Here is a 1,117,328-nt window from a genome sequence, read left to right as displayed (position 1 = left end):
GGTTCCTGCTATTTACCCAACTTTCCAGCTGGGCTTCTCTAGGCACAAAGAGGCAGGACCTGCCTGAGTTTGTACAGTGAGTCAACAGCTCAGCAGGGGATTAGAGCCCACAATCCTGCTGGCATCACTGCCTTGGCTCAAACCACTGGACCGTGCAGCTTCATTTTGTTCCTGGTACTCTCTGCTGGTATGTGGTTTGTCAGGAAAAAAGCCCCAGTGTGGCTAATAAAGGAGGCACTTCATAAAGCAGTAAATAGAAGCCCCCCTCATCCCAGTGCTTTGTCCTGGTTGTGGTGGTGTTGGGGTCAAGCTCCCCATGGGAGTGGGAATGGCAGGTTTCCTGAAGGCTGGCGGAGAGGAAGCTGAGGAGCAGCACCCAGCACAGAGCCCTGGCACCCACTGCTGCCAGGCAGGCGGCCGTGTGCTGACACACCATGACAGCCACCACGGGCCAGCTCTGCCTTGCAGAGGACGAGCAGAGGCAGCCAAGTCAGCCCTTCCCTGCTGGGAAGAGCCCCCAGGCCTCCTGTCACTGCTGGAGACCTGCCTGTCCTGGGGCCCAGCACAGAGCTGCACCCTTCTGACTTCAGAAGACCCAACACAGGAGCTGTTGTAAGTAGCACATCTGCCAACAGAGCAAAGCAGAGGCTCTCTTGGAGCCCTGTGTGATGCAGGAAGTGCGAGTGGGCCTTGGATACCAGATCAGGACTAGCCACAGGCTCTGAGAAGGAGGGCACCAGCCCCAGCACTAACCTGTGCATGACACATCCCCTCTGTCCTTTGCTTCTCAACATCTGTGAGGCAAAGAGGGCTGAGTGTGCTGCACACCTTGTGTTCATGAGTGTTAACCTTATTGTCTGAAAGGTTTCACCTATGGTCACAATGGCCACTGCAGCCATGCTGTGCATCCACTTCATCCGTGTACTTCATGCATTCCTGTGTCCAGTGCATCTCTGTACCCAGCGCATCCATATGCCTGCTACATCCATGCACCCAGTGCATCCCTGCTGTGCATTCAGCGCATCCCTGCACCCAGTGCATCCCTGCACCCAGCGCATCCCTGCTGTGCACCCAGTGCATCCCTGCACCCAGTGCATCCCTGCTGTGCACCCGGTGCATCCCTGCACCCAGTGCATCCCTGCTGTGCACCCGGTGCATCCCTGCACCCAGCGCATCCCTGCTGTGCATTCAGCGCATCCCTGCACCCAGCGCATCCCTGCACCCAGCGCATCCCTGCTGTGCACCCAGTGCATCCCTGCACCCAGTGCATCCCTGCTGTGCACCCGGTGCATCCCTGCACCCAGTGCATCCCTGCTGTGCACCCAGCGCATCCCTGCACCCAGCGCATCCCTGCTGTGCACCTGGTGCATCCCTGCACCCAGTGCATCCCTGCTGTGCATTCAGCGCATCCCTGCTGTGCACCCAGCGCATCCCTGCACCCAGCGCATCCCTGCACCCAGCGCATCCCTGCTGTGCACCCGGTGCATCCCTGCACCCAGCGCATCCCTGCACCCAGTGCATCCCTGCTGTGCATTCACGAGTATGCAGCGGGGTCCCCCCTCTCACCCGCCTGTCCCGGAGGGGCTCCTCGCCCGGGCTCAGCCGCGGGGCACAGCCGGGTCCCCCGTCCGCGCCGAGACCCCCGGGGCTGCCTCACGGGCGCCCCGCCCGGCCCCGCGCTCCGGGCCCTGTGCGCGCAGCCCGGGACGCGGCGGGGCCGAGCCCCCGCACCCCCTGCGCGGCCCGGGGGCGGCTCCCGCGCAGCGCGGGGCGGAGCGGGGCGGAGCGGGGCGGCCTCTCCCCCCTCCGCAGCGCCGCGCCCCGGCCCGCCCCGCCCCGCGCTGCGCCGCGCTCCCGCCGCTCGGCGGGCAGGGAACGGGCAGCGGGCGGGCAGCGGCGCGGGGCCGCGCCCGGGAGGCGGCGGCGGGAGCCGAGCGGAGCGGAACGGAACGGAACGGAACGGAACAGAGCAGAAGGAGCCGGGCGGGCCGGGCCTAGCAGAGGTGAGAGCCCGGGCGCGCCGGGGGCGGGGAGCGCGGGGACGGGCAGTCCCGGCCGCCCCAGGTGCGCTGCCCGCAGCGGAGACGCGGACGGGGCGGCGGGCAGAGATGCGGGCAGGGCTGCGGGCAGGAAAGCTGCTCCAAGCCGGGCCCCCCCTCCCCGGCGCATCCCTCACCGCGCCCTGCCTCCCTGTTTCCCTCCATCCCTCTGTGCCTGCAGCCTCGGCCGCCGCGGGATGCTGGGGTCGGGGCGCGGCTCCCGACGGCGCCCCAGCCGGACACGGGGTGTGGGGGCCGGGACACAACCGCGCTTCCAACCCGCGAAGGAGCAAAGCGGAGTGCGGGGAAGCAGCCGCGCAGGCCGGGTCCTTCCGCCGGGATGAGGCAGCCCCAGGGATCCGTAGCCCCGAGCTGCGGGTTGCTGTAATAGCATTTAACTGCCGGGCTGTGATTTCAGGGAGACGATTTACATTAGAGGGAGAATGTGGAGGGAGCCAGGAACAACTTGGAATGGGTCCTCGCATATTTCTGTGGTTATTTTTGGAGTATCGTCATATGGCAGGAGGTGGGCTCTGGAGGTATCCTTGAGCTCAGCATTTTCTCCATAGGCTGGTTACCCGGGAGATCGTACTAGAGGACCTGCGTGGCCCTTTTCTCTATCAGTGCCTTCTGTATAAAACACTATTTCTCTCGCTGTTTCCACGGTGGTATTGTTTTCCTCCGGCAAGGCCAGCCTTCAGCATGTTATGGTGGGGACCCTTCTGTGGACAAACAATGGTCTGGGTATGCGTGGTTGAGTATTCACAATGTGTTGCAGGAACAGGAGATGGAAAAAGCTGTGTTTGATTCAGCTGTAGATGGTGTGAGGTGACTCCTGATCAGCCCTTCTCCACTGCCGTGGATGAGGTGTGGCTTCTCCAGCATCCCTGGAGAGACCAGCCCCTGCATCAGTCTCCTTGCACTTAACCGCCACTTTCCCTCCAGCTCTGTCATGCTAGACTGGTCCGAAGTGTTTTTCACTTCCAAACAACTCAAGATGCGGGAAGCACATTTGCTACCCAGGCCTGCTCTGTGGGGCTGCCTTGCAGAGCTCCTCGTCCTTTGCAGCCCACAGGAGGACTTTGCATGTGTCGGATCCCTTTGACCGTGACTGTGCAGGCTGGAGAGCTGTTCTTGTTGCTGCCAAGCAAGCTCGGAGCTGCAGAAGGCCGGGTTTGGGTGACGATGCTTGCAAGAAGGGAATTACTCTTTAATTATGTTTTTTAGAGACTGGTTTGGTAGGCATGGAGCCTGTCTGTGGAGGCTTCCCCAGGGTGCTCAGTGCTGAGGTCTTGCCAAGGAGCTCAGAGCCATGGTCACAGTGAGGACCCCAGTCTCTGCTGTGTGCAGAGCTACAGGGCATGTTCTGGAAGGTGTGGCAGACCCTGGCTATTGTAGCTTATAGGTCCAGAACCATCCCCTTTCTCCCGGAGCGTTCCCTCCTTATGCTCTGCTTGGTGTCAAAGGACCATGATGTTCCTGTGGGTGTGAGTTGCTTCCCCACCTGCACACCCTGATGGGAGCAGAGCATTCCCCTCTCCTCTCTGTGCCATCCTTGTGCTATGCTGGCTGTGTTAGCTACAGCAGCCTTCAACCAGAGCTCTGGGTGCACAGCAGAGCCCTGCCTTGGGGGCAGGATGGCTCGGAGTGCATGATGCAGCACCCTGTTTGTGCTGACGGTGGGCTGGCTTTGGCTGCAGGTGAGGTGACCTGCCCCTGCTGTTTTGGTTACTTGTTGATGCTGTAGCTAGAACTGTCTAGAATTGTTATTTTTACCAGTTTTTGAGAAATCAGCATTTCCCAAAACTCTCAGGGGAGATGCTTCGTGTTGGAGGAAGCTTCTAAAAAAAGGGTTTTGAAGTCCAGTGTTGTGTTTCTGGTCAGAAAGCGTGAGTGTAGACAAGAGCCTCTGTTCCTGGGATGGGGAGGGCGAAGGTTTTGGTACCTCTCCTGTCCAGTGCAGGCACAGAGCTCACTGGGCTCCCATTCCTGAGCTGCTGCCGTGGTTGACACCACCACCACTTCCCAGGGTAAGTGTGTTCTGGCATGCGGATGGGCAGCTGGAGGAGTCACTGCAGTGAGGAATGGGGAGCATCTTAAAAATCCATTTTCTTCCCCCAGGCAGCTGAGCTCTGTGTTGGGCTCTGGTTGATGACCTTGGTCCTGGTGAGGAGCTGGATCTCTTGTTGGTTTGCACAATAACCTTTCACACTTTCTGCTAGCAGCACTGAGCCCTCATCCCATATAGAACTCCATCATCACCCCGTGTTCCCTGTGTTCCTCTTTGCTTGAGCACTGCTGATGACTTCTGCAGTACTGGAGGAGACAGACAGACAGACAGACGGACCAGTCAGGGGCCTCATTAATTCTGTCTCCAAAAGAAGCACTCTTTCCCATAGCTAATTAAGGATTTCTAAATTGGGAACTCACAGAGAATGGCCTCTTGGTTAAAGGGCAGGGGGTGGGTTTGGCTCTTCCCAGGCTTGTTCCGAGTTTCCTGCTCAGTCATCACTGGAGCGTCCTTTGCCTTAATTTTACTTGGCTATGGACTGGGGATATTTCCCTGCCGCCTTGGGCACAGCACTGCAGTGCCTGAGTTTCAGCTGGGATACTGATGGGGGAAGCAAGTGTGTGTGAGGAGATGGGCTCAAGCTTTGTGGCAGATCAGTCCGGGTGTCTGTAAGGCTGTGTTTGGCTCTGTAGTAGACCTGAATGCGATGCCTGTCACTTGGAGGTCTGAGCTGAGCCTGAAGCTCTGTTTTAAGCCTAGATGCAAAGGAAGAAACACAAAGCGCAGAGGTTCCTGTGTCTCCGGTTGCTGGAAGCTCCTGTGCGGGAAGACTTGTGCAGCTAGATACATGGCTCTCATACAGCATCTAAAAATGTGCTTGCGCTGAGGCTGTGACAGTGATGGCTGCGTGGCTTATTGTTCTCATTAGAGCAGTCGGGTGGCTCTGAGTCAGCAGGTTTGGATTTGTCACAGCCGGGGTGATGGCACTGGGGAGACCTGCGAGGGTCTGCGTGGAGGGGACGTTGGGCTCACTGTTGGCTTGTGCTGTCACTTGAGCCTGGAAGGAGTTGTATGTATTTGTGGGTGGTGGAGGACAGTCTCCTTTGGGAGCTCCTTTCCAGTACCTGTCCTGTGCCATAAGGGTCTGTAAAGTCGAGCATTACTGCTGCCATTGAGGCGGCTTGTCCAGTGGACCTGTCTTCTGTAGCCACATCACCTTGCCTGGATTCCAGGACATGGGAAGCGTGGTGGGAGGAGACTGTCTTTGATGGGGTCATGATGCACTGTTTCCTTGTGGCTGAACATCCAGTTTTCCTGTCCTCCCAGCCCTTAGGTGGAAGCTTGTGGGTTGTCCAAGACCTAAGTGTGCCTTACAGGGAAGAGGAGGAGACTTGGACAACCACATCTTCCATTGTGGAAGCAGTGGCTGCTTTCTGCAGCAGCAATCCTGTCCCCACAGTGTGCCCCTGGTGCAGAGCAGGGTGTTGGGCCCAGGTCCCATGGATGTCCCTTGTCTTCGATGATGGTTTCTCCCTATGCCCTGCCTTGCTCCAAGGAGGTGAACTGGCTGGGGGCACATGGAGGCATCTGTACCAAGAGCTGTTGGGTTGCACTTTAGTACAGCCGGGACAGGAACCAAGCTGTGCTCTCCTTGCACTAGACAGGGAGCTGTGGGACTGCATGGAAAGGGGCAGTCATCCCAGAGCCCTAGGTGTGGGATTCAGTACAGATACTTCACATCTGCTTGTCCCAGTGCACAGCTGAGGGTGACCTGAACTGAAGCTGAGAATGAGTCAGTGCCCTGCCTATAGCATGTGCCTGCCCATGGGCATGCTCATGCACACTCCCAGGTTTGCTGTCTGGGAGGGTGGGAGTAGCAGACAGCCTTAAAATCTGGATGGTAATGCTCTGGAAGAGGAATTTCTTTCCATCTTCTGCTGATGGTCTGTGATTTGCCCTCCAAAGGGCAATATTACTGCCCTGGGCTGGGTCTGCCCTGTGTAGGAGCTGCCGTGCCTGGGAGCAGCTGGGTTTGTGTAAGCAGCATGCCAGGTCTGGTGTGATAAAAGCACAGAGAGGAGTCTAGGCTGACCCTATTGTGCTCAAAACACGAGACAAATGAGGCTGAGGCTGCAGATCTGCAGTTGCCAGCAGGTCAGCAGTTTTACTGGGGCACTTGGCCCCTTTGTGGAGATGAACTGTGGTGGCAGTTTAGTATCTGCTCCATCCTCATGCTAGAAAACAGTCCTCTGCACACCAGCTATAACTGGACCCTGCAGCCATCTCACTGGGCTTTGCTGTCCTTGACCCCGTCTTGGCCCAAAGGACTGATGCTCTTTTGCAAGGTATTGGTGATGAGGTGGAAACCAGGACCAGGTCCTGCGCTAGTGTAAAACGCATCCTACCTCTGAGGCAATGCTGAATGAGGATTCACAGCCCAGCCCTGCTGCCAGGTTCCACCCACTGGCTCCTTCCTCCCTCTGCTCCTACTAACCCAGTGCCGGGGCCCTGCTCGCTGCCTGGCAGCAGAGCAGGGATGTGTGCTGGTATCCTTCCCTCAGCATCAGATGGAGAGGAAAACACAGGGTGGAGTCATCGCTGCACAAAGGAAATGTTGAGGTATCGTTTCTGCCTTCCGTGGATTGGGGAGAGATTAAACAGGATCTTAACACATTCACAGCCCCCTTCTCACCTCGTTTTCCTGTGAATCTGTTGCTGTCATGGTATCTTTCAGAAGATAATTTTAGGTTTGCCTTCTCTCCCCCCCCCCCCCCCCCCCGCTCCTCGCATCAGGCTTTTGAAGGGAAACACGTTTCTATGGGAGAACAGAATGAGCCATTTCACGAGACATTTTGTTATGGGCAGAAGGGCCGGGAAATCTGATTGTGCGTTTGAAATGACACATTCCCCTTTGTAACCAGCTGATCGGACTTGCTGGGGTGAGAGCCAGCAGAAAGCCACCTGGGCAGGCCAGGGGCAGGCAGATGCGTACCCTGACAGGCTGTGGGGTGGAAGGGGCACGGACCAGCCCTTCGCATCCTCCTCCTGCCCCTGCACATGGGACCATCACCCAGGTGGCCACACGTGCAGGGCTGCAGTGCTGGGAGGGCTCCTGCAGGTTTTTCTCTCTGGTGATGCTGTTGGGGAAGCAGTACCCCTGTGTGTGAGAGAAGCAGGCGAATGTTCTAATGAGGTGCACTATTCATCTGGAGGAGCTCGTGCTGAGCGTGGGATGGCACGGCAGCTGACACAGCGTTGGGTCTCTGCTTTGCTGGTGATGAGAGGGAGGTGGCAGAGGTCTCGAAGTGGGTGAGCAGTGCTGTGTTAAGGCCTGAGGGGTGCTCATACGGCTGGGTCTGCTGCTTGCTGTGGGAAGGTGCAATGTTCAACAAAGAAACAAACTTTGGGGTGGGAAACCTCCAGTCTGCATTCTCAGCAGTGTTGCCTTTTAGATTTACTGCAGGTTCTGATGAAGGTCCTGCAGAGTGAACTGTCCAGAACAAGAGAAACCTCCTTTGAGGTCTGGTTTGGCTCTGGGTATACACATGCCTTGTGGATGCGAGCCATTACCTCTGCAAATTCACTGGGGCCCTTCTTCAGGGACCCAAAGAATGCTTTCTGGTGGTACGGCATGAGTAGATCTTTACCGGTCACCTTGGTCTCATGTGCCGTACGTCTGTAAGAAATGCAGCTGACTTTAGAGTGACCAGTGGAAGTACCAGCCATGGACAGTTGGACACTGCTGCCCAGGCTGTATTTTGGTGGCAGCTTCCACTGTTGTTGCTTCTGTGCTGCTGCAAGAGCTTTGGGGCTCAGTCCCACCTCGGCACAGGGTTGCTGGCTGCAGGCAGGGCAGCCTGGAAGGCCCATGGTGGTGTGGTCCATGGTCATCTCCTGCTGAGCGCTGCCTGGGCTGCTCCTTCTCAGCTGCCCAGAGCTGATGTGATCCCAGGGCAGCGTGGAACCATGCACAGCTGGACCTCTCTGTGCCTCACGCTCCACTGAGCTGCCCTGGGGCTGCTGCACCGTCCTGCCCTGTTTATGTTGCTGCTTCGATGGGCGTGTGAAGGGGACAGAATGAATCCTCATCCCCTTCCTCACCTTTTATTGGACCCATCAGCATTTCTGCAACACACTGTGCTAGACCTGTGTGAGCTGGACTCGGCACATGGCTCCCTCCTACCTAACCCCAGCCAGTGTTTGAGCCCGCAGCGGTGCCGGCTGGGATCAGCCCCTTTGCATGGACCATAGCCTTTGTCTGGCTGCTGTCGGTGTCCCAGCGCCTGCTTCCACAGCCAGCGCTCACGCTCGCCCTGCCAGGGTCAGGCGGGATGACTGCGATGACGATGTTGTGACAATGTGGGTCACTGTGGGATGTTTTCAAGCCCAGGGCACTGTCTGTGGCCGAGATGCTGTATGCACTGGCCCGGCGCCGGGGACAGCTGCATGGCAGGAGATCGTGATGCAGTCTAGCATGGATTTTTGCTAGCGGCAATGTTATGGGGAGCTGCTTGTTTGTAGGCCGAAGTGAGCAGGGTTGGGGGAGGGTCTTGCTCCCAGTGTGTTCTAAAACACTTCATTAATGTGATACTAATTGATGCAATAGTTCAGATCCCAAAATGTCCATAGCTCAGAGCCTGTTGTGGTGCCGGCTGCCCTGATGAATGCCGCTTCACATGGGAAGGAGGGATGGTCGGTGTGTAATGGAGAGCACAGGGCTTTGTTTGGCAGCATTAGCACAGGCAGGCTGGGGAGCATTGAGTGTCACTGCCCTGCCTTTGGGGCAGTGAATACCACATCCTCCCTCACTGGAGGAACATGGTGCAGCCCTGGTGAGCCCCGGGTGCTGGTGTGATACCGCTTCTTCTGCACTGATGGAGAGCTGGCTGTGTCCTTCTGATGGGGCTCTTCCTCTCCTTTGGCTCATTAGCTTCTGGTCAGTGGCATCTGCACGAGTAATGGCACGGGACAGCAGCCTTCACACACCAGTGACATCCCTTGCTCCATGGGCAGTGCAGGCTCCGTGTGTAATTGGAAAATTGGGAAAATGCTATTTTGAGGTCTGGAGAGCAGCGAGTCATGCACAGGGGCACGTGTTCCACTCCTGTGCTGGGCGCTGGATGCACAGGTGCCTATGGATGGATGGACCTGGAGCTATGGGTGCAGGCAGTGCTGGTGCCACACGGATGCCCACATTGCATCCCAGCCCTGCTTCCTGTGCAGTGAGCAGTTGAGTGAGTAAAGCCAGTCTGCATAGTGGCTACAAAAGTCCCTGGTGGGCAGGGGTGTGTACACAGTGCCAGTGCACGATGACATCCTGCTTGTGCTTCCCCTTGTGTGACAGCGATACAGAGCTGGGATGGGACCACGCATGTGGTGCTGGCTGTAACTCCCTCCTCTTTCCAAATGCAAATCATTTGGGGGTGCAATTTCTCCCTGTTCAAAGTTGATTCTGTTTCCTTGGAGGCGCTGAAGCTCCCAGCCTTATTGCATCAGATTTTCTGCCTGGGGGACAGCCTTGTGTCCTGTTCCTGCCTTGAAGGGAATTCTGGAGCCCCATAGGTACCCAGCCAGGTATTGGTCACTCTGTGTCACCCTGCTGCTAGGGGACTCTGTCCAAATGGAAAGTGGAGCAGCTTTTATGCGTGGAGCAAGCTCTTTGGAAGCTGCTGTGGGTCAGCGTCACTCAGGGCAGGCTGTGTCATGCTGTGCACAGCTGATGTTTGCTCAGAGAGTGACAGGTTTTTGCTGAATCCATGGGAGATGTGGGTGCTTTGCATAGGTGGGTTATCCTGACTGCTTTGCTTCTGTGCTTAGGGGAGGATGGTCCTTGCCTATTGAAGATACGTTTGAAAATGAATCCTTAGGAAAGCAGAAGGTCTCTTGGTGTATTTGCTGTGCTGTGTGGCTGTGCTTCCTCCTTCATGTAACTGCCCTGGTGAGCAGTTTTTCCTCCTCCATTAGATGCAGTTGTCATCTAAAAAAAGGGCCCTTAAAACGCTGTTTCAGGGTTGGGGCTGTTCCTATTAAAACCGCTGGTTTACTCCTGGTGTGCCAGAGCTGCTGGTCCCTCCATGGGTGAGTGAGTGGAGCTGGCTCCCATGGGTCCTGCATCACTGACCTGCATCTCTACCCGGGCAAAAGTCCCGCTGATCAGATGTTGGCCTTGGCATGACCGCAGGGTCCGCACCGGTGAGCCAGGGGCACGGGTGACAATGGGATGGCACAGATGGGCCTGAAAGGAGAAGCTGGGTGGCGCGAGCCGGGGCGGTATCTGTTTCCCTTGAGAGGTGTGTTGGTTCTGCGGCACTGCCTGTAGTAAATATTTGCTTTTATCACTCAGATGAGCAGAGCTGGCTCGCAGCGGGCAGGCTGCCTGCCTGGGAAGGTGCTGTTTTCACATCAGTCTTCCTGAGAGTAAAGCAGTATCCAATGTAATCTGGAGTTTACATTCTCCAGCAAGCAGCTTCGTATGGAGTCAATGCAGTGCTGGAGCCGTGCAGGCACCATCTTGTGATGAAGTGCCTGGCTGGCGTCCTTCCGTGCACTCGCCATCAGCTCTGGGAAGGGGTTTTATTCCTTTTGAACCAAATCTGATCTCTCTTCTTTGCAGGTTCTGAGCTGTGCCTGAGCGGAGCGCTGAGAGCAGCCCCTGGAAGCAGCGTGAGTTTACCCTGAAAGCTTTTATTCTCCTTTCCAGATCCCACGTACGGCTGAGTGGGTTGTGCAGCGTAGAAGGGGGCTGCTCAGCACGGGGCTGGTGCTGCAGGGAGGTTTGTCTGCCAGGAACCTTTGGTGGGGCTGGAAATCTGGCCTGGAACTCACCAACACTCAGAACCACTGGGCTTGGGCTCCTTCTGGCTGTCTCTGTGTGCTGGGGTTCCCTAGTAAGGAGTAGGGCAACAGCCCCTTTGCCAGCAGAAAGGCTTCGCAAGTCTTTGCCCGCTGATGGAGCAGCTTTGGGATGTCACGCTTAGCGCTGAGTCTCCGTGCTCTCTTTTGTGTGCAGGGTTTGAGGAAGGAGATGTGTTTGCAAACCAGGCGTTGTGTTTTGTTTGTGAGGATCCGAGCCCAGGGTGTAGATCCCTGGGCTTGCAGGGACTGGCCTGAGATGCGTCCCAGCGAGGCTGGCGCTGCCAAGCAGCTGGGAGTGAAGTTGGGAGAGGACAGCGATGGGTCTGAGCTGTGGAATTAAATGGCTGGGATGCCTGGAAGAGTGGAAAGCTTGTGGTGCAGGCCTTCTCCCAGACCCCTGCGGTTCCTCTGGCTGGGTGGGCTGCTTGGCTCTGGGGCACAGTGGGTTTGCATGGTGCTGTCAGTGTGAAACCAGATGTGAGCTGCTGCTGCTGCTTTCGCTCCCTGACCTGCAAGGACCTGGGTGGAGAGCAATGCAGCAGTGCTACCCTCGCTCTGGGTTGTCATCTGAGCACTGGGGACAAGGAGCTCCATGGCTGCACTCCGCTGTCCTGGCTCTTTCCCAGTGACAGGAGCACGCAGCAGCAAGCACCGTGAGGCTCACTACATCTGCATTGCTCCGCTGCCTGCAGGGGCTTGGCTCCTGCCCACACAAGGCAGAAAGTGCAGAGGTGGGCAGCGGATCCATGTCCTTGCTGGGGGCTGTGGTGGGCTGCTGTGTTGCGTTCCTCAGGGCTAGAGGTGTCCGTATGAGTGGATTCTCACCAGTTGTGCAGCAAAATCACCCCTTCCGAAGGGCTCTTTGTGGGTCTGGAGGGATGCCAGCACTTATGTCCGGGGTGTGTGTCTACAGGGAAAGCAAGGAGAATGACAGGGTGTCTTGTCCCATTTCTGGGTCAGTGGCCCAGGCCTGGGTGTCTTTGGTTTCACGATTCTCTCTTCCAGTTGTATCTGATGGGCTTGAGGAAGCACTTACACAGCAGAGCTGCTGCGTGGCTGCGTGCTCCGGGCAGACCTGCCCAGCCATGTGCCTGTCGCCTGTGGGTCCCAGCTCCATGGCAAGTCTGAGCAAGCAAAGCCTTGCCAGAACAGCCCGGGCTGTGCTGCTTTGTGCTGAGGGAGGTGTCCCCCTGCTCCTGGCAGGGTTGGTGGCAGCACAGGGATCGTGCTGGTGATGAGCCGCTCATCCCTCTCTATTTGTACAGCTCCCTCGCAGCCGATGTAATATCCCACCTCCTGGGTGTCATGAAGGGCTTGCTGCTGGGATTTGATAGGCAGGAAAGGATTATCTGCTTGGGAGCTTGCTCGAAGGAGGTGGTCGTCCGTCAGTTGGACTGGGTGATTGTTGTAGGTTCCTTCCAGCTGAACTACTCCATTCTCCTTGGAAGTGGTGCAGAAGACCTGACGGTTGCCTTAGGGTAAATAGCACTTTTTAGCTGCTGCTAAACCAGTGAGGGCTAAACAAACATATAACACCCTAAATGAAAAGGCTCTTCTGGGGCTGCAGACCAGAGCATGATGACTGTAGGCAGAGAGCTTGGGCCTTACTTTGTAAGGAAAGAGAAGATGGGAGAAGGCAGGGCTGAGCCTGTGCCTGAGCTGGGCTCCCGGCAGAGCCCCCTCTGGATGTGGCACTGGTTTATCATAGAATCCCAGCCTGGTTTGGGTTGGAAGGGACCTTAAAGCTCACCCAGCTCCACCCCCTGCCACGGGCAGGGACCCCTTCCACTGGAGCAGCTTGCTCCAAGCCCCTGTGTCCAACCTGGCCTTGAGCACTGCCAGGGATGGGGCAGCCACAGCTTCTCTGGGCACCCTGTGCCAGCGCCTCAGCACCCTCACAGGGAAGAGCTTCTGCCTAAGAGCTCAGCTCAGTCTCCCCTCGGGCAGGTTCAAGCCATTCCCCTTGCCCTGGCCCTAAGGCCCTGGTCCAAAGCCCCTCTCCAGGTTTCTTGTCAGCCTAGAGAGGGTGTTTAGTCCCGTAACTCTGTTCAGGCAGTTTCTAATGGCTGCAAAGCGCAGATGAGCGCAGAGCAGCTCCTGAGGCCAGTCCCAGCACCCTGGGCAGGATTAGCTCCTTATTACAAGCATTAGCTCAGGATGCTGCAGGGATCATCCTTTGCCTGCCAAACACTGTCAGTCTGCTTTACAGGGTAGCTGGGAAAATGAAGCTGTTCTTTCCCCCCTGCCCTTCACCCCATGCAGGCAGTGCCGCAGCCCCTGGCAATGCTGGCAGTGCTGCTGTGGGGCAGGGGTTCACTTTCCTCTTGATTTGGGGCCCATCCTCACTGGGAGAGATGCCTTGGTCAGTGAAGCTTGCTCTGTGCCACCCCAGCTGCTTTGGCCCCGGCTGAGCAAACAGGTTTGTGGTATGTGGCAATGCGTGCCCTGAAGGCTGGTGAGAGCTGCCAAGCTCCCTCAAACTCAGCTTGGGAAAGGCTGGCTTCTGCCCAAACACCCTGCTTGCTTTGGCTGGGACTTTGAGCCTCTGGTGCATCACATCTCAGTGTTAGGAGCTGGGCTTCCCCTGTGTGTCATTAGAGCTGGGGTGAGCTGGGGGGCCCCCCATCTCTGACCCCCTCTGCCTGGCTGTTGAAGGCTTCTCTGCCCAGGAGCCAGGCTGGAGCTGTGATCTTGCCCTCCTCTGATGTGCAGCTCTCTCTGCTTGGGTGGCAGGAGATGGGGCTTTCCTTGGAAGATGCAGCTTTGCTGCTCCGGTGGCAGGGAGCTCTGTTCCCATGTGACATACCACCCTCCCCGCTGCTTTTGGGTTGTGTGAAGGGCTGGGCTGGGCTCCTGCCTTGCTAAACTGGTGATCCCACTGGGGCTGGGGGGAAAGGAAGAGCTGTCTGTCCTCACATCCCTGTGGAGGAGGACTTGCCACCCAGGACTGGCGTTTCAGCAGCTTTTGCGGCACAGCAGGACCCAAGGGACGTGGAGCTGTGGGCAGCATTGGAGCAGGCGCGCTGTGGGGTGGGATCTGCAGGACTTGCTCCCAAGGGTGCATGTGGAGGCTGGACCACGCGCAGGAGAGCTCCCGGCCCTGCCATGGGTATGCTCCAGGGCAGCATCTTCCAGCTGATGGGTGCTGGTGGTGGCACCTCTGTGGGCTTCTCCCAGCCCAGCTTCCCACAGCCCTTGCTGCTCTCCCCTTTATTCTGGGACAGAGGCTTTTGAGTTTCCTTTCTTGATTTTGCTCCCTGTTCCTGAAGGGGTTAAACAGTGTTTGGGCCACTTCCCATCCTCAAGCAGCTACAAGAGCAGGTTCTGAGAGCTGCTCAATGGAAGGCCATCAGCTTCTGTGGGGTATGATCTGCTGCCCTCATTGCAGCTTGCCAGGCTCTCTGGAAAGGGCCAGTTCTTCATGGAGCTCTGTGTTGCCCTGGTCTTGGCTTGTGTCCTTCCCTACCTGCAAAGAAGGCAGGACACTTGGTAGGGTGGTGGGAAAGCCGACAGAGCACTAGAGGGACTTTTGTGTTGTGATGAGGAGTTTTTGGAGCCTTTAAGGCCGCCAAAGGTGCTGGATGTAGAGTGAGGTTGGGTTTCCTTGTCACTGGTGTCACCTAGAGGATGCTCATCCTGCTCCCATGTACATGTAATGGTCCAGGCCATTCGAGGTGGCTGGCACTGAGATGCTGTCCATTGCCCAGTAAACCACATGGCAGTGGTGGCTGGCAGGGTGAGCAGGAGTGCTCCCTGTGACCCTGGAGTGATGCTTCTTGTTCCTTAGCACAAAGTTATGTTTTAATGATGAATTTTGGATGGAAATGGCAAGAGGGCAGGGAAAAGAGAAAGCTGCTGTAATCCTGCTATGGATTCAGCATGGCTTTTGCTGCACAAGACCACTCAGCTGCATCAGAAGTTGCTGGTACCCAGGTTGCCGGGGAGACGGAGACGTTCAGACGTGGTGGGTGCCGTGGCCATGCTGGGCAGATTGTCATCCCCCCTTTTGGTACCACCAGTGATGGCCCCAGCGGCTGTCGCTGATGCTGTTGCTGAGCAGTGTGTGTGTGCTGCTTCATCCTGAGAGGTGCTGGTGATGGAGCCCCCACCCCAGCGGCTGTGGCTACACCGGTGCTGTGGTTTGACACAGGGAGGCTGAGGAGAGCTGAATGAATGCGGATGCTTCTGGCATGGATCAGGGGCCCATGCTCCAGAGCCATCTCCACATGGGTCCCTTGTGCTGGCCCCAGTGGGGTGATGCTGGTGGGGGTGAAAGGCTGTTCTGGGGTGGGAGATGGCCTTGCTGCCACTCAGCTCGTCCACCTGGTGACTGAGATGGAGAGCCCCATCTCTTGGAAAGGCTGCACCTCTCCTCTTCTAGAAAGGTACCCACCATGGGCCACCTTCAGGTCCCTGAGGAGTGACCAGGGATGGGTGAGCAGAGGCACATGGTGCTGTGCCAACCTGGGGGTAGTTGCAGTGTGTTGGTGCTCTGCCAGGGCTGTGTTTAGCTGGGAGGGCAGGAGCTGTGCCAGCCTGTGCCCAGGTTTGCTTGGCACAAGTCGTGTGCTGGGGAGTGCTGCCACCTCTGCCAGCCACTTGTATATAGAACCTCCCATAAACACCCAGCTCCCTTGGGTTGTGTTGCAGTGGAACCAGCTCAGCTGCAGTGATGGGGTCCCTGCTGCAGTGATGGGGTCCCTGCTGCAGCACCCTCCTGTGCCGGGAGCCATTCTGTGCCCAAGGTGCCTGGGTTGGGGCCTTCCTCTCCGAGCACCAGAGCAGGAGGTGCTGGTGGTTGTCTCAAGCTCTGCCCATGGGTGCGGTGGGGAGGAAAGGCTTCATTCTGGTTTACTTTTTCCTCTTTTATTTTGTTTCATTTTTTTTAGTAGAAACTTCTCCAGCCCTTCTTTCTGCAGTCATTTAATTGTCCAAGTTCCCTCAATACCCGTCACCTGCCTGGGGGTAGAATTTGAGACACATGAAAGCTAGATGAGCTTCTGCAGGCACTGAGCGTACATCCTCTGGGAGCTGGGGAGAGATTAAACAGCCGAGAAAAACAACTGCTCAGGATTGTCCAAGAGGTAAAATGGAAGGGATGGGGGAGAACAAGGGAAAATGAGCGGTGTTTCCTTGCCAGAAGATGTCTGCTTTGTGCCTAGGGTGGTGGGTCCGCTGTGGTGAGGCTTGGAGGATGCTGGATGGGGAAGCACCAGACTGGAGCAGTTCTGCAGTGAGAGCTGGGGGTCTCCATGCGTCTCTTCCAGTTTTGATCCTGGCATGGGTTTGTAGAGCTCTTCATCAGGATTATATCTGTGCGTCATCTAAATGACCCTGATTCCTGTCATCCCTTTGGCAGGGTTTACATCTTCTTGGTTGGAAGTGAAGGAGTGGTGCCAGGGATGGAAAAGGCTTAAAATGAAGTGGAAAACGTGGTGTCATACCTGGGCTGGATTCATACATAGGGTCTGTGAGAAGATTTGAGTCTGGGCAGTAGGAGCACACATGCGGCCACCCAGCACCCTGTGTGCAGTGGGGTGTTGCTGCCTGCGACTGGCAGAGACCTGCCTGGACCTGAGGTGTAAATCACACTTCAACTTGAAAGCTGAAAAGGGAGGAAAATAAAGGCAGTTTAAGCTTTGTATTTAGGAATAATACAAAGCAAATCGGATAAATACACAGGGCCTTTGCCTCCTGCGGTGCTGGCACCCAGTGCCAAGCTGCAAGGAGGCTGTTACTGCAGGGTTGAAAGCTTGCGGAAGCCCCTCAGCATTCTTAATGAGAGGTTGGGGCAATGTGCTTGTGGTTGCATTGATTTCTTGCAGCACTGACAATTAATCAGATTTTCAGGTGCCAAGTCAAAGGAAAAGCTTGGTTTGCTCTCCAGCTCTGACCCATGGGAGGTCAGACCTTTGCTACAGACACCAGTGCTGGGGATAGTTTAAGGTCTATTTTCCAGTCTTGATTTTCCATGTTAATAGCAATTTCCTGCTCCTCTTTCCAGGCGGCTAATCTGTCTTCACTCAGAAGTGAGACGAGCAGCAGCATAAATTGTAGACACTGTCCAAAAAGAACAGTCTCTTCCTTGAGCTACAGCTCCTGCCTGTTTCACTTATTGATCTGCTGCTTTTCTTCCTGCGAACTTGTAGCATTTTCTTCCTTGCAAAGGAATTTTGGGACGTTTGGAGGGGATTTTCACAAGTACGTTGGCCTCTATCAGTTGGGAAGCAATAGCGATGCCGAGGCTTGTTATTTGCCTGTTGCAGCTTGGGGACTTGCTAGGAAGGATGCAAGCTGTGAACAATGATGCTGACCAGAGCCCAGAGGGGCTCAGACGCATCAGTGTCCCTGGAAAAGGAGGTTGTGTGGTGCTGTGGGAGATGCATGTGCCTGGTCAGCTGGGCTGGCTGCTTGAGATGAGCTCAGACAGCATGAAGTGGTTTCCATTGTCCTTTCCCTTCCCTTTATAGATGCTTTTCCTTAGCAACTATTAGCTTCTGGAGGCAGCAGCTGGATTTGGGGTGGGAGGTCTGCCTCACCTATAAGCTGTTCCCTTTCCTGTAGGCAGGGCTGGGGGCTGAGATGTGCAGGCTGATGGGATGCAGGGACAGATTGCAGCAGAGCACATCCCCAGCACAGCCAGGCCCTGGTGCTTCAGCAGGAAGGGAGAAGCTGGTGGATACCAGGAGGAGGTCTCTGGTGCCACCTCTGCTGCTAGAGCCTTGCAGCAGAGCTGGTGCTGCTTGCAGGGACATACAGACAAGGTGGCTCCTGCGGGATGCTGGTCGCTAAGCAACCGGCAGAGGTGGAGCTTTGGTACCATCCCCTGCGCCGCTGCTTGTCTGCACTGGCATTGCCCACATCCTCCCCAGGCAGTGCAGTGGGAGGTCCTGCTGCCCTGCTGGCTGCACCATGCTGTCCTGGGCACCCCAGGGTGAACCCTGGTTTGGGGTTCCTCTGCCCAAGGTCAGTGACACCCTCACCCTGGGGAAGGAGGCTGTCTTGAAGCTCTGTTGCTCCTTTTGTCTGGGGCTTCCACTTCAGTGATGCTTCCTTGCCTGGTTCTGCACTAAAAGCAGGGCAAGAAGTGGAGAGCCCCAAGGCTCCTGCTCCCTGTGGCTGGGCCAGGGGCTGTGGATGCAGAGTGAACTGGCTGTGGAACACTGGGATAGCGTATTTCCTCTCTAGGACAGTTGTGCCAATAGAGCCTAGGTGCCTTCGATCTGCTTCAGGTGGTGGTTGTGCTGAGACAGGGGTAGTCAGGGTGGTATGGGAAGGTTGGGCATGCAGAAGGGTTTGGGGAGGTGTCGATGTCTGCACTGCTCAGATGTCCTTACTCAAGACTGTCCCTTAGGGCAGCTGCAGCCCTGCCTGCATCGGTTGTGGCCATGGGTCTCTTTTCTTTTTGACCTTCCCCAGGCTGGGTGTTTGTAAGGCGCTTGTAAAGTCCTTGGATCAAATGACATCCCGCAGCATGGGATGGAGCTGTGCTGATGTCTGCTCAGGGGCTGACGGATGGGGAGGTTGCTCTGGGTGGTGGCTTAAACCCTTCAGTGCATCCACAAGGCTGGTTCACCGTGTGCCATCACACTGGAGGATGTTGTGTGCCGAGTGTTAAGCAGCCGGCTTTCTTCCCCGCCCTCTCTTGTAATATTCCAGCCTGCAGCCAGTGCTTCTTGGTGGACCTTTGCTGAAGAGCTGAATGCCCTGGCCACACCAGGGTATCATGAATATCCTGTCTCCCCACTCTTGGTGTGCTCTGAACAATGCGGACAGCACAAGCATACCTTTTAAAAGGTATGTGTTTGGCTGGAAGAGGCACATTCCTGCTTTACAGGGCTGCCTGAAGTGACAGAGGGGGCACGCTGGGCACCCTTTGGATTTGCAAGCAGCTTTAATGAACTTCCACACCCCACTGGGCTCTTTCCTGGAGCAGTGGGCAGGCTGTGGAGGTTGATGTGGTGCTGGGTTGCTGGTGGCTGTGTGGTTTCTGGATCCTGGTTTGCTGTGGGATCCAGCTCTCTGGGAGCAGCAGCAGTGGCTCTGTCTGGGAGCAGGGCATGGTTTTCAGGGGATGGTGACAGTGGGCATTTCCACTTGTGCTATCGAGTGGCTGTTGCCAGGGGCAAGGAGCTGAACTGTGAGGGAGCCAGACTCTGGAACAGCATCGGTATCCCCAGAGGCTGCTGGACTATGGGGCTGCTGCCTAGGCTGGGCATGGCCGAGGGCACTTGGCTGTTGGAGAGGGAAACGGGTGAGACTGGAGGGCCCTTTGGTTGTCAAGGAATGCAAAGAGGTCCCAGAGCACTAAGCTGGAAGGTCGTGGTCTGCCAGGATGACAACGCTTTGTGCTCATGTGGACCTTCCGGAGCAGGGAGAGCAGACCAGGAGATGAGGGGTGGCTGGGGCTGCAGTCTGCACCAGCTCTTTCATCTCACTGATGGGTGCTGTCCCAGGCACAGGGTGTTTTTGCAAGGGCTGCATCACCGTGCTCCTGACCCCGCTGGCTGAGAGGAGATCATCGTTTGCACATTAATGCTGTTGTGGGGAAGGTGTTTCTTGGCTTCCCAAGCTGTTTGCTGTGAGGGGTCACAGCAATTTACTCCTGAACTTATTTATTCAGCTGGGAGGTGTCACTCAAAAGGGTGGCAGTGAAACCTTGTTTAAAACGGCCCAAAATTGCTCAGGTCTTGCAAAACAGCCGTGTGCGTGGTGGGAGCAGGGAGGAGGATGTGCTGCTTCTGCGTCCTGGAGGACGAGGCGCTTTGGTCCCGTTCCCACTGGGTCTGCAGCAGAGGTCATGCTCCTCTTCCCTGGGTTTTCCTAGTGCCAGAATGACTGGGGCCAAAGCATGGATGGAGCAAGCAGAAGGAGGGTTTGGTCTCTGGAGACAGACGCTGACCTGGCTGCTCTTAACGCTGGCAGCTAAGCTGGAAGGGGTGGTGAGTTGCTATGGCTGCCTAACTCAAAGCTGACTGAGGGGACAGCCCTGCCCTCTCCCTGTGAACTCGGTGGCTTCTTAACTTTGCTTTGTTTTGTTTTCTCCCTAACTTTCTCATGATTCACTTTTGATGTATAACATGATGCCGCAGGGGAGCTGAGCCCGCCTTACAGTTTGCTGAAGTACTCGGGCTGCTTCATTAACCCTGGAGCAGGGGGATGCCACCACAGGCAGCAGGTCACTGCCCATCTCCCGAAGGTGATACCAGCGGAGGACAGTGAGGTTTGTGGCAGGGGAGGCCCTTTCCTGCCTGTCATTTGTGTTTGCACAAGGCCAGCATCCTGCTCCGGGGTCAGATGCCTCTGCGCTGCCTGGCTCGCACATGATGAGCGAGCAGATGTCTGGGCTCTTGGCAACTGCTGACATAATATAAATGCATAATTGCCCAAACACAGATTCAACACGTGTCAATTAGGTCTGCGCTTGCTGCAGAAGAGCAGCTTTGCCAGCTCCAGTCAGAGAGGTGCGGGAGCCCCATGCTTCTCCTGTGTAGTGGATCTCAAAGCTTGTGGAGGCGTTGCACAGGATCACTGCCCTCCTGTGAGTATGTTGCCATGGGATTATCATCCTTGCTGCCCTTACTTTAATAGTTTCTCTCACTCAATTCATTGCTTGGCAGCTCCAGCCTGGCCATTGGGCACCCTGTTGATGGTGAGATGAAATGAGATGAGATCCACTTCTCATGATGGTGTTTGGTGGCTGCTTCGGCCCTGGGTTTGACTCCTTTTTCCCAGCTCACCGTCCCTCAGAAGCTCCAGGTCAGATCAGTGGTTACAGAGCATGCCAGCTCAACAGCCCAGACTTGCCAGGCTGGCTTGGGGCTGGAAAGTAACCACCTCTCCTGGCAGAGGTGTCTGTAGTAGCCATCAAAGCCCTGCACTGGTTTAAGGCGCTTTGACAGAGCACGCTTGGGCCTGTCTTCAGGAAGGGACTGGTCCAGACAGCCTTGATGAGCCCTTCCTGCCCTCGGTCGCCAGGCAGGCTCTGAGGTAGACCTGTCCTCTCTGCTGGAGGAGCTGACGTGTCCCTGCAGTTTCACTGGGGCAGCCTCCTGTGGTTACTTGGTGGTGATCTTCTCCACCACCAGGTGAAACCTCTTTGCCCTTCCCTACCTGAAGGCAGGAGCTGTGGCATAGCTGGGCCCTCCTGATGCTGTGCTGTTGTGTGGTGGGTCAGCCTTGCTCTGGTTAACAGGACAAGGCAGCAGAGCTCAATGGGACCAGTGTGAGATCTGCTCACAGTCAGAGAGAGGCGTCTGAGGTGAAGAAGGAATGCTCATGCTATCCTTCATGTTCGGGTTTGACCTACATGAGCTCATAGCATCCTGCCTGGCAGGAGACCATTGTGCTATGTTGGTCTGACATCTCCCTTCTAAATGCTCCTGGCTATTGGGTGGGAGGGAGGCTTGGAGATGATGGGAAAAGGGTGCGTGATGGGCAGTGTGGCTGTGAGACCATAAGTGATTGCAATGATTTGGATGGGTGTATGGTGCAGGGCTTGTGGGTGGATGGAGGGATGATGCCTGCAAGTATCTCAGGGCTGCAGGGAGGGCTGGATGAAGGGGATGGTAGTGGCAGGGGATGGAGGAGCAATAAAACTTCCCCCAGCACCCCAGTGTCCTGCTGCTTCTGCAATAATTGACTCCTGCCGTGCAGGGTGCCTGCGGGATGCGGTGCCCGTGCTCTTGTGCTTTCGTCCTGCCTTTGTGTGCATACTGAAGTGCTGGCTGGGCAGAGGAGCTGGGTCATTGGGAATTAGAGGATGCCTTTGGTGTGAGGCAGAGGTGGAGCTACTTTACTGTAAATGGAGAACATCAGAAGAGATGTGGTTGTCTGGAAAAGGACTTGGATGCTAGAACATCCATCTGTGTGACTGATCTGAGGGACAGAGAAAAAATAATGGCGCATGAAGAGGGAACATAGAGACAGGGCTTGACACAAGTGAGCAGGCATGAGGAGTCCTTGAGAGCTGTGGTTACGTACCCGACTGCAAATCTCAGTGCTGTGATTGCAAAGCTTTGCTGTCCTGCCTAATGGGGATCTGCAGGAGCCAGGCAGAGGTGAGAAGCGAACCCCAAGGTCCATCCAGCTACAGACAGCAAACGCACGTGGACCCTTATGGCACAGCCAAGATGGCAGGAGGAGAAACTAAATGCTTTCAGTTTGGACACAGCACTGCTCGATGCCAACCCACCCCTGCCTCTGCTGGCTCTTTCCTAAGGGTTGAGCAGAGAGGAGTTCCAGGGGCTGGTGCTACAGGGACCTCCCTGGGCTGTCTGCCTTGGCTCAGTGGCTCTGTAGACCTGCTGCCCTCTGAGGGTCTTCAGAACCTCTGGGAAGGATCAAGGCTGGAACCTGATGGAGCTGAGAAGGCGCTTTCCCAGGTCCTACTGGTTGAATGGTGGCCACAGAAGGATGCTGTCCCGGAGTGAGCTTCTTCCATGCAGGGCTGGGATGATGTCGGCACCATCTCTCTGTGGGGCTGCTCCCACAGAGGGGTCACAGTGGCCTGGGGAAGGCGGCAAGCTGCACAGCTTGAAACAGTGGAAAGGCAGGAGCTCTGCCCTGGCTCATCGGGACAGCGACAACCACAGCCTTAGAACTACAGGGAAGGAGGTTGGATGAAATGCCAGAGAATACCTCTCTAATGTGATGAGGATAAAGCCCTGATGCAGGTGTGGTGCAGGGAGAGGAGTTTCCACCACTGGAGACTGTTAAAGGCTTTATAAGGGCCAGTCTGGATGGAGCTGCTCCCTGTGTTGAGCCGAGTGGGATTAAATGACTTCCTGAAGCATCATCTCCCTGCTGCAGTGGAGGCTGCTGCAGCCTCCCTGGGGCTTGCAGAGGCGGGTTGGGGGCCTGGAGGAGAGGGTTCTTGGGAGCGAGCGCGCAGGAGGCTGCGGGGACCGGGGCTCCCGCGTCAGCCGCATCCGGAGCCTCACCTCTGAGTCAGCGTTTCGCTGGCGATGAATCACAGCGGTGCTGCAAGACACGGCTGCTGCAGGGCTGGAATTAATTGTCTGGAAGGAGGGCAGCGCCACAGGAGGCAGAGAAGTTGTTTTCCCTCATCTTATCAGCGTTTCCCAAGCCTGGCTGGGAGGTTCACCGCTGGAGAGAGATGTGCTTCGCCTGCAAAGGGAGCTCCACCTTTTGGTCCCCTCCCTGGCAACGCCTGGGGCACAGGGTTTGGTGAGCTGGTAGCATCCAGCCATGCTTGTCCTGCCCCTCTGCCTGGCTGGAGCTGCTTTGGTCACAGGCAGCCTCTCTGCCCTGCCGTGACCCAGCAGGGAGGATGTGATGACCTCTCTCCCCCCGGGTATGCATGGGCAGGTACCTCTGGGTCCTGCAAATATCACTGCAGGGCTCTTTGAATCCATAATTCAGGTTAAAAGTGGGGGTCGCCTGCTTCCCTTTTCCTGGTGGGGAGCAGGTGACCCCCAGCACATGCAAATCCATTACAGCACAACAGTAAATTCATTGAGCCAACTTGAGGGTAATGGACAAGCTCCATTGTCATACTTCGAAAACATTATGAATGTCCTTTCTGGACTCGGGTACCCTCAGCCTCAGATGTGAATTGTCAGAACTGCCCGCAGGTGTAATCCTCTTCAGAGGCTTGGCCCTGTCCTCGATGCTTTTGCTCACAGCTGGGTTGGAGGCTGAGTACTGCATCCTCAGTGCACGCATGTCCAGGTCGGTGCTTTCCAGCCTCTGATTTTCCTTGTGAAGGGTTTTTGCAGACCAGGCCCCCTGCAGCAAGCTGGAGCCTGGTGATGGGTTTATTTCAGTTCCGTTCTCCAAGTCATTGAGGAGTTTTCTGTTTGTCCCTGCTTTGTGTGCCTGGAGGGTCCGGGCACTCAGATACCAAAGGACGGATTCTCCCCAGCTCTGCAGGGAGACAAATGCTGTTGCTGCAAATATGTCTTGAAGTGAGACAAGTGAAGTATTTTCTTAGCGAGGCAGGTAACAAAGGTTGTTCAAGGCCGTGAACCCCTTGCCATCTGTCTCCACCAAGCAACCATTGGAGGGCTGCTTTCTGCGATGAGCAGCCTGATGGGGTCCTTCCCAGCACACGTAACCCAGGCTCCTTGTTGCTATTTCCAGCTCCTGCTCAGCCCTGTGACTTGTTCAAGCTCCTTTGACACCTCCTTGGTCCTTTTGCGTATCTGTAATATGCCTCAGAGCATGGAAGTTTCCAGGTTACAGTTTTCCCCACGGCAGCTGGGATCCAGCTATGCTGCACTTATGGTTTAGGGACTCGGGTGCAGGAGCAGGCACTGCAGTGCTGGGTTCTCTGGGCACGGCTGGGGGCCAGCACCACGGTGGCTTTGGGACTTGGACCTTCTGAAGTAATGGTGCATGGTGTGTTTGCACAGTGAAGATGCTGCATTAATGTGTCTAATGTGTGCATTATATGTGAATGCTGAATGTAAAGCAGGCAGGGAAGGCAGCCTGGGCAGAGCTAACTGCTGCTGAACGACAAGCAATGCAGGGATAAAGGATATAAGGCAGGAGGGCATCGGAGTAAATCTGTTCCTGAGAACTGGTTGTCTGGTGTTCGGGGTGAAGCCGGGGCAGGGCTGGAGGAAGATGGCATCCCAGCTCCTGGGGGCTGTGATGGGGAGCGGATGGCAGAGGAGAGGGGGGCCAGGAGCATGTGGGGCTCATGAAGGTGGCTATGGAGCAGCGCAGGGGCTTGGTCAGCTCCACTTCTGCTCCTCCAGGCTTGGTAGCATGGCCTGACCCTTCCCTGGGCCGTGGGGAGGGCTGGGGGTCCCTTTCCTCCTTGCCCTTGAGGCTTGCCCTGTGCAGCGGAGTCCTGCTCTGGTGAAGTGGGGTGCTTCCCGCAGTGGGTGCCTGCCAGAGCCCTGGAGGTGCAGTGTGCCCAGTGCTCTGGGGTGGCAGGACCCTGGTGCGGGCAGCAGTAATGGGGTCCTGGGGCAGGACCGAGGTACCTTCTCCTCAGCACCATTTCTTCCTGCAGTAGCCCCAGATCTGCCCACGTGGCCTCAAGTCCCCGCTGTGTCCCAGTGTCCCGTGGTGTCCTCTGCATGGAAGGTCAGTGCTGGTAAGGGAAATGAGGGAAGCCCGTGTGCTGTGTCCTGCCCTGCTGCGGCTGGACTTGCCTTTTCTCCTTGCACCCTCTTATCCCTCTTCTGTCCCTTTCAGCCTTTAAAACATTTATCTTTGATAATTGCCTGCAAGCCTTGAACATCTCCAAGGCCTCAGAGTGCCATTGCCTTGGAAGATGCTAAAAAGCTCTTTTCTCCTGTTCCTGGGCGCTCGCAGGGGGTGTGTGTCCTTCTCTGGAGGAGCTTGGAAGCCGCTGCATTGTGGGGTCCAGGGGTGGATATTCCTGTGCATTGGAAAGGGTTCCTCCTCTTCTGCCCTCCTGCTCCTTGTTGGAGCTGTGGGTCTTCACTATCAGACAGGCTGCTCCCGGGTGTGCTCCTGCCCCTGCTGTCCCAGCAGAACTGGCTTCATCACTGGGATGTTGACCCCAAGATGGGCAGGTATGGGCTGCATGTGCTCTTCTTATTTAGCCCGATTCAGTGATGCTCTGGGGTTTCTTGGAGTCCTGATCCTGCTTCAGTCTGTTGTCACTGGTGGGGATGTGATTCATGGCTGCACAGCCACAGGGGTGCCGTTGCTCCCCATTCCCATGCATACATTCCTTGTGGATGGGGGTTCAGTGAGGTCCTTGGTGGGGTGCAATGCAAGCACTAATAGCACAGGGACCAGCAGGACCCCATTTGAAACCCGTTGCTGTTCATTGTTCTCCCCAAAGCACCACATCTCACCAGTTTCTGGAGGCAGGGAGAAGAGCGTTTCCACAGGCTCCTGCTGCCGCCCTCCTGCTTTGGGCAGTGCTCCTCAGGGTCAGGGAGCTTGGCTGGGGCACAGGGGCTGTGCACAAGGTGATGAATGAGGTTTTTCCCATCGCACGTCAGGTCCAGCCTGAGGCACGGCTCGGGTCTCGGGGTCTTTGTCTGCCACAATCTCTTTTCCGCCCTCCTTTTCCTGTCTGTGTTTTGTCTCCTCTCTCAGCTCTGGGCTGACTCTTCCCTCTGCTTGCTGACACTTCCCTCCTCCTCCTTATTCTTGCAGCTGCTCCAGACAAGGAGGTTTTGCAGTTGTGGGTGCTCACAGATAGGTGATACCAGCCCTGACTGCAGTGGGAGAGGTGCAGAGCAGCAGAGAACTGGTGGCCCCCAACCCCACACCTCATGGGATGAGGAGGGGGTTCAAGCTGGAGATGCCATTGAGAATGCTGAGGGTGCCCAGGCTGAGATCCCCTTGCCAGTGGGGTTTTCTCCCTCTGAATCCAGCACGGTCAGGCTCCGTGTGGCTGGACCATGCAGTGGGTGCCTCCTGATGGCAGGAGCCTGCCAGGACTCTGCCAGCAATCACCAGACTTGTGCTGCTTCTCCTGGGGCTCCCAATGGCTTGGTGTGCTCTGGAGCATGTGTCCAAGCTGGTGGGTGCTCCCTGGTACAAGGCACCTCTGCAGTGTTACCTAGCCCCAGCGTTGTCCCTCGAGGGACAAGGAGCATCGTGCCCTGGAGGTAGGGATGTGCTGGGTGTCACGCTCTGCACTTCACAGTGGGCAAGGGTGATGAAAGAGCTTCTGTTCAGCTCTTGCTGCTGGTACATCTCCAAGCTAAGGAGTGCAAGTGGGGTACTTGGAGATGTGTTTTGGAGGCAGTGTAGTGTTTGCTGCCCTAGAACCCCATGTAAGAGATGGAGCCAGGGGGTGATGCAAGAAAGTGCCAGATTAACTTGGGATGAAGATGTACAGTGGGTCCTGCTCCTTGCTGAGCAGCCAGTGCAGAATCTGAGCCCTCCCTTCGCTGACAGGGCATGCAAAGGGAAGGATCCTGGCAGGATCGCAGCCTGTGATGGCTCTTTGGTGCCTTGCCCTTAATGAGTCGGCTGTTTGCAGGCAAGGGGTGCAGATGGGGCAGGCAGCAGCATCCATGTGGGACCTTCCTGCCGTGCCGCGGGGCTGCGCTGCGGACACGGAGCTCTTGGCGAGGGGGGAGCCCGGCGGTGGGATGGGAAAGCAGGCTGGTTCCAGCTCTGCTGTGGCTGCGGTGCACATCAATCACTGCACGGGGGTGTTGGGGTTGGGAAGAGGCGGCTCCGCAGAAGGCGCTGCCTCGGACGCGGCGGCAGCCTGGCCGCGATGAGCTCTGCTGGAGCCATGGGGAGCTGGCACCAAGGTAGGGCTGGCCCCTCGCAGCGGCGGCAGCTCCGCGGGAGGCTCTGGATGCAGCTGGCAGCGGGGCCCAGTGCGGGGAGCACCAGCCTGGGTGGGATGCAGGTCCTGGAGCCTGGATGGGGGCCGGGGTTCTGTTCCAGCCGGGAACAGTTTGGGGCAGTGCGGATCTCTGCCTGGCCGGTCCTGCATGAGCAGGAGCGCTCTGCAGGCGCCGGGAGCTGCGGACGCGCTGCGTTTCTCTTCTCCCTCCTTCACCACAACCAGGGGGGCTCATAGGGATTTTGGCCCTGCTGCAGAGCAGCACAGGAGAGCTCTCCGGGTGGCTGATGCACTGCAGAGCAGTCTGGGGATTTGCATGTCCCCCAGTGCCAGGGACGGAGTGACAAAGGGGCTCAGGGGGCTCCGTGGTGCCGGGGCTTTGGGGACCGTTTTCCTCGTTCACTTTTTATGTGTCCTTGGAGGATGCCCAGGTTTCCCCACTGGGACTCCTCTCGTGGTTCCAGGATGGCTGCAAGCAGCTGCCTTTGCTCTCATCCTGCCTGTCCCCTGCTGGCTCAGCCTGTGCCCCACAGCACGGGTGCTGGGTGCCAGCATGGGGCTTTGCACAGAGGCTTATGCCTGCCCCTGTCTGTGATGCTTCATAAGTGAAGTGTCGTGGATGGGCAGCATCGTTGGCAGGGAGCAAGGGGGGAAAAGCAGAGTCCAGGAGCAAAGGGCTCAGCCCATCAACAGGGAGTGAATGGGGAAGGGGAGAGCAGGCGCAGGCAAACCCCTGTTTGGAGGTGGAAGGGAGGGAAAGGCTCTGTGGGGGGAGTGCTGCGGAGGCTGGAGCCAGGATATGGTGGGGAAGTGTGGGGGCAGAGCGTCTGGGAAAGCCGTGAATCCACACTCCAGCTTGAAGGGAGGAAAGAGGAAAACACCAAGGGAAGGAGGAGCAGGCAGAGAGATGATGGGAGGAGATTATAGGCATGACAAGCAGGTCTACTTCTGATCCTGCTAAGGCTTTCTTTGCAGTCAACCATTCCCACGTGCCTGTTTTGCTAACCCGGAACCCCAAATGGCTCCAGCCATTTCTTACCCTGAGGAGAACATCCCTCAGTTTGGACCCATTTTGGGTCCAGCTGTAGCAGAAGTGAGCCGGCCCTTGCCAAATGCAGGGCTGTGGGTGTGGAGGAATCCTTCAGCCAGCACCCTGCACAGGGGAAGGGTCTGGGGGATGGTTCCTGCTGCCTGGGCAGATGGAGCTGCCCCAGTGCTGGCTGCAGTTCCAAGGGAACAAGCATGAGCAAGGCTAAGGGCTGGGATGCCCGGCCAGGCTGCCAGGATTGGGTGCTGCTCCTGCTGTGGGTGATATTTAGAAGCAAAAGATTTGGGACGGTGTTTCCACTGGTCTCAATCAGGGTTGCTGCAGTTGTGATCAAAAACTCTTCTAAAGGTTTGCGATGACAGTTTGTCAGTTGAGATGTCCCTTTGGCAGCGTGGTGGGACCCATGTCCTTTCTCAGCCCATGGCCCCCCACACTGGGGTCTCCTGGGGGGGCTGCACTGCAGGATGGGCCAGGAGGTGCAGATGCAGGCAGTGTTGCAGTGCTGCAGGCAGCTCCATGCTCCCGTCCTCTCTGCTCAGCTCCACTGTGGGCAGAGGACCGCAGGCAGCCGCGCTGCCCGCATGGACATGGCACCAGCTCCTGAATGCAGCCGTTGTGGCTGTGCCCGGCAGTGCCAGTGTGACCCCCCCGCCCTGCACTGGGACCGTGCACATCTGCAGGGCTCAGCTGCAGCTGTGCTGTGCCCCTGAGGTCGCTGGTTTCCCTGCCATCCCCGTCTTCCTCGGGACATCTCCTGGACCCTTCTACCCCAGCAATGAGTTTGCAGCTGCGTGCAGGGGAGAGCGAGGGGCTTCCTGCTCCTCCTTGAGCCCATCCTGCCCTGGGAGCATGGAGGGGCTCATTCCTCCCTCCTCCCATGTTCCACACTGTTGGGGCAGGAGCAGTGCTGTAGGGATGGGCTCAATGGGACCCATTGCTGCACCCATCGGTGCTTAGATTTCTTCTGAGCCTGGTCTCCCTTCCAAGGTGCAGGAATGGTGGTGCTGGGGTCCCCACTGGGCTGAGTTGTGCTGGGACCCGGGAAAGGTGTCAGTGGTCGGGATCCCAAAGAACAGTGGCAGGAGAAGCCAGTTCATGATGGGAGCAGGAGATGGTACCCAGGGGCTTGCCAGAGGGAGCCCTTTGATGGGGCTCCTCCACCTTGGCACCCTGTGTCGTGCGCTCATTTGGCCCCTGGGTCAGGTTCCTTGCCTATTGTCAGAAGGGTTGAGCTGGAGCTTCATAGGCAAAGGGTAGGAATGGCTGGCAGAGATGGGACAAATTCCCGGTCTGCCATCCTTCAGCATCCCCCATCATTTCCCCAGGGATCAGTGCTTCCCAGTGCGGGGAAAAAACAATTTGGAAGGAAGTTTAGAAACCTCCGGTGTGAAAGCTTTTGGCCCAAAGTGCTGCTTGTCATTTTAAAGATGAAAAACTTCACGTGCCGGGATCCAAATGGAAGCGGTTGGGAATGATCCGCACAGGAACTGGAGCTGGGAGCACGCAACTGCTTCAGTTCACAGCAGCCCTGTTTCCTCTGTGGAAAATATCAACCACTGGTGACCTTTGGAATCATCTCGTGCCCCCAGCCGAGCCCTGGGCTCCACAGGAGAAGTGGAGCCGATGTTTCTCAGGGGGCAGTGGCAGGCTGGCCTGTCAGCACGGGTGGGATCCTGGCTCTTGGTGTGATCCAGGTCCCTCTGCGGTGTTCCTGCCGATGGGCTGTGGGACAAGGCTGCTTCTGGGCAGGGTGCCTTGCTCTTTCCCTTCCCTTGCCTCCTGCCTGAGCCAGTCTTAGCAGTTTTTCTGGGTAGGGTTTCACATCTCCCCGTTGTGCCGAGGACACAGAGGTGGGACACGAGCTGTGGTGGGAGGTGTAAAGGAAAGCCAGCAGCTTTGTGAAGGACACCGAGCTGAGTGGCGCAGCTGATGCACCACAGGGATGGGATGTCACCCAGTGGGACCTTGGCAGGCTGGAGACGTGGCCCTGGGTGAACATCCTGAAGTTCCACCAGGCCAAGTGCAAGGTCCTGCACATGGGTCAGGGCGATCCCCAGCACCAGCACAGGCTCAGGCTGGGTGGGAGGAAAGCAGCCCTGAGGGGAAGGACTTGGGGATGCTGGTGGGTGACCGGCTGCATGGGGGTGCTGGTGGGTGACCGGCTGCATGGGAATGCTGGTGGGTGACTGGCTGCGTGGGGATGCTGGTGGGTGACCGGCTGCATGGGGATGCTGGTGCGTGACCGGCTGGGTAGGGATGCTGGTGGGTGACCGGCTGGATGGGGATGCTGGTGGGTGACCGGCTGGATGGGGAGCTGGCCGCAGCCTTGGCAGCACGAGTGGCGGATGGGTGACAGTCACAAAGGGTGCTCGATGTCCTGTGCATGTGTGGATCATCCCAGGAGCGCTTGCCAGCCCCGTGCTGTATTTGCATAAAGGTTTAAAAACCATAAAGGTGGTGAAACCCCGTTACTGAGCCCCCCAGCCCGGGACGTGCTTCCACCTCCCCTGTTCCTGGCCCGGGCTTTGGTTTTGCATCTTGCATGGGACAGGCAAGTCTTGTCCCACCGCTGAGCGGGGTCTGGCCACGCCAGTCGTGGGAGCCTAGCATGCTGTTGCTGCTGGGAACTCCAGAGGGGGAAAACGACAGCCATCCCGGATGCAGCATATGGACATGTCCATGTTTGCCATTTCCTGTGTGAGTGCAGCCTTTAACCTGACTCAGCTTGGTTTTTCCTCCCAGAATAAACCCTTCTGCTCATAAAAAATACCAGTGAAGGTTCTGAAGGCTCCAGGGCTGTGGGGAGCAGGGGGTTATGGCCAGCCCCACTCCCATCTGTGACTGAGGTCATGAGCCCTGTGCCCTGACCATGGTGGGTGTCCATCCCCCCCCGGCTCATCTCTTCCAGCTCATTCATGAATGATCATGGGATCATTCCCAACCGCTTCCATTTGGTTCTCAGCATCCTGAAGGATGCTGGATTCACAGTGAGTCCTGTGAAATCCTCCTGCTGCCACCCTTTGCGGAGCCACCTCCTGGTAGGGATAGGGAGCTGGGTGTCTGGCAGCACATCTGTGTGTGCAGGGGCAGAGATGGGCAGGTCCCATTATATCTGAGGCATCCCAGGCTGCTGGCTGCCTGGTGGCATCCTCCATCCCCATGCACCCAGGTGACATCTCCTGTCTTCTGTTGTGGGTGGTGGCTGTGGCAGAGCAGGGTGACCATTGGCCATGACGACAGAGACGGGTCCTGGTTCGGATGTGAGGAACGCGCAGGAGGAGGCTCCACAGCAGCAGCTGGAAGCAGCCGCAGCCACCAACCCCACCGGCCGGGACACTGAGGTCAATGAGAAGCCTGGAGCCCAGTCTGATGCCCGAAGTACAGAGCTGGTGAGTGAATGAATGGGTGCTGTTCGATGCAGCAGAGAGGAAAGCACAGCAGAGGAATGGACTCTTCATCAGGGACTGTTAGTGATAGGACAAGGGGTGATGGGTTAAAACTTAAAGAGGGGAAGTTCAGGTTAGATAGATAATAAGGAAGAAGTTCTTTACTGTGAGGGTGGTGAGGTGCTGGAACAGGTTACCCAAGGAAGTTGTGAATGCTCCATCCCTGGCTGTGTTCAAGGCCAGGTTGGACAGAGCCCTGGTGACATGGTTTAGTGTGAGGTGTCCCTGCTGGGCAGGGGTTGGAATTGGATGATCTTAAGGTCCTTTTCAACCCAAACCGTTCTATGACTATGCCACCACTCTGCTACCCATCACCGTGTCCTTGCTGCAGTGCAGGGGCTGCAGGGAGCCCAGTGACGTGGGCACCTGCCCTGTGCTGCTGGCCCCAGGGGAACATTCCTGAGGGGCCCAGGGCAATGGATAGGCTCTGCCTGCACAGGTCCTTGTGGACAGAGAGAAGGAGCAGTGCGGCAGCACAGGGTGCTGACTGTGCTGGAAATGGCCAGCGCAGGAAGGGAGGAAGTGGGTGTCCCATGTCCCAGGACTGAGGTGCCCCTGGTGGCAGCCTTAGAGCTCTCGGGGAACTATGCTGTTCCTCTGCTGCCTGCTGTTAGAGGGCTTTCCCCATCTGTCTGCCTGTCCATCCTGGCAGCGGTGCCAAGTAACCCTGTGTATCTCCCCTCTCCAGGGCACAGACATGGAGGAGAAGGACTACAGCGAGACAGATGGTCTCTCTGACAAAACAACCCCCAGCAAGACCCAGAAGTCACCCCAGAAAACCAGCAAGAAAGTGAAGAGTGCCCTCTGCAGAGTGACCCTGCTTGATGCCTCCGAGTATGAGTGTGAGGTGGAGGTGAGTCCCAGCTTCAGGTGCTGCACTGGCACCAAGGGGAGGACACACCTCATCCCAGACAAGCGAGTCCCCAGTGTCAGGCCTCTTCCAAGGAGAGCTTTGTAGTGTGTGTTTCCTATAGAAAAAGATCCACAGAAACAGCCATTTAGGTTGAAATGTCGAAATAAGTGAAAAATCTGCAAAGACAGACCCTAGCAGGGAATTTCAGCCCAATGAATCCAAATTTGGCAGCTACTCACGATAGAAAACAATGTCTAAAAAGCAGAAGCTTAATAGATGGGGGATAGAGCTCCGCCTGGCAATATGTGCGTGACACATCCATGTGCCAGCCTGTCTGCTGACACCTCGAGCGCGCGGCGTGTTGGCTGTCCCGTGAGCTGAGGCAAAGGATGTGTGTGCACGTGTTCATGTGAAGAGGCTGACAGGCGTGGGCCCTCCTGGCTGTGTGCATCAGGTGGGTTTGCATCCATGCCCTCCGTGTTCATCTTCTCATCCCTCCGTATAAAACCAGCAAGGACAGGGATCGTGTGTGAAGTTGTTGTGTGTGTGTGTATGTAAGGGTGATAGACGTGCACATCCTTGTAGCTGCATCCTTGTGTGTGCAGGCAGGGTCCAGTACCCTGCTCCAGCCACCCCACTGTTTGTGCAGTGTCACAAGTGTGTGGTTTGGGCTTGCACAAGTGCACATGGGTGCACATTTCCCTGGTAGTGGTCGTCACTACAGGAGGAGAAGAGGAGCTGCCTTGGCACTGGAGGATGCTGCAGGGCTGCTTCATCTGCTGCCAGCACAGGGACCTCTCCCTTCCAGGACAGACTGCGGACACCCAGGGTTAAATCAGGAGCTGAGGCTGGGTTTCATGGAAGGGTCCTATCCTGCAGGGCTAAAGGCAGCTGGGAGGAGCAGTACTTACCAGGAGTGCCTCTCTCTGTCCCCAGCACTCGCTGCTGCCTCCTGCCATGGGTTGGGGAAGGTGGCACTGCTCTGACCTGTGGCATCATCCTGGTGGGACGGGCATCTTTAGGGACTGGTAACTTTGCTTACGAATGTGAAAACTGAGTTGTTGAGGAGCAGAGCTGCTGGTGCCTTTGCCAGGGAGAGCTTTGCATTTGCTACTGGCGAGTGGGCAGACGGGTTTTTGTTGGCAGCAGCTCAGAGCTGGCTGCACAGAGTGGACCTGCATCTGTATGCAGGTCCTGCCTCTCCCAGGTCTTGGCTGCACAGGATTGATGAATGCGAGGAGCGTGGCTGCTGGGGACAGCCAGTGGTGGGGGGGTCTGGCCCCCTGCCTGTGGCACAGGCAGCAGAGCCTTTGATCTCAGCAGCCCTGACTGTCCTTTAGCAGCAAAATTTGTCACAAAGCCGTGGAAAGATGGGTTGTCACAGAGATGAAAGCCCTCCTGAAGAAGAAAAGGAGTGGAGAGCACCCCAAGGACAGCAGGAGGCTCATGGGGCACATGAACAGCTGGTGTGAATCGTCCATCCCCTGGCTCTCTCTGTAGCACTGGCCAAGCCAAACAGGAGTGCAAGCACAAACCTGGTTACAGACTCACTGGCAGCTTCATGAGCAGAGCAATACCCCTCACTAGGCATGGGCAAGGATGAGCTCTCTGCTGCTGTAGTGCAGAGGATGGGGTCAACTTTGAGAGCTGCTGCTTTCTAAAGAAGCTACCTGGGGTATAGAGAGAGGGTTTAGTGTAGAAAGGCTGGTGCTGCTTTTCTTCTTCCTTTCTTGCAGGCCCCATGGGAATAGCTGTGCCTTGCCTGCATAATTAATGGAGGCTTAATTCAGTTTAAGTCAAAAAGGGAGTCCAAGTTCAGTGTGATACCCACTGTGATGGGGGGATGAGCTGTGTGGGCACTGGGTCTTCCTGGCCGGTGGGACCTGTTTCCTCTGTACCGCACTGAATGGGCTTGAACGTGCCCTGCGGCCACCTGAGTGTCCCCAGAGCGGTGCTGCTGGGTGAGAGGCTCCTCTCAAACGTAGCTCAGCACCTTCTGGTAGTCACCTGGAGGGGCCAGGGCTGCCCTGACCCTCCGCAGTGCTCCCTGCCTGCATGCACCGGGTCTCCAGGGGCACAGGGGAGCTGGTTCACCATCAGGCTCTCCGTGTCTCCAACAGAAGCACGCCCGAGGCCAGATCCTCTTCGACATGGTGTGTGAGCACCTCAACCTCCTGGAGAAGGACTACTTCGGCCTCACCTTCTGCGACTCGGACAGCCAGAAGGTGAGGATGGGGGAACCCCCTATGGCCGCCCTCTCTGTGGGTGGGGGACACCCCTGACCTGCTGTCTCCTCCTTGCAGAACTGGCTGGACCCTTCCAAGGAGATCAAGAAGCAGATCCGCAGTAAGTGCTCAGTGTCCATCCTCCCCAGCCCTGGAGCATCCCGGGGGGCTTCCGGATGTCCTCTGGCCAGTCCCATTCCCACCTCTGTCCTGGGTGGGACCTTTGGCAGCTGGCCTGGGGACAGGGATCCTGTTGCTGGCTGTTAATAACTCTCCCGTTACTCACGACAGGCATGGGAGTCAAAGGACCCTGTCTGTGCCACTGGAGAGCTGGCTGAGACCTGGTCCCTCTCTGGCTGCCATTCCCACCTGCCCTGAGCAGTGAGGACAGGGATGAGGGCCTTGTTTGGAACACGGTGCCTTTGCCCATGATGTTGTTGCCTTGCTGGTGCGGCAGAAGGGCTGGTGCCCAAGGTGTCACCTTCTGGGACATGTGGGGCTTTCGTTGTGACATTGCTAGTCACGCTCAGCTGATGGCTCCTGAAGTTGTGATGCCTTTCTCACCCCAGCTGTTTGGGGACAATTAACCAACTCGTGCTGGTGTCTCAAGGGCTGTTCTGGCAGCTTCTGGAGCCCCCTTGTGCCTGCCCAGTGCCAGGCTTGGGGAAAGCAGTGGGACCATTAGTGGATGCTTGGATGCTCCTGTCCTTACTGCTCTCTCCCCTCCTCTCCCCTAGGCGGGCCCTGGAACTTTGCCTTCACTGTGAAGTTTTACCCTCCAGACCCTGCCCAGCTCACGGAGGACATCACAAGGTGAGGAGCATCCCTCCGTGGGCACAGCTGCCAGGGCTAGGACCAGCTGGGAGTGCATGGAAGGGAAGGGCTCAGGCAGGATGTGGGCAACCAGGGGATGTCTGGGGGCTCGTTGCCCATGTACTGTGTCTGAATCATGCAGAACAGGACCAGGAAGGTGTCCATGTAGCATGAAGGTAGCAGTCCCCATGGAGAGTGGTGCACAGTGGGGTGCATTTGTGAACCCCAGCCTGCTCCGGAGGGCAAGTACCTCTGCCCTGCTCTCACGCTGTGCCCCTCCTGCAGATACTACCTGTGCCTGCAGCTCCGTGCGGACATCATCACGGGGCGCCTGCCCTGCTCCTTTGTCACACACGCTCTGCTGGGCTCCTACGCTGTGCAGGCCGAGCTGGGCGACTACGATGCTGAGGAGCACGTGGGCAACTATGTCAGCGAGCTCCGCTTTGCGCCCAACCAGACGCGGGAGCTGGAGGAGCGCATCATGGAGCTGCACAAGACCTACCGGTGAGCCCCGGCACAGGACGGGCTGGTGGCCTCATGCCTGGTGGGTACCCGAACACGTGTCCCCCTCTGTGTCTCCCTGCAGGGGAATGACCCCTGGGGAAGCGGAGATCCACTTCCTGGAGAACGCCAAGAAGCTCTCCATGTACGGGGTGGATCTGCACCACGCCAAGGTACAGGGCTGTGGGGCTGCCAGAGCAATGGCCAGTGCCACCCCATCCTGCCCTGCTGTTTGCACACCCGTCCCTGCCCAAGCCCTCTTCACACAATGAATGTTCAACAAGGACATGGCTCTGGGTGGTTCTGTGTTGGAGCAGAGGAGCTCCAGAGACCCAACCTCAACCATTCTGTGAGATGCAGTGACCTCTCTGTCACCCAGTCCCCTGTAGTAGAGCACCAAGCAGGAGGGAGCGTGGCACTGCTGGCTGGACTGGTTCTTACTGGGCAGCTGAGTAGTCCCCTCCTGTCCCTTTTGCTTCCTGCAGGACTCCGAAGGCATCGATATCATGCTGGGTGTCTGTGCCAATGGCCTCCTCATCTACAGGGACCGGCTGAGGATCAACCGCTTCGCCTGGCCCAAGATCCTCAAGATTTCCTACAAGAGAAGCAACTTCTACATCAAGATCCGCCCGGGTGAGGTGGGTGCCATGTGCCAGTGCAGCCCCGGGCACGGCAGGGTGCCTGCTGTGCTGGCCTGCGGCTGCCTGGTGGGAGATGCCCTTGCCTGGCTCCAGCTTCTGCCCCAAGGGTCCCAAGCTGATGTTCATGCTGGCCAGGAGAGCACATCTCCTGGGGTGGGTGGAGGTTTTCAGCGAGTGCTTTCTTGTTCGTGCTCTTGTTTTCTCACTGGCAAAGTGACTTCAGCAGGCTGAGGGCACCCCAGGCTCCTTCCCCCACCGGGCATGTGCTGTGAGGCCAGTGGTGCAGGGTCACCCAGCAAAGGAGGCTGAGGGCTATTTTTGATGAGTCTTCCACGTTTCACATGCTTTTTAGTTTGTTTTCTGACTTTATTTTCACTCTTTTCACTTTGATGTGCACTGACGGGAGAGTGCATTTCCACCCACCTTCTCCAGCAGGCAGGAGGGCAAGGAGAGTGCATCTAAAATGGAGAGTAATGCCTTCTCACCAGGTTGAGCTGTTAAAAGGGTTTTGTTTCTTGAGGGAATTTATCTTGTGCTAAAAAGCCATTTACAGTTGAGGAAAGTGCTTAGGCCAGAAGTGTTGGGATGTAATCTCACCACCGAGTGGGGCTGGGCACGGACCTTCCCAGCACTGCTTTGAAGAAGACTTCTTTTGCGTGGTCATGGCTCCTGCCAGGGGAACCTGAGTGCCTGGGCATCCCATCATGTCCTTTAGGGCAGGATCTGCCTATAACAGCGTGTCTCTGTCTCCCCCAAGTACGAACAGTTTGAGAGCACCATTGGCTTCAAGCTGCCCAACCACCGCTCCGCCAAGCGTCTCTGGAAGGTCTGCATAGAGCATCACACCTTCTTCAGGTGAGGCAGACCTTCTCCAGGCCTCCCCTCTTGGAGGCAGACACGCAGTGGGTACACATGGCGGGCACGGCTGGGGTTGCTGATGGCGTTCCACCTCTCTCACACCTAGGCTGGTGTCCCCGGAGCCGCCTCCCAAGGGATTCCTGGTGATGGGCTCCAAGTTTCGGTACAGCGGGCGCACGCAGGCGCAGACCCGGCAGGCCAGCGCCCTCATCGACCGCCCGGCTCCCTTCTTTGAGCGCTCCTCCAGCAAACGGTACACCATGTCTCGCAGCCTTGACGGAGGTATGCCCCAAATTGGGGAGGGGGAGGGAGATTGGTCGCTGGCGGGAGCGAGGGGGATGCTGCTCGACTCATCCGGCAGGGTTATAGGATCCAGCGGGCTTCCTTCTGGAGGCTGTCCCCAACCGCATCCCCATGGCACCCCAAGTGATAGCTTAGATTATCCTCACAGGGGGACGGGGTTGGGCAGCTCAGGGATGGGCCCCCCGCAAGCTCCCTGTGCCCTGGGACCCCCTGCCGTGGGGCATTGAAGGCTCCCGAGCCCCCAGGTGTGAGCTGGCAGGGCAGGGGACAGGGTCTGTGGGGCTGGGGAGGGTTTGGGGCTGGCAGGGCTGGGCTGACCTGGGCCCTCCTCCACGGGCAGAGTTCTCGCGCCCGGCCTCTGTCAGCGAGAACCACGACGCCGGGGCGGAGGGCGAGAAGCGGGATGAGGACGGTGAGTTTGGCAGCAGGAGACGGTCCGAGACGGAGGATGAGGAGGTGACCACCCCGACGAAGATCAAGGAGCTGAAGGTACAGATGGGATGGGCAGAGGAGGGTGGATGGAGGGAGCAGGCTGGCTCACATCCGGAGAGGGCTGGTGGGATTCTTGGGACATGGCACTTGGCCTCACCAGTGGAAATGGGGCTGTCACACGTGCTCGGCTCAGCTCTGATTCCCCACGTGTCCAGGCAGTCTCAAGGTTCATCCCGAGGCAGGGCTGGATCTGGGAGCAGCCCCGCTCTGAAACAGGGGTGGGGATGGGGACAGGCCAAGCACACGGGGCACCCACTCCCCGCCCCGTCCCCCAGGCTGGCCCAGGGACACCCCAGCCTGTTTTAGCTCCATGCTGCAATGGGAGGGGGGATCTGGTCCTTCTGCACCCCACCAGCCCATCGACTTAACTGTGATGTTTGTGACAAGTTCCCTCGACTGACCCTGCTGGTTACTTTTAACCCTCTCTTTGCTGCCAGCCGGAGCACGAAACAACCCCCAGGCACAAGCAGGAGGTATTCTCTCTCTGGAGTATCTTAGTCCTCATTGGTGCATCATATTGTCCATCCTTTCCAAAGCAACACTGTGTGTCACCCTATTTACTGGAATACAAGATGCACTGGGGCAGGGGGTTGGATGCTAGAGGAGCCCGATGAGCAGACAGCTGGGGGTCTGCCCCAGCGCGCACACGGCATCTTCTATCCCACTAAGTAAGGTAGTCCTAATCGTACGTGTGAGCAAGAGCCCTCCCAAGGTGCAACGGCGCCGAGTCCTTGGCCTGTTGGGAAGACCTGGCTTCTGCTCCTGTTCCTGACTGCGCCATGTCCTCGCCTCGTGTCTCCTCTCCGCCCAGCCCTACAGCCATAGCTCCTGTGCAGGCTGGTCCCATCGCTCCCACTGACATCCTGACCCGTGCTCTGCTTTTGCCTGACCCAACCCACCAGCGTCACCCACCCTGCTCTCCTGCAGCCCGGCTCTGCTCTGCAGGGAGCCGGCTGGAGCTCCTCACGGCACTGCGGCTGCCAGCCCACCCCTCCGGGGGCAAGTGAACGGCCTCAAGCTGCACCAGGGGAGGTTTAGATGGAGCTGAGGAACAATTCCTGCCCCAAAGGGTGCTCAGGCGTTGGAACAGGCTGCCCAGGGCAGGGCTGGAATCGCCATCCCTGCAAGTGCTCACACACCGTGTAGGTGAGGCCCCCAGTGCCATGGGTTAGTGGTGGCCTTGGCAGTGTTGGGGATGGTTGGATTTAAAGGTCTTTCCAACCTGGTTGATTCTGTGAGTCTCTGAGCTGCCTTCAGTGCCAGCAGCAGCACCATCCCTGTGCCAGAGGGAAGCCGGAGTGCCGGCTGTCGCAGAGAAGAGGGAGGCTGTGCCCTCCCCTGCGCAAACTCCCATGTCCATGGTGGGCCCCTGTCAGGAATGTTTCATCCAGCCTAGGATCCACAGCTGCTCCCAGGGGGTTCCCTCTCCACTCACAGTGGAACATGGATCTTCACTGGGGGTGTCCAGAGGGGCAAACACAGCCGGGTGATGGGGCTTGCACCACACAGCCCTCAGCATCCCGCTCGGCACCGCAGGCAGACCCTGCCGGGGTAGTGGGCACCGGTCCCAGTCCCTCCCCTGGCCACCTCATTGCTTCCCCCGCTGCATGTGCATGTGCTGCTCCCCCAGCGCACCCCGAGCCCAGAGGTGGGCAAACCATGAAGCGCTTCTCGGCGGCTCCATGGGCAAGTCTTTTCCATGAGTTGTGCTGAGCCTTCAGGGTCTGTGAAATTTGGAAGGGCTTTTCGTGGGGCTCTCTTGGGTCTCTGGGCTGTTGCCAAGGAGAAATACTGGGGAAGTATTTTAGGTGACTCATTTCGAACCTCAAAAGAGGTTTGAGTTTGAAGCAGAAGCCAGGGTCCTTGCTATTGCCGGTTCTTGCTCTGAGCCGGTTTGCCCACCTCTGCGGCAGGACCAAGGGAGCCACCCTGGTGCCTGTACCGTCACCAAATGATGCTCTGATGCTAAACCCCAACTAGCACTTGAGCGCTCTGAGCTGTCCTCTCTCCACAGCAGGCTCAATCCCACCTCAGGCTGCTGTTGGGCCCAGGCTGGTCCATGGCGATCCAGGCTTGAATCCATGCTGGACATCTTTGACCTCCTGCCCTTCAGCAGAAGCCCAGTTCAAATGAGCTCCATTGGAAATGCCGGTTTCCTGCCCTGTTGAGACAAAGGCTCTGGCTTCCTTTGTGCCTGGCACAACAGAGCAGCAGAGGAGGCTGCTGGTATTTCCAGTAGGGCCCGATCCTTGCTGATCCCAAGGGAGAGGCAACTCTTCCTCCAAGTGGCTTAGCTTGCCCTCAGCAGGCCGTGCTGGAGATGCCAAAGGGGCGTGCTGTGCCCATCACGGAGGGAAGCCTGCCATGCACATTCGGCCCCGTGCTGCCTTTGCTGCTCCCTGCAATGGTCTTAGTGAGAGCTGCAGACCAGGGTGCTCTGACGCGCTGCTCATTTGGCTCTCGAGACCCTAAATTCAAGCCGAATGTGAAGCAAACCCTCCCAGTGCCCTTGCTTACCTCTTTTCCCTTGGTTGGTGCTTTAATCATCGTTTATCGTCCTCTCTCCTTCCCCAAGTTTTTAGACAAGCCAGAAGATGTTTTGCTGAAGCATCAGGCCAGCATCAATGAGCTGAAACGCACCCTGAAGGAGCCCAACAGCAAGCTGGTTCACAGGGACCGGGACAGGAGGCTGCCTTCCTCACCAGCCTCTTCCTCACCCAAGCACGAGGATGAAACACCAAAGGGAACCCCAGAAAAGGCCAGCGAGGTTTGTTCCACTGCTTCTCTCATGGAGGGGATGAGGCTGTTTGCAGGGAGGTGTTCCTTAGCTGTTGGCCTCCTGTGCTACGCTGGTGGTGGAGATTACAAGACGGGGACAGGGGGTGGAGGGAGGGGGTCTTTGTCCGGGCTGTTGTCTCCAATTTTTTAAGGATTTAACCATTTTCACACTGCTGGTAGTGATCTCCCCTTGTGCCCAGGCACTTCTTGGTGTTGAACGTCTCATCCTTCCCCTATTTTGGGGTACCTGAGAGTTGGGCTGTGGCTTTGTTACCCCATGAGATGGGGTTTTCCTCACCCTTCCTACCAGCAAGGCTACCTTGGGGCTGTGCCTGGGTGATGTCCTCAGCAGAGCAGGACCCAGCGCTGCACAGAGTTGCCCATGGTGCTCCCCTCAGCCGGGACCTGGTGCAGGGGCAGGTGGTGTCACACCAACATCCTGCACACACACGTCCTCCAGCTGGCTTTGTGGTGGGACCACGAGTGTGAAAGGAAGAGAGCTGGAACTGGGGGTGCTGGGATGCGCAGAGCCCCAGTGCTGTGTGAGGTGTGTGGATGGGGCGCAGATGGATGCTCTGTGGTGCTGGGCTCCTGGTTGGCTTGGGACAGGCATTGTGTGGCAAGGCCATCCCCACCGCCAGCCTCCGTGCCCTCTCCCTCCTTGCTTTCCACTCTGTGATGTTCTCTCCCCCAGGGTGGCTCTGGAGCCAGTCCTGTGCCCACTCCACTGGGGATGGCTCCAAGCAGGGGGATCCACACATGGGAGCCCTTCTTGAGGGTGTGGGGCTGGGCTGTGAGGAGGGTGTGGGGTGGCTGGGTAGGGGCTGTCTGCAGGGGATTCATGGTGTGCATGTGTACCTGCTGCTCCCCAGCACTGACCAGAGACCCAGGCAGAGGTGAGCTCATGGCCCTTCATCAAAGCACTGAGCTGGGAAGAAAGACTTCACCCCACGTCCTTTTACAAGCAAATATATAAAGTGCAGAGATGTAAATGGAGCATCTCGAGCTGGTATAGCTGTGACCTCTGTTCATCCATCTATCTATCCATCCATGCATCCATCCACCCACCTACCCATTTGTTCCTTCATTCCTTCTCAGACTCTGTCTCTCTCTGTCTCTCTCTTTCTCTCTCTTTTTCTCTGTGGGTGCTGGGGTTTCCATGCTGGCACAGACGATAGAAGAGGACACCCTAGACGATTTTGCATCTGACCACGGAGCTTCCCTAAGCATGGAGTCTTTCACGCAGAAAAGCCTTGTCTCCTCTCCTGAGGTTGTCACCATCCTCTTTCACTCCCCCCCTGCCCTGCCCTCGCAGTTTTACCTCTCCATGGGGCCCTCCAGCCTGCCAAGGTGGCTCCTTGCCCTCTGAGCAGAGCTCGAGCCATTTGCTGCCCTCCCTGGGTGGGTCCCCTCCAGCCATGGGCAGGAGCCCTGGCCAGGTGGAATCTCTTCCCCTCACTGTCTATTCTGGGCTGTGAGACAGGGTCCTGGGAGAGGCCTTCCAGTGGAGCCCTGGTGTCACCCCCAGGCTGGCTGTGCTCTGGGTGAGGGGGCTGTGGTGGAGACCTGGGATTCCCGAGGCAGTGCTGACCCAATGGCACAGGCAGGGGTTGGCTCCATGTGTCAGCAGGCAGCTACAAGCCACCTTTAGCAGCCCCTTGTGCTTTCCTATCACTCTGGCTTCAGTTGCACTTCCCCAGGCCCCCTGAAGCAGGGTATGTCTGAAGGCATCAAAAAGGTTGCACTTAAGTCATGCTGCCTTCGATGCCTTCAGTGTCACCCGAGAGCCCAGGGCTGAGGAATGTGGGCTCTCAGCCCTGCTTGCAGGCAGCACTTATCTCACACAATGGTGGTTGCTTCCCACGATAGACAAGAGAAGAAAACTGGTCTTTGAGACTTGGTTCTAGGCAGCCTGGGCTTCCCAGCAGGCCCAGCACAGCAGCCGAGGTCGTGATAACGTTGCTCTCATGGGTAAAACTCATGTGTGAAAGACCTCGGTGCAAGCCAGTGCTCTGTTCCCATTTCTATGGATTAGGAAGCACTAAAACCTGCATTGGAGGCAGGTGTGGAGGAAGGGACCTGGAGAGCAGGCAGTGATTGGTGAAGGGGTATCGGAGAACCATGTGTGAGTGATGCTACAGGGAGCAAGGTCCAAACCAGCCTGTGATTCTATGATTCTTTGACTATTTCTGATTCCCTTCCTTGTGGAAGCCCTTCCATTAGTAATTGGTTTTCCTCCTTTCTCACTCTCCTCTAATTTCACCTTCCTTTCCCTTCCCTCTTGTTCTGCTTCCCTTTGCCCTCCCCTTTCCCCTTACTCAGTATCAGTTACTAGGTTTCCAGTTTGGGCATGACTGCTTCAAACACTCACCCTGCACCCGTGCGTGGGGCATCACTCCCTTTTTAATGGATTCCTTATCCCAGTTACAGCAGGCAGCCAGCCCCTCCTCACTGGGGCTGGAGAGCATCCCGGTGCCACAGCCTGCAGAAGTGATGATTCTGTCATGGGCAGAGCCAGCCCCATGGTGAACACTGCAGAACCATGTCCCAGCATTGCCCTTTGTGTGTGTGCTGCCTAGGGCAGGGTGGTTGCGGAGGCTGCTGGGCTTCTGCATTGATGCGGATCTGCCTTCTTGTGGATTGTTTTCTGTCTTCTGCCCCAGAAGGGGTTGAATGTTAGCAGTGCTTTGTTCTTGCTCTTGTGACGTCTTTAGCTGTCCTTCAGGACAAATGCAAAAGTACAAAGTAATCTAGGTTCCTCCCCTGCGGAGCAGCACACATGCACTGTGTGGTATATCACATACCCACTGTGTCCTTGCTGCAGGATGCTCCACAACCTTTGCTTGGTCCTTGCCTGGTCAATGGCTGTTTCAGTTACCAAGCTTGTGGTCGTCTTCTGCATTTCACAGGTAACCTTTTACAGGTTACATTTTCTGAACCATTTGGTTTCAGCATTGTCTGAAACCTCAGCTAAATAATTGCTTCTGATGAGATTTCCCTGGAGAGCAGGAAAGGAAGGATGGACTTTGGGGTGAACCTGAGCTGCAGCATCTGGTAGGAAGGGAAAAGGGCCTTTCTGATGCCTAGAAGTGGTGTTTCCTCTTGCTGGTGCTTTTGGCAGCTTGAATAGTTTTAGGGCACATGGATGAAGCTGAGAGTGAAGCTACTCAAAACACAGACCTTTGCTTACAGTGAAATCTCACTCTTTGCTCATGGAGATTGCCAGATCCAGCTGAAAACAGGAGTCAGATGGGGAGTCCCAGTTGAGAGATGCCCTGGTGGCTGTTAATGTATCTGCTGGAGCATTGCTCCCACTCCGGTGTTTCCAGCAAAGCTGCAGGTATGTCAGTGAGCCACCACCCAGAGCAAAACATGGTCCCTGGAGAGAATAGAAGGGCTCAGACCCTGTCACAGCATCAGCCCCTTTATTTTCATTCCCTGCTCTCCATCAACAAGTTGCCAAGCTCTTTGTACAGACCCTGCCTCAACTCTTGCATGAACAATAATACCGTAGTCATCCCTGCCCGAGGCAGATCAGCTTCCTGTTACTCATGACAGCAGCCACCAGGAGTTAGGTAAAGTATGTTTGATGCTAACTCTTCTTGCTCCAATTGCAATGCAGGGCTCGGAGCATTGGGTATTTATAGAGAGAGAAACTCCTAGAGTGGAAGCAGTAGCTCTAAGGAAAGCTCTGGGAGTCAAGAAAGAAGCACGTGCAGGTACCTCAGAGGTGAAAATGAGCACGAGCGTATCCAAGGTGGAGATGGCAGTAGGGAAAGCCAAGGAAGTGGCAGGCCAGGAAGAGCCAGCAGATGCAGCCCTGGATACCCGGACGAGAGCAAAGATGATCGCTAGTCCCGAGGATTTTGAGGCTGTCTGGGAGGATGAGGTCTGTGAGAAGGAAACCAGGGGGGAGCCCAGCCTGCAGGCAGAGCGCCCGCCAGCTGAGAGCAAAGAGGAGCCCCGAGAGCAGGGCAAGGAGGTAACCACCGGTGAGCCAGGTCTGCCCAAGCCACGTCAGCAGCCCGAAGAGAAGCAATGGGCCAAGACTGTGGGGCCAGAGCCTCCCCAGGGGGAAAGCGAGCTGTTCTCCAGGGAACGTGCCTCTGCAGCCTGCAGGAAGCAGGAGGCCAGAGCGCCGGCCACAGAGCTCATTAAAATCAAAGTGAAGGCTAATGACGAGAGCTCGGAGACCTCCGCAACCCAGAGGATCATCTACTTGGGAGATCCGGAGGAAGAGGAGAAGGACAGTAAAAACCTGTTCTCAGAGACTGGAGCATGGCTTGGCTTGGAGGAAGGAGCAGAAGCTGCTGTGAATGCACCCAGGGAGGGAGCTGGGCACATGGTATCTGCAGAAGATGGGTTCCAACCCCTGTCCTCAGCGAGTCAGCAACACAGGGCAGTGTCTGGAAAACCTGCCGAAGCACTGGAGCAGCGCTGGGATAGGACCGGGCAGGAGGGAGGGCTGCCCTTACAGCAAGAGAAAGCGTCTGTTGTGCTGACAGGCTGCGGAGCACCCGAGGGAGGTGAAACCCTACTGAGTTCCCAAGAGGTGGGACCAGAGGATACGGATCGAAGTCCAATGGGAGGCTTGAAGCCGTGTGGCCTGGCAGGGGATGGCCATGGGGTTGAGGAGCACAAAGGGAGCCCAGTACAGAGCCCGGATGTCTGCATGGCAGCGGAGGGGCTCTCAGGAACAATTGGTGACAAGGAAGAAAGTGCCAGAGTGGTTCTTCAGATGGAAGAGATAGAGACCCAGTCGCCTCCATCAGCTGTGCCCGAGCAGGGCCACCCTCGCACCACTGCAGGGTCGGAGGGGGATAAACCCAGCTCTCCTGCCCCTATGTCCTATCCTCATCAGTCCACCCCTGTGCCTGCAGAGCCAGCCCCAGGCACTGAGGCTGAGGCCAGAGATGTGTCCCAGGGCACCAGCCCTGTGAGAGGTATGGCCATAGCCAAGGATGTGAACCCTGTAGCAGAGGTGGCATGCAAAGAAGCAAGCCCTGTGGTAGGCAGAGGAGCACCCAAGGATGTGAGCCATGTATCAGAGGTGGCAATACCCTGGGGCACCAATCCTGAACTTGAAGAACAACCCCAAGACGCTGCATGGAAACCATGCCAAGATGCAAGTCCTGTTGCAAGAGGACTACCCCAAAACACAGATGCTGCAGCAGAGCCCATCCAGGTCAGAGACCCAGCCACAGGGGAAATGGCCCAGGACATTGATCTTGTCACAGCGAGGGCAACCCAGAGCAAAGTCCCCGCCACAGAAGAGCCACTCCAGGAGGCGAAGCCCGTGATAAAAGAGCTCTCATCAGGGAAGTTGACCAGAGATGAAGGCTGTGGGATGGAAGAATTGCCCCATGACAAAAGCCCTTGCATAGAAGAGCTGCCTGCCAAGGCAGAAGAACCAGAACAACAGACCATAATAAGAGACCTGCCTCAAAAGTGTCCCATGGCTGAAGGGCTGCTCCACACTGCAGATCCCAAAGCGCCGGAGCCACCCTGGGACTTGGAGTTTAATGTAGGACAAGATCTGCAGTGCAGGAGCCCTACAGTAGGAGAAACTGGCAGGGACAGTGACCTTACCCTGGGGCAGCCAACACAGGATAAGTCCCCTCCCAAAGAAGATGCTGATGTCCTGCACTCCAACGCCCCTGTAGCAGGGTTGTGTCAAGGAAGCAAGACGTACCGGCTCTCTACCTTGATCTTTGAAGGTGGGGAAGAGCTGCAAGTGAGCAGTGGGACACAACCAATAGAGTCTGAGTCGTTGCTTTGCATGGCTGGGAGGACAGGAGCTGTGTCCCAGGAGCATGGAGATGTGGCCTCAGGTAGCTGTCAGGACAGCGACTGCTACAGGAAAACCTCCGTGGCCTCTAAGATTAAGATGTTTGAGCAAAGCGAAGAGGAGCGAAGGGCAGCCCAGGAGGACCAAGAGTCTATGCCTGAAGCTGAGACAGCAGCAGAAGCAATGGGGAAGATGGGTCTGGCGATGCCTGTGACTCCAATGGGACCTGCATCCAGTGTGGGCTCCTGGGCCCTCGGGCAAGGGGCTGGTTCAGGAGACACCTCCCAGGCTCTGTCTCTGAAGGACGATGTTTCTGTGGACGTGGAGCACGAAGGAGAAGACAGTGCTGACCTGGCCTCCCCCGACTCTGGCTGTGAACTCACACTGGCGGAAGCCGTGGTAACTCTTCCAATGAACTGTCCGGATGGAAAGTTCATGCGCATGTTGTGTGGCTCTTTATGATCATGTCCAGTGGCTCCCCACACATCCATTGACTGACAGCAGTTGCTTTGCATCCCCTGTCCTATGTATGTGTGTGTGGTCAGGCTTCTTTGCTGAACGCAGACCCGCTGGCCAGCTGGCTCATCAGCTTTTGTTTTGTGACACCCCCCTCCCAACGTCTTGGCTCCCTGGAGAATGCCCCTCGCTAAACCCAAGAGCGGGCACCCGAGCTTCATGTCCAGGAGCAAGAAAGGGAGACGGGGGGTGGCTGGAGGAGCTGTGACTGTCCCAGACACGCACACACACACAGCAGCAGCGTGCCCATGCTTCCAGCTTCACCCTCGCATTTCTTACGTTGATATCCCTTCTTGCTTAGCTCGCCGGCCTCACCCACCCTCCCCTGTCTTGGGCAAGCTGGTGGCTGGATGATGAAATAGCTTTCTTCGTTCTTGTAAGCACTAGATCAGCTCCTGTAGAGATCATTTCCTTACAACTAACCCTTTTCTCTAATCCAGAGCAAATCTCAGGAACCAAGTGGGGAAGAAAAGGATTTATCTGACCCGTCAATAAAATCCAGCCTGAAAGAAGAGAATTTAAAGACTGCTGTTCCAGTGGTCTTCCAGGTCTCAGTGCTGTTTTACTAACTGCTTCTTACTGTAGTATGAAAGCTCACCTTAACCAGCTGAGGGCTGTGTGCTTCCAGCTCCTCTCCCCTTTGCAGAGCTGTTATGTATATATTTATACATACACACACACACACACAAACATGTATGCAGGTGTGTTCCTCTTGAGTTTGTTTGACACCCTGTTTCTCATACCTCTCAACCTCCAGCAGTACCAAGGAAAGGTTGTGCCGGCACAGTCTGGCTCATTGGGGGGTGGCTCTGGTTGCAAACACTTGGCCCAGAGGTCCAGCCGTGGGTTTCCTGTGGCATCAGTGTCCTCAGAGCTGTTGCTAACGGAGAACTGCCTAGAGCAAGATGCAAAGTCCAGCAATGGCTCTAGATTTCTCATGGCAAAGTGTGGCGAGGGCAGATGTACCCTCTGATGGTGGAGTTGAGAGGTATGTCTGTGTCTGAAGAAGAGCTGATGGAGAGAGGTCATCCCTTGGCTCAGAGCGTGCTGTCAATTACACTGACCAAACCCTCACCCAGGTCATCCCTAAGGCTCACCCCGGCTGTGCGGTGCCTCTGGAGCCATTGTGTTGGCGGGGTTGGTCCTTCTCCCTGGGGTGATGCTCCATGGGTCCGCGCGCCTGCTCAGTGGAATTGGCACACTCCTTTGCTTCTCCTCCACCGTGCGTGGCTGACGGGGCCCTTTCCTTTCAAACTCTTCTCTCTTTCTTTCCCTTTGTTTGTTTCTGAGTGCCCAACTTGACTGATGTACAATAGCACTGGCGTCTGAGCTGTTTCTGAATGTCTCTTAAGCAGACCTGTTGTTTTGCTTCCACCGGGTGCACTGACATGCCTCCAAGCCGGCCAAGCTTTTCTGTGTGACTGACCCTTTCTTGAGATGATTAATTACCAATGACTATTGGCAAAGTCAGATTGAACAGCCCTTCCGTCCCCACCCCGCCCCTGCCAAGTCGCTGCTGTCAGAAGGGTTTCAGTCTCCATGCTTGAGTTGTGTTTGACTCTACTCTGTGATGTTTGCTGCAGCCTTCTCTCTCCTCCTCCTCCTTCTCCCCTCTTCCCTGTCGGCACTGCCAGCGCTGCCATGCCGCGCGGTGCTCACTGTCTCCGTCTGTCTCCACCATTGTGTCTCATTCAGAGAGCGGGCTTGAGGGAGGGCACAGAGGAGAGAGCTAAGCCACCGCGGCACAGGGCTCCCGAGAGCGACACCGGCGATGAGGAACAGGACCAGGAGAAGGACTCGGTCTTTCTGAAGGACAACCACTTGGCCATCGAGCGCAAGTGCTCCAGCATCACGGTCAGTTCAACCTCCAGCCTGGAAGCAGAGGTGGACTTCACAGTGATCGGTGACTTCCATGGCACAGCCTTTGAGGACATCTCCCGGAGCCTGCCCGAGCTGGACAAAGACAAGAGTGAAACGGAAGATGAAGGCCTGGTTTCCTTCCGGGACATTGACAAAGTACCAGGACTGGAAGAGGATGTCAAAGGCGGGGAGGTCTCCCAGCCCAGGCCAGATGCCTCCCAGCTAGAGGTACACAGGGATGCCATTCCACCAAGACTGTCTCAATGCCATCATGCCTCCATGTTCCTTGTCCTCGTGCCTGGTATTGCCTCGCTGGCGTGCACTCCATGCTGGTTTGGAAGAGCATGCTAGCTTTCAGACATCCCCAGGTTCCCGTTTTCCACTGGCGCACGCCTTCATGTGTGTTGCATGGCTCTGTCGTGTGTTTTGTGCATCTGCTAAGCAGGAGAAGTCGTCATCGTCTCCTAATCCCCTGTTTTTGGCTGCCTACCCCTTCCCTCGCACCACTACAGCATGTCAGCAGCTGGGATGGGCACGTGTCACTAACCAACGGCTCTGTCCTTGTGTTTTGCATGAAGTTAGTGACCAGTTTGTGTAGTGAAGAGCACTGTGCTGCCAACTAACCTCTCTGGTCGTGCCTTGGCTGGGAGGGATTTGTGGAGTAGCTTGTGGGAGCTGCTCCATAGCTCCTGGAGGGTCGCTCCAATGCCAGGAGTGATTCTGAGAGGGCTCAGATGCATGCAGCATGCGTGTGGAACTTGAGTGTGTGCCTCGGGGAGAGGACAGTATCGCATTGAAAACCTGTCCTTGCCAGGGCAGTGCTCCAGCCCCGGCAGGTAAGTCCTGAAAGCTGCCTGGAGCTGCCAGGGTGAGTCCAGACCCGGAGCCAGGAAGAAGCTGCAGAATTAGAGGGAGCTTGAATTAGACCCAGCCTGGAAACTCTTGTGTGGAGCATCTGACACCGCGGGCTGCAGGGTCACGGCGGGTGCATGGGTATGGGGGATCAGCTCCGTGGTGCCCCATGGCTGGCACCGGGCAGGGAAAGCTGCTGGTTTGGGAATGCTGAGCATTCCCTGCCCTTGGCAGCTCCAGCTTCCTGTAGCAGGAGTGTGCTGGAAACCTGTCTGCATTCCCCTGAAGTCTGACACCCCAGGAGCTGCTAGGACCTGGTCCAGAACACAGCCTGCTGCAGGGCATGAGTGGAATGGATTTGGTGGGTCTCTCCCACCTTTTGAAAACCAGTTTGACCTAACCCATGGTGTCTATCCAAAAAGTCCCTTAAAACCCAAGGGACAGAGCATCAGGTCTGATTTGGGCTACATCAGTCACACAGGCCACTGTGTCTGGTGTCTGCCCAGGGCTGTCTGCTCTTTGCCCAGGTAGGGATCGGTGTTGTGCTTGTAGGACATCATACATGTGTGGCACTTAGAGAAGTGGAGCAGGGATGCTCTACTCATGGGGGCACAAGGAGTGCTTGGGGCTGTTGGCATCGTGCCCCAGTGCCTGACTTGTTTTGTTTCTTCTGCAGTCATCAGCCCCGAAAACTGATGCTGTGACCATCAGCCAGGGGCTGGGCATGAAGAAGCCTGAAGCAGACGGCTCTGCTCCCCACCAGGTTGGCACCACAGATGCAGCCCAGGTGATGTGGCTGCGTTCTCCTGTAGCCCTGCTCTCAGTGGCTCTGCCAAGCCTCAGTCCAGCAAAACCTGTCCTCAGGCAGCAGCACTGGGAGGGCAGGGGCTGAATGGGGCAGCTGGGGGCCTCCGTTCACCCTTGTCTTGCTGGAGTCATAGAATCATAGAATGGTGAGGGTTGGAAAGGACATTAAGATCATCTAGTTCCCCAAAACATCAAATCAAAGCCCACCCAGGGAGATTCTGTGTGTATCCCTGGTCCCATCTGCCATGCTGCCAGGCAGCACTGGCACAGGGGGGCATCTCCAGAGGTTGACAGCCACCATGCATGCTGCACCACACATATCCGTGGCCCCACATCCCTCTGGCAGCAAGGACAGCCACGGTGTCCCTGTGTCACCCTGTCCCTGGCCCCTCCAGCCTCACCAGGTTTCCTCTGCAGGTGGAAGGAGGCACGCCAGGCAGCAGGGACGCCACAGCCACTGCTCACGCTGGCACCGCAGAGGCAGTAAGTGGGGCTGGCCCCTTGATACTTGGCAGGGGGGGGACCCTGCAGTCCCTCTGCTCCAGTGAGGGCAACTGGGACCAGTTGTGCTGGGAGGGACCCTGCCTCACTGGGGATGTGATCTGCTGTGTTTGCCCCATGTTGCATCTCAGCCAATGTGCCCGTCTGCTCTTCTTTCAGGATCACAGCACCAAGGCTGGGAAAGGGGCCGTTCCCACGACAGACCTTCGCTCCCTCTCACCGGTGAGGGGGGGACATGGCACCACCAGCCAGGCCAAGTGGGGGGGAGGGAGGGAAGCAGCCCTATAGGGCTGTGGTTGGTCCCATAGGGCCCCTTCCTGTGTTCCCGGCACTGGCACCCTGTGTTGTTACTGGATGGAGGAAAATGATGCTCAGAAGGTTGGGGTGCAAGATGGAGGGGCCTCACTGCCCGTGGCCATTCTCCTGTGCTAGGTACATACCTTGAGCATCTGCAGGAGGAGGAGGATTTCTAACAAATAGCTCAGTCCCTGGAGAAGTCTATAGTGGGCTGAGTTTTCCTACTGTATTGCCTCATTTTGATGGCATCAAGCCCTGCTAAATGCCCCAGGCTTGTGCAGGGAGAACATACCCAGAGGACAAAGCTAAAGGTAGCCTTAGAGCTCTGCAGTTAAGGTGGCCCTGAGGATGGATGAGGAAGAGCGAAACTCAGCCATGAAATCATCTCCCTACTGCAGAAGCCCTTTCCTGCAGCTCTGGGCTTGGGGTAACTGCAGGAGCCTCTCCCTCGTCCCCCCAAACCCAGGTCCGGTTGGAAACGGAATGCGGTGGTTTTCTCCCTTACCACTCTCTCCCCATCCTTTGCTCGGCTCAGTAGTTGCATCCCATTAGGAAGGTTGCAGCTCTTTGGGAGCCAGCACTGGGGCCTCCCCCATGGCAGCCCCACTGATGCTGCTGCTCTCTGTCCTGCAGATCACCAGCAGCTCTGCTGGGAAGGACGTGCTCACCAGCATATTCAGTGCCACTGCGGAAACCCTCTCGACTTCCACCACTACCCACGTTACCAAGGTCAGAGCAGCTCCAAGGGGCTGATGCAAGTCACTGGGATTTGAGGGTGGGGGGATTTATATTGTGGTTGGTACAGCGAAAACACCCTTCTCCTTACAAGCTGAAAAAGGATATGCTGTCCCATGGGGGATGGCGAGCCAGCACAGCACCCCAATACCTGCTCTGAGTGCCCCATACCCCAGCCAGGCATTGGGCATGTGGGACTGCAGGCAAGGACAGCCATGTATTGGGTGTTCATCACCTGTGTACCACCCTGTGAACACAGGCTGTGCCCACCTCTACCTGCTGGTAGGTTGGGAGGGCAGGGAGTGGAAGGGACTCCGAGCTGGCTGCAGCAGCGTGTGTGCAGTTCCCTGCCCATGCAGCTGGGGTGGATGTCTCCAGATGTGCCTAGAGCCAGATCCCAGGTCCCCCTGGCCCAAGAAATCCACAGCACCAGTGCTGGACTATCTCACCTTGTGTCAGCTATGGGAGGTGTTAGTGAGGGGTATATTGGGTTTATTAGAGCTGAAGTGGTGCAGGCAAGGGGGAGTATGATAGAAAAGGAAGGAGATGTGGCTACATCAGAGGACCTCACCCATGACCATTTCATTCCTCAATGAGTTGCACGTGAATGAAAGCAGGAGCTCTGTGGGGACAGCTGTGGGTGAGTGCTTTCCTTCTTCTTGTGCAGACTGTGAAAGGAGGGTTTTCTGAGACCCGAATAGAGAAGCGCATCATTATCACAGGAGATGAAGACGTGGACCAGGACCAGGTAGGAGCAGGACGCCCTGGCTTTGCCCGGCTCTGGCTGCCCCCAGCTGCAGCACCACATGCTTCTGGTTCTGCTTTGTACCCATTTACTCCTTCTCTCCACAAACTGACCCCCGAGGCCCCAAACCTACCAGCTCTGTTTGGCAGTGCAGGTCCCCATGGGGTGCAGTGGCACCATGTGAAGTTCCCACCCAGCTCCCACTAGTGCCTGCTGCAGCAGTGAAGCAGCAGTAAAGGTGCCAGCACAAAGCCCAGTGATGGGACACCTTTATATTTCCTTAAAACACATTTCCAGTTGCTCTTTCTCTGCTGAAATACTCCCAAGTGACCCAGGTCCTTCCTCTTTCCAGCAGTCTCACTCCAGGTAGACTCACTCCAGGTGATGGTATTCTGCATCTGCCCCCATGATAGAGGAACAGAAAGTGGCAAACTTTCATGATAAAATAACAGAGATCAACACACATCTCTAGGGCCACAGGGTCATTTTCCTGGTGGACTCTGGCCTCTTCTGTCAGGCTACAATGGATTCAGCTTTGAATCTCTGCATCAGTGTCCTCCTGGAATCCCACTCCACTCCAGCTGCTTTCTCTCTGCTGGTTCTGCCTGGCTGAGAGCAGTGGACCGGAGTTCAGGGAAGGGATGATAAATGATTTCATCCTTCTGGTTTCTAGGCACTGGCTTTAGCAATCAAAGAGGCAAAACTACAGCATCCTGACATGCTGGTAACCAAAGCTGTGGTATACAGAGAAACAGAACCTTCTCCAGAGGAACGGGACAAGAAACCTCAGGTAGGTGGACACATTACCAGGTATGACTTAGATCTGCTGTACAGGGTGGATGTAACCGGGCAGACGCCTCTGGTCCCCACCAGCTGCAGGGGCTGGCAGAGGTTGCTGCTCCTGAGCTCTAAGGGTGGCAGCTCTCAGCCAGCGGTTCCAGTGTGGCAGTGGCTGTGGGCATGATCACCTGGTTGTGGCTAGAAAGCTGGTGCCATGCCACTGAAAGCAATGTCGTAGATGTCACTTTGCTGACACACTTAGTGCAGGGGCCACAGTCATTTGCATGTAATGAAGAAAGGAGCTGCTTGTCCCCTGGGCAGGGAGGGAAAGAGGTGATACCAGTTTTGTGGATGGGCTGAGAAACTTGGCTACGGGTTCTTGAAAAGCCAGTCCAAAGTATCCGACCAGTGTTTGCAAAAAGGAAGTTTTCCTCAGTCCCATTCAAATCCCCAGGCCGTCTGTTTACACACACACAGGTATAGGCAGCAGCACACAAGGTTTGCACCTCCCCAGAGCAATCACAGCCCCAGACATTTTTCCCCAGGGCAAAGCTTGAGGAATCCTGCCCACTCCTAACCCCCTTCTCTGACCCTGTTGCTCCTCCATCAGCTGGGTTGCCACAGCTCTTTGGTGGTGGCACAACCCAACAGTGCCCTGTGTCAGAGCAGCTGGGGAGCAGAGGAGCATGGTGGAGAGATGGGGAGCTTCTGAAGGAAGCTTCACTGCTCTGTCACCAGCGAGGCTGCAGGTGCCTTTCGAGAGGCCTCTTTGGAATTGTGGGTCTGTGTTTCTTTATCATCTGAGGATTTTGATTGGCAGCTTTTAAGCTTGGAAAAGTGACCAGCTCCATTGCAGCCTGGAAGGTCAGAAGAGGCTCTTGCATCTGCCTAATCTTACCTCCTGTCCCATACTACAAACAAGTCCAGACACTTCTGCAGCACTCAGGGAGATGCCCAATTTTAACTGAATGGCTTAAAGTAAGGGAGCAGTGACTCACCTTTATCTCCGCAACACACCAATATCTACACCAACACCAGCCCAGTGAATTAAGTGTTCCTCCTAATTTATAGAGCTCCTGGTAATGAAATGCAAAGTGTGGCCCCAAGTGTTTGCAAATCTCCTCTCTCCAGTGTCCTCATACAAAGAGGAGCCCTTTTATAGCTGCAGAAATGAGCACCCCGTGAGTGGTCATTTCCATCTGCCTTGTACAGGAATCTTGACCAACATGTTCATGGAAGTCAGCATCTGTGTTCAAACCTGGAGAACAGCGGAGAAGGAGCCTTCATGCTGGATTTGTCAGCAAGACGTAGACATCCTGGCTGCAATGTTCATGGCGAGAGACAAAAATTTTTAACAAAGGAATAGCAAATATATTATATATATATATATACATACATACATATATATATATATAAAACCAGGAAACAAAATGCATCCTTGCACTGCTGCTATATGCTGGAAATAATAGCAAACAACACCACCAACAAACAAAGCCAACCCTCTGCAGATAAATTGAAGAATTTACTGGATTGGTGATAAAATAAGATTAAAAAAAGAAATCATAATAATAACAAGAATATTGTTAACAATAAGCCACCATCTTGCATGTTACATTAAAGGATACACAATCATGAGTTCATTTGTTGCACACTGAATGGAAAGGAAAACTGCTTTGCAACAAAGCAAGAAATAAGCAAACTTGAAATGAAATAAAATAACAAAACCACAAGCAGAAGCAAAACCATTCCCCACCTCTGGAAAGAAGAGAGAAAAACATTGAATTTATTACCTTAGAGTTATTTTCTGATTCACAAGTGTCGTTTTGCCCTTCTCTTTCCATGCTGGTTCTTTTGCATCCTTTGGGGTTCTGTTAACTCTTCCCCTTCCCTTCCTTATCTTCTCCTCTGTGCACTTGTCCAACCTCTTGTTCTCTGAAGGTATTTAAGAAGGGGTTTCATTTCAAACAAAACAAATGATATGTATATGGTTTCTCATTTATAAAGAAGCAGGCTGTAGGGGTTTCATATGGATGTGCATTTAAGTTATGTATATTATTATATATAACGAGGGGGGAGGGAGGGAACAATACTGAAATAATTCAACAGTGCTGGTAAATACGATGACATTTTTAAATTATTAACTCGTTGATGGACCGTGGTTGGTGTATTTTGAGGCTCTTGGATCACACGCGGGACTCCCAGTCCTGCAAGGAGAGAACGGGGAAGGTTTCAGCCGCTGCTGCATTTGGGGAGGAAGGGAAGAGGGTGAGAGATGGGAGATGTCCCGCCGGCTGATCTGCAGTGTGTGGTGGTTGGATGTGGAGGGTCAGTGGTGACTTGGATGGACAAGGAAGGAGGCTGAGGCTGTGGCTCCAGCACCTGTAAGCATTCATCTCCTTGGCCCTCACCCAGAGCTATGGGAATCAGTTGAGAGCAAGGTGGCAGCCGCAGGACTGCATTCATCGCTCGCCTCCAGCCCGTTGAGCCGTGCCGGTGGTTGGGGTGGTTTTGCTTTGTTTCTGGATCCCAGTAATGAAGTTACTTGAGCTTTGTAGTAGGGTTGAAGGCAGAGGGGTTGTTTCTGCTTTGTCTCCCCTGCTACCCAGGATGTGATGGCAACGGCTGCCCGAGGCACTGTGGCTGGTGACAGTGGTGGCAGGTTGGTGGCAGTCCTTCCCGGACCTGCCTAGGGATGGGCAGTGGAAAGACTGAGCTGTCTCCATCCCCTCAGAGTGTCCCCAGCATCCCAGGCTGGACAAGAGAGCCCCAGCCCTCTGCGTAAGAAGGTGTGTATGGAGGAGATGTCGGAGGAGATGTCAGTGGAGATGCCTTCCCCCAACTCATCCCAGCTTCGGCCCTTGGCCACATGCTTCCTCTATGGCTGCCTTTGGAAGAGGAGCATGGGCCAAGCCCAGGGCCTTGTACACTGTGAACCAGGCAGTTAGGGTAGACTTGGAACCAAAATGAGAAAGTAAAGGAAATAAACGGGTTTCCTTCTTGGAATCGTCTCTAGCTCCTGCGGAAACAGAAGGGCCCATGACTCTGCACCATTTTGCCTTTAGTCTCCCACCCCTCACACAGACTGTGCCCAGACACAGGTGCATTTTGCCAGGTCCTGCAGTGGCTCGGAGGATGACAGAGAGCAGGGGAGCCTGCACCACGAGGATGTGGGCAGCCCCTGCTCACTGCCTCTGCTGTCCTAGGAGAGAGCCTGCTCCCTGGCAGCCGCTGTTCACCACCACGTCCCTGTAAAGTCTGTTCTTCTGGCAGAGAGGTTTCTCCTGCAGGCGTAAAAGGCATGAGCACAGGCTGCCGGGGAGGAGAACAGAGCTGCTGGCTGGTGCCAGTGCTGCCAGGCTGTGAGGGTCTCCCCTGCTTCCATCCAAGCGCCTTTAATTAGAGACCAGGCCCCCAAGCAAAAGAGTGAAAGCAGTTGTGAAGAGGCTGCTTTTCTCTTTTCCCAATACCCCCAAACCAGCTGTAATCAGCAGTGGCACTTTCAGAGAGAGGCGGGGAGGTGGAGGACTTGTGGTCTGTGCAACAGTGCTGGTGTTCAGCACACTGCGTGTTCCATGCTCTGAGGAGCCCACCGGGCTTGGACACCTTTAGGACCCAACCAGAGGCTACTGTGAAGCTAGATACTTGCTTTTGACATCGCGTAGCTGTAAAACTGAAGGTTCCTGTTCAAATGATTGGCCTTACAGAGTTAGACTTGATGTGCGCTTGGACTGAAGTGAGTTACGTTTGGAGTGAGCAGATGCAGTCCCTGGCTTCCGCGGTGTGTTCAGTGCGTGACAGTGTTTAGGAACTATAGAGATAAACACGAGGAAAAAGGATAGGAAAAAGCTCCCAGCTTGTTCAGCAGGCGAGGTGTGGGGTTCCTGCTGCTCAGCACCACCTGAGGCCTCCTTGGGCTCCGCTCCCCCGGCCTGCCCATCCCCTTGCTCTGTTTCAGATAGCTGATCACTGCTTGCTTTCTTCCCGGGACCTTTCTGTTGAAAGGGGTGGGAGACACGAGTGCCTGTTTTTACCTGATCCCACAGACTCATTCCAAACCTGGCCTGCGATTGCATGAGTAATAATGACAGTAACAGTAATAATATTTATTTTTATTTGAGAAGCACCTTACCAACCAACCGCAACGCTCTGTTGTTCCTTCACTAACTCCTTTTCCCTTGTTCTCCCTCTCCCCCCTTTGGTCATACTCCTTTTCAGTGCTTGGTGGTGTATGCGTGTGTGCTCACTGTTCTTGTATTCAATAAAAGTGAAATAAATGTGTTTGATGCTAAATCAGCTTGGGGGCCTCAGTGCACTCTTTCCTACCAGGAGGATGGAGAAGGGGGAAGCGCAATCACGGCCTCCGCACATGGAAATGCTGCACTCTGCTCCGCATGGTTCCGGCATCCTGGGAGGGAGGGAGGACGTGGTGCTGCGATGGCGTCTGTCCCGCTGCGTCGTCTCTGCCTCACTGCCGGCGTCTCTGTGTGTCCGTCCATGGCAGGACCCCTTTCTTTCTGCCCGGCCACGGGGGTCGCTGGCTCGCAGTGAAGCAGCCATGGAGGGGCTCGGGAGGGCGGAGGGGCACAGTTAGCTCTCGGCTTTAAGGGGCAGCGAAGGCCAGGGCCGCCCGCTGCGGGTGCTGGGGCGGGCCGGAACGACTGTTCCCGGAACCGCCGCACCCGGAACGGCTGTGCCGTCGGGGCGCTTTTTACGCAGGACCGGCGGGGCTCGGCAGTACCGGTTGTACCGGAGCGGCCTCCCCTGGCTGGGCCATGGCGGGCCCGCGGCTAGAGCCCGACCTGGCCCGGCAGCTCTTCTTGGAGGGCGCCGCAGTCGTAATGCTGGGTGTGCCCGAGGGCACCGAGTTCGGCATCGACTACAGCACCTGGGCCGTGGGGCCCCGGTTCCGCGGCGTCAAGATGATCCCGCCGGGCGTCCACTTCCTGCACTGCAGCGCGGGGCGGGCGGGCGGCCGGGAGACGGGGCCTCGCTCCGGCTTCTTCCTGAGCCTGCAGCGCCGGGACCTGCGGGTGCTGCGCTGGGACGCCAGCAGCGAGGCCGCGGAGCTGGCGCCGGCGGGCACGGAGGAGGCCGCGGCCTTCAGGGAGAACCTGCGGGAGCTGGACCCGTTCCTCGGGCCGTACCCCTACGGGACCCTCAAGAAGTGGGTCTCCCTCACCAGCTTCATCAGCGAGGCGGCGATGAAGAAGCTGCAGCCGGAGAGCGGGCAGATCTGCGCCTTCTCCGAGGTGCTGCCGGTCGCGGCCGGGCGGCTCTCCAGGGACCGGGCCGAGCAGCGCCTGCCGCCCGTCGATGCCGAGTGCCGGAGCTACGCCGAGGGCTTGGCGCGGCTGCCGCAGATGAAGCCGAGAGCCGGCACCGAGATCAGATTCACGGAGCTGCCGAAGCGGATGTACCCCGATGGTGCTACGCCGGAGGAGATCACCAGGCACAGCATGGACCTCAGCTACGCGCTGGAGAAGGTGATCAGCCAGCGGTACGCCAGCCAGCCTCGGGATCTGCTCGGTGAGTGCTGCGCATTGCACGGTCACCGCTCCCGTGCTTCGGGAGACTAAAGTAATTTCTCTGTAAAACCAGGGCCCCAGATGAAACCTGCTCCTGTGCTCTGGGCCCCGTGCCCTGAGGTCTCTGAGTTGCAATTTGTGGAGTTTTCAGCAGCTTTAGGGCTGGTTCCCATTCTGCTGGTGCTGGTGAGGACATGGTGCTCGGTGTCCAGAGCTGCCTCTCTTACTTCTGGGCACTGTGTAGGGAGCCCAGATTGTCTCAGATTAAGTCAAAAGCAGCAACCACGTCTTGTGCAAAGGGGGGCTGTTGCCTGGCAGTAGTTAAGTGAACCTCTTGAGGACCTTGAGCACTGAATGGGGCTGAAAGTCACCGTTTTCAGATCCTTGTTCTAGTTTCGGGATGCTGCTGCGTGGTACCTGCCTCCCAGCGGTGCTCAGTCCCTGCCTGGCTGGAGCGGTGGCAGCTCTGCTCCGTGCTGCTGGCGACTCTCTGTGGCAGCGGCAGGGCTTTGCCAGCCCTGCTGCAGGGGGACATCCCCACCGGGAGCTACAGCTCCCGGTTGCAGGGTCCCCATTGCTTGCCAGGCTTTTTTGTCAACTTGTGAGATGCATAAATATCAAATCCGTGGAGGTCCTGGAGGAGGGGGTTGTTTCGTGGCAGGAGGGCTCGGGAACACAGCCAAGCTGCAGCATTGGTTCTGCTGAGGTTTGCAATAACCCTTTGGTCCTCCCTTTCTCCAGTTTTTCTGTATTAACGTTATACAACTTAATCAAAATTATCAAAGACAACTCTAGGCTATGCAAAGGATGAATTACCTGAGGAAATAGTGATGCCATCAGTCTGGCAAAATAGCTGATGCTGAGGTATCCGGCAAGCAGAACCCTGGCTCTCAATTCAATAATGGAAAATATCTGTTAATGTTAACTCACCTCCCCCGGTGTTCCCACAGCCCTTCTGATCTAGGGCACTAGCACTTTCATTCCTGTGTGGCTCTGGAAACCTGGGTACAGGCAGACTCGGTGCTTGCAGAACAACAGCAATGTCTGACTTCCTATATGGGTGTCATTTTGAGAGCACACATGACAGTCCTTAGTTTGCTGTTTATTCTGCCTGTAAAATCAGTCTTTGAAGGTGATAATTACAATTACAGGTGGATGTACCCAATTATGCCTTGCTTTTCCTCCAGCTGAGGAGCAGAGAGTTAGGGGGTAGTCTGTGTTTGAAGCATTGATTGCTATTAGCAGAATCTGGAAGGACAGAATATGTGTGTGAAAGGGAAACCCAGAGATTTATGCTATCATTTACAGTGTTTTTGAGAGGACACATACCTTGGGTATGTTTTCATTCTAATGTGTGTTTTGTTTTTCTTTTCTGAATATGCACAGCTGAGTTGCAGTTTGCTTTCATCTGCTTCTTGATTGGAAATGTATATGATGCATTTGAGCACTGGAAAAGACTCTTAAACATCCTGTGCCGATCTGAAGATGCCATAAAGAAGTATCAAGACCTTTACATCAATCTGATTTCTGTGCTGTATCACCAGCTTAGTGAAATCCCAGCTGATTTTTTTGTGGACATTGTCTCCCACGACAACTTTTTAACCAGCACCTTACAGGTATGTTTTTTGCTGCCTCTTGAAAGATGGCAGTGGGAGGAGAGGGCATTGAAGAAGCTGTAAAAGCAATTAAGCTACTGTTGAGCTGCGTGGGAGCTAATGAGCCTATCTAAGCACACACATGTTTGCTTTTACTTTTTCCTTATGTTATTTCCAAAGAGATGCCATTTGCTTGTCATCTCAGAGTTTGATTTGCTCAAGCTGTGCCTAGAAGAGGCTAATGCAGTATAAAATTGAGTTAGTCTGCATGCAGAGAAGCCAGCAAAATAAGGCAACGAGAAGAACAGCTAATGAAGATGGCCACAGGAGAGACTGGGGACTGTGTCGTTTATGTTTTCCTTGCAAATATTGCCTGTTTGTTTGTTTTTTCTCAAATGCCATTCATTCTTTAACACGAAAAGCAAAACTTTGCCATAAAAAACTGATGATGCTGATTTCTGGTCAGCTTGGATGGCCTGCTTAGCATGCAGAGAAGTTGCAGTGAAACCTTATTGAGCTTAGGGCATTGATAGGATTTAAGAAGTCTGTTAGCCTTAGTGTATGGAGAGTTTATCTGTGTTGGCTTTTGCTAAGCTTTGAACACAGCAACTTTATTTTTGGAGTTTGATCCAAGGTAAAAAGAGTACAATATAATCTCCACTGAGTATGCAGCCCTAACAATGTTCAAAGGGAAGGAAAAAAAGAAATAACTAATTTAATAATATATTTAATAATAACTAACTGCAGTTATGGAGGAGAAGTGGGAAGTATAATATTTTAGTTAGATTTTGTAATAACAGCCTTGCTGTGTAACGCAGCTCTGTTAAAAAGAGGTAGTTTCATGGTAGAATGAACAAGGAAAAGACAAATGATCATAAACAAAGCAACAAACTTTAGTGCTCTTGTCAGTGTTTTATTCAGCTGTCAGTAGGTCTCTCCCAAGTAAGAGTCTCCTTTTTCCCCAGAGGGTTTTCCCTTCACTTCCATTGTGCAATGATTTTTATTTTTTTTTTTGGCTTTGAAATAGAGGTGTTTCCTATGGAAATAGAAGAGATTTCCTTGGAAATGAATTCTGGCTCAGAAGAGGAGCAGGGGCAGGCTGGTGAGAAATGGGCTCTAAGGCTAAATGCCCAGTTTAAACATACACGGGTGCTTTAACTCTCAAAGTGCTCACAGAAGTTGTGACTCTGAAAAGTTTGTAGATTTGTATGTGTTTGGATGATGGAGGGGAGCCACATTTAGAGGTCAGTCCAGACTTCAGTGCCCTGTGCACAAGGAAGTGGCTGTGAGGGTATAGCTGGACTCTTTCCAGCCAGCTCCCATGAAAACTGATGGTCTTCTTTTTTTCCTTTCTGTTTTCCTGCTCAGAATTTTTTCTTTGCTCGCACTTAAGCGTATTTCATAATTCTTTGGTACATATTTAATTACAAATATGCCCCTGCTTCAAAGAAAGTTATTGCCTTAATGCAACTATTCCTAATGCTGACTCAGTGGAGTGAAGGCAGGATGTCTGTCTTAGCTCTGGGAGGAGAGGTGTGGGTTTTGTTTAGGCAGCCCCAAACCTGGAGTGATTCCCAGGGTGGGAGATCCCTTACCAGTGGCCTAAACTAAAACTTTTCCTGGTGCATCTTCTTGATGATGTCTTTGTAGGAAAGAGATGTCCAGCTTGTGCCGTGGCTGAGTTCTTAATGACTTCTTCTCTTTTAGGTCTTCTTTTCCTGCACGTGCAGCGCTGCTGTTGATGGGACCCTAAGGAAAAAGGCAGAGAAATTCAAAGCTCACCTAACGAAGAAATTTAAGTGGGACTTTGAGGCAGAGCCTGATGACTGCGCTCCTGTCGTGGTAGAACTTCCTGAGGGCACACAGGTGGACTAAGAAAAACACTTGCTTACAAATAAACTGCTTCTTAAAATAACTCCTCTCCACGTTTTCTCCAGCCTCACCAGCTTCCTGAAGTCTGTTCCTGAGCCTGTCTCCTCTTTCTGCTGTAGAAGCAGATGTGGAAAACCCATCAGGATTCCAGGAGATGGAATTATTGGGAGAGTTTGGATATTGTCATATGGCTGCTTTGGACACCTTCTTTTCATCCCTAGCTCTTTGTACCATCTCATACAGTACTTAGCTGACCTCTAGATCCTGTGTCCTTCTGGCCCTGACCTGGAGGGAACACCGTGTCTAGAGGGCATCTGTGGTTTACACTTGAAGCCCTTGTTGCTCTGATTTAATGCCTTCTGAGCACGGAGTGGAAACCCACATGACTGGTCAGAGCAGCTTTTGACAGCCCCAACCCTGGCTATGAACTAAGAAGTTCTGTTCTTTGTAGGCTGGGATTACAGGGGTGTAGCCACAACAGTTTCAAAACTGTGTTGGATGTTTGTGTTTCTTACTGTGATTTATTGCAATGATCAATAAATCATTTGAGTCCTCCTTATGGAGGGGGACTCAAAACCACAATAAAATGCTTCCCATTACATACCCCAAATACTGAGGTATCTTATTCTTCCCATTCTGTTAAAGCATTTTGTAGTTACTGCTGACACTGTTTAGCCTGATGTAAAAGAAAATTAACAGCTTAGTAACAAGGAGTTACTGGGTTGTAGTCACCCAGTCTTGAAGAGCCAGCATGAGTTTAAAGGTCAGACTTCCACATGAACTGGATCCTCTGTTCTGTTAACAATTGGAAATCTTATGTATTTTCACTGGTGACAGTATCTTCTTGCTCCCCACAGGGAGGATATAAGAAAACTTGTGGTGCTTATTGAGCACTGCAGAGGGATTTAACACTACCACTCACTTGTTACTTTTTCAGCTGTTAGACTGTCTCAGGAACTTGTCTGTATGCATTTCTAACAAGATAACACTGTTAGCCTTTTATAGTTCAAAATAAATCTTAAGAGACCCTTTCCAACAGGAAATACCTATACAAATGGGTTGTTCTGTTACTTAGCCAAAGCTTATGGTACAGTGACACTGCCCTCTCTTTCTCATTGGGATGTCTGGTGTCCCCAGAAGTAATATCACAATGGTAAGCGTGACATCCAAGGACAGCTCATAGAACAGCACATGGCATGGCAGAAAGCACAGCGTGTTCTGGGAAGAAGGTATGTGATGAGGTGTTTCTGGATAACTGGGAACTTACTACAGGAATCAGCTGTCAGGAGCCTCACCCACTGCTCTGTGCTGCTTCTTCCCTCTCCTCCCTTTCCTCTGCACTCTGTTATTCTGGTGTTTTGGTTTGTCCTAATCATTTAAAATAATGATCTCCATATTGACCACAGGCCCTTAGGGGAGGTTACTCTGATTTGGCAAGGGTGGTGCTTTTAAATCTTCATGTTTCCTTGTCTGTACCACCCCTGAGAGCTTTCATATGGTAGTTTGACCATGCTTCCCTCATGTCTTCTGCTTCTTTCTTTGTATCCACAGGCAGTGCTGTCTTCCCAGTGTCGAACTGGACAAATAATTTGTAATAGATGGTCCCAGCTTTGAAGAAAGCTCTTTGCACCAAGCTGATGACTGGTTCTGTTGCTTTGAAGCAGAGCACCAGTCACTGATGTAAGTAGTAAGCAGCAAAGGAGCATGGAGCCTGGGGCCTGCCTGGCTGGAAGGGAGAGAGAAGCTGTGGCTGCAGACCAGGCAGTACAAGTGCTTTGCAGGCTGTCCTGCCACTTGTTTGAGGGATGGGTTAATTTGAGTGTGTCTCTGTTAAATCTCAGTAACTGAAAAGTAACTTCCAAAGTGTGTAATTGGTGGGTTCCCATAATGAACTACACTTCTAGCAACTGAGAGAGAGAATGTAATTGTACTTCCCTGGTGCTTTTTTTCCTGTTTGCAAGGTTTTAGTAGGGAGAGGTAGTATGTCTTACTAAACCCACAAAATATGTGGCGTTGGGGACACAATTCCTTGGTTAGATAAGAAATAAGCAGTGAACTTTCAGCTAAGTACTGATTGAGGGGATCAGAATTCAACTCAATTGTATGACTTAATTGCATGCTTTGAGGGAAAAGGGAAGCTGGCACATGTGAAACAATCTGTGTTGGATGTTTGTAAGGGAGGATTTAAATCTGGGAGGGAAAAGAGTGCCATTATTCCTGTTGAAGTACTCAAGAAGGAGGGTATAAAAGGAAAGTGGTAACATGTAATAGACGGAATGTTTTCTTGCCCTTATATAGCCCCAGGCCAGCTATGGTTATGATGACACGACCCCTTATTCCAGCTAAGATGAATACAGTGATCTGAAAGCAAAAGAGATTGTGTGTGTGTGTAAATACACATTACTGAAAGCTGATGAATTGTAATATGTGATGTGTTTGGAACACTGATTCAGCAATGAATTTGGGTCAGGACAAGCAGCTTTTGGTGAGTTGTGAAGTGGCACTGAAGCATGAGGTACCTTGGCCTCCTGCTTATGTGGAGAGTTGTCCAGCTGCCAGAGTTGTGCAAGTGAGGCAAACTCACGTCATTCCTGTCCTGTGACTTGCTTTCACTGCAAACTGTGTGGGAACATGGGCCTTGCTTAGCCCTAGCTGAGGTTAATCACGTGTGAATGAGCAGTGGCATGAACTGACCACTGGACACCCCCAGAGATGCACTGTATACTACATTTACAATGCAAAGCATAGTGTAAGTATATTCAACCCTCAGAGCTGCTACTCCATCTTTCACTTCCCACATAGGCTCAGTAACATCAGCCAAGCCAGAGGTTTGAGAGTGATCTTTATCCTTTGTGGGGTCCCTTTGTTTTCCTGAACTACACCAAAGAGAGTTGTTTCTTGCTTTGTCAACCCTGCAAGTTCATAGATGTGGAATGTGGCACCTGAGGCTTCCTTCCTGTCCCAGTATTGGGGTACAATCTTTTTTTATTGGGAAGAGAAATGGCACATCTTGCTCTGCCAATTCATGCAGCATTGTATGTGGTCACTACCTCCTCTGCAGCAGCCAAACAAGCAGACAGACCACTTCTGTCTTCTTCCAGGTGGATTGCTGCTGGTGACTTCATCTCATCACTGATGAGCATGCACAGTGTAGCTTTGCAGTTCAAATTGGTTTTGTGTGGCAGCTGTCTCAGCAATGCTTTAACTCCCATGACATCAGTGCTTGCAGACCTTGAATATCACCAAGGTTGTCTAATGTTTGATGTTACCCAGAGATGTAGAGGTGATGTTCACTTGTCCCACTGCTCTTGTCCTTTAAATGCAAACTGAAGATGAAAGGGAGCAGGTGAGGAAGCTGTGGAAAACCATCAGTGACTCTCTGTAGCTTGATAGTGCTGTGGTTTCAAATCTGAAGTGAGCTCAGGGTTAATTATTGAACCAGCAGCTCTTCCTTGCTGCTGTCACTTCTACTGCTTAATGATAAGTTGAATTTTTGCTTATTTGCAAACCCAGTCTTAAGACCCCAGTCTTTCTGTGTGCATCTTGATTCAATTCTTTTTTTACTAAGCTTTTCTACTGTTTGTTGGTATCATACCCTTATTTTTGTAATCCAGAAATAACAAATGATAGATATCCATTTGGTATTTGTGTGTCTAACAACTGCCAGGAGTGATTTTTCAGGGTTTCTTAGAGGTGCACCACTTTTGTTTGGAGCAGCATTTATTTCTGCTGCTGCTTTGACAGCTGGACATGGACTGTGCCAGCTGCTGCAGATGGAGTGGTTGGCACCGAGCTTCTGGAAGATGGAAAAAGATGAAATGGAACATCTTCATTCCTTTCCCTGGAAAAGGAAATCATTGGGCTCTGCTACTGCTGTTCATTGTCGAATGAAGCTACGACAGTGGTTTATTCTGCAGCCCTGCTACTATAAAAGGGATGTGTTGTGAATGGTCATTCCTTCCCAATGTGCTCAGCTATTCCAGAGCTGTTTATGCTCCCCCTCCGAGAATGTGCACCTCTTGTCCTGCTGCATGGCTGAGCAGCCCAGGGCTGGGATTTGGCAGTGCTGGAGCCTATCCCAAGAAGGCAAGTGTTGTACAAACCACAGTGTGGAGCTGGAGCATGGGTGGGAGGATGCTCCATAAAGCATGGACTGTGCTGGAGCCTGTAATTAATGCACAGGAGGCATTGCCTCTGCGGGGGCCTCATTAAGAGAACATAAATGAGCTGCAAGGCAGCCTTAATACAAATAAACAACTCCAAATGGGTTAATCAATAGGAGGAAAAATCCATACAGGCAGCCTGTCGGAGTGGCTGCTTTGGGTATGTGGTCCTGCCTGCCTCGGTGGGTTTCAGCTTTGTGTTTTCATGAGGAATGAGCTGCCATCGGGGTGCGGCACAAACGGGTTGTGCAGCTGCAGCCTGGCCAGGTCTGCCCCGTGCCCACTGAGCTCTGGCTCCAGCATCTCTTTTCCCCTCAGCTTAAGCAGCTCCACAGACTGGAACCAAAAAGGCTGTGCTTGTGTTTGTTGTAGCATGGTTGCAAGATGAAACAGCCCCTGCTGGGTCTCACATTTGGGCAGGCAAGAAGTGAGGAGGAGAAGGAAATGCAAGAGTTATCTGTGGGGCTCTTCCTTTACTGTGAAAGTTGCTCATAATGCCACTGACTGGTAAGAAGCTTGTGAGGGCAAAATTCCAGGAGCAGTGTGGTTATAATTGGAGTTTTCACAGCTTTCCCCTCCAAAAAATATCTTTTTTTGGGATAGGAAGGGGACATTTGATCTGCCTTTACTGTGAAGGCTCCTGCAGGGAGAAAGAGCATCACTGGCAGGAGCACTGGCTTCTTCATGTGATTTAAAGTAAATGTTACCATTAGGGTTTGGATGGAGAAATCTACTTTGCAGAGAATGGGTTTTCAGTGAAGGAGAAGGACCTCTGGGTGGCTCCACCTTCACAGGTCTGGCATTGGATGCTGTCATCCCTGGAGTCGCGCTACAGGAACAGCTTTATTTTCCTGAGACATCCTTCTGGTTTAAGTACTCGGCAGCAGTGCATATTCATGCCTGGCTAACGCAGCTAGCAGGAGACAGTCTTATTCCAGGCAGGAATTGCTTATAGAGGCAGTTATCCGGGGGAGCACTGCTCATCACTGAACACTGGTGATGTATCCTGAGTTTGTACTGGACATCCCAGCTAGAAGTGCATGCAGTCACAAGTTGGTCTGGAAACAGGCTGGCTGCTCCGGCACCCCATGTTGCCCACTCCATGGAGCAACAAAGCAGGCTTTGCACCATGTAGTTCTGCAATAACCTGTATGTAATGGACAGCTCTTCCCAGTAATGTGAATTGTTCTTTTAATAAGGTTTGCTGGAGGATTTTATGGAGCTACATTCACAAGTGCTCTCTCAGTGCTGCTTGCCCCTTCTCTGTGTAAGTTCTTGTCCCATTCAGACTGCTGGGAGCTGCTCAGACATGTTAAATGGCAGTAACCCAAACCCATGGATGCTCCAAAGGGACCCTGAGCCTGGCCGCAGGCAGATGGGGATGGTTCTCTCCAGGGATACCTGTGGTGAGAAGGTGCAGAACAGTGACATGGGCACAGCCCAGCTCATGCCATGCACACCTGAATGCATCTGTGAGAGCCACAAATGCTGCTGAAGTGAATTCTGGGCAGGAGGTGATGGAGCAGGGGTGAGCTGGGAAACTTCATAGCAACTGGGAAGAGGAGACAGTTCAGGCAGGAGAAGCGCTGGGTGGTCCCTTGGGCTCAGTTCTTCCATTTGTGCTAAGCACGGCCTCTTGTCTGCTGGTATTTTTGTGTTGTTTTTCAAGCAGCCACTTCAGGATTTAAAAAGCATCACTTGAGAGTCTGCTGATGGCTGCTGTGAGCTTTACAGGCTTCTGAGAGACCTTCCATGTGCAATCCGGCAGGGACCTGTTAAGCACATCACCCAGCTGTGGTGCGTGGTCACTCACAGCCCTCTAATGGCTTTATTTCATTAGCAAGAGCTCACTGGGGAGGGCTGTGCATGTCCATCGTTGCTGGAAGTTCACGCTACCCAAGTGTGTTCATTTAATGGACTGGTTTTCTTAACAAGACCAATAACCAGTGTGATGTCTAATGTTCCTTCTGGGGCTCTCATTCACTTTATTCCCCAGCAGAAGCAGGCAGGTCGAGAGCTCTCCTGCATTAGCAAGAAGATGTTCCACCTTCCTTATTATCTGCTGTTCTCTGCAAAGATTCTCTTAAACTCCCAAAGAAAACGTTACCTTTGATTTACCTTTCTTTATTTTTCCCCCTCCCTCTTCCTTTGCTTCTTCAGACAAAACATTTATTGCTACTTCAGAAGACCAGACAACTTACTGTGTCAGGCATCCTAATCCAGACTAATGTGATTGAACTCCATCACTCATCCCATGCTTCAGAACTGAAAGGAAATAGAAGGGGTTTGTCTTGTGGCAGCAGTAAACCACTCGGTAATAGCATCTTTTGGCTGGTTTCACCAGTGCCACAGGGCAGGGTCCCTCAGAGCTGGCTAACCAGCCTGTGTGCTCAGAGATGCACAGAGAGCTGAGCTACCACCATTTGCATCACAACAGCTAAGGTTACTGAGCAGCTGGGTGGGTTTGGGCCCTGGTTACTGCCAACACCTCTCAAAACCTTCTCTTTGCCTTTTGTACTTAAAGTACTATTTGTCTGCAGCTGGCAGAGTTATACTTGGATTTCACCTGGGGAAACTGTGTGGTGTGATCTCGGATTGCACAGCAAGAGTGTGACAGAGCCAGGAGGAAGCCCAAGGCCTTCAAGCATCCTCTCAGCTTCTGCTCCTCTGCATCTGGCTGCTGAGGCAACACTGGTACCCAGCTGTCTGCCACAGGTTGATGGTGGTTGATTGCAGCACAGGCATGGTCAGAGCACCCATGTGCACTCAGGACTGCAATGGCACTGGGGCTGTAGATGAGAGCAGCCCGTGGCTAAGGGGCAAGCCCTGACCCTTCAGTGTCACATCAGTCCCAAGAGGAGCTCCCAGCCCCGGCTGCGTGTCGTGCTGTTGTCCCTGCCTGCCTGGCGCAGCGGAAGGATGGGCGAGTGTCCCCTTCCCACAAGTAGCAGCCCTGGTGCGGAGGAGTTGAGGAGCAGCTAATTGCTGTGCTCCAGAAGAAGGAATGAATAAAAAGGACTTCTGCAAAGAATATTGTCTCCTGGGGAAGAAATTACTGCTCTGCTCCACCCACACCATGCATGAGTGGCCTTCAGGGATTGACTCATCCCTTCCTTTCCTGCAGGCAGGGCTGTCTGAGCTGGGGGTGCTCCACTCACCTTTCCACTGTGCGGCAGGACCAGGGCTCCCTGCCCTCTTACCCTTGTGCAGGGCTGCCAGGGCTCAAAACCTGCCACATCTGTGGCTTGGGAGTGAAGACTGGAAGTGGCCGATCCAGACACCCATCCGCGCACGTGCATGGTGCTGTGCTGATGCTGGCGAGCACGTGGCAGATGACAGGTATGAGTTAGCGCTGCTTTGCTCATCTCAACGCAATTTGTCTGGCTTGTACCAAATGAAGCATTGAGCTGCAGGGAGCTGCGTCCTGATGAGGACACAGTGTACCAGAAAATCAGGTGCATGGCTTGATAGCGATATGATGATACAATCTGGGCTCATACAAGCAGTAGCTCTCAAGAGACGAGCAGAATTCAAGGAGCCAAGCGCCTCATGAGAAAACTAGAGAGACATGCGGGAAGGAGATGGTGAAGACTGGATCTAGGCTGTGATGGGATTGTTGCCTCTTGCTCAGGGTTATGGATCCATCCCTCCAGGGGTGAGGACTGTGGTCAGAAGGTGGCTCTTCACCCTCCGCTTGGCAGTGTGGGGTTGGCTGTTCCATCACACGTGTGGGAAGGTGATGGTGTTGGTTTGCCCCTCTTGTTTGTGGTCTGCTCTCCCTTGGCAGGACAGGCTCTGCTCCCCGTGCCAGGCTGGTTTCATTTGTGCTTTGAGTTTCATTTTCTTTATAGAATAAAGCATTTTGAGATGCAGCCACTGATTCCATGAGCAGGCTGCTGGTGCTCAGGGGGAGGCTGGCTAACAATGCAGGAAGCATCACTGGGGGATGCCTCATGCAAGTGCCTGATATGCATAATTTACCAGACATGAATATTAATGATCAGCCCAACCTAACCCCTTGTAAAAACAACCAGCAACAAAACTGCTCCTGCAGCTGTGGGGAGGTCTCATTTCCCCATCAGCAGCAGCGGGGCTTTCTTCCTGCTTCCATCAATGCCTCGCTCCGGTTCCCAGCTCCTCCCTCGGTGCTGGGTGAGGCGATGAAAGGCAGCTTTTAACAGCTCCTTGCTGCTCTCCAGGGCCACACAGGAGCTTGGCCTGGACCTCTGAGGCTCAGTGCAGGCTCTGGACTCCCTGTCCCACCTTCCCTGCCTTGCACAGGGTAGGTTTTCGTAGAAGTGCCTTTGTGACCAAGGTATTTCTGTTTGGTTTGGGTTTTTTAATCCGTCTTGGGCCTATCTTATCCTGACGCCTCTTTTCCCACCCTGCTGCTGTATGTTACTTTATAGTCGCTGTACAGATTGTGTCAGCTGGCACAACACAGTGTATGAGTCAATGCTGTGGCACTAAGAGTAGGTTGACATCCCCTGTAACGTAATGTAATGAACCTCCATTTCCATGATCAGCTCCATTTAGACCTTCATGAGTGGCTGCCTTCAGGCCACCCCGAAGGAGCTGGTTCCAAGGAAGTGGAGCCTGGGTCTGACCCCAGAGGCAGTGGCTCTGCTGCTGTCCTGGTTTTGGCTGTAGTATAGAAAGTATAAAAACTGGGGGAGTTGACTGGGATCCACCATTCACTGCTCGGGTATGGGCTGGCATCAGTCAGCGGATGGTGAGCAATTGCATTGTGCATCACTTGTGTTCTATTCTTCTCTTTATTATTATTATTACTACTACTATTATTATTATTATTAATTAATATATTTTACTTTATTTCAGTGATTAAGCTGTGCTTATCTTGGCCTGTGAGTTTTCCCTCCTTACACTTCTCCTCCTCATCCCTCCAGGGCACAAAGAGTGAGCAAGCAAGTGGCTGAGTGGTACTCACTTGATAGCTGGGGTTAAACCATGACAGTTGCCAAATTGCTTCGTATTGCAGCCACTTCTGGAGGCAAACGCAGCTGAGAACTCCTCAGAGCATCCCCGGGGAGCCTGGTCCCCTGAACAGCCACAGCCCCGTGGGCTGACCTCCCTGGGGAGCAGCACCCTGGTGTTTTGGAAACGTTCCCACAGTTCTTGCTCATGATAAATGTTAATGGATGCATTTATCGTGCCCAGTGACGTGGGTTCCCAGCAGCCCGGGAGAAGCCATTCCAAGTTGTGGCACCATCAAAGTTTAGGAGAGGTCGGCAGTGTGGGAGGAGATGGGTGAGAGGGATTCGGTGCAGGATAATGCACCAGCTTCTTTCCAGCCTGCCCTCACACCAGCAAGGCAGGAGGCCAGCCCAGACTGATGCCTCTTCCAGTGTATTTATGTCCCTGCACATAAGCAGGTAGGAGGGCATGGAGAGGGCTCTGCAGTGCAGGAGGCTGGGAGTTAGGAGGTCCCTGTGTGCAGAGCAATGTTTTGCCTCTTCAGAGGGATTAATGGTGAAGCAGTCGTGTGCCCTCAGCTCTCCTGCTCTGACCTTCCCTGTCCTTTCCTCTCTGCAGACGCCTTGACCTTTAGTTCTAGAACATCTTGAATTGTTTAAACCTGAGTGAGACTTCCAGTGTTGGGGTTGGGATACAGGAACTGCTGCCTTCCTGAATGGCTGCACTTGAGCACTCTTTCCTCCCAGAAAATGGGAGCCTGAATGGAGAGCATCAACCCGTAATGAAGCCTTCGTTTCTTCTGCTAATGCTCAGTCACCAGTGAGGAGGGAAGCTCTCAGCTCCTGCCAACCAAGTGATGCACTATTATTAAAGCTCTGAAGCAACAAAATGCTTAATATCTTTGAAGGGCTTTCCAGAGCCTGGAGTGAAATCTCGCAGCTGCGGTGCAAGACTGAGCCCCACCAGATGCTTGTAGGAGCTCTCCATTCCCAGCTCGGTGCCAGCAGATGGGACAGTGGGATGCTTCTCCAGGCCCTGGACAGCCACAGTCCAATCCCCTTCCCTGGGCTCACACTGCTCACAGGGGCAGGATGGGTCCCTGGAGGACCCTTGGAGGTTTGTGTTTCTCTGCCAAAGCTGACCGTGCACGTGGGTTTCCTCATTCATCTCCCAAAGTTTTGGAGCAGGATGTGATGGTGATGGTCCGACTCGGTGATTGGTGGAGAATTCTTACCTTTCACTGAGGAAATCGGGACTGCCACATGCAGGATGTGCGTGGGGTGTGCTCAGGTCCTGGCTCACCTTTCTGGTGGTGTCAGAGACACAGTGCAGGGCCGGCACAAGACGGGAATGCAGGACCTCCTGTCCTGCTTTGCCCCTTTGGGCACATCCCTGCTCCCTGCACCCCACAGCTTCCATTCCCCACACATCCCTCACTGTCAGAGGGCAGGAATGGAGGGGAGCAGAGATGGGGACATGTCAGTAGGAAACCCCCTTTCTAACCACCCCCTGTGCCAAGTCTGGGAGAGCGCTGCTGAGCACAGAGGCACTGCCACTGCCTCCCGGTCGCAGTGCACCATCTCATCAGTGCTCATCTCTGCTCCTCCCTGCTGCTGCCCTCATTTGGCTGCTTTTTGTAGATGAAGAGTGGCCTTTAAAATATAGGACAAGGTCACCCTTCCCTCCCCACGCAGCACTGTGCCGTGGTGCTTGGTGACAGCAGCTTTGCAGAGGCACTGCCTGCGGGTGCTGAGGGCTGCCCTGCAGGGACACGTGTGCCCCTTGCATGGGCTGGTGGCTGGAGCTGGCGTCCACCAGTGCCTCTGCTGCTCTGGACCAGGCTTCCCGTGTCTCCTACACCCTCTCCTTTGGGCTGGCTGCCCCTTCATGTCCTGCTGATGCCTTGCTGCTCACCTCACAGGAGAGATGCTCAAGTCCTGCCCAAGTGTCTCCAGGGTAACGGGACTCGGTGGTTGGGGTTGCAGTGACTCCTGGTCCAGTGTGAGCCACTGTCGGTAGAAGTTTGTTTCCACATGAGCAGGAAACGTTCCTCTTGCTCCTCACCAGGCTTATTTGCTCCTCCAGTGTCAGGTCCATTTTATTGCACCTTTCTGCTCCTTCCATTGCTGCCAGACATTGTTGTGTGCACACCGAAGCCCTCTGTGGTCCGGGCTGTCACCATTCCAGCCCGACAGAGCCAAGGCAAAGTGTGCAGATGAACTTCCTTGGGAGCGGTCCAAGCCTGAAAGTCCTCTGCCCCCCTTCCAAGCATAAAGATATTGAATATAAACAGCCTTGTTATTTCAAGAGGAAACAAGGGTCTAAGGCAAAGCCTCCCAAAAGCAAACACTCAGCAGCAATAACACTTCTTGATGAGAAGTTTCCTTGTGCCTGACCCTGGTTGCTCTCCAGGTGGATGCCAGCACTCCCATAGTGCTTTTAGTTAATGGAGAAAGATAATCCTGATGTCCTGGCCAGCACCGTGCCTGTGCAGTGCCCAGGGCTGTCCAAGCTGCTGCTGACTGTTCTGTTTCTCTGTGCTGCTGTGTGCTGCCAGGATCTAGTGCTCTGGCTGGCGTTCCTGGTGTCTCTAAGCCTGGGGACCATCATGTTCCCAGGGGTGCTGCAGTGTGCAGGGGGGCAGAGCCAGAGGTGAAGGGACAGGAGGCCAAGGGCAGCACGGGCCTGGGCATGGAGCACACTTCTCCACCAAGGTGCTGGCTGGGTGCCTTCTACCTGCAGCCCTTCCATTGCGATCTCTTGGCAAAGGGATGCTGTTACTGGAGAGAGGAGGCAGGTGGTCAACCCAAAATAACCAGATGGTGCTGTGCCTCTGAATGTAGGACAAGGTGGACCTGTAGGTCCCAGTGGTCTTGAAGAGTGTCTGAAGGTCTCCTTTCAGTCTCTGAATACAAGTGCAAAGCTCGGACTGATGCTGTCGGCTCCTGACCCAAGCAAGGATCCAAAGGACCACAAGAGCCACTTGGGTCCACAGTCTAGGGATGTATAGCTGGTTCTTTGCCTTGTGCATTTCTCAAGGATGCCTTTTGGTCCTGTGGCCCAGAAGCACTCACTATTTATATCTTTTGGAGCCAAGAACTCTGGGTTCAAGATTTATAACTATTAGGATATTATGTTTATTCAGTTACTATATTATACTGAGGTGTAACAGGCATCCTTCCACTTTTCCTCTGAGAAGATAAGCCCACTATGAAACGTGCCCACGGTTAACTGGTACCCTGTTCTCTCTGTGCACAAAGCTGACTCCTGTTCATTTGCATCCTGATGGGTACTGACAAGTGAAGCAGTGATCCTGGGTTTGGCCCCCAGCTTGGGCTGGGATTCCAGCTGTGGAAGGGGAATTATTGCCTTGGCTCTTCCCCACTCTCCTGCTCTGTCTGGCTTGATCCGTGTGAATTAGAAAATAACAAGCTCGGTGTCATACCGGAGTTTGGCTCTCAGATCTCAAACTTGTGGTGCCCAGAAAGGCTTGGTCTCCTTCGAGCCATTCAAACCGGGAGTCTTCCATGCATCAGTCAGAAAAGCAACCCAGCCCTTCAGTCCTAAGGGTGCTGAGCACATCTCTAAAGGAGGTGCAGTTCTGTGGTCTTCCAGGCATGCTCTGACAGAGGCTGTTGCAAGATCACACTGGGCCGTGTCCTGTGCAGTTATATTGGCCTGACCCACGTCTGCTTGGACCAGCCACCTCCAGATGTCTTGTCTGAGTGATGGTAAGGGCATTTTGCTGGCTGAACTCCCTAACCCAGCCTGTCTTGGTTCAGAACAAAACCCAATGGGATTTGGTTTTCATACCAAGAAAGTGTATTTTGACCATGCTGACTCATCCACACAAACTGTTCGCAGCTGCATGTTTTCCTTGCTGCCTCATAAACACAAATGCCACTTTGCTTACAACACCTTGTTCTTCATGCGGACAAGTCAAACGAGGAAGACCCGGTGGAGATGGGCTCTTCCATGCTCGGTCAGTGAAAGAGCTCTGCTGTGAAGTTCAGGCACCATCAGCTTTCATTAACCAGGACTAAACTTGTCCCTGCAGACTGGCAACATGAAAATTTTATGGGCCTTTCAGTAAGGCTGGGTGGAGCTTTTTAAACATCTACATCTTGAGACAGATGCAGGAAGAAATCTGTGCCAGGCCAAGCAGCCAGGAAGGAGTACACTGAAACCATAGCAGTGTGACTTCGGATTGTGAGCTGACCTGTACTGGATCCGTTGGGAGTTGACTCTGTCAAAACCACACTTTTACCTGGTTTTTCCCAATGGAACGCAAAGGCATTGGGAAGTTCCCAGAAGTGCGAGCCAGCTCAAGTGTGAGTTTTGCCAAGTGACAGACCTGGAGGTTGAGCTGCAAGCCAGCAATCATTAAGGTAGCACTTATTTTAATGACTGCACTAATTGCAAAGCAGGCAGCTCAGCACCTGCGTGTCACTGCAGCCCTGCAGGTTCTACTTCTCCCTAGTCCTGCTCTTCAGATGCCACAGGAAAGTCGTTCCACCCTGTAGGGCACTTGCACTTGCAGAAGGCAGCCTGAGGGCAAGCTCTCCAAGCACATCTTGGATGCTGGAGAGGGGCTCTTCATCAGGGACTGTAGTGATAGGACAAGGGGTGATGGGTTCAGACTGAAAAAGAGGAAGTTTAGATTGGATATAAGGAAGAAGTTCTTTACTGTGAGGGTGGTGAGGCACTGGAATGGGTTGCCCAGGGAAGCTGTGAATGCTCCATCCCTGGCAGTGTTCAAGGCCAGGTTGGACAGAGCCTTGGGTGGCAGGGTTTAGTGTGAGGTGTCCCTGCCCATGGCAGGGGGTTGGAACTGGATGATCTTAAGGTTTTTCCAACCCAAACCATTCTATGATCTCATGTCTGAACCCCATGAACTTGCACTCTCTCTTACCCATCGCCAGTCTCCGGCCCTACCACTGTGTTAAATGTCCCAGCTCACTGGACTCTCATGTGGGAGGACTCTGAGAGAGATTTAGCGTTTCAAGTGCAGAGACAAGTTCTCTTTTAGGGCATGAGAACCCTGAGAGACGTGCTGAGCACAGTGTGATCGCTAAGGCCTCACTGCAGCTGGCGTGGAGGGGGCCGTCTCCTTTTGGAAGTCCCTGTCTCATAATCCCGGCTGGAATGTGCAGGCCTTTATGCTCACTGCTGCCCTTCCCTGGGGTCTCTCCTGGTGTGGCTCAGGCTGGCTCCAGCACTGATGGCTTTTGCATAGCATAGAATCATAGAATCACCTCGGTTGGAAAAAGACCTTTAAAGTCATCAAGTGCAACCGTTACCCCCGGACTGACAAGTCCACCACTAACCCATGTCACAGGGCAGCGATGTTGCAATAAACACCCTCTGGGGTGGATGTGAGGAGAGGACAGAGGGAATTGAGCCACATGTCATCAAGCTCCTCAGCTGAGCACAGTGGGAGAGGAAAGCCATTGCCACAGCCTATCTGCCACTGCCGGTCCTGGTCCAAACCCCAGTGCCATGGATGAGGCTCCTGCTCTCCTCCGCAGCTGAGATCACCCCCTCTGCTGCTGATGCTGTGGTGGTGGATGCAGGTTGCTCCTCCATACCCTGCCTGCCCGCCACCCCGTGCAGGACCCGTTGTTCTCTCAGCCCCGGGGATGGGCACCGGGTTCCTGATGCCACCAGAGACTTGCAGAAGTACGGCTGGGGATTTATTTATAATCTCCCCAGTTTCACCTGCCTGCTCAGTCACAACAGTCCCAGACACGCCGCCTTTCCTCCCCCGTTTTCCATATGCTAATGCTTCCTTCTCACCTGCCAGGGGCTGCTAATAGACTTGTTCATGTCAGCCTGACAGACAGCCCTTGCGTTTTCTCCTCCTGCAAACTGTGTGGCTGCAGGAGAAGGAGCCATGGTGGTCCCGTGGGTTTCCCATCAGCTGGGTGCCTGGATTCGAGACGTAGGAGGTTTGGGACAGGCATCCTCTGCCTTGTGCTGCTGTGCCCAGCCCGCCCGCAGGAACTGGTGGCAGGGAAGGGCAGGTACAGACCACAGCAAGCTCAGCAAAGGCTGCCGGTGCCAGCTCCCAGCCTCAGTTTCCCCACGGCACAGCCACATCCCTGTTTTGCCTCAGTGCCTTTGTTTCCACTTACCTCTAAGCAGAAGCAATTGCATTGTTCCTGGCTTTGCTTTAGGGGCCCGCAGTAACCTGGATCTCCAAACCCAGGACCAGATGTGGCATAAGACTCCGTTCCTCACCTCAGTCTCCTGCAAGCTCTCCAGTTCTGTGCCCCCATGGCAAACCCAGATGCTCTCCTCCTCCTCACCCTTCTCCCAGCTGCCAAAAGAGCCCGATGCCCTGATGCAGGACAGGCAGCAGCTGGAGAGGTGCTGGGCTTCAGCATCCCACAGTGCTGGGGCCAGTGCTGTGCGAGCCCTTGACAGCCTCCCCTGGTGAGAGGCTGCTCTTCTCACTAGATGTTACTCACCGTGAGCACCTCCCTCCATTTGTGGACCTTTTGAGGATCTTTCATTTCCAAGGCATTTCCCCCCCCATCCCTCCTTTTATTTTTAAATTAAAAAAGGGAAAAAAAGAGATGTTTCCATAGGAACTTGGTGAGAGGCTGATCCCGACCTCATTATTTGCTCGGTGAAAGGAACTTTATTTTCGTCTGTTTGTGTACGTTGTCAGATTTTGGCTAAACCTACTTTCCTGACTTTGTACAGCGCGTTCTTTTAGTCTTCATTTCAAATGCATTCATCCCGTGGCTTAATTTATCCCGTATTGTGATCAAATTTAGCTGAAAGCAATCTGCTTTTGCCAATTCTGAATATTCATCAGCTGCCTCATTCATTCACTGGAGCAAACCCTGCTCAGAGCGCTGGGTGCTGCTGGCCGTGTGTCTTGCTCGGGGTGCTGCCTTTCTGCTTGTCCATACCTGCTGCACTGGTGCTGCCTGGAGCGAGGGAGCGATGGGTGCTTGGTGGGTACAGGCTCCCCAGCACCGTCCTCTTTGGACCTGTCTGAAGACAGAGGTAAGGAGGCTGGGAGAATCATAAGGAGTTGAGAAGAGGAGGGATGGATGCCCTTGCCATCTTCATCTGGGGGCTCTGCAGCTGGTAGAGGTTATCTCCACTTCCCTGCCCTCCGTACCTGTTTAGTCAAGGACCTTCCTGATCTCTCCTTGTGAGCCAGTTGGCCCCTTCTTTATCCCAAACTGTCTTGTTTCAGTCCCCATCCTCCTGGGAGCGTATGGATGCAATGGGGGGAACAAGAGGTGAAGCACCTGCAACCCAGAGCCCAGAGAAAAAGCCATGGCCAGCATGAGGTATAGTGTGTGTTTCCCGATAGTCCCCAGCTGGCACTGGAGCGCAAGCTGGGAAGGTGCTATCACCATTCCATGCTATTCTAGGCCTGTCTTGCCCATGTTTTGTCCTTAATCTCAGCCATGTATCACCAGCAAACATGATCGCTGGTGGTGTGAGAAGTTACACATCCTCTTTCCTGAAAACCCAGTGACTTGTACTTTTTAGGGAGACATTGCACCCGTTTTGGCAAATCCCATGCAGTGAGCACGGCTGTGAGAGGCAGTGCTGGGGTGAGCAAGCCTCCTCTGTGCTGATGTGGAGGTTTTCAAAGGAGTTTATGTACAGATTGAACTGAAAAGATAGGGGATGGTCCCATTCCCTGCTTCACCTTTGTCTCTGTGAATCAGCAGCATCTTAAAGAGGTGAAAACGTTTGAAAACTGGAATGAAACAGCCCTGTTCACTAAATATCTGTAGGGAAGCCCATAGGGATTGGAGAGGTGGCTTGTTCTGATGAGTGCTTCTTTCCTCTCCTGCAGCTCAGCCTTGCAGGTCCCAAGGGCTGAGGAGCAGCCAAGGGCAGGGCCGTGGCACTTTACAGAGCCACATTCCTGTACTGCACCAAGCGGGCACTGCCCTGTCCCCTGTGCAATGACCCTGCCACTGGTTTGCAGATCAAGGCATGAAGATGTGTGGGGAAGTGATGCTCCCACAGCCCTACCTCCAAGCAGTGCTAGATTCAGGGTCTGATGGCTGTTATATGATGCTGTTCCACCAGACCATGACAGGTCCTGAATAAAATATACCTTCAGCCTCCTTTTTTCATCCGTAAGATGAAATCTAACAAGACTTGCATAATGGATCAAACTGGCCCTCTTGGTATATTCAGCTGGAAAATGTACCTCAGGTGCCCATGAGTTCTTCATAGAGAGCCGGATGGATGCTGGCCATCTCCCAGGCAGTGCTCAGCACCTTCGTCAGTCAGAGTGCAGTGCTTGTGATGTCCCGTTCTCCTCCTGGAGAGATGAAATCAGTGAATTCATAGATAAATGAAGTTTGAGAAGTGCTTCATTGGAGAGCTCGGAAGCTGTGGCAGTGCTGTGGCTGAAGAGCCAGCTGGGTGAGGGACACAGCAGTTCAGCTTGCTTTTCAGTGTGCAAAGTCTGGGCTGTTTGCTCTATAGGCTTGGGAAGGGGGAGAGGGGATGTAGGTCTCAGGGATCTACTTCAGGGCTCTCACTGGTTCCTCTTATCCCCTTGTTGTACAGAACAGGAACCGCTCTGCTGCAGAGCTGTACCCGGGCCTGTGTGTGAGCAGCCCCAAGCAAACATCATGGTCAGAAGGACTCAGCATCATCTGAGTAAAAGGGACTGAGCACTTTGTGCATCACCTTTCTCTGCAGATGGGCTAATGTGAGATGCCCAGAGTGAGACAAAGCAGAAACTCATGCATAATGCTACCTCCAAATCTCCCATTTAATCCATCCCTCTGCATTAATGTCACTTCACAGCTCTTGTGCTGCCCCTAGAGACCAGAGAGATTACTGGGAAGGGAGCATGCTGGTGTTCTGTCCTGGGCTCCTGCAGCACTGTGCCCCCTTACACCGGCTGAGCATCTGCCCCTAATCTGGTTTAGCTGCGTACAGCTCAACAAAACCACTAAGTGGATTGGCTTAGCTCTCCTCCACTAACCCAATCTGCGAATTGGATCTGGCCGGGTTTTGCAGGGTGTACAAGTCTGTTCTGGAATCATTCAGGAGCTCTGCACAGACGGGCTGCCTCGGAGGCTCAGTGCCATTCCCAAGCTGGCTGGCTCCACTGCCAAGCTGCTGGGAGCACACTGTGATGTGCCAGTGCAGGGCTGCTGGGCACGGTAAAACACATCTTTCCCCGTCTCCTTTGTGCCCTTTGCAGACTCACATCACCTCCCATGTCCCTTCAGTTGTTACAGTAAGGGAAGTGGAAGGGTGAGTCCCTGGACTGATCCATTCCCTTCTCTGCAGCCTTGTCCAGACTGACGAGGCTTCAAAAGCAGGAGCTGGGGGTGCTGCAGGGGCAGCTATTACTGTGCTCTGGTGGGGCAGGGGAAGAGGAAGGGAGGAGCAGGGTCGTGACCACTGAGGGTGGCTGGAGACACGGGTATGTGTAACACAGCTCATGCACCCTCCATTTGACTTCAGCAGGACTGCTCCTGCCTCTCAAATCATTTCTGCCACTGGGCTGGTGGTGTAACACAACCACATGTGCTCACAGCCCTGGAGCACAAACCTCCAGCCCTGCCAGGACCTCACATTGCTCTCCCAGGTGGAGAAATCTAGAATGAAGGGCAGCTGGGCAAGAGCTCAATTATAGCCATAGAACTCAGCTGAGTCCCCTCCATAAGTATCAACCGAGCACAGCTGGTGCAATGCTCCTACAAGCTACCAGGTCACATCTACAGGGTAAAGAATGCAGTGTGACCGCAGACCAACCCTACCATCACCTCTTCAGCACAGGAGCAGCACTGCCCAAAGCCAAGACTGGGCAGAAGCATGTAAAAGGTAAGTGCAACTCAAAGCATTCTCCCTCCCAAGGAACCTGGGGATAGAGGAGAGTCTAGCTCCTGAGTTTCCACCTTACCCCATCCTCATCTGGTCAAGGAGCAGGCGGGTGCCTTAGTAGAAATAAGCAGATTAATTCTGTGCCCGCTGCTTGCCAGGGACAGGCTGTGTCTGTGACCAGCAGTGCTGTAAGATGTGCAGTCACGCATCTGCTGGAGCACCTTACTCCAGAGACACTCTTGGCCTCCTGCAACCAGCGTTATGGCTCCCTGGCCTTTCTGATTACTGGGCTTGTTCCTATCAGTTCCTGTCTGCGGCTGGTGCTGGCTTTGTGATTTCCCAAGCTGCTTGCTAGGCAAGAACAAATTGCTTGCTGGAATCAAGTGAGATTGGGCATGTGTTCTACCGGGACAGCTGCTTTCTTGGGGTGTTTTAAAGGAAAAGAAAACCTCCAAAGCTCTCAGAGACAAGTTGAAGGCTGCTGAAGTCCTCAAGGCTCCAGTTCAGGTCAAGATCAGCTTTTTCTTATTATGAATGTAAATGTCACATAGGGAATAATTTCTGGGCATGTCCTGAGAGCATTTCTCCTCTCAGATGTATGTCTGACACAGCTCACATCCAGACCCAGCTGCGATTGTGGCACCTCAGCATCAGTTGTGATAACAGATGCAGGAGAGGGAAGCGTTAGCCTGGCTTTTATTTCCAGGTGTTGTGACACTAAAACACATCGAGAGAGTGGCTGCTCTGAGGGTTTGTGCTTTGAGCTGGGCATCCTCCTTGTCTGGAGACCACCACCCCCTGTGAAATGGTGATGATCCTTATGCCAGTGCTGCTTCATTTCTCTCCAGCGAAGCCTGAAAATGGGGCTGACAGAACTGGGACCCATGATTCTCTTCTTTAGCAAACAAAGTATGGCAAAGGAGCACAGCTCCAAAACCCCAGGCCACCTGGGGCCTGTGCGTCTCTTACAGGGTGCTGTGCTTTCCCTCTTCTCTTTGTGCGGCCGCACATGCAGTGCCCTGTGCAGCGAGCTCTGCTCTCCGGCACTGTCCCAGCACGCCGGCATGCAGCGTTGATAACAGCTCATCACTGCGCTGACTTGATGTTTAATGGCAGAATGAGGCAAGTGCTGTGCCTTGGCAGGACCTCACCTTCCTTCCTCAGCAGTGCTGAGAGGAGGAGGAGAAGAAGGCTGCAGGCTTTGCATCATGCCTTGCTCTTCTGGGAGCAGGGAAGTGTGGAAGGGAGCTTGTGGCATGTTGGGGGCAATGCTTGGGTGTTTGATGCATTGTGGGACAATCAGTCACAACAACTCGCAATAACTAGTGAATTTTAGTGATTTTTATGACCTTGCATGAGAAAAAAGTGGGGAATGCTCCTTGCTACAGATTGGGAGGGTTTGGGATCCTCTCTGAAGAACCGATGGGCAGAGGAGGGGTGCCAGGATCAGCCTCAGCTGCGGTAGCTTGGAGTTGGTGTCAGCTCTTGTGCTGTGATGCCCTCACTATGGGTATGACTGGGGGAGCCAGTGCTAGGCAGCTGTTATGTGGACTAGAAAGAGACCCTGAAGGCAAGCACGGAGCTGCTAAAAGCCCTGCACAAGGCACAGCTTCTTGGGAAGGTGGCAGGGTGCGAGAGATGGCTCAAATAGAGCTTTCCCATTTCTTCGCAAGTAGCCGACGGACTGGAGAGGGGAAGACTGTAAGAAGGCAGCTGAATTTCTTACAGCAGCCTGCTCTGAAGCACATGATGGTTTTAATACTTTCAATTAAGGCAGGCAGAGGAAGCAACTGTCGCAGGGTATTACAGAGAACTGAGGAGTTCCGCATGCTGCACAGAACCCGAGCAGCGCCTTTGAATGAAGAGCAGAAATCACCGGCGCGCACACAGGAGCTTGTGGCTCTTGTAAATCTAAAGAGGCAACGTTCCCAGGGCTGATGGATCCCGAGTACGAGATGAGGTCTTTGAGCAGTTCTGAGATAGGGGGAAAAGGCTCAGAAAGCGACCAGAAGGACACGGAATTAACTCCAAACCCATTAGGGTTCACTCGCTGGAGCGTGAGTTGCCCTGATACGATTGACCTGGTAGAGGACCGGGTTGTTACAACTGTTGTCAACTCTGAGCTAAGGCACTAGCTCGGAGTTTGTGAACAGCAGCACACGGGTCTTGAGACAAAGAGATTGATGGGAAATGGCTGTGAAGGGGGTGACTTCCCTCTTTAAAGAGTTTTTGCAAACAAGGATGAGATAAAGCCACTCTCCTGGTCACTGCTCAGGTCAAGGAGAGCTGAAAGAGTGCTGTAACTCTGCCCACAAGAAAACGTGTTCTGCTGCCTCTGCCAGCTCCCCTCGGTGCCAAATGAATTGCTGCCCTGGTTGTATCTGCAGCATCTGGGAGGTGCCCTAAGGGAAAATGGGCACATGGTTTTGAGGATTCAGGATCTCCAGCAAGAGGCGGTTTCTTTGGTGTCCGCTGACATTGTGTTCAGCTCTGAGGTGCTCCAGAGAAAATGGTCCATTCAGGAGAGCACGGCAGGCTCTCTGCTGATGACCTTTTGATCTAAGAGAAACCAGTAAAGACCACGACCAGCCTGTCCAGTTTGGGGAAGGTCTGATGAACTGAAGTAACAAAAAGGATGTCTGTGATAAATAGCATGTCTGGGGCAGTGATGGACACAGTGAGGTGCCAGCTTTGGCTCTGAGCAATAGCTGGGAAACACCAATTACATCAGTGTGAGGGAGATCTGGCCCAATGAGCAGCTGTGGGAAGTTGCCTCTTGCCATCCAAATCATCAGGAACATTGTGCTGAGCAGTAGGGACTGTGCTCCTGCATTGAGCTCACACCAGGCAAGCAGCATGATGGCTTTCCACATAGGGTACCAGGGTTGTGCCTGGAGGTGTCCTGCCGTTCCCTGCCCTTCTCCTCATGCTGGCCACCCCCTTCCCTCCCGGTCTGCTCCCACTTTGGCTCTTCTAAGTCTAGCCCTGCATTGATCAGAAGCTGGCTCCACAAAACCCTTCTGAACTGGCTGTATGAGGGATGAAATGGCTCTGTCCTTTCCCAGCAGCTAATGTACAGACAGTCAGAGCCATTTACAGATGTCTTCCTGCTGCAGTCTTGTTCTGCAACACAATAGTAGCCAAAAAAGTGATGAATAATGAGACTGGTTTTATCCATTAACTCTGCCTCTCAGGCATGTGCTCATATACAGAGTACAACCACCTCACGTTACTTGACAGGCAAGAGGCTGCAGAAGTAGCAAATCTCCGGGGATGCTGACAAGAAGGTGAATCATGAGCTAGACGGAATCAGGCAGACAACTGCCAGGCGAGCACATGGCTGGATAAACAGAGGTACAGGAGCTGATCAGTAGGTGGAAAAGCATTAAAGATCCTTTCATGGTTCACCTGTAGCGCAATAAATAAGACTCGCACTAAGAGCAGTGAGCACATCTCTCTGCGGACTGCAGGAGGGTGAATAATGTGCCTTTGGCATGATCTATATGGAAGTACAATACGGTCCCTGATTAATACAGCCAAAGACTTCTGTCTCCTGTGCTTCCAGAGCAGGTCAGAGTGAGTTGAGATGTGCAAAAAAAAAAAAGGGAGGATCTTAGCTCTGCAGAGCAGAATTTCTGGTTTTCCACTGTTTTACCACTTCTGAGATTCTTGGTCTTAAAATTGAGCCTTTTCTCCAAGATGCACAAAATCAATATTTCCAGGCTGAGAACAACCTGAATCACCCTTTAAAATTTGATATGTTTTTTTTCTACTTTCCCCAGTGATTAGAGAAATGGGCCATTTTTAATGAAAATATTTGCAGTGCTCTGCAAGTTTGTTGTGAAAACAGGATGATGCTTGCATTCATGATGAAGAGTGAGGAGACCGGCAAAGAGCATTCCGCTGTTTCCTTGCATGTATTAGTCACTCTTTGAGTGGAATAAAAGGGATGTATACAGATGTAAAGGCAAGCAGAGAAACAAATCTGTAGTAAAAGAGCACTTTGTGAATCATAGAATGGTTTGGGTTGGAAAGGCCTCAAGATCATCCAGTTCCAACCTCCTGCCATGGGCAGGGATGCCTCACACTAGACCATGTTGCCCAAGCCCTGTCCAACCTGGCCTTGAACACTGCGAGGGATGGGGCATTACCATTTCTTTAGGCAACCTATGCCAGCGCCTCACCACCTTCACAGTAAAGAACTTCTTCCTTATATCTAACCTGATCTTCCCCTGTCTAGGTTTGAACCCATCACCCCTTGTCCTGTTGCTACAGTCTGGATGGACAGAACACGGCACAAATAGGGTGGAATTTGAGCAAAGGCTTGCATCACTGTTGTTGGTATTTATGTAGAGTGGTCCAGTGTTCATATTATATCAAGACACATCACGGTGTGTACAACCACCGCTGCTACATCCTAATAGAATTAGTTTGTAGTGAAATGTTTTGACACTTTGAACAAGGCAGGAAGGAAAGCACAAAGCATACTAACAAGAGGACCAGCAGTTTGCAATATATGAAATAATGGTTTTAAACTAACACAAAGCTATTGTGTCAAGGTAGTTCATTAAAACACAAAGCAACACTTTGATCTAGAAAATAAGATGTTTCAATCAATGCTAAGTAAAAGCAGTTCAGAATGATGTAAAACAAATACAGTGATGGGAATAAAGTAGTGGAAGAGGTGGAATCCACTGCCCCATTGCATGCCTGGTGCATATTACACAGTACTGCTGCTGACATGTCTTGAGTGGTAGAAATGTAAAGCAATGCAATTTGTATCCCTGAGGAAATGCTGAATTTAATTATTTATTTTAAATTTGTGTGTTTTATTCAAAAACACAATTTTCACTTCTGTTTTCCAAGCTGTGTTTGTTCTGGAATTGCTTGTTTTGTAGGACATGCTTTTTATTCCTAGAGCTAGAATTAATGCAGGCTCCAAGATGTGACAGTTTCTTACTAAATGCAGTCTCCAAGTTTCCACCCCTGGTACATAGGGCTTGTTGCCTCCCATCCCACTGCCCCTTTTCTGGATGAGGCAGAGGGAGACCTTCCTGCCCATGGAGGTGTAACACCGTGCTCGGGGCTCTCCCTGGAGGCTGATGCTCTTTGCAAGGGTGGCAGGAACACGGGGCTGGAATAGGTGCTGCTGGTATCCCTCCCCGGGTGCCTGTCCCAGGGTTGGGAGTGCTGGGATTCACCATGGACCAATGGCATTACTAAAGAAAACAGAATTTAACAGGGTCACAATCACAGCCTCTGACTTTCCCTCTGGGACCTAATTCTGTTCCTCAGTCACAGATGCCAGGCCCAGCTCCACTGGGAGGCTGCAGACCCCAAGTGCTCTCCAGGAGCAGAACTGAACCATGTGGTCCATCACTCCTCACACTATTGCTGAGGACCCATTTCCTACTCCACACACTGTGGAGGAGCAGCAGGCAGCCTGGGACGAGCTGTGTGGCGTTAATTCAGTCCTGACTGCTCTGGCAGCTCATGAAGATGCAGAGAACCTCCTTCCTGGGGTGCAGCATCCCAGCATCACCGTGCACTTATTTCCTCCCAGCTTCAAGCAGCAGCTCTGTTACTCTTCCCATTCAGAGCAATGCTGTGGGCACTGGTGCCTGTCCAAACATCCGCAGCACCATCAGGATAGAAGTCTCACTGCTGCTCCCTATGGCAGGCAGTGTGTCCTGCTGCCCAGCCTCCCTGGCCAGGAGGCAAGCCTGCTGTTTTCTATCCCACTGGGTTTTTCATATATATGCTAAGCAGATAAGCCTGGCTGGTGGACATAACCCATTCATCTTAACAGGGCTGGGATCCATCTATTTTCTTCTCCTGTTTTGCAGGGTTGTGCCAGAGCTTGCTGGTGGTACCCAGTGTTAGCGAGTGCTAGGATGCTGCAGATCTGCTGGGGAACACCACCAATGCACACAGGATTATGCACACAGGTAGGCAACGCAGTTGTATCCAGCAGACCAACCCCAAAGAGATGTCAGACCAGAGCACCCAGCTCCCCCTGGCATGAGGCAGGGAGCTGCCAAAGACCTCCCTGCTTCTGGATTTCATTTATTTCCAGTTACTTATTTTCCACGGTTGTTATTGTCAAACCTTCACAATTTTCTCTTTTAAGCAGTTTCTGGTCTCCGTCTACTCTGAGACTCTCTTGGCATCAATAGCATCCCGTGACAAGGAGGGCCACAGCTCTGCCTTCAGTTCAGCACTGCATTTGTGTTGGTTTGAACCTTGCTGCTGTCAGCTTCATTTGGAGTAAAGCACTGTGATCTTTTCCCAGGTCTAATTCCCGTGTGCACTGAAGGGAACAGAGCTGCAGCCTGTGTTCAGGAGGTGGGTTTCAACTTGCGCAGTGGCTCTGCCATCTCCTTTCTTCTCCTTGTGTTGCAGGGGCCTGGCTGTGTTGCTGGAAAGGGCACAGCTCCAGGGCATGAGCACCCAAAGGTGCTTCGCTGCACAGGATGCTGAGGTCAGAAAGGCAGCAGCGAGCTCTATACCCAGGCTGTGTGGCATCTGAAGGAGCCGTCAGCTCCTGAGACACCACAACCTTCCCTGCGTGTTACAATGGCCTTCCCATCTCATCTCTAAAATGTGTCTTGTGTGCTGTGTCTGAAACATAGAACCCCACAGCTAACTGTGGTACCTCCACGCTGCAGGGAGATAATTAAGACTAATAATGATCCGTGTTGTAAGTGAGTTTAAAAACAAAGCACAGCTATTTCTATTTCTATTAAGCTTTTATAATGCTTTTATAGGCTTTTATGAAGCTTACAGTTGGTGTTTTTAGATAATTAACTGTAGGCCCTACCCTAAGGGGTGCTGAGGTTGCACCTCCAAACCAGCCACAGTCTCCCACCCCACCAGGGGACACCTCTCCATCCATGAAACAAAACGTTTCTGATTGCCCCCCACCCTGGTATTAAGCTAATTGCTCTGTGATAGCTCAGTGATCCCACATGTTGTGTTTGCTGCTCCTCAGCCCCTGGAAATCCTGCTTCTCTTGAGGGAACTCGAATCTGGCGCTTTCCCGGACTCTGCATTTCCCTTCTCCCCAGCTAAAAGCAGTTCTTTCCCCAGCTGCCTTTTCTCAGAGAAGAAACCCTGCAAAAGGGGACGCAAACCCTGGTTCCTTTTGTCTTTGCTTTGACCAGGAATGCTGCCTCGAGTTGGGATCTGGAGATTTAGAAAGGGCGAAAGATGCTGATGGATGGAAGTGAAGCAAGCCCTGGATGTGGTCCCATGAGCACGCTTAGGGGCATGAAGCGGCAGCATCTCCCATCTCGGGGTTGTGTGCTCCATCTGAGGAAAACAAGGTATCAAAGTCCTTTGCAAGAATGTCTTTTACAAGGTAACCGGAAAAGTAAAAAGAAAATGTGTTAGGTATGCCCTGCAAACCAAATGTCTTCTGAGATCAATTGGACGTAGCGTGAAGGGAGGCAGGTAACATGATGGAAAAGATTACCAGAGTCCCAAAGCCTATTTGCCATGGTGAAGCATCCCTGGAATAGCAAGATCCCTGCCCAGGGTACACAGAGGGGTTTGTGGCTGGGCTGCCAGGCAGCCAGCACCGGGCTAAGAAAGCCTTCACCAGTCCAAACCCAGCAAATCCAACCCCACAGCCCAAAACATGGCTGTAGATGATGCCCACCTCTGCTTTGCTCCTCATACGACAGCTTCATCATTCCTAAGCGTTTTGGTTTGAATTCAGTCAGGCTGTAAAAATATTCATTTTATCCCTAGCTCAGATGTTGAAATTGAATGTCACTTAGAAGCAGAAACCCGGAATTATTCTGCGAGAAAATGCTAAAAAGAGGTTCTTCAAAGTTTGGTCCCAAAATAAAACCCATTTTCCAGGGAGGCAGTTCGCTGCGTGCTCTGCACAGCCCAGCAGTGGGGTCGGCTCTGCCCACGGCAGGTCTGTGCTGCTGCCCACGGCACATAAGATCAGGACTTCACTTCATGGGTATTTCCTGGTCACCACAAGTATTTGTAACCTCCTGCAAATCTATTGCCCCGAGCCGCACTGCTGGGGGGGGTCTCACCATCTTTTCCCCTCCTTTCCTTGCTCCATGACCTTGGTATTATTCTCTTGTAGCAAGAGCTTAGAAATACAAACTCTGAAGGTTTATATACCAGAAAGCCAATACAATTGCCAACAATTCTGATCTTGAAGCTCTCCAAAGCTGTAATCCAATGACATGGATTTAAAAAATAGTAATTTATCTTACTGTATTTTTCAGTAAGGCTGGTCTTTCTCATGTGTAGCCTTGACTGTGGCGTTACCTCCTGCTTCTGTCAGGGGACTGCTGCCACAGCGGAAGGGGTTTATTGTGTCTCGTGCCAAAGCAGAACCGGGATACCCTGGATATATCAGCTCACCCTTACGCCTGGTTTCCTGGTGGTGCAAACCTATAGGGAAACCCCATTTTCAGCAAGCACTGACCAGTCACCAGAGCCGGATCCTGGGAGAAGACAGGTACCCAGGGGAGAGGGATGCTGCCTGGCACCGGCACAGGCAGTGCCCTGGCAAAGTGAGGCTGGCAGCTCCATTGTGCACCCTATCCCCATGTCCAGACCCCAGCATTTATGTCTCACATGGCAAAGGAACCTTACGCTGCTATCACCTTTGTGGGTAGTACACTGTGAAGCCTCCCTGACTTCTATTTCTGGGTCACATCCTCAATCTCCCTTCTTATCAGGTTGCATCTTTCTCTTTGATTTGAATGCATTTCTGTTTGGCTGGTGTACATACCTCACCTGCATCCTTCCTGGCAGCAACGTGGCTCGGGCATGGATGTTTGCATGCTGGGAGTTATTGCCATGCCCACTGCATCTGAGAGCAGTGTATAAAAATACTGGGTTTTGGGGAGGGTGTGTAGATTTTGGGTGCATGGTTTTAATTAGAAATTGACATTTCTAAGCCTTTGGCTGCCAAGCAACAAGCATCTAGAAAATGATCTCAGTTGTGATATGTAGGTACCCAGCGTCCATCCTCGCTGCTGTATTTAAAGCCTCAGAAAGGGCCACCTCACCATTCATCGCACAGGCACTCATTGGTGGTTAAGTTAGCAGTTAAGGTAGAAGGAAACTAAAGCAGAGCGACTGATCCAGGACCCCATCACCCCACAGCCCTGCTGTAGTTGCAGAAGCTGAACATGAAATGATGGGGGAATGGAATCTGGTATCAGAGCCAGTAGCATGCTCCGAAGCTGCAGCCTGAGCCTGGCTGAAGGGAGCCCTGGCTACTCTGTGGACCAAGCCCAGGACTTTCCCAGCCTGAGGACCTGGCCCCTTGTTCAGTGGGCAAACAGGAGCGTGCAGCATGGAGCCCATGTGAACAAAACGCATGGGAGGCAGTGAGCACGGGACACTTGTGTCTCTCTGCAGACGCTGCCATACAGCCCCCTGGCCTCATCCTTGCAGAACAAGCAGCTTCCTCCTTGTCTTTCCTTTCTGGGAGAGATTCTTGCCTCGAATTAGCTGACTGACTCACTGCACTCTTTGCAAAACACTGTTTTGTCCTTTCTTGCTTGCAGCACCTCCCCTAGAGCTCTGCAGCCAGGCTGGCAGCAGAGGAGAGCAGCAAGAGACAGTGTCCAGGAGCAAAGCCCTGCAAAGCTTTGGCATCTCTGGGCCATCCTGTAGGTCAGAGGTGCTGATGGAGGCAGCACGCTCTGCCTGCACAGCCCTTGTACCTCTGCCCTGGTCTGGCAGGAGAAGGGGTTGAAGGTTGAAGCTGCGGTCGCAGTGGCACCATGGTGAGCTCCTGAGCAGCAGGAGGAAGGTTGAAGCTGCCTTATTCATGTTCTTCTTCCTTTCTTTGGACAGACTCATTTCTCATAGAATATTAGCCAGAGCTTTGCAGGTACTAAATAAACCAACACCTCTTGAGCATCAGCTGGAAAGTGTCATGAACTGCCTCCTAGGGCCCAAGCCATGGTTTTCCTGCAGTAAAAACGTGCAGGCAGGCATGCTGGAGCAGACTGATGGCCTGTCTGGTCCAACACTATGTGTCCAACAGTGGGTTGTAGCAAGAGCTCCCAAGGGAATCGGCTGCCCAGGGAGGTTGTGAGTGCTCCATCCCTGGCGGTGTTCAAGGCCAGGTTGGATGAAGCCTTGTGTGGGATGGTTTAGTGTGAGGTGTCCCTGTCCATGGCAGGGGGGTTGGAACTAGATGATCTTGAGGTCCTTTCCAACCCTAACTTTTCTATGATTCTATATGTTCCTAATGTGCTTATCTGGTGGACGGTCCTGTCCTGTGGGTCTGTAGCAGGAGGTCTGCTTGTTTGCTTCGCTATCTGGCCTAATGTGACTGCAGATGCTCCTCTTCTCCCTAAGTGCTTAAGCTTCTTTCTGAATCTTACTAAGGTCTTTCCTTCAGTTTTATCCCATTACTCCTCAGCCTTCCCACCTGACATCCCTTCAGATAACTAGATAGGGCCTTAGACTCTCAGGCCTGCTGTGCTCAGTGCTTGGCTCATCATGCATTCAGTTGAATTTGGTGTGTTACAAACATGAGAGTAAGAGTCTGAGTTCAGTCACTTCACCCTTCTGAGTATTCACTTCCTGGTGTTCCCTGTTTTGTACGCTCTCTGAGGTAGGGCACAGGATATTTTTATTTCAAGATATCATCAAGTATAGGCAATGCGTCTTGTCTATGTGGGTTGTATCTCTCGTCATACATGCTGATGGTCTCCAGCTTGTTCAGGCAGGGTAAGAGACCCATAATCTGCCTGGAGGTGCCCATCTGTCCTCAGGTAGAGTGTGGACTTCAAGCCTCCAGCACAGCCACATAGCCTGGAATGAACAAGTACCGGGTTAGGAGGAATTTCATGGCAAAGGGTTGCAGAGGCTGCTCTGACAGACCATTGCCTCTTGTATGGGCTTTGTAAGAGTTGCCACCTTGGACCAAGGCAGACAGAGACATTTTCTGTGAGCAGCACAGGAGACCAGGCGGAGGTTTCAAGCATGAGGCTGAGTGAACAGCCCATTGCTCACCAGTGCTTGGTTTCAGCAAGGAACAGAGGGGAGCAGAGTGATTCGTTGAGAGAACACCAAAGTGCACCGGGTCTGCCCTCTGCCTACCTGGGAGGTGCTGGAGGTCTGCACCGTGCTGTGGTGCACCTCTGATCTTTCACAGCCCAATGGCCTTTCACCCCTCGGTGGTCTCCAGAGGTGTCTGCAGCCCCCTGAATGGATTGTAGGATCTCACTGGGGGAACCACATCAGTGCAGAGCTTGGGGGGTGCCAACTCATCCTGTGTTCAGTGCATCTCCTCTTTTCTGTGCCTCCATATGTCTGAGAGCACTGGGGACTGGACCCCACACACACATGGCTGTTCCCCTGCATCTCCCTCACCTGGGTTCATTGTGTCTCTTCCTTATTCCCCCAGGTCCTAGGTCAGTTGGTTGCTTGCCTCTAGGTCCTGTGACTCAACAGCCCCAATACTGCCTTGCTCATGCTCAGCACTGCATCCATCGCTCTACACTGCCACCTCACTTACTCCTTCCCCTCTGATCCCTCTCTCCATATGCTGTCCTCCAGTCCCTCCCCAGCTTTTCTTGCTTCCCATGCAGAGCCAAGCTGGGTCATTCCTCCTGTTGGCAGTGACCATTTGGTCCAGTATGACTGAAATGTTCAGTGGCATCTTTGACAAATATCGTCACCCTCGGAGACTGAAGCAATCCAGTGCCAGAGAAATCGTTTCTGCTAAACAGCAGAGAGGTGCAAGCCACATTCAAAGACTGTCCTGTGGGCTGCTAAACCTCCAGGAGGATAGAACTTGAAATAGAAGGGCCTTTGTGTGAACAGGATGGCTCTTGTTCACAACACTCCAAGTGCCCATTGCTCATAGAGTGCCACAGTGCAAGTCCCAAACCCAAGCCAACTCCTTGAGTCAAAACAGTGCATTTTGGATTTGGTTCTGCCTTCTCCTCCCTAAATGACTCTGTTCCTCCCAGCGAATTGACCTCCCACCCAGCATCCTGCCACCATCTTCATAAGGCATGTAAGAGATGCTGACTTGTCAACACCTGTCCTCTGCTGCTGCTCCATGGAGACAAATCTCCCCTACCACCTTGGTAGGTGTATCCCTGTTTCTCCTGGCAACCCATGTTCCTCCCATGGAGACAGCCCCCTCACACCTTTCACCTGCTCTGCTCTCTCCCTAACGTGTGGGGCTAGAGCCCCTCAAACATCTCTGGGCATGGAAAAATCCCCCTAAGTTGCTGCCCCAGATCCCCAAGGCCTTCTCCTCCTCCACCTCCACACTCACACTCCCTGCCTTCTGTCCCACTTGTTCAGCAGTGCCCTGTGTCCAGGTTCCTCATGATGGTTTCAAGGCCATGCTCAAGCTTCATCTTTGATCTTTCCCCTGGTCTCCACACTTCCAGCCGCACTGGCATAGAGAGCTGGTCCTTCTGAGCTTCTCTGATGTCCTCCCCTGGTTTTCTGCCTGCCTTTGTCGTCTTTTCTTCTCTGCCTCTTCTTTACGCCTGCCTCCCTCTTCTGCTGGATGCCCACAGCATCCTGTCCTTCAGCCCTTTCCGTTCTCCTTTCACACATTATCTCTGGGTAATCTCCACCACCCACTGCCTCCAACCGCTATCTCTATGGTGACTCTCGGATCCACCGTGCTGTGCCAGACTCAGCTCTTCCTTTCAGGAGAAATCAGCAGCCTGGCTGACGGTTGCTGGTGCAGGTCTAACCCATCAGCCCCATTTCAGCACCATCACAGCAGAGTTCATCCCCTCCCACCAAAGCTTCCCCCATCTCTCTCAAGCAGACAAGACCTCCATGCCGCACTGCTCTGCACCACCTTGAGCTTACCTTCCTTGTTCCAGCTATGCCTGAATCCCACACGTCCTCTCCATCCACTGCTTCCAGATAAAGCCTTTTATATTAATTCCTTCAGCTAAAATACTTGTCTGGGCTCAAGTATGTTGCCTTTTGATTACCGCTCTGCTCTTCCCCCTGGCCTGACAACAGCAGCCATGTTGATGAATACTCATCACACTGGCTCCTGGAAAGATTATGTCCCCTTCCCCTTGAACATGTCACCTCTTCCCATGTCTCTTTGATTCTCCTTCCGTTATCACCAGGAATGGGAGCCATTTGCCTCCACTTGGAAAAGCCTCTATGGCCATCTGTGGCCTTCCTGCTAGTGTCCAAGTCCCCTCTTGACTCCTGTACGCCTGAGAAGTGAGGTTTAGAGCTGGTTTGCAAACCTCCCCAGTTGCCTTTCATTCCCAATGTCTCTTTATCCCACCATCACGTCCCTCCACATGGGCTTTGCTGGCTTGCTAACTAAAAAGACAACAGGGGAGCATGCCAGGCTGCCAGGGCTCCTTTCCATTGCCCTGAGCACTGCACCTGGCTGTTGACTTCTTAGGACACCAAGTGGCTTTTCTGAGGAGCACACATACGCTCACGGGAAAATCAGCACTAAATAGCATTATTCATGCCTTCATCTTCATTTCCTTTCAGTTGGGGCTGACATAAGGCCTGGGAGGGCTGTCAAATAGGCAGGTTGATGGAAAAGCCATTGGCCCCTCAAAGCCTAAAGATTCAAGAGCGACTGGTCCTGCCACTGGGATCCAGAAGCCTCCTTGCCTTAGAGATGAAATGCACTTCTCCTCTGCAGCAATGTGCTGCCTTTCAAAGTAAGCCATTCACCCAGCTTGTGCTCTCTTTTGTCCCCACGCCTCTGGGCCTCAGTCTCCATCATTGACAAATAACCTGCCAAATTTCAGTTTAAGATGAAAAACCATTTGGAAGCTGACAGGCATTTAGAGAGAGGGTTTGGAAGCATGCGGGCAGCCGTCACCACCCTGCAAAGGGAGCCAGGCACCCTTGAAACCTGGGACAGGAAAATGCCTGGGTTGAGAAAGACTTTAGAGGGTGCAGAGAGCACTGTGGGGCTCGTTGTTCTTCTCTACTTGGTCATTTCCCCTTAGGGATGAACTGAATGGTCAATTCTGTATTCAAGGCTGCGAAGACAGCTGCACTTTTGCTGAATCTGCTACAGGAAGGGAAAAAAACAAATCTCTATATTTCCATTTTCTGTAGAGAGTGAAGCCTCTTCCCCAGAAAGCCAAGCTCTCCATTTGCAAAAGCACCAGGGCAAAGTGATGGGAAAATAACCCGGATAGCTGCCCATAGCTCCTTGTGCTCACCCCTCAGGCCTGACCCTGAAGCCTCTAACAGAGGGCACAGAGGCTGCAGCCTTATTTCTATAGCAAGGAGCAGTGCTTGGCTCTCCGAGCACCCCGGTTCGCCATGGGGCAGCCCTGCTCAGGCCCCCCAGAGCAGCGAGGTCCATGAATTAGCCATCGATCGCCTCTGGAGCCACAGAACCACCCAAGGCCAGGCTGTGAATCCATGGCAGGGGGGAGTCCAAGAGGTCAACTCAGCATCCTGCATGGGCCCATCTCCTCAGTGTACTTAATACCTTGAAGGGGCATCTGAATGGAGGGGCTGTTTCCCCACACAGGTTCCCCAGCTCTCCCCAGGAGAGGATGATGAGGCTCAGGCAGGATGGGCAGGGGGTTGTCTTCCACCCATTAGGACCAAAGCATCCTAAGAAGATCAGAGGAAGCGTGAGGAGCAAGCACAATAGCCTGCAGCCTAGTGTTGGCTGCCAGGCCTGGCAAGTTTACCCTCAGCCCATGGCAAGCTGGTGCCTAGGAATGCACACATGCAGTGGGATGACCAAAAGCCATGGGCAAAAGAGAAGTGAACAGTTGAGCCTAGTTTGTGCAAGGCTGTAAATCGCAGTGGCAGATGGGCAGTGGATTATTTTCCAGAGGGTTAAGCAAGACCCAGATTAGGAAAAGCTGGGAAATTTTGATGTGGTGTGCAGGACATTGTCCTGGGGCTCAGGACACATGGACCCCAGTGCCTTTCGGGGGGGTCCTGGCTGTGCAGAGGTTGTGGAGGAGCCCTGTCTGAGGATGGCAAAGCCGGGAGGCTGCAAGGGCAGATGTGGGGCAAAGCACACAGACTGTGCCCTGGGTTGGCTAAATGGGGAAAAGGTGCCCCCGTGCTTTACATATCCTTAAATCCAAGCTCCTGGTGGGGTGGCTGATGACCCTCAGGCTGGTGTCAGCCCTGACTTGGAGGAGGAGGACATTTCAGTTTCACGGGGAGCGTTGACACTGCTCTGGCCCTGCGTGGGACCGTGCCCACTGCCTGCCTTCCCCTGGCTTTAGCTTGCCCCTGCCGCCCTCACAGCACCCCTGGGTGCTGGGCTGGATGGAGGGTGCTGTGCCAGCCCCTCTCGGCTCCCTGCCCTGATTTCCTTGTGGAAATCCCAGAGTCTGCTCCAGATCCAGCTCTGGTTTTGGGGGCAGCCATCTCCCTCTCCTTCTCTTTCCTCTTCCCTCCTTCTGCTCTCCTTCCTCCTCCTCTCTCTCCCTCCTCTCCGCACTGTACTCTCCGGGGGCTCTGGGTACCGCTGCAGCATCACTAGCCACCTCCATCCAGGAGGCTGGGAGAGCGGGGCGGAAGGGGAGGGCTGCGGGGGACAAGCTGAATGAATGGGCATCGCCTCGGTGCTGCTGGAGCCTCCGCATAGGGGCGAGGCGGCCGGACCGCGCCGCGGGCAGGGGGGCAGCGGCGGCCGGCCAGCGGCCGGGGCCGGGCCGAGCCGAGCCGGGCCCCCCGCCGAGCCGCCGCCGGGGCTCTGCGAGGAGCGGGCGCTGCCCCGACGCGGGACCGCTCTGGCCCGGGCGCCGCCTCCTGCCGCCGCGGACCGAGGTGAGCCGGGGGCTGCGGGAGGCTGCGGGGGGCGGCGTGGAGCCGCGTCGGGATGGACGGTGCGGGGCCGGGGCGGACGGTGCGGGAAATGGGCAGGATGGTGCAGGGCCGGTCTGGATGGTGCTGGGGCTGGGCGCCAAAGAGTTAAGTGGCTGCGGAGCAGCCGGGCTCAGACCGTGTGTGTGATCCCGCACCCACCGGGGGGCGTGGCCCATGGCACCCCACGGGTGTCCGTGCGCGGTGGGCGGCCGGTGCCGGTGCCGGTACCGGTCGCAGCGGTCTGGGTCTCCCCGGCGGCGCAGGGTGGGTGCGGGCACCACAGCGAAGCCTCGTCCCGCGGGGAGCGACCCCGCGCTCCGTGTGCGCGGCGTGTGCCAGAGCCCGCGGCGGAGCGTGTGTGCGGTGTGCGGGCTCCACTGCGGAGCCGCTGTGTGCGCGGGGTGCCCGTGTGCGGGGCTGAGCGTGTCCGTTGCAGCCGCATTGAGCCCGTGTGCGGGAGCAGCCCCAGCCCGAGCGTGCGGGTGCGCGCCGCGCGTCCACGCGTGTGTACCGGTAGGTGATGTGTGCGCGCTGCGGGGGGGGGGGGGGGGGGGGGGTGTTGGTGTCTATGGGGGTGTGCGGAGGGAGCGGGCACGTGCGGGGAGGTGCGCGGAGTCTGTGAGCACAAGCGTGCCGGGGCCGCCGCTCCCTCCGCGGGATCCTGGCCCCCGGAGAGGGGCTGCGGCTCCCCCGCCCGCCCCTGCCCGTCTGCACCATCCCGCTCTGTGACCCCCTTCCCTCCCCACCCCTCCCTCGGACCCGGCCCCTGCCCCGAGGCCGGAGGGGCGGACAGAGCCTCACGCCGGCTGGGTTTCGGCTTTGCCTATGTTAAGATGCTCCCGCTTGCCCCGGATCCCGCAGAGCCAGAGGGGCTCAGCCGGCAGCGGCTGGCAGGGCAGGGCCCTCTGCTCCCCTGTGGATGACCCCAGGCGGGTCCCTGCGTGCCCCTCAAGCTCTGGTGGGGTTCCTGCATGCCCCTCGGGCCGTGGCAATGGCGTGGATCAGCCCCAACACAGTGATCAGGTCATTATACTCATATTAGACTTTTGGAGGGGCAGACAAGCGTCCCCCCCACATGCCGGTCCCCTTCTACAACAGAGATGCCACATAACAAACTCTCCTACGGGCCTTTGCCATGACGTGAGGTGAGGAATCTCCAGTCCAGGATGAGGCCCAGACAAGAACAGGATTTAGAGCCTTGATGCCATCATTGCAATTGGAGTTTGGCACCAACATGCCTTTGAGGATGTGAGCCTTGGTGACCATCCTGACACCGCGCCACCATCCCGGTATAGGGCCAGCACCTGCTGCACCGGGGGCAGACGTGCCTGTGCTGATGCACGAGGCTGGCAGCCCACAGGACCTGGGCATCTTGGAGCGCTTCCTGCAAAATGGACTCTCGGAGCCTCATGAATCCGCCTCTGACGGTTTCTCCTCTGAGGAAGCGCAAGGCAGAGCCAGCCCTGAGGCTTCCTGCAGGAAGCTAACGCCTGGTCAGAGCCACCACTCCTGCTCTTGAGACATGGGGCTGCTTCTTACGCTGGCAGGGAAATGGGGCTTTTCCAAATCCGGGCTCGGCAGCTGGTGTGTGCAAGCCCAGTTCTGATCTCTGCAGCAGCTCTGCTTCCTCGCTCCTCTCGGTGTACATGATGTACCGGTACAGTTTGAAGCACGGCTGCGAGTGGTGGAGGAATAGAGCAGCTCAAAGGGAAGCTGCCACGCTGCAGCAGGAGACTTCTGCACCTTTTTACACCCTCGCACCAGTCCAATGGTGCCAGGCTGGATTTTACCCTTGGAGCATAAACATCTGGCAAGAAAGAAAGAAATGTGAATCGAGTAAACATCAGTAGTAACTGGAGACCCGTTTTGAAATTGGTTTGATACCTGCATGCCTTCCAGGCAAGCTTTTCTGATGTTAACCATTGTGCATCTTTGCATGAAAAATGAGGCTTTATTTTCAGCCTGGGTAATAGCAGCGCAGCATGGGTAGAAATGAACACGCTGTGTCCCCTCTAATCTGTCCACAATCAGGCTTCTCCCAAGCACTGAACCGCTACTGCCGTCGTCAGAGATGAATAGTCCTGGATCCAGATGGCAGCCTGCTTCCCTGCTTCCCTCGGTGCCCACATCGTCCCTTCGCCATCCGCAGAGGAGGGGAGCAGCCAGTGAGAAAGTGTCCCAGGGAGGACCCCTGTGCCACCGCAGCCACCTGCGTCCCCAGGTTTGCTGCCCATGGCTCGGGCCGAAGTCATCAGCTTGTGCCCATCAGCCGCAGGCAAGGCAGCTCCTGATTGCCAGAAGCTGCTCTGAGCTCCCATTCGCTTCTGGACAGGGTTCAAGGTGCTGATTTGGAGCTCGGAGCTCAGCATGGATTCACTTCTTGCCGTCTTCCAGCCTGGATCCGTCACGCCTGGGGCTGGAGCCGCAGCTGGCCGAGCGCTCTGGCCAGCCCTGCCTGGGGCTGGAGGCAGTGGGCAGCCCCTTGCTGCAGCTCCACAGCCCCGAGCAGCCTGGTTTTGGTCTCCTGGGCCATGGTGAGGTGTGCTGAGTCACCCTAAGTCAGGCCAAGACATCACCCACCCTTCCCATGAGGAGGCTGTGTTTGAGGAGAGGACTCGTGCTTACTGAAAGCCAAGGGGTTGCAGGCGGATCGCAGACGTAGCTGGGATGATGGGAGGGAGTAGTTTTGAGCATGGAGCCTGCTTGTTTATTCTTCAGTTTGGAGGGGTGTTTTTAGGTTTGTGATGGAATAAATGGAAGTGAAGATTCAGCTCCTCTGCTCGGGGATGTGGGGGAAGCCCTGGGCAGGAGCTGTTGTCTGTTGTTGCAGAAAGCTGGCTATGTGACAGCAAAGCTTTGTTGAGATTTGCACCAACCTCTTTCATCTTGGACTTGGTGTGTCCTGCTGCTTATGGCATAAAAATGATGATGCTTTGCAGAAGATATTTGTATTTCACACTTTGTTTCTGCTTACATGTCTAGTTTGGAGCTAAGCTGGCTTCCCCTGTGGGTAGTGTCTTTGGCTCCAAGAACTGTGCAACTGTTAGTAAGAGTTTCCAGTGGGCTCCTTGTGTGACCTCGTGTTATGGTTTTCTGTGCACAAGAGAAAGGGATTCCTGAGCCCTTGCTTGCTTGCAGAGACGTTGCATAGGGAAAACCTATGAACCCTAATGTGCCAGCTCTGGTTTTGCTCAGGCAGGCCCTTACCTTACCAGTCAATGGCTGGCTGGTGGGTTTGGACCATGGGCTGTTGGGAAAACTGCCTTTCCTAAGAGCTTTCCCTGAATGAGGCCCCATTCTCTGCAGCTCCTTGCAAAGCTTTCCAGCTGTTTGAAGGAAGCCCTTTACAACTTCCAGAGCTGTGGTGGTTTTATGCCCTCCGGGGACGGGTTGTGACAAGCAGCCACAAACCTGCACTCTGCTGCCTGCAGGATGCTATAGGTGTCCCCTGGGTCTGGCTTCTGCATCCCCTGGGGAGCATGGACCCTTCTGCACATCTCTTGGGTGACTCTGACATTGGGGGATCCTGTTCCCTCAACTGCCTTTGGGTTTGGTGTCCCCTTTTATCTCCTGTGCTGCCCATGGACCAGTCAGTAAGGATTTGAAGGAGCTCTCTCTGCGAGACCCAGGAGCTCTGAAGAACAATGTTGACACTCGTATGTGGGCAGAGCTCTGGCTGTGAGCAGGGAAGTTAGGTGGCAGCTTGGTGTGTGCATAAAACATGTACAAAGCAGGAGTATTAAACCTATCCAGCAGTGGCTTAACTCCGTGCTTAAGGAGGAGCAGTCTGAGACCCATGACAAGTGTTGTGAACGTCCTCTTACATCAAGTATTTAACATCCAAATCCCTCAGTCATTTGTCTCAATGTGTCTTTGCAGGACAGGGGCCACCCACATGATTTCCTTTGCATGATGACAAACGTGTGACAGCGCCGTGGCTCCAGCCATTGCCCTAGCTGCGCAGCACTGCGATGGCTGGTAGTATGGCTGGGGTGCTGGAACCCTCTCCCCGCCTCTTCCTCTCCAGTTGCCATCCCCTTTGGATGTGGCAGGGTATTTTGTTCATCCACATTGTGTCAGGGCCTCGGCAGAGGAGCAGGGGCTGGAGACAGGTCATCGATTTCTTACATCTGGTGCCCAGGATGGTGGCCAGGGCTTTGGAAGGGAGCAGCTTCCCTCTGTGCTGTGTGTGCTGGGAAGGAGATGCAGTGCATGTCCCTGGGATGTTTCAGGCTTGTGCCCTGAGGAGCAGGTTGGCACCTCCTCTCGTGTGAGACACCCCCTGCACCTGGGGTGCCCCATAAGGATGGGCTGGCTGTGTGTGTCAGGCTGGTTTGAGTCAGAACCAAGTCCTTGGCTGCAGCTGCAGGGAGCCTCACAGTTTGCTTTGGAAATATCCTCTGCATGCGAAGGCTTCCCACCTTCTTCTTACCTCCATCCTCCCCCTGGTTCAGTGTCATTCCCTCTGGTGTCTCCAGGGCTTATGCAGCTCTTACCCTATTCCCACTGACCATGGTTACCCCTAACCCTTACCTCTTCTCTGGGACAGCCCTGCTGTACCGTGTCCTTCTGCCCTTCACCCCCAGGCAGCTGCTGGCTCCAGTGATGGTGATGGTCATGCCTTCCCTGGGATGCTGTTGGGGCCAGCACTGGGGTGGGCAAGGGCCACGTCCTCCTGCTCCATCAGCAGAGCAGACCCCACGAGGTATTTATAGGCTCAGTGATGTTATTCCCCTGTCAAACTATTACTGAAATAGGCTCGGTGTGTGTCATAGGAGAGAGGATTTTAATGGCACAGTTTCTTTGCTGCGGGAATGAAGTTGATGCTCCCTCACCATTTCCCTCGTCCGATTAATCATTCCCATGGTGGAGAGGCGTGAGGGGATGTATGGCTGCTCCAGCAGCTCGGATGAGGGTTCGTGGACTTGGGCAGGTCCTTGAGACGGGCACCTCAGCCAGGCCTGTGCCCATAGGGACCCGATGCCTTGCACCCACACTTGGCTGGACCTTAACTTCAGGGGAGCGCTGAACCTGGTGGGAGCAACCCAGACCCTGGGGTCCCTGCTGGGGCAGGTGTGCCAAGGCAGCCGGGACTGGGGGCTGGTGCTGGGACTGAGCAGACCCGGTTTAAGGGGCAAGGTCCCTTTCCCAGTGATTTCTCTGTTCGGAACAGTCAATTTGCTGAATGATCAGGAAAGGTCAGTTTGTCATTTTCTAAATAACCCCCCTCCTTCAGACTCAGCTGGACACTGCTGCTGGTTCGGGAGGAGGTCAAAGTCCAGTGAATCCTTTTAGCAGTGTCTTGAAGCATTTCAGCTGGCTGAAAAGCAAAGGATTTCTCAGCCTGTCAGTTCATAAACACTGGCGCGATTCCCTGTCTAGTCCCTGTTTGCTGGGGGGGGGAATGTCTCTGGGGTGGGAAAACCAGTTTTGTGCCAGGCATGGATTTGGGTTGTGCTTTCTGGGCAGCACACTGAACGCCCTGCAGGCTGGAGGTGCATCCTGGTGCTGTCTGGCTGGACAGACCCACCACAGCGCAATTGGGCTCAGCATGGGAGGGTGATGCTAGCTGTGCCCTCTGCGATGGAATGTGGGGTGGCAGGGCTGGGCAGGAAGACCTGGGGCATTTAAGCTCCCAGTGAGCTCTGCAGTCATTTCCTGGGCCTCACTGGGAATGGGAGTCATGGTCCCAGCACGTCAGATGTGTCTCTCTGTGGGATTTGAGCCTGAAGGGGCAGAGCAGAGAGCTGCTTTTCCACTGCAAAGGAGCAGCAGAGGCCAAGGACATGGGCTCTGAGCCATGGTGTGCCCCAAGTCCACATGGGAGTGGGAGGCTGCTGCAGCCTAGGGCTCCTTGGGCTTGCTGCTGGGGACCCAAGAAGCAATGTGAGGCTTCAGAGCTGGAGGACCCACTGCTGTGGAGCTGCTGACCGTGCAGCCCTTGCTGTCCTGATGTCTCCGCTCCTTTGTGTCAAGCCACAAGTTAGGGAGGGCAACCTTCTGCTCCCGTTGCTCCCTGGCAGCCTCTGCGCTGCCTGTGTGTGATGCAGAGACCCTCTTCTGGAGCCTCCGTGCCCTCTGGCAGGGGCTGGTGGCCAGGAGGAGCCCAGTGCCCACTTCTCCCAATCCCCTGCAGTGCTGCTCACAAGCGTAGCAGCCAGGCCCTTGCAGAGACAGCTTGGAAACTGGGAACCAACATGCTAAAGAAAAATGTCCTTCCCACACAGCCCAGCCTGTCCTCCTCCCTCCACCAGTGCTGCTGCTGGCGAGCTGCAGGCTCACCGCCGCAAAGGGATGGTACCCTGCAAGGATGGAGCGACCTGCGCTCCAGGGCAGGGAGTGCAGATGGAGCAGATCACCGTACAGAGCCTTCTTCTGTGATGCTATGGATCTCTCCCACGATCCAGCCCTCCTGCCCATGGCTCTGCAGGCTTCCCTTTGCCTCCTCCCGGCTCAACAAGCTACCTTTTGGTGGAGGTTGCTGTGGATGAGGCGTTGATGGAGGCTGTATGGCTCTGGGGGCAGCATCCCTGCCACAGCTCTTTGGCTTCCACTATGTGTGGCTGCATTGCCAGCTGAACCCCCATCCTTTTCACCCCCAGTTATTTTCTGGACAGTTGTTTCTCTCCCCTTTGCTGGCTGCATATGCTGAGATCAATGCTGAGTGCTCTCCTCCTCCTCCTTGCTGTGCTGTCCCTTAGGACAGACCATTCAACTTGCTTCTCCTCCTCCTTTTCCACTTCATTAATGAGTCTCTTTGCTCTAAGAAGTCATGATAGCTGCCGGGGGACCTGGGAGGAGTGGGGAGAGCTGTGGGGAGGCCGCCAGTTCCACTTCCATGGTTTGGGATGCAGGTGCCAGGTTTGGGATGTTGATGTGGTTGCCTTGGTGCTGGCTGAGCCCCTGCTCGGGGCCTGTGGGGTGGAAGGGATGTGACAGGCAGTGAGTGTTTTGCAGTGGCAGGAGGCAGGGAAGCCAGGTTTGGGCAGCTCCCAGCTGCTCTGCCGTGGGTTTGCCCCATTTCTGCCATGCACGGTGCTCCTTACCCTACCACGGGCTTCTCCTTCATGGCTCTCCTGGGCCATGGTGGGCAGCCCCTGCGGGGACACCCAGCTCCATCCCCACAGCAAAGCTCCACAGGGCCACAGAAGCTCCCGCAAAGGCCCATGCATCTCATGGGAGGTTGCCGCTGGCCCTGGTGGGCTTCGGATCCCAGTGAGTGGACTGGGGATGCGGTGCTGGGCCACTGGTGCCAGTCCCCTGGGTGGCAGCAGGAAGGTGTACGTGGTAGCTATGGGTGGTTCAGAGCCTTGTCGGTGAAAGCTGGACTTCCCAACCACAGTCTGTGGGCACTGCTTTCATTTCCCAGTGCCTTTAACACTCTCCAAAACCCGAGAAACTGAGATGGTTTCTTCTCGGTGGGAAGGGAGGCTCCTGTTGTCGCTCTCTCACATATGCACGCATGCACACATGCGCACCCCAAGGTTCTTCTTTCTCTTCCTTCCCACTTTCCTCCTCCAAAAGACTTCAAACACTTCATGGCAATGTTATTTTCTCCCAAACTGTTGCCTTTCTGTCTGGCTGGCTCTGAGCAGCCTGCTGCCTTTGCTGGGCTCTGCTCCCAGAGTGCATGGTCCCAGCCGCTCCACGTGTGCAGTGCTAGTGACAGCCCTGCTGAGCCCGCAGAAGGTGCTTGGGTGGCTGTGCTGGGGGTGCTGGGCTCTCCCAGGGGGGGCTAACAGCAAACTTCCCTTTGCTTCTAACGGGGTTCATCTGATCCATCAAAGTTGCTCTAGATGAATAAAGCAAAGCCCTCCTGTGAGGTGATGCTGTGAGGCTACATCTGCCCGGCTGCACTCTCCAGGATGCCATGGAGGTCCTGCTCACCAGGAACACGCTGGAAGATGCCCATAACCTTCATATCAGCCTGTCCTTCCCTGTGGTGCTGAGCTATGATGCTGATCAGGAGCTCTGCTCCCTCTGCATATGGACAACTGCAGCCTAAGCATCCTGCAGGCACAGACAGACCCGGGGACAGGCTGGAGGTGGGCTGGAGTTGAAAACCCCTTTGTTGTCTTGTAGGAACGGGACTGACTCACTGCTCTCCCGTGCTGTCATAAGCAGATGGATGATTTAATCACCTAGCAACCAAAATAACGTCAGGTGAGGAGCGCTTCCCCATCCGTGCCTGGCCCACAGCCCCACCGCCAGGCTGGTGGCGAGGGACAAGCAGTCCTTGGCCACCCTGCAGCCCTTGGGCTTCCCTGGTATGAGGCTGGCGTGCCTGGGATGAAAGCTGGGTGCAGGGCTCTGCATAGCCCTGATGCTGTCACTCCTGTGCTTCCTGAGATGGCAATTACCTCCTGATGGCTCCAGCTGCTCTTTACAGCGGGCTCCTACAGCCCAGGATGAGACCTCCCGGAGCAGGGTCTGAGCTGGGAAGGAAGGCAAGTGCTTGGGCAGGGAGAGCCCAGCCTGGCAGGGTATGGAGCTGTGAGGACAGTGTTGGTCTCGGGATGTTCATCTCACCCACTGGAGGCAGCTGGAGTCCCTTTGTAACTGGCCCCTTCATGGTTCCTGTGTGGGGTGGTGAGGATGCATCTGCCCAGACCACAAGCTCCAGCACTTGTGGGACCGCGATGCTGGGCTGCGCAGGAGGGGCTGTTTACCCCAGAGTGCTGCTTCCAATCAGAATCACGGAATCAGCCGGGCTGGAAAAGAGTTTAAGCTCATCCAGTCCAAGCATCCCCATCACTGCCAAGGCCACCACTAACCCCTGGCACTGAGGGCTTCGTCTGCACGGTGAATGAGCACTTCCAGGGACGGTGACCCCAGCCCTGCCCTGAGCAGCCTGTTCCAATGCCTGAGCACCCTCTGAGGAAGGAATTGTTCCTCCTCTCCATGTAAACCTCCGCTGGTGCAGCTTCAGGCCATTTCCTCTTGTCGTATCACCCATCACTTGGGAGAAGAGACCAACCCAGCCTCACCACAACCTCCTTTCAGGTACTTGTAGAAAATGATGCTCGGGCTTTCACAGACAGCCCCTATCAGCCAGTCCAGGGACTGGGGATGGGATGGAGGGAGGCCACTGATCCACCAGACACTGACCCAGACCCATGCAGCCATCTTCCCCCCTCCAGAAGCAGTTGTGCTGGGCCAGCCTGGCTCTGTGCGATGGGAGATGCTGCTCCCCCCCTCCAGCAATGAGGCTGAAGGACGCGGGGCCATCCCAGTACTTGGGCAATGCTGCAGCTGCTGGGGACCGGAGGAGGGCTGTGGAAATAGGGCACCCCATGTCCCAGCTCCAATTTGTGGGGCAGAGCTGATATAATTAGACAATACGCCCTGTTCTGTGCAGTGCACTGCGGAAGCCTCTGTGCCACCGCGGCCCGGGGGAGCCCAGCAGCCCTACTTTGGTGGCACCAGTGTCCCAGTGAAGGTGAGCCGCTTCCAGGCACTGGCTGGTTTGCTCCCTCCTTCCCTGTGCTGCTCCAAGAAGCCTGCTCTTCTTTATAGATGGGCATGGTTTGGTGGCTTTGGTGGACCCTGCTGACCTACAAGAGAGTGAAGCAGGAGGTGGACGGGTCCCTCCAAGTCAGGCTCTCAACCTCATTAGTGGACAAACTGCGTCTGCACTGCCCCTGAGGAGCCTCGTCACCCAAAACATCCATGAAACCATCCTGGGACAGCTCCAGAAGTGCAGAGACTCCTGGTAACTGCTATTGAATTCTATCCCAGTGTCCTGCACAATCCTCATGTTGACCCTTCTGGACTGGTCCTGCCAAAGATGAGCCACAGCTATTTAGGAACTCCTGCTTTATGGTTCTGACATCAAAGCCATCAAATCCAGCCATTTTTGCCCCTACCAGCAGCCAGGAATGTGGCATCCCCAGTCTTCCACCCACTTCCAGCTCCTCCACAGGGATGGGCTCAGACCAAACACCCACCAGCTCCATCAGGGTCTCTCTGCCACGCTCCCATCCAGGTCTGGGTCAGAATTTGCTCTGGGAGCATCCCTCATGGAAAGTGCCTGCAGAAACAACTGAGGTTTCTATGAACCAAGGAATTCATATTCCACAAATGCCTATTTATGCTGATCTGCCAGTTGACACTGTTAAAGCTGCTTTAACCTTCCAGTCTCAGAGGGGTGTAAGGGGATGTTTGTGTACATCAGGCTCAGCGCTAGGGTCTTCTCCCCAGGGAGTCAAGTCCTGTTCCTACCTGAGGACAGATTGATTAAATCACCGGCTCAGGAGCCATGGGACAGCAGCAGTGCCCTTGCCACCAGCCATAGCAGGCATTTGGCTCCATTTGTCCTCTCCTCCCAAGGGAGCCCTTGTGTCCTCTTGTACCTAGACCTCAGCTGGCATTGCTCAGAATGGGGAATTTCCCAGGATTCACAAGGAGGAGGGAGGAGAAAGTCCAGATGTGCACATTTGAGGGGGTCATCCCAGGTCTGAAGCAGGCTTTGACCCTCCTGTTTTCCCCAGGGATGGGAAATAAAACCCAGGCCACCTGCACCCTGCTCCAAGAGCAACCGGAGGCATCAGAAAAATGCAGCTCTTACAGAGGTGTCTGCAAAGCCCTCACTCCAGTGTTGTACAGATGTGGCTGAAAGTCCTGCTCTCTCTCAGATCATGTGTTTATGGGCATGAAGAGCTTTTATAGGTAGATTAGCTTCATTAAAGTTGAAAGCACTCATTAACATCACTGTAACTCAGCCTAATAATAACTTAAGCTGGTTGGGTTCATCTCTGTGATGAAGCTGCTCCTGTGTGGGTGCCTGTACCTATCACTGGGGCTTCCCCACTCCTCCCTCTGCCCTCGCATCGTGTTTGCATGTCTGTGTTGGATGGTGCTGGACCAGGGTAGTGCCAGAGGGCTTGCTCAGCACCGGGGCCATGCAGGGTGGGATCTATGTGGATCCACAGATGTCGAGTCTCACCTGGGGATGGAGGACAAGGATATCTCTGCCCTTGTGCCCTCAGGATGTGGCTCTTTGCTCTAACTCCTATGGAAAGTCTTTGCACACAACATGGAGCACTTCTGGAGGTAGCTGGAATGCTTTGATTTGTGCCTGTTGGTGGGTTGGGTTTTAGAAAGGGAATGAGGGTGAGCACTAGTTTTGGGAAGGCCAAAGCTGCAGAGCAGTTCCTGAGGTGTCTCTAGACCTACCTGATCTTCTGTTTGATTTGGAGTTTCTTATCCAGGAGAGAGGAGCCCCCTTCTGTAAGTAGCCACATGGGCCCCTGCTAGAGACAGCAAGGGTTCAGAAGGAGCTCAGGCCAGCTCTTCTGCCCCTCCTTGCCTGGGAGCAGTGTCTTGTCTCTGGGCACTGCCTGCAGGAGGTGCTCAGTCTCTTTGTCATGGGCATCACCCAAAGCCCACAGGCACAGGGCTGCTTCCATCGTACCCTGCCCTTGGCCATGGGCCTGGGGTGGTCCTGGCACTACGGCCATGCCTGCCTGCATGCACAAGGACCACACTGACTGTGGCTCTTGGGGAATCCCATCGCAGCACTCAGGTGCCAGCTGGGGCTTTCCTCTTGGAGTCCTTACCCAGCCAGACCCGGGGAAGGGTTGTGTTGCCACCAGCAGCACAGGGAAGGAGACAATGGGGAACCCCAATAAGTAGCTTGTGTAGTGTGGGGTGTTTGCTGTGCTGCTGCCCAGACCCCATTGTAACCTGCCAGTCACAGAAGGAGGGTCCTTGTCCCCCTGAGACAGCGCAGGTGGCCCCCGTCCCGGCGCCAGGCTGCTCTTCTCCATCAGCAACACCAAGATCCGATTTGTGTCCCTGCCTTCCATCAGCCCCACTAAGCAGGTTTTAATTTTGTTAAATAAATATGAAGTAATGGCAGCGGGGCCGGGAGCCAAATGGCCTGGGGGCATCCTTGAGAGCTCTGCACAAGGGCAGGCCTCGCTGCAGGAGCTGGGGATGGCATCGGGCAGAGCATCCCAGTGCTGGCGGTAGGGCCAGTGGGGTGGTCCTGGGCATGGTGGTGTGGAGCAGATGCGGCTCCACGCTGCGTTGTGCTCACAGCGCCTTGCTGCCTTCAGAGCAATTTCTAAATGGCTGCTAAACATCACTGTCAGAAGCACACTCATCTTCCCTTCCTAATTAGTGGATCAGACAGTAATTTGTAATCCTTTTGAATAGGAAGATCTTAGTGTCTAGCCCTGGAGCCTGGGCAGGACACAGGGAATGGCAGCACGGAGCAGAGCGTACCCTGGCCAGCAAAGCATCCAGGCAAGGGTAAGGCAGGAGGGCTTCCTGCAGGGTCCTCTGCCCTGTCTCTTTGGTCCAATGCACTTTCCATCTTCCTTCTCCTGAGTTTTGGCATTTTCATTTCTCTTCGCGATGCCAAGTGTAAAAGGATCAGCATGGCAGCCCCAGCAGCAGGCTGGCTCCCAACTCAGCTCCTGCTTGTCTCCAGGGTGGTGGAGGTGGTAGGATGGCATTGCTAGTGGGAGCCGGAGCCCTTTGCATTGCTGGCAAGCTGGCTGGGTAGGGGCATGCTGGAGCGGTGATGGACTGGGCTTGGGGAAGTTCCCCAGGGCAAACCCATCCTGGTGTGGGTCTGGTCTAAGGTGAGCCGGTGCTTGCACTGTCAAGGCTGAGGATAAAATGAGTTCTGGGAGCAGAATGGGTTAAAAAAGCCAACAAGTGGAAAAATAAGATGCAAAGAGGAGGAAATGAAGATAGGAGGTGGGAGGTGCACAGAAGGCAAGGCAGTGAGCAGGACCGGAGACAGATGGGCAGGGAGAGGAGGCCAGCATGGAGATGGGCTGGACTGATGGTCATCAACAGCCAACAACATGTGAGGCACAAGTTTGGTGTGACTGCCCCAGCCTATCCCAAGTGTCAGCATCTCCATGTTGGCTCTTGGACAGATGAAGCCATGCTTTAGGGAGCAAGGCAGAGGGCAGGGATGGAGGTGGAGGCTCATAGAGAGCTCATAGCAGCTTCCCTGCATGCACAAAGAGCCTTGGAGGGGAAGGCATTTGTGGTGTGGAGTGGGGAGAAGGGCAGCAGGCAGACCTGCAGGTCCAGGGTGATGGCGGGTGTTGAGGTCCATAGAAAGCTCATAGATTTATTAACAGCAATGACAGGCAGCATCAGTGACTTGTGCAGGCTGATGAGACCAAGGAGAGGGTCGTGCAACCCTCGCCACATTATGGCTGGCACTGAGCAGCCCCTTGCTGGTATCTTTAGCATCAATTAGTCTGTGGAAAGCATCTCTGTCCCGCTTGCATTAACCTTTATAAACGGCTTAATAGAGGTGCAGCCACAAAGCATGGGAAGGGTCGTGGTTGTGTTGTCAACCTTGGCACCAAGAGCCTGGCCCTGGGGGGCACAGCCTTGGGGGGGCAGGTTCCCAGGGGGGACAGAGCCATCCCAGGTCAGAGATCTCGGTGGAAGGAAGCAGCCACAAGCAGTGCCTTCAAGGAACACCACTTTGCTACTGCATTTCTGCAGCCTTCAGAAGCAAGTGTTTATAATAGCACCGTGACTCACTGAGTGTGCTTTACTCACCAGTTAATGACGGAGCTGAGTTCCAGAGCTCTCAGTGATTCCGGCTTAGATAAACTCCACCTCTCTCCCGGATCCCTGTTCGGATGGGACAGTGGTCTGGGGCATTCAGAGTGGGCAGGTGAGCAGCCCGGACAAGGAGGCATCAGCTTATCCCAGTCTCAGCTCCCCACAGCTCCTCTGATGCTGAGGGTCTGCACCAGAGCCAGAGGCAACAGCAGAAAGCAAGTGATTTCTCAGCAAGGATGGAGCATTACACATGTAGAGGCTTCAGAAACCCCACACGCTGGTTCTGGTGCTCATTCTTGCAAACCCCAAGGCAACTTCCCACACATCCATGAGAGGGTGGTGGGAGCCATCCAGTTCCCTGAGGAGCAGGAGGAGGTGTCAGTGGGGTGGAGGGGGCACCATGCCTGGAACAGGGAGCCGGGAAGCCTCAGGAGCCGCACTCACTGTGGTCCCTGGTCTTACACAAAGTTATGAGTCTGCTTTGGGGATGAACAAGAGGCTCCTGGAATACAAGCTTCGAGCCAGCCCTGGCTATGAGTAGATTGCAAGGGGCAAAGCATGTGAACAGGGTCACCACACAGTGCAGGACCTTTGTGCACCATCACAGCCCGGATGCAGGGAGGGACAGGCTCTGGCTTTCTGAAAGAGCTCATGTCCCACCAGCATGCCAAGCCCGCTGTCTGGTCATGCACCGAGTGAAACATCCCCTTCGGTGTGTGCTGACCACAGGAGGTCGCATCCTGGCCACAGCCAGGTCGGTGATGGGCACAGGACCCCATCATCTGCCCAGTCCTGATCCTCCTGCAGCAGATGAGCTTCCCCCAGCTCTACCCCATCTCCACTCCGTGCCACCAACAGTGAATCACGAAGCTGGGGTGAGCAAGTGCTTGCAGGTAATCACAAGAAGGCTGTCATCACTGCCGTGGGCTTCACCCTCCAACCTGCCATGCTCGTCACGCTCGCCAGGGAGGGTTTGGTGGCTCCTGGTGCTCACTGCCTGGTGTAGGCAAACCAGAGGCCAACCCATCACAAGCCCACCAGCAGCCACCACTTCACTCCCCGTGCAGTGGGAGTGCTGACACCAGCACTGCACTGGGGTAGGTGTAAATCACAGGATCGGTCGGATCAGAGCTCATTCCCTTTGTGTGCTCACAGCACGCATGGGTCTGGCTCTTGCTTCGGGGCCCTGGGGTGGCTGTGAAGGCTGGAGGGGTCAGGGCTTGACCCCTGGGGCCGTGGAGGTGGGGCAGGGGGGGGTGTTTCTGGAGGATGGGCCCAGGGCAGCAGTCGTTGGAGGGGTGATGCCTCCGCACTTGCAGTGCATGGAAGGGGCTCATCCTCCATCACAACCATGCATGCCCCAGCTCATGCGAACCAGAGAAACGCCTCTTTGGTCAGAGGGACTGTAAAGGGGGAAGAGCTTCTGAGGGCTTCATAGGCTCCTGTAAGCCTGCAAGCAGGGACTGGAGAAGGGCTGCTGCTGGCAGGCTCAGCTCCACATGGACGTGGGGTTCAGTGGGGCACCTGCAGCACCTGCATTGCTGTGGATGCGGTTCCTGCAAATCCATCCTCCAAACTGCTTCTGATAGCACCGCTGGGTTTGAGCTACTTGTTCTGTGTAACGGGGTAGTTCTTGGCTGCCCCATCACCTCACTGGGCTGAGAGGTGTCCTCTGGGCACAGAGACCTGTCAGGGTTGGCCCTAGCGCTTGGATGCGCAGGACCTTTGGTATCAGCCGGACCTTGGACATCCCTGGCCATGTAGGGGTCCCAGCCCCCAGGGAGGGCAGAGGCAGCTCTGTTTGTGTGTGATGGATGGGAGGAATTCACTTTAAGGTAGTTTTTTCCCTTAGCTTTTCCTTTTTCTCCCTAAATTACCAAATCTGGGACAGAGAGCTGGCTGTTTGCGTTTGTCACATACATGCATGATGTTACATCTATACATTATCTTGACACCAAAGGGGAAGCGTGACATTTCCCTGGCTGTGCAGGCAAGAAAGGACACTGCCTGCTTTTGGGAGAGAAGAGGTTATTATCAGAGGGTTACAGGCAGCTCCTGGAAAGGAGAATGAGAAATAAGGGCAGAGAGCACAGAACTGGGAGCGACAGTGAGGCGCTGCAAAAGCAAATCTTCTCCTGGTCTTTTAATCTTCCCCCTTTATTAAAGCAGGGCAGGAGCGAGCCTCTCACAGCATGGACTTCGTTATTATTTTAAGGAAAAAGGATCTGCAAATGTGATGGCTGGAGGGAGTTTGGGGATTTTGTTTGGGGAGGAGACAAAAGGAAATCTATCCGCACACGAAGCTTTATCGCAGCGAGGCTCAAGGTTAAGCCAACACGGCCGCCTTACCCTCAGCATGGGGACCTTAGCGTGTGCCACCAGCTCAGCTCCCGGAGGAGTTCAGCTCCTGTCCCATGGGAGCAGATGACCAGCTCATCCGCATGCACTGAGCCCTCTCCTTGTGTGGAGCTGCCCTCACGGGGCAGCCTTGGCTGAGCTGCTACAGGCAGATGGGCAGCCCGAGGAGCCTGTCCTGCCTCCAGCCTGCCAGATGCTGCCTGAGCAGCACCCACAGTTTGCCAGATGACAGCGCGCTTCCCACCCCAGTGGTGTCCCAGCCACCGGCTCCTGCACTTTGCATCGGTGCAAGGTCGGCTGCTCCCAGGGGCTGTTGTTCCTGTTGTCGGTGTCTTCTGCTGGACAGTGTCTTCTGCTGAGCCACCTCCTTTCTGCTCCTCCGCAGTGGGACAGCAGCAGTGATGCCACCCAGCCAGGTTGCTTCCTAAAGGATCCCGCGTCCAGCCCTTGCTCTTCCCTGAGGCTTTTCACAACAAAACAGTGCAGCCGAGCTCCCCTCTCCACCGCACACACACCGCAGGAATGCAAACCAGCCTGCCTCAGGGATTTACTGCGATGAAGCTGGGTATGAAAAACAGGCTGGAGAAAAGCTCCCAAGCCTGAGACTGGTGCCAAATCCTACTGGGGAGTGTCTGCAGGAAGTCGGTGCTGGAGGGTCCTTGTGGAGGTGACCTGTCCTGATGTGCTCGGTGCCTCCAGAACTGGTGCGGATGAACTTGCAACTGGAGAGCAGCAAACCACAGGGATGTGCATGTACTGAAGGGTTCTTGTCTGTCTCAGGGGAAGCCTGGAAGGCAAAAAGGCTCTCGCTGTCCTCTGAGCAGCCAAGGTCATTCCTGGGAGCCAGGGCAGATGCTGGCTGCCACGTGGCTGATGCCCACATCACCAAGGCGTAATTAGCTGGAAAGACGGTCAAGCAGCACTGGAAATGGGTAAGGAAGAGAAGGAAACAGCAGAGACATGCCCAGATCAGGGTCTGAGGAGGATGCTCTTCTCTCTGGAGGTACTTCTCCATGCTCAGGTATTCAGCCCCTGGAGCATGGACAGATGTGTGGGGAGCGGGGTGGGCTGTGCTGCCTACCAAACCTCTCTTGGTTGTGCATGAGGGTACCGCAAGCTCCCCATGGTGCCTCTGCAGTGCCCCCAGACATCCTTCCCTAGCCCTCCACGGACAGATTGTGTTTGTTCCAGCTCAGCGCGCTCATTAGATTCAAGTGGAAGGGTCGATCCGATCAAACTTGGAAACACAAAAATAAACGTGCTGGGTTCAGCAGATGGAGGGAACAGCCTGGCAATGGCAGTGCCCCACAGCAGGCGCTCGCAGCAGCTGCTCTGCAGCAGCCCTTGGACACACCTTCCCCATGCCATGCACAGCGGTGCTCCTGCCCCATGGTGCTGCACGGTGGGGATGCTGGTCATGGCCTTGGGGTGGAGCTCTGGGGATGGAGCATCACACGAGGCTGGGTTTCTCCCTGTCTTTGCCCCATTGCTTTGCATCCCCAGAACCTCCCTGGCAGTGACCCAGGATTTGCTGTGTGCTTCCATCGTAAACCTCAGCAGTGTGAGTGGTTATTCCTCATCTCGAAGGAGAGCGCTGGGAAGAGAGGTGAATGAACCTGTGCACTGCGATATAGCTGCTGGATGAACATTTTATGGGGTATTTACTTTGCTGAAGAACCTCTGGAGTTGAAGAACTGCTGAAATAAATCTTCCCCGTCCTTTCCAGCTTATTAACACCCAAATCCAGTCTGACCCATGAAGGGGGCAGCAGTGCCTCTCCTCTGGAGAACTTATTCCCTCTGCAGTAGCTGGGACTGGGGGAAGGAAGGAAGGAGCTGGTTGCTCAGACCCCCGCACCAGTGTTCCCAAGCATGGGTCCTGCTATATTTGTGTGCTGGACTCTGGCACTACTATTCCAGCTGGATTTTAAGTCCTTTGTGGGTTATTTCAGCGATCCTGGCAGCTCTCCTCAAAGGCTGCATTATGGCCTGATGTGTTCATCTTGCTGCCCACAGTGTGCTGACGATAAATCAGAGTTTCCTCAGGGAATGGTGTTGCACGGAACAAGTGCCATCTTGCCCAGAGTGCCCATCCCTCTGAGGTGGATGCTCTTGGGGCTGCTCTGGCTCCCAGTCTGCTTGTGTGCTAGATAAGGAGGCCAAGAGTTTGTGATCTTTGGCAAGTCATTACCCTTCTGTGCCTCATAATACCTGGTTGCAAGGCGGATGTAGGGCTCGTCAGAAACACCGGGGAAGGTCTTTTTACTGGTGTTGTACAATGGTAGGATCTGTGGTGTGATGGAGCATTAACAGCAGGGGCAACACAACCCCTCTCTGCGTTGCATGTGGGTAATCCTGGGCAAGGCAATCCTGGGCAAGGCTTATGCCACTGTCCTCAGCCCGCTGGGAAATGACAGGGCTGGGATGAATCTTCCCATTCGCACTTTGCAGTCTGGGAAAGCTCCTGCCACTGGCAAATGCTTCTGGGCTTGCCTCAGGGTCTTGTGAATACTGGGGTTGTCCAGGACACTGGAGCAAAGTCCTATAAGGAAAAGCAAGCAGGGCTTTGTGCTTTGCTTTGTAGCAGGTGACGTGCTCGGGATGCGGCAGTCACGTCTGCTCTCAGTGCCAGCTGAGTTTTAGAGGAATAGGCTCTGGTTAGTGTTCGGGACTGAGGGAATGAGAATTGAAACCTACTGGAGACTGCCTTGATCCTGAGGAAAAGGGAAGCCGAGTGCAGGGAGACTGGTTCCTGGGCTGGGCTGGGTGGAGTGCACCATGGATGGGACTTACCCTGAGGCTATCAGGGTACCACAGCCCCTGGTGCTCACAGCCCCTGTCTTTGCAGGGGCGGTCAGTACCTGCTTAGCACCTAGTGCAGAAACAGGAGGTTTGAGCTCTTCTATCTTATGAACTCAATATGTTCTTTTCTACCCAAATGTCTTTCCCCTCTTGCCAAGCAAGCTGTCTGACCAGCAGCAATTGACACCGCAAACTGCAGCAATGACCTTTATAGCGTGCTCTGTGAGGTCTCTCCAAATGCCCTCAAGAAGAACGCATCAGATGTTTGGGGATTTCTGCTGTGCAGAGGTGGGGCCAGGCCAGGACACAGTGCAGAGAAGATGCACAGTAGGGGCTGTGCTGGACCCACAGTAATGGTCACCCTGCAGACCTCCACATGCTGAGCCTCTGCAAGCAGTGACCTTAACGCTGGCCAGCAGAGCAGGCACAAGCTGCAGGACCAGAACCAGGGTGTCCCACCAAGGCTGAGAAGCTGGGAGCTCAGCAGCTCACTGTGCCCCTGCAACCTCAATAGGTCCTGCAAACCCCCGTGGCTGCTCAGGCTCTTTCAGTGCTTTGATCTCAGCTCTTGTCTTGCTGCTGTTCAGCAGCATACCCAGGAAAACGCTGGGCTCAGGTACTGCTCTCCCATCCATCACCAGTTATTCTCTTTTCATCTGCTTTTTGGGCTTCACCTTTTTAATCCAGCTGTCTCCTGCCTTACAAATGTTCTTTCCTCAATTACTTACACCAACCTGCGGGGCTGTCTCCATTCATCTCAGGAGCACCACGAAGCTGTGCACTGAGCCAGGGCTTCGCCAGCTGAGTGCACGAGAATCCATACCAGACTGTGTGTGCTTTGAGGTCCTGTCCCATGCACTGGGCACGGTTGGGGCTGGAAGGACAGGTCATGCCTGAAGGAATGTGCTGAGCTGCCCTCGGCTGCCAGGACACACCACAGCCATCCCTGCTGTGCTGCTTCCCAGACTAGGGGCCAGCTCAGAGCGTTCCTGCACCAAGACTGCTTTATCCTCACTTCTTAATGCTCTTATCTTGAAGGCTCCCCTCAGATTAAAGCCCAGGCAGTCAGTTCCCTCCCTGGATTTATTTGCAATGCAGTTTTCTTCCTCTAATCTGATCTGAGTGTAAGCTGCTCTTTTCAAAGTGCATGGGGAGGACAGATGTGCATGTCACTGGCACAGTGAGATGCACTGACTGAAAGCAGTGGGCAGGTGCCCTGTTCTTTAGCTTGGTGGCACATCTGAACCCCATTTCTCCTCTGAGCAGCTGTGTGATGTCCCACATACACCAACAGCCATAAGGCAAAAGGTTTGCTTTGGAGCAGGGTGAGTTCCTCACCATGCTGGAGTCTGTTGAGTTTCCTGGACACCCTCATCAAGCTGGAGCCCACTCTTTGGTCCATGGAGCCCCTGGAGTCAGGGGAACAGCGCTGTCCATTGCAACAGGACCCCAGCAGGGGTTCGGGTGACATCTGGGGATTTGACCTCAGCAGTGTGGCTGCCGCCCATTCATGGTGCGTCGGGTGCTCCTCACAAGCTCATGAATCCATGGCCGTGTTTGGAGCAGGGCTGGAGAAGCCAGGGATGGACATGAATCCCTGCTGAGTTCCGTCTTTGCCCCTGCCTCTTGCTTTGCTGAGGGACTGGGGAGCTGAGACCACTGCTCTCTGGAGGGGTGGCTTCCTGTGAGGGCTCTCCCAGTCCTTCCGATGGGCATCCTGTGGGTCAGCTCCTCTTGGTGTGTTCCTAGGGAGGGCAGGAGCACATGGGGAGCCAGGGAGGGCTGGTGCAGACGTGTGCTTGTGGGAGATGCTGGGTACGGGGGTGCTCTGAACCTGAGAGCTGGTGACACATCTGGGGTCTGGGTGCCTCCAGCACTGGAGGAGGACGACTTCTGTGTCGGGGAAGGGACGGGGCTTAACCCATGCCTCCTGCACTCACACTTGTCTTTGCCTCCGCAGCCCAAGGAGCCTGCTGAGCACGGCCACAGTGCTGCTGCCTGGCTCTGCCCAGCCCGCAGCCAGCGCATGGACCACCACCGGCCCCCAGCTCGCGAATGACAGCAGAGGAGTCACTGCGGAGAGCAGCGTCCGGACTGTGAGTGCTCCAGCAGGGCCTGAGGCAGGGATCCTGGTCCTCATCCATGGGGTTTCCTTGGGGAGAAAGGCCAGAGGAGCCTGTGGGTGCTGGGAAGCTCTGGGCTTCTCCTCTCTCAGGATGCTGAGAGAGGCAAAGAGCCTGAGCACTGAGCAGCAGCAAAGGTGAAGTACAGAGCTTTGGGTGACAGAGTCTAGTGTGAGGCATCTCTGCCCATGGCAGGGGGTTGGAACTGGAAGATCTTAAGGTCCCTTCTGACCCAAACCATTCTGTGACTCTAAATCCCTGAAGTAATGCTGGCAGGGTAGGGGCACATGGGGGGCTGTTGGGGTGCACAGGAGAGCTGATACAAGGTGCCAGCATGGCCCAAGTCTCCTGGGGCAGAGGGTGGCTGGAGAACTCTGTTGCAGATGTGTCTGAGGCTGCGGAGGGCTGTGATGGTGTCTGCTCTGAGCGATGCTGTGATGCTGGGCAGGGTCCCCGACTTGCTGTGGGTGGGTTGGGCAAGAGGAGGATGCAGATGCTTGACCCCCTCCAGCAAGCTGGAGAAGGATGCTTCTGCAGGGAATAACTGCAGCCCTCTCAAGCACATGGAAAACCTGCATTTCTCCTCCAAGGAGGGAGATGAGCTTGTGCAAAGGGCAAGGCTCTGGATTCAATCAGTGTTGTTGCAGATGCTAAGGTCCATTGGGAAGGAACTCGTTTTGAAAGCAGCAGACACTTGAGACATGGTGAATAAGCAGGGCAAACCTATGGGGGAATAAACCATATGCTTTCCCCATGTCAGGAAAGATCTCCTACCATGTACCAGGATGTGACACTGGCTCCATCAGCAGCTCAGTCAAACCCATGGGGATAGGCATAGAGGTTGAGTATACACACATGGAGAGATGGGATGTGCACCTGGGATAGCTACTGGCTTGGACTGAGGATCGAGGTCATGCACATCCACAACCTCATCCCTTTCTGCACTGCAGAAAGGACCTTCTCCAGCCTTCTCCTGAACAGCGCATGCACAAACAGCAAATGCTACCAACGCAAGCTGGGCACATGGGTTAGTGAGGACTGAGACGCAGTGATGCTCCAGGCAGCTCCCACCAGTGCCAAGGACAGGGGCAGAAGGAAATGAAATCAGATGGGCTTGAGTATTTCCTGTATGTTCCGCCCAGGAGGATGGGTGAGACAGAGCTGGCGCCTGACTTGGGAAGGGAAACATGAGAGCAAATGGTCACAGTCCCCATGGGCACAAAGGTTGATAGTTGCACAGGGGAGAGTGATGTCCTTAGGGGAGGAGAACACTGGGAACACTCCCACTCCTGGGTGTTGGGAGGCCTCCACACTGTGGGATCTCCCCTCTGCCATGGAACCTGCACACCACAGTGAGAGCATCAGCCCTGGCTGCCCTTCCTGCTTCCGCACTGCCCAGCAAGCACCCATCTGCCTCTCCCTTGACTGCAGTTGCTTGATTTCTCTCTGCGTTTTGCTTTATGGAGGTAACACATGTTTGGTTTGAAGCACTTAATTACCTCTTGGGATGCATTTCATTTATTCATTAGGATAGAAATTGGAGTTGTTGGGTTTGCTATATATTTGGCTGGTTTTATTTTCCCTTTTCTATTTTGTAAGGAAAGGGTGAGGATAAAAATCCACGTATACCTCCAGCCTGCGTGTGCCAGCCTCTCTCCTCTGTGCCTCCCAGCCTCTTCCATAGCTCCTGAGCAGAGAGGTGATGGGGAGGAATGGTCCCCCCTGGCAGTCTGTTGGCACTAGGAGCTCCTTGGAAATTGGAAGGTGAATCGCAGTGCTAATGCCAACTTCCACATCACTGCCTCGGAAGTGCTGGGAGGCAAGAGCCATGTGCCAGGTCCTCTGGCACAGCAGGGTTGCTTGAGAGGGGGGAATTGCAGCTTGACCCCCTGTGCGCAGGCAGCCACGGTCCTGCTGGCAGTGGGGCAGGGGGGGACAAGCCACTCCTCAAGCCTGGCTCACTGGGGACACTGTGCCATGGGCGCAGAGACAGGCTGGGTTCTTCCTCTCTGACCTGGGTGTGAGATGTCTGCTCATGTTCCTGTGAGGCTCAATGGTCAGGGCTAAGGATGCGTGCACAGGATGTGCTCCTGCCCTGCCTGTGTGGCTGGAAGATCCCCACTGTGCTGCTGTGGTGGTGAACTCCATGGTGGCATTTGGAGATGCTGTGTTGTCTGTGAGTGGGGGTGCCACATGTAGCAGTGATGTGCCAGGATGGCAGAGCTCAGGACAGCCTGGCTGTGGGGATGCATAGCTGCACTGCTGGGTTGGTTTCCTGCATCCTTTATAGTGTGGCCAGGCAGTGGGTTGGCATCAAGGGAGATGATTCAGTGATGCTAAGGAGGGAGGAGCTGTGGGCATCCCCCTGCAGTGAGAGCTGCCCTTCCCACTGGGAAGGACACATTGGAGGAGCAGAACACAGCGGCGGGATGCGTGGTGCTCAATGAAACGTGTCTTCAGGAAGGGGACTTGGTTCTTGTCAGTAGTAAGGGCTTCTGCTTTAATAACCCTTCTTGAAAGCACCAGGAAATGCAGGTGTGACCGCTTGTCTCTCTCATGTCTCATCAGGGCTCTGGTCTCACTCTGCATTTGTGTTTCTGCCCAGGGAATCTGGAACCAAAACAACCCCTTCCACCAGAGTCTGGCTGTATGGTGGTAATCCCCCTACTGCCTATAGACTGTGAGGAATCAGGAGCTCAAATGTATTGCCAGTAATTGGGAGCAGGACAGTCCCAGGGCTTGGGTCAAAGTCAGGATCCAGCCTGTTTGGGAAGTCAAGGGCCCTGCTCCCAAAGTCTTGTTTCTTCGAGTACAGATGGAGGTGGTGGAAGATGGGAAGGCAACTATTGACACTGTTCAGCCCAACATCTGGCCCATACCCTCTATGTTTCCTCCTGAGAGAGGAATGTATTCCCTGAGCACTTCTGTAACCAAGCGTGGCTCAGAACCTGCCTTTCCCAAAGCATTCGACGCAGCGCGGAGCAGTGCTGTTTCTGCAGGGGTGAGGGGAGGGTGCTCTGAGCTATGCTCAACCTGGAGATCACTAGCACAGGGCAACATGAATAACATGAAGCCATGAAACCTGACTTGCAGGTGATGAGCTTGTGGGATTGGTTTGGGTTTTGCTGAAGGCCACTGATGGAGACGTCTGTGCTCCTTCTGGGAGCTTGTGAGCTTAGAGCCTGGATAAAGGCAGAGGATGGATTTTAAGGCTTGGTGTCTGTTGCCCCAGGCCACACATGTTCAAAGCAGTGTCAGTGCCCAGGCATCTGCAGATCCACCTTCTGGCTGGCACAGAAGTAGAGTACACCTTCTTCCCTGTAGAGAAACCCACAGACACGTACAGGAGCTAATACACGGAGTTCCTAACAGTTGCCTGGCTACCTTCCTTGATAAACAGCAATCCAGCCAGCCGATGGATCTGGGCTGTGTGCAGATAAAACTATGGAGGGGCAGATGGCCAAGTGGATGGATAAATGGATGGATGAGTGGATGGCTGTTCTAAACAGTCGAGCTGAATAAATTCACAGAGGTGAAGAGGAGGATGCTGTGGTGGGGAGGTGGGACTGACTGACTGCACAGCCAGACCTGCAGGGCCAGCTTGGCCAAGGCCAGGTGAATCTGGCAGCTCCTGACCCTGCACATCTCCCACCTGCTGGGGATTGCTGTCCCTTATTCTTAGGGGCTTCTGGTTTGTTTCTTTCCTTTCTCCTCCTACACTTTCATCAGCATGAACAGTCCCATTAGGAACAAGTGGACTGAACCAAGAGTGCAGCATTTTCTGTTCCTTAGTAAGAGCCCTCCTAAGAGCATCACCTCCCTCTCTACATCCCCATTTGCTTGGTTTCCAAGGGAATGGAAGGAGGAAGAGCCGTGTCTTTTAGAGGCAGCATGCCTTCCTCATGAGAGGCTCCCTGGTGTAAATGGGCTCTCTATAGAAACCCCCCTACACATTTACTGAATCTCAACTTCACGGTGCTCCTGTTCCCTTCTTCACCCAGAGGCTGAACCCTCCAAAAAGGCTTGTAAAGGACCTTGTGGACACTGTCCCTGGGCTTCCACACTCCATCAGTCCCTGAGCATCTGGGCTAAGTAGCACAAAACCAAGTTCTCTCTCCCTGTACAGTGGTGGTTGAGTAAGGTGGCTTCTAAATACTTGGTGATGGTGGAGCTTGTGCACCAGGAAACATGTGGGTTGCTTTGCTGTGGATTATCCATAGCTCAGCAGTGCTGTGTGCCTGGCAAGAGAACTGGCTGTTGGGTGTGTGAGGCAGGTCCTGTGTGTTGGAGAGGTGCATGTGTGGAGATGCATCTATAGGGTGGGATCATGAATAACCCAAAGAGCTCGCAGTATGAAATCACTCCCTCGGGAAAGGGGCAGCCACATTCCCAGGGGCTCAGAGCACAGCCCAGGCAGGAGTGAGCAGCCCCCAGCACCATGTGCCAAAAAGGGAGCAGTTTTCTCCCATCCTGGGTGCTGGTCCAGCAGAGGGGCTGCACAGGAAGCACAGGGATGCTGCTGCACTGCCTGTGCATCTGCCTGGCACTGACACCCCCAGCAGTGCTCCGGCCCACGCTGCAAAGGGGCTGCAGCCACGCGCCGGGAGCACTTTGCTCCCACCATTTCTCACAGCTCTTGTTCTGCTGCCAGGCAGCCTCCGCAGACCTGGAAGCCTTCTTCCCTCTGCCTCCCGCTTCCCAGGTTTGAAGAGAGCTCAGCTGGGGCTATGTTTGCCAGAGACAAGCACAGGAGAACGGGAATGGATGGTTGCTGCTTCCAGCCAGAGCATCTCCTAGGGAAGCTTTAGCTGTATCTACAGAGCCAAGCTCTCTCAGGGCCAGTTCCAGAACCTGCCTTGGGCAGGAGAAGGTGCCAGTGCTGCTCTGGACCCCTTTTGCTTTCCAGAGTGGTTGTTTTCCTTCCAAGCAGCACTGCAGCACTCAAATAAGAAGGGATTTGCAATGCAGAGAAAAACCTCCCACCCGCCACTCAGCAGCGTGTGGGCTGAGAGCAGAGCTGGGAGCAGCTGTGCCACTTTGCTTTAACTGCTTGGGCTCAGGTCCTCTTGCTTATGCCCTCTGGGCTCAGTGCCTTGCACCATGTTCTGGGTCAGCTCCTGGCTCTGGGGCCCTGAGCCTGGCACTTGGGCTTTCCTCCCCATGGGACCCGCTCAGACAGGGAGCCCTGGAGGGTCAGGCACTGCCCAGAGACCATGGAGAAGGTGATGCTCTGCTCTCAGCTGCTTTGGGGCTTGCTGTCTTATTGCAGCATGCTTTATTTTCCCCATCTGCTGAGCAGGGACAGGACTGATGGCTTCACTTAGAATCCTGGGCATGGAAAACACTACAGAGGAGGTAGAGCAGATGTAAGGCAGTGAGAATTCTGTGTCGGTGATGCATGTGTAACTAGAGACTGCGTGGAGATGCTACAGCAATGAGAGGGCCTGGAGGATGCTGAGGTGTTGCAGGTTAGTCCTGCAGCAGGAGGGAGGACACTGCTTGGTCCTCTCAGGTCTGGGCATACCTGGCTTTCTTGCTGGGAAACCAAGGATGGGTGGTTTGGAAGGGACAGTGTGTGCTTTGCCTTGGCTGTCCCCCGTGCTGGGCTGGCAGGAATTCAGTCAGGTTCAGTGGGAGCGGACATCATCCAGGTTTAGAAACCGGTGCTGCGCACATGTCCTCTCCTGGGAAGGCCACCGTGTTCTCTGCTCCATGGGGAAGCTTTAGTGTCAGCTACAGAGAGAAGGAAACCCCCTTCCTTCTATTTATGCCCTTCTCAGTCTCTCAGTGGGGCAGGAAAGGTTTGGGTGGTCCCAAGGTCATTCTTTCGCTGGGGCTGCAGTGAGGGACATCGTGGAGCTGCTGCTTTGCCTCCAGCCTGGCAAAAGTGGGCTTACACCGAACCGATCGTGACCCTGGGGGTGATCTGCAGGGAAGTGCTGTGGTGCTTGGCTCCAGGAGCCCTCAACACTTCTGCAGTGCTCCCTAACAAGCCCCAGAGCACATCCCCATCTCTCCTCCCACCCTCATTCCCCTGAGGCCCAGCTGGATGCATGGCTTCAATCCCATCCCTGGGCAGTGGGAGCAGGAGCACTTCTCTGTCCCGCGCTGTCACACTGAGCTGGGACCTTGAATAGCCAGAGCATGGCTTGGAAGAGACCCAGTGCCTGGGAGCACTGCAGTGCCAGCTGCTGAGGGCGTTGAAGGGAGCAAGCCATACATGAAAGCGCAGGGGTTATCTCCCAGGAGCTAAGGGGCTCTCACTGCTCTCCTCTTGGTTTGCAGATGCCTGCTGGGCTGCTTTTGCTGTTCTGTATTGGGATGTGTTGGGTTCCTGGGAGAGCCGGGAAGAGGGCAGCTGAGGATGGGGGGGCTCAGTGCAGCGGGGGCTGCATGGCTGTGATAACGGGGATGCCACCCAGCCTCTAGCAGGGAAATGGCTCCTCCTTGAGAGGCTCTGCCCTCACCAGGCGGGTGCTGCATTGAGGAGAGGGGATGCTCTGAGAAGGAAACTCTGCCCCTTCCCCAGCATAGGGTGGCGGGAGGGGAGGAGCTGCTCTGGCTTGCAATGAGAGGCAGGAGACCCCCAGCCTCTTGAGAGCCAGGACCACACTGGAGGGATGTGTTTTCTTGCTTGGAGCACAACTGTCAATGGAAAAGTCTCGGCACAGACTTCGGTGCTCAGAAACACTGTGGGTTGGGACATTTTGGGGAAGATTTTTAGCTGCAGCAAAGAAATTTGGCAGCTTGGAAGCAATCTAATCATCCTCCTCCCATATGCTTGGTTCTATTTAAAAGGGAGCATGTACCCGGTTCCTTCCGACCAGCACGGTGACATTTCCAGAGTGCGTTTGGAAATAAATTTGGCATCCGCTGTCAAAATCTCAGATTGAGCCCAGTGCAGCTAATTTGGGCTCTGAATGCCTTTGCCTCTGCAGAGCACCTTTCTCTGCTGACACATCCCAAAGGCAGCAGTGGCAGGGATTGATTCCTGTGGCCGGCTTGGTGCAGGCACCGGCTGGGCTTTGAGGGCTGAAGGTCTCGAGTGATTTGGTTCCTGGCTGATGGTTCAAGCCCCGTTTCAGCAGCGCTGAAGCAGAACGGGCTGTTCCCAGAGGGCTGGTAGCTGTGTGCCTGGCTCTGCCGAGCTGCTTTCCTCGGAGCATGGAGGCAGAAAGAGCTGTGGATGCTTGGGCTCATCCCAACAGCCTCCCGGCAGAGACAGGGCAGTCCCCATCCCCTTGCTCCCTAACAGAACACTCATCCTCTTCCAAGCTCTTTGCCCTCCTCCCACCCAGTGCCCTGCCCAGACTGTGGTGGGGCATTTAGTGTCTTCCTCGCTTTCCCTCTCCCGTTGCACCTGAAGGTCTGTGGTGATGCCCCAGCAGGGAGCAATGTCGTGCATGGCATCACTGTGCTGGCTGCTGTAATGAAGTCCAGCTCCAGCTCCACAGCTGAAAACTGACAGAAAAGTGGGTGTTGCTTGTACCTCCCATGTGGGAATGTGCATCGGGAACCCCAGCAGGCTGGCGGGCTCGTCTCCATCCTGCTCTCCCCAAATAGGTGAGCCCTTTTCATCCTCTGCCTGCAGCTGCCCCTTGCTCCCTTGGCTTGAGGCCATGGGTGAGGTAGAGGGGAGCATGGGGCTGCACCCCAGGTGAATGTCACTGCTACTGACAGCAAAGGGCAGTGCCAGGCATGTGGGAGGGTGTTCAGAGGGATGCTGCACACACACAAGGTTTGGTGCCATGTCAGCCTGTGTTAGATTGGGGTAGATGGACTCTACCTAAACACGAGACCAGATGCCACGTCTCTAAGCAGGAGCTGTTCTGTCCCCTCATCCAGAATCCCAGTTCCTGCCTGGTGTCCTTCCCTGCCCATGGCTCCAACCCAAAGGTCTGCACAGAGGTGCAGGCACTCACGGCCACCCATGAAAGGGAACAGTCTTCCTCCCTTCTCCTTCCTCCCACTGGTTTTGGTGTCCCCAGTGCTGCAAAAGGGCATTGGGGTGAGGGTGGAAGAGTAAAGAGGGTTGAAAGCATATGGTCGGATTAGTGCTTTATCTCTGCCTCCTAGCTATACATGTGTTCCTTCTCTGCCTATGCCATTAGCTTCGTTAGCACCGCTGGAGTGGTGGATTAAATCCAGTGAGCTGTGCAATGAACCTCGTTGCTTGAGTCAGTTTGAAGGATTATGATGAATTATGTAGATCAGAATCAGACAGCAACCCAGGCATGGCCCGATGTCTCGAGGGGGTGACAGGGCTGTAGCTTTGCCATTCAGGAGGTTGGCTGCCATCTAATCAGATGTTCAAACAGACCCTTCCGGCCACAGCTCTGCAAATGCCTGCCCGCGTCTCTCACTCCCTTCTCTGTGCTCAGCTTTGCTCAGCCTCTGTAAACAGCGAGGGCTGGGCTGGGCTTGGGGACAGAAAGGGGAGGATGTGTTGTGATTAGTGCCCACATGGCAGGGGGTCCTGCAGCCATGGAGGGAAACAAGGGCAGGAAATGAAGGGATCCCTCTTGGCACCGGGTAGGAGGTGGGACCTGATGTGTCCCTCTGCCCAGGCTGAGCAATTCGGCATCGCAGGGACTCGCCTGGGTACAGGGTGCACCTCTGCTCCCCATAGCAGAGCCAGGCAGGCTCACGCAGGTATGAGCGTTTGCTGGGGTTGAAGAGGGTGAAGAAGGCAGGATCCCCTATTGCAGGGAAGTGATGGAGCTTGTTCCATGGTCTTGATCTAGATCCGCTCACTGGTACAGTCCTTCTGTGCCAGGCTGGTCCAGCTCAGGCATGCCATCGCTGCCTGCACCTCAGCAGTGCTCAGTTCCCACTGACCAGACATACGTGGTATTTTGTCCCTGGGTCTCTTTAAGCGCATTTGCTTCTCCATTGCTCTGCAGCGATATAAAGTGCTATGTGCACTGGAAGTAAAAGCCCAGAAGCAGCCCAGCAGTGCCCTGACTGAAGTCTATGGCCCAGGACCCTCCAGGACAGTAAGGTGGTTTTCAGGTCAGATAACAAGCTCACTTCTCTTTTAGTTTAACTGAAAGAGCTAAAATCAAAGTGAAGTAATAAAAGAAAGTGATGTGGCTCTGGAGAATGAGGCAGTGAAGCCTTTATGGGCTACCAAGAAAAGCGTTGTAGGTCCAGCCTACTGCGGATCCCTGTGGATCATGCTCCAGACCAAAAGGTGCCTCATTTTCCCATTCCAGCTTACACCCTCCAGAGCATGCTCTGAAAAACCTCCACTCCTGTCCTCTGTGAGCCTTTAAACAGCCCCCAAGAGAGATGCTGACTGGGTCTGGGCTCGTTTCGGCAGCGGGTGTGAGCTCGTGTGCTCTCTGTCCCCAGAGGATCTGTGCTGAGGCTGGAGAGCAAGGGCAGCACAGGGGAAACAGCTCTGAATCACGGAACTGAAGGTGTCTGAGGATGGCCCCGGGAAATGTACACATGTTTGCAGCCCGCTTTATCCACTGCTCTGCTAGAATAGATCCATCAGGATTAAATGAAGAGTGACGCTTGTCCTGGCATCTCTTTTTTGTCACTGTTGTTCTTTTTAGCATTGGGCTATAAATTGCTTGCCTCATCCGGGCATTGAAATGCTCTTCCCCCTTCCTTGGCTGCTGGGAATCAAGTCATCCCACGGCTGTTTGGTGGTACACAGAACACGCTGCCTCAGCAGCACCTCCTGTCCCTGCGTTCCAAAGGCCATCCAGGAATGAGTGAAGTGGCATTAACAGCCCTCCTGCAAGCTGCTTCAGCAGGGCAAAATGGAAACCGAGGCACTCGGTGAGGATCCTGCCAGATGTGTGCACGGGAGAGAAGGAGCTGGTGGTTCATAGTCACTGGGCTCTACATGGAGATGTAGGGAGAACCCATATAGAGACCATCGCATGAAGTCTTGGACAGGGAAGGGATTAGTCTAGCCCTGAATGATTTTGCTTTCAGCTGTAGTAGTGCTGGGCATGGGTCTGCTCCTGTGCAGTAATGGAAATCCAGAGCAGCCGTTGGTGTGCATCAGGATAACTTCAGCATGGGCATCTCTGCCCTTGGCCAATACCCATCACTACTTCAAGCCCACCAGGGCTGAAGGACCTTCCAAGTAAACTCCCTGTGTTCCCTCCAGCACAGGTCAGGAGGAAAGAAGGCTGGCTCAGACAGATGCTTGTGGCTGCGCAGCAGCACTTCTGGCCCTTCCAATGGGAATCACCCACCTTCCTGGCATAAAAGAGGAGAGCAAAGTCTGGGGTGGGCAGAGCCCAAGCAGGAAAGGTCTGTCTGGTTTGGGTTTGAATAACCTGTGAACAAATGGTGACAGATGTAGTCTCCATGACAACCCACAGCTGGCCGGGCAGGAATTAAAGGGCAATGTGCTTCAGTGGAGTGTCAGCATCTCAGATTCACCTACTCCTAGTAACTTGGGAGTTACGGATGCACTTGAAAGTGTGCAGGTCCAAACGTGCCCTTTGGAGATAAGCAAATACAAGGGCAATCATCCCAAAGGCTTCTTTTTAGCCAGAACTCCTGCCTCCCAGCTGTGTAACCCCATGGGTGCTGAGGGTGGTGGATGTGAATGGTGAGACCTCGTCTGGCTCTTCTCTAGGCTGGAGGAGGAGGACAGCGCCGGTGCCAGCACCGTGTCATTTGGTAAACTGGTGGTTCACCAGGAATGCTCCAGGCTTGGGGCCAAGCACGTTTGCTGTAACAGGTAGAGAGCAATTAACAGCAGGTTTAACCCAACACCACCTCACAAAGTCCCTGCCCCACGGCATGGGCTTCCCTCACGGTAAGGACCCAAGTCTGAGGGATTCCTAAGGTTGGGGAGGTTGCTTGGCTCTAAATAAAGCAGCATCTACCCCATTTAAATAGGTGAAGGGACATCATCCGCGTAAAGAAGGAACAAATGGAGACCAGCCTCTCCTTTGAGAAAAAAAACCCTTTTGCCTGCTATTACTATAATAAGTCTCCAAGTCATGTGTCTGAAAGGGCTGAAGGGAAAAATCTATTTTTCTCCCTGTTTTTTTAGGCTGCTGCCTGTGTGACAGTCGCTCTGCAGTTGCTGTGCTGGGTTCTGCGTAGAGGTAGCCAGTTTTTCCTGTTGTTTGTGTGGGTTTTTCACATGGCAACGGCAGAGAGAAAAATCTTTTTTTGAAGAAGAAGCAGCGTAATTGTAGAAAACAACTCAAATTTGCAAGGAAGAGAAGGGAAAGAGGCAGGAACACAGACATCAATGTACCTCACTGCTGTCTCCATTTTGGGGCCACTGCGGTGGCTGTGATCTCAAACAGGCAGGCCAGGGGATGTTGGCGTCATCGTGTGTCCCAAGGACACCCAAAAAGAGACCCCAGCCTGGGGCTGCCGGGGTGGGTTTCCTAATGGAAATGGCTCTGGGCATGCTGGGCTAGAAAGGATTGGGGGTTTGGATGCCCTGGTCCTCAAGCATCCTTTGGAAAGCTGGGATAGCAAAGGGCACAGGGAGATCTGGCTCTGCCTGGCCACTGGGAGCCATGCGGGAGCTCTGTGCAATGGTACCCATCCACGTGAGGGCCATGAACACCTCCCTTGCTGCTCGTACCAGGCTGCTCCTTCCCCAGACTCCTTGCTCCAGCCCTGTCCATGGCTGCAAACCACGTGCGGGCTCCAGACACGCTGTTCTGCTCTCTGCCCACCAGGCTCTAACAGCCCGCTGTGCTCCCTTGGGAACTGTTCCCTTCTGTGGTCCATCACATCACTCCCACGGCTGGTGCATGCGTCACTTTTTTTCCCCCTTCTTCATACAACTGCCCTTTAGATATTTATATAGCGTTATCATGTTCCCCCTCAGGCATCATCTTTCTAGGCTATAGAAATTAAATTCCCCTAGTCTCTGCCCATAAGTCATCCTCTCCAGTCCTTGTATCAATTCGGCTGCTATACTCAGGATGTTTTTTTCCTTTTCTGTGTGCAACGTCGCTCTCTCGGTAAGAGCCACACTGGGTATTGTAGGGCACATTTACTACCACAGCGTAAAAATAGGATTAGGACCTGTTTTGTCCAGTGAGGGATCCTTCTGGGCTCATACCTGCAAGCAAGCAGGCTGCCAGCTCTGTGCCACTTCCCCACAGGGGTGCTTCTAACTCTCCGGACCATGACTGCTCTGTAGCTAACCATGTGCTTGCTTCCCCCCACACTGCCTGTCCTCCTTCCCAGCTGGAAGGGTCTTGGCAAAACCCCTGAGTGCCCTTCTTGGTGAGCACCCATCAGCAAATCCTGTCTGAATCCCATCGGATGCCCTCTTGGCTTGGGGTAGCCACTCATCCAAGTACTCGCAGGTTGTGTACCTGGTACCCCACTGCAGGCAGTGCCCAGCGCCCCGTGAGCATCCCACCCTGGGCACAATGAAGGCTCCTCCATTCTGCCAGACACATGTGGCTTGGTCACCAGTTTGGAGGCACCAGTGGCGTGCTTGGCCTTACAGCTTCTGATCAGCAGCTCGCTCACAAGCCCTCGGGGAAGGCAGCTTGCAGGAGACGTGCCTGCGAGAGGCCAACAGAGCATTGGTTTGTCCTCAGGCTGTCAATGAACCCCATGCTGGAAGTGACCATGATTAAATACCTGTGCTCTGTGCCTTGGACACCTGCAAGCCTGCAGCCACGGTGGCAATGTTTGGTGCTGTTTTCGTCTGTGGACACTTGGCTGTGGCAGAAGAACAAATGGAAGGAAGCATGTTAACATCCCCTACCCCCTGCGGTGCGACAGAGGCCATGCCAGAGCAGTGACAAGTGTTTGACGGAGGATAAACTCATTCACACAGCAGCTATGTTCTGGTTTATTCATATTTTCCCCTGGAAAATCAGATTTAATCTCCAGCTGTTGCTGGTTTTTTGCATTCAATATAAAGCCAGCAGAGCAATGTGTGCTAATGGGGTGCCCTGAAGCAATGCTGGTGGAGTTTCTATGCCTGCCTCACAGGCAGCCTGGCTCTCACCACCTCTCCCAGTCTGTTGTGGTCACCGCATGTGGTTGGGGAATTACCTCTTGGGAGATATGGTTGTAAATCTGGGAGTCCCCATCAACAAGAAATGCTTCTGTAATTCCTGCTGCTGTCTTTAGGCATTATCCTTATTTTTCCTTAGGCTGCGTATTCATTCAGGTCTACTCCTGAGCTGCCTCGCGGCTCAGGATGCTGTTACGGAGAGGATGAGCAGTGTGCTTCCAGCTGGTGGATTTGCAGCCACCACGTTGCAGTCCTTCCTCCTGAAGGACTTTGTTCTTCTCCCTTGATCTCTCCCTTGTTCTCCTGACCTCTCCCTCCATGTGCCAGCTTGGGCTTCTCTGCTGGTTGTTGCCTGCAGGGTCTTTCTGGGGTGGTGGCATCTGGGATCTGCCATATGGATTGGGGAGAATCGCTCCATCCTCCTGTTCTGAGGATCCCTCAGCTCCCATGGGGTAGGGATGCCTCACCCAGCACTCAGTCCTCATCACATCCCCTGTGTCAGTGCCAGTGCTCTGGAAAGGCTCATACTGCCCATCTCCAAACACCCATGGTCCTGCCTGCAGCCTCGCAGGAACATCTATGGGCCACTCACCGGCCCAGTGGAAGGGGCAAGCACTGAGCACCCTGTAATGCCCTGGGCTGTCAGAGCCATCCCTCCCTGTTGTGCTGTGCCCCTTCAGCCTTCACCAACTATCAGTGATCTCAGAAGTCATTTGAAACGCCACCATGCTACAGTCTCTCTTTCATCCCTGGCATCTCCATGCGTTTCATCTTGCAAGGCTTGATATTAAAAAGCGTCTCATGAGACATGATGAGAGGACTATAGAGGTCGAGTTAATAATGCATTTCACTTTGCAGCTTTCCCTTTAAGCAAGAACTGGCTGGGGTGAGCTGCCTAAACAGGTGGGGACCCATGAGTGACAACACACAGACCAACTTGTATGGCTTGTAGGGTTTTTCAAGGCATTAAAGTTAATTAAGTACTAATTAACTGAAATACTCTGAAGTATCCCTGTCATAGCAACCTTCTGTATCAGAGCCTGCCTGATTTATATGCACGTAAGTTCACATCAAGGCAGTCTGCTTTACGGATCCGCTGCAGCTTCGTGCTGCATATCTAACCTGCCTGCAGGCTGATGGGTTGGATAGGAGTGTGGCCCCAATTCAGGAAGGGCAAGTGTGTTTATGGTTGGAGAGTTGTGCTGAGCTGCTTGGAAATGAAGTGGGAGGGAGCCACGTGCCCACCATGGCCAGTAAAACCCTCATAGGGTCCCCAGAAGCCCCGCAGGACCTGCCCCTGGCTGCCTCTGCTCTCCATCAAGACACCAGGCACATCACATCCCTCATCGGTGCCTCCTGCATGAGCTAGCACGGACCCATGGGCACAGCAGGGACCTGCTGTGTTTGATGGTGAAGCAGGTCTGAGAGCCTCAGGTGAGAAACGCTGGTCATGGTCTGGGCAGCACATGCTTGCCAGCCCAGGCTCATCCTTGCACAGCGGCATCCTGCTTATTCGGGACTGCTTGAACCCGTGCGCTTTCATCCTCTTTTCCCTTGAAGGGGAAAATCTCCGCAGGATTTGTCCTCTTTTAAATCTGCCACAGCAGCAGCCGGAGTCTTTGCTCTGCCTCGGTGCTTCTCTGACTTCCACTCGCCGTCTGGTCACGTTGCATTTGACAGGTTCTTTTGATGTCTCTGTTTAATTCAGTCAGGTGATCCCAGAGAGGATTTCTGCCTGCCGGAAAGCAAAGAGTTACCTCTTTAATGTCTGTGTAAGCCTTTGGGAAGAGTGGAGTTGGGGAGATTAATCCTGAAATGAAAAACCTACTCTTTGCATTGACAAGGTTGGCTGAAAAAGGAAACCATTAAATTATAGGAAAGGCAGCCGCTCTGGGGAAGGCAGAGAACTGGGGTAGCACATGTAGGTTTGGAAGCCTGGGAGCTGGTGCAGGAGCAGAGGACAGCAAGGAGGAGATATGGCATGTTTCAAAACTCATCAGACTGATCCTGATCTTTCTAGGAAGTAAAGCTGTTGGGTTACTCCTGCCATGCCAGACCTGAATCCAGCTCTCTGGGTTTCAAGGTTGTGGTTCAGCCTCTCTAAGATTTCTTTCCCTGGCACTTACAAGTTCCTGCTCCATGGATAAGAGCAAAGCAAAATCTTTTCCCCAAGCTTTTGCAAAGCTGTTGGCATCAATGGGAAAAGTAGAGCATAAGAGCAAGGAGCAGAAGCCTGGATAGCTCAATTCCCACCTATGCTGAGTGCTAAAACACACAGGCAGAGCAAATGAGCCCGGGGTGTCTGCAGAGCACAGCCTGGCAAGTACAACATCGACAAAACTGCTGCCTGAAGGGAAAACCCCTGAGCGGGACGCTCGGTCTCCGTCCCTTTGAGCAGCACAATTTAACCATCCTTTGCTTTCATTCAGACATAAAGCACGACTTGAAACGCGAGCGAGCAGGAGCGCAGATTGCATGAGAGAGCGCAGGTTTTCTGCAAGACTGGCAAAGGATAATCAGCAGTTTAGCCATTAGGATCTGGTCTGTGGCCCCCCCGGCTTCTCCCCTGGTGTGTGCGGTTCTGTGGGTGAGCCTTGCTTGTCCCCCTGGCACGGAGGGCCCACACTGGTGGTGTACATTGTCCTGCGCACCTTGCCCAAGAAGTGCGCTGACGAGGTAGGGCCTGGCCAGGCTCAGACAGGGGGAAGGAATGCATTGCAGTAGGTAATGGGGGCTGGGAGAGGGCAGTTTAGTGGCCATTACAAAATGAAGGTTGCAAAGGCTGTCCCCATGTAAAAAACTCAGGGGAGGTGGAGACGTCTACCAGGATCAGTGTCCTTCAAAGGCATGTGCTGAGCAGCGGTGAGAATCTGTCATCTCAATCGGGGGACAGGATCAGAGCTGGAGATGGGTTTTGCAGCCGGGCCTGAATCCCCAACCTGCTGAGTTCAGGCACAACCAGCTCCACCTTTCTCCCAAGCAAAGCATCCCTGTCTGTATCACAGCTCCAGAGTCCTCCCAGGACACGGTGAAAGGGTTGTGTCTGCAGCAGCATTGCCAGATTTAAGGTGGTTGGTGCTGTCAGATGAGGACGGGAACCTGGTGGCACAGGCGCACCAGCCCCAGTTGGTCCCTGGGCAGCACTGGGGATGCTGGAAAGGGACAGAGAGATCAGGCTAGCGCTGGTCACAAAGGCCCTTTTAAAGGGACAGAAACTGTCTGACACGAACGCCAATTAAATTTTACAGGCATCTAAAAATTTAATCTGGGTTTAATCTCCTTTGCCAAAGCCACGAGTCTGATAAATATTTTATTTTCCTCCAAGTAAAGAGGCTTTGGAATAATTAAGGCAAACGCCGAGTCCTCTGCTCCACTGGAGCCCTGGCAGAGGCAAGGCTCATCCCCTGCCTCTCGCCCTCCCATCGTGCCGAGCCACACAGCGCGCATGGGCTGGGCAGGCATTTCTGCACTGTGCGTGCCTTAGTGAGCCATTTGGGAGAGCTGCCTCTGTAGATAATGAGGGAGTTTTGCTGCTTGCAGCAACATTTGAAGACAGAAGAGAGGAAGGCAGATGAGAAGGTCACTGCTTCCTCTTTGGAGGGTTCATTTCTCCCTCCATGAAAAGAAGTTGCTGCTTTCCTGGTCATTTGGAGCCGGTGCTCACGGCGTGCTGTGTTCCACATGCTTTGTCCACACTTTCTGCTCTCCGCTGAGTGGGAAGTTTTAAAAAGCTTCCTTTCCCCCCCCCAAACCCATCACAGTTTATGGGAAATGCGGCAGCAATTAGAGAGGCCAGAGGTGGAACTTCAAATAGGGAGAGATCTTCCCACCTCGCTCTGTTTTCTGTGGATTCACGGCCACAGTTTCTCACCTCATAAATGGGTGACAATAGCTGCAGGAAGATGAATGTGAAGGAAGCAGGCTTTCCAAAGAGGGCACGTGCAGCGCATGGTGCCTGAGGTTGGCAGAGCCTGCCCACGTTATAGTGGCTTTGTCATGGAGCAAGTGGCTGCACTGAGCAGAGAAGTGATTTTGTCGTGGAATCTCCATGGAGGGAGTCCATGAAAAGTCCACTCATTGCACGGGGAAGGAACGCGTGTCAGCTTGCATTAATCTGCTCACCAGCGAGGAGAGCAGGAGGGCAGACAGCGACTGTGCTGGCAGAGAGTGAGCCAGGAGGGGTCTGCAAGAAACAAACTGGGGTGCAAGCACTTCTGCTGTGAAGTCATTCAGCTGGGATCAGCATCCCAGGGCCATGGAAGAGTGAGCCCGATCACCCTCCATGGGGAAACCATCTCCATCAACACCCTCTGTGGCCAGGCAGAGTGGAGCAGGGAAGGCACAAGGGGGACAGGGCTCCTGGCATGGCTGCGGAGTGCACTGGAAGGAAATCAAGTGTCTGCCACTCATCCATCATCTGGCTGCTTGTCAGAAGAGGTGAGCGCAGGCTGTCATGGATGGGTGGATGGCACGGATCGGTGGATGGCCCTCACTGTCGCTTCCCCATGCATCAGCCGGACTCAACAGCAAGGAAAGCAGTCAAGGCAGTTTGGTTGGGAGCCAGAAACCCTGCCAGCAGTCCCCAGTTCCACCATCATGTTCCTCTTTCCCCAGTTGCCCCCTGTCAGCCTCCATCCAGTGATGCCTCCAGAGCTGTCACAGCTCTCAGTCACCATGGCAAGGCTGGTGACAGATGAGGCTAAGTGTGGCAGAGCCATCACCCCAGTCCATGGGCTGTGCAGTCAGGTTGCTGCAACCCACATCCACCCGTTCCATCCATCACCGCGGTGCCTTGCTCCCCTCTGCCTTGCCCTGCGGGGCGTTTGCAGATGTCTTCAGCTGTGTGCACTCTTCCGGCATTGTTTTTTCTTGCAACTTTGGGGGGGTTTTGCCACTCTAGGATAGCGCTTGTAAAAACAGCCATAAAGAAGTTAAAAAGCAGTGTGCTGGCTCAGAGGAGCCATTCAATATCCTTATTAAAGATCCGCAGTACTGGAGCTGTAATAGTACTTGGCACTCAGAGGGCACCTTTCATCTCACGAGTTCAAGTCACTTTACAAGCACTAATGAATTAAGCTTTGTAACAGCCTCGCATGCAGAGCCTTGCAAACGAATTATTCATCTGTTCTCACAATATAAGCATTAAATAATAATAATAAGCTGGTTAATTCTGTCTCTCCTCCGCTCTGGGGATTGTCTCTGAGCTGATAGCAATTCCTTCCCATTTATCCAGTGCTAATGGTCAATACTTATAGCATGCAGCATTAGGTGAGCAGGGGTTTGCTGGTGTATTTGACAGTCAGCCTGTGTTTGGACCAGGGCAGTGGTATGATGGGGCTTCTCCTCCTCGCTTCTCTCCACTCCAGCCAAGCACTGAGCTCTTAAAAGCACATGCAAAGAAAACAGAGCAGCTGTTCCAGCTGCCACAGGAGTGGTCACTTAAAACAGATACCATGCTTTCCAAAGTGAACTTTCCTCCGTTTCCGGCCAAAGCTCTTCACCTGGTATTTAATGGACTCAACTAGATCCAGTCCCTCTGCACCAGATGCTCTGCCTTAGTGTTCTTGCAGAAATACGTTGGGCCACACAGCTTGGGGGCTGCTGGGGCACCTCCTCGTACCTGTGGGCATGGGCTGGCCAAGGAGAAGTGTGGATGTTGCCTGTGCAGAGGGGATCCTGAAAGAGCAGAGCAGGAATGGGCAATGAGCCGGAGCTGGGCTTCCTGGGCTTCCTGGGCTTCCTGGGCTAGGCTCAGGCTGTCTCCCTAAAGCATCCCATGCCGTTCCTGGGGTGAGCAGCCCCATGTGTGGGGACAGGGGTTACCCCAAGAGCAATAAGAGCAGCTGTGTGGCCATGTTGCCCTCTCTCAGAAGGGTTGACAGTGGGGAGGCACAGCCAGGCCTCTGCAGCAGCAGGATAGCTCCTTATAGCCAGCCAGACCCATGTGTCCCTGCCCTCTTAGGGCACTGGTGATGGTCCCTCCCATCCCTGCTTGGGCATCCCCCCTTTCTCCTGGTTTCCATGGTGCGTATTTGGATGGTAATTATAAGGGTGCTGGTGGTGAACTCATTGCTATATTCATTTGTCTGGGTGCCGAGGTCACTGTCTTCACGCTGGCAATAATTATAGCAATGAGCACACAATAAAATAAATCTCCAGTTGAAAACCAAGTCTAGAGGGAAAAAATCCCAGGAGCTGTCTCCTTTGGAGGGATGTGAATAAAGAAACACTCGCTGCCAGGGATCTGCCATTTTCTCCCTGGGATCTGGAGATCACAAGTGTCTCGTGTGCTTCTGAACAGTGTCTGACAAGAGTGACACTACAGGGTTTGGGTTAGCCGGGGTTCACACTGCCAAAACCAGCCGGGAAGCGGGTGCCAGATGGGGGATGCTGTGCCTGCCCCAGAGGTGGGGGTCAGGGAATAGCAGCAAGGAATAACCCAGGAAGCCTGGGCTGTGCCTGGGCGCTGCAGGATTGCTGAGTCAGAGAAATAATGGCACGGAGGAGCCAGAGCGAAGCGGCAGGAGGATGTGCCGGAGGGGATAGCGCTTGCTTTCCGCCTCCAGCTCCCGAAGCCTCTTGCCGGGAATCCCAGCTCCCACTAGATCCAAAACCCTTTTTGCTTACCACATGGCCTTGGACAAATCATCTTTCCTGTGGTGTCCGCTTCCCCATTGCATCGGGGGCAAGGATGCTGCCCCTGCTGTTAGTCAGGACCCAGGGGTGGAGGCACACAGGGGTCTGCTCCCCCCCAGGAGCAGGAGTACCTGCAGGCACACTGGGGCTGAGCTGGCTCCCTTGGGATGGCTGTGGGAGGAAGCGGATGTGGTCCATGGGCTGGTGTGGGGTCATGCACGTGGATACCAGCTTGGGCATGTGTAGCATCATAGCAGCAATGCTCTGCTGGCCCACAGCCACTGGGAGCTGGGGCTGGTGGCTGCGGTATCTCTGCTCTTTACCCCAGGGGCCAAAGAAAGAGGAGTGCTGTAGAGCAGAGCCACTGAATCACAGCTTGATCTTCCCTGGTCGTTTCTGTGTCACTGACCAGAAATCACAGTTATTTCTGTGCCATTCTGAGCATTAAAGAAGTGGTTGGGAACTGGGGGCACAGTGTCAGCACAGGGGTAAAGCGTGTGTGGAAAGAGCACAAGATTAATTACAGGAGTAATGACTACGAGAGTTGATAAATCAGCTCCCGTTAGGAGAGTATTCGTGGTCCTGTAACTATCTACCACTCTCAAGCTGGGATGAATGAACTAGCTAATTGTTTGCTGTGTTGAAAAGCAGTCTTCAGGGAGCAGCACATTACATTAAATGAGTCAGCTCCGTGCTGGCAGGACTATTATCAAATATTATAATATTTAGCTGGACGGTTTCTACCGGAGCTCAGTGTCGATGGAGAAGGGCGTTGTTTTCGTCAGTGTGGAAGGAAAGAAAGAGAAGCATCAGACACTGTTTGTTTCCTGATGAGTGGAGATCTGGCAAAAAGAAATGGGATCATTTCACTTGTGAGTGCACTTCTGAAATGAGTCATGTGTGTTTCAGCGCTGCTTCCAGAAACTTAATTGAAAGTTCTGGTGTCTGTTGTTGTAAGGGGAGAACCATATGCTATCGAAAGACATGACTTGTTTTTTATAGTCCAGAAAGATTATAACAGCATCAAATCCCAACTGTTGCGACAATGCCTTCAGAGAGCAGGAATAAATCAAGGAGTTTCTACTGTAAGGAGATCAAAAACCTGACGATGACAACAAAACAAGGAGAGACTTTTGGAGAAAACTCAGCTTCCTTGTGCTGTTTGCTTGTGTGGATAATCATTGCCGATTCATCTAGTGAAGGGCAAACGGCTGCAGGGGTGTCTCCTCCCCAGCAGAGGTTAGGATGTGTGATACAGCCGGTTGTTTGCGAAGCGGTTGTGCTGCTGGTAACCCAGGCTCCCGGCCCATCTTTGAGAATCCTGGTTAATCACCCCATGCCATCCCATTCATCCGTTCTTATTATTACTTGCAAAGCTCTCTTGGCTGGAAAATAAAGCCAGTGAATAAGACGCTGGGAAACAAACAAGCCTCGTGATGCCCGTCTCCAGCGCGTCAGGAGCTGCGTGGTGGGAACAGCGCTCCCGAGGTCCGTGTGTAAAGGCTGCCTGGGGAAGAGCTGGAGTCCCTCCATGACCACCTCATCAAGGACTGCATGTGACTGCACCTCGGAGGGCTTGCTAAGGCAGCCTCTCAAAGCGATTAAGTGAAAGCAAAAAGCCCGAAAGGCCAGCACGGATGATGTGAGTTGCATTGACTAGAGAGAGCGCAGTGGGTAGTTGAGGGTGCTTGTGCAGCATCATCCCAGAGAGACTCAGCCCTCTTTTGTCTACTGGAGATGTCCACAAGGACATAGTCTGCCAAGCGCAAGAGTCACAAGCCAGAAGCGGCTCCGTTTATTTGGCTGTGGAGTTGCAGAGTGTTAGCAGTTGGGTTACTGAGGTTTGCTTTCTGAGGATAGTGGGGATTTCTGTTTGGATAGACTGTTAACAGATCCATCGCTTCCATGGCGATTCTGGCACAGCCCCACATCCCTCCTATGCCTCTCCTATGCCTCCTCTACTCCCTATTTCACATTTAGTCCCTTTATTCTGCAGTGCATCTTCAGCAAAGCACTTAAACAAATGCCTAACTTCAGGTCTCTGCTTAAACCCCAATACTGCTTACAGCAAAATAGCCCCATCAAAAGTGGTAACGTGCAGGAACTCAGCCTCCCCTGATTCTGCAGTTCCCTGTTTTATACATATGCCACATGCCACAGTAGCATATGTCAGAAGATAAATTGCATGTGGCAGAACGATATGCTATGTATATCTTGAACAGGGGCTTCCTACTGTTGATAGGTTTCTTGTTTCTCTTTGCATCTTTCTCTTTCTTTCCCTTCTTTTACATGTTCATCAGTTCAGAAAACCTCATCTCCCACAGAGATGGCCAAGACACTGCAGGGCTGTTCACTGAAAGTTTATCCAAGGGTCTATGACAATGAGTACAATTCAGAAGTAAAATGGGGAAAACTTGGCCATAGAGTTACAACTTCAACACAGGGTGATAAAACTGAATATAAGTTTCTCCTTTCAGTGGGCACAGATGGTATCCTCAGGATATCAACCTAATGAAGAGAGAAACAAACGCTCAGCACTTCTTGTATGTAGGGAGGATGTTTCTGAGGGCCCACCAGGCTTGGCACCTGAAGCAAAGATACTGAGGTTATTTTAAGTACAGGGTACCTGTCACCTTAAAGACTTCCTGGGAGATCTTATGGGAGCAAGGAGGCTGCTGTTGTCTCCAGTGCTACAATGGGAGTCCCAGCTACAGGGGAAAAAGATGGGGGGGTTCCACATTTTTTCATTTCAGGCAGAGAAATGATCCTGCAAGATGCTGGGTCCTTGTGCTCCATAAGGTGAGTGGACCTCGGGGCCTCCTGGGATGCACTCAGCAGATTGAGTGGTGAGCAGAGGTTGACAAAAGCCTCGTCTGACCTAATGAGGACAGTGCTGTGATCCATAGGCTACTCTCAAGGCCTTAGAACTTCAGCTGTCTATTAAGCCCGCAAATAAAGGAGCTGCTATGGAAGCAATTCACTCTCTTGCACTGCAGATGACATGTGAATACATCCTAGACACAATTCAGAGCAAAGAGGCAGGGAGAGCATCTCCCAGAGCACTTTCCTTCTAGAGTGGCACTGAGCTGCAAAATTTGTTTTCAATCACTGCAGTGGACTCCCCACTGTCGTAAATGGTAGGTCAGGTCAGGGCTGCTGACTGCCACCTCGTCCAGAGACCCACCTGTAAGGCTGTGTCCTGCGGGGACTGAGGAGTCCCATTCTCTCCTAGAACCAGAGGTGCAGATGGTGAGAAGTGGGGTGGAAGGCATCCAGCCTGTGTTTGGGTGGGGGACCTCTGTACCCTCCCTTCTCAATCCAAGTAACCTGCAGCAGTCACCCCTGGAAGGGCTCTGGGTACCACACTGTCCCCCAGGGTATCCGGAGTTTACACAGATCTATCATTCTCCTTGGAACTAGATGATCTTAACGTCCTTTCCAACCCCAACCTATGATTCTATGAGGAAATCCCACTCTTCCTCATCCAGTGCTGGGAGAATGCTTCTGCACACATGAGAGCAGCAGGAGCATCCACAAACCCAGGGCCAGGCAGGAAGAGCAGATTTTTAATGAGTTGATAGGTCTTTGATTCCGAATTTATCTATATAAATATATATATATAGCATCATGAGTCATGACAGTGCTCTGGGAGCACAGGGGGACGGTGAAAGGAGTGTCTGACCACCAGCAGCTCATTTGAAGTCCGCTCCCTGTGCCAGATGCCCACCTGAGACACTGCTGACTTAATGGGTTGCAGGGATTTTTGGGAACTCAGCAGCTTCCGGGAGCTGACCTGCTCACTGCACTAATCAAACAGCAGCCTGAAAAGGCCCCCAGATGCCTAAACCATGCCAGGCACTGAGGACTGTCCTGTTGCCTTTCATTGTAAAGCACCACATTGGTTTTAAGCTGCAGGTACAGAGAATCACGTTTCTGAAATGACCAAGCATCTGTTCGCTGGGTCTTTTCTCTGTAGACTGAAATGTCCCCCTTGCAGAGGGCTCACACAAGGGCTGTGTCCCTCTTTCATCTCGTGTTCACCTCTCTGCTCTGTAGACTTTTGGCAGCACCGCAATGGATGTGGAAAGCTTTGCTGTGAGCGCAGCAGCTGATATTCCTCCTTCCCCAGCGGTTTGAACGCCCAAGTGACCTGCCCAGCCCAGGACTGGCTGTTCCCTTGCAGAGAACAATGACAGAGATGTTAAAGCAGGCAGGTGGGAGGAAGGCACATCAACCTGTGCTCCACTGGAGGCATGCGCAGAAGTAGAACCTCTTAAGGAGATGTCTGTAGGTGGCTGAATTTAAATTCCCAGCGACTAGGACAAGCAAACAGATCAGGGGAGGCGTGCGTTAGAGATTCATCTTGTGTACAGAAACAAAAGCAAGTGCAGAAAGTGCAAGCTACTGAATTGGCAATGCCACATAAGGCAATCTCTGCCTTCGGTCAGACGGGTGTACAACTGTAGTATGATGGAGGAGGCAGCCTTAAACCTTAAAGCTTAGGTTGTTGCCCCTTTGCCTGCCGGATTTCAGTCCACATCTGCCTGCTGTCAAGGGCTCAAATGCTGCAGCACCCCGCACGCAGGCGGGGAGCTTTGTGAGACAGGAGCCTTTCTACAGGAGCCTTTCTCCAGCCTTTCTAAAGGTGCCTTTCTACATCCCTCCCGTGCCTGTGCCTCTGCCAGCAGCAGCAAAAGCCCTGCAGAGACTGTCAGCAGAGCACTTCTTGCCATGAGGAGGGCTATTGGCGCTCCTAATGCAGACCCAGGCACAGCAGCCACGAGGCTCAGAGCCCCTGGCAGGGCTAAAGGCAGCGTGTGGGCAGCCCTGGTGCCTCCAGGAGCCCCCAGTGAGGTGCAGAAGGTGCTTCCATTCAAGGGCACATCAGTGAAGCGGCCGAGCTCAGTTATTCACAAGCTATTGCCAGGCAATGCTCAGCGTGCTTGGACAAACCTGATTGACGTGTTTGCTAGAGAACAATAATTTGCCCATGTTACCAGGTCTCTTTCTCTCACTTTGCAGTCAGTGCTTGCATTTTACAGTGGCCAGAGAGGAAAAATAAGCTGAAGACTGTCAAAAAAAAGCTGAGAAGAGGTCTTGTGAAGGTCATAGGCTATCATGTCCTTTACTGTTTGCTATCTCCCAAAGAGCTTCCAGATGATGTTCTTGTCCTCCATCATCTTTCGGGGAAGAACACTGAGAGAAAGCACAAGCTACACGGGCTCCTTGCTCCTTATTAATCATTTCCCCTGCTGCACCTGATGTATACACAGTCCAGGGCAAAGGTTTATTGGACCATTTGCCGAAGGATCTATGGCCAGAAAGATCTCTGGATCTTGGTGACGTGATTGCTAAGTGGATTGGTGCAGGAAACCTGAGGAGGCAAAGGCCCTGGGAGAAATCACCTGGAATGAAATTCCTGCCCGCAGACAGCAAGACAAAAATAGTGCCTTTTCCAAGCTGTTGAAGTGGGAGTTGATTAGCTGTGTAATACAACACTATTTAGTAATCTACAACAGCGCCATACCCCATTTATTCTAACACGGCGGAGTATTGTCCTAATGGCAAACCTAATAAATAGAGCACACACCATCTGCACCACCTTCAGCTGCTGTGCTGTGATACCCAACACAGCTCTGTGCCTGGCTTTTAGCCACACCATGGGCTGTGGACTGAGCCAGTCTGGGACCTGGTGCCCTGGGGCGAGCTGGCTCCTGGAGATAACTGCTGTTAGCATCAAGCAAGGCTTGACAAATGGCTCTCCTCCATGATGGCTTTCCATGGCTCACCCAGGGAGGCTATGGCAAAGAGCCCAAGGACAAGTGCCATTAGCTGGGGCTCTTAAAAAGGCGGTCATGCCAGAGACTGGGAAAAGCTGCAGCATCTCTTGCCACTGAGGCCAAGCAAGAAGGGTGGCTGTGGTTGAACAGAGGAGGGGAATGGCATTCACAGTCTGGTCTAGGGATACACGGGTGTCTTGCTGTCTGTTGGCATGAGCATCACCAAATGTTGAACAGCAGCAGCTTGTGGAGATTGAACCTCGTAGGGACGGCTCCATGGCGTTTCTTCACAAGCCAGACAACACAAAGCTTCTGCGAGAGCCTCCAGGCGCGGCTCCTTCATCTTCATTACAGGGTGTTTAAACCTGTTTGCCATCTCCTCTTCACAGTCACTTTAATTGTGTAAGCAATTAGCAGGTCTGGCGCCAGGAAAAGTTGTTGTGGTGTGCACTGCAGGACAGGAGCTGCGGTTATTTTTAGGTCTGTAGAGTTGCTTCTGTAGCACCCCTGTGCTGCACCGCTCCCCAGAGCATCCTCCTCCTGTCTGGCAGGATAAAGCTCTGCCAAAGAGGGCAGCGGGCTGAGCCAGCGACCCCAGCATCACTGAGCCACTGCCTGCTTCCCATCGCACATACCATGGCGCAGAGCTGGCACCCCCTGCCACAATCACTTCTCCTCACACAAAACTGGACGGGTTTGGGGAGGAGGGAGGTTAATTCTTAGTGAATCAGCCAGGGGTACATTTCTGGGGCAGCCAGGCAGGAAAAAAGGCATGTTCAGCTGGTTGATCAGCCCCGTGAATGTAGAAAGACTACAGCTAAATCACGTGAGGTTTTCCTTCCCGTTTGTAGGAATAAATAGAAGTCTCTGAGCTCCCTGCTGTATACTCCATGCAAATTTAGACCTCGAGCATCTGAATGTCAGCAGCTGTCCCTGGAGCTGCTGCCGGTGCAGGATCAGAGGCTTGCCAGCCTTCGGCGCCTCTTGCCCTGGAGCTGCACAGTGCGTGCCCTCTCTGCTCAGTCTGGTCCAAGCACATCTCAAGAAGGTGACTCCAAACACGCTCTGACCCACAGAGCTGGCAGGAACAATGTGGCGTCCTGGGGACAGCTCAGCACCCTCAAGCATGAAGCTGGACTCGGTCCCAAATGCAGCCATGCAGTGAGCTGGAGCTGACAGCCGCCTGCAGGGGCTGGGGAGCCTCAGTGAAGGAGCCCCTGGGCCATCCAGGGGAGCTGTCATCATCCCTGTGGCTTCAGGAGACTCCCAGAGCAGCTTCCTCACACTGGGAATGATTCACCAGTGGTGCCCTGGGCCTGCCTTCTGGCTGCTAAGTGGGATGTGGAATGCTGTGTTCTGCCCTCAGGAGAGCCTTGTCTTCAGCTGACTTTGCCCTGAGCACTGAGACTTTGGAATAAAAGAACAAACCAAGGGCAGCAGTCCCAGTAGGCATGGGGCAAAGCCTGCCCCACTTCCATCAGCCACTGTGGAGCTGAGGAGCCCAACCAGGAGCTGGCACTGCCCCAGCCTGCCAGTGGGGATGAAGCTGGGGGAGATACAGGTCACAGCCGACAGTCGCCAGAACACCTTTGATTAACAAAGCTGTTATCAGTAGTAGAATCAAGCTGTTAGCAACAGAGCAGTGTCACTGCTGCGTGGAGACCTCATAGCAGCCTCCCAGTATCTGAAGGGGGCCTATAGGGATGCTGGGGAGGGACTCTTCATCAGGGATTGTAGTGACAGGACAAGGGGTAACGGGTTAAAACTTAAAGAGGGGAAGTTTAAATTGGATATAAGGAGGAAATTCTTTCCTGTTAGGGTGGTGAGACACTGGAATCGGTTACCCAGGGAGGTTGTGAGTGCTCCATCCCTGGCAGTGTTCAAGGCCAGGTTGGATGAAGCCTTGTGTGGGATGGTTTAGTGTGAGGTGTCCCTGCCCATAGCAGGGGGGTTGGAACTGGATGATCTTGAGGTCCTTTCCAACCCTAACTATTCTGTGATTCTATGATCCCCACTCCTGCAGTTCCCTGGCTGGGGCCCCAGCAGACAGGATGGCCCTGGATGGTCATGGTGATGTGCCAATGACTTTTAGGCTCAGTTTGCCCTTCAGGAGCTCCTGCTTTCATCAGAGGTATGCACAACCTGTAGTCTTGGTCTGCAGCAGCACACGTGCCAGAGCTAGGGCAGGCATGTCCTGCCATCCTCCCAGTACACCACAGTACAGCAGTGACTGGGTCAGGATTGGGATTCCTGCAGTGTTGTGGTACTGTGGTACCTGTGGTAGCGCAACAGCAGCAGTGTCCTTTGCACTAACACTGACGTGGCTGATGAGAGGCGTCAGGCTGAGCACTGCTCCAGGGTGAGCAGAATCAGTGCAGTGCTCCAGTAATACTGCAAGCATAGGGGATAGCATCCCTTGCACTGATTCCATGGCAGGTCCTGCAAGCCCAGAGGGCGGGCTGGCAGCACAGGGACCACGGTACCCGCCATTGCAGGATGGAGGGATGGGAGGGAGCAGGTTACAGCTGCAGGGCTGTGACACAACGGGGTGCCAGCGAGCTGTATGTGCTCTCATCGCATCTGCACGCTCATGAGTGATGGCTGAGTGGGACTGAATGAAGACTGCGTGGTCCAGGATGCTCTGCCCCTCTTCCTTGCCAAGCAGGCAGAAGATGCTGTGCTGCATACATCACAAGGCCTCCAAGCTGCTAAGTCCCTCCTCTTCTGCACAACTGCTCCCAAGCGGTAGATTAAATGATGGCAGAGGGAAGAAACACGACTTCATCCATGCATTCATCTCAGCCAGAGATCTGTCATTTGGGCCTGATGTGCCTCCTGCCCTGCAAGCTGGCCTAGGCACCACACTCCTGTCTGCGCTGTTCTTTTCCAGCGGTTGGGCGCTTCAGCAGGGATCCAGAGACATTTGCTGACAGAAAAGTGGTTTGTACAGGAAGAGGCTTTCTCAAGCACATTAAGAGTGCGGGGTTCTTTGACACTGGCAACGCCACAGACTTTGTGCCTTTCTGTATGAAAATTGCACAGACAACACCAGGAGGCTCATGGCGCTCAGGCTGTGGCTTTCCATCATCCCCAGCCTTACCGTGCCAGCTGACCCCTTCACATCCTGCTCCTCTCCCAGCTCCCCAGCAGATCAAGGGATCCCATGTTGTAAAAGTGGAAGCAGACACTGCTGCCATCCCCTCATGCTGCCTGTACTCTTTGGGATGCTGGTCCCCTGTTTCTCAAATGAGGCCAAGGGATCACCTGCATTGCCCACCTTCTCTCTGGCCAGGTAGATTCTGTTGCGGGCAGGCTGGAGCCTGTGCCACAAGAGTGATGGGATCCCAGAGACAGAACAAGCCCCAGCCTTTCTCCCCAGGGCCTGCACCAGTGGCTCTGCTCAGACTGGGCTCCCTCAGTCTGCAGTGTGTGGCCAGGGTGGGGAGAATGGGATAGACGGGCAGTGTGAGGATAGCTGGGTACCAGGGTGAGGGCATCACTGGCGATGGGGAGAGCACTGTGGTCCTCTTCAGCCAAGCTCCCTGGGTCGCTCACAAGAGTAACCTGGAGGTGCCAGACTTTGTCTGCAGGGAAGAGAAATGCCCTGCCTGGTCCATGCTGCCCATGCTGGGGGCTGGATCTGACAGCAGGGACAGGGATGATGGCAGTGCTGGGGGTGATGGCAGAGCTAAACCGGTGATATGGACAAGGCTGACTGCATACAGAGAATCCCATTCTTGGGTCCATCTAAGGGGCAATGAGGAACCCCGGCAGTGCTGGCAAGCGCGGCTCTGCACCGGTGCTGGTCACTGGGGAGACGGCTGGGAATGCGTGGCTGCTTTGATGGAGACAAATGAGCACATTTATGTCAGCTCCAGAAAAGTAACATCTGCATGGGGCCTTAATGAAAAGCCAGGTACCTGGTGATATAATTACCATCTGGATTGTCAACAGCAAATTAAACCCTGTTTAGGTTGGGTGCTGCCTTTCCGCTGGTGTTGTTTCCCGCTGGTGTTGTTTCCCGCAGGTAGGAAAGCAGCAGAGCTCCCACAGCTCAGGGCTTTGCTATAATTTGCAGTGTTTGGGGTGTGTGTTTACTCTCATGGACCCAAATCTCTCCTGTCCCTGGAGCACGCAGCCTCTTCTGATGAAGCACAGGCACAAGAGGCAGCTTCACCTTCGATGCCCTGTCCTGATGCTGCTGCAGCAGCAGTTGTGTCTTTGTCTTTGAGGGGCTGATTTGCAGATCCAAACGCTGCTCCCAGGCTGGGCAATCGTTCAGCTGCAGGAGAGGCCTCAAGGCACATCTCGAGGGACGCTGAGCACCTTCTGCTCCCCATGAAGGCAGAGTTTCTAGACACCAGGGCTCAGAGCCTGGGTGCTTATGCAGAGGGTGACCAGTCTGCTACCTCACTGCTGTGTCCTGCAGTGAGACCGCAGAGCAAGGGAAAGTTTAATGTATGAACTGTGATTCCAGTAGCTCCTGGGTCATGGTGGCACCAAGCCTAGAGCAAGCTAAGTTTGCCTGGGTCCCAGCTTGTCAAGTTAAAGCTGGCATCAGCACCTCTCTGGAGTGGAGAGGAGCCTGAGCAAGGGCTTTACAGGCTCCCAGCCAGTGCTGAGCCCCATGGCAGGACCACATCAACCTTGCCAAGCTGAGGGATGCTCGTGGGCTTCCATTGGGCTCAACCTCCCTGTCCCTGTCACTTCATGGTCTCCATCTCCAATGTGGGCATCTTCAAAAAGCCCTTCAGGTGATGGGGATCTCAGGGGCCCTCAGGGAGGTGCGAGAAGGTGAGCAGGCAGCGAGCGACAGGGCGTCTTTGCCCCTTGCATTCCTCCACACTCCTCCTTGTGCTTCCGACTCCCTTTTTTGGCCATGCATGACACTAACAGCTGTTCTTCGACAATCACAGATGGACGGGAAGCCGAGGCAGCTGACAGCGCAAACATCCCTTCTGCCGAGCGCTTCCCCTCCTTCCCCTGCCTGGTTCTGCTCTCCATCTCTCCCGGAGGTGCAGGAGACCAGGATGCTCTGCTGAGTGCGTGACCTCCCTGCCGATAATCTACTGTATCCTCTTGGTGGCAAAAGGATGCTTCCAAACATGCCCCAAGCAATGTTTTTAGGGTGGGATGCAGCCACGGGTTGAATGAAGGGGGCATGGCATTGCCTGTCTCATGTCCTAGAGGCAGAGCACACGTGTCCCCAGGCAGTATGAGTGGGGTGGCTCTAGTGCTCGCCCATCATGCAGGATGTGTTTGTTCTGGGTGGTTTCGCTGATCAATAGCCCCAGAGAAGCTACATTAATAAGTGCCACTGCCTTGGCCTGTGTCTCCCACCAGCCCCAGTCCTCAAGGGCAGTGTGAGAGCTTTCAGCAGGAGTCAAGGGGCTGGATGAGGGGACAGGCTTGGAGAGGGAGGCATGCATTTACCCTCCCAAGTGCATCGCATGCTTCTCACAGTCTTGGATGACCCGCTTGCTGTGTAAAGCAAGGGTGGAGCATCCCTGCCCCACAGAAGAGCTGAGAAAGACATCCCACCTCAATACCCAACTGTAGTGGGATGGCCATGTCAGCTCCTAAGGGACATGCTGTGTGCAGAGGTGGGATGGGAGAGGATTGGAAGCCATTTCAGGCTGATGTTCCATGGTGTCCTGATGCTTTCTTGTCTCTGCAGGTGTTCATCCTGCCTGGCAGCACATTGCACTTACCAGCCAGCAGCACAAGATGCCCTGATGATAAATAGTTTCAAAGGCAGGACTAGGTAGGGCTCACTATATCTTACTGTTAACACATAGCTTCAGGGGCCAAAAATCGGCTTTCCTGGCATGATTTTAGGGCTGTTATGACAGACCTGCATCCCAGCTGCAACTTTGACAATGATGTTCTTGAGCTGTACTTACTCAGGTGCCACATGCAAACAAACCACAGAGCAGCCAAGCAATTAATGGGATTCTTAGCCTGTCCTGTCCCAGATGTTATTCCTAAGCATGTCCTTGGCCAGGACTGTTCAGGGTGGTTCAGTCCTGTGGAATGCTTTCTACCACTGTCTCCAGCTCCTGCCAGCAGCAAGGCTGAGCCACATCCCTGCTGGGCACATACCTGTAGTTACAGGTGAACAGGCAGGAGGTCAATGCCCATGGTGGGGTATAAGTAGCATGAGCAGCTCCATCCTACCCCTGAGGCTCATAGCACGGGGCAAATCCCTTCATGAATCTCCTTGGTATCCACCTCCCAGACCCTCAGGCTCTCCGGGATCTGACTCCAGCAGTGCCTCTTGCACTCGCAGGCTAGTCTGGCTTGGAAGCTCATTAGTAGACCTGGATCACACACATGGGATGCACCACACAGGAGAATCAAAAGGGAGGACAGATGGGGTGCTTGTTCTTCTGGTCACTCTCTGTTTTCATTGTCCTTTTGGAGCTATCCTTGAAGGACAGGCACAGGGACGCAGCAAGGGAAGTGCGAAGGAAGGATGCTCATCACAGCTTTAGGTGACCATAACTCTCATTTGAGGTGTTGCGCCTCTGCACAGTGTAAATATGTGTGAGCACACAAGCACCGCAGCAGCCCTGTCTTTGAAGGATGTTTGTGACCCATCCTGGCCCCTTAGCAAAGAGTCTGTTGTCAGGTAACAGAGAGCGGTAAATTGGTGTCTGTGGACGCCTGAGCTGGGACCACCACGCTCATTACCTTGGAGTGCGATTTGGAATGACATGGCAGCCATGGGAGCATGTGTTGTGTCATCCCTGCTGAACCCCCATCCCCGAGCACAGCAACAAGTACCCACAGCGGCGTGTTCCTCCTCTCCAGACACAGCACAAGTGATCACATTAAGTCCCTAACAAGCCCAGGGACCACTGTGTGAGCCAGACACAAATTCATATTCAGAGACTTTCCCAGTCCCAAATGGCTTATGAGCTCTCCTGGTAAGACAGACAGAGGAAATATCATAAGCCTTGCTTTATAAATGGGGAATTGAGGCGCCGAAAGGTTTAAGTGACTTAACAGCGATTCGGAGAGGAGCATCTCCAGAGCCCAAACACAGAAGCATTCCTGGAAGACAGCCTGATCTTCCAGCATCCACCTCATCAAAAATACCCTCTTTGTCCCCACTTGTCACCCTCATCTGGGTACTCATGGGGTCTTCTCAATGGATTTGTTCCCCTCTTCTTTGATTCTCCTTCTCTTGGGTACTTCTGGTGGCTCTGGCTTGTTGTGTGACAGCCTGGAGCGCTGTGTCAGCACCTGCCCTGCACATGTGTATGTGTGATTGTCAGCTCGCCTGCGTGCTTGGAAGGGGAGAGGAAATCCTGTAACCTGGATAACCGAGCATCATTATCTCACATGGGGAGATGTGGCATGGGGAGCGTGGGCATGAACATCTGCATGGGCAGGAGTGCCTGGGGTGCATGCGAGGCGGATGAGCTGAAGGAGGGATGCTGATGGCAAGCGCTGCCCATGCTGCAAGCATGTCGGTGCTCCCAGGCACCACCAGCAGGATCCATCCCTGAGGATGGTCAGGTCAGGGCTGACGCACCCAACTTGCCCATGGCTCCCTCCATCTTCAGTAGTGACTAGGGCACAACTGGAAAGAGTGAAAGGGTCCTGACAGCACCCCCCCCCCCCAACACACCTAGGAGCCCCCAGGGATCAGTCACACCGGCACCCTTGCTGGCCCTGGCTTTCTCCATCCTCACTGACACAGACGGTGCCAGGTTTCCTGAGCTCCATCAGACTCTAGGGAGGTACTGAAGTAGTTTCAGAAGCACCTTGTGTTTCCAGACATGGGAGACCAGGACAATCAATGTTGAACGCTCAGATGTCACATTTGCCTTTCTAAAAAGCCGGAGACTGAAGATTCTGAAAACACCGCACGCTGAGATTTATTTGCTCCTTTCTGATTTTTCGAGCTGTTTGGCATAACCGTGGGGCTGCTGCAATCAGGAGGCCAGGGCTTTGCTACTTAAAATACAGGAGAGCAAGCTGGGTTTGCACGTAAGCCGGTGGCTCCGGGAGCGGCAGCGCGTGAAGCCCTCAGTGTGAGCTGAGAAGTGGCCAGGTCCTGGGTGTGCTCCTGGGTGAATAAATCAGCTGCTGACCTCTGAGCTGGGGGAAAAGCTTTGCTAACGTCCCTAACGTCCTGCAGGCTCTGGTGTGATCGATTGCAGGGCTGGAAACCAGCCCCACACCTTCCTCACAGCCTCCCAAGTGGCCAGGATGCAGTGGCCTCAGTGCCCTATGGCTGGAGCATCATAAGCCAGTTACCCCATCACCGCCAGCAGCAGGACTGGCTTTGCAGACCAGTATTTGCAAGCAAGAAAAGGTATTTGGTGCTGTTTTTCTCATTATTTCTTTTTACTGAAGGGAAGATGTAAGGTGTTTCAGCAGTTGTGGTGAAAGGAGGACTTGAGGATTGCTTATGAGAGTAGGTGTGCAGCGATGTAAATGGTAGCTGTGAATCCCAGTTGTGCAGGCAGTGTTGGGGTGAGATTTGAGACACATCTGCTATAAATTTGGGGTGAAAGGGCTTTGGTGGTTTATAATTGCCTTCTCCTGTGAGGAGTTTGTGGGTCAGGTTTCTCTTGGTAAGTGTGTGATATCCCTGCCCTGTTCGTAGTAAGCCTGCTCCCTACAGTGAGTAGTGATTGCTGCTTCCTGTAATCCCTTTCAGTCTTGTTCTCTGTTTCTTTGGGACTGAGTGTTGTCTGTATGGTTCTCCATTGATATCACATAATCTTTGCTTCTGAAGCTACTGTGTGGTTTGGCTGAGGGCCTCATGTAGTACCTGGCCGATCTCCTGGCTCAGAAAGATCATCGCCAGGTTTGTAGGCATGCCCTCTGGCATCAGGCTCAGGAGCAGATGTCCTGTGTTCAAGGAATGGGATGTCAGAAGTGCTCTGCAGTATGGTAGAATCTGAGCCTCCAGGCACCAGGGCCAGATTCAACTGAGTGGAAGAGATGGTTCCACAATGAGCTCCTGATGCCCTGGGAGTTAGGGATGGCACAGGATGCTTGAAGTCAGATGTGGCAGAGCCCTGGGTAGCAGTACTGCCAGGGAGCCCTTCTGCCACAACCCCAAGAGGATGAACCTGAGCTGCAGTCCAGCATTCAGGAGTCCCTCTGCTGAGACTATGCCCAAACAGCCAAAGAGGGAGCGTCTCACTGAACTCCTGGGCGGGGGTTTATGTGTATTCCCTTTGATTTACAGTCTCCTTTCTGTGGGCTGCAGCGAGGAGTTGTTCCCAGGACTGCAGTCATCGGTGCTGCAGGGTTTGGAGAGGGGCTGCCCCATATGTTGCTGCAAGCACGGTGGCACAGCGCATCCCTCCTGCATCCCACGCCTCTGCCCTCCGAGCTTCAGCTCAGACAGGTCTCCTTTGCCTTGTTGTGAAGGAAAGTCCTTGTGAACTGCTCTAAAGCTGCTGGGTCCCACCAGTGTGCTGTCAGCCTGCCTCTGGCTCCTGCAGGCTGCTGCTCCCATCAACTTGTTGGCTCTTGCAGGGCATTAACCCCTGCGGAGCTGGCACGGGGAGATGCGATGTTCATGCAGGGAGTCAGCTGATGGTGGCTGCGCTGACCCTGTTCATGGACGCCTGCAGGGCACACGAGCCCAGCACAGCTGCCCGCCTGTCCTGTCCAGTTTTATGTCTCAGAAACAGGGAAATAAATGACCCAGAATGAGATGTTTTAAAGCTGAAAGGCAGCCATGTCAGATGTGGTCCTTTCTGAGGCACTCGTGACATCTGCAGCCTGCAGTGACGCTTTTCCCATGGGAGCTGCTCCAGCTGTATCTGGTGGGTGGCTGTACCCTGATTTCCAAACCAGAGCAGCGTGCCGGGCTCAGTGCCATCAGGCATCCCACAGCTCGAGAGCATGGATCTGCAGACATGCACGGTGCTCCAGGACCTGCTGGGGAGCCAACAAGGGGCTCTCACAAGCCCAATGTTGTCCCTTCTGGAAGGGGATGCAGGAAAATGAGAGCCGTTCCCAGCATGGCCTGTGGTTCAGAGGTCCCCATCAGGGAGCTCCCATCTCCATCTCAGTGTTCCTGGTGTGTGTTCTGCATGGGGCAGGGCTGCCGTGCTCCCCTGGCCCCTGTGAGCTGGCACCAGCCCTGTCCCCGCTCCCACCGGCTGTCAGGGCTGGGTGCGATGCCCGCCGCTGGGATCCAGCAGATCCAGCACCTCATCTCCTGGCAACGGTCCTCCCGTAGCAACTGCCGAGCCATTGAGGGGAGCAGGAGTGGGAGGGCTGCAAACAGGGAGGGGGAAGAGCAGGAGGCCTTGGTGGACCCCCCAGGTACGTGTGGCTCTGGCCAGGCTGTGTTTGTTGCCGGACACTGGACAGGTCCTGCTGGCATCCTGGATGCAGCATCCTGGATCCAGCCTCAGGAGCACCAGGGCAGAAACCGGGCTGGGTGGCATCCTGTCCCATGGGATTGGCGAGCGGCATGTATGGGGCTGCTGGCTCCTGCTATTCACCCAGGCAGTGGGGCAAGTGGGGGCTCTGGCTGGTGTCCCCAGGAATGCCCCCATCCTGGCCAGCCTGCCCAGAGGAGCAGGCACTGCTCCGGTGGAGCTTCCTCCCAGGACATCCTCCCCTCTACCCTGAGCTTTGTCAAGGCCAAACCACCCACTGTGCTGACTGGTGGCATCAGTGCCTGGGTCCAGCGGGGTCTTCTCCAGCTGCCCTCAGTCAAGGGAAGCCCATGCCCACAGTCCAGCTCTCCCATTACATGCATGCTCCTCAGGTGCTGCTCCCCAAGGCATCTCCCATCAGGGTTCATCCTCCTCGCCCCTTGGCCCATCTTGTGCTTTCAGTTGCATGTGTGTCACAGAGTGAACGCCTCCATGACTTGCCTCTGCCCCTGTTTTTTTTACTGCTGGCCTATTTCAAGTTGTTGTGCTTTGCATTCCTGCCTGTGTCCTCTTTGTCTTAGCAGGGCCTGACCTGTTGCATGCAAACTGGGGCACTCTGCTGCTGTAGTCAAAGCCCAGCCTTTTGGTGTTTCCCCCGTACCTCCCCCAAACCCTCTCTCACACATCCCCTCCACACCATGGCAGCGGGTGGGTGCGTGTCTTGAGCTAAGGCCATTCCTCCCCCTGGCACCAACCAACATCAGACTAAGGTTCAGCGCTGCAGTGTGGTGGGGACGTGGCCAGGTAAATCAGGGGAACTTCGTACCCTAAAGGCTGCCCCGTCTCACACCAAAGCCAGCTGAGTATGTGCGGAGAGCTGGAGGGAGGGCTGCAGCTTGCACGGACACAGGCTTGCAGCATCCAATCTACCCCGCAAATCCAGCATCCTCTGGCCTCTCTGAATCAGAGCGACAAGGAGCCAGCCTCTGCCACTGGCTCAGTAGGAGGGGGCATTGATGTCCCATGCCCACAGGTCTCCTCCCCATAGCTGAACATTCGCACAGCCCCCAAGGGGGCAGAGCTCTCAGCACTCAGATCTGGGGCTGATGCAGGAAAGGCAGCAGAAGCAATAGCGAGGAGGTATCTCTGGGCTAGTGGCAGCTGACCTGAAACCTTCAATTAGTGCTTGGCTGGTGCAGGGCCCCTTGGAGGAACAGGAACCCATTATAACGGAGTCTGTCTCTGCATGCAGAAAAACACATATTCTTCTAGCAAGTGCATCTGTGTTTGTATGAGATGGGTGCAGATCCACCCCAAAAGCACAGCCTCTCTGTGGCAGGTTTTCTCTTATCGTTACTGAATTGAGCCTCCCAGAACTCGACGTAGCCATCTCCAGAAACACTCTGTGTAAGATCTTAAGCAGATGGACTGTGTCTATCCAGACCTGTGGGCAGACGAGTGGGAAGAGCCTGGGATCTCTGTTTTTGGCCTTCGTATGCCACTGTGTTGAAGAATTTAGCAGCTCTAATTTCAGGCACAGCAGGCAAAGTCTCTCCATGATGTGTCTGGACTGGTCCAACTGAACTCAACTCCCAAGAAAACAGCAGGACCTTGGCTTGACGTTGGAGATCCCAGGCCCCTGGGGATCCCCTGGAATAGTTGGCTGGAGGAACCCAGGAGACAGGATACAGAGAACAGGGAGCAACCCCAGCCTATGGCCCGGTCCCCTGCCAGCCCCAGTGACAACCACGGCACAGTTCCGCAGATGGATCTGCAAACGGATCTGCATTTCTTGGAGCAGTCCCTCTAACAGGGAGTGGGATCCTGGCATGCAGTGATCTCACAATGGATTTAGGGATGAAGGCAGAGGAAGCATTTAATGCAAGATCCCAGCTAAGCCACTCCTAAGGGAGTAGAATCAACCTGCAAACCCCAAGGATGCTGGGCTTGTTTGGGCTGCTGAAAGAAAGGGGATGCATCAGCTCTGTATTGATGCATTACTGAGTAAACACTAGAGAAGAAAGACAGAGTTCAGGTAAAGGACACAGGAATGGTGCAGTGTTTGGAGATGCTCAGGCTGGAAACTCAGACAAAAGCACAAATCAGCACAAGCGGGGAGGTGCTGCAGTGAGAGCAGGGCTGTTATTCCCCAGGGGCTCCTTACATCTCTCCCCTGAAATGTGTAATAGGGACGGAGAGATGGCTCCCTGCACATTCCAGGCCTCTCAAATTCACTGCTAAAGAAGCTGCGTTCCTGTTTGGGCTCCACGTTTCAGAGGGTACACTAAAACACTACAGACAGAAGTTGCCTTCCAGAGCAAGAATTAAGATGCTTGGGGTATTTATCAATAGACAGACATGTCCGGGTGAGGGGTACTTCCCAGGGAGCAGCCTAAAGAGACCCTGTGCTCACTGCTATGTAGTGCGGCTGTGCTTCAGCAAACACCAGCATCCATCTGCTTTGCTAGTGCATTTGTCCAGGGAAGTCACTGGAGACAAGTAACTGAGGGTCAGGCAGTGCAGACTGAGGAGAGAGGGTCTTTGGTGGCAAAGCATCAACCACCATGTCCCTCCGCTCTAGGAGATGTCCCTTGTGGTCCCACAAGTCCCCTTCTTGCCTGTTTCTTCTTCTAAGGGAGCTGCTGAGCTCCCCACCCTGCAGCATTTACCTTTACAGCAGTCTGTGTCTGCGCACACATCAGGGCTCATCTTCCTCCCATTCTAGTTCTACATCTAGAGATCTGGTTTTACTCTCTCGTGTATTTCTGCAACATCCCCTGTATCCCCTCCACCTCCTCCTCTTCTGTCCATCCTCCAGCACGTGAGTACACCACCAGCTGGGACGCATCCGTGACTCACAAACCCTGCAGCACACAACAGGAAGAACGGAGTAACCGGCATGACCTGCCCATTTTGTCTGTCTGGTGTCTCCTGGCCCATCTTCCCTTTGTGTTTATCAGGCGTCTAAAATAAGTCATGTTAATATGTCTCTTCCTCCCAGGAGTGTTGGGAGGATTAATTAGCTAATGTTTCTACAGTGCTTTGAAGATAAGTGCCAAGTGGGATGATGATAGGAGTAGAAATGGATTCTCTCATCTCGCCTCCTTCCTTTTTTCACGTGGGCTAAAGCAAAGAGCCGATGTGCTCTTCCTTCACTAGGTCACCTGGTGGGGATAGCAGCACCTCTCACTGCAAAGCATGGTGAGGAGATGGTCCATGAGCAGAATCACTGACGGGGAGTAAATGGAAGAGCAGAGAGAAGGTGGCCAGCAGAAGAGAGCAGCGAGGTTCAGCGCAGTGGGGTCTGGGCACGCAGCTGCATGCCATGGCCCGGAGGTTGTCACCAGCTCCCTGGGTCTGAACCGTGCCTGGGATCTCTCTGGCTTGGGTAGGAACGGGGATTGCAGCACTGAGCCCTGGTACAGAGCCCTGATACAGCAAAGCTGCTACCAACCAGCTCAGTGCAGACATCCGTCCTTAGGATACAGGAGAGGTGAACCCTGCATAGATGGCTCAGGCCTGAAGGGCATTTGACATTTCTTAGGCAAAACCACACTTTCTTATGGAAAACCGGGAACAATTTTCTCATGGAAAGAATGAGATTTTCTTGTGTGGAGCGGTGGTGCAGGAAAGTGTTTCACCCGCAGGGCATCTTTCCTTCTTTATTCCAAACTATGCAAAAGGGAAACAAACTCCATTTGTTTCACCCAATTTCTTTCACTCATCTGTGCCAACTGCCCCAAAAAGCATCCAGCTCTGTGGAATATCACAGCAGCTATCCCCATTCCAGAGCAATACAAGGGAAACTGAGGCAAAGCTTCCCTGCCTGAGTAGGGAATGGTATTTGGGGCTATAGAATTCCCACCAGCTGTGCCCCGGCCCCAGCTCTGTCTTGTTGTACATCAATAGCGAATGAGCTCTGGCTTTGTCTGGGCTGGGGAATACATGTTGTAACTGGCGATGTTAATTAAGCGGTAACCAGACTGATGGAGATTTATCTCCAGGCTGCCTGCTAGGAACGGGTGAGACTCATCTGGGGAATGGGAAATTGACCTTCTGCTCGTTTCCTGTCTTCTCCAAAGGACCATTCATTAATGTGGTGGAAGCGATGGGGTGGGCTCTTCCATACACCACTCCCTTGGGACAGCCCAGACAGGCAGGAAGCATCTCTTCAGCTTGGCTCTGAAGCCTGGTTGCCATCTCCCTCCATCCCAGGCCCTGGTCCAGGGGCTGGCACTGGGCACAGGTCAAAAGACTGGAGGTCCCTCCCTTTCTCCATGCCTGACCTTCCCTAACCTGTGCCTCCGCTTCCCCAGATCGACAGTGATGGTTTGATTGAGACTGGTGGCGTTTGCACTTCTTTTTGCTGCAGAAGAGGCCAGCAGCCCTCACTCCAGAACCAGTGCCTCCAGTTGGTACAGGATGCCCTGTTTTTCCACACCTGAGCTATGTGAGCTACTCCTTGACATATTTTCCTCCATCTGGCGTTGCGCACTGTCGTACTTTCTATCCCTGCGTTACACAGCAGGCTGGAGCATGGAGCCACTGCGCTCCTGAGACCTGCTTGCCTGCATGGAGCTACCTGGGCTCTGCTGGGCTGTGAGGCCCTTAACCCCACACCGCTCCCTGCTTCCAAGCAGAGGATGCCAAAGGGGTCCAGGCTTGGGGAGAAGCAGCAGCTGCCTGGAAAAGCTCCGAAGGGCTTTACAGCCTGTCTGGCTTAGCACTGGGGCTATGGGCTCCATCTGCTCCCTGTCTCAGCCAGCAGCCTTGGCCAGGAGCAGAGGGGAGCCCCGCAAGGGGAGCGGGAAGAGCAAGCAGCACTTCCCCTTTAGGTGCTTTTAACCCTCGAGTTTGAGGTGCCCTGCAAACAAAGCCCCCAGCCCACACACAGTCCCCTGGTGAGTGCCCAAAACCAGCACAGCAGTTGCCCATAATGCCTTTGTAAGCTGCTTTCTTTAGGATGACTGTTCCTGCAAGAAAGGGAGGGGGAGGCATGATTAATTTTCATTAGCCTTGTAAATAATAAGCTTGTTTCCGCTAGTCTTGCCCTGTAATTAGGGCTCTGGTTCCAGGGCCCTGCAGAAGGAAGCTGAGATTTGCTGGTGACTCACGGGAAGCTGGGCCAGCCTGGACATCGCACCCTGGGCCAGGAAAAGGAAAGTGCCTCGGGCCCCTTGGGAGAGATGGAGCTTCCCGTCACTCCATAGGGGAAGAGAGGAAGGGCAGTGGTCCTCCAAGGGGAGAGGGAAAAGCCCACCCAAAGGAAGCATAGGCTGAGCTTCGCACATCTTCGTTATTCAAATGAAAATGAAAGCAAAACTTCTGGTTCGGGGCCGGCAGCAGCTGCCCCAATAGCTGGATGTTGAATATGGATGTGGGGTGATCTCGGGGTCTCAATGACATGGAGATGAGGTAGGGAAGGAGCACCTGGATATCTGCATTGAATCTGGGGCTGAATGACCTGCAGCCACCAAGGCCACAGCCCAAAGCGCTGTGGAAATACCTGCTCTTGGAGCACGTAGTGACCAAGCCCCTGCAGCTGAGGACACCACACAATGGTCAGGTGTGATCCCTTGGGCAGTCTCGTGGTGGGGATCTCAAAACCTCAGGTGAACAAGAGGGGAAGTTTTGAAGCATCCGTTTTGAATTTGGTCCCTGCTCAGCACAAACTTTCCTGCTCTTAATCTGAAAATGCTGCTTTGATGTGTTTTAAAGAAAGAGCAGTGTTTTACAGGAGAAAGATCGAACAGTTGAAAAAACCCAAAATGACCCAAACAGGCATTTTATTGTACACCCTCCAAAAATGGCCACACTGATCCCAAAACACCCCCTGGGCAGGATGATGGAGGAGCTGCAGGAAGCACTCTCGTACAGAGCCGTTTTATCTCCTTCTGGCTGCTGCCCTGTCCCTGGAATAAAGAGGGACTCGTGGGGCTGAGATCTGGGAAAGAGGGAACAGGGAATGCCTGCTTTGGTTACTCTTCTCCCTAACATGAGGGCAAAGAATCACATGCAGTGATCCAGGTGGAATCCTTTTTCCACGAGACCAAGTCACTGTGGAACTCACTGCCAAGGGGTACCAGAAGCACAAAGCTAAGGAAGTTTCAAAAGAGGAAAATTAAAAGGTTAAAAGAGATGTGGATAAGGAGAACATCTCTGCCTACAAGAGGGAATAGCCAGTCTTTGGGACCTTTGGAAAACGCAATGTCCAGGATACCACCAGCACGGGGCACCTCCAGGAGTGCCTCCATCCCGGCAGCATGCATATAATCCCTCCTTGGGCTTGTGAGGTTCTCCATTCCCCCTGCATGTTGCTCAGAGCGGGGTGAAAGTTGTACTGTCCAGCTCAGGCAGCCTGGGAGGTGAAATGCGAAGCCAGGCTGGAGCCATTGATGAAGAGCACATCTTCAGTTCCGATGTGCAAGAAGATGCACAGGCTCAGCAAGGCAGCAGCCACTTGTGGCTAAACACTGCTGGAGCCTGGGAAACAATCCTGGCTTGGGGTGCCCACCTATCCTACAGCCACCCAAAAGTCAGAGCAGCAAGGGGCTTCTGTGCTGGGTATGGGCCATGGATGAGTAGGACATATGCCATGCTCTGCAGAGGAGCCCAGTCATACAGCCTCCATAGGAGAAGGTTCCTACTGAGGATCTAAGACACAGCCCCTTCTGGGAACAGTTTTCCCAGCCCAGCAGATGCAACAAACACCCTTCTTGAAAGAGCTGTTTGCTAAGGAAAAACCAATTGGCGCACTAATTAGAAGTGACTGATTAAAGGACTAAAAGGGAATTACTCATCTTGTTAAAGGCAGGCACCTGCAGAGCTCGTCTTGCCATCAGAGCGACAGCATCCTCCATACCACAGAGAGGACACCTCTGTTCAGCAGTGCAGGCATGTGAAGCACAACCTCTCATCCAGCACCAACCCACAGCCACCCACCCGGCACATCCCAAGGAGCAGCAGCACATTGATCCACCCCAAGCAGTGAGGTCGGTCCTCTTCTAACGCCAGCATGGTCTGCTCTTACTTGGGTTTGCCACAGATTGCTTCTCCGTGTGCTTCTTCTTTCCCATCCCTTGCAAAGGTGCAGCCAGTGGCCACATCAGGTGAGAAGCACAGAGCAGGGACCTGGCCTGGGAAGGTCCAAGTGTTCCTGCTTCAGTGGCACCCAGTTAGGCAACGCAGGTTATCCCAGATGTCAGGCCAGAAGCTTTGCCGGAGCACTCAATAGCAGAGTGTGGTGCCAGAGCCAGTGAAGGGACAAGGGTAAGGGTTTCCCAGTGGGAGCTATACAAGCACAAGTCTTCCTGATAGGAGTGGTGGTGTGGCAGACCTGCTTCAGGGAACTTTTGATGGATCAGGCTGTGTCCAGTCCCAGAGAGATGCTGCTCTCCATCTCTTGTTAGCCTGAGCAGTGCCAGGGAGGGAGAGCAAGGAGCATGGGCAGATTGTTCAGGTCTTCTCTGCTGCATAAGAGTAGGCTTTCCTCCCGTGGAGCTCCGTGGTCAGGACACAGGCACTTCACAGCAGGACCCCAGGCAAGAGCAGGCTCCTCAGTATTCCCTGGGTGAGGAAAGCAGCGAGAGCAGACATTGCAGAGCTGCAGGCTGGGAGCAGGCTGGGCAGCAGAGGACATGGCTCCAAGGCTCCTCTTTGCAGCCGCATTTCAGCACACAGCTCTCAGCACAAGCCTCTCCAGTTAAGCTCCTCATAACAAGGCAACCTCTTTCCCATGCATGTCACAAAGATGCTTGGCAGGCTCACCAGGATGAGCTGGTGGGCTGTGGAAGACCCCATACATTCTCCTCTTCTACTTCTTCTGCCAGGACACAGATCTGTAAGCCTTACAGGTGGATATGACTCAAAAGCTGACCTTGTGGGCCATGACATTCAGTGTCCCTCTTTGCGCCCTCGTTCCTCCCTCAAGGTGCTGATTTTAACATTTGCTGATTTTAACACTCCAATTATGCAACATTCCTCACCAGATTTTGGGAGCACAACTAGGTCGAATTCATGTCCATATGTGAGCAGAGTGCATTATCCAGGCTCCCTGGCATCAGTGTGAAGGCAATTAAAGCATTTCTTCTCTTTGAGTCCCTTGCTGGCTGGACCAATTTTATTCTCAACATCATGATGTCACGTTAATGAAGGCTCCTCAGTCCCTTCTACTTGCCCTTCTCCTTCATTGTTTCATATCCTGTCCCACACCCTCCTTGCTCCCCATGCCCTCAGAGGAAGGTGTCCATCCTGAACAGCATCTCATGGGCTGCTGAACCCACATGCTGCCAGCCAGGCACTGCCACAGGAGCCACCTTCTCCCCACCAGAGCCCCACCAGCACCCTCGGCATGCCCAGGAGTCTCTGAGGTCCATAGTTAATGTGGATTAGTGAATCCCTCCTCAGCGATCACAGGCTTGTGCACACCCAGTGTATCTGGGTCCTGGGGAAGGAACGTGACACACAGCTCATCAGTGGGTCCCCTCGGTAAGAGCATCCCTCTTCTCTGCTGGGCATCACTGTGGGCACAGTTATCTGACTGCATGGACCAGAGCGGCTCAGTTCTGCTCCATCCAGCTGTGTCCCCCATCCCGCCAGTGGGAACCTCAGAGCTGCTGTCAGGTCTCCACTATGTCTCTGAGGTTCCTTTTGATCGACAATGATGTGGGATTGGGAAGAGTCTTTTACACCCTCTAGTAGTCAGCAGTCACCATGGGTGGATCTTTTGCCTCACCCTCTTGCTTAAACCATAAATCACAGGCAAGATTAATGTGCATTGTCTTTGTGTTCAGGGTGCCTTCCTGCTGGCAGGGCAGGAAGGGGAACAGCACATGCAATGTGCTGTAACCTTGTTTCCCTCCTCCTGTGACCCAAACAGAACTCTTCTGCTGACAAATCATCTGCGTGGGGACCTTTGCAGCGTACCAGTGTGCCTCTGCCAGCTCCTCTCAGAGAGAGGAACACGTTCCTCGCAGTTCAGCAGGACTTTGCCACTCCTCCCACCTTTGCCTGGTTGTCTCCTCTGGTGCTTTCACGCACATTTTTCCATTCATGCCTCCTTCAGAATCATGATGCTGGCTACAAATCTCTTCCTAACAGCCACATCTCATCTGCGCTCTCCACAGCATCTCTTTGGTCTTTCTTGAACGTGAGACAGTGATAACTCGAATCAGGCCCCAAGCATCCTTCATACAAAATCTCATTCTTTCTGAGAGACCCACAAGACCTAAGTGTTTTATCCAGAGAAATGGTCATGAGATTAGAGATAGAACACACACACATTTGTTTCTTCATTTCTGTTGCAGGATTTGCACAGAAGGATGCTATGGCCAAATTCATAAAGGAAAGCAGGCCGTAAGTTTGTAATGACTGTACCTGAGCTCAGAGTCTGTAAAGTGAAGTACTAGAAGGAACTCAAGTTGGGGAAGATAGCAAGAGGAGGGGAGCATTGCATTCAACAGTGCTTGCCATCACTGGCAGCCTGCACGCCTGTGCCTTCATTGCCTCAGGGACCCCCGCTTGCCCCCTGCTCCCCACCACTCCCCTTGGTCTGCAATCCACTTCCCTGGGGTCACACCACCTCTCATAGTGATGTGAGTCCTTCAAAGCACGTAGATGGAGCCCTCAGTGACATGGTGTAATGGTGGCCTTGGCAGTGCTGGGGAACGGTCGGACTTGATGATCTTAAAGGTCTTTTCCAGCCTGGTTGATTCCATGACTCTATGTTGTCTTCAATCCCACCCGCTCCACACAGCAGCTGTGATGTAAGCAAGCTGCTCCTGAGAGCAGGAGAAAGAGGGGGATGATGGAGGTGGATCGCTGGGAGTTAGCTTAATGTCATTGTGCTGGTGGCACAATCATTCATTTGCATTTCCTTGGGGCATTGATGCTGATATTAATTAAAGGTAATTATAGCACAGCTTTCTCGGTGCAACAGTAGCATGCAAAGACGAGAGCGGTATTACAGGCAAAAATATTCTTCTCAAGCTTCAGTGGCAGCTTCTATTTAGAGGAACCTGTTGGGTGGGTGGAGGCCTGGAGCCCAGGCACTGCTCCTCCCATCCGTCAGAGTCACCCTATGCCAAGGGGTACCGATATCAGCACCATTCCTAGAGGATCTCAGGAATACCCTGAGATGGTTGGTGACAGACATAGACATGATGGGTGATGGTAGCACTGAACAGGTACTTCCAGCACAAGTAGGTACTGGGTGTGATACAGGATGCTGGGCACTAGTGGTGGGTACTTGTGCACCCAGGAGGGATGCTGACAGCACTGGCTACAAATGCTCATGACTTTCATGGTGGACATTAGCGGCTCTAATACACAGTGTTACCCTTCGCAGCAACAGCGGTGGCATTAGAGCAGAAGAGCAGTGGCTTTGCTGCTGGCAGATGGATGCTGATGCTATAGATGGCTGTAGGTACCACTAGCCATGGATACTGTCCATGACAATGGCTATTGCAGGCTCTGGATTACTGGTTCAAACCTAACTCAACTGACTAGTAGGTGGAATTCACTTTGTATGTGGAGAGAGCTGTGAAAAGGTTGGGTGGTATCAATGCAATTACCACTGCGTGGCCCTTCTGCAGCACGCAGACTTGTCATACCTTGTCTTACCACATTTCTGAGCAAGGGATGTGTCATTCCCATCCCTTGCTTCTCAGCAGCGAAAAGCTGAGCTCCCCAGATTGTCCCAGCATCGTGCCTGCCTCTTCTCAATGCAGAAGAGCAAACACGCCTACCATGGGAATTAATTGATGTAAACCCCAAATAATATTTAATCTCACTGATTGTAATAATAATATAAATAAATAATACTCGAATAAATAAATAAATAATTCTATAATAAATAATTCAGGCTGTGATCTCTGTTGCGATGCACAGATTTCTGAGGACATCAAGAAACACCGGGGGTTGGTTTCCCCCCCATATTTATTTACTTTGCTTTTCATAAGGGAACATTTTTGTCAGTTGTTTGCAGTGCAGCTGATGGTGAATGACAATTAAGAAGGAAGCACAGCGCTTTAGCTGCGATACAGTAGCACCTAGTGACCAGATGGAAGAGATGTACAGTGCGAGCTGCTCAGGTTTAATGAGCAGCGCTGGTAGGTGAGAACAAGAGGCAGGTTTTGGCAGGTGAATAGCTAGGACACACCAAAGGTACCTGGCTGCCATCTGCCACCCCAGTCAGGGGGTTTGGCCCCAGGATTGTCCCTCCTGCCTTACCAGACTGCTCTGCCATGGCTCAGAGCAAAGTGATGAGCCCAGAAGATGAGGCACAGAGGGTTATGGAATCAGCCCTGCTCGGGACAGTCAGCTCCTGGCACAGCCAAGAAATGAAAGGACAGCAATGGGCAGCAAAGGGGTTTCTTGAGGGATTATTTCCTGACAAAGAAACAAGGGCAGGAAAGTCAAAGAGCACTTTGCCCGTCCTGTGCCCCCGAGAGAGGAGCCCGGGCATTTTGCATGTTCTCCTTTTCACCCAGGTGATTTCCAGTCTGTCCTTTCAGTCCATGTGCAGCATGGAGATACCTGGGGCCCTTTGATGCCTCTCCTGCCTTTCCCATGGGTATTGCCTCACCTCTGTACATAGGATGCTTTCTCGCATTTGCCTTGTGCCTTTGCTAGGACTCAATGAAGACAGCCTGGGTGTCAGTCAGAGCTGTCACGTCTTTGCAGCATCAGAGTTACGGCCTGGGCCGTTTGGCAGGAAGACACCGCTCTGCTCTTTGTGACCTGAGGACGTTTTCGTCTTTCTCTCTGCCTGGCAGGTCTTCATGAGGGACAGCTCTGGAGGGACACAAGGAGCACAGGATGCTGAACCTGGCCTAGACCCCAAGCGCAGCAAGCTGTGAGAGGTACAGTATGGCTCGGGGATGACTTTGGGAGCCAAGGAGGGTACAGGGTGGACAGACAGAGCTGTGTGCTTGTGGTCCAAGGGGCAGCAGAGCAGGAGGGAGCAAGGGGAGCTGGAGAGGGTGTTTCAATGACAACCCTGCCTCCATCCTGTAGTGAATCCTGCAAGGCGCCCATCACTAAAATAAAGTTATGAAATCTAATTCCGATTGCTATAGTAACGTCACGCCTCCGCGCTGACCTACTTCGAGACAAAGGAAGTGCTCCCGCAGCTTGGAACACACAGGAGGCTGCAGACGAGCCTCAGTCTGTTCTATGGGAAGAGAATGGCAGAGGGAGCTGCTGGTTATTCCCCTCCTGCTTCCCTTTGCCCCAGGACCCTCAGGAAAAGGGCAACCCCTTTGTCTCAGGCGCTGAGCAAATCCACTGCAGGAGAGCTTCTCCATCCTGCATCCCAATCACAGGCTCCACCTAGCTTCCTCTGGGTGTTTAGGCAATGGGAACATCTGCCCTGGAGCAAAGCAACGTCCTTGCAAAGCTGCAGAGACCTGGTGATGCTGCAGACATCCCCGTTTGGAGCACCCCGTTGCTGCTGTGCCACAAGCACCTAGGGCAAGGAGCCTGTCCCTGCCCTCCCAGTTGTCCTCACCTCCAAATCATCTGCTTAGTCCTTGGTCCTGCTGGTCCTGGGGCCGCTGTTTGCTCTGGTACACAGTGAGACAGCAGGATCCTGTCTTTTTACAGGGACTTTTTAAAAGGGCAGGTAGTGACAGGACAAGGGGAATGGCTTTAACCTGACAGAGGGGAGATTGAGATTAGATATTAGGAGGAAGTTCTTCACTGTGAGGGTCATGAGGTTGTCCAGAGAAGCTGTGGCTGCCCCATCCCTGGCAGTGCTCAAGGCCAGGTTGGACGGGACTTGGAGCAAGCTGCTCTAGTGGAAGGTGTCCCTGCCCATGGCAGAGACTGGAGCTGGAAGAGCTTTAAGGTCCCTTCCAGTACAAACCAGTCTGGGATTCTATGCTGATTCTATGACCTGGCTGGTGGTGTGGGGCAGGGTGATAGCACAGAAGGCCAAGCAGAGTGGCCTGCCGCCTTCTGAGTCAAACGTTGTCAGTGCAAGTGTGGACAATCTCCATCCCTAGGAGTCACAGCATAAGCAAGGAAGAGCGGTCATGTTAAGTGCTTTTCATCATCTACTTGCTCCATGGAGGTCCTTGCAGACACACACACACACCTCCAGGCCTATTGAACAGCACAGACCAGAACAAATCAGTTGAGGTCCCAAATGGCCTCATTAGCTGCTCTTCCAGACAAGCTGGAACATGCATCATGTTGTCACCAGCATGTGCCATAAGTGCTCTGTAAGAGGGGAGAGACTGCAGGTGAGTACCAAAACAGTGACCTTTGCTCGCTGGCCCTTCCACTCCATCACATCAACTCTCCTGGAAACTCTCCCTTATTTGTCTTGCCTTCATTTGCCTCCTTTGACCTACTTAATGCTTTGCATTTCCTTCTTCAGAGCAGATCCCATCTTCTGGAGAACTTTGAGAAACTTCTATTTAGGGACAAATAGGTTGTAAAGTTTCTGGGGTTTTGGTCCCCTGAGAGATGATTATATTACCAGTGACATTTGCATGAAAATAAGGTCTCTGCCTCTCTAAAGAGCTCGTCTGCTCCTCCAGCTTAGTCAACACCTGCAGCCAAAGTTCTTTGTCATACTGCAGCCATTTGTTCGCAGCTTTTGGTTGTGCTTCTACCAAAGAAAGGAAATAGAAAAAGAAAGAAAGAAAGAAGGAATAGTATCTAGAGCATATAAGGAAGAAAAATTATTATCCTTTGTTTTGGGATGGCCCCAGTCAGATCCTGTCCCTCCCCATCTTCACTGGCAGTCCCAGCAAAGATATCCCTTTGCCTGAAGAACAAGCAGGAGGCTATTGAGGGTCCCAGGGCTGTGGGGCACTATTCAGCTACCACAAGACCTTGAGGTTCCACATTAAAAAGGCACAAAGCACTTATTCACACATGAAGTGAGATGTGAGGAGATCATTCCACCGTTGACGTGGGACTCAGTAGCACTGAGAAATCAGTGCTGCACACTCTCTTAAGCTCCTGTGCTAATGTAGCCCATGCTGGGGTTTGCTATGAAGCATCAGCTGCCTGGAAGTTGGATTTGTAGATGAGCTGGGTGAGCCCACTGGGACACCTTCAGGCAATGGGCATACTGGCCCTTGTGAAGCAATTCACCCACCTCCTAAGGAGGTGCTGCAGGTAGATGAGACCCATGACTTGCTGAAAACACTGTCTCCCTCCATTGTTGTGCAGAGAGAAAGTGAGGGGCAAAGGGTGGGTGTGATGCTGTCATACATCCATGTATGTGAATACATCCATGTAATGTGGGCATGATGCTGATGACAGCATCACACCCACATTATGGGAAGTCCACATAAACCCCATGCGTGCTCCTCAGGAGACCGTGGCTTAGGCTCCTCTCAGCAGCCCAGAGTGGGCAGCATTGCCTGGTACCCACCACCCATGGGACAAAGCTTCCTGTCAGCAGTGGGAACCGTCGCGGGGCAAAGCGAGCAGCAGAAGGAGGCTGGAGCAAGCTCTGTTGTATAATGAATTGTTCTAAGTAGAAGCTGGCTATTTTTATCCTCTGCGATTAGATTCTGAACTCTGAATCATCATTAATGCAACACCCTGGGAGCCGGCGGCCCCCCTCGCTGAATGCCACATGAAGTGTTCCTGCTAATTCAAGGAACATTTGAATTCATGCGTGTAGGCAGGACCAACGTCACCTACACCACAGTATACAATCTTTAAAGCCTCTTGCGGCAGGGTGAGGGGAGTCATTTTTCTTCTGCAGGTTGCGAATCATTTATTCCTTATCTAGCTAGTTATTAGCGTGCTGCTAGGGTTCTATATATAAAAGCCACCCATGTGTTTGCAGCCAGCTTGGATGGCTGGGCCGAGGTTTACGTGGGAGATCATGCTATGTGGAGCTCTGGAGGAGCGGATGAGCAGAGGGCAGGACTAGTTGACACCAAAGGGTGCATGCGAGCGCCATCAGGACAGGGGTTTCTTCCTCCTGAAGGACTTGTGCCCTGAGCAGTCCCATTTTACAGGCTGCCGCTTCCCCTGATGACTCTACCTGCCTCTGCTGAGCCGTATGCATCCCTCCCCAGCCCATGCTGTTCAGGCCAAGTTATGATCTCAAGAGATGCTTTCCAACAGAAACAAGTGCTTGTTATGTAAACGCCAGCCAAGAAGCCTGGGTGAAGGACTGGCTGTATGTCTGGTGCCTGGTGTTTTGCACAGGCACAGTGATTTTGTGATGTATGCTGTTCTTTAGATGGGACGTGACAGAGGTTAGGATGAGAAAACCGAGCTCTCTCAGGAGGAGGGAGGTTCAGAGCAAGGATGCAGGCCCCTGGGTTGGCATGCAACGTGGGGGCAGCAGCTTTGGTGTTTCCACAGGGAACAAACTTAGGTGTCGGAAAGCTCTGCCGGTGGGAATAGCAGGAAAGCTATGGATAAGCTGTGAGGGGGAGGCAGAGAGGAGAGGGAAGCAAGGGAAGGGAGGAACGATGCTTTTGGCTGTGATATGGGGAAGAAAGAAGAGCTCTTCAAGTACCATAATTTCAAGGACTCACCGAGCCCTGTCTGGCTGGTCCAGCCATAAGCTGGGCAGGCACATGAGAGTGAGGATAGGACAGATAGCTTGGAAACCATGCTTTGTTCCTATCTACACTACATTGCAGCTGTCTCCTCCATCCACTTCCTTTCAGTTGCCTCCTGCTCTGCCCACAGTTCAGGCCAGCCTAATCTCTCTGCTGTTAAAAAAGAGACCGAAAAGCAAATATTTGCAGTCATTGAAGTATCTGTTACAACAACAGAGGCTTTTCAGCTCACAATGAAGATGTGATTCAGTCTCCCTGAAGTGGAAAGAACCATTTCCCACCAGCTCCAGCAGCCCCGGGGCTGGCCCCATCTCCCACTCACAGTAGATGAACACAGCATCTGTGGGTCCTCCAGGAGGGAAGCATCGGCAGCGCTCAGCCAGGGGTGGAGAGGAGCCCCTGCTGAGCAGGAAGTTCTTCAGGCAAGGCTATCATCTCCTGCACTGGAGGCTTCATACCCTGCTCAGTGTCTGGCGCTGCAGATGTGTTTTGCAGGAGGTGGTGCTGCAGGGGAATTCAGTGCAGCAGGTCTGAGTCTGCACATGGGCAGCTCCAGAACAAGACAGCTCCGGATGGGGTTCAGAGTGGTTTGGGACACACAGAACTGCCATAAATCAGGTCAGGTCACCCACAGAGACCTCAGCATCAGCAAAGGCATTGGGAAGAGGAAGGGCAACCCTGAAAAAACACAAGCTGAGGGGAAGGAAGGTAACAGTGATGCAGCAAACCCAGCCCCTTCCCCTGCATCCTCTCCAGGCCCTGTTATGACCAGCTGCTAACCAGTGTCTTCTCCTGCTGCACATTCCAGTGGGAGCCATCCACCTCCCTGCCATGGTGCCCAGTTTGGGGCTGGGAGATGCAATGGGGCCCTGGGAGACCTCCCTTCCCAGTGTGAGAGCTGCAGGATCATGGATTTGGGAGATTCCATTTCCAGCTTTTTCATCCTTCCAAATTAAAGAGATGGTGGGGAAGAGGCTTGTTGGGTTTTTCCCTTCCCTGACCCCACATCTTAGGAAAGTGCCAAGGACTGCAGAGAGTAATCAAAATGTAATGAAAACAGTTTAATCCATCTTAAAGGGCAACCAGCTCCCAGGGGATGCAGCAAACAGAGCATTGTGGGCACCAAGAGCCAGGAGAGTTCCCTTCACTTTTCCTCCCTCCCTGCTTGTCCCCACAGCCTCTCAGTCACTCCTCCCTGACCCTCTGCTTCTTGAGCTGTGCTGAGCCAGCCCAGCCCCCAGCCCCACTCTTCCCTTGCAAGCCAGGCTTTCCTTGCTTTGCATTTATTTTCATTCCTGTTATTTAATTTCATTCCATTTCCCTATTTATTTTGGGTCCTAAGGCAGTTTCACTTCATCCTGGAGCCCAGTGAACACAAAAGCAGTGATGCTAATCTGTGCTATGGCAAAGCAGTCACAGGGATGAAGTCTCTCTCAGGAATGCCTGGGAGACTTTAGCTTCAAATATTGATTGCCCTTTGTAGGAAAAGACGTATTTACTATCAATATCCAGAGACATCCCATTATAATCAAATCAGTGCTGTGTTGTCTCCTTGGGGACTGTGTGACTCCTGCAGCGTAACGTGATGGGAGAAGCACAGCATCCATCAGAGCTGGGGTGGCCTCAAGTGCACAAGCCTGAGTGAAGGACCTTGCTGGAAGCCTGGAGCTGGGGCATGGGAGGAAGGGGGAAAGAGGCCACAGTGAGCAGAGCTGAGCCTGGGCAGAGCAGGGAGGTATTCAGGAGGATTTGGGCTTCACCTCCAAGTCAAGCAGGGCTGAGGTTGCCTATTTGTGGCTAGATGGAATATAAGGACCAAATGGATGGCTCAGTCTGGAGCCTGTCCTTCTACACCCCATCCTTCTCTTGTGTCCAAAGGGTTTCCTTTCTCCTGGGGCTTTTTGTCACCTCTCTTTAACCACTGTGCTGAAGCCAGCTTACAAAGTGTAGTACAGAGCTGCCTGGCACATCCATGAGCACTTCCGCGGCCAGCACTCACTGCTGCTCCACCAGCTCACATGGGTGCTGTCCCATGGGCAAGGGACTCCAGAGAGGCTAATGCACCGAGCTGCTGAAGAGCACGAGGGGAAAAGGGTGGCACCCACAAGTACCATAAGTGGCCGGACCCTGCACTGGACCAGTGTTGCACTGGGTGTTTTGGCAAGAGAAGCAGGTTTGCTGTTATCCCTGAGCTCAGGCCAGGATAACAGCCATGTCCTCATCCCCAAAACACATAGGATCCTAAGCAGACCCGCTCCATGGGGCCATACAGCTTCCTCAGGGTTGTTTCAGGAGAGGTGGGACCCCAGGAGCAGGGTTTGAAGGATGAGGAGCAGGAGTCTCTGGCTCACTGTCTTCAAACCACTGCTTTAGAAAGACCAAAGCTTTGCTTTGCCAGCCCACTGGGAGTAAGAGTTGGATGGAGACTTCTTAAGCTATGGAATACATGGCACTTCTCTTTTTCCTTTGTGCCTCCAAACAATCATTTGAAGCCCCAGCTGCTTTTCATTATCAATGTGCTTTTCCCTGTGTGAGGAAGGAAAACAAGCCTGTCGAGTCCTATCATCCTCCACTGATTGCTGACTGCTCCCTGCACCAGTTTGGGCCTCGCTGCTTTTGCTGACCGGACTGCATGCAGGAGGACGAGCTCCTAGGGGAAAACCAGAGTCAAATCTGTGGCTGGACAGGGAGAACCCAGGAGCTCTGCTGCTCTCGGGACACACCATTGTCCTCCTTGTCCCCTAGGAAAAAGCAAATTACGGCTTGCTTTCTCTCAGACTCCCTGGAGGCTTTGAGGTGCAGGCACTATTTTCCCTTCCAGGTGCATGTGGGGAATATTGGATCATCCTGGGGTTGGAAAATGCACACGCCTCTGTCATTGCAGCCCGCAGAGCAGTCTCTTATCTTACCAAAGAGCAGCCGGATCCAGTTTGGGTCCCTGGATTTTGAACAAGCAGGATTTTGAACAAGTAGCCTAGGATCTCAGCCCCCAGACTTTTACACCTGTAGGATGCTTCAGTGTTTGCGAGTTGCCATTAAACAACACTTAAGCTAAAAAAGGAATTAAGAAACTAAACTAAAAACTAAAAGGATAAGAATCAGCTTATTTAGGTTGTAAGCATGGAAATTCAACTCACTGATTGACAGCTCATCATATGTTCATCGATTTCATTCGAGCAGCCCCAAAGAGTTTGTCTTTTCCCTCTGTATAACCCAGTGCAGATGAGGATCCCTTTGAGCCAAGCAGGACAAGGTAAGCACACTGGGGAAGCCTTCAGTGAGGAGCTCCCTTACCCTAAGGGGACCCCCTGTGTCCGGCTGCCCAGGAGCGATGCAGTGAGGCAGGAAAGATCAACTGCGCAGCAACCAGCTTCTGAGGTCAGGCTCCGAGCGTTCAGAAACACCTCTGCTCTCATTGCAGCTACTGAAACCATTTCCTCTGGGGTAAAACATGCCATAAACCGTGGCGTTTGTTGGAGAGGAGACGTTTGACATCATATCAGATTAGTGCAGCTGCATGCGACACAGAGAACAGGGCTGCCAGCCCCTTCCGAGACCCGGGAACCACAAAGCAGAATGCAGGAAGACGGGATGCTTGGCTCCAGCCTTCCCCTGGCTCAGCAAGGCCCGTGTGCAGGGTTTGACAGCAGGTTTTCCTCCAGCCTCCTGAACAAATGGGACAGGAGCAGTGATTTGCTGGCAGTGCCCCTGCTAGCCTGTGTTACACTGCCTGGGGAAGGGATTCTATTAAATAAACATGTGCAGAGACCAGAAAAATAGCAGCAGCATTGTTTAAGCAGGCTGTGGTTGAGCACTGAGACACACAAGTGCTTAAACTGCAGCTGGAAAGAATGAATCCTTCCCCTCCTCTTCCCCTGTACCTGTTCTCTCCAGCACCATGTCTCACATCCCTTCTCCTCCCTTTCTGCCATCTCATCTCCCTCCCATCCTGCTTCCATCCCATAACCTTGGTGGCAGGTGTTTTCAGAGCTGGACCAGCTCTGGCAAGGAAGCCCCACTGCAGAGAGGCTGCCAAAGGGGTTCTCAGCAGGCTCTGAGTGTCTGTCCTCTTCCTTCAGGTGCAGGGGAGTCTGCAGGAGAGCAGGGCCAGCTCCTGCAAGGGCTCTGCCACACCAACCCCAAGCAATGGTCTAGGAAACACTGGGACCATGAAGGGCTTAGGAGATAACAGAAGCCGCCACCTTTCTGATAACCTGGACTCCCCTCAAGACTCTCTTTATGCCCCCCAGGACAGGAACCCCTATCTCCTCAGCCCCACCGACTCCTTCACCATGGACCCCCGATTCCCAGCCCAAAACACCCTCCACGGCGACTGTCTCCTTCCACTCAACAACCAGATCTCCAACAGCAGCACATTCCCGCGCATCCATTACAACTCCCACTTCGAGGTCCCAGATGACAACCCTTTTCCAAGCCATGCCCAAGCCACTAAAATCAACCGCTTGCCTGCGAACCTCCTGGACCAGTTTGAGAAGCAGCTGCCCATCCACAGAGACGGCTTCAGCACCCTCCAGTTTCAGAGGAGCGATGCAAAGCACCGGAGCGAGAGCCCTGGGCGCATCCGGCACCTCGTCCACTCGGTCCAGAAGCTCTTTGCCAAGTCCCAGTCTCTGGAGGGCCCCACCAAAGGCAACGTGAATGGCAAGAAGGGGACAGATGACGCCAAGCAAAACCGGAGGAGCAAGAGCAAAGACCGGGCGAAGACCTCCGAGCCCAAGCGCAGGACCAGATCCAACATATCAGGCTGGTGGAGCTCAGATGACAACTTAGACAGTGATACCTGCAGCTACCGCAACCCAATGGGCCTCATGACGCTGGGCAGGCAGCCGGACCACAGCCAGCCCAAGTACTTCATGCACGCTTACAACACCATCAGCGAGCACATGTTGAAATCCTCCAAGAGCAATAACGACCTCAAGGTCACCCCATGCACCAACATCCCCATCAACAATGACTCCAACTACATTAAGAGGGGCTCCTGGTCCACGCTGACGCTCAGCCATGCCCGGGAAATGTGCCAGAAGGCCTCGGCCACGATCGACAAAGCCTTGCTGAAATCCAAGTCCTGCCATCAAGACTTGGCCTATCACTACCTGCAGGTGGGTGCAGTGAGGGGTTATGGCTTCTCCGTGCAGGGAGAATACAGGAAAACAGGGAACACCTCTCGATAGGGGCCCTATTGTGCCCTGTTACCAAACAGCTCCCGATGGTTCAGCTGCCATCTCAAGTCACTTTGCCAGGAGAGGCCTGGGTGGGTTAAATTCACCATGGCCCCAGGGATAGCCCTATGGGGACACTGGTGCTGGTGGGGTTCAGCTCTCCCAGTGCTGCCCCAGGAACCCCAGCCCCTGTGCTGGACCATGGCAGTGCGGGGAAGTGGTGATGTGCCCACACCACAGCCTCAGCACCCTGATCCCTGTCTGCTGTGGGGCCCCAGCACACCCCCACTGCCCACCAGACCCTGCAGCTGCTGTGGTGGGGTGGACCCTTGGGCAGCCAGGCATGGAGCTGCCCACATGTACCCATTACCACTTGATGCCCATCCATCTGGGTACACCAAGGGGCTGTGGCTCATATCCCAAGCACCGCCACCATCCCCGGGTCTGAAGATGACCAGTGATATCTAACACTTACCCCCTTATAACCACGCATCGCAAGGATGTGCCGGCGTGCCCAGTAAGCCCTGCTCTACAGAGCTTCCCCGGAGCGCTGGTAGGACCTGCAGCTCTGCAGGGCATGGCTGCCTTTGGCACGTGGGGCAGGGCTGTGGGGCCAGGAGGGCAGTGCCAGCCTCTCTGCTTGCATGGCACAAGCCTGCATGGCTCACGCTGGTTTGACACACACCAAGAGCGCCAGGTCACAGCACTGCCTGAAGAACATAAACCCAGTTGTGCCATAAGAGAGAGGAACGAAGATAAATAAGCCAGGCCTGGATGGGGGGTTAAGGGGGGACTAGTCGATGTATGTGCGTCTCCAGCATCCTTTTTAATGCAAAGGTGTCATGGGCTCCCCTGGCTGTGGCCAGCGGGCTTAGAAGCTTTAAAGAGCAATGAATTATTGCAGCACACCCTGCACCCAATAGCTTGCTGGCCATGGCTGCAAATCAAATTGCAGAGGGACTTAACTCCCTCAGGAACGTCATCAGGGAAAACGTTCTCGGCCTGGTTTCTTTTTCTTTGCCCCCCTCCTTATAAGAGGTTTAAGAGCTGCAGCCAGAGCATCTGCTGGCACTGATACCCCTCTGGGTGCAGTGGCAGAGCCCAGTGCAGGCAACCCAAATGCAACCGCGGCAGCAGGGGTTTGGCCACGGCTGGGGGTAGGAGGCTGCCCTGCTGGTTATTGCCCAGCCATGTAACGAGGTTATTGCCCATGTAATGAGCCTCCGTTTCTCGACAGCCTGACGGAGGGCTGTGGGCGCAGCTGGGTGGCGTGAGCCCGGCCAGCAGCTGGGCAGCCCAACCGCTGGGCTGGGAGGACACGGGGGCCACCCCGCCACAGCCGAGCGAGCCCCCTCGGAGCTGGGACCAGCCCCTCAGCCCTGGGCCGACCGACGCGGGCAGCGGCCAGGTAGGGATCTTGTTTTGAGGGGAAGCTTTTGCCCAGCTCCCTCCCAGCCCTGACCCTCCTGGGACCATCGGACAGGGTCGGCAGCCTGCACCACCGGACTCGGAGCAGGAGCAGCATGGGTAGGGAGAGCCCAGCACTCACTGTCATCGTGGATGGAGGGGCATCAGGAGATGCTGCCATGTGAGCAGCATCCTGAGTGACTGGGGCAGCCCCTGCAGACACCAGCACCTCGCCTGCAAAGCCAAGACCCCAGGCACCCAGTCCAGAAACATGAGGTTTGGTGCTCCCATAACCCTACAGGTCACAGATGCTCTGCATTGCCCACAGATGACCGGTGTAAGCCCCAGAGGGCAGGGCACAAGGTTCAGGGCCCTCAGGGCAGGATGGGGTGATATATCCAGGCCCCTGTCAGCGTGGGAAGGGGACTAAACTGGTGATGGAGCAGTCACCTCTAGAGCCCGCCCTGTGGGAAATGCCTCTGCAAAGCCACACGTCCCCTGCCACCTGAAGCAGGATGAGCCCACTCCCTGCTTCTGCCACGGTGAGGGACCGCGGGCATCTGCCTGCACACAGAGCCCGGTGCTTGGGGACATGGAGGCCCTGCCCTGCTGCAGATGGGGCTGCTGCCAGGCAGAAATGGCTGGTGGGTTGCAGAGGTGGGGAAGTGCCCCTCTGACATGAGGGAGGGCAGGAGCTGTGGGATGGGGACAAGCAGGACCCCCGCAGCCTCCTGGCTGGAGTAAGCCCCCAAAGCTCTTCACTTCTCCTGCCCCATCGGCAGGCTCTGAGTAATCTTGGGGCTCATTGAGGACTACCAGGGGTCCATATGATGCTTCCAGGCCCATCTCCAGACCCAGACATTGGAGCTGAGAGTGGGTGATCACCCAGCTCCACGTCCAGCTCTGTCCTATCAGGGTTGGGGGTTTCTCAGGAGCAATCCCCAAGGCAACACAGCACTGTCCTCAGAGCAGTCCACAGGGAGGGAGGCTCTGCTCCCCATCAGTCCCCTCTTCTCCCCTCCCTAGGAGGTCAGGATCCCAGCGGCCAAGCAGCTCCTTATAGTGAGAGATGCCCCAGGCAGGGGGTGAACAGGAGCAGGCAGGGCTGAGCAGCGCCTCTGCCCCAGGCACGCTCAAACTCACATCCATGGACACCAAGACCACACTGAAGGGACAAGCAGTGTCGGGGCTCCCAGAGGACAGTTGTACCAAGGGCACCATCAGCCTGATGCATCATCCAGATCAACCTCCCCAGTCAGACCACAACGAAGATTCCTTAACCCTCAGTAGCCCTCAAAATAAAGTCAGGATCCAGATGCTGCTGCCCTCACACCAGCCCCACAGAGCTCCCACGGGGCAGGAAACCCAGCCAAGCTCCTTCCCAAAGGCTGCCTTGCCTAAAGGACAGACGGGACCCACAGGCAGCCTGGGCTCCAGCTTTTTCTCTTGAGGCCATACCTGAGACCACACATAGCCCTGGGGACACCACGAGGGGTCCGGCCCCGGAGGGAGCAGCAGTGTCCCTGCATCGGGCGCTGGAGCCTGGCTGCATGGCACGTGCGTCCCTGCGCGCTGCACCCGGCCTCGGCACGTCTGTTCCTGTGTGGTGCATGTCTGTGTGTGCTGGGGCTGGGCTGCATGGCAGAGCTGGCACACGTGTGAACGGAACCCGGGTTGCTCTGCGAGTCTCTCTTCCCCCAGACCTCCCCACAGCAATGGGAGCAGGGCAGCTCCAGGATTGGAGCTCTCCTCTTCCCTCCTCTCTCCCCTCTGTTAATGCTCCAGGTGACTGGGGAATGCCCCAGGCGGAATTAAGGTAGGGAAAAACCTCAGTGTGGCCCCTTCTTCCCTTTCCCCTCCACGCTCAGAGAACCGAAGAGCCAGAAGATGCTGATTCTTTGCAGTGTGCAGTATTGTGGCAAGGTGGTGACAGTGGAGCCCAGCTCCCAGGGACATGTGCCTGAACCCCACAGGCCTTCCCCTGTATAGTGGAGGGCTGTGCAGTGCCCTGGCCCCTGCTTGGCATGCCTGGCTGCTGGCAAGCTCTCACCTTAGCCAAGGGCTGCAGACCCCAACCCTCTTGCCCAAGACCTTTGCAGGGAGGAGGCTCCAACTCACCCTGAGGAGAAGGCAGGCAGCAAAACACAGCCTCAAGTCAGACCTAACACCAATGCAATGGGTATAAAAGTGCTTCTCAGAGCTCCTGCCTCCTTTAGGAAAGATCAGAGCCAACCACCCCAGTGACTGGTGGGATCCCTCCCATGGCAAGGTCATCCGGAGCCATCAGGATCCCTCCTCACTGGCCTCAGGGCCACCCAGTGCAGGCAGCCGGGCTGGGGCAGAGAGAGCCCTCACACCAGCAGAGAAAGGGCTTCCTGCCTTTACTTGTGCAGGAACCTGCTGGATAACACCCGGTAGCTCCAGAGCCGGGCATCCTCGCCAGCAGCCAGCCCAGAAGCCATTACCAAGCAGGAAGATGGCAGGAGGCAGAGTGGAAGGAGCTGGGAAAACCGGCAGCAGGAGGTTTGTGTCTCATGTGTGAGACTCACTCCATGTTGGTCCCCACCTGCATCTCACACACAGGTAACACAGTCCCTGGGTCTCTGTTCTGTGTCACCCAACGACATGGGTCCTGGCTCATGGGTGCAGACCATGACGGGAGCCCCATCACTAAAGCAGCCCACAGGCTGTTTGAGTTCTGTTCCACATAGCGCTGGGATCATGTCCTGCCTTCTCCCACACACACACAGCAAGCAGGCTGGCAGGACATGGGCTACTGTGGGCAGAAGAGAGCCCTGAGGGAGCTGAGCTGCTGCACATGGATTGAGCCTGCATCTGGCACGCGCCAGGCCCTCCCAGGAGGACCAGAAGCCACTGTCTGCAGCTCTGAAGCTCATCTGGAGATGTTGCACCCCAGCAGCAGCAGACGGCACCCTCAGGCTGGCTCTGGCTCCCACAGAACGTGCCTGCTGTTGAACAAGGAGGAGAACAGGAACCACGCAGTGCTTGACAGCTCTGGCTCATCACAGGGAGCTGCAACACGGCTCCCTGCATCCCCAAAGCACGACGCAAACACCGGCTGATTAATCCTATGGCCCCTCGGGGAGCTGGGCAAATCCACCAGCTCCATCCAGCAGTCAGTGGGGATGTTCTCAGCAGCACAAGCTGTGCTCAGCACAAGCCCCTCTGCTGCTCCCCATGGCAGCCCCGAGCCAGCCTGCTTCCCGGTGTCTGCGTGGGTTGCACATTGCTGCATTCCCTACATCTTCCCTTGCTTCCCCTTGACCACATCTGCTCATCTCAAGGGCAGGTCAGAGGCTGGCTACAAACCGAGTTAGCCACGAAACCAAGGCTTGCTCCTGGCAACTCAGGTTGCCCCATCTCTGCTATAAAGGCACTTGCGAGGACCTGGCTTGGCTTCAGAAATGACTTTCGTGCACTCAGAGTCACACCGAACTCAGAAACCATAGAGGGTGTTGGGCCTAGGGGAGGTCTGGGCTCTGATCCGCAGGTCTACAACAGCTCTTGACTGCCCTGAACAACGAGAGCCCTTCACATTACATGAGCGTGGGCTTTGCACTGTGTGCAGCTCCTGTCCCAGCGCCCACCACAGAGCTGGTGAGACTCATCCCTCCCCGTTCTGCCTGGCATTGTGCAGCTTGTGTGCGCATGGTCCGGTGTGAAGGTGGCCTGCGGTGCTGGTGGGGTGAATGGCTGTGGGTAGGTGTGCTGCAGCAGAGGCAATCAGGGCTGCCTGGCATGAACTGGTAAGGGAGGGTCGGAAAGGAATTGCGCTGCCCATTCCCACTGCTCCAGCTGAGGCTCCAACAGCTGTCCTCGATACCAATCCCCCCAAGTCCCCATGATCCCGCTGGTCCCAGAGGTGCCGTCCCCCACATCTGCTCATGCTCCCCTTACTGTTGCAGGTGCCTCAGGGGGAGTGGAACAACACGCTGTCTCGGGACAAAGACAGCGAGATCCCGTGCCGGCGCATGCGGAGCGGGAGCTACATCAAAGCCATGGGGGATGATGATAGTGAAGACTCAGAAACCAGCCCCAAACCATCCCCGAAAACTGCAGCTCGGAGGCAGAGTTACCTCAAGGCCACCCAACAGTCCCTGAGTGAGCAGAGCACCACACAAAGGTAATGCTGGAGCTCCTCCAGGAGCCCTGCTCAGGTCCGCAGGGGCCAGCCCAGAAGCTGATACATCCTGAGGCCAGGGAAGATGATCTGAGAGGTCTGGAACTATTGAGGGAGGAAGGACCCACAGTGGCTTGAGCCAGCGAGGCAGCAGAGGAAGGGGAACACAGCAAAGCCTGGCTGGGCAGGAGGCTGGTTCTTGCAGGATGGGGTCTGTGTGGCAGACCTGACCAGAGGGGGTCCCGTGCAGTGTCCTCACCAGCAGCTCTGCATCCCAGGACAAGGCACCAGGGGCTGGAAGAGGCTGTTGGTGTTTCAGGTGCTGTGGCTCAGGAGGAGCAAAGGGCAGCAGGAGGAGGCAGGAGCCACCATGGATGAACTGGTGATGTTCAGCAGACAGAGCCAGAAGTGGGGGTACAGCAGGCACAGTGGGGACGCCCCCACGGTAGCCCCAGGTTGCTGACCAGATGCTGCTTTCTGCTGAGAGATGGTGGCAAAATTAACTGTGGGGAGCCCTGGAAATGCCTGCTCTGAATCCATCCCTGTTCCCCACCTTCACATCCACTTCAGGGGGAGCAGAGTTGGGTCCAGGAGTCTCTGATGCAAAATACTTGAGAGACAGATTCTTCTTATCTTGGGTTTGTGGTCCATTCAGGTCGTGTCCATGAGGGTATGACCTCAGTGGGGCTGCTGGAGTCTGGCCAGAAGCCATGGGCAGTGTTTAGAAAGCCGGAGTACAGTGTTAGAGCAGGAGAGGCAGAGCTGGATGAGCTGTGGATGCAGCTACATAGGAGAGGAGGGGTCCAGGCAGGGCTGGGCTGGACACGGGCATTGCTGGAGGTTCACTGCAGGGAAGGAGGGGGCCCCGCAGCCCTCGGTGCTGCGCTCCAGTGAGGAATGTCGCATCCGGGTGCGCCCATCATCCTCCGGCCAGGCCGGTGAGGTCTTGTGCCGGGCCCAGGACAGGCCCAGCGGCAGCAGAGACAGCACCAGAGCATGATCACGGCTGCCATCTGCCGACCACCACCTCGCCCCCCCACCCCCACCCCCCCCTCACGTTCAAGGAGCTTTTTGGATGCTGTGGCCCCTTTGGCTGCTTCAGAGCCTCCCTGGTGCGCCCCACCAGCCTGGGATACACCTGGGATGGCAGCGGGGACACCGTGCCCTGGCACAGCCCCGTGCCAGCCCTCGATGAGACCCTTGGTGCTGGGGCTGCAGCTGTGGTTTGGGACAGGAGGGACTGCAGGGAGGACAGCCACAGCCTTAGCCAGGACAAGGCACAGATGAATGGGACATGATCGGTCCTTGTGGAGGGTCTCTGCCCCTCCAAAGCCTGTTGCCTGCTTTGTGACTTGGCTTCCCCATGGGCAGGCTGCGAGGGGCAGTCAGGGTGAAGCCCAATGGGAGGAAGGACCTCTCTGCTCTCATCACACACCAGGATGGAGATTCGGGAGGTGCCACAGTCCTGGCAGGAGGAGTGCTTCCTTCTGCTCCAAGAGCAGTGCACTGGGTGCCCAGCATCACCTCCGTGCTGCCCCATCTGCCTGTGCCTGGCAGAGGGTACCATAGGCAAGGGTGATCCGGCTGCTCTCCTGGCAGGGCAGCAGCTCCACCACAGCCCCCGGTGTTGGGGACACCCTGACACCCTCTTTCTCTGCTGGCAGGAGCCTGGACCGCCTGGACTCTGTCGAGATCCTCCTACCTCCGAAGTTCCCAACCTGGGAGGAAGAATACAACCAGATCTCTGACAGCATCAACGAGTCCAGTTGCATCAACCAGGTGAGATGCCGGAATGCTGAGCACCACTGCACCAGTACACCCCAGTGGGAAAGGAGGCCAGCTGAGGGCAGAGAGGAACATCCTTTTCCCCCCTTCAAAATAAGGCTCCGGCTGCACTCTGGGAATCGTACATAAACCCTGGCAGCTTTACCAAATTATCAATGCCTGCTCCTTAATTACAATTCATATCAGACCCCCCTTCCCCTCGCTTTGCCTCCTCTCAGCACTGCTGGTGCAGCTGAAGTTACTCTGCCATGGCCACAGGAGCAATGCTTTACAGCAATGGGTGAAGCTCAGCGCTGCCCTGAGCACAGGGTCCCACCATGTCACCACCCAGAAGCACCTGTAATGGTGCTTGCTCCTGCCGCAAGCTCCTTGCGCCCAGTGGCTGGGTATAGAGCCCATGCATCCAGCTGGGACCCTGCAGCTGGTCACCAGGGACAACAACCCTGCATAGCTTTGAGGACCTCATCCCTCCTGCAGCAGACTGGACTCGGAAACAACATGCCCATAATTCAGGAGGCTGTCCTGCCAGCTAGCTGGGGACATCTCCCTTCAATATCCCTGTTTCCCATGGGAAGAGCAAAGCTGAGGATGCGGTGAGGCGCTGATGGTGGGTGGCAAACCCCTTGCTACTGTGTGGGCTCATGCCCTGACCTCAATCTGCGGGATGCAGTCAGTGCAAACTGGGTTTAACACCCCATCCCACACTATGCCCCCTCCTTGGGATTACTCTGGAGCAGCTATAAGCCAGCTGCCTCACAGGCCAGGAAATAGACCATGCCAGGATGAGGCCTCTGCAGAGGTCCCATGTGCTTATCTCAGCCAAGGGGCCTGTCTTTTTGGTACACAAGTGGAGGTCCCCAGGGCATCAATAGCTTCAAAAGCTTCACCCAGCCCTTTCACTGTCACCCTGGGCCTCTGCCCCATCCTGTGTCCGTTCACATGTGTCTGCATGGGAACACGTGCACGCACGTGCCCCATCGATGCTGCCCCGCTCCATGCACAATGATCCAGGGTGGCTGCATGAGGCTGGGGTTAAAGCAGCGGGATGGGCATCACAAAGCAGAGCATGCAGGAGGGTGAGTGGTGTGTGCCCATGTTCCCCTGCAGTGGTGTGGGGCTCTGAGCTGTCCTCTGTCCCAGCCCAGCCTCTCCCATCCCTTGGCTGGTTTCTCCTGCTGTCACAGAGCAGTTGGAGTCCTTGGTGCAGAGCTTTGGGGCACAGAGCATTGCTCGCGGGCGTACGTGTTCCTTGTGCTCAGTCTCGTCCCTTGTACATCAACAGCAATGTGCTGGGTGTCTCACTGCACAGAGAAGGGGTCAGGACCATCGCATTCCTGTCCTTTGCATGTAAATCCGTGGCTGAGGCTAGGTCTCTGAGCAAACAAGCAGTGGGCTCAGTTTGTGCTCTGTCCCTCTCTAAAACTGCCATTTAGCAGCTGAAGGCAGCAGCCCCATGAAGACATCAGAAGGGTCTTGGAGCTGGAGGATCTGAGCAGCCCACAGTGTGGCAGGGTTGGGATTCAGAGGCCTCCCAGGAACTGCGTATCTGTTGATCCAGGATGGAGCTGGTACAGCCACCGATGTGTGCTGGTCTCATCCTCCAGCAGGTCTGACCTGCCCTTCATCCAGTGCCAGAGGCAGTTCCTCTCCTGCCCTCACTTCGGGGTGACCTCCAACAGCTTCCTTGCGTGTCCAGCAAGACACCAGTGTCCTCTCACATAGAAGAATCCCGGGTCTGAAAGAACTCCACTACGCTTGGGTTTGTCCCTTGCAAACCTCTGGAAGCCTGAGGTTCACTGGGTGTGCACATACACATCCATTTATCACAAACCAAGGGGACCATGGCCAGAGTCAGCTGGTGACCCCCAACACTGCTTATCCACACTTTGAGCTGTGCCCTGTATAGAAGGGCTGGACCCAGCCCCCAGAGCCAAGCTGCTTCTTTTGGGTACATTTTGAACCTGGATTCTTCCCAAGATGGGTCATTTTGGGCAGCTTGTGCTGGGTGGAGCTCAGAGAGCGGATGTGCTCTGCAGACCGGGGATGGAGAGGAGGAGAAGGCATTCCTTCCCGTAGGCATGTGTCCTTGGGCATGTGTCCCGTTGGGCATCTGTCCTTATGCAGAGTGTGTGCTGTGGCTTTGCTATGGAGAGAAGGCAGAATCGCTTTCGTGTGGCTTCTTCTGATGCAGGGACAGAGGCCATAGCAGCAAAGCGGCCAACCCGACCCCACTGGGGTGAAGGAGAGTTTCCCTGACATGAAGCACTTAGACTGCCCATCCACCCCAGCTCTGTGGGCTGTGGAAGCCCATCACTGCTCCCGGCCACACTGTGATGTGCTGGCCAATGCCGGGGGCTTCACAGAGGTGCCAAATGGGAGCCACACACCAGCGCTTGTCCAGCAGCCACAGGCAACCCATGTGTGCCAAGGGGTGTCCCAGCATTGTGTGTCCCAGCTGTGCCCTGTGTATATACATGGATCTATGGTGCATACAACAGGCTGGATGCATCAGCAGCTTCTCTCCGTCTGGTAGGCGTCCCGTGGAGCTTTGCCATGCCGTGTTTGTGCCGCTGTCTGAGGAGCCCGTGCGGCACCGTGCTTGGCATCTTATGAGCTCTGAAGTTTGTATTCAAGTGTCAGAAGCTGTGGCTCTGACAGCTCCCCTCGTCCTTGGTCCCTGTGCAATGGCTGTCTGTGTGAGGGGCTCCCCTGTTCTTGGCCTTTAACCTTCTCCAACTCTTTCTTCCAGATCTTTGGACCCCCCTCACTTATCCCTCAGATATTTACCCATGGAGAGCAGGTACCGTCCCGCTGGCGTTTTCCTCTTCCTTCTTCATGGAGCTTTCTTGGGTCAGCCCTGGCACCCATGGCAGGGTGCAAGGCAGGCCGTAGGGTCAGCCCATACCGGGGCCAGCAGCAGGAGGAGGAGGAGGAGGAAAAAGAGGAAGGAGAAAGAGGCAGTGCTCCCAACTGGGCCCTGCAGGGCAGCTGGAGAGTTTGGTTCCCCTGTCCCCAGTGCAGAGTTAGGGACCAATAGGTTTAGAGGGAAAGCAGATGAGCTTTTTGACCTCGTGTAGCTCAGGTGCCAATGCTGGGCAGAAGAACTGTCCTTGAAGGCAAAGAAAGGGCCAGAAGAGATGGAAGTGAGCAACAGGGCCAACCTCAGCACCTCTCATCTGTATTTCAGAATGGTCTGACTCTGGTTTAAGCTGCGCGAGCCTCTCCAGGACCCAAGTTTGACCAGCCACTGCTACTGGAGAGGCGGCACGGCTGGGAGGGCTGTGGGGACAGCAGAGAAGCAGGGAGTAAAGCCCCTGCTCAGCTCACACCTCCCTGCAGCCACCAGGCCCTCTCCTGGTCCCCACAGTGGATGGAGCCCAATGTGCTGCAGAACCCGTCCACGCAGCCTGTCCCTGGCCAAGCGTGGAGGCTGTACCCCCAGCCCATACCTCCCCACTTTCTTTCCCTGCACCCAGCTGCAGGGCCAAGGCCATCTCCCCACACTGAGGAGCATGCCTGCCCCAGCAGAGCCCCGCAGCTGAGGCTGGTGGGGCAGGGGGCCCTGTCAGAAGCTGGATTTTAGCTCTCTTGTGTGCTCTCAGCCTCTCCATCAGAGACTGGGGGCTGTTTCACAGGCACTGTGTGGTAAGTCACCCCTAGTCCGCAAGCAGGGACCTTGCCTCCAAGGAGGGTCCCCTCTCCCCTCTCTCTCAGCAGAGAGCCCGGGCATCCTGCACCCCGCCAGCACCGGTGCACCTCCCGCTCTCATCTGCTGTAAGCAGGACCAGGCAGCAGCAGCAGGGAGGGGAAGGGAAGGGCTGCCTGAGGCAGCGGGTGACTGGCTCTGCCCCTCTCCCCGTGCAGGCACCGGAGCCGGAGCTGGGGGAGCAGTACGAGGCAGTCTGCGACTCTACCTACAGCGAGGCCGAGTCGGCCGCCGCGGAGGTGCTGGACCTGCCTCTGCCCAGTTACTTCCGCTCCCGGAGCCACAGCTACCTCCGAGCCATCCAGGCGGGCTGCTCGCAGGAAGAGGACACGGGCTCCGTCCGCTCCATCTCGCCCCCGCCAACGGGCAGCCTCAGCGGCAGCAGGACCCTGCCCACCAACAGCAGTGAGTGCAGCGGCGGCGGAGGGGAAGGGCTGTGAGGGGACAGGGGATGCTGCTGCCCATCGCGTGTTGAGCACGTCAGGCACTGGGCTGAGATACCTGTATCTCCAGCCATGCTTGTTCAAGACTTCGGTGGGCTTACGGGAGGCCAGCAGCCAGGCATAGCACTTGGATGGCTGGGTCTCTGAATGATGCTGGACCTCTGGATGAAGGCACTGAAATGGCATAGAGGTTGCTGGGATCCATCTGGCATGGCTGATGTGGCTTGCAGAGGTCTGGGAGAGCTCTGGACCTTTGCAAATGTACACCACTGAGGCTTTAATTGGTTGGTGTTGTACAAGAGGGGCCTCCTGAGCAGCACACTGGTATTTCTCAGCTTGACAGCATCAGTCTGGGCCAATGGGGGTTGGACTAGATGATCTTTTGAGGTCCCTTCCAATCCTTGGGATTCTGTGATTCTGTAATAGGGGTGGGTGCACCATTGCCTGCAGGTTTAATGGTCTCTCTACTCCACACAGGGTTCTGGGGCGAAAAAACTGAGAACCATCACCCATTTACTTCCCATGGACACCTTCCTGCTCCAGCACCCATACCCCAGCCCGAAAGAACTGCTCCCATCATGTGCCCAGTCCCTGAGAGGCAGTTTGGGTTTCTTCTCTGTCAGGCCCCATCCTAAAGAGGCACCAGTGCAGCAGTGCTGTGCTGACGCCTGCTTCTCCTTCTTTGAGAACAGCATGGGGGTTGAATCATAAATCAAAGGGGTTCAGCAGCAGCTGAAGCGCAGGGAGCTCCGTTTCACGAAGGGCTGCTCCTCGCAGGGCCTGTGTGGGGAGCAGGGCCGGGTGGGAAAGCCCTGACAAGCTGTCACACCTCTGACAAGCCAGGTCCTCCCACAAACGCCTGTGTCACTCATGCATTACAAGGCAATTAGATCCCATTTGACAGCCAGCGAGACAGATGATGAGCTGCCCTTGATCAGCTTTAAACAAAGCTCGGTGCCTTGCGAAGCTGGAGGCTCAAAAGCCCCAGTGAAACCTATTCATCTAATTGCCAGCGTTCGGCCGACAGCCACGCCGTCTCCTGAGCATTACAAAGGGCTCCCCAGCCCCAGCTCCTTCTTATTAGCAGCAGCATTGGGAATTGCTTGTTTAATAGGCTGCTTGTAATACAGAGCTGCATATTTGATGTCCAGGGGAAAAAGGAAAGCAGAGGTGAACAAAGCACAGCAAAAGGAGAGGAGAATCCCCAGTGTAGAGAGCCCAGCCCAGCCTCCACCCATCGCACCAGTGACAGCAGGGAAAGCTCACACCAAGCCAGTTCCTACTCGAGCTCTTCCCAGTCTATCCGATGCCATCTGGTAATTCCACCCATGCTCAGAGCATCCTGCTCAGGATTCAGCAGCCTGTTCTCAGAAAGCTGGGAGTCTGCTTCTTATCCTGTGCCCAAATCTCCTCCAGGGAGGCCAGGGAACCCAGCTCTGCCTCCTGCTCCAGGACTGGGCTGTCTCTGTTGACCCATCTTACGAGTGGTGAAGATGCTGCTGAGAGCATGAGCTCTGTAGGACAGCAACCCTCTGGTTCTCCCTTTCTGCTGGCCCCCTGATGGCAGCTCTGGGTGCACAGCACAACTGCCTATATGAATGGGCTCCAGACACCATGTGCCTGTTCATATGCCAAACCTTTGCCAAGCCCAAGCTGGGCAGAGAGCACTACATAGGAGAGATATTCCCCAAAGTCATGACAGAACAGCTGCCCTTCAGCATCCAACCTGCTTTCTGCCTTCCTTTTGCTTCTTTGATTTATTTATTTTCATCATTAAATTAGAGAGATGGCTCCCAGAACTACTGGGAACCCTGCCCCTGGAGAACCCAGCCCAGTCCCCTGGTACTGATGCTCTTGCAAGGGGCGCACGATTGTGCTCAGTGGAGGAAAGGCCAAATGCCTGCACACCTCCATGCACCTCTCAGCACAAAGCAGCATTGTGCTGACCAAATCCCCAAGGGCTGGTTCACTGTGGGATAGGTTTCCATGGCTTCTAGGAAAGTCACGTAGCACTGGTTTGTGAGGGCTGGGTACAGGCACCCTCCTCCTCACCCTCCTCTGTGCGCAGTGATTACCCAGTGTCTGGGTGGGTAGGCAGGTTCTGCTCCTTTCCTCTCTTAGCTGTCGTGGCCTTCTCTTCTTTATGGGGCAAAAGTAATGGTGTGAAGGCAAAGGAGAAACCAAACCAGGCCAGGAGATGCTGTTCAATCTGTGCATGAGCAGCCACAGACAAGGAGTAAGGAACCACCCCAACCCCATTGCTAATTCGATCAGCCCAGGCACCCTTTCAGGAGAGAGACTTATCATTGCCTTCAGACTTTCTCCTTCTTTTTGACCTAGATTTCACATTCCAGAAATAGCTTTCTTTGACATACCAGCGTGAAAGGGATTAGAGTGTGCGTGTGTGTATGTGTGCACGCACGCGCCAGGGAAAGATTCGTGTCATGTGCTCCATCAGTGTTTGTAAGGGGGAAAAACAGGCACATAAACATGTTCCATAATCTATTCAGATGTCTATAGGACACAGAGAGATGTATGACAACTGTTTCTGTTCACATTTAAGTGTTAATTTTCCACCTCTCATCTTTTCCTTATTATGGACATTCCGCTACCAAGCCCTGTGCCCAGACAGTGCTCCCTTTTCCCCAGGAAGCCTGTACCATGGCCACAACCCTGCTCTCCAGTTCCACTGCCAAAATATCTCCGTCCTTCTGCCTCAGCAAAGCTGTGCTTGGTGCTCTTTGTTGCCAGGTTTCAGCTCTTCTACAGGCAGCACCCGGCTCAATAAGCTCTGTTCTGCTGTGTGCACGTGTCTCTCTGGCACCAGGAGTGGCTGCAATGGGTTTGAGCCTCATGGAAATGTCACCGGTTGGGTCCCCAGAAATGGGGGAGCTGCAGCTCTCCTGTGATGCTGTGCTGACACAAGCAGATGCAGGGGAGATTGAAGCAGTTGCCCATAGGCTTAATACTGGGAAGTGAGCCTGGCTCCAAGGTCCTCGCCAAGCCTGCTCCTGCAAAGGAGATGAAAGGCAGGCAGCCGCCAGCCTTTTCCTTTGGTAATATGGTTGGAAAGCCAAACCCTTGCTGCTTGTTTTCATCAGATGACAGGAAAGGGAGTCGGCAAGGCTGTCCTCATGAGAGAGGAAGAGAAACTGAAGCACCAAGGGGGACCAGAGCCTCTGGGGGAGCAGCAGCAGGGATCCCATTCACAGTGCAGTGCTCTGCCCATGAGGCCACACTGGTTGGAGAGCAATGTGCCGGGCACAGCAGACACCCAAGGCTGAAGAGCCTGGTAGTACCCCAGGACGCTGGCCCTGCTGCCATCCATGTGAACTGGGTGAGCACAGAGCTGCCCTGGTACTGGGCAACCACAGATGCTGTGTTGTGTCCCTGCTGTCAGTGACGCTCAGCAACTCACTGCACCTCCCTATGGGGCTACAGGGCTTGTGCCATCACCCAGCAGCAACCAACAACGGTCTAACCTCAGACACACACGTGTCAGGACAGCAGGACTGAGTGAGGTTTAGTGAGCACAGGCAAATGGAAATTTCTTTGTGTGCATTTCTCTTTGTCCTGTGTTGGTTTTCCTCTCCTTTATGCTCTTCCATTACTTTTTCCATTTATTGAGCCACAATGTGGGTACTTCCGAGGATTCAGGAAGAGATCAGCTCAGAGGTCCACGGAGCCGCTCAGCCTGTGGGATTAAGTGGCTCTCATCCCAGAGCTGCTCTCCACTCCTAGGAAGCAGCAGAACTGAAAACAGGTTTTCTTGTTCCCCTTGGTGGGCAGCGATGCGGAGAGGCCCTGGGTGCAGGTCCCAGGTCTCAGGGCTGATTCTCTGCTGAAATCCTCCTTTGGTCCCGCTTTGCTGCTCTGAGAGCAGCAGCAGCAGCACATCCACAGTGATTCCATCACTGAAGTGGCTCAGCCCTGCCTGTACTGTGTATGAGCTCAGCGTGGTGCTTCCTCAAGGTGCTTTGATCTCTCCTTGCTGCAGACCAACCCTTCTCCACAGGCAGAGCAATGAACCCGCCAAGTCATAGATAAATCAGAGCATCCAAGCACTGATGCTAAGAGAGAGGAGTTGGGGCAGCACATGTGTCCCTGGCAGGAGCACCACTGCCTGCAACATCACAGGCCCTGCACTCTCATGGTGGCCACACCATGCTGGGCTTATGGGCACCCGCTGCCCCATCCCGTGTCAGACCATCGCACGGTGTGGCTCTGGTCTCACAGGGCTCTCTGTGAGAGCCTCATGCTCGGCTCTGGATGTCTGTGTGTGGAGGGAGGGATGGAGCTGGATGCTGCTCCAGCATCTAGCATGTCTGTGCCCAGGGGGCCAAGTCCGCCGTGGTTCCTGGCTCTCCCGTGCAGCCTGCACCAACCGTGCTCTCCTCCACTCTTCCATCCTCCCTCATTCTGCCGTGCGTGCCCGCTCCCCGCCACGGTGCCCAGCAGGACGGAGCTGCCGCGGGCAGCCCCCGCGCAGGGGAACACCCGCTTCCCCCGGGTTTGCTTTTCCATCCATTGTCTCCACGCTGGAAACCCTCCCCGCCCGCCATCCCCGCGCTCTGGCGGGAGCAACCCCGCTGCGGGTGCGTGGCAGCTCCCGCGGCCGCGGCCGGTCCCGGATCCGTGGGGCCGAGCTCGCCCATCACCGGGCCCCAGCGCGGAGGCTGCGCCGGTACCGCCGGCGCCGTGCCCGGTGCCGGGCGCCCAACGGGAGCCACCGCGCGTGACCGCGCCCGTCGGTGGGCGCGCCCCCGGGCGGGGACGCGCGTGCGCGGGGCGGGGCGGTGACGCGCGGGGCGGGGCGGGGCCCGCTTTAAGGCGCGGCCCCGCCCGCGGGGCGCAGCCGGAGCAGGCGGGCGGGCGCGGTGAGTGCGGCGGCGGCGGCTTCCGCGCGTCTCCTCCCTCCTCTCGCCGTTGCCCGCAAGGAGCAGCCGGACGCGGCCCCGGGCCTGTTCTTCCCCTCACCGGGTGCGGCCCGTCCTCCCCTCCGCGGGACTCGACCGAGCGCTCCCTTTTCCCCCCTCCCTGTTTCTCCGGTCCCCTCCGCCCCTTCTTTGTGTCTCCCATGGCTTTGTGTCTGGAGCTCCTCAAGCAATGTGAGTGACTGCCCGGGGCGCGGCGGGCGGGCGGGCGGGGGGCCGGGCCCTGCATGGCTCCGCGGCGGGGGTGCCGCGCCCTGCCCTGCCTTGCCTTGCCTTGCCTTGCCTTGCCTGCCCTGCCTGCTGCTGCCGCCGCCGCTTGCCGGTGCCGCCGCCGCCGCCCCGCCGCGATCGCAGGTGGCGCTTCCGCTTCCCACGCGCGGCTCGGTCCCCGCGGGGGAGCTGCGGGGCCGGGGCGGGGAGGGGGTGCCCCGTGCTCCCAGCCGAGCCGCCTTCGCTGCGTCCCCGCGGGCCCTGCGGGGCGGCTCGGGGGGCGCTTGGCTTCGGAGCGGGTTGGGCTCCCCGGGCAGTTGCGGGAGGCCTTCGGGCAGCCTCCGTGTGCTGGAGGAAGGAGGCAGCGCTGAGCTGAACGCGGCCTTCCCCCCTGAACCCCGGCCCTGGTGTCAGGGTGGTGGTGGGGTTCTCCCTCCCCTCGAGAAGAAAAGGGCGTTTATTGTCTTCAGTGTGGAGGCTGACATTTAGCAGCGCAGGAAGCTGGCATCCCCTGGCCAGAGCAGGACCGAAAAGTCTATTTCCTTTGCCTATGAGAACAGGTCGTGGCAGAAGGTACCTGGTGGTGCAGCCCAGTCTGGAGCTGCCTTACCCTGGCCCATGAGTTCCGGTGGAATGGCTCTGAATCTCATTGCAGGTGTAGCTCAGGTGATGTGTGTGGTTGGTTTTGACCAGTCAGTCAGTGTAGCTCTTAATTCCTCCTCCAGTCCTCATTAAGAGGTTCAGAAAGGCAGGATCATTTCCAGGATGCTGTTGATAGGACTCGTATTGCTCTGCAAATATAAGGAGCTTGACCTCAGGTTGTGCAGAAGATGTGTGTTTGAGACAGGAATTAGGATCTCTCAGTCCCAGGCTGTACCTTGCCACTTGGGGAGGAAGGGAAGAAAAGGGGAAGGAAAAAAACCCCACAGCATGTGGCATTGGATCCGAAAATAAATTCCGATCATGTGGGATGATAACAAGCCAGATTGCCAAGTCGTGTAAGTTGGCAGACTTGACTCCAGAGGGTCCAAATTACTTAGCTGGTAATTGCTCTTCCAACAGGAATTTGGTGCTATGAAGTTACACATTCCTGAACGTGCAGAGAAAAGCAAGCCTGCCTAGTGATCAGAACTAGCCTGCTTGTCTTTCAGAGTAAGACAATTTACATGTGTGTGCTCTGCAGAGGTACCAGGTATTCAGAAGGGGGTTATCTGCAGGATTGGATGTGTTGCAGTCATGGAAAACCTAAAAGCTCATCTTTAAGGTGCAAGTGTGAAGCTGCTATATGCTATTTTTGCAGCTATAGCTTGCTATTTCTATTCCACTTCTGTAGTGGCAGCGTAGGAGTTCTTGGTATAGCTATAGCTGAGGGCCCTGGGATCTGTAACTTAGCCCTTGAAGTGCCGAGGCATAACTATGATGCTGTGTGCCAGGTCTGGAAGGACAGGATGACCCTGTGCTGCCCCTGCCAGGTCCTTGTCCGCACAGGTGGGAATGTTGGTTTCTGTTATATATATGACTTGACTATATGGAGAATACTAAGAATATGGTGGGGTTGCATAAACCACGGAAGGCTCTGAGGCCAACAGGTACCTTGGTGGAACTTGATCGGCTGTAACTGGTGTCCCAGCCCTGTAGCTGACGGGGCAAACATAGTCAGCTGCTGGGAGAGCTTGCATTTCGCTTCGCAGCTGTGCGTGAGTCAGTAGTTGGATACTTGGTTGCTAATGTGTGCATGCAGTTTACATTTGTGGACGCTTCTGACTACTTAGCTCAAGGTTATTCATCCGCTGCTCCAGCCTGATGTGTAATGCATGGGAGACCTGCTGCTCCGTGAGCTCATTCGTAGCTGTGCATGCTGCCAGAGCAATATAATTTAAAAAGCATTTAATGGATAACTGCTAACCACCAGGCGCTTACAAATAACTGTATGTCAGTTCTTGTCTCCTGTATAGATCCTCCCTGTTTGAGTCCAGACTGAACTATTCACCAGAGCCTGTAAAAGTCACTCTGTGACGCTTAATTTCCCTACCACAGCCCCACACTACTCGCCTTCCTGCAGAAGCCAGGTGGCAAAGCTGTGCTGCACCAGGGCATGGGTTGTCTCCTCACCTGGTACTTTTGCTCTGGATAACCTGTGCAAACAGCCTCAAATATTTAGTAGATTGAGGAGGCATAATTGGATTCAGTGCGGTGCAAGTTACAGTAACATATGTGAGCTGGAAGGATTAGGGCTGTACGGGCATGTGGCCCTGCTCAAGAAAAATCCACTTCAATTTCTGCAGTGAAAAGTCATCAGTATGTTTTCCTATCAGAGCAGATTTAAGAAGGGAGGGGAGAAATACTAAGTATGATTGCTGTCGGCTTTGAAAGGTGATTAATGTTCAGGCTGTCGGATCAAGTCCTGTGAAGGCTGTAGTTGGGTTTGAGGTTGAGAATGGGGAATTTGAGTCCCTCTGGAAGAGCTCACAAAAGAATGAATTTATCCTTCCCTTCTCTCCTGGTCTCCATGCCAGGCTGCTACCTGGAGAGAGGAAGAAGTGGGGCACAAAATGACACCAAAGCGTTTGATGTGAGCTGCCTTTAAACAAGTGGAAGTTAAACTGTTTGCAGATGGGTTAGTTAATGAGGGGAGTGGGGGTTCTGTCCTCTTCAATTTGTCTTGCAAAATTAATGAGTTGCTGGTCCTTTGTGCAGATGGTCACACACTAACTCAGCCTTCTGTCCACTGGAGAAGCAGTGGCTGAAGTCCTGACCTGGGCTTTAGCCCTGTGCTTCACTTCTCTGGCCTGCTGGGGTGTGGATTGTAAATGCAAAAGGCACCATTTCAAAAGCATTTGCAATATCCACTGAAAACAGTGAGCTGGCTGCGCAGGTACATCTGCCTTTGAGAGTCTGGGCTCCGGTTTTATGGGCAGCCTATGGTAGGGCAGTACCTGTGTCTACATAGCACAGTGTGGCTGTTAGTCTGCTGTTGAGGGTAAGTGACAAGCAGTCTAGGGGAAGCAGTGGTCCCTCAGACCAGATGGATTTCTGTAGAGGACAGGGCTGTGGATTATGTGTTATCAGGCCTCTTCCCAAATTTCCTTGTACCATTTCAGTACTATGAAAGAAGACAGCTGAGTTCTGATCATCTCTTACTTCCTCCTGGGGTTCTTGGTGGTGGGCTTGGTCTGTGCTGTGAAACTGTCAGTAAAAGCATGGAGGTGCACATGTACCTACTGGGGTGCAAGGAGGATGTCCAGTACCTATGTGAGTGCTGCAGCCAGCCTGCTGCTGCTTCATCATAGGAGGAGGTGCACACAGGAACCTGGTTATCCTCACAGCTCTACAGGCTCTCGGGGTTATGTTTGTCTGCCCTGGCAACACCAAGAAAATAAAGACAGTCTCTTTACAAGGGACTTGCTTGAGGCAGGCTGTAGCTTGCTGCACCAGACAGCAGTGCTCAAAAGCGGAATAATGTAAAGATGCATATGTTTTAAACACTTGCACTAGTATTTACATCAAGGACACGCTGATCATCAGTCTTGTGTATCTGATTTGGTGCTCTTCATTAAGTCATCCAGGTTTCACTGTAATGATCTTTTCTTCTCAACCTAGTTCTAAGAGATCAAAGCTTAAGCAACTGTGTTGTCTCTCCAGTTTGAAGTTGGCCAAGAAACTTGAGTGGTGAACGTTTCAAAGGTTCTTACTTACAGATTCTTACTTGTGGTGCAAGTCTTTCAGAGCTGGAATTAAAGATTAGAAGTTGTATATGCCTTTACTGAGGTGCTGTCATAGTGCAAGGAGCTATTTGATGAAAGCTGAAAGGTATTTAAGGGTTGATAAAAGGGAATTTTTATTGCAAGCTCTTGTCGTAAGAGTAGTCAAACTTCTAAAATCTATTTTCCTTGTTTCTTATATTCTGGGAGTGGTTGAGGATCTGACTGGAAGGAGCCCCAGCAGGGAATTTGCTGTGCTCAAGACTAAAACTGTGGATACACGAGGGTGGGTGTATCTACAGCTGCATTAAATTGAAAGCTAAAATTGGAAAGCTAAAGCATGGATATTACATCCTCCGTAGGCCTCCTACATAGGACAGTTCATAAGACAGTTACCTGGGTCTGGAGCTAGAAAGTGAACCAAAGGCTTCTGTGGAGTTGTCCCCAGGGGAGTCCCTGGACCCTCTGCTAAAGGCCTGTGTTAGGAGCTGTGTTGCTGGAGAGCAGTGTGTGTTGGGGCAGCTCGTGAGCCAGCACACTGCTGCAGCACTGCTCTCTTTGCCTCTTGTAAGGTCACTTGAGCAGTGGCTTTGTCGGGAAGCCTCCTCTTCCTTGTTTGAACCCCTGAGGCTTTTCTCTGTCTCTCAGCTTGGCCCAAACATGGGGTCCTGAGTCACGACATTTCTGTCTAGGAACCCTTCCAGGTTTTGGTGCACTCTGTTGAACGATGACTAGTGTGTTCTTGTCTGACCTGCTGCTCCAGCAGCAGTCCTGGGCTGGGAATTCTGGCGCCTCAGCGCTGCTACTGAGCAAAGCAAGCTCCCTGGTGATGCAGAGCTGGTGCAGTGCCCAGCCTTGTGCGGCATGGACTGGGACCTTCCAGGGAGAAGGTGGGTTTGGGGAGGTGGGTTCTAGTAGAATGGAGCTGGAGAGCTTTTCCCAGTGCCTGAGCAGGTGCCTATTCTGATCCCTTGGAAAAGAATGCTGGACAGCGATTGCACCTCCTTAGCTCTGGTCCTGGATAATGCAGCTGCTTTGCTTTGCAAGCACTGAGTTTCAGTGAAGCTGAAGTTTGCAGTGTGAGAAAGGCGAAGCTTTGAGCTGGGGAATCCTGGATGCAGCCTGTTCCCTCAGCCCTGGGGCTGCTGCTGCTGGCCTTTGTGCTTGGCACCAGGCTTCAGCGTCCGCATCTCACTGTCACCCTCCAATCTTCTAGGGCATTCTGGAGGCTGCTGCTGCTGCTAATAGTGGTAATACGACGCACATTAGCTTTTATCGCTGCTCTGTGAACGTGCTCACTGGAGATGAGTGCTGCAGAATGCCCTGGGTTGCTAAGAGGAGGCTGCCAAAGCAGGATCTTGCAGCCCTGCTTGCTCAGGAGTCATTCATGCTGAAGTCAAACACTGAATCAGGCTGATCGGGGGAAATCGGGTCTGTGGTGGAAGGGAAAGAAAAACCTTGTCTTCAGTTGTGTTGCCTGTGTAGCTGCTGGTGCAGACATTGTTCCCTGTCAGCTGTGCAGGGTGTGAGTGCTGCTGTGCGTGTGCTTTCAGTGGATGGTTTGGCTGTGGCAGGTCTGTTTCACCTGATCTGCTTGTTCGCTGCGGGCAGCGGCTGGGGCATCCCCGGCTTTTGGCTGTGGGATGTTTTAACCCCTGTTCGTAGTGCTCCAGGGGCCAGAGTCAGTGTGGCATCAGGACTGCCTGGTCTGCAAGGCTAAGAGAAGCTGTGGCTGCCCCATCCCTGGCAGTGCTCAAGGCCAGGTTGGACACAGGGGCTTGGAGCACCCTGCTCCAGTGGAAGTGTCCCTGCCCGTGGCAGGGGTTGGAGCTGGGTGAGCTTTAAGGTCCCTCAACCCAAACCAGGCTGTGCCCCTATGCAAAGGGAGGCAGCGCACGTTGTGTGAGCGCTGCGGGGCGGGCGGCAGCGAGCAGGAGCCGGCCCGGTGCCGAGCGGCCCGGGGTGCAGAGGGGAGATGCCCGCGGCAGCCGTGAGGGGCCTCGAAGGGGGTTTCTAACGGCTGCTTGAACCGGTGACAGAGCGTCCCTCCCCTGCGGCGTCCGCGGAAGCCTGTGGCTGACCCGGCTGCGCTGCCGGCCCTGCCCGGTGCCCGGCCCTGCCCGGTGCCCGGCCCTGCCTTCCCTCCCTCCTGTGCCCCGAAGCGGGCCCGGCCCGGTCACAGGGCGGCGGCCCCCGAGGCCCGGGCCCGCGCCGCTTCGCTCACGCCGCCCGCGCTTTGCGGCCGCCGCTCTTTGCAGCAGGCCGTAGGGCGAGGTAAGCGGCCGGGCCCGGGTCCTGGGCTTGGGCCTGCTGCTGCTCCAGGGCCCCGCTGCCGGCGCGGGGCCGGGCCGGGAGCGCTGAGCCGGGGTCGCTGCGGTGAGCGAGGCGGAGCTGCGGCTCTTGCGCTGACCCCGCGGCCGGCCCGGGCCGGTGCGGGTGAGGGGCCCTTCGAGCCCCGCACGGGCTGTGCCAGCCTCGCTCACGGCGGAGCGGGGCCGCTGCTCCGGTGAGTGCCACCGGCGGCGGGGGAACCGGTGCGGCCCCTCCTGCTCGGCCCGCTGTGCCTGGGGCGGTGGCCGGGCTGGAGGGGCAGCGGGCTGCCAGCCCTGCAGGGGAGCGCTCCCCAGCCTGTACCTTGGGTGTTAAATACAGCGAGTTGTAACAGGGATGAGGTGCCTCGCTTTTCCCCTCTTCACACTGCTGTGCCCAGTCCCCGATAGCAGTGGGTGATGTTCCACCACGGGCCCAGAGCAGCTGTGCTTTCTACAAGAGCTTCCCCAGCACGCAGCTCCAGTGGAGTGAGTGAAGTTCCATGAGCTTGCTGTGATGGAGCAAAGAGATCAGACTGAAGAGGCCGCCCCAAATCAAAGGACAGAACGGGGCCAGCCATTTGGGCTGCATGTGTTGTGACAGTGGTAAACTTTGAAGCACTGTCTGCTTTCTTCTGGCACTGCTGTTTGTGAGCTTACCTTTGATTTATTTGTTTCAGGGCTCTGAATATCTTGGGTGCTGGAGGAGGCAGCTCTAAAAATAACTTTAGAGGCTGGTTATTGCCAGGGTTGTTATTTCTGCTTCCCTCAGGTTTCTTTCCCTTCTGCAGCTGATGTCTTCTTAGTGCTGCAAGGCCTGGCTCAATCAGAAAATCATGTTTACTGCTCTCTCCGAGCTCTGCTCTGTTAGGAAACACGCTTCGGGTAAGGGTGATGGTATGTTCAGGCAGCAGGTGGATGTGATTGCGGTTCTGGGTGAATGAGCTCATGTACCAGGAACACCAGGCCAGAATGAACCAAAGAAAAGTGAGCTAAAGCCTATTTGCAGAGTAGAAATGTAGCTTGTGAAAGCTGGAGCTGCTTGGGTGCTGTCCTGCAGAAGGAGGTGTGTGGGAATGTGAGCATCTGGTGGCAGTGATTTGAGGAAGTCCTGTTGTCCCGTTCCTCAGAAGCGTGCCACAGGATGGCTTGGTGGATCCTGGCAGTAGCCCTGGTCACTGCTAATGCCGTAACTCAAGTCCTGCAGTTGTGTGTGAAGTAATGTAGCAGACTGAGGTAGGAGCCTGTAGATGTGTAGTGTATGAAGGCTCTTGCTGGGCCAGATTATGACTGAGAGCTGCTGCTGCCACAGCTGAGGGTACATCTGTTACATCTGCTTTATGTGAATTCTCATGGTGTGATGCTTTTCAGCATCGCTTCTTTTCAAGTTGGCTCAGTTAGAGTTTTGCAGCTGTGCCCCTTATCACAAAACCTGATGACTGCCCAGACTCTGCATGCCCAGTATTAGGGACCTCTGTCTTTCATGCCTTTCTTCCCCATTGAACAGAAGAGGAACAGAACAGCTCTGGGACTGCAGCAAGTGCTGCCTAACAGGTGCTGTAGAGTGGAGAGCAGAGATCAGTCAGGAAGCCAGATATGGCTTAACATGTCCTTAGCAGCATGGTAACTATAACTTACACTAGCAGAGACTGCTCTTCTATTTGTGTTACTGATTTGCAGGTTGAAAACAGTATGTATGGCTTAGGTAAGTAGAGGGTCCAGATCTTGTTCATATGACCTATTTCAAATCCCGAGTGTGCTTAATAATCCTTGAAGGTGGAGTGTTAGCTGGCATGAGTCACTGTGGATCAGTGGTCTTGGGTTGGTTTCTTTTGTCTCTTCCCCCTACACATGCATGTGATGCTAATTGTAGCAAGCTGAAAGGCACTTGGGAGCTTTACTTGAGTGTGGTGGGCTGAGAAGCCTCCTAAACATGTGGGCAGGCTACAATGGAAAGGAGAACTTGTCGTGAGGGGGGAGGAAAAATGATCTAGCTAGATCCCAGCACTAAAGAACAGGCTGTGCTAGGAAAGATATCATGGGTTTTCCAGGCTAGAAGGGATTCTTTTTATACTTGGCCGTGCTTTGGGGGTTTTAGGCTCACCTGGCAAACTTAAAAGCAAGGTTTTTATTGTGGAACGATGCACTTCTACAACAGCTTCTCTTATTTCTGTCAATTACTAGCTTCCAACCACAAAAGAGCTTTCTTGTTCTAATTGGCCTCCTCCTGTTTGGATTAATCAGTGTTACTCTGTCACCATGGAGACGATCGTGATGTCACAAGCTGCAGCATCACTGAGAGGTGGCTGGGAGGCAATTCCTAATATTCGCCTCATCCCATCCAGCCTGGTAATCAATAGCTGGGAGCGCAATAGGTTTCAGGGGTATCGAGCTTTTAAATGAGCCTGAATTAGAGCTGGGATTTTAAGGCTCTTGCTTCAGAAGTGATGATGGAAGAGGTGTAATATAGCCACTTTCTTGAAACTACTTTCACTGCCCTGTCTCTTGTTGAGCTCACTTACTTGAAATAAATACATGGCAGGAAGCCCAAAGTCTCCAGTTATTGCTGTGCTGCTTCACTTGAGCCCTGTTAACAACCAGTTGTGATGCTACAAACCCGAATACCCACTCGGCTGCATTCCAGTCACACCAGGACAGGTTCCAGCTCCTGTGGCTGGGTACCAGGTGTACTGAGCCTGTCTGTGCAGCCCTGCCATCAGTCAGAGAGGCTGGTGTGTCACCAGGGTGGCAGTTTGAGGAATGTTTTGGGGTCTCTTGCCTTTCCAACACTTCTGAGGCAGTTCCCACTGTGGGAATATTTAAACAGATAATGGGGTTAACTGGACTGCTGAGAGCTATGAGATGAGATCATGAAAGCCAACAGCATTTGACTTGTATGACCTCATGTACGCGCTCGGAGATGGTAACATAGCAGAGAACTGGGCTTCTTTCTTGGCTTAATTCTGCTCTTTGCTAAAATGCTGGGAACTTGCTGCCTATTTCCTGAAACTCATCTCTGCAAAGACTGTGTTTTGCTCTGTGGGATCTCTCCCATGCATTAGTCCTCAGCTTTATCCATTTTCTTGTAAAGGGGCCTGTTTGAGAGTATGGCACAGTGTGCTTGATGCTGTGTCTTGAGCTGTAACAGCCTGCTTAAATACTAACTAATGGGAGGCAGGATGCTCTGCAGTGCCTGAGTTAGTAAGCAGGTAGCTAATGCTTTCCAATTTGCCCCTTTTGATAAAGGGGCTTTCTCTTGGCTAGCACAGAAAAGCATGTAGTCTTTTAACATTTCTGTCTGTATTAGTCTGATATTAGGGAGGAGGCATTTGGATTTGTCCCTGTTCATGAGGTGTATCTGGAGCTCTCACACTGCTGGGTGCTGCCCCCCCCGGCTCAGCAGGAACCTTGTGCACTGCACCTGCACGCTTTGGCTTGGATTGCTCTGAGTGTAATCTATAAGGGCTGGCACTTGCTTGGCAAGCACAATAGTACATCTTCTCCCTTGTGCCTTCCTTGTTTTAGGCAGCCTTGTATTCAGACAAAAGAGGTAAAATTTCATGGAATATGGAAGCTGAAACAAGCTGACTTTTTCAGGGCAAGAGAAATTCCTGGCTGTTTTCCTGCAAGGATCAAAACTGGTTTTCAGCAGTTCTGCTGACAGACTCCTCTTCTTAATTTATCTTCGGAACTGCTGGGCTTTTAAGATGAAAGGCTAGAACAGCTCATAGCATGAAGACAAAATGTGTTTCACTTTGTCTTTTCCCTTAGAACCTTTGAGAATTGTCCTGCTTAGGGAGCAAATGTGACTGAAAGACCAATTCCATTTGAATAATGTTTATTTGTAGTGCTGTTGATCTTAAATTAGCTACCTGTCTGGCCAGAGGTGCTAACCCTGCCTTCTAACCAACACTGGTTAAAAGCTGTACAGGGCAGGAAATGTTTTAGTTCTCTCCTAACACTGGTCACTGATTGCTACGGGCAACCCACACCAAGGCTACCTGACTCTTAAGACTTCTAGCACTAGAGTTACTGTAGAGGAGAAAATGAATGCAGAAAGGTCTAAGATTGAAATGATTTAGGATATTTATCGGTTGGGAGGCATATTTCATTCAAGAAGAGTTAAAAGCTCATCTACAAATGATGCATGGTTTGTAAGTTTAGGTATATTTTTAGCATGCTTTTAATTTTCGGTGTGTGTAGAAAACTACCTTATCTATGGGAAGGGTAAAATGAGGCTTCCCTTAATACAGCAAATCAGCGAATTCCAAAGTATTTGTGAGTTTCCATTAAAGCCTATGAATAGATTGCTTCCTAGAAGGAAACTAGTCCTTCTAAGACAAGCCTTCGACTTGTGGGCTAGTCTAAACATTGTTAACTCCAACAAATCCCTTTATTACATGAGCAAGTTGCTGTGAAATTGCTTGCTCTTTCACAATGAGACTCTGCATGGAATTCCTTATCCCCTAAACCTGCTTGTGCCGCAGGGGGTTAACTGGGGATAATTCTGAGGATGAGTCCATGGTCTGATATTCTCAGTTGCTCTATTCTTCTGCCAGTGATGACTTTTGGCAGGTTTGAATGCCAAGTGCACATCAGATAATCTGACCACCATATGATCTCCACTGCCAGGTTCCTTCCTGCAGTACTTGCAGGTTTCTTGAGTCCCTCAGAGTGGCTTGGTTGGCATCTGTAATGATGCACATGCAGAACAAAACACTGAGGTGCTAGCCAAGGCAGGCTGAGTACTTGAGGATGGGAAGAGAAACATCAAACCTAATGTCCTGCAAATGAATGTCCTCTTCTCCTGAGTTCTCTGGAATTCAGGCATAAGGGCATATACCTGTCATTGAAACCAGTTTTAAAAGATACCTTTGTAGAAGATGGTCACCTATAGGATGGTGGGCAGCATCCAACTTACCAGGGAAGAGCAAGTGGGCACTTAAGGGTAAGCCTGCAAAACAGATCTGAGATATTAAGGGAAGAGGCATTCCTGCCTGAAAGATAAGGTGAGAAAATTACTACAGTTTGCCTGGGCATCAATCCAGCACTGGAGTTTCAGGCATTCTTTCAGCTGCACTTGCTTGTGACACCGAGTGCTTGTTCAGATTGTAAGTCAACAGAGTGCATCCTGCAAGCCAGCACCTGGAGACGAAAATCACTTTGGTTTGTGTGATCTCTGATAAAGACTTTGAAACTAGAGCTGCCTGATCCTGCAGCAGCAGTGGCCATGTACACTTGGTCCAAGGGAAACAGCTCCTGCAGGCCAGAGATGAAGGTTAACAAAGTACAGATTTGTGTCCAAAGCAAACTTACAGAGCAGGTGCTCTTAAGTAAGTGACTAAAAGTGAAGTTAGTTAATGTGTGGGAGCCTCAGGTTCCTATCAAGGTAAGCTGCTGTGCTTCAGAATGACAAGAGTAGGACTTTCTTCTTGGTGCGTCTTTACCTCTTGATAACTGCTGGTCAGTGAGTGGCAAAAGATGAGAGTCCTGTTTGCTTTAAACTAAAATTTGCTCTTTAAGTCTTGTCCATTGTTTCGTAACACCTCAGCAGAAGGAAGATACGTAGGTGAGCCAAGGTCTGTGCTTGCCTGGGCTCTGCATGCTCATGTGGAGCACCCCTTATTGATGCGTTGTCACATGTAGGGGAAACACAAAGTGGACAAGGGTGGCGCTTGGCTTTCAGTCTTCCAGCTCTCCTTGTGCAGCCAGTAGTGACACAGTTAGAGGATGTGAATCACTGCTGTGTCAGTGGTATTTGCATATTTTGGGCAGACTTGCTGCACTGTGGTTTGGACGACAGTGGGAAACTTGAAAGATGGAAGGGAAGCATAGCTGGATAGCACTGCCAGACCCACTCCTCGTGCTGAAAGCCGACCTGTCAGTTCAACAGTGTTAAAGCTGGTGCTTAATCCTGTTTGCAGGATTACAAGCAGCTCGTGAACAGCTAGTAAGTGGGTTTGCAAACCTGCACACCTGGCCACAGAGGCAGTGTGACCTCCTGCAGCATCCCCAGGAGCCACCACTTGTGCTGAAGCTTTCAAGGACAGGTCTGTGCTGGTTTAGGAGAACCTATGCATGCCGTGCTGTGACAAGGACAGACCTGTGGTCATATATTGTCTGCTTTCTCCATGCAGCTAGCTTCTAGCTACTAACAGCCTTCCTAACTTGAAGGGACAGTGGATGCTGTTCAGCTGGCCTGTTATACTGAGGTTCTTTGAGCCTGTTCATCCATACCGCAGCTGATGCACGCCAGCCTTGGCACTGCTCTTGCCTGAGTGTGGCTGCTTCTGGATGTGTTTTCTTAGAGTTTGTCTTGTGTAATGCATCAAGGTCCAGTGAGCAGGGTCAATAGGCTGCTAGTGGAGCGCCTCTTGCTGTGAACCAAGTGCTGCAGCTCTCAGCTCTGTGGGCTGATGCTTTGGTTGCCGTTTTCCTGCATCTCTAAGTGGTAAAGATCAGAGCTGGGGTTTTTACAGAGCTACAATCGAAGAGGTAGGGAAGAAATAGTCCAGCAGTATCTGCCAAAGGGGGAACTTCGCATGTTCTGCAGTGAACTTGTATATATGGGAACTCTGGTCTCCACAGTTTCAGTATGTTCCAGTAACTAAAAACTAGAGTTCATTTGTTTCTCTTATAGAATCATTGTAAATGAGATTTAGGAATAAATTTCTTAGCTGGCTTGATGGTGAAGTCTCATTGATAAAATGAGTGAATTTCCTTAGTAAGGAGTGTCTGATTAGGGAATTTTCCTAGTATTGCTAAACACTGACAGAAAACAGGTTGCTTAATGACACATCTGAATTGGTACTTGGTAGCCTGTTAGGTGCCAGGACCACTGTTCCCAGGGATCCTGGAAATGACTAAGTTCAAGTGCTGTGGTTGCAGGTCTGCACATGCTCCTTAGAGTGCAGTTGCTAAACTGCTCGTGTCTGGAGTTTGTGGTTGTATTTCTTGCCTTGAGAGGCAGCAAGTGCTTGTTGTGCACCTTGTCAGGCTGCACAGAGGTCTCTATAGCACTCACTAGCAGGAAGGATGGAAGGGGGACAATGGGTTGTCTCAATGTAGGGAAGCTTACACTTAGTTGTGATTTGGGGGGTTTTAAAGTGTAATGTCCCTGCAGTTTCAGGTTGGGCCATCTGTTTTGCTCTTGGGTTCAGTTGTCTTTTTCCCTGGCACCTTCAGACAGACAATAGGACATCCTCCCTCTCTGTTAAGCAGCTGAACACTCAAAATGACAGCGGAACATGGTGGGATGGAGTCTGACTTACACCTACCAGAACAGCATTGATAGCTGTCAGATTTCAGAAGCAGTTACTGTTCTTTGCCATTGCTCTTTGCACTATACTGCCCTCACACAAACATAGCTAATAGAAACTAATGACTGTTCTGATACTAATGTATAGAGGATGTGCATCATTGTATATGTGAAATCTATAAGAAGTGACAAAACTTAAATGATTTGAAACTTTTTGCATCTAATATGCAAGAACTAAAGCCTAAGGGCAGGGGCTGCTGAATTAAACCATAAGGCAGTTCTCTCCTTACATTCCCGAGCGCATTCTCTGATAACATCCTGGACTTGGGAACGTCAAGATCGTTTGCTTACTGGAACCCATCGCTAGCTTTAAATGTTCTTGTGCTTTCCTCTGTGTTCAGAGTGCTTCATGCATAACAGGCAGGGCTACCGCTGCAGTCTGGCTGGGCAGGCAAAGGACAGAACATCCTAGAATGTAACTTGTTGGTGAAAAAAGTAGCAGTGCGGTTGTGAGAGGCTTCCAGTGATTGTGCAAAATCAAACTGCGTTAACATTAAATCATGCTCCTACTTCAGGATCACTGCAGAAGTGAGCAAAGAGAAGGATGGGGCTGGAGTCTTTAAGACAGTAAACCAAAGGGCTGTTTTAGTTTGGATGGTGGTCCTGAACTTCCCAACACATTCTTGACGACTCCCAGAAGCTGTGTGTCTCTGTCTGAGTGTCGGTGTGACCACCCAGTGTGTGGTCTTCAGCAGTAACTGGAGTTTTAGGCTGCTCCACAGTGTGGTGAGGAATCATGAGCCGCTGAAAGGTGGAGGTGGCAGGAAAGGGCTTTGGCTCTGGCCTGCCTCTGTAGCACTGCTTTCTCTGCTCCCGGCTCTGCACTGTCCTGCTGTCCCTTGGCTCTGTTGTTGTAACACTTGGGTCACACTGAGCAATGTGGTCACAGTGTGGCTGAGTTCATGTTCTCTCTTGTGCTGCACATCAAGTATTGTGCTTCTGTGTTCAGTGTGTCCTTTGATATCACAGGTGTCGATCATGGTCTTCTGTCTCATTCACACTGACACTTGCAATGTTAACTTGTGCAGAACACTCTACCTTTCATGTTGCTCAATTCCTTGTTTTCTTGCTTTTTGGTGCCTGAGCAAGTTGTATGCAGCCTTTTAAACCACCCAATGTCTCTCTGGTATGAAGCCTGCCAGGGCAGACAGATCATACTGAAATCAGTAGGCTGTCCTGGCATAAATTATGTTAAAGTGGTGGCCTGCTCTGTGTGAGATGACTCGCTTGTGTTGTTACACCCTTTCCCCAAGGATAAGGCATCCCTGCTATAGGGAGTAGCTTGCACCAGGCTCTGTAGCAGTTGAGTCAGATCTCTTGTCACTTAATGTAATTAAGTTAGCTGTAGCAATACCTCCTCTTAACTGTCCTCGTGGTTGTGACTGTTAGTAGCTGAAGTAGGAGGGAGCCGTCCCATGGTACCCAAGGGAGATGGCACTTAAATCCTTCCAGGTGTCTTGCAGCATAAGCTGCTGATGTTGCAGACTCATGGAAATTTACTGATGGAGATGATGCAAGCTGCTCAAAGCTTGCCGCTAAATAACCTGTGAGTGTTCTGCTCCCTCTTGGAGCCAGCTCACACTCATGTTCCCATGGGTAGCTAACTGGCTGCGCATCTGTTTACAAAACAGTATCCAAAATAACTTGTTTCTGTTTTGTTCCCTCAGCTGTATCTGCATCTTGGTTACAGCTAGAAAAATGGAAGAACTGAATCTGTTGCTGAAAGGGGGTTGAACTTGTCTTCCTGTTGTTGCTTTAATGCACAGTTGTTTTCACCATCGCAGGACTTTGGTTGGTATGAAGTGTGTCTGTCTGCTGTCATCTCGTAGGCATCCTGGGTCTTCTGGATGTCTGCGACAGTAATAGAGCAGCTTTACATCCCTGTCTGAAGATTGGATTCATTCTTGGTGTGATGACTGTGCTGAAAATGCTAGCCCTAGCACACGGGGAATGGTCACTTGTGTAGGAAGGGCTGTCCTAGGGACTCTTTGCTTTTCTCCCTCGAAGTCAGCAAGAGGATGGTCCTCATTCAGCTGGTGCTCAGATCCTCACCAGAGCAGGTAGAGCAGCAGCCACATAGTCAGTGGTGGGTGAATGGTCCCCACACAGCTCTGTAAGTGGGTTACTGCAAGGCTGGAACATACCAGCCCCTCTGACTGGAGGTTAACGCACAGTCAGAGCTGGGGCAAGCAGGAGAGCTTCCAGCTCTTCCCTAGGTTGGTGCGATTAGATGACAATAGAGATTGGACACTTGAAAATTAAACGCGTGTACTTGGTCTTGTCCCACCTTTTCCCTTGCCACAGGACTGTTAATTTGTTTTCAGACGCTCTTCTGGTTGGCTTTGGCCTTTGAAAGGCTGTTTGGGGATAAAGGAGACTTTTTCTCTTGCTGTCACGTAGTGACAGAGCTGAGAACACAGATGCCTCTTTAGATATATTGAGGAGGAAAACTAATTCTTGCAGTGTGCACTCGAGGTCTCCATTAACCTGTGCAATGGGAGAAGCTTCAACACCCCCTTTTTTCAGCGTTTTGACAGCGCTTTTCCCTGCTGGATCATTCTCTTGCTGACAGCAGGTTCACAGCATTTCTCCTGCTTGGCTGTCAGCAGCTGCACAGAGGAGGTTTCTGGTACAGCCATCCTTGTCCACTGACCTTCATCTCAACCCTGGCTGAGATTTCTGAGCAGCTTTCTTCCCCTGAGGGGTGGACCTTTGTGGTGTTGTTGCTTACTGTGATTATGGAGTATCTTCAGTCAGTACCTAGTACTTCTGTCTTAACTCTTTTGGAATGGCCAAGACCCAAGGAACTTGACCGGGTATGTCTTCCTCTGAAAGTGAGGCTCTGGTATATGTGCAGCCTAGATGTTTTCTTGAATGCTTTCCAGGAAAGCATAGGGGTTGGATTGGCTCCTTTCCCAGTCTGGGTGTCACAGACATCAGGAGTGACCCTGAGCCATCCTCTTACAGCTGATGCTGGGACCACTGAGGTGTGTATGAGCTGAGGGTATGTGCTTGGGGGCAGGTCTGTGGTTCAGACTGAAGTGCTGAGGACAGAGCAGTCTCCATCCCAGCTGTGTCCCTCCCTTGGAGTTGCTGCTTCCTGGTGTATCTTTGCCATAATCTTCCTCTGACTGATGGAGGATCCTTCTGGCAAATGAACCCCTGGAGCAGACACTTAGAGACCTGCTGCTGCATAAGCTCTCATTGACCCCAAACTTCCTGTGCCCCACAAATTAAATGTAGCTCCAGATTTGCATCTCTGTGATCACAGTTTTACTTTTGTCTGGTGGTTCTGGTTTTGTAAGGCCACATAAGGTGAAAGCACTTGCTGGACTCACCCTTGAGTAGCTGACATGGTGCCAGTCTATGCTGGGTAGCCAGCGCAGCTATGTCCTCAGCAATCCCTTTGAGCTAAACACGGCAAAGGCTGGGTTGGTGGCTGCCCTGGAAAGCACTGCACCCAAAGATCAGCATTTCATCTGAAAGGGTAAGCTGCTGTTACTATGAATTTCATCCTACCGCCAGTCTTGGTGTTGGACTACTGCAGGGACAAGGAGTGGCTGCTTGAATGCACTTTTGTTTCAAGCTTAAAATTGTTCCCTGGCCAAGTATGGAGAGACGGCCAAGAGGAGAAATAAGTCCAGGCTTGGGTGATCTTCAGAGTGTCTGGTTTGGATTTCCAGAGGAATATACAGGCGGGATTTATCACTAAGGTGATAAACTTAGTGTCTGTGTGGGAGCAAGGTCAGGCCACCTCCAAGCACTGCTGCGAGGTGACTCCTTGCTCCCAGGAGCTATTTGGAATGGTTCTGAACTGGTTCTGTCCAAACCCATTTTGTCTTTGGTTGTGTGAAGTCTCTGCAAGGAACAGTTTGAACTTGTTGGCTCCATCCAGCCCTTGCAGGTAGAACTTCTGGGCCTGTATGAGTTAGAGTTGTCTTCACCTCTGTGCTCTGTCAGCTGCCTGAGTGCTTGGACTGTAGGTAGGGGCTGTGGGAAAAGGGAAGAGATGGGTACGGACATGATCACCAACAGTCCCATCGCCTGCTTGCTGAAACCTCTGATCATATTCTCCAGAGGACTGGTACCTGTTTGGTAGGGTTGTGACTCTGGGGACCTCTAGCAAAAAGCTCTGTCGTTTGCTTTACAGAACTTTAGCTTTAGTAAGCTTCTGATATGAGAAGCAGGACTCATCTCAGTGTAGCTGTTACATTAGTTTTGGTACGTGCCTGATGTTTTCTGTCAAACTGAGTCCAGCAGATCCTGTGTTTTATCCATGGCACCAGTTTAGGTTCCTCCATAACTGGCAGAAGGATTCTGTGCTTGTTTGAAGCAGGGGCTTTGAAGTCAACTGATTTTTTCACAGCCTGTTAGAGTGCAGGTGCCTCTGACAGCCCTGAGGGACTGTTGGATGTGCCAGGAGAGGAAGCTGAAGATGAGCAGGAGAAAGAAGATTGTGGTTGGGCTTCTTTCAAGGCTAAACAAGCCAGTGTGGAAAGCCTGCTCATGCCATACATTTACAACTGTCTGGGTAAAGAATAGCTGGGGTGGTGTGTCTTTAGCAGTCTCTCCTGGAGGCCCATCCGGCTCTAGGAGATCAAGGAAACACTTTCAGGAAGCCGACATAGCTGTGCTTCAGCAAGGAGCTCACTCCTGGTAACCTGTCTCTTGCTGAAATAACTTCAAACCAGTCTGACTCAAGATCATTCTCATCACTTGCCTCAAGCCACTCTAAATCAGTGGCTGCTTCCTCCTGCCCACCCTGTCACACTAACCTCTTCCATTAGTGTCAGTGCTTCACCTGCTTGTTGATATTTAGTGTTTCCAGGTGGAGTCCTGGGAGGAAGCTTTTTGGAATATCCTGCAGAACAACCGTGGGATCTCCAGGTTAGGTTTGGGTGATGTTTCTTTTGTAGCTGGAGCTATGTACAATGGGAAGTTGAAAGGAGTGAAGGGAGAGATCACTCATTTGGAAACAGGAATAAATAAGCAAGGTGGGAAATGAAGCCAGGAAGTCTCCTGGCTCAAGCTTTCAAGGCAGGAAAATGGTTTGTTCTGCAGTTGAACAGGTTCCTGAAAGCAGCAGGGGATGCTGCAGTGGCATTTAATGCTTCTGGTGGAGACTGGGTTTTACTGTTAACCCTCCTTGGAAGGCCAGGGACTCGTGACAGATACTGAATTCCAAACAGCAGGTCATGTCTTGAGTGCACTGTGGCAGACCAGATAGCATGAGAACAGCGTAACTGAGACAGTGCCTTTCATTTTGCTGCCCATAAACTGAGTCTGTTAAATGGATGTGGTGGGGCTCTTCCCCAGCCTCTCCCTTGTGTCCCTTTTCTAGTTAATAGTCTTAGATCTTCAGAGTACCTTTATGGCAGGTTCTGCAAGCTGGCGGACCAGATGAACATGGGTGTGGGTGAACAGGTACTGCACACATGAATCCAGACCTTCTGCTACCCATATTTGTGGCTGAAAAGTGGTGGCTTGGGCTCTGAACTTTAAAGATTAGAGACTTCAGGACTGTGAACCAGGAACTTGGTGTTTTGGAGCCTCCAGTAAAAGCAAACCAAGTTGTAAAGATGATGACTTGTCGGTAGCTTGAAGCTATTTAGGTCACAGATATTAGAGCCTCAGATGTGCTCGGAGAAGACTCAGTTCCCACTTAGGATTTGTTGTGCTCTTTCATTTCAGAGCTGGAGCCTGGACAGTAGCTCCTTTGTCAGCTGGCATGCTTGATTCCTGAAATGAAGTATTCCAGAAAGTGCTGGGTTTATTCCGGAAACCCCTTCCCTTTGGAGGATGGCAGAAGGGGCTATTGTTCTGCAAGTGCTTGTGATATTTGAAATTCTTAAGAAATCAGAGCTGAGCACTCTTGGCCTGTGGGAGAACAGTGTGCTCAGCATCACTGGGGACACACACTGCTCTTTGCATACCTCTGTGCTTAGCTAGTGAGAAAGTCAGCTCGGCTTTGTGGTACCCATAGGTTTGTTCATCTGGGAGAATTCAGAAACCCAAGCAATGATAACAGCTCTGCTTTCAAAAGCTTCCGAGTACCCTACCCAAAAGGATTAGAAGGTTGGAATATTTGCTTAATTTACTGCTCCAGCTCTAAGGACTTGCCTTGCCTCTTCAGATCAGTGGGAGGTTTGCAGTGCTGCCTGTTCTGGTTGGTGCAGCACTAACCACTGTCTCAAATGTAATGCTAATGAAGGGAGGGAGCAACCTCCTGTAGCCTTTTCTGAGTTGGTTCATGTGATACTTTTTAATCTTGTAACTAATGCCGTGTTAAATTGTGAATATGGAACAGCTTTCTCTAACATGCAAAGCTTGTGCCTCAGCCAACAGCCATTTCCCAGCAATTTTGACTTTGATTCTTCAACATTAGCATAATGTTGCCACATCTTGGTTTGTACATACTTAAGGAAGGAAATAGCTTCAATTGGATCTGACTATTAAAACCTCCTCATTGTAGCTTTGAAGATGTAAATCCTGGGTGCTGGCTGCCTGACAGCAAATGTCCCAGTGGAAAGACAGTCTTGGCTAAGGGTTAGGTTCTTCTAGGCTGGATAAGCATGGGAAGATATCTGTTCAGCCTGCTGCTTTCCCCATCTTCCTTGCACCAAGGCCATGTTGCATTGTCTCCTCATCTGCTGACACATGTGCTTCTCTGGCCCTGTGGGTACAGGGTGGGGTTTGTTTTTAGCTTACAAAGAATTTCTCGTCATCTGGGTGTGGAGAGGGTTTTTCATAATGTTCTGGCAAAACCACCTCTGCTGTGCCTGGTGGCACTGCTGATGCCTCAAACAGCTGGAATATCATCCTGTGGGCGAGTGGGAATAGCAGATGCCAGCAATTCCCTGTCTGGATCAGGTAAAATTTGGGATGCAGTAACTGGAAACTATGATAAAAATCTTGATGCTGAATGAAGTGATGGAGAAATCAGTTCTTACCCTGAAGTTCTTCAGCAGCAATGGTGGTAATTTCTAGATGATCTAGGTAGGCTAAGGAATCACTGCAGGTTCTGTTCTTGGGGATGAAGCAGTCCCTTAGGAGCCCCACTTATACTGGGGGAACTAGGCCATTGCTGACACCAGTGCAGGCCTGTTCCTGTTATCACAGTCTGTGTTGACAAGCTGCTGGCTGCCATCAGTGATTTCAGCACCCTCTTGGCCAGCTCTTCTGTGAACAGTGTTTAAATGGTACACTTAAGTAATGGTAACTCATCCACGCCGCTTCCATGCGTGTCTGTTGGTGGGAGCATGCCAACATTGCCTCAGCAGCCGGGCAGTTTCTGCAGAAACTTCCTGCTGTTCCCCAAGCACCACAGACCCAAACTCATGTCAGTGGGCTCAGATGCCCAAAAGCTTTAGGTGTAATTCTGCTGTACTGGAGCTCTTCGTGTTCCTGCAACTGTAGAAGGGTCCTGGACAAAAAGTGAGATGGGTTTCTGGTGGCCTTAGAGGATGGTTCCTGAGCTGAATGGAAGGTATGTGGAGAAGTACTGCAGAGTAACTGTGCCCTTTGTATCCTGCCTAATGGGCAAATTCCCCTTTCTGAAAGGGCAGGCAGTTGGGTTGTTGCAGTTTGTGCTCAAGATGCAGCTTCCATCCTGTACGTTGAAAGCTTGCAATGTGTCTCCTTCGATACATGAGCAAGTGCTTGGGAATGACTTGATCTTGTGCTTTAGTGGTCAGAATATCCCTAAAATAGCAAGCTCAAGCTGCTGAGCTTTGACATAGACAAGAAGAGACTTGGTTTACCAAGTGGTGCTGCATGGTTTCTAGCCATATGGTTTCGACTGGGTGTGACTTTGTGGAGGTGTGTTCAGATTCCCTGGACTTCTGCAGTGACAGAAGCGAGTTTAAAGCATCTGCATATGCCATCCTCTGAGTGATGTGGTGTTGCAGAAAGCGATGGCAAATGGGAGGGATATTTCCTGCAGTGCGTAATGAGCTGGTGGAACTCACTTCTGCAGGATATTCTAGAAACTGCTAGCTTGGAGAAAAACTAATAAGAGCTGTCTAATTACACTAGCTTTCCTAAACACTTTGAAGATTAACGCTAATACCCTCAGTGCACTTAAAGGTGGCTGTAGAAGTGGGTAAGTGGAGGATTCTCAGTCATTCTTTATAAGAGTGTCTCCTCTAAACACCTAACCCTGGTCCATGCCGTTTGCCACTTTGCAGAGGGACAGCAGGTTGGTTAACATCCCTGGTGGGGCAGGGAGAAGGAAAGCCTCCTGTGAGCTGGTGGCACTGACTAATTCATGCCTGGTTCGTACTTATGTCCTAAATTCATGTGAATGCTGCCATTATCCCAAGTAAAACTTGTAGAGAAAGTGGCATTAGGAGTACAGAGACTGGGCACTATGGGGCACACAGTGCTCTGTGGGCTTGGGTCCCTTTAGCTGTGCTGCTTCACATCTCTTGGTGTATTAAGCTCATTGACTGTTAGCCCCCCTTAGCGAGGGTGTTGAGGGAATAAGCACAGCCTGATTCCAGTATAGAGCAAAGGCACGCTGAACTGATGGACCATTCCCTTCATCTCCTTCGTGGAAAACTGTGTGTGCCACCAGTAAACGGGCAATGAGCTCGTAGGTGAGAGGGTGGTGGGGGCCCTGTCACTGGGGATCAGGCACCCCCACTTTCAGAGCTGCAGTTCTGCTTCTCCTGGGACCACGCTCATGGCTTTTCTCCTTCCAGTGACTTCTTGAGGTGGGATGGTTGGTTGTGGGGGTCTTGGTTCTTGCAAGTGAATTAACATCTTGGGCAGGGAGCAGAAGGGAATGCTTCCTTAACAGCGCTGTGCTGGACTGGAGCCCTGCCCGAGTCCCACAGGACAGATGGACAGCTTGCTGGATACGCAGCTGTGGAGTGGGGTGGAGTTGCCTCCAACATGCTTTCAAACCTGTGCTGAGAATGACTTTGGACAGGGTGGGGAGAAGTTCAGTGTCTCTTTGGATACAAATAGAAGCCCCAGTAATAGTTGCTGCAGATGGGTTTGGGAGTGTCTGTGGCTGGTGTTGTCTGTTCTATCTGTTGGGTCCTTACTGTAAGGCTGAATCTGTGCTGCAAAGGGGAGATGACCAGAATGCCAGCAGTGCGAGATAAACCACAGCATTCTTAGGTGATAGCATCTGATGCCTCTTAAATTTGTGACCTTCTATAAGTGGCCTTCCCAGTGAATAGTTTTCAGTGTATAAGTACCTATAATTTCTCTGCTCAAACATTGCTTGGAATTACAAATCAGAGCATCTCCAAGAAGCTCAAACTTCAGGTACATTGAAAAATGCAAAGTCCCTCGTGTGAAGAGATCCCAATACTCAGGTTTTCCTTCACTGGTTAAAGGTTTCTGCTCACAACCAGTGTACAGATATGGGTCTCTAATGAGAAGCCCTGAGAGGCAAAGCGCTGCTGCCCTTGCCTGCCCTGTGCAGTCCACCCAGCACAGCTACTCAATGCTGTTAGTTAATGCCGCAGTTCACCCTAAAGGCATCTCAGTCATGGGTGACCAGAGAACACAAATGGTGGTGGTGCTTGGGAGGAGCGCCTGGACCATGCTCTGTGTGACTTATACACAACCAGGCTATGCTTCTCAGCTCTGTGATTATAAGCAAACAGCAGGTACAGTAAGCAGACCTGAGGGTTGTGGGGAGCTGGTTAAGTGCTAAAGTGTTCCTCCTGGTTATCTGAGAGCTTCAGAAGGGTTTTGCTGGGCTGGCTGCTCTGTAGGTCTCTATGGAGGCAGTGCCCAGATTGGGCTGTAAGGTGGGTGAACTGCTCACTCTGGGATGCTGCTGGTACAGGCTGGAGCTTAGTGGAGTAAGGGCTGTGGCAGGAGGGTACACAGCCTGTCCTCAGCTGCCCAGCTTAGTCAGTAAGATATTTCTCTGTTGGGCACGTCTTTGGGTAGTATCAAGGTGAGCTTTTTCCTTTTCAAAGATGAGTGCTAAGATTTATGAAGGGAAGGCACTGAGGGAGTGAGTATTTATAGCATTTCCATGAACAGCCTCTTGAAATGCAGTCATGTAACATGGCTTTCCAGGAGTGTGGTTTTGTTTAAGCAGTGTAAGACTACTTCTAAAATTGCTTTGGTGCTCTAAAGACATTAATCCTTTCAGAGCAGGAGGTGGCATCTTCACAGGGATTCCCCATCTTTGTCTGGTTGGAAATAGTTACTTCTTGACTAATAAAATTCAGGTAGGTTTCTCATCTGTGCTTCTAATGCAGGTATTGACCTTCAATCTGCAGAATGCTCAGACAGCTTTTAAATAGGCCAGATACAGGTTCGAGGAGGCCTGTCTGTTTGGCCATGGCCATGAAGGCTAGAAACCTGCTTTAGCAGAAATGTAAGGTTGGAAGTGATTGCTGTGAACTCATAAAACTCAGTGAGTATCTGTATTCAGTGGTAACTGTAACTGTGGATCACTTACTTGGACTCAACAAATCATGGAATGTTTTATATGTAATAATTTCAACCTTGAAGTGTTCTCTGAGTTGATGAAAATCAGAGGTCATGCTGCTTGGAATGTGGCTGTTCCAGTTCCCTTTGCTACTGAAATCTACTCTAAATGCACCTCCTTCCATGGGACCCTGGGGTGAACATGACCCCAAAATCTCTGAGAGGATAATGCCAATGATGGTGGTTCTCTCTTGCCGCAAGATTACTGGGTTGTTTCACTTGACAAATGAGGTTGTCTTGTAATAGGAGAGACTATGTCAGAGCACGTTGCTATATGCATAAGGAGACGTCATTTGTTCGGCTCTTCCTAGGGAGAAAGGAGGGATGCAGGGAAGTGACAGCAGTCTGAGCCCTGCTAACGTGTTTGAGGGCAGCCTGGCTCACCTTCACAACTGACTGTGGCTTGAAGCCTTTGAGGTAATTCAACCAGAATAAGGATGGCTTGAATAGGTCCTTGAAGTCACTGGAATGATCAGAAATATCCCCAGGCTCTACTGAGTCAGCAACGGCAACAAAATAACTGGGCACTTCACGCTAGACACACACTTGAGGGCAATTATGATATTTAAATCTAAACCCAAATACTTTGGCTCTGATCTTGCTGGTGCTGGCAGGCAGTGAGGTCAGCACAGTCTGATGGTGTTTGAACAGAGGCCTCCTAAGGTGACACTGGATTTAATATTCTTTTATGACTCCTACATTTAGGCTTTCCAGAAGCAAATGCCTGGCTCTTGGGAAGCAGAGGGAGAGGATCACAGCATGCCCGGGGGTCAGGAGGGCTCTCCAGGCTAAGGCTGAAATGCAGCTCCTCTGCTGGGGCTGCAGCAGTGGGTACTGCCTAAGCCCTGGAGAGCAGCTGTGCAAGATGCTAATGTGGAAGCAGGCTGCTTTCTAAAAGTAATTATGCAAGGAAAACTATAAACAGACATCCCTGCCCCAAAAATCAATCATCCCCAGCACAGCTGTGAATTCTGACAGCTTGCTTAAATAAGCCTTAGAAGATCCTGTGAGCAGGAAGAGTCAGTCTAGTGCTGCAAAGCTGGAAGCTTAAGTGAAACTTCCACATTTTGTTGTTGTTGTTCTGCACCTTTGTGGAGTGTGGCTGATGTTCACAAGTGAACTTAGCTGATGGTGCTGCAGAATAAGGTGTGTACCTGCTCCAGTGCCCATGTGGGTTGTGTTCCACATCGTAGCACAAGCTGGTTTTAAAATATAATGGGCTATGACCTGCAGCAGCTCCAGAGCAGATCCGTGCCCTGCTGAGCTGTAGCCCTTTGAAGGGGGTAAGTCAGCAACTGGAACACTCCAAACTGATGGCGTTGAACTCTGAGCCATGAGGGCATGCTGCCTGCTCTGATGGTCCAGGAGCATCTCTGTCCTTCAGGAATACCAGGATGCTCTTGGCTGCCTCAATACCTTGTCTTTTCCCACAGATATGAGAAACACTGAAACTTAGGTCAGAGTTGTGTGAGGGAGAAGGGCAGACTGCTCTAGGTGAGCTTACTCTGACTCTTGATTTTAAACCCATTGTAAGATGTGGCTTCTGGGTTTGCTGCGCAGTCAAAAGTCCCTGGTTTATGGCTGCAGAGAGCTTCAGTGGGATTAATTTGCAAGTACACTGATCAAAGCAGCCCCAGTTCTTTAAGGCTTACGATCTTTGTTTCAATTGCAGTGTTTCTTGTAGCCACAGACTTGTTTTTACAGCTTCCCTAGTCAACCCTTTGACCACATGTACATTAACAGGAGCAGGTTTTTTTGTTGGTACGCTGTAATTTCCTTCTAGCAAAATGTGTGATGCTCTTCAGCTGAGCTGGATGGCATAAAGGGGTCCACAGGAACAAGACAGGGATGCTGCAGTTTCCCTCTGTATATAGAGCAGCACAAACACTATTCATACTGTCTGTTGGTATGTGGAAGGATGAATTTGGATCTAGCTTATCAACCCTGAACATTACTGATTGTCCCCAGGAAACTGCTGCCTGTGCTCATGTGCTGCCCTCCCCTTGTTTTGCCTGGCTGCAGTGTTCAGTATCAGACAGCAATTGATTTCCTTTCCCCAATTACAGTGCTGTGGATGTAAACAGCAGCTGGGAAATCTGAGCTGTGCTCCTGTTAAACACGCCAGCACCACCACTGCACTCCTCCAGCACCTGGGTTCTGGGTACCATGGTGTGACAGAGGCTCGCTGTTAGGTGGGGGGGATCCCGGGCAGCTGGCATTCCAAGTGCTCTCCGTGGGGAAGAACAGCGGCTGCATGGATTGGGAGACAAGGTATTTAATTGTAGGGATATGTTTTCTCCACTGACAGTTTGGGTGGCTCTTGCTTGTCCTAGATAATAGCCCCCTGGTACAGTAAGGCAAGACAGCAGCGTGAGTGTTCTGTGTTTTGGTGGTGCAGCCATGGCTTATCAAGGGTTGCTCTGTTCAGGCTGTTCCTGCTCTGCACTGTACAAGACAGGGCTTAAGACTTGGCCTAGAAATTGCCGTAGCTGTGGCAATGAGAGAGAGTTATTGAGAGAGCCCTGGTACAGTGACTGTGGGCATTGCTCATCCATGGGATGCCCAGTGGCTGTTCACTTGGAATGCCAGCAGAGGACATATTTTCCTTTAACGCGTAGCAGCAGGGCTTTAAGGTACTTCACAAACGTTTGTTCCATCAGCATCTAACAAACTTTATGGCTTATTTCCATTTTTGTAGGAAAAACCACCACCCTGCTCCAGACACTGAAACTTGTCAACTGATGGGACAAAGAGCTGAGACACTTGGCTGTGTTAGGACACTAAAACACAGGGTTTAGCCAAAGAAAATTTCCCCACCGTGGAGGCTTACACCTGCCAAACTGTAGCATTCTTAGGAGGCTTTTCTATTCCTTTTCTCCATTTCCAGCTTTTCACACATCATGGTTTTCCTTTTAACTTCTTTTGCAAGCTAGCTCTGGCTCTGCCTTCTGCTTCCCCTTATGCTTTGGTTTGGGTTACCAGTGTGAGCTGCTGGCTGTAGGCTGTTTCTGCATTTCTGCCTCCAGCTTCTGCTTGGAGGCTCCTCTTGGATGTTGTGACTGACCTGCTTTTTCTTTCTCTCTTGCCGTATCTCTCTTTTTCTCTCCCCAATCTGTCTTTTGCATTCTCTGTTCTCCCCACCTCCATTCCTGCAGGTTCATCATGCCTAGTGGCATATAAAAAGACTCCACCTCCTGTCCCACCGCGGACCACATCAAAGCCGTTCATCTCTGTCACTGTGCAGAGCAGCACTGAATCGGCGCAGGACACCTACCTGGACAGCCAGGACCACAAGAGTGAGGTGACCAGCCAGTCAGGACTCAGCAATTCCTCAGACAGCTTGGACAGCACCAGGACACCCAGTGTGACCAGGGGGAGTGTTGTGACTCCAGCAAGGGACACTCCCGAGTTACCTCAGAAAAATGCAACTTTGAAAAGTGACAAAGGGACTCTGACCAACGAAGAGCCTAAAGTGGAGAATATCCCCAAAAGAAAGCTGTCGTCTATAGGAATACAAGTATGGAATAGTTTGTTTTCCTTTGTCCTAAGGAATGTCCTTAACCCATCCATTTAGCGTGTGCATTTTGTGTGACCAGGTGTGCAGCTGAACTCAGAGTAGCGACAGAAACTGCCTTGTCAAACTAACTTCCTGTGTTCCTGGGGTGCAATACAGCAGAAGCTTTCCGTAACAGACCAGAAAGAACTAAGTTCTTTTAGTATAAAATGTTTCATAAGGCAGTGGGACTCTGTTAACTGGGTGCGTCCCTCTAAAGAGGCCTTTTGCTGCTTCTATGGCTGTGCTCCGTACTTAACATCAATCTGCTCCTTGTCTATCACTGTTCTAGGGACAACTCTTTTCTGAGAGGTGGCCCCTTCTACTTGACATCCATGTAACATGGGCTGCTGCAGTGCAAAATGGTCCCAGGACTGGAGGCAGGAGGGAGCAATTCCTTGCTGCTCAATTCCCAGCAGGTTGCTGCTTCTCTTGTGGGAAGCATTTAACTCTGTGGAAATCAGTGGAAATGAGCTGTTGATATACAGTCAAGTGAGAACCCATCGAGTAAATCTGTGCTTTACTCAATAAACTTCAGTCATCTGCGATTGTCCACTCTTCCTGTGGACAGATTTCCCAGTTACAGATGGCTGCTGTGAGCACTTGGGCAAATCCAAATGCAGGTTCTGGGCTTTGAGCTACCACATGTGTTTATGCTGAATAAGTTCTCCATGGGCTTTACAATAAGGCTGGCTGGCCAGTTGGGTACATGTGCTAGCGAAGGCTTTTCTGCAGGACTAGTGGGACAAAATACATGCTGAAAGGGCAGCAAGGCAAAACAGCTCATGTTGGAGAGGCTGACTGCCTTCCTGTCCTCTTCCTTCTCTGAGCTGGTTCCCCAACCACCTGCCCCACAGCCTGGGTTTCCTTCCTAAACCCTTCTAATCTTCTTATCCAGAGCTGTGAAGGGTATCAGTCCCTGGGACAGAGGAAGCTGGGCTTTGCTGTCAGCCTCAATCAGATCACTGCCCTCTCTTGAGTCTCTTGGCCTTTGCACATGTCAGATATCCGTACAGTTGGCCCGTCAGGAACAAGGGACACGCAGCCCATCTGCACTGTGCCACAGCTGAGCAAATGGCAGTGGGTGGCAGAGCTGAGGGCTATAGAGCAGGTACCTGGCAGGACTGCTGCTCATGTGGAGGCCAACCTGGGCAGTAGCCTTGTGCCTCTCCTTAGAGACCCTTCCAGTTGGTGTGTGGTGTCAGCATGCTGTGTGTGTGTGTGCAGCACTCCTGGTCTACTAATGTGAATTCCAGCAGCAAGTTCTTGTGTCTGTTTTTGTCTGTATTTTTCTTGTTCAATAAGGTTGACTGCCTTCAGCCAGTGGCAAAAGAGGAGCCTCCTCCACCAGCCACCAAATTCCAGTCCATCGGGGTACAGGTAGAGGACGAGTGGCGGTAAGTGAAAGGCGCAAGCTTTTGTAGTTTCCTTTCTTTTCAATTGTGCTCCCCCCACTTTTCTTAGACCTTCTCCCCTTCTTTGTTCCAATATGAGTGGTGGTGAATGGGGGCCCATGGAGAGCTCTTCCTCCACAGCACACAGCACTTGTTCTGTAAACAGCCAAATCAATGGGAGTTTGAAATTTCAAATGAAAAGTACACGATGTAATTACAGATGTGCGTCAGTCCTCTCAGCTGAATGCCTATTGCAGTAAGCAGGCAACCTTATAATTTTGTCTGTCTGAATGTGTGGTGTGTGTTTGTGTGTGAGGAGGGGCAGGGTGGGCAGGGTGAGGCTCAGCTGCAGGCATAATAAACAAGTGCGTTTCACTGTCAGTGTGTGTGAGGCCAGCCAGGGTGAGTTCTGCTCTTTAATGTTTGGTTCTGATCTCTCTAGAAACAGCCACTCTCGCAGCATGTCCACCAAACAGGACACAGACTCTGACACACAGGAACCTAATAACTCTAGCTGTAAATCATCTGAGAGAAGCCTCGCTGAGTGCCCCCAACACAACAACTCCGTTGGTGGTGATGCCACTACCAGGCAACCAGCCAAGCCCTCACAGATTAAGAGAAACCTCTCCTATGGAGAAAACAATGACCCAGCCCTGGAGCCTTCCTCTCTCCCTCCTCCTGACCCCTGGCTTGAGACGTCCTCCACCTCGCCATCAGAACCCACACAGCCAGGAGCCTGCCGGCGGGATGGATACTGGTTTCTGAAGCTGCTGCAGGCGGAAACAGAGCGGTTAGAAGGCTGGTGCCGCCAGATGGACCAGGAGACCAAAGAGAACAATCTCTCTGAAGAAGGTAGGTGGTGTCAGCCCTTGGACACCAGATGGGAGCAGCTCCTCCTCTGGAGCTGTAACTGAGTATTGGATCAGCTTTCTGCAGTTACATTGCTGATAACCCACAGAGAGCACAGAGATGAGTTTGGGACAAGGAATGCTTTGGGAAAGATAAGGTAATTTCCTCTAGCAAATGGCATAAGAAATAGTACTGTGATGCAGTACGTAAGATGTGCAGGACATGGTGCAGCTTCTGACCATTCAAAACTGCTAAAGCTTAAATGGATTGCTTTCCAGGGAGGCTGTGGGATCCTTCTCTCTGCATAACCCATTGTACTCCAGTGGGCAGGTAAAAACTTAGTTGGCAGTGGGGCAGAATGAGTGCGAGCTTGCTTGATCTGTTGAATTGATGGACTTGTCTTTACAGCAAAGAGGAGGCTTCTTCATAGAGGAAAGCTTTGCTGAATTTGTGCCAAATACACACAAAGCACATGTACAGGGAACACAAGGCCACTTGATTGTATTGGGTTCAGTCCCAGTTGGGCTTGTTACACTATTTTCAAATGAGTTGGCAAAACCTGTGCTTCTTGCAGTGAAAACCATGCCCACGGTGCACAGAGTGACGGAAGGGGCTGACTAGGCTGCAGAGGGCAGGATCTTTGTTTAAGAGTCTGGTTGATTTATTTTCTTAACACCTTAGAAAGGTGAAATAATGGTGAGACTCAGTTATAGCTCCCTCCCACTGCTAGGGCTTGGGGAACTAATCTCTAATCCTGTTGCACTAAGATGCTGAACTGGCTGCCAACCTGGACAGGCAGTGCCAAGGCTTTCCCTGCATCGGGGATGCCCTTCTTTTGCCTGTGCAAGAGTGCTTTGGCAAGAAAAGGCACCAAGACCAGTGTGGTCTTATATCTGTGACCTTAAGAGCAATCTCAGAGTAGATTCTGTAACTGAGAAGTTGGTGGGTATGGAGGAGCCTGGCTTGCACTTGTTTCGCCAAGATCTAGAAACATTCAGAACTGATTCAGTTAGGTGCATCAACAGGCCAGGGAGGAGGAGCTGATTCATCTCTGTGGTGCAGTTGCATGCACTGTGGGTCTTCCAACCATGCCCTTGGAAGGGAAAAGCCCATGCGGTGTTCTCCATTAATGAGCAGAGGAATGTTGCCATGCCCAGAGGCTTCTTGGAAAACCCACTAAGAGCAGTGTAAAGTCCTGGATATTAAAAGCCCTAAGCCTGCCAGTATTTTCATCCCTGCTGGTAAATGGAGTTTGGAGACAGATCTCCTGTCCTTTGCTACTTTGACCTCGTGCATTGAGTGCAAGAGCAGGTTGTGCAGAGCTGCTCACTGGGTTGTGCTAATGGCTTGTCTGATGGAATGAGGGCTGTTCAGGGTACATTCTGCTCATTCCAATACAGTGTTCTCTATCTGGCCAGCTTTTGACCTGCTCTAGAAAGAGCAATAGTAGATGACAAAGACTTAAATTGTTTCAGTACATCTTCTTTCCCTGAGAGCAGTCACTTCCTTGGGGATCGCTGAAACTCCTTTTCTAATGGTTCAAAAGTGTTTCTTTACTCCAGAAACACTTGAGTTCATTGCTGCATTTAATAGTCTGTTCTTGGTTTTTCTCCCTTGCAGTCTTAGGAAAAGTCCTGAGTGCAGTGGGCAGTGCACAGTTACTAATGTCACAGAAATTCCAGCAATTCCATGGTCTCTGTGAACAAAACTTGGTGAGTCTGGATCTGTTTCTCCTAGTTTTTAAAAGGGGGATGTATCTGTTTCAACAGCATAATGCAAACATGACCAGGTATTAACAGGCTGCTGTCACTGTAAAACCAGGCCAGTGTAGCTGTCACCTACAACCTGACCACTATGGCATGCTGGATGAATGCTGATTTAAGCCAGCAGCTGAGCAGTGGGAGGCTGTCACCTCGCCCTCTTCTGCACAGACAATTGTTGGGCTGTGCTGTGCTCAGGGAGGAGTGTTTGCAATTCCTTTTGGTGCTTACGTGAGCACTGGGGAATTCTCTTGAGTTGCTGCTCAGGGCATGCTGAATACACCAAGTCTCTGGGTCCTAATTGTCAGCTGGCCACGCTGCTGTTTGTCCTGGGAACAGCTACTTGTTACTCCTAAAGGGCTTTTCTGAGGGGAATCACTGAGGTTTTGCCAGATGGGGTGGGGGAATGTTTGAAATGTCTGTCCTTCTCCAAACATGCTTGTTTTGCATGTTGCTTTCATGTATAGCAAAACCATCCCAACAGCACTGTCCCTCTGGGGTCACAAAGCACTGTTTGGGTTGGGTCTCTTTGAATGTAGTGCAAGGGTTTGCCTTGCTGAGAGCTGAACAGGCCTAATGTGGGAGTAGATACAAATCTGTGTTTCGGCGTTTTCACCCCAGCCTTTATTGCGGTACACAGATTGTGCAGACTTCCTCAGAGGTGAATTCCCCTTTACTTGCAAAAAACACAGAGGAACTTGGGGAGGAGGAAGAGAGGCGAAGTGCTGAGCATCTGTGTGCTGATCTCTGGCTGATCACAGCTGAAGGTTAGCAGCAGGACCACTGCCTGCCAGGCTCTCAGCAGAGTTTTGGGCTGAGATCACCCTTTGACCCTTGGTGCTGAGTTGCTCAGACCTGATCCATGGTTTCCTGAGATGATCCAGGCATATGATGGCAGTTCAGATGTCTCAGAACTCAGGAAGAATCTGTTCATGAAAGAAACTTAGGCTACTTAAAGTTTTCAGCCTAGCCTGAGAAATACCAATGCTTTCAGTTTGTTTCATGGGGGATGTAGCAAAGTAATTTCACTCATGAAAGCTTTGGCTTCTTTCAGTCACTGTTCCCTAACATGCCAGTTCTCAGGTGTTAGAGCTGCGCTTTGCATCGTGGTGTGCTCGCTTCCATTATTACCACCCCAAAATCAGGATCTTTCTGTAAGAAACCAGTGTTCTAGCTCTGAATCAAATGCTGCGGGCCTTCAGCTGGAGAACGTTTCTGAAAAGGTTTTTTATGCTTTCCTTTCTAGAACCCTAATGCCAATCCCAGACCCACAGCCCAGGACCTAGCTGGGTTTTGGGATCTCCTCCAGTTGTCCATTGAAGACATCAGCATGAAGTTTGATGAGCTGTACCACCTCAAAGCAAATAGCTGGCAATTGGCAGAGACACCGGAGAGAAAGGTGAGTGTGGGGTGGTTGAGACTGGCCAGAGCACCTTGCAGGCGTTCGGGTATGTGAGGTCTGTTTCTGTCTGCAAACAGAAGATCCCTAGGGCTTTTACCTCCTTGCCCTTGTGCAGTGTAATCTCACAGCCTTGCAATGTACTGAGACCATTCCTCTTGAGTAATAGTGGAAACAATTTTGTACAAGCGGAAAAAAGTGGTATGCTGGAGAGAGAGCAGAGTGATGAGTGGTGGTGTGTGCTTAAAGCAGGGATGCAGAGGCCTCTAGTGTTACAAGCACTGTATGAAGAGGTTTTAACTATTCCTGGTGTTGGAGTAGTCTAAAAAACACCTACTGGAACCTTTTGAAAGTGCAGCACAGGCTGTGTCCAGGCTGCCTGACTAGACAGGAGAGTAGGCAGGAGGACTATGGCTCTGGGCAGGGTTGCATATTAAAGTTGAGTTCAGTCTTCATGTGCTCTGACCTGTAGCTATGCGGTGCTGACTCTACAAACCCTAGTCCGCTTCACCAAGGCCTGTGTACCATGTAATGCAAAATAGCACGTTTCTAGACATTGGAGAAGCTCGTTTTGAGCGCTTTGCTCAAGAGCTGCTCCTGCTTCTTTCACCTGACACTTAATCTCATTGCTTAGTCCCTCATGCCATGAGTCCCCACTACATCAGAGCAAGCTTCGGTATGTGCATTTTGATGCTTGGGTTTTTCCTTACTGTCTCCCTAAAGGAAGAGAAGAAACCACCCCCTCCAGTGCCAAAGAAGCCAGCCAAGTCCAAATCCCAACTGAACCGGGACAAAGCCTCTGATTCAGACAAGCAGCGCCAGGAAGCTCGCAAGCGTCTCATGGCAGCCAAGCGAGCGGCCTCAGTGCGGCAGAACTCGGCCACGGAGAGCGCAGACAGCATCGAGATCTACGTCCCCGAGGCCCAGACCCGCCTTTGAGCCCAGGGGCAGAGGAAGGAACCTCGTGGTTTTTATAAGTCATTAAAAAGGCAACAAAAAAAAACACAAAAGGTTCTCTTAAACTAGTGTGGTTTCTTGAGTCTGGAGACAATGAGCCATGCTCGCAAAGGGCTCCCGAGTTGGCTTTTTTTTTTTTCTCTCAGCTTTAAGTAATGAAGATTTCAAAAAAAAAAAAAAACAAAACAACAAAAAAAAAAAGAGGAATTCCCCCTCGTTTTCTCCCTGGCTGTGGTGTTGCTGAAGGGACTGAACAGACTCCTGGAAACTCCGACCCCTCGACTTGGACCTTCGGTCTTTTTACTTGTTCTATCTAATGAGAATTATTAGCTTGTTTACAAGAAGAGGACAAGACAACATGAAGCCTTGAGCACTTGCCATGCTGTGTTCTTCCTCCTCCTCAGTTCTGTTCTTCCTTCTCATCCTTTTAGTTTGACCTGCTCCTGCCTCCTTTCTCCCACCCCTTTGCATGGCTTTGTTTAACCGTGTTAGAAACAACCTCTCTTCCACGGAGCTCCCGAAGAGAACACCCATTCAGTGTGTACTACTGTTGCACTCTGCTAGCAAGCAGCCTTTCTTGGGGTGGGGGGGTGCTTTGTTTTCCTTTTGATGGGGGATATCGGGGTGGGGGGAGGATGGGGTGGGCAGGGACAGGGCAATGGGTTTGTATTCCTCTTGTTTGGTTGAAGTTGAGAGGATGACAGGGTCTGTGGAATGTAATTGCAGAGTTGTTGAAATGCAGCCCAGAAGCAAATGTGCAATAAGGTAGCAAAGGTGGGGGGGGGGGGACACAGTGCTTGGCTGGCTGACTGGGGAGAGCACTACCCTTACTCCAGGCCCAGGAGCTGAAGGAGCACAGAGCAACTCCAGGCACGATCCACACATGCTTCACTTTGATTTATTTTTTTTTTTCCTCCTCTTTTATTTTTTATGAGATTATTTTCCTTGAATTGCTTGTTGAGAAAGAAGCTGCTACACTGGGGTGGGGGGGGACCTGTTTCACAGGGGGAGTGTGATGGTATTTCAGGGTGGGAGGAGTGGGTTTTGTACAGAGGAAGGCACAGGTAGCTGGTGGTAGGCTGCCTGCCTGTACGTATGTGTACATATGCACATATACACTTAGTAGTACCTGTACATTGAATTCATACACACGTATACATGCCCATACACACAGTGCAGACGGTGTGCTTAAAAGCACTTTGGTGAGAATGGGCATATGTATAGCATATATTTTTACATGTACTATATCTAGATGTGTGTAAAAGTGTGTGTAAAAATATATACCCTGTGTGTAATCAGATGACTATTTTTTCCTTATCTCCCTGCTCTCTGGGTAGAGGAAGGATTGCTACGTATTTTTTAGCTCATTTTTCCCCTTTGTAGGTCTCCTTTTCAGCCTGGCTTCTTGAAGCCACATCTGCCACCACCAAATTCTTTGCCACCCCCTCCAAAAAGCAGAGCATTTGGCCTCATTCGGAGTGATCCTGGTGGGATTTGGGTCTGTGGTTTTTTTTCCTTTGCTTGCTTGAACGAGTTGGGAGATTGTGTGATACTTTCATGGGGGTAGTATCCCGGAGCTGGAGTCTGAATCCCAATGAGGGTGTTGGTGATCCAGAAGGCAAAAAGTAAAGGGAAATCGTGAGTGATGGCTGAGTTACCATTATATACTGTAAACTGTTGTCCATGCACTAATGCTCTTAGAGATTTTACTCTCAAATGTGAAATTGGGTTTAATGTAACTCAAATCCTGCATTGGTTTTGATGGTTGTGGGTAGAGATACTGATGTGTTGGGTTGCACTGTTGTAAAGATGCTGGTTTTGAGATCTCTAGCATCGAAACGGGGACACGAAGGAAAAGGGTGGTTGGTTTGTTTGTTCTTATCTACTCCTCCAACCGTGTCCGAGGCTGCTGGGGTGGGGGGGGCTGGCCTGGAAGGCTGGTTTTTCTGGGGCTCATTTTGTTTCCTGCCACCTTGGAGGAGGAGAACTCGCAGCAGCAAGGGCAGCTGGCTGACTTACCATACAAACCACAATCAATAAACAGATGCAGTCTGACTTTACAGCGCCTGCTGGTCTCTCTCCCTCTTCATTCCCAGTGGGGTGTGTGGGGCTGGGCTGCAATGGGCTGGGGCGGAGGGGGGACTATATATATTTAATCTTGACAGCTTTATAAATGTACATATGTATATTAAAATATCTACACCTATAGCTGTATATGTCTGAAAGTGATGTGTTTATACATACTCATACCCCTTCATATAGATAATTCTCTCTATATAAATCTCTGTATTTTTACTCTTCTGGGTCCTGAGGCGGCAGCAGCCAATCACGGGGGAGCCTGAACGCACGTGGATGTCAAGAAAGAGCTCTCAGCCAATCAGAGCTGCGTGACGTTTAACAAAATGGCTGCTCCCTGCTATAAGATGGCGGGTGAAACAAAATGGCTGCGCCCTGTGCACATAAGGGGTGGGCCTTCTGTGTTAAATGCACTTCCGGGTAAGCCTGTAGGCGGGGTGTCTGCTGCCGGCAGCCAATCATAGCAGGCTGCGTGACTGCTGTGGCAAATGGAATGAGTGCGTGCCGAGAGGGGGCGGGGCTTGCGGTTGGAGGCGGGGCTCGGCGGCGTGAGGGCGGGGCCGCTGCTGGGCCGGCGCGGGCAGCAGCGCCGAGCTCCGGACGGGGCGCGACGGGGTCTCTGTGCCTCGCAGCGCCGGCTCCCGCGGCTCCCCGCAGGCCCCAGGGGCTGAGCCTGCCCTGGGCACCTCTGGGGAGGGCTCGGCTGGGCAGAGCCCCCCGGTGCTGTTGGTGCCCCGGCAGGCGGGGTGGCCCTGGCGAAGGGTGAGCCGCTGCGCTGTGCATCCCCGGTATGTCCCTGGCAGGGGCTGCCTGCTCTGTGCCCTGCCTGCTCCGTGCCCTGCCTGCTCCGTGCCCTGCCTGCTCCGCTCCGCACTCATTTTTCCCGTGCATACCCCGTGTGCCAGTGCCTGCCTGCAGGACGCCGCGGTACCAGCCCCGCACGTGTCACTGGAGGCCAGTGCCCCAGAGCACCCCAGCCCCGGGGGCCGTGGTGTGTGCCCTGAGAAGCAGAACCAGGAGAGCGAGGATGCGCCAGGTCTGAGGAGCACGGCAGGAAGCAGGAGGGCACGGTTTGCACTGCGCTGAGCACACGTCCCTGCGGGCTCAGCCCCCCTTGCTGTGCATCCCCGTCGCGCTGTGCCGGGGTGCAGTGTGATGCCCTGCACGGGTCCCTCACCTGAGCGAGTCACCCCTCCCGTGGGTCCTCAGGAGCCCCGAGGCGCTCACCTGAGGCTGCAGGAGGGGCAGGCAGGGTTCACATTCACTGAGCTCACAGTCCCCTGCCCCAGAGCTGGCTCCAGGCCGGGGGATGCCTGCCGCCGGTCCTGTCTCCAGAGCTGCCCAGGGGCTCCCCTGAGGCCCTGTGCCTCCATCCTTCCATAGGGCAGGGGAGCCGGGGAAGGGGTGCAGAGCCCATCGGGTCACCCTACCTACAGGTGGCCAGAGGGCTGCAAAGGGCTTGAGCTGGTGCTAGCCCCTGCTGTGGCGCAGGGCATGTCTCATGCCAAGGGAAGCAGTCACCGGCCTGGCACAGAGCCTGCAGCCCTGAGCTGAAGGCTCTCTGTGAAGAACCAGCACTCGCACTCCCAGTGCATACAAGGGGCTCACTCAGCCCTGAGCCCAGCTCTGATGCAGCGCCCGTATCCTCTGGGTCTCTGCCCACCTCCAGGCTCCAGCCCCAGCAAACCGTGAAGGAACCCCACTGACGTTGCTACTTTCTTCCCCTTCCAAGGGGCTGCTTGTCTCATTTCCCCAGTGCTGGCCAGGAGGAGAGCAGACACAAACGCATCAGCCCTCTGCTGCTGCCAGATGCTTCCTGGCTCCGTGATCAGATGCTGTGGGAAGCGAGCACGTCCCATCCCATCAGCCCAGCTGATGGAGCATGGCCCATACCAGGCACTGGCCACTCTTCTCCACACCCAGCACGTTCCTCAGGCCCCTGCAGCAGCTTTGCCCAGGTGGGAGCTGGTGGTAAGGGAGGAGCAAGTGAAGCCACCGCAGATGACAGAGTCCAGGCTCACACACGGCTCGTACTTAAAAAACAAGAAACAAACTAGAAAACTTTTATTTGACAACGGAAGAACGAACAAAAAGGTATTTACAGCAGTTTTGTTTTGCTCCGTACGTTTCATTCCAACAATCCCTGCCCTCCCCACGCGTTCTGGTCCATCTCCAGGTCCATGGCCCAGGCAGAGCTGTAGCACTCCTGCCCTCGGGGAGGAAACCGCTTTGGTTTGACTGGGGCAAAATTAATGGGAGGAGACCAAAAAGCCTCTCTGGGGGGAAGAAACTGACCTGCAGGGTGGGGGCGACCTACAAATAAGGGAGGGAGGCCTAAAATTCAGGAAGAGCAAAGGCTGGGTGTAAAATGGAGCTGGGGGAGAGGAGGAAGGGGATGTTCACAGCCACCCCATGAGCATCCTCTGCCCATGCCAGTGCTGGAGCCCCCCCTGTGCAGCTCAGGGGCACCCAGCCTGTGACACAGCACTGGCACAAACCTTCTGCAGCCCCAGCAGCACTCGGGAGCTCCTCTCCCCATCACCTTCTCTCTGAGGAAAAGGGAAGGGCAACACCAGCCACTAAAACCAGTGCTGCTCCCTTCCAGGCCCCACCACCCGGCAGGGTGCTGCTCCCCCCGCACCTCTGGCTCCAACCCCTGCAGAGCACCAGGTCCTCTGGACGTTATGAACTCTAATCATGCAACTCAAGAGTCAGGCTAATTTCCTAGGATTAGTGTTTCTCGGGATAGATAACATAGGTGCGCACCGCTCTTTAACTTACATTTCGCAGTGAAACAGCAACAGCTCAGTGCCAGGACCAGCGCAGCACCCAGGCTGTCGGTGAGCGATGCCCAGGCTGGGGCAGAGCCAGCTCCCAGCAGGGACCAGCTTGTCACTAGAGGTCCCCAGCACCGTGCAGCCACCAGCCCTGGAGAGCGAGAGCAGGAGGAAGGGACTCATCCCTCCGCTTCCCAGCGCGGCTGGTGGATGAGGCAGCTCTGTTTGCTGGGAGCCCGTAGGCTGCGGGCTGTGAGTGCTGCACTAACAGGTCACCACACAGGCCCCTGCCCACAACATGCCCCTGCCCACACTAGTTTTTAACCAAAAAAACGAGAAAATCAAGAAGTTGGATATAAAGTTTTCACAGTCTCAGCTTCACATCCACCCCCAGCAGCCGCCTGCAGTCAGCACCGCACAGGCTCTGCACCGCGCTCTCTGTTCCAGGGCACAACATTGAGCAGGAACTGGAGAGGAACACGGAGGGGCTGTGGAAATGCTGAAGAGAAGAAACAAAAACGTAATAAAAATCATGTAATAAATCACAATTAAAGGGAAAATGTTTCAACAAGAAAACTGCTAAACAGCACCATGGAGATTTCTACTGGCAGCATCTAAACAAAAAAAGGAGGGTCCCGTGTTTTCCATGTGGGAAGAGCACCACAGGCTTCGGGTTTCCAGTTCATCTGTGCTTTGCCCTTCACTGGGCAAGGCAGGGCTCTGCCAGCACAAGGTACCAGGAGGGCCCTCCACAAACAAAGGGGAAATAAAAAGGGGAGGAAGGGGGGCGGGGAAAGAGATGAGAGATTTGGGAGGAAAAGCTTTTCATCCACAGTCCTTAAAACAGACACCAACTTGAAAACGAACACCAATCCTCTCTTTCTCTCCCTGAAGAAGCGGCGTTGGACCCTTGTGTACAGGGCAGAGAGAAAGGAGTCAGCAGGTTTCCCAAGGGGAGCTCCACAGTTACCCTCCGTGGCGGCAGGGAGAGGTCAGTAAAGCTGCAAAGGCCTTTACACAATGGCCGCATCCTCCCAAGGGCAGCAGATGGGAGCCATGGGACAGTCCCTCCTCTCCCCATCCTGGCTGGCACAGACACCAGAGCCCCACAAAAGGCAGGAGTCCTCTTCCATGACGAGCTCATCGGGGGGTGCAGGCAGGGATGGCACCGGGGGGGGGGGGGGCGGGTCAGGCACCCCGAGGACCTGACCATGGGGTTATTTGGAGAGGGCGGCTGCGGGGGGCTCAGTCTGGGGCGAGGGGGGCAGCTGCCCCCCCTGCCGCTGCGACTCCAGCTCGGCCGCCTTCTGCAGCGCCACCTCCACCAGCAGCTGGAAGCTGCTGAAGTCGTCCCCGAAGAGCTCGGGGGGCGTGGGGGGCGGCGTGTTGAAGAGTCCGCTGGTGGGGCTGGCTGCCTCGGCGCGGGCCAGCAGGGTCATGGTGCTGCCGGGGGCACCCGGCGCTGCCTTGGGGACAGGGTCCGGCTCCACTCGCTGCGGCCCAGGCGGCTTCTCCCAGTCGGGGCTGTGGGCACTCACCACCGTGAGGCTGCTGCCCAGCGCCTGGGCAGGGTGGCACAGTACCTGCGGGCACACGGACATGGACAGCACCTTGGAGGCCCCCGCGGCCGTCACGGGGGGCACCACCAGCACCCCGGAGCCGGCAGCAGCCCCCCGCGGCAGGGCCACGTCGCCGGCTTTGCCCCCTCGGCGGGAGATGGTGAACTGGTTGGGGTCCTTCCCGTCCTTGCGCAGCATGTCGGGGAGCAGCCGCCGCCGCGCGTTGATGAACCAGTTGCAGATCTGGGAGGAGAGAAGGGCACAGCGCTGTCAGCACAGGGCTGGGAGCCCGAAGCCAAGGTAGCAAAAGCTTCCCCAGACCCAGCAAGCAGCTCCCACAGTGGGTCTGCCCCCCAGCCCTGCACCTCCGTCCTGTGGGGCTCCGCAGAGGCAGAGCTGCTCCAGGCAGGGCTTGCCCAGGCACGCACGGAAACCCCAACGCCGGCTGCTTCCTGCCTGGCACCACCAAGCCCCTTCCTCCCCGCAGCCCCATCCCGGCTGCCTGTTGCACAACGCTCCCCCGAGCCCTGCCAGCACACCCGGGCAGGGACCGTGCATGGTGCCAGCACCCGACAGAACCACTGGCACCTTCTCATCGTGCCAGTATCAAACAGAGTCTTGGCAGTTCTGGGGCTGAGCCACCCCATGATCCACAGCAAGACTGCACCCTGGGGCTGCGCAGCCCGCTTCCCCAGGGAAGGATGCGCTCAGCACTGACACCACGAAGTCCCAGCAGCTGACAGTGCCCAGCCTTGCGCAGATGAAGTGGGGTGCAGCCTCCAGCACCCTCCTGAGGGTCTCTCCTGTCCTGCAGCCAGAGCCTGGGGTGTTGCACAGAGCCAGCGTGGAGCCCAACAGCATCCAGCAAGTGTTTGTTCCGGGGGGGGGGAGTTTTCCCCATCTCCAGGTGCCAGCCTGGATGGGAGCACTGAGGTTGCACAGAGCAGACAGGCAGCAGCATGGATGGAAAACCCTCAACCCTCTCAGCTCACAGAGCTGCAGCCCCCATCCCCTAAGGGGGCGGCAGGGATTGCGGCAGTACGTCCACACCTTCCCGTGCCTCCTGCCAACGAGGCTACAGCCAACTTTAAACTTCTTCCAAACATCTGCACACCAAAAAGGAGGCCCTTCAGAAACGCAGCAGCCATGTATTCAGCCTCGGCCATGCATTGTTTCAGCATCTTTCTATAAAAGGCTACATTAAAATAACTGATTTCTTCCTAGAAAACAATTAGAAGAGAATAAATCAGGGGGGAAAATGACTGATCTTTGCTAAATCAACAGCTATGGAAAATATTTCCCCCAGGGAGAGAGAACTCACCACAACTTCGATCGCAGCAAGATCTCAGTTGTTCTTTGTCTTTGAGACAGTGTTTGTCATTTAACATCCTCACATACACTCGTCTCACCCCCTTTTCCCTGCCAAACCCTCCCTTGTGAGCCTTAGCTGGGTCCCCATGACATGATCTTGTGATCCCATGGCCACCAATTGCTGTAATCCCCAAGCAGAGGGCTGGACTTCCAACAAAAACCCCAACCAGCACCGAGAAGCCCCTACAATCCTGCTGTGCCCCCAGCATCTCCTTCCAGCTTTCAGCTCCCTCTGGAGAAGGCAGCACAGAGATGGGCACAGGCACCAGTGGCACTGCAGGACACCGCACGGTGTCACCTGCCTGGGAGCTGGGATCAACCTCGGCTTTGAAGCAAGAAGCTTTTCGCTCCTTTCCAAGCACGGCCATCGCTCGGCCCCACCACAAGCGCACCCCGGGCTGTCACTTTGGGCAGTGGCTGCCCCCACCACCACCACGAGAGCAGCACCCCCTCTGCAGGGAGGAAGAGTCCATCCCCACAGGAGGGCACACGCTTGGAAAGCTGCTGTTGTCTGGGAAGCCTCTCCAGGAGCAGGCACCGCTTTTGTACCTTTCTGCCCTGGAGAGCTGGGGGAGCTGCGCTGGGAGTGCGGTGCCAGCACCCGGCTCCAGCTCCCTGGATACACAACTGACCAACCAGGAGCGCGTGGCAGCAGCAAAGCCTCGTGCTCAAGAGGCTCCTGGAGGCGTTGGATCAGCACTGAAGGATCAAACCCTGCAGCCAAAGCGTGTCCCGCACCTCCACCCAACAGGCGTCTACTCGCAGACGGAGCAGCCCCCACTGCAGCCTGTTGGGTCACCTCAGACTGACACAGACCCCAGTGGCAGCCATGGGAAATGCCCCCGGAGCGGACCCCCAGCCTGGGGGGGCACTGGGGCAGCCTCTGCACCAGGCACACACTGGCTGCAGGGAGTCCCATGGGACAAAAAGCCAGTGCACGGCAAAGCCACACCTCAAAACAAGCCCATGTGCCTGCAGCATCCTCCATGGACCCGAACTGCTCAGGGCATGAACACCTGCAGTCCCACCGCCATCAGCCCTTGGGTAAACCCCTGTATGCCAGAGGCCGTATCTCTGGGTTTGTCCTGTCCGCACCAGCCCTGGTCCATGACAATCCCAGACTCCTGCAGCCCCAAACCCATCGCTGTGCTCTGACTCAAAGCCCTCCCGGGACCAACACCTCAGAGCAGCTCGGACACAAACTTGGTGCAAAGCCAGGATTTAAATAATCCATTAAAATGAAAAGAAAGTTAACCTTGGCCAGGAAGACGGAAACTAGACACAGCCACTGCCCACACACCGGTGTCTGCCTGGCCAGGGCCACGCTGAGCTGCAGGGAAAGAAGCCAGAGGTGCAGGGGAAAGCCCAAGGAGAGGAGCTCGGCTGCAAACCCACTGCCCCTTGCCTGCTGCCCTGCACACAAGAGCTGTTTCCTACCCTGCCATCAGAACCAGAGCATCTCCTTCCCTGCCAGGAAGGCTGCTGGTGTTCCCATGGATCAGCGGGACAGGCAGCTCCTCCTGACACCCTAAGAGCAGGCAGGGTGAAAGCCAAAGCTGAAAGGAAAAGCACTGCTCATCCCCACTGCTCCTGGCTGGGCATCCATCACAGCACCCCAAGGAGAACATCAGCCCACAACCAGGAGCAGGGCAGGGGGACTCCTGCCCCAGAGCCCTCAGCTGGGCTGGGGTTTCCTTAATACACCTGGTGTAACCGGGGGCAGCTGGGCCAGCCAGTCCTTGGTGCTGCAAATGCCCAGCGATGTGTGCAGAGGAGCAGTAGCCCTGGCCCCTTTACTGGGGGTGTCCAGGGGAAGAGGATAAAGCAGCCCCCCCTGAAGCCCTCCCACCCATTAGTGGCTGTTGCTAACAGAGTATTGCTGAGGTGGTCCCCATCCCATCTTCTGGCCGGCCAAAAAGCTCTACTCCAGCCCTGCCATAAAACTGGTCCCCAGGGCTCAGACCTCTTCCCAAAAGGATGCTGCCATGTGCCGGTGGCTTTGCTCCCCTGCGCTCCCTCCCTTGCCTCCTCCCTGCCCTGCAGTGGCAAGTGATTCCAACATCCCAAATCCTTTGGGCTCTTCAGCTGGGCTGTCGCAGTCCGGCCCTCCCCAAGCACCGCAGCACAGGACCCAGCAGCACCCCCAAGACGCAGGGACTGGCTCCTACCTGCAGCACGGAGAGGCTGGTCTGCCCCGAGAGGCTGAGCTTCTCCTGCTCCGAGGGGTAGGCATTGAAGCGGTGCTCGTACAGCCAGTCCCGGAGGATCTTCACAGACTCCTTGGGGAGGTTGCCCCTTCTCTTCCTCTTGTTGGGCTGCGAGGGGTCGGGGGACGTGGCGCTGTCGTCCTCCCCGAGGTCACTATCCGACATGGTGGAGCTGCCCGCAGACCTCTCCTGCTTAAAGCCTGACAAGGGCAGGAACCGACAGCGGGCATCAGGCTGGGAGTGCAGGGGGAGCACAGCCACAGACCCCCCCCCCTCCCCGCACCTCGAACATGGGGGGCGGCTCCTTGCCCAGCTCTGGGGTGATGCAGATGAGCCCCCCGAGGGGGGAAGAGTTACAGGCACCGGCTGAGCACCCCCCGCCAGGCTCTTTGCGGGGCTCGGGGCAGCCGATAACAAACGGAACACTGCGGGGGGGAACTCCAAGTAAATCCATCTCGGCCGGAGGAAGAGGCCGGAGCCACTGCGGGCGAAGGCACCACGCGGGGTCATTGTGCGGCCTCCCCGCGCCGCTGTCACCGCCGGGCCCCCCCCCCCCCTCCCGCAACAGGTACCGCGGGCCGGGCCCCGCCGACACAAAGCGGGGGAGCGGCGAGCCCGGCCCCGGCACCCCCCCCCCCCCCCCCCGCCCCGCTCCAGGGGGGAGGCGGAGGAGAAAGAAAGAGGAGCCGGAGACCCGCCCGCGGCCCCGCACCGGGCACAGCCGGCCCCGAACCGCACGAACAACCTCGGCCAAGTTGGAAGCGGCGCGGGGAGGGAACAAAACCCCCGAGCGCGCCCGGCCGCGCCGCCCGCAAACTTTTCACGCCGGGGGCGGCCCCCGGCCCGGCCCGGCCCGGCCCGCACAAAGGCGGCGGGACCGCGCCGTGCCCGCTCCCCCAGCCCGAGTCGGTTCGGGTCCGCTCGGCCCGGCCCGGAGCCGCTCGGCTGCACTCGGCTGCGCTCCGCCGCGCCGCAGCCCGGCCGGGACTCCATGTTTGCCGCCCGCCCCGCTGCGCTCTTACCCCCGGGCCGCCGCCGCCGCCGCCTCCTCGGCCCTTGCATGGGCCGCCCCGGGGTCGCGCCGCCGCCGCCGCTCCGGTGCCCGGTGCCGGGGGTGCAGCGGGGCCCTCCCGCGGCGGCGGGGCGGGCGGCCGAGGCGCAGCGAAAAGTTTTGGGTGGGCGGCGGTGACAGATGCCGAGACAGAGTTCCCTTTGTTCCCGAGGAGGCAGGAACTCGGCCGGGCCCCCCGCCCCCGGCCCCGGCCCCGGCCCGCCCGCCCCCGGCTGTCACCGCCGCCGCACCGGGCAGCGGCACCCGCGCCCCCGCCCCGCCGCCAGCCGGGCCGGGACCTGGCGGCAGCCCCGCGGAGGGACACGGTGCCCAGAGGGAGGAGGGACCCCCCCCCCAGCAACCGCTGAATGGGGCTGCACCAGGCACCCATCCGGGACACCCGGACAGGGGCACCCAAACAGGGACACCCGAACAGGGACACCTGAACAGGGACAACTGAACAGGAACACCCAAAGAGGAACACCTGAACAGGAACACCCGAAAAGGGGCACCCGGACAGGGACACCCAAAGAGGAACACCTGAACAGGGACACCTGAACAGGGACACCCAAAGAGGAACACCCAAACAGGGACACCCAAAGAGGGACACCCGGACAGGGACACCCAAAGAGGGACACCTGAACAGGGACACCCGAACAAGAACACCCAAACAGGGACACCTGAACAGGAACACCTGAACAGAGGCACCTGAACAGGAACACCCAAAGAAGGACACCCGAACAGGGACACCCGAACAGGGACACCCAAAGAGGGACACCTGAAGAGGAACACCTGAACAGGGACACCCGAAGAGGAACACCTGAACAGGGACACCCGAACAAGAACACCCGAACAGGGGCACCTGAACAGGGACACCTGAACAAGAACACCTGAACAGGAACACCCAAAGAGGGACACTCGAACAGGAACACCCGAACAGGGACACCTGAACAGGGACACCCGAACAGGGACACCTGAACAGGGGCACCCAAACAGGGACACCCGAACAGGAACACCCAAAGAGGGACACCTGAACAGGAACACCCGAACAGGAACACCCGAACAGGGACACCCAAACAGGGACACCTGAACAGGAACACCTGAACAGGGACACCCAAACAGGGACACCTGAACAGGGACACCCGAACAAGAACACCCAAACAGGGACACCTGAACAGGAACACCTGAACAGGGGCACCTGAACAGGAACACCTGAACAGGAACACCCAAAGAGGGACACCTGAACAGGAACACCCAAAGAGGAACACCCGAACAGGGACACCCAAACAGGGACACCTGAAGAGGAACACCTGAACAGGGACACCCAAACAGGGACACCCGAACAAGAACACCCGAACAGGGGCACCTGAACAGGGGCACCTGAACAGGGACACCTGAACAGGAGCACCCAAAGAGGGACACCCGAACAGGGACACCTGAACAGGGACACCCAAAGAGGAACACCTGAACAGGAACACCCGAACAGGGACACCCGAACAAGGACACCCGAACAGGGACACCTGAACAAGGACACCCAAACAGGAACACCTGAACAGGGACATCCACACCAGGACACCCATGGGACACTCGAACAGGGGCACTCAACCGGGGACACCAGAACAGGGAGACCTGCACAGAACACCTGACCGGGACACACCCCCGGACACCCGCACAGGACACCCACCCGGGACACCTACGGACACCTGCATGGAACACACGTACAGGGACACCTGCATGGGACATCCATAGAGGGACACCCAAACAGGGACACCTGAGCAGGGATACCAACCCGGGACACCCGCACAGGGACCCGCACCCATGGGCATCCCCACAAGGCACCGCACCAGCTCCTTCTTTCCCCCAGCCGTGTTAATGCTGACCCCAGCACCTGAGCACCGAGGGGTTACTGGTGTCCGTGGGCCGGCACTGGTTGCAGGGCCAGCCCCTCAGTGCCATGGGTTAGTGGTGGCCTTGGCAGTGCTGGGAATGGTTGGACTCAATGATCTCAAAGCTCTTTTCCAACCCAGTTGATTCCCTGGTTCTATGACAGCCCCAGGGACCTCAGAGCACTGAGGCACCACCGGTGCTTCCTTTGGCGGCTTTCTGATGTAGTAACTAGGAAATGAGAAGCTCAGGGGTCAGGCACCCCTGGGCTGTATGGACAAGGCAGGCTGGTCCCCTCCAGCCTCTGCAATGGAGATGACTCTGACCAGCAGCGCCGCAGCAAGGAGACCTCCCCTTTAAGGATGTCCATTCCCCCAATCCATGAGGATTTCCACACTTATCCTCCCCAAGCCAAGCACAGCATCCCCAGGGACCTTCGCACAACCCCAGTGCCTCAGGTCCTGCCCTTCTCCAGGCAGAGGAGTGTTTGCTCTCCCCTCCCAGGCTGTGTCCTCACAGGCCATGCTGCAGCTCCCTTCCCTCCCCTTCCCATGGCTATCCCTTTGGGTATCGAGAAAGGTCGCAAAACCCATCCATGATAGGGTTTTGGCCCATCCAAAGCAGATTGTGTGGAGCAGTGCGGGATTAAATAGCAAGGAAAACAAGAGAATTCCTTAAAGCATTTTAGTTGCTGCTAAACCTTCCCTGCCCTGAGTGAAACGGTTCCCCCAGATTGCCATTGCTCTGCTAACGCGAGCGCGGTGTGGGCTGGTGAAGCCCAGGGGAGGTGTGGGGCCAGGCGTGCAAACCTGTCCTTCCAGCAGCCTGCTTTTGCTCCCGCCCTTTGGAAAGGGCTGTACTAAGCCTTGTGCCCAACTGAGACACCAGGGAAATGGTCCCTGAGCTCAAATACCTGCCCTGGGCCTGCAGGTACAGGTAGCGTGGAAGCAGCTTTGGGAAAACCCCACTGGGTGCCTGAATCCTGGGGCAAAGCCAGCCTGGAGCAGGAGCCATGGAGCAAGGGGTGAGGGGCCAGGGCAGGGGCTTCTCCCTGCCTGGCCTCACTAGGGGCTTGTTCAGGGCCCATTGACATTATAATGCTGTTAAACTTCAGCAATTGGAAAGACAATCGGGCAGCAAGAGCCCGAAGAGGGGTGCTGGAAACCTCAGGCAGCCTCCCAAGGCACCGACCTCTCCCAGGCAGGACCCTCTGCTCCCTTTGCCCACCCTCTGATACTTCATCTGGGTTGGGTGGCCACCATCCCACTCCCAACACTGGGAGAATCCGGTCCCACAAACTGAGCCTTGGGGCGAGTCCCGTGCCGAGCACCACTCCCGGATGGAGACAGTTTGCCCCCAGCACAGCAGAGCCCTTGCAGAAGCTGGAGGCCCTTTCCCACACCATTGGGTTTATCTCCAGCGCCACCCCATGTGCCCCAAAGTGAGCCATTCACTTTGGTGTGTGTCCCCGGGAAGGGGGCTGTTCAAAAGCATCCTCTCCTCCGGCAGCCTTCAGGGCTGGGACATGGCTCTGGAAGTGGGAGAACTGGGGGCTATTCCCTGGTGCAGCAGGGAATTAGGGAAGGAGCCTGGAGGGGAGCTGGTTTGGGGCTGCTGCTGCAGTTCCTGAACCCACCCCCAGTCCCCCCCGGGAGCACAGCAAGAGCCACACGCAGCACATCTCCAGATCACACCCGTCAGGTTTTATGCACCGCTTCGGCCTCCTGAACCCCTCAGATCGCAGGCTCTAAAGCCATAAAACAGGCAGGAAACAAAGTGGAGCAACCATGACGAAAGGGAGTGCAGGAGGAGAGGGGAGAGGTGCTTTCTCTCTGTGCTATGGTCCTGAGACGGGGATCGCTCAGGCTCGAGCCAGCCAGAACCCCCACAGGCCAGCACTTGCCTGGGATGCTCGCCCCAGCCCCAGGGACCAGCAGCTCGGTGGCTTCGAGGGGGGGGTCACAGCCAGGCTGGGGGTCCCAGTGGAGCGAGCCTGTGGGTAGGAATGGTGCTGGGGGTCCGGCGCGGATGGGTGGGCACGCAGCGGCGCAGTGATGGGAGCGCTTCCCCTCCAAGCGTGACCCAATGCGGGGTGCTGGTCCTGGGAGCTGCTTCCCATGGGGGGAGCCTGCTGTGGGGCAGCAAAGGGGAGCCGAGGGGCAGTGGGGGTGTGCGCAGGAGGGGGCAGAGGTGAGGCTCTAATCGTCCTTGTCCTTGGCTCCGTGCTTCAGGATGCGGGTGAACTCCACGTAGTTGAAGTTGCCCTTCTTGTCGATGGGCGCCTCGCGGTACATCTCGTCCACCTCCTCGTCCGTGAACCTGTCTCCCATGGTGGTCAGCAGCTCGCGCAGATGGTCCTCGTGAATGAAGCCTGCAGGGGTGGCACAGGGTGGTGTTAGCGAGGGGACACTGTGGGACTGCTGAGCCGAGGACACCCCTGCGCATCTCCCACCCTGGAGCAACCTGGGGACCATCCCAAAGGCTTTGGCCCCGGCCTTCCTCATGGATGCATGGGGCTGTGCAGGCAGTGCCCTACCTGACGCCTCCTCATCGAAGCAGGCGAAGGCGTTGCGGATGACGTCCTCCGGGTCGGTGCCATTCAGCTTCTCCCCAAACATGGTGAGGAACATGGTGAAGTTGATGGGCCCTGGCGCCTCGCTCATCATGCCCTCCAGGTACTCGTCAGTGGGGTTCTTCCCTGCCAGACACAGGCAGAGGTGCGGGTGTAGCGTCCCCTCTCCCCCCAGCACCCATCCCAAGGCCATGCACCCAGCTGGGGTGGTTTTCATTGCAAATGAATCTGTTGGTGCGTGGTCACCCACCCCATGGGCACGGGAAGGGGTTTCTGCAGTGCCCAGTGCTCCGCACTCAGCCCCTCTCCCCATGGAATCAACCGGGCTGGATCAAGACTGCCACTCGAACCAAGCTCTGCCAGGCTCAGCCTTGACGCAGCTGCAGGAATTCATCTGGGGGCTGCCAGGTACTAACCCCATGGCTTTGTCCCATTCCCCTCGCCGCTGACACCCAGCGCCGCCAGAGGAGAGGGGCAGCAATGCCCCCACACAGGACAAGCCTCCTCTGCCGATGTCTCTAACACTGCTCCTGCCGCGGCTGCACGGGGGTTGCTTTGACCTCCTCTGCTTGCCCCCAGCGCACGGCCCCTTTGCTCCAGCCCAGCGGGAGGAGGGCGCGGGGCCAGGCAGGACCCCCAGAACAGGTTTGGCTGCCGGGTCAATCATTGACAGAGCCCCCTGAGCGCCGCAGGGAGCGGGAGCTGGGAGCTGGGAGCCTGGAGCCGTGCCTGCAGCCAAGAAGGGCTCGGATGGGGAGCGCGGCCGGAGCTGCGGGTCCCAACCGGCTCAGTTATCCCTGGTGCAGGGACCAGCCCCTTCTGCTGAGAGCAATGGGAGGGCTTTGTCCCAGAGGGGATGAGCCCGAGCGATGCTCAGGGGTGAGGCTACTCAAATACTCCATAGCTGTGCCTGGTGGTTGCTCATAGCAAAGCTTCAACCCCCAGGGTCCCTTCCCTTCTAGCGAGCACAACGAACCAAGCTGCTGCCCTTGGGTGTCTCCACAAACACCTTCTACAGGCAACTGCTGCCAGCACAGAAATCCCTTTTCCTCCTCCCGCCCCAGCCTGGCAGCCGGCATCAGGCTGGCCCAAAGCAGGAGGTTTGTGCCTCAATGCATCCCACCAAAGGCAGGCTTCGGCACTGGGTCACGCAGCAGCTCTCCCCGCGTGCCCCCGAGGGGCCGGGGGACACGTGGGGCAGGGTCTCCTCACCCAGGGAAGCCAGCATGTCGTGCAGGTCCTCCTTGTCGATGAAGCCGTCGCGGTTCTGGTCGATCATGTTGAAGGCTTCCTTGAACTCCTGGATCTGTGACTGGTCGAACATGGCAAAGACGTTGGAGGTGGCGCGCTGCGGGCGCTTCTTGGTGGTCTTGGCCTTGGCGCGTTTGCTGGACATCCTGGCGGCGGGGGGGGCACCTGCGGGCAGGGCAGGAGGGGGACGAGTGGTGGCAGGGTCGGACATGGGAGCTCGCTGCCCGCACCCTCAGCCCCCCCAGACCTGCTTCCTGCCTGCCCCCTTTGCACCCCCTGCACAGGGAGAGATGCCAAGCGCAGCAGCCAGCATCCCCCACTGCCGTCAGTGCCGGGGAGCCATGGGGATGGGCAGAGCTTAGCAATACCCCCCCTCAAGGCATCTCCTCCTGTGTCGGGGCTCTCCCAGCTCAGCTCCTGGGCTGAAGGGCTCCCCAGCATCCTTCATTTCACTGCGCAGAGCAGCCCACAGCCACCTCCCCGGGAGGTGGGCTCAGCACAGCACCCAGCACCCAGCGGGAAGGGGTTATCTGCTCCGGGCACATTCCTCACATTCCACTGCCTCCCTTCCCCCTCCATCCATCATCCCTCCGTCCATCCCACCGTCCATCCACCTCCGACACTGCCGGCTCCAGCCCGGCCAAAGGCCGCCCGCTGCCTCCCTCCTGCTGCAGTGCCTGGTGAGCCCCATGCTCTGCCCGGGGACCCATGGGAGGGCCCCAGCATAGGCGGTGAGCAATGGGGTGAGCAGTGGGGTGAGCAGTGGGGTGAGCAGTGTGGTGGGCAGTGGGGTGAGCAGTGGGGTGAGCAACGGGGTGAGCAGTGGGGTGAGCAGTGGGGTGGGCAGTGGGGTGAGCAACGGGGTGAGCAGTGGGGTGAGCAGTGGGGTGGGCAGTGGGGTGAGCAGTGGGGTGAGCAGTGGGGTGAGCAACGGGGTGAGCAGTGGGGTGAGCAGTGGGGTGGGCAGTGGGGTGGGCAGTGGGGTGAGCAGTGGGGTGAGCAGTGGGGTGAGCAACGGGGTGAGCAGTGGGGTGAGCAGTGGGGTGAGCAACGGGGTGAGCAGTGGGGTGGGCAGTGGGGTGAGCAGTGGGGTGAGCAGTGGGATGGGCAGTGGGGTGGGCAGTGGGGTGAGCAGTGGGGTGAGCAGTGGGGTGGGCAGTGGGGTGGGCAGTGGGGTGAGCAGTGGGGTGAGCAGTGGGGTGAGCAGTGGGGTGGGCAGTGGGGTGAGCAGTGGGGTGAGCAGTGGGGTGGGCAGTGGGGTGGGCAGTGGGGTGAGCAGTGGGGTGAGCAGTGGGGTGAGCAGTGGGCCTCTGGGGGGGAGCAGTGGGACCGTGGGTGCTGAGGGCTGGTGCTGTTGCTCATTACAGGTAATGAACAGCACGGGAAGGGACCAGCCCAGAGGGGCAGCAGTGGATGGCCGGACCTTTGGGACACAGCTGGGGCAATGACAGTCCCAGTGCGAATGGCAAAGGGACCATCGGGATCCCGAACACTGCCAAGGCAGGACCATGGCAGGAAACCCTGGTCTCTCAGAGGAGGGAGTCCTGCCCCCAGCCCACGCTGAGCCCATCCCCAGGCTGAGGTGGTACCCACGTTCCTTCAGAGCCTCCGAGCGGGGTTTGGCGACATCCCCCCACGCTGCCAGGCTGAGGGAAGCAGCCACTATTGCAGGCACCCTGTGCCGTGGGTGCTGGGACCCAGATGGGATCCTTACGAGGTGCTCAGCGCGCGCGGTGACCGCTGATGATGCCTGAGAGGAGGCTGCTCAGGCCTCTCCCGGTCGAACCCTGCCGGGCGCAGGGATGGCGATGACTGCTCCCACACAGCCCCAGGAGAAAGCTGGGGGCAGGGTCAGCCCAGGGGAGCGATGCTGCTCAGAGCCCTCACGTTCCTACTGCAGCCACTGCTCCCTCATAGCCCCGTGCCTCAGTTTCCCCATCTGGGTCAGCATCTGCCTGGGGAGCAGCTCTTGGGGGGCAATGTTAAATTAATGGCGTATGAATGAATTCCCTAGGGCAAGCGCAGGGTGCTCCTGCTCCGCTCTGTGCCGTGCCTGGGTTCCTGCCTTCTCCGCAGGGCACAGTTAGGAGCCAGACTGTGTTGAATGAAGAGCACAAAGCGACGCCCGCAGTGAGCTGCGTGCCAGCAGCAGGTCTGGCTGCCCTGCGTGCGCTGATCCGGGATGCACTTCCCAGCTGGGTCCTTAATGCTGATGCACCCAAGGGGACCGCAGGGCTTGGAGAGCATCCCTCCAGCGGGACCCCAGCATGGGACAGGCTGGGGCAGAGCAAACAGCCTCCTCCTGTGCTGGCACAGCCTCTGCCAGCCCTCCCCATGCATTGCCCTTTCCCTCCCCTCCTGCTATCTCTGTTTCAAGGGGCTGAAATATCTGCCCTGCCCTGGCTGGGACCAGCAGCAGAAGCGCAGCCTGGCACCGTCTCCAGAGAGATGCCTCTCAATAGGGGGATTTCGTGTGATTTTGGCAGCGCGTGGGTTTGCTCTTTGATCCAAAACATGCCCTGGAAAGATGCTTGGTCCCAGGGCCCAGCTCAGCCTGGGCATCTCCTGATCATTCTGTAGCTGGGTCTTCGAGCCCATCTGGGATTCCCACTCCACACCCAGATCGCTTCATGCCTGGCCGTGATGCCCCGCACGTGGGGTGAACTCAGCTGAGCCAAGTGGTGCAGGCACCAAGCCTTGGCTTCCTCCTTGGCAAGAAGGAAACCCGCAGAGACGGGTCCTGGCCTTGCCAGCTCCTGCTAAAGAGCTGCTCATCCCAGTGCTGCTTCCACCCAGCAGGCAGCAGATCCAAGGACATTAGCACCGGGTGAGACCGCAGCCAGCCTGGCACAAGAGCCCTGTGCCAACCTGGTCACCTCACTCGTCCCAGCACCAGCAGCTCTTATTCCCTCATCCTGCACTGCTCCTGCCAAGGTGACCTCTCTGCCTCCTGCACCACCGGCCTTGTGCCTTCTCCCTGCCCAAGAGAAGCTGCGGCCACCCGGGTTATGCTGCTCAGGGGTGTGCCTCTAAAGCTGGCCACGCAGGAGGCTGCTCTGGCAGGGGCTGCCCCACGGTCTCCAGCACAGCCTCAGAGGGACATCACCTGCTCACAGCTCCTCTCCACCACAAGCTCCTGGCAGAGACCTCGTGATGTGCGTCCGCTGGCGCTGAAGGCAGTGAGTGGGTCCCATGTGTGGACAGGAAGGAGCGGAGCAGCACCGGGAGCCAGGGCCAAGTGTGCAGCAACCCCCGGGACAGATTCACCCCATCCCTCCCTCAGCTCCTGCCGCATACCAGAGACCCGGCGGGGCTTGGTTCCGAGCGTTCTGGACTAGCTCCTTCCCACCCCATTCAGTGAACAAGGCCCTCACCGTGCCCATGAGGCACAAGCAAAACCTTCCAAAGCACAGCTTCTGGGGCCACCACGAGAAGACCCTGCACAGACGCCACCCATCACCGTGAAACGGACCCAGCACCCAGCACCCTCCTGGTGCCCGGTGGGGCTGGGAGACAGGACCCCGCAGCAGCGGGTCCTCAGCACAACATGCCCTGCGCTGTTGATTCCCAAGGGAGTTACAGGGCTCACCTCAGTGGGGATCTGGCCGCAGCGCCTCAGAGGGGGAGGTGACCACAAACTCCTCCTACAGCCGCACGGAGCCTGCCAGTGGCGAGGGGGAAAAAATGAAGTGAGAGGAGAAACGCAACCATCTTTGGTCAGCGGCGGCGGTTGTTGACACTCGGGATGTTCCGCCCCAGGAATGCCGCTCCGGACGCCGCCTTCTCCCACACATCCATGCTTTAGAGCCCCTCTGGCTTTTGTCACAGCCCTAACGTTTTGTACCCAAAGGGCACGCAGGGAAGGAAGCCAAAAGGAGTTCAAGTTTTCATGGCCAAGGCTAAACAAAACACAACGTTCCTCTAAGACGGAAGGGAACGAGCTGAGTAAAGCTTTTCTGCCTTATGACGGTTTATTGCCTGCAGTTGCTCACAGGTCACTGGGGGATCTATGGAGCATCCCGCATTCATCTGGATCTTGGCTCTGGCCATCGGCAAATAAGACTTGGGGGACACAGCAATGTTCCAGACAGGAACAGCTCTCCCAGACCGGAGGAGGGTGAAGCCCCGGGCTCAGGCTCTGCTCCTGCAGCACCAGGGACGTCCCAGCTCCAAGTCGCTGCAGACGGTAACGGAGCGCTTCGCTTAGGACCGATCCCCGCCTCCCCTGGCTGGGACATCCCTGCCGGGCTCCCGGAGGGGGAAGCCCCGGGGCTTCTCCTGCCACCGCCTCGCCCCGCTCCTGCTTCCTCCGTTCCCTCCGGGGCAGCCGCCGCCTCCCGTCCCCTCCAGGTTCACCCCGCTCCGTCCCTCCCGGTCCCTCCCTCTGCCCCCGGCTCCATCCCGCCCCGCCGGCTCTGCCTCGGCTCCGTCCCTCCCGGTCCCTCCCTCCCGCGCTGCCCGTGGCCGCTCGGCTCCGGTCCCGCTCTGGACGGGGAGCGCCGGGGCCGGGTCGCGGCGGAGCCGCCTCACCTGGGCCGAAGCGCGATGCTGCGGGGCGGCCGGAGCTGCTCTGCCGGGACCCGGCCCGCGGCGCGGCCCTAGGGCGGGCAGCGGGGCCCGGGGCGGTGCCGCCCGCCCCGTCCCGGCCCATACAAGGCAGAAGAATGCGGCGGGGCCGGGCGGCGGGACGGACCCCGGCCCGTGCTCCCGGCCTTATATAGACGAAAGGGCAGCGGGAGCGCCCCACGCGTGTCCGCGGGGAGATGGCGCTCGGGGCTGCACCGAGGGGCTGGGACCCGGCGGGTCCAGGGGTCCCTGGGAGCGAATTGCGGCCCCCAGCCCGGGGGCACGGGGGATGCCGCGCAATGCGGAGCTGGGGCACCCATGGGTGGTGCTGGCCACGGGTCCGGGGTGATGGCTCATCCTGGGCCATGTCCCTGGCAGCGGGCACGGGGAGAGGCCCTGAGGACATCCGATGGCTGCACCCGGGGTGGCCACGGGCCAGGGGTCCAGTGGGATAATGCTGCACAGGGAATGGTGGGCGATGGGTGCTGAGCCCTGCCTCTGCCCGCAGCTGTGTGCCCACAGAAGGACCCAGTGAAAGAGCCCCGTGAAGGTTCTCTAGACAGCAGTTCGGAATGAGAACAGCCAGGGGGCTGCCCCGCTCCAGATCCGGGGTCTGGAGCCCAGACGCTCAGCAATGGGGAGCTCCCACCCCACACCTGAGGCAGGAAGGGCACTGGTCCCGAGACTCCTCAGGTCTCACCCATGTTTCCTTCCCATCAGCAGCCCTGTGCCGCATCCCAGCCCCGCAGCCACCTCCTGATCCTGCGGGCTGCCCACTGGGAGAGCGATGCCTCCCAGGCGTCATCCCAAGGGGGGTTACCTTTGGTTCACGGGACCCCATGGTGCTGGGGCCAGAATTCAGCCTGCAGAGGAGCAGGGAACGGGGGACACCAGGAGTGTTTCGGGGAGGGGGTCCCAACACGCACCCTGCCCACCCCGTGCTGGAGGAACCGCTCCTGATGCGGTTTTTCACGAGGAAATCAGCTCTTCTAAGTTGAACAGCACTGCCCTTGTGAGGCAAGGGTATTAAACCCCAGTCAAATCGTTAGGACCCCGCATGTGATCATTTCATTTGCATACACTTCCAAGAGCATGATTTCCGTGGTGCTTGCCTGCTGTAATGTCTCGGACAGCAACAAGGGGCAGTGCCCTGCAGAACCGCGGTTTATTTCAAAGGCTGCCCTGCTCCAAAAGCCCCCAGTCCTGCAGCCCATCTCCAGAGGGAGCTATGCAGGGATGCAAACGCACAGCGACAGGTTCTGAGCAGAGAGCGAAGCATGATGGAAACCTGCAGTCAGCACAGCCAGCGAGGAGGGGAAACGGTGCCCAGGGAATCGCAGAACCCCAGCCTGGTGTGGGTTGAAGGGACATTAAAGCTCCTCCAGCTCCAGCCCCTGCCACAGACAGGGACCCCTTCCACTGGAGCAGCTTGCTCCAAGCCCCTGTGTCCAACCTGGCCTTGAGCACTGCCAGGGATGGGGCAGCCACAGCTTCTCTGGGCACCCTGTGCCAGCGCCTCAGCACCCTCACAGGGGAGAGCTTCGGGACTCGCCCCAGCAGCTCCACGTCCGTCTCGCGTTGCTGTCCCAGAGCTGGGCCCAGCGCTGCCCCGCAGCCCGCAGGAACGGGGGCCGCTCAGGATCGGCGGCGACAGACACGGGCCCGTTGCGCCCCGCGGCCGCCGCCGCCCATCTACCGGTGCTGAGGTCCCTGCTCGGTACCCGCGCTCCCGGCTGACCCCTCTCCCCTGCCGTAGCGGGGCGCGGCGCTCGCCGGTGTCACGTGTGACGCGACACGCCGCCGCGATTGGCGGAGCGGGGGGCGCGGGCGGGTGACGCCGGTCGGTGGGCGCTTCCGGGACCGGCGGCGGCGGCGGCGACGGGACCGGGATCGGGCCCGGCTTCGGTTCCGGTTCCCGTCGGGAGGATGAGCGGCGCGCGGCGCAGGGAGGAGCCGCCGCACGCGCAGCAGCACGCGGTGGCCAACGGCGGCGCGGCCGCGCGCGGCTCCGTGTGGGGCAAAGCGCTGCGCAGCGACTCCGCGTGGCACGACAAGGTGGGGCTGCGGCCGAGGGGGGCGGGCCGGGCACCGGCACCGGCACCGGCACCGGCACCGGGCTCTGCGCGGGGAGCGCCGCTGGCACCTCCGGCCCGCCCCGGTGCGCGGGAGGCCGGCGGCGGCGGCGGCGGCGGAGCCCTCCCGCGGGTGCCGTGCCCCGTGCGCTCGGTGAGGCCGCGCTTGGGCCGGTGCGAGGCTGCCGAGCGGCTGGGTGAGGGCCGGGGGCTGTTCCGCGGCGTGCCCGCTTGCAATCCAGCGGTGGCTTCCGCGCCGCGCAGCTGGCGCGCGGCGGTTTCCTTTGCTGAGCGGAGGACTCGTCCGTCCCGAAGGCAGATGTGGCACCTCTGCTGTAGCTCACAGCAGCCCTGGCTCTTCTCTGCCCCATGGGTGCGAGCCGAAGGAAACGCAAACGGTGTTCGTACTGAGATACTCGCGGTTAAACTTGGATCGAACTTTTGTAGGATTGGATCAAAAGATACTTTGTGTAATTAAAAGAAAACCAGAAATATCTACTGTGAGAAGTATGTGTGCAAATCCAGCTGAGCTGTCAGCTCCGAAGGGACGGGATGGCAGCAAGAACAGGCTTGCAGGAGCTCCACTGTTACGGTGTCACAGCATAGGTCTGCTTTCGCAGAGGACTAACCTCACGACAGTTGTTCAGCTGTTGTTTGGCTTCTCCTGGCCTCACCATCTCGTGTGTCTTTTGGTTTCCACACAAGTTAATGTGTGTGCTCAGCTTGCCCATGATGCTCCTGTTTGTCAGCAAAGCTTCCAGGTTTGCCACAGACTTCCCGGGGGCTTTAGCGCTCATGAGGTCTTCCCTGTGCATCTCTCCTGGGTGCTTTAATGCTCCTGGTCAGTGCCTGTTCCTGCTGCCACCCCCAGCAGCACCCACACAGGGTGCTCCGAGCTCCTGCACCGCCTCATGGATGTCCGCTCCCTGGTTTGCTGGCTGTGCCATTCACTGTGGAGAAGATGCGTTCCCTGCCCTGCGCTTCTGAAGGGGCAGCCATGGATCCATGTCGCTTTTCCTCGTCAGCTGCAGTTGCTCTCCTGTGCTCGCCCTCATCCCCTTCTGACAAACTGGGCAGCGTTTTCAGAGTGAGCAGGGCTGAGGCAGTATTTTGATGCCGTAGGATGTGAACTGAAGCCTAAAATGGCTGAGAAACGTAGTCACGGAGAGAAACGGCCACGTCTGACATGGATTCTAGGCTTCCACGTGGAGCCAAACAACTGTGTGCATCCTGCAGTAAAATCACAGAGGTGCTGGGGGTGTGCTGGGCAGTCCTTGGGGAGGAAAAAGGCTGTGAGCAAAAGTGAACTTTAACACATGAGTCAGCACTGCCCAGCTGCAGTGCTCAGAGCAGTCTGGGCCCTGCGGACAGACAGGAATGACAGCGCTGGTAACACGTGTGAGAGGTGGTTTGTGATTTGGAGCTGGCTGCTGGGAGCATTTGCCCCTGGGAAGGGGAGGGCCTGGGGCACTGAGAGTGGCTGTAACACTCTTAAAAGCGTAAAGAGGTCTTTAAACTTCTATTGCAGTGAACTGTTATAGAATTGGATCTTTACTTAACCAGGGGCCTGCATACGTGTTGCCTGTGCAGTTGGCCCGTTGGAGGACAAAGCTGTATACTTAATTTGGAAGCAGGGAATCCAGCGTGTGTGATGCCATAAGCTGCTTTCGTCTGCTCTGAGGAGAATATCTGCTGCGTGAAATGGAAAACTAAGTGTTCAGTGCATTAAATTTTCACCTGTTAATTGCATGATGCTTTAAAAAAAGGATACAAAGTAAATGCCAAAATCTTTCTTGTGCTTTATCTCCTCAGGACGAGTTTTTAGATGTGATCTACTGGTTCCGGCAGATCATTGCAGTTATTTTGGGAATCATCTGGGGAGTAGTTCCACTGAAGGGATTCGTGGGAATAGCAGTGTAAGGTTTATTTCCTTTTCTGTCTCATGTACTTTCCCACATTTGGACTTGACTTTGTGTCTGGTTTAAAGTTGTGCTATAAACAACAGGCTGCCAAATGCAGTCTGTGAGCCAGCGGTGCGTTCCAGGCTGTTATTTGCCATGAAATTCATACAAATCAGAACGTGTCTTCGTCAGCCTCTTTCTCTCCTCAGCCTGATTAATGCTTTTTAGAATTACTGTTGATTTTCTTATTTTATTATTATTAAAGGGAGCAGGGTTAGAAGAAGGGAACGAGAGGTTTAGTTGAGTTATGAAGTGGCCTGTTCAGGTATGTGTGAACCAGGGCTATGAGTATGGTGCCTGCTGTGGCCACTGAAGAAGTCAGGCCCCTGGAGGGGAAGGTGTGGTAGTCATCCTCTCTGAGTCGGGAGCCCTCCTTGGAGAGGGGGTTCTGTAAGTAAACAAGAGGGGCAGCTTCTCTTTGGGAAAGAAAAGGTTTCTCCCAAACACAAAGACCACAGGTAGCGAGTGGATGAAGCGGCACCGCTGGCAGTGCTCCTGCAGCTCCTTTCTAGGCAGTGCCTGGAGAGGCAAAAGCTCCCCACTGAGACATGGGATTCAGGTCACCTCCCCGCTGGTGTCCAAAGGCTGCAGTGAGCTATGAAATGAAAATGTTTGGCTCAAAAGCCTCTGGAGTGACACCAGTGATGGGAAACACAGCCCTGCTCTGGGGTGTCTTGGTTGTCAAGGTTTCCTGGTCAAGCTTGCACCCTCACAGCTTTTCTTAGGCAAAATGGACTCGTCTTCTTGTCCCTCCTCCTGCGTGTCCTGGCTGGGGCAAGAAAGCAGAGGGAGTAGCATCAAGTGTCTAAGAGGGGAAGAAGAAAAAGTTTGAAGTTTAGGGAAGAGGGGCTGTGAAGCAGTGATGCTCCAACAGGGACTCGATAGCTACATGCAAACAGTTAACTCTAAAGTGCTCCCAGTAACAGATGCGAATAGCTGAGAAGCATTGTTCTTACTTAGTCATCCATTAATTCACAAGGCACCTAAGCCAATTCCTGCGCTAAATGTTAATGAGAAATAAAAGTGATTCGGTGTAAGTGGAAAAGCTAAAAGCTTCCAGAGCTGTGTGGGTGCTTTCTCTATGGTGTGCAGTCACGCAGCTGCTTGCAGCTTGCTGCCACTCGCCCAGCTTGTGTGTGCGTGTCAGCCTGTGTTGCCCTTCCTACCCAGCCTGCTTTCCAGGGAATGTACCTGTCACTCCCCAGGTTACCCCAGTCCTAAGCTGGAGCGTTCTGAAGCCAAATGTATCTAAGCACAAACAGGATCTCATGGTTTTTCTCTCTGTTGCAGTGTAGCTGTTGGCACAGCCTAGAGATCACTGAGTTGTCTCACGCTGAACCAGAGACCTTTGCTCTGCGGGTGCTGTCGAGCCTTCCCTGGCTCTCTGAGTCACTGCATTTGGCCATGGGACACTAATGGTGGCACACTGAGCATGGAGGATAACAGTCTTCCCTCTTAGCAGCCTCAAAATCAAGTAGCACACATAAGGAAATAGGATCCTGTGTGGGAGCAGGGCTGCTGCTGATCTGCAGGATAGGGAAACTTGCAGGGTTTGCAGATCTGCTGATACTTCCAGCTTTTAACTGCTGTGTCTGGAGCCTTACTAAGAGTAGGTTGTGCCCTGTGAGGTGAAGTTCATCCATACCTGGTGTGCCCTGACAAGCTGCTCCCAAGGTGCTCTTTTAAGGAAGAGGACTGAGCTGCCTGGGAAGTGTTGCAGGAACAGCGTTCCTCTTTGTTTCCTCTCTGCTGAGGATGAAAGATGCTTCTGTGCTACTTTGCTATATGGCATGTTGGTTACCTGTGTCCTGTATCACCAAAATGATGGTTCCTAATCTCTTTCTTCCAGATTCTGCCTGATCAATGCTGGTGTTCTGTACCTCTACTTCAGCAGCTTCCAGCAGATAGATGAGGAGGAGTATGGTGGGACGTGGGAGCTCACAAAGGAAGGATTCATGACATCTTTTGCACTGTTTCTGGTAATGCCTCTTGGTTTCTTTGATTAGTGAATTGTATTGGTACACTTCCTGAGGGAAGAGACCTGGAAGAAGAGCAGGTGAGGTGCTGATAAAAGAGAGATGTGCTCACATCACCTTATAAGTGAAGTTGATTGGGAAAGCAAATGCCACAATCTGGTGGCTGCTGACAAAGAAATACAGTATGCTGGGATGTGTCTGTAGGAGACGATGTAGGAATGGCAGGTATACTTCCGCGTCTACCACTTAACTTGTATGTCTCCCCAGCCTGGTGGAGTCTTGTCTAGTTTTGCCCAAACTGGTGCTTTGGGTGTCTTTGTTTTTCCCTTACCCCCTCCATGAGTTTGAATACAGTCAGTGATTTGATTTGGGGGTGTTTCTAGATCACTAGAGGGATTGTGGTGGGATTTTAATGTGGAGACACCCTAGAAGGCAAGCAAGCTGAATGCCACTGATTGTGGTGCGTGGTGATCCTAACATCTCTTAGACCGTCTCAAAGCTGGAATTCAGTCCCCAGTCCCCTATTGAGAGCACAGCATGAGGCTTGCTTTCTGCATCTGAACCCTCTCCAGAGGCATCAAAATAACCTTCACTTCCTTTCTTCTCCACAGGTTGTTTGGATAATCTTCTATACTGCCATCCACTATGATTGACACAGTCTGCAGCCTGCTAAATCAGCCGTCAGTAAATCAAGAAGGTTTTAATAAATCATAGTCTTTAGTGGACTGGTGGGAAGGTGGGGGAAGACAAATCAACTCCCTTCTGTACCAGCGGTCTGATTAGCCTGGAAGAGCCCCAACTCTTCTGCTGGAGAAGTCCGTCTCCGTTTTATATACCCATTAATTGTTGGAACTCTTATAAAGCCATTGGAATTTTTGGGAGTGGTTCAAGACTGTTCAAATTTGGAACTTTCTGTGACTCCAGCCAGTAACTCTATCAAACTCCTCTGTGCTGAAGGTTGAGTCTGTTAATTTAATGTATGTATGCCCTTCTGTTTGAAGTCTCATGAAGTCCAGACATGTCTTCCATTGTTGTCCTTTAGACAAACACTTTTTACAAAGCAGTCGTAGGATGTGTGTGAGGAAGGCCCTGGCAGCATCCAGGATGGGAGTCGTGTGGCCGTCCTTAGCATGGTTTTGTAGTGATCAGATCTGATCTGATTTAACAGCCGGTGTTGTTGCTGTTTCTAATACGTTTTCGTTTACTTGCAAATTGGTTGGCGACCAGAGTTTTTAAATGGTCTTTGCTGAAGACAAGTTTTTAAGCGATTTTGCTCCAAAGAATTGTGATTCATTTGGTTAACGAAGGTGTATTCGGGAGGCTTAGAAACTCCGCTGCATTCTGCTAGCCTGACTGCTAAGCTGCCATCACATACCTCAGAGCTTAGTGGTCTTGAAGGACAGTCATTCTGGAGATGCCCTTTTAAACATTAAGCATTTAAATTCCCTTTTATTTTTTAAGCTCTTGAATTCAGCTGCTCCTTGTTATTAAATGCAGGAGGCTAAGACACAACTGAGGCAGCTATTATCTTAAATGCAGAATTACTAAATGCAAATTGGGCATGGTCCCTAGCCTGTGGTTTGGGAGGTGATCACCTCAGAGCTCAGTCCTTCCCTGGTCGTGCCCTTTTTGTGCATCAATGGGGGAGTCTCTGCTTTAAGATATTTTTAAGGCCGTGTCTTCAGAAATAGCTCTTGGGAAACACGCACAGTCCTTCTTCTTGTCATAGGACCTTGTAGTCTTGTTGCCATGTGGTCCTTGCTTTTCTAAACAACAAGCTCAGGCACCCCAAAAGCGTCCTGACCTACAGCTGCCTTATAGTGAGGAGTTGATAGTTTTAGTGTGCTCTTGCTGAAAGTCTGCATTGCTTCCTCGCTGGTGGAAGTCCAGCAGCCTGGTTCTCGTGTGAGCATGCAAAGCCAGGGATCTAAATCTCTCTAAGTGCTAAGCTAGGACTCCAGAAGCACCCATTGGTGAGGACTCCATTCTTACCAGGGAAAATGCTGTCTGTTCTCAGTGGAAAAAAAGCACACGTTAGGTCCTTGGGATGCCAAGGGAAGAGTGCAATAGCAGACAGCTTCTGCTACTTGTAAGTTGCCAATTGAAGTGATCTCAAATAAGAACTTCTATACTTTCTCCTCCCCATCCCCAAACTTACTCAGTCTTTTAATCTGATACTTTCTTTTCCTCTTCTTTCAGCTGAAAGCATTAATTTCCCACATTAATTGCCTGCTAGTTCTAGGTCACCCTTTCCTACTGGCATCCATTTGCATCTTAGCTGCTCACAGCCATCAGTAGAATCATTGTATACTTGAAATGCTCTAATAAATGTTGCCTGGTAATCCACTGTGCAGCTTCTGTATCCTCTGGTCTTCAAAGCTGTGTAGAATGGTGGGAGTGGGGGATTCTTTTAAGAGTTTGGTTTTTGGCGAATAAACCAGCAGCAATTTGGGATTCTCAGGTCTCCTGTGCTGCAGGCTTGAGTCGTGCACTTCTAGAAGGGGCCAGAAGCATTCGTAGTCGGAGTAGTTGCTAACGCTTAGACCTATGCTTTAGTGGCTGATTAAGCAGGTTAAGCCAAGTGTTGCCTCTAAGCTGTCCTGCTCCTTCGGCAGCTGTTTGTGCCCTGTGACAAGCAACCCTGGCAGAGCCACTGCTGTGCTGCAGAGGGCCCACGTCTGGTCTGGAGCAGGGCTTCAAGCACTGCTGTAAACCGTGCAGAATGAGAGTGTTGCTTACCTGCCCCTTGGCTTTATTCCTTGCTTGTCTGCAGTCCCAACAGCCGAGTTCCTTGGTCTTTACAGTTCTAGTGGCTGGAAGCTGAGGCAGAACCTGAGTTGAGAAGGATCATGACTGTGTGGAACATACTTGGTCTCTGGATCTCCTCAAGGTTCCTGGTAAGTTAGTGATAGCTGCCAGCTTTTAATCTCTTGAGGTTTCTGTTTTAGGGAGTGCCTCATGGCTAGGGAAGCATGTATCCGCAGTGCTGAGCACCAAGAGAACTAAAGCTATGGCATCTGCCTCCAAAGAAATGAGGTTAATTTCGTTGGAGGCAGCCCATAGAGTGGAGCTGAACATCTCAAGAGTGATGAGCACAACAAAACAAGGGGGGTTTGCAGAAACTTGGGGGACTGATACAGGGATGGTCCAGCGGAACATGAAGCTGTATGAGCTGGTGGTGCTGCTCACAGGAGGAGAAGCAGGGGACATTACCTGGCTCAAGTGAGGGTTAGAAAGTAGGACGTGTACCTCTCAGGTGACTTCACCAGAGCCAAAAAGCCCGGTACTGAACACGCTCCAACTCCCATCACAGCAGATGTCCAGGATACAGCAGGGCAGAGGATGAGGTTTTTGGATCTGGCAGCCAAGCGCCCGTGCCAAGCTGAGCGGGAGAGGCCAATGTCAGTGCAGGGGGGGTAACGTGCACAAACCTGAGGGGTTTTGTTCATCCCCAAAGAAAATTTCTTCCACCTCCCAGGGATTTTACTGTGGGTTTTAGGTCAGCCTCGGAAAGGAGCAGGGAGGGGTAAGAAATGAAATGCTTCCGGCAGCTTGGCTTCAGAACTGCCCCTGCAAACCAGGACTCCCTTGGTGGGTGTATTTCAATCAGAACTTGCCATAAGGGCAGACGGTGCACAAGGGATCCACGCTGGAAGGGGGGCCAAGCTGCCCAGCAGAGGGGACACGCCAGGCTGCTCCGTGGCAAGGCCGCAGTGCCTCTCGCTGACGGCGTCCCGCTGGGTGCTGGACGCACTCACTGCACATGGCAGCCGGTGAAACGGCAGCGAGTGATGCTCGCTGGCAGGGCCTGGCGTGAGCCCCCGCTCCGAGCGCGGCCAGCGCTGGCTCCCCGGCCCGGCTCTGTCCCAGCGCACGGCGCTCGGACCCGCGGGGCTCCACCCGGCTGAGCCGCCCTCGGCGCTCGCTCCGCGGGGCAGCGGCTCACGGCGACCCCGCGGTTCCTCCGGCCTGCGCCGGCCCCGCGGGGCCTCGGCCTCGCCCCTCAGCGCCAGCCGCGGGGCGGAGCTGCGGGCCCGGCCCGGCCCCTTCCGGCGGCGGCGGTGGCGGCGGCCATGGCGGTGCCGGCGGCGGCCGAGGCGGGGGCAGGCCGGCAGCGGGCCCTGGCCGCCGGCTCGCCCGTGGACTACATGAGCATCACCAGCTTCCCCCGCCTGCCCGAGGAGGAGGCGGGCGGCGCGGCCGAGGGCGGCCTCCGCGCACGGAAGGAGGAGGACGCGTTCCTGGGCGAGCAGGACACGGGTGAGGGGCGGCGGCCGAGCCCGCCCGCGGCCCCGCATGCCCCCGGCCCCCCTGGGGCTCCGCTCCGCCCGCGGCCCCTGCCTGCCCACGGGCCGCCCGCGGGGCTCCCTGTCCCGGGCTCCCAAGGCCTCGCGTGCCCCCGGCCCCTCGGTGCACAGAGCATCCCTGCTGCCGGGAGCGCGGCTCCGGCAGCGCCGGTGGTGCCGTGGTCCTGGGCCGAGCCCTCTGCCTGGTTTGAGTCCATCGCTGCCTTCTCAGTGCAGGGAAGCGGTTCTGTCCACAGGCCGTGTTTCTCCGAGCAGCGCTGCCCTTCGCGCCCTGCTCCATGACCCACGGGCAGGTCTCTGCCTCACTGACCCCAAACCCCGTGTCTGAGCCGGCCCCATGCATCCCGTGTCCTCCACCCTGTGGCACTGGGTGAAGCTCCCGGTGCCCGTTCTTACCCCGCGCCGCCGGGTGCTGCTGGGTGAAGCCGCGCATGCAGCTCTGCAGGAACAGCTCTTTGAAAAGCACAAGGGCTCTCTCATGTGCAGCACGGGCAGGGTCTGGTGTGGCTGGGCTGTGCAGGTGGCTGCTGGAGCTGCTGCTCTCCGGCCGTGTGGAAACTCGTGTTCATTGACGCTGTGTGCACATGGCAGAAGCCGGCCGTGCTTCTTCATGACATGGTAACCACCAGTGGGACCAGCAGGGAGGGAACCCAGACCTTTGGTTTCTGCCGCCCAGAAGAGGAAAGGAGGAAGCTCCCGTTGTGCAGTCCGTGATGGGGCCAGAGCCCCCCGAGGGACTGAGCAGTCCCACATCGCGGTGCCTGCCAGAGCCTGCTCCTGGCTGACTGCTTTCCATCAGTCCTGACCCCAGACGACCTCCCTGTTGTCCCCATGCAGCACCAGTGGTCACAGAGATGAGTGGCTTGCCCAGGGCCACAAGAACGAAGGGACTTTTGCATGGGTGGGAGAGTCCTCTCCTGTGGTTGCTCCCTGGATGTTCATGTCCCCTCGTGCTGCTCTGGGCTGTCACAGTGCTGAGGGAGCAGAGCAGTGGGGCAGGGTCCTGGAGGGGTTGCGTGGTGGAGCTCAGCTCACTCCTCGTTGCTTCTGCAGCCACCAAGGGTGCCAGGGGCTGTACGTGACATCCCTCCCCCGTGGCACCCCATGCCAGGCCAGTCGTGGTCCCCCACCAGTGGCACCCCAGCTCATCACCCCCAGCCAGGCCTCCCACTCTGCCCGGCTCACTTGGATCAGATGTGCCGGTGAGGGGCTCTGTGCGTACTCGGAGGCGCGGTTTGGGGAAGCTGAGCCTTTCCCAGTCATGCTCCTAAATCACTGCAGCATGAATGAGACTAAATTCACTGTGAGGGGATTCCCTGGCTGCAGGGGATTTGATACTGCTTGCAACATCACTGAAATTAAAACTATCTCCCTGCCTGGCCCAGGAGAGCTGCACCCCAAAGGTCTCTGTAATGTCCTGGCAAGAACAGGGCTGCCTCAGCATGGTAGGGTGATGGGGGTGCAGGGTTTCCTGCTCCCCTAACCCAAAGCCAGGAAACATCCCCTGTGCGGATGTTTCCTGTCTTTTCCACTCAGTGTTCCTCTTGCTCTTCTTCCCACCACAGATGTTCAGGGCACTGCAGACACCACTGGCTCTTGGCAGGACCCAGAGAATTGATCCAGGAGCTCTGGGTGATGCCCTGAGCTGCTTGGTTACATTTGGTGCCCAGCAGGGCAGGTCCCTGCTCCACGTGCCCAGCAGCTCCATGCACAGGCAGGGCACGCTCAGCCAGCACCTTCCCTGCCACGAAGGCAGCAGCTGAGATTCAAGGCATCTTTTCAAGTAAAAGAGACACTTTCCCATCCTGCCGAGCATTGTTCGCTGTCGGGTGGATGCCCAGCAAACCCTGCCCCATTGCCTTTGCCTTCTTGGAGCTGCGAGCAACTTGATTCCAGAGTGGGCCTCATCAGCTGGAGGAAGCATGAAATTAAAGCAGAGCCTTCCCTGCCGTCAGAGCGGGTGGACACCCCGAGCTCTCCGGTTTGCAGGTTTGCTCCTCCCTGCCCTCCCCTTCTTCTTCAGCAGAGGTATTTATTTCCTGCGCTCAGGCCGTGTGTTTTGCTTCACCTCTGTCCTGCTCAGGTGCTTTAGCTCAAGCATAGCTCCAAATAAGGCTGCTGGGTTTTCTTTTGAATGTCTTGATCTCCTCTTCTGCAGTATTGCTGCATTTCAGAGACCTGTTTGCAAGTCAGTGCTGTGTTAAGCGTCCCTCCAAACGGAGCAGTAACTGTGTGCCCATCACTGAAGACTGATGAATGGACTGAAATGGAGCAAAATTCAGGGGGAGTTTGTCCCTCTTAATCTCCAGGGAGGTCAGTTTGGAATAACTAGAGCTAAAGGAAGGGATCAGTAAAATGACCTAAAGCAGCATCTGAGCCAGAAAGTCTCTTGAGAGCTGGGATCAATAGGGAAGGTAATAGCCTTGCTGGAAGGGGCACGGTGTAATCTTAGTGCTGGGTAAACACTGCAATAAGAGCTCTGTGTTTCTCAACAACTAACGCTTGTTTTCTCCCTGCTGCCCACAAAGACCCGGACTCCTTCCTGAAGTCTGCGCGGCTCCAGCGCCTGCCCTCATCCTCATCCGAGATGGGAAGCCAGGACGTGTCTCCTCTCCAGGAGACCAGCAAGGACCCTTTCTCTGGAGACTGCAGCTGCCGGCAGGACGGACTGACCGTCATCATCACCGCCTGCCTGACCTTCGCCACAGGTGTCACGGTGGCCCTCATCATGCAGATCTACTTTGGGGACCCTCAGGTAAGACAGAGCAGTGGCTTTGTGGTCGGGCTTTGTCTCTGGAAACAGGGGAAGCTCCCTAACTTTTCTCCTTGCCAGCAGTTTAGGTGAGCCCCTGGGTGCTGACTCTGCAATCCGACCCCAAACTGTCTTGAAAGGTTTTTGCTGTGGCTGAGGGTTGTGCTTGGAGAGGCAAGTGGGGCTCTTAGTGCCTGCCCCAGGCTGTGCCTGGCAGGTCTGGGGGTGCTGCCAGGGGGAACCAGGCAGCCCCGCTGCTGTGGCTCCAGCTGTGGTTTGAGCCAGATGTGGATGCTCACTGAAAGCAATCCCCAGTTAAGCAGAAGGCATCTTTCATATATCTGCACTTGGAGAGAGTTTTATGGATCTGTATGTCCAGGCTCACCTCTGGAAGGATCCATCCAGGACCAAGCAGGGGAATAGCTGAAAACAGAGAGGAACCTCCTGCTGATCTGTCCCACAGACCAGTGCTAGATTGCAGAGCAAAGGCAGCATGGCCATGGGGTCATACCTGTGATTGCATTAACCCTGGTGCTGGCACCAGCAAAGAATGAGAACAAGCTGTGGTATGGGGGGGATGCTGCATTCTTTGCACCTGTATTCCTGTTTCCAGTGACCGCGCTGCTGCAATGCACTGACAGCACACTGTCACCTACTGCTCTTGAGGATTAGCCCAGCCCTGCTCTGCAGTTGTGGAGGATAGGGTGGGATATGGCCTACCAGGTTAGCACGACTGTTGAAAGCTGGCTGAGCTGATGTCCACAGCCGGTGCGGGGACGTGCCAAGGGATACATTACTCCCACTGGCATTTGGAGGCACCTTGAAATGCACATCAGCCACAGCTGTGGCGCTGGCCTCAGGCTTCAGGTCGCAGCTGAAGATCTGGGTGTCCCAGCTCCCCTGCCCAGGCACAGCTCTCCTCTCCTGGCAGATATTCCACCGTGGTGCCGTGGTGACGGACGCTGCGCGCTGCACGGCGCTGGGCATAGAGGTGCTCAACACGCAGGGCTCCTCAGTAGATGCAGCCATCGCCTCAGCCCTCTGCGCGGGAGTCGTGAACCCCCACACGTCAGGGATTGGTGGGTAAGTGCTGGTCCCTCACTCCTGTGCCTGTGGTTGTCCTCAAGCACGTGGGTTCCCCACCAGTTGAGAGTTGCCTTCATGGTGGCCCAAGTACCAACACGTGGGACCACGTCTCTGACATCAGGTGGTGGCACCGGTCCTGTGCGCCCAGTTAACAGCAAGGGACAGAGACAGCCAGGGAGGGAAAAGCTGCATCTGCCATAGTGGCAGATAAAACAAGTATCAGGCTCAGGAGGGTTGAAAAAGTGCCCACAGGCTGCCAAGTGCCAGTGTGAGTGTGCCGGGAGCTTGCAACACCCGGGCTCAGTCCCAATGCTTTCAGTGACTGAGTGCTTCCCTCCACCAGCTCTGTTCCTGCTGCAGCAGGAGGCTAGGATCCGAGCCTGGCTCTGAGCAGCAGCCATAGGAGGTGTGGTGGTGAGGGGTGGCCTCATCCCGGCTCTTATTCCCAGGGTGGCATCCGCATGAGCCTGGTGCTCTCAGCTCTGCAGGAGGTCTCAGGAGCATTGCATAAAGCACTGCCATCTGATAGCTTCTCCAGGCTGCGCCACTGATTGCTGTTGTAAACCAAAACCCTGGTTTGTTGCAAAACTGCTTGGATTAAGAAAGAAAATCCCAGATAGTTGCAGCCTGGCAGTAGAACAGAGCCAGGAGCCCTCTGGCCAGTCTGGCAGGGACTGATCCAGCCTTGCTGCATGCTCAGCATGGGGGCTGCCTGCTTCCTGCACCAGCCCTGGCTGTGTTGTCCTGAACTGCTCCCTGGGGAAGGGCAGCAGCATTCCCCAGCACCCCTGCCCAGCCCTGGGTTGCTGCTGAGGCTGGTGACCTGCTACAGTGGCCCCATCACACTGGGACTGGCCCCAGCCCTAGAGGCACCCGTGCCCCTCATTTTGGCTTTGTCCTATTGCAAGGACAGCCAGTGCTGTGCCGTGACCCCCATCTCGCTGCAGGGGTGGGGTGATGCTGGTCCATGACATCAGGAAGAACAGGAGCTGGGTGATCGACTTCCGTGAGGTGGCTCCCCTGGGCATCCCGCTGGAAGAGGACCTGCAGAAAGACACCAAGGTGAGGACTGGTGTCCCGTGGCCAGACCCTGTAGGGCTGTAGCTGGCTGATGTCTTCAGCTCTCCTCTCTCTGCTACTCTTAGGCCAATGGGGAGATGACGGGCAAAGATTCTGATAGATCCCAGGTCCTATAGACATGGAGAGTCTAGGGAAAATGCTTCTTTAGCATGTCCCTCAGCAATGGGGAGCTGGGAGAACAAGCGTCCCAGGAAGGAGCACCATCCCATGTCATTCTGCTGAATTGTTTCTCCAAACTGGGTTGAAACCAGGACTGAATTTGCCTCTTTCCTTCTAAAAACTTTCATTCCGTAATTTGCTGTGCTGCTACAGACCTCTTCCCCAATCCTAAAGACCATGCAGACACTCCCAATGTCAACATGAATTGTGTCTCCTTGACTTGCAACTGGGGACCATGTCCTCGTGGAAAGGAGATTATTCTTCCTTTTTGTCTTTCCCATTGAACAGCCAGGGCTGCTCGTCGGGGTGCCAGGCATGCTACAAGGAATGCACCAGGCACACCAGTTACACGGGAGGTAAGACATGAGGCTGGCTGGGGAGGGCTGTCCTCGTGCTGCACAGGCTGTGCCCTGGGGTCCCTGTGGGGGAGCTGGAAGCACACAAGCCCTTGTCATCAGACCCTGTTCTTTGTCCTTTCTCCTTTGGCAGACTCCCATGGTCCAAGCTACTGGGTCTTGTGGCTGCTGTCGCCCAGGATGGGTTTAATGTCACGCATGATTTGGGTGAGTATCTAAGGGGGAGCCAAGGGTGGCTGCTCAGCACAGGGGAGCACACTGGCCACTGCTCTTGGGTGCAAGGCAGCTGGGGATGTAGATGGCTATTCAGGGGAAATCACAGCTGCTTGGACCTGGAGATGGATGGTGTTGGGAGCTATGGTCTGCAAGGGAGAGTTTGGCAGAAGCAAAACTGGAGCCCTTTCCTAGGGCTGGTTGGGGTCAGGTCAGAGCAGTCTGTGTTGGGCAGCTGCCCAGGGACCGCCAGGAAGTGCACTGGGTTTCTTTGAGTATCCTTCCCAGCTCTAATGGGTGCATGATCCAGCCTCCCTCTAGTCGTGAAACAGGGCAAGAGCAGCAGCGAGTCTCCAGCGTGTCCATCAGGCAAAGTCCCCTGTGCACCTCTGCACTCTGCCTTTTCTGGATGTCCTTCCCCTTCTCACCTGCAGCCAAAGCCGTAAGTGAACTGAAGGACCTGAACTACTCTGACAAGTTCCGGGAGATCTTCCTGCCGGATGGGCAGCCCCTGCTGCCTGGGATGTTCGTCAGGCGCCTGGACCTCGCTGCCGTCTTGGAGCTGCTGGGAGCAGAAGGGGTGTCCGCTTTCTACAGTGGGAACTTGACCCAGGAGATAATCTCCGAGGTGAGCCGTGTTTGCCCCTGCCTCTGCCCCAGACCACACAGCACAGCCTGGGTCAAGGTGACAACCTAGTGATAGGCCGTAGCCAAGTGTCAGCACAATGACTGGGACTAAGGTGTGGAGCCTCCTTTTCCTTTCCTGCTCCTGCCACTGCAGTGGTCTAAGAGGCACACGGGTCACTTCCACAGCCCAGAATGAAACCTCTATTTCCTCTATAACCAAGACAGACTGATTTTTGAAAGAAAAAAGATGTCTCAGTTTCAAGCCCCCTCTGGGCTATTTTGGGGGTTTTAGCCTTTTTAGGCTGGTTTTAGCCTTTTCCCCATAATGAGGGGTGCCCCATGGTTGAGAAGCAAATGTTTGTTAATGGGATGTAAGGTACAAACTCCAAGAATATGGTTTAAAAAGAAAACTGTGAGTCTTGTGAGCAGAGCATCAGCCGGCCTTGGTCCCACTTGGGCTGGCCCCAGTTTAACTCCTCTTGTTAGAGGTGCTCTTGGAAAAATAGCAGCAACCAAGTACTTACTCTGGTAAAACAAACCCAAACAACTTTCATACCTGTAGAGTTGCAGTCAGGGTGGTGAGTGGCACCCGTTGTCCCTACCAGTGTGCTTCAAGTGATGCACGTTCAACATGTCAATAATCTTTAATGGGTTCGTTCAGTGCAGGCCTTGGATATTTGTGAGCTTCCTGTCTGGAAATTTCCTGTGGTTCACCTGGACCACAGCAGAGGTGAAGAACCAGGAATGGGAAAAGTGGAATGGAAACCAGGAATGCACCAAGCTCATGGTGCATCCCCACAGCTAAAGCCTGCTTTATCACCCTATTCCACTGACTGAAGGATGCTGCAGGGAAGCACAAACTCTCTGTGGAGGAGGAAGACCCAGGGTTGAACACTGAAGTCCCTGGCCATCTCTAGGATCAGGTGCACAATTCCAGCTTTGGTTGCAGAGCAGAGCAAAGTGCTGGCTTCCCACAGTGTTCATTGCTCCAGGAAAGGGAGGGCATTGATGTGGTGAAATCAAGTAAAGCTCCAAAACACCCTGCCCTTTGTTTCCATCCTGTGGCAGGAAGGCACTGGTTCAAGAATGTGCTCTCTGGGGAATTTGAGATGGTGTCTGCAGTGTGTGGCTGACCAGAGCTTCTCCCCTTTCTGTGTCATCAGGCTTTTCTTGCTCCATTCCCTGCCGCTTTGCTGCTTTTCCACTGTCCGAGCTCCATGGAGCCTTGGGTTCAATCTGGCCTGTTCTCTGGGACTGCTTTAGGAAGCAGGCAGGGATCCCAAGTAGGGGATACATCTTACTTTGCAGCTTTGGAGTGGTTTGATGTGTTGTCCCCCACAACATAGAATCGTAGAATGGTTTGGGTTGGGAAGGACCTTAAAGATCAGCAAGTTCCAACCCCTTGTATTGGCTTTCCTGCACCAGTGATTCACCCATTTCTGCCAGAGAAGGACTTTTCTTGCCAAGTTAGCTGCCTAGTTTAGAAACCAGAGCACGCACAGGTTCTTTGTTCTTGCCCATTTCTGGATGGAAATCCAGAGGACTCATAGCAGCAACTCACCCCAGCAGAACCTCTCACAGGTTGTGTGGCTTCTCCTGGGTGGAAGGAAAGAGTTGGCCCATTGTTCTGTTGGCAGAACAGGCTTTCACCTGGGCCAGCACAAGGAACACAGAAAGCCTGGGCCCAGCTTTCTCAGTGTGCTCTGCTTTGCTCTCCTGTGCAGGTCCACAGCTATGGAGGAGTCTTGGTGGAGGAAGACTTCAGCAATTACAGTGTCACAGTGGAGAATCCCGTCCACACAGTCTATCGAGGTACACACCTGACCCATGGCCATGCAACTCCAGATACAAGTTTGCTTCATCTGGCAAGAGGTGGTGACAGTGTTTAAACAGAGGCACTGAGGCCCCTACAGAAAAGCCCTGCAGGGAGTTTCCTGTTCTTGCCTGCTGACACTGATGGTCTTAGGCAGCTCAGGAGGTTTTCATTACTTTGAAATGAGCCTGGTTTTCCTTGATAGAGACCAATGGTATCTTGATACTGTTAGAGTGTAAAGATGCAACATGATCATATATGGATGCAGTGTCTAGATGGAAGCTGGACCAAAGGCTAGTGGCTGTGTCTGAAGGCAGTTCCCAAAGTTGTCATTCTTTTCTAGAAATCCCTACTCTCCTTAAAGCTGTAACATTGCAAACCCATTTTACCTCCATTCTTCCATACTATGGTTCAGAAACCAAGCAGCCAACCAGCAAGAACTGAATTTCAGATCTAAAAAAGCATCCCAATTTGGTCTTCCTTCATCCATCATGAAGAAACAGAAAGCTACAACAAGAGTGGTTTGGGAAATGCTTCTCAAATCATATTGCTTTCCATCATTTCCCCTCAAATCTGGAAAGATTTCCCTGTCCTCAAGCACACTAGCTTGTGGGAAAGTTATCACTGGGCAGTATCTGACTAAAGCAGCTTCATTCCTCTCCTTTTCCTGTCACAGGTCATCTTGTTTTCAGTCCGCCACCTCCACATGCAGGTCCTGCACTGATCACAGCACTGAACATCCTTGAGGGCTTTAACATAACCAGTCAAGTACCCAGGGGGAATATCTTGCACTGGATGGCAGAGGTAGGAGAAGGTTCGACGTTTGGCTGAATTCCTTGTGCTGCTAGAGAATAATTGATTTATTCCTTGGTTGTACAAAAATGTTTGTAGGTAATTCCCAGAGGAGAATGAGCAAATAGACTGCTAAGGTGTAAATCTGAGCTGTGCTGCTGCCTCAGGTAGGTGCAGACACTGGAGCCTCCTCCTCAGCTGAGCTCTTTCTTGCTTATGCAGAGCTTTTCCAGAAGAACAAACTGTGGCTTTTGCCCCTCTCTTGTGCGCAGTCATCTCTTCAGAATGGCCCTGCAGCAGCTGAGCCTGATCCCATCTGTTTCCTCCACCTCCTATCTCCAGTGGCCCTGGCCATACCAGAGCACTGCTGGGTCTCTTCAGGGTGTCAGCAGTGTGGTGATGACAAGGAAAACTGATCCAACACTCTATGTATCTTTTAAATCTTTACATTTTAGCCTACCTCATGATCTCAGTGGTCCAGATCATGATTTTTCCAGGTTTTAGGGCTGTCAGCCGTATCAAACCGTTGCAGCTTCCCAGGAAGTCAAGCAAGTGCTCCGTTTCCTGCTCTGTAAGCAGAGTTGTGTTCTTAGATGCTTAACTGATCCAGAGCTGGGTCTTGTGAGCTGGGAATTTTAAGCAAGGATGGAACCACATCCTTGTAGCAGGCAGGTGCTCGGAAGTTACTGCCTCTCAGCAACAATGCAACAACTGGAGGTGTTACATGCTGTAACTGCCTGTGCAGAGGCAGAGAAGGTTGACTCACGCAAGTTATTTTTGAGTTATATTCTAGAAGCTTTGAATGAATCTGTGTGCTCTGCATTTGCACCAGGCCAAGAATTTTGCGCCCTGGTTACCCAGCTGAGGGACAGCAACCTCCAGATAAAGGGCAGTGACTTCAGAAGATGTGTAACCGTGATTACTGGGGACCACATGTCTGAACACTGAGATTCAGACAGTCCGAGATGTCCTTAACCTGTGCCTATGGAGTGAACGTGATCTGCTTATTTCAGTGGAGCTCTTCCTTGGCCACCAAGCCTCTTGTACATCCTCTGCATGGCATGGTGGTCAGGAGGCTGTTTCATGGAAAAGGCACCTTCTCCAGAAGTTAATCATATTCTACACTGTACGTCAGAAGATAAATGTTGATGCTTCAGGAGAAGTTGTTGATGTGTGGCACATACGAAAGCAGAAGTCACGTATAGCTAGTGACCTGCAGGGTACTGTCTTGAATCTTGAATGACAATGGCATGAGCTGCAAGCTGAAAGTCGAGTACATTTCTGCTAGGCACAGGCTGGCTAGATTGAAGAGAACATTTCCTCTTGTGGCTGTCCTCTGGCTATGCACTGTAAAACCAGGGCTGGATAAACTGTGTCTTTTGAAATTGCATCTCCCCATTTTTAATGGACTGGCTTAGGCAGGATTCTGCATGTATGAGACACCAGACCCTTTCCTCTTTTCACACCATCATTCCCTTCAGTGTGCTGGGACTAACGCTTTCTCTTCACACACTTTGGATGACTTACAACTAGGAATATGGGTAGCAGCTGGTGAGCAGAATAGCTTGTTTCTGCTCAACAGTGGTGCTGTGTCAGCAGAGCTTCTGGCCAGAGGCAACAGTGATACCTCTTCCTGTTTGAAGTATCAAAAGTTATATTTCCAGGGCTACCTAAACGTTTTTCTTCCTTTTCTCTGTTTTTTCTTTCTTTCCTTCTATCTGTGTTCAATTTAGACATTAAAAATAGCCCTGAGCCTAGCTAGCAACCTGGGAGACCCATCTGATGATGTGTCCATCACCCACGCTGCAGAAACCATGATGAGGTAGGTCTGAGGCTAAGGGGCACGGTACAGTGGGAAGGTGTGTAGTTTGGATATCATTCCTGGATTTGCTCTTCGGAGTGCACAAGGAAACCTGATTTTTCTTACCTGTTTTACTGAGGACAGGTCAGTCCTTGAGGGTTCACACTTCCACAAGGATCACAGCTGATGCCACAGGGCTCTGGGGACGGATTGTGCGATGTCCTCACACAGACGTTTCCTGGAGTCAGCATGATCCTGAGGGTTCCTCCCAGTTTCTCACCCCTCTAATATTCCTTCTCAGCAGGTTGGACAAACAGCTTTCCATGTGGTCATGACCACACAAGCAGTTTCTGGCTCTCCCTTCCCACCATGGGCTTCGTGCCTTTGCAGCACATGCGGGAGAGGCCAGGCCTGGGGCTTCAGCCCAGACTCCCACTTCAGAGCCAGGTTTAGCCACAGTTGGTGGCCAAAGCTGGGCTGGATTTGCCCTCCTTCTGAGGGACTGCATTCAGCTGGGTGCTGCCACCCATTGTCCTTCAGGGGGGAGTTTACCCTGTAGACAGAGCAGGGAGCTCCATGGAGTTGCCTCTTCATGCAGACTGAGTCCTCTTGTCTCCTTCCATTGGGTGAACTGGAGGAGCTTCCTGCCCTCAGTGCCAGCCCCCCGAGTGGCTGGGTAGATGTACCCCAGGAGATGCTCAGCTTCCTAAGCTCATTCCTTGCTTTCCTCTCTCTCTCCCTCACTGCTGAAGTAAATCGGAAGCTAATTCCCTGTGGCAGCTGGTTAATGACTCCCAGTCCTTCTCATCTGATGTCCATGTGCCTCAGTTCTCCATGGAGAGTGGACCTGCTGCTAGCCAGGTCCTTGTCATGGGACCTGATGACTTCATTGTTGCAGTTGTAAGGTAAAGGATTTACTTCTTCCCTCTGTAGTGTGCTCAGAGGGTGGGAGCAGGGAGAAGAAAGCAGATTCAGCAGGGCAGGATGGGACCAGACCTGGAGCTCTTGGTCTGCTGTGTCCCTGTTAGTCCTGCAGCAGCAGAAATGGGGAACATGGGGTGGAGATGTGTGAGCTGGTGCTGCTCTGCCCTGTGTAATCCTGCAGCCCTCTCACAGTGAAATGTGTCTGGATTGGCCTGAATCTGATCCTGGAGAAGAGGTGGTGGCCAGAGTTGAGGACTGATGAGAGTATGGAGACAGATCCATCAGCTAGAGGGGAGTCATTAAACACAGAGAGGGACAGAGCTGCTATTGCCCACATGGTTCCTGCACCTGAGTACATTGAGACTTTCACTCCTTACACCTAGCCAGTCCTAAAGACCTACTGAACTTGGCTTTGTCAAGCCAAGATGAGACAGAAAATTGGAGCCCTGAAAGCCTTCAGGTGAACAAAAACCACTGGGAGGGCTGTGGTGAGATTTCTTCCTATTTCTTTTCAGTTCTTTGAATCGTCCCTTTGGCAGTGGGATAATGACACCCTCTGGAGTCCTCCTGAACAGCCAGATGTTGGACTTCTCCTGGCAAAATAAAACAATGAACCACTCCATTCCTAGGCCGGTAATGAATGACGTGTCACATTCTCTATTTGAGCTGTCTGTACTGCGTTTTGTTTCAATGTTATTCTCATCTCCACAACAGGGAGGCTCTTTAATGCCTTATTAATAACTGAGAGACAACAGTCTGTAGAAAGCTCCTAATTTTTCATTATATGAGTCCCTGAAACAAAAGTCAATGGAAGGCTTCGTGTGTATCAGTTGTCATTTATAACGCAGTTGTATCAAACAACACTGCGCATCTCATCTACCTATTTTCCTTGCAGTCCAGATGCAATTTAGAGCAGCCACCCTTTTCTGTGGACTCAAATTCAGGACTCCTTTTATAACTTGGCTCTCTGCATGTTTAAAAGTAACAGAAAGCAGAAAAAAGTCTTCAGGTCTGGGAAGGAAACAATTACAGACCAGTACTGGTGGCTTCCAGTGCTGCCTTGTTGTTTCTTCTTGCCATGTATTGTAAAACCATCCCACTTTGCTGGGGTGGTACTTCAGAATGGGTGAATGGTTCCATATACCTTCTGGAAGAGAGACATGGTGTGAAACAGGACAAATCCTGTTAACATCAGGGAGCATTGATGTCAGTGAGGATGTCAGCCTAGAGAAAACACACAAGTGCAATCCTGGCTGCAGCATAAAGAGTAAGGAGTGAACCTGCATAGCTTGAGCAAAACTTTAGTTGACTTGTTGAACATTTTTGGTGTGTCCTTTCTTCAACTGCAGCACAATCTCATTCAGCCTCGGAAACGGCCCTTGTCTTTCCTGGTGCCCACCATCGTGAGGCCATCCGAGGGGATGTGTGGGACATACCTGTGTCTGGGAGCCAACAACGGGGACAGAGCCTTGAGCAGCATCGTTCAGGTCGGTGCTGCGCTGGGCCCTCTTCTCTTGCACCCTTCCTACACCTCATAGTTGTAGAGTAAAAGCATCTTGGCAAAACCTGTAATAGTTTGTGGCATTCTAATACCTGTTCAAAGCTCGTCGTAAGGATCATTAGGGGGAAAAAAAGAGCATTTTGTATTCAGAGAATTGCAGGAGACTCTCAGCCCTTTAAGCCCTTTTCCCTGTGAAAAGCTCCTTTTAGTGCACTCCCAACTGAATTCCTCCCTGCTCAGCACTTCTATAAATTGGGCAACTCCTCCTAATTTCTGATTTGTAATGAGGTGAAGTTCTTGCCAATGGCTTGATTGCGTGTACAGCAGCAATGGGTTGCTAAAAAGAAAGGCACAACAAGAATGTCTCCCATTTTCCTTACCTCTTGGAAGGCATTATTCCCAGCAAAACTAAAGCCAACCATCGCTTCCTAATGCTTTTTGTGGAGAAGTCACGTGCTGAGCTTTTGGCTGCAACAAACACGTATTTAGAGATTACATCATGTTCCAGACACACAACTCTCCTAATTTAGCAGAAAGACTGTGACAAAAAGCCCATGCAATCCTCAAAAGCTACCACGTTTCCACCAGCAATATACAGCCCATATTTTAAGGGCCTCTTCATATGTGCAGTGCCCTGCGTTAGTTCATGCAGTTTGGTAAACAGTTCAAAATGTGCCTTGCCTGCTGCACCTGCAGATGCTGGAGCCACCAGTTAAGGGGCTGCTCAGGGGGTTGGCTTGTCCTCTTTCATTACTATTTTTATGATTGAGGATCTTTTATTCTCTTTCAGGTTTTGGTAAATGTTTTAACATTTAACAAGAATCTGAGTGAAAGTTTGTCACTTGGTCGCCTTCACCCCCAGCTTCAGTCCAACACCTTGCAGGTTGACAGTGAGTATGGACACTGGCTGGGTTGTCTTTAGAAAAGGAGCAGGATTTTCTTAGCACAGTGCTGCAGAAGTGGGATGGCCCAGGGCACCACTCACCCTCTTCCAGGGTACCCAGGGTGTGCGGAGGGTTTTGGGGAAGACAACAAGCAACAACCAAGCTTCTTCAAAGCTTGGGGCACTTGCTGAGCCATGCATCTCCCTCTTGTCTTGGGAATGCTCCCTGGCTCCTCCAACACCTCCTGTCCAAATGCTTTCTGGTGCTTCTCCCCAGCCTCTTTTCTGTCCCAGCTCACCTCCTGGTGGCACCCTTGTCCTGTCCTTAAAACCTTTTGGCAGTCTGGTGGCATTGGGGGTATCCAAATAAACAGGACTGCAAGCACAGCTTCACCCAGACAGGTACGGAAGCTAGCAGCAGATCTTCCTGCACTGCCATAAATGATATCCTTTTGCTTTCCAGTCCCTGTTAACTCCACCAGCTGGGGAGCAGGCAAAGCTTATGGCAAGGCTTGTAGTTTAACAGTGCTGGAAGTGCAGCTGACACTTTGGAGACTGTACTGCCAGCTCTTGTCCTTGTTGGTAAAAGTCTTGGTCTATTTGGTGTTTTTCAAAAAGCCCAATATCTCACCAGAGTCAACCATAAATGAAATTCCATTCTCATTTCACACAAAGTAGCCAAATTTTCTAGGCCTTCCTATTTCAGAGGAACATCTAAAAAGGTCTGTCAAGTGTAACCTCCAGACTTGGAAACTAGAGTGTAATTAAAAGAAATCCAAACCTCCTGAAGTTTCTCATCTGTGGGTTTGGACATTTGGCATCAACAAGATATATGTTAAAACACATCTGCAGTGTGTATAGTTTAAATAACTGTGGTGTGCCTGCTTTGTCCAGCTGCATCCCAGCTTCATGTCCTCAGGCACTTCCATTCATGCAGAAATTACAAAACATCAAATAAACAACATAAAACCAGGAAAGCTTTTCCAGCCACCTAAGGTAGATGGCTGGAAGATGAAGAGATATGTGAAAGGGAAGTTGGAAGGCCTATCACAAAGTCAGTCATTTGGCAGTGTTTTACTGTTGTTTGTTTTGAACCGCCTTGCATCTTATTTTGACTAGTAAGTGTTAATACTACGATTTGTAACTAAGCTGTTAAGAGCAGGGACTGCCTGTTCTGTAGAAGAATAACTACAATAGGTGCCAACAATGTATTTTTTCCATTTTCCAAAGAGGAGGATCTTCCACATCTTTAAAGGGTCTTCTGGATCCTCTCATTTCCCCCACCACACAGAGCACTGCCCAGCTCTGAGCAGCCTGTGCTGCTACTCAGCACGTCAGATAATGCTCACCCATCTGGGACACCCTCTGAGGAGGCTCCAGGCAGCTTCCTTCATCCTGCAGATCCCAACAGGATTAGAACAAGGCTTTGCTTCAAAGGCAACAGTGGTTTTAGTTACAAACTCCTCTTTCAAAATCCCTACAGGTGGGTTTCCTGAAGAAGACATTGAACTTCTTGTAGCCAGGGGCCATCAAGTGGATAAAGTCAAAGTGCTCTCCCTAGTTCATGGGACCAGGAGAACCAACAGTTTCATCATTGGCCTGAAGGATCCCAGGAGCGTGGATGCTGCCGGAGCCACGGTATTGTAGCACCTCCCAGACAACGTTCACTGAACAAGGCTGAGACAAACCAACCCACATGATGTGCATGTTCTGAAAGGAACCCTTCCGCACCTGGGCTGGGAGCCCCCCACACACTGCTGAGTACTTTCTGCACTCCCCACCCAGGATGGCACTAGAGGGGTTATAGCAGCACCAACATACAGCACTCTGACTTTTATTGTTTTCTTTTCTTTTTAAATGATTTGGATGGCAAACAGCCCAGTCCGTGTCACGGCAGTGCAGGAGCACACTTTTCTTTCAGCAGAGTCTTGCTAATAATACCAGGCTTTTCAAAAGCCCAATTCTAGTCAGCATCTTCATTTTAGTGAGCAACATCAGCGAAGGAAACAAGATCTGATGATGGTATTGTCATCTTCATCTCCCTGTCTTTCCCAAGGTCATTCTTCGCCTCTCGTGGTTTAGCCCATAATTAATACAGGCTAATGTAGTGTTTGTAGGTGCCTGTATCTGGAATATTGAGGAGTCCTTTAATGCTCTGTATGGGCCAGCTGGTTTTTACCAGCAGGCAGCCTCCTGTGTTAGTTCCTTATCTCACATCCCAGCATACCTTGAATTTTGGCAGTAACTATTTTGAATCAAGTCGCTGTGCAGACTCACTGCAGTCTGATTTTGTAACCAGAGCAGTGATTTTCAATATCTAACAACTTGTAGGCCCCCCAGTATTTTTCTTACAGAGGTTCAAGCTTCCTCCATGGTGACTTTAAGCTTAGTGGTAGTGGGCTTAATTCTCTTAGATATGTTTTGGAGACATCTTAGCAGTGAGTACTCCACAGACCTGTAAAAATCAAAAGACCATGGACTGAAAGCCACGTGGAGAGAGTTTGGAGAGGTTCAGGGCTTTCCTTACACTGCCTTGTCTCAGTCTGCCCTGAAAGCCTGAATGGTGTAATCCCTATGGAGAGGCTTGAGATTTTCTGCTTACTAAATTCATGCCTGCACTTTGGCTCCATATTTTGATACTGGTGCCTCTATTGGAAAAGCTCAAGAGAGTGAGAGAAAAGGTACGAACCAAACACTACTGAGAGAATTTTCTGTCCACATCATGTAGTGCAAAACGCAAGAATACTTCTGCATTTCTTGTCTGAAATAGAGTGAGGAAATAATACCACATCTGACAGCTGAACTGCTTTGTTCATCCCACATTTGGACATTTCCTTCTTTTTTTACTAGCAAGTCAGGGACAAGTGGCACTAAATTCTGGAATTTGATCATTTTCTGTGGTCTAAAATTTGATTATTTCCTTCATGGTGAAAACGCATATATATATATATGTACCTATGTCTGCGTATGGTTATCTTGGTCTCTCATTCGATGCTTATACCTCCTCCTGAGGGAGCCCATAGCACCCATCAGTTTGTACCACACCTCCTGACACTCGTTGCCGTTTGACATGGGCAGCTTTGGGGCAGTCAGAGCACTGTGGCAGATAACTGGACTAATTGCACCTGCCAGCTGAGGATCATAAAGCATCTTACGTGAAGCCCTACACGTTGCACCAAGGGAGGACAGAGATGCTTTTATGCTCCACTGAAGTGCAGCCACCCGTGAAAAGAGCACGGCAGCAGGTGGGATCAATGGTATTTTCTGTTATAAATGAATCAGTGGCCTCAGCTGAGAGATGGGGAAGTACAGTGTTGTCTTTGGGATGTTGCCTTCTATACCACCACACTGCCCGTGGGGCAAGACAAGACTTTTTTCACCATAGGGACATCAAATCTGTTTGACTTTCTGTCATCAGCACTAGAGTTGGTCACTGACCGAAGCTGTAATGTTCATGAAACTTCATGTGTCTTGGAGCAGACCACTTCAGGTTTCATGGGAAGGGAAGGATGCAGTTTTGTGCAGTGAATCTCACAGGTGGAAATCTGGGGGTTTCTGGTACAGTACAGCAGTGATCTGTCCCTTGGGCATGGAGGTTTGCTCTGCACAAATAGGTGGTCAAGTCATCATCACTGCACTACTTTGCACGGAACCTCACAAAACACTTTGAAAGATAAAATTCCTCCTTATTAACTGAATTCACCAACTCACTCCTAATGCGGGAATCTGTGTATTCATTTGGGAGTTAAAGACACTGGCCTTGATTCAAAAGGGCACTTACACACCCCAAGGAACAATTTCACAGCAATTATTAAGAACCTTGAAATAAAGCATGTTCCAAAGTGCTCTGCTGGGTCATGGCCTGTGTGGCAAAAGAAGATTTAAAGAAATTGGAAGATGGGACTTGGGCCCCTAGGTCATGGCTGAGAGAGGTAAAGATATTTTGAATGAATTCCCATTTTCTCAGTTTAAAACCAGCATCAGTATAGCACAGATGTATTTGATACAGAAACCTGTAATCTGCTAATTGGCCCAGTGTCTTTGATACTTTGCGTCCATCTGTTGTGATGAGATCTGATGGGTTTAATGTGAGGTACCAAGAAATACCTGATTATACTGTACAGGTGAACCTAACATTGTGAAATAAAAGGCCATATTCAGGAGACACGTGTGCACAATAACTGTGTTGATTTCAGCCTGGCTATTGCAGTGTGAGCTCAGTTTGCCAGTATTCTCACAAAGACTTGATGCCATTCATGAACACAGGTAACAAGCAAAGCTTCACGAGATACTGCTGCTCCCCTGGCTGCATCCAGCACTGAGTGCTGTGTATAAATGCCTAAAGGGGAGGATGAAGCAGAAGCACTGCCATCCTGCAGTGGTGCGTATGAGGATGCTCTGGCCCCTCGGTTGTGCCATTCAGGTTCAGGTCCCCACTCTCCAGGGATGACAGCCACTGTCCCACAGCTCTGCTGCAGCTCTGCCAGTGTCTCTCTGAGGGGTCCCTCAGCTGGGGTGGCACATTCAAATGCACCTATTCAGCATCAGCCAGGCTGCCAGGGGAGCTGGACCCTCCGGTGGCTGCTGGGTCTCTGGCTGGACCATCTTGGAGCCTCCTTCCACAACCCAGCAGGCTGCCATGGACTCATCCCAGACACTGATGTGTTGGAGAGAAACGGGAGTCAGGCCTCGGTAAACACTGTGAGAGGAAACCTGCATTTCTTTCATGAACACATCAAAACCACTGACGATTTTGTAAGGCTTTGGAAAGGATCAGGTGGAGTGGGAAGAGCTCCTGTAGCATCCAGGTATTTTCCTCACAGCAGTTTTGGAGAGCTCCTCCATACTTCAGTGGTGGACATCCACACGCTAGGCAGAGAAAGGAGAGCTCTGAGAGGCAGATCTGGGTTTTGGAGAAGCAGTGTGCAGCCGGCAGGAGAGCCCATGGAGTCGGAGCATGGGAGCACCACAATGCACTGCCCAGGAAGGGCCCTCCAGTGGCCACAACGTTATCAGCTACAGTTCAACAAAATCCCGGATCAGAAGTGATTGTGACTGCAATGCAACAGGTCTCCCTTCCTTCGCTGTAAGTGAGCGTTGTCACAGTATTAGAGGAGAACTTACTTTGTTTGAGTCATTGTATAATATTTGAGTTTGGGAAACCCTGAAGCTGGTCATGAGTCTACCAACTTTTTCTGTATGATGCCTTCCTTTTGAACATGCTGTCATATGAAAATGCACATAAATATAACCACAGTTTTGGTCGTCCAGTCTCAGATGCCTTTCTCTGTTCTGCTTGTGGACGATGAAACAGCTCAAACAGTTCTCTGTGTGTTGCACACAGCTCTCCTTCTCTTTGGGTGACATTGTATTAGGGTGTCATTTGTTTTGCAGCAAAGCTTCAGAATCCAAACCAAGTCGGGGTCTGCTCATGGAGGGGCTCCACAAACACAGAATGAAGGGATAGATTGAGCCCCCGCCCCCAGTCTCATCTTGATCACGGTGTACAAAGGCCCTCAAGACCTAGAAATGTTTAAGCTACACAGGATGGACCCAGGCTCTGCAGGGAAACCCCTAAGGATGACCTTGCAAAACACACACAGCAGCACTGATGGGAAACACGGGGATTTTCTGGAACCCACACTCGGATCTAACGGTGCCAGAGCGGGAACACAAGAGGCTTTAGGGGAAGGCAGGAGGAGGAGGAAGCTGAATGCAGATTGGTACAGAAATGTCTCCTGAAACAGAGGAAAGCATAAAGGGAAGGAGGGAGGAAAGGTAATTCTCAGATACTGAAGAGCTATTCTCTCAGCTTCCTGTGTTTCCAGCCTGTCTCTGGTGGGAGCAGCTTAAGGCCAAGTGGGGAATATCCACATTGATGCAGACAGAAACTCCCCGACAGACAGTCGGATATGGGGAACATTCCTCATTACCACCCCTGTGACTGACACCCCATCACCTCCTCTGACCCCTCTGCGGGTCTCCTGGGATCTGGGGAATGGCTTTTCTCCCATCCCTAGTGCAATAGGAACGTGTTGCCAATGGGGTCCCTGCCCCAGAAACTGGGGAAGAGCAGGAAAAGGCACCAAGGGAATGATCCTTTGGTGAAGAGAAGCTCAGTGCTCATCTGCCAGCAGGGAGCTTTAGAGCTGCAAATGCAGAGGAAACACGCAATCTGCTCACAGCTTCCCACACACCAACAGCATTTAATTATCAAGATAGGTCATATAGTAACCATGATGTTCATTGTTTTGGGTCCTTTTATGGAATGCATTGCTATGTCAGTTTACAAAAGGAGATTTTGTGTGTGTGGTGCGCTATAGCGACAAATGAGCTGTGGGACCATCGTATTGACAAGGTTTTACAGAATAAAACCCCATTTTCCTCTTTCTGCGTTGTTCATCCCACAGTGATCTGGGATGAACACCCAGTCTGGCTGGGAGGGCTGGAGCCACCAGAACTAACCCATAAGGTGTTTCTGCAGGACCAAAGCCTTTATTTTCCCCACAAAAGACTCTTGGTTCTCTTACGAGCCTGAAACAGGCATTGCCATGTGTGTATTGTCCTTAACCACTGCCAGGTAACAGGTTTGTGCCTAAAGCAGGGAGGAAAACAGGCATCCGTGCACTGGCACCACCTTCGTATGCTCATTTATTGCTTCTTGTATTAATAAAGGCTTGTGGGAAGAGGTGAACCGAGGGCTCTGTGCCCTGTTCTGGGGGGACCCCCGTGTGCCGAGGGGTCTCTAGGCAGCAAGCACTGCCCACTGGGCCCGTGTGGTAACCAGGTAAACAGGCTTGCGACTAAACCCGCTCCCTCCCCGGCTTCTTTCCCACCTCCCCAGCGCAGCACACAGTGCAGTCTAATTCATGGATCCTTACAAGCCCGAGCCCTCCTTGCAGAGTTCCTCTGGTAAAACTCCTCTGAATTACGACCCTCTCTCCCCAGCAATTTCCTATAAACGCTTTAATTACTGTTTTGTGTGGAACTCCGTCCAGGAAACGCTCTTCATTCGCTACGGAAGCGCCCGCTCGCCCCGCAGCCCCTGGGGCTCTCCTCAGGCGGGAGGACCGGACCGGACCGGCCCGGCCGCGCTTCCACCGTGCGGGAAGGAGGGTCCAGCGGGGCCGCTCCCGGGGCGGGCCCAAGGCGCGCTCCCCGCCGAGGGGCTGCGCGGCCCCGGTACCGGGAGCCGGTGCCCGGGGAAGGGCTCACACCAACCCCCCCACCGCCCCCCCCACCCCTCACGGCTCCCCGGCTCCGCGCGCTCGGACGCAGGCGCGCGCGGGCGGCGCGGGTCACGTGCCGCGGCGGCGGAGGGAGGCGGCGGCGGAGCGGCGCTGGGTGTCCCGGTGTCCCCGGGCCGAGCGCGACACCCCCCCCCCCCCCTCCCCTCCGCTCCCCTCCCGCCCCGCGCCTGCCCGCCCGCGACGCCGGCCCCGCGGGCCCCGCTCGCCGAGGCGGCCCCGCGCTCCTCGCGGCGGCCGTGGCGGAGGCGGCGGCGGCGGCGGCAGCAGCAGCGGCAGCGGCAGCGCCAGGTGAGGGCGGGGCGGGCTCTCGGCGGGGCCTTTCCGCCGGCCCAGGGGGGCGCGGGGACCCGGCGGCCGCGGCGGGCGTGACAGAAACAGAGGGGCGGAAGCGGCGCCCCGGCGGAGCCCGGGCTGGCGGCGGCCCGGGCACGGAGCAGGCCGGGCGGCGCGGCGGGAAGGGGCAGCCGGGCCTGGCCGGGGAGCGGAGCGGGCTCGGGCTGGGATGCCAGGCCGCGGGGAGCTGGGGGCTGCCGGGGCCCGCGGGGAGCATGTCAGCGGGCAGCGGGGGCCGCGGCCTGGGCCCCAGTGCCCGGTGAGCCCGCCCGGCCGCGGCCTGCAGCCTGCCCCCGCCTGCTGGACGGAGCTGCCCCGCCGAGGGCTGCGGGACCAGTCCCAGTTCCCCCGGCGTTTGGATCGCGGGCTCTGCCGCGACCTGTTAGAGCCGGAGACAGGCCCGCGGTCGAGGAGAGGGGCGCTGGGCCGCCGTGCTGAGGGCAGCGCTCGGTTCCCGGGGAGGGCAGCGCTGCTGGGCCGGCCGCGGGCAGCCACCGGGGGCCTGTCAGCAGCGGGAGCGTCTCCGGGCTTCGGACGGTGTTTCTGATTGTAGTTTCTCAGCCCTGACCTCACGCGGGCGTTTGACGTCTTTGTACGATGTCAGCGACAACGCGTTGACGTTTCCCTGAAGCCAGGCTTTTGTTTGAGTTCCTCGGTGGCTCTAAAGCAGCCGGAGAAAGGCTGCTCACATCGTTCCTTCGGCTTGATTTCTGCACCTACTTCTAGAGCCCCTCGGGGTTCCGATTCCTTCAGGGAGTGGGAAGCCAGGAGCTTTTCTGTCGCTCCGTTGGTGTGGTTCTGAAAGCTGCGAGCTGTAGTGTTGTGGTGAGCTTTGTCTGTTCATAACCCCTCAGCTTCCGCACACGCACGCCTGTGCTCGCGCCCCGAGCTGAGAACTGCACCAAATCCTGTCTCATTTGAATTTTATTAGAGGACAACCAGTGCCTCTCGTTGGTGTTTGTAGTTAATGTGTGTCGTAGGCTTTCTGGCTGGTTCGTTAGCTAATGCATCTTCCAGTGTTTCCGTATGAGAAAACAAGCTCAAGAGAACACGCTTTGCGTTTACATAAAAGGTCGCCAAGCACAATAACCACGAGTTTTTGGCTTTAGCAGCTCTTTTCCAGTTGCAGGAAGTGTTCCTGGCTTTTCTGTGTGTCTGGTGGGGAGAGAAACAAAGGTCTCAAGGCACATGTCCAGAGTGGCGGAGTTGACAAGCCTCGGGATTAAGGGAGTTACCTGCAAGAAATCTGGAGAGGGATTTTATCAAAGGCCTATAGAACAGGACAAGGGGGAATGGCTTCAAGCTGACAGAGGGGAGATTTAGATTAGGTATTAAGAAGAAATTCTTCATTGTGAGGGTGCTGAGGCACTGGCACAGGGTGTTCAGAAAAGCTGTGGCTGCCCCATACCTGGCAGCGTCTAAGATCAGGTTGGATGGGGCTTGGAGCAAGCTGTTCTAGTGGAAGGTGTCCCTGCCTGTGGCAGGGGTTGGAACTGGATGAGTTTTAAGGTCCTTTCTATTCTGTGTCTCTGTATTTTGGACCTACAGCAAGGTATTCCATTAGGTCTCAGATTTTGACTGGGATAGCTCCCAGCAGCGCTCTTCAGCCACTGTCTCCAGAAATCCTGTTCTTCTATAGGGCCTGTTCTTCCACAGGGCTTAGAGGGAGGCATGGTTTACAACAGCCTTCCAACTGATGTAGTAATCGTACATTATTCTAGTAAAAAAATAGGTGTTTCCTTGAAGTGAAAACCAGCTCGGTGTGGGGAAACTTGAGAAATGCAGCCTTCCCCTGGGCATCACTAAATTGTCATTGTTTTCACTTATCAATGGCAATGATTTCATATTTTCTGATACCATATTGATGGAAGCTGTAGTTACAGCCAAGTTACACAGACATACTAAATTGGTTTGCAGTGGCAGGGGGCTTGCTGCTAAAGATGTTGAAGAGTTTTTGTGGCTGTGTCAGTTTGCATTGCTGACAGTGAGATCTTTATAGGTTGCTTGTGTACCTCTGGTGGGGAGGAGGTGTGAGGGGTGTCTGGTTCAGAGTCATAGAATCACAGACTGGGTTGAAAGGGACCTTAAAGCTCACCCAGTTGCAACCCCTGCCATGGGCAGGGACACCTTCCACTAGAGCAGCTTGCTCCAAGCCCCATCCAACCTGGCCTTGGACACTGCCAGTGATGGGGCAGCCACAGCTTCTCTGGGCACCCTGTACCAGTGCCTCACCACCCTCATGAGGGAGAGTTTTTTTCCTAACATCTAATCTCAGTCTCCCCTCTGGCAGGTTAAAGCCATTCCCCTTGTCCTGTCCCTACAGGCCCTTGTCCAAAGCCCCTCTCCAGGTTTCCTGTAGCCCCTTTAGGCACCAGAGCTGCTCTAAGGTCTCCCTTTAAGGAGCCTTCTTTTCTCCAGGCTGAACCAGCCCAGCTCTCTCAGCCCGGCTCCAGAGCATCTCTCTGGCCTCCTCTAGATTTGCTTGAGTAGGTCCATATCTTTCTTGTACTGGGAGCCCTAGAGCCGAATGCAGCATGCCAGGTGGAGTCTCACAAGAGCAGAGTAAAGGAGAAGAAACCCTTCCCTTAACCTGCTGGGTCATGGGGTCTCTGTGAGAAATACCAGCGCTGTGCTGTAAGGAAGGTGCAGTGAGGAGAACGCCTGGTGGTGTGCAGACCATTGACCAGGCGGACTTAACCACATGTATTGCAGACACTGTGTTCAAGCATAAACTTGTTCCCTAATGCTGGGCCAGAGCAGAAGTAATGGGAGAGCATGTGTTGTGTTGGGAGAAGTTAAGCGGCACAAGTGGAAGGAGAAATAATCCTACATGACATGGACTTGAGGCAGGGAAGATGTATCCTCAGACTCCAGGTGAGATGTTTTCCATGTGTCAGCCAGGTGACCAACTTACCTTTACTTCACTGAAACTGTGGATGCTGTATTTTTTGTCTTGACACTGCCATGAGCTATAATGTCCCCTCCAGAGCAGATCACTGATGTTCTTAGGCAGGACCTGAACATTTTGGCCATGTAGTCAGTGTGTTCCTTAGTTCATGTATACTGATTGCTGAAGGATTGATCTAAACTGGTTTTTGAAACTTATCTAGTTTCTTGTCCTGTGTCTAGTGTCCTGGCTAATCAGAACAAAGAAAAAAGTCTTTCCAGTGATGCTGTTGCAGTTGAAAGCGCATCTGAGCTTTGGATTACACAGGGGGATAATGGTGAAAGTTTTCTAGAGGCCTTGGAGCCTGGGATTTCTCCCAGTCCATGGGGTATTGGGGGGTCATTTTTCACCCAATGTGTACTCTGTCACTGGGGCTGTCAACAGCATCCTGCCTGTGCTCTGAATAACTGATCAAAAATGGCTATTGTCCTAGTTAAAAACAGAAGGAAGAAGTGAATTCTGTCACATATATTTTGTAGCCTTGAGGTTGTGTTGCAGTAAAGAACCCTTCCTTATGTAGTTGGGGAAAAAGAAAGGCAACCAGCGCGTGTCACGATGGGTCTGGTCTGGGGGGATGCAGGGATGTGTGCAGCAGGGGACACCACAGCTTGTGAAAGCTGTTGTATTTTGGGAACCAAGAGGACAGTTGCTGCTTCTCCAGCTAGAATGAGTGTTCTTGATGCATAGCCCTACACAGGGATTGGGATCGGATCTGTACAAAACTTGAGAAGTTGGAATAATGAATGGTGTCTTGTATAAAATAATTTGTCGACATGTCAACTGCTTATCTGGGACAAGAAATTGCTTATACTGAGCTGCTGATGTGGGAGCCTGAGCGTTAGGTTTGACGGAGGAAAGGGGATCGATTTAGTTGTTCGCACCAAAAGATGCAGGTGATTAAATTTTCCAAGTCCTATATATATCATTTTAATGTTATAATTTTTGTTCTCTTACAACTCAAGCTGGCCCAAAGGGCTGCACAGCTGGTGTGAGATTGGGCTTCCCATCATGGTTTCTGGATAGTACTTACAAAGATTGGATTAAGCCTCCGTCTGCTCATACATGTGTGTAGGTGCATGCTCACAAGCCTCCCTCCTTGCTGGATGACACAAGGAGAATGTGAGGAGTTATTTCTGCCTTGCTTCCTGATAAATTCAAAGGTTTAGTGTCTGTAGTGACATCCTTTTTCGCAGCAGTGAGTGGAGAGCTCGTGAGAGGTGAGATCCAAGGCTTGTATTGGTAATTCTGGCAGGTCTCCTTCCCAGAGAAGTTGAGGAGCAAGTAGTTGGAGCCTTGGGACTATGGCTGTAGGGGCAGGACCTCCCAAGGCAAAACCATGGCCAGGTCTTCTAGTGAGGCTCAGTTAAGAATAGTACTGGACAAGAAATGGCACCTCATCTTCTGGCTGCAGCACTGGAAAGTGTTCCTTCCTGGGGTTTTTAGGGTGCTTTTCCCACCCCTGCAAGCACGCATTGCTATCTAATTCTGTTGCATCCTAGTTTTACCAAAAGGTGCAAAGTTGATCAGTGATGAAGAGCAGCAGGGGCAATCAGTAACACTTTTGAAATGCCATTCTTCCAAAAACCCAGAGCAGCACAAAATAAGCTGCAAGTTTTTATGGAATCGGGAAACTCTGAGAACAATCCTGATTTTTATCAAAAGCTATACCTGCTTGTGCTACATGAAGATGTTGCGGTCAGGGGAAACAGTCTCATTATCGAGTGTCGTACATCAAAGGAATTACTTTTAAGCTGTTTGTTTTAGCTTAAATCTTTTCTTCGTATTTTATAACATTTGAGGATTTTTAAAATGGTATTGAAATTTCCTAGACTTTTATTGCCAATAAGAGGAATAATAGTGCAGAAAACAAGAGGTGCAGTTTTCAGGCAAACCACAGTTCAGAACTAGTAATCACAAGAACACCTGGGCTGGTTGTAGGAGCATTTCTGAAGCTCAGAAAGAGAATTTGGTGGTGGTGATGGGGTGCCTGTGGGGCATGTCACCCCAGCAAGGTTTGACAGTGGTTAAATTCGCTTCAAATAAAAAGTGTGTTGCAGCACAAACAATTAATTGATTGCTTCTCAAAAAGGAGTTTTCTCAGCCTTTGGAAGGCGAGATAAAAGAGAATTTCCTGTCAAGATGCATCTGATTTCAAGTAGCATCTCATTTTACTTGTTTGCTGATTGCATTGAGGGGTCTTGTGAAAGGTTACATACTGTGAAGCTCTATGTAGTACTCGTCTGTTACCAGCTGTGGTGTATTTCTTCCAAATGGAAATATCCTTAACACGTGAAATTAACAATTCAGCTGATGATTGATCAGATTTTACACCCTGTAGGCTACAGCTTCCAAAAATTGCTGATTTCAAGGTAACTTGTGACATGGGGAGAAGGCGGGCGGCCTTCTTGTGTTGGTATCTGGGCTGCCGCAAGTGGGAGTTTCTCCATTGCTAGCTTGGCTGCAGTTGAAGCTCATCCTGGAGTTACCATCTTGCTTTTTAAAGTAACCCTGATGATCTTGTCAGCCAAATTCTGTTGAAATAAAAATTAATGGCTCAGTGGAGACCTGTCCATTGCAGCTTGGCAGAAGTTGCGGGGTTTCAACAAACCAGTGTTCCACTAAACCTGCTGTCAAAATACATCAAGATACCACTGCAAAAGGTCATATGCATTACAAGCTGTAATTTTCTCCTTGCCGGATACACTTGGCTTTAGGTGTTTCATGCTTGAGGGCATTTTGAAGGTCTCTATCAGATAACTTACTGTAATGAGAGTTGTAGTTAATGTACTAACTTTGATTAGTTATTTTCCTTAACCAGGTTTGGTATTGTCACATGGGTAGAGACAAGCAGTGGCTTGTTGTTCTTTCCCATAGCCTGGGCTGACCATACTGTTTCTTACTGGAGCTTGCTAGGGCTGCCTGCCTCTTTTCTGAAGCCATTGGGTGTCCACAGAGCATCTTGTACCCTCCACTTCTCTCTCGGAATGGACATTTGGAGGAACAAATCCTCCCTCAATTCCTTGCGCCAAAGAGTTCAGATGATTTTTGCCTCCAGTTAATCACCCTTCAGCCAGACTTGACTCTCAGCCCAGCCTTGCCAGGACACAGATCGTTTGAATGGGGCTGAGTTCTTTCAGCTTTGAGGCCTTCTTTTAAGCAGCTTTTACTGGGCAAGTAAGGACTGTCCTTTGGCATGAGCTCTTAACACAGCTTTGGAGGCAACCAGCCAGTTGTTACATGACTCAGTTTTAGGCTGTCTAAAATAGTCTGTGGAACATCATTTTATAAAAAGGGTGAAAAAACAGAAGTAATGCAGTATCTGCTATGGAATGTGATTTTCCACATAAAATCATTTTGTAAATGATATTAACATTTCAGATTCCGGGTTTTGGTTTTCCTTGCCCGCTGTGTGTCCGGTCATGGTGTTTAGGCAGGTTTATCCACTGCTGCAAACAGCAAAGCTACTGCTTATGATTTAGCTACTTGTGTCTTCCACTTGGTACTATGCTTTATACTGCTTTTTGAATTACAAAGCCTATTTAGAAATACAAGAAGATACCAGAGATTGAAAAGCCTTAGATGGCTATTAAAAGAGCTACAAAGCGTATATGACCTGATTTGCTGTGAGTGTTCCTTCCTTCCCTGCAAGTTGCTGGGCTGGTGGAAGTGCAGAGGCTGTGGAGCAGTGCTAAGGCTTTTAAAGTGATTTTAGTCTAGATAGAAGATAGCAAATTTTTGCTTCATCTTTGAGTCTTTTTCCCTCGTCTGCTTCCCCAGTATGATTTTGGGTAGTTCCCTTCCCCACTAAGGAGCAGGCTGGCACGTTAGCAGTAAATTTGCTTGAAAACCAGAGATGTTACTAGAACTCATGTTGATTTGAGGGGCGGTGTTTTGTTTTCACTGCAGCCATTAGCTTTACTGCTGCGTTTTCATTACCCTGAGTGGTTTGAGTGCAACTTGATGAGACCGTGAACAGGAGCAGGTTCTGGGGCTGGATTCAGCTCCCTTTGTTGGCCACCTACAATAAAAATGTCCATCTGAGATGGTTGTGCATGCTCATAACGTGTTTCTGGAGGGAGCTTAACCTGAGCCGCTTTAGGCGCCCACTTAGGATGAGCTGAAGTGCATCCTAGTTGTGCCAGTTTCTCTTTTCTGAAGATGTATTCAATCTAGAAGACTTTTATCTTGACTTAAATAAATACATTATTGTAGATAAAACTTGGCCTGTGTAGAAGATTAAAATGTCATTTCTAGCAAAAGGGAGTATTCCATCTTTTGCCTGTCATGAAAGATTGATTTTTCCAGATCCTCAGTTTTTGCTGTTAATATTTGAATATAGTAACATGTACTAAGGAGAGAGTTTGATTTGGTGCAAAACTGCATATGAAGAATCAAGGCATTTAATGATATTCAGTATTTTTGCTATTTTATGTCATTTTCTGATGAAAAGTGATGGTTTTCTTTCAGGATTACATTTTGGGGAGTTGCTGTTCAACCATGTTTGCCAGTCTGGAATTACCTGAAGACCTGTTGCATGCCACGAAGTACTGAAGTTGTGGATTTTTTTTGGTAGGTAGGATAAGCATATGATGTACCTGAATATCTCTTGTTCTGTATACAATCTCCTCCCAACTGTCCTGCTAATAGGTCCTGGCCTCTAATGTTAGTGTTTGAAGGGCTGGCTCCAGACTTCTCAGTCTGCCATAGGAGGTTCTGGCATTTGCCACAGCTAAGACTATGTTTCGTGGTGTTATCCCTCTTTAATGCCTATATTTGGAGTTCCAGATTACTAAATTTTGTCAGAGGAAATTTTACTGCATGTTTAAGTTTATTTTTAGATGTTACCATGGACTGGTTTGGGTTGGAAAGGATCTTAAAGATCATCTACTTCAACCCCTTACCATGGGCAGGGAGTATTCTTTTGTATGGTAACAGGGATTCTTAGCCTTATTTAATCTCCTTGTGTGACACGCATGGAGAATGTCTTTAAAAGTCTTTTGGGTATATTTTTTTCCAAAACAATTAGTCATTTTAGTCTTTGTGTCATAGAATGGTTGTGTGTTTATAGGTTTATTCCTTGGTCAGGTGTAACTAGGACCACCAGGCTAGGCGACAAAGCAGTTGAAACAGTTGTATTAGGATAATACACCTGGGAAATTAGGTTGCTAATTCTATCAAAGGATTTTTCTCCTCACTGTTGGTTCTGGATTCTCCAAGGGACATTGACTGCAGTCTCATCTCCAGGCTGTTTTTGCTTTCTCTTCCCTGTTGCAGCTCTAAATACTGGCCAGTGTGAGGATGAGGACCTTGCTCAGTGCTAACGCCTGCCATCTGCTAGGGAAAGACATCAGCCCATCCTTCCCTCTGCTCTCACCCTTTCCAGTGTTTTGTGTGATTTCAAAGAGTACTTTTTCAGGCATAGAACAGGATTTTAGTACTTTTTATCTAATTGGGCTCCCTGCATATTTGTTTTGAGGGGGTGCATGTTCTAGTGTGACATCAGTTGTGAAAGTGTTTGTTCTGAGTTGCTCGAAATGTATAAACAGCTTGTAAATCAATAGGCTGTGTCACAGAAAACCTCGGACGAGCTGTTACACCAAGCCTGGTTTTGCTTTACTCTCTTTGTGTAGTGCAAGGGTTAGAAGAAAGCAATACAAAAAGTACCAAGTTCTGTTTAAGAAACAGATTGACATAACCTGAAGTTTGGATCAGTTGAGTGGATCTTGGGATGGGGATACCAAGATACCTGTTTGTTTTTTCCCTTTGTCTTTTTTAACCCCAGAGACCAGCACTTCCGTATGGTGGTGCTGGCACTCCAGAGCCTGCTGGCTTTCCCATGTTCAGCTGCTCCCCAGCTAGTGACAACTGGATGTTAAAGAATTTGCCCTAATCCTGTCTCTCCCAGGGACTTCACAGGATTTTCCAAGCATTGCTGATCACGTGGCACTGGATTTGCCATGCAGGCTTCCTTTTTCCTGTCAGGGCTGTTGGTGGGGACAACACATGGCATGACACATGGCTTCTGGGTTCCCTGTGGGATGTGCTGGGACCCAGCTGTCTATCAGCACGGATCTGGACTGTGGCATTGTTGTTTCCTACATGAATTCTTCCTTGGGGGAGTATCCATAGAATCATCAAATGGTGCAAGACATGTAAGAATTCATCATGCACGTTTTAGTTGGTCTAAACCCAACTAATTTAGTTGGTTTTATCCATATGCCAAGCACACCTGGGAGCTCCAGCGTCCCAAAGCCCAGGATGGGCCCTATGTCCTTCCGTTCAGACACTCTGATCTTCATGAGCTGTCCCCTGCCACCCCCTGTCCCCATATGATAGTGCAGGTGCATTCTGGTTGCTAGTCTGTTACCTGGCTTTTTAGCACCACCTCTCTGCCTTCAGTAATGTATTTTTAATAGTAGACTATACTGATCAAGACCAACTTTATAATAAACAGGCGTAACTTTTCCTGCTGCTGTAGCCTGCCCCAGGCCAGGTTCATGGGCAGGTGGTTGCCACATGATAGCACTGGACTTGCTCTGGGTTTCCAGAAGTGGCTGTGTAATGGGAAATACTAAGTTGGAAACTCTAAAACAGCAGAGTGCAGAGGCAGGAAGGAGGCCAGACGTGTTCTTTGAATGGAGGATGATGTTCAGAGACCTTTTTGTGCTGCCACATGAGCGTGAGTGCTCAAGTTCATGAAATGTGCTGTGTTATGCAGATCAATTTGAGTATGGATCTTACTCTTCAGGGGTACTCTACATCCCACTGGGGGTGCATCTAGTTCACAGGAATTGTTAAGCAACCTGCGTTTTACCTGTGTGTGCTTCTGCTGATGGCTTTCTGTGTTTATGTGGAAGAGTATTGAGCGGAGGTACACGCTGATTATGGTTATGCGCTGGCTCCTGATTTATGGAAGTCAACCCTAGAAGCAGGAGATTACAGAATTAGTTAGGGCGAAGGATGCAGCTGGGATTCATCTGGTTTCAGATGGATGGCGTGCTGTGCTCTGCCTGAGGAGGAAGCTTTCACAAATCATTATTTTCTCCTGTCATACTTGAGATAAATTACACCTGAATATAGGAATGGACTAAACTGCATGTGTTTGACAGGGAGAGAGGGAAGATGGATGTAACAGAGATCCTTGAGTATCATATGAAGAAAAAATGCAAAGGTAGCTGTGCTTACATGTTCTTGTCCAGAAAGGAAAATTTAAAGCTCAATCTTGGAGGTTTTGTTCACTTAACTCAAGCTTTTTCTGCAGTTCTGTGATTTTCTAAGTCAAGTAAAACAAGGCCTGTGGTCCTTTGGGATTTAGTAAGCTCTGTTTTAATAGTGGTCATGAAGGGCCATAATGCCAACAAATCCTGACAGATTTTGGCATGTTGAGGTGAAGTTGGTGGAATGTGGTCTAAGCTGCAGCATTTTCATGGAGTCTTTAAAACGATGCTTTAAGCAGCCTGGGTTACTTCTGCTCTTTCACAGAGAAGATGGATCCTTCAGAAACTCCTGTTCATAAAAAGATTTGAAATGTTTGTCTTCTTACAGAAAAATCTGTATTTCTTTGGTGTCAGGGATTGTCAGAAGTCCTCGTGTTTCCTGCTGCAGGTGGAACACCCCATCTCCTCCAAGTAGTTGTGCTTTTTCAGCACCTAAGAACCTGGAGCTCTTAGGTGTTGAAACACATGGAGCTGAGATTTCTCTCCCTGAAAATCTTACTCAAGATTTTTCGGATAAGTAGTTTTCTATGGAATTTTCTTCAAAATACAGTGCTTGTGTTTCACAGGATGCAGAATAGCTGTGTCATTAAAAGGATTGTGTAGGACTTCCAGCATCTTTCTCTCTGAAGTCAGTGCATGTGTAATGAATGATGTAAGAATGCAGATGGAGAAGGAATTCTCTCCTGGCTGGTGTAAAGCCAGTTTTGGTTTGGTAAGGAAATTCCCTGTCCAAAAAATTAGTGGGAAAATCAATTAAAATAGCTTTTCACAGATGCTTATTAATTGCCATTTCTGTTTTCTGGGCACCTGACATGAACCTTAATGGAAGTGCTGAATGCTCAGACCTGTAATGTAGATACAGACCAGAGCATCAGAGAGTCCAGGGTCTAAAAGATTTGTCTCCATGTTCAGCCGGTGATGAATGTTTTCAATTTTTATTTCTATTCTCCATCATTAAAATTTCCATGGTAATGAGTAACTTATGAAAGCACCATGGAAATGATCAGTGGCTGTGAAACATTTTTACTTACTTTGTGTTGCTTGTGAGACAAAATTAGCCTAGTTAATCCGCGTCGTGTTTGGGAACGAAGGCCTGATGCTGCAGTATGAAGAGAGTAACTATATGTAAAATAGGTGATTATTCATTAATGCCATTTAGCCTGCCTAGGGTAGGGTTACAAAGGATGTATTATGTAATACCACGGTAAGTGATTTTAGACTTGCTAGAGGCATAGAGACATGACCAAAAGCTGCGGGTATTTTGTGACTTTGGAGTCATAATACTGTCCCATCAGCAACTTGATGCAAGTGCGCAAACAATGTAGAGTTGAATCTAAGCTTGTCTAACATGGTTATGTATTTTTATTAAAAAAGGCTGTTTTCTGGCCAATATCTGCAGCTCACCTTTAATCTCAGAGTTACGGTTTTGATTTGTGTTGGGAGCTTGAACCCCTGCCAAAATCCCAGGCTGTATCCTGTTCAAGGGGATGTTGTCCCACATGGAATGCTTTGGATGGGTTGAGCTGAATACTGACAGCTTTGGAGTTATGAGGTCCTGACAGTCCTGGCTGTTGAACTGATTTGTTTTTGACAGTGGTGGTAAGGAACAGGTCCCTTTTTTGGTTTTGACATTGTTTTAATCTTTTAGCAGTACTTATGAAGCTCTGAGTGTGAGGATGGAGGTCTCATCTGGAAGAGCGAGTGCCCTTGTAAGAGCTTGTGGTGGAGTGGGAAAATGTGTGTCTTAACTAAACATTGCTCACTGTAGATGTAGGGATAACTTTTATAATAGGTTGTGCTTCTGCACATGTAACATCTTAGATTACTATCATCATGCCAAGTAAAATGTATTGCAAAATCTACACATCTTAGAAAGTAAAAACCCATCAGGTGTGTATGACTTGATTTACTGAATTCATTCTTGCCCAAGCTCAATAGGGGCATGATGGGAGTTGTGGGCTAGCACAGGGGGAGCAAATTTCAGGTTGTAATGTGCATAAGCAGCTGAAAACGCTGACGTCTTTACAGTCTTTTAGAAACAAGCCATAGTATGCCTGAGATTTCCCTGCATGTGAGTAAAGTATTTGTCAAATGCTGAATTTCTCCTGGTAAAAACGTGCTACAACATTCCTACTGCTCTGCTGGACAGAGGAGTTCTATTGCATTTGCAGTCCCTAAAACTAAATCTGTTAGTTTTTCCTATCTTTCTATAACTAAAGTGGTGTTGTGAGTCTTACAATTGCCTGGCAGTCAGGCACTGCAGAACTGGTACCGGGTGCTTGCTTGTCCTCTGGGCCATATGGAGATGAACGTAATTGGCTTTTTTCCCTTTACCTTTCTTTCTACCTGACTTGTCACTTAGGTCAACTGGAATACTTCTCAAGTCATGTGCAGCAGGATTCTGTGAGGAAACCAATTCCGTTTGTTCTAGTGGGCAAACAGCTCGGATACTGCCATGGCCCCCATTTTCAAAGTGACACAGTTTGTCTTGCAGACCCTAGCACTGGGTCACCCGGTAGGTTTTTCCATCATTTATCTTATGAGCCATTGAAAGCAGTTGTTAATGTCTTTAGACACTTACTGTTATACTTATTATAATTCATTTTTTTCCTACCAAGCATCATCTGAACGTCTGACAGGCTCCCTTTGTTGGAAACAATGGTTTTGGATGGTCTACCTAACTTAAAGGATACATATGCCCCCTTGTACTCCTCAGCTATGGAAGACTTAGAGGTGGATTTTGATTCAGGACTGGAGGAAGATGAACTGAAACAGGAGGCTGCTCCTGAGGATTCCACGATCTTTGTAGCTTTTAAAGGAAATATAGGTGACAGAGACTTTGAGCAGAAACTAGATATCATACTGGAGAATGTGCCTGGCCTTTTACACATGGGTAACGTACCTTCTTCTTGTTCTTCAGCTGTTCTCAAAATGTTCATTTGCGTAGTCAGGATGCTTGCACAAAGAAATGGGTTATATTATTTTCGAGTTATTTAGTTTGTAATAAGATTTGTTGGGGTTATTGTTGGTGCGTTTGGGAGCTGTTCTTCTCGGAGACACAGGGTACAAGTTTCTACAGCTGTTTTGTTGTTTAAGATTGATTCATTAGTGAGTTCATTTATTCCTGTTCCATTCCCATGCTTAATTAATTAATTGTTGTGCATTTTTCCTGTTTTATTTCCCTTCATTACACATGTTGTGTTATATTCAAGTGAAACCAGGCTTGTCCACACCCAAGATGTTTTTTACTACCAAATCCATGCAATTTAAACCACTGCTTTTCATCTGAGAATAGGTCCACTCTCAAGTAACTGTGTCAGTTTAAGACATTACTGTCCCTTTGCTGCTACACTGACATACCTACCTGACTTCTATTTTCTGATGGGGGACATAGAGTGCTGTCATGTACCCCTGTGCGCCCACTGAGCTCTGGGTTGTTGTAGCTAGTGAGTGATAGCAGGCTTTTGGGACAATAACAGTCTTCCACCAGCATATCTAGATCTGGACAAAGACATCTGTCCACTACCTGAGCATCTTTACAGAGGGTCTTACAGTGATTACTTAGAGCTGCTCAGTTGTGTGGTCTTGCTTGCTGAAGTACCATCTTCCCTAATAGACAGCCTCCCTTAATAAGGATGCAGTGTTGTGATGGTTTGGAGGTTTTACAACTATTCCTGTCATGTTTCCAGCCAAAAATGTGTTATGGGTTGAAAGAGGATTAAATTTAATAATATCATTTCTGTAGCAGCAGAAGGGACTTGATGAGTTAGTTAAGGACAAGAGATTCCAAAACAGGACTGAGTCATTGGCATTCTTAAATGACACGTTCTTCAGAATGAAAAGGTTAGCAAACTCTTAGTAAATGTGAGGTTGCAGTGGGAGGACTGGCTGATTAAATTTTGGGCCAATGCTTACTGTTTTCTAAAGGATTTCCTTTTCAGCAAGCTAGAAACTGGAAGTTTATAAACCTGTGTTAGAATGTTTTTAGTTATCCTTAAATGCATTTTGTAGCAATAATTTAGTTAGCTGCCACTTCAGAGAAGTGCATCCAACGTGAGTGCCCAGTCTTTTTGATAATTTTACCTGGGACTTTTGAAACAACTGCTTCTACATTGAAATGCTGATTTGTAGACTAGGTGCTCAGAAAACCTGCAAGTTAGTATTTCGCACGACTTTAATATGTTTCTTTTTAAGTGGATTAAACACATTTATTCAGAAAAACTAAATAATGTGGTAGAAATTAATGAAATCCTGGTTTCACAAGCATTTTTAGAGCATGTTTTTCCAGAATGAGGATTTCATTCTTGTAGTCAGTTCTGTCACGCATCCGTCTACATCACTAACGGATTAACTAAATCAGTTTCATTAGATATTTTCATATCTTTCAAAGTAGTTTATCCACTGAACGATTCACTTTTTGAGTGATGTTATCAAGTGCTTGTGTTGGCTGTTGGGTGTCAATTGGGTAGTTTTCATATTGCTGATTTTGGAAGATACTTGATGTGATTTGGCAGCATCACTCAACGTCTGCCTGTGTTGGAGATACCTCCTGTACCTGAGACTAGCCACTTATCATTTTCAAAGCTAAATAATTGTTTCCATGTTTTCAGTTGTGCTTTTTCCCCAAGTTATTTCATCATATGCATTGAAAACTGCCTTTGCTCTGACTCTGACCGTTCTTCTTTCAAGAATCCAACAAGTTAAAACTGCAGAAGATCGAGCCTTGGAACAGTGTCCGTGTCACCTTCAATATACCCCGGGAAGCTGCCGAGCGGCTGCGAATTCTGGCTCAGAATAATAACCAACAGCTTCGCGACCTGGGAATTCTCTCAGTTCAAATTGAAGGTATTTCACAGCTCATCTGCTTGCAGAGGCAGTAAGCTAAAATGTCAGTATACTCAAGAAGTGGGTCTCAAGAAGTGGGTCTGTGTACTTGGTTAATCTTGTAAAACTTCTAATTTAGTCATTTGGAGAGTGGCTGCAGTGGAAAGGTAGCACAAGGCTTTTATTCTTTCAAGAACAGGATTAACAATAAAAATGATAGCTGAACATGTTCTGAGCATCAGGAAACCCCCTGAAAAATGGTCTTTAAGTATTAGCTAGCAAAATGTGTCCAATTCATTTTATTTTCTCCTAATTGTTTTATACAAAGCTTTCTCAAAACCAGGTTTTCAGTGGATTTCACAGTTAAGATATCCATTCTGCACAGCTGTCCAATAGCACATTCAGGCTGAAACCAAGGGCACTTAATACTTTTCATGGTCTTCCTTTTTCTTACAATTGAAATCCAGAAGATAAGTGTAATGTGATGCGTAACTGTCCTTCTAAAGTGTGCCTTACAGATAAAATCAGTCCCCTGTATTCTGCTTTTCTGTGTATCATTCAGTTCACCCAAACTGTTCATTACTTTCAGGGGAAGGTGCTATCAATTTAGCTTTAGCTCAGAACAGAAGCCAGGATGTTCGAATCAACGGGCCCCTGGGAGCAAGCAACTCGGTGCGCATGGAAACGGGGTTTCCCATGCAAGGGGGACAAGGTAAATCCCTTTGGTTCTTACTTGTTTAGCTTTATCACTTTGGAATTTGTTACCAAGCTAATGATAAAATTTCATTGGTTATAGCAACTGCTGTTTGCAGAATTAATTGCCGTTTTAATGAATATGAGTTTTTCTTTCTGCACTGTCAAACCATGTCCTGCTTTATGTAAACTAAATAGCTGGCTGCATTTTGTCCCACAAGCACTGGGGTAATTGGTTTGGGATTTGGTTTTGGGGTTTTTTTGCATACTGTTAAAGCAGAAGAGTCTAGTGAGTGAATTCATAGAATCAGAATGGTTAGGGTTGGAAGAGACCATAAGATCATCTAGTTCCAACCATCTTACCACAGGCAAGTATACTTCAAAATGCGCACAAATTGTCACCGTTTTCTGTTACGAGATTAAACATAAGCCTTTTTTCAGTGTGCAGTAATAAACTATTTTAGATTAAATCCATTATAATTTTGGGAAGGAGAGGACAGTCATTGTTAGTCTCCCTTTATTTTCTCATAAACTTTTTGTGTGGCTGTTGATGAGGAGGAGTGAAAAGAACATTTTGCCTCTGTAGAAGGCTGATTAAACAGTAGTGAAATCATTGTGCTTGACAGGCAATGTAAAACATTTAAAGAAAGGTTTACTTTGAAAGCAGCTGCTCTTCACTGTGACCATCTTGAGCTTCGGGTCCTGCCTGTGGGTCAACAGAATGGATGTAAACAGTATAATTATAACAACAATATAACCAACAGGTCAACAGTATAAACCATTCTGTAAAATAGCAGCCTGGGGAAGTGAAACATGGGAAATTTTCTCTCTTACGCCACCTCGGTTACTTTCAGATTATGCAAACCCCTTAGTATGTGTATAACTTTGATACAATCTTGTCACTTGCTGACTTTAGTGGCAAGTCAGACTCAATTCATGAGTCTGTAGTGTTTCCTTCTATAACCTTTTTAAAGGTTTTTTGCCAAAGGAAAAGCTTCATCATGACTTTGTTTGTTTTATGCCAGGGAATCTAAACTTTGAGACAGAGATTACGTGTCCTCAGGTTATTTTGGACAAACAAGAAATGTTTTATTAACAAATATAATTTTTTCTTCTAAAAATAACCTATAAGTCTTCTGTATGCAAAAGAATCCAAGACTTGATCATTTTTATCTTTATCTTTTAAGGTTTGATAAGAATGAGCAATGCAGCAGCTGTCATGATGTCCCAGGGTGGAAATGTGCCGTCCTCTATGGTGGCAAGTGGTGCTAGTGCTGAGCTGCAGCCAAGAACACCTCGGCCTTCCTCACAGCCAGGTGGTAAAATTTAGCCACAGTCCTGACCTGAAAATGTTCTTGAATTCTGATTTTCAGCACACAGGCATGAGTGTGTGCTCATAGGAGTACTCCAGGATTGTCCTAGAGTATTTCCCCTGCCCTTTCTGAGTGTTACTCTTTCTGTGGAACCCACCCTGTCTCCATTTATCTGGTAAAGTGTGTCAGTTTGGGTGACTGTTATGTCCTCAGCTTGCTTGGTGGGTTGTTCAAATGCTTTGAGTGTGGTATTTTTACAGTAGAACTGTTGTGACCGAGCTTTATGTTTAAATGAAGGTAAGAGAAGGATTGTGTGAATGAGTTGGATGTCTCCAGTAGGAAGCAAATGGTTCAGTTTCAAGTAATCCTGCAGGGAGCAGGGAGTTGGACTCAATGATCCTTAAGGGTCCCTTCCAACCATTCTGTGAGTATATGATCCTAAGCATATGAAAGGCTTACATTAGACTGTAGTAAGAAGTGCTGTGGAGCCATCATGCTTTATTGTAGAGGTTATAAGTTGGTAAGTCCTGGCTTCTCAGGATTCCCAAACATGTTGAAAGCTTTTAGAGTGTTGCTTGTTCTGTTTATTGTCAAAATTGGAATGCTGGAGCATGAGTTTTTATGCAGATTAAGCAAATGCAAGCAAACCATTTACTCTTTTGCATTTTGGGGAGGGTTTTGTCTACAGTAGGTTATTATTTTTTTTACTTTTCTTTACTATTTTAATAGATGCAATGGACCCACTCTTATCTGGGCTAAATATCCAGCAGCAAAATCATCCATCTGGATCTTTAGCTCCCCAGCTCCATTCAATGCAGTCAGTTCCTGTAAACAGGCAGATGAACTCAGCCAACTTTCAGCAGCTACAGCAGCAGACGCAGTTGCAGACGCGTCCTCCCCAGCCACATCAGCAGCCACAGCAGGGTATTCGACCTTCATTTACTTCACCAGCACAGGTTCCAGTTCCTCCTGGCTGGAACCAGCTTCCTTCTGGAGCGCTTCAGCCTCCTCCAACCCAGGGAGCACTGGGTACATTAACAGTAAACCAGGGTTGGAAAAAGGCCCCGTTGCCTGGACAAATGCAGCAGCAACTTCAAGCAAGACCATCTCTAGCAACAGTACAAACTCCTGCTCATCCTCCACCTCCATATCCTTTTGGAAGCCAGCAAGCTTCCCAGGCTCACTCAAACTTTCCCCAAATGAGCAATCCTGGCCAGTTTACTGCTCCTCAAATGAAAAGCCTTCAGGGAGGGCCCTCACGGGTTCCTACGCCACTACAACAACCCCACCTGACCAACAAGTCTCCTGCATCCTCTCCCTCCTCCTTCCAGCAGGGATCTCCTGCCTCATCTCCAACAGTTAACCAGCCACAGCAGCAGATGGGACCAAGGCCTCCCCAGAGTAGCACGCTTCCCCAGGGATTTCAGCAGCCTGTCAGTTCTCCTAGTCGTAATCCTATGGTGCAACAGGGGAATGTACCCCCCAACTTCATGGTGATGCAGCAGCAAAACCAAGCTCCGCAAGGTTTACACCCTGGTTTAGGAGGTAAGAAGTACTGAGACCTTCTTTTACGTTAAAAGGAAAAGAAACATGAAATGGCTAGAACTGGTGTTGCTGTTAGTTTTGAAAAGATCCTTTGAAGGACAGAATAAAGGCATAGGTTGAGTATACAGTGGCTGTAGGTGATGTGGCATCAGTATCACTGCATTTCTGGTACCTGTCTCTATCTGGCATTGTCACTATGATATCCTAAATGTAGACTTTGGGCTACAGCAGAAGGCAATTGCTGAATGCAGTTGCTGGTTAAGACTGCCAGTTATCACCTTGACAATTCTGCTGTTGCTTTTAAGCAGGTTCAGGCTATTCAGGGATGATGTGGGGGTTTTTGGTTTAGCTTGGGGTTGTTAATTGGGGAGGGTGAGGAGAGGAAGATTTTTGAGAACAAGAGTGTGTTAAGAACAAGTGAAGATTCTCTCTTCAGCTTCCTCTGCCACCATTTACATTTTCTGCTACAGAAGTGAGGTGTTATTTTGCATCTTCCTTTCTCAATTGTGGATGTTTCTTCTTGACCCTGTCTTTATTTGTCATCTCTTTCTTCCCATATGAAAGAGGAGAGAGCTATTATTGCCATGGTGTTGTACTCCTTGTTCTAAAATTAAGAGGTCAAGGGATGTTTTAACATCCCCTTTGGCTGTGTTGTCTTTAATTTTCTCTTTGGACCTCCACACTCACATCTTTTCTTTACCGCTCCTAGAATTCTTCTCTAACAGTGAATTTCATTTGTCAGTCCCAAGATCTCTTTTGTGTCTTTGGTGTTTTTTTCCCCTTTAGCTTTTTGTAGTTCTGTGCCAGACTTACATCACTCCTCTCTGCTCACTCTTGTTCATCTTCCTCTTAGATGGCTGCTCTCAGATACACATACACAAGCTCTTACTTAAGCCTCTGAAATATTTTCTTTCTATGAGAGCATGAGCCATATTCTTTGTCCACCTACACACACATATATGTATATATATTCTTCTGTCTTGTATTCTCACACTGTATGTCTGAAATCTGTCCAAAAAGCTGTAAGGAATACCTGTTTCTTGGTCTGCCCATCTGGACAAGCTGCTTGTTTTCACTGTTTGTACCATGAGTTTCATTTGAATTCAGATGAATTGTCTCAGTTTCAAGGTTCTCCTCTTCCAGACTGTTCTTAGGCTCTGTCAGTGTCTTACGCTTGGTATGTCTTATCTTGTCTCCATCTGGACATAGTTGTTTATTATTTATTATAGTCACAATTCCCTACACCTCATCAGCCATATGTCTCCATCAGGAATCATTTCCTCTAGGTAGCATAGCCATGACCTCTAGATAGTATAACCTCAGTATTCTTCTTCCTTTCTAAGTAAACCTACTACAAACAAAACCCTACTTTTTTTGAGTTAAAAATGATACCCCAAATAAGCTATCAAAGTACATTATTTGGTCTCACTGTGGGATCTTATCACTAAAGACAGCAATCCTGCCGTGAGCTATATCCTCATATGCTCTAAAAAGACAGGATTCTGCTGGTTTCAGCAAAGCTGTGTTGCTTCCACTTGCTGAGGCTTTTGCCTGGCTTCTGTGCATGCTCATTCCTTGCTGCAATTTATATGTTAATCAAGATGTAATTAATGGCGCTTTCAGGTTTTAAGCCATCTTGCCTTTAAAGGTTTGGTGTAAATGAATACATTCAAATTCTTTCCATTTCACCTAGTTCATTCAGCAAACCCAAGTTTATACTAGATATGGAATAGGCCAAGTTAACACTGCTTTATTCTCAGTTCGAGCATTCCTATGTACAAAACTTTCCTAAAAGTTGAGCAGAACTAAAACTAGAGCCCAGTGATGTGATGTTTCAAGAAGTTGCATAGTTGCAGTTGGTTGTTTGATCTGTAAACTTGATTATCTTGAAATATTAATGACAAACCTAAGACCAGATTAATTAACACAAGCAGTACAAGTAGGTGTGCTAGAAAGCTGTAACTGTAAAAGGAACCAAAGTCAAATACTGGCAGTGTATTATGGGTCAGAAAAATAAGGGGGGACAGGGTTGCTTCTAGGTCTGTGTCATCATCTATTCAACAGTGAGTTCAAAAGAAGTGGGTTCTGTTAAATCCATTTATGCTGCTGCTCACGTTGATAGGTAGAGAGAAGGGTTTGCTCTCTGTCCCAGGGCAGTGGTGACATTTAGATATGTCAAAGTGAGGGCATTGTGCCAAGTAGGGGCCTGACAGAATTACTTCTTTTGCCAGTCGGAATAGCAGGGCTACTTGAATGAGCAATCACTGTGGACTCTGCTGCTCTCTCATGGGGTTGCTCAGCCCATTCTGGGGTTGAGAAGTTACTGTGAGGGTGCGTACACACAGCAGCAGTGCAAAGGACTGCTAAGGAGCATGTACCTGATGTGTTATGGTGAGAGTTGTTGAGAGGAGCACATCACTGTAACAGAAACACCAGTTACTTGTGTTTGCATACACACAGTAAGTTTAGGGCTTGATTACAGCCGAGATGCAGTAGAGAAGAAAATGGTAAACTCTTCCTTTAATTTCAAGCTTCTAAAAAGTCTAACATGGAGACTTTCTACCTTCTCTGTGGGGTAAGTTTTGTACTTAAATTACAGGTTGAACTGAGTTACAGTAGCTTGTTAGGCAAAATTATTGCACAGATAAGAACTTTAAATGTCTTCAGTGGTTTTGTATATTGGCAAAACGCGCTTTCTGCCTAAACCTGTAACATGACGGTACAGACTCAAAGGTATTCTTCCGTCATACTCCAATTACAGATTTTTCTCTTCTTTTTCTTCCCATTTTCCATACTAATAACAAACCTTTTGTGTCCAGGAATGCCGAAGCGCCTCCCGCCAGGGTTCCCTGCAGGCCAGGCCAACCAGAACTTCCTGCAAGGTCAGGTGCCTTCCACAGCTCCAGCCCCAGCGGTGAACAGCGGCGCACCGCAGCTGCAGACCAGCCAAAACGTGCAGCACACAGGTCTGTCTGAACTGGGTTCCTCAGTTCTTTATGTAGAAAATTGCACCTTTACTTGTGTAACACAGGTACCAAGACATTAAACTCTTGTCACTGATAAGAAGTTAGCCCCTTGGGGCTGCAGGGGCATTCTGGATTGCTAAATGAAGAGAAGAAAAGGAGGAGGCTGCTCAAATTTATCAAACAACCCAACTGTTATTGGTTAGGACTGTGGTACTAGGATCCAGGATTGAGAAATTGAATGGAAGTAGCACTGGAATGTAGAGTGCTACTTCCATTCAATTGGAAGTGCTGCTTCCATTCAATGAGGGTAATAAAGATGTAACACAAAAAGAACTTGTCAGGAAAAAAGCATGTTATTATCTTAGAAGCAGAACAACAACATAATCTTGTTCTGCTTTTGAAAATATTATTAGTTCCTTTAGAAGTCTACTTACTTAGTCCTGTGCATTTGAAATCTTTAGTTCCCAAAGGTGTCCATTTAACAATTCAGTTCTTAGCCTTTTGTCTGGATTATGGATACCCTGATAATGTAATTTTGTTAATACTCCATGTGTGGGTTTTTTTTAACCCATTATAAAATAACCTTCAAGTTTGGAGCTTATTTTGGTTAGGAATTACTCTGTTGTGTTAGGTGATATTATGCAAGATTGTCAAACTTACGTACAGATAACAGCTGATTAAATGTCTGTTACGTCTTCTGCAGTGGGGTACATGGGAAGTACCAGTCTAAGTGTTTACTATGAGAAGTACGATGTTCTGTTTTAACTACTAACATGTACCTGTAGCATCAAACATTGCATCAGAAGGCTGCAAATATGTCAGATATTCCAGTTCTCTGGAAAAGGGAGGAAATCCGTGTTGGAGTTGTGGTTGTAGTGCTCCAAACAGTTTCTTACTGGCAATTATTTATTTTGTTTTAAGGTGCCCAAGGATCTGGACCTCCTCAAAATCAGATGCAAGCACCACATGGCCCACCAAATATGATGCAGACCAATCTAATGGGACTTCATGGAAATATGAACAACCAGCAGGCGGGTGCTAGTGGGGTGCCACAAGTTAACATGGGAAACATACAGGGGCAGCCTCAGCAAGGACCACAGTCTCAGCTTATGGGAATGCACCAGCAAATTGTATCCTCTCAAGGACAGATGGTAAACATTCAGGCTCAGGGATCGATGAACCCTCAAAACCAGATGATACTTTCTCGAACTCAGCTCATGCCGCAAGGCCAAATGATGGTGGCACCACAAAACCAAAATCTTGGTCCTTCTCCCCAAAGGATGACCCCACCCAAACAGATGATTCCCCAGCAGGGACAACAGATGATGTCTACACACAATCAAATGATGGGACCTCAGGGCCAGGTCTTGTTACAGCAAAATTCAATGATGGAACAGATGATGACCACTCAGATGCAAGGAAATAAACAGCCTTTTAGTACTCAAAGCCAGTCCAATGTTATGACGGGGCCAGCTCAACTGATGAGAGGACCAACCCCAAACATGCAAGGAAACATGGTGCAGTTCACTGGGCAGATGATGGCACAGCAAGGCCCTGTGAATGGTAATCCTTCTCAGGTTATGGGAATTCAAGGGCAAGTGTTAAGACCCACTGGACCTGGTCCTCATATATCTCAGCAACTTGGGGATACTGCTACCACAACAAATAATGATGTGAACTTGACCCAGATGTTACCTGATGTTCCTGTGCAGCAGCCAAACATGGTGCCTTCTCATATGCAAGCAATGCAAGGAAACAACAACACTTCAGGGAGTCATTTCTCCGGCCATGGGCTGCCTTTCAATACGGGGTTTAGTGGAACGCCAAATGGGAATCAGATTTCCTGTGGGCAAAATCCTGTTTTTCCTGTCAATAAAGATGTTACACTCACAAGTCCACTCTTGGTTAACCTTCTGCAAAGTGATATATCAGCAGGACACTTTGGCGTGAACAACAAACAAAATAATCAGAATGCCAACAAGCCAAAGAAGAAGAAGCCTCCAAGGAAGAAGAAAAATAATCAACAACTAGAGCAAACAACGTAGGTTTATTATTACATTGTTTTTCTAAGGGGCATAGGGAAGCTCCACAGGCAACTTGTCAATATTTTTTCAGCAAATATGGGGTAAGAAAGGACCTGTATTATTTCATATTCTAGCAATTTCTTGCAAGAGTTAAATCATAACCCACTGGCAAGTCTGCCACTGGAAAGCTCATTCAAGACTTAAAAAACCCATGCAAACATCCTCAGTTAGAAAAGCACCGTTCCTTACATTTACTGGGTAAAGGAAGTGTAGGATGTGGCGGATGGTGCCTCCTTGGAAGAGGAGACTGCCTTTTTGTAAGCAGTCTGACAGCCGTGATCAAAGGTTGGGAAGTACTTTCAGAAGAATTAGAAGCCTCCATATAATATGTGCGGTAGAGATTTTTGGGGGGTTGTTTGCTGAATTATATTTATATCCTGACATTTTTATGTCTGGAATTGAGCTGGACTTCTCTCTTAGTTGAAGCTGCAACTAGAATTCAGAGGGAGGAATCCAGTACTTTCTGGATATGAGGATAACAAAGCCCAGCAGTGCTGATCTTCCTGGTGTAGGAGAGATTAGGAGGGAAAAAACCCCACAATTCTTGAGAGGGAAGAGGCAAATGGGTAATATTGAGAGATAATGAATGAATGTGCCTGGTTAGTGGAACGAGATTGCTGAATCTCTTTGTTCCTTTTTGGCCAGCATACTCTCTATTTGCCAGCTATCATGTGGCTTTTTGCTGTTGAGAGTCTATTAATACCAGCACAGGGTGGTAGACTGCTGCTGCTCTACCTTTATTCAGCTGAAATGGTAAAGGCAGATCTGCTCTATCTCATTACTCTGCATTACTAGCTCTAATTACTCATCTGCTGCAGACGAGCCACAGGGGCATTGACCAGAATCCACATGATGGAACATCTGGGGATTGTTTCCGCTTTGCTTTAGAAAAAAAAAGGAAAAACTTTGCACAGCAAATTAGAACCCAAAAATATCCAAATTTCAAAGTTAAATTGTTAAAAACAAATGAGGTAGCAATGGCACATGAAGTTACTGGTGTGGCTGTGGTTCCACCAGTCCCATTCCTTTGAATAATCATTGTAAGTTCTTAACCTGAAGTTTATGCCACCTTTCCCAGAGACAGACGTCCAGCTCGGTGCAAGGAGTGGATGGCATTTGATTACTAAGCAACTGTTCAATATTTTAATGTTTTCCCCAACCTGCATTTTCTGCACATTGTCAAGATTCCTTCGTGAAGATGGAATTAAATTTCTCATGGACCTGTTAGTTGTGGACTGAAGCAACTCTCATCATCTGTAGCAAGAGATCTTTTGTGACAACGGGTAATTGGCTGAATTAGTACTAAAATAAAATGCAGGAGCTGTTACGTGCATTTACAGGTACAGAAATGCCATAGGTGACAACGTGCCAAGCTTTCTAACTTTGGTAGTCTGTGGCTACATGGAAGAGAGGTGTTTGAGGGCATGAAGGTGTCTTCATTTGCCATTCCAGAAATTTAAGTGCAAGTAATTTGGCAAGAGTGGGTTCTACCAGTACGTTGCACAAGGTAATGTTCTGTGGTCCAGTTGTAAAGAATGGTAGGAGCGCATCTTCCTACTTTTGATACATTAGATCTTGCAGAGAGTCTTAAATAAATAGCAAGCAGCTATTTTCCTGTTTGTTGTTCACTTAACACTCAAAGCTATCCAGATGTCTTTCAAATAAGCAGTGTCGTATTTTTCCTTGTATCAAAACCATTCATGTTGCGTAGCTACTACCCAACTGCAATTTTGATAGTACCAATAGGCACTGCTGGTCATTATAGCACAGTAAAATATGCAAACCTTGTGTCACTGTTGGTCATCTGCATCTTTCATGGAAAGTTTGGGGTTTAGGGTTTTTTTTTGGTGGGTTTTTTTGTTTGATTTGTTGTTTGGTTTTGTTTTTTCCCAAATCAAAGATGAAAACAAAAAGGCCTTTTCATTTCCGGGGAGGAAAGATCTGGTGCTATGTGTAAAAGATCAAATGCTTCAATTCTCAAAAGGTTCCAATAAAATAATAGTAGCCACTACTGTAGTGAGCTGTGTGCCATGGAAATGACAGAGAATTTGGAGGGGCAAGTCGGACTCCTGTGAAAAGAAGATCCTTTAATTGTTAAAGTCTTGGTAGGATTTTGGTTTCATTGTTGTTACTGATCATCACCCAGCTTCATTCCCTGTGGCCAGGGAATGGCAATAAGCAGGTATATAAAACTCTCCTCTGAGCTTACAAAGCCCCACAAGACTGTTTGCTTGTTAAAAAGTTTTCACAATAAAGGAAGCCTAAATTGCAACTTTTCCATTGAACTCTGACAATTCAAAAGAATTTTTAGCTCTTAAATACAGCTTTTAATCAGATTTCAGTGTACTTAAATGAAATACCACTCTGGACTTAAATTTTCAGTGAACATTCTTTTGCCATTGCTACCTGCAGAATGCTGATTTGGGACCTGATAGTGATGAGCATTTTGTTTCTTAATGGGACTGTATATTAGTCACTTCACTCTTGCAGGACCCACTGAGAAGGGAGCTATCCTTGTGAATGTTGTTGAGATTATTCTCCAGGAAAAAGAGGGCAACTGCAATGCAAGCTGGCTGTAATACCTCCCTGCCTCATTGGCTCCTGCCTGCCCTAACATCAGTAGGCAACCTCAGCATTTTCCTGTCTTGCCATTGCTGATTCTATTAAACCTGCTTTGGATCACTTTCTTTTGCATCAGAAGCAAAGGGGATGCTTTCATCTCTGCTTCTTCCCTGCCCTTCTCCCTAAGAAATGTGAGAATTCAGAGCAGCAAACCTTGTGTGGAAATGTTTGATAAACACACTAAAAATGGCCCTGTTTCTTTCTTAGAAATAATTTCTGAGATGTAATAGTACAGTAACAAGAGTACCATTAGTAATATGGTAATAAATGGTTTGTAGACTGAGCCATAGTGGAATGTAAATAGGATAAGTGAGCTATTGAAGGAGTTTATTTAGCAGAGTCTGAAATAGTTTTAAGTTTGCTTAATGGAGCAACTCAGCATTGGAATGAAAACTAAGACATTAAGTAGGATGTTCAAGAGCGATTGCCTCTGCTTTCTGAACCTGAAGATTGTAGATAATGGGATGTAAACTGAGGAAAAAGATGCTAGATGGAATGTTTTTGTAGATAAAGTGTGTTAATTCTGTTAAATACCTGCCCAAACAAGCAGTTGTTCCATGTTCCCCTGTGCAGGGACCATGGACATCATGAGTTCCAGCAGAACAGAAAGAACACACTTGGTGAAGCTCCTGCAGGCTTTGGGGTCTGCAGCACCTCGGGTAATGGGCTCTAGGCAGGGGGTGCTGGTGCTGCAGAACAACACAGGGGGTTCTCAACCAGATACAGAGAGCTTTAACCACAGACCTGGAGGTGACAGTTCCCTGTACAGTCAGAAATGGAGCTCATTTAGCATCAGACTGCAAGTGCTCTTCTATAAATGCACAAGCTGCTGCAGAGCATTTTACCAAGTCAGTTGGGCTGGTTCTGCTCGCATCTGAACTGTAACTTCATTTTTGCACACCTTATCTCAGCATCTGCTGTGCTTTTTGGTGGGTTTTTTGTTTGGGGTTTGTTGGTTTGTTTTGGGGTTTTCTTGTATTCTGGAGTTCTCTCTCCACTCTAACAAGGGCTTTTGTATCTGAAGGTTGTGCTTGAGAATGCAGCTGGTGGAACAAAGGCTTCTCTTGTGACAGTATGTTCTGTACCTGCTGTGCAGTTGTTTGGGTTTTTTATATCCAGAGCAATAGGAAAGAAGACCAAATAGAGAATATTTGTCTCTCTCACAAACTTGCTTATTGTTTGTATTCAGAATCTGGGGGGGGGTTGCTGGTTGCTCAACATGCCCAGTGAATTTCAACAACATCCAACCTTCAAGTGATGTTTAAATTGTCCAGCAATTACAATAGCAGTTTCTCCTACAATAACTGCTGCTCTTTGCTAGCAAACAACACTCGGGTCTGTTTGCACAGTTTGTACATGCCTGATCAGACCCATCTGGCAGGAGATGTTTTCTAAGAATTCATTTTGCACCACCATTGTTTTCTAGGTTAAACCTGTTTGTGCTGGGCTGCTGTGCACTGGCTTCTGTCTGATCTTTAATTGTAGCATTTTCAATCTCCCACCATTATAAAGAAAACATAAATGGCAAAATCACAAACCTAAGATTGTAGTCACAGTTTTAGGCAGTTGTTCCAGGTCACGTTGCTGGCACCTGACTCAAAGGCTGCAGCTCCTCAGGGTGATTTTTGGTGCCACAGTTTTTGTTCATTTGTGGCTGCTAATATCATGCTTGTGTATGCGTTTTCACTGTTCAAATTCAATGTTGTAGGCAAACAACGACTGCATCACAAGGATTGGGAGTGTGCTGGATTAGACAAAAGGATTAATGCGTTCCTTGGCAGTACTCACCTGCTCAGCAGCACTGTTTGAGCACTGTGTTTGACCCATATCTTACCTTTCTTCTCTCTTGGATTGTTCTCCCCAGTTTTGACCAACGGACGTTCAGAGACTTGCAAGTCACAAGCTGCTTTTTGAACATTGGTATCTAATAGGTCATTAGGGCAGGCCTGGGTCTCTCCATGTGTGCTGTACAGATGCTGGAGACACTCTCAAGTAACATTAAATAAGGTGGATCTCTCTGCATTTATTTACTACAGATCCTTATTTTCCTGAGGATTTCTCTGTCCTTGCCATTTCTGCATGCTTCTGCCTCTTTGTTGGCATTGAGCTAATTTTGATGTCTTTAATTTTAACTTGGCGCTTTTATTGTATAGTCCTAGAGAAGGACTTTGGGGCACTGGTGCATAAAAAGCTTGAATATGAGCCGGCAGTGTGTGCTTGCAGCTGAGGAAGCCAACTGTATCCTGCGTGTATTACCAGCAGCATGACCAGGTCGAGGGAAGGGATTCTCTCCCTTTGCTCTGAGACTCCTGCAGTCCTGCATCCAGCTCTGGGGTGCTCAGAATAAGAAGGACATGGACCTGTTGGAGTGAGTCCAGAGGAGAAGGATGCTGTGAGGGCTGGAGGAGCTCTGCTCTGGATCCAGGCTGAGAGAGCTGGGCTGGTTCAGCCTGGAGAAAAGAAGGCTCCTTAAGGGGAGACCTTAGGGCAGCTTCCAGTGCCTAAAGTGTCTACAGGAAATCTAGAGAGAGGCTTTTTACACAGGAATATAGTGAGAGGACAAGGGGGAATAAGATTTTAAGCGGAAGTTTTTCTCTGTGAGGGTGCTGAGGCGCTGGCACAGGGTGCCCAGAGAAGCTGTGGCCGCCGCATCCCTGGCATTGTTCAAGGCCAGGTAGGACACAGGGGCTTGAAGCAAGCTGCTCTAGTGGAAGGTGTCCCTGCCTGTGGCGGGGGGTTGGAACTGGATGAGCTTTAAGGTCCCTTCCAACCCAAACCATTCTGTGATTCCAGGATCACTTGCAGAGCCTCAGTATCCCACAAAAGTTTGTGCTCTGGTGGGTGACATAATGTCCGATTCATCGGTGCATTTTGCTGTGAGGTTTATGGAGGTCTCTGATAACCCTGAGCTTCTCACTTCTGTGTACGATACTGGAAGAAGTGTTGCTACCATTGAAATACATTTCTGTGCTTTTACCCATGATATTTACTTACCTATACAGATGTCCCAGCAGTATTAGAGGGAAATCAATTTAGTTTGAATATACATATCTATATTATTTGGAATATCCATTGGCATTCTCTTAGTTATAAAACTCGTATTCAGGGTAGAAACAAAGGGAAAGAAAAGTTTAAGATCAGTGGAGCACCAGGTAACTTGTTTCTTCTTCGAGTGTATTTAAGGCACAGAAGTGACTATCAGCAGACCTGAGCTCTGTGGTCAAGTCTGACCTTTTACACCAGAGGCAGTGGTGCATTGCAGCGAGCTACTTGCAGGTCTGTGAAAAGTGCAAGGAATTAATTCCTTGAGTTCTGGCAGCAGAGGTCGAACACTGCCACGAGGCTGGATCTTAATTACAGTTATTTTTCTTTCAGTTCTTCAGAACCGCGTCCAGCTGGCCTGGAGGAGAGCGATCAGTCATCAATGTCTGGAGATCAAGGAATGAGTTTAGATAACTCGGGCCCCAAGCTTCCGGATTTTGCAAGTAGGCCACCAGGTAGCTGGATTTTTGTGTGGATTATCTGCATGTAATAACTGCAGGAGAGCTTTCAACTCATCCTTGTGACAGGTCTAGTTCTTGTCATCACACAATCAAGCCCAAAGCTTTTTTCCCTCCTAGTAACTGATTGGTACCATTTGTTAAAATGTTTTCTTTGAATTAACTCAAAATGAATAGGTGTCCACAGTCTCATGTATCGTCCTGTAGGTATCATACTGAATACTGCAGTTATTCAGCAATAGTATAATTGATAAAAAAATGTGTATTTCTAGCTGTAGCACAAACTGATGCTTTAAAAAGTATTAACCAAATAGCTGATTTCCAAGAATTATGAAGTAGAGGTTGCAGTTGGAATTATGCTTTGCACATAGGGAGAATTAAATCCAAAGTCTGCAAAGGAATTTGTGTTATAAGCCACATGGGTGGTTCTTAGCACTGTTTTTAGCCAAGTAATACGTGGCAGATTCTACTTGGTACACTAGAAAATGTCAGACCTGTCGCATGTATGCCAGGCTATGTCCAACAGTGCCTGTCAAACTCTTTAAGATTGTTTTGAGGAATATTAGTGAAAGTCCAACTCTGCAACTGTGGGAGAAAGCAAGCCCATGGACAATTGCAGGGACTTCAGCTGGCATGAATCTGGAGTAATAGTAGCTGGTATGATACACTAAGAGATCTCCAATTGCATGTCATACAAGTCATTCATACACTAAGTAAAAATACCGAGAATTCAGCAGTCCTTGTACTTATTTGTAAAGACTGTTTCATTGATGTGGCTCTCACATAAGACAAACAGGCTCCTGGCTATACTTCCTATCTGATCTTGTTTGTTACAGAAATTATGCTTTCTCTGGTCTTTCGTTGGTTTTAATGAATGCATCATCTTGTTGTCTTAGGTTATCCATCTCAGCCAGTGGAACAAAGACCACTTCAGCAGATGCCACCTCAACTCATGCCACACGCGCAGCAGCCGCAACCACAGCCCCAGCAGCAGCCACAGCCACCACCACAGCAAGCCCAGGCACCACCACAAACACCACAGCAGCAGCAGCAGATGATGATGATGCTTATGATGCAGCAGGATCCCAAATCAGTCAGGCTTCCTGTACCACAAGGAGTTCACCCACCTAGAGGGCCTCTGAATCCAGATACTCAGCGAATGCCAATGCAGCAGGGTGGTAACATGCCAGTAATGGTTAACCTCCAGGGTCCTGGGTCAGTGCCTCCATCTCCTGATAAACAAAGAATTTCCTTGCCGGGCAATCCTCCTCTGGGAAATAATGCAAGAAAAATGGTTTATCAAGATAATGTCCAGAATCCTTCCAGCTCACCCCTTGGAGAGGTTTCATCAGTTTCCTCCCTTCCAGAAGGAGGTGGAGCTGAAGGCCCCCCAGCGTCAGCAGCTCAGAATAACCTGACATCTCATTTAGTAGTTTCACAAAACCAGTTAATGATGACAGGACCCAAAACTGGACCCTCCCCGCTTTCGACTGCCCAAGGTACAAGTCCCCAGCAGCAGTCAAATTCTCTGTCTAGTGCTCTTACACACCATTTTCCAAATGTTGCCACCCCATCACAAACTGCAAGGCCTAAAACCCCAAACAGAGCAAGCCCAAGGCCATACTATCCTCAGACTCCTAATAACCGTCCACCTAGCACAGAACCATCAGAAATCAGCTTGTCTCCAGAGAGACTCAATGCTTCTATAGCTGGTCTGTTCCCTCCCCAGATTAATATTCCTTTACCTCCCAGACCTAATCTCAATAGAGGATTTGATCAGCAGGGTCTTAATCCCACTACTTTAAAGGCCATTGGACAAGCCCCATCAAATCTCACCATTAACAATCAGTCTAGTTTTGCTTCTCCACAGTCGCACAAGTTGGAAAGTGTGGTCATTAATTCAGGAAAACAAACCAACACTGGAGGAACAAAGAGAGCAAGTCCAAGCAATAGTCGAAGATCCAGTCCTGGATCCAGTAGGAAAACTACCCCAAGTCCTGGCAGGCAGAATTCAAAAGCAGCTAAATTATCATTGACAACTCCGCAGAATCCATCTCTCTTGCAGAACATGGAATTACAAAGAAATATGATGGCTGGTCCCTCTTCTTTGCCAACACCTGTGACTTCAAGCTTCCAAAACAACAACATGCTAAGTAACCCGAATCCTGCAGTTTCTGTACCTCCTGTGACAGGCATTCCCGAAGACAACAAAGAAAGCCTTAGTGTGCCTCAAGATAACGAGTGTCAGAGTGCTCAAGGTGTCCAAGGTAACAAAGACCAGCCCAGTATTGAACTAAAAGGTATCCCTACTCCAGAAATGAAAATGTTGGTTCCAGAAGAGCAGCCAAAAAAAGATGGGCAAGCTTTGGACTCCAGTAAGGTTACAGTCATGGAGGAAAGTAAACCCATGGTGTCTCCAGCTATGAGGGAGGCACCAACTTCCTTAAGTCAACTTCTTGATAATTCTGGAGCTCCTAACGTAACCATTAAGCCTCCAGGGCTGACTGGTCTTGAAATGGCACCGATAGTTACCACTAGTGAGGAGCTAAAGAAGATAGCTGTCATTCCTCCACTGCAAGATTCATCCTCAAGTAAAGAGCCATCTAATTCACTTAGCTTGCCTCAAAATAATGAGCCCTGTTCAACACCAGGGCACCAGGAACTGGGAGAAATAAACTCAAGCGTTCCACAGAGTGTTCCTCCAGTAATGCAGAGGCCTGTCAGCTCTTCTTCTATTTCAGGTCCTTTGCCTCCCAACCAGATAACAGTTTTTGTAACTTCAAACCCTATTACATCTGCTGCTAATACATCAGCACCATTGCCATCTCACTTGCAGTCTGCATTGGTGTCAACTGTTGTCACAATGCCCAATGTAGGGAACAAAGTCATGGTGTCTGAGGGGCAGTCAGTTCAGTCGAATGCCCGGCCACAGTTTATTACACCCGTGTTTATAAACTCGTCATCAATAATTCAGGTTATGAAGGGCTCTCAGTCAAGTACAATTCCAGCAGCCCCCATGACTTCAAACTCTAGTCTGATGCCTCAGTCGGTCGCTGTTGTTGGGCCTTTGCATATACCACAGAATATAAAGTTCTCCTCCGCACCCGCTCCTCCCAGCACATCATCCAGCAGTCCTGTTTCTACCATTCCCACCAGCAGGCCACTGGTTCTTAATCCCTTGGCACCTCCTGTTCAGCTGCCTTCTCCTGCTACAACTTCTTCCAGTGCTCCCTCAAATCTCCCTTCTCAGCCAGGCAAAGACTTCAGCCCAGAGGAGACTTCTTCTCAAAGTGGTGGGTCGAGTGACCAGTGCTCTGTTACAGCAACGCAGTCAGGACCTGTTGTTTCACCTCTTTTGACAAGTAGTCCGGGATCTGGGAACAGACGCAGTCCTGTTTCATCAAGTAAGGGGAAGGGAAAAGTAGACAAGATTGGCCAGCTCTTGTTGACTAAAGCTTGCAAGAAAGTCACTGGCTCCCTTGAGAAAGGGGAAGAGCAGTATGCTTTGGATGGTGAAGCAGAAGGTCAGGGACTAGAAACATTGGTCCCAAACAGTTTGGGAACAGAGCAGTCACCAGCAGAACTAGATAATAAAACTGTGACACCGCCAGCACCCAGTCTTCTAAAACAGAGCACTTCTGGGCCTGGCAGTTCGGGTTGCAGCACCACAGCTGCTGCTCCTGCCTCCACGTCTCCGAGCACATCAACAAGCACTCCTCCTACCAGTGTACCACCGGTTGTAACCACTCCTGCAGCCCCAGACCTCGCACCCGCAGCACCAAGCACTAATGGCAGTAACCACGGTGCTGCACCGGCTGAGCAAACCGGGGCTGCTGTGGTGGAGGAAAAAGCAGGAGCGCATCAGGAACTGCTGCAGAATGCAGGTAAGTCCGGTGCTGCCCTGTGTAAATGTAGGGTTGCTTCTGTAAACTTCCTAGGTGCTTTTCTCCATGAACATAATAAAAATTAGACCCCGTAGCCAAGGCTGACAACTACTTTCTTGTTTCTGAGTGTCGTGGTTTAAGCCCAGTTTGTAACCCAGAACCACGGAAGCACTTGCTCACTCCGCCCCCTTCTTCCTTCTCTCACTCCCGGAGGAATGGGGAGGAGAATGGAAAGAATGTAAATCCCACGGGTTGAGATAAGAACAGTCCAATAACTAAGGTATCATACAAAACTACTATCAATAATAATGATAAAGGAAATAACAAGGGGAGAGAATAAGATTGCTCACCACCTGCCGACCGATTGCCAGCCCGACCCAAACAGCGATCTGGGCCTTCCAGATGACTCCCCCCAGTTTATAGACTGTGCATGACGTGCTGTGGTATGGAATACCCCTTTGGCTAGTTTGGGTCAGGTGTCCTGTCTGCTTCCTCCCATCTTCCCCTCCTCCCTTGGCAGAGCATAAGACTGAAAAGTCCTTGATCAGAGTAAGCATTACTTAGCAACAACTGAAAACATTGGTGTTTATCAGTGTTGTTCTCAGGCTAAAGTTGAAAACACAGAACTGCACCAGCTACTAAGAAGGAGAAAAATGGCTGCCACTGCTGAACCCAGGACAGTAAAATCCACAGAAGTCAGCACAGCTGAGAACTTCAGCTTGAACATGACTTGCCTGTGGCTGTTAGATGTATGTGATAGCTGTGTGCCAGTAGAAAACGGAAGTGTTTCCTTTAAGCTTCACAGAAGGAATTCTGATTTGTTAGGAGAAAGATGGAGGTGGATATTCTTCATTTAAACAGGAATGTTTAACTTTCTGTCTTCGTGTTCTAAGTTCATTATCACAAACAAGAGGAGACCAGGAAACAGTAGCCTGACAAGAACTGATTTTCCATCTTATGTTTTAACTTGGCAATTTAAGACATGTTAAGCTGCATCATCTTGTTGCCAAAGGACTTCAAGGGAGCCTCTGGAGCATATTTTGCACCCTTGCAATTGAAAGAGTTGAGGGCATTGATTCATTAACACAGCAGCTTTTTTCCCCCCAGAACTTCTGTTGAAATGAGCATTAATCTAAGAGAGACTAAACTCTTTTAATTTCTAGGACTTCCTTTAATTTCTCAGTCTGGTGAAAAACTGTTGCCATTAGAAAAGAGATCTATGATATTTAATTTCATCACTTTTCCTAGATTGAGAAAACTTGGGATAACTCTGCCGAAGTTTTCTTTTTAAGCTGAGGAGATGTGCGTGGTGGGGGGAGAATAGAGCATAGGTGAGCAATATTGCATCTGTAAATGAAAGTGTTGCAGTAAGCTGGAAGATGCAGTGTTCTGTAAAAGCAGCCCGATTGCACAATAGAAAATGCTTGTGACTCCCTTTGAAAATAATGCTTTTTCCCCTCCACTTTTGTTCTAGCATCCTCTCAACCTTTAACACAGAAAAAAAGTTCAGTTCCAACATCAGAAAGTACTGTTCAAAGAACAGGTAAATCTTACTTTGGAAAAGCGGCATATAGGTGAACTAAACTGTGTTTGTAACTGAAACTGCACTTGGTTTAATGCGTGTTTAATGGTCACTAACATGCTTCACAATTTGGGGGTTGTGTCTTTTGCTGTTGGATATTCTCCCTGTTCAAATTTTGGGTAGGAGAAAAGTAACTCTTTCCTTATGTTGCTTGGTCTGTATTTCTTTTGTTACCAAGAGACTTGTTTTTCTCAGGCAGTGCTATATAGACTTACACTGAAGAGCCTGAAGTTCCAACCGTGCGTATTGTAAGGGGTGTTTACCAGAAGAGGACAGATACTATCTGTTTTCTTACCCTTTTTTTTATACCTGTATTCCGTGTCTACACTCTAGCAGACTTTAAGTACTAAATTGATCCTGAAGGCAAAGCCACAGTTCTGTGAAGCAGTGTCCCCAGAGGTTCGAGGGTGTTTAAGGGTGAGATGGAGTTGCTGTAGGCACCCTGACAAATGAACATGAGTTAATACCTTACACTGTGATGAATCCCTAAGGCAGTTTCTCACAAGAGGTGCTGTGTTTAGGTATAGGTAATCCCTCTCAACAAAGGGTCTGGCGGGTATGAGGAGAATGAAAAGATGGGACAGTAAAAGGATGAGAAATCTACATCATCTCCTGAGAGATTTTCCAATTCAGCAGAAGTATAATTGGGCTTCAGAAGATTGCCTCCTTTTGCATTAGAAGATCTTGCTGTAAGAGGTGGTTGGGTTAAAGTAAAATTTAACGTGCATAATAGATCCGCATTAGTATTTTTTAAGGTTTAAAAAGAATAAGCCCTAGATGTCTTAGAAGTGATAAACTGTCTAAAATGGGAACTAAAAAAGGGAGAGGACTGTAGCTCTTGTCAGGAAGTTTCTCCGTAATTTTCTTCTGCAGGGTTCCTTTTAATTTTCCTCTGGCTTAGCTGGTGCAGGCCATAAGCAGAAAGAGCGCTTGGCTGACCTGGTACTTGTTTGATGTGTTAGTTTGCTTTGCGAGAAACAATAGATGAGAGAAGATTATTCTTCAGAGCTAAAGCATAATGAGAGTAATGTGAGATGGTTGTGCCTTGACAGTGGATTTTAAAATTATCTTTTTCTCTTGTAGAACTTGAAACAAATGCTCCGGTAGTTGCTGGTCAAAGGTAAGGAGATAGTTTGTGTAGATGCAGAATAGATGTAGCTTTCATGGGAGGAAGTCCCTTTCTCTTTGCTTCGGCTGCACACCTTCTGCTACTGCTTTTCATTTTCTTGTCCATACCCTTTCTGTCCTGCTAAGAAATTGGGCTCAACTGTGTTTCAAAACATTGCTGAAATGCAGAATGTAAGGTAATGTTTCCCAACTCTGTCTTCATGCTTTGGGCAGTGTTTCCTCTTATCTCTTCAGCCCCGTTTCATGTCCTGGAAGGGTCTTGATGATTCTACTGTTTGCTATTTTCTGAAAACAAATCAAAACTAAAACCCCCAAAGCCTGCAGCTTAGTTCTCATGGGAAGTTTTGTTTTCTGCACTTAAGCTTTTCTAAAGTTTGGGGGTTTTCTGCCCTTGTGACTGTTTTTTCTCCAGATTTCTTCTGTTTGCCTGTTGACCCTTTGCCAAAACCTGATAGGAAAGTCAGGTAGAAACTTCATCGTGTCCCAGTTAAGACACTCAGTAATTAAAAAACCAAATTTCAAAAGATTGTTTTCTACCAGAAGAAAATGTGGTTTCCAAGGTCTGTTTCTGTTAGATTCTAAACCCACCAGACTCTTAAACTCAGTGTAGGCAGCTGTAACAATGAACCTTTATAAGGTTTTTGGATAACAATGTAGGCATGAATGGCTAAGTTTTTGATGCTCCCCCATCAGTGGAGTGATGCCCTAAGCCAGGGCAAGAGGTGCAGTTAACTCATTTGATTCATCAGGAAGGAAGGCAGTGTCATCTTTTGTAAGGGAGGGAGCACAGTACATTTCCTCAGATCAGAAGTGACTCCACATTGAATATTTAACTGTATTTACCATCACATCGATTGGGATCTTTCTACTTGTATCAAAGATGAACTGAAATGTCAGTACAGGTTTTCTTTAGGGTGTAGTTTCTCTGAAAAGCTGATGGTGTGACACTGAGCAGATGAGCAGATTCTCCAAAGGAAGCACCCTTGCATGACCCTTCTCCACACTCCTCAGCACATCAAATGACCATGAGTGCATTTCTGACTGCATTTTTCTGGGCTGATGCTTTTCTGAGCAAGATCAGAAAAGAAGGGAGGTTTTCAGGCAAAATAAGAATCTAGTGATGGCTGATACAGTGGCCAGCTTTGAGCTCCTGGAGTTCAGCACCGTTTGGTACAAACCTTAGAGGAACTTGCAACCTAGAAAGCACTGGGAATATTTTTACTTGGGCCAACGTGATTTCCTCCTATGAAAGAAGTAATGTGTTGGTTCCTGTGAGACAATCCAAGCTATGGATTAGTCACTAGATCTGTAAAAATTATCTGTAGTAACTGAACTTCATCTATTGATGCCTGTTTGCTTATCTTCAAGTATCCTCTGAAGTAGGTGGCTGCTATTTCAGCTGCCCACATTACTGACCAGAACAGCAGTTTGTGACCTGTTTGGGAGATTCAGTTTATAGATTGCCTATGATCCTGTCTATTTGTTTTGTATCTGAGACAGTCCATGTGCTTCAATATTCTCCTCTGCTGTGTGTTTCTTTGCTTGAGAATGTTTGTCTCATTGACAAACTGTGTTTTAAGTAGTTAAAACTACAAGTGTTTGTAGTTAGGTTTTCCTCTCAGAATAGGTCTTCCTCTGAAGCAGTGGCAGTGTAGTGGAGCCTCTGGAACGCACAGGTCTGCTCTGTGTGTTTTCAGTCAGTTCTCTGATTAAGGTAGCCTTTCTTGACATCTCGCAAGTATCACCCAAAGGGCATGAAATGAGTTGTGTTTCTCCTTTTCCAGTAGCGGCAGTGATTTACTTGATTAATTACTTACCTTTGAATGCACAGGAGATAAGTTTAGTGTAATCTTCAGAAACCACTTAGTCGTCAGAAATTGTCTGGCATTAATGCATTAAGGAGAAAACACCCAAACCTCAGGAGGAATTCACAGGGTAAAGAGTTGATTACAAAGTGTAGAACTCTATCTGTTGTCTCAGGGACAGGAAACGTGGATTTCCACACTACCTAAAATTATTTGATATAGCAGAAAAAGCTTTCTGTTATGAAAACGTTTTAATGTCAAGCTTAAAAGCTTTAAGAAAGTTTAAAATAAGCCTTAAACTTTTTAATATTGAAGATCAATGGAGTGAGTCTTGTAAAAGCAAAAGCTGGCATACTCACTGAAGAGTTCATAATGCCTCCTTATGTTCATCTGCAATTTCAACTCTGTGTTCCCATATCATAGCAGTCTCTAATGTAACTTGTTTGCTTTTCCTAGACTTCAGTAATGGTGGCACCTGTGGAAAACAGAGCAGACAATTTATAATGCATCTAATTTCTTGGTCTTCTAATGTTGAAAATATTCTCTTTGAGGACTTCTCAATTCTGTATCCTCTGATAATTTTTAATAGAAACGGACTATACTCTGGCTTACTCAGGTCATTCTGCATCTGATAAAACTTCTGGTATCTCTAGCATTTCATATCTTCAGTGCTAATAGTCCGGAACTGGTACCTGTGTCGGTCCATCCTCCAGCTTGTCTGAGTTGCATAGAAAAACATAATCCTTCTTACACTTCATCAGAAATATTTTGTCCCACTTTATTAGTAATGAGACAAAAGAGAATTGTGAAAAGTCTAAAACTCCAAGTAGAAGAAATTCAAGAACAGAGGATTCTGCCGCTCCACAGGAAACTGTAGAGAACGGACAGCGCAAGAGGTCCTCCCGACCAGCATCTGCATCCAGCACTGCAAAAGGTAAAATCCACAGCCCTCATTTCTCTGGAGAGGGCAGGCAGTAATGTACTGCCCCAAGTAATAACCCCTGCCTCGTAACGGTGGTTTACAGCTTCTAAGTGTGCTTTTAACTCTAGTTTCAAAGATTTAGACACAGGTTGGTGTTCAAGTATTGACCGACATCTGTACTGGCAGTGAATCTTGTATGAATTTCCCATTGTTAAATGTGTGGAACCTGTTTTCTGCAGTACTCAATAACATAGCGTTCAGCAAGCTTGCCTAGTTGCAGTTGAATTCTCTTGGCAGAAATGTGTTGCCATTGAAAGGACTGTACTCAAGTAAAAAAGTCACTCTTTTTGTTTTCCTGAAGCCTGAAAGACACAAGACAGATGCTAAAGTCTTCCCAAGTGCACGGTCAGCTCTTGTGAAGCCAAATGCTGTGGTTCAGGCATGTTCAGAACGCTGCCTGGATGGCAGCCTGGAGCACCAAGGAGTGCTGTGTGCTAGCACAGAGCCTCAGCTGTTCTTTCCAAGAACATGTGAAATCCTAAAGTTACAGATACTAACCCATGGCATTAGCAGTTGCTGACGTGCCTTATTGCTACCCGGGCTTCAGTCTTGAGCAGAGTATGCAGTATTTGTGTGAAACACATGGTCATTGCCAGAATGCACGGTCCGTGGTGCCATTCTGTGTTTCTGAAGCTAAACTCTTATCAGCTCCTTATGTTTAAGGGTCAGAAAAATTCTGATGGACAAAATTTGTTCAGAAGGGTAGAGAGAACCCAGCAGGAGGCAACATTCAACCAATATATTAAAGAAAACATACAGAACAAAGAGGTATTGATATAACATTCTTACAAAAGGAAGTCAAGTTGAATTCAGCAACCATTTTCCATACTGAAGATACTAAAATTGGATGGTAAGAATATTTGCATTTTAAGAGTTTCAGAGAAGACTTCCAGCTATACATAATTGTGCAATGAATCTCAAAGATGTCATGGAGGGACCTGTATGTTCTGCACTTTTGTGGCTGCTGAATTTAATTAAATCTACTGCTTGTGGCAGGATTGTGCAGAAGAACCTGAGTCTGTATTGTAAAAACCAATTCTCTTTCATGATTGTGAAGAAAAGCTTGAAAACTGTGAAGCCAATGTAAAATCTTTAGATTTGGTGATACTGTCCTGAGTGTGAAGGGACCTGAAATGTATGGGCCTGCCCCCATACTGTAACGAGTAAACCTAAAGATGACAACCAGTGGCACATCAAATTCTGGGAATGTGGGAACATGAAAGTACATCAAATTGAAATAATGCCAGAACTCAGAGGTTTTGTACTGACTGGATTTATTACCTCTGCGAGTAAAATCACTGCTTTTAAAACATGCACCTGAAACTCGTGCAGTATCTAAGGGGTTTGCTTGAAAACACTGATCCTGCTTATACAGTGTGGTACCCTGGGCTGTGGTTACATTGCTTCATGTGAGCAGTGCCTGCTTCCAGGTGGTAGAGAAAGTGAGCAAAGCAAGGCTCTCTTGTGGATGGAGACAGGCTGGTTTGTGAGGGAGCTGGTGTAAGGAAGCTTGCCACTTGTGCCTACTCTGGTCTGTGTTTTTTGTTAGTGAATCAGAGCTTTAGAAAGCACACTTGGTTTGTATGCTCCTTCTAGACATCTGCAGTTGTCTGTGTCCTGAGAAACTCTCACTAGTCTGTGTTAATGTGGGGCAGGGAGAAGCTCCTGTTAGGTGGGGGTGGATTAAGGCCACTGTAGAAATGGCAGGTAGGAAAAAACCTGAAATGTAGCAGGAAGAAAGAAGTGAACTTTGACCAGTTGGTGTAGGAATCCCTTTGCTAAGCATCAGGAAGGAGGAGGCAGAAGGGTAACTGTGGGAGAAGGACCTCACAGCAGCAAGGCTGGCTATAGCAGCTGCTGACTGAGCTGCTTCCATAGTGCTGCTGCTCAGAGGGAGCTCTGGTAAGTGGGAGTCGTGCCTGCTGAGGTGTTCCACTTCTGAAACCTGGTGCTGTGTTGGTATTGTCACTTCTTGGAGTATTTCCAGCAAGGGCTGTTGTGGCATTTACTGTAGTTTCGAGTTTGTTGAATTTTATAATGTTGCTTTATTTTGGTTTTTAAATACAAGATTTTACAGCCATGGAGTTGTACTGTCGCTCCTCTAGCTTTAGATGTCTTGGGTGTCTTGGAAATCTTTTCCCTATTGACTCTTAAAATACACACAGCTCTAATAGCTTTTGGAAAATACTGTCAAGAGCCAAAGATACATTGCCAACGCTTAAAATCCCATTTTTGAAAGATCTAAAGATGCAAACACCTTTGGTCCTTACTCTGTTTTGTTTTGAAATGGAAACGTTAGTGCCTTGGTAAGTGCACTGAACATGTCATCTGCTTTCACTGCAGCTTCTGCGAGCTCTGCTCCTCGCAGTGTTTTGTACCTTTCTGCATAGCTGCTTCTCTGTGAATCATAGTATACACTCAAGAGACTCATTTTCTAATGATCCGACTTCCCAAGGACTCAAACAACTACATTTGTAATTCATGTGGCAGGCTCCAAACTTCCTAAGTGTTTTTTATAGCACCATCTCCATGATGCTGGCTCCCACTGCCGCAGTTTCTGCCCAGTGCCCATTACACAGAGGCACATCTGAGCACGCTGTGCATTCGGGGAGCTAACATTGAACACTTAAACATACAAAACCACACAGATCTTAAGGCTGACACATTGCAAGTTCAGCATTGCTGAAGCCCTAACGCTTTGAAGTCGTGCCCTACCAGATCTGGGGAAGGGCTGAGCTGTGTCACAGCGTTGGTGTTTGTGTCATGACTTGGTGAAGAGTCAGTCCCGGGTCTGTGGGAATCCCGCTCCTCCGAGGTTTGCACTCTGGTGTGATGGTGGAAGGGCAATCTGTGCACCTCTGGTGGCTTGTCGACTTCGTATCCATGCTTCTTTTCTTCTCTTAATTTCAGAAACGAGTGCCAGTGCAATGCAGTCAAAAAGAAGAAAATCCAAGTAAATTACTGCATGGAAACATGAAACTTGTAAATGAGTGTGAATTTACCAATAGCAATTTTGAGCTGTGATTTTTCTTTTTTTTAAATAAAATTCTGTACAGTAAAGTCCTTTTAATATTCTCCTGTTCCCAAAAAATGAATTTTTTTTTTCTAAAAAACAGATAAATAGATATAAAAACTGGGTTCTTCTAAAACCCCCTGGACTTATGAAGTGAAGCCGAGGGTTAGCACATGAGGTTAATGTGTTTGTATGAAATAGAAGGGGAGGGGAAGACAATTGTAAATTTATTTGTTTCCACTTTTCATAAATTAGAATACAGGGTTGTCATTTTTAGGTATTAAAAATAATGTATTGTGCTGTTGTTTAAGTACTGTATGTGAATAGCAGTAAGAGGGTTTAGAAACAAACCCAATCATGTTTGGAAATGTAAATAATTTTATTATATAGTAGATCTGATGTATTTGTTGTAGAAATGGACCAGTGAAACAAAACAGAAAACAACATAAATGTAAGGGTTTGTATAATGTGGAATCCCTCATGCTCTAAATAAATGTTATTGTCCTATAAGTTGGGTTGAATTATTATTAGCAACAACAACCGCATCATTCCAAACAGGAAGATTGAAGGGATTATTTAGAGCTCGAGGCCTGCAAGCTCCTTATATGGAGCTTTAGAGAGGAATTTGTTTAACCACAAACGAATTAACTGATGCAGCTGTTCTTGCAAAGCAAGAAAACACGGCACAGGCCACGCTCCTGCCCTTGGGCTCTGCGCAGGGAGCACATACAGGGTGAGGAGGCCCAGGAGACAGCGCTCCCCGCGAGTAAAGCTGCTCGGCAGGAGCATGCAGCAGAGGGAAGAGCTGTATGGAATGTGTTGAAGGCTTTGTGAATGCAGGAGCCTGCAGTCCGTTACGTGGATAACCAGCAGCGCATGGTTTGTACGCAGGGCTGCGGAAAGTAGGTCAGGCCCCTTGTTCCAGGGAGCTCTCGCTGGTCTTTTTGGATTACTTGTTGCTTTGTGCACACAGACACTTGGACCTGTTTTCTTCTCTTACACAGTTGTAGAAACACTGATGAAAAGGCCGATGAAATTGTAGTTAAGTGTAAATCTTCACCTTTTATAATGGAAGAAATTACCTGTTTGTGCACAAGGTACTAGACATTGAGTGAGGCTCCCATCTCTGATCATCCCTGTTAAAGTGCGGATGCTCTGTGTCTTTTGCAAGGGAAAAGTTAGATGCTGGTGGGATGCTGCCTACCCCCATGCTCTGAATCCCCAGCTCTCCCCCAGCTGTTTACACCTCTCTTGCTTTACAAGGGGTAGTATGAAGCTGGTTTCCACAAAAAGCATCTAATCCTTTAGGATTATAGATCCATGCATACACATTTATATGCATGTGTAGGATTATGGATCCATGCACACACAGTTCTATATGCATGTATATATTTTATATGCATGTATATATTCTGTATGCACTCACACACATGTAAGTACAGTCAATAGGAAGTGGTTTCTGAAATGGCCCATTTTACTCCTCCCGTCCTCCACGTTGCATTTGCTAACCCTCATCTTTAGATGGTTTTATTCCACATCTGTGCTAAGGACAAGGTGGGATCATCCCATGCCTGTCAGAAGGTTTTGGTGGGGCAAGAGGGGTCCCACCCCCTCTTGCTCTTTGATGTCGTCGCTTCCAAGTCTGCCTGGAACATGAGGAGCCGGTGTGCAGGTAACGCCACCATCACCCTGTGTTGTGCTGTTGCCAGTGGGGAAGTTGTGGAGCTGGGAAAAAGTCCACAAACCTGGAAAGTCACCTTCGCAGGCAAGGTCCACGGGCCAATAAACTGGGGAGGAGAGGGGATGTACTCTTGGTTGTGGAAAACACCACATGGGGGAAGCAGATGGGCTTGAGGGCAGGGTCACCACAGGGACATGGACCTCGGGAAAGGACAAATGCAAGATCCTGCACCTGGGAAGGAGTCTTGGAAGGAGCTGCAGCCTCTTGCCCTTGTGCCCACTGGCAGTGGCTGGCGGGGAGCAGCTCTGCAGCCCTCGAGGTGAGTGAGCTACCTCTGGCTTGGTGCAGGGATGGGGCTGCTGCACTGAGGGAGGTGATGGTTCCCCTTGGCACTGGTTAGATCACATCTGGAACATGATCCCCTGGTTCCCAGCACCACCGCCCCCTACGCACGCAATAAAGATGTCGATAACATAGAGGAGACACAGCAGAGGGTCACCAAGGTGGCCAGGGGCTGGGTGGCAAGAGAGAAGGTTGCCCATGGCTGTGTCTGCTCTCATTTTGGGTATCTATAAGGATGGAGACTCTTCCCCTGCACTGGGCAGCCTGCTCCTCTGGGCAACCACCCTTGCGGTGAAAAAGCATTTTCTTATGTTTAAGCAGAATTTCTCTTCTTTAGTTCATTTTGTGCCTCTCATCCAGCCCCTGGGCTGAGAAGAGTCTTTGTACCCACCCCCCACATCAGGTATCGGCACACGTGAATGGGATCCCCCTGAGCCTTCTGAGCCCTTTCCTCATCTGTTGGACACTCCAAGCCCTTAATCCCCTTAGAGGCATCTCTCTGCCTCTCAGTTACAATGTGGGTGGTATCAGGCTGTTGTTTATGTGTGTGGAGAAACAGCTCCAAGCTGTTGAGCTGCTGATGCTGTAGAGATTGGTACATGACGTGGCTCTCACCTTGCCCAGGGCCATCAGCACCTGCTTTAGCTCTTGCAATCATCTACTGAGCTTCAGGGTTTGGTAATGGGGAGGGGGGAAAAAATCCCTCAAACGACTCTGTTTGATCCCCTCCCCTTGCTGTCTAAAGGGGCTTTTTTTCCTACTGGCTTGTCTGATAGTTACAGCATTAAAAGCTTGCTTTAAAAACCAAAGCTTTTTGCAAACAGGTCTCTAGAGAAATACACACAAAATAGTTTAAATATATATCCTTTTTTTTTTTATTTCTTGTGGTTTTTTTCTTTATATTAGATTTTTTTTTCAGTCAAAAGACAGCATCACAACCTAACAACCAGAACCAGGTTACATACACACAGGCACACTACATAACGTATTCCAGGCAGTCGTGTCCTTCAGTCTGTTGACACACAGCAAATGTTTAAACAATGTCCTACGAGAAGTAGACACCTTTCTCTACCGACCTTGCTTACACCGATTGAACATGTAACACACACAAAAAAAAGGACAGATTTTGTTAGCTTCGAGTTTCGGACGAGGTTTCAGTCCTACAGCAGAGGTGATGTAGTAAAACGTGGGGCTTCTGGTTCCTCTTCTCAACATCCCGGTGTGGAAGTTGTCCCACTGTTGTAAGGCATTCAGCAGAGCACGGCTGATACAGAACTGCTGCGTGGGCATCTGCTTGGTGGTGTGGGTCCTCTGCAGCACCCCAACGGGGTCAACCGCATACAGGGCTGCGGCCAGGGGTGATCACATTCTCCAATGCATGTTAGGGAAGGCTTAAGGCAACCTTTTCCGACCAAATAGCACCTTCTTTTCTCACCAAATAGCACTTTCTTCTCCTTTCTCTTGGAAGGAAGCACTGGCTATTGAACACGCTCTCTCGGGTCAAGTGCTGGTGCTCGTACTGCTCACTCTCCATGCACAAACCAGTGGGGAACTGGGGTTTAGGCTGAGCTTTCCAAAGCTGCCTAAGAGATTTAGCATCTGAAATGCTTTTTAGCTAAAACAACAGAAGCTCAGTGCTTTCCAGGGCATTAATTCTGTCAGGCTTCTCCGGAGAGCCCAGCGTCTGCTTTTAAAACAATGTAGAAACACAGAAATACCGGAAACTGCCTCCCCACTCATCTCTTGCATAGGACTTTTAACTGCAGTTCACTGCTTTGTTCAAGTTCTGCAGCTGTGATAAAAAAAAGGATGCCAAACCATGACGAAGGGTGAAAGGCACATGTACAGTCAGTCCAGCATGGAGGGATGAGGTGCGTGGAGGAGCGTTACAAGCAGAACACCTCGGGTTTATACATACAGCTAAAATATTGCAGTGCTCAGTGGCTCTGTACAGGTGCGTTTGCGAGACGAGAGAAAACACGACTCTTCCACTGGTACACGGTGTGCTGTTCCCTCATCCCTGCACTGCCCGAAGCATCACTGTGTCGATACAAAGCCGAGGACACGATTTCAGTGGGACTTGGGCACAAGCTGCTCCCGGCTTCCCTGATGTGAATACAAGAGGTGAGCGCAAAAGAGTGGAGAAACCCTGGGCTCCGCTGTGCAACCCGGTTTTAAGCTACACTTGAAATTTACTGTGCTGCTTTCCCCCTCTGTTTGCAAGGGATGAAACCTTCCTCCCGTGAAAGTGCTGGAACATGAGCAGGGGCGAAAGCAGAGGGATATTCGTGGTTCTCTGTAACAGAGCCAAAGCTTCACACAGTGTTTCCATGCACCAGGGCATGTGGTAGCATCCCTCCAACAGAGCTTGCACTTGCTGTGGGCATGGGGCTGGAAAACAACCCCCAAGGCAGCCCTGGAGGTATTAGCTCCAAGTGAGTATAAGGACCCTCTGCATCGCCTCTGAATAAGAACTTTATACAGGACTACACCTAAGAGCCACCCCTGTTATCAGCTGGAGCTGCTCTATCTCGGTGGGGTGAGGACTGAGCCCTTCAGGATGCTAGGAAATTATTCATGACACCAGATGGGAGGAGATGGAAGCTCCTTGAAGACAAGCCCTGAGGCGATCAAGCCCATTCAATGCCCTTTAATGCTCCTGGCTGGTCTCCCAGTATGGAGATGCTGCAGGTGTGGTGGGTACCGACAGTCCCCAGTGGGCAGAGCCACCGTGGCATCAGCTTCTTTTAAGCCCAGACACTCAGGGAAGACGCATGGATCACCCCTTCCCAGCACAGGGGAGCAGGGCTCAGCGCTGCCTCTGGCAAGCAACAGGCAGATGCTGAGAACCGTTATTCTTGGCTTGACGCATCCCATTGCTTTTAGCAGCTCGTTCCCCAGTTATTACATGGGTTAATCTTTGAGGACTTGTTGGTTTTCAATAAATTCACCTGAAATGTAATTTCTGCTTTACGCAGGGCACTGGAAGTGATGCTGATCCTCCACAGGAAGACTTGAAGATGCACGATTCAAGTCTAGAACCTCACTGGAGTATTTTCCCATCTACTTTTTCATTCTGACTGGTGTGACGAGACAACTAATGGGGGTTTTATCCCCAGTGGGGTTTTTTCTCCCCAGTGGGACTGAATGGAAGAGGAAAAGGTACCAGCAAGATGTAAATTTAAATCATCTCTTGATTAGAAACATGCTAAAGGAAGAGCGAAGATTCCCACGGCGGTGATCTTTGGGATGCTCCACGTGTTTACATTATCCATGATGGAGAAGGAACGGTGACTCCCATGGAAAGCCTTTTGCTTCCTTCAGATGGAGCTTTTACAGCAGAGCCTTTTGGAAAGCGCATTTGTGAGTGCAAGTTTCAGGGGTGACAAGAACTTTCGCCCCACTGCCCCTGGCAGCTCTCCCCGGCCTTGCAGAGCCGGAGTTGGGTGGAAGGGCTTTGCTGTGGCTGATGCGGCTGCCCGAGGTGTCCCCATCCGCGCCATGCTGCGAGCTGGGTCTCACAGGGTGTGGATGTTCAGACGTGTGCTGATGTGTTTGGTGCTCATCTCGAGAGGACGAACTTCCCCAGGAGAGCTGCTCCTCCTCGTCCTATCTTGATGGCTGGGGCAGCCCCAACACTCACTTCAGGGGTTCATCCACTGGACTGGGATGGAGGCAGGCTGCCCTGCCCTGTACCAAATGAAGACCACTGAGATCCAAATCCCTTGTGCTCTGCTTGGAGAAGATCCCCTACACCATGGGGTCTCCAAGTGGTGGAAAGGATCTTTCCATCATAGGGGTCTGCTGCCTCACAAGCTCCAGGCAGCACTGTCGCAGCCTGCCCGCAGTGTCCTGATGTCCCCAGGCCTGCCCATCCACGCTGGGCATCCATCCCACCTGGGATTCCAGCACAGGGCTGAGAAGCTGCTGCCAGGCCCAGGACAGATTCACCCAGGTCTCTCCATCGGGGAATTCTTCCTTTTTCTCTATGTTTTCATTAGAAGAAATAGAGAAATTTCCTCCCACAGATCTGCCTGTGGCCTGCACCAGCATTCCCCCATGTGATGGCTCGGATGCTGCCCCACATCCCAGCTGCCTTCAGATCCCAGGGACACGGTGGAGCCAGACCGGCTGCAGCTGATGCAGAAAGCACGGCTTCGCTTCACTTCCCAAATCCTCAGGGGCTCGCTGCTTAAAATCCATACATGATTGTCCACAGACAAGCCCAAGGAAGGACCAGCCGCATTCCAGCAGCTTTAAGGTGAATACTCGGGACACAGGCTGCTGCTCAGGGATGGATTCACCACAAGTGGCCACAGCTCCTTTTCCACGCAGACACTGTGCCAGAGCATCAAACCCTGCGGCTCTCCCAGTGCGCAGCAGCCTGAGCAGCCCCTCACCAACAAGCGCTGCCAAAGGCTTCGGCCGCATCCCTGCAGCATCCTTCAGGACCGCACAGCCAAAGGCCTCCCAGACAGAAACAAACCCACATCCGAACAGAGAAACCCATAAAGAACCCATTGTCATAGACCCCCGCACATTTGTTTGTCCCTGAGTCCATGCTGTAGTTTCCCCCTCTGCAAGTCAAGAAGAGAAAGCAAGACTCATCCTAGCCATTCAAGCAGGACACCAGCCCAAGGGCCTCCCTGCCAGCCAGCACCGTGTTCGCTTCACCTTCCCATTGGGAGCATCACACAGCGAGTCACAAACTGAAAACACTGGGTGCAAAAAAACCCCATCAAACCCCTAAAACACCAAACCCCACACCCCAAAGCAGCCCTCTGAACACCCACACCGGGTCGTGACGTATCCACACATGCACACACTGAAGTTCTCAGTTTTTAAGCACCTTTTGCTTGTTTTAAGATTTGAGGAAGCTCACAGCCTCAGGGTAAAGGGGTTTTCTTGTCTGGTAACACTGGGCAGGAGATTTGGTATCAGGCCAGGTCTTGTGCTCACTGATGGGCAGCAGAGGAGCATCGCAGGGCTTCTGCAGAGCGCAGGATGAACGCACCTTTGCCACAGCAGAGGTCACTGGTGGGTCGACCGTCTCTTTGCAAGGGGTTGATAGGTGATCACTGGATGTTAATACACAACCAAGTGTGCCAACAACAGGGGGGTCTCAGGAGCCAATCTATGCTGTGGTAATTGCACGCCACTGACCTCCAGGGCTCTGGATTAACCTCTTCATTAAAACGTTATTAATAATTTATTAATCCTTTATAAACATACTCTTGGTATAAAGTGTGATACTAGTTCTGCTGCATGTCCTGGGCTGGCTGGGCACAGTGTGATGGAAGATGTCTCAGATCGGCATGGAAAGAAGAAAGGGGACAAAAACAGTTTGCATTTGCTTCTGGAAACCAGGACGGAATAACAGCATCAGCCATTTGAAATGGGTGCTGGGTGCTGGGGCCACGACAGCGCTGAGCCCCTGGGAGCACGGCCAAGGGGCTCCGGCTCACAAGGGATGAGCAGGATGCAGGGGAAGGTTTCCATGAGGGGGTTCTTCTATCGGGGTACCATTTGTGAGCAGACCGATGGGCATGGGAAGGCCTGGTAGGACAGACCTGGCAGGATCCAGCCTTGCTGCCCCCCAGCCCTGGAGCTGCAGAGGGGGTGACAGCACTCCAGAGGGACTGGTGGCATCTCGGATGCAATGGAGAGCGGGCTGGCAGGCAGGTCGTTGCTTGGCTTGTCCACTTCCTGATGTACCTTTGGGCTAAAGAAAAGATGCTTCCTCTAACGCTGTTGCCCGATGGCCACAGAGCGTGTCACCAGTGATGAGGGAAGGAGCAGCAGGGAAGGCAGCACCTCATCCTGAGAGCCTGGGCTCAGCCCCCGCTGGTCTTCACAAGCACCTATGCCAGCATCCACGCTCCCAGTTCATACCAGGCATCAATTCAAGGGGGAAAAAGGCCTTTAATGTGAAGCCCAGGAAGCCAAAGGGTGTAAACGTTCCCGTTGAGTCAAGGAGTCATCAGTCCGATGGGAAGACACCAGAAACAGGGCGATCTCCAGCGTGGTCTTAGGCTCAATGGCGAGGGCCGGTGCCTGTGGCCACAGCCCAGGCTCCCAGGTACAGAGCTGGGGCTGGGGCTCCTAAAAGGGTTTGTTTTAGCTTTAATCTCATTCAAAAATGAACAAATACCAGCTGTCCGAGGCTGGGCTCACCCCGATCCCTTCAGCCCCGGTCCAAAGCTGATACTGAGGGCTAGAACACGGTGAATGGCAGAAACTCGTGGGAAATCAGCATTCTGGGCGGCAGGGGTAAGGGGATGAGGGGTATTTCTTGTCTCGGAGGGTGGGAAGCCAGGCTGTGAGCCGGTTGTGAGCCAGAGCTTCCCCAGTGCATGGGTACAAACCTGTCCCCAAGGGAAGGAGTTGGGGGGGAAACAACAAATTTCAGCTGGTGCTGGAGCCAGTGGAAAGTCTGGACCGTGTGGTTTGAAGGGCAGAATGAGTCCATCATGGGGAGGGGAGGGATTTGCATTACAAACCAGTGCTGCTCACAATGGAATCTGTCCCTTCCCTTGGGAAAGGATGCTCTTTTTAGTCAGGGGGGAAGACGTTCTCATTGCAGCTCCACTGCAGCAACCCTCTCACCCGGCCCCACTGCCAGGGCCTGCCCCATCCTGTCTCTTAGCAGCTGCTCCCAGGTCCACCTTCACCCTTACTTCAGCCTCTTCCCTCGGGCCTCCTCTTCATCATCCCTTCACCATCAGCTTCGACATGCTTTTGCCACCTTGGGGAAGCTGCGCAGGTCCCTGCCTTGATCCCCTCCCAGGGATCGAGCAGCCGATGCTCCTTGCTTATACCTCTTCCAAGGATAAAGGTACACAGGGAAACACATCCATACACGTGTATGTATGTTTATAGCTGTGATTCAGGCAGGTGAGTGGCTCCAGGAGGAAGGGGCTCGCCAGGACGAGGCACCCAGCAGCTCGGCAGGACCACCAGCCATGGTGATGCTACCACTGGCCCTGGGCTGGATGCCGGCCCCGCAGCGCGGTGGCCGAGGGCTCCGGCGAGGCGCTGGGACGGTGCTTTGGTTCCTGAGATTGCTTTAAGGTTGTCTTTAAAAAACACCACGAGGCACCACGAGCTGCCCAATGACCCTGCCAAGGCTTCCACCAGCGCTTCCCCATGGCAAGGACCAGCAGTGGGGTCTTATCACTGTGAAAGTGTAGGTACGAAATGGAGGAGGGAGGGGGGGTATCTGCTGGTTTCAGGGCGGAGGAAGCATTAGTTAGTGTCATTGATGAGATTTTCCTAAAAAACCCCAAATCTTGTTGCTTCATTGCTCTTTTCACGGTGTCTCTGCTTGTGACATCCCTGTCCGGCTACACGTGGAGTCATGACGTCCGGAAGAAAGGCACTGATGTCACAGGCTCATCAGGACAAACAGGCTTCGACGCAGGGGATCTCACCAGGAATACCCAATTCCCATGTGAAGGCTGGCACAGCTGCGAGGTGGAGCGGACAACCCGGCCCTCCATGCTGGAGCTGCGGCGCTGTGGGTGAAGGGCGCGGGGATGAAGATGAGGAAGATGCTGAGTGGAGGCCTGGGTGTGCAGAGGGATGCGTGTGAGGGCATGGAGTGGAACCGCAGCCCGGCTGCAGCACGGTGCCGGTGCCGGGCGTCCCGGCGAGGTCAGTAGTTGCAGTGGCGCTGGCAGGGCTGGTGGACGAAGGTGCCGATGTGCTGCTTGGCGCGGCGCAGCGGGCGCTGGCAGGCGCGGTTCTGCCGCTGCAGCGCCTTCTGGCTCAGCCGGTGCTTCTCGGCCAGCTGCTTGGCGCGCTGCACCCGCCGCGCCTGACCCACCTTCTCCAGGATGGCAGCTTTCACCGAGAGGGACCTGCTGTGGTGCGGAACGTGCCGCTCCAGCCGCGGCTCCGGCACCTCCCTGCGGGGAAAGGGGTGGTCAATGGAACCCCAGCATTGATGCTCCAACCCCTTCCCCATCATCCCCCCAGGATGGACCCCGCCACCTCCCACCCCAGGATAAATCCAGACACCGCCAGGAATGGGGCCATCCATCCGCACCCTCCTCACACTGGCCAATTCCTCTAAGCCCAACCATTTCTAAGTCCCCGTTTCCAGCCCGTTTGGTCTCCCAGCCCTTTTCTACCCCCCCTTTCTGCACCCTCCCGCACTGAGGTTACTCAGAAGCTCTTGAGATCAAGCTGTGGCCCTCAGAGAGACTGTGCAAAGAGAGAAGTTCTGGAGGAAAGGTGTCCCCAGGCCTGAGGGAGCTTCACCCCGAATTATCCCTCCTCCTCTGCCCCAGTGAGGGGCTCCCAAAGGAGACGCTGGAGGTCTGGGGGGCTGTGGGGACCCCACGGCACAGTGGGACCCCGCAATCACTGGCAGCAGCATGGCCAAGGCAGCATCAGCACAAGCGGCCGTCCCAGGAGACCCTGCTTGGAGAGGTGGGGGGGAACGCAGCCCCTCTTCGCTGTAGCGCAGTGATGAGCTCACCACCCACAGCCATCTCACCACAGCATTGAGACCCCCTTAGCAGGGTATTTCAGGACGCAGAGGCTGCCATCCTTGCACAGGCACGCAGGGTGATCCCTGAGGTGGGACGTGGGGACACTGAGAACCCCCACAGCCCAACTCCATCTGCGGCCAGAGCACTCCCGATCATACCCAGCGATGTGGGATGCCAGGACTGACCGTCCACCCCGGTCCCCTGGTACCAGCATCCCCAGGTGAGCACCCTCAGGCTATACTCACTCAGCAGCGTCATCCTCAGGGCCCTCCCCGTCCACCTCGAGGGTGCTGGTGACATAGACAGACATGCTGGGGTGCTCGATGAGCAGGTCCTCCATGGGGCTGCTCCCCACGCCGTCGGGGCCGGGCCCCTCTGCAGTAAAACAGGGGGGAGGGGTGACAAACCAACTCTCGTCCATCAAGCAGGGACCGGCTGGAGCCGGGGGAGCGGCCGGAGGTGGTGACGGACCGGGGGGAGCCGGGCGGGATCGCGCCGAGCGCCCGGTGCCGCCAGCACCCACTCGCCGGGCTGCGCCGGGGCGGGCACGGCTGCCTGGGGGTGGCGGGGGTGCAGAGCCATGCGGGGCACAGCGGGGACACACACACATACCATGTACAGTGGGGAGGGGAGGGGGGAGAGAAAGGGGCATCGTTAGTGCGAGAGACACCCCACCGCCATCACCGCCGCTACGGACGGGCTCGGTGTCAGTGGGGCCTCATGGGGAGGGAGACACCGGCAGTGCCCCCACTGCACCCCAATTGGCACCCTCTGCACTGGGGCGGCTGCTGGTGCTGTGGGATGTGGCTTTGCTAAGAAATGGAAATCACAGCATCAGAGAATCAAACACAGCCTGGTTTGGGTTGAAGGGACCTTAAAGCCCATCCAGCTCCAACCCCTGCCACGGACCCCTTTCCACTGGAGCAGCTTGCTCCAAGCCCCTGTGTCCAACCTGGCCTTGAGCACTGCCAGGGATGGGGCAGCCACAGCTTCTCTGGGCACCCTGTGCCACGGAAGAATTTCTTCCTAATATCCAATCTAAACCTCCCCTCTTTTACCTTGAAGTCTTCGCCCCTGGTCCTCTCATTACGTGTCTTTGGGAAAAGTCCCTCTCCAGATTCCTTGGTGAAACATTCTGTTTAGGCAGTTTAACCAAAACCAGGGGGAAAGCAGCAGGGTTTCACTGCAGCGACTTTATTCTACCCCTTCTCAAAACGAAACAGCAGAAACGCTGCTTTAGCCCGTTCTTATGGCCCTGGGACCAGGCTGTGCCACCCAGGAGGAACGCAGGCCTGCCTGCCCTCACAAACACCTCCCAGCACTTTGCAGACATGGAAACCAAGCACACACACAGGAAAAAACAGCTCACACCTTTTCTTCTGGAAGGAAACAGGGGAATACGTTCTTCAGCAAAGGTTCTCACCACGCCTTCAGCTTCAGCCCGTTAGAGGCCAAAGTTGGAGTGGTTGATCCAGGAGCTGCCCCAGCTTCCCTTTACCTTCCTTTCCTCACCTCCGCCTGGCAAAAGCACTTGGGCTGCTGCCTTGCTGGGCTGCCTGTGCTTGGAGTCACTGGTTAGGTTGTAGGAAGGGAGCCTGCACCTAACGTTGGGCTCACGGGGGTATCCAGAGCTGCTCCCAGCCTCATCAGGGGAATTCAAGGAACATGGCCTCAAGGAGCAGGGGGGAACACAGTGGGGTATATCTATGGACACATATGACCCTGCAGCTAGGTGAGGGTGCAGGACAAATCAGAGGTCAATCATAGGATCATAGAATGGTTTGGTTTGGAAAGGACCTTAAGCTCATCCAGTTCCAGTCCCTGGCCACGGGCAGGGACACCTTCCACTAGAGCAGCTTGCTCCAAGCCCCGTCCAGCCTGACAGGGATGAGGCAGCCACAGCTTCTCTGGGCAATGAATGTGTTCTTGTGGTGGAGAAATAGAGTGCACGAAGCACAGTGCTGGCATTCCCCACCCGCATGTCCCTGGCTCCTCCTGCAGACGATGCCCCAGCCCAGGGCTTAGGGCAGGCCACAATTAGCTTTGCGAACACGAGAGCATCTTTCCTCAGGTCAGTGGATATCGAGCTATTAATAGTTGTTGGCATGCCAGGCTGGAGATATTTGTCAGCCTGGAGACAGCCATCGAGCCCAGCTGGAGCATTCCTGATCCTGCAACAGAGGAGCAGGGGACCCAGCACGGCTGAACCCTGCCCCACCATCCCTGGCAACCCATCCCCATCCTTTGCCAAGGCAGGTTTCAATGTCACAAGGAATATTTTGGGATCCCAAAATACTTGCAGCCATACTTCTAAGCACTGGGAAATGGTCTTTGCTCTGTCCCTGGGTGCTGAGTAGAACCAGGCTGGGTCATGGGACAAGAGCAGCATCCAAAATACTCCTGGGATCTCTGGTTAATTCAGGTACATTTTGCAACGCATGGGTCAAAGACCTGCCTGAGAGGGAATGAGGTTGGAGGCCCATCAGGCTGGGGGAGAGCCAGACTGAGATGCTTGTCAGCTGCTGTGGCTCAAAGGTGAAGGATGAGGGCTGGAGTTGGCGGGTTTGGTTTGTAAAGTGCTTTGCGTAACTCCAGCCTCAGAAATAGGGCTGAAATAAATCATTCCATCACCAGCCAGGGAATGCTGCGGGGAAAAGGCAGCGGCAGGGCTGGTGGGGATTAGCAGTGGGGTGGCCGGCCCCAGGCAGTCACACTGCTGAAAGGCAGCTCTGCACCGAGCTTGGTTGGGAAAGAGAAGGGAGCCTTTTGTCCCCGAGCCATCCCTGTGTCCCTGCTGCGCTGGCTGCAGTCTCGGGGATCAGGGCATAGCCCGGCTTCCTCTGTCTGGGGAAACTCCTGGCTCCTTCTGGCGCGCTTTGGGCACGCTGCAGCCGTTGCCAGCTGGCCCAGGCAGGAGGCAGCTGCGTGCGAGTGGTTCCAGGGACCTCCTTCCAACCCTCCTCCTCCTGTGTCACTGCTGCGACCCCCCCAGGGCAGCCCAGAGGACAGGGAATCCTGGGTGGCTGCCTGTGCCCACACCACCCATGCACCTCCACCAGCCACCCACAGTGCTCCCAGCAGGCATGGGGCTGCCCCTGTCCCCCATCCCAGGCTTGCCCATGCTGCGGTCCCCTCTCCATCTCACTGTATGGGGAAAACCCTAACAAACGACTTGTATCATGAAAAGCAGCTCTGCTCAGTGAACAGGGGACAGGAGCACTGATGGACGAACAGATGCCTGCGAGAGGGAGGACAAAACCCTTCTCCTAAACCTGCAGGATGCATTTGTGGTCCGCTTGGCTGAGGCACCACAACCAACCAGAGGCTGCAAGAGCAGACCGTGGCCATTGAGGATCTCCTGCACAGGCAGGCTTGTTTGTTTAAGTTTGCTGCTCGATTTGCAAGCAAAAGGTCATAAAATCATCACTGCACTTGGTTGAGTCATCAACCCTACAATAGAAATGCCAAGGTCTTAACAGAGCTGGAGAAGCTCTGCACACAAGGAATTTGATCTGCTTGGTTGGTGTCAAAGGGGACTCAGGGTGGTTGCTGCCATCCCTGGGAACAGAGAGCCCCTGAGACTTTGTGCCAAACATCCCTTGTCTGAGTGCTGCTGGAATGGGCGCTGGGAATGATTTGGGAAGATAAGCCCTTTGGAGTTGAGACTCAATTCCCCAATGCACTCAAATAACCCAAACGTGGCCAGATTGCTGCAGCACATCCCCAGCTGGAGCCCCATGGTCCCCACCAGCACCCCAGGAGCAGGGTTTTCCTCCGGGAAGAGGCTCCCAGTTCAGTTTTGACACGGGCATTGCGAGGAGAAGCCAAGCCCGGCTCCTCATGGCAAAGTGCTGCCCACAGCAACAGGTCAGGAGCTGCCACAGCAACCACAGGGCTGGGCGACCACAGGAAGAGGGATGAACAGAGCTGAGCACACGCGGTGGGAGCTCCTCTGCTGCCATCTCCAAAGGTTTTCCCAGCTCCAGAGAGCCACGGTGCAGCAGAGGCTGTGGGAAGCCAGTCCCCACTGCTTTCCTCACCTGCAAGGTCAATTATGAGCCAGCCATCCTCCTCCTCCTCCTCCTCCACAAAGGGTTTGGGCTCCTCAAGGCCTTCCGGAGTGCTGCTGTCACTGAAGAAGAGGCTGGTGAGACGCTGAAACATGGTGGGGAGCGGTCCCGTGGGATAGATGGGGAGTTAGGGTCCTGCCGAGCACTGCCTTTCAGATGTGGAAATGGGAGCAGTGGGCAGCGAGGGTTAAACCCAGCACTCAGGGTCTCAGTGGTGATGGAGATATTTTGCTGCTAGGGAGCTCGTAGCCGAGTTAAATGGTGTGCAGTGCAATTCTGAGGTTCTTCGCTTGGCTTCAGTGCAAAGGCCTGTAAAAGGGAAAGGAAAAGGAATAAAGCACGTGGAGCGGTTGGCAGCGTGGCTGTCCTGTACCCTGGGGGCTCAGATGGGCTGCAGGGGATGGCTGCAGGGCTGGCTGCCTGCACCCCCCACTGAGCCCCACATTCCACCCCCTTCCTCATGAGCACTGTGCCCCAGGGGACCCATCTGCTGGAGCTGGGCAGGGGCAGAGCCAAACACGTCACTGTTTTATCCCTGAGGAAACACATCCCTGCCCAGCTCAGGGGGAGGTTTGGAGTCACCAAGTCTATTAGTGGCTGCAGAGCTCTCAGTGGCACAGACAGGCAGCAGGCACGGGGTGCAGCATGTTATTTGTGCAGAGAAAACGCTTTTTGGTCCAGAGACATTAAAGGGCATTGAAATGCCATCAAAAGCCAGATGCAGGGAGAGAGCAGAGCTGTGTGCTGCCTTGCCTGGCACACTGCCTTGGGTGTATTCAGAGGGCAAAACCCCTGTCATGGCTCTGTCAGCCAAGCTGATGTAGAGCCTGCAAGAGGCCCTGGACCCTGCTGAAGCTCCAGCTGCTCTGGGCAACATGGAATAGGAAGGGTGCAGGGAGGTGCAGGGCAGACCACATGGCTACAGCCATGGCTGCAGGTCCCAGTGCGCAGAGATCCAGGGTCCCCACTCCCTGCGGGACAGCAGCCCCCCACTGCCATGGTTCATCCTTCCACCCCTCACACCCTGCACCCACATCCAAGCTGGGTCCTGCTGGGATGCTGCATTCAAAACAGACTTGGCTGAGACTCACAGAGCCCTCACCACAATGGGGGTTCCCTGCTCTGTGTCCTATGAAGGTTCCTGGCTTCCCCTGGAAGCACCAAGCAGAGGGTTTGGGGGCACTGAGATACGACAGAGTCATTTCCTCTGCCTGCAGCAGGAGCAGCAGGCTCAGCTAAGGCAGCTCTCACCTCCCGATCCCCATCACTGCCACATCTGTAGCAAAGCCATGGCCTTTCTGTTATCCTCCAGCACACCCAAGGATGAAACTATCCAGACCTCCCCTTTCCTGGAGCATTAAAGCCCACTAATACAAGGCAGTGAAACAACATGAAGAGGAGCTGACATCCACCTGGGAAACAAATGGAAACTGGCCCATTGGGCTCTCTGGTGTACCGAGCACAGCAGCGATTTCCCTCCCAAGGGATCCGTGCGTGCATCCATCCTCCCCAGGGCCAGGCTGGCAAAGCGCACCCAGGGCAGCCCTGAAGGCTGCATTACACACCAGTGCTCTCTGCCTGCAGCAGTTGCCTATTAAGTAGCTGTCTTGTAATATTATATTAATACATTTATTAAGTGCCTAATAGTGGCAGAAACCCCACTGCACCAGGTACCTGCTGGCGATGTCTCAGGGCTGCCTGCTCTTTGCTTGTCCCCAGGCAGGAGGGAGAGGGGCAGGAAGCACCCAGCAGCCCATAGCAGGCACGGGGGAGCTCCAGTCCCCCAGGGCCACTGTAGCTCTGTCCCAGTGCAAGGCCAGGAGCAGGTTCTTGTGTTTTCCAAGCTGGAGCAGCTCCGCCTGCAGCATTCCAAGGCTCAGAGTCACCGTGCAGCTCCGCAGGGTGCCACCAGGGTGAAGCGGGCTGGGGACAGCACGGCACCCTGCGCTGGCACACAGGGGACAGGAGGAGGCTGTGGCTCCAGCCTGGCTGCGAGGGGCGGGTCACCCAGGGTTGCACCCCAGCAGCTACCCCAGGCTGAGGTCTGAACTAGATGGGGATTTTCCCTGTTGCCTCAGCAAAGCCAGCCCTGAACGAGCTCGCTGCCGTTCTGCTGGCTCAGCCCTGCTGGAGCGCCCTGCCCGGATGGTACCCGAGCGCTCCCCTCCGCTCTGCTTGGCAAGCCCCCAGCAAGGAGCTCATCCTCGAGTGAGTTCAAAGCCAGAAGAGCGATTACACAGAATGGAGAGCAGAATCCCTCTCGTCTTTACTCTGTTAAAACGTGACAACAGCTTTCAGTGCACAGGAGCAAAGCTGGTGTTTGTCCTCCCCTTCTGCTCCCCTCAGGAGCAGCACCAATTCCCCCAGCACCCGCCTGCTTAGAGACTTGATCCCCCCAACAATCACAGGGTGCAGCAACAGGAATGCCTGGAGCTGAAGCGCCTGGGCTCCACAGGTGCCCACCCTAACCTGCAGACAGCTTTCCTGAGGACACCCAACACAGCAGATGCTGTTAGTTTCCACTGTCCCATCTCCTCCATATTTAACTTCATTCTCCTTATTTCTGTAATTAAAGGTTCTGGGATAACCACGCTCTCTCATGGTAATGGGCTGTCAGGGGCCATCCTGCTCCAGAGCAAACCCACAGCGTGCCAGGAGGGCTGGGGTGAAGGGAGGGGGACTCCCAGGAAGCTGTCATCGCTCCAGGGACAGCAGGAATGAGCTTAAATCTCCCCCAGGAGCCAAAGTTGAGATGGATCGTTTTAAAGGATCATTCCCCAAAGCATTTAAATAAGCCACCAGCGATTCCCCTCTCTATGCCAGGGAATGTAGGCATGGGGGTCCATCCTCCACCAGGCTAGGTGGACAGGGCAGATCTTGCAGGGTCATCCCCTTGGATGAAGCAAGCCTGCCTCACCCCATAAGCTCCCACTGCCTAAGGGACATTGTGATCCTACACAGGACCTTGGGGAGGCCGGTTTGCTGTGAGAGCAACCAGGGCTTGGTGGCAGCGTGGCCAGGGCTGGCAAACGCAGGGTGCTGAACCCTGATCCTCATGGAATAGCTGCCAGGGCTGCTCGGCCACACTGTGCCTTGGCTGTCTGTCCTGGGCAGAGCAGGAGCCGGGCAGAGGGACAGACAGCGCCAGCAGACAGCCTCGTGGGGAGAGCAAAGGCTTCCCGGGAGCTGGAGCAGCTCTGCCTGGGCTGGCTCCGGCAGTGCTTGGGCAAAGCCTTCAGGATCAAACCTGCAGGTGGAGGCAGGAGCCTGATCCTGGCAAGTGAGGACCAAAATGAGCTTTAGTCCTCACCTTCACTTTATCCTGTCTGCTCTGGAACCCTCTGCAGCACTGGGTTAAAGGGGCAGGATCAGGCTCTTTATTGCCAAGGTGCACCCTCAGCAAGCTTGTGAAGGACACCAAGCTGAGTGCTGCAGCAATCAGGGGCCATCCGGAGGGACCTTGTTCAGCTGGAGAAGTGGCCCCCTCCCAGGCCACTGCCAGCACAAGGGGACACCCCAAGAGGTAACACTTGAGGACAGAGGAGTTTCTCACTTAAGTTTCTCAGGATCCCTCCAGAAAGTCCAACAGCCTTTTAGAACCAGCCACAGGGTATTAAATATTAGAAGCAGGAGTAAGGAGACCAGAATGCATCGAGTTATTTTCTCCCCCCTTCAGAAACCTCGACACAATAATTAGTTTTCTGAGTCACCGTCACTACAAATAACCCCAGGAGCTAAGAATAGGCGAAAGGCTGGGCAGGATGTGCCAGGAGCTTGCCGGGGCAGGAGCCACAGCCTTGCAGGACTGGCAGCTCCCAAAAGTCACCGGCTGCAAGGACAACAGCAGCTCCGCTTGGAAATGGCAACAGGCTCCCTGAAACTTTCCATAAATACGTGGTGGCAGGAGGGATGCTGCTGACAAGTGGCAGGAGCGGGTCCTTCCTCGGCAGGGCTAAGAATACCGCAACACAGTCATCCCGGTAGGCGTTGGAGGTAGAAATCAGGTGCCTTCCTCCAGCCCACTTGGGAAACGTAATTTTCAACTCATTTTACCTAAATTAGGCAAATGTTTCACAGGCTGCTCTCACAGAATCCTAAACCTGGCACAGAGCAACGGAGCAGGGGGTCTGGCAGCTCCATCATCCAAACACAACCAGTGAAGCATCCCTGTGCTGTCCTCTGTCCATCTCCATCAAGGAAGGGACCAGAGGTGGCAGAGGCCTGCCCAGGACAGTTCAGCGAGGCTGGATTAATGCATTTGGTCACTCAACAACTGCACTACAGCTCCTGCTGATCCCATTGCTTCACCCCATTCACAGGCTTCCCTGGGGAAGCTGCTGCTGGCACGGACAGACTGAGTCCAGCAAATCAGAGGCTGATCCACAGCCAGAGCCTCTTGCACCACAGAGCAGGGAAGTGGAGGGGGGAGAAGGCAGAGAGTGGTTAGAACCCCCCCTCAAAAAAAAACACACCCACATCTTTATCATGAGGCTCTTCTTATCAATAGCAGATAAAGCCAGCACCTGAAGGGCTTACCTTGGCTCAGTCCAGCAGCTCAGTGTGGACTGGAGTCCCCACGTGCTCCCACCTTAAGGAGGGGGACATGGGGGGTCTTTTCCTGGTGCTGGTGTCCCCACGTGCACCAGCTCCCCTCTGTAACCACTGCAGGAAGGTCCTTGCCCCAAGGACAAGCCCAACCTCCTGCTATTTGATGTCGTCACACAGAACCCTGGAAAATCCGGCAGTGGCTGCAGGATCTGAGCAACCAGGACATCTTTATGAGCTGTCCTAAGAGATTTTAGGAGTCTCCTCTCTGGGGTGCTGCAGGTGAAACCTCCCAAAGGCCATGCTCATCGAGAGGGGAGCAGCCCCAACATCACACCCTCCACAGGTCACAGAAAGCTGAATGCTAACTGCCAAGTTGGACTTTGATCCTGCAGGAACCCCAAGCTCTCCACCAGTTCCTCCTGAGCCTGCCCAGGGCCACCTGTACACCGGGGTGAGACTTGCCTGTGCAGGGCTCGTGGTGCAGCTCATGCTAAAAAGCTCTTGGATGAGAATTCACATCTCAGGTTTTTCCAGTCCTGCTACGAGCAGGTGTTATCAGTTTATCCTCATATATTCCATTATGTTTTCCCTTTTGTGCTCAGCCAGATAAGCAGCAATTTGATACAACGGGTTCCTAATGGTGAAAGAGAGCTACAACACAAAGCCTTTGTCTTTTGGTTTGGATATTTTCTTTGGAGAAGGGACTGGGAATAAAAAAGGAAAGATTTATTTCAGAGCAATAAGAATTGTCCTTGGCACTTTGCAGACTGAGCCCAGTGGGACAGAAGGTACAGCCTGGTCCTGTACTGGGGCCCAGCACCTGTTTGGGGGATGGTTTTCTATCCCAGCAAAGCCTTGGCCAAATCAGTGACAGCCCCTTGGCACCCAGCCCTCGTGGGTGCCGCTGTCAGCAGTGGGCATTGCTGGTCCCAAGATTGGGAATTTAAGCCAGGATTTTGGGTGCCAGCACCTTTGCTCAGGCTCTCTGGGCAGGGCTGTAGCTCCCCTGAACACTCAAGACATAAAGATATAGGTATAAAAACATTACAAAACCAATAATGCCCTTTTTAGCCTGTTTCTCCAGTTACACTCCACAGAGTCCAAGTTTCTGAGCTGACCAGCCCAGAGCAGGTTTAGCGCCCAGGGCCCTTGAGGCTCAGCCAAGCCACTGAGTTCCCAAGGCAAGAGACACAAAATCCAGCAGGAAGATGAGCTTTTAGGATTCCCGACGTTTTTGAGCTGTCCCAAAGCAGGTGCACTTAGAGCAGGAGCAAACAGTAGCTGCTCCGGGTGGTACCCCAAGTACTCCGCACCCCAGGGCACAGTGCGGCACCGACACGCGTGGGGCATGGGATTTACAGGGGGAATCGGGATGGGAAGATGGAGGTAAATGGAGGACACAACTGCAGGGATTCCTACATTCGGTATCACACATCCCCTGTTCAAGAAGCCCCGTTTTTCGCCCGAGCAGCCCCGAATAGGCACGGGGAGAGCCCACGCATTTGCTGCTCGCCCGGGGAAAGCGCCAGCCGAGACTCGCGGGGCGATACCGGCCGAGCAGCGGCGGGACACGGCGGGGGGGAAATGACACCGGGATGGGATGGGGTAGAACGGACACCGGGAGGGGAACGGACACGGACCCCGAGGAAGAGGAGGGGGGAAAGGCTACGTCGTCGTTAACCCCCACGCCCGTCTCAAACCAGGGTCACTGCGGGACAAGCGCGCCCGGAACGCGGGGGAAGGGGGGGGGGGGGGCCGCCTTATGACGTCTCAATGTCATATGCAAATGAGACATACGTCACCCTAGCGGAGCCAATGGGAGCGGAGACCAACCTCGAATCTTAATCCGGTGATGAAGAAACAAACAACGGGCGCGGGGGGGGGGGGTGAGGGGGGGAACGGGACAACGACCCCAACGCCTGCCCCCCCCCCCACCGACGTCGGTCTCCCCGTCCCCGTCGTCCCCCCCCCCCCGAACGCGCTGTGTCGGAGCGGCCCCGCTCAGCCCGAGCCCCGCCCGCCGCCGCTCCCCCCCCCCCGCAGCGCCCAAGCCGCGGTCGCTGCAGACTCACCTCTACCGGCACCGCGGCGGGGAGCGGCGGGAGGCGCGGAGCTGGTGCCGGTGCCGATCGCGCGGTTCTGCCGAGCGCCCGCCGCTCCCCCGCACAAATCGGGACCTTCCGACAGCTGATCGTGACGTCACAAAGCGGCCCGCCCGCAGCCGGCCAAGCGGCCAATGGGAGGCGGCGATGGGAGGGCGGGGTCGGCGGGGAAGGAGGGCACCGCCCACCGGAGCGCGGGGTCCCGTGGAGGGGTTGTGGGGGGGGAGAGAACCGGACCGGGTCCCGCGGCGCTGCCCGGGGGAAGGGCAGGGAGCGGGTTCACCGCGGGGCCGCACCGGGACAAGCGTGCCCGCGGCTCAACCCCGCGGGAGGGGCCGGGCCGCAGCCGGGGAGCCCCGGGACGAGAGGGGTCAGCCGGGCTCCGGAGCCGGGATGGGACGGGAGCGGAGGGAGGACGCCCTGGCTGGTGCCAGTGTCAGTGCCTTGTGTCAGTGCCCGTACCAGTGCTTGTGACAGTGTCAGTGCCAGCGCTGCAGCCTCCAAGATGCTCTGCAAAATTCACCCTCATCCCCAGCACGGTCTGACCACGGGACCAAGGTTTGGTTTGACGCCGTGCCAAGCTTGTCACACAGCAGGAAACTGGCAGTTTAAAGATAGAGCATTTATTAAAACACTCATGAATAGAGCAGTTCGCGTGTCTGAGTCAGGCATGGTACAGTTAGGACTCATCTGGCATCACAGGTGAGAATTCCCCATCGCAAATTCACAAGAGGCAGAATTTAATTGAGTCTTATTCAAGCCGCAGTCACAAATTAAATAACACTTAGTCCTCTGTAATTGAAGGATCTTGCAGAAGGGTGTAAATCATCTCAGGAGGAGAGCTGCCACCCAGCAGAGCTCAAGCCCCGCTTTGCCAGGAGGGAAGCAGAAACCCGTGGAGCTTGAAATGCTTTTAAACAGAAAATCTACTCATCTGGGAGGTCTGTGAAGGGCTTTTCCAGGCAGCTACTGCAATTTCCACTAATGCCCCACAGAGCTGGAGGTGCTTGGCACTGCTTGGTGGGGGCATAGTCAGGAGACTCCCAGAAGTTGTGGTGTAGCTCAAGCTTGACCTCCAGCCAGGTCCCTGCTTGAAGACATCAGCTTACGCTGCTGCTGGGGTTTCATTTCACTGCTTTTGTTGGTACTTGTTTTGCATGGAGGGATCACAACATGTCTCATCCTGGCTGCAGCTGGAGCGCAGAAATGAACTTTTAATCCTGCTGCTGTACAGGAGTGGGTATAAATAAATGCACCACAACAAATCTTGCCAGGGTTAAACTTATCCCAGGGTAAATTGTCCTGTTTGCACTGCATGTCCCCTAAAGGGCTGATTTAACGGGACAACCCTCTCTGCCCATCAGAATGGGAAATGCCTTGGTCTCTGCTGCGCCCTGCCCTGCTCTTTCACTGCAATAAGAGCCCTCTCCCAGGGTGGTTTTTAGCCACAGAGATTTATTGCTGGGGGGAAGCTGCTGCACACACGATAAGGCAGAGGAGTGAGCTTTGCACTGCCTGTGGTGGTCAGCAGAGATTGCTGGGCCCGGCCCTGGGCTCTGCCGGTGGTGGGCTCAGGCAATGGTTGGCAGTTGTGCCTCTGTGGCAGAGGGAAATGACTTTAATCTCAGCAGTACAGGGTGCAGTGACAGGAAGCTGTGGTCACCCAGCCCTACTGTGCCTACAAGCCTGTGGTGACCAAGGTGCCACCCTGGGCTGGGGTCTACATCGCTCTGCCTTCTGGCTTTGGAGAGCCTTTGGTCCCCAGGAACAGCAGCGTCTGCCACACCGAGGAAGGGAAAGGAAACCAGAGCGACTTCTCCACAGCATCCTATGGTAGGATGCAGGCACACGCACCCCAACAAAAGGATCGGCCTGGTTTTGGCTCCTGGGTGGTTGCTGAGGAGAGTCACGCTGCAGTGAGCTGACCTGCATGGCCCGATGGCTGCACGAGCCAGCAGCTGACTGCACATCACCTGCCCCCAGGTAATGGAGTTAGCTGGAGCCTGCGTTTGTCACAGCATGAGTCTGCACCTCCAGCAGCCTCAGGCTCTGCTGCTCAGCACTCTGTGCATTTGGGTGACTGTTGAAAATGGGATGATGATCACATTGGGTTCTTCACCTAAGAGGTTTTGGGGAGCAGTGCTGATAGCTCCTGGCAAGGTGCAGGGCCAGCATGGAATGCACGTGCTTCATTTCACCCAACACATGGCATGCAAATCAGTCAGAGCTCTCATTATTTACCTGTCCTTTATTAGAAAACAAGGATGCTGGGTCCAGTTACCCCAAACTTCTGAAGAAATAGGAGATTAGGAAATAACAGTATGACTGGTTTTCTGCAAAGCCCTCCAAAAACATGTCTCCAGCATTTGGGGTGGGCTGAGCAAGGGTGTCCCAGAGCACCCCTCCAGTTTCCTGTCTACTCCAGTTTCCCTGCAGGTCCCCAGGGTCACCTTGCTGCATCCTGAGCAGGTGCTGCTCCTCCATCCTGTCACAAGTTTTTCCCCAAGCCCAGGGAGCCCTGCCTCAGTCATTGCTCCTGGTGATGCTTGGGTCACACAGGTAACTGCTGAGCTGTGATTTCACAGCTGTGGCCCTGCATGTCCTGGGGGTATGGATCTGCAGCAGCTGAGGTACTCACAGTGCTGGCAGACCACAATTCATTTGAGCCACGTGGCTTGATGCCTTAGTGTGAGTTGTGTGCTCGTGCTGGGGCTGGGAGGAGCAGTTAGTGAAGAAGTACATTTGTGATGAATGGAGACAGACCTTTAACATGCGCTCTGCACAAAATAATAGAGAACAGGAAAATGAAATGAGTAGAAGCTGCTCTTTCTCCTTCCCCAAAAGGACACCCTGTCCTGGCCACCCCCATTCTACTATGAGGCCTCAGGGCACTGACTTTAAGACCTGGGGATATGCTCAGAAACCCTGACCCCCACCCAGCCCTGGTGAAGTGGACTGGGAGGTGCCACCAATAGCCCACATGTCCAACACGCCTCAGCTCCTCAGGTTCCTATTTTCATGCTGCCCATCTCTTGGGATGGATTTGCCTGGGAGCTCCTGCCTGAAGTTGGTTTTCTGTGTCCTAGATCAAGAAAGGGCAACAGACGCAGTTTACATCATTAAAATCCTCATTACTGCCTTTGTGAGCAGCTCTGGCCCCTTGAGTGGTGGCACGAGAGACAGGAGGTGTGGATGTGTGTGCTGGGGGTGTCAGCTCTTCCTCTACTCATTCTTCTCAAAATTCACTTAAACTGGTCAAAACCACCAACCCCTGAGAAGTCTCATTGGAATCTTGCTGTAGTTTAGTGTCCAGAGGAAGGTCCACCAGCAATGGTCCCCAGCATGGCCTCTCCCATCACCCTGCTTCCCCAGAGATGCCCAAGGATAGATGCTGATTATGCCCACAGGGCAACCACAGCCCTCCAGTCCCAAGAAGCCTCCTTATGTCACCAACAGATGCCCACAACCTGCATGGCACCCAAAGGTGCAGGGGAAAGACAGGGACGTGGCTCACCAGCCTTCCCCAGCAGCTCTGCCCCAGGAGCAGGCAGGCTTCAACGCAGAGGAACCGCCCGTCACCTGGGATGGGGATGGTCCATCCATCCCAAGAGACCTGCAGCCTCAGGCCTGGGATTTGCCACAGGCTCTGAGCGTGGCTTTCCAGCAGGGAAGGAGCATGGAGGAGTTTACCTCCAGCAAACAACCCTGAGGTCACTCTGAGAATGACCACAATGAGAATGGCCAGGAGGTGACCTCACCAGAAAGAAATCCACGTGTTCTATTTACGAAAGGACCCATTTTCCAGAGATGAATGTGGTGCAGTCGTTTTGTGTTTTGCTACAAAAAAATAATGGACATGCTTCTATATTTAGAATTTGGGTCACCAGCAGCTTTGTGCCAGGAAACACCAAAACGTCTTCTGAACACAGGGTTGCAGACCGGCTTGCAGCCAGGCAGCGGTGTCCCATTGGGAAGGCTGCCCAGGGAGGCAGATACTTCGGGGGCAGACACCAGGGGAGGAGCTGGCCACCTCCCACAGCAGCACCCAGCCAGGGTGGGGTGTCCCTCCCAGCCGGGGATGCTGCAGAGAGCCCCATTGCCACCAGCAGCCCCGCGTGATGCGAGCCCAGGAGCTCTCTGACTCACAGCACCCTTTGACTGACACGTTCTTGTTTTCTACAGGCTCCTCACTTGGCTTTGGGACAGAAGGAAATAGCAGCTGGGGAGATGAGCCCAGTAATGTAACCCAGGGCGATTTTGGGGTGTGCGTCTCAGCGAGCAGTAACCTTGCCGGCTGGGGTGCAGTCAGCCAGGGTCATTGCCCGTGCAGCCAGGGGCTGGCGCAGGACCATGCACGTCATCTCCCCGGCAGCCTCAGCTCCCCTCCAGAGCCCCACAGTGGGTGCAGGCAGCTTTCATGGGTAAGGACAGCAGCAGAGGTTTGTTCTCTCCCTGCCCACACTGTAGGAAAAGGGAGTGGGGAAACTACCCACTGTCCCATTAAGAGGCATTGGCCATGGGTCATCTCATCCTTAGTGGTATCTCAGTGATGGGTCCCCTCAAATGTGGCTGTACCTGTGGTTTCCAGCAGCAGCAGCAGCAATCACTTCTAAGCTCCGCCAGCCTCACCCCCATGAGCCATACGGGTGGTTTGTTCTTCATAGTGGGCAGGGTACCCCTTTAGGGCCTTTTTAGGGCTTCTTTAATGTCAGGATTAAATTCTGCCTAAACTGACCCTGGGCCAGTGGAAGATCAAGCCTGCTCCCACCCAAACTGCACAGCCAAAGCCTCATCATGGCTTCATCCTTATCTCAGAAGGTCTGAATAAAGTGGGGAAAAGTGAACCCATCGCCTCCTCCTCCTGAGTTTTCTATCCTGCAGTTTGGTTTTGTTCTGATGCTGAGAGAAAGGGCTCCCCTGAGCATCCAGGAAGGGGCCAGAAGCCTTGTGCCAGCAGTGGCTGCTGGGAGCATCTTTGGGATGGCCACGCCAGGTCACCAGCACCAACTCTGCTCTACTTTCTCTTTCCTCATTAGTGAGCTCTCTACAGCCTAAGGAGTTTGTGCTGGAGCAGGATCTCCAGGACAGGGATGTGTTTATCCAGCACCCAGTGTGACCCTCAGCCTTAAATAACAGCCTCGGAGGATCTGTTCCAGGCAGTGCCTCAGCCGTGCTGGTGGTTGTCCTTGCAGTGAGTCACCTCAAAGCTTTTTATGGTGTCTTCAGACTACAACGTGCAGGCCAGGAGAGAGGGCAGCTCCCATCACAGTGTCTCAGCCCCCAGATCCTTGCCTGGGGTGTTAGAGGGCAGCCAGGCAGGGACCTGCTCTCTGCAGCTGCCCTGGGGTGAGAAGGGACTTTACTGCTGCTGCTGCAGCCCCAGGCCCTGGCTGTGCTCTCCCCAGGGCACTGGCTGCCTGCAGTTTCTCCCAGATGGCACCTATGATCTGGTCCATGATGCTGGAATGGTCAGTGCCCATCCGGGATCCCACTGTCCTTCCTGGGAGAGTCCCTTGCTCTCGGGACCCTGTTGAACAGCTCTTTATCTGCTTCTTGAAGCAAGGTCGTAAACCCAAGTGTGAAAAAGGGAGAAGAGGGACCCAGGGAGCTGATGGAGAAGCTGGAGCAAGTTTACCAATTTGCAGGTGACATCTCTCCAAAAGAGGGACTTTCCTCCTTATTGAGCTCCTATAGCTCTGGTAAAGACTATGACAGCACTGAGCAAAGTCTTATGGCTGTGATACCAGGCCTGCTGCTCACAGAGAAATGAGGGGGATGAGGTGGGTGCTGCAGGTGCCTGGCACTGCTACCCCCGACTTTGCACAGCACCCGGTCCAGCCCGCAGGGACAAGGGGCTGTGCAGGGCAGGAAGACTGCAACCTCCTCTAGCTGCCCACAGCAGCACCAGGGCACACTCCCAGGTGTCACCCAGGAGTGAAACCCAAGAGAGCTCCCGATAAGGGAGGGCAGCTATAAATGTCCTGCCTTGGGCAGGTTCCACTATATCAAGGAGAGGAAGGGAACACTAAAGTCTTCTCTTAATCCCCAGTCTGGTTTTGTGCTGAGACAAGGGGAACAGATCCCCCATTACCATACTGAAGGGTGCCCACCTTCAGCTTTAATGTCAGTGCGGATGCCCATGCATGCACATCGCTGCACACGCCGTGCCCCGTGCTCCCCAGCACCACTCCGGTGACCTGAAACATAGAATGCTGCCGAGGTTAAAATTAGCTTCAGGCTATTTTCAGGAAGGCCACAAACACTGCTTGGGGGCAACACCAGTGGCATGGCTGGATGAAGGCTGGAGAAGGAGCACACGTGAGCAGTGTGGAATCTGGGAGCATGGCTCAAGACAGCCAGGCTCTGGGAGAGAGGGGCTAAAAACATCCACGCTCCATGTTAATAGAATCCCAGACTGGTTTGAGTTGGAAGGGACCTTAAAGCTCACCCAGCTCCAACCCCTGCCACGGGCAGGGACCCCTTCCACTGGAGCAGCTTGCTCCAAGCCCCTGTGTCCAACCTGGCCTTGGGCACTGCCAGGGATGGGGCAGCCACAGCTTCTCTGGGCACCCTGTGCCAGCACCTCAGCACCCTCCCAGGGAAGAGCTTCTGCCTAAGAGCTCATCTCAGTCTCCCCTCGGGCAGGTTAAAGCCGCTCCCCCTTGGGTCATCCCTGCAGTCCCTGGTCCAAAGCCCCTCTCCAGGTTTCTTTTAGAAGTTATTCTTGTAGATTTTCTGTGCTCCTGAGAACATTTAGAGTCTCTGATGAATCCCTTGGGCTGAGCTACATGGGAACATGAGCCACAGCCAAGTGCATGGGACCGGGGCAGGCAGCACTGCAGCACACTGCCTCTTTAGGGACATTGTGGAGAAACCCCTCACCCCCCCACTGTGCGTCTGGTGCCTGACACAAGATGAGTTGATTGATAGGCATCGGTGCCTATAGGACCCAGATGAAGTGGGACAAAGGAAGAATGTTCAGGATGAGCAGAAGGGCTGAGTTCTGGTCTCATCCTGGGTCACGTTGCGGCTCTGCCAACACTGTTTAGGTGCTGCAGGACTGAGGTCACCCAAAGCCAGAGGGGAGATGGCAGCTGTGCCTTTCCCTGAGCCCTGGGCTGACCCTGTGCAGCCAGTCTGAGCACACGCAGGCTGGGATGGCGATAAACAGCGCAGAGCTCAGTGACAGGGCTGAAAGCCTTCAAGGACTCGGTGGCATGTAGACAATCCTCCCCCAGACAAGTGGTGCAAGGCAGCATCTCACTGTGTGTTCCTTGGCACTCTCCTGAGGGAGCATGGCACCCTCCCTGGAGCCAGGAGAGGAGGTAGGATCACGGTGACACTGGAGATAGGTCTCCAGATTGGAGAGGACAAAAGGACAAGGGAAGTTTTCCCCTTGCTCTTTGAGCACCATCCCAAGACCTTTGACAGGTACAGGAGGTTTAAAATGCATACAATCCCTGGTCTCCCCAAGCCTCTGGGTTGCACTGTTTGGATCCTGGTTGTGGATCAAGCGCAGAGTGCGGTGGGATACACAGGAATACACAGCTCTGCAGCGAGTGCCCCTCCTGGATCAGGCGCAGTGGCTGGGCTGGGCTGGTTTGACTTGCAGGAGCGCTGGCTGTGCCTGACCTGACTTCAAAGCGTGGTGGCCCCACTCCCCATGGCCTCAGGAGTGGAGCTGCTTTTGGAAGCCTTAGAGAGAGCTCTGGCATAACAGGGAAGCAAAGCTCCCCCAACACGTTGCTCCGGCCATCACTGAAGGAGAGATGTCCCCATACACCAGTACGGGGCTGCTAGGGACACGTGTCCCTGTCAGTTTGCTCCTTGGATGGTGGCCTGCCCAAGCACGGTGCTTTCCAAGGAGGTGACCTTAAAAAGAGCAATCACAGCCTGTGTTAAAGGTTCCTGCTCTCAGGAGTTTCCATTGGGTCTTGGCGGGCGCTCTGGTCCTGCTGGCCAAGCGCTCCCACCGGCAGCGTGGCTCTCGCTGAGCCCAGCCACAGCAGCCTTATACGGACCCATCACTGAAACTGCTCCCAGACCCCTCTGCTCCCTCAATGATCCACACGGAGATGAAACCTTCAAACCCACGCAGGGCACCTTCTCTCCTTCTCTCACACAGGAAGCCCAGGTTTCTGATCTCCTGAAGGTCTCATTGGAAGGCAAAGGCCTTTCATGGTTTCCAGGCTGAGCTGCTCCATCAAAATGTTTAAAAAATAATTTTCTCCCCACTTTTGGAACAATAAATAACCCAAACTCCAATTTTCGGAATAATAAAGAATCCAAAAAGCCCATTTACTTGCCTTCTTCTCAAACTCCTTCCAAACATTTGGGTGTATGAAAATCCCAAACCCAGAAAGGCTTTGAACCTGTGATAAAGCAGAGCACAAGAGCAAAAAGGGGCCCTAAGTCAGCATATAGCCCAAAAATAGAGTAAGAGGGTTATCTGAAAAATGCACTAAGTATAGACAAAAACGTTTCGGGCCCCAGCTGCAGCTCTGGCCAGCAGGCACATAGCAAAGTGTCACTTGCAGATAGACAGGCTTTTTAAAGGCCCACATCTGTCCCAGCTGCTGCGCTCAGAGCAGGTTCATGTCATACCTCGGTTGGATACAGCCCCATGTTGCTCTCAGACTCAGAAAGTGGGTGACCAAGATTATCATCACTGCAGAAGCATCCCACCCAAGGAAAGCCTCAGGGATGTCCCATGTGCAAGAGGTACCCATAGGGGATCTGCAGAGGCTTTTTGAAGGCAGAGGCACTGGGTGATCCTGCTGGGATGATGCCAACCAGGCTCCACTGCTGCCACCACAGTGTGACAGCTGTTTGCACAAGAATCCTCTCCTCTGGCCACCAGATTGCTCAGATCACTTTGAACTTCTGCCACGGCTTTGCTGTTGGTTTAACCCAAAGGGAAAGGTGCAGGCAGCAGCTCCTTTCATCCGAGGCAGGTCATGCTGCTCCGTTTACAACACACAGTGGGAAAACTTCCAGTTTTCCAGTACTTTGCAGCCCTGTAAAAGCCTAACCCTGCCCTCTGCCTTGCACAGCATGGAACAAAGACATGCTGCAAAAGCTTTTTGGGGGGGGGGGGGCAGCAGCATCCGTGAGCCCAGCAGCATCCCTTAGCACAGGAGCACCCCTCAGCCAGAGCCAGCACTGTTGCCTTCAGCCCTTTGCAGTTGAGTTGTCCCCAGTGGGTCTCTGCTTGCCCTGGTTGGGGCTTTAATACCAGACCCAGGGGGGTGGCATCCTCCTGCAGCCTGCCAGACCCCTGCCAACTTCCCAGCCTCATAAATACACTTCTTTCCCATCTCTTGACCCACTGAGGTGCACGTGAGTTGCAGAGGAGGATGAGCATGGCCAGGGGAAATAGAGGTGAACACCAGCGGGCAGAAGGAGGGGAGGAAGGGAATTTTGCCCATACAGCTCTGCATGCTTCTGAGATGCAGTGATTCCTGCTCACCGGCTCTTGTTATTAAAAAACCCCCTCCCCTGAGCATGAGGACCAAGACAAAGGCAGAAGGAAGCTCATGAGATGTGTCTGACAGGGCCAAGCCTTGCTGCCTTCTTGAAATGAGATACGAAAGTCCCATTGAAAGAGGTCCAAGATCCTTTGAAGCCCTCACAGTTCATTAACTGCAGCCTGAGCCAACGGCAGAGCCAGGCTGCCAAGAAGCAGCCTCACCTGCGGCAGTGGGGTCTCTCCTGGGAACAGAGTCATGCTGGAGCACGAGGCTTCATCACCTGACGCTCGGAGATGCGTTTTAGTCATGGATTTTCAGGCAAACACACACTTTGCCAGGCACGCCTGCCACAACCGGCTCAGCTCCTGGGGCGCGGGACGAGGCGCCGCTCCCCACGGCAGTGCCCTGGGGAGCTAAGGTGCTTTTGGGAGCTAAGGCCACTCCTGCTCCCAGCGCACATCAGCCCTTCCTGACCTCCCGGTTTCAGCCAGCGAGGAAGCTGGTTTGGCAGACTCCGAAACACAAACACATCTCCGAGCTCTGGGACCAGATCTGCATCAATGCCCCGGACCTTCGTAATGGCTTCTTTCACGAAAACTGTGTCATGGTGTGGTACAGGTAAGCTCTCACAAACAGTGCCAGGCGTTCCCGTCCTCGCCTGTCTGTCACGGGACCGCGACAACCCATCATTATAGTTGAGACCAGGAAGGGGATGGAGAGGCGAGGTCACCTCAGGGCATGCAGGGCTGGTGGCTAAAGGAGATCACCAAACACGGAGAAGGAACCCAGGCAGGCCATAGACAGGAACTTCATTTCAATAAGCTCTTTCCCTGGTCTCATCCGAATGAAAGCAATGGCACCAGAGCAGCAGCAAAAGAGCACGCTTAGGAGCACCACTGCTTTTCTGGCTGCAAACCTCTTTGAACCAACACAGACTCAAACGAAAGGCTCCTGAGGAGCTGCTTCTCCTGCAAACCCCCCTTTGCCCAGCTGGATAAGCTGTGTGTGTGTGCGTGTGTACAACCTGCCTTGTTAAAAAAGCAACAATAGCTTTTTACTTCCTGCTCTCCAGGACCTCAAGGCCACCAGTGAGGTGATGCAAGAGGTGGCTGTGATTGCAGAGCCACCAGTGCCAGCGCTGCTCTCCTGCCCTGGCTACACAGGCTGTTGTGCAAGAGGGGATTTAGTGACCTGGTGTGAAGGTAAAGCTGGAGGCAGAGCCAGCTGCCGGGCCTGGCCTCCCCTGCACAGGGGGGAGGATGGGGAAAGGCAACAGAGAGGATAGAAGCTGTGTTCTGAAGTATTAGATGTGCCTGGTTCAGCATTCCAAATGCTGCCATTGGGATGGAGCCGGAGTATCATCATTGCACCCTTGGGGCTGGCATCAGTGGGGCAGGTTCGAGAGATTGCTATTATAGAGGAGCACTTACAGGTGTGCTCCAGTTCAGGAAGATGCTTCTCTGGTCAGGGGGACTCCACCTGATCCTGTGCTGCCCTACAACCAGGAAGCAAAACATGATGTTTTCATCACCACCTCTTTCCATCAGGGATCTGAAGAAATAAAGCTGCGGTGGAATGAAGATGAGTGTGACTGACACACCGAGGACGGTGGCACATCCCCTGCCCTGCCTCCCTGAGGTCCAGTGGCAGCAGAGGTGAGTGAACAGAAACCCAAGCCTGGATCCCCTCTGTGCCCAGGGTGACACCGCACGGTGCGGCTCGGGCTGTGTCAGGGCCACCAGCAGCAAGGACCATGTCCAGCAGACGTTCCTATGAGTGCAGGGAGCTGAGCCAGGCTGGGCACTGGCCAAAACAGCAGGGATCAGCCTGGGGACAAAAAGTGGGGAGAGCAATGCGGCCGGGTGAGTAGAGCCAAGGGTGGCGAAGAGCTGGAGAGACGGGTTTGGGAGAGGGACAGCACCTCCTCAGAGCTTCCTCTGAACACCCCGTACAGCCTGGGCTGGTCCCTCCATGGCCACATCATCTGGATGTGCATCCCCACCGTGGCCATTGAACCCTCCACCCTGCAGCAAAGCAAGAGGTGCAGTGGAGAGGGGAGCAGAGAGGGGACCTCCAGGGTCTGCCTGTCCTCCCAGCCATGTCACCCGGCACCACCCTGACCTGCTGGGTGCCAGGATGATGGGAGCAGTGTCCTCACCCTCCCTTGGCCTGCCACAAACCACCATGGTCACTATCGCAGATACACCAGGGGTCTCTGGAGCACGGCGCACAGGCAACAGAGGTGTCAGGGTGGAACAAGCAGGGAGGGATGTGAGCCCTGGCCCTATGGGAGCTGATGCTCTTCTTCCCCCTGCACCCTGGGTCCCTCCCCATGAGGACAGGAACAGCCATCAAGGGTAGAGGTGGGCAGAGGGTGCTCCTCATGGACAGGGTCCATCCCAGAGGAATATGGGGGGAGCATGCCTGTAAGCGCTCCTCTATAATGGCAATCTCTTGAGCCTGCCCCACTGATGCCAGCCGCAAGGGTGGAATGATGATATTCTGGCTTCATCCCAATGGCAGTGTTTGGGATGCTGAACCGGCATCCAGAGCAGAATCAGGGGGCATGGCAGCTCCGGGTGCCGGGGTGCTCCAGCATGGCAGCAATGGGGAGAACATGGTTTTGCAGATGTTGGCCATAAACACCCCATGCTTCCAACACAGCGGCAGAGGTTTACCCACAGGCAGCATCAAAACCTTCTGCCTTGCTGAGCACCCCATGCTCTGCACCCATTGCCCAGCCATGGGGTGAGGAGACCATGGAGCTTGGTCGACAGCTCAGGCAACGCGTGACGGGCATGAGCGAAGGGTCCCTGGGGCAGCACTGGCCGAGTCACGCACCGCGGGACAGGCTGGGTGTGACTTCAAAGAGCCAGGTCCCACAGGACAAAGCAGCAGGGAGGTGACTCCACTCGGGGAGCCGGTCACGAGGGTGAGCACCCGGCAGCCACGCTGAGCATCCGGAGCAGAGACAGGCGCAACAGGCGAGTTATGCATCAGGGAGGCTTCAAGCATGACCACGAATGGCCCCAGGTTCAGGCAGGAGGACCAGAGGTCACCGGCTGAGTCACCGGCAGGTCTGAGCACCGCGGTCCTCAGCACCAGCCACCAGCTCCCATCCAGCCCAGCTCCCCAAAGCATCCTGCCAGCACCATCCCACCTTGACCAAGCTTCTGCCCTCTTCCTGCGAAAGCTTGACCCCTCCTTGTCGTCCTGACACCCCCCCATCTGTGACAGAAGGCTCCATCCCCGCCGCACTGGTGCCATGGGGACACCCCCAGGGTTGGGGTGCCCTGTGCCCCAAGGAGCCAGCCCTCAGTGCTCCCCTGGCTGGCTGCAGGAGAGGCAGCTGGGAGCCCTCTGCTCTCAGCACCCACCTCACCATGCTGCGGCCTCCCTGTCCCAGCCCACCCGGTCCCAGCAGCCCCCCACAGTGTGGCAGTGCTGCTGTGGGACACGGCGGTGCAGGTAGCTCCTGCCCTGGCTCAGGCGGTGGGATGCGTTATGCTGGGCAAAACATTCCCACGTGGTTCCCTGGGCTGGTTCGCTCATGGCCACCACCTCACACCAGGGCTAGAGGAGGGCAGAGATCCCTTTTTTAACCCTGTTTTTCCACTGGCCTCCCACAGAAGAAAAGATGGGCGGTAAAAGAGTGTGATACACAGAGCTGCTTTTCATAACCCGCTTTGCCTTTCCAGTCCCTCTTTGCTCCAGCTGTTACAGACCTGCCTGGCTTTCTTTTGCTTGAAAGGGAGGAAGGAAACGGGGCTGCCTGCTGTGAATGCTCAGCCTGTGTCCTCGGTGTCCTGGATCTGACCCAGCCTTTTGGTATAAGGGACTTGAAAGCCAATATTCTACTCGATCAGAACAAGCCCCATGTGTTTGTGGTAAAGGAGTGAATCTAGAAGGTCCACAAGTCTATTCAACTGCAAAAATATTGCCTGGAATACTGCAGACCTGGCTGTAAATTTGCTGCCACACTAAAAATACTATTAAGCCCTTTGATATATTAAAATGAAAGAGATAGGCAGAAGGCAAAGTGCTGAATGTAGTTAGCAGAGCAAACACAAACTGATTGCACTCCGCAAGGAGAGGGGAGGGAATCGATCGCAACATGTTTCATTACTGTTTCATCAGCCAGGTTAATCTGCCACCAGGATGCAATCGATGTCGCATCCAAACGCATGATCCCATTGTCTGGGAAAGCATGAACGGCTTCAGGGCTTATCTAGATACAATTGGAGCAGCAGCCTAAGAAACGCTGCAGTGACAGTTAATGATGAAATCTGTGAACCCCAGAGAGCTCCTGAAAGGTCTCGGTCTAACCAAGACTGGCGCAATCACTGCAGCACTTCTGGCTCTCAGATCAAGGGACCTCTGGTGATGGACAAGGGGCAGGGGTTGCTGAGATTTTCCAACAGCCTCATTGCTGTCTCCCAGCCACCTCCATCCACAGCACTCATACTCTTTTTATCCCCTTTGAAATACCTGGTTTTCCTTTGGTTTTTAATGACAGCAAGATGTGTCTCTTAAGGCAGCTCCTCACTCCTCTCTCAATGGGCAGTTCTAGCCAGGATTTATCTTAAATCTCGAAGGAAAAGGTTTGAGCTGTCCTTGGCTAAGTTTGCCCTGGATTTCAAGCTCCTGATGGCATGTGGCAGCTGTGTTTGGACTAATCCCTGTGTATCAAGTGCTTCAGTCGGTCCCAGCTCCAGGTTGTTATTATGGCAATGACATACTAACCTGATCTGTTGACCTTTGAGCAGGTGACCTGGACTTGCATCAGTAACTGGTGGGCAGCTGGAGGTGGGAAAGCTTCATACAAGGGGTGTTATATTCTTAGTGTTTTCATGCAAAGAAGGGGAGACAATTCCATTCCTCAGGTGGGTTTCTCACTGCTAACCATTCTCCCACAGCCTGGACAATGTGGACATCTCAAAAATGTGGTACCTTTGCCCACTGAAATTCCCAACTAAAGAAATATCCATCTTTTTCCCTGAGCCACGAGGTTCCTGGGGAATGCTCTGTATTCCCACCGCTGTGTTAGAAGGTCCTGTTACCTTCCTCGAGGCTTCAAGATTGAGGCTGAGGTGAAATGAAAGATTTGAGAGATGCTATGCAAAATGGACCCTTGCATAGCGAGACCTTTGCTAGGTAAGGGAGACTAAAGCAGTGAGGTTTGTGCACTTATACACTGGTTGTTTAAAAGCTCTTTTAATTCCTGGGATTTCTGTGCAAACGCAATTGTTTGAATGCCTCTGCTTCATGCTACTCTGGAGTTGCAGTACTACAGACTGTATGGAGATACCTCTTGCTCAAGGCCTTGGATGGCCCTGCACAAAGCAGAGGATGTGACACTGCTCCAGACAGGCAGCCCAGGAGCAGGGAGCCAGCTGCTCTGGACTCCCTCCAATGCACTGCTCTCTCTAAGAGCCCACGCGCTGTCCCCTGCCTCTGTGGCAGGGCTCTCGGGCAGCTTTCCATGACAACACCTCTCGAGGAAGGCAGAGCTCCAGTGTCGCTGGCATAAGCCCCCAGCGCGCTGGTTGACGTTGCAGACATCCCATTGCAGCAGAGAGCCAGACTTTAAACACTTGTATTCTCTTTCCCAGCACTTAACGATTTCCTTCTGGCTGGACCATTCCCAAAGCTGAAAAGAGGCAGAACAGCTACAAATAATTCATCCAAACCGTGCTGACAACAGCAAACACCCTGCCTGTGATTCACTGCTGCAGTGGGGAATTCTGTGCTCCAGCATATGGCTTCTGCTGGAAGAGGTGGACTTGGTACCAGGGGAAAAAACACTGCTCCTGCAACTACCAATGGACTCTGGAAGTGATCAGGTGAAACCAGAAGAGAAGTACAGAGAGGGGTGAAGGGGAGCGACCTGGTTTGCGAAGAGTCTTGGTAATGCTCAGATCCGTTTTCACTTCTTTCCCATCTGATTGTAGGACAGATCCCAGATGGAGACAAACAAGTTGGGCTAGATCTAGCTGGGAAAAGCTGACAAGCTTCCAGGTGCACAGCATGTTCTCCAAGTTCCCTCATCAGCCTGTTCCCACTCCTCTTGTCGAGTGAACAAGGCAAAGGAAAGAGCACATTTAGTTTTAACAATTGCCTTTCCAGCCATCACACCCTGTTGGCTTCGTGTCTGAGTTCCCCACAAATGAAGAAAATCATGTTGCTTTGGACATCAGTATTGTCAGCTTGGCAGTGAGAACATCCAAACGCTCCCTCCTTCCCTTTCTGTTTCTCCTTTTCTTTAGCCCAGCTGGCAAACACACTTCTACGACACTGGGGGTCTCCGCACATGGGTCTGTGGCCTTGGTAAGCACAGTACATGTCATAGATCAAAACACAGGTTGTTACTACCTGGATACAGCCCTTAGCTGCTCATCCAGTGGGTGCTGCAGACTGTTCTCAAACCCTGTGAATGAGCAATACTGTACCAAAGTAAAGCACTGCTGAAATCCCGGGACAGAAATACTCCGAAGTGTTAAACCAGTGACCCATGAACGCACCACACCTGAAGTGTTCCTCATTGTATTAAAAAGGCCTAAACCACCCCCTGGTCTGAAAGCTCATCTTTACCCACTGCTCTTTGCTCAGAATTGCCAGGTAAGGCAGCTACAAGGATGAGAAGTGAAACCAACAGCAAATCTATAAACCTTCACAAGTGTGATATGAACAATCACGGCTACCAAGCATGGGATTCCAGCCAGGGACCTTCCCAGCAGAAGGGGGGCAGGTCCATCACGATGTTGTTATGGGGAGCTGGTCACACACCCAGGTTGTGCAGCCCTGAGTAAGCTCAGTGGAATGATGGCAAAGCCAACGCCAGCTGATGAGACAGCCCCGTTTAAGCTGCTGCTGTCAAGGTGAGCGGTTTGTAACGCTCTGTTTAGGCGATGTCCAAAGGCCAAACAGTGCTGTTTGTCAGAGGCTTTAGATTCATCTTGCCTAACTTCAGCTGTCCAGAGTTTCGGTGTGCAGTTCATGTAATCAGCTTGGCCCTTCTCCACCCAGGAGAGATGTCTGAAGTAAGTCTGTAGCCCTCTGGACAAGCCCATCTCTCTGTCACGTAGATGATGAGCTTCCACTAGCTGCTTGTTGGCATAAGTAGCCAGCAGGAATTACAGCTTTCCTCTGTGGGCATTTTCGTTTTCTTAACATCGCCTTTTAAAAGTCAAATGTAAAATGATCAATGTGGCACCAGCAATGGTCTCAGGGGGCTGAGAAAGGCTGATTTCCTTTCTTACAAGGAGAGCTGCCTTTCATGCAGAGGAAGTTCCTGGCATATGAAGCCACACAGAGAAACCTGAAGTGTAATTTATCCACTCCTCTCTCTGAAGCCAAAGAAGAGTTGATCACTCAGGCTCCATTTTTGATACAGACGGCTGCTAACCACCATAAAAGACCACACAGCTCATGCTGTCTGTTGTCAACCAGCAGCAGAAAGACTGGAAGATACCTGCACTACTGCTGCTCCAGCCTAGCCGGAGAATCTGCTGTTTTCCAAGCTGGTAAATAAAAGGCAAGCACTTTTCTCCCAGCAAGTTATAAAATCAGCATCACCCTTCAATTTACAGCCGTTTTAATGCAAGAATGATGAAGAAAAGGAATAATGAGAACTCGTGGAGCCCAAACTAACTAATTGCATACGGATTGAGAGGTGGGTATTTTTTCACTGGCCGAACAGAAAGCTGGCGGGTGACGTAGCCAATGAACTGCAATGGGAGACAATGTGGAAAAGAAGAGGCAAAACCAAACGAAGTGTTTTATCAATAAAGGACCCTGGTACATGCGAGTACATGAAAGTGGACTTGATGGGAAAACCAAACCCACCAAAGAGCAGCAATGACTACATTGTGACTATGGCTGTGTGAGGTCTGTGGTGGGAAAGGCAGAAGAAGAGAACGCAGTGTAGCACTGAAGTGGTTGACCATAAGGAAATGAAACATGACAGCTCGTCCAAAATAAATGTTGGGTGAAAACCATTCCTCTGGGACATGGGGGTGGAGAGGAAGAGATCCCAAGGGAAGAAGAAGCATCTCTGAACTGTGAACACTGTTGCATGGAGGCCTGATGAGATCTCAGAATAACAGTTGTGCTCTTCCAAGAGCAAAAAGATGGAATTCGACTGGAAGAGCTGCCAGGGAGGATTGTAGGGTTCCTGAGGAACCAGAATGCCTTTTGTACAGCAAAGCTAGAAAAGGAGTGGCTTGTTTACCCAGAAAAATGTCACTGTTGCGTAATTCCAGCAGGGCACACAAAAAGTGCCCAAACCAGCATCTGTTTGCAAGAACAAAGATGAATCATCCGTGGATTGGCTCAGTCTTAAACAGTGTTTTATGAAAGTTCTGTGATGCAACATCACCAGGTTGTATTCATCATCTAAAGTGTCACTGTGGGTGCCTCACATAAGCCGTGCAATCAATGGAGCAAAGAAGCTTCCAACAGCAGCTCTCAGTTGCCTTTTGGGCTCCATCTAGATCTGCACTTCTGTGTTAGGCAACAAACACTGGAAGCTTTAGGGTAGGCAGGGAGAACAGACCCCTTCAGAGCTGCATTTGCTGTTGGACCAGCGATCACTGTCCCGCTGCAGGACTGCTGATGGTGCCTCAATAGGAGATGCTCAAACTTCAGGTGGTTAAACCACCCCCATGCTTCAGTACACCAACCCCTCTGTGTGTTAGTACCTGCTCACATGCATAGCGAGGAATTTCAGGAAGAAAGGATAGCACGTAAACCCCCTAAAAGCTACCATGGCTGGGGTAACCACCAGGACATGGGAGATCAGGTTTATATCTCTGCTGAAACCCCCCCAGATATGAACTGAGCAAGCCCTTTTTTCTGAGTTTTCTGGTTTTCTGTGTGCTGGCTTTGAGCTTCACAACACTGCTCAGCTGCACAGCACGCGCTGCCAGGTGATCTGATGGCTTTCCCTAAACCCACAGCAGTCTGGGCCTCTTTAACCTCTTCCTGATTTTCACAAAGCTTGTAGGAACCCTGAGGTTTTTAGAGGGCTGCTCCTGTGTCATTTGGCCAACAGTGGGTCCAAAAGTTACTGCCGAAGGCACCCGGTGTGTGTGTGTGTGTGCTTATTGCAACTCCTTACAGTCCCAGGCTATCACCCTGAGTTAGTGTCGCTGAGTTAGTGTCTCTCTGAAGACAGATTCCAAGGCTCTAGCACCTAACCCGCTCATATTTGCCTTACAGATTTGATGCATTGAGAGGGCTGAACATGTGAACTTAGCTTATGAACTTCAATCCGTTGCTGGCCTCAGGATCTCCTATTGGAGAAACGTGTGAGCAAACCTGTGCTCCAGAAACAGTCACTGCATTTGTCATGGATTATTCTTCTGACCTTTCTTTTTAGTTGCCTTTTGCACTGGGGTCGAACACAGAACAAGTGCAGTGGCACGATTTCACATCTGATTCCAGGTGCTCTCAGAGGTCATCTGAATTTCCCCAGGGCTTCTTTTTCCCTGCGCTGCATCAGGTGGTGCTGGTAAGGACATGGCACGGCTCTGACAGCAAAACCAGCATCTCAGAGCAGTGCAGCCTTAACCACACCACTGCGTTCCGTTTGTTCGGCAGAGCAGCACTCTCAGGCAACCGCTGTCAATTGGATCAGAACTGCCAGTTGGAAAGCAATCAGTGCCAGGAAAAAAGCACGTTTCAGATCAGAAAGCTCAAGGGAGTTCTGTTCACAGCTGCAAAGAATCAGCATTTCTAGCTCCTTTCTTACAGGCAAATAAATCAACTTGGACCAATCCAGTCTGATTGATTAGAGGATGTGCCAAGCCCCATCAGTCCCGGGGGCATCAAGTCCCATGGCCAGCTATAGTGCCCATGCCAAAAGGAAATCGGTTTTACCACCATAACCAGCACCTTCATAAAAGGTTGAATGTGATGATCTTAAAGGTCTTTTCCAACCTAGCTGATTCTATGCTAGTGCTGAAAGCAGAAGAGTTGGACACTGAAGCTTCCCTTGCTGCTTCAGGACCAGATTTGCTGTCCTGTGGCAGTGATCAGAACACATTAGAGGAAAGCCCTGCAAAGGCAGCAACTGAACAGATGCTTCCTCAACCCCAGCAAGGGCGTGAGCACAGCCGGAGGCACTCCTCAGCCCCTATGAGGCTGGTTTTGAAGGACGAAGGGATTAGCGAGGTCCTAAACGCCGCTCTAACCCCCTCACCCGGCGGGCGGGGGGACGCAACCTTCGCGTTCCGGCGCGGTCGGTCCCGCTGCCCTCGCCGTAGCTACGAGAGGTGCCGGGAAGCAGCGGCGCGGCGCGGGGGCTGCTGGGACATGTGGTCCTCCCGCCGGGCCGGCGCGTTGGCGCCCCGTTCTCCGGCGCCGCCCGGGAACTACAGCCGGCGGCGGCCGGTGTGCGCCCGCGAGGATGGCGGCTCCGCTGGTGCTCGTGGTGCTGGTGGCCGTGACGCTCCGCGCCGCGCTCTACCGCTCCAGCCTCGCCGCCTTCATCTCCGAGCGGGTCGAGGTGTCGTCCCCGCTGAACGCCTGGAAGCGAGGTGAGGCCCGGCGAGCCCCCGGAGCGGCCGCAAGGGCCTAGGCCCGGGCGGGTGGCGGGGCGGGGGATGCCCGCAGCCTGTCAGGTGCGGTGAGGAGGGCGCCGGCCTGCAGTGCCGGGGCCCCCCGCACCCGGGCAGGGCCAGAAGCCTTCGGGGTTGGACCGTGGAGGTTGTCCGGGGAAGAGCGAGCGCTCGGCTGCTGCCGGGGAATGGAAGGGACCCGGGCCGGAGGCGGACCCCGTGTATCGGCTGTGCTGGCTGCTCCTGTGCGTGCTGGTTGTGTCAGAGGTGGGCATCCGAGGGGAGAATGAGACTTGGAGCTGAATACGTGGTTTTGGCAGCACTGAGTCATAGGATTATAGAATCCCAGCCTGGTTTGTGTTGAAGGGACCTTAAAGCTCCTCCAGCTCCAGCCCCTGCCACGGGCAGGGACCCCTTCCACTGGAGCAGCTTGCTCCAAGCCCCTGTGTCCAACCTGGCCTTGAACACTGCCAGGGATGGGGCAGCCACAGCTTCTCTGGGCACCCTGTGCCAGCGCCTCAGCACCCCCACAGGGAAGAGCTTCTGCCTAAGAGCTCAGCTCAGTCTCCCCTCGGGCAGGTTAAAGCCATTCCCCTTGGCCTATCCCTACAGGCCCTTGTCCAAATCCCCTCTCCAGGTTTAGGCCCCTTTAGGCACTGGAAGCTGCTCTGTGGTCCTCCCGGAGCCTTCAGTTACGTCCATCACACTGTACCTGCACATGCATGGGAGTTTTTGTAGAGCTGTTCACAGTTTCATCTTAGTTGTTCAGTTTGTGCCCCACATGTTGTTACCAGCATGATTCAAGTTCTTATCTGAAGTCTGAGGTACAGTTTAATCAGGGCTTTTTGGTGGCATCCATCTCTATAGCAGTTAAGCCTGTGCAGAACCTTCATTTATTTTAACGACACCCCCCTGGGAAAATAATATCTAGTTATTATGCAGGAAAAGCTATTTGCAGTTTTAGGGTGAAAAAACAGTGGCACAGAGTAATAAAGGTCAAAAGCTTGAACGCATTTCATGACCTGATGCCTCTGCTCTGCAGTGCAGCACTTCGCCCTCCATAGTTTTATAAATGCAGCTCCCAATCATTCCCTTGCAGCAAAAGATGCTTTGTAAGTCTTGTCTTAGAGCATCATGGTGGGCATCGAGGTAGTGAGGAGCACACGATCACCTGGAAAAGCTGGGCTGCCGTCATACAGGGATTCTGTGGCAGAGACGGGGTCTTCTCCAGTGTATTGCTGAACCCAGAACCTCTTGTTGCTTCCTGCAGCCTCCTGCCTTTTGCCTCCGAACAAATGGACTCATTTCGCGTAGCTCCTTTCACTGCACAGTCCCCAGGGAGCCTCTGTGCTCAGTGAGGTGGGGAGCCTGTGGAAAAGCCTGTGCATGCATTGCAGTACAAGCTGTAATTACATGATCACAAAGGATCTGGATGAAAGCTGCAAAATGTCAGCAATTTTCAGAACCAGATAAAGCTAAAAGCTTTGCCTGGTAATCTCTATTCGTTTCTGCTCTTTTATGTCGGTTTTGGATGTTTCAAGTCTCTCTACATCTAATTCGGCAAAATAGTTCAAATTCTTTATTATGTCATGATTTGTCCTCTTAGAATTAAGTATTTTTTTCGGTGTAGATACCATGTGTCACAGCAATGGTGACTTAAAATCTGTCAGTATCATACGTGTGATTTATGAATAGGGAAGTGCAAAGCACTTCAGGTATAACATTTTTAGCTGAAAGAGATTATAGCTGCCCATTCAGTTACCAAAGAGCTTTGTACGGCAGACGTAAGGAGGCAGTCAGTCAGTTGTAGCTGGTCGTTGGCTTTGTGAGGTTTTGTGTCACCCACTGAGATGGCGATTCAATGTGAGATTCTTTCAAGTGTGGGTGTAGTTTTACCATCATGAGATCTTTCTCTTCCCACCTTTCAGGATTCTAATGCAGGCATTTTGTGTGTTTCAGTGGTTGAAGGACTAGCTCTGCTGGATTTAGGGGTCTCGCCATACTCTGGGGCTGTCTTCCATGAGGTCAGTATGCATGCTTCATTTTGAATGTGATGTTAAAGTGGCATGGTTCTCAGTCTTGTTGCCCTCAGCTTGGCAAAGGCTTGTCCCGAAGACTTCATAGAAATTGGAGTCGTGTAGTTGTCTGTGCGGTAGTTGTATATGTAGTGACTAGTACAGTGAGGAAATACAGTTCATCACAGAATAACTGTGCAGGTGGTAGACATTGTAAGATTCCTTACTCTGTGAGGAGAGCCTGAAATAGGGGAAATCTGTAATAAGTAAAATACTCTGTTCACATCCAGATGTTTCTGTGAGCAGAAGCCAGAGCAGGGAGAGGCAGTGTCATTGTGAATCTGAACACAGTTTTACTGGCTAGCAGCATCTTGAGTTTGTGTGTTTGCTGGAATACTGACATTAGCACAGGCAAGTAGTACCTTTACCCCTCATCTTGAGAGCACCTCGTTCCTCCAACACTTCAGCATCTGCGGGGTTTTGTGCCCTTAGGTCGTCTGGTTGATAGGAAGTTACATTCATACCCGTACCTCTGAAAACTTGCATCTCTTCCACAAGTTCTCCTCCTTTACACAGTGTTTTCTCTCCAGCGTTTTCCCTTGCTTATTTACACCGTCACATTGTTTTAAAAGTATTTCAAAAGAAACCTGTTTGCTCACAGTGACTTTACACCATGTCAATATAGTACTTCCAGATGAAGCTTTTCTGTCACAGGGATAATTCAGGAACATGCTCTTCCTCCTACCCTTGAAGGGAAAAGCTGTGGGAGTGAGAGGATGGTAGGACTGTAGTCCCACTGCTTTGTGTTTTTAACATGCTTTCTTCTTTTTGCTTTATAAAAGGCTCATCTGAACAAGAGGCTCAACAGTGAAACCAGCTTTCGAAAGTACCTGTGAACAACCTGAAAAAGGATAGATTCTCTAGGAAAAACCTACTTTCTAAAGCTGTTCTTTATATGCTTTCTACTGTAACTCTACCACTAGGCTAGTAGAACTGAAAAGTTGGAATATGATTTTCAAAGTTGATTGTGTCTTTTATAAAGCGTATTGAGAGCTTTGCAAGAGAAAAGATGAGTACATGTGCTTTGATTAATCACTTTACACTGAAGTACCCGTGTTGTAGAAGAGGGCAAGGAAAATTACCTTTCACAGTGTTTCATAGTGCTACTCCATTGTTCTCATCACATTTCCAGCTGTTTTATCTGGACAGTATTTGACATGGGTTTCCCTTCTGCTCTTTTTTAGACCCCGCTGATTATATATCTCTTTCACTTCCTGATTGAGTATGCTGAATTGGTGTTCATGGTAAGTGCCTCTGGAAAGCTGCTCTTGAAAGGTCCCATTCTGTGAAATGCTGAGTATGACTTTTACTCCTGCAAGTATCAGGGACCTTCAGCCTCTCTGCAGCTCAGGTTCCTGCTGAGTTCACAGTTTAATTAGAAAGGCGGCTTTGCCTGTACAAACCCAAGTTCAGGCTTTTCCTTTTTCTGTACATATTCCTTTTTTTGTGAGTTCTTGGTTAGGAAAGTATCCCCAAAGCGCGACAGGAAGCTGGCATTTGGCTTCCATTTCAGAGGTTACCTCTTCCAGGTCAGAATATTTTGTCCCCTCAGCCTAATCCCTACACTACAGTGTTTCTCACTGAAACCTGCTGCCAAACCCCAGGCCTGCAGAGAGCACAGATGGGTTTGTCCTCCACGTGTCTCTTGTAAACTGTTCTCTGACTTCTGCGTAATTCAGAAGGACAGAAGTACAACTGGCTGCATGTGACACCTCTCCCCAGATCCCTGCTGGGCAGGTCCTGTGCAGACCTCAGAGCCATCTGCCTTGTGCTTGGGCTAGTGACTGTACTGTTGCCTGGTAAGCCTGGGACAGCTCGAGGCAGTGTCACGCTGCATTAATGGACAGGTGGATATAGGCAGCCAGGCACTGCCTCGGTGTTGCCTTATGCTCTAATTAGACCCATGATTCTCTCTATTATCCTCACATCTTTCCATGAACAGTTTGTTTCCCCTTAATTCCCCATTCTCTCATTCTGTAAATATTAATATCTTCGATACAGCTCATGGCTTCCGGGTTAAGCGATGATGTGTGAATATAGTGTCCAAATCAGCAGTCCAGTGTTTTTTAAGCTTGTTTTTGTTTCTGATGAGCTGGCTCAGATCAGAGCCCTTATTCAGCATTGCAGTACTGTCCAGTATATTATTTTTCCATTTCTTGATTTTGCTCACAGTCAGTCTGTGCCTTGCTTTTTTAGATAACCGATGTGCTCACTGCTGTTGCCCTTTACTTGGCCATCCAGGAATTCAACAAAGTTGTGGTAAGCTGATTTGCCAGTGTTGGTCCTCTTCTCCAAGCAAGTATAATTATCTTGTACCAAAGAAAACACATGCCAGTGGATGCAGTGCCAGTCAGTCCTTGTGGTAGTAAATCTGATCATATCTGGATGATCAATAAACACGGGGACTGAATGTGATAAACAGCTGAGGTATTGTAAGTATTGTTGTGGCAGTATTAAAGTGTGAAACAAATTGGTGTCTACCATGCTGCACTTGCATGATGATCACAGCAGTGTAGGTTCTTTGATGTGAAAGAAGTATATAAGGAATTTGAGGAATTAGTGAGGTTGCAATAGCCAATGAAATGATAGGGTCGAGGGTCACAGCACACAAGAGGAGATGTGAGATTTTAGAACGTGTGCTGAAACCCCTCCTTCAGTTGTTGTGGCAGTTTGCGATACGCAAAGGTTGATTACTGGACTGTGGATTTGGCAAGACTTGAGCATTCCCTTTTCCCTTCCTGGAATGTTTGACCTTAAGCAGGGTTTGTGTTTGCACACAGCATGAGTTAATACATAGACTGGAAATATGTAAAGGAAGGAATAAAACCTTCCAAGGATGCTGAGGTGACATAAGTCATTCTAATGAGCAAGGTGAAGGTCTGACCCCACGTATTACTTGTTCCACTCAAACTGTAGGTACATCGACTTGGAGGTGAATGATTCCTCCCAGCTCTCTCTCATAAGTAGCTCATAGAACATTTTGTGTAAGCAACGCTGTGCTGCCTGTGATCCCAGAGGGGCGGTGGTTTAGTATCAACATGAACAGGGAGGCTGCATTTTCTACAGCATGCATGGGGTCTCCCATCCAGCTGCGTGCTTGTTCCTTGTCCTCTGACTTTGAGGTTGAAGAAATAACTTGTGATAGAACTGCAGACACATGAAAATCCTGTGTTTGAGTTACTTTGCTTCCACTTCAGTTGTGGAAGAGAGGGGTTGTGTTTTGTTCTGTGTGTGCAACACCTCATGTAACATGAGTTTTGGCTCATGCCTGGGGACCATGTATGTTCTATAGTAATGGAAATCCTGAGTAATAAGAACTAATGACTTTCCTCATCTGACAGTCTTTGGTCATTCTCCTTTGTTCAGTTCAAAAAGCAAAAGCTCCTGATAGAACTGGATAAATATGCACCGGATGTGGCTGAACTCATCCAGACGCCCATGGAAATGCACTACATCCCCCTCAAGGTAGCACTATTGTAAGTATTGCAGTAGGCTGCTTTGGTTCATCAGCTCCTCTTGGGCTTTATTTGTCTGATTTTGGGCTTCAACATTTGTTGAAGATTTTTTCCCCCCAGAAAGTCTGAATTTCCTGTTACAGGTAAAATTCCCTTCAGCCCTGAATACTTCCCAACATCTCCTTTCCTCCATTGTGCTCCCTGTGGCTGCTGCCCAAGGCCACAATCCAAAGATCTGGGTTTTGCTTCAGACTGGAAACCTGTTAATTTGATGATGATAAAATCCCATCAAATATAAATAGACAGAAAAAAACGGCAAAGTGCATCTGTTCTTCCTTTGAGCATCTCTTATTAGATGCTGTCTCCTTCGAATGTAACCCAAGCTCTTCTTTTTTTCAGCTATCTATTAAACCCCTACACTGTGATGTCTTGTGTGGCAAAGTCCACCTGCGCCATCAACAATACTGTCATTGCATTCTTCATTTTAGCCACAATAAAAGGTAACACAGTGAAGAAAAAACGGTTCTTTCTAATTTTCTATGGAGGTTACCAAAGCAGCAGAAATTAAATCAAGGTAGAACTTTACAGATCCGCTTGTTACAAAGACCTCAGTGAAACACTGCAGAAACGAGACTGGAACAAGGTCCAAATTCTGCCTGAAATCATGAGATCAAGAGAATTTAGATTCAAGTTAAAACTTACTTTCACTTCAGTGTACCTAGGAGTTTCATCTCTAAAACAGACTCCTTTTCCTGGATGACTTCAGATAGTTTTCTGTTTATGAAGAAATGCATGTCTGTGGGTAGGAGGACATAATGCTCTGATGCTCTTTCTTTTGTGTGGGAATATGCACTTGAAGTGTTGTATACAATTTCATTTCAAAGCGTATCTTTGAACTTTCATTCAAAAGCAAACAGTTGCCTGCAGCTGTTGCTTGGCTTTCACTCACAGTTGTAAACTGGGTTTGAAATGAGCTAATTGAGCTTTGAGGAAGCAGACACAGTAACCAAAGACCCACACCAGCCCAGCTGAATAGATTTTGACAATAGCTGTTTCATTCATTTTGTATGTAATGGCAGGTTTCTATTTTGTATCTCACTCCCCAGCTTAAAGTCTTTTAGCATGTGTGATTCTTATGAGTCACATAAGACTTAGGAATTCTCTGCTGGATCAGAATAAAAATCAATCTGATTTCCTGTCTCCAGCAGTGCCCAGACCCAGACATTGCAAAGAAAGCTGATATAGATCTAGTGCTTCCAAAAGAAAGTTTTCCCCCACTTATTGACTGATAGAGGCAGGAGGAGCTTTCATTTAAAAGCATTTACAAAAGCAAATGATTATGGTCTGTTCAGTTAAACTGATTTGAAACTGTTCGCTGATACAGCATAAGATGAATAGTTCAGTCATAGACAAATCTATGCTGTCCCTTGTGTTCTCCCTGGCTAGGATTGTGGCAGCCTCTAGGTTTTAAAGTGGGCAAAGAGGGTATCAGATTATGACTATGATTTTTGGGTACCAGTTTTGTAGATCGGTGCAGAACTGAGCACTCAATAAATAGAGGACAGGGACATTTCTGTATAGGAGAATGTAATCGAAGACTGGGCTTGTACTTTTGTTGTTTAGCCTGGGACCTTTTGGACTCTCTTTCTGGTGTTGGTAATCAGACAATGTGAGTACTTGGCACTTAGCTCAACCTGAGATACCTCAAATAAAGCTTCCTCAATCTAGGCATTCGTATTTTTAAGACCACTTGGAAAAGCTGTGCTAATCCTTTCTATGCCTCAGCTTTGGTATCTGTAAAGTAGGGCTTATGCTACTCCATTACTTCAGCTGCAGGCTTCTGCTTGCTGTCTTCACAGAGCTTTGCTGAGGGACCTGACACATTTTGGTGACGAGGTTCTCACCCAGTATGTGTATAACAGCTGCTTCATGTGGATGTGACTCGAGTGAATGCATTCCCATGCATAAACAGCAGCCAGCATGGCCTATATATAGACTGAATTACACAAATCTTTCTGTGTGTGAATGAGAGGAGATAGAAACCAGTCAGTGGTTCTTTCTTATGGGATAATCACCTTGGTATGAGTCATTCTCCTTTCAAAATTAGTAGTTAAGAAAATGACACTCTTCAGGACACATTCTGCTAAACCTGCCTTTAAGTGGTGGTCTGATAACTGTAAAGCCCCTGCAGAGGGTTATGCATTTCTTTCCTTGTGGAGGTCCTATCTGTAAGGCTGTTCGTGTTAAATGTTCCTTATAACTGAACATCTTTTCTTTCTTTGCAGGTAGTGCCTTCCTCAGTACTCTGTTCCTGGCCTTAGCAACGTACCAGTCACTCTACCCTCTCACACTGTTTGCTCCAGCACTCCTTTATCTTCTACAGGTAGATAATGTCTAACTGTTGGTACCCAGCTGATCTGAGTTCACGCCGTAGAAGGCGGCAGCACAGTATTGCAGGCATCTAAGATATAAGTGTAGCTGTGAGGAGATGGGTTTAATTCTTACATTGACTGCATGAGAAATGACCAGCTTAGCTACTGTATTTTCAGGCACGGTTTTGGAAATCCGTGCAGTGTGTATGGCTGAATTGGCCAGAGTGAAGAACATCAGGCAAGCTGTGCTTGAGAGCTGGTCCTTCCAGTGCCACAGTGCCAGTGTTTGGTGCTTTCTTTCGTGGATTTAAAACGATGATCTGAACACTCGGGCTTTCTTGTGGCTTTCCACCTGATGAGGGCTATCTGCCTGCTTGTATTTCATTTCCAGCGTCAGTTCATACCAATCAAACTGAAAAGCAAAAGCTTCCAGCTCTACACCATGCAGTATGGGGCCCTGTACCTGTGCAACCTGGGGGTGATCATCTGCCTCTCCTTCTTCCTCCTCAACTCCTGGGATTTTATCCCCTCTGTTTACGGGTTTATGTAAGTATACAGATTCTTACTGGCTTTTCTGTCTAGCCCCTACTGTGCTGTTTCTCATACATCATACACAGATGCCCCACTCCCTCTGCTAAGAAAGAAGTGCGTGATCCATGAGTTTACTGTCAGTGCAAGAAAAGAAAGAGTGTGTGGAGGAGAGCAGCGTTAGCCAGCTTCTGTTAGTTAGCAGCAAGAATTAGAGAAGGCAGGAGATGCTTTCCACTGAGTTGGTTGGAAATGGATTTGATTGTCGAGCTACCATGGCTGTGAAATTTTTTGTCTCTGAAGAAATGTCTGCTTGGGAATGGTTTAAATCCTGCTGGAGCATAGGGAAGGATTAGTCCCTTTTCTCTCCAGGTTTTCACCCCTTTGGCATCCCTTCGAGGGATTTAAAATATAGGTCCTCCATGCAGCAGCACATAAGGAGTAATTAATGTAACAGAAGCAGGTCAGTGAAAAACAACCATTTAAAAATGTTACCTTGACTTTTCTTTTCAAATTTCAGCCTTTCTGTTCCAGATCTGACACCCAATATTGGCCTTTTCTGGTACTTCTTTGCAGAGATGTTTGAACACTTTAGTCTTTTCTTCGTATGCGTCTTTCAAATCAATGTGTTCTTCTACACCATTCCCTTGGCGATAAAGCTAAAGTAAGTATGTTTCTCTGCTGGTTTTGTTTTGTTCCCGGTTGTCTGGCGGAGGTTTATAAATCTGGTTTCAGATGTCTGGAGCGACACACCCGGATTTTTAACAGGACCTGTCCTCCTCATTTCCCAAAGTTTCAATCTCTGTTCCTCTGAAATCCTCGTCCTGCTTCTCTGCAGAGCTGCTCAATCTATCCCACCCAGCATTCGGAGGCTTGTTTAAAGAGAACAAGGGACAAGAGCCTCTTCAAGCCTATCCACAGTGCATTTGTGCCCTTTATGATATTTGTTTCCCATTTCCAGACTTTACTGCATCCTCTTATCCTTTGTGTCTGTTTCCTTCTAGGGAGCACCCTGTGTTCTTCATGTTTGTCCAGATCGCAATCATTTCCATCTTCAAGTCCTATCCCACTGTGGGAGATGTTGCACTGTACATGGCCTTCCTTCCCGTCTGGAACCACCTTTACAGATGTAAGTTCTTTGTCTTTGATTGTTCTTTAGCTGGAATGAGAAAGGGCCTGTCCAATAATCATCACCACTAAACCAAAGCAGGCCCGTGTCTGCAAGCTCTTGCGGCCTCCTTGGGGTGTCTGAAAGGAGGTTGCTTTTTAATGGTGTTACAGTCTCTAACATGTCTTTAGGGTCAGGGTTGAAATTGGTTTAGGAGGGAATTTTCACTTGTACCTTTACCTTCCAAGTTGGTCTGAAGATCGGTTCTTTTGTAAGAACCTTTTAGAGTCCTTTTACAAAGGCTGTGGCTTATTTAAAGTACATCCATCGTTCAGAGCTTCACTGCCATTGAAGGCTGTGTACTCTGAACACTGCTCCTGCAACTGGGGATTCCCCAGCAGTGAAACCCTGCACCTTGCAGTACTTTGTTTTGCATCTGCTTGTTTGCTTAGGGTGACAGGAACTGAATTACTCTGAGCAATTGTCCGGTTTTCCTTTAATGCTTCATAAAGAACCTCTTTAGCTCTGTAAGTCACCAGAGAGCTTCCTAATGATTTTCAGACTCGCTCTAGAACCCACTACCCTGGGGAGATTTGGAAACGCTGTGTTTTTCTTAAGTGTTCTTAAGTAACTGCTTTTGTCCTGCCAAAGGACAGGCAGAAATAGTTCACAGAAGCCAAAATCTCTTCTGGCCTGGCAGTTACTGGCTGTTTTAGACAAAGTTGTGCTTGTTTTCTCTCCATCTGACACATACACAGACTGATGGATTCTCTTCACGCTCAGCTGCACCTCTCAAGGTTGTGTGTCAGTGCATTTGGCCTGGATGAGTTTCCTCCTTTTATGGTGCTTTCATTTCCTTACCACTTCCCAGGAAAGTCTCTCTTTTCCTATGGCTCACGGGTTTGGGTTTTTCCCTTGATGAGGCTAGGGAATGGCACAATCTGAACTATGATGCTGGTGAAAGGCCCTTCTCAAAACTGTTACTGTAGTATAGGCACTAAAAAGCCAAAGTCTTCTGAGGAGGAGTGTTTGAAAGCAGGACCTGGAAGGAAAATGCCACCAATAAGGACTTCACACTCAAGCAAAGGCAGAAGTACTTATTTAAAGGGAAGTATAGTGGATTTCTTATAAAAAGCTTGCCAAGGCCAGGGCATTATTAAAGCAAACTATGAGAGATGAGTGGAGAGAAGTGTGTGCTGGCAAGTGTCTGTGCCTCACTGCACGTCTCCTAACTACCACTGCTGGTTGTGTGAGCGTGGCTGCTCAGTAATGCATCCTTTTAACAGCTTGGTTTTCTTTTGCAGTCCTCCGGAACACCTTCATCCTGTCTTGTGTGCTCATTGTCTGCTCCCTCCTGTTCCCTGTTCTGTGGCATCTATGGATTTATGCAGGAAGTGCCAACTCCAATTTTTATTACGCCATCACGCTGACTTTCAACATAGGGCAGGTCAGTACAGCGAGGCAAACAAGGCTGCACTTTGGGTAGGTCACTGCATCGGGTGTCTGTCAGCAACAGGGAATTCTGCAGGATGTGCCTGGCTCTTTGCATCCTGTGTAGTTCGTGCATGGCAGCTTCTTGCCTCTCCTTGCTCCTGCTGAAATCTCACCTCACATTCTGGCACACTAATGGGAAAGAGCTTTTGTAGTATTTGAGCTATAGCTTAACAATCCAACTTACAGAGCTGCTGTCTCCTTAGTGGACATGCCTGTGACAACGTGGTGGTAGTGTAACAAATAGGTTAGTTTAAGTCTCTCTTGGCTTAATAGTGCAAGGCAATGGGCGAGGAGTGTTCACAGATTCAGTGTCTCCTCTCACAAAGTGTGCTGAACAGCCCAAGAACTTCTTAAACCCCATCAGGGTCCATCACAAATGCATTCCCTTTTTACCCCTGGTTCTGGAGCATCACTGATGTGTTTGAACGTCTTGCTTCTGCAGATCCTGCTCGTCTCGGACTATTTCTATGCCTTCCTCCGGCGGGAATACTACCTCACTCATGGACTCCATTTGACAAGGCCAGATGGGACAGAAGCCATGCTTGTTTTGAAGTAAGGATTGTGCCCACCATTCCCAGGACGTGGACCACTCTAAGGAAACGCAAAGCTTGGGGTGTGTGGGGTGGGTGGGGAAGGTTCCCTGAATGAGGTCTAACTTTGGGAATGATGCCTGCTGAGAGAAAGGGCTGAGGTTCTTCTGGGAATACCCTCCTGAGCTATGGGCTCAGTGCAGAGACTAAGAGCTACAAGTAGGAGCTGCAGTGCCTCCATTGGAGCATCTCCCTTCTTCCCTAAGCTGTGCTTTTCACTATGACCTCAACCATCACCTCGGGGCAGTCCAGCAGGAACTGGAGAAAGCATCTGAGCTAAAACCAGGGCTGCATCTCTGGTCCGGAAAGAGCTCAGACCATAAACTGTTCACTTTACTGTCACTGCTTCTGGAGATGTTTGCCTCTCCAGGGAATTTCCCCTTCACTGCTTTGACCAGTAACGCTCCTGCTTGGCACACGGCAATCTCTGGGTACCTGGTTCCTAAGCTCTGGCTGCAGGAGCCATTTGTTGGTTCTACTGCAGTGGGATCTGGAAGAATGATGTGTGCTCAGGTGCAGTGACCAAGGCTGACTGACCTGTTGGAAGGAAGATGGCTGGAGCTGCTGCCACGGATAATAATCTTGGTGCTCAGACCCTACTAAGAACTGGAACTGGGGTGGAAAGCAGGGTGGGCACCAGGTAACTGCTGTATCCTGTTGAAGCAACAGCCACCTTCATCTCAGGAGCTGCAGACAGGAGCGTTCCAGGGTCCCAGAAGAAGGCACAGCTGTGCAGACAGACTCCTGCTGCTCCTCCTTTCTGTAAGGTAGCAAAGCCTGGCGGTGCAGGGCTCACACTGCACCTTTGCGATCGCCTGGGGCAGCAGCCTGGATGCGGAGTGCAAACTGCCTGTCCCAGCTAAGGACCAGGAGGTGTCAGCATTTCCCCTTAGGGCCCCAGACCAACTCCAGAAGGAGCCTCAGCCCCTGCTCTTGTGCAGTAGTTGGGCTCCAGGTTTTCCACAGCCACTTTAACACCATGGGGGACGCACTTCCCTGTGTTACCCTCTCGCAAGCAGAGCAGTGGTGTCTGCTGGCTGCGCGTGGAGGCCTCGTTTCCCCATGGCTCCCATCTGTCTGCACTCAGACCTGCTCACTTCAGGGTTGTTGCTCCTGCTGCTCCCACATGAATGTGAACCTCAGGCATGTTCCTGCTCTGCTCATTGTGTGGTGGCACTGAGAAGCAGTAACTGTAGGGTGAAAGCCTCTTGCTGGTATCAGGGCAGCAGGCAGGCAGCTTCCTACTGACCCTAAGGGCTGGCAACGTGACATCAAACCATGGCTGGTACAGAGCACCTGAGATGGGACTGTCCCTTGTGTGACCACATCTCCTTTCTCTCTGGACAGTTAAAACTTCTGCCTTACTGCACTGCTACTGGCGCTTTGGGGGGTGTTAATCCAAGGCCAGCTCAGCCCCCGCGCTCGGCCCCTCTGGCTGCGTAAGAGGAGCATAATAAACTGCAATTTTAGACAACCTTCTGTGCTCCGGGTTTGAGGGGGGGAGATGGGGCTCTAGGAGACAGGGGGAGGCACATGGAGGGGTCATGAGGGGATGTGGAAGCAAACACAGGGGTGGGAAGGGAGAACAAGTGGCCTTGGGGCTGAAGGGTGTCAGGAGCTGCTCCTCCTCCAGCTGTTCCAGCCCAGGCTGTTCCTGCCCCGCTGCTGGAGCCCCGCAGGGACACACAACCTCAATCTGCCCGGCCCCCTGCCCGCATCCCAGCAATCTTACCCTTCCCCCCCCACACACCAGCATCACACACACCAGCAGGTCCAGCTTGAAGTCTGCCTGTGAATGATACTCACAGACACCCAGTTTGGGCATGGCACAGGCACTCATCCCCCCAGGAGCATCCCACCTGCTCCAGGAGCTGCCACCACAGGCTGGGTACCTGCATCCCAGTCTGACTCCAGTGCTGGCTCCAAACCCATGCCTGCCTCTCCAGCAGCGATCTGAGGTGATCAGGCTGATCAAGCAGGACTTCACTTTTCCTTCTTCCCCTACACAACAGCTGGAGCAGTGCCTAAAGCCAGCCTGGGCACTGGGGGATGGAGGCCAACCTGCTCTTCCCAGGCACAAGAGGCCTGTACAGCTGCACTGCCTCCGCTGCAGGTACCATTCCCCTAGATTCAGAAACCACTTCAAGACCTGCACTGCCACAGAGCAGCGCTTGGCCTTTAGAAATACATGGGGGCTGTTTGTAACTATTGAAACAGTCTTGAGCACACAAAGTCCACACACCGCAATTCCTTAAAAGAATAATAAAATCATTGTTTATAAATCTAATCTTAGTCCATAGAGGCTCAGATTAACGTTAGAGAAAAAGAAATGCAAAACAAGTATGAATTTCTGCTTAAACGTAAGCAAAAGGTATTTCCCAAGTATAAAGTGCACCTTTTACAACAGATTCAAAACAAACCCAAGCAACGGTAACAAAATTACACTGTGCTGAACAATACTTGATTTTATGCAGATAAGGGAGACAAATGCCTTTATGATGTTCATTCTTGAAGCATCTAAGTTCTTTAAAAGCCTTTACAGAGGTCCTGTCACTTTCCAGTAGCTACCTGGTACACCTGCAGGTGTGAAGTACTGTTGAGGATGAACAGCAGAGGTTGCATGGCACCCATCACCTTTAGACATGAGCTCAGGTACAGCAGAGCACAAACCAACTTCTGGTTATTGAAACAAATGAAATCCGAGTTAAGCACATGACCGCTCATCCTCCCTCTGCCGAACGGCTACCGGTTCCCGTGATAAAAAGGGCAAAGGCAATGCAATGATCTGAAGAGAGCTCTGAGGTTCTCTCACAGGGACTTCCCTTTGTGTTAGTTTTCAGAAACTAACCCGGCAGAACAGCGCGCTGAACGCTGCCTTCCCCACACCCCAAAAGCCAAAGCTTGTTCCAGTTTCTGAGCGTTGCTGAACCTTTTGATTTGCAATTTCAGTTCTGAGGGGGGGCTTTTTCGAGCTTTTAGCTTTTTCTTTACTGAAAGCAGCCTTCCTCTTAGACCTGAGTAAAAGGTGAGAGGAAAAAGGTCTTCCTCGCTCACTTTTCCAATTGGACAGACACTTGGCAATACTCACAGGAGTACTGCCAGTAAGGTCAAAACGGAAAAACCCTTATAGTTCTACAAGGGAGAGAAAAATGACACAGGAACAGCAATCAGAGATCCAGGAGACAAAGGAAGGGACACAAGAATGGAAGAATACCTGAAGAGCCTGCTGAGCATAGTGTAATGCAGAACTGGAGCAAGGACAAGCAGCACCAGAGCAGCATCCTGCTGGGATGCACTAACCGTGCCCAGGACACGCGGCTGGCTGCCCTGACAAGCATCCAGGTAGCTCTGCTCTCCTGCAGGTACTCAAACAATGGACGGTTTGAGCAGCTTCTGCAGTTCAGTGAGTAAAAATATAACATTCAATGTATCAAAAATACCCTATAAAAGAACAAAAGGTTGCATGTCACTGCAATGCATTGTTTACTTCAATAGGAACTGTGTCACGCTTAGAGCAAGAGGCCTGCATCTTCATCAGCTTTTGGAATACCAGAAAAGTAATCTTTGGTTATTAAAAAGATTCTCCTCTCCCTTCCTTTTATGTTCTTCTTTATGAAGAAATCAGTTTTACTATTCCTGAAGATGCCATTTAAGGTTATGTCAATGTTCTGCCAAGTCACGGGGTTTTCAGGCCATATTTACTCCTCTCTTCTTCAGGTATTGCAGAAAAAACCCCAAACAACCCCAAAAAACCACCCCTGAGCTGGGAGCTTTTCTGCCTGTTCATGCAATGTCACAATCATCTTAAGCAGCGATGGGGAGCAATGGGGACTGGCAGGAACAGTAACGTCGTCAGCGCTTCTTGTACTAACAATGAATTGCAATGTTGAAAGTTACTCTCACTACACAGTGCCAATACATTCAAAAATAAATGAGGATTGAGTCTGCTGTAATAGGCAGTTGGTTTTTTAAAAGTTCATTTGGAATATGCACTTTAAATACCCACGTTAAAACACACTGTACAGTAAAATGCATTTCTGCATTGTGCAAGGAATTCTTACAGTCCATCCAACCGGCTTTGAAAGGAGTTGCTGATCACGTTTACTCATCTTCTGAAGGAGCAGACCGAATAGTGCTAAAAGGACAAGGGTTACTTATCAAAAGGAAGCCTCTGTTTGCAGCTGGGTTCTGGAGTTGTCCTGTGTCCATCATCCCTTGCATTATTCCAGCTTTCTTTCATTTGGAATTAGATGAGGGGCAACCACATCACTATCCTGTTATTGGAAGTCAGAAAACATTAATGATAGCACATCCACGTTTGCTTTCTATCCTAAAGCAGGGGAAAGGAAGCTCAGTATCAGACTTACTAATAAACAAATAAATAAAGTCCCTGCTCCTAGAAGCATTGTAAATCAACCAACGCTGAAGGCTGCATCCCGGAGATGCTGTAAGTCAGTGGTGGGGAGTAACATTTGGTGGGGAGAAAACAACCAAACCCTGTGACAGAAGCCTTCACCATCAGCAGATCTCTTCTTCCTACCTCATTAGTAGCAGATCTAGGAGCATTGGCAAGCTGGTATTTTGGGCATTGGTACATGAATCAGAGACATTACTACACATTTTCTTGGAATTTGCCACAGTTCCTCATTTAAAAGTGCTGCAACCCATCAGTCCCAGGTGCATATACATATATATGTGTATATATATATGTATGTATGTGTATATATATATAAAAAGTGCTCAGGCAAACACAGACAAGAGAGCGATACGCTCTCTAAGTTTAGAAATAAGCTGGTGAGATGCACGTTGTGATGTTCTGCAACATGCCGGGGCCTTCAGGATGGATATGCCTCAAGTAGAACACGCTTACAGGATACAGCTGTACTCTACAAGCCACAGGCAGAGAATACCTGTTGCTCAATGCATTTGCAAAAAGCCCTTCTGAATTTAACTGCTCTCAGAAGACGGATGCCAAAAGCATGACATAAGACAACTCACACATGTAGTGGAGTGGCTCCAGGAGCATTTTCTGCTGAAAAAAGCTTACCTGATGTAACTACAACTGCTTCCCTACAGGGATAGATATACTGGAACTATCAGTAAAGGGTAATTGTTTTTAGATGAAGGTGCCCACCTTCTTGTAATGCAGGGGGATGTAATGGGGATGCTGTATCACACATCACCAGTTTACAGCCACTGCTGTGGTTTACAGCCTGGTACAGGCTGCTCCACCATCTTTGGCAGGAGGAATGCAAAGCAAGATGTATGGACTCAGGATGTACTGACACCCTGAGTGTGTGCTTTAGAGTCTCCATTTCACTTGCCAGGGCAGCTCTGAGGCTGTTCCCAACACAAAATGAAACAAACCTTAAGATGAGCTGTAACAGACCCTCTTCCTCCCTCACAGCTGGAAACTTGTATGTTGGGAGCTGACAGAAAAGGGCAATGCAGAGAACAGATGAGGCCTTGCAGTCAACTTGGACTACAGACTAGCTGCCCAGAGAGCAGAGGTTTGCAGTCTTGTTCCCACAGGTATTTTCCACTCAGAGCAAAGAGACTGACCATGAATCTGCTGGAGGAGCAGTGAGTTAAATCAATGCAAATCTATCCCTGTTTCAGTGAAACCAAGCACATCCCTGACATGAGCCACAATAAAACCAGAAGCTAGGTTAGTGAGGAGTGGCTCTGCCACAAAGACAAAGCCAACAAACAATCAGCTTTCAGAACAGTAAAAATAACAAGTGAATTTGTTACCGGTGGTTTGGTGAAATTCTTGTCCATGCACCACTGAATGAAATACTGTTTTGCAGCTGAAACAACAACTGGATCCTGACTTTTGCAATAAACCCGGATAACCTGCTCAGCAAAGGTCCTGGGTAACAGCTTCGAAACCTTTGGAATAAAAGAAGAAAAAAGCTTTAGGATTTCTTGGAATTTAGAGGCCACTGAACTTCAATTCTTCCATCTGAAAACAAACTGAAAGCAGTAGAAGACATCCCACTACAGTCCACGAGTTCTATCCAAATCCATTCCCAGTGTATCCAAGTTAAATACTGTTCATATGCAAAGGCTGTCAGGTTTCCAGATTATCTTAGCGCAACACGCACCAAAGACGCGACGGCAGCAAGTACAGCCCTTTGTGGTAGCTCTTGCAGAGGTTGTGGGGAGGTTGTGGAATCCTCACAGGCTGCAAAGATGCCCTTTAGAAGCCAGTTGAGACAAATGAAAAGACTACCTGCTCTTTACTGATCTTGACTGCCTTGGAAGGATCAGCCTTGCAGTAGAAGAGAACATTATCAATGGGATTCTGTTCTTTCATTCCATAATCCATATTGACAACCTTGCATGTAAAACAAAGAAAATGGCACTTGTTAATGCTTGTCGTTAGCTTTCTCTCAATACCTACAAAAGGATACACAATATACTTCTGTAAATGACACTAATGAAATAGGACAATAATAATGCATTGAAACATAACTCCAGTTTTCGCTATGGCACACAAGGCCTCTGTCACTGAGAAGTTTTGACTCTGAACCTGCCCGAAGAGATACTTACATCAACTACAAAATCTTCAGCCTTCAGTTCCACATCTGGAGGATCCTTTTCTGGCTTGGATTTAGCAATGCTTTCTGCCAGGCTATTGTTCTGAAGAATAAAGACAGTGATGCAGGTTACATTTACGCACTATCAGGTCTAGACCAAGGCAACAAAGAGCATGACAGAACGTGTCGCTAAACTAAAGCTTTCATTTCTTCCTAGCCTGACAGACTCTTCTTGCAGCAACCTGATTGCTTGAACCCTTGCATACCTTAGCCACAAATGTTCTACCAATGTGTAGAAACAAACCAAAAGCTTCAAGTGCAGCACAGAGCACCCGGGAGCCACGTCCAGAAGGGAAGGAATTTTTTACGTCCATTGCAGACATTATTTGTCCATTGCAAAGAAAGGGAGACTGCTCTGAAGAGCAGGGAATCACACACATTGCCAAGCTGAGGTATGTGTGTGATTTGTTGTGACTCAAGAAGCCAAGAAAAGGTTTAGACTGAGAGCAAACCTAGAAGAAAGAATTGCCAGGAGGCAACTGACAGGAGGCAGCTTGTTTGTAAGCTGTTCTATTTCTACTCTGCATCAGAATGTGTCAAGCTAACTTGCTCCTTTTCTTTGCTACTGTTTGGTTGTCTTTTTTTTCAAGTCACCTCTTCCAGTTTGCATTAACTGGAATCCCAGCTCTGAATTTAAGAATTCTGCACCTGGGATGTTCCCTTGGCTCTGGCCAGCTTGAGGATCACAAAACCAGACAGGGCTGTGAGCAACCTCATCTAGTGGAAGATGTTCCTGCTCACTGCAGGGGTTTGGATTAGGTGGCCTTTAGGGGTCCACTGCAACCCAAACTGTTCTGATTCTAAACATAATGGCATTATGGTCTCTTAAGGAGCAGGACAGACACTATGTCCTATTGCAGGAAATTGAGCCTTCAACAGTACTGAAACAGGCAACTATCCTGAACAGGCTTCCTATCCTGATCTCCTCCTTCACAGAAGGGCAGAAACTTGACTATCAATGTACAACCATTTAATGTTTCCCTGCCTCTTATTTCCTCCTACTTTTTTTTAATACAGAATCTCTTAACACTACTGCTTAGCTGAAAGAACACAAGCAAACCTCTTCAAACAAAAGGAGGAGCAGAGCAGTAAGATATCAGGTGGTCATTCTCTAACCTTATTCTTCTAAAAAGAGAAAGAAAACCCCAAACCAAACCCATACAGATATGAAATAAAAAGGTGGTCAGTGACTTAGAGAACATTTTTACAGGGACAGAATCCGGACTCTTTCAGCAATGGACATTACCTGTACAACTTCACTTCTTGTTTCAGGCTGAGTCTCTCCTAAGAACTTGTATAATTCGCGTCGTTCTATTTTATGCAGGATTTCTTGTGCCTCCTTCAGCTCTGGAGAACTTGAGTGCAGAATTTCCAGGTAGATATTATCTGCCAAAGTTGCATTGATTGTTAAGTATGTCAGAAGGCAGGGTCACAGCAAAACACGTGTACAGGGACAAAGGTTAAAGCAACAAGAAACTGCTGGTTCAGGAAAGACACTCGCTTTCAGAGAATGACTGAACACACGGAGCCTGACAAGTCACAGTATCATCAGAGTCATAATAGCTGGCAATAAAAACAGCTCAATGCTCACCCCTGCAATGAGTTTTATCACTGAAGCTGCTTCCAGTTCTTATTTAACCAGTCTTGTTCAGCAGACTGTTCTGAGCCCCAGCACTACCTGGCTTATGGACAGGCTGCTCTATCTTGTAAAAGAATAAAGTACTTCCATTAAACCTTCCGGATTTCTCAGACTTCAGCTGCTAGCATCAAAGTCCCCCTCCTGTCTCCACAAGACAGTGAAGTACTCAGTGTGTTTCCGACCATCAATATGAGCAGCAAGACACAGGTCTCTTTTGATGTGGCTTCAGAGCAGAGAAGTTATTTTTGGCTGTCGTAAGAGATTGCTGCTGTCAGGATGCTGCTGCCTCTCACAAACAACACAGCTGCACCCGTGTCTATTCACTTTCCCCAGCCAAAAATACTCTAAGTAGCTTTGACACGTGCTGCAACATCCTGCCTAGGACCACAGCTGGCTTAAGAAGCAACCAACACACTCCAGAAGCAAGTTATAAACCATGTACCCAACACCTTTAACTGAAGGTTGGTTCTATGGACAAGGTTGATCAAAGCCAGGTACTTCTCTATGAGGAATGACAGACTGTCAGAGGACACAACACAACTCAAGCCAGTTTCTGTGGCTAAGAATTAAGTCAGTTCTCTGTGTTTCCTCTTCACAGCACTGAGCCAGACCCTGAGAAATGGGAAAACATCACAAGTCTCAACTCGTGTTCACTTCTCTCTGTAATCACACTGGAGTTTCTCCACGTGTCTTCAAGCAGGCTGCTGCTCCATGTACTTACCCTACATTCTCACAAGCTCTTACCTGAGCAACCAGAGCAATAAACTAAGATGTTCATATATTGTTTTCTCCTGTTACATTTGCAACCAGGCTAGCCATGTCTCAAGCAAATCAAATCGGACCCCATCAGAGCCCTTTGAAACCTGGGGCTAGTTTCAACCAACCACATTGTAGTTATCACTGACTTATCCCATGTGTGACAAGTACTCAGGACACAAGCAGAATTCCTCCTGCCAGCACTGCCTGCAATACTCTGAATGTGTGCAGAACATAGGAAATTGGTGCTTTTCTTTCTTCTCAACATAAAAGTAATTTAAACTAGAAGGTCTTGGTCTCCCAGCAAGATGTGAATGCTCAGAGACTGGATGGTCCAGATCTGCCCCACCAGCAGTGTTTTAGAGTCCTAGTTGTGGGCAATGACCCACTGTGCCAACAGCTGTCAAAACAGCATTTTAATGGGTACTGATGTTGTTTTACTCAAACACAAAAGAATTCTCAGAGCTCATACCAGTTAACTTAGTGTAGGCCTCCATGTCCTCCATCGCTGTGGAAATCTGGTACTGTTTTCCTCCAGAGCCTTCTATTTTAAAAAACTTGTCTGCTTTTTGAAGGGCTTCTGTAATCCTGGTTTGAGACAAAATTAAGACTTAAGGATAGCATCAGTTTGAAACACCTTACTGCTCAAGAGTCAACAGAGAAATGCATTAGTACTTATAAATGTGACAGATGAAACTGCATTCCAAGCACACAGCAGTCCCTGATGCACTGCAATGTGTCCTATCTCCATGCTGTCATTGCACATTTCAACAGAGTATTTCCAGTTACTGAACACAAGTTCAGATCAGACTTTCACCTTCTGTCAATGAATGAGTGCTCTGTTCTGCTTCAGACTGTGCTTAACATTGCTTAGATGATTACAGAACCTTGCAAGACAGTGACATGGTCCCCCCAGCTGCAAGGAGGCTGCCTCACAGATGACCATAGCCTTTTACAGACTCCAGGAGCTAACAGAGAGAATACAAAGCATTGTAAAGGTGAAGCATCATGAACACATGGTATTTTACAGGTGGGAAACACTGCTGTTTCAAAGATCAAGTTCTTCCACAGTTCCCTGTACTCCGTTGTCATTTCCAGCTCTTACGCTCATTTGGATAGGCTCCTGGAACTATGGTAAGCCAAGAAGTACATTTCTTGGCTGTATTACTCCTGACATGTTGGTACCGTCAAACCTTGACATTTTTAGTCTTTTAGAGGATCTCTAAACCAGGAGCTGAAGTTTATGAAATGAAAGCAGTCATGAATCACTCTCGTACTGTGCAATCCTCTGTGTTCTTTCGTTCCAAACTCAGCAGAGGGTAACTAGGCAGCCAAGATCCTAATGAAAATGTGTTTGAGGATGCTAAGTTTTCCGCTTTCAAGAAGAGTAAAAAACTTCTGCAGACATCAGTAAGAGAGTTACAAATGCAGGTAGCCAGAACAATTCCTGCTCTGGCATAACACAGACACAATGTCAGGCCTCAGCTGAGCTGCATTAAGCTTGCTCCTTACTTTACAGTATTAGTAAGCAGCCAGTTTGAGCTAAGCACACTGACTTGAAGCTAAAGATCTGACCTTCAGCTGTCTGCAGTCAGAACAGCATAAGCACACTCTGGTTATACAGCCAAGTGGCTTATTTTCTGTGTCACGCTTTATTGATGATCTGACTATTCCAGACAGATACACAGTTACAAGAATCTAAAGATTAATGGAATGCAAGAAAAGGGACATATAATACTTGCATTATTTCAATGATGTTGCCAATCTTATGCTGGTACGCTCGCCGGTGCAGGCAATTCCGTGTGTGGAACATATCATACAAATTTCCAACTTCCTGAATCAAAAAAAAACCAACCACCTTTTACTTTTGACATCACCTTAACTGCAAAACTACAACAATCAAGGAACCAAATGAGCTATCTCCTTCCATCTGCAGCATGGAGCAGAACGGTTATCTTGCACAGTGCCTGACAGTGAGCCAGGCAGCTCAAAGAAGAGGGCCTCCCCCTTTTGCAGCCCCAAAGTCACATTCCCCTCTTGCTCAGAAGACCTGGAGCAGGATCATGCCCAGCTGATGCTTTTCCAAAGTCTCCCCTGGAAGGATACGCCACAAACCCTTCCAAACAGAGGCTTGCTCTGTCCCTCCCTTCCTTAAACCAGTTGTGAGAAGGCTTTTCAGAGCAGCTACTCTATCTTCCTCTCTTGGGCTAAAAAAGGATCCAGTAGACAACCCCTGCACCCCCTGCAATGCAGAGTGCAGCCGCAGCACGCTGCCCAGCCAGGCTCTGCCATGACCCATATGTTCTCAGCGTCCTGCTCTACCTCACACTCATTTTGCTGCTGAGCATGCCCTCTGTTCACACTCACCTTGTCACGGGTACAGATGTGCCTCTGGTTTTTCACTTCACAGACCCGAATGAATTTAAGTAACCGCTTATAATCAAAATTATTCTGGATTCCTAGGTGATGGCAATCCCTAGAAATATCCCACAGAGAGCGTTTAACAAGGAGATGACACTTGTACATACAGGAGCATGATTTCAGCGGGAATTCATAACAAACACTGAAGAATTTGTACCTGGCAAAATAATCCCATTTGTCAACGTCAATGCCATTTTTCTTGTTAGCTACTACCTCATACAGGAAACTTTTCTCCTTTGGTCGACCTCGGTATGGCCACTAACAGAGGAGGCCAAGAAGGAAAAAGAACAATCAGAAACAATAAGAAATTAAAGTGTGCGAACAATGTCAGAACTATTTTTAAAGACCAGGGGAACACATTTTGATTTTTGCCTGTGATAAACATCCAACACTGAGGTAGCAAAGATAATAAAAGTTCACATTTAAACAACGGGTTCAAACTGAAACAGGGGAAGTTTAGATTGGATATAAGGAAGAAATTCTTTACTGTGAGGGTGGTGAGGCACTGGAATGGGTTGCCCAGGGAAGCTGTGAATGCTCCCTCCCTGGCGGTGTTCAAGGCCAGGTTGGACAGAGCCTTGGGTGGCAGGGTTTAGTGTGAGGTGTCCCTGCCCATGGCAGGGGGTTGGAACTGGATGCTGGTAAGGTCCTTTCCAACCCTAACTCTTCTATGATTCTACGAAAAATGCCTTCAGAAGCTGTCTGGCATCAGAAATCCACAACCTGGGCATAAGCATCTGACATTCCAGGATACCAGGAAGAATAAAAACCACGTACACAAGTACTTCATTTCCCACTCCACTAAAGTAACAAAGAGGGGAAAAGGTTGGAATCATTTAATCCCTGGGGAGCCAGGTAAACCCATAAACATGTCACTGTCTTGCAGTCTTCTGCAATCAACTACACAACTTTATAGACCAGTTTTAAAACAGCTACTGAGATGTTTTAAACAAAAATTGTTTTTTAAACAGTCAGCCACTTAAACTCCCAGCCCGCCAGGGATAACTCTGCCGTGAGGCAAACAGGAAATCAATGCCAAAGTAACAAGATACAAATTGCACAGAAACATTACTTCCTTGAAAAATGTCATGATTCTCTTGTGTACAAGCAGATAAATGGCTTTCATGTTACCTGTGTCACAGAACTATTCAAATCGAGATGAGTAAGAATGGAAACGTGCAAGCAGCGGGTAGAAAGCGCATCATAGCTAAAACCATCCTGTACTGATCACAAAATGCTCTGCTACAGGGACAATGTTCAGGACACCACTTCTGCACAACATACAGGAATGGCTGCCAGTGGAAGGCCCTGCAGCACAACACCAGGAGGGTGGCAAGAAGGTTGCCATATATCTTATCTGACACTCCTTTTGCTTTTATCCTCCTGGGAAACAGGCACAGAATCCAACCACGGAAAAGCAGACATGGGGTAGGAACAAGGCACAAGATCAATGGAAGTGGCAGGCAGCAAGATGTGTGTGCAAATGAGCAGGAGTGGGTAAATATTAACTTGCAATCTTTGTGAACGAATATCCTATTCCTGTAAGATCTCAGAATGAATTCTATTATGCCAAGCTCCCCGGGTTTGTCATCCGACTGCTAGAGTACACGTGGTCGAACTACACGCTACTGCAGCAGAAAATGACGGGCAAGTGCTAACATTTGTGGGTTATTCATCTGGGACAATACACAGATTCTGATTAGGACCAGATTGTCATGACAGATCTCCCACTGATGGGTTCTTAATTCTGGCAGTGACTGAATGGGTGCCCCTGAAGAGATGACAAGAGCTGTAAAGTGAGGAGAAAGGACTTAATCCTTGCAACTCTAAGAATGAATTAATAATCACAATCTCTTCTTCCTTGCCCCCTGAGGCAACACATTTGTCAAGTCTTAACCCCGCCTCTGTGTTTGTTACTGCAATAAATTCAAGCATTTTGCTACTGATGTGGCTCTGGCACTTGGGCCATGCTTTGGATTGCTCATTGCCTCATCTCTGCCAGTTCTCAGTTTTGTTATGTATTATCAGCTTGTTCCCCTGAACTACCTCCATGTTTTGTTATGTATTATCAGCTTGTTCCCCTGAACTACCTCCATGTTTTCTTCGTATGGCCACCTGAAAACACAACCTCCCATCACCACCTTCAGGTTCCAGTAAACAGGCTGTTATCCCGACCTGGTCATTTCAGGTTTCGGTTAAAAATGCAGTTCCACCAATCTAGCTACTCAAGTAACATTCTTAAGCTGTCCTCTAATCTGAAGATTCGGAGGTAAGAGCTTCTCAAGAAGACCTAGGCCAAGTAACACAGTGAGGCCCCCACCTCCTGCCAACACGATAAGAAATAATCATTACACTTCTCCAGCATCTCTTGTGTCAGGATAATCATGGGGCTAAATACAGATGCAGAAATTATCTACTCTTCCAGTAAAATTAAAGACATCTATTGGGATAACCACAGGACCAGCACACTGACTCACCGATATCTCACATGCGGCTTCATCTGTAGGTCCTCCTATTTGTTCCTTAATGAAGGCCATATCTTCTTCCAGGACAAGACCATACGACTCCATGACTTTTTCTAGTTTATTGGAAGCAATCAGGTGCTCAAACATTTTAACAGAAGCAGTTTCATGCTGTGAAAAAAACCCAAACCAACACCTAAAAGTTGCATCACCAAGCTTAAGCATCTTTCCTGCAGTGTCACAGCTTTCTCCTAAGCCAGCAGGAGTGCCTGGCAGGGCACCTCGGCATGGTGGGGGGGTCCAAGTGCAGCACCTGGGTTAGTTTCTGTTCATTTGCTATTAAAACAAACAGGACACACACTGTTCAGCAGAGAGCTGTTACTTCTAACAATCCATTCTAACAAACAGCAGTAAGACGGTTACAATGCTGAAAGACAAAATAACCAATTCTACTGTGCAGAAGATTAACAACTTTACTCAGCTGATTCTGCTTAGGAATTGCAAGCAGAGGCAGGCGTGAAAGGCCTGTGTTATATTTCATTTGCAGCAAAGAACCCTTGAAACTCTTCAAAGTTTCTGAAAGGTTGAATTCTAAACACTGTATTAAACATCCTTGAACTAAAAACTGGAAGCAAGCTCCCTGTTGGTATTTTGCGTTTGTAAAATATATTCAGGGTAAAGCTCACAACACGCATTTAAAGGCCCAATGCTGGCTTGAAACGATCAGAGCAGCCCTAACGCACGCTGCTGCCTCGTCAGAGACACCCTACAGGCACTGACAAGATCGGGATTTCATTTCTCCTCCGTGTCACCCAGCGTGACATCTGCAGGAAGAGGACGTGTACACAGGGAGGTCTCATGAAAGCACACAGGAGTTCAAGAGCATCCGTACTTTCAGGGAAGGGATGCTGGTGACAAGCGCCTGCCCTCACTTCCTTTGCTTCACACCTCTTTCTGCATTGCTAGTAAGGCTGCATCTGCTCATGGCCATGCTGGAGGGGGCTGATGTTTCCCAAAGAAACAGGGAACAAGGGAATCACCACATGATGAGAAGACAACATTCTGGGTTTTGATTATGCCATCAAAACGATGCAGTAAGAAAAGCCTAGATGACACTTATGTTCTCACAAGCACTGGCAGTTTTCAAAGATTAATTATTCTCCCTTTAAAAAAAATCAGTTTTCTACTTTTACTTTAATAGTGAAAAGCCCACCTTCCACTTCCAATCTGGACGAGTGAGTGGAATAAATCTTCCATCAAACATGTGTGAAAATGGCCCATGACCTTAAAAGTAAAGATGACAGAGGTTTAATCTGAGGCATGGTTGTCAGTAAAAATATTTTGAGCAAGCTAAGGATCTGGGCTCTCTTATATTTGACTTGATCTGGACATACAGAATCACAGACTGGTTAAAGCTCATCCAGTTCCAACCCCACTGCCATGGGCAGGGACCCCTTCCACTGGAGCAGCTTGCTCCAAGCCCCTGTGCACAACCTGGCCTTGAGCACTGCCAGGGATGGGGCAGCCACAGCTTCTCTGGGCACCCTGTGCCAGCGCCTCAGCACCCTCACAGGGAAGTATTTCCTTGTATGTAAATCTCCCCTCTGTCACTTTAAAGCCATTCCCTCCTTGTGCTAGCACTACAGGCCCTTGTACAAAGCCCCTCTCCAGCTTTCTTGCCTGTCCCCTTTAGGTACTGGAAGCTGCTCTAAGGTCTCCACGGAGCCTTCTCTTCTCCACACCGTCTCTAGCCTGTCTCCATAGGAGATGTTCCAGGAACAGATAAATCCTCTCCTGCAATATGGCCATGCACTGAGCAGCCCAAAAGAGCTGTCTCATTCTGACCTCAAAGACAGCTTTTGATCCCGGTTAGCTTTCAAAGAGCAACAATCCATCTCAAATGTAACTTACCCAAATCATGACAAAGCCCAGCAATTTCTACACAGAGGATGTCTCGCTGGGTTATATCCAGTTCCGGTTGTCTCTCCTTCAGTGCACGAACCAGACATCCTGCTAAATAGCCCACCCTGTTGCAGAAGAAGAAAAATTAAGTCCTTTAAGTCACAGCTCTTGTCTAACAGGTAGCATACAACAAAACCTCTAACCTGCAAGAAAGTCACAAAGTATTTCCAGTAGTAGAATTTCAGTCATCAGTAATACATTTGAAAGCAAGAAAGCATGAGATACCATGCCCCAAACATGGTAACAACTGTAACTGTGTAAAGCATTATCAACAGCCTGCATCCTGAAGCACTACAGCTTACACAACATCCCTCAACTTCCAGTCAGTGCAACTACAAAGGTTCACCACAGTCACCAAAGCATTTTGCTCTTTCAAATTGCTGTTTTAACAGCAGCTTATGACAACTCTTTCTCTTCCTGTCACTCATTTTATGCCTGGCATTTAATTACACAGAATAGGACACACTGTTCTCATGATAGGAACTCCTGTAATGTGTTCACAAGCTCTACCCAGCTTCCTTTTCTACCTGCCCCAATCTTGCAGAACACCTTAAAGCAAGGCAAGCTTTCATGTGACAGGGCAGTATCATTGATCAGACCAACTTTTACTGTTTGGTGGTTTTTCACTAGACCGATAGGCACACAGAGCTTGAGAACTGTCCCAAGTTTAATTCCATGAATTGAACAGTTTAAAGGGAAAGGTTGTTGATACCACTGGAGTTTGCAGATTCCTCTTGTGAAATCTTTGTTTATATCCCTCACATTTTTGTCTTTTCAGGTTTACCAGATACAATCAATTCCAGCCTCCCTGATCCGGCCCTCTTGCAACAGACATTTGCATCTTTTTAGTGTCACGGAGCAGGAGCATACTCCAGACCTACTCCACAATATTTCAGCGTTAATAGAAGCAAATTTAGGCTGGCCAGACCTCTTGAAAAAACAAACACTGACAAGTTCAATTTCATTGCACCTTGGGTTACACCTTTAAAACAAGCTTGAATTTGTCATTAATCAGCTTCTCCGTGGACTGCGAATGACAGCAATCCAGGAATCCTTGGGTCCATCATCGGCTTCTGTTTACCTTAGAGCTAACAGCCCGACAAGCTGCCATCAATTGCACAAAGCACACACAACTGCAAAGGCAAACACTGCTGATAAAAGGGGGTTTAGCTGTGCTGAACAACATAAGGGGAATAAAACTGTCTGGCAAGTCATTTATAATAGCCCTGGTACCTTTCCAGGTCTGTGCTTTAAAACTCAAGTTCTGACCAAGGAGAACATAAACCACTCACAGTTAACATTATTCTTACAAAAAGTGGTGGAAAAGGAAACCTAACACTGATATGTCTTGTGGGTTTCTTTGTCTGTTTTGAAGTTCAAGAGAACAGCCCATAATCACACAGCACATCCAGAAACATTAGTGAGACCGTAACTGCCACCACAGCAGTATTCACCAGTGCCCAAAGACAGCATCCCCCCTTGCCTGGCACTTCACAATGGAACCAGGTTAACAGACTCCTCAGGGGAATGCAAATGCAAGACATCACCACCTTACCCTATAGAATGTTCAAAGCGGTTGTGAGAGGCTCCTGGAAAAACAAAGTAAGTGCCACCAAGCTGCTTAATGTATCTGAGGCGCTGAAACTGCGGTGTGTCAATGATACGAACAAGAAGGGGATGTATTTCAATGTGCCCATGAATTGGGTCGTTAAAAACCTAGAAAAGCCAAGCAGAAGTGTAATTAACATTTAAAATTTGACTTTGAAAAGAAATAGGCACCAAGGTAAAAGATAACTACAATGGTCAGGCTCGGTGTTTGGTTTTCTCCACTAAAGACTTAACACTTGAGAGAACAACGGTCTTTACTGATCTGCTACTCCAGTTAAAAGCAGGACGCCACAATACAAGGCTGTGACAGCCAGTAAGAAGTGTCTGGTTTGACACTGTGCTCTTTAAAATCAAGCGAAATTTTGCAGTGTGGAAATTATGGTTCTTATTTTTTGTCATAAGCCAAAATGCAAACCCCAAGATAACTGCAATACAAAAGGCATACTCCTTGCTCACCCCTAAGCACGGGTTTTAAGACACATCTGAGTAACTGCAGTGACTTACCAAAGAAGATAAACACACACGTTGCCTCAAAACGGCAGATAAAACCATTTCATCACACCGAGGCAAATCAGGTGTTCCTGTGCTCTCTCTGCTCTCGGCCACTGAGCTGACAAGGCTCTAGCAGACGCACAGGCTACCAAAGAACACATGCAGCCCTGGCCCGAGTTAAACCAACATACACCACTGTGATAGACTGCTGGAAGCCAGGAGTCTGTTAACCCAAGCCTGGGGCTAAGCTAACAGAAAAACACAATGATGCATGGGCAGACTCCACAACTCGTTAAAGCTGTGAAGTACAATGCTTTGTTCAACACTGAGGTGCACAGGGGGTGGCTCCTCCACAGGCAAGTGCGCCTCAGCATTGTTCTCCTTCATATTTATCCTCTAAACTATTACATATTCATGAGGTTACACAATGCGCCTATACATATTCATGACCTATCCCCGCTTCGTATTATAATGAGGTAAAAGGTCCTTGCTTGCGTAGGGTCTCCTGGTGGTCCTGGGCAGGGATCTCAAGATGAAGCAATCGAGTCTTCCCTGAACTGTTCATCTCTAGTCGCTGCACATGTTCCCTGGTGATGCAGTCACTGTCCAAACTGTGAAGCTGACTTCAGCTGGTTTAGGGGTCCAGAGAACAGGAGATACTGTTCCTTCCTCCTACCAATATCCTTGGTCCTCCCACTGTTCGGGCAAGTACCATAAGTGTTGAGCAGGTATTTGTTGAGAAAGCAGTAACATTGTTAAACAAACGGCTTAACCCTACCCCCCTGGACATCCGTTAACCCTTCGCATCAACAAGGAGAGGCCCTACACAAAGAGATGTGAAAGGGGAGCTCCTCAACACGCTTCAAACAGCTCCTCTGTTCACTCTGCCTCTCACAACCGCTAGGTGCCCACATGAAGCTCTTTGCTGATGATTTTAACGGTACTTCTGGTTAATGTGGTTTCTATGAGACTGCTCACTACCAAGGGAAAGGCAGAACCACAGCTCCATCCAAAACCACCAAGCCAAAAGGAGGGAGGCAGAGAAACAAGCATAGGGACAACGCTGTGAAGCCCTGGAAGAAGTGCTCCCCAACATAATGTGACAAGGCACTTGGGCTACCTTCATCGCATCCATGTGTTGCTGTTGCAGTTTGTCCAGGCAGGCCAAAACTTTCAGTCTCTCAGCTGGAAGGCTAGAAAGGGAAAAAAAAGGACCTTGAGGGCAAAGTTTCCAATGCATTTCCCTTTCCAACTTGCAGTACATATGGAATTACTTGTGCAAGTTCATCTTAACTCTGATATTCGTTGCCTTGTTCAGGGAAGTATCTCTGCAGCTTTTTCAGGAAAACATTGAACATACTTATCCTTCCAAAGTCAAGGATAGAGGGAAGAGAACAAATAGCTACAGAAATTGTCTGTAAAGCAGTGTAAGAGCTTTTCCCACTTACACAGAATCAAGAAACAGAACCACCAGGAAGGACACATCTTTTCCATCAATTGCTTTAAGGAAAAGTCACATTTGGGGATAAACCCTTTAACTTCATGGGAACGACAACGTGCAGTGCCTGAATAACTGACAAGTTGGAAAAAATCCTTAAACCAAAACGTCAAAGTCCCAGTAAACGATTCTCATAAAAATTTCTTTCAGTTTGTCAACTCTGTGTTAAAAATGTCATAAAGATACCTTGCTATCGTTGTTAGTAAATTATTAAGGGTCCCCTTCACAACACATAAATGTCCAGCACAGGTACTCTCTTGTACCCATGGCAGTCTAAGAGCACAGGTGGGACAAGTTTGGAGGGAGACACAATACACCCTATTGCACCCACTTCTATTGACCCTGCATGTCCTTGAAACCAAGGAAAATATTTTCAGCTCAATTTGACAGCAAACACCTTATCACAAGGAGGTATGATTTGTACCTTTTACACTCCTCAGCAGTTAACCATCCTGAAACCAGTTTTACACCAGCTTTTCAATTTAAACTTTAACAGAAGCAATACAATAAAAGATCAACAAATACTGCTCAATGCAGTACATTTTCACCCGAATCATTTAATAATTCACAGCCCATCAACTACTGAACACATGTGGTGTCTGAGCTGCTGCTGAGCGCTTTTTGTCTTAACTGCTCAGTATTCCTCCCCCAGCAAGGAGCGCTTGGGCTGCAGCCTCTCTGCTCACAGACTGTGTCAAGCCTTCAGCGGCTGCCACTCACGGTGACGATGAAAAGCACCAGTGGTGATGCTCGGACCAGTGTGCTACTTCACATCCTGAGCAGCTCACAGGAGCACTCACAAACCCCCACATACATTCCTGACAGAGCCCACTATTTACAGAGCTGTAGGAAGTAGCTGAGGGCACCAAAGGAAAGCAACCTGCATCTGCCCACTCTTCTTGCTCTCCTAAGGAGATGAACTTCAGCATTTGAACCTTGGAAAAGCCAAGGAACTCTTCTGTGGCCAGCAAACCAGAAGCTTGTACACACCTATGCTTACACTCCCAGGAAAAGCAACTGCAGCTGCTCTTTGAGGCCCATGCTGAAAATGGGACCAAGAATACTTAACTTGTAAGAAGAGAGCAGCCTTCCTGACCACAGGTATGGCTATCTCAGGCACGACTAATGCTTAGGCTGGTAACCAAGCAACTCCATCACAACCCTCAAAAACAGTTCAGGGACAACAAAGTCAGAAGCAATCTGCTTCCAGCCATCTACATTCACCTTCTGTGGAGTTCTCTCTCAAGACACCTAGCGAACATGCAGAACCACACCTGGACCAGAGCACCTTTGCTCCAGCAGACTTGAAAAATTAACACCCAAACTTGATGTGCAGAGATGACCCCCACATTTTTAATTACAACTGAGGTCCTCATTGGACACAACCAAAGAGAGGGAAATAAAACCCAAAAACCATAAGTGATGCTCCAAACATTTGCTCACCACTCATTGACTGATGCCCAGATCATCCCTGAGCAGTGATCAGACTCTTTCAGCCAACTCCCCACAGCTTCTATACTGACCATGATGTTCCATGGAACAGAATATCCCTTCGGGTGGTTTGGGTCAGATGTCTGTCCTGTCTCTGCTCACTCCCAGTTTCTTGTGCCCTTCCTCACTGGCAAAGCATAAGACACTGAGAAGCCCCTGACTGGGGCAAGTGCTACTAAGCAACAACTAAAACCTTGCTGTGTTATCAACATCCCTGTCACACTAAATCCAAAACACAGCACTGCACCAGCTACTAGGAAGAAATTAACCCTACCCCAGCCAAAACCAGGACAGGAGATTAAACATCATCACACATGCTTTTGAACAAGCTGCAATGCTGCAGGAGGTACAGCAGCACCATCATATAGTCACACAATAGACCTCAGGGAACAACTGCCCCAATATACTTCTGGTCACACAAAGTCCACAAGGTGTACGTTTCTGAGAAGGTGAGGTGGTGCAAAGCTCACCTAGCATTAAAGGAAGGACAGAGCTGCTGACTACAGAGCACAGCTTGCTGGCTCAAAGCGCTTGATTATACTTTTAAATCCCACAAAATTTCAGGAGAGAAGAGAACATTAACTGGAAAATAGGCAGGTACATAAGAGGAAGGCATGTGGGTGCCTACAAGCATGAGAAATTACCAATGACTGCAAGCAGAACAGCAGAGAAAGGACAGTTATGTACGACTGACAGTAGTTTACTCTGCAGCTACCTGTGCAAACACAAAGAGCACAGCCTCATCATAGAATCATAGAATAGTTAGGGTCGGAAAGGACCTTAAAACCATCCAGTTCCAACCCCCCTGCCATGGGCAGGGACACCTCACACTAAACCATGGGATGTGCTGCTTTGCTCCAGAAACTCACCTCCAGCAGGGCTGAATGAAGCGGCGCTAGTGCAGCTCTCGGCAGGGTACAACACATCTACTGAAGTCACGCCTGGGACAGGTCGGTGCTGTGCATGGGTCAGAGCAGCAAAGGGAATAAATAGGTCCAGACAGGGAAGTCCCTGCCTGACGCACCATGTCAGTGACTTATGTGTCTTATCATCCTGCCCTGTCTCCAGGAACACTAACCCTGTGGCAGCTCTGGATGACAAAGAATGTTATCAGTCCAGTCATAGTGTGACAGGAATCACCTGAACACCAAAACCTCTCTGTCCTTCTCCAGATAGGAAGCAACAGCAGGGGATTTTTTACCTGCTACGTGGCAAGACTGCTTCAACCAGGACATTATGCACAAATCATGTGTCAGCACTGTGGTTTCCAGGGCTCTGCATGCAGAATTGCTGTAACAACCAAAGCAATACTGCTGGCTGTCTTCCAAAGGGAGAGGACCAGGGTGAGGTCCAATACTTCCCCATCCACCCCCTCTTCTTTGCCCACGCCCTCCCTCACGGCACAGGAGACAAAAGCAGGAAAATCCCTTTTCTGCACCCGTTAGGAACTTAACTGTTGCAGAGATCAGCAAGACAGCCCTACTCATCAGTCGTATCTAGTGTGCAGCATGCTGTGCTTCACACAAAACATCTGCTTCCACGAACATGAGAATGGATGGGAAACCCACAGCACTGCCTCTAGGCCCCTGCCATTCCGAGCTTTCCCCACTGCAAGTTCAGGAATGTCAGTGAACCAAATATCAGCATTCATTACCAGCCTGTCACAGCGAAATGATGAAAGTTACTGTAGGACACAGCGTATGGTGGGAAAACGCATGCAAAGGGCTCATTCCTAAGTGCAGAGTTGAGATGATTTAAAAAAGCAGAAGGCTCCAGCAATTTCTCATCCAACCCACAGCGTTTTCAATATAACAGAAACAAGATGTCAGATCTCACCAAAGGAAACACCTTAGAAAAGGAAACCCACAGGCATGCCATTCCATACCCCCAGCACCACCTACCCTTCACATGAACCAAGTGCTCTTCTCAGCTGTTCAACTCCATGGCCTGTATCACAGGCACTTCCTTATTGCCCCATCCCAACTGCCTACAAAAGCCAGTGTGTCTGAGCCTTCAAATGGGCACAGGACGCTCAGACAAACAGCAAGGCACTGAAAGGACCCCCCCCAGGAAGGATGGGGAGAAGAACTGAAATAATGTTAAATCCACTGGTTGAGATAAGGACAGCCCAATAACTAAAGTCCTGTATACACTACTACTAATAATAGTAACAATAAGGGAAGTAACAAGGAGAGGGAATACAAAACCGAAAGGAGAAAGATAAAAAGCAATAAACCCAAATGATGCACAGTACAATTGCTCACCATCTGCTGACTGATACCCAGCCCAAACCAAGCAGTGATGAGTCCCTTCTGGGTAACATCCCCCAGTTTCTATACTGGGGGTGACGTGTTCTGGTATGGAATACCCCTTCAGTCTGGTCTCAGCTTCCTCCAGGCTCCTTGTGCCCCACCTCACTGACACAGCATGAGACTGAAAAGTCCTTGATCAGGGTAAGTGCTACTGAGCAACAACTAGAACACTGATGTTAGCATCACTCTCAGGCTAAATCCAAAGGCACTGTGCCAGCTACTAGGAAGAAAAGATAACGGTTGCAGCTGAAGCCAGGCCAACCCCCAGAAAAGTTACAAGGTTTTTGGGACCAACCATTTCCATCACTCCCCGGAGCGACCCTCCAGGTGCTTTAGGCCAGCAGCATTCAGTTCTCCTCTGCTCTTGGCAGGTGCCCGCTGTAAGGCTTTGCCAAGTGCTGAGGCCACTGAACTCCACCAAGGATCCGCATCCTATCAGGGCACACATCCAAATCTCTTTTCCTGTGACAGTCCATCCACCCTACTGCAGCAGGGGCAACAAAGAGCAAAGTCCCAGCAACTGCTGCAAGACGAAGATCCCAAAGCTCAGGACTTATCTCAGGGATGTGGTGAACCCCATCCTGCACGGAGCAGCCCTGCTCTTTAAAAACCATTACTGCTGTCGGTACTAGAATGGAGCAGCATTAACTTGAGCCAAGAAGACGGTTCTCATCAAACCCCCTGGGGTTTATAACGGTCCTGTGAGCACCCGAAAGGTCATCGCGTTGGTGGCAGCTCCGTTAAAGCCTTTCAGATGGATGTTTTTAGTTACTGGGCACAAGCTTCCCCGCCCTGTACGGCACTGGCCGTGCTGGGGTCAGCACAGGAAGCGGTAAACCGGGGCGGAGGACCCCCACTCCGCCGCACCGGGCCCGCTCCACCACAAACACCCGCTCACGGCCGAGCTCCTGCGCACCCCTCGGCAGCGGGTCAGGACCCGGGCAGGGCCTCGCCGCCGCGCAGCCCCTCGCGAACGCCCTGCCCGGTGTTAGCGGAGCGGCTGGTGCGGAGCGCGGCGGGCGCCTCCCGGCGTGGCCGCCCTTCAGTCCCTCCCTTCAGCCCGAGGCCTCCCGGGCGCGGCTCTCACCAGACACGCGCGGCCTCGAAGGCGCCGGCGGGCAGGTCCAGCAGCATGCTCGCGGTGACTCCGTGCTCTGCGGGGAGTAAACACAGCGTCAGCGGCGGGGCGGAGCGGGGCGGGCCGCTCGGCCGGCGCCAGGCCCCGCGCCCCGCCGTTACCCCGGAAGCGGCGCAGGAGGCCGGGCTCGCCCAGGCCGCAGCGCTCCAGGTGCCGGCACAGCCGCTCCGTGTCCCAGCGCCGCGGCTCGCCCCCGTCAGCCTCCGCCTCGGGGCCGCGACACACCCCGCGCCGCGCGCGCTTGGCGGGAGCCGCGCCCCAGCCGCCCCCCGCAGGGCTCCCCATGCCCGCTCACGGCCGCGCACGCGCAGCGCGGCGGGGGGAACCTGGCGCCGCGGTGACGTCACGGCCAGCGCTGCACACAGACACAGACACACAGAGACACAGACACACACACACACAAACACACACACAGACACAGACACAGACACACAGAGACAGAGACACAGACACACACACACACACAAACACACAGACACACACACACAGACATAGACACAGACAGACACACACACACACACAGACACACACACACACACACACACAGACACACACACATACACACAAACACACACACAGACACAGACAGACAGACACAGAGACACAGACACACAGAGACAGAGACACAGACAGACACACACACACAAACACACACACAGAGAGACATAGACACACACACAGACACACACACAGACATAGACATAGACACACACACACACACAGACAGAGACATAGACACACACACACAGACACACACGCACACACACACACAGAGACAGACGCACACACAGATGCACACACAGACACACAGACACACACACACACAGACACACACAGACATAGACACAGACAGAGACATAGACACACACACACACACACAGAGACAGACGCACACACACACCCCCACACACACCGCCCCCCCAAGGGCGGGAGCTGCCGTACGGTGCCGGGTCGGGCCGCCCGGGCCCGCACCGGCCGCCTTAACGGGGCAGGCGGGCACAGACACGGCCCGAGGCACTGTGCCCGGCCCCGCGGCACACACACGTGCTCAGCGCTGACCCGTTCCTGCGGAGGCCACCGCGCTCGCAGCCTGCGCACGAGGAGGCTTCGTGCACCCAGCCGCCTTCCTCACGGCAGCCGCAGACGATGCCCGTGGAGCTGTGGAACGGGCAGGGCTGCTGGAGCGAGATAAGCAGTGCTGCCCACAACGGCAGGTTGCTGGGAGGGATCCAGATGTGAACACCTGGAAGCCAGCACCAGCGAGGCCCGGTCACCATCCTAAATGGTAGCTCATCCCAAAACATGTGATGCCACAACGCTACTGCCCTCAGACAGTGCTGCTGAACATACCCAAAGCCAACCTTTTCAAGAGCACAGGCAATGAAAAGAGATGCACCCAGCTGCCAGACGCAGTTGCTGACAGCAATAAGCACCAGCGATGAAGCATCATGAACCAAACCCAACCACCATCCCCCTGTACCACTGCAGAAAGGATACTAAAGTCAAGTGTGAAGCTGAGCTTAGGAAGAAGAGATGGGGGAAGCTGTCATTATCCCACTCTAATTGGCAATAAAATAATCTTCCCCAATTCCAGTCTTCTGTCTATGCTGGTAAGTGGGGAGTAATCTCCCTGTCCTTATTCCAACCTGTGAGCTTCTTCATTGTATTGTGTCCCCCTGTCCTGCTGAGGAGGGGGAGTGAGAGAAGGGCTGGGTGGCAACTCGCAGCCAGCCAAGGTCAACCCACCACCACCCATGTCTGGAATTGCTGTGCCCTCGTCAGGATTTCCCCACCACAGTTCAGACATGGGGGGGGAGAAATCCTTGCCTTAGCAAACACCCTTTCGTGAGGTTTTCCACGAGGTTTTTGTGTGGAACAAAGCTCACATTCTACTGCCACGCTACAGTAATTTGCTTTTCTAAGCACATATTCAGCTTCCTCACTTCCCAGTTCTTGTTAGGCAAGCACACTTCATGGTTGCTGCCTGGTTTTCATTTGGCTCAGTCTCTGCATCCCCTCTGGGTCTTTCTGAGATTTTTGTCAGCCCTTACCATCTGAAATGAAACTGGCTGAGAGCTGGTTCGGCCCATGAAAGGAAAGGCTCCTTTTCTGGAAGGAACTGTAAAACAACAAGAACAGTCCAAATCCCTTAAGGAACACAAGCATTTAAAATCGCCTCCTACCTTCTCCATTTCCCCTTTCGCACAAAACTGACCCAAATGGCACTGGTGCATGTCCTTCTAAGGAATAATTCATCACCTGCCCATGCTGTACCTCTACCAATGTCAAAACCTGCTCTATGTAGCTCAATACCCACATCACCTACCTAAAGATACCTAAAGAGGTTTTAGGGGAAAGCAAGGAGTAGAACACTCATCTATCCACAGGCCAAATGCATCTGGAGTGCTCATAAAAATAAAATAATCAAGAGGAATCTCATTGCATTCATAGCCTTATAATGGCAGGGAAGGAATACCCTGAACCAGCAGGACATCCTCCACTGATCAGTGCAAAACCTGCTGATATTGCAACACCACGTGGACACGTGGTAGAGCAAGAGTGGAGGATTTTACCCCATTTCACCCTCACTAGTAGGAAGAAAAACAAAGTACTACACTAAGCTGGGTGTTGTTCTGCACAGACCTTAGCAACCAAGCAAAGCACGTGGAAAAGGAAAGGAGGAAAAAGTATTTGTTTAGCTTCACGCTTGTTTCTGTGCAGTGGAGGTTGCTGAAGGCCCTTTCAGCTCTCCTCACTGCTGAGCAAGCAGGGAAACCTGGTTTAGCTCTGGGCATGCAGCTCAGCACAGAAACCCAAAATGGATCCAACAGGATCCCCTGCGATGGCAATAAAAATGCAAGGGAATGGTGAAAGCCAGAATGGAGAGGGATTATTCTGTTTAGGGTCTCATTTTGGTTTTTTCACTTTACATGTTTCTGGTAGCACGTTCCTAGTGATGCTGGACTCTGCGAAGCAGCACTGCCAAGAAACTGAAGAGCTTACAGCAAAGCCATCTGTGACTTGGCACCAGTTCCTTCCACAACCTCACTGCTTGACCCCATATTTACACATTAACTAGCTGAATTTTTTGCAACTTAACTCTTGCAAAGCTTTTTTTTTGTGTTACTGTGCACTGTGATGGATAACATGTAAGAGAAGTCAGAGGGGATGCCTGCAGTACAGCTACCACAGCTTTAAGTTCACTGTGCCTCAGCTGAGAAGCAGCTCCTGATTTGAGACAGGAGTGCACATGCAGGGTCAACTGGGCTCCCTGAAACCAAAGGATCTCCGTTACTCAGGTGTATTGACCTTCAAGATGAGGCACCACATGAGCCCGGTGCCCATCAGGTCTGCCGAGCTTTCTAGCCCACATGGAGCTGGACAGCCATGAACCCTGGCCGGGAGCAGGTTGGGAACCACAGGAGTAATACGCCTCACTCACATGCCATCTAATAGGCTTCTGGTCACTTGAGGAAGTTGGTAAGTTTTGTGAGTTTGGCACCCTGTTCATCTGACACCTGTCTGTCAAGAAGTGCTACTTGGGTGATGAGTTATATGCTTACTGTAAACTAGAGGTTACAGTAAACTCAGATTCTTTAAACTTGAGGCAGATTTAGACATGTTAGCTTCCTTCATCTGAGATCCCAGCCCTTCTTACACCCTTGAAGCTCCTTCACAGCACCTCCTTTTGTGTCCCCAGTTTCAGCTCCTCAGGCATCAAGTAACAGAGAAGCCCAAATAAACAAGAACACACCCTCCATGAGTCACAAGACAGAAACAGAAGAAGAGTATTACCTAACAGGAAACTAAATAGAAAATCAGTTTCAATTCCCCACACTGCTTAATTTTACTCTAACCACAAATTTTCTTGGACGCCACATCTTAGTGCGGCGCCTGGGATGTGGCAACCTAACATTAACATACTGCTTACATGTGAAGAGCTAGTAAATTTATGCCTATTATATACGTATAGCGGGTATTCTCCCTAGTGGTGTCAACCTTTTAACTGACTCAAAGCTGACCTGTAGCAGACATGGAAGCTCTGAATCCACTTCCAGCAGGGTTAAGGAGGTGTTATTCTCAGTTGGGGAAAAGGCTGCAGTATCCAAGTCTGGCAAACAGTAGCCTCATTTCTCACTCCCTGCTGCTGCCCATGACATTGTCCCCTCAGTGCCACTCTTGCCTGCAAGAGGAAGTTTCCAAAGAGAAGTCAGCCACATTTTCACAGCTCTGCCCCTCAACATCCTCCTTTAGGTTGGTAACTACAGTTGAAGTCTTTTAAAAACTGAGATGTAAGCAGCTCTGCCTCCCTGGCAGCTTCATGCCTCTCTGTAGTGACAAACACAGCATGAAACCAGGTGGTACATCTATGAATCTGTCCAAATCTGGTTTCAAACACAGTTGGCACACGCAGGAAGAAGGCAGCCAGGACAGTGCAGTGCTGAGGGTCAGGAACCAGGAACCATAGAATCAACTAGATTAGAAAAGACCTTTCAGATCAAGTCTAACCGTTATCCCAGGACTGCCAAGACCACCACTAAACCATAGCACTGAGGGCCTCACCTACACAACATACAGGAGCTCACAAGTGTGATGCTCTCCCATGCTAGGGGCACAGCTCCTGTGGAGGGCACACTACCTATCACTGCAGGATCTTCTTTTCAGTGCTTTTTGGTTACTTCAAGTAAGGTATTACCTTCTCCTGCCCAAAACCACATCTGACTGAGGTGCAAGCAGTACAGAAACCTCAGGAGGAAGCTTTAGACAGATCACCTGAAACACTAATTTAAGCTGAATAAAAGAAATCCCAAAGAAATTTGAGGGAGCAAAAAAAACCTGACTGAGGTCTTTGACATTACAGACAATGAAGGCAGAACACACAGTTTAATGATCACAGAATCACAGAATCACAGAATCCCAAGGGTTGGAAGGGACCTAAAAAGATCATCTAGTCCAACCCCCCTGCAAGTGCAGGGTAACCTACAGTACATCACACAGGAACTTGTCCAGGCGGGCCTTGAATATCTCCAGTGTAGGAGACTCCACAACCCCCCTGGGCAACCTGTTCCAGTGCTCTGTCACTCTTACAGTAAAGAAGTTCTTCCTGATGTTAACGTGGAACTTCCTATGCTCCAGTTTACACCCATTGCCCCTTGTCCTATCACTGGATATCACTGAAAAAAGCCTAGCTCCATCATCCTGACACCTACCCTTCACATATTTGTAAACATTGATGAGGTCACCCCTCAGTCTCCTCTTTTGCAAGCTAAAGAGACCCAGCTCCCTCAGCCTCTCCTCATAAGGGAGATGTTCCACTCCCTTAATCATCTTTGTGGCTCTGCGCTGGACTCCTTCAAGCAATTCCCTGTCCTTCTTGAACAGAGGGGCCCAGAACTGGACGCAATATTCTTCGGAGCTTTCCCGATCCCTGCTGTCTTCCCAGCCTTTAAAGGTACCTGGGTCCCTGTTCCAATCCGTCCACTCCCCTCCTATTCCAGCTGTCTTCTTCGCTCAGTCAAGCAACAGCAAGAGGGTCCCTAGTTCGGGTGCCAATTTGTTGCAGCAGGGAGGAATCAACACAACCATTGTGATCACTAAGCACGATTCATTTATTGGGCTTCTACCTTCGGTTAATATAACAGTGAATATGCAAATACTAGGCACTTGATTGGTTCTGGCACAAGTAAGGCATTGCGTAAGCTCATTATTTTTACATTTAAACTGTGTACTCTTATATTCTCTATTTTTATGTGCTTATCTTGTTTATTAGTTAGTGTCCTTGTCTGTAATTGGCCAGAGCATGGCGCTTCCCTCCAGATGTCCCTCAGTTCCTCATTATCTGGTGCTAGTAAGTCTGCACCATTCTCTAAACAAATGTTCTATTTCAGCTCGTTGATGGGAACGTGACCTTTCTTTGTTAGCCACTTCTCCACACTGGGAGAGCCTTTACTTTCTAAGGAACATCACAGCCATTTCAGTTCAAGGCATACTTCAATGAAAGATCTGAAGACATTCAAGTTCTGACACAATTAAGACACATATTCTTCCTGCACAAATGATGCTTTACAAGTTTAGGGAAAAACTCACGACTAGAGACAGCCTCAAGTCCTTGCAAATGTTAGCATATTACTGTCATCAACGCAAATCTGAATCCCACAGCACTACTCCTCACAAAAATCAAGGTAAACCTGTAGCACTTATGGTTATGCGAGGCCATGACTATAAGCTCATCTTTCTTCACCTCATCACCCCAAACCAGTATAGAACAAGTACATTACACTGTGTTAAAAACCTCACAGGCAAGAAACAAGCCTTTTGCAAACATGCTCAGCAGAACGTGCTGATAAAGCCTTTCCAACTGTGAACAATGATCATCAGCACTCACTATATTACTACCATATCCTTAATGTTATTATTCAGTTATTCAGAATGCTATTTATCAATTTATCCTTTAAAAGAGACTTATAATTAAAAACCTGTCCTGTAACCACACAGCAAGGTTAACATGGCTGGATAATTAAGACATTAAAGCCAGTTACTGTTATTGTAAAACAGGTTATAAATTACAAAGGGAAAAAAGATACAAAAATATTTTTATAATCTGAAACTCAGCCTTTTTTACTCTCTTCAATAAACTGCTCTCTTTGGAACACCTTCTTATGTATTACTGAAAACTCATCTACTGCCAAGATGTCACAATGTACGAAATAAGGCTCACAGTTTCAGAATCAAGTTCTTGTTATTCCTGTTAATTTCTATGGACATCCATTTTAAGTATATATTAACACTTTCTAACAGAGAAAATTCATTGTTTCAAGAGGCACTGCTACAAAATTATTAAGACAAAGGGATTTTTTTGTTTGGGTTTTGTTTGTTGGTTTCTTTAAGCTCTTGCTTGGGTATGCAAAATCCTACAAAGGTAGGTTTGCTTCCTGAAAGCCAGACATCAGCAGGGTACTCCACTTAAGGCAGCCTCACACAGAAGGCAAAAAGTAGCGAAAAAAGTTCCAAACTATTATTTTACAACAAGTTTAAAGCTGTTTCCACTGAAGCAATCACTCAGTTGCTAATAACCCTATAAACTTGTTTACTTATCACCACAGAAAGACCACAGCAAATTCAGCAACACAGGTTAAAATGCTTTTTAATTGTTCATTATAAAATACATATTTAGATGTGAAGGCACTTTGAAACCGTTACAAGATTTCCGCCTAAGCTATTGTTTGAGCTGTTCAACAGGTCCAAAAAGAGGTTTTCTATCACCTAAAAAGGTGAAAAGAAAATCTGAACGGCATCCAGTTGTAGCACATTCTTTTTTCTAACAGAGAAACACTTGACTGCCCAAAGCTGAATCAATTCGTCATCTCCCCCACCACATAGGAGGAGTTTAGGGACCTAGCTGCATCCACTGAACAGCACTGAGGAGCAGATCAAGACAGAAAGGTTGTGTCTTTTGTACCTTTCACCTCAAGATCTGAGGACAAATACTAAAAATTGAATAAAAGGAACTGAACAGACCAATCTACATGAAACCTTGTCCACTGCGTGGCCATCCCCTCGTACTGCAGCTCTCTGCAGTCAAACCTATTAGAAATAAGCACCTTTTCTGATAGTTTAAAGAAAGATTAAGTAGTTAATAATTCAAGTTACAGAGTTTGTGAGCTTCCTGCTCACTGCTGAGTAGGATCCCTGCACACATACACCTTTAAGTACATTTTTCCTCCATCACTGCTGGCCAGATTCAGTAACTGAATCTGCTTGAAATCATGGCAGCATCCTTCCCTGGAGCTGTGGTCCAGCAGACCATGCAGCACATACTAAACCAACCAAGCAGTGAAGTGAACAAAGCTCCTTAAACAAGTCCTATGTAATAGTTCATTTTTTCTTCACAGAAAATATTGAACAGTTGATGTTCAATATATACAAACTGAAAAATACAGTGTGGAGAAGTTTCTCCATGGCTCTAATGTTAAATGCAATTATGAAATAAGATCAAGGTACTGATGCACAGTAATGGATAAACCTTGACTTTTCCCCATTTTGGTTAAACAAACCCTACCAAATTCCTCAGCACAAACAACCTTAGTTGTAAGAATTAGATGCTGGCATTTCCAATGAATCAAAGCCTTCAATAGCTATAAAACCCCCCACCCCCAAGTATATACAAACTTGCCTTATCTTATGGGCTTACATTCAGTGTAGATACTACACAAGAGGCTACGATCTTCAGGAAAAAGTAAAATGAAGAGACAACTTGTTAGATGAATTTGTGCATTTGGACAGCTTCATAGGCAGCTGCAATACACGTGAATAGCTTCTACAACAGGGCTGCTACGAGGCTTCCAACAGGAAAAGAGCAGCTCCATGGCAGCCTTCCCTGGCTCCAGAGAAAGACAATTCAGGCTCACTGAAGTGTATCGCAGTGCTTTACCAGATGTCAGTGTCCAATCTAAGTCACTGCTACTTGTACTAATTCCTACCTTTGTTATTGCAGAAGCTGTCCCATCCAAGTGACAACATACACTTCTGCTGAAGTTGTGGCAGGAGATAGAGCACAGCACAAATCACACAGTTAAAAACTGCTCACCTCTTCCTGAGGCTAAGTGACCAATTTTTCTCCACTCCAGTTACTCCGGAGTAGAATAATGCATAAAACTCCATATTATTTAAAAATAAGGCACTTTCAAAGTTTCTTCCTCAAATACCAAAAGCTTGAGGAAACTTAGCACTCACTTCCTTATCATTCTTATTTCCAAAAAAACCAAAACGGTATTCCTAGAAGCTGAGTTACACTCAGAACTCACAAAACTCCAAAATTAGGCTTGAAAACATCCCAGTATGGCTTTCTACACCTCACTCTTCTGCTAAAACAGCTCAGAGTAACCTGGAGCACAGCTGCCCTTTGGGAATGAAGATCACCATCACCTGCCTTTGTCTGGCATTCACTACTTAACCCCTGCTTTTTGCATCCTGTGGAAGACTGGTACAAGTGCAAAGTTAAAGAAACTCGGCAGTTGTCTGTATACAAAAGCAAGAAGTAAATAGCATGACAGCTGTATCTGACTCGACAGCTGTATCTGACTCCACAGCTTTTAGGTCCTGAGGAAAACCAGGTTCAGTGATTTGCTCTTTCACTGACAACATCTTGGAGACGTTTGAGTAGAACATCATCGTTCTCCTGGCAGAGTCGCTTCGTAGGAGATTCAGTGTCACTGTCAATCGTTATTGCTCGCTTCTTACTCCTGTGTTCACCTTGTTTTATCATATTGTTGATGTCCTTCAAACTCTGCAATCAGGATTAAAAAAACCCGTGAATTACTACAACTCCATTTCAAACTTATTCTGCTTTTCAGTTATCTGAGAACAAAGAGTTCTTCTGAACCTCTTTGCTGAGTGAGTGATGGATCCTACAGAAAGAATTCTACCTTTCACTGCAAACTGAGAGCCTCATTAAATGAAAATCACTGTGTTATAACATATCCTAACTAGGAGATTAATTAACCCTCCCTCAGATTGACTATTTTCAACCTTTTTTGCTCTCTACCTTGGAAGGGCTCCCACTGAATTTATACAGGAGTGCAGATCGAGGTGTCAAGCAGGCACCATTCTTGTGGGGTGAAACGTAAACTGCGTGCTGCTGAGAGATGCGGCGAGGAGACACTGTCTGCTGCCTGATGCTGGGGAATGGAGACAGAGGAGGTGCTTCCATCTGCAAGAGAGGACGAACCCAGATAAGAGCTGAATCTGAAGATATTTAAGAGCAGTAACTTCACAGAAGGAAAAATTAATAAGGTTTCAGGTCTTCTTTAGAAGATTTTAGCCTGTAATAGTTAAAGAACAGATCCAGTGTCCACCAAACAACACAGCAAATTCGGTTTCCAGATGCAGTAACAGAGATGCAACACAGGCACTTGAGCAAATGGGTGTTGCATCAATACAAAAAAGCTGACACCAGGTTGTAAACAAAGCTGCATCTGCATTTGTCCTCTTGAAATGATGCTTAAGCAGCTCCTCATATCACACTTTCATAACCACACCATGTGAATAACAGAGAAAAAAGACTGAAGTGTTTAGCTGTCAGGAATTACTGTGTCTGATCATTTGACAGAGCGAAATTCCAAAATGCTATACTTACTGCATGGTCCTGGTTTGTGATATCGTACTTCAGTGCAAATAATTTCACTCTTTCTACATAGACTGCATTGTAAAACTTGATGAGATCTCCTCTCTCCTCTGTTCCCGACTCACTGGAGCTCTCTTCTGCGGATCGTCCCGAGGAACTGCCAGTTTTCACAGACAAGTCTAACAATAAGAGAGAGCTTCAGATTTCAGATACAGCATCAGCAAACTGGGTGCTTCACATTCAAATTTACATTATCCAACTGACAAGAACTCATCCATAAATTCACTAGTTAATGTGGTGACTTAAGAGGTGTGCTTCAGACAGGAGGCAGGGTGTGCTGCATGTGGTTATGAACGTTAGGAGCTGTAGCAAAAAATGGTAGCACAAGCAGCCCCTTCTCCCACTTTTATTCTGGGGAGTGGTACAAAGCCATTTGTTGCTCTCAAAACTGACTTCTAAGCAGCCTGGTGACTCCCAGCTTTTAGCTTCTGTGAAAGTTTTTTGTGATCAGTTGGCAAAGAACAGCTTCATGCTCAACTTGGGTCAGCTGCAAGGAAGCCACAGCATCATTTGTTCAGATGTGTTACAAAACAGCTGTTTGGTGGAAAAAGCAGCAGCCACACAGCAAGTGTATTCATGTTAATGTTCTCTCTCTCCTAAGTCAGAATACAACCTTCTGTCTTCAGTCCTCTGTACTCTTTACTGCCAAGCAAAAAAAGGGCAGCACAGAATAAAGCCTCTTGCAACCAGTGCATTATGAAACAGACATCAAAAGCTTCAGCTGATATCCATACGTGTAACTCCTTAGTGTGTCTGCCTTGTGTCACAACACAAGAGTATGTTCCTGTAAACTGGTGTCAGAAGAGCTAGATGAAGATCTAGATCTAGATACTAGATGAAGGAGACACAAATCCATTAACTGAAGAAAAAGTCTGGCAGGAAAAGCAACTCAAGAACTTTCTAACCAAGTACCTTTGTTTGACAAAGCACCAGAGCCCAGTGCTACTTTGGATGCTCTATGACATCCAAGAACTGTGGATCTGCTGAACCTACAGGAGCTCAGCACTTTCCTGGACCATGGTGGAACCCTCAAAAGGCATTTAAAAAATGGTTCTAATACTTGTTCAAGCAGATGAATCCCATCCACAGTGGGTATTCACCACATGGAACAGTCTTCTACATTTCGGCACGTGTCCTGGCTGAAGATCTGCTCTGCTGACGGGCTCACGCATGGGCTTGTGACTCCCCAGTTTTCTGACACATCACTAAAAACAGGCAAGGTACAATCTTCATGCTTTTCTCAAATGCTCTTGTCGCTTTTCTCCTCTAATCGAGAGCAAAGAAACTACCAGCTGTTTAAAAGAAACCTGAATATAAGAAAATGGTGGTCTGAGAGAGTCCCCATTTTTATTTTCCGAAACAACTTCTCCCTATTTAAGCCTTCAAGATAAATGAGGTTAAGAAGAAAAAATCTGTAATATTATTCCAGGTGCTCTTAATCTCTGTTAACCACTTGCTATCCAAAAAGACTCATGGAATGGTTTGGGTTGGAAAAGACCTCAAAGATCATCTATTTCCAGTCAGATTCAAGAACAACTGCAGTGTCACTGACACGAGGGAAACATTCCAACCAAACATTTCAGCCAAACTTGAGGAAACAAAATGAAACTCTTTTTCCAAGTAGGAAGTGTATTTTATGTTCCTAACATACAAGAGGGCTACTGACAAGATGGTTTCTCTTCAAACAATACATTTGCTTTTCTTTAATACATTTAAAACTGTAAAACTTGCTTCACTTCTCCTTATTGACAGTTCAGTTCTTTAAAAGCCCATAGGTACACTTTTAGAAGCGGCAGATGACTTTGCTGTACCTACCTTCCGTCATCTCCACATCTTGGTTTGTATTTTTCTCCAATGGGCCATCAGCAGAAGCACTTCTCAACAAGACACTCCTATAAACCTGCAGGACATCAGGGAAAAACATTCTTGTCAAGGAAAACAAAGAAGCCAGAAAATTAGGTGAAATCCATCTGAATGACAATGGATATAACACTGAAGGGGATTTGACTTTTCCCTTAACAACATCATCATCTGAAAAGCCGCATCTGAGGTTTCTACAAAGGAAAGGCAATACTATTTACTTACATGGCTGTTTGCTTGGGGCTGATTTCTGTAACTTTTCATGATGTCCTGAAACGTTCGTTCCTCTTTGGTTACCTGGAAAAGAAGAGTGTTGAACACCAAGTGCAGCAGCAAGTTTGGTTCAGTCTACTCAATTCACTTCCCTCTGTACAGGTTTTCCTGAGGATTACTTTAAATACGTAATTTTAAAACTTAGTTCTGGTGGTGAGAATATGAAAAAACAACTATTTTTGTTGTTTAGGTATTCCTTGTTAGCTACTAAAGCCTTTTGCTGCTTATGATGCTTAGGAATTATTCATTTTCTGGCTTTACTAGCGATACTAAAAAATAAAGTAATAAACTGTAATGGGGTTTTCAGTTCAGACTACATAGATCATGAAGGTGACAAACAGGACAGAAAACACAAATATGGGGGAATGAGACCACACACCACTTGTGTTGCCCAGTGCTCAGGAAAAATAGAATCCTCTCTTAACCAATTGGCTGGCTGATGGGAACTTTTAAAGATTTATCCAAGACAAGGAAAAAAAAATACACCAGAATTCATCCACTTCTTGGAAGGATTTTTCTCTTCCCTCCAGTAATGTGACACAAATAAAACCATCCAAACTGTAAACTGGGAAAACAATTGACATTTTCAATTGATGTAAAATACCCTAATTTTCTTAAAACGACATGTCACCTTTGCCATGATGTAAAAGGCACAGAGGAGGAGCTGGTCCAAATGTCTGTCCTTCATGAGATCAGCACAGTGGACCAATGTGAATTCAAAGCATGTCCATATCTTCCTGCGCAGGTCATTGGAAACATCCAGTTTTAAGCACAGGTCACGCAAGCGCACACTTGCCAGATGATAAACCTGGAAGACACACAGAAAGAAGTGAAGCCAAAACAGCTTAACCTCACCTGCAAAAGTGATGTCCTCAAAGCAGAGCTGTTCTATACTTGCAGTCATTTCTGCAAAATTCTCCTCCACTGCCCAAGACAATGTCTTCAGAGACTAAGGTGTCACCTCTGTTCAGATGCTGGATCTGTAACGCTCACCAGAAACCTGCTTAAAACCATTTTGACTACAGTTTCTACACCTCACTTACTGTAATGGAACACTTCGAACAAGAACAAAAAAGGGGCACACTTTAATTAAGTATAATCTTAGATTAGCAAGATGATGGAATTTTTTCTTTCCATTTTGATTACCAAAGATCTGTCTCAAACCCCAAGATAAATGTCAAGTGCAACATAAGCCTCTCCTATGTACTTCAGAAGTTATTGCTTCATGGATAGAAATTAGGCACATTCTTTATGTTAGAAAGCAGAAAGAGTTCATTTCCTTTTCACTTGCTCTACTGAACAGGAACAAGAAAGGAAAGTAGGGAAGAACTATCATTTTGAATATGATGATCACTGTAAAAAGGTCAACATTTAAAGACAAATTTAAGCGAAGATTTTAGTTCTCCTTCTGAGAGAATTATGTTGCCTACCACTTGGCTGGTAAAATACAGGGCTACAGCGGAAGTACTCTCCAGCTGAAAGTAAAGCTAATCAATTCTTAATCCATTCTCAGAGAGAGACTGTCACTATCAGCATTAAAGAACCAATGGCTCAGACACTGGATGTGACTTACAAGTGTTTCCAGGAATCAGTTTCTGTATTAAAATTTGCATTAAAGACTGTTCAACATAGAATTCCCTAGGGTGACAACACAGACACCCTAAACAGGGGAAAACCTCTAAAAATACCTTCTCCAGTAAGAAAATAACAGCAAAAAATAGGTTTTCTAATATTTTGGAGAAATTAATGTAGGTGTATACTCTTTTCAGGCATTTAGGCAGTTACCCCTGCCTCCTCCAAAGGGCCCTCACACACTCCACATTGGAAATGAAAGAAACTAGAAACAAGTTTCTCTCAAGCACACCCAGTTCTTACCTTGCCCCTTAAATCTTTCACAATCCTTCTAGAAACTTCTGGACAGCGTGCAATTCACCACTGTTTTCTGAGGCCACATACCAGCAGGATCAGCACTACTGGGGAGGCCTCAGAAAACTGCAAATGAGAATCTCCAGATGCAGGATTTGAAACAGTGCTGTTTTGAATGAACCAGACACAGGAGAATAATCTCATTTCTGATATGTCTACCCCTTTAAAGCGTGAAAGTCAGTAAAAACAAACAAGAGAAGTAAGAACTACTGGTATTTCTTAGGTAATTATTTATAAAAGCTGTTAATTCAACAAAGAAAGAACACAAACCACAGAACATGTCATGGGCAGGGGAAGGGGGAAAACTGAATTCTCTGTAACACTTGGCAACATCTTTTCCCTTCTCCCAGGTATCTAAGAACTGCTCACGCCAAAGGAAAAGCACATGAAGACTAAAAGGTCATGAAAATTGCACAAGGAGGCAAATTTCGGCAGGGCCACAAGCAGCAGCAAAATGTGACTTCCTCATGAAGACACCTACCTTTCTGTAGAACAGTGCCAAGGATCCCGTTCTCTTTGGTTTGTTTCCTGATGACAGATGCACTTCATGTGCTTGGTTCCCCTGAGGGTGGCAGGGAGCTTGTGCCTCTGTCTTACATGGCTGACCTAAATTCATCAAAATGGGTATCAGTGTGATCCCACCCATTTCATTTGCAATACCTGGAGATGATACATCCAAAAATAAACCATTTGCTGTCCTCATGCTGCAGAGTTAAACTGCAAATCATTTATTCCTGCATGAATGCTTCATACACAAGACACCTCATCCTTCAATACTGGATGCTAGAAGACTCTTTGCCCATCAGAGCCTTCAGAAATGATTAAAATTTTCATTTCTGGTAATGATTAAAGGAAGAACATGAATGTGAAAAATCATTTCTGAAACTATCAGGAAGTACAAAGATGACAAGAATTGACAATTTCTCTAGCCACTCTTTTAGGGAACATGGGCATTCCCTTTTTTTCTTTTGGCATTATTCTGCAAACCTGACAGCACACGCTATAGTGCGAGGTGTGACAGGAAGAAGCAAGAACTCCCCAGCTTTGTTCACAAGGAAGAGCCCTCAAGATGCTTGTCAGGTGTCAGAAGTCTCCACGGGAAGAGATGTCAGTATGAGCTTGAGCTTTTTTTTGGATGAAGTGATACATGTTCTTTTAAACCGATAAAGCAATACATGTTCAAGATACATGGTCGGTCTAAGCAGATCTTAAGAGCGAGCAAAATACAGAATCACAGAATCATTACGGTTGGAAGGGACCTTAAAGACCATATAGTTCAAACCCCCTGCCATGGGCCACCTTCCGTAAGACCAGGTTACTCAAAGCCCCATCCACCCTGGCCTTGAACACTTAGTCTAGTAGAGATTAGAACACTTAATCTAGACTTAAACTAATATCTAGTAGAGAAGACAAGTGGGAAGAACTCGTACCATGCAGTGGGATGGTGATCTTCTGTCCTGTTTTTCCTGGGACTGTAGCTGTGGTCATGGTCAGCACTGTTTGGCCAGGAGAAGCTGACACATTTTCAGCAGCAATGCTTGATGCTGGAGCAATTGTCAACTTAGTTCCTTCAGTTAAAACTTTTTCCATCTGCATTTCTTTGGGGGTGTCATCTCCAAAGAGCCTTCTTTTTGCACTTCCAGCCATGGGAGAACTGTAGCGCTCATGAACAGATATTGGGGACAATGGCTGCATGTCTGGCACACAGAGGAGAAACACAAAACAAAACAGCAGCAGCTTCATATGAATGCTTCTCCACAGGAGGAGGAAAGGTTAACCTTCAAACTGCTTCTAGTGATTGATCTCCCAGTTCACTGTTCCTGGGTGATATGAATAAGACCTATAGTTTAACTGTCTCCTTTTACTTTGTGGCCATCCCAGACAGCTCAGTTTCACAATCAGGTGCCACATGGAAGACAAGAGTAACCAAGCTAACTTGCAGAAGAAACTGAGGAACACACAGGATTATAGACACTTACTCCAGTCTGCTTAGCAGATAAGTAATATTTGCAAGTGCTATTCCTCTGAACACATATAGTTAGGCTTTCACTTGATCAAAGAAGAGGCTTCGCAATTTTGACTGCTTAATTCAGATTCAAGATGGCTTTTTGCAATTATGAAGAAGTCTAAACCTCCTCCCCTCAAATTCACACATTCAAATTGTATCAGAAACCTTGAACATACCCCGTCTTAGACTCCCACCAAGATCTGTCCGAACCTCTTTTACTCGAGGATGAACTATAGGAGATACTGGCATCACAGGCAAATGCCCAAATCCGCTTCCTCCATTGCTTGCTTCAAAGTTACTGGGAAATATTACCTGAGAAATAAGAAATGTTAATGTCAGTATTAAGACAACAGATTTCTCTTCTTTGTGCTAATCTATTCATAGAAGTTTTTCCTGCAGCAACTGTCTCATTTGAACAGTTCTCAGTATAAAACAACAGTAAGAAAAAGAGCATGAATTTCCTAATAAAAGGAAAAGAGGTAACATACTTCTTCACAGGTTGGGACTTTGTTATCTGATGCCTGGAGGGCATCCCAGAGCGCTGAGTCCCGAGTCCAGGCAAGGCTCTCAAGAATTTGTTCCTCAATGCTGTTGAGGTGCTTCACCATGTCCCTGGAAAGTCCTTCCTCAGACCGAATCAGAACTTCAATTACCTAATGGTAATAAGACACATGAAAGTCATGGTGTTCATGATTAACACTCAGATCCTTATTTGTTTCTGCATTCTGTTTTAAACTTCTCTTCAATGAATGCTCCAGCCTCCTCCTCACATCTTCCCCAACCCTCTTTTGATGGTTTTAAACCCTTCCCCAAAAGCTATCCAATGGCTGAAGTGGACAGCAAACTTCTCATCAATGCAGAACAACCCACTCCCAGGGATTTACTTAAGGCACTGTCTCAAATTGCTAAGCATGTACAAAACAAACACAGTAAGCACCTGCAGTGCTTACCCAGCATGTGCAGCAGACCTAGGATACAAGCAGGTATATCCCCTTAGGCTGGAGGATATACCCCAATATTTAAGCTTTCCTTCCTTTCAAACAAGCAGCCCACAACAAAAAGGGTTGAAAACCACCATCCTTACAGTCCTAAGGCAGTATTTATTTACCTTATAGAAATAGAATGGCCTGAGGTCAAGAACTTCAATGATCCAGGGGAAGGTCCGAGGTGAGCTATATGCAAAAAGCACGATCTCCAAGCAGCATGCCATGAGAGAGCGGTGAAAGACATCTTGTTCCAAGAGAGCCTGAGGGGATTACAGAAGATGTCAGTGATTTGAGGTTTGGGAAATGGAAGTTTGAGCTCTGTGGCACTACTACTACACAGCTTATTGCTGGAAAGAGGAGCTACTTCTTTCTCCTACGTTCCACAAGCTCCTCTTTTTACAGGGAAGTTCAGAATAGTAAAGACTGTAAGTAGGCCAACAGCATCAAAATAATCACATTTTTCATATTATAAGCAAACAATATGGCCTCTTTATTGTGAGTCACAAAGCAGAGCAAAAGCATTTCTACCTAATGATAAGTATGTTAGGTAGAAAGAATAAAAGTTATCTCTCCATGAAGTTGCAATTCCAGAAGGCAACACAAACTAAGACAGTTATGCCAGAACTATACCATTTTTAACAGCAATAAAAATTACATTTAGGCACCTCCCATATATTTCTCCTTTTTTAATAGTAACAATACACACAAATTGCTTTCCTGCAGTCGGCTCTCTTCTGGAACTATCTGAAGAAAACCCTCCCAGAGAGGGTTACAAAAAGTGTTCTCTTTTGCCAGTTCTTCACTTACAGTCAAATCTTTCCCATGTAGTCTTCGTATTTCTTGCACCATTATAGTCTCCAAGATTTTATAGTACAAGATCTCTGCCAGCATTAATCTGTTTACAGCAAAATCTGAAATTTAAAACCAAAAGAGATGAAGTCCAATACTGTTTGCAAAAGTGGTCTTAAGACTAAACTGACCTCCTATTTGTCCTTCTCTAAGAAAATAGTGCATGTGTGTGTGTACAGACTGCAAATAAAAAAGGATGGTTAGAAATCCACTGGTGACAAGAATAGCATGAAATTCTCAGTGTTTTGAAGGATTATGTATTTTAATATTTCTAGTGATAGAACTTTGCAGACAGTTGCAGTAAGAATTTTCCTATTCATGTTCCATTCCCTTTAAATTCTAATTCAAGAAGAGTACAAGTTTACAATGTTCAGGAGAGGCTCTAGTTTCAGTGCTCCTTTAGTTATCCCATTCTGATCTTCTGCCTTGGGTTTACTCTGTAATAAGTTTTTATTCTTTCAAGTGTTCTGTTTGACAGCAACAGTTTTCTGTTTGGATATGTTCTGGGTTAAAAATAGCTCCACTGTATTACATACTTTAGTGATAGTATATGTATGCATGTCATTTGCCTTGATTTAATATTCAAAAACATCCCAATGCATTTCATGTCCATACCTATATGTGAGCCTGGCTGTTCATCTGTTGACTGAGTGTAGCTGCAGCAGAACTTCTCACCTATTTCTTTCACCCTGCTCATAATGCTTCCCATAGGGCTGCGTGCACAAGACCTGCAGCAGAACACAGAGAAAAGCCTTGCTTGTATAAACAAACATCAACTTTCAAACAACCCTCAAAACCCAACAACAAAAAATACCACCCAAATAAAAAGAAGCGAAGCTGCTTATACTGAGGCTTTCCCACGGAGAACAGAGGAAGACATAAAACATACAGGAATATTGTTTCCTTTTGTTCTTTCCTCATAGAGTTGAGAGGCTATGTAGATTTTGGGACAAATGCAGGAGAAAGCAAGAGCTCAGGAGAAAAAAGTGTATCTGCTAGGAACAAGGTGGTAGGAAGAATGTTACAACAGCAAGCAGATATATCCCAACTCTTTAAGGGAAAGACTTAAAGGCTTGCTAACTAACATTACCTTCCTCCCCCAAAACCTCTGTCAACAGTTACAATATCTTTTAATTGAGCTATACTTGGTTTAAATTTAAGCAAAAAAAAAGCATCTGACTTTCAAGCAAGCAGCTAAATTAACATTAACAAAAGCTGAAGGTACATTAATGCATTAGTGTTAACAAACTGGAGGGGGTGTATGTGTGTTCAGCTCTCCTCCAGAAGGCGAGATCATCTATAAAACAGAAGACTGCTCAACAAGAAATAATACAGAAACACAGACAAAAACATTCTGCACACACAAAAGTCAAATTTGAGCAAGAAAGCAGTCACAGGTGTGAAAAGATGAGTTTCCCTTTGCATGAGAGCAGCTGCAGTGGATGTACTTACTCAAAAATAGCTATGAGTTGTTCACTCGGTGCATTTTTCAATCCAGCCACAATGCTCTGCAACCGACTCACACTTTGCGTTGCTGAAGCAACAGGGGTGATGACAGCTTCCTTTTCTCGTAGGTATCTTCTTCCAGTCAGGGGAGTTGAAGGTGCAAATGACCTTTTCTGCCAGAGAAAAATAGTAACTAAAAATCAGTCAACAGAACTGCTTCAAAAACCTTTCCAATGAGCATCTCATTAGTATGCTATCTGAAGGCTGCCACCAAAACTGATCTCAAATCTGACTCAAAGTTAGCTCAAGTTTTCCCAGGACTCCATAAATAGAAAAAATCTGAAATCTTCTGGCAGACTGAATGTAACTCAGAGGGGTTTTGCTGGGGCTTTTTAAAGTAAAATATAAGAAAATGAGACCTTAAATCTTAAAGCCTGTAAATTCCACAACAGTACAGGCTGCCATAAAAGTTGTGGCTGCCCCATCCCTGGCAGTGTTCAAAGCCAGGTTGGACAGGGCTTGGAGCAGCCTGCTGTAGTGGAAGGTGTCCCTGACCGTGGCACAGGATTGGAACTGGATGAGCTTTAAGGTCCCTTCCAACACAAACCGTTCTACGATTCTCTGATCCTGTTTAAGGAGTAGTTATTTACTAAATTTCACAGGAAAACAGCATTACCATTCCACCACAAGACAGCATCCACTGAAGCCTGCAAATAGCATTCATCATCTTCCTCTCGGGAACGAGAAATTCAAAGTCCCCTCAAAGATTCAAATAGTGTATAAGGATAAAAATACTTGAAGGAGTACTTCCAGTGACATCAACAGGTTAAACAAATCACCTTTTCAAAATGCTGCTGGAGATGACTCTCCACATGAGCTCTTGCTGCTGTTTTCCCTACTGGTATATCTACAGGGAATTTTCGAGGCGTGCCAATTTCTTCTTCAGCATCAGCACCGAGGAAAACCCTCTCGTCGAAGTCACCCACTGTCAGAACATACTCCTCATACTCTTTATTCAGGGCTTTGCTGAAAAAGAAGTCCAGGGTTTACATCAAAGGTTAAACTGCTGAAAATAAAAAGGTGCCAGTGGAGACAAGGTACAAAACTGAAACCAATATGTGTTCAAAGCACTGAATGCTTTCAGCAGCAGTGAACAAAACTTCACTACCCCAAGCAAAATGCATGCAAACCAAGTTTGGACAAAGAAAGAGAAAGGCTTCCATGCTTCCTTTAGACAACAAGCTACTTAGGAAAGAACAGGGACTACTCATATGCTTCCACATTACAGCATTATTGAAGTAATACTATTAAAGTAGAAATATTGAAAGTTTCACTGCTTCGAACAGGTCACAGCAAAACCGCTTTACATCTACATTTGAGTGTTATCTACATTGTTAAAACAACTGAGTCTTCACTCAAAATTCTCAAAGCAAACCAGCACTCACCTTGAAAAAACAACTTAGTGGGTATTTTTTGGAAAAGAAGGAAAAAAACCACCTTTAAGGGATGCAGAAAAAACAGCCGTTGTTCATATTTTGCATTTAAATTAGTTTTCAGAAGTGAATTTAAAAGGTTTCTGAAACAATTACACTCACCGCAGAAACGCTCCACCTCTCTTTTGTGGTTTTGCAATTGTTGCTTCCTTTTCTTTTGAGTACTTTAGTTACAATCACAGATTTATACATGCACCTGGAGACTGACACGGGAATCTAGGCTTCCCTACTTAGGTACAATATTTGAGGTGTGTATAGAAACACACCCATGAACCTGGAGGTTCATCAGAGGCAAAGTATTGATTTGCATTAGATTACTCAAAGGTTACACATGCCAAAAAATACGGGCAAGCACCATAAAACCTGACACTAAGGAACAAACTCTGTAGCTAACATTTGACACGTCAGATCTAGAAATAATTTCAGCCAGATAACAGCTTTGACTGTCAAATAATTAAAAACTATTAGTTACGCTAAGGTAAAGGAACAGAAAATCCTGTATTACAGAAATCCCAGACTGCTTTGGGTTGGAAGGGACCTTAAAGCTCATCCAGTTCCAACCCCTGCCACAGGCAGAGACACTTTCCACTAGAGCAGGTTGCTCCAAGCCCCATTCAACCTGGCCTTGAACACTGCCAGGGATGGGGCAGCCACAGCTTCTCTGGGTAACCTGTGCCAGCGCCTCAGCACCCTCATGGTGAAGAATATCCTCCTAATATCTAATCTAAATCTACCTCAAGATTCAGAACATAAGCTGTAACTTACCTATTTTCTGTGAAATTGCAAAGATCCAACAGACATTCTCCTTTTAAAATCTAAGAATAAAAAGCAGAAATATTTTACATAATGAAATCATAACTGTTCCAACTCTCACAGTGTGAGGGCATGATGGTTTTAGCCAAAAAGAAAATAAAACTTAGGAGCACAACTGGACCTTTTTTTTTTTTTTGCCTAGCCCAAAGGACTACAATATCACTAGGAAGACAAATAGATGAGGACAAAGCCCAGTTCTAACCAAGCTATTGATAAACTCAGTCTTCACAGTGATGCTTTTAACATCTGCTCCGTTGGCAGGTTCGGCACTGCCCTGATGAGTGACTACACTGAAACTTCCACAGAGCTTGGAAAAAATTGTCAGGACCAAAACCAGAGAGAACAAACTGTCCACCTGCAACCTCAACCTCTGCCTGCCAAAGCATTTTGCTGAATGCAAGCAGTAGGACCCACAGCATCGTGGCAGTTATTCCATACAATCATTTCACAATGAGATTACATTTTTGCCTAAACAAACCATTACTGACCACAAGTCAGTCTCCCACTGCCAAGAAAGGAAATCAAAGATTCTCTGCTGACAGAAAAAGGCAAAATACAGAGAACTTTATGGCACACATCATTAAGAGTAAATTCTGCTTCTGCTAAAATACATCCAAGAAAGCCCGAGTCCACTTGCCTATTAGTACATTTTCGTGCAGGACCCGTAGGACTTAAACTGTTTTGAGCATCTGAGCACTACAGTGCACTCTTAAAACTACTGAGATGTACCTTCCTATCAAACAGTTTTGAAATGTATGGCTTAAAGTAGTGTTCCTTTATTCCTTTTGCTTCTACTAAAAGCCCATCATGCAGCTCACAGAGTGTGGCAATGATGCAAGGAGAATCTTCAGAGGCTTTGATCTCTGTCATGCGGAAGCCTGCTGGTAAACCTGAGAAAAAGGAGGAAGGTGAAGAAAGACTCCCTTTAACTTCATTTGAAAAGCACTAAGAGAACAAAGCGTATTTGATTTTAAATTATCCATCCCCACTATACCTTTGAACGATGGGTTTAGCAAATCTCTTCTATTTGGACACAAAAGGGCATTTGCAAAAATCAGGTCCAAGCAGCACAGAAGCAAATGATAGGAATTTACTAAATCATCTCCAATCATACGGAAATTACCTTTAAGAGACAGCACATCATGTCAACCAACACAAGAGCAGTTCACAACTTGGAAGGTGTACAAACCATGCAGCTAAGAACAGCAAGCCCTACCCTTGGTGTACACAAAAAGAGTCCAGCAGAAGTTGAACAGATCTTTAACACTGCAGGGCATCCGCCTGTCAAGGAGGAAGAGTGGGGAGAAGTCAGTCTTCAGCTCCAGGAAGCCAGAGCCTGTTTTACAGTAAGAATTTCATTCCATTTCCTTGCTCAAAAAACACAGCTGCTGTCTCACCTTCATTTTTCACCACGTGCAACACAATCTAAGCTACATGTCTTTCCACTGACCAACAGTCTCCTACCTTGCTCCATGGAGCGTTTTGCACCTCCAACCTTCTAGCCCTTTCCTGAGCTAACAGCTTCCCCTGGCCTGTGACCCCAAACACATCATTTTGCTGCTGCCACACTTCCAACAGAGCCCTCCCACAGCCGCTTTGGAACTTTACATCACTTTTTACAGCACAACCATAAAATGCCAAACTGGTTTGGGCTGAAGGGACCTTAAGGCTCAACCACGGGCAAGGACACCTTCCACTGGAACAGGTTGCTCCAAGCCCCATCCAACGTGGCCTTGAGCACTGCCAGGGATGGGGCAGCCATGGCTTCTACGGGCACCTTGTGCCAGCACCTCAGCACCCTCACAGGGAAGAGCTTCTGCCTAAGAGCTCATCTCAATCAACCCTCTTTCAGTTTAAAGTCATTCCCCTTGTCCTGTTCCTACAGGCCCTTGTGAAAAGTCTCTCCAGATTTTCATATTAAGTATAGCCCTTTACAAAGAAAAGTCGCATGAAACCTCAAAAATACCTCTGTTTCCTGCTTCGCTGGGGTTTTGAAGTTTCTTCGTAAGGGTTTTGAAATACATCCAAAAATATTGGTTCAAACTTTTTGAAAATCACAGTTGACACTTCAAAATTTCTCTCCAGCCTCTCCACTCGCTCTCGGAATTCCTGTGGCAGATTTGACATGTCCATCCACTTCTTCATTTTGCTAAAAAACTGAATTAGACTTAAAAGAAAGAAGGAAAGTCTGCTTTATTTTGAGCTTTACCTCGCTTCCATTATTCTAGTTTAAGAAAAAAAAAGGCCAAAATACAATATATTTGCTCCTTTACAACTAATCTGATTAACATACAGGTTTACTGTTTATTTGGATAGACTCCTAAGCTGTATGTATTGTAAGCTTTTCACCTCCTATTGTGTTTTTTCTCCCTGACTCTTCATGGCACAGGCATGGAATCACTGATTGCATCTGAAGGCTGCAAGTACAGCCGTGTCAAGTATAGAAAGGCTGGAAGGGAGAGAAGGCTTCAAGTGTGCAGAGAGGGAAGCAGTCAAACCACAGACACGGGTTTGTGCCTGTTACCTACACAAAACCCATTAGCTGTAGGTGTACACTGGCAACTCAAGTCTTATCTGGATCGCTAATGGGACAGCCAGGTCTTGTTTGTGCTTCAATTAACTACAAAAAGGAAAAGAAGTAATTGACGTGGGTGGAACAACTGCTGGGCTGACACGGGTGGTTCTTCAAAGGCCTGAAGTTGAAAGTCAAGGATTTGCATCTTGTTTCCCTTTCCAACAAGAAGATTTATTGCTTTTACACCGGTACCTCAGGACATGCGTTCTGCAGCGCCCGGGGCTGTAGGAACAGCAGCAGGTTCCTGAGCGAGTGGGAACCTTATCACAGAATCCCAGACTGCTTTGGGTTGGAAGGGACCTTAAAGCTCCTCCAGCTCCAACCCCTGCCGCGGGCAGGGACCCCTTCCACTGGAGCAGCTTGCTCCAAGCCCCTGTGTCCAACCTGGCCTTGAGCACTGCCAGGGATGGGGCAGCCACAGCTTCTCTGGGCACCCTGTGCCAGCGCCTCAGCACCCTCACGGGGAAGAATCCCTTCCCAGTATCTAATGCCGGCGGTTCGCTGCCCGGAGCGCCCTCAGCGAGCGGGCCGGGCTCACCTGAGCCTGGCGGAGCGCAGGATCCTGGTCAGAGACACGGCGTTCCCCTCCATCAGGCCGCTCCCCACGGTGGGCACCCGGCTCTTGCGGCAGGCGACGTAGAGGGCACAGGCCAGCCAGTGCAGCGGCTCGCCCTGCGGGACACGGGCAGCGCCATGAGGGGAGGTGCGGGAGGGGGCCGCGCCCCGCCCCTGTCAGGACCCGGCCCCGCCGCCCCGCCCGCCCCGCACGCTGACAGGACGCGGCCCCGCTGCGCGGCCCGCCCGCCCTCACCTCCAGGCTGTAGGTGCCCCGCAGCGCCGTGAAGTCGCGCAGGGCCTCGGCGGCGCTGCCCGCGTCCAGGTTGAGCTCCTGGCAGAGCCGCTCGATGGCGGCGCCGGGCTCGGCGGGCGGCGGCTCCGGGCGGGACATGGCGGGCGCGGCCCTGCCCGGCTCGCGCGCCAAAACTGCTTCGCCGGAAGGGAGCGGCCGCTTCCGCCGTGAGGGGAGAGGGGCGGGGCTTGGGGAGAGGGGCGGGGCTTGGGGAGAGGGGCGGGGCCTCGGCCCTGTCGCGGGGAGCCGCCGGTGGCGGGGTGCTCCCCCGCCGCGCTCGGTTGCGTTGGGTCGGCCGGGAGCGCGCCCCGAGGCGTCAGGCCCAGCCTGAGGGCGTTCACGCGGTGCTGGGGCCGGGAGCGCTTCGAGAGCGGCGAGCTTGGGCCCAGAGCGCCTGTGGGCACCGAGGCAGCGGCCGGGGCCGCTCCTGCACCCCCTCCAAGGGGCTGTGGGATCAGCGCCCGCAGCGCGGACGGGGGAAGTGGTTCCAGCCCCACCACAGAGCCCGGCTCGGGTTGGAGGGATCTTAAAGCTCACCCAGCTCCAACCCCTGCCACTGGAGCAGCTTGCTCCAAGCCCGTGTCCAACGTGTCCTAGAGGACACTTCAACCACCATCTAATGGCTCCGTTTGGGTCAGGTGCTGCTGCTGCGGGTGTGCCACCTTCTCTGAGCCGTTGGAAGGTTGTGGGGCAGAAACATGGCAGAGCAAGCCCCAGGCATAGTTATTCCTTCAGGACCAAAGATGCGCGTTCCTTGGAGGGACCCGAGCTTTGCTTTTTGTGCATCTGCTCCCCCGTTAAAGATTGGTGTCCAGGAAGAGAATGACAGACTCTGTCTAAACGTGGGACGATACTTGCCTGTGTCCTGAGATGAAAATCAGAGACAGGCATGCAGAGGTGAGCAGCTCCGGGATGTTTTAGTCGCTCACGTTAAACGAAAGGCACCTGTATCCTGCAAAACAAAACCCAGAGCGAGCTGTGCCCACTGCACCCGCCCTCCACCACCAGGTCCACTCACCTCCTGCTAGAAGGTGGGCAACACACTCCTCTGATGAGACACCGCACATCAACACCAGCACAACTGCTCCTCTGTTCCTGGGGCTGCAGATCCATCGAGCAGATACCCTGCATTCCCGATGCCGGGGTGGAAGGCTGCGGTGAACTTAAAGGGAGACTGAAGAACTGGAGAGTTCACGCCATCGTTTTGCATCCTCTGTCCCCATCCGAAATGTCTCTTCTGCCGGTACTTTCCTGCCCCTCCGTCCAAATAAATGCAGCAGCAAAATGCCAGAACAAGGTATTCAGGCAAGGGCAGGAGGAGCAAGCAAAGACCCTTGTTTTTCCCTCTGTGCCTTTTTTCCTGGACCTTAAAGCTTTTCCTGTGCATGCATTAATTCATCTCAAAACCTGAATTAACACCTACTCTTCTAGAGCACGAGATCCTTGCTTATGACAAGCATTTACTTGGCACCTCTTACAAGGCACAGAGGAACTGAGCACCTCTTCTGCTGCGAGGTGCCACCTAAGTGCCAGGACTAACTGGTATGGGGAGTCTCATGCCTGCTCCCTGGTCCTCTGCCCATCATGCAGATGAAGCAGGTCAGTAGAGCCGCTGTGCTCCGCGGTGGAGCTTGTGCTGCTCCATTGGTCATACAGCCCATGGGGGACAGTGACTGACCCCACACACATCGAGTTAACCCCCCCAGTGCTCGGTGAGTGATTGCCGCTAGCTGCAGAAGGGGATTATCCCCGTATAACCTCATTCCATGGCAGGGAAAGCCATGAGCCGGCTGCGAGCAGCCCTTCCCTGGAGCAACGCACACCTCACGTGCACGAGAAGGGAAGAATTCCACTGGGTTCAACAGCTGCTCAATGGATTCGTGCTGAGAAAAAGGCAAGTCACGTTTATCACTGAGTCGGGTGAATTAAACATTCACATATATTTGCTGGAAAAAAGATTATATACATCTGTAGCAAGGCTCTGCCAAGTCTGAAAGATAAGCATCATCTAGTCACTAAATTAAAAAAATAAAAATCTGACTTTTAAACCTTGGGTTTTTTTCTCTTTTTATCCATGTTCAAGAGCACAGACAGTTTATTTTGTTAGCACATTTGGTGAAGGATGTTATGTTTTGTGTGAGTTAGCCATGAAAACCAGTGAGGATTTGGCATTTGGTTTTGGAAATGATGGAAAAGAAGAAGAAGCCACTTACGCCTTACAGTCTAAATAATCCACAGAGTATATCAGGTTGCGAAAGGGTCACAAAGCAGCAGTCAAAGAGAAGCCTGAACACCCAGAGACGTAGCATACATGTCTGATAAGGAAGAACAAGGTATAGAGCATGCTGGCTAATTAAATAAATGTCACTTTAAACCCTGTTCCTTAACGTGTGTAACCCTGGGAAAACCATCCCGTAACAAGAAATGGACTCGCTGTATCCATTCACAGTAAGGCTTTGAAGATATATGAAGTTTTATAGCATTTGTATTTTAAGGATTTAGGGCAAGTACATGTTCTTCTACTGAATAAAAAGAAAGTTAGTACTTAAAAGGTTCAAAAATATATCAATTGTGATTATTTTTTTTTTTACATAAATAAATTATATTGATTTTGGATTTAACAGCTGAAAAAACCCTTTCTGCTTCCACTGGAGGCAAAACTGAACAAAATGTTAGTTAAATAGAGATAGCAGCATTTCTAAGAAATCTGTCGATAGTGATACAGTATCTATGCTACAAGGATGTTATTAAATAGAACACATTTAATTATCGGGGGGGTGTGGGGGGGTTGCATTATGATTGGTTACATACTTAAAAGAAAATCATCCAATCCAGAAAACTGGGAATAAATTCCGTGAAAATAGAAACCAAATGCTTTTTAGACCATGGGTAACAGACTTCTTTGAGATGCTAATTTTAACATGTACATAATTTATAATCCCAAATGTATAAAAGACAATGACAAAAAGCATCATAAATAAATAATGCAAACTGAAATAGTTATGTCAAAACATTTGGACCATCTGATAAATTAGCAAAACTGTAACAGAAAATAAGTAAAAAATACAGTAAATTGTGACAACCAAGTGTGGAACCGATTACTAGCACGCTCCCAACTCCCTCACCAGCCTGCCTTTCACCTCACGCTGCACCACTGCGGCTTTGTTTCAAGTCTCAAACCATGAGCTGCAAATAGGAACAAGCCCAAGTGAAAGAAGAATTACACGAGGAGTGAAGGGGAAAGAGAAGTTGCTTGTGGCAGAGTCTCAGTACCCAGAGCTGCGGGGGGCTGACGGCATTAAAACCTGTCCGTTTAAAATGCAGACATAATCATTTGCCAGTGGAGGGGGGGGACGACTTGGAAATACTGTTCAACAGCAAACGGAATGGAAAGAAGAAGCCAAGGTCATCTCTTCACAGTCTAATGCTAGAAAAGAAGAAACTCGAGCTATGGAAGTCTCGGCAGTCCTTAGAGGACTCTCCACAGAGGAAAGCTGGCCTACGGCCTGCTCCTCGTCTGCTGAAGGGACGTTGCTTCTAGGGTAAGGAGTGGGAAATATAAAAACTCAAAAAGCCTCCACACCAACGTATATCTAATGTTCATATACGAGCATTAAAATCAGTGTGGCCTGTTCATGGCTGGAAAAAAAAACCACCTTTACAGCACTTCTAATGCCATAGATGAGAACTAACGCCATAGAGGAGAACTGAAGACGAGCAGAACGATGAAGAAACCGGTAGCTACAGGTACAGTAATCCCAAAAAAGTCATGCAAGATGTGCAAAACCTTTCCAGCTCAAGCTGAAAAGTTCTTGGAGCTCTCGAGGAAAGGGCAACTAAACTCCACTTAATGCAAAACCAAACTTTGGTTTTAAGAAGTACAAAAGAATGTCTAGGTCATTATTTTCACTCGCTGCAGTTTGTCTCCAAACCTTTGAGGTGGGGGCATGATAAAGAAATTAGATCACTACCAGTTATGCTTTTTTTTTTTTTCCTTTCAAAGAAATGAATATATGCATTTTCAATCATTAGTTATATACTTCTGTCTATACTACTATTCTAGTAACCATGATAAAATAGGGAAATACTTTAAATCAAAAAAATACACATTAGCACTTACTATAGCTGTGCTTTTTACCCCCAAATACAGGCTTTTTCGTTCAGTGTCGCTGTAGACAGAAATACCCTTGTCTGCGTGTAGACCAAGAGGCAAAGACTTTTCTTTTGCTGCTTTTTCTTCTCAAAGGAGTGAGCAATTTCAGGGCGGGGAGGGGGGGCTGTGTGTGACCGAGTACTGGATTTGCTATCGTCGGCTGGGATGAACGACTGGAAAAACAGAATGAGAATTCGGTGCCTCCCATACTAGCTAGACAACACTGTTTATCTAATAAAGTGGCAAGACCCTGCAACTATTAACATGTAGTATGTCACCAGAGGTTTCTTTTTTTCTGACAGGGAATTAGGTAGATAATATTACTCATGGAAACACAGGTTTATGAAGGCGGGGCGGGAGGGGAAGTAACAAAGAGTTTATGGGATAAGAAACTCACAAGCCACAATCTTTTTGTGTTTTTTTTTCATTGAGAAACAAAAAGTTCTAATTGGGATCGCGAGCCGCTTCGCGCTCCAGCTCCGCTGGTCCCTCCTGCTCCTTCTCTGCCGAGGACGGTGGTGTCTGCTCCGTACAGTTTTGACTGTTTGCAGCTTCCTTCTCCGGCAGTGGGACAGTCTCTGGCTCTGGGTTTGCCGTCTCCCCTTTCGCTTTCTTTCTCTTCCGCTTCTGGCTTTCCAGGTTGGCTGCCTCCGAGTGCCTGGTCTGCTGTATGCCGGGCAGCGCCATGCCGATGCCAGGGGAAAGAAACATCGAGGGATAGATCAGTCCAGGAGACATCCCTGGGATAAGGAACGGGTTAAAAGCTACAGGACTACTGGTAGTTATTGCGGATTCTGTCTGATTAGAAAACGAACTAGGACCAGGCTTCTCTTCCGAGAGAGTTTCTTTTTTCACATCCTGGCTACCCGGTTTATCCTCAGACGCTTTCTCTGCGTTGGCTGTACCACTTTTCGTTGTGCTTGTTAACGAAGTCGGAGCAGTCGCAGTACAAGTAGTTGTCATGGGGGGGTTGAGGAGTCCTCCAACGCCAAACATCTGGGGCACGGTAGCCATGCCCGGCAGCATCATGGGCAACATACTCAGGGTGCTCTTCACGTCCTCACCGGCAGGCACTGCTGCAAATCCAGCAGGAAACCCAACCAGCCCAGTCAGGGGGATCCCTTGCATGTTTCTCATGTTCTGAAGTCCTACCAGATCCATCCCAGCAATCAGTCCGTTCATGAACAGTGGTCCCATTCCAGAGGAAGAATCTGCTACAACGCCAGGGCCTTTAATGAGGTCGCTTCGGGGCCTTCTCCCCCTGCGGCGGGGCCCCGTGTCCCGGAGCACAGGCTCGGTCAGGATGCGATTGAACTTGCTTTCCGGCAAGTAGCCCTGAGAACGAAACACACACAATAGAAAAGACCTGACGGTTATTACGGCATCAAAGGAAGCCTGGTTTCTCTGTGCTTGCATCTGCACCCCAGATGGTGTCAGCACAGAAGTATTTGCCTACATGACATGGAGTTTGAGAGGCACGCACAACTTTTCCCCAAGGGATGCTGCCAAATGCTGCAGAACACCCTCACTCTGCCCTGGTGTGATACTGCAGCGTTAAAGTGCACAGGGAGGAAAGGAGGAAGCACATTTCTACCCTGTATTTTCACCCGAGCCCCCAGCATCAGCTGCTCACAGCACGAGAAATGCCGGGGCAGCTTAGCTCCCTTCCCAGCTTTAATCAGGGCTTCAGCAACAGGTCGACAATCCCGTCTTTTAGATGTGAAGGGCCAAATTTTCAATGCTCTGCAGGACAGCAAAGCTGCATGGGATGACTCGCAGAGAGGGGGCATGCTGTCTGAGGAGGTCCCAGCCAGAGCTTGCCTGAGACACCAGGAAGGTTATTCTGAGCATTCAGACACAGCAACAAAACCCAGCGGCCACAACCAGGCGAGACTGTCCAGTAACACAGAGCAGCTTAAAACTCCATTTTCAGCATTCTTATCACACACATTTAGACATTTCCCTTTGTGGCTCCCTTGAGTTTCAACACTGCCGCTCTCTGAGCCATTTCCAATAATAGATTTAGGTGGGGAAAGTAGTTCCCATTGACACCTGCAGTGCAGAGCCTTGAATTGGATGACCCTGCAGGCTGCACATCTACTGCCCAAAGAGGGAGAATCTTCTGCTCTGCTCCCACTGGCACATGGGAGAACCAGCATGGGGCCACCACTGTGCCTGGGCTCCATGGGGCAGCCAACCCCATGCTCCTGCCTGCCCAAGCACCCAGAGCAGCCGGATGTCCCTCTGCATGCATGTGCCGGGATGGATGCACACTGCACTCGCCAGAAGCAAAGTGCTGATGGGGCTCAGGGGTGCGAATGCTCACGGGCATGCAGCAGGTGCCCGGGGTGGTGGCCAGGCACACAGCTATTCCTATCGGCAAACAGACCATTCCCTGTGAATGAAGGTGAGGAAGAGCTGCCAGCTCACACAAGTCTGGCTGCCTGGATGTGGAGCTGCTCCCTGGGGAGTGGGACAGACCATGCCAAATCTCCAGCGCTAATTAAAAGTGATTTTGAGAGCAGTACAAACCTCTTAAGCCAATTGATTCCCCTTCCATCCCCCTGCAAAGGCATCACACAAACCACGGCAGCCACAAAACCAGAGAACACAGGGAAAAGTCTGGGTAAGGCCAGCCCGCAGGGTGGGGAAGGGAGATCCACCAACAGCCATGTGCCGGAGGGGACAGCTCTCCTCTTCCTCCTCTGCCACACACTGGGGCAGGGACTGGCGTGACAAACAGCGTGAATGAACGCGGCGAGGCTCAGCTCCATCCTGCCCCTCTCCCTGCCAATGCCTGAGCCTTCAGGCCTGGTGAGCAGGCCCAGGGCTGCACAGGCAGTTTGCAGGAGCTGGTGAAAAGCCTTTGCTGAGGGTAGTTTTGAAAATTTGACCCATGAGGATGTGTTTTGTCCACTCCCTGACATCCAGCACCCGAGGCGCAATACTGCTCCTGGGGCGTTTCTATTGCCCCTGCTATTGCTAAGCATCCCGAGCCTTTCCGGACAGCCACCCTGTGGTGCTGAGCCCCGTTCCCAGGGCGTTGAACCCCTGTTCTCCTCCATCCTCTGGCCACGCTGTTGAGCTGCGGCAAGTGCCCAACCTCCCTCTCTGCCACAAGAGTGGTCCCGGTGCTGCCGGCCCTGCAGCTCTCCCCTCCCAGCTCCCAGCTCCTCACTGGAGAAAGGTTGTGGGGATGGGGAGGGGAAAGAAAAGATGACATGTTACAGATTTCTCCAAAAGCTCTAACTTACTGAAAGCTTAACAATGTCAGCCCAGTCAGCTGCAACAGCATACTCCAAGTTTGCATCAAGCCACCTTGGCAATTCCTTCAATGCTGGTGCCGTGGCTCCCCCTAACTATAAAACACAGCACAAGGATGACCTCTATTGCAGAAAGAGTTATGTAAAATAACACAAGAAATATGATTACACTTCCCCTAGCTCCTTGCTTTGGGCTGCAATTTGGCTGGGGGAGAGGCTCTTCCTTTGCTACACATCTTTGCAGGACTCAGTATGCACCTGCTGCCTCCAGACACACTGTTCAAGGGAGAAAGGGCAAGTTCAGCCTCTGTGGCCCATCCCATCGTCCTCCCCATGAACAAGTGCTGGGGGCAGAGCTTCTCTAAAAGACAGGCTCAGAGCCAGACAAACCCACCCATTCACCCAGGTCTCCAACGGCCATAGTGGGCGTAACAGAGGGGAACACAGACATGGCTGAAACAGCCTCTTTCTGCCTCACTCTTTAGTTTTGGGTTTAGGTATGATTAACGTCACATCACCTTCTGACCTACTGCAGTCCTGGGTGTGTTTAAGAACTAAATATGAGGGAAAGTATCCCTGAACATCCCTTCTCATTCAGAGAGGTGAGCACCAGTGCACTGGGGAGTAAACGGCAGACAAGTAAATCCATGCTCTTTGCTCACTAAGCAAGAAAAAGCCCTTTAAACCCTTCACTTCCTGCATGTGCAGCCCTTGGGTGGGTATTGGTGTGCTCTGCCTGCACCTCGTAAGGAGGAACAAACCAAAGATATTTGCATGGCAATACTACAATTTGTGGTGTACTGCAGTGAATCCAAGGGGAACAATCAAATCTGCAACACAAAGCACCAGCCAGGGCTGTGCTGATGGTGGCTTTAAAGCCAAAGGCTGAATCCCTTTGCCATTGAGGGGTCTGTGTGCCCTGGCAAGGGTGAACGCTCAAGACTTCCCTTTACACAGAAAGTCACTTATTTTTCCGGTTTGTGTCCCCTTGGGCACACACATCACAGGACAGTGTAGCTCAGTGACGTGCTTGCCCTTTCCATAGGCTCCTCTGGATTAATCTCCCCCAGGTGAGCTCAGGGTGTGCTAAGCATTTCAAGTTACCAAGGGCAGAGCACAGAACAGGCCTTCGCTTACCCGCCGTCCGGTACCCTTATGTACCACAGGCACCCGCTCCTCTCCCGAGAGTGAGCTAATGTCCAATTTGCTGGGGTCCTTGCAGCGTTGCCTCCTCTGCTTGGGCTTGTCTGAAAAACTCTGGAGTGCAAACAAGACAGCGTTAATGAGACTGGATGGCTTAATGAGCCTGGGCGGCCACAAGCCCTGCAGGACTGCAGCATGGATGAGCTCCCAAGGGACAGAGGGTCCCTGCAGCCTTGGGCAGGAACAACGTGAGCGGCACAGGCTGGTCTCTGCCATGGGGCCAGCTCCCAAATGAGCACTATTGATTTTTGTACCTATAAAGGGGTTTTTGTGTACCCCACTTGAACTGCTCCAGCCCTTTCTAATTCCCCTCCAGTCCTACAACTGCCAATAGATGTATGTGCATCTGTAAACACAGCACTAACCACAGCGAGGAAAGAGAGAATAGTCTGTGTGTGCCATCTCGTGTCAGTCTGATACCTGCTCATCTGTTCTTTGTTCTACTCCTATTTCAGCTGTTCCCACAGCAGAGAGGCTGCACCATGTCTCTTTGGGATCAGAGCCCTTCAGGACCACAACGTACAGAGTTACAGCTGAGCTGTTGCACACCCACTGCCTACACTGAGTCCCAGCACCAACATGCCTGCGGGAATGAGGCATTATAATGAACTACTGCAGGCTCTCATTCCTGAGAGTCAAAGAAAAGCCCCCCGAGCGAGGTCTGTCCTTTAACAAGCTGAGCTGCTGCAGTACCCCAGAGCAACTTCCAATCAATCCCACCTGGAGAGAGGACACTGAGGGCTTGCTGGGGACAAGAGGTTCACCAGTAGCACAGCCAGACTGGGCGAGCTTTACTAAGTCCCCACAGAAGTCAAGGATGATGGAAATGCACCACCACCATCTGACTCCTCCTTGCAGTGCTCCTGGGAGTCTGGCCTTGGGCACAGCGCTGCACGTGTCTCCAGTCTTTGAAAAGCAAGGGCCATCCTGCCCGAGCAAACACCGAGCTCCTCATCTCTTATCTCTAATGAGCTCCAAACCACTACAGCCTTGCATGTACTCCAAGCTTCAGGGAATCCCTGCCTCAGGCATACAATCCTCCAGGACCAAGATGAAGTCTTTTATGTATTACTACAGTTTTACAGCGTGTACTCTGCCTACCACATGGTCTAATAGGCTAAATAAGCTGAAACCTGGAGCAAACCAACCTCTGAAATCAAGAGGCAGATGCTTATGAAACAGTAAGAAGAACCAGACAGACTTTGCACCCCACTTTCTTACAGCACCCACATCCATGCGACCTTTGCAGCCAGCAACACAGCCACTCAGTCCAGTTTTTAATATGAAGAAGTTTCCTTTTGTCTGGGAACCTTATTTAATACAACAGCACTGCCTAAAATGACCCCAGGGCAGAGGGAGCAACACCGACAGACCTTGAGCATCCCAAATCCCTCTTCCCATTTCTCTTCCCATTCTTGGCACGTCTGGAAGACACTGTGTGTTGGGCAGATGGATGCACTGGAGGTGGAAAACGGACCCTTGGGCAGGAGAATGCAGCTCAGCAAGTGCCTTTCACTGCAGTGCAGTCCTGCAGACAGCCCCAATGAACACCACGAGCCACGGTATAGGGAAAAAGCCCTGAACTTAGGACAACCACAGAAGAGCTAACGCACAGGGCAGCACACAGGACAGACACACACACACGTGCCACCGAGGGCCACCCTTACTGTGCCAAAGCCAGGAACTTCGAGTGTGTAGTCGGACTGCTGACGGAGCCAGTCGAGGAGACTCTTATTCGGGACAGCCTTCTCTGCTTGGCTGCCTGCAGCTGGGACCGGCTGTGGAGTTGAGGTAGCAGCAATCGGCCCATCGGGGAGGGGACTGTTCTGAGGGGGCTGCGGCTGGTCTTCCTGAACATCCTGGTGTGGAGGGAAAGCAGAGGGAGCCCATCAGCAGCATGTGGTGATGCGCACAGACCCAGTAAGAAGAGATCTGCTCCTGTCACGTAGATTAATCCACGTATTCCCCAGCGCCTGTTCCTTAAATCGTCACCACCACATTACACTTGTGCTCTCTCCCCAGCACTGGTGGCATGAAAGGCAAAGAGAACTGGGAGATGCTTCTGAACTCACCTTGAAACACCCTAATCACCAGGAAGACCAACCAGATCACTTCTAAAATTGGTCTAGAGGGACTGGTCTTGCACCCAGAGCCCCATTCTTCTTTGAGCAGATCCCAGGGTAGAAGGCGAAAGGATACAGCAGGCTCTTGGCCATAGGTCCAATGCAGTCAAGGACCCTTCCTCATGTTCTCTAACCCTAGACACTCCCTGAAGTGGGGCAGCTGCTTTTGGTAACGCTTAGCAGGACTCAAACACTCCAGAGTGCTGCAAGGCAGAAGGAAAACTTCCCTTCCTCCCTGAACTGATATCTGCTCCTGCCTGCTCCAGCACAAGCCAAGCTGTCCTGGAGGAAGTCCTGCACTGTTGTGGGCAGCAGAGCTTGTAGGGGAGAGCTGGACTATGAGACAAATGGTGCTGAATCCACGTGAGAAGGGGGGAGCATCAACCCACCTGCAGCCTGGTTGGAAGAGGCCTCTCCTTCAAGAAGATGAGGTCCATCCCTTCTACATTTTTTCTCCTGCCCCGTCTCCTCCTCATGGCAGCATCGTCTCTCCGGAGGCTGCCATTCACTATTTGTCCCGTGACAGGGTGGATTAACCCTGCCTGGAGGATGCCAGACAAGTCCATGCCCAGGGAGCCCTGAAGAGTGTTCACAGTCCCCAGCTTGGTCATATTTGTATTCAGGGGGAAAGGAGAGGAGTTCCCCGGGGACCCATCAGAGGCTCTGGACAAGTCCACTGCTGTGTCACGCCAGCCATTCAGCACAATGGGTGGATGAACATGGGTTGCTGCCAGCTGCTCCAAGCTCCTCTGTTTGGCATCTCTCTCCATCTCAAATTCATAGGGCCTCCTGTGCTTCCGCTCGTCCTTTGCAAAGGCAGGGGTCAGGAAACCTTCCTGTGTGTATCAAAGCCACAAAGATGGTTACAGCTGCTCACACACTGCCCAGGGACCACAGCTCTTAAATCAACACTGAGCTAAGCCAGGCTCTTCTGCCTCTGCAGAAACCCTGAAGGATGCCCTTTCCCTGGGCACATCGACCTCTCTTTCCCTGTGTGGGGATGGTGCAGGAGCACCCTCACACTTTGACCCCCCAAGGTGCTGGAATCCTGGGTGCTCCACCAGCTGCTGGACAACCAGGCTGGGTTCCAGGCCAGCAGCTTCTCTTTTCACTGTTTCCAACAGCGAGAGGAGATGGGAGCTGGTGATTAATGTGGCAGTGCCTTCTTGTGCACCCAGTGTTTTGGGACACCAGGGCAGTGTCTCCTTTTTTCCCTGATCATGCTCTGGCAGGTTCTGGCACTGGCTCTGGAAGCACTTCCACAGCTGCAGAACAGCTGCCTTCCCAGGAGGGAAGCAGGGCTCACGGGAGGCTGAGAGCACAGGAAGCTCACCAGGAGCTCTCAGTGAAGAGGACCAAGTGGCTCAAGCCATGTGTTACACACCGCAAGTGGCACCAAAAGGCAGTGAGAACCCAGATCCCTCTTTGAAAACTCTTGAGCATTTCTAGGCAATTCTTCACCCCAGAGTCCCAAGCCTGTCCCTGCCCAAGGGCCCCCCCATACCTTTTGTACCTGTGAGATTAACACCCCATTATTGAAGCTGGGGTCAGAGGCTTCTGATTCAGCAAAGCTGTTCCTGCTGCCAGCATTGCTGGGTACCGCTGGAGCCGTCAGCAGGGTTGGTGTCTCAAACTGCTGGCTGGAGGAAGGCCACTTGCCCTTCAGGATGGCATGGCAGATGTTGTCTATGCGGTTGATGATCACACGGTCCTGCAAACAGAATTGGATGGTGTCCGGCTGGGATCTGAATGAGTGACTCAGGATTAAAGACAAACCCAGCCAACGTGACCTCAGCCTGGCAGGGAACTGCTTTGGGGAAGGCATGTCCCAAATGGGTTCTTGGGAAGAGCACCCCTGTTAGAGCATCCATGGGGAGACATATGTGGAGGACCAGGAGGCAGAGCTGGAGGTGTGTGAGCTACTGCTGGCCAGGATCACGCAGTAACACTTGCAATACACACAGCGCTGATTTTAAACTCACTTTAGGCCACTCGGAGAATGAGTAAAGTGTCTTCTCCTGCAGCAGCTGGGCTATGGTTGGTGCCCGGGCATCCTGAAGGTCATCGATCTCTCCGGGCAGGACAGAAGCAGAACTCTTGCTCTCTTCCTCCATGTACTTCTCTGCACCATCTGAAGGACCAACAGAAAACAGAGCCCATCACCACGCTGCCTCTCTTGCCCTACTGAGGCAAGAGCAACTCTACACCCCTTCCCACCCCAGCACCCAGCTGGCTCCACAAGGGTCCCTTTTCCCAGCCAGCCACCAAGAAACGCATCAGCCCTGGGTCATGGCAGGCAGCCCACACTGCTCAGGAAGGGCACACATTCTGCTGGGCTGAGCCCGGGGGACTCTGCTGCAGTGGCCACCATCCCTGAGCATCCCCATACCACAGGCTCCCGCAAGCAGCTTTCTTTTCTGAAAGCAAGTGCTTTCAGGCACTGTCCTGTGCCAGGAAGGGAAGGGTGTCCTGCACTCCATGGGATGCTCACGGCAGAGGGGCTGCTGGGGCTAGCAGTGGGTGGTTCTGCAAACACAGCCACAACCCTTTGTTCCCCAGTCACACCAGCTAGAGTGAGCCCCTGGGGGCTCAGCATCCCCAGGGCTGTGGCTCTGCCAGGAGGTCAGCAGGTCCCTCCCACCCCAGGGGTGACTGATAAACAGAGGGAGCTCTCAGGACCATACCTTGACTCTGGCTGCTGCTGGCTTTCTCCCTGTCATCCCTGTTCTCATGCTCTTCTTGCTTCACCCCGTGGGGCTCGGAGTGCAGGGCATCTCTGTAGCCTGCCTGCCCCTCAGCCCCTCGGCCCCAGGCTTCCCCCCCAGCACGGGGGTGCTCTGCCCCTGGGTGCCCCAGCAGTGGTGCAGGCAGGCTGAAAGCATGGCCATGAGCCTGTCCTGGTGAGTGCTGCAAGGTGCTCTCCTCATCCAAGCCATGGTCCTCCCGGCCCTCTGTCCCGGGCTCCCTCAGCCCTTCGGGTGTCCCCAGCTCCAGGGACTCTCTCTCGCCATTCACATCTTCTGGGCAAGTGTCCTCGGGTGTGCGGAGGCCAGAGCTCTGCTCCTCACCCCCCAGTTCACTGGCCTCAGGGTCACAGCCAGCCCTGGTTCTGGGAGCACTCAAGATTTCTACAGCATCTGCTGCTGCCTCAGAGTTGTCATCATCCTCCTCTTCCTCCTCATCTTCCTCACTGTGGCTCTGACTTGGCCCTGACTTTGCCTCCATTCCTTTCTCCTGCAGCAGATTGATGAACCTCTGCTCAGGAGGAACCTTGATTTCATAGTTATGAAGAGCGGGACTGTAGAGCCCCATGCTTATGACCCCTTCCATGGCAGCGTGCTCAGGCAGCACTGACGCAGGGCTGGTGAGGTCTCCCTTCTGCTGCAGGGCTTCACAGAGCTCTGCTGGGACTCTCTGTGAAGGGCCGCTTTCAGGGGTAGAAGGTGAAGGCTCGGCTTCCTCGTTCTGACTGTCCATTCGGTCACAGCCCACCTGCAAACCCTCTAGGAAGGGAGTCTCTCTCATGGCGTCAGCATCGCAGCTGGATGGATCCTCGTCCCCCTCCAGCTTGCCCTCAGAGAGTTTAGCAATGCTGCTTCCAACATCTGGGCAACTTGGGCTGTCTCGAGCAAGGGAGCTTTGCTCACTGTTACAGGCCTTCTCGTCGTACATCATGCACACCAACGAGTCCGGCAAAGAGCTCTCGTCATAGTTACTGGACATGATGTCCTGGACTTTAGACATGAAGGTTTCACAGTTTGCATCCGGTGGACTGCCCCCAGCCTGGGACATCGTGTTGTCTACAGCTTCCAGCTTGATCTGACTCTCGGCTTCATTCTCCAGGGACTCACAAGTCCGGTCCACCTGGCTGTACAGAGGGGAACTGTAGAGTTTGGAGTTAGTCTGGTAAAGGCAGCACAGGGTTTCTGGGGCTGGGAGCCCCGTTCTTTTGTTCTGGGCATAGTTCCTGTACGCATCTAAAAAAGACAGCTGGGGGTCATTCATGATGTAGTAGTCGGTGCGATTCAGGCCGTGCTTGGCAGTGCCGATGAGCAGGTCCCGGTCGTGTTTGCCACACTCCCACCACACAGGCAGGTAGAGGCTGGGCCTGCACAGCTTGAGCCGCTCGTGGAGCTGCGGACACTTGAGCACTTGCTCACGCACCTTCCGCAGCAGCTCGATGCGATACAGGGTCCTGGCAGCACGCTCCTCTGTGATGGGCTCCACGTAGATATCGGGGTCTGGGGGACCTACAGCACGATAGAAAAACCAAGGCCATGTTATACACATCGACGAGAGGTACTGAGAGCAAGGTGAAATGTTTGTAGTTGAGGCTTCTTTTCTCACTCTCAGCACCTTTCATTCATTTGCCACCAAATGGACATGTGGGTGTAAACTGCCCTGACTTTAGCAGCTGGACCACGAGCAGCACTCGACTGCCTCCAGCTGTCCCTGAAACTCCTCCCTTGCTCTCCTGCTCCCCAAGAGCAGTGGGACCATTTCTGACCCTATGGCCATGCGGACCTGTTACCCCTCCGCAGGCCATGCAGTTTCCACTCACCATCCTCTTTCCACAGTGGGAGACCACAGACATTCTTGCACATGGCCACGAAGCTGTAGAAGTACTTCTCCAGGCTTTCATCTGTCTTCTTCTCCAGACGAGAGATGGCTCGGAACTGAGTCCAGTCAAAGATCTTTTTCTCCTGGTCATAGATAACCCCAAAGGAGGAGACGGTGCGGTAGAAATCTGCCTGCTCCCTCCTGGTCCACCTGTGGGGCATGAAGGAGACATGAACACGACTGAAATACGCTCTGGTCCCAGTATGGGCAAGGCACCAGGCAGAGGCTCAGAGAGAAATATCTAGTTACTGCCCATCAGTTTTAGAGCATCTGCCAGGAGAAGCTCACTAGAAATTCGAAAGGAAGGTCCTGCAGACACAGCTCTCATCCAGAGGGAAACTGGGACTGGGGTTCATTGCTGTAAGGGTCGCGGTATCCACACTCTGCTGACCCCTGTGGACTCCTGGATGCCTGGGGTGGGTGCCAGCCCCTCCCCACTGAAGGAAAGCAACCATGCTGCTTTCAGGGGGGCTCAGTTACAGCGCTGTTAGAGCACAACTTTCACTCTGGTTTGGACCCTGTGAGCTTTCACCTCGTGCAAATCTCTCCAAGGAATGATGCAGGACAGAGATGGTTGAAGAGTATCCTGGGCAAATGCAGCCCTGGGGCAAACAGGCCACAGAGAACAGAGCAGGGTACAAACTGCAGGGCAAGAGCAGGAACAGGTCACGGCAGGGATAGGTGAGTGCCAGGAGGGTCCCACCATCTTTTCATTTACTGGGATGCAAACAGAATGAGAGCACAGCACCACCAGGATATGCCATGGGGCTCCCAAGGCCATGAGCAAGAGCCTAATTCAGCGGTGTGAGAGACATGAGGGTCAAAAAGGCTGCACACACAGGCTGTGACAGTGCTTGTGTGTCACCCCTCAGCCACGGTGTGTCCCAAGTGCACGACCCTGCTCAGCAGCACTGCTCTGCTGGGGCTGGAGGTGATCCCTGGCCCAGCAGATGCTGGATTTGATCCTGGTGAGCTGTCTCCTTGCTTCCTTTCACCATGTCACCAGTACCATGAAAGGTGATCCCCAGCTGGCCTGGCTCCTGGAGCCACCAGGCTCCCTTGTGCATGGGAACAGTGTTCCCTGCCCAGCAAGGACCCACATGCCAGCCATGGTGCCATCTACCTGGGCGCAAGGATTTCAGCTGGCCTCAATCAGCTTTGAAAAGGACATTCTGCTGCGTTACCTTTTCTGCATTTCTTTGTTCACAGAGTCCATCTCGGAGGCTCTCCGGAACATCTCGTCCTGCAGCCAGTATCCATGGTTACCAGGCATGAGCATCTCGGCACGCGGAGGCAGCTCTTTGCGGTTGCAGCGCTGGTAGACGGTGACAAGCCTCCGCAGTCTGGCTGTGAGAGCAGATGAGACAGGCCAGCAGGATCTGTCTGAGTCGGAGCCATCCTGGGCTTCAAACACCAGCAAGGACATTAGTATTTAATGCACACTCAAAGCCATGGGTTCCTGCATCCCTCCAGCCCGGCTCTGAGAGCACCCTCCTGCCTCTGCCCTCCCACAGGGGATGCCAAGAATCAGTCATAACTGGGGGAATGTAGTGACAGTCCCTGGGCCTCTGCACCCCAAAAGCTGCTGTCTCACAGCCTCACCATATCTCAGCTTCCTTCAGAGAGGCAGAGATCAGGGTAGGAATGACAGCTCCAGCCCAGGCTGTGCATGGGAGAGGACTGCAGATGCCTGCTCAGCAGCAGAGCCAGCCAGCCCATGACATCTTCCAGCACTGTCCACTGCAGAGACCAGCACGCTCATCTCACAAAGGCAACTCCATGGACAAGAGCAGGTGAATAGCTTCGGGTCACCCCTAACTGGCTTTGGCTGGGAACACCTATTCAGGAGCCAGGCTGCCCTGCCATAGACATGGGTCAGACATGACTCCACCTGCCCAGGTTAAGCTACCTCACCCATTATCACTAACACAGAGCAGTGTCCCCCCAGCCCAGCAGCGCCTGTCTCGGTGCCCCGGCTGTGCCGTGCCAGCCCTGGAAAGCCCTGCACGATGCTGCAGGAGACACAGCCTCACCTGCCGCTGGCTCGTCCCGCTTCTCACTGGCTTCACCCACCCCAGCGGCCACGATGTCCTGCAGAAGGAAACCATGAGAGAGGAATGCCAGCCCCGCACACAGCACCATGTACCCGCAGCCACCTGGGCTGAGGGTGACAGGACAGGCAGAGCTGCGTGTCCCGGGCCCTAGGGCTGCAGTTAGGCTGCCCTCAGCACACACAGGGGAGATGACAGCTCAAAGGAGCAGCTCTATCCATTTTATGCTTGGAGGGCAGGTCCACCACCGTGACACAGGCTGCAGAGCCACTGCCCAGGACAGTTAAAGTGCACAGCCTCCGCTGCTCAAATGAACTCCACACCCTCCTGTGCTGCCTTGTTCACTGCTCTTCCTCTCCCCCAGGGCCATTCCTTTTAGGACACCACCAACTCCTCTGCCAGGGCCCCATATGGCTCCTGAAGCTGAGTGTTGAGATCCAACCCCCTTTGCCATTTCCAGCCCTCAAACCCCCTCAGGTGCCCACAAGGGAGATGCTGCCCAGGTCTGCAGGAAACACACAGAGGCAACAACAGAAGCTGAGATGACACAGACTGCAGGGCAGAGCCCATGTATGGCACAGCAACGCCAGCACAGGGCAGGGTCAACTGCAGTGCTGGTTCCCCAGTGCCTCACAGCAGAACTGATGAAGCCAAGCCTGCAGCACAGGGCAGGAGGGAAGGCCTGGCAGCAGCAGATGTTCACTGATCACTGTGAATCCCACTCACCTCCTGCTTTGGCAGCCCTTCCAGCTTTTCTCCATTGCTCTCTTCCTTCTCCATGCAGCCCCTGGGTAAGAGAGTGAATTAGTCCCTGGCAGCAGCAGCAGCACACCTCTGGCTGTGCCAGTCATTGGCAGGAGGGAGGAGAGAAGTGGTGCTCATGTTTCATGCTCCCCCTGCTTTCTGCCCTGCCCGCTGTGCTCTGATGCAGCCTGCTTCCTTCCTCCTCCCTGCACGCAGCCCTCCCCACTGCCAGCACAGCCCCAGGAGTGACCCAGGAAGCCCCCAGGAGCTCTGCTCCATCCCTGCTCACCTTTCAGCAGTGTCGTGGGCCCCGTCGTTGACACCCTGCTCCGCAGAGAGCAGCTTCTCATCCGGCATTCCCACCTTCTCCAGGAAGCACAGCGCCGGGTCCGCCCGCATGGCGTTGTACCGCTCGTAACCTGCCAACCACCACGGGCCATCAGAAAGGAGAAAGACAGCACAAAGCCAGGTCTGAGCCTGGTTCAGGAGAACCTCCTGCTCTGTGGGACACAGCTCCGCATGTGGCTCTCACTCTCTGGGCTGCTGTGAAAGCAATTCTCACCCTCAGAAATTCAGAACACTTTCCCCAGAGCTGCTAATTGCTCCGCAGCCCCTGGGCAGCAGGCAAAGAGAAAGGTCAGCCTCTCCATCCCCCATTGCAGAGCAGTGCCTGGAGCTGTGCACAGCACCCAAAGCAGGTTGTAGCCAGGAACAAGCAGCCCCGTGGCTCCTGGAAGCCAAAGGGGGACTTCATGACAAGGCTGGGGATGCCAGGAGAGGCTCTGTGCCTTTCTCCTTGTCCTCACATGGCAACTGCATGCTGCTCCTGGAAAACCAGGAGTCTGCCATGAGACCAGACATGGCCATGCTGGGCACTGCAGTGTGCCTGCCCCACTACCCAAACAAGGCAGCTGCTGATGCCTGGGAGAGCTCCCATTGGCCCTGTGTGGCTGTGGTGTGTGGCCACAGCTCTGCCCCTTCACACTGATGTGATGTCCCCTCCAGGTGCTCCACTTGGGTCCCTCTCATGTACCAGCACCCACCGGACAAGCTGGGTACACACCGTGCTTGAAGACACCGATGAGCAGGGATTTATCAGCTTCAGCGTTCCACCAGTCCACTGGGATCTCCACGTAGTCAATGTCCGGCAGCAGCACATCCAGCTCCCTGCGGCAGACAAGGTATGAACAGCCCCCTATGAGCCTCACTGGAGCTCACTGGCCACTGCTGGGCAGGGGCAGCAGGAGACAGGAGCCATCACTTGCTGGCTGGCGGACAGCTAATGCAGGCAAGGCTGTCCTGGGGCCCCATATGGCCTGATGTGCACATCACATCTCCCTGGGGTCAGAGAGCTGCAGTCCTGGCTCCACCACCACTCACTGCTATCCCCATCCTCTCTCTGCTGAGATAGGGATGCTGCACAGCCCCTCTCCTCTCCCTTCCCACCAAAGCAACACCAAAAGACTGGAGATCCTGTCTGATGTCAACAGCATCTCTTGGGGGAAACCACTTCAAACCCTCGGCCCCAGAGGAACAGCATGTCTGGTGGGGTGGGCTGCGATGTCCCCTCCACAGACTGGTGACAAGGGACCTGTGCTGGGGAAGGCAGCAGCCCCTGCTCTAGTAAATTAAGGCCAGCATATCACACTTCTCTCCAAAGCACTGAGAACTGAGTCTTTGCAGGAAGGACAAGAGCAGGCAGGCTGCAGATTCAGTGGCATTAACAGAACCTGTTGGCCCCTTGTCCTCAGTGCTGGGAAGGGACTGCAGGCCACAGCGATGGGGTAATCTCTGCTCCGAGGCCTGTTCGTGGCAGCCCTGTTGAGGTCCCTGCTCAGGCAGAGCTGCCCTCTAAGGATGAAGCTTTGCCTGAACAAGACCTGGGGATTTGACCACAGGATCTGATTCACCCGGAGCTGCAGTAAGTGCAGATGTGCTGTGCCGGATGGCTGCAGCAGTGCTCGAGCACTACCCAAGAAGTACCCAAGAAGTATCACAGGGGTTCACTGTAAGGTACCTACCTGGCGGGGGTACCCTCAAAGGCTTTGTCTGCAGCCTCCCCCAGCACTTCAGCCTTCAGGTAGTAGAGCATTCGCACCCGCAGCAGAACCCTGTGCAGGAGCAGCAGAGAGGAACACACGTTAGCATGCAGGTGCTCAGATGCCAGCCTAGGGCCTGGCCCAACAGCCCTCACCAGAGTGTTTGAAGGGGATGCTCCAAAGGTCAGCAAGGCCAGGGAAACCTGCTTGACACCACGTTTCCCTGCATGGAAGGACCCACTATCTCACAGCAGGATGGGCACCAGCCATGTGGTCACACCACAGTACCCAGCCCTGTGATCTGCTGGGGCTCTGCAGCCAGAGGTGTGCTGCTCAGGATATGGTTCTTTTTAGCTTGGAGGAGCATCTGAGAGCAGTCCAGCAGCTGGAGCACAACAAACCTGCATGGGCTGTGAGCCCTTCACAGCTCCTTCCCACCTTCCCCATGCTAAAAGCCCTCAGCCCATGGTTTCCACAAGCTGGCTCCTGCACTCACTTGTTGCAGTGCTGTTTGAGGTGCTTCTTGTAGCTGTCATCATGCAGGACAACCTCAGGGTTGCAGGTGGCGAGCCAGTCTGCATTCTTTATCTCAGGAAGAAGCATCTGGTTCTTTGTCTTCTTCCCCTTCCTGCCTCTGGGCACTGGTGCTGACAAGCCTGTAACAGCAAGTGGCAGTCAGTGAGCACCACTGGCCAGGCCAGGCACCGCTGCCATGGCAGGGGGGCTGGAACCAGATGATTTTAAGGTCCTTTCCGACCCAAATTGTTCTATGATCACATAAAAGCACTGAAGGGATCTTGGTCCTGGGCACAGCTCTTAGAGCCTTACCCAGACACTACAGCCAGCTCTGAAGTTCACCCTATTGGACAACACAGTGATCTGGGACAAGAGTTCAGACAAGAGGGGCCCAAACGATCAAAGACCAGAAGTCAGTCCTGATGATCAGATCTCTAAGGGTTGTTTCCCATTCCACGCATCAGGAGGAGGGCTGCAGGATCACTGCAGGGGGCATTTACACTTGGCAAAGATAACAAGGGGAAAAGGAACACAGTCCCCATCAGGCTGACAAAGATAAAGTGAGATCCAGTGGCTGGAGCTGAAAATTGAACACATTTTCAACCTTGAAATAAGATGCAAGTTCACAGCAGAACATGGAAACAGCTCCTGGTTGATGCCTCCCTGGGCAGCTGCTTCTGAGGCAGGGTCCTGTAGATGTCCTCTCGTGCCTATGTGTGCAAAGAGGAACAGGACAAGGGCTCCAGCCTGCTGGGGTTCTGCAATGAGCACCAGGGTGGCTGTCTCCAGCACTGAATTGGCTTGATGACCTCTGGGCAAACTCAGCCTGTTCTGGGATGGAAGGCAGGATGGGGCTGGATAAGAGCAGAGCTCAGAGTCTGGGTGCTGTGCTTGCCCTTCACACTCAGATATAGATTGAGAAGAAACGGCCCCAGGATGCATGAGCATGGGCTGGAGGTTGCTGTTGCTTCCTGCACATCAGGGAAGCCTGGAGCCTGATCAGCTCTCTGCAAACACGACTGGTACCTCAGGCTTCTTGGTGAGCCACAGCATAGAGATCACAAGCACACAACGAGCAGCACAGAGCTGTGGAGCAATGACCACGCTGAGGAAGGGCCATGGCCTCCCCCAGCTGGCTCTCCCAGCCCAGGCCACAACCCTCCAGCTGATCCAAGGAGCCAGCACCAGCTTCACATCATTAAAGAAAAGCCACTGTGGCTGCATGATGCTGTTTGTATGGTGGGCCCTATTTGCTGTACTGCTCCAGCCCCAAGGGATGCCTACAGAGAGCAGATACCGCACTGAAGGCAGAGAAAACTCAGCAGTGCCCACTTGAGAGTAGGATGGCATCTCTGCTCCTACCACAAAGGCCCTCTCTGCACCAGCCACGGCACTGGGAGTCAGGAAACAGCCTTCCCCACCCAATCAACCCCTGCTGCTGGCTCTGAGGGTCAGTGTGGAAAACAGTCCCATGGCAGCCACCTTCTCTGTGAGAGAGAGTTGTGGTGCTCAAGCACAACTGTTTGCTGGCTGCTTCAATCAGCTCTGAATTCTTCAGCCTCGGTCCTCCAGGCTGGCACAGCGGCAATGGGTAGAGGTGCAATAGCAAAGAGAACACGCAATACCTGAGTGATTCTGCAGAGCCTGGTTCTGCCCGTCCTTCGTTGGCGTGATGAGATCCCAGATAAAACTTTTGATCTTCTCATCCCCCTTGTAGTGTTTGACACAATAGACCAGCAAGGCCCGACAGATCATCTCCATGTCCTTCTCATTCAGGTGCCACTTGAACCGCCCATGGGTCAGGATATCTTTCCAGCGTCCCCAGCTGGAAACAGCAGGAATACAGAGAGCGTAAATACACCTGTGCAACTAGAGACCTTGCCAGCATCTCCCTGCAGGAGCTGCCTAGTGGGGGTGAGACCCACCCGAATATGAGCAGGTTCTTCTCCACACGGAAGCACTCAGCCCGCAGGTACCGGCGTGTCTTCTCATTGAAGCGCCGTGAGCGTGTGGGTCTCTCATCCGAGTCACTGTCCAGCTCGGAGAACTCCATCAGCTCATCCTCTTCAAAGGAGTTGTAGTGTTTGGTTTGCTTCCGCACCCGGGGCCTGTCGATGACCAGGCTCTCCTGTGAGGTTCACAGAGGAGAACGCACTCAGGTATGCGCAGAAATACCTGCCTTCCATCAGGGCACAGCATGCCTTCTCCTCTACGCTACCACTCTGCTCTGCTTACGCCTCTGTTTCCCAGCCCTGTGGCTAGTCATCACCTTCCCAATAGGATACCTGCTCCAAATTACCTGTGTGAGGCTTTGCTTGCACACATGAGACAATTCCTGGCCAACCCAAACTTCAGCCTGAACAATGGCAGGGTGAAAATCATGCCTTCTGGATTCAAACTGCTGACAACCAGCAGCTGATTCAGCTCTGAATCATAGTCATGACCCTCCCAGCACTGCCTGCACAGAACGCTGTGCTGGAGGCTGTGTCATTTCGGTGCTGGGGGAATAGGAGGGCTGGAAGAGGAAAGGTGGCTTCCAAGAGGGTGCAGGAGGGAGCAGTAGGAAATTAGACAGCATGTACCTGCCTCCTCTCCTTCCCCCTGCCCTGTAGAATGATCCATGTCATTTAAATCTGCCTGGATTTCAAACACTTGAGAAACACACACAAACCCTCTCCCATTCTCTCTGCTATAGTGGTGAGCTCTGCAGAGCTGCAGGGCCTCCTGCTTGCTGCTAATACCATCTCTATGGGCACTGCTGCCTCAGGTGGGAGAGCTGGGGCACCCACCAAGCTGCACCACCTCCTTACCCATGGAAACCTGCAGTGGTGGGAGACGGGGCTGCAGGGCAAAGAAATGTGCCCAACACTGCAACCTCCAGAGCTTGAAGGGCTGGAGCAACAAACTCATGTCAGCAAATCAGGCCTCCTCCAGTGTGCCAGGACAAATGTTCCCTTCTGCCCCGGGTGCCAGGGCTCATATGGACTTGGGTTTGGGCTGGGGAATGGTTACGCAGCTTCCCTGAGCCCAGTGGAAGCACACAGCTCCTGCCTGGAGACCACACCACGCAGTTTCAGATCAGCTGTGGGGCACACAGGCCATGAGCTGGATCCTACCTTTTCATTCTTGGCATCTGTATCGAGCTCTGCTATCTTGGCCCACTTTTGCCAGAAGTTGGGGTCATCTAAGGAAATGTCAGTTCTGTTTCCTGATGCAACAAAGCTGGCCTGGGAGTGGAAGAAGATGAATGAACAGGGTGCAACTCACCATCCAGATGTGTCTTCCTCCATATAGACATCCCCAACACACCTGCAGCACACAACCTGGCTGCCACAGGGTGTTACACCCCATGTTGACACATGCCCCCAGTGGACACCAGTCACAAGTGTGGCATGGAGCTGGCTCCTGTAGGGATGTCAGGGCCCCACAGTGCACAGCTTCCCATGGCACAGCAGTGCCCAGCTTCAGGAAGCAGAACAGGCAGGAGAGCCTGGCCTCCAAGCAGATGTATCAGAACACACAGGTGAGAAGAGGTCAGTGCAGCACATCTTCCACCACCTTGGGGGAATCCCCCTTCCCTTCCAGTGGAGCACAGCTCACCTTGGCAAAGGTGGAGCCCTTCCCCTCAGTCTGGATCGTGATGGTCTGCGTCCTGCGCTGGAGGATCTGATCAATGTCTTCCTCACAGAACTTCGATCCTTCATCCTCCTCATCCATGAGGGCGCCGTAGGCACCCTTCCGCAGCAGGTCCTCCACCTCCATCTTTGAGAGCTGCTGAACCTGCCCAAAACATAGGGGCATCACCAACCTGGCCAGCTGCCCTGGGACACAGCCCTCCCTCTGCCCCAAGCCAACCCAGACCTCCTGCTGTTATAGCAGAGGACTCTCCAAAATGCTGCCTGAGGGACTATCAAGAATTTCAGTCCATGTCACCCAGACACAGCACCACGTGCGTCCCAGGCCAAACAACAGCAATGCCACTGTGTGGAAACAGGCCTTCCCTCCCAAAAAGGCTGCCCAAGTCTCTGCTCCAGCCTGGCAGTGACTTGCAGGGAAAGGAGGAGAGCTCTCCCACAGCACCTCCTGCTTGGTCCCACTCCATCCAGCAGCCAACCTACCCCGTTGGTGCTGCCCTTGCGGTTGATGTCCTGCAGCACAGCCTTATCCAGGCCCAGCTTCAGGCTGGCCTTGTCGAACATCTCCCTCTCATAGGAGTTCCTGGTGATGAGGCGATAGACCTTCACCGCCTTGCTCTGCCCGATCCGGTGGCAGCGAGCTTGAGCCTGGGAGGGCAGGAGGCACAGCGTCAAGCACAGTGAGCCCAGCAGCATGGGGACTGTGCACCAGGACCCACCACTCGCCCCACCTGAGCCACAGTCAGGTCCCACCCACAGTGGCCAACTGGGCAAGGCTCCTGGAGCAGGGATCAGGGACCCCTGCACCCCTGGGAAAGGACTCAAGGCTCAGACTGGATTATTGGCTCTCTGCAGATGCAGGGCACCCATCACTTCACCCCTTCCAACAACAGGCATGGTCAAAATATTGCCTGGTCTGTGGCCCACCAGTGTTTTTAGAGCCACACTGTGATCTCCCCATGACACGTCCCCTCTGCCTGCACTCCTGCCAGCTCTCCCAGCACGGCAACCCATCCCATTACAGCCGGAGGCTGCCTCCCTTCCTTCCACACCGCAGTGACAGACAGGAGCTGCGCTGCAGGATCTCCTGTCCGTTACCTGCAGGTCGTTCTGTGGGTTCCAGTCCGAATCAAAGATGATGCAGGTGTCGGCAGCAGTGAGGTTGATGCCCAGCCCGCCCGCCCGCGTGCACAGGAGGAAGACGAAGCGGTCGGAGTCGGGCTTGCAGAAGCGGTCGATGGCAGCTTGGCGCAGGTTCCCGCGCACCCGCCCGTCGATGCGCTCATAGGTGTACCTGCTCCGGGAGAGGAGAGAGCAGGGTCACAGCAGGGCCTCAACATGGCTTACAAACCCCTTCTTGCTCCCTCCCCCAGGCTCTGTGTGGGTACCCAGGCAGCTGGGATTCGCTGGCAGGACCTGTGCATGAGCGGAGGCTCAGGCCCCATCAGCCTGTGTGCACTGTAGTTGTTCCTCAAAGTTGTTCCTCTTAGAAAGGCAAAAACATCAGGACCCCACGCATGGTGCACGGGTATGGGAACCAGGACCAAAGGAAGGGCCTGTTTCTGTTTGGTCACTCCTAGGACGAGCCCTGGGCAACGCAAAATGGCCAGGTCAGAGCTTTGGGGTCTCTACACCCACCAGCAGTAGCCTGTAACTTGGATCCTTTCATATGTGGGCACAGAATGGCCAAATCCCCACTCTCGGCTATTGCCCCTCTTGTCTCTACAAGTGCAGGATGGAGGTGATGTGGAGGAGCTGTGGTGAATGCTGAAGCCTGTACTAACCGCCTCTGAATGAGATAGTCTTCCAGGATGTCGAGGCAGCGCACCATCTGGGAGAAGATGAGCACCTTGTGCCCACCAGCAATCAGCTTGGGAAGCAGCTTATCAATGAGCACCAGCTTCCCGGCCGCCTGGATCATCGCCTGCAGTTGGAAGTCTGGCGCCTCCGGGCTGTGTGTTTTACGGAAGTCTTCCAGGATCTTCTCCTCCGCCCCTGCCAGGTGAGAAGGGATGAGAGCTCTTGGTGAGGCTGGCACTGCAGCTGCCCCCAGCCTCCCATCCAGGGCAATAGCAAGCCACCACATGAGGACCAGGACCCATGCAGTCGATCAGATCAAGGAGGTTGGCTAGAGACCGCCAAGAAGCCCCTCCACTCCTGTTACTCTACTCTTTCTTCAGGGCTTGGCAGAACAAGCCAGGCTGCGATGTTGGAGAGGGTCCCACACCAGAATACCCCCAAACACAGCAAGCTGCTAAGACCATAATGTGTCCACCAGTACTTGTGGGGAGTTGGGCTGCCTGTGGGGGCAGTAACGCAGATCACTTCATCCTGTGTGGGGCCTGGATGTACAACCACACCAGCAGCAGATGGCATGGGGGCCTGAGCTGGCTGCCAAGCCAGGTGAGCTCTGCAAGTAGTGACCAGTAAATGCTGCAGTAATATCTGTCCCCCACACACCTCCTGCACACAGCCCTCACCATTGATGAGATACGGGTGATTGCAGCACTTCCGCAGCTCCATCATGGTGTTGATGAGGTTGGGCATATTGTGCTGGTTGGCACCCTTAGAGAGGAAGGAGAAGTTCTTCTCCAGGATGGCCCTGTAGTATTTCTTCTGGATATTGGTCAGCTCCACCTCAATGATGGTCTCTTGTTTGGGTGCCAGATTCTTCTCTACGTCATCCTTCAGCCGTCGCAGCATCATGGGCTTCAGGATGGACTGCAGCTTCTTCACCTGCCGGAGCAACAACAGAGATTCACTGCCCTTCCTGCACGGCAAGCACATGGTGAGGGGCCTGCAATGCTGGAGCCTCCCCACGCTGGAAACCCACTACAGATAACCCTGAAGCAGCTGGGACAGACCAGGTGGGAAAGCCGGGTGACCTCTGCTGCCCAGGCATGCAAAGGCAGTAGGGAGCCAGGCAGGGAGCAGACCTCTGCCTTGGCACAGGATGGTCTCCTCTCCCCAAAGCTGTGTTGAGGGCTCTGTCACACTTTGCTTCTCCCAGCATTCAGAGTCCTATTCACTTCCATGAAGCACATGTCTGACTGTGTGCCTGGCTTGGTGAACATGGGTCCCAGTGGCCTGCGCTAACAGTCACCAGCATCACTCTCCCAGGTACCTGCTCCTCTGTCTTCAGGTCTCCAAACTCCTCCAGGAAGGCTGTCTCTGAGGGAAACTGCTGTGGCTCCAGGAAATTCAGGAGGCTGAAGAGCTCCTCCACCGAGTTCTGCAGCGGGGTCCCTGTCAGCAGCACCTTGTGCTCCTGGGTACACACAGGAAACAGGTTGAGAGCTACTGGCTGGGTCTAAGGGGTCCCAGAGCACAGTGCTCCTTGTCTTCCTGCCTCAGGAGCACTGAGTGCTGCACAGAGCTGAACTGGGACACATCCAGGGGAGTGTCCTGGGAGGAACAACAGCCAAATCCAAGAATCCCACATTGCTCCCAGGCTTCAGCCCAGCCCTGGCACAAGACCCACAGGCAGGGCTGTGCTGGCACTGATGGGAACACTTGGCAGACCCCAAACTTCTGTGTACCTGGGGCAGGATGTCCCTCTTCAGAGCTCAGGCAGAACAAAAGGGAACACAGCATGAGGCACACCATGACCAGAGGATGCTGTGCACAGCTGGTCAGCCACTGCTTCCATGTGCTACAGCAGCCTAAGCTGCACTGCAAGGCCAAACAGTGCTCTGCCTGGCAGTGCACACAGATGGGAAGGCACAGGGGGAATTGGCCTGCTCTAGGTTAATATTCTTCAGCAGAAAGGAGTCTGTGATGGCTACAGGGCACCAGTGCCCCATCAATCAAAGGCCCCACCATCACTGGCACTGCTTCAGCAACCTGATAGGTCCTGGATGTTTCTCCCTCTGATAGGGAGCTCTCAGCCCTGACACTGGGTCTGAGCAGCACATGGCAATGGCATCTGACAGCTCGGCATGGCCATCTCTGTCCCACCCTGCTCCCACGTGAACCTGTGCAGGACATGCTCACCAGGGCCATGAGCTTCAGCCCCTCCAGGAGTTTGCAGTTCCTGTTCTTCAAGCGATGTGCCTCATCAATGACCACACAGCGCCATTGGATCTTCTTCAGCTCCGGGCAGTCAGCAAGGATCATCTCAAAGGTGGTGATAACCACCTGGAACTTGAAGATCCCAGGGAGAGGGTTACCCTACGGAGACATAAACCATATGCACCACTTGACTCCTGCAGGGTGGCAGGATACTGTCAGACAGCCCGTATGACAGTATCAGTGTCAGCATCGGGCTCCTAGCTGGGATTTCTCCAGATTTATCTCTCCCAAGCAGCAGGCAGGTTCCTGCAAGCCTCCTTGCTGGCCACAGGCTACATCTCTCCAAACCAGACACTGCTTCAGGGCAGCAAACAGGCCTGGACAAGAACTGCAGTGGGAGCTCTGCTGCTTTTTCCTCTTTCTGCATGAGTTGGGCCTGTTCTTCACTCATACACAGTGCACCCTAAGCCCTTGACAGCCAAGAGGTCTTAAAAGATCACCTGTCCCTCGCAGATGAACCAAAAGCTTCACATGGTTCGCAAGTAAAGGAAGCCAGGGCTGGGGAATGCATCCTGGGTGTGTTCTGTGTGTCAATCACCTGTGTGTCCCGGTACACCATCTCGTACTGCTGGATCATCTGCCGGCTGATCTGGCTGCCGTGGTACACGATGGCGTTCATCTCCGTCCAGGTGCGGAACTCCCTCTCCCAGTTGGTGATGGTGGAGAGAGGAGCGATGATGAGAAAAGGGCCATGGATGCCCATCAGGAATATCTCTGAGAGGAAGGTGATTGACTGGATTGTCTTCCCTAGCCCCATCTCGTCAGCCAGGATGCAGTTCTTCCTGCAGAGATGGACAGAGACAGTTGAATTTGGCTCTCAGAGGCGGAAGCCACCCTGTCTCAATGGGATGTCACCTACTCCCACACCTCTCTGACCCTGCAGTATGAAGGGTGGGGGTACATTGGTACAGTGGCTCGAACTGGTGTGGGTAAGCCAGACCATCCAACTTCCTGCAAGATGATGGACTCAGTGTGAAGATACTGTCCTTTGGGTGCACACTAGCCAGTAAAACATGCATCTAATGGCCTACTGCAGCTGAGAACATGTATATCCCTGCACTCTTGCCACAGGAATGGGTCACTAGTAGCCTGGCCAATACCAAACCTCAGGTGTATCTTACACCCATAGCTAAGCCCTACTATCTCCAAGACTCATCAGCATTTACGAGGGAGAAGCATTCCAGAAGACTCAGTTGCAAAGCTAAAATAAACACAGATTTCCTGGCAGCTGCCTGCCAGCTCCAGCACTGGAAGATCCCAGTGGCTGCTCTGTCAGGCCCCCGTTTATCAGCTCTTCTCCCCCAGCTCATGACTGCACACATCAGGGCCCTACTGCCAGCAGGACATCCCATGGGAGCACAGGGTGCCAGCCCCTCCTCACCTGTTATACCAGTTAAAGAGCAGCCAGTTCATTCCCTCCAGCTGATATTCCCGCAGCTGGTTGCTGTTCTTATACTCCCGGGACCTCTCCAGTTTCTGCCAGGACTCAGATGCTGGGCGCTCCTAGGAGGAGAGAGCAGGACCAAGGTCCATGGAGGGGAAGAGGCTAAGGCTCACTGAGGCCAGACCCTGCTTCTGGGGCTGCGCATCAGGACCACGCTTCAGAACAGTCATTGACAGCTGATTCACAGCAAGGTCTTGGCCTCCAGATCCCACCCTCAGGTCCTGCTAACTAACCCATCTGGAGGGGAGGACATGGGGCTTGCACTGCAGCAGCAGGGACAAGAAGGTCAGCACTGCTGGACCTTGGCAAGACACAGACAGTCCCTGCCTGCCCAGGGCAGCGAGCTGCCAGCCGGGTACGTTACCTCTGGGTACGTTACCATGTGCTTGATTTCTGGAGGGATTTGGAGGGCTTCAAACTCTTTAATCTTCCCTGGGTCAACATCCTCCTCCAGCTCCCAGGTGCTCTCCTCGTAGGGCAGGGAGCACCACTTCACCAGGTAATGAGTCACCTCCTGCAGCACAGAGACAGGCTCAGAGACAGGGCAGGGCTCACAGCTCAGCCCCAGCATGCAGGAGCCACAGAACAGTCAGCAGCCCCCATTTATCCCTGTGCCAAGGGGTCTTCTGCGGACAAGGCTCACTTTGTGCAAGGCTGGGAAGGCCTCAGGGTGCTCTGAGATGACACAGGCTGCACACCCTGAGCCTGGGGCTCCTGCCAAGCCTCCCTCCCTCCATGGGGCAAGAGATGCAGCCACTCACCTCCCCAGTGTCAGGGTCCTTCGTGTGAGCCACCTCCAGAATTCGATCTACCTCCACATAGTCTGGGTTGAACAAATCCTCATCAGGCTGTGACAGCAAACAGTGAAAAGAGGGAAGTTCAAGGTGATTCCAGGGTTAAACAGATGGTGGGCAGCAGTAAACAGCTGCGGGGCATCTGTCCCCAGGATGCTGCTGGCTGTGTGCAGCACACCAAGTGCCCTGGATGCAGGTACATGACATCTGTCTCTGGGCAGGGAGGATAGAGAAGGCAAAGCTCTCCTTTAAGAGCAGTAGCGAGCTCCATGTTGCCCTTGCTGGGAGGCAGGAACGTCCTCTCCAGCCCATCTGGCCCCAAGGTACAAAGCTCTGAGCTGCATGCTCCTTATGCACAGCATCCAGAGAGCCACATGCAGCACCCGATGAACTCCACTCCTCTGCAAGGGATGACACCTTGTCCTCTGTCTCTGCCCTTCTTTCAGCAGCCACCAGCAGCAACTGCTCATAAGGCAAGAGCTCATCCTCCAGGAACACTATGGAAGGAGTGAGCTTCAGACTAGCAGTGGTCCTCAGAGAGACACACTGTCTAGGGCTTGGAAAGGAGAAAAAACAGGCTTTGATGTTCACAGCTCCCCAAGCCCCAGTTCATCACAGGAAAGAGCATTTGCTCCTTGTTAAACTGTTAGTGGTACAATGTGTTCCAACACTTGCCTTTTCTTTGCACCCTGGGAAAGACCCCAAACAGTCTTGGGAGTGAGAAATTTGACACACACCCCCAGCTTTCAACTACATCCATAGAGAAATGTTCACAGCCTACTGGCCTCATTTACACTTGTAAGGGGCAGTTTGAGGGGATCCAACAACTATCTCTGAAGCAGCAAGATAAATTATAGAACACCTCTCATATTAAACAAGATTAATTTGCTTACAGAGCAGAGCAAGCAGGTATAAGCCCAGGTATTTACAGCGCTCTCTACCATAGCACCTGTGCTCCACCACAAAAGCACCTCCAGCACTGCACACTGCCCTCCTTCCCATTGAGCAACACTTCCAGTGTTGCAGTGCCTGGCAAGTGACATTTGTCACCCTGCCCATATCTCTGCCAGTGACACCATGGGTGTTCAGGGTGCTGTCATGGCCCCTTGGCTCCAGCATCCCCACCCGCTTACCCTCTTGTGCTGGTTCAATCCAGCCTGAAAGCTCGAGGAGGTGCCATGCTGCTGCCTGTCAGCAAGGCCACAGACGCAGGGCTCTGGGCAGCACCAAGGATCCCTGAGCTACTCCCAGCCCTGAATTTTGGGCCTGGAGCCGGTTTGCTGGGGCAGGGAGGTACCAGAGGCATCGCTCAGCCCAGCCTGGGTGTGCTGGGGTTGGACACAGCTCCTTGCTGTGCTCTGCTCTCACCTCTGTGAAAATATGCTTCATCTGAGCCTGCTTGTTCCGGAAGCGTTTTATCTTCTGGGAGATCCTGGGGTCTTTCTCCAGCTCCTCCAGAGTTGCCCATTTACAGTGGAGGTAAGAGCTGCAGAGGGAAAAAAACAGTATCAACAAAACATGACCAAAGAGGCCTTTGGGCCCAATCCCATTCACCACCCAGACCAGCAGGGATCTCCCAGTGACCCAGAGAACACCCAGCCTACGCCTCCCCATGTGAAACCCCGAACTGGAGGAAGCCATGGCCGAGGTCCAGGCCAAGAGTGAGCACTGCAGCCACAGCAGGTTTCCTCTTTCCCACTGCTGGGGCCTGCTCCACAGGACAGCAGCAGTGAGACTGGGATGCTGGGGATGGGACAGAGGTAGGAGCACCCAGCCCTTGCTCCTGCATGCACAGTGCATGTGCCACAGCACAGAGCATCACAACGCTGCACGTACAAGTTCCGGTACTTGACGTAGAACTCCTCCATCTCAAACGCAAGGCCCCCGGGATGAGTCTGAAACCAAGGGAAGGAGAATTAGTGACAGTAAGAGCCTGTGCAGGAGCTGGGGGCATCTTCTGCAGCCTGGGAGCAGCCAGGCATCCCCTGCCTGGCCACAGGCTCCAGGCAGGCTGAGCCCCACACATGGTGAGGATGGCCAAGCCCTCAGTGTGCTGCTGCCCTGGAGGCTTGGTGGCCCTGGGGAATGTGGTGTGAGGCCACCTTTGAGCAAGGGGGACCCAAACACCCCCATGTTATAAGCCCAGGCCTGACCCTTCTCCAGAGGCTTTCTGGTGTCCAGGGCAGGAGAGGTACCACACTCATCCCCAGCCCATACCTCAGCATTACCCTGAGAAGAGCAAATGCAAGGAATGGCACAGCAGCACCAAGCGCTGCTCCATCTCAGGTCCCTGCTGCACAAAGCAGCTAGGTCCCATCTCTCTTCTGCCCAGGGACCTCCAGCCCCACTGACATCTTTGCCACTCACCTCCTTCTGCACCATTCTTGAGGCAAGGATCTTCTCAATGATATTGGCATCATCCTCGGGAGGCTCCTGGGGACAGGAGAGCAGAGCTGTTTTCCCTGCTCATCACATGGCCTCTGGCACCCTCCTCTCCCAGCCCAGCAGCCAGACAGGCAGAGCTGGGAGAGCTGTGCTTGGAGAACCCTTCCTCGGAGTGAGGGTCTGGCTACACCCACCCTCTGCCTTGTGCATCCCAGGCCACCAAGGCCACAGCACTGTCATGTTTAGCTGTGTGGGTCCTTCCAGCTAAACCAGGGCAGCTAAAGAGGGTGCAAGTGTCCCAGAAAAGTCTGCCCCCCTCAGCTGCAGTCCCGTAGCCCAGAAGGGGATTTCTGCCCTATTTGGGCAGCTCTGCCCCACACCAGGGTAACACAGCCAAGGGGAACAGGCAGAGATGCTCCCGCTGCAGCCGCTGTGTTTCCCCATGCCCAGGCATCCACCCTGGTGCTGCTGGGCTCCAGCTTGACCATGACCACAAAGGGTTTGTGTGAACACAGCCAGGAGCACAGTGCTGCCAGCACAGCCACCTGCAGCATCCCATGGCTGGGAGCTGACCCGGGCTGCATGGCTTACATAGGTCCACGGCGCACTGCTGGCAGGCGCACTGCACCACCTCAGAGCTGCTGAGGAACATGGCCAGGATACAGGGGACAAGCTGCAAGTCCAGGCCATGGGGCCAGCTCTGAGGCCTCAGCACTCCCGTTGTGCCCTGCTGGGTCAGTCCTGACCCTGGAAGCAGCCACAGCCAGGCCCAGCCAAGCCTGCTGGCAGGAGCCAGAGCAGCAACAGAGAACCTTGCTGCCATCAGACACCAGCCTTAATAATTCATCTGGAGCAGGACACATCGAGGTGGAAGCCCAGGACTAAGTCCATGCTGCAGCGTGGCAGCACAGACACATGCCAAAGGCAACCCAGTTCCACCTGTTCCTTTGGAAACTTCACTTGGAAAGATCACTGCCTGAAGCCCAGCTGGGACATGGCCGTGGGCAGCAGCACTGTAAGCACCTCCCCAAAGCTTAGTGAAAAGGGTACTAGAGAGGGACACAGAACACTATGAAGACAATTAGTGATCATTATTACTATCTGGCAGCTTTGTTAGTGACCAGAGACAACGAACACCCTGTAGGATCCAACACAGAGACCAGCAGAAAGGAGCTGCCAGCATCCACCAGGAGCCAGGGCTGAACCAGTGGGGAGAGAAGGCCCAAACTGTAGTGACTATGGCTGGTCCCTGCCATGCAGCCCAGACCCCTGCCACACTCCCTGCAGATCAGCCTGGCTGATGGCGTCAGGCTGGGCACCTCTGCACTCCAAGGCACCGATGGAAAGCAGCAATGTGGGCTGAAAACAATGACCTGGTACTGACAAAGCCCTCAGTTGACAGACTAACCTCATGCACAGGAGCTACAGAGACAGGAGCCAAAGGTGGGTATGACAGGTCTTCAGGGACAAGTCCAGCTACACAACAAGTTCCAGAGGCCTCAGTCTCCAAGCAGGAGGGTGACAGTTAGACCTACACGCCTCCTGCCCATCCCTTGTGCACTCACAGTGTTGCAAAGCCAGCCTGCACCCTCTCAGGCACATTCCCTCTCATTTTCGTGCTGGGATCCCTCACTTCCTCAGACCTAGGCACTGACACCCTTGGAAGACCCCACAGGAGGCCCCACCACCCAGGCCCACGTCCAGCCCCACATCCAGCCCTACCTCTGCCTGCCACGCCAGAGTGGAGGCTGAGAGTGCGGAGGTTCGCCCAGCTCCCAGCACAGCTATTGTCTCGCCATCGTCATCCACCACCTTGAAATCCAGGTCCTCGTTGTACTTCCTCCTTTTCACTTGCCGTCCTGAGCGGCGTTTCTGTGTGTGGGATGAAGAAGGCACTCATGGAGGAGATGGGCACACCGAGTACCTCTTCCTTGCTTGAGCAGAGGAAGCCCCAAGGCTGCTGATCTCTAGCCCAGCCCCTGCCCCAGTGGGATGGAGGTGGTGGAAGAACAGGCAGCCCTTGGAGGTAAACCCATCACTGTGGTACTGAGGTCTCCATCAGTGCCTGACCCACACAGCCCCATAGAGAACTGAGGCAGAGGAGCCCTCTAGAGACATGTACAGCTCCCCAGCCCTATGGGGCTGACCTGCCTCCCCACACCGTGCTGGGAAAGGGGAGCTGCCAGGAGCAATGGAGGAGCCAGCTGAGGGCTTTGGCCATACCTGGCTGTCGGCTGACTCCGCAGACTCCTCTGGGCTCTGCACGGATGGGCTCAGGAGATCCTGATCCAAATCCAAACTGTCCACTGGTATCTCATTTTTCCTCTTCCCCTTCTTCTTCTTCTCCACAGGGGTGTCCTTGCTGCCAAGACAGGCTGACGGTTAGATCCTTACCCTTGGCAAGGAACACTTGAGGGAAAGATTTCAAAGAGCTGGTGCCTGCTCCTGGGCTGAGCAATGTCCCCTTCCCCACTCACAGCCCTGCAATCCACGTCCCAGGCCTGAAGAGCAGCGCAGGAATGGCTGATTTCAAAGCTATGTTGAGGTTTTACCCCCGTTTCATGAGAAAATTGCCTGGGAGCAGCCAAACCCAAGCAGTTAGAACTCTCTTCCCTGGCCATGCAGCTGTGCTTCAGCCCTGCAAACACACCGCTTCCACCCGCGCAATAACTCCCAAGATATTGATTCCTAAGTCACAATTAACAACTGCTTCATTCATGAGCCAGTAGTTAGCTATGATTAGAAATAATTTAGAAGAAATTATGTCACCATTATCTGCCACTTAGAGGACTCCCAGCAATCATTTCATCTGCACGGAGCACTCGCCCTGCCTGCTGCTCGCCTCTTCCTTGGGTCCTGACCCCAGCACACAGGGCAGGACAAGGAAAGGCCAAGACTCTTTGGTCCTCTTCTCAGTCTGGGGCCTCATCCCCAAAAGGACACCCCCTCCTGTCCCATCTCTGCATGGCCATAGAGCTCATCCTGGCCTCCCAGTCAGCACATCCAGCCCCATCCACAGCAGGCACAGAGACAAGGCCACACCACCACTCACCTGCTCTTCTTGGCTCTTGCTCTGGGGCCAGGCTCAGAGCCGCTCTTCTTATCTTTAGGCTCCTTGGGGGCTTTGGGTTCCCGAGGTTTCCGAGGTTTCTTGGCCACCTCCCTCTGCTTGGGCTCCTTCGGCTTCTTGGGCTCTTTAGCCTTTTTCGGCTCTTTTGGTTCTTTAGGCTCTCTCCTCCTCTTTGGTTTCACCTCCACAGTTGCTTTTTCTCCCCCATCCTGCTCTCCCAGATCCTTTTTCTTCCGTTTCTTCTTCACCCCCGTGCCCCCACCCCCAGCGTCCTGCATCCCATTCTGGGTGCTCGTCCGCTTCTGGGAAGCCCCATCGGGCTCCTCCTCTGGGCACTGGCACTGGCCTCCTGTGGCCGTGGCCGTCACCGTCACCTGGTGGGACACCTCGTCCTGCTCCTCGCTGCTGGCAAAGGGGTCCTGTGCCTTGCACTCCCAGGCATCCGACATTGGGGAGCGGCTCAGCGCTTTTAAGCTTGGCGGCTGCAGAGGGGACAGAAAGGCAGCGTGTGAAGCCAATGCCACAGACAGAAACAGCTCTGGGGGAGCTACAGCCCCAGCGAGGCTCCAGCCACCCAGTGCAGTGTGAGCAGTGTCCCCCAATGCGGCTATGGCCACCATAAGCTCACGCAGCTCGAAGGGAAGGATCTCCCCTTCCCTGCCTGACAAGAGGCTCACAGGTTGGAGAGGCCTTTTGCCTCCTTACTAGCACACACAGGTCCAGAGCAGAAGTGGCTGTCCCCTCTGCTGTATCCACAAGCAGAGCCCTGCCTTGGGTTGCACACTCTGCTGAGACCAAGAGTAACCCACGTGCCCAGGCCACCTCCTACCCATTGCCCACAGGGCACTGCGTATGCTTTGATTTCTGATCTGGATTAGATGGAAGTATTAAATGAAACAAGCTGCAAAGGGAAAAAGAGCCTCGTTGGCCCTGCAGCCACCCACAAGCAGGGCTGCAGGCACCTCTGGCATCAGCCACATCCAGTGCTCTGCCCCAGTCCCTGCTGCTGGGCTGATCCAGAGAGCTGGCACGGAGGAGAGCTGCCATCCCATCACCCAGACAAACCATCAATGTGCACCCAAGCATAAAGAGGAACCCACTGTGGGCCAGGAGAAAATCAGCACTCTAGAGGCTGCCTCTGAGCCCACAGGGTCAGCAACAGGATCAGTCCCAGCCTTTGCATTCCTCAGATCTTGCAAGCTGGGGATCATCTGGAACAATTTACTGGATTAGCTACAAAGCTCATAGACTCCCAAGAGCCTGGATCTCCTTTTGGTTCTGTGCTGAACAGCAGCCAAGTGCAGATACCAGACAGAAAGCAAATCGTCAGCATCCTTGCACAGCAGGAGGGTGAACTACTCCTTCCCAGCCACAGCTTGTAGCCCTGAGTCCCGCAAGGGCCTGCCCGCTTCCAGGCAGACCACCAACAGGCAACAGGTCTGGATATCATGATTCTAGTCCATCCAAGAGCAGGTGATGTCACCTGTCCTGATGGATAGGGGCTCCCAGCTCACAGGACTGGGCTGGGATTGGTGCGGAGCACCTAGGGCAGCTCTGAACCCAAGAGCCCGTGCCTGGGGGAGCTGAGCTGCCACGGTCACGCATGGGGATACGGGTCCCCATCACTGTGTGCATCAGCAATTCCCAGCAAACCAGCGTGGAGGAGGGACTGCCAAAACTGGCTCACGGCTTCCACTGCTGCAAACCAGCCAAGTGGTCCAAAGTTCCCCCCTACCCCATGTGCTGCCTCACCTACAGCTCCAGCCCAGGCTATGCAGCCCAGGCAGGTCCCACTCACCATCAGCACATCCACTGCCTGGCAGGACCCTCAGGCCCCATCACATGGGAGAGGCTGATAAAGCTGTCAGGAGAGCAGGGCTCAAACCATGACCTAGTGAGTGGGTTCTGCCTTCTCTTTGTCTTGTGCTGCTCAGGCAAATCGGAAAGGGCCTTTCTGTGACTGCTGATGAAGACATCCCAGCCTGCCACAAGCCCTGCTGCCATAGGAATTTAAATGCTTTATACAACCAACCCCAAGCTGTCAGAACGTGTGTGAAAACACAACCAATCCCTCTGCTCCTCCTGCATCCCCTCTGGGCTGCCAACAGCCCCTCCAGCCTCTAGGCAAGTCCATTATGGTGGGAGCCCAGATGTGTTCACCCCAGCACACCTTTAAGGCAGCCCCTAGATCCAGCAGTGACCACACTGTGCCATGGATTGCTCTGTGGGCATCCAACACCATGGCCTGCTGTGTCCAGAAAGCAGCGGGGGGACCAGTCAGCAGCATCTGCAGCACCCAGAAGCTTCTGGCACAGTCCCAGCCATCAAAGGACCATTAGGTACCAGCCTGTGAGACTGAGCAGCTCCTGGCCAGTGCTTGCGTAGGCAGCAGAAGCACAGAGGGGCAGGGAAACCTGCTCCGCACTGACTGCAGGCAAGGTACTGCCAGCCCAGAAACCTTCTGCAACCAAGGCTGCTTGGTTTGTCTTGAGGAGAAAAAACTACCATGTTATCTCCTACAAGTCCATGGCAAGCTCCTGCCATCCACGTAGGACTGTGCTGCTGGGTACAAATCTGTAGGCTTATAGATTATACCTATAGAGAGCTCGGCACACTGCTGCAAGCCAGGGAAAGGGCTTTTCCTACTTCTCCTCCATGAGGCTCAGTTTATCTTGGCTTCTCGTCAACAGGAAAAGCCTGAGAAGGCAGTGCCAGCGTTATCTGTGCTCCTGTGCGGTTTCAAAGCACACTTGCAGCTTGCCTGCGGCAGCCTGGCCAGCTCTTTATGGCAGGCAGAACACACTGTCCCCATGGAGCCACAGGGAACCACCACCTCTGTTTCCACAGGGTGAGGAGCTGAAGCCCTGTGGGCATTCAGCACTTATAGGTGGTAAGGTGTGGGAAAACCCCTCAGATTTTGTTTAAATCACACTGCCCTCCCAAGCAGCATCCTGTTCTCGAGGTGTCAGAGTACAGCGGAGCATTTCCATGTCACCTGCTCTCTCTCATCCACTGTTCTGCCATTCTCCATCACATCCTTCCCCTGCAGAGCTCTCCTGGACCAGCTGAGGCATAGGTACCCTCGCTCCTCAGGCAGGCTGGGCCAGCTCTCAGACCATCTGCCTTATGCTCTGCTCCACACAGCAGCAGGAGGGTTTCAGCTCTGTTCCTTCTCCCTTTCCAAACCACTGGACACAAACTCTGGGACAACCTGCAGGCAGATGCCAAACTCTGCCACCGTTTTATAGGCTCCTTCAGGAGCAAAGACAGCCCCGAGTGAAGATACACGCAAGGCTGGTTCCCCATATGCATTACTTGGCACATCTTAAAGAGTTTTCTTAAGTCTTCAGACTGTTTCCATTTCAGCATCTCAGACGCAGGAATCAGTTGGCACCTTCTCCCTGCTCCACATGGTAAAAGCAAAGATGTTTTTCCTGCACTTTTTCCAATTCTTCAACCAGACACTAAGTTATAGACAACTCTTACCAGGACAATGCTTAACCTCTTCAAAAGCAACTCAACAGTTGCTTGGGAGCCCAAACCCAGCTCACCCCCATGGTCTGGCTGGCAGATCGCAAGGATTAGCTTTGCTTCCCGAAACGCACCCGGGCTATTCATCAGTCTACCGCTTTCATAAAGGAAGTGTTTAGCATAGTTCCTAATGATTTACACAATACCCAAGTAAACCTAAGGGTCTTTGATGTCACATTTGCCGCACCTCCCCTTCCATGGACATGGGCCTGATGAGCGACAGCCCTCAATTCCCAACGTCTCATCAGGCTCCTTTGCAATTCCAGAATAAATAACACCAAAGTGTAGGGGCTTGTGTTACTTTGCTCCAAAATGCCTTTATCAAACCCTTTAAGGGCAACTCATGCCCCTGGCACCAGGGATGGCTCTGGGTTCAAAGCCTTCCTGACCGAGCTGTTCTGCTCCATCCCCACGAGCACTCACTTGACTCCTCAATCACTTCTTTACCCTGTGACTCCTCTAAAAGGCCTTTTAGTCCTGAGGTATTTGGGGGAAAAAATATCATTCTTAGGCTCTGTGTCCTTAGCAAGTGCTTCCCAAACATCTTTTCAGTCCTGCCTTGTTACAGGTGCAGTTTTAAATTCCCAGAATGTGTCCTTTTTCTTACTATAACCCTTTTAAACTGAATTTCACACTGAACAGCCTCTCCCCCATGTTTCTTACATGCAGGTTTGTTGCTTCTGGGCTATTTTGGAGACTGGGGGGAAATAAAGATGATGTCTCCCGGATTTTGAAAGGTGATGCCCATCCCTAACCAACCCTCTGGTCCAGACACAAGCAGTCTCCATATACCCACCATGCTTTTTATTCTTAAAGCTGTGCCTTTGCACTGGCTCTCAGCTGGCAGTTTTTTGGTGATGGTTGTAAAGATTTTACATTTTCAGAATACATTTTTATGTAATCTTTGTACATTTCTTTATTCCCAAAGGAATCTTCTATAAATTACATTTCATAGAGGAAATCAAGTCCCTTAGCAGCAGCTGCAGCACAAAGTCTTCTCCATGCATCTAACTACTGTCAAAGAGAAGGTTGGGGGGGGGGGGAAATTGTTGAAAGCCTCCCCAGAGAGCCATGAAGGCCAAGAGAGAGCACTTGTAATTGCATGACCCCATTAGAGGGCAAAGCCAAGGTTAGGGTGGGCTTTAATGATGTGTTTCCTTAACTTAAAATGGTTTCACTTCATTTATAGTCCCAATTTGACTCCACTTCCCTGTTTTTATCCAGGACTCAGAGGAAAAGCAGATACTGCACCAGCACTGCTGCATGTTGGAGCCTCCTCACCTGCCAGCATCATAACCCCATCCCTACCCAAACCCTGCAGTACAAAGGTTTGGGAGTGGGAATGGGAAAGGAGCAACAGCCTCATGCCCACCCCTCTGCCCATCCTGCGCCTCAGGGCTCTTCCCTGGACCTTACAGGCTTTTCCCCAGAGAAGCACAGTGTTCCCAGCAGGGCAAAGCTCTGCCACTGCCTCATGTCTGAACAGCAGCTCCGTCCTACAAGGAGGCCACGACTGAGCCCTTCTCATGGTCACTGCAAGAGCAAAGCCAGCTCCCCTGGCCACCCAGCTCAGACAACATCCACACACAACGCAATGGTCAAGCCAAACGTCATCTTGCACTCAGGTACCAGCACCATTCAACCCTGTTCACTGCCTGGATTTGGGTCTAGAGCACGGCTCAAACCCTGCAGAGATCTGTCCTGTACATGGAGTGTTCATGGGGACCCTACTGCAGCGGTCATCAGAAGTTTCCATGCTTTTGAGATAGTGGCTGATGTCCGGGGGTGCCCAGCACCCCACAACTTGGTGTCCTCCAAAGAGCCCTGACCAAAGCCCCAGCCAGGCTGCCACCAGCCCGAGATGGCACCATCCCATAGCTCTGCCTGCAAAGTGGTCACACTAACAGCCACCAGCCCGCTCTATCTGCACAGCCCCATGATGAGAGCAGAAAAGGCAGCTTGCTCCATACAGAACACTTTAGCAGGCTGCTGAGCCACCCTCCCCAGCAGCTGCAGTCCCCACTGGTGGGGTGCACAGCATGGGCTGTTGCCTTCTGCTCGCTGGGTGTCCACACCCCTCGTTCCCAGCTCTTAATGCAATGCAGCAGAAGCTAAAAATACACAAGTGCCACCCTCTGTCGTGTCTCTGAGCAGGCTCCGCAGTCGCCATGGGATGTGCGTGATGGAGGTGGGGCCTGGCTCTCTTCCCGAGACGCTCCATCAACAACTACAGCCAGGAAGCTCCATCCCATGACGGAGCCAGCCCCAGCAGCGGGCACCACGTCCCCACCGCCCTGGCACAGGGCATGGCGGGGGCAGAGGGCAGCGCTGCTGCTGCCCAGGCTGTGCTCCCGCTCAGTCCTCTGGTAGGGTGGGAGGGAAAGAGCATGAAAAGAGGAGGGCCTGTGCAGCAGTGTGCTGCCATGAGCAGCAGCAGGGCAAGGAGCCCTCAGGACCATGCAGGAGGATGCTGTTCCTGGCTGCGGGCGCGCCCTGAAGCTCCCCACTCCCCTGCCCTTCATCCTGCTCACAGTGTGAATCCACAAGGCGCTGGGTAGAGCAGAACTGCTCCATGCACCCAGCACTGAGATCATTGTATGTGACAGACCCAGCCCCTGACCTGACAAAGAGAGCCCAAGATGTGCTAGGAGCCCACAGACACAGCAGGAACAGAGCCTCAAGTGCCCTCAGGCTGGGGAGCCCTCATTCCCCTCCCACTGTGTTGAGGCTGCTCCAGCCCCAGAGAGCTCAGCACCAGGAGACATCAAAGCTCACGTTTCACTTTACCAGACACTCAGAAGAGACTTCGCTGCCCAGGGTCGAGCAGGACACAGAGGGGAGACGCAGCCCAGGGAGCGATGGAGCTCCTGAAGCCCTCAAAGGCAATCCACCGCTTGCCATTGCTCTGGGGGGCAGCCAGGTCCCCTGTCCCACCTCCACCGGCAGACAAGGCGCCCTGGCATGGAGCCTCGCAAGTCACAAGGGAAGTGACAGGTTTCCGAGTTAGTCACAGCTTGGTGACAAATGCACCAGATTCTCATGCGTTACTAAGGAACAAGAGTCACGTAAACACAGCCCCGGCCTGCGCGCACAGCCCCTCATCTGCTGCACCAGTTGGCTCAACAGTGCTATCCCAGTCCGTGCAGGAAGGGTGGCACTGCTGCAGGGGAAGCATGGGGGCTCAGAAAGGAGCTGCTCCCAGGACAGGCTGCTGCAAGACCCCAGGCTTTGTAATCCACATGGGCAGGAGCAGGCACTTCCTCAGGGAAGCTGCAGACTTGGGAAAGCAGAGAGCACATCTATAACCTATTCCCAAAGGAAGCCAACAGCTCTCCTGCCATCCCTCACCAATGTGAAGGGTACCAGCATTTGCCAGCCTTTGTACCCAGGGGCCTGAACCTACACCGATGGGCCAACCAAGATGGAACTCGTGCAGATGAGAAGCTGGCAAGGGACACAAAGTGAAACAGGAGAGCACTGGGAACCACGCAACATCTCATAGTCTCCAGAGTGAGACTGTTCAATGGGCTTTTGAAGTCAATGGCCTTCCTTGGTGCCATGAGGAGTCTGTTAATGTGGTGTGGGAGCTCCTGGGGACATGGAATGGCACCTCTTGCTGGTTTTACCTCCCATGCAGGACAGAGCCACCAACCTCAGGGAGCAACCACCCCCTTCACCACATTGACCAGGCACCCAGGGTACCCCAGAGCCCTGCTTGGGCTCTCTTCCACACACTGACCTCACAGCAGCATTCCCAACTGCTGCCCAGGCCCTCCGGGGACACCCCAGCACAGCCCAGCAGAGCTGGTGGCCCCAGGAAGGCTGCAGCATGCCATGCTGTACAGGCTGTCCTACACTGCTGCCCGCACAGAGCTCAGGAGATGAGCAGCTCGACCCCTGCCCCTCCTTGCTCACACTGGCATGCCTTTATCTCCCTCCCAGACTACATCTGCAGGGGCTGTTACACAAAACACATTGGCAGCTGAGCCCTCTACAATCTCCAAATGCTGGGGGAGGATGGTTTGGCTCTGCTTAAACCCCACATAATTTCAGCGATCCCATTTCCACCCAAACCTGCTGTATTAGTCCAATGGAGTGGTGGTTATTTCTCACCTGAGTTTCTCTGTCAGAGGGGAGAGATCACTCACCTGTGCCCCAGAGCATCCTCTGCCCCAGGCCTTCCCCCTGCCCCACACCAGGAGTGACCCAGCACTGCTCCTCACCTTGAGCCTGGCTCTGCTTCTTCACAGCATCTTTAGGACACACAGATAAACTCACTGCTTCCTACAGCATCCATGCTCTGTACATACAGCACTTGGCTTGCTGCAGGCTCAGAGCAGCACAGTTGCCTTTTCCAAACCCTCCCTTCCTCCTCCCCATTAACCTGCCATGACGGCATGATCTGCAGTTGCCCTGAGAAGCATGAAGACGCTGCTTCAGAGCTGGCTAGAAATGGCACCAGCTCGTGCTCTCAAACAGATTTATCCCTTAGCTCCGTGTTCACTTTAATGGTTTCCCATTAAAAGCAGCACAGACACAAATCAGCTCAGGGTGGACCGGTTTGTTTTATACCTCCGGCCATATTTCACCCCAGCAGGCAGAGCCAGTCTCCATGCATGTAACAGGTCCTTTCCCCTTCTCAGAGCGCCGATGGTCTGGTTCTTCCTCTGCACATGGTTAATACAAAGACCACTGGCTCATAAATCTCCTCTGGGAGCAGCAGGTATTTATGATCCGATGCAGCAATTCAGAAATGGCAGCTTGGTGGGATGGGATTATTCCTGAGCAGGGGAGGATTCCCTGGCCAAGCCCTCACAGCCCCGCAGACGTGATCTTCCCCAGCCTCCCTGCTGCTGTTAGTCCTGGAGCATCATGTTATTAGCAGCAATCACAGCAATCATGCAGTTTTGTAACAAATATATGCAATGAGATTCAAACAAGAACCAATACTAAGGACTTTGAGGGAGAGGAAGGGTTGCTCCTCCACAGGGAACAGAACCAAATCAAGAGCATTCCCATTACTGAAGATAAACCCCACCTCATTTGATTGCCCACATCAGACTCATCTGCTCCAGGCTGCAGCTCAAGTCAGATTTAGCCACGGTGAGCTGCAGCCCTGTCTGGAAATGAAAGACAACACCCCCCCCCCCCGCCAACCCCTTCCAACCACACATCAACTGCACCAATCCACACACAGGACATGGTCCCCAGGCCTCGCCAGCTGAGTTGGGAGAAGGAGAGAGAGAGGGTCACAAACCTGCTTTTCTTTTTTCTGTATTTTCATTATCATCAAATCTGGGACGAATGTTATTTCTGCAAGACACAACACAAAGAGAAATTCACAATAAAGAGAGTGGTGAACCCAAGGTACTCCATCCATCCACATCACCTCACCAGGAGGCTGAGCCAGCCCCAGCGCTACTCGGAGTAACGGAGCTGCAGGAGTGAAATGCTCTCAGGGACATTGCTCTGCTGAGCCATGGCAGGGAGCCCAACCATAGCCCTCCTGACAGCTTGGTGGTATCTGAGCCCCACCGTGTTAGACCAACCTCGCCGCTGTAGTCCCAGCATGGAGCAGCACACTCAGGGCTAGCAGAGATGCAGTGCACCTCACCAGAGCCCCAAACCCACCCCAGGAACCCCTGAGAGACGTGTCGGATGCTGCCAGCCCTGCAGCAGCAGAGGGAAGCGGTAAACAAACCAGCCTCTGCCAAGCAGCGATGACAGCAGAAAGAGAAAGAGATGAAGAGAGGATGCAGGAGCTTGAGGCGAGCTGCAAGCCCTAGTATCAAGGAAGAGCTGCCGCAGCAACAAGGACGGGTCCAACAAGAAGGGGGAACAGCCACGCTGGCAGGCATTATCTCCCCAGTGAGCCCCCCCAGGCCTGGCAAGAGGGGCTGCAGTTGTGAGTCCAGCTCTTAGCAATACCCAAGTGCCAGAGGCAGAACTGCCTCTGCGACCAGGTCCCCACCAGAGGAGGGGAACGTTGAGGGATCTGTGCCCTCTGGACACAGCTCCCTGCAGGAACACAACACCCAGCACCCTCCACAACTGCCATGCACGCTCAGATGGGGCAGACGCACACTTGCCCAGGTCCAAATTCCTTGGGGATTGGGCACAGGTTGGACACCACCAGACGCAGGAGCAAGCCAGGCTCACTGCTTCCCTGCTGTGTCATTAGAAAGGCCAGGAGCAGCCCCTCCATGGTAGTCTGCCCATTCCCAATACCTGTTTTTCCCAAGGAGGGCACAAGGACACACACACACACACACACTCCCTCATGAACAACTTCTCCAGGTTAAAGTCAGCATCAGGGCAAGACTTCTACAGTCCCCTGAGCGTAGCAGGGTGCAGAACACCCCTGGCTTTAGGGCTGTGCAAGAGGCACGGCACAAACCCAGCCGCTGGGCTGGCCAAGCAGCACTGGCACACAGCAGTGAAGGAGCTCTTGGCCAGCCTCTGGCACACTCTGAATGAGCACAGGAGTGAGGGGACAAGGGCACAGGTTCAAGTAAGGCCATGGAAGAGCACAGCCCCTGGGGAGGTTTCTCTGTGACTGAAGCAGAGCAGTCACTTCTTGGCATACACCTTTGGTCCTGCTCAGACTCACACCCATTGCACAGACTGCCCAGGGTCCTCACTGCAGGCCACAACCCAGGACACACTGTGCCCAGAAAGTATTTGGCACAGGCCACAGCCAGCAAGGGACAGGCAGGAAGAGAGCAGGCAGACCCTGCCCTCACCCAGCTCAGATGTCTCATCCAGAAGGAGACATCCACAGGTCTTCCTTCTTCCGTCTGTCCCCACATGCGGCAGCTTGAAGATGCCAAGCTCTACAAAGGCATCACCCACTGTGCTGTGTTCACTTCCCATCGGTGGCAGAGCCCATGTGCTCAGGACAGTGAGCAGTGCCAAGGCCAGGGCAGCTCCAAGGGAGGGCAGTCCCATGCTCAGCACTAGTCCCAAACACCAGCAGACAGCTCTTTTGTATGCTCAAACCTCTTGTTCCAGCTGGTGACAGGCACAAAACAGTATCACCCCTACCATGCACACATAGCACTGAACCCAATGTGTACATCTGTCTTGATAAAACAAGGCTGGGATACCAGTTAGACCCAGAGGAGATGGTTTAACAGGGATACCTGCTCCGACCATGTGCAAAGTCATCTGAATGCAAGGAGAGGCCCAGCAAAGTCATTGCAGAGCGTTTGGTCTCCTGTCCACACACAGGGCTAGCTGCAGTGAGGATGACAGCACCGAGGTCCTTACAGGACCCTGCTGCAGCTCCTGGGGTAACATGTCATCCTGGTTTGTGGAATGCTGCGGTAAACTCTGCTGGCCAGGGACCAGAGTCACTGTGGCCACTTGTGAATCCAGACACCAGGAACCTGGGCCATTTACACACCGTACTGCTCATAATCCTGCAGAGCAAGCATGTGTTGCCATCACCCCTTAGGGGACAAGCTGGAGAGGATGAAAGTCACCATGTCTGCACAGTGCTGTGGTCTGCTTTGCCTGCTGCATCCAAAGCATCTTGCCTGGACTCAGAGCCAGGAACTTGTCCAGCATCCTGAATGGAAACACACCACCTGGTAGGGAGCACTGCCACACTGGTATACAGATATATACATTGAGAACCCCATTTACCCACCAATTTCCATGCTAATTAAGTATTTGTGGATTAAAGAGAAACTCTAATCTCAAATGAGACAGCCCAATTTCCTAAATGAGCTTATAGTTTTCATATGGAGATCAACACGTTCCCACCAGCACATCATGCAAGTGCCCCAGGCTGCTGGATTCAGCTTTATTGCCACTGCCACAAGTGGGGAGGTTTTATTCTCCTTTTTTATGCCTTTCTAACCCAAGATAACTGATGCACGTCTCACACCAGCCTGCAACACCCCAGCACCAGGCGGTCAGCAGCGCTTATGGCTGCCACAGCCAAAGGCAAGTCCACCTTCATGCCATCGTGGCACCACACACGAGCAGTGAGCACACCAACGTGGCACACAGCGCTGGCAGGCTGACCATGCACTCCAGAGCTGTCTTGTTGCATTTCAAGAGACAAGCAAAGCAGTGCTGAAAGCTGTTTTGTCCCTCCACATGAGCAGATCAAAGCGCTGTGGCACGGCCTCTATGAAGTGTCTCCTGCTAGCAATGACATTCCCAGTTACACAATCTGGGGCACATCAGGTTACTACCCTGGTCCCTTGGATTTGTTTTCACTGTTCTGAAAGCAGAAGACATCCCTACACCAGACCGAGTCCACATCATGCCAGTATTTCCTATGGCTCCTGCCCGGGCTCCTCCAGGAGCTGCAGCATCTGTGCACGAGCCAAAACCAGGATCAGAAATTCCACATCTGAGCTAACACCAACGCAATACCAAGCAGTGACCATGTGCTCTTCCCCTTGTACCCACACGAGCAGCCAAGCTCTCCTCTGCAGCTGGAGGAGTGATTTTCCCAGGTTAGAGGCTGAGGCTCGCTAACATGTGGCTCATGTTCTCCCAGAATCCAGCAGACACGCACAGCATTCCTGCCATGCAATTCCAACACCGGTCCTGCAAGCACAAATACAGACAGTGCTATGTGCAAGCAACTGCAGCTCACTGCAGGGAGCAATCATCTATCTATGACAGTAACATCTACTCATTCAAACCTGGCCTTGAACACTTCAGTGCATGTGTTCAAGGCCAGGCTGGATGGGGTTTGGAGCAACCTGGTCTAGTGGAAGGTATCCCTGCCCATGGCAGGGGGATGGAACTGGATGAGCTTTAAGGTCCCTTCCAACCCAAACCAGTCTGTGGTTCTATCTCATTTATACACACACAGCTCCCCCAGTGCACAGCCCTGTGGAGTGGTTCACTCTCAGAGGAGAGGTCTTCCCTCAGAAATAGATCTTCTCAAGGTAATCTTCAGGTGGAGAAGAAAAAGGGGTGCTGAAAATAAGCTGAGAACATAGGCAAGGAGAAGCCACAGTAGCCCTGACAAGACAAGCTGGAAAGAGACAGATCTTCTCCAGGGCTACACTCATTCCACAGACACGCCAGCCAAGTTTGAGGAATGAGGTCAGTGTATGAAGGAAAAGGAATAAAGCTCTATAGATAGCAGTGACAGGGATACACCCAAAAGAATGTGTGAGGTAGTCTGCCTTGGCCTGGATCAGCCACAGCACTTGGCTGTGGTGTGCCACCCAGTACCCATTCAGCACGTTAACGCCTTCATGTTAGCAGAGACAAAGGAGAACTAGCTTTGAGGCCACAGCACTGGGGGGAGGCTGTGTGCTAGGCCTGCCTTTCAGCACCATCACAGACAGCCCCCACCATGCCCAGGGCCTGCCGAGGATAAACCATCACAGATGGGCCACAGCTGAGGCCGAGGATGCATTACAAGATCGTACCTGATGGAAAGACAGACTGCGTTGCCTACATCCTCTGGCATGTCAGAAGGAGAGGAGGGTCCTGGCACAAAAGCCAAAGTGCCTTTCCAAACTTGCCACCATACAACATGTCTCCACACCAGAGCATCCAGTTTCTTGCTTGCTCAACACCATCTGCTGAAAATCCAGCTCCGAGCAAGCAAAATGTGCAACACTGAGTGCAATCCATGCCTGACGCCTGAGCTGGGCAATGTAAGCCAAGCACCAAGGACTCTATGTGTATATGCATCTCTACACCACCATTAGACCAGGAAACGTGCACTCCTGCAGAGAGCCACTGAGGAGAATGAGAAGCATCTTGACAAAGCAGAGCCAGGAGATGCTCTAGAGCAGCAGGTACACCCTTCTGTACATGGCAGGAGTGGGTACCAAGTGGTCCCCAGGGCAGAGTGCGCTTCTGCAAACAAAACAGTGAGCTCAGGGTGTTCAGGGCACAGTCTCCCGCATGCCAGGCAAGGATTTTACAGCTATGCAGGCAACACATCCTTCCTGGCTCATAAAACACACTGAAGCACGGAAATGCAGTGGTAGGTGCTCAGTCCCTTGACAGGATCAAACCACCCCGGAGAGGCAAGTTCACATGAGCTGCAGCTCTCCTTGCACCTTCCTCCACGATTTTAAACAACCACATTCCCTGAAATTCGCTGCCCAGCTGACATTCCAGCCTGGCTGCGTGTTCCCTCTTCCCAGACATTTTCCAACAGCCAAGCTATGGCACTGTTCAGCATTAAAGCTCCTGTTGGTGCCATCCATATATCACACAGCATGTCCCTGCTGCTCTGTGCTGCGGGGAGCCTCCTCTTGCAGCTCTCCCTCAAGCTCCCATAAGGGCCAGTGCTGGAAGGGGAAGTCTGGCTTTCTGCATCTATCCTGCTTCTCTCTCCTTATTATTTTATATTATATTTATATCCTGTACAGGGGGCTAAAACGAGCAGGAGGAATGCTGCTGGAGCCCGGCACTCTGTCGCTGCTCCGCATGCCGGGGGCTGTGCTTTGGGGAAGGCCAGCCCCAAGTCACTGAGGACCAAAGCTGAAAATAATACAGCAGTCACCCTTCCTGCACCCAACCCCTGGAAAATCCAAGACAAAACTCTGCTTGGGGTGACCACCAATTTCATGGCACATCCAATGCTTGCAAGAGCTCTTCCTCTCCAGAGCAACAAAGAGCTCCCCTCTGGAGCTGCCTGTCCAGCCTAGGAGATGCTGGGACCCTGCCCAGTCTGCCACCAAAACCAGCTCCCAGCCTTTTTTCTCCAACCGTCCTGAGCCACCAGCAGGAAAGCATCCCTGTCTCTTCCATCAGGCCTCCAGAAGCACATCCCCAGCCACACTGCAACGCAGAGCAGCCTCTCTGCAAGTCCGACCTACCCAGAGGAGTTACTGTGAGGTCAGGCTGACCTGGCAGACTTGGTTCTCGTCCCACCTCCACCCAAAGAGCTGAACGTACACCAAATATCACCGCTCCTGTCCAATGTGGGAATCCTCGGGCCAGCAGCAGGGCTCAGTGACAGGCATCTGCTGCAGAATCCTCCAAGCGTGCCCCCATGATGCCAGGAGGGGCCTGCGGAGGAGCCCTGCAACACTGGCTGCGGCTGCAGGAAGTGTTGCAAGAGACAGTGGTGGAAGCAGGAAATCCAGAAGACAAACTGCCACAGGACACCAAAGAATTCCTCGTATGTGGCTTGCAAAAATAGTTGCCTGCAACTGGTAAACAGGGCTTAAACGAGCGGCTCTTCAGGGTCTCCCTTTACCAACCAGATCTCAGATAGCCACAGACACATCCCACAATCAGGACTCAATGAACTCCCCCTAAACTGGGGGGGCGATAAGCATAGTTTTGGCCAGGTTCTGAAACTTTCAAGATAACAAAGTCTCAAACAGTGTTCTGCAATAGTAATTTCATTTATATACAGCACAGCTCAAGGTCATTACCCACAGCTAGCAGTGCTGCTCTGCCGCTTCGATCTGTCTGGGAAGATGCTTCCACAACACACACTGAGTCTTCACATGAAGAGCAACCAGAAGGGAAATCCTGATGCAGCGGCTGATGCACGAAGCTCCCGGACAGATACTAACCATGTGTCACCCCCCTAACCTTGCTTCCAGAAGTGACGGTGCTTAATATTACCACAGAAGAACATATGATTTCTAATACTCATCACCTTGACAGCGAGCTCCACGTGAAGCTCATTCATACATGTAGCTCATTGGGGAACTGCGGGTGTTCAGGCAGCACGGATGAGTCTATGCATGTGGCAATGGGAGCTGCCACCATGGGCACCACTGGTTGTCCCAGCTACTCTTCCAGAACCCAGCCTGGGTTTCGGGATACACAGCTCCCGTCCCAGAACCCTGCCCAGCCCAGCTGTTAGCTCCCAGAATAGCTCAGATCAGCTGCAGAGGATCAAAAAGCCCCAGGGATGGGAAGCACCAACTATTTTCAGCTTCCTTGGGAGCACTGCTGGGCTAGGGGAGAGCAGTGATAGCGGAGGCAGAATGCGAGCACCCAGCCCAGGAGGACGGAGAACTCCCAGCTTGTTATGCTCTTTGAAGGTCTTGTTTTCCCCAAGGGAAGGGAAGGGTTTCAAAGAGGGTTTAAACCTCAGACTTGCTTTTTGGGAACAAATTTCAGAGCACTGAAGACCATGCGCTGAGCGGGCAGCCTGCGGCAGAGTGGGCCTCACTGCCCGCACCCCTCATCACGGGCATTCAGCAACCTGCTGTTGGCTCCTTTTCCATGCAATCGTTGCAGATCACCTTTAAAAGCCACATGAGAGCACTAAAAGCTACTTTACAGGCTGCAAAATCAGTTGTGCCCATAAACATGCTCTTTACAGCAGCGTGCTATGCCAGCTCCGCAGCACCTACTGCCCACCCAGAGACCAGCACCTCTCCCCTTGTCTACAGGAACCTGGGGTGCTCCTGGGCTTTGACTGCATTTCAACCAGAACACATCTCAAGAGCATGTTTAAAGGACACCAATGGAAGCATTCGAAAGCCTGAAAATGCTACAGTGAATGTTGCCCAAGCACACCCCATTGAACTTCCGTAGGTGCTGCATGCTAGCAGCAACATCAGAATCCAGTTCCCAAGTCTGGCTCCAAAGCTGGGCAGGAGCAGCCTGTCTGTACTAGCATCCGCATCTCCATCAGCCCCGCAGACAGGAGGCACAGCTCCTATGCCATCCCCTACAAGTAACTGAAAAGGAAGAGGGAAAAGGGAAGAGAGATGATGCTGCACAACCCCTGCTCGACTTCAAAACAGCAGTTTTCTGACCCCGAAAAAATAAAATCCAGAAATTTTCATATAAAACGTTAAGGTCTGGGAGAGGAAGCCCAGTTAACATCAACTCTACTCTGTGTTACACAGCAAATCCATGGAATGGGACCTCTGGGTGCACAGGCCAGCCAGGGAAGTGGGGCTGTAAAAGCATTGCCAAAGCGAAGTGGGAGCTGCCAAAACATCTGGATGGGAGAAGCCTCCTCTGGCAGCTCTTTCCCGGGGTTCAGATGTACAGTTAAGCTTAGGGTTGAGAGAAAGACAAAAGCCGCAGTTCAAGAGGGGCTGGAAAGGGCTCTCTAGAAGAAAGTTGGGGGCTGCTAAAGACCTGGGCTTGCAGCAACCTTCCACAGGGATGACGTTGTCCAGTGTTCAGCTGTAAGATATGGGCTGGGATGACACTGAGACAAATAAAGTCCAGAGCTGCAGCTGGAGCGGAGCTGGGAAAGGGCTGTAAAAGTACCTGGCAGCTGCAAAGAGACCTGGGCTGGGAGAAATCACTGATCCAGGTAATTGGTATTAGACCTTTCTATAGCTTCCCAGGAAAATCAGGGTTACAGCTGAGAAAATGCAGAGGTGCAGCAGCAGCAGGGTGAAGCAGGGGCTGCAGAAGGCCTCACCTGAGAGGAAGGCTCCATCATGGAAACCGCTGGGTGTTTGGCTAAGGCTCAGCTGCAAAACCAGGGTTAGGGTTCAGAGAAAATCTAGAGCTTATGTGGGGCTGGAAAGGGGCTGCCAAAAGGAAGAGGGGCTGCCAAGAGGGCTGGGAAATGGCTCAGAGGCTCAGCTGGAAAACAGCTCCTAGGGTCAGGGTCTGGATGGAAAGGGAAGGTTACAGGGGCTACTGAGACCTGTGCTGCATCCCCGTTTTCATGTGGGCAACGGCTGTGGGGCCTTTGTTGTTCCGTGAGAAAATGAGAGAGAAGAGCCAGGGTTAAGGTTAGGGCTGAGGGAGACTGAACGCCCAGAGCTGCTGCTGGACTCCGGTTGCCAAGAGACCTGGGCTGGGAGAACACTTTCATCTCAGATTCCACATCTAAGGCTCAGATGGGAAGTGAGAACTAGGGTTAAGGCTGACAGAAAGCGAAAGCCCAGGGTTCCAGTTGGGACAGGGTTAGAAATGGGCTGCCAAAGATTATTTTAGGTGGCCAAGAGACCTTGGCTGGGAATCATCTTTTGTACAGCAGGTCTTGTCAAAAGGTCCAGCTATAAAATCAGGGTTAGGGTAACACCGACGGAAAGAGAAAGCCTAGAGGTGCAATTGGAGCAGGGATGGCTACGGGCTGCCAAAGGCCTGCAAAGAGACTGGGGCTTAGAGAGATCATAGGTCTGGAAAATGGCTCAGCAGCCCCTGAGAAGGTGGAGTTCGGGTTCAGAGAAAGCCTGCAGCTGCAGGCAGAGTGGGGCTGGAAAGGGGCTGCCACAAGGAAACAGTCACGAGACCTGCACCAGAAGAAGCCTGATGGGTTTGGGGCCATGCCTACCCATTCCCAAGCAAATGAAGGCCAGGGATAGGACTGAAGGATGAGAGCTGCCATTGGAGTGGGGCTGGAAGGCAAGAAAGACACTTGGGATGGGAGAAATGTTTACCCATGCGATGCCTGGGGCTCCTTGTCTAAGGCTCAGCAGGAGAAGGAGAACTAGGTTTGAGAGACATTCTCCATTTAAGGTAACACAGAGCCAGCCGTGGTATCAGGCTTCTGCCCTCCTTCGCTCAGGTACAAAGGGAACAGAGCACAGTAACAAAACAGCACTTCTGAAAACCAACTGTTTGCTTTCAGAGGCTGCTGTTGCGCTGAGGCTGGCTGAACTGTTATAAGGACAGGTAAAAGATCAAATTTTGCCTTTTTCTGTAACCTCCTCCTCAAAACCAACATCTGTTCTCATTGAAACCTTACCAAAACAAGGCAGCCTGAGGCACTGCAAAGATTTGCACTGCAAAACAGCGAGAGACAGACAAGGATTATTCCGACCGCACAGAAGAGCTTCATCACAGACAGCACCACCACCACCTAAGAGAGAGCTACATTAAAACGTATCTTGCGGGAAGGAGCCGTAATTAGACTGGCCACAAGTCTGACGGCTTCCCCAGCCAACGAGCTGAAGGTGCAGCATGTGTTAACAAGCAGCAGAGGACTGCGCCCACAGGGTATATATTCCAGGAGCAGGCAGCAGGACAAGGCTGCACCATCCACATCACTCTCAGCTGATGCTTTATTTGCACGTTAGGTTGTGTTGGGGGGTTCTCACACCCAAAAGTCCAGCTGATTTTGCCATGCATCCCCCCCAGAAAAGGCTGGGCTAATGTAAGCTCATTGATCATCAAGATACATGGCAAGCTGTCCTCCATGTAATGCAACGCATACACAGATGAGAGTGAGCTAAACAGCTGGCTTTTGGGGCCCCAGCGGGATATGCGCGTTGGTGGAATAGTGCAGGGGATGAAGCTTTGGTTCAGTTCTGGGCCCCACACTGTAAGAAAGACACTGAGATGCTGGAGCAGGTCCAGGGAAGGGCAATGAAGCTGGTAAAAGGTCTGGAGCACAAGTGTGACAAGAAGCAGCTGAATGAACTGGGGTTGTTTAGTTTGGAGAAGAGAAGGCTCGGGGGGACCTTACTGCTCTCCATCTACCTGAAAAGAGGTTGCAGTGAGGTGGGGTCAGTCTCTTCTCACAAATAACATGCGATAGGACAAGGGGAAAGGGGCTCAAGTTGCACGAGGAGAGATTTAGATTAGATATTAGGAAAAGCTTCTTCTTTGAAAGGGCTGTCAAGCACTGCAACAGGCTACCCAGTGGCAGTGGTGGAATCACCATCCCCGGAGGGATTTAAAAGATGTGCAGATGTAGCACTTAGGGACATGGTTTAACATTGGATTTGGCAACATTAGGATTACAGTTAGACTCCATGATCTTGAGGTTCTTTTCCAACCTAAATGATTCTATGGCTCACAAGAACTGGGAATAGTCCCCAAAAGCAGTAAGGTACATGGCAAGTGAGGGGCTGCCCCTGTCTTTCGCTTGGGGACATATCCAGCCTTAGCCTCATCCCTTCTCCCTCCCCAACCCTGGCACATGCTCCCAAGATACCTACACAATCACCACCAAGGACAGGCCCCACAGATGACTATAGACACTGCAAGGTACAATCTCTGCCTTTGGGCTGGAACTCCCCCATTGCAGACTTCCAGCACCATCCCTTCAAGCATTTTGCATCCCAATAGGAACAGATGCTCCAACAGCCACTCAGTCACAGACACACCGAGGCACTTCAGAAAGAAAGTTTTATTCACAGCCTTTATGCAAAGAGCAACTTTTCATTTCCTGCAGGGAACTCGCATCTGCAGCGTGGCGAGGAAGGTGGGAGGCAGCAGCTCCGAACGCAGTCCTGCCTTTGCTTTGCCTCATGTCCAAGCTCTCTCCAAGCCCTGGACTCCCCTCTCAGACCCGGGGTGCTCCCCTGCCCCCCCCAGCCCATCACACAGCTTTCCCCAGGCCAGCCCAGCCCTGCCTGTCCACAGGCTGGTCACCAACAGTCAGAAGCGCCGCAAATACAGACAAAGGAGACCAGCATCTGCAGAAACTGATGGCATTTGCCCAAGAAAGCTCCTTATTCAGCACGGCAGAGGCTGTTTTTACTTTATTAGCGCACATCCCTGCAGTACAGTGCCATGTTCAGCTGCCTGCGAGAGGCAGGTGGCTTCCTTCTTCAAAAGGGAAAAATGAACAGGTTTATCTGTAGGAATAAGCTGCAGCCAGGAAACAATGTGTGCAGTTAAAACAAACACCACCCAACCATCAGGTGCTTAAAGACTGTAAATCCTCTTCAGAAGGAGGAACAAAAGGGACATGTGGCTTTCTCCAAGGGAAGGAGGAAGTACAAGAGGAGCTGGGATTCAAGGAGCAAGCGATGCTCACAAGCCACCTCTCCAAGGCCAAGGGCACCCAGGGGTGCTGTAAGCATGTCCACCCATGTGCCAGGAACACTGGTGATAACACATCCAGAAAACCTGCACTCTTCCTTCTCACTTTCCAAGCAGGAATTCTGCATCAAAGCCCCTCCAAAGCTGCTGCAGCAAGGAGCAGAAACAGGCAGTACCCTTGGGCTGCAGCCGCAGGCACCACGAACAGTCACTTGTAAGTGGACATGTGCCACTACATGACACATTTCAATTCTGACTTTCAGACTGTAGCCATGGCAAACACTTGCTGACACAACCAAGCCACTCTGAGCCTACACATGCACACCACATCATCGTGAAGTGATGCTTTTTCTACATGGAGAATGGAAGATGAACTCATTCTGTGTTTCAGAGACATTCGAGAGCAATAGGAGCGCCACATCTCAGGCTGGAGGCCCCTCTGCTTACTGCAAACCAGAGAAGTATCTAGAAATCTCCTCCCTCCTACAGTTCTGATGACAGAGAGGCATCCCTTGAAAATACAGATCCCAAACAGGCACAGCACTTTGCATGCAGCCCCAAAGGGAAGGCAGGGAGATAAGGAAGAGAACTGCACAGCCATGCCATGAAGTTACTGCTCTTCAGACAAGCAGGTCTGCTTTGCTGGAACTCCTCACAAGCGCTGTGTCTCCTCAGTGTTTGGGAACAGCTTGAAGGGATAAAGATCAGTCAGGGTGACGGGTCCAAACGTGCCGCCCAGGCCTGCAGGCCAGCAGCAAGCCAGGCTCATGCACTGCAGCTAGCCCAAGTGGAGCCAGGCTCTGGTACCAGAGCTGTGCTAACCTGCCCTGAGACAGGCTGGCAGAGGTCAAAGAACAGATTGATGCGAAGACTCGGATCTCTCTAGAGCAGAAGCCAGCAGCTCCAGAGCCACAGCACAAGGGCCCTGCTTAGCCCCTCCATGCACAAGGCAGCAACAAAGGGCACCAGGCAATGGAGCAATTGCAAAGCTTTCAGAAGACAACCTCACAGGTAAAGGGTCCTGGTCTTTCTTTTGCCCCACATCACCAACCAGTGTCAGCAGCTATCCTTGTATGCACACCATTCTGGGGGGACATCCCCACTGCCCCACACAGGCTGCAGAAGCAGCTCTTTAGGGGGAATAGGTGCTGCTCCAGCCTTGGCAGCCCAAGAGCTGCTCTGCTCCCCAGTGCTGTCATCAGGGCAGCAGCCCTTGGCTCAAGCATGGAGGAGCAGTGTCTCATGCCTGACAACAAACCTTACAGCCTTAAGTAGTCAGTAGTCATTCCCTACCATGCAGAGATGACACCAAGCCACATCATTTTTGTACCAGGGTCAGGCTTTGCAGAGCCGAGGCACTAATACTGCTGCTCCAGCAGGAACTCCCAGAGTCCTGGTACTTGGCACTGGTCAGAGGCACAGAGACAGCATCAATGTCTCACAGCAGGCCCCATCCCATAGCCTGGAGGGTCTCTTGCATCAGCACGCTGACCAGAAGCGTGTGGGGTCAGGCTGGATCAGTGTGCTGGGGTAAGGGACCAGCCTTGGCAAGCAAACACAGACTGTTCCCAAAGGAGCAAGGGTGCCTGTGTGCCCGAGGACAGCTGGGAGAATAAGAACTGGTCATTGTTCCCAAGAGCTTCGCTGCATTCTCTGTTACTCCTGCCCTGATCATTAGGAGCAGTAGGAGCAGCAGATGACAGGCCAGAACTGATGGGCTCTGGCAGGCTCCTCCAGGCAAGCTGGAGCAGTGGTCCCCAGGGCCTGGCAGCTCCTGCCCATCAGACGGGCCTTCAGAGCACTCTCCACCCTCAGCAGCTTTGCTGTTGGCAAGGCACACAGCAAGCCCGAGGACAACCAAGCATCAGCCACCCTCCCTACCTGATGCATCCACAGATGAGCAGCAGGAGAGGACCCAGGGGTCCAGCTGGGACAGACCGAGAGCAGAACTCAGAGCCTGCACTGTCCTTCATCCACTTGGCTCGACCAACACCCTTCTCCAAGGCCCCAGACAGCAGAGACACGCAGATATCTGCAGTCCCCTGGTGCTGTTTGGTTCTTGCTACCTTATCAATTCCTGTTTCCAGGCAGGGCTGCACAAACACATCTCAGCCGGCAGAGCTACTGGAGCTTGAAGCACTGAGTATCTGTGGTGCAATCCAGAGGGACTCTGGCAGCTACACTCCTGTGGGCTGCACGGAGAAGGGGCTCTGAAGAGACATCACCTTGCCACTGGATTTAGAGAGGTGCTCTGCTTACTCTGAGTGATCCAGGCAGGGGAGACGAGCACGACAAGACAGCTGCCTGCAAAACACTTGAGGGGGCAGAGCTAGGGGAGGGAGAAGAGAAATACAGCACAAGAGTGACAGTGTCTCCCTGGCTCCTCCCAACAAGCTGAATTAGGGAGGGCTGCGTGGCCCAGCAAAGCCTCCTCCACTGGGCAAAACAGCAACCCAGCCCGCACCTCCACAACCGGCTCCATCACCCCAGAGCTTCTCTGCAGGATGCTCTTTGAAGGAAGCATCCAGCCCTCGTCCACAGGCTGTCACGCAAGCAGCCTGGCAGCCCGGAGCCCGGCTCCTTCCCCACCGCCTGCTGCAGCAGGATTTGTTTATGTGTCTGCAGCTGCTCCCTGCATTCGCCATGGGAATCCAGGCTGGAACTCCAGCCGTGTGGAGCGGGGAAGCGGCCTCCCCCCTGCGCAGCCTCGCAGCTCGGCGAGCATGCGGCGCCCGGCAGGCACAGTGCTGCAGGGCCGTGAGCCCCTTGGAAACGGGCCTTGCGGAGCGTGAGCCGCATTCCCAGCCCTCCGCAGTGCCTCCCCCACATCCTGCCTCCAGCCCTCCACTGGGGGTAGAGAATGCAAATCTTGGGTTGTAATTTTTCCAAGTTAAAAATAACCCAGGAGTTTAGTGAGAGAGAAGCAGCAGCAGCAGCAGCGAGGCAGGGGGCTGGGGAGCCTGCGAGCTTGCTGCGAGGCAGACACGGCTTACATTCCTCCTTCCCAAGCAGAGGCTATAGAGAGGCAGCCTCCCAGCTCCATGCACACACAGTGATGGAAAGCAAGACCCCCTTCAGCATCCCAGTTGCAGAGGCACTGCTGAGCAGCCAAATGTGCTTCGTTTCAGAGCCGCCCTAACCCTTCGTCACTGCTCCCCAGGCCCCACAGGCAGGGACACAGGTCCCACTCCCCCAGGCAGGGGCACACAGCAAGAAGAAGGGAGCATGGGGAGAAAGGAATGCACAAAGAACCCAGATTCAGGGAGCAAACACCCCTCAGGCAGGTGCAGACGTCAAGGGCATGCTGGGCAGAGCATCACACCAACAGCCAGCCCCAAGGCAGCTCTGCTCCAAACAATCTTCCGTTCTTAAAACGTTTTCATCTTAAAAATAGGGGAAGAGGGGGACTTGGAGAATTAACTTTGTTCTCTGTGGGTCCAGGGGAGCCAAGAGATCCGCTGATATGAAAACCCAGTACATGTGGCAATCCAGGCCATGCTGGCCTTTCCTGGATACCCAAGTCCACCATCCCACAGGGCAACAAGACTAATGGGAAGGCAAGAAATAGCCACAACCTCCTTGCTCCATGGGACAAGGAATACAGCAGTGTTGCACAGTGTTTCCCCTCCAAAAAGCCTGCTCAGCACCAACACTTGTGCTCCCAAGCCCTCCCATGCAAGCTCTCAGCCACGTCACAGACCCCGGGGAGACACTTGGGACAGTGCCACTGCCTGCGCACAGAGGATGCTCTGTTGGGACCCAGCAAGCAAGAGAGCACCCGCAGGCTGGATGCAGCCCCCGGTAACACAGCTTCAGTCAGCTGCACTTCATGACTCTCCTGACAAGCTCACGTGGCAAAACCAGCAATAGCTCCTTTCTGGAGAGTTTTCAAATGCAGCTCCTAACCCAAGACCGTAACCACAATGACCTTCAGCAGCTCTTTCAAAGCTGCACAGTGCTACAGGGCTGAGAAGTGAGGGCTCGCTCAGACTCCAGTGAGCACAGCAGCAAGCAGGGACAGGGGTGAGGAAGATGCAGAGTTTTGGTTTAGTCCAGCGAAGGCACATCATGAAGCACAAAGCCATGCCTAGCCTTGTGCGTGAAGACGCAGCACTCCAGCTTGTTGCTAAGGAGGAAACCAGGTCTAGGCTCACCCTAGAATGTATTTCATCACCTTCATGGACAGCTCAGAAGGAGGGGACACAGCACTGCAGAGTGGGGATGCACCCAGCATTATCTGCACCCCCTTATCTCACACCATTGCTCTGCTGCCCTGGTGTGCAGGCACTGCCAGGAGCAAGACAGGTTTCTCAAGCCTGTGTCTGTTACCTTCTGATTATCAGGCGAACAGTTGCACTCCAAAGAGCTGTTCACAAGCCCCAAGCAGTGGATTTCAATCCTCAACATCAGCAAGGCAAAAACCAGAGGAAAAATGAAACCAATCTCTACAGCTATGCAGGCAAGGAAGGGAGAAGGGAGGTAGGACAAGTCTGCCCAGCCTTGTGATGCTGAGGGCCAGGATTTCCAGGGTGGGTGCATGAACGTGTGCAAGGGGCCTACAGCAGTTCTCTGAAGGCCAGCACTCCACCAGCACAATTTGCCTGCATTGCCAAGAGCATCACCAGCTCGAGCTCCTGCCACATCAGCAAAGCCCTGATGTGGCACTTAATGGGCCTCTGCTCCCCACTAAACACAAACACACTTCGGTGTGGCAGTCAACCCAGGCCACCACAGAGACCAAACCACCCTGCCTGCCAAATCTTAACAAGCCATTTCTCCATCACCAGTGCCAAGTTTTCCCTGCACTTACACACCAGCCCTGGCATGTTGACCAGCAAGCCAGCAAGGAAGGGCATGAATGGGGTGTCCAAGGAGCCAGCTGTGCCAGTGGCCATAAAGCATTCCCACTCCTCCCATCACACTGCCACCACATTTGTTCCTTTAAAGTAAGGGAAAACACAGTATCCCTATCAATGTGTTACAGGAAAGTCCCAAGCTGCACAGGCCCATAAAGCCTGTGGCTGACTGCCCCTTCCAAAGCTCCCCTACCCCTCCAATACCCCACCGTGGGTAGGAAGCTGCCAGCTCCCAGCCTCTCTCCTCACCCGCTGGGAGCCAGAAGCATGCTCCTCATAACAGCAGCTCAGCACAGCTGCAGGACCAGTTTGTGGCACCCAAAATATGCCTGGAGAGCAACCTCCTCTTCCTCAGCTGACGACTGTACACCCGATCTGCTCCTCCACAAGGCAGGGAGCGAGAGAAGGAGAGCTTGTGCTAAGGCTGCCCAGGAGACTGTGCAAAGCCTCAGGTCAGAGTCACAGCACAATCCCAGCTACACATTAGATGGGTAATTAAGGGGCAAAGCAGCTCTAAGGACACACTCAGTGCTAGTAGCAGGATCTCTTCTCTGGAGGGCCTGGCTCTTCTCTGGTCAGAGCTGGGATCATGGGCCCAGCTTCCTGGACCAGCAGTCATGAGGAGCCAGACTTCCCAGAAAAGCCTCTTCCCAATTACCTTTCCTGTGGGAGCACAGGGGTTATTGCCAGCTGCTTCAGAGGCTCCTCACAGCAGGGCAAGCCACCCAGCTGCTCTCCAGCTATCAGGAGGGATACAGAGGCTTCAGCAGAAACCAGGGCCCTGCACACTCTGCACATTTTCCTGCTGCCTTTTATTTCTCACACACAAGCGCACAGAACTCCACTTTGCTGCCCGAGTCCATCCTCAAGGTCACCAGCCCTGTAAAGATGATACCAGGCACGTAATGTAGCCCACAGCACCTTTATTAGTATGAAAGGTGTACAACAGCCAGCTCGACCGGTAGACCCTGACAGCTGGCCAATTCAAAAGAACCTTTTATAAGAGCTACATAGTGAAGAACACTAAACCCGAGCTATCCCAAGGCAGATGGCCAAGAAGTGAGATGGCATTCCTGAAAACACAGATCTTCCCCTCCTGCTGTTGTTGTTATCCTGCACAGCAAACTCAAGCTGCCAGAAAACAGCTCTGCCACACTGCACACAGCTCCTCAAAGGCAATCAGAGCCCTTTGTGCCTCTATTTTCTAACTGTAGATTGGGGATAAAAATCGCCCTTCACAGCAGGGCCACTGAGAAGATGAACGAGCACTTGCAACACACCTCAAGATCTGGATGTAGACAAATAGAAAGAGCGCATGTGACCCCCAGAGCAGAATTCCTGCTGGGATGGCACAACACCACCAGCCACAGCTTCAAATGATGACCAAGACCCCACTGCCAAGAGTCCAGTCCTGCTCAAAATCATTCCTTCAGGTGTTTATGTCAGTCTTTTCTAGTTGAAACTCCCTGTGGATTGCCTTTACCCCTGCTAGCATCCAGCTGGTGTCCCCACACCCCTTTGGTTTGCTGCTGGTACCTGCCAGCTTTAATATTGTGTGTTGTCCTCTTGCTATAACCACAGCAAAACAAAAGGGCGACACAGGCTTTGCACCCTCGGGCCAACCTGACCCTGCTTCATCTACTGGACAGCCCATGGGGACATGCCCTAAGAAACACACCCAAGCCAGGAGCTGAATGAAACGTGGCCAAGCCACCAGCAGCTGGGCCACAAGAGCACAGTCAGCATTTTAAGCACGTCCAGGGCCTCGCAAGCAGGATGGACACCGCTGCTTTGCCAAATGCCTTGTCTGCGCATAGGCAGCAGGCAGGGAAGGCTGTATGGTGCATGAGGTAAGCTCACAGCCAGCCTTGCTCTGCCCACCATGACCACATCTCATGATTCAGGCACTGAAGGCTGATCCCAAGCTACATCCTAGTGTGTGACAAGTAAGCAGCTCCCCTCCGGGCTTGGCAGCACTGCCAGCCTGGTCCTAGGAGTCTCAAAACCTACATGGCAAAGAAAACTCACCTGGGTCTGCGCTGTCTCATGCACAGTGAAAGGGATGAGGTGGAATAAAAGAGATCTCCATATGCAAAAGGACATTTTGCTCCACTATTCACTCCCAAAGCACAGGACACCACCACCAGCTTACAGAGGTCACTTGCTCCATGCTGCCCTGTTGGGGACAAGCTTCTGGCCATGGACAGGCTGCCCCTGGCCTTCAGCACTGCCAGCCCACCCCAAGAGGGCAGAAAGGTTGGCCAGCAAGACCCTGGCCCATGGCAGTGCCAGGCACTGGGGGAAGACAACATCCCAAACAGCCACAGCCTGGGAGTTTCCTGGGTGCTGTGGTGAGGTCCCATGGCTGTTCTGGCTGTACGTCCAAAGAGAAACCAGCAAACCTGCACCCAAAATAGCAACAGGCAGAAATCTGCTGTTCTCCAGGCATGACAACTTGCACAGGGAAGCACCAGACTGTTTCCCAATTACCTAAAGGACAGGGAAAGAAAGCAAAACGTAGCAAACTCTCCTGATGCAATGCAGAGCAAGAGCACCCTTTACAAGCAGTGCTGCTACCCTACAGTCCTCAGGTCCACATCCTTACACACACCTCTGCTTCAACTGCTCTGCCCCACGAGGACTGGAACTCGGGATGTTTTCCTCCAAAGGCTTCCAGTTTATTTTCAATTCAACTCTCTGGGATACAAGTTCTCCACAATCTCAGCTGAAGCTACTTTGTAGAACTGTCTCCAGAGTTCACACGGCCTCTGTAAGGAGCCACTCCTCTATCATGTCAATGCTTCCTTGCATTTGTGTCTTTCACATCATGCCAAGAAACATGGGAGGAGGAAAGAAGAAGGGCAGCGCTGCCCAGCCCAAAGCAAAGCTGCTCTCTTGTCACATGCTGGGATGTAGCCTAGGATCAGCCTTCAGGGCCTGAAGCACGAGATAGGGATGCTGGGGATGGACTATTCATTAGGGACTGCAGTGATAGGAAAAGGGGTAATGGGTTAAAACTTAAACAGGGGAAGTTTAGACTGGATATAAGGAGGAAGTTCTTTACTGTGAGGGTGCTGAGGCACTGGAATGGGTTGCCCAGGGAGGTTGTGAGTGCTCCCTCCCTGGCGGTGTTCAAGGCCAGGTTGGACAGAGCCTTGGGTGGCAGGGTTTAGTGTGAGGGGTCCCTGACCATGGCAGGGGGGCTGGAACTGGATGATCTTAAGGTCCTTTCCAACCCTAACTATTCTACGATTCTATGGTGGGCAAAGCAAGAGAAGAGCCAAAAAGAATTTCATTGATTTCTCATGTGGAAATGCTTCGAGTTCAGCAGCACCAAGTTTCATTCCCTCCACAGGATTCTTTTAGACACTTGGATAGCCTTCTTAAACAGCAAGCAAAGCACCCGAAGTCCTGCCCAGACATGCTGCTAATAAAATGCTACCAAACGCACATATGAAGAAGTAGGCTTTTCTGTCCCAGTCGATAAAGCCCTTCAGTTAGAGGCCAGCTCAGGGAGCAGTGCGGAGAGCATCAGCCTCACCAAGCTGGAGGTCTACGCTTGCACAGGGAGGAAGCTCCTGCCAGAGCACACTGACTGCAGAGCACCAACTTTGTCAAGCTACCCAGCAGGCAAGCACGTGGCATCAGCTGCACCAAGCTATCAAGAGACAACTCTTTCTGCTTGCCTGGCAGGCCTACAGATATCAGTCTCCTTTGACATGCAGCAACACGAAGGCCAGGCAAGCAAACTCTGAATGCAACAGCAGAGCATGGGTCTCACAGACCCATGTCCTGATCCACTTTACTGCACGTTCATGTCGGAAGACCATGCCAACATGGATTTCACATTTCCCCTCCCTCCGTACCTGGATAAACCACTCGTTTTCTGACCCTTGCCTTCAGCAGATGTCTCTGGAGGAACCAGCATGCAAACAAGGCCCAAAAATCCACTTTGCTCTGTGTCAGACACCTCCTTCTCCCAGGTGGCAGAAAGAGCAGGAGGTAGAGCTGGCTCCAAGAAAAGGTTTAGGGGCACTGTGCAGAACTAACACCATGCTCAGCCTGTCCAGAAACCAGAGAGCATCATCTTCAGGTAACCACATCTCCACAGACAGTGGGCTATGCCCTGTCAGATGTGGGCACAGCAGGACCCATGGCCCGCAAGCCTGAGGAGTCACCTGGGTTCCACTCTAATTGAAATTACAACTATTAAAGCTTAAAAGAGCCTGTGCCCATAGCGATCCATTCCTTCCTTTGCCTTCCAGATCCAGGACCCTGGTCCTCAAAGCACAATGTGGGGCCGACCCAACTCAAAACCAGCAATGTTATTCTCAGGCAGAAATTCTCACCCGCGGGAGCAAGGAGGTGGAGCAGTCACCGCGACTGGCTCACAGATCTGCAGCCACTTCTCTGGAGAAATCAGGGTAACCACAAACCTCAGCACCTTCACAGTCAGCACAAGCCCTGCTTCAGGCAGCCTCCCCACAACATTCACCGCGCAGAGAACAAACAGAGCACAGTGTGCTGTCTGCGGTGGAGGAGAGAAACCTGCCTTTATGCATGCATGGAAGTGCATGCCGGGAAAAGCTCAGATACCCCGGTGAGGGGCACCCTATGGGGACTGAGAAAGATCACTGAGAAACAGGGCTCTGCTTGCCCTAAAGCAACAAGCAGAGGAGCATACAAATAAGAGCAATACGCTGTGTGTTCCCACACCCTTCCCAGGCTAGAGGAGCACTGGGTGCAGCGAGGATGCACCATGCACATATACAGAAAAAAGAATAGCTCTCTCTCCTCCAATCCACAATTAACAGCCACCAAGCACTTCAGCTTCATTTTATCTTAAGTATGCTTTAAGTTCAACCAAAACAGATGAAACATTTAGGGTTAAAGGTGCTCTGTGCACAAGACCTGGAGAACTCAAGGCAGTGGATCACACAAAAATAGCAGCTTTGACAGCACGTCTATAGCAAAGCACTAATGTTTATTCTTGTATCTAGGACTAACTTTAATTCCGCCTCGATGCACGTACGTAACAAGGCATTAATGTTTCTTAAATAACCAATACCTCACCTACCTATATGCCAAAAGAGTGAAAACTGCCCCTAACTTTGCATCCTCCTTGTTCCTGTGCATGGCACACGAACACATTGCTAACGCTGGAATACACCTTCAAAGGCAGCCATGGACTGCAAGTTAAAGCACAAAATGAAAACCAGAAAGCACATAAACAACTTGGTTATCTAATTACCTTCAGGACTTCTGAAGAGGGGTTTAACAACTGGAAGTTCTGTGAAGGAAACTCAGCTATGTCTACATGACAACCAGCTATTTCCAGTGCCATATGGAGTAAGCAAAGCACTCGGCAGTGGCTACTGACATGGAGGGCCTGGTAGCTGAAGTCCTTCCATTAGCTAAAGTCCTGCTTCTGCCTTCAAAGAAATGCAATTGAGATACCTCCAGGGGAAAGGGCTGGGGATCTTCCACCCAGATACTGCCTCCAGTTACTGTAATGCAAAGCAGGGCTCCACAGATCCCACACTTTCATGGAAACATTCAGGAAACACAAATACTATGCAAATTGACACCAAGAGGTGTAACTTTCCCCAGCTTTCGGCAGAGTTATCCCAAAAGGAAGCAATGAGTTACCTGCATTTCAACCCAGACTTCCCATAACCGAGCTGAACAGTAGAAAGAGCCAGACAAGAAGGTGCAGGAGGCCGCACCAGAAGAGAGCCGAATTTCATCCCAGCAGTTAAAACACACACAAAAAACCCCAAACCAAACCAAAAACAACCCCACACCAAAGCAAGCAACCAGCTAACATAACCTATCCTAGTGCAACATTAGGGCTGCGTGAAGTTAGGGTGAAGACGGGACTGCACAAGACATGCTGCACCTCCTAGGATAGATGTTAACAGTGTCACCATCAGACTGCACTGAGCAGCATCCTTCAGGGGGAAACCAGGGCTGGAAATGCGCTTGATGTGCAACACACCTCTGCAAGCGCACCTCCAGCGCCCAGGTGAAAAACAAAGAGGGATTAGGGCTCGGTTCCCACACTTCTCACTTTCTTTTCTGGACTGAAAAAGGGTGCTTTGCTCCTGTTGGAGCAGGATTTATACTCACTACAGGCTGGGAATCCCCTAGAGGCAACAGGCTGCAGCATGGAAACAGCACGCACCCCTTAACCTCCAGGCAGCATTTCCTCTGCTGCGGGAAGGAAGGATGGGTGAAGTGATCTCGGTGCCAACATGAGCACAGCACCCAGCTGCTCCCTGAGCACTGGGCCCAAGGGCAGCATATGCCAGGGGCCTTAACCCAGACACCAAACTCTCCCAGCTTTTAGCTGACTTCCCAAGGAGCCGGCTGAGCTCAGCCACAACCTTTCCCCAGATATGGGTCAGGGACCTGCCTCAAACCTTAAAGCCCAGCCACAGCGTGCCAGGTATCTCCTACTACTCAGGCTGACTGGACACATGCACCACAACAATGCTAAAAATTAATAGCCACATATTGGCAGATTGCTCGGCTGCATACCAGATTTTCCCATATAAGGGAAAGTTGAAGGCATTGTCCTATCGCACAGAAAACACATTGCACCAGCCTGAGACATTAGAAAGCAAAATCAGAGCCTCCTCACGCCACGCGCTGACACCGCAGAACCAAGGTTTTCCCCTTTTCCCAACAGTTTGGTTGGCTTTCACCAGCTCTGCTGTGTCCTGAAGGATCACTGGAGGCACTGGCAGTGCTGGGATTGCAGCCCAACACTGCACACGGACCCTGCACTTCCTTAAGAGGATTTTGGTCCCATCACCACCATATGCTGGCAATCCAGGCACTGACACTGCTCCCAGGGTGAAGCACAACTCTGCTTTCATGGGGGTTTAGGGTGCTGAGGACCACGACACAAACGCTGTGCACTGTCCCCAACACTGCCCACAGCAAACCCTGCTATTTGACTATGCACAGATCATTCACCCTCACCATCTTCTCCCTTTACAGGTCCTGTTGGCCCCCAACAACAACTCTGCCTCTGCTTTCACAGACCAGAGCAAAGCCACCAGAGGATGATGCCACTGGCCCAAGCAGGAAACTGGGGCCGAGAGAAAAGTGTTTTCACTGCTATGTGCAGGAGCAATGACAACAAACGCTCTCGGCTCCCCTGAAGCCCAATGAGACATCCAGCACCATGCTTGCCAAGCATCTCTTTAATACAACTTCGGAGATGCCTCCCTTTTCATGCTGCTTTCAAGACCAAACACACTGAGTCCACATTCCTGCACCAAGGCTGATCAACCCTCTCCCCTCCTTCACAAGGACAAGCTTCTCCTCCTCGCTGATGTGTGTGATACTGGCTCTTATCTCTGCAAACCTGAGACAGGCCAGGACAGCGCAGCTCCACACGGAACACAAAGAGCTGCTCTGGCAGCCGAGCTCTCAGCCGTGCCACCTCACAAAAACAAGTTCACTTGCTTGTGCAAACCCCTCTTGAAACAACACAAACCATTAAAGTGAGACACTTTATATTAGCCACCTGTAAAAGTCCGTGTGTTTGGATAAGCTCTTGAGAAAACAGATCTCTCAAGGAAAACTAAATCTTAAAGTACTGAGACTACACTCTGGGATGGGGAAAGGGGGCAGAGATTTGCTTTTGGTAAAAAGTAGTACGGAAAACAAGATATTCCTCTAAGAACCTCCTTCACCAAGCCACTAGGAATCACAGACCCAAAGATAACCTCAGCACTGACCTTCCGGGCTAACACTGGCATATCCAAGGCCAGTTGCTCAGAGGGAGCCAGTCTCCCCCAGTGCCAGTACATAAGACAACAAAGGAAGAGGTAAACTCAAGCCCTTTAAAAGGCACATGCTACCAAACCAGCCAGCAGCACTCAGAGCAAGGTACAGAGGGACCCCAACAGCACCTTCCACAAGAGATGTGCATTAATCACATCCTTTAGCTTCTCAGATACACAAAGGCTAGTTTTCAACACATCCACACTAGCCTGCAGCTAGAAGGGGCTGCAACTGCCTTCTCAGCAACAGGGCAATCAGTGCTGCTGCTTGGAGGATTTTCTCCAAGTCCTCTCACTGACTCTGGCTTTCATTTGAAGGATACCTACTGTGAGTTCAGCTGCACAACGTATACGCAGATATTCTGATGGGATGCAACTCTGCTAGTTATGCTTTACAGTCTGAAGCACTTGAGGGGCAACATTCAGGCAAGCTTCACCCCACCACTGCTGCAGGGAAGGAAACCCAGCAGCAAGACCCACGCTCCTGAAGAGCCCCCAAGTTCAGGCAGCAGTACCAATTTGGAGACAACGAGTAGAATTAGCTTTTCCAAAAGCAAACAGTCAAGAATATGAAGCTCTGTAGTGGAAGAGGAATCAATTTTCCACTAAACAAGTGGGAAAGGAACCCAGTGGCAGCCCTGAACAAAACCAGCCCAGCTGGAGGGCAGAAGCCTTGAGAGAAACAACCTATTTACTCTAGGAAGAATTCACTCCCAGAGCAAAAATATGCTGTTATTGCTTCATACTTCAACAGCTGGACCAAAACAATGATTTCTCTGCAAAGCAGCAGAGCAGAGCCCCCGCATGAATGAGGTAAACAAGAGCAAGGAATGGTAGGGGAGCACCTACTCCTGTGCCACCACCTGAACAGGCCCCAAAAGCAACCCTTCAAGGCAGTGGGGAAAACACTGGCAGCGCTCAGTGCACCCTCTGCTCTGCATCACCCTAACCCAGCTCACCCCACACCACTTCAAAGGATACAGACAGCACCAGCTGCCAAATATCCATAGCCCTACAAGCAAACGGGTGAGGGATAAACATCCAACAACTCCAACCGCATCTGCCTGCCCCTGAGCAGCCCTGAATGCTGCCAGGGAGGCCAGTGGCTGCAGGGGTGTGTGAGAGACCTACAGGACACTTTGCACAACCACATGAACCATCTCCATCCCCCTCCCTCATCCTCCAACCCCCAAAGGCATTTGCTGCATTTCCCAAACAGGAGGGAAACAACAAATAAAGGCAGAGCTTTTGGCTAGGACCATCCCAACTTACAGAAGGAAATCAAGCACTTTTCATAGCAAAGACACTGGAAAGCTCTACCACATCCAAGGCCGGCAGCAGACAGAGCAGAGCCGGCTGCCGGCGCAGCCTGCCCGGACTCCGTGGTCCCCGACTTCGCTTCGAGTTCAGCGTAGTGCTCAGGAAAGGAAATCGATAAACGGAGAGAACGCCGCTCCAGGCGGGGTGTGCACCCGGGGCAGCGATGACGGCAGAGGATTCCTCTTCACCTTCCCGTTTGCGTGCGTTTCATGCACAGCGTTTACCCCGTGAACCTCACGAAATCAAGCCCCAAACGCACCCCAACGCCAGTGAGAGCCGCCGGTAAGCGCAGCGGGAGCCCCACCGCGCACACACCGCGCAAACACCGCGCACCACGCGTGAGGCTGCGCGGGGCGGCTGCGGCGCGGCGACTGCAGCGAGCGAGACGCGGCTCCGACGTGACTGCGATGCCTCCGCTGTGACATGGCTGCAATGTCACAAACAGCCCCGCGTCTGCCCCGCGACCGGCGGAACGGGCCCGCCGGGCACAGGGACGACCCCGCCGCGGCTCTTTAAACCGAGTGCCCCCTTCCATTTCCCCAGGTGCCCTTGCTCAGCGGGGCGCCGGCCCGCGGGGAAGCCGTGCCCCCGGCCCGCACACGGACCCGCTTCTCCCCCGCCCGCCAAGTTTAAAGCCTCAATGATCGAGGTTCTTGAGCACTGCGGCCGCGCTGACGGCGGAAAGCGGCGCCCCGCGGCCGGGCTCCGGGCGCCCCGCATCTCGCCCGCCGCTCGCTGCGGGGCCGGGGGGCCTCGCTCCCCCCCTTCCCGACGGGAGGAGCCTCCGAGCAGCACAGGGGGGAGCCCGCCCCGCCCCCGGCCCCCCGCACGCCCCGCGGCTACAAGGGGGGCGCCGGGCCCCGAGCTGCCTGCCAGGCACCGGGTAGGCCCGGCCCCCCCCCCACCACAGCGCTGCCGCCGGCCCCGGGGGGCGGGCAAGGGCTGTGAGGAGGAACCCACAGCGGGGACGCCGCCGCCGCCGCCGCCGCCTCCCGTCCGCCGGCCCGTCCCCGCGGCCGGAGCCATGACAGGCCCGGCGGCCGCCCCGGCCCTGCCGCCCGCCGCCCGGCCCTCGCCGCCGCCGCGTCCATTCATAGCGCCGCCCCGGCGCGGCCCCGCCGCCGCCCCCCGCCCCGCTGCCCCCCGCCGGCCGCGCCGGGCGGGCGAACGGCAGAGTTGGGGTCAGAACTTACCTAAAATGGCTCCTCGGCCGCCCCCATACAAACAGCTATTATTTGGTGAAGTTTAGCCCAGCACCCTGCAAGGACACCCTAACCTCGCCCGGGCACGCCCCCGCCCCGCGCCCATTGGCTGCCCGCCGCCGTGCGCCGGCTCCCATTGGCAGGCGGGCCCGTCAACCTCGCGGCGCCCGCGCCAAGCTTGGCTGCAGCGCGCCCGCCGCTCGCTCCATTGTGCTCCTGTTTGCACCGAGGAGAGCGCGGCGCTGATTGGCCGCGCCGCCGCCCCCGCGCGCCGCCGCCCCGCCCGCGCCCTCCACGTCCGCGCCCGCCGCTCGTTCCCCGGATGTGAACCGGAGCCCGGCCCGGCCCCCGCGGGGCTGCAGCCGGCACCGCCCGCCCCGCCCCGCCCCGCGACCTCTCCGCGGGGGTCGCCTGGGGCCTCGGACGGGCGGAAGGACCCGGCGGAACGTGGCGGCCCGAGGGGGCAGCGCCGCGCCCGAGGGGTGCTGCAGCCCCTCACCGCCAGACCCCCTCGGGGCTTGCTCCCGCAGCGCTCCGGCGGCCCCCCCTGCGGTCGGCACCCGGCAGCACCTTGGCCTCTGCCTGGGAAGGCGAGAGCGGCTCGGGAGGAGGAGCAGGGCTGGCAGAGCGCAGGCACCCTCGTGCCAGCTGCGGCGCTCCGGGCACGTTGGCTCTGGCACCGAAAGGAAACGCTGCTGGAGCGAGCGAGCTGTGCTGGCACCCGGGGCTGATGTCGCCCCGCTCGCCGCCCTGCAGGGAGCTGCTGGCACGCCCTGAGCTGTACCCGCTGAAGCACGGGCGCTGGTGCCCCGAGCTGTCCGGCTGGCACCTTCCCTTTGCGCTTCCTGGCTTCCCCCGGGTGCTGCCATGTGCCGCTGGTCATGCGGGACACCAGCCCCCATGGCCCCACTGGTGGGAGGGCAGGCAAGCAGCATCGGCAGTGCCGGTGTGCTGCGGAGTTACCTGGCACTGCGCACAGGTGGATCGAACGCAATGGGCACAGATCTATCACAGAGCCAACATCCGCCCCGTTCCGTGCCTCCTCCCTGTCCTCTGCACAGACCAGTGTACCACTGTGCTCTTCCCGGTGAGACAGAGCTTAGTTCTCCGCAGCGTTTATGATTTCTCACCTGCACTAAGCTGTATCTTCAGATCCTTTTTCTGCTTGTAGGTCAACACGTGTGAAGTACTCCTCTGCAGTGCCTACCCCTTTCCCTAGTCCTACCTACTCCCTGGCCACCAGGCGTGCCTGAACCTGGTCTTTCAGTTTTCATCCTGCACTGGTCAAACTTTGGCCAACCAACACCATCCTTTGCTCTATCCTCCCCAGAGGATATAGCAAAGAGTTTCCAGAGCAGCTCTTTGGCTTCTGCACGAAGAATGCCTGTAAAGGGGGAATTAATTGGTACTTTCTGACCAGAAAACCAAAGCAGCTTATTTTCAGATTAACCACTTTTTGGTCAGTTGGCCTCAAAAGAGCACCTAAGGGTGGTTAAATGACTCATTGCTGTAGGCGGGCCAGTTGTTAGGAAACAGTAAAGCAAGACACAAACAAACCCCCTCCTGGATGAGAATTCTTCTGGCAAACAGCATCTGGGAAGTCATTCTCGCACCTTCGCTGTAGAGCTGCAGAAGTGCCGGTGGGAAGGGACCAGAGGAGGTTTGTTAGAGATTTCCAGAGGTCCCTTCCCACCACCACACTGGTGACAAAGAAAAGATGAGGTCACCCATAGCTTTGCTTACCTGAGTCTTAGCACCCTCCATGGCCAGAGATTCCATCACCTTTCTGATGTCCTGTGCCAAGGCTGCAGCACCCTCGCAAGGAAAGGGTTTTCCTAACACCCCGTTCTGAACCTTTCAGGACTCCTTTGTGGCTGATGCTCCTTAATGTATCAGCAGACACTGGCAAGAAGGATTTGACTCCATCATCCTTGCTCTTTCACTACTTCCAGAGAGCTGTTAGATCAGCTTCTAGGTAACTCTTTACCAGGAGGAACTGAACCAGCTCCCCCACCTGTATTCAAAGGCCTTATGTCCATCTTGGTCATCTGTCACTGATGCTTCTTCTCACTTTAGACTGAGATACATAGCCCCCCGTAAAAGCACATCTTTGAGAGCAAACCTTACCGTGTCTGCCTCTGCCCTAGAACAACCCCCATAAATTGATTCAGGAATGCCACGGAAGTGATTCTGATTTTGCAGAGATTTCCTCTGCCTGAAGTTCAATTGCTTTGGGAAATGCTTTGGCTAAACCCATCTCTGCCTGCATCAGCTATCTCATGCCCAAGAAGGGGATATTTTCTCACACGGAGCATCTGAAGGCTGCAGAATCACACCAGCAGTAAAAGCATCACTTATGCTCCCAAAGGTCTTTTGGAAGGATTTAATGGTGGGCAGTGACACCCAATCAACCCAGGCAAGGGGGACGTGCGGGTCCAGCCACCAGGTCCTCCCGGGACAGAGGTGTCAGGCCAGCCCTGCCGTGCTGCAAAGCAAGCGAGAAGCAGAGCTCAGCTGCTGTCTCTGGTGGCAACAAACCAGAAAGGAGCTGGAGCTGCTGGTGGTGGGCAGGGAACCCCTTTGGAACCCCAGTTTCTGCTGGCTCCCAGCCGGATCCATTGCAGCAGGAAGGAGAGGGAGTTACCGTAATGCAGCAGCACACGTCCTCCCTTCCTGGCTGTTGGAGCACACCTATGCCCCTGTGAAATACAGAGCCTGCAGGCAGCTGGAGGGGAAGGAACAGACTTGTGAAGGCCTTGCTCAGGCTGGGAGCGTGCATGGGTAATTAACCAGTGCAAGCATCTAGGCAGAATTCAGTGCCTTAAAGAGCAGCTTGGCAGGCCAGGTTAAAGCTGACTTCCCAGTGCAAGGTTTGAAGAGTGGCTCCGAACCCAGGTGAGTGCTTGGACACCTCTGCTCAGGCCCATGGGCACCACAGGTCCCCCAGCTCCAGGAGTCTTCAAACTCCCATATATCAGGTGCTCTTTGTTGGAGCAAACAGCAGGGAGGTGATGGGGTCCTCTGTGGGCAGCTGAAGCAGTGTCGGAACCCTGCATGGGATCAGAGATGCCCCAGCCCAGATGCTTCTCAGCTCTGGCTTTGCTTGTTCCCTGCAGGGCTCTCCTGCCTGCACTCCTGCTGCTGGGCTGTGGCAGGAGCAGCCAACCTCCAGCCTGCTCAGGGGATCCCATGGATCTGCATTTCCTCACCCTTGGTCTAGGGAGTCTGTGAGGCATCAGCTGGAAACTCCCTGCTCAGGGTTTCCTTGGATGTGGTTATTGGAGGAAACTCCCCTGCCCTCAGGACCTTCTATCAGATAAATTACAATTGCTGCCGTAAATCTTCCTGTGGGACTATTTGGGATTATTAAGGGGTTTCCTGGGCTTTGCCGCCACAGATGATTGATGGCAGAGGAGTCGGGGTGCTCCCAGGATTTGGTGATTTCCTGGACAGCCCCCCTTGCTTCCCTGGTGCCGGGCTGCTCTGCACGGCCATCACTCACCGGCCCTGCAGCAAGCCCTCTGCTTTGCGCTGCTCGAAACCTGGGCACTGTCCCACACTGCGTCCTGCTCGTGAGTGTGTGAGGGATGATGGAGCGAGGACCCGGGAGCCTGAGGGAGGCTGTCCCATGAGCCTGGGGGCAGCCCACCTCCTCCCACAGGCTTGTACAGGGCACAGATTGCACACAAAACTTCATGGCCATGGAGCCTTAATCTTCCTTTACTGCTGCTCTTCCTGGCTGGGAAGACAAGGAGTGAACCCGCAGCTGTGATGTGCTGCATCCTTGCGCCCCACTCCGGCATCAGCGCCCGTGACCCTCACCATGCAGACCCCATGTGTCACTGTCATAACAAGCGATGCTGGCAGGAGCTGTTATCTTCATCCAGTCAGACCTAACCCCGGGGCACCCTGAGGGCAGCAGCTTTAGCTGGGAGGGGAAGGATTTGCCAGCAGCACTTTCCCATTGCTCCCAGTGAAACCCCCAGGATTCACTTTCTGCTCCAGTTTTGTGGCTCCTGTTCTTCAGGGCAGCAGCTCCCCGAGTGCTTCTAATCACTCCTGCCCTTAATGACAGTGAGAGGTGCTTAACAGGCTGCTGCTCATTAGCCAGGTCCCTGAACCTGCCTCCCATGTGAGCCCTGCTCATCCTGTGCAAGCAACTGGAGCAGAGCCGCTGGCCATGACCGCCCCGGGATGGAGGCAGCAGAGATAACTTCACTAGTTCAGGTTACGCAGCCCTCAGCTCTTCACGCGCTGTTTCCCAGAGCGTTTTCCTCTCCCTGACTCCAACTGAGTTTGCTTCCAGCCAGGTTCCCTCTCCAGGCTCCTCTTTCCGCAGGCTGAGCACCCAGCAGGACGTGGGCTCTGCTGCCCGCAGGACCTTCACCTGCTTCTCCTTACCGCAGAGCTCATTCCTGCGACTTCTCCAGCCCTGGCTTCTCCGTCAGTTCCCAAGGGAAGCTGGTTTGGGCTCCAGCCCCCAGCACCTCCCTGTGTGGCTCTGTGGGATGCTGCTGCTATTGCCTTTGTGGTCCCTACAGACCCCTTCGTCCCTTTGGGTCTCTAGGGGTTATTCTTGCCCGGTTGTTCTGCCTTTTCCTCCTCACATGAAGCCAGCCTGGCCCGTGCTTTAAGGGTTTACACCCAGAAATGGTAAAGTTCTAGAAACGAAGGATCCTTTGGGAATAGCTGGTGCCAATGCCGCACTGCCAGCTCTCCCAGACACCCGCCATGGAGACTCCCCCATGGCTGGGAAGAGTTTTCCCAGTGCCTACCTTGAATTTCCCTGTGATAACTTAACCCTGCTTCTCCTTGTGTTATCCAGCACAGGCAGATGAATCCTTTCCCTGTTACAGGAATCATTGACATTCCTGCCGGCTGCTGCCGCAGCCCCTCTGCTCTTTCCTCCCCATCGAGCAGTCCCACATCGTGCTGGCTTTTCTTGCTGGTCACGTTTTGCAGGTCTCTGACATCCTTCCCTGGATCCACTCCAACCGGCCCAAAGGGCAATGTCCACAAGTAGCTGCCTTCTCCAGCCGCCGCTTCCTGGTGCTGTGGAGACAGGCAGAGCCAGCTCCAGCATCTCCGAAGCCCTCCTGGTTGCACATCCTGGTGTCGCGTTTGCTCCTCTAGTGCTCTGCTGGGATTTATTACAATATCAGGTCCTTCCCCCCCACATTACTTCTTGCTCCCCATTTCTTGTGCGTACGATGGCCTGGTGCTGCTGGGATGCTGCTGCCTTGGGCTGCGCCGTTCCCCAAGGCTGTTTATCTGGCCTGCCACTGAGGGTGGCGTGGGGGGAGAGCTCAGGGTTAGGAATCCGCCTTCCAACGTAATTCCACTCTTCCTATCTTCCTATTTTGGCTGCAAGTCCCGTTTCCCATTATGTTACCTGCTGGCAGCTGCAGCGTGGAGGCGGAACCGAGTTGGGACCAGCGCTCATTTTACAGCAGGGCTAGGCTGAATATGAGCTGCAGCGTGCTCTGAGCTGCCTTTAGGAGCCTCTGCCAAAAGCCTTACAAACACCCCGCGTGCGAATGGAGGCAGTGAATGCCCCCAGCACTGCAGTATCCCCATCAAGGGCTTCTGCTTCCCACCGCACAGCATCAGCCCCAGCTTTGCCTCTCGCCTTCCTTTGCATGTGCTCTCATTGCCTTGCTCGCCCAATCCTATTTATTTTCCCTTTGGCCTCCTTGATTTTGCATTCCAGGCTCATGCATTTACATGGAAACCTGCCCGCCTGCTTCCCGCTGCTCCCCAGCCTCCTGGTCCGAGGCTCATACTTTGGAGGGAGCATGGGATGCTCTCTGCCTTGCCATGGCCGTTGTGGTGCCCTGGTTTCAGCTGGGATAGAGCAGACCCATTGCAGCCAGGCTGGTGGGATGTGGATGGCAGAAACAGCCAATAACAGGGGGTAGGAAAGGGCTGGAGCAGGGGACATGGGGGGCACAGTGCCAGGACAAGAGCCAGCACTTGGGGAATGTGATCTAAGGACCAGACCATCCCCACGAGGGTGGTCAGCCCCTGGCCCAGGGCTCACAGAGGTACCTGAATGAAGCCCCAAGCACCCTGCTCTGACTGGCCCTGCTCAGAGCACTGTGCTGGACCGGGCATCCCTGGATGTCCCATTTCTCAGTCTCAAGCTCGGGCTCTTTCCCTCTGCAAGACAAGGAGCTCCTTCATGCCTCATCCACATTCATCCCTCTTATTTCCCACCTTCCTCTGCATCCGTGCCCTGGAGGGTAGAAGCAAAGCCAGAGCATCCCTCTTCTACTAATCTCTTCCCCCAGACCAGCTGCTTTAATGCCTTGGGGGTGTTTGCTGGGCAGTCTGGCTGCCCCTGCTGTGCTGCTTCCACACCAGCCACTCAGGCAGGGATATCCTCCATCACCACGATGTCCTGGGCTTCGGATGAGCTCACGGAAAGCCCCTCACTGTGCAGCCACCACAGCAGGTTCCCCCCTCGATTGCAAACCGAATGTATCCAACCCTCATAGACAAAGCAACACATTCCTCCTTAATCCCCTGCCTGTCTTTCCAGAGCAAGCTGCATCCTTCCGTGTTAATATTCCAGTCATGTGGCTGAGCCCACCGAGCCTTTGTTATGCCAATTAAATCATAATCTTGATCACGCACGGAGACTTCCAGCTCCTTTTGTTCGTCCTTCCTGGGCACCGCGGCGGGGCAGGACGGAGCCCGGCTGACCCCTGGGCTGCTCCGGGCCCAGCGGCTGGGCTGGGAATGCCACCCCCAGGGCTCCTTCGAGCTGCAGCCGGGGGCTGGACACGGGCCCGTGTGCGGATGGGACCTGGGGACCCTCTGGGCATCGTGAAGCAGCCCCCAGGGCAGGGGTGATGCTGCCGGGGCACCGCCTGCCCCTGCACAGCCATCACGGCAAGGGGACGGCAAGGGAATAGGACCCCCCGTGCCCTTTGTGCTGGCTGCACAGTCAGTAATGGTGTACATAGAATGTGTATATATGTGTGTGTGTACATGTATGTATGTGTGCATACCCATGTATATATATGTGTATATGTCTATATGTGTGTACGTGTGTATATGTGTGTACATGTGTATATATGTGTGTATATATGTGTATATATGTGTGTGTATACATGTGTGTATATATGTGTGTATATGTGTACATTTGTGTGTGTACGTGTATATATGTGTGCATACCCATGTATATATATGTGTGTATGTCTATATGCGTGTACGTGTGTATATGTGTGTGCACACATGTACGCATGTGTGTGTATGTGTGTACATGTGTATATATGTGTGTGTATATGTGTATATATGTGTGTATATATGTGTATATATGTGTGTGTATACATGTGTGTATATGTGTATATTTGTGTGTGTACGTGTATATATGTGTGTATACATGTGTGTATATGATGTGTATACGTGTGTGTATATGTGTGTGCACACCTGTATATATGTGTGTGTACATGTGTATGTATATGTGTGTGTACAGGTATATATATATGTGTGTATACGTGTGTGTGCACACCTGTATATATGTGTGTGTACATACGTGTGTGTACATGTGTATATACGTGTGTGTGCACACCTGTATATATGTGTGTGTACATACGTGTGTGTACATGTGTATATACGTGTGTGCACACATACGTGTGTGACAGGAGCACCCGTGTCAGTCTGCAGCAGACCCCATCACAGCACCAGAGCTGGGAGAAGCCAGGTCTGGGTTATTCCAGCCTCAAGGCAGCACTGGTGCGCTTGAAGTGCCCGGGGTGCATCCAAGCTCCGGCCACGCTCCCCTGGGGTGGGAGCCCTCATCCTGGAGCTCTGCGCTCCACTGTCAGCACTGGCCTGCCCAACCAGCCCCCTGTCCCTGCCCGGAGCAGCCCTGGCAGCCGGATGCTGTCTGCCCGCACCGTGCCAGCGTGTGCTGTGCATCTAAGGAGCAGCGAGCCTGCATGACCAGAGGCAAACCATGGCAGCAGAGCCCAGGGAAATCAATAGTGTGAAGGAAAATTAGCTCATTAAACAGACATCAATGCAAATGCGAGGAGCTCTGCTCCTCCCGCTGCATCCCTGCCACTGCCTGCTGGATGCGGGCAAGGACAAGCCCAGCGGATGGTGGGACAAGGGAGGGTCAGGCTGGGGCCGGAGACCTCCAGAGGCCCCGTGTGTCACCCCGTGGTCCTCCAAGGCAGGGTCTCTGCTGAAGGTGGAAATAATAAGGAATGTAATAAGGGAAATGATACGGGAATTCCAGGTCTGCCATGGTAGGGCAGCAAGGCTGTGCTGGAGCCAAATGGTGGGGAAGCTTCCACTCAGAGCAAGAACTCATTTTCGTTTTCCTTGACGCAATGCCTGCTGGAGATGCCGTAGCGATTCTTAAGGAATTAAAGCAATCTGATTCCTTACCGTTCCGTTACAAACCAGCACAGTTCTTTAGCAGAAATGAACAGCACTGAGTGTTCCCAGTTCTCCACGTGGGCAGAGATTGAGCTCTAAATCCCCCCCCACCCCATCCCTCTCCTGCCTGGATGCTGCCTGTCCCCATGCTGGGCAAGGGGCTGGTTTGGTGTCTGCGGTCGCTGGTCCCTGATGCGGGGCCATCAACTGGTGGGGAAACTGAGGCAGGGGGAGTCGGGGCTCTCCCCTCTGCTCAATGCTCCTGCGGAGGGGCTGAGGTGCCGGCAGCGTCTCCCTGCCCTGCCAGACAGAGCCCCCCAAGCCCATCCCGATGCTCTGGGCTGGGGGAACACGGACAGAGCCACGAGGAGGAGTCATTGAGCATCAGCCATTGATGAAGAGAGCGAACCCCAGAGCCACGAGGGTGCCCGTTAGCACCGGCTCATTCCTGCGCCCGGCGCTGGTGCGAAGGGAGGGCCTCGCTCACCCGGGTTTGTCCCTGCTGGGGACACTCCCGATGCGGGGCCGCTGATGCGGTGCCGTCACCGCAGCACACGGAGGGCTGCGGGGCCCAAAGCAGATCGGCTCTGCGGGAGGAGGAGAGCGGGGCCGGGGCCCGGCGAAAGCAAACAACAACTTCGCACACACGGTTCTGGGCCGAAAGTGCGGGTTTCCGGCAGGACCGCTCAGGCGGCGGGCAGGAGCCCCCCCCCCAGCGAGGGGCATGGGAGGGGGGACCTGGGATGCGAGTGTGCTTTGGGGAGCCCCTGCTGTTTGGGACCCTAACCCAAGCCCGGTGCTGCGGCACACAGGATGCTCTGCGGCACCGGGAGGTGGCCAAAGCGCAGCTCGGGATCACAGGGAATATCCTGAGCAATGGAGGGCCCTGGGGAAGGGGGAATGGGGGCAGCGCCCCTGCCCTGTCCCCCCATACAGGAGCCTTCAGCAGGGTCCTTGGATGCTCCCAGCTCTCCTGCATCCCGTCCCCCCCCCCCCGCTGCCATCCAAAGAGACAAAACAAACCCGATTTGGCCCATAACTGCGTTTCCTTCGTGGGGAAGGAAGAGTCCTGCAGTCAATGAGCAGCCGAATCCCCAAGGGCTCTTGCTGCCGAGGACGAACGGAGCCATCGCTCCGCTAACAAGTGTATTAGCTAATGAAAACAGTATTTAAAATAATTACAATATTTCTTTATTTGTATGTAAAGATGACATAATAAAAGATAATGAGCAGCGTGTGAAGCCGCTTCTACTACTCAATTTTCTCAGTTTAGCTAATTAATTATCTTAGTAAAATGCATCATTATGGCTAATTTTAGCAAATCGAGCAGCTGCAAGGTCAGAGTGGGAACAATTTCAATTTGTAATTGGAAGAAACAGGAAAGTGAGTCAGATAATCTTTCATTAGATAATACTAATAATGAATCACACGGGCATGTATGTGAAGTACTTTAAGAGGCTGGAAATACACTAAATCCTTTAATAATGTCATCGAATGTGCTTCCATCGGGGGCTGTTGGGGGAACACGGGGGCACCCCAGCGGCTGGGCTGCAGGGGAGCCCCCTCCCATGGGTCAGCCTTTGGGGGGGCTGCCCTGTGCCCCTCTGCTCAGCTGGCAGCAGAGCACCCCAGGGCTCGCCGCAGGGGGATCAGGGCTATGGGATACCCCAGTGGCTAACGGGTGATGGGTGCTGATGGGGATGCTGGAGTGGGCACAGTGGGATGGGTGCCGGTGCTGGGGGAGTCAGAGCCCAGCATGGGCAGGGAGCACAGGGCGCAGGTGCCAGCCCTGTACCCCCAACCCCTCGGGGACACCGCAGCTGCTGCCCTGCTGGGGGAGCGGTTTTACCACCCAAAAGCAGCCCGTTCCCCCCAGCCCAGCCGGCAGAGGCGATGGTGCTGATGCACCGCGGCTCCTCCTGCGCCCCCGGCTCCAGGCAGCCCCGGGAGCCTCTCCCTCTGCCGCGGGACGAACCGGCCCGTCCCTGCCTCTCCCATAGACCTTTGTAAGGAAACCAGGCGAGAGCCCCGGAGCCGCGGTGCCTCCCCTCCTCCCAGCACACCCGGAGCTGGGCCTGGGCGAGGGGCAGGCTGGTTTAACGCAGCGCACACGGCAGAGCAGATGGTGTCACCGCTCTCGCAGGAAGCGGGTTCAGACCTCACGTGTGTCCGGGTGAGTCTCCACAGAGCTCTCCTTGGCCGCTGCCGTGCCCGTAGCTTCTGGAGCAGCGCTGGGAATGAGGGGTCCCCCCGAGGCACCAATGCAAAGCCACAGTCACCCCAGCCGAAGGCCAGGGCTGAGCCCCCGGGATGCTCCCGGCTGCTGCAGCGGCACGATGCCCTCCTCTGTGGCGCGGTGATGGGGGCCCTTGTCACAGCGATGACCCGGCCCACAGCCACGGAATGCCCTGGCAGCGGTCCCCGTGGCACTGGCGCTGCTCGGGGACAGCCCAGCAGCATCTACATGGCCCAGGGACCCTGCGGGGGCACAAACATAGCCCAGGAATACTCCAGCAGCACCCGCACAGCCCAGGGCTGCCCCATCAGCATCTGCCAGGCCTGGGGACACCCTATTGGCACCCACAGGCCAGGGCACAGCAAATGCACTGCCTGAGGGACCCCTTTCAGCACGGGAGTGCACCGGCAGCCACAGCTCAGGCCAGCTCCACCTTCAGCCTCTTCCCCCCTCCCAACAGACACAAGTTTGCTGCCAGCAGCCAAATGACGTTTCCTCATCTTCAAGCAGTGACTAAATTACATTTCACCCTGGAAAATTGTCCGTAATGCAATTTGGTTCCATTTGTGGTCAGAATGAGCCCTGCTGCAGCGAGAACGGGCGCGTTGGGCATCGGCGCGTGGGGCTGCTTCTGCTTCCACTCGGCAAGCTTATAGGTACTGAGCTGATGAAGAGGGTGGTGGAGGGCACTGGGGACAGGACATCCCCTGCATGCGCCATGGCAAAGCTCCACGCACCCAGGGTGGGCAGGATGCAGTGTGGGATGGCTCGGGGCTGCTGCCCCTCCTGCCTCCATCCCTGCATTGGTGACTCCTGTTTTCACAGCCTCCCAAACGCTGCCCTGGTGCACACCAGTGACTGCTCAGTGCCTCGGCATCAAACACCTTCAGTGCATGGGAGGAGCTCTCACTGGAAACAGAGCCAAAGAGGTGCTTGGAGCTGCCCCAAGGGAGCCCAAGGAACCACCTGAGCTGCCTTCGAGCGCCTGGGCTTGAAGCTGCAGGTTGGTCCCCACCGCGCACCCAGAGCACACAAACAGCTCCCGTTGCCATGCTCCGTGCTGATGGAAAGGCGCTTTGAACCCATGGCCTCATCCCTGAGAAGTCAAATCCTTCATCCTCAGCCTGCACAGAAACAGGAGCCGTCTCCAACACTCACAGCGCTGCCTGAAACCACCCGGCTTTATCCCAGCCAGTTCCCAGTCCTGCTGCAGGACATCAGCAGGGCCCCGCGCCACGCATCAGAACCAACACACTGAGCACTTCGCACCGCACGAGCATCCGGGCTCCCTTTAAAGCTGCATTTCCACGTTTTCCTTCCCCACACCATTGAGATGCAACGAAAGCCAAACTGGAGCGCTGTTACCGTAGCTGCTGGGTAGCAGAGGATGCACCATTCCACTCCATCCCTCTGCTCTTTCCAGGGGAAACATCTCTACTGGGCAACGATTTCAACCAAAAGCACTGGAAATATTAACAATTGACAACCACAACGCTGCTAGATAAGAATCTTTAAAATTTATTGGACTAATTGTGTTACATTCAGTATTTGATGTGTTTCTCCTGGACAAAGAATTGGCATAAATACAAACAAGCCTTTGTGTGCCTTCCCTAAACAAATAAGAGATAAAGTACTAGAGACAAGGGAACATAGTTCACATCTTCCTATTTACACTTTGCCTTTACTTTACAACTTAGCGCCAGGAATATTTACAGAAAAATACAAGAAGAACAAAAAGATCCCGTCTTGGCAACATACAGAAATCCATACAAATTGTACATGGTTTGAAGCACACGGTCTCGCCTGTTCCCGTCTCTAATTGCTCCTGCTAAAATCCATGTGGAAAAGGTCTGTGTTTGCCTTCAAAGACACTCCTCAGTTACACAAGAGGTTTGTGTCTGTTAGAGTGAAGTTTGGTTCTTGTGTCTTTCTGGGCATAAGAACCTCACAGGAAAGAAATGGAGTCACCTATGGAGCACACGCAGTGAGGGGCTGCTCCCTCCCAAAGCCCCGCGCACACGCTGCTGTCCGCACTGGCACCATCCTTCCCACCTCCCGTTTGCTCGAAGGTTTAGTGCCTTGGGTAGAAGTACCTTCAAGAAAAATGCTTTTCTTTACAGGAGAGGCTGTAATTAGGTACTAAAATGTCTGAACGTCCACACCAACAAGTGACAGTGGTTCCCACTTCCTGCACCATTAAAAGGATGCTGTCAGTTAAAGCAGGATTATGAACCCAACCAGGAAGCCCTTATGCAAGGAGAAAGTCTCTGTTTAGTTCTTATGCAACGTTTGAACTCAGCTTTTGCAGCAAACGCAGGCTAACATCATCCTATGCATCATACTGTGCATGAAGCAAGTGGTCAATACCTGTCACCTCCAGCAAAGAGGAACACAAACCCAAGCCATGCGAGCTGTCAAGGCGAAAACTCAGTAGAACAGCTTGTGATAAAGAGCTCCAGATCTGGACTCCTGACTAGCACGTTCTTGCAATCACAACTGGAATACATCTCATTTGCTCTAACCCTGCTGAGGAAAGTACTCAAGGCTGTACCCTGGATTAGCTGAAGCCATCAGAGTTTGGCCCCAGGCTTCATCAGGACAAGGACCTCATTCCCAAATAGGTGTTTGTTATGGAGCCAGAGACCTCTCCATGCACAGGGGAGGGAGGGACGCTCCTTGCAGACACCCTCCACCAGCGCAGGTCTGCCAAGGGTGCTCCTGCTGTAACCAGCATCCAAACCAAGTGGGCTGGCAACACACATCTGTGATCACAACATCCTGACACTAAACTGCAGCCTTCTTGAAGATTCCCCTTTCCAGACAGCAAATCCCAAGGCTCAGGGCCAGGTCACACCACTGGTGTGTAACGCATTCACCAGCTGGGTTACAAATCAAACCAATGACTCCAAGTGCCTGCTCCCCTGCGGAGGGACCACACAAGCTGAAGTTACCTTCCTTCTACGCTGCTCTCAGGGTTGTTACAGCACAAGTGGGTGCCACATCCACGCTTTAAATGAACACAGGAACAAACCCAAGACTATTCCTCAGCCTTTATAAAGGTAAATTTCCAGGCAGCCCATGTGGCTAACCTCAGACCTTGTGGAAAACAGCCAGGGAATCCCCAGACGCACACATCTTTACATCACTGACTGCACCCAAGTGCCTGAAAGAAGCATCTTTTGTGGCCCACTGCTACATAGACCAATGACCTCGCAGATAACATACACTTAGCTATGGTATGTGGGATTTGTGTTACGTTACTGAAGATGTGCAGATGTTTGATTGCTCAGTAGGTTTATTTGTTGCACATGCACTGGTCATGCCTTCTAAATCAGTGGACTAAAGTGTGTTTGGCTATTCATTAGGTCCAATAGGTACATAGAAAATGTGGATAAATTTAGTGTCCATGCATTAACCAGACACTGGTAAGAGTGTGGAAGAGGAATGAAGCTGTCGGTTTCCCTTCACACCTTTGCCACTACACCCAAGTGCTGCCTCACAGCCCCTCCTGCCATCTGCAACCTGGGCATCACACAAGTGAGGGCCATCCCTCATATTGCTGCTGTAGGTTTCTTTATGTGGTTTTCTCCCTCCACTTGTGATGCATCTGGATCAAAATCCAGAGCTCCTGAGTTGAGAGGCCAATGGGCTTGTCCCCTCCAACAAGCACACATCATCTAAACTTAACCCCCCTTGGTTAGCATCCTTAAAGTCCTTTCACGTGTATTTTTAGGGGCCTGTGTTCCCATTAACTCTGAAAAACCACATGAAGAGACAGGAGCAGGGGATGTCCCTGGCAGGTAAGTTGTAACCAAACGACTGAGCCTATTTCAGGTCTGAATTGCTGCAAAATAACTCTGAAATATAAAAACCGACTGATGGGTATTACTGCAACACACTAAAAAGCTACTAAAACACTTCTGATGCAAGGAGTTCCCCAAGTTCCTGCTCACGTTCCTACTCCTCCATTACCTGCTTACTGGAAGGGAAAGGACACGTGCTGCTGCCAGTGATCACAACCTGCATCTACCCAGCGTGCCAGTGATGATTCATCACTGCAACACAAGTCAGGATGTGTGCCGGGAGCCTGGAAGCGCTCCCGAGGCTGCCAGCGCCCACTGCAGCTTTTAGGTTCCCAATATTAAATCCTGCAGTTGTAAACACCTTTTCCCAGCACATCCTTCAGGTCCTGAAATCCATGGTCTGGCAGTGAGAGCTTCTGACCTAGGCAAAAGGGAACCACCGCTGTGGAGCATGAGAAAGCCCAGTCGATCCAAACCAGTTTCACATTCTGACTCCAAAGGGGCTTTCATGGAATTGCAAAATTAATGGGGAAAAAGTATACTTGGAGTTTTTTTGGACTTGTTTTAGTCTGTTTAACAAGAGCTTCTGAAAAGTGTTGTAGAAGCTGCGAAAACTGCTTATGCTATAAATAAAGCAGGCAGGAGGCAGCCCCAGAATCTCAGATTTCAATCCAATGGAAGGAAAGCAAGGGATGTTTATGCTTTTTATGGACATGGTGAGTAGGTGATACAGACACTTGGAAAGAAATTAAGTAATTGCATAAAAAAATTTAAATAATCAAGCTACTAAAATTAAATGTGACATTTTGCAACAGACCTGAAAGCCACAAACCCCTTGTTTCTGGAACCAAGAGCTCTTATCTAGTAACAACTTAGATTGGAAAGTCAGGTAATACCAGGTGGTGTTTGTTGCCAGCATGACAAACCTCGTGGGTAGATGGACTCATTCCCAGCCACGGAGGGAACTGCATCTCGGCTATTTATCCATGACCTGGTGTTTCCAAGCAATTTTCCTCCTCTTGCTGTTGGTACACAAATTGGTTACAAGCAGTGAAGGATCTTCTGTTGAGCTCTGAAGGGGGGCTGAAAACGTCTTTTAAGTTCTTGCAGGAAAATAGAATGCTCTGAAACTGCCTCTCTCCCCTCAAAGGAGAGATCCTGCTCCCTTCTCCTGTGAGATGTGGGTGTAACGAGATGTTTGAAGGCAGGTTTGTTTGTATTTTGTTTTCTATCCTTATATGCAGAGATGGCTTTGTTCTGATTGTTTTCCTCTCATAGAATGAGACACAGTTCCTAATTAGTCTGGAATAGATGACTGGGTGAAGGGATTATGCTGCTATAGCATCCAGGAAGACTGGAATTAAGTAATCTTCTGAGGGTAGGTGAATTAAGTCAATATCCCAACTGCAATGTTCTGGATTCATTTCTCATTCCTCCCACATGGTATCTGCTGACTTGTGCTAGAATATCGTTTCCTGAATTCCGGAGGGCTGAGGAAATTTGTTGTTGTTATTCAAGCGTTTTCATTACTGTAGCCACCAAGCTCTGATCTAATTGTCCTGGAAGGATAATGACCTAGGGGTTGCAGTTTTTGAGCCCAACCTCCTGGAAAAGCGAGGTATAAAACTCTGGCTCCAGCTGCCTGTTGCGGTATTTATTGACAATGTCTGCTATTTTCTGTTTTCGGCGGACATGGGGGGGGTTGTAGGAGTCACTTTCCAGCCTCTTCCTCCGACAAATGTTTATTACTGTTTGCCTCACTAAAAAACCTGGAAAAGAAACAACGTTTGAATCAAGTTTAAACAAATTCAAGTCTACGCCCCTTTGCTGGCTTCGCTGCTAAGGACACTTTTGGGTTCTGTCCCATCTAGAAACCCAGGGGAGATGCTCAGCACTACTAAGTTAAGAACTTTCTCAATGAGTCGTTGGGAACAGATAACCAATGGTCCCTAGGCCTTTAAGGGCACTTTACTGTGGAAAAAATGAGTAAGAAAGGGATTAAGTCAGTGATACCCTGAACTGGCTGGAGGAAGAGGAAGAGGAGGAAGACAATTTCTCTGCTTTGCCAGAGCCAAGCAACTCTCTGCAGCAGCACACTCAAGACCAAGAGGGGGGAGAATCCAGGGCAGCTAACACAAGAATCACAGTGCTACGGCCCCAGCCATGCTACATGAGAACAGGTAATGGCAGGGGAGCTTTCAGGATGGCAAAAGCACCCATCAGTACTTTCTCCAGTAGGAACTGCAAAGCATTCTCCTTGGAACAGGGGATGAAGGAAGCCTTGATATGTTATGGTTGGAAACAGGTTTCCCCCTCACTGCTTTGCCACTGTTGTTACCCCTCTAATTCATGCTGCTGTATATGGTAGGGAGGAGAAGGTTGGGAACCAAAGCAGCAACCCTTGGTCAAAGCTGATAGTGGACTTTATCCTATTTTATTCTGAAATTCAAATGCGTCCAATGAAGTAAGTGTCCATTAACCCCTTTGCTGTTTGACAAGCACATTCCTACAGGCAGAAATAGTGTCTTCCTCATCTGGGGGACTTGATCCTGACTGCACACCAACCGCATCTGCTGAACTTGGAGACGAGACAAACTTCATTATATTGACAGTCCTCATGCAGATGAAAAACCAGCCCAGCTCTAGGAAAACACACCTGATTCTTTTTCAGTACACGCCATTGCCATCAGCTGAATTCACAAATGCTATTTAAAGGCTGAGTTTGGCTTCAATTTCCCCATCACTGACCTAAGCATGCAAAACTCAGAACCTGAAAGTCATCACCAACAGATCCCTACAACGTTAATTTCATGGTGATGTACCAGCATCCTAATGTTTGTTTATTCATTTTGCTGCCTTGTGAATTGCTCCCACTGGAGTGAGACTTCCAGTTACGGAAGCTATAGTAGCACAGATACCAAGACAGTCCATTAATCCATCCAGGAGCACAGGAAAAGGCAGACAGCACACACAGACCCCTGTTCACACATGCCTGCATAGTAGGTTAAGTATTTTATTGAACACATTAGAAAATCCCCAACTGCTGTTGCTTTTAATCGCTTCTAACACAGCATGTCAGCACAGCACAAATTCAGCAGTGCCCTCTGGCAGGCACTAGCACCAGCACCTCAGCTCTTAATGCTAAACATTAGGGTCACATTTCTATCTCTCTTATCTAGATAAGAGGTATTTACCTTTTCCTTCCACTATTACTAGTTCCAGCCCTTCACTTCTCTCCAACAATTAAGTGGAGCCCTGCTATGGTGCCAGCAAAGTGCTGACCACCTGCTCCCTCTGCTGTTCCTGCTACCAAAAGATACTTTCGCTGCTGCAAAAAGCAGGTTTTTATTTCATTTTGCCATGCCCATTGCTTTTCCAAGGAAAGATTCCAGACCATGTGCTTAGCAGATACATTATTATTATTAAAAATATATCAAAACATGAGTGTTCCTAAAAATCTTTAACTTACCAAGAGCTCTCCTACTGACTATCATTCCATCCACCAATGGGATAACCATATTGAATTTCCCAGTTGCTCCTTGTAGTTTTATCCTGAATAAGCCAGTGTTTAAAGGATGGATGAAGATCACAGGAACTTCCTTCTCAGGAATGGTAGACCTTAAGGAAAAAGCCACAACTGTTACATCAGTTTTATAGCACCGTTTCAATTAATCTAGAGGTGAAAAACAACCACTTGAAGTATTAAAAAGAATGTTAAAAAGAGTGTTAATGAATCAACTCTTCTGCTTCTATGGTCTTCTGTCACCACAGAATGAGAGTCCTTGCAGACAGGGCTTTAAGCCTCATGCACACACAGCATTAACTGCCTCACAAGGGAGTAGATCAGGAGAGAGGCTCATCATAGACTAAGATATGAACTACACATCTTCTGTTCCTTAATTTAGGTTTAAGGAGCTTTTCGTATCACTGCAATTTAATTTTTTCGGGAAAAAGAGAAATCCACTGAGGAAACTCATCTGTCTTTAACACAGAGTTAAAGCCTAGGGTTTTCGGTACAGCTGAAGAATGCAAATGATCTCAGCCATGACTTCTTCTAAAGTGCAGCCTAAACTGTTGTCCACAAGAACCAAGAAAAACCACCAGAATAAGAGCAGTCTTACCTTATGGAAGTGCTGCTGTTGGCTGTAGTTTCCACACCAGTGCTCGTCTCAGACACCAGATCAGGGAGGGGGAAGTTTTCTGTAAGAAGATGCACTGAATAAAGTTTATCTGCTCCTGGGTTTGGGGGTTTGTTTTTTGTTTTGTTTTTGTACAAAGATAATTTATCATCAGTCAAAACCAGGCAGTCCTGAAGCACTTACACCATGGATGTTCTTGCACTGCTAGCAATGCAAAGCCTGTTTTTAGGATTAAGAATTCATGGAGTGTATAGACACACCGCAGTCACCCTGCACCCAGAGAGGTAACACATGTCCCAGACCCTCAATTCTCTCGATCCCAAAGGTCAAGTCTCTAGAGGAACAGGGAAAGCAGGAAGGAGATGAAGTACTTCAATCACAGAAAGAGCTTTCAAGTTATTATGCACAGCATCTTCACCTATGCAGAAGCAATCAGCCTCAGGAAGAGTGCTGGGAATTCCCAACGATACCGCCGCTCACACCTCAGCTCCAACAAATGTGGTATTTTTCCTCAAATCCAAGCTCTTAGATCCTCATAACCTGCAACTCTGCTGCCACGCATTTCGTAACAAGTGACTGGACAATGAACATGCAGGAGGAGGAAGTAAGAACCCAGATCCCTGAAAGTGGATGTCAAAATTCCCATTACCTTGTTTAGGGGCAGGAACTGAGAGATGCTGACAGTCATTCATAAAAGTACAGCTCAAACAGAAGGACAATGCTGACACCTCTTCCAGCAGAAAGGGTATACGGCCTGAAAACACCTTGTGCTATCAGAGCTGGATGCTAAGAGTAGACAAAAGCTGGAGCTAGCATGGAGGGCCACGGAAGTATTTCGAGATAGAGGAACAAGGAGGGCAGGCAGCTGGCACAGGGGTGACAGCCTAGACTACAAAGTGACAGCTTTTCCCTGTCCAGATTCAAAGATTTACCAGAAGCACAAAGCAAAAGCCAGGAACATCAGAAGCATAAGGCAAAGCCTATGGGCTAGGAGCCACTTTCAAGAACTCCCCCACAAATCCAACTGCCATTCTTACTGAGGCTCACAAACTCATTTCTTCACCTTCAGGCTCAGAGCTTTGGGAGATTCCTACAGCTGCTGAAAGAAGCAGCCAAGCAGAAACATGCATGTAGCACAGCTGCTGCCTCTGCAGTGAGCTGGCTTTAGCTGACACCCAAGAAAGAAGTGGGTCAGGGACACCAGTTTGGGAACTGAAATGGCTGAGGGACTCCTGAAGCTAAGGGTACACACTCTGGGTCAATGTCCAGATAAGGAAATGATGCTGCAGGACTTAATGACTGCCTCCTGATCCAGGTAAAGCTCTGAGGGAAATGCTGTGGTCATCTTGAGAATTTACACTGACGCTTTATAGGAAGCTCCTCTTCTCTTGGCTGTTTTCCTCTGGAAGAAGATGGCAGCTGAGAGGAACTCAAACCCAGGGGTGCACATTTTCTTTGTGCATTCAGCTTTAAGTGCATGACAGCATTTCACATGTACTGCCAGAGCTAAAATAATCTCCAGACCTGCATGCCACTGATTCATGTACTCCCAAGGACCACCACTCAAATACCAAAGAACTCTTTTAGAAGACACTCTTTGTGTCAGCTACAGACATTAGTAAGGATTTAGCATTTCACAGAGGAACACAACAAAGTTTTTTCCTCTGGTTCCTGGCCTGTCATTACTTTAGCGAACAATAAGAACTTCTACGCACCTATATCATCGTAACGTTCCACCCAGACCACATACACTTTGGTTTCAGGTCCCATTGGTGGAATGGTCCGGCCCTGAGGCACCCTCTTGGATCTGGAAGTAGGACTGAGCTGTTTTGAACACAAGGGAAGAGCAGCATTTGCAAATATGAATCCAGTAATGCACCCAACAAGCATTTCCACTGATGCTCTGCAGTCTTCCAGGTCTTACATAGATATAACCTCTACCAGCTGTTGAGATGGGGCAGCTCCTGTGGAGCTACCCACAGTAATCTGGGTCTTCACAACATTTAAGTTCAACATAAATTAATATATTACATCTTTAAGAACCGCTTGAAGTTTTTCTTACTGTTCTCAAAGATCTTACACCAGTTACTGAAGATACATTTGGAAGTGAATTCGGTATGTGAAATAAGCACTCTAAATCCTTTGCTAACACCAAGAGCAGTTCATGGTTTTCTCCTTTGCTACCATACAAACGCAATTTCACATCTGATACTTCAGACAGAATTGGCACATACCATTTTAAACTGGGTAGGTACAAAAAGCGTCCATGTCTATTCATCCTAAATTTCCAAGCATGGAAGAATTACTCTGTAAATACTGCACAGATTTTTTCCTGCATGCATTTCAGGATGTAGAATATTACTATTTAGCATATTTAAGTTTTATAATGAATGCAGTCTTGCAACCTCCTACTGCAGGTGCAAATTCTGGCAGGATCAAAGCAGATGTCAAAGATTAATAGCTAGGAATGAGTAGCTCCAAATGGTAGGAAACCAAATCATTTGCTATCAGAAAATGCTGCAGCACTGCCAGTGGGAGAAAGAAAAAAGTCACTTTTATTTTTCAGTGCAAGTTTCTGCTTACCCGCTGGGAGGGATTAAGATTGTCTGTATGATTGGGGAAGAGTTCAAGTGTCAGAGACTGCTGCTTCAATATTCCTGGCAGCAGATCCATGTTGGAGTCACTTTCTTGGTCAGAAACGCTGCTTTCCAGTGAATCAGCTGTAAGCCAGAAGAAAAAAGTAGGGTTTGTCTTTTCTTTTGCCAAAACACTTAAGCTGTCATCATATATAAGACTTTTAGGTTCAAAACCTTACAAGGTTTTTGAAAGTAAACATACATAGATTTACAGTCAAGTCAATATAGAACTCAAAAGCAGGAAGAAGAGTCAGCAATGGACAACTGCCAGGTATTCCAGAAACAGACTGCAATTAAAACACTCCCTATGGATTTAGAACTGTTCCATCCATTTCCTAGGGAACAGAGTCTCCGCCTTCCATGGCTGTCATTTCCTCACAGCCCTTTTATTCCAGGGAGTGTGCAAAAGATGTGAAAACTCTTGCTCACCTAACACAGCAGTTGAGTACATGCTCCTCTATGTGCTGCAGGAGCACGTCATCAGGATGGGAGAGGAAAAAGAAAATAAGAATCACCAGTTGATGGTGAACCCCGTGTCCAAACTAATGCACCCAGGGGCACAGCAATATTGAGGCTTAGACTGAGAAAAAGGGCACAGAAGAGATGCCACTTTAGGAAGGAGTATGAGGATTAGAATGCTGTAATTTAAACATCAGTAGCTTTCTGACAAGGATCTTGCCAGGCACAGCACCAGTTAATTTAGTTTTTCCCTTCTGAAAAAGCTCTCGAACAAAAAACGTTTTGGTTTTGCAAGCAGCATGTACAAAGTGGTCTTACTTAGGGACTCCACTGGGGATGGGACAACAAAAGCTATTTCTGTCAGGGCATCCGCATAATACAGCACCTTCTTCTGCCCGTTGAAGATACTTGCCCCAACATCTTCTGAAATAATTAGATCATCTGAAATGGACATAAAAGGAAAGTTTAGTCAAAAGGAAACTCCCCCTCTTTATACACTGCCTCAGAAACAGCCTTCAAAGATAAGGTGAAAACAATGAGAAGAAATCACGCAAATCTCATTTTAAAGTGAGAAGATTTCACAGTCAAATCTCATAGGTTCTAACCTTTCTCAGATAAGTTTTTATTATCTCGAAGGAAATGGCATTTTGGGTTGGGAGAGGATTTACTTTGAAATCATTTCCATTGTACTGCATACCCTATTTCCCTTGGATTAAGCAGTCTAGTAATCATGTCTGCCACAAGAATTTATCTAGTAGCTATTTCTAACCAGTCCCTCCAGCAGACATTCAGTTAGTCATTAAATTTCCAAAGGGTTCTAACATTTCTAACTTCACTCTGATGCTATTCTAAAATTCAAGCCAGTTTCTACAGTGTCTCCTCTGTGCCTGTTCTTCTGCCAAGGTGAGTCAGCAAGAGGCTCTCTTGAATCAAACCCAATACAAGAAAGCTCCTCGTTCTCAGCTCCCATTTATTCCCTCACCACAGTACATCAGGCTTCCACAGCAGAGGAAGACACCCCAGCCCTCTTTGCCTTCCCCATGTCACCTCCAGAAAGACTAGCAAGGACTTTGAATTATTTCCTTGTTCAGTTTACAGGGGGTTCCTGGGATAGCTGCCTCAGCAAAACCAATGGAGCAATGAATTCAGCATGCTGACAGAGAGGTGGTCAGAGGCACACAGGAGCCTCCAAGCCATGCTTCACTGTCAGGGAAGTGCTCCTGCCTCTCTAGCCCATAGCCCTCAGGGAGCAGCACCACAACCTGAACCCAACTGTTTAAGAACTTCTTTGCTTTTGGGAGTGAGCAGGGAAACAAACCCAAAGCATATGCCTGTGAATTGATTTTAATGATGCCTCATGGGAAGCTATTCTAGAATCACAGAATCATTTAGGCTGGAAAAGACCTTTAAGTTCACTGAGTCCAGCTGTAAACCCAGCACTGCCAAGTCCACCACTAAACCGGGTCCTTATGTGCCACATCTACACATCTTTAAAACACCTCCAGGGATGGTGACCACCACTTCCCTGGGCAGCCTGTTCCAGTGCTTGACAGCCCTTTCAGGGAAGAAATTTTTCCTAATATCAAATCCAAACCTCCTCTGGCACAACTTGAGGCCACTTCCTCTTGTCCTATTGCTTGGTACTTGGAAAAAGAGACTGAATATCTCACTACAACCTCTTTTCAGGTAGTTGAGAGCAAGAAGGTCTCCCCTGAGCCCCGCCCCCTTTTCTCCAGACTGACCCCCTTCAGTCTCTCAGCCATTCCTCATCAGACTTGTGCTCCAGACCCTTCACCACCTTTGTTGCCCTTCTCTGGACCCACTCTAGCACCTCAATGTCTTTCTTGTGGTGAAGAACCCAGAATTGAACACAGGATTCGAGGTACAGCCTCATGAGTTCCAAGTACAAGATAATCACTGCCATGGTGCTGCCCAGACTATTGCTGATACCAGCCAGGATGTAAACTCATGAATGGGTTTTTAATCAGAGCCATTCACAAACAGAAAATCCATTTAAAAAAATAAGTATCTTCAATCACAGCAAATATTGGAGGAAAACCAAAGCAACCTTTACAAGCTTGTACAAGTCTACTTCAAATCTACCATTTGAGTTTTTAAGCCATTGATTGCTAAAGCTACAACTCCATTCATGGATTTTTCCAACAGCAGAACCAGGCTAGAAACATTCCTCCTTCCCACCCCTGAATGCTTTTTCTGTTCCTTCTGTCGAATTAATTCAACTATTTGGTGGTCTGAGATCTAAGCCAAAGGGCTGAAAAAAACATCCAAATTACAAAGCCCACATCAAACCAAGTTACCTCACCTGGGCACTGCCTTCCACACAGCTTTACTGACACAGCCAACTGCAGAGGGAAGGGAGAGGGTTTTGCCTTCAAGTAAAGCACAGTCTGATCCTGTCTTCAAATGAAAATCAAACCAAGACCTGGCTGTTTTGTAACCTCCCCTGACTTATTCAGGGAAAGCCATGCCTTTCAGCATCTCCCCTACATTTCAAGCCTTCAACTGTTTGGAGTTTCATTTTACAAATGAATAGCCTTTAGTGGCTCAGTTACAGGTGAAGAGCATTTCTAAGGCACAAAGAAGGGAAAGCAAAGTTGCTTAAGCAAATGCAGTAACAGTGTTGTATCTGATGGAAATGCCAGATCAAAGACACTGGACAAGCTCGACCAGCCTGGCCAAAGCCTTCGGGTGGCCCACAGCAGAAAGCTGAGGCTCTGAAGATCACCAAGAAAAGGGTCTGGCCCTTTGGAGTAGTGACCATGAACCACACTGAAACCAGCCCAGACACTGTCAATCTCAGGTGATCCAATTCAGTTGTTCCAGGCAGAAACTAACTCAACCTCCACCCTGGGATAGCAATTCACCACCCTGAGGATCATTTTGGTTGACAGAATGGGGAGAGGTAGTATATGACAAGCCCAGAGGAGGAGCTGCTCTAGTGGAAAAAAGCAGAGCAAATTAAGCAGGACAGAAGAGCTGTGTGTGGGCTCCAACTATGGTGACCTACAAACAGCAGCTTGCTTTTATTACTCCCTAGCAAGCACAATTACACAGCTAACTTACTACTTATTGCTACGTCTTATTTTAATCTACTTACAGAACACTAAAGACCACACAATATTTCAAGTCTACTTGCCAATATGCAGCACAATCTGTATCTGACTTCACCCAAATACTGGGTAACATATCAAAGACTCATCAAGTCTGCTAAAAACATAGCACAGAGATACTTCTTGCTGAGGCTACTTCCTCCCAGTAACAGACACACATTAGCTTTGCTCACTTTGACTTGAAGTTTAATCAAATATTTACACATTCCTTTCTAGTAAGCACTGGCATTTCTCTAATAAAAATATGCAAGTGCTTAGATAGAATTTTTTGCTCCTGAACACCTAAATTGACTGTCTACTAAAGGAGCCTAAACTTCTTAATTTAACCATTTACTATGTCTTACCTTGTTCAGGTCCCTCTTCATCACTGCAGCTATTGATTGACCAGCTTGTGGAGACATGGCCAGTCCATCCAGGGTGCTTCCCCACATCAACAGACCAGCCAAGAGACAGCAAGAACTCCAGGAAGTGTGGCTGAACAATTCTGGAAGACTCCATGTTCTTCAGGATCTGAAACAACCAGCAGTACTGTGGTAAATACAGGAGACTTCAGGAGGTCTCTTCTCCCCCCACTTTTTAGATTAAGATTTAATGTGACCAACATGGTTTTGCCAAACACCAGCTCTTCAGCAAGCCTGGAACCCCAGGACACCACTCCTGCTGCCCAGCAGCCTCCCATCCTGCTTGGCAATGTCCTGTTCTACCAGTTTGTCTCTCTGCCATCACTGTCAAAGCCTGTAAAATGGTTAATCAAACTGCTAGAAATGGCAATTTGGAGATTTATCCACTCATTAGGGATAAGGCCACAAAACTGTTCAGCACAGACTCTGCATTAGCACAAAAAGTAACATGAGAATTTTCTGGTCAATTTTCACTACAAAACTGAGGGGAAATTTGAGGAGAACCGTGTTTTATCACTACTCACCTGCATATGACATCCAGCAATTCAGACTGTGGGCCTTAAGTTACAAAACTGATTTTGCAAAACTATTTCAGCAGGATCAAGCAAGCACTTAAATGTCACTGTTCTGTGCTGTTCGCTTCAAACCTTAATCCTACTTCTTAAAAAGATCTGGGATGTTTCCACATCCAAAGGTAATTTTTGTCCGCTAAGTTGAGACCTCCACCAACTGGCACATGGGGAGACATGGATGGTTTGTGATTTGGTCTACCAGAACCACTGATCTGTGGAACAGACAATGCTGTGCATCCACCCTCTCCAGCTATGTGAGAATCTATTCTGTGGCAGGAGCATCTTTGATTTTGGTTTGTCCATCCACACAGTCCTGGCACCCCACCCTAATGCCTCATACAGTATTCAGCAGTGGCTATACATACTGCATTGCAATATTACAATTATTCTCATCACTAAGCTCATTGAAGCTGTATCTCAATTCATTCTGAAGCATAGCTAAATGCAGTTTAGAAGGCAACTTCAGAAAATAGGCAAGCTCAGGCTTTATACAACTGTATGGTTTTATACCTAAGCCCATTCAAAAAAAGAATTTACAGCAAAGCAAGGACAAGGGGGGATTTTCAAAGGACATTTAATGATGTGAAATAAAATGATGTAAAAAGTGTACAGGCAGCTTCATTACCATGTATAAATAAATGCCATGAGAACCTTCTCAAGAGTAAAACCTACCACCACAGAAAAATATTTGGAGCTAATGCAATAAATAGCAGGCTAGATGCCACTATTCCTGGCTTTGCAGCATCAGATAAAACACAGCTGACATCACTCCTTGTGAAAGGACAGCAGGTCACCTCAGAACAGAATGAAGTCCTGAGCTGAAGTGGCATGAACTCACAGAGAGAGACAGATGAGTAGGACCAGGCAGCCAGCCCTGCTAGAAGCACAAACCATGTCACAACTTGGCTTCCATCTCCTCCTCCCTTGATGGTTATATATCGAAAACAATGCAGGACAGAAATAAACTACAGGTCTTTTCAAGGATTGGAGCAGTATCAGTATTTCACTCAGCCCTGATCCACAGAGACAAGTACTTTAACTTGACTGCCACTGCGACCTTGCACAACCTGAAAGGCTTAGAAATCACAGCAAAATGTCCAGGGATCTTGAAGCAGGAGTGGCATCTTCATACTGTGTCTAAATACATCCAGAATCTCCCAAACACAAGATTTTACTAAATCTACATGGCAAACCCCATGCTAATTGGGTTTCCAAAGGCTGGCAAGTTCTGCTGGACTAAGTAATCACATCTGTCTAAATCCATAATAGCATATAAGCGTCAGATGGGAAAAAAGCATTCTGCTAGCTCAGCAAGAGCACATTTCAGCTGGAAGGCAAAACTTATATACCTTGCTCGGTAGCTGACTTTGGAGATGGAAAGACTGGGTACTGGCTACTCTGAACTTCAACTTGAAAACTCACAAACAGCACGATCCTGGCTGCAACGTTCTGTCAACTTTGCGTTCACAGAGACACGAGGAGATGGCATAATAATTTATTATGGAAGCTATGCTTCTACTCTTTGCTACGAGAATTATGAATGGAATGGGGAGAAGGTACTACAGAAATAGCCTTTTCTGATGAGCCCATAAGCTGTCTTAGGGAGTTTCTAGGTCACTGTCTAAAGAAGTGACTATTTAGGTTTGCACAAATCAACCTGATTAACCTGACTGCATTGGAATACAAATAGTGTAATGTAAAGACTTGCAAAGCAGCTGCACTTTCTTACTTGCAGAAGCTTTTCATTCCTTTAACAAGTGTTTAACATAGAATCAAACTGGACAAAACCAGGACACTGCACATTGCTGAGAACAAACGGCAACCTGCCCTGCAAGCTGAGCCAATTTGAAATGCATTTCTGATATGAATCTTTGAACTCTATGAATAGTGACAACAAGGGCAGAACAGATAAAAATACTGTGAATATTTTAATATATTAAATATGTACTTATATATATTTTTAATTATATAAGAGATGTTACCAAAACCCTAGATGTGGGTAACATATCTCAACCTATAGATGAAAGGAGTACACAGTGACATGTTATAGCTCACACTGTAACTAAACACAGTGCCCAGAACCCCTGGGTCTGATACTCCACTCTAGTCATTAGCAGAACTTGAGAAATACTAGAAACAAGGCAATAAGGGCTATTTGGCACTCTATGCCTTCACTTACCTCCTGGCTTGTTTTCTGGCCTGCCTTCATGTAGAAAATGAAAACAGTATCAAAAGGACGACACGGCAGTAAATCCAAGTAGCCAAGGTCATCAAAAAACCCAGGAAGAGCTGAGTCAAGTGCAATCAGGTGAGGAGGTAGACGACTGTTAGCAGGTTCCTATCCAACAGACCGAGTTCAACAGCTTAAAACCCCATCTTTCCTAACTGGAAAAGTTCTTTATGATTTCTATATGAATCCAGTAAGTTATAAAAAGACTAATTCCTTTTTCTAAGAGCAAAATCATACATAAAGTTCTGACACATTATAATCCTGTAACTGTGAGTAATACCATACTTTGACAATTTGTTGCATTCTACTCTTCTCATAAATTAAAAATGGTATTTTGACAGTGAAACAGACATAACATTTTGCTCAAAAGGAGTGCTAGCTACCACAACAGAAGCAGCAGATACTTTCAAACTATCACAACTACACACAATCACATATGTAGTTACATATTTATTAACTTATACACCAAAAATCTGCAAAATACTAAACACTTTTAGACATAATTTTGCAAAAGCTCTATTGTCTTGCTTTTGTTGATGGTTTTCTGGAAGAAAACACAACAAAAACAACGGAGAATCCACAGATAAAAGGCAGAACTTCAAATAAAGAATACAGATCTTCTCTACAAACTGTTATTTTAACTTTAAAAAGAAAGCTCTACAACCTATATGCACTCCCAAGTGCTTAAGTATGATTAAACCATTTCAAGCATAATCATCTCTGGAGCAGAACTTTTAAGGCAGTCGTATTCCAGAAATTCTTAAAGTACCAACCCAAAACCCAATTCAATCTTACGGAATGATTTAAAGCACGAGCATAGGAATGGGATAGGTTTTGTACTGAGGGCGTTTGCACAACACTAAGAAGTATCAGGTCACCTTCAATGCCTCTAGCGAGAGAAACCCAAAATGAGAGAGGAAGAGGCGTGCTGTCTGGAACTCCTGTGCCGGTGGGGGGGGCTTACACTCCGTGATGGGATCAGGAAAGCTCTTCTTCCGCCACTCCTCTTCACTCTTCTGATCTATGGAAGTCTCAAAAATAATCTGCTGGGCCATGCCATTCCTCAGCTTCTCGTGTCGCTCTTCGAGCTGGAAAACATTGTGTGAAATGCTGATTCCACCAAGATCCACTAAAACAACAGCTCCATCACTCAGGAAAGCTATAAGGAACTGGTAAGCAGCAGCTGCAACTCCACTACCAGGATGTTCACTACACCTCTATCAACAAGACCTTGCCATGTTACAAAGTGAACATTTAACCACCCTCTTCGCATGGGACCACTGTTGCAAGTTTCCATGCCCAGTATCAGCTACAGCTTCTCCCTTTTAAGTGAACAGAAACTAAAACACATTTGGCACTGTGAAGCTTTATTTTTGAGACACACACTCCCTTTTCTCCCAGAATCTCAAAAAAGGCCTTTCCATTTCCCCAGAAGAGGCAACAAAATCCAAGCCATTACTTCCCAGCAAAGCCAGGATATTAGGATCAGTAGTAAGACATGTTGAGCAGTGCCTCCCAAAACCACATCCAAGGCACTGTCATCCGCCTAGAAAAGTGCACAGATTAGTTTGCAGAGATTATTATTCCATTAATATTAAATTAGTCAAGCTAAAGAGTAAAACTATTTACAGTAAGACATTAGTGTATGATTCATGAACAGACCAAAAAACCCACCCCAACCCAAGTACAAAATTAGAGACTAACAATGACTTACTTCCTCATTCACAATTTCATGTAAATCAGGAATGCTCAAGTCAGCTTTCACAAATGGGATCTTGTCCACTTCTTCAGGAAAAGGGCGGTGCTTCACACTGTACTTCAACCCAACATCATTTTTAGGAGCTGGTCGAGGCTCTGGTACAAAAGTCTGACAAAAAAGGGGAAGAGTTTTTACATTGAAGGCATCGTAACGCTAGACAATACTTCATCGCAATAGATGGAAAACATTCCCTCCCACCTCATCACCAGAAGTACACAAATGCATTAGTGAGAGGTATCATTAAAAAACATTGAGTACTTTAAACTAATAGACTTCTATTAAAGACATAGCTGTAAATTTTCAAAGAGACACAGCTCTGCCCATTTTGGTGGCTGCACTCCTGGAATCTATGAACCCTGCTTACCATCTAAACCCTGAGCAGCTGCAAATCCCAATAAAAATGGCAAGTTTACATGGCAACATCTTATTTTCAGCCCATTATAACTGTATTGAGTGAAATCTACCAACTGTTTGAGAAGCCTCCATTTAAACCCTGCTGACTATGATGATCACAGCAAGTCAAACTGAGAAGTCCTGGAAGAGAACAGCAGCAATGCTGTGAGTCAGGAGGGAGATGCACTGCCAGAATATCAAAAGGGCTTGCATAACATATCATAATGTAATTCTGACATTGCTGCTATGTTTTCTAAACTGTTAGTGTGCAATTCAAAACTTGGAGTTGACAACAAAAGATCTAGGTGCATAAGATCCAGGCAAATAAGACCTTTAATTACATCTTGCGTGCTGCTTTATGAATTTATTTACTACCAGTTACACTTCTAAAGGGCAAAACTGTTAACATTAAAAGTTAGAGAATCACTTCAGGGTGGAAAAGTTTCCTTAGAACTGGTAAGGAGGCCAGGACATGGCTTCTCCTGTGGTGTGGGAGGTCACACACTTGGACTGACACTATCTGGTGAAATGGCTCAGCTCCAGTGACAGCACAGCTCCAAAGGCATCATGCAGAGAGTCTTCCTGAAGGCTGCTCTCAAGATACCAGATTCAGCCACATGACAGCTGAGACTGATGGGCCCTGATTTCAGCTACATTATTATTTCCTTTATTTTACTGAGAGGCATATGAAGAGTTTGAAGATTTGGAGCAGGTCACAAACAGACAGAAACACAGCATCCCATCCTGCACCTCCTGACTTCGCTTCCTCTGCTGCAAGGGCTTGACCTGACATCCTAAAATCAGCACCAACACTCATGCTTACACATTAAATACACTGTCCATTGCCCCATCACCTCGGAAGATGCTCTCTGAAAAAACAAGGAGAATGCCCCCTCCCCTTAAACAAGTCTAGAGGCAACAGCACTTTCACAGCCTGTATTTAATATTAATCACAAGTCGTAAAGAGTCACCAGAGATGTGTCACATTACCTACAGCTAAAGGCCCCGTGGCTCAGCCTTAATGTATAATCACCAGCTCTGTGGGGCTGTCTCACATTAGTGGAATTTCTGCTGAACATCTCTAAGTTAAAGATTTCTTTACGGCTTTGATAGAGACCTTTTGATTTGCTTTAGCTCCTCTTGGTAAGAGACAGAGTTGCTGGGCCCATGCAAATCTTCCAGATGTCCCACGGATCAAAACCGTGACAGAGGGGAAAGAGTCATCTGCAAAGCACATGGGTTAAGAGATAACACATCATCATAAATTGCAAACAGTTCACTGTGCAGTAATTTAACCAGAAAGAAAATGAAAGCATTACGATAGAGGTTTTGTTTTCAAGGTAACTCCTCCATGACCCTGATGACAATTCCTGGTGAGGAGCAAGTGATCTTCCTTTCTGCAGCAGGGAAGTTCTAGTCTACTCTGTGTTCTGTTCAGTAGTTGCCAGCTCAGGTTCATCATTAACGCTTATCCAAACTCATGAAGATCACTTTTTCTGACCAAATTATCCTCAGGAATGAAAAAAAGATTGCCCAGCCACTGCATGTTCAGATAAGAAAAATGACCATATGGAGACACGGTTTCCATGATACTTCCATGGCCTCTGGTAAAGATCCCACAAAAATACAATCATTTTCGTAAGGGCCTGTAGGCTCTAAACTGAAAGAGGGCAGATTTAGATTAGATCTTAGGCAGAAGCTCTTCCCTGTGAGGGTGCTGAGGCGCTGGCACAGGGTGCCCAGAGAAGCTGTGGCTGCCCCATCCCTGACAGTGTTCAAGGCCAGACTGGACGGGGCTTGGAGCAACCTGCCCCAGTGTAAAGTGTTTCTGCCCATGGCATGGTGCTGGAAACTAGATAAGCGTTAAGCTCCCTTCCAACTCAAATCAGTCTCTGATTCTACAAAATAGTAGCAATAAGCACAGTGTAAGGACAAGAGATAATGGTCAAACTAAGACACGGGAAGACTCTGATTTCACATCGTGGAAAACTTTTCACAAGGAATAGGGAGAACAAAAAGAAGTTGTCCTCATTGGTTTTCAAGACCTACTTGGACAATATCAAGTCGCTCTGTCCTGGTCTGAATTCAGTATTAACCTTGTTTAGAGCAGGAGACTGGACGGCAGATCCCTGAGGTACTGCCTTTCAATTTGCACAGTGGTGGTTTTAACATTGCAAAGATTTCAGTCTTCCTTCAAGATTTAAAATGCCACTGATACCACTTTAGAAGAGGGATCATCATACCTCTAGAGCTCTTCTTTTTAAAATCATGTATCTTTTGTGCACATAAACCACAAATGGACACCATCAGGTAACTAGAAGATACATATTCCTTCCCCAGGATTTCATGGAAGTCCAGGGTGCAGCATAGCGACATAAATGTACATAGAAACAAACCAAACCAGCTTCCCACAGTCATTCACTGCTGTGGCCTTCCCTAAAAGCAGCCTGTCCCTCTTGTGCAATACTGCATTTAATCTTGTCATTCAAAGGGGATTTGTAAGCAAGTTACGCACAGTAAGAAAAGATAATTTAATCAGAGATTCTAATAGCTTTACAGGATTCCTCAGTAATGAATTTAGCAGGGGGAGAGTGAGAATTGCTCAGATGTTCAAGTATGCTCTAATCCATTCTAGTCAGGAACATGCTTGCTCAAACAGACTGTGGGTGGATGTGCAGCAACAGCTCCCAGCATCAGCATTTTCTGCAAGATCTATTTAGTGATTAGCAGGGAGGCTGGAGCACTCTGGACCACACTCAAAGTAACTTGGCCAGTTCATGAAGTTCTGTGCAATTCATTTTCAAGACTAGTATCTAGACTCCAACCTGTCCATAGATAAGGAAAAGGTATCTGTGGCAGAGCAGCAGATCTAACATACCTTGGTCTTAAACTGAGGTCGCATGTGAGAGTTTTCATCTATTCTGTTAGGTACTGCCATGATATGTGAAGACTTACAAGGGGGATCAGTTATTCAGTTCAAAGCATCATGTAATTTAATACCAGATTTTAACATAAATTATTGTTGGTCAAAGCACATGAAGCTGAAATGAGCTAGGTTCATATGTGAAAGCCAATACCCTGTGACAGATCTCCTTTACAGTAGGTGTCACTGATGGAACAGAATGGTACACAGGAAAGTTACAACAGCTCTGAAGCAACTAAAACCATTTGAGCTGAAAGCACCCACAGAAATATTTATTAACAGGAGACCTAAAGCAAGCAGAAGCACCCATGCGACATAAAGGTGTCACATCAACCATTTGTTGAGCACTTCTCCCTGTCAAGCCTCCTATGTTCTTTATCTTTTCATTCTTTCATGAACTAGGATGTTTTCAAACTGTAATGCTATTGCTTTAGACCATCAGCAATAATTTAGATGTCAGTCAGCTGCAAGTATCTGATCTAACTGGATGAAAGGCACAGACAACTGCATGAATAATTTGGATGGGTTTGTACGTGTTTGACTATTGGTGACATTAAAGTTATTCCCACCACTTCATCCCAGAACAACACTCTGCTCAATCATACACCCACAGAACACATTAAGTCCCTGAAATGCAAGAACAACACTCGATGAACAGCCTTTGTTTTGCAGCTCTGTACAATTTTAACCAGAGGAAGGACAAAATGGGAAGTACTAACTTACTCTGCTCATTTCCTAGAGGCTGCTCCAACATTGCCAGGATGACACTGTTATCCAGAACAAAGTATCGGAAGCTATGCTTGTTTATGGTGGGTAGACGAGAGTATTTAATTAATGTGGTTTCATTCACCAAGCTGCAAGGAGAAGCAGGGCCACTGGGAGAAGGAAATGCTCCAAGTAACTGCATAATACTGCAAGTGAGAAAAAAGAGTTATGACAGACTAAGAAGATGAACAGTTCCACCACGGCACAGGCCTTCACTCATACTCTTTATTTATGTCTTGACACAGCAGTTATGCTGCCAGGGTAAATCTGCCCTCTCCCATCAGTCTATTTTGAAACAGACCTAGTAATTTCAGAAAAACATACATGAAAACCTAGAAGAAATACTATTAGAAACTGAAAATTTCTGTGGCAGGAACCAATAATGACAGTTGTTCAGTGTCAGGCTGGACATCCTAGGATTTATCTCAGGTCTTTACTCTTAACAGTACTACCCAGACCAGAAGTAAGTTTACTGAAGTCTTCCCCTCACACTTTTACACCAAGAATACATAGTTTCATCTCTTCAAATGAAGAGAGGAACTTTTAGGCAACAAAGGTTTGTCCACAAGTTCTGATGAATGCTTGTTTTTACCTTAGTAAAAGAACTGTGTCATTTTCATGAGCAAAGTTTATCATTGTTTCATTGCAAAGCAGAGCAAGAAAGAAAGGAGCAAAACATATTTATCATACCCATCCTCAATCTGTCCTGTCTGCCATCATGCTATTCATCCAGTACAACAGTGCTTTTCAACTTCTCTGGAGCAAATCCCAACTTTCCTCTCTGCACCTCCCCTTCCCAGCCCACATATTATCTATTACTGCATTTCCAACAGAACCTCTCAAATATATTAAGCAAGCCCAGTGCTGTGGGCAGACTGATATCACTCCCTGCACCAGCTTACATCTGCTGCATGTGCTATTCCCTGCTGCATTACACATGGGACAGCGTCTAACACTTTCACAATCAGTGTGGGGATGGCACTTCTCAGACAGAGAAGGGGAAGCGGAGGTGGAAAGACAGGATTGTTAGGTCAAGCAGGATAGTGAGGGAACTGCTGTCTGCAGAGAGGAATGGCTGAGAACAGAACACCATGGGCTGCAGGAAGGAGTGGGTTTTGCTCTCCAAGGAAGAGGACAGCCAGGAGAGGAAGACAGCAATCACAGGGATATTTTTCGTGTTGAACACCTGTAACAGGAGGAGGAAGCCAGCTAAGGCAGAGCACAGAACAACCCTGCCCAAAGGGCAAAACAGACAGAGCTTCTGGCTCACTGTTCAAATGCTCTTGCTACAGAGATCTCACCAGCTGGGAACTCCTGATTAAAACACCTGGGACAAGGCAACACTAAACAGTAAACACGCTCTGACAAATTACATACCACGTTAGTGTAGCTTCAGCAGCATCCTTTACTCTCATGGATGCGGGGTTTGGCTCCTTATCTCCTTTGTACTTGACTTCTTGTTCACTGTTTTTGGATTTACTTCCCGAAATGCCCAGCTCCACAATCTCCAGTACCTCTTTTAAACAATCCTAAAACACAAGAGGAACCACCTTAAAGCAGAAGCAGTCTCATAAATGTCTCCAAGACCTCAGTGAAACAGTGATACGCCATCTATTAAAATAAAGCACTGCTGGGAATATGAGCAAATAAACACAGAAGATTATACTAATAGACAGTGTTGGAATAAGATCACATTTGCTGTAAGAGTACTTTCTCTATGTACAGATGTCTACTTATGTTTGTATTCTAATGGTATAAAGTGCTCTGAATGAATATATATACACAAATATATTCCATTACAAATGTACAAAATTGCCAAGAGGACTATTAAGAGTGCAATTGAAAAATGGAAACATATTGAAGAGATAATAAATACATCTCTAAGACTCTGCAGAACTTCTAATTAAGTTCTAAGCACATCAAGAATGAACTCATCTGGAAAATTCCACTAAATCCTTTCCCAAATCTCTCAACTGTCAACAGCTTTCATAAGATATATTATGGGATCTAATTCAGCAGAAGAACAGAAACAATATTCTTAATGGACACAGCAAAGCTTCAACAGATCTATTGCAGGAGATGGCAGCACTCAGCAGAACTGAAGGTATGACTCAAGTGTTGCTCATCACACAAAGCCATTTGCTGAAACTATCTGGACTGCTACAGCAAAGGTTCAAATCTCACGGCTTGAGCTACAGAACAAGGAAACTGCTCTCATGAATCAGTAACTAGCTAAAATCTGAGCACAAGGAAGTGGCCAGGTTTTATGACCAGAGACCAGGCAGGGTTCTGTGCCTTGCCCTGTATCCTTCCTTGTATTCAGAGCTGATGTAGAAAAAGAGGTGAAGAGGAAGTTTTCTGACCTAGCAAAATGAACCAGCATTGAAATGCAAAGACTGGCCATAAAGAATTACAGAAGGAGTTTAGAGTGTTGGCTAGTAAAACAGCAGGTGAAATTCAAAGCAGATATAAGGTGAGGCACTGGGAAAAATGCAATTCTAATACTTGCAAATGCAATGAAATCTGACTATCATGACTCAGGAATGAGCTAATAAGTGACTGGAATATATCACACACAGTATGTAACATTATGTCAGTATGCCATGATAATTAGAACAAATAACCTAATGAAAGGAAATTAAGCTTTATGCAACTGAGTAATCTCATGCTGTGCCACATCCTGTCCTAGTTACCTACTGCAACGCCAGCATCCCAAAATGCCTACAGAAAGCATATTTGTTTGTTGTCCTGCTCATGGGTTTTCAACTCTTATTTATAAAAATATACATATTTTATACATGCTATAGAATATATAAGCAAAATAAGGATATACAAAGTATATATTCTATATAAAACTGTATCGATAATACATACAAATATAAATTATATGTAAAAATCTAGCAAGATCACTGAGCTGTCTCTGCAAGGAGACCAGCAATGAAATGTCTTTCAAATTATATTAATTTTTTTCCACAGCAGGACAGAAGGCTGTTGGAAACATGCAACTTTATCTTCCTGCTCTTTTCAAGCTTCCCAAGGGAATTCCATCCTGGATTGAGCTATACCTTGCTCAGTTTCTACAAAACTGATTTTTGGTGAAACACACTATGATTATTCAGAATAGAAATATCAAAGGAATTCCAGTAAGTGTAGAAGATGCTTTAGTTGGGTAAAAGCTCAGAAATGGGAGGAGACATGGCTTTTAGTGAAGGTTATCTGCAGCAGGTAGCTACTCTATATGTACACCGTTAGTTCTCATATTTCTCTCTTCAGTTTCTAGTTTTTTTTCAGTTTTTTTTCTGCTCTCTTTTTCCAGCTTCAAAAAGCAAGAAGAAAGATCAAGACATTCCTAGAAATAGAAAAGGCCATTTTAAAGCCAAAAACATTCTTGGTGACTAAAGAACAGAAATCAAAATTGAAAACTATTTTGCACAGAAACTAGTTCTGAAACTCCTACTATACTTCTGAAAATTAAGAAATTCACATGAAAGCATCAAGACCAGACAGGCATTACAATCTGGAATGTTGGAGAGATGCACACCAGAGGTTTGTACCTTCTCATCCAGCATGTCCGGGTGCTCAGTGAGCCAGACACAGAGGCACTGGAAAGCCGCAACTATCATGGAGTGAAGGTCACGGGAGTGGAGCGGGGCCGGGCGGCTGCACTGGTACACGATGTAGCTGCACACTGAGCTGATGGCTCTCTTCCGATCAGAGGAATCCACTGCCACTTTCACCTGCATAAAGCAAGGAGAGGATGAGAATTCCTCCACAAAACAATTTTGGAACAGAAGTAGTTTTTAAAAGCACTGTGTGCAGATGAAGCTCTTGAAGGTGACACCTTCCTATTACAAACACAGTATTATTTTCTAAGCTTAGAAAACTATTTCCAAGATGAGATGAAAGGGGAAAAACAGGTACCACACTTACCAAAAGGGTAATTAAGGTGCTTAATACCCTGGCACATGTATTGAACAGACCACCCTGAGCTTTCTTTCGAGGCAGAAGTCATTTACAGGACACGCATCATTTGAGCCACAGGCATTCACATTAGGAAGATACGAAGTACAAAAGGAGTACTGCTTTTCTTGTGTCCAAACAGAACATCTGCTGACTAACTCAGACACAGACAACTGGTGGCATGACTTTCACCTGAACAGGACTATGATCACCCTTTGAGAAGGGGCCAAAGTACACAAGGCTTCACCTCTCACCTTTGCCAGCCCAGACAGAAGCTCCAGTGCAGCCAGTGAGATACTCATGTCCTGCCTCCACTGGGAGTTGAGTCTTTGAGTTACCAGGTGAATACTGCGTATCAGTAGTCCAGCAGCTGTATCTGTATTAAGAGCTAGGATATAACCCCAATACCACGTACCACAGGGAGGGAAAATAACTAAGCATTAGTGACAATAAGCAAAGCACAGGCACAAGCTAAAGCAGCCACAATACACACAAAATTATACACAGCCCAGAATCTAGAATTTGGGTCGACCACTTTAGCATGGGATAACTCCCTTGTATGCACCACCAGACATTATGCAAATACACCCAGACTAGCTTATTCCAATTTTTACTTAAAAAATACATTTTTTATAATCCCAGCACTCTGCTGCACTTCAGGTTTTGCAATTGTATTTAAATTGCTGTGATGTCTTGCAGTCTCAGAAAATTTTAGGCAGTGGTAATGCATATTAAATATTAATACTTGTATATTTAGGCCACAATAATGAACTAAGAGTGCATGTAACTTCAGCTATCTATGCTAGAAGCTACCCACTCTTTCTATACCTAGTGTTTATCAAAAGTCGTGTTAGTTTGATAAACACAGATAATGTAAGAATCAGTCCTGGAGAAAAAAAGACCCAATTATTCCTAGACTTTAATTCTGGTTTTGGTATCAGTCGTTCCCATTTCTATTAGGAACATAAATACTATACATAAAGCAGTATACTGAAGTAGGCAAATTAATTTCATAAACAAGAACTGCTAAATGACTAGTTATAGAGGCATGAGAGCTGTGACAGCTAAGTACATCCTTCCCAAACTTAAATCATCAGATATAACACCAAAGAGCTAAGTACAATGTTACACTAGTAACAAGTGTCTGCTACAGTTAAACAGTAAAAATAGACCATCTTATTTTCAATTTTCTCTTGTTTGAAACATCCAGCAGAAGCAATTTAATTCTTTTCATAAATTTCTTATATCCTTACCTTTGCACATGGGAAATTTAAGAAAATCCAATAAGATAAATGTATTACAGACACATCTTTCAAGTTATGTCATGGTTTAAAGACTTTATAAGTCAGATATATTTTTAACCTTACAAATAGGTATTTTTATAAGCACTTGTCAATGAAAGCCCATACGAACTAAACACACAATTTAAATGGTGTGCTGAAAACTAGCACTTTAATAATTTCAAACAAATCCTGTAGGAAAAGCACTAACATGTTTATATGAATCCCTAAAATACACTAAAGTCTTCCCTGCCAATCTCCTTCCTCTCAGTTATACAGCTAAAGAAAAAAACAAAACCAAACCATTTTTGGTTAGCAAGAACAGAGCTGTCAGCCTAGGATCCAACATAATAAAGGTGATCTGTTCTCCCATTTACTTGGTCAACATCAGTTAAACTGCTGAAGACCAAAGGAGCACATGAAATTCCAGGATCTCAACATTTGGCCAGCTTACCACACAGATTTATAACATGGATGTTATTACAAAGATTCAAAAATGCACAGTACAAGACACAGCAAACTGAAGTTAATAATTGAATGCTCTTGTTATTACCAATGACACAACACAAGCATTTTGCTTACTTGCTCTAGGCAAACTGGAGTCCCTCAGATGCTCTTTAAATATAGTTTAAGAAAAGGTGTTGCAAAAGTCAGGTAAGCATTTGGAATGCTACCAAAATGACTGAAGCATGTTATTTATACCTGGTGTACATTCATCCCATTGCTGCTCATGAAAACTAAATGTCTTGAAAACACAAGCTTAAGTAAAGCAGTTTGCAAACACCTTTTTCGTAAGCTTTTACGTTCTTATTTTAAAAATGTTAACCAAGTCCTTTAGTAGGATTAAAACCCAATCACTTAAAGGGCACATATGAGCACAAACTGGCAACAAACAAAGGGTCTCTCCACCATGGGTTCATACCACCCATGCACGTTAATGTATTAGCCACAACTAGGAACAGGAAAAAAACCCAAACCACCACCCTGGCATGTAAGGACAAGGTGTTTTCAGAAGAACTCTTCTTACCATAATCCCTCAGAAGGGCTTGTGCTGGTCTCTCACTATCTGGTGTTGTGGGCTCCGTACTGCCTCCACTCGCAGTGCTAATGCCACTGTTAGTACGACTGTGGCTTTTGAAGAGGTTATTTTCACCACCATTCTGCAAATTGAAAGTCAGTTTTGAGCTATGAGCAGATTTTTCTGAGATTTCCTACACCAGAGGATGTTCCCAGGTACAATGGAGAAAAAATGGTGATCAAAGCTCAAGATGCTGAGAACATTGCAAGAGCAGATAAAGCAACACATTCTTTTGGTTACTTCATAAACAGAAGATACTTACCGTTTCCATCTGACAGCCAATGGCTTCTAACAGTGCTGAATCTTGAACAATATTTAACATTGCACCTGAAGAATCAGATACAAGAAGATAACTAAAAACTGCAGTAGAATATTAGCTTCTAAAATGTACAAAGAAGTGCTGCAGATCTAACATACAGGACTGCAATTCTGGTTCATAAAAACTCTGTGTAAGGGTTTTATAAAACATGGGATTTGCTTCAGGCTTAGCCATTTGAAGCAGGTGAGAGCTGAGACAGAATGCTTTCAGCTACTTTACAAATGCTTTGAACATAGGCTTTTCAATTTTTCAGTTCAGAAGGATTTTAGTTTCACAGAAGGGTTGATATCATTCCTTGACTGATACTATTCCTTGTCTCCTATCAGACTGTGCTCATTTAAAAACTCAGGTTACATTTAAGGATATCTACTAATTCTGTGAATAAATCAATAGTATTTGTTAGAGAACCAGGTGCTGAAGTGAGCTGTGTAGTGCAAAGCCACCTCCAGGGTTATACAGTGCTGGCCCTGGCTAAGTTCTTGCCTGGCACCAAGGGACCACCCCAGTTTGGCCATTAGGATCACTCTGAAACCATAAATACCCTCATCCCTTCACCAGCACTGGTCCCAAAGCATTCTTCCAACTACTCCCCTCTAGCCTTCCGCTAGTAAGAGAACTATTTCAGTCACTGTAAGGAAACTTCCCAAAAGTCTTTCCAGACTGGATTTGTTTCCCTTCACTTCTTTGACCATGCCATTTTCTTGCCCTCCCCTATTAATCGGCAGGCTCTCCATGTCCCAGAACAAGGCAGACATCTCCCACTGCAGTGCAAATCTGGTTCCTTTTTAACCAGACAAAAGGAAAGTGGTATTGTACAAGAACAGCATTACATGGAAAAACACACTTCTAAAGAGAGAAAAATAAGGGGAAAAGAATAAAAGGCAAGTATATTTTTACTTGTCTGAAAATATATTTAGCTTGACAGATTCTGCACTATTCAAGTTTTCAGCTTCTACTTTCTGAGTATTCAGAATAATGATAATACACTCATTACCACAGTGAAAAGTTTGTTGCCAAACCACAATGCCTCTCCAGACTCTGTGCCAAAGCTGTTCTCTGAGGATTTACACAGTGCTAAACAAATGTCATGTCTATTTTGTCAGTGCTGGATTGCTGGTCACCCAGGAGTACAGCTTGTTTCTAGACATAAGCATGCCAAAACTTAAAACGTTCCCTATTAACTCATTAGTCAAGAACATTTCTCAATATTAAAACTTCTCCTGTTTCTATTCCTAGTTATAACTGACTTTTCCTACTAGAATGTCCTTCACTTCCACCTCTATTTTTCAAGGACTATTCCACACACGTAAAGAAAGATTTAACAATCTCTTTCGTTAAGTCTTAAAAAAGATTTAACAAAATTCTAAGGCTTTCCAATATGTTTTCCTAGTTTGAGGGAGATTATACAGATGACAACCTGCCAGGAATTTCACTTTTCTTGCAAAGCAACACATTACTAACAACCCACATTATTCCAGGACAGATTAAGACAGACATTTCTCTAATACAGTTAATAAATAAAGAATTGTAATAACCTAGAATCATTTGAGTGTTGTTGGGATCTGTTTCCGTTTGCAAAGCTCCTATAAGTATATTCACAAGCCTCAGCTTCAAGGAAAGGAAGGTTACTGGCTTATCATATGTCGAGCTGTCATCATTGCTGAATTTCCCTTCCAGGACAACCTGAGGGTAAAAACGCATTTATTTCAGTATCAATTAGAGATCACACCAGCATGGTGTTGGTTTCAGAAGTCAGTATTGACAGCGTACTTGTAATAGTCTTACTGCTACAGACTTGCTGGAGAGTTTTAACTGCTAAAGAGAACACTAAATACAACCCACAGGTCATCCAAATCCCACCCCAAACCAGCCAGGAAAACAAAAATGGAAATGCACACAAAGTGGTAGAGTTTACTACCTCAGACTTTATGGTTCCAAAATGATGAGGGAGAGGCAACAGAGACAGCAAGATGTTAATGGAAGCTCTTCTTAGCTCTGTGGGGTTTACATAGATTTTAAACTTTGAGAGTTCTCTGCAAATCAAAGCATTGCACAGTTAATCAACTTTTCACAGGAATCTGCAGCCAAAACTAATTAAGTTAAAATTAAACACACAGCCACCTTGTGGTCTTAAATAATTTGCAGTAAATAATGTAGCTGTTTCTTTCTAGGCTCAGGGCTCTTATTTCTTTTTCAAGCAGCAGCAATAACACAATGAATCCATGAAGGAACCATCACTTGCTAAGGATTTTGTACCCCATGTGAAAGCAGTAAGCTGATGAAAATACCATTTGTATACTGCATCTTCAAAGCAGGAAGTTTTAGCCATGACCCTCCACTGGCTTTTTACAATTCAAATTCACCAGAGATCCTCAGAATATGCTCATATGCATTCTGCATAGAGCACGAACTGCTTAGCAAAACTGCTTAGCTTTTTTCAGTAGCCACCAGCAAATTCTTCTACTTATAAGACCTATCCAAAAGAATCAGTGGCTCAGATTTAAACCCAGAAGATAAATAATATTTTATGCATAAGTTCAAAATTAAATGCAGTACCAAGACACGAAAACATAAGCTGAAGAAGGCATGTGCAGAGTAGTGTTAAACTACTTAGCAAAACATCTAGAAATCTATACAGCTCTGCAAATGATGTTATATCTTCTGGTTTAAAAACCTACTCCAATTTCACTAGCCAGTCTAAATCACCAATTTTTCTATTTAATGATGTGTAAGATTACCCTCTTAATGAATTCACTGCAGCAACAGCCACTAATGAATGTCCTGTGAGATTTTACTTAAAAATCAGTAGGTTTTCAATATATTTGAGCTAAATCACTCCTTTTCCCTATTCTTACAGCTACTGCTTTCCAGAACAGAGTATCTAGCTAACACAACTCACATATTTCATTTAAAATAAGCATTACTATTGCTTTAAAGAAAATTGCATTACACAAAATAGAAAATTAGAGCTTATGAAGTGTGCTATTATCACCATCAAATACAAACACACTATGGGGCCCACACTGCAGAGCTCCTTCAATGAGAGCTACTGACAGAAACCCCTGAAGATAAAGCACTTCCCCACATTTCTGATGATATTTATATGGAAATAGCAATTTACCTGTCAGGTAAAATAGTTTCAAGAGCCGAAATGAAATAAGGAACCACGACATCGATCCCTTTCAGGTCACAGCAGAACAAAGGAGGGGAGTTTAGAATAACACTGGCAAGAACAGGGTGGCAAACGAAATCTGCTATCTGCAAACCCTGAATTAAAAGCATGTAAAATCTGACAAAGAAAGATAAGATTAAATTATTTGCACATAAAAAGCATCAGCATCCCACATGAACAAGAATGTGCAGCCACTATTTGATCTTTTCTATACAAAATGGTTTGAAATCAGAGCTAGGGAACGTTTCTATGAGCATTCCCCCAAGATACTTCAGCAAACATATTAACCAGCTTAACAAAACCCCCTCACAAATCACATGTATTACATGTGAAAAACCAGTGCAGCACAGTTTTACTGAAAGCTTTGACTTGTTACAACACAGACTGGGAGCTGCGCAAATACAGCCCGGATAGTTACTAACAGCACTTTGACCACATGCTCTCCCACTACTCCCTTCCCCACATAAAATCAAGGTCTCACTCCCATCCTTAATTCCCCAACATAAGAAAAATGCTGGGAAATCTTTGGTGGGGGGCAACAGGACAGGACACACTGATCAACAGTTTGGAAAAGGAGACCAACCGCAACCATCATAACCAGTTCAAATGAAAAAACTGGGGGCAGGAACCTAACTGGCCATCACCCTGGAGCAGTTAGTTTCTTTCACAGTTTCTTACTAGAGAATCCTTCCATCCCCTTTAATGTTTTTTTCTTTTATAGGCTTGCAAACACAGAGGAATCTGACTGAATGGGTAAGAGAAACACAGATTATCTATACACAAAACACTACAACATGCAAGAAATAACACAGTTCAGTCTTCCAGGAAGTCTTGATGCCACCTAGGGCAGTGTGTACCTGGACAGCTCGAAAGTCATGATTTGAAGCTGAGTCTCTGCCTTTCTATTACACTTTTTAACACAAATTTGGAAAAGAAGTACACTGTGATAGGCAAGATTGCCTTATTTTATGAGAAATAAGACTGAAAACAGAGGTAGTTCAGAGCCCAACTCTTTCAAATAGCGAATATTAGTGCATTTCTATATTTGAAGAAAAAAACCACTACAACAAACGAATTCCATCCCAGTGTTGTGTTGACAAGGTAGGACCCTTCACGGTCTAACAAAGTGTACATCTTATGTCTGCACACTGATTTTATCCATCTGAACAGTATCCAGTGGCAAATTACAGAAAAACAAGAATACAAAAAGCAGAAAAGTATCAAAAAGACAACATTCCTAACAGCTGGGAGGCACTTTAGAGGACTTCCCTTCAACTGGAACTGGAAGAAAACCCAGTGAAAACCAGCACCATGAGAAGAGAAAAATCACTACTTGGTCTAGCTAGGGATCCCCACCTACAGCATCTCAGGCTAACCAGGTTTATGAATTGGCAACCCAGAATTTAGTCAGTAACTGAACACTATTCCCCGTGAATTAATTTGCACCACAAAGTTATACCAACAAAGCAACTGGAAGACAGGTTAGTACCGGGATAAGTAAGCTGGTAATATTTCCTCCCCAGTCTTCTTGCTACAAAATATCCTACACAGTGTCCCGCATGCCTCTGCCCTTCCTGCTTCATAGTTGTCTGGGAATTCACTTGCATCAAACATGGGGTTGGAAGCCATTGTGTCTGTGGACATTTGAGATCCTTTCCGGCGGAACTCCACGCTAGCTTGAGTTGCTATAGCTGGGAAGAGAAAAAACAGCGTTTCACTGTGTGTGTTAATGTATAGACAAGGCTCATGGGATCCTGGACACAAAGATCAAGTCAAATTTAGTAGTTATCATGAAGCTGTTAGTTCACTGCATTTGAGGCAGTGCCTCTGTTTAGAAAGTATTTGTGAGCGTAATTAACTTTTTTCTTTGTAAGGATGACAACTGACCCTTGTATTCTAGAGCCTGTTCCAACTTCCTGCCGGGAAGAGCATGCTTCTATCCAATATTAGCTTCCTACCATCTCTGGAGGACAAGGATCTTCCCTCACCTAGTTCTCAACTCCAGAAAACTGAAGTACCACCTTGCCTTGCTGTTTTAACACATCAAGAAGCTTTTAGATGGTGACACTGTAACTTCCAAGCAAGTGCTTAATTTTCAGCTGGCCAAGTTACCTCTTATACGTCTCTGAATATCAAACTGCTTTGATCCAGTTTTGTTTTATAAATGTTTGTTACGAATAAATTATAGGGACCCATATCAATGGGTTTCAGCAAACTGTTCTCTCTCCTGATTTGGTCCCTCTCCTCACATGAGTACTGAAACAGCCGAATGAATCTGAGGTCAGGGAGTCTCCAGACAGCACATTAACACTTCGACTTGTTAGTTTATGGACAGGGGTTTTGCTTGTTTGCTTTTAAAGGAAACATCCTAATGACAGGTGTATACTCTTTATTTTTTTGCCTTTAAATTCATTGTTTAACCTACTGTTACCTTACAAATTTTCACGACATAAGTTGCAAATAAACACAAATCTTTATGTATCTTCCCATGAGCCATTTTTTGTCCTGAATAAGCTATCCAGCAATATATTGTAGTCGGAAAAAAACACTACATGCACAATGCATACAAATCAAACACTAGGTCTGTAAAATAAGCTTTAAGTAAAAAAAACATGGTTAGTGCAAAGTCCTGAAACTCATGACATGATCACAGACTAAAGTACAGAAAAGATGGGACTGATTCAGGCAGATTAATTTGCTTTTGCCAACAATCCTCCCCATTCAAAAACACACACAAAAAAAATTACTTGTCTTTTTCCAAGTAAAAGTGCAAAAGCTACAAGAGACAATGGGAATGAATTTACAAATAAAATATGGGATAATGGAAAAAGAAAAGCATGACCGCAATTAAGGAAAAGCTACTGGTTCCTACTTACAAGATTTATAAGAAAGAAGAATTTGGATAAAAGATGCTGCAAGATAATAGAAATAAAATGGAAACAAATCAAAGGACAGCAGTAGTTATAAAATACTTTTAAGATGGTGAAATCGTAATATAAGTTAAGAAGCTTTTAGCTTTTCTAAAAAATAGATTAAAAGCTTTATGATACAGCAAGCTCGTTAAACACACAGGAAATTGGCATTCAGGTCCAAAATTATGGTTTTGAAAGTACCATGCAAAACAATGAACGAAAAGTTACAAAATACTAATAAGGTTCAGAGCTGTTCACACCAATGTACATCAGTTCCTCAAACAGATGCATTAACCCTTCCCAGCTCAAGTACACTTCCCTATGCTGCACTCTACCTGGTGTACACACCAGGCTACCGTAAGGCTCTGTGACTTGGGGTACAATGTCTTGCAGGGGGAAGGTTACTTACCTGCAGTCTCCTCACAGCAATACTCCTACTTCCAAACCATGAGTTTCTGAAGGTATGACAGCTCTGGCTTCCCTAAGCCAAGCTGCTATCAGCCAGTATACCCCAGCATACCTCCCCTGACCACCAGCTCAATCAACAACCTTCCAAAGCAGAAATAAAAGGCAGAGCACTACCAGAAATACCAACACCTCAAAAACAATCTCCAGAGAAAGAGGAAAGACTCCAGTAGCCAGGGACCAGGAGAGAATGTCACCACCTCATAAGAGTGGCAGCTGTGAACATGCAGGGTCAGATCAAGGCTTATGACCAAGCCCTTCAGCAATGCTCAAAGATGTCCCTAATCAGGACTTCTTGTAGTTTACCAGAAACGTTCTTTGGGATGTTTAATATTAATGACAGTAGGAACAGAAAACAGGAGGATGAAACTATACCCACTGCCAACAGCACCAGGAACCAACCTAGGCCAGGCTCCCTCAGCTGCTATAAACCACACAGCTGGCAGGCTCATGACCAACTGCTCTTGGTACAAGGAATAAGAGTGAGGCCACCGGGTTGGAAGACTCGGTTCCTGAAATGCAAAGCAGGGTCAAGTAGAGCCAGTCTGGTTACCCTTCCACCCATCCAGATATTTTTCATCTCAGAAATACAAAAAGCTGCACATTTTGTCCACCAGTCTTTTTTCTTAACTTCCTTCCTGGAGGTTAAAGAGTCCAAGAAGTAAGATATGTGAGGCTCCAACACAAGGAGAAAAGCAAGAGCAGAGAGGTACTCATTCACATTCGCCTTGATTAGCTGCTCCTTACTTCCTAAAGCTCATCAGAAAGACTTGTGTCTTAAGATGGGAAAAGGATGATACACCAGTCCCTGAGAATCAGCAGGGTTTATTTCAAAGAATTGAACTAAATTCTGAACTAGAACGTGAGATTGCAGCTTGTCTGCAGCATTACTTGTTAAGCAATCACATGTAGCTCATGAATGCTTCTTTATAAATCCTGTCATATGGGTTCTCATTGAGAATGAGACATAACAGAAGAGGAGTAAGAAACACACATTAGAAAAAGCAGCATTCCTGAAAGACAACCCAGGGTGGGGGATCTCCCTCTGCAGGACCAAGGAGCAATCTGTACCGAGATATTTCACCTCTTTCTTTTTCAAAGTGGTCCTCAGTCCTCCAGCCAAACACAGAACAGAGAAATCATATCAGAGAGCTCCGAGAGAAGAAATTCTGACTGCGTGGCATTGAAACAAACTGAACATTAGAAGGTTTTAAAGCTGTTGAGATCTTACACAGCTGCAGTCCTACGACATAAAAATAGTGTGTGGGCCAGCAGAAGACAATACTACAGAGCAAAGCTGATTTTAAGTGCAGACACTTCCCAATCATAAAGTATTTAAAGCAGCCATAAAAATAGTAGTGCTTCCTGAAGCTAATGCAAAGATTATCAACAGCAGTATCAAACATGGTAAGACTATTCAAGCTATTGGCAAGAAGTGTTACTGTACCAGGCTACAAAGGGTAGCAGATGGCCTGTGATATATACAGGTACAGCCAACCTGCTGCCAAAAAGAAGCAGATTTATTTTTGGCCTCTTTCCTAAAGGTTAGGGACTGTGGCAGCTAACTGTCCTTCTCTGGTGCCCTCTTTCTGCAAGCCACATCTACACTGGGTAACACAAGCAGAGGCTGGCAGACTGGCACAAATGCAGATCTGATTATTACTGATGGGCCCCACTTGTGTGACGGAGGGGGACCAGAGCACACGACCCTCCTCATTCAGCCTTATTCAGGTTTCATGAATTAAACTCAAAGAAGCTTTTCAGTTTGGACTTAAACCTGATTTAAAAGACACATACTTCAAGTCAACAGAAACTGCAAGGAGCCCTTTACAAATCTTGCTTCATTTTCCTAGAGCAGAGACCGCACAAAAGGATTTATCCAAAAGGATAAATCAGGCAATCAGATTTTGGCGCCTCTGGAAACTCTGTAAAGAGTTTCAGCAATATGGGTTTATCTTCAATTCGCTCTTCTGACTGCCTGCCATAGCATTCTGTCACCAGTACTTTACACAGTGGGAAGAACACATGTGGCATCCCAGAAGGGCAGAAAAGACTCGACTAAATTCCCTAAATTAATTCTGTCTTCCAAATAGCTAGAAAAGCAGGACACAGAAGAGTTTTCTGGATTTCCAACAACATAATTCCCTCAGATCCACTGCAGCTAACAAATGGCAGAACTTGTGACAGTTAAAGACTGGTCTCATCAGGGACAAATCTGAAGAGGATGGAGGAGGAAGATAATCAAGTCATTCCTAAATAGGTGTTTCTAGCTTTCAGGAAGCTAGTAAGTTCTTCTCTAGCAACATGACCATTTTCTGACCACTGTTAGGCATACATGACTAGAAGGCCCTGGAACCGCTCCAAGGAAGTCAATCATTTTGATTTAGAATAACTGTACTTCTGCTAGAATCACACCATCCCTGTTACAGCTGACACTGCCACATAAGCAGCATCTCAGCTGAGATCCTTTTCAGGTTAAACACTTCAATAAAATTGCTCAAGATACAGGCTATGTCAAAATTTAAATGATCCAGTCAATTCTGAAAAGCATTAATACAGAAACACATCAGGAGCACGTGCAACTGAACACAGCATCAGATGATGCCTTACTCCTCCCTACGCGCAGCTATTGCTCTAGTAACATGTCACAGGCCTTTTACAGGGGGACTTGAAACTTCTACCACAGAAATCCACAACTGAACACTTTCAAAAACCACATGATCCATATCTAAAAATACCTTTAACAGATTCCAAATCCTAAATCCATCGCCTCCACACGGATTTGTGACACAACAAACAAAGAAGATCATCAGTTTAACTGCTGCTGTCACGTCCCACTATGAACCCAACTTGCTACAACAAACATCTTCCTCCTATTTCTCTAAGGCCAGCAAGCTCCTGATAGATACATCTCTTGCAACTGCTTAGCAGACATCCAAAACACTACATGAAGAACAGGAAAAATGCAAGGAGTGAGAAACTTTATTCTTTTCTGATTATCGTCACCAAAAGGAAGGATGCTAAACCCTTCTCTGACCAGAACACTACTTCTGCTATCATGTTTCAAAACATCTAACCTCTAAAGCTGAGCAAAGCATAGGAGACACAAATAAATGTAGCAGTCAAGGACTGAAGACCTCAAAGGTATCAAGTCATATATGGGAACACGGAGCAGCCGCCACTGAAAAGCAGCAGCTTCACCTGCTACTTTAAGGATTTCTGTTCCTCTAACACTTCCCATCACCCAGAAATACCACTTTGTGCAGTATCTGTAGCGATGTTTGATAGTCTTTCAAATATTAAAGACTCACTATAAAAGTTGCTATTACTCAGAGATACTCAAGCAGATTTGAAATTAGGCAGCGGGCTCTTAACGCATCATTTCCTTTACTTAATAAGATTTCCCCACTAGCATGCTCAGGAATGCATTGTTAGAGCAAAAGTGTTTAATAGCAAAATGTGATTTTTTTATAGATTTTAAAGCCCCCAAACACCTGCTTTAGCTAATAGCAGGTGCTGGCTCAGCTGGGAGGGGTTAACCACAGTACAGCACTTCTGATGATTTTGGTTTGGATTACGCATATGTTAATCTTGCAGGTAGGAAAAGTCAGTAAAACAAGGAAAAAAAGTGTATGTCTTTTTTTCAGTGATATTTACCAGTCATGCTGCTGTCTCTGTTTATTCCATTATGAAGTTTACAGTGAACAAATGCTGCATCAAATAACCACGATCCAAAGAGGTTCAAGATGCTGTTAACCTTTGGCCTGCGAGGGGCTGGTAGTGGCCGTGGCTCAGAACTTGTCTGGTTTGGGCTAGACAGTGGAGAAGTAGAGGAGGGTTGATGCTGCACTTTTGAAGTGTGTGCAGTAGTTACCTATTTGAACAGAGGAACACACAGATCAGCTCCTAGAAGCAAGTAAATCACTTCTTCTAACAGAAGAAACTATCAGAAGGGTCAGCTACTTAAATACAGAATAGGGAGTCTTACAGTGCTGGTTTTCATCGTTGCTTTATTCACAGTCACTGCCCGATGCCTTCGGTTGTGGGGTGGAGTGGTGTTGATAGCAGTGTTCTGGGGCATGCTCAGCCTATTCACTGGCGTGGGGGGTGCACTATCAGACCGGGGTCGTGAAATGCCTGTGGATCAAGAAATAAAGCAGGTTTTAAGCAAGAATTCCATAGGCTTATATGCAGCAGCCCAGTCAGTAAACATCTGGACCTTCTGTAAATAGACTAGCTTTCCTCCCTGCCCCCCAAACCAGCAGCAGTACAAAAAACATTTTTCCCCTTTTACTATTAGCAGAAATAAATGTACAAGGAAAAGACAACCCTGCTTACATGTAATAAGCAAATGACTAAAACCCATCAAAGAACCCCACATGTTAAGAAGGTCAGAAGTGGGACACGGTAGGACCAAGTCTAAAAGCAAACAAGAGGGGAAGGGGCAAGGTTTATTTGCCAAAGCCAACTTAGGAGCTCGCTCCTGCCAAAATCCAGGTGCCTCTCACCTTTGTTCTTTGCCAATGAAAGATCCCATGCTCTGTTCCAATTCCCCTCTAAGACTTCTGACCCTTTAAAGCCATCCTAGCGCACTAAACTAAGCTGAAACCCATCCATCACATAGTTTTCTGTCGATTTTGTGAGGTGAACCGCTTGCTGAACAGTCAAACACTAAGTCAGTACAAGACATGGGGTAAGAAAGCAGAGCAAGCTGTCATTTTTCTGTCAGGACATTAGATCAGTCTTTATCCAGCCTCAGGCAAACACTCATGGTGTACAAAGCTACTCTTCCCAGTCAGAATCAGAAGTAAAATTGTAAGTGACAAATACCACTTCTTCCCATTGTAATGAATATCATCACCCTCACATTCCATTTGAAAAATGACACGTGGAATTGCAGTGTGCTTGAAGATTTGACACAGATTTTTTTGACCATGTTACTTAAGGCAGCCAAGTACTTTTCGTAACACATTACAGAACAACTAACTCCTGCTAAACCAGTAGTGTTGCACAGCCAGTTTTCTTTCTGAACACAGTCAACATGTCTGCTCAAGTCTTCTGCAGTCTTACATCAGCTCACGCTTATGGCAGACGGCTACATTTGTCTGCATACATTTAGAGAAGAAGTAGAAGACAGGTAGCTCTTCCGAGTTTACAATAGCACATTTTTCTCTGAAGAATTTTACTAAGCCTGAAGCATACTAAGAAAAATGCTTTCGATTTCAGATGCTATACAGCGTTACTTAAAACTTATCAGCCAGCGCTTAGGTCTACTTCACCTATCAGTCAAATTTGAGCTACTCACTTAACCAGCAGACACAAAGAAACACAACATTACTAGTCACCCACTAACCACAAACTAAGTGAAACTGGCACTTGTAGTATAAAGATCTGAAGATGACAGTCAAAATTCAGTACCTTATAAAAACAGGCACTGCACTCAGCTGTTGCTACAAAGCTCATACACAAAGTAGTCAGTACTCATAAGAAGCTAAAAGCCTAACGCATTGGTGATTAGACAAAGAGAAAGAAGCTTTTCTTGGGGAAGAGATGGCTGGCTTTATTTTAGACTTCAGATTTATTTACTTGCTTTGCATTTGAAACTAAGGCCATCTACAACTTCATGCATTCAAATGTTATCACTGTGAACACAGATGGCCATTTGAAAGAGAACTGAGGTCCCCTCCCTACCAATTCCAGGATATACTTGCAAATAATAAATTGTTATGGCTGTTTTTTATAGAGAAGACATTTAGAAGAGATAACATCTTGATTAAGTTACTATTCCTAGCTATTCACAGGTAGGACAAACGCATTACCTAGGAATGCATCCACTAAACAGCTGATCCCACGCATGGCACGAAAGAATATTTGAGGCAGATGCTTAAGGCAGGGGTACTGATTCAGTTCTTGAGTCATCCCACTCACATTCAGAAACTGCTCCTGAAATTTGGGGGTAGAGCTAATAATGGCTGGGTTACTCAAATCCACAGGATTACTGCACACAAAAAGAGCAAAATATGTTTTAGTCAGTTTAAGATCAGCTGTTAGGATTTTAAAAACCTCTTAAAGACACAACAGTTTAAGGCATTTAAACAACAACAACACGAAAAAGCATCAAATATCAACATACTTTTAGCTGTGACTCCATCACAGGAAGTCAATTTTCACTTCCTGGGTTAGAAGTACTTCATTGTCTTAACTTCAGACGTTACCCAAATACACTTAAGGATGTTATTAAGATCCAATGAACGAGAGCATACACTTAGAATAGTACAGTCTTAGAACAGTATAATCCCACTGTTGCAGTAATATTATTTATTTATGGTTTTCTGAACCCAGCTTAAGAGGCTCTTGCACTGTTAAAATTCTTCTCAAATTATTATTAGCAATGAATTTGCTATTACCAGTGACAAAAAAGGGAATGGGAAGTAAAGTCTGAGCAATTCTTCCTGACTGATGCGAATCCTGTAACAGCAATTCCAGATTTGAAGAGTACAGCACTTGTGACATTACTATCACAAATGCAGAAAAAGAACAAATTTAGTAAGAATTCGGTTTGAAAGTCTAATGTTTCTCCAGCTTTAATAAGTAGAAGTTCTATGTACATAGTTTAATATTCCAGCCATTCAGAAAATGAATGCAATGCCATTCCCAAGAATTATAAAACCAAGCATGCCACTTGGTTCTGTTGTGTATTTAAGGAAGGGTAACATGCATGTTAAAATTAACTGCATAGCTTTCTTCATAAACCAGAGATACACCCTTTGTAAAAATAATCTTTTGCAGGTTATATTTAACACTCTAGAGAATAAATGGCAGCAGTTTATATCTCTAGCAGTCATTGTTCTGCTTTTCCTGTTTGCTGCCTCAGAGAAACAAAATTGTATTGAAGTCTCGTTTTTCAGATGCTTCAAAATACCAACAGCTAAAAACTTTCTAGCTAAATGAACCAGTTTACATTCTAAAAGAGTCCAAGAGTTCAAAGTTGAACAGCATAACCTTGCCCTGAACTGCGACAGGGCACTGGTATAACAAGGTTCTCACACTTTGTGTGCTCAATCTTAGCAATCTCCAGAGAAATCTTTCATTTGTCATGCAAACATACAGAGATGATGCAAGAACATGAACAATGGACAGCTGTAATTACAATACCTCAGCATATGTAAAAAGCGAAACCAAGTTTGTGCAACGCACTCATTATCCATTTCAGGAGGAATCAGACCAGCATCTTCATCGGGAATTTTAAATGGAGGAAATGAAGGTCCATATGTAAAACGCAGCAATCTAGAAAGCAAGTCAGGCAGATCTGTCATTCAGTTAATACTCCTCAAATCAGCAGTGCATTTGAGCCTCAAAGGAATCAGCGATCCCCAGGTGAGCCCACAAGCAACAATGCAACATCCTGAGTTTTCCTAGAGCTCCTCACTTTATACAATCATTTAGTCCTCTTATAGCTTTGAAGGGTACATGCCTTGGAGCCTGCCCAAAGGTCCAACAAAATCAAAGAGCTGTGGAAGCCTAACACCTCAGCTCTCCCATGTGATTAGCCAGGGGGTTACTGGTTAGCATAGGCACACACATAAGTGACAAGATGCTGCCTAAGAAGGGAGCAGGGAAAAAGAAAATGAAGAAGAAATTGAAGCCCTTATCATTAAGGCTCTTTAGCTAGTGTCCTATGACAGGTAGTCACATTAGATTACAGGTCTAAATTCCAGGTTACTGATGAGTTACAATTTATATCATGAGAAACACTCAGTGCCCTTCTACAAGCAGCACAGGATTTGCAATCCAGAGAGTAGCAAGCTCTTCCAGACAGTATTTTGCAGAAGCTGACACAGTGTTCTCTAAAAGGATGGGGGAGATACAAGACATGCTTTTCCAATACCCTAGCATCCCCAGAAATTAATTTTTTACCTTTCCCTAAGCTAAACTCATTTGGACCCTGCCCAAAGGTCCAAACAAATAAAAAAGCTACGAGTTCAAAACACCACTGAACTTAGAGTTAGCTTCAGAGGAGTTCAGCTTTCTTTGTATTAGGTGTAAACCAGTATTAGTGAACAGCAGACTACAGCACTACAGAAAACCTGCAGGTTACTATGCATCAACAGAACGAAGACTGTTAGTCAACAGTGGAAGCTAAAGTGTGGGCACAGTGCATGGAGCAGAACACCAACGCATGTTTTGAGACTTAGCTGTTCTTTTCAGACCAGTGAATCATAAGATATTTTCTGTTATGCAACGCTGCATCTAGTGAGCTAAAAATAGCTACAGAAATAGCGTGGGAAATACACAGGACTTGCATTGCAGCTTTATTTCCCACAGGTTTAACAAGGCAGCCCCATAACCTAGAAAAGTCTATCCACACTCGGAATTTTGAGTGGTAATTCAAAAGCGAAAGTTTCCAAGAGTTAAAATAAACCCTTGCTGAAAAGTGAAGGATTGTGTTTTTCACAGTGCAGCAATTTTCATACACCTTTGAATTTTTATAGATCTGGTTATTGATGTCTCAGGATTGCTGGAAAGAAGAGACCCAGACCCCTGCTCCTCACCAATTAATTTAGTTCTTTCCTCTGAGAGGCTGAGATTTGTCCCACAAAGTCTTCAGACAAGGGGAAGTGGCCTCAAGTTGCACCAGGGGAGGGTTAAATGGAGCATTAGGAAAAAATTCATCACCAAAAGGGTTATCAAGCGTTGGAACAGGCTGCCCAGGGAATGGTGGAGTCACCATCAACATTTAAAAGTGCAGATATGCCACTTAGGACACGGTGCACTTGGCAGTGCTGGGTTTATGGTTGGACTCGATGCTCTTAAAGGTCTTTTCCAACCTAAACGATTCCATGATCCTCACTGTTCCCATGCCCAGCGAGGTTTGGTCCAGCTCTCCTCCAAGAGCAGAATGCCACTGCTCAGAGGAGAGCCTGCATCACATTCCTACTGCCAGTTCACAAGCGCCAGGCAGCTATAGCACAGCATCAGCTCCACAGGGTAGGAGAGGCAGAGTCCAAGAGTTACCTCAAACACAGCAACATGAAGTAGTAACACACACCTAACAGTTTTGGTGGTGACTGTCATTAAACACACAGACTATAATGTGACACTAATATTCCTGACTCATTTTTCATTGGACATGATGAAAGAGTCACAGTGGTGGAAACTAGTAAACATAAAGTGCTAAATATCTGAGAGATTATGAGATTACACAGTGACAGAGAAGATATAACTCAAATCTTCACTTGCAGAATGAAGATACACACACAAGTCAAAACAGAGCTTTGATCAACCTTGTCTAATGAAGGATGTCCCTGCCCATGGCAGCAGGGTTGGAACTAGATGAGCTTTAAGGTCCCTTCCAACCCAAACCATTCTATGATTCTAAGAACAGTAAAAGCCAGGGATACTAGACACAAGATCTCTCACTAAGTTCTGCTCATTCACTTTTGGATTGCTGGTGTCCCACAGATAAGCAACTCCAGAGAAAAAAACATGTATAACCATTATCATCCTAGTACATGTGTGTATGTCCTTGAGATTCCTCCTACCTGGAAGTAAGGGCACAGATGACCTTGCTCCATTGCTCCACTACTGCAGGGTGATGTCGCCAGTTGGCCACCATCTCTTTGGCAGTTTTCCAGTAAGGTGGTGTTGGAAAGCACCGTGTACAAGCCAGTAACCACACCTCAAACAACACGCCAATTAATTTTTCGGCCAGATTCTCAGCAATGCCACCTTGTAACAGAAACAAAGCATGCCTTCAGTGAGTATGAAATCTAAATAACCTCAAATATCTCTCCAGGAAGATTTCCATTAGAGTGTGTAAAGATTCTTAAGTTTTGTTTTTTCATTTAAGAATAATTCCCAATTGCTTCCTACAGCCAATTCACCTTTTTACAAGACCAAACATAATACGTAATGTGAAGCCAAATACATGTTTCACTAAGGGACACTGGCAATTCCTTGATCTTAGTCTGTCTTCCACTGCATTCTATCTATACTGATGTCTTTTATTTAATAAACTGACAATATGATTTTCCAAGCAGGCAGGCCAAACAGCAAGACACACGAGGGTTTCAGTGAAACAAGGAGGGAACAACCACTTGAAACCATTCACCAAGAACAGTTCTTGTACAAAAGTCGCTGTTCTGCAACAATACATTTAGGAAAACTCAGCTCCAAACCATGCAGTCTTTTCTGACAAAGCAGCCAAAGCAGGAATGAGCTATGGTGCTTTGGCGGCTACTAAAAACTCTTAGCAGGTTTCACTCAACACCCCTGGCAGCTCAATGTCAAGTAGAAACAAAGGTTTTTCCAGCAATTGAACAAAATGAAAGTTGAACATGAACCTTGCACAGTTGGAGCTGCTAGAAGAGTGTCATTGATCTGAAGAAGAAATAATAACAAAACCTCCCAGGTTTCTCTTGCCATAATTGTTGATTCATGAGCCAGTTTCTGGACAGCTTTCAAAACCTGCAAGCACAGTCTGATCTGACTAGATCCTGGGTCTGGCCTGCAAGAGAAGAAAACAACACCTGAGTCTCTAAACAAGAACTATAAAGTGATGTGTACAATAATCTGAACTTTGAGCAATTACAAGAGGAAACATCAATATTATTGAACAAGAGCCAAGAACATGAGCTAATATGTTTCTATGCACCTTAACTCTGCCTCTAAGCATCCTAACTCTGCCTTAATGAGTACAAGATGTACCATAACATTCTTCTCTAAATGACACAGAACTCACCACCATAAGGAGAACACACCCCACCATCTCAAGGGAATTTTTCTTAGGCCAAACAATGAGAATGTAAGACATCATGGTTACATACATAATTCAGAAGGAAAGTGGCAAAATTAGGAGAAACATTATTAGCAGACTAATTTAAATTCTTCCTAGTTTTCCTTTTGCTTCCAAGTGTAGATGCAACTCTTATCCCCAATTCCTTGGATTTAGGGGAAAAAAATAGTATCTAGAAGAGGGTCATTAAATAGGAAAGTCATACTAAAGGAAGAGGCGGTAAGTAAGGAAGAAAGGGAACAACATGATATTATCAAGGTCTTCCTTATAGTAACAACCAGCTCCACACTGCCACCGCTGAGTCACTCAACAAGAAGTGTTGCAGAAGCAGCCCAAAGCAGCACACTCTTTTCCCATCAGTTAGGACAAGGCAGAAGGGGTACAAAACAGTAACATTAAACATTCTGGACAAGATCTGAGGACACCAACGAACAAAACTGAGGTAGGCTAAAAGCTGAAAGGGTGAAAGAAGAGATTTCAAATTACAGCATGCAATATACACAAGCTGCATTTCAACTTATGCACTGTTTCATCCCTCCTACCACTTACGGAAGGGATGACAAAAGAAACCATGAAAATACTACCTTCCACTGGACTACTAAGTAGTATTTCCAGATTCTTCCAAACACTTTCAGTGTGATATAACCCACAAGTCACGTTGCATGGCAAGTATCTCAATAACATGCTGATCCACTAGATAGAGATCTGCTTTTCTTACCTTTTAAAAATACTATCAACTATTATCTGGATAGAATAAATGTTGCATTATAGTACTGGAAACAAGATTACAAAGACTGTAGATAATATCTAACGCCAAACTGCAGACTAGACACAGTTCAGGACTTAAGTAAGTTGCTTGATGCTGGTGCTAGATCCTAACAGTTTCTGTAGAACAAAGCCTGAGACCAGTAAGGCCTGCCTTGGTCATAGGACTATTTTTATCCTGAGCAGCAATAAAACAGATACTCTAATTGAAAGGTATCTTGAATATTTGACAGACTTGAAGGTTCAAAGCCTGTTTCAGACTTGTTTCCCTAATAATAAAGGGAATCTATAAAAAGGGCGTTTACACATAGAAGCTCTATATGCAAGATGACCACTGGGATACCTTGAGCTGATCAGGCAACTCTTAAGTCCCTCTACATCTGCCAGCTCCTGCTGTCCACAAAGCCAACTGAATGGCAGACTTTGGTTGCAGTATTTTGCAGATTCATGTCTAGATTTCTCAGAGCTTGGCCTTTGGTTTCCACACTCCTTTGTGACAAGAATTGTTCTCATGATTTCATATGAGATGCCGAAGTTACTACAAAAAAGGCATCTATTACACTTGGACAGTCACATGTCGCATGGTCTCTCAATCAGTTCTGGACATTTTAGTTGCACAGAAGACCCTTGTATCTGCATCTCAGTCTCCTGTGGAAGGGAGAGAGTTCCCATGTTTTCTTTCTGTGCTTCCAATAGTTTGTGGTACCAAAACCTTAGCTGAGAGCAGTAACTACTACTACTGCTTCAGTAATCTGCAAGGCTTACAGAGTATTGTAGGGTTGTTAAAGACAGAAAGCCTAAGGTTTGCTTGCGGACTGCTCAAATACATCAAAAAAATAAGTGTTCATTCCACTGGGTTGGGCAGGTCAGTGCAGGAGGGAGGGATGCAAGTACCCTCTCCCTAGTCTCTCCAGGAAATAGAGAAAAGGCAGCTTGACTCTTCCATCTTTCACTGTTTTTATTTCTTGGCACCACACCATTTCAAGGACTGTGTATATAAACATATGCTACAGCCAAGCACTCAAACTGGAATGTTTTATACACACCTGCTTTGTATTTAGTGTATACATCTTCCTGAGATGCTATTTAAGTCAAACTGCCCACTTAAGGCTGCTGCATTTCACACCTCAACTCTACATCTGAAACCCTCACCTCAACTCTGGGCCACCACTTTTAGGCAGCCAAACCAGCACTGACATTGTTTCCTGGAAACCAGGATGAGGAAGGAAGCTATTTTAATCACAACCCTCCATAGGACATAGGCTTATAATAAAGGCTTAGTATTTTCAACACAAGGACAAGAGACTCTTCCAGGAGATAGCTCAACGCATGTTGCTACAAGAGCTCCTGGGTAGGTGTTCTACAGGAGCCCACAAGCACCAGCAACCTGTATCAACTAGGTAAAACCAGAAATTATTTTTCTCTTCCCCTCCCCAGGCACGTAAGAATTTGCTTTCACTCAAGCAAGGTGTGCACAACCCAGTTCTGCATTTAATTTCCATTACAGAATGTATTCCTGTTGCTGGAGTGAATTCTGAACACAGCTCCCTGGAGGACAAAACTTAAAGTTCAAATTTTCAGCAATGAAAAAAGTGTTTCAGATACATCTCAGAGGCTTTAGAAAGAAAAACAACAGAACAGTTATACTGGCGGAGGGAGGAAGAGGAGTGTTTAAAATAATTATTTTCCAGCCCTCCCTGTTTCTGGATGTTAATTATTTTATTCAAGAGCCATCCTGTGCAGTCTACCACCCTTCACTGAGCTCCATCAATGAAGCTGGGAGATACAGGTGAAATGGCAGCTTGTGCCAACAGAAATGTGACCACTGAACTGCCTGTTACCAGGGCCGCTGGCGAGAAGGCAGTTAGGGGATCATAGCAACAACTATTTCATGGACTAGTGAAGAATTCATTCTTTACTGTGCCAAGTGAATAAAGGTTCCCAGACAGTAGACTATTTTACATGTATTAAAGTTTAGAGACAACTTCCTGCAGAAGTCTAATCCAAAAGCATGCTTTACTCAGGTTCGTGGTGTTGTCCTGACCATCCTTTAATAGGAATTAAAATGCCCTTTTCTCTACAAATCAAGAGCAATGACAACTAAGGTTAGGTGGCACACTCTGAAGTAATAAAGAGCAATGAAATCCTTGCCTGAATTTGTATCAGTTATTAACAAAGCCTCCAAGTAAAGTTAAGTGATCCAAGCGCAGCAGAGCACTTTGAAGGCCACTTGCAGTGATACATTACTAATAGTGACAAAAGCAGGTGATCTGGTACTTACAGACATACACTAAACATTGCTCTGAAGTAGTTTCAGATAGCTAATATTTAAGTACTGTTTCATAGGGCACCATTAAATAATTTCCTCTTACTTATCCAATAAGCAGCAGGTAAACTTATCAAATGATACGCGAAACATGATGTTTGAGCACCTTGACAATGTAACTTTGTCCAAGACCTAAAAGCACGTGAATCTCAACATTACCATGCAAGGATGTTGAACTCCTGAGCCTCCTGAGTGTTCCAGCCCTAACACTCACCTTGGTACAAAGAGATTTTGGAGATGTTTGAGAATGCTTTGAACGTAAAGGTTTGGTTCCTTAATAACTGGTAAAGGAATGGAGTCCTTAGGTAATACAAGAGCCATAATCCAATCTGTATATACATCGACGCAGTATTTCACAGTATCGCCATCCAGAGGGAGGGTCAGGCCATAACAAACCACCTCCATAGTCCATTTTACCTAAAGAAACAAAGCAGAAGTTATTATTAAAGATAAATATTAGCAGGTAAACAATGGTCCTACCTCAACAAAGCAACAGTAGTTATGTGGTATGGGCAATTCTATTTAACATATATTGGAAGAAAACACCAAGTCATTAATTTGTATATCATGACATTAAGAAGATTAACAATAAATGGCAAATCACTCTAAACCTTGAATCTCAATCTAACCTGTAAAGAAAACTCTTCAGAACACACGAGCTGATGCAATGAAAGATTTCCAAATTCTAGTAAACACTTTTACTATTCAAAGACTTTTTAAGAAGTCACATACTGTTGCTTCCAAAATGAAAGTAAGTAGAAAGGCTTCATGTGTGTTGACTGCTACATCCCTTGTTCATTTTTTTTCCTAGTTTGGTGGTGTTTGGTGATTTTTTGGTTGTTTTTTATTGCTTTAGCCTGAACCTCCTGGTTCAGTAGTGTTTATCTGAGCTACTAGGTCATTAAGTACACTGTTTCTATGATCTAGCTGTTAATAGAAGCCTTATTTAGATTACTTAACTAAAAATATAGCATACTTCATACAACTTGGGACTACCACAGGGAAAAATAAAGGAGGCTATAGAAAATCATTATGCTGCCACTCTAGCATGAGGGAAACTATGCTCTGTAAGGAAATGCACTTACTTCTTTGTCTGTTTTTAGTAAACTCTCACTTCCAACAGATGATGTAATTAAAGCTTGTCCAAGAGGACGCACCACTGCGTTTGCCACTTCTCTCCCCACGTTTTCAGGATAGCTGTGAAGTACACTGGTATTCCCCTGATCATTTTGAATGACAAGATGCAAGGATCTCCACTCTGAGTACATAGTGCCTCTATGCTACTATCCAAACACCTAGGGAGCAAGGAAGGAAAAGAACGCATAATTAGTACAAATGTCTATAACACGAGTTACCAAAACTGAGGCTGTTTGCCATGATATCAGAGCCTTGGTTGACATGGTTTAGTATGAGGTGTCCCTGCCCATGGCAAGGGGGTTGGAACTAGATGATCTTAAGGTCCTTTCCAACCCTAACTATTCTATGATTCTATGATATGGACCCTTATAAATTCAAGATGCATGTGTCCATGTCACACATTTGAAGACCCGGAAGAGATTCCAACAGCTGGCTTTCAACCTTAGGATGCTGTGGTGGGGTTTTGTTTTGTTTTTAAATACAGCTGTGAGCTTGGGTTTTGGGATTTTTAACAAAAAGGTAACAGTAAGTTTCAGTTTGGAAAACTAAGAGAAACTGCCTGCAGCAGCAGGCTTTTGTAGCCATTCACAGCAACATTAAAACCGCCACTTGAACAGCCTAAGCCATGCAACTGGGACCAAACTATCTCCCTTTCCCTCCTCTTCTACCAACGCCAGCAGTGTTTTATCAGCTATCTGAGCCAGTTGACCACGTGAATAATAACACAAGGAAAACAGGGTTGGCACAGGGGAAAAGCAAGGAATGTTCAACAGTCACAGCTTGGATCAGCTCAAGCTGTCACAAATGGCACCCTGAGGACCGTTTGCCAACTGCACTTTGGCGGCACATTATGGAAGCCAGTTACTTATACAGGAAATATTTTCAATGCCTCCCTTAGACATTCCTTGGCCCAAAACCAAACAAGAAGCCAGGCCTGGAAATACACCTTCTTAGAGAAAAGCCACCATTTAAGCAAGTCTGTGTATTTAGCTGACTCCACGAGTGTTTATTTACACAAAAATCCATGTAAAAAGCGTGATGATTCCCTTCAAGGCAGGAGGGAAAGTGAGGCAGCAAAATCTTGGCTTTCCAAACTACGTCCTTCCTGGTTTGAGGCAGCAATCACATGTGGTTATCTGACAGCAGATTAATCAGAGCAGCCACAGCCTGCAGGAAGCATATCCTCTCCATCCTTGAGGCACTTTCCCTCCTCTGGGGGCCATGGCAGGGGGAATGCGCGTGCCACTGTGGTCAAAACCCTTAGCTTAGAGGAAAACAATTCCAGGACACTATCTCTTGGGACACAGAGAAGTCACAACAACAACAAAACAAAGCACCATCAAACAAAAACCCCAAAATAAGCATGACGCACAATCATTAGTGATGTAGGTCACTAATACAGTGAGTCAGTCACTGCTTAACTTCATGATATGGGTTTCCTTAGAGGTATATCTTCCTTTTACATCCTATACTCATGGAGGCTCTGTATCTTCCCTTTCTGTCCCATCAGAACACTGCCTTAGTCTCCAGCTTGTGTTTGGAGTGGAAGAAGGAGGGACAGAAGTGAAGTATCATCCACTTTGTAAGCCTCCCCCTTTCCCTCGCAAACCTCCAGCACTGCCTGTACCCCCAGAGCACCATGCCCCTTCCCCTGCCCTGGCATTGCTGCTCACCACATAGGAAGGGCGAAGGCACTCTCCATCCTCACATTTGACACTCAAGTTCATTGCAGAAGCACACAACACCATCTGAGGAGCACTGGTTTAAATAAACTGATTTCAGCTGATAAAGCAGCATGTACTTTCCATCACCACGCTCCAGCTGAAGGACTGGCAGCTCACAGGAACTTTATCAGTGTGCTGATAACTGCAAGCACATGTAGTGTGCCTGCCCTTACACCAGAAAAGGGTTCCCAGAAGCATGGAAGTGCTGCACAGCATGAACTGTACACAGCGCCTGTGTAGGAGCTTTCTTGCCCAGAAGACAGAAGTCATCAGAGAGGGTAAAGATTCACAAATGCTGCTGCATTTTGGAAAACCCACATTGCACTAGGGCAAGGGAAGGGGAGGACACAACCACTCGCCTTCATGCAGTTCCCTGCCATGCTGAAGCAAAGACGCAAAGATCTTTAGTGTAACCTTCCAAACTTCTGAGAGGAGCAGCATTTGTAACATACAGGATAGATATAATATGCCATGTTTAAGAGAGGTTTAACAGCAGGACACGGTAACCAAAACCTCTGGTGCCTCATACATCCAGCCTGCTGCCTGACCTTCATACATAAATTTAATGATCAAATCTGTATCTTATTCAAGACTTCCTTCAGCCTTGCCAGAAATCTTCTGTTAGTCTTACCAATATGCAAGGAATATTGAAACAAGTAATTGTTCCAGATGTAAAAACCTTTTGCAGTGGGATTTCCTGGGGTAATGATTTATTTGCCCCGTACATTTAGCAGTAAGAAGCTTTTATTTGCAAGGACCAGAAGTCACTTTTCATTTAATACTCTACTTCAACTGCCATTTGAATTGGAAATTGCTGCCATCTGTTCAGATTGGGGCATAGCTAAACCCATCTACTATTCAGCATCTTAAAATTGGAAATAAGTTGAAAAAGGCTGGTAAGTCCCCCCACACCACAGTATTTGTTACGATGTGTTTCAACAGATACAACACACTGACAGTTCTGTAACTTGCTTTAGACAAAATGCACCTAATGCTCTGTAGAAGCAGGGCTCACTCCCTCAGAAGAAGCTGTTACTGATCAAACTACTTACATAGCAACAGCAAATTGAAGAAAAAAAGGCAGCTGTCACACCAGGCAAACAGCATTCCCTGATTTTTACTTCTGTCTTTGCAATGCTTCTGCATTTCAGCTTCAAACAAAGCATCCTCACTGGCTGAAGTAACATCTCCTAAGTTTCATGCAGCTGAATGTTCGCATTTCACTTAAGCGTAAGTCTTAATGAGGTTCAAATCACTAAGGACCCTCAGAATGACAAGCAATCTAATTAAGAGGAGGGGTGGGAAGAAGAATAAATACATCCCTGAGGTTCACCAAGCAGCAGTTTTGCACACCCTCAACTTTGGACAGGGTCCTGTTCCTGTTCCTGGAGGTTGCACTACATAAAACATTCCCAGGTTCTCACAGTCAGACCTGGAAGGAAATTGTCAGCATTTACATTGCCATGACAGCTGAGAGATGTGAAGTTTAAATATTTACCACCTACTATGAAACTAAGCATAATTCCAACATTCCTTAGTGCGGCAAATAATATGGGTTTCAGCAAATTCCCTCCCAGATTCATTTCAGCTTAAGAACTGTAGTAGCTATAACCATATAAACCACTGAAAACAGGCGTTTCAGCATTTAAGACAAAAGATCGTCAGTTCATAAACACTGCAGAAGTTGGTGAGCATGAAAGAACTAGCTAATGAGCCCATAAAACTCCAAAAATAAGGATATTTAAGTTCTGTTTCAAGTCCCCAAAGACTTCATATGAACAACTGCAGCCAAAATATTTAAACTCTTGGATCAGTAAAGATAGACAGTGAGAATTCCCTAACTACATAATAGACCCACATTCTGCAGTTACTCTCACAGAACACGCAGATGCTCAGAGCCTAAAGCAGAGATGGGGGTTTGGAGTATGTGCAGGGGAAAGGTCAGGGAACCAGCACTGGTGTCCAAAGCAGCATCTCAAAAAGCCTGTTTTCAGCGAGGGCAGTGCTGGGGGCAAACGTGGACCTTGAGCCCTTCGTGCTCAGCAGCTTCACACGTAAAATGAAATGTTTGCCTACAATGCAAAAGGATTTCAGGCCCAGAGACAAGCTGTCCTGAAAATGGATACTTCTTGGGTTTTATTAGAACCAAAAAAGCTGAGCTGAGACAATTGTTATGAAGAGAGGAGATGCAAAAAACCACCAGCAGAGAGGTGCACAAGGAAGGTGGAAGACTTAACAGAGCCTAACCAGAGAAGCATCAATAAGGGACCAACACCATAAAGCTCTGAGATATTAATATACTTTAAGTATTTCACATGTATCTCTCTTTAACACAATCCCTGATACACCAGTAGCACTGACACATCTGCTCTCTACAGGCAACAACCACTGCCAGAAAGCACCTTCCACAATGCACCTTCCCTGGACCATGTACCAAAGAAGCTTATCAGCTATTTTTTCAGACATCCTGAGCATGGACAAGTGCCACATACCCACCTGGACACTGCTGTCCCTCTGCCCTCCAAGTTTATGCTGGAGAGAACAACTCCAATCCTGTCAAGACTAACTCAGCACCTCTCATATTAAGCCCAGCAGGACTGAAGCAGCGCAGACCCCTCCAGGTAGCTCATCTCTGGAGCCCATCCAAGCAGTAGGCTCTGCCCTAGGCACACATTGTGCGTAAAGGACAGCAGCAGAGCAGAGAGTAGGCAAACAGTAAAAACGGCAAAGCCCAAACAGAAAATCCAGCTTTCTGCTAATGTTTCTAAGTCAGGATTTGGTTAAAGAATAAATGGAGATGCATGTCAGGATTGCTATTAAATGAAAAGTTTAGATTCAAGGCAGGAAGAAATCAGGCACAGAAAAAACAGGAGCTCATGTCACCCTTTCCCAGGCCATCCAGCCCATATTACTGAGAACTGAATCACAGCTCCCTTTGCCCAGGGAAGGTGGATTTGTCTGATTTTACCACCTAACTGGAGAAGTTAAGATTACAGGGAAGGCTGAATCACAAATGTAAGGTGCCATATAAGCCTCAGGGCTTGGGTCCCACTTTCCCCTACTCACCGACTTCAGAGTCATGCTGGTTCTGAGGGCACCACTGAACACCACCATTCCCAAAGCAGGAAGCTGGGCACCTGCCACAGAGAGAGCAGCTGCCTAACACTTACACACTGCAATATCTGAAGATAAACAGAGCCGCCAGAAAGCAAAAGCATCAGTTAATTTTGCATGTTTTGGCTATTACTCTGCTTTCAAGCTTCATTACTCAGCCACCAGTGCTACTTTGCTTCTCAACATCACTCTCATCTCTAAAAGCAGGTTTAAGAAAATTACCTTCCAGGCAGGGGACCTGAGAATTTACTGAGTTTTCTCATCCCTCACTTGTGCCAAAACCCACACAATGAACTCGCCTGCAGAACACTGCATTTCCCTGACCCAAAGTGGGAATAGTTTTTATTCTACAGTTGATTTTACACTGGCATTTCTTCCTCAGTCTAGGTCCTTGTGCAACTCCACAAACTGCACAACCAGGAAGGGACCTCCTGAAGCTACAGTCCCTTACACCCAGGGAGCAGAACCTTGCTCTGCTTTTGCTGCTGTTCCTCAGTTTCCAGAGGAAATCTGATGTACTGCCCGCGGACCCTGAAGATCAAACGGACGAGAAATCAGCAAGGGAAAGCAAAGGCAGGCCTGCAGCCAGGAACGCAAGGCATCACCGGATGACTCCTAAGAAAGTCTGCAAGGGAACAGCGACACAAACTTTTACCTCCCTCCCGCTCGCACTCCCGCAGGCGAGGGCCAGCCTGCGGGGGGAAGGAGCTCACCGGCCCCCGGTGACACCGCACGCTTGTGTCGGGGACCCGAAACGCAGCTCGAAACCCATCCCCGCAGCCGAGACCCGAGCCGAGAAGGACCCCAAGACCGCGAGTGGGCGCGAGGGGTCCCCCGGTTCACTCCCCCCCGCCCTGCGGCGGCTCCGCCACACCGGCCGGGACCCCCCGCAGTAGCCGCTCCGCGGCGACCCCCGAGGATGAGCGCGGCCCCCGCCCGCTCTGTCCGGTCCCGCAGGCCCGGCCCCGCGGCGGGCAGGGCAGAGGCCGGCGCGGTGGAGACTCCCGGGCGGCGCCCGGCAGCCACAGGCCCCGCCGCCGGCAGGAGCGGGCCGGGCGCGGGCAGCGCCGCGGCGGGAGGGCCCGGGCAGCCGTACCTGCGCCGAAGGGCCCGGCGGGCATGTCGGGGCAGGGCCGGCCGCTCCGCCCTCAGGCCGCCGGCTCCATGGTGCCCGCGGCAGCCGAGGCGACACAGGGGGGACGCCGCTCCGCGCTGCCCCGGCTCCGCTTGGCCCCGCTCCCCGCGGCCGCTTCCGGCAGCGCCACAAAGCGCACGGCGGGCGGCGGGGCCCCGCGGCGCTCTGCGCATGCGTGCGGCTAGCTGCAACGCTGCTCCTGCACGGGCACGCAACCCCGCCGCCGGTAGCGCCGAATAAGTCGCGGAGGAAGGCTCCGCGCATGCGCGGGTGGGGCGCGCGTGCCGCGCTCTCTCTCAGTCTCTCTTAAAGGGGCCGCGTCCGCCCCGCCCGCGGTTCCTCCCTGTGCCACCCTTTACCTCTGCGCTCGCTACCTGTGGTTTTCAGAACCACTGAGAACGGCCTCAGGGCTGCTGCCTCACCAGCTCGGTGCCGTTTGCCCTGCTTGGGTTTTCAGTGTCTTATCACAGGATTCACACACCTCTGCATTGTCACGTTATCTGTATTTATGTATAACAAAAGTTAAGATCGCTGTCTCTTCCTTCCCTACGCACGCTGAGTTCCCTCACCAAAGCCAAGCCACAGCACAACTGCCCCCGGAGCATGCTGGAAGATCAACCGTTCCCATTGATCCTGGCAGGGCATCAAGGTGACCCATGCAAGCTCTGACCCAGTGGCATAGCTGTGTATGCCGCGGGAGAAGCTTGGTCTGGACCCCTGCCACAGGATGAGCTGCACCAGCAAATTGTACTGGAGGAGCCTGTAGGCAGCTCTCACTTGGCATCTGGCAATGACACCACCGGCCTGTCCTTGTCCTTATCGTGAAGTGAAGCAGCGTGTTTCCATTAAACAGCCTCTGCTCAAATGCAGAAATGATGAATGGAGTTGTTTACCCTACAAGACCCTGAAGACCACAACAGCAGGTGCTTAAGCCTGGTTCTGCTATCCTCTTTTCCATCTTGTGTTCCAGCGAGGGTTATTATAATCGATTCCTCACAGAGCTGGAGCACGTTTCTTCCACAGGGGCTGTACCCAACACCTGCACCAGGGCAATGAGCACAAGCCTGAGTCAGGACGGAGGCCATGCAGGCTACAGGGTGGCTGTTACCTGGCCTGCTATATAAAGAGCTATGTATATATACAAACCTATTTCTACATATGCAAAACTGTAAAAATAAGTAAAAACATATTACACAGATACAAATTCACTTTTATATATTTTTTATATTTGCAGAACATATATATATATAAAAGTGTATCCAGGAAAAGATTGTTTAATAAGAGGTGAACTTAGTAATTAAAGTTTAACTGCAAATAGAAAGTAACAAGAAGCAAAGGCAAGCTCAGGGACCATGGTTTGCATAGTTCCAACCCCCCGGGGTGCAAAAACCCACACACTCCTGGGCTCGGGGCTGACCAAGAGGTGCCCACCCAACCCCAACCATGCAAAGGAGAGGCCAAGCCTGTGTCTGGCCCAGAGGCTCCCACACATGGCTCCAAGCCAGCCAGTGGCCAGCCTCTATTACTGGGGTAGCCTTTGGTGTTTGTGCTATGTAAAACACAGGCACACCACCCACAGAAACAGAAAGCCAGGTCTAAATGCCAGAAGGATGTGTGTGGGGACAATAACTCCCAAGGGACACTGGGCAAAGATCATGTGCACTAGGAGAAGAGAGGGCTGGGCCAGACAGTTAGAGACAGAAAACTGGGGTCGTTATCAGGTGGGGTTTCCCTTTGCCCACAGCTGCCAGTTGAGCTTAAAACCACTTGTACTCACCATCTAGCAATATCAGCTTGTGCTAGCTGTGTTTTCTTATCCTTTAGCCAATGATTTTATGACATGCTTCCAAAACACAAGCCTGGCTGACCTGGTAGAAGACAGCAGTGCTCAGTAAAGAGTCCTCATCCATGTTTGGAACCACAGCTCCCAAAGAAAGGACAATGTCAGAGAAAGGCCACTGGCATTCAAAGAACAAAAAGAAAAGGCTTGTTTTAAATTTTAAATTTAAGGCTTTTTTGTATTCTAGAAAATGACACATGTCCACTAATTGGGCTATTAACTCTGGTCTACTAGTTACATTCTTGATGGGGATCTCCAGCCTCTCTGCTTTGCCAGTGAAGCACTTTTCCCTCTATAAAACCATCATGACTCATCACTATTTTACCGTACTTTTCCCACATTTCCATCAATTACATTCTTTGTTGTAGCTTCCATGCATTTGCCTGATAGAGGCACTAAGCTTTGTGGTCTGTAGTTCCCCAAATCACTTTCAAAAAGTGGAATCACATTGTGGTGTCCCACTCTTCTCATATCAAGGGCATTTTGCCTTCTGGTTACATAAGCAGGTAGATGACTAATTTCTTGTTTAGTCTACAACACAGGAGGGGTATGATGTAGAGCTAGCAATTTTTTCTTACGTGCAATTTGTCTTAAGATTTCTTCTGCTTCAGTATGAAACAGATTTTCTGGCTGACTCATTCCCCATCAAGAAAAATCACAGCCAGGGAATAGCCTGAAGCTGCTCTGTAGTAAACAGCAATGCAAAGGCTTCAGCTGGCTTCTTGAAAGCCTCTCAGATTTTCTCTGTGTCAACCTCCATGCATTTGAATGGTGAACAGAGCGAGATGGGGGTCATCCTGACCTTGGGACTCATGGAGAAGTGTCCAGCCTCTCAGGGTCTGCCTCTCCCCCTGCCTGCTTCAGAGTCAGCTCCCAGTCCTGGGAGTAACAGGACCGCTTCTGCCCTGCTTGATGAGGCAATACATTTGTCACATAGGTGTTCTGTAGACAAGCCAGCATTGTGCTGGGGGCTCAGCAGCACAACAACAGTCTGAGCTTCAGTAGCTCTGTTTTATATATAAGCCAGAGCTCTGTTCTATCAGGCATCAGAGGATGTTTATAAAAGGATGAGCCTTACTACATGGCACCATGCTTACAGGCTGTCTTCTATCAATCATATTTTAATTTGCTAATTATTTTACATACATTGAGCATACTTAAGTCCAAAGCTCAAGCCCAAACTACTCAGTCTCCAGGATTCAGTTAATTCTATATCCACATTACATCAGTTCACTATATATATGTATAATGTATATAAGTAACACATAATGATATATCCTATATAACATACCTGTGATCATAACCATTTATGTACATATACACATACAGCTTTTCTTTGCATATTTTGAGTACTTCCTTAACCTGCTCTTCTGCATTGAGACAATACCCCAGGTGTCTTGTGAAGATTTTCTTCCACCCTTTATTGTAACCCTTGTGGTGTTGTCCCACTTAGAGCTTGTTCAGAAAAAAAAAGTGAAAAAATGCTGTCCATCCATTATATTCTCCCCTTTCCCATTATTTCCTCTGCACACCTCTGATACATAGCTATGCTTTCAGACATGCTAAGCATTCATTGCTTTAGTTACCATTAATACTTACTAGGAAGCGAATGCAGAGAAAGTAAATGCTAAACAAGTAAATATTTAATGAAGAAAAGACATGGGTTCATAAAAGAAAAAGGCATTTGATGTGATCTGTTTTCTAGGCTGGAAGATATGGAGCCACCCCTGTTTGCAAACAAAGAGCCAGCACTCCCAGCTTGGGCAGAAACAGGGTTTGTGCTGAAAATGAGAACAGACTTCCCCATTCAGTGGAGCTGCTGAAGAAGTATATGGCCCTTTCATGTCTGTGCTCCTTGACCATAAACCACCCAGACTCAGCAAAGCAGATTTCTGCCTTGAGAAAACAGCAGCCAACCTCTGCTTTGCACAGTAAGCAGTGCTGCCCCACTTAATGTTGTCAGTAAATGCTCAATACAATGGATGTGCAGTGATGATGTGGAAAGTGTTTTTCTACATACCACTGAAATAAGAGTGCTCCTTTCAATTCTTCCACTGTCTTGAAAGCCGCAGAAAGCATGAGTGAATAATTGGCTGCGATACAAAGAAATGAGGTTTACAGAAAGCAACTTTGCAACCCTGACCTCAAAGCATTATTACAGTGTTTTGCCTTGCAGAGAAGCAGCAGCCTTTTGCAGGAGCTCTTTAAGGGCTCCTTTTGATGCTGGCACACCATGCGGTGAGGTTATTGGATTTGAGCTCCAGTACACATTGGAAACACATGCTCTTACATCATGTTGTCTTGCACAGCTTACCTTATAAGCTTGCCATTCTCCATGATCTCTGGCCTTGCAGTGCAGCACACTTCTTCATTTCCCATCTGTGACTGAAGATAAGCAATCATGACTTCTGTAGCCTGGAAAGATGCTTGGCAAGTGCAGCCAGGAAGAGAGCCCATCCTGCTGAGGCATTGCTGCTGGCAGTTTCTACAGGAGATCAGGATCTGCTGTTGTAACAGCTCTGCCCTCTGGATCCAGACAGCTTTGCTCTCTGCATTAAAAGGTGTGAGAAGTCATGCTGGCCCAATGGATTTGAATGAACCTGGTGAGGGCAGTGTATGCAGAAATGGCAGTTATGTTTTTGCCCTGCCGTTCTCCTGAATACTGTAATGGAAGAGAGAGGTGCCTGCTAAGGGCCAGCCCCGAGCTCTTTATCTGATTCCCGTTGTCCCTTCCACTGTGTTCAGTGGAAACAAACCGTCCATCACCTGGGACAGCACTCAACGATTCAGATCAGTCTCCTGTGGTAAAAACAATGAATTAGGCTCCCTTTACCCTGCACGACAGCTGTATATGCTGTATGCTTCTTACTGTGTGGTCACAAGAGCTGTCAGAGGGAGAAATGTTAGATTTTGAACTGCTTGCAGAATCAGGCCATGCACAGCAACCCTGTAGCTCAAACAGATGCTTTGATGCATCCCTCTGCGGGGCTGGGATGACCCCAGCAGCAGTATACTCCAGTGCTGCTCTTCCTTTCCTGTTTCCTCCTGGGAACACGCTCGGTTGTGGTTTACCTGCACACTGCCTCAGCTCTACCTCCCCTCCTCCGCTCCTGTCCAGTAACAGCCTTATTTAAGAAACGAGTCAGTAGCTGCGCGTAGGACCACCGGGTGGCGCCAGAAACCAGAAGATGGAGTATGTTCAATACCTTGGGGCAATCCTATTTGGGGCAGGGCCGTACCCAGGGTAAGGTGAGAGGCGCTGAGGGGTGGAGGTAGAGGGAAAAGGCAGCGGGAGGTAGACGATAGCGCACACCCCGCTTAAGGGGTCGAAACGCCGGGCGATGCACGGAGTGTGCTGGCTGTTTGGGATACCCTCCCTCATAGAGCACGGCCCCGGAGCCAGGCTTCTAACACAAGGGCAGAGGAGTAACAGTGACCTTGGGAGGGGCTCACCCAACATCCACACTGCCGGAGCCTCCAGTGGGGGAACAGGCAAACGTGGTCTAGCAAGAATTTAGTCTTACCTCTGGAAGAGCAGGAGAGAGGACACTAACAGAACAAACACAGAAGTGTTTGCAGCTTTACAGCTGCTCCGAGCATCGCCACAGCACGCCCGTCTCCGACCCTGGTACCCCCCCTGGATTCCTGCCCCATAAGCTGGGGCATGCTTTCGGGGCTTAGGAGTCACTGTGACAGCGAACAGACTGAGGCAGAGAGCCCACCAGAGTTAAATCCAGGCCACCGGTTCCACCTCCCGCCTGGGCGAGCAGCTTAGGCCCAGCGCTTCAGGCTGAGGGCGGTGCAAAGCACCTACCCCCAAGATGGCGCCCGCCCCGCCCGCCATCTTGTTTGTAGTCCCGACTCCCCCCTCAGCGCCCCGCGCAGGCGTGGTTCCGCGGCGCAGCGCGCAGGCGCGGAGTGCCCGCATGCCGCGGGGCCGGAGCTGCGGTCGCACCTGCCGCGCAGGTGAGTCCCGTCGCGTTCGCGGCCCGCACCGCACTCGCGCCTCCGCCACCGCCCGCTGCGGCTCTGAGGCGCTCGGCAGCCGCTCGGAGGGGCGGCTCCGTGGGAGGGCCGGGCTCGGCGGCTTGTACCATCCGCCCCTCCGAGCCCTCCGCCCCGCGGCCGCTGCTGCTGCTCCGTGACCCTGGGGCCGCCGGTAAGCGGTTACCTGAGAGGGACGGGGTGCGTGTGCTCCCCGGGCGGGTCCTGCCGAGGCTGCCGCAGCCCGCGGGGGCCCCGCTGAGAGGCCGGCGCTGAGGAAGGGCTCTGGAGCTGCCGTTCTGAGGTGCTAGAGGAGAGAACCGCTCCCTCGCGGAGCCCTGTTCAGCAGATAATCCCTCGCCATAGCGGGCTGCGCTGGGGAGAAGGAGAACCGCCTCAAACTGCCCCTGGCTTTATTGCGGATATGGTGTTTTTTCCATGTAAATAACAGACGGGAGCGCTTCGGGCTTTCTGCCTCCTCTCACCTGCAGCTTTTCATTTTAGGATGCAGATCTCGGGATTCTCAGTTATATTATTGCCTTTGGGCAACGAAAACAAGGGATTTTTTCTGTCATTCGGTGCTGTGTTGTCAATGTGTGAATGGGAAAGAAATAGCTTACAAAAATGGTTTTTATTGACTTGCATCATCACTTTAGGTCAATGGCTGCTTCTTTTTTTAATATTTAATGTAAGTCTTGGGGAGTAATTAAAGCATTGTAATAAAGTCAGATGACTCTATCTTAAACCCCATTGCTATAACGTCTGGTGTGGAAAACAGAGTGTTAGAAGCAGAGCGATGTGGCGCAGCACTGTGCTGGCTTCCTGGGTTTTTCCAGAGAATAGGAAAGGTCAGGAGACTACATCTGGGAAACACACGGGAGCTTTTGTGTTGAACACTGTGCTGAGAAGATGGGGGTTACAGGTGGGGAAGAATCCACTTCTGCTTCCTGGGTCAGGCACACTCATGAGTCTCCCATGTTCAGATGAGAGGACTTGGTGCTTGTTACTTCAGCTTCTGCCTTTCGTTTTCTGCAGAAACAAGAGGACAGCAATCTTCCAAATAGTGGAGCCTGTCAAACCGCATCTGGCAGCAGTGCATCAGTCTATGGTGAAAAGTAAAGAAGGTAATGTAAAGTCTTAAGAGTTGAGTTTGATGTCAGTGTAAAGCTTTCCTAGTACGTTACTTGGGGTAGGGGAGCAGAGCCTACCAGATGTGTGTCTCATTGAACTGAGAATAGACTCCTGAAGAAGCAAGGTGATCCCTAGGATTCATTTGGATTGTTGAACTGGGATTGTGGAGAGGGCTCAGGATTGGGAACAACTCTTCTAATTTCCCTTATTTGTTTGGGGTTTTGAAACAGCTTGTGTGTGGCACACGAGGCACTGAAACTTGTCTTGAGGGCAGAAACTTGGTGTGGGCTGTGCTTGGCTGGTATTGAAATGTTTTCAAGCGCAGGAGCTGGAAATGTTACAAAATCAAACAATTGCTGGAAGCAGTGGTTTGGGAGGCTGCAATTATATTCCTAGCCACTCATTTTGTGTCCAAGGGTAAAAACTAATTGAAATGGACAAATGTATTTAGCTTGTGTTTTCCTAATCTCAGATCACCTTCAGAAATGTCCTAGTGCTTCTGTTTGCAGCTCATGTTTCACACTGGTCATACATGACATGATCTTTAGTGCTTTTCAATGGAAAGCATCAGTGTAGTTTTATTACATACAACATATATTTTGGCTCCTTAAAGATATACTAGGAAATTTTCTGAAAGATGCTTCTAGAATAGTTTTCTTCAACATTCCTCTATTGCATGATAGATGAATCAAGGTAAACATTATAGCAAAGTAGTAATAGATAGGTATTTCAATAAGAAGCTCAAAAAGTCATGGTCATAATATAGTCTAAGCACAAAAATAATAAGTAGGAGAAAGCAAATCAGCTTTAAAACTTCTGGGAGGTTTTCATGTGTAACAGAGTAGGGATTTTAGTTTTCAACTATTTGTCACTCTCACAAATAACATCTCAACTGGCTTGCTACCACCGTTGCTTCCTGGAAAAAACGTGCAGCCGACCCCTCAGTGAGTTCTATTTCTGTAGGCAGTGCTGACACCATACCCCTCCATTATCAGGGTTTATCTTGTGCTCATCGTCTGTCAGCTGGGTCTTGGATATAAATAAATATACCTCTGCTGCTTACGGCTCTTAATCCTCGGGTTGGGCAGTCGTGTGGTACTGGTTAAGATTATTTGTGTCTGTCATTATTACAGCCTGGTTCAATCTGCAATAGTTAAAGAAGAGCAGAAGAATGTTTTGCTACTGTTCTCTGTGTAATGTTGAAGACAATGTTCCTGATGTGTGTTTTGATGCATCCCAATGGTCTCATTTTCATATGAATGTGGTTTGGGACGAATAATAAAATTTGGTACTGCTTCTCCCTGGGAATTTTCAGTGTTTTGGCCACATCAGGTCAGTTATTAAGCAAAGCAGTTGTAATTTCATCCTGATATGGGTAGGACTGGGTGACTGTGCCTTCTGCTGTGCAAATCAGAGCTGATGAGAGATTTTAATAATCTCATTTGTTTTTAGTTCTGTTCTTGTAAATTCTGAATTGTAAATGGGGTTTGCTGGAGTTTTAATAATACATTCTTATCAATCAGTCACCTTTTTCTATCTGGTCATACCCCTTGGCTTCTGATGGGACTGATGTAGCACCATTTAATGGAGTAATCAAATCGATGCTGTGGGAAGCACAGGAAGGAATAGCTTTGTTTTCATTTGGCTGTCGGCCTTACCAGACTTGGATGCGTTTTCTTATTTACAATGGGTTTTAGCTCGCCAGGGGGTGTTCCTTACTTTACATAGTGTAAATACCATAGAGGTTATAAATGTGACATTTTATTTTAAGGTAACCTTTACTATTCAGTTGTGTATAAACCAGACTCTCTTTGTAATTACCATATGGATTAAAAATGTGAAACTGGGCCTCTTTTTTTTTTTTTTCCCTCCACCACAAGATCTGGAATTGTGGCTTTTCTCTGTGTGTTTGAACAGAGGATATAGGCAATCCGCTGCTTCCTTTTCATCTGCATTTTGGTGATGAAGCTGTGCGTAACATCTTAAACTGACCTAATGTCTGGTTGGCATGCAAAAGGGCTGGTCCTGTTTCTGCTGTCTTGTACCGCCTTCAGCATTTGCTGGATGTTTTCCTGAACCAGTTCAGTTTGCTAAATAAGCAGGGCACTTGTCCAGCCCCTCTGTGTCCCCATCTCTCCAGAAGATCAGCTTTTGCCAGGTAAGCAAGTTCAGTGAGTTCAAAGAGGGCTGAGGAATACCAGAGATGTAATTGATTTTTGCAGTGTAAGAGCAGCCATAGAATCAGGTGGAACCATCAAGTCCATTGTTATTCCCTGACACTGACCAAAAAGAGACAAACATAAGGTCAGGGCAAATTACATAAACCCTTGTCTGGGAGCTCTCTTGTCTCTCATCAGCTGTAGGATGTCAAGAGATTAAGTGTTGGTTGCATTTATTTTGTTAATAGTTAATGTGTTTTTCTTTTGTGAACTTGCCTGTGTCTCCAGTCCACATCCCAGGGTAGACCTTCCAGAGCACAAAATAATGTTGTAAGTGCTTAACAACCTCTGCTTGCTTGTTTTTCCAACTTGACAGCTGCTAGCTTCATTTCATCTCTTTTTGTAAGGTTTGGAAAAGGTGAACAACTGATCTCTATTTACCTTCTCCATGCAACTGATGATTGTATAGCCTTCTGTCATAGGTCACTGCAGTGATCTCTGTTTCCAGGCAGAACAACCTCAGTCTATTCGACTGTTCCGCATTATTTATCTTTCCAAACCTTGTCTCCTTTTTAAATATATTTCCGCCTTCCATTACGTCCTGTGGACATGAAGGAACAGAAGCTGCATCCAGGATTTAAGCTGCAGACATTCTATAGCTTTATGTGGTGGTTAAATCACTAATCATTTCCTGACGTTAGGTTTATTTTTTATATGAATTGCTGTGAGCTGATGCTTTTATCAGTGTCATGACTCCAGCAAGACTTTCTGAATGTTAATGATCAGCTTAGGGCACATCACTCTCTATGTGAAATGAGGATTATTTTTCTTCAGGCTGCTGCTTTATTTGCACTGAATTTCATCTGTTATTTCCCGGTTATTCAGCCTCAGGTATTCAGTCAGTCCGTCTGTTTACTATTGAATACCTCATATTCTCAGGAGACTTTTGCTCCGTTCCTTGGCCCTTGTTCCAGGTTGTTTATGAATACAGTGTATATAGCAGAGCACTGCAAAAGGCTTCTAGCAGTCTCCCTCCCTGGGAAACTTGACTATTTATGCCTACTGTCTGCTGTACTTGCAGGTAGTTTAGCCCAGATGAGGGTTTCTCCATTCATCCCTCTGCTGCAGTGCTGCCCATGTTCAGCGGCTTTAATGCTGCCCTGTATTGCGGTTCAGTCCCTGCTGTGAATGTGGTTTGTGGACTCCCTGTTCACGGAGAGCTTCTGCCCATCCTCACAGCACTGGCTGCTGCTCCCCTTAGCGCTCCTGCTGCTGTGCAGTGAATCCTGCCTGGAGACAGATCTAGCTGGAAATGAACTGGCAAAGCATAAAGTAATGCTGATTTGGTGTTGCTGTACTGATAGTACATACATACAAATGTGTGGATTTAATTAGAATCAGTTTAGTTAGGTAAGTGCATATTTCTGCTTGCTGCTGTTGATTGAAATTGTGACCTTACAGGCTCAACTGCAGTCTAGACTGAAGGCAATGTGTCTGTGCACAGCACTTTTTATTTCAAATTGGCATGGATTTGATGCTGTAGATAGATCAGTATGACCTGGTGTAGGAATTGCACTTGAGTACTGATTCCATCGATTTTGTGACAGCTTCTTGGACGTTTTCCCTGTACTGAGACAGAAAAACAATCTGACTGTGGATTAATATCTGGAATTCCTTAAACAAAGACAGTGAATAAGAAGGTGTTGGTTTTCTTTAGTGCATTTATGCAAGTTAATAGGGATCCAGTATTTTTATCCTCTATACGGACTTCATTCTAATTGTAACAATGGCATCATCAATACTTCAGAACTATGTAACTGGAAATTCACAGATTTTGCTGCTGATGCCCTTGCTGTGCTTTGTAAAAACTGGAATTATTTGTGTACATTTAAGTTTCCTAAATACAGTGGAAGTCTTTAATGAAACACCTGTTTACTAAATAGGCTTTTCAGGTCTGTTCTTGAAAATGCATTTTCAAATTCACCAGTTGTATTGTCATCCGTAATAAGTTTTCTGTTGAGGGTTTTTTTGGATTGTCTTTGTGTGAAGAACTGAAGTTAGATGCTTCTGTTTTTAACATCTTCTTTTGGCTGTGGTAGATTTGGAGTGTATTGTTTAGCCAGTAAGATCTGTGCTTTTTCAGTTTGTGTAGGTGTTTCTACCTTTGCATAGACGAAAACAAAAGCTTGGTTTGTGTAAATATATAGTTATATGACTTAGATTGGTGCGTGTCCTCCAGAAAAGGAGGTTTCTGTGCTTTACTTTCCAGATGGTAGAAGACGGGGCCTCGGGGGGTGGTTTGTCTGCTTTTCTCTGCAGCTAGTTTGGGTGCTGCGTGGTTTGTCTCTGCCGTGGCTGGAGAATTAATATAACAGCAAGCACACACTCATCAGCTGATAAAGAGGCATTTTTAATGATTGTATAGTAATCTGCCTTTGCTGTTTTGCTCATGTAGTTCATTTTGACATGGCTTTCATCAAGGAAATGGTCCTTGTTACAAACTTTTTTTCCTTCAGCTTGGATGAAATGGTTACCAAATATATTTTGTATGGTCATCGGGAAAGCCAGGGAAGATGGTTTCTCATTTTGCAATGCAGTTGAGCTTTATCCATGGCAGATAGGGAGAAAGGCACAGGGCTTGGTGAAAACCTGCATATGGATTAGCTCAGCCACAGAACAAAATTATGCTTTCCTGACATTAAAATGTTGGGAAATGTTTAAAGATTGGAAGCACTCTTTAAAAAAGAAAAAAAAAGAAATCAGTAGGAAAGCTCATGTGCCTAAATGGTTTTGGTCACTAACAGGAAATGGTCAACACCCAGCAGGTTCCATCCAGTTCATGTTTGGCACATAAATCACATAATTTGCCACATCACCTGGCAGTGAGTGGCCTCCCAGTTCCATCCTCACAAAGGTGAGCACAGTCATGTTGCTGTGATATGTCAGTGCATGGGGAGTCTGAGGATACCTCTGGGTTGGGAGCTCAGGTGTGGGACCACAGGTCTGCTGGTGTGCAGCAAGGACACTGCTTTAAGAGGAGCATTTTACCAGAACACCTATAGAAAATAAATGCTGTGGCTGCTGTGGGAAGAAACAGAAGGGGGTTGTTTAGAAGATAATCTGTATAAAGATGTCTCCTTGGTGAGCCCATGTGGTTCCCTGTGTCATGCTGTGAACGCTGAGTTATGACATCTGCTGGTCTACAACTGCTGCTTTGTCACTTGATGGTTCTGAGTACCATACTTCTTCCTACTGCTACTGCTGTATCGTACAGCTGAGGAGTCAGCACAGAGCAATGTAGGATTGTCAAGTGTCATTTCTCTTTCTTTATATGAAGCCCAGCCTGGGAACTTTGCAGTATGTAGGGTCGTGTTATGAGAAAGTGAAGGTTTAAAAAGTTCTTTTAAAGATTTAAAAAGTTCTTTTGACCACACTCGGCAGAACCACTGCAGCAGCTGGGTGGTACCCAGATGTTTGTTACCTTTTGGTAGCTTAATTTGTGCATTTGTAACTGGTTTTAAATGGTCTTGGAGCTCAGGGCGGTTCCTCCCCTGGACTTGGTTATGGGGCTGACTACATGAGGTGAAAGATGAGGCAAGTTGACTGGCATTTGTGATTCCAGGGGATCACAAGGGGTTTTTTAAACTTCTACTAAAATGCCACAAACAACACAAAGTTGATGTCCTGCTGCTGATCAAGCTTCAGGAAACACCTAGTGCTTGTGTGATTTCTTTTGCTCACTAAAGCAGTCTCTCTGATCTCTTTAGCAGCATTCCAAATCTTAGAAAATATAAACCATTGACATTTCTCCTGGTTTCTACGCCCAGAAGGGTTATTTATGTGCCTTTGCTGAGCATAATGCTTGCAGTTGGATTTGCTGAGCATGATTGTTGCTGTTGGAGCTAATGGGCTTAAAGCCAGGTTGATTTTGTTGTCCTTTAGCTCAGGTTATTAATTGTATTTAAGTATATGCCTGTCTGGGTGTGTTGCTCATGGCAAGAGGATATGGTCCCAGACTGCTTTGTGCAAGTAATTGCTGACTAATTTTCCTGTGGACGTGCTCTAATGGAGGGAGCAGCCTCAGACGTGTCATTCTTGCTCAGAGGTGTGACTTGCCTTAGGAATGATTGACTTTACTGCAGCACTCCCTGCACTCAGCCAGAGCTCCAGCTTTCCACCCCAAACCTGCGAGGAAGTCAGATACCTTTGCTGATGTGATTTCCTTGGGGAGTAGCCTGGTTCTGAACTTCAGTGGTGGCATGCTGCAGAGCAATAGGTGGTGGAGATGCAAGGGTAACAAACAACATTTTCCCACTCCCCTTCCCCCCCAGTAAATTCTTCCTTTCTGAAATAACCATATTTTGGGTACTGAATAGAAGACCTTTGTATTTGTTTCCAATAAGGATGCCCTTGCTGGGTAGGGATGCTGCAGCCTTTCTGGCCCCTCTCCAGCCTGAGACATTTATACCAAGACAGTGATAGAGGCTTCTGGCACCTTCTTACCTAATGCTTTTTGCTGGTTGGTTTGTTTGTTTTTCCTGTTCATGCATGTTGAATATGGATTGACAACGTTGACTTATGGTATGCCCATGTTGTCTTCGTGAATTCTTTGCAAATGCATAGGAATGCTGGCAATGATTCCCAAATTTGGGATAGCCTGCCAGCTGCTGTTACAGAGGATTATTGGCTTCGTAACTCCCTTATCCGGGTATTTCAGCAGTCCTTTGAAATCTGGGAAGCAATAGCATCAGTGCCAGGGCTGACTGGGCACTGTGTATAGAAGCTTCGCTACTATAATGAGACCATCAAGCGCTTCTGATAGTGATTCAGCTTACACTGTGAGAAATGGCTTTTATTGTTATGCCTGGCAGTAATTGCCTAAATGAAGTGTTTTCAAGGGTAATTCTAGGCCACTGTAATTATATGTATGCTGCCACTCTCACCAGTGTGAAAATGTCTTTAAAACAATTTGCAGAGCTCGCCAGTTGGTTACTCAGGAGGGGGGTCCTCTGCCTGTTCCACATGAATACATTCCACTTTTGGTGGTGTTTTTAGGTGTTAGAAAATGGTATTTCCTCACAGATCACAGTTTCTTGGCAGCAAAGTGACCCCTAAAGAGTTCTAAGAAGTCTGTCATCCTGCTTTTTTTTTTTTTTATTTATTAACTGTGATGTCCCAAAGGCAGCAGAATTCCTGGAGGACAGTTAAACCTTGATAGTGAAGGTGGGTACCTGTAGGACTGTGAGGTGGAGCAGAAGATGCCTTTGGAAGGGACAGTGAGCTGCGTGCTCACAGCCAAGCTGCAAATAGAATCCTCAGCTCCAATGCCAGCAGCGTTGTGCTGCCATGCTTCCCACAGGAGCAGTGTGTGCGGTGATGCTTCAGCACGGAGCCCGAGCTGCTCTTCTCATCTACTTTCAGAAACTCCTTTGGCCTGGGAACAAAGCTTCCCCTTCTTTTCCTCATTTGAATGTTTCATTGCAAACCAAACACCTTCAAATGCCAAATTTCAAATGGTGTTGCACAGGGTTTCTCAGACAGATGAAGGAGGCATTCACTAAGCATTAGATTGTTTTAATTCCTTACTAGTAGAAGGATAGTGGGGTTTTCCTTTGGCTTTTCACAAAATAACTGCTTTTTTTCCCCCCTTGACTATAATTGCTTCATTCTTCTTTATTAAAGACAGCAGTTTCTTAACAATGAAAGCAATAAAACAGCCAGAGAAGCTTTTGCTCTCTTAAAAAGAAGGGAGAAATTAAGAAATACAGTTCATTGTGTGGTATAGTAACCTTTGAAGAAATTTGTAGTAGAACAGGAATGTGAATTTAAGACTTTACGTAGAGGCAGGAGAAATACTGTCAATAATTCATTTTCATAGAACAAGAACTGTTTAGGCAGAAATACTATTCAGCCTTCTAGGGAGGTCTCCAGAATATAAATCTCTGTATTTTCTCTGACTGGTGGCTAGGAGTTGTTGTGGGGGAAAGATTGAAATGGCTTGAAATACATGCACTAGAGAGCTCAATTTGTTACTTAAGCATTAATTGCCTGAACTGAGAAGTGTTGGGATGCACGTCTTGCTTCTCTGTAGTTTGATTTCTTTGATGTGATGTGTTCACGTTTTCTCAGATCTCCAGGCTTCAAATGTCATTCCTGACTGTGGATTGATTGTAAACTTGGCATTTATGCTGCTATTTTTATCATGTCTCCACATTAAAAATTAACTGCTTATGTAGAAGCCATCATCAGTCACCTTGTTGGCCTAAAAATGGTTTAAGCAAATACAGTCTTGGTATTGTCAAAGCTTTCAGTAAGGAAAGGTTTTTGGAGTTTAAATCCTGATCTTGAAACATTGCCTTTAGTGAAATCTGAAGTATTTTTATCCTGTCATAAATCGCTAGACTTGCATTTCTTTTTAAGAGAACCCCAGGTCTTCCTAGCAATGGTGACTCCAAATTGCTTTCCTAGTCTGGGGCCTTATCTTTCCAAACTGGCACTCACCTTTCCATAAATCAAGGGACTTGTTCTGCACTGTTGGCTTCTGCATCCCTGCAGCACAATTCAAGCATCCATGTGAATAAAAGATCCAGGGAAAGCTGAGGTGCTGCATTCCCAGGGGCTGGTCCAGAGCTCCAAAGTGCAGTTGCAGCAGGAGGAGATCACTGTCCTTTCCTGGCCAAACAGACAAGGGCTGCAGTGATTTCTGTGCAGCTATTAGAAAGTACCATCCTTTTTTGTCTGGCATATGTGTAGACATATCATTTTAAGGGATGAACAGTCACATCTCATAAACGACAGCAGCTTCCTCTTTTAGAGGCATCTGCAAGGCCATCACAGTCTTGTAAGGAGCTTAGTTGAACAATACTGTGTTGTCTTTCTCTCTCATGCAGTGGTTAGATGAAGAGAAATGAGTTTTATTACTGGTGATTGGGTAATAAAACGTAGAAAACAGCTTTCATGGTTCAACCTGTCTGCAGGGCAGCAGTGGTGAGGGAGGGTCTCTGTTTCAGTCCATACTGGCTGCAGAGTCATTATGGGGGGGGTGGCCTTGGAGCTCTTACCTCTTTTCCTGCTTCTCCCCAGATTACAGCTTCATTTGAAGGAAAACTAAAACATTTCAACTCTCCCCAAGGTGAATATTTAACAGGAGGAGTGTATCAGGTGCCAGTGTACTGGGCTGCAGTGGAAAGTTTTGGTCCCTCCATTAAATGGAAAGTTACTGAGTGCTGACTCAAAAGATGCCAAGGGAAATGGCACCGCTCAGTCCCAGTATGTGTGGCTTGATGAAGGTATTATACAGAGGAATTTGTTATCCTGTGCTAGGCAGGAGGGTCAGAGAAGACTGAAACTGATCTCTGCTGACTTTACTGAAGAAGCATTACCTAAAGAGTCCAGGAAATCCAGCAGTACAGCCTAAAAATAGACTAGGATGAACTACCAAAACTAAATCAGATCAACATGCTGTGTTGAAAATCAATGAACACCTGAGCCTGCAGTGATTTCCCCCTGCATCTTCATTTTGATTGAAGATCTTAAACAAGTAGAGGAGTAGAGGACTTCTCCACTGCTGCAGTGGATGGGCACTCTTTCTTTGCAGCTACCAAGCACTAACCTAGAGTAGCTCATACACAAATGCTGTAAATGTACATAAAAAGCATAATTTAAAAATAAAATTAAAAATTTAAATCAACATGAAGTCAAGGGGAAGCATCTGAGCAGCTTACGTTTAAAATTATGTAATACAAAATTGGTTTTAAACAAAATTCCCAATTCTAGGAGTGGTGTGGGAAGCAGGGCATTATGTAGAAGCTTGCCTGCATGTTTATGAAGGTATGCGACAGTTTTAAGGAGCATTTCTAAAGAGAAGCTTTGATATATCTCCCTGAGGAAGAGTGAAAAATGATCCTATAGAACAGCAAAATCTTAGACATAATCTATACTGGAGCTCGTTATCAGCATAGTTACACTGACAAATCCTTTGCATATCAGAGAAATAGAAAAGAGAAAGGTGACATGAGAGAGCAAAGGCGTGGGGTAAGGAGATATCAAACAGTTTTGGACTTTGCACCTTGGAAAGGAGTCACTTGGAGGACAAAAGGAAATAATAAAGCTTTATGAAAACATGGCAGGAGGTGAGTAAAGAATAACCAGCATTTCTGAAAGCATGAGGACTGTTGAAACATCCCATAAAAATTCAACTGTAAATTGGACAGAAGGAGGATTTCTTTTATACCATGTTTTCACATTAGCCATTACCAGGGAGTGATGTAGAGGCCAAATGCACAGATAAATCAATGGTGGAAAAATAAATTGAAGAGAGGTGACAATGGGGTTTTTATTGATTAAAAAACATAATTATAATAGTAAATAGAGGACTTAACTTCGAGGAAACATGGAAAAATCCTTCAGCACTGAGTGATAAAACAGCATTTTAAATTGAGTGTCGTGAAGTAACACACGTGGAGAAGAGCTCCCACTGTGTGCAAGCTCTGAATTGGCTTTCCAGTCATAGATGAAACTTGGGGTTATAATAGGCATTTCTATCAAAATACTCTGTTTGGAAAAGCAAATTGAAGGTTAGATGCTTGTGGAAAAATAATAGTGATCGAACAAGGAAAGATAACTGCTGTGCAAAGCCATAGCGTTGTGAATGCTGCGTCAGTGCTGGTCTCATCACTTTTAAGGACCCAGTGAAACCAGGAGAGATCTTGAAATGAATGAGAAGAATGATCAAAGGTGTGAAATGAGTTCCTTGTAAAGAATGAGAAATAGATCAAAACTCTTCAGTTTCAAGAAGAGATTTTTGAAGAGGATATGATGGGAGCAGATAAAGTGTTAGCAGTATGGTGCGTGTATGAACATTATTTACCGTGTCTTCTGATAAAAGGACTAAGACCATGAAATAAATGTAGTGGGTAGCAGGCTCAAAACAAAGTGAGATGTTTATAAAGTGGGAGCAGGACCTCCTCCTTTCTCTTTGGTGTTGAGGTTTTAGTCTGTTGGCACAATTCCCTGGATTTAAGCTGATTTATTCTGCAGTTAACACTTCATCAAAACGCTGTTCACAGGGCTTTGAAAGCTTAGCTCTAGAGCTCTGCTCGTAAGAGAAATCCTTTTGAATGTTGGAGTAGGGATATGGAGCCTGGCAGGCTGAAACAGCCCCTCTGGTCGTTTTTCATTGAGCAAAATCAGTGCAACTTCTCATCGCTGGATGGAAACATCCAGTGAAGTCAAATACAGTTTGTACATATCACAACATACAGCCCAGCGTTGTAGGTGGTATTTGGGGCTTGTTATTGGAGTATTAGAACTTCTGTGACAGCAAGAGTTTATGTTTTCTCTTTGTCTGACAGTGAGTTGGGATGGTGGCATATTAGTTGTGATGGGTAGTTCCAGCTTCTGCTACTTCAGAAATAATACGACAATAAAATACCAGTCAGTGGCAGCAGTGTTATTTTGGGATTGCTCCACAGGATTTAGAAAGAGACTGAAGGAGAAGCTTTTGGATTCATGAAAACTAGGCATGATTCTAATGTACAAGTGTTACTTATTTGTGGTTTATTACCTGTGCTTTGTCATGTTCACGTTTTGTGTCGACAAAATTAATTTCTTGCCATTTTAAGCCAATTTGGAGCATCTTGATGAATATTGCTTAACTGCAAAGAGAAATTATCACGTAAACCCATTGACTGCTCAGGTGAATTGTGCTTTGGGTTGTGTTTTCGGTTTAACATCTGCTCCTGAAGTGGAGAAGGGCTTCTGGTCACAAAAGCTTGTCATTGTTTCCAGCTAGTTAAGTTAAAAGATACTGCCTCAATCTGCAAATCTGTGAGATATTTGGAGGTTGAAAGAGTAGGGAGAGGAGTGGTGGGCTCTGTTGATGTTGCCTAAATGACCTGTCTGGTGTAAGGTGTGCTGAGTCTCTGGCTCCCAGGAGATGCTGTGGTCTGCCTGGGGGTACCACCTCCGAGCAGCCCAAGGCTGACTCAGGCTCTTGAGATAGTGGAGAGGGAATACTCTGCATAAGGTGGGTTATTATCATTTTACTCCTAAGGTATTATGTATGATGCACAGTAATTGGATTACTGGTGCTTAACAGATAGCTCTGTTATGCTCTGTGGGTGCTCTTGAGCCTCTCCACCAGCCGGCTGAAACTCATTAGTTTTGCTGTGGAAGAGGCTCAAAAGAGAAGCTACACTTGGCTTCCATGACAGTGGCTTAAACTATTATGATCTTCTTTATAATTGGGTTTGGTGCCTGTTAGTACCACAATTCACCTGACTAATACTGTCTTAATTATGTCTTACAGTACCACTACCCTTCTTCAGAACGTTTTAAATCTCCTCTGAGGGTTTTTGTAGAATTCATGGCTACAAAACTGTAATATACTGGGCGTGGGGTAGATGGATATATCTGTTTTCCCAAAGGATAGGGCAATGAAGCTTGGGGAGGGAGGGGCAAAAAAATTAATACTGGAATGAACAGAATCAACCCAGAACTAGGGCTGTCATTCTATTCCTGAAATGATTGCATTGAGCAGTGTCTTTAAATTCTGCTTAAAGGTTAATGTGGAAGAATATGCACATAATGTTACAGGAAGGAAATAACCACGTAAAGAGATGTGACCATTTCTCTCCAGGTGAGTGTTAGCAAGCTAAGCTCTATCATTAGAAAAGGTATTGTCAGCAGGCTTTTGTAGGGTCAGGGCTGGTGTGCTAATGGTGTTTTGCATTGGGAATATCCTTCCCTGGACAGCACACGCTGACTTCTGGAAGGTTGTGGCTGCTCAGAGCTGTTAAGATGGGTTGTCAGGAGTCTGTCTTTGATTCAGCCTCCATGGTGTCTTACTTTATATTTTTAACTTTTGCCACGTTGGGATGAGAGAGCATCCTGTGTGTCGTAGGTAAAGTTGTTAGTAACTTCTGGGGCTGTCAAGGAAGGAGAGAGGCACCAAACTAAATGTCGTGGGTACGGCTTCCTCAACAGTTACTCTGCAGAATAAATAACCTCTGTGTTTGGAAAGAACATCAGCGTTTCAGTGCACTGGGGAGAGGCTCTGACAGGACCTAAGACGCTGGTGCTCATCTGAAGTGTGGGAGCAAAGAGGAATATCAGTAGGTGCTAGGGAACAGCAGCAGAATAGGCATTTACTCTTGAACTGTCACAGACCAGATCTTGCACTGTACAGATCTTGTGCAGTTCTTCATGTGTTCTTACTCTGGAAAGCATTGAATATTTTTTAGTTGTGAGGATCAATTTTAATATTAAACCTTTTATTTTGACATGTTAACGTCTGCCAAAAAAAATCTATTGGGAGATGATCCATCCACTTCTTTAATGTGAAGTGTCTGACTTGATTCCTTATTCATTATTGAACAGGTTTAGAAAGGGAATTTTTAAATAGTGTTGATGTGTGGCTGTAACAGTCACTGCTTCTGGATTTTAATGTTTCTTTTTATTCTGGTCTGTGATATTTTCAGGTTAAAAATCTCTTTGTTTATACATCTGTCTTCTATTTACAATGTCTCTTCTGTGCCACCTTCACCTGCGGAAGAGGCTGGGAACAGACTTCTCAGGAATGTCCCTTTTTACTTCTTACTCGAGGAATTAGGTTTAGACTTTGGTGTAGGCAGTTTATCCTCCACTGTTGCCTTGGTGTGGTGTGTTTCCTCGTCTCACGCTGGTTTCTAGAGAGTGAAATTGGGAATGAATCTGATGTTAATTAATCAGGTTAATCTGTTGTAACCAAGTCTTTCTAAATGGAGAGGGATTAAACATGAAACTCATGATGGTTCAACTTCATTCAGAACTGGAGTATTGAGATTAAATCACTTGCATTGAAAGCTTCAGCTACCTGGTAATTAGGTCATAGATTCCTCCTTAGTCCTTATCTGACAAATGTAAAATTTGGGAAGGCGTATTTGGTAGAGTGCCATCCTCCTCTGGCCTCCAGCTACCTTCAGGAAGGCATTCCTAATTTAATGGAAGACACTACTTTCCTCCCAAAGATATTTTAGATATCTACTTTATTTGTAGTTTTATAATTGACTTCAAGCAGAAGTTGTTCTTATGAACAGTGATTTGAAATCAGTAACTTGTGGCCAGGAATCAGACCCAGAGATTTCCATGAGGCTGTGCTGAGATTTAACCACTGCTCCACCGGCCTGTCAAGGGTGACAGATTGCTCGAGCAGCTGTGAGTGACAATGATCAACAAAGCTCAGCATCAGGAAGAGCTCCTTTTTTTGGGTAAAATGGAACTTGGTCATAAGCGCTGATGAAACAGCAGTGGTTCTGTGCCCCCTCCTGCACTCTTCTGTGACCACAGCTGCTCAGAGCTGTGCTGCTGTGCCAAGCATGGGCATCCCAGGTGGCCTCTGAGCCTCTTCTGCTGATCTGACTTGCACAATACTCATCGACCCAGTGCAAGGGAGGGAGAGGAAGGAATTTCTGTCTGGCGTAGGTAGGGAAGACGAATGGGACATCCCTCTGGCAGCAACCCATGATGATACTAAATGAATAATGAAATTACATCCTGAATTGATTCTGAGTTGCCCTATATCCGTTACTGGTTTTAGCTGCGTTAATTTGAGCTGCCTCCTGCACTGGCCAGCTGCCTGAGAAAGGGCATAAAATTCATCCTGACACGTACAAGGATGATTTCTTGCTTGGAAGTTACTTCACAGACTGGAAATGATGGAAAGGACAGCAGTACAGCAGTCGTGATGGGTTTGAAATAATGACACTGATACTTAAGAAGGGATTGTCAGATGATGCAGGATGGGCAATGAGCCAAACAGGAAGAGCTTGTTCTGGGAAGCTCCAAGGAGCAGTGCTGCTTGGAGCAGGGAAAGGTGCATTTAATTAATGAGGAAGAAGAAAGGGGGAGAAAGCACAAAATAAATAATTTATCAGCTTGTTTTTCACACAACGTATGTGTTCTTCAAATTTACATCAACCCTGTGATTGCCTCTTTTGCAGGAGATCTGCAGTTAGCAGATTAATGAAACAGCATCTTGAGGCTTAAATCTGTCTTGTGTACATCTATTCTTATATTCAATAGATGTAATTATTTAATATTAAACTACGTATTTGCCATAATAAAACTTAAAATATCTCTCGCATGTTTGGTGGATAACTCAAAATTGGAGATGTTGAAATGTTTGATCAGCTTTTCCCTGCAAGTATACGATTTTCTGATGGCCAAAATCCACTTATTCAAGTTTAAATGAAGAAGAAAAGTTTGTTTTTTCTCTGCAAAGACATTAGTAGAAGTGATTTAGCTGTATATACATATACAGCACAATAAAAGAGCGTTAGTTACCTGAATGAGCTGATGCCAGAAGCATTTGTGTTGTCTTAGCTGCTGAGGAGCAGGATGTATTAATTCTTCCTGAGCTTTGCATGTGTCTGTGGGTGATTTCTGTACCCCCCATTAAGGGGATTTATCCAGGTTGTCCTCCGTTGCACTGCACATACCAAGAGATGTGACCAAAACCACATGGGGCAATTCCTTCACTGCTGAATGTATGTTGCTGCGTCAGGTTTAGGCTGTATGATTTATATTGAACATGGTATATTGTACTTATTTTATATCATTAATTTATATTAATATAGATGATATTAATATATTATTACTTTATATAGTATATTGTATTTATGTTTACTTGTATGAGTAAACACAAAGCATTTAAAGCAGTTTTATCTTTAAAATGAAAGTGACTGTGCAAATCTTTCTTAAGTATGTGATCTGAATATTTTTCTCCCATCCCAATAGCGCTTGACACAAATGAGTTAAAGAAGATCAATCACAACTGCATTACAAGATAGGAAGACTGAGGTCTGACTAAATGTTTAACTACACCATAACTTAAATGGTGGTTCCTCCCACACGGCAGAAGGCTCAGCTGGGTGTAAAGGTTATATTTATCAATGCAATTTAATGTTTGGTAGCCAGTGAAAACGCAGCTTTTTCAGTAAGATAAATAAAATGCAAAATCAGCATTGAATTTCAGTAAATGGAAATGTACTGCTTGATGATAAAAATCAGTGTTAAAATCACATTTAAACAGATTTCCAATCCATCTTGCTCTGCAATGCTTTATTTCACTCAGTGGGATACATATTACATTTGATTATTATTTTTCACTTAAAATGTAGAAACACAGAGTCAATTAGTAGGAAGTGTAGTTGAAACAAAGCAGAAACAAGCTTGAAAATAAAACCACAGAGGGGGAACTGCTTTTCCTGGTGGAAAGCAGTCAGATTGAATCACAAGCTGCCCAAGAGTAAGTTGCTGTTGAAGAGACCGATTTCCCAACTTGTGTTGGATCAGAGCTCAGCTACACCCATGCCTGGTGGGACATCCTGAACTGTGGGTGTTGTGGAATGGGCAGCTCAATAGAGCATCTTTGAACAGCTCTATTTGAATGTGTCCTTCACCATAAAACTGGTGAAAATGGTTCTGTGGCTTCGAGTAGCTGATGCTGGATGATGCCAGTATTGCCTCAGAGTGGTGCCACCCTGAGAAAGGGACATGGAAAAATTATGTGAATAACATGATTGATGATAATAGCCACTGCTTATTTCATCGGCAGCAGGGAGAGCAGCTTATCAAGGGAAGTGCTACAAAGCTAGTTGAAAGAGATACGATGACCAGAAAAAGCTCTTTTGGAGACAATCAGCTGCGTCATTTCCAGAGGAGAAATTTCTTATTCCAGTATACCCATTCTAAAATATCTTGACTGTACTGTACAGGGGAGTTCAGCAGGGTTCAGTGTTTTCATGATTCCCAGTAATTCAAAACAATTTGAAGACTTATATTTTTCTTGTGTTCTTGTTTAATCAGCCTTATAGTTGATTCTTGCTAATTCAAATGGTGACCAAGGATGTCATGCTGGCTGAGCTCAGTTATACATGGGGCAGCATGATCCTTGCTGTAATGAGAATTGGACTTCTCCAAAATCAATGGAAAGCTGGGCACAAGCCTTTTCCTCGCAAAACCATTGTTAAATGTAGGTCTTGTTTAAATGCCTTAGAAAGTATGTTCAGCAGGTGGCATTTCTGTCCTGGGGGTAGCCCAGATTTAAAGGAGGTAGAAGCATGCTGTGTAACGATGCCGTTGTCACTTGTGTGTAGTCGTTGGCACTGTGCTGGTTAAGCAGAACATAATTTCTCTCTGTAGGCTCATAGTTTGTCTTGGAGGTGGAGAACCATGTGGTGCATTCCCAAAAATACATGAGCTGGAACGGAGAGGGAGTAACCTAGGAAAATATTTTGAAAGTGAATTTGGACTCTTTGCCTGTTTTGCTGAAAGTTTACCATGTCAGCCAGCGTTTCAGCCTGTGCAAGTGGTTGGGAAGCACACTCCTGTCAAGAGGCTTACAAAGGACTGAGGAGCAACGTAACAGGAGTGCCCAAGTGTCTCAAAGCCCATAAATGAAACTTGATTTAGTTCAGATCTACATGCTGAGATTGCGGTCTCAGACTGAGGAGCCCTAAGAGGCAGCTTGTCTTCAGGTGTGTCTGTGCCAGAGAAGTGAAGGAGGCACAGGAAGCAGGAATCCCCTTCTGTAGAAAGGAAAAAGCTGCGGTGAAGAGCTCCACACCACACACAGCTCAATACATTCAGCTGCAAACCTGAGGACCGTGGGTAGTGTGCTTTAGTTCTCGCACTGCCTGCAGATTCTGGGTTTATTGTCTTCTTCCTTTGCACACCCAAGAGCAGTGTTTCTTCTTTCTATCCCCTGAGAAGGGGGTGGCTGTGTCAGGGAGCAGTTGTGGAAACCTAACCCACATTGTCGTGACTGTAAGTCCCTAGAGAGGAGGCTGCTTCAGCCAGCTCTGCTAGGCTGCCAAACAGAGGAATGTACATTTAGGTAGATTTAATGCTGTGTTTTGCAGCATAGCTACTGTCTTGTATAATTTCCCCTCGATGCAGTTAACATACAAAGCAAGAGTGTAACAGGCTATAGAGTTAACAGATTAGAAGCTGTTTTCTAGTTGAGATGAATGAAGAAGGACTGTCAGCCTCTGAATACATGATTTTGCTGCAGTGATCCTTAACAACATGAAGAGATTGCAATTCCATAATAAACCAGCATATTTCAAGGAGGTGCCCAGAGAGCTGGATTCAAGATCAGCTCTTGCAGCTTGTAACCCCCCAGGGGGGAACAGCACTCCTAGAGCTCTGCTGACTACAAACCCAGGACCCAAGTACCCAAAGAACGTGCAGTTCTCACTGCTGGCTTGGTGCTGTAGTACTCGTGCTCTTGGCTTGCTGAACTTACTTTCACACAAACTCTTTTTTTATATCTTGAAATAATTTAAATTGAGAGCATCCTTATCCTGGAGTAAGCATGTGAGCTTACGTATTCCAGATCTTATTTATAGGTAGGTGGTTTCTTCCTGAGGCTGACCTGCCTTGGGGTTTTTTTGCAGCCTTCTGTGTCCTACCCTGATTTCTAGTCTCTGCTAATGATTCACCAAATGTCATTCCTCGTATTACTGGTTTTCAAAGAGCATAGAGCCTACTCCAGCCTTCAGGAAGCTTTTGGTAAAGGGATGGATGGTTTAAATTGGGGTATTTGAATATATTTATAGCCATCTATAAATGGAGACAGGAGGAATACTTGCAAAGCATGTGGTCTTGGGACATTTAAAGAAATTTAAAGAAAAATGCATGATTTATACACAGATCATTCCAGGCAAGCCTTTCGCTTTGCCTGTAGCCTGTCTTCTGTGGAGCTCTTCTGTGTGCTGTGAATATTGATGCTGCTTTGTTGTGGTATTTTAAACCTGATTTCAGTTTCTGAAGTGACAGGTTTGGTTTTCTAAATCACCAGTGGAGTGGAGGGAGAGAGCTGATTGTTTCCTGGGCAGCCATGTCTGCAGATCTTTAACACGGAGCAGAGGGTAGCCCAACTCACCAATACAGCCCTTCCCTTTGCATTTAAAGAGGTGCTTTATCAGGTGTTTCTGCTACAAATCATTGTCTTCTGAGAAATTCTTGTGGCCTTTTTTGACAAGTCCCTTTTGCCATGTTTCAGACTGAAAAACACATTGCTGTTTGCATCACAGGGTGCTTAGGTGAAGTTGTGCTCAGTAATCGTACAGAGTAAGTCAGACCTAGCGCTGTAATAACAAGTTACCCCAATGTGGCTCAGGGCAATCGCATTCAGCTTGCTAAGATCTTGGGAAGAGGATAGTGCATACATCTGCCTGCAGAATGTCCTCTGAATGGGTTGAAATGAAATCCTGAGTCTGTGACAGTAATTTTCTGGAGAGTTCATAAGTGGATTGGGAAGAGCTGGTTCAGCAATCTAAAAACAGCTGCTTGTGAGCACTGATGGGGACCCCCTGTACCTTCTCCTTCAAAAACCTTCAAAAGGCTTTGAGATTCTAGGAAAGCAGAAAAGCCTCAGATTTGCTGGATGAGCAGGTTGGAATCAATACGTTTCGAGAAGCAATCCACCATCTGGCCATTTGTGGCTGTGCAGGTTTATTCTCTGCCTGAATTTGCTCTCAGTGCAGCAGTTTTCAGTGATTTCCTGGCTCCCCTCAGTATTAGGTCACCTTTGACCCATCAGACCTCTTGCTCCAGCAGCCTGGGTGAGGATCTGCGCCATGCCAGAGTCTCCCAGACTGGTTGTGCTGCAAGACTCACTGTAGAGCACATCTCATGCCCTTCCTGCACGCTTCTCTGCAGTTTCCCCAGCTCAGTGGGCTCAGTGTAAAGGGAGCTGTTCTGTTCTCTCTCAAGGAAGTTTCCCCTGATTCTGAGCCCAGCATCCAAGCCAGCAGCTTTCCTTGTTGCTGCCCAGCTTTAACAAAGGAACAACACACAGTACAGGTGTAACACAGACGTTTGTTGTCTCGCTCCCTAGAGACCTCACTTCCCCTGAAACAGTATTTGCAGTAGAAATGGACCAGGAAGATCAGCCATGGCTGTTTGCCTTCTACAGTTACACAGGCTCTGTGGTGCGCTGAGAACCAGATTCTTTCAGACTCTCTGGCTTCAGCTTGAGCATATACAGGTCTAATGAAAGATCTTTAAGTTTGGTTTGGCTAGCAAATCTTCTAATACTGTTTCTAACAATATGCCTTTGTTTCAGAATCACCCATTTACTGCTCTGAGGATTAGTTGGCTCCACTTACACCACCATGGATGAACTGCAGGATGTTCAGTTGACAGAGATCAAACCACTCCTGAATGATAAGGTAATGCTTTGGCTGTACTTTGGCTGACTTTGTGTCTGGCAAGGAGCCTTGATTGCCAGAATCTCTTTACATCTTGGAGTACCTTAGTACTTTAGTGCTTCCCCACTCTGGTAATCCACCACCACATACTCTTCCAGAGTCTCAGGGCAAGACAAACAACGATTCAGGCAAGTTTGGAGTCCTGGCCAAACAGTATGTTATTGTCATGCCTGTACTGAAGGTTTACAAAGGCAGGGTGGAAAATGGAAAGGTGATACCATTGTTGACCTCTGCTATGTTCATGCTTGTTAGAGAAGCCTTGGACTGTATCCCACTTTCTTCTTTTTTTTTTTTTCCCCTTTTTTTTGTTTAAAATAATTTGTCTGAAATTATCCTCTTGTGTTTTGACCTCCGAAATAACCTTGTCTCTGTAGATTTAGTAACGGAGAGGCATTTCCTTTTAATACCTGCAGAGCCTAGCTAGAGCAGTCCAGATTCATGCAATACTGAGACTTTGGAAAATAACTCTGTTGTGGCAGCTGTTTAAGGCTGTCACTCTGTCTTCTGTGGGCTGGAGAACAGGCATCTGGGCTTTAGGGGACAGCCTTAGCCTCACTGGATTCTGCCACAGGCTGTTGCTCTGAGTGCCAAAGTCTTTATGGGCCATCCCAACAAGACCTAGAACCTTGCATCTGCAAATTGTGCTTGTACGCAATGTGGTTTGGTGACTTTCCGTACCTCACAGCCAAGTTTGGTGGTATGTGAAGCAGTTCTCAATGCTTTGCTGTTTAATGACTGACATGAAGGACTAGCTTATGCTGCCAGAGGATCACAGTACTTTGTCCACTCGCTTGGGAAAGACTGTGCTGTCTAATGCAGTTAGTGTTTGCTCATTGCTTTAGTGTGCCACCATATCTGTTTAGTGTCTGTGAAGTGTAAAAATCCAGCAGAGATCTGCAGTCCAGCTGCCTGTTCTTACAGCGTAGCGCTGACTGCCAGGCTTCCACTGTAGCTTAAACATCATCTTTGAAACGTTTCCAGGGAGAGTGAGTTTTGAAGAACAAAATCAGTGTAGACCAGCAGAAAGTGCCTTGGAAACAGTGTGTGATTTCAAAATGAGAAATTAAGGTTTACAGAAAGCAAGCTTCTAAATGCAATGCTCATGATTCTTCGAGGACTTTCCATGTTTGAGTTCAAGAGGGTAGATTTCCCTTGCTCCAGTGTGCTGACCTAAGCAGGAGGTATTGAAGTATGCTAAAACAAAGTGGGTTTCACTTTATAAGTTTTCAGTCTCTCTGTGAACTATTGCCTGGTCAGCCCCATCAGGTCCTTGCCATGATGCCATCTGCACAGCTGGGACAGTTCTAGTTTAAGTGCAGAGTGCTCACCTGAACAGCCCAGTGGTGTTAACTAGACACAGAAGGGCACATACCAAGTGCTATTTGGTTTCCTTGACTCAGTTTTGGAGTTACAGGAAGGATCTCAGTAGGGAAAAAATAAGTAGGGTGGCTCCAGAACCATCCTCTGCGCTGCATGGGAAGAGAAGTGTGCAGTGGCTCTCCTTGTAAGTTTGTTTTAATAAAAGCAATGCCTCAGGGAGCTGCCATCCCTGGGGTCTGGTCTTTGTTAATGCTTTCAAGCTTGAAATAATACACATGTACTTTTTAGACCTGGTTTATGGAGCATATGGGTGGGGTGCTATAGCACACTGTTCTGTGCAGTGTTATCAGAGTCCAGAAAGTACCAAGCTGACAGTTCACCAAGATTTTCACTGACCACTTGAGATGTAGTAGTTTGAGCCAGCACAGATTAATGGCCAGAAATAGTACAGTAAAACTCTTAAGGTACTAAGGGCTTAAGTGCTCAGCCAGAAGAAATGTTTGGGGTGTGTTTTTCTTGTACATATCTGGTCCTAGCTGTAATTTTAGGACTAAGGTGCTGTACCTAAAGCACAAAAGTTAGAATGCTGTCCTGGGTTATTTGCTCAGCCTTTTGCAGCATTTGACAGCACTCACCAGTGTAACCTACGCTGTGGTCAGAGACAGTGTTAACAAAGCACATGAGCATGCAGACCTTTGAACTTGCAGTATGCCAGATGTGGGATGCACTTGCTGTGCTTACCTGCATGTGTGGTGTCACCCTCTGGAAAAGTCAGTTGTGGATTGCTGAGCTCAGTTCCCATGTGCTCTGGTCTCAGTAACTCACAGGTCACTGTTTGCCCTGGATTGACACCATGCAGTTACTGCAGGGGAGCTGACTACACAGCCTGTTTCCTTGTGCTCATGACATGAGATCCTAGTGGTAGTTCTCTCAAGGCCACCAGGACCACACAAAACCCAACCTTGTAACCAGCTTGACGTTGGTCAGGGTCCTTCCTGTGTGTTCCTGTCCCTTCTCTAATACAGTCGACTGTCACCTGTGTCCATAGGTACTCTCCTTAGCTGGCAGCCTTGGGAGAGCCCCCAGCAACCTCGCTGCCTAGTAATGGGCAGAACTTGCCTGGAGTTCCCCTGTGTGGGTCTCATATTTGAGCTGCTGTGGTGACTGCAGTCGGGCTGGGCTGTACTGAAGAAGGGGATGAGGTCTCTGAGGGGAGCTTTGATGGTGTTGGGGGTGTTCTGGGGTCTTGTGCTGAACTCTTGTTTTTTTGTTAACAGAATGCGGCTCGCAACTTCCAGGACTTCGACTGTCAGGTAAGACACATGGGTAGACTCCCCACAGTCCATCAGTAATGCTGAGAGAGAGATGAAAAAGCTCTATATATTAATTTTAGCTCCTGTTAAGGTTTAATCAGTAAAAGCTTTAATATATCCAGTTGGCAGAAGTTTGCCTTCACGCTTTCATGCAGCAGACATTGCTCTGAGCACAGAGATGTAGACCTGTCCTGCTCTGCCAGGGTTCCATGACATCTTGCAGGATGGCTGGTCTCCTGAAAAGCATTTTCTTGGAAAAATGCAATATGCTGAAGAGCTGCAGCTCTGTCACATCCCATCTGCTTCACAGGCTAGGAAAGGAGGAGCTTGTGTGCTCTATTTGTGTTGAGAGGGGATGGAAGTCAGCAAGCTGCCCCAGATACAGCGCCCTGCTTTGCTGGGCCTGGGGCACCACCAGCCATGGTCAGTGTCTGGGACGTTATTTGCCTGAGAGAGCAGTGTGGAGATGAGCCTGATCACTCTGGTTGTATAGGAATAGTCCTTTCAGAGGAGCACTGCACCACCAGCATCTGAGACAGAGGACACATTCTTTGTTAGGCAGATCACAGCACTGAGATTACGTGGTGTTTTGTGGGATGCAGGCTCATTTACCATTTACCATGCTGGATTACCTTGCTGACTGCCCCTCAGCATTTTGATATGCAGCCAGCAGCTCTTCTTTCTCTTCACCTGATTGCAGTCAGGTTTAAGATTCTTCCTTTTCAGCTGTAAGAGGCTGCTGTGTCTGGAGTGTTCTGCTTAGCACTGGACAGGCTCTCACTGCTGTATTACACCAGTGGTGTGGCCAGGGGTAGAACTGTCAACATCACATGATAGCTTTTAATAAAGGATTCCAGAAGGCTTTCCGCAGGCCTGTGTGGAACAGAAATGTAATAAATACAGTTCTTAGAAGATAGTTTGTGCTTTTTCCATCTCTTGATAATCAGACACTGGAAGTACAGCCCATCTGGGCAGCACATGTCACTGTACTGCTTTAGCTTGATTCACTGCGAGTTTTAGTATTATTTTAAAGCCTCTAAATGTAAAAAATACTAATCTTAGCATGTTATAACTTTAGTCTTAGAAGTGGCAACAGTGTTAGGCAATGATTTTTTTGTTTTAATGAAGGTAGATGGTGGGTTTAAAACACTTCCCTGTATTGTCTTGTCTCCATCTGTCGTTCTGCATCTTCTCCATCTCTTCTAGAGGTGCAGTGTGCTCCCATGTCAGATGGGTGGTGGATAAAGATAGGTGAAATGCTTCTGAGTAGGAGCATTACGTAGTACAGGCACTGCCTGCTGAGGCCTGTCTGTTATGATCGGAAAGGGTATGGATGCAGTGCCTGAGACATCAGCCTTCACTGCAGATTGTCTAAAGACCCACCAAAGCTCTTGGTTTGCTATGCCCTGCCTATGTGCAGTATGGTCTGGGGAGCCAGAGCAGGAAGATAGGAAGAAGTCTCTGTAACAGAGGTGTGGATTGCAGCTGCCTTTTCACTCTACCCTTTCACTCAACAAGCAAAGCCTCTCTGTGCCCTTCTTTAAAAATTGCCCCAAATCTGAAGCTGTGTGAGCCCCACAGAAACGTGGTGCTGCCAACACCGACTCAGCTGTGCTTGGCATGTCCTCATGCTGTTGTCTGCCCTGGGCTGAAGTGTGGGGAGAGCTGTGGAGCCCTGCAGCCAGGGAGAGGGGCTCTGGGGAGCACTGGGCCAGGGAAGGACGTGCTTGTTGCTTCCCTGTGCTTCGATTTAGATCAGCAGTGAGCTGGTGGCCATGGCAACAGTTGGGCAGGAGACAAGATGTTCCTTCTGGGAGCCCTCTTGGTAATTCATTTAGAAGAATTTTTTTTAGCAAGAAGTTAACACTGCCTCTTGTGACTGTAAATATTGTCCTGGCCTCAGCTCACTCCAGCATCTCCCCCTACAAGGTGTGGTTTCAGGGCATATGTGGCTCAGCCCCCTCCTCCTACCTGTAAAATACCCTCCACAGGCTGCATTAAGTCTCTGAAATCTGACAGCAATAGGTGGTATGTTGGGTCCTTTGATTTTTCTGCTGCAGGAACAGTACCAGGAGCAGTCCTCAAACTTGGAGGGTGAGCTCCTGTGTTGTCCTGTGAAGAGTTACTGCTTCCTTTTAATCCAGCAAAGCACATCTGGCTGCCACATTCAGGCTTCTGGGAAATTGGTGTGATTTTACTTACCAGCCTTGGAGAAGGGAGAATTAAAAGTGAAGAAGTTTGCTAGGGCTTCTAGAAGAAGAGAGAACCTTAAAAGCTCTTAGCACTTAGGTGGGGGATTAATTTGTCTGGAGGCCCAAACTGGGCACACATTCATGAAGGCTGATAACTGGAAGCTGGTTTCCAGTTACAGCACAGTGAAGCGCTCGATGAGCTTCCAGTGGCAGAACCATCTGCAAGGGACCTGACGGGTTAGAGGCTATGTGGGATGGATTATCTTACACAGTGTAGTGTTTCTATGACAGCATGGCATCAGTGACGTGAAGCCTGCATTTCAGACCTTTTAATTTTTCTAATAGTCAAAGAAAAGCTGTTTTAAATGAAGATAAAGCTGTGGCTTTGCATGGGCTGACCACATCCTGGGCTGTGCTTGCAAGGTTGCAAGGTGAGGGAAGCCGGTGCCCTCTGTCAGCGCTGGTGGCAGCCCAGTTGACAGTGCAGGTCCAGTTTGAGCTGCCCAGTACAGACACTGATGTACTGGAGTGAGTCCTGTATTATTTCAGCCTGTGTTATTCTGTGCCCTTGGGCATGAGGTGATGTGCTGTAAGTCCATCCTGACCCCTTCCAGGACTGACCGGTGCCCCTGCAGCGCTCTGTCTTGCATGCACCAAAGCAGTAACACAGTCAGCCTCAGTGTTTGTCCATCCTGCAGTGCCTCTAGACCTTCCTCTGGCTGTTTGCTGGAGTTTCAACATACTTTCTGCAGTTGATTCGTGCTTAGGGCTGGGAGAAGTGTTTAGTTTAATCCCAGCTCCCGAGCCTGTCATTAGCACTGTCACTGACTCTGTGTGTAGTGCCAGGCACATGAGTTAAGCACACTGTTTCCTGTCAAACTTTGGCATGTGTTACTTTTCAAGGTAATAGTATCTAAGGTTTGTAAGATCTTTCCTTTGGGGGAAACAGGTGATGCTGTTGTGAATTTCTGTCGATTTCCTGGTGTTTGGTTTTAGTTTTTAATAACTTGCCAGGATCAAGTGTCAGCTAAGTCAACAGAGCAAGTGTCCTTTTCCTTCTGAAAGTGGTTACTCTGGGTGAATGTGGTGTGGAGATGCTTTTACCTCTTCTGATACAGCTGACTTTGAGATACAGGTGCCCTGGTTTTCTTAAACTGCTCATCTACAAGCAACCGCAATTAACCCTGACAAATAACAGCTTGCCTGGGCATCAGTAAACAACCTCCACATAATCTGATAACCATTTACAGTGGAGATAAAAAGAAGCACTAGCATGGTGGCTTAGGGCTCTTTATCAATATGAATCTAGGTTATTCTCAGAAATAACATGTATTAACCTAAATCTGAGATCTACATTTCACTTGAAAGCTGTATGAACCCTAATGAAAGCTAAGCTTAGCTTCTTCTTGTGTTCGTGGGCAGATGGTGAATTAAAAGCTCTGGATTGCTGATGGACAGATGGTGTGGTGACCAGTGCAGTTAATAGAGCTGTGCTTGTGCTTTTGTTACTGTCTGCTGAGCCTTCTTCAGCTGCTTTGAGAAGTAGGTGTTCTGTGTTAGCCTGAATGTTTCTCCTTTTCCAGGTGATTCGCTTTAAATACCAATGAAGGAATGTGCTGATGTATTTGTAAAGCTATCCAAATGAATCTCCATTGTTTCAGTCTGACATAAGCTAGCATTTTGATGGGGACTGTAGCTAGTTCTTCCCCTCTGCTGCCTCCCATCCACTTGAATAAAGTGTTCTGCTCTCCAGCACACACCGTGCAGAAGAGGACCTGTACCTGGAGTGTGGAGATGGGACTGGTATTTGGCAGAGTATTTACAGAAAGCTCACAGGGAATGGAAGATGTAGGGATAAGTCAGTCCAGGATATGTGGAGTTTAGCTTTTTTAATGGCATCATTAAAGCCAGCTTGTGATTGCTACACAGTGGTGTTGAATACAAGATGTTGGCACTTTGAAGAAGGGTTTGCTTTCCCTGTACAAATAACAGGGAGTTGTTCTTGCCAGCATTGAAACATTATGTCTAGAATATTGAGGACAATTGTTCTTGTGATTTATACAATGACTTCTTTTGTTCTCTTGTTCAAAGTGCTGGAGTGAATTTCGTTACAACACAGAAGATGTTTTGATCTAGAAAGCAAGTTTTTTCGATGCCTTCTAAATTAGGAGCTGCCCCCAATCTTACTAAAACTAGTGTCGCCACTAAAGTGCTGCATTTGGCTTCTGCTGAAATCACAGCAACAAATACTGTAAAGCTAAAAATCAGTAAGGTTCTATTTTACTTAGGATTTTTTCTTTTTTCATTACTCTTATTTCTTGGGAGGTTTTTCCTGTGATTTTTTTCCCAGCACTGGCTTTCCATCTCAAAACAGTTTTCTGTACAGCTGCAGTGTTGAGCTCTGTACAGCTTTTGTTAGCTGGGCTTGCACCGAAACCTGATTTTTATTTTTAAACACATGAGCACAATCCTGCCATGGGGTTTACTGAAACATTACTGTTGCTTTCTGGATGCTCCTGACAACAGTGTGCTAAAGAGGCTGATTATGCAGATGTGGTATTTGAAGTTCCTGTGCTTTTTTTGTTCCTGTCAGTGAGTTGTTACAGCAAAGCAAATGTGTGTGCTTTAGGTTGAGAAAGGGATTTGCCTCCTTCCTGCCTTGAGAAGAATGAATGGTGCCTCTCCACTACCAGTGACTGATCTGTTTCCATCAGTTACACAACACCATTAATGGTATTTCGGAGCAGGTACTGAGTAATTGCAATGCTAGTTGTAACTCAGTGCAGTCAGACTCAGTTATGGTTTTCAGGGACACTGAAGGTTTGGAGACACAGGACACGGCCCTGCTTTCTCTTCTTCAGGAGGTTTGAAGATGTTCATGGTCTTCAGTAAGATACTGAAATGTAGTTTGACACGGCATGTCATAGGTGGACTGTCCTAGGCTGGAACACGGCCCCTGGCTTAGCTTCCAGGTTGCCTTTAGGGGTTAAGGTGATGTGAAGGTCTAGCAGTCACACCAAATATTTTTAGACTTGCCTGTGTATTAGCACATTCAAATGTTCCTTGAGTAGGTTTACAGAAGTTGCGTGCCTGCAGGTTGTGGCACCTCGAGCCCACTGTGCAGGGGGTGGAGGAGTGCTAGAGGCATCAGCCTGTTCTGCTTGCAGCCCAGGAGGAAGGCAGCAACTTGATTCTCTGCTGACTCAAAATAGTGGTGCAGAGTGCTGGGAGAAAACCAGCTCACTGCCAGACTTGGGCAGATGAAAGCTGATGTCATCTTGGACAGATGAGAGCTCATCTCATCAGGGTTTAATTCATCCTGCACTATTTATAGATCTAGGCAGGCCCAATTTCCTGCATTACCTTGAGAGAGAGGATTTACCCTCAGAGCAGGAGTAAGAAGCACCACGTTTTCCTAAATCTGTGCTGTGTGCCTTGTTTATGATGTTTGACACTTTACTGGGTGCAAGAAAGTTGTGGCTTTAACTGCTGCTTGTAATACAGGCAGGGCAGGAGCTGGAGGAATACATCTTACTCCATCTCTGACATGTTGGTGTTGTCATTAATTGCTTGTTGGGCTCAATATTGTGTGATTGCAGAAGTTTGTGATGTGGGAGCAGAAGCCCAAGCTGTCAGCTGTAATGCTGTTGTAGGTCACTTGACTTGAGTTCAGTTGACTGCAGAGGCAGGATCTGTTCTCCAGCAGAACCTGTGTTTTGGCAGTGATTGACACAGGGCTGCAGGTACATACCAGGTCTGTCCTTCAGCATCACTTGCCTTTGGAGGAGAAACACACTAGATGATATACCTCGTTCTTCTGCTCCTCTTCTCACCCAGCATTTCTCTAATTTAAGACTTAATCCCATTACACAAAGTACTAGAAACCATTGCCTGCTCGCATGGATCATATTCTGTTTTCTATTAATAAATTTCTGCTCTGTATGGAAATGAATAATTTAGTTCAAGATGTTGCTTTAAATCTGATTTAGGCTTGCTGCCCACGCAGCCGTCTCCTTCAGCTCTACTATATCCAGAATAGCTTTGCACAGAGAGGAGGTGATAAGCACTTACCTACCAACTGCCTTAAGGTCGGTGGTACTGCCATGGTAAGAGTTACCAGATGGAGATGTTTTACACTCTTACAATATTTTTCCTTAGCTTATAGGCATAGTTTGTGGTGTTTAGTTATATGTAGAAATTTGAGGGCAAAGAGCAAGACAGTGGAATCTCTACTTTAATCTCCCCATGGTTAACAGCTGTAATAGGTTGCCCAAGGAGCATGCTGCAGTTGTTTTCTACCTTTGCCAAGACTGGCAACCATGACATGAAGTAAATAATCTGTAGCTACACTATCACTGAAAAAGAGGAAAACCTGATCTGGGTAATCTGCGTCTGCCCACTTCACAGCAAAGCAGCAGTGGCAGTTTTCTTTGCCTTAGGTGAACCTGAGCGTCCTTAAGCTGAAAGGCTTTTGGGCTTCTTTCTGGCCCTCTGCTAGTACAGACATTCAACAAGCTTGAGCAGAACGCAAGGAACAAGCAACTTGCTGCTCAGTGTTCTGCCGGATTTGAATATGAGAAATGAATAATTGCAGGGATTTCACAGATGTGTTCTTTATTTACAGTCTCCAAATTAAATCAACTCTCAGTTCTTCTCCAGGGAATTAATCTTGAACGTTGAGCAGCTTCACATTGGGACTAAAACTCATCTGGTAATACCAGAAAAGAAGCTTAGTAAATTAGTTGTGAAAAGCACTGGTAGTATGAATTCTCATCATTAATCATTCCCACTGTGAAACAAATGGCTTACTACAGACTTTAATAACTTTTAAAACCTAAGCTCTCAATCACACTCTGATGTAGAGCAGAGGGAGCGTGGCTGGAATTGGCAGTTCAGCACCCAGGTACCTCTGTTTGCTGCCTGGGTGTCTCTGGAGCTCAGGGGACCCCGGGATCTGCCTCATTCCTTCACTCACAACTGTTAATTAATATGGGACACTTTTGGTGCTACCTGTCAATGGCACTATCATTGCTTCCCTTCCTGGCCACAGCATGGCAGTTGGAGATGATTCTCCCTCTTTGAACCCTTTACCATCAAGGTGTGCATCTACTTCTTTCTATAATCAGTCCCCCCATGCAATTAGACTCTGGCAGACACAGCTGGGGGTGTGTTTTCCTCCTCAGTTGAAGAATCATTCAAAGATGTTAAGACTAGGAGGCAGGACAGGGGTAGGAAGCTTCAGCTGCTCTCTGTCAGTTGCACAGGGACATGAGACCAGTACTCCATTTTAGCTGCAAACTTCTATGGAGCAATACATTAGGGAGCCCAGAGGAGGAGAAGCCATTGTTGACATGATTCTGAGATGGGCAGGGAAATACGTTCAAAAAGAGCTGCTCTGTGATGAGAATCATAATGTGCTCCTTCGGAAAAGAAAAATATATGGAAAACTTCACTGGTTTTGCACTTGGAAGTTCAAAACCGGAGCTGCACAGGAATGGAGAAGCGTATTGAAAATAAGCTAAGCAGAGAGGGAATGCCCACCATCTATCACTGGAGACATGAGGAATGGTGTGGGGAAGCCAGCATGACTAAACAGAAGGGCATGGAGGCTGTTGAGAACAAAAAAGCATTTTTCAAATTGCTGCAGAAGATGGGGAAGGTTATAAACTCCTGCACATGGAATAGATGAACAGAACAGAGCAGGCAAAGGGGGGTTGAGAGGTGATTTGCAAAGGGGATTAAAAAAACAACAGTCGTGTTTCAGAGCTATCAGAAATGGAACCACATGAGAGAGTCTGGAGAGCTCCTGACTGCTCAAGCTCTGAAGGGAGGGCTCAGGGAAGATGTAGCCAGAGCAGAGGAACTGAATTGGCTTTTTCTGCACCCAGGCTTGTCACAGAGCTGCTCACAGAGGTCACTGTGGTGAATGCTCCTTGTGAGGAGTCAGCAGAGACCCTGCCTTAAACTGCAGTGCCTTGAGAGGCCATAAAGTAGATAAAATATATGCCTTTAAAGCAAGTGCCAGGACTGGATGCGTCAACACAGGAGTTTTAAATGAGTTTAAGGATGATATAGTTGTGAAGTGAGAGGTTACACTCCTCAGCTGAAGCTGCCATGGTGCCTGAGGGCTGCAGTGCTTCACATGATTTCCAGAATAGCTCCCAGAGGAGTTCTGGGAGTTCACTGACCAGCTGGACCAGACAGACTGATAAAACCAGCAAGAAGTATCGTGGATTAAACACACTGATAAATATTGGGAAAGGGTCAGCATGGTTTTTGGAGCAGGAAGAAGTCTTCTGCAGAGCTGCTGGAATTCTTTGGAGGAGTCAGTAACCATATAAATAAGGGCAGTTCAGTTGATGCATCCTGCCTGGATTTCCCAAAGGCAAGACCCCTTACCAGAAGGAGTTCCTAAGATACATGTCTTAAGGGACTTAGTTGGCCATGCCGTCAGAGGAGAGGTCCTTTCATGGATGAAATACTGGTTAAAAGGAAAAAAATCCAGACAAACAGCAATTATTTTCACAGTTGTGAGATCTGTGTTAGGCCCTGTTCTCCTTAAATCTGCTCTTAAATGATCTGGAATAAGACATGGAAAGTTCAATGAAAAACTTTATCTGCCTTTGGTTAAACATGGAGTGTGATGTACATTGAGTAAAACCATCCTACAGTGGAATATTAAAGTGCAGGCTCAGGGTTGATGGTCACCCAGAGGCATAAGGCCTTAATGTTGTGAGAGATGAGTGAAAATGTCAGCGTGGGGCTCATAGCTTTCAACAAAGCAAATCAATTCTTGTTTATCAGGAGCAGAGAACAAAGCGACCTCATTGTGCTACTGTGAAAACACACAGCACACCCGTGTGTGACTGATGTGCCACCACCCCCTTGTCTGAGAGAGGACAGAGCACAGTGGGACACTTCTGGAGACCAGTAGCATGGTCAGAACAAAGCTGCTGTGCCAGGACCAGCCGGACGGTCCAGAGCACATCTGCCCAGAAAGGGGCATGTGAAGGGGAATTGCAGCAAGCTTTTAGGTCATCACATCTGGAGGGTATGGAAGTGGGGTCAGTTGTTCTCCATCTTCCAAACCAAGGACTGGGAGATATGCAAAACCAGCAAATACGGGATGGGAAAAGAAGTAGTTCTTCACCCTGCAGGTTGTTAAGCTTTGGTTTTCCTGGTCACAGGGTGAGGCAGGTGCCAAAGGCACAGGAAGCAGAAGGTGACTGCCCAGTTCTCAGACCAGAAGGTCAAACTGAAGACCACACCTCCAGTTCAGGAAGTCCCTTTTGACCTATAGATTGTTGGAGGTTGAGAAAATGAAGGTTACAAGATGCAAGTGCTGGAGAAAGTATCACTGCATGCTCGCTCTCTTTTATTTTTCCTATGCCTTAAAGTGAGATCAGGGGGGCTGGCTGGACCATACTAGCTCCATACCTCATGGTCCTCCTCCATCAGCGAGCCCCTCACCCATGCCCTGAGGGAGCTGCTAGTGTGTGAAGCAATGCTTCCCAGCTTGAGTTGATCAGTAGCTGCTGCCTGCTCAGGACTCGGGTCTCTGCTCCATCTCCCCAGCAGCGCACTGCTGTTGGCATGTGTGTGTCACGAGCTTTGTGCCTGCGGGCTGCAGAGCAGAGGTTGCCTCTGCTGTCGAGTTCTGATTTACAGCAGGTTGTCTGCAGCTGCTGGTTATTTTTTGCCTACTGTACGAATAAGGGCAGAAGATAAAATCTCTTCAGAGAAACCTCTGATAAAGTTTCCACTCCCTAGGTGAAAATGAAATTTTACCCAGCTTTACAAAACAACTGTAGATCACCATCTTCTCCCACATTCATGTCTCTTAGTTTGCAGACTACATATTTGTTATGATCTGGCTGTCTCCTGGCCACATCTTTTTCACCTGCCTTCTCCTGTCACTGCTCATTATGGACCAGATCAGTGTTCAGGCCACAGCTGGAGTTAGGCAGCTGCAAGGTACCAAAATCCTTGCATCACCATTCAGGCTACACTGCTGCAATGTACCAAAGCTGGCCTCAACAGAGACCAGCAACAAAGCATGCCAGCGTCTGAGCAATAAAGATGACAAATATAGTGTTGGAAAGTATCAGACATTTCTACAGAAGCAGTGGACAAATGGATGAGAATATGCAGAGTTGTGGTTAGGTGACAAGGTGGCACAGGCAGGACGTCTTGCTGAATGGCTGGAGGGGAGGAATATCTGCAAGAAGGACGTGAAGAAAGAATGTTTAGCAAGGGCAGAGGGTGTTCTGTAACTGAGCACTCTGGTACCTGTTGTAAGTGGGTTATTCCACTCCATGTTAATGATGCAATTAAATAATAACTGGGTTTTGGCCAATTCAAGGTAGCAGTTGTATCTTACAAGTGTGGAGACTGTTGTTGCCATCCTAAGTGTGATATTAAGCTCTATATTAAGCATCTGCCTCATGCTGTCCTTTGGCTTTGGTATGTGGGAGAGAGCTGTTTCGGAGAAAAGCAGGTGACAGGGAAGTCGTGTGTGCTGTAGCAGTGTACTCTGAAAATGGTTTTGTCCTTTGCAATCATAGGTCAAGATAAAAGCCCTGAAGCTACAGGGCAAGGTTGCAGGGCAAATAAAGTTCACTAGAAAAATGGACATAGTATTTATTACCTGTAGGGAAGCTGAGCATAAAACTCAGTCTTACCATCTCCAGGTAGTTTTGAAAAGGAAATCATCGCAGTATTGCAATGTCTAGCTAAAAAAGTGGGTGGAAAGAGAGATTTGTCAGGGCTGCAGACTGCAAGAGCTTTGCTGAGCTACCAGCTGCGGGTAGGAGAACACTATTAAGAATGTGGATGTGACCCTTACCGCTGGCCCGCAGTTAGGGTTCCCTGTAGCACAGGCTGCACATGTAACATGGAGATTCCTTCTTCTCTCTCTGCAGGAGCATGACATTGAGACAGCTTTTGGAGTGGTCCACGTCACCATGCGGGGCATGCCCAAGGGGAACAGACCTGTCATCCTCACGTACCATGACATTGGCCTCAACCGTAAGCCCTTGCATTCCTAGGACCCTGAAAAAGTGGTTGTCTGTGGTGTTTGCTTTTGAGTGTGGGGATCAGCAGGACTGGCCTGGAGCTGAGACAGGTCATTCCAGGATGAAAAGATAAAGGTCCTCAGGAGAGGGAACCATGTGGCACACCTCTGTCCTTTCTAACAGCCCTTGAAAGGTAGGGCCAAAGTGGAAATAGGTCCACTCACCACACTACAGTGCTCTAGCTGACTTGTTGCACTGTGTGATACAAGGCATCTCTTCACTGGATGCTGGGCAGATGAACAAGTCCGTTCTACAAGGCTGCAGCAGTAGTGTAATGCTTCTGGTGCACTCAGTTGCTCTTTCCATGTGTCTTTCCACCCAGCATGTACTGTTATGTTCACCCCAGTGCTCCTCAGTATGTACTGTGAGTACCCAAGTGCTGCTAGGCCCTGTTTTCCAGGGCATGCACACTGGGGTGTCATTTGTCTGCTTTCCCTCCAGTGGTGGCATTACTTTGCTAGGACTGTGTGCTGTGTTGCAGTCAGGGGCACAGCAGTGTGTGTCACCTAGCACCCAATTCCCCACAGACTCAGCAGCAGGGTTGGGCTCATGCGGGTGTGTGGTGCTGTGGTGTTTGAATTGCAATAAAACTTCAGGAAATGTCTCATTTCTTTTCTTTTTGTTGTAGACAAATCGTGTTTTAACGCGTTCTTTAACTTTGAAGACATGCAAGAGATCACTCAGCATTTTGCTGTGTGCCATGTGGATGCACCAGGCCAGCAGGAAGGAGCCCCACCATTCCCTTCTGGGTAAGAGCTCTTCAGGGACTCTTGTTGTTCCAGACATGGTCTGGATTGCAGTCTGGACTGAGGCAGCACCCAGTTTAAGCCAACCGGACTGCCAGGCTGCTGAGGGTAGTGGGAGGCAGCTTCCAGGAGCAGAGGAAATGAGAAGATGAGGAGGCTTCCCAAGGGACATTCAGGGAGCCTTGCTAATACTGATGCATAGGTAAAGCCCTCACTAGAGGTGAGTGCTGGTACCAGCTTTTTGACTTGAGCACCAGCCCAGCACACTGCAGTCTGGCTGCCATTCCATGCTCCATCTGTCCATCCTCCCACAGAAGTCTGACTGGCCAAAAAACCACAGTTCTGTGTTGGTCTTGCTCTGAGGGATGGGATCCATGCAGTTGGCTGGAATACATGGTATCATTGCAGAATAATCACCTACGTCTGTCAGATGTTACTTGTTTTTTCTACCTTGGATAGAAACGGAAGATGACATCTCTCAAGCTGTATTTGGAGGTGCTTTGACTTCAGTCTCTCTTGGGTTTCAGGTACCAGTATCCCAGCATGGATGAACTGGCTGAAATGCTGCCCGCTGTTATGACGCACCTAAAGTAAGTCTCTGAAAGGAAACAGGGTGAGCCAGCTGGATGCAGCCATTCCAGCGCTTACCTCTGTTCCTGGTTGCAACATCTGATATGCTCACTGAGTTGTCCCAAGAGGTCTGAGCAACTCCTAACCTGTGTAACCCTGTCTGGTTCTTATGTTGGGAACACTGTCTGCCACATGACACAATTTATGGCTGCTGCATCATTGCTGGATCACTTTGAAAACGAACCATAAGTGAACAGTTGGATGCAGAGAGGGGGGAGAGGCTTTGCCTCTAGGGATGCTTTGCTATGAGCTTGTTAGCCTTGCTGATTGGGAAATGCCTGTATTTCAGCCTGAAAAGTTTCATTGGGATTGGACTGGGAGCTGGTGCTTACATCCTCAGCAGGTGTGCAGTAAGTATCTCTTCATTTTCTTGTGCTTTCTACAAGCTGTGGTCTTCCTCTGCTCAAACAGACCATTTGTGGGGCAGGGGCAAGGTAGCAGGCAGTAATTACAGTAGGCCTGCAGGGAGCCATGTGAGAGCTGCTTTATATCCAGATGGTTAAATTGGAGCAGCCAAGATTACTCTGAACCTATGCCAGACTTAGGGAGATTGTAATGTGATGTCTTTGAGTCAGCAGAGCCCATCCTAGCTGCTAGGAATATCCAGCCTCATGTCTTCACAAAGATTGGTGCATTGCTGTCTGCTGTCTCCAGTGTTTGTGACACCAAGCAATTGATTTGGTGATGTGCTGTGGGCACTGAGGAGGAATGTGCTTTTTCACTGTAAGTAGATTTTACACTCCACCTTTGACAAGAGAGTGCTAGCTTTATCTGGGTACTTACTTGCACATTCCTCTCTAGTGGAGTGTTTATAAGCACTTGAAATCATTGGAGGTAGTTCAGCAGCCCAGGAATTTGTCTGAGTCTTTCAGAGATAGTGTTAAAAAAAACAAATACAGAAATCTGATGTTCTCAGTGAACTTGGCTTCAAGTTGCTGAGTGCAGATTTGCCCATGATTTAGGCCATTATTGCTTCTCAAAGCCACTTAATCATGCAGCTGCCCTCCTACCAAAAGTTCTCTGCTTCCCATATCCCCCAGTCAGGGTTCAGCCTGAGGCAGTGTGAGGCACCGGTGGTTGCTGTTCCTTGCTTTTTGGTATCTTGTATGGTTTCCAGTCTTGCTGAAGAGAAGATCACACAGATAAGCCTTTGTCCTTAGCTCAGTTAAGTGCAAGAAAGCCTTTGTCATGCAGCCTGGATTGCAGGCCACTTCCTGCAAGGACAGTGGTTCCTTCTGCCTAACCTGTGCTAATCTGTACTGTGGAGCAGAAGAGCTGGTGCAACTTTTCAGCCTTGGAGCGAGCCTAGAGCTCAAAGTTCCCTGGCTGTGTTGGACTGCTGGGTTTATGTTTGCAGATCTCAAAGTATTTTGTACCCGTGCTCCCCACACAGCCCCAACATAAACTGCAGGGTGCTGGGGAGCAGCAGAAGGATGTGCTCTCCAGGCACAGGCGTGTGTCCAGGTCCTTCCTGGAGGTGCCAGACTGGAGCAGTCACTGCTGACAGCCCTGTAACACACAGGAGCCTGAGCAGGACCTGCAGCTGCACCAGATGCATGGGTCACCAGATGCCTCGGGCTGCAGGTCAGGTACTGTGTGAGCAGACAGTCCCTCAGTGCCAATAACTGGATGAGTAAGGTCTAGCTGGGAGCTAGCTTTGGACCAGGCTCTGAAAAGACCACTGGCTGCCCAGCACAGGAGGAGCTCCCCATTCAGCCTTCATTTAAGTGTCTTTCTTTTGCAAGAAGCTTTCTAGCTGCTGTGCCTGCCATTGACCCATGTGTGAGCTGAATGACCTTCTGAGTGTGCCTGTGCTCTCTCCCCTCAGCTCAGCCACCCAGACCTGGTGGAGGGACTCATTCTTATTAACGTCGATCCATGTGCAAAGGGCTGGATTGACTGGGCAGCATCCAAGGTGAGGTTCTCCTTCCCCTGCACGTATCCCCTCCACAGTGCTTAATGAAGTGTGTAAAGTAAGCAGAAAAAGAAGAGAGTTACAGGCATGTGTTGGTTTCCAGCAAAAACTGTACAATCTCCTTTCTGTCCCTGCTGCGTTCCCTGTCTGGGTGTAGTACGGCCTCCACTGTAGGAGTAGCGGTGGGTGTGAATGAGAAATCCTGGTGTAAAGTGCTTGGAGATGAGTGGCTGTTGGGCACTTGGCTCTTCTCTGGTTTAGTACGTATCCTTGCAGGCTTTGTTTGGCTGAGGTTGAATGGATCTCTTAATTATTCTGTTACTCTGGCCACTTGCAGTTACTCGGGGTTCCAAGTTTCTATAGAGCTTGTGTGGGCACAGGCTCCTTTGGAGCCTTACACACCCATCCCATTTGCTTCTTATATTGCTTGAATTATTTCTTTGTCATTTTCCTTCCTCTGAGGAGCTGCTTTGAAATCTGTAATGAAACTGCATTTTCCAGTTACTGTCCCTCCTTCTCATTCATGGTCACTTTCAGTTTTCAGGCTGGACAACCAACATAGTGGATATCGTCTTGGCGCATCATTTTGGCCATGTAAGTACCCGGCAGGTGTTAATGTTGCCTGTACAACTGTATATGGGGCTATAACTTCTCTGTGTACCTGCTCTGAAATAGCTATTTGGTCCACCAAATAAGGGTTGCCACAGATAGTACTGTCCTCTCTGTGTTAAGCTTGCATCAGGGCTTTGCCCACTGCAGGTGAATGCACATCGCCATGCTTGGTCTGAGTGTTCCCAGACATGTTAAGGAAGTAGTATCCCACACGCTAGTGCTAGAACTGCAGAAACAAGTAGGAGCCAGTTCTCTGAAGCCAGCATGGAAGCATTTGAGCTGTGGGTAGAGCACAGATCAGCAGGGAGTTGCCAGAGGGGTATTGTATGTGTCCAGATGTTGAACTGCTGCATTCTGCTCTTCAGTTTCAGCAGAGGCAAACCAGCCCCTCCTAAAAACTTTTGATACAGAAATGCCTTCTGTTTGGGATTTGCTGGCTTTCAACCAGCAAGTTTACTGGGCAGCTGAAAGGGTCTGTGCATCATGCACACTATGTATGACATGCAGCAGATCAGTCCCTGACCTGAAGCCCTCGTACATCAACACACAGTACTGGAAGGAGTCACGTAGTTTCCTCCTGCTTAGAGCACATCCTGTTCGCTTCCTGCTTTCAGGCCCTTCATTATATGTAATGCTTCCTTGCATTCTATTTTCTCTCTTTCTATCTTTCATTGGAATGCAGTTTCTTCATAGAACTGTGTGTTGGGATTAAATTTACCTTCAGTCCCACTCTTGTGTCCTACCTGTGGTCACATACCAAAGTACGGCACATAACAGTCATGTTACAGAAACTCTTCATGTCTCCTAGGTACTAGTGCAGTCTGGAGTTGCTGCCCTCATGTTATTGTCCACAGGGGAATGATGTGTATGGAGGCAGTTTAAGGCTTCAGAATTTTTATGAGTATCATTTCTTTACTTGTGAAAAAGGTGATGTTCCCTGCCTTCAAATTCTTCTGCCTTTGTACAGGAGGAACTGCAGGCAAATCTAGATTTGATCCAGACATACAGGCTTCATATCGCACAGGACATTAACCAAGATAACCTTCAGCTGTTCCTCACCTCATACAACAGGTACAGTTACTTTTTTGCTTGCTAGATTGCTCCCATAGCTTCCCTGCTTCTCTGTGTATTATTCTGTTGGATACTATGTCATATGAACATTTGTCCTAAGCTTAGTGTTCACCCATTATCCTGAGCCAAGCTCAACCCTCATGCCTGAATGACCCTTCCGTATACTTCAGTAGATCTTCTCTCTAAGCACACAGCAAGCTTGCCATGAGAGCACAGATCCTGTTTTCTGGCAGTGATTGCTGGAGGCCCTGCTCTTAGTCAGACACAGGGAGTGATAACCTGTTGCCTGGGCGCTGGAGCCAGCACTCCTGATTGGGTTTTGTATGCTCCCATAACAACCAGGTTCCTCTGCTGCGTTGACGGTGAGTTGTTCTGTTTTGTCTTTCAGTCGTAGAGACCTGGAAATTGAGAGACCAGTTCTTGGCATGAATGAAAATACTGCAAAAACACTCAAGTAAGTTGCTCTGAGTCAGCCTGTTTCAGGTACTTACTGTGCAGTCCCCTCAGCAGAAAAGCTGTTGCTGCTTGTCAGCAAGAACCCCTCAAGCCCAGGCACAGTAAAGACTGTCCAAGCCCTTTCATTAAGAATACACTTTGATTCTGCAGAAGGCAGAGTCAGAGGAGTAAATGTGTTCACCAGCAGTCACTGTATTTGCTGAGCTGTTAATTTGGCTGGTTTGCATGGAAAATTAGGGAGGCAGGTTTTTGTTCGTCACCGCTGACTGCTTTCCCCCACCTTCCTGAAGAAATCACATGTGTGCAACAGAATTGGCAGTTGGTGTGCATGGACAGGGCAGTGGGGCTGTATGTGCAAGCCCTGGAGGATGTTTTGGTGCAGTAAAATGCCATGGTGTGGTGGCAGACAGGGACTCTGTTAAACTTTTATGAGGCTTTTGGTTCACAGAGTTCAAACTTCTCAGCAATCCCTTTGGAGCACTGTGAGTAACGTCTCTGTTTTGGTTTTTGACCAGGTGCCCTGCCTTGCTAGTGGTTGGTGACAGCTCACCTGCTGTGGACGCCGTGGTATGTACACATGAACTCTTTCGTCTCATGTCATGAGCCCTAAAAATCACTTGGAAAACCTGCCTCACCCAGCAGTGCTTTCACCATGCCCAGAACTAGGCATAGAAAGTGGCTTCATGTCTCAGGCTCTTTTCTAGTCCTCCAGCTATTGAGATGTGTCAGTTATTAGTGGGAGTCCTTGTGCCCTAGCATCTTGCTCAACAAGTGATGGAGAGAACACTCTTCAGGAATCCCTGAGCTCTGCCAGGCTGCTGCCTAGAGTTCAGTTCAAGTCACGAATTACTGTTCTGTTGCTGTCGTACTGAGGCTACCTGGGGTTTAAAAATAAGCAGTGTGACTGCAGTTCCTGTGGTGGGGAGTCTGCAAAAGCACTGCTTCATAGGGAAGGCAGCACTTAGAGGCATCTCCTTCCTGTTGTTCTCTGTAGGCATCTATAACCCACTTCCCTCCCAGCACAGTTATAGATGGGGCATGGAACAGTGCAGTGTGGCTGTGGTGAATGTTGCTCCTCCCCTTCAGCCGGTGATCGTGGGGAGACCCCAGGGGGTTGTGACCAAAAGCAGTTGTCTTAAGGAACTCTGAAAGAATGCAGTCTCCTAAAGCAGTAGCTTGGACCCAGGAGCTGTGCATGGAGAACTGCAGGGCTTTTTCTGGTCATGGCCTGTTGCCTTTTGTCAGTCTGGTCTGAAAGTCTGAGACATTCTGCAAGTTCTGACTTTGCTACTACACCACCCCTGAGGATTCTCACCACTTCCCAGCTGCGGCAGGGGGAAGTTCTTGGTCCTTCCGGGCTCCAGAGAAGCTCGCACTGCTGAAGACAGCCACTGCTTCTGGTTCAGCTACCCCACACGTTACATCTGACTCCTTGAGTTTTCTATGTGATGTCATGTCCCTCCTTTTATTTTAGGTTGAATGCAATTCACGTCTTGACCCAACCAAAACTACCTTTCTGAAGGTAAGTGCCACTCCAGAATCCATTCCAGCTCGACAAAGACAGTACTTTAGCTGAGGCCAGTTCCACTTAGGTTTTTGCCTTCCATACATTTGGCTTTAAGAAGTTTGTGGACAGTCATTCAGGGCTGTGTTTCTCCTGTATGGAGCCAAAACTCTCCTTGGGAGAGGAGAGTTCGTCAGGGTGTCCCTGAATCCCTGTTTTGTGACCACTTCTCTGTTATCTCCAGCCAGCAGGGAAGACCTGCTGAGAGATAGCAGAAGCGCCCTGCCTGCTCTCTGCCAGCAGCAGCATCACTTCTTCTAGCTTTATTCCAGTCCTTCTCATCCTCACCTGTGGCTCTGCAGTGTGCCAGACCACTGCTGTATAGAAGTGCAAAGTGACAGGTTCGGGAAGAGTGGCAGGAGCTGGGATGGTCAAGGGTTACTCCTGGACCTAGAGTATGGCCTGAGATCATTTGGTAATGTGGCTTCCAAGGTGCTGGGTTCCTTCAGCAACAGGCTCTCAGGAAGTGCGTCATTGGTCCCTGTTTTACCTTTAGAGACCAAATGATACAAGTGTGGCTCATGTGGCAATGCAGCCTCATGCCATCGCCCTGGTGGGGTGGGCAGTGCTGGGTGGGTCCGGGGTTGTGCTCCTGGGGTGGGAAGGACAGTTCAACCTCCCTTTGTTTCCTGTTGCAGATGGCTGACTGCGGGGGCCTGCCCCAAGTGGTTCAGGTGAGAAACACCTCTCAGCTCTCCCTCAGCATTTGGTCTAACAGAGCCCCTTGCTCTGCTCACACTAAAGCTGCACTTTCTGTTTCCACAGCCTGGCAAGCTGACTGAAGCCTTCAAGTACTTTGTGCAGGGAATGGGCTACAGTAAGTGGCAAACACAATTTTCTGGTTTGGAGCAGGGCTATTGTGAAGGGAACTCAGCCTTCCTGGTCCATCTGAGCCCATTGGCATCTGTGTTCCCACCCATCAGTTAGTGTGGTTGCCAGGAGATCCATCCACAGTGGAAAATCAACTAGGGTGCTAACAAGCCTTAGCAAACTAACGTTGTCCCTGACGTGTTTAACCCACACTGCAGCTGGAGTGGTGACTCCTTTTTACTTTCTGCTGTTGGTAAAACCTTGTGAGTCTGTCTTTGTGCCAGTCCAGAAAAGCATGATCCCAAGAACAATAAATCTCCTGAAATCTGTGCATACCTTCTCCAGAGGGGAGGAGCTGGCAGCACAGCCTCGCAGTTGTGATGGGTACATGAGAGTCCTTCCCTTTCTTCTCAGACATGCCTATTTCTTTCAGACTCGCACAAGGGGTAAATGATATCTCAGAGTGAAACCCTCCAGTGGCAAAACAGCTGAGTGACTTCTGAGACACCCAGGAGACAGAGGGAGCTGTGCTTTGATCCAGTGCATGCCCTGCTCTGTGGCTTCCTCCTAGCACTTGGAGGCAAAAGACATTGTCTCCTAGTGTGTCAGGCTGACAGCAGCTCAGCTCCACTGCTCTTGGTACTCCAGAGACTGGAGACTTCAGGAGAAGGGCTTCTCAGTGCACTAAAGCACCTCTGTCTCCATTGCAGGCACCTTGGCACAGCTCTGCCTTGCCTGCCATGGATCAGGCTAGGAGTTCCCTTCTGCACATGCTGAGCCTTCAAAAGCTGGCAGTATGGGAGGCATTAGTTTGTGTGGCTCATTTCCACTAAAGATGGCCACTGTGGCAGCTGTGACACTCCCCATGGTCTCCACATGCCCAGGAGTTCTTTGCCAACTCAGGCATGTCAGGGCTCAGCAGAAGCTGTCCTTTTCCTTATAGCTACGTGTAGCTGACATGAATGTAGTAGGGCAATCATATTCTCCAAGGCTGGCCAGAAGGGCCTGGTCCTGCAGAGGAGGGTACCATGTGGTACCTCAGCCTCACTGAGAGAGCATTTCAATGCTCGTATCTCCTGTGTTCCTGGTGTTAGTAAAGTCAATAAGTGCTGTCATTGGAGCAAGGACTTCAACAGCACTTCGGGAGTGAGACTTCTTACAAGTAGGATGTGCAGCACTGGGTAATTTTGTGCTTCCAGGATTAGTAGCTAGTCCCAGGATGGTTTTCCCAGCTTTGGTGGGCAAGAGTGTGTTGGCACTGCTGAGCTTAGCCTCCCCTCTCAAGAGAGAGAAGCAAATCAGAAACTTGCCATTTCTAGAAATGCACAACTCAGTTCCTCAACAGCTACTCTTGTGTCTTCTGCACATTGGCTAAAACAGTTGCCTGGGCTGACACTGAGGGTGGAAGGTGACGTTTTGCAGGAGGTTTTTAGCAGAAACCTGATGCTGTCAGGAAAGACATGAATTTCTGTTCCGTATCTGGAGTTACAGAGTACACCCCAGCTTCCCCACCATAGGAAAATGATGTCTCTGTTGAGCAGTTGTGGTGTGTGCAGCAGGGAGGTCACCAGGTGCATTGCAGTTTCCAGCTGAAGGCATTGAAGAGATATGGCCCTCATGGATTTTGAGTCACTTGGCATCTCTCCGAGATGCTCATTAGCTGCCGTTTCCACAGATACTGGGAGCTTTCAGTGCAGTGTGTTAGCTGGGAGTGGAAGGGAAGGTAGCTGGGGGTCCCAGGAGCATTGCAGCTGCTAGTCACACACCACAACTAATTGGCTCTTTCCTGTATTCATCCCTTCCCTTGTCTCATGTTGTTTCCAGTCCCTTATGTGCAGCTCAGCCACCTAAGCACTGAGTCAGGTACCTTCAACTGCGCATCGCCTCGGCCCAAGTCTGTGTACTGAGTTGAATGATTCTTCGGGTGCATTGCTGTGTCTCGGCATGTCCTGCTGTGGGCTGGGCTGATCATCGTGCAGTGTGTGTGCTGGTTTTTCACCTTTCATTTGTATTTTGTTGATTGTTGCATGACTTCGGCTCTGTGGTTTTCTAGAGTGACGAGACTGACTTTCAAAAGGTCATCTGTACAACAGCTGCCTTGGTCTGCACAGACACTCGCCATGACTGCACTTGCAAATCATCAGTTACACTTTAGGCATTTGCTCACCTTGGACCTTTTGAAACTGGGCCTTAAATATGTTGCTTTAGACGTTAATTTTGGCAGCGAAGAGTGAGTTTTCTTCCTGAGGGTATAGTTCTTTTCGTGCTTACCCAGTGGCACATATCTGAGTGACTGTTACACTGCTCTACGAACTTCCTCCTTTTCTAAGTCCCACGCTTGTTCTCTCTTCCAGTGCCAGCAGCCAGCATGACCAGGCTGATACGCTCCCGTACCCACTCCTCCTCTAGCCTGGGCTCTGGCGATAGCATCCGCAGCCGGTCTCACGCTAGCAACCATGGTGAAGACAGTGCTGGAACTCCAGAAGGAATTGACCTCCAGGAGGCACCTCAAACCATGGAAGTATCCTGTTAGGCAGGAGCCCCTCTTCTGGATTCAGACAACTCCACTCTCCCCCACTGAACCCACTCAGAATCTAGCATTTCACCAACATGGCATTAACTGTTCTAACTTGTGCATGCCCATCTGAGCTGCCACCTCCTTGGTAGTCTGTACTTGGCATTACTTTGGTCCTTTCTGTATGCCCTTGGCATCAGAGCCTCTTTAAAACTCATTCACATTCCGCAGTCTTAGTAAGTCCCGTTACTGTACATGCTGGTCCCATCTCCTGTCTGTGCTGTGTATCAATCCAGATGACAGCCGTTGTCTCCCCTGTTCATTTAAATATAATTTCTGTGGCTTTGTGAGGTTTAGAATTGCTTTCTAGTTGTGCTTCTGCTAAAGGACCCTTGTGGTGCAGTTGATACGGCATCTGTGGGACATGGGAAAGCAAGGCCATGATGATGTGGAACTCCAGGCACTGGAGCAGGTGAACCTCTTCGGCAGAGCTGTGCCTGGAGTGTAGAACCCATCAGAGGTCTGTGTTCCCAGGACTCTCAGCATGCCGGGCAGCCATGGGGAAAACAAAGGTCAGAAATACTGTCTTGGTCTCATCTCTGTGTGTGTGTTAGGAAGGAGCAGAGTTGATTTCTCACCTGAGCCTCCTGAAAGGGCAAAGCAATTAACAAGTAAACTTACACTAACCGAGGTGCACTATTAACCGAGTACAAGGGATTACACTGCAGCAGCCCTGGCTCCAGACCACCTCTGCTGACCGCCCAGGGTCAGATGCAGTTAACACCTATTCTGCTATTCTGCCCTGGCATCTTCAACATCAAGTAGGTTGTGAAAGGGGCAGCAGTGCCCCATGCCAGATCCAGGAATCTCCTGCACTGCCAGCTCTGCTTCCCACTGCTGCCAGCCCAGGCAGGGTGTCTGCACAGGGTGTTAGCTGAGATTCAGGAAATACCTGTGGATGTCAATGACCAGCAGGCACACATCTGCTTGAGTCAGGTCAGAAGAATGAGCAGGGAACACCTCTGTGCAGGTGCTACCCACTGTCCTGCTGGAATTCACAATTCTGCTGCCTTTTTACATCCGGCTGGGTCATAAGGAGCGGGAGGTAAATGCCTGCTGCGTGCCAGGGTCTTGCTGTTAATGGGAGAAAAGGGAAGAGTGGTCAGGCTACTACAGGGCTCAATAGATGAGCAAAACACCCTTTCTTAACTGTTGAGCAGGCCTGACTCACTGGGAGCCAGCTCCTCCGAGGGTCACGCTCACGTTCTGCTCCATTTCAGGTAGGGAATGGGACTGGGAGGCTCTGCCTGAGGGGGACTTTGTACCAGTTATTAAATAAAGCTATAACTGAGTTTCATTGTTACCTGGTGTGCTCGTGGTATTTCTCCTGGCACAGCCTGAGGCCGCTGATGTGAGAGGCAAGCTCGTGCCCATGGAAGGGGCAGCACTTGGAGAGGTGGCCGTGCAGGAGTGGGCCCTGGAGAGCTGCCTTCTGCAGAAATGCAAGAGAAACTTCCAGCTTCGACAACGTGGAGGCAAAACAGGCCAAGAATTGCCTCCAAATAGAGGGGAACACAAGCAGCTGCCTTCCCTGATGAAGAGAGCTCTGCAGCGGCGGGTGTCACAGGTAGGACACAAAGTGAAGCTGTCAGCCCTGTGCCAGGGCAGTTGTGACACGAGGAGGCTGAGGGCCATGAGGTCTGTTTGCACGTCCTCCCCCTGTACCCCAGCCAGCTGCGGGCGCAGCAGCCGGTCGTTGACACAACCGGTTCTTCATCTTCTGCTCTGGAGAGCCAGGTTCTGCTCTGGGGTTTCAGGTTTGTCATCGCAGCTGCCACAGAAAGCCAGCAGGGACTGGCGGGGGCCAGCTGCTGCTCACGGGTTAGTCGAGGTCTTGTCGTGCCCACAGGGCACGCTGCTGCAGCCTTGTGCTTTGGCTGTGGGAAGACCTTCAGGAAGGTCATTGCAGGCAGTGAGACAAAGGGGTTTTGTGAATAGCAAAGTGAATGGGGAGAAATGAGACAATTGTGTTAATGAGGGAGTAGTGCAGTGATAAAGTGATTAAATGAACAGAAATAAGACAAGAGACTACCAGAGCAACCAGGCCACCAGATACCACGTGAAGTTCATTGCTGCTGGATGCAAAGCAACATGCACAAGAGGGAAGCTGCTGGTGGTGCAGCGCTCTGATCTAATGCCAGCTGACGCCACTGAGAAACGATTCTTCCTCGAGTTCCCTTATGACAATACAGCAACAGACCAAATGAAAGGGAAATGCAATATTAAAATGGCAATGAAATGAGGTAGAGGAAATTAAATGACTGCAGGGGTTGGTGCAAGCTTGACGAGTGCTGTTTGTGATGTGGAGCAGGAGAGCTCGGAGCCGCAGGCTGCCCATGGACAAGGAAGCCAGGAGAGTAAATAGATGAGATTTTGGGCAGTTTGGAAGGGAGGTGATTGAGAAGAGAGTTTTGTTGCCATGGTGGTTCACAGGCATAAGCGAGGCAAGATTTGTCATGGGGTTGGTTGTATGTTTTATTACCCCAAGGGTAACTGGAGAAGTAAATATGTTTTCACATAAGTAACTGCTTTTGCTGTTAAAAATACAAAAATCAAAGCTAAACACAGGCTGAGAAATGAGTTTAGTAAAGGACAAAATGTTTCTCTGGGTGGCACGGGCAATGCCAGCCAAATCCAGGAGCAGAGCTTGACTTCAGGACAGGCTTCCCTGGGGTGGGATCCCGACCCACATTGGTGCTGGTGCTTCCACACTTCAGGGCAACACTGAGGTCCCTGTAAGATCACAGAGGGCATCCTCAACCTCTTCTAGCTGGAATATGGATGCCCGGGGAGGGGCTCAGCACTTTCCAGCTCTCCCGTACTCTTAAGGCCACATTCCCAACTGCTCAGATCCTTGGGATGAGCTCATCCAAGAGCCTAAGTGCCTTTGCAGCAGCAGCAGCGTGCATCCCACTCTGCAGCAGCACGGGGCACATCGCGCTGAGCTCGGCTCTGCTGCAGGTTTCTCTGGGGTGACTGATGGAAAATCACCTCTCGCAGCCACGGGCTGAGGTTTCTGCCTCAGGCTGCAGCACCTCTTGTGCTGGAGGGAGCTGTTTGTTACCAGGAAAGCCACAGGCCTTGCAAGAAGGCAGCTTCACGCCGCTGACCCCAGTTCCTGCCCTGGACCACGCTGCACACCCATACCTGGACGTGCTCCTTGGTGCAAGGTGATGGAGTCAAACTCTTCTTGGTGCCAGATGATGCTGCGAGGAGGAACTCGGTTGTGACAGCAACTGCTGCTGTGTCCAGGAGGCACCTTCAGACCCTTGTCCAGCCTCAACCTCTGAGTCCTGGAGTCTGCTCCTGCCCTCCCGTGCCTCCCATCCCTCCCTTTAACCCACCCCAGAGCCCACGCTGTGACCACGGTGCCTCGAGTGCCCTCAGGGAGCTTTCCGTGTGCCGCAGTCCCCAAGGGGCACCAGCAGCTGAGCAGGGCGAGTGAAGAAGAGAAAACCCCGCTCTGTGTGTGTGTGCACGTCACAGGAAGCAGCAGCAGCCGCAGCCTCTGCTCCAGCTCCTCGCACCCCTCGCACCGCAGCACTGCTGGGAGCACCCAGCCCTAGAGCAGAGGGACCAGGGCAGAACAAGGGGATCCCGCAAGGGCAGGGGCTGCCCTGCGCAAGGGGGATCCACTGTCCACCGTGCAAGAGGGACCCTGCAGTTGCAACCAGGGAGCCTGAGGACCCACCACGCAGGGAGAGCAGAGCCCAGCCGATGCCTACCCAGCCCTGACAGCTCCTGCAGGATGGTGACAGCGAGAGGCAGGTAAGTGGGGTTCCCCTCAACTGAGGGCAGCAGCAGGTCTGGGGGCTCAGCCAGTGGAGGGCTTGGGTCACACAGAGCTTCGGCTGCACCTCTCCGTGGCCAAGGAACCAAAATAGGCAGAGCTGTGTCCCCATAGCCCCTGAGCCCCCATGGGACCTGGTACAGGGAGCCCCACACTCCGCAGACACCGGGCTGAGTGGTGACAGCACATAGAGGGTGGGCATGGTCAGGGATGGGGATGTGGATGCCCCATCCTGGGCAGGGTCCTGCTGTCCCCACCAGTCCTCATAGCACTCGGCGGGGCTCCCCAGCAGCTGCCCACCAGGCTCAGCCCAGCCCAGAGCCCTGCCCTGGGGCACAGGGTTGGTGCCTGCAGCCCATGAGCATCCCTACACGGCCCCACCGCGATCCAGCCTGGGCCTCTCTTTCCCCCCCCAGGCGGCAGCAGCCGAGGGCCGGGGGCTGAGCCGCGGGATGGGGAGCGGGCCCAGCCGGGAGAGGCCGCTCAGCACCACGGCAGCGGCCCCCGACCCCGCGCAGCCCCCGCTGCCCGCACAGGCAGGTGAGTGCCTGCAGCTGCGGCACCCCCATGGGCCCCTTCCTGCCGCCCCTGCGGGGGCCTGGTGCCGCCGGGGGAGCCCTGAGCCCCGTCCCCGTCCCCACAGCCCCCGGTGGCGTCCAGGCCCTGGCTCTCTGCGACTTCCCCTCTGGCTCCGGGGCCATCCTGAGGATGGGGGAGCAGCTCCGCGTCCTCTCCGAGTAAGTCCCTGATCCCAGTGAGTGCTCCCAGCCAGGCACCGGGCCCCTGGCGCTGGCACCGCGCTGGGGTCCCCTCCCTGCAGCCCCTCAGGATGGCTCAGCCCCTTCCCCGCAGGGGTGGGGACTGGTGGCTGGTGGCATCGGAGGTGTCCGGCAAGGAATGCCACATCCCCAGCAGCTGCGTGGCCAGGATCAGGCACAGGTAAGGGCGGGCACTGAAGGACGTGGCCCCATGGCAGAGAGCCCGGCCACTGCCGCGTTTCTGTCCCTGTGACACGGAGCAGCGCTGGGGCTCGGGGGTGTCCCCAGCACCCGCGCTGCTGCGCCCCGAGCTGTCCCCTCCGGGCCGGGGCGCCGGGAGAGGCTGTGCCAGCGCCGCTGCCCTGCAGGTGGCTGTACGAGGGCCTCAGCCGGCAGAAGGCGGAGGAGCTGCTGCTCCGGCCGGGCAACGGCAGCGGGTCCTTCCTGATACGGGAGAGCCAGAGCAGGCGAGGTGAGACCCGCGGCCGCCGTCCCCGCTCCCTGATATCCCCCCGGGGCCGATCCCCCTCCATGCCGCCGCTCACACCCGCTGACAGCGGCCGTGCGGCAGGGTCCTGGTGCTGCTGCTGCCTGCGTTGTGCTGAGCCTCTGCCGCGGGGCCTCAGAAGCCAAAACCACCGGGAGCCTTCCTGCGGCTTCTGTTGAGCTGAGGGGTGGAAAGGCTCAGCCCCCGAAGTGAAACAGGGCCCCGTGGCAGCGGGGTGCTGAGGGAACCCCGCGGGAGAGCCTGCTGGGCAGCTCGCTGCTGGGCGGCCTCCCGGCTGCTGGGCACACAGGGGGCCATGGGGCTGGGGACAGCCGGCAGCGAAGACCTGGGCATGGAACGACGGCACCTGATGCTGCGGGTGCGCGGAACACGGCGCGCCCGAGGTCATCCCATGTCCTGGCGCTCCCGCAGCCCGTTGTGGAGGTGCTCACGGCATGGGGCTGGCACAGCGGGGCTCACCCCCGTGCGGGGCGACGGCGGCCCCGGTGCGGACGGGCTGCGCAGGGGGTGCCTGCCTCATCCCGGCCCCGTGCCCCGGCCCCGCAGGCTGCTTCTCGCTGTCGGTGCGGCGCGGCGAGCGGGGCTGCTGGCCCGCGGTGAGCCATTACCGCATCCACCGCCTGCACAACGGCTGGCTCTACATCGCGCCCCGCCTCACCTTCCCCAGCCTGCACAGCCTCGTGGAGCACTACCGCGGTAAGGCCGCTGCCCCGGCGCGGCGTGCGCGCTGCAGGTGCAGGCGGGGGGGGTTCGCCCTGTGACAGCGCCGGCTCCCCGCAGAGCTCGGAGAGGGGCTGTGCTGCGCCCTGGGCGAGCCCTGCTCCACTGACGGGGCGAGGGTGGCGCCTGCCCCCGCCATGCCCGCCGTCGTGAGGAGGCCATCGCTCAGCTGGGACGAGGTGGACAGGTAGGGACAGGGCGGCCGCCCCCCGGCCCTGACAGCGCCAGGCTCGGGGGGCTGCCCAGTGACCGCCCTCCCACAGCTCCCTCCTGTTGGACACCGCGGCCCCCGCCGAGGCCTCCCCCATCAGCCTGGGCCTGCGCGAAGCCGTCAGCTCCTACCTGCTGCTGACGGGGGCGGCCCTCCCCGACGAGGGCGCTGAGGGGAAGGGGGCGAAGAGCTGCTGAGGGCAGGGCCGCGCCTGGCGCAGCCCCATGGCGGGGACCCGGCCGGGTTTCAGCCGTGACCGCTGCTCGGTGCCGAGATCACGGTGCGAGCGGCAGGCACCGCGCTGGAGGAAGGGGTGCCCGGAGGCCTGCGCTCCCCGGGGCCGGGCGCCTCGGGCATCTCCCCCCACGGCGCTGGGTGGAGCAGAGGCCGAACGCAGGAGGAGCCACTCCCAAGAGGCCCCATCCGCACCCCCCGCAGCAGGGAACTCGGGTGCAAACGGCCCGGAGCCGGGCCGGCGGTGGCAGCGGACCCCCGAGCTCATGCACAGCCTGGCTTGGGGTGCGGTGGCTGCGGGACGGGGCCTGTGAGGGAACCCGCCCGCCCTCCCCCGGCCCTAAACTCCCCCCTGTGCTGCGGTCCGGCCCCTCCCGCACCCGCAGGTCTCTGAGCCCGGTACCGCACGGATCGCGCTGGGCTCAAGGGCCATAAACCAGGATCCTGCTGGAAACGCAGCAACCGCCGCTTATCACATCTTCATTAAAGGGCATCTCCTCCACATTGGGGGGGGTGAGTAAACCGTGAACTGCAGCTGCAGCCACGGGGCACCCGCCATGGCCTGGGGGGGGTTTGCTTCTGCTGCCAGCTCCCCACAGCGGGGGAGCCACCGCTCGGGTCACTGAGGACAAAGGAAAGAGCCCTAGAGCCTGGAAATGCTTAAGGGCACAAGTGCTGTTCTAGGGGCAACGGGAAGCAACTGCAAAGCCTTGTGTGCAGCCCCCATTGAGCTGCACCAAACAGCTGGACCTGAACAGCAGGCTCAGAGCACCAGCATGCCTCAGCCCTCGCACCCCTCGCCGCACGGCTTGGGGAAGCGCAGCAGTGTTGCCACTCGGGGCCATCCCCTCCTTCCTTTCCCCACACTGGTGTCCCGGGACCCCCCTTCTCTGCAGGTTTCCTGCCCCGACACGCTCGGCTCTCCTCATTTTCATGTCTGACACACGGGCTCCTCCGGGCCCACCCTCGCTGTCTCGTTTCCCTGCACGCAGCAGCCCGGAGCCTCACCCACCTGCGCGGCCGTCGGGCTCAGCCGCGGTGTCTTGGCTGCACAGGGCACAGGTTGGGTTTATCCCTCAGCCCTGACCTGGTTCCACAGCCAACTGAGCCGCTGCTGTCACCCCCGGGCCCCCGCGGCTGCACAGGGGTTTCCCTTCCTGTATTTTTGCCCCTATCTGCCCCACTGTGCAAAAGATCAGCTCTTGGGCCTCCTTCCTCCTCCTCCAGCCTGGATCCATCCACAGTGCTGTAGAAGCATCGTTGGTGCTTCTGCATCAATGGTTCTACCTCAGACTGGAGGGTACTGCTGAGGGTGCCCACCCCCACGTGGCACCATCCCCACTTTGGCCTCCCACCCTTGAACACTGCAGCCCGTTACCACCACCAGCACAAAGCCCGAAGGCAAAGCAGGATTTTAGGCTGTGGCCAGCACTGACCTCCTTGGAGAGCTTTATCCCCAGCTTCCCCCGCAGTGACAAGTAGTGACGTGCAGGTGTGCAACCCTGCCATACACAGCTGTGCTCTGCCACCTCACACCAAGCTGTCTGAGCATCCCTTCCACAAGATCAGCTACCAAGCATTTGCTGGGATCAAAGGGACTGCTGAAGGTGGTCACAGCTCCCTATGGAAACGCCTTTCCACCTGGAAGGTGAACAGAAATGATGTTTTTCTGTCATTTCAGAAACAAATGAAGTGCCAGCCTCCATGGCTCAGTTTGCATTGTTCACCTGACAGCACTCATCCTGATTCACTGGGCCCCAGGAGCTGCCTGCGGATGCTACACCTTCAGGCCTCCACCCTCCTGGAATGAGTGCTCTGGCTTCACACTTGGCCCCTGGTACCAGACTCACACCCACGGTCCCAGGTGCGGAGAGCTGCGCTGTTCTGGTTCCAGCAGCCTCCTACCCGCAACACTTGGTTGTTGTGAAGTGAATCCTCTCTGATCTCAGCCATGAGAGCTGCTGCTCTCACTGACACTGCAGAGGGCTCAGTGCAGCCCTCGGGCTGCTCACTGAAACAGGCACACAAATCAGGTCAGGTTTTATACACCCAGAGTAGTGTATTACATGTGTCAGGATTTGGGAATAAAATGTACAAGCTCTTCACTTAAAACAATATCCAACATACGCCAATACAGCTTACCTACCGAGAGTATTTGAGATGTGGAAAACAATCATTTCCATACTTTAGGAACAGTTAGGATCTCCATTCCTGTCCAACTACAGTATTTACGTTTCAATGCTGTGTGAAAAACAGTCCAGAAATGATTAACTGAAACAAAGACTTCACTAAGACTTAACCAACAAAAACCTATTTATTTATTCCAAACACCAAGATACAGAAGTTTTCAAGTTTTGCAAATATTGCTCCAAAGCAAAGTTCTATGTACAGCGCCCTCGGTTCTAATAGTGCATAAACAAAGACAAATATATTCATGTATCCACAGTGCAATGTTTGCTCATTTCATCAAGGCTCCACGTTGCATTCACTTACCAGTGATTTAAATAAAAAGTGACCTGCCAGACCAAACCCTGGGTCCAGACTAAGAAACACCAATGTGGAAACTTGCAAAAACAGGGACAAAAATGAATCCGGGCAGAGCACAATAAAGCATCTTTCCTGAACAGGAGGAAAGCTATTCTAGTTTAAATAAATAGTTTCAGTCTTTAGCTGCAAGGGCTCCCCCAGCTCTACCCACCAAGTCTCCAGTATCTGCCAGCTGATACCCCCATCAGAACCACCTCTTCTTCCACATCTTAAGTCCTGCCCTGAGCAAAAAGAAACTGGCAAAGTAAAAACCTACAATGGACGCACAAAAAGCAATGGCTTGGGAAGGAGAAGTTCTGCTCTGGAGTGAAAAATCCGCTCAGGGACTGAACTACTTTCATGCTAAGCACAGCTGACAATGTTAACACCGCAGCTATGCTCTTCGAGACGGCGGGTGGGAGTGCTTGCTTTCATTTCAACCAGGGAACACCCTCCTGGCCCATCTCACCTGAAAACACCCCAAAACCTTCACTGTGTCTGGGGTGCTCCTTCTGGTGCTGTCCTGGTTGTCCTGTTACTGCTGCCGGTTCTAGAGCTGCACAGTACACATGAATCCAGGTATCATTCACAGGAAGGAGACAAGGTGTAAGCACTGGGCTCATCTTCGGGGAGGAAAGTGATTCTTAAGTGTCAGGTAAGCTTTATTCCAATTGTGTTACAGAAAAAGAACTATTTTTCTGCTGTACATGTGTTGTATTCACTATAGACCAACTAGGACTACAAAACCGCGACACAAATTATCCCCTGAAATGAGTCTTGGCACAAAAGCCTCAGTTACTAGCTAGAGTAGCCTAAATATTTTGATTTCTAAAGGAAAGAAAATATTCACTGGGTAGATACCCTTAACTCCTACAATAATAGTGGATATTTCACGTTTACATTATTTGCTGTATACAAACATTACAGATTCATACCCAAAATTAGTAATTCCTACAGTTACGGGCCTTTCAATTACAACTGTGCTTGAGCTTTCCCCGTTGGTGGTGCCATCACACACAAGATCAAGGTAACAAATCCAGCTTTTTAAGGACACCCTCTCTCTGCAGGAACAGCTGTCCCACACTCCACAGTGAACTTCTCAGCAACGTTTGGGAAGGGAAACTAAAGTCACAGCCGTTATTTATGGAGCTATGATCTGCAGCTGAAAGACTTAGCATTTCCAATACTTACAACACACCACCGTTTCATAGGTATAACGTGACTGGACCAGAAGCAGCATTTTCACCTTGCTCTCACAAAGGAACACAAACCAGAAAATTCAAACTTAAGGTATAAAAAGGGACTTTGTGAACATACACCGTGTAAAGTAATAACCCACTCACTGCCTACGAGGACAGTACCTCATGCATAGATCTCGAGGCTTTATTTACACAATATAAAACTGATTCCCAAAACCACACATTCGGAGTAGAGTCTTTACAATGAACACGTTCAGAGGACTGAAAAAAGTCTACGTTTCAAAATCGAACCGGAATGGCAATTATTAACACATGGGTAGAAAACGACACAACATCCACCACAGACCTTGCCAAGTCTGGAACGCCGAGCGCGTCTTTCTAGGGCGGCATTTCCTACTGCCACAACCAGGGTGTCCCACTGCACTGCTTCAGGAGGCACAGCGTGGCCATGTTTAAGAGCTCAAGAATGCACATCGACACAACGTTAATGGGTTTCTCCCCAGTACCAAGTCATGTGATAGTGACAGGATAAATATGGAAAACAATCATTTATTCTGAAAGTGAGTGCAATCCACCTGTGACCTTCTGCTACATTATTTAGCATAATAGAAGTGGGGGTTAGGCCACTGTTACTTGCAAACCTCCACGGAACACCTGACAGTTAAGAGCTGGACATTCATACCTACTAAGTCTGGAAACTGTTATAACATTTCCTAATGATTAAATACTGTGTGCTATTATGCATAAACCAGAAGGAATAAAACATGACACAAGTCACTTAAACTATGCAAAGTTATTTACAACCTCTGTCAACTGAACATTTTTGGCTCTTAGAACTCTGTTCTTCAGTGGCACAATTTTTAGTCAATTTAAGGATGAAAAAGTCTACCGTTTAATTGAGCAACTTGTAAAGGAGTGAGAATTTAAGTGTAATTTACCAACACCTAACCTCTGAAGACAACAACAGCATGACCTCTTCTGTATCGTTACAATGGCCAAATACACCCGAAATAACCTTTTAGCTGTTCTTTGAACAGCGCTTCTTCACAAATCCCTGAAGTCAATCTGCATCTCATGCAACCAGCATGCTCATTTCATTTAAATATACAGAGCTGTTCACATCAGATGCTCCAACTTCGCACTCAGTAACAGTCTCCAACATCTTCTAGTCTCATGTTGAGCAGCAGAGTGCAATCTGCTGCACTTTGCCTAGGTCCGTTATAAGCTGCTTTATGCAGCGTTTGAGCTGAGGGAGTCGAGCCAGTGGTTCTGGTGGTTCCAGCTCTCCTGTGTAATCCAGCCAGCTCTCCAAAACTGCAAAGAAAACCAGAAGTGTCACTACTGCAGTGCTCAGTGAATAGTCACCTGAAGTCGCAAAGCAGGAGTTCATTACATCTTCTGTAAAGAGCAGTGGGCAATGGTTTTAACGTGGTATTTCAGAAACCCCAGCTCCTCGCGCCAACCTTTGCAAATAGCTTCTGGTATGTGACAAACAATTCACAGGGGGGTTTGTGATGTTCCTAGGGAAAAGCAGGGAAGGAAAACTCAAGACTAGATAGGGTGAAATCTGGCGCGAAACTTCCTCTGATGTATATCAGTTCCACCTCAAGGACACCGCAGTACAGGAAGCTTATACCATGAGATTACCTTTGAGATCAGCATTAGATGCAACTGAAGATCCTAAAAGGACAGGATTATTCTAATGAAAGAACTTTGCTATCAATAGACTATAATGGGCAAAGACGGAAAGAACTGGGTAACAGAAAACGAGGATGAAACCCAAAGGCACAAAAAGAACTGACTACCACACAAAGAAAATGAATTCCTGATCTAACGCTTCTCAGTGTGGAACAAGAACCAGCAATACAACTGCCCAGAAGTCAACTCAGGCCACACTGTAGCAGAACCCTTTTCTGTACAGTTCTGCTCGGTTTTAATGTGATCTTCCTTTTGAAATCCACCCCCCCCCCCCCATACCAGCTTGGCTGTTTTCTCTCAGTAAATGCAGTAACTGGACAAAGCAATGCTCACCTTTTTGTAGGGCTGCAGAAGTAAAACCCAGGTTAACATGTTCTGAATGAGTCATTCATCACAGTTCATTTCTGAAACAGGGAAGTGTCACCTACCATCTAGCTCCTTCTCAATGAAATCCATCCTGTGGATGACTTCATCTTGCAGAGATTCCACGTGAGCTAAAAGATTCAGCTGCCACTGCAGCTGCGAGTTCACAACTCCTTCTTTGTCTTTTTCCAGCAATTTCATTTCAATTGCTTCTTCTGGAGAGACTTTCTTAGAGACAGACTCTCTTACCTAGCAGGAACACACACATTCATGTTTGTTACTGTCAAACACAAGTGGGAAACCAGCCTGTCTGGGTTCTTACAGTTACTCAAGCTAATTGCTCAACTGATCTTAGGCTAATGGAGGACAGAGACACAGAGATCATACACAAACGTTAAGGCAGTCTGGGCAAATGGGTCTAAAAACAGACATATTTTTACATGTATTTTGCTAAGATCTATTCTTTGCACTTCACAGGCATCTGATTTTCAAGAGAAAACATACATCCATGTAGCTAGCTCTGTGCCAAAGTCCAGCCCTTCACCTGTGCATCCTTGGGAACACTAAAGCCAATTGTAACATGACAGGTATCAAGTAAAGAGCAAATGATTTTGCAGTCAGAAGGGATTTTTCCTGAAGGAATATAATCTCAATTCTACTACAGCTTTCAGAGAAGCATCTAGAAAAAAAACACATCGCCACCTCTTATAAAACTTGACTACACTGTCAGCAGTGTTGATTCTACCCCCCTATTTTTGTCATCGTTCTGCTGAAACACAACAGGATACAGAAGAATGCTCCTAGAAGAGTGAAGAACTGAAATACACCTCTTTCTGGGAAACACACTGCAATCTCAACTGATTTGATAGAGAAGTGAAAAAAACCCCACACATTTCACCTTACATGAAATAAAAGCTAAACCTTTTAATCTAAAAAGGGAGGTTGGTATTTCCCAGAGGCTTTCATTTTAATTTGTATTGGCAAAATACATTTAACAGCATAGTAAAAAGTTAAATGCAAATAAATAAACTAAATACTGCTAAGAAGCACTGAGGTTTTCACTTTGCCAGGCAAACACATCTTCCATGCAGGGAGGGTTATTTTAATACGAATACCTTAGAGTAATTGTGTTTGGATTCATTCTCCATCTTGCATATTTCTCGGTCCAGATTCCAGCCAAATCTCTCTGACAGGGCATCATCCCCATTTTCCCGTATTCTATTTACTCCGTCATCCATGGCTGAACCTCTTGTTTCCACAACCAACCTCTGCTCTATCGCAGGGTAATAGGCCCGAGGCTTCTGGTAACAGTGTTCACTTGTAATGTACGATTCCTCCACAGAAGGAATGGTTGAGGGTTTCTCAACTGTCCCATTCCAAGTTCTATAACCTGCCGTCTCCTCTTTGCAACAGTTTTCCTCAATGTGAATGATGTGTTTTGTATGAATCTTCTCATCCACCGTGATGTGCTTCCACGGATGGCACCAAAGCTTCAGGTCAGGATGCTCTTTATTTCTGTTCAAACATAAAGAAAGTAAACCACCCGAATTTAAACGTCGAAGTGATGACACAAACTATCCTTTCCAAAGAGGAAAGAGAAGTGTTTCAAGTACTGCCAGTGACCCTACTGCATCGCCACAGGTTAAATGTAAGGGGAAAAGTGCTTAAGCACTTTAACACTGGAAGCACTAAAAGCTTTGCTTTCCAAACAGCTGCTGCTGTGTAATTTATCAACTAACTTATTACAAATATGGAATTCAATCAATTTGAAACTGCTGGATTTGTGTTAGAAAAAAAATGTTTACAGTTGTCGGAACTCCAGGGTGAGTTTATACAGGAAAAGATGCAGAAAACTCCATTTCTACAATCCTTGCAGAATGGTACTTTTTTCATATATATCTGTAATAATCTTTGCATAGGAATGAATGGCTACACGTGGCTGAAGGCGCAACTGCTCTTCCATTAAAACATTCTACTGAACAAAAAGATTTGCTTTCTGCAGGAAAAGCTCCGATTTAGAATTGCTGGAATGGAGAAGGCAAGCGTTACAGTAACGCAGCCAGAGGTTATACACACATCATTCTTGTTACTTACGTCTATTTAGGTGCTTTAGGAGAAGCTGCTGCTACTAGTTTTCTCCCTCTTCCCTTCATACTTTCCCAACCCTTCTACATGCAAGTCAATTTACACCCTTCAACACACTTACATAGTTTTTAAGCAGCGAAGTCCTTTTCCCAGGCCATGTTAACAATTCAAACTATGTTATTATCTATCCGCAAAGAAGCGCAAAAGTAAGTCCGAATTTCCAGTTATTTTTCTACTATTTGAAATCTAATTCACATTGAGAACATGCCGACTGATACTTAAACACTGCTTACTGTAATATGCTCATCTTCAGCTGCAGTCCATGCAGTACTTCTATCACTCTCTGTACATCGCCAAGAAGCTGGTGAGTGGCTACAATCTTCTTGGCATTCTGGTGGGAATAGTTTTCTTCCAAAAACGCTAAGCCATGCATGTGACCATTACTTAACCACTCCTTCTCATACCAGTACTTTAAGCTGGACCTCTGACCTAAAGCAACAGTAATGAGTGTGTTAAAATGAAGCATTCACTATGGTATGTTAACATTAATAGCAGCAATTCTGGTTATCTCCAAGTCTTACAATAGCTTATTTGTTCTTACCAATAGTACCAATAAAGACCCTGTAATAGCAGACAAAACCTTGAAGACATGAAAAACTTGTAAAGTGGGAAGTGAGATAACCTCAGTCAAAAATCTCGGCCCAACTCTAAGAGCATTCAGATCCGAAATTCCATCAGGACAACCATAACAGGTAATTGCAGCTGATGCACAGGAAAAAAGTGTATTTTTAGCAGGTTATCAGTGTCTAGTAACCATGGTTATAACTACGGCTACAGATTAAATAGAGCTCCCTGCAGACAGAAAACGCAGCAAAAGGCAGTGAACATCCCTTCCCCAGTGGTCTTGTTTTTAAGCATCACACATGCATTAGCACAGTCATTTACAAGTAAATTTTAAAGGAATCAATGATGAGGTTCTGATGGAGAACTTGCCCAAACTGGGCTATTAATAATGCAAATTCTAGCTTAAGAGTTTGGAATATCAACAACAGCTGAAATGATGTTAAATGTGGTAAGTGCATCAGTAAAAATAACTTAAAAAGCCAAACAAAATTGTATTATTAAGAAACAGTGGAGTTGAGATGCATGCTAAGCTGCAAACACACAAACATGTAAGCATAGCATGTCTTCCTTGCTATTAGAATACAAGCTACACAAACCAGTAAGTTAAGCTAGAGAAGAGTTAGTAGTTTTAAACACCACCCCAAAAAAAAAGCAGAGATGACAGTGCAAATACATACATAAACTGAAATTGTCTTAAAATGTCTTGTGATTAGGCACAGAGATCCCATTTTCTCATCATTAATGAACATGGACTCAAGCCCGGACCTCATCTGTTTCCATATTCAGCAAAGCTTTATAATTCATTGAGTAGGAAGTCAGAAAAAGATGCCCACAACTGTAATTATACCTTGTGTTAGATGGACTAAGACATTTTAAAATCCATAATTAAGAGTAGAGAATGTACTGCTTAATCAACTCTGACTGCATTACCCATCACCATTACAAGTAATGCAGTCAGACAGGTAAGAGCCACAGCTGCTGAGAGCCTGGGAGCCTCTTAAAGAACTCCTAAGCCTGGTCTTGTTGAAGGAAAGCTGCATTCACATCCCATAAGATGTGCCCATGGGGAGTTTTTGCTTAAGCTTCCTGAGTGCTTCTAAATTCATTTTCAGTAGCCAGACAGTACAATCCTTATTAGTGGCATGTATGTGACAGATGGTCACCACAGTTAAAACATTCACTTCTATTCCTGTCCAGCTGCAATTCCACAGTATTGACTCATGCACAGTCACATAAATTAAACTTTCTGTATCTGTAACTCAACTCTATTACCTAGAATGACAGGCACAGCTAGGGGAGCAAGAAGAAGTTTAATCTTTGCAATACGTATATAAACCAATAAAGTTATTGCGCATAAAAGAAAGCTCTGTAACCTTAAATTTCTGTACCTGGAGGATCTTGGCAAATATAGCAGGTATATTTCTCAGGTATATTATCTTCCAGTAAACCCATACAGACTCCATGCTGCCAGCACAGACACTCTTCACACTGTTTAAAGTCAAGAAGTGCACATCAACAGAAATGAAGCCTACAGGAGCTCAGCAAGACTGCCTCAAGTAAGAGACACATCACCCCCACATTTTAAGACAAAAAGGTATATTAATACCCACCCCCTTTTCCAGCTACAAGCAAATACATTAAAGAATCAGGCTACAATAAAATTCAAACCCTTCCCACAAATTTTCACATGGATTCCTGGAGAATGACAACAACGGCTAAGTAGGAGAGATCCTAAGAAAATGTTCCCTTTGGAGATGAAAATCTTTCACACATAATCAGGACAGAAAACAGTATGCAATCGAGCTTGCTTTAGCAAAATATATCAAGTCTTTTGAATGAAAAGGTTTCCCCTTCAAACAGTAAATCACATTCCATTACAAAACCGAAGGGATATTTATGTCACACCAAACTAGCCAGTATTACCCTTTACTGACACTTGTATCTCTACCATCTTGCCTACTTCAAAGGTACATCTAACATCAAACCAAAATGGAGAAGCACTTGCATAGCTTTAAAACTTCTGACATCCTTCCAAGTGTGGGCAATCATACTTGCCAGGACTGAACAGAATTTGGCTCTGTTTTTTTAGCACAGTTATGCTATTTAAAAAATGCAACCACTGTACTTAAAGCCATACTGGTTTTAAGCAGGAAAAACTGTATCCATGTGTTTTGTTTCAGTCACTTTCCCCCCTTTGACAAGGAGGCAAAACTTCAGCTGTAGCCTGGAGACTGCTGAAACATGGGGTGAATCTCCACTGAAGAACATCCAAGCCAATTCTGATTTGAAACTGTGGTGTCATTCAGAATTACTATTTTCATAAGCAGTTGAGAAAACAGAGCACAACCTTTGCTTCTTGGAGCATAAGCCAAAAGCTTACTGCAGAATCTTGTCAATATTGGCAAAGTTTTCAAAATGAGCTAAACCAAAGAGCAACTGCAGCAATCTCAGATGTTGCTCTTCACTGACCTATAGAGATGCCAACTTAAGCAACATCTGTGTTGAACACTACTTACGCCACTTTCAGTAATGCTGCTTTTATCTGCAGTCTTTCCTCAAGCTAGGAGGGACAGAAAGGGATCAGTTTTTGAACACAACACTGCATTAAATTAGTGGTCTAGGTGTGGATGAAATAGAAGTGCTGGGAACAGAGAATGTGTAAGGTCAGAGACAAAAAGATTTCTGTAAGATGGGACTAACTATGTTTTGCCTTACAAAATGGGTAAACAGTCCTAAAGCAGTTAAGTTGCTTTAAAAACAGGCTGAGAAACCATCTACCTTTCACAAAGTGATCAGCAGGAGCCCGAAAAAGGTGTCCTTAAACAAAGGAAACAGTAAGAAAAATATGCTAAAAATAAGAAGGGAGCTCCTGAACACTTCATACACATGGCATCCTATATTCCTGCCATATGGCAGAGCTACACTTTGTGATTTCCCAGGCAAATTTGCCCAGAACTCTAATGAAACATCCCAACTGTTTTCATTTTACTTAACTGCTATTTAAATATCCATCCCATCAGGGCACGGGTCCTTCCTTTTATCTGCATGTCCCACTTCACAGCCTGGCTGGCCAGGCAACTGTTCTGGACACACACTACACAGGTGCTACCCCCTGCCCAAGCAGTAATGGGGAGAGTCAAAGCAAACCCAATATAAAATTTGAAAAGGAAAAACATGCAGAGTTGTGCAGTAACATCTAAATCAAAGTAAAAAGGAAATAACCAAACCCAATGGCCATTTATCTGAACACCTTTTCATCCTCCAGAACAAAAATATCCCAGGTTTATTCACATCCATCACCTCCGAGGCTGCCGAATCCAGCCCCAGAATTCTCTACAAGCCCATACACTGAGCAAAGTTACACATCTTCAGGCAGAAAGGACAAGTCTAAAAGGCAAGTTCTTTAGTGTAGACACTTCCAAATTCAAGTTTCCAAGTGTCAAATTAAAGTCTGAGTAGGAAATAGAGGAGAAAACTTGTAAAGTTATGACAACTACGCAGGATTCTCACGCTATAAAGTCAAAAGGGAAGTGTCAATCTTGGCACTACACCTTTGGAAACCTGAAAATAGGCTCCCCTCCTCATCATTCCATAGTAACTTTGCTTTGTATTAAAGCTCTATACTCAAGTAGCTAACTCAGGCATTTCTACATCAACAACAGAAGAACAGACTGTTCAACACGCTTCCCCCCAAAACCACAGCCTGACAGGAAGGTGTGGGGGGAGCACAGCATTTGGTACCTTAAGCAAACTATGTGCCCATCCTGCACCCCCCTCTGCCCCTAGATATTGTTACCAGCTCCTTGCTCCCCACTTCCTATTGCTTCAGTCCCCATAATAAATGCAGGTACTCACCAGGTTGCTGTTCTGCATCTCTTTGCCAGAGAGAATAACCTGCTCTCCTAGGCAATTCTTTTGTAACACAGCCAAAGTGTTTAAAACTTTGCAATACACTCAGAAAAACCCCAATCCCCAAACCAGACCAACCCAGAAAACCCATCTCAGCGGCAGCCCACGAAACCTTATGTGAAAGCTATCCATAGACTATGTCTTCAGCTAGCTGACAGCTCTCTGCGTTCTGCAGTCACAAGCTAATGCTGAGCCTACTTCTGCCAGAAAATTATACTACAGCCTGTATCTGTGTTTTACATTGATCCATCTCCTCTGAGGGCAGCCACCTCCTTCATCCCCAACTGTCAGGTTCCTGTTCCTCCTCTGCACTCAGATGTTATTTAGCTTTGACCACTGCCCATCACTGCACCTTTCCTGCTAATGCACAAGGTATCTTTTGCCCTGCATGTGTAGAAAAAATGTAAATCCACAAGTGACAAGTCAACTGTCAATGACTTGTATAGAATTGGCCCTTTTCCCCTACTTTCCTTCAATTAAAAACCCACACTGTATTAAAAAGCAAAGTTCTCTACTCATCACAGCAGCTGCTCAATCTGACAGGTTACCTTAGAAAAAAATTCCTATTTCAGAGGACAAAGGCAGTTTATTTCACATACACACTGTACCTATGCATATTTCCCCTGACATCTTCTACTGCATTCACCAAAATGGGAATTCACCATCCACGTCATACCTGAATCATGAAGTCATTTTCTTCTTTTACTTCACAAACACAGCGAACAATCTCAGAATCGCTTTCTTCAACTTCTTCATCAGGATTCGTGGTGACATCAACATCCTGACTGCAGTCATCATCGCTCCACAGCAAGCTCTCCAGAGATGACTCACTCAGGGTGTCATCCTCTGTACCAAAAAAGAAGTTAGATAAAATCCCAAGTAATGACAAAAACCCCAAGCAAGTCTCACAATTTCACCCTGAGTATGCAGACACACATTTCTAAAAGCACCATTTCACTATCTGATTTAAGGAACATTGCAATGCTACTACATTATATAATGAATTTTAATGCTAAAGTCACTACTATATATAATAAAGCTGTATATTCTTAATAGTTCCTTCAAAATATTCCAACAGCTTCAGTCATTAACATTGTACTCTCGACACACAGTGCCTCAAACCAAAGACAAAAAGTCTCTTAAGACAAGTAAGTGTAATAAAACCCCATTTATAAATTAGAACAGAATTCATACTAGTTCCTGCAATTTGTATAGCACTGTGGCTTCGTATTCTAAGTGTAGAGCTCCCAGAAAGAGATAAGAGGGTTCTGCGTTATGAACCACTCCATCTCACAAAGTAATGACTCCATTACAGAAACATTCAGAGTCCAACGCAGAATTTAATCCTGCTTCAGAAATGATTATGTTCATGTAGCCTCCTGCTGAGGACACATTTAGCAGTTCAGGGGCAGTGCAGGTATTCTTTAAGAATGCTCCCATAGTACTTACTGCTTTAAGTGGATTGAATGAAACTGCCAAGAAAATCTTGTAGCGAACAGAATGCTAAATTGAGATGCTCACCTCAATAATACTAATGCAATGTATTCCTTGGGGGTAGGATGGGAGGGTCAGAGGGAGAAGGCAAGGATTTTAATTATGTGCAGAATACTCTAATGAGGTGGAAGAGAGTAAATTTAGTTGCTCTGAAATAGACTGTGGTCTCTCACCTATGTTGGGTAGAGCTATTTTGAACACTTAGGCCCTAGAACAGGACCGCAGAAAGAGAAGAACCAGTCTGTGGTACAAACTCAGTCTTGCACGAAAACGTCTCTTCTCAAATTTAAGGGGCTGAGAACCCACTGTATTAGTTCATTTCCAGGTTTTAAAGCTTTATTCCACCTCTGAGATAGGACACTCCTCAAGTATTCTCGAAGCAACAGGTTGTGCACACTGCACTTCCATTCTACACAAGTTATACTACTGCCTACACCAGATCTTGTTTATCTGGGCACTGCTGTTATTATTAATACAAGTTCTGCAGATGCAAAAAGCAGTAAGAGAATTGCAAACAGGGTGAAATAAAGCCATTTCTAATACTTCTCACCTCTTTCAATGTCTATGAACTGATCAAAAGAATTCTGAGCAACTGATGGCCAAGTTACTAAACTGCAATACACACTATGGTCAATATACTCCATAACCACAACTCAGACTTGCAGAACATGTTTTAAGACATTATCACCATCTGCGCTTCAGTAGTTTTTAATGTTTCCTCTGTTCCCTGTGTGATGGAATTAACTGAAGTTAAATTTTTACATTTTGCCTAATTCCAAACAATAAAACAATTGTGTCAAAGAATAATCAAATGGTCACCAACAGCGCATGTCTACAACAAGGAATCAGTGAGGAACTTAAGGTTCCTGCTGTCGTACATTTCCCATTTCCTTCAAATTTGTGAGCTTTAATAACAGAACAAAATGTTTGTTTGCCTTTTTTATCGTACCAGCTTGACAGTAAATACTGAAAACTCTGAAAGCTGGAACACAGCAGCCACGGTTTTATGATCTCTGTTTATGAAGTACTATGAAGTACTATTATTATAATAAAGAGCTTAGCATCATCACGAAGCTCAGGAAGTCATTATAACCATATATCATAGTGTACACAACTACATGTAACCACATCCAGTGGTGTCTCAAACACAGCACACATACTGCATAAAACTTGCAGAACCTCTGTTTTTAACTCTGAATTATTACTTCATTGAAACCTTTGAAATAGTACAAGTTTAATTACTGAACTCCGACCACAGCTATGAAAGAGTAAATAAGGGGCTGCAAGAAGGTGCAAAACAAGACTGAGTCTGAAATAAGGGCAACAGTCTTAGAGTTTCTGTGAAGGCAAAGTCAAAGCAAAAAAGCAGCAACACCAAGCTCTGGCAAAGGAACTGGGTTCAACTTCTTCAGGCAGGGGAAAGGAAACACACAGTCCTGCATAAGAACAGCCAGCTGTACATCATGGGTATTGAATTTTGTGGACATTAGTGCAGCTCACACATTTACTGGTAGTAACAGACAGAACCAGCAAACCAGAGGGGAGAGTCAGCTTACCGTTTCTTTTTGATCTTCCTCTGTGCTGCCCGGACCCAGAGCAGTGCAGCACTGTGCTTGTATGGGCGGATGATTTATTTGAAGAAACAGATTTTGTGACACCTGATTTTTCAGGAGAAAGCTCCTGTGAAACATCCGTGTTTTCCTCACTGCCAGAGTAGTCTGCAAAACCGTAACAAGTGGTGCTCTTAGAAATCTGGGGTAAGAGAAGTTGAGAAAAGAGAAAACCAGCACCGTGCATGGAGCAGGGATGTGTAATTCCTTGTGACAGTTTCCACTTCACTGTGCCAGGACTACAGGACTTTGTTATGCTGCTGGAAGCTTTCTAGAGGCAATAAAGTTATTGTCTGAACCAGGAAAACCTCACAAAGCTGTGTCATCCTTCACTGCTGCTGCATGTGAGAGAGGCTGAAAAGGCTGGCTAAACCTAACTATTCTTCAGGGTGAACATGCTTATAATGCTTTTGCATTACAGGCATCTCCACATAAGCACTGTTAGCTGGACACCACTCCTTCATATCCCACTATCATTCACATGGGCTACTACACACATCCCCTCATATCTCAGACTACAAAGTGGGCAAAAAGCATCTCTTATTTCCCTAGTGTATGTATGGAACAGGAAGCATGAGTGGAAAGAAGCCCAGTTAGGAACATGTGGAGAAAACACCTAGGACAGTTCCTCTGTGAAGCGTCCATTCAGCACATCCTGGATGTCGACACATCAAGGCTGCATGCAGTTATAAGCAGCACCCTCCAATCGGTTATCTGGAGAAAACCTTCAAAGCTCCTGAAGAACCACAAGACGGCATCAAAAGAAGGGGCAAGCAGCATCTCAACATCCAAGAACAGGTAGACAAGTAACAGTGGGTGCTACTTGCAAATTACTTGTGCATCTACAAATGATACTGTGCATATTATTGTTATATTTGAGGGCACCATATAATCAGAACCTCACTAAAACATTGTTTCAGTACAATTCTGAGTCAGTCTGCCTATGGTTCCTTCTCCTGCTCTGCTCTCTCATGACAGCTTGTCCTATTTCTTCACTGCAGCAAACAAAAATGGAATTTATCTTCTTTCCCATCTCAGGAACTCCCCCATAAGGAGCTCTAGTTTAACAAATTACGCATGCTAGCTTGAAATGTGCTGCATTAATGATCCTAGACATCCATCAATGGCAGAGAAAGCTATCAGCATGCTTGATCTCCAAGCATTTCACTAGAGACGTCTTCCAGAATCAACTGCTATCTCCAGAGGTGAAGAATCCAATCACCAGTAACACCTGGGCCTAGGTATGAACTTCAAAGTGTAAAGTGCCCCGAGGAAAGCATTCCCAAGCCTCTGTAGATAAAATCAACAGTGAAGACATGTTCCTACTAGAACCCTATTACCATAGGTGGAACAGCATGTTAGGAAACATGACAGAGGGACACAGCATGAGTACAGACTTTAGATGAGGCTTTTACACGAGCCCCAAAACTAACTTATATAACTGAGACCGTCTGGTACACAACGTGTTTGGTAGCAAATCCAGGGAATCTGCACCCTCTGTACTTATGTGCAACTTACATACAGGTGCATTTGCTAATGAAAAGCCACACTTAATGTTATTAACGCTTAATATCTATTTTAGAGTTAGATTTATTCTGTGCCATTACATGCACTACCGCAAGTTGTCATCCAGCACTACTGGTGCAGCTCAACCAAGAAACAAATTATCTTGCAAATCACAATATTAACCACTTAGTAATATTAAAACAGATTAACGAAGCAAGCAGCCTTCCCTGCAATGCTCACTCAAGAGCATGAAACTAAGTAAGAGGGAAAACAAAACAATGAAGTTGTATTTCCCTATAGAAGAAAAAAGCTTTACCAGGCTTAGTTCTCTTTCTCTTTTTTTTCTTTTTCTTTGACTTGGACCTTCCATAGTCTTTGGATTTCCTTTCCTTGCTCTTCTCATGTTCTTTGACAGCTGAAATTAGACAACATTCCAACTTTAGTTGTGAGACACATACACACTTATTCTACTTAATTACTTTCTTAAAGACCTCCACGGTTTTCTTTGGACAATCAGGGCCAGTTCACTGCAAAAAACAAGCAGTAAGAAAATTCATCTGTAAGAATCCCCAGCTCTCATAATCGGAATGTGCTGGGTTAAGTCCTAATTTGACTGTCCCATAAGAAAACTGCACTAGCATGTGTGAGAAATCAGTTGTACGCTAATGCCCATTGACTACTTACGTGTTTCAGAGACTGTAAGTAAAGAAATAGGGGGGATTTGTTATAACTGTTTTCTAAGTTATTATGGCTGAACATTTCAGTTGCACTGTGACTGAAGTCTGAAAGAACAAAACCCCAACACCCCCCCCAGACTCTAGTATGGCTCCTCAGTCACGCATTTAGCTTTCATTGAAAATGAAGGAACAAGTGGCTCAGCTGGCTTTAACTGCAATCCTCTCATCATCTGTTCTTCATCCTACTTTTATGGGAATAAAACACCCCATAATTTTTAAATGATTGGGCAATACGTTTCAATCAAGTCCACCCTCAAAGCATGCTTCCAGAGCCCTTGCCATCAAGTACATCCCTGCTGGGAGGTGACGTGCACACAAACCCTTGTTTTCTATATCCTAGTGTTTGTTCACAACTCCCGTCTTTCAGATTTAAGTCTCTACAGCAGAATTTGTAGAAACGTAAGTGCTTCCTTAAATTATCCTGACTCAGCAGAGACTGCAGATGCAATCATCAAATCTATTATGGAAGGATGCCTTGCATCTCAAAAGAGCTGTGCTCAGAGTGCTTGGCTGACTAAGCCACTCACCATCCCATTTGGAGACCTATTTCAATTTCTGATTATTGGTACCAGAATAAGCACCTAACAACACTATTATAGGAAAGCTTCTCCTCCAGAACACACTTAAGAACCCTAGGTGGTCACTCATGAAGCAAACCAGCAATACCAGTGTATTATGTTAACCTCTTTCATACACACCAATATTTGACTCCCCAATTCACCATCTCAGGCTATGTATTTCTAGTACAAACAGCTCATTCTGAGAAACTGGCAATCTCAGTCACATTTCCCCAGCTGGGATGAGCATGCAGGAGATGTGCACTGAGCTCCTCCTCGTGAGAATCTTCAGCTCTGTATCTCCCCATCCTCTTAGTCCTTGAACATCTCCTGCCACTTTGCCACTTGCACTCCTCTTTGCTGTCATTAGTGATGGCTGCTAAAGCTGCATTGCCTGCAGCCACACCAACTGCTGGCACTGCTGGCAACCTGCCCTACCAATTACATGTCCTTCAATGGCAACATGACAGGCAGCACAAAAGACAAGCTTCATCCCCCCTCCATTACCATTTGCAGGGGAAAGAGGTTCATATTTAAATCTCAGCACAGAACCTCCAACTTCTTTCTTTCCTTTGTCCTCATCTCCTAGTCCTCCAGTAATCAGGATCCTCTGGGTACCATTTCCTGCTCCCTGCACACAGGGATGCAAGTAAATTCTGCCATTTTATTCTTCCAGAAGGGCAAAGAGAAAATAACTGAAGTCAACATCAGTATGAAAATTTTGCATCTTTTCGTTTGGAAACTGAGATTTGCATGGTCAGAACATTTGTTTTAAGATATCTGAGAGCAGAGCATGCTATTTCAGTCACAATCAACATATCTGTGATAAATGACAAAAAATTGTCACTTTGTTCCACACTTTTCCCCCTTGAGCTTGATGGCATGTCTAAAAATCTGGAAAAATCCCATTATTTGCAAATTTCTGTGTACAGCTGTTACCTTAACTGCGCAACACAGCTAATGCACATTTCCTTAATAAATCTGCAAAGAATGAGTATTCTAAAAGGGACCTTCCAAAACCCCCAGCACTGAAGAAGCTTTCTGACTCAAGCTGCTTCTTGCAAGCATTCTGAAGTCTAATGAATTCTCACTTGAAGAAGACCAGGTAAGGAGGCTGGCCAGGTTAGGAGCATCTTTGCAGTTCCATGTGATCGAAGAGAAAGGTGAACTGCCTTATCCTAAAAAGTCATCACAAAACAACTATGTTTTTAAAAAGGGGGTTTTGGCAAAAACAGAAAGAGACCTAAGTCCTCTTGACCCCCTTGAATAGCAGAGTAATGAAGACCAGGATGAGTACTCAGTCACATCCTCCAACAGCACTATAAAAGTGCATCCTCATCTCTGCATGTCATCCTCTCAAGAAAGTGTGAGTTGAGAGGTGTGAGGTGTCCCTACCCATGGCAGGGGGGTTGGAACTAGATGGTCTTAAGGTCCTTTCCAACCCTAACTATTCTATGATTCCATAAACATTCCACTGCATCAGCCCAATGAGGAGACACGAATGGATCTCATTCAGACATTCCTACAAGGGAAGGCAGCAAAGGATGCCCAAGAATAAAGAGAGGTGGTAAGTACTGACTGACCACTATGACCAACAGAACAATAGAGCAACAGGTAAAAGGTGATCCTCTCAAGACTATCTTCAGAACAACAACCGCCTGTTACAGACAGAATAAGCCTAAGCACAGATATTTTTGTGTTATCCTCGTCACTGTGACTCAATTCTCACCACATATCCAAAAGAAAGTGGTGATGCAGTAAGTCTGGAAGTATGCTGGGAAGTTTTCTATGTATTATTTGTAAATAGGTATTTAAATATATATGTATATATATATATTACTTGTATATATGTGCATGTGTATGTATACCTACACACACCCTGCCCCATTATGGGGCACTATACTATAGTAGATTCCAGTATAAACAGGGTTTACACTATACCGCTGAATAAAGTCATGAAGCAAAGATCTTCAGAGATATTCAGCAGCAGTAAGTTTTGACTATCAGAAGTAGCCAAATATTATAAAAAGCCCAAAACTACAGAAGAAAAAAACTGGATCATCCTGCTCCTGCTCCCCTCTCTGTTTTATTAAAGTATCTCAACAAGTTCAGGATCACTTCCAATATTTAATGCTTTGGACAACCAAGAGATTAACAGAATTAAGACTTGCAATAAGCAATAAGCAAGGATCTTTCACACCCTTAAATATTTCAGTACTTCTACATCTTAAAAATACTACACACTGCCTGGGAAGAATAAATCCCAATGCATATAGCGAGAAAACTTCAGAGAATTCCCTACATGGATTCTTCATTTGAAACTACAGCAAAGAAAGCAGCAAAACCCTGCTTACATTTTACACTGTACACTCATGAAAAATTAGACTCTCTGGAAGAAAGTACACAGAATGTTTGCCATATTATCAGATCCTTACAGTGTTTAAAACCTCTCCAAGACTTTTCCAAGTTTAACTCTCTCAGGTCAGACTAAAAGGCGTACCAGTTCCAATTCTCTTTTCCTGAGGCTTCTGCAGTGATCTCACTACGTGGTTCTTGGTTTGTTCTCTAAGAGAATGTCGGTGACTATTTAATGCACTTATAGGAGCTGAAGCTCTTCTCCTTTCTACTTTGTCACCTCTATATTGGGTACTCCTTAGGGCTATGTGTAGAGAAGCATCTACAAAGAGAACAAAGACCAAGCCCAAGCTTTAAACACTTTCAAGATGCCAGTCTGCTTCACCAGCAGTAGCTCTCACAGTCCATGTGGAGTGTTTCTGAGCAGACGCACTGCTCAACTTGCAATCCAAAGCTGATGTAAAGGCTAAAACTTGTACTGCTTTTGTTGGTTTGGGAATTTTTTCCACAAGAAAAAAGAAACAGAGGATGCAAATGCATTCCACAAAGCTCTACTCTTCCAGGAACACTGCAGCTTTGAAGAAAGACGGAAAGAGAAACAGTTCAGTTCAGCAGAGATATGGGTCAGGCAATGCTGTTATCAGTTTCTTCAAGAGAAGAGAAGCCCTGTTGATTTAATTAGAGGAATCAAAGCCTGTTCTCAAAGGCATGCTTTGTAATGAGACATGCAGAAGCTGTATAAAGCTCTGCACATCTAAGGAAGGGCAGTTTTAAAATCCATACCACTGAAACAAGCAAGAATTGAGAATCACTACCTAAAATTGATAAAAATCACAAGATACAAACATGGCTTTATCTGAGATTCCACTTACTTTAAGTCAAGTCAAACAGTTCCTATTGCCTAACTACAGCTAGCAACTCCTACTGAAAGACTCCTGGACATGGAAAAGGAAAGGTGAAGCTGACAAAAGCTAAGGCTGCATGGCATTTAGGACAGCCAAGCTAAATGAGACAAACACAATGCCACCCTGGAGCGTGACATTAAGCATTTTGGTCAATAAGAGCCAGCAGCCACGGCGACAACTTGCTGACTTTCATCAAGAACATCCAATTCTATCACCGTAAGCATCTCAGAGGTTCACTGAATATGAAAGACAACTTGCTTCTTGTCTGAAGACTTACGTGCCAGGCGGATTTCAACTTGGACACCTCTAAATAATTCTGAGCAGTACCTGAAAATGACTGAAAGCAGAGGGAAGAGTCCAAGAGAGCATACTCAGGAGAAGAAATGGTATCAAGTGCTCTGCCCTGGCCAACATTTCAAGTTGAAGCTATAAGGCACACTGAAACATGTCATTATGGAGCTTTCAGAATGAAGTGGATGTCTTCAGGCAAAGGAAACTCCAAGATCCAGAAATCTGGAGGCCATCAGGGCTATTCTCCCCTGGTCCTCTCACTCTGATGCTGCATTAGAACTTATGGAAAAACAAAAGTATAGGAGCGTCATACCTATTTCTGTAACCAACCCGGTACCTTTTGGTCACCTGCCATAGTACTTTACAGCAGCCACAAGACAAATTTGACTAAACTCCAAATTTCCATGCAAGACTCTCTCAAAGGCACCTTTTATCCAGTCAGGCAACAAACAGTTGCTTTTCCCTATTGTCGTGGTTTAAACCCAACCACAAACCTCATTCACTCCCTCCCCCCACTTCTTGCCCTCCCCCTGCTCCTGGAGGGACGGAGAGGAGAATCGAAAAGAATGCAACTCCCACGGGTTGAGATAAGAACAGATTAGTAACTAAGGTATAACATAGATCACTACTGCTACCACCAATAATAATAGTGCTAAAGGAAATAACAAGAGGAAAGAATACAACATCTCAGCACCAGCTGACTGATAACTCGCCCCACTCCCCCCAGCCAAGCACCGACCAATACCTCATCCAACCCTGCAGTCCCAGCCCTTACGGGTAACTCCCCGTTACCCCCTGGGCATGACGTGCTGTGGTATGGAATACCTCTTTGGCTAGTTTGGGTCAGGTGTCCTGTCTCTGCTTCCTCCCGGCCTCCCCTCCTCCCTGGCAGAGCAGGAGGCTCAGAAAGTCCTTGGCCAGACCAAACATTCGAGCAGCAACTGAAAACATCAGCGTTATCAGCACTGTTCCCAGGCCAAAAGATCAAAGCACAGCACTGTACTAGCTCCTAAGAAGGAGAAAACTGACTGCTGCTGCTCAAACCAGGACACCTATGTTCTTATTTACCTCAAGAGCTGCAGAACGGTAAGTAGCAGCATGTTTTGTCCATAAGCATCAAAACCAGATGATACTCCTTGATAATATACTGCAGTGTGCATGTGGCCTATTTTCAACAGGACTAACTTCTCCTCTTGCAGGAGTAAGTATAAAAAGGGTTTTTTTTGTTGGTTTTATTTAAAATATGGGTCTATTTTTGTAGGACTTCTTGCTAACAGGATTTGCTCCTCTTGAGAACTTCCACGACTCGTGGGTTGAACAAGACAGCATCAGTTCAGACACACGCAACTTTTCCCCGTGGTACATGGTAGCTGAAAATTAAGATACTGCATAGGCATTTGGGAACCCCAGTGTCCTAACAAACCTGAAATGCAAACTGTTTGCAGTAGTACAGGGTGAGAAGTCAGGTAAAGAAGCCTTTCTCAGGCTTTCCTGATTATCTACCATTGTGCATAGTTCCAAAACTATGTACAGAACATTACCTCAGGGAACCCAAAAATTACAGTACAAAAATCTGTACAAACGAGACAAGCTTCATTTAGGCCTCTTAACTTCACCGTCTCCCAGTTTCATGAATTAGCATCTGAGGAACCCCACAACCACCTTGAGCTCACCGGTCTTTCAAAGAGCACAAGGCATCTGGGCTTCTCGTAGGTTGAGATCTGTACATGCAGACTCCTGGTAGAACAAAACCACATTTTGTGTCCATAAGAGTTTTTTAGCTTGGCAAGACTGGATTTTAAGGAGATTTTTGCCAAGAATATGTCGTATCTTTTAAGACCCTGCAGTTCAGAAGATAATGCAGCTTTCACAGGAAGCAGAGCCTGAATTCCCCAGTGCTGTGAATTAGGCAATATTCACCATCCACAGCTGTGAGATCATTCGCTGAGAATATCCACTGGTATTTTTGAGACTGAAAGACCACATATCATCTTGACTTACAGCTGAAGCATTTCACACAGCCATCCTCCACAAACTAAATGCAGTCTTCTCAAGACAAGCTACAAAGACCATCAGTAATCCTGCAGAACACTGCGGGTGTTAATACAGAGCTTCACCTACTCCAGTGAGATACTCTGTGTTTGGAGGTCACCCATGCATATTCCAAGCCCAGCAGAGGTATCCCTCAGCCAATATTAAGAGGAAACAGGGAGCCCCTCAAAGGATCACCCTGCAAACCACTAACACACATGTCAGAGCTTCACAAGTTAACAGCTATCAGCTGACAACTGGACATCTTAGATGTTTAACCTGCAAGTTTGCCAGCCTGCTTCCTATACAAGCACAGGTACGATCTCATCAGTAACACAAGACAAAGATCCCTTTATTCTTTAAGAGTACTCCTGGCATTAAGACACTCACACATTAACATGAAATACTGCGACCAACTTTGAGTAGGAAGAACTTTTCATCAGAGGTCATACACACAAATTCAAGCCCACTGACAAAATCAATTTTGTTTTTCTTTAATTCTCTTTTAAGGACTCCTCAGTAAAACAGATTTTCTACAGTCTCTGAACTACAAACCACAGGTCTGTTGCTTTCTCTTCTCCCTCATGGGAAGAACAGCAGAGCAAAGTCGGCAGCAACTTGCCAGACTGAGACTGTCATTCTATACCTACATACCACAACTGCAGCCTAATACCACAGCACTTTTAAAGTCCCCAAACTAGCACTACTACATGGTTATAAGGTCTCCCCAGAGCCTTCTCTTCTCCAGGCTGAAGCCCGGCATAAGTTGCCTTTCAGGTTTCAGAAGAACTGTACATCCATCTTTGTTCCTATGTGCTGAAATTCCGATTTTAAGCACTACAAGAAAAAGGTTTTGCTGCTGTTCTGAATATTATTACATCATCCCCTAATTACAGTAATTACATCCATTACTTCAGGAACAGTAAGTATTTTCACTTTAAATCTAGGCAACAGTCCACCTCCACCATTTATTTATTTCATGTGTAGCAGAAACAGTAAGGAGCTGCAGAACACCAAAATGAAACTTTTGAGATAAGGACTTAAGAATGACAAAGCTCCTAAATCAAGACTATCTCCAGGCTTATGGAATAAAAAGACTCATCATTTCTAGAGTTTTACCTGTTAGAAACTGCCACCTTTTCTTAAGCACTACATAACTTATCTAATATAATGAAATATAGGAAAGGGAAATTTGTACCAAACGGTTAAATGACTTAAATATATTTCACTTTGAGCAGAAGAATCTTTGCTCACAAAGACTGAAAGATGTACCATGCTTAATGATGTATTCAAAAGCCGCCACTCTCACTAGGCAATACATCCGAAAAGCCTTTTTAACAAGTGACACGTAGAAAGCCTTGCTCAGCAGGCTGTCTTCCTATACATAGATGCCATTAAGAACAGAAGAGATGGTTGCAAAAGGACAGGAGAACAGAACACAAAATACAACAGCCTGACCTTACAAACCCCATTAGCTCTACTTTAGAATGTGCAGTACCTCCACAACACCATTTAGAGGAATTGAGATCATACCGAGTTAAACACTAAATAGCATTCAGTATCAGACATATGACTGATATATAATGACATTACTCTTTCTTGATGAAGAAAACCTTACTGCAGTTCCAGTAGCAGGCTTTGACAGTAAAGCAGACTTGAGAACTTTACGGTCCACCTTCCACCTTGACACACTGTTCAATAGCCAGCACAACCCAAGTGCTATTTACAGGGATATGCTTTACATCATCAAAACAATCCAGGTTAAACGTTGTCTATCCGCAAGTAGGGAATGAAAGGGGTGGGTGCTTAGAATAAGGTTACAACTCAACACCATCAAGAATTACCTGCCAGTGCAGCCAAAATGATTACATCAAACCAGTGTGCACTTGAGGGAATGGATACCTTAGGGTGGTGAGGCACTGGAATCGGTTGCCCAGGGCAGTTGTGAGTGCTCCATCCCTGGCAGTGTTCAAGGCCAGGTTGGTTGAAGCCTTGGGTGGCATGGTTTAGTGTGAGGTGTCCCTGCCCATGGCAGGGGGGCTGGAACTAGATGATCTTCAGGTCCTTTCCAACCCTAACTATTCTATGATTCTATGATTCTATAAATGACAGGCTCAAGACCTTGAGTGACTCATCAGTTCATTCAAGACAATCACAGAACAACTTCTCAAACCAAAATAACTATGCAGTTACACAGAGCAGTAAGTCTACGGAAAAGCACAACATGCAAGAAGCCCATTCTGATCACTGTGCAGTTGTTAGCAGCCATTCCTCAAAGCAGTCATCTGCATGTGTTTGTCAGAGCAGCACTTCAGTTTCATCTAAGCTGCATGCAAAGCGTAATACACACAAGCTGGCACATCCTAACACATGTGAAGAACAATCTTCCTCTACTTAGTCAAATCTTATGCGTTTGCCTCACTGAAGTTACTGATGTAGTTGGGGTCTAGACGTTTACGTGTAGTAGTAGTGTGTTAAGTTATACTTATCTTGTTAGGAACAGGCAGTAGCATCTCAAATAAGAAAACATTTGCTGGACACATTAGGAAAAGCAGACGTGACGCAAAGCAAAGCCAGATACATTCTGCTGTAGTGATCTGTAGCGCAGTGAACTCGCAAGACTTTGAAATTCTCAAACACAGTATTAATGAAACATCAAAAGCAAAGACAAAACACACCAGGGAACTGAGCAAAGAGAAAGCTGGATTTGATAAAACAGGCTCAATCAGAAGACAAGAGATGACAATTTTTATGGACCTGCAGTACAAAGACAAGTCAGTCCACAAGAACAAAGTCTAGACAGGTTATCAACACCACCCTGCAGCTCAAAACTAGACCTGCACTGCCACTGTGATGTTAACACAGGACACCAGGAAGAAAAGCACTTCAGAGAATGAGATGTTGAAACAGAAGTTAGCATGATTCCTGAACACTGCAAAGCAGTTAGATCTTAAGCACTGATTTTTTCCCTAACCATTAAGTTTTTATCCATTTCCACCACCCATGAGTTGTGTGAGGATCTTTTCCAAGTACAGCTGTAGCAGTTACATTTGTTTAACACTAGGACCTTCTTCCCTCACAGCTCTAGCAATGAAAATGGTAAATACTGCAGAAACTGGTAGCGGGTTTCTAGTCAAGTATACTCTTCAAGTCAGACCATGAAATGTGAAGATTAAGTGAGAAATAGGAGAGAACTGGAGTTACTCAGATCATTTCCTTAATAACAGAAAAGTGATGTGTTACAAATGAATAAGAGAAGCTGCATAGTTGGGTCATTACAGAGCATGAGCTATATTTCTAAATAAGCGAACTTCTTCAGCTTTATCTATTCTAAAACATGTTTACAGGTATCATGCTGCTTCTCCACAAAGATGCTAAGATGTAGCCCTAAAGAGACTCCTTCGGCCCCAAATTTCTCCTCTTTCCTGCTTGTCCTGCCTACTGCTGCTGTTTGAAAAAAGGAAGAGATCAGCAACATACTTACACAATGAACCAGCCGCGCTCCGTCCTCTTTTTGACCTTTCTTGATTAGCTTTTTCAGAAGCCAAAGAAGCTCTGGTTTGAATATTTCTTTTTACAGGGTTCTGCTGTGATTCTGCAGCCTTCTCCACTCCATGAAAGTATTTCATGTGATAATGCAATAACTTGGCTTTGCGGAAGGATTTTGAACAGTCCAAGAACTTGCATCTAAACTTGTGATCTTGATCAAGAGTTGCAGGTTTTTTTGATGCAAGAAAATCTGTTCTCCTACAAGGTTTTGTTACTGTAAGAACAAAACAGATAAATTCCCCCATGCATTTGCTATATTTATCAAATGGTTTCCTAAACTTAAAACATCAAAAAAAAAAAAGGTTAAGAAATGGGCATGCATTAAAACATGTTAGCCACAAAATGCTAAAAATGAAGTTTTAATGCTGTATCTGCCTTTAAGTTCAGTAGCTCTGAAGGGAAAACTCTGCCCTACTGTGCTCTTAAAAACTGTTACAACAGCAGTGCTTTTATCAATGAGTTACTGTTAGCAAATGGTATTTTGCTTCCATGAGTCCCTTACCCAACTGCTAATGTCACTGTAATACAGCACTAACACAGATATGAAACTGAATTACACAGAGATTGCACCTTTAGTCAGAATGCTGAAGGTTATGTCCTATCAAGCATTTATTTAATTGTTTATAACTGTTCACATCTTTGGTGAAAGCACTTTCTAAGGAAAACAGTTCTGTCTCTTTGTTCACAAGTATTCTGCTTTCCTTCTCCTACCACCAAAGTCTGGGTACTCCCAAGAACAATGGAAGCAGTATGTCACAACTGCGTTTCTCAAGTAAAACTGAAGTTTATTGCAATTTTCAAGCAGCAACTGAAGACTAAAACTGAGGAATAGGAAAATGATGAGCTACAACTGGTTTCTCGAAAGCAAGCAAGCTGAAGAACACTTTCAGGTGCCTGGTGTACTGAGCACTGCTGTGTCAGCCAGGCCCATACCTAAAACGTGACCTGGCGAAATCTTACTTCTTTTCCAGCATTTCAGAAACTTTTCATTAATGCTTTTGCCAAGAAATACATAAAAAACCCCACTTTGAACTACATCAGATTGCTGTCACCAGTATCTGGGCCTAATACAACAGAGGAGAGGTAGCCATTTGGAAACACACAAATATACAGAGACCCAGGCAATCATCCATCACTAATACACACAGCAAAGAATCCCTTCACCAACTACAGACAATGGAAAGGAGGTGTCATTTCTTACAAAACGGCTTTCAAGTACAAGTTTTCCATTTGTTTTGCCAGTACTCAAATTTTATTTCCATATTGACAAGTATTTTCAGGCTTTGAGGACTGCTTAAAGCTAAAACCCAAACTGAGCAACAGTGATGCAAAACTGAAGGTATGTGGCACATGAATTAAGACATTCTATCAGAAACATTTGCAAAGAAGGAACACAAAAGGACCCAGAAACATCACAAACAAGAGTAAGTGAAGAGGAAGACTTTCCACAAGTGCACATGTGCAGGAATGCATTGAATGGGAGTACTAAAGGTAACGTCAACACGATCTTGGTGTTAAGAACAGCACAGCTTGGTCAGAAGTCTTCAGCATGCAGCAACAAAAATGGTGTTACTGAGGTGCATACTTAAAGGTTAAATTAGAGGGAAGAAAGAGCATCCTAGACAGCGGTATCTGAAGCACACTCAGCTTTTAAGTACTGTGTTATGACAACGAAACAACACTTGAAGTCATTCCTAGAGAAAAAAACAAGCAATGCTACTGTGGAGGCTGATGTACAGGGAAGGATTAACAAGTCATATGCACTGACTGGTTAAAAGAGAACATTCAGTTAATTTTGAGAAGAAAACAGTAAAAATGAAGACACTGCTCTTGGGTGTTTCACAAAGGTAACAACAAGGTGAAAGACATTTTGGCACAGCCATATTAAGAACATGCTGACAGGGATGCTGCCTCAAGCAGTTATGGTAAAAAGACTGCAACAAAGCCAGACAACACGACCACATTTGCTGAATGACAAAGTCTGCCAATACCAAAATTGAAACACGTTGTATACCATCAAAAGTTGCATTTATGAAGAATGAGAAAGTGTTTCAGGAATGGTCAAGTGAAGTGGCCCGGGGGTTTACTGAAGGCAATTGCAGAAGGTTCTCCTGCCCATAAAGCTAAAAACCAAGATTCAGGACAGTGAGAAAGAACTTGTTTCTATTTAATAACTAACATGAAGACTGGAAAAGACTGGAAAACTTCACTGCAACAGAATTGGGTAATGGGGTCCAAAGACCTTTTAGCCAAAAAATATGAGAAAGATGACAAGGAAACCCATTACAGCATCACACAACTATTGTGAGACCCTGTATCAGAACAAGTCCCCTCCATTGAGATGGACAAATTCCAGAGAAGATACAGGGAATGGCTTCTAACTGATGAGCTACAAGCTGGAAGAAGAGCACAAGATCACCTTAGCTGAAGTTTAGAAACAGAGGTAACAATATATGGGGTAGAGGGAAGCAAAGCAGACAAAAGCTTATTGCAACATACAAAAGCATCTATTCAGAGCAACAAAAATACAATCCCACAGTCTGAAGCAAAGCTTTAGTTATTACCATCACCACACATTTGAGGGCATCTTCCTCCTTCACAAGCAGCACAGCAGGAAGCTCCAAGGAGAGGCTCTGAAGAGCCTGTGCTCCCAGCCAGTGCTCTGAGCCCAACTCACAACACCAACATCCAAAGGGGGGAACTTCCACCCCTGCACATGTACGTAATTTTTGCTCACAACACATGGTACTAAAACTGGTTTCTGTAGGGAGAAAATTTTGCAGATTTTCAGTCACTTGCCTTCCAGAGGAGCTTGGTGGGTGTCTTCTCCGAGTGTAAAGTTAATGACAGACCTACCACCTCTTCTTTCTTCCATGTTTATAACCCAAATGAAAACTCCCCACTTGCCATTCAATTAGGCATTACAATATTGAGTACAAAGACTCAAGGTCAAACAAGCAAAGGAGAAAAAAACCCCCATCTCTTCTGTGTTCAAAGAAGCTTCTTGCTTCTCATCGTGCTGTACTAGCAAGGTTTAAGCTACAACCATGACAAGCAGTAAGTTTACAGTAAACTGTCATCATGTGAAGCTTTGGAATCCACAAGAGACCTCCACACACAGACAAGCTCAACCTATGTTAGAAAACAGATGTCCTTACAGGAGGCATGTTTTCATGGTACTTGATCACTAACCCCAAAGCTTTGTGATTACACACAAGTAAAACCATCCTTATTTTTGAGAATATTCCATGATGACTTCTGGATTATTTTACAAAGGCAATGGCAACAGATGCTTTCTTAACACAGCATTAACTGCTTAGAAGAACATCTGCCATCATTAACACAGTTTTTCTATGCTGTTAATACAGTGTGTTCTTTCAGAAAACCCAAGATTTACCCTTCCCCAAATTCTCAGACCTTATCAAAGCTGTACTTTGTCGATCTGCAGCTCAATGAGTACCTTCAAAAGCTTACACAAAGATAAGCATTGTCTTAAAAATACTACGCTTCAAGCTGAAAATCTGCTGGAATTTACAAAACAAAAGGCTAAATGCCTGTCAACTAGAACAACCTCGCTTTAAGAAATGCAGTGAGTTTATCATGAAAGGTCACTGAAGTTTTATATCATGCTGGTTTTCTACATAAAGCATACCCAAAAGGTGACTCTTCACTGCAGTGGAGAGCTTTGCTGTATCTTCTCTTCTATTAAACAGCTTGTCTAAAAGGGAGTATTTTCAGACACAATATTCTTTCAATCTTCAGAATGGCTACAATCTCCTGCATCTCTTTACAAGAGCTGTCTCTAAGGCGCAAGTCCTGCACACTTCATCTCAAAACAGTTCAGTTCACTGTACCTGCTTGGAGTCAGACCTGTACCTGCACACCTCACATGCCGACAGCTTGAGTCACAACAGCCACCAACCACTCTTTCTGCTTGCCTGAAGCACAAGATTCCAACTGAGTCAACAATCATGTACTCGGAGCTAACATAGAGAGTAATGGCATTTCCTTGCTATTGGGAGAGATTAACGTTCTGCTCAGGAATAACCACCCAACAGTGGTTCTGCCTTCATGACCCAAAACAAGCTACAGCCCATCAGTTAAAAAAAGGTAAACCCAGAAGTACTTTACAGGCTGACACGGGCACAGCAGCCTGGCTAGCAAAAAGCTACTGCAGCCACTCTGTATCTTCTGAACTCACTGCCAGAACACAGGGAAGGAAAGGCATAGCCCAAACACACACCAACTGAAAAGGCTCTGAACATACCATAGTTAAAATACAGGACGATATTTCATCAGCCTGCTTAGAAAGGACAGGCAAGATCAAAATAGCTCCAAGCTGTAAATATGAGAAGACCATTCCATCCAACCTAAGCAAAGGAGAAGAGGCAAATTCCCTCCTGCATAGAAGGTACACTTCAATGGCAAAGAGAGAGGGTGTTTTATTTGTACAACTACACAAGATGGGGTGAAAGCATGTGCAAAGCAGTAGGGCAAATCTGAAATAACCAAACGCCATGATGACAGCTCAGCAATGCTGAGCAACTGGAAACCCCTCTAAATGTGCTGCTCCACTTAAAACTAAGCTTCTTTGATAAAGCATAAACCAGGGAGTTTGTAGTTCAGGTTTCCCCAGTTAGCTGCAGATACAAGTGTTGAAGTTACAAGGAATAATCACAGGACAGCACTATGTTTTGGCATCGTTACTATCTGTATAGGAAATTTTAATTAGAAAAAGCAAAGTAAGTACACACCCCAGCTAAGGGAAGGCAGAATTCTATACATTAGTAAGTCAGATACTGCAGTGATTGAACCATTTCATAAATTTGCACTAAAACCTCTGAACAGCCTAAGGGTTAAGTATAACAGAAGCTGAAACACGAGGATATAGAAATACACAACCAGGACTACTAAACATTAATGCTTCCACATACGTGCAGCACAGAAATGACAGAAGAACCTGCTCTTTTAAGATGTTAGTCCAACTTAATCCAGAATGACAAACATTGAATTATAACCTGAAAACAAGCATTTGTTAATTTTATCATTCACATGCTAAAAATATTCCACCCATTTAAAAACAGTGATTTCCACTTTTTGAAAGATCACTGTCAAACTGCAGAGCTTAAGATCAAAACTGAGTTCATAGGGAAGAAAACTAAGCACTTTCCCCCATGGTTACCATTGCAGTAATGCACATTTTTGTTAGTGACACTTGTACGAGCACAAAACACCTGGCAGCAGCTGCCTTAAGAAATGCATCAATACTAGATATGAAATCAAAATTTGAACCTGGAGCAGCAGAAGGTTCTTGAGTTACAGTTACAGAGGAAGACTCGGTGTCTTCAACCTTCTCTTCCTGTAAACTGGCATCTGTGCTGGGTGCTGTGGTATGTGATGTGTTTCCAGGAGATCCTTGTTCACTGAAACTTTGGTCAGATTCAACAGGAATTTCTAACTGGACTAGAATGGAAGAGAAACGTTTCACTGAGTAAAATACACACAAAGGCATATTACGGAACGCTGATGTATGTGTTCATCACACTACAGTGGAGACAAACAGCCATCCACGCTCAGATGCTTGCTGTTGTATTAACACAAAATAAGTTTTAACAGCACAGCTACTTGTAGCAACCCTCTAAATTTAGAGCTCCTTAGAAACACACAGGCTAACTCTTTATGGCCCAAAAAGGGACAGGTCTCCTCAAACCATTATCAGAGCTCCCCCTGAAAGGGAAAGGCAGTGAAGCACTGGGCATCTCCACCCAGTCTAAGAATAAAAACATCCTGTTTGAGGTGGAACAAGAGGATTAAACTGTAAGCTTAGCATTTGGGTTACTGCTTCAGTCTCAAAGTGTGAAAACTTTGTAATTGCCTCATTTTCACAAGCATAACCTGCATCCTCAAAAAAACCCCAAAAACCACCACCACAAAACAAACTACCACATTTCCTTTAAGTTATTTTACAGCCTATGGAGCTCTCCTTTTGCAAGGCCAGTTATCCCTCTACTGGAAGAGCTCCCACCATGCAAGGGGAATACTAGGGTTACTGATGGGAGAGGGAATCAAAAGCAAAAGGCAATCAGCGCTGCACAGAAAGATATAAACTTGAATTTTCTCTGCACTGCTGATGTAACCAGGTTTCACTTGCAGCTAAAGAGCCTGCAGAATACACAAGTAAAAATATCATGCTTGCAACTAGATGACTGCCACCACCAGAGTGTAGCAGGAAGCTGCTTACCCTTCTCAGGCTCCTTTTGGTCAGACACTGCATCTTTCCAAGGCTGAATTTCTGTTGAAGTTGTGACATGATCTGTATTTAAAATTTCTTGGCTAATACCAGATGAGAGTCTTGAAGATCGTCTCCTGATCTGGTCTTTTTCAGGGTTATCTGAAGAGCTCTTCAATTTATCCTGAGCTGGAACAGACAGATGTCATGGTACCATGCAGTTACAGGATTACTAAATAGCTCACAAGCAAACTTTAAAGATCTTCCAGTGGCAGTCTGAAAATGTATTTAAGGACTGAGGATAACAGCAAAGTTAACCAGCCCTGGTGATCAGACCTCTCTGTAAAAGCTACAATCATATTAACAGTTATGTTACAGGTCCCTCAACTTTTCTTTTAGAAACGGATCTGAAGTAAGAATACAGATCAGTATCTTACTGGTAAAACGTTGCTTTAAACAGCAACTGTCCCACTGACATTAGTAATACCAGAAGTTAGATGGGACAATTCAGGCAAAAACCAACTTTGACTCTGTGCACACTGAAGTTTTAACATTTGTGGACCTAAGAAAGGAAAAGACAGCTTTCCTCAGGTCTTCAACACTAATATAATTGTCTTTCCTCATCAACACACTCAAGTTCAACATCACTACACAGTATACCAAGATAAAGTAAAAGCTATTAGACTGCACTGATGTGGAATTTTACCTAGCATTAAAGTTTCTTTGCTAAGCAATGTGGTAAACCCTCCATCTAGTAATTAAAGTTTCTGTAACTAGAAAAAGGCTTTTATAATCTTGTATGTATTGCAATATAATCGCTGCCTCTCCTTCTGCATCAAGACTCACAGCTTGTGGCTCCTTTATACGAACCCAGCTTCCAAAACTTAGGAGGAAATTCGGGCACAATGATGCTGCATACAAATGACCAGTGGAAGAAGAACATCATCACGCATTTCAGCCATTGCATGTATCACAGTTCAAGGTCAGTGCTACAGACTTTTCCCCACCCCATTTAAGCTTCTTGTATGTACAAATACCGTGAGAGCTGGACACCAAAAAATACTCACACAAATTCTTTTCAATCCTGGGGCGTTTTGATGGAATTTCACCTCCTTTAGGTATTTTCCGACGTCTTAACTCCAAAGTGATGGGCTGCAACGTCTGAGAACTTTGCTCTACATATTTAGATAGAGAACAAAAATGGACTGGATGTGAAGCTGTGAATCTGTAAAACAAATTCCCAAGCCTGACAGCTTACAATACTGGACTTGCATAAAGAGTTTCACCTGGCTTTCCAAAGTCTACGTATTAGCATTTAATCCTACTGTAGACATGGTTTGTAATATATGAAGATTATTTGTATAAATGTAATCTCTGACCAAACCACTGAAGCTCTAAACCTGCCAGACAAGGATGCTCTCAGCTGCCCTAACCAAGCCTGAACAAAGATGAGTTTAAACATTTCTGTGAGTTTCTACAGACCGAGGCTGTGAAAGAGCATGACACTTCTTGTTCCTTTAGGTAAGTTTACAAGGGTTCTGTTGTATGGCCTAAACATCTCCGTTTAGATACATACCCGTTGGAGGAGTTACTGGCGGTCTTCCACGTTTTCGTTTAGTTTCCTTCACGTTTTCTTGTGGACTCTTTACGTTGTCATTCTCTGGCTTCTTCTCAATTTGTGTATCTATTGAATATTCCATATCATTCTCTGATATATTCTCCTTATCTTCTTTTCCATTCTTAGATATATTCTTTTCCGAGACCTTGCCTTTTTCTGAAATGCCTATCAATTTTCCTTCTTTATCAGGTTGCTTAACTCTTTTCTCAGTCTTTAATGTCTTTTCATCCTTGTCTTTCTTTGCATTACCTGTTGCTTTCCTCTGTTCTTTAAATTTCTCCTGCTTTTCAGGAGATGATGGAATTTCATTACCTCTTTCCTTAGGCTTAGCATTACCCACAATATTCTAGAATAAAGAGAACAACATATGAAAATTAACTTACTGCAATCTCAAAATCCTCCCTCACCACTGCAATTGCATCCTTGTCCAATTTTTCAGAGGACAAGATTTACTGTAAACCACAGATTAAAATTCAGAGGCACTTGAACTGCTCAAGGACCCATGCAGCTTTCACAGGACACTGCAAGAGATTCAATCTTTTCACAACTCAACGGCAAAGAGATCTGCTGTTCCTTTGTCGTCATGTGCCTCAGGTTTCATCAGTTGTGCTGCTCACAGAACCATCCAATTTGAAGCAGGTATGTGGTATTGGAACACTTGTGAACCATCTCAATCAAATTATTCTCAAGAAACTAAACCACAAATACAGTATGTCTGAATTGTCCCTTGATATTCCTGAACTCTTAAAAGCTGTGTGTCCTTGCATAAGTACATTCACAGTGAAGTCATCAGCATTTACCATGACCGTTCAATATAGCATGCTACACCCTCTACACAGGAACAGAGAAACACTAACATTAAAGAACAAACAGCTTATATTGCTGCCTTTAGAAATCAGGTGGTGTGGGGCTCTCTCCTACTGATGAACAGGAACAAGACACTTTCCATTCCCTGCCAGCATGCTGCTGTATCTGTACTGTACCTGAATCCATACCTTAGTAACTTACACTCACCACTGAATCTTGAGCTCTGCAGTGGCTCAAGTATTTTCAAGCTTTATTTCTGGTTGTGTAACCAGAGCTCAATGGGAAATTCTCTCTTTATGTTTTTTATGCTGAAGGAGAGAATGAAATGTTTTAAAATAAAATTTATCTCTTGGGTTAAGAGAAATCTTCCCAGTCGTTAAATGAAGAAAACAAAGTCCTTTCAGGACCTACGCAAAGCTATACAGAAACATGAGACTCCCTAAAGGAGAGAGGAAAGACAAAATATTTGCACAATAGTTCTTAAGATTCTTCAACTTCATACAGTTAAGGTCAAATATGGTAGAATTATTTCTCAACCAGGCACGATATTCAATTCAACTCAGAATATTCCAGTAGCAAGCACACAATACTTACCTGATCTTTGGAAATAGCTTTGACATGAATGTTTTTGACAGTCTGAACTACACCATCATAAAACTTCACAGTGTATGTACCTAAAATTTGAAAACAAGAGCTTGAAGATCAGAAGTTACTTAACAGAGCATTTGCTAACAGTTCCAATACTCTAGCTGTATCTTTAGTTATAGATAAAAGCTGCCTTATCTGTGTTGTTAGAAACTTCAACAGCAGAGGTCTTATCACAGGCCAGGTAAGGACAAAACTGACATTACTAAAAATCCAATTCTAGTAAGCATAAAGATGCATGTCTAAACTTAGCATTGCTCCTTTGATACACCTGCCTCACAAATAGCTTTGGGGGGAATGCTCCAACAGATAATTACACAGACTTCTTCTTAATCTCAAAATATACAATCTAAAGAAAGCACAGCACAAGACCAAGTCCTTCGTGATTCCTTACTGATATTAAAAAAGAAGGATGAGGAGAAGCATGACTGTGATGGTTTTTCCATTCGTAAAGGCGTTTTGCAGCTCTGACACCAGTTTTACTGCAATTGCATGCATCTCTTGACAATAAACTCCAGAAGAAACAGCTTTTCCCAAATATATACTTCAAGCAATTACTGACCCAGCAGAAAGTTCTTTTATGTCATAAAACAAATGAGAGGTTAGGTTAAAAAAACTTGATGGCAGGCTAAAAACAACTGAAAATAAAGCTTTTCACAGCAGTTTTCTGTCTGCTGTACACTCTCCACCTTCACAAAAGGTTAGAGTACAATCAGAAATGCATTACTAACAAGCATGACAAAACAAGAAGTGACTCCTTACCATCTTTGTTAACAGAAGTAACTTTGGCTGGATAGAAGCGACAATCAGACCAGCATGCCAACACCTGATCATTTATTTGAAATCCCTACAAGACAGAAGTGTTTTCATCTGAGAATTACTGAAACCTGTAACTTCATTAAAAAATCTAAATTGTTTTCCGATACTTAGAATAGATCGTAAAACTCAGAGCAAGCAACACAGCAACAGTGAAGCATTTTAATGGTCATAATTCATATAACTGCATATTAAATTGTTACACACTCAAATGTCCTCTATTTTCTACTTACTGCACAACCTTCTTCTTCCTGTAATCCTTCTTTTCTTAACTGTATTTTCTCTAAGGGACGCAAATAAGGGCTGTCCCAACAAAACCATTCATCGTATCTATGGTTCCAGCGTTTGAAATGGATAAGCACTTTTCCTTCTTCATAATCAATTTCTTCAATGTGAGCTGGATACCTGGTCAAAAGGTAGATTAAAATATTCCAGTTAAGAATAAGATAAGTGGCCTCAGGTACTTAACTACAGCACAAAACATTATACAGATGGAGCCTTCTGCATGATCAAAAGCAAAATATCTGAAGATCTGCTTCATCAGGTGCTATGGGGAGCAGAGTAACTACACTTAACCTTTAGTTTCTACTATCTTATTTGATTTATAACTTGTATAAGCAATAAAGATACTACAAAAAGGTTAAGTTCAGCACACAGCAAATCCCAAAGTGAACAGCCAAAGCAAATACTGGCTGCAGGAAGAGGAGACAAATGAGTTCCTTAGTCTGGGATGGAAAAAGTATAACTAAAATCAGGAAACCCTTCCCTACACCTAGAAATTCCACATATTAGAAAAAAAAATATAGCTCCAGCTCCCTCTTACCAAGGATAACACCTGAAATACACTCACTTCTCTGAGATATCCATCAAGAGGCACCATGAATCATCTTCCCAGTGTAACTGCAAAAGCTCAGCAGGCACATTAAAGCTCATTTAAGTTTTATATTCTCAAAGTTAAACTTCATCTGCAAAGTCCTGGGAATTTTAAATAAAAATGCCTCAGTATTTTACAAATACCGGAATCTGAGATGCTTTAGGTCAAGCTGTTTCTAATCAGGAAGACCTTAAAAACTCTGCATTTCTTTAATTGCATTGGTAATTTCTTGACTTCAGCGAGTATTTCAGAATCATAGCATATTTCACTATCCCAACTGAAGGCAACATCCCAAGTATTGATGTTTCCCCCTCTGCAATAGTAGTGCCAGGAGAAAATCTTCTTGTCAGTGTTTTCAGCTATTTGTGGAGGAAAGGCAATGCCCCTGAAGAAAAAACCAAAACCAAACAACAAACAAATCCACAAGAATTCTTTACCTGATGAATCACATTTAAAAGGTAGCACAAGCGGTAGTAGAAAGAAATGGCATCTCAACAGGATCAAGCCTGATGCTAAAAATAAAACCCGGACATGCAGGAATTAAGATTTAAGGCAGCACAGGCTAGCATTCTACAATCCTCCGAGGACGAAAAGCCACCTAAAACTGAAATTCTTCAGCCAATCTGGTATGTCCAGTCAGGATGCGTCCAAAAAGACTACAAACAGGCCACATCAGAGACTAATGCCTGCCTTAACACTCGCTGCCACATGCCTCAAGGTATGCCATTAGTTCATTCCAATATATTATCAAAAACACATGCAGCAAAGGCTGTGGAAGAGAGGAAGACAAATGGGAGATACTTAGGGCAGGGACATCTCTAACTGGTTACCAGATTCCCAGGAATGAAATAACTTCCTTTGTGTGACAGCCAACGTATTTCACACTTAGGTAATCCCAGGGACTACCCTGCACAGGTTCACAGTGGGGGAACAGTCACAGTCTTTTTACATGTAACAACATAGTTCTATTATAGTATATTCTTAGATATCTCAGTAACTGTCTATCACAAAGTAGAGGTAATGAACAAAAGTCAGTATCCAGTGCAGCACAAAGTCCTGCATGAACAATTAACCCCATGGGACTGACAAGACAACCCTTAACAGGGTAGAGCACAGTACTCCAACATACTAATCTTCTTCTCAGTATCCAAGAGCCTCAACCAGAAGTCTCTTAAAATCCATTTTAGTCACACAGAATGAACTTGAAGAGGTGTCATTACAACAGGTAATACAACAAGTGCCATCATCTACTGCAGGCATTCAGTGCAGCCACCCTCTTTTCAGTAAGAGAGGATGCCTGCAGTTAGTCAGCTCTGAGGAGTTCAAAAGATTCAATGCAAAATCCAACTCAATTCAAGCAGGACAGCATGTGCACGTACATCATCACAGCTAGATCTCTGGGATCTCTCCATTTAGGGCTGCACCACAAGAGCAGTCCCACAGCTCCATCCTCTGAACTTCACCGCTGCGTACCAAACAGACCTTTCAGCATGCACAGAGGCACTGCCTGATGGCCAGAGCACCCCAAGGTCAACAGACATCACCACAAGGCTTTCATGACAGCTTTGCTGCATCAACCAAGTCCTGAGAACTAAGCCAAGCACCAAAAGTACTCAGCGTACTCACTGGAGTTTGAGCCTAAGAGGTGACAAACAACTGTACCAGGAACTGAAGCGCACTTCCAGAACATTATGGTTCCAGAGTAAACACAAATCAGTCAGAGCTCTAAAGATACAAAATTCGCTTAGCCCTTTGGCAAGGAGAAGACTCTGCACTGACCACTCTGCTGGCATACACATTTCTTCTTCCTCTTCAACAGGGTTGGCATCACAAACAAACACCCTCAAAGTCCTGAACTAGCATTTCAGGGTGCAAGCCACTGCTATGAAAGGCAGGTAAATGGGGCTTAGAGATTAAATACTTCCCAAAGCACTACTGCCATCTGAGAAGAGAAGCAGTACTAAGCACAGAAATTAAAGCCAGCCCTTCGAGCAAACAAGAAACTTCAGCCTATGTTTAAGAGCCAACACCACAACAGAAGTACACGCAAGAAAAGTTTGGACTTCTGACAGCCTAGCACCAGAAAAATCAAGTTCCAGCAAACAAAGTTTTGTATCCATGTAAAAGGAGCACACTGGTGCCAGAGTGGTCCTGTTCATACAGTGGCAGGTGAAAGGAGCAGGAGAAGTAAGTCGCCTGTCCTCTACAAATCCACACCTGGGGAGGTGTCAACCCATCAACACTGATAATGCTAAGAGAAAACAGACCCCCCAGCTCTTAACAGTTTTGGTTCACAAACCCTGAAAACACAAACACACACACACACACACACACACACACACACACACACACACACACACAGAGATAACCAGCCAAGCAAACACAGACTTTCTGAATCAGGTTTCAAAAGCTTGGCATGCAAAAGAAAGCTTTCAGAACGGGAGAGTTAATAACTAAGATGGCGAGATCAAGGAGTTACAATATGCTGAGCATAAGACAGGTAATTTAAGTTCAAGTGTTTTCAAAAACCAAACAACACAGCTTGGTTTTGGACAAGCAGTATATCCAAAATTCAAGTTTAAGCCAAGGAATACACAGGAAGTATAGCAGGTGCTGAATCTACCAAAGTTTTCCCATCTAAGAGCTGTATGCCCATACTTTGAGATACTGTTGTTACCCAAACATGTCAGAAGGATGACAGTCATGGACACAAGTTATTAGGCTTACTCAAACACAATCTATACTGAACTGCATCTTAATAAGCCTGCACCACAAACAGGCCAAGAAAACTCATTTTGGTAGGCATGACAATTTCTTTTGCTGTACAAACAAAGCTCAAGAATACAAAGATACATGCAGATTCAGACTGAAGCCCTACCTAAGGCTGGTTATGCAGGAAGGCCAACATAACATGCAAGCATGAGTTAATGCTGTACTTCACATTCTTTCCAAAAGAGCTGCTTACTTATTTTCACAATTCCAATCCCCTTGTACCTGGAAAGGGGATAAATACTCTGCATGCAATTAAGATGCTTTGGAACAAGCACACTATGTCTAAGGCAGTGCTCCATCCTTCTGGAATGCTCAAATGGTTTTCAACACCGATTTCTGTACACTTAACCCACCAGCAGGTTCCAGAGCCTGAAGTACAATCAAGTCTAACCCATATAGGCTCTTTAAAACCAAATTCCTGTATTTAAGAAGTCTTTGAATCCAGCAATTTTCACTATATGCTTCATTCCCTGTGCATTATTCAATGCTAACTTCCTACAACAATCATTTAGAAGGCTCAAAGCTAGCTCAAGTAGCTTTTAGGCCCTTTTTCCCTTCCTACTCTTCCTCACAACTAGTCTGCAAGACAGACTATAACAGACATCTCAGTTTGGAGTATGTTTCCCTACCCAATTCTTTATTCTAACTCTAACCATCCTCAAATGAGCAAAAGCCATAACAATTTCAAGCTGACTTCAAAGCCTCCAAGTTCACAACAGCAATAGGGAAGGAAGTAGCGCAGAACTACCCTGGGTATTCTGTACTGCAAAGGATTTCTCTCTCCGTAATGTCTGCTCTGCAATCTGCATATAGCACCGAACTTAGGCTGAAGTCACAAGTACCAAAGTCAAGTCCCACTGGATTTATGAGTAGCCCTATTTCCCAAACAGACACAGCACCAGTACACTTCTTTTTAAGGACTAGCACAACACATCACCATCTAGCGCCCATTACAACCACTGGTATATAAACGTTTATCAATTAACTACTTTCCTACAAACCAATGACCAGGACTCTAAATATTGTACCAATACAAAATGTTTAAGATATTAAAGACTTAGAGTTAATATAATATGAATGGTTTTAAAAAAATACCAGTTTTTTAATCTGTCACGGGCTTCCAACTGGGCTCCCACCTCAAAGTTGATCCCTCTTCTATTCGGAGGATGTTTTGTCATTTTGTAATATCAACACTGCTGATTTTATTCCCCTGAAAAATGCAATTAAATATCAATCACTAATCAAGACATACACAAAATAAGCTTAAGCACCATAATCCCCCAAAAGCTAGATGTTACGGGACCTCTGTATTTGCGATTTGCAGGAAGTTATGGGGACGATTATCTCCAACCAGGGTTCCCAAGTGACAGTGTGCAGAACCATTCCAAAAATGCGTTCCAAATGGGAGCTACTGGACCATGAAAGATTGAAGCTCAACCTTTGTCCATCGGTCCAAGTTCCAGGTCAATTAAGAACTCTGCAACCCAATGTTTATTCACAACTGAGATGGAAGTTTCATAATATCCTCTCCCCCCTCCCGGTCTGGATGAAAACAAGGAATCCCATAAACAGGAAGTGGGTAAAACCAAACACAGTAACAAGCTTTCACAGCTACCATGATAGTGAAACACTCCAGCACACTATGTCACCTCATCACTACAAATGCAATAGAGTTCAAAGATGCCAGAAATACGTAGTTTGACCAGTTTTAGAAGGCTGTCTATGCTGCCTGCATATTTACATTGCTTTCTTCCCCCTTCTCCATTTTAACCAGAAAATACTCTTCATTAAGACATGCTTTCAACAGCTAATACAGGTGGTTTAAGAAATCTTGCCAAAGTAGTTTCTCTCGAGGTACATTTACCGGAAAGCTTGATGAGGAGCTATTTTCCCCAATTTTTTGGCAGTCATTTCCCACAACCATAAGATACAAAACCCATTCCTGTAAGTCTTCAAGCTCACAAGGTCCAAAAATATGAATTGCTTTATTCTATACTGTCCTCCTTACAGTAAGACCTTGTCTTGATTCAGTTAAAGACGTACAAAATGGACACAAGTTAAATTAAAAACCCTTCTAGTCTTACACTAGAAGAATAGAGACATGCATGCACTGGCAACAGAAATAAGCAGCAGCAATTTGGTTTACACAATGCATAAACAGCAACTACATCAACTGAGCTGCATCCCTAAAAGGACTGACACTATTTTATAAAGAACTACTCTCAAGTTCAAATGTGGTTCAGAAATGAAAAGATCTTTAGGAAAGTCATAAAGCTTCTATCACAGGATAAACCTACTCCATCAAGACATTTCTTAAACCAGGCCATTTGCCAAGTCTGGCCATGGAGGCAACCTTGACACAACAAGCCCTGCATAGCAGGCTTTTTCTTTTGCAACTAAATTCAGGAACAGCTTCCTCAGGCAGAGACACACTTGGCAGAACATTACATGAGAAATTACTCAATAGAGTACCTCAACAATGTAACCCAAAACACACAGCTGTAGTGGAAGCCTGAACTTGTGTATGACATGAGCTTCACGGGGAGCCATCACACAGCTCTTCACAAACAAGGCTAAGAGGCAACACTAAAGCCCATCTGCATTTCACCAGCATGACCTTGACCATGCAGAGAACTTTGTTGCTCAGAAAGACAGCACTAATACTGGGACTTGCCTCCGCTTCAAGAGTTTCAGCCTCTGCCCTCCCCTGCAAGGACCACTTAAAAACCTCGAACTACATCAAAATACATTATTAACAACCAACCCCAGACTAAAGACACAGTCGTAAGTACGACTTGGAAATAAGAACACTTCACCCAAACATCTCTTCTAAGATTTTCTTCAGCAGAAAATGAATTTGTACTAACTCAGTAACCAAACCAAGACAGAAGCAGGTTTTTCACTTCAGTAACTCCAGGAATCCATTATTCTCAAGTGCTCAAGACCACAATTAAAACAAGGGATAGATACAAGGTCTATCCCCAAAGCTGCATGGCTTTTCTCCAAAGCTTCTTATTCCACTATGAGGATTAGACCTGTTTCAGGAACAGGCAGTCCACGATTTAAACAAGTTACTACTTCCAACAGAAAATATTTCTACATCACTGAAAGTACACACGTGTCATTTAAAAGGGAGAGCCTTTTCTTCCCCATCCCAAAAGTCACCAGGTAATTCAGCTTTTAAAGATTATTCAGCTATTCAGATACGTAAAAGGTACCAATTAGAAAGGCACACTTCTATGAGGGCAATGCAAATGGGAATACAGTTACATTAGCATTGATCCCTTTAGGGATCATTATTTTCATCCTAAAATACACTTTCTGCTCTGCTAGCAATGCAGGTTCTGTATACCTGCAGCCATTGTTATTCTCTCCTGTTTTAAGCTCTGTCAGTGCTGAGCCCCAGATCTGGCACATCACCAGTGCTCAATAGGAGAGGGTTCCCCTGGAAACTGGAGAAGTCTTTCACGTTATCATACAGAGCAAAAAAACCAAGCAGTTATGGCAAACTTTCACTAACAACAGCCTCTACTGTTTTCTCTCCGGAAACAGTAGAACCATTGCAGCCTTCTTCAAACATTACCTACCTTTGCAAACACCATTTTCCAAATCACTTGCAGGTATGGTTAAACACCTATGGGTATGTACTATCAAACCACAACCCCCACCTTCAAACTCAGTCCTGCTTCCAAACTTCATACTGTCTCAGTTCGATACTGCATAAGCAGCTCAGAAGAATGACAAATACACTCCCACAATTCAGACTCTTAACAACTTCATTCTTCAGTGTATCTGTGGAAAACTCACAGATTCCCCCTCATCAGAGCACAACGGAGAAAGAGGAACTCCATGAAAAACACAAGTTATTTGACTTGAGAAAGGAGCATGGTGAACTTTGACATAAATATAAGCTTTCCGTGTAAAGTAGTATTAAGTTTTAATCTGGATAGTGACCTTGCTGTCCAGTGCCTCTCGGGGATTCTACATCACTGGTGATTCAGTAGGACTGCACGGTAGGACAGGTAGTGGGTTAACAACAAGCAGTGGCAAAACCGGGGTATAAAAGCAACTAGCAAAGAGATTGATTGCCCTGTGCTCACTGGAAATGCAGCACAGGTTTAACTGCACTTCGATACTGAAGGCAGCCCCAAGATTTTACTTGCAGTTTCTATAAAAGCAACAAGGCACAAGCTTGTTGTTTCCTTCATGTAGAACAGTATAAGCAGCTTCGATGTCATAACAGGTTTACAGTCAATTCCACAACACCTAAACTGACTCTACTGTTCACTCCAGCACCAGACAGCCTTTCAACTGCTAGCATATCTATATGCCCACTTTGAAACTGCCAACGACTAAATCCAGTCACATTTTGCACATTGGATTTTATTGTCCTGCAATGGTTAGTTCTGATCTTTTACCATCTGCACACATGACACCAAGCCTCACATCTTCATCAGTGGTAAAACAATGAAAGCCTCACCCAGTGCACCCCCTACAACATGCACGCCCCCATCAGGGATGGTCAATCCAGAGAAGTCCGTGGTCCCCACCACAATCAGAAGACCTTGCAAGTGGATGACCACAGCCATGCTGTGCTGAAGCCACACACCTGCAGATAAGAAAAGGTAATGGCTGTATCAGACTATGAAACAGCATTTACAGACACCATTTACATGATACAGTCCTAAGTACAAGCCTCACAAACATTTGAAGACCACTTTTAAAACTTGTGATCAGCTTCCCAAGTCAGTGCCAAAATCAATGGACTTCTATTGCCTGCAGACAGTCAAAATCTGCCTACCAGGTTTTGCCTACAGCAGCACTGTAACCATGAAGTATGCCTCACTGTATTCTACCCTCATAAAAAGCCAGAAATAAACCCTCACCCTGTTAAAGCGCTAACTTAGAAACTTTCTGTACCAGCTGTTCATCTAAAGATCCCTAAGCTCCTGCCTCATGTTTTGTTTATGCATACTATTTCATAGTAAGATGAGTAAGTTTTAGGACACAACCTTAAGTTTCAGATGTCCTTAGCACTGGTACTTCACAACATAATGCCTCAGATTTTCAGCCAAGTTGGATTTTTTTTAGTGCAACAGGAGCAGAAATGGGAAAGATCTGAACTGGACATGAAGACACTGCAACAAATTCCAAGGAATACTGCATCACCTCCCTTTTTCTACTCAAAAGGCATTTCAAACAAGACACTGGACTACACGCACTTCTTATCTGCACCATGTATGAACCTCAATTAGATCTTAACCAGCACTCACCTCTTGCTTAGAAAGTTTCCCAGATTCAACCAACAACTACACAGGCAAATTCTTTGACTGAGCAACACAACACTGAAATTGGATCCTGAACTGATACTGAAAATTTCCACGAGAATAACACCGCACAGATAATTCCTCAACACTAAAACATTCCCCCAAAGCACAAGATACAGTCCTTCATCTCAGACTCCTATTTTTCCTTTATAGTAGACTAACAAAACCAACACCAATAAAAAAATATCTACATTTACTCTCTCTTTCAGGCAAGACTTAAAGTACTCTGTGACAAAGTAAAAAGGGGTCAGCACATGTAAGTTACCCTCCCCAAAGCCAGATCCTCACACCCTGCCTAAGATCACACAACAGTGAGAAAGTAATTTCTATCTTCCCAACAGTAACTGTGCTGTCCGTTCAAACTGGTGGCGAGACTGGCACAGACCAACGTGGCAGCCGAAATTATGAACGTGGGCAATTGAACAGAAAAGCTATTTTTCTGTATTAAAACCTATCTGAATTACCAAGTGCAATTAAAGAAATACTCATTGCTGAAAAGAACTCTTTTCAATCATGTGATCGTCTCTCATTTAGCTGTTCTGGTTTCTTCTCTTTCTTCCTGTCACACACTAAAAGACAAACACTCCTGAACACTGAAGAACCAAAAGATTTGGGAAAAGTGTTTAAATCACAGGAAATAGAGCAGGTTTCTCCTAAATAAAACCACATTCAAAAAAGTCTACTTGAACAAAACTGCCGGTTTTTTCCACCAACTGAAAATGTGCAGTCTTTGTTTCAAGAATGTAAGATTTAACTTAGAGAAATGCTATCCACAGTGGCTCTGCAAGAATTAAGAAAAACCTGAACTTTAAAGTAAAACTTAAAAAGCTTAAAGAAAAGCTATAATTAACAAAGATCCATGCTAATACTCACCAAGAAGAAACTCGCCCCTTATCTGGCTACAAGCATTCCAAATGCTGTTGTACAACTATAGGGAAGGAAAAACATAAGTCATGTGAATTCCAAAACTAAAAGTAGCTTAGAGTTCAAAGAAGTATCTTCTCTACAGCAAACGATACCCCAATCATACAATAACACCTCTGGAACACCCATTTAATGTGAAAACATTTCAGTACATAGGGTCAGCAGGCTGCTGTGAGCCAAATTAGAAACTTCAAGAGATCCTTAAAGACACTCCATCCACATACGTACGTCAAATTTCTCCAACACTTACGCTTTGCCAAACAGAAGCCACTAGGACCTTTATCATCACTCCTACTTTGATGCAGCAGGTATTTCAGAATCACCCCATTAACTAAGCTAGTGGGCAGTGTAACTACCAAACCTCATAACAGCAAGTAACTCAAAATTCAAGGTACTGCCTGCAAATATCTAAAGAACAGATCACTGACATGTTAAATGCACCTTATGCTGCACTTCAAGGGAAGTAACAGGCAGTTTTATTTGGTGATTCTAGTTGAAATGCCAGGCTAATGAGCTCATGAGCTCATCGTCTCCACGCCTTTATCTCTTTTGCCTTTTTTCTTCCTTTCCCTTCCTCTGCTACAACTGCAGAAATTCTTATCTGCTCTCCCCACTTCTCTATTTAACCACTATAAGGCAGATAACACTTTAAATTTTCTGAAACCTTCAAAGATAGCTAAATGCAATCAATCTGCCCCAAATCTAACACCGCCTTTTCCTTTCAGTTTTATGACAGCTACTACTGAGAAACCCAGACAAATACCGCTGCAATTGTACTCCCATCTTCCAAACAATCTTTAACTCTGAGGACAGCAGCTAAAAAAAGAGAAAGCTTCAATTCTGAAATACCAAGTATGAGAAGCAGCCTACAAACAAAACTGAAACTGCCAAATCCGAGTGGAAGGGTCAGAACACCCGAGCGTTCTAGATTTGGAAGTACATCAAAATGCTTTTGCCAAACAACTACAGCAGGCTGGGATTCATACCGCTGATTCACTTCTGACTTAACATACAATTCCTGCTCATACCAGTGGATTTCTGATGCAATACCATGATGGTTACTGAACTTTTAACAAGTCATCTTCCACCACTTACAGGTTATTTATGAAACACAAAACAACAAACCAGTACCGGAGGTGAGATACAAGCCTTCAACAAGATTCAATCACAGGGATACTCTGATTCCACAAGCCTGGGTTTTCAAGACATATCACAGTAAGACTGATGCTTTCTGAATATTTAGAAATAGCTTTTAAACTAGTCAGAGACACATTAAAAAAACCCTTCTTGCATTCAGAAATAATTCCAACACCACAAAAAAGCAGCATAACAAATGGGGGGGAATCATATTAAACACTTCTCTCACTGAAAAAGCTTCTAGCAACTCTAAGCATCTCTGGTTTTAGATCTTCTTAGTTAAGAAAGAATATATTTAGTGTGAAGGATATTTTAAAGCGCAAATTCATACATCAGACAGCAAGAACTCTCTCAAAAAAAATTAAGAGTTCACCCATTTAACAACTAAAAAGACCTGCAGAGAGCTCAAGCAAGCTGCATTGTACCTTGTGGAAGCACAACCTCCAGATCATGAGAGTTCACCTCATCAATCCATGCATGTCTAGCCACGTGAGCAAGCATGAGCCAAGATGACCAAACACAGCCCTCTCCTGTCAGTGAGGACATCCTCACTTGGATAAACCACATTCATCACGTGGCAGAGGGATCTGTGTTCTGGTCATACGAGAAATAACAGTTTCTTCATCCACATTCATGTTAAGACATGCAGGGCTTCTCCAGACTGCACAAGGGGCAGAAACAAGCTACAGACATTTGTATTATTCCAAGAAGTCTGATATAGCCTACAGACTGGGCACACCAATGCAATTTCTCCTGTTCTTCTACTGAAGTGAAGCTGTATACAGCTACTTCATGGCTCTGAATGCACCAAGTGTAACTGTCCTTCAGAAGGCATTTTTGCCCTGCTAAATGGGTAGCCAGGGGCTTAGAATGCCTTTATCAAATCAAAACGGAATCGGAAAAGAGTGGACTGATTCTCTTTGTCATTCTACACTTGCTCAGAAGCAAAACCAACAAAAAAAAGCCCCGCAGAACTCCTTGCACAAACTTACTGTATTTAAATACTTGGCTTAGGCTGGTGTTGCAGCAGCCTAAGGCTGAACCTACTGCACACCCTGGTCCAGGTGCTAACTGTCAGAGAGTGGCCTTGCATGACAGATGAGGAAAGGAACCACACATGAGCTCAAAACCTCACGTGTCAATCTCAGCATTTTGCAGAGACAACCAGTTTCATCTTAAAAGAACATACCCTTAAGAAATGGGTAGGGACCAAGAACTTGATTTGCCTGCTCATTGTCTGCTTGGCTACAACATTTAGATTACTGAGTCTAATACTGTTCTGCACTCAATGCCAATGTTTCAAAGTCAGCACAAACATCTGAGTATTAAGTAGGTCTGAAGTACTACCACCTACATCCCTACTGCAAGTAACACCTTGGTATTCTAGAGAAATCCACATTTCAGATAGGAATTTAATACTTCAGGCTACATGCTGGTCAGTAAGCTGACCAATTCATTCCTGTTTCGACCAGATGTCCCGCCCCTGGCTTTGAGGTTGCTCTGGTTGTTCCAGCAGCACCCTATATACTTACAGCAGACTGCTGAACCTAAGGTTTTTTGTATCAGCTGGTATCAACATGCACTTTAGCTATGAGACGAAAAGATCCTGACCGAAACCAGAAGGAGCCAATAGGAAAGCACAAGAATAGTCTGATAACGGTACCTGCAGCAGTAACTGGAGTTGGGCTTCTGAGAAGAAATCTACCTGCAAAATCCATAAAAAGAAAGTTTGAGAAATATTTTTCACAGATATCACCTGCAATACTGGCCACTGAACCCATCCCACCCCTCCCGGGGCATCATTTCCAGTCAAGTCAGAATATAGTGTTCTGACACACGTGGCATTCTCAGTTTCACTACTCAGTTCCCTCCTGACTAGACAGGGTCACGTCTACCTTACTTGCTGATATAGGGCACTTTAATGTCAAATCAAGGGAAATCTTGCAAGTTACACTGCCATGAGGATTTAAGATAGCTCATTAAGCAGACAAATCATTTGTGTCTGTGCCACACTGGGAAGGATGAAACTCCCACTTTATTACAAGGAGAAATAGGTGCACTTCAAGGCTGCTTGCTAAGGATGCTCAGTTGTACAAGCGGAGCACTAGAGGTGTTCAAGATAGCTTCCTGACATGAGCGCTCTGTGGAACAAGAGGATGCTCTCCATCTCCTTGGGAAGCAAGTGCCGAGTATAAGTATGAGAAAGAGAAGTCCATTTTAAAACTAGGATTTTAACATCAGCCACAAGATCAGGAAAGCTCTTTGGTACTAACTTCACACTGAATACACAAAGCTCACACTAAGAGATGTTAAAATGCAGGTAACTGTGCTACAAGAACTAAAGACACAGATGGAGACAGCTGTACCTCTTCTTAACCAGTTTCATAAACCCACCTGAAACGGGAGTCCTTAAAACAAGGCAGATAGCAGATGGCTATTCTGAAACAAGGCTGGCTGAAAGTGCTCAAGCCTAGTAAAACCACACAAATGCACAGCAACAAACATCAAGCCTCAAAGAGTACTTATATTCCAACATGCATTACTTTCTGCCACACACACCTGCAGTCAGTCAGCACGGGCACATTATACACCCACATGTGCACGATCTTGCATTCACAAAGAGCCACTAGTTCCAAAAGGCTTTTTGGAATATATAGGTGATGTAGCTATTGGCATTTTGACAGCAAGGGCAAACCCAGAGCTATTTCTTACCTGAAACAAGTCTTCTCCTACAGGAAGCACGAATCAAAATAAACCTGTAGGCAAGCAAGGAACAGAAGTACAAAGATGACAAGGGATAAACTGAAACAAAAAAGAAGTAGGCTTGTTCAGCTGCTGAACAAACTATTACAAGCACTGCATACCGACTTGTCAATATGATGCACCATTAAGCCCAAAGTATACGCAACTTCTCTTTTTTGTTTAACTTAAACCACTGCACCCACACAATTAGGCAACCATCAAGAACACAGTTTAAATACTGTTGACAACCACTTGTGAGGCCGAACAATAAATCCTGCCCCCGCCTCATGTACACTCTTTAGCTCAGCTCACAAAACTTGCACAAGTGCTCACATCAGCGCAGGGCAGTGCCATGTGGGCAGAAAAGAGGAGCCAAGTGACAGGACAGCTTTCCTACAGCAACAGCTCCCATCAAGGTCTGACAAATCACAGCTACACACAATACGTAGCTTCTGGAGATGCAGTCATAAATAAAATATGTGGTTACAGAGAACTTATTATCCCTGACAATTAAATCAGGGATAGCACCCCCCCTTCCTGACCAAGGGGGAGAATTTAGGTCATTATCACTGCAGAGGTTATCCAGGAATTACAAGAGCAAAAGAAAGTGCTTCAGAGAACTTATCCAATTAACGGTAAGAATTAATTACACGCTTCTTACATTTCAGTTAAGGTAGCACTGTTATGAGCAATTACTATTCCAGCCTCATTCCAAGCTTGACCTTAATGAATTACTCTGGATTACAAGCAAGCAGATTTTACTCTCAGGCTGCTCAAGTCAAATTTTACTTCCATTCAGGAGACAACAACAAACTTATCCGCAAGAATACACCGGGCTCTTCCACAGGCTGATCCAGGTCAGTAACAAGTGAATCACCTTCAATTCCAGAACTATGGAAAAAGTTACACCAAGATCAAATTATACTACAAGTAATTCTTGTTGCCAGTCTTCTCACGTGGCTTTCTTTGGAAACTGGTCCTGTGAAAGGATCCTTGCTCAATTATAGAAGCATAAATGAACCCAAGTCCAAAGCATTTCTGTTAGCGATGCTCAATTACAAGTTTCTGTACAGACAGCTAAAGAAAGGTCACTTTAAGCCAGGAGCACTGTTTTTAATAGTTGGGTTTGTTCTCCTACAGCAGAAACCACCAACTTCTGTACACAGAAAGAAGATGTCTATTTTACCCAGCCTGGACTCATCAACATTTAAGCACCTTTTCTGATCTATTTTCAAGCACTTCAGGTAGAAACAATAGTCTGGGATCACAGAAACATCTCTGATACCAGGAGGATTTTCAGTAAGCAAAGCAGATCTGACCATTTCCCAAAACTGACAGCCTGCTGTGACTAACCAAGCCGGGCTATGACCACAGTCTGCACATCCATGCAATAATGCACAGCGACTGCAATAAGCCATAGCTGAACCTAGGCCTGTCAGGAGAAAGAACATGGTGCCTCCCAGTCCTATGCTTTAACAGGTATGCCATGAAGCAGCGCCCGGGGTAGAGCAAGGACCCACCGTTATTTCTGCCCCATAAACACATCCTGAGGGGACAAAACGCGGCGGAACGGAGACGTTCCCCAGGCTTCACCGGACACCGCGGCTTCCACCCGGCGGTACCGCCTACACACACCCACCCTGCGCTGTACCTGCCCCTCGCGAGGGCCCTCCCCGCTCCATCCCTCGGGGCCAGGCGAGGAGCAGCGCCCGGCGCCCGGCCGAGCAGCCCCGGGGCCGGCCCCGCGCCCAAGGCGCCGACAACGGGACCGCGCCGCTGGGCGCGCAACTCCCGCGGCCCCGCCGCTCCCGGCCGCCGCCACAGCCCCCGCTCGGGCTCCGGCACCGCCGCAAGGTCACTTGACCGCCTCCGCCGGCCGGGCCCTCGGCGCCTGCGCTCGGCCCGCACATACTCACCTGCCCGCGCAGCCCCGCGGGGCGCGGCCGGAGGGAAGGAGGAAGGGAGGGAAGGAGCGGACGGGGGCCGGCCCGGACCCCTCGGCCTCAGCGCGCCGGGCCGCGGCGAGGCGGAAGCGGCCCCGCTCGGCGCCCCGGGCCCGCAGCGCGGGAGACGCCGCCCGGCCCGGCCCGGCCCGGCCCTTTGTGCGCGGGGACGCGCGCCAGCCGCGCCGCGCCCGGCCTCCCTCCCCTCGCCTCGCCGCGGGCCCGCAGCGCTGGGCAGGGCAGGCGGCCCGGCCCGCCCGGGCGCCGCCGCGCTCTTACCGAGGGATCTGCACGGGAAAAACGGTTCGACCGGAGCCGCCCCGCCCCGGGCCCCGCCGCGCGCCGAGCCCAGCGCCACCGACCGCGCAGCCACACAAAATGGCCGCCTCGCTGCGGCGGCGCCAGCGGAGGGGCGGGGCGCCGGGTTCCGCCTCCCCTCGCGGCCCGGGGGCGCGCTCGCCCCGCGCTGTGGGGCCGGGCGCTGAGGCGGCGGCGGCGGCGGCGGGGCCCGGTCCCGGGGAGGCCGCGGCGGGCGGGACCCTCCCGGTACCCCGCGGGACGCGCCCAGCCTCCGGCCGCCGGGCAGGAGAGGCCCCGCCCGCCGGGCCGCAGCGCGGCTCTGGGGACAGCGGCCGCGGGGGCTCGCTCCTGCGAGCGGAGCTGTGCGGATCCCGGCCGAGTCCTGGCCGGTTTCTTTCACGCGAGGTTGAAGCCGAAGCCAGAACAGCGCGAGTGTTTGCAGGCTGAAGCTCACAGGACCAGCTGGGCTGGAAAAGACCTTTAAGATCGTCAAGTGCAGCCGTTCGCCAGCACTGCCGAGGCCAACACGAACCCACGGCCCCGAGGGCCTCGTCTGCCCGGTGTGTGAGCACTTGCAGGGACGGCGCCTGCAGCCCTGCCCTGGGCAGCCTGTTCCAATGGCTCGGACCGGCCGCAGCTCAGTGTGAGCGGTGCCATGAACTCACCCGGCTGGCTGCTGGGGAGCGGCGGGGGCAGGATGCTGTGCTGGACGGGCGAGCTGGAGCCGAGCTGGCAGTGGGACCGGCAGGGCACTGTGCCATGGGAGCAGAGCGGGGCCGCTGACACTGACGCCATGAGCATGCACGGCCCCACAGCGGCCTGCAGTCAAGGCGCATGGGCTGGTGTGAGGGTGTGGATCAGGGCAGCATCCCTTAGGAAGGCAGAGGAAGCGCCCCGTGAGGCATCCTCAGTTCTGTCCCTTCAAGGCCAGTTCTACAGCTGTGCTATCAGAGCTGTCCTCGGGGGCAGGCAGCGGGGCTAATGGCTAATGCTGCCGGAGAGCTGAGCTTGTTGGCCAGCTCCCTGTACCTCAACACACAACACCGGGCACATGTCAAGGGCAGCGCCCCGGCCAGCCTTCTGCTTGCACTTGTGCACTGGAGGAACTGTGCTCAGGAAGCACCTCTGGCATTGCCCAGAAGAGGAAGCCAAGCAGCTCCAGCCTGACCAGCCACCCAAGGGGCCAGCACGGCCCTCGGGAAGGGGTGTCCCTGCACCGTTGGAGTTCACCTTCTGCACAGGGACCTGTGCGGGAGCCCTCGGCTGCCTGCGCGCAGCCCACGCGGGGTCACTGCTGCTCTGCTGCCGAGAGGCGGCGAGACGCGCGCAGCATCCGCCCTGGTGGGGATGGGGTGAGGGCCCGTAAGGGTCAGGGGGCTGCAGGCTCAGCCCCACCACAGTGCATGCAGGTGAGTTGTCTCTGCCAGCTCTCCCCAGCGTGCCTCGTCCTGCTCGTACCTGCTCCTGCTGGAGGTCCCAGGCCTGGTCCCAAGATGCACACAAGGGTGGGAGATGAGGGACTCACCGTGACACCATACCTTCATCACACCACGGCTCCACACCCGGGCAGTTCCTGCCTCAGGACAGCTTCTCCCCTCCATTGGCCAAAGCATCCAGTGGGGCTGGGAGCTGCCTGCAGATCTCCAGGGAAGGATGTCCTTGGAGCAGAGTGGGGGAGATGGGCAAACAAACAGCACTTCTGCACCACTGCATCCCCAGCCGATCCCCTTACCTCCTCCTCTTTGGGGCTGCCTGCAGGCAGCAGGGCCCCACTCTGTAAGGCCCCTCTTGTCCTTGGGGTGATGGGGTCTGGCTGTCTTATCCTGCCCCAAGAGCAGGGGTAGCACTCATCACAGGGACACCCCAGCACAGTATTTGGGTGCTATTTGCAGCTGCAGCACCAGCAGGTACTGAGGCCAGGTGACATCAGGGAAGCTGGTACATTGTGGCTGAAACAATCCCCCAGCTCCTCCTGCACTCTCCACATCCCCCCATGACCCACCCCGTCTCCCCGTTGCCTGTGGTCTGAATGAAGCTCCAGACCTGGCACAAATGGGATGAAGGAAATGGGGCTGGAGTAGAGACGAGCTGATGGAAGTCATTCGGTCTCCTCGGGGAGAAGCAGGAGCTTGTCAGACCAGCCTTGCTCTTCTAAACACCTTCATGCATTTGGGTCCTGCATCCTGCCAGCACCCAGCCCCGACAGCTGAGGTCGCACTGCCCTCAGTCCTGACACAAGCTCCCTTTACGGTACCAGCAAGCACTGAGCACTTCAGGCAATGTGGGATGGCTTTGATGGTGGAGGCTGCAACCCCCTGGGAAACAGAGGCTCAAACCTTCATGGCCTGGGCAGAATCTTCAGCTGATGCCTCCTGCTTTGGAAGGAAAAGTCCAGCTCACGAACGACTCAATTCATCCCAAGCACTCAACTCCACTCATGCTTCATTCAACTCACCCTGAACGCTTGGGCTTCCCCCTGACCCCTCCTCATGCCCGAGACTGTTCCCAGCTGCCTGCACCCACACCCAGTTCTCCCCACCATTAACCGTGGTTGACAAACACAGCCGGACAACAGGAGCTCTGAAAGCAGCAGCACTCAGGAGCTACATCAGCTTTCTCCATCTCAGCAGGGTGGCTGTCCCGCAGACAGTCTGTGGGTGTGCTGGAGCCGAGCGCTGCTCTGCAGAGCCCCAGCTCAGTGCCACCTCCACCAGCCGGTTCTGCCGATTCCACCCGTGCTTTGCTGTGCCCACATCAAACCCGCCGTGGGGCAGCGTCAGGACAGGGGCCCTCCCGTCCCTGCCTCCCTCGGGTGCTGCAGGGCTCCTGATGCAGCCCTGCCTGTTCCTCTGCTGTCTTCCCACAGGGCTGATTGAGCGCAAAGCTCAATGCTTTAGGATTAGGCTAAAAACCTGCATGAAGATTAAAGTAAAACCTGGCCTCCTACACCCTGGATTTTTGGGGAGGTGGCACAAGCTCCGGGCACCTCTGGTTTGGAGGAGAAATGAAGCATCTGGTGGGCCAGGAGAAGGGAGACATCTCACATTTGCAAGGGGACGAGACAGTGCAAGCTCCTCTACTGGGATGGGTGGCCTCATGGTCACCGCGTCCTGAAAAGCACCAGGCAGCTGCCAAGGCTGAGCACCACCTTCCTCCATCACAAGCTGAACATACAGAAAAGTCCCAAATCCATCCCTGACTCCCCAACAGCTACCCAACCTCTGCAAGTGGAGCACGGACAGCAGGCCCGAGGGCACGGTGTCTACCAGCTGCATTCAGTAACTGGAAAAATTGCTTCTACCAGTTTTGCCTGCAGATTCCCAGGACACGATCACAGACACAGCAAGAGGCTCCTGCCAGGCTCTGTGAAAAGGAGACTTAAAACAGGCCAGAAATTCAACATCACCAACCAGAACACTCAGCACTACAAGGGTGCTGGCCCCATTGGGACACACCACCCTTCTGCGACCACTGGCAAGTCTGGGGCAAGCTGCTTTGTCTCAAGTGCACCATCTCCAAGTACTGTCCTTTAACAGTTTCAACCTGTTCTCTTCCAAATTCCATTGAGTGTCCCTTACCAGCTGCCTGCGAATTAAGAGCAAACCAGCCTGCAGCTTGGTTTCCAAGCACTTACATCATGCTAATTCCCAATCGTTATTCACGAACACTGACAGGCAGGCTGAAATCAGCAGCTCTGGGTGGACATGATCATGCTTCAGAAAGGCACAAAGACAAGAGACAACCATGGGGATCGTATTTATTATTATAACAGAGGAGAGGCTGCTTTACTGACTTGTATTTACAAACCTGTTGGCAAAGAAAATAATATCCAGTGTCATTTATTAGCCTATTTTACAGCCCTGGCAAGAAGCATTCATTTGTAATAGCAGCAAATGCCTATGATTTGATTGACTGCTACAGCTAAGTGCAAGGAATAACATGGATCACTTACGTGGTGGCTGGCTGCAGGCAAAGCCCGACACAGGCACATGCATCTGCAGCCCAAAGAGGGCTGGTACCACAGGTCTGAGCCTGGTCAGAGATTCCGATGTCAGGACTGTGGCAGTGCCAGTAACCCCCTGCCTGTCCCTGCCCTCCTGGTAAAACAGCCCCACATCAGAGGTACAAGTTGTGGAGTGCTTCAGGAGGCCAAACCAAGCTGGATGGCTTGGATGGGATGGGATAGGTGTGTGAAACAGATCTGGGCACATATTTGGGGGCATGTTTGACAGAGCTAATCCAGACATGGAAGCAAGATTCCCTGACCCACAGAAGCACCTGGTACAAGGAGAGGAACCACGACCCTTGTTCAGCTGGGTACAAACTGAACTCCCACTGTGGAGTTCATCCAAGCAAACACATGCCCTGGAAACCCTGTTCACACCCAGCAGGAGATCCAAGCTGCCAGCAGGCTCAGGGCACTGTGCATGTGGCAGTGTATGCCCAAACTTCGGGTACAGGTCCAGACATCAGCCTTAAACCTCACTGCTGGCAGGGTTCAGCAGGATTCTGCTGCAACCAGAAGATGATCCCACTTGAAAGGGAAGGGGATGCAGAAATGCAAATGCAACCTTGTATGAGACTGGCAGACCTGGCACTGCATGAGAAATCCCTACAGAGCAGCAGACCTGCCTCCAGCAGGGAAAACACTTCAAAGGAAGAGAAGAGTAACACAAGGATGCCACAGAATTGGAAATAGCTGCTTGCTAAGGAACATGCAACAGTAGCCAAAGGCTGCAGGGAAATCCAAGCGCTGCCTCTGGAGGACACTGTCCTTGCTGTGCCTCACTTCTGGTGGCACACAGAAAGCCACAGGGGTTCAGTAGCAGCAGTGAGAACGCCTAACACCACTCTTACACAGGCTCCACCACAGTTCGGACACTCAGATCTGCCTCTGCCTTTCCTTCCCCTTCACAACCCTTCTGCAGCTCCCACGGGAATTTGGTGGGAAGAGCGCAGGTGCCACAGTTGACTCCAGCCAGGATCAGCATTTCAAGAGCACACAGCAATGCTGAGCACAGGAGCACTTCTTACTGCTGCGGGCTTTCTTTAGACCTGGGCTGAGCCAGGGGGATGGGCACAACTGGCATTCAGTCTCGGCAGAGCGGTCTGGGAAGGACGTGGTACCAGGAAGGTGATGCCAGAGCCGTGGAAGCCACTCTTGAGCGTGGTTTTAGGTGCTCTTCAGGAAAGCTGGTGTTAGCTCACGCTGCCCATAGCAGAAAGGAGCTGCAAGGCTGCTGGGGTTACCCCTCCAGAGGATATGGCCCTTGTTAGGAGGCTGTTTATCTGTTTGTTGTCAGGAGCATGGCCTTCCTCTTGTCCCCAGCCCTCATGACATGGGTGGGTGCTGGTTTAGCTCAGCACAGGGCTGTCCCACATGCTGCTGTGCAGCTCTGCAGCGGCCTAAAGGAGTAGGTTAGGTGGATGCCGTGTGGATCTGGCCTGCCAGGGCTACCAGCTGTGAGATGTCTGCTCAAACGCCTCCTCTCCTCTGGGATGCAATGCGCTTCCACTGACCAGGGCAGTCCAAAGAACCCCTCTGCCTCAGCGAACCCTCTGCGCCTTCACATCCCTCTACCAACATCATCATGGGGTGAACCAGGCTCCATAGTAGTGGGATTATCCCCAATGAGGCAGCATCTCCCCCAGGACCCATGCTACAACACAGGAGTGATGTCTTCCTACCTGAAGGCAACTCTGTCTCCAGAAGGGAGATGGAGTCTCACTGCCCCAGGCAGCAGTTTCTCATGGATCTCTCAGCATTTTCAATGAGCAACCAAGTCCTGCGGCTCCAAGAAGGCAGGCTGTCCCCCTCTGACACACATGCTGGAAGGCCAGGAACCACTGAAACTAGCCTTGCATGTCCAAGGACTTCCTGGTGCTGAACAGTCCTTGTCCTCGAGGTCATATGCTGGGAGATGCTCAGGGGCTAACCCAGGGTTTCACAACAGCAAAGACAATGAAGAAACCTAAGTGGAGGGGAGAAGACTTCAGGCACCCAGCGACTCCCCAGAGCAATGTTTGGGACCCCAGAGCAGCGGCTCAAACCAGCCCTTTGATGAAGCTCGTGTCCAAGTGCACTATGAGCATGCGAAGAAAGGACATTTCCTTGCGCGTGTTCTCAAAGATGACACGAGGGTCGTCAGACTGGCAGCGCAGGCAGTTGGGAGCCATCACCATGGCCAGGTTATTCACATCCATCTTTGTCCTGCCCACATTTGATGGCTGAGCAAAGATCTGCAGGGAGTAAGACAACATTCACCTGGAGCAGTGGAAAACGGCAAGAAACTCCAAATATGGGGGCTAAGAAGAGGTGCAAGGAAGAGTAGAAACGTGGCCTGACTGAAGGACAATGCCCCACAGCCACACATTCATAGGGGAAGACTATGCTCCAACACAGCCGACAGCATGGGAGCCTTAGCAGACAGGGAACGCCTTGCAGATCTCAACCTTTGGGGTCAAGCCCATGCTCTACAAGACCAGGAATATGGTTAATCGCTTCCATAAAGGACAAGGCGAGCAGAACCCCCATCAATCTCACCTTAAATACAGGTGGTCCTAAACCCCTGCCAGCGGCCCACCAATCATGCCCCGTGTGCTGCCTACCTGCAGGAAGTGTATGAGGTAACACAGCACCAGTCTGTTGAGCTCTGGCAAAAGCTGCACCACGGCCACAGCAGCATCAGGGTTCTCGTAGTTGCTGATACACTCTTTGTAGAACTGCTGGGGGATGACGGGCTCCTCCAGCTCCCGATACCACAGCTTGAGAAGAGAGGCTGGGCAGAAAGAAGGTGCGTGAGAACAGCTCTGGTCACCTCCCCACCACCTTCAGCGGCAAACTTGGCAGTCAGACTCAGTGCCTCAGGAACCAGAGGGCAGAGAAGGGACCTACGCTTGTGCTGTTTCACCTTATTTCAGTCATGGCTCTGAAATGCTCAGGCAGCCAAACTGGACAGATAGAGGGAAATACTGGCTCTTATCTACCTGCCCCTCCAGGAAGTGGCTCTGGGGCCACCTAAAGGAGAGGAGAATGGGAGCCTGGGGTTAAAGTGCTGCTTCTGAATGGCTCCCAGCCACTCTGCAGAATGCCCAGCTTGCACAGCCTCACTGCACCCAAGCCAGAGGTTCCCCCAGTGTTTTTCCTATGGGCAGTATTTGGAAAGGCAGTGGGAAGGCACAGAATGAAAACGCAGCTGCTGAAGACAGCCTGTGTACACATCCCCAAGCGGCAGCACATCTCCTGGGCTGCTCCTGCACCTTCCCCTCCACGCTGTACCTCAGCTTAGGCTGCAGCAACCCATGCCTGCCGTGTTCCCGTACCTGGGATGTTGGGGTCACTGAGACTGCTTGGGATTCTCCACTGATCCACCTGCAACTTCAATGCATTGACTTCATCTATGTCACCAGGTATCCTGCAGAGACATAGCAAAGGTGCTTGAGAGTTTGGCTACTGAAAAGCTAACACAAATATTAAATAAAACACAACAAAAAGCCTAACCCAAACCCAAACCCAGACCAGCAGCCCCTGTGTTCACCATACAGATTCTTTGACTCCTCCTCTCTCTTGACTCACGTCTCGTGCACAACCAAGGCTGATGTGCTGCATTTGGTGAACTGCTCTGCTGCCGTTCATCTTGATCAATCTGCTGTTGATGCAAGTTCAATGCCTTGCCTGGGTACGTGCTGGCCTGAGTAATTCAAGTCAGGTCTATGCTGCCCCCTCTATGCTAATGGACGCCACTGGGCTAAAGCTACTTTATGAGATCATTCTTGAGCCTGGGAAAGGCTGGGTTTTGTCTGATCCATTTCAGAGCGCTATTCGCAGGGAAAAGAAAGCAGTGGAGGTCAATTTTGACTTCTCAGCATCGAGGAATTACACGTGGGGGGCTCAAAAGTGACACCACGTCCCAAAATCTCACCTGAAGATCCCCTCGGTCTGTTCTCCTCCCAGCGCCAGGACCTGCTGCGATAGCTGTGTCTGCACCCAGGGCAGCTTGTTGCCCGGGTACATGTCCTGCTGCCGCAGCATGATTTCCTCCAGAGAGCTGCCGAAGAGCGATGGCGTCAAGATGGCATTCCTGGCATGCGTTATCTCTTCCACAGTCGGCTTACGGAGGCCCTGAGGACACAGAACTGTTCAGTGCAGCACACAGAGAAACAGTGACCCCCGACAGTGGCGGTGAGCAGTCAGGATGGAGGGATGCCCGTGCATGGGGACACAACAGTGGCCTCCTGGTAGCACAGCTCTCACTCTTCGGCCTCCACCTCCTAAAATCAGGAGGGTTTCAACTCATGAGGCCCAAGAGGAGCAGAGAGAGACCCCTTTGGAGCTGGTTTTGCCCAAACCTGTAATGTTTTGCACACTGGGGGGGCTGCTCCAGCTGCAGCTCTACCTGATGGTGCAGCAAGAGGCGGAAGGATGGAGCCCAGCCTGTCCCCTGCCATGGTGAGGTCAGCACAGGGCATGTGTACACCAGCCTGGTGCCGGGCAAGCATTCAGCCACAGGGCAGCTGAAAACCAGCCCTTTGGAGAAGGGAATTCCAGGTATGAACAACTCTAGCGAAAGCCTTGCTCTCAGAGATCACAGAATAGTTAGGGTTGGAAAGGACCTCAAGATCATCCAGTTCCAGCCCCCCTGCCATGGGCAGGGACACCTCACACTAAACCATCCCACACAAGGTTTCATCCAACCTGGCCTTGAACACCACCAGGGATGGAGCACTCACAACCTCCCTGGGCAACCCATTCCAGTGCCTCACCACCCTAACAGGAAAGAACTCCCTCCTTATATCCAGCCTAAAAGCTCTCTGAAAAGTGGGCACGGGGACTTGCTGCTTCTGAAAGACACCACCAACACTTGACAGAGGCTTTGAATCAGTGCTGGCAGGGATCTGGAGAAACACAGAGCACTCTCATAGGGGCGATGGACTACCCAGTGACCCCACGGGCAAGCAGGAGGTGCAGCGGTGGGGAGAAAGCTCCCACTGACCCCCAGCAGGGCAGCAGCTGCCGGGGCTGCAGTTGTGTGCAGTGCGTGTCCGGATGTTTCCTGTCCTGCCCCTGCAGGGACGCCGGGAGCCTTCGCCCCTCCCGCGGTATCTCAGCTATTTGCTCGCTGTACACGGAGTCCAGATGGCAGCAGGGCCCCACAGGGATGTGCAGAAATAAAAGACAACCGGATCTGGCTTGGAGACCTCGGACGGACGGGCTGAGGCCGCCTGCCGGCTTCCACAGCCCCAGGCAGGACCTTGCAGGGGAAAGGGAGGCCAGGGACTTCCAGCTAACGCAGAGCTCAGAGGTTCCCTTCCACACCAGCCATCTCCACTGCATCAGTTTCTGAACTGGGAATGAACAACTCTGCAGTAACCCAGCTGCCAGACCTGGCCCATGCAAGCTCTCAGTGGCAAAGGGAGACTTATCCTTCGCTAAAAGAAACCAGATGATGGGCAGCCCCTGCACAGACAGCATCTCTCACCCTGCAGACAGGTTTGTCCTCCCCATCCCTAAGACCAGCACACAGGCACCGCTGCCTGCCAGGAGGATGGTGGGACCGGGGCAGCACCTCCTCCTGCACATTCATGGGGAGCAGAGCCCTAAGGGAGCCTCTCCCACCCTCTCTATCTCCATTCCCCATCACTGAATCAGCAGTGACCTCCCAGTCACAGGAGCTGAGGCAGCGCACATGCAGCCCATGGGCCCTGGGGCTGGGGCAGCCGCTCACCTTTTTGCCTCCGGTGACAGCTACTTTCTGCAGTTTCCTGTAGCAGTATTTGGCGTAGGTGCTGATGGGCAGACCTGGGGGGAAGGAGAAACGAGTGATCACACACAGCACCATGCACCCACCACTGGAGCCTTTCAGAGCGCACCAGCACAGCCGTTCACACCGGCACAAACAGCCAGCCCCTTCTGCACATCCTGTGGTAGGATCAGGGCACTGAGACTGCCGAAACCTCACACTGAGCCCCCCAAAGCCTCCCGGCCCTGCAGCCCCATGGCAGCAAGTGTCGGTGCAAGTCAGTGCTTGGGCTTGGAGGTATTCACTTTCTGAGCTCATAGCTCTGCACGTCCAACCCCTACTCTGCAGATCTCCACCTCTCACACAGGCAGCCTGACCCTGTCCTGACTCAATGCAAGATGCCCGTTCAGCATTCATAGCCTGAGCACACGTATGAGAGCGAGCCCTCGCTCCCGGCAGTGTGGCTGCAGTTACGTGGCTCACAGACACAGGTCTGGGTATTTCTGTATTGCCAGATCTCAGCCAAGGAGCAGGCAGAGCCAGCCCCCTGCCAGGAGAGATTGCAAAGTGCTTTAAACCCAGGCGGTTTATGATCAAGAACTGCAGTGCTCGGCTAGTGAGAGAGGCGGCAGCAGCACCGTGAGTGAGAGCAGGACACAAGGAGAGGCATGGGAAGGTGACAGGATCTCTCTCATCTTCCCAAAGCCCTTCCTCACTCTCCTGCCTGCAACCTCCTCCAACCCAACCCATGAGGCTGTGCGGTACAAGGAAAATCAGACACCTCGGCGCTTGGGAACTTCACCACCAAAGCTGCAGCCCTCCGCAAGAACGGCTGCTCTGCTTGTGCTTGCTTCAGCGAACTCTGAGGGAGAGCAGAGCCAGGATTCACAGAGCTAATCCCCCCGTGACACCAAGAGCAATGTTTGCACGGACAGAGCACTGATTGCTGGGAGAGTTTTTCCAAAGCCGTTGGCCTTTTGTTCTTTTTCAAGTCAAACCCAAATTGCTTGCTGAAAGCACCGAACAGATCTGCCCTATTTGATTCCCTGCCAGGCTCAAAGCTTGCAGCGGAGTTCAAAATACTTGTGGCTTTTAAAATCTACATTCTGGTCATATGCTGCGTATTTCAGCTGAGCCCTGCACACACCCTACGGCTTAGGTAAGCTGGTCAGGAGCCTGGAGTTCCTCAAATCCTCTCAATGCCGTGGGAGAAGCAGCTCTTCCCAGAGCAGAACAATTCACAAAGGTGAGAGATGCACTTTTCCCCTTCTCCTCTCAGCCAGCAGACAAACCACAACCCTTGGCTCCCCACAACGAAACAAGCACCCCCTGCCTCAATCAATCCGCTTGGCAAATGGATGGAGCCTCTCCGTAACGCTGGAGCAATGCTGGAGGAGGTACAACAGCATCCCCCCTCCCGCGGGCAATGGGATGAAAAGTCAGTTTCAAGAATTTCTTTCTCTTGGGAACATCTAAAGCAAATGTTCTCTGTATGCAAAAATCCTGCTAATCCCAGGCATGGTTTATACTGGAAATATCTAAGGATTAAAGAAAACAAACCCAATGAGAGCTGCTTTGTGATGCTTCACTCTCCCAGGTTACAGCTCCTGTTGTTAAAAGGCATGGACACCCCGAGGCAACGTGTCACCTGCTTCACAAAGGAGGGAATGGGGAAAGCCTGGGCTGTGCCTCTGCATCACAATTACACAGGAGGCAGCACATTCAGAACTTACAATAGGAAATGCTCTTTTCACACCGTAATTAGACCATGAAACCCGTCATCACATGAGGAGTTTAACCAGGTTTGCAAAGGAACTGGTTGCCTGCACGGCTGATGTGTGGGTAGCAGCCAGACACGTTTGCTTGAAGCCTGTTTTGTGCTTTCCCAGGAAGCTCCCTGATCCTGGGAAAAGCCTAAATCCTACATCCTGCTCCCAATGACAACTGAACTCCCGCAATGGACCCAGAGGGGAGCTGACTGCATTCCATGCAAATAAACTGAAAACTCCATTTGCCCCATGAGCAAGGCACTGGCCACAGTGGGCACACAACAAATGGCTCCTGCAGAGGCTCCCCGTTACACAGCAGAGTGCTCCTGGCTCCCAGGGCATGGTGTAGAGTGAGGTGGGTGAAGGAGACATGGGGAAGCCAGGAGGTAAGTGTTGAGCTGCAGAGAAACACAGAATCATAGAATCATAGAATAGTTAGGGTTGGAAAGGACCTCAAGATCATCCAGTTCCAACCCCCTGCCATGGACAGGGACACCTCACACTAAACCATCCACCACAAGGCTTCATCCAACCTAGCCTTGAACACCGCCAGGGATGGAGCGCTCACAACCTCCCTGGGCAACCCATTCCAGTGCCTCACCACCCTAACAGGAAAGAATTTCTTCCTTATATCCAATCTAAACTTCCCCTGTTTAAGTTTTAACCCATTACCCCTTGTCCTGTCACTACAGTCCCTGATGAAGAGTCCCTCCCCAGCATCCCTATAGGCCCCCTTCAGGTACTGGAAGGCTGCTAATAGGGAATATATTAGGGAACATGAGGGAAATGAGCAGAATTTAGCTTTAGCCTCTGCTTTTCCAGAGCAGCGACTTCACTCGACCATCTGACTGCTTTCACAATGCCCAGTGAGACCTGCTCCTGGCATCCAGCTCATCCCACATGGTCAGTTCTCCTAACAAGGGGCCAGGTACCACCTCAGCTCCCCAGCTCAGCTCTCGGCCTGGAAAGGGCTGATACTGAAGGCAATTGCACTGCTCAGAGCAGATGATGAATCTGTGAAATCCAAGTTGAGCTGTTATTTCCTGTGGTACCACAGTAGCCCCAGGAGCTCGGGAACAGCCCACACAGTGAAAAAGAGTTTGCAAAGGAAAATATTTTTCCATGTGCTGGCCTAGAAACACATGCAAGGAGCTTCTTAAAGAACCGCTCCTTTCATAACAAGCTAAAACCCAGGCAGGGCACATGCAGGAACACACCTTCTGGAAGAGCCTCGAATGCTCTCCTGCCAAAAATGCCTTAAAATGCAGCAAACAACGTGGATTGAGGAGCTGGCCACGGGACACATATTTAGCACAGCAGAAGCTGTTGTCTCCGTATATCTCCGATCTACTGCGGTCTCTCACAGACCTCAGCCTGGCACAGTCAGAGCAGGCTTAAGCCTAGGACCTGTCTTACTGTGCTCTTCAGCACGGGGGTAGGTGCCACCAGAACAGCTCGGCTGGGTGTCACTCTCCTGCCTTAGGTCTGCCCAGGCACACCCATTTTACTGCAGTGTTTTACCCCCTCTTCCTTATGCCACCAGTGCATCCTTCTGCATCCCAGCAGTGCTGCTCCATCACTGTTCTCCTACATGGGAAACGCTATCCTTTATCAGCCCAAATGGCTGCCTGAGCCAGCAGCCTGCATCTGCCACCAGGAGGATAAGAAACAGATACAGGATGTCTGAAAAGCGAGTATTCCCCTTGGAATATCTGCTAACAGCAGGTGGGAGATACCCTGAGGCAGGGCTGCACCTGGACCATTAACCATCAGCTGAGAGACCTCCCTTCTTTCATTTGTCTTATCTCTTCCTGAACATGTTTATGCTCCCAACCTGCACAACTCCCTGCTTTGCCAACTCCTAATGATTTCCTTTTGTGCTTCAGGACAGAGCAGTCTCAAGCCTGCTTTCCAACAGTAAAACCAGGCACTTTACGATTCTTCTGCTACAACGAGATGTTTTCTTCCCCTTGCTTTCCCCACGTGACCTGCGGTTTCTTGCAGCCCACTGTGCCATTTCAGGTCTCTGCTCTGAATCCCACCAGAGACTGAGAAGTGATGGACACACTCAGGGCAGAGGCTGTAACTAAGGGGCCTCCTCAGCCACTTCCCAGCCTGCAGTGGCCTCGAGGGAGCAGTGACACAGGGAAGCCACTGCAAGACAGCGTGGCTCTGGTGCCCACTGCTGGCTTCAGGTAGGGTTCAGCAATGCAGGAAGCTGGACTCCAGCTCTCCCTGATTAAAACCCCAAGGCCACATGACATAAACTCTGCTGCCTGATAGCAATTCCCAGGGTTGGTTCAAGTTTCCTGAAAGCAATATAGAAAAAGAACATGGAATGGACTTTGTCTAGCAAGACTTTAGCCAGACAAATGACGATCCTGCAGGCAGCAGTTAGAACCTGAGGCTGGAGGAGTAAGGGAACTCTCGTTCATTCAGCAGAGGTGCTATTGCAAGCCCTGGACTGCAGAGTACAGGGAGGTTGGACAAGGGGAAGCCAATACTGGGACGAGGAAAAGGCAGCGCTCATTGCCAGATGTCAGGGTCCTCCCTGAGGGCCCTCAGGTTTGGTAGTGGTTTACAACATCCACTAATACAATTGAGACATTCTTTTCACCATGCTGGCTCGTATGGCTTTTAGCACTGGAATGTCCTATAGGCAGCTCTGGGGCATTACACAGACCACTTGAATCACAGACCCAGGTCTGCAACCAAATTAAAACCCCTTTGTCACGCAGCTGTGAGTGAAAGCAGCCACACTGTACCCATCCCATGTGCTGATCCATGCTCAAAGCTCTCACACCAGCCACCTGCAGCAGAGTTTCCTGAATCTAAGTCACTTAATCACTTAAGTCACTTAAACAAAAGGTCGATTCTCAGTGGAGCTCAGCATCCTCGCCTGTCAGAGCTCAGTGCAGTCTCCCTCTCAGCTCCCTGAATGCTGTGCCTCCCTTTACCTTCGTCCTCGGTGTTTTGTTTCCTCTTTTTCCTGGATTTTGAGTTCTTTTTGTTTTTCAGATCCGCAAGCTCCTTGATGCGTTGGGCAACTGAAAAATCAAAAGGTTCTGGATTAATAATGTGGAATAATAAAATACCAAAGCCTGAACTGCCCCCAGACACTGTAGCCAGCTTAACTCCAGCATGAGGAGGTATGCTCAGGGAAAGATCCTGTACCACAGCCAGCTCCAAACACATCAAAGGGGCCCAGAACGTCACTCAGCTTCTCTGAATGGCCAAATAGTTGAGAACGGGCTCCAAGCAGCAAGGTTCTACCTAACTAAACTGACTGCCTCAATACCTGTTCATAATGTTTGCAATGGCTCCCTTAAAGCTTCCTGTATTAACATTCACAGACACCAGTGAGAACCACAGGGAAAAGAGCTGGTGGCAGCTTCAACCCACCCAGAAGGGTGAACTCACCCAAAACGTGGTGCTCTCACTGACGGACACCACAGCACTGGCTGGTGTATTTAAAAACAAGACAAGCCTGAGTAAGTGGCACAACCCACCAGAATGCTGCTGGGGACAGAGTGGGTTTGCACAAGGCACTTACTGTTTTCATCACTGTCAAGGTGGCGATAAATGTAACCTTCCAGATAAGACTGAAATTTGGGTGATGGGGAGAAAAAGGCCAGACTGATGGCCATCAGTTCCCAGCCCCAGGCCAGACTTCGGTAGCACGTGTTATCTGTTGTCTGCCGGATGAGTTGGATGTAGAGCTCATCCCGCAAGCCCTGCATGCTCCAGCACTTGGTGACCGTGACCAGGGCCACGTGATTCCGGTCCATGCGAGTCTGACGATCTCCCATGTAGCTCTGCACCAGTTTGAACATCTCACACGCCTCTTTTTTGATGGTGCGGTTGCTGGTGATGAGCATTGGCTTTTTGATAGAGCCACCGTTCCAGGACAGCATGTTGGAGATGGAGATCCTTCGGCGGAAGATGCCCTGCGTGTGCATGTTGAGGTTCTTAGAAGCCCAGTCTGCCATGCTGCTCTGAGAGATGGGCTTCCGTAGAGTGTTGTAAGGGAAGTGGTATCCGCCACAGCCACCAGGCTGGCCACTGCTCTCCTGCTTGGGGTCCAACTCTATTGTGCCGGCCTGCAATGAAGAACGGGGATGTTAAAAGCAGCTTAGACGACTCCTTACCCTGCTAGGAAAATTATCCCATGGCTGGTTCCTGCCTTTAGTATCTTTCCAAGTTCTAGCAAAAATACAAAGAAAGACAAAACCATGGCTAGTAACCATCAGGAGCTGCTGAGCTTTGGCAGCCTGTGCCTGCACAGCCTCTGCTTTAAGGCACTGTAAAGATGTATCTCAATTCCACCACGACCTTCCTCATGGAAATACTGGCCAGACACACAAACAGGACAGAAGCAGCTCAGAGAGACACAACAGTGCATGGGCACAGCTATTCTGACAGCCAGGCTTTCACTCAGGTAGGATAAATCATGTTTGAGTTGGTGAAGCATAGGAGACCAGGCATCTGCATCAGTCAACTCTATCACCAGTGGATCCCACTGTACTGGCTCTCACTGAACCCTACAGACACACCACAACCTCCTCCCAAACTGGCCCTGGGCTCCCTACCATGTTTTTTATCCAAAACAGGCATAAACTTCCCCAAATTAAGTTAGAATCGTTTCCAAGCACTGGATTGTGTTTTCTTCTCAGAGAACTGGAACAGCTGCTGCCCATCCACAGCCTGCAGTGATCAAACTCATCTGCTCCAGGGACAAGTCCACTGATCACAAGCTGACAGAGATAAGCAGCAGAGATAACAACCTTCCTTCCTCCCAGATGCCGTGTGCAGCTCCTCCATGCAACCCTTGTCCAGGCTTCTCCCCCAGTGCTGGCTATGGGTAACTACATAATTAGAGCTTTGGTAGTACTGATCCCAAAAAATGATGTCTAATAACTACTTGTGAGAATAAGACACTGATTTTGCCCATGAAGAATTCTCTGTTTCAGATGGAAGTGGCAGCCTGGGACACATATTGAACTCAAACACCCAAGAAGTTGTTTTAGGAAACAGACTTTTTGGTTAGATTTGAAATTACCACATAGTGGAACTAAAGGCTTAACAGCCCACACTTTGCTCTGTGAACTCCGAGATGATCTCCAGCAAGTAAGAAAAAGCCAAACAAGATAATCTTGAGGTTTGGGGGTTTTAAAGGAAGACAAAGAAACATAAACCCTGTAAAGTTTGGTTTTGCAGGGGAAGAAGTGAGATAAAATATGTATTTCCCTTCCTTGCAGATCCCCCTTAACTTGGGTGCCACACTCTATTCAGGTCCTGGCCTACAGTCATCCCCAAAATACACATCAGTTCTTAAATGTTTAGAGTAAGTCACTGTTTTCTTCTTAGTAAAGAGGAATTGCTGAACTCAGGACAGAGGCTTGTGCAGTGCAACACTTCCCTATCTTACCCCAACATGTACCTACATGTGGATGACGGGATTAGCACACATCACACTCCACCTCCTATTGCCAGCCTGAGGCACAATCATTTCTCCTGCTTTTCCACTTTGTTTTGGTTTTCCATCCCTCGAGTTACCCCTCTACCTCCTTACCCCTCTGAATTCACCTAACACAACTGACTAAAGATCCCTCCCTGCAATTCTCTGCCATCTCCATCCTCAGTCTCCTTCAATACACCTTCCAGGCCCAGGACTGGTTTTCCTCCTACTACCCTAATTGCCGGTTCAGCATGTTAGACACTTCTGAGGATCCACCTCCTCATATTCTCTAGAGGTTCAACAGCCTCTTGGTTCTCTCCTCTTCTCTCTCTCGAGTTTATCTCTCAAATCTCATTCACACAACTACCCAGCTATTACCTTTGTGCTGACAGTACACATCCACCTCTGCTCAGCCTGTCCTAGAACTTCTGCCCACCCTCCTCAGTAATGAATTTCCTTGTCTCTCAATTCTCCTCTCCATCACACAAGCCCAGCACAGGCCATTGCTGGTGACTCAAGCCACACGCTGCCATTTTCAGGTGAAACAGCGATTCTCTGCAGCTTCCTCTCCTCCTTACTTGGACTCTCAGAGTATTTCTGTAAATAGAGAGTTTATTTACCGATGTGTTGCCTTTACCACATCTATCTCCTTACATCTTCCACTGTGTTCTCTCCTTCTCCAACCTACCACACATGAATTATCCTTCATTTTCAAGGCCGTTCCCAGCCTATCCCCAGTCCCCCATCTCTTGTGCATAATCAAGACACCAAGCCTCAGCTCTCCATGTCAATGCAGTGAAGTGTAGCATAGCCTGAAGACTGGACAGCAGTCTTCCAACAAGTCTGTGAAATGAAACTGCTGAACTGTTAACTATAACATGTGAGTGGTGTAAACTCAGACTGACCCTGTGCCTCAAAAATGGGAAATGTGGGAACATGGCATCAGCTTTTAAAAGGGTTTCAGGTGAGAGCAAGGTGCTATTGATCAGGAACCACAATAAAGAGGAGAATGCACACACATAAATCTGGTACAGGAGGGAGGTGGCAGCCTGGCTTTTAAAGCTCCACCTCACAGGTCTACTGGAGCAATCTGAAATGCTCAAGGAGCTTTGCCAAGTTTCTCCATGAAAGGTCATGTAGCGGCAAACAGGAGAAAAGAGAGAACAAAGGGATAAAATAAAAAGCCACATTTCCTGCTGGAGGTTTGGTATCAAAGAGATGCAGTGACCCAGGCTGCAGGGTGAATATATTCAGCAGGAGTGAAATAATTGGAAGAGGGAGCAAAAGGAAAAAGGGCAAAGCCTTCACAGGATATAAAATCACCCACACAGAACCTAAATCTGGGCTAAGGAAGCAGGAGGTTCCTTCAAATCCAAATAGGAGAAAAGATGGCAAACTAAAAGTGCTGCGTTATAAACAAATCCACTTGTGCAGGCTGGCTGAGGGGCCTTAAGATAGCTATTCCCAACAACAAGATGCTAAAGTCACTGCCATTGGTTTTCTGATCCCACTCAATGCTCAGGAACAATCATCAGGGAGAAGAGCATATGAGGAACTATTAGGAGAGAGCCAGGTTCTCAGCTCTGCATCACAACAGCCCAACAAAGCATGACATGAACCCGGTGTGGATGGGGAGGTACCTGGGAGGAGTGACGTGTAGCATCTGATGAAGCCAAACTCGTCTGGCTGGTCACATTCTTTTCTAAGGAATCTATTTTCTCAAAAGTCCTCTTCTGCCTCACTGTGTCCTGCGGAGACACATCGCTGGGGAAGCTGCCCCTGCTCTCCAGGCCCTGTCTATACAGAGACCTGTTACTGGCCGAGATGTCATCCCTTGAGCTCCGGCTGATGCACTTCTTCAAGTGGTCAGACTGGAACCTGACTTTGCTGCTCTCCGCTGGGATGCCACTCTCCAGGCTTTCAGCATCGAGACTGGCCTTGCTGCCCCTGCAAGCTGCTGACCTGCCCACCACAGCACGCATCTCAGCAATCAGCTTATCATTCAAAGCCGTGAGCTCGCTGCTGCTGCCCACAGAGCCAGGTCTTCCCTGACCCGTCCCTTGCCTCCTTCCTTTCCTTTTTCTCAAGCTTGGGGAAGGGCCAGTTGAATAACCAGAGTCCTGATGGCTTATCCCGGTTGGGTACTCTTGAGTTTGCAGGCTGCTCTGGCGACTGTGGTGGGCTTCCATGTTCTTGAGGACGTTGGCTTCCAAGATCCTCCACGACTGCTTGAAGCTGTCTTTCGAAGTAAGCTGACCTGGCAATTTAGTAGAGGCATCAGTTGTTGCAGCAGAAGAATGGGAGAGTTTGGAAGACTGGTCAACATTGACCATGTGTTTTATATATTCTCTGCCAGCTGGGCTGTATTCAGTGGCAGAGGGATTTCTTGCATGCTTCTTTGCAGCTTGCTGCTGTTGCACACTTGGATGCTGTAATAATTTGGCTGGCTGCAGCTGCTTTTTTAAGCTATTGCTTGGCGACCTTGGCGGAGACATCCCACTCATACTGATGCTTTCAGTGTCCATATCTACTGGGGGTTCATCATAAATTGGAGACTCCAAAGATGGCTCATCATATATAGGTGCAGGGGAGGCACACTTGGGGGATACAGGCTGAGGGGTTCCTGTCTGGCTCCTTGGAGGCGTTTGAGAAGTCGGACCATTCATCAGCACGAGGCAAAACCCACCGTTCTCTGTCTTTTTGATCTGCATAGACTGCTTCGTTTCTCCTGTAGGCATTTGCTTTGTGGGTCCAGGGCTCTGGGATGTGGATTGAGGCTGAGCATATATGGCTGGTTTTGGAAGAGATTTTTGACTGCTGGCCTCTGAAGCACCCTGCAGCTGAAGGGAACTGTTTGAAGAGCTCTGTATCTGCCTCAGACTGTTCACTTTGACCAACATGGCTGCTTTCGTGCCAGGCAGAGGCTGCCAGTGGGTAGGAGTCTCCCTAAAAGAAGAAAGATACAAATACAGGGAATTACTTAAGAATGATATTAACTGAGGTATTCTCTCATCTACCCAAATCCCACATTGTTAAGTCTCAAGTGCCTGGAGATTCCCCAAGCAGTTATATTGGCTCCTCATTGTTTTTTCCTGGAGATCCCCCTTCCTGAACCAGAAACATCCTTGTTACACACATGATAAACTTCTGAGTCATGAACAGCAGAACAACGAGACGAAACAAGTTCATTGTACTATAACCTGTCTGCTATCAGCAGCACTGAGATAGGAAAGAACCTACGCCTTCCAGGGCTCATTAGCTAGCACAGCACCCAGAACAACCAGCTGAAGACCCGCAAAGCTGTTCTGAACTACTTAAGTGGTGAGCTGGAAAATAATCCCAAGTGTCTGCCTTCAGACTGTCAACCTATGGTGACAACCCTTCTACACCACGCTACTGTTTTGATCTAAGTTTCCTTTTACTTGGCAGAAAACCCCATGCTGTCTATGGGAGATGAACAGGGTATGTGTTACACCCACACACAACCCAGCGAGCTTCTGTGTACAGCATCCTCCCAGCCTGGCCCAAATGCCCTGAGATCCGGTTCCTTTGGCTAAACCTGTCCCTGCTCAGCTCTCATGGCTGTGAAATCTGCCGCCAGGCTATACCCAGCCTGTATTTGTGAGCTCTGAGGAAAAGGGAATGGAAAGGCTGCCAAACCAGCCTGAACTTCCCAGGTCTTCAAAAGAAGGTCGCCTTGAGCCTTGCCCCATTTTGTGCCTTCCCTCCATGCACCCGCTACCAGCCATCCCTGAGTACAACCTGAGAGTATGCTGTGTATGCCCCGAGATGTTCCTCTAACACCTCCGCAGCCATTTTGCTCTATTTAAACCTTAACACTTGCTCCCCATCCCACACCACTGACCTGTCCTGCATGGTCCATGTGCTGGCAGACAGACCCACCTCCACTGCATGCCCAGAGCTCACTCTCGGTGACCCTACCCCTTCCCTGCCAAGCCCTAAGATATCCAGACATCCCAACCCTCTTGCACTCTGCTCCTGCTCTCCAGAGACCTTCCACCTTCCGGGTCCCAGTCCCTCCCTTCAGCTCAGCTTCCTTGGGGGTGCTCTGCCTGTCCTCTGTGCCTCTCCCACTGGCAGGGTGCTCTCCCCATACCCCAACCCAACGGGACATATCTGCTGCAGAGCAGCAGTCCGACGCCACTGCCGATGCCCTATTTCACCTGTTCCCCCCCTGCACCCATAACCTGCCCCATATCCTCTGCTCTACATCCAATATTCCATGTCTGCTCCCAACCACTCCAATCCTAAGGGGGTCATGTATCCCTCCCCCATCCACCACTTACCACATGCTCTCCAGTGGCATTGTGTCACTGCGAATCCCACCTTGGCACCGTGGCACTGGGAGAGGCATGGGTGAGGCTGGTGCTGGCTCCCAGCCATGGTCCAAAGGCCACCACCACCCTTTGGCCTCACATTGCTTCACCACTGCCTCTGCAGGGCCCGGCTCCTTCCCCAGGACAGACACTTAAGTCTGCCTTGTGCAACTACCCAGGTGACCAGAGAGAGTCTGAGGAAGGGTCACCATCCTGTGCTCCCCATCCTGGGGTCCCCCTTTCCCTAGGGACCTTCCCCAGCATCTCCTGCTAAGGCACAAAAGCTTTTATTCCTCCATCAACCCTCCCTAGAGGCCTTCCTCACACTGGTACATTCCTCCTGCAGCCAACCCCAATCCCAAGTGCAAATCCTACTGAAGACCTGGTTCTTCTTCAGAGAGCTCCTGGACTAACAGGAAGAACCAGAGCAGCAACATTGGGTAGGCTTTTAAATAAGCATCTCTGACACCCCTCCACCTACCCCTCTGCTTGGCTGAGCCAGCAGCTCATTTTGTGGCAGGGAAGTGAGACTGGCAAAGAGCCACATCAATGATGAGCAGGACAGAGCCACTCAAGGGCTCCCCATTTGGGCAGGCCAAGGGTGATTGCATGGGAGTGATCTGAACTCAGCGATACAGCCAGAGCAGCACTGAATCTGGACCAGCACTATCCAGCTATCGTTGGTACCTCCCCAGGGCTCCCCGATGCCCACTGTGCGCCCACAGGCACTCCTACTTCAAGGAGAGGGTATTACACCCGTGCTTTTTACATTCACGGCTTTACGCAGGCATGCTCCTCATGCCATAGTAATATCCTTGCATGGCTCTGCCAAAATATCCAGGAGGGTCTCACAGGGCCGGAGGAGAAAGGGGACCTGTGCACCGAGAGAAGAGGGAGCCAAGCTCCAGCCTGACCACAGCCACCACGCTCCCTCTGACCAGGAGCTCAGTAAGTGAATATGGTGGAGAAATGAACCCTCTAAATGTGTGCCTATCAGTCTCATCTCGGACACAACACACCACCTCCAGCCTCCTTGGCTGCTGGAGATGAGAGGAAAGAGGCACCACTGCAGAGAAGACAAGGCTCCACAGCCACATCTGGATACGTCTTCTCTCAACACCAACCCCAGGCTCCCCAAAAGACCAAGCAGAGGAGAGCAGGGGCTTTCTGAGTTTGCAGCATGAAAAAGGGTTCAGCCTCATCCTTCTGAGCAGTGAAAACCTGAATGAAAAGCAAAGTGAGTGGTGGAGAAACGTCCCAACGCAGCCTCTTGGTCACGTTCTTCAGCCACCAGCAGCAGAGACTCCACAGAGTCCCCTGAGATGTTCCTTCGAGGAATGCTTTCAAGTAGCTCCAATATAAACATGGCAACCCGGTGCTGGCTTTCCCAGCCCGCACCCAGCTCCAGCAGGCCCAGTGTATCCGGCAGCTCTTCCCAGGCTTCAGAGCCCTATTGTTTGCTCTTCCCTCCCAGAAGGCTGGAGAAAAGGACCTGCACCTCAGCTCTGCCCTTTCCAGCAGTGGTTTTCCTGGTGCTTTGACAGATGTGAATGAACAGGGATGTTTATCCCAGCAGCACTGCTGCTTCCTCCAGTGCCCATGCTGGAGGCAGGGATGGAGAGCCCATGGAGGCGACCCATCCAAACCCAGGTCTGCACAGTGCCAAGGAGAGCTCTGTGGACACTTGCAAAGCACCTTGTGTGTTTGGGCACCCTGCCCCGAGGTCAGGGGCATAAGCAGGAAACAAGCCTGCAGCAGGAATCCTTATTGTGTTTCTCGCCTATATTGGTGTTATTTACAGTGGGTCTCAAGAGACATGAGCCTGTTACAAGGCAAACCAGACTCAGCAGGAGCAAGAGGTATCCTCATTGCCACCTTCATGGGCTTCACATCCTAGGAACGCTGGATTTGTATCTGGAGGACTTTGAGATGCGCCGTTATAGCAAGGGGAACCCTGGCAAGACCACTCTGAAACAAGTCCTGGGAGACTCAAGGGAAGAGGAGGAACAGGGCTGGACTGCATGGACAGCAGAGCCCACTCACAGCCCTGACCGGTGCCATGCCCAACTGCTGCAGCCCAGCACACAGGCTCCATTCCCATCAAGACTGTCCTCTTCAGGCCTTGATCCTCCACGGAAAGCACAGTGCCCAGCCCCTTCTCACCCATGAGGCCTGAGGAGCTCCCGCAAACCCCAGCACGGCTGCAGCAGCTCACAAGACACTTCCAAAATGCTACCAGCTGCTTTCAGCCCCAGGCCGCTCTCCCGATCCCCAAGAGAACACATCCACCCTTTGCAGAGCTTTCCAGCGTGTGAAAGGATCACTTGGCCCCCACCTTCCGTGGACAGAGTCCATCTTCCTTTGCACTTGGATCCCAAGCTTTTGGGATGGATTTGGAGCTGTAAGGCAAGTGCTGAGCACTGTCGTTGCTCCAGCAAGGGAGGAGCAGAGCTGGGTAGCCCTGGGAAGCACAGCCAAAACCCAACACAGGACCAAGAGCACATGGATCAGCAGATCCTCCCCAGGAGGCTCCAGGATCACAGCAGCATCTCTCACTTCTCTGGATGGGGTTGACCTCCCTGTGCCACATGGGGAAGCCAAAGGCCAATGTTCATGGAAGGCAGAAAAGCAGCAGTGAACAGTAGGGCAGTGAGGGAGAGGATGGGATCAGCACACAGGCCGAGGTAATGGGCAGCAAGGAGCAGCAGTTCAGTGCTCAGAGTCCAGGGAGTGCCTCTGCTCTGCTTGAGGCCATTGAGAGCAGCACACAGAGAGTTTGGGAGCAGGGAGATGCGGCTGCGGGCGCAGCAGACTGAGCAGTGCTGATAGAAGGCACGAGAGAGAAAGGGGAGGGGGGGAAAGTCTGCTAAAAGTAAAAAAAACCCTACCCAACCACAAAGTACTACTGAAAGAAGGACAAAATCCCTCCCCCCAGATCTCTGTGGCATGTGCTTGCAGGAGGCCCCTCTTGGGGACCACGCTGGTCTCTTCTGGCCTCTCCATCTATCACGGGACGACAAACACGGAGGGAAGAAAAACAAATCTTTTGTGCTGCCCTTAGATACAAAAGCGAAATTGTCTTGGGCTCAGGTACCTATAGAGATGTCAAGTGCTACCGACAGCACTCAATGTATTTGCCTGGTGTTTATGCAGCTGCATCCCTGACAAGGGAGGGAAGAGGATACACTTATGTTTGTCTTTAGAGAACAACGCAGACAGAGCTGACAGGCTGGATGTGCTTTTACTGTTCCTAGATTAGACATCCCAGCAAGGGCATTAGATCCCACCTGGGAACACTTGCTTCGGGCTTAGCTCTTTGCTCACAATTTTATGAGCTAGCAAAAGGCAAGAAACCTCTCCCAGGTGTCAGACTTGGGCAGGGAAATTGCTCTCCATGCCAGAACTGGACATGTCACTGCTGTTTGTGAGCAGGGGTTGCAACACATGACGGATGTGCAAAGAAACAGTGCTCAGTCTCCTGCTTCCAAGAAAGCAGCTTCCACAGGCAAATAATGTCAGCTTACCAGCGTGAGGATGTGGAAGAGCCTCACATGTCCAAGCAGCCTATGAGCTCCCATGTGATCTGCCTCTCATACCTTTACCCAAGAGCCTTAGTCAGAAGTATGCTGGACCCCATGAACCTCAGGATATTTTATGCCCTGTGCAAGGCTCTTGCACTCACTCCTCTGGAAACACATAGTTTGTTGGTGTCTGTTGGGATTGGAGGGAACTGGAGCTACTGGGGTTCAACTTCAGGCATTTCTCACTGTTGGCATTTCTCCTGGCAGGGATCATTCTCTGGATGGGTCTGAAGCTCAGAGGAGCTGCTTTTGGGGCAGAGACACTGGAAGCATCACAGACACCAGTACAGCCCCGACTCTTCTGGTGCACTTGATGTGCTTCACCAGTGTCTCCCAGTCATAGAGATCTGTAGTGAATGCAGAAGCATCTCACAGGGGCCAGCAGACAGGCAATAAATCCCATTTTAGGGTGCATATATTTTCCAGAATTGCCATTATAATGGTTTTCATCATCTTGGCTTTTGATTTCTCACCTCGCACAGAGAGGCAGCTTTGATTCAGAAACCAAGCTGTCAGAGCAGCCTGGCTCGCTGCAATGCCCAGAAGAGGGGACAAGGGGCAGTGGCATGGATAACAGGAGTGCCAGGCTCTGCTCTAGCCTTTGCATGAGTCACTTCTCAGCATGACTCAACTCTGCTTGCTGCTGTTGGTACCACATTCTCCAAGGCAGGATGATGCCCAGACAGGAGGAAGGCAGGGCAGCACTGTGCACCACTCCATATGGAGGGGCCATCCCCACAGACTGGGGAGAAGATGCTTTTGTGCAGCTGAAGCTGGCAAAGTTTCAACACAAAAATAATTTGTCAGAGTGGTCTAAGAAAATCTCTTTGCCAAACAAAATTGCACCCCATTATCATTCTTTCATTTCAGGCTTGATGGGACCAAAGGAGTGTGCCCAGGAGCTCTGTCCCTGCTGCCCCATCTCCTGCCCTGGCTAAAGCTGCAGGCACATACAAGCAGCAGAGTGAGTGGGGAGGGGAAGAGCTGGAGCAGCTGGGCTCACCCACACCCTGCAGCAGCCTAACCCCTTGAACAGCAGCCCAGCCACCCCAGCAAACCCTGTCCCTCCTTCTATTTAGCACAAAGGGCTCTGGAGCAATGACTGACGTGTGTTTTCATGGTGTCTCACACACACAAGGCCTGCCTCAGGCGGGCATATTCAAGCAGTACTGCAGTGTGAGAGTGGATGGCTGTACCACTGGAGGAGGAGGGCACATGGAGGTGATCACTGGCAGCACCTGGCCCCCGCTCTGCACCCTCTTGGGGCAGCACAGCTTCCCAGCCCATCCACCAGGCAGCGGAGCCAGCCTGACGCCTGAAGCCACCCGGTAGACAGAGAAGGCCAAAGCACTCCCTACCTGCCAGGGTCTTTCCTCTTCTCTGCGGCACAGTCCCCCTTGCTCTTCTCCATCTCCTGCAGGAGGGCCATTTGGACAGGGGTGCTCCTGCCGTCACTGCCGGTGCTGCTGCGGTGCTGCCGGCCCCGGCAGTCGGGCTGGGAGCTGCGCTTCATGGCCTGGAGCTGCGCCAAGGGCACGATGTCGCAGCCCTGGGGCCGGTGCCACACCGTCTGCCGTGTGATGGCATTGTAGTAGTAGAAGCGGTTGTTGTTCTGGTCAAAGAGCTCCCACCACTGCTTCTGGTCTGACTGGCGCACCTTGAGGTTGGGAGGGGGCTCCCAGCCGCACTCCCCGGTGGTCAGGTTGACATACATCCGCTCCTGCGAGCGGGGCTCGATGATCTCCACCCAGTCCGAGCTGCAGGGACACGAGAGCCATGTTAGTCTGTGCCCGAGGCTCGAGGCAAACTGCTCCTCTGGGAGCTCTACAGAGCTGCTGCCTCTGGGCCAGGCAGCTGTGCTGCAGATCAAAGCACTGCTCAGGGCCATTCAGCAGTCTGAGGAGCTCAGGAGAAGACAAGGGGAAGGGTTTGAGAAGGGGCTGAACCGAGGAGCCAAATCAGCAGCTCCTTGGCACAGAGAAGGTCACCCCCCCACCGCCCCAGCCTGCCCCAGCATCAGCTCACACCACTCACCAGCCCGGGACAAGTGGCATGGGGCGGGAGAGCATCGTCTGCTGATGCTCCGATAACTCACATCAAGGGCTGGCGCGATCGCAGGAGTGCCGGCGCCTGGCAAGATGTGCAGGGGAACTCGCTCTCGAGAGTGGGGAGGATCTGCAAAGCAGGATCTGCTCCTTTGGGGAGCTGCACCCTGTTGTTAATGTCACCCCAAACCTCTGCCTGCCCGACTGACGCACACAGTCTGCCCATGCGGGTGCTGGCCTGCAGGGCTCACATGCTGTGGGGCTGGAGGGAACCTTTGGGTCACCTGGTCCCTGCTCAAAGATAACACTTGCTGGCCCAAAAGATAAACGCAGGGACTGACTGATGGATGACAGCACCGCCATTAAAAGCTCTTCCCATCCTCCCTTAGCTGATGGGACAGAGCTGTCAGCGGGGCCACATGCATAGGATGGGCTCGGGGCTACCTCTGAAACCGACTCCTGCCTGGTGCCTTGGGAGCTTACCCTGGCACAACCTCCAGCTGCTCCCTGGAGAGGGCATGGCAGCAGGAGCCATTCCCATAGGAGCAGCAGCAGAAGGGAGTTCCCATTGCATCCCTCACACCCTCCACTGCCAGCCTGTGGCTCCTTACAGGCATCTGGGGTGATGATGGCAGCACTGCAGTGTCCAAGACAGCAGCATGGGCTCTGGGCGCTCAGCCCTGCTGGCACAGCGGTGGGAGAGGAGGTGTTTGCTGGCAGAGCAGCACAGCCTCGGCTCTGCCCCAGCTTTCTGGGCAAGGTCAGTGTGTCCTCTCCAACCAAGCAAGTCTGGGAAGGGGTTTAATTGCACATCACACCTCCCCACTAGGAAAACCACGGCTGAACTCGATCCTGAGCAGTCTGGCATGCACCCCTAAGAAGTAGGCTGCTCCTTGAGTCTTTGAAGATGCAAAATTGATAGGTACAACGTCACTTCAACCCAAAATAAACCTGAACTGCCTGAAAAGGTGCAATTATCCCCACCACCACATCTACCACACGACGCTGACCTCCACGCAGTCTCACAGAGGGCTGACGGTCAGGCTATTCAGGCTGGGGAAGCTGATCCAGGTGAAAGCCACTGTTTTTGTGGCATAGGTCTGTTTTCGGCCAGCTCAACTCACCTGGCCCAGGCTATCAGCACCACGACCAAGCAGTGGAGAGCAGGGCACCCATGGCACCCCTTCCTGCTGTATCCCACCACTGCCAGAGCAGCATCCTAAGTGGATCCCACTTGGAAAACCCCATGTCCAGAAAACATCTGGTTTGTTGTTTTGGTATTTTTCCATCAAAACAACATCAGTTCCCCTGTTTGATTTAAGGTGTAACAAACCAGCTGTACCAGCACCACATGCTGCGGCTGGGGGTGGGAATCACAGAGCCAGCCTGATTATTTCCATGCAGTTGCAATGACACCACAGGCACAGGAACACATCAGCAAATCACTGCCGTTATCAAGGGCACTGCCAACTGCAAAGAGGTGTCATCCATAAACAGGGCATAAAAGGGGGAAACAAGGGCCCAGCAGTGCTGGGAGTGAGATGAGCATGGACATGGAGACAGCAGCAAAGAAGTGCAGGTAGGGCAAGGAACTGGCAAAGTGGACAGAGAAAGAGAGGAGGCAGATAAGGAGTGTTTGCTTGGCAAGGAAAAAAGGAAACAAAAACCCCTTTAAGACCCATCTGAGCAAACAAGACGCAGTTGAGTCACTGACGTTTTGAATGCTCCAGAGCACACTGGGTTTGAACTGTTTTGCCAGCAATGGGATTAGCAGAGCTCTGAAGGACCACTGCTCCACCAGCGCTGCTGCTCCTCAGGAGGGCTCAGCTATTTTCTGTTAAGTGCAAGCTATTGAATATAACACATTCTTCTCATGGCACTTGGCCACAACCGAGCACGTGTTGCTAACTATAGCCTTCCGTTTTAACAAGCTTACATTCGTCTTTGCGTGCAAAGAGATGTAAGTGGATGACTTGAGCTGGTGACCTCTTTGCTCCCCTTAAAAGTGAGGGGCTGGGGATGACTGAGGTGGGGTTTAACCAGAGAAAAATCTGCACAGAACACACTGCATTACCAAAGAGTTTGCTACAATCACATTCATATGTAAAGAAATAAAAGGAAAAGCAACGAGCACATTCCTGGAGCAGGGCCAGCCCTGGGCTGCCACACAAGCCTTGAACATAACATCAGGAACTCTGGAAAGACGTGATAAACGCAGGATTGCAGAGAGATAAGGCCATAACTTGGACATTAAAGAAGAATTAATTCCAACTCCCCTCCATGGGGATAAAGACAAAGTTTCCTGGGAATAGTTTGAGTAATGCTTTTCCCCATTCTCTCAGCTCCAAGCACTGAACAACTGTGGAGCACACATCCACTCCCGCTTGCACAGCGGTGCTCAGTCCCACCAGCAGGATCACTGTGGTGGGATGGTTTCAGCTCATCTCATCTCTTGGGACCCAGCATCTCCAGGCACAGGACCTCCCTGCAGGCCCAGTGTGCAAACACAGAGCAAACCCCACTGCAGCCCAAGCTGGGGACATGCAGCCCATGGGCACCACCAAGCTCAGCCCTTGGACATCACAAGGTCTCTGTTAGGCTGTCCAAAGATAAGAATAGTAGAGAGATGTTTTCTCAGCTGGAGCTGTCTGCTGCAGGCCAGCAGGATATGACCTCCCAGCCCTCTCCATGAGGCATTCTCTCCACTCATTACCTATGCACACTGCTCAGCACCAGCTTGAGGAGGCACTCACTTGCCAAGGGCAAAAGAGCCCCAAAGGAAACCATGGGAAATCCCTGCCTCAGGGAGCTTCACACCAGGCTGCAAGCAAATCCCTCTGCACGGCTACAAGGAGAGCTCTTCCAGTTTATCATCCCCCATTTCACTTCCCTGTTCCGCAATTCTTAGACTTCTGTGCTCTGAGCCAAGATCCCACCTCCCTTCTTCAGGATGAGCCCTGCAGAGAGCTGGGGCAGCACCAAGTCCTTCTTGGCCAAACACGACTCCATACCAAGCGGGATTTCTAAAGGCTAATGCCCTCAAAGGCACTCTGCACATGCTCAAAGGTGGCCCTGGCACAAAGAAAGCAGATGGGAAATTCAGCTCTTCCTCCAAGAAATAGGAGCCTGAATGCAGCCAGTGAATGGTCTCGTGTTTAGTATTACAGAAGGATGGCTGCACTCAAAGGACAGGGACCCTCCTGGACAGCAGGAGACTGAAGAACTTGAGGGGCCACAGGCCAACATGATCCTTATGACTGTTGATGCTTCCCTTTACATAATCTCCATACCCTGGCATGGACAAGGTCCTGACACTAGGTCCTGTGCAGAGCAGCCACCTTGCTGTGTCCTTGCACAAAGAGCTGCAGGTCTTTGCCTGTGGCTCCAAGCCAGGGCTGCTGAAGCCTCTGTGAAGCTCCAAAAGGTGGCAGGGCTCCAGGACCACGAAGATCCCATCATCAGCGATAATCTGTGATGATGGGCATCACAGAATAGCTTCTCTTTAGCTAAAGCCACGCCAGCACAGCACCCCAGCGCTCTGGGTGGGCTGTCAGACAGACTCCCCTTAGACAAACCTCACTCTGTGCAGACAGTGAGCAAGCAAGTGCAACCCCTGGGTGCTCCAAGTCACTCAGATCTGCACATCAAAGCCAGGACAAGGCTGTGAAACTCATCTGTAATCTGGAGCTGCAGAGGGCCTCCAGGAAGGTCTCTAGCACCAGCTCCTTGTGGCGATGCTCCATCAGCTGACTCAGTGGGGTTTATTCACTGCCTTCTCCCAGGCAGAAGTGTCTCAAGTCCAGAAAAGCTGTAATTTAGATCCTGGGGGAAAGGGAAGTACCCAAAACAACCCTCTCCCTTACCCCCATATATATATATATATATATATAAACTTCTCTTGAATCCACATGCATCCTTCTATCAAAAATTATAGAGGAACTAAAATAAATACAATGTCAGCCTGTTCCTAAAACTCTCCTGCTTCCCAAAATAAGCATTATGCAAACAAACCAACCTCTGCTTCACAGGAGACAGACCAGACGGTGAAAATATAGAACAAACGGCTGCAATTGCTCAAAGCCTGAGCACAGATGCCCAGCTCCAGCAAGAGCTGAATGGGCGCTGAAAGCAGATACCAGACCAACACAACACCACACCACAGAGAGAACAGGGCACAGCATCATGACTTGGGTGGGTCAGAGGTAGGAGACAGCCTGGAAAAGGTCCTATCATGGAAAGCATCTCCTTACTTTGGTGGTTTTAATTACAAAACCAAACACCAACCGAAGCCCCAAGCCTTCTGCTAAGTGCTGTTTTCAAAGGAAGAGCCATCAGATGAGAAACTCGGTGGCTTCTCAGTTGCTCAGACTCTGCCAGTTCTTGCTTCTTCCCCAGCCTATCCCAGACCATGCCCCAGCCCTCCCATCTTGCCACCCTGAGTCTCCCAATTCAGTCCAGCTCCAGAGCAGAACTGATGGCAATGGCGCAGCTCATCCCACAGGAGGAGGCCAGGGCAGTACCAAAATTAACAGCAGATTCCTTCAAGATCCTGAAATCACTCCCAGGCAAGCTCCAGAGTCACACAGAGAGCATCCCACAGGGAGGGGAAGACAGAAGGACTTCAAGTGCTGCTCACCCCTACCCCATCCTCCATCCCTCTTCCAGAGGATGGGAGTTGTGTGACAGAGGGAAGAGCAAGGGGCAGGAAACATCCACATTTTCATGGCTTCACAACAGAGCATAAAGCACCTGCAGGACAGGCACTAACGGAGCAGGAGGGGCTCAAGTGCCAGAGATATATTACAGACGCTTCCCCCTGCTCTTTGTAAGGCTCCCCAGGCTGCTCAGACTGTCCTGTGTGTCTGTCCCAGCCCAGGGGACAGGGGTTTTCCATGACTGCGGAACAAAATCCTTTGTAGAGCATGAGCCCAGGTCACAACAGAGCAGAGAGCCAGTTTCCCTGCCTGGACAAGTGGTCCAGCCCTGGAGCTGCTGCCATGGCATCCCTGGATCTCTCCTGCCTCCATGGCTGAAGTTTTTGTTTTGCAGTTAGAGTATGGCCCAAACCCCCAATCCTTAAGCAGCCTCCCTAAAGCTCTGCTTTGCCCCAGACGCAGCGGCACCTCCTAAAGCTCAGTGAAGGCTTTAGCTGAGTTGTTTTCCCTTTTAAGGGCTGAGCTTTTGAGAACGGGTTTCAGAAGAAGGAAAAAAAATGTACTGGCAGATTTCATCCCCTTCTCTCCTTCCAAAACGTGCTGCATGCAGCCACAGCCCCTTCCAAATCCCAGCTGCTGCAGGGGAGGCAGCTGCGGGACAGGCTCAGTGCCAGCCGGGTGATCCCTGCCCAGGGGCACGGAGTTGTGCTGGAGGGGAGCTAAGGCCTGGCCAGCTCGATGCTGTCCTGTCACCTGCACAGCCACAGGCCGCATCAATCCCAGGACTCATGGTCAGGTCCATTGCCATGGGGACTCGAGTGATACCAGTGGTGCTGCACTCTGACGGTGACTGCATCCCTCCCTGACACACTCGTAACCAGGCTCTGTCCCCGGCATGGAACTCACAGGGGAAAACCTCAATTTTAGCAATATTCTAGACAGGAAATACTTCACAGATTTTCAGGTGAAGGTGCTATGGAACAAACTGTGAGGTCAGCAGCAATTTACCACCACGTCTGGAAGGTATCCTGCCCTCCTCCTGATCCCCTGGTGCTGCCGCACTGAGGCACCCTGCTCTCAGGCAGCAATCTGATGCCTTCCCATGGTCCCCAGAGGCAATGGCCCTGGTTCAGGAGGATTTGTACAGGCAGATATACTGTAAGCACAGCTCTGTGAGCTCACTGCAGTCATCCCACCTCTACATAGCCCCACCAAAGGGAGCAGTGGGCACTCCCACCAGGCTGCACCGGCTGCATCCTTTCAGGCATGCAAATCTCTGCCATGAGGTATCCAAGGTCACACATCTGCTTCATCCTTATGTCTTCCTGGAACACACCAAGCTAAGACAGATGCTTCCAGCCAGAACAGAGCTGGGCTTTATCAAGCGCTGAGAGCATGTGCTGGCACTGAGTCATACGGGATCTGCCCAAGATGGGACCCAAAGCACCTAAGAGCCTCCCATAGTTAATGTAACCCTAAAATTAGGCATGGGCTGTTCCCGTTTTTTATCAGGGGACACGTGGCAAGAGGAAGGGATGGAGCCAAAACCCACGCATGAGTCTCCTGCCTTCCTGATGAACCCCAGGACCACAGGGGTACCTGCTGATGGAAACCCTGCTCAGTGACCAGAAAGCTGAATATGGCTTGTTCCTGTTTCATAGAAACATAGACTAGTTAGGGTTGGAAAGGACCTTAACATCATCTAGTTCCAACCCCCTGCCACAGACCTTCAAAGCCCCTACACCCCTCGCCAGCCACCAAACAGAGGTAAATCAGACCTAAGCAGGGCAATATATCCCAATGCTGACAAGGCAGCAGCAGAGCCAAGAGCACCATGCAGAGGTGAAGATGCACCTGCTGAAAGGAGGAAGGGCAAAAGCCCAGAGCCCTGTAGAAGCAGCACACACCAAGCACTCTGCCTGTGCCAAAGCAAGTAATGTCACACAGATACCATCCCTGCCATGTGAAGGACACAGCAGCACCCGCTGCCCTCTCTGTCATTCCATGAATTACTGACACCGTTCCCGATTTATCTGGCTTGCCGCTCAGCTGCTTCAGGACCGAAGCAGCCTCCTGTATCACCACTGCTGATTTCAGGGATTCCTCCCAGCATTGCCACCAAGCCCTTGCAGCCCAGCACCCTGCAGCTGCTGCCGTGGCTGGTCAGTGCCAAGGGGAGCAGCCCTGAAACAGGAGGCTCCACAATCAGAGCTGCTCTGGAGAAGCTGCCCCACCACATAAAGCCAGCAACTGCTCCACCAGCCTGGCAGGAGCCCATATCACTCACCCTGGGAGAGGAGCACGACTCTGCAGTGTTGGTTAACTCTGCACCAGCTCATCTGCATTGTACATGGAGAGATCACCCTGGGCTCACTGAAACCACGCGAGGCATTGCTCAGCCACCAACACACTGCAGTGTTCCAGCACGTAGAGTTTCCACCATACAGGAGGGAAAATGAAGAACAACTTTTGTACCGTCTCTATTGAAGGGAAGAGAAAGCCCACAGCAGCCATAACAGAGCAAAGCAAACAGCCAAGTGCCAGAGGCTCATTTACACCCGGCATAGAGACATTTGTGTGCTACACAAGGGAACACTGAGCAACATGGGGAAAACGTTTACAGACGTCTCTGAGCCAAGACTGGGAAGACAGGAACAGAAACCTGTAAAAGCACAAAAGGCAAACCCCATCCGCTGCTACCTCAAGACCAAGCAGCCACCTTAGCAAGAGCAGACGGGGACTGAAAGGGCCTCTTGAGACACCCACCTCATGTCTAAAATAACTCCAGGAGGCCATGAAAACCCCACCACAAGCTCAGCTTGTCCAAAGGAGGCAGCAGCGGTAGCAGGAGCAGCCCACGGCTCTAATTGCAGGGTGGAGCACCTGCAAGGCAAGGCCACAAGTGCCTGGTGTCAGCCAGGGTGCCAGCCGCTGGCTCCATACAACCCACCAGACCCCAGAACATAAGGCTTCAAGCAGCAGCCTCCAAAGCTCCATATCTGAAGCAGGGACATTCCTAAATGCGTGGCATTAGCAAAATAATGGCCCTCTGTCTCTCTTCATTTAAAGGGCTGCCAGTCATTTATCAGCCCAAACACAGAGCCCCTTGAAAACTGGTGCACAACACAGCCGCGGTTTGCAAGGGACCAGGTTATTTCTCAGCTAAGCAGAGCCCACAAGACACTGGTGGCTAAAAGCATCAAACAAAGATAACAGTGTTTCATCACCGCTTTTTTAGGCCGTTTCATTCTTCTGCAAATCTCTCCGGCTGCAGCTGTCTCTGCTGAAAAAACTAAGCAGGAACAAATGCAGAGCAGCTCTTGAAAGTATTAACTGTCCAAGCTTGTGAAGCGTGACTCCAGTTAACCGCTGCAGTGCCGGGATGGCAGAGGAATTTGGCAGGGAGTCAAAGGCAATAGGAAACACGAGAGTCCGTAACTCTCCCCTGTGCCCCAAGCTGCCATCAGGAAACTCATCCCAACATGACTCCGTGCAAAGGAGCTGCTTCACAGTCGTCATTTCTCCCAGCCCAAAGCACACTAATTTCCTCTGGCAAGGGAAAAGAGGCAGTAAATAAATAGCTGAAAACCTCAGCCACGGAGTTCATAAACCTTTTGTAAAACAACAAGCAAAAAAAAAACCCTCTTTTCCATGAGAAATTAATTTCTTACATTTGTTTTGCCTACAGGAACTGCTGAACGAGAAGCGCATCGGACATGACAGAGGAAGGATGCTGCAAAGCCAGTGAACTGCATCACACAGCATCAGCTCCCTCCCGCAGGCCTGTCCCGCCGAGCAGGGTATGGTTCCCTGCTCCACGCACACCTTGATCCCTGCCACACTCACCTATCGATGAGTGAGTCAGCAGTTTCGGATGAGACATACAGCCCATGTTTGATCTTTTCCATTGTTTTTAATTCTGATGTAATAAACCATGAAAAAAGCTTCCTCTGGGAGGAAAGGCGTGTTTTAAGAGTTGCTCCGAACTGACATTCTTTTCCTGATTGTCTCCAAAACGTTACGGTGCGGGTAGGAGTCACATCCCGTGAGCTGTATTTCAACCTCTGCTGCGCGAGCTACACACTGGTGTCTGCAAGAGCAGCAGTGACTATAGTAACACCTTCAAACTCCAAATAAACAAAAACACGAGTTATGCGTAGCGCCGGTGCTTTGTCATTAACAAGATCTGGCTTGATTTAATGAGACAAAGACCCAGTCGCTCAACCTTACCTTAAAACGCAGTCACAGCCTTTTTAAACTGAACATCTCTGCAGTCTCGCATGTCAGAACAAAGCACGAGTGGTTAAAGCCCAAAATCTGCCTTTGCTTTCACCATGTCATAGAAACAAAGGTGGGATTAACCTTCCCGGGAGTCAGCAAGAAGCCAGTTATTGGTAAATGACTGTGCCAGTCACCAAACGTTCTCAAAAAGGGTCTCAGTTGTTTCTTGGAGATGTGCAGGAGCAAAGCCGGGCTGTGTGAGCTGGTACCATCCCAGCCTGGCTCACTGGGCTGAGCTCCCGCATCCCATGTGCTGCATCCCCAGGGAGCGGCAGCCCTCGGCAACACCTCCAGTGGTACCACATTCAACAGACCCTCCTGAGAAACAGAGCGGCAATAAAAGAAGGATGCAGTCACTTTCTGCAGACACAACTGAATTACTCCTCGCCTTGGACGAACCTTTTGCAGGGCATATGCTCATTTGTGCAGCTTCTCCAGGGAGGTCTGTGTTTGCACTAAATCTTTTCCTTTCAGTGATGACGGTAGGCTGTCAATGCAGCGGGGTGGGGAGATCTGGGGAAGGGTGAAGCCAAAGACAGCAACAACAGAAGATGCTGCGAGACTTGAGAGCAACAGAAAACAAGGAAAGCAAGAGTGCTCATAGAGGGTCTGCTTTTTAACTCTCAAGTTGGTGAGGAAAGGGGGCAGGAAGGCTTTTACAATTAATAGCTACACTTCAGAAGAAAGCGAACTCCCTGAGGAAGAAGGGCTTGCCCTGGCCAGTATAAGCAAAAGCCCAAGTTCCACCTTCTCTACAGCTCCTCAGCCCATGCCAAAAGACCCGGTGACTATTTCTGACACACTTCTCTCCCAAAGGAGGTTCACAGGGGCATGCTAATGCAGCTGGGTAAAGGTGGATAGGCACTTAGGGGTTTTTAAACATAGCTAAATGCAACTACTGCCAAGAAGTTGAACCACAAATCTGAATACACAGGGTTTATCTTGCTCCAATGACCAGGAGTTAAGTAAGGAAATCATGCAGACCAGAGCCTGGCGAAGATCATGTTTAATTGGCAGCAGGTTCTCCCCTTAACCAAGTTAGCCTGAAATAAACACTTGAGCTTCTGTGCGTAGCTGGACGAGTAAATACGTGTCATCTGTTTGTCCTGGTGAAGGGAAACAAGAGAAAACAAAAAGAAGGAATAAAAACCTCAGACTGGCCTTTCTTATAAATAGCACAAGAGACAGCTCAGGAGGTGGCTGCAGAGCTGGCAGCACCAGACAGGATCTCCAGAACAAAAAATATCCAGGAAATCCCCAGTGTCACTTCTCCCCACCATTGATTTAAAACGAGCTTATCCCTCACACTTGGTACATGAGGAAGAAGAAACTTCCTGGCTACAAGAGGGGGGAAACACAGTTATTAATAGCACGACAAAGAGCAAGGATCAGAAGTTATGCTGCAGCCCTGGAAGATCTTGGCTGGATCTTGAAAAACCCTGTTGCCATGGCAGTCATTGCTATACATGGTAACAGCACACAGTGGTGTGAGAACAATTTACTTTTGATTTGGTGCCCAAAACAAGTTCCTTTTGTTTTCTCTCACCAAAAACCCAAGCATTTATGAGCTTGTGCTCAGTCCAAAACCGAGCTTTTCACTTTCAGCAGTGGCAAGGAAGGCGGCAAAACAAGGGGCAAATTCAGAAGGCGTCCAAGCAGGCAGTGCTCTGTCCTTCTTTTAGAACAAAGCCAACGGAGCGGGGCAACCCTCAGGACCACATTCGACTTCCCTTTGTACCTGATGTCCATCTAGACAGCCGTCACCTGCCTCCAGTACACAGTATTTGCCACCGATATGAAAATAAAAGAGGAAAAACCCACAGAAGCACTTATTTTACTTCCATCAAGGACTCCTCCGAGATGGGACAAACTGACACACATTTATTAGTCAACGTGGCAGCAGACCACGGTGGTGTCATGACTTTTTCACTGCCCTCCGCTCCTCTCTTTGCTGTTCTCTTTCTCTTCCCCCTCTTCCCTTCCCACAGCACTGCCAAACTCTGGCAGGAACACCCATTACTCCCAACCTCATTCAGTCCTCAGGAACTGCAGCATTTCTTCCCCCCTTTGCTCAGAGCCCATCACTGCTCACACAGACAACGGGATGCTCCTCCCCAGCCATCGCTTTCATCCCTGTTTCTAGGTCATGCATAAACACTGTGAACAGAGAGCCAGCCTGGTTCCCGGAGGAACTTCCCTCCGCTGTGAAGTCTGACAGCCTATTCCGCATCTTTGTAGACGAACTTTTAACTGTTTATTCACCCATTCATCCCACAACGGACTTTTCTTGGATAGCCCATCCTGAAACCTTTCAGGGATGTCCACTGCACCACTCCACTGGATCAACCCTGCCATGTACTCGCAAACACTTCCCAAGTACCAACGGAGCCACGTGGCTCAACTTCCATTTACAAAAGCCATGCTGGCTCTTCCAGAGGGTCAAACTGATGCCTTCTGGCTTGTTGTTATCTCCCTTGCTGATGGCGACCAAAATTTAATGGCTTCTTTGGCTAACACTGCACGCTGAGCTGATGATTTCAGGGAACTGCCGATGATGACTTTGAGCTCCTTTCCTGAGCTGTAACCACCAGCTCCAGGTTCAGCATTACACAGACCCACTATAGATAATTTTCCCTACGGGTGTCCTACATTTCCCTACAGTGAAGTTCAACTGCCCCTTATTTGTCCACTTGCTCCTCTGTGAGGATTTCCACTTCTGGCTTTCCTCACCCTCAGAGAGGTGTTGAACTACCTGAAGGAACTGAGGATCCTCTGCAAACCTGGGCATTTCACTGCTCCCCTCCATGCCTGAGGTCACCAACAGAATGAAAACTGGTCCCAACACCAGTCTCTGGGGCCTCACCACTGACTCTTACCCATGCTATAAAGCCCTATCTTTGCATCCTATGCTTTCATCAGCTCTCAGTCCATAACAAGACCTTTTCTCCATGCCCATGGCAACCTAATTTAGCGGTGGAGAAGCTTGCCAAAGGCTGTTTGAAAGCCCAGATATAAGAAGTCTCTTGGTCCTTCTACCCACGTGCTCACCAACCTGCATGAAGCATGGCTGTGGTCCCCGGGATCCTCCCCACAGCCCTTCCCAAGCAGTGTGCCTGGCACATACATCCCACGTTTAGAAAATGCCATCACATTTACCACCATCAGTTTCTGCGATACCAAGGGCACTCCAGCAACAGGATACACACAGAAGTATCCCAGCAATTTCAGATTTCAGATCCTATGGCACTCTTGAGTAAACGCTATCTGTTCTTCACAGTCTCTTATCAGTTCCTCTGTTTGCTCTAAAGCTATTTCTACTGACATTCAATGTGAGACAGCTTCTCAGACAGCTCTTTCATAGTCAGCTTGCAGCTTGAAAAGCTACAAAGCTCCTCCACAGGAGTCAAGACGGCCAAAAAATGGTTTAAATTTCTCTGTGATGGCTTTATCCTCCATGGCTCTCATACCCCCATCCCTTCCGCTACCTGGCTCCAAAAGGTTTCCAATGCATCTGAAAATTAATCATATTTGGCAAAGTCACTCTTCAAAAGTCTTACAGTGGCCTGCCTTGTTCTGATTTTACATGCAATCTGCCAAAATAAATACTTCTTTTGGTCTTCTCATAGGGATACAGTTTCCCCTTTTTGACCAACATCCTTCCCACTGCAGCAGCTTCTTTCCCTGCACATTTCCTTTTGGTTGCTGTCTTACTTTAAAATAGGGGGAAAGAAAAGAAGAAAAAGCCCACAACGTTATAGTCTTTGATCTTGGTGGAGGTATCCATTCCTTCCAAGCTGCCAATGTCATCACCAAATAGCTTCCATACCACCCCTGGTCCTATCAGCTACTCTTCAGCAGAGGGACAGAGCCGTACAAGGCAGACAAATATCAGGGCTCTTACATGACTGCAACAACAGCCAGCCAGGCTCAGGAGTAAATGCCAGCTCTATGGCAGGGCAGACATAAGTCTCATTAATTTTATTAACACTGCCAGTCATAAAGAGTCTGTCACAGCCACAGGCTCGGAGTTATCATCACTGTTCCTGGGCACCTATGTACTGAGTTTTCACAAGTAACTGCATATTCCTGTTTTCCAGACACCCAAGCCAAGATGTGTTTCCAGCTGGAAACATGTTAAGTGACTAAAGCACCTCTTAAGGCACCCACCAGATGAGAGGCAGAGCAGTCAAAGCTTCTCCTTCCTCGGGGGATATGGGATCTAATCAAAGGGCAGCCACGTCCCCAGGAGAGCAGCACCCTGTATCAGCATCTCCCTCCTAGGGAGCAGCCCCAGCCTGGACCTTCTCCCTTATTTTCAGTTTTTGAGCACACAGAGCTGCAGTCAAGGCTTGCACAGCTCCTGCCAAGGTCCTGCTGGAGACAAAAGGCAGGGCCCAATTCCTTACAAACTGCAAAACAGGTTTAGTCAGGAACAGGTTTTAATTCAAAAACTACTAAATTCCCCAATCAACTTTTGCCTGAAGCGCAAGAAAAACGAGGGTTTCATCTCCCAGCTCTTCATTACTCTTCTTGATGTCTCCTGTCAGATCCCGGCAGGTGTGAAGTTGAAAGAGATGAAGCCTGATACTCTTCTGCATCTTGAGCAGCACGGAACGCTCCGCCACGACAGGGCTGCGCCCCAGCAAGGGGCTGGCTGGATGTCACCCAGTTTTCACAGCCAGCCGCACTGACATTGCTCTGCCCACAGACCCACACACTGCCTGTCCTAATGAAAGCCTGCGCTTCACGAGGACCAACAGAGCGGCCCAAGCTCTTGCAGTGATGCATCTCACTATTAAAGCTGTTTATGCTTACAGATGTCATTTGCCTTTCCCAGGGGAAAGTGCTGCATCATTAGCAGGGTTTACAGCTATAGCCCTATGGGCAAAGCAGCACTAGCTCCTGCACAGGTAACAGCCCCAGAATGGTAGTTTCAGGGAAATACTGTTAATGCATCTAAATTCCATGGGAACTCAGGTTTACCCCAGGTGTGGAGGGCAAGAAAGCAGCACTGCAGGCAGCCCCACGAGAAATCTGTCTATTCTCTAACCTTCCCCACACATTCACTTGAAGAAATGGCTACTGCTGCAAATAGCAGAGGTTTGAGCAAGGTAAGAGGAGGTGAACACATGCCCTCCCCTGCCTATACCCACAGCCCATAATGTGCTGCTCCTGGGGCCAAGCTCTGTTCCGGGCAGACATCACATGCACTGCCAGGACCACAGTAATGGAGCTTCACGGTCAGCTGCAGGGGCTCTTATTTCAGTGCCCGGAGTACACAACGTACATGGAGACACTCAAATAGGAAACTGTGCTCTTCCCCAGCAAGCCTCCAGCACAGCATAGAGCCCAAAATCAACATGCCCTGAGCACAGCTCACTGACCCAGCCACCAGGCCCCGCAGGAACAAGAACATCAACCTTTGGAAGTCACTTTGAGCTGAAACGCTTCGCTGAGCCATTTGGTCATGGCCATGCTGCCCACCCCTTTCCACTTGCAGTCTGTGTTTCATGCTCTAGAACAGCGAGGCAGAGAAAGTAGCCCAAGATGAAGTTTTCCTCCAGCCCCACATCAAACATGCCTTGCACCAAACACATTGTACTGAAAAACTTCTCCACCATGCACAGCTCTTACAGCTCAGCAGAAGCTTTCCTACCCAAATGGAAACAACAGCAAGTGATTTCACCCTCCAAGACCAAATGAAGTGTAAGCACTCAAGTGCTGGTGTCCTGCTGGTGCCCCATGGTCAGAAGAAACAAGAGTGGCAGTGCACAGCTTCACCCACAGATCATCGTCTTTCTCATATGTCTATTGCCACCCCAGAACAGACTCCTGCTTTGGAAGAGCCTTCAGTCTCCAGAACCTCAAACCTGTGTTTTAGACTAATTTCAAATTACAGCTTTAGTGAACTTAGGCTGAGTTGTCACCTCACCAGGCATTTCCTCTGCAGCTTCTAAACCCACAGTAAGGCAAGGACCACAACACTTACTTTTCGCCCTCGTTTTCAGTGACTTAAAACCTAATTTCATTAAAAGCTTATTCCAGGTGCAAGCTTTCCAAGGAGCTTCTCAGCCAAAACTGCAACTCTTCTGCCATTTATGCTCTAATGCAGGACCTGCAGGCACAAGCTCAAGGGCAGCACCACCCCAAGCACAAAGCTGCCCTCCAAGCCCCAACTACTTGCTTCACACTCATTTTACTGTCCTGATTAAATGCAGCTCAGCTGTATCCCAGACAGACTATCCATGTCATTATGATGGTATAAATTGCTAAGAAAATGTACCTCCATATTACAGTGTGCTTAGCGTTTGTCCTTAGGCATGCACTAAGTGCTTCTCATGCCAGCCGCACTCCAGGCTCTCCACCTCAGCGTACGGCCCTTTCGCCATCTCTCTTAGCTTCACTTGATGTTGATTCATCACCAAGAATTCATAAAGCACTTGGAGCTTCTCTTCTCACCATAGCTCAGAGCAATGCTTGGAAGGCCTAATAAAACAAAATCCTAAACCTAATTACTGTAGCTAGGGAGCAATGAAGAGCTAGACAGTGTGGCTGATACACAGGTAGCTATCAAAGGACTATCAAAGAACTGCAATATACATGAGGAGGAAACAGTTGCTGGACCAGAAGAGGACCAAATATGGCATTTACAGTTTTACAACAAACTGAATGTGTTGAAACTAACATCTGGACCTTAAGGGGTCCCTATAGTAAAACTGATCCACGCACCTCAAGGGACCGGCAGCCAGAGAGAACACCAAAAACTGCAGTCAACATCCACTGCCTGGTCTGGCCACAGCCTCTGGAGAAGCAACTTCCCAGGCAACATCACACAGCACTGCTCACCCACTGCATCTCCTGGGTCTGTATTTAATTATGCAGCTATAAAGTCTCCTATGATAACTTTTTCACTGACTTCACTATGTTACTGAAAATACTTTACGCCAATTCATCCTTCTAAACTGAGCCTTGGCTGCTGCTACACGTGAAAATCCACACAGCAGACATTGCTCTGCCTCAGTCAAAAACCCCAAGACAGCTGAACTCCATGTGGTTGAAAGGGACTTGCTGAGCTCAGCCCCAGCTCGTCAGGCAGCATTGTGCAGTGCTCTTCTTGGTATCACTGGTGATGGAGACACTAAGCCTCTTTGTCATTCTTCTGGGAAAGAAACCAAACACAAGCAAAGCCAAACAGAAAAACCAGATCTATAGAACAAAGACGTTATCCCTGTTACAGCACACCTGGCCCTGGGCCACTGGTTCATAACGTCCAAGACGACACTAAATCCCCCTACACTGAGGCTTTTCTGCCTCCTTAACAGGTTTCCAGTCAAAAAGCAGCAACCTTGTTTGCCCAGGTAGGAAGCAGCCCCATCTGCCAAAGCAAAGTGCCTTCTGGCAGTGTCCCACATCTGCCAAGTTACACACACAAAGGAGCCCAGCACAGGTTCAGTTTTCTCTCCCCCGCACCCCACTTGGTTTGTTTGTTTTTGGTAGATCATAAACCCTGTGGCTAAGAAAAAGGTTGGTTTAGAGGGGCCCAAGACTGCACCGCTCCAGGCTGAAACAGGAATACGCAGCAAGTCTGGGGAGCACAGGGTGTTTGCTGTCGTCTTCGTTCCATCCCACATCACAGCAGTTTCCACCAAGGAAGGCAAAGAGCAGCAACAGCTTGGCTCAGGGAGCAGAGCACAAGCACAATACAGGAGGGGTGAGAAAACACATCCTCTACGTAGAACCAGCCTTCTATTTGCCTCCAGTGGCTGATAAAGATGCCAATGAGTAATTCTGTTCAGACACCTCTATTTCAGACATTCCCCAGCACTCTGCAGCATAAAGCTCTCAGTGGAATTTCATGCAAGATCTGGAGTCCAAGAAGACAAAAGAGGCTGAAAAAAATCCCACATCAGCACCTCCACTGCTTTGGTCTTCAATCTTGTTTGATTCAGGAGGAACTTCTAAAGGGACCCAAGTCCCCTCTCTTCACCTGAAGTACGTAACTGTGAGAGGCCAGGCACATCCCAACTCCTTGAGCTGCTATGTAAAACATACTGATGCTCCCCCTGGGATCATGGAGCCCTTTCCATCTCCCAGGCTTTGCTGCAAGCAAACAATCTGGATCTTCAACATCCTCATTATAAGCTTCCCAAACCTCTTCTGGCTCCATGCATTGCATAACCAACAAAAAACAGCAGCTAACAACACAAGGAAAAAAGCTTAGGAGAGAACCCAGAGGATGGTTGACACCAGCTCCACTGGAATTCGCTAGTCAATATTGAACTGGAAATATAAAACACTTACTGCTCACATCAGTAACCTCAAACACTTGGAATGGTAATTAGGATGAGAAAATACATCCCAAAAAATGGTATTTTTTCCATTCTCCCACGAGACAAAGACCAAGTGCAAAAACATTCTCTTGACCTGCAGTGTCTTGTTCCAGATGTACGAGCCAGATGGACCTCACGCCTGCTGCTTCAGTTAGTGCTTTCCCGACACTCCAAAAACTGACTGCTCTAAGAAACTGCCCAAAGCAGAGACTGCTCTTCCCCATGAAAAGTACAAAACCAATCAAACAGTTTGCTTCAGTGAACACTCCTGACTGAGCTACTAAAAAGTGCAATGCTCTTTCCCACTGCCTCTCTGTGCCCCTTGACAAAGGCAGGAATTAACATCAAGTGTGTAAGTAATGCCAGCAGAGCTCAGAAACCCTCTATGAATCCATCTGAAAATCAAATCCCGGTGTCTGCTCTGGAATTTATTTTTACTACAAATAAGAGGCACTTCACTGACTATTCAAATCTGCCCACAGGGCCTTTTAAAGAAACAGGAGTGTGTACATGTCACGACAAGGCACAAATAATTGTGCTCCACCTGGGAAGGATTGATGGAGCCTAAACGGAGCATTTCAAATCCTGATGTATTTACTTGCTGAAAGCTTGCAAGTATCTCCTGTTAATTGCATCAGCCACTGAGAAAGCTATTTGAGCAGTGCGACAGGAATGGAGACAGTGGGAAAGAAGACCACAGGGAAGGAGGAAACCCTGCTTCACTCCTTTGAACTTCTGATTAGTATCCATTAGAAGACTCTGGTGCGTCTGAAGGTGTTTCCCAAGGACCAGGCTTTATCTGCATAGTCAAACACTGTAACTCAAGGCTTGACTCCACCTCAGGAGCTAACTCCAGGCTGTGCTAGGTCTGCTGACCGAGCAGCTTCAAAAGCATACGGCAGTGACGATGGGCAAGATGACTACCTTGTTCTCCACAGCTTATCACCCCTCTTCTGCCTCTACCAGCAGAGCTACTGGAGCAAAACCACACGCCTGGTTTCACTTAAAGCCAGCCCGTCTTTCATCCCTAAGTCATTTCATCCCAAGGAAAACTGCCCTGGCAAGCTCACCAACAGCTCCAGCAGCACATTCAGAGGAGCAGGGATGACAGCAGGAGCACGTGGCAGAGGTCAGGCTGCTGATAACCTCTCCCACCTGCACTTATCTCCACTGATGTCAGACGGCAAACAGAGACCTTCACTGCCCCAGCTCATTTACTGTGAATGAGCTACTACAGTGCTCATCCAGGAATAGGCTCGCCCAGAGAACAACCTGCTGGGAGCAGAGGCTTGCTCCTGCAGTCACAGCTAGCTACAGAGAGGACATTTATTCATGGCCTTATTTAAGCCAATTAAGAGGGCAAACCAGAACAGGCCACGTGGACCCAGTTCAGAGAACATGGGGAGCTCTGCGCTGACTAACAACGGCAGGCTGTGCCAAAACCAAAAGACCCCTTTGCTGCAAAGCCGCGGCTGAGCTCAGACACAAGGAGGCTGTCATCAGCCTGCCCTGCAGCTGCTGAAGCGTGGAAGTTTTCACTCACTCCTAAATTAAAGCTTCAGAAAAAACAGAGACACCACTATTCAGGCAAAGACAAATTAAAGCCTGAATTCATCTGAATTAACTATATGCAACAAACTCATACTCAAGATACCGAGATTAAGTAACGAAACTAAAAAGTCTTCATTGCAAACAGAACATAACACACACAAATCCTTTATATTTTTGTATTAATCAAATTAAAATGGCCAGCAGACCAGCAGGACTCCCGCTGAACAAGTGCACTCATTACCATCCCCAGCTCTTCTAGCCACCCAGCTTCAGCAATCCCCAGTGCTCCTGGTGCTGGGGAAGATCTCCCTCTGCTCACATCCCAAGGCTGTTTAATTCAAACAGCCAAAACCACGCTGCTAAAACGGCAAGTCCCAACTGAAAAGCTTTCTTCTCCATAGGTAAAATGGCAACCAAGTAGTACGCTTACTAATACATTTACCTATCAAGGAATATACATGTGACACATCCTTTTGCAACTTCAAAGAAAGGGTTCATGAATATATTTATTAAACTGCACTGCTGGGGAAAAACAAACAAAACACGAACACCCTCATGGGCCTAAAAGCCACAATCCTACAGCAGTTTACACTTTGTTATCTTTAATTACAGAAGCGATTGCATTAAAGCTGATCCAGATCTTACAGTCCTTCCCACAGTCCCACAATGATGCTAACAGTTCTTCCTTTATGGCTCCATGGAAAAAAACCCTCCCTGTTCCCTATTTACAGACTTGCCCTGGTCGCCAGCAGGCAATTGCTCCAAGCCCACGAAGCCAACCCCAAAAGAACAGCAGGATCGATGCAAAAAATGCCTCAAAGCTCAAACACAAACACACTGAAATGTGCAGGTTTCTCTTGCCCATTTGGCACTTCACTACAGGAGTCTCAGTCTCTCCTCCTTTCATCTTTGCACCACGGCACATTACATTTTTCTAGAGATCAAGTAAATCACTTGAATGGGAGGCGTTTGCCTTTTGTGCCCCTAACGCAGGGCAGCGTTCAATGAACCAGATCATTTGCGTCTTGTTGGCACATTGAATGTGCAAGTCTGTAGGGAGGTTTTCAGCTTCAGATCCAGTAAGGGTCAGGCTGAAAACAGCCTTTTGCACCACAAGGATGGCCATAAAATTCTCTTGGTTACAAAATGCACCAAGCCAGTATACTTAGATCTCCCTGCAGCTTATGTGCTCCCAGCTAAGGCCAAGACATCTGTTTCAGCTAAGCAAACCTGTTGTGAATACAGAAGGCATGTGAACTATCTGACCAAAAAACTGGCTTCAAAACCTGCATTCCTATAATCCACTGTGATCTCAGCATCACTCCAAACAGCCTCCATCCTCCTGATAGGAAAAGCTGTCTCATCAACCCAGCAAACACCGAACTCAGAAAGCATCAAAGAGATAATCAGCAGGGATACACTGGAAAAATTATGCCAAAACCCAGTGCAAGAAATCCTGTACTCCTCTGCACCTGCTACTGGAGCAAGAGCCCCAGATCGGCATGGGTTTTGTCAGGTTTTCCAGCTTATGCCCTGAAATGAGCAACCTGCAACCTTAATCCCTGAGCACCCAGTGCCCTTGGCTGTCACAGCAGGGAGGCAGAAGCAGCCGCTATGAGTTGCTATTGCTGGCAGAGCACTAGCGTGCTGCTGCCCTCATCGTTTTGCCCTGAATTCTGGCATTCTACATCCACCCTCAAGAGGATTTGCTATCTCTTCCCTCAGTCTGTAAGAAAGCGCTCCATGGTTCTTGTAACCATGTTCTGCTGGAGAAAATACAGAAGAAATAAAAAAAAGGGGGGAAAAAAAGAAAATAACTTCAAACTCAAGAGAAGTCAAAAATCATTCTAAACACCTTGCACCATCACCGAGGTACAGGGCAAAACGCCAGCACAGCCCTCCCTGCTCTCCCCCAGACAAAGAGAATGCGAGAAGCCAGCTGAAATGTGGTGCCCCTGGGGAGAGCCGTGCTCGCAGGAATGTTCAACCGTCCCGAGCTTTTCATTTAGGGTGGAAAAACAACGCTGGCAAAACAGCACAACAGCAACTGGCATCAGCCGCGGGGATGACAGCGCTTGTGCCAGGCTCGGTACCTTCCTCCCAGCGGAGCCAAACTTAATTCAACCACTTCTGGCCGACGAGCCGAGGCGCGGAGCGAGCAGGAGGAATTCTCCTTGAATGGGGGTATTCAGAGGAGCCATGAAATCCGCCCGCGTTTGTCGGAAGCAGGAGGCAGCCTGGGAAACTGGCCTGGCTACCTGGCCCTCCATTGTCACTGCCAACAGGTGATCCTGGCTCCCTACCCGCTTCCAGGCAGGAAGCAAACCCTCTCCTGGTCACCCCTCCCCAGCAAACCCAGTGCAATTGCGCTTGACCAGGAAAACACTGTCATTTCAGCACTGTGTGCGGGTTTTAAGGCAACAGAACCAAATCGAGCCTCGCACCCCAGAGCGGACGAGCCCGGTCCCAAACGGGTCCTAAACCAGAGGGTTCTCCCTATTAACCGCTCTTCGGAGGTGCGAGGCCACCCTGCAGAGCCGCTCGCAGCCTCCGGGGAAGGCGATGCTGCCGCTCCGCCGGAATCGCGGGCAGGACGGGGGGCTCCGGGCCGGGGTCGGGGCAGCTCAGCTCAAACAACTCGGAGCCGCCCGCCCCGCTGGGGGCTGCGCTCAGAGGGGAACCGACCTGGAGGGGCCGAGCGGCCGCAGGACCCCCCCCCCCCCCACCATCACCACAGACGGGCCGGCCGAGGAGGGGGGCGCCGGGAGGCGGCCCGGGGAGCGGCTCCCGCACAACCTGGCCGCCCGGCTCGGCCTGGCGGGGCCGCCGCCACCGCCACAGGGCCCGGCCCGGCGCCGGCCGCCCCTCACCTGCCCGCCCGGCCCCGCTCCCCCGCCCCGGGCCGGGGGTGCCTCCGGGTGCCGGCCCGCTCCCCGCCCCGAGGGGACGGCGGCGCCGCGCTCCCCCCCCCCCCCCCCCCGCCGCCTCAACAGGTGCGCGGTGACCGCGCTCCCGCACTCACCTCTCCGCCATGTCCCGCTCGGCCGCCCCAGCCGCTCTGCCCGCGAGCGGGGCAGGATGTGAAACCCGATCCCGGCCCCGCCCGGGAGGCGGCGCGGCCCAGCCCGGCCCGGCCCGGCCGCCGGGACCCCCGGCCGCTCCCCGGGTCCCTCTGCTGGGGGCCGCCGCGCCGAGCGGGGCCGGGCCGGCAGGGGCGGGGCGGGCAGCGGAGCCCGGGGCCGTCGGCAGCGGCGGGGCCCGTGGGACGAGGGCAGCCCCTGGCGGCGGCGGCTCCGGGGCTCTGCTGAGCCGCTGGTGCGGCGGAGCCCGGCCCGAGGGTCACGGCCGCCCCGGTCCGTGCATCGGTAAACGGCTCGTTCCTGGGATGGGCGTCCCCCCCGACACCGCGCCCGGAGCTGGCAGGGGGTGTCCAGACGAGCTCCTGCGCAGGGCTTGAACGGCTCTGCTCGCCCTCTGTTACTGCTGACACCTCCAAGGGCAGGGATGGAAAGAGGGACATGAACCAGCCTGGGGAGCCGACAGAGGAAAATGTCTTGGTCTAGACTGGGTGCCGGGCTGTCCCTGTGAGGTGACACCGCGGGATGACGAGCCTTGGGTCAGCCCATGGTGTACGGCTGCTGCATGTCTGGATTTGCCCAGACATGCCCTCTATTGTGCCCCAGCAACTTTGTCTAGAAGGATTTTGGGGACTTTTCTGTGCTCATCTGTGTGCTGAGCACATAGCAGTCTGGTCAAGGAGACCAGGAATGTTCCCCGTGTAGGCACAATCAACCATCAGAGTACAAACAGCAGTTTCAGAGGCCTCTGGAGAAGGCAGAGCCCTGATCCTCGACCAGCATGGGCAGTCTGAACAAACACGCTGTGCATTAAAGGTCAGTCCCGCCAGCTCAGCTTCTGTCAGCCACCAGTTTGGAGTGTGTCACTTGGCACAGTGGCTCGGCAGAGCCCCACTTATCGCAGTGACTGCTGCAGTGTGGCACTGCTCCCAGCAAACCTCATGTGGGGTCCTGTTACTGCAGAACAGGAACAACCCTCTGAGAGTGCAAATCCTGGGGGTTGCGCTGCCTGGATGCCTCAGACCCCTGTAACTGCGGGCGCAAGACTTGGCAGACTCACAGCGGATTTTGCCGCTAAGGGGGATTTGGGGCACATATCACACCACGCAGCAAATGTCTGCTACAGACAGAAATGAGTCTATTCAGCTTATTCATCGCGCTGGGCGAGCCAGCAGACGGGGTCCCTGCACGGAGCGATACTGCGCTTGCCGTGTGCGCTGTTGCAGACAGTGTTTTGGCTCTACTGGAGAACTTCAGAGTAACTTAATCTGAAGACATTTGCATGGAAGTCCCACTGCACTTTTAAATAACAAATAGAGAGACAGTGAGATCATGGCCGCACAGCTGCCTTGAGCTGACCAGGGGGTCCATGCAGCGGGGGCTGCGGAGCTGCTGGAGATGCCCATCATGCTGCAGCAGCAATGAGTTCTGCAGGGGTGCAAAGCCCAAGGACTAGTGGGGAAGGAAAGGAAGAGTTAAACCAGGTCTGCACTGGAAACAGAAGTTTGCTGCTGTAGCTCTAATGTGGTTAAATTGGCAGCTTTCCTTGTGGGGATGCAGATCTCACTAGCCTTTGCCAATAATGGCTATACCTGTCCTCTGAGGGAAACAGCGATGCTTGGAAAATGCTTACAGCAGCCTGACAGTGTTCACAGGCTCTCATAGATACAGACTTGGTGTATAAAAGTTTTAACAGCCTGATTGGCATCGCTGTGCCAGCAAGAGCCATGGGACAGGCTGAAAATAGAAGCTGGGGAGATGGGAGGTGGCAAGAGCCCTACCTTCAGGGGACCCCAAAATGAGTGACTGACATGGTACATGGGAAGTTGGCTGCAGGAGGGACCAGACAAGAATTCATTTTTTTTCTGCAATGTTCTCATATTATTTCGCATATTTTGGGTTTTGATGATAATATGTAGGCTGTTTTCAACCTACACCTCCAGCAGGCTTGCTGAAGTAACTTCATTGCTTAGTGGCTGCAGCTAAAACTTGGGATGTGATTGTGCACGTAGCGTGCCAAGAGATCCCTTCTCTCTTCAGGCCGTGGTAGGTGAACTGGAAGCACTTAAGGACATGCTGAGATAACATCTCAGATCAGCCGTACTCAGCAGCCCTGTGCTGTCTTGCACAGTCATGCAGCAGGAGGGCATCAAAATGAAGAGCAAGGAAACCACTGTGAAAGCAGAACCTTCCCACCAGAGGATGGTCCCATACCCACTGGCACCAAGGACACTCTTGGGAGCAGAGATCCCCACTGCCAGAAGAGGAAAGCTGAGTTCAGCTACCAGGCACGATAGATGGTTGTGAGGTTGTGACTTGCACATGGGTACAAGGCTGCCACACCAGGGTTCACCTCGCTGGGAGAGCCAGAGAGCGGTGGTGGACATGAGCTGTGTTGACATCAATGATCCAAAGAGAGGGGAAGAAATCCTTGAAGGGAAAAAGTCAAGCAGCTAAGGGAAAAGCTTCTTTTGTGGGACCTCTGCAGTGACTTTTTCAGGGGCTTTCACAGCCTGGGCAGTCGTGGACTGAGAAAACTTTCATGTAGTGGTACGTGGTACAATAACACAAAGGTGTCCTCCTCCAGAGAAACGGATGGGTCACTCTGTGACACATACATGGGAGATGAAGCCCATCAGTCACGATGCCTGCCATCAATGCACCAAAGATGGCAGCAGGAGGTGAATAGGAAGTATCTGAAAAGTCTTTGAGAGCATGGCAAAGACACCACAGTGCCTTTGAGAACAGGGGGTCGTAAACCCTGGCTCTTTTGCTAATAACAAACCCATACTGCCTCCAAGAAGAAACAGCCTTCATGAATTGTGAGGCTGTGAACGCTAGATCCCTGTAAGATGAATTAAGAGATGTATGTTCAGTGTTTCCAGGCCAAAATATCCCCTTGCTGCCTGTTCTTGGCTGAAGGATATTTCCTACAACTGTCACTGAAGAACTGCAGAAGGAGCCAGCTCCCTGAGATCATACTCAAATAGTTTCTTCAGATGCTGCTCCCAGGTGGAAGAAACTGTATCTGGAGTCATACAGGCACCCTGCTTTCATGAAGCTGCTCAGCTGGTGGATATCCATACTTGCACATGCACTCCAGGAAATGGGGTCTTCCTCATCCGTGCGTGTGGAAGAACTGGTGATGCTAAAGGTAAGGAAAACTCAGTATTGCACTGCTGCTGCCTGGCATATACCAGGTTAGGGACATGGGACAATGCCCAGGTAGATGTGCTACAGCTCTGAGCACAGCCTCACAGTGTCTCCATATATTGCAAGCAGGGAGTAACAGCTCCAGTCAGGTGTGCACAGACCCCGTGTTGAGAGACTGGTGATACTGGGAGTAGACATCTAAAATGCTTGGTAAGGTTTGGATGAGCTTACAGCCAGCACTGACCCGGTGCAGCTGCAACCCTGGATTTGCCTTCCAGTGACGGTGGGAGGATGAAGGAGCCAATAATATCAAAGTTCTGCACTGTGAAAGCCATATGTTAAATAGGTCTAAATACCACCAAGCTCCTACTGTGAGTGCCTACATGTAGGTGAGATGTTTCACCATTGGCAGCTCTTTGTTTGAAACAGGAACAAGATAAAGTGCTAGGCTGATCAGGAGGTACAGTTCACTGACATAGAATCATAGAATAGTTAGGGTTGGAAAGGACCTTAAGATCATCTAGTTCCATGAGTAATATGTCCTTATGTGGATCTCTGTCCTTGGAGATTTTCAAGGTTTGGCTATGCAAAGCTATGGCTGACCTGATCTAGTGTTGGTGATGGTCTCACTTCAAGCAAGAGTTTGGGCTAACGCACTCGAAAAGTTCCATTCCCATTAACACAGCTGTAATTCAGTGTCATGTAATTCAATGTCAAGGGGCTTGAGGTTCGAGCCGGGCAGGCTGATGTGGTGAATTCTCCACTGTTTCAGCGCACAGACATCTGGTATTAAATGTCTCAAATACATTATTGAACAGGACTGGGCTGACCTGGATGCTGGCTGAGGTTCTCTGGACTGTGCACTGTGAAAGTGCTCTCTGACAAATGGTCTTAGCATGTAAAAGGCAAAGAAAAACCATCCCTGTTCTTAATTAACCCTGGCTGTGTTTTGAAGCTGACTGAAGATATCAAATAGCTCAGGATGGTCATTTGGAAAGAGCTAGTTGGAAATATTTGGCCATTTGTAACAATACTTGTTTGTAAGCAACAATCAGCAGGGGTTTTTATAATGGGCATGATGTAAATGTATATAACAAGCCAGGTGTTCTGCAGAGGGGCTTTTTAATATCATCCTGTCCCAGTTTTTCCCTCTTACCTTCCTTAGCTCCCTTGCAAAGGAAGCAGTTGCGCTATCACATTACCAATTGGCAATGGCAGCAGCTGGCTGTAACCCAACCTTAGCAGCATGGGACACGGAAACAGATGGAGCAGCAAATGCTCTTTGTTTCCTCTCCTGCTTTCTAAAACAGATTGTGACTAAAAACATACAGGAGAGGTTTCTGCCATCTTCCCTGCTACCGTGGCTCCCTGCTGCTGGCAAAGCTATGGGATGAGCTCTAGCAGAACTCCCCACAGCAAAGGAGAGCTCTGCCTTTTTAGAGGGGAGCTGAGAACAGGAAAAGAGCATCAGATACAACAATTACAAGCCCTGAGAAGGGAAAGAAGGGTGCAGTGGGTGGGATGGCTGAACTGAGCTGAGGGCTGCCCACGCGTCAAGTCTTGCTCCTCCTGCTCCTCTCACTCTTGGTTCTGGTGTTCATCTGAGCCTGGGTGAATCATGTCAGCTCACTAAACTGGCACAGACCAGCAGTGAGTGGTGTTTTGCCGGGCTGGTAACCTGAACCAGCCCAACAAACGATCAGGTGAACACAGGGATGAGGAAGAGGAGCAGAGCCACAAACCAGTATGGGCCAGGAGGAGAGGAGAAATGGGGAGGAAGGTGGAGGTGGCAATGTCCCTTGTGAACCAGGAGGTCAGCTCTGCTGTCCTGGGTAGTCCTTGTCCCAAAGCTAGGCAGAGATGGGAATGGAAGTGATGCTTCCAGGTCACTTTCTGTGATGCAAACCCTGAGGCTGCTGGCAGCAAAGGTCAGGAAAATGTCCACAGCAGAGCTTTGCCTGCCTTACTTCAAAATTCCCAGAAACTCCCCAAAATAAGGGGTGTATGTCCCTGCCACCGCATCAGTTACAGGTTCCTAAGGAACTTTTACACTTATTTGTGCCTGGTAAGAGCTCTGCTGCTTTCAGCCTTGTCCTCTAAGGATCTACTGATGGGTGCAAACACATGAGCTGGGCAATGTTGCTCGCTCTCCCCTGCAGAAGACATTATCCATTGGAAAACATGACACTGTGTGTGGGTTGGCTGCACAAGTCCCACCAGCAGCTGCTGCGGTGGGGGACGGCTGCCCAGCGCAGAGGTGGGAGGACAACGCCGATGGCACTGAGCTGACACCACTGTGTGCACTCAGACAGCAACGTGAGCAGTGGTGACACTGTCACTCCCTGCTCCTCTCCCTCTGGCTTCATGAGCTGCCTGACCCGTTTGGCTTTGCGGTGGCTGGTGTTTGTGCCAGACCATGTAATACTGTTGTAGGTACTTGCCAAGAACTGAGTTTATTTCTTAGCCACAGACAGAATCTGTAAATCCTCAAGCTAATCCTGCAGTTTGATGGGGTCTTTTTCTTACAGGCCTTTACAAATTAATTGAATCCCCATTTCTGTGAGGAGCCTGGAAGGAAAGTCCCACAGACAGAACTACAGAGTTAAATGCAGATGGGGATTTGCAAGGTCACCTTTGCCATTTCTCCCCAGTGCAGAGGCTTTTCTGGGGGTATTTCTTGCTGGCCTTGTTGTTTCCTGGGGCAACCATTCAGACATCTACCTGAGATCCTGTCAGGGTGGTTTGCATTATAATATGCCTGAGTTTTCTCAGCTTCATCCCATTATTCCTGTTCTTCTTAACTGTCATAAAAAAATAGCTCCATTTTGTTGTTTATAGATGTCCCCAACTGAAATACCTGTCGGTTGTTATTTCTTACAGTATCCTTCCAAGGAAATAATACAGATTTGTTTTCTTTAAACTTAATCCCTTTTGCCCTCAGGTAGTGTCTTGCACTCTGCCTGTGCACTGCCTGCTTACTGATACATACTGATAACAAAAAGTCCTATAATGAGCACAAGAAGTGGTTTATTAGTCTTTATCTTTTATCCTTTCTTTTACAGTCAAGGGTTTGAGGCCCAGCCATGCTCCTGCTGAACTCAGTGGGAACGGCAGCAATTATCTGGAATATTGTGTCTAGTTCTGGGCCCCTCTGTTCAAGAAGGACAGGGAATTGCTTGAAGGAGTCCAGCGCAGAGCCACAAAGATGATTAAGGGAGTGGAACATCTCCCTTATGAGGAGAGGCTGAGGGAGCTGGGTCTCTTTAGCTTGGAGAAGAGGAGACTGAGGGGTGACCTCATCAATGTTTACAAATATGTAAAGGGTAGGTGTCAGGATGATGGAGCTAGGCTTTTTTCAGTGATATCCAGTGATAGGACAAGGGGCAATGGGTGTAAACTGGAGCATAGGAAGTTCCACGTTAACATCAGGAAGAACTTCTTTACTGTAAGAGTGACAGAGCACTGGAACAGGTTGCCCAGGGGGGTTGTGGAGTCTCCTACACTGGAGATATTCAAGGCCCGCCTGGACAAGTTCCTGTGTGATGTACTGTAGGTTACCCTGCTCTTGCAGGGGGGTTGGACTAGATGATCTTTTGAGGTCCCTTCCAACCCTTGGGATTCTGTGATTCTGTGATTCTTTGCCCTACTGCATAACCACAGGGAGAAATGAAGTTTCCGAACCTGTGGTTGCTGACATTGCAATGCCAAACATCCTTGTTTGCATTTGCTGCACCAACTTCGTCAGGCAAGCCCGGTTCCCCTCAGCATCCAGGTATTCAGCTTTAGGCAAACCACTTTGAAAGCAGTTCTTTGCTAGTTCTTTAAACATCTTGGAGATCTACTAAGCAGAGCAACTCAACGAACAGGTTCTCGTGTTTTGAGTGCTGACAGCCTGAATACATGCATCTCCATCCAAGTACATCTGTGGCCACCCTTTGTACAAGTACAGAAACGAGGTAATGGCCGCAAACGTGCTGGACTTTTAGGCTGGACTTCATTTGTTCATCCTCCCATTTGTCGTTTCCTTCTTCAGTGCCACCAACCTCCCGCCCCACCTTTTAACTGAGAGAATTTTAATGGCTTGTTGAAGAATGACTGAATTTGGGGCGGGCAGTGCAGGCAGGACGGGCAGTGCAGGCAAAAGGCAGGCAGGGCCAGCAGGCGGCGCAGGCAGGCGGTGATACAGGCAGGAGGCGGCGCGGCAGGCAGTGCGAGTGTGCGGTCCCACATGGTCTAGCGGTTAGGATTCCTGGTTTTCACCCAGGCGGCCCGGGTTCGACTCCCGGTGTGGGAAAGCCCCTCTAATTTTCCCCCCCTCACGTCTTTTATTTGGGGGGAGGGGGTATTTATTTATCATTCGTAAATTCTGCGAGATCCCTTCTTAATTCTTAGACAATTCATTTTTTCTAAATGTCCCAAACTCAATTAAGTTGAACAGCTCATCTTAGACTTAAAAACCCTGTACAAGAGCTTCAGGATCTTTTAAGGACTTCAGGATTTGAGGAACTTTGTTGGAAATTACATTAAATGACACAACAGCCTGAGAGCTTCACAAAACCAGCGGTTGAGTTTGGTTTAGGTATGTCTATACACAATAGTGAAACAATAATTTCAGGCGGCAATGTTTGTTTATAACTTCTCTTTATATTGTTTCAGTTTTGTAGGACAAAAGAGAAAGAACCTAAACTCCCAGCCAATGGTTGCTTACCTGGTGCTGACTTCAGCAGGAAACCCACTCAATGTTATCTGCGTTACATTGAACAATTGGCTAAAACTTACTGCCTATTATTAAATTTAAATACAAACGAGCCATTTTGTGGGCTTCCAGCGGAAACAAAGCACTGTTAATGAGACAAGCAGGGTTTGTTTCACAAAACACTACTTACTTTCTCAGTTAAACTGGTCAGCATCAAGGCTCCAGCAATCCTCAGGGGCTTGGCCAAGAGCTGCACCTGAATGCTGGGTCAATGGCAAGTGAGGTTATACTTGGGGCGATTTGGATGGAAAACTGTTAGATAGCAGCCTTCTGAGGGGGTGAGGTGCAGAAGGGTACAGCCATAATGCTGTTACTCCTAAACTTAATGAATCCTGTCGAGCCCTCAGCCAAGGGGTCAGACCACAGATGCTGTTGAATTGCTCCATCAGAACTGATCACAAAGGAACATAAACAGTTTCACACCCTCACCCCCCCCAATCCATGACCTAACTTGCTCTCCAGCCTAAATGAGTCTGTAAGTACAATTCTATGATTCCAAAGCTCGATTGTATGCCTCTCTCCTACAGTAAATAACAAGCTTGAAACAGCAACCCCAGACTATCATCTGCTTGGCCCAAAAGTATTTCACCAGGGTGAGCACACAGAACACTTCCTCCCATGCTTAGGCTCCAGCCTCAGCAGCTCAGGGAGTTCTGGACCTGGACACGACTCACGCAGTTTGTGTTTGTCACCACCTGCCAAGCTCCAAAACTCAAATCCCATCCCCAACGTGATTCCTCCCAAGAGGATGTGCTTATACTGGAGATGTTAGTGTAAGGGTCGACCAGGACCTCAAGACATCAGTCTTCTTGTACAGCAAGCATTTGATACAACAACGTGGGTAGAAATCTGGACACGGATGTTAACTGCCTACACTGGGTAGACTCTGTGTACAGTGCAATAAGCTTGGAAAGAGCCAACATGGCTTTGAAGCTGACTATAAACCACTCATGGTGACACGGTGCTCAGGGAAGGAATGAAGTGACACTCAGCAGAGCCAAATACATCTAGCCTGGACGAGACCCCTGCGCAGGACAGCGGCTGGGGCACACAGCAGCCAGCCCCAGGGCCCCTGCAGACCGCCAGAGGCGGAGGGCTGGGCGGGGATTTGGGATCCGGCCAGAGGAGCGGGCGCTGGAACGGAAGGCCGCACACGGGTGTGAAACCGGTGTCAAGCATCACCCCCGCCGGCGACCGACCCTTCCGCCCCAAGCGGGCCCGCGGAGCTCTCGCGAGAACGTTGAGGCCCGTGACGGCCCCCCCCCGCCAAGTATCGCGACCATTCAATCCTCCGCTTCCGGGCGCGATGTCTCGCGAGAGTCGGCCGGTGCGGGAGTGCGTGCGGACGTTGTCTGGCCGTGCGTCTCGCGAGAGCCCCTGCGACGGGCGCTGGGCGGCCCCGTGCCGAGCGCTGAGGTGCGAGCAGCGAGTGGCGGCGGGCGCCATTTCGGGGAGCAGTCGCCGGTGCCACAGCCGGGGCCCAGCCCGGGTCCGGGGACCGCCCGCCACGGTCGCGCTTCCCCTCGCCGCCTGCCGCTCTCGGGCTGGCCGAGCGGCGCCGTCCATCTCACATTCAGACCCCTGTGGAGGGCCCCTGAGCCCTCGGGCCCATCCCCCACCGCTAGCGCAGCCTGCGCCGCAACCAGGAGCCGAACCTCGGGCATCCGAACCAGGACAGCACCCGCCCACGGCGCAGGTAGCTACCGGGCGGGGAGCGCTCACCCCGCCGCTTGGGCGAACCGCGGCCTGCTCCCCGGAGCGTTGAGGCCTTGGCCTGCGGGCGGCCCGGGAGGCCTGTGCCCCTCCCGCCGCCATGGCCGCCTTCCTGCGGCCTGGCCGCCGCTGTCCCGTACCCTCAGGGACTGCCTCTGGCCTCCCCGCCGGTGCGCGCCCTGCGCTTTTTTGCGCCCGGGGCATTCGGCGGCTTGCCTGAGACCGCGGCCTGGCCGTGCGGGGTTCTGTGGTTCCTATGGCCACGTAGCGGGCGGGCCCGGCCGTCCCCGTCGCGCCGTTGTCCCTCCCCGAGTTCCCCCACGATGGCGCTGTGCAGAGTGACCAGCCCTGGCCGGCGCGGGGCTCTGGCCCAGTGTTCAGAGCTGGCAGGGCTCGGCCGGGGAGCGGCCCCGGGGTCTGCGCTGGGAGGTGGGGCGGGCCCTCGCGTTCGCTCTTGGTGATCTGTGGGCGCGCAGGAGGCGACGCGCGGCGATCGGAGCAGGCCGGGGCCCCGGCGGAACGGGGCGGGTTTGGTCACCGCGGCGGTGTGGTCGGGAATCCGACGCCGTTCGTTGCGATCGCATGGAGAGAGCATGCGGGTGGGAGCCATCCGGGCATAGGTGCCTCCCCGAAGCGTCGGCCTTCTCCCTAAACTCTCCTGATGCTTTTCCAGGAGGCTCCTTGCAAAGCGAGAATGGAATTGTCATCTCCTGGAATTCCTAAAGCAAATAATGGCGAGGAGAGGAACTCCTTTTATGTAGTAGAACACAGCAAAAAGATGGAATCTGCCGTCAAAATACTGGCTAGGCCAGTAGCTGTAAATTTCGTGCCCCTTTAGGTTTTCTGTAGACTCACAAAATCTCAAGTGTAGTTCATCCCTTATTTGTTCTGACGTTTTGGGGTTTTCCTTGTTGTGTTTTAGTTTATTTGTTTTGTTTTTTTGTGGGGGTGTGTTTTGTTGTTGTTTGTTTTTTTTGGTGACAGATGTCAGGCATATGCAGAATTTTTTGAGCAAGTTAAAAGGTTTTTATAAATTGCTTTGTGCTGCTTCAGTGCTTAATGACAGATACTTGAGAATCTGTTATGATTTTCTACTAATTTGAAATGAATAAGGACTCTTGATTATTTTTTAAATAACAATTTTAATTAACAATAACAATTTTATATGTAGTGTTATTATGTACATTACATGAATTAATGTTGATGGTAGAAATGTATTATATGAACAGAAGGTATTCTGATAAAAACATAGTATCACACCAATGAATTTGTTATGTACAGAGTACAAAGAGCACGGATTGCACAGGGTGAGACCAAAGGTCTGTGTGACTCAGGATCTGGTCTGTGATGGTGGCCATCAGTAAATGCCTATGAAAGAATAGAAGCAGCAGTCAGTGGGACAGTGATACTTCTCCCTGTGTGCTCTCAGCCACATAGTTGTGGTTCAGGGTCACAAGGCATGTCTTTGTTTAATGAAAAGCTTTTTCTATCAACTTTCATGGGTTTTGTTTTTGTTTTCCCTTTGTTAGCATCCCCAGTGCTCTGTAACAGTGAATTCCATGGCTAAATGCTGTGTGAATAAGGACCTTTGTTTTGAAGCCACCGGATGACAGTTATTTACTCTCAGTAGTCGGGTGACTGCAGTAATATCTGCTCCCTGTTCACTTTTCTGTGCCACTTCTGACTTGGTGGCCCCTGTTCTGGCCCCCGCCATCCCTGAGTGGAATGAAGGATCCCACCACAGGTTGGCTGCTATGTTGGCTAAATGACACATACGGACGTGTCCTTGCAGGTGCGAGTTTTGTTGTAGAGTCCTGAGATTGGCTTGGGGCTTTTGATATCCTTAATCATACTGAGGTACTTGTTCATACTAAATACTGATAGAGCAGCGGTGAATTAAATCGTGTGCATAAATCATGTATATAGATGAGTTGAAAAGCCAAAAAAGTAAAATTGAGCCCTTAAACTAAAGATGATCATGTTTGTGAGAGTACTGTAGCCCAAGAGGTAATACCTTGAAACTGTTACCATGCCTCAGTGAAGTAACTGAGTGTGAACTTACAGTACTCTTGATACTGCTAAAGGATTATGTTTTACTCTTCATTTTATTAATGAGCAGTGGTCAGATGTGGGTGGGAGAGTGATTTAATTCTTACACATGGTACAGCTTTGGTATGATAATCTCCACTATGAGTGAACCATTTAAAGGCTGTTGGAGTGATTTCATTCTGCTGGTCAGGTCTCCGGATGTGGCAACATTTCAGCACAGTTCCTACAGCAATAACTGTAACAAAGGTGTAAGAACTAACTTGTATGTTTAAAGATCCATTTTATGGCAGACATGCAGGAAAATTTTCCCTCTTGGGCTGTCTGACTTGAATCTGGAGGTCTGGCTGTTCTTGAACCTAAGAAAGCATAAACGAGAGACACTGTTGTATTAAGAGATTTGAGGAGATTGAGTTTCTGTACTTCAGTGTAGAGAGTCTTGAGAGATTCTTAATAGCAAACCTGCAACAGGAAAGAAAATAACATGTCAAAGGGATTCAGAGTGTAATAAATGCATAATTACATTGGGGGGTTGAAGTTGAAAAATAAGGGGAACCATTTAAAACAACTAACCAACCCAAACACATGTGGTGATTGGTGTTACATGGCTTGGTGGATTTCTTTCTGTCTGGCATCTGAGGTTCGAGGCTGGATGGATCTTATGTATGCTTCAGCAGCTCTTAATGCCTGAACCATAACTGTGTCTCTTGTGGCCCTCATTATGCAGGAAGCCAGATTTCTTAAAGGACATTAGTGTTGACAAGTTTTCAGCTCAGTAAATGTGGTGGTAACAAATGCTGGGAAGCTGTGAACAGGTTTGCCTGAATGTTTGTACTGTGCTCTTTACATGTCGCTCGACTCCTTTGGTCAAGCTCTGGTAGTTCTCAAGATGGCCACCAGACCTGCGTTTCTGTATCATAAATCATCTCTGCTCTTTGTTTTGAAGGAAATAGGTGGAACACCTCTGGGGTTTCCACTGGCTAATTGTGTTCGGTAGCATTTTGTTGTCTGCAGCTGTAATTGCTTTGTGTCATGTTCTTTCTCATCTCAATGGGCAAAGCTTCATTCCAGTTCTTGTTGGAAATGTCTTCTGAGACACTGCTTTGTGAATTTGAGCCAATGCATTGATGGCCTCTTAAGGAAAAGCCTTTGGTATATAAAGCATGAGGATGCTTTTGTTCTCAGGTGGATTTTGCTTCTTCTTTCAGGTATCCTGAAAAATGGCTGATGATATTGATATTGAAGCAATGCTTGAAGCTCCGTACAAGAAGGTGAGAAAAATCTGCCAGTGAGGTCCTGTTTACCTTAATTTAGCATTATTCATGAAACTACTGCTGAACTGTAAACTAACATCCCTGGAGCCCTCATGATTTATCTTATTGGAGATGCATTACATGTAACTTACAAGTAAATATATACTGTTAATGTAATTATATTGTGCAGTAGTTTCACTTCAGCGTGATGAATAAATGCCCATCTATCTCTCTTTGTAGACTTGCCTAACGATATCTCACCTCTACTCCCATGAATTCACCTTTGATTCCAGTGTGAACTGTCAATCATAAGGTAGTAATTGAGTGACGTATCGCTGTACCGTGGTCCCCTAGGTTTAAACAAACAAAAAAGAACCAAAAGCAACAACCAAACAAAAAAAAAAACAAACACAAAACTACCACAAACAAACCAAACAACCCCCCCACAACCAAAACCAAGAAAACAAAAGCCTCTCCTAAAATTGCCAGGTCCAGTTTGGTATAGCAACAAGGTGAATGCAGTGGTTTGGGAAAACAGCAGGGTTCCAAGAATAACCTTTTCACCAGTCCCATGGCAAGTAAATATTTGAACAGTCTGCTCGGTGCAAGAAGAGTGAGACTTGCTTTTAATGCAGAAGGCTGGTGGTGGTTAATCTTTTAACAGGGCAGATGAAAATCCATTGCTGAGTGAACGAATTGATGGAAATTCTTGGATCCCTGAATAGAATGTTCTTAGCAAGTAAAAGACAGTATCACAGTCTGCGGTGTCATTCTAAAATAAGCTCTTGTATTTCTCTGTCCAAGTTGTTAAATTAGGAAATGTCTATTTTTTAATGCAAAATTTTCCTCAATGAACGTAGTGATGTCTTTCCCATAGACCAGCAGCAAATGAATACTGTCTTTTGTTGTTTTCCACCAAATGGTGGTGAAGTGTTAACATTATGCATGCTTTAGTACTGGTGTCACAAAACATGTATATTCAGTTTAAGTCGCTTAGGAATTGTTCTTTTGATGTAAGTGATGTGATTAAATTGTAAAGCAAGTACATAAATTCTATAGCAGTTCTTGTTAGTCTATTCTGCAGTGTTTATTACAACCATGTGATGAATTTTGGATGAGCATTTGTAAGTTTTAAGTGGTATAATTTTTTATGTAATACTTAGCAATTACGTTAAAATCTTGAAGAAAAATTTGTAAATTGTTATGTTTAAAATTCTTGTGTCCTGGTTTAACATGGATATTTTCCATGTAAACAGGTATGGAAATAGGGAATGTTTAGGCTGGACTGGTGGATTATTGATGACTTTCTTGGGAGTCGACGTTACTAAAGCAGTGTGAATCCCTGTTTGCTTCAGGGCGAGATGTGTGACAGAGGTGACATCAAGCTCTTACAACCCTTCAACGAAAATGAGCGAAGATCTCGGGAATGGCATCGGTCACAGGAAATCCATAGTGGCTGCTGCTAGCGTAGCCACCGGGGCTTAGGCAGACATATAGCCTTGGTACTTATCAGAGGGGCACACAAACACAAACCTGAAACTTCCTCTTACATGTTATAGAAATAACAGTTAACCACTTGAGTGCTGACTTCTACAGGATAACTTGCTCTCTAAACCATGTAAGGAAGTACCTACAATTTAATACACACTTTTAAATGATGTAAGTCTTGTATTTTGTAATTGTATGACTTAAATATAAGCAGCAAAGTGGTTAAACATGCTTATCTAAATTTTCTAAATCTTTCCATATTAAACTGCAAACAAGTAATTTAGTATTATAATTTTTGTTTTGTATTTTCTTATTCCCATTCCCATTACCCTTTGACCACTTGAAATGTTTCCGCTTCGTCCTCATGATGTTCTTCTATCAACCCTGCTTAGGATGAGAACAAATTGAGCAGTGCCAATGGCCATGAAGAACGCAGCAAGAAGTGAGTGTTTTCTCAGTTCTCTGCATTTCGGGGGAGGCTGCTGGTTTTTGTAACCTTGCAAATGCATGTCAGTATTGCTTAGGGGTATAAAGTGGAAAAGCTTGGTATCTGCAAGTGCTGCAACTACAGCAATTAGGAAATGTTCTCTTTGTTTACAAATGTAGTTACTCCCTTGTCACTGGTGTCATCAAAATTGTGGAAGCATTTAATGTTGGCATTGTTTAAAAATACAGACTTAGTACATTCAGCATATTTAATTTCTTATTTGTTGCATTAGCAATGCAATGGATTTTGCATTTTAAAAATGGATTTGGTGTAGAATTTTATGTGCTTTGGAACAGTTCAAAGCCTTTAAAGATAACTGGCACCTTGAGAAGTTTTGGAGTGTTGGATCACTTCCCCCTATTCTCACCCCATACAAAAATCTGCCAGTTTTTGTTTGTAATCTAAACTCTATGAAATTATGCTATAACATTTTCAGAGAAGCAGAGTTCAAGCCCAGCTTCTTCAGGAAGCGTAATTCCAGGGTCAGGACACTGCTGCTGACCCAGCCTGTGTGGAATAAAATCCTTGAAGAAAAATGCTTTGCATAAGAGTCAAATACTTCAAATAAGTAGAAGGGGTTTAAGTCTGTGAAATAAATTCTCTGCCTTACAAGCATAATTTGATGATGAGATAGTTGATGTAGGATGAATAATTGTCAGTTTGATAGTTGACTAAACAGTAACCAGTGTGTGTCTGTAATAGATAGCTCACCTGAGATGTCAACATGTGTGCTGTTGTCATCTTCTGAAATCAGATGGGGATCCAAAGAACATTTTTTTCCAGAGAAATGAGCAGTCCAATTCCAACAGACTTAGGTTGGAATCTAATAATCTAAAACTGATTATATCTTACATGTGTGTTTGAACAATACTGTCAATGTCATTCTCATGCTGGCTATTAAAGCCCCATCAAAAGCAGCTGCTCCCAGTATTTTTAAGTTCTGCATTTTTGTTGCTTTAAAATACATACATGGCATGTAATACCCTGCTTTTGTTTGGCTGCCATGTCTCAAAATAGAAACTGGGATATGAAAAAAAGCAGTGGGGTTTAAATCTTAGAAATGGTTCTGACCTTGGTTTGTGGTAGAATTAGGAGAATACTGGAATATATTTCAGTTCATTTCCTTAGTTGCTGCAACCTCTCTGAGACCAGAACAATGGCATTTGCTATCTTTCTGCACATGGTTCCATTTTCATGGTGGACCTCTATGTTCAGAATTTGTATTTACAATTCAGAAAAACCGTAACCTAAGTTTAGAGAAGAAAGTTACTGTAGAAGACAAGAAAGTCAAGTGTTCTGCTGCTGTTGCAGTGTCATTGTGTGGAGTTTCACTTCCTTTTCTGGTTTTCTAATGGTACCCTCGTGTCTGATCAGAAATGTTGCTCCTGTGGCATCTTCCCCATTTCAGTTTTTGAGTTAACTTGACTGGAAGTCAGCCCATGGCCATAGAGAGTACCAGGGATGAACTTTTTGAAAAAGGGGAGTATGGCCTAAGAAGTTAAATGCATGAGTGACCACTTTGACGGAAGATGCTGTGTGCAGTCTGGAGCCCCAGAAAGGGAGAGACGAAAAATTCAGTAGCAAAGGATATTGTCAATTTCAAAAGTTTAGCAGCAAAATTGGTTATTCCCCAAATGTAGTTTGAGTTGAATTATTTCAAGTAATTGGCTTGAGCATCTGTTCAACATATGTTTTATGTATGCATACACAGATACGTGTTTTAAAAACTAAGAGACTTAAGTTTTTACAGTCTGAGACTGAGATGGAAAGGAAAAAAACCTGCAAATAACCCAAAAGTAGTGAGATAGTGGCTCAGTGCTCTTCAGATGTGAGGTGTAATTGTCATAGATGTATATAAAAAGTTTAAGTTTTCCAACTGAATGGTTACAATGATGAAGATCTGCAGTTTCCTCCAACCTTGTAAGAGCTGCAGACTTGGAAGAGGAAGCGGCTTGTGAGTGGGAGTAGCAAGTAGGAAGCAAAACTCTTAGGCAATATGTGAAGACTGATGGCAGGGATTACCAAGAGAAAAACTTTCTTTCCCTCAGACTCGTCTGTTCCTTTCTGCTTGTATTGTGTCTTGGTTTATTTTGCTCTAAAAATACAATTTATTCTTAGCATCTTGATGGTGTATTTAAAGTATGTTTGAAAGATACATGAAGTATTGCATTTATTATGTATAAGAAAGTCTTTTTTAAGTCTTTCTTACTCTTCCTGGAAACATTCTTCAGTGATTATATAATTGTAAATAAGAAAGTGCTTTGGAGCACTTTGTTGTTGCTCATGATAAATTTGAGAGCTTGAGACATGCTTAACCACCAGAAGAAACGTGTATAAATACCAACAAGCAGAAGGGGTTTCCTGTCAGTGTGACATCAGGTTAGAGGAACTGTGAAATGTGAGATGAGTGACAGCACTGAGCCTGTGTGTAACCAAAGGTGTGTTTTTCTTTCTTTCTCAGGAGAAAGAAGAGCAAGAGCCGAAGTCGAAGCCATGATAGGAAGAGGAGCAGAAGCAAGGAACGGAAACGGAGCCGAGATCGGGAAAGGAAAAAGAGCAGAAGTCGGGAAAGAAAACGGAGCAGAAGCAAAGAACGCAGACGTAGCCGTTCCAGGAGTAGAGATCGCAGATTCAGAGGCCGCTACAGAAGTCCCTAGTAGGTTACTGATGTGGGGTTGCATGTGTGCTGCTTCAGTGTATGATGTGGAAGCTTAAAGTTTCACTCTCTGCTATGTTGGTTGCTAATCATCTTGGAAAACGTGAGATGTTAGGGCTAAAGAGTGTCAATAAATATGGAGTCAAGAGGAGGAAGGCAGTAACGTATCCAGTTCCTCCTGCTAGTTTGCATTCCTGCCTGAACTCAGAGATGCAAAAGCAAGTGAAGGTATGTGTACAGCTCTCTGGAAGACAAGGTTCATCACAGAACTAAAATAACAAGTTTTCTACATGTCCTTCCTATCTTCAGTGTATGGACCTGATGGTTTAACTGTCAGGAATGAGTAACAGCCTGGCTTCAGTTACAGGCTCATAAAACCTTTTGCTTATATTACAAAGGTTTTTACTGGGTTGCTGCTCTTAACCATTTACTGCATACACAGTTCTGTGTTTATGCATCCACACTGGAAGCATCTTGATTTACCAATGCCCACACATTGCATACTTGCCCTGCTTTCTCTCAGACTTGTTTAGAAGAATTCTTCAGGTCCTTTCAGATACTTGGCTTGCTAGCACTTCTGACATACATAGTTTCTGATAGTTGCAAGCCATTTCTCCAAAACCATCTTTTCGTTGGTATTTATTCTGTGCTTCTGCTGTTCTGTATTCCTGCCCTCCCCTTTGCATCCACTTCACTGGTAAGAACTGGGCTGTGTGTTTGGCTTTCACCCGAGGCTGCTATTTATGTCTGCTTTTGTCTGTGTCTCATCCCAACTGTTGTCAAATCTCGGAATCATGTCAGAAGTAGCGTTTGAAAAGGATGTATGTTTTTAATAGTGGCATGTGATGTCATCCACGATGGAGAAAACTCTCAGGATGCTAGAGAAGACACTGTTTACCTTCTGAGAAACTGCAGGCTTGCACAGGTTTCTGCGCATGAATGTTTTTCTAGATGGCTGGATTCCAACCCAGGCAAACACATTCCTTTTCGAAATGCAGATCAGAAATGAGGTCTCCTTTTGCACCAAGTCAGCTGGATGTTGGCATTTTCATAATCACAGAATGGGTTTGGTTGGAAGGGTTGAAAGTTTATATAGTTCCAACCTGCCTGCTATGGGCAGGGACACCTTCCACTAGACCAGGTTGCTCAAAATAGTGAAAACTTAATGAAGCTCCTGGCTTTGAGATGCAGTGGCATCCTGTGCTTCCATCCATCCTGTGTACTTGGGATCACAGATCATGTAAGCCCAGCTTTGCTTTGTCTTCAGGAACAGGCCCATCAGCCTCTCTAAAGCTGCTCCAGGTTTCAGCTCTGAAGATTTCAGCTGTGCACAGTTGGAGTGTTATCTGCAGCTCTTTGGCACCCATAAGATTGAAGTAGCTGTTGGGTTCTGCCAGTGCTACTGTCGTGGCTCCAGACTGCCTTGTGCACTTGATCAAGATCTTTTGCCTTGCAGATATGGAGCCTGACAGTCTTGTCACCTCCAGTGTGGGGTTGTGTGGAGGAGATGTCCTTCATCTTATTGTTTGGTTGGGAATTGCTGTATTCTCCTGGCTGTCTCAGAGGGCTTTCTTCATCTGGAGAAACTTGGAGGTTTTAGTGTTCAGTCTTCCAAGCCAGTTTCCTCAAGAAGAGGTTGAAAGTATGGCCATAACTACAGAACCTCATGCCTGTTTTAATGACTCAAGATACGTTGTGCCAGGAAGACAAATGGTTGTGAGGGATCTTTTTCATTGTTATGGTACTTGTCTATAGCTGTTCTGGGCAATTTCTCTGGTATTGTGGGGTAGTGAACAAAATATAGATAGTAATTGGTTTGTCTCGCTATATTTGAATTGAAACGGAGAACACCATGTTTTACATCAGGAGGAGTGAAGATGCACAGTAATCCTGTCTCTGCTAAGAAGCCAACCTGTAGAATTGGTACCAGCATTTCCAGCTGCAGCCTTGGCAGGATGTGTGGTGGACATAGGAGAACCTGAATGGACACACTCAGCTTTTGTTTGTCTGAACTGGAGTAGGAAATGGAGTAATTTATCCTAGGCAAAAAGTCTGGTTTTGATGAGTAGTGATCTCATCTCAGCATGTGCCTGGTTTTGTATTATCTTTTCTCTTAATAACTATTTATTTTCTCTTAATAAGTAGTTTCTAAATGGTCTTTTTTTTCTTTATTCTTTTTCCAGTGTTACCCAGGACCATAGTTCCCCTGCTTTAACCTGGCCAGCATGGTTTTAGGTTTTCGCCCACTACTTCTACCTGTGTCATGTTTAAAAATGATCATCCTCCTCCTTGTTGTGGATGCTGAGTTTAACTATAAGCATTCCTGCTCCACTGAGTAGTGAAATGATGTTTATCAGACGAATTGGTTGGCTTAAATGGATTTAGTGAAAGACTAGTTGATGTTTTAAGCCTGCTGTGTCTTTCAGGGTGCTTTCATATCAATTTATAGCCACAGCAGAAAGAATCAAGTCTGCAGATGGAAAGACTAAGCCCCTAGCATTCAGTCTGTGAGCAATGCCGCTCCTGTTCAGTGGATACACAAGAGGAACATTAACAGGTGGTGTTCTTTTGCTTGTATCTACAAGGAGATCAAGTTCAGGGAGAACAAGATAGGCTGAATCTTTCTATTCATGTCACAGACTGTTACCCTGTGCCACAATAACTAGCAAGAGGACTGGCCTTATCGTGGAAGCAGTGGGCGGATTGCCATGTGTTCTGATACCTTCTGTGATGCCTGGAGAGCTAAAATTAGCTTCAGCCAGGAGACTGGATTCCTTCTGGGTGACATGTCTATATAAAGTTAACTGCTGGCTTAGCTGGTTCTTTGTTTTGATGTCCTAGTAAGAGCTTCACTTGAAGGAAGCTGTATTTACATACTCGTACCATGTGGGTCCAGCTGAGACAACATTAGTGAACGTGTCCCTTGCGGACGTCTGCAGGGAGTGACTTTGCTTTCCCCTTGCACCTTAAATTTCAGGAAACTTTCTGTTTTAAAATGTTGCATCTGAGCAAATAGTCCTGTCATCACCACAAACCCATCTCAAAACTCTGAGGCCGAGTTCCAGGCCATTAAGGTACTGCTTTGCATTCCCAGTAGGTAGAAAATGCCTGTGAACAAAAAACTATGTCAGAAAGATAACAGCAGTGACTGTAGCTCAGAACATTTTGCATGTGCAGATGTGCCATGTATGGCTGATCCATGATTTGGTTATTCCTTGGCGTCCTGCCTATGCTGGGGTTTTGTGACATTGAAACTGAGCAGGGAGGATAGTCTGTGCCTTATGGTTTGAAGTGCTGCACGTAGCTTATGCATACTATGGGTGCTGCTAATGGAAAATGTTCACAAGTTCAGGTGTGAGGGTGGGTGAGCATCTCCAGTGGATTTGGGGGCACAGACAAGAGATGGTGAATGGGGTACTGTAGTGAGTAACATCTGTCTTTGCTTTTACCGTAGTTCTGGTCCAAAATTCAACAGTGCCATCAGAGGGAAGATTGGTCTGCCTCACAGCATCAAATTAAGGTTGTTAAGTTTTCTTTGCTCTTTACTGTATCTGCTTAAAATCAGACTGATGTATTTAAAGGTTTTCTAATAATCTTGTTGATCTCTCTTCATAGCAGAAGGCGCTCCAGAAGCAAAAGTCCTTTCAGGAAAGACAAGAGCCCTGTTAGGTAGGAATTTTTACACATTTGTGGTGGGGTTTAGTTTAATTTTTTAATTGAAGTTGGAAAAGTAATGGTGAAATAATGCATGTCTACTTGCTCTCCAGCTTAAACTCACAAGTAATGCTGGAATTCATTCAGATAGCCCCTGAGAGGAGAGCATTGAAAAGATGTTGTTTTCTCCCCATGTCAAGCTCTTTTTCCCCCCAGTAACAGTGCACACTTACATAAATAATACCAGTTTGCAAAACATATCTTGATTTCCTTTTTCTGTTTCTGTATTCTCAAGCTTTTTTGTGTTGTGATTTAAATTAACTTTTCTACTAAATCATACTTCATAGTTTTAAGTACAGAATGGAAAAGTACTGCACAAATGCTTCTCTTCCCTATCCAGTATGTAGTGATGTTATTTGTAGAGCAGCCAAGTATCTTTGAAATCCATGAGGTGCTTATCTATTCTTAGGCTTCTCATTTAAGGGAATTGGATTTAGATTGCTGTTAATGAGATTAAACTAATCTTAAACTAATGCAGTTAAAATTAACCAATTTTGCTTTGTTTCTTTTTAATTATTAACAAACTCTTTCTGAGATAATTTAGTTTAAATGTGTATTGTCAGCTTTTTAATATTCATAAAAATAGAAGTCCCTACTGCATGACTGGAAACTCATTGCAGGCTCCAACATTTCCTTTGCTTTCCCATCCTTTCGCCTTACCTTTTTGACTGCAAGCTCCTTAGTGCTGCTACTTCTCCTGGATAGTAGCAAAATAGCACTTCTGTTTAGTTGGGGCTTCTGTACGTAATATGTAATTCTCCAGTCATATTTAATGGTAACAGCTGAAACATGCTTAGTTGTGTTAATGAAGTAAATATTATAGTAATACCAGGCGTTCCCTTCAGTTCTTGACTCTGCCCTTTTATAAAATGGCAGGATCTTTTTTCCCCACCAGACTCTAAAGTACCAGTTATTTAAAGTTTCATACATAGTCCAGAGATGAGTTATCTTAATTCATACTACTTCTTAACTGAACCTTTGTCTTTCCAGAGAACCTATTGATAATCTTACCCCTGAGGAGAGGGATGCTCGAACAGTATTCTGCATGCAGCTGGCTGCAAGAATTCGACCAAGAGACCTGGAAGAATTTTTCTCTACAGTAGGAAAGGTAAGGATGGAGGTTATAATGATTCTGAATACCTCCAAAAGGTGTCATAGTACAGGATTAATATTCTACAGAATTTTAAGCAAGTGGCTTTCTGGAGCTTCCTGTACAGGTTAAAGGGGGAATCAGTGATGACCAGCTAATTCTTAAAGGCTCTAAACATGTGAAAATGTAATTTAACAGGACTTCATTGCTCAGCAGGTGACGTAAACCATGGCAATGCAATTCTGATTCAAACAGCTTCATTTTCCAGATGTTTCATTCTTTGGCAGATAGTTCTGTCACTTATACTGTAATTTAAAAATTTAACTTTAAATTTGAAACACTTTATTTGTTCCATCAGCTGTAAGGTTCTGGCTTAATGTTACAGTGCTGCAAATGTTCTACTGTCCTTTTTCCTGTAGCCTACTACATTTGACTTGGAATAGCAGCTTTTAATGCTAGCTTGCCTCTGCGTTAAGATAGCTTTATGCTACTGTAAATTTGCAGCATAATTACAAAACCATGGACTGGGCAAATAATTGGGCTTTAATTCCTTACTGGAAAAAATGGACTGCATTAAGGTTTTTTTAAGGCATTAGGTTCTTTCTTTTATCTCTAACAGGATTTCTGTTCTTGCCTTTCAGGTTCGTGATGTGCGAATGATTTCTGATAGGAATTCCAGGCGTTCAAAGGGAATTGCTTATGTTGAATTTGTTGATGTTAGTTCAGTGCCACTGGCAATAGGACTAACTGGACAGAGAGTCTTGGGTGTACCAATCATAGTACAAGCCTCACAGGTAAGGAGTTGTAAACCTCAACTTTATTCTTGTTGAGCAGTGCTGCTTTTGGCTTGTAGGAAGACTTTACTGTTGGAAAACTTGGTTACTGTTGAATGTTTGGAAAAGTACCAGAAAAGATTATTTAAGCTAATGATAAATGGACCTTTGTTTCCCATAGTTGACAGGCAAATTACAGCAATTCAAAGTGATAAAATGCATTTTGAAAATACAGAAGAAAACAGTAATAATGAACCTGTAATAGTGTTACAGAATTGTAGTGTATATTTGTATGCTTTCCAGCATATGTAAAAACAAAGTTGTTAATTTACTAGATAGAAGCCAGAATTCTGCATGAAGTTGTTTAGTTTCAAGGCTTTTGGAAGTTGTGTCTCTATGCTTGGTCATGGGCTTGGATTTTGTAGGTTTTAAAGTCTAATTGAGAGTGTGCAGATTATAAACCAGCTTGTGTGTTTTAGTGTATCTGCTAGGTGTGTACTGCTTATGTTAAGGGGTGTTATTAAAGTCTTACAGAAGGTTTTTCTTTTTCCCTTAGGCGGAGAAAAACAGAGCAGCAGCAATGGCAAATAATCTGCAGAAGGGCAGTGCTGGTCCTATGAGGCTCTATGTGGGATCGTTACACTTCAACATAACTGAAGATATGCTGCGAGGAATTTTTGAGCCATTTGGCAGGGTATGTTTTCATTTTTTGGTAGTTCATCTTAAAACCCCACATTAGTTGTAGAATACTTGGAGCTTCTGGAAATAATTCAGCTTCACACCTGCAAAACACTTCTGCTTTTTCCTGCTCTTCTGTTCTGTACATCCACAGAGATTTAAAAGCATAGTATTGGAGAAGAGAACCTTGATGTGTAATGTGCTCCCCTGATTTTTGAATGGCAGGTTCTATGAAGGAGAGCTGAGAATTCAATGAGTACCTAAAATTATAGAACAAAAACCCTTAAAAACCCCAATTCATACATAGTATCTGGCTTCTGCAGCTTGTAAATATCTTCCTCTGACATGAGTGTGAATGGGGGCCCCATGTCACAGCTTAAAGCACAGGATGGGGTCAGTACTGTTCACTGTGAATGTAGTAGTTGCATCTGTTTCTGAGGATTTTTGCTCATGTTACTAACACACACTGGCAGTGTGTCCCATACAGCTTGACACTGACCCCTTTTCACTCCTGATCATTAGGCCCCAGTTTGCAGCACGGTAATATGTTTTTGTATAAAGCGTGGATTGAATAGGAAATTTCCAGTGGAGTAATAATAAATGTAACCCTAATGTGTTAACTTGAGGTATCATGAGCATGTCATTGTTAGTTAGGGAGAAAGTAACATACTTACCATGCTGCTTGATAGAAGCAAAAAATCAGGATACATCAAGTCCACTGATGTTCCTTTCATACAATCTTTGGATTTTACCCATGCCTCATACATACTGTAACAGCACTTTTCAGATGCTTTATTCAGATTCAGATGTGTATCTCTTGAATTCTGTTGTGCAGAAGCCTGGAAAATTGCAGGAATTTATTAAATATGAATCCACCTGTCCTTGTTTCCTCTCAAGGTCTGGCAGTGGGATTAATGTAGTTTAGGAAGCTGACCTACAGAGGTGTGAAGGTTTTTCCTTCTACAGATTCCATGTACTCCAGTCTAAATCTCACTTCTTAGTTCTGTGTTTCTGTCTCTTCCCAACACTTGGGAATTGGCTCTTGGAAGACTTAGTAATCCGTTTTAAATTGAGATCTGTGATGTAAAAGTTCCCATATGCCAATAATTATTTTAAATATGCTCCTTTTTCTAAAAGCTCCTGGTCAGACTCATGCAAACTGCTTTTCTTATCTTGTGAAATGGAGTTCCTCAGCCTATGAGATGCCATGACTGTAATGTTCTGGATAGGATTTGGTGATGTCTGCTTGCTCATTGTCTGGTGGAATGTTGCATAAGGACCAAGCCTCCGCCTGTAGGTGATCTTAAAGGACAAATTGTACATCCCCCTGCTGGTTTAGTATCAAAGTCCATAGCCAGCTGCCTGTGCACTCATTTGACTTGAGGAAGGAATGAGGAACTGATTAAAAGTCGTTTCACTTTCATATACATGTATTTGGCAGGGCTGTGTTCAGGTTTTGGTTGGATATTTCATAGTTTATTCCAAAATGCATGCTAATAAATAGCTGTCTTTTTACTTCTAGATTGAAAGCATTCAGCTCATGATGGACAGTGAAACTGGACGCTCAAAAGGATATGGATTTATTACGGTATGACTGGAATTGTCAGACTACTTAGACAATTTCTTAATGTAACCTTCCCATGTAGTAGTACAGCTTACTCAACACTCTCTGTTAAGTCTCTGCTTAGAAATATGTTGCAGGAGATGCACCAGTGGCATTTTTCTTTGTTTCTGACAGTTCTCTGTGGGTGTTGTGGTCGAGCAATGCATATGTTTAGGATGGAATAGTGTACTTTGTGTCAGTGCCTGTTAAAGCAGTGCTGTCATCTGCAGGTAAAGATACTAGTGAATAAAAACTGGCATTTTCAATTTACAGTTGAAAACAGCTTTCCTCTTTACCCTCAGATAGATAATTCTGTGAACTTGGGTTTATTGACTGACGTGGCAGTTTGTCATGGAATCTCTGGCACTTGGAGGCAAATTAAACCGAAGGCACTATATAGCCCATATTTGATGTGTTTAGTACTGACAAAATATTTCTATATTTAATGAGGTGTTACACAGCATAAAGTTGAACATCTGTTAGGAATAGCCAGTAAATGCATGGCAGTTAGAGGTTAGAAAGGAGGTGGCTCATTCTTGGAAGGTGTTGAAAGTGAACTGCAGCCATGACTTGTCTTAACTGCAGTATCTGGATGCTCCAGCTTCGACAATAATACATTCTTACCTAACTCTGTGAAAGTAAATACCCAAACCTGTGTGCATTTGGTTTAAATGGAAAACATGAAGCACATTTAAGTTAGTTTGTAGCTATTGTTATCTTAAACTTAGTGTTTCTCACCTTTATGTAGCTGGATATTACATCTGGTAGAATTGTTGCTGAATCCTTTAGGCTGTATTATTGAATTAGTATTTTTCCAATCTACAGTTCTCAGACTCCGAGTGTGCCAAAAAGGCCTTGGAACAACTCAATGGATTTGAGCTGGCTGGTAGGCCAATGAAAGTTGGACACGTAACTGAGCGCACTGATGCTTCCAGTGCCAGCTCGTTTTTGGACAGTGATGAGTTGGAACGGACTGGAATTGACCTGGGAACAACTGGTCGCCTTCAGTTGATGGCAAGACTTGCAGAAGGTGTGTGTGATGATTAACAGGAAAATGTGAGGGAAATACAGAAGTTTGCAGGCTTGGAATTAGCACACCCCACAGTATATTATGCTAAATATATGAAATGGTGTTTTTAAGCTTTTGACAACAGTGGGATTTGTGATATTGCATCCCTGAGTGAAAACTGCTTGCTATAAAGTACGCTTGTCTTCTGCTGTAGGTACTGGTTTGCAGATTCCTCCAGCTGCACAGCAGGCACTGCAGATGAGTGGATCTCTGGCATTTGGAGCTGTGGCAGGTAAGAAATCAGCTATTTATTCTTCAGAAATACTTTATGCTTTATAGTTTTGAGACAAGAGGCACTTACCTACATTTGGTGATCTTTTAAAATGGGAACATAGGTATTGCTGCATGTTTTACAAGCTGTAAAACAGTGCAACTCCATGAACTCATGAACAGTGACAGTTTATGACAGCTTTGGTGTGATTCACTTCGCATTATTTTTTGCAAATCTGTTGTAGTTCATTTAATCCATTCCCAGGCTTCATCTCTTTTATCTTTACTATTCCCCTGCTAATTCTACCACAGTGCAGATGCTGACTATTAAAAATGGCAGGCTCATAACTGGAAAGACATTAACCCCTCTGAGAGCTGTAGTGTTAGGTTTATACAGTGTGTTGTCCTGGTGAGGAAGGACACTGTATATAAAGGAATTCGTGTGTTGCTTGGAATTGGCTATAGTTTGTGTGTTCTGCAAGTACGTATGTTGAAAGTGTTACTGAGATTTTACTTTGTTGTGAGAGGGGATGAGGTTGAAGATACAGGATTGCTGCTGCTAGGTCATAGCTGGCCTAAACAGCTAACTGTTCAAGATGACTTCAGAACTAGAGCAATGAGTAACCCAGGAGTTGAGGAATTACAGAGTGGAATTTCTTCTTGTTATTTTTATTAATACAAGAACAAATGGCATGAAACTGTCATAGCAGTAAAAAAGGCATGAATGTCACAAATAACTAGATGCTGGAAGGTGAGAGAAGTCTTAGGAAATCAACGAAGAGCAGGGGCATTGTTCCATTTGTCTTCCAGCAAATTGTGACAGAAGTGATTCAGGATTAAAATACACCTGAATCATGTTACCGAAGTTATTCAGGTTCAGTTTGGAGAAGAGCACACACATGAAACTGTAGACAGTTGCTAAAAGAATATAGTAGGGTCTCTGTATAGATATCCCCATGGAAGGAATAGGAAAGGGCAAGTAAAAAAGAAGTGTGGGTCGAGGAATAGGGTTTTCTCTATTTGAGAAGAAAAAGGTGAACAAGACACAGGGGCAAGGAAAAAGTGTATCCAGTTCAGGAGAAGGAAAGATAAACAACAGTAGAGATAAATCGCCTGTAATGTAGGTGACAGAGTGGTGACAGGCTTGCTTAGAAACAGGTATAGTCAATGAGAAATCAAAACACGGATGATTTTCCCACCCCCATATTAGAAACAAAGAAGTCCAAACCCCCAAATCAGTAACATGGCTGAAAATGTGTGACACAGCTGAACTGTTAGGATAGCATGGAATCAGTGCAAGGCAAAATGGCTCTGGAGGAATAAGTGATAAGGCCAGATAAAGGGTTTTGTGGAATGTGCATGTTCAGAAACTAGAAATGAAAGTGGTAGGAATAGTAGTGTTTGTTCTACTTGTATTGTACAAAAGGAGTAATGCAGGCATGTGCAACTTAAGTAACTTTGGAAAAAAAAAAGCTTTTTACTACCATAGAGTCATGAGCTATCCCCAAAGTGAGATTTGGTTATGGATTAAAGATCTCTTTACTCTTATTAGAGAAAATTACTACCAGGAATTATGTCATTGTGGGAGACTTTAACTTCCCTGATACAGATTGGAGAAGAATTGCTAGTAATAATGGTGGGGCCCAGATATTCCTGGATGTGATATCCGACAAATTTCTTCATCAAACACTCACTGACTCATGAAGAGGGGATGCTATTTTAAACTCAATTTGGTAAGTAATGAAGATGTTATGGATGAGAATAGAAATGACCATTGACTTGAGGGATCATGAGTTGCTCAAGTTTAAATGGAAGGATAAGCAGGTCTGTAAGGCTTCTGATTTCTAAAGTGGTGGTTGAAGAAATGAGGCCATAGAGTCATCTGGTCTGAGCAGCATGGGTGTTTGAACAGTGAGGATGTAAAAGGTTTCTTCAGTTCCAAATTGCTAATGCTATATTGGATCTGTATTCCACAGAAAGAAGAAACAGTCCTGTTTAGAAATGGGCTCCACACCGCACTGGGTGATTAACTACCTCCAAAGATATAAGGAATAAGCTCAGAGCCTATGAAGAAGAGGAAAAAGGACTGATAATAAACCTGTACTTTTAGTTTGGGGAGTAGTAAAATTGAGAATTACCTCATCAGATTTAGGCCTTGTAAAAGACATGAAAGCATAGATGAAGATTTACCAACTCCTGAAGAGAACAAAAGAAGCAGGGCTGAGATTGAATGAAAAAACACTTCCAGGGTGTTCCAAAAGAGTCTCACTGCCTCAGTTTGTAGCAGGGACACTGGTCATTAAAGTTTGGAATTTGAGGATGGTTAGCTAGGAACATGGAGAAAGACCCATTCACAGGGTTAGAAGTAAAGGTGAAAGTAAGATCTCAATGTAGTAAGAAAACTCCCATCAAGTTAGTGTGGGAATAGGTATGTGAAATATGAGGTTTGTTATCTGGTATTGTCAGTAAGTATTTTAAGTCTGTGATAGAGTATATAGCTGTAACATCTAAATGACCTACACTTAAAAGGAAGGAAGAGCACCACAGCCTGACCAGTTTCCAGTCCTGTTACTCTGGCTTCACTTCTCTCCTTAAAAAGCCATACTAAAGATGGGTGAACTGGAGAATATTACTCAATACAGCATACTTGCAGAAAAACTGCATTTAAAGACTCAGTCTTTGATAAAACCGAGTTTCTTACGTGAAGAGCAGTAGTAGAGCTCCTCTCTAAACTTCTGACTTGTGCCATTCAGAAGTTACCAAGCTATACAAGTGGCTAGTACAGGAAATACAAGATGTGTAAAAAAAGCTGGCTTAAAGAAAGAGAAACTGTCATTTTTGGAAGGTCTGAGGCTGTTGTTGAAGCCGTAATTCAGTTGTTGGGCTGATCTTGTTTTAATGTTTACATAAATAACAATAGTCAACGAGAGTATGAGCGAGGTGAGTAAATACAGACGGGCTGTTGAGAAGGCATTCTTGGGGTGTTGTACATGGTTCACCTTTCAGGACTGAAACACATTCTAGTTGTATAGCCTGGGACTTAGCAGTGAAAGACAGCCAAGGAGAAGGAAAATAGATCTAAATATTCCAGTTCATCAGTGAGTGAATATGAACTGTCAGCGTGCTGCATTTTCGGAAGGGCAGCTGTGTTCCTAGAGGTAGCATACTTGAGCAGCTGAGATGTGAAGTCCACACTGATGAACAGTTCTGGTCACCCATGTTCAAGAAGGGGATGAACCAAAACTAAAGAACAAGTTTTACAGGAGACCTGAGAACTTGCATGTTATTCCAGTGGAGAAAATTCCAGCAGGGAAAGGGATTGAAGCTGCAACTTCTACTTCCTGCTCTTTAGTAAATTGTCTGAAAATCTGGAACTTCAGATAACTATGAGGCTATAGGACATGCTTCTCATGCTTTGTGGCACAAAACATCCCGTACTTTCAGTAAGGAACTATCAATTCATGCAAAAGATAAGATAGTGCCTGCGGTAGAGGGACAGATAGGTGTTACCATCCGCAACCTCTCTGCTCTGCTGTTCTGTTGTAAGTAATCACTTTTGAGTAATGCTTGGCAGGCTGCAGTTTATGAAAAGCTAGTTGTGTCTTGAATAAAGATGCAACTTCATTATGGTTTAAGACACAAAACGCTTTCATAGATATTTCTGCTTTCTCTGTGCTAAGCATGTACTTCTCAGTCATGCTGAACAGATAATACATATGGAACATACTGAAGAAGGTACTTTGACCTTAACTTGACAGATGTATTAATTTGAGTTTTTACATACTATTTAAAGCTGCATGTGGGGAAGATTAAGAGGTGACAATGAAGAGTGACAATGAGTCTAAATTCCAGATGAATTTAGGAGTAAGAGGAGAGGACCATTCTTCAATCTTGAGCAACAAGAAGATTCAGTTACTTGAAGAATAGGATTTCCGTTACAGAGGTGGTAGATAATGAACCTATCAGACCTGTTCCTACAATGTACTGGTAGCAGGTGTGTTTAGAACAGATGTGTCTCTAGGCTGTAAACAGAGCTTGCACTGGTGATCTGTGTAGATTTGCCCCATTTGGGGCTTACTGACACTGGTGAGTTCCGTTGTACATGGTGTACCTGTGCAGTTGTGTCAGAATTGCAGAGGGGATGTCTCTGTCCTCCTCTAACCTGAGGGATGTAGGAGGTTTGGGGGTTTATTCATGTTTTTAAAACACATGTATTTACAGATAAGTTTGGGTAGTAATTAATAACTAGGTGAAATTAGTTATAGACCAGGCCAAATCCATGCTGTTTGTGCAGAGAATACAGGTGAAGACAGTCTTCCCCAGTATTTATCACTCCATGGAGCTGAGGATTTCTTTATGTTCAGATCCCTGTGGAAAACATGCTAAACATAGCCAATTCCTATTACAGTTCAGCCTTCCAAGCTTACTCCTTCCCTCTCTTGTTTTCGGTATAGTTCCCAGTACATGGAGTTCTGTGGAAGTCACTTGGGAAGGAATATAGGGAAGACTTCCTCAGTGAGGCAGAGCTCTTGCTGCCTAATACTTAGAGGAAAAAAAATACTCATTCCGGTTGGCTCCCCAGTGTTGTGGAGAAGGGTTTATTAGGGAAAAAGTATCCCAAAGGATACCTGACACCTTTGGGTCTTTCCAGGTAAGCTGGGAAGCTTACTTGGGTCTGTCACTTCACTGCTTTCTAAACAGGTGAATAAAAGATGATGGTTAACTTTAAAGTAAGTTAGAATTTGTGTGAATTGAATTGGAAGTGAAAAGGCTTATGCTGATGCTTCCTGCATTCTGGAGTTTTCTGTTGGTTTAAAGATAACAGGCATTAGAGTCATAACTTGGAAATGGTTAAAAAGTCTGCGTTTGTCTGTTCCCATTACTTCAAACTGGGACAGCTCCATGTTATTAAACAAGAAATGAGTTGGGGGGGGGGGTTGAGCAAATTAAATGTTGTGAACACTTGAAAATGTTTTGAATTGTAAAAACCCCAAAGTAACTTGTGTCATTCCGACATTTATATGGACAGGTAACAGGTTCAATACCTTCTTGTTCTACTTGAAATTGCTGACTGCTTTCGTTGTGTCATGTTGGGACAGTTCTGTGCTTAAATGCTTTCTGTTAGTAAAGATTCCAAACTCCCAATGCCTGTAAGAATTGCTGTAATTATTTTCTCATGGAACAAAATACATCTTACAGAGAGACCAAGCACAGCAAGACAAGGTGGAAATTACTTGTTGAATTAAGGGACGTGGTCATGTCTTTACTTCTAAGGTATTCATTCTCTTTGAAATAAGCTTGCCTCTGGTTATGGAATTTCTGTTGAGTACAGACTATTCCAGTTGAGTAGCTGAAATTAGTGAAACCCCTCACAGCTAGAGAGGAGCAGTGAGAGTGGGTTGTGGTACCTGAACAAGCTCTTAACCACAAGAATACAGCTAAAAGCCTGGCTGGCAGGTGATGACACAGCGATGCGCACACACACTAACAAACTCTGTATATTCTTTCTTTAGATTTGCAGACGAGACTATCTCAGCAGAACGAAGGTAAGCAGCATTTGATATGACTCGTCCCCAGTGAGTTTTGTTGTAGATGTCTAGAAGTGAAATGCTTCTGGTACAGAGTTTGGCAACAGCCTGAGAAATGGTGTTGTATTAGTGTCTGCAGGAAATCAGTCTGATTAGGGACTGTAAAAACCAGAATGCATGTTAAGTACTTCGCTCATTCTTCATAGCATGTCCTGAGTGTTGGTAATGCTCCCCAGCCATACCTTAGTCCTTAAAAACATATGGGTTTGGGTGTGGGGCTGTTCCTAAGGGGGCAAAAATAGGGCTGTACTTCTTTTTGAAGGATAATTCAGCATGTTTAAAATAACATTTGGAGGATGTACAGAAATGTCTGTTCCTTCCTGCGAAGCCATGTGGGGTTGTGCTACTCCATCCTGAGCTGTTGCTTGGCTTCCATGAGGAGGTGCTGCTGGCACACAACTTGGGCAGAAGTTTTAGATACATTGAAGATGCATGTACATCTTTACGTTGAAAATCTGCCAAGATCTGTGTACAGGGTTAGCTCTTCGCTACTTGGCTTCATCCGTACTTCATCTGTGCTGTTTTCTGTATTGATCAATTTAAAATTGCCTATCATAGATGAGGGTCTAGCTACAAGGTTGCTTTTCTGCCTTAAATTTTCTGTTTAGTTATAACTTACTGTTGAATGTTGTGATTTTTAAAGCATAGATAGAAGATACTCATTTAAATTGGAGCCATGCAGAGCAGGTTCTTAAATCTCTTACTGTTTTCTTCCATTACAACAGTTCTGGCTGCAGCTGCTTCAGTTGCAACACAGTGCTTCCAGCTTTCCAACATGTTTAATCCTCAAACGTAAGTGATTTATCGTGGTCTGTGTCTGTTTGCCATTTGTTGATGACTAACATCCAAGTAAGGAATTGGAATATGGCAGAGGTTTTTTTGATGGGTTTTGGGTTGATTTTTTTCTGAGTGATAACAATTCCATCTTTGTCCTGTTGTTTCCTTCACCCCCCCTACAGTGAAGAAGAAGCTGGCTGGGATACAGAAATTAAAGATGATGTGATTGAGGAATGTAACAAACACGGAGGAGTTATCCACATCTATGTAGACAAAAACTCAGCTCAGGTATGCCTGGTTCCTGACTTACTAGACTGGAGATGAGCTGCTGTGTGGTGCATAAAACCACATCCAATCTTTCCTTGCATTTCCTGATTGTGAGGATCACTGCTATGTGGCACTGCTGAGCTGGTGGGAGGCAGATGTGGTGTATTAGATAAAACAAAGTGCCCTTTGATAGGTAGGGGGGAGCCCACCAGCAAAAAAACCCCCAACATAACCCCCCAAAAACACTATCCCCCCAAAGCCCAAAAAAGCAACAGCCCTCAACGTAACCTCACATAGGTCCTGAGCACATGGAGCTGCAAATCTGGTTCACATTAGCAAGTGGATTTAAAAGGGAAAACTACAGCTACTGTATCGTGAGTTAGCTGTTGGTTAATGTAGTCCACTTTGTCACAGTAGCATGGTGGTGACCCCAGTATAAAATACCCACTGATACTTAAAACTCCTGTATTTGAACATGAGTTTCCACTTTGCTGTTCTGTTTGCCAGGCTTAGATTCTGATCCTGTTACCCTTTAAGTGTTCCCCTCTTTGGGGCTCTTTCCCAGACTTGCCAGGCTAAGGGCTGTTGGCATTCAGCTGTGAAGATGGGGTTTGCTGTGAGTGAAAAGACTGGCGTGTTAGGGAAAGCTAAAGCTTTACGTTGCAGCATCTCCTGTCAGGGTTTCCGCAGCTCAGCTCCAATGCCTGCATATGGGGAGGCTGAGAAAACAACTCTTGTGTTAATTGCTTAATGCCTCAACCATCAACCCCTGATCTAAAGTTTCCCCCTGCGAAGGAATGAGTTAGATCACAGTGGGAAGAGTTAGTCCTGGCTGGCAGAGGCTGCTAAAGGAAAAGCTGGATTCTGTTTCTTAATACATTCTTTTCCTGTAAAATCTGTTTCGGTTGGAATCTGATCTGTTCAAGAATTACTGGTAGTAGTCTCTCTAAAGAGAGCAGGCAGCCAGAATAATGCATGCACGTTACTGTGGGTGGCTGTGTCTTGAAGGTATTGAATGGGAATGTTGCGGTGCACTGGATTAGGCTGGTTTGGTGCTTTAGGTGCAGATGAAAAACCTCAGGTGTCTCTGGCAGTTGAAATATCAATGTGTCGCTCATGTTAGATACTGTCCCAGGCTGCTCTTGCTCTGCTGTGAAGGGATTTGTCCCAGTCCTTGTTCAAGTAAAGTGCACGTAGCAGTAGTACAGTACCGGTCTTCTCGAAGCAGCAGACATCCTTCCAGCCCAGGGAGTGCTTAAAGCCCTTTAAAAACCAGGCTGTGAACTTGCCTGTCCAGTTAAGTGTGGTTCAGGCCTGTGGCTTGCCCACCTGGGGACCTGGCCTGCAGCACAGGTAGCCAAACTCCTCCTGCTTTTGTTTTGCACCAGCCATTAGCTGCTCTTTGTGGAGGGTTGTCTGAGCAAGTGAGTTTGTGGATCAAGCTCGCTCATTGTGGATCAAGCCCGCATTTGTTCTGCTTTGCAAACTGCTACTCGGAGAAGTTTCATGCCAAGGTAGCAGTGTGGTAGCACATACCAGTAAAGAGCTGTTTTCTCTGAGGTATGGGGTGGTCACTGTAGGAGTAGAGCAACAGTTTTGCCTCTGTCACAGCCTCTTCAGTGCAGGCGGTGCTGGACCCTCCTCAGGCTTCTCACAGCTCTGACCCTTCTGTATTACAGGGCAACGTGTATGTCAAATGTCCTTCCATCGCTGCTGCCATTGCAGCTGTAAATGCGTTGCACGGGAGGTGGTTTGCAGGTGAGTGGCTTCCACACAGAAACCTTTAGTTAATGTAGCTGATTAAGAAGTGACCAGATACTGATGTCCGTTGTTTCATCTTCTGATCAGGTAAAATGATCACAGCAGCGTATGTACCTCTTCCAACGTACCATAGCCTTTTCCCAGACTCTATGACTGCAACCCAACTACTGGTTCCTGTTCGACGATGAAGATGGATTTAGTCAGTTTTGTACATAGTTATTTTTTGGAGGAAGATTGAGTTATCTTTTATTTAGATAAAACTAAAGGAAAGGATTTAATGTCATTTTGTGTACACTTCCTGCTACCTTTAAAAATAAAATGAAGTAAGCAGAAATGCAGTGTGTTCATTCTCCCTAACTAGCATTTCCACTGTATACAAAGCTGTTGACTTCTTGTTCTGCCTTGTAATTCTTGTACATTGACTAAGGTGATCTGTAGGAACTGAGAAGTAGCTCATAGAAAACAAGTTCTCTGTAAAAGGCAGATGGGACATAATGACATTTTTAATGTTTCACAAAGCCTTTCTTTTAATGCAGCAATTACATTTACACTTCACTAAATGTAGGTGATCTGCTAAGGGTTAATATCAGAGGTAGACATTCTGAAGGGACATATTTAGTGTTTTGTATAAATGGAAGATTCAACAGGCTACTGAAAGCTGACTCTAGGCAGCCACTCAGCTTGCTTTGTGCTGAATAATTGGTAAGAATAGAAGGATTGAAGGGGTTTATTTCTTGATGGTAACTTTTGATTAATGTATCTGTAAAAGTTTCTTTGTAAATACTGTGTGAGGTGTGTCTAAGTTTCCAAACAAAACGATCTCTGCATTTCCAGATAAGTCTCTATGTCTGCCGTGGGGCACAGCTGAAGGATTTCAGCCAGGTTTGAAAGGAGGAGGAAATACAGAAACGTGTTTTGTTCTGGTTGCATATAATCTTTGCTCTTTTTAAGCTCTGTGAGCTCTGAAATATATTTTTGGGTTACTTCAGTGTGTTTGACAAGACAGCTTGATATTTCTATCAAACAAAGACTTTCATATTGCAACAATCTTTGTAAGAACCACTCAAATAAAATTCTCTTAAAAAGGCCTTCATGAAGCTTTATTTCTCCACTGGACTGGAAGTGTTTGATGGACGCTGTGAGATGGAGGTGGGTGGAATGTCACCCTTCCTGGTGTGACCCCCCCACTGTGTGCTGCAGCCTTGGCTGTTCAGAAGCCACTTGTGCCCTTTCTCAAGCTCGGGCCTGCTGCGGGTCCTTTTGCCCTCCTCTGCCCCATCTTTCACACATGATCGTGGATTGTGAGGGTGGAGCAGTCATTTAGTTGGTTATCCTCTCACTACTTTCCTACCTCGTGTCACTTTTAACTGTGCTAGTACAAGGGGTGGGTGACAGTGGTGTGGAGTCCCATGGGTGGCAGAGGTGCTGCTGGTGCTCGGGGCAGGAGGTGGTGGTGACCTGGACTCCATCAATGCAGGTTGCTATGGCTGAGCTGCAGAATGGTCGTGGGGAGCAGACAGGGATGTGCTGCCAGAGGGGTTTTGGCAGTGTGTGACCCAGCTCAGGAACGCCACACAAAGCTGCTTTTTAGCTTTGTTTGACTGGAGGGGTTTTAGTTGCCAGTTCAGAGTAAAACTGGAGCTTTTTGGAGCAGCCGTGCTGCTCAACTTGGTTGGTGGCACTGTTCCACTCAGGTTACTGAGCCACGTGACAGCAGAGCAGGCTTTTAGTAGCAAATTGGTGTTTTCTCCCTTAAAAACTGGGGAAGTGGCACTTGTACTAGGTACAGGTTCTGTGGCTGCTGGCGCAGGTTCTGCTGCTGCTACCCTATCCTAAACAGAAACGGAGAAGCAGCAAAGATAAGCCTGGTTTCAACAGGCAAATACCAGGAGATTGCAACACTGAACTAACCATGTGCTAGTCCAGCCGTAGGCCAGGGCTGCAGGGAGCGACCCTCTCCCTAGCACCTCGCAGACCTGCTGAGGCAGAAAGGCCGGTGTCCTGGCAGCACAGCTCCTACGGGTGACCCCTTCCTACGCCCAGGGAGTGTAAAGAGCCGCTGCCAGTACCTGGTGCTGAATGGAAGTGGCCACAACCACAGCTCCTGTCTTGGGCTCAGCAGTGCCCTGTAAGTTGGTGCCCTGCAGAGCAGGGACGCATTATCTGTCCTGAGGGCGGAGCTGCAGGAAGGGCATTGCTCAAGGCCTGAGGAGGTTACATCACCCCCAGGTCACCCTTGTGACTCAGCGCAAGGATGAGCGCTCACGGCAGCAGAGGGGGTTTCCGTTTAGCAGCTGTAAGGATTTCCAGCTCCTGCAGCATGGCTGTACCCGTGACTGCGCTCTTCCCTGACTGCTGCCTGCACCACGCGCTGCCGGGCTGACTGGAGCCCTGAGCTGCTGCAGTTTGCCCTTGGTTGTAAGGACTTGCCCAAGTCCCTCTGGGCTCCCTCGCTTTTGCCCTGTATTACTTGGAAATGGGGCCGACCTCAACCCACCCACGCGTGCAAGGGAGAAAGCTGACGGCTGAGTTGAAGTAGCCACAAGTCACTCCCCTAGACTCAGGAACACGAGTGCAACAGAGCAGCTCCACATCAGTGCATGGGGCATGAGAGCTGCCCAAGTACCAAAGGGAGAAGCGGGAGGGCCGAGCTTACACCTGTGAACCAGGAACTTTAATGTAGTACAAAGGATCATTAATTCTCATCATCATGGGAGTAGGAGATGGGAGGAAAGTAGAAATTTGGTAAAAAGCACGTTTACAACCAGCAGAGCAAGGAGATGGTGCCTCATTCACCACGTCACGAAGAGCTCTTGCTTCCAGGTATCCAAACATTTTATTATGGTACAGAGGAGGAATGGCTGGACGGGGGCACTCCGGGCTGGGACCCGCGCTCCAGGTTAGCAGCGGATTCCCATGCCAATAGCCATGAATGTCCCAAATGTCCCACCACTCTGCATCATCGTTTTGCCGACTCCTCCCACCAGCTCTCGTCCTCTCATGCCAATCCTGAGATGAAGGAAAACACAGGAATTACACAGGAGCTGAAGCCTGTAACAGACACGCAGCAGCAAACACCCGGTACAACCAGGTAAGAGTTCCTGAGCACCCAAATCAAACACCTCCTCTTCAGTCTAAGCGACATCTGCTTGTGCATGGGGATGCTGTGGTGCCCCGTGCCAGAGCTACAAGAGCAAGGAGCTGTTCTCTTTGTATAGCTGTGTCATTCAAACAGGACAGAAGGACTGTCCCTGCTTCCTCTAAATACCCAGGATCTGTGTTTTCTGCTGGCACTGAACCACCTACAGACACCCTCCAGGATCTGTGAGACAGCCAGAAACGTTCAACGCTGCCAAATTACACTTTGTGCCTTTGCCTCCTCTCGGGCTCTCTTCTAAACCATAGCATCATTGAAGGGCTTCGGGTTGGGTCATCTCCGTGTTTAAGCACAGATTAAAAAAGCACGAGTTCTGCAACACAGGAAGGAGCTTATTTCAGTAACTCCTGTCCATGGCTGATGTGTGCCAGCGCCAGGCAGTGAGGAGCCAGCCCGGAGCACTGAGTGGCGGTTACCCCTGTGCTGGCACACCGGGAAGGTGCGATACTGCCTCTGAGTCACGACGGGATTGTGCCAGCGCCAGCCACGGCTCTGCCTCCTCTCTTGCCATTGCCACTCGGGGTCAGGATGGGAGCTGCCTCCGTGCAGGGATCAGGGCACCCAGGTCCCCGAGAGCCTGCAGCGCTCCCGAGGGAGGAGGGCGCCGCGCGTGTGCCTGCACAGGGAGCTCCTGCTGGAGCCACCGCCCGCAGCCTCCGCCTCCAGCACAGCCTCGCATGGGCAAAACTGCCCCCCGTGCACCCGCAGGTAACGCCCCACGTCCGGAGGGCCCCATGTGAGGCCGAGGCTCGCACCAGGCGCTCAGTTCCGAGCCCGGGCAAGGCTTCACCTCTGCGACGGCAGGAGCAGCCCCGCACCTCCGCTCCCAGCCCAGAGCACGGGGGTCTCCCGAGCCTGCCCGTGCCAACCGTTCCCTCGGCATACCTGAGGCAGGAAAACGTTCCGAACAGCGCTCCCGCCGCCATGCCCACTGCAAAGCCCATCATGAAACCCATCTTTACTCTGTCGAAGCAGCTGGGCTGCGACTGCCCGTACGGGCCCACGGTCACAGGCATCTGGAAACGCAAGCACAACCCCACGGATTCACCGCTGGGTCTCGAACACCTCCACAACCAGCCCGGGCCGGACGGGTCCCGCTGACCGTGGCTCCCGCTCGGACGCGGCGCATCCGGAGCCCCGGGACAAGGCGGGGCGCCCACCCCGGCCGGCCCCGCCGCGCCCGCTTCACCTCACGGCGCTTCTGCCGCGCCCCCCCCCCCCCCCCCCCGCACCTCGCTCGCCCCTCGCCCTCCGCCGCTGCCCGCTCCGGCCTCCGCTTCCGGCGCGCTCCGTGACGCTTCCGGAAGGGGCGGGCAGCGGCTCAGCGCGGTGACGCCGCCATGATGCTGTGGCGGCTTCGGGCCGCTCCGCGGGCGGTTCTCGGTGCCCGGCGGCTCTCGGCGGAGCCGGCAGCGGGTAGGGCCGGGGTGGGGCCGGCAGCGGCGGGGCCCGGGGCGCGGGCGGGCCTGGCCGGCGGGGCTCCGTGCTGCCGGCGGGGCTCCGCGCTGCCGGCGGTACCTGACGGCTCCTTCCCTCCTTCCCTCAGGGCGAAGCGGCGATGGAGGCAGTGCCCTGCGGCCGCTCTACATGGACGTTCAGGCCACCACCCCGCTGGTAAGGGCCGGGTCTCGGGATGCCACCGTCTCCTCCCGACCCCAGAAGGGCTTTTGCCTTGGCCAGGGTCCCGCGCCTCCGTTCCTGCTCTGCGGGAGTAGCGGCAGCCGCAGTTGATACCCGCGGGGATGGGCGTTGCTTTGAGGGGCAGCGAGAGCTGAACGCAGCCAAAATGCCTGAGTAACCTCCCGTGGCTTTTTGAGACCTTGTGTTTCTCCTGCTCGGAGGAAAGGCTGGGGTGGACGGGGCTTGGAGCAAGCTGCTCTATTGGAAGGGGTCCCTGCCTGTGGCAGGGGTTGGAACTGGGTGAGCTTTGAGGTCCCTTCCAACACAAACCAGTTCATGATTCCGTATGCTCAGAAAACCCCGTTCTTCTGTGATTGCCTTGATGCAAGTGGAGGGCACAGAACATAATTGCCAGACACTTGGCTTTGCTGGAGGCTGTGTTGCATATAGCATATAGTAACCTCACGTGTTCAAGATCTGGCCTGAGCTACACCCAGACACTGCAGGAGCATCAGCGCTAGTCCTGGGGCGGGGTGTGTGGAGGGGACAGAGAAGCTTTCCCTTCTCCGTGTCCAAGGCTGGGTGGTGTGTGTCCCGCAGGATCCCAGGGTCCTGGACAGGATGCTCCCGTACCTGACAGCGTACTACGGCAACCCGCACTCCAGGACACATGCCTATGGCTGGGAGAGTGAGGCTGCCATGGAGAAGGCGAGAAAGGTGAGTCTGGCTCTCTGCAGTGGGTTTCCTGCTGGTGAGGGAATTCAGTGTTGAAGGAAAATCAAGAGCAATGATGAACTGTTGCAGGTAGCTCGCTGTGGGCTGGTTTAGCAGCCTGCTCCTCACGTAGCTCTGCGGTAACAGATTTATGGCAAGAAAAAATAGATTAGAGGAACTGAAATGGCAGAAAAAATACTTGAGGCAAAGGTCACAAAGTGCTGCAGTCATTGGGATAACTCCGTTTTGTATCATTCTCCTAATCTTAGATACGGGATTCTGTAAATTGTTTTGAAAGTAACACATCCGGGCATTTTGTCTACTTTATTTTTATGTTCTTTTATGGCAGCCTAATGCTTAGCACCACTATTGCTGTACTGCCGTGTATACCACCACTTATGCATTTTATATTAATGCAGCTATGTAGACCATTGTACTGTAGCACAACTTCACTAGATACCAGCTGTGATCCTTCCGAGGCTTAAGGGGGTATTCTTGAGAACATTTTGCATGTGTTTTGCTACAGTGAGTTCACTGTGTTTTGTCTTAACAAATCAAATTTGTCTTTCAAACAGCAAGTTGCGGATTTAATAGGAGCTGATTCAAGGGAAATTATATTTACCAGTGGTGCAACAGAAGCAAATAACATGGCTATTAAGGTAAAAGGTTTACGCTGTTGGTTATTCATTATGTTAAAATTACGCTCTTAAGAACTGTACACAGCTTTCAGTAGCTGAAATGTTAATATCTTGGGTTAGTTAGCAAATATTTGCATTCCTGGACTTACTGCTTGTGTTATTCTGCTGCATACGTGGAGGGAATACTGGGATGTTTTGGTTCCCAGGAGGTGGTTTTGAGTACAAAGTGTAATAATGTTTATCTTCCATGTACCAAATATAACCCTTCTGCTTAAGTAGTTAGAGTCTTTATCATGAAATACAGTGGAGATGCTGATTACAAACTTGTTTTTGTCTAAGACTGGGCAGTGTTTTAGTTGTTCGCGTATGCATCACTGCGTGTGACTCCACTGCAGATATTGTTATAAAGTAGTACTGTTAATAGTGTCTTCTCTCAGTGAACACTTTCATAGGGTATTTGAAAAGAGATGCTTTGGAAAATGAGTGCTAATGGAAATATAGTGTGAATTACACAGCAGTACCTTTTAGATTCATAACTTCAGGGCAAAGAGGGAAGATCCAGGTTAATTGTGTCTGAATAGTAATGTCTTGTTTCTGATCCTGCTGTGTAAACCTTGTTTCTTCAGTGATGAATGACAAATCTCTTGTTTGTGGGTTGTGCCTGAACAGGGTGTTGCAAGGTTCTATAAATCCAGAAAAAAGCACATCATCACTACTCAAACAGAGCACAAGTGTGTGCTGGATTCCTGTCGCTCCCTGGAGACAGAAGGTTTTCAGGTCACGTATCTGCCTGTTAAAAAAAATGGGCTCATAGATTTGAAGGTGAGTTGTTTGGTGACAGGAAGTAGAAATAGTGGAGGGTTTGCTTCGTGTTGATACTCAAGAGGACCTTGTATCCTCTTAACGTTCAAGAGGAAAGGATGATAAATATCACCAGGTAGAATGAGAGTCACAGTCAAATCATCATAGCTGGAGAAGGATCTTCTGTTTTGTCTGGTGCTCTAGACTTTTCCTCAGCTAAAAAACATCCATCTCTCATGCCACCGTTCACTTGCTGTCATTCGTACCCATGCAGGTGGAGCTGCTGCATACCCTGTGGAGAGCGCAATACATGACTAGGATAGAGCTGGCTTTGGTACAGGGGTTTAGTGGTGAAATTTCATGACCTGAGCTGCTCAAGGCATTAGAGACAGCAATTACAGTACTCCCTTCAGATTGCAGTCTCTGCATTGACCCTTTGGGGTGTACATGCCTCAGCCCTGGGATTTAGAAGTTGTATATGCTTATTTTGTCGTTTGTGTCCTACAATACAAGACAGCATCAGGTTTTTTTCTGGCCTTGTCATCTGGCTTGGAGAGATGGTGTGTGTATGTGGTGGGCAGAGGGATCAGGCCTGCAGGTGCAGAAGTGTTAGTCATGTTCACTGGGAACTTTGGCGGACTCTTTCTTTGCGTGAGGCTTTCTTGTATATAGTGCAGTTCCCTTATAGCCAACCTCACTTTGTTTATGTGTGGCTTAAGCTGTTTTGTGGGTGGTTAATTCATTAAAGAAGTTCAGAGGAATGCATGAGACGCAGCAAAAGCCTGTTCTGACTTGATTTAGTCAAGTCCAGTGGCATGGTGCATACCAGGGTTAGGATATGCAGTTGATCATACTCCTCTTCCTACAGGAATTTGACATTCACTTGGATTAGTGCTCTTGCCAGGACTGTTTGTCAGAACGCAGGGGGTTGGTAGGGGGTGGTGGGTAGGATTTGCTGGCAAGTTGAAGGTGTGCTCAGGAATCTTGCTTTGCTCTTAGTCACAGCTTCTGTTTGAATATTTCCCCAGGATTTGGAGGCTGCGTTCCAGCCAGATACAAGCTTGGTTTCTGTAATGACTGTCAATAATGAAATAGGAGTAAAGCAGCCAGTTCAGGACATTGGTAAGTACACCGTGGCTTCCGGAGGGCAAGAAATATCACTTCTGCTTCATTTTACTTAATATTTTCATAGCCAAGTGCTCTTGATGCAAAAGGTGTAGTATAGGTAAGAAATAAATAATAATCCTGTCCCAAATAAAAACTTACTTTAAAAGGGAAATGAAGATGAAACTTGATACTTTTACAGGGAGCATTGCAGCAATTGCAGCTTTGTAGCACAGACCAGCTGCAGTGTTTTGTGTTTCATTCTTAATTGTATGATGGATAAAAGTATTACCCAGGATAAATGGCCAGATGGAGTTGACATACAAGTTATTGAACACTTGTAGAGTTTAAGAGGTGAAACCTGCAGTATTTGGGGTGGGAAGGGATGGTGACACCCTTTCTCCCCCCAGTATTGCCATATACAGTCATGAACAATTGGTTTGGAGGCTAAAAGGCTGCTGAAGAGCCAGGTTTCTGGAACAAGGAAAGGGTGAGCCAGGCTCTGGGCAGGCACGTGGAGAGACAAGACCTCAGAGCAGTCTGGCAAAGCAGGTCACAGTGGTTCCTTGATAACACCATGGCAGTGACAAAACACATCCCCTCCTGCGCCTTTGTATTCAAGATGTCCTTTTGTAAGATGTTTGAGTTTTTAGGGCATTTTCAGGCATTGTCTCTGCCCTGGCATTTATACGGCATCATTCTGGAGGGTGCTGCTTTTCCAGCCTGTGGCAGGCATCTGATCCTGTTGTGCAGCTGATTTTCCTCTTGTGCTTACATTGTTAAGGCCATTAGTGTTGTCCGGCTCTTCAGTGCCAGAGATATTTGGTGCCAAGCTCTGGTTCCCACAGTAACCACAACACCTTGATCACAGGTCTAATAGGCCAAGACTGGAGCTTCTTACCTGCTGACCTGCTTAAACCAGCGAGGCATCAGCTAGAGTAGTCCCTACACAGCTTTAGATGCTTCTCTGTAAAAGAAACACAGCAGCGCCTATTTCTTCCCTTGTCACCTCAGAACTGGCCCCTGCTGTAAACTGATTCATTGTTGGAATCATTGGAATCATCACAATTAGATGAGATAATGTGGGTGTTTTTGCTCTTGTGTCTGTGTTACAGGTGAGATCTGCCGTGAGCGTAAGGTGTTCTTCCACACAGATGCTGCACAAGCAATTGGTAAAATTCCTATGGATGTCAACAGCATGAAAATTGATCTGATGAGCATCAGTGGCCATAAAATTTATGGGCCCAAAGGTACTTACTAAAGTGCTTTTCTAGAGACTTGTTTCATGCCTACCTTAAGTTAACCACACAAGGTATGAAGTTAAACCTGTCTGTCCTAGTGACTGTTACTTAAACTGTAGAAAACTATTGGACTGACTTTGGAGTAGTTCAAGCACTGCTGCCAGACACAGAGCTGCAGTAAGTGGATCTGCAGTGCTGATGGGTTATGAGGTGGCTTCACCAAAGGGAGAGACACTGTTTTATAAGCAGCATTAGGAGTTGTGGCTCTTCAGGAGTCATCTGCTTGATGCAAAGCAGCATTGATGCTGAAGCAGTTGAAATGAAATAACTACGTTTTAGGGCAAAGTTTAGGCCCAACTGCAGCTTGCAACAAGGAGGTCAAAAGGTAACTGGAAAGTTTAAATTTGTAGAATTTGTAGTGATTTTTGGTTGCCTTCTACTTCCAGTGGCTTCACCCCAACTCCATTTGTGCATCTTTGCAGAATGGAGTTTAAAATCTGGCTATGGATTTTCTAGCTGACTCCCAAATAGTAGAAGTTCAGCAATTGTCACTGTTACTCAGTTTGTAAAACTGGATGTAGAAAGGCAGAAAGCGGGTTTGCTGTATTCTATGTGCTATTCAGAAAGAAAAGGCAGAATTACTATTTTTTCAATATGTTGCGTTTTTCTGTGTGAGCGCTGACAGCTAAAGATGTGTCTCTGGGCAAGGACTAAGGTTTCAACCAGTAATTTTGGGCAGGTGACAGACATTTCATAACTTCTAACGACCAGAAGTTGCAGCCATTCTTCTTGTGATGAGTCACTCGTTAGGATAAGCCAAGGCACGTGAAGGCATGAAAATCAAGTTTTTAGGTGAGGAGATGAAAGGAGGACACTGCCTGGCTGTCAAATCTGGTTCATCTGATCTGCCCATTGGAAACTGGTGCTACTGATGAGTCTCCCTAATGAGAAGAAAGGGAGAGGACTCCTGGGACTGGTTCTAGCTTGGTAATCCAGGGAAAGGAGTTCTAGAGCTTTCAGCTGGAAGTCAGTAAACGAACATCAATGAATGAGATATCTGCACTTAAAAACTTCAGTGCGAAGAGGTGAACTTCATTTCTGCACAGGAATTGCGAGAGGGAAGGGAAGTATTTAGTCCTCAGGCAGCTGAAGCACACTGGGAGAAACTGAGCTTCTCCCGTGGCTGGGAGCCTCAGTGAGGAAGAGCATGAACGGTTGGAACAGACACCACTTCCTAGAGTGTTCATTACATTTCTCTCCAGTGAAGTGTCCAAATGTGTGTTTTCTGTGGAAATAAGGAATGTTTCCAAGCCTTGGAATCCCTTTTCATCATTTCAGAACTGGATATATACTAAGCCAGCTTTCCTTATTTTCCAGGGGTTGGTGCTGTCTATGTTCGTCGCCGACCACGCGTTAGGCTGGAGCCCCTGCAGAGTGGGGGAGGCCAGGAGAGAGGATTGAGGTCTGGGACAGTGCCCACCCCTTTAGCAGTGGGCCTGGGTGCAGCATGTGAGGTGGCACAGCAGGAGTTGGAGGTATGTAGGAGATTGTCCTGGATTCCAGAAGATAACATAAAGTGGCCAGATAAGTCTTAGATTCCTTCAGTCTTTTTGTGTGCATTTGCCCGAGTTAAACTGGATTCTTGTGTTGTAACATTGAGTAAATGTTCTGAGATCTTCAAGGATGTTTTGGGGAGCTGAAAGGTGATTTTCAGCTTTCCTCAGTTTCTTTTCTGAAGTGGTTTGAATCTTGTTTTCCTGCAACAGATTTACCATTGACAGTTTCAGTGAAATACAGGTTTAAGTGCTTGTACTCGGCTCTCCATTCTGCACACATTTATTAGCAGCATCTCTGAAATGGAATAAATCATGTTTATGTAATGTGTATTGGAAGAAAAGACTTCCTAGCCCGTTATTGTACCTAGTCAGTGTATGTAAGTTCAAGTTTTCTGCAGCTTTTCAACTAAGAATTTCTTTTTTCGTAGCTTGGACAGTTTATTTGCTCGGTCTGGTGTCTAATCCTCTGTGTGCTGCTGTATTTGTTTGTGGGCACCGACGCATTCCTTACAGCTGGAATGTAAGAATCCTTTAATATAATGCCAGTGGGATGCATAAGCCAGATGTCTGTATGTACAGCATCAAGCTTCTTCCTGGGAGACACGCAGGAATCTGCTGTATGAGCTGGGCAGTTATGGAAGCTGTGTTAGAGGCTGCACAAGCCTCACATCTGGATTCTCTTCCTTGCCTGGCAGAGATTTGGCATTTCTAAATCAAGCAATATTTGAGACTAAAGCTTTTTCAAGCATGTGAACAATCAAGAATTGCATGTGTGTGTCTGCATCAGAGCTGATGTGCTCCAGAAGCAGTAGCGTATGGTGAGGGACGTCATGTTCCAGTCTAGAGCAAGACACTGTGTGGGCAGTTCTTGCTGTGTCGATTGTGTTGTAAAAGCAGAGTTCAGAATCATTTGCAAGACCATGTCTTTATGTGGTACAGTTTGAGAGCTCTGAAGGAAATAAGGGGCACTTACCATAATAGATAGATACCCTTTTGTGTTGCAAAATGCGTCATCTTACGCATTACCTGACTCGTCTTTAAACACAAAGCACTCGGTTCTTTTATGGAAGCCAATTTGGCAGCTTGTACATACAGATCTTTCTGAATGGTTTTGGGATATTTTTGGAGGCTGAGCTAGCAAGGACCAAAGTGGTAATTCTCTGTTAGAACAGTCATTAGAGCAGGCAAAGCTTGACGGTTTCTTTTTCAGATGTGTTCTTTCCGTGCTTTAACCAAACCCAGCTGCTTCACCTGCACGCAACTGGTGACGCAAAGCAGTTTCAGCGAGATCAGGCTGTGCTCTGTATTTATTCTGGTCTCTTTTCTGATTTCTTTATAGTATGACCATAAGCGAATCTCACAGCTGGCAGAACGACTGATTACAAAAATAATGAATGAAATTCCTGATGTGGTTATGAATGGAGACAAAGAGCATCGCTACCCAGGTAATGTAAGCAGAGTCCTGAGCCCATTAGAACTGTCTGTGTTAGTGGCCATGACTCAGTAGTGCACTTTAGCTACACACTGTGCAAGTGTTGCCTTGAGGCGTAGGATTTACCCTCAGTTTCAGCTGATGGAAGTTTTATTTTCTGTTCCATTTATTTGTAGGATGCATCAATTTATCTTTTGCGTATGTGGAAGGGGAGAGTCTGCTGATGGCTCTGAAAGACGTGGCTCTCTCTTCAGGAAGGTAGGTGGAATGCGTGGGCAGCATAGCAGTGAATTTTGGAGAGAAAATGACATCTGCTGATGGAGGTACAAACTAAGGAGTGGTCTCTGTGCCCTGTATCTGTACAGGTTACTGAGTCAGCCTGGCATGGATTTTATTCTGAGATGTTTAAATGCCACATTTCAAATGAAGGTCAAATTTACTCACCCTAAAAGAAAAAAATGAACAAAAAAAAACCCCAAATCCAGGAAAATCAATCTAGAAATTTCTACCTGCCAGCCTTGTAGACTGATTACCTGTGATAGCCTTGACATATAACTGCCAGTGACTCACTCATTCTAAAGGCTGCCAGCATTTGAGCAGTTTCTGTCCTTCAGTGGGATTTCACACCAGTGGCAGATTGTAACTGCCCAGACAAATACTGGGACTAAATTAGCTCATATAGCCTGTGTTTGATGCAGAAGTAGAGAGAAAATCAAATACGCTTTATGGAGCTCTGTTGACCCTTCAGGAGCAATGAATAACATTTCTAAGATGAGCTTGATGCCTCTGGTTGGTGCAGTTAATGGAATGTAGAGCTGCCCTCCTTCCCTCACCTATGGGAACAAAGTGGTCAGCAGATCTTGATTCACAGTACGTTGGCACTGCGACCGGGAAGAACAGGTCTGCACATGACTCTCTGAAGCACTTCTGTAATTTGAAAGTCTCTCTGAGACTCTGCTTTGTGCTGCGTGTTGCAGCCTGTGAAAATTGAGTAACAACATGGAACCAGTTTTGCCTACTGCTCGAGATGGAAGTTTTCTCTGCTACTGACAATAACTGGATCATCTTGCTCTGGATTCCTCTGTGCACTGTTTTTCCTTTATTTGTTCTGCTGCCAAACAGCAACTTGTAAAGGCTTTTTTAAAGTTTTTTAATGTTCTGGCTGTTTGTTTCCTTCTCTGGCTAGTTGTCTTGGCTCCTTTGTCTTTTTTATACGGCCTTCACTTCAGTCACCTCTTAGTCTGCATTCCCACTGATTCTGCTTGGCATTGTGTTTATTCTTACTGTTTTATATGTGTTCTGTCTGCTTACCTGTTACCTCTTGCTCCTAATCTATAAACCTCATTCTCCTCTAATATCCTCCCATTCCTTCTTTCTCTTCAGCAGCAGAAATACCACTCTTCTTGCTTTTATTCAGGATGGTTTCCAAGAGGCTGGGGAAGCCAATACAGGTTGTTGTAAAAAGTCTTAGTAGCATGAAATGTCTGTAAGTGACCTGTTCTTTCTTGGAGGAGGTTAGGGAAATGTTATTCCAGTGTGGCATCTGCATGTGAACAAAAGCTTAACAGTGCCTTCCCTTTCCCCAGTGCTTGTACATCAGCTTCTCTGGAGCCTTCCTATGTGTTGCGGGCAATTGGAGCAGATGAGGACTTGGCTCACTCATCTATAAGGTGTGTGGAGTGGTCTTTCCTAATGTTTCCAAATGTTTTTCTTATCTGCCTAAAAGTAGGTGGTGGATTTGTTCCACCCCTCCTTATGCCTATAGTTCTAGTCCTTAATCGTTTTCTTTTGCTTTAGATTTGGCATTGGTCGCTTCACTACAGAGGAGGAGGTGGATTACACAGTGCAGAAGTGCATACAGCATGTTAAGAGGCTGAGGGAAATGAGGTGAGCTGCCATCTTACTGAACGTGAAGACTTCTTTGGTGTGGTAGTCATTTAAGAGTTGGATTTAGTTGAAAGTAATTGTTTACCTCAAAAATCTGGTGGTGTTTCTGTATAAGCAAGCAGAGTAGGAAGAAGACTGATATTAACAGTAGTGACAAATAAAGAAACAAACCTTCTCCCAGATCCCACCTTTGTCAGGGAAAGAATGCAAGTAGGGCAGGCACTTAGGGCAGTCCCTGGAAGCTTCTAAGCCACAGATGGTATTATTGAGTTTATATATCTATAAGTTGTTTTATTTTGCTGAAAGTGGAAGACTCCGGACTCATCTGGACAGTGTCAAATGCAAGGGCTCAGTCTCTGAGACCCCAGTACTTAACACCTAAAGTGGGAGCAGGGCATGAGGTGGAGAACCTGCTCTCTCACCTCTTGTATTTTGGGTGGAGGACACAGTTGAGGACTGATCACCTGAAGCTCACTGACCTCCAGAAGGGGAAGGCAGGTAGATGGGTACCTACTGGCTTCTTGTGTAGCTGATAAAATTGTCCGTTTGATTCTTGGTGGTGGTGTTGTCCTGTGTGTTTTAACCCTCATTTTTCTCCTTTCTTTACAGCCCTCTCTGGGAAATGGTGCAGGATGGAATTGACCTCAAAAGTATTAAATGGACTCAGCACTGAGAAAACATGGCCATCTGTGGACTAGATGTGGATTAAAATGTGTTTTCTGTACATTCTTGAGCAAATTATGCAGCACTTCTTATTTTTGACACTTGCAATTTGCCTGGAAAATGACCCTTTCTGATCACGGAGTCTAGGAAGCCAGAAATGGAAATTAGTCTTTATCCCGGAGACAGGCAGGATGATTTAACACCCACTGCATTTATACTGACACACAGAAATTTATGCTAAAGCAGAACTAATTCGTCGATGTATTTTCTGATGAGAAAATGAAATCGGTGTGTTACTTGTGGGCAAGTGGAGTCCTGGTGAGAGGAACACCCGTGTAGCTGTTCCCCTGCAGCCAGGCTGCACATTCCTTCTGCTTGAGGTGGGCATCCTGCAGCAGCCGCTGCCTTTGTGCTGTTCAGATGTGTTGTATGGTGAGAGATCCTCAGGCAGGAATCAGCTCAGCATTTCTAGAGGAAGAGGATGCCTCAGTATGGCTATGTGCCTTCTCAGTTAAGTTGTATGTGCAGATAAGAAAATTTTTTTTTCTTAAACAGAGTATTTGTAATGCTTGCTCAGACCAGTGTGCATTAATCCTAAACATCCTCTGTGTTACAGAGTTTATCGTGCAATGATGATGCACTTTGCTGTCCCCTCCATTATGTTTTTCCATGCAGTTTTCTTCTCAGTAAGCAAAGAAAACTGGAATGACTGCAGGAGGGGGATAGGCAGAATATGTCAGCTTCAGCTGCAGCACTAGTTCAGTTGGAACACGAGTGGTAGCGGTGGTGGGCAGAGCAGATGAAGTGCAATGTCTTAATGCAGTCTGGGTTTTTCTGTTGTGTGTTTTCCCCTCCCCTCATGATCCTTTGCTGTCACTCACAGTTTGCCTATGGGCTGCTGGCTTCTGTCACTTCAGGGAGTCCTGCCTGTTGGAGGCTGTATGTTTTGTCTGGAATTTATTCTGTGTAACAGACTGTACTTCTGTCTGACTGGAGACTTCCATGGGAATCCGTTCCCTGCAGATAGTGGGGAAAGTGTCTGTTAAACAGGGTTTGATGAGATTACTTCCTGTCAGTGTTTCTCCTTTCTTACCTTTGTTGATCTTTCCAGTAGGAAACTTAACCCTGTATCGCAAAGTGCCTTTGTTTCAGTTGCATAAGCAGACAGGTTTCAATTGGTTTTGTTGACTGATGGATGCTGTATTAGCTGCTGAATGTAATACAGACAGTACGTCTTCAGTTCTGGATGGCATCTACCTCGAGGATGAACCATGTGATGTAAAAGCTGAAATCTCACAAGGTGGATTGTGTTACAGAAGCTCGTGCTTTCTTTGTTACCAAGGACAGACCTGCTGGTTGTAATGCAGAGCTAATCCTCAGTTGTTCTGTTTGAAATTACTAGCTTTAGCAGTTTCAGTATTGTAGGGCTGGCACCTTATATTTCATCACAACATTTTTTAAACTGCTGTATGTGTAAATAGGCTTTAGAGGTGGTGTCTGGGTGATGCTTTATTCCTGGGCTTTACATGTTTTCCGGATTAAGCATGTGATAATGTTTTCCCAGTATGTTTTAGAACTATATGAAATTGTTCTTTGTGTTTCATGGATGATAAAAAAAATATAGATAAGACTTAAACTTGGCTATTTTCAGTCTTTTTTGAATCCACCTTCTGGCTGAACTGTTCTAAGATTTAAAATACAAATTCTATTGGGGAAACTCACTCGCACTCTTAATAATGCTGAGGAAGAATTTACAGTGGAGATACTTTTCCTTTTAACAGACAGAAGTAATGCCAAGGTTAAACACGGAGCTGCACACCACTGAATGCTGTTAAGGGGTTTTGTATGGGAAAGTTTGCAGAGGAGAGGAACATGAATCCATCCCACTCCTACCAGTTTGATGCTGGTGCCAGCAGGAGAGCACATGGAGAGCAACATAAAGAAATTCCAGCCACAAGCTGGCTTCTTTGGGGCCTCACTTAGTTGTATGGGGAGTGAACAAGAGAGTTAGACATGCGCATGCCTGCAGGGCTACAACATTACTGAGTCACAAAGACCTGGTAGGATGGCTCCATGACTGCAGTTCTGGGATGGAAGGACTGGGGCTTTCCAGGAAGGACAGCCTGGGGAGATGAGGAGGGGGTGTCACCCTCTTCTACCTGGATATGGATGAGGAGCCAACCAAGGGTTTATGGGTCAGGATTAAAGGGCAGGACAAGGACATTACAGTGGGGGGTCTGTGACAGGCCAGGAAGACTGAGTGGATGAGGCCCTTTATGGACACAAACTTTAAAAATACAGGTGAAACTTTACAATGTTCTCTGTATTTTTTTTCCTGTAGTTGCATACCCCGACACCCTTCAGTTTTGTTTTGGGTGAAGGAGATGGATAAATGAGCTTGCTCTCAGTAGTTTCCTAGTACCTAAGAAAGGCAAATCCCATTCCTTTCTGACATTATTCTTTTCTGCGTGCCTTCCACCAAATACATGTTATAGGGGAGCATATTGGATATGGTTACCAATGATTCCTGTCCTGTAACCTCCTGCCTGCCAGTGTTTCCAGAGCCGCTTTTCCTCCTGTTACTGGTGCCTGGGTCCATCATGCTGCCACATCCTGTTCAGTACCCTTTGTCATTTGGCATGCTCCTAATACTAGTCTGGGATTCTGTCCCCTTCACCCACTCTACAACAGATCTGCTTCTGCCCATCTTCTCCCCATGAAAACTTGGGTATGGCTGTGAAGACAGTTGGAGACCTGTGTGATAATCTGTGTCACAGGCATCTGTTCCAGACTTTGCTCCAGCTGAGTTCCTGACCCGAGCATTTGAGGTGTGAGGACATGAGCTGGTCTGCAGCAGCTGTGCAGGGCATCGGGACTTGCTCTCCAGTGCACCTTCATGGAATCAGTACAGGCATGGTCTAGAGCACTACTGATTATGTAGTTTGGTTGTATATATTTCTGGCTGGTCCTCACAAGAAGTGTCACAGGTGTCTCCACCAGACCTTGTTTCAGCAACAAAAAGTGATTCTTCACATTGCACAAAAGCTGAAAAGCCTCAGGTTTCTTATGGCCTGGGATACTCCAGCACTGCCCTTTTGTTATCCTGCTGCAGAGGGGCTGGATAAGGGAGAAAATCAACAGGTGTGGGCAGCTTATTGGGAGGGGATGATAGTGGTAAAGGAGGAGAATTTGGGAGTAGAAAGAGAGGATATAAAAGGAAACAAGTTGTGGAGTGGGGGATATTGTGGTGCAGAGCATCCCTGGGCCTGGTCCTCTCGCCTCAGGACAGCACTCTGATCACAGTTTGGCCCAGGGTTCTGTTAAGTCGTGAAGAACAACTAAACGGAATTGCTGAGCTCGCAGATTCGCTGAGGTGTTCGCAGTGTGAGGGGATGATTCGTTTTGTTTCTTGCAGCAGTTTCTTCCTTTGAAAACGGGCACTGGTGCAGAGCCCGTGTCCGCTGAAGCACAGCGACAGCGTCTCCTGAGGGGTGTCTGTCCTTCAGCTGTTCCTCAGCAATCACCCCTCAGTTGCACCATCACTGACTTCACCATACAACGTGTCACGGTCTCCGCGATACTGCTGCTCCAGGCGCAGCCCAGCGGGCCCTACCCAAGCACCCGGCTCCGCTCGCCCCAGCCCCAGCCCCAGCCCCAGCCCCAGCCCCAGCCCCAGCCCCAGCCCCAGCCCCAGCCCCAGCCCCAGCCCCAGCCTGCGGTGACCGCGGGCTCGGGGCGCTCCGCCACAGCGCTCCCCGCCTCCTCCCGCACCGCCCCTCAGGGGAGAGGACACAGCCGCGCATGCGCAGCCCGCCCCGCCCAGCGCCGGCCCCGCCCCTCCGCTGGCGGCGCCGCAGCGAGGCGGCCATTTTGTGTGGCTGCGCGGTCGGTGGCGCTGGGCTCGGCGCGCGGCGGGGCCCGGGGCGGGGCGGCTCCGGTCGAACCGTTTTTCCCGTGCAGATCCCTCGGTAAGAGCGCGGCGGCGCCCGGGCGGGCCGGGCCGCCTGCCCTGCCCAGCGCTGCGGGCCCGCGGCGAGGCGAGGGGAGGGAGGCCGGGCGCGGCGCGGCGCGGCTGGCGCGCGTCCCCGCGCACAAAGGGCCGGGCCGGGCCGGGCCGGGCCGGGCGGCGTCTCCCGCGCTGCGGGCCCGGGGCGCCGAGCGGGGCCGCTTCCGCCTCGCCGCGGCCCGGCGCGCTGAGGCCGAGGGGTCCGGGCCGGCCCCCGTCCGCTCCTTCCCTCCCTTCCTCCTTCCCTCCGGCCGCGCCCCGCGGGGCTGCGCGGGCAGGTGAGTATGTGCGGGCCGAGCGCAGGCGCCGAGGGCCCGGCCGGCGGAGGCGGTCAAGTGACCTTGCGGCGGTGCCGGAGCCCGAGCGGGGGCTGTGGCGGCGGCCGGGAGCGGCGGGGCCGCGGGAGTTGCGCGCCCAGCGGCGCGGTCCCGTTGTCGGCGCCTTGGGCGCGGGGCCGGTCGCGGCGGGGCTTGTCCCGTGCGGGCTCTTCCGGGCGCCGGTGGCTGCTCCTGGCCCAGCCCTGCGGGACGAAGCGAGGTGAACGCTCCGCAGTTTGCGGGGATAAGGTTCTTGGTGCCTGCGGCGTTGCCACCGCTCGTCGGGGTTGCCCCGTGAATATCAGCGGAGTTGCCGTGTAGTAACGTAATGCTCTTATTCGCTAAAAAAAGTCAGCTCTGTAGGAGCCCAGGTCTCCAAAATCTCACCAGACTAGTGTTGAAATGGGTCCCAGAAGTACACCAGAAGCCTATGTGAGCTTTCTTTCAGAATACTCTTGGCTCTAGTTTCAGTTGGTTTTAAACTTACCCATTCTTAGCGATTTTCTTACCCACCTTAGTCTGCTGGGGCTAGGTAGAAAAGTCGGCAGGTTTTTCCTTAGTGGACTCTTAAGGTGGCTCCATTGGCTGGCTGTGTCCAGGGGATGTTGGTGCTTTCGGTATAGCTGGTAGGGTGTTGTGGAGAGTCTCCCATGAAGCCTCAGAGCTGTGGTGTCAGCGTTGTGTGGGAGCACCTGTGCTGTAGTCCGTGTTCTCAGTTAATACGCTCTTGCGCACCGGGTTGATTGAAAGGCTTTATCTCAGCCGTGGTGGATGGTTTTCCTCAAAGTTGAGAGAATTGAGAGTTGCAAACAAAAGTAGATGGTGTTTGGTGGAAGCTTAACACAGCAGAGTGAAGGTTTGCACCTTTCCTGCAGAACGCTGCTTGGTTTTGTTTTGTTTCACTTTATAGCGTGTTGTCTTAGTCCACTGTGAATCTTCAGCTTGTTCTCAGTGTTGTGAAGAGGAACGTATGCAATGCTGTGGTTGCTATAACTGGAAATACACCAAATGATTTGGGGTTTTGTTCCAAATGGAAAGCTCCTTGTGCATGAAAGATTTATCTTGAAGCAGGTGTGGTTTTGCATTAAACTGTTTTCAGGTGATTATGTTCTTTTCTCCTTTGTAAACTATTGTTTGACACTGCTAGATATGCAAGCATATAGGTGAATCCTTATAATACAGGATTACTCTTTCTCTTAAAGGTCTAATAATAATAAAACCCCTCGTCTTTTCCTAAATACGTTTGCCTTTGTAACATAAGTGGAGAGTGTAGCTGTATCTTTCTCACTTTGTAAGTCTGCTTTTCATGTCCTGGAAGATCTGTGTATATCTGTGTTTGTTTTAATTCCTCTGTTAGGGAGTTTGTGGATGGTTTGGTAGTACTTCTTCTAAATTCGCTTTGGTAATGATGCTTATAACTGAAAAAGGCTTTTTTTTTTTTGGGGTTGTTTGAGGAGGAGGCAGCTATCTGTTCTTGGTGTGATTCATTCCTGGATAGTTTTCCGAAGAATCACAGTTCTAGTATGAAGTGGCCTACTAAGCAATGAAAGAGCAAGAGTTTCCCATCCCTTTTTTAGCTACAAAACACACTTGTTGCCTCTTAAAATGCTTGTCTCTTCTGTTGAGTTATAAACCCAAGAAGACAGTTTTTCTACAGGGATGGAAAAATTGGGCATTTGATCAGCATTTGGGTAATAAATCATAGATTACAACCAAAAATACAGTAGCTCTATGGGGATTTCGTATTGTGTGCTCTCTAGAGGTGACTGCCTAGAGGTAGCTGTGAAATGTAATTTAATTTCAGCAGTTTGTGACTCTTGAAGGATTCCTCATGTGCAGCTATAGGGAAGTTTTCTGAGGTGGCTTTTATGTTGCTTTGTTCAAGTAAGAAGATACGCAGGTGGAGGAAGGAATGTCGTTATGGAGTAAGGGTTTGTTAAGCTTCAGGGGTTTCAAGTATTGAATTCTTGTTCTTTGCCTTTGAAAGAGTGATTTGTTCAACTCTTGGTGATGGGAATATTTGAAAGATTCTTTGAATGCTTTCTGGTTCTTTTTATATCCTTTGTGGGAGGCACGTTCATGTCGTGAAGCCATACAAAAACTACAGTACAGTTGCCAACAAGTCACACAGGGATAAGGTACTAGAAAATGCAGTCTTGTGGTTGCTCAATGATCAGTGCCTTGTGGTGGTTGCAGGTTTGAACTTTCTGTATATACAGTTCTTTGTGGACTGTTCCTGCTGTTGTGTTGCCTGCATTGATTTTTGCCTCCATTTATTCTTTATTGCAGTCTAAAAGTTGGTTTTAATTGGTTGCCCACAGGATTGGCTTGGCTTCTGCTACTTGTTAAGAAAAAAACATCTGTCTTTGCAGGTAAGAGCCTTTGAATTGAAGACTTCTTTATATGCATATTAAGTATATCTTAAGATATATTTGAAGCTTTTGGAATCTGTGAATTGGTGTCAAAATATTTGGGTCAAATGATTTATAGCTTAGTCTCTTCGAGTCCCACTGGTGATGGTGGTTCTGGCAATGTTGTTCTCGTAAACAGAATTTTCTGCCAAACTAATGCTTTGTTGTTTCATCAGCATGTGGTAGTCCGGAACATTCAGTGATTTTGCACTGTTGGAAAATAGAGCTACTTTGCTGCAGGCCACAAGTCTGCATGTTTCTAACTACTGGAGTTTAGATGTGTACAGTGGGTTCTAATTAGGTTTTGCAGCATTTAAAGGGTTTGGATAGTTTCAGAATAGCTCTGTGATGACTATCTTAATCTAACAGATTGATATTTTATTTTTTTTTTTAGCCTTTAACAAAACCCAGAAGGGCAGAACTGTAGTTTGCAGTTCTAGCTTTTGCTAGACAGTCTCAGTCTGGATACTTAAAAGTCCTCGTACAATACCAGTCTTGCTCCAGTTCTTAATCTTCATCCAAGAACTGCCAAACATACTGTGTATGTGCATGTGCGTACTGCGTGGGTATTGTACTTGAATGCTCCCCAGGAGCTAGGTTGAATCTTCCAAACTTCAGCAATGCATGTATCTTAAACAGCTGTTCTGGTGTGTTTAGCAATTTATGCTTTTAGCCAAGTTAGTCTTATTTGAATGACTATCAGATAAATGGAAGAAGTAGCATTGTCAACTTGTATGCCTTTTTCCAGTATAACACAGTGGTTTTAGAATCATAGAATCAACCAGGTTGGAAAAGATCTTTAAAATCACCAAGTCCAACCTTCACCCCAGGACTGCCAAGTCCACCACTAAGCCATGTCACTAAGGGCCTCATCTGCATGGTTTTGAACACTTCAGGGATTGTGATTCCACCACTTCCCTGGGAAGATGGTTTTACAGATGTTGCTGTCAAGACATAGTCATGTGATTAAGGTTCATCAGATGAATTGAATCAGCTTGATTGTTGGCAGCCCTTTACTCTCCAGTTTTGATCTCAGCTTGCTAATGGGGGTGTCTGTAGTACAACTCTAGGATTTTGTGCTTCTGGTCTCCCTAAAGATGTACCAAACACACAAAATGACAACAAACCCTGCTTCTGCCTAAAAGTGTCTCTTTTTTACATGGGAAAAAGCAGAGAACACCTCTAACAGTTCTGCAGGAAGCCTTCAGTGCACGTTTAACAGGCATGTAGCCTATTCTGTCTGAAGTTAATGTTGCCTCTGCATGTATGTTGATCTTTAAAAATGAATGGTGAAATATTTGAACAGGCTTTGCTTTTCCTTAGTTGGAAAGTTTGAGTGAGTGGGGTTATTGTCTCCTAAGTGCGTTTTGGAAAGAAGCAGACTTGTAAGTGTTTAGGAATGTGAAATTTGGCTCTTTTGGTCCTTGTGAGTTTTCTTTAAATCATAGGAGGAGTGGTACTAATACTTCATTAAAGCATTAGTATCCTGAAAAACTTGAAGCAGTTATGTTTTGAGTTGACAAAATATACTTTGTCCAAAATACATGATGAGCGAAGTCCTTAAAATTCTTTTCATTCATACCATGCTACTGTTAGCTCTTGCTTAACAGCGAGCATTTGCTTAATATCATGCATGGAATTAACCGTGCTGGAGACATTGCAGCTAGCTTCTCTAGCAACTCTTGTGTGTAAGCAGCTGTTTAGGGTTGGGTTTTTTTCTTTTTGTCGGAAGTGATTTAGTAGATCTAAATAGGATACTTGGTAAGAAACCTTCAGGATAATCTCTTAGCCTTTATAGTGAAGGTTTGAATTTAGTGCAAGATTGAAACACTTGTATTATCCTACAAGTTACATAAATGTTCAGATGCTTGAACTGTTTTAAGAATTCTTTTGTGACCTTATCTGTTAATTTGTCTTCTGGGCTAGATTCGTGGAATCATTAGTAAATGCAGTTATCCAGTAGGTATCAGTTCTGATACAGAATATATGGTGTTCTAAACCAGCATATCTGAGCTGAAAAAACTTCTTGAGTTGCCTTTGTTCAACAAAATCAGATCATTAACACTTTCACATCAGTTAGGAAATAACTGCAAGTATATTTCCCATTTAACACAAGAAACCTAATCTTTTAGCTCCTGATGCATAAATATTTCTGAAACTCATTTCTTCGTGTAACAGGCAATAGGGAAAATACAAACCTCCTACCAGGATTTGCTATTAGTAGTCTTAGTTCTCAAAGCGTGGGTGCAAAACCAGGGATGCTTTTCTACCATTTATTTGCATCAGGATCATCTAATTCAAAAGCAGTTCTGTAGCATCATGTAGTAAACTTCAGTTTTACAATACCCTTTAGGATGGCTCTTTTAAAGTAGGCAGAATTTCCATTGGAATTTGGTTTCAGAGATTGCTATCAATGTCAGGCAAATTAAAACTACAGAATCACTTGAAAATCCTGTTTTAAAACAGTGCAACAAGTCTTACATGCTTTCTTAAATGTGTACATAGTGTGACAGTTCCTACTCTGACCTGTTTCTTTTCAGATGGGCCACTTACCTTGCTGTTGGAAAATGGTTGGGCAGTGAACTGGAGAATAAAGTTAAATGTCACTGTAAGAGTTGAATGCCAGGATGTTGCTTTGTTAGCTCGCCATGGAGATGGGAAAGTTGCTTTTAAAAATAAGTAATCCCTGAGACTCAGTTTATGTTCTTTCTGTTGCTGCTTTCCCTTGGTGGGGGATAAGAGGATTTCTTAGTGGTATGTACAGATTTTGTTTAGACCGTCTGATGTTCGTCTTGCAAGTTCCAGTCTCTCTTTGAAGATGGTATAGTAAGGAATCAGATTGTTGTATGCAGCTGCTGGAGCAGCAGAGCTGACTTTGTGCCAATGGGCTTGTCTGCTGTTTCCTTGAGGGAGAAAGGTCCTCTGGCTTTCCTGGAGTCAGCTGGGTGTGGGCCAATGCCCTGTAATACCCTGGTATGTTGGTTGAGTTCATTAGTATATGAAAGGGGTTAGCTCTGGTTTATTGGGCAAGAAAACAAAATACTTAAGTACCCATTTAAGTAATCTGAAGTTGAAAAGAAAAAATTGCTGCTTTTTTTTTTTCTATAGAATTGTTGCTCTTGTTTTTGTCAAGTACTGAAGTCAGCCTTAATGGGCATGGTTAAACTGTTGGATAGTGGCTTTCTTTACCAAGTACTTAAGGATGTATTCAAGATGTTACCTAAAGTAATTGGAAGACCTGGACTGGCAAATGTTGTCAGGCAAAAGACTTTTGTCCAGGCAAAGATTTGACTGTGTGCTGGAATACAGTACTTAGCTGAATGTAAAATGTAGGGAGGTAGTTGCTTATTGTATTTGGTCATACCTGGTATATGGCCAGAAGTCTTTGGTGCACTGCCTCCTGGTGTTGCATTATATCATCTGGTTGGGCTCCATGATCTTAAAGGTCTTTTCCAACCTAAATCATTCTGTGATCTGGTTATTCCTTTATTTCAAGTGCTTAATTAACAGCTTTTGTATGTGACCAGTGGGAGCCATGGAGGTTTCCACACAGATACTGAACTGTCTTGTACTTGGGAAGTCAAGAAGTTTCAGAGATGAAGTGGCTCAGGTGAAACAAGGTGCTATTGCTGATGGTTTAGGATGAGAGGCTGGCTTCTGAACTAGTGAATTGTGATAATATTAATATGACACTTCCAGTCTTTACTGGGAGCTTGTCAAGAATAATTGAAAATGGTCTACTCTCCTGTTTATCTTGAACTTCTGATATGACCTCAGGCTCTTCTGTAAAATGTGCACAAGGTAATTGTAATCTAATGTTCGACATTGAGTTTATACTTCCACTAACCTCAGCTGCAGAAGTAAAATCCATTTACTTGTGCCTGAGACAAGGTGTAATGCTAAGCAGAACATCTGCAACTATTACAGAGTGCCTTGTTCTGAAAGTTGTAAAGGCCAAATATCAAGCTAGGAAATGCATAGATACTAATTTAGGTTAGGTCTGTATACTCACAAAATGTCTGGGACTAGTTTATAACTTAATGGCTTCATGCTTACCTGGACCTCCTACCATCACTAGGAGAAATATGGAAGATCAGTATCATCTAGATGGCTTCTGTCAGATGATGAAAGAGTCTCACTGTTGCTGGTTGTCTGTTACAGGTTTCTGTTTGTAAATAACACTGTTATATTCTCAGTTGTCTTCACCTGCCAGGAGCTCAAATTCCTCTCCTAGTGAGAGGGAACTCCATTTCCCATAGGCGTGCTTAATTTTCTGCAGTCACTTTGCCAGGTACAGGAGATACCATATATATCAGTGTGTGGTAAATTGATTTTATTTGCTTCGCTAAAATATTCATTTTGGTTATGTTCCATTAAATATTCCTCTGTTGATTTTTGATGTTACTTAGGTGTTTTGTTTTTTTTTTTTCTTGTTTTTATTTTTTTACTGACACTTGTGGGTCTCAGTTTAACATTTACTTTGGAATTCCTAGTGAAAACATATATACTGATGATGTTGGTAAATGTTTTAATACTTCAATCTATGAAGTAAACTTGAATAAGGAACTTGGAATATGAACATGCTTAATCTTTGCAAGATGTTGTTAGGTGTATGTAAAGAAATGTGGTGTCTGTAGGTAATTGCATGGTGTCATAAACAGTAGTCTGACATGGCCGTTGCCTTTTCTCATCTGCAGGTGTGTGTTGTTTCAGCGCAGCATGGCTGTGGTCATCCGCTTGCAAGGTCTCCCGATTGTGGCGGGGACCATGGACATTCGCCACTTCTTCTCTGGATTGACCATCCCTGATGGGGGCGTGCATATTGTAGGGGGTGAACTGGGTGAGGCTTTCATCGTTTTTGCCACTGATGAAGATGCCAGGCTTGGTATGATGCGCACAGGTGGTACAATTAAAGGGTCGAAAGTAACGCTGTTGCTGAGCAGTAAAACTGAAATGCAGAACATGATAGAACTCAGTCGTAGGCGTTTTGAAACTGCCAATCTAGATATGCCACCAGCAAATGCTAGCAGGTCAGGACCCCCGCCTAGTTCTGGAATGAGTGGAAGGGTTAACTTACCTACTACTGTACCTAACTTTAATAATCCTTCTCCTAGTGTAGTAACTGCTGCTACTACTGTGCACGAAAGCAATAAAAACATACCCACATTTTCTACTGCCAGTATGGGGAATGCACCTCCAAATCTTGGGAGTACCTTTGGTAGCCCAACGTTTAGCTCAACTATACCTAGCACAGCATCCCCAATGAACACAGTACCTCCTCCACCAATCCCTCCTATCCCAGCTATGCCATCTTTGCCACCAATGCCTTCTATTCCCCCTATACCTGTTCCACCTCCTGTACCCACTCTGCCTCCTGTTCCTCCGGTTCCTCCAATACCCCCTGTGCCCCCTGTACCTCCAATGACACCTATGCCTCCCATGTCAGGAATGCCTCCTATGAATCCTCCACCCGTAGCACCTTTACCTGCTGGAATGAATGGGTCTGGAGCAGCAGTGAATATTAACAGCGGCTTGAATCCATTGTTTATTGGTCCCATGAATCCTGTAAATCCTATCCAGATGAATTCTCAAAGTAGTGTCAAGCCAATTCCAATCAATCCAGATGATTTGTATGTCAGCGTTCATGGAATGCCCTTTTCTGCAACAGAATCTGATGTGAAAGACTTTTTCCTTGGGCTCCGTGTGGATGCAGTCCATATGCTGAAGGATCATGTAGGTCGGAATAATGGAAATGGACTAGTTAAGTTTTTTTCTCCTCAAGATACATTTGAAGCACTGAAGCGAAACAGAATGCTGATGATTCAGCGCTATGTTGAAGTTAGTCCTGCAACAGAGAGACAGTGGGTGGCTGCTGGAGGCCACATAACTTTCAAGCAAACCCTGGGTCCCTCTGGGCAGTCCCACCCACCTCCTCCCCAGGCTCATTCTAGGTCCAAATCTCCTAGTGGACAGAAAAGGTCACGGTCGAGATCGCCCCATGAGCAGGGTTTCTGTGTCTATTTGAAAGGTCTTCCCTTTGAATCGGAGAACAGACATGTGATAGATTTTTTTAAAAAGCTGGATATAGTTGAAGACAGCATTTATATAGCTTATGGACCTAATGGGAAGGCGATCGGAGAGGGGTTTGTTGAATTCAGGAATGAAGCTGATTATAAAGCAGCTTTGTGTCATCATAAGCAGTACATAGGAAATCGTTTTATTCAAGTTCATCCAATTACTAAAAAGGCAATGTTAGAAAAGATAGATTTGATTCGTAAAAGATTACAGAACTACAGCTATGACCAGAGAGAAATCCTCATGAATGCTGAGGGAGATGCAGGCTCGCCAAAATTGTGTGCACATATATCTAATATTCCGTACAACATAACAAAGATGGAAATCCTTCAGTTTCTAGAGGGACTGGCAGTAGAAGAAAATGCTGTACAGATTCTTGTTGATAATAATGGGCAAGGTTTAGGACAAGCTCTGGTTCAGTTTAAAGCTGAAGATGATGCTCGTAAGGCAGAACGTTTGCACCGTAAAAAACTGAATGGAAGAGATGTTGTTTTGCGTTTGATAACTCTAGAAGAAATGAGAGACATTGAGAGAAACCCACCATCTCAAGGGAAAAAGCTACTGAAAATCCCGATCCAAGGAAACGCGGCTGTGCCAGGAGCACAGGGTTCTGGTGGGGATGAGCATGCTTTCCTGGGGGGAAATTCGAAAGATGCAAACAATGGTCCTCCGTTTAATTTCCCTGGTAACTTCAGCGGGTCTGGCTCATTTGGTCCCCCTCTGCCTCCGCCTGGAGTAGGTGGTTTTCCCGATTCTAGACCAGGGATACCTACAGTTGCAGCTGGCGGTTTACCTGGTGCAGGTGTTGAGGTCCCAGGTTTTGCGGGTGGCCCTGGCAATTTGAGTGGACCAGCAGGTTTTTCAGGGGGTCCTCAGACTTTCGGTAATGGTCCTGGCAATGTAAGTGGACCCCCTGCCTTTGGTGCTGGTCCTCCAGGGATTGCTGGTGGTCATGGACATATGAGTGGACCTCCAGGGTTTGGACCTGGACCAGGAAATATACATGTTGGTGGACCCCCTGGTTTTGCAACAGGCTCTGGGAAGCCAGGACCAACTGTTATTAAAGTGCAAAATATGCCCTTTACTGTTTCGGTGGATGAAATTTTGGATTTCTTTTATGGTTACCAAGTGATTCCTGGTTCAGTGTGTTTAAAATACAATGAAAAAGGCATGCCCACTGGAGAAGCAATGGTTGCATTTGAGTCTCGTGATGAAGCTATGGCAGCAGTTGTTGATTTAAATGACAGGCCTATAGGCTCCAGAAAAGTAAAACTTGTTTTAGGGTAACTGTTAATATGCAGTAGTTGTAGAATAGATATTCATAGTGCTGTGATAAATGCATCCGGATTGGTTTTTATAGTATTTCCAGGCTAGAACCTGTGGATTGTTTAAATTGTAAAGCAGATTGGTTTTGATAAGACAGAGCACTGGGTTAACCATTGCATAAGAGCCACTGCGAGGAGAGATGCGCAGTGGATGTTCCTGTACAAGTCTGTGGAGAAGCCAGACAGATTCTTAGTCATCATAGAAGTTTGGTAACCTTTACTGGTCACAGTGCTTATCAAGGAGTTTAGATTGGTTTTACGTAGTTTTGGATAAGGGAAATAGATTAAGTCAGTGAAGCTCTTCAGTGGGTGCTCTTGCAAGCCATTGTAAAATAGGTAGCTATTTCTAGATTTGGTTAAAAGCTGGCTGAATTTGCTTTGTTTACAGGTCAAAGCTTTGTTTAAAGTCCTGATTTTACTCTGCAACCGAACGAATTCTCAGTGTACACAGATTAATTGTTTTGTGTATGTATCTTTACTTTTTTCTAAGATTCTCACTGTATGAACAGTTGAATTATGCCCATTGCTGATGTGTCTACCAAACTAATTCCTATGAGCAGAATCGTTCTGTAAAATTCAAGCTGTTCTTTGTGGAATAACCTTTAGTTATTTATATATTGCAATTATAACTGTGCAGAATAAGACTTTTGCCACAAGTATAGCTAACCTCAAACATTATCATATGAGTTTTGTAGTACACTTAAAACATTTGCAGTAGAAGTAACAACTTGAAAAATACTCATTATTGTTTAAGTAGCTTGATTTGTTAGGATTACATGAATCAGTTGGAATAGGATCTTTGACACTAGTTGGATATTGATGTTGTATTTCTCATGTGTCTCTTGAACTCCTTACATAGAGTCTCTGCTAAGAGAACCAAAGTGGTGATTATTAGTAGAAGATTGGAGTCCAGCTAAAGTGTTAAATTAGTTTATATATGAAAGAAACTCTTTATCTTCAGCAACTCTGTCATGAATTACTGCTATGGGTGAATTCAGAGATAAATTTTATTTTTCTCCAAAACTTGAAAATACTGAGTTTACTATATATTTTTGCAATAAAGTTGTGCTGTTGTATTCAAAGTCTGTATAAGAGTTGCCATTTTCTTTGCTGTGCAGTAAAACCTTCCGTGGAAAACCAGCGAATTGAAAAGGAAGTAATTGCACAAGTGAAAAGTAGACTTTTTTGGTTCATCCTTGCTTGGCTTATGATAAATTCTAAGACTTGGACATTGCCTGAAAAAATCCTGCTATTCCCTGCAAATCATTGTACTTAAACATAGTAAACTTTAAACTGTTTTGTTTCCTAGACAAAGAAAAACAGTGCCTTTTGGTGTTGCATATCATGGAACACTGAAGTGTATGGTCAGGCAAAATTGAGAGGTGCAAGTGGCAACAGTTTTATTCATGTGGTGTGTAGGAGAGATTTGCAATCCTGTGCGGCGCTGCATCCTGAGAGGATTTCCCAGTACAGGAATGTGTGGAAGGATTGTATAAAGGTGTACTTCAATAAAGAGGTGGTCGCATTACACAGATGCTTCTGTAATTCATTAGCGTGATTTTGTTTTGACAGATTATAGGTGGTCCCACCTTTTGGAAAAGTCATGTGATTTGTATATACTGTTCAAAATTAAGCTTCTGTTAATAAAACTGTCTGTCTCTGAAGCTTCATGTTATGCGTTTCAACAGTCTTTGGGAGTAATGTTTCAACAGCAGATCTTTGTTTCCTTTATTTTCCTTTTGGAAGTCTGAAAGTCCCCTTGCTGATGGCAGAAGGATGTGATTAGGAGTCAAGCCTTTCAGTTTACCTTTCCAATTTTGCTCTTTGTTTCTTTTTCTTTTTTTTTAACAACTTTTATTAAAGTTTCACACTATATTGGAGTTATTTGGGTGCTTGTTTCTTCATGTTTCACATTAGAATAAAATTACTGAAAAGGAAAACTTGGCTTCATTGTTCACAGCCTTGATTTAAGATCTTGGTGTGTGTTGACTGGCGGAAACTGGTGATAACTGTGTTCAAGTTCCAATGGATCACAACAGTGCTTGCCTTGTTGTGAAACATAATTAAATTCCAGGTGTCTGGAGTTAAATGCACAGTTTTTTGTTAACACAGTTTTGTGTTAACAGTCTTGATTTCATGTCTAGATCCTCTTGGTAATAGGTACAGGGTTATTAGGCTTTGCGTCAGTCGCAGCTTATGCTGTGAACCATGCTTGTGTGCCTGTCCCTGAGGACTTTCAGAAAGTGCAGGTTTGTTTTGGAAATCTTTCATTTTCTAATTCTTGATTTTATGTTATTTTTTTTTTTCTGAATTAAGATGTTTAAATGCTTATCTAAAAAAATACGCAAACCGGTACAAAAAGCCACTGGTGTTTGGGACATTGACATGGATGGAACAGTTAAGTGGAGGATTTGGGGTGGGGAAGGGGCTCCTGATCTTGCCAAGCAGTTGATGCTCCAGGTTTTTCAGCATAAATTCTTAGTAAATTAGTAAGTAAATATCCCCTCTTCCTCGAGAGTAGGCTCGTGGAAAATAGGAAATTATAGGCACTATCAAGTGTCACTTGCAGATACGGAAAGTTTTCAATAACAACTGGCTTTCATGTTAGAAGCAGCCTTAAGCTGCATGTTGTTCTAAATTATGAGGGATGCTCTTATAGTAACAGACTACACTGCTAGATTTGGTAAAATTGCTTACTTCACATGTATGTGTATTTGTGGACAGCCTTAAAAGTAAGGGGTGGGACCTCTTGAGGTCCCTTCTCCAGTGTGGAAGGTATGAACTGCCCTTGAATATTCCCTTTGAGGCTGGCTGCTGATAAGAGGTAGTAACAGAAAGAACCGGGTAAAGGACACTGCTCAAATTCACACTTGTTTCGGCTTTGATGCTCTGAATGTCAGGAGCTGACATCCTGCTTAGTCTCCTTGGAACAATGCACTGGATGCCACTGATGTCCCAGTTTCTTCCAAGTTATGTTAAGAAGGTACTTGTGTTTATACAACTGGCTAAGTTGATGTTTATAGCAGCTCCTTAAGTGTTAGTGCCTAAAGTACTACTTCTGAAACAAGTGGTGAAGTGTTATATTCACAAGGTGATTTATGTTAAACATACGTATTTTTGCTGTCCCATTCACAAGAGAAAGTATGAATATAATAAACTATATAATGATAAACTTGGGATGTATATGGAAGAACTGCACTGGTTAGATGAGGGTGACTTTAAAGTTACCAAGTTTTCAAGCAGTTACATGTAAATGTCACAGTTGGATTTTGTTTTTAACACAAGTCAGATCTGTAACATCGAAGACAACATTAAAGCCAGTTCCTTATTGATGAATTATTGTTGCCACGTTCTAAATGTAGGTTTATGAGAGCTTTGAGGCTTTGTACACTTGAAGAAAAATGAAGGATACTACTTTGTATTCTAAGTAGTGTTCCTTGCATAGCATTTAATGTTTTCCTTGAATGTCTATGCTCTGAATTTGTTGTGAGTGGAGAGGAAGATCGATGCAGAAATGAAGACTGTAGTCGTGTGCTAGTTGACACCGAAGGTCTGCTTTCTGAAGAGCGAATGTGCTGGTCAGTTCTGAATTGCTTAGGCTGTCCTTTGAGAAGCTGTCTCTGTGAAATTAGCAGCTTGTCTCACTGACAGTATTTTGGTGTGCTAAAGACTGCAGCCTCTAGGAAAACAATACTTTTGCAGTTAGCTGTGCACACCAGTGGTGTCTTAACTGTAAATAACACTTGCAGTTTCTGTATCTTGTTTGTCCTTTGTCTTCTGCTGTGATGGTTCCAAAGCTGCTGCTTCCCGCAGCAGCTTTGTTGGTCCTCAGCAGTGTGCACCTCTGAACCATGTTGGCCTTCTGATCTGCAAACCCAAAACCGCCTCCTATTATGCACCACTTAAATAAAGCTGCTGGCTGGACAATGGACCGCTCTTTGTTTTGAATGATTATCCAAATACATGGATTAGATCCTGAATCAAAGCTTTGCAATTCCTGTTTAATACAGGCTCTATTGCAAGGAAAAGATGAGATTCTCTTTGATAACTGATAGGAGGGAAGCAGTTTTGAAACTGGACTGGTATGTAAGGAGACAGTTTGAGTCTAGGGCACAAATGAGTTTTATGTCAGTTTGCTGCTTTAGATATTGTGCAGGTCTTTAAAAAGAAAAGATGCTAAATTCTGATGCTGTGAGAGGTTGTTGAGGAACGGTACCTTGGGCCTGGAAGCAGTATTGCCAAGTACAGTTGGTCGTCTTTGTCCTTCTGCAGGTTTGCTAATGCTTCCTTCTGTTCTGTGGCTGTATGTTCTTTCATGGTCTGGGGAAGACTGAGCTAGAGTTTGTGTACAGAAAGAATGACTTCTGGTGGAAGAAGAGAAATGCTTCTGCAGGAAGAGAAACCTCCTGGGCTTCTCTTTCTGTTTGGTTTTGGCAGTGAGAACATGATTGTAGTTGAAAGATTTGGCTTTCTTACGGAATGACAATCTGTTGGTAGCATGTATTCGCCTTAAGGTTTATGGCTGTGCACTCAACTCCGCTGCTCTGCCCCTATGTTACAATCAGGTAGGTATAATGTAGCTTATTTTCTATACAGATGACTTTGTCAGTGATTTTCTCAGTTGTCATTTTGTGGAATGCTTGGGTGTTGTTTGTGCGGGGGGTGCTTCCCACCTTCCTGACTTGGATCCTTTTCACTCATGAGTATAAATACCATATTCCTTTTCCATAGCTCTAGGCTGAACATAGTTGTCAGATGGTTTAGCCAGGACTCTTTCTCACTCAACGGGTCCTCACTTCCTTTGTTACTGTTCTGGTTTTATGTATGTATTCACAGCATGGCAGCTTAGGAGGGGAGCAGCCAGATGAATTCTGACCCAAGTAAGCTTACTCCTGTGTGGCTGTTTTTTCTCTTGAATGCTCTCACATCTAGAGCCTTTTAAGTTCAAATGGTCTTGCCAGTTGCTTCCCAGATACGAAAGTAACCTTTAAGAAATACTGAATGTGGTTCCTTTCAAGGAGTCCCATTTCCACAAAGCCAAATCTGTGACTCTGTGTTTCCTACTCTCACACCAGCATTACTGGTTTTTCCCCCAGTTTTGGGAGGTGTTTTGTGATTAGACTGTAGTTCCTCATTCAGTTGACAGTGGGTCACAGCCAGGATAACTTCAAGGGGTAGAGTGGGAATTGCCTTTACAGTACGTGGTTGAGTACGTTTTCCCCGTAAAGCTTAAAACTGAAAATGAAGGACTTGGAAGGTTTGCACAGGGAAAACGAGAACTGATCCTGCCTAAAGCTTTCATGGTTGGCGTAGCCTGGCTTTTTGGACTGGTTGCTGCTTCTGGAAGGCTGGTGACTTGAAATCTTCATATTGTGGTTACAGTGTTGTTAACCAAAGAAATCAGTAGGATGTCACTCCGATTGTGACCATCTGAAGGTAGGTGGAACTTCCAGGTAGCTATTTCATAGTTTCATTTCAACCATTTTCCATTAAATGTGTCTCTGCGTGGCATTGCTCTGTGTGACGGCAGGAAGCTTGGAAAATGTTTTCTAGCCGCTTAAGAAGATTTGGGGAGGAAAACAGAACCTAAACTCCTTCAGGAATTCCTTTTAGATAGTTTTGATTGAGTGCCTTTTATGCTAAAATTCATAGGACTGCTGTCACTGAGGTTTCAGGTGCCTGCGTAGCACCTATTTGCTCAGTGACCTTGCTGTGGTGGTTGCCAGAATGTGCTCCATAATGTGAGCTTATTACAAAACATTGCTTTTTTTCAGCAACGTAACCAAAGCAGTGATACTTGTTTTGACTGGAGGATGGATGTGGAATATGGAAGGTCTTTGCTTGTTTGAACAGAAAACTCGGAAGTGAAAATGATGGTTGCCGATAATGTAGGTTTATTAGCCAAATGCTTCTAATAAAAGGGCAGTAATTATAAATCTCCTGTTCTTGAGGAACACTCATGCAGCCAGCTGCAAGAGCAAAGAGACTAATTAAAGTAAAATTAGGCTTTGGCAATTCATTGACTGAATGGAGGGGAAGCCCCCTTCTTTAAGGAGAGCAGGCAGAGTTAAACATTACTAATTCACTTGCCTAAGATTCCCCTTCGACATTGCAGTGTGGCTGCAGAGCCAGTCTTTGTATTACAGGTCCAGTCTGGTAAGAGTCAATTGAATGTTTTCTATAGCACTTAGAGCTCTTTTCATCTACGGACTTGAGTGCTCTTAGGAGGTAAGTGTGTGTGCAGGGTGGTGATGTGGAGCTGATTTGTCTTGGAGTAAGCCAGTGGCAGAATGTTTTCATTCAACTCATGTTAAAGGGACATCTGCATTAACATCAGCGAAGTGGCTTTAGTGTAGAAGTTGAAAGGTTGAGGCCAAGCTTTCACTCTTCAGCTTTAATAAAAATAATCAAGTGATAATGAAGAGTGCTTGTGGTTCGGAAGCTTCACTGAGCTTGTGTGAAAAAGAGCAGAATAAACTGGTGAGTAGATAAACTAATCTGAAATCCAAATTCAGTTGCTGATAGTAGAATGTATGAGATCTGTAATTGAGCTAAGTGGTTTGCTGTTAATCCATTAAACGTAATCCCTGAACCATCTTGCATGATCTTAGATTGTAAATCAAAATTTGATGGTCAGGTCTGTTTTAAGGTTTATAAAGACAACTGTAGTTGTCACTGAAGTCAGTGATAACCCCTGTATGTATAGAAGAGTGTTTGGAGTAAACTGGATGCACCTATTAAAGAAAAAAACCTTTCAACTATATCTGAAAAGTCACACACACAGCATCATGCCATAGTGCACCAATGTCCTGAAGGTTTGGAAGGCTTTTTTTTTTTTCCGTCTGAACACTCATCCCTTCCTTTAGGTAATTTTTGTGAAGACAGTAATCCAAATGGCATCTCTTCCTTTCAGTACAAGTAATACTATGCAATGTTAGTTCTTTGAATGAGGAAGTAGTATTTGGCTACCCTGGTTACTGCAGGAGCAGAAAGGAGGGTGTGCAAACAGTGCTTTCCTTTCTGCTGCATGGCTTGTGCTACTGCTTGTGTTAAAGTCTGTCCTTACTTGTGCTGGTAAGATAACTTCAAGCAGGAGCAACAGTAAGTTTTCTGAAGCCAAAAATGCTTTGGTTTAGATAAACCCAATAATCAGGGTAATGTAAATCCTAATACAAGTCTGCAGATGGTGCATCTGTGTGAAGTATCAGCTATTTTGACTGAATACAACCATAGTATTGTCTTTTAATTCTGTTACTGTGAGAGGAGTCCCTGTAAGCCAGCTGCACTGTGGTATGTAGTATGTAACCTTCCTTTCTGTCTTGATTAGCCTTGAAAAGATGGTAGGGACCTGTTGCGTTGGATGCTTTTGAGCAGCCCACATTCCGTGGTCGCCTAATGTGTGTAAGGTGAAAACAGATACAGTTTTAATCTTTTTGTGTCTTCAAGTCCCTTTTTTACTGCATTTAGGTACAGATAGAAGCTGATTGGTGAAGAACCTGCAGTGAACAAACTGCTAAGGTGCTGAGCCTGTCTGAGTTGTCCTGTGCTGCCTGTTGCAGTTATTCAGTTCATCTCTTACTGTGCAGGTAGCGCTCTTCCAGATTCCACCTCATGGTGGTTACTCCAAGTCTCTGTACTCAGAGTAAGTGGAATTCAGTTCATGCTGAATGAACTGTACAGCTGTTGCATTTACTCTAGGTTTTTTGTCAGGCAGGTTTTTGCTCGGAAAACTCTGCCTTTGGTTGTATTTGTTAAAAATATCTTGGAACTATTAATTTGACTTTGAGAAAATAAGAGTCTCTCTTGTGGGAGAACCTGAGGCTTGCCAGTATTGGGTTGTAGGGGTGTAGGTTCTTAACTTGCAGAGGTGCGTTTTCTGAAAGGTGTGAAACGTCTTTGTAGCAACTTCAACCTTTCAGTGACAGCAGGCTTTTTGTAGGGTATAGGCTGGGAAGTATTGCAGTACGGATACTGTGGCAGCAGGCACGGAAGAAGCACTTGAGGAAATACTTGTCTGCAGTTGTAGAATCTCTTCTCCCATACTGCAGGCAGATTGTATGGTCATTTTGGCCTGCTTGGTGCTGAGACAAGCAGAATAGCTTGACTCTGTCCTAATGCGGTTGTGCTTTTAGGAAGGTACATAGGCAGGAGGAGGTGGATCTGCAGAACAGAAAAGGGACACAAGGTCTGTGTGGTGTTTTGTGGTTTTTAAGTACTTCTGTTGTTGCTCTGGATGGGGGGAGAAAAAGCAATGTTTAAAATCCCTTGCTATAGCCTTACCTTTGTTCTGCTTCTTGGTGTTAGGTTTTTGTGGTGGTGGCTTTTTTTGGAGGCTTTTCTGTTTTGGAGCATCACTGATCTGCAGTGAATTAGGATGGAGAAGTGAAGATGTTTGTAGTACAGATGGTAATAATTAAGGGGCAGAAAAGTATTATGGGGATGACAGTCTCTTAAAAAGAATCCTATATACAAAAGGAGAAAGAAGAACTGAAAGAGAGTATTGGCATAAGAAAGGCTGAACTTGCAGTGAGGAAATCAAAGAAATGAATTTCTTATGAATACCGCAGAAGCAATATTATGGGATTTTTTCCAGATCGTGTTTCAGTAGGAGTTATATTCAAGACTAAAGTCCGTAAAGAAGAAAGCCTGAATTCTGTCATATGGGGGTAGGATTCTCTGATCTACAAGAACTTGAAAGGCCTCTTCTGCTTTATGTCCTTACTCATTTTTAGGCAAGAGTTGTCACTGTGCAGTAATAACTCCAGGACAACTACAGATAGTCTGAAGAATTCATCTGGGGTATGTCAACCTGTTTTAAAAGCCACAGTTTGAGCTTATGCTGTTCATACGGTATGTGCTAGTCTAGACAGATGGACCTTAATGAGTTTCTGCCTTGAAGTCACCTGTGTAATATATCTGCATTTAAGGGAATGGGTACAGTGTGGGATCTGGAGTAAGTACAGGATTGCTGAGATTTCCAGTCTTTGGAAAGGGTAGAGGTTGCGAAAGGGACCAGCAAAAGGAAAACCAAGATGTTGCATCAAAAATCATGGGTGAGTGTAAGTGGTATATTGTGGTCCTTGTAGGTTAAGCTGCAGTGAACATGGAGGAGTACAGTGTAGTCTTGTCTCAGCTTAAGGAGTTTGGACTAAGGAATGGAGGATTGAGCTGTAGCCAGACTGATTTATTTGGCATAGGACAGAATGTGCCGGAGATGGGAATAGCAGGAATTTCAAAGGGAAAGAATGAGTCCTTACTTGAAAAAGGCAAAGATGATTTGCAGTGTAAGATCGCATGTTTGGGGTTGTTTCAGAGGTCAGTGTGCTTGAGCTTTTTAGACTATTTTTCAGTTAAGTTGTTCTTTACATTTCAGTAGTAAATACTTGAGAATCGCAAGGTTGGGGGGGGGGGGGAGCAGCTGAATAAAAGAATATAAAAGGAATGAAAAAAGTCTTGGTGGCAGAAGTCATTGAGCACTTGAAGGACTGCAGTTACTGTTCCAGCTTCAGCCAAATGAATGACTCCAAAGCCCCCGCCTGCTGTACATTAGCTTTGCAAGGAAATGGGGTTTGATATTCTGCTGTTAAATGCTATGAAGAACTTTGAAGCTTCTTTTCTTTTGTGTGAAGAGCATGGGCAAATAACAGGTTTTGCTTAAGTTCAGGTGTTAATTTGAACCCTGTTGTAATTTAATACAGACTAATACCTGAAATAGAATCCGTGTTCGCGCACCAGTTTGATTATATATGTCTCTGAAAAGGGGAGAAATGGATATCTATCTAAAGGCATGCACAGGCCTTTCTTTGAGCTTGGTGGTTATGATTAAGGTGGATGTTGGTGGTGCCTAAGTTAAAGGTGAACCTAGAACAGCATAAAGTTGAAATTGAAGAAGGTGGTGGTGTTTCCTTAGAGCTGGGGGCTTGGCTCTCATTTGTTTGCAGCAGGGAAAGCTGCGCTAAAGATAATGAAATGACTGACGTTCTTGTTGGCATTTTCTGCTGGAAATCAGTTCTCTTTGTGACTTTAGTGCTTTATTTCAGCTTTTTTTTTTTTTTCTTAAAACTGTCCTGAACTTGTTATTTTTATGATCATAAATGGGAGCTTTGCTTCTCAGTCAGTTCTGCAAATGTCTCAGAGGTTGGATTGTCACTGCGTGTGCTCAGCACTTGTTCCCGTGGGCTGACTTATGAGAGCCCCCGAATTCTCGTCGTGACACTTCTTCAGCTTCAGGGTTCATGTGGAGACAGCTCAGTGAGTAGAACTAGGTCATAACTTCCATGTGTGTTTAGTGCCTTCAGTGCGCAATAGTCAGTGACCTCTTTGCATAAGGTTGTAGTGAGGACAAGGGGAAGTGGCACACCCTCAACACTTCACCCTGTAGGAAACACAGGTCAGCTTTCCGCTGTGTCTGTCCTCCCTGGGAGCTCTCATCCCCCAAATGAAGACTATATAATGGGCTATGGATGCTCCTCACCAGGACTGCATCAAGCCGTCAAAGCAGTTTGGTTAGACAGATGTTTGTAACTGTTCAATGCTCTTATTTCTTTTTTTTACAACTGGGAGATGCCTTTTGTTTCAGATTTTATGTCAAATTTGTAGTAACGGTTAATTAACCCCCTTCCCACAAAGCTTTGCTTGATCAGTTGACACATGATGACAGATAACTCGGAACACGGTACAGAGAATACTGATTATTATCTGCCTGCAGTAATGCTGGTTTTACTCATCCCTGCTCCAAACCCCCAGGAATAATGAAATTGTAGGAAGAAACTGTAGCTGTTTCTATTATGTGCAAAGCTTCTGGGCTGTGGGATGAGCTGCTGTGGCCTGTGGAAGAGCCGATGTGCTGGAAAGAAGCTTTATTGGCTGATAATTGTTGTGGACTGTGATCTTTCTCATGAGACTCCCTAATTTCAGTTTAAACTAAAGATGCTTTTTAGTGCATCTAATGGTACAAACCTGAATGATTTCTTTCAGAGCCTGGAAAGCAGGATCACACTAGGATTCTAATTTTAATCATACATTTAGAAAGTGATGTAGATGCTACCTCAGCATCAGTTTTGTAATACCAAACCCTGGAATGTTAGAGGCTGCCCCTGAAAATTGAACTGGTAATCTGAGAAAGCTTTGCTTCTGCTGGTCTGCACATCCAGGGATCACAGCAGGAGAAGAGAGAAGCTGTTTGGAAGAATGTAGCTTGATAACTGCAAGATGTGGGATTAAATGAAGCAATGGAAAGGGGAGAAAACTATGTTATGTTGTTGGGAAGTGCAAGATTTATTAACTGGGATGGTCTGTTACACATGTTGGGTTTATTTCTTGAGTTGTTGGGTAGCTTAAGGCTGAGAGGGTGAAAATTGCAGTTGGTTTGTGCTGCTGGCAGAATTGCTTGTGCTTGTGTTCTGTTTGTAAGCAGAATGTAAGGCAGAAGCTGTAGTGAGTCTGGTACAAAATAAGCTTATCAGAATTCAGCTGTCTTTGAGGCTTTAATACATGTGCTTAAGCTTTACTTAACCAGGTTCTTCAATGTGTAATATTTGATGTATGCTGAAATAATGTACTGAGTATCCTGTACGGTGTGATATAATTGATGAGGATTTATTCATGTGATTAACTAGGAACAAAACACAGGTTTTCTTGTGCTGAATCCTTGCTTATATTCCATCTTATGTGGAGCAGTGAAACCAGGCTGGGCACAAGACTGGCTTATGCAATAAAGCTTTCTCTCCAGAAGACACCACTAAAAATCCTGCTGATGGTGTGTGATGCCATGAAGTTGTTCAGTTTTTCTTGTCCTTGGGGTGACTCCTTGGGTTCTGTGAGCTGCCACACTGGGGTGATCAGAGTCGCAGCCTCCTTTTGCCCTGGGCTCCCCTGTTTCACCCCATCCTCCCCAGTGCTGGGGGGAACGGGAGCCTCTGGCTTTCAGGTTAGTGTGGTATGGAAGCATGTAAGAACAAATGGTGTCATTCAGTAATTCTCACCTTATGTGGTCCAACACTTGATCCTTCATCTGTTAAATGGTGGCCCTCCTGCTGCAGAGGGATAAGTACAGAAGTGTTTGTTTATGCTTCAGATACCCGTATGTGGCATATGGGGGAAATGGGAGACCCTCCAGAGCTCTGAACTGGGATGTCGAAACCTTCCAGCACGCTTATTCTGGAGCTTTCTGCAAGCCAAGGTGGACTGTGCCTTCCTTTGCTTATGTTTGATTTGCTTTTAAGTTTTGGTTAAGCTGAATCAGAAGAATGATTAGAAATTAATACTAGACTTGTCTATGGAGTTGATTTTGGTTACATTGGAGGATGTGCTTTTCTGCATGAAATTAAGTTGGTATTTCTGTAGAAATGTGAAAAGTGTGAAAGTTCTGCAGTGCTTGCATTAAACTACAGAAAGCAGCAGTAGTCTCTTGTGAGTGCTGTTACATGGATCTCCTATGTGATTATTCTAGAATGTAGCTTTTCTTTGGTCTCCGATTATTTAAGACCAACTTCTTTACTGGTGTGTTTCAGTCCTGTTTAGAACAGCTGCTTTGAAATACGGGATTCCTCTTTCCATTCATGTTACACAACTGTTGGAGTTTGTGATCTTACTGGGAAGAAGTGGTGTGCATAGTAAACCTAATGTTGCCTTTTTTAACTGGACCTCAGTTTGGCTGTCTGAGCACTTAAAAGCATACTTAGTGTGGAGCTCTTCTGTGTTGTACTTGAGTAACTTGGAATGATGTCTGGTTGAGCAGGGAAAGGCATCTCTGGAGTATGTGCTCTGGATCTTAGACTTCTGTGGGTAGTATTTTGCCCTAGAGTTCACAGGGATAACATGGGTGATGTATTATCAGGCGCCCACCCCCAGCCTTCTTGGGAGTGCTTGAACATAGTAACACCTAGAACCTTTTTCTCTTATTGTGTGTCTGTACAAAGCACTGGTAAATGATGAAGCATCACTGCTTGCTCAGTTCAAAACCACACCGCTGGCACAATGCTTGCTCCTTGGGATTAAGCTGACGTGTGCCAGCTGGGCAGCCTTCAGAGTGATGAAATACCAAGAAGATGTTGCAGGGTTGTATGAAAGTTCAGAATGTGGGAACTTGAAAGAGAAAGCGTCACAGGGTTCTGCTGGATGGGAAACAGGATGGGAGGTTGGATTAGACGTGAGGTTGTTCCAAGTGGTATTGTCAAAGCCTTCAGGATGGTCACTCCTCTCGGAGGAAATGAGCAGAGCCTTTATGGAGAGAGGTGGAGATGAAAGTCAAATGATAAATATCACAAACGATTAATTTTGTTTTATAGGAGAAGAGATGCAGCTACTACAGTAAAATAGTTTCCTGTGAGGAATGAAAATAGATACCAGAACTTTTGCTTTAGGGAGGAAAAGAGAATATTTGAGGCAATGCTGAACATCATTAAATCCTGTTCAGAAACATCTGATAAGTGAGGTCAGGGGATAGTTTTCCTCATTGCTGAGGAGCTCCACTATTATTCCCCCCCCAGTATTTTTGTATGTGTGTGTTTGGGAATGAAAGCAACCTGAGCTTTTGATCTTTTTAAGCTTTTCAGATACAGATAGGTTTCAAGAGACTTGAGCTGCTTCTGGTAATTGTATGAGCAGGATAACTGGGTAAAGGTGCCTCCCTAGGGGCCAAGCAGATCTTCAGGCTTGACTGAAATAGATGTTTTGTCTTTAACAGACCTCCTACTCCCTGCTCTTGCCACTGAGATGTGTCGAGTGGTGTGTGCGAGCAGGGTTTGCGGCTGCTATTATTCCAAGGGATGGATTGAAACTGGAGAACACCACGCAGTGTATTTGGAAAGCTGTGAAGTGAAAAAACAACTTTGTGTGGGCTCCTCGGGGATGTCTGTAGGCAGCAACATATAAACAATTGCTGGCTGAGGTTCAGACTGATGTTTTCAGATTAAACATGAATTTGATCTGAATCTGTTAAGGATAACGGTTGTCTGGGGTTGCTAAACCAGCTTTCTTGTTACCCCCTGCGTTGGCAAGGAGGGAGTCCAGCCTGTTAAAACAGTTCCTGCTCTGCTGCTACCAACAGCCAGACTGGCTGTGCTCTATGTGGTCCTGGTTGTCACCTACATCAGCCTGTGCCCTGTGAGCTCCGGGTGGAGGAGGATGTAGGAAAGGATCCCTTGTGGCTTGTAACTTCCCAGGGGTTCAGCAGAACATCTGGGTTGTGTTTCAAGGGAAATCCTATGCCATTACTGAATCCAGAACAGGATGAGACAGCCTTCTGGGTGTTACTGTATTGAAAGATAAATCCTTGAAACCGTGGAGTATTTTCTTAATGTCGTAATTGGTACTGATCTGTGTCACTTCACCTTCAGGCTTCATTATGTGGTTTAAGTTCCTGTCTCACACTTTTAACTTACTGATGTCTTTGTAACACGGTATAAATGTGTATGGACTTGTTCTGTATGCAGTTTGAGATGTGTAGTAATGGTTTCCTCCCAGAAAGGGACTGTTGCTGTTAGGGGATGCCAAAGCTTGCAGGGAGCTGTTTCTTTAACTTTATTCTGATCCTTTGTGCTCTGGTGGGAAGGAAAAGTAGCCCTGGTTCTGTCTCCTGTTGGTACAGAAATCTCTGCAATAGACGAAAATAGAGGAGAAATGTTGTCATGGGAGCTGAGGCTGGCTGTCCTGATCTTCCTCGTTGTCAAACAGCTGGTGTCATACAGGCATTTCTGGTTGTCTGTACAACTGCACTGTGCAGACATGTGACTGTGAGATAGATGCAAGCTGGTCTGGTGCAATGGCACGTGTAGGTAAGGGAAAATCCCAATACCTTCACTTGTGGCTTTTAGGAGAAATATATTTATTAAAGGCAATAAGTTTATTTGTGAATCTCGCTTGCAGTTTACAGCAATAGAAGTGGAAGATGGAGGGCTCTGACTGGTAGATTTGAAGTAGTCTGGTCAACTGTTCAACTTGTTTGAAGATGCTGGTGTTAAAGCTGCTGCTGACCTTAGCAGAAAGCTGAACAAGGATCCTCCTTGCCTAAAGCTTTGCTAACATACTTACTGAGCACTGGTTTTGCCCTGCCACCATCACTGGAGCATCCGAGTGCCATGCAGTAACGAGTTGAGTGACATTAACATCTGTCCAGGGCAGACTGGGCAGTCAAAAGAGTTAAATGTTGCCTAATAAAAGGCAATCTCTTCATTGAGATATTTACACCCTGCAGGTATCAGCCCTGTGGATACTCTGATACTAGCAAGACCAGACAATGATTTCCTTCTGAACTCTGAAGGACCTTTCCTATGAAATACTCGCATTTCAGATGCTTGTTAGAGTCTCTTGAATGTTTTGTGGTTCTTTTGATGCTTGAAGCTTTCATCTTCTAAATTTAGTTTAATTTAATCTTCTAAATTCAGGTTGTTCAGTCTGGAGAAGAGAAGGCTCAAGGGGGAGACCTAAGAGCAGCTTCCAGTGTCTAAAGGGGCTGACAAGAAAGCTGGAGAGGGGCTGTTGGCAAGGACCTGTAGGGACAGAACAAGGGGGAATGGTTTTAACCTGACCGAGGGGAGATTTAGGTTAGATACAAGGCAGAAGCTCTTCCCTGTGAGGGTGCTGGGGCGCAGGGTGCCCAGAGAAGCTGTGGCTGCCCCATCCCTGGCAGAGTTCAAGGCCAGGTTGGACGCAGGGGCTTGGCGCAGCCCGGTTCTATCACTGATGTGTAATAAAATTCAGTTCCCACCCTGTTACGAGCTCACGCTGCAGTTTTTGTGAAGGCAGCACCGGAAAGAAGCGGGGCTCCGGAGCACGTAGGGCCCGGAGCGGGGCCGTGCAGCGGCTGCGAGGGGGGTCACAGCTCTGCCCCGGGATGAGCCAGTTTCGCCCCGTTCAGCCCAGGGCGGCGGCTGCGGCCGGGGTTTCATTTCCGCGGGAGGTGACCGGCTCCGAGAGCATCTGCACGGGCAGAGCTTGGGCTCCGGGGCCGGTGTAACCAAGCCCCTCCGCAGCCCATGGTGCGGGAGAGGCTCCGCGGTGTCCTTCCCCCGGGCCGGGGGGCCGGGCCCTTCCCTCCGCCGCCTGCAGGGAGCCGGGGCCGCCGGGAGCCGCGGGCACAGCCCCATTGGGAGCACGGGGAGAACGGGGCCGGGCCGCGGCGGGCGGTGCGTGGGGAGCCGCGACCCCGCAGCCGCCCCGCGTCGGGCCGGCAGTGCCGCTGCCAGCGGGGGGCAAGGGGCCGGAGCGCGGCCGGTCGGTCGGTCTGTTGTTATCGGTCGGTCTGTTATCGGTCTGTCACCGATCTGTCGGAGGGTCTGACCCTGTGCTCTGCCCGCAGATGGCCGGGTGCGTGTCCAAGGTAGAGCTGTCGGTGTCCTGCCAGAGCCTCCTCGACAAGGACCTGGGCTCCAAGTCGGATCCGCTCTGCGTCCTGCTCCAGGACCTAGGCGGGGGCCAGTGGGCTGAGGTAAGGGTTAGGGTTAGGTTGCCCTTGCCAGGAATGCCGGGTTTTCCCTGTTTCCATCCCATTGATTTTCCTAATGGGTGCCTGATGTGTTTAATTTACATTTGCATTCAGCAAGCAGCCCCCGATGCCCATGCTCAAACTCTGTTCCGGGTTTTACCTTCGTTGTTTCATTAACTGCTCATATATTTACTTAGAGTTGCATTGGATCATTTATTTGCCTGTTACAGTATGGCCTGCCCTCTTTACCCCAGAGCACATGCTCCAGAATACAGTGCTCCCCCAGCCTTTCCCCCCCTAGTTTCAGAATTCTCCCATATGGTAACATTTATTATCCAATGCAGTTCCCCTTCCTGGCAAGCCATCAGTCAGCCTGCCAGCATGGCCTGGTTCATCACCAAGCACAAAGCAAGGGCTGGGGTGCGTAGCCTGGCTGGTGCTTGTGTTCGACCAGTGCAGATGAAAAGCTGTGAAGGAAAAAGTGTGCTTCTTACTCATCATCAGTGTCTTTGTTTCTGTGTTTGCGCAGCTGGATCGCACAGAGAGGATCAAGAACTGCCAAAACCCTGAATTCTGCAAGAAGCTGGTTGTGGATTACTACTTTGAGAAGGTGCAGAAGCTGAAGTTCGGTGTGTATGATATCGATAACAAGTCCTTTGATCTGAATGATGATGACTACCTCGGAGGGATCGAGTGCACACTGGGACAGGTATGTGTTAGAGGCATGTTAAATGGTGTACAGAGTAGCAGCAGGCGTTGGTTTATAATGAAAAATGGGGTGAAAGATTGCTTTATCAAAGGCTTTGTCACATTCAAATTTGAAACCATCTCGTTGAACAGGTTCATTTCTGTTACTGTGGAACGGAGTTAGAAAAATCTCTGTCACAATGACAAAGCGGAGGTTGGAAATACACATGGTTTGCAATCAATTGCTTAGGAGGTGCTTGTAGCGCTAAAGGCAGTCTGGAAGTAAGGAAGGCATTGTGCTTGGAGAGCTTTAATGAGTTTCCTTCATATAAAATGATCATCAGGCAGTAAATTTGGGGAAATAGGCTGTTTGAGATTCCATATTCATTTCCTGATGAGGAGCTTGTATTAGCAAGGTAGGAGAAGAAAGGAAGGCTGATGTTGTTCAAGAAAGACTTGATAAAATAAATAGTCATCATCTTCTTAATGGCTTTTTTGGTTGCTTGTGATGAAAATACCTCTTGTGTCTCAGCAAAGATAAGAGGCTGAAGTTAAGTCTGGAGACTTGTTAGAGGGTGCTGTTCTGTGGACAGCAAGAGAAGGCAGTTTTCAGATTGTTCAGCCATTCAGGAGCACAACCTCTGATGGCTGTCGCTGTTGGAAATGCATTTAAATCCTTTCAGATCTTTTAGAAGGGTTTGAAAATTTTGCCCTTGAAGAGTGATTCTTTGCTCTTTGTCTAACTTGGTATTTATATTTATCTGTCTTTTAACCCTAGGTTGTGTCCAGCTCTGTGTTCACCCGACCACTGGAGTTGAAGCAGGGAAGGCCAGCAGGAAAGGGCACCATTACAGTAAGTAAGTTTTTTGTGTGGGGAAAAATGGTTTCTCAGTCTTCCTTATGTTCTGGTTTTCTGTCAGCATGTCTTCAAATGCTGCATGTGTACAGAAAAGATGGATACTTAAAACTACAGTTTCTTTCATGGACCAAGTACAAGCAAAACTCTGTGGGTTTCCTCCTTTAATAGTTTTTTTTCCTACATTTCTGTGGCACAGATTTCAGCAGAGGAGATTAAAGACACCAGGGTTGTGTACTTGGAAATTGAAGCCCAAAACCTGGACAAAAAGGTATTGTTTTAAACTGCATTGCATGCTTGTGTGATATTTACAGTTAGTGGCTTTTGGCCAGGACTCTCTTTGTATTTGCAGACATTCAGCTAGGCTGGGTAATTCTTGCAGGAATACGTGTGCTCCTTTGCTTACAATGAAGCAAACTGGAGACGTAATTTCTTGTTGAAGTCCACAGTGTCAAACTAGAAACTCAACTGCCAGGTTTAGGTGGTGTAGTTTGTTTGACTTTGTGCTTTAAGTGTTGTGTATTGTGAAGTATTAGCCAGCTCTCCTCTATGTGAGTAAAATGTAAGAGGCTGATGGCTTACGCTGGGTTTTTGTTTGCAGGATTTCTTGGGTAAATCAGATCCGTTTTTGGAGTTCTACAGGCAGAGTGATGCTGGAACGTGGCAGCTGGTGTACAGATCAGAGGTAGTATTTCTACACCAATGCTTTTCTGGAGTTGAAGACTTACTCCTACTGGAAGGGGAAGTCCCGCTCCTGATCATGCTTCGCACCAGTTCGGCAGTCCAGAACTGTCTCATATCCTAAAAAAAGGGTTCTCCTCACTGACCTGCCAGGAAATTATTTATTTGCTGCCTGGTGACTGCAGGAAACAGGCTCAGTGAGGAGTCCGGCCGTGCACCAAGTGAGCAGCGTGGCAGGTCTTGCCCCGTTCAGTGGTGAGGAGCTGTTAGCTTGGCTCAGCTCTAAAATGTAACTTCACCCTGAGCTTCAAGCTTTTACTTCTTAAAGAGCTTTTGCTTGGTCATCCATGCACATCAGGGTTGAACTGACTGAGGCTATTCTTAGAGAGCCACGCAGAACACTCATGATACGTTTCTCAGTGACTTGCACACCACATCCCTCATGTGACATGATGCTGTGTCTTTTTTAAGGTGATTAAGAACAACTTAAACCCATGCTGGAAGAAGTTCAGTGTTCCCTTGCAGACGTTCTGTGGTGGAGATTTTAATAAACCCATCAAGGTACATCCTTCAGATTCTTTCTTTGTTGTTCCAGTCTGTTGATGTTAACTGTGAGTTATCAGCTTGTCTGGTCCTACTGAAATTTTTACATTGCCTTTCTAGAATAGGAATGTGGCAGAGGAGTGAGTATATGATTATATGACTAAGTATGAAGTCCGTATTAATACATTAATACTTAGTTGTCAAACTGACAGTTCAGGAAATGCAGAAATGATACACTTCCTAATGGTACATTAGAAGAAGAATTAGAACTTATTTTTCCACTGCTCTGGCCAGGGTTTCAGGTTGCATTTTGGTTTGGGTTTGTTTTGTTCTGTATTTTTCTGGGTTTATTTTGATCTGGGTTTATTTTGATTTGGGTTTTTGGTTGGTTTTTGTTGGTTCGTTTATTTTAAAATTGTGGCTTTCTAGCACTGTTTCTAAGTTAACCGAGAAGCTCATGTGCATTGGACAAGCTGGAGTGCCTTAGGATATTGACACAGAGAGGACCTTAGTGCTTCTCTCACTCATCCACTCATGAGACTGGCAGGCTTGTCCCAACTCCCTTTCAATCTGTTCCAGTTAGTCGGAGCTGCAGTAGCTTGTGGTCTCGTGTATGATGACTGATTCTCTCTGGTCCTGGCTTATGGAGGTAGTAGCAGAACAACTGTATCTTCTCATAAGTTTCTACAGAAGAAAATCTGGTAGCAAATTTGTTCATTTCTCTTCTAAGCAAAGCATTGATAATGTAAAGGCATTTAAATCCATAGATAGTTCTATGTGCATATGGTCTTTCTCTGCTTACACGACTCCTAAACACTTTCCGTTTGTAGAATTTTCCTGCCTCATCCTGTGAAGAAACCTCGTGCTGGGAGTTCGATCTGAAAGGTTTAGCCAAAAGCGAGCATGCTGAAGGGGTTACTTTGCAGCATGGCAGGTCCGAAGAATTACTGAGATTACTAACTTCAGATGTGCTGCGCTTGTTGGTCCATGGCAATGTTCTAAGTGGTGTTCAGGAGCTTTTACTGTTGGTGAATTAACAGTCTTCAGAAAGAAGTCCTCTTGGTCCAAAAGTGTGCAGTGAAGGTGGAAAGGAGACAGCAAAGATGCGTATTGTCACTTGTCAGAACTGACATGAAATGGCATGGTTTACATGTTCTGTTATCTGAGGCTGTATTTGTTATAGCCCCAAAAGATTTGTGTGCTAAGTGGTTGGTTTTGGTTGTTTGGTTTGAATTTTGGTTCTCTTTGGGTAGTTGTTGGTTTTCCAGAAGCTTCCTTTGGAATGCGCTTTGGAATTAATTTTGGAATGACCTGCTTCTTAAAAAGGATAGATTTTTTTGCTGTTAGTTTGTTTCAGCCAAACTTCTTGATGCATGTGCACATAATCTATTGTTTCACAGTGTGGCTGTGAAAAAGGATTATCCTGTTCTTGTACTGAACAGGTTAGGGAAGCCAGTCAGAAAGGGGAATCCACGCTGACAGGTTCACTTGCAGCAGTAAGGGCTGTAATAACCCATTGGTGTTTCATTTTTCATCTGGTATTTGCTGCTCTGAACCTCTTATTTGAGGCTTCAAAATATTTATGTAGGGACAATTGCATGTGAAATAAATGTCAGTGAAGGGAGAGCTCCTTGTACTTCCTTGGAAAGTGGAAGTGTTTTGATGCATCCCCTAAATGGCAGCTTTGCTAGCTATGTATGAGGATTATGTACTGAATACGTGGGTGAACGTATTGATCAAATATTTGATCTTTTGATCAAATTAATGATGCTACCCAATATTCTGGTAGTTCTTTTTTTGTTGCTATGCAGAGCGATGTTCTCCTGTGTTCAGAACAGCTCAGGTTTGTGACACAGCCTAACCTTCTTGACAGTTTTGTTAAAAAATAAGGGCAAACGAAAGTAGCATCTCTTCCCTGGAGTTACTTAAATTGAAAGAACAAAGGTGACATTTGGGGGGGTTCGTATTGGGACTAAAGCTGCCAGTCCATGCTTCTGATGGCATATACATAGAGGCAAAGCTGTCAAGTTTGAAAGCTCCTCCTTTAGGTGAAAAGGGCCTTTTTACCCACTGACCGTATTCCAAGGCTCATAATGAATATTGGATGGTTCATTTGTGAAGGAGTAATTCATCAGTGAATAACTATATACTGTGTCCTGCAGTATTGCTAGCCGGGTTTTGTTCGCAGCAGCACCACTCTTCAGGCTGCATACAGTGAATCTTGGCCAGTTTTAGAAAGCCTTTGCGAAGAGGTTTGTTTTAAGCTTTGTCACTCTGTGAACTAATAACAACACTGGTTTTAAATGCAGTTTCCTTGGCATGGTTGAGAAGGGGGAGTGGGAGAAAGCAGGAGGGGAGAAGGAGGTGTGGGAATTCTCTGCAGCTCTGCAGGTGTGTTGGCATGAAGGAGACACAGTCTCTAAGGTGATCTTGTGTTCCCATTCAGAGACTGAAGGATGATACAGTGCTTCCCATGTAGGTGGCTAGATTAGGCCATCATTCACGTGGCTTATTGTAGGGGTTTCCCCGCAGTGGAAGATCCCTAATGGATCAAAGTAATCCATCTTAAAAGAGCCCTGTTTTAAATCCAGATGTCTAGCCGTTGAATTTGACATCCTTGAGGTGTTACCCATGGGTTCATCTTGTCCCTTCAGCCTGAGGAGAAAGCTGTCACTGTGATTTGTACTGGAGTAGCATCAGTTTCTTGATCACTAAAGGCAGATCTCGGAGAGCTTTTAAATCTGTGTGGCACATGAACTTCAGCAGGGGAGGAAGCAGCTGCTCACAACTGTTTCTTGTTCACAACTGCTCCTTGACTGGCTGCTTCTGGAGCTACTTGAGTTCTGCAGTCATATTGTGCATGTTATAAATGCTCCTCAGAGCTGATTTGGTAGGGAGCTGCTGACAATGTGGGTCTTGCTATGTTTGCTCTAAACCAGAGTTACTAGGATATTTTAATTCTTAAATGCATTGCTCTGATGCATGATCTGGTTCGGAAGCTGTTTGTGCTGCTTTAAACATGACTGGCTCTTAAATAGGTATTATAATTTGGTTGGTGAAAGGTGCAGAAAAAGCAAGTGCTCTGTGGAGATGGCAATTTCATTGCAAATTGGTGCTGTTGCTGGGCAGAAGAGAATATTCAGAAGATGCTTAGATAAGAAACTTTTAACTGCTTCTTCCCGTTACCCCAGTTGCGTATTGTGTCCTGGATGATCTTGTGTTTATACAACAGGGCTGTTAAATGCTGGGGTATTTCGTTGGTTGTTTTTCTTTCCCTCGTGTTTAAACTAGGGAAAGGTTTTAATTAAAACTTCCACTGTGCTTACTGAAATGGGTGAGCAACTGAGCATCTTCCTTTGTCTGAGACTCATTCTCAGTGTCTCTCTTCCTGTCAAGTCTCAGTTAGTGATATAGATGCTACCCCCAGGTCAGGTGTGAGGGGATCTGCGTTGTCATTGCTGCAAAGCTGTCAGAGCCAATCCAGCGGTGAACAGCTGTATTCTCCCTGATGCAATACACTTGCCCATTGCTGCTCTCTCTTCAGGTCCAGTGTGCAGATCATGACAGTGATGGCTCGCATGACTTGATAGGTGCTTTTGAAACCACCCTGACTCAGCTGCAGAAAGGTGACAGCTCTCCGGTGAGTTTTCTCAATCCCCCCCCTAACTTGGTCCAGAATTCAGTCTTTCACAAACTTTTTCATATTGACCTCAGAGATATTTTCAGTTGCTGTCTCCAAGACTGTAGTTTTTTTTCCTGTCTATATATCTGTATTACTAAGCCAACATCTGGGAAGAATAAACCTGGTATGGGAATTACATTGCTCTGTTTAACTTGGGTACTGTTACCATTCCTATTTCTGATGACATCCTTGAGCCTGTTGGTCTTCTGGCTGCCAGCTCCCTTTCCTACCAGCTCAGCTTGCTTTTGCCTCTGCTGAGTCAAGTGGAAACAAAAGGGTTTGTTCCTTAAGGAGGTGATCCTGCCCCTCTACTCTGCTCTCGTGAGACCTCACCTGGAGCATCGTGTGCAGTTCTGGTGTCCTCAACATAAAAAGGACATGGAACTGATAGAACAAGTCCAGAGGAGGCCACGAGGATGATCAGGGACTGGAGCACCTCCTGTATGAAGACAGGCTGAGGAAGTTGGGGCTGTTCAGCCTGGAGAAGAGAAGGTTGCATGGAGACCTCATAGCAGCCTTCCAGTACCTGAAAGGGGGGGCCTATAGGGATGCTGGGGAGGGACTCTTCGTCAGGGACTGTAGTGACAGGACAAGGGGTAACGGGTTCAAACTTAAACAGGGGAAGTTTAGATTGGATCTAAGGAGGAAATTCTTTCCTGTGAGGGTGGTGAGGCACTGGAATGGGTTGCCCAGGGAGGTTGTGAGTGCTCCATCCCTGGCGGTATTCAAGGCCGGGTTGGACAAAGCCTTGGTTGAGATGGTTTAGTGTGAGGTGTCCCTGCCTGTGACAGGAGGGTTGGAACTGGGTGTTTTTAAGGTCCTTTCCAACCCTAACTATTCTATGATTCTATGCTTTAACAGATGAGTACAGAGGTAGGGCTTGTCTCATGCTTGAGCTGGTCACCCTCCTGAGTGCTCTGGTTGCCTGTTCAGATAACAGCAGCAGTGCTTCCAAGGACCACTCTTCTTACCTTGTCTTGGCCATCCAGTGTAGAATAAGTTGAATCAGTTGCTGGTGATGCCAGTTTCTCTCTGTTTGCAGTGAAAACCTGAACTCTCATTCTTGTGGAGATGTCTCATCTGAATTCAGGCAGATGAATTCACACACAGGATGTAGCCAAGTACTGCTTCCAGTTCCAGCCAGCTCCATTTCTATGGTTGTAATCTGAAAACCCAATGACACTGTTCCATGATTGCATATGAAGTAATAGTTATGTTAAGGAGAAAGACTTTTCTGAGGTCTTTCCTTGTGTTTTGACAGTGCTGGGAGCAAAAGCATCCCATTTATCTTGTCAGAGAGCAACCAAAGTAGTTGCAAATGGTTTCAAAATGAAGTCTCAAGCTTCTGCCAGGTTATTGGGTAGCTGTGTGTTGTGTGACATTTTTCTGTGTCGATAACTTGTCCTGCTATAAATGCCGGTATTTTGGGACTTGCTTCTTACATGCTTGCTTTTTGTAGGTGGAATTTGAATGCATTCATCCTGAGAAGAAACAAAAGAAAAAGAGCTACAAAAACTCTGGCATTATTAGGATAAAATCCTGCAAGGTAGGAAGATTTCACTGGGGTATTTTTGCTTTGTTATTTACTGATTGCAGTGAGTTGTTGTGGGAAGGAGGCATAACACTGCCCGTCTGTTCCTCCAGATTGAGACAGAATATTCGTTCCTGGACTACGTCATGGGAGGTTGCCAGATTAACTTCACAGTGAGTTGTTTCCCCATTGCACACCTTGGTAGATAAGAGGACAGGAGCAATGAAGTTGTAATTAGTACTTTAATTTGTGATGTAAATGACAAATGCACTGTGAATTTGCAGTGCTGAAGACTGCAAAAACCAGATTTTTACTTTCTTTGATCAAGTGATGACTTTAATGGAATGAGGGTTTCTTAATTTTGGAGAGATCAGTCCATCTGTGGAGGGGATTGCTACTCCTTAAACATGCATGTACCCTAGTGGGAAAAGGTGTGCAGGCTTGTTTGCCTGTTGCTGGGAGGAAGGCAGCCATGTGGGCCTGCTATGGGTGTGGTTGTTCTCATTTGCTTCTGGTGGTGCACCAGTGACTTGCTCTCATCATCTTGCCTGATTAGGTGGGTGTAGACTTTACTGGCTCCAATGGAGATCCCAGGTCACCAGATTCTCTTCACTACATCAGCCCAGACGGGATAAATGAGTACCTGATTGCCATCTGGAGTGTGGGAAGTGTGGTCCAGGATTATGACACGTATGTGGTGATCTTAACTGACCCAGCCACTGCATCAGAAATGCACTGCAGCACGTGTCAGTGATCAAGGCTGATAGCTTGTCCAAACCTGTAGTGTTTGAATGACTGAGGTGCTGCCTTTCCTTGAGACATCCCTTCAGGAGCTGCTACTGCTTCCTCCTGCTTCTGTCGCTGCCAGGGAGGGCAGTGGCAGCCCTTTGTAGTTTGGCATATTTCCCTGCTTTGTCTCTCCAGGTCTGCCCTTGTCTGGCCCTGTGTTACTCTGTAATGCTGCTTTAGCTGCTCACTAATCCCTTGTTGCTGATGGTGCATTTCAGACGTGAATGTTTCATTCAATGGGAACGTGTTTGTCTGCGCTGTCCTTCAGCCAGGCTATGGCTGTGGTGGCTTTTCTCTTGTTACTTCCGAATCTCTAGATCTGGAGTCCTGCGGGTGCTGCACTGAAAGAAATACTAAAATCAGGCCTGAAACCCTTGGGTGACTGGTGACTGGCCATGGGCAGCTAGATGGGGTACCCATTCCTCATGACAGGAATTGAACCTCCAGCTGCTTTCTGGGAATAAAACAATGAGTTATTAAGGAATTGTTCTTTCTCAGTTCTTGTTGTTTCCCTTTCTCTCCCAGGGACAAGCTGTTTCCTGCATTTGGGTTTGGAGCTCAGGTTCCACCTGACTGGCAGGTAGGGCCTTCACAACACTGAACAGTTGCTCTGTCCATGTCTGCATTCCGTAAGTGCTTGTAATGTCACCGTTCCTAGGTGTCCCATGAGTTTGCTTTGAACTTCAACCCCAGCAACCCTTATTGTCAAGGTGAGGATACCTCTTTGTTACTAGTATTCCACTGACAGGGACAGATGTTTGAAGTGTTGTATTCCTTTCATAACTGGTGAAAGATGGATGCAGCACAGGATGTGCAGCAAACATCCTCTCACCTGGATGCTGACAAGAGTGGATGTGTGTTGCTGCAGAGTTCTGGGTGGTCTCCATAAGCTCCAGTGAAGGGGTCTGGATTTAATTTGATTGTTAAACCGTGCTGAAAGTTTTGTTGCTTCACTGGATTATTTTTCCCACAACTTGCATGAAAAGCTCATGGTGACGTTAGAGGCACAACGGGAGAACAGCAAATCTGATCTCTGCAGATGTCCTCTGGTTTCAGCCTTGTGCTTTGCGTGTTTACTGGTACCCTGCTGCTTATTTGCCCTTTAGGAGTTCACAGTTGTGTGAGAGTTATTACCCTTTTGCCATACTATTTAGTAATGCCTATAAAATAATTCCTGGAGGAGTTGCGAGGCCCCTGCGGCAGTCTGCTTTCCTTGTGTTACAGGGATCCAAGGAATAGTGGATGCCTACCGCCACATCCTGCCTCAGATCCGACTCTACGGGCCAACCAATTTCTCTCCCATTATAAACCACGTGGCAAGGTTTGCAGCACACTCAGCACAACAAGGAACTGCTTCAGTGAGTGCATGTCCTTTCTTGTGGATCTGCCTTGGGTTGGTATTTCTGTTTCCCATGTTCAGGATGGGATAGAATGGACTGGTAAAGTGAGGAAAGAAATTGCTCCATTTCCCTTCTGTTGCGTGAGCTTTGGTGTTGAACTCCCTAACTGGCTCTCTCCGATGTTTTTCAGCAATATTTTATCTTGCTGATCATCACAGATGGAGAGATCACTGACCTTGACCAAACCAGGCAGGCGATTGTTAATGCCTCTAAGCTGCCCATGTCCATCATCATTGTGGGAGTTGGTGAAGCTGATTTCAAAGCAATGGAGTTCCTTGATGGAGATAATGGTGTCCTGAAGTCTCTGACAGGAGAACCAGCTGCACGAGACATTGTCCAGTTCGTGCCTTTCCGGCAGTTCAGAAATGTACGTTGTCTCTGACTTCAGCAGTCCCGGTGTCAGGAGTATGTGTCTAGACAGGGCAGCAGGCTGCACCCTCACAGTGCTGTCCAAGCTGCTTGTTCCCGGTGAGAGCTGAGATATTTGTTTCTCTGTTTGAAACTGCGTGCCTTGTTGCAGCTCTCTTGCAGCTTTTTCTTTGCTAGCTGTTGTATCACTGACTTGGTACGCTAGCTTTTGGTTATGACAGAGTTAAAGGATCTCTTGTGCACTGCAAGCATTTAGGCAAGGACCAGAGATCATATTGTCAGTCTCCAGTGCTGAGTCCCAAGAGTGATGGAAGCTGAGAGAAGTCTTCCTTGCTGTTGAAAGCTGTCCTGTCATTCTCCAGCTCCTCCCTCCTTCCACTGCTGGCACTAGCATTCATGCACATTGCGCAGTGAATGGGCTTGAAGAGTGAAGTCAAAACGAAAACCCAAAATAAGAGACTTTATTAGTGCCTGGGGCAGGTTCCCACCCAGATCAGGGGCATATAAAGGCTGTGTGAGCTTGGGCTTTGGTGGGAGCTGTGTAGGGGTGGGAACAAGGGATTTCCATCAGCAGTGCTCACTGGGAATGACTGGAAGTGCTCTTAAAACTGCAGCAAGGAACTCTTGAAACAGGCATGTGGTGGGCTGTGGGCTGTGCTCTGAACTTGGTAAGAGAGTTTGTCACTGGGCTCATCAACCCTTTCTCTGCAGCATTCCTGCTTTACTCTCCCTGTTCTCCTTGCAGGCTCCCCGGGAAGCGCTTTCCCAGATGGTTCTGGCTGAAGTACCGAAGCAGCTGGTGTCCTACTATAAGTGGCAGGGATGGGCACCCGTGAAACCACCTGAAGTAAAGATCATGTAGACTGCAGCCTGACCTGGCTGCCTGCGGCATCACCGGGGTGAAGAGAGCTGTCAGCACCCACCCCCTCCCTTGCACACTGTGGGATCGTACCGTTCACACTAAGCTCTTACCTGCTTGTGCTCTGTGTCTTTGATCTTTCCTGTTCCTCATCAGAGGGAATGTAAACATGGGAGAAACCCACAGCTGCTGGCAGTTTTAATCACAGAAAACGCCATCTTGTTAGTTTTTTACCTAGAAACAGTGGCACATTGCTTGACACGACCCAGCTGCTTGGTGTCAGAGCAGGCATGTGCACTGCTTCAGTGCTGAGTTTGGTAGGAGAAGTATTGCTGTAATGATACTTGTCATACATTCCATGATACATTTTTTTCCTCTATCAAGCTGCCTTGGGAATGGGGACCCTTCTGCCCTGGTTGGTACCAAAGTCTGTTGCTTGGATGCCTGAGGTAGTTCCTGTCGTGCCTTTCTGAAGTGCCAGTACATTTTTATATGTCGAGGTTTATTTTTACATGTCAGTGACCGTATTTTGCCATCTGATTTTTGATCATGTTCTTCTCTTAGCAAGAACTGCTCTTGTGATGGCCTCTTGCTGGGAGCCATCGTTGAACACTGCACTTTGCTTATTGGGGGGGGGATTAATGAAGATTAATCATTCCTTAATCAGGGGCAGCAGGGGATCAATGACTCACATTCATGGGACTTTCAAAATCCAGCAACTGGAAACATTGATATAAAGATGCTTTGAGTGATTTGCTGGGTGGCAGAGGTTACAAAACTAAGGCGTAACTGCCTATAGAACTCCAGAGAGGTGCTGCCTTGTCCCCAGAAGCGTGAAGGGTGTGTTATGGTCTGGGGACTGTAGAAAAGCACAATTGCATTGAGAGACAGGAATTTCAAAGTAGGGATGAAGAAGCCTGGATTTGTCATTGCACTGTGAGTGGTCATCACTTTCCATTTCGTAAATAAATAACCTGCTTTTTGATTTACTTAACATGTCTGGACTCTATATTATTCTCTGCTTTTCTTTCCCAGCGATGGGATGTTTTGGTTTATGAAAGGTCTTTGCTATAGTTGTAGCCTGGTGATGATTCAGCATCTCAGTTAGCCCAGGTTGAGTGTGATCAGCTGCGAAAGCAGAGCAGGTCATCCATCATCACTGGTTTTGTTAAATCACTGAGGCTGTGGAAGGCGTAACCTGCAGCCCTGTCCTGCAGTAATGTGGGCTGTTTGTTTCCTGTGAAATTAGGAAGAAACTTGTCTGTTCCACCAGGTAAACCAGGACACAGAACAATTGGAAGACTGCCCTGGTGGTTCAGGCTGTGGAACTGGTCGGTTACAGAGCTGGGTGAAAGCAACACCTGGGTTTGAATCCACCTCTTCAATTAGACTGGTTGTTCTGGATGGTACCTGCCACCAAACGAGTAGGTAGCTTGTGCTTGAAGGGCTGTGGGTCCGGGAGCACTGGGTTAAGGTGAAGTTGTGCTAGTTTCTTACTCAAAGCCAGTTTTGACCATGATGTGTTCTCCCAGGTTCCTCTAGAGGAAGCTGGGCTGTCTCTTCTGAAACACTGCATCATGTAACCCACAGCACCAGTTTTCGTGCACTTAGATTCTCGAAGGGAACCAAGCAGCCTCTCTTCTTGAGTGGCTGCCTAAAGAAAAACGTGTTACAAGTGGGGAAGAGAGGGAGGAAAACTGCCCTCATGGCACGCTTTGGTGGTGTGATTGTCTCATTAAGCAGCCCTTGCTCTGCTCCAGCCATGACTGGCTATGGACTTGAGCACTGAGCTTTATGTGCTGCCCTAAACTGATGGGCTCCTTTGGGTTCACAAAGGTGGTGCTTAATGCTGCCAGCCCGCTATGGTCTTGCTGCTGCTCTGTGAAGTGGCATCCTTTCCACTGCAGCTTGTTTCTGTTGCCAGCTTCCCTGGTGCTCCAGGAAGCTCTTATGCAAGAGGGAAGTAAAGGGAATAACCACAGGGCTCACTTCGAAGAGGCCTGGCATTGCACAGCCATGATTCACTCCTCAGTGTTTGCAGAGCTGGATTAGCCACTGCTGCAGGGTGTGTGGGTGCAGGTGTTCGGTGTTGGGCACTGAGTGGGAGAGCCAGACCCCCAGGTGGAAGAAATGCTTTCCAAGCCCTGCTGAGCTCGTGATTGTGCAATTGCTTTCATCTGGCCTGGATCTGGGCTATAGAAGGGCTCCAACAGCTCTCATTAACCAGCTTTTGTGCAGGCGAGGTGAGCATCAGGCCCAGCAGGTGAGTGCAGCTGGGAGCGTACCCCTGGTATGAAGTGCCGCTGGCCTCCCTCCTGCTGCCAGAGGCCGGTGCAGGGCCATGCAGAGCAGCTGGAGCCCCTACCCCATGGCCCGTGGGTTTCTGCTTGTGTATCCTGTGGAGAGCTGGGGTCTGAGCTGCAGCCTCTACCCACAGGCAGTGCTCTGGGGTCCGGCCTCCACCACTTCAGCTCCTCTTGGCATGCTCCGGCGCAGGTAGGCAGGAGGTGAGCAGGGGCTGCTGGGCACATGCTGGTCTGGGTGCAGTTTCCTCCCAACCCTCCTAATCAGAGGGCTGCCAGGCCCTTCCCCACCCTCCCTCTATTTGCTTTGTGAGGTTTTAACCCCAGAAGCCGGGATTTTGTGCTGGAGAAGGCACAGGGGTGGCTGAGAGCAGCACCGTCCTCCCGTCCTCCCGTCCTCCCGTCCTCCCGTCCTCGCCCCAGTGCTCAGGCTGGTGTCCTCCAGCCCCGGCTTTGGAAGCCCGTGTCCCCTCCAGGAGCGTGGTCTCCCCCGGGGGATTTCCCTTTCTCCTTCCATTCCCTGCCCTGGAAAGGGCCAGCACCGCCCCTGCGCTCCCCGTCCATCAGCGCTGCGAGGGGCCGGTGCCGTCGCTCCCGAGCGTTCCCGTTAACCCCGGAGCCGTCGAGCCGGAGCCGGCCGGTGCCGCAGGGCCGAGCCCCTCGGCGGGGGCTGCGGGGCGGGGAGCGGCGGCCGAACCGGCCGGGCGAGTCGGGGCTGAGTCACTGCGGGTGGAGCGGGGCGAGGGGGCCCGCGCTGCCCCACACCGGCTCCATGGCGCTGAGCGTCGGCGTGCGGCGGCTGAACCGGCTGCCGGGCCGCGGCGAGCGGCAGGTCCAGCTCCGCTTCCGAGGTGCGCCCGGGGGGCAGCAGGGAGGGATGGAGGGATGGGGTCTGCGGTACCCGGCGCCTCACGGCTCCCCTCTCCTCCCCAAGGCTTCACCCAGAAGACGAGGAAGATCCAGTGCAGCTCGGAGGCTGTCTTTGAGGAGGTGAGGGCGAAGCCCCGGGGCTCCTCTGCAGGCGTTGTCCATGGGATGTGGCAGTATGTCGGTTAGCACCTTGTCATCCAGGGGAGCGCAGGGATGGATGGGGGCTGTGGGGTTTTCATCCTAGCACCATCCATGTGTCCGGCTCTGGGGTCCCGAGCACAAGAGGGACTTGAAGCTGTTGGAGCGAGTCCAGAGGAGGCCACGGAGCTGCTGTGAGGGCTGGAGCAGCTCTGCTCTGGAGCCAGGCTGAGAGAGCTGGGCTGGGGCAGCCTGGACAAGAGAAGGCTCCTGAAGGGGAGACCTGAGAGCAGCTCCAGTGCCTGAAGGGGCTGCAGGAAACCTGGAGAGGGGCTTGGGACAAGGGCCTGTAGGGACAGGCCAAGGGGAATGGCTTGAACCTGCCCAAGGGGAGACTGAGCTGAGCTCTTAGGCAGAAGCTCTTCCCTGTGAGGGTGCTGAGGCGCTGGCACAGGGTGCCCAGGGAAGCTGTGGCTGCCCCATCCCTGGCAGTGCTCAAGGCCAGGTTGTCCTGGAGGAACAAAGAGAAGGCCTTTGGGGGCAGGATGGACCTTTCCCTCCTGGCAGCCACAAGGCATCCGGCCCGTTTGGGTGTCAGGTGAATGGCAGCCTTGGGGCACAGCTTTTCAATGTGCTTCAGCCTGATGGCTCCCTGCCCTGCGCGATCTCTGCCCCGTCTCACCCCACAGCCTGCCGGCTCTGTGTCCTCCACAGGCACAAGCACCCTCCTCTTCCCGGGGTGATGATGCTCTGGCTGCTTTAGCAGGTGACCTGTGCTCCTGTGCTGCTGGAGGGACCCTCGCTTCGCTCCCCACCATCCCTCCATCCCAGCTGCAGGGTCTGCCCTGGAAGGTGGCTCCCCACCACAGCAGCCTTCTGTGGTGCTCTTTGGCTCGGTCACCTTGCAGAGGAGCCCAAGCAGCCACTGAACAGTGGGAGGTGTGCCTGGGAATGAGCCGTCCCCTCTCCGTGCTCTGTTTGTAGGTCTTTCGCTGGCCCCACTATGGGAAGCTCGCCATGGGAGAAACGCTGTCCGTTAAGGTTTACAACTGCAGCAAGGTGTTCAGTAACAGGTAGGTGCTTTGGTTGGTGGGGGACCAGCAGAGATGGGACAAGAGACGTGCTGGGCTTTGAATTGTTTACTGGGAATAGGATCATCTATTGGGAAATTGATGGGAGATGAACAGGATACAACGTCTAGAAGAGGCATGGAGCTGGTTGTTCTGGTGTGCCGGCACTGCTGCATATGTTCAGTTAAATAAAGGGAGTGAATAAGAATGGTTTGGTTGTGCCAGCAGTAACAGAAGCTGCCCAAGGATCCGAATCAGACACAGGTAAAATGGGGCCCTAAATGATAGAGCTGCAAGGGCAGGACTTGCAGCAGAGTGGTGGAGCAAGCAAGAGAGCAGAGGCACGTCCTTCCAGGGCACGTGAAACATGAGTCCGCAGGGAAAGGTGTCAACTCTGAGAAGCGAAGTGCAAGAACTGAAGACAAACGAACAGGAACAGCCTTTCAGAGGCTGCTAATAATATTGCAAACCTTTGCAAAGCCATCACGAACCTGCCAGGGAGGGTGTGGAGGAAGCAAATGAGCGCAGCACACACAAGATGCTTAAAGATAAAGCCAGAGCAGAAAGTGTGGCTGAACTCTGTGTCACTGTTTACTGGATGCTTTCCTTATGGGAGCGGGATCAGGGGAATTATCTCTGACTGAAATGTCAATAGGAACTGCTGTAGGACAAATAGATAAAGCAAACAGTAACAAAGCACCAGGACCTGACTGCACTGACCAAAGAAATCCAGTGGGAAGTGAGTGGTGTGGCACTGCTAGCATCTATCCACACAGGATAGATGTTCTAGAAGAGGGATGAAGCTGGTGGTTCTGATGCCAGCGGTGCTGGATGTATGAAGTCAAATAAGGGGGGTAAATAAGAATGATTTAGTTGTGCTGCTGGGGAGCAGAGTAACGGCAGGTGACAGATATTAGAGTTAATAAGCGGTTATCAGCCCACTGGGATGATGATTATACAGCACGATCCTGCCACTTGCAAGGAGCAACATGACCCTTCCCAAGGTAAAGCCCCCTTGGAGTAAGTACATTCTGGCCTGACTTGCTGCAGGCATCCCTATGGCCATCCTTTTGTCCTGTTTCTGTATCTCCTGTGGAGCTTCTGCTCCCGTTTTGCCTGGGAAGCCTCAGCTGCTCTGCTGGGTGCCCAGACACAGGCTGGCTCCTGTGGGAGCAGCTCTGGGAAGGGGAGAGCTCCTCACACTCAGTGGGACTGGATCCACACAAGCCTTTAACCACTGCTGGCAGCTCGGTTGCAAGCAGCTGCCTGGGCACGGCTGGGGTTGAGCACAAGCTCTTCATGGTCAGTGGGACTCGGGTATTTTGGCTCCCTATGGAAAATGCTGCAGCGTTTTCCTGCCTTCACTGCAGCTCGGAGGGGCTGAGAGCAAGAGAGGGAAGATCCCGGTCCTCTCTTCCCCCAGGATGCGGGCACTGATGCTATGAACACAATTGCAGCCTCTGGTTTTGTTCCAGGCTGCTTGGTACCCTTGTCCTCAGCCTTCAGCACCTGATGACATCCGGGAGGCTGATCCTTCGGGAAGCCCTTGTTGACAGGAACCAGAGGGTCACTGGTGTAAGTCCTCTGTGGGCCACCGGCAATAGGGAAGGCTTTGAGTGAAACCTGCTGTGATGCTTCCCAGGTAGATTTGAGGCTCAGGGGGAACCCAAGGCGCTGCTTTGAGCCTGGGAGTGCTGTGCATTTGTGCCTCTCTGCGCAGAGATGCAGCTGCTTGATACCCATCAAGTGGTTCAAGGAGCATCGAGAAGTGCATGGGGTGGGCTGGGGGCCTTGGAGACCTGCCGAGGGCCTGAATGAACACAGGGAGGTTCAGACACCCCACCCCCCCCCTTTTCCTTTTGGGTGATGGATGCAGGAGGGGGTATTTCATCTGCTGAGGTGGCTGATCGGTGGGTTTGTGTCAGTTTTGTTTTCTGTTTGCAGATCTACATCGAGTTGGATTTGCGCTACCAGCCTCCAGATGGCTCAGCTGGGACCTGGGTTGAAGAGGACTTTGTCTATCAGATGAAAGACAGGTATCGAAAACCTAGGAGGAACAAATACCCAGGCAGATTGTACAAGTCATTTACTCTCCACCTTGGCCAGGCTGATGCATCTCTGCTCTGCAGTGAGTAGGGGTCTTGGAAAGCAAATACCTTGTCCTCACAAGTGACTGCAGCAGCCCACAGCACCCTGGGAGTCCTTTTGGACTTGAGAGCATTCCTGCAGCCTTCCTGGCTGGTGGGAGTGAGACTTTGTGGTTGTAAAGGTGCAGAGAGCGTGGCCTGGGGCTCTATCAGCCCTGGTGGTACCCAAAGCCAGGGGAGATGCGGGTGTCTGGGTGCACAGGGGGGCAGGCAGCAGCAAGGAAGGCCTGAGCAGTGTCACTGCTGGAGTGCCAGAGGCAAAGCAGTGGGCACATTGCATAGGCAGTGGAAAAGCATCACCTGAGAAGATGCTCTTGTCCTTGTGCCAAGCAGGAGCATGGCTGTGGCACTGTCACTAAATGCATCCGGGAACAGCCACAACAAACTTGTTTTTTCAGCAAAACATCTCTTTTTCTTACAGTTCAGAGCTAATCATCCGCAACCCTGCCTTTGAGGAGCTGGAGTAAGTAGCCCCAGTGTACCAGCTCTCCCTCCGGGGTGCAGGGAAGTGCACTAACCCCTTGTCAGGGCTCACAACGTGCCGAGTGATGTGGTGGGGGTTTGCAGGGCAGCCGAGGGGCCGAGAGGCAATGAACTGGACAGGAGAGCTGCTGCACTGGGCAGGAAGCTGGCAAAGGGCCTGGAGACGGATGAGGAAGAGGAAGAGGAGGAAGAAGATTTCTATGATGCATCTGAGATGGAGGTCTCGGGCATTGTCTTCAGCCCTGTGAGGAGGTATCCGTGGTGTGCTCTGCTCTCCTGCCCCTGGGGTGGGAAGTGCCAGCTCCTGCAGGAATCCTGCATCTCTTGGCATTCTGCCTCTGCAAAATGGTGCTCTTCAGTCACCAATGGTGCCAAACAGGGGCTGTTGGGGTTTGCCATTATTTGCCAGGGTTTCCGTAGTTTCCCTTGGTGGGACCTTGCTCGGGTCCCTGGAGATGCAGACCTGCTCACATGGGTTGTTCTTCTGTGCAGCCGCTCCAGACTTTGCTCCGCACGGGACCTCTTTGCCACCCCAACCCCGCAGAGCTTCCAGGTACCGCAGCGCTGGGTGTGCATCCCTGCACCCATGGATGTACAGGAGAAGGGAATCGGGCTGGTGGCCGCATGTGCCGCTGCTAAATACTGCCCGAGCACAGCTTCAGAGAGCAACCAGGCAGGGCTGGTGCCTCCCAGCTTCCCCAGGGACACGTGGGCCGTAGCTGGGGTGGAGGGATGCTGCAGGGGCTTTCTTGGACATGCTGGAGGCTGGTGTGAAGTTGTGGTTCTGGCCGACGCTCTGACATCGGCTTGATCTGAACCCACTGTCTGGAAATGGAGCTCAGTACCATTCCTTGCCCTTGCAGATCTCAGGGGAGGTGGATTTAAATCCTTCCCTAGTTCTAAGTAAACGTGGACTCACATTTGCATCTCCTGCTTTCCGGAGCTGGGTCCTATTGACCAGACAGGAAGCTTTTGCGAGGATGGGATTTCCTACCATCCTTTCCTTGAAGCTGTTATTCTTCAGCTTAACAGCCGTCTATTTGCTTGTACTGAGAGCAAATGTGGGAACGTTTCGCCCATATCTTAGACTTGCAACCAGTTGCAGCAAATGAGACACCCACATCCCAGTCTTTCCAGTGGTGTCCATCTCAGTAGGATTCAATGAGAAGTACTGCACTGCCCTGCACACCTGTGTTACCGGTATTGCTAAAACACGCTCAGATGGGGCTGGAAACAAGGACAGTGTTGATCTGAAGGTTTTCTCCCACGTTTTCTCAGGTTGGGATTAATATCATTGAAGCCCAGAAGCTGGTGGGGGTGAACATTAACCCCTTCGTGGTAGTCAAGGTTGGAGAGGACAAGAGGCACACGGCGACGCAGAAGTCAACAAACTGCCCCTTCTACAATGAAGTATGTGACGGAGGCTCTGTCCTTGCCCTGGTGGCATCCCAAGTCCTTGCAGGGGTTGCTCTCAGGCAGTGGCACTTGTGGGTCCATGTTGGGAGCCCAGACTGAAGTGTTTTTCTCTTCTCTTCCAGTATTTTTTGTTTGAATTCCATGAGCCAAGAGACATTTTATTCCACAGACTCATAGAGATCTCGGTAAGGATGTGCTCCTCTTCATCCTTCATCTGTCACTGATACAGCCCAACGCTATTGTGTGTTGATGCAGGGAGTGATGGGCAAGGCGCTCAGGAGGGTCTGTGCTGTCTGCAGGTTTTTCATTCCAAGACAATTCCATTCCTGGGAACGTGCATCGGGACGTTCAAGATGGATGTTGTGACGGTGTACAGCCAGCCAGGTACGATGGGCTGCACTGCGCACCGTCTGAAACCGATGGTTCTGCACGCTCTGCTGGGGCTGCTGAGGGCTCCCTGTGTAAAGCACTTGGCTCACATAAGGAGCAGCCCTTACTGGCTGTGGGATGCTGATGCCTCCTGCACCTTCAGAGGCTCAGGGCAACCTTTGTGCCGCTGTATTTGGGATGAGAAATGGTCCCCTGGGCTCTCCATAGGGATCCCCTTCCCTTCCCTCACAGACCACAGGTTCTTCCAGAAGTGGGCAGTTATCAGTGACCCCACGGACACCCGGGCGGGCGTGAAAGGCTTTGTGAAGTGCAACATCTCCGTCACCGCACGCGGGGATGTTGTGAGCTCCCTTCCCACCTCCTCCAGCAGCCGGGACGAGGACATTGAGAGGTAGGCGCAGTGCGGTCTTGCATGGTTAAGTTCTGCCTCATTACTCCCTCTTTCAATGGGGAAAGAGCCAGGGAAAGAAACGTGTGGTGGAGCAGGATCCAAACCTCCTGCCGGGCAGGGCATTTCCCAGCCCTGTGCTTCCTGGGCTCCAGCAGAGACCCAGAACATGAATTTGTCTTTCAGGAACCTGCTGCTGCCCAAGAGAGTCCCCGCAGAGCGACCCTGGGCCAGGGTCTGCATCAAGCTCTACCGTGCAGAGGGCCTGCCCAGCATGAGTGCGGGCATCATGGGTGGTTTCTCCAAGATCATAGGGGAGAAAAAGGTCTTTATCGACCCATATGTGCAGGTCTCGTTCTGTGGGCAGCAGGTGAGTCTGACGGGGGGGCTGCATGGGGCTGATCCTCCCTTGGCTGTGCAGCACCATGCGTTAGGCTCATTCTGCCTGGAGCCTCAGTGGGACACGGCGATCCCATTGGAGATGGCTGGGAGAGAGCCCAAGTCCCACTGCCTTTGGCAGTGGCCTGAGCCATGTGGTCATGGATGTGTGGTTCTTATGGGACTTCTGTCCCTGCAGAGGGGGACAGCCCCAGCCCTGAGCACAGCCACTGGATGAGCAAGCAGAGATTTCATATCCCGAAACATAGGGGCAAATAAATCCCAGAGCATACAATAAATCCTCTGCAGCATGCTGGGCTCAGCCTGACTCCCTTGGGAGAGTTTACTGAGCTTATGGCCCTTTTCCTGCACCCAAGGCCAGGGTTTCTGGTCCTGTGATGTCTGTTGAGAATCAGTGCAGGGCTTTGGGACAGCCCTCCTTGGTGAAGCACAGAGAGCACTTGCTGGGATAGGGGCAGGAGCAGGGACACTGCCACATCCAGGGCCTTCCTGGCGCTGGCTGCAGGAGTGATAGGACATGCCATGCCCAGAGAGGCTCCGAGGCATCCCTTGCTCTGGCTGAGGCTGTGTGGCTCTCGCATCTTCTCCTACCCAGGGGGAAACATCGGTGGAGACCAGCACCACCGAGCCCGAGTGGAATGAGCAGATCAGCTTCATTGAGATGTTCCCATCTCTGGCCAGGAAGATAAAAGTCCAGGTGCTGGATGATGCCAACGTTGGTGACGTGGCCATTGCTACGCACTACATTGACCTGCAGCAGATCTCAGACCCTGGCAGGAACGGTGAGGCTCTGGGGACATGCTGGGCAGCCCCATGGCATCACCCTCTGCCCAGCCCCATGGCATCACCCTCTGCCCAGCCCCATGCCATCACCCTCTGCTCAGTCCCATGCCATCACCCTCTGCCCAGCCCCATGCCATCACCCTCTGCTCAGCCCCATGCCATCACCCTCTGCTCAGCCCCATGCCATCACCCTCTGCTCAGCCCCATGCCATCACGCTCTTCTCAGCCATGGTGGTCTCCTGGAGGGTGGGATGCAGGAAAGGCTGAAGCACATTCACATCCCCATGTCGTGGGATGTATTCTTGGAGGGAGGCCTCTGTGCATCAATCCCTGTGGTGTAATTATCCCCTGTCCCTGTCGCTGCAGGCTTTAACCCTACGTTTGGCCCAGCCTGGGTGAACCTGTTCGGCTCCCCCCAGAACTCGGCTCTGCGGGACATCCACAAGGACCTCAACGAGGGCATGGGAGAGGGGATCTTCTACCGGGGACGCCTTCTCATGGCTGTCACAGTGGAGATCTTCAGCAGCCCCAGCATGGCAGAGAGGAAGGCCGGGGACAAGGTGAAAGGTGCCCTGAGCAAGCTGAAGCTGAAGAAGAAAAGTAAGAAATCCAAGGAGAAAGCCAAAGAACTGATGCAGCTGCGGGGAGAGGAGGAGCCCGGGGGCTCTCAGGAGGTCGAGCAGCCCGAGGAGGTCACTGTGGAGGTGGAAGAGCTTCACCCGCTCCCTGGGGTGAGTCCCGCACTGCTGGCACTGGGATCACTTGCTGGTGCAGCAGTGCTGGAGCAAACCCAGCCTGCCCAGGGCTGGGCTCTTCAGGGAGCTCCCAGCCACTGTAAGGGCTGAGGCCAGACCCACAGCCTCAAAACTGCCTCCCACAGTAAGGCTTGGAGCATCCCCACGGAAGGGCTCTCACATGGGTGCTGCTGCCAGGGCACAGCTGCCTTTGAGCCTGTGCTTGTTCCCCCCTGGAGCCAGGAAGCCGTTAGCTGGTCCTGGGTTTCCACTTGGCCTGGAAAGGCAGGCGGGATACAGCTGCGTTGATAGAGCAGCCATCCCTTAGCCTACACATCTGCTCAGTGGCTTCACACAAGCATCAGTCAGAGCCATGGCTCTGCACCAGCCCCCAGGGATACCCAGGAAACCTTCCTGCTGGTCACCGTGCCCAGCGCTAGTGACCTCAGCAGCATCCCACTGATATCCCTGGTGCTCTCCCAGTTTCCGCTGAGGCAGTGGTTTGGCACACGAGGCTCTCAGGCTGATTTCTGTCTCCTTGCTCAGAACGCGTTGGGGAGGAAGGAGGAATTCCTCCTCTTTGCTGCCTTCTTTGAAGCCACCATGATGGACCCCTCTCTCGCCTCAAAGCCTCTCAGCTTTGAGGTCTCTATAGGTGGGTATTCCCCAGGGACCTCTGTCCAGAAACCATGGGAACAGCCCAAGTCAGCACTGCAGTCCTGGGGTACCAGCCCTTGCACAGCCCCCGGAACAGGAACTTGGGAAGGATGGAGGATGAGGTCAGGGAGTGCCTTAATTGCCTTAGAAGTCCGGATGCTCTCCTATGGGATCGGAGATCTGCAGTGTTTGTATGAGCTGCCTGTGTGGGGCGAAGAGTTGAAGCTCTCCTGGGAAGTGGGGATGAGAAGTAGAAGGCTTTGGGAGCAAGGAAGGGAAGCAGAGGAGGGTAAGCTGGAGTGCTGGGGTTGGCTGTGTGGTGATGAGGGGCTGTGACAGTGGGTGATGGGGAATCAATAGTAGGAGAGCAGGTCTAAGCCCTCACCTACTGAGCTGGATGGGTGGAGATGCTCGATGCTGAGCATCGAGCTCATGGGTGACTGGTGCTGATGGGTGCTGATGGGTGACTGGTGCTGACCCCAGGGTAGAGGGGTAGGCGATAGCATCTGAAGGAGCTGGTGGAACTTGAAGGTATGCACAAGGGCTCCTTTGCAATTGTCCAGCTCAGACCTGGTTATCCATTGATGCTCTGGTGCTTGGGTGCTGCTGAATTGCTAGTTCCAAAAGCAGTGCATGGCCACGTGCTTCTCTTGGCAGGATGATTGCACTCTGATTGTGTGAGCTAGCAAACCTGTTTAACAGTGAGCCCACTTACCTGTTCAATGCTTGACTTCAAGGGAACTATGGCAAAGCTGAAGAGCTTGTGACCAAAGCATGGGGAAAAGTGGAAAAGGGAGAAGTGAAAGAAGAAAAGCTGCCTTTGCTGGACTCTGGTTCAGAGGGTGAGCTGGATGTTGAAGTCCTGGCCCCACCTTCAGCAGCATTGAACAAGTCAGTGACGAAGAGCCAGAGACCGGAGCCCATGGAGTATGATAGGTGAGTCTTTGTCCTCCTTTCCCACCTTCCCTGGTCCTGCCTCAGCTTCCCAGGTTGGTTATTGCAGACATGGAGAGGTCTGCTCAGCAGTGCCAGCCCTGGGCAGTGTTTTTCCTCTTCGCAAACCCTCAGCTTGCCATTGCCCATTATCCCTACAGGCCTTTAGGTGTCTGCTTGATGTGTGCAGCTGGCCAAGGCCAGGGTCCCAGGGAGACTGTGACCCATCAATAGCAGCAGCCCCTTTTCTGGTTAACAGGCAGCATCTCAAGGGCTTGCTTCTAGGGAGGAGGAAGGAAAGGAGTGCTCTGGCACATGCTGTCCTGTGCTGGGCAGGCAAGACCCATACACAAGCTCTTCTGACTGTACATTTGCCCTGGGAATGCTGCCTGGTTTGTCCCACAGGCCTGGCAATGTCTTGGCATTTGCATCGTGAGCCCTGTGCCTGCTACTGCCCAGTGCCATGGCAGCAAGAAGGCCCCGCAGCATCCCGTGCTCCCATCAGCTTCATTCCGCTGGGCACACGCTGCTCCCTGCTAGCAGCCCTGTGCACTGGTTTGGGATGACAAAGGGCGGATCCAGCAGCTTGCAGCCATGTCTGTGGCGCAGGGCCCAGAAAAGCCAGTTCTCTATGGGGAAGACAGAGCGCAGACCCTGCTCCCTGTGCTGTGACGTGGTGCGTGACAGCAGCATAACCCCCTGTGCCTGCTGCCCTCAGGTCATACAGCTGCCTGCCCATGACGCATGAGAAACCCTGCGTGCACGTGTGGAGCTACTGGGAGGATCACACTTGGAGACTCTGCGTTTCCAACTGGATTGTCAAGCTGGCGGAGCGCCTGGTAGCGTGTGCAGGGTGTCTGTGGCACGCTCTTTCCTGGTCCGCTTTCCTTGCGGCACATGGAGCTGCTCTGTGAGACGTTTGCCATCAGCATCCTCGCTCCCCAGTCCATGCGCGTCTGTGTCTCTCGCAGGGCTCAGTCCCACCTTCCCTTTAGATGTGTGTGCAGAGCCTCTGCCCGTGCTGTGCTGTGGTGGCTCCCGGAGGTGTGAATGACACAATGTCTGTGACAAAAAGCTCTTGTGATGCCAGTGCTGAGCTGCATGTGCTGGGGAGATGCTGCTGCAAGCAGACTCAGCCTTGCGCTGTCATTAGCGGGTGCAGTCTCTTCCCAGGGCCTCATCTTTCCCTTTTGGGCTCAGAAATCTTTCCCTGTGCTTCAGCGGCAGCTCAGGGACTGAGACACAAGGTTCTTTAACAGCCAATGTTGAGGTTATCCCCAGGCTTCAAAGGGAAGTGATGACCTGCAGCACTCTCGCAATCCCCAGCCCCGCAGAAGGGCACAAGACGTTCATGCCAAGTGCATCCTTGCAACGCCTCGCTCTGACCCCGCAGCAAGGCTCAGGCTCCCTCAATGCTGTGCTTTCCCCCCAGGAGCAGGGGCTGGAAGATGTGGAGAAGCTCGTGAGAAGGCCAAAGGCTAAAGCAGAAGAGCGGCTCCGAGAGGTGCTGGAGGAGTTTGTAGCAGGATGCAGGTTAGAATGTCCCTGATTCCCTAAGGTTTAGGTTAGGAGCTCACATCCCATTCTGCCTGGGCAGAGGGAGCCTCAGATCCTGGGCAATCCCTTTTCTGAATAAAAAGCTTGCAGAAGTGAGTGCATCGTGGAGAGGGTGGCTTCTGATGTGTTTGGATCAGTACCAGGGGTTTGGAGCTTGCGGCCCTGCTGTGTGAGCTGTGCTCTGCCTCCGGGGTGCAGGGCACGCAGGGCCTGTGCTGCTGTTCTCATTGCAGGCAGTATTCACTCAGTGCAGAGAGAAAAACAATGGCACATCCAAACAACCTGGACAGATGTCGGATGAAATACCTGATGCGCAACATCGTAAGTGGTAGGACTTGGGCGGTGGGAACCTGTGGTCCGGGCTCTTGGGGATGCTTCTGAAGGACTGGCAAAAATCAAGGCTTAGAAGGAAACTTGAGGCTAAGACTTCTGGTATCAGTCATAGGCATCTCCCACTTGCGATCAGAGCAATGCAGCTTCCAGCACAGGCAGCAGAGGCAGAGGTCATGGCTGCCTCCAGTTTTATACAGAGGCTGTGCCCCGATGCCATCCTTCCTGCCCTGTGGGGCACGTGTGGCTGAGCACATGCATGATGCTGCCCAGTAAGTTGCTGGAGGCCCTTTGCTGCAAGCTGTTCCTGCAGGCACTTTAGGGGGAGCTCACTGAGACCCACTGCCCCTGGAAACTCAGCCCATATAGGCTGGGTACCCATCCAGGCAACCTGCAATAGCCGTCCGTCTGCCTGTCCCCGGAGAAGGCATCATCTAGGGGCTCATAATCCTGCAGACAAGGCCAACTATCTGAATGGGAGCACAGTTACGCATCCTCCATCACAGCACAGCTGTAGTCATAGTCCCCATCAGACTTTGAAAGGCTGACCAAAATGTAACGACAGCAGCAGGAAACAAAACGTAGACATGTCTGGGTCCCAAATCCTTTCTCTCTGTCTCCCCACACATCATCAGCTGAGGTATGGTGAAGGTACTCCGCTAAGACTCTGAAAGGAAGAACCAGCCCGAGAAATGAGTTTTCTGGCCTTGTCAGTCCATACAGGATTCCTTCTGGATTTCATTGTTGGTTTTGGTTCATCACAAAGCCTCTTCTCAGATGTGTACACTATCAACTAATGGATGTGAAAGCCCAGGCCCATCTTCCAGTTTTATGCATCCCATTCCTCTGTGGCCCCAAATTGCTTCTTGTGCAAAGCCTCCCGCAGGTACCCTCTGGAGCTTTAAAACCTCCAGCTTCTGAAACGTTTGTGCCTTATACATACGAGCCATGGTGGAGGTCAGGGTGTGATGGAGCGGGAGGGATGTGATCAGCTCATGGCATCCGGTGCTGGGCTCTCTGTGCAGATCCTGTATGCGAAGCAGGGGCTCCGGGTGAAGCGGAGGCTGACTCGAGCCAACGTTAAGGAGAAGGTGAAGGAGACGAGGAGGATCCTGGCAAAGCTGCGCTTCGTGGCTAAAGAGGTACAGCTGCCCCAGGGGCACCCCGTTTCCGAGCAGGAGAGGGAACGGGCAAGGAGAAGGCGTTTCCTGCCATCCACTGGGAATGTTGCTGGCTCTGCAGAGCCAGCCCTGCACATACACTGGACACTTTTGGCCCCTGCCTGGAGGCTGCAGGTCTTGGTTTGGGTCAGTTATCAGTACAGGTGAAACAGAGATGGGGAAGAGAACACGGGTTAGAGTTTAAAAGAAGTCATTGCTTCCATCTGGGTGTTTGCTTCAGTTGAACTGCAGCTTTGTGCTGGGCACTCCTGTTGCTGGATGCCAGTGGGTTCTTCCCGTGGATCAGCACCCGGGCTTCTGTTGAGGTGTGGGGTAGGATGCCACTTGTCCAGCCTCGCGAGGGGTTCTTCTCCCCAGCATGGCACGGGGTTGAGTGGATCACAGATGGCTCCAAGAAACCTGCCGGGCTGGTTTCGGCTGGGATGGAGTTCGTTTCCTTCACAGGAGCTGGTATGGATGGGGGTGATGTTCCTGGGTTCGTGCTGGAAGCAGTGCTGATAACACAGGAATGTTTTCCTTATTGCTGTGCAGTGATCAAGGCCTTTTCTGCTTTTACCCCACCAGCAAGTGAGCTGGGGGTGCACAAGAGACTGGGAGGGGACACAGCCAGGACAGTGACCCCAGCTGATCCAAGGGATATCCCAGACCACGGAGCACCGTGCTCGACATATAAAGCTGGGGAGGAAGAAAGAAGTGGGGGGACATTCACTTTCAGTGTCTGTGGAGGGAGAACAAGGTATGCGACATTCCTCTTTCCTCCCTCCAGCCCCAGTGCACCCTTCCCGATGTTCTCGTCTGGATGCTCAGCAGCAGCAAGCGTGTGGCATACGCAAGAATTCCTGCACAGAACATCCTGTACTCCGTAGTCGAAGAGGAGAAAGGCAAGGACTGCGCAAAGATCCAGACTGTCTTTATGAAGGTAGGGCTTATACCAAACCAGCGTGCTCTTGCTTGCTTAGTGCCGCTTCTCCCTCCTTGCTTCCAGCCCTCCTTTATGGAATCCTGGAGTTCACAAGGAAGCACAGCTCCGGCTCCATGACTGCCTTTTGCCTCTGTCAGTGTGGTGCTGTGTCTGCTGGCTGATGTGGTCATCTTGGTCTGAAGGGGGTACGGCTGAGGTGGGAAAGCTGCTGAACCTCCTGTGCTTCCAGGTCCCTGGCTTACACACTGGTGAGATCTTTGCCAAGCTGGAAGTCTACATGTGGCTTGGGGTAACCAAATATGCGAAGAACTGTTTGTTGGAGCTGCCTGAGGAGTTCAAGTCCCTCTCTGAGAGCGGACAGGAGACTGCCCAGCTCTCGGCATGCAGCCCTCCCAGCCGGCTCAGCAGGGATGGTGAGTGCAGGTGCCCCCTTTAACCATGAGCGGGTAGGTGAGAGGTCCTGCCTCAGGCTCAGTGTCCGAGGAGCAGGACCTCATCTGTTATTTCCACGTCATCTCCAAGCCATGACTGGGACAGGCAGGTCCAGTTTGCTCTCGTGAGGACACGCTCACACAGCAGGCAGGATGGGTGTTTCAGACGCTGATTACGCTTCCAAAGTAGTAACGGGCACAAGGTCTACCCCTTTTTCTGAGGCCTGGTGGTGTCCCCATCCCCAGAAGATGCTCACAGCAAATCAGTGCACATTTCACGTCGTGTGCTTCCCAGAGGAGCCTGGGGAGCCTCCTGAGCTCGTCTCACTTGGCCAAACCTTTTGAGATGTGTTGGCTTTCTGAGAACCATGGTGGGCGCCCCTAGAAGCGGTACCCATTCCTTGCAGGATGTGCCCACTCCCACCTGGCTGGCCCTCTCCTTCGCACGACTGGATTGGGGCACAGGGACCTTCTGTTTTTCTTACCAGATTTCAGCTATTTCCAGCTGCGAGCACATCTGTACCAGGCTCGAGGGATCCTCCCTGCAGACGACAATGGCCTTTCAGATCCATTTGCAAGAGTGGTGTTTTCGACTTATTGCCAGGCCACCAGGGTGAGAGCACTGAACCCTTGCTTCTGCCTTCTTGGGGGACTTGGGGACAGAAGAATCCCCATGCCCTCACTAACATGCTGAAGGCCAGTGCGGTGGCACTGATCCTGGAAATCCCATAACTCCAGGACTGAGGTATCGATGTGCTCTGGTTGGTGTGATTCTGTTCAGGGAGCACTGACAAAGCATGCGTGTTGTGGTCACGAAGGCTCATTGGCACGTGCTGGTTGTCCCAAGGGGCTGATCATGCTTTTGCCATCTATGTCCCCTCCTGAAGGCACCATCTGTGTGTGGCTGCGTGATGGAGGGGCTCAGTCCACTCTGTACGTAGTTTGTTTCCACTGGCTGTGGTACACTGAGCCCTCCTGTCTCTGTCTGCAGATGCTGGAGGAGACACTGAGCCCCATGTGGAACGAGCTCCTTCTGTTTGACCAGCTCATTATAGATGGGAAAAAGGAAGAGTTGAAAACAGAGACCCCCATTGTTATCGTCAACCTTTTCAGCCACAATAACTTTGTGAGTATGGCCACGCTGCCCTCCTGCTGTACTTTCCAGGCCAGGGAAGGCAGATTGCTCTTGGAGCACAGGGAAGTGGAGACCTGGGTACATTCAGCCTGGAGAAGATGAAGGAAAAGCAGGGCCTTACTGCTGCCTACAGCTGCCTAATGGGAGCGGGTACAAAGGTGCAGGCTCTTTTAGAGGTACCCAGGGACAGGATGACGGGCAAGGAGCACAGGTTGGAACCAGATCAAGATGCAACTGGATGTAAGGAAGCAACCTTCACCCGGAGGGAGTTCAAACACTGGGTCTGGAGCTCAGAGGGGTTGTGGGATCCTTGGAGACATTAACACTCTGGTTGGAGGACACTGAGCAGCCTGATCTAACTTTGATGTCCTCTGGTGCATGGCAAAGCCTTTTGGCCAGTCCTGCATGGAGATGGACTGGGAGTTGAGAGGACCTGCTGCAGGCACGTCTGGTCTGCTCCTAGCTCTGCATGGAGCAGAGGATGGCAAGGGTGGAAGAGTGGGCTTGTGCTGTCCCGGACTGCCTGGAGTCAGTGGTGCACTTTGAGGAGGTGAGAGGATGCAGGGATGCTTTGACCCATTCCCCCTTTTCCTGCAGGGGTCTCCCGAGTTCCTTGGCCAGGCCTTTGCAGTCCCGCAGGTGAAGCTGGTGGATGAGCCCTACACCAAACCTGCCCTGCAGTTCTTTGACTTCTACAAGGGCACCAAAGCAGCCGGGGAGCTCATTGCCAGCTTTGAGCTCATTGAGCTGGATTACAGCGGCTATTTGGAGGTAACAGGCTTGTAGGAAGCTGCTCTCTGGTTGTGGGACCCACCAGAGGACCCCCTGTTGAAAGCTACATCTGGATTTTGCAGGGGCAGAGCCTGTGAGCACAGACCAAGAGGGGAGGGAGAAGGGGCATGGCATGGGGTACAGATGGCTTCATTGCTTGAAAGTAATGGGAATCCCCTGCTTCCATCTGTTCAGCCGTCAGTGCCCGAGGACGTGGAGCCCAAGGAGCCCGACTACCTGGGAGACCCCCACGATGGACGGTTCATCATCCCTGAGGGCATCCGCCCGGTGCTGAAGGAGTTCCGCATAGAGGTGCGCTGCCTTCCAGTGGGCTGGAATCCCGCTTGGAGCTCAGATGTGCCTGTGAGGCCTGAGCAGATGAGAACCGGAGGTGTTTGACGTCCTGGAGTCATCGTGCGGTTGGGTTGGAGGGCGGCCTCATGCCTCTCTTTGTTGCGCTTCAGATCCTCTTCTGGGGCCTGCGGGACCTGAAGCGGGTGAACTTGTTCGAGGTGGATCAGCCCCAGGTGATCATCGAATGTGCTGGCAAGAAGGTGGAGTCAGAGGTGATCATGGCCTACAAGGAGAACCCCAACTTCACCGAGCTGGTCAAGTACATGGACGTGGTGAGTGGCAGGGCACACCATGGCCGCTTTGCACCCCTGCACTGCCTGTCTGCACGGGGCAAGGTCACAGCAGGGGAGCTGCCCCTGGGGCTTTGCTCTCCTGTGGCCACACGGTTCAGCTGCTGATAAAACCTTTATGAAGCCGCCCACCAAAAGCAGTCTCGGCATCACTTGTCACTGCGAGGCTTTGATTCCGGGGCAGAGCTGCGAGGCACCTTCGGACCTTCTCATGTGTGGCAGGGCTGCCATGGGTACTGCCCTTCAAACCCCAGTCTGCAGGCTCGTTTTGCGGTTCTTCTGCAGGAGCTCCCAGAGCAGGTCTACCTGCACCCTCCCCTCAGCATCTTTGTGGTGGAAAAGCGGGCGTTTGGGCGCACGGTGCTGGTGGGTACCCACGTTGTGTCCAATGTGATGAAATTCTCTCCCAGAGAGCTGGAGGAGGAAGCAGAAGATGTGCCCAAAGGTGAGCTGCTTGGTGAGGCTTCCATGGAGGGAGCTTCCATTCCCTGCTAGCCAGGCAGCAAAGCCCTCTCTGAGAGCCATAGGATGCCTTGCAAACACGCAGCATGGGACAGATTGGGGTTGGAGGCAGGTTGTGGTCCTGGTCTGTCGTAGACTCATAGAATAGAATCATAGAATAGTCAGGGTTGGAAAGGACCTCAAGATCATCCAGTTCCAACCCCCCTGCCATGGGCAGGGACACCTCACACTAAACCATCCCACCCAAGGCTTCATCCAACCTGGCCTTGAACACTGCCAGGGATGGAGCACTCACAACCTCCCTGGGCAACCCATTCCAGTGCCTCAGCACCCTCACAGGAAAGAATTTCCTCCTTAGATCCAATCTAAACTTCCCCTCCAGACTGGTGCTTGGGGAACAGCAGCAGCCAGGTGATGGAGTGCTGTGTAAGGGCTGGCATCCCAGCCTGGGGATGGCAAAGGGCAGTTTGCAGACTGTTTTCTCCAAGGTTAGCTTAACACTTGCCTCCCCACCACACCAGCAGGACTTCATCCGTGGATGCAGCATCTTCTCAGGGTCTCTTTCCCAGGCCCTGTTTGCATTACAGTTGTAGCAAGTAGAAGAGGGTGAATGGCTCATAAAGATGCCTTAGTCCAGCAGGACATTCAGATGGGGTGGGTACCAGGCAGTGACTTATTCCTGTGGAAGGTTTGTGTCTAGAATCAGAGATGTTTGGCCTAGGAAAGGGTTATTGCATTGACCTGTTTCAACCTTCTATAGCCGGGCTGCAGAGCTGTCTCCAGTGAGGCCTCCATCAGGCTTTAGGGAGATGGTCCATGAAAGGTTTATGCTTCTCTCACATCGCTGGGTTGAGGTCTGTTCATTGGGCAATGGATTCACTAAACAGCTCTGTGATAACAACAGCCAGAGCTCCCGATCTGGAAGTGTGTAAATAGACACAGCACAAAGGGGAAGAGGCAAAGGACTGAGGGATCTGTGCTTGTTTCTGAGGTGTATCTCATGCTTGTGGGAGTCAGCAGCAAGCGTGTCGATGGGGGTGGCCGCTCAGCACTGCGCTTGGGTTTCCAATGTTTAGGCAGGGTCTGCTATCAGAAGCTTTAAGAGCAATCCCGCAATAGCGGGGTAAAAGGGGTTCCCTGTGGAATAACACCCGACCAGAAGGTAGGGAGCAGTGGGCAGAACTAAACCCATGGCAACGTGACATTCCTTCTTTCCACCTCAGCTCGGAAAGTCTCATCCCAGCGTCTCCTGTCTCAGACTGTGGTGAATATCGATATCGACCCAGGTCCCAGCACTCACCCGCTCACTCTTATGAAGGTGAGTGGTGCATTGGGCCCAGCAAAACCTGAAGTCTGGAAACAAAGCAGTTTGGAGAGCTACAAAGGGAGTTCAGAGCTGGGTTTCAAGCACAGTGTTTTGCTGTGGTCCCAAACACTCCTGTGCATCAGCACTGCTGTGTGTCTGGAGTCAGGCACAGGGAGCAGAGATGCGATTCCGTGTGCCTTTGTTTCTATAGCAAAGCACAGACTGGAGCTGCGGGTAGCTTTGCATCTCGTGCTCTGCCTGAAGCTGAGGCAGCAGCTCCCAGGGCACATGGGGGTTTCCTCCCTCTGAACCCTTTTTTCTGTTCTTTTAAGGCTCCTTTGAAGAAAATTCCTATCAATAAGCTTGTAAGGAAGGAGGAAGAATACGAAGAGGAAAAGCCAGAGCTGGAAGAGCTGGATTGGTGGTCCAAGTATTACGAGTCCCTGAAGGAGCTGTATAACCAGGTAGGGTTTCATGAGAGCTATCTTGCCAAGGATGCGCTATGGGTCTGCCCAGTTTTCCTTCCTTGCCCTATGTCCCTTAAATAGCAAACAGAAAAGCCAGCAGGAGGATCTGAGGGGAAGAAAATGTCCTTAAGGCACTCACTGGATACCCTGCTGCAGTGATGCTGATGTTAAATGACCTTAGGTTAGGTGTTACTGACCCTGCTGGCTGTGCTTGGGTGGGGAAGCCTTTGCTGGCAGGGATGTGGGGTGACTGTGTGTGTGTGTGTGTGTTTCAGACACGCAGTGATGAGGAAGATGCTGATAATGATGACCTGAATGATGCAGGTGAGTTCTCTGGCAAAACCCAGTGCTTCCGTGGGGAGTGACAGGGCTGAAACCATCGCAGAGGGTGCTGGCCTTGTGGGAATGGGGTCTGAGCAGGCAACAGCTTTGCAATGCTCAGAAATAGCGCAAAAGGCAGCGCAGAGACTGGAAACATTGGCAGGGGCTGACAAATGCTCTTTCAAGCTGAAAACACCAAAATTTCCTCAGAAAATGACGGAAAATGGCATTGAAGCAACAGCCTTCAGAGTGAGCAAACACCTGCAGCAAAACCAGCTGCAGGAGTGTGGGATTGTGAGGGTAGAGCAGAATCTGTGCCACCCATCCGGCCATGCCTGGTGGGAATCCGAGATGCCATAAGGATGCTCGTTACACCCAGCGATAGCTCCAGTTACCCTGACACAGGCCAAAGCCTTGGGTGAAAGCTGTTGCTGGGGTGATTTCATGGATGGATACTTGAGATGATGGGGAAGATCAGAGCATTTCCTAATCTTTTGTTGCCATTTCTAGATGGAGGAAATCTGAACGCATCCTCCATTGACATGGAAGTGGAAGATGAGGCAGTGATTGAAGCTGAACCTGCTCGACCCAAGAGGAAGCTCATTGCCACCCTTCAGGTGATTATTGGGGTGACAGATCCAGCCCTTTGTCTGTGTCCTTGTCACCTCCTTGGTGAGGACCAGGTGAAGTGGTTGGAGCAGGGAAAGGATGGTCTTTCTGACTCCCTCCCCTTTAAGATGGCAGGAAAAGCCCCCATATTACTTTCTATTTATTTCAGATCTACAGCTCTGAGCTGGAAAATGAGTTTGATCACTTTGAAGACTGGCTGTGTATTTTCCCCCTCCATCGTGGCAAGGCAAATGAGGATGAAGATGGAAACGAGGATGAACATTTTGTAGGGAAGTACAAGGTACTGGATCATTTGAAAGCCATTTGTGCTGCCTGTGGAAGCAGATCCTTAGGACAACCTGCATTTCGGAGCCTGCCACCACTGGCAGAGCCTTGTAGAGTGCATGTGTGTGCAAGGTGCCATGTGGCCATGGTGTGGCAGGGCCATTTACTGTTGGTGCCTGTGTGTGTTGTGGTCCTTTGTTAATTGATAAATGCACCTGATGTAGCTGTTTCAGCTCTTGCAAGGAGGAAGCATGAAACATAAAGGACTCTTGTGGGGCCTCTGGGTTTGTTCAGTGTACGAACAACAACCAGTGAGCTTCCCTGGTTTTAAACTCAGTAAAACTTGTTTAAGAGAGGCAGTATCCTTGCACCCTTGAATACTGCAATATCAACCGCAGAAGCTGATTTAAGGTGGTCCTTAGAAAACCTCTGGTGCCCCCTGACTTGTGCAGTCCAAAGTGCCCGGAGATGTTCAGGTCTGGCGTTGGCAGTGCTCTGACAGCCTGCAGCTTAACTTGCAACAGGGACTGTGCCTTTGGAAAGGGCTGTCCCCATAGGTACTGGGTGTCTGTGGTCTGCATGGGGCAATGGCTCTGGTTTTCCAGTTGGTGCGTGAAGCTGGTCTTGCTGGCTCCAATCCCATCTGAGATGCAATCTTTAGTAGCTAGCTGTTACTGACAGTCTCTTTCCTGCAGGGCTCCTTCTACGTCTACCCCACCGCGGAAGCTGGCACTGAGCCCAAGGTCTCCCAGGGTGTTCCAAGGAACAGACCCATCAAGGTTCTTGTAAGGGTTTACATTGTGAAGGTAAGAACCTGGTGGTGCTGGCAGCGATGCTCGGAGCTCTGTCCCTCCATGGGCACCTCCTGCCATTCTCTGCTCACTGAATATGAGCAGCTGCACTTGTGACAACCTCGATGCTGGCTTGAAGGCCAGCGGGGGTCACCTGCATCTTGTCCATGGGGAGCCTTCCATGCTTTGTAGCTTCAGCAGGTACTAACATTCCCATGGACATTTCTTGGCTCCTCTCCTTTGCCTTGAGACTATGGGCAAGAAGATGGAGACATGGGTGGCTTGTTGAGTGGGATTTGTGTTGGAACAAGTGCTGGTGTCACTGCTGGGTGGCCCTGACAGTGGGCTTGGGTGGTTCCTTGTGCAGGTTGCTCTCTGCAGTTGGTGCATGGCAGTTCCTCTTGTGTATTCCAGGCCACTAACCTGTCTCCAGCCGACCCCAATGGCAAGGCAGATCCCTATGTGGTGGTGACTGTGGGGCAGGAGCAGAAGGACACGAAGGAGCGATACATCCCAAAGCAGCTCAACCCCGTGTTTGGAGAGTACGCAGGAAGTTTTCATCCAGCAGGTTTAATGGGAATAGCGCAGATCTGGGGCTCAGGCTGCGGTCCAGCATGTGCCTCTTTTCCTTCCTGCTGGGAATCTTGTGCTCTAACACAAAGGTCCCAGGCGTGTCTCTTGCCACCGGCTAACACAGGAGCCATCAGTGTGCTGGGTTAAGATGGAAGCATTCCTAGGGGCTTGATTTAACAGAGTAGCAAGCCAAGGAGCAACAGAGCATCAGGGAGCTTTTTCCAAGCTCTATCCAAGGGCATTCCGGAAAAGCAGCTCCTTTGCACGTGCACACTGAAAACTGCTGCACTGCGAAGCTCACACACTGAATTATGGAGAAGCAGGCTCTATCAGAGGTCTTGGAGCTGTCAAATACAGTTCTTAGATGAGTAGGACAGTGAAAGCAGAGCATGGGCTTCATTCCCATCCTCTTTGCTAATCGCGCTCTACCTGCCTGCTTCTGTCCAGAGTGGTGGAGCTGACGGTGTCATTTCCCGTGGAATCGGAGCTCACTGTGGCAATATTCGACCATGATTTGGTTGGATCTGATGATCTGATTGGGGAGACCAAGATCGACCTGGAGAATCGATTCTACAGCAAGCACAGGGCCAACTGCGGAGTGGCTTCTCAGTACGACACGTAGGTACCAGTGCGATGCACTGGGGCCATGAGATGTGCTCTTCTCACCGACCGTGTGGGTGGGCAGCAGAACAGCTCCAGTTCTGCAGGACAGAGCTTGCACCCAGTTTCCTTTGAGCCGGTGCCCCACAGATTCGCTATAAGCTACCTGGGTAACTCCATCTCCTTTAGATCCCCACCAGCTTCCTGTGATAGCTCTGATCCCCACTGCAGACTCTGAGCAGGGATCCGGTGGCACAGCCTGTGCTGTAGGGCAGGCAGGGCCCTTCACAGCCTGGGATAAGGACCTGTTGTGTCTAGGCTGAAGCTGCTCTCAATGTCCTTCCTTCCACGCAGAACTGGCTACAACGCCTGGCGCGACGCTTTCAAACCCACGCAGATCTTGGATAGTTTATGCAAGAAAAACTCGCTCCCTGCAGCGGAGTACAGGCGGGAGGAGGTCAAAGTGGACAATAAGATATTCAAGGTCCCTCCAGAGGCTTTTCCTGAAGGTACAGAGGGCCGGGAGGACAAAGGCTGCTCCCTTACACCGCTGCCTGTGCCGGGTGGGGAGAGGTCTGGGAAGCCACCAGCCTCTCTTCCCAGGAAGCATCCTCAGTGCTCAGTGCCCTGGGTTCAGTGGGTGATGGTGTTGCACTGGGGGAAGACCCAGGCTGTTTGGTCCCAAAGCGGATGGAGCAAAGTAAACTCACTTGCATGGCGGTGATATGCACAGGGGGTCGATGGGGAAGCTGATTCCGGCGGTCTCCAAAAGCCGTTTTCGCCTTTCTCAGGTCAGCGGGTAGCCGGGACGTGCTGTCCTGGTGCTCCTGAGAGCTGGCTCTGGTTCAAACATGGCTGCAGTCAGTGCCCCATGAACCTCTGCTGTGCTCAGGGCCAGCTTGGGACGGTTTCAGTCTCGGTCTGGTCTCCAAAGGGCAGATGCTCTTCATAAACCCAGGGGTGGGTTGGTCGTTTGGTCCTCACACGGTGGTTCCTGCAGGATTTGGGTCTTGAACTGCACCCGCAGCTCCTGCTTCTCCCCATGTTGTTTTCCTGGGGAGGTGCTTGTTTGCCTGGGCCATTCCCTTGTGCCTGTGACCAATGTCCTGACGTGCCTTTTGCTGGCCAGAGGTCTTCATCTCCTACCCGGCTGTGTCCTGCTGCAGAGGCCTCTGTGAGGAGCAAGGGAGGAGCAGCGGATGAGAGCTCCGCCGTGGATGATGAACACAAGGCTCTGTACGTCCTGCAGCACTGGGAAGAGATGCCAGGATACGGATACAAGCTGGTCCCAGAGCACGTGGAGATCCGGTCCCTCTACAACCCTGAGAACCCTGGGCTTGTGCAGGTGAGGGGTTTCCTTGCCCAGCATAGACATTGCTCTGGGAAGGACCTTTGGGGCAGGTGGGTCCCAGCCCAGGCCCCTGTTTTCCTCCTCGCCATGGCATGGATCCCATGTGTTGCCCCTTCCTGGATGGGCAACCGGAGCTGTGTCTGTGGAGGCTGTCCCTGCTCTGAAGTGGGCGCTGCTGGCCTTGGGTATCCTTTGCTCTGACCTCTCACGGTGCTTCTGAACCCCCTTTCCTCAAGGGATCTCTGTCCATCAGTGCTGTGGTACCAGTGCTGGTGCCCAGAGTCCTTCCTGTCTCCTGATGAGGTGTTGTAGGGGGGGTCAAGGGACCTGCTCTGCCTTCCGCTCCCTGCCATCATGCACCATGATGGGTGGTGGTCTCCTCGCCTGCCTCCTCCTCTGCTTTGTCTCTATCACTGCTGCTTTGCTTCCCTGTAATTTTTGGTAGTTTGAATCGTTTCCCTACCTAAAACCCAGCCACACGTCCCCGAAGCGCTGGGGATGGACAGAGCCAAGCGGTGGGGCTGGCGAGAGCTTTCCCTGCAGGACCGAGCCCTTGCTCCTTGAAGGGCTGTGGGCTGAAGTCTCTGTGCTGTCTCCCCTGCTCAGGGCTCCCTGCACATGTGGATTGACATGTTCCCAAACGACGTCCCTGCCCCGCCGCCCGTCAACATCCAGCCGCGGCTGCCTGTCAGGTAACGCACATGGGATGGGGCTGGTGGCCTGCGGGAGGGATGTGCCACAGAGCCCTGCACAGGCTGTGCTAAGCCTGGTGCGCAGCTCCTCCGCTCCAGCTCTGCCATAGGGTGGTCTCTTGGGTGAGAGCTTCAGCTCATAAGTGTTTGTGAAGGGCAGGGTTAATCCCCCTAAGGCTGAAAATGAAGGTGGTAAAAGCCCAGGTCGGAGCTCCTCGTCTGGCTCTGTTTTGGCTTCAGTTTGGACCAGACCTCCTTTGGGTTGCTGGAGAAGTGAAGTTGAAGGAGGAGATCTGCTGTTCGCAGTGATGTAATGGGGCTGTTGAGGCGGAAGGGCAGATCCTTGTCAGGGGTGCACAGGGAAGGATGAGAGATAACGGACACAAGGAACATTCCGCTGGATCGAGGAAAACATTTTCCCAATGAGAGTGAAGCTACCCTAGGACAGGGATGTAGTGACCCCGGAGGTGCTGGGATATCCGTCCTTGCAGATATGCAGACACAGCCCTGAGCAGTCTGATTTACCACGGAATTAGAGCAGAGCCTGCAGAGGTCCCTTCCTGCCTAAGCCTTTCTGTGCTCCTGTGGCCAAGTGGGGCTGGTTGGGTTTCCCTAGGGATTTGCTTTGCAAGTGCTGCCTGTTGTGACTGCGGGTGTCTGTGCCGGGGGTTGTAGCCCTTAGGAGGGGTTTTGTGCACGGCAGCAGCCTGCCGGGCTGTGTTTGGCTGGAGAAGCCCTGGCAGGAACCACTCCAAGTGGGCTTGCCCTGCCCTCCCAGCACGTGTCTCCCTCTCCCCTGTGTCCTCCCCACAGCTACGAGCTGCGTGTGATCATCTGGAACACAGACGATGTGATCCTGGATGACGTCAACCCCATAACGGGAGAGCCCTCCAGTGACATCTACGTGAAGAGGTCTGATGGGAGACAGGGGGAGGCCAGACCCCAGCTCCTGCCCCGCACCCTCGCTGCTTCCTCTGATCCTCACCATGCAGTGCCCTATTCCTGCCCCGCACCCTCACTGCTTCCTCTGATCCTCACCATGCAGTGCCCTATTCCAGCCCCCTGCTATACCCCCAGAAGTGTTGGTCTGGTTCAGCTCTTTGGCTCTTTCCTGCAGCCCCTCCATCCTCTGCTCAGCCTTTGGGTCTGGCTGACTGGGTAAGAGATAACCGAGTTCCTCCTGCAGCTGGATAAAGGGTCTCGACCACGACAAGCAGGAGACGGATGTTCACTTTAACTCCTTAACTGGGGAGGGCAATTTCAACTGGAGGTTCATCTTCCGCTTTAACTACCTCCCGACTGAGAAGGAGATCACCTACAAGAAGAAGGATTCTGTCTTCTCGCTGGAGGAATCGGAGTTTCGGGAACCGGCTGTTCTGGTCCTCCAGGTCTGGGATTATGACAGGATTTCAGCCAATGACTTTCTAGGTATGGTGTGACCTGTCCCTCACCTTGCTGGGCTATTACAGTGCTTCCCTGGGGCTCAGCTCTCTGATACAGGGACACCAGGAGCATCAGATCAAGCTCAGCAGTCACCTGGGTTGGTTTTTCACATGTGAGATGCAGACAGAGCCTGGAGATGCCCCCTGAGCGTTCATGCTCGGCCCAGGGCCTTGGTGCCCCTTTTCAGGGCTGTGGGAGCTCCTTCCAATGAGGATAGGGATGCAGGGGAATGCACTGGGCAGGAAATGAACCGGGGCTGCTTCAGATGTGAGACAGACTTGAAACCTTTAAGAAGGTTCCCAGATTTAAAGTTTTGATTGACATTTGCAGGAACAAGTGGGGAAAAGGAGATTGGACACGTGAGGAGAGCAGCGTAGATGTGGTAAAGGAGGGAAAATAACCCCTTATACCCCATGCAAACCAAACTGGCCAGAGACGAGACAAGACCGGTGGCTTCTTCTGCTTCTTAGTCTCTAACTTTTGGGCTGGTCCTTTCTTATGCTGAGCTTCAGGTTCTCCGCCTGTAGATGTGGAGGATGCTGCCAGATCACTGCAGCAGCCGGGACCTACTCCTGGCTGAGGCAGAAAACCACATCCTGGGTGGGGATTTCACCGTGAGCTCTCCACTGTGCCTCCAGGGTCCATCGAGCTGAAGCTGCATGACATGGTGCGGGCAGCCAAGAGCTCGGAGCATTGCACCATCAAGATGGCCAAGGAGAATGCAACCCCGCGCTTCTCCATCTTCCGGAACAAGCGCATGCGGGGCTGGTGGCCTTTCATCAAGCTCAAAGATCAAGAGGATGAGGAGAGAGAGGAGAGGGAGAAGAAGCAGAAGAAGAAGAAAAAGAAGTGGAGCAGCTCGGTCAAACCAGAGGACTTGGAGTTCACAGACCCCAGCGGGAACAAGTACCTCCTGACGGTAAGGTGGGATGTTGGCACGGGTGAGTAGAGAGGTGGTCTTGACATGGCAACCTTGGTCCTGCAACCTCCATTGCATGCACAGCACCTACAGAGTAAGGTACTGAGCAGGACTTTGTGCAGCACTGGAGACTTGTCCCATCTGCTGCAAATCCAGCCCCTCATCTGCCCACAAGTGTCTGCAGCAACACGCAGGGATTATCCATGTCTTAATCTGAGCTTCTCCCACACCAGTGCTCAGTGCAGGGAGCAAAGCAGGAGCACGTGGCTCCACATCCACCATCAGGACAGCAGCAAAAGCTTATCCCAGGTGCCAGCTGTCCCAGGACAGACTCCCTGGTGATGGCCCTGCTTGTGGACCACTGTTTGTCCCCAAGGGTGAATTCTGCTCAGTGCAGGTGTGGGAGGCTGCAGAAAACCCAGGTATCAGGCAACGCGTTACAGTGCAGTGCCTTGGCTGCAAACCAGTTCATTTCTGGCATTTCTGCTGGCTGTGAAGGCAGAGGCACTGTAGCTGATGCCTGGAAAAAAGGGTCATGGAACTGGGAGGAAACAAACCCAGTCCTGGCAAGGATCCGCACCATCTGTGGCTCAGATTTGTTCTCCCTGCAGGGTAAGGTGGAAGCCGAGTTCCAGCTGCTGACTCTGGAGGAGGCTGAGAAGAGTCCTGTTGGTTTGGGCCGAAAAGAGCCTGAACCCCTGGAAAAGCCCAAGTGAGGACCTCTGTTATCCCCATTGACAGGGTTGACAGTGCTGGGTTTGCAGCAGCTGGTTGCATGGGGACAGGGAGCAGCTGCTTGTCAGGAAGCTGAGGGCAACCAGTGGGGACCTGGGCAACGGAGGCTGCAAACTGGGACTGCAGCATCTGGGGCAGGGTGAAGCTCAGTGAGGTTCTCAAGGCAGCGATGCCATAACGCTGCTTGTACAGAAAAAGCAGCTCTGGTTTAGCCATGTGAACGTCCCCGTTGGCCACATGGATGCAGAACAGTGCTTGTGGGGCTTGCCTGAGCCGGGTGTCCTGTTGGATCCAGCACTTTCACAGGCACTGTAGGTAATGCAGCCCTTAGGGAGATCCTGTCTGGAAGCAGCAGGAAGAGCTGGTGATCCATGATGGCAATGTACTGCACTGGGGGTTGAGCCTATGCTTATCTATTCTTCCCTTTCCCTTCCAGCCGACCAAAAACTTCTTTCAACTGGTTTGTGAATCCTATGAAGACCTTTGTGTTCTTTATCTGGAAGCGGTACAAGAAGTACATCATTGTCCTGCTGATTGTTGCTCTTCTGACCATCTTCCTGGTTCTTTTGATCTACACCATGCCTGGATACATTAGCGAGAAGATCATCAATGGATAGATGCTCTTCAGCCCAGGACTACTCAAACACAACGGTGATTATTGCAGGAATTGAGACTGGACCAGCAAGTTTAAGGAAACCTTCAGAGTGACAGACCTGCAGAAGTGGCCTCTCTTTGGGGAGCACTGTTCTATGATAAGTACCAGTGAGATGCTGCAGGCACTCCTCGCTGATCCCCCTTCACCTTTCCTATCAGACAGCACAGCACTGGGACATTGGCATGGGGTCATTTGCATGAATCCAGATTGTGGTGTTGGGCTGATGCAAATTAAATGAGATTTATTTTCAGCATGGTCTCTGGTGCCCAGCGTTCCTGTCTTCCGCACAGACAAGCCCTGATGTGATCTGATCGTAAGAGGTAGGTGCTTCACCCTGAGTTTTGGCAGGACAGGGATGATGCTCAGAGGGACCGTGGCATTTCCAGTTAGATTAACTGACAAAGGGGTTTTATAGTGAAGGTGGCTGCATGAGTGGATGGGGAATAGGGCAGGAACAGAGTATGTTTTGGGGAGAAAATTAGCTTGGCCTTTTTCTCACCTCTGTTTATAGCACATTTTAATACATTCAGGCAACCTGTGCTTGCCTAAAGCCCTGATGTGTAAAATCCCCAGCACAAGCACTGCAAGTATTTGAAGAAGGGATCCCTCCCCACTTGAACACACAGTGTAAGGGTTTGTAGCTCACCTGGACTCACAGGTCTGCATTCACCCTCCAGAGCAACATCAATGCTGACACTGAGTTACAGCTGTGCCCATTTGAGCTGCATTCCCACCCCACTTACCCCAAAGGGTCAATCTTCCTTGCAGATGGACAAATAACTGCAAACATAAGAAAATCGTTAAAATTATCATTGCATGACACTTCTTATAGCATTCTGTGTAATTTAGACAACCTTAAAAGGATGGGGAATCTTCTTGGATCACATGAATCTTAATTACTGTGAATATGATGGCATTGCATTCATGCATCTCGGTATATATTTCAATAGCTTCCCTAAAAACTTATCTGTTTAATTACATACCTGTGAAACTTGAAAAACAGGCTGAAATCAGAGAGCCTCATTGTATCCTATTCGTTCTGTTGAATTTTGTGCTAGCAAAAGAATTATAGTTGAGGAACATTACAGTGTTATCCATCGAAGGTGTTAAAAAGAGTTCTGTAAAGCAGGGTTGAGAGCCTTTAGGTCACACACACAAATGCTGGTAAACTTACAAGTGAGAGAAGCGACCTGTGCCTGACACACAGCTGAAAGTGCTGTAAGGAAAGGGATAATAAACCATCATAGACACACACACGGAGTGAGCCTCCCTCTTGTGGCAATCTTCAACACACTCGCCTCCAGTTGTGAGGGTGCTACAACGAATTCACCTCACTCTTTGGACAAAGAGGATGAAAGTCAACAACAGATGTGCCATGAAAATATCTCCCCAATATATGCACATGAGGCAGTGCTCACTCCAGTAACTATGAAGTTATTAAGGGCCAATATCCCAGTCAAAAATTACATGAATTTGAACTACTGGAGGGAGATGGATGCTATCAGCTTTTCAGTCTGAAAGCTTTTAAAAGCTGAGGAAAATTATATGAAGGGCTGACCATGCACTCAAAAATGTGTAATTTAAAACAAAAGCAGGCACTATGGTCTTACAGCTCTCTCTCAACTCTTACAGCTTCTCCAGCATATTTCTAAGCTATGACCTCTACTGAAGAGGGAGCACAAGGCACAGCACACCATGAAATAACATTGATTGTTCAAACACGTCTTACCCCCAGCTTGCTCCTGGAAGCAGCACCTGAAAGCCAGTTTGTTGCCAGCTTACCTGCCACAGCTTTGTAGACTCTGTGCTTGGTCCTTGGATGGCCAGTGGGGATTCACATTTAAACCAACACTTTCAACAGTCAAAGGAAGGCTATGACAATGCTTTGGCCAAAAGTCAAAGTTGTTTTCTTTCTACTTAATACCATTACACAGTTTGGAAGCAGTTTGGGGTTTACAAACAATTTAAATTTTCAAGTAAGTGTCATACATGGTGTCAAGTGAGTCCATCATGTTACGGGCACAGTCTCCTCATGCAGCTCAAGTCAGTGCCAATCTAAACACCACTTCAATAGCAGTGATTGATGCCTGTAGATAGATTTGTCTGTTGTAAGTAATGATCAAATTAATATGATTTTCTATTTAAGAGAAGGATTAGGCCCTCATCACTGTGAATTATTATTTAAGTTGCCTGTGAGAGAAGGGATTAATAAACCCAAACCAAAAGGTAAACATTCAGCACAGAGCATCATGAAAACACCTTACATGTTCACATTAACAGTCAAAACCAAGTCCCAGATTATATCCTTTTATAGCTGTGCTCCGAAGTCTGTGGTTTATATCATACCTTCTTCTGAAGTCATTATAGTTAACTGTGGTCGAGGGAGCAGACTGCCCTCAAGGAGAAGGTGTTTTATTAAACCTTCACTAAACAAACCCAAAATACTTTCAAGATCTCTTCAGAAACATAAAAATCAAATAAACAAAACCCATTGATCTTAGTCCAAGATCCCTCGGACAACAATGAAATATCAAGATTCATAAAGTTACATACCCCCAAACTGACAAAACAATATAACCCCCCTTCCACCAAAGTGCATCTTTAGGAAACAGCATCCCCTCAGACAGACTAATCTTTTACTATACCAAGACAAATAAATCCAAGAGGAGAAAAGATTTAGCAAGAAAAATACATTAGCAAATACAGATAAATTTGTTTTTAATAAAGGAGTTAATTTTCTTTCAATCCTATATAAAACAATAGCAATTAAAAACTTCATTTTTGAAAGTAAAATATTTACATATGAACAAGTAACTGTGCAAAATTTACATGGAAAAAAAAATGGAAAGACAGGATTTCCTAAAAGACAAAATAAAAGGGGTGTAACAGTTGTCAGGTGTTGATAAAAATACTGATCAGCATTCAGTTTACACGCAAGAGAGTTAAATTCTACCATGAGAGTTCACACAAAGAAAGCCAAAGTATTTACAGTCATAAAAGTACTATCAATAGACAATTTAATACAATAACCTCTGAAAATATAAAGAACCAATTAGTATATTTGTAATAAAAAAATAGGTACAAAGAAGGGACTTTGCTCTGGACATCTTTAAAGTAGGCCCACAGCTTGCATACAGTCTTTTAGCAAAATAATTATAGTTTACATAGCCATTTTTATGTTATGTGCCAAAAATTATGTACAATTACTGACAAAATACACCAACCATTTTTCGACACTTGATTCACACTGAGAAACAGTCTTTTTGATGATTCCTCCCGACTTTGATTTTATTTAATCTAAGCTTTCACTTTAGCTAAAAAACACAGTGCAAGTAAAATATATTTATGCTGAAAAGGTTTCTCTTTTTTTCCTTTTTTTCCTTTTTTAACTTTACAGCTTTACAAACTATAGCAAATAAAAATGCATTTTTACAGATGCTGCTAAAACATTCAGAAGTAAACCCTCCTTTATGGGATTTCAGGGCCTCTAATAAGCAATAATGTGATTAAAATTGAGGTTATGTTTAAAATTAACTGTATATCCCTCTAGATTTTGAACATTTGGGGGAAAAAGATAAATATTCTTTAAAAAAAAAAATCAGTTTGCTTTGCTAACTGACTGTTTAAAAAAACAAGCTAAATGAAATGAGGTCATCTGCTGTAGACATATGCCTATATAGTTGATTTAGTTGAATAAAACTGAACTAAAATGCACAATTAATGTCGAAACTGCTACAGGGCTGACAAAGGGTAGCTAGTTATTTGCTAAACGATTCCATCAGTCTTTATATATGGCTTGTTTGGCAAGAAGGCCACTCAATCAAAGAGATGAGTTAAAATTTAATTGTCCTTTTATAGTCTCCACAGGCCTTGTAAGTATCCTCACTGTTACAGAAATGTATTTCTCTGATACTGAAGAGTTTATTTATAAACAGGAATATAAAACTGTTCCATGTAAAGAGGTGGTTGTTTTTTAAACAATATCCCGTTTGCTTGTTACAAAAAGGCGTAATTTGTAAATATATTAAAAAATGTCCTCAGGCGTCTCTCCGTCAAAAATACCTTGATCTTTTCCATTACTTAAGGAATGCTTTATATAGCAATAGTGAATGGCTTGTCTCTCGCTCATTTTCTAAACAAAATATGAGGTCCCTGAGGTTCACCCGCGTTATCCTTTGTCGCGTAAACTGTCTGGTTGTTCCGACTCCAGAGCCGCCTGGGACTGCTGCATTTGAACCAGATCCCTGCAAAGGAGAAGAACAGGTAAATCAGAACAGCAGTGACAGGACAAGGTAATGGGTTCAAACTTAAACAGGGAAAGTTCAGGTTAGATATAAAGAAGTTCTTTACTGTGAGGGTGGTGAGGCACTGGAATGGGTTGCTCAGAGAAGCAGTAAATTCTCCACCCCTGGCAGTGTTCAAGGCCAGGTTGGACAGAGCCTTGGGTGACTGGGTCTGTTGTGAGGCGTCCCTGCCCATGGCAGGGGGTTGGAACTGGATGATCTTAAGGTCCTTTCCAACCCAAACCATTCTACGATTCTACAGTCCTATGTCAGTGCTCCCAGGTATTCCACAACTTTGCAGAGAAAACACACAAGGTAAGAACTAAGGGACTATGTATGTGAAGCTACCAAGCAGTAGCTGTATGCTACTAGATCAGAGATTTCTTTTTAATAGTTATAAACAACAGCTGAACAATCTGAAGCTTTCAGTAACATTAGACTCAAACAAAGCCAAACCCAAAGCACTGCTCTTATCTTTAGGAAGGCACTAAAGATAAGCAATCCAAACAACCAAAACAAACAACCAAAAAAGAGACAGCATTCTTCCCAATGCTAGCAGACAGATCCCAAGGGTAGCCCTGGTGTTCTGAAGTGGGAAGTAGTCCTACCGCCTGGATCCTGTCTTGAATAACATACTGGATTCCACCCTGCTTTTCATGGTAGGGTGCCATGAGCTCTCCGTTCAGTGACAACAACTGTAGCCAAGCTCAGCATTATATTAAGGAGCAGCTATCCTAGACACAGTCAGACATTCTCTAATGATCTCTGAATTCATTCCCTATCATTCAGCCATCTCTGGTGCACACTGGTAGTTTTCCACACAAATTGGCAAGATAAGTAGTATATTATGATATTTGTCACTTAAAAAAAATAATCTGATATCTTTAGAGATACCCACATCCTTTAGCAGTTTAGATGTGCACTGCCTCGTAATGGAGTTACAAAGCTCTGCTGGGCTAACTCCAATGCATTTTCACTTGCAGAACACACAGTCCCAATAGGATACATACAATTAACACAACTCTGCTTGCTACGATTTCCTTTATACAAGCTGGGAATTCCCGGAGTGGTTTAAAGTTATCAGCCATTGGAATTGGCAGAACACAATCCAGTGACACAGTGCCGCTTCCATTGAAGACCTGGGTTTGATCACATCCTGTGTACTTGCACAGAAACACTTTTTGGTAGGAAGAGGGGCACAGTCCAGCAAAGACAGCCAAACAGCAGCCTGGCTCAGAACAGCAGCACCCAAACCCATGGGGAAGCAGCATCCCTGCGGCAGTAAAGCGCAGGCACCAGCAGATGGCATGCAGAGACCGGGAAGCAGGCTTCCACCGCCAATTTTAAAGTCGGGAATCTTTTTGGCAGCTGTCTGTTGCTGGTATCTTGCTCTTTCTATACTTATGTAAATAATGGTGCTCTGAGTTATCTGGAACAGGTTACACTTCTGTGGATTAGCTAGGGATTCTTTTTTCCTTCAATTTCATTTACTAGAATAATGTTTTCTTTTCTAAGGGAACTTTATGACACCAGAAGGTTCAAACACACTCCACTAGCATATAAAGATCTAAACTTATGCTGGAAATTATATTCTTGTTCTATCATGCCACTAACACCAAAGTAAGACTTCTGTTTCTCTAGTAAGTTACCTGTTGAACCACCAGCATCAAGTCACTGAAATCCTGTATAGTTAGAAGGGTTTAAAGGCTGGATTTTCAAAGAGTTATTTTAAGGCACTTGTACAACTTAGGTGTCTGATTTCCATCAATTTCGCTAGGAGTTAGTTAGAAGATGCAGGAGAACACTGGATGCTAATTAGATTTTCTCAAATACATACATACGGCTACTACAAGAAAGAATGGTTGGAAGGGGTTCTAAATTCTGGGGATTTAAATATTCTTTAGTAGAAGCTCAAGCCTGATTTTATTATGTAGATTCTAATACTTTAGATGCAAAGATAAATATCAGGAGTCTTTTAAGACACAGAACTATGCTGCTCCTGTAGGCATGGAATAAGTTAAGAACCTCTTTTGTAACCTTCAATAACATCACATGGACATAAAACTCAAACTGACAGCAACCTGTTCTGTTGGATTTTGAAACAAAACAGTGCAATTACTACTTCGAAGTGATTTTATGTGCAATTAAGATTCAGCATTCCTAGACATCAAACGCTTCCATTTAGAAATCTATGCCTAAGTAATGACAAACCTTATTTTCCACACTTCTTGTAATATGCCTCAACGACAAACTGTGTACAAATGGTGACAAGTGGAGCTCAATTTATAAATGTCAAGTGACACAGCAGCAGAAGCACAGCTGTGAGCATCAGATCAAAAGCAGCTGGTTCTTAATTAAACAGACAAAAAGATGAGATTTCCAGGGAACCTGAAGTTATTTGGTTAACCAGCGAGTGATTAATCTGGGATAACTGAGTTAGCCAGATTTAGATGAAATACAACCAAGTGCTCACAGAGGATGTAAAAATACATTCCACAACTTAAGTGACATTAACAGACTGTTAACTTTGTACATGCAGAAGGAAGCAATGCCAACGTTAATGCTGCACGAGATACTTCTGCATGTTCCTCGGAGATGACTTCATTTATATCCACATCTATCTTTGTAAAGTGCCACATACAGCAATTTTTATCATTTTAAGCCATAATTATAAACCTTTAACCCAGCAATCCATCAACTTATTTTTTCATAAGTCTTATTATTAGTAACAAGCATTTTAATAAATTTCAAAACTCAAAATTACTTTAGAAGATGCTCCAGAGAAGCCTGAATGTTCTTTTTGTATTTGTTAATACAAATAACAGTTACTAGTATTGTTCTCTAACGTTTCATATATCAAGCACATGTAAATCATCTCTTCTAGTAATTCAGTATAAACCGAGGTGGATTCTTTTGAAACAAAAGGCTTTTCTATACTACAAATGCTTTAGCACTGAAAATTGGGAATGCCCAGGGACTAATAATCAGAATTATTAAACTATTATTATCCTGATAATTGCTATCAGAATCAGGGAAAAAATCCTCAAATTCTTTTGTCCCTATAAATGACAAGTTTTGAGAAGATTTTGTTCTTTTCAAACACTAGAGAAATCCCATATTTCTTTCATGCAGAAAGCAGCTCTATAGCATTTCATGTTTGGTAACTTGTTTAGGAATACAGCAGGCAGTTTACCAATGTACCCGATCTAACATTAAACTAATCAGATATTGAGTACAATGATACTTAGTCTACAGAGAAATTTTTAAAAGGTCAGATTGAACAGTAGAATATACAAAGTATGCAAAAACATCATTATCAGATGGAATTGGTCAAACTGATCTGCTGTAGAGATACTAAAACTAAGGCAAACCAGCCGCTAAAGAAAAAATTAGGGAAGTTCCTATGACCTGAAGCTCCTGCTGTCAAATTTAGCAGCAACTCAATTCTACCACTGCACCCACCTCAGCACTCCTATTTAAGTAGGTTGACTACAACAACAATCTCTTTCCAAAACTTATGGAAGTCCAAAACCAACAGAGACCTGAGAGAACAGAGATAGCTTTTCTAACATTCCTCCAATGCAGGAGGAATCCGGGAATGACAACTCAAATTCTATTCCCCATACCACACAGAGATGCCTGATCTAGGAGCAAGCAAATCTGAACACAAAATACACTTCTGCTGCTCAAAGCATCCACAACTAGGGAAAAAACTGAACGGAACCGTTTCATAGAGGCTGACACAGCAAACCCAAAGATTACAATTACACTGTACCTCTGCTCCTGATCCAGATCCCGGTGAATCTACTTTCCTTTTCTTCCTGGGACCAATGGCAGCTAATGCAGTCAAGTTGGCATCCCTCTGTCTCATCTGTGCTAGCTCTTGTTGCTGCATCTGTGTGTGCCAGAGAAAGTACAGTTAATTATTTTTCTCTCCATTTCCAAGATGAAAGTTCATATTAAGGTGAACACTCACCTCCTTGGCCTTCTGTTTCAACCTAAGCTGTTCTGGATCTTCTTGTCGAGATCGAGACTGTTGATAAAGGATAGACATGGAATGGTTGGAGAAAAAGAAAGAAAAATTTATTTGGTTACAAAAGCAGTTAAAGTTTTACAAAGCATATGAAAATTTTACTTAAATTAAAGCAGGAAGCGGAGAATACCTGCCACTGCCAGAGAGGGCAACAGGGGAAAATGGCTTTTAGGAATTAAAAGCAGTTTTCCTTTTCTTAATTTCAGGTATCTATGTTTGAAAAAGCATCAATTTTTCCAGCTTTGTTAAAAATAGTAAAGCAATAGCTAAGCATTTACACCTCAAACCCATGACAAGACATGAATTACAGAGATTTGTGAATTGAAACGCACACACTGCATATGAAAGAAGGAATCAGACCTGTACTTTCTGGAAAAATTCCTCCCCTTGCTGTGTAATTATGCACTTACTAAGAACATATCTTTTTGCTACACCTACACGACAGACTCCTGTTTGAACAAGCTGCAGCTAACTGACCAACAGACCATTTATATTAGCAACTGCCCATTTCGCTTTATTGTCTAACACTATTAACACCTATTTGCCAATTACTATCTTTTTGCTTAGTTGACACTGAATTTCAATTCTTTTTGTTCCTTGCCTTTTCCAAGAAGTTAAACAGAAAACACAAAGACCTTCAAGACAGTCTCAAGTACTCTCACATAAGACTAACTATATTCAAGCAAATCCTGACTGTTAAATCCATACATTCTTTAGACCAACTACAAATTAAATTATTTTAATTCAGTACTAAAGTTCCTTCAGAATATTAAGCTTTTCCTAATGATTAACCTATGCCTTCCCTCCTGCACTTTATATGCAGCAAACAGGATTATATGAATATGCAAAAAAATTCATGAGGAATTATGTCTCACCCCAGTCTTTTCTCTTCTGAAGTAAATGGATTTACTCTTTAATCTGACTTTACAGGTCACATTTCCTAGACCTTTAAATTGCTTTCCTTCTGAAGTCTACTTAGCATAGGGCTCAAAATCTGGATAGAGCATTCCAGCTCAGGTCTAACAGGAACCAACAAAAATGAAGAAGTTGCTTCACAATTTACATGACCATACTGGATCACAAACCCAACAGAACCCTTACGCTGTTTTGTGAGTTATTTCTAGAGTGCGTCTGGCCAGCTAAGTCACGTTCATCCTATATTCATGTCACTGAGTAAAACCTCAAAGTCTAAAGCTTACATTTGCTCTTACATTAACTGCTTCCTATTTATTGTATTTCTGTGACTTTTAAAGAAAAAAATCTGGATTCCATTTCTGGTCTCCAAAATACCTGTAATGTCTCTGTTCTATTTATGAGTACCATCAAGCTATAAAATTCATATTTTCCACAAAGCAAAGTGCAAAAACTAAGGTTTAAGACCTACCTGAATTGGGAACATGTAATAAGACTGGCAAAGAAGTTGTCTCACATGCTTTACCATAAAAAGCAGAACAGAGATCTAGCTAAAGAACATATTCATCAAGCTCCATCTTTGAAGATTAGTGTTCCCCTTCATTGCAAGCACTTCAGAATGAAAAGAAACGGCAGCTCTGATGTCAAAACTGACACATTGCAAACATGTGTGAAATCCAAGCACTTGCCTTTGCTGCACGCATTAAAATTTCCCTTTCTTGTTCATCTTTACGCTGCTTTTCTATTTGATCAAGTTGTTCAAAGAACTTGAGCTGTGCCCGAACATCACTTGCTTGTTCGTATCTTTCATCATCCTGAAAACATGGCAAAGATGTTTCTCATTACATTTCTTAAAGCTGTTAGCTTGTACTGTACTGTAGAACTTACTTACACATTTAAAGCTCAAATGTTCACTTTGTCCTCTTCAAGCAAATTGCAAGTGTGTACTTAACACCAGTCAAACCAGCTAGGATTCTTAAAAACATTTTGTTCTAGTCATGAATCATCAAATTTTGACTTCAAAACTAGTATCATCACAGCTTTAACTTCCTGAACATATTTCACAGAGCTGTGTGGTTTCTTTAAGCACTGTTCAGGCATTTGAATCTATTAAGAACACCCATTTGTCAGCAGTCTCTTGAGAAATCGAAGCAGTGCTGTTATCTGCCTGATTGTACAATCACTCAAGACTCTAAATTTTTGACATAATAAAGGGGGAGGGCACAGTTTCTCTGCATTTGCTTTTAAAATATTTTGTACATGCAAGCTGAAGAGTTCTGGTAATCCATGTGTATTAATATCTTAATGTAAGATGAATCAGTCAAGAGAATAAACAACCTAAATTCAGAGAACAAAATACCTCAGCTCGGGCATTACAGCCAACATAATACTCTGCTGAATTTGTGCAATCTTGCCGTTCGCTTTGTGCGATCAAATACAGTTACCTTATAAGAAATATTCTTTTGTTGAGCAGTCTCTGATAATTTTTCCACGAGGTTTTGTAGTCTTTGCTGTGTAGCATGCGATACGTAGCTAACTACATCAGGATGGATTTCTGTTATGCCATGTTTTTTACCTGCGATCAGGACAGAAGTCAGTTGTAAAAACTTATTTTACAATACAGCTAAACATGTGGCTAACCTCAGTCATGTTCCACTATTCATTCTAAACAAGTAAATAAATATGATTGAAGTGTTTCTGGATTTTATAAAAACATGCTATTTCTGTTATGCCTTCTCAGTAAAAACAGAGAGAATTTTTAACCAGGTCCAGGAATTTTGATGTTACATTGCCATTACTTTAGAAGGCAATGGTTTCTATTGGTTTGCTAGCCCTTAACAATGTTCTACTTCCATAAGCTGAATGATTGTCCACAAGCATCAGAATACACAAAAGGTAATGACTCCAGCAACTCCAATCTACTCAAATCAATCTCTACAAAAAATGCCTTCGATCAAACCCAAGACTAATGAAATCTGTTTAATAAAGTTCAAGAGAAATAACATACCTATTTCTAATATCCTTCTTTGTAAAGGTGCTGGGAAAAGGAAGGTTTCATCTTTACAGGACCTTGTTAATGTGCCCACTAGTTCAGAGTTTGTTGCCAGTATCCGAGCACTTTCTTCCGACAGGTTGACTCCAGCCATTGATGCAACATCATTAATGTCATCATCGTCCCTTAAGAAAGGAAAACTCATTATAATCATAACATTTAGTGCTTATCTACACCCACTTCTGCAATACCACAGCTGCATATGACGAATTCCAATAAACCTGAATACTTTATCTCATTTTTGCATTTTATTTGCTTTCATTATATAACAAATAAAGCTAACAATTTTATTCCAAAGAGCACTAGAAGTAGTTTTCTACTTCCTAACTGTTCTCTCAATGTTTCTTATGTAATGTTTCAGCAACTTGAGAAGCAAGAGACCAGATACATCACTACCACTAAACAGTAATAAACTGCACTCATCACTAAGATAGGCTGTGCAACTGGACAACCCAAGCAGAGCTGGGAGGAGTGAAGGAATGAATTCTACCTGCTTGTCCAGGCAGGAATTGTTTGCAACGTTTGATATTTATCCTTACTGATAGCTGAATACTATAACCAGCCTGGCACAAGTATGCCCACAGCTGGTTGTTAAAGTCTTTATTAAAGTGGCAAATCTGCCTACTGAAAATCCAAATAGTTCTTGAGCGTTCAACCTAGGCCAGTCCAGCACCGCTGCAGCACAGAGAAAGGTTCCCACTGAGTTCAGCAGGCTGCCCAGGCAGCACAAGCACAAATAGGCACAGGGTTTCTCACCTAAAAGAGCCTCCCCCAGGTTCTTTGAGTTTATTCTTCTGAGCAGCAGCTAGTTGTGTCGAAACAGTGGCAATAGCTTTGTTTCCAGGTAATACTGCTGGTTTTACCACAGGTACTGCAAGAAGAAAGACAAGATTTGTACTCCATCAAATTTGTATCAGAGTTCAGATTTACAAGCTGGTCACAGTTAGCAATGGCAATAAATCTGGCGCAAAGACTTTATGTCAATAGTTTCTGTCAGCATTTTCACTCATCTAAAACAGTACCCTCCCACACAACTCTGGTTCCAAAACAATTTGTCTGTAAATGCTGCCTTCCCAGATTTGTATCCCCAGCCACTATGGCACGAAGCTCTGAAGATTTTAGCAGCAGTACAACAGCCATCACACAGCTACAAGGCACTTAGGCACTGACATTCATAAACCAGCCTTCAGTGAATAATATCAAATCTAGCATATACTACCGAGTATCTTAACCTCCTACCTGTCTGAAGTTGATTCAGTTGAATTTGAGGAGTAGTGAGCATAATACGACTATGTGGTTGCCGCAGTGCTACCATTGGTGTCTGTGTCAGCGTTACCTGTGGAGGCCTTATCAATGCCCCTGCTTTTTGAGACTGTTGGATAACCTGCAAATAATTAATAAGGAAAAAGAATGGTAAGCAATCTGAGTAATAACTAAGGCTAATAATCAGGTGGTAAGAACAAACCTTAACAATCAGACTTGTGAGTCGTGAGCTTAATGCATCTGTTCATTGATCTAGAAACAGCGTGTTTTAAGGTACTGAAAAGTTTATCTAAATTATACTTTATAGGAAAACTAATATTCCACTTTTTGTGATACAAAAAAAGAAGTAACCTATAAAAAAGAAAAACTTATAATCACAAAGGTCCAGTTAACACTTTCTACACGTGGTTTTAGAGGCAAACTGGATCTGCCTGAACAAACCCCAGAACTAAGAGAGATAATAAAGATAATACAGCTGGCTCTACATATACTGTTTTATCCAGAATCAGCATAAGTTGTAGCCCTGTAACCTTGTACTACTGGATTGTTAGGTTAGACTCTCAGGCAACTGTAGTCATACCACTTCTGAACCGGAGCTCAGTTACATTACAATGCTAGTCAGAGCAATTTATGCAAACTCATCTTCTGACCTCAACTAGTTGTCAGAAACTTACTTTCAAACTACTGTAAAATAATCTACCAACACTGCCTATTTTGCAAGCTCCATTTCTATAAATATATGAAATAGTAGCAAAAGAAATACTTGCAGAGTTAAAGGCCAAGCTATTTTGTAAATCCAGCACCAATGAACATTCAGTTTTTATTCCCTCCCTCTGTTCCTAACCTCTTTCTATAATAACTAGGTTATAAAGGCAGTAAGAGCAGTATAATCACTAGGTTTTCTCTCAAGGTAAGCAAAAAAATATTCATGGATTGAAAAGATTTCTCCTTTTTATATGAAATTTCTGGACAGAGCAGCTCAGATGAATGCTGAACGTTCTACATGGAACACTGAAATACTAAGTAGCAAAAAGCACCTAGTAATTTAATAATGTATATTAATTAATACACATCCTAGACACTGCTTCGTTATGAGAAAGGTAAAAAGGTGCTGCACATTATACTGTTCTTATCTGTTTTATATCCAGGCCCGAGAAACTCTTTTCTCCTCTTCTGACGTAATCTGTTGTTAGACTTATGGAATAGGAAATGAAGTGTCCTCCAGAACACTGCTCTCTCATGGACAGGCAGTGATTGAAAGAATCTGTCAATATTTCATGCTAAAATAGGAAATAATATAGTACTTTAATTAAGAATGGATTTTAAATTAATTTCTTTTTTTCCTTGGCTTCTCTGATGAAGTTCAAGATCTCTGATTGAGTAAAACCACCCATTTAAGGCAAAGAAGGCACAAAACCCACATGCAATAACAGATGATACACTTCAGCTCACATACCAGTGGCGCAGACTGCCCCTGTTTACTGACACCAACTTGTGTAGGCTGAGTTAGGCTGATGACAGGTTGTTGGAGAGTACTTGTTACAGTTGCAGTTGCCTTCCCTGCTGTGCGCTGAACTGAGGAGCTGAGCAGCACTGCTGCAGATGGAATCGTTGCTATCGTTGCTTGCGTTGTTGGCTGCTGCTGTTGGCTTTGTTGGATGAAAGCTGCAGAGTCTGGTGTTAACTGTCTCAAGGCAGGTAAACTCCTCTGAAAAGAGGAAAAGAAACAATTTGCTTGAGTGTTTTAATCCTAAATTTTTGTCCTCATGAAGAGTTCAAGGTTGAACTAGCATTCAAGAACTCGCAAATGTGAACACACATCTAAAGCTATATCCCTTAATCATACATCAGTCCAGCAGAGTTATGCTCCTACCATACAGTGCTGTTGTACTTCCTCTCATTTTCAGACTGTAAATGTCAAAGTAATGTTTATTCTAAAATGGGTCAAATTACCATAAAATTTATGACGAATGGGATTTATTATTGAGAGGTGACATATTTCCTGTTTATCTTTCAAACAGATATACAGCACAGGCAAAACAGTTAGAATTTGCCCAGAAGGTAGTTTTCTGTATCATTCAATCCCTTGGTTTTTTTTCCAGAACTAAAAAGAGGATAATAAATCAATTCGCAGGTTCGGTGCTATGGGAAGAAACTGCTTATAAAAGTCATCTCTCAAAAGAGCTATGATGTGACACTATGGTAGAAATTACATTATTGACTGTGCCCATGAGCCATACTAACAAACTCTTGGAACCAAGAGACAGAAATATATTTTAAGGGAGCAAAAGTCTAACCAGGCACAGCTTAAAACTTCCATTTACACCACTTTGGAATTCCATCTATACTGATAAAAGATGTGTTTGTGCTCACTGCTGCTGATACATAAGCACAAAACTATATAAAGACTAGTGAAGACAAATTACCTTCAGGAAAGGCACAAGGTAAGGTTGAGGTGAAGAATTAAGTTCTCTGTACAGCCTACTGGTGAAGTCTTCTGCTTCAATTTTTCCATCCTTCAAAGCAGAAAACCCAAATGAATGAACTTGTAGAAATTAACTTTTACAATATTCAACACACACAAAAGATTAGACTTAATTTATTGTAAATAAGTGGCTTTATTGGTAACTAAAATCAATGAGGGACAATAGCTTTATGGTAGTAACTATTTTTACTACAAATTTCAACCAGTTAAGACCTGCAGTCCCATCTTTCCTTTTCTCCTTCCTGTCTTCCAGTCAATTTAAGAAACATCTTCAATTGTCACCATTACAAGAATGTCCTATCCATAGATCAAAAGCCAGGTGGAACCGGCAAGAATACTTCACATGACCTGCAATCAGCCAGCAGTTGCTGTGGGCAACCCCATCCTTGATGTTCTCTTTTCCAGATGTACTATAGCTCCTCTATTTCAAATGGCTAAAGTGTGCCCACCAGGCACAAACTGGCCTTTTCTCCCACAAAAGGGAGATGTCTCTCACAAAACCAAATGTATATGCCTGATGGGAAGATAGACTTCAAATGCTGGTCTTGTTTTACATGATAACTAGAGGTTTTCACATCTGGAACACACAGATCTACCTTGACTTAAAGGTTGCTAACAACTAGGTTAAGCAATACTAGTACTCATTCTATAAATATTAATTATGTCAGGTTTTTACATTAGCTTCAGATAACACTACTTTTTTTGTACAAGCTTGTGATTTCCTACACTCAGCTACTGCATTATAGCATTTACATTACCCACACTACAATTTAACTCACATTCTCATGCATTAATATGAGCAGTAATGTGTCATTTACAAGCTTAAAGGAAAACCCATGCATATATTTTAATTCAGAAGCAGCAAAGTTTCAATTTGATTTCTCTCAGATACTGTTCTTTCAGCTTTTAAAGAACTTTCCTTACCAGCAGGTTCTGTACCAATTCTTTCACATTAGCTGCGGTCTCTGAAGACTGTTTTCCAGATGAGGCCAGTTTTATTAACGTGGACAGAAAGTTTTTACATTTCTTCACATTTTCCATAGTTTCCTATTACAGGAGGAAAAGGAAACAGTCAGAGAAGGGAAGAGAAACACTTTATAACCCCTGATCTGACTAGGTACTCTGAGAAATAAAGTCCTTCTCTAGTTCATAACTGCAGAGTATTATTTATAGATTTGTGTCCCCCACCACTTCAGACAAAATCAGACTGAAATTATCATTTTGCTTCATATATACATGCATTGTATATTTTTTTGTTATCAAAATTTAAGAAAATTATGATTCTTAATGAAGCCAGGAAACACCGTGTATTTTATAAATGGCACATGCACATATGTATATGTGAATGAACGAAGGAAGATCCCAAATGCACTCAGTAACTTACTGTGGCTGCAGTGGAGGTCGCCGTCGTTCCTTGCACAGTTCTCTGAGGAGTTGCAGTTTGTACAGCTGTTGCTGTCCCCAATGTAGTTGTTTGTGCAGTACCACCCAGAACAATCTGAGGCTGCAGAGAATACAAACATAACAATCTTTTACTTGGAGCACACCAAACGCTGTTTTCATGAGCCAAACAGAAAACTGAGCCCCAGGACAGTAGAACACTCACAGCTGCTATAAAAAGTTACTCATCTTGCAGTGGAAGGAAAGAGCCACCAGATGGCACTAAACACTACACAGTGAAACTGAAATCCTGAAAGTTGATTAAGAGCTCCACGATTTTTGGTTACTGAGTAAAATGGCAAAGTAATACCATGCACATACCCTCACACACTGTGGTTTCAAACAATTAAAATGAGCACTAAGTTTCTGTGAATGCAATAGCTTTGTTTTCACCTGTTCCCTTACACTCCAAAGGGAGGAATTTGTATCAAGAGCCCAAGAGACACAGCAGCTCAGGTCTTAACCAAGATCTTTTTCATGAACAATGGGACTAAATGTTTTTCTACGTTTGTACACAGATCAGTAATTCAAGGTAGGAATAACACTTTTAAAAAAATCACCACTCCAACCAAGAGCTTTTCCATGCACACAGTTCATTCATGGACATCACCACAGTCTAATCGCTAATGACAACCCTACCAGAGGGGCAGTGATTCTCAGCAAGCTAAAGTTAACTCAGAATTTTTACAGCTCATTTGTAAACTTGCTCTTTCTATAAAGGTGCACAAGAAAAGAGGCTGCAGCACTGCCAAAGCAAACTTGTGTTGGTATTTTGGGAGGCAGAAAAGGAAGCAAGGATTTGATTTGTCTCATTTACTGAAATCAGGATAAATGAAGTCCATGGTATGCTCATTACAGCACAAACTATGCAGATGGAATGATTTCCTTTTGTGCAGTATAACAGCAGTGCAAATTGAGACAACTCAGGTAAATGAACTCTTAACTCTAGAAAGATCACTGGCATAGGCAAAGGCTCTCTGAGGGGAAAAGGGTTAACTGGATGCACAGCAAAACCTGCATGTTTTAAATTAAAACTCTCTAATCCTGTCTACTCAAAGGATGAAGAAAGCACAATGAAAACAATTAGGCGACAGCAATCATATTGTATCACTGTTGCCTGGAAGCCATGTGGAGAATTTCACACTTCTGCACCGTTTTAAACTTGTGCCACTTGACTTGTGGCTACCAGTGCACACTAGTTGTAACTGTACATTTTGCTCCACAATTCAGAGGACTACAGGGAACCAGTGCCACTTTCTTGAGGCAGAAAGCATAAAGTTATTTCATTTTAGTCATTTTTGTGATTATAGGAACTAATAACAGGACATCTTTAAATATGTATGCATATATGTATAGTATGAAATAATAAATGTTAGTGATAAAAATGATCGTATATCTAAAAGATACAGTAAATTGAGATCTGCAAATGGTTTAGAAAGGGTAAGTGAGAAGATAACTTGTTTCATTGCACTTAGCAATTGTATTTCCTGTATTTCTGGCAGTCTCAAGCAGGTTTTCAGCTAATCTTAACAACTGAGGTCTCTCATGGATACATTACTTCTCTGCAAACTCACTTGCACAACTGGAGGACGCTGTAGCGTTGTTGTGGGTTGCACTGTTGTTTGAGCCTGAGACACTTGCTTGATAATGGTAGTCGGTGTCACTTGTCGTGCAATAATTGGCGTTCCTGGAGCCTGGAGAACAGATAAAAAAGCCAAACACATTAGTTCCTATATTTAAGTCTAATCTACCTTATCTAGCATTTTGTCTCTGGCTAGTTGCCATTATTACAGATACAAAAGAACACATCTGGACCACTATAAAACTGAGAGAAGGATTTTTAGTCCTGAACTTCATGCAATTGTGATGATCTCAGTGTACATTTACCCATATCTACTATTTTCTTTTATAGTCTTATAAAGAATAATGATTCTTTGGGGAAAAGAGTTATACACATTAACCATATATGGTCTTGAACAGTCTTTATATCAAGTGGGTTTGAACTTAATGCAATTCAGTTAGGTAGAAACAGTTCTGATGAATAACAGACAAACTGTAACAGAATTAGGAACAAAATGCAATGCTTATGCCACGTGGAAAAAAAGCCTGGATAGCACCAGTTTGATCAATGGTTTCTTCAAATCACTAACATCTTGCCTTCCTTTCGGGTGTATTCTTTACAGGAAAAAAAAACTTACCATTCTTAACACTACAAATGACTGCACTGACCTGCACTGTGGATATCTGCACTGGAGGAGCACTGGTAGGTGTAGCAGGACGAGGAGTCATAGTATTTTGAGGCTGAGACTGGGCATGTGCCTGTGCTTGCATCTGTGCCAAGGCTTGTTGAGGGATCATCAGCAACTGCCCATTCTCACTACGCACAAGGACCATGCCTGTTAATAAAGAAACTGGTCAAGAAACACACATCCTTCTCAAATATGAAAACCCTCTTCTTGCAGCTTTTTTTATCCAAGTTGGATACTCATGGAGCTGATATAGCGTTAAAGGATTACAAAGCTAATAACAGGGATTTAGAATAAAAGCAAAATACCCAGCTGCATCATCATATTTTGTATAGAATAGCTTAATTACAGAAATACTCTATCTCACTATAGCGCACATCAGAACATGAGTTGTATTCACCCCAATCAAAAAATTCCACGTGACTGGAAGTTAAACTTAGCAACCATGTAAAAATCCTACCTGCTCTTTACTAAGTAACTTGGTTTATGAAACACTGCAAATAGAGGAAAGTCTTGCCATTAGGCAAGATGCCCATTAGTCTGTCTTTAAAGGGAGGATATAATCAAACATAGGCTTCACCATAAACAGGAACACAATTATCTAAGTTCTAAATTAATTTCCCATAACAAATTTAGTAATGAAAGTGGCTAGAAAATCATAATCCCTCTCATGTGCATCTGCAACAGACTGCATCATGCCATGTTACACCCCAAAAGAAAAATAAAATGGAGAGGGAAATGAGGCAGTCATTCCCTGCTCAGTCACTCAGATCAATACATTTAACCCCACTGGGCAGCTATAGAGAAGCAGATTTTTAACAGGCAGATTTTCAGATGATAGCCTCTCTTTCTTGAAGGCACATGAAGCGCTTTCATCCAGCATGCCTCAGTGAGTCCGTGAGAGACGCAGGACCTCACGAGCTCTGAAAAAATCACTAAGGAAATTCACTAAGCACTCAAAATTAGCCTTTCTGAGCAACAAACTACAGGAGGAAACTTCACCATGGAAAATCAAAAGGCACTACTGGAATCAGAAAGATTTTCTTAAGTGTTATTCAGCGCATAAAAAGCCCCAACAATACCTGGAGATCTGTTCTACACCATCTCAGAGCATGACTACAAAAGAATCAAGTTTTTATTTGCTTTCCTTTTCAGATGAAGAGCTGAAACATTTACAGATGATGCCTTCAACAGTCGTCTTGGACTGTTTGAACATTAGCATTAAACTGCAAGAATTCACATACTGCTTTCTACACAAATGAGTTCAAAAGAAAACGAGATTACATTAGTTGATTCATCCCTAATTTCTTCCTTACAATCTCTGCATTATCTCTCTTTTAATGAAGCAGAGTCACCCAGAGACACTGAAGTAGTTTATGTCACACCCGTGACTTTCCATTGGGATTTATTTAGAAGCGTTAAGGTGGGACCGTGATGTGCTATGGGCAACAGTTATATCTAGAAACAAATATTCTCAAACTGGTTTTCTGTAGGATAGGGGGAGTGGTGAAAGCTTATTTTAATCCTGCAGACTGTAGAAATAAGTACCCTTAGTTTAGCTGCCAAGTCCAGAAAAAGCCCTTTTCCAAACCATTCCTCAAAGGTTTTTTTTCTCCTGTAACTTACATAGGGAGAAGCACTTTCATTAAAACAGCAGAGACGTACACCATACATCAACTGTGAATACAGAGCTTGATTCTGTCAGCTGCTCATCAGAACCATCACTACTTTCTCACTATCAGCCTCACACTATGGGGATGGGGCTACTGACCAAAAGCAGATAAATTGAATAGTTTAAGGACTAGAAAGTGACCTGCTACTACATCCAGCTCATTCCTGCACAAACAGAACTTGGCATCTTCTTCCAATATGCAAACATAAAATCCTGGGAAATGAACTCATGTTACCCACCTTTGTCATCCCCCAGAATAATCAGCTGAAGAAGTTAAACACTGAATCAGTGGAAATCTTCAATATCATTATAACTGAAAATATCAGTACAGTGGAAGTCTGATTAGAGGAGCTGGTTTCAAGCCTGTGCAAATATTAAGGCTTGTTGATTACCATATAGTTCCTAGCAACTGAAAAGGCCCAATGCCACTATACATGCTTGTGCTTTCAGAAGCTCTTAAACATCACAGAATTATACTGACATCCCATAAGAAACTTTTTCCTTAAAGTTCACCATTTTGCGGGTTCCCGAGGATATTCTAGGGATAATGTACCATCCTAATTCTTCAATGAGTTATACACTTTTTTTCTTTCCAGAAGCAACAAAAGTGATGCTAACTCTAGTTTGGGGTTTGGGGACAGGGGGGTGTTTGGTTTTTAAACTTCTCTCTCAGTGCAAAAGTAACCTAAGTTACCTGAAAGAGCCAGCCCAAAGCAGCTTACTTGTATATGAGAACCTCTATAGCACCAGGCACTGACACACAGCTCTACACTACCTGTTCCTGGTTCAGTCTCCAGCTCAATACAAAGCATCAGGCTCAAGAACAGGTCCACACTTCATGACAGAGTCCTGCAACAGCACAAACACCCCTTGGGACACCACTACTGTCAGCATGTTTTGCTTGCCAAAACATGAATGGGAACAGGGAAAAAAGAATGGCTATAACCACAGAGTGCAGGTTGACTACCCCTGGAGTGCAAGCACAATGCCTGAACAATGAAACATTCTCCCCGAGCTACATGCAAAATTAGAACATGCCTACACATTAACATAGCACAACTGCTGAAACAGACAGTTGAAAAGCATATTAATGTGAGCTTTAGAAAACACACCAAGAAAGTTCAATTTTTGGCAGCAGCCAGACAAAACAATCATTTGTAATTCAAACCCTGACTCCGAGCACTAACCTGTGAGATTTGTAACTCTGGGAAGTCTGATCCTTCCCTCAAGTATCAAAGTCGTAATAAAGAAGTAATTCTTCCAAAGCTACATTCATAAATGTTCCTATTTAAGTAGCTCTTTTATACTGCCTTCATATTTGATACAGTGTTATTATCACTTTATACAGTTTCAAATATGTCTTTAAGTTAGGGGCTACCACTGATACAAATTGCTGGGCACATTTAATGGGCTACATACAAACATAAAGACATAAAGAAACAGCAGACTAGCCTAGCCTAAACCTTAGCCCGGGTACAATGATAAAAGATGTTTTACCTGCTTGAAATTCTACCTTGTTAATATATGGGGGATTTCAGAAAAGGTGTAAAAAAGATCATGAAGTTTGTTACTGAAACTCCAGTGCAGAAGTTCACCAGCAGAAAGGTAGTTTTGACTCCACACTTCACACCTCCCCAGCCTTGCTGAGGTCTTTAATAAGGGAGATGGAGCTTCTCTCTCAGCTTTGTCTCCCCAGCCCAACTACAGACTCTTTTCCAACCCAATTAGCTAAAAAAGAAACTCCTCCATACAAAACTACACCCAAGCTAGTATTAAGTGGATTTCTAGGGAAGTTCAGAGAGCTCAGTGGAGCTCACTTGATTAAGAATTAAAAAGAAAGTCTCATTTATTTCCCACTTCTAAACAAAGTCAATGTAGGACTGTAACAGCCCCCTCTCTCCATACATATATTATCCATCTCTCAGTTAATTCATTCACTGCAATGGAAAAAAGGAGGGACTGACAGCCTTATGTGTAAAGAAAACCCAACCAGTTCTTTCTCTTATGATCCAAAACTTATATTTTAAATATTTAAACAGAGCATCATAACCTCAGACTCCAATGCAGAAGAATGCAAGTGCTCTATGAACCACATCAGATGTGACTACAAGGTACCAGAAGGCAGCTAGAATTGGACCAAGGTATCTCACTTCCCTAATTAAATATGCTGCTGCATTTAAAGTAAGGATAAGAAATACCTTTCTGTTTCGAGTTTACCATCCAGTTTTCTGTTCCAGACACTGAAGAATTGCTATTTGAGACCAAACAGCTATTAAGGATCACTGGAAACGTTCAATTAGCAAAAGGTGACACTAAAACTTGGCCATTTTAAATCTCCCTCTGCCTTTTTTTTCCTCAAAGGTCTGATCTCATGTACTCTAAAATCAAATTCACTATTAAAAATGCAAACATTCAAACATTCTTTCCAAGTCTCTCATTAAAAAAACCTATTAAAATTAAAATTAATTATCATTTTTGTTAGAAGTTAGAGGCTTAAGAGAATCCGTAAAGATTCATATTATAGTTTGAATTAAACAATTCATTACAGCTCCAAATGAAGGATTAACAAAATTGAGTTGGACTGCTCCTCATCCCAAAAAGACTTGTACAGTCATCTCACATGTTCATGTTGTGGAGACCTTCCCGGATCTCTCCTTGTTTTAGAGTGACTGGATGGTAAAGTTCATTATTACATGATGGAGCTGCCTGATGCTACATTGTGTCATCTTTGCCTCTTGATGTTTGCATTTCCATTTGCTAAGGGCATTTCCATTTACAAAGTGTAGTGCTTTGGGTTGGGACTTTTGTTTGTTGGTTGATTGGGGGTTTTTGGTTAATAAAATTTGTAAAATCAAGCTCTGGAATAAAAAGCAAAGAGCTCTGGCCATATGACATGTCAGAAAAACAAAAACCATTCTTTTTCCTAATGTTTTCCTCTTCCTTTTTTCTTGGCTTAGCAAAGACTAGAGAAAAATAGAATTATCAGAATAATAAAGGAAGAAGAATAAAGTAGTATTTTGTAGCCTTTGCAGAGAATTCCGATTATCTTTGTAACTCCTGAGACATGCAGCTTTCTTGCTACAGAAACCCAAAAGTGCTCTGTTTTGTTACCTGGTTTTGATGGTAAACCAAGATGAGTAACATTTCTAGGGCTGGACACCCTGATGACAGAGTTAAAGCTTTCCACAGATACAGGAGACTTCTTCAGATTACTGTTCTGAGGAAATACAGAGTCCAGCCACTTGTCACCCCTGACAAGCACACATAGTAGGAAGCCACTCAAACAGCAACATATCAACATGTCACCCTCTCTCGTAATAATTGCTCCATTTCTCAGGGACTTGATTCATACAACAGGTGACACACACTGGAAGGCTTCATCTGCAGTTAGCAAGGACCAAGGTTTTATGGTCCTTCCATCTATGAGGACCATAAAAAAGAATCACAGAATCATAGAATAGTCAGGGTTGGAAAGGACCTTAAGATCATCCAGTTCCAACCCCCTGCCATGGGCAGGGACACATCACACTAAACCATGACACCCAAGGCTCTGTCCAACCTGGCCTTGAACACCGCCAGGGATGGAGCATTCATAACTTGCCCATGCTTGTCACTGGGCATACCAGCAAGAATGGAACTCTTGCATCTGTGGAGTATGAAACAGACAGTATCCTGCCCAGTCACAAGTGACAACATCTCTCTTTCTGATACAGATACTGAAGACCAGAAGGCTCAAGCTTACACATTCTGTTCATTACCCATTCTGTAGCTCAAGGTCTAATCCACAGAAATTCAAAGCTATTACTACAGAACCTAGATTTTTAACAAGTCCTCTTTTTTAGCAGCTGGGACATGACAGAAGACTAAATGAATGTATGACCCTGAAATCACATGGAGAATCCCTTTTCCAGTCTCCATAGGAAATTTTCTTCTTAAAGTAAAGAAGTAACCGAACTTTACTTCCAGAGAAAAAACGGTCAGGGTCAGAAAAAACTGTCTGGCAGCAAAGAATTACCTTCAAGAAACACACATATACAAAAAGAATGTCCAAACCTTAAAGAATAACTAAAAGATTGATGCTTCAGGTGTAGGAAATCAAAGTCCTTCCAAACATCTCTAGAAAAGAGAGTTATTGATCACAGAATCCACTGATATCTGACAAATGTTCAAACCCTAACTAGATTTTCCAGGGAAGTTCACTAAGAGGTTATCTTAACGTCAAAGCTCTTTCTGCCTCAAGCTCTCAAGCATATATTCATTTGTGGCAAGATGCTGCAAATATCTGGCTTGACAAAAACCCTGACAGCAATCATGAGCTGCTGTGCCATATTAGCAGAAGAAAGCTTTACAATAATATCCCTTCGGTATCGTTAGAAGAGATTCTGTTGCCACAAAAAGGAAAGCAAGTGTGTATAAGGTTATGCAAGTTGATATCATATACACCACAAAAGCCAGATAAAGCAAAAAGGATGAGTCAATGCTCTGTAGATGAGTGGATCAGGCTATACAGAGATGATGGAATGACAAAACCTTTATAAGGGGACAAAGTTTTGAAGATTTTGCCAATGCCAAAAAAGCTATAGAGACAGCTAGAGGAAAGGATAACTGCCTACACAAACCACAGGAAGAACTCTCAGCACAAATGACGGCTATGACAGGGTCCCTTACTGCAGAAAAGGAAATGATAACCTGGTCCAACAATCGCCATTCCTCCTTGTCTGATAACTGACCTGCCTGGAAAAGTTCTCACTCTATTGGAAGGAAAGGGAAGAACCTGTCAAAGTACCAGTCTACTGCAGCTCCATGAAAATCTGGGCAATTAACAGAATCTTTTAGCAGATTTAGAATCACTTAGGTCACAGAGCGGCACCTGTAACAAACCAGCAGACGTGTAGCAGCTCATGTAGGACAACTTGTATATCAACTCATCAGAAACAGTTACAAGTCAAGAGGAACAACACAGAACTTTAAATTATAACAAAGCTGTGGATTATACGGTACTGAATACATTACCTTGTACCTGATGAGAGACTTGCACCACCAGGTCAGATGCGCTCAGTTTGGATGCTTAGAACCTTTGGTGATCTGTGCTGCACAGCAAATCCAGACAAGAACCCCAAAACACATTCACTTGAACTTTCCTGCCAAAGTCTCTGACACTGTCAGCGATCCTGGCTCTTGAGTTTCATGAACAAATTGTGTTTTGTTTGTGACTTCTATAAAGGTGTCATAGCTCAACAAGGATAACCTTAGCACTTACAGGTAAGTCTACATAGTGCAGGCATCAGCTCCTACCCACCAACTAGCTGAAAACGAGCCCATGACTATGCATGACTTCACCTGCTCCAGAGGTGCCTGTCCTGCTGGTGAGGTCAGCCTGTGCAAACATGAGTAGCAGATACGTTCCATGCCAAGTTGCAGGTCTACAGGCCCTAAACCTGGCAGCAGCTGTAGAGCTGTCCAGCACCCTGGAGCGACCTGAGGCACTGTGCCAGATTCCCTCACATCTTGTTTCAGAGCACTGAACGGGCACCCTAAAAGCAAGGAACACAAGGATTTGCACACAGTGGTACTGAGAGCACACACTGCACACTATGCCCAACACATCTTACAGGTGCCTGCAGAACATTCAGCACCTGCTGAGCTTAGGGTGAGCTAAACTTGGCATGAAAAAACATGACTGTCAGCTGTTGCTTCAGAGCATCTCCAGTAAAAACCACTTGGAGACTCTCCAGATAGGCACTACATGTTACACCATAGTGAAGACTGGTGCAGCACAGAGTTTTGGACAAGAACTTACTACAGAGCTGCAAAAGCACATCAGTCCTTGCACTTTCCAACTCGCGTCACTCTGGGATAAAAACAAGTATTACCCAGATACAATGCCTAAAAGTTTTGGTACAGCATTAGTTTACTACAGCACTCCCTTTGCCTGTCCTCACTCTCTCCACATGCCTCATCTGCACAAACAGATCACAACTAACAACTATGGAATGTGAAACACTAATTCTTGAACAGCTGATTAATGATTATGGTGAGCACAGATGAAAGGTAAGTCCCAAAATCATCAAGAATCCTGACTGCAGCGCACAGCAAGTGTATTTCGTACAGACCAAACACACAACTTCACATTATGAAAACTGCCTTTGTTTTTTCCTCCTAAGGAGTCCAAGAAACTGAAAGCTTCATTAAGCTTTTGCTTACTCTTACCATGCAATAATTCAAACTACAGACCTCAACTATACTGTATAAAAAGCAAAGAAGTGAATCACTGGTAAAGTATTCCTGCACAAGTTTTTTAAGAATATAGTTAAAGGAACAATGTCGTGCTGGAGTGCCAGAAAGCCACTGTTTTTAACTGATCCCATATGGAAAAAATCTTACCTGCTCATTGAAAAGGTGTGTAAGAAGTGCTCTGGGAAATATGTCATTTTATATGGCAACAATTGATAAACACTCCAACAACAATGTGATTTGAAACCATTCTGACTTTTCTGGAAAGCTGGATTCCTTGAAAGTGTGTGTTAACATTCCTTGCTAGTCAAGCATACAAAGCCAAAACACTAGCGTGCTCTGTCAAACTGGAATCCAGTCACCACACAAAGCTCTCTTTGGTCTGCTGCAGAAAGAACTGAAAAAAATGCTATCAAGAGCTAAACCTCAGTTATTGATCTCAATGTGATTCAGGTTCAGCTCTACCATTAACGTCAATATACTTACATCAAACAATGCAATTATATCAAAATCAGCTTTGGTTTTGAGAATGGAAGACATAAAATGTCACTAATTCTTTTGATCTATTATTCTAAATGAGAGACTTTAAAACTCAACTAGTCTTCATTTCTGGCAAACAGTTTGTCTATACTAAGGTATATCAACATCAGTGCTGTTCAAGCACCTGAAGAAACGGGAATGGGCAAGCTACTCTGCATTTATGACAGTTTGCGCACAATACCTAATGAGGAGTAATGCATTAAATCCACATTATCTTCCTTCAAAAACAACACCCTAAAATAAGAAAGTACATGAAAACCCCCTTAAAAAAATGCATTTCTTTAACTAGTCCCCACTGTGAATGCCCTACACTACGTATACACCCTTTGTAATTTTGGCAGGGACAAAACCCTTTGCTGATGCCATCTTTCCACCTGGAGCTGTGGAGACCAAATGTCAGAGTCCCACCGAGTGACAGGTACCCAAAGCAGCATCAGTGGAAATGTTCCTTTCACATCCTCCTCTGCAGAAACAGACGGTGGTTTTATCACTCTCACTGCTGATTTAGAAGTTTCTCTGCTTTAAGGATACATTGAACACCATGGCTTTGAGTTCAAACACAAACTATCAACATGGACGTGATATTACATGTAATTTGGCTGATAGCAACACTGATTAAATAGCACTGCTTTGCCAGTGAGTCTGAACACAGAAATAAAAGTATTTTCACACCTGTAAGCTTGAATTCAGCAATTCAAGTCTTGTTTTGATTTTTACTAACCATCAAATGCACAATCCTGAGTAATGACTAAGCTTAATGACTGGCTATGACTAACACTTATAAATAATTAGTGCCTTCTCTCCCCTTCCCCCATGAGGCGAGGGAAAGAAAGAAAACCAAATGATACACTGGAAAAAAGGAAGAATGAAAGGAAATAAGAGGTTGAAGTTCAAGGCATGATCGTTTGTCTCTTATTCCACTCCACCCTTAATACTACTGCAAACATGACTGCATGCATGTTCATTAAAAACTGAAAGCTCCTCATGGGGTTTTTTTTTGTTTGTTTTTTTGTTGGTTTTTTGTTGGTTTTTTTGTTTTGTTGTTTTTTTGTTTTGTTTTTTTTTTTTTTTTTACAGACTTCTGCACAGCTCAGCCTTCCTACTCCACATCTCTTCTTCTGACCTTCTCCACTGATCCCTCAGCAAACTCTTTGGTCACTGCCATTGACTTGTTTGCCAGAGGTGCTGCAATTCCACAGTGCTACTCCTCGGAGTTGGTACTTCTGACTCATGTGAGCACAACTGGTCCCACTTGCCACGCCACCGCTTATGAAGAATGCACCTGATGTTATTACATCCTGAAAGAGGCACTAAATCCAACCCTCCCTTACAGAAATACTTGATTAATAAACTGAGGAAAGGTGTGAAGACAGCCCAGTGCAGCCTCCCTGCCCCTCAAAGCATTTAAGACCACAGCACTCACCACACGTCATTGCTTAGGTTTTGTTTATACTCCAATATCTAGAGCATGCTTTTTCCAACTGAATCTACACTAGTTGTTGCACAGAGTTTATCCAGCATGTGGTTTATTTTGAACTAAAGTACTCTGATGGCTTTTAGTAGCTCAACTACTCTCAGAAGTACATACTAACCAAGTTACAATGGTAACTTAGACCATTTTTACTAGAGACTTGCTTGATTCAATACAAACCTGAGAACATGCTAGCCATACAAAATAACATCGCATAACAAGGCGAGGTTTATGTTACTAGTTATCTGGGTACTGGTTAGAACATATAAATATTTTAGTAATGCATTTTAAGGAAAAAAAGAATCAAAATTAAAAGATGCAAAGGGTTCATATTTACAGTTCAAATTTAGAGTTCTTCACTGACAAAAAGTTATTCAATTTTTACCAATATTCTTTTCCAAACCCCACAGAAAAAGCTTGGCAACAGAGTCAAACCTTGCACTAAATCCTGTATAAATACCCAGTAAAAGCACTGTCCCTGGGTGAAAGGATTTACAGCTTATTTATGCACTTTGCTGAGAATCAGCCTTTTATGTTCAAAGTGTAACTTTGCGACCACTGGTAATAAAAGCGCAGAAACTCATCTTTTTAACATGTTATTTCCAGCCTGACAACAGTTACAGAGGCAAAGATTATCCACATTTGTGCAACGCCTTTAGATAGCTCTACTGAGGTGCTGAACAGCTCTTCCTGCACAAACAGGACACGATTGTACCTACTCCTTATAGCTTATGGCCTCTTTCTCATGTATTGTTAATTTACACCATTATATAGCAATGATAATCAAGGTTTTGTTCTTCACCAAAAGATACTCTATATTTAAAACCCCCTTAATCACAGCCTGGCCTGTGTACAGTTTTTATGCTTCTCTCAATATTCAAGCTGGAAATGGGACCATTTTGCCACAATAATTTAGTGGTACAATCACCAGTGTTGACACAACTATATAGTTGTAAGAGATGCTTATTGTATAAGCTGTTTTCCTTGTCTCACGAGGAAGCAGTATGCAAGAGGGCTGATCCAGCAAAAACTACCCAGACAAGAAAGGTTTTGCAACTTTCAAGAAACCTGTACGATTATAAATACACAACTTCCTGCATTTAGGCAAGACCTTCATTAGTTTAAAAACAAATTCAAGTTGATGCATTAGCGAATTATAACAGTACAAAACCAAAGCTCAAGTATGCCCACAGCCGCTGCCCCAGTTAAACAACTGTGTGCAACCCGCCAAAGGGATCAAGACCTACTGAGTCTTCAGCCCCAGAATGGCACCAGGAAACTTACCAGTGTTCATGGATCACACATCAATTTGTACACAGAAACGTCCCCATGGCCGTGCGCATTGAGAAACCCTTTGTAACTTGCAAGCACCACATACTCACTCTGGAGTTTGGCCTTCCTTCACATACAGCTTTACGTAACAGATAACTGCTTCCTAAGTATGATGAAAAATCCCTATCATTGTCTTCAGCTGTAAGAAACACAATTTTCAGAACTTCTTTTTTATGCTTCTACCTCTTCAAATCTTTCACAAGAGATCATATGCCTGAAATAAAAAAGTTAATCTTGCCAAACACTTACAGTCTTCCAACTGGCAAAAGCCTTCTTTTTACCATCAAATTCAAAGAGCAGATTCAGACAGATAAGTGGAGTTATAAGGATTCGTACACAGTGAACAATCCTGACAAGATAACTCATTTTCAGGTAAAAAAGGCGATTTCAGGTATTTCTGAGAAAAACTGAATATAGTCATAAAAAACTCCAAAACCATTTAACATGTTGTGCTCTTACTAAGCAGACTCTTAGTATTTGATCAGTGTTTTGTCAAGAACAGAGAGACAGAAATCAAGCTTTCCAAAAGCCAGCATCTTCGCTTTGCTAAACCCTGGTTAGATTAGTATCAGTATTTTCAACTATGCTCCTGAACAAGTTCATACATTTCCACTTTTTAGGATTCTAGTTACGTATCATTTCCCAAAACAGAAGACAAATAACAGTAAGAGTCTTCCTACACCAAGACATCTCATTTGAGGAAAGTTTGTGATACCTAATAAATTGCGTCTTATCAGTGCCCCAAACTGTTGCATTTTCACCTCAGACTTCGAACTTTGCTGCAGCATCCTGTCTAAGTAAGTGATTCAAGTCCACCAGATTTGTGGTCCTCAAACCATGATGCTGCATTTTAGAAGTAACACACAGATTTCCAGAGCTGGAAAACTCATTTAGCTCACTGACCATCAAAACACCACGTAACTTCTAGAGTAGCAGAGTGCAGAATGGCTCAAAAGAAAGCACTCACAGTGGTCCTTGATCAACAACCTTGATCATAAGCCTAGTGATACCCAAAAAACCCAGGAAGACCATATGTAGATAGGCATATGAAATGAATCCATACATGCTCTTCCAAAGGTACTTTCCATAACAGAACTGAACAATATGTAGCCAAAGTTAACAGCTTTCATAGCTTAACAGAATCACTATTATATTTCCATCACTTAAAGAGACACTCTTTTCAGATGTGCAAAGCATCTCATGACCCTCATTTTAAGAGCAACAAAATCCTATTGCACATCTCCAAGTCTGAAGTCCTTTGGGGTACAAAGCCAAGCATGCAGGATTTCTCAGTCATGAAAGCTACAGTGAGAACAAACACAACTTTCACTCTGGTGACATATGGCAGATATGAGGCAGCAGATTTCAAATAAAGCAGAATGTTCCTTTTGCTGATGCACGATTTGAACACGAAATCCACCCCTCACCCAGAAGTTGTGCAGAGGAGATCCACAGTTATCTTTCAGAAAGAGAGATACCACTTTATGCGCCAAGTATAGGGCTCCCAAGCTCTAGTCTTGGCAAAATATCCATTCCCTCATGGCCTTGGGCAAGTCAGAACTTCTCTAACTTGCTCTTTCCCCCAGCTCTAAAGCAGAGTTCATACTACTTTATTTACCAACCACACAGGCATGTTACAAGGATTAAGTTCTGTAAAATTCTTTGAAAGTAAAACATAAGTCCTGTAAGAAGTTTCTGTTATCACTGTGCAATACAGACATTATTTTTAACCAAATAGAGCCATGCCAACATGGTTAACAGGCATAATATTGGCAGCACATACAGGATACATACAGGAAAACTATAATCAGGATATGTTTGAACTCGCTTACTAGTCAGTGAGAAATAGAAACAACTACATTCCACTACTTCATAGTATTTCTTCTGTCCCTTTCTATATCTCTTACATTACAGAACTCTGCAGATTTCCTCTTCTATTTATACTCCCAGTTACTTTAGACATTTCTGAATACATATTTCAAGTATAAAATAACCCAAAAAACACTGCACCCCAGCTCCTCACTGAAGGAAACTGAACTGCTCCTGCAGATGTTATCTTTCAGTGACTCCAGTTTCAAGAAGTATGACTGCTCATGTGAAAAGGACCAGAACCCATGCTGCAAAGGCAGTATGTGCTTAGGTAGTTTCCCCATCTTAAAGCCACTATAATCAAAGCTTAAATTAAGAATCCTTCTTGGATAGGTAACACCAGCTAAAAATCAACAGCTTCTACAGAAGTTAAGCTTCCATTTAACACCAAGTGAAGTCTGCAGCATCTAAGGCCATGAGCAAAACCTTGAACACGAAAACAGATACATGTCTGCACCAGTGGATTATAGCACCTATGTTATCCCAGGTACCCTTTGCTTCTAGAAAGCACCAACAGTAAATTTAAACTGACTATAGAGTCACTTGCATTAGGCCTGTTCAGAACTCTGGAATATCTTTAGAGGATCCCCATGGGTTTCACAGTCAAGAGTGGAACATCCTGTAGTCACCACAGAAATGGCACATGAGATGCCCTCCAGAAAAAAAGTAATGCAGTCTAGTCTCACCCTCTAGCATTAGGTGCTGGCAGATCCAACTGAATTTTGTGAAAGTAATAAAGAAGTTACAGTATTAGATACGAAGCAAAATGAATCTGCAATAGGAGTTCTACTACAGCTGCACAACCACGTTACTGCTAATGAGAATATTGGTCATGATCACGGAAGTAAAAGAAATACAAAACTCCACAGACAACCTGCCCTATCTGCTACCTCCAAACAGACTGAGAATCACAGAATCCTGTTCCTTCAGAAAAAATAAAAGTCTTTAGCATCAAGCTAGCAAATCTTTGTAAGTACTAGAAACTTCTAGTGAAGGTAAAAGAGGGGGACAGTGAAGTGAAGGTTTCTAGATTTCAGTTTCACTGCCCAGACCTACCCACTCTGTATTGTTCACACCGTACACCTACAGCACTCCATCCAGTCTGCTCTCTTCCTTAAGCAGGCACCTGCTTATGACAAGATGCTTGTACATTAAATTAAAGCAGAAGAGAGTAACAACAGAAAGCATCAGCAAGAACAGAAAGCAAAGATTTGAACCTTTACGTTGCCAATACTGATAGAGTAAGAACAAGCTCACAGATACTGGTTTTGAAACTGTATTATAGCATTGCTGGGGAAGATAAGATGTTGAAGAGTGATTCTGAAGTACACAAGTTTGTCCTTTCACAAGATGATTTTACCATGTGTCAGTGACTGCCTCCAAACACTTCATGAACTCTCACACTGCAAAAGATTCATCTCAGGGCATGCTAAGCTTTTCTGCTTTTTTTGTCAGTTATGCTTTTCTGCAGACTTTCCTGAGTGCCTATAACAGCAGAACACTAACTTCATGCTTTAAAAAACACACCAATTTTCCTACCTCTTACCATGTTACTGTACACATCTCACCTTATTGCCTGAAGTAGCTGGAACTTCATACAATTTGTGTTCAGTCCCAGTTTCAGATGATGTGCATCTTTAAAGCAGTGTTGTCTAAAGGGAAACTTGTGCTCCCACCCCCTAGGAAATCATCTGACAACATTTTCATGTCTTTGCTAAGAAGCTATAAATAAGGTTATTTTTGGACCTTCATTACACAGATCTGTCCAACTGGACCACAAAGTTCCAAACACAGGCTCCTGAAGAGTAAGCACAACAGTGTCTTCCACAGACATCAGTGGCGGAAAACCATTTTTAATGCACAGATACTCCGAATATTCCGGTTTATCTGGGAAGCATTATGCCAGAATCCAGTAAGGGCGCAACTACAGCTCATTAGCTCTTCAAACAGCTCTGATTTGGTCATTTTTTGTTGCACAATTGCTTTGAGGCAATACAAAGCACTGTTCTAAAAGTAATATATTTTAAAGAGCGTTGATGGAGTCTGTTTTCCGCAGATGCATTTTAAGAGACCATCTGAAACCTTTCAAGGTTTCTAATTTTCAAGCCCCTGGTTAATAACACTTATTGACGTTGTATATTCTGCTCTCCATGTATGTGAAACTGTAACCGTGCCGCAGAGTTAGAAACAGTAATCCAGGGTAAGAAAATAACTATAAAACATGTGCTGCTTATTGGTCAAACCTTCCATAAGATTTTCTTTCTAAGTGTTTGTAAATCTTTGTGTGGAAAGCAACATGTGCAGTGCAGGATCTAAGGCTATTTCAAGCCCTGAGCCTCACAAACTCTCATTAGCACACAGCAACTTTTATAAACTTAAACTTGTGATGTAAATTTGATGCATGCAGCAGATGCACAGCACACAAGTGCTGCAGTTGCAGCCTCATACTAGCAAACATGCTTTAAAAATCCAGCCTATGACACTGTAATTTGAAATACAGTTTCAAAAGCAGAGCCATCCATTCTCCTTTCACTCTGAATGTATATAGGCCCTATTAAAGATTAAACCAGTTGCATGGGCTAAGCACCTCTGACAGTAGCACATGCACCTGCGAGATGTTTGTAAGAGCTCAACATCCATCAGTTCTTAACTGTTCCGAAAGAAATATTTTATGCAAAGCACTTTCAAAGTTGGCTACTTTGGCAAAGTACAAAAAATGCAAACCAACACAATTACAAATACGATCTGTTTCACTAAAAAAATCCTCTCCAATATTAAGTCTGCGTTAGCATGCAAAAACCCAGTTCCCAATTCCTATGCATTCAGTTATGTGTATTTCCTTAAGAGTCATGCTATTCTTCTGAAGTTATAAATAGTTTTTAAGGTGTGGGACAGACAAGAAAAGTGCCAAATAAAAAACCTCCAGTGTTTAGAACCTATATTGGTTTACTTTGATCTATTGAGACCTCCAAAGGTGCAATTTATGGTCCAATTATGCTTAAGAACTGGCAACACTGCTTCTAAGAGTAACACATTTCAGTGTGCTCTGGCACTTGGAAAACATCAGCTACCTGGAAAAAAGGTCCCACTGGACTCCACAGTGGTATTTTTCCCATAATCAGGTTTATAACGCAATATTAGTGAAAACGTAGGTGTACGTGGCAATAGACTGGAACGTGAAAAAACCTTTGATACACTGTGGTAGTAAATAAATAAATAAGGCTTTTCCAGCCTGTCAATTCACAAGCTTCAAATCAAGCTCTGGGATTTTAAGGTCTGAGTTTTACTGCTGGATTTTTGTTAAATTAGCAACATGTGTCATTCAAATTACTCATAGAGAGAATAATCTTCTCTAGAAAAAAGTGAGGAATATTTATGCCAGTTAGAGACACAGAATGTTTGACAGACTTCATCAAACTTGGTGGCATCACATACCATAAATAGTATATTACACAAAAAGATGGTGTAGAGTAAGACCGTATGGTTTGTGATGTCCCTCATATGACAGGTGCATTGCTTTCAGGTTGCTCAGGAGTTTCAATAGGTGTATTTTTACTAAGACCAACTGAAACAAGTGATATCCAACCACCACTAATTTCACTTGGTACCAACAGTGAAATTTAACCAGTTGTTCTTTGTACGCTGCCCTGAAAACACTCAATAATAAGAACACAGCTATTACTATACACTATTAAAAAAGACAGGAAACTATGTGCAGGTTCACACAAGTATTTTCAATTAAAAATACATCTGGGTATAATGACAAGCCTGGTTCAAAATAATAGCAAATATATGATCTTAAATCTCCAAATCTAGGATATTTCAGGAGGGACACAACAGTTCTCAGAACAGAAAGCCTCCTCATCCCGCTTTTTACTCACCCACTGAGTTCAGGACTAGATTCCTTGTCCAGAGATGCTCAGCACTAAGCATGAGACTAGCTACTACAAAAGCTGCAACCCTAGACACAACAGGGTGAGGTAAGGACAGAGGAAGGCTGCCTTTTGTATCAGAACTCCAGTGACTAAAAAGATGATCATAAGCTTCAACTCTGTGAGTTTTTAAGTCAGACTTTGAAGGTATTTCAAGCAAAAGAAGGTAGTTTTCTCCTGTTGTATCTGCTGCTTCTCTATTCATGAGTGCTCTGTGGTGCTGGGGGCATGCAGGGACAGAGAGGGAACTGAAAAGCACGTGAAGGTTACATGAACTACTGATAAAACACCTTAAAAGTCAAAATGCCTTAATGTGAAAATGAAATAGCAACTTTTCCTTTGATAACATCCCATGGTCAGGCTTTGGCCGTTTACAGCTTCATCTACACTCACACCCTGACAAAGATAGCAGGCACAATTATTCTTGTATTACTACCACTGGAAAGACTTTTTGGTCACCCAAATTCATATACTAGGCAGTGGAATGCTACTAAGCTACTACTCAAAATCAGACAATTCTCGTTGTCAAATGTAATGCCGTTTCCACACCTCACAACTGAACAGCAAGAAATCTTATTTGGACCCCTTCCTCCCTGCAAGAAATACACTTTCAAAGTAAAATCCCTCAATCCTCTTGCTTACCTGGTGGTAACTGAAAATTCTGAATGTTAGTTGGGTTCTGAGGTGGCTGAGGCAAACGAGGTGCTAAAACTGTAGGAGTCAAAGTTGCTCTTATTCCACTCGTAGTTGCTGTTGGAGTCCTTGGCAGACTTTGTGCCACTGTATTGGCAGTGCCTTTAGCCATTCCCGTAGGGGTGCCAGGAGCTGCAGGAGGTATCCCACCAGGATTGGGAGCAACATTGGAGAGCCCAGCTTGCATAGTTTGCCCAATAATCATGTTACCCCCTGTAGTACTGGGCTGGCCAACAGTAGCCAGTGTCTGCTGTTGGGATACTGCCTGGACTATAGCTTTAGGAGACTCAGATTTGATGACCTGTGTGGTGGGAGCTGCTGGCACAGTGGAACCAGACTGGCTGTTCACAAGTGATGTCTGGAGGGAAGCTCCAGATCCCACAGTGGCTGTAGCAACAGCAGGAAAACTCCCCACACTGATGGTTGAATTGATCACAGTATTGCTCCCATTCTGAGTGGCTGCCCCAGCTGCAGCTACTGTGGGTCCTGCTGTGTGGATCGGCGGCCGCACGAGCGTTACCGTCGGTGTCCCAGTCCCAATGCTCGGTGGTGGCTGTGAGGAGATAACTGTGGGCGAGGAGGAAGATGCAGAGGACACAGCAGTGTTAAGGAAAGACGTCTGGATGACAGTGTTGGAAGCCGATGGCAAGACAGCATTAACAGTATTTCCCTTCCCCACAGATCCAGGTCCATTGTTAACAAGAGGGGCAACAGCAGGGGCAGGAGCAGGGTTAGCGGTCACCGGAGTCCCAGGAAAAGCAGCACTTCCTGTATGGTGAGAGTTCATCACCACATTACTCCCATTCAAAGTTTGCACTGTTGTGGTCCCAATCTTGCCATTCCTGGTGGACAAGGCAGTTGCCATGGTGCTGATAACCACCGATTTGCCCTGACTGAGGGTCCCTGGAGCAGCAGTGACTTCAGATGCTCCTGCTGCTGCAGTGGTGGTGCTGGTGCTCGTTGTGGTGGCTCCATCCAGAGCTGAAGTCTGGGACCTGGTGTTATGGTTAATAACACCCCCTTGCACTCCTCCTGCTCCTGCAAAACAACAACAAGGTTAAATAGAGAATGAGCAAGAGAAGAAGTCCAGAAGGCAGAATGCTCTTCCTCATCCAAGTCTTCTCCATCTCTCATGCTGCCTGCCCGGAGCCAAGAGAACAGGACAGAGCTGAAGATGGCTTTGAAGCCTCCAAACTGAAGATGGCTTTGAAGCCTCCAATTTCCTACCAAAGCCTGGCAGATTCAGTATTAATTTGAACATAACTGCTTTCAACACTACAGTAAGACAAAACAGGGAAAGCAGATTTGATATGAACCAAGGGAAGAGAGATGAAAGATCACCTCAGACCTCTTCCCCAGTCTAGAGCCTGACATGGCATTTAGCAACAGAACTGCAACTGCCAGGAGGGAAGACACATGAATAGACAAATCCCCTCTGCCCAGCACACGTTACCTACAGATCAAGTCAGTTAGATCAGGAGGCTCAACCACAGCAAAACATGAAAAAGTGAAAGGAAAACATGAGGCTGGCAAGATAAGAAACGCTGCACGGCCTGGAGCAGGTTACTATAAAACCCCTCCACTTTATCACTGAATTTGCTCTTCCAGACCTGAAGTTCCCACAGCCTGAGATCACTGAAAAATAAATAAATAAAAAGCAAAGCTGGTTTGAGAAGGGACAAGATGATGAAGCTTCTTGTACTGAATAATCCTCACGCCTCTTGATGAGGCCTGGTGTTATCACAAGTACAGTCAGATAGTCCAGGTCCTGGCCCTACAGAGACAGAAAGGGGAAAAGAACAGTGACAGACAGACACTGAGAAGCATGTTATAAGGGTTAAGGAGATCCTCCTACAAGAGCTTGATTAATCTTAACAGAGGGTCTGCAACATCTTGTACTTCAGCAACAAGCAAGCAAGCAATAAAAAAAAAATAAATGGGGGGAGGGGAGGAATTGCAGAGATTCTGGGGAGACATTAATTTTAATTCCCTGAAAACCAGCTTCCCTCCATTCCCATGCAGTGAGCCCTTATCCCGGCCTTCGCACTATCCCCCTACAGCCTTCACAGCACGAAGAAGGGGAATATTCCCAGGTAGCTACGGGGGGTGTGTGAGTGGGTGGGAGAAGACATTGTACAAGGTGGGGTGTTGTGGCCTCAATTCCCCCCCTTCCTGGGACCTGGTGTTGTGACAACCCCCCCTTGAGGGCAGAGGAGGAATGAGAGGTGTTGAATGCCCCCTCCAAGCCCCTGGAACAAGGGAGGGGGCCGGGGGGGGAGGAATATCCAGGCAGGCAGATATGGGGGGGAAGCATTTTGAGGGACTTCCTCCCCTTGAAATCCCCCCTCGCTTCCTCCTCTACAGGAAATAGGTGTCATGATTAATAACACCCCCTTCCACTTCAGCAACAGAGAAGGGGGAGGGGAAGAAGCATTTACACAGACAGCTACGGCGGCATTATCAAGAGGGAATCCCCCCCATAACCTTCCACCCCTGGAAAGGGAAGGGGAGCAGCCACAGGCGGCACAGGAGGCACAGCCATTACCAAGGGGGGTGGGCTCTGCCTCCCTCAGCCCCCGAGATGAAGAGAACCCTCTCACACTCCAGCAACAAGGGCAGGAAAAGCCGAGGGGACCGGCAGAGTCACGGACGGGCACTGCCGGCTTGCTCTGCGGGGAGGCTGCCCCCACACATGATAAAACACCCTCTAGTAAGCACAAGCGAGGAGGGAAAATAAAGGGGAGGGAGCAGAGGCGCGGGTACACACCGAGGGGGCATGATGAGGGGAGGCTCTCCCCCATATGATCGATACCACCCTTTGCACTCCCGCTCCTGCCACAGCGAGAAGGAGGAGAGAGGGAAAAGGGGGGAAAGCAGTGAGGGAAGGAGGCAGCCGGAGCTGGGGAGTGGGGGGAGGGGAGGGCCCCTCTCCCCTTAGAGCCCCCCACCCCTGCCCATGTTACCTGCTTTTGTGATCTCTGGGGCACTCAGTCCCATCTTGCCGCTGCTGCTGCTCTCTGTTTGGGCATTAGCATTGCCTCCTACTACTACTCCTCCAGGGCTAGGGCTAGGGCTGCTGCTGCTACTGCTGCTGCTCACAACATGGTTCCCCAGCAGCCCCCCAGCGGCCCTCAGGGGCTCCTGCGCCTTGTGGTGCTGGTGGTGGTGGCCGGAGGCCGCCAGCTGAGACTCCAGGGAGCCCACCAGGTCGCTCACCACCTTCTCATCCACCTCCGTGTTCAGGAAAACCTCATCCAGCAGATCCGAGCCCGCCGCCATCTTTTTTTTGGAGGGTTCCTGTGAGCGGCTCCCTCCTCCCCCCCCCTCCCCTTCCACTCCTCCCTCCCTCCCCCCACCCCACACACACACTTCAACCCGCCCAACTGCGCAGGCGCAAGCGCCCAGCCTCACATCACCGGCCGGAGAGGGATTCCGCTCGCCGCCGATTGGCCGGCGCCCGCCTATAAAAGGCCGTGCAAATGGCTGCGACCGCCGAGTGAGGCGTGGGGCGGCAGCGGCTGGCCGGCGGCGCGGCTGCGGCCGAGGGGGGCTGGCGGCGCGGGGCGGCGCGCAGCGGCCGCGGGTGAGGCCGAGCCCCGGCCCGTGGCTCGGCGGAGCGGCGGGGGAGGCCTCGGTGGCTGCGGCTCTTTGTCTGCCTCGGCCCAAAATGGCTGCATGTTTTCCCCGCTGCTCCCTGCGGCCGGGTCTCCCCCGCCGCCGCGAGTCTGAAGGGCGCCCCGCACCTGTGCCAGCTGCGTGTAACTGATCCCGGCAGGCGCGGGGGGGAACCGGGGGGCGGGCGGGCGGACGGGACCCACGCCCAGCCCCGGGCGGGGGCAGCGGGCGAGGAGGAGCGCGCCGGCCCCCGCGCCTCCTTCCCTCCCTCCCTCCCTCCGCCGCTGGTAGAGGCGGGCTGTCCCGGGGCGGCCCTCGGTGCGGCCGGGCCACGGTTGGGCGCCGCGGCCGCCGTGTGCCAGGCCCGGTGTCGCAGGCCTGGACAGCCTGACTCAGCACGCCGCGGCGGGGCTGCGGGGGAGCCCCGGGAAAGCGCGCCCGGCGGGGGAGGGAGGGAGGGAGGGAGGGAGGGCGGCGAGGATTTCAGCGCTGGGAAGGGAAACGGGAGGGGAGTGAAGAGAGGGAGATCCCCGCTTTAAATGGTCCACTCGCAGCTCCGAGCCCGGCGCTGTGAGGCGGGGGCCCTGCCGCGCGGGGGAGCGCGTTACACCCCCGCTGCCGCTTAACCCTTGTGGGGAGAGCCGTGTCCGAGCGCGGCGGCAGCCCTGCGCTGGCACAAAAAGCTGCACCCGGCCGCGGCCCGGCACATGGGGCTGCGCCTGGAGCCCCGGCGGGGTGCGGCGGGGCCGGGCAGGGCCGGGCGCTGGCTGCAGGTGGACGCGTCTTGCTGAGCGCCGGCCTTACAGTAGAGCTGCACTTTGACCTCGTTGTGCAACCATCGTGAAGGAAGTAAATACAGTTAACGTGAAAATACAACCTCCCTTGGGATAAATGCTCTCTTGTGGCAGGCACTGTTTTCACAGGAAACTGGACTATTGGAACAATATTAACTGGATGTGAAATAGTGGGAGCGGGCCTGGAGGAGGCCACAAAGATGTTCCAAGGGTTTGAGTACCTTTGTTATGAAGACGCAGTGAGAGCTGGGGTGGTTCAGCATGAAGAAGAGAAGGCTACAGGGAGACCTTAGAGCAGCTTCAGTGCCTGAAGAGAACAAGAAATCTGGAGAGGGGCTTTGGACAAGGGCCTGTAGGGACAGGCCAAGGGGAATGGCTTTAACCTGCCCGAGGGGAGACTGAGATGAGCTCTTAGGCAGAAGCTCTTCCCTGTGAGGGTGCTGAGGCGCTGGCACAGGGTGCCCAGAGAAGCTGTGGCTGCCCCATCCCTGGCAGTGCTCAAGGCCAGGTTGGACACAGGGGCTTGGAGCAAGCTGCTCCAGTGGAAGGGGTCCCTGCTCATGGCAGGGGTTGGAACTGGATGAGGTCCCTTCCAACTTAAATGATTTTAGGAGTCTATGAACTGAAAGATAAAGTGCAGTATGTGGTAAGTTATTAAGGGACATCAAGCTTAAAATAGCTCCTCTTCTTTCACTCTTATAAAATAAGCTTTGCTTTACATATTGGGAAAGGGCGGAATTGGAGGCTGGACATGTGTTGCAGTGGGATTGACTCAGCACCTGCTCATGCCCTGGCTGACAATGCCCAGATCTGACTGGTCTGAGAGCTGCCAGAAAGCTGCAGAAGTGAAGAATAAGAGCTCCGAGTTATCTAAGAGAAGGGATTGCTTTAAATAGGTCAAAGTATTCCCCACTTAGAGTTGCCCAAACATGGGTGTCCCGCGTTACATATTTGTGGTGATCACTTCACTTGTAGTACTGTGACATGAGCTGAATTGCTCTGCTCAATACTTGGCCCTGTGAGCGATGGAAACAGCACTGGAATACTGTGCTGTGTCTTGCCTTGCCCCCAGATATACAAATGTGTCTACAAGGGAGACACTCTTTGCCAAAAGTTTGCAAACATAAAAACTGGCAGGTATCTGTTCTTAGCACACAGGCCTCGAATAAGAGGGTGAGTAAATACCTTTAAATCAAAAATGTTAGAAATTCAGCATATGGTAAGGGCTATTACTGTTCTAGTTTGATTTCCTCCCCTCACTTGCAGCAGACTTTGGCTGCTGAGTAACAATGACAACACTGAGCCTTTCCCAGGGTACTGGTCGCTTCACCAGGTGGTATCACTCGGAGGGAGCACCTATGTCCTCTGAGAAGCTTTATATTCATCTCTTGTTCCCCAACATTTTGTACTCTGGAGCTTTCCTCAGTCATCATTTGAAGCTCAAGGGAGAGAAAGAAAACTCCCTTTCCTTCTCCATGACTTTGAACTTCCATTTCCCCAATTTTTGCCCAATTATGGGGCTGCACAGTAGGTGCCATGTTACAGACATCACTGTAGGTCATGGTGCCCATTTCCTATGAGGCAGGAATGCTGCTGCAGGCATGGGAGTCCCAGCCACACTCAAGCGCATAGCTAGTTTTAGCAGGGGGGGAAATTCTATAATCAATATACCAAAGAACTACCTAGAATAGAAGTCTGGTCCCATTCCCTAGCCAACTACACATTTCCTAACTTGAGTACCTGAAGAGTTAATCTACATCATCTGCTCAAGTTATCTATTAAGGGTAAAAAAGCTTGGCTTAAGTTGAACCAGCCTGAAGCTGTGGAGTGGCTGCAGGTCTATCTCTTGTGGAATCAGAGTACAGCCTAATGCTGGGCTACAGCACCGGAGGGATGATGGAGGGAGGACATGCGTCAAGCTGCAGCAGCAGGAGGGGTCAGAGCAGCCTCTGTTCCTCTACTGCTCACATTCTAGGACAGCTTGAGTGTAGTCTTCAGTTGCATACAAAACTAGAAATAAAAGCATAGAAATCTTTGTGTCCTTGTTCTAACGCTCTCTTTAGTGCACCATATGGTGTATCTACCATATTAGGTAAACAACTTTACAAAATTACAAGAGCAACTGAGATTCATTACAACTTGTGCATTGTAAGTGTGTAGAATCCATTACTGAATAATTTATCTTTTCATACTCTCTGCCTCTTGTTTGACATTGGAAGTCACTTTCTAGGCTGGATTCTTCAGGACTAGGATCCAGCTCCTCTCTGCTCACTGCTCACCTTCCGTTTTCAATAGTATCAAAGAGCAACTTGGGTAAGAGTTCTGATAATGGGTTACTGGTAATTATTGGTGCTGGTGTAGAAATAGTCAGGTTCAGCATACAGTGAGTGCTATTTCACGCATCAGCAATTACATCAAAAGATCTTGAATGCTACAGGCACGTACGGATTCTCTCTAGTGCCAAAGAGTAAAAGCTAGGAGGAGCTATACAGGAAAAACATAGGACCAATAGTTGTTTTAACCTGCTTCTTTAGGATATTGTTATTTAATACTTATTTCCCCCACTAAGAGCTAGCCTATATAGACCATGGCATAGAGACTGTCTCAAGTGGTAGTGCAGTTCTCTTTCTGTTTGCTTGCTATAGTTAGCCTAAAATTCAGTACGAGAACATCTGACAGAGGTGGCAGGAGGATGGATTAGTGATAAGCGACGTATCAGAGAAGCATACAGATGGTTTGTGAGAAGGAGAGTCGCTTTTGGTTGCCTCTGCACAGCAGCTTTGAGTCTTAACTGACCAGTGAGTTGCAGAGTGTCAGGAGAAGACAAAGGAATGGAGCCCTGGTTGAAGATGTAGTCCTATGTAGAAGCTCCTGGTTGGTAGATGTGAAAGTCTGTGTGCTGATTCTTCTGCAAATAGGTGTCAGTCTGCACTAGCAAGTGTTCAGCAAAACCAGCAAGGCTTCCTATGCATCTGCAATACAAGTGTTGGATAATCCACAGGAAAAATATCCCTGGTTTAAGTGTTTTACTTTGAATTTAGGGGCAAATGCAGGCTTACTACAGATGTGTGCGTGGAGATAAAAAAACTTCAGTGGCTCTTTGCAGTCTGTGGACTTTGCTGTCTTCTCTTTGGAATCTCAAAATACTGCTTATTGGTCTTAAAATCATCCTGGTTACTTCAGCTATCCTTAAGTGAATCCCTGAAGAAACCTAATGCCTCCAGTACTCAGGGATTAATATTGGAAATTGTGTTGTGCTCCAGGAAAGTGGCTTAATCCTGGCATTGTAAGATAGAGATGAGCAGTAGTTTTGGAAAGCAACTGTGCAGTCGCTATGTAGTTGATGGTAATCACACCTACCTACTCTCCTGTTTCCACTTAAGGACAGTGTCTACCCTGATGTGTACTAGACTGTCTCTGACAGCTACAGAAGCACCAACGCTTTGACTGCAATTCAGTGTTGCAGACAGAACACCTAACACAGTGCTGCTATGGAATTGTGGCAAAACCACCCACCTATTTAAGTGTTTGTAGCTGCCTAACATTACTGGAGCTCCAGCAGTGGAGCAGAAAACCAAGCGACTCTTCCTTGCATCAAATATATTTAATTATCATAGAATCACAGAATAGTTAGGGTTGGAAAGGACCTCAAGATCATCCAGTTCCAACCCCCCTGCCATGGGCAAGGACACCTCACACTAAATCATCCCACCCAAGGCTTCATCCAACCTGGCCTTGAACACTGCCAGGGATGGAGCACTCACAACCTCCCTGGGCAACCCATTCCAGTGCCTCACCACCCTAACAGGAAAGAATTTCCTCCTTATATCCAATCTAAACTTCCTCTGTTTAAGTTATAACCCATTACCCCTTGTCCTGTCACTACAGTCCCTGATGAAGAGTCCCTCCCCAGCATCCCTGTAGGCCCCCTTCAGATACTGGAAGGCTGCTATGAGGTCTCCATGCAGCCTTCTCTTTCTAGTGAGGTATGATGGAATAAATATATTATGTGTCAGCTTATGGGATATCCTCATTATAAAAGCAAGGTATTTAACAATACCTGGTTACCAACTGGGAAATACATAGAAAATATCTGTTAGAGACTACTTAAAAGCTTGGTTTTCAAAAAGCAAAGTTGCCTGAGCACACAACTGCCTGGGCAATGTCTCAGTTTTATGAGCCAATTAGAAGACTCACTAGCACATGCTACATGCAGTTCACATGGGAGTTATTTAAGTATGGCTGTACTGGGGCATACCAAAGGCCATGCAACTCAACATCCTGCACCCAAAAGAAGATGCCCAGAGAATACACTATGAGATAAAGGATTATTGTTTAAAGGCCTTCAAGGCTTTACAGTCTGAAAGCACTGTGGAATACTCTTTTTCCTTCCCAACTGCTCTTAACTGTCATGCTTGGTACTGCTGGCCAAGATCGGAAGTATCAATATCCAGAGTCATCTGTGAGGGAAGAGCTAGAGAACTGTATTAAGAAAAAGGAGCACTTGTGTAAGAAGATGGAAGTTTCCAACTACGTAGCCCAGCAGCTAGCAGGTCTTTAAGCGTATCTACTGAATGGAGATGACTAGCAAACATGCAGAATGATGACTGTGAAGGTGACCAGAAGCTCTGTGCTGAGAGATTTCTTGTGCAAGTCCACATGATTCACGGGGGAAACAAAATACTATTGGAAGATTAGTGTCCTTCTGGTCACTACAAGGAGCTTCAGCAATTTCACATTAATTTGAATTTAGCAAGTTATTAGAACTGCCTGGGCACACTGAACATGTTTTCCCCTCTCTGCAAATGAGAGTAACTTTTGCGATATTGAATCATTATTTCCAAGTGATACTCAGACAGAACATGTCAAGACAATGTGCCTACTGATGGGGCTCATTACTGGAAATTCAATTTGCACATTTTTACAGTCAGGATTTGTCAGAATATGTTTGAAATCCTTCTTCTTAACGAGAGGTGAATTTGGCGGGTTTTGCTTCAGTTGCTCTGTGATTCTCTGTGAGCAAAGTATTCCCTTGCCAGGCATGTTTTATCAACAATATACCCTCAACAAACAACCTAAAAGGTAATACACTGGTATTCCAGTTCTGGACTCTTTGATTCAGAGCTGTTCTAGTTCTTCCTTGAGCCTTCCAGCATCACTCAATAGCTAACACTCTCTTCACCAATCCTCACTATTTACTTTCTGAGCAGTGCAGATCACTGGTCCTCTTCTTCCTTTGCTTCTCTTCTAGATTCCAATCCTCCACTTCCTAGCAATTTAAAAATAGTGGACAAAGTGGTCTGTTGCTTCCAGACACATGCTTGGTAGCCTGCTGTGATCAGAGGTGGCTTCTTCACTCTCAAAACTGGAACTCCTCAAAGAACTGGAGCTTGCTTGATTTTTTTCCAGTCAATACCATGAGATGGCATTCTCAGATCATCAACTTTTTGCCCCACCAAAAGGAGTTTTAGAATCATAGAATACTTAGGGTTGGAAAGGACCTTAAGATCATCCCATGGGCAGGAACGCCTCACACTAGATCATGTTGCCCAAGGCCCTGTCCAACCTGGTCTTGAACACTGCTAGGGATGGAGCATTTACCATTTCTTTGGGCAACCTGTTCCAGTGCCTCACCACCCTCACAGGAAAAAATTTCTTCCTTATATCCAACTTGAACTTCCCTTGTTTAAGTTTAAACTCGTTACCCCTTGTCCTATTGCTACAGTCCCTGATGAAGAGCCCCTCTCCAGCATCCTTGTAGACCCCCTTCAGACACTGGAAGGCTGCTCTGAGGTCCCCACGCAGCCTTCTCTTCTCCAGCCTGAACAGCCCCAACTTCCTCAGCCTGTCTTCATACGGGAGGTGCTCCAGCCCCTGATCATCCTCGTGGCCTCCTCTGGACTTGCTCCAACAGCTCCATGTCTTTTTTATGCTGAGGACACCAGAACTCTCTCATGAGAGCAGAGTAGGGGGCAGGATCACCTCCTTCGGCCTGCTGGTCACGCTCCTTTTGAAGCAGCCCAGGATACGGTTGGTTTCTGGGCTGAAGCACACACTGAAGTGGCTCATGTTCAGTTTCTCATTGACCAACACCCCAAGTCCTTCTTCACAGGGCTGCTCTATATCACTTCTCTGCCCAACCTGTAGCTGTGCCTGGGATTGCCCTATCTAAATCATTGAATAGTCCCACAGCACCCTCTGTTAAAATAGAGGAGTTATTTGATAGCAGAGTTCTGTGTGCTCCTGAGCATACACTTTTTAACTCAACAATAAGAATTGCCAAATGAAACAGACAAAAAAGTTGGTCAAACTTTCAGTGTAGGTACAAAAGGGGTCAAAATCCAGATTCTTGTAAATTTGAACTGAAAGAATAATCACATGTGCAAGTATTTCTACAAGTTGTCTTCAGATGACAAGCGCACTAAATAATTTTCCCCACTCCGTCTCAAGTTCACAGTCTGCCAAATGCTCTCACCAAGCCCTGTGAGATGATAGGATTCCTCAGAGCAACCTTACTAATCTTAGTGGCATTATAAAGAACCCAGACACAAATACACTGAACTGGAAAGCCAGCGTAGACAGAAGACGTACGGAAACATCATCATTTAAAGAAAAAAAATGAAAGACATCTAGTAAAGAATGTTTGTTTTGGTTGTAAGGAAATGAGATTGTATCTAAACATTTTGTGGATTTGGAATGCAGGAAGTATGTAAGCAGGATTTTGCCAAGTTTTATTTTTTTAATGACTTCTCTGTAGGAACTGATTAAAATACATCATGTTGGAACTTCTTTATTGAGCTGCCTCAGACTTTACGAAAACACAGCACGAAGGACTATTGTACAAGGGTGGGTTTTCCTGAAACCTCCAGCAGTCTAAGATAGGGGTGTGATTTCAGACTATAGGATACTTTCTTACACTACCTAAAATATATTCTCACTATTGAAGACAGAGTTCAAGGACTTGCCCCTATTCTTTTAATGAGCTTTTGCTTATTTTTGAAACTCCAGACAAATCCACTAATTCAGTTAAAAATGGGATGTGCTCCCACAGCTGACAGAAGTTTCTAAGCAAGTCAGACAAATATTTTATCTCTTAAATACAAGATGGGGAAAACTTCCAGCCCAAAGGAAATGACACACTGGGATGGAAGGCCAAGTTTTTTATGTTAACTTGTTCCTTATTGTCAGTTTTGTCTTTATGGGGTTACTTGCAATACTCTTCCATTACCACAGAAGTATATGAAGTATGAAGTATAACACCACTATTACTTAATTTTCTAGCAAGGACAGTAAACCCATCCATCTGTCCACACCAACCATTTATTAGTGACCAAACAAAATGTCAGGTAACAAACACAACTTGCTTAGGAAAGGTGATTACTTAGGGAAGCAATAGACAATTTGTTCTTGTGTAAGAAAGTCAAATTGTTCTTATGCAACTATAGAACTTGTTTCTCTTCATTATTTCCAGCAGACCAAAAGAGGGAGCTAGTTTTGCTGCTCTGTAGTTTAGTGGGCTGTTCTGTACAGTAAGTTTACTCATTCATTACTATTTCTTGATATGAAGCCATCTAAGTAGAATTGTACAACTTGTCAGCCTGAAGCCATCCCTGCTACACCCTCATCCCCAACAAGAACACATAAATGTAACATCCTTGTGACTTTAAAAGCTGTGTGAAGTTGCATTCTGGTCCATGTCTTGATATGATCATACAACAGGCTAGCTCTTACCCTGCACTATTACCACCATTTCCACCAAAATTTCCACAGTTGCCCCGTTCCAAAAGCTTTCCTGTCTTTAAAAGGGATTCACAGAAAACAGAACCTTAAACCTCTTGCAATTTGACTACTTTCAGTTTGTCTAAATTCAAACTTCTCAATTGAGAAGGCTCATCTGTCCTACAGGAGCCACACCATCCTCTTTTATATGTGGGTGGAGTAGGAGCCACCTGCATCACACAGAGACTGAATCACTAACACTTGCCCTGTAAAGGCCTGGTGCATTATTATCTCATTGCAGCTCAGATAGTTATTGGAAAAGTTATTCAGCACTAAGTCACTTTGGGCTGACAGTTCATTCTCCTGCAGATGCTAATACCGGATTTCTTTCTGTTTAGAATAAAAGAAGATATACTTTTCTAGCTCACAACCTCACCCTCAACTCTACTTCTGCTTCATCAACAACAATTCAGATTCTTCAGACCAGTTTACACTCCGAGTTATACTTGCACAAACCTTTTGTCATCAGAACATCTTACTAGCAAGTGTATGTCCCAAGGAGCCTTTAGAAGTTTCTCACAGGTGATGTCACGGGCACAGTAAGTGCTGAGGATGCTGCTGAGTAAAGTGAAGAACACGAATGAAGCTGTGATGCTCTCTGGAAAGAAAGGGAGAGTGTTAGTATGAATTAAGTGAGAAAACTGAAATGCTAAATCTCAGCTGTTATTATTAGGGCTACTTTACAGAAGAAAACTGTGGTTTAAAAGTGCACTTGTCATACATCAAGTAATAGTGAAATGGGGTTTGAAATACAAATGACACAAAGGCTTTGGAATGGTAAATGTCAGCATTTTCAGGTGGATGTGGAAAGTGTGTACACAAATACTACAACAGTGAGGAGAAGCATGAGTTAGAACAGACCAGGTAGAGGGACACTGCTGTCTTTTGTGAAGACTGATTGACAGTTTAGCTTCTAAAATGTGACAGAGATTAAATGCCAGTTTATGGTCATGCAAAAAGAAACTACTTCCTGAAAGTGCACTAACATCCTGTTGCTATGAATGACCTTTCTTGGTATCTGTACCCAAAACCTGAATTAGAACCTATAAACTTTAAACCCCAAAGCCTGTTTAGTTTTAATTTAAAAGGCAAAATAGCAAACATAAATGAAAAATACCTTAAACCAGTGACTAATAATTCCATGCTCAAAGGCATTTCTGAAACATGCTTTTTAAAACCAAGTCCAAGAGCAATTGGAGCTATGAAACTGCAGTAGATGTTATGCAGGGAAGGAACAGCATAGTGCTGGGTCCAGGTAAAATGATACATTCCCCAGCTGAACAGGAAGAAGTAGAATCTACAATTCATTTGTAAAACAGGTAAAGTGAGGGACATGAATTTCTTTGGCTCAAGAACAGAGTCCACTGTAGAGAATTCATTCAGATAAGGTCTCTGAATTAAGACACATAATAAAGGAGCTCTTTCCTCCGTGTTCTCAGCCTGGTGATGTATGTTGTCTGATGATTTAATTTGCACTAGCAAGAACTGGGCAGGAGAATCTTGGTTCAACCCCATTACAGCCCCAGCGTCAATGAAATAGTGCTCAATGCTGACAGCCTAAATGAGTTCAATAATTTGTAGAGAGACAAAGAAGTACAGCGAGGGAAGGAGGAGCTCTTAAAGAAACACTGCTATTGAGCTGTCTGGAATTTTAGCCAAACCCAATTAGTAAAGATAGATTTCTGTACAGGGAATGGTGAAATTTGCTAGTCTGCAACATCCAGCCGTCTGAAGTATGCAGTGAATATAACTTGTACTCTCCAAAACACATGATTTTGTTCTGGAAAAACTGTCCACAGGGCAATGTGTCATTCACTCCTTAGTCCCTCCACTGACACCCCTGTGAAGTGTACCAGTAGGTCAGTTGTGATAGTCTAGTTGTAACTTGGCCTCTTCTCAGCCTACGAGTGGATTTAGATCATTGGCTATCTCTGCAGCTCTTGAACCTCTTGGAAAGTTGGGCATGAAGCTAAATACACAGATTCTTACTCTCCTAGTTAATGCATGAACCTGAAACCCTACAAAATCTTTATTTGCAGACTAATCCTCTGCAGCATTTGATCCCTCAAAGACAACTTTTTGCCTCCTTTCTCCATTTAGGAGAATTATCTCCTACTTGCTCTTCAGCACACTCTTCACTCCACCTTTTGCTCACTTCATACCTGAAAAAGCTTGATGAAAACCCACTTTGAAACTATCCCCTCAGAGCAGGGCATCTGTGAGGAGGATGCACAATTGCAATTCACTTCAGTGCAATGCTACCCAAGAACAAGCAAAACAAAGTCAGAGATTTTTCCTAATGGAACATGGTATTTTAGGCTATGTTCAGTGCTCCCCACTGTCCTACATAGACAACTATCTCTCTTTATGCCCTAATTATTTCTAAACTTAGGTCTGAATCCTCTTACTCATTTGAATGGGAGAAAGATGCCTAAACACCTTTTTTTAGAATCTAGGTCTGGTTTGTAAGACTTCACTCTTCAATTTTTTGTTACCAAACTGCAAACTCCAGCTTTGCCAGCCTTTTTTTGTATCACATACATTGTCCATTTAGCTGTCTTCATAAAAGGATCTTTTAAATTTATCCCCAGCTTCCACATTCGTGAATAAATGACCCCCTCATTAGCCAGGATCACTTCACCTTGCCCTTTGTGATTCAGAAAGCCTCAGTATAAAAGGTATTTGCACTTTTCTAACTGCTCCAGCCCCCCATGCTTCAAAGATTAAATGAATCACAAGAGCAGACAGGATTTTGGCTTGTGTTCTTGGTCTTATGTCTAATACTGACTGTGGTTTTTTAGTCTCATATTCACGGCTTTTAAAGCAGTGCCTGTAGTGTAGTGATGTGAGCAGGAAAAGTGTGGAATAGCAATTTGTGTTCGTTCTAATAAAAGATGTTATACATGTCCAAGATATTTCAGTTTTATAAAATAAGTGAATGTATGCTCCCTGCTTACTCTGTTGCATCAAAAGTGTCCTAGTGATTTCTAACCTCTGTCGGTTCAGGTAATCAAACACAACTTTCATAAGCAGACCCTGTAGATTCCTGAGGTACAAACAGCAAAGACTGGGCAGGTCAGGATGGCTTTGTTAGCTTAGCCCACAGATTTAAGCTGATATATTGAACCCAACTTAAACAACTGAAGAGTTTAGATGCCAGACTAGTAATCTGAATCCCCACATGGGAATTTGAATCTTCCACATGGAAGTGCTACACAAATAGAAAAAAGTCTCCAGATTTTCTTTGTAATATTAGCACTGGATTTCACAAATACAAGTAGAAATTATCATTTTGCATCACAGCAAAGAACTGACTTTCCCCATAGAAAATAACTGATTTAGCATGGAAGAGAGTAAACTGACTACAGTCTGAAAAGTGGTATTGAATGCACACACCAACAAGAAAACTACACTGTTTTAATGTCAGTGTATTTATAGTAAAGCTGGTTAAAAAGCATAGATTAAGAGCCTGTTAAATTTAGTGGGCAATTCAGAATGTTACTTTTTTAACCCCTATAGGTAAAACTTAATGTCAGATACTGACACCTTGTAAAGACTGTGTATCTATTTGTATTTCATACAGTTACAGCATGGAAATAATCAGCAATGCCCAAATCGTGGTCTTGCTTTGACACTGACAAACTTTGTGGGTCTGGAAAAGAAGTTTAAGCTCTCTGCCATTGCATCCATATTGGTAAAAGATGTTTTATCTCGACTGTGCAACACACTTGGACTGCTGAGAAATGCAATGGAATAATGTAGAGTTAAGCCAGTTCCATTAAGTAGACAGTGGGGGAACTGATTAAGACAGTGAATCCCACACAAGCCTAAAACTATGACACTTTATAAAATATTTCATTTAAATCCAGGAGTTAAAAACTGACTTTAAATTTGATGTATGGGGGTGGAATGAAAGATGTCAAAATTGAAATGTCTGAGGCAGACTCAAAACTGAGAAGAAAAGAAAGAGAGGGTAGAGGGAACAGAGCAGTATTACAGGTATTACAAACCCTCTATTTATTTCTGGAATAAAAAAGAAAGCAACACCTATTGATTTTGGGTTTATTTTCCAGAACAGATCCCCTTTTCCTGAGCTGCCAGACAAACCAGTGTACCGAAACACTATTTCCTACATATGCCATTGTAGCTCTTTTTCTTAGACTGTGGGAAACAGAGAAACTAATTGAAGCACACACCTAAATTAAAGTTACCAAGTTGTTTTTTTTTTTTTCCACCTACTTATTCATGTTTCTGTTTGTTTGTTTTCATAATCCATTCTCCTTCCCTCTCTTTTCCCTTCATTCAAGTTTCCTTCAGCTGACTTTACATGTTGGTTTTTTTTCCTTTATTCTACTTCCTCTGCTTTTCTTTATTTAGCATAAAAATACTTACATAGATGGTTCATTTTTTCCCCTTCTTGTCTGAAAAATCTTTCCAGTTTCTCCAACCTTTTCTAATCCCTCCTTCATTCCTGGGCTCTTTTCTACTGCCCATTCCCCACACCACTACAGAATCATGTTCTGCACTTGGTGACCTTACCCTCCTTCCCTGCAGCTACCACATTTTTCTTTGGAACTACTGGTTTGATTCTAACTTTTCTTCCTGTAGGGCTTAAATGTTTCTCCTTTCCTTTGTATCATCTGTTTTGTTTGCCACACCCAAATTCAAATCTCTCTTCCACTTTCACCTCTCCGTGCTAGTCTCTTGTCTTCTTCGCCACCAACTGCAAACATATCCCACTGTCCCCAGCTATGCTTCAGCAACCAGTGCCTGTCTCACTTCTTCCAGCAGTTAGAGCTTGTTACAGATGTTTCCAGCAGCTGCCACCTGTCATTAACTCTGCCAGTTGTGCCAGTTCAGCTCACATTGCTATAGATATGGCCATCAGCCACCATATAAGTGCTGTCTCAACCATCACACACCCCACAAGTTTTCATCACTGCTGTAAGTCACAGGTTCCTTTAACTGTTATGAAATGTCATGAGATGTGACCATCCCAAATGCCACTAGTTGCATTGCAACTGCCATGGATGTCTCTTTAGTTCTGGCAACACAGGTTTTCTGTAAATGAACTAGCTATGTACTCACATACTCTGACTGTACCCAAAGACCAGAGTGGTTTAAAATGCTGTTCTGTGAAAGCTGTGCCTGCTGCTATCATTGCTACATTTCTTCCTAGTACCATGATGAACTGCAGTTAGCTTCTTAATATGAAGCCAAATATTCCCTCTTCATATGAAGGATGCCTGGGCCTGCACACTTGTCATGACTTCACCCAGTGAAAGATGCTCTTTCATTCCCCTTTTTCAGCACTTAATGGATGAAGAACTATTTTTTAGCAGAATAAATAACAGTAACAGAGCATTTAAAATGTCAGGTGTCGTATTTCTTCTTGCTGATCACCTGTTATCTCTGACTGTTGTCAAACAAAAGATACCGAGGAAATTCATTACAAGAATCTCTTCCAGATGCAGCTCGATTTATGGCCATGATGATTATAACAAAAATTCCATATGTTTGCATATCTTATCAGTGTATAGTTCATGCCACTTTGGAGCATTCTTTTTCCACATTGCTTTACTGAGTTTTCCTGCAGACTCCACGTTGCTGCATTGTGTGTGGGGTTGTCCCTTTGTCTTCCCTGATGTTAAAGAAAAAAAAAAGAAAGGTTAAAACAATCATAATAGCCTTTGTTGAATACAGAACAAAGCCCTGGAACTAGAGGTGCTTACGAATCAGTGACATTTTGGTGTGCATAAAGGAACAAATGAGTTGAACTGAAAAACCCATTTACCATTTCCAAAATATATTATAAGAGTGGAAATATGGAATTAAATCTATTGTGGAATTGGCGAATATAAACTAAAAGAGGGAGTGCTGCTCCTCTGCCTTTGTTGCCATTGCCTATACTGATACTGCTTTTCCCATTCAAAGTAATTATTTACAACTGCCCCAACCTGAATATTTCAGTTTGTTTGGTTCCCTCCCCTATTTTCTCTCCATTTGAGCTCTTCCACATGTTTAAACTAGAGATTCTTCATACAGGGGAGCTACATGAGTTTTTTCATCAGGCAAGTTTCTAACCATTAATTTGCCCACTAAAGGGCACTGTTCACTGCAGTAGAAAAGGAATTCTTTCTTGCTCTGGGTAGGTTATGCTTAAGGCTGAGCTAAATATCTAAAAAGATTCACTCTAAGGGCTGACCTTCTTAATCAAAAATACTGTTTGCCCAATTAATATACGTGAAATAATTTACCCTGGGTTTTTTTAGCAACTCTCTCCATGTTAGAACAATGAAAATTTAACAAAAGACTGCACACGTGTGTGTCTGTAAGGGCGAGAAGGAAGGAATCTTCCCTGCTCAGACAGGGAGCTCTGCTTTCCGAGCTGTGTAAACAGCATAAAGAGTAGCACCATAAAATGCTTAAGGTCACAGGGCGGACAGCTTGGGGCATCCGGAGAGCAGCTCTCTGGGCGTTGCTGCGCAAGGAAGCAGGTTGTCACGACATGAGGATAAACCTGTGGACTGCAGACTACCAGGTCACTGCTGTATCACTGGCGTACACGTCACCAAGGCGCATGCAGCCCAGTGAACCTCTTTGCACTCAGACAATGGCTCCCGCTGCATTGTCTCCAGCTGCTGGGTTTGAATGTTCCTCATTCGCGTCACACGAACCAGGGAGGTCCGCACACCCTGCCCTGCCTGCTCCCCGTCCGCCCCCACGGTGGTCACTGACTCCATCGCCCACCACCCCGTCTGCCAGACGCTACCGGTTGTTTCTCGCTGCCCCGCAGACGGCTTCGGAGCCGGCGAAATCCCCGGAGACCCCGCACTGAGCGCCTCACACTCCAGCTGCGGCCTGGCATTGCGGTGCCTCTGCCCGAGCGTCACCTGCCGCCATCCCACCTCGCCCGCTGAACAAAGGCACGGCGTGAGCCTCGCGGTGCGCGCCCTGCCGTGTACCGAGCGCTCTTCCAGCGCCAAACCAGCCTCCTCCACCGCCACGCGGGGAGGAGAAGGGGCTCGGGGCAGCCATTTCTATCCTCCTCAGAGCGGGGCGGGCGGGCTGAGGTGAGGCGGCCGGCGGCTCTCGGGGCGGGAGCAGCTCCCGTCAGAGCCCGGCTCGGGGCGGGGGGGGGGGGGGAAGGCAATCCCCCCCTCTTCGCTCCCCTTCCGCGCTGTGTGGCGGCAGCGGGCGGCAAGGCACGGCCGGGCCATGCCGGGAGCGGAGCTCGGCCCGCCGCGGCCATGACCCGTCACCGACCGCCCCGCTCCGCTCCCCTCAGCCGCGGCAGCGCGGGAAGCGCAAGCCCTCCCGCCCCGCCCCTCCTGGCCCCGCCCCCGCCCGCGGAGCACGTGGCACCGTCGCCTGTGACGGTCACGTGATGCGGGTTTCCCCCCTCCCCTCCTCTCCCCTCCCGCGCCTGACCCGGTCTCCCGTCTGGTCAATAGCAGGCGGCGGAGGCGCATGCGCGGCAGGGCCGCAGCACACCCCCGCTCTGGCCCCCCCCCCCGCAGCCCGTCTCCCTCCGCCCTACATAAGGCGGCGCGGCGGGGCCCGGGCTGCGCACGGTGCGCGGGCGGGCGCGGCGGCTCCGCGCGGCCTCCTCCTGCCTCACGCACACCCTCAGCGGCACCTCGGCCCGGCCGCGCCGCCGCCATGAGCTCGGGGACGCCGTACATCGGCAGTAAGATCAGCCTGATCTCCAAGGCGCAGATCCGCTATGAGGGCATCCTCTACACCATCGACACCGAGAACTCCACCGTGGCGCTGGCCAAGGGTGAGGCGGCTGCGGGGGGTGCTGAGGGGGGGTGCGGGCAGGCCTAGGCTGGCTCTGGCGCCGTGGCCCGCCGCTCGCTGAGGGGAGCGGCCAGCCCTCCCCCCGCGCCTCGCCTGCCGTCTCCGTGCCCTGAACAATGAGCCTGGCCTGGGCGAGCGGCGGCCGGAGCCCGCCCGCCTTGAGAGGGCTCACCCGCGCTTGCGGCCCGAGCTGCGGGGTGGTGGGGCCGGAGCCCCGCGCTGTCGGCGCTGCTGCCTTTCCGTGAGTCAGCATCTGCGAGGCCGTTCCGCGATGCGGGGCCGAGCACGGGCCGTGGCGGGGGCTTGCGGTGCCTCGCAGGGCCCGGGGTGCTGCGGGGTTCTTGGTTGTCACAGGCAGTTACCAGCCCCCCGGTGAAGAAGGGCTGCGAGCAATGCCGGCTTCTGTCGCTATTGTCAGCGCCAGGAAGGTGATGGTTTGTGCGGCTGCTCGCGGTTTAGCTCCCCTTCCCTGTCTGTACGTGGATGCCTGGCAGTGTGTCGGTGCTCGGCTCCAGCAGGGCCACAAGCCAGCGCTGGGGAAGACAGAGTTGCTGTCGATGTGCCTTTGTTCCTTTCGGGATCAATAACCGGACTCTGCTCCGGTGGAGAGGCTGGGAGCTGGCGTGCAGAACGCTGTGGGCATCCGCACGTGGGTCTGGCTCTTCCTACCCTGCGGGCTGCTCATCAAAGCTTTGCATCTTGTTTCCCTATAGAAATGGTGATCCTTATCTTCTGCTTAAATGGTGTCATTTGGATTCAGTTGTCACCTGTGTTGAGAACTGCTGTATTTACTCTTAGAAAAGCCTGCCCTATCTTGTTCAGTCTCTCAGATAAGATCTTATTTCTGCACTGCTTTTAATGTCCAGCTTGGCTACTCCAGCTAATGTTCATCAGCTTTCTCCCTGTGTTTTGTTCTTCCCTGTTCCGGGAAGTTCGCACCTTCTTCGTTCTGTGCTGCCTTCAACAACCCATCTGCATTGTCCACAAACAAAACATCTTTTGTTTTGAAACATTATCTTTTGGCTGCTGACACTGACTTGCTTGCTTCTCAGCTATCCTTAAGGCAGCCTGTGCCACAGTATTTGTTCAGTATAATGGCATTTATGTGATGCAGGACGTTATTTGACAGCTATTAGTGTGTATTCTGAAGTTAAAAATGTTAGGTTTAACAAATTCCCTTTTTTTTTCCACGTAAGGGCATAGCTGTTTATTTAACTGTACAAACAGAGCTATTTCTGTTAGTGTTCCACTCAAAGCAAGTGAGAGGTTGCCATTCCTCCATTCTCTGTGCAAGGAGGTCTTCACCTTTACCCAGCAGCAAGTAGAAATGGTTTCTCATAGTTTCAGCTCTTGCTACTTCAGAGCTTCAGTGGTGTGTTTCAAAGGCAAATGTGCTTGAAGTGCTTTATGGTGTGAGAAAGTACCTGCTCTTTGTAAGATTTCTGCTAGTTTTTGTATTTATTGCTCTCTTAATGTTCTGTTTTGATTAACTGGAATGCCTGAGGAGTAATAGTTACAAATAGATAGAGAATACATTGTTTTCCTCCCTTAAAGTGCTGTTCTAAACTTCACAGGACAAACCCTGCTTTTCACTTTAGCTCAGAGGGGTTTTTAATTTTGATATAAAGTCAAAGTCTCCAAATTTAATGTCAGAATTAGGAACACAACAACAGTGTTAAAGTTGGTGACAGCAAAATTAACTGTGCTCAATGGGGAACAGTGGTTTAGTATGCTTGATCTCTGAAGCATTAGAAGAACCATGTATTGCTGACATGCAGCTGAAGTTGTCCAGATAGCTAGTAAATTATTATTAAGCCCTAGTTGCAAGTGTTTAAGGCTCAGACAACTTCATTGTGTAATGGTAGTGCCTTTCTCTTCACTTCCATCACCCAAGTGATACAAATTAAAAATTAGGTTGAAAGAGACCTCAGGAAGGAGTCTGGTTCAGCCTCTTACTAGAAGCAGGGATAACTTCAGTTGATCTTGTATTTGGTTCCTGTTGAATCTCAACACATGCACAATGTCTTAAACACTGGCTAAGGAGATTCCATGTGCTTCATTAAGCACTGCAAGAAATGTGCGTCTTGTTAGATTCTGAACTTAAATTACAAACAAAGGAGGTTTAAGCTCATTACTGTCCTGTTGGCAGTGAACACCAGAAATGTCCTCCCCCTTCTGTAGAAGTCTGAAGAATCTAGGGCTTTTAAGAAATAACCACAGGCTCTGCTTTCTAGATAGCCAGTTGCCTTTGTTATGCTCCCTGAACCTTCAGAGGTCTCCTCAACAGAGCCCTGCACATGAGTACAAACTGCATGATAAAGCATGAGCTGCAGCGTGGTGTGGGATTGATTTCCTGCTCATCTGTAAACAATAGTCGCTGTAACCCTTCATGGGATACAGCCTTTCAGACCCCCACAGGAACTTAAAGCTGCACTTCATGATGTGCCAGAAATCATCAAACCCTTCAAATGCAGGGGCATGCACGCTCAACTCCTCCAGCCATCTGAAATGCCCTCACTGTTGTTTTGACTTACATGAACACAAGTTATCCACCTTTTTAGTTAGAAACCTTGGGACCAGCCAATTGAGAGGCTCCCTGGACAGCTTTTGGCTCTGCCAGTCATGTGTTTCTCTGTGGAAGCTGACAGGATGATCCTGGTGCTCAGAGAGGTGGTGCTTTCCAAACTAGCCATGGGATTGTGCAGTAGTGCCTGCATAGCTTTAGTAGTCTTGCCATGAGCTATGTGCTGTAAGAATCTAATCTTGAGCAGCGGTATCAGTGGTATGGTTCATGTTCAAAAGGCCACAAGCATTGCTGTCAGTTTATAATCTGCTTTTGGTTGACTAGGTTACAGCTGTAATATGATCAAGCAACAGCTGGAGATCTAAAATAACTTGGAGAGGTTCTGTACCCTACGAACCAAAGGAAGACAGTCATTCAGAGGAAGTGACTGACAGCTTGTCCTCGTACCAGTTCCAATTCCCTTCCAGTTGGATATAAGCTGAGGTGCTAAACGGCATCAGCATGACAGGGACAAAGCTTAGCATTGATCTGCTGTCCCTGGAGCTTGCTGTTGCTTGGGAGCTCACAGATATGTTGCACAGAGGTGATGACTACTTGCAGCACTGACTGCTGCTTGGTGGGGATACAGCTTTTCATCTCCAAGAACAGGACTTTTGATGAGTAGCCCTGACCAACTGTTAACACTCCTAGTAAGTTAACAACAATATAATATACTGGGGATGCTCAACATGGGAGTTGAGTGGATCCCCTTTTGCTGCCCTTTTCCTGGGAAGGCTGTGATGCCCCCCATCCCCTGTAATGTCCCAGTCTGTGTGACAGGGCTGTGTGCTTATCGCTTCCTATCTGCGCAGGGGAAGCTGCAGCAGGCTGGCACATCTGACTGTGCCATGGGCAGGGGCCTGTGAAAGGTCTGTAATTGGTGAAAGTACTGCAGGAATTGTGGCATGTCCTGGCAGAGAGGGTGAGCGCTCTGTGGTAACCTGGTGGAAGCAATTGATGCAACTCCAGTACAGAATTCTTCTGTTGGCAGAAGACATACATCAAAGCAGAATGTGCTGGTGCTAATCTGAACTGGCAAAGCCTCATGAAGACAGAAACCAGCTAGATTGGTAACCTTGAGCTTCTGTAACTTGTGGCTGAAATTTCAAGCTTCCATACATCTGTGTCTCATGTAACTGCTACCTGTTCTCCTGCACTAACAATCCAGTGGGTCTGACCTCTCTTTAATGGTTCAGGCTAATTTATGCTTCTACATGGTAGCTGCCACGCAGTCAATTGCAGCTTTTCTTCTGCTCTAATGTATAACATCACTGATTAGTACCTGGTCAGGTGTTGTGATACGTGGGACTCAATAAAGCCTTTGTAGGCACTGAGGGTTTAGATTTATCACGGAGCTTGCTTTGTAGTCAGTGGCATGGGGAAGAGAGAGAATTTGAATAGGAATCACAGAATCACAGAATCACAGAATCCCAAGGGTTGGAAGGGACCTCAAAATTCTGTGATTCTGTGATTCTGTGAATGCCTGCATGGGGCAGGTGCTGGGGAGGGAAGGGGAATGTGGCAGTGCAGCGCTGTGGGGAAGCCCTTCGTTCTGGAGTAAGATGCTTCACTCCGGTGGTCTCTGGTCTTTACCTTCAGAGCTTGGTGTAAGCAAGTGTTTATACAGGCTGCTGGAAGAGTTGGTGTTTGAGGAAACTGATGTGTGTGAGATTCAGAGTTCTGGAGGTAACCTTTTTGTTGTTGTAATCGGTTGATATTACAATATCACTTTATAATTGCATAAATCTTCACTTAAGCAATGCTGTGATGGTGATACTGGACTAATAGTGATCTTCTTGCCGCTCAAGTGCGATCCTTCGGTACTGAAGACCGGCCCACGGACAGACCTGCTCCTCCCAGAGAAGAAATCTATGAATACATCATTTTTCGGGGCAGTGACATCAAAGACATCACTGTCTGTGAACCTCCAAAAGCTCAGCATACTCTGCCGCAAGATCCTGCCATTGTTCAAGTAAGTTAGCCTGAAGTGTTAATAGAAAGCTGTGATAAAACATTGGTGCTGAAGGACTGGATTTTGGTATAAACCGATAGAAAATGAAGGCCATTAAGTGTCTCTAGGAATCTTCAGATTGTTTGAAGCGTCCTGAATTTCACTGTAATGTTTAAAATAGCAGCATTAAAGACTTCAGTCAACAAAAGCCAGAGCTAGCTGAGAATGCAGAAAAAATCATGAAGAGGTAAACTAATGCTTCTCAGTATTTACTTAAGCTTTAGTAATGCTGTGTATGAAGTAGAAAATCGCTGCCAAAGCAAGTTGACTTCTGGACACTGTAAATGGAAATGTACTTTGTCTTGTTACAGTCTTCACTGGGCTCTGCCTCTACATCATCCTTTCAGCCACATGTGCCTTACAGCCCGTTTAGAGGTATGCCACCTTACAGCCAGCTTGCAGCCAGCTCTTTACTTAGCCAGCAGTATGCAGCTTCATTAGGCTTAGGTAAGTAAAAACTTTACTTGCTAGAGTAAAGGTCTGATCCTTGTATGCAGCTACTGTGAAAAGAAATAAAATTAACCCAGACTTCCTGCCAAGTGTTAGGCCGTAACTATCAGTGAATAAGTAGTTAACTTTGTGCAATGATCTTCCTGCATGGAGGCCTGCGTTTCACTTACACATGCATGTACACACACAAAAGAAACAAACTAGATAGCTGAAATTTCCTTCTGGCAGTAATGTGGACACTTAACAGTTGAGGCCAGGTCATTTCTAACCTACCATACCTTACATATCCATCACATGTAAAAAGAACTTGAATTTCTAGAGAGGACTGTAAATAAGCCACTCTAATGCTGTTCTAGAGATTCTTGTATCTCTTTCCAAGTCCTTCAGATGTTTCACTGCCTGGTGTCTTATCCATGTATCTTTGCTTTCTCTTCTTCCCTCTATCTCTTTAGAGAAATTGGTAAGCCCTCCAGCATCAGCAGCTGCTTCCAGTCCTAGTTCTTCTCCGTCTCCACAACCTGTCTCAGAGCCTGACATGTCTTCAGAGCCCCATCAGCTCTCTTCCAAGGGTAACAGCAGTTTGAGGACTCCAAATATTTGGAAGAACTGCATGGCACTCGCAAACACTCTGTTCTTGTTAACCCCTCTAGAATGATAGTACTTGTATGGGTAATGCTAGCGAAACTAGTTTGTTTTCAGCTTTTTTTTTTTGCCTTTCATTATATGAAGTATTCCTCCTGTCCCAGAAGTATCAATTAGACAGGAGAAAGTACAGGACAGTGGATTCTCTTGTGTAAGTATGATGAGGGGGCTGAGGTTCAGGGATGTTAATATGTTGCATCCTATTCAGGAATGTATGTCACCTTAGGGATGGAGTGAGGAATCAGCCTTTGCTTGGAAGACAAACACTGCTGAAGTTGTGGGTGGCCTTTCTGTTGGAGACCTAGGTTAATAGAAGGTTCAGGAGTATTGCTGTAGTTGATGAAATGTCAGGATAAATGTCATGCATGACGGGGCATTGTACCTTATCAAGACTCCTGATTAGCAAAGCATGACTAACAGTAAGTAGTTTGAGTTGTGGTAAGGCTGAGATGACAGTGCTGGGGCCTTGCTTCTGTGTGCGAGAACTTAAAAGGTTGAGTAGAGATACCAGACTGACCATCCTCAAAGCAGAGAGACCAGGTGCGGCCTGCATTTAAACATGGTAATGAGTTTCCTCTGGTTTTAACTCGAGCATGTATGCTTGTGTTGGCATGGATCGTTTTTTGCTTACTCGCTGGGTTTGCCCATCTCTCTGTACCTACTCTCTCAGTATCCTGGCAAAGCTTTGAAACTTTATGTTAAACTTACACAGCAGCTTTGTCCTATTGAGTAATCCCTAGGATATGTCTGTCTTCCTCGCAGGTTTTCCAGATGTACGGTATCTGGGAACCTGCATGATGTGAACTACTAGTTCATATACTACTGGGTATATCTCATGCGGACTTGAGTAACCCAGCAGTGTCAGTGGCTTGGTTTGTGTGTACTCTTCAGCTTTTCACTTTCCTTGCTCTAAGTATCATTCAGAGTTTGCTTCCAAACAGCTCTTATGCATAACTACATAACCCTGTAGTACTCCAGAACTTCTGATTAAACCTAGACTGCAGTGTTTCTTCTGAGTACTGAAGACTGTCACTTTTTAATGTAACTGGTGTAAGGTATCCCAAACCATGAAAAGTATTTACATGTTTTGTAGTGTGAATAAATAAGCCTGGATGGAAGAGCAGCAGAAGTCTTGGTAACAGCTTGGCCTTGACCAAGAAGGAATTTAAAAGGGTAACTTTGAGATCCTGGTCTGGTTTCAGGTTTTCTTTGTGAAAGTTAACAATAAGCAATGAAGTTGAGAGACTTCTAAAAGCAGCTTCTAAAATGAGATATAGTTGAGGTGGTTGTGCTTTTGCTGCAAAACTTTCTTTACAAAGCAGGGCAGCTTTCTTGAGCAGTTTCAAAATAATGCGTTTTTTTGCTTCAGATTTAAAGTATTGTGTAAAGTAAAATCCTACATAACCACAGGTACACCTAGAAGTGAGATTTTGGTATAAATTGACAAAGAGACCGACCTGGCTTGCTTATCTAATGTGTGACTATCTTTTCTGAAGAAATAAATGGGTAGATTTCCTGATTTTTAAGCTCTGGATTGGAGAGCTATGACTTGTAGTGCCTTCCCTAGTGTATATGCCGCTTAAACATAGCACGTAATGATGAACACTTGAGGCGTTGAGTAAATCGTGACAAAACGGTTTCTCCATAGCAGTGGGTAGGGTTTGAGTAATGTTGGCACGCGCTGAGAGGCACTGGGTCACTGGGATCTTTTCCAGGTGCTGGTTTTCCTTCTGTTCACCCGGTCCGCAAAAGCCCCATGGTGGAACAGGCTGTTCAGACCGGGCCGGTGGACAACATGAATTCACAAAAGCCACCCCCAGTGAAAGTCAATCCCGGGGTTCAGCGCAACGGACGGCAGGTTCCCCAGGGCAGCAGTAAGGCAAACGGTACGTACACATCACTGCTTCCTTAATGCGCTGTTCTGAAACAGCCTCCAAAGCTGCAGGACTGAGCAGTTTGGGGTTTCATTGTTTGTTCCTTCATTGAGTTTATCCTTCTTATTCAGTAGATACAGTCCAGGCAGCACCTGTGCAAACTCAAGGACAGGTGAATGATGAGAACAGAAGACCTCAAAGGAGAAGATCGGGTAGGTTAACCTGGCACTGAGCAGGTGTGTTAGTCTGTAAAGGCAAGTATTGTGAGCTTCAGTCAAGGGTTATTGGACAAAAGATGGGAGAGCAAAGCAAAGCTTAATAAGACTTTGGGCATCCAGAGATGGTTCCCTACCAAAACTGGTTTTGGAGTCACAGTGGTTCAGAACATTCCAGGGACAGAATTTAGTGTCCTCAGAAATTTGAAGTATGTCATAAGAGTTGGTACCACGAGTTGGCAGCAACAATTGGATTTCCCTGGATCCTGAAGGGCTATTACTGGGAAGGGGCAGCTTGCTGAGAATTCATAGGGCTGTTGGAAGTGAGAGGAACTGTGGAGCCCTTGCTTCCATCAGGACTGCAGCTTAAGCACAGGTCAAAAGACAATGAAATTGAGTTCAAACAGCTCTTTCTGCCCAAGCAATGTGAGAAGGGGAAGAAAAGGGGGTGGGGGCAAGGAGAGGGGAGAAGGCAGAAAACAAAACTTCAACCTGAGGTCTTTGAATTGGTTTGCCTGAGGGCAGCCCTGTAGAAAGGATTTGATGGCCCCAGTTGGAAACCAGCAACAATAGAGAGTACAAGCTCCCTTTGTGGGTGAGTCTGGGGTGGATGTTCCAAAACCAGTGACCTGCATCTCTTTTGCCATTATGACAGGTTTGTAGAGTACTTACAGTGCCCTGCTTGCAGATGAGTAGCAGACAGGAAGGGCAGTTTCCCCTGCTTCCCTCTTTGTTCCATGGTATAGTACTTGTTCTTATTTCCCCTCCTCAAACTGGAAGGAGAGTTGGGTATATTCTGTCTTACCATTAAGACTAACATCCAGGAATGCTTTTCAGTTAAAGTGTTGCTGTAATGTGTCTCCTACAGCCAAGTTGAGAAGTTACTTTCAAAGAGGTGTGGCCTAACCACAGGACTGGAAGCCAGAACCTTCTGAGTTCTAACCCAGGTTTCCTCTGCTCTTGAGCAAGTCATTTAACCCCCCTGTGCGTTACCCAGTGTTTAAACTCTCCTGCTTTCAGGAAACAGGAGAACCAGAAACCGTTCTAGAGGCCAAAACAGACCAACTACTGTGAAGGAAAATACAATAAAGTTTGAAGGTGACTTTGACTTTGAAAGTGCAAATGCACAATTCAACCGAGAGGAACTTGATAAGGAATTCAAGAAGAAACTGAACTTTAAAGGTTTGTGACTTCATTAATATGAATTGCTGAGCTAGTAGTAAACACTACCTAGAGAAACTCGTGCTGAGAAACTGCATGGTTACATCTGAAATCTTGTTTGAGGGAGCAAGAGAACAGATGGCTCTTCAGTATGCACCAAGGAAGTGTAATACGCTTTATTATCTTCAGATGACAAAGCAGAGACGGGGGAAGAAAAAGGGGACCCTGGAGTGGCAACTCAAAACAATGATGGCAGTGCAGAGGAGGACCTTCTGGGGCCCAACTGCTACTATGATAAATCCAAGTCTTTCTTTGACAACATTTCCTCAGAGCTGAAGTCTAGGTGAGTGTTCTCTAAAAGGCTGCTGGGTTTTAAAGCAATTTTAGGCATAGAATTCTAGGCAGAATCTATGTCACTTGGTTTAACTCTTTGAAAAGTGTAGAATGCAAGGAAATGAGCAAAACAGTCTTCAGAAGGGAGTACTGCTGTGCAGTTGGTGGCTCACAAGTGATAGTAACCAAGCTTCATGCAGTGGGATCAAGCAAAAAGCAAGGATTTCCACTGATAAACTTGCCTAAACTCTGATACAGGAATTTCCAGTTCTGTTTCCCAGTACTGGCTTTGAACCTGTTGATTTCTAAATGAATTTCTTATCTCAGCTGTGGGAGGAGGCATCAGGGTCAGGCTGTGCTAGAGGTGAAGCAGCTTGCAGACAGGAGCTGAGCCTGGAGCCGGGGCAGAGAGGAGGTCAGCTCTGTCTGTGGAGATGCATCAAGTTAAATGTTGGGGATATTAAACGAAAGCTTCATCTTTGGCTGCTGATGGTATCGTGTGCCTGGAGAAGTCAGGCATCCCTGTGGTGTCAGGATGTGGAGTTCCCTTGGTAAGGCTTGTGCTTCCCTTTAGCAAAGCTTTCTTCTGAGTGTGTACTCTAAGGTGCTGAGGGCAGGGTGGGCTCTGCTGAGGAAGAAACACCCCAGTGCTGTGGGGCTGCCTCAGTAACAGTCACCGAACTGCTCGGAAGATCATGTCCAACCCTTTCTTAGGCCCAGATTTAGTTTTCCAGTATGAGAGTGGCTTACAAAAGCCAGCAGCTGCCAATTTCAAGTCCACGCTTTGCAGAGGAACTGAGTTGGTGATTTCGGTTCTTGTTGCCGTTCAGTTGAACAACCCGGGGCGTGCGAGGCTTCCTGCTGGGTGAGTCGTAGCTGTTGCTGTCGGTGTCAGACCTGACCGTGGTGTGGTTCAGTTCCAGGCGCACCACGTGGGCTGAGGAGAGGAAGCTCAACACGGAGACGTTCGGAGTGTCCGGCCGCTTCCTCCGTGGCCGCAGCTTTCGTGGTGGCTTTCGAGGTGGAAGGGGCAGCGGCGCAGCGAGGCGGAACCAGCCCACTCACAGAGCTGGTACTGGCAGAGTGTAACTCAAGGCAAGTTCTTTACTGAGATTAAAACTGAGCCAGGTTTGTCTCTTACTCCTTGTCTGAGCTCTCTGTGCAACCTCTTTTGCTCTCCAGCCTCACAGATACACCAAGAGTTGTCCCTTATTGTATCTGATTGATTCTTCTAAGTGGTAGAAGGCACTAGGAGTGGTTTCAATGTGGTGTTTCACATGTTGAGTGTGCTGTTTGTTTCTTGGACTGGCTTTTGGTCTGGGGAAGCAAGAGCTGCTTGTTGGAGCAGGGGCTTTGTAGCAAAGCATTTCAGTTGAAACACAGGAGTGAACTTTGCTGTCTCCTGGGAGCAGATCCCCATGGCGTCAAATCTAATCCGACTCTTTTTCCTGAATAGGTTCTAACATCTCCCCTGAGAGGATGAAAGTGTATATAGAAATAAACCACCCAACTGCTGCACTAATGTGGGAAAATGGTTCATATTGTTTGCTGTCTCAGCTCAAGTGACAGAACTTCATGTACTACTGCTTATATTCTGGACTTATTTTGGACCAGCAACTGTCAGCTGGAATATTCTTTGGAAGAGGGAATGTGTTCAGGGGTACCTTCTTCAGGGTGTCTTTTTTTTTTTGTGTATTATTTTTTAAGTGCAGATTAACTTTCATGGTTCTTCTTTCTGGGTCTCTCAAAGGCTGCTGTAGTCTAAGCTGAAAGTCAGACTCCTTTTCTGAACCCTGGAGAAGAGAAATCATGCTATTTTAACATGGAACCAAAGCTCACTTGAAATAAACCAGCTCTAATTTCTTTGTTCTGAGTAACCAAATGGATTTTGGTGCTGCTGGTCTCGCTGGTTTCAGCAGTAGGTGTGAAGCAGCACTTGGCATCTGGAAGGATGGATTCCTGGTGCTGAAGAGTTGTGTATATTGTCACTTGGGAATACTGGATTGTTGATCATGTAGTAGTGTAAAAGACTGTACAACTGTTTGGCTGGTACTAGTGTGGAGGTACTACAGGTTTCTATAGAGCCATGGCTCTCCCTTGAGCTCAAGGGCACCGTGTGTTCCTCAAACTTGGAGGTCCTTGCAGGGTCGGGGCTGCGCAGGGAGCAGTGCGTTGTGTCCTGGTGGGACTCCTCTCTCCTGCGCTCAGCACAAGAAGGTTTTGGCAGTGTCTGTCTGGGATGGAATCTGCAGCTCCGACTTCTTGCTTCAGCTTGTACCTTGCTCCTGGGTAGTACCAAATGCAAACAGTTCTCTGTACACTCGTAGGCTGTGGTGGAACACTATGGAATGTCTTCATTAAACTGGGGATGGGAGTCCATCTCCTGAAGCTTAACCGATGGGCATGTTTAAGTTGTTTCCTCTGTACCCCCCATACTGTAAATAGTTTAGTTGGGTTTTTTCTCTTTTGTTTTTTAACAAGCTGTATGTGGGGAGGGGGCAGGGAGGGGGGAGCCTTTGTTTGCATGAATAAGTGGGTTAAATTGCTGTAGGCATGTGTCCCTTTTCAGTTGGTAGGGAATTCTGTTGGAAAAGCACCTTGACGACTGAACCCCTTACAGAGCTAGACTTTTAGTTACGCGCTGACCTAGGTTACTGTCAAAGCTTGGATTTATTTTTGTAGGGCTTTATTGCTAAGACTTAGACCATAGCAGTGGGGCTGCTCTTTGGAGTAATGTAAATTGTAATTATAATAAACATGTAAATGTTTCATGTTTCCCTCCTGCTTTGTTCTCTGTGGAGCTGGGTAGCACTGATCTGTACAGCTCCTTGGGGGCCTGGCCTTGCAGGGCTTAAGCCAAGCTGGAGATCGTGGTGCTGCAGAGCTCTGTGTACACAGTACTTGAAAAGGGGCATGAAACCCCAAATCCAGGCGCTGACACCCTGGTCTCTGTTACCCTCTGTTCCACCCTCCTGTAGAGCATCCACCAGAAGGGTTGTGTTGTTCACACACTGCCCTGCTCTTAGTGGGGCTTGGCTGGGGCCTGTTTTGAGTGGCAGCACATCTGGGCAGTGGCCACAGATGGGTTCAGTGTCTGGGCTTGTACCAGCACAACAGGGCTGTACCAGGCAGCTGACCTGGAAGCTGCTGTCAGCCTCCCATTTCTCAGCTGGTGCAACAGCCAGAGTGATGTGCAGTATAAGGATGGAGTTGTATTGCCACTAAGTGACTTGTACAAGGTGGCTGTGGCAAAATAAGAAGCTGCTGTTAGCTTACCTGTACTAAGGCCTCTTGTTTGTTTTCAAGGCAGTTGTTGCCCTTCTTTCTACAGCAAATCCTCAAATCCAGTACAGGAGACAGAGTTGCTGTTTCTGATGCTATGGAAGCTGCACTGTGGCTGTGTCTAAGCTGGGCTGTACCTGGGTCACTGGGAGCAGTGTGAGGGGACTTGTGGCTGTAGCTCAGCTCACTGACTGGGAGCCCTTCACAAGGAATGAGCCTTTTTCTACTAGGACTGTTCCTGGGAGCCCCAGGGCTCTGCTGCATTTACAGCTTAACCTCACTGTCACATTTAGCTGTGGGGAGCCACCAGTCTGCCACTCCCCGGTGGTCAGTCCCACCAGCAACCCCTCATTGTGAACCAGAGGAGTCACACAGCCACTACAAGCCAATACCAGATCATGTACCACACTGTGCAAATGGATCTGTGCAGCCAGTTCTCATACTGCACCCCCCCAACACCCCTGTGCTGCCCTCCAGAGGGAAACCACCACCCCCTGGCACAGGGCTTGCTCTTTACATTTGAAGATGCACTGGGGGGGGGAAAAAGCACAATTCCACACTGCTTCTGTTCTGCTGATGCTTTAACCCAGCCCTTGAGCCAGCCACTGACAACTGAGAGGGTGCAGGGAACAACCATTCACAGAAGGAAGTGACCCAGGAAAACTGCAGCCAAAGCCTTTTTCCTTTAATGGGTCACTGCTGCTGGTCTGCATCCACCAACCACTCCCAGGGAAGGAAAATCCAAGGAATGGACAATTCCAAACTAACAGCTTTAAAAAAAAAAAACACCCAGTAGGTTTATTGTAGGTCTCCCGAGGGGCAGAGTATGGACAAGTGGAATGCCTACACCAATGGTCTATACAGAATAACCCATTGCTTCAGTTAAAAAGCAGCAGCTGAGCCATTCACCTTCATCCATCATGTTGTTTTCTTCTGCTTTTTCTTCTCATTTTCTTCCTTTTCTTTTTCAATTTCAGCAACATACTTCTCTATTTCCTCAGGGTTCAGGATCTAGAACAGGAACACAGGAGACCCTCAGGATCCTAGCACAGCTCAGGCTTTTTTGTTTCAGCAACTCTAGCTCTCACACAGAACGAGAGTTAGCTGGGATTCATCCAGACCCAGGTACTCTGCACAGACACAACATTCCTTGGCCACCAACAACAGACACAAGCTCTGGCCAGGACAGGATGTGAGGTGAGGGGGTGGAAGTTAACGCAGCTCAACAAGGACAGTGGGAAGGGAGAAGAGCAAAACAAGGGCCTTACCTTCAGTGGCTGCTCCCGCCTCATGACTGCCAGCTCGATGTTCTTTCCTCCAGACTGCACCACCTTAGAGAGTGGATCAGTGTTAATGAATGGACACACTCCCAGTCACCCCCTTCCAGGTCAGAATAGCTACAGAGGGACAGTATTCCCCTCACTGGCTCTACACTCCCTGCTCCAGCAGCAGTGCAGCTCTACAAAAGTAAGGGTCTTCCTTCTGGGAGCAGGCAGGAGCCCCCTTTGCTACCATCAACCTCCTGGTATTTGCTGTTTCTTCAGAAGTAAAAGGTTCTGCCTGTGGTGCAGCAGCTGTGTGGTGCATTTGGTTGAATGCACAGAACTGAAGCCTGTTTCCCTCCCCAGAAAACTGCCAGTAAATTCCAGGTAAACTACAGAAACTGTTACTCAAATACTCTGAACCTTGAATTTAATCCCACAAGGAACAGCTTCACAGATCCTGCTGTGGGGTTCTCTCCTGTGACATGCACAGAGATTTTCCTGTATTCCCACTGAAGAAGTCAGTGCGGCCGTACAGGGAGAAGTCACTGAAGGGATGTGAAAGGGACGCACCTCAAGAAGTGCCTTGATGACAAGCTTGATGGTGAGATCATCCGTTTCAATGGCTTCATCAGTGTAGTTTTTTTCCAGGAATTCACGCACGGATTTGGCTCCTCTGCCAATGGCATTGGCCTGGAAACGTTGAAGGAGGGGAAAGACAATGGAAGTTCAGGAAAGCCGCACTGACAGAGTAAGCAAGTAATACAGTTGTACAATCACATAGTCTCAAGCCGTTCTGTGATCCCCATCTATTTTTAAGGGGGCTGAACGTGTAAGTTCCCACATGTCACATACAAAGACACTTGTGGTGGGTTTGGGGTTTTCCTGTTGCAAACAGGACAAGATCTCCCTGTAAAGCTGAACTGCAGCTGCCATTCACAGCCAATCGAATCATTAAGGATTTCTCCAGCTGTGAGCCACCCCCATCTGGTCAGTGAGATCTCCTTCCTACACCAGTCCCTCTTTAAAGGGGACATTAACTCACAAATACTCCATCCCATCTCCACCAGAAGCACAACCAACTCACCTTCCAAGCATGGTATGTGCCAGAGGGATCGGTCTGGTACAGCCGCGGGGTCCCATCAAAGTCAAAGCCCACAATAAGAGCAGAGATGCCAAAGGGCCTGCGCCCATTGCTCTGTGTGTATCTCTGAGCAAAGAGAAGAGATGTATTTCAGAAGCAGTTCTAAAAACATTGTGAGAGTAGAAGCAAACACGAGATGAACCAGAAAAAACACTAGAAATATTTTTAGCAGGCGCTTACCAATCTACCTGCTAAAGTTAAAATCCCAGAGTGGTTTGGGTTGAAGAGACCTCAATGTTCATCCAGTTCCAACCCCTGCCATGAGCAGGGACCCCTTCCACTAGAGCAGGTTGCTCCAAGCCCCCATGTCCAACCTGGGCTTGAGCACTGCCAGGGATGGGGCGGCCACAGCTTCTCTGGGCACCCTGTGCCAGCGCCTCAGCACCCTCACATGGAAGAGCTTCTGCCTAAGAGCTCATCTCAGTCTCCCCTCTGGCAGGTTAGAGCCATTCCCCTTGGCCTGTCCTTACAGGCCCTTGTAAAATCGCTCTCTAGATTTCTTGAGAAGCTCCCCTGGCTGCTGGGTGGTGCTGAGGGGCAGACAGAGCAGTTTAATACGCACTCAATGCACAATTTATCACAGAGCACAGTTGGGCAGATTTTGATGCTCTAATTAATTTTAAATTAACATTAACCATAAACCATACTCAGTACTGCACTGATTTGCTCCCCTCTTATCCCTCCCTGCAATGGCTTAGTAGGAAGAAAAAATGAACAGGAGCCATGAAGATATTCTGACAATAACACAGCTCCGTTGTTACGAGGGCAAGACAGAACTGTGGATCAGCACAGTGCTCCTGATAATATCACAGAAGTCATTGTGCAGAACTCACAAGTGCTAATTAACTTCTTCATCTTGGAAGAGAACCTAGTCAGCCATCCCTCCTTCTGTGCTATTACTACATCCCTACTTCCAATAAACATGTTTTGTTGTGCTGATTTTGACCAGCTGAGTAGAACAAGGCTGGGACATACTTAAGTTTGGAGTTCTGTTCATCAGGATGATTGAAGAATCCCTGTGGGGTCCAACGTACCTGTTTCAGACTGGCAATGTAGCGTGTGATGTACTCCACGGTGACGGGATCCTCCACTGTCAGCCTGTGGCTCTGACACTCCACCCGAGCTCTATTTATAACTATTCTGGCATCAGCTGTCAGCCCTGAAACGACAGAGTAGTCTCAGACTCATCCTGCACAAACACAACAACTCGTGTTGCCTCAAAAGGCTCTCGAGGTCAGTGTGACAGCAATGGAAAAAGCAAATGAGATCACACTTCCTCAGGTTTGCTGCATTTTTAAGGCAACAGACAGAACCCAACATACCAAAACAAGCAGAGGGGGTAGTTCACAGCTTTCGTGTTTGTGAGTTTTAGGGAACACACACAATTCTGAGCCAGGTGATGGCAATGCTACTGACAGAGAGACAGCACTTGGCAAAGCAAGCTCAGTTCTCACACACACTGGCTTTGTTGCTTATGCAGCACCCCAACTACAAAGCAGCTTTACGTGCACAGTAAAGCTGGCCTAGTTGAACTTTAACATGTATTTCCCCTCATTAGATCACTGGCTGTCTATATATTCATCCATACAGCAGACTACTCTTGTTTTACAAAGAATAAGCAACTGTGGAACCATATTCCCTCCCACAGTTCTCGGCCACTTATGCTAAGTGTTCTAAACCCCCTGAGGGGAGCATGTACCTGCAAAAGCCATGCAGACATTGTCATCGAGAGCACAGATCTTCCGTACAGTCCTTTCATCCTGCAGTTTTGCCACAGACTTCTTTTCCACACCAAGAACAACAATATCCTTCCCTCTTACTCCAACCTTCAATGCATTAAAAGAAGAAAAAGTTAAGCTTTTAAGGCCCCAAAACTCGGTAAGCTTCAGAGTGCACTGAAATTAGTAGGAAAATCCAGAACACACAAAACCCCCATGCTGCAAATGTTATTTCAGCTTGAAACCAGTATTTTATTTCCTATTGCCACAACCTGGGGAAAGGGCTGATGTTACAAAACCTGCAGTGGATTCCAGGGTGCAGTTTTACAATCAATTACTACCATTTAAATGAGCGTGGCTCTCAGAGATACAATCCCACTCCTGTCACCAACCCTGCCTTCCCAAGGCCGGGAGTGTTTGTGCAGCCACAGAAGTAGGATCAACAAAACTACCGCTACAACTGTTCCACTGGTACTGTTCAAGGCATACCCCACAACACTGAAAGTCAGAGCAAGTAAAACCTGATAAGCAGCCTGCCAGGAGTTTGCTGCCTTCATGTCAGCATGAGAATGCTCCATCCCTGGCAGTGTTCAAGGCCAGGTTGGACAGAGCCTTGGGTGGCAGAGTTTAGTGTGAGGTATGCCTGCCAATAGCAGGGGGTTGGAACTGGATGATCTGAAGGTCCTTTCCAACCCTACCTATTCTATGATTCTGTGTCCTAATCCATACTTTGAATATACCTTTTCCAGCATCAGGGACAAAAGAAACCCTTGGTCTTTCTCACTCATTCCCACTGGTTCTCTAAGGGGTGATGGGAATCATTTTTCCTTATGGGATGGCTGTCAGTGTGTTACAGACATTTCCAACCAACTACTTAACAAGAGAGACAGAGATTGATTATATTTGATGTCTGCTCCACTTTTACAGTGGTTTTAATTTCTGTGAGATAAAGAAGGCCACCTCTTTGGCACTAAATGTCATTATATTTATTCCACCCCAAAGACAGTAAATTTTCTTCTGGGTATTTTGTTATTTAGAAATTAATACTTCCTTTTTCTCCCCAGATGACAAAAAAACCCACGAACTCTCATTGAGCAAACCCTTGGGACACGCGAAAGCTGGGAGCCATGAAGTTACTTCTATGTGCTTTGACTGACACGTTTCCCAGTCCACTGGTGACCCGCATGTGCGCAAGCACACAGCACTGCCACTGCCACCACAGAGAGCAACAGAGCAGGACCAGCGCCGTCCTGGGCTCCGCAGCAGCTTCCTCCCCTCGGGGGCCGCTCGGCCACCGCGGCCTTGCCGGGCTGCCAGCGCAGGGCTGTCAGGACGCGGCGCTTGCCCCGGGCCTCACGTTTCGTGCTCAGTGCACAAAACTTCCGACTTTTCCCCCGAAACCCGCAGCCACGGCCGGAGCCGGAGCCTGACAGAAGCACGGCACCCACTGAGGGAAACGGTGCTGTTTAAGGCGGCTCCCACCCCAGAATTCAACCCGAACGCCTCAGGGCATCTCCCGTGGGGCCTCCCCCCCCGCAGCCCGCTCGGTGACGGGCGAGGCGCAGGCCCCACTGCGGGCCTTCCCTCAGCGAGCGGCCCGGCGCACTCGCGGCTGCCGCCGCTCTCACTCACCGCCGTGGAGCCCTTCTTCACCGCCTCCTGCGCGTACTCCACCTGGAAGAGGTGCCCGTCCGGGGAGAAGACGGTGATGGCCCGGTCGTAGCTCATGGCTGCCGCCCGTGCGTCCCGCGGGGCCGGAACCTGCCGCTCCCTCAAAACCGCACACTCATCCCCTGCCCCGCCCGGCGCGGCGAGAGGCGGGGCCTCGCCTGCGCTCCTGGCGTACGGAGCGCAGCGCTACGCATCCAGCGTAGGCGGCTGCCTCGGCTCGCTCCATCGCCGCGCTGGCGCACTTGGCGTACAGGGCGGCCGTCCTACGCAGTTGGCGCAGGCGGCGGCTGCCGGCGGAGGCAGGGAGCAGCCGCTCGCCTGCGACAGGAAGCCCGGCAGCAGGGACGCACCATGTGCGGCCGGCGGGGAGGCGGCGGCGCGGCGGCGGCGGCCGCGTCCCTCCCGTTCCCCAAATCCCCGCCGGGGCTCCCCCGCCCCGAGCCGGCGGCGCGGGCCGCGAGGCGAGGGCGGTGCGGGCCGGTGGCGGTGCGGTGCCGGTGGCTCTTTGCGGGGCGCAGATCGTACCATCTGCGGCGGCCCCCCCCCTCGCCGTGCACTGCGGAGAATCCCGGCACGGCAATAGCAGCCAGATAATAACAATATTATTAGAGGCTGGAACAGATATATTATAGCCACATAAAAAAACCCCACCATGTCGGTTGCCTTTGCTTCTGCTCGCCCAAGAGGCAAAGGGGAGGTCACCCAGCAAACTATCCAGAAGGTAAAAAGAGCATGCTTTTATACAGCGGATTTTAGACGTTTATTCCGCCCGTGCCCCCGGAGCCGAGGAAGGAGGCGGATTGCTGGGGCGATCAGGAGAAGCAGGGAATTTGCGAGGGCTGCAGAGATGGACAGCTGGAGAGAGAGGTGGGGGAAGGAGGAGGAGGAGGAGGTGGAACAAAGCAAAGGTGTTCAGATCGCTGCAAAGAGAGAGCCGGAGGAGGACTTGGGAATAAAATCGGGATGGCACGTTATCTCTGCTGCTCGGAAGGGGGAAAAAGCTGCCAATAATACATTGGGAGATGGCAGTGCAGTTAATATGATTAATTCAGGACGGTGTGTCAGCTTCTGCACCCCCAAATCCAACCTAAAAAAATGGAATTAAAATAAAATAGTGAATTTGCAAAGGTTTTCTTTTGTATTTGGGTGCGGAATGTTAATCTCTCTGAAGATAGAGGGAGCACCGCTCGCTGACATCCCTCACATACCGGTGTTTGCGAGGTGTTTATGGACATTTCGTGACAGACAAAGGTTTAGGAAAGGTTTTCTCTGGAGAGGAGCTCTCCGCACGGGTGTCAGGTGGAGGCCGGAGCCGAAGGCTCTCAGCTGGGAAGTTATTGTCTCCTGTTCGGCAGGGCTGCAGCAGGGACTGCACGCACATGCCCTGCGCTCCTTCCTCCCGCAGCCGGTCACGGTCGGTGCCGAAGAGGCTGGAAATGTCAGTGAAGAACGTGCGTGTTTTCGCCGCGACCGCTGCTCGTCACCCGTTCTTGTGCCCTGCACGGACGGGGTGCGGGTGCGAGGAGCGGTCGGAGCGAGGCGTGTGTGTGCCAGGAGTGGTCCAGCGTGAGCAGGGACCAGGGGGGAAGCGCCATTGCTACCCCAGCAGTGACCGGGCTTTGGTGTCGAGTTAGGACTTCTAGGGAAACCTCCGAACCCTCAGTAGAAGCCTGTGACAGAGCAGAGATGAAGGCAGGGAAACTGCCGCAAGAGAGGCTGAAGAGGGGACTTGAGTCTCTGGAGGCTGTTTGGAAACTGATCCCGTTTGTGCCGCTCTTACAGCACGTGTGGGATTGTGAAGTGATTGATTTTGAATACTAAAATGTTTCAGTCTCGGTGGATACATTTCTCTGTAACCTCCACGCTGGGTTCATAATTCAGACAGTTTGTGCTTAAACTCACGCCTGTGGCCGCAGACAAAGGGCAGCCAAAGTAATTCAGCTGGATTTTCAAACTCTTTCCTTTTGCATATTCATCAACTTTATGGCAGTTCCAAAATGTTATTTCTTTACAAATGATGTGTAAACCGGTTTCATGTCTTGGGTACAGCTGCTGGTATGTTACTTCAGGACTGCTGGTATGTTACTTCAGGACTGCTGGTATGTTACTTCAGGACTGCTGGTATGTTACTTCAGGACTGTTGGTCGATGTTGGGCTGTTGGCAGTGTTTTCTGGCAAGTGATGGTGCTGAGAAAGAGACTTAAAGGCACAGAAGTGGGATGGGCTTTATAGTCATGTATAGAAATGGGGCAATGAGAGAAGAATGTAGAAATGGAACAGATGCTGTGCTAGAAGCTTTAAAAGTATATTAAAGTGAGCTTTGTAGAATACACACCAATTTAATTGAAAGATTCTTATTTGCATTTATGGTATATAAGGATCTTACTTTTATTTATTAGCTCAATTTCAAGAGCCTTTCAAAGCTGTTACTATTCCAGTACCAACAGCTCCTAAAATCAATTTCACATGGAGGAAGTCAGAGCCTTTGGCAATAGAACAGTGACAGTGATGCTTTAAAATAGTTCCTCAAACAGCATCTGCAGGACAGTAAACTTCAGCTTCTTCTGTGCAAGGGAAATCAGAACTTGGCTACTGAGTTTACTAAGTTTACTGACTTAGGAAGTCAGGGAAGAGCTATTCCTGATTCCTTTCTTGGTAAAGAGAAGGTTCTTCAGCTAATTGTAGAAGCATAGTCCTTTTCTGATGAAGATATCTCTAATATTGCTTGGACTCTTGCTGTTGAATACGTATCTTAACTGAATGTGAGAACGCTGTCGGTGATGTCTGTTGGGGAAACTGAAAAGGACACGTTTGTATTCTTTGCTGATTCAATATGCAGAGTTTCCACCGAGATGGGTGAACATTCTGCACGACGGTGAGTGCAGAGCACAAAACAACGAGCTGCACTGGGAACCAGGCAGGAGGATTTTCCCTTCAAATTCCAGGCTCACCTTGGGTCACCACGTGAGCATGGGCACACGTGCAGGAGCAACACGGGCCCTTGACTGACAGGGTTCCGATGTTCCCTGTCCGTGCGTGGGGCGCAGCCTGTGGACCACAGCAGTGCCTCTGCTCTGCGCCCCTCGCTGGGGAGCTCCAGGGCATCGCTGCAGTCAGTGATGGACAGAGGGGTCCAGCCAGGTTCAGACCAACTTGCAAAGTACAAGCAAGCACCAGGAGCAGCTGTGCTCTCTAAGGCAGCGGTTGAGAGTGCACGGGAAAGACTCTTTGCTCATTTTCCTATAATCTAACTCTTTGCATGTGAATGGGTCAAGAACTGGTTCTATCAGAACATGTACCTACACGGATTAACTCACATTATCAAAACCATCTTATTCTTTCCTCGAGAGCTCTTCTGTCCTGATGACACTGTGGGTCAAAAGCCCAGTCTTGCAAGCACTTAATAGCAGTGGTACCTACAATCTGTATTACGTAGTTTTTGCCAGAGCAAGTCTAAGTTTGTGAATACTGTTATTTTTCCATTCACTCACCCTCAGAAGGCTCCCGCATCCACAGGAAAGCTGTGGGAAAGAGGCAAACTGTTGCAGTTGAAATTTGAAAGCAAATAAAAGGGTATTTTAAGCTTATAATTGCATTATAAGTTCATTAAATAAAGGTCAGTGGTCATTCTGTCCAGCGGCTCTGACCCTCTTGGAACAAGTCAGTCACTAGAATTTATTGCATGAAGCTAAGCTAGCAGCCACCGATAAACATAAATTAACTGATAGATAACTACTTTGTGTTTTCACTGTAAGTCCTCCCTGCATTAGGACTGAACTGAACCCCACAGGACATGTTGGGATGTAGCTGTCTTAAATGTGGTTTCAGTGGATCCAGTAATGTGTATTTTACACTTCCTCAGGCTCGGTAGTCTGCACATGGTAGTCCCATGCAGGAAAAGTAACGGGTTCAAACTGCTTGAAAGTATGTTTCTCACTTGAAAGTAGACATGTCAGCAAAATCTGCAGTTTTGGAAAGGGCGAGTGATGGTTTCGAATGAGGCAGAGGTGTTTCATAGCGAAAGCGTTTTCCTTCTTCAGCATCAAAATCCATCTGCCAGGGAAGGAGCAAAAAAGGTAAGCCCCTTAATTCTTCTGTGTTGGGTATTTTAACTGATTCCTTTAAGGAGAACTGTTCATAAATGAATGATTTGAAAAGCACAACCTTGTGGCTCAATAAAATCATGTGCAGGAACCTTGTAACATCCCAAGGCAACAGAACTGACAAACCACCACCCACTGCCACGAAACGTGACTGCGGGGCAGCACAAACCCACGGGACTTCAGTATGGTTCTCGTAGTAACGTGTTTTGACCATATTTCTTTTATGCAGATGCTAGATGAAAATCACCACCTAATACAATGTATTATGGATTATCAGAGCAAGGGGAAAACTGCAGAGTGTACTCAGTGAGTATTACGAGTTTTGGAGCACGTTAGAACTTTTGGGTGTATTTTTTGTCAGGAACCGTCCTATGAACAGTTCTGATCACTGAGAATACTTGGGCTCTTTGGTTAGATTCACTTGTATTTATGCATGGATATTGTTCTTGGAAGGGAGGGCTTTTTCTGAAGGATTTGATTATTTAGTATTTGCAGTATTTTTAACTGATCATTTATTATAATAATTGTAAACAATGATGGTTATTGGACCACTTGCTCTATGCAGATTCGTTAAATAAATTTATATATGCAATATAATATTAATTCATTAAATAAAGTAGAATCATGTATAAAGTTAATAACACATTTTCATCAGAAAGTAATTCAGTGTTAAAGATCAGCCATGTGGTGACCTGTGGTTAGAACAATGTGCATGTAGAAGTACCAGTTTGTATCACTCCTTACTATTCCTAATCTTTAGTATCTTAATTTAATAGATATAGCCTTTAGGTGCTAAATCTCAGCCAGAAGAGCAGCCAATCTGCCCATGAAAGGTCAAGTCATGGGGCTGTACTTTCAAGCTACCTGTCTAAGAAGGACCCCTTCGCTAAAGAAGTCGTGTCACTGTTCTAGTTTCATCTTTCCATTCTTCCCCACTTCCCAGCCATTTTCCTCTATAATCAGAAGAAAACTCATGCTAGAAAAGCATTTTGTTCTTGGAACCCTCCTCCCTGTTTCCAAAGGTTTGACTCCTCACTTTGCTCAGTGGCACAGCTCTTAGTTTGCTTTCAGGTGCCCTTCTGCTCTTTACTATGAGCTTTTCCAGTTCATCGAGAACTGTGAAGAAGCATCAGTGGTTGGGGTGGTGCTTACTTGAGTAAACACTCCAGTTGGAGCACTCTTGAAAAACCCTTGTTCTTCCCAGCTTGCTGGCAGAGCACAGAGGTTTTGGGGTTTGGAGTTCTGGAATTTCATTGCTCCTAAGAGCCTTGTTAAACAGAGGAAGTGGCCAATTGTTACAGCAGCTGCCCCAGTGTCAGCACTCAGAGACTGAGGTCCCAGCTTCACAATTCAGTGCTTTCAATGGAGAGAGTGTTTTACCTCTCCCCTCCTCCAGGTTTACCCATTTGTAGAAGAGGTGATGAAGACACTGATGCTTGATGAAAAGCAGGACAGCACAGATATAGCTCATTACTGTAGCTATTTATTATGACTGATGAAAAGTGGGATAATATAATTTAACTGATCAGTTGTAAACGGCACCAAAAAAAAAGAAGTTTGGAATTTTCTGTAATGTTAACCCTTTCCAAATGAGCTTTACTCCTTATTCTGTAGATACCAACAAATCTTGCACAGAAACCTGGTTTACTTGGCAACAATAGCAGATTCTAACCAGAATATGCAGTCCTTGCTTCCTGCAGTAAGTACCAGTGCTACCATCAGATACGGTTACTATGCCAGAGGGAAATGTTCTTTGATTCTGTTACTGCTCCACGTCAATAAGCCTTTTATTTAGTGTTTTTCCACATACAAGTTTTGAAGTGTTCAAGTAGACTCCAAAACAAATCAAAAGTTACTTTCACTGTGTTTAAAGCACACTCTTTGGGACATTTGTGTTAATCTCTGTCTCCATAACTGAAATTCTATATACTATAAATGGTGCAGTGGTGCAGGTCTGAACAGCCTCCATGTGTTCCAGGTTCATTATTCTTTACCTATTCTTATTGTATTCTTTACACAGGAAAAAAAAAAAGCCACTATTTTATGTGAAAAATCTAATTCAGCATTCGGGCATCAGTTTGTCTTTAAACATTGTGTTACTCTGGCTAAATGGATTGATTCTGGAGGTATAACTCAAAATACAGCATAGCTTTATGCTTGACGAAGGTCAACTTGTCGGCACGCTTCTGTATCATAGTTGCTAATGCATCTCCGCTCTGCAGTTATGTTCTGACCAGCACAAAATGAAATTCGTGTCCCTTCCAATCCAAACCATTCTATGATTCTATGATAAGTACAGGAGAATGGGCACAGAAGCCAGACTCTGTTATAAGCACAGTTTTAAGATTTTCCCTGGGCTGCCTGCTGGCTTCTCTGTGTCATGGTGAATGTCATTCACACATAGTAGCCAGATGAAGAAAGGTTTACGCAAGGAAGCCCAGAAAGCGAAAGAAGCACGTATTTAATGAAGGCAGTTTTCAGTCATAGGCTAATTTGGGGGCTATTATTTTTTCTAATTAAAAACCTAACCAAACATTTGCTTCTCCTCCCTGTTATTTGCAGCCACCAACGCAAAACATAAACTTGGGCCCAGGAGGAATGACTCAGAGCGCATCCAACCAATCTCTCCATTCACAGAGCAATCTCAGTGATGCAATCGGGACGGGCCTTCCTCCTTCCTCCCTCATGCAGAGTCAGATTAGCAATGGTGAGCTTTGGTCCCCTTTGTGCTGCTTTGCTGTTGCTTGGCAACAAAATCATTAATGCAGAATATACTTACAGAGCTGTAAAAGATCTCTCCTAACTCACCTTTCAGGCATACGGGGGTTTCAGGCACATGCTGAAATCATCACAAAATGGCTACAGTCAGTAATGATGCTGGCTTCTGCAAGGACTCCAGTCTGCTTTGTGTTTCTATAGGGGAAATTAAAACCATCTTTTTAATGAAATGCCTAATGAAAATCACCAAGTAAAGATGCCTCCAAGTTTTTAGTCAGAAAAATGATATCTTGTGGTATTTTTCTCTTGAAAGTAGAGGGGCTGGCCAGGGTGAAATGGAATTGCTTGCACGACTAACCACACAGCCTTTAGATTGCAAAGACCTTCCAGGATACGTGCCCTCCTAACAATAACTTGGTGTTGCATCAGTCTTTGTCCTCTACAGAAGCTTGCAGAGCTTGTACTACATAGCCAAAGAGTTTGCACAGCCATTTCAGATGAATAAGATAATATACTTTGGTCTATTTGTGTTTGTTTGTGGAACTGAAACTAATCAAAGACAAACCAATTGCTTTCACTCTGTGCATTTTATAGTATGAATATATTTGTTTTGCAGTTCCTAGTTTTTTAGGCAGTTCTTGTTTCTGTGGGTCGTTCCCAGAGTGACAGAGATTAAAAACAGTTTCTATGAATAGAAATATCTGATTGTAAAATCACTTTGGAAGGGGGACTCAAGAGCAGATGCAAGCCATGAAATGACTTCCGAGTTCTTAAAAATCCATTTGTGGTCAAGCTGACAGTACCTGTTAAAGTAATGGATGAGATGCCTACTTTAAACAGTTACAGCTTGTAAAGTGAACTTACTGAATTTATCTAGGCCTTCTCTTTTTGAGAGATTTATTACCTAGTATAAGTACTGTAATAAGTCAGTCAAACATTGGTTTATGTTACTAAGAATCTACATTATCAGTGTTATTGCTGCTGGTTTTTCTAATGTCCTCCCCAGTTCTTTATAGTCATTTAGTGCTGATTGAAAGAACCAGCCTCAGAACAGAAGCAGCCAGGGCAGTTAACCTCATGTTGCAGGTTTACTTCACGTTGCCCCAGCCTGATACTAAAACCCAGGCTGAGTTGTGGGGGGTCTCAGGGTAATTCATTCTCTGCCTGGTCATGGAGACTCCATCACTTGGGTAGTGGTAGCTATTCTATCATAGACATACCAGCCCTGGGAAGCAGACTGGGGACACAGCTACACTTCAGAATGGAGGTGTAACTGAGGATGTAGGAGCTTGCCTCTTCAGAGTAGCCTGGGTAACAGCAGCAGTGCTGGCATGTGCTCTGCTGTGAGAACAGGGCCCTCACACCCTTGGGCTTGGGGACACTCCCCTGGGTTGCCAGTCTCTAATGCTACTGTCTCTGTGCCAGCTAGAATTGAGTCGGCGCAGTGATGATGCATGACACAGCATTCTTGAGGTTGACTTTGACACTGGGCGATTCTTTCACACTGGTCAACAATTGTTGGACAGCATTTGGGGGAAAATAGGAATAAATATGCAGAAATAATTCCAATATAGGGGCTCTAGCACTTGTGACGATTTCTCATCTAATGGCAGTAGAGATGAAAGTCTGTCATGAACACGTACAGCGCTGTAAGAGGGGGAAGAAAAGGGAAGAAGCCACAGAAGCTGCTACCTTTTATTCTTTATTGCCCTCAGTCAGGACTGTACAGGAATCACCTCTGCAGAAGACTCACTATGTTACACATGGTAACTGCATAGGGGCAGCTAGGTCAGTTGTAATGATAATTCTGTCAATGGGGACAAGCTAAAAAACAACCCACCAGGATTTCAAGTAAACCCCAAGTCAGTGATTCTTCCTGCCACAGCCCTGCAGGCAAAGCCATTCGATTCAATGAACCAGCAGTGAAATGCAGCTGCCTCCAGACAGAATTGGGCTCAACTGAGAACTTTAACTGTTCAGAAATCAGGAATGAAACTTTCCAAAATAAACCCCAACTGCCTTAGATCCATGAAAGTATGAAAGAGGTTCAGTGCTTTGTATTTATCCTACTGTTTCGGTGTTTTTACTTACACACTTTTGGTCATGCTTTCCTATTTTCCCTTACAATCACAAACCTTTTGGGTTTTATTGCTCTAAAGGCCAAGATTCTCTAAGTTTTCCCATGCACATAGGTCAAGGTTTACCAACACTTGCTTCACTCCATCTCTCACACAAAGCAACTCTAGCTTCGATCAAACACCACGTGGCTCTGTGTTGCACAAGCAGAAGCTCTACAAGACATACAAAACCTGGAGCAAAACAGAAGCTAGAGCTTGACCTGGCTCCATTGGTTTCAGTAGAGCTGTCTGTCTTATGTAGAAAATGCTGCTTGTATCTCTCCGCAAGAGGAAAATATAATAATCTAGAGCAAATTTGCCCATTTTGATGTCTATACAAACCATTCAGAGTAATTAATGAGGTCTGTACTAAGAGAATTAAACACATTTTTCAGAGGCTGTAGATACACTAGATAACTGTGAATTAAGAGATCAGAATCTAACACTACAACATGATTCTGTTTCTTCTTGGGATTCTGCATGTCTTTGATTCTACCTGCGTTAACTTAGACTGACAATACAGCTGAATTTAGATAGACAACAATACACACTATCACATTTTAGAGAGTAACAATGCACGATGAAAACAACTTCCCAAATCTCATTCATAAAAGCATTTACAGCAACAAACAACAACAACAAAAAAAAAGAACCAGATTTCCCCCCATTTTAGTTACCCAACAGCAGGATTTTCAAAAATAAGCATACTTCCAAGTAAAGAGGATGATAAACTCAGGACATAACTGGAGCAGTCTGATGGTTCCATACAATGAATAACTGGAGCAGTCTTATGGTTCCATACAATGAATAACTGGAGCAGTCTGATGGTTCCATACAATGAATAACTGGAGCAGTCTGATGGTTCCATACAATGATGCTGGAAAGGGAATACTGTAACAACAGGGATTATTCTGGTGACTTGGGAAATTAATCTTCTGAAAGTCTGTGGTACTTCCAGTCAAACTTCAGGGCAGGGAGAGACAGGTTTGTGCTCTGAGAGGGACACTCATCACTTCCTACTCCCCAGCTAAGAGGGTTGGCTGCTGATGGAGCAACTGGACAGAAGCAGCAACGTGCCAAGTGTTTCTCAGTCACTCCTGTGCCTTCCCATTGTCACTATTTGTGTGAAGGAGAAGAGGAGTCAACAGCAGGACAGGAGGAAGGAAAGGATAAATTTCAGGGGGCTGGGATGTATCCAGAGTCCAGGTGTTCTCTCAAGTATCTGCAATTACTGGTTTAGGGCATTGCTGCTGGTTTTGTTCTTCCTGTCTGCAGTTCTGTACTGGATTTGGCTGCCAGAAGGAGGATCGCTCTAACTGTGCAGTTTTATTATCTGTAGATAACAGGGAATTTTAATAACAAGGAGTTTTTTCTTTGGTTTTGCCTTATTAGAAGATATTTCAGAAAGGGCATGAGGGCTTTAATGCTCACTGTACATTGCCAATAATAGCACAGATTATTCTTGTTGCTCTCTCTAATTTTTCTAGGTCCTAATCACGTGTCTATGCAGCAGTCAGGCCAGAACACCATGCCCACGACCTCTCTGAGTATGACTGTCAGCAGTCATGGAACTGGGCCTGGTTATAGCCATACAGTGCCTGCATCTCAGAATGTGCCAATGCAAGGCCAGGGGTCAATAGGCAATTATGTCTCTCGAACAAACATCAACATGCAGTCTAATCCAGGTAAACTCCCTCTTCCTCCTTCTGGGCCAACTTGACTTTTCAGTGACCTCAGAGGTTCACCACACTGGAATTTGTTCTGTAAATGTTTTGCGTACACGGTGACAAACATCCAAGAGGAAAAGATAGCTTTAACATCTCTGAATTGCTGGGTGTCAGGCACTAGCACACGTCAGAACTTTAACTCACACTGACTTGCTATGCTTAGCAGGGAACTGGGGGAAAGAGGGTGCCCTGGAAGTGCAGCAGCACTATCCCATAGCCCCTGGCAGCGAATCCCGCAACTGTGGATCTGAGAAGCCCCTTTATCATAGCTCAAAAGCCTGACAAAGAGTATTACACATTTACTGTTTGTACATTACGACCCCTTTTTTGTTACTTTCTCACTGCTTTCAGGGCATAGAGAGACCAGCAGACAACTCAGAATGAACCTCTTAATTTGTAAGAAGTGTTTGCTGCTGAGTACTGAGTGGCATGTCCAATGCTTAAGAATTCTTTCTGACAATAAGAAATGTAGAGATCAAATAAGTCCTAGAATGTCAGTTTACTTAAACTGTATAATCATCAGGTATATAGTAAGATGGAAGTAGAAGAAAGAATTGATCAGAAAAGAAATGCAGCACTGAATTAGTTAGGAGGTAGCATCAGTTCTTATTTCTTTCTTTAATCCTACGGTAATAACGAGTATATTCTTTTAAATAAACTAATAATAACCAAGCTAGATGTATTTTTAAATACCTAACTGGAGCAAATGGCAAGAACTGACCGTGTAATGACATCCTTTCTGGATTACAGTGCAGAAGAGTTAAATACATGCAGTAGGAAAACATCTGCCCCTGTGGAAAATTCACATCTTTATCAGGATGCATGTTAGCTGAAGGTTTTTAACTTGCTTCTGAAGAGACTAGGGAGACAACTGTCACATCCCTTTAGAAACAGTATTTTCCATGTGCGTTGTAGTGTCCATGATGCACCAGCAAGCAGCAACGTCACATTACAACTCAGCACAAGGAGGGAGCCAGCATTACCAGGGGCAATCCTCCATTGCCATGATGAGTCAGAGCAACCAAGGCAACAGCATGATGGGTCAGCGGCCGATGGGCCCCTACCGAGCTTCCCAGCAAGGTAAACTCTATTACTGGGTTATTGATAGAGTTATTGTTACACTGATGATATTCAGTGCATCCTGTGGGGTAGGCAAGGCACCAGAATTTCCAAGTCACATTTCTGAACAGGGAATCCCATCCAGGAACACAGGAAATCTCAGATGGTGGAAGTATGATGCCAATCAGATGAACTTGAATCTATTTTCAAGATGTATCTATTTAATTATTTCAGGTCTTTAGAAAACATAATTCTGTCTAAAAGGGATCATATATCTCTAAAGAAAAGATGAACAATTTGATGTACAGCTCCCTCCAGCCACTGGGAATCATGTCAGTTCTTTCAAATGGTATTGGATCAGCCATAACGTGGCACATTAACAAGGACACATTTCTGCAAAGAAGACATAGTTTGCCAGCAATTAGTACGAAAAATTAGGCCAAGGAAAGGAAAACCCCAGAGGATAACTGCCATGCTCTAAGACCTCTCTGGAAAAAGTTCTAAGAGGTAATAAAGCTAGACTGATTCTAACATAAAGTGAATTTTGCTAAGAAACATATTAATACATTAATTCAAATCTATTTAATCCTGACTGTTTTCTTGAGCATGGAATACATTCCTGCGCTTTCTAATAACAACAATTAGTAGATGAAATGTAGCCATTCCTATTGCCACAGAAGTGAGTGGGTTTAGGATGTGGTACGGACCATTGCGTGACTTCAATTTCAGGCAGCTTTTTTGGCAAATAGAAATTAATTTCCTTTTTCTAATGAGCATAACATCTTTACAACTGCTCTGAACATACACTGCTTGTTCACTTCTCCAGTTGTAAACACTGTTTTCTTCATTAAGAATAGAAAAGAAGAGATAAAATAGATAAGAACATCCCTTAGGAGTCCCCAGGCTCACTCAGTTTGCTGTCTTTGCCTTGCAGGTTCCTCGCAGCAGTACATGGGTCAGGAAGAATATTACAGTGAACAGTACAGCCACGGACAAGGCTCATCAGAACCTATGAATCAGCAATACTACCCAGATGGTAACTCCTCTGAGCTGTAGTACCATGACTGCCACATCCTAGGATGTGGCAAGCCCGTTATGATTCATTCCCAAGTGAAATGCTAGAAAATTCTAATCCCAGGGCATGGCAGCCTGGTGCATAAACACACACATCAGTGCACCCTGCTATCCAAGCTGCTTCAGAAGCAGCATGAAGCCAAGTTTGGATTAGTAAATGCAAGAGATTGATCCACAGATGTGACTTTCCTTCCCACACATTTGACCTCCTACCTATGGAGTCTCTATTTCTTCTCAGCCTCATCTTTGTGCAGCTTTATGATATATCATTCAACAATATAACTGTAGTTCTATTATCAGTGTGTCTAACAAATCTTTGCACTTCTTTGTAGGACATGGTGACTATGCCTATCAGCAGTCATCCTATACTGAGCAGAGCTATGACAGGTCATTTGATGACTCTACACAACACTATTATGAAGGAGGTAGGAATATATATTGCCAGTTTTTGTAAAGCAAGCTCCAGTCCCCTAAAATACGAGTAAAACGCTTATGAAAATGTAAAATAGGACCTGCAATTTCTGCATCACTAACTGTTGTTCCTTAAGGAGTGTCCAGGAAATGGAATTTAGGTATACATGGCATTTTTTATACCAAGACTGCATCAGACTGTCCACATGTCGGTACCTGTGTTGTGGGGCAGTCACGCTGTGCAACTGTGTGGGATCACCAACAACTTGTGCGTAGCCTCATATTCATTACAAAAATCATCCTTGTTTGTAGCTGAGCAGGGTGGAATTAGAGCTATGGATACTGACCTTTTCTTGCAGTAAAGGACTTTCAGGATATTGGTATCCTTCTCCTTTACATTAACAAACATTTTATATAACATGGATAAAAATGGTTGCATTAAATGGTTATGCTGACAAAGATAAAATGCAGCTAGAAATGGAGTCAGAACTGGAAAAAACTGGCAGTCATAAATCAAAATTTCTCTGGAGTAAGAAAGCCCAGTGGTTAATTCCAACCAACTGGTTTTAATCTTACTTTATTCACCTTACAAATGGCAAACAGCAATGGGTTAAATGAAACTAGTCTTTGAAAATCAATACTATGAGTTTACAATTTTAACCACTAAAACCTCTCAACAGTAGTACATCATAAATTCAGTGATACCGTTAAGATATCTGAACTCTAAATTAGCTGCAAAATGTCATCTTAATTATGATACAGTGAGCAGGCATTTAGCAAAAGCAGTGCTGTCTGTGTAGTCTCTGTGCATTTGGTTGTTTCAGGATACTGCAAATGGAGTTTTTATCAAAGGTATTTTAAAACATACCAGTAACAATTTGATAAGTGGTCTTTGGGAGTATGGGAATAAACATCAGTATCTAGGAGAAAATACAGTGGGAGGGCTTCTTGAGAAACCAGCTCTTTACCTTGGCTCCCTTATCTTTGGGACTCTGTGGTTTACTTCTGGGGTAAAAAAAGTCCTGTGAGAAATAGGTTGTTTGTCTGTACAGTGATGGATGCAAACAAACAGCTCTCTCCTGTTCAAATGAACTAAAATTCACTGAAGAAATAAACATCCTGCTTGGAAAAATGCAGTCAGCTCTTTCAGAAGAGTATTTGTCTGAGTTCCAGACCAAGGTTACTTCTGCCTTTGTCTTCCTCATGACTCGCATGTACAGCAAAACACCCGCCTCACCTATAACCCAACTCTTTCAATGTTTCCCTCTTTAGGAAATTCCCAGTACAGCCAGCAGCAGGCAGGATACCAACAAGGAGCTGCACAACAGCAAACATACTCCCAGCAGCAATACCCAAACCAACAAAGTTACCCAGGACAGCAGCAAGGATATGGTAAGCAGTCACTGACTGCCCAACTGTTTGCAGTATTTCATCCTGACACATCCTAAACTAACATATGCTGAAAACTATTTCCTTAATTAACCTTGGGCATTGCATGTGAAGGGCTTCTGCACAGTAACATATTAGTATAGCACCGCATTCCATGCATCCATCCTTAATCCCTCCCTTTTGAAAGAAAGTTAGAACATACAGGTTTGCCTCATGTTGTCTTCCTGGTAAGTGTGGGCAGGAGGACACTGCCTGGATTCTCAGGCCTCCTGCACATCTCAGTTCTGCAGCTGACAGGATGAAATAACATCAACAGTCTGGAGAGTCACTGCTCCCTCACTTAGCATCATTCTTGCAGCATCAAAGGGGTTTTATTCCTTAGTGAGGGACTAAGGTAAAAGGAGAAGAGAGCCTTGAGCATGCAGTGGACACTGGTGTGGGGCTTTCAAACCCTTCAAGTCACCAGTGGCACTGTCATCAAAAGGATCCGAGTTTGATGTCTTTGAGCTTTCTGATCAGTTAGAGGCATCTTGTATGTATCCTCGGTCTTCATCAGAAAGAAACCATCAGCTTATTTAGTACAAGGTAACCAAATATAAACATCAGGCTATTCAGTACAAAACCAGGGTCCAGAGAGATCAGAATAATCTAAATCTAAATGAGGCAGGGGATTTCTGGTGGCTCTCCCAGATGTGATGGGACTTGACTGTGAACAGGCAATGTTAACCAAACTGGAACTAGATCATTATTATTACTAACACTTTCTAGTGTAAAGCCAGAGAGGAGGTCCAGGCGAAAGGTACTCATAGTTCATGCTCACAGAGCTTACTTTGTTACCATCATGTGTTACATTATGTTAAGCACAAGAACTCTCCCTCCAGCCTTAGTAGCAGTTTTCACTGTCTTCTCAGGTCCTGCACAAGGAGCCTCTTCACAGTATTCCAGCTACCAACAGGGACAGGGGCAGCAATACGGGAGTTACAGAGCTTCCCAGACCGGCCCATCCGCTCAGCAACAGAGGCCTTATGGCTATGAGCAGGTAAATCTTCTAAATCTCTGCTGTGAAAAAGCAGATGTAGCTGTTAGCTCCACTATAAACCTATTTGATAATTTGGTACAGGCATATTGGTGATACTTCAGTAGGTCTTTCAAAATGCATATGATACTTCAGTAGGTCTTTCAAAATTCATAGACCAAAAGAAATTGCCTAACTCGCTATTTGTAAACCTCTGATATATTATTCTCCAATGTTTTTATTTCTCTTTTTTATAGGGACAATATGGAAATTACCAGCAATAAAAGAGCATGTTCCTGTGTCAGATTCATTTCAATAGTATCTCCATCTTTTGAACTGGATGTACAGGCAGTTTTGATTAATTGTAATATGTTGGTTACCCCTTAGCACAAAGCAGCGTCTGTATGTGAACGGTGTTCATTTCATGCTGGATATGAAGCAGTGCACTACTGGTAACACGACAGTGCTTTAATGGTTTGATATTTGGTGCTGTGTATAGTACTGTATGTTGATACAATGCAGAAGTTTTTCATTTACCCCCCTCCCTAGCCCCATTCTTGATGTTTCCAAATAGCTTTAGGATCATTTGATCACAGTTGTGCCCCGTTCTGGAAATCAGCCAGGTTATTCTGCAGTCTGGCTCAATACGGAGCCAATCAGTCATGTCTCAGTACAGGGAGTATCCTGTGGCAGGTTATTGATCTTTTTCTAACTGAGTGCATTGAAGATCACCTGCTGGCCTCTGAAATCCATGGCTCTTTACTTCCTAAGAATAAAGGCATGGATGCATTCCTTACATGAAGACAGTTCTATACTATATGATAAAATCAACTGCAACTCCTGTAACACCTGCCCAAGTCTTACAATTAGGTAATCTGCTAAGTCCACATTTCTGTTGTAAAAGGTACAGAAAGAGGATCCAAGCCTATATTCAAGGAAATGTTAATCACTAGAGGCACCTCTTCTATATCCATGTAAACTAAGGTATTTCTACTGTGGAAAGGAAAACAGAAGGGAGCTCTGAGATCTGCAGCGTCAGCCTCCTAGACATCAGTATTGCTTCATATTGTGCTTAGCTAAGAAAAACATCTGGCAAAACTCCAGTCTTAAATATACCACTCCAAATTCTGTAACTCCCATATCCATTTTCATGCCAAATTTTGCAAGCAGGTGGCTGGCATCCTTCTTTAGTTCTGATTCTTCCATTGCCCTTGCTCAGATTTTCTAGCAAGTATGACCATAAATATTGTCACATTATTTGGTCTGTTGTTCTTACAGTTGACCTTCAGTTTTTATTTTCCTCTGATATATTGACAGAAATAGTTCAAAAGAAAAAAATCCATCTTTGTTGCAAATAAGCAGCTGAATTCAGCTTTAAGCGTGAATCAGTATTATGCATATAGAGAGGGGAACTATTAATGGGGTCAACCAGTGAGCGAATACCTATAGAGGGAGAATTTAGGAATAAAGACTAGTGGTATGTAAAAGCCAGTATGGACAATGTGAGTCACTTCTAGGCAGTTTTATATGTTCTTATGAAGTGTTGATAAAAAGCACTTATAGAGTGCTAATATAAGTGCTGAAGGAAATACCATGGAAAAACTTCTCTGATGCAGAAGGCCAGGATGACCACACTCTGTGAGCAATTTTAATATGAGATTAACTGCAAATTTACAACATAAATACACCCTCTGTAGGCTGTTCTCCTTTTCTTTACCTGAACTGGTGTATTTATAGGATTTCAGTTTGGGGTTTGAAAAACCAAGACCACAAGGAAAAGATCTCCCAATTCACTGCTTTTTATTTTTCTCTGTAAAGTCTTTAACTGGACAACTAAAGAGTTTACTATTAAATGTTGTCCAAGCACTGCCCATGCTACATTTACAGTTTCAATTACTGATTAAATAGTGGGTCCTCATTTCTCTCCTCTTTCCTGCTGGTGTTTTCATACATATAGCAAGGAACAGCAAGGAAGATTGCTTTCTTTACCATGTTAATATTACAGGTAGCCAGAAGAACGCAATATTGCTCTTTGCCAGCTTGGAAATATGCCTTTTATGTGGTTTTTTTGAAAGTGCTGAAATACTGTTGAGAGAATATGAACACCACTTCAAATGAAACAGCAACATTACATCAATCTGAAATGTCTTACATTAAGAACTCCGTGAATGTTGTGTATATAATGTATTTGAAAGAGCACTTTGGAAATAGTTTGTACATTTATTTCCTAATTTATACATGATTTTTGGTGTTAATATTTTTATTGTTAATAACAAAATGTTTATTTAATGTGTTGTCCATTTTTATGTATTAATGTGGAAACAAAGTGATGCCAGCATTTGGACTTCTTCCATTAATTGTATCATTTTCTGGTTTGTAATACAGAATGCTTGAAAACTGTTTAGGTTAAATATTATCTGAGAATGAAGTTGGTGGTACTTTTCTTATGGCACAGTTTCAAATGGAAACAACAGATACAGGGAAATTCTTTTGAGCTGCAACCTTCTCCCCTACTTCTCTGGTATAACTTCATGGATGATTATAGATGACAAAAGCTCGTCCCAAATTCACATTATTTGATATGCAAAGATCAGACGTTCCGTGTGTGCTGAGTGGATGTGAGCAATTCACAGAATGGTTTGGGTTGAAAGGACCTTAAAGCTCCTCCAGCTCCAGCCCCTGCCACGGGCAGGGACCCCTTCCACTGGAGCAGCTTGCTCCAAGCCCCTGTGTCCAACCTGGCCTTGAGCACTGCCAGGGATGGGGCAGCCACAGCTTCTCTGGGCACCCTGTGCCAGCGCCTCAGCACCCTCACAGGGAAGAGCTTCTGCCTAAGAGCTCAGCTCAGTCTCCCCTCGGGCAGGTTCAAGCCGTTCCCCTTGGCCTGTCACTCACAAGTCCCTCTCGCAGCTCACCTCACAGGCAGGGCGGAGCAGGGGCACTGTGCCTCGGTGACCGATGGTGCGGGAGCACTCCTCGCAGGGCCGGGACACCCGCAGCCCCACGGGCAGCGCCTGCAAGAGCGTTATTGCCGCTGCCCTGCCCGCTCCGGGCTCGCCGGGGGAACAGCGACTTCTAGCGCCCTAAGACGGCAGCGGGCAGGGGAGGGGTCCCAACACCGGGCCTCGCCGCGCTGTGGCCCGCGGGAGCACGGCGGGATGGGGCCTTCGCCTCACGGGTGCCGCGGGCTGTGGGGGGGGGAAGCGCCGGAGGAGCGGAGAGCGGCCATGGACGCGCCGACCCGCGCTTTCTCCTCAGCACCGCGGCTGCGCCTGCGTGCGGCCGTGGGCCGGGCCGGGCCCTCAGCGGCGGGGCGGGTCGCGGCTGCGCTCCGGGCGGGCTGTCCCAGCGGCTGCCGGAGCCGTCTCGCCCGGTCCCGTCCCGTTCGGTCCCGTCCCGTCCCGTCCCGGAGCCCAGCCATGCTGGCGCGGTGCTGGGCCGTGCTGGGCAGCCGGCCGCTGTGGAAGCCAGTCGTTCTCCTCAGCCCGGTGCCGCTGCCGGCGGGAGGCCGGCCGATGACTTTCTCCACAACGTGCGTGAGGTGCTCGAAGAACAGGCGGCTGAGGCAAAAAAGAATCATTTCGGAAAGGAAACTGGTGAGTCCTGAAGGCAGCCGGCTGTGGGCCTGCAGTGCGCGCACATGTCCGGGAAGCAAAAAGCCTTACACAGCTTTAAAGCTAAGAGGCTGTTTTGTGTCTCACGCATAGCAGTCAGCTGCCAAACACACAGCGCTTTATGTCAGAGACACGGCAGGCCCTGGAACGGTTTTCTTCATGTTCGTTTTCTAATTAAGCGTCTATGGAAAACCTTGTTTTCTAGTGCTCTTCCTATGCACTTCCCATTTAAAGCACTAGTTTCCTGTCTCGCCGTGTGGTGGTGCCAAATGCTTTTATAAAAGGCTTTTTAAGAAATCACCGGTCACAGTATAACTGATTATCGATAGTTAAGGTGTTTTTTTTTCAGTTATTTATCTGGCATCATAACATGGAGACGGCTTTTCCTCCCTCAAATACTGTTTGGCCTGTTTAAAGTGACCCTTATTGCTTATTTGGACTTCTTCTATTATTATGAAGTCCCTTAGTAATGGGCAGAATTGGGATGTTGCCACAGTCAAGGTCATACTATCTCTTTTCATCCCCATCATAAGCAGTTTTACCTGACTATATGAGTGTATTTATCTAATGTTTTCCCTTGAGGATATCAGCCTGCTTCCTGGCGATAGGTCAGTATCGTCAAACCTATTTTGCTGACAGAAAAGCTGAAACATTGCGCAGTGTAATCAGTCAAATATGAAGTTAATGTTGGAAACAGTGCTAAGACATAGAATTCTCTTTATATATATTTTAGCAACTGGTTGGGCATACATTAAGATTTCCTCTGCTTGTGTTTACAGTTGTGTTTTATTCATTGTCTTTAATACTTTTCTTAGTTGTTACAAGATTGAAGTTTGCTTCAATTTCGTCACCTGGTGTAGGAAGCAGTGAATCAGTCAGAATATCCCTCCCACACATGCACTACGTCCCTTTTGCAAATTTCAGTTCTATTTAAAGAAGTAAAAAGTTCATGTATATATTTTTGTTTATTTTCATGAGTTATTGAGTGATTTTTATGTATAGTGTGGGCCCTTCCTTGAGCTACTTGTCAGCATTATATGACTTTATTAACAGGATGCTTTCTCTGTTGTTAGTTCCCTTAATGTGAATTTTATACCTCTGATAACTGAGCTGCTGCATTGGTTATATCAACATAGCCTCAGGCACGCACTTTTAAGGGCGTTCTTAAAAATACTTTTAAAGCTAAATTATTTTTCTTAGTATGCTGTATTTGGTTGATCTGTGAATAGCAGCAGAGTTCCAATTTCTTCTGTGGTTTTTTTTTTTTACTGTTGAACGGCCCCCATCATGACTCAGAACAGCAGGTCTGAATATTACTGAGTTTTGCAGAACATTAACTTCTTAGCAGATGACTCTGATAAACTGTACTTCTCTTCCAGACACGCTACTTTGTGGATCACCGGAAAGTGCGTGTGGTTGGAGGACAAGGAGGAGGAGGAGGACATTCTTTTTATAGTGAACCCAGAAAAATATTTGGAGGTCCTGATGGTGGAAACGGAGGTGATGGGGGTCATGTCATTTTGAAAGGTAAAACTTAATGATTTTGTGTTGTCTTACCCCTTAACATATCCCCACCACCCCAGCAAAAACAGCCCTACAGGTATGATAAATGTCAAAAATGTGAAAATGGGTGTTTCTGTATAAGATGTGTTTGCTTTTTAAGTGTGGTCCTGAGCTGTGGTAACAGGGACATAAATGCCTTAGAAAGCATTTTGAAAGTCAAAGTATTTTGCAGACATTTTGGTGGCTGGTGCCTGATTATGTTATGATAATGCTGGGATCTGAGCAAATTTTAAGATGGATAAAACTGCTTCTGCCACCGCCCTGCTGCATATAACGTGAATTTTCCAGAGCATTTTGCAATGGTTGATTTTTTGAATGACCACTTAATAAAGTGTGTGGTTAATAAACAAATAGTGAAGGCAGTTAAACTTCATATTCACTTTCGTTAATATTAGTAGTTCCCTCATATGTTGAGACAGTAAATAGGATATTCATTCATGCAGTATTCTAAAGGGAAAGAACAGTCAAGAGATTGCTTTTCTATGCCTGTTCTGCTGTTTAAAATATGTGCATTTTGCTTTGCAGCTGACCAGCAAATGAAATCGCTTTCTTCAGTCCTTCCCTTTTATCAGGGTTTCCATGGAGAGAGAGGAGGAGTTAAAAACTGTTATGGAGCTAACGGTGCATATTTGTATGTTAAAGTAAGTAAGCGAAGTTTAAACACATGCTGTTGTGTTAACTTTGTGTTAACATTGCTGCTTTTCAAGGTTATTGTGAGAGAATCTCGTGTGTTTTTGCAGGGAGCTGTGTGTGCTGTGTCTGCTAAGACAGGGCTGGTTGGCACACAGGCAGATCAAGCTGCTTGTAAAGGTGTTTGTAAAAATGAGACTTCTTTGGAAGATACATCTGGCCAAAACAGCTACTGTCCTGACTTGCTCTACTTCTATAGGTCATACGCCTAAAGGAGTCGTAACACAGAACTTCTTCAACAGGAGCAGAATTTTTCTCTCATACTTTTTTTCTCCAACAGGCCTGTTTTGGTTATGAGCAGTATGTTTCTCAGCTCACTACTGTGCTGAGGCTCCTTTTCTCTCCTTTCTTGAAAGAAAGAGGGTTATGGTTCTGTTAACACTTGAATGGACTGCAAATGTCTCACCAGTGCTGTTTGGGTTCAGAAGGTGTCTTGTGAAATCCACATTCCTCATCTTGAGAATATGAAGGAATGATTTTCAGCAAATCTGAAGTCAGCTGATAAGGGATCTGCTGAAGACCAGACCAGGCCAGGTTGGATGAAGCCTTGGGTGGTATGGTTTAGTGTGAAATGTCCCTGCCCATGGCAGGGGGGGTTGGAACTAGATGATCTTAAGGTCCTTTCCAACCCTAACTATTCTATGATTCTAAGACAGTTCTGCTGCAGACTTCAAGTTCAGTTTAACACTTGGCATCTCTCTTCTCTTTAAGGTACCTGTAGGTACACTGGTTAAGGAGGATGGGAAAGTTGTGGCTGACCTCACTCAACATGGAGAAGAGTATGTTGCAGCTTATGGAGGAGCTGGAGGGAAAGGTAATCGCTTTTTTCTTTCCAATGAAAACCGATCTCCAACAACATTTACTCCAGGAGAACCAGGGCAGGAAAGGGTCCTCCATCTGGAACTAAAGACAACAGCTCATGCAGGACTGGTGAGTGTTGCTGTTGATTCTTCAACTTTCTTACCATTGTAGGATGACACTTGACTGACTGAAGAAATAATGTTTGATAATGCTTTTGTTAGTCACTTGGCTTGCTTGTTTAGAGATGCAACTCAATGTTTTCTTGCTGTTGCTTGGTAGAAGGCTGTCCAGAGTGATTTACAGAGCTGTCACTATCTTGATCCTTGATGTCATCCTACTTCTACTCAAATCAAAACTATGTCTAGAAAAGGAGTGTGTGAGATTGATCAGTGATTAACAGGCTTGCTGCTGGTGTACAGGAGCTGCTGATTCTGTAGGTAACAGCACAGTACAGAGAGTTCTTCTAAATTAGTTTCTGCTCTCTTGTGTTTTTGGTTTTTTTTCAAACCAAAATTGATAAATTTCAAATCATCTTCTGTTTCATCCTTATGTTTTTCTCTTTACAGATATTTAATGTTTTACCTTGTTAGTTCTAGGGTTAGCATCCTCTGAAATAAAATATACTATTTAGACATGAATTCAAAGTCAATTCAGGGTTTATGCTGTTTTCCTATCTAAGCATGTAAATGTTTTAAGGCCAGCTGGTAAAGCTGTTAAAATCATGCTTTGCTGCATAACAGCAGTTCAACAACTGCAGAATAACTGTCTAGTCTAGCAGAATTTTGTGAATTTATTGAGAGACTAAGAAAAGAGTTGGCATTGGTGGATCAATATGTGTAATTCTCTGACTGGTTGGACACACGGAAATTCTTTCCTTCTCCCTGGAAGGCCAGGTTTCAATTTAATTCTTTGATGTTGAGTCTGTGAAGAGCTGTGAAATTCCAAACGTGTATCTTACTTATAGGCCAGACTGAGTCAAGGACAAAGCCAATTCTGAATTCTTATGGAAAATAATAAGTAGGAGTTAGAAAACACAGATAAAATGGGAAGTGCTGGATGAAGTGTTACAATGCTATTTCAGGGTAAAAGAGCCCTCTTGGTTCTGGACAAAGTAAATACTTAAGATGGCATAAAGAAAGCTAAGGGGATCTGTTTCATGTTCATGAGGAAGTATATTTATTCACAAATCAGGATTTAGGAACAACAAAACATGAAAACCAGGATGCTTTTCAGAGCTAAGTATGCAAAATCAACATTATGTGCATTCTGGAAAAACCTTGGCACATGTGTAGAAGCTTACAGTTGGTTTTTATTGGGATTAGCCCAGAACTGTGGCTTTAATAAGTGTTTGTGTTCCAGGTGGGCTTTCCAAATGCTGGTAAATCATCACTCTTGAGAGCAATCTCCCGTGCCAGGCCAGCAGTGGCTGCCTACCCCTTCACAACCCTCAACCCTCACGTTGGCATCGTCCACTATCGCGACTATGAGCAAGTTGCAGGTCAGAATTGTACGAACTGTGTGTACCTTGGTAGTAATTTGTGTCACTGGGGTTGTTCTTTGCAATACTGCAGAAGTAAGTTTAGTAGTTCTGTAGAATTCTTGTTGGTTCTAAGGAAATTCAAACAAAACAATACTGAAAACCCATTTCACATTCACTTATATGTGCCCTAATAGCAAACTAGCAATGTGTGTTCTCTCTTCTCTGGAATGAACTGAATTTAAGTGTTTTAAAAGATAAGAGCAGCTAAAGTTACTGTGAGGTGTTGGTGCATTGAGATGTAATTCTAGAAGTACTTGTACTGACCAGTAAAAAACTGGCTTGGGGTTTCTTTTTGTTTGAGCTTTTGTTGTTGTTGTTGTTGGATATGTTGGATTCACTGTGGAATTTCTCTCATTGTAGTTGCTGACATCCCTGGCCTAATAAGAGGTGCTCATCAAAACAGGGGCCTCGGGATGGCCTTCCTAAGGCATATTGAACGCTGCCGCTTTCTCTTGTATGTGGTGGATCTCTCTGTGTCTCAGCCATGGATTCAGCTGGAAGACTTAAAATATGAACTGGAACAGTATCAAAAAGGATTGTCTGAGAGGCCTTGTGTTGTCATTGGGAATAAGATTGACATTGCTCAGTCCAGGATCAATCTGCCGCTCCTTAAAGAGCACATAGATGACCGGGTCATTGCGTTGTCTGCGTTGACAGGAGACAACCTAGAGGAACTGTTGTTTTGTTTGAGAGAACTGTATGATACTTATGTGAAGACAGAACAATCACGAGGGGAAAGCCCAGTCAAGTGGTAGGAACCAGAACTGAGAACTGTACTGGAAGGAGGAAAAAAACCCCTATAATTAGATTAGATTGCACCTCTGGGGTTTGGGTTTTTTAGGTGCAAGGACACAGCATCTGGAGTTGTTCTGGGCTGTTGCATTGGGAAAATGTTTGTTTGTTCCCCTTTGAGATGTCTCAGGTGTTTTACAACAAAATTTAAGAACTGTGATCGTGTTGGGTGTTGACTTGGAAACATGGATCTCGTTTGGCATTGGATGGTTAATTATGGAATGAAAAGAGTGCTGTCTAGTAGAAATGACTGAAGCTCAGGATCTGCAGGAGCTGCTGCCTTGCTTTCTGGATCAGAGTGAAGTGGGTTCTCCTTTTCACTAATCAAACAGTCTGAAATAAAAATCAGGTGGTCCCATAACCACTTTCAGTCATCTTCTCTTAAACTCTTCTCCTGTTCTGTTTTGTGTTCTCAGAGGAGGTGCAGCTGCTCTGTGTCTTAGGGAGGAGAAGTGTGAAACAGTTGCAATTAATCATTAAAATTATTTTCTCGTTAGTATGAATAATTAACTGTCTTTAAATGCTGGTAGCAGCTACTTGGCTCTGTAAACTAACCAGGGACAGTCATTTGAGACTCACTTCTGAGTTCTCCAGTTTCTTTTTCTTCCAGATTCCTCAAGGAATCTCAAGCAATGTTCTGAGAAATAGTCTTAAATATCCCAAATTAAAGAAATACACAGTTCTCTGCCTCCCCTTTCTCCCACCCCCACCCCCCCTTTAATTTTTTTGCTGTCATTTTGTGGGCAGTATTCTTAAATGTTGTTTTTTAGGAATTCAGAAATCTTTATTTAGTACAGGGAGTCTTTGCCTTCTCCTCATGCTAAAAGAAGAGCTGCTTCTGTATACTCCCATTAGGTTTTGTGTAAAATATAATCTTTATAGTGAGAAGCCAATATTTATCAAAGCTTTTTCATAAGGGGCTCTGACAGACTTGTGGACTGCTGACACACAAATACAAAAATAGCCAAGAGAAACAATTGTTCTTCAGCTTTTATATGTTTCTTGATTTTTAAAGCAGGTTAACTTTGCCTTCAGCACCAGCAGTCTGGAATTATAGACCTTGCAGGTACTTTGTCACATTAATGAAGTACAAAGTAAACTCATCGACACCATAATAAAATAGAAAGAGATTTGTGAGCTTGGCTTTGGGATTTGTTTTTCAGGAAATACAATAGTTTTAAGGACGGTCTGGTACATAATAAAACATGCATCTGTCCCTTATCTTTGGAGTTTTGTTGACTTGCAAATAAGGATTTCATTATGTTTAAACTACAATTGGCTATTTTCTACTGTATCAGCAGTAGTGGGAATTACTGGGTGGGTTTAAAGAAGAAATTGGCTGTAGTCTGTAACTTCTTTCTGCACACTGCAGTGAAGGGGCTAATTCTCTCCCCTTCTATCACGTTGCACACTTTGATTTCATCTCCACCCTGATGGTGCATCCTTAACAGACTGGCTTTCTGGATTCCATGAACAATGGGCTTTTCCCCTGCCTGCCTCTGCCTGGAAAGGGGCAGTGTTGTTCAGTCTCTGAATTCAAGCTTAGCCTGCACTCTGCTGCTGTATGAGCATTGGGATCAGCTCTGTGATTATGGTTATGAATTAGAGCTGACTTTGCCTGTGTATGAAAGAAGGTGCATAACCCTTCTTTTTCTTAAGAGCAGCAGAGTTTTATTCTGAAAAAGCACAAGGTTGATTGAAATGAACATGGGCAAGAAAGGCTATTGCCTCTTCTAAATTCACATTCTGAGTATGTCTATCTGTGATCAGGTGTGGAAAGTAATCTATGCATTATAAGCAGTGATATTGGTATAAACACAATCAGGAAAAAAAGGAAATTAATATTAAATCCCAAAGTCATTCTCATGTTTTGTTTCATACTTGCTTCATCTCTGGGATTTACCAAACTGAATTATGTAGAAGTTAGCATTCGTTTCTGCCCTGTTTGGTTTTGTGCAGCATTTTTAGGCTTCACTGTTGTTTTTCCTTCTATTGCTACATGTTTTTCAGCCACAATTTATTAAACTAAGAGAAGATGGCCTGAACACAAAAGCTGGTCCAGCTTCTTTGCAGAACATTTGACACCTATAAACCCTTTGTGTTCTCTCTGGCTGTATTTTAGTATTTGGCAGTCTGAAAATGATAGAGGCTCTTGTAAACACCTCTGTACTCACAGGAGCTTTCACCCTTCTTAGTGCTCATGCAACCTCAGTTTGTAGGGTGGAGAGTGTTTTGTGTACTGATGTGCAAAAAGCACAGCAGGTTATTAGACAGCTCCAATTGATCATGTAATTGGTTTCTTTGTGAACATTTCAGCCATCTGTTCAGAGATGACAGCACCAAGTTCCTAACCACATGCTTACAGGGTTCAGAGAAGCTTTACAGTAGGACACACTCCTTCATCTGTCAATGAAAAGCACCAAATAGCTCAAGCTTTAGTGTCGGAACAACGGCTTGTAGAAGCTTGAACTTACTGTAGTTGATATGCAGCTATACCAAATGAACTGACCTCATGCTGGAGGTCCGTGTGGTAATGTTAAATGGGAGTGTGGTGCTCAGCACAACCCTGAGTTAATAGCTTGGATCATTTCTCCACAGTGCTCCTTTGGTCTTAGCATGAAGATCTCTTGCATCCAATTCTAATGATGAGGTAGTGAGGATTAACCTCTGGTTCTGCTGAAGATGAGGTATTTATGAAGGAAACTGATGTCTAGGAACAGAGAATAAAAAATAACCAGGTTAAGGGAGAGAATGATGAATCGTTTCAGAGAAGAACCGTGCTCTGTAGGATTTCTTCCCGCTGTTTTATTGGTTGAGGTGTGTGAACTTGTTTTGTTTCAGGCTTTGGGGAAGTTTTGGTGGCTTTCTTCTGCATGACTTTCTTTAAGGAGCTTGTGCTTTCCTCTGCTGAAACCTTTGCTGCTGTCCTTGCTTTTCAAGTCGACAAGAGGCTAGAGATGGAGGGTTTTATTTCTCATGCTGACAATAAGCCTTATTTTAATGTGAATTGAAGTCCTGTCTGTTTTGTATTTCCTAGTGAAGCTTGAACCATAATTTTGTTTAGTGCTTTACAGTTCTAGTACTCACCTTTTCAATCCATCTTTTAGTACGTGATCATAACAGTATTTTAGTGCTAACTGTGGGGTTTTTTATATTTATTTGCAATCCTCTCCCTCTTTGTAAGTTCATGGAAAATGTGGGTGGTATCAGTTGAGCAGAAAAAGAAAATACTAATGTAAAAAAAAGCATTATAGAGGGCCACACTTTTTAAACATACAGATATTGAGGGCTCACCACAGTACATTAACTAAAGCACTGAGTCAGTTTGTTTAAGCATGGTGTATTTTGCAATCTGCTTTATTTATAGTTTTGTAAAGGCCTTTTATTTTGGATTACAGAATATATTTAAAAGTGAGTCAGAATGTGTTTGCAGTGAATTGAACTGACAGCAATAAAAATGAGACCCTTCCTGAGCTTGCATTTGGTGGTTCAAGCTCCAAGTGCAGCAAGATGCTGGGAGGAGAGCATGGCCTGACACCACTACCCTGCTTCCAGGGCAGGTAGTTTCTTTTTCCATTGCAAGTGAAATCTCTTTCACTGTTGTATGTGTATTTATTAAGCCCCTTCATAGTGATTTTTAGTTTTAAGTCAATTGGTGGTAAGGGAATAGGGACTCTGACCTGAACATGGTTAAAAACTCATAACCTGTTGCTTTAAAACATTGATTCAAATTACAGGCATGTCTCCAAACCAGAGATGCTGGTGCTAATAGATGGGACCTTGCCATAATCCGCACATGTTTGTGCAGGCTGCTGGATACAGAATACTGACCTAAAGCCTTTGCTGTCTTGTCTTCCACTGGATGCTGCTAACTGGACTCGCTGGGTAGTATCTGTACTGTAAGGTTAATGTTGGGATGAGAGGTTAGGTGTGTTGCAGGTGTACAGCTTCATGAGTTACTAATTGAATAGCTGCTGGAATGCTCATGTGTTGTGTTACCTGTGAGCTCTGAAATGGAAGTTAAAAGACAATGATTATTGATTCTTTACAACTGTCATTATTATGTAAAATGCACTTTCACTGGTAGCAAGATTGACACTGTGAAAATGGCTTTGGTATAGATTAAAACTGCATCCTGATACTGCCAGAGTTCATCCTAATGTTAGTAAGTGCCTGGCCTTTAAAGAACAGCTTAGTAATCTTCTTGTCTTCCATGCTGCAGTTTCCAGTCCTGTTCCCCATTAGAAAGTTCCTCCTGATTGTGCCTGCACTGCAGAGGTCTGCAAAGACTGGAGTTTTTAATGTTTGGAGGGGAGGTTACAAATGTGTGCCAGTAATGATAAGGGATGATTCTGCAGCTCTTGATAATGAACAAATCTGCTTTCAGGCTGCACTCTTGATATTTCTCTGTGCAGTTCTGAAATTTATGATGTTGTATGTGCCCATTTTTGTGAGGCATAAAACAGAGCTGGCAGGACAAAGGCACAGAGATTTTTGTCAGCCTTGTTTTAATACTGAGATTGTGTTTGTCCTTGATTTTCCCTCTGAGAATAATTTTTCATCTCCTCTTTCCTGATGAAAATAGAATGGTCCAAGGAGGCCTTAACAACATCTGATTCCTTAACCACAGGGTTGTAGAGGTTTTTTTTCTCTGCCCTTGTTTATATGAAACCTCACTTTGACTCCTTGAAGTGTGCATTCCTTCGTTAGGCTCTGTTCTTTGCTCATTGCTATACTGTCATATCACCAGGGTATAAGTATTTTGTATTACAGATGCATCTCCAGAATGATGAGTTTAGTCTTTTTGAAAAGACCATCCATACTACTACAGCATATAATCATGGCTTAATAACAAACTCATGCCTGCATGCTGAATTTCAGTAAGAGATAATGGCTGTGGCTGGTTACTTTGTTACAATTCCTTTTATTCTGGTAACATTCCATTAATTTTAATTGAAGTGACTCTGGCATAATGCAGTGGTGACCAAGGCCTAGGTTGTTGGGTTTTTTTTAACCTGAATGCAGCATTGCAGTATGTTCAAAATAAGGGTAAAATAAGGCACAAACCATGAAGAGCCTTGTGCTTATTCATGTATGATGAAAATGTTTTATACAGACAAAATCACCTTTTAAAATACACACTTTAGAAATGCACTTAGATCCCGGCTTATTAGCACAGGGTGAAAATCAGGACTAGAACTAACGGCAGAACAAATAATCTTTTGTTACTGAAATCCTCGGTGCCTTTTTTGTCTCTGTAACTGGAGAAACTGATAATGTGGAGGTAAGAGTCAATGTTTTACAAAATATCTATGGCTTGGGATCAATTTCAGCATATGGAAAAGCTTGGGCTAAGCTTTAAATATTTCTCATTTGAACCTTGACGTTCAGTTCCTTGGTGCTTAGTTACCGTTGAGATTGGAGCCTCACTGTTTTCTCAAGGCATGTGAATCCCCACCCCGCACATCCTTTGTACACACACTAATCAGCCATTGATGGAAGTTGGATATTCACTGTCTAAATGTAGAGAAATTAATCTTCCACTAAAAGTGGAAAATGCTTATAAAGAAAAGCATTTGCATGAGGCAATGTAATTGCTAAAATACTGGTTGTCAAGAAGACATCTGTGATATTACGGATGAAGTATCCATATTTTGATTATCTTATTCATGAAATCATACTGGTTTGTGGCTATTCATTTCCTGTTGTTTTTCTCTGTTACAAATCAGGAAGATATGTTTGGGCAGCTACTTTGCTTTGTCCAGACAGGACACGCATTTATCACATTTAAAAAAGAACCTGGTAAAGGTCACTGTATTAAGTCAATAATTTTTTACTGCATTATTTTAGAAAATGGTTATTTTATTCACTTACCCACCCCCACAGCAGACATGGAATGGAAGTTTAAAAGCGTTGTACAGCAATTACTGGGACAGGAAAACAAAAACTGGTAACGTTCAGTAACTTCAGTGCTTGGCAGTGTTCAAAGCCAGGTTGGACACAGGGGCTTGGAGCATCCACTGGGAGGTGTCTCTGCCCATGCAGGGCGTTGGAACTGGATGAGCTTTCAGGTCCCTTCCAACCCAAACCAGTCTGTGCTTCTGGAAGCTGTGGGTTTGGAGTGTGATGGGTTAAGTTCCATTCCAGCCGTGCGAGGTCCTTATGGCCCCTGGAACGGTAGGTGTAAAAACATGTATTTTATTTTTCTAAGCAAACTCATTGCTGTTTCTATCTCAACAGACATTTTCGAGCTTCATTAACTAATTTAACACCATTAGGAAAATGGCTTTGAGGGGTGAAAATGTGTTTTACATCCTACCTTCTTTCTAATTTGTTTTTTTAACACACTGTGCCTTCTGTTACTTTTATTCACCTTCTTTCACTGGTAGAGACTGAATCACAGAGGTCGGTCCAGATCTTGCTGGGCTGGAAAAGCCACATCCCACTGGATTTCAGGAATTTTGAATTTAATGTTTATCTGGAAGGTGTTTAGGATTTATTTGACAGTAAATAAAACTGGATTTGTAGACAGATACCGAATTGTCATACGAAACATGTGCAGTTTATTAACTGGTGTTACTAATCCATGTAAATGATGATCATTCATTAAATGCTCTGAAGATAGGGATTTTTAAATGCTTCCTAAATGTGCTGAAGTGGCTGATGAAAGTGATCAACACAGAGCAGTTCTAGAATTGAATATTAAGACTAAATTAAGTTAGTGCTGCAGAAGTTAATTTCCTGATGTATTTAGTCTGGAACAAACCCAATCCTACATTTAACTAACCAGGTTGATGAACGAGTACACAGTTGGAAATCTGCTTTTAGTGAATAGTCAAGCTCAAAAATAGCTGTATTCCCACTTTCATGCTGGTAAAGGCTGAGTGCTTATCTATTAATGGAGAAAATAATTGCAGAGGGTCATAAATGGGACTGAATAAAGAAAGGAACTTGTTTGGATTTTCTCAGGAAACATTTCATGCTTGTTCTTGGCTTTGCTAGTTGATGTGTCTGCTTTTTTAAGGCAGATTGGTAGATCCTGCCAGCACACAGCTACCTCATCAGAGATTGTTGTACAAGTAGCATTTAGGCTAACTGGGGTTTGTGTTGCTTTGGTGTGGAGGAGGCAATTCTGCTGTTGTTTTACCTGCTGATTTGAGGGTTTGTCACGCCACAGTTGTGATTAATACTGATTAGCAACTGCTCCTATTTCCAAATGGTGATTGAAAGGCACTCTGCTGAAGTGGCGCACAGTGATGGTACTCAGGGAATTAATTGCTGAGTGAAGACATTGTTATTGAGTTGATCATAATAACCATAAATTGTTGATTTCCCAGTTCTTGGTCTTCTGTTCAGTACTTCAGCTGGGGCAACATCTTGAGAGAGGAAAGAAGGAAGGTTGGATTTCTAGTTTCTTCAAAGGAAATTATTATAAGACCCTTGTTCCTGGAAACCGTTGTTGAGGTGGTCACTTTATAGCAGAGGTCAAGGGCACGTGGGATTTCTGAGAGGGAGGTTCTGAGGGATTTCAGCTCTTTACCTTTGTAAAATAGACAGTTCTGCTTACTTCAGTGTCCTCAGTGAGAACTTCATAAAGGATTTGTTCAGCATTTTTGTCCTCTCCTGAGGTTTTAGAATCCCAGACTGGTTTGAGTTGGAAGGGACCTTAAAGCTCAGCCAGTTCCAACCCCTCCCACGGGCAGGGACCCCTTCCACTGGAGCAGCTTGCTCCAAGCCCCTGTGTCCAACCTGGCCTTGGGCACTGCCAGGGATGGGGCAGCCACAGCTTCCCTGGGCACCCTGTGCCAGCGCCTCAGCACCCTCACAGGGAAGAGCTTCTGCCTAAGAGCTCATCTCAGTCTCCCCTCGGGCAGGTTAAAGCCATTCCCCTTGGCCTGTCCCTACAGGCCCTTGTCCAAAGCCACTCTCCAGGTTTCCTGTAGCCCTTTTAGGCACTGGAGCTGTTCTAAGGTCTCCCCTTCAGGAGCCTTCTCTTCTCCAGGCTGATCAAGCCCAGCTCTCTCAGCCTGGCTTCAGAGCAGAGCTGCTCCAGCCCTCACAGCAGCTCCATGGCCTCCTCTGGACTCGCTCCAAAGCTCCACGTCCCTCTTGTGCTGTTGCCCCAGAGCTGGATCAGGACTGCAGGGGGGGTCCCCCCAGAGCACGGCAAAGGGGGAGAATCCCCTCCCTTTACCTGCTCATGCTCTTGGGATGCAGCACAGGACATGGTTGGTTTCTGGGCAGCAAATGCACACTGAAGCCAGGTCAGGTTAAGCTTCAATATTAACTATTTTAATTGAAATTATTTGTATTTACCTTGTTGCTATATTCTTGCAATGACAGACATCCATGCTTGTTTGGCTTCAGTCTTTCCCTTACTCTAGATTTACTATTTATCTGCATTCTTTTGTCTACATAGTTCAGTAAAGTACTTTGCAGCCTTCATTTGATTAAAAGTAATAACAGCAGCAACAAAGGATCGTCTTCCTTATAACGTTCACGAAAGCTCTTGAGTAACAGCTCAATTCCTGGTTCTCAGAGCACTTCACATGGGCTTCATGCAGGTATTATCCATATTATTTTATCCCTGTGTATTTTGAATACAAACTGTATTGCAGCGCTTTAGCTGTAATGGTCTATTAAATTTGTGCTTCTCAGAGTGTAAATTATTTTCATAATGGAGGGTAATTGCTCTGCCTTGTCAATGCACCATCAATTGATGAACACTGCCAGGTGTACGTGCAAGCTCATGTTCAAGGAATTATGTATGTAACTCCCATTGTTGTTAAATAAACAGCTTATAATGACTGAAGCTGTGTGTAAGCTGTCACTTACCAGCTAAAACACTTGCTGGAACTGTCACTTCCCTTCTAGAAGTGAACTGTTGTTTGTGAGCACTCAGAGATACCTTGAGTAAGATTATGAACTACTTCACTGTCAGTTTGTCTTTAGTGTTAATTGTGTTGCTAACTCCTAGGATATTTGGTTTAAAGTCATTCAAAGGTCAGGTGCATTTTTGTGCTTGAAAGAATAGATTCCTCAGTCTGCCTATAAGCACTATTTTTATCATGAGTTGTGTATTTACGTGCACAGGGGGGATACTTGTGGTATTTGTACACACATACCACCCTACCTACCATCATACCCTTTCCTTGCCATCCTTCATATATAACCATTGCATGCTGTGGCAGGAGGTCCTAGGAGTTATTGACAAGTGTTTGATGTACAAGAGAAGCCTTTACAACACAACAGAAAGTCCGGCTTGGTACATCCGACTCATTTAAAAAGCCATTTGAGGTTGTAGAATTGTACAAATGGGAAAATAAGTGTTCTTCCCCCACAAAGGTGCATGTGTAGCTCTGCCTCTAATGTTTGTTAATTAGGTTAAATAATAGTTCCCTTTTGTACCCAGACTGTGCAGGAAGCTTGTAAATTATGGAGTAAAAATGGGGGGCTTGTAAATACCTAGTAATAAGTAATGCTTATGCATCCTACACTATAGCAGTAAAAATGGTGGTGATACAATGAGTCGTCAGCATTCCTGAGCTCACAACAAGAGGTTTAGGGACAGATCTGGGCTTTTTTACCTTTGAGGTGTGTGTGCAAGTCTCCCTTTTCCAGGCAGCAGTGGGTTTGCTGAAGTGAATGCCGATTGTAGTTTCATAGCACCAGGTTACAGACAATGCCTCTTGCCCTGCAGAATTCCTAGTTACTTTTCAAAACCCCTTAATTCTGCAAATACAACTGTACTGGCAGAAAAGTACATTATGGAAGGAGGGAAGGAGGAGATTTAAGTCAAAGTTAAGGGAATACAGAAGTGCTGTGAGTTCCCTGCTATACACAAAGGCATGGGTGACATCTTGCATGAGACTAGCTCTGTGACATTAGAAATCAAGAGAGCTTTTCCCTTTTGTGGCACTCAGCCAGGGCAGTTAGCAAAGTGGTTTTGTTCTTGTCTGCAATTTCCCCATCAAAAGTAAGGATAATAATGCTCCTTATTGTGTCTCATCTATTTGCAGAGTGAGTTCTTCTCTTTCAAGACCAGGTCTGCACTGCAAAGTTGTGCTGGTGTCACTGCATGGGAGCTGGGGTTGTGAAAAATTAATCCTCCCTCATCAAAATCATGTTGTTAAACTTCCTTCTAGTAAGGATGTTATTGTCTTTCCATCCTAATTCTGCTATGAAAATGAATGTTGATTTAGAAACGTGGAATAAAAAACATCAGCGTTCTTTCAAATCAAAATATAATCACATCTTCCTGATTTCTAAGCCCATCCCTCTTGGCAAATCCATGAATTATCCCAGACAGGTGTTTTTCAACAAAAGCTCCTTCTTGTGTTCTCTCTTCATCTCTAGCTTCCTACTTGAGCTAATGAAGCTTCAGTGATGACTCTGGAACAATGGAGCAATTTATATAACTGCAGGTTGGAGAGAAAACTAAGGCATGGTAATTGAGGAAGGGCACTGAAAGAGGCTGTGGGAGCAAAGTCCCTCTATGTGTGTAAAGAGATCTCTCATTACTGGTGATTAGGGAGGAAGCATTACTATAGCTGTGCTGAAAAATGTTCTTTGATAGCTTATTGATATGCAGATGCTGCTCAGTGAAGGGACCACAGACCTGGTTTTGGTCCTTTATGTCCTCTGAGTTAATGGAATGTGGGTCTATATGAAGAGGAGGGAACTGGCATCCCCTCTGCACAGGTCTTGTGGGAAATCACAAGCCTCTTTCTTTAAAAAGCTCCTGGGTACAGTTTACAGCTGCATGAACATTGTTTACCAACACTCCTGCATAAATTGCATACTTCTACCTGGCAATAGCTGGGTTCTTCTCTGTGTGGAAGCCTATATGCTTCCACAGATATTGGATACATATTCATAGTTACAGCAGGTCTTCTTCCATGGGTTCTGAGAATAGGTCCTGCCTGCTCGGTGTATGTCTGGGCAATAGGAATGAGGCATTTTTTAGCAGGTATGGTAGCAAAAAAAATGTAGATATGCTAGTTGCCAAGAATGCCTACCTTGTCTAACAGCAGTGCATTTTCACAGCTCATAACTTGATTATGCCTAGAAGCTCCCCAGTCCCTGCCTCTTCCAAATGCATATAGACATTTATATTCTGAACACTAAAAATCAGTGGAATTCAAATAGTCTTCTAAGCATATTTGAATTAGTCATCAGCGACTCTGAAACTTCAAACCAGCTCATAACATTTTCAGTATGAAAGCCAGGCTCTGGCCTGACCTCGTGTCCAGGCATAAGCAGTTATTTTTCCTTTTTATTTGGCAAGGCAAAAGTTCTTATTTCAGGAAGGAATAGAAGTATGTTCCCTGCAAAAGCTCCAATGAATAAAATTGCTTTCAGGCAAGTTGAGGTAATTCTGCCCATATGGAGGCCAGAGACCATAAAAATATTGTGTAAAAAGCTCATGTATCCGTTTCTTCACTCTTTGGGAAAGGACTTTAAGACTAAAAGCACATTCTGAAAGCTCAGAGGCAAGTACCATTAGGACTTTAAATTATACAGAAATATATTGCTGTCAGTAGTGGGACTCTAAGGAAGGGAGCATGGTGCTTGTATGGATGGCATGTGAACATCAGTACAGGTACATCCTGGTCTTATGCATCACTGAAAGCAACACCAGTCTCCAGCATCTCTGAATATTATGAGGCTCTTAAAACTGGGTATTTTGCTTCCAACTTCAGCTTATTGACCGTGTGAACATGTAAAAGAAAGGAATTCCTACTCCATATACTCGCAATGTCACCTTGACATTCAAAGCTGGTCTCACCACTTTTGAACAAAGTTACTGCTAAGGGATGTAGGGGAAAAACCTGTCGTTTGCCTTCAGTACGTAAAGGCTTCATCATAAGCTAAGAATTTGAGATGGAAGGCTCAGGCTACTGGAAAAACAGCATGTTCAGAATTCAAACAGTTGAAAATTCTTTTTAAAGTGGCTGCTTGCGCAGCCCATCATGTGCAGGAAAACCAGTTCTGGAGGCAGGAATGTTAATGTGTTTTGCAAAGTCTGGACTTGATGATCTTAAGGATCTTTTCCAACCCAACTGATTTGATGATTCTATAAGAATCTTTCTATAAGAAAGAGGGGAAAAAAAAAAGCCTACTAAAATAACTTGGTACATGGTCCCTTGTGCTTGGCTCTGATCTTCTTGTGCAATAATGTCATTGTGTTCTTGACAGGTACTGGAATGTGGAGGAAATAAGAAAACCCAAACCACCCCTTCTGCATCTTCCTTTTTTATTTTACTGTTAAGCCCAATTACCAGTCCCTGCTCAGGCCAATGTCTTGTGTAGGAAAGACTGATAAATTCTTTGTTCATTCATCTGTTTAGTCGGCACTAACAAACCTGGGGACTGGAAGGTATTCTCAGGTCTGGTCTGTCGGAGATTCGGCTGGTAACCACAACAAGCAGCGACAGTTTGCTTAGATGAACATTTATCTTTCCTGTTTAGTTTTCTGTCTCTCAAAGCAGCAAAAGTGTCTGTGCTAATGAGATTCCTGGGCTTTTGGTTATGTTTTGAGGTATTTATGTGAGAAAACAATCTCCCCAGAATGGGAGAAGGGAGGGAACCCAGCAAGGTGCATTATCCTGCAATCCTACCCAGCTTTGTTAAACAACTGGTACCTGTTCTGCCTTTTCAGTAGTTACCTGTAGCATCATAATACTGGTGGCAGTGGGTGGCAACCAACATTTATTTGGAAGCATGCTGAGGACTGGCGAACAGAAATGTCTAAGGGATATGTGCTCTAGAGGCACAAGAAACAGGCTTTTGTGTCATTAGGGGAAAAAGATGTGGTACAGGAGCAGGTGTCATGGGTATGACTTCAGAAGCTGATAAAATCTCCAGCTGGAGAAAGCTGGCTCTTTGAATGATGGAAGACCACATATGAAACGGGGCCTATTTTGCAACCAATTCACTATCATTTTTACACTTATTTGGCCTCTACTGTATTTCAAAGACCTTCCATTGATCCAGCGAAGGTCATGCAGGAGAGTCGTTAAAAGAAGAAAACAAAATCATTTTTCTACAACATGAAGTAGGGGACCATTGTTTAATACCAGGTTAAAAAAGAAATAAAATAGAAAGACAACAATTTCTCTACCCTTTAGTTAAGGTGGAACACAGTCAGTAGCTTTCCTTTGCATCAGGCTGAACGATCTGGTCCTACTTCTCTTTATGAAAAGAACCACAGCTGGAAACTGGGACCTTGTTCACATTATGACTTTGTCATTTGTAGGCAGGTTGGTAGATTTTGTAAGTCACAGGAAGAGTCGGTTTGGTCTGTAACCTTTCCAGATCTAAGTTGCCTGTAACATGCTCTGGTAAAGAACAAAAGGTGGAAAGGATTAAGTGATGTGCACTCATCACTCCCTAAGTGCTGTCAGTAATCTGCCCATCAGAGGTCTGAGAACTCAGCTGTTTCAGGAGCTATTTTCCGGCAAAAAGTATAGGCTTTAACTGTTTCCTCAGGCAAATCCATGGATGTCTTGCCTTCAGTGGGATTGTATCGTTTCCACTCTGTTTACCATAAAATATTTGACATGCTTTGTATAAAAATACTTTATTGGGGTTTTCAGAAGGTAGAAGACACAAGGAAAGGTACAAGCAGGCTCAACAGTGCAGGCTGCCAAGTCTTGGTACACTTACACTTCAAAGGATATATTTTAACCCATATATAATGGTCTGACTGAATGCTTCACAAGACTGAAATCTCACATACACAAAACATCTTTTAAACCTAACTTCAGGTGACAATACTGATCAATACTCAACAAATATCACTAGGAGAAAGCTGTTTTCTTTTATTCCTAGCAGCAGCCAAAAAGCAGTTTGCTTACAACAGCGAAGAGTAAATGGCGGTCACGACACCATAAGCTTTTGGGTGCTGCTTTACAGCATTTGGGTTTCCATTTGTAAATGTGGTTTTCAGGCTTAAGGTCTTGAGCTTCCCTGTATGGTACTGTTAAATATGAGGCTTTTCTATAGCAACTGGTTACATATTTGTAAGACTATGTCACTGAGCAGTACCAACAGGGATGGGCACTTGAAGTCTTTTGCTTTATGGTCATACGACCTCTGTTCCCAAAGAGGTTACAGGATAAATGGTCAAATGTGATGAAGCATGAGGTAGGAAGCAGAGATAAAACACACGAGATTTTCTGTTAAGATTGAGGCTAAAGCACTGGTGTCTGGAATGTGGTGCTCTGCCTGTGGAATTAGTTGACTGCTTTTAAAGTGTTAAAGAAATTGATGCCTGTGTTGCCTGGGCCAGCGCAACCAGGTCTCTGTTCAAATGATGTGTTTTAAAAGGAAGCGTGCAGGAGTTCTGGAACTTGCTAAAATGATGAGGTCTGAAACTAACTGAAAAAGAGCACACGTTTCACTTCCCTCGGTACCACGTTGCCAAGAGAGCATTTTTAGGATCCTGCAGAAGGGATTTTGAAATGTCTTTGGGAAATCATGGAGCAGACTCTGGAGAAGCTGATACCCTGCTGGCACCTTTCATGTAGGAGCAGCAGCCCTCTTCCTTGGGGCTCCTGTGGGGCCAGAGGCTGGGCTTGCTCCTGCTGCACAGCTCCCCATGTGCTGGGGAGCACTGGTTGATGTGTGGCTGGATGCAAAGAAGTCAGGTCAGTTTGGAAGGAGGGAATGCCAGTAGGGTGCTTCGGGGTGCTTGATGCCTCTGAGTGGCTGTAAACTCCTTAGGGCAGAGGTTGGGCACTTCTTGGGTAGTGGAAGGACATCCATTGCACCACATGCACAGGGATCTACACGACTGCTGTGGCAATAATGATAAATTAGTGTTTTCTTTCTGAGGTTCGTTCTTCTCTTTCTGTATCATCACATACGTGTAATATCAAAAGTGCAAGGAAAAACCCCTCCCATTTACGGGGAAAAAGTCAGGTCTGCAAACAGGTAGACTGTAGTTTAGTCCAGGAGGTTTAGGTTATATGCTTCTGTTTGATAGCTTTTATGTTTCAGATTGTGTCTTTACGTTAGCCAAATGCTGGTGCGGCTCTGGCTGACTAGGTGGCAGCAGAACTCTTCTGTGGCACCTACAAGTGGAGGACAGAGATTTCAGTGCCTGTGGCTAATGTCAAAGTTCAGGGGTCAAAAGGGCTACAGGCCAAAGTTCAGAGGTCACGGGTCAGCGTTTACAGGGCAACGGTCAAGGTTTGGAGGTCAAAATTCAGGAGTCAAAGGTCGCCATTTGCTGACGAAGGGTCAGAGGTCAAAGTGAAGGCATAAAGTCTCAGGGCTCAGAGAATCAGCATTTAATGGTCAGTGGTGAAAGGTCAAAGTTCAGGAGTCAAAGGGTAGGATTAAGGGCTATAGGTCAAAGTGCAGGGGTCAGAGTTCTGGCAGTCAGGGATCAAAGGTCAACGTTTCATGGGCAATGGTCAAAAGGTCAGGGGGACAAAGAGCAAAGTTTAGGGCTCAAAGGTCATAGGACAAAAGGTTGTGGATCTAAGGTCAGGAGTCAAAGGTCAACGCCTAGCGATTGAAGGGTAAAAAGTCTGGGTATAAAGTCAGCATTTTAAAGGTCAAAGGTCAGGTCAAAGTTTGGGGTCAGAAGGTGATAGGTCAAAGGTAAATGTTTAACTGGCAATGTGAAAGGTGTCAATGGTCATAGGTCAAAGTTCAGGGGTAGAAGGTCAACACTTGACGTGGTCAAGGAGTTTAATAAAAGCTCTTCTGAAGCTGTAGTGGCAGAGCGGGTACAGGACGGGGTTGACGGCCGAGTTGATCCACAGCAGCCAGAAGGAAGTCTCGTACCAGAAGTCAGAGATGCAGTGGCCATGGCAGGCGGCACGGATGATCATCAGGAGAGTGTACGGTGCCCAGCAAACCCCAAAAATGCCCACGATGATTGCCAGTGATTTAGCCACTTTCTTGTCTCTAGAGAGCCTGAAGCGTTGGGTCATGCTCTGGGACACGACCTTCATCCCTTTCTCTAAGGACAGAGTGGATGCTGAGCTTTTACAGCTCTTCTTGTTGCAACACTTGGGTTTCCCAGCGCTCTCAGAGCTTATTGACAGCAGGGCTTTGGCACCCAGGCTGGTAGGGGAGGCTGCTGCTTGAGCTTTGCTCTTGGAGGGGTCGAGGGTTTCAGCTGGCTCCTTCTGCTCCCACTTACAGCATTTCAAAGAAAGCTTTGCTTCTGGGCTCGTTTCCATCTCCTCGGTGAAGGATTGGTTGTGCACCTCGTGGAAAATATCCAGGCGTAGTTTGGTGCGTTTCTGTATGTTCAGGTAAATGCTCAGGTTGAAAAACATCACACTGACGAAGGGGGTGAAAAACTCCAGCGTGGAGGCTGTCATGAGAAAATACCAGTTGTAGAAAAACTCAGCGTAGCACTCGCCAGTGGGTATGGTGCTCCGGCCTGAGATGTACTCCCAGCTGATAATGGCAGGTCCGTAAAGCAGGAACGCCAATACCCACACGATCACCATCTTCAGCACTGCCTGCTTGGTGTTGCCTTGCTGGGCTCTGTAGGCAACCTGCAATGGGGGAAACCTTTTCTTAACTATGGTCAAACACCCCAGCTGGTCGAGGCTCTTCACAAATGAACTGTTAGCATTCCTGGTAAAGTTGCTAGGCAATATCCCATCAGTCTAACATATTCATGTGCCATAGGCAACAGGAGCAATTGCTAGATAAACCACACTCCTGCAGGGAAGACTCAGAACCCTCATATTGCAGCTCCAAACCGTGGCATCTGCTCAGTGGAAATGCACTGCCTTAGCTGGAGCCCAGCACTCTGCTGCACCCCATACTTGTGTCCCCAGCTACGCCCTGTACCTCTTGGGAGAGGCATGCACCGAGCTCCTGGGCCAGGCAGGCATCTCCCTATGGCTCTCACTGAGCCTTGGAGCTAATCCATGTTGTAGCTGGAGTCAGGGAGCAAGCAAACAGCACTGGATCTGATGTGCCTGTGAACTGCTCGCCACCTCCTGTGAAAGGCTGAGCTTTTTCATCTCACCACATACTCAAAGAGCTGAGGGCTGTGCCCTGCTGAAGCTGGTACTGCAATCTACTGCCTGGGTAGCCAGGGAGAAGCTGGGAGCCCAGCTGCAATCCACTCATTTGTCCTGTAGATAATAAGTCCCTGCAAGTTAGTGGTAGGTCTGCTTACCTCGCTGGCTGGCTCATATGCTGCTACCCTGTCATCAGGGAAGGGATCAAACACCTGCACAATGGGGTCTGAACATTAAATGATTTAATTATGCCACAAATACTAATCTGAAACCACAGCTGAATTATGTATTTGTGGATAATTATTGCTTTCCATCACCAGGCTGAAACATTCATCATTTCTGGAGGAGTCAGAGAGCTTTTAACTATTGCAGAGTCTGGAGAATAAAGCAGGATGAGAGTTATTCCCCCGACCGCCCCCCCCCCACCCCCCAGCTGCCATGACAGAACTCACCGCTCTTGTCACCGAGAGGAATCTGTCATAGCTAATCAGCACGATGTTGAAGACCGAAGAGGTGCCCAGCAGGTAATCAACGACCAGCCAGAGTTTGCAGAGGCTCCTCCCGAAGATCCATCTCCCCGTCAGCACATAAGGCACGTACAGGGGAATGCAGAACGCACCTGCAACCGGAGCGGTCCTTTCCCATCGGGATGCGGGAATCCGTCTCCTTTCCCCGCCCCGCACGAACCCCGCACACCGCCCCCCGTGGGACCGGCCGGGACGTCGGGAAGGACCCCTGCGGAAGGTATCGGGGTCGGGACAGGAGCTGGGAACCCCGAGGGTAGGAGGCGGCCCCGCTGCTAAGTTTCCTCCGGTGCGGTCCGGTCCGGGGACGGCACTTTACCTACTAGGAAATCCGAGATAGCCAGGTTGAGGAGGAAGAAGTTGTTCTGGGTGCGCAGGCTGGAGTCCGCCACGAACGCCAGCATCACCAGCGCGTTACCGGCCACGATGACCGCGATCAGCAGAGCCATCAGCGCGCCCAGCGCGGCCGTGCCCGCGGCGGTGAAGCGCCCGGCGGCGGCGGCGGAGCCGTTCAGAGCCCCGCCGCTCTCCATGGCCAGCGCCGCTCCGCGCCGCTCCTCGGGGCAGCCGCCCCGCCCCGGCCCACCCCACATCCCCGCCCCGCCGGGGGCTGCAGCCCCACGCTGCCTTGCGGCCGGTGGGACCGGCACTCCGGCTCTCAGCATCCCTTCATGCCCCAGAGCATCCCTGAGTTTTCCCTGAGCATTCCTGCATCTCCCTAGAGCAATCCCAAATCCCCCAGAGCATTCCTGAATCTCCACCAAGCATCCCTGCATTTCCCCTTCCCCTCTCAACCCAAGAACATCCCTGCACCCCCCCTAGAATACCTCTACATTCCTCATTCCCCCTCAGCCTCGGAGCATCCTTGAATTCTCCCTTGCATTCCTCACAAGAACATTCCTGCATCTCCCCAAAGCATTCCCCCAAGACAGAGGCCATGAGGAACACTCATGGCTCCTGTCTCAGTGGAGAGGAGCGGAGGTCAAGTCTCAACTTGTCTGTTCATCAGAGATCAACCAGGAGAGCTCTCGGGCAGGCAGAGCACAGAGGGTGATGTGTTTGCCCAAGGAAACACTGCCAGGAGCCCACAGCTCTACCAAGTGTCCCTGTCGCTTGGTCTGCAAACTCCTTGCTTGCAGCCCCCAGCACCAGGAGATGATTATTGCTCCCTCCTCCTTCCTCTCCTTTAGCTTTTCATAGCTGAAGAGAGTATCTGTTGTTTGACGACTCTGCAGCTGATGATACACCAGGACAAGGTTGCCTACCACTGCAGCCCCCAGTGTGCAGTGTCTGCTTCACACCACAGCATTGGGAACATCTTCATGTCCAGGGAGAGGGTCAGCTCACCCCAGTCACTCCCTCTGGAGAGGGACGCAGGGACATGCAGAGCAGCGACACTGGGAAGCAGAGAAGGACACTGGCTGGAGACGCTGGCCAAGCAGTGTTCTTCCTGGGAAAGCCTGATAAGTTGTGAACGCCTTTGAAGAACAGAGATCAAAAAAGCAAAGCAGGCAAATTGTGCAAACCCAGAAACATCCATGAAGATAGAGCCCAGGGGGTTTGTCACCTTCTGATTACTCCAAAAGCTATTTTCACATCAGGAACTGTTACAGCCTCACAGAACTCCTCTTCAAACCCACCACCACGGCCACGGTCCTAATAGCGGATGCTGATCCTGCTGAGAGGAGCCTGGAAGGGTCCTTTTAAATTGTGGTGAATCACTTGCAGCCTGCAGAGCCTGGAGGTGAGAGCACCTCTCAGCCAGCGCAGGCAGGGACCCTGCCAAGCCCTCCCACTGCAGTGGCCTTTGGTGGCACCCACCATCAGGCCTGCAGCTGCCTGACATGGTGTGTCCCTTCCTCAGGGAGCCAGGTGTCCCCAAGCCCCTCCACTCCACAGAGGGCTTGGTACCCGCTGCTGCTGCATCCCGACGGACGATGTCACTGTGGGCTCGTGGGAGCTGTGGGTGGGAAGGATGTTGCAGACGATGCTGCCTGTGCCAGAAACCCCTGGTCAGGGGGAGAAATGGCTGGAGGCTTCAAGGAACTTCATGCATGGCTTCAGCGCTGCTTTGAGGAAGATCAGGTTCAACAGCACACCCGAGTGAATTCCCAGCAGGGCAGTGAGCAGCCTGGCTGTGTGGCTGCAGCGTGGCCAGAGCAAACAGGACCTGATTTTGTGCAATCATCTCAGATGCCATAGAGAAAAAGGGCTTTTTCTCCCCCCTCATGATATTTAGTGAACCCACAGACCACTTCCATTCCGACTGTGTGTGCCCTGCTGGTGTTGGTAATCTCTATTCAGACAATCATCAGGATTCATTGACGTGCTTACAAATTCTAAGCGATTGTGTGTGTGTTGCAGCGTTGTCTCTAGGAGCTGTTTGCTGTTTGTTTGCTGTCATTCTGATTCAGCGTTTTCATCATCCAGACAGAAGGCAGAAACTACACTTTGTGCCTAAGGTAATTTGTAAAGTGATTTATAAATGTAACATGGATAAATCATTGTTTATTGCCAGGAGTATTAGATAATAAGAGAGGACGGAGCTTCACAGACTATGGTTTTCCTTGTCCTGAGGTTTCTCTCTTGCTTCAGCAGAAGGATAAATATATTTCTAAGACAGGCCAGGAAACATGCAGTCTTGGTAATTGTCGGAAATAAAGGAAAACCAAAGGAAATCACCCAGCCTAGAAGAAGTAGTTAAAGCAGATTACACACAGACTTGCAAGCAGATGGTATGATAGCTAACGTTTTGACCTGGCTTATGCAGTACATATGCCACGTGTAGATATCCTTTGTGCTCACAAGCGCTTAGAGATGTTCATCTAGGGGGTATTGATCACCCTGCAGTCAGGCCATGGGGTCCTCTTCTGGGCTAGGAAGGCTACAGAGACTCAGCACCTGAATGCTGCTCAGTGCTTGCATAGATACAGGAGCAAAAATGGTACTTTCTGGAGGATCAGAGCTATAGCTCAGCTATAAGCTCCCATGAGCACGGTTTAGTCTAAGGTCGTGACTAAGAAGCAGGGACTGGGAACAGCAGGTGCAGAGGTCCCAGCCCGGAGCTCCCTCCCAAACCCATTTTCAAGGGCTTTTGCCCCAGCTTGAGCCCCAGCTCACAGCCCAGGTGCTGAGGCAATGCAGTGTTTCCTGAACACACTCAGAGCTCAGCTGCATGAGCGGAGGAGCCCCAGAAGCCCCCAGGAAGGGTGAAGCCCTGCTGCCACTGCCTGCAAGGCAATTCCTCTCCTGAGGAGCTCCTGAGTAAGGAGCTCAGCTCAGGGCTCTCTTCCTCTCTCTGCTTCCTTCCCTACTTTATTTTTGAGAAGCATTTAGCCTGAACACGAATCCCGCAGAACTTCCATATCTTTAAAGAGAACCAAGGCAAATAAGTGGCCTTTTTAAGGCTGCTTTGTACTTGGAAGAGAAGTCTGCACTTGAAAGTAGTTTTGCATTCAAGCAGAGAGTGAGAAGTGAATCAGCCTCTTGTAAGATAGCTGTTCTGGGGAGTTTCTCTATGAAGTGAAGCTTCAGGCTAAGAGACAAAGAGCTGCAGCCTCCTGGTGTTTAGGGTGCTCAGGTTTTGGATGTAATTTAGCAGTTGGCTCTATCCTGGATTTTGGGCATTGCAAAGTGTGTGTATTGCGACGTCGGAGAGCAGTGCCTAAGGACCATCAACTGCTTTGGCTTTGCTAAAGCCATGCTGAGACCATCACCACTCTGCTTTGTGCTGGTTATTGTGGAGAAACAGGCCATTGGTCTGACCTATGGGGTGTTTCGTACATGCTTTGTATGCATGTGGCTTAGTGCCACTTGCTTGTGTGTTGTTCATTTTAATTTGGAGGTCCTAAAGGGACCAATTTGGAGTTTCCTTTGCATAGCTGTATTTCCTCTGTTTTGCATCTCATTTATATTTTCTCCTGTGACTTGCAGAATTGCACATACAATTACAGAGGAGGTGGGGATAAGTTGTGTCTTCTCCCAGAACTCACATCCAAATAAATACGATTTCCATGTGGACTGATTATGCTGTGAAGACACGGTGCTGGAATCTGCTCTTCCTGGTGGGACACCTTAGAATCACAGAATAGTCAGGACTGGAAAGGACCTTAAACTCATCCAGTTCCAACCCCCTGCCATGGGCAGGGACACCTCACACTAAACCCTGTCACCCAAGGCTCTGACCTTCTACAGGCCAGGTTTAATTCTCCTTCTGTCTAAAATTTAGCACCCTGTCATTTTATTAGATCCCCATAATTCCCACCTGCTCTAGTGGAAGGTGTCCCTACCTGTGGCGGGGGTTGGAATTGGATGAGCTTTAAGGTCCCTTCCAACCCAAACCAGTCTGGGATTCTATGATTAATGAGTATCTTAAAGGTGGCACCATCTTGGCCAAGGTAGCTGTTCTACACAGTAAACCTGGAGCTAGGAGGATTATTCCTTTTTAGTGGTTTGGGTAAATATTGCTATATAATTGACAACATCTCTCATCTTCAGAGACTGTGATCTTTGACAAATGACAAAGTGATAATCATGCCTGAGTCATTAGAACAAAATCAAATTTAGTCTTAATACACACTGTCTCCCTGTGGTTTGTCACGGACAATACATTCGCACACATTCCAGTCCAAACCAGCTGGGATGATCACAGCCAAATTCTATGTCAAATACCCTCGACTCCATGAGGCAGCAGATGGCTTCAGAGTTGTCAAGTTCGGACGTTTCCTGCCCCTCTTCTCCAGGCACATCTATAATTCAGTGCTTGCACTGTCGTGCTTGGCTCCAGCTCTGGAATCATACAGTGCTTTGACAGCAGTAGAAGGGCCTCTGTCACAGGGCACAAACGTGTGGGCAAAGCATCCACCCATGGGAGAGCTCAGCTGCACCGGGACACACATGTTCTCATTTCCTTCTTCACAAAGGGGAAGGATGGAAGCTCCCATTTCTCCTGGAATAAATCAAACCCAGTAAATTAGGTGCTAACAACAAGGCGGGGGGGGGGGGGGGGGGGGGAGGTATTTGTAATCCCTAGGGACAGAAGTAATGTTGCCTGGATGTTGATCAGGCTTCTTCCGTCCTCCCACAGAGGAATTTGCACTTTGGTGCTGGTTTAGATATGCATCATTGCAATTACACAGCGAGGACAGCTGTGTCCAGAAATCAGGAGTTATGGAAATCAGAAGGCACATTAGCATCAGTAACATTTAACAGGGAAATGAGAGCTTTCTGGACACCTTCCCTTTGATGTCTGTTTGACTTTGCATTTCCACAGAGGTAGAGCTTCCACATGGAAGAGTTTGCTCTTGCAGGTGGCAGTGAGGATGCGCAGGGCTGGAGGCAGAGCAAGCTCTGAACCTCGAGGAGAGGTGCTGTTACTGCTATGCATGAATTGTAGTTTTCCATTGCTCATTTGTGTCCCATGGAGCCAGCTTGTCTGTGAAACAAACTTTAAAGAGAAAGAAGATTAACAACCCCTCTTTGTGTTCATGTCTTTACTGGTGGGGGTAAAGGTAGATGCCTGTCTGGCATTCACACAAGTATCTGTCATTAGAAACCCATCCCTTTGTTTTATTTCCTTTTCTTCTGCCTTTATCATGGGAAATGTTTATTCAGCTTGGAAAATTCCCTTTTTTGAGATGCCCGTGCAGGTTAACAGCACACGTGCGTGAGGCAAAGTGGCAGAGAAAAGAGGTTCCAGAGCAGCTGAGGATGAAATCTCCAGAGGAGCCCTTGAGCTCCTGCTCAACATCAATTTTTAACATGTATTATCAGAGGAGAGGGCACAGCAAATGCCGAGGGAGCGTTTCACATTCCAGAGATGCATAATCAAAGAGTGGATTTCTCTTTCAAAAACAAACCCGACAACTTATCTGTCAGACTTGGAGAGCCGTTAGGACTGAAAAGTAGCATAGAAATCCAAACCTGGGTGCCGCAGCATGAAATCACTTGTTGGGTGTGCTTCACCCTGCTGCTCAAGCAGATGTCAGAATGGCTTCTGCTGGTGGCAGAAGGTCTTTTCCTTGCTGTACTGCAAGGGGCTTAATTAAGCAAGCTTGATGTTGGATAAAGATGATGGTGACAGGAATAGTCCTCAGAAATGCTGAGAAATACTGTGTGAACCAGCTTTCAAAAAGGGATGAAGAGCACTAGCGTCTCTATTCTCAAAGCGGGATGTGCTGAGAGCTGCACTGCACAGCACCTATGGCACTGAAGCCACCATGTCTCTGAGAAGGACCAAACACTGGAGTGTTCCTGGCCTAGGCATGGTATGTGTCCGTCTGTGTTCAGAACAAGTCCTACACCTTTTCACTTCTTTCTTTTCCTTCCTTCTTTTCTGTCCTTCCTTCCCTATTTTTCTCTGTGTTGTAGCTGTAACCTGCAAATCCAAACTTACAGCATCCAAAAACTTATCCTTTAACGCAGGCAGACTGTTTGTAGTTGGACCAGTCCCAAACAAGCTTCTTGGTTTTGGCTTCTTGGGAACTAACTCCTTAGAATGACAAATCACCTTCTCATCAAAGAAAGTCACATTTCTGGTGGTGTGGAACCAACCATGCTCATGCTTTTGTGAGCATGAAAATGCTGAGTTTAGGTGCTCTGGGGGAGTTTAGCACAGCAGAGCGGGATGTGTAACACAGTTAGTGATGAAGTAACTGTCTGATCAAAATTAACACCTGGTCCTTGTCGAGGCCAATTCAATACTGCATTTTGAAATGAAAAAGGGAATAAACACAAAACTCATCCTGCACCTGTCAGCTTGGACCGAATTGATGGGTGCTTTTAAGACCAATAGATGTTTTCAGAGAGAGACAGCAGAGTCTGAATACCAAGACATGATATCCACATCCAGATGCTTTCAATGGTGCTGGGAGCATTTTGCCATGTGCAGGAGTAAATGTTAAAGCCCTGTTGAGGTATCCGTTGAATTTGGTATTCCATCAGGGGTGGTTTAAGAAGCAGGGTTGGGCTTTGTTCTTAATACTCTTTAGTGGCAGTAAGTAGGTTGGGAGTGACATGAGAACACTTGGGAAGGACTCAACAGTCTCAAATTGAAGCCAGAGCTGTTCCAAGGCACTTCGAAACCCAACTGTAGAGAAATGAGCTATGTTTCCCTGGGCTTTGGTGCCAGCTGCAGCACAGTGGGCTCATTAATGTGCCATCGAGCTTCATAAAACTTCCTGACACTAAGCAATTAGAGGAGTGGAGTTTCAGCCCCTTCTGGAGTCCATGGTGTTCTTCAGAGCTACCACCAGCTTCTCATGGGAGGAGACCTACAAATGTCAGCTCCTTCGCTTCCTGCCGGGGCCTGGAGACAGGGAACTCCTGGGTAACCTCATGTAATATTTAGCAAACTTCCTGGGCTAATTAAGTTTATTACTTTATTTAGTAACTAACATAGCTCTAATATCTATCAAAATTTAATTCGTAAGCGCCACTCAACATGGGCCCAATTCTCTGCTCCCTTACAAAGGTGCAACCGCAGGAATTCATTGTGTGCACCAGGACGTAGCCCGTGTTCTGCCAGATCCAATTTCCAAGCAGAAATACGAAGACAACTTTGCTCTTGACTCTGCACAACTTGATTAAACCAAGAAGGTTCCTTCAGAGTCTTGCCAATGGAATTGAGAGCAGAAGCTGTTCCCAAACACTGTCCCATCAGGTCCTCAATGTCTTACAAGCTGGAGGGCTCTTCAGACACAATATTTGAGGTGCTTTTCTGTTTCCAGAGGGACCTTGACACGCTTGTGAGGTGTGCTGATGCCAGCCTCATGGAGTTCAACCATGACAAGTGCAAGGTCCTACGCCTGGGTCGGAGCAATCCCAGGCACAGCTACAGATTGGGCAAAGAAGAGATTCAGAGCGGCCCTGCGGAGAAGGACTTGGGGGTGCTGGTCAATGAGAAAATGAACATGGGCCAGCAGTGTGCGCTCGCAGCCCAGAAAGCCAAACCAATCCTGGGCTGCATCAAAAGGAGCGTGACCAGCAGGTCCAAGGAGGTGATCCTGCCCCTCTACTCTGCTCTTGTGAGACCTCACCTGGAGCCTTGTGTGCAGTTCTGGTGTCCTCAACATAAAAAGGACATGGAACTGTTGGAACAAGTCCAGAGGAGGCCACGAGGATGATCAGGGGACTGGAGCACCTCCCGTATGAAGACAGGCTGAGGAAGTTGGGGCTGTTCAGCCTGGAGAAGAGAAGGCTGCGTGGGGACCTAATAGCAGCCTTCCAGTACCTGAAGGGGGCCTATAGGGATGCTGGGGAGGGACTCTTCATCAGGGACTGTAGTGACAGGACAAGGGGTAACGGGTTAAAACTTAAACAGGGGAAGTTTAGATTGGATCTAAGGAGGAAATTCTTTCCTGTGAGGGTGGTGAGGCACTGGAATGGGTTGCCCAGGGAGGTTGTGAGTGCTCCATCCCTGGCAGTGTTCAAGGCCAGGTTGGATGAAGCCTTGGGTGGGATGGTTTAGTGTGAGGTGTCCCTGTCCATGGCAGGGGGTTGGAACTGGATGATCTTAAGGTCCTTTCCAACCCCAGCTATTCTGTGATTCTATGATTCCGTAAACCAAAACTTGGATTCGCTGTCTGGTACTTATTTCCCAAGCAGAGGCAGTTGTAAAAGCAACACAGCATCAAAGGAAAGCTATTTCTCTGAAGAGCAGAAGGCAAAAAAGATCTTTGCTGCTGAGATTAGGAAAATCAGCTCTCTAGCTAGCTGGAACTTGTTTATTTCACCATTTGACTTCTGCAAAGCCCCTGATAACGAAGCCTGGTGTCTCCAGGCTGCTGGACAACGTTAAGCCAAGAGGGACTGAAGCTCGTTGTTACTTTCTCCCTCTCTGGTGGCTCCTGTGAAATGATGCAGCGGCATCTGTCCCGGTCCTATGGACAGCACTCTCTTTCACCAGGACACCCTCAGGAGAAGTCTCTCTCCCCATGTAGACAGGGCAATCTCTGTTGTTCCAGGCTGGGCTGCACCTCTTTAAGGTAAAGGATGCTTCAACTGAGCCGGCCATGAGAAAGAGAAGAGGCTCCTGTCTGCACACAGCCCCTGAGAGGGGAGGACAGGACAACTCTGCTCTGCTGCCCGGGAGGTCAGGGAGGAGATGCTGTGGATGTAGAGGCAGAGATGCAGGCAGAACTGGCCTGGCTGGATTGAAGCTGCCTGTCCAAGCAGTCTCTGTATAGTTACAGGCTTTGACCAGCATCTTTGTCAGAGAGGCAGCTGGGTCCAACCCACAGATCTGTGTCCCAGGGGTGAAGGTCTGGAAACATTAACAGAGATGCTGCTATTGCCACTTTTAGCAGGAATTTCAAGTGCCTGTGTCTCTAAAAGCACCCTCATGGGTGCTCTGTGTAAGGTCCATCAGCTCCATAGTCAGTTATCAAGCACATTTTCTCTGGAGGAAGGCAGCCTTCCTGGGGAGAGGGGACACATCCCTCTGTCCTTCCAGCCTTCATCAGCTCTGGCCGTTCCCTGTTCCAGCCCTGTGAGCCACTGTGGTCCTTCTTTTCCATGTCTGAAGAGGCCAGATCCCGCTCAGCTCCCAGATTACGGGTTTGCTAGTGGAGGGATGCTGCTCCCACTACCTGCCTGTTGCCTTCCAAAGCCTCACCCATGGTTACCCACAGTCTCCAGATGGGTCTAATTTAGACAGACCTTCATCTGTACAAGGGAACGATCATCTCCAGGGCAGTGGGGCACAGCTGGTGGAGATCAAGAGGCAGAATACAAATTGCACCAGTCTGCAGTTACACAAGTGCTGCCTTGAGCAGGCTTTTCTCTCCTCTTCTTTCCGCTGATCACTGGGTGGTGGCAGAGTCCCACATCCCAGTCAAGATCCCAAAGCATTTTGCAATGTGAGGCTGATTTTCTAAAGCATCCGCTTCAGCTTTCGCACTCTCTGCAGGACACGGCTGACAGTGGGGACAGGGAATTGCATTCCAGCGGCTGTTAGAAACCTGGGTTTGAGGTGGGCACACACTGTTGTGCCTTGTCACCATGTCCTGTGTGTGGTCGTTGCACACTGGCATGAAAATGCAGTCCTGTGCGAGGAGAAGTGAGGTTGAAGAATGCATCAAAATACAGTTGTGTCTTGCAATAGAGGCTCCATAACAGTGAAATGCAGCTGGTCATTGACTCTAATTTTAACTGATGTGCATGTGAAAGTGCATCAATCTGAGCTGCTGCATGTGGAGCCACCAAAGTGAAGGCACAACTCCACAGACTCGACCTGCAGCCTGGTTTTCAGCACAGTGAGAGATGCTAAAGCTGCTCCTTTCACCCGTGCTAGAAGCTTTCAGCCATACATGGACCATTGGTTGCTCATATGCACAGGGCACAGGTAAGTGTGGCTTTGAGCTGCTGAGGCTCAAAGGGCTTCAGTGAGGGCTCTGGCAGCACTTTTCCCCATGATTTATGCCATAAGCGAGGAGCTGGATTTCAAACCAATGCTCCCTGCTCCAGCCAGCCTCTCCCTGCAGACAAAGGAGTTTTTCTGCAGCCTGGCCAGATCTGTGCTCATCTGACCAGCGAGGGTGTTAATATTGACACTGTTATATCTGGCATATTAGCCTGAGCATCTACATCATCCCACAGCTCCGCAGCCACCTGATCTGCGCTGATTCCCACAGCCTCCTCACTGCCACCAGCGTTAGACACACCAGCAGCCTTCATTACAGGGTGGCAGCCTGCCAGCACCCAAGAGGCAGAGCTCTTTGCCTGCGCCGCTTGCAAAGGGGGAGTGAAAACCCAGCACCGGGAAGCAGCAGGGCAAGCCCTGCAGTGCTGATCTCAGGGTGGGTCAAGCATCTGCTTTGCCTCAGGTTCATCCCCCGGGAAGAAGCATTGCACAGGAGCTTGGCTGGTCCCCAGTCCTGTGGCTGACCCGTCTGGCAGGATGCTCACAGGGACCCTTCCCAGTGGGGTGCACAGCACTTTAGACTGGAGATTAGGAACAGTTTCTTCACCAAGAGGGTGGTCAGGAGCTGGAACAGGCTGCCAGGGATGTGGCTGAATCGCCATCCTTGGAAGGGTTCACAAACTGTGTAGATGAGGTCCGTAGTGACATGGTTTAGTGGTAGCCTTGGCAGTCCTGGGGGAATGGTTGGAGTTGATCATCTTAAAGGTCTTTTCCAACCCAACTGGTTCTATGACTTTATGGTGTTGAGTCCCATCTCCATCCTGCCCCACTGGAGAGGGTGATAGAAATGCAGCATTCCCCCATTTCTGCTCTGGAGAGTTCTGGGCTTTTCCCCTGTGCTGCTCCAATGTGTGACAAGGGATTGCAGGCAGTGGGCTATGCCCTTATACTCCATATAAGTGCTGTCAGAGAGCAGAACATGCAGGCCTGCTTCCCTGCCTGGTTCCTGCATCAGTCCCAAGGCAGCCTTGCTAATTCCTTACCTTTTGGAGCCTTAAGTTTATTCAGTTCTGTGAAAAACTGAGGTGAAGCGACATAGTTCCATGGCTATCGGGGATCTAAATATCTCCTCCCCAGAGACCCCAGCAGGAGTGAAGGATGGTGACATCCTGACTTAGTTCCCAGCCCTGCTATGGAGTTGTCACGGCATCTGCCTCTCCAGGCCCTTCCTGAGGCCATGCACCATCTGATAGTGTCAGCGCAATCTTGATGGTGGAGCATCCCTGTGGATGAACGCTCACTGCCTCTCCTCGGAGGACAAAAGCGTTTTACATCTGGAACTGAGCTCAAGCAGCTGCTCAAAAGCAGGACAGGGATGAACCAAGGCAAGATCCTCGGGTACCACTCTGAAGCAAACAGATCCCTGTGGCACCTGTGCTTCACAGCTTTCAGCAGATAACAGACAGTACTCTGATTATAGGAATGCATTTAGCATTGTGCACCAAATTGGGTGAACGTCTGGTTAAAGAATAGCTATTCCAGCCTGAAAAGATGGCCAGGGAAAAAGAAATCAGCCTTTGGGTTCTGAGTCATCGCTTTGCTTTGAGCTCAGGATTTGGTCCACTGTGTGCCCAGAATAATTATTAAGCAAGTTCTGATGGAAGAATTTTATTTACCCATCCTCAAAAAGGAAGAAAAGAATCCTTAATAGTTGATTAGATCAAAAAAGACATAGTTTATTTTTCAAGAAGTGCTTTAGATGTAAGATCAATGGCTTGTAGTTGATTGATAGGAGCTGTTTGCAATGACCTCAAACCTAATTGTACTCAGGCAATCACATGGATGTTTGCTTTGACTAATACCAGACACCATCCCTCTTGTACAGACTGGGGGGGGGGGTACCAGAAAAGAGCAACACTGTGCACTGGAGAGTTGCTCAGCAACTGCCCTGTGTTATTTTTGAGTTGTCCCTGAGTGCAGCCTCCTTCTCTTTGATCTTTGCATAATTTTTGTTGCTGCCACTTCTCAGAAAATAAAACATTTTAAGAGAATTGCATCCCCATTTGCCACAATCTCTTTTCGCTCTCTTTCGCCCCCCCTCAAGCACAGCCGAAGCCTGATGGCACCAGGGAAAGCAGTGCATTTCTTTGCAGAGGGGAGGAAATTAAGGTCCATCTATTCTGCTAGAGCCTTTCATGGGGTGTTGGGGAACCCTGGCTCCTACAGGGGTTTAGCATCTCTTTGTATACACGGTCCATATATGATATTCAGAGGCAGAATAATGGTGCTTAGCCCTTGCCATGAAGCAGCCACACAGACAAGCTGGTACTAGCACTCCTATTTTGGCAGTGTTTTATTAAGCAGTGGCAATGGGGTGATTTGTCTGGAGAAGAGAGTGCCAGGGCTGGGATTTCTCACCCTGCTGTAATCCCAGAATGAGCTTGGCATGAAGGCATTACTCTGATTTGGAAGGAGCATCGCATCTCGCCAACCAGTTATTACCAGCCCTGCTTGATAAATGCATTTATGAGCTGCTCATCCTGAACCAGTGTTTCTTCCGTGCTCTGGATGAAACAGACCCCCTGTGGGCCCAGCAGAAAGGAGCTTCTGGTTGTTGCAGTCTATCAGATCCTTTTTTCTCTCTCATTTATTCTCTGCTACTGTCGTATACAAGTGGGTAACAAAAGATTTTCATTGTGCTTTGGCCTCTCCTGGGTACCACACACAAAAGAAGAACAACAAGTAAAACACCAAGCCCCTGCAATATGGAAAAAAAAAAAAAACAAAAACCAAAACTAAAAAAGAAAAAAAAAAGAGAGAAAAAAATTACCCATAAATTTGGAAATTTGAATCAGGAATATGAGACAGGAGCATCCATAGACAGCAACGTTGTACAACTACATGGACTAAAAGGGGGATGACTTGGCAAGGGTTAGCACAGCCCCTGCTCGAGGAGGACACACAACTCCTGAGCCACGTCACAGCCCAGCTGGAGGATGTCACCGAGGGAAACAACCAATTTCATCACTTCTCTGTGGTCTCACAGTAACCCCATGAGGCAATCAAACACTCGGGCAGAGCTGCAGAGCCGTGAGCAGGGGTTCCTTGTGCTCCTTCCCCAGTGCTGGGGGGCAGAAAGCAGCTGGTTTGTTTTGCTGGTGTTTGACCAGGCACCACCCAAATGCCTGAACCCCCCCAAAACCCTGAAGCTTTCAATGCAAATGAAGAGCCAGGCAGCAGAAGGATGTAAATTTCTACATCTAGTAAAAATTTCAGCTTGAAAGGTCTAAAAATAGACTTTTCTTGCCTTGGGAATTCTGGCCTCGCCTTGTAACTTGTGGTGCTGCAGCTGATTGCGTTCATAATTTAAACGTTGGATGGGTATAAAATTACTCGTGTGGGAGGTATTCAATTTCTGGTAAGGACATTTACATTGAATAGCGGCTGCACACACAAAAGAGAGGAAAAAGCCCTTCCACTTCTGCTTGCCTGGAGCGGTGAGGACATGTGCAGCCTCGCAAGGCTGCTCTTGTCAGCAGATTGCCTCTTTGTCCTACTGAAAACCTCACAAAGTTCACCATGGCTGAAAGGGCACTTGTGTCTCCTCTCTGACGCTTGGCATAGGGCACCCAGTGCCCATCCGAGCGCTGCCAGGGGTGGCTGTTTGTTTCCAACCCTTCCATTTTGTCACCTCGGTGCCTGTGAATCTGAAAGCTCAATTTCAGTGTCCCTCTCCTGGGGGTGTATCTATGCCCCTCTGTCTATTCCCAGATAGAGGGCTGAGCGTGCTGGGCATCATCAGTTTGTAATGGATAGGTGGGAAGAGGAACAGACTGGGAAGGCGATTCAGCATGAGCCCTGCATGAGCGGAGGGTTTGGACGAGGCAGAGATAAGCCACAACAAGGCTCAGTCCAGCCTTTAATGTTGAGGCAGGAGCTGGGTTTCCCTTTGAGGTCCATCCTTCCTACTGCCTGAAACCCTCCCAGGTCTCTGCTCTGTGCTTCTGGAGAGGATGCTCTGTGTTAACAGCAACTGAGAGTTGGGGTTGTCCAGCCTGGAGAAGAGAGTGCTCCAGAGAGCTCTTGTTCTGGCCTTTCAATACTTTAAGGAGGCTTTGTAAGAGAAAGATGGGGACAGACTTTTTAGTGCCTGTAGCAACAGGACAAGGGGTGATGTTTTTATACTAAAAGAGGGTTGATTCACACTAGTTATAAGGAATAAACTGTTCTTACAACAAGGGTGGTGAAACACTGGCACAGGTTGCTCAGAGAGGTGGTAAATACCCCATCCCTGGCAGTGCTCAAGGCCAGGTTGGATGGGGCTAGGAGCAACCTGCCCTAGTGGAAGGTGTCCCTGCTCATTGCAGAGGGTTGGAACTGGACGGCTTTTAAAGGGCCCTTCCAACCCAAACCATTCCATGATGGATTTGAGGAAACTGGAGGCTCATTGTTCCTTCCTCACCCCGCTCCTTCCTGCCCCAGTCTTCATTCCCTCGGCCTCCATGCTCTCAGAGAAGGGCTGTTTCTGATCTGTGCAAAGCCACTGCCACAAACCAAGTGATTGCATCTGGAAAGCCCCCGAGGGAGGATGGTTCAGCTGGACCCAGCTGGAGCTGCACCAGCAGCAGACCCCAGCTCTGCATCTGAGGGGCTGCAGCAGCTCTGGCACCACAGCAGCCTCCAAGAAGCCCTGGCTTTCTCCCACCAGCACGTCAGGGTTACTGGGACACTGACTTTCCAGACAGCCCGGGGCTTTCAGTGATTGATTGTTTTTGGATGCTGTTCTAATCCAGACAGTGCAGCCTCCTGATGAATCACATCTTGGTCAATTAGAAGTTTCCTGTGAGTCGTGCCTTCTTGGACATCGTTCACGACAGGGTAAATGCCATGCCTGGAGCCAAAATTGAGCTCTGTCAGGCAGGGAGAAACCAGCCCTATGTGTGCAAGAGGAGAGATCACCCCCGAAGTCCACTTGTGAATGACAGGGCTTGAAAAATACAAGTGTGCTTTGCATCCGGAGCGGCCGAGCACAGGTAAAGCGGCTTCTCCCCCGCTCCCAGCCAAGGTTCCCATCCCGGGGATGAGGAATCAGTCAAAACGGGAAAGGAGCCCTGGGCAGGGATGCGGGCAGAGTTTTCTCACTGCTGGAAACCCTTCGAGGCAGCCAGCTGGCAGGGCTCCTTCCTGCCTGCATGCGGGCCCGGATGGCTGGGAATGCCGGTGTTCGTGCTGGGAGCTTGGGAAACGCCGGCACCGCCAACCCAGCCAGGCAGACACCCAGGGCTGAGTTCCGTCTTTACAAAGCTGTGTTTTCACCCATGGTGAACGCCTACCCTCAGCACAGCGCCCTGGGCTGGAGCAGGGCTGTGCTTTGGGTTCAGGACATCGTTTATTTCGTGTGGAAATAGGGAAAAAAGGGGGATTTTAACTTTTTTTCACCATCAGGGTGAGGGAACTGTTATTTGCCAGCTGCAATTTCACCCAATCTGCCTTCAGCATTCGAGACATCTAATTTGACATTTAGCTTAGTTAAGGTAAAAAACTGTTCTTTGGCTGTGCCCAGGCTGAATCCACCTTGCTTTTCTGTTAGGAAATATGCACACAGTAATCAAAATGATTCATGGTACTTTAATACACGGAGTAACACAGCTCCTTCCTCCACGACAGGGTTCTTTCTGCACTTCTGGTGGCCATTCTTCCACCTAACCTCTTGTTTTCTCTCATTTTCTGGAAGAGTTCCCTTGGACAAAAATAATGCTGGACATGTAAGACATCATTGTGAATATCAATGAAGGGGGTTTTTCTTTTCCTTCTGCTCCCAGTTCCTCCTCTGGGCTAAAAGTAAATAGAGTCAGCTGTAGCTGCCACAGAAGCTGATGAGGGAGGCACATTAGTTTGTCTGCCTGTCCAGGATTGCTTCTATAGCAGGCTTCAGATCCCTAGCCAAACTTCCCAACTCCATCTGGGACAGGATCTGGGACAGGATCTGATCTTTTTTCTCGTTATTCATGCTCCAATATCCTATCTGTTTTATGACTTCTTGTGCGTCTCTGTGTGATTTCCTGATGAGACCCTTTTTATACTTGTTTTTAAAAGCGATCTGTAAATGAGTATAATTTGGGGAACATTCAGGTGCTAATTTTCAAGCACAGAAGACACACAAAATTAACCTGGATCTCATTTTGATGAATATATGTGAATTTGTAGTTACTAATGACTTTGTTCTAGTGGTTGCCTAGGGACCAGCGAACAGGACTTGGTTACACTCAGTAGAGGAGACTGTCCCAGCAAGTGATATGTGCATATAACTATTTGCTGGATCGGAGGTGCTAATTTTACAAAGCTGAATTGGTTTGGAACAGTCTGTAGTGCATCAGTAAAGAAAGCTTAAAGTCTGCTGAACCCACTGGGGTTTGCTTTGGGGGTTTTGGGGTTTCTTTTTGCTGGCAACCACAAGTGGTAGGGTTAAACCCCATGGATTTTATACCAAACTGCAGGGCTGAACTGACCTCAGCCCATTCCCACAGGCAGTAGATGCTTCAGCTCCTTGCTGCATCGTGATGAGGTGGTACCCTGGGTGTGAGGGCAGTTGTCCTCGTGCTGTGATCTCTGCCAACCCTGGTGGCTCTTCCTTGTGCTGTGGGGCACATTGAAGACGTGTCATCAGGAACACTTGGAAAATACCTGTGCGTGCCATAGGAAACACTCCTCTGCTGTCTGTTCATCCACAAAGCCAGCAAAACGGAGAGGGAATGGGGAAACACCACACTACTGAATTAATAGTACCTAGTTCAGTAAATAACTTAATGAAATTAATTTACCTAACATCAGTAAAACCTTCATGTTACCTGGGCAGTAGAAACCTGACTTTCTGACTTGGTACGGGGAATATCCAAAGGAAAATATCCCTCATACTGTGGGCTGTGAGGAGCATCCTCTCACCCTGCCTCGTGCACACCCATCCCACCCAGCCGCTTCTGACTGGTGAGATCCTGGAGACAGAGCTAAGTTACCAAGGAAGCACTCAGGTTAAATTCTACTCACACGTCAATTCTGATCTTGCATCAAGAAGTATAATTAGCTTCTATTGACTTAAATTTCCAGAAAGCAAGCATACAAGCCATTGAGTTAACCTTTGATGTAAGTACTGCCATCCAGAGAGAGAAATTTGGTCTGAAGAGTACAAGGGTAACTTGGATGCTGCCTTCCACGTAGCTAAACCCAGACATTGTAATGAATTCTAACGAAGACGCTCTTGTGGCCAAGTTTGACAGATAAACCTCTATTAGGATATAAAGCACCATTGATTGTTGGCAGATCAACTGGAGGCAGCACGATTGTTCATGGGCACTGGGAAAAGAGAGAGCCTTCAGATCTGCTCCTGAAACAGAGGCAGCTGAAGCTCCTGGGTACCCAGCCCTCAGTGGTATCCCACTGTGGTGCTTCCCTATACAAGTGTGTGTGGGATTGAAGCTGTGAGTCAAAGCTGATCTATCCCCATCTTCCCTGCTACGGAGATGCAAGAGAACCATGGATTTTCATCCCAGGGAGGGTGAGACAGGATATGGATGTGACCTAGTTTTGCCCAACTATTTTTATCCTGAGCACAAGCTCCTGCTCAGCTCAGCTCCAAAAGTGGGATTTTCCAGTGCCAGAAGTCAAATCTGGAATTAGAAGAATTCAGGATTCAGCTGAGGGTAACACTGACACTTTATGAGAAAGCTTGTTCTGTAGGCAGCTTTCTGCTCACTGTGGAAAGCCCCTCGGACACTCAACATTTGGCTTTGGAGCTTTCCCAACTTGAATATAACTTCGTGTTATATTGCAGAGAAGAGGCTCAGACCCTGGGCTACCCCCGGCTGAATGGGTGCAGCTCCCAGGGAAATTATCACTGAAGCAGAGCATACAGGCTGTTGTGTCTTTTCCTTTCCATGCTGTTACAAAGAACATGCTTATTCAGCCTTTTAACAGACTGGCTATTTCTACTTATTCAGCTTTTGCCATGTTCCTCATTATTTATGGATTCCTTTTTCCCTTGAATTTCTTTTCCTCAAGATTGTGGTTAAAATTCATGTGGTTTCAGCATTACCATGTTTTTTCACTAAAGCTTTATCAGTGTTAGCAATGTCTGATTTTTTAATGTCTTTTTTATATTGAAATAAGATATGGGACATGAGTTCTTTCACAATATATTCCCTTTCTTAGAGCTGGCAGCTTACAATACACAATGACCTTGAATTGATTTCAGGATGTCTCTCTTTTGAGATGAGATGGGATAGAGGAGGAAATGTTTGTTATTCCGATTGTGGAAGATCTCATAGAATCCCAGAATCAAATCATAGAATCCCAGACTGGTTTGGGAAGGGACCTTAAAGCTCACCCAGCTCCAACCCCTGCCATGGGCAGGGACCCCTTCCACTGGAGCAGCTTGCTCCAAGCCCCTGTGTCCAACCTGGCCTTGAGCACTGCCAGGGATGGGGCAGCCACAGCTTCTCTGGGCACCCTGTGCCAGCGCCTCAGCACCCTCACAGGGAAGAGCTTCTGCCTAAGAGCTCAGCTCAGTCTCCCCTCGGGCAGGTTAAAGCCATTCCCCTTGGCCTGTCCCTACAGGCCCTTGTCCAAAGCCCCTCTCCAGGTTTCTTGTAGGTCCCTGTCAGGTATTGGAAGAGAAGATATTGGAAGACAAGGTCTGTTTGGATGTTTCCCATTTTGCAAAGTGGTTCCTGGCTCCCTTGTACCGGGAGGCAGCCCATACGTGTTAGGACTGAAGTAGCTGCCTTTGGCCAGTGGCTCCTTTGGAGAAGGAGAGAAGCAGCGTTTGTCTCTGCCCACATACAACCGGTGAAAGACAATCAGTGCTTTTGCTGTAAGGTGCCACGTTTCCCCGCATTCTCTCTATCTCTCAGGACCACTGTGGTTCCGTTTTCCATTCTGCCCTTCCTTACTCTGTTGCAATTTGGGGTTTGTAAATCTGCCGCAGTGACAAGGTTTCCTTGGGTCGGTTTCCTATGCGGGTTGTGTTGCTCCACAGGAGAGAAGCATTTGGGTTTATTACAGGTGGAGCTGATGGTCACACCTCTGCCTAAGACAGTTGCTCAATACTTTCCACTGTAAAGCCCCGTTTTAATTACCTTTAATGTTGCAAAACTCCTGCCAGCAAGGCAAAATTTTCCACACCGGTTCCTTTAAAAAGTAACTGTTTTATCCCCTCATTGCCAACACAGGAGGGAGAAAACCAGAGAACCAGATCCTTCTGCCAGTCCAGCCTGGGGGTTTGGTGAGTTTACATTGTTAGGGAGTAGTCCCATAATATTTCACAAGGGAATAAATTGTCCATGAGCCTTGTTATTGCTAAGCTTGAGCATTTAGCTTGAATGCCCATGAAATGCCTGGGAGAGGGGGTTTTGTGGCAGGCTCAGAATGAACGTATCTTCAATTAAGACCTGGAAAAGTGGCACAAATTCACTATTCCCTGGTCAGGTAATCAGTGGATTTCTCTTTCCTTAATGCATTTGGAGAACTCTTCCAGATCAGCTCCTTAGTCATGACAAAGACCTGTTCAGTCAGAGAATACTTTATATTCATGCTTACTTGTTGTTCGTTGCCTTTGCTTCTAAGCTGTAATAATAAGCTCTGTGCTTAATGTTGAGTCTATGACATTGAGCAATGCAGGAGAGGGCTGCTGAATCAGGGCTTACTGGAAAAGAAAGGATCACTTACCCTGGCACACTGGGAACCTCTTAAAACCAGATTTGGAATTGTACAGATTATCCTCTACTCCCAGAGATTTGTATTCCCTAAAGATGAGCGTAATGACACCCGCCTTGCAACTTGGGAATGGGTGAATGCAGGGGTGAAACATAGCGGGGTGGAAAGGCTGGATCCAGAGGGACCAACAGACACCCTCAGAGCCAGTCAGAGGCACAGGCTGACACCCATAGAACCTGTGGCTGCCCCATCCCTGGCAGTGCTCAAGGCCAGGTTGGAAGGGGCTTGGAGCAAGCTGCTCCAGTGGAAGGTGTCCGTGCCCATGGCAGGGGTTGGAGCTGGATGAGCTTTAAGGTCCTTCCCAACCTGAACCAGTCTGGGATTCTATGCTTTTATTCTATGATTCTAAGCTTTCAGGTGTGGAAAGGGAAGGATGGAGACATTTCAATGGAAAAAGAGTTTCAATTCTCTGGTCATGGAAGAAGCTGCAGTGTCTGTGCTCAGAAAGATGGTAAATCAAACGAGCAGAACGGGTGTTATCTGGGAGAAATGAGTCAAATCGATTTTAAACTGACTCACAGTTCTGATACTTGCATCAGCATCCACAAATCCTCTCGGTTGCTTCAGCGTGCCAGTAATCACCGTCAAGGGGGTTATTACGGACGTGCCTCCAGTTACCTGTTGTGTGTGAACAAGTGCAAGTTCAGGGTGAGGCAAATCCCGGCACCAGGAGCTCCAACCAGCCCATGGCTTTGGTGACCTTGTGGGACTTCCAGATATCCATTAACCTGCTCACATCCATCGACGTGCTCACAGCAGCACATGGACAGGGAGGATGTCACTGGGGTGAAGGCATGGCCTGAAAACCCAACTGGGGTGTTCTGTGAGCGACCACTGATGTACCTCAAACCGCTGGAATGTGATGGGAAAACCCACAACACTGGAATAAACCCACAAAAGTGATCAAAATCCTACTGGAGCACAGCAAAACACCGCACGCACCAGCATGGACACAGCATGGCACTGGGAGACGGGAAAACGACCTTTCTTTTACACTTTATTAATGAAGACGCTTTGTTCTACGCAGCCGTGGTGAGCCGAGCTCACGCTCTGCAGCTCGCTGATGGTACAAGCGTCCCACAAAGCACAACAGCGATACCGTCTCCAGCACCACCGTGAGCGTTTGCACGCCCGCGGCTGCTCCGTCCCCTCCGAAACGCACCCGGTCCAGCGTCCTAGCGCCGCGGGGAATGCCGGTACTGCCCTCATCTGCATAGACCCGCCCCCTCCGCCGCGCCATTGGCCAGCAGTCTCCCCAGCAGTGGCGCGGCCCGGGGCTGTGAGGCTCGGCGCTTCATTAGCATTCGCCCCGCCTCTGGGCAGGTGGACGGGGAAGCTGATTCGTCTCTTCGGCAGCCGGCGGGCGCGGCTGCGCTCTGCCATTGGTGGAGACGCGCATCACTCCGCAGCTGCGAGGGCCGCACTTCCGCCTCGGTGTCAGCGGTGCCGGGGTCGGGGGGTGTTGCGGCGGGGCCGTCGCGGGAGCGCGGTGCCAGGTAATGTCCCGGGGCCGGTGCCACCGGGGGGCTCCGCGCTGCCCTCACCGCGAGAGGGCCGGTAGCGCCGCACCCAGCCCCGCCCGGGCCGGGGTCCGCTCACCGGTGGGCCGCGCGCGGCTCTCCTCAGCGCCGCGGGCTGCCCGCTCGGTCCGGCCGGGGTGGAGCGGGGCGAGGCGAGGCGCTGGCGGTCACCGGGCCGGGGTAACGCGGCTGCCTCAGCGCTTTGCGCCCTTCCCCGGTAGAAGCGGGATCCTTGACCCGCTCGCTCTCCCTCCGGGCCGGCTCGTAGGCCCGTGCGGCTGAGTCGGTAGCGGCTTGGACGTGGAAGAGCTTCCCTCCCGTGCCTCCGCGGCGGCGGGGCCCCGGGCTGAGTGGCGGAAGCACTCTGTCAGCCGTGGGGCCGGGCAGGGGAGGCAGCGGGGCTGAAGGACGGCGCGGGCCGCAGGGCAGCGGGGCTGCGGCAGCACCAGCGGGGAATGGTTCTCAGTTCTTGTGTCTGCCTGATGCCTTTTGGAGCTGAGTGGTGTAGCAGAGGAGCCTGCGACGCCCGGTTCCCCAGATAAATGCGTTGAGCTCAGCTTCAGCACCGTGCAGGAGCCTCAGGGGGCCTTTAAGGCCACAGCTGAAGCGCAGCGAGCAGCCGGGGTTTATTAGAGTTTGGGTTATTTTTGTTCTTCAGTTACCTACTCAATGTTTGTCTTACAGAGCTCCTGAAAGGGAGACAAGGAAGATGGGAAAAGTAGCAGGAAAAAGGCTTTTTTTTTAAATAACGTGCCGCCAGAACTTCTGCATGGTAACAAAGGTATACATTATGTTGCCATTTATTTAATTGGGGTATTAATCATGTTTGCGCCGTGTGTTTGGATTCAGGGATCCTTTTGGAAGCAGTTTTTGTCTGCCATGGCCTTGTGCTTCCCCTCAGAGGCATCTGCCAGAGCATGTTACGTGCAAGCAGATACTGCTTTCATTTACTTTGGGTATTCTCAATTAAAATACATAGCCTTCATTTAAGATTTCAAAGAGTCGAATGGAGACACAGGCCTGCAGTGGAGATGAGCATTACTGTGCCACTCTTTCGTAAAGCTTATGCGTGCAAGAGAAGTCTGTTTCATTCCAACTTCATCTTCCAAAGTTCTATAACTCCAGTTGACATCTGGGGGCAAGCACATACATATCGTATTAACTAACTTTATACCAGTGTGCTCTGGGACTTGTGAAACCTCAGGGCAAGTTCTGGAAGCAGTGACTTGGGTAACTTCCAAACATACAGCGCTGCGCTGTGGGATGAAGTAGGAGAACTGGCTAAACGAGCATGGAAGCAAGAAGTTCCAAGCAGTGACTTTCCCTTGAGTAACCCTCTGGGTTTTCAGTCACTGTAAACAGAACTTTCCTTAAAATAGTTGTCAGCTCATGCAAATGTTTGACCACGTGGTAGAAAGTTGAGGGCAATCGAGGGTAAAATCAGGAGTGATTCGTAATGGTGCTTTCCTGAGCCAAGAGCACCTTGTAATGAACTTGTCACTTCAGGGAGTGCTCGGCAAGAAACACTGAGACAGAATGAGCATCCCATTTTCCTCCTAAACTACTCAGCCCTGCTAGGGTGATCTTATAAGCAGAAGGCACAATTTCAAGGTATAAAAATGATGATTAGACAACAAACTCTGTGCCTGTGAGTAGCTGAAGACTGGACAGGTTAGAGGCTTCAGTTGTTGCAGTACTGAAAAGCAGTGTGGTGCATGGAGTTTATTGGTTGCTAACACCTATGCAGATGTACCTGGTTTGGTAGCTGAGCAGGGAGGATGATTTTCACTGTTGGATGGTTTCTTGAGATCAGTTTTATTTCTCTTACTGCTTTCTACAGTGTGTGCTTGCTTAAGCTGAAAGGTTTTATGATTGGAACTGGTATTTCTTTCAGCCTTTCTTCTTGTGAATTCTGCCCTGTGAAATTCACACATGCTGACCTAGAACAAAGGTGGAGAGCTTAGCTTTCTGTTAGTGCTGGCTGGAACACAAGCCAGTCAGGCTTTTGTGCTTTGATAAGGCTGTGTTTTTAAATCACTGTTTGTATTGCCAGTCAGGTGATTTATTGCTGCTGTTGTTTGAAAGTGAGGTTCATATGCAGGTACACTGAGGTTTGAAGCAGATAATTCATTAGGTTTTGTATTTGAAGTAACTTGTCCTTGAACAATGCAATGTTACATCATGCTGCTTGGTAACTAGAACTTCTGTTCACAAGCTGGCATTGATTTTGTCACCTGAGTCATGAAGATGTAAGAAATGTCTGTATTTGGCACTAATAGGATGTCTGAAAGTGCTCAATGTTCAGTCTGTTCACTGTGAAATAACTAAGCGCTTGCTTTTCTTACCTTATGTGGCAGAAATGCACAAAATCAGGTATGCAAAGAATGTGTTAAATATGGAGTGCTCAACATCTTGAATGGTTTTGCAGAGGTTGTGTAACTCATCACAGGGACATCTTCACCGAAGTTGGAAAGTGAGAGCAATGAGCAAGTTGTTCACCTTGTGTCTGCCAGATACGGGACTGTGATGTTTCCTGTTGCAAGAAATATGTTATATATTGTATGGATTCTGTAGATATATAGACACTGTAGAATTTGGAACTAAAGAATATATTATTTCAGTCCTTGAACTCTTAATATTTACGATGGAGAAGCCTGTATGGTGATAGTGATTTACTTTGTATTCTTAAATGCTTGTAACAGCAAGTTGCATGAGAGCAGTGAGCCATTAGAACATGTCAAATGTGACATACCATTACTTTCAGTTGTACTCTTCAACAACTTCATTCACTGCACAAAAATAATGTCTTAGTTTTCAAGGTTGATAAGTTACAAGAATAGACCAAGCTTACTTAAACTTGGTTTATTTTCTTTTAAATACAGTTACAATTAGAAATTCATTTACTGGTCTAGACGTATCCTTTAGATTACTTTGGTATATTTAATTATGCACATCATTTAATGAGACGGACTCTTGGTGAGTTACAGAAGCTCTTCATGCAGGAGGCTGGACAGTGTTGTCTTCCTGTGGTGGTTTATGAATGTGGTGGAAGCAGGCACAAAAGGTGAATTGTCCCTGCAGCTGCAGAAATACATCTGGACCTTTTAATCTTGTCTCTCTTGGTTTCGTAATCCCAAACTTAAACTGCATATTGCTCTACTGGACATGTAGCCTCTGTGACTGACATGAAACTGAATGGAAATCTTGGTCTGTGACATTTCTGTTTGAGTTCAATTCCTTTGCTGTGCTCTTCAGTTTGAGAAGAGGTAAGGTTGTGGCTGCTGGGAGGCCATGAACCTCTGGGGCATTACGAAGAAGGCTGCATGCTTATGACGCTTGTCAAGAAACATGTTTTCATGAATGGGTAACTTCATTATATTTTTACTAGAATTATTTCTGCTCTTCTGAGTAATTTTGCTTTAGGGCTCCCTGAAGAATTTGTTAATAGATCTCACTGGGGTTTGATTCTGGTGATAGTTTAAAAGTAATAATGATATGAGGAGTGTTCGAATTTGGAGATGTCTGTAGTTGTCGTGGTTTAAACCCAACCACAAACCTCGTTCACTCACTCCCCCCCTTCTTGCCCTCATGTCACTCACTTCAGACCTAACCAGCTGCAGGCACTGAGGTGGAATCCTGATGTGTCCATGGACTGAGCAAGAATGAGAATCCTTCCAATAACTCAGTTAGGAAGCCTCTATGTGTTGAGGCTGCAGAGAGGCTGGCTCATCAGCCTGTTTGTAACGGGCCATTAGCAGTGTGTTTGTTGAGGGGATGAAATTAGAGCCTTGTCAGAAGAGCAAAACCTCTCCCCCTTGTATGTTCTCTCTAGGTTTTGCACATCAGTTGTGTTGAACAGTTAATAGCGAAACAAAAAGCTACGTATCTTTAGAGATGCAAATAGCTTTATTTACATGGTCTTATTTTGTCTTAAACAGAGTTCTAAGTGCTGTGCAGCTGTTTTATTATCTGAGTTAATGTTACTGAGGCCGATAGCTAGGTGGATTCTTCATTAAAGAACTATTTAGATATATTTGTCCTGTTTTCAGAAGTCAAAAGTTTATTGAAATACTTACGTATATATAGACAACAGCAAACATAGTAACACCCTTCCACTGGAATCCATTGCGTATCTACTATAAAAGTAGCTTTAAAGGAAATTCAACCACAGTAGAAACTCTTTCTAAAGCTTTTGTTAACTTGTGGTACCATCTTTAGACTCTAACGAATAATGTGCTAGCTGTGTGCATGTGCTGCAGAGCTGTGAGGAATTGTTGGTAGGCATAAAAATACGGTTTCTTCTGCCTTAGGGCTTTACACTGGGTTAGTCAAGTGTTGTCCTCCTGTTTCATTTGCAATAGGACTGCTGCCATAATAGTTTAAGTCTCCATAAAAATGTTTTGTAAGATACCTTGTAAAGAATAAATGTGAAGTTACGCATGCCTGGAGAGAATGGGACCACAGAGAGAGGACTTTAACAGCGCCTCTGAGTAAGAAGATCTATAAACTTAAAACTGTACCTGTTTTTACCATTCTAGGGGTTTTCTCCACTGATGTTACATGCTATAATTTTCTCCAGTGATCAATTTGTAAGGTTACATTATGATGGGAAAGATTCAAGCATACTTAATTTCACCTTCAAAGTAAGTTTTGGCTCAAAGAGAAGTGTTCATAAATGATTAATTAGACAGGTACTGACACTTGAGTCCAAAGCCACTGTGCTTGGAGTTATTGATTACTTCCCACCATGTCACTTAGAAATAAGATAAAACAAATCCTCAGGTAGCTGCTAAGAATCACAAGTTTTACAATGCAGTATTGAATTACTGATTTTTGTAACAGCGTGGTTAGAAATGAGCTAGTTTATCAGTCACGATCAAGCCTCACATCATGCATCATGTGGAGAAGGCATGTAAACCAGAATTTAGTGATCTTTTACAGTTGTGGGCAATGAAATCATTCCCAAAGGAAGGCTACAAAGTCTGAAGAATGCTATAGTAGATGCTGTCAGGTGGAAAAATGTCTCAAATATTCATGGAATGTTAAAGGAGCACATTTGCAGAATTCTGTGGGGATTTCAGTGGATTGTTTTGCATCAGAAAATATAAATCTGCTGGAATCAAGTTTTCTTGGTCTATTTGTTTGCTAGGTTGGGTATTAGTTCTGTGAGGCAGTGTCCTTGGCTATGGAATTTTTGGCTGCGGTGAGACTGGAGTTAACCATTGGTTCTGTAGGTATCTGAACACTAAACTATGGGGGTATTTTCTCTCCAGTTTCATTTTTACAGCTTTTATCCTCAATAAATAGTTCTTCTGATAGCAGCACTGTAGCTTTGTGCTGGGGGCAACACTTAGTGTGCGGGACAAGTATAGTGGTTCTGGTGCAGAAACACATTCTGTAGCCTGCACTCAGTTGCAGACCAGACTTTGAGTGTTTCAGTTGGCTCTAATTCTTGTGAAGCATCACCAAAAATCTGTATTCCTGAGAGAAAAGAATGTGATTCTTCCTACCAGAAATCTGTTTGTTCAGAGCTGAGTTTTCAGATGCTCTGTTTGCTGCCACCATTGCTGTAAATGCTTTAAAAAGAAGGTCAGCAAAACTATCAGCTTTGGATGCTTTGCTGCTTTGCTTCTGGAGTGGATAGACCCACACAGCTCCCCGCCTCTGTGGGATGTGGGAGAGAATTCAAAGGGCAAAAGCAAGGAAATATAGGGGAAGAGGCAATGACACTTAAAGGAAGGGAAAGAAGCCAAACAGAATAAAGAAAAACAAGAGAAGCAAAAGCATTTGCATCTTGGTGGGAGACGCTGTTACTTTCAAACGCTGGAGTGAGAAACAAATCTAACTTGGTAAATAAAATCCTCTTTGGATTCTGCCATTTGTGTAGCTGTTCTCTGGCTGAAGAGATTTTAAGTGCATAATAATTACAGCAGGTATCTGGATTGCCAATTAAATTGACTTCTTGGCTAATTTTTATAGATGTTTTAGCTCCAGTGTAACCTAATTTCATGAGTCTATTAAGATTCATCCTTGCTGCAGCTTTCATTCAGAGATGAAACACTGCAGTTTGATGCTTTCAGGAGATGTGTATGGAGCAAAAACCGCATGAATATTTATCTTTTAGTTCAAGCTATTTATTTCTATCCCTTGAAGTACTACAGCTATGTTTTATTTCAGCTGGCAACCCAAGAGAACATGGGCTTGGCTCTTATTCCACCAGTCATGCTGTAGACTGTTGGGTTGTTTCATTTTCCTTTATTGTTTTTGATGTTAATGTGAAGGGTGGGTATATTTGATCCTCTACTGGTTCTTTTGGAGTCGTTTTCTACCCAGAAGCTGCATCCTGAACGCAGGATATGAAGCTAATGAAAGTGTTGCTTTTTATTAACATTTTTTAGGTGGATTAAACAGGGCATGGCGTGAATTTTCCTTTGCATGGAGCTAATTTTCAATCCTGTCAATGCTATTTCTATTTTATTTCTTTTTCTTGCTTGCAGGTATTCTCCTTTCAAGTGAATAAACTGAATTTGGTTTAAAATCTGCTGTGAAAGTGCACATCCAACAAAACCTTGTTAGGCCTGTTAAAAAGCTGAGGAATGTGCTGCTTCATCAGTTCTTTGGTGGCACTGTAATTCCAGTGCATTGACCTTCCAACACCTTTACTGCTCATGCTGGTGAATGTCTCTGCTTATTTTCATGTCTGCCCACTGTTTCTGATCTTGGACTTGCTTAACTTCTCCTTGATCTCACAAGTAGAGTGTCTGTACAATGAACATGACCTAGTGGTTTATAGATGTCTCTTGGAGCTAGAACATGCTTTCAGAGCAGAAAATCCAGGATTTATAAAGGAGCAGGATGGTGTTGACAAACAGTGGCTTTCCAGAATTGCTGCATGATGTGAAATTTCAGCTGCAGAAGGACTAAGACACTGCAGCTATAGTCTGTCAGCCAGCCAGACATCAAAATGGAGCTTGCTGAACAGCATTCCAGTCAAATGAGCTGCTCCAGCTATAAATGCTTACCTCTCTATGGAAATGGTTCTTTGAGGAGCAACTTTTGGTTAACCAGTTGGGTCTTTGTTGAGGATTGACATAGAAGAACAAGTCAGTATGGAATAACTAGTTATGTTGAATTAACCAAGTCATACTAATTGCATATTTAAACTCATACAGGATGTTTTGAACAGGTACTCATGTTTGGGGTTCTTCAATTGATGTGTAAGTTCTGAGGATCCAGGGTCTTGGAGACACAGAAATATGCTGTTAATTTTTAACGTTGAAGATTGGGATTGGAGAAGGAGCAAGCATGCATGGTGGCAAATGTGAGGGATTATTAATCTATAGGTTAGCATAGGAAATTACGGCTTTTAGTACTTGATAAAGCTATAAGCAAATGCAGTCATGTCATGGACAGCCATTCTAGGCCATCTCTGCAGCCTCATCTAGTGGTGAGAGAACAGGTACACATAAGATGCTCGCATGCAGATCACAGAATGCATTGATACCTTTAAAAGTGATTCGCAGAGTCTTGCACTTTTGTTGTCCTGGTTTTAAAAATAAATTCAAGTGGGTGGAAATGGCTTAAAATAGGTGGAATGTGCAAAGTCTGGGACTGATCTTACTGACACTGGATCTCTGGAAAAGAGTTCCATGTACCTTCTGCTGCAGGGAACTGTGAGCTTGTACCTGACCCTCCAACCTGTGCAGAGTTAGGTGTTGGAAAGCAAAGCCTGTTACCAGAAGAGGTGGCACATCACCTGGTACCTGTCCCTGTTGTGTTCAATGCAGTGCTTGACAGAACACTTTGTTTGACATATTCATAACCAGGTGACTGACAGCTACAGTATGACTTTGTTCTTCCTTCGTCATGGGACCGTGGTGTAGGTGGTAGGAATAGTTACACTCTCTGCATTGATGATGTGAAGATCACTGACAGAAGCATGTTATCTCCTGAGGGTGAGCATCTTGGGATCTGCCTTGGTATGTTTTGTGACCTTTGGTGTGCTGTGTGTGTTTAGGGACAGCCCTTTCTATTTGTTCTATCTGTAGCAAATGTACCTTTGGAAAGCTGTCTGTCAGTCTTAGTAATTCCTCCTTGCTGCAGAACCTATTTCAAGGTGTGCTGTGGGTGCAGTGCAGGTTTTCATTGTGTTCCTGCAGTATTCATTACAGCTGTGTTCTTTGTTTTGTCCTTTGCAAAACATCCCCATGTCCTTTAAGAAAAGGACTGCCCATGGTCATCTGTCGTACAGGAATGTGTGAACCTTTGCTGGTAAATTATTATATTTAAAGGAGTTTTAATGAGTAACCTGCTTTTGATTAGTTGTATAGCACTGGGGAGACCTTTTAATAACAAAAGTGCAAGATGGACTTCGTGCCCATGTCCGTAGTAGTTAGTTGTGTTTCCATCCCTTACCTGTTCAGGTTTTGGGGTTCTTGTTTGGTACAAACACTGCATTTCTATTGCAGCATTGCTATCTGCATTTCTAAATTGTGCTAGTGGAAAGCAGCATGTCTTGTGTAACCCATTTGTGGATGGTTTTACATCACGAAGGTGCAAAGCTTGTTTCAGAGGAACCAAAGTGGTAGTCCTTTGATTAGATGATACCAGAAGCTTTTACAAGTTTTTCACTTCAAATTCTCTTGCTGGTCTGGTTTTGTATATTGGAGGCATTGGCATGCAAATAAGCAAAATGACTAGAAAAACTGGGTTCTGCCCAAATAACTTGTTCAAGCCTCGCTTCAATAAGCTCTGTTCAGCTTTGTTCTTTTGTGTTAATTGCTTTGCCCCTCACTTTAAAATTCATTTCCAAGAATAAAATCATATTGTGAATATTCTGGGCAACCAAATACAGAGAGCTTCTCAGGGCAAAATAGAAGAGAATAGAGCCTGCAGTACAGATTTACCAGCCAATGTTGAAGCTGGATTGTTGTGGTGGGTATTAGATGGATTTGATGTTTTTATCTGTTGTCTTTCAGCTTGAGCTTCAAAACTAGCATCTTTCCTGTAGGAAATCAAGCTATTACAAAAATAAACCCAGATATGGCAGTTTGAATTCATGCACACAAATCCCGTAACAAATCCAATTAGTATATACCAATGCATACCCTTCAAATGTGAGGAAAGAGATGAGCTTTGTTACTTATCTTGTAAACCACAAAATCTGGGCTGCTTGTAACCAGTGCTGTGTTGTCATCCTTAAACTGTGAATTTCCAGTTCTCTTAAGAGGCCTCCACTTGCAGCTTTTTCCTGTTATTTATTAAATGGTTTCTATAAAGTCTGTCTTTGCCATCAGTGACAATACAGCTGATGGCAGCTGGTCCTAAGCTCTTGAAGGTCTGTCTGACACAGGGGTATTGCACCCTTCCTTGAAAGGCAGTTTTGCTAAGAGCTGTTAGCTGCAGTTGCCAGTGCATGAGTTCTTCTGGGTACATCATGGACATGGAGAGGAAATGCAGATTACGAATGCTGAATATGAAGCAAACAGGATGTTTTTGTCTTCTGGCATTTCAGCCTAATTGAGAGTAACTTTTTGCTATTGCTTTTAGCAAGAGGAAAGGACTTAATCCGTGCTTTTTGGCGCATGAAAGCTAAATGCTGTTATTGTGTCTTCAGCTACATGCAAATTCACAGTAACTTCTGCTAAATAAAAGAACTGAATGTAAAAGAAGTGATATGAGTGTTACGTTATTCCTAGTGTAACTGATGCAAAATATATTACTTTGGCCTTTTGCAAGTGCTTCTAGCATCTTGGGACAATTTGTGATTGTTATTTGAAGTGACTTCCATGATTATTTTGTAATTTAGGTAACGGTTACAAAGCTTGTATATAACTTACAGGGATATGACTGAACTTTCAAATAGAATGAGGTTAAATTGTGGTGTGAGGTGCGTATGAGGAGAACACAGCGTAAGTCTGGCATTCAGTTAACTCAAGGCTTTGATTCTGGTTCCTCCATTTGTACTTGTGTTTTCAGAGGAAAGCCTCATTGCCTTTGTAGTGCAACTGCATTCTATGGGATGTAGTTCCGCTTCACAAGGCCTTTTGTAATGCAGCTATTAGCGTGCAGGAGAGGGGAGCAGAGAAGCTGGTCTTCATCTTTGTGACCTGGTTTACTCCAAGGCTCTTAATAATAACTGGCAATCTTTTAAATCATACTTTTTATGTCTTAGTGCCTTCTATACAAAACTACAGCATACCAGAACTGCTGTTACAAAGCATCTCTGGAGCTTGCAAGCTGATGTGAGGTGGCTGTGTTTGGGTAGGGAGCCTGAGGACTTGTGCGCTTTGCATTTGAACTGAACCTCAGCAGGGATGAGTTTTGAACCAGCTCCTTTTTATGTATTGCAGGTACATACAAGGCTGTTTCAGACCAGAACCTCATTGCATGCGCTGTGTGCAACAATAGGCTAGTCCTGCTGCAAGAGCTTCAATAAAAAGGGAAGAGGCAAGAAAACATGGTGAAAGTGAGGGAATTGTAGCACTGGTCATGAGAGGATGGTGTCTTGTGTGAAATCAAGTTTCCTTCTGGAATTATTGGCTGCTTTCTTGCTAAAAGGATGCCATATTTGCAGCCAGTTGAAACCTGGAGCGTCTTTCATCTTCAAGGATACGCTACCTTGAAGGGTTAAAGAAGCTTTCTAATGTAACTTCATTTTTGGCAAACGAGTGGATTCATTCCAATGTGCTGATAATTGCTTCTGGGGTCAGCAGTTGTCCTGAGAGGTTCCTGTTTTCTGTTGCAATAGTTTTCTTTGGATTCCCTCTTTCCTCTGCTGCTATAAAGGTTTACATAGTTGCATCCTCAAGGACAGATTTTCTGCAAAGATAGGATATATTTGGAGACCTTGGAAGAGAGACTTCCAGATAACATTGCTGGTGGGGCTGGGAAGTTTGGAGAAGCTCTAAGGCTAACAGCAGCTTTGGTATGAACAAGCATTTTTCTTACAGAGTTGGGGACTGGCTTCTGCTGGGCAAGATAACACAAGGATAGGTGCACTGACTTGTACTTCCAGTACAGATTTAGAATGATGCTATCAGTTCTGCTGTTTAGTTCACCCAGATATGTGAGCTAGCTGCTGCTCTGGAACCAACTGTTAGTTAAGAGGATTTCTCCCTTTCACATCTGACTTGTTAATGTTTCGAAGTGTTGCATCCTTGCCTAGAAGAGTGCAGCGCTTTGGCAAAAGGAAGTCAGAAACTTGTGGCTGATGAGCAAGAAGGTTGAAGGTTTAAAGGTCTCTGACTGGAGAACACAGGAAAAAGGAAGGAAACTATCATCCAGCTGAGAGCAATTGCAACAGCGCTGCAGCAACAGTCAAGAAAAGCAGATGCATAAAGTTTTGTCCTTGTGGAGATGAGGACTTGTAAATAAGAAATTGCTGAAGTGTATGTGGAAGCTCAGATACTCACTATGGTGCAGAGATAGATATAAAATCCTATAGTGGCAAGGAAGTAGGGAGTTCCTAAGGGAAAAGCGGCAAACTGAAATGCCCTGCCTTGACAGATGTAGGTGAATGCTACGTTCATTGACTTAGATATCTGAGTTCCAAAATAGGCTATTTTAGTTCCTCCTCCTGAATGGAGAATTGGAAGGAATGTATATGTGTGAGGCATTCAAAAAGCTTTTGTTCTGGGCAGTGAGGTAAAAAGACTTGACACACAGGAGGAATTGTGCAGTTTGATTTCTTACAGAGAGGAGGAAGGAATTGGCTTCAAACATGATGAGCTTTTCTACTAGGAGTAGAGTGTGCTTCTGGCTTTGTTTCTCTTGATTGGAATGGAATTGTGCAAGTTATAATTACTCTGGAAAAACTACTGTCACAAAAGCAGTGGGATCTTCAAGGATCATAAAAAATTGAGGCTGACAGATTGAGGTTGTTTGGGAGGAGATATTGATAGCATTGCCGTGCTGTCGTTTATCATCATGCACTTGGCTCGTCATTGGTACCTGGTGAACATTTGAAAGAGTGGAAACTGAATTTCCTCATTATTCTCCTTAGACTAAAATTGGGTGAAGTAAAAACATTTATGTTACACCATTGCCAGCCATCTGGAAAAAATCTCATGTAGTCTGTCCATAAAGCTGGAATGCTTCATCAGTCTGTAAGTTACTTGCAGTTTGCTTGGTTTCACTGAGGAAATCTGTTGTTTCTTTACACTCTCCTTCTAAAGAGGAACATCTCCAGTTGTCTCACGGGTTCACAGCAGTAGCCTGACAAAACTTCACTGATGGTCACTGGATGCTGATTGCATTATGTACAGTGAGGCTCAGTGGTTTTATGCAACACTGAGATTCTGAGATGTCAGGTTCTCTTCTTTGTTCCCAGCTTTCTTGGTTAAGGATGCAGAAGGGCTCATCCTCCTGCTGAAGAGAAGTTTTGTTCTGCCAGCTGTCTTTTTCTTCCTTCTGCTCCTTCTGGCTGTACTTGCCTGAAATTACCTTACAGTAAATTAGATGTTTTACTGTAATGTATATGATGTATTCAGAGAGAGGAGTGTGGTATAATACATCAGCTGTTCTTGTGGTAGGTAGTATTTGTCTTCAGAATGACTTTGATAACAAAGAAGGCAGTTTACTTATGAATGCAAAAAACCATCTTTTACCATGTGAAGAAACAGGAAAATTAGTATTTGTCAAATGTGTGTGTTTGTGCACATCAGAAATGTGGAAGTTGCTAATTCTGCTTTCCTGTCTTGTCAAATAGATCTTCTACAGCAGCTGGGTATTTGCAAAAGAAGACTCGGACAGCACACAGATACTTCATCTCTAAATCAAGTCCAACGATGCATTAGAGGAAGCTGGAGTGGCTGCACAGCGATTTCACTCTGAAGGATGAATAGTGAAGAAGAGTTTTATGATGCCGTTACGGGTGAGTGACAGGCACAGTGCCAGCCACGGACTGCGTTGTGTGTGTGCTGAGGAGCTGGTAGTGTATTGCTAATATATTGCTGTTAATGAATAAACAAAAAGTAAACTGCTGCTGGTAGAACTTGCAGTGCTATTTTCTGAATAGAAGAAAGGAAGGATTCTAATTCAAGTTCAGGCTTGGAAATGAGGTGGGGTTTTTTGATTAAAGCTTAGTGCTGGCTATCAATTTATAACAGTCCTTTAGAGGCCAAGTCTAGCTTTCATTTTCTGTAAAATGCAGGTAATTTAATAGCAGCTTGAGAAATAATAGTTTTAAGACCTTTTGAAAGGTGAAATGTGTTCCATGGATTATTTTTGTTGTTATTTTATTCATTTCTTTCTTGTAATGGAAAACTTTTCCTGAAGAATTGAAGTAGAAAATGTTTTTCTGGTCAGGAAGAAATTACTGTAAAAGTATGCTTTTACAGTATGTAAAAGGGAGCCAAAAGCCTTTGCAATCCACTGCTGTTTCTAGGAAAGCAACCATGAATCACTTCACACTTGAGCAGTGTATCAAATGGAACTTTCTTTGAACTAATAAGGATGAATGGTTATTTATGATATGGTTCTGATGGTGAAATAAAATGTTCAAAGTGTTTTAGTAATAAAAAAGAAATCCTGTCAAAGATCTCAAACAAGTTTAAAGTTTTCCACTTAAATGTTTCCTCAGAAGTCCTGTAATAGAAGTGAAATGAGAAGTGCTGGCTGTGGTGAGTGTAGACTGCTTAATGTAGAATCATGGGAATACAAAGAGTATAATTGGAAGCATGAGAGCTGAAGAAATGGAAGTAGCATGGAAGATACAAGTAAGGTAGACTTAGACATGGTCGGCTGGAGATTCATATGACAAGGAGTAAACAGAGGAGGCTGGGTGAAGCAGTGTGATTGACAGTGGGCTGGATAGGACTTGTCACAAGTACGTCACAGAGCAGAGAAGGATGTTTGCATTGCATTCATGCTGGGAGTCATGGGGGCTGCTGCTCCTAATCCAGCTGTGAAATCAAGTCATTGTACTGTACAAATCTTGAACACAATGTATTGTTCCTGTATGTCTTAATAATGTTTCAATTCTGAGAGCTCAGGACCACAGCCATAAATGTACTAGACCTTTTTCCCACTGAAAAAGGTGAACAGAAACATGGCTCTGAGGTCTGTGGGTACAGCTTTGACGTTGATGCATTCCTTTGTCTCTTGCTGCAGAAATACACAGCAGTCGGTGTTTGAATCATCTGCATTTGAACACTCTGGTTTTGTCATCTTTCCTCCTCTTTTTCCCTGTCCTCAACCTCAGAAGGTTGATTCTCCCTGCAACTGCTCCAGGTGGTAATGACTTCTGAGTTACTGTGTGTGAGCTGTTCTTGTACCTGGCAGTCTTGGCTGGCTCTGCTCAAAAGTGAATGTTGTACATCAGTTCTGTGAGCACTCCTTGTCCTGTCCTAATCTCATTCTTCCACAGGGAAGAGTGTGATGGCAGGAGGGAAGTTTCTAAGCGTAAGAATACCTGGTGTCTCTATAGGCTGGGCACAACCCTCTTCTGAGGAGTTTGGTCTACATCAGCCACTCCAGGAACTAAATGAGCTTGAACTTTTTTCCTTTATATATGTTGCCCTGGAGTATGTCCCACAGGTTTAAGAGGAACACTAAGTTTGGAATAGTTGGTTTCAGATTCTATCTCCCTCAGGACTGGCTTTAAAGACTGGTGCTCAATCTCTTTCTCCAGCTGGGTGCTTTAGAAGCTGATGACAGTTTGAAGGATTACTTGCACAAACCTAATGAAGTTGAGGCCCAGTTCTTTGTAGATGTGTCTTGTCCAAGTCATATAAATGTGATATGAACGCTAAGAACAACTGTAAGTAGGTCTTCCTGCATTCATGTTCCTGAAGTGCTGGTGCCTGTGGCAACTCTTTGCTCCTGTTAGCACCATGGGCTGTGTGTCTTTGGGATAGTGCTTTGCTGGAATTTTCAGGTTCTAATGGATCCTCCTTCCTTGAGGAAGCCACAGCTTTTCTGTAGTTATTAACTGATAGTATGCACATCTAGAAGATGAATCTATCCTAAGGAGACCCCTGGGTTTTGTTGTGGTGGATGTTTTCTCTTTGCCTGGAAGTTTCCTTCTTCTGACACTGTCCCCGTCACATCCAGAAGACATGCTCATGTGATGGAATTACATGCTGTGTGGCTGGGAATCATCCTCCTGGCACATGGTTTGGCCCTGACTAGATGATGACTACACTTCTAACACAGTCCATCCTGCACATTTACATGGGTAATGAATTGAGTTAGTGACTGGTAAAGAGCTTCCATGGAGAGAAGTTGCTTTGCAGAGGTTATTAACATTGCTGATTAGTTGGACACTTGACATCCTTATTTCATAAATGAGTACTCCCCTTGGGAATCCCTTGGGAATGTTACCTGTGGTCTCAGTTATTTCTGCTTTTTCTCAGATGCAGGAGGTAGTTTTCTCTGGGACTGGATCAGATGAAGTGGTTGATCCTTTGAATTTCACATTCCTTGAAATTACTTGTGAGATGGGGAGCACACATCTTTGATCACTGCCTCCGGCCTATGTCGCCTTGGGTTCATTAATCTCATCACAGACTTCTTAAAAGACTATGCCATCAGGTTCTGCTCTGTCAGAACTGTATCTTTCATTAGTTCTGTCAGATACCTGCTTGCCAAAGTGCTTTGTGGAAGGATTGCCACAGAACAGGAAAGTGCTTGGCCAGTTACCAGGGTAATTGATTTTGACAAACGTGAATAGTTTAGTTTTGCTTTTGAAAGTATTGACCTGCAGGTCCATGGAAATCACGTTCTGTGCCAGGTTCATGCAGCCTGGTGTATTGGTGAGGATGTTGTCCTTCTGTTTCCTGTTGCTTGGCTGTTGTTCACTTTATTGCTTTCACCCGGGGAGGAGGAAGTGAGGTATCTGCTGCCGGATTTCTGCTTTCATGTCTGAATCAAATGGGATCAGCGGATTCTGCCGTAATCTTTAAGTGTTGTGGCTCTGTGAAAGGCCAGGATGCCACATCCGTGTGTTGTGAATATGGACTTGTTTGGGAAAGTGAAGGATGGTAATTTCTGGCAAAGAAAACATTTGTCTCTTGCTTCACTGACTACCTACACTTCAGTGGATTTATCCCTACTGCTTATGTCCTTTTTCGGTCTGGAGGTTCTCAGTGCTGGGCTGTTTTGATTCCTGGCTGAGTGACAGAGCTTAATTAGCCTTTAAGGAAGTTGCTGACTGTATGAAAGGGGAGGTCTTGTGTCTCTGTACATGACTCATAGGACTGGGTGCTGCTCATCTCCCTCCTAGGCTGGTGCAAAGCATAGTCTGTGGGGACTTGTTTCACTTGCAGGATGTGGAAGAAGAAGAAGGCCAAGAGAACTAGAGTTACTGGCAAGTCACTTTTCTTTAAGCTCTTGAAATAGATTAATGTGGGCACCCAGCGTGAGTGTTTGACGATGAAAATTTAAGTGTTTGATTATGAAAATTTAAGTGTTTGGCTATGAAAATTGCAGTGTTTGACTATGAAAATTTAAGACTTCTTAAAAGTAGCCCTTAACAGATGTAGTTGGGTCTTTTGATTAATTTATGACATCTTACTTCTGTGTGTGGTCTCCTATCCCCCTTTCAAATCCCCATTTTTATCCTCATTCCCAGTGACTTTCTGCCACTGTCCTGTAAGTAATATTTACCTACTTGATTTTACAAGTTCAAGGCTTTAATGGCAGTTGGAGGAAGGTTCTTTCTGTGACTTAGAAAAGCTACAACAGATCATTTCAGTCATCTGTTTTATTCCAGATCAGTACTTTGTGAAGTACATCCTCTGGTTAGTTCTTCACTATAATACTTAGAACTAAACAGAACTATAATATGTAGAACTTCATTGAGAAACAGCTTTGAAAACTTTCTCAATGGGCTTGTAGTAGACAAGCCAGCTGATACTGAAGGCTGAAAGTGTATTTGGAAATCTAGTGATTATCTATCTTTGTACTGTAGTGATAGTTTTGGGTTGGTTGGTTGTGGGTTTTGGGGGGGGTTTAAAGTAACCAGGTGGAGGTGCACTCTAATAAAGCAGACTTTATACTTCTGCTATATCTTAATTTTGGAGCAGGGGTTTAATTGTTGTTGTTTGTGTGCGAGACACTTGTTTGAACTGACATTTATTTATTTACCAATTGTTGTCCATAAATTATACATACGCCTGAATCTAAATTCCCCATTGTGCTGAATAGGAACAGGGCAAAACAACTCTGAATCATGGAGAAACAGAAAGGCTTGTGTGGATAAAACCCAATAAACATTTGATAGGCTTTGCAAGGTTTCAGGTACAATGTCATTCCAGTAACATTTTTCATAACTATTCCCTTATGAACCATTTGAGTATTCCTGTTGTGAAGGTTTACATTTACATTTAGGTGTGTTTATCTTATTGAAGTGCCCATTAAATGTGATGCTGTTCCTCATGTTGGGTGCTCTTACCAGCTTTCTGGGAGAGGGTAAGTGTACCAGAAAGCTTATCTGGTTTTCCAACTTCATCAGACAAACTACTAAAAGCTATTTTGCCCAACAGTACTTGCCTTTTCCATCTCCTTGTACTGTAACAGGTTCCCAAACAAGTTAACATGTGGTTAGAAATGCTATTTTAAAATCAGAAATATTTTGTTGTGGATTGACTGAAGCTAGACTTCAGTTTAATGACCTGAATAATATATGTATATGTGTGTGTGTGTGTGTGTATGACTCTCAGACTTTCCAATTAAGTACTAAGGCTGCTAAGGTGTGGTTATTGCTGTATAATTACATGCTTGTGACATCAAAATGTAGGAGATGGTTTAACACATGACATCACCCATTACAGCTGCTGTTTACCAAATAAGATCCTATCGGTCATACTTCCTTGTGCTGTTTTGAATGTTACTGTCATGGTCTTTATCCCTGAATGGAAGGAATACAAAAATGAGTATTCCTTAAAGAATTGTATGCCAGCAAATACTCATTTTCAGGTTGCTTTTGGACTCTGGCTCTTAAATTGGGAGCTGGAAACTGAAATCATCTTGAGGTTCTTCATGAAGAATTGACCCTTGTGGCACTCAGAAAGGATTTCATGCTCTTTGAATTATTTTCAACAAAGATACTCCTTTATTACAGTGATTGATGAGCAGTGCTTTCCATTGTGATGCTGTAACAATTGTGAAGGAGGCTTCTATTAATGTGTCATTTTAGGGTGCTCTGTATTGGTGCTGCAACTGATCCTTATTTGTTGCTAGCAATTGATTCTGCAGTCAGTTTCATCCAACTAGTGCTTAGAGCTGCTTGATGACAGAGGTTTGTGTTCTATAGGTTCCCACTGGTTTAACTTTCTATTCTTAAAGCTGTTCAAAGCATCTTGTTATGGGGGGTGCTGGCATTTACTTACAACAGTGTTCCAGTAGCTGTCTACCCAAGCGGATGGAATTGGGTGATAAGAAATGGAGCCACCTACTCTAGGTCATGCTTTCAGTTGCTTGTAGGGCTCAGGGAATGACACCTGGTGTCCACAGGTTCTTGTACTAACCATTAGGGAAGTATTACACGGTTTGCACATGTGGATGGCAAAAAGAAGTTGGAATCACAGACTGGTTTAGGTTAGAAGGGACCTACGATCATCTAGTTCCAGCCCCTGCCATAGGCAGGGACACCTTCCACTAGATCAGGTTGCTCAGTAGGTTGCATTAGATAGCCTACCTTTCTTTTGCTCTAGTAGTATTCATGTTTGCTGCTGGATTTTGAAATTGCCCTTTTCTCTTTTACTTGCTCCTTGCCTGTTTGCAGTGTAAGAAGGCAAACTTAAGTGTTTTTAAGTTGAGAAAAGCTTCGTAACTGAGCAAAACTATTGTAATCACAGCACAGCTCTGAAGAAGAGACAATGCAATGAATCTGATTAGTGCCCACCAAAGAACCTGTGAGCTTCTAAATTGGTTTTATATTCAGCAGTGTGAAAAAGGAGTTGAGAATGCTCGATTCTAATGCAGTACTTGGCTCTAAATGCTCTTTGGACATGAGGTCACTTAATAAAGTGTTTTTATGCTGATATTCTTTAAAACTAAATAACCTGATGTAAGTGTACTTATGCTATGAAAGCTATAAAACGTGAGTGGCACTCTGGGGCATAATAAGGTTCCTAATGAATGCAACAGATTTCTTATGGCTTTTATGCAGGCTTTGATTCTGACAATTCTTCAGGAGACTTTTCAGAAGCAAATCATAAAGTTGCAGAAATGCTTGATCTAGATCCACACCAAAGCGATAGGACTGGGAAGCATAACGGAGAGACAGAGATCCAAGAAAATGGAATTAAGAGACACAGGTAAACACGTACTACTACACAGTGAATGAGAACTGAGTAAGTGCTGGCTCGCTGTCTTTTGGGGCATTACTGTTCTCATTGGAAGAGCTTAATTCTCTGCATCCAAAAAGACATTCTGTTATCTGCTTCTTAAGTCAACCGTAGGTTAATGCTTTGCTTCTTTCATAAAGTACTTCAATACCTACAACTGAAAATGGCTTGTTGGATAAGAGGCTGATAGTGACGGTTGTTTTTTCCACTTACAGGACATCGTTACCTGCCCCAATGTTTTCTAGGAATGATTTTAGCGTGTGGAGCATACTAAAAAAATGCATTGGACTGGTAAGTGAGCTTGGATGAAGCATGCTGAGGTCAGGGCTCCTCACTTCAACTGTTCATTTTATTGCTGAAACCTTAAGAACAGTATGTAGTACATTTTGCATTTTGTCCTGTAGGGAGCATCATCTTAAACTGCAACTCTAAATTTACTAACTCTCTACCATTTACTAAGAGTACTGTTTCCTTACCTTCTTTAGCTGTTGGAGCATGTGGATTGGTACATTTGTAGTGCTGTCCTATAATAACTGGACTAAAGCCATTACAAATATAGTCCAATGTGCTTTAACACAATGCTCTTTTCTGCCTTTTCTTATTCTTTATGTAGCAAAATGTGATTTTAGGGCTTTATTTTGGTGTGGTGGTGAGGTTTGGTTCGGTGGTTTACTTTTTTCCTCCCCTCCACAACTTAAGCAGTTTGTGTCAAAAAAAAATTGCTTTCATCTGATGGCAAGGATAGAAAAGTTTGGGATCTGTTAGAGGTTTCTTATGGAACCCACTGTAGGCTTGGAGTGTTAATGGTGTGGTGTAATGGGGTCACAAGATTTGGTCTTGGACTCTTGGACATAGACGTTTACATTGCTCTGTGTTGTTAAAGGACCCTGATGCTTGCATTGTTATTGATCATCACTGCTGTTTTCTTTTAATCCTTTAGGAATTCAGTTACAGTACTTCATTGTTATTAGGAATGAAAGGGATGCTCTACACTGGAGGGCTGTGCTGCCAGGGCTGCTTTTTAGAAGTATTAATCCTTACAATTTATCTCTAGCCTAGGTCTGCCAGTACAAGCCTTTGTGAATGCAACAGACAAGTCTGTAGCCCTTCTGTTAGCTTACCTTATGTCACTTAGGAAATACACCTGTACTGTCAAAATTCCTTTTGTTAGGATGAGTGACCTATCCACTAGAGCACTTTGCTTGGACCAAATCAGTTGAAGTCAGTTGGGTGTAATGCTTTCCTCCTTACTACCTGTGACACTGAGGAAAATGTATGAAGTTCATCTGGTGGCATTTTCCTTTCTGCTAAGTTTTAATCACTTCAGTGATTCTTTAGTGCTCAGTCATGAGTGCAGCCTTTTAATTAAAGAGCAAAATTTGCTTGGATATAGTAAAAGAACCTGGAGAATTGGAAACCTCTGTGTGAGGTTCATGTCTGCCTTATATCCACATGCAAAATGAGAAACCGTTCTGATGCAAATAACAGGTTGCTGAAATAAAGCCACTAAAATTTGTTAGAGCAATTCAAATGCTATTCTTTATGTAACTGTTCCTTTCAAAAATTAATTTGTGGTTCCTGCAGTAAAATAGTTAGATTTTATGCAAATAGATAAGTGAGGATTTCAAAGGAATGCGTGGTATGTAAGTATCAGTAATGAGCTAGCTGGCACATTAGTGCTGCTATCTATGGAAATTCTAACTTCTCCTGTTTCATGTGGAACCACAGAATAGAAGGTAGCATCTTCCTTGAGTTTTCTAGGTTTGCTGCATCCATTTTGCTTATTCTTTCAGATGATAGTGGGGTTCTGCAGCGCTTTTAGCCCTTTCCAGCTGTAGCATGTAGAGGTCTGCTATAGACTTGCCAAATGGCATTTGAAGAATGCTATAAATAAATTAACCCACAACTTATTTTCACAGTTCTTGTTCTCAGTTGTTAACTTTAGTGTTGTGTCTAAGGAGTTAACTTATCCTTTTGTTACATAGGAGCTATCTAAAATTACAATGCCCATTGTTTTCAACGAGCCATTGAGTTTCCTTCAGCGGATAACAGAATATATGGAACATATATACCTCATAAATAAGGCTTGTAGTCATGCAGACCCCCTGGAAAGAATGCAGGTAAGTAACAGCTACCACCTTCTGCTTAGTTGAGAGGAAGATTTTCTCTCCCAGAGTCTTCTAAGACATTTTCTCACTTGAGGAAGTATTTTGCTCTTTGGGGCTATCATAAGAATGCCCATTTTGTCTTTCTAGACGGATTTCTTGTTTCATAGTGGCTGTATCAGATACCTGTGGCACTTTCACACTTGATGCTGTTCACAGAGTTTGAGGCAGAAGTCTAATGCAGGAGATTGCACCAACTGATGATGTCCAAGGATCTCAACCCTTTTCAGGACTTTTTTTAACTGGGACTTTGGGGTTTTATGTGTTGTGAAGATGAAATCTTGGCTTTAAGTCACCCTAAACTTACTCGTTTGGTAGCTCCATGATTTTTAAGTTACTGAATAAAAAACTGCTGTGACTGAGACAAGCTTTGCCACTCTTTTCTCCAAAACTGGTGGTTGTCAGGAGTACCTGGCTGGTCTCACAACAGGGAACTGAATGCGATAAAGCCAGGCCTATGTACATTAGGTTATACTGGTATTGCTCATAGCTCTGCTTAAACTTAAGTGAAGCTGGAATGTACATATTGTACTCTGTGTAGCACATACTCCTGCTTTTCAGCAAGCAGGAGCTTCCAAGTGTCTTTTATACTTGCTGGTATGGTTCAAGAAATCTCATCTGTGTTACAAATAACGCTTGTCTGAAAAGCTCTGTTCTCTGTGAGCTGGGTGTGCAGAACAGTCAAAAAAGGAGAAAAGCAGATTTGAGAACACAGGCTGTCCTCTTCGAGGTAGTTGGAGAAGCATGGGACAGAGTGAAATGTGACAAAAGTACAGCAAATAATTCCTTTTGAAAATGAGATTCTTGTTAACTGCTCTTATTTCCCCACTTCTGTATCTCCTATCATGTGGCTTACAAATGTTTTGGCCTGAAGCAATACACAGCATTTCCTTTTTGGAAGAATAATGAAATATTATAATGTGCAACAAATACATTCAACTTCAGAGTTTTAACGTGCTGTTCTCATAACTGTGTGTTCTTAATTTGCTTCTAGGCTGTAGCTGCCTTTGCAGTTTCTGCTGTAGCTTCTCAGTGGGAAAGAACTGGCAAACCATTTAACCCGCTGTTAGGAGAAACCTATGAATTAACCAGGTAATAATAACTTTAAATAAGGAGCTGGGGCTATTTGTGTGTTTGTAGCAGACTCTCATGCTGGTTTGGTTGTTTATTCAGTGAAATACATAAAAATCTACTAAAATATATGTCTGAGTAGATCTAAAACTCTTTTTCTCCCCAGGCTACCTCAGAATCTCTGAGAAGTTGTTATTCAAGTTGGTAATTTTATTTCTAGGTTTAGGCAGAATATCTGAAGGGGGCCTACAAGGATGCTGGGGAAGGATTCTTCACTAGGGAGTGTAGTGATAGGACAAAGGGGTAACGGGTTAAAACTTAAACAGGGAAAGTTTAGATTGAATATAAGGAAGACCTTCTTTACTGTAAGGGTGGTGAGGCACTGGAATGGGTTGCCCAGGGAGGTTGTGAATGCTCCCTCCCTGGCGGTGTTCAAGGCCAGGCTGGACAGAGCCTTGGGTAACATGGGTTAGTGTGAGGTGTCCCTGCCCATGGCACAGGGTTTGGAACTGGATGATCTTGAGGTCCTTTCCAACCCTAACTATTCTATGATTCGATGATAAAAACTGGTCCTTGTTCTTCTACCAAAGATATTTCCTGACCAGACACTCTTAATTACTTTAAATAGGGTTTGCTGATGATGTTGGATGGATCACATCAGAGTAACTCTGAAGGGCTTCCAGCTTGCTTTAATGAATGAGTAATGTGTCTGCAGCAGAGAAAAGGATTTTCAGGCAGACCTGCTGCTGCTGCCCAAAATGTTCCTGTATTTTCATGAGTTACTTCAGTGAAACGTCTTCAGATGCATTTGTGGGTAGCAAGTTGTTCAGGTGTTTGAATGTGGGTGGGTTTGGGGTATAAAGAGAAAGCATTCAGAGTACTGATTCTTTCACTTCATTAATTATAAATGTGTCATAGGACTAGAAAAGTCTCACTTTGGTTTTATCTAAAAATCCTTCACTTTCTTAAAGCACTGAGTAGCTCTTTTCTTTTGTAACATTAAACAACCTACTTACTGTTTAATGCTCTTTTTTTGTTGTTGTTTCTAGGGAGGATTTAGGGTTTAGGTTTATATCTGAACAAGTCAGCCACCACCCACCTATTAGTGCATTTTATTCTGAAGGCCTCAATAAGGATTTCATTTTTCATGGATCAATCTATCCCAAACTAAAATTCTGGGGGAAAAGTATAGAAGCAGAGCCCCGGGGAACAATTACTTTGGAGCTTCTGAAGTGAGTATGAGAAGTAAATACCTTTATGTTGATCTCCTTAACATTAACTTGAATGTATTGGCTTTTCATAGGTGGTGATCTTGCTGAAGAGGTCATAAGAGTTTCTATACAAGTTAATTTAAATTGCTTAATTTCAGGGCTTTGCTTGTTTTAAGTTATGTCACGCTCGCATAGCTGGAGAGCAATGCAACCCAGTCTTTCCATTGTGAAAAATAGTAGTTCTTAAAAATGGAATGCTACTGAAAGCCAGTTCTGTGAAGGCATGTCAAATTTAGAGAGATAAAATTCTGTTACTGGGCTATTCAAGCTCATCTTGCTTATATATTGTTGTTGGCTTTGATTGCGTGGAAGGAACTGCATCTTCAGAATAGCTGTTCTGTGTGGGAAGGGAAGGTGAGGAGCATGTTAGGATTGCCTTGCACTTGTTTAAAACTCCCTGTGTATGATCACCTTCCCATTAAGATTGAGAATGCCTTTCCAGATTGCTTCCAGGCTTGTCTGTAGCTGTAGATGTCTCATAAACTACACGAGTCTGTGTAAGTTGGTTTGTGTCCTCGTGGCACAATGATTCTTGACCTTTCCCAGGCAGGACACAAGGATACACAAGGTAATAGCTGCAGAAGAATTACTCTGCAGTTGAACACTGGCAGGTGCTTTCCTAAAAGCTTTCCCAAAAGGTTGTTTGGAATGTTGTCTTAGGAAGTTTCTATGCATTTGGTTTCAGTAAGGAGTCAACTTGTCTGCTGTATCAAGCATTGACTTTGCCTGTAGTTTCCTTTGAAAGTATAGTTAAATTCTCAAGCTGCTGGCATTGAATCTTCCGAAGCTTATAAGAGTATGAACTGGTCTTGGATATAAATGGTAATGAAAATAAAAGAATTTTTTTCTGAATGTAAAAGGAACTATGAATGTTAGTGCAGATGTGACAACAATAAAGTCTGTTGCTTGAGAGAGAAGCCTTTATTAGGAGACTATTAAAAGTCCCATTCAGCCTAATCAAATTACAGGGCACAGATTTAAACTGGAATATAAACCATTAAAGCATTTACTTTGAATAACTGCTTCAAGTTAGCAGCAGAAGTGGAAATCAAATTTTGAGCCTCTCAGTGTTGTGATTCATCCCATTCTGTTGGGTTGAGGAGTCTGAAAACTGCTCAGGGCTTGTGTGAACAAGTAACTGTTCAGGAAGCAAAATTGCGAGTCAATGTGAAGTACTGCATTTAGGTTAACCATGACTGTTAGCAAAACAAGTGTTAGAAAACACACTTGTTCCGTACTTCTCCAGCATAAAGAAGTGCTTCAATTTATCAGCACTGTCCATGAATGTTTTGTGTTTTGTTTTACGCGGTGCACCTTTGGGTGTCAAGTAGTTCATGAGTGAAGCTGTGTGCTAAGGCTGGTGGGATGAATTTGGGGGGTTCTGGAATTTTTCCCCTACTTGATGAGTAGTCATTGTCTGAAAGTACACTTGAAGAAAAGTTGCTGTGGAAAACAGTCAGGCTTCAATGATCTGTTTTTCTTCTCTGCTGGAAAATGATAGACTGAGTGGGAACATTAAATAGGAGTGTTCTCTCCATACTTACTGGAAGTAAAAGTGCAAGGCATTTGTTACAAAGAGGATACTGCTTGTTTCTGTGTCTTTTGTATTAAAATAGAGTTTGCAAGCTTTCCTAAGATGGATTCATTGCCAGCCAGGTAACTTTAGCATTTCTTTTGCCAGCATGGAGACATGAGTGAGAGGAGATGGCTTTGACTCTGCTGAACTTAGTGCTGACTGGAGCCCTGTTTAACATTTTGACCACTTTTAGAATAATGTCTTGTAAGGGTTTAGAATCTTTTAAGGGTTAATTCATCTTTGTGAAGCTTTTCACAAAATATTAAACCAAACAGAAATGAAGTGGAAAATCCTTCAGTTCTTGCTCTCTTTCTTCTCAGTAAATCTTTGGGAAAAGGATGGAATTGAGTAACGAATGGGGTTTTCAGATGTCATGTTTACGAAGCTTGAGTATAGTGCTACTGAGTCCTACTGGTGTTAAACAATAACCAATTCCCCCCCCCCCCCCCCAAACTAGTGGGGTATTTGTATGCAGTTTCCTGACTCCTGTCACACTCTTCAGGTTCAAAAGCCTTTTAGCACTTAGTGTTTGTAGAGTGATTCAAGTGCCTTAGTCTGACCAGCCCTTGAGGAGGAGTGTCTGCCTTTATCAGAACTGGTAGTGACTAACCTCTCTGCTGGAAGACTCAACTGTTCATGTTCAGTGCTTTTTTATCACAAAAAGGCACTCTAGATAATGATAAGGGTTTACAGGAAAGAAGTTTTGGAAGAAGCTTTGCAGTGGTGCAGCAGTAGTTGAAGAGAAGACACTCTTAAGAGTTAGTCTGTAAGCCTGGCTCTCCTATGAGTATTGTGTTTTATCACATACAGCTTTAAAAGTATAAATGAAAAAGATGAATTATTAAAGGTGTTTATGTTGGGCTGGAATCTGTAATCAAAAGCACAGCAACTTACTATTTCAACTGTGAGAGGGAAGAAAAATAAAGGGGTATCACTGTATTAACTTGCACTAATGTTTAGATACACACGTTGGCTCATAAAGAAAAGTCTGTTTCTCTTCTGTTATGAATTCGACTGCTGGCTGGCCACAGGAGAGCTAAATATTCTGCCCTGCCATGAACAGAATTGAGACCAGGTTTACATTCCAGCTCAAACACAAGAAAATGATTTATTTCTGTTTTCTTTACAGACATAATGAAGCTTACACATGGACGAACCCAACCTGTTGTGTACATAATGTAATTATTGGTAAACTGTGGTTAGAACAATACGGAACAGTAGAGATTGTAAATCACAGGTAATGCTGATCATGAAGCTGAGGACTGGCTTGTAAGAGGAGCAACCATGCAACAGTCCCTATAAGGCAGATAGTTCTGCCCCCCCTGCAACTTCTGACATGCAGTCTATTCCTTGGGCTGGACTTAGTATCATAATAATACTAATGAAAAGGCATAAGGCTTGATGGCTTATGGGATGCAAAGATGTGTATTTGTCAATTCCCCATTCCAATTCAGCCCTATTGACAGAGAACAGGGATTAATTTTAAACTCCAGAACCATTAAATGGAATAATTGTCAGAGGCTTGCAGTGAACCTCCATCATGTTGGCTGTGATTGGGTTTTGAAACTCTTTAGTTTTGATAATAGAGAATGTCTTAAATGAAGGGTACAGCACAGAAAAATGGCTGCAGAGTAGGGTAATGTGAACTTGGAGCATATCAATTGCTCTGCCAGCTGCCTCTATAAAAGCTTTTTACCTTCTATAAATGACCTCCTGTAATGACGAGGGAGAGAATTCTGTGAAAACTGTTATTTCTACACATTTTTCTGTCAATGAATGGAGCTTTAATCCAGCAGGGCTGCTGTTCTGATACTTCTCATAGTATCAAATCTACAATCCTGTCTCCTCTATTTGCACAAAACCCCCATGATGATGTGTTTGTGCTTGACATAGAAACTTGGCTTGATACCTCACTGGGCGAGATTATTTACATATGTGTACCTCTCAATGCAAAGAAGATGCTGAACTCTAATGCTGGTTTATGGCTGTAGACTGTTCAGAAGTTTTGAGATGCAATTTAGAGGTAACTTTCGAATGCACTTCACTGGATTTTCCTGTGTAGGTGATTTGTAAAAGCCATTTCTCATTGCAGTTAGCTGTAAATAGATACTAATCTAAAGTGCAGTATGCTAATAGTGTGAGTTACGTAGTATACAAGACTTCATTCCATTTTATTCCTAGTACTGTAACTACCCCCAGCTAACTACAGCTATATGAAAAAGGCTAAATAAGGTAAAAAAGTGAACTTGCCAGTGTGTTTAGGGACTTGCTGCTTTAAGCATGTTCTTGTTTCCTCTGCAGCACTGGAGATAAATGTGTCCTTAATTTTAAACCATGTGGACTGTTTGGGAAGGAGCTTCACAGAGTAGAGGGACACATTCAGGACAAAAAGTAAGTGATAAAAGCTGTTGGGCTTCTCTCTTTCTGAGCACCGAGGCGTTTCTTTTGCTGGCACAGTTGACCACAGCTGATGTGACTGCAGAGTTACTGGCAAATGGCAATGCAGATTGTAAGCCACTTCTGTTCTGTGTCAGTACTGAACCCCCTTTATTTTAGGATGATTGAGTTATTAGAAAAAAGTCTCCAACCCAGTGTTTGAAAATAAAGCTATCCAGGGAAGACGCAGAGTGCTCACAACTGATTTCACTGTTGTACAGCCACAATTCCAGTATTCAGTTTAAAATAGCGACAATGTGGTTATTAGAAACTTTTAATCGACCCCAAACCTGTTTTGTGACCCTGAATCTCTCTATTGTAAACTACTGGCTTTATTGCACCCACACTCATTTGACAGTGTCAACAGCATGTGACTAAGTCATGAGGATGTGTTCTGCACAACTGAATGCCAGAAAGACTGGAAGAAGCTGAAACCTTTCCTTTGCATTGTCAAGTATCTGGCTTCTAAGACACCTGCAAATAAAAGTAAAATACAACAAAGTAGGAAGCTGTGTATTGAATATAGAACAGAATCTGTGTGACTTGGCTTAGAAGGCTTTGAAAAGAAAGAAAACTAAATATCCTTTGCTTCCTCTGCAGCAGAAAGAAGCTGTGTGTGATCTATGGCAAGTGGACAGAATGCTTGTGGTGCACTGACCCTACTACGTATGAGACTTACAAAAAGAATGAGAAGAGAGGTGGTGAGCAGAAGAAACCGAAGCCGGTAAGGTCCAGGGTTCTTCAGGGAGAAAAGATACTGAAATAGGAGAACTGAGAGGAAAACATCTTCTGTACAGAAATGGGTGGTGGTGAATGGAGGGTTAAACCCGTCTGTCTTTTGGTAGGGGTTGGATGTGGGCAGCGCTAGTCCTGTGAGGAGGCTTTGGACTTTGAACTTGTGTAGACTTCAGTGTGAGCTGCTGGTGTTGAAGAGAGCTCGTAGGATGATGGCGTTTGATAGAAGTTTGTCAAAGAGAAGTCAGCAGTTATCAGCCCCAAGCTGATGTTGTCCAGTCCTTGTATGAGGAAAGCGGCTCTACTGCCAGCTCCAGATATAAGAACACTAGGATTTGGGCATCAAAAATAATTACAAGTTTAAGTCAGTTACGGGTTTTGGTGATGCAGCCCTTTAGAATGTATGATGTAGACAGCCAAGACAACCGGGGTCTGGAAGCACGCAGGGTTTTTTCCATCACATATGAGTAGTGTCAGGTGAGTTACCACCAAAGCCTCAGTGTTACATGGTGCAGCAGCAGACTTTTGGGTTTCCCGATGTCAGCAGGGCCTTGCAGACCCTGGTTGTTCATTGAAAATGATAAATTAAACAAAATCTAATCCCTCTTAATGTTAAGAGGCTTAAACTTGTATTAAAAAGCCTTCACATGAAAAGAATCCAGAGGCCTTGCTTTTGGCTCTGCATTCCATCATGGTACAGGCTTGTATTTTGACTTTTTTCTTTATATAATAAGGTTCTGTTCATCTTACAAAAATCAACTCTTTCTTTCCTTCCTTCCTTCCTGTTGAATCTATATTTAGATGGGGAACTCTTTTAACAGTAAACCAGATGTTGACATGGAAAGTAGCCCAAAAAAGTCTTTTAAAATAATGAATACTCCAACCAAATGACTGAAAATTAGTCTCAACCATATGGAGCTGTTTTCTAGTGTATAAACCAGGCCTTGCTTAATTTAATAGGGTGTTCTTGAATAAAATAAAGGGGTTCTGTCAGAGGGGGTAGAAAGAAAGTAGAAAGAGGGGTGGGTGGGAGTGAGGGGAGGGAGGAAAACTGTGGTACTGCCACTCTAGGATGTTGTTGCCTTAAACTTCTCTTCTGGTGGTTGTGGTTTTAAATGGTTTCCTATGGTGAAATCCTCTAAAATTCCACAGTGTAGCTGTGTCCTACAATAGGCAGAGTCTCTCAGATCCTGAGAGCAGCCTCTTGCAGAATACCACGTTTGATTTTAGATATGCCTTATAGCAGTGCATCTGGTAACAAAGGAACATTGAAGGAAGGATATTGTATTTATAAACAAGTGCACAGTCTTTGTAGTGAGAAAAATGGCAGTGATGGTAGTTACCAGAATCTAGATCATAGGAAATCAGTCTGAAACAAGGGCAGACCTGGTTTTAATTGCACATCCACATCTTTTGCAAATGCTGAAGCAGTAGCCACAAGCGGGCGCATCCTATTTGTCAGTTTAGGCCATTATGAGAACTGATTTAAATTGCAGTCTTGGCTTATTTCAACCTGAAGGAGTAATAACGACATTGGGTGAAATTAAGCTATGGCATGGAATAGAATGGAAGTCACAGAAAAGGCTTCTGAAGGACATTAGTTTACTACTGTAAACAGACATTCAAGTTGGTGGGAGACTATTCAGAGACATCAGGAGCAAGACATTACAATAGGAATGAGAGGATCAGTATACACAGTGAGGAAAAGCAAACAGGAGGGGTGAGGCAGAAGTACAGGAGAGTGTTTAGTATCTCAGATTGGAACAGACTCTTCAACAGTCACTGCAGAGCTCTAGATGAAACTGTCCAATTTCCTTTTGTTCCCTTGCCAAATGTTATCTCTGTTCCAGAGTGAAGATGTTATTAAATCTGAAAATGATGAGGCTGATGATATGCCAGAGGTTCAGGACACGGTGCAGTTCATACCAGGCAGTAAATTACTTTGGAGAATAAATTGTAGGCCACCAAACTCCTCCCAGGTAACTGTTTCAATCAGTCTGTACATCGCTATCGCTAGTGATTTATCCAAGGGAACATGAGAGATGTTGAAGGGAGACTTGTTGAAGCGTCTGACCTTAGGATGCACATTGACAGGCTCTGGCAGTTCTTGCTACAGCTGAAAAAATGACACTACAGTAAGCTCTGTGCTTTGATCCTGTGCTCAGAGCATCACTGCTGTGTCAGAGTTGGTAGCAGGAACACATGCTGTGACTGCAGCTGCTTCAGCGTGGGCCTGGTGGCGTGGGTGAATGTGTGAGAGATCTTTGCACTTGGGGTGGCTAAAATAAGGAAACACATTCCCTCTGCTGACCCTGCTGTTAAAAGACTGGCTTCCAAAATGCAGTCACTGGGCAGCTGGGTATTAACTTCAATAGTTTCAACAAGAGATTGTGGTCCTTTAGGTGCGGGTGGGTTTTTGGTTAGGGTTTTTTTTTGTGTGTTGGTTGTTTTTCTTTATAAAAATCATGCTGTTATGTGTCAGGGAGGAAAATCTGTGTTAATCCTCTGAATCAAAGTGCTTAAAAAAAATCAAAGCTGTGATTTCCACCCCTTCTTTTGCCTTTCCTCGTCCCTCCCCTGCAAACCCAGTTTTGTATGAGCCTAACCTTGATTCCAGGGCAGTCAGTGCAGGAGGGTTTGACTCAGCAATTTCTCTTGGAAGCTCCATTGTATCTGTTCAGTAGAGGGAACCCAGTGGCACTTTGCCGAAGTAACTTGTGCGTTATCTTTGATTTGCTTTTCAGATGTACAATTTCACCAGTTTTGCTGTGAGCCTCAATGAGCTGGAGAAGGGCATGGAAGCAATATTAGCTCCCACTGACTGCCGGCTACGTCCAGATATCAGAAACATGGAAAATGGGAACATGGGTATGTGTTTGCTGGAGGAGATGCTTTCATGTTAGTAAGTCTTGAGAGGGATGGCTGGCAGGAAGCTCCTGATACAGGTCTTCAGTTTCTCATTCCCAGAGCAGCCGTAACTCATTTTCACCCTGTGGTAATGAACATGCATTTGAACAAGGCCTGTTTTCTCCCAGAAAATGTGTCCAGAGTGGATCCCAAGACTGCTGCCCTTTGTTAGGGTGTGTTTGCATGTTTGCTAGCTTGGGGGAAACTGGCAGGCATGCTCTCTTGCTCTGGAGCTTGTTTGGAAAGACATGTGGTGAACAGACGTGCTCTGGTGTTTGTCACTAAAAACACATGGCCAAATAGTGAAAGAGTCACACTCCCTGTTATGCTTAATCCGAGTTCTTTCCTGCAGTGTTTCTGAGAGATAAACCACCCAAATTTCATTTTTGACACTGTGTTTGTAGTAGCAACTGTTCTGAAACGACAGTTGAGGGGTTTTGGTGCGTGAGATTGTCGTTGTTCAGTGAGAGTTTGTACAGCAAATGCTTTCTCTTGCTTACATGAACTGTATTTCATTTCCATGCAGTCTCTTCTGTGTTTTCTGCATTTCTGTTTCTATTTTGCAAAGTAACCAGTCTTTTCTTGACGTGTTTGTTAGATGTGGCTAGCAAAGAAAAAGAGAGACTAGAGGAGAAACAGAGAGCCGCTCGCAAGGAGCGTGCGAAGGATGAGGTGGAGTGGCACACACGGTAAGGGAAGCTCGGCATTCGTTTAATGCTTGGAATGGTTTGGTGCGCTGCTTGAGGTGTGTTGATTCAAGACAGCGTGTTTGATTTCCTGCATGGCAGCACTAATGTCACCTAAAGCAAATTTGCTGAGTCAACAACTAAATAATGTAGCTGGAAGCCAAAATTACTGATAACTTCTCCAGGACAAAGTTATCCAATGTTAAATGCTGAAACCTGTCTAACGTCCTGTGGTAATGTTGGGTTTCTTTGGGTTTGTTTTCTACAACCTGCAGGTGCCATATTTTCATTAGAATGAATAAAATATGAAGTCTCATCTGTTCTTTAACCCAGTCCTGTCCAGCTTTTGGCAGCTGAGTAAGACATTGTGGCCCTCTGAGGCATTTTATTTCACTCTTATGACTCCTTGCCTTGGATACCTCAGAAATTGCTTTTTCTATAGCATATTTGAGTGACTTCCCTGTCACAGAATGCATCAGTGATGTGAGCTTGGGGCCTGCTCCTGCTGGTTCCTTTAGACAGACGCCAATGCTCTGCAGTCAAGTGCATGCTCATGGCCAGTTCCTGCAGGTGCTTCCTTCAAAGGCAAGAACTTTGGGATGCTCCCATGATTTCCTGAAATTCAGAAGAGATGTTCTCTTCCCAAAGCCTGGAGGAGCAGCTACAGCCTAATTCCAGTTAATGCCTTTGAAAATCTCTTCCAGAAAACATGGAATTGTTTTCAGTCAATGTGGCTAAAAAGGGAGCATCTGTTCTTGCAGAGTACAGCTCCCCAGAACCAGGCTCCTTCCTGTTTGGACAGGATTACAAAAAGGATTGTGGAAGGGAGTTGGCATTCCTGTAAAGTAAAATGAATCTATCTAATCTAGGGTATCAGTGTTCTTTTTATTTGCAGTGGGACAGGATGAAAGTCCTTTCTTTCCTCCTTGACTTTAGGTTAAAAATAATCATAGAAAAGGTGCTTTACAAGGTGGTGATAACTGTGTAGGAGGTTTAATGCCTTATTTTTTAGGCTCAGGCTATTTCCTGAGAGATTTCATTTTCTAATAAGAAATAGCAATGTGTTTTTCCCAGTGTTTTAGGAAAGAAGCAAAGTTGTTTTTTTCCCCTCTTAATAACTGCTCACTCTGTTTGCTTTTTCCTTGTTTCTTTCCTTTTCCTTTCTTTTGTTTTCCAGATGGTTTCATCAAGGCACTAACCCCTACACTGGGACTTCAGATTGGCTGTACTCAGGTGGCTATTTTGATAGGAATTTCTCAGACTGCCCAGACATATACTGAAATTGCAGAACCAATCGCTCATCTCATCTGGACATCCAGCTCCTAGATTTCGTTCCAAGCCAGTCACTGGTTTTGTTGATAGCAAAAACCAGCTTTTCTAAGTCAATTTTAACACAAAGTCTATGGGTCAACAATCAAGGATTTCATTAGCACTAATGTTGGATTGCCAAATATTGAGATACTGTTGCATTCTGTCCATAGAGCTGCACCTGAAATCATCATATTTTCCACTAATTTTCAAAGGCACCTTTTGGTTCTTCATTTCCCCCTCTAGTTTCTTTGTCAGGAAGATTCGCTGTACCCGGTAGAGCACATAACATCCTTGAGAACTACGTAACTTAAATAAAATAGAGATAATATCCTTGTTAGTTAGTACAATAGTGAAGAATCTGAAGGTTTCTGGAACTTGGAGCAGGAACGAAAAGCTAGCATTGTACCAGCAGGATCAAATCTAGTGCTGTGGATGCTCCCCGTGAAGAGATGCATGTGAGCTCCCGTATGGTATGTAGCACTACGGGGGGACCAGCGCCTGGCCCCTCGGTATGATTCAATAATGGATTGACTCGGGGAAACAAAACCCAACCTGAGCTTCCCAACGTGTAGTTACAGAGTCTTCACAACTTCGGGACACTGTGAGCATTAAACTGTATACCTGTGATAAACCTACATAAAGCATACGTTATAGAGCAGGGAAGGGTGCATTAAAAACTGTGCTTTTTCTGAAGTCAAATGCTGTTCTAAAACTACCAGAAGCTTCAGAAGCAATTGCAGGAATGTCGAGGTGGTTACAATGTAAAATAATAATGCTTGCTACCACTCGGAGGCTTAAATCTTCTGCACTACCTTTGGCAGCTTTGGCGCTATGTATGCTTCTAGGCTAAACTCTTTGGAAGCACTTTGGTGTCTGTAGCCACACAGGTTCATATTCTGGGGACGTTTTGGTTTGCATGTTGTTCATTATTAGGTCATGTCTGGTTCGTATGTTGTGAAAAAGCAGAAATCAACTTCAAGCTTTGGCAGAGTTCTACCTATTACGAGTTTTCTGTGAGCACGTGATGTCAGTAAGTCAGATTTCTTTTGTTCCGTGTCAAACCATCAAAGCCATAGAACCCTAGAAAGGATGACTGGATTGATGCATTCATTGCGGTTCAAGTGATAACCCTTTGGGAGGGGTGAGGGGGGAGAGAGGCTGGAAAAAATAAGTCCAGTCATTAAAGCTAATCCTGATGTTGCTGCTTCTTTTATCCAAGTTTTTAATTGAGTACCTAGGTAAAATGGAGAGCGGCTGCACAGCCGTAAGGTCTCAGCAATTCAGCTGGTGTTAAGCACCAGCAGCTGGAGGAGCTCATGGTGTGATTGATGTCCAGGACACATGTGGCTTCAGCCAGAGAGGAGATTCTGAAAGGGCTTCTCTTCCAGCCTCAGGATTAAGCAGCAGACGAGAGTTGAGTGGCCTGTGGAGAGATGTGTCTGTGTCCAGCCAGGCACAGCATGGTTAGAATAACGTTAAATGTGGGGGAAATCTGGGTCTTGTCTTCACTGCAGAAATGAGAGAAGCTGTAACAATTGAGGGCAGTCTGGAACCTGTTCCTATTGCCGGGCATCAGACTGTGCGGCTGCAGGTGTACGGGGCGCAGTGGGGTGCCTTGGCTCCTCGTGAGCACAGGAACCCTTGGCTCTTACACAGACGTTGCTGGGCCCTGCGGGACAGCACAAAAACGCGGTTTTATCTAAAAAGATGAACTTTAGTGACTGGGCTGGGCATGGGGACCCCTTCCCAACCTGCTGTGAGCGGCACCGGGAGCCCTTGGTGAGGCGGGGACTGAAAGGATTCCAGTTTAATGCCTCATGGGAGGTTAAAGCTTGCCTGAACTAAATAGAATGTTCAGGGGTGGAGTGGTGTTTGCCTAGGAACAGAAACTGCCTGAATGGAAGAAGAGTCGTTGCTAAAGCAATGCTGTGTTTGTAAGAAGGGTACAGGTTGGCATCTCACGATTTAAGCTCAGAGAACTGAAGCCTTGTCATTAGATGAAAGCACAAAACAGTGGTTCAATCCAAACCAGACAGGATCCTTACGGGATTTAAAAAGAAACTGGGAAGGTTTCTGTAGTACGAGCACTCCATTGGTTGTGTCCTTACCCTCTTCTCCCCTTCCTCTGAGGTTTTCAGTTCAGTTTCAGGCTCATTCCAACCCCATTCTTCTAATTTATTGCTCATTGCCAACACTTCAGGTTCTTTCCCCTCCCGGCCACAGGTCGGTGCTTGGCTTCCCCTGGGCCTCCTGATGCTCTGAACACGTTTTCTTTCCGATGCAGGTCTCGCCTCAGTAGTTTCCGTGTCAGGACATGAAGAACTTTGCACCTTTTGAAAGAATGTCACTTTTATAACTCGATTAAACACTGTCTATACGATACCGGTGTTAGAGTGTGGTGATGCAGCTCCGGCGAGAAACCCGCTGCAAAGGAACGGTAATAAACACTTAACACCCTGTGGGCCTCGCGATGGTGACCGAGCGATGGCTGTGAGACGGAGGCCGCGGGCGCAGGAGCTGACGCTGGGCTGCACTGATGAGACAAAGGTGATTTAAATGCGCTCAGCTCCCACCACCGCCTGGCCGCCATGGAGCCGTCGTCCTCCCTTGGCCGCCTGTGGGCTCTGAGGCTGGGGGGGTGAGGGGGTCAGCGCTGGTGCAGCCTGCGGAGGGGGTGGGGGAAGGCGGCGCGGCTGCGGGCCCGTGGCGGCGGGGGGGGGGGTGGGCAGGAACGGGTGGCTGCGGAGCCAAGGGAGTCCCGGAGCGGCCGTGCTCCTGGGTGAGGGAGCCGGGAGCAGGGAGCAGCTGCTTCAGCCCTCGGCAGGCGTGGAATTCCCGGCATCCGCATGAATGAGGACGGGGACTGAGCCCCCGCACTCACGGCAGGACCCCGCCGCCGGCAGCGCTGCCTGCTCCGGCTTAATGGCAACCAGTCCGCCATCCTGCTCCGCGCTGGGCCCCGCGCCCCCCACCGCGGCTGCTGGCGCCGCGCACCCGCGTTCGAATCGCAGCGGGAGCCGGGGCCGGGGCCCGGTGGGTGCCTGCGCGGTGCCCCCGGTGCCGCCGTGACCCGGGCCGCGCCGCCGCCATCTTCCGCCGCCGTGACACAGCAGGGCCGCCGGGCGCCCCCGCCCTGACTGGCAGCCGCGCCGGCCAATCGCGTGCGGCCGCGGGGCTCCCGTGCCGCCTGGCCCCGCCCCGCCGCGGGAGGGGTTCCGGCGCGCGGGGCCGGAAGAGCGGAGCGGCGCGGGGCCTGCGGGCGGCGGCGGCGGCAGGTACCGGGGGCAGCGAGGAGGGGCCGGGCAGGAGCGGCCCGGCCGGGGCGGCCTCCACCGCGGGCTGCTCCGCGTCCCCCGGCTGGCGCTGCCCACCGGGGCCGCGGTTGGGTGCGGGCGCTGGGGCAGCGGGGTCTCCGGCCGGGGGAGGGGGAGCTGGAGCTGTGTGCAGGCGGCCTCGGGGCCCGGCTGGAACTGGGGGCGGGCGGGGAGCGCCGGGGCCGGGCCGTGCTGTGGGCCCAACCCCGCGGCCCCGCTCCCGGCTGTGTGAGGGCTCGGCCGGCTCCCGGCTGTCACCGGCCGGTGCCGCGGTGCGCCCGGATGGGCCGGAGCGGCGGGTCCCGAGCGGCCGAGCCGAGCCCAAGTGCAGCGTCATGCGGCCGCGCTCTGCCCCCGGTCGGCCGGGCCCAGGCCCCCGGCCGGGCCGCGCTGGCGCTGGGCAGCCCCGGGTTCACCTCCCCGAAGCTAAAGCGGGAGCCTGAAGGTTGCGTTAGAGCAGCGCCTGCGGCTCTTAACCCCCCCCGACGCCGTGAGCTGAAGAAGGAAGCGCCGAGGGGCGGTGTTGGCGGCCTCACTGCGGAGCCCTGCCCGGGTTCCGCGCCGGCCCCTCGGGATGTGAAGCTCCGGAGGCCGTGGGGCTGCTCGCTCCTGGTGCAGGGGGACGTTTAATGCCGAGAAGGGGGGTCCTGGGCAGGGTTCTCACCGCCCCTGCGCTCGTTCTCCTTCCAGGATGTCTTCGGGCGCGCTGTTTCCAAGCCTGGTGCCAGGCTCCCGCGGCTCCTCCAGCAAATACCTGGTGGAATTCCGGGCAGGGAAGATGTCCCTGAAAGGCAGCACCGTGACCCCAGACAAGAGGAAAGGCCTCGTTTACATCCAGCAAACGGATGATTCCCTCATTCACTTCTGCTGGAAGGACAGGACTTCGGGCAACGTGGAGGACGTGAGTGCTGGGCTGTGTGTGTCAGTGCTGCGTTCCTGTGCCGCTGCTGCAAGGGCTTCTCTGACATAAATCAGGACAAGAGCACCACTGCGGCCTGGCAGATCTGTGCGTCCGAACCCTCCGCTCTGAGGAGCAGATGGGAGGAGGTTTGGGGAGGGTCGAGGTCACAGAATAGTTAGGGTTGGAAAGGACCTCAAGATCATCCAGTTCCAACCCCCCTGCCGTGGGCAAGGACACCTCACACTAAACCATCCCACCCAAGGCTTCATCCAACCTGGCCTTGAACACTGCCAGGGATGGAGCACTCACAACCTCCCTGGGCAGCCCATTCCAGTGCCTCACCACCCTCACAGGAAAGAATTTCCTCCTTATATCCAATCTAAACTTCCCCTGTTTAAGTTTGAACCCGTTACCCCTTGTCCTGTCACTACAGTCCCTGACGAAGAGTCCCTCTCCAGCATCCCTATAGGCCCCCTTCAGATACTGGAAGGCTGCTCTGAGGTCTCCACGCAGCCTTCTCTTCTCCAGGCTGAACAGCCCCAACTTCCTCAGCCTGTCTTCATACGGGAGGTGCTCCAGCCCCTGATCATCCTCGTGGCCTCCTCTGGACTTGTTCCAGCAGTTCCATGTCCTTTTTCTGTTGAGGACACCAGAACTGCACACAATGCTCCAGGTGAGGTCTCACGAGAGCAGAGTAGAGGGGCAGGATCACCTCCTTCGACCTGCTGGTCACGCTCCTTTTGAAGCAGCCCAGGATAGGGTTGGTTTCTGGGCTGTGAGCACACACTGCCTCTGTCTTTGGGGAGCTGGAGGGAACATTCGTGTGTTTTCTCAAACTGCTGCCCTCTTTTCCAGGATTTGATCATTTTTCCCGACGACTGTGAATTCAAGAGGGTGCCTCAGTGCACTACGGGCCGTGTGTATGTATTGAAGTTCAAAGCAGGATCCAAACGGCTCTTCTTCTGGATGCAGGTTTGTGGGAAGTCGATAACAAAGGTATCAGAACAAAACACTCCCGCTTTGACTCGTACCAAGGAGCAACTCTCTTACAGGAGCCGAAGACGGACAAGGACGAGGAGCACTGTCGTAAAGTGAACGAGTATCTCAACAACCCACCAATGCCTGGGGCTTTGGGTGGAAACGCGAGCGGAGGCCACGAGCTCTCTGCGTTGGGAGGTACAGTCCATTCTCTGCTCCTGCACGTCCGAGGCTTTTATTTTAACGTAGGAGGAGCACTGACAGCTCCTTAGGAAGCAATTCCTGGTGCTGTGGAGGGTGAGCTGGGGACAGGGTTAATAGCAGCAGAGTAAACATGCTTTTAGCAGAATAAAGTGGGCTGTTAAACAGGTTCAGGCTGGAAGTTAAGGCTGCCAGAAGAAATCTCTGTGTTTCCAGTGGATTCTCTGGAGTCTTACCTCTTTATGAAGCCAAGTTGCATTTATCTTTTATGAGCATCATGAATCAGTAAACACTTGAAACTGTTTTTTCCGTGCAGAATGTGATGCCAATTAATCTCCTGCTGTTTGAGCCGGAGTGCTGTGAAAAACCAAACCAATGTGAATATGTTGTGTTTCAGAATGTTTTTGTTTTTAGGTGAGGGTGGCTTGCAAAGCCTTCTTGGAAACATGAGCCATAACCAGCTCATGCAGCTGATCGGACCAACGGGCTTAGGAGGACTTGGTAAAATGCTTTAATATCTTTATGCCAAAATGGTATTTTCTCCTGCCAGGTTAAATCTTACCTGCCACTGTTTTCAAGCAGCGCTATTGGTTTGAATAGCGCTTCTTTTCCTGCCTCAGAGATGAGCTGAGGGGCACAAAATGGTGCAGGAAATGGAGGGTGCCCCATTCTACGCAGCGCTCATCTTAGGGCTTGATCTGCAAGAACCTCGGTTCTGCTCCTTGCTCCTCTGAATCTTCTGCCTTTTTTTCCTCTCCTTTTTTCTACCCCTTCTCTTCCTCCTAAATATTCACTGGCGCAGGGACTGGAAACTCGGGATTCGTTCCCAGTGAATGTCCCAGTTACAGAGCCCTGGAGTTGCTCGCGTTGCCTGTGATCCAGTGAATATTTGTGTGCGAAGCCGAAAGAGCTCATGAGGAATTCTGCACCCTGTGGTCAGAGGAGCAGGGCTCGGTCAGGGCTTTCCCTCCTGGGTGAATCACTGCTGTGTTCCTGAGGGGATGAGGCGTGCTGTAGTTCCTGCTGTGTTTTGCTCCTAATGCCACCCGTGCTCCAAGCCCAGCAGAGCACGTTCTGAGAGGTCAGACCCTCGAGTGGAGGCAGGCAAAGGAACACTTGCAGGTGGCAGTGACTGAGGTCCTGTGCTTAAGCTCCAGAGTCTGTTTTTAGCTTCGGATTCTAGCTCGGATGCAACTCTCGTGTTAGCGTTGGAAGGTTCTGTTTTTTTAGGTTGTGTTTGGAAAAGATCTTCCTTCTTGAAGCTTCACAACTCCTGAGACTCTTCCTCTTCTTCTCGTCACTTTTTCTCAGCAGCTCTTCTTTCTTTGCTTTTGTATCTAGCTGTAAGACATGAAGCTCACTGCTGTAACAAAGGAAACCATCTGCTTGCCTCTGCAGACTGTGGTCGTGGTGAATGTGTGGGTCTCTTCCCCCAGTAGTGGCCTATTCTTTTGCATCTGGTTTGCATCTCTCAGGTCTCTGCCTCCAAGAAAGGAGCTGTGAGCTTTCCCAGCAAGGGCAATCAGAGCAGCGTGGGGTACAGCGGGGTTAGCTTCAGCCTCCTGCTGCTCTGGGGGCTTTGATGGGTGAAGTGTTCGGGAATGGTTCCATAGGAACAGGTCCTGTGCAAAGCGGGGAGCTGGTGGCCACTGCTCGCTCTGACCCCAGTGGTCTGCAGCTTCAGTTGATCACGTTTGCTATTGGAGCGCTGTTGTTCTGTCCTCTGCTTGCAGGTAGATCCCAGAAGGTGGGTGATGGACGCAGGTGCTGTGTAGGGACGTGCGTCTAATTCTAGATGTGGTACAAGGAGCCACTGGATGGGACGTGTGCGGTAAATGGAGCGTTTGGCTGATGTGGCTCAGGGGAATTGTAGGGAACCATCGAGTCACCGCTGCAGGGCACCTCTGCCGGGCCTTTCCCCAGCTCTCTTCAGCTGAGGTTCTTGAGGCTGTGATAAGCCCTCGGTTGGGACGTGTGGGTGAAGGAGGCTGACTGTGGTTTCTTTTGCGTATGGCGGTTGGCTCTAGGGCTGTGTTGGTTTCCTGATCGCTGCTCTACCAGGAGCGCTCTCTCCGTGTGGGGTTGTTCTTACTTTGCTCTGCCTGTGAAGCGTTCTCTGCCGATTCTGCTGCCACATCTCTGTTAGGTTTGAAGCTGCAAAACCATCTGTGTGGGGAGAGAGCGGTGGCAACTCTGGTCTTGTGCTGAGGGCCTTGGCCTTCAAGTTTAGAGCAAAGTTGGAGTTTTGGGAACCAGGAGATACGAGGGCTGTGGTACAGGGATCGTGTCCAGCACAAACTGCAGTGATGTTATCCTCGTGTACATCTAGAAGTCGGGTCCTTTCTAAAACGTGCAGCTCTCTAAGGCAGTTTCTAATAGGGATGTGAAAACAGGAGCTGTTAATGTAGAGAACGGGGCGGGGGGGTTGGTCTGGGGTCTTTCACCCCCTCCTCCTCTATTTTAGCGAATACCTTTCAGGTACAAGAGTGACCTCTCCAGAGCAGAGAGGTGCAGAGCCCTGAGGAAACGTGTTTCTAACCCCCTTCTCCTCTTGTGTTTATGGAAGGTGGGCTGGGGGCGCTGACGGGGCCCGGGCTGGCCAGTCTGCTTGGAAGCGGGGGACCCCCGACCAGCAGCTCATCGTCAAGGTATGGCCCCGTCTGCTCTGGGGTGGTCGGGCTTTCGTAACGTGAGGGTGCCGCTTCGGTGGGAGGAATCGCGGGCTCCTGCATGGGAAAGACAGTGGGAATCAGGACTGCTTTATTGCCTCTCAGATGGGGCAGGAGCCCTTCGTAGTGTATGGGCTTGAAAAGCAGCTTTAATTCCCTGGTTGCTGCAGGGAATTAATGGCATTAATTGTGTCCCGCAGCTCTCGCAGCCAGTCAGCGGCTGTGACTCCATCTTCCACGACTTCCTCTACACGGGTGACGCCTGCCCCGGCCGTTCCTGCGGCTGCGTCCGTGACCAGCCCGAGCCCGGTGCCCAGTTCGGGTAATGGAACCAGCTCAGCCACCAGCCCAACACAGCCCATTCAATTGAGTGACCTCCAGAACATTTTAGCTACTATGAATGTGCCATCTGGAGCAGGAGGGCAGCAAGGTAACAGTGTTCTGACCAGGCAGCTCTTGGATCCTGGAGCCCTTTGGAGCTGTTTTACTGTCCTGTCCTGTTCCAAATTGCTTTGAAAGGTCTATAGTTTTGATTCTTAATTCAAGTGCTGTTCTTCGCTGCTTCAGGAGTCGTATTCTCTCTCCAAAACTGACAGAGGGAGAAAGGATGCTAGCAGTGTGCCAAGCATGTCCAGTAACCCTGACTAGATCATTTAGCTTACATGACAGGGTGGTTGTGCACAGTCTAACAGCCAGCCCTCTCTTTTCTTCCCAGTTGACCTGGCAACCGTTCTGACTCCGGAGATAATGGCTCCCATCCTGGCCAACGCTGAAGTTCAGGAACGGTTGATGCCTTACCTCCCCTCTGGGGAATCTCTGCCACAGACTGCGGAAGAGATTCAGAACACCCTGACGTCTCCTCAGTTCCAGCAGGTGGGTGCCTGGCTTCATGGCAAGTGCAGGTCTCCTTCCCTCTTCCCCAGGCCTCTTGCCCTGCTCTGTCAGGTTCCTGGCACTGTTCAGAGTAGGAAGTTACTCAGTAGAAGTGGCAAGGAGAAGGGATGTGCTCTAAGGGAGCACTAGTCCTGCCTGCAGTCACCCAAGGGCAGATCAGAATGTGTTCTACTGTTGGATTTGGCCTTTACCTTTCTCTTTATTATAAACACTCTGGCAGATGACAGCAGTAGCACATTCATTCAGGGCATGGCAACAGACTCTTCTAAGGTCATTTCAAGTGACTAAAGGGGGACGATGCTCACATTTACAGCCCTTGTTCCTCTTGAAACACTAGCACTGAACTCAGGACAGTCTTTGTGCGATTAAACCTGGTGTATTTCAGGCCAGTTGGAACCAGTTGCACTGATGGATTGAAATCTATTAATGTGCAAGATTTCAGTGGCTAAAGATGACTGGGTTTAGTTTCAGCTACAACAACTCTTGTGCAAGGAGATTGGGAAATGGGGAATGTTTTTACTTGCTGATGCTGGAGAAACATGATGTGGACTGGGGGTTTTGATGCTGATGATTCCAATTCACAGGCACTGAGCATGTTCAGTGCTGCCTTGGCTTCAGGACAGCTGGGCCCGCTCATGAGTCAGTTTGGCTTACCTGCAGAGGCAGTAGATGCAGCTAATAAAGGAGGTGAGTATCCTGTTGGGAGCAGGAGGAAGTGGTTTGTTGGGGTGGGTTTGTGCACTGCACAGAGCCAGGGAATGGGAATGTCAGGATTGGCTTCCATGTAACAGGCAGAAGCTGGCTCTGGGCTGTTTGTTTCTTTACACTGGGAAGGTTCATAGCTCAGGGGTTCCCCAGCAGGCACAGAGAGTGTCAGAGCTGTGCTTGGAGGAGGCAGGGTTCTGCAGAGAGCTCTGCTGAGCAGCCTTAGGCTTGTTTTCTTGACAGAGATGCAAAAACCTCTGGAGGTGTCAGTGCCCTTGTCCAGGAATGGTGTTTTGGTGGGAATTGTAACAGTCATGTGGAATGGGTGAACAGAGTGTTGGCTCTAAGACTGCTGGAATAAGTAAGTGTGTTGGCTTTACCTAATGAGCTTTTAGTAGCCATTCCATTCCTGGAATAATTCTAGTCTTAGGCTGCCTGTGCGCAGTAAAGTGCATAAAATGCACTTTGAATCTATGTCAGAGATACCCAAATGAACATTTGATATGGAATCAACGTTTAAGTTAATAGATTCCTCCTAGAGCAACCATTTACTTTCCAAGTAATGCAGCTTAACCTCATGTGAACAATGAACTCCCTCTCAGAAAGCACAAAGTTCGCTAACAAAACTACTGTGTTTAACTTCCAGATGTAGAAGCCTTTGCCAAAGCAATGCAGAACAGTGTCAAGTCAGACCAGAAGGAAGGAGACTCCAAGGACAAGAAAGACGAAGAGGAAGACATGAGTTTAGATTAAGTTATTTGCTCTTCCTTACAGATATTCCTAGATACTAACTTAAGCAACTGCAGTAGGATTACTAACTTCATATTATGCTTATATAAATCTACAAATAAAGGAATTTTCTTTATCTGCCATACTGTTCTTTCTCCCTCTGTTTAGCATGCACACGGAGGCAGTACTTGCTCTTTATCTGCAGTAGAGTTACTCACTGTTCAGCTTTGATGCTTTGGACATCGGGATAGACTAATCCTTCTGATTTCTTTGTGATCAAAGGGTTTAGCCCTGTGATTTATAGGAGTAATGAGCATGTCAAGTACACAGTGCTGACTGCCAGCCAGTTTTGGTCATGCCTGGTTGTGATCTGCAGTGCTGAACACGAGGAGGTTCATCGCCTTCCTGAACATCAGTGCAGTAACCCTGCTTAGGAGGGAGCTGCCTGTGGCAAATACACTTGGAATGTCCCTGTTGTGCTGATTATTCCTCTTCCAGATCTCCATCAGCCTCATACTTGCTCTTCACCAGTAAAGTGAAAGAGAGTAACATAAAACTTTATTCCAAAGTATGTACCAGTGATTTACAAAGAAAGACCCATCTTTAATACTACAACTTAAAACCAGGTCATAATTACATTTGTTTAAGATGGACATGTTAAAAACCCATTTTACAATATTTACCCCTCATAAAAAACCCCCCCACAATATAACGATATAAGTTACAAGTCCATTTCAGAAGCAAGATGTTGTCCCCAAGTGGCTTAGAGATATATATACACACACAAATATATATATGATGTGTAAGTGCACGAGTGAACTGCGTGTCTTGGGAGAAAAAGGTCAAGTGAAGACTGCACTACAAAGGGGTGAGTGAGGCTGAGCAGGAGCAGGCAATGCTGGTGGGGGATGAGGGCTGAGGGCCCCCCTTGCACCCCACCAGCCTCAGAGGTAACCTCTATTTCTTCCCCTTCAAGCAACAGCTTCTTGCTTCACACACCAGGACTTTAGTCAGTGTTTCTACCAGCGCTGAACGCAGCTGCAGTCACAGTGAGGTTTGGGTCTTTTGCTCTCCCTCAGCCTATTTTGTTCTTTGTATTTTCCTTTTGATCCTTATAAATCAATGTGGAAGCCGATGCTAATTCTGTGAGCGGAATTTTGTCCATGTTCCCCCTTGCAGAGCTCTGGAGCTGTGGCGGGTGAACTGAGGCTGCCCTTAGGCGGCCGGGAGGTTAAATGAGTCCTTGCTTTTAGAAACACCAAAGTGAGGGAATTAATCCAGTTTGTCCTAATTGCATTTATTATAAACCAGAAGCTGGCTCCAGCCTGCAGCAGAAGACAGTCTGTGACTATTATTAATAGCCTCAAGTGTTCCATGAACTACATCTATGTGCGTTGTGAGTGTGGGGTGAAGGGAGCAGGATTTAGGACATGATGCACGGCTGCTGCCTGCTTCAGCCCACACTGTACAGGACAGTGGCTCTTGCCATGAGCCGTGTGGCAGCACAAGTCCTGCTGCCAATGCTTGACCACCGGGGAAGGACTCGGACCTGTCTCCAGAGCCCACTCCAACTATCTGGTTGTGTTTGTGAAAGATGTCCCCAACGTGCCCCCTTCTCCCCACCTTCCTCCCCTGCCCTCCTTCCCCTTGGATCTGTGACCCCTCGCTGTTTTTTGCCCCCCGACTTGCGCCTGCAGTCACTGGAGATCAAGTGTTTGACCAGGGTTAATGCAATCGAGTAGGTGATGTCTGGGGCCCAGGAGCAGTGCAGCTTTCTGGTGTCGGGCTGTACACAGAGGTGCACGCACTTACTTACAGCATGGGGCAACCCTGAAGGCCAATGGAGCCCCTGACAGTCCCGGTGCGTGGCAGGTTGATGTGCCTCTGGTTGATCACCAGGTTCCTTATGCAGCCCATGTAATGAGGGACGGGAGGTAACGGTGGCACTGTGCTGGCCTTGGCTGTCTCTGCAGAAGGAACAAGTGAAAAGCAAGCGTTAATCTGGCTCCTTACAGGGCAGAGGATGAATTAGCTCTTAACTGCACCAGGACTGGGATCTCTCTTGGCTTTGGAGTATCTCGTTCCGCAGCACATCCTTCCCAACTCACCTGGCAGCCCTCCCATGTGGAAGGTGGCCCGTACGCTGGGTGGAGGAGGCTGGCTGGGTCCCACCGTGTAATTGGCTTTTGTGTCCACATCGACCTGGATCACGTTTTTCCTTTTGGTAACTTCGACAGAAAACAGGAATCAGTGCTGGTTCCTTACCCAGAGAGCAAATCCACCTCCATCCTTCAGCCCAAAACCCTGTCCTTCACCCACAACAGCATCATGTCCTGCTCTAGGGAAGCAGGCTGCCCTGTCCCAATGGGAGAGCACACACTGGGTGCACAGGGATCAGCTCAGAGCAGCTCTGGCTGCGGACAGTAAGAGGTCCTGCAGCTGAAAACGCAGCAGGAGCACACAATGGGCGCTGGGTTGAGCAAAATGAAGGCTTAAAGCAGAGCTGGGCTGAGGTGGGGGCTGCGGCTGTGACCCACCCCCAGAAAGGGCTTGACGAAAACCTCAGAACTTGCTCAACAGCATTAAAGGCTGAGCTGTGCCTGTACAGGGGTGAATCCTGCACATCCCCATCCCAGCCGTGGGCTCTGAGCCCTGCGGACGCACTCTGCAAGTCAGGCTTTCCCCTTCAGCAGGATGCGACAGATGGAGCTGGTGCATCCAGGGGGATGTGGGACATCCCGGGCTTCACCAGCTGCTCTGTGACTGGGAAACACCCCACTGCTCCTGCCCACCAGCTCTGAGAGCACGAACGAGATCAGGGACTCTCACTAATTAGGAAATGACTCAATGGCAGCTACAATCACCCAAATCAAGTGCATTCAGGTGGGAGCTGGGGTATAAATACCCGCGGAAGGGCCCTGGGAGGGGAGCAGTGTCCCAGAGCCAAATGCTGGCTGTCAGCTCACCTGCGATGCTGTGCCACTGCCCATCGCAGAGCAATGGGCACGTCACTGACGTGGAGAACTCATCAGCCCCAGTGTTTGCTCTCAGAGTGACCTGGTGTGAGAGACAAACCCGTTAGACCCAGGGAGCTGGGTGGGATGGGCAGGACACTGCTGAAAACCTGCGGGGAAATCACCCTCACGTTACCTTTGTCTCCTCCAGGTACAGCAGGAGATGGTGCCTTCTCCTGGTGCCAATGTAGAAGATGAGGCCAGAAGCACGGTGGGGACGGACCTCCAGTGTCACCTCCAAGTCCTGCTCGGTCACCACCGCATCAGCTGGAAGAGAAATGCCACCGGTGAAGAGAGGGACAAGGGACCTCCGGTGAGACGCGTCCCTCCCAGTCCCAGGGCCACGGGAGCCAGCCCAGGCTGCTGTGGGGTACCCAGGGCGATGGAGCCGCCATCCGCGGTGAAGAAGACCCCACTCTCCATTGCGCCCTCGTAGCACGGCATCACCCCAAAGGTGCGTGAGGGGGGACCCAGGGGCCTCCCGTCCAGCTGTAGGTTCCTCAGGCAGCCGTCAAAGCTGGAGACCTGCAGGGAGACCACGGGAGTGAGCACTGAGGGGCCCAAAACTGGGAGCACAGGGCAGTGCCCCAGAACTGCGAATGGGCAGCAACAGGAGGATGCTACAGGACTACCAAGCCCTTACCGGTACGTGAGCCTTGGCTTTGCCACCTGGGAGCCCTCCTACATACAAGGGTCCCCGGGCCACAAAGAGCCCTGAGGTGGCCATTGCAGCATCCTGGGCTCGCAGCCCATCGATGACCAGCTGGGCCCGGCTCTTGTCTCTGCTGAAGAAGACCTGCAAGGACCAAAGGTCAGTGCCAGGGCTGGGGCTTCCTGGGCTGGGAGGAGCCCCAGGGCTGTGCCCAGGGCAGGGAGACCTCAGCTTGGAGGTTCAGCCAGCCCTGGCTGGGGTTCTACTGTCCCCTTTGCTCCCATAGGAGCATGAGTGTCCCGTGTGTGATTAGGAAGTGATGCCTGCACCAAACTAACCCCCCCCCGCCGGAGCCCCAGCCCTCCGCTCACCGTGTGCCACCGCTGGTCGTGGTACTTGTCTTTGCTGCGGATGCGCAGCCGGTGCCCGCCGATGTGCACCAGGAAGACAAAGCGGCCGTTGAGGACAAAGAGAGACATGAAGGTGCCCCCCTTGCCTGCCACGTAGAAGAGCAGCCCGCTGGAGGAGTTCAGCTTCACCTCCAGGGAGAAATGGGCCCTGCAGGGACAGGGGAGGTGATGGGAGCACCCCGCTCTCCCACTGGTCTCCAAGGGAAACTGCTCTCCAAGCCATCATCCCTGGGGCCGAGTGTGTGTGCGGTGCCTCACCTCTGCCCAAAGGACAGCGGGATCCCATCGAACTCCCAGCGACTGCTCGGGGTGTACCCAAAGCGGGAGGTGGCCCTGGCTGCGCGGGGCTGCGGGTCCAGGCGGCACAGCCCATGCTGATCGTGGCGGCGGTCCTTTGAGGCAGGCTTGCTCAGCACCTACACACAGCGCCAGGGAATGGAGTGAGGGGAGCAGCCCCGGCACAGGGCAGAGGTGCTCAGCGAGGGGGAAATGGTGGCATCTGAGGAGGAGGAAATGGGGAGTTTCAGCAGCAACTGGTACCTTGGGTTTCCGCCTGTCCTTCTTAGGAGTGACTCTGAACTGCTGCGGCTGCTCGCCCCATGGACAGCTCATGGTGACGTTGATGCTCTCCACGTTCTGCTGCAGGTCCACCACCATCTGTGGCTCTGATGTCCTGCAGGCAGGAAGAAGAGGTCGCTGCCATGAGGCCAGCTGGGAGATGGGACAGGGCAGAGCCCTGCTCTCTGGATGCGGCACGGAGATGCTCACCGCTTGACAAAGACATTCCCGATGCAGCCGGTGAGGTTGCTAAGGGCCCCTGGCTCCGGTGACCCCCCGAGCTGCAGGAGCGGCCGCCTGTCCTGCTGCTGCCTGCTGGGCCCAGAACCTGCCCCGGTGCTCTGCAGCTCATCATCCACGTACAGCCGGATCCTGCGGGGACGAGCAGCGTGAGCTGAGCAGGTCCCCGTGGCCACGGCCACCCCGTTCCCCAGGACACGTACCCACGGGTGTCGCTGTAGAAGGCCACATAGTGGGTCCTGTCATCCGCATAGGCGTTTTCAGTGGTGACTTCGGTTTCCAGCAGGTTCAAGGCCAGCTGGCCCCTTTGGAGGGATACCTGGCATATCCCCTCCTGCAGAAAGCATCACCCCATTGCCGCTCAGCAGCTGAACCCCACTGCCCTCCAGGAGCTCAGGACACAGATCTCACTGCGTATTCAGCCCCTGGCCCCACAAAAATCCCACCTTTCCAAAGAGGGAGCAGCACCATCCCCAGAGCAGGAGGTGATGCTTCTGCCCCACTGCAGGTGCCCACCTGGGTTGTGTGGTGGTAGAGCAGCCCCTCATGTTGGCTGGTCCGGAAGCTGAAGCCGCTGTAGAAGTCCCGCAGCCCTGGTACGTCCTTCAGGGCCAGGGTCAGGTAGCCATGGCCATGGACACTGACTGAGCGAGCCACCTGTGAGGGACACCATGGACACAAGGTGAGAGCCTGGTCACGGTGTGACAGGGTGCTGGGAGGGTGACCGAGGTGCTCAGGCCCTTGCTGGGTCTAGGAGGTGCTATGGCCAACCCTGCAGAGCACCTCACCATGATCCCTCTGCACTGAGGACCTGGGGGTTTATGCTTGTTCCTATGTGAATGAGGGGAGATCAGACCTGTCCTGTGCTTCCTGTGCTCTCCTCCTCCAGCAGACCCTTTCCCCATGATGCCAGCCAGGCCTTGTGCTTACCAGCAGGTCCGAGGTGCACCCGTAGCTCACACCAACAGTGCTCATGCGCTTCAGGTCGACGTACTTGCCGAGAGCCTTCAAGCCCTTCATGCAGCCCCGGATGGGCCCACCCGTGGGGAAGAGTGCTTTCAGGCTGCAGAGAAGCAAGCAGTGTTATGAGGACAGCCCCAGATGCAGGATCCAGCCCCGGGCAAGAAATGTTTCTGCAGCCCTTTAAACAGAATGCTTGGGAAGGACACAGGATGGCCACAGGTACCCCCAGCGCCTCAGGCACAAGGCTGCTCCAAAGCACCCAGCACAGCAAGGGAGGACTCGGCGACACCCACCAGCACCTCATCCCTCACCAGAGCTGGAGATGTCCCATTCTCAAAAGCTCATGGCGATGGGCAGGAAATCACCCCCAAGCTTCAGCAGGGCCCCAACAGCCCTGGATGTGGCTGAGAAAGGGCTGGGGCCACTACGAGGGAGGGACACTGGAGGGGAAGATGTGAACTGTCCCAGCCCACCGCAGGCTGGACCCACCTGGGGGGCAGTACATCTGGGGGCACACCACCCAGGTAGTAGGAGACAGCGTTCTCCAGGGAGTTCTCCTGCTCCACCATGAAGATGGTGAGACGCTCCAGCCGCACCAGGATGCGCTTCTTGTTGTTCATTTTGAGGAGGAAAATCTGGATCTGGAGACAAGGAAAACGACCCGAGGATGATCTGCCAGCCTGGGGCAACTAGGTGCAGCACGAGGCGTCTGGTGGTTCTAGTCCAAGAACTTCTTGCAGCTCTCCACCCCCCAAAACCAAGGGCCCAGGTGCCCCCCTGCCCTCTGGCTGAGGAGCCCTCCAAGCAAGCTCCCCCTTACCGCTTTGTTTGTGGTGCTGCTGATGGTGAGGGAGGAGGAGTTGCTGCTGGGTTTTGCCATCTCCAGGCCAGAGCTGAAGTCATAGTAAAGCACCAGCTTCCCATCCCGGATGGCCAGACACAGGAACTGACCCTGGGGAAGGCAGGACGGACACTGAGCTCCATGTCCTGGTTGTGGCACTAAGCCCGACCTGCCCTTTCACACTGGTGGGAGCAGGTCCCACTGCCAGTGCCCCAGTGTGTTGCTGCCCCTATTATTGGGGATTTATCTGCAAAGAGCAGCCCTGCAAGCTGGAATTGCTCCCTGCACCACTGCCAGCCCCAGTGAACCCCAGCCCAGCTCGGAGGGTCTGTGCACAGCTGCTCCCCAAGCTCAGTTGGCCCTACAGCAGCAGAGCAGTGATTGCTGCGAGATCTGCTTCCAGCCCTCTTGTGGCTTGTAACAATAGTGCAGAAATACCCCCTCAAAGCAGCCCTGCCATCCCCAAATCCCTCTTCTCCCCTGTATCCTGAATTGGGAATGCCTGCAAATGGGGCTGGGATTGCCCCAGCCCACCAGCTGAGGGGTGAAGGCTCCCCAAGGGAGCAGGCACCTGCCTGGTTCTCCAGGAAGAAGAGGATGCCGTTGTAGGAGACCACTCGGATCTCCTGCTCGAAGCGCTTGGTGGTGCCAAACTGGCTCTCAAACTTGATCTCTGCGTAACCGGTGCCATCGAAGTAGGAGCCATCAGTCAGCCAGGGGTCTCCTGTGGACTTGGACCTGAGACACATAAGAAGACACCCAAGGCATCACTCCAAAGCCAACTGCCATGCTCTGGGGCACCCAAGGGTCACGATAAGTTCCACAGAGCAGAGCAGAGCTGCCTGGGTGCAGCACCTTACCTTGCACAGGGCTTCTCAGTGGTGGTATCCAGCTGGAAGGTGTGTTGGAAGTTGTACAGACTCACCACCTCCTCGTTCAGGGTGTCCAGCTCCAGGCACCCGAGGTAGTTGGGATAGCGCAAAGTAGGAGGAGGCTGGGAATGAAACCAGAGCATTAGGGCAAGTTTGATCTTGGTTTCCCCACAAAATCAAGGTGGTTTTGCCCCCGGGAATCTCCAAAGGTATCACTGATACCCCCTAAAAACCATCCCTCCCTGTTGCCCGTCTCACCGTGAAGCTGGAGGGGTAACCTCCCACATAGAAGACCACGTTGCGTGGGTCGAGGTTGAGCAGCCCCTGCTCCCCCTTGGCCACGCTGTCTCCCTTGGTCTCGTGCACCGTCTGCCTCTCCACGATCACTGACATGTGCCCATACTGCAGGATCCTGCAGCAGGGAGGGGTGGTCAAGATAAAGGGAGACCCCCAAATTGGAGCAAAGCCTCCCCTGAGCCAAGGGCCTCCCCACACAGCTCTAGCACAAAGGAGTGAGCACTCAAGTTGTCAGCGGTGCCACAAGGCTGAATGGACCCTCTACGATGAGCTTCATCTTTCCTCTCCTGCAGCCACCCCCAGACCCTCCATCACCTGGTAAGACACCATCACCCTCTGAGTTCTCTTGAGGTATCTCAGTATTGATTATTTAGGGATGATTGGATGATGGAGTCCAGAGCACCTCTGCAAGCCCAGGGCCTGTCTATGCTTGGCCACAGCACTACCCACGATCCCTGCAGGGGCAGTCTCCCACTGAACTTCAATGGGATGTGTCCCATCAGTCTCCTACCTGTTGATGCTGATGGTGGCAAACTGCTCTCCAATATCCTCATCAACACTCAGGGAGGCTGGCTCCTCGTTGCCCAGTTTGTAGACCCACTGCACTTTGCGGTCCTTGAGCACAATGCCCAGGTAGTCTCCAGTGGCCTGAATGCAGGGAGAGACAGGGCCACACGATGGCATTTGGGACAGGCAGGAGTGACGAGTGATGATCTCCCCAGTGCTCCCAGTGCTGCACTGGCCAAGCACCCCCATTCACACTGCTCTCCTCATCCACCTCCAGCCAGGCTGACAGCTCCATCCAGTGCCTTTCCGTGCTCCCCTCAAAGACACTCGGAGCAGATGAAGGGTTAGGGGCTGATGTCCAGGAGTGATCCCCCACTGATGGGCTCCCACTGCCCTCCCCCTGCCCGCACACCCTGACTCACCTCCCGGCTGCCCAGGTACATGACGAACCGCCCCTCCTCTGCCCCATCCTGCCGCCGCTGCCGGCTCCTGGGCTCCGGGTTTTGGATGTAGAATTTAAGGGACGTATATGCTGCCAAATCCTGCAGGTTGGTGGGCATCCGGACCTGCACACCTGAGCTGCCATTGAACTTCATGGGGACTTTCACCTGGAGGGAGAGAAGCACAGCTCCGTGGCACTGAAACCACTGCTACTGCCTGTCTCATTGCTGCCAGCTCTACCCAGTCAAAACATTATCTGGAGTCCTTCCATGAGAATGGGACTCTGCTGTGTCCCAGAACTCTTGTAGACACCCCTTCCTTTGCAGCCCACCCTCAGGTAAGCCTCATGCACCCCAGCACCCCCTCCCATGAGCCCACCTTGCTGGCAGCGTTCCTCGCCTGCGTGATGAGCTGCCGGATCCGCACAATGTTCTCTGAGACAGTGGCATTTTTGTTCCTCCTGTTCTCCAGGCTGCTCAGCTTCCCCAGCAGCAGTGGGATGGTGCTTTCCAGGCTGGACACTGGGGTGGGAGAGGAGGCAGGGTTGTTGGAGGTTAGTGAGGAAGGGAAATGTGAAGTTCAGGTGGTTTTGAGACATGTCAGTCATGGGACAGTTGAGAGCAGAGTCACAGAATGATCCCCTAAATGCAGCAGCCTTGATGAGGGGGGGTATGCCAATGCTCTAGTGCATGCAGTCTCCTACAGGAAATGTATATGATACGGTCACTGCAAGGAGGGAAAGAAAAATGAATTCCAGGACTTAAAGCACCCACTCTTGGCTGTTACCTCCCTCTGTTCTTGACCTGAACCGCAAAGCACAGCGCTCTCTGGGGACATCTCTCCATGCACTGGCTCATGCCAGGCTCAGCCCTGGCAGCACAGTGGGCTCAGCACTCACCAGATTTCCTGGCATCCTGGACTGCCTGGTTCAGGTCTTCATTTCGAAGGCCTCCATACTGGTCTTTCCACTCATCCAGATTCTTCTTCATGCTGCTCAGGGTATCTTCCACTCTCGCGGCTGTTTCGTTGGCCTCGGCAGCTGCTGCTTTGGCATTTTGAATGGCTTCTTTTGTGTCCTCTGGAAAGAAAGGAGAAAAATCTCTGGGATGGCCAGGAACAGGGGGAAACAGCCTCAGGTCACAGCCTGGCCACAAGGAAGGGAGCAGAGAGAACCAGTCTAGCTACATCAGAACAAACCTTGGTCCCTGCCCAGCATGTCCTGCACAGACTGGAGCTGGCTCAGGAGCTGCTCCTTCTTCTCACGGAGATCAGCCAGCTTGTCCTTTGCTGTCTGCAGAGTGCCTTTAATAGCTGCAATTAGAAATGCAGACGTTGTGTGTTGGATCTCAGTCCAGCCCGAAGGACATCACACCCTGCAAGGAACCTCTCTCACCCTCGTTGAGCTTTCTCTGCTCTCTCCTCACAGCCTCCTCCAGGTTGCTGCTGTTCCTCTTCAGCTCATTAGAGATGGCCCCGAGATTTTCTGATATGACATTCTGTAACACAAACATGGGCTGCCTGGGACTCTGAGGAGGAATTCAATGGACACTGAAATGGTCATTCAGACAACTGCAGTGCGTGTGTGCTGCTGGGGCATGACGGGGAGACCCAGATCCCCAGAGTCCAGCTGTGGCAGAAGCTCTACTCTCCAGCACAGAACAAAGTGCTCAAGTGTCAGAGGGAAGGGACAGCAGAGCTCTGCGTGTGAGTGTGAAAAGTGTCTTTGGCTTTTGCTTGTTTTCATGGGGCTCCCCATAGCACGTACCATCAAGGCCTCACCAGCTGCCTCATCTGCATCATGTGCAGCTCGCTCGGCTTTTCTCACAGCCTCAATGATGCTGGCATAGGCATTGGAAGCATCAATCGCCCGCTGGATAAAGCCATCCTGGTTTGTGCCCTGGATAATGCTGTGTTGGAAAATGAAGACATCAAGTCCATAGAGAACACTCAGGCTGTGCTCTTGCCCATGTCTCTACAGACAAACCCCTATAGGAGCATCATCACAATGTGTGCTCCAGGACAAAGCTTTGAAGAGGGCACCCACTGTTGCCCAGCCATGGTGTGGGCTGCAGTTTCTCATCCCTAGCTCTGGTAGGAGATGCCCTGACCAGTGAGTGCCAAGACCAAGTGCCTCACCTGGACAGGTTCCTTGCCAGCTCATCCAGGAGCCGGGCATGCTCCTCTGCCTGCTCCACAATGGGGATCTTGCTGCTGGCCGGGGAGAACTTCTTGACCCTCTCAGTCAGGGGTAGCTTTGCCCCATCTAGCAGGGCTGCCAGCTTCTCGTACTCCTGTAAAGATACACAAGTCCTGAGGGCTGCCACCCCTCGTGCTCTGCCCATGCTGAAGCATCTCTGTCACTCACCTCCTTTGCACTCTCCATCTTCTGTAGGAAGTCAGAAACCTGAGCCAGGGAGTCCCTGGCCATCCTCAGGGTCTCCTGCACCAGTGCATGCTGGTTTTGGAGCTCACGGCTCTTGTGCTAGACACACAGACACAGGGTTAGGTACCAGCGGGGCTGGGGTATGCACCCTCACTGCATGGTACTATGGGAGCTCCTGGGGAAGGTCTACCTGATTCTCCTCCAGGTTGTTTCGGTTCAGGCTGTTCAAGTCCTCTGTCTGCCTGGTTTTGTTCACAGCCTCATTGAGGGCGTCGCGGAGATCCATCAGCTGGGAGCTGTGCTGTGCCAGCCGGTCCCGGATGCTGCTCACCAGGTCCTGGTTGGACTCCCAGCGTACGTGCAGCTCGCTTTTCACCCGGTGCAGCACTAAGGATGGAGGAGATGAGAACTTGTTGCTAATTCATCTTCCTGTGTTAAAGGGCTCTTTCTGTACTTGGCTGCTGAAAAGCTTGGTTCTGGTCTCATCTGGCAGGTATCAAGGCCAGAAGTGATCATCTTCCCTCCCTCCCTCCTTTCAGCTTAGATGGCAAAGGATCTCATCCAAGATTGTCTCCAAACCCCCCCCGTGGTGGTGAGAGGGATGGTTCTAAGTGTTGTAATTTTTGGACATCAAACAGAACCACCCAATTAGTAAAATCTGCTCTAAAATTTGCCTTAAGGAAAAAGGAACTACCGATGATCCCACTGGAGTCTCACAGGGCACTCTGAAACTACTGTCAGACTTGTTGGGGTGCCTGTTTATTAGTGTTAACGCTATGAGTAGTATGTACATGGGTTCCAAGGCAGGCTATCAGGGATGGTCAGACCCAGCAGGATCTGTGCAGCCCTGTTCCATGCCACTGAGCCAGACTCACACTTCTGGGCCTCCTCATGCTCGCGCCTTGCCAACTCTTCCTGGCTGCCCAGACTCCGCTCCTTCATCTCCCTCAGCATTCTTTCCACCTCGGCCATCTTCTGCCGAAACTCCTCAGTGGAGGTGGTGCTGGTGTTTGCTGCCCCAAACCTGGCCATCTGCCGCACCAGGTCTGCAGAGAAATCCAGATCCCCCATTAGCATTGACCAACCCAGGTCCTCATAAACCCCCCAAGATCTTTCCTGTCTTAGATCAGCCTCAAACTGCAGCCAGCTCTCATGCAGTACTCAGGCACCCAACCTGCTCGAGATCACTCAGAGGTATTACCCCATGTTTCTGTCTCCTTGGCCACTACAAGCAATGCATGCCACATCCCAAGCATCAGTTTTTAGCTTTACCTCCTCTCCTAGATCCAGTTTTATGCGTTTCAGTAACACTTGTGCAAGTTTAATGTGGTTTTTTTCCAGACTGTGCTTAGCCAAACAACGGGACTCACAATCAGCCTGGCCAGAATAAAAGCCAGAATTCTGCTGGGATCTTCATTTCATCTGTATTTCCCCTTATTGTCTCCATAGCTCTTTCTACATGATGCAGTACTTGGTGCTGTTTGAAAGCAAGAGCGTGGCATTCCCAGCAGGAAAAATCCCACAGAGCAGAGACCCATCTTTACCTACCTGCAATGCTCCTTTGAATGCTTTGGATATTCAGCAGGATCTGCTCCCCTCTCTGGTAAGTCTCTCTCGTGTTCTGGTCAATACGGGTTGCTTCTCTGTGAGTCATTGTCATCTACAACAAAAAACACTGGCTTAGCTGGAGTATGAGATCACATTTTACTTGATTTGTCAGCAGAAAAGATGTTCCAAAAAGACACACAAGACTTGGGAGTATGCAGCTTTTGAGGTCCTTGAACCATTTCTCCTCCAACAGCCTGCCCTGTGCTGCTCACCTACAATGCATTTAGTGACGGTCCTATTTAGCACCCTCAGGGAACAAGCAATAAATGCAGCTCCAATGCAACAGGCTCTGGATCCTGAAACCATAGAGGACAGCACTGTCCTGCATTCTTAACACAGGAAAAGCCCCACAGCCTGGAATCAGACCCACCTGGGTCCTGACCAGGACACAAGAAGAGACGGTGTGCTGCAGTTTGGCCAGCCAGAGCATAGATGTACGTATACAAAGAGGCAGTTTGGTCAGGGAAGTACAACATCAGCTGGAGCCATTTCCTTCTCCCTTAGATTAGGAGCAGGCAGTTTATAAGTAACATCAAACCTAGCCCAGTCTGCAAGTTCTCTGAAGGCCTAACTAGTATTTTTTAGACTAAGGACTCTCTAAGGAACATTACAGTAAGAAGGTTTGACTCATCTGCTGACAGGGCCCAGGCTCTCCCTTTGGGATGGACCTCTAGATGTTTATGTTCCTTCCTGATATGCTCCTCCTATAAATGACTGGGTAAAGTTGGAGTTGCCTCAAAAGCAAGTAATAAATCAAGAAACAACCATCAGTATCACAATATCACAGCCCTCTTAGAAAGGAAAGCAGGTCATCTAGCTTGGGCATCTGAAACTATAACACCCAAGCCTAGGGCTGGTGCAGCAGGAGATCCATCCTGCCTGAACCAGGCTCTTCACAGCCTTCTAAGCCTTCATTTTAGGTAAAGTGCTCTGGCAAAGGAAGATGGAGAAATATCCTACTTTGTGCTGCAGCGCGTTCAGGTCCTGTGTGAGGTCTATGTTCTCATCCTCCAGCTCGTCAGTGCGTTGTCTGACCTTGCTCAGGGCCCTCTGGTACTCACGGAGCTGGTTCTGGAAAAAAAAGAGACAAAATCAGGCCAACAGACCAGGAAATGAGGGCAGAAAGCGATGTTAAACCCTCCACTTACAGCGATGGTCGCCATAGTGCTGTTGAAACTGTGGAGGCGAGCCCAGGCGATGGAGCTGGCGTTGAGGTTGAGCAGCTGGCTGCGAATGGAGGGGAAGGACATCTCGATGTTCTGCAGATCCTCCAGCAGAAGCAGGACACAGCTATCACACACTGCAAAGGGAACAGAGCCATCAGCACAGGCCCCTTCCTGGGCTTCCCTCCCCTCTTTCCCCAAGACACAGACCTTCACACCTCACGCTGTCCGGGCCGTTTGCCACAGGGATCTCATACTGGTGCATGCAGACATCGCACTGCTTCCCAGTCAGCCCATTGGAGCAAGTGCACTCCCCAGTGCGCGGGTCACAGGAGCCTCCTCTGCACTCACACTCTGCCAAGTTTAATAACAGGAAAGTGGGATCACTTCGTGCTGTTACCACCCCAGAGAGAGAGGGAAGGAGTGCTTTTATTCCAGCTGTGTGCAACTGAACCTCTGCTTGTTATCTACGTGCCACTGCTGGGGGTTTCCCTAACAACAAGCACAGAACCTCAGGCACCAGTTGGTTGTTTTCCACCTGGGACAATTTGCCGTGCCAGCAATGCCTTGTCCCACTCCTCCCCATGCAGGACCCAACACCCAGGAAGCAGGACTCACTCATGCAGCCACTCTCGCTGAAGCCCCAGTATCCCGGGGCACACTGGTGGCAGCGGGAGCCGCTGACTCCGGGCAGGCAGCTGCACTGGCCAGTCTCTGCATGGCAGTTACTTCCCACTGCACCGACGTCGCAGTCACACCTCCGACAGCCAGAGCATCCCTCGAAGCCATAGTATCCCTCCTAGGGAAAAGCAGGACAGTGGGTGACCTGCTCACCGTGCCTCCCTCCTGGGGCAGGCTGAGGTGATGTGGGATCCCAGTCTGGCTTTATAGGAGTGTTTTGACCATTGCAAAACTCCTATCAATAAGATGTGGAGCTGCAGTTAAGAACTCAGACACAGCACAGCACTACCCTGCAAACCTGCCCTGGCCCTGCAATGCCCACTCTGGGTGCATTCAGGAAAATGGGGTTTATTGCAGTTTTCCAAAGGGTATCACATTACTGCCCAGGCTGCAGCTGAATGCTGCCTCTATTGCTCGCTGTCAGATCCTTAGCAGGCTTTTGCTTATAAAGGATCGTGTAAATCCAGCTTAACCCCCTGGCTGCCACCATTGCCCTGCTCATAGGCCTGAGGATGACACAAACGGTTGTCCCTCATCCCTGGTACAAGGACAGGCACCATCCCAACATGCAGGTGGCCTTACCTCACAGCGGTCGCAGTGCTGGCCTGTCACTCCAGGCTTGCAGAAGCACTGGCCAGTTTGTGGATGGCACGAGTCAGTCCCACAAGGTGAACAGTTGCATTCTGCCAGGGAAAACCACCCCCAGTTATACACTGAAGAACCTGCTCAGCCACTCACAAACCTTATTTCCAACAGTGAATTGTATGTCCTTATCTATCAGTCAGAGCAAAGACAGAGCAGAGCTCCTCTCCCCTTGGATTTCCTTCTCCTGACAACTTATTGCCATGACACCAGCCCAGAGCAGAGCCCTGTCTTGCAAGCTGCAATTTGGCTGCAGAAGGAGATGAGCAGTGCTGGGGGTGGACTCCGCAAACCCACACTCCCGAGGGAGTGCCAGCAGTAGCTGCCCAGGGCAAAACCGTTCCAGCCTGGCTGCGGTTTGGCAGCTTGCGTTTGGGGGTGGATTGGAGGTTCTGGAGTTGTGATGCTGGAGGGCAGGTTTTGGGGGTTGGTGTTTTTAATTACCATCATCTTTGGAGGATGTCTGTAATGTGTGTAACCAAGAGTGTGACTCACTGGTGCAACCACAGCATGGCTAAGGTGCTCAACATGACCACAGTCAGCCTGTCCATCCTCCCCCTGCCCCACCAGTGCTTGCTGCCTGCCCCACTCACGTGTGCAGTTCTTGGCTGCCACTGCATCCCCATAGTAGCCGGGGGCACAGAGCTGGCACCGCGCGCCGGCCGTGTGGTGCATGCACCCAGTGCAGGTCCCCGTCAGGGAGTCACAGCTGCTGAACAGCATGTTGGGATCTGTGTTCCCACTGCAGTCACAGGGCTGGCACGAGCTGCCAATCACCAAGGGATTACCGTAGTATCCTGGGGCACATCTGGAGAAGTAAGGCAAGTTAGAACACAGTCATGGCATGAGGGGGATCCTCCAGCTTATGCCTGCACTATGCTCAAGTTGTACAATTACAACTGTGCGAGCATCCAACACTCATAACTGCTGCAACCCTCAGGAATCCCAAAGCATTTTGTGTTTTGCCTCATGATACCACAGAAAGGTGCCCTTATCACAGACTGCAAGTCAAAGCAAAGCACAGATAAGTAATACACCCACAGCAACACAATGCTTCAGCAGTGGAGACAGCAACAGGGCAGCTGCAGGCTGAAAAGGATTGAAAGAAATGCTGCTGGAACAAAGCACACCGCAGGCAGAACCAATCATTTGCTCTGCAGTCTTTACTAGGATAACTTACAACAACCACCCCCATCCCTGGAAGTGTTTCCTCATCCCTGGCAGTGTTCAAAGCCAGGTTGGATGGGGCTCTGAGAAACCTGGTCTAGTGGAAGATGTCCCTGACCGTGACAGGGGATTGGAAGTGGATGAGTTTTAAGGTCCCTCCCAGTCCATTCTATGATTCGATGAACTTCCCTTCTGCCACAGCAGTGGCTGCATGGGACAAGTGTGTCTGAGGCTCCAGAAACACAGATCCCCCTTACCGCTCACAGTTGGGTCCAGCATAGCCAGGCTTGCAGAGGCACTGCGTGTTGGAGCCCTTGTGGACACAACCGACGGCAAAACTGAAATGAGAAGGGGTAAACAGGAAGGTGCAGTTACCTCTGACGTGGTGCCAGGGGAGCTGATCACTTGGTGTGGGCTGCTGGGGCCTTGGGTAAGAGGGTATGGACATGGTTTGGGGCCACTGACAAGGCTGGAATTGGGACACCTGCCAGTGCCAAGCCAGTACCCTGATGTGGCAGAGTTTCCCAGTGGTTAAACAGGGAGGCCAAAAGGGCAATCCCATCCAAGGATGCTTACTTGTTGGAAGCAACTGAAAGAGGGCACGGACATCCAACACACTGCAGGGCTTCTTCAGCAGAGCGACTGCCCACGTAGCCATCCTTGCATCGCTCACAGTGGTCTCCTTCTGTGTTGTGCTGGCAGTTCTGCAAGAAAAAGGCAGGCTATGGGCTCAGCACTGACAGCAAGAACCGGTGGGTTGCACAAAGAGCTCCCCACCAGATACCTAGATGCTTCAGTCCCTCCTCTTTCCCAGAGCTGTCTTGCACCCTAAGCTGACCCTGAGAAGGACCAGCTCTGAAATGGCACATGCAGCTAATGCTCCAATCCAGGCACTTCCCTGCTCAGTTAGTACGGAAAGAGCCTTTTAATTACATGCTTCAGACCTTGTAACACCAAAATATCATGTTGCTACACTGTTTACTTACCAGACATATCCCTGAGCCCGGCAGGCACTGATCTGAGTGGCCGTTGCAATGACATGGGATGCATTTTCCCAGAAAGAGCCCCTTGGTGTCCCTGTAGTAACCTGGAGCACATTCCTGAGGAGGGAGAAAAAGACAGAGATCTGAAAAACAGCCCGATACGTTCCGGCAAAGCAAAGAAACTAACTTAGTTCCCACGCCAGAATTCCTACAGGGCTGTGCTGATGGAGAAGAGATTAAAAGCAACAATGAAGACTTTTCGGTATAGCTCCTTCCTGCTCCTTGTCAATAGGAGATAATCAGCCAGACAGAAGGACCTATCTCAAGGTACTCCATGCATGTAATTTTAGTCTGCAACACCTGATTGATTTCCCCATCGTGCCTCTTCCAAGAGGGCAGATGCAGCTAATGCCTCTCTCCCAGGTGCACTGTGTTGTGGTGGGAGGGGAGCTGGAGCAGGCTGGTATGGGGGAGATGTTGCTCCTATAGCACAACCCAAGCTGCAATATTAACTGAGGCCCTCAGGGCTAGCTTGGAAGCTGGTTCTCTGGAACCACTGCTTTGCACAAACATCCAAAGCCCACGGCTGCCACCTGCACCAAGCACAAAGGGTGGCTGAGACCCAAAATGCGGCTGTTTGACTCCCCTCTGCCTGGAGCAGCACATCTGCTTTCACCCTTACCTGGCAGGAGTCCCCCTGGTAGTTAGCTGGGCAAAAGCACAGCTCCACGTTGCTGGCACGGGAGCCCGTGGCTGTGTCTGTTGCAATCTCTAGGACCACGCGGCGCAGGGACACGGATGAAGAGAGCTGGGAGAAGAGTGCCCGGATCTGCAGCTGTTCCAGGTTTGCCAGCACCATCATGAGCTCCTCTCGAGACACAGGGTTGTGGGTCTCTGTGTGCCTGAAGTTACCCTAGTGGGAGAAAACCTGAGTTACTGGCAGGAAGCACAGGCACCTCAACATCCAGCCCAGCCTTCGTTTCCCTGCTGCTGGGACAGATGAAACAGACCCTGCACGGATAAAACAGCCCTGGCTCTTCACAGCCAGTTCTGCTGCAGTAGGCAGCACCTAAAATACTGAGCTCAAAGCAACTGTCCCTCCTGTGTACAGGCTGGTCTTGGCCTTTCGGCAGCATCTGAGCACTTGGTCCACACTCGTGTGTGCAAACCCACCTCCACCAGCTGCAACCGGCCTTCATAGACCTCCCCTGGGGATGGGTAGGTGCCTTCCAGAAACATGATGCTCATCTGATTTCCCTGGAAGGAAAGCAAGGAAGGTGTCAGTCACTACCTCATCCTGCTCATGCACTAGCGGGGAGCACCAGGGGATTTCTCGGGCTGCACCTTCAGGATCACATCTGGACGGGACTCCATGGGGATGAACACGTCCCCCCTCCGTGGGTCAGAGTGCAGCTCATAGCGCAGGTGCCCACCATAGGAGGAAACCTAAAGGAGAGACAAACTGCATGTGTTACTGCAAGTCCATGCCGCTGAGATGAGTCAGAGCTGCCCATGTTCAACCAGAGCACGAGCAATGCTTGCACATCAGTGGGCATGCTGCTGGTACATGTGTGGTGGGGTCAGGGATGTGCCTGACTAGTGGTCCAGCTGCCACTGTGCTCTTACCTGGTCCCCAAGGTAGGATCTGGGTGCAACCCAGTAAAGCTCTTGATAGGCATCTGGGAGGTTCTTGAGATCAGCGTGGAGGAGCTGCTCCCGCAGGCTCAGGGTTGTAGGCACTTCCTGGCGGTCGCTGGTCAACAAGAGCCACCCGCTCATGTCGATGAACTGTGGGGGAAGAGCAACCACAGATCTTCTACTGGAGCTACAGAAAGTATCTGGGTGCTGATGCTCCAGAAAACCATCAGTCCCAGAGCAGCAGAAAGGATGAAAACAGGCTCACAACCTCACACGCATCCTGATAAAGCCATTGGAAAGCTGAGCACCATCCCTGCCTCCCACCTATGCCATGACTTTCCACCCTATGAGACTCCAGTGACCAGGAAAAGGGGCTGAAAGTGGAAGATGGGCATAGGGAGACAAAGGCAACCCTCCTCATGGTGTATCTTCCAGACAGGTAGGATTAATACAGGACAGAGCCCAGAGGGCTGCAGGGAGCCCTGGCCCCTCTCACCTCAGCTCTGTGCTTCTCGGCACTGCGGCAGCGATCGGTGGCACCAAAGCAGAAACACTTGGTGCAGCCCTTGGGGTTGCTGGCATCCAGAGAAAATGTCCCCAGGCGGCACTGGTCACACCTTGGGCCCTCCACATTTTCCTGGAAGACAAGCAAAGCTCCTCAGTGCCAGCAGCTTCTCCCGAGGCCTTAGTGGAGGACAGAGATAGCTGTATGAGTGATCAAAGTGCAATGATGTGATGCTGAAAGAGGATTACGTAGTCCCTGAACAGGTTTACTTGCACAGCACCCCCCAAACATTAAATTCACCTGTAGAAAGCACTTGCGAGCCCTGCAAAAGGGCTGGAGCAGGCAGCTCAGGAGCACTCTGCATTACTCTGCTGTCATGTAGGAACAGAAGGAGTCAAAAGGGCTAACAGCTTTAGGGCTTGATGCACGGCTGGACCCAGACTGCTCCTCTCCCCAGTGACAGCCCAAAGCCTTCATGGCCAGGAAAGAGGGGGAGAAGGAGACTTTCAAGGTGCTCTGAACCTAATACCATGTGAGGCAGGGTGGCTGCAGCTCAGTAACACAGGCATTCTCCTTCTCCAGCCTCACTCCCTCCCTGCACACCAGACACCCGCAGCCCCCCACATCCACAGCCAGTGCAGGAGAGTGAAGCAGAGTGGAAAAGCACAAAGTGAAGGCATCAAAGAACTGACCTTGCAGTGACATTGCCCCGTGACCGGGTCGCACACACTGGCTTCAGTGCCAGCCTGGTGGCAGTCACACCGCCGGCAGCTGGGGTAGTGGTAGTAGCCAGGGGCACAGAGGTCACACTGTCGCCCAATGATATTGGGCTTGCACCTGGATGGAGCAAAGAGCCACAGCATTAGAAACCTCTGCCTTGTGCTCTGCATGGGGAGCAGCCACAGCTTCCATGGGCAACCTGTGCCAGTGGCTCACCACCTTCAGGGCTCCCTCACCTGCACTGCCCACTGTCCACATCGCAGCCCGGCTCTGTCAGCTCCTGCACGCCGGGCCGAGAGCAGTTGCAGTCCTCACAGCCGATCAGGGGGTGGCAGCCGAAGGTCTGGGGCTCACAGACAACACACTCTGGCTTCAGGGTGTGTGGAGGGCAGATGCACTGCCCCGTCACCTCGTCACAGAGACGTGTCCCGCAGTCACAGGCTACAAGGGGCAGAAAGGGGCTGTGTTTGGAGAAGCCAGACCCAGGCAGCCCAAGGAGAGCACAAAGCATTGGATGCAGAACTCAACCGCTCACAGGAGCTGGGCTGTTTCGTGTAAGTGGAGCCCAAATCAGCCTCAGCCCTCTAAGAGGCAAACCAGCAAGTGCTGGGAAAGCAGGACGGGAGACGGGACAACTCACGCCTGCAGTTGGGGAAGCCCCAGTAGCCGGTGGCACAACGGGAGCACTCTCGCCCGATGACGTTGGACTTGCAGGGACACTGCCCGCCGAAGGGCTCGCACTGGCTGCCCCGTGCCCCTGCTTCGTGGCACCGGCAGGGCTGGGCCCCGTTGTTGTAGAAGAGGGAGAGCGAGATGGCAGAGTCACGGCAGAACCTCGATGATGTGCTGGGGCTGCAGGGGAAGGCAGGAACAGTCACCGTGCTGCACACCCCAGCCTCCCACCACCCCAAAGTCCAGCAGGATCTCCGGCAGCAACAGGTACTGAATTAGTGGTAGGAGAGCCCCATGACACTGAGATCTCCTGAATACCAATAGGTTTGGTCATTAGATAAGGAAAACCTTAATCAGATCCCTCCCCTGCCATGTATGAAGGGAATGGGTTTCTCCTCCTTGAGGAGTTGACAGCAGAACAGCCACACAAAGCCAAGGGTCTTACTTGATGTAGAAGCTGTTGATACCACAGCTGCTGATGAAATCGTAAGACTTGTCCAAGGGTTCCTCCTGCAGGTACTGAGAGCTGTAGCTATCCTCAGGCACCACAAGGATGTAATCCTGCAAAGCAAGAACAAGCCAGGCTCCTTACCTGAGCCACACAGATGCAGTCTGAAAACGAGCTTACTGAAAGTCCAAACGCACCCTTAACTTATCATCATCATCCCTTGCTGGGACAGAACATAACACACAATGTGCTGAAGTACTGGAAACACCAGGGTTCACCACCCTATTGGGGTCTGTCCCTCAGGGCCCATCTAATCTAATGCTCCAGGTGAGGAGTGGCACAAATTCACTGCAGTAAAAAAAGGCAGAATATAAGGGCAGCACTAGCTGTGCTTCTACAGAGGGGCAGGCAGTCACTGGCATTTAAACTTCTAAACATGGAGGCACCTCGGTTCCAGTTCTGTCTTTCTGACACTTACCCAAATTTTGGTCAATTTTCTGGTCCTGTTGCCTGAGTATAACAAGGGTTCCCTGCTTCTATGATATCTGCCTGGACAAGCAATGCTATGCAGGTGCAAAATGCTGCTGGGGCAGGAATAAGGCTTATTCTGGATCATTACAAGCTACGTATGCAAAGCAACAGCTTCAGTTTCTGCCTTGTTTTGGTATCAAACCCACACAGTGAAAGAGAACTGTCATATACAGATGCTGTTTCTGTGAATTCTACCTTCAAGTCTACACCACTAAGGTTGGAGACTGCAACTTTCAAGGGTAGCCCAGAAACTGAGTGATGGTGAGAAACACTCCAGTGACAAAAAGCCAAGGACAAACTCCAGTCCTGCTGGAGCCTGGTCTGGAGAGAGACTCACCAGCCACAGCTGCTTGCCCTCTGGCACTCGAACAACCACAGTCAGATCATTATCCGTAACATCCAGGATAATCTGGTCCTCAGAAACTACCAGGCTCCGGCACCCGTAGCCATGTGGGCAGAAATTAGCATTGGTCTGACCTGAAAAGACAACAAAGAGATTGGGCCAACGTTTCCCTTGCAGTCCTCATCACACCCTCCCAGTCTGGAAGAGATGAGTTAGTTTTACTTCGTCTTTATCCTCTGACATGAAAAACTGCCCAGGGCTTCAGCCAACCAGCAGCTTCCCCAGGTCCCTGCTCTTCTCACCTTGCCAGATGCGCCCACCGTTGATTAACACTTCCACAGGGAAGGTTGGATGGTTGGGCTGGTAGTAGTGTAGGATGAAGGCATAGCGTCCCAGGGTCTGGATCCGGGTGTTAAACACAACAGCAGCCTGGCCCGAAACAGGAGAACAAAGAGAGAAAACCCCACATCAGACACCTGCACTCACAGCCAGGATATGGCTTTATTATTGCACAAATTAGTGCTCTTATTGCACACCTGTCAGGCCTTGAGACTTTTGGTGAACCAACCCTCCATGTCTCCATACTCCCCCCTCTCATGGTGCCAACTGAAAAGCCAGCAAACCAGCTCAATCCACAGCCATGGCACTACCTGTGGTGACTGCAGGAGGATGAGTTCTGCAGTGGGGTCCACTGCTGTGGGAGGCCGAGGTGCAGGTTCCAAGGGGACCCCAGCTGGAGCCACATGAACAGCCTGAGCCAGGGGGACGTCAGGGGCGATGGGCAGAGCCTGGCCCCCCTCCAAAATAATCGACTGAAAAAGCTTCAGGAACCTTGAGGGAACACAGGAGCTGCTGCAAAGCAAGGAGAAAACAGGATGTAAAGATCTCTGACATGGAAAGAGAGAGGCTGAAATGGCTCCAAACCCGACGGAAGCAGGGGAAGCACTTGCTTTTGGAAACAGCCACATTCATGCTAAAACCCCGAGGGACCTGAGGCTCTTACCTGTTGGGTGAGAACATGCCATGGACACTGATGCAATGCACCTTCGGCTCGATGAACTCCATGGTGAACTGCGCAGCAGGTATGAGGTACACCTTGTGCTGCCACATGTGAGAGAGATGCCCAGTTACGTGACAGTGTCTTGCCACTGGGAGCCTACAGCAATTTCTGTGCCCACCAGCAATCAGGCTGACCACACTATCACGATCTACTTCCAAACACATCACTGACCACATTCTCCACCCTGGACTAGTCATGACATAGACTAAGATCTAGTATGCAGTCCAAACAGAACTAGAAACCCCTTCTACAGGCTAGGTACCAACTCCTGCCTCCCCTTGCAACCTGTCAACAGAGCTGCCCTTGCAGGGAGCTTACCAGAAAGAAATCAGCCAGATCAGAGGTGAAGCGAATGGTGGCCTCTGAGCTAAGCTCAAAGGTTGCAATGCGGCTCTGGGAATCCACAGCGATCCCTCGACAAAGGAAACTGTGAGAGAAACACAGGTTGTGAACTCAGCCTTGAGCAGGGTCATGGCCCATTTCTTGTCTTGCCAGTTCTATGTCCTGAAGGTGTTTGTACTGAGTCCCTGGAAACCTTTTCATGCCTTTTCTGGCAAGTCATAAGACTTCAGTTTCCCAGGGGCACCCCAGACATTGGTTTCCTATTGCAAAGGTTGCAGTCGGAAGTCAGACACTTCTACAGCAAGGGACATGGTTTGACCTGCACAAACAGCTCCAATAACCCTGCCTGTAGACCATTCTCTAAACCAAGGCCTCTACCAATGTACTTGGCTGTAAATGGAAGCAGCAGATTATCTCCTAGCAGAGGCATTAGAGGACAATGTTGGGCACAGGTGTGTACTTCCCAAGGACGGCCAGTCACTAGAATGAGTTTGGAAATACACGTATCAGATGTACAGCATTGAGGCATTGCTTTGTTCACATGATAAAGCAGAAAAAGCTCCTCAACTGAGGCAGAACTTATCCTTGCCATGTCAGAAGAGGACCAAACCCTTTCTCCATCTCAGAGATGACCATACCTGTAGACACATGGGTAGAAGATGAATGTGCCCTGCTGCATGGCTAAGTGCGGTGAGCTCACAGCTATGCCCACCGTCTGCAAAGCATTGGTGTTGGCGTACTCTACCAGCAGCACATATTTCCCAGGCTGGGCAACAGGCAGGGACAGCTGGATTTCCACCTAGAGGACAGAGAGATGACTTAGTGTCTACTGTGCCACTCCCCACAGTGATAACTGTAGGATGCTCATGCTACAAACCAGCCTCCTCTGCAGCTGAAGGGACATTGGGACAACTCTTACCATGGCACTGCCAGCCCTTTGTAAGTGAGACACTGCTTTGTGGTGCCTTGAACAGGGCATGCAAGCACAAAAATGCAAAACTGATGGGGCAACAGTACAGGGTACACGGGTGCAAAGCCCTTCTGGTAACCAGATGTCGGAGCAGAGGGATGAGTGCTACAGTGCCCATGCGAGGGATGAAACAAGTGCCACTCACATCACTGCCGCTGCATGTAGCCATCCGGGGATGGGAGGGCGTGAGCTGCTCTGTGGGACACAGTCTGGGTAGCCGGTTGTCCAGCCTGCACACTGCATCCAGCCCGGACACTGCAGGGAAGCCATCCACAGACAGGTACTTGTACAGGAGGCAGCTAAAAACATTAAGAAAGGAATCGCAAAGTATGGTTGTTAAATCATGATTTTAAGAGTCAAGAGCACCCATGCAGCCTGGGTGCCAGCAAGATTTGAGAGAGGTCCTGGGCAGAGCAACCAGATGCATCGAGATGCTCCAAGCACTACCAGACTGTGCCCATTCATTTTAAAAAGTCCATCAAGACATAAGTCATTGTAGCCATTTTCCAGGACTAACACTGGGAATCCAGCCTAGCAGAGAAGAGGGCTATGGTCTTACTGGGTGAACTGGCCCTCCAGGGTCCACCAGAACACACAAACTGCCTGTGCCATGGATGAGGAGATCTATGCATTGGCCTTCGTGGCCAGTGCAGGTTGAGCAAGCTTTATCAACAACAGCAAAGTGCTCCAGTAAGCAGTTTTACTGCATCCAGACCCTCGCAGAGTGTGAACTGGATATATTTTGTAACCCTAGCCCAAGAGGAGCTGAGCAGGTCCCACACAGCACAAAGACATGGAGATCCTTACTTCTGGGTGGCTTGTTCAGGGGCTGGCTGGTAGGTACATGGCTCCGTGACCTTCAGCTGCAGTATTGGTGCTTCATAGTATGAGCTGGGTAGCAAAACCAGATAGTCCTAGGAGGAGAGATGGGAGAGTTGGATATGTTTAGGACACTTGCCCCCAAGGAGCTGCTGAAGCCCCTGTGGTGGACGGAGCACAGGGGCTGGTCCTTACCAGCAGCACACCCTCTGCTTCAACAACCAGAGACCAGGTGTTGGGGTTGAGTACGAAGGGCTCCCCAAAGCTGTTCTGTGGGACTGTGACAAAGGCTGGCTCCGTGCTGGGAGCAAAGACAATCTGCTTGGTCTGCTCTGTACCTGGAGCGGGAGGGATGAGAGGCTGTGAAGGGACCGGGATGGAAAACCTGGGGCTGCAAATCAGAGGCTATGCTCAGGGAAGCAGCTCTGTAGTGCAATGGGGAGTCCCAGGCTCCTGCTCTCTCAGCGCTGCTGTAGCAGAGGCACCACAATCCCACACTGTCCTGTAACAGAGACATCCACTCTGAATCTGCTCAGTAGCTTAATGGGAGAGAAAAAACATAAATCACTGCAATCCTTAATGCTAATCCACAGCTCTCACAGAGTGCTCTGCTTCCCCAGTCTGCAAAGCACAGAGCACTGCATGCCAAGGAGTGTTTTGCCAGCTAGAGAAGGAAGGAACTCATCTGTGAAGAATGAATTCTGAGACAGACAAAAAGAATTGCCCAGATATATTCTTCCTTAGGGATATTCTGATCCCAGCTCCACAGGCCAGATACCTGTCTTCTGGCAAACCCTAAGCTGTGCTCCTGCCTTTCTTGCCAGCCACAGACTCTGCACTCGAGACTTAGACATTAATTTCAACTGACAGGACAGAAGGGGTTTGAGGGCAGATGCTGCTGCTGTTGAACAGTTCCTTGGCTCGGCTGACACAGTCCCATAACCTCAGGATTCATTAACTTTGGATACAATAACCATACAGCACCTAGAAGCAAACTGTCTGCCTTTCCAGCAGTCTTGGGAGCATTCTGAAGAGCACGACTGAGTGATTCATTGGATATGGCTGCATGATGAGCAAACGAGATGAAGAAGGAAGTGGGGAATGTGGCACGCTGACTATCCTGGTGTGGACATCAAGGCATAATGCAGAGGGCCGGAAGCTAAAGCAAAGGCTTGTGCTACTGCTGGGATGGGTAACCCCTTCCCATGTGTGCTAGCTCTGCGGCATGCCTGGCATCAGCTGAGGCCGAGCTCGTGCTTTCTCAGATAGGAAGCAGAGGTGAGGATGCAAGGGATGAAGAGGTTTCCCTGAACAGGCAATGGGGCAGATTTCTTGACAAGCTGAAGTCTCACATCCCTTGGAGATGATTCACAACTCAAACTGAGATTGCTTCTGAAGTGGGGTGGGAGAAACCGGTCTGCAAATCACATACTTGGAAAAGGCTTCCCTTTTTGCAAGCCTCATCTTCCAACTTATCTTCTTTCCAGGCTGCTTGTCCTTTACCAAGTGAAGCCCATTCCACCCCAGCAGAAGGTGGCTCAGCACCTCTGGAGCTGATCTGGCCTATCAAGGAAGCTGCCCTCCCAGATCCTAGTGTTGGTGTGTGTCTGTCAGTTTGCCTTTAGCACTAGAAAAAATCCAATGTTGTTTCTGAGCAAGGAGAGAAGCACATTAGAAGGCAAATAAGCTCTGCTGCTGGAGAGGACAGATTAAGCACTTCCTGAGCTTTTGCTTCTCTTGTCCTTCTGCTGTGTAATGTAACTGGCCATGAAAATAATGAGATATTTTTCCCCTCAAAATAAATTAGAAAAATAGTATCTTGGCATTTCAAGCCCTGCCCATCACATCAAAGGCAAAACACCTTCTGTGTCAGCTCAAGACAGGAGAAAACTTCACACGCTGCTAAGTTAGGCAGCTGGTGTTGACAGCCTTGTGCTGTGCACGTATCATCTGCAGGAAAAGCTTCAGCAGGATGATGTGGCTGTAGCATCAGAAGCAGTAAAATCAATCTGCCAACCACCCACTAGGGCACTTGCATGGCCTCAGGTCCATCCCCATGCAGTCTTGCTTGTATTGACCCCCAGAATATCTGTTCAGGTCTCTTGGCTTCTTCAACCATTTTTTGGTGGCTCTTCTTCTTCTCCAGCAGCTCATTGTTGATGAGAAGACACGGCACCAGAGTGCAATGCCTGTATAACACAGGCAATTCCATACCACTTCCAAACCCCAGACTGAAGCCAGCAGCCTGGTTTAGGAGAAGCACAGGCAAGGAGAAGCACAGCCTAGGGCATCTGTGAAATAAAACCATGTCCAGCTGCCAAAGTTTGGATCCAGCTCCCAGCACTTGGCCCATTCTGGTTTTGTGGAAACTCAGCTCAGTTCTGCTTGGGGCACTGGGGTGATCTTGTCCTGTGCTGGGAAGGTTGTATGGAATCATACAATAGCCTTATCTCACACCAGCTTGGCTGATACCTCCTCAGTGTGCAGTCCTAGGGCTGGGGCCAGCTTGCTGCTGCTTTGTTAAATAAAGGCGGCTGCAAACTCAAATCAGCCTCTCAGCTGGAAGGGCAGGACTAATGGGTAAAGCCATATGGAAGTGTCTTCTGGAAAGGATGATGCAGAAGGCTGCCTGGGATGGGGAGGAGGTGGCGATGGCGCAGGGGAGCAGAGCAGTCTGGGATCCTTACCTCTCCTTCGTGGCTGATAAGCTGTAATTTTGCCATACACAGTGGCCCCTCCTGAATTAATATACCTCAGGATGACATGGAACAGATAGAGCTCTGCCTCCTTCACGTCTACAGTGACTCTGATTTTATTCTGCAAAAAGCAAAAGAGCACATGGGGCAACATGTCACTGGGGGGCCAGCTCCTGCCTGCGGGAGAGCCTCACCCGCCTGCCTACCTGCCTGCCTGCCTGCCTCTCTTCCCCCTCCCTTACATCCCATGGCACGGCTCTGGCCAGCCATGAGACGGGCACACTTGGGATGGGCACACCTGGGACGGGCAAACCTGGGGGCAGGAGAAGGGGCGGAGGAGCGGTGTCGCAGCATGGGATGCTCTGAGTTAGTCTAGAAGTGAAAAATGCACTTACAGTTGCCACAAACATTAAACTTTCCTTCCTCAACGACCGAGACCCTCCCTTCCACACTGGCGGGCCCCCGGCTGACGTAGCGGAAGACGAGGCGGAAGAGGTCGGGGGAGGTCACATTGAGAGTCACCACTACCTTGGGCTGGTGGGAGAGAGAAAGGGGAGAGAAGCAGAGCACACCTTCAATTACCTCCACCGCCCGCAGCTACCAGCGCAAGCGCAGCCGCTCGGCTCACTGCTCCCAAAGCAACATGCCACAGCGCCAGGAGAGGACAAGCACACCAGCCCTGCTGCAGAGTCATGGCATGGGCACCTCGTGATGCTGTTCCTTTTGGGACCAGCCACCAAGGGAGCAGCCTGCCTGTGGGGAAGGGGTGGAAAGGCTCTGACCACATCTGGAAGATGCTGTGGCACAGCAGGGTGGTTCGGCTATCCCGGGGCACAGCGGAGGAAAGGTGTTTAAGAAGTTCTTGCTGTTGGTATCAGCATGTTGCTCTCATGGGCTTAGTGTGCTGTAACCAGCAGGTACCCAATGCTGAAGTACCTGCTGCTGTGCTGATGGGGCTCTGCCCCAATGCTTACAGGAGGCTGCAAATTGAGCTGGTTCCTTATCATTCAGATCCTGCAAGGCTAAGGACTAGTGGTGCTAACCGATAGTTGTATCGGCCCTCCACATGCCTGGACACTGCTTAGCAAGACCCCAGGTAAGGAGGTGCTTGTGTCCGAAGTGTTTCAAAGAGATCGAAGCATCTGCTTAAAGAGCCTCCTGCTTACAGGGCAAAGCTGGGGTCTGCCAGGGCGACTCTCGTGTTCAAAGCTCCAGTTACACATCTTCCTACTGGAGACCAAACTGCAAGGATCTTGCAGAGAGCAAACCATAAGACAGACCTGCCCACAGAAAGCCATGTGCTAGCCCTTCTTACCAAGGCCTATTTCTCAAACCAACACTGGATGCAAAACAAAAGCCACAAATTTGAGCATGAGCTCCATCCTTAAGCTTTAAGGTTGTGGTTTTCTCAAGGCAGCCTACAAAGAGTTCATTCCTTAGCTCCTACCTACAAATTCAAAAGGAAATGGCTAATGCATTTGGCCCCTGTTATCTTACCTAAGCATAAAGGAGTGAAGAAAACTGAAAGTACATGCACCAGAATAAGGAGCATCTTACGTGGGACAAGACTGTCAGAGAATCACCACCCTGCATCCCCCATCCCCAGGCACACACAGGTGACACCTCTGCAGGGGCCATGCAGAAGAATCCACCAAGGAGAATAAAGGGTCAACAGATTAAATAGCTTCACTTCTAGGGCTTAAAGAACTCTAGATTAGCGTAAACCACTGTTACAGCTAACAGCGAGAGCAGAGGCAGAATGGTAACAAGAGCTCCAAGCCAAACATGGCAGCTAAGGAGGAGCCGATTTATTTTTGGAGAAGGGAGGAAAAGTTTAAGCAGAGAGCTGCAGGAAAGAGCAGTCAGATGAAAGAGCCACAAGGAAACCCAAAGACAGTGTTTACAGACATCCCTGTAAGTAATCACCAAGCTACCACCTTTGTCTAAAAGGATTAGGATGTCAGGGGATTCCCAGTTTAGGATGTTTCTCCTCATCAGTCTATGTCATCCCCAGCACTACAGGAAATATCTGTGCGAACAGGCTATATATACACTGCGCTGTTTATGTTGGCCACCGTGTGACTTTGGGGGTCTGAGAAGCACTGGGGGTGAAAGATGTGTGCCAAAAGCATGTCAATCCACCGGCCACATCCTCCCGATGGGGAGCTGGGCTGGGACTGTGACACCAGGCATACCTGGATGGAGGACATCTGAGCATATCCTCGCCAGCTGAAGCCCTCGAACTCCAGGGGGTTGTAGCCGAAGCGCACAGCCCGGCCGGCCGGTGTGGTGCCTTCCTCCAGCTCGTACTTCAAGTGGTGAAGGTCAGGGAAATAATGGTCCCGTGCGGGTCTGGGGAAGAGAGCACCGTTACCCGCTGAGCTACCTGGAGGGACAGTCCAGGGGACGCCTCTGTGGCTGATGTGGCAGCAGCCCAGACAATGAGGTCCCCATCCCCGTGGTGGCAGAGGACATTGTCCCCAAGGGGATGAATGGGAGGCAGAGCACCCCAAGGTGCATCTCTTGCCAGCAGCTTACTGGGTGCAGGTGGGGCCGCGTGTGCTCTGGCGGCAGCGACAGGCTCCGCTCCGCTCCTCGCAGGATGGCCCCAGGGACCCACCGACGTCGCAGCGGCAGCCTGCGGGCAGGAAGCGGCTGTTGACATTGCCCATGCACTAACGAGCTCCTGGTCACTCATCAAAGGTGCGTCCGCGACCGCTATTTTTATTCCATTGTATCTGTTTCCATATTGGCCCCGGCCCCGCTTGGATCAGCTCCTCTTCCACCTCAGCGCCGAGCTATTTCCAGGCAGCTGATGGAGGAATGAGGTCTGCAAACCCTCATGGCTTGTTCCCTCTTCCAAGCCCTGCCAAGACCGCAAGGGCTGGCTGAGAGTGGCCGGATCTCCTCTATTCCCTCTTCCCATAGGCATAACAGAAAGCAGCCAACTTCTCAGGTCCATGCCCACCTGCTCCCAACAGGAGGGATGGGAACAGCTGGAATGACATGGCCAGTGGTTAAAACACACCAGTTCTTAGCACTTAAGGGGGCACCTTTCCTGGTCTTTCATTCCCCAGACCTGCATCCAATGGTGCCAAAAGCATGAAGTCAGGTCTCTGATTCACAGCAAGACCCAGGCCCTGCTCTGGGCCATGGTATGACCAAAAGTAAGAGGTGGGACATCTCCTGCCTCTTCTCTCCAAGGCCAACAGTCAGAGCATGCCTGGGCAAACAGTCAAGGCAAACACGCAGAGCTGCTTGCTCCGGGGTCAGCTCTTGTGCAGCTCCATTCACTGACACATCATGAAGGGGGCTCACCTTGGCAGCCAAAGTAATTTGCGTTCTCCATGTTGAAGTAGCCGTCTTTGCAGGTCGAGCAGAACTGGCCACAGACGTTTGGCTTGCAGAAACACTGCCCATCACCCTAGGAGAGAAGCAGGCAGGGAAGCTCATTCTTTCCAGTCACATCTAAGTGGTTTCTCAGTTATTTGGATCCTCGTCTGAGACACTGGAGAAGCATTTTGAGTTTCATCCTCTACATGGCTTCCTGTGTGTGGGTGGCCACATAAATTACCCAACAATGCAGGCAAACAAAAATCCAAGCATCCTGAGCCAGACCCAGAAACATTTAGGTGCCTAATTTATGGCAGGTCTTAATCCTGTGTTCTCATGCAAGCCCAGACTGTGGTGTAACCTCCGAGAACTCAGCTTCAGGACAGGCTTCTCCAGCAGCTGCTGGGAGAGACGGAGCTGAAACACTCCCAACACAGCACATGCTTGGAAGCAGAGAGGAGCAAACCCACCTGCTGGCACTCTGCAATTCCACTGATGGTGCCCCTGGTATCACACTTGCAGCCTGGAAAGAGAGAGGTGAACAAGAAAGCCATAAGATTGACAGCCCCTGAGAAGTCTGATGGAGGACAGTACACACCACACCAGAGGATACCGGCTGGATAAGTGGAGCTGGGAACTGGTCAAGTAGAGGGTTGTGCTGCACAAGGGCTTGAGTTTAATTTTGGACAACTACTGTTGAGGACACGAGTACTAAAACATCTTGCTTTTTCTGCACATTTGGCTGTAGAATATTAAGTCTGCAGGGAGGGCTGAGAATGGCACAACTCATTGCATGACTCCTGTGTTTCATCCCAAACAAAAAGTTCCAGGCTCCAGCCCTTCCCTGCTCCATGTGGAGGTTACCCAGACCACTCTAGCTTTGACATCACTTCAAGGTTAAGATGGAAGGAAAGGCATCCCTTCCACCCAGCAGTGATGGTCCCTCCTGGACAGCGTTTGGGTCTTGCACCATTACAACACAGAAGGGACTTTTTGGGGCTGTGCAAATGCCATTTCCTTACTCAGGCAGCCGTAGGGGTTCTCTGGAGTCAGGTTCCAGTATAAGGGCTTGCATCTGTCACAAGCTGGGCCTTCAACATATGCCCGACATGCACAGGAGCCCTGGGGAAAAGGATGGGGAGAAAAGAGCAGGTGAGAATTTGCAGCACGGTGCCTGAACATGATCTCAAATACTATGGTGTGGGTAATAGCTGCTTTCAGGCTGAGCTTAGGGAAGTATACGGCCCAAAGTGAGAATAAGGGGATTACATAGAAATGGCCCGCAGGGTTTGGTGGGTTCATTTGATACTCACTGAGGCCAGCGAAGGATCTGCAGTCACTAACCCTGCTGGGTTACAGGAGCCCACTGGAAGAGAGACATAAGGGATTTATAAAGAGCTCACACCCTGGCTGTTCTTAAAGGGGGTTATTTCTTCCCTTGCAAAACTTTAGGGGGATGATAAGCCCATTTACCAGCACCACACCACTGTGTCCCAAGAGTCACACCCCTTAAGAGAACGAGAATCATAGAACAAACCAGGTTGGAAAAGACCTTTCAGATCATCGAGTCCAACCTTTACCCCAGGACTGCCAAGTCCACCGCTAACCCATGTCACTAAGGCCTCATCTACACGGTGTGTGAACACTTCCAGGGACAGTGACTCCATCACTGCCCCGGGCAGTCCCAAAGGTTCCAATGCCTGAGCACCCTCTCAGTGAGGAAATTGTTCCTCATATCCAGTCAACACCTCCCCTGGTGCAGCTTGAGGCCGTTACCTTCACAGTGTGGAAATCCATAGGCGCCTGGCAGGCAGCTATCGCAGCGCAGCCCCGTCACCCTGGGCCGGCAGCTGCACTGCCCCGTGTCCTGGTCGCAGGTGCTGTGCAGGGAACCCTCCCGGGAGCACTGGCAAGCTGCAGGAGAGGGGACAGCAAGTGGTGAAGCGGCAGGGCACAGGGGCTCCTGCATTCAAGGTTTCCAACGAGCAACCTCTTTGGTCTGCCTGACCTTCATCCCTATCAAAGCAGCCAGAAATATGGGTTATAAATAACATGCACACTCATTCTTTGCTTTCGGTTGAAACCACCCCATTTTTTAAAGAAGAACAATAGAAGCTGCAATGTTTATCACGCCTATTTTTACATACATTTATGTGTAATTCTGGAGGTGAGGAGACTTTCAGGCTAAGGAAAAGGGGAAGGTGTGATTTCATCCCCTAAAGGTCAGCGACCAGTGACACACCAGCCCATTTGCATCCAAACACCCACTCGGCCATCAGGGTCTGCCCTGAGGATGCTGTATGTGGGCAGCAGCCGGGGCAAGGGCAGGGCAATGGCTCTGCCACTTCCTGCATGACTTGTCTGCTGCGAATGCATGTCGAGATCCTGCTGCCCTATCACATGAAAGGTCAGCGAGCTGCCAGGGAGCTGCCTGTGCCCTCCTTACCCAGCCAGGACTCCTCAAATCCCTGCCAAAGGGGCTGGTTTAGGCTGACACCCCCCCCACCCCAGACTGGCTCACAGCAAAACACTGTTATAAAACAACAGAGGAAGAAGAAATCGGGTTCTCTTCTTTCCGTGCTGTGACTCCTCTACAGCTCTGCAATCTGGACAGTGCTTTATGAGACAAAAAAAACCAAACCCAGAAGTGAGTACTAACTCCTGTGAGACCACTTCATCTCTGCCTCCAGCCTCTTCAAAGGCATAGCGCCGGCATCAGCATTTGTGAGCAGCCCTCTGCCAGCTGGCTGCAGCTCAGGCGTCTGCATTTAGTATGGTGCAAGTGGGTGATGATGATGCTGCTCTTTTGTTGCTTCAGGGAAATTGTATCACAGATGATTTTTTAATGAGCACTAAATTCTTGCTGGGAGACATATGAGTCCATCTGGCTTCCAGTCGGACTGCCGGCAGGGAGGGAGATGGGGACACTGCTGGGAGGGCTATGCAGAGCGTCTGGGGCCGCTGGCACCTGCCACAGGCATTGCTCAGCCCTGGTACCAGCAGCTCTGTGATGCAATGCTCATGGAAGTGGATAGAATCAGAGGATCGTGGAGTTGTTCAGGTTGGAAAAGACCTTTAAGATCATGAAGTCCAAACGTTAACACAGCACTGCCAAGGCCACCACTAAACCACGTCCCTGTGTGCCACATCTACATGTCATTTAAATACCTTGAGGTATTTATACATATACTACATATAAATACTCCACCACTTCCCCTCGTCCAGTGTTGGACAACCTTTTTTGGGAAGAAATTCTTCATAATATCTAATCTAAAGTTCCCCAGGAGGCTGGTTATGGAAAGGAAAGCCATCACTAAGCCAGCAGCAGCTATTCCCTTCCCTCCCTTGAGACCCAGTGGTGGTTACTCACGTGTGCAGCTGGGGTACCCATAGAAGCCCAGGGCACACTGGTTGCAGGTATGTCCTGCAAAGTTCATGTGGCATCGGCACTGGCCAGCAGGGCTGCAGTTGTTGTCCACAGCACCCCGGGAATCACAAGAGCAAGCTGTAAGAACAGGAATATCAACAGCCCGATGACTCGCAGCCAGCCACTGCTGCTCTGAATCATCATTCAGCCCCACAGGAATTAGCCATTTCCATCAGAACTAAATTAATTCCTTAATCCCCTGAAAGACAGGCAGTATTTTCAGCTGGAGTCACAGCTATACCAGGAAAATGCCACTGAGGGTTTTTTATAGCCCATTTAACATTCCTCAACAGTTTAGTAGGTTAATGTTAAGAAGACGAAATAAGGCATAAGCTGAGACACCAGGTCACAGCAGGGCTGTGATGAGGAACCATGACTGATAAAAACTGCTTTGTCTTCCAGGCTTGGGCATGATCCATGACCTCCAAAACAAGCCTGCCAAATTCAGTGCAAACCACACAGATTTTGATTTTGAGAAACACTAAAATCTGGCAAAAAATAGGCATGTTTCTCAGCAGGTGACTGAAGGTTAATGCCCTTACCATAGCAGTGAGGGTAGGAGTGGTACCCAGGGCTGCACTGCTCACACCGTGGCCCCGCAAACTCAGGTCTGCAGAAGCACTTCCCATCAGAGTCACAGCCTCCTGGCAGCGTTCCGACAGCACTGCAGCCACATACTGCAACAGAGAGAAACCATGTGCCTGGTACTGGGGGCACAGTACAAAGCTCATGGCAATACAGTTTCCCTCCCGAGGTTCCTAGATGGGCATTTAGGTGGTGCTCTAAGCATTCAAACTTGATCTTTAGCCATTGCTATACCCCCTAAAACACCCACAAAACCACTTTCCAGTCCTTTAGAACCTTGCCAGAACACTCTGGCTTTGTGCATGCCCACCCAGGCCCATGACAGATACTCACGCTGGCACAGAGGGTAGTTGAAGTAGCCAGGAGCACACTGGTTACACATGTGCCCTTCAAATCCCGTTCGACACAGACACTGCCCTGTCTCGCTGTCGCAGGTGCCATCATACTGACCAGGGCCAGAGCACTGGCAGGCTGGAAAGCAAAAGGGGCACTAATAAATAAGCAGCTTCTTCATCTTTCCCCTCCTTAGGAAATGAACCAGAGCGCCTGTTCCTCTGGGGTGGAAATGCAGTTGTTGGAGAAACCATGGGGAACACAGCTGACAGTAAGCGTGCCTGGCCCATAGCTTATATCCACAGGGAATTTCTCAAGAGCCCCCCAGGCTGGGAGGATGCTGGAAGGTCAGGGTTGGGTGGAAAATACCAGCAAAAATCATGGGAATTTGCCACTTGGAAGTGGGGCTGGAGAATTCCAGTGTGAGTGGAGGACAGGGGGAGGCACGCTCCTCCCCAGCAGGGAGGTAGCTTGGGGTTGCTAAACCCGAGACACTCACGCTGGCAGCCGGGTCCGTAGTGGCCAGGGGAGCACTGGTCGCAGTGTGCTCCCTGGAAGTTGGGTTTGCACACGCACATCCCCACCCGAGGGTCTTTGCGACAGGCGTTGCCTTCGGTCCCACCGGCATAGCAGTCACAGTCTGCAGTGGGGACACACAAGAAACACCACACATAGCTGTCAGTTGATCTCTGCTGCTGAGCAGATGATACATAAGGACACGGGAGGCACAAGAGGCAATAGCTCAAGCATTTGCCTCTTAATAACCTTCCTACCAGATGCAAATGTTTTAACCAACCCCTGCTCAGGTGATGAGCACACCAGGCTCACGGGGTTGCAGGGTAGTTGGGAGACCTCAGCCACAGAGCTGATTCAGAGCAGCATTGCCCAAGAGCTCTGCAGAACAACCAGAGCCTTCGGCTAACAAGGCTGGGGTTTGGGCTTTCTCTGGTCACGCCATGCTCAGTTGCACCTGAGACCTTCCCACTACCAGGGCAAGTGGGTGCTGCAGGCAAGCAGTGCTGAGGCCAGCCCTGCCATCCCCGACAGCAGCAGAGCTGGGAGAGGGAAGGGCAAAAATCATCCAAGAACCAGAGGGAAGAGGAGGTGGGGAAATGAGAAAGGAAGTGAGACACTGCAGCTCAGGAAAGAAAAAACTGCCTGAAGACAGTGCTTAAAATATCAGAGGAAGGAAAAGGTTATCTGGAGCGCACTGGGGAGCATGAGACAGGGGAGGATTCGGTGGGAAAAGAGACAAAAAAACTCAAGGGAAATGAATTGAGACGAGTGAGGATAAGAGAGGAGGGAGGTGGAGGGGAGCAGGGATGAGGGCATGGGTGAGCTTTCAAAACAACAGAGAAAGCAACACAGCAAGCAGCTCTGGGCAGAGGGGCCATCAGCATGGACCCACCACATGGAAAACACAGGGCAAGCATGTGTGGCAGAAGGACAGGTTCGTATGTGGACCCAAAGGCTGAGATTTGGGAGAACTCAGCTCAGGTTCCAGCTGAGCCACAGCCCCTCTGTGATCTTAGGGGATGTTCCTTTACAGGGAGGCCAGAAGGGACATCCCCATCAGCTGCATCCTCTCTCAAAACCACTCTGTGTCAGGGCTGTCTCTTACAACATAGGTGCCCTGTAAGCTGAAGACCTGATCTTGCACTGGACGGTGAGATATAACAAAAATGACAGGATGGTGATTGAGAAAAAACCAAGGAAAACTGCACTGCTTACTTATTATCTGTCCTGCAGGAAGCACTTGTTCTCCAGTATCATTGTGAGTGAAAGCTGGAATGGCTGCACAGAGAAAGAGACATTGCACAGGTCAAAGAAATCCTGTCGGGATACCAAGGGGTTGACAGTCCCAAAGCTGAACAGGCTGAATGCAGATGTGGAAACATGGAACGAAGTGCAGATATCCCACTAAACAAAGATCCATAAAAGCCATTCTCAACCTGGGCTCTGGAAAGATGACTTTCACAGAGAGATGAGACCCCAGCCAAAAGGGAAGCTTCTGTTGACTCCAGTGAGCTTGGTTCAGCCCAGCTAAGCTCTGCTCCAGCTTCCACCCAAGCCAAACTTCGACTTGTCCCTGCCTGCAAGAACACCTCCTGGGAACTGCCACATGGTGTGGGGGAAAGGTACCCGGAGGGCAGCCCCATCTGGAGCTGCTGGCTCTTCCTTCACCCACTGTGTCTATGGGGTCCCAGACCTGACCACAGCCCCACAGCCCCCACTTACGGTAGCAGTGGGGGAAGTCGAGGTATCCCTCGGCGCAGGCATCGCAGTGCTCCCCAGTGTAATTGGGTTTGCAGTAACAGCGGCCGGTGAGGTCCTCACAGGTACCATCAGTGAAGTCAGACTCACAGTTACACCCTGCAGGGAGGGACAAGCCAGCAGCGGCTGTCACTGAGACCCTCGCTAGCCATGAGCACCGTAGAAGCATCACTACAACATAGAGCCTCTGGAAGAGACCCCCCATCTGCTGCAAATACTCTCCAAAAATGAAGAGAGATTGGGTCTGGTTTAGAGGAACTGTTGCCGCTGTCCTTGTCCCACTGTGAGGTCCCAAGTAAAGCAGCATGGTCCCGGCTGGATTCTCCAGGAGATCCCAAATGCCCAAGAGATGTTGATGGCAACAGTGCAAAAGAGCTGATGTGTCACAGCCCCCAGACTGAGCTGGGCTCCCTAGCAAGCCTATAACCCACTGCTGTCTAGAAATCCCTCCCTTACGGTATGGAGACCAATGGTCTGCAATTGCCAGCTGAAAGAGTATAGAGATGACAGCTAAGACACGATTTCCTTCTGGGAACAGCAAGGGGGACAACACATTTTTAGCTCATTCCAGCCTTTGGAACATGCCTCCACTTCTGATTACAGAGAGACTGCAGGCACACATACTGCCTGCATGGACACATACATCTGTACCAGCTGCAGCAGAAACCACCCATGTGGCCACATCATGGTGCCAGATTCACTACGCCAGAAAGGTCTCCCAGCCCAATCCTGTAGACCACCCTTCCCAGTGCCACCAAGTCCAGGAGAGTATCTACAACCTGCAGAGGAGATTACACTCACGATAGCAAATGTATGGAGAGTTGATGGGGTGGTCAGGGGACCGATAGTATCCTGGGATGCACCTCTCGCAGTTAATGCCGGTGGTGTGATGCTGAAAAACAGTGGGTTAGGGGGGCATCAGTTCCTCTACCTGCAGGACTGATGTTCATCTACGAGATGTACTAACAGCTTCAGGGTCAGAGGAAGCAGCTCAGCAGCGTCAGCACACAGAAGACGTAAATCTGCTCAAAATTTCACGTACATCAATTTGAAAACAAAGTATTTCCTGCAAACTGCATCCTCCTATAAACACAGTACAAGTTTCAGGTTCATACTGACCTTGAGCCCATTTCACTTGCTTCAGATGGTAAAACACCCTGCCCACTTTGTGCTAAGAGGATGGGAGCAATCTGTTTCCTCCCAGCAAGACAGTACAGCTGAAAGTTTCATATCATGACATGAATTAACCAGCTCACAGTCACCTTGGCAGCAGAAGAGCCACTCTCCCCACTTCCACTGGGAACTTTAGAGACTGAGGAGCCTGGCATTTCAGTGGTCAGAGAAAGATCCAGAGAGGTGGCAGCACCTGAGCGCTGCAAACCAGGCAGGGACTTCCCAATGTACTCAGCACCAATCTGTCCCTCCCAATGCAGATCTAACCCTAAAGCATCGGAAAGGTAATGATGCTACCCTGGGGACAGCTACAAACCCATGTGCTGCTTTCATTACTGGTGCACACTCCTTTAATCCATAGCTGAGACTAAATTTCTAGGTAAGGGGGTGTATGAGGGGTTGCCGGAGCTGCCAGCAACAGCAGAAACAAACACAGGAGCTCTTCAGGCCTACCTGACAGTCAATGCAAACACCTCCCCCTTCAAACTTGTCCTCATGGCTTTTGCTGGCTTTGTGGCGATCCACCTCTGGGTCGTAGTAGCAGTCATAGGCATGGCCATTGCAATTGCAAGCTGAAAATACAGATGTTAGCTAAGCCACCAGTCCATGGAGACCCTTCAGTCACCAGCTGGATCTTCAGATAAGAACTCTGCCTCGTGGGTTTGACTTTGGATGGGTTACTTTTCCATGAGGAAAGGTGCTTGAATGCATCTGGGTGGTTACATGCGCAGTCAAGCTCCCAGAAGTGTTCCTGTTCAAAACCACAGAAGCAGCAACTCTCTCACAAAGCCCAATCTGCACTGGAAGAACGCAGCAGGCACAAAATCAGAAGTAAAATATGTGCAGGCATGTATAGACGAGAAAGAAATTACCCAACTATGGGGCCTCAAGTAGTCTGGTTTAGAGGGCAACATTCTTGCCTCTTTTATCCCACCCAGGATAGAGGTGAGCGCCCAGTGAGGGTGCTCTTTACAAACCCACAAGATTGAGATCCAGCTGTCCTTTGCTGCCCTGAGTTTGTAAGAGACTGTCTGAGGTAACTATGCTCCACGCTCTGCATTCTCAGTACAACATAAATTCCACTGTCGGCATGTACCAAAGGTTTCTCTGGACAAATAAAGACATCCTGTGTGTAAACACATCCAAATGTAATTCATCTTGGAGAAAAAATTGAGCAACGAGTCTTGACTGCACGAACCCTTGCACACGGCGGAGGAACAGGAACAGAAGCAGAATCAAAGTCCCATTAGACCTAATGGGCCTCCCTGTGTGAGCCTCGACTGAGCACAACTAACCACTGTGCAAAGTGTTCTCTCTTGTAGTGCCGGTGACCTTCACTTCCCGCAATGCCCCACGCCACAAACCCCACCGCTGCAGTGAACAGCTTCTCTGCACTGCACCAAGGGGCTGGTGGAGGACAGGGCAAGCTGTGCCTTGCAAAGCAGCTGGAAAAGGAAGGAAAACCCCGCTACAACTCACGCTGGCATTCATTCGCACTGTCGGCAGTGGCAGGCTTCCACGGGAACTGGTTGAAGCCGGGGCAGCAGCGATCGCAGGACCCGCCGCAGGTGTTGTGCTGGCAGTCGCACTGCAGCCTGCAAGGGAGAGGAACATGGTACAGCCGAGCCCGTGGCCACGACAGGGATCGAAGGAGGGATGTTTGTTAATCCAAGTAGTCTAAAAAGAGGCTTCTAAGGCTTTTTTTAACATTTGAATTGCTGATTTGTATGTTTTCTAAGCCAAACTTGCTCTTCCAGTGCCATTCTCTCTCTTCCTTCTCTAGCATCACTCTTATTTTCTTCACAGGGAGACAAGGATTAGATTAAAATCAGTGTGCCACTGCCTAGCCAGACAATAACATGTGAAATGGTTGGATGCAGCAGCCTGAGCTGAAGTGAATTACTTGCGAGGGACCAGCATGGTGCGCAAAGATGTCTCCACCACTGTGCAGGGGTAGCGAGAAAGGAATAAATGGTAGCCCAGAGCTGGACAGGGATGGGGCCACATGGGTCCCATCTGTTCCTCCAGGAATACCTGTGCTTGAGAGAGGAAGGCCATGAAACTTGAATTAAGCCCTTTAGTAGATGCTGTCCCCATGCTCCCTGTGCAATCCACCTCCTGCTCTGCCCAGCCGGCACAGGCCGGGCTGTGCTGGGTAAACAGGCGGCTCCGGAGGCACCAGACAAGAAATCTCAGCCCTGGACTGATGGATCTTGTCCCTGCTCGACTGCAACGGTGATTCATTAACATCAGTGACATCACCTCTAAAACTTCCACTTAGCAGAAGGCGATTCCCATCCAACACAAACGCTTTCTGTTGTATTAGACTTATGGATAATACAGCATGTTCCAGCTTTTATCTGTTATTACTCATTTCCCCTCAGGGCTGGGCTGCCACTCCCATCTCTCCCTCCTTCAATGCTTTTCCATTCAAAAGCCGTGTTTAAAAATAAATGTAATTTCTTAAAACATTAGGAACAAATGGAGCAGTCATTCTGGGTGAGATGCAGGAGCGCGGACACGCTCCACCAAGGCTGTAGTGAGCTGAGTGCTTTCCACCTACACGTGTTTTTAAGCTGTGGGACCTGCAAGGGTATGTACAGTGAACAGCCAGAGCATGGGAGAAGTGCTCATTAAAATGAAATATGGGATGATCTGAAATTTTGGGGCAACACTCGGCAGGTTTGCTTCAGCCATATACACGTGTGTGGAGAAAGATGGTCACTGAGTCAGGCAACGTATAAACCTGCTGAGCAGTGTTAATCTCCCTGGCTGGAGGACATGGCTCCAACCACACACTCCAGCTCTTTAATGCTCAAGATGTTTGAAAGCACTGGTTCAGTTCCCAGAATGCAAAAAGATGGCACTCAATGAGTAAAGATGCACATTTCAGATGGAGGAGGAGCTATTTATTTAGTCTCTGCTGTCCAGAGTTAGCAATGACCTCTCGGAGAGCTCATCTATCACAGCAACTTTACAGCACCTTGTGCTGAGTCTGTGCTGCAAGTGAATTATGCACAAGTATGCATAAGCCACAATATTTACATGTTTCGTTGATTGAATATATACAAGGAAGAAGAGGGAGCGGCTGTGTTCACATAGCACATATTTCCTGGTCATCCTGCCATAAAAAATAAAACCACAATCTTCCCACTGGAACTGATGCTCAGTAACAGACACTAAGAACAGTTTCCAGCAAGCAGCTGAGTCAGACTGAGAGCAGCACACAAGCACTGCATCTGCTTTTGACCAGGACATCTTAGTAGCACAACCAAGAAAAAACAGCCCCTTCCTCTGACTGCTTCTCACTGTACTGAGGGAAAATCACCTGCAAAAGGGATTCACAGATCTACCAGTACACACGGTGTTTTCCCCTTCCATAATGGGCAAGGTTCAGGATTCAGCTATGGGAAAGCATCCTTGATCTCCTCCTGCAGATCTGCTTCTGACCAGTCAGGCTGCTGTTGTCTTGCTGGTTATCTTCAGCATCAGGCACAGGAACACCAGCTGGACTTTGTGGTTGTCTCCTCTCTTGCAGCACCCGTGATGGGGCAATGAACCCCCAGAGAGAGTCGCTCTTATGAGGCAGAAGGAGAGCACTTGCAGGGCTCTCCTGAGCTCACGTCAGCCACGCGTTAACACATGGTTCCTGTCTGGGCTCTCCGTCTGTTACGTGCCAGGTCCCTGCTGATGCTTTTCTCATTGCTCATGGGGTTTGCCAGGAGAAAGGTTTATGCTTGATCCTCTGGTGCTCACCTTTAACCAGGACAATGTCCCTTAATGCAGCCCATTGGATTCTGGGGTAAAGAGAGACAGTTGCAACAAATGCAAAGCCTCCCCATACAGTGAGACCCATGCACACACACATGCAGGGATCAGCTTAACACAGCTGGATGTGCAGCCTCCGTAACTTGGCACTTCAGAGAAGCTTTCCAAAGCTGGGTAAACATTATCATTTATGGTGAGGAAGTCAGCTCACGAACATGCTCCATCATGTCCTAAAGCCTTTGCCAAGATTTCTAGCTCACCTCACCTCTATCAAAGTGCTCATCCTGCCTTTTTGGGCAACAGGCACAAGAAACACAGGCATGTGCAGAAGAGAGAAGTTAAAATGAGAGGCAGAGACCTCCCAGACAGGCTGAGGCATAACTGGGATTTTTAATAGTGCCGGGCCAATTCACATTCCTCGTCTCCCTCTATTTGCATTTCCTTGCCCTGTTGCTGTCACACATCAGCGTCAGAAGAGGCAGGACACGTGCAGAGGGACACAGCACAATCCTACCTGGATGGGTTGCACAGGTTTCTGAAGAAATGACACGTTTCTGACAGCTGGGACCCATGACAAGAAGGGACAGTGCAGCTGAACCCAAACTGCCTCTGCACTGCCTCTTGCCATGCAGTGTTACGGCAGGTATCAGCATGCTGGCTCTGGGCTACCTGAGGGCAGGACGGGTGGGATGACTGCCCAGCAGCGCCCACTTCAGCGGGAAGGCGGCACACAGCTGCTGCTGGAGCCTTGGAGAATGGCAGCGTTTCACCAATTACTCATTTTCTCAACTGAAATGTTATATTTCTGCTGACTTCTCCGTGCTCCTGGGCTTGCTAACAGGGTACAGCAATGCCAAGGGAAGTTCTGTTTACCCAGCAGCTTTGTCCTGATGTATCCCAAAGGGCTTTACAGATGTTCTGTGCTGACTGTACAAAGCACCCAAGTAGGAAATGTTTTCTCCTCCTGGCAAGCACGATCCACTCTGTGTGAAACGCAACAGCTGCTTATGAACATGTGCTGCAACATTAGAGCACGGTTTGTGGCCAAGGGTGAAGATGCCAAATGCGTCCCGATGAGAGTGGAGGAGGAGGATTTGGGGAGGCAGAGACAGTTGTCAGGAGAAGTGGCACTGAACAAAGATTCCCAACACAACTCCTTCAATCCTCCCTCCCTTCCTGGAAAACCCCAAGCCAACAGTACACCAAGATGTTAAAGAATCACTTAGCACCATGAAGTGGTTTTGCCCTAGGACACCGATGCTGCATCCAGCAGCACCAAAAGATAAAACAAAACCAAGGAACTGTGCATTCAGATATTTATGAACTTCCCTTTGTCAGGGTTTGGCTCACTAAGGCAGGCTTGCTTCCCAATACATCTTTGTTTAGTGCTTAGCACCTTTAACCTTGGCTGGGACTCAGTGGAATTTTATTTTAGAAGATCCAAAAGCTCTACATGATCCTGATGAGAAAGAAATATAAGCTTCCTTCGTCCAGCTGAATCTATCCATCCCTTTCATAAAGGCAATATTCAGGCTGCAAACAGATGGCTAAGAAGCAAACTTTCATGGTTTGAAGCAGCTCTTTGGCATTTCAAGTTGCCAAGGCAGATGGGAAGACTCCCATGAGCCAAAAAGTAACTGCTTTGCATGCTCTTGTTCTTTTGCAAAGAGTAGTTGTTTAGCTATGTAATACAACCAATTTATGGTTCTTATGAGTAGAAATGGGCAGTAGAGTCTCTGGTTTCTTGGGAGAGCATCTGTTTATGAAAGCATTGCCCCAGAGCTTAAGAAGCCATGAAGGAGGTAAGAGACTTCTCTGGGCAAGTTCAGAAACCAGTCCTGGGCTTTGGTGAGAAAGCTCCATGGTCAACAACAGTACTGTCTCTGTGCACCCACCCTCCCATTGCAGCACTGCTCCCATGGGGATGGCAAAGTGGGCAGGGAAACCAGACCAGGGAGCTGATGTGGCCAAAAAATAGCCTGCTTAAACAGAGCGCTTAGTTTCTGCTACTTTAGCTGGACCAATTTCAGCTCCCCTCTCAGGGCAGAGCTATGAACAACAGTGCTGGCACAACTACGAGCTCGGGCCAGGACACAACTCCTACTGGAATCTTTCACTCTCAGCACAATTCAAACAGTTTTACAAAGAACATTGGAAAATGTACCTGTAAGGGTCATTGGGATCTTTGGCATCACAGACGTCTGCATGGCCATGGCAGACACAGCGCCCTCCAATGCTGATATCTTTGATGCTGTAGTAATACTGGAGAGCACAAGAAAAGTTGGCCATTAGTATCTTTATGAATAAGCTTCATGACTGCCCTAGACTCAGCAGCAAAGTGATGTGTTGGAATATTTCCCTTACAGTGACAAGCTGGACCCTGCAGGCTGCAATATCTACCTATTGTAAGACCCATCACTGCTAACAGAGCCCATTAGCTATAAGTCAGGTCTCCCAGCACAGCCAGAAAGCCACATGTGATGCCAGGAGGCACTTCCCAGTTTCACACTGTTGGTGCTAAGCAACCTCTTCCCAAGCAGCCACAGCAGCAGTGACATCGCTGCAGACACTTGGGGAGCACAAGTACAGAGAGAGAAAGTCTCCATGGGCAGCATCCAGGGATGCCTTCTCCCCAGAGGTGGCACGCACAGCCCTCCAACACTTCCACCTCATTAGCAAGAGGTATCAAGGTCTGCCTTACCCTCCTTGTCACCGTAGGGTCCCTTAAAGCTTTGCCCATGAGGTGCCCGAGCAGCGTGTTGGTCTGCAGGAAGCGCAGTCTGATGTTGGTGGCTTTCGTGAAATTCCGCAGGAGAGGCGAGTAGGAGAAGTTCATGGCTCCTGGGCGCCCGTTCACCAGAGAGACAACAATCTGTGAAGGCAAGGAGGGAAAAAGCCACATTGGATGGGGCTTGGAGAAACCTGGTCTAGTGGAAGTGTTCCTGCGCATGGCCGGCAGTGGGAACCAGATGATATTTAAGGTCCTTTTCAACCCAAACCATTCTGTGACTCTGTGAAAACAAATCTGTGCAATCCTGTGAGGTGGAGGAAATTAATCCCTCCCTCAGCCGATCCCAATCCTTACCTCCCTTCAAGGCAACTGAAGTGGTTCCCTGCCAGCCTCATCTGGTTTAACTGAATAGTTTGAGTGGCATCCAAAAGCCAATACGAGCATCTCCGGTCACTGAGAAACCCTGGAGACCCCAGGGGATGGAAATGTGCAGCACTCACCTCCCCATTTTCTAAAGGCACAATCCGGGAGTATTCCGTGGTGCAGATGGCGTGGTCATCCCTGGTGATACGATCCACTGTTTGCAGTCCAAACTTCTCAATGCAGTCCCTCTTGGAAGCTGTTTATCCACCAGAGACGAGAGAAAAGGAACAGTTCAGAGCCCTGTATTGATTTTCCCACACTGCTTGTGCTGAACTGAGGAAGGGCTCCATGCTGCTAGAGCTCTGCTGATGGAGGAGCTCGTACCATGATGTTCATGTGGCTCTTTAAGGTCCCAAGGAGCGAGCCAGCACAGAACCACACAGTGGGAGCAACCACAAGGCACAACCACCACAGAAATGCCAAAGCCACCCATAACCACCCTTTGACGACAGCAGTCTAGGGCTACTGCCACTAAGTGGCAATGCAAGGCTGGCTAAAGGCAGTCACACTGCTGGCCCTGCAACCTGCTTTGGGAACACTGCATGCCAAGGCACTCCTTGCTGCGGCAGGAATGTCCTGGCTTCCCTGCATGGCTCCTCCTTCAAGTCCAGCACACTTGTCCCCAAGGATGTCTGACATCCTGTGCTGGCAGAGCCAAGTGAACATACTGGGGCAGTTCAGGACCCCATTGAGCAGGGTGCTGAGCATCTAGATCTACCCATGCCAAAACCCGCACAGTGCCACTCTCAGGGACTGTTCCCCCAGGGAAGAGGCTGGGGCAAAGGCTGCTTCTTCCTAATCCCGTTTCAGCTGTGCCAGGAGCTCTCAGCAGTGCAATGCTCCCAAGGGAGAAGAAAGAGAAGGCAGCCAACAGAAGCTGCTGCTCCTGCCAGTGCTGCTCAGCTCACAGGGAGCTGGTGGGAAAACATCAACCTAATTCATGGGAGTAATCCCTCCGATCTGTTGCAATGTGCCTCCAGAAGGCATGCCCGTCACTCCACGGGCTGCACCGGTAGGCTAAGCCAGTCAGGAGGAACAGGAAGGGGGGAGCACACTGAGCTACTGCCTCCCCTGCCTTCACCTCTCTCTTGTTGCTTCATCTCCAGCAATGTGGCCTCGCTCCATGAAACACTGTTTTGGCAACAGCAGGAGCTCGGTTGCATCCACAGGAAGATGGTGTGGAAACATTTAACATCAGATCCCTGGCCGCCAAACTTTAGCTTCACCAGATGCTTTTTTAAAGGCAATTTATTCTGAAGCCCCAGGTGAGGAGCCTGTCACCACTGGCTCAAGATGATGGATTTCCATCATTTCGTGGCTGGGCATGGAGACAGGATGCTCAGCAAGAGCAGCTACTCAGGAAAACCAAAGAACTCCTCCAGTTACCGCAACCTGCACAACCATGTGAGCCAGAGACTGGGCTCTTTGAGCTAAACCAGAGCAACCCATCAGCCTTAAACCACAGCAATGCTTTAAAGGAACAAACTGTAGAAGCCTACCCTAGGCAGAGGAAAGGGCAGAGCCCCACTGTGCTATGGCTGCCTGCTCCTCCATGGTGGCACTGCCCAGCGAAGGGAGACAAAGTGGGCTGATCCTGCACAACACGATGAGCTGGGGCTCTGTGGGCCTGGATGGGCAGCTGGGACTGAGCATCTTTCATGTCCTGTCCCCATTTGAAACGCTATGTGGGGAATCCTTCATGCAGATAAACACCACCACCAGTGGTGCTCTCCCCAGCGTTCCTGCTTCTCCTTTGGTGGCCAAGGAAAGCACGGAGCTTCCTGCCGTGATGCATGGAGGATCTGCATTGCCACGGTCCCTCTAGAGCCCTTCAGCTGCACCAACAGATGCTTTCCATGAGTCACTCCCTGACCCCACAGGGATAAACCCAAAAACACTTCAGCAGCCTGGCTGGGGAGCACAGGGCAGCCTGGGGAACCCAACACCCCCTGTGATGAGCAGGGCTCGAGGGGCAGCACTGAGCCCATGGGGATGGTGTCACCCAGGTGACACCCAGGTCACTGGTGTCTCTGGAGGACGCTTCACTTTCTGACAGCTCTTGTTACTGAGCTGAGCAGTGTTTTTATTAGACCACCTACAGAACTCCCCAGGCCAAAAATAAACCTCTGCAAAGGACTTGTTGTGCTAGCGAATCTGGCAGGTTTTGGAGCAGCCACCTCTTTATTTCCATGGGAATTTTCCACTGGGCTGGATCACTGCACGTCACTTCTCAAGGGGGGTGGTAACGGGAACTGGTGTTGCAGGAGGGAAGAGGACTCCAGCCACTGCAGCATGGCCACTGCACGCAGAAACAGGCAAGTGGGGCAAGAGCTCCCTGCTCAGCCCCAGATCATGCAATAATATGACTGTAACAGACCCCAAGATGCTTCTTCCTGCACAAAAAAAGGCCGGCAAACCTAAAGCACAGGCTGACAGGTAAGCCAGAAATACGAGCCTTTAAGGGCAATGCACAGCAAGGCCTCTGCATGATCTGAGGTCTGTCCTTGCCAGGTTTTAAGCTCTGGCTGTAGATCTTAACTCACATCTTCTCCCAATTACTGAGGCTGCTTCAGGGAGGAGCTGGTGGTTAACAAGTTCCTGAGCATCTGGCTACCCCATAGACCCTTTGGGAGAAGGGGTTTGTAGAAGCAGCTGTTTCTACAAAGGGATCAGGTTTTAATCAGAGAAGTCAAAGGCACAGATTGGATCTCTGCAGCCACCGTTTGCAGCCGCTGTCTCTGATCCCACCTTGCACAGTGGCAGGAGAGCAGTTCCCTGCCCTGCACAGGCTGTATCCGATCTCCAGTGCTGATAAGCACAAAGGGACTGTTTTCTGCATCCAGACTTTTCTGTTACTTGGAAGCTGGTTTGCTTCTGGAGGAGCTGAAATACATCAGTCTGGATGCAGTACAGGACAGACAGAGAGAACGGCAGGGAGGAGATGATAAGATGATGAGAAATTTCATGTTCCAGACCTAAACAAGCAAGGTCCAACTATGCCAACTTTGGCATTCACATACATTTGGGTAAGGAATGAGTATTCTCTAAAACACTCCAAACCCAGCCTCAAAGAGCTGCCTTCACCATGGCTCCACTACCTGGCATGAGGCTGCAGCTCCCTTGGAACACTGGCATACTTACAGGCAAAATACTGCCAGGGCTCGTAGGTAAGGCCAAAGTCAGTAGATCTCTCCAGCACCCAGAGGTCAGGACGAGGGGAATTGGCAAATTTGATCAGGACATATGCTACGTGGAAGAGCTGGAAGAAAGGAACACAGAGTTAGTTGGCTGCTCAAAGCATCGTGAAAACCAGAGAGAGCTTAGAGAGATCTAAGCTGAATACACGAGCTGGCACTTTGCAGATGCTGCTGCTCACAAGCAGCCTGCAGAGCAAAATCCTCCGTATCTAAAAGGATCGTACTATGACATGGCTGCTGCAGAGCCAGATTAGGGAGCTCAGCTCCCACCAGAATGCAAACAGAACACAGACTCTGTGGCTACGGGCTGTACTCAGGAGGTTGTGCTGGGAGACACCTTAGACTTAACCTTGCCCGGAGCAGGCAGCGCTACAATACATAACACTATGGGTATGAAGCTGTTCTGTGGGCCTTGGCTTTTGGGTTGATCTTGGGGTAACCGGTTCCCACTGCACCTTGCACACAATACCACAACATCCTTACTTCTATTTCATGTTCTTAAGGCTCTCCACATAGCAGTTCCCCTTCCCCAGGTGCCACAGGGAAGGGGGAGCAGCACTTGCTTGGGCTGCTCCCATCTGTCTGGACACTGATGTGTGCACACACACCCCTGCCAAGCACAAAATAAACGTACTCTTTAAAGAGCTAAAATGTCAGTGCTGGAAGGAAACAAAAGCCGCAGCAGAAATTTCCCTTCCCCGGCTGGCACAGGCTCGCTCCAAGAATCCCCACTCCATCATCCTGTCACAAAGTGATATTTAAAGGCAAATAAAGTTCTGTTATCAGAGAAAATTCCTAACGTCAAAAACAACCCAAAAGGGAGTTTAGCAGTTGAAAAGCAGAGATTTATAGCTCAGGAGTCTCTCCTCATACAAAGCTGGTGCTGTATGAGCATACATCCCCCCAAAGACTAACAGGTATCCAGAGGGACACTTGTACAAGGGCAGCAAAAGGATGGCTCCCTGCCCATCTCAGCTCTCCTGCTCCTGCCATGACCATCTGCAGAGTGGCCAGAACAGCAGCCTGAAGCTCAGCTCTGCCCCAGCCACACACAGCGCTGAGCCAGAGGATGAGCATTAATAATAACAAGCCTCCAACACAGCCCTGACAATCCACGGAGAACTTGTTAAAGGGAAAAAGAGACAAGGAAGAGACATTTAAATCTACCAAGTCATCCATAACGCACATCTTGTTATGGTCATTCAGCTGAGGGGTCTGAGGGCTGTTGTGTGGGTACGGAGCGAGAAGACAAGTGCACTCATCCCTGTGGACTGGCATCAGCTCTTTCTCCTCCTCAGCAGGACACACAGGACAAAAACTTCCTCAGGCTCCTGCTGGATGCTCCCCTGGCTCTGGTGCAGCCTCTCCTCCAGTTACCAAGGGTTGCTCTGGTTCCCACTGCAGGCTGGCACCTGGACTTACACCTACAGGCAGACTAAAGGACTCCAGATAGATGCTCAGGATGGAGTGAACTCTGCATGATCCTGAAGCACAGCAGGTCAGAGGCCATTCTCCAGCTGTGGATGCGCAGGAGGATGGGGTTTGTCACTACTGTCAGGGTTTGCACTGGTAAGGACTGCTGCCATCCGGAATTAAGATACCGAAGCGGTCACCCAACACAGTTCCCTGCTGTCAAAAGATTTGCAAGCAGACTGAGAAAAAACAGACCCAAATGCTGCCTTACCTCCCCTCTGCAAGCTCCACGTTGTCAAGGAACATGAAACGAAGCTTTTTTGGAGGAGCAGCATTTTCTGCCTGTTTACCCCCTCTGCAGAGCTGTTATTTGTTAGCGAAGCCCAAGAGGCTTCAGCTCAAGCAGCTGCTTCCTCTGCAGGACCAGTTCTCACAGCTCAACATCTGCCTCTTGGCATGGAAACAGGGCAGACACCAACCAGTGAAGTTAAGTTACACCTTCCCTGCACTGTAAATCCTCCTCCAGCTTTATTCTACAGGGAATAAATGGATGCTACTGCTGGAATCTGGCATAGCTTTTATATGGATAAAATTCACTGCAGCTCCCATATACCTGCACACATTCTGGTCCCAGGCACTGGGAGAGCCTCTGCCCTGAATGAACAACAACCACAAACACACTAGAAATGTGAGGCATTTCCCTATCTTCTGCATTTATCCTTTTGCAAAACCAGCTCCAAGTTCATAGTGAATCCCTGGAGTTTCTGGGGGGTCCTCACTGTCCAGCTTCGTGCTGGAAATAAAATGTTCCTTATGCAATGTCCTCCAGTCCAAACTCCTCACACTTTTAGGAGCTCTCAGAAATCCCCTGCCTCTGGAGAACCCGGGTTATGATCCAGCCAAACCAGCGCCTGGGGAGAGTCAGCTTTTACACACTGAGACTTGAAGCAAAACCAAGCCTGGGGCTCGGGGCTTTACAAACAGCAGCCAAGAAAAGAACCAGTGCTGCTGGTTGCTGTGTGCACCCCTGGGATAGGGGAGTGGTGGGGTCGGGCATGCACAGGCTCCTGACCCTCACGAGCCCTCTCAAGCTGGAAGATGATGTAGCTGGTTTCAGGACATCTGAAGTCATGGGAGACACGTCCACACACTGGGCACTGGGGAGAACTGTGTCCATGCTTGCTGGGAGCTGCAAGGCCAGTCCCAACCCCGGTGGCAGGGTTAAATATCTAAGTCCAGAGGAGCATGCCAACTATTTATTGCTGCTTTTCACAAGAAAGAACAAGAACCTCTGGCTTCTTACTGGATAGTGCTGGGTCAACTACAGTATCTCAGCTGAAACCCAGTTTGGATATTCCTATCCTACACTCAAAGCCAAACATGATTCCTGAGCTCCATACCCAAACGCATTGCTAGCACTGCTGCACACTGTTAGACTGCTGCTGTTTTATTCCAGTCGTGACTGCAATTTTGGGACAAGAAGGCAGCCAACATGCACACCCACTGCTCTCCATGACCATTCCTACATGGAGCACTGAAAACATCCAGGAGTCTGTGACCACAGTGAACCCCATCCTGGAACAGGAGCCACATCCTGGTATTCAGAGGGATTTGGGTCACATCTAACCAGGCCCCTCTTGCTCCATCCCACATCCTTATCTTGCAGAATATCAGATTCTGCAGGAAAACATCAAGGCAGATTGCTGCTTCCAGTGCATGTGCTGAGAAATCTCCGAGAGACACAGAGATGGAGCAGTAAACTCTAAAAATAGAGCTGGCACAAAAGCCAGACTTTTCATTCCATGTTTAGTTCCAGTGCAGTTCTGCCCAACTAATATTGCAAGAGAAATGGTGGGGTTTTTTCCAAAGCCTTTATTTAGCTCCTATTATCAGTCAGATGAATAAAAACCTCTATGCTCCCAGTCCCTTAGGCAAATTTTTTCCCTTCTCTATGGAGGAAGGAGGTGAAGCACCAGATCTGATGCACACACTTGTATCCAGTCAAGCAGATCCCTTGCTCTCACCCCTATAAAACAACACCAGGTACAACTCAACCTTTGACCGTGGCCTGGGATTACATGAAATGAGTTTTCAGCCAGGAAATTGTGACAGTATTTCAATAAGCAACCAGCTATCTCTGAAGATAGTGACATCCCTTCATCCAGCTGCTGCTGTGTTAGTGCCTTTGGTGTCTTTCCTTAGTAACAATCACTTGTGGCTGTCCCAGTGTCTACAAGGATGGAGCAAGTCCTGGAGTCAGCAGAGGAAGATGGAGATGAGGGCATTTGCTCCATCTCCCACCAGCTCCAGCCCTTTTTGTGTGTTTGGGTAGTGGGCAGCTTTATCCAGCACCAAAATCCCATGTAAATCTAACACTGAATTACTGCCCTGTGTGACAGTTTGAAGATTTGAGGAGTAAACCCAGAATCCCACAAGGCAAGAGAGGAGCAGCATGTTCTCTCCATCCATCCATCCATCCACCTACCGATGTAAGCAGCACATGGTGGCAAACTTCCACATTTCTCTTGTATTCTCCCCCTCAAGACACCGATCCCACTTCTCCAGCTCTGGGAGGCACATGCGGAAAACAGGAGAGCAAAGCTGGACTCAGCCACATCCCATGTTTCTTTGGTGAGGGATTTAAGTCCCACTGCCAGTCCTCCGAGGTGCCACAAAGCCACACAGTAACATTGAATATACAAAAGTCAGTTCCACATTGTTGTAACATTGGCAACTACATGTGGACAAACAGCAAGGGAAGCCTTTGTCTGGCCCACTGTCAAAGAGGTACGAGCAGGCAGTGCTGGCCAAGAGCTATGTGTAGCTCTGTTCCTGGCCCTGGAGCACAAAGGGGTAGTTTATATAGTAAACCACTCTCTAATTTTCCATAGGACAGATTTATTACCTTTGGTGTTGACTTATTAAATAGCACCATGTAAAAACAAAGCAGTTCATCTCTTCCTAACCGCTGCTAAATATCCCTGTGGAGCGTGTGTGTGGATAGCGTTACCAGCGCTGCCGTATTCCTGCTTGGGATTTCCTGGAAGGATTGGATAGAGCAGGCGAGCAGGTGCTGCTCAGTGCATGGGCAATAAATCCCACTCTCAGGGGCACATGAGGCCTCCTGGGTACGCACAGCATGGTCAGAAGCAGTAGCTAGCAGCAGTTTGGGGCATACTGGGTCACTCACAGGAGCTCCAGACACAGAATCATAGAATCACATCTGCAAAGCCCAGTCTGAAGCAGAGACCACAGAAAAAAACCCAGATGAACCATTTCACAACCACTGTGTAAAGTGCTTTGGGTCTTTTTATCTTCATTTTTCCTCAAAGCTTTCTAAAGTGATCGATGCTTTTGCTTCCCTTCAAGCCCATCCATTCCTTGGCCCAACACGGTGGTTACAAACCCAAACCTGGGAGATGTGGCAGAGGCCAGAGCCTGGATGGGGTTATTGGTCCATAGCACCATGGAAAAGCAGCTCCCTGGGAGCACAGGTCACTCCTGCCCAGCAACAGCTGCCCAGTTAAAGCTAGTAAGTGACCAAACCTCGTCATCCACCTTTTCTCTCTGCAAACAAGCACGTGGAAGGTGGGAAACCTGGGAAAGCCAGAGAGCTTTGGCTTGATTCGAGTTGCTCTGGGTCAGTGATCTGCCCTTTTTGCACCTTTTGCCTGTAATCATTTATTCTCATGGAAGCAATGGATTTACTCATTAACAGTCTGACATCCCCCTGCTGTCCTACAGCACATCGATTTCTTCATACATCAGAATCCTTTTCCAAAATCTCTCGCATTTAGCTGCTGGTAAGTGCGTGCCTACCTTTTCTTTCTAATCACACAAGAACTATTTCAACCTCTCTTGGCAGCAGAAAATGGTTCCAAGCAGGTCTGGTTTTTCATCCAGTCATTTACTGCAAGATACTCAAAAGCCCCTGAGACCAAACAAACCCTGCACAGAGAAGCACAAAAGTCAGTGTTTGAAAGATGGGCGTGAGCTGAAACACACTCTGCCTGTTTCCCTCCTTTGCTCACAGCCACTCCTGCCTCATTCTTGTTTGTCTGCGTGTCCAATCCTCGCTCTGAAAAGGACATTTTCCCAAACTATTCATGCTGGTTCTGAAGGCGAAGGTTCCCCCATATTCGTTATCCCAAGATTTAGATAGCCAAGTTTTAGGAACAGCCATCCATCCCCTTCCACTGTCTGCAGAGCCCATTGCAACTCATCACACCCATGCTCAGAAGCCCCTCAGGTTTGGCAACACCTGTGAGAGAGAAACCAGAGCTGCAGGTAGGTAGCTCTTATCTTCCTCTGGGACAAGGCAGTGGCTGCCCTGAGCCCACTGCTGCTGCTCCAGGAGGTGACAGCATCCCCTGCCTGGCCCAGGACACACACAAACCCAAGATCAAGGGGAGAGGATGGAGCTGCAAAGCTGCAGCTGTACACACACCTCTGCAGGGCTGGGGAGGGAGGCGAGCACCAGACCCGGGCACAGGGAACGGACTGTGTTTGGCACGAGCCTGTTTCCAAATTCTTCTCTCGGAACTCAAGGGTTTTATTGAGTGAGATCAAGGAAAAGCCTCTTCTGGAAACCACGGATGTGGAGCTACCAGGCAGCATGAAACCCGCTCGGTGATGTAACAGGAGCAGCCACCCAGTGTCTCATGATGTTATTTTGCAAACAGTTGCTGTTCCCTCTCTAAGCAGCTTGGCTTAAGGAACAGCTGATGGAGCATTTTCCACAAAGGATTTTTCTTTAAACACCACTTCTGAGAAGGATTTGGCTTGTCCAATTTCACACACACACTGCTTTATCTTCACAGCATCCTCCTGTGTGCATTGTCCCTCCCCAGCCTGTGCCATACACTCCTGCCAAAAACCCTCAGGGAACCGAATCTGCAGCACTTGGCAGGACAGAGCAGTGCCATCACTTGTGGCTCCCTGAGCCTGCACAGGGCGGAATGGAAGACCTGGATAGGCAAGTGTTAGAAATAGCCACCAATGGGGCAGCAGTAGAGCCTGACATGCAGCATGTTCAGGCAGCTGACACTAAGGAGAGGGGCATGGAAGAATACGGGCAAGATGCAGGTTTTGGGGAGCATCCTGTTAAATACATGCGGGCCTGGAGCTGCACACAGCAAGTGCCACACAGCCACACATACAGCATTCAGGGGATGCTGACACAGCAACCTGTACATGCTCGAACACAAGCTTGCGTTTAGACCCCAGCAAGTGGGGTCCTTCCTGAATGAGCCCTTTCTGTGTTTGCCCAACAGACACCCAAGTGCCACTGGGGACAGATATGCCCACGGTGGGTCTAGGTAACTGCAGGTGTCACATCAGAGCAACATGTGGTCAGGATAGAAGGGGATGGATGGAATTCCTTGGGCTTTAGTCACTTACAGATAAGGCCTAAGCTCTCACTGTGCATTAGGAGATACCCTGCACTTGGCTGAAATGGCCTTTGTAACTTATAAGGTTGCTGGGAGAAGTGTAAAGTAACCCATTACAGACAAGACTTAAATATTTGTCTTTTAGAGCAAACTTGAACAAGCACCTCTCTGGCCTGGAAGGACATGGCCAGGCCAGGATGAAGGGCTCAATGCCCCACAGTCAAATAAACCTTTGAAGTCCATTTCACTTGGCTCTATCTGGGTCATTCTCCAGCGCTCCATTTCACATGGACAACCTCTTTCAGGAGCAGCTCACCCCAGTGCTGCCTTTGCTCAGGGAACAATCTTAAACCAACATTTCAAGAACGTCAGCTGGCTGCTTTAGGAAGGAAGACTCAAACAACAGACAATACACAGGTACAAAGGAGAGGATGGCACAATATGTTGCCACAACATATCCCTGCATAGCTAAAAACCCCATCTATCATGACTTCTTGCTGTATATAGAGAATAAGGTCCAACTTTAGAGCAAAACCTGTCCCTGTTCCTGAACAGTGACTGAGCATCTCTGCAAAGCAGGCACTAGAGTAGATCTGGAGGAGAGCCCAGCCCAGGCCCTACCAATGATAGTTTGATGCCAAACCATCAAAGCAGTCTGTAAGGCCTCCTGGGGCATCCTCTCCTGGGTCAGAGAGAATGGATGGGCTTGGAGTCAAGAGCTGTAATATTTCTCATAGTGACGGCCCTGCCTGGTACCTCCTGTTTATCAGCAGTCTAACAGGGTAGAAACGATGACCTTGAGCACAAGGAAAAGAAGGAATCTCATTAAGAGCCCATGTTCATCACTCTCCCAGCCAAGGACAACATTGCCATGAGAAGATTTCACCCAAGAATTTGCCAGTCATTGCTCAGAGCTGCTCCCAATCTTTCCCATTCCTTCCAGTATAATTTAACAGGTCTCAGTTAGGCTGGTTAACTGTTCACCCAGCTGCACGCACACTGACAGGCATAGAAGAAAGTGTCCACAGTAACTGATTGTTTGCTTTCAAAACATATAGAAGGAATCCGTGACTTTGGCAGCAATCGTGATGAAACCAAGCCATTAGGACATGGCACATTCCAGATCCAGATGTATGGGCACAGCTGGGAAGAAGTGCAAGTCCATGGTTCAGCGCAGCAGGGCTCAAAGGCTCTGGTGTCCTTGGGTCTTCCAGGCTCTGCCCATGCACCTCTATGACCTTTTCCGGGATAACAGGGTCTCTCCTGCACACCTCCTTTGATTCCCACTCTTGGAAGTCATCACCAGCTGGGGCAGGCACAGCCCAGCCTGCAAGATGCAAAGTGTTCACGTCCTTATAAATTAAAGCCTCAATGGATTTGCGAGCGGAGCTGCCTGCCCTGAGCCCAAGCTCCCACACAAGTAAGCAGGAATTTCAGCATGCACTAGGCCAAAATTCCTCAACTTCCTCCAAACAAACAGCTCCTCACTAAGAAATCTCATCTGACCTTTCATACCACTTCGGTTCTTCTGCTCTGCAATGCAGCAGCAGAGCCACCAATTTTTGCACAATTTCTACATGAAAAAAGCGCGGACCACTGCAGATCAGCTTGGGAGAGCTGAAGCAAATCATTGTGTAGCACGATAAGTGGCACCTACATTGTACTGCTGATGTCTAAGCTCAGCAAACACTGTTTGTGGCTAAGTAACACCCCAGTAAAGACAGGGTGCTTAATAATGCAGGGTATTTCAAGCCAAGCAAAGAAACTGGCACATTCACAAAGGAGAGTCTGTCTGGTTCTCAGTTTGGGTCCAAACTGGGCTGGAAGGTAGACAGCCCAAGATGCCTCTCAAGCTCCTATGAGATACAGTGCTCAGCAATTTCCAAAACCATCCTTCAAGGATGGATTTTGGCTTGAAAGTGTCTTAGACCCCCTGGAGCCAGTGTGACCCTGCAGCCAGCTCCCATAGCTCACTGTATCTGCCCATCACCATTCTGCTTTCAACACCTCCCGAACTCAGGCAGTTAGAGAGAGAAACCCGCAATGCAGACGGGCAGAGACCTCTCTCCCTTAGGTTAACAAATCCCTAATGATGTAACACCAAATTCCCAACAAGCTGGGGTGGAAGGGTGGAAAACCAAGACAAAAGGCACAGTGATGAATTTCTCCTCTTTGTGAAAGTGTCAGACATCACAAGATGGATTCGTGGCACAAGAATGCAGGGGAGGAAAAGCTCAAGAGGTTACATGGGAGACCTTGTGATTGAGGCCAGGTATAAGAGCAAAATCCTTTAAATGTACTAAGAGTAAAACCCTAAGAATTCAGTGAAGCAATACACATGTCATCTAGCTCTGAACATACAAACTGATATCTAATGGATGGTCCCAGTTAAACTAGAAGGTGCTTGAGGTACATCACAAGCCAAGCTGGCTGTGCAGAGAGAAATAAGGACCCCAAAGGCAAGAAGTTTAACTTTCCTTGAACCTTCCATCCTGGCAGTTCACTCGTATTCTCTGAAGTGCAGTATCTCTACTTGCAGAGTTTACTCTAGCCTTCCGCTGTCATCTTATTTCCAGCCTCTTCCTGCCCCAGCTTCAAAAAGAACATCCAACATCACAGAACAACATGAATGAGCTAAAAATAAGCAGATATATATATATATATATATATATATACACACACCAGTCCAAACTCTTTGGCAACCCAACTATCCAGCACACTTGCAAAGGCAGGATGGGGGTTTGCATGCAGAGATGAGAGAAGCAATCTCCCCTGGCTGGTGAGCACAGGGTAACTACAGAATTCCCCCAGCACCTTGAGCACAGCTGGACAGGTAAAGAAAGCACTGGGCAAACCAGACCAACCTATCTGCAGCCCATCACTGATCTCAAGCTTGGCAGCACCTACTGGACTCATGGGAGAAGGAGGAAAGGCAAAGACATCTCAGCCATGTTTGTGCCAGGACCATAAAACATGGTCTACTCTTGGATACAAAGCAGCCAATCTTCAACCCTCTTTAGACAACCATGAAGCAGCTGATTCCTGCAGTTGTATGTGTGAGAGTGCACTGAAAAGTGTTCTCAAGGAGCTGGAGAAAGCAACCTTCTCTCTCTGGGTGAGGAGACCATGTCCCAGAGAAGACCTTCCCCATGGACAACATGCACTCATGACTACTGAGGGAAATCGCCATGTCTGTCAGATCAGCAAGGTGGATCCCAGGTAGCCTTCTTCCTTGACAGCATAACAGGATGCACACATCTGCCCCGCAGCAGCAGTCACGCACCAACAAGATGCCTCAAAAGGCATCTGAGCTGCCCTGCTCAGCAATGTGCAGGACAACAGCCCCTGCTGCTCTTTTCCTCTGCCAGTTTAAATAAAACCCCAAACCCAAAACATCGCAGCACTTCCCACCCAGACCAGGGCTCACCAGGCACAGCCAGAGCCCAGCCTGCTGCTATGGGATTGTTGCTCAAGCCTGTATCCACCCAGGAAGAGCTGGTTATGACAGCAGAGGCTCCATTCGAGACAGACGTAATCTCCCAAGATAAGGCTTGTCTGTGGTGAAAGGAAATTGGCTGCTTTGTTTCAAACCAGAGCTCCATTGTAAGTACCTTTATGCATATGCTCATATCTCCTCCTCTGAGCTGCTCGTCCCCATGGGTCAGCACTGAATAAATCACTGCAGCAGCTCCCGGCCAGCACAACCCATGGTGCTGAGGGCTGAGGTCTTCTATGAACCCCTCCTGGGACAGACTTAATTGGACCCTTTAGACTCACTTCACATTTCCAAGAGAGGCCACAGTCCCCCAGCACTATTTGCTCATTGCAGAAGCAAACTCAAGAGCTCTATCCATCAAAGCCTGATGCTAATGAGGACCAGTATCCAATTAGCAATGCCCCAACTGCCTCCTCAGGGGGCTCTGAAGCCCAGATGTGCTGCAGGGTGTTCACCTACTGTGGCTATGCTGCGAGTCTCTTGCAAAGCAGCTTTGAGGTCATCCAGGCTATTCAAGTTTTGAGCTATTTTTAGGGCTCTGAATTATGTAGGGATATCCGGGAAGACCTCACAGATCTAGTCCAATTCCCACAGAGTTCAAGACCAAATTGCTCACAAACTCATGTTATCCTCAAGGGTTTTCTCTTAATGTTTGGCTTATGCCCTCTTGCTTCTATTGGTATTTTAATTCCTTTAAAAAATTCTTATTAAACATTATTTTAAAGTGAAAAATATGCTGCAGTCTTTGTGGGCAAAGCAGATTTTAAAGCATTCCCACTTTAGGAATGAAGGTCTAAAATGCCTGAAAAGTCAATTCACATCCTGCTTTCTTCTTAGCTTTGGGCTTTTACCACAGAAAACAGAAGAGAAAAAGAGGATGGAGACATCTTTAAAGGCACACAGGCAGGAGAGAGCAGGGTGGGTGATTCAAGATCCAAGTTGCCAAACTTCAGCAACACAATTACCTAAGATCAGCTGGAATAAGCGCAAGGTGGTATCCTGCAACCCTCCCACTTGTGGAAGTGCCTTGGCCACACTGGCCTGGCCAAGCTCACCAGAAGCATGCAAGCTGGAGCATCCTTGCTATGAGCAAAGGAACACTGGCAGAGGAGGGAATACTCCACAAAGCTGGAATTCACCCCTCCTCCTCTTCATCCAAAATAGCCCCATTACCAACTTATCAGGCTCACTCCAGAACTCAACTGTTCTAGGGTCAGATGAGGAGAAAGGAGTCATAGGCTGGAGATGTGCTGCAAGAGCAATGTGTGTTTGCTGATAGCGGGAAGGCTGGGAGGTTAATGCAATGGGGCTGCTAAGGATTCCTGATCATTTCTGCTTCGGTTTTTGTTTGTTTGGGGGTTTTATCAATGCAAAGCTACCTGAAGGCAGAACCAGACACTTGGTTACTGAATCTATACCCAAAGGGAATGTGCATGGCCCATGTGTTAAGGCAAGACCACAGTGACTCCTGAGCCCGTTCATCACAGCAGCCAAGACCTGCTGCATGCTGCTGCGTGGAAAACAAGTGTTACTCACTCGCTTGTCTACAGCATATTATGCTTTGAAATATTTATTGCCATCCCAATTGGAAGAAAGAAACATTTCTCTCTTGGACATAATGAAAACCACATTTCCAGCACTTCACAGCTGGAAGCTGGAAAGGTGGCCAAAGAAAATCCCTTTTTTTTTTGCCTCCTTTAAAGTAAGCATCTGGAAAACTCGTTTGCTGAGGAAGGGGAACCCTCCCCAACCAACCCTGGGGAAAGAGTCAATTAAACCTGGTCACAATTCACAGGCAGGAGCTGATAAGATCGTATCGTGAGTGCGATATCAACATCGTGTTTTCTGTCTGCCCCTGGCAGCTCCACTCTGGTAGGATGAAAAGAAGCTGCTTTTAGTTAATGAAATGCAGCAGCTCCCCCAGGCAGAGGGTTCAGTATGGTTTCAATCAGCCACTGAAATATCAGGGAATTCTTTAACCTCTACCATACATCTCTTTGCCTGATACACTCCGGGTGATGCTGACATGATCCTGCTTCCCTGGGATGGCAAGTGAGCTCCCTTCCACTCCAGGCTTCAAGCTGTCCCTGGGACCAGCTCCTCCAGCCTCAATCATAGTATGGGCTGGGCTGGAAAGGACCTTATGACCATCTCATTCCAACCCCCTGCCATGGGCAGGGACGCCTCACAACAGACCATGTCACCCAAGGCTCTGTCCAACCTGGCCTTGAACACTGCCAGGGATGGAGCATTCACAACCTCCCTGGGCAACCCATTCCAGTGCCTCACCACCCTCACAGTAAAGAACTTCTTTATATGTAACCTGAACTTCTCCTGTTTCAGTTTGAACCCATCACCCTTTGTCCTATCGCTACAGCCCCTATTGAAGAGCCCCTCTCCAGCATCCTTGTAGGCCCCCTTCAGACACTGGAAGCTGCTCTGAGGTCACCTCACAGCCTTCTCTTCTCCAGGCTGAACAGCCCCAGCTTTACAGAATGAACAGAGCAGAGGGAATGACAACCGGCCAAGACGAGCCCCTGTTCCCTTCCTCCACAGGACAGCTCCTCTTGCCCTCACACCTCCCGCAAACCCCTGCTCTCGGATGCATGGATGGCTTTTCCCAGAGCAGCCGACGAGAACAGAAGTGCTCTGCTTTGGACAGGCTTGCCTGGGAAAATGCTTCTCCTTTCAATTTCCTGACAGGTTGGAATTCTTTCGGAGGGAGGACTCTGTGGGGTTGTTCCTAAAGAACGCGCTGTGTTATTGTAGCTACTAACAGGAAATTGATGGCTCGCCCTGTGGTGGGACAGAAGGCGGTCCCTCTGGGGCAGGCTGCTGACTGCCCCCACCATGGATGCATCCCGTGTGCCAGTGGCACTGCTGGCTGTGCAGCGGAGACTGCCGGAAGCACTGGACACCCCTCGAAGGACCAGCAGTAGATACAAGGGAAGAGGGAAGGCACAAGGCAGAGCCCATCCAGTGCAGTCTCCCATAGCTGTGGGGCAACCGAAGCCTAAAGCCTTCCTCTGGGTTTGCTGCACCCACCACAGACACCAAAGGCACCTCCAAAATGAAGTGTGCCACCCCCCCTCCTTACGGCATGGACAGACCCTTCTCTCCTTTCCCCACTTTTGCCTTACTGGAGCCCTGGCTACTGCGTACCAACCACTGCGAGGAAAAGCTGCTTCTGGCAAATGCGAGGCACTGAGAAGCAGAGTCAGCTCACGCTGTTTTGCAGCATTCACTTATCTATCTCTGCAGGCAGCCGGGCTCTGCCAGAACAAACAGGACATCAAATAAACAACACATTAAGATGAAGCACGCTGCGGACACGTGCGGTCACTCCGGTCTTGAGCCCCAGCAGCTCCCGCAGCTCAGACATCTGCGGCTGCTTTGCTTTGCTGACCATAGAGCCCTGCTTTTCTGACCTGCACAGGGCTGCCCCAGAGGTAGCTTCACTGCAGCAAGCAAGTCTTGCTGCTGACAGACAAACCCAGCTCAAACACAACAGCTTCACTTAGCTGAGGACCGATGCTTTTGACACACCTTCAGCTATCCTGGTCAGAAAGGGTTCAGCATACGGAGGAGATGCAACCAGCAAACATCACTCCTGTGAGCGTTGTGCTCAGGCAGCACTGAGCCAGCAGCAGCACTAATCCACCTGCTCACGTTTCCGACACTGGATTTCTGGGTGGTGAGGCACAGACCCGGAGGAAGAGGCACAGCCCAGAGCTCCTTGAGCCCCACAGGGTGTTTCAGGTCACACTGCTGACCCAGTTCCCAACCCGGGTGGTTGCTATTCCCACCGGCAGTGCTGCCAGCACAGCACCTGTCCCCCCTCTCCCTGTCAGCAACCTGACCCATGGCAGCTCTACCACGGACACGCTCACATCCTGTCCTGGCTCCAGGGACACTGAACCGCATCGGGTCTTGCTGCTGACTTGAGACGCAGGAGTTAGGATGTGGGGAAAATAAACCCCAGAGCTGTTCCAGCACCGGCACCAGACAGTGTCCCAGAGTGTGGCAGACATCTCCGGTTCCCTCCTTCCCGATGGTGGGGGTACTTAACAACTGATGGGTCCCACCACTGCAGAAATCCAAGCCCTTATCCCCACTTCCTGCCCAGAAAACATCACCAGGGGGATTTATTACCCCTCAATGCAAGAAAAAGCACAGCAAGTACTAGTTATGGATACAGCATAAGCACGGGATTACAAACTCAGCATGCCATGACCACCAGTGCATGTCCTTGCTGGAGCAACGTGGGACCATCTGCACTGCAGGCACAGGCAGCTCATCTCCATCGGGCTCCAGGGTTTGTTCTCCATTCAGGAGAGCACACAACTGCACACAGGGAGGTACGCGCTCCTGATCTGCATCCATCCATGCTGCTCCTCCATGGAGCAAGAATTAAGGACATGGGGCTGATGCTTAATTTTGGAAGCAGCAGTAGCATTGTTGCAGCATGTCCTGCTACTATGAGATTAACAAGAAGCTTTTAACAACCTGGTGTGAATATCCCAAAACACCTTGAGAGCAGCCATTAAACTCCTACTGAACACTTGCAGTTCTAGAGGCAAGGACCTTGCAAGGGCAATTCAGCCCCGAATGCAGCACCATGTGTAACAGCGATGTAAACACTGTGGGCTGTTGGGAAGAAGTGGCACTGCTCAGCAGGACACATGCGAACCTGAGCAGTTTGGCTCACAAGCTGTTGGAAGCTGTACTCTGCAGGCCAAGGGAGGCCACTGCTCCCAGTGGGAGCTTTATAAATATTCTCCAGGATAAACACTTGTAAATAGTGTCTTTTAACTTGCCTGAGACCAGATTCTTGATCTCCTGTTTTCAAAGAGTCGCCATCTTCAAAGGAGGGGAGGCAAAGCCATTCACGCAGGCAGGGTAGCTACAGCAATGCAGTTTGGCACCGCTCTCCAAAGCTGCTGTGGTGGGTGTTTATATTAGATGTGCTGTGTGCATCTCCCAAGCACAGCCAAAGCCTCCCAGCACTGTTCCCAGGCACAGGGAACATCGTCCCGACGGCCTCCAGAAATCGGATCTGCCTAGGGAAAGGTGATCTCCTCCATACCCTGCTGCTGAGGGACAGGGGTCACATTCTGCTAAGATCACAGCAAAGCAGGCTGGCATCTGCCTCCGAGCCTCACGGTTCATGAAATCAATATATGGGTTGTGGTAGTAATTTCACCTCCTCTGCTCTTTGAAGAGTTCCCTCCCTCCCCCTTGTGCTGGCCATGAAACCATACCCTGGGTGGTCCCTTCCAAGGCTGTAAATTGGGTTGTTGAAAGCCTTAGCAAAAGAAAGGTCGGATGCCTTATAAACCAAGCAAACCCCATTGTGCTAGACAACTATTTGCAATTATTCAGAGGATACCTACATCCACACTGCTCCTTGCGCCACAGCAGGCATCAAGCCTCATCCAGATGCACCCACGTTTCACCAGTTTCCCCCAGAACAGCATGTGAAGATGAAACTCTTGGTGCCATGCCCTAGACCTCCAGCTCCAGAATGAGGCAAAGGTGGTGCGAGTTGTGGAGCTGCTGCCCTTCACTGTGGTTGGTAAAACCCCATACAGGAGAGAAACCTGTTGGGAAGCAGAGCTCAGACTCGGCACTCTCCATGCAATGGGCCCACAAGCAAGGAAGATGTCCTTGAAGGAGCAGCCATAAAACCCAGTGTCTTCTCTGCAGGTTCAGCTACAAGGGGCAACAGAATGTACACACGACATACACCTGCACATATATACACACAAGGATCATCAAGAGCCTAGGGGCTACGAGGAGGCGACTGCATGCTGTGAAGCTACGGCTGAACACTTACTATAGGAAAGGGGAAAGAAAACAGAAGCAGCCACAATACTTCTCATCAGGAACAGTACTTTCATGAGGACACCAGCCACACCGTCCTTAGAGATGATGTTCATGTGGCCAAAAGGCACAGTGGAGTGCATGGGGCTGCTCAGTCCTGGCTTGGCTGGAGGCACTGACAGCATGGACGGCAGAGCCCTGTCCCAGCACCAGGCTGCAAAAGTGCGTATGTTAACTGCATGGGATCACTGAAAGCACTTCCCAGGACTTCACAGTATCCCTATTCTGATGGTTGGAAAGAAGGACAAGAGGACAGAGAGCAGAAGCAACACCATGCCATCATTTGACAGCAACTTCCAAACTAGTTTTCAGCCCCTTTCCATAAGCTGGCAGCCACATGAGAAACTGCAACTTTGTGCTGCACAAACACACCACAAATCCTCCTAAAAAAAGAGAATGATTGCCTTGCAGAAAGCCCAGCTGCCCAGAAGCTTGGGAAAACCCATCTGTCCTACAGGTGCTCCCCCTGCTCCAAGCCATACAGCATCATTGCAGGGCAAGCACACATTCACAGCTTGCTCAGCCCCTCCTGCTTCCCTGCTCCCACTGCCCAGCCCTGGGAAGGAACAGAGATAAGGGGAGTGCTACAGAAAACACAAGGGCTTAAGAAAGCTGTGATTTAGTAGAGATAAAAGGTCTGGGTGTGTAAGCACACACCACTGAAAGACCACTGCTGAAAGAAGGAAGGGCATGTGCAATGGCATGTGTCCAGGGTGGGGGCACAGCACAGGTATGTCATTTACTTGGGAGGTTAAACACAAGTTTTCAAGCAGTAGCTGCAGTGTCTTTCTCACAGCACCGCAGTCTGATGAAGTTCATCCAACACATCTTCCATGGAAGTGGCTCTCTGCAGATGGCAACCTGCTAGAAATGAAACTGCAACCACAGGGACTCTGCAGAGTCCAAACCAGCTCCAGTCTCATCCTCAGCAAACCTGAACCAAGCATTTCAGCTGCCAGCCCCAGGGAGAGCATAAGCCACCAGGCAGGAATAATACTTGAGTGTAGCCCTTACTCTGAGCACACAATTCCCCAGGCTCCTTAATAAGACATATTAATTCTTCACACTGTAAAGGGGAAAGCAAACAGCTTGGACATTTTTGTTCCTACATAAGGCTCTCAAGCACATTTGCTGCCTATCTTATCAGCACAGCTTTAGCAGCCTTTCTAAGCTCTTTCAAGACTTTGGCCTTCAGAAACCTGGAGAGGGGGGTGGAAAAGCCCACTATTCATACTCACCAAAGCATAGCACATTGTCAAGAGGGCATCCAGAGCAAACAAATGTTCCCAGCTGTACAAGATACGAGTTAAATTACAGTAAGAAACATCAATCCAGGTTCAGTACAAGACAATTTAAGTATTTGTAGGAGTCCCTGGGCCAGTTTATAACTGAAATTGAGAAGCCAGACAAAGGAGTCCTGGTTTCTGCTGTAGACAGCTTGCAGAACGGTTTAAGCCGGAGTTCTGCAAGCACAACTACATCAGCTAGGAACACAAGCTTGTAGAGATGGGCTCTCCAGAGGGAGCTGTACAAATCTGGGACCTGCTCCATGACCAGCCAGTACTAAAAATAATAAAATACTATAAAAGAGCTATAGTAAGACCCTTGTCAGTGCTGACAAAGCCTTGCTAAGTCTATTTAGGAAGCCCTTGGCTAAATCATGGGCTGAAAAAAGAAACACTCAAGTCCCCTTCCATAGGATACAAATAGGATCTTGTGCTTTAGATACTGGATAAGACTTGAAACAGCTCCTTCTCCTTCTGTGGCCAACAGTGAATTAGATGTCTGTGAAGTTCCTAGAGTTTCTGGGGCCCTGGGACAGCAACGTAATGATCCCACCACAACACAGCATGCACACAGGTAAACGCCACATAACCTATAATGACAAACAGAGGTCAAACCTTCTGTCTTGCAGGGCACAGTAGGCACAACATGGTGTTAGAGCATCAGCCTGCTGCACTACCCCCTTCACCAAGGAAAAGCTGTCTCACCCTCTCTATACAGCCCATAACCCCATCACCCCAGAGCCCTGGACATCATTGCTATGCCCACGCCAAGGAGTTAAAACCCAGACACTGCAATTCACCACTTTTCTTGCCACCATCATCCCGTCTGTTACAAAAAGGCCTTTTACATCTGAGTGTCACCAAGAAGAGCCTCCAGCTACAGCATGTTTAATGGCACACAGGTGACCCTCCTCTTAACCACGCAACTGAATTCTCCTGGAAACCCAGACCTGCTGCAAGCTCAGCTCTCAATTCACCTAAAACCCTCCCAAGACTCATCTGAACCTTGACAAAGCACAACTTGCATAGCTGTGCCAATTCCCAAAGAGAGGATTTCAGACCCAGCCTGCCCACAGCCCACCCAGGTCTTCGCTTTCGTTGTGTTTATGGGATAAAAAGTAGTAATGATTCAATACAAAATCCCTGCGTCATGCATTTCACTTCCAGAGCTGCAGGAAATCCCTTCCAAGCTGCATGCCAGCTTCAGTCTGAGGGTTTCCTTGGGCTGTCCTTTCAGTGACAAGGAGAACAAAGCAACCTTGGCAACTGGCCACACTAGGAGCAAATGTTTCCCCCATTCCCTTGAATGGAGTGGATATCCTGTCACAAACCTGCACACATGGGAAGGGTGAGGAGGGGAGGAAACGGAAGATGATGAATTAGCTAAAAACTGGCACAAAGTGAGAGGTCTCAGCTTGCCACCAAAGCCACTGAAAGGCTTCTCATTTTCCATGGCCAAATGCCAAAGCTGACGGACTCACACAAACCTCAGAGGAATCCCTTTGGCACCAAGAGCAGTATATACCTAACTCCTACCACAGCGTTTGGAAGAGGTTACGGATGCTCCAGCTCTTGCCTCACTTGTGTGCTTCTCAACCCAGTTCCAGGAGGTGGCAAATGCTATTTCCTTTCTGCTCTCAACTCCTTGTCTTTCTTACTTCCACCATGTCTATTCCCAGGGCCAAGAGGTGTTGGAAGGTGCCCTTCTGGACCACCATCAGTCAGCAGCTTCATGTCCCACACATACAAAGACCCAGTTCCAAGAGCAAGAGAACCTCCCTTGCACCACTTATTAGCTCCCTGCACCAAACCCAACCGTCCCAAGCTTCCAAACATTTCAGCAACATCACTTTTCAGCAGTTCTCCTGCATGGGTCCTGCAAGCTTTGATACCAGCGGGTTTAGAGCCACGGCTGTTAGCACATTTCAACAAAGCCGAACATGACCCGTGCAAGCAGGTTTATTCATCTCAAAATCAGTGTCACAGCCACGCACTGCGTTAGCATTTATCAGCAGGTTTCCCCACCATGACACTGCCATTCATAGCCGGGTTAGCTGACCCAACAGCAGCACATACCAGGGCCGCAATGGGATTAACATTCCCAATGCCAGTGCTAACACCAGCAGAGATCCGCAGCTACAGCGTTTGTGCGGCAGTTCTTGCTGCTGTTCGGGCATAAGGGCTCACAAGAACACAGGGTTTTACTCACAATACCCCAAGAGCTCCCTTGTATTTACAGTCCCATTTACAAAGACTTGAAGCAAACCTATTCCAAGGCAGAAAGCAATGGCTGGTAAAGAATAAACTAAGCCCAGCCTGGAGTCCAGCCAAAAATCTTCGTGCTCAAAGTTTCAGTGGGTGCAGACTTTGCAAAAGCCTGGAAAAGGATTAAGGAACAGCTTTAGCAAACAGCCAGGACAACAACAGTGAAGTCATGATGAAGCCAATGACAGAGATCTCTGTTTGCAGTCATGAGCCTGTGTTTACAGTTTGCAACTCAGTGCAAATACCAGAAAGCCATTCTTTTCCCCTTCCCATCAGCACTTGGCATCATGTGCATTTAACTAGATCCAAGAGATGCCTACGGATGCATGCCAACTGCTTCTTGGTCACAGGGCATGCTCCCATCCACAGTGATGGGAACTCATAGGAACCCATAAATAGAGCTCAGCTGAATGTGTGAGAGGGGGAGCTCTGTATCAAAGCAGGCAAAGAAATGGGAAAGAGCTATTAAATGCATGAGGGAAAAATGGTTGCAACTGTCAGGGTTTGGCTGTTTGCTTGTCACTGTACGGGTTATGCAAACAAGCACTGAGAAGCATCAGGATGCCAACTGACGATGCAAAATGATTCTCAGGCAGAGGACACCAACAAGGGCAGAGTTATACACACAGGCTTGGCCAGTAGGTCTGCTCCATCAAAGATGTGGCCTGCAGCACATGTAAGTACAGTAAAAGCCATCACTGAGATCTCCTAAGGTAAAGGCAACTTACTCTAATGGAAGCTGCCCAAACTTTCAGACAACCATGTATACCACACAACACAAACATACACCTGCACCAGGAGCTCAGCTAATTCGACCCTGCTGCCAGAGTCACAGCTTCTCATATCAATGTGGTTGGGAACAAGAGGCTCGATGTTTCCTGCCACATCCAGGGGTCTCACAACTCCCATGAATGCTTTGTTATTCAACAGAAGGATGGACAAGACAGTGAAATGACCACCCTAACACTGCCCTCCAGGAGCAATGACTGACAAGCCTCAGCAAGTCTTGTGCGGCAGCAATTGCCAGCCCCTGTTACCTGCTCACCCTCTTGGACATCAAGTAGGTGATATCCAGTCTACCTACAGAATGTATGGAACTGTTTCAGGAGAGGACTGAGAAGGAAGTGGATGCTGAGGCCCTAAACTACACCACAGCCCCACCTCTGCTCTCCCTGTCTCTAGGAGCTGCCTTTTCAAAGCAGCATTCAGGAGGCCAGGTTGGGGTGCTTGGAGAAAACCAGCACTTTGCTTCCTGTGCTGCACAAACAGGAGCTGGCACCATCCAGACACACCTTCCATTAGCAGTGACCTCATGTTAACAATGGCCTTTTTTATACCCTTGTTTGGCAAGTCCTTCTATGGAGCACAAAATATCATCGTTCCTCCCATCCTTGTCAGTCTGGTAACCAAAGCAGCCCCAAACCACTGCATCATCCTCCCCTTGTGCAGTCATCCAAGTGCAAAGGACTTGTCCTCCTCCCTGCATCTCCCACTATGATGACTTCCTGCTCCAGTCTCTCTAAGCCATACCCACAGCGTGCCTTCAGAAGCTGAAACTCAGTTACCAGGTCTTTGTGAACAGGCCACATTTCACTGGTTAACTGCCACTGATCTTGAGTCTGCTCATAACCCATTTAGAAAGACTCTTCTGCCCCATCACACCAGGCGTGTGCCTCATCTTGTGTCTTCCTACTGGTCATCTTTTTAGTTTCTATCAACGGGAAGCAATGTACTATTTATTGCACTGCCTGGCATCACACATAGGAGGGGAGGTCTGGAATGTGAAGAGAACTGCATCCAGAAAACAGGAAACGGCTGAGGATCAAGGCTGGGCTCAGCCCGGAGGCCCACATTTATGACTCTAATAAAAGGATAAGGCAGAGATGAAAGCAGGGCAGAGCCAGGCTTGGTAAAGCATCAAAAGAAAGGTGCAGGGGGCTAGAACAGGCTTGAAAGAGGCTTCTCTAAGCTGACTAGGCAGATGTTCAGAAGTGTATTTAGCATCCCCCTTGCCAGCCTGGTGTATCAGAGCCAGGACATAGCTGAGCCAGGGCTCCGGAGGGCAGGAACGGCTCCTGGAAACCTGCCCCAGGAAGCAGGAAGAGCCCACTTGAGGGCCTCCTCCATGCTCAGGACAAGTGTCAAGAACTGGAGGGACTGTGCAATGCCACAGGGTGAGGGAGTCTCCCAGCATGCCTGGGTCACACCAAGAGCAGGATGTCCAGGCTCCTAGCTTCATTAGTGCACACTCGGGTGTGTGTTGAGGGCATGAACTCACCCCGCTGTGGTGATGGGTGCTGGCACTGGCCGAGGAGGATGATGGACTGAAGAGAAGGGCTGCACATGGCCAACAGCTGTCTGGGGGCTTGACTCAAGAAATCATTCTCTTCTACAAATGATTTTGTACTGCAGGCTCCAGCACACAGGCTTTGCACACAGAATGATGGAGATGGATGCAGTATTCCCATTCTGGAGACAGGGCAAGGCAAAGCACAGAAAATAACCCACTCACTCAGCTGCCATCACACTCCATGTCAGAGCTGTGATTCCCTCCTGTTCCATTGGGTTCACTGACCTCCACACAGCACTCCCTGTAACATCAGCTGGAGCAGGAAAACACAATGCTCTAACCCAGACAGTCTGGATCTGTTTTAGCTTGCCTGGTACAACCACAAACAGGCTGGACAAAGCTGACCCTGCAGCACTTTTAAGTGCACACATTCACGCTCTTGTTTACCAGCCAAGCAGCCACTTTCCAGGAGAACAGCAAGAAATGGCAAGGTCTGCCTTCCAGCTATTCCTTACACACTAAAGCCTCCCATACGCCAGCTTGCAGCTCGCCTGACCTCTTCCCAGCTCCTGCTCTCCCCGAGGCTTTCTCCTAATCTTTGAAGAATCCCAGGGAGCTGAGCAGGAACGGGCAGCCTGGAGGGGAAGGGGGAGCTCACCACCACCGTCAGCTTCCTTGTTTCTCATCATGCCAACGTTAAACATAGGCTACAATAAGTGGGGAGAAATGACAGTGGAAATCTTGCACGCACCTCTTGGAAACAGAGCAATTATCCTTTCATCAGTCATTACCTGGAGCTGTCTGAGAGGGAGGCTGAGGCTTATTTTAACACCTGAATTCTCCAGAGCTGGTTCAGGTCTGGGCAGAGCAAGCACAGCCTCTGGGGAGATTAAGCTATTGAAGCACAAGGGTCATTTGTACAATGCAAAGGATGGACAGAAACGCCCTCCTCGGAGGCCACAAAAGGTGCCACGGTGCTGAGCGATGTGTGCAGAGCCTCCTGCGTGCTCACAGCCTGGCCGACGTGAGCCATGGCAGTTCTTTGGGGAGCACACATTACAAGTGAAACACCATCACTGCAGCCCTGCAAAACTGATTTTAAGCAGCACTGGTTCAGGACTTCAGTAAACATAACACAATTAAAATGGATGTGTCACCCATGATTTACCTTAAGGGATGTTCAACACATCTGATCCCTTACAACAACCAAGAGCAGTAGTAACAAAGCAGAAAGAAGTCTCAGCCTTGCCTGCTTTGGATCAAGAAGTGAACCTGGCATCCGACTTGCTCTGCTCTTGCTGCCAGAGGAGACAGATCCCCATTGATTAACAGCCAGGCACTTCCTTTCCGCTCACCTGAGCGGCTCCTGCGCAGCCCTTGGAGCTGGAATGCGGTGGGAGCAGACAGAAAGCATGGAAAGGTCGAGAAGGGAAAAGCAAAGGTGAAAACCTCCATTATCAGCACATAAAACAAAAAAAGGAAGGAAAAAGCTGCTTTTCTTCAAAGATAAAACAGAGGAGCCTTCACAAAAGTTACTTCAAACAATAAAGGGGAAAATGTATTGGGAGAGCAGAGAAGATCCATACACCAGGCTCAGCACCAGCTCCACTGCTGGGCACTCTCTCCCAGTTGCACCTTTCCTACCTTTTCCATGGAAGCATTACAAATATGCACCTCACTTCCACTTGATGGCCATGTTAAAACACAGCACCACTGTCCAGACCTCAAGGGGCACTTCATATGGAGGAACCAGGATCCTGAAGCCTGCAGATGGGCAAATAGAGAGCTGGATCTGCTTTTGGAGGGGTTTATGGCATTGCAGAGGACTCCCCACAGGAGGCTGAAGGCTCAGCTGGTGAAACCAAGGAGTTCTGCTCAGCCTGCTTAAGATGCTTTACTCCTAATGCTGCTTTTGCTTCCAGAGCCAGAGAACAACTTGGAGAAAGAATGTCTTTGTTAGAGATTTTACGCCCCAGCCCTTTACTGAAGGTGCAGAAGCTCACAATTAATGTCACTGAGCCCTCCTACCCCTTTCCCACAGTGGTGCCCCAGCACAGTGAAGACCAAGTAGTCCTTCCAGCAAGAGAAATCAAGAACAGAACTACCTACAAAAAGTCTTAAACCTTCACTCTTTCCTGCAGTGCTCCATGAAAAACACATACCAGGCAGATCAGGCAGCCTGTGGCCCTGGGAGAAATGGAAGCTGGGTATTTTCCAGTGATGTGTGCTGTGGAAAACACCATGGAAGACATCCCTACCAAGGGGAAGGAAAGGAAGAGATCCATTTCAAGTTTCCCCCTGGATACAACAAGAACCAACAAGGATGCCTCAGAGGGACATGCAGGCAGCAGATACATCACCCACAGGCAATGAGCTCTCACAGCAACTGAAACAAAGGGGCAAAAGGAAGAAGGTGAAAGAGGGAAATGGATCTAGTTTTCAGCTGAAAACTCTTCTTGGATCCATTACCCCTATCCCACACCAAGTGTAGGGAAAAGCAGCCTCCAGGACAACAGCTCCATTCAATAACCACCATGAGCTTGCCCTTGGGATTTCATGGGTTTACTCATCAAGAATGGGTTTCTGATCAGTTAAGCCAGGGAATAAACATCAGATTTATCTGTATGCTGTAGGCTTTTGCTGGGGACAGGGGGTAAACCTCAGCCCATTGCTTTGTGAGGCTTTCCTTCCTTCCAGCTGCCTTTCAAAGAGGGCTCCTGAAGATCTCCACCAGCAGCTTCCAATACTATTTCAATTACATTGAAATAAATGGGAGGCTTGAAATTGAGGTGGAATATGACTTTGGAGCACCCTGACCCACAAGGTGTTATGCTGTGGTTCAGTGGTGCTCCTTTAGCATTAGGCCAGGTACCTTTTCACCTACAGAACCCAGCCCACATCTACCAAGAATGAGGAGGAATTTAACATCCACAACAAGAAATCAGTTCACACAAAGAGGATTGACTTGTTCATGCAAGTCAGGCATTCAGCCACATTCACAGAACCTGCAAGTGTCCCCACATCCAACGGCTGTGCAAAGCCAATGCCAAGGGGTCACATTTGCAGTGCAAGAAGGAAAGGAAGTAGGTTTATGCTCTGGAAATCCACCATAGGAAAAACACCCACCTCCCTCTGAGACATTTCACACTGAAAGAATAGCAGCCTGCTGGCCAAGGGCTGAAGCATCTAGTGTGTATTGTGCTAATGAAGACCTTGACTTTGGAGCCAGAAGAGCCTGGCAAGCAGAAGTTAATCAGTTCAATGCAGGCAGGAGAAGTGGTAACTTAGGCAGATCCCATTCTAATGGCTGGAAAACTCAAAAGGTACTTCTCAAGGCAGCCAGGAAGTTATTCATCTGCTCCTTTTCTTAGACACATCTTGCAGTGACTATGGAACACACCTTCAGACCGGCCTCACAATCCTGGTCCTTTCCTTTCTTTTCAACCCGAAAGGTGCACTTAAAGCAGCAACAGCCTGGAGCTCTCCAAAGGAGGAGGTTCCTCTTCTCTCCTCTGTGGCAGAGGTGAATAGATGAGGGTGTTTCTCGCTGGTGTGTAGGGGAGGCTGCGTGCCCTCTGCACAGCCCTGACAAGTTAAATACCTTTGGGATGTAAATCAAAACTCCCTGCAAAGCTTCAGTCTGAATTCCTGCTGTTCTCCAGTGTCACAGGGGCCAGCAGGCTCTGGGATGGGGGGAGATGGGGGATGCTAGCCAGCCACCTTCACACTGCAGTCATTAACCTCAAGCAAGCACTGGCATGAAGCTCCTGCTCTAGCATGACTGCAAGCATTCCTCTTCACAGAGTTTATCATAAAGCACCAACTATCCATAAACATCTCTGGGAAGGGCTGGCCTGGGTTCACCTTCATGCAAGAAGGATGTCAGGCCCTGGCAGGATTCCAGTCATTCATGTTTCCTTCAGCCTCCTGATTTTTGTCAGCTCTGACTCAAATGACCTTCTTGAAGAGAAAAAAGAAGAAGAAAAGACTCTTCCATCACACCCTTTCCTCCCCTCCACCCACTGGGACACTTCATCACAGCGGGATCACCGGGGACAATTCCCATAGTGGCAGTGAGTCATGCTTTCCTCTGCTCCGTGCACAGCCCCTTTGCAGCAGAGGCACTTTCCCACTTCCACCCTCCAAAACCTGAACCGTGCTTCATCATGATGCTGTGATGTTAAATTTGCAGCACATCCATGCAGAAGCCCAGCCCATCCTAAATACACTAAAGCTTTAAGCACAAGGTCATGATCAAAATGAGAAAAATCCATTTAACTTTCCTCCTTGGAGCCATTTGCCATATTTCTGGTGCTCAGACCCAGGTCTGACATGGGAAACCTCAAGTGACTTTTCCTCCTCTTCCAGCTTTTCCCCCCACCGATTCCAGAAAGGAAAACTATTCCACCTCAAGGAGGCAGGAACAGACACAGCACCAGTGGGAGCAATTCAGACCCAAGTGCTCTAGCAGATAATCAGCCACAATCTCTTCCCATGCTGTGGTGGGAGCTCTGATCCCTCTTGCTGATGAAGCTGTTAAGATTAGGCCACTGCTAGCACTGAGATGACGTGATGCGAGTGTTTAATACACTCACACCAGCTGGGTGGCCAGCCTGAGCCCTTCTTTAGCTTCTTTGCTGGCTGTGAACATTCCTCCCTCCCTTTTTCCCATAGGATTTTAACACCCCTGTGAGGAGAGCAAGCTCCCAGCCAGGAAAAGCAAAGACCAACAGGCTGCTCAATTAAGTGCCACTCTCCCACCTTGCCAAATGCTGGAGAAACCCGATTCCAACTGGTAATGAAGTACTTATGGCTCTAAAGAGACCAAGCCAGCAGGGGAGGAGGGGGCTGACACCATAACCCCTTGTGCCAGCCCCTGCTGTAGCACCATGCATCAGCTCCAGGCACCCACGACCTCCCAAAGGGACAAAAGCTTTCAGTCCCTTCAATTAAATCTGAATTGGTCCAAGAGCTCCCTAGAGGGTCATAGAGAGCAAGGAGAGACCTTGTTTGCCTGCCAAGAAAAGCCCTGCTCTCAGACAAGCCTTTGAGGGTGTTACCTGTTTCACAGGTATCCAAGGAATGTGCAAAGCCTGGCTGCCAGCTATCCTGGCCTCATCCTGCACTTGCCATGCAGACCCTGCTGGGTCCCACGAGCTCCTCTTTTCATCTTCCATCCTTTCCACCAGCCTCAAACCTTCCAAAGGAGGAAATCAGCGATTCTGTAACATTCCTATTGCCCGACCTACCAACACAAAGGAGGGAAAAGCAAAGAACTGCCTCTCACTGGGAGCATTAGTGGGTTATTACAGCAATTACACACAATAAGGGCATGTATAAAGAGGAAGCCATGAAAAATGGGCTGAAGCTTTAGGCTTGTGCTCCTGTTGAGACCAGTTGGGCAACTGCTTACTTAGCAAAGGTGGTGGGGAAATAGAGGCTCTCGGAGCACAGAGAACCTCCCTACTAGGTGAAACAACCGGTGCCAGCCTTGGATGCAATCCCATCCCAAAGGTAATCCAGAGCAAATACAGAGGCTTGGGAGAGGAGAGAGAAGGCAAACTTACACAAGCTTGGTTTTAGCAGTACTGCAGCCCCCCAAATCATTCCAGGCTCTGGCCCCCAGCACTGCAGATCTGAAGCCTGCAAATCCCCAGGTGAGCCAAATGGAACAGCTTTCAAGTGCTGTTAGCTCTGGCCTAAAGCCAGAAGTTGCCACAGAGAAGGACAAAGAGGAGAAGGAGGCTCTCAAGGGAAGTTGGTCATTGAAATTCCCCTTCCAGAGAATTCCCCTTCTGAGGATTCAGAGAGCCAAATTCCAGGCTGGCCCTTGGTGGGAGGAGGGAGTCCAAGCAACTCAGCACACCCCTGCCAGATGGGAATTCTCCAAGAGACACAGCAGATGCCACCTACGCTGGCTAACGGGATCAGCACAGTGTGTGCGCCCCGGGGAGGCTTTGCCCACACAGCTATTATGCGACGCATGATGTGCCCTGGGCGTTAAGAGATGCTTTGCTGGTGCTGTGTACAACACAGCTTCAGAGCTGGCACTCATGGGAGGGAAGCTGTGGAGAGTGTTTGAGAGGCTCCAAGCCAGTGCTGCAGCAGGGCAGGGAGTGGATCAGAGACAATCCTGGGGATTAAAGTGTGTGTTTGAGGCATCTGACAGAGGGTATCACCACCAACACATGCCAGGTATCCATAGCTGTAAATGTGGAGTCAGGCACCTTACAAACTGCAGAGACAAATAAGCCTTTTCTAAGCCCAGAAAAATCTGAGAGAATTAACCCATTTCCAGAGGGATAGTTTTGCAGATGAATAGAGGCAAGGGGGCTGGCAACAGTGCTATTACAATGTTAATTCCTTTTGACTTGCCAGCATTAGAGACCAAGCATCCATTGTCTTCCTTTGTCTTTTATAGGAAGAGCTTTAAATGCACCAGTTGAAGTTTTACAGCACAACCTTAAACTCCTCAGGGCTGTATTTGCCTGTTCTGGGGTGAAGCCTTGCTAACCATGCCCCTTCAGGAGGTAGATACCCTCTTTAGGGGAATAGCACCTGCAGAGGTTTCCATGAGCAACTCTATTTAGGGACAGCCTGAATAATAACAGCAAATAGCAAAGACTGCACTTAATACTACACACAGACAAGGTTTTCCTTCCATATTTTAACCAGACCCTCCTGCCCTGTCATTAAACAAGCAGGTTTTAAACTCACCTTCCAGCAAGGACGCCTGAAGGATTTCAGAATCAGAGGGGCAGGTCCTTGCCAGCTTGGTCTACAGCACAATCAAGAAGGACTTGGCTTACCTGTCCGAGGTCCAGCGTGACATTGACCTGGTTGAACTCCAGCCCCCGGGAGAGGGGGGGGCTCTGCCACCAGCGCTCTGTCCCATCGATGGCATTCGTGATGGGGTGAGCCTTGTTGCTGTTTGCAGAGGAGCAGATGTCACAGTATTGGCCCTGTTGGAAAGAATAAACCCAACATTTAGCTTCCCTTTTGTATTTCAGATATGCACCGAGTGTTGGCAAAGGGACTGTCACAAAGAACTGGCTGCCAGAGGCAGAAGAGTGTGGAGAGTGAGAAGCCCCATCACAATGGAGAGTAGAGGCTGCAGCTCCATCTCCTCCACTAAGGCTGCCACTCACACCCCTGCTGACACCCAAAGATCCTGACCCAGCCCATTCAGCCATTCCTATGGAACCAGACTGGCAGTTCTCCTGCCCAGCTCCCTGCAATCTGTTTCTTGTCAACCTATTCATTTCATGGGTACAGTCCTTTCAGCTACATTTTCAAGCTTAATAGTCTAGCAGCCAAGTTTCTTTTGCTGGTGATGCTGCAGTGCCAGGGCAGAAAGGGATGGCCCCTGCTGCCAGCTGGCCAATCACTTTCCTGCCTTGCTTTTGTGGTGCCGGTTTGCCAGCTCCATGGACACACTTCCAGAGTAAACAACTCTTCAACTTTAACAGCACCTCCTGAGCAGGATCAGACAAAGAACCAAGCTGCGAGGGGCAATTCTTTCTTTCCCCTTTAATGCACAAATGGATCTGACCCACTCCTTAGGAACGCTGCAGAGAGCCCTGAAAACAGGCAAGTTCTTTGCTTTGTGGAGCCACTGTTCTGTCACTTGAATTGCTGCTACAAACAGCCTAGAAGGGAAAACCTTACAGGCAATTTTCCCTTAAGGGGAAGCCCTCCTTGCCTGTCCCAGCTGCAGTCAGCTTTAATATTGTACCAAGTACATTATCTCAAGACAGGCTTCCTGCATCTGCATCCCTACAAGGGCTGTGACACTGCAGAGCATATGATCTTCCAGATGCCCCAAACTCTGGAGGAATCCCAGTGCAAAGGAAACAGAGATTTCACAGCATTCTTCCCCACAGCCATGTGCTGTGTTATCTGCAGGCAACTCTCCTGAACAAGAACACCATTTAATGAACACCTCCAGAGATACGAAATAGCAGACATGCAAGCACAAGGCCAAAGGAAAGGGCAGCTGAAGCCATGCAGGTAACCCTGACACCCGTGCAGGGAGCTCCTGCTGCACAGAGGGGTCAGGACAAGGCTCGTTTGAACATGCACGGAGCAAGGAGGGAGAAGAGACCAGATAAAACTGACCCAGCTCTTCAGCTCAACCCTTTAACGGGAACCGGTGCAACAGGTTGTGTGGAAATTGCTGCTACACAACACACAGCACCGAGGTGGGGGGAGATGCGAGTGAGGGTACAAAATGGGGATAAATAACAAAAAATCATACTGGTTTCATACTTTACATTCTTGCCACAGATGTGAAAGCCATTTTGAACCCAAAGTTCACACTGATGGGAGCCAGGCAGTTGAAGGTGAGTAAGAGGGGATGTCTAAAATATAAGATCAGCTGCTCCCCATTTGTAACGCTGCTGTTCCCTCTCCCCAGTACAGCATGAGCTGCTACTGGGCTGGTAGCACATCAACAGCTGAATTAAGTCTGCTATTAAAAGCGCCATTAGCCCCTGTGCTGCTCCATCTGCTCATTAGTTGTTTCATTAGAGCCAGACCTAAACCTGATGAGAACCATTTCCAGCTGTTTGTATTATGGAGCAACTCAGGCTCTGGCACAGTGCATCAGGTCTCTACAGGGAAGGGAGAAGTTCTGACATCAGCAGAGGATTTTAATTAAACAGCAACTGAGAGCTGCAGGCTTAGCAGGTTGCCAGAGCTGGGGAGGCGTGGACATCACTAGAGCACACCAAAGAAAGAACTTCAGCGACACAAGAAGCTGCAAGGCAGCTTAAAGAACATAAAACTGCCACTATCAGAGCTAACTGCAAAGAGAGGGAGATAAGGGGGCGGTTTGAATGGAGGGCAGCTTCCAGAGATCCTGTTCCCGTTCAAGTCAGTGGGAACTTTGAAGTTTCCTCTGAGCATAAAGACCAGCCTGGCACCCTGCTGGCACCGCTTCCCTCGGGGAAAGCAGATGGCTTTGTCCCAGTTTATTTGGCCCTGCCGTGACCCAATCTCAGCTCTCCTCACCTTATTTATTGGAAAACCACAGGGAGCGTGGGGCAGGCCGGGCTGCTGGGATGAGGTAAGGAAGGCAGGAAATGGGGTATTTCAGACACAGAAAGTGTGTGCTTGTATGCTGTTATTGGGGCTGTCCCCACAGATCAAGGTACAGCTCACATAGGCAAGTGCTGAATCCTCAGGTATCTCTTCGGCAGGCAACAGCAACTTGTTCTAAAACTCTGTGGTTTTCAGCTGCAGTTAAACCACTTAAATCCAGTGGTACCATACACGTAAACACAGAAGAGACATGTACAGAGAGGTACAGCACCAACTGACACCCGAAGCACAGACTGCCTGGGCTGAGCCAGCATCCACCACCATGCACAGAACAGGATGAAGAAGCAGCAAACCAGATGGTGGCTGCCTATTGCAGGATATCAACAGAGAATGCCACTTAATCCAGATACATTCAGGTTGAAATCCCATCTGTGCCCAACACCATGAAGGGCAAGAGGACAAGACCTCCAACACCACACAGGCAAGCACAGCAATTCCACCTGCATCCAAGTGTTCTGCAGTAGCAGGGCTTAGGTGAAGATAGGCTTCAGATGAAAGCAGAAGCAGCACTGATCTGAAATCAGTGAGGTTTGCTGCATGTTTTTCAATTCTAATGTCTATAATTGCTTCAATGAATGCCACTAACTTGCCTTATTGTTATACTACTAATCTGAACTAAAGTAATCATCCACAGCCCTGCCTCGCTGAGAGCATTGAACAATCCCTGCCAGCTCTGGCAGGTCTCTGGAACAGCCCCCAGGCAGTGGGAAGGGATGGGGAACATGAGCTATGCCTCTGCCGAGCTGGCTCTGTCTCGGAAGACAAATAGCTACAAGCACGTTCAGTAAAGCTTGATAAGATCAATAAACCTATAATCTCTCTTTTGCCTTATCTTTGAGACATTATCATGAAGGCAGGATTGTCCGTGGGACAAGGGAAGCAAACCTATGTGGGGAGTCCCTTTCAGCACACCTCAGCATCACTGCACATCACATCCTTGCAGGCTGAAAAGCCCCCCCCTCCCAGTTAGAAACACTGTCTTCTGGCAAACAGCCCTGAATAAAGCAAAGGGGACCCCTTAAAAAGGTTTACAGCCTTCCCGCAAACTGTGCCAGAAGCACTTTAAGTGTCTTTAGGGCAGTGTTATTTCAGGAAGCTCAATGATTATCGACATCTTAAGACTATCATGGTTTGTAGTCAAGGAACTCCCTTCCCCGAAAGCCTCCTACAACGTCAAATGAAAACAAGCTGAAAACAGAACTGACTGAACTCATTGACTAGATGATTGTATTCATGTTTACGCTGGGTCTTAGGTCAAGCAAATGTCCCTTCACCACCACAGCACGTGGAAATCTGCCGGAGGGTGCCAGAGGCATTCTCCCAGAATTCCTGACCAAACTTCCCTTCACACCACAGCTGCACCATGCAGAGCAGGTGAATGGAGAAGGGAAGGGACACGCAGGCTGAGGACGTGCATGTGGAGTCCATTATTGTTGCTTCAGGCTGCTCAAATTGAACACTTCCCTCCTACCTCCTGCATTGCTTTAGTCACCGGGTGGTGCCAAAACCCCCGAAAGGAATGAATTGGAACTCTGACCCCTCCTGTTTCCTCCCCCCTCCCATTTAGGTGCTGCCTGTGGTCATGGAAAGAAGCCACCACAAAAGGGTTTTTCTAAAGCTTTCAGGCTAAGACCACTGGCCTGGGAAGTGGTGCTCAGATTAAAGCGACGCTGTGCCAGAGCTGCAGAGGGGAGCACTGCAGAAATCCAGGGCCGAGGAGCCCCGTTTGGCAGCAGGGGGAATCCAGAGGGATATGCACATGCTATGGAGCCAGGAAAGGGCTGCACTTAAGGATGAGATACAACTGCCCCAAAGCCGGTGCAGCCTGAGGCGTTCACTTTAGTCACCAGCATCCTTAGTGTCACGCTAAGCTGGCAGTGTGGCCAGAGCACAGCTGGACAGATGCAGAGGGATAAATGCATAGCCACATTTACCAGCTTTTCTGTAAGGTCTTATTCTCCCAGTTTTGCTTGGCAGATCACTCACATCTATTTGCAAATGCCCATAGTAGCAGTTACTTCTTCACCTTTCCTTAGTCCCTTTGCCTCTCTGCAGGCACAATTACTACATGAAGGCTCCTGTAAGCCTCCTGCTACTCGTACTTAAAGCAAAGCTTCTTCAAGTCACATCAGAGTGCAGCAAAGTGAAACAGATCACTTTAAAAGGGGGCAAAACTCAGAGGAGAATTATGTCAGCTTTCTGCCACCCAGTAGCATCTTCAACAATTTCTACTGCACATGGAGCAAAATTCCATTATATAACCACACAATAGCCAGAAAATTCCTGGTACAGCTCTAACTTTGGAGAATGTGGCCAGAATGAGAAAAATGCTTCAGAGATGATGTTGTAACAAAGCCACCCCTACACAAAAGGCCGAGAAAGGCTCGATCTGCGAAACCAAGCTTTCCCTTGCTCTTCCTTAATGTTACTGACAGCCCTCCTGCCCCACTGCAACAGATGAACTGGCACCACCAACCTCATGAGTCACATGCAGAAAACTCTAGAAAGCAGCAGCTCCAGGGCAGGTTTGGGCTGCACTGGGTCTGGAGTTCGTGCATCTGAAACTAGTGGTTTACAAGCCCGTTTACAACTGCTCTGTCTTCTCAAGACAGCCGTAGCTGTTAAAGTGCACTGCAGTTTTTACCATCTGCATTCCTGGCTGCAGGCTCCCCCTGGTCCACTTGAAATGGGACCCCTGAGATAAGTGACGTGACATTCGCTTGTAAAATTCACCCTCTTCACTTTCTCCTTTGCTCATCCAAATGCCCCTCCAAACACACAGGGAACCGCAGAGCCAAGACCAGTAAAGCTAAATATTATCACATTTATCGTAACGACCCAGTGACTGGCAGAGGAATTTCAGAGATGATTTGCCGAGGATTTTGTAACCATAAAGAACCGATAACTTTTAACAGGGGAACTCAGCAAGCCGCGTTCCACTTGCAACTTCTGTCAAGGCCGGGAGAAGAAGAGCACGTGTGTCTGCTTAATCTCCCTGGGGACTCCGGACAGGCTCCGGTGCACAGGTCCGAGCAAGGGAGGATGCCCCGAGGACCTGCCCTGTCTACCCCGCCTCAGAGCACCCACCACCGACCCCTCCGCGCAAGGTCCGGCTGCGGCGGCCGGGCGAGCGCGGATGCGTGGGTAAACGCCAGCGGCAGCGAGGACCGTGGGGCCCCGCTCCTTGCACCAGCCTCTGCGCTCCCCAGCCCCGGCGAATAGGGGTGGGGAACGGGAGCGACGGCCGGGGGAGCACAAAGAAGGGCTCGGACCTCCGTGAACCCCCCAGGCCGGGAAGCGGCTGTGCCTCCCCAGCGAGGCTCCGCAGGCTGCGTGTCCGTGGTTCCCCGCCGCGCCGGCCGTACCTGAATGGTCTGGTTGGGGTCCCCCCCCGCCACCGGCCCCCCGACCAGCTTGCAGTAGAGATCCTCCACGGCGCGGCGGCTGCCGGCGCCCGCCGCTTCCTCGCCGCAGGTGGCGGTGGCGGAGATGCGGGTGCCCTCGGCCAGGTTGAAGTAGGGCGGGTGGAGGCTGTGCCCGTTCACATCGCTGGGAAAGGAGGCGGGCGGCCGGGCAGCGGCCAGCGCCAGCAACAGCCCCAACCCCAGCCCCAGCCCCATCTCCAGCCGCGCACCGCCCCGCTCCGCCGCTCTCGCCATCTTCACCGCGGCTGCCCCGGGGCGGGCAGCGGCACCGGCCTCCCCGTCCCGCCGCCTCGGCACTGCGCTCCGCCCCGCCGCGGCCGAACTACTTCAGCTTCCCCCGACGGGGAGGGGCCGCCCGCAGCCCCACCGCTCCTAACCCTTTCGCTCAGAGGCGGGGCCCCTCGCAACACCCACCCCCCCCCCCCCCCCCCCCGTGCCGGGAACCCCCCTTCCCATGGGCAGTAGAGGCCGAACGGGGTGAAGGGATCCCCCCTCCCAGGGAAAAAGGGGGGATAGGATCCACCGGGAAACAATGTGCCCATTGTATCTGCGGGCTGCGCTGCCTCGGCCGGCTCGCTCCATTAATGGAGTTAAACTCCATTAACCGGTAGATCGGTTTATCTCCAGGAAAAACTCCATTACTAATTAACAAACCCAACCTTCTCCCCATCTCTCTGCTGCCCATGGACCATCCCTGCGTGGTGAGATCTGCAAGGACGCACGTTTCTATATACTGCTGGGGGGGAAGATGCTTTACAGATAAGCAACTGAACATACTACAAATGGTTATATACAACAGTAGATAAATTAACTCATCAAAACACTACTTTGATTTTCTAGCACAGACAGACTCTTTCAAATCCAATAATTGAACGATACACGCAAAATGTGCCTGAACTGACCAATACTGTTTCTTTAAAGGAAGAAGCTACAGAGCAGACCAACACAGAAAAGGTCTGGACTCCATACAGTGACATTGCTGTGGTAATTGGACCAGGAAGCAAAGCAAACTCTTAAGCATGTCCAGGTCTCCACAGGCTGCTGCTGGGCATTTGCTCGTTTCATCACATCACCTCTTTGTTTCTGTTTTGTGGACAGTGAGCAGGAACCATCGCTCTTGGGAAAGTTACTGCCATAAATATGAAAAGCTCTTTAAAAAAAAGCATAGTGGTGTGTATAGTTAAATACAAAGCTCAATGAGCATGATTCTGGCAGGCCATGCGGTAACACTCATTTCAGCACTGCCAAGGGTCTTTGGGAGATCCCTTTTACTGTATCTAAAGCAATGTGCATGCTCTAATGTATAGCGATATAGTGGAAGGGTACCATATGGTAGAGTGGAGCCTGGGTCAGCAGAGCACTCACAGCCCGCAGCCATGTGCTGCTTGGGAAAGCTGGTCAGTCCCAACACGAGGAGGTGAAGGACCCACGCACCATCACGGCCCAGGGAGCATCCAGTGCAGCCAGCTCCCTCCAGACACGGTGCAGTGGGAGATCACATCAGCATGACATCAGGCCTGGCAAGGGCAGGGGTGGTGAGAGGTACCTGGTTCCACATGGCCAGGAAGCACTGAAGCACAGCCGACAAGCCTATTCACTTAGAAGCACTTCCTAAAGGGCTTTCAGACATCTTTTAACTCCTTCCTGCCTGTGTCTCTTTCTGCTGGTTTCCCCCCTTAATGCAGGATCTTCTCACTCAGCAGATGAATGTATCCTTTAAAAGAGAACCTTTTAAGCCAAACTCCTATAAAGAGAACAGGCATCTTTGCCCTTTAAACTGCTTCAAAACGGGTAGCTCCCTCTGGGGAAAGTGGAAGAGCCACCAGTGAAAATACTTGTGCTTTGGAGTAATGGTTAACTAACATGTTTATGTATGGAGACCAATACTCCACAGGACAGGAATTAAAACTTCCTGCAACTTTCCCAAATGCTATATTTAATGAGCTACTTACACTTGTGAATATGTACAAACAAGGAAGGCAGGGCAAAGATGAAGAAAATAACCTTCTCCTACCTCTACAAGAGGGTTACAAGCCAAAACCCTTGGGTCAGTCTAATATTCCTCTAGTGTTAATGTTGTGGCATGTAATTAATCACCCTCCAGAATGCAATTAAGGCAAGTGAACTCACACTCAACATGTGGAGTTTGTGGTACAGGCTCAGGAAAAAGCGACGTTTTTGCAGCCCCTGGTAAAGAAGAGCTACTTTGCAAACATGGAAGGCTGGAAATATCTTTAGGTGACTTATACAGAAGGAATCTGAAATTGGCTTAAAGACAGAATGTTCTAATGAGTTGGTTGGGGTTTTTTTCAGCAGAGTTTATAACATAGCTAACCATACCATCTAGAGGCTATCAGCTTGAACGCCTTCCTGATGCCATCTCTGGTCAGCCACACCCAGGAAAAGAAGACAGGTTTGCTAAGCTGGACCGGACACAAGTCCCATGTGAGGGTCACCATCGGCAAACATGGCAGGTGAAAACCCCCGTGGGTTGGCAAGGAATAGTCTGCTCCCCCAAAGATGTGCCCTGACCTAAAGCAGCTAGAACTTAGCTGGAATACTGAAGCCTTTCTTCCATTTAAAAAGCTTTGCTAAGCATTAACTTTAGCAGCTCTGGATATTTACCATTCATGTTATCATCTGCTCTGATCCATCTGAGTTTTACTGGTTTCTTGAGCCTAGTAATAATGGTGCTTGGCTCAGCTTCACAAAGCTACTGGTCACAGTGACACACTCCCAGATATGAGATGCTGAAGCAGAAGAGACTACCATTTAAAACCAACCCACCACCAGTGAATGCAGAAAGAATGGTCTGTAGCGATCCTACTCATATCTTCCCTGCCCCTACGTGTAGCAACATGACATCGGCCATGCTGCTATCCATCTGCAACTGTTAAAGGCATCTGGGTTCTGCTGATGTTTTTGCTTTTGCCTCCCTAAAAACTGCAGGACCATGAGGAGTTTTCCAGAAACTGCCTTCACAAGCTCTTTCTTTGAGCAAGCTCTCGAATGACAGTAGGGTCTGGGGAGAGTGGAGGGACAGGAAGAGCTTAAAAGAGCTCCCAAGAGCTTACCTCGATGAGGGAATCCAGTTCCTAAATAAGAACAAGGATTCAGCATGTTACAACCAAGAGTTTCCCTATCTCCACAGACCCTTCTACCCTACCACAGAAGAGCAGGGAAGTGTTCCACAGACAGAATGAGGGCCCGTTGAGTAATTCCATGGCAATGCAGACACCTTCTGCTTGCTGGGAATACATTCCCTGGTTTTGTATTGTCTGTTACATGGAGAAATGAAAGCAGCACTCCTCACTCTGGGAAATCCAACATCTGGTCAATGGAAAAAGAACCACAGGATCCCCGAGCAAGGTACCACCACAGCCAGAGCCATCAGCAAAAGCAGAGCTTGAGCCAAGAGAAGTAAGTGAGCATATGGTTCTTGTACCTTGTATAGGGTCAGGAACGTGTTATTTTACGGAAGATTTAATTACTTTTCTACTACCCTGCTGCAAGAAGGAGGAACAAGCATGTTTCCTGGGCTTTGCTCTCTGCTGACCTAAGAACATTAAACCAAGCTCCCCATTTTCATAAGCTTGTCGTGTCTTGACACAATTGTGTCAAGAACAGCTACTAGAAGCTAAGAACTAATTCCCCGTGAGCTGGAATTGAACCAACACAAGCCAGAAGAGCAATCAATATCCTTCATGCACATCTCCAGCTTTATAATCTCCCAAGCTTCATGGGCTGTACCTGAGAAGACTAAAACAAAAATAAGGTTTCAAGTGAGGCTTCACTGAGTTTGCTGAGTTGACAGACACGGAAAGGGGCTCCCCTCCTGTTCACACAGGCACATACAGACAGTTCTGCAAACAGCCCACAAGCAGACACCCAAAGTACATTTGCCCTGTTTGTTCTTCAAACTGACAGCTCAATTCCAGCTTTCTAAACCCTTCTGCAGAGAGGGAGGTAGGGCCCAGCTTGAATCTACAGTGGGAAATGACTGAGGAGTTTAGTGAAGCCATGAGGAATTTGACCAGGATCTGCCTCACTTTCTCAGACTGGTTCTTACGAATGCAGAAAGCCAAAGGCCAAAAGGGATGCTTGGACTTGTCACACTACCTCATCTGCTATCTACTACAGGTCATAAACTTCTACCCCACAGTGTTATAGCCAGCACAGCTCTGCTTTTATGGAAATGTTCCTGATGCTGTTTTTGCAGTGTTAACAGAAATAGTTAAACATGGACAAATCAGACCAGACTGATAAGGTGATACAACAGGAAGTAACTCTAAGAAAGAGCATCCTTTGTATCTTTTCAGAATTGAATTACGTTATGTGCAAATGCAAACCCTTAAATCTGACAAGTGCCAAATGAGCATTACCAAGAGCTGAATTAGAACACATCTAGGATTAATGGTTATTCCCTCTCTGTTAAATTAACATGTCATATCTTTGTTTCCTTTGTAGTGTTTCTCCTTTAACATTGAATTCAAATGTGAAAAGGCTGGTTTGATACCCAGCTGGTCCATTTGCCGTGCCTGCCCAGCACCGTTTAGTTCTAACCCAAAGGCAGCATTTAGCTGTGTTTTGTCTGCTGTGGACATTCTCACAGTGCGACCAAGAAGTTTCATAGCGCAGCAGGACATGTTACTCTACACCAGAGAATTCAATTCACTTTAAGGTCAGTCTGTACCTTTCCTGAATCAAAGGGTTCCAAAACCCTCCCAAAGCCAGAACAGGTGTTTCATTCATACTGTCTGTCTACCTGGCAAGGACCCAAATACTTTCCTTTAAAGCCTAAACTCCATATTCTTCTGGGGCACACTGAAAACGTACATATGTGCTGTCTCCTTTGCATTCTTCAGGCTTAGTCATCATGAACTATGTGTTTTTCTTTGCACAAATCAAAAGGAACACAGCTGCTTTTATGTTAGTAACTAAATCATACTTTAACTTCATGCCACGCAGCTCTGCCTGCAGCCAGAAGGGCCCTGCAGATTGAGCTGACATGTCAACAGAGATCAGTTCACCCACCGGAAAAGGGCAGCTACTTCTCGGCTGAGACATGGTGGCTGCTCAGCACTGCAGGAGGATGAAGACTGTGGTGTCAAGTTGAAGCCACAGAGGAAGCAGGGGGATGAGTGAATGTGCTCGGGATGAAAATCAGTGCAATGACGGGAGTTAATGCACCCACTCAAGGGTGAAAGAGCAATGGAGGCAAGCTAGAGACACACATTCCAACCCAAACCATGCTATGATTCTAGGAAATAGACACATTTCT

At 49.0% G+C, this 1,117,328-nt stretch overlaps 33 protein-coding genes, 7 long non-coding RNA genes and 1 other non-coding gene across 114 annotated transcripts; 24 read left to right on the top strand and 17 right to left on the bottom strand.

Moving 5' to 3' along the window:
• Positions 1 to 1,851: 1,851 nt before the first annotated feature.
• EPB41L1 (erythrocyte membrane protein band 4.1 like 1) lies at positions 1,852 to 58,298 on the top strand. 12 transcript variants are annotated; one of them, XM_065691739.1, is made up of 23 exons: positions 1,852 to 2,003; positions 10,664 to 10,713; positions 31,426 to 31,603; positions 32,349 to 32,513; positions 34,634 to 34,738; positions 34,817 to 34,859; positions 35,476 to 35,551; positions 35,837 to 36,055; positions 36,138 to 36,225; positions 36,538 to 36,690; positions 37,451 to 37,548; positions 37,658 to 37,833; positions 38,195 to 38,343; positions 40,922 to 41,113; positions 47,869 to 47,976; positions 49,124 to 49,516; positions 50,817 to 50,927; positions 51,365 to 51,430; positions 51,608 to 51,670; positions 52,379 to 52,474; positions 53,148 to 53,228; positions 53,899 to 54,015; positions 55,218 to 58,298. In XM_065691739.1, exons 3-23 carry the CDS (start codon positions 31,445 to 31,447, stop codon positions 55,224 to 55,226), a joined length of 2,667 nt encoding a protein of 888 aa, XP_065547811.1. In that variant the 5' UTR covers positions 1,852 to 2,003; positions 10,664 to 10,713; positions 31,426 to 31,444; the 3' UTR covers positions 55,227 to 58,298. The 12 variants fall into 12 exon arrangements, with proteins under 12 accessions (XP_065547811.1, XP_065547812.1, XP_065547810.1 ...); XM_065691740.1 differs by lacking the exon at positions 55,218 to 58,298 and adding an exon at positions 54,826 to 55,203 and having other exon boundaries at positions 50,817 to 50,903; XM_065691738.1 differs by lacking the exon at positions 55,218 to 58,298 and adding an exon at positions 54,826 to 55,203.
• A 317-nt stretch (positions 58,299 to 58,615) lies between these two features.
• Positions 58,616 to 63,607, top strand: AAR2 (AAR2 splicing factor). Its single transcript, XM_065691744.1, has 3 exons — positions 58,616 to 59,531; positions 60,917 to 61,146; positions 62,833 to 63,607. Exons 1-3 carry the CDS (start codon positions 58,778 to 58,780, stop codon positions 62,998 to 63,000), a joined length of 1,152 nt encoding a protein of 383 aa, XP_065547816.1. The 5' UTR covers positions 58,616 to 58,777; the 3' UTR covers positions 63,001 to 63,607.
• An 18,209-nt stretch (positions 63,608 to 81,816) lies between these two features.
• On the top strand, positions 81,817 to 90,547 carry LOC136020568 (uncharacterized). Its single transcript, XR_010615416.1, has 5 exons — positions 81,817 to 81,923; positions 87,770 to 87,871; positions 88,216 to 88,268; positions 89,087 to 89,248; positions 90,235 to 90,547. It is a non-coding gene; the product is annotated as an uncharacterized LOC136020568 (long non-coding RNA).
• A 100,862-nt stretch (positions 90,548 to 191,409) lies between these two features.
• DLGAP4 (DLG associated protein 4) lies at positions 191,410 to 227,419 on the top strand. Its single transcript, XM_065691255.1, has 7 exons — positions 191,410 to 191,622; positions 218,603 to 218,964; positions 220,306 to 220,397; positions 220,837 to 221,246; positions 222,864 to 222,955; positions 224,250 to 224,402; positions 225,126 to 227,419. Exons 1-7 carry the CDS (start codon positions 191,592 to 191,594, stop codon positions 225,339 to 225,341), a joined length of 1,356 nt encoding a protein of 451 aa, XP_065547327.1. The 5' UTR covers positions 191,410 to 191,591; the 3' UTR covers positions 225,342 to 227,419.
• A 620-nt stretch (positions 227,420 to 228,039) lies between these two features.
• On the top strand, positions 228,040 to 230,796 carry LOC136020262 (uncharacterized). Its single transcript, XR_010615258.1, has 3 exons — positions 228,040 to 228,223; positions 229,168 to 229,529; positions 230,660 to 230,796. It is a non-coding gene; the product is annotated as an uncharacterized LOC136020262 (long non-coding RNA).
• Positions 229,467 to 236,560, bottom strand: TGIF2 (TGFB induced factor homeobox 2). Of its 5 annotated transcripts, none has more exons than XM_065691182.1 (3): positions 236,372 to 236,560; positions 235,311 to 235,549; positions 229,467 to 232,014 (listed from the first exon to the last, which is right to left on the bottom strand). In XM_065691182.1, exons 1-3 carry the CDS (start codon positions 236,409 to 236,411, stop codon positions 231,430 to 231,432), a joined length of 864 nt encoding a protein of 287 aa, XP_065547254.1. In that variant the 5' UTR covers positions 236,412 to 236,560; the 3' UTR covers positions 229,467 to 231,429. The 5 variants fall into 5 exon arrangements, with proteins under 5 accessions (XP_065547254.1, XP_065547258.1, XP_065547256.1 ...); XM_065691186.1 differs by lacking the exon at positions 236,372 to 236,560 and adding an exon at positions 236,095 to 236,109; XM_065691184.1 differs by lacking the exon at positions 236,372 to 236,560 and adding an exon at positions 236,092 to 236,106.
• A 3,406-nt stretch (positions 236,561 to 239,966) lies between these two features.
• MYL9 (myosin light chain 9) lies at positions 239,967 to 246,741 on the bottom strand. The gene is made up of 5 exons (XM_065691187.1): positions 246,638 to 246,741; positions 245,697 to 245,768; positions 242,069 to 242,272; positions 240,821 to 240,982; positions 239,967 to 240,655 (listed from the first exon to the last, which is right to left on the bottom strand). Exons 3-5 carry the CDS (start codon positions 242,250 to 242,252, stop codon positions 240,483 to 240,485), a joined length of 519 nt encoding a protein of 172 aa, XP_065547259.1. The 5' UTR covers positions 242,253 to 242,272; positions 245,697 to 245,768; positions 246,638 to 246,741; the 3' UTR covers positions 239,967 to 240,482.
• LOC136020263 (uncharacterized) lies at positions 242,695 to 246,071 on the top strand. The gene is made up of 2 exons (XR_010615259.1): positions 242,695 to 242,838; positions 243,475 to 246,071. It is a non-coding gene; the product is annotated as an uncharacterized LOC136020263 (long non-coding RNA).
• Positions 246,742 to 248,486: 1,745 nt separating the features above from the next.
• On the top strand, positions 248,487 to 255,029 carry RAB5IF (RAB5 interacting factor). Its single transcript, XM_065691565.1, has 4 exons — positions 248,487 to 248,728; positions 250,558 to 250,661; positions 252,556 to 252,685; positions 253,294 to 255,029. The coding sequence occupies exons 1-4, from the start codon at positions 248,600 to 248,602 to the stop codon at positions 253,333 to 253,335; spliced, it is 405 nt and encodes a 134-aa protein (XP_065547637.1). The 5' UTR covers positions 248,487 to 248,599; the 3' UTR covers positions 253,336 to 255,029.
• Positions 255,030 to 256,734: 1,705 nt separating this feature from the next.
• Positions 256,735 to 273,823, top strand: GGT7 (gamma-glutamyltransferase 7). Of its 6 annotated transcripts, none has more exons than XM_065691297.1 (16): positions 256,854 to 256,942; positions 258,555 to 258,978; positions 259,518 to 259,744; positions 260,673 to 260,824; positions 261,775 to 261,889; positions 262,355 to 262,422; positions 262,556 to 262,629; positions 263,070 to 263,263; positions 264,987 to 265,074; positions 265,752 to 265,879; positions 267,601 to 267,689; positions 268,421 to 268,573; positions 269,108 to 269,225; positions 269,942 to 270,079; positions 270,884 to 270,983; positions 272,460 to 273,823. In XM_065691297.1, the coding sequence occupies exons 2-16, from the start codon at positions 258,912 to 258,914 to the stop codon at positions 272,621 to 272,623; spliced, it is 1,875 nt and encodes a 624-aa protein (XP_065547369.1). In that variant the 5' UTR covers positions 256,854 to 256,942; positions 258,555 to 258,911; the 3' UTR covers positions 272,624 to 273,823. The 6 variants fall into 6 exon arrangements, with proteins under 6 accessions (XP_065547367.1, XP_065547369.1, XP_065547370.1 ...); XM_065691298.1 differs by lacking the exon at positions 256,854 to 256,942 and adding an exon at positions 256,968 to 258,191 and having other exon boundaries at positions 258,316 to 258,978; XM_065691299.1 differs by lacking the exon at positions 256,854 to 256,942 and adding an exon at positions 259,148 to 259,302 and having other exon boundaries at positions 258,926 to 258,978.
• Positions 273,824 to 278,408: 4,585 nt separating this feature from the next.
• On the top strand, positions 278,409 to 321,174 carry NCOA6 (nuclear receptor coactivator 6). Of its 4 annotated transcripts, XM_065691970.1 has the most exons (16): positions 278,411 to 278,514; positions 285,974 to 286,075; positions 291,086 to 291,238; positions 291,342 to 291,616; positions 293,413 to 293,568; positions 294,137 to 294,259; positions 295,428 to 295,556; positions 296,283 to 297,098; positions 299,918 to 300,064; positions 300,986 to 302,105; positions 308,146 to 308,267; positions 309,167 to 312,154; positions 313,629 to 313,697; positions 314,820 to 314,856; positions 317,455 to 317,603; positions 320,562 to 321,174. In XM_065691970.1, exons 4-16 carry the CDS (start codon positions 291,382 to 291,384, stop codon positions 320,606 to 320,608), a joined length of 6,138 nt encoding a protein of 2,045 aa, XP_065548042.1. In that variant the 5' UTR covers positions 278,411 to 278,514; positions 285,974 to 286,075; positions 291,086 to 291,238; positions 291,342 to 291,381; the 3' UTR covers positions 320,609 to 321,174. The 4 variants fall into 4 exon arrangements, with proteins under 4 accessions (XP_065548044.1, XP_065548045.1, XP_065548043.1 ...); XM_065691972.1 differs by lacking the exons at positions 317,455 to 317,603; positions 320,562 to 321,174 and adding an exon at positions 317,126 to 317,448 and having other exon boundaries at positions 278,409 to 278,514; XM_065691971.1 differs by lacking the exon at positions 313,629 to 313,697 and having other exon boundaries at positions 278,410 to 278,514.
• A 6,339-nt stretch (positions 321,175 to 327,513) lies between these two features.
• Positions 327,514 to 341,992, bottom strand: TP53INP2 (tumor protein p53 inducible nuclear protein 2). Its single transcript, XM_065691417.1, has 4 exons — positions 341,873 to 341,992; positions 335,223 to 335,561; positions 331,428 to 331,737; positions 327,514 to 330,594 (listed from the first exon to the last, which is right to left on the bottom strand). The coding sequence occupies exons 2-4, from the start codon at positions 335,344 to 335,346 to the stop codon at positions 330,342 to 330,344; spliced, it is 687 nt and encodes a 228-aa protein (XP_065547489.1). The 5' UTR covers positions 335,347 to 335,561; positions 341,873 to 341,992; the 3' UTR covers positions 327,514 to 330,341.
• Positions 341,993 to 352,610: 10,618 nt separating this feature from the next.
• On the top strand, positions 352,611 to 357,937 carry LOC136020532 (uncharacterized). Of its 2 annotated transcripts, none has more exons than XR_010615388.1 (3): positions 352,611 to 352,768; positions 352,920 to 353,027; positions 356,985 to 357,937. It is a non-coding gene; the product is annotated as an uncharacterized LOC136020532 (long non-coding RNA). The 2 variants fall into 2 exon arrangements; XR_010615387.1 differs by having other exon boundaries at positions 352,611 to 352,804.
• Positions 357,938 to 361,680: 3,743 nt separating this feature from the next.
• On the top strand, positions 361,681 to 375,027 carry PIGU (phosphatidylinositol glycan anchor biosynthesis class U). 3 transcript variants are annotated; one of them, XM_065691550.1, is made up of 12 exons: positions 361,682 to 361,910; positions 363,891 to 363,955; positions 365,191 to 365,250; positions 366,203 to 366,265; positions 367,373 to 367,482; positions 367,861 to 367,961; positions 369,747 to 369,844; positions 370,225 to 370,379; positions 370,882 to 371,025; positions 371,366 to 371,490; positions 372,774 to 372,916; positions 373,406 to 375,027. In XM_065691550.1, the coding sequence occupies exons 1-12, from the start codon at positions 361,781 to 361,783 to the stop codon at positions 373,517 to 373,519; spliced, it is 1,308 nt and encodes a 435-aa protein (XP_065547622.1). In that variant the 5' UTR covers positions 361,682 to 361,780; the 3' UTR covers positions 373,520 to 375,027. The 3 variants fall into 3 exon arrangements, with proteins under 3 accessions (XP_065547623.1, XP_065547622.1, XP_065547624.1); XM_065691551.1 differs by lacking the exon at positions 370,882 to 371,025 and having other exon boundaries at positions 361,681 to 361,910; XM_065691552.1 differs by lacking the exon at positions 363,891 to 363,955 and having other exon boundaries at positions 361,870 to 361,910.
• Positions 375,028 to 375,804: 777 nt separating this feature from the next.
• On the bottom strand, positions 375,805 to 398,234 carry SAMHD1 (SAM and HD domain containing deoxynucleoside triphosphate triphosphohydrolase 1). 2 transcript variants are annotated; one of them, XM_065691271.1, is made up of 16 exons: positions 398,036 to 398,234; positions 397,884 to 397,950; positions 392,616 to 392,688; positions 390,951 to 391,111; positions 389,345 to 389,460; positions 388,647 to 388,717; positions 387,449 to 387,604; positions 385,129 to 385,229; positions 384,918 to 385,026; positions 384,293 to 384,384; positions 383,023 to 383,138; positions 381,402 to 381,541; positions 380,109 to 380,198; positions 379,789 to 379,893; positions 379,308 to 379,445; positions 375,805 to 377,827 (listed from the first exon to the last, which is right to left on the bottom strand). In XM_065691271.1, exons 1-16 carry the CDS (start codon positions 398,217 to 398,219, stop codon positions 377,774 to 377,776), a joined length of 1,773 nt encoding a protein of 590 aa, XP_065547343.1. In that variant the 5' UTR covers positions 398,220 to 398,234; the 3' UTR covers positions 375,805 to 377,773. The 2 variants fall into 2 exon arrangements, with proteins under 2 accessions (XP_065547343.1, XP_065547344.1); XM_065691272.1 differs by lacking the exons at positions 397,884 to 397,950; positions 398,036 to 398,234 and adding an exon at positions 395,354 to 395,431.
• Positions 398,235 to 405,052: 6,818 nt separating this feature from the next.
• Positions 405,053 to 423,334, bottom strand: RBL1 (RB transcriptional corepressor like 1). Of its 2 annotated transcripts, XM_065691360.1 has the most exons (22): positions 423,158 to 423,334; positions 422,885 to 423,018; positions 421,738 to 421,938; positions 420,988 to 421,052; positions 420,766 to 420,894; positions 420,501 to 420,661; positions 419,724 to 419,773; positions 418,305 to 418,491; positions 417,472 to 417,638; positions 416,635 to 416,747; positions 415,978 to 416,081; positions 415,293 to 415,430; positions 414,673 to 414,837; positions 414,361 to 414,496; positions 413,607 to 413,873; positions 412,658 to 412,782; positions 410,882 to 411,058; positions 410,203 to 410,274; positions 409,933 to 410,017; positions 408,070 to 408,236; positions 407,479 to 407,643; positions 405,053 to 407,220 (listed from the first exon to the last, which is right to left on the bottom strand). In XM_065691360.1, the coding sequence occupies exons 1-22, from the start codon at positions 423,293 to 423,295 to the stop codon at positions 407,050 to 407,052; spliced, it is 3,117 nt and encodes a 1,038-aa protein (XP_065547432.1). In that variant the 5' UTR covers positions 423,296 to 423,334; the 3' UTR covers positions 405,053 to 407,049. The 2 variants fall into 2 exon arrangements, with proteins under 2 accessions (XP_065547432.1, XP_065547433.1); XM_065691361.1 differs by lacking the exons at positions 418,305 to 418,491; positions 419,724 to 419,773; positions 420,501 to 420,661; ... (3 more) ...; positions 422,885 to 423,018; positions 423,158 to 423,334 and adding an exon at positions 418,142 to 418,258.
• A 1,778-nt stretch (positions 423,335 to 425,112) lies between these two features.
• LOC136020699 (chromodomain-helicase-DNA-binding protein 6-like) lies at positions 425,113 to 494,883 on the bottom strand. Of its 12 annotated transcripts, none has more exons than XM_065692022.1 (38): positions 494,648 to 494,883; positions 468,096 to 468,151; positions 459,290 to 459,789; positions 458,461 to 458,599; positions 457,960 to 458,109; positions 456,220 to 456,285; positions 455,689 to 455,747; positions 455,221 to 455,338; positions 453,820 to 453,906; positions 453,423 to 453,572; positions 452,996 to 453,117; positions 452,153 to 452,396; positions 451,537 to 451,713; positions 450,668 to 450,811; positions 450,024 to 450,279; positions 449,328 to 449,538; positions 448,642 to 448,837; positions 448,027 to 448,191; positions 447,509 to 447,688; positions 447,025 to 447,135; positions 445,834 to 446,036; positions 445,534 to 445,733; positions 443,889 to 444,048; positions 443,375 to 443,464; positions 442,417 to 442,520; positions 441,643 to 441,772; positions 441,336 to 441,396; positions 440,592 to 440,649; positions 439,743 to 439,962; positions 438,500 to 438,708; positions 436,623 to 438,188; positions 435,921 to 436,069; positions 435,443 to 435,649; positions 434,328 to 434,774; positions 433,483 to 433,674; positions 431,750 to 431,869; positions 430,604 to 430,708; positions 425,113 to 428,684 (listed from the first exon to the last, which is right to left on the bottom strand). In XM_065692022.1, exons 2-38 carry the CDS (start codon positions 468,126 to 468,128, stop codon positions 427,794 to 427,796), a joined length of 8,220 nt encoding a protein of 2,739 aa, XP_065548094.1. In that variant the 5' UTR covers positions 468,129 to 468,151; positions 494,648 to 494,883; the 3' UTR covers positions 425,113 to 427,793. The 12 variants fall into 12 exon arrangements, with proteins under 12 accessions (XP_065548094.1, XP_065548096.1, XP_065548095.1 ...); XM_065692024.1 differs by having other exon boundaries at positions 453,438 to 453,572; XM_065692023.1 differs by lacking the exon at positions 494,648 to 494,883 and adding an exon at positions 481,947 to 481,953.
• An 11,898-nt stretch (positions 494,884 to 506,781) lies between these two features.
• On the bottom strand, positions 506,782 to 562,806 carry RALGAPB (Ral GTPase activating protein non-catalytic subunit beta). 3 transcript variants are annotated; one of them, XM_065691188.1, is made up of 30 exons: positions 562,638 to 562,806; positions 556,652 to 556,861; positions 555,781 to 555,983; positions 552,024 to 552,187; positions 551,223 to 551,409; positions 548,836 to 548,967; positions 547,500 to 547,678; positions 545,669 to 545,817; positions 545,338 to 545,554; positions 539,793 to 539,994; positions 538,253 to 538,420; positions 537,050 to 537,164; positions 536,667 to 536,814; positions 535,075 to 535,139; positions 534,762 to 534,894; positions 532,709 to 532,842; positions 532,049 to 532,231; positions 529,872 to 530,023; positions 528,453 to 528,640; positions 525,924 to 526,030; positions 524,369 to 524,521; positions 523,533 to 523,742; positions 522,604 to 522,762; positions 519,796 to 519,961; positions 516,639 to 516,761; positions 515,809 to 515,945; positions 514,941 to 515,049; positions 513,208 to 513,286; positions 512,556 to 512,704; positions 506,782 to 510,855 (listed from the first exon to the last, which is right to left on the bottom strand). In XM_065691188.1, exons 2-30 carry the CDS (start codon positions 556,832 to 556,834, stop codon positions 510,662 to 510,664), a joined length of 4,488 nt encoding a protein of 1,495 aa, XP_065547260.1. In that variant the 5' UTR covers positions 556,835 to 556,861; positions 562,638 to 562,806; the 3' UTR covers positions 506,782 to 510,661. The 3 variants fall into 3 exon arrangements, with proteins under 3 accessions (XP_065547260.1, XP_065547262.1, XP_065547261.1); XM_065691190.1 differs by having other exon boundaries at positions 532,709 to 532,830; XM_065691189.1 differs by lacking the exon at positions 562,638 to 562,806 and adding an exon at positions 558,377 to 558,413.
• On the top strand, positions 517,236 to 623,075 carry SLA2 (Src like adaptor 2). 4 transcript variants are annotated; one of them, XR_010615260.1, is made up of 9 exons: positions 617,289 to 618,093; positions 618,532 to 618,655; positions 618,759 to 618,852; positions 618,968 to 619,054; positions 619,242 to 619,345; positions 619,928 to 620,077; positions 620,162 to 620,288; positions 620,365 to 621,059; positions 622,228 to 623,075. XR_010615260.1 is itself a non-coding variant. In XM_065691203.1 (8 exons), the coding sequence occupies exons 2-8, from the start codon at positions 618,568 to 618,570 to the stop codon at positions 620,507 to 620,509; spliced, it is 795 nt and encodes a 264-aa protein (XP_065547275.1). In that variant the 5' UTR covers positions 517,236 to 517,240; positions 618,530 to 618,567; the 3' UTR covers positions 620,510 to 621,102. The 4 variants fall into 4 exon arrangements, 3 of the variants coding, with proteins under 3 accessions (XP_065547275.1, XP_065547276.1, XP_065547273.1); XM_065691203.1 differs by lacking the exons at positions 617,289 to 618,093; positions 622,228 to 623,075 and adding an exon at positions 517,236 to 517,240 and having other exon boundaries at positions 618,530 to 618,655; positions 620,365 to 621,102; XM_065691204.1 differs by lacking the exon at positions 620,365 to 621,059 and having other exon boundaries at positions 617,284 to 618,093.
• On the bottom strand, positions 563,177 to 568,281 carry LOC136020385 (uncharacterized). 2 transcript variants are annotated; one of them, XR_010615322.1, is made up of 3 exons: positions 566,831 to 568,281; positions 564,454 to 566,609; positions 563,177 to 563,715 (listed from the first exon to the last, which is right to left on the bottom strand). It is a non-coding gene; the product is annotated as an uncharacterized LOC136020385 (long non-coding RNA). The 2 variants fall into 2 exon arrangements; XR_010615321.1 differs by lacking the exon at positions 563,177 to 563,715 and having other exon boundaries at positions 563,941 to 564,634; positions 566,537 to 566,609.
• On the top strand, positions 568,398 to 615,628 carry NDRG3 (NDRG family member 3). 2 transcript variants are annotated; one of them, XM_065691199.1, is made up of 17 exons: positions 568,398 to 568,482; positions 569,536 to 569,624; positions 589,903 to 590,008; positions 592,645 to 592,680; positions 603,794 to 603,899; positions 604,575 to 604,695; positions 605,220 to 605,282; positions 605,612 to 605,672; positions 607,151 to 607,237; positions 607,775 to 607,831; positions 608,817 to 608,920; positions 609,309 to 609,374; positions 609,892 to 609,943; positions 610,851 to 610,898; positions 611,579 to 611,614; positions 611,706 to 611,757; positions 614,105 to 615,628. In XM_065691199.1, the coding sequence occupies exons 3-17, from the start codon at positions 589,952 to 589,954 to the stop codon at positions 614,281 to 614,283; spliced, it is 1,125 nt and encodes a 374-aa protein (XP_065547271.1). In that variant the 5' UTR covers positions 568,398 to 568,482; positions 569,536 to 569,624; positions 589,903 to 589,951; the 3' UTR covers positions 614,284 to 615,628. The 2 variants fall into 2 exon arrangements, with proteins under 2 accessions (XP_065547271.1, XP_065547272.1); XM_065691200.1 differs by lacking the exon at positions 568,398 to 568,482 and adding an exon at positions 568,514 to 568,675.
• Positions 622,842 to 674,219, bottom strand: PHF20 (PHD finger protein 20). Of its 7 annotated transcripts, XM_065691192.1 has the most exons (22): positions 674,099 to 674,219; positions 671,847 to 671,890; positions 670,798 to 670,839; positions 667,947 to 668,001; positions 666,227 to 666,355; positions 662,842 to 662,956; positions 658,334 to 658,505; positions 658,047 to 658,131; positions 657,234 to 657,313; positions 655,791 to 656,178; positions 655,282 to 655,389; positions 654,227 to 654,403; positions 653,278 to 653,448; positions 647,921 to 648,199; positions 637,877 to 637,975; positions 636,001 to 636,162; positions 633,627 to 633,796; positions 630,430 to 630,529; positions 628,711 to 628,906; positions 627,448 to 627,847; positions 626,398 to 626,581; positions 622,842 to 625,585 (listed from the first exon to the last, which is right to left on the bottom strand). In XM_065691192.1, exons 6-22 carry the CDS (start codon positions 662,922 to 662,924, stop codon positions 625,443 to 625,445), a joined length of 2,997 nt encoding a protein of 998 aa, XP_065547264.1. In that variant the 5' UTR covers positions 662,925 to 662,956; positions 666,227 to 666,355; positions 667,947 to 668,001; positions 670,798 to 670,839; positions 671,847 to 671,890; positions 674,099 to 674,219; the 3' UTR covers positions 622,842 to 625,442. The 7 variants fall into 7 exon arrangements, with proteins under 7 accessions (XP_065547264.1, XP_065547263.1, XP_065547266.1 ...); XM_065691191.1 differs by lacking the exon at positions 666,227 to 666,355; XM_065691194.1 differs by lacking the exon at positions 666,227 to 666,355 and having other exon boundaries at positions 662,842 to 662,957; positions 667,951 to 668,001.
• Positions 674,220 to 677,856: 3,637 nt separating this feature from the next.
• On the bottom strand, positions 677,857 to 722,991 carry LOC136020379 (rho GTPase-activating protein 39-like). Of its 3 annotated transcripts, none has more exons than XM_065691427.1 (10): positions 722,889 to 722,991; positions 700,363 to 700,761; positions 692,727 to 694,032; positions 689,182 to 689,728; positions 688,586 to 688,675; positions 683,845 to 683,918; positions 682,042 to 682,241; positions 681,443 to 681,534; positions 680,729 to 680,898; positions 677,857 to 680,359 (listed from the first exon to the last, which is right to left on the bottom strand). In XM_065691427.1, the coding sequence occupies exons 1-10, from the start codon at positions 722,897 to 722,899 to the stop codon at positions 680,165 to 680,167; spliced, it is 3,084 nt and encodes a 1,027-aa protein (XP_065547499.1). In that variant the 5' UTR covers positions 722,900 to 722,991; the 3' UTR covers positions 677,857 to 680,164. The 3 variants fall into 3 exon arrangements, with proteins under 3 accessions (XP_065547499.1, XP_065547498.1, XP_065547501.1); XM_065691426.1 differs by lacking the exon at positions 722,889 to 722,991 and adding an exon at positions 710,385 to 710,413; XM_065691429.1 differs by lacking the exon at positions 722,889 to 722,991 and adding an exon at positions 707,992 to 708,065.
• Positions 722,992 to 730,318: 7,327 nt separating this feature from the next.
• On the top strand, positions 730,319 to 730,390 carry TRNAE-UUC (transfer RNA glutamic acid (anticodon UUC)). The gene has a single exon. It is a non-coding gene; the product is annotated as a tRNA-Glu (tRNA).
• Positions 730,391 to 732,220: 1,830 nt separating this feature from the next.
• Positions 732,221 to 759,113, top strand: RBM39 (RNA binding motif protein 39). Of its 4 annotated transcripts, none has more exons than XM_065692068.1 (17): positions 732,229 to 732,548; positions 735,820 to 735,882; positions 737,745 to 737,794; positions 740,301 to 740,495; positions 743,950 to 744,015; positions 744,111 to 744,164; positions 745,200 to 745,317; positions 745,941 to 746,093; positions 746,629 to 746,766; positions 748,273 to 748,338; positions 749,179 to 749,383; positions 749,577 to 749,654; positions 755,146 to 755,178; positions 755,946 to 756,012; positions 756,180 to 756,285; positions 757,944 to 758,022; positions 758,113 to 759,113. In XM_065692068.1, exons 2-17 carry the CDS (start codon positions 735,832 to 735,834, stop codon positions 758,211 to 758,213), a joined length of 1,560 nt encoding a protein of 519 aa, XP_065548140.1. In that variant the 5' UTR covers positions 732,229 to 732,548; positions 735,820 to 735,831; the 3' UTR covers positions 758,214 to 759,113. The 4 variants fall into 4 exon arrangements, 2 of the variants coding, with proteins under 2 accessions (XP_065548140.1, XP_065548141.1); XM_065692069.1 differs by having other exon boundaries at positions 732,230 to 732,548; positions 744,114 to 744,164; XR_010615463.1 differs by lacking the exons at positions 756,180 to 756,285; positions 757,944 to 758,022; positions 758,113 to 759,113 and adding an exon at positions 751,185 to 751,365 and having other exon boundaries at positions 732,221 to 732,548; positions 755,946 to 756,017.
• A 1,564-nt stretch (positions 759,114 to 760,677) lies between these two features.
• ROMO1 (reactive oxygen species modulator 1) lies at positions 760,678 to 762,509 on the bottom strand. Its single transcript, XM_065691452.1, has 3 exons — positions 762,415 to 762,509; positions 762,068 to 762,198; positions 760,678 to 761,034 (listed from the first exon to the last, which is right to left on the bottom strand). Exons 2-3 carry the CDS (start codon positions 762,196 to 762,198, stop codon positions 760,926 to 760,928), a joined length of 240 nt encoding a protein of 79 aa, XP_065547524.1. The 5' UTR covers positions 762,415 to 762,509; the 3' UTR covers positions 760,678 to 760,925.
• On the top strand, positions 762,481 to 774,478 carry NFS1 (NFS1 cysteine desulfurase). Its single transcript, XM_065691451.1, has 13 exons — positions 762,481 to 762,598; positions 762,729 to 762,796; positions 763,403 to 763,519; positions 764,092 to 764,175; positions 764,824 to 764,976; positions 765,984 to 766,077; positions 767,175 to 767,309; positions 768,678 to 768,835; positions 770,196 to 770,301; positions 770,465 to 770,546; positions 771,875 to 771,958; positions 772,086 to 772,175; positions 772,785 to 774,478. Exons 1-13 carry the CDS (start codon positions 762,523 to 762,525, stop codon positions 772,846 to 772,848), a joined length of 1,311 nt encoding a protein of 436 aa, XP_065547523.1. The 5' UTR covers positions 762,481 to 762,522; the 3' UTR covers positions 772,849 to 774,478.
• Positions 774,479 to 776,720: 2,242 nt separating this feature from the next.
• Positions 776,721 to 815,784, top strand: CPNE1 (copine 1). 5 transcript variants are annotated; one of them, XM_065691939.1, is made up of 17 exons: positions 776,772 to 776,806; positions 779,483 to 779,533; positions 803,273 to 803,401; positions 803,928 to 804,107; positions 804,864 to 804,938; positions 805,141 to 805,212; positions 805,543 to 805,626; positions 806,094 to 806,183; positions 809,710 to 809,805; positions 811,307 to 811,393; positions 811,492 to 811,551; positions 811,935 to 812,068; positions 812,693 to 812,747; positions 812,826 to 812,877; positions 813,392 to 813,525; positions 813,698 to 813,934; positions 814,682 to 815,784. In XM_065691939.1, the coding sequence occupies exons 3-17, from the start codon at positions 803,273 to 803,275 to the stop codon at positions 814,796 to 814,798; spliced, it is 1,602 nt and encodes a 533-aa protein (XP_065548011.1). In that variant the 5' UTR covers positions 776,772 to 776,806; positions 779,483 to 779,533; the 3' UTR covers positions 814,799 to 815,784. The 5 variants fall into 5 exon arrangements, 4 of the variants coding, with proteins under 4 accessions (XP_065548010.1, XP_065548011.1, XP_065548013.1 ...); XM_065691938.1 differs by lacking the exon at positions 779,483 to 779,533 and having other exon boundaries at positions 776,721 to 776,806; XM_065691941.1 differs by lacking the exons at positions 776,772 to 776,806; positions 779,483 to 779,533 and adding an exon at positions 777,037 to 777,122.
• On the top strand, positions 776,726 to 788,636 carry RBM12 (RNA binding motif protein 12). Of its 3 annotated transcripts, XM_065691935.1 has the most exons (3): positions 777,050 to 777,122; positions 779,483 to 779,533; positions 784,270 to 788,636. In XM_065691935.1, exon 3 carries the CDS (start codon positions 784,292 to 784,294, stop codon positions 786,932 to 786,934), a length of 2,643 nt encoding a protein of 880 aa, XP_065548007.1. In that variant the 5' UTR covers positions 777,050 to 777,122; positions 779,483 to 779,533; positions 784,270 to 784,291; the 3' UTR covers positions 786,935 to 788,636. The 3 variants fall into 3 exon arrangements, with proteins under 3 accessions (XP_065548009.1, XP_065548007.1, XP_065548006.1); XM_065691937.1 differs by lacking the exons at positions 777,050 to 777,122; positions 779,483 to 779,533 and adding an exon at positions 776,726 to 776,806; XM_065691934.1 differs by lacking the exon at positions 777,050 to 777,122 and having other exon boundaries at positions 779,452 to 779,533.
• A 2,053-nt stretch (positions 815,785 to 817,837) lies between the features above and the next one.
• Positions 817,838 to 845,936, top strand: LOC136020655 (fer-1-like protein 4). Its single transcript, XM_065691933.1, has 45 exons — positions 817,838 to 817,949; positions 818,033 to 818,088; positions 819,091 to 819,179; positions 820,652 to 820,751; positions 821,121 to 821,212; positions 821,745 to 821,786; positions 821,891 to 822,058; positions 822,299 to 822,359; positions 823,085 to 823,216; positions 823,345 to 823,407; positions 823,522 to 823,606; positions 823,844 to 824,003; positions 824,187 to 824,370; positions 824,995 to 825,181; positions 825,549 to 825,913; positions 826,463 to 826,571; positions 827,311 to 827,509; positions 828,225 to 828,345; positions 828,939 to 829,039; positions 829,297 to 829,384; positions 830,419 to 830,535; positions 831,341 to 831,493; positions 831,726 to 831,909; positions 832,416 to 832,540; positions 832,919 to 833,053; positions 833,660 to 833,833; positions 834,029 to 834,145; positions 834,298 to 834,459; positions 834,763 to 834,922; positions 836,163 to 836,257; positions 836,578 to 836,709; positions 836,988 to 837,036; positions 837,544 to 837,650; positions 837,812 to 837,943; positions 838,623 to 838,733; positions 839,133 to 839,260; positions 839,739 to 839,909; positions 840,246 to 840,400; positions 841,058 to 841,236; positions 841,849 to 841,934; positions 842,748 to 842,846; positions 843,121 to 843,362; positions 844,016 to 844,296; positions 844,908 to 845,008; positions 845,468 to 845,936. Exons 1-45 carry the CDS (start codon positions 817,871 to 817,873, stop codon positions 845,646 to 845,648), a joined length of 6,057 nt encoding a protein of 2,018 aa, XP_065548005.1. The 5' UTR covers positions 817,838 to 817,870; the 3' UTR covers positions 845,649 to 845,936.
• Positions 845,937 to 849,587: 3,651 nt separating this feature from the next.
• Positions 849,588 to 885,459, bottom strand: TAF4 (TATA-box binding protein associated factor 4). Its single transcript, XM_065691534.1, has 16 exons — positions 885,108 to 885,459; positions 882,094 to 883,182; positions 864,385 to 864,551; positions 863,730 to 863,849; positions 862,100 to 862,219; positions 861,640 to 861,762; positions 860,657 to 860,746; positions 859,687 to 859,938; positions 858,207 to 858,351; positions 857,724 to 857,838; positions 856,923 to 857,092; positions 856,360 to 856,490; positions 855,604 to 855,729; positions 853,946 to 854,002; positions 853,745 to 853,864; positions 849,588 to 849,930 (listed from the first exon to the last, which is right to left on the bottom strand). The coding sequence occupies exons 1-16, from the start codon at positions 885,421 to 885,423 to the stop codon at positions 849,763 to 849,765; spliced, it is 3,309 nt and encodes a 1,102-aa protein (XP_065547606.1). The 5' UTR covers positions 885,424 to 885,459; the 3' UTR covers positions 849,588 to 849,762.
• Positions 885,460 to 893,816: 8,357 nt separating this feature from the next.
• Positions 893,817 to 901,607, bottom strand: LOC136020689 (uncharacterized). 2 transcript variants are annotated; one of them, XR_010615452.1, is made up of 3 exons: positions 901,105 to 901,607; positions 899,736 to 899,973; positions 893,817 to 894,930 (listed from the first exon to the last, which is right to left on the bottom strand). It is a non-coding gene; the product is annotated as an uncharacterized LOC136020689 (long non-coding RNA). The 2 variants fall into 2 exon arrangements; XR_010615451.1 differs by lacking the exon at positions 893,817 to 894,930 and having other exon boundaries at positions 898,326 to 899,973.
• Positions 901,608 to 901,859: 252 nt separating this feature from the next.
• On the top strand, positions 901,860 to 914,152 carry LSM14B (LSM family member 14B). Of its 3 annotated transcripts, XM_065692004.1 has the most exons (10): positions 901,860 to 902,115; positions 906,507 to 906,670; positions 907,021 to 907,156; positions 907,612 to 907,728; positions 909,517 to 909,687; positions 909,810 to 909,887; positions 910,911 to 911,072; positions 911,241 to 911,394; positions 912,302 to 912,479; positions 912,841 to 914,152. In XM_065692004.1, exons 1-9 carry the CDS (start codon positions 901,995 to 901,997, stop codon positions 912,471 to 912,473), a joined length of 1,275 nt encoding a protein of 424 aa, XP_065548076.1. In that variant the 5' UTR covers positions 901,860 to 901,994; the 3' UTR covers positions 912,474 to 912,479; positions 912,841 to 914,152. The 3 variants fall into 3 exon arrangements, with proteins under 3 accessions (XP_065548076.1, XP_065548078.1, XP_065548077.1); XM_065692006.1 differs by lacking the exon at positions 907,612 to 907,728; XM_065692005.1 differs by lacking the exon at positions 907,612 to 907,728 and having other exon boundaries at positions 909,807 to 909,887.
• Positions 914,153 to 915,437: 1,285 nt separating this feature from the next.
• PSMA7 (proteasome 20S subunit alpha 7) lies at positions 915,438 to 920,602 on the bottom strand. Its single transcript, XM_065692007.1, has 7 exons — positions 920,423 to 920,602; positions 918,772 to 918,898; positions 918,107 to 918,231; positions 917,016 to 917,138; positions 916,502 to 916,621; positions 915,935 to 915,997; positions 915,438 to 915,677 (listed from the first exon to the last, which is right to left on the bottom strand). The coding sequence occupies exons 1-7, from the start codon at positions 920,516 to 920,518 to the stop codon at positions 915,585 to 915,587; spliced, it is 747 nt and encodes a 248-aa protein (XP_065548079.1). The 5' UTR covers positions 920,519 to 920,602; the 3' UTR covers positions 915,438 to 915,584.
• Positions 920,603 to 920,774: 172 nt separating this feature from the next.
• Positions 920,775 to 938,318, top strand: SS18L1 (SS18L1 subunit of BAF chromatin remodeling complex). 2 transcript variants are annotated; one of them, XM_065691613.1, is made up of 11 exons: positions 920,775 to 921,182; positions 924,794 to 924,870; positions 926,179 to 926,263; positions 927,127 to 927,271; positions 930,887 to 931,084; positions 932,042 to 932,206; positions 933,120 to 933,221; positions 933,592 to 933,684; positions 934,943 to 935,062; positions 935,971 to 936,098; positions 936,332 to 938,318. In XM_065691613.1, the coding sequence occupies exons 1-11, from the start codon at positions 921,114 to 921,116 to the stop codon at positions 936,356 to 936,358; spliced, it is 1,209 nt and encodes a 402-aa protein (XP_065547685.1). In that variant the 5' UTR covers positions 920,775 to 921,113; the 3' UTR covers positions 936,359 to 938,318. The 2 variants fall into 2 exon arrangements, with proteins under 2 accessions (XP_065547685.1, XP_065547686.1); XM_065691614.1 differs by lacking the exon at positions 930,887 to 931,084.
• LOC136020482 (uncharacterized) lies at positions 922,825 to 939,314 on the bottom strand. Its single transcript, XR_010615345.1, has 3 exons — positions 938,990 to 939,314; positions 927,373 to 927,477; positions 922,825 to 923,982 (listed from the first exon to the last, which is right to left on the bottom strand). It is a non-coding gene; the product is annotated as an uncharacterized LOC136020482 (long non-coding RNA).
• A 53-nt stretch (positions 939,315 to 939,367) lies between these two features.
• MTG2 (mitochondrial ribosome associated GTPase 2) lies at positions 939,368 to 953,886 on the top strand. The gene is made up of 6 exons (XM_065691308.1): positions 939,368 to 939,670; positions 941,068 to 941,215; positions 941,777 to 941,892; positions 942,653 to 942,871; positions 944,102 to 944,240; positions 944,643 to 953,886. Exons 1-6 carry the CDS (start codon positions 939,494 to 939,496, stop codon positions 945,035 to 945,037), a joined length of 1,194 nt encoding a protein of 397 aa, XP_065547380.1. The 5' UTR covers positions 939,368 to 939,493; the 3' UTR covers positions 945,038 to 953,886.
• Positions 953,887 to 959,954: 6,068 nt separating this feature from the next.
• Positions 959,955 to 963,133, bottom strand: HRH3 (histamine receptor H3). Its single transcript, XM_065691309.1, has 3 exons — positions 962,918 to 963,133; positions 962,527 to 962,693; positions 959,955 to 961,597 (listed from the first exon to the last, which is right to left on the bottom strand). Exons 1-3 carry the CDS (start codon positions 963,129 to 963,131, stop codon positions 960,752 to 960,754), a joined length of 1,227 nt encoding a protein of 408 aa, XP_065547381.1. The 5' UTR covers positions 963,132 to 963,133; the 3' UTR covers positions 959,955 to 960,751.
• Positions 963,134 to 984,117: 20,984 nt separating this feature from the next.
• Positions 984,118 to 1,020,076, top strand: OSBPL2 (oxysterol binding protein like 2). Of its 3 annotated transcripts, XM_065691393.1 has the most exons (15): positions 984,118 to 984,222; positions 984,931 to 985,027; positions 996,956 to 997,120; positions 1,003,361 to 1,003,508; positions 1,003,754 to 1,003,829; positions 1,005,524 to 1,005,658; positions 1,006,698 to 1,006,795; positions 1,007,824 to 1,008,006; positions 1,010,751 to 1,010,858; positions 1,011,923 to 1,012,012; positions 1,012,658 to 1,012,781; positions 1,014,643 to 1,014,771; positions 1,015,537 to 1,015,660; positions 1,016,298 to 1,016,388; positions 1,017,563 to 1,020,076. In XM_065691393.1, the coding sequence occupies exons 3-15, from the start codon at positions 997,084 to 997,086 to the stop codon at positions 1,017,663 to 1,017,665; spliced, it is 1,446 nt and encodes a 481-aa protein (XP_065547465.1). In that variant the 5' UTR covers positions 984,118 to 984,222; positions 984,931 to 985,027; positions 996,956 to 997,083; the 3' UTR covers positions 1,017,666 to 1,020,076. The 3 variants fall into 3 exon arrangements, with proteins under 3 accessions (XP_065547465.1, XP_065547466.1, XP_065547464.1); XM_065691394.1 differs by lacking the exon at positions 984,931 to 985,027 and having other exon boundaries at positions 984,121 to 984,222; XM_065691392.1 differs by lacking the exons at positions 984,118 to 984,222; positions 984,931 to 985,027; positions 996,956 to 997,120 and adding an exon at positions 1,000,477 to 1,000,555.
• A 144-nt stretch (positions 1,020,077 to 1,020,220) lies between these two features.
• ADRM1 (ADRM1 26S proteasome ubiquitin receptor) lies at positions 1,020,221 to 1,028,230 on the top strand. Of its 3 annotated transcripts, none has more exons than XM_065691395.1 (10): positions 1,020,221 to 1,020,243; positions 1,021,701 to 1,021,911; positions 1,022,767 to 1,022,883; positions 1,022,964 to 1,023,087; positions 1,023,505 to 1,023,591; positions 1,025,657 to 1,025,738; positions 1,025,960 to 1,026,189; positions 1,026,475 to 1,026,632; positions 1,027,238 to 1,027,340; positions 1,028,005 to 1,028,230. In XM_065691395.1, the coding sequence occupies exons 1-10, from the start codon at positions 1,020,233 to 1,020,235 to the stop codon at positions 1,028,109 to 1,028,111; spliced, it is 1,230 nt and encodes a 409-aa protein (XP_065547467.1). In that variant the 5' UTR covers positions 1,020,221 to 1,020,232; the 3' UTR covers positions 1,028,112 to 1,028,230. The 3 variants fall into 3 exon arrangements, with proteins under 3 accessions (XP_065547467.1, XP_065547468.1, XP_065547469.1); XM_065691396.1 differs by lacking the exon at positions 1,020,221 to 1,020,243 and adding an exon at positions 1,020,898 to 1,020,971; XM_065691397.1 differs by lacking the exon at positions 1,020,221 to 1,020,243 and adding an exon at positions 1,020,989 to 1,021,082.
• Positions 1,028,231 to 1,028,623: 393 nt separating this feature from the next.
• LAMA5 (laminin subunit alpha 5) lies at positions 1,028,624 to 1,112,328 on the bottom strand. Of its 3 annotated transcripts, none has more exons than XM_065691388.1 (80): positions 1,111,988 to 1,112,328; positions 1,106,330 to 1,106,482; positions 1,077,442 to 1,077,559; positions 1,074,378 to 1,074,496; positions 1,073,848 to 1,074,018; positions 1,073,311 to 1,073,408; positions 1,068,858 to 1,068,973; positions 1,067,832 to 1,067,950; positions 1,067,007 to 1,067,097; positions 1,066,170 to 1,066,304; positions 1,065,663 to 1,065,725; positions 1,064,431 to 1,064,571; positions 1,063,932 to 1,064,069; positions 1,063,556 to 1,063,690; positions 1,062,957 to 1,063,091; positions 1,061,363 to 1,061,500; positions 1,060,900 to 1,060,952; positions 1,060,609 to 1,060,708; positions 1,060,057 to 1,060,109; positions 1,059,572 to 1,059,677; positions 1,058,792 to 1,058,891; positions 1,058,449 to 1,058,605; positions 1,056,649 to 1,056,787; positions 1,053,753 to 1,053,895; positions 1,053,546 to 1,053,652; positions 1,052,884 to 1,053,037; positions 1,052,407 to 1,052,567; positions 1,051,745 to 1,051,853; positions 1,051,370 to 1,051,467; positions 1,051,017 to 1,051,218; positions 1,050,669 to 1,050,795; positions 1,050,361 to 1,050,500; positions 1,049,490 to 1,049,605; positions 1,049,013 to 1,049,224; positions 1,048,609 to 1,048,813; positions 1,048,345 to 1,048,489; positions 1,047,644 to 1,047,784; positions 1,047,136 to 1,047,297; positions 1,046,854 to 1,046,955; positions 1,046,683 to 1,046,766; positions 1,046,192 to 1,046,422; positions 1,045,513 to 1,045,626; positions 1,045,103 to 1,045,230; positions 1,044,784 to 1,044,864; positions 1,043,953 to 1,044,167; positions 1,043,300 to 1,043,400; positions 1,042,655 to 1,042,835; positions 1,042,247 to 1,042,390; positions 1,042,022 to 1,042,173; positions 1,041,834 to 1,041,944; positions 1,040,814 to 1,040,925; positions 1,040,141 to 1,040,311; positions 1,039,456 to 1,039,652; positions 1,039,248 to 1,039,364; positions 1,039,019 to 1,039,173; positions 1,038,648 to 1,038,789; positions 1,038,276 to 1,038,378; positions 1,038,080 to 1,038,193; positions 1,037,781 to 1,037,960; positions 1,037,261 to 1,037,403; positions 1,036,864 to 1,037,049; positions 1,036,446 to 1,036,582; positions 1,035,896 to 1,036,049; positions 1,035,626 to 1,035,759; positions 1,035,341 to 1,035,503; positions 1,034,745 to 1,034,876; positions 1,034,414 to 1,034,565; positions 1,033,892 to 1,034,024; positions 1,033,478 to 1,033,618; positions 1,033,165 to 1,033,295; positions 1,032,932 to 1,033,093; positions 1,032,704 to 1,032,836; positions 1,032,422 to 1,032,579; positions 1,032,125 to 1,032,311; positions 1,031,745 to 1,031,897; positions 1,031,476 to 1,031,626; positions 1,031,238 to 1,031,368; positions 1,031,054 to 1,031,144; positions 1,030,196 to 1,030,315; positions 1,028,624 to 1,030,054 (listed from the first exon to the last, which is right to left on the bottom strand). In XM_065691388.1, the coding sequence occupies exons 1-80, from the start codon at positions 1,112,279 to 1,112,281 to the stop codon at positions 1,029,900 to 1,029,902; spliced, it is 11,076 nt and encodes a 3,691-aa protein (XP_065547460.1). In that variant the 5' UTR covers positions 1,112,282 to 1,112,328; the 3' UTR covers positions 1,028,624 to 1,029,899. The 3 variants fall into 3 exon arrangements, with proteins under 3 accessions (XP_065547460.1, XP_065547461.1, XP_065547463.1); XM_065691389.1 differs by lacking the exon at positions 1,056,649 to 1,056,787 and adding an exon at positions 1,056,245 to 1,056,374; XM_065691391.1 differs by lacking the exon at positions 1,111,988 to 1,112,328 and adding an exon at positions 1,094,918 to 1,094,969 and having other exon boundaries at positions 1,106,330 to 1,106,367.
• Positions 1,112,329 to 1,117,328: the final 5,000 nt, after the last annotated feature.

Source organism: Lathamus discolor, chromosome 11 (genome assembly GCF_037157495.1).
Source record: "Lathamus discolor isolate bLatDis1 chromosome 11, bLatDis1.hap1, whole genome shotgun sequence".
Taxonomy (NCBI): domain Eukaryota; kingdom Metazoa; phylum Chordata; class Aves; order Psittaciformes; family Psittacidae; genus Lathamus; species Lathamus discolor.
The sequence above is the reverse complement of the archived record's forward strand: the minus strand, read 5'-3'. Positions and strand labels throughout refer to the sequence as shown.

Excerpts from the sequence above, each read along its gene's own strand:
- EPB41L1 (XM_065691737.1), top strand. The coding sequence starts at position 31,445 with ATGACGACAGAGACGGGTCCTGGTTCGGATGTGAGGAACGCGCAGGAG. Across the intron at positions 34,860-35,475 it reads GATCAAGAAGCAGATCCGCA|GCGGGCCCTGGAACTTTGCC; the intron begins GTAAGTGCTCAG and ends CCTCTCCCCTAG. Across the intron at positions 37,549-37,657 it reads GAGCATCACACCTTCTTCAG|GCTGGTGTCCCCGGAGCCGC; the intron begins GTGAGGCAGACC and ends TCTCACACCTAG.
- AAR2 (XM_065691744.1), top strand. The coding sequence starts at position 58,778 with ATGGCGGGCCCGCGGCTAGAGCCCGACCTGGCCCGGCAGCTCTTCTTG. Across the intron at positions 59,532-60,916 it reads CCAGCCTCGGGATCTGCTCG|CTGAGTTGCAGTTTGCTTTC; the intron begins GTGAGTGCTGCG and ends GAATATGCACAG. Across the intron at positions 61,147-62,832 it reads TTTTAACCAGCACCTTACAG|GTCTTCTTTTCCTGCACGTG; the intron begins GTATGTTTTTTG and ends CTTCTCTTTTAG.
- DLGAP4 (XM_065691255.1), top strand. The coding sequence starts at position 191,592 with ATGGCTTTGTGTCTGGAGCTCCTCAAGCAAT. Across the intron at positions 191,623-218,602 it reads TCTGGAGCTCCTCAAGCAAT|GTTCATCATGCCTAGTGGCA; the intron begins GTGAGTGACTGC and ends CCATTCCTGCAG. Across the intron at positions 222,956-224,249 it reads GTCTCTGTGAACAAAACTTG|AACCCTAATGCCAATCCCAG; the intron begins GTGAGTCTGGAT and ends TTTCCTTTCTAG.
- TGIF2 (XM_065691181.1), bottom strand. The coding sequence starts at position 235,859 with ATGACCCCGCGTGGTGCCTTCGCCCGCAGTGGCTCCGGCCTCTTCCTC. Across the intron at positions 232,015-235,310 it reads CCAGCCTCTCCGTGCTGCAG|ATCTGCAACTGGTTCATCAA; the intron begins GTAGGAGCCAGT and ends CTCTCCTCCCAG.
- MYL9 (XM_065691187.1), bottom strand. The coding sequence starts at position 242,252 with ATGTCCAGCAAACGCGCCAAGGCCAAGACCACCAAGAAGCGCCCGCAG. Across the intron at positions 240,983-242,068 it reads CGACATGCTGGCTTCCCTGG|GGAAGAACCCCACTGACGAG; the intron begins GTGAGGAGACCC and ends TGTGTCTGGCAG. Across the intron at positions 240,656-240,820 it reads CTTCGATGAGGAGGCGTCAG|GCTTCATTCACGAGGACCAT; the intron begins GTAGGGCACTGC and ends CCACCCCTGCAG.
- RAB5IF (XM_065691565.1), top strand. The coding sequence starts at position 248,600 with ATGAGCGGCGCGCGGCGCAGGGAGGAGCCGCCGCACGCGCAGCAGCAC. Across the intron at positions 248,729-250,557 it reads ACTCCGCGTGGCACGACAAG|GACGAGTTTTTAGATGTGAT; the intron begins GTGGGGCTGCGG and ends TTATCTCCTCAG. Across the intron at positions 250,662-252,555 it reads GGATTCGTGGGAATAGCAGT|ATTCTGCCTGATCAATGCTG; the intron begins GTAAGGTTTATT and ends TCTTTCTTCCAG.
- GGT7 (XM_065691295.1), top strand. The coding sequence starts at position 256,756 with ATGGCGGTGCCGGCGGCGGCCGAGGCGGGGGCAGGCCGGCAGCGGGCC. Across the intron at positions 260,825-261,774 it reads CACACGTCAGGGATTGGTGG|GGGTGGGGTGATGCTGGTCC; the intron begins GTAAGTGCTGGT and ends ATCTCGCTGCAG. Across the intron at positions 265,880-267,600 it reads TCTTGCACTGGATGGCAGAG|ACATTAAAAATAGCCCTGAG; the intron begins GTAGGAGAAGGT and ends TGTTCAATTTAG.
- NCOA6 (XM_065691970.1), top strand. The coding sequence starts at position 291,382 with ATGGTTTTGGATGGTCTACCTAACTTAAAGGATACATATGCCCCCTTG. Across the intron at positions 302,106-308,145 it reads CAACAACTAGAGCAAACAAC|TTCTTCAGAACCGCGTCCAG; the intron begins GTAGGTTTATTA and ends TTTTTCTTTCAG. Across the intron at positions 317,604-320,561 it reads TGCATCCAGCACTGCAAAAG|AAACGAGTGCCAGTGCAATG; the intron begins GTAAAATCCACA and ends TCTTAATTTCAG.
- TP53INP2 (XM_065691417.1), bottom strand. The coding sequence starts at position 335,346 with ATGTTTCAGCGTCTCACCAGCCTCTTCTTCAGTGACAGCAGCACTCCG. Across the intron at positions 331,738-335,222 it reads GCTCATAATTGACCTTGCAG|GCAGCCGTGCCCGCCCCGGC; the intron begins GTGAGGAAAGCA and ends CGCCACCCCCAG. Across the intron at positions 330,595-331,427 it reads CCTGAGGATGACGCTGCTGA|GGAGGTGCCGGAGCCGCGGC; the intron begins GTGAGTATAGCC and ends CTTTCCCCGCAG.
- PIGU (XM_065691550.1), top strand. The coding sequence starts at position 361,781 with ATGGCGGCTCCGCTGGTGCTCGTGGTGCTGGTGGCCGTGACGCTCCGC. Across the intron at positions 363,956-365,190 it reads CTGGGGCTGTCTTCCATGAG|ACCCCGCTGATTATATATCT; the intron begins GTCAGTATGCAT and ends GCTCTTTTTTAG. Across the intron at positions 369,845-370,224 it reads CACTCCTTTATCTTCTACAG|CGTCAGTTCATACCAATCAA; the intron begins GTAGATAATGTC and ends TTTCATTTCCAG.
- SAMHD1 (XM_065691271.1), bottom strand. The coding sequence starts at position 398,219 with ATGGGGAGCCCTGCGGGGGGCGGCTGGGGCGCGGCTCCCGCCAAGCGC. Across the intron at positions 384,385-384,917 it reads ACATCTGTACCCGTGACAAG|GAAGTTGGAAATTTGTATGA; the intron begins GTGAGTGTGAAC and ends TTTTTGATTCAG. Across the intron at positions 379,894-380,108 it reads CTGAAGATTTTGTAGTTGAT|GTTGTCAATATGGATTATGG; the intron begins GTAAGTATCTCT and ends TTTACATGCAAG.
- RBL1 (XM_065691360.1), bottom strand. The coding sequence starts at position 423,295 with ATGTCCCGCCCGGAGCCGCCGCCCGCCGAGCCCGGCGCCGCCATCGAG. Across the intron at positions 423,019-423,157 it reads GGGGCACCTACAGCCTGGAG|GGCGAGCCGCTGCACTGGCT; the intron begins GTGAGGGCGGGC and ends CGTGTCCCGCAG. Across the intron at positions 418,492-419,723 it reads TGCAATTTCACAGAAAATAG|CAAAGCCCTGAATAAAGAGT; the intron begins GTAAGTTACAGC and ends CTTCTTTTTCAG.
- LOC136020699 (XM_065692017.1), bottom strand. The coding sequence starts at position 465,739 with ATGGCAAGCGGTGGATTGCCTTTGAGGGCTTCAGGAGCTCCATCGCTC. Across the intron at positions 450,280-450,667 it reads ACCTGAAGACAGAGGAGCAG|GTGAAGAAGCTGCAGTCCAT; the intron begins GTACCTGGGAGA and ends TTGCTCCGGCAG. Across the intron at positions 428,685-430,603 it reads CTGACATTGTTAAGCTTTCA|GGCTACTTGCCGGAAAGCAA; the intron begins GTAAGTTAGAGC and ends TTTCGTTCTCAG.
- RALGAPB (XM_065691188.1), bottom strand. The coding sequence starts at position 556,834 with ATGTACTCAGAGTGGAGATCCTTGCATCTTGTCATTCAAAATGATCAG. Across the intron at positions 545,818-547,499 it reads TTTAGTGGATGCATTCCTAG|GCATTTCACGACCCCGGTCT; the intron begins GTAATGCGTTTG and ends CTTGATCCACAG. Across the intron at positions 528,641-529,871 it reads GCTGAAGCTACACTAACGTG|TATTATGCAGTTACTTGGAG; the intron begins GTATGTAATTTG and ends TCTCACTTGCAG.
- NDRG3 (XM_065691199.1), top strand. The coding sequence starts at position 589,952 with ATGGATGAACTGCAGGATGTTCAGTTGACAGAGATCAAACCACTCCTG. Across the intron at positions 590,009-592,644 it reads AACCACTCCTGAATGATAAG|AATGCGGCTCGCAACTTCCA; the intron begins GTAATGCTTTGG and ends TTTTGTTAACAG. Across the intron at positions 611,758-614,104 it reads TGTGCAGGGAATGGGCTACA|TGCCAGCAGCCAGCATGACC; the intron begins GTAAGTGGCAAA and ends TCTCTCTTCCAG.
- SLA2 (XM_065691203.1), top strand. The coding sequence starts at position 618,568 with ATGGGGAGCGGGCCCAGCCGGGAGAGGCCGCTCAGCACCACGGCAGCG. Across the intron at positions 618,853-618,967 it reads CAGCTCCGCGTCCTCTCCGA|GGGTGGGGACTGGTGGCTGG; the intron begins GTAAGTCCCTGA and ends CCTTCCCCGCAG. Across the intron at positions 620,078-620,161 it reads CCTCGTGGAGCACTACCGCG|AGCTCGGAGAGGGGCTGTGC; the intron begins GTAAGGCCGCTG and ends GGCTCCCCGCAG.
- PHF20 (XM_065691192.1), bottom strand. The coding sequence starts at position 662,924 with ATGACAAAACATCCTCCGAATAGAAGAGGGATCAACTTTGAGGTGGGA. Across the intron at positions 653,449-654,226 it reads CCAAAAGGAGCCTGAGAAGG|TCCAGTTAGAAATTCCTGTT; the intron begins GTAAGCAGCTTC and ends CTTCCATTCTAG. Across the intron at positions 637,976-647,920 it reads GAGCGCGGCTGGTTCATTGT|CTGTCAAAGAACATGAGAAG; the intron begins GTAAGTATGTTG and ends GTCTAATTTCAG.
- LOC136020379 (XM_065691426.1), bottom strand. Across the intron at positions 683,919-688,585 it reads ACAAAACACCGAGGACGAAG|GTCTGCCCATCAGCACCTAC; the intron begins GTAAAGGGAGGC and ends CCTTCCCCCCAG. Across the intron at positions 682,242-683,844 it reads CTGTCACCGGAGGCAAAAAG|GGCCTCCGTAAGCCGACTGT; the intron begins GTGAGCGGCTGC and ends CTGTGTCCTCAG.
- RBM39 (XM_065692068.1), top strand. The coding sequence starts at position 735,832 with ATGGCTGATGATATTGATATTGAAGCAATGCTTGAAGCTCCGTACAAG. Across the intron at positions 744,016-744,110 it reads CCTCACAGCATCAAATTAAG|CAGAAGGCGCTCCAGAAGCA; the intron begins GTTGTTAAGTTT and ends CTCTCTTCATAG. Across the intron at positions 746,767-748,272 it reads TTTTTGAGCCATTTGGCAGG|ATTGAAAGCATTCAGCTCAT; the intron begins GTATGTTTTCAT and ends TTTTACTTCTAG.
- ROMO1 (XM_065691452.1), bottom strand. The coding sequence starts at position 762,198 with ATGCCTGTGACCGTGGGCCCGTACGGGCAGTCGCAGCCCAGCTGCTTC. Across the intron at positions 761,035-762,067 it reads GGAACGTTTTCCTGCCTCAG|GATTGGCATGAGAGGACGAG; the intron begins GTATGCCGAGGG and ends CCTTCATCTCAG.
- NFS1 (XM_065691451.1), top strand. The coding sequence starts at position 762,523 with ATGATGCTGTGGCGGCTTCGGGCCGCTCCGCGGGCGGTTCTCGGTGCC. Across the intron at positions 763,520-764,091 it reads CCATGGAGAAGGCGAGAAAG|CAAGTTGCGGATTTAATAGG; the intron begins GTGAGTCTGGCT and ends TCTTTCAAACAG. Across the intron at positions 764,977-765,983 it reads ATGGGCTCATAGATTTGAAG|GATTTGGAGGCTGCGTTCCA; the intron begins GTGAGTTGTTTG and ends ATATTTCCCCAG.
- RBM12 (XM_065691937.1), top strand. The coding sequence starts at position 784,292 with ATGGCTGTGGTCATCCGCTTGCAAGGTCTCCCGATTGTGGCGGGGACC.
- CPNE1 (XM_065691938.1), top strand. The coding sequence starts at position 803,273 with ATGGCCGGGTGCGTGTCCAAGGTAGAGCTGTCGGTGTCCTGCCAGAGC. Across the intron at positions 804,939-805,140 it reads CAGGAAAGGGCACCATTACA|ATTTCAGCAGAGGAGATTAA; the intron begins GTAAGTAAGTTT and ends TCTGTGGCACAG. Across the intron at positions 811,552-811,934 it reads GTTGCCAGATTAACTTCACA|GTGGGTGTAGACTTTACTGG; the intron begins GTGAGTTGTTTC and ends TTGCCTGATTAG.
- LOC136020655 (XM_065691933.1), top strand. The coding sequence starts at position 817,871 with ATGGCGCTGAGCGTCGGCGTGCGGCGGCTGAACCGGCTGCCGGGCCGC. Across the intron at positions 823,408-823,521 it reads ACAGACTCATAGAGATCTCG|GTTTTTCATTCCAAGACAAT; the intron begins GTAAGGATGTGC and ends TGCTGTCTGCAG. Across the intron at positions 843,363-844,015 it reads TTCAGCCAATGACTTTCTAG|GGTCCATCGAGCTGAAGCTG; the intron begins GTATGGTGTGAC and ends CTGTGCCTCCAG.
- TAF4 (XM_065691534.1), bottom strand. The coding sequence starts at position 885,423 with ATGGCGGCGGGCTCGGATCTGCTGGATGAGGTTTTCCTGAACACGGAG. Across the intron at positions 859,939-860,656 it reads ACCTTGTGCCTTTCCTGAAG|AGGAGTTTACCTGCCTTGAG; the intron begins GTAATTTGTCTT and ends TCCTCTTTTCAG. Across the intron at positions 857,839-858,206 it reads ACTGAATCAACTTCAGACAG|TACCTGTGGTAAAACCAGCA; the intron begins GTAGGAGGTTAA and ends TTCTTCTTGCAG.
- LSM14B (XM_065692004.1), top strand. The coding sequence starts at position 901,995 with ATGAGCTCGGGGACGCCGTACATCGGCAGTAAGATCAGCCTGATCTCC. Across the intron at positions 907,729-909,516 it reads CCATCAGCTCTCTTCCAAGG|GTGCTGGTTTTCCTTCTGTT; the intron begins GTAACAGCAGTT and ends GATCTTTTCCAG. Across the intron at positions 911,073-911,240 it reads GAAGAAACTGAACTTTAAAG|ATGACAAAGCAGAGACGGGG; the intron begins GTTTGTGACTTC and ends TATTATCTTCAG.
- PSMA7 (XM_065692007.1), bottom strand. The coding sequence starts at position 920,518 with ATGAGCTACGACCGGGCCATCACCGTCTTCTCCCCGGACGGGCACCTC. Across the intron at positions 915,998-916,501 it reads TCATCAAGGCACTTCTTGAG|GTGGTGCAGTCTGGAGGAAA; the intron begins GTGCGTCCCTTT and ends CCACTCTCTAAG. Across the intron at positions 915,678-915,934 it reads GGCGGGAGCAGCCACTGAAG|ATCCTGAACCCTGAGGAAAT; the intron begins GTAAGGCCCTTG and ends TTCCTGTTCTAG.
- SS18L1 (XM_065691613.1), top strand. The coding sequence starts at position 921,114 with ATGTCGGTTGCCTTTGCTTCTGCTCGCCCAAGAGGCAAAGGGGAGGTC. Across the intron at positions 933,685-934,942 it reads ACAACACTATTATGAAGGAG|GAAATTCCCAGTACAGCCAG; the intron begins GTAGGAATATAT and ends TTCCCTCTTTAG. Across the intron at positions 935,063-935,970 it reads AGGACAGCAGCAAGGATATG|GTCCTGCACAAGGAGCCTCT; the intron begins GTAAGCAGTCAC and ends CTGTCTTCTCAG.
- MTG2 (XM_065691308.1), top strand. The coding sequence starts at position 939,494 with ATGCTGGCGCGGTGCTGGGCCGTGCTGGGCAGCCGGCCGCTGTGGAAG. Across the intron at positions 939,671-941,067 it reads TCATTTCGGAAAGGAAACTG|ACACGCTACTTTGTGGATCA; the intron begins GTGAGTCCTGAA and ends CTTCTCTTCCAG. Across the intron at positions 941,216-941,776 it reads GGGTCATGTCATTTTGAAAG|CTGACCAGCAAATGAAATCG; the intron begins GTAAAACTTAAT and ends TTTGCTTTGCAG.
- HRH3 (XM_065691309.1), bottom strand. The coding sequence starts at position 963,131 with ATGGAGAGCGGCGGGGCTCTGAACGGCTCCGCCGCCGCCGCCGGGCGC. Across the intron at positions 962,694-962,917 it reads TATCTCGGATTTCCTAGTAG|GTGCGTTCTGCATTCCCCTG; the intron begins GTAAAGTGCCGT and ends CTCCGGTTGCAG. Across the intron at positions 961,598-962,526 it reads TCCTCTCGGTGACAAGAGCG|GTTGCCTACAGAGCCCAGCA; the intron begins GTGAGTTCTGTC and ends CCCCCATTGCAG.
- OSBPL2 (XM_065691392.1), top strand. The coding sequence starts at position 1,000,516 with ATGTGGAAGAAGAAGAAGGCCAAGAGAACTAGAGTTACTG. Across the intron at positions 1,006,796-1,007,823 it reads GAAACCTATGAATTAACCAG|GGAGGATTTAGGGTTTAGGT; the intron begins GTAATAATAACT and ends TGTTGTTTCTAG. Across the intron at positions 1,014,772-1,015,536 it reads GGCCACCAAACTCCTCCCAG|ATGTACAATTTCACCAGTTT; the intron begins GTAACTGTTTCA and ends TTTGCTTTTCAG.
- ADRM1 (XM_065691395.1), top strand. Across the intron at positions 1,022,884-1,022,963 it reads GGCTCTTCTTCTGGATGCAG|GAGCCGAAGACGGACAAGGA; the intron begins GTTTGTGGGAAG and ends ACTCTCTTACAG. Across the intron at positions 1,027,341-1,028,004 it reads AGATGCAGCTAATAAAGGAG|ATGTAGAAGCCTTTGCCAAA; the intron begins GTGAGTATCCTG and ends TTTAACTTCCAG.
- LAMA5 (XM_065691388.1), bottom strand. The coding sequence starts at position 1,112,281 with ATGGCGAGAGCGGCGGAGCGGGGCGGTGCGCGGCTGGAGATGGGGCTG. Across the intron at positions 1,068,974-1,073,310 it reads GATCCCAATGACCCTTACAG|GCTGCAGTGCGACTGCCAGC; the intron begins GTACATTTTCCA and ends TCTCCCTTGCAG. Across the intron at positions 1,053,896-1,056,648 it reads GTTTAATGTTTGTGGCAACT|GTACAGAGCAGACCAAGCAG; the intron begins GTAAGTGCATTT and ends CTCCCGCTCCAG.